General features: G+C 46.6%; 1 protein-coding gene across 3 annotated transcripts; it reads left to right on the top strand.

The window, feature by feature from the left end:
• Nucleotides 1–293,534: 293,534 nt before the first annotated feature.
• Nucleotides 293,535–1,101,350, top strand: LOC138493198 (tripartite motif-containing protein 42-like). 3 transcript variants are annotated; one of them, XM_069620359.1, is made up of 7 exons: nucleotides 293,550–293,797; nucleotides 371,165–371,934; nucleotides 512,111–513,384; nucleotides 648,969–649,202; nucleotides 724,795–724,875; nucleotides 725,266–725,382; nucleotides 1,101,036–1,101,350. In XM_069620359.1, exons 1-7 carry the CDS (start codon nucleotides 293,685–293,687, stop codon nucleotides 1,101,150–1,101,152), a joined length of 2,706 nt encoding a protein of 901 aa, XP_069476460.1. In that variant the 5' UTR covers nucleotides 293,550–293,684; the 3' UTR covers nucleotides 1,101,153–1,101,350. The 3 variants fall into 3 exon arrangements, with proteins under 3 accessions (XP_069476462.1, XP_069476460.1, XP_069476461.1); XM_069620360.1 differs by lacking the exons at nucleotides 724,795–724,875; nucleotides 725,266–725,382 and having other exon boundaries at nucleotides 293,566–293,797; XM_069620361.1 differs by lacking the exons at nucleotides 648,969–649,202; nucleotides 724,795–724,875; nucleotides 725,266–725,382; nucleotides 1,101,036–1,101,350 and adding an exon at nucleotides 553,705–554,047 and having other exon boundaries at nucleotides 293,535–293,797.
• Nucleotides 1,101,351–1,153,433: the final 52,083 nt, after the last annotated feature.

Here is a 1,153,433-nt window from a genome sequence, read left to right as displayed (position 1 = left end):
CTGAAATGTTCGCAAATAAACAAGATGGAGTTGTTCTGAAGACGCTTCTAAGAACACTCGTGGTTTCCTAAAATGTTCACAAATAAACAAAATGGGGGTGTCCTGAGGACACTGTCCGTATTTTTCTCTGTCAAGTTGAGTGTGTTCTAAGAACACTCGCGGTGTCCTGAAATGTTCGCAAATAAACAAAATGGGGGTGTTCTGAAGACGTTTCTAAGAACACTTGCGGTGTGTTGGAATGTTCGTAGAGGGTGTCCTGAAGGCATAGTCCGTATTGTTTGCTGGCAAGTTGAATGTGTTCTAAGAACACTCGCAGTGTCCTGAAATGTTCGCAAATAAACAAAATGGGGGTGTCCTGAGGACACTGTCCGTATTGTTCTCTGTCAAGTTGAATGTGTTCTAAGAACACTCGCGGTGTCCTGAAATGTTCGCAAATACACAAAATGGGGGTGTTCTGAAGACGTTGTCGAACACTTGCTGTGTCCTGAAATGTTTGCAAATATGAATGGGGGGTTGTGGCTGGCAAGTTGAATGTGTTCTAAGAACACTCCCGGTGTCCTGAAATGTTCGCAAATAAACAAAATGGGGGTGTCCTGAGGACGCTGTCCGTATTGTTCTCTGTCAAGTTGAATGTGTTCTAAGAACACTCGCGGTGTCCTGAAATGTTAGCAAATAAACAAGATGGTGGTGTTCTGAAGACGCTTCTAAGAACACTCGCGGTGTCCTGAAATGTTTGCAAATAAACAAAATGGGGGTGTCCTGAGGACACTGTCCGTATTGTTCTCTGTCAAGTTGAATGTGTTCTAAGAACACTCGCGGTGTCCTGAAATGTTAGCAAATAAACAAGATGGTGGTGTTCTGAAGACGTTGTCGAACACACGCTGTGTCCTGAAATGTTCACAAATATGAATGGGGGGTTGTGGCTGGCAAGTTGAATGTGTTCTAAGAACACTTGTGGTGTCCTGAAATGTTCGCAAATAAACAAAATGGGGGTGTCCTGAGGACACTGTCCGTATTGTTCTCTGTCAAGTTGAATGTGTTCTAAGAACACTCGCAGTGTCCTGAAATGTTCGCAAATACACAAAATGGGGGTGTTCTGAAGACGCTGTCGAACACTCGCTGTGTCCTGAAATGTTCGCAAATATGAATGGGGGGTTGTGGCTGGCAAGTTGAATGTGTTCTAAGAACACTTGCGGTGTCCTGAAATGTTCGCAAATAAACAAAATGGGGGTGTCCTGAGGACGCTGTCCATATTGTTCTCTGTCAAGTTGAATGTGTTCTAAGAACACTCGCGGTGTCCTGAAATGTTCGCAAATACACAAAATGGGGGTGTTCTGAAGACGTTGTCGAACACACGCTGTGTCCTGAAATGTTCACAAATATGAATGGGGGGTTGTGGCTGGCAAGTTGAATGTGTTCTAAGAACACTTGTGGTGTCCTGAAATGTTCGCAAATAAACAAAATGGGGGTGTCCTGAGGACGCTGTCCGTATTGTTCTCTGTCAAGTTGAATGTGTTCTAAGAACACTCGCGGTGTCCTGAAATGTTCGCAAATAAACAAAATGCGGGTGTCCTGAGGACGCTGTCCGTATTGTTCTCTGTCAAGTTGAATGTGTTCTAAGAACACTCGCGGTGTCCTGAAATGTTCGCAAATAAACAAGATGGTGGTGTTCTGAAGACGCTTATAAGAACACTTGCGGTGTCCTGAAATGTTTGCAAATAAACAAAATGGGGGTGTTCTGAGGACGCTGTCCGTATTGTTCTCTGTCACGTTGAATGTGTTCTAAGAACACTCGCGGTGTCCTGAAATGTTCGCAAATAAACAAAATGGTGGTGTTCTGAAGACGTTTCTAAGAACACTCGCGGTGTCCTGGAATGTTTGTAGGGGGTGTGCTGAAGGCGTAGTCCGTATTGTTCGCTGGCAAGTTGAATGTGTTCTAAGAACACTCGCGGTGTCCTGAAATGTTCGCAAATAAACAAAATGGGGGTGTCCTGAGGACACTGTCCGTATTGTTCTCTGTCAAGTTGAATGTGTTCTAAGAACACTCGTGGTGTCCTGAAATGTCCGCAAATACACAAAATGGGGGTGTTCTGAAGATGTTGTCAAACACTCGCTGTGTCCTGAAATGTTCGCAAATATGAATGGGGGGTTGTGGCTGGCAAGTTGAATGTGTTCTAAGAACACTCGCGGTGTCCTGAAATGTTCGCAAATAAACAAAATGGGGGTGTCCTGAGGACGCTGTCCATATTGTTCTCTGTCAAGTTGAATGTGTTCTAAGAACACTCGCAGTGTCCTGAAATGTTCGCAAATAAACAAAATGGGGCGGTCCTGAGGACGCTGTCCGTATTGTTCTCTGTCAAGTTGAATGTGTTCTAAGAACACTCTCGGTGTCCTGAAATGTTCGCAAATAAACAAGATGGTGGTGTTCTGAAGACGCTTCTAAGAACACTCGCGGTTTCCTGAAATGTTCGCAAATAAACAAAATGGGGGTGTCCTGGGGACGCTGTCCGTATTGTTCTCTGTCAAGTTGAATGTGTTCTAAGAACACTCGCGGTGTCCTGAAATGTTCGCAAATAAACAAGATGGTGGTTTTCTGAAGACGCTTCTAAGAACACTTTCGGTGTCCTGAAATGTTCGCAAATAAACAAAATGGGGGTGTTCTGAGGACGCTGTCCGTATTGTTCTCTGTCACGTTGAATGTGTTCTAAGAACACTCGCAGTGTCCTGAAATGTTCGCAAATAAACAAAATGGGGGTGTTCTGAAGAAGTTTCTAAGAACACTCGCGGTGTCCGGGGAATGTTCGTAGGGGGTGTCCTGAGGACGCTGTCCGTATTGTTCTCTGTCAAGTTGAATGTGTTCTAAGAACACTCGCGGTGTCCTGAAATGTTCGCAAATACACAAAATGGGGGTGTTCTGAAGACGTTGTCGAACACTCGCTGTGTCCTGAAATGTTTGCAAATATGAATGGGAGGTTGTGGCTGGCAAGTTGAATGTGTTCTAAGAACACTCGCGGTGTCCTGAAATGTTCGCAAATAAACAAAATGGGGGTGTCCTGAGGACGCTGTCCGTATTGTTCTCTGTCAAGTTGAATGTGTTCTAAGAACACTCGCGGTGTCCTGAAATGTTCGCAAATACACAAAATGGGGGTGTTCTGAAGACGCTTCTAAGAACACTTGCGGTGTCCTGAAATGTTCGCAAATAAACAAAATGGGGGTGTCCTGAGGACACTGTCCGTATTGTTCTCTGTCAAGTTGAATGTGTTCTAAGAACACTGGCGGTGTCCTGAAATGTTCGCAAATACACAAAATGGGGGTGTTCTGAAGACGTTGTCGAACACACACTGTGTCCTGAAATGTTCACAAATATGAATGGGGGGTTGTGGCTGGCAAGTTGAATGTGTTCTAAGAACACTTGTGGTGTCCTGAAATGTTCGCAAATAAACAAAATGGGGGTGTCCTGAGGACGCTGTCCGTATTGTTCTCTGTCAAGTTGAATGTGTTCTAAGAACACTCGCGGTGTCCTGAAATGTTCGCAAATAAACAAAATGCGGGTGTCCTGAGGACGCTGTCCGTATTGTTCTCTGTCAAGTTGAATGTGTTCTAAGAACACTCGCGGTGTCCTGAAATGTTCGCAAATAAACAAGATGGTGGTGTTCTGAAGACGCTTATAAGAACACTTGCGGTGTCCTGAAATGTTTGCAAATAAACAAAATGGGGGTGTTCTGAGGACGCTGTCCGTATTGTTCTCTGTCACGTTGAATGTGTTCTAAGAACACTTGCGCTGTCCTGAAATGTTCGCAAATAAACAAAATGGGGGTGTCCTGAGGACACTGTCCGTATTGTTCTCTGTCAAGTTGAATGTGTTCTAAGAACACTTGCGGTGTCCTGAAATGTTCGCAAATAAACAAAATGGTGGTGTTCTGAAGACGTTTCTAAGAACACTCGCGGTGTCCTGGAATGTTTGTAGGGGGTGTGCTGAAGGCGTAGTCCGTATTGTTCGCTGGCAAGTTGAATGTGTTCTAAGAACACTCGCGGTGTCCTGAAATGTTCGCAAACAAACAAAATGGGGGTGTCCTGAGGACACTGTCCGTATTGTTCTCTGTCAAGTTGAATGTGTTCTAAGAACACTCGCGGTGTCCTGAAATGTTCGCAAATACACAAAATGCGGGTGTTCTGAAGATGTTGTCAAACACTCGCTGTGTCCTGAAATGTTCGCAAATATGAATGGGGGGTTGTGGCTGGCAAGTTGAATGTGTTCTAAGAACACTCGCGGTGTCCTGAAATGTTCGCAAATAAACAAAATGGGGGTGTCCTGAGGACGCTGTCCATATTGTTCTCTGTCAAGTTGAATGTGTTCTAAGAACACTCGCAGTGTCCTGAAATGTTCGCAAATAAACAAAATGGGGCGGTCCTGAGGACGCTGTCCGTATTGTTCTCTGTCAAGTTGAATGTGTTCTAAGAACACTCTCGGTGTCCTGAAATGTTCGCAAATAAACAAAATGGGGGTGTCCTGAGGACGCTGTCCATATTGTTCTCTGTCAAGTTGAATGTGTTCTAAGAACACTCGCAGTGTCCTGAAATGTTCGCAAATAAACAAAATGGGGCAGTCCTGAGGACGCTGTCCGTATTGTTCTCTGTCAAGTTGAATGTGTTCTAAGAACACTCTCGGTGTCCTGAAATGTTCGCAAATAAACAAGATGGTGGTGTTCTGAAGACGCTTCTAAGAACACTCGCGGTTTCCTGAAATGTTCGCAAATAAACAAAATGGGGGTGTCCTGGGGACGCTGTCCGTATTGTTCTCTGTCAAGTTGAATGTGTTCTAAGAACACTCGCGGTGTCCTGAAATGTTCGCAAATAAACAAGATGGTGGTTTTCTGAAGACGCTTCTAAGAACACTTGCGGTGTCCTGAAATGTTCGCAAATAAACAAAATGGGGGTGTTCTGAGGACGCTGTCCGTATTGTTCTCTGTCACGTTGAATGTGTTCTAAGAACACTCGCAGTGTCCTGAAATGTTCGCAAATAAACAAAATGGGGGTGTTCTGAAGAAGTTTCTAAGAACACTCGCGGTGTCCGGGGAATGTTCGTAGGGGGTGTCCTGAGGACGCTGTCCGTATTGTTCTCTGTCAAGTTGAATGTGTTCTAAGAACACTCGCGGTGTCCTGAAATGTTCGCAAATACACAAAATGGGGGTGTTCTGAAGACGTTGTCGAACACTCGCTGTGTCCTGAAATGTTTGCAAATATGAATGGGGGGTTGTGGCTGGCAAGTTGAATGTGTTCTAAGAACACTCGCGGTGTCCTGAAATGTTCGCAAATAAACAAAATGGGGGTGTCCTGAGGACGCTGTCCGTATTGTTCTCTGTCAAGTTGAATGTGTTCTAAGAACACTCGCGGTGTCCTGAAATGTTCGCAAATACACAAAATGGGGGTGTTCTGAAGACGCTTCTAAGAACACTTGCGGTGTCCTGAAATGTTCGCAAATACACAAAATGGGGGTGTTCTGAAGACGTTGTCGAACACTCGCTGTGTCCTGAAATGTTTGCAAATATGAATGGGGGGTTGTGGCTGGCAAGTTGAATGTGTTCTAAGAACACTCGCGGTGTCCTGAAATGTTCGCAAATAAACAAAATGGGGGTGTCCTGAGGACACTGTCCGTATTGTTCTCTGTCAAGTTGAATGTGTTCTAAGAACACTGGCGGTGTCGTGAAATGTTCGCAAATACACAAAATGGGGGTGTTCTGAAGATTTTGTCGAACACTCGCTGTGTCCTGAAATGTTCGCAAATATGAATGGGGGGTTGTGGCTGGCAAGTTGAATGTGTTCTAAGAACACTCGCAGTGTCCTGAAATGTTCGCAAATAAACAAAATGGGGGTGTCCTGAGGACGCTGTCGGTATTGTTCTCTGTCAAGTTGAATGTGTACTAAGAACACTCGCAGTGTCCTGAAATGTTCGCAAATAAACAAAATGGGGGTGTCCTGAGGACGCTGTCCGTATTGTTCTCTGTCAAGTTGAATGTGTTCTAAGAACACTCGCGGTGTCCTGAAATGTTCGCAAATACACAAAATGGGGGTGTTCTGAAGACGTTGTCGAACACTCGCTGTGTCCTGAAATGTTCACAAATATGAATGGGGGGTTGTGGCTGGCAAATTGAATGTGTTCTAAGAACACTTGTGGTGTCCAGAAATGTTCGCAAATAAACAAAATGGGGGTGTCCTGAGGACGCTGTCCGTATTGTTCTCTGTCAAGTTGAATGTGTTCTAAGAACACTCGCAGTGTCCTGAAATGTTCGCAAATAAACAAGATGGTGGTGTTCTGAAGACACTTCTAAGAACACTCGCGGTGTCCTGAAATGTTCGCAAATAAACAAAATGGGGGTGTTCTGAGGACGCTGTCCGTATTGTTCTCTGTCACGTTGAATGTGTTCTAAGAACACCCACGGTGTCCTGAAATGTTCGCAAATAAACAAAATGGGGGTGTTCTGAAGACGTTTCTAAGAACACTCGCGGTGTCCGGGGAATGTTCGTAGGGAGTGTCCTGAGGACGCTGCCCGTATTGTTCGTTGTCAAGTTGAATGTGTTGTAAGAACACTTGCGGTGACCTGAAATGTTCGCAAATACACAAAATGGGGGTGTTCTGAAGACGTTGTCGAACACTCGCTGTGTCCTGAAATGTTCGCAAATATGAATGGGGGGTTGTGGCTGGCAAGTTGAATGTGTTCTAAGAACACTCGCAGTGTCCTGAAATGTTCGCAAATAAACAAAATGGGGGTGTGCTGAGGACGCTGTCCGTATTGTTCTCTGTCAAGTTGAATGTGTTCTAAGAACACTCGCGGTGTCCTGAAATGTTCGCAAATAAACAAGATGGTGGTGTTCTGAAGACGCTTCTAAGAACACTCGCGGTTTCCTGAAATGTTCGCAAATAAACAAAATGGGGGTGTCCTGAGGGCGCTGTCCGTATTGTTCTCTGTCAAGTTGAATGTGTTCTAAGAACACTCGCGGTGTCCTGAAATGTTCGCAAATTCACAAAATGGGGGTGTTCTGAAGACGTTGTCGAACACTCGCTGTGTCCTGAAATGTTCGCAAATATGAATGGGGGGTTGTGACTGGCAAGTTGAATGTGTTCTAAGAACACTCGCAGTGTCCTGAAATGTTCGCAAATAAACAAAATGGGGGTGTCCTGAGGACGCTGTCCGTATTGTTCTCTGTCAAGTTGAATGTGTTCTAAGAACACTCGCAGTGTCCTGAAATGTTCGCAAATAAACAAGATGGAGTTGTTCTGAAGACGCTTCTAAGAACACTCGTGGTTTCCTAAAATGTTCACAAATAAACAAAATGGGGGTGTCCTGAGGACACTGTCCGTATTTTTCTCTGTCAAGTTGAGTGTGTTCTAAGAACACTCGCGGTGTCCTGAAATGTTCGCAAATAAACAAAATGGGGGTGTTCTGAAGACGTTTCTAAGAACACTTGCGGTGTGTTGGAATGTTCGTAGAGGGTGTCCTGAAGGCATAGTCCGTATTGTTTGCTGGCAAGTTGAATGTGTTCTAAGAACACTCGCAGTGTCCTGAAATGTTCGCAAATAAACAAAATGGGGGTGTCCTGAGGACACTGTCCGTATTGTTCTCTGTCAAGTTGAATGTGTTCTAAGAACACTCGCGGTGTCCTGAAATGTTCGCAAATACACAAAATGGGGGTGTTCTGAAGACGTTGTCGAACACTCGCTGTGTCCTGAAATGTTTGCAAATATGAATGGGGGGTTGTGGCTGGCAAGTTGAATGTGTTCTAAGAAAACTCCCGGTGTCCTGAAATGTTCGCAAATAAACAAAATGGGGGTGTCCTGAGGACGCTGTCCGTATTGTTCTCTGTCAAGTTGAATGTGTTCTAAGAACACTCGCGGTGTCCTGAAATGTTAGCAAATAAACAAGATGGTGGTGTTCTGAAGACGCTTCTAAGAACACTCGCGGTGTCCTGAAATGTTTGCAAATAAACAAAATGGGGGTGTCCTGAGGACACTGTCCGTATTGTTCTCTGTCAAGTTGAATGTGTTCTAAGAACACTCGCGGTGTCCTGAAATGTTAGCAAATAAACAAGATGGTGGTGTTCTGAAGACGCTTCTAAGAACACTTGCGGTGTCCTGAAATGTTCGCAAATAAACAAAATGGGGGTGTCCTGAGGACACTGTCCGTATTGTTCTCTGTCAAGTTGAATGTGTTCTAAGAACACTCGCAGTGTCCTGAAATGTTCGCAAATACACAAAATGGCGGTGTTCTGAAGACGCTGTCGAACACTCGCTGTGTCCTGAAATGTTCGCAAATATGAATGGGGGGTTGTGGCTGGCAAGTTGAATGTGTTCTAAGAACACTTGCGGTGTCCTGAAATGTTCGCAAATAAACAAAATGGGGGTGTCCTGAGGACGCTGTCCGTATTGTTCTCTGTCAAGTTGAATGTGTTCTAAGAACACTCGCGGTGTCCTGAAATGTTCGCAAATACACAAAATGGGGGTGTTCTGAAGACGTTGTCGAACACACGCTGTGTCCTGAAATGTTCACAAATATGAATGGGGGGTTGTGGCTGGCAAGTTGAATGTGTTCTAAGAACACTTGTGGTGTCCTGAAATGTTCGCAAATAAACAAAATGGGGGTGTCCTGAGGACGCTGTCCGTATTGTTCTCTGTCAAGTTGAATGTGTTCTAAGAACACTCGCGGTGTCCTGAAATGTTCGCAAATAAACAAAATGCGGGTGTCCTGAGGACGCTGTCCGTATTGTTCTCTGTCAAGTTGAATGTGTTCTAAGAACACTCGCGGTGTCCTGAAATGTTCGCAAATAAACAAGATGGTGGTGTTCTGAAGACGCTTATAAGAACACTTGCGGTGTCCTGAAATGTTTGCAAATAAACAAAATGGGGGTGTTCTGAGGACGCTGTCCGTATTGTTCTCTGTCACGTTGAATGTGTTCTAAGAACACTTGCGCTGTCCTGAAATGTTCGCAAATAAACAAAATGGGGGTGTCCTGAGGACACTGTCCGTATTGTTCTCTGTCAAGTTGAATGTGTTCTAAGAACACTCGCGGTGTCCTGAAATGTTCGCAAATAAACAAAATGGTGGTGTTCTGAAGACGTTTCTAAGAACACTCGCGGTGTCCTGGAATGTTTGTAGGGGGTGTGCTGAAGGCGTAGTCCGTATTGTTCGCTGGCAAGTTGAATGTGTTCTAAGAACACTCGCGGTGTCCTGAAATGTTCGCAAATAAACAAGATGGTGGTTTTCTGAAGACGCTTCTAAGAACACTTGCGGTGTCCTGAAATGTTCGCAAATAAACAAAATGGGGGTGTTCTGAGGACGCTGTCCGTATTGTTCTCTGTCACGTTGAATGTGTTCTAAGAACACTCGCGGTGTCCTGAAATGTTCGCAAATAAACAAGATGGTGGTGTTCTGAAGACGCTTCTAAGAACACTTGCGGTGTCCTGAAATGTTCGCAAATAAACAAAATGGGGGTGTCCTGAGGATGCTGTCTGTATTGTTCTCTGTCAAGTTGAATGTGTTCTAAGAACACTCGCGGTGTCCTGAAATGTTCGCAAATAAACAAGATGGTGGTGTTCTGAAGACGCTTCTAAGAACACTTGCGGTGTCCTGAAATGTTCGCAAATAAACAAAATGGAGGTGTCTTGAGGACACTGTCCGTATTGTTCTCTGTCAAGTTGAATGTGTTCTAAGAACACTCGCGGTGTCCTGAAATGTTTGCAAATAAACAAAATGGGGGTGTTCTGAAGACGTTTCTAAGAACACTCACTGTGTCCTGGAATGTTCATAGGGGGTGTCCTGAAGGCGTAGTCCGTATTTTTCGCTGTCAAGTTGAATGTGTTCTAAGAACACTCGCTGTGTCCTGAAATGTTCGCAAATAAACAAAATGGGGGTGTTCTGAAGACGTTGTCGAACACTCGCTGTGTCCTGAAATGTTTGCAAATATGAATGGGGGATTGTGGCTGGCAAGTTGAATGTGTTCTAAGAACACTTGCGGTGTCCTGAAATGTTCGCAAATAAACAAAATGGGGATGTCCTGAGGACGCTGTCCGTATTGTTCTCTCTCACGTTGAATGTGTTCTAAGAACACCCGCGGTGTCCTGAAATGTTCGCAAATAAACAAAATGGGGGTGTTCTGAAGACGTTTCTAAGAACACTCGCGGTGTCCTGAAATGTTCGCAAATAAACAAAATGTGGGTGTTCTGAGGACGCTGTCCGTATTGTTCTCTGCCACGTTGAATGTGTTCTAAGAACACCCGCGGTGTCCTGAAATGTTCACAAATAAACAAAATGGGGGTGTTCTGAAGACGTTTCTAAGAACACTCGCGGTGTCCGGGGAATGTTCGTACGGGGTGTCCTGAGGACGCTGTCCGTATTGTTCGTTGTCAAGTTGAATGTGTTCTAAGAACACTTGCGGTGACCTGAAATGTTCGCAAATACACAAAATGGGGGTGTTCTGAAGACGTTGTCGAACACTCGCTGTGTCCTGAAATGTTCGCAAATATGAATGGGGGGTTGTGGCTGGCAAGTTGAATGTGTTCTAAGAACACTCGCAGTGTCCTGAAATGTTCGCAAATAAACAAAATGGGGGTGTCCTGAGGACGCTGTCCGTATTGTTCTCTGTCAAGTTGAATGTGTTCTAAGAACACTCGCGGTGTCCTGAAATGTTCGCAAATAAACAAGATGGTGGTGTTCTGAAGACGCTTCTAAGAACACTCGCGGTTTCCTGAAATGTTCGCAAATAAACAAAATGGGGGTGTCCTGAGGGCGCTGTCCGTATTGTTCTCTGTCAAGTTGAATGTGTTCTAAGAACACTCGCGGTGTCCTGAAATGTTCGCAAATTCACAAAATGGGGGTGTTCTGAAGACGTTGTCGAACACTCGCTGTGTCCTGAAATGTTCGCAAATATGAATGGGGGGTTGTGACTGGCAAGTTGAATGTGTTCTAAGAACACTCGCAGTGTCCTGAAATGTTCGCAAATAAACAAAATGGGGGTGTCCTGAGGACGCTGTCCGTATTGTTCTCTGTCAAGTTGAATGTGTTCTAAGAACACTCGCAGTGTCCTGAAATGTTCGCAAATAAACAAGATGGAGTTGTTCTGAAGACGCTTCTAAGAACACTCGTGGTTTCCTAAAATGTTCACAAATAAACAAAATGGGGGTGTCCTGAGGACACTGTCCGTATTTTTCTCTGTCAAGTTGAGTGTGTTCTAAGAACACTCGCGGTGTCCTGAAATGTTCGCAAATAAACAAAATGGGGGTGTTCTGAAGACGTTTCTAAGAACACTTGCGGTGTGTTGGAATGTTCGTAGAGGGTGTCCTGAAGGCATAGTCCGTATTGTTTGCTGGCAAGTTGAATGTGTTCTAAGAACACTCGCAGTGTCCTGAAATGTTCGCAAATAAACAAAATGGGGGTGTCCTGAGGACACTGTCCGTATTGTTCTCTGTCAAGTTGAATGTGTTCTAAGAACACTCGCGGTGTCCTGAAATGTTCGCAAATACACAAAATGGGGGTGTTCTGAAGACGTTGTCGAACACTTGCTGTGTCCTGAAATGTTTGCAAATATGAATGGGGGGTTGTGGCTGGCAAGTTGAATGTGTTCTAAGAACACTCCCGGTGTCCTGAAATGTTCGCAAATAAACAAAATGGGGGTGTCCTGAGGACGCTGTCCGTATTGTTCTCTGTCAAGTTGAATGTGTTCTAAGAACACTCGCGGTGTCCTGAAATGTTAGCAAATAAACAAGATGGTGGTGTTCTGAAGACGCTTCTAAGAACACTCGCGGTGTCCTGAAATGTTTGCAAATAAACAAAATGGGGGTGTCCTGAGGACACTGTCCGTATTGTTCTCTGTCAAGTTGAATGTGTTCTAAGAACACTCGCGGTGTCCTGAAATGTTAGCAAATAAACAAGATGGTGGTGTTCTGAAGACGTTGTCGAACACACGCTGTGTCCTGAAATGTTCACAAATATGAATGGGGGGTTGTGGCTGGCAAGTTGAATGTGTTCTAAGAACACTTGTGGTGTCCTGAAATGTTCGCAAATAAACAAAATGGGGGTGTCCTGAGGACACTGTCCGTATTGTTCTCTGTCAAGTTGAATGTGTTCTAAGAACACTCGCAGTGTCCTGAAATGTTCGCAAATACACAAAATGGGGGTGTTCTGAAGACGCTGTCGAACACTCGCTGTGTCCTGAAATGTTCGCAAATATGAATGGGGGGTTGTGGCTGGCAAGTTGAATGTGTTCTAAGAACACTTGCGGTGTCCTGAAATGTTCGCAAATAAACAAAATGGGGGTGTCCTGAGGACGCTGTCCATATTGTTCTCTGTCAAGTTGAATGTGTTCTAAGAACACTCGCGGTGTCCTGAAATGTTCGCAAATACACAAAATGGGGGTGTTCTGAAGACGTTGTCGAACACACGCTGTGTCCTGAAATGTTCACAAATATGAATGGGGGGTTGTGGCTGGCAAGTTGAATGTGTTCTAAGAACACTTGTGGTGTCCTGAAATGTTCGCAAATAAACAAAATGGGGGTGTCCTGAGGACGCTGTCCGTATTGTTCTCTGTCAAGTTGAATGTGTTCTAAGAACACTCGCGGTGTCCTGAAATGTTCGCAAATAAACAAAATGCGGGTGTCCTGAGGACGCTGTCCGTATTGTTCTCTGTCAAGTTGAATGTGTTCTAAGAACACTCGCGGTGTCCTGAAATGTTCGCAAATAAACAAGATGGTGGTGTTCTGAAGACGCTTATAAGAACACTTGCGGTGTCCTGAAATGTTTGCAAATAAACAAAATGGGGGTGTTCTGAGGACGCTGTCCGTATTGTTCTCTGTCACGTTGAATGTGTTCTAAGAACACTCGCGGTGTCCTGAAATGTTCGCAAATAAACAAAATGGTGGTGTTCTGAAGACGTTTCTAAGAACACTCGCGGTGTCCTGGAATGTTTGTAGGGGGTGTGCTGAAGGCGTAGTCCGTATTGTTCGCTGGCAAGTTGAATGTGTTCTAAGAACACTCGCGGTGTCCTGAAATGTTCGCAAATAAACAAAATGGGGGTGTCCTGAGGACACTGTCCGTATTGTTCTCTGTCAAGTTGAATGTGTTCTAAGAACACTCGTGGTGTCCTGAAATGTCCGCAAATACACAAAATGGGGGTGTTCTGAAGATGTTGTCAAACACTCGCTGTGTCCTGAAATGTTCGCAAATATGAATGGGGGGTTGTGGCTGGCAAGTTGAATGTGTTCTAAGAACACTCGCGGTGTCCTGAAATGTTCGCAAATAAACAAAATGGGGGTGTCCTGAGGACGCTGTCCATATTGTTCTCTGTCAAGTTGAATGTGTTCTAAGAACACTCGCAGTGTCCTGAAATGTTCGCAAATAAACAAAATGGGGCGGTCCTGAGGACGCTGTCCGTATTGTTCTCTGTCAAGTTGAATGTGTTCTAAGAACACTCTCGGTGTCCTGAAATGTTCGCAAATAAACAAGATGGTGGTGTTCTGAAGACGCTTCTAAGAACACTCGCGGTTTCCTGAAATGTTCGCAAATAAACAAAATGGGGGTGTCCTGGGGACGCTGTCCGTATTGTTCTCTGTCAAGTTGAATGTGTTCTAAGAACACTCGCGGTGTCCTGAAATGTTCGCAAATAAACAAGATGGTGGTTTTCTGAAGACGCTTCTAAGAACACTTTCGGTGTCCTGAAATGTTCGCAAATAAACAAAATGGGGGTGTTCTGAGGACGCTGTCCGTATTGTTCTCTGTCACGTTGAATGTGTTCTAAGAACACTCGCAGTGTCCTGAAATGTTCGCAAATAAACAAAATGGGGGTGTTCTGAAGAAGTTTCTAAGAACACTCGCGGTGTCCGGGGAATGTTCGTAGGGGGTGTCCTGAGGACGCTGTCCGTATTGTTCTCTGTCAAGTTGAATGTGTTCTAAGAACACTCGCGGTGTCCTGAAATGTTCGCAAATACACAAAATGGGGGTGTTCTGAAGACGTTGTCGAACACTCGCTGTGTCCTGAAATGTTTGCAAATATGAATGGGAGGTTGTGGCTGGCAAGTTGAATGTGTTCTAAGAACACTCGCGGTGTCCTGAAATGTTCGCAAATAAACAAAATGGGGGTGTCCTGAGGACGCTGTCCGTATTGTTCTCTGTCAAGTTGAATGTGTTCTAAGAACACTCGCGGTGTCCTGAAATGTTCGCAAATACACAAAATGGGGGTGTTCTGAAGACGCTTCTAAGAACACTTGCGGTGTCCTGAAATGTTCGCAAATAAACAAAATGGGGGTGTCCTGAGGACACTGTCCGTATTGTTCTCTGTCAAGTTGAATGTGTTCTAAGAACACTGGCGGTGTCCTGAAATGTTCGCAAATACACAAAATGGGGGTGTTCTGAAGACGTTGTCGAACACACACTGTGTCCTGAAATGTTCACAAATATGAATGGGGGGTTGTGGCTGGCAAGTTGAATGTGTTCTAAGAACACTTGTGGTGTCCTGAAATGTTCGCAAATAAACAAAATGGGGGTGTCCTGAGGACGCTGTCCGTATTGTTCTCTGTCAAGTTGAATGTGTTCTAAGAACACTCGCGGTGTCCTGAAATGTTCGCAAATAAACAAAATGCGGGTGTCCTGAGGACGCTGTCCGTATTGTTCTCTGTCAAGTTGAATGTGTTCTAAGAACACTCGCGGTGTCCTGAAATGTTCGCAAATAAACAAGATGGTGGTGTTCTGAAGACGCTTATAAGAACACTTGCGGTGTCCTGAAATGTTTGCAAATAAACAAAATGGGGGTGTTCTGAGGACGCTGTCCGTATTGTTCTCTGTCACGTTGAATGTGTTCTAAGAACACTTGCGCTGTCCTGAAATGTTCGCAAATAAACAAAATGGGGGTGTCCTGAGGACACTGTCCGTATTGTTCTCTGTCAAGTTGAATGTGTTCTAAGAACACTTGCGGTGTCCTGAAATGTTCGCAAATAAACAAAATGGTGGTGTTCTGAAGACGTTTCTAAGAACACTCGCGGTGTCCTGGAATGTTTGTAGGGGGTGTGCTGAAGGCGTAGTCCGTATTGTTCGCTGGCAAGTTGAATGTGTTCTAAGAACACTCGCGGTGTCCTGAAATGTTCGCAAACAAACAAAATGGGGGTGTCCTGAGGACACTGTCCGTATTGTTCTCTGTCAAGTTGAATGTGTTCTAAGAACACTCGCGGTGTCCTGAAATGTTCGCAAATACACAAAATGCGGGTGTTCTGAAGATGTTGTCAAACACTCGCTGTGTCCTGAAATGTTCGCAAATATGAATGGGGGGTTGTGGCTGGCAAGTTGAATGTGTTCTAAGAACACTCGCGGTGTCCTGAAATGTTCGCAAATAAACAAAATGGGGGTGTCCTGAGGACGCTGTCCATATTGTTCTCTGTCAAGTTGAATGTGTTCTAAGAACACTCGCAGTGTCCTGAAATGTTCGCAAATAAACAAAATGGGGCGGTCCTGAGGACGCTGTCCGTATTGTTCTCTGTCAAGTTGAATGTGTTCTAAGAACACTCTCGGTGTCCTGAAATGTTCGCAAATAAACAAAATGGGGGTGTCCTGAGGACGCTGTCCATATTGTTCTCTGTCAAGTTGAATGTGTTCTAAGAACACTCGCAGTGTCCTGAAATGTTCGCAAATAAACAAAATGGGGCAGTCCTGAGGACGCTGTCCGTATTGTTCTCTGTCAAGTTGAATGTGTTCTAAGAACACTCTCGGTGTCCTGAAATGTTCGCAAATAAACAAGATGGTGGTGTTCTGAAGACGCTTCTAAGAACACTCGCGGTTTCCTGAAATGTTCGCAAATAAACAAAATGGGGGTGTCCTGGGGACGCTGTCCGTATTGTTCTCTGTCAAGTTGAATGTGTTCTAAGAACACTCGCGGTGTCCTGAAATGTTCGCAAATAAACAAGATGGTGGTTTTCTGAAGACGCTTCTAAGAACACTTGCGGTGTCCTGAAATGTTCGCAAATAAACAAAATGGGGGTGTTCTGAGGACGCTGTCCGTATTGTTCTCTGTCACGTTGAATGTGTTCTAAGAACACTCGCAGTGTCCTGAAATGTTCGCAAATAAACAAAATGGGGGTGTTCTGAAGAAGTTTCTAAGAACACTCGCGGTGTCCGGGGAATGTTCGTAGGGGGTGTCCTGAGGACGCTGTCCGTATTGTTCTCTGTCAAGTTGAATGTGTTCTAAGAACACTCGCGGTGTCCTGAAATGTTCGCAAATACACAAAATGGGGGTGTTCTGAAGACGTTGTCGAACACTCGCTGTGTCCTGAAATGTTTGCAAATATGAATGGGGGGTTGTGGCTGGCAAGTTGAATGTGTTCTAAGAACACTCGCGGTGTCCTGAAATGTTCGCAAATAAACAAAATGGGGGTGTCCTGAGGACGCTGTCCGTATTGTTCTCTGTCAAGTTGAATGTGTTCTAAGAACACTCGCGGTGTCCTGAAATGTTCGCAAATACACAAAATGGGGGTGTTCTGAAGACGCTTCTAAGAACACTTGCGGTGTCCTGAAATGTTCGCAAATACACAAAATGGGGGTGTTCTGAAGACGTTGTCGAACACTCGCTGTGTCCTGAAATGTTTGCAAATATGAATGGGGGGTTGTGGCTGGCAAGTTGAATGTGTTCTAAGAACACTCGCGGTGTCCTGAAATGTTCGCAAATAAACAAAATGGGGGTGTCCTGAGGACACTGTCCGTATTGTTCTCTGTCAAGTTGAATGTGTTCTAAGAACACTGGCGGTGTCGTGAAATGTTCGCAAATACACAAAATGGGGGTGTTCTGAAGATTTTGTCGAACACTCGCTGTGTCCTGAAATGTTCGCAAATATGAATGGGGGGTTGTGGCTGGCAAGTTGAATGTGTTCTAAGAACACTCGCAGTGTCCTGAAATGTTCGCAAATAAACAAAATGGGGGTGTCCTGAGGACGCTGTCGGTATTGTTCTCTGTCAAGTTGAATGTGTACTAAGAACACTCGCAGTGTCCTGAAATGTTCGCAAATAAACAAAATGGGGGTGTCCTGAGGACGCTGTCCGTATTGTTCTCTGTCAAGTTGAATGTGTTCTAAGAACACTCGCGGTGTCCTGAAATGTTCGCAAATACACAAAATGGGGGTGTTCTGAAGACGTTGTCGAACACTCGCTGTGTCCTGAAATGTTCACAAATATGAATGGGGGGTTGTGGCTGGCAAATTGAATGTGTTCTAAGAACACTTGTGGTGTCCAGAAATGTTCGCAAATAAACAAAATGGGGGTGTCCTGAGGACGCTGTCCGTATTGTTCTCTGTCAAGTTGAATGTGTTCTAAGAACACTCGCAGTGTCCTGAAATGTTCGCAAATAAACAAGATGGTGGTGTTCTGAAGACACTTCTAAGAACACTCGCGGTGTCCTGAAATGTTCGCAAATAAACAAAATGGGGGTGTTCTGAGGACGCTGTCCGTATTGTTCTCTGTCACGTTGAATGTGTTCTAAGAACACCCACGGTGTCCTGAAATGTTCGCAAATAAACAAAATGGGGGTGTTCTGAAGACGTTTCTAAGAACACTCGCGGTGTCCGGGGAATGTTCGTAGGGAGTGTCCTGAGGACGCTGCCCGTATTGTTCGTTGTCAAGTTGAATGTGTTGTAAGAACACTTGCGGTGACCTGAAATGTTCGCAAATACACAAAATGGGGGTGTTCTGAAGACGTTGTCGAACACTCGCTGTGTCCTGAAATGTTCGCAAATATGAATGGGGGGTTGTGGCTGGCAAGTTGAATGTGTTCTAAGTACACTCGCAGTGTCCTGAAATGTTCACAAATAAACAAAATGGGGGTGTCCTGAGGACGCTGTCCGTATTGTTCTCTGTCAAGTTGAATGTGTTCTAAAAACACTCGCGGTGTCCTGAAATGTTCGCAATTAAACAAGATGGTGGTGTTCTGAAGACGCTTCTAAGAACACTTGCGGTTTCCTGAAATGTTCGCAAATAAACAAAATGCGGGTGTCCTGAGGACGCTGTCAGTATTGTTCTCTGTCAAGTTGAATGTGTTCTAAGAACACTCGCGGTGTCCTGAAATGTTCGCAAATAAACAAGATGGTGGTGTTCTGAAGACGCTTATAAGAACACTTGCGGTGTCCTGAAATGTTCGCAAATAAACAAAATGGGGGTGTTCTGAGGACGCTGTCCGTATTGTTCTCTGTCACGTTGAATGTGTTCTAAGAACACTTGCGGTGTCCTGAAATGTTCGCAAATAAACAAAATGGGGGTGTCCTGAGGACACTGTCCGTATTGTTCTCTGTCAAGTTGAATGTGTTCTAAGAACACTCGCGGTGTCCTGAAATGTTCGCAAATAAACAAAATGGGGGTGTTCTGAAGACGTTTCTAAGAACACTCGCGGTGTCCTGGAATGTTTGTAGGGGGTGTCCTGAAGGCGTAGTCCGTATTGTTCGCTGGCAAGTTGAATGTGTTCTAAGAACACTCGCGGTGTCCTGAAATGTTTGCTAATAAACAAAATGGGGGTGTCCTGAGGACACTGTCCGTATTGTTCTCTGTCAAGTTGAATGTGTTCTAAGAACACTCGCGGTGTCCTGAAATGTTCGCAAATACACAAAATGGGGGTGTTCTGAAGATGTTGTCAAACACTCGCTGTGTCCTGAAATGTTGGCAAATATGAATGGGGGGTTGTGGCTGGCAAGTTGAATGTGTTCTAAGAACACTCGCGGTGTCCTGAAATGTTCGCAAATAAACAAAATGGGGGTGTCCTGAGGACGCTGTCCATATTGTTCTCTGTCAAGTTGAATGTGTTCTAAGAACACTCGCAGTGTCCTGAAATGTTCGCAAATAAACAAAATGGGGGTGTCCTGAGGACGCTGTCCGTATTGTTCTCGTTCAAGTTGAATGTGTTCTAAGAACACTCTCAGTGTCCTGAAATGTTCGCAAATAAACAAGATGGTGGTGTTCTGAAGATGCTTCTAAGAACACTCGCGGTTTCCTGAAATGTTCGCAAATAAACAAAATGGGGGTGTCCTGGGGACGCTGTCCGTATTGTTCTCTGTCAAGTTGAATGTGTTCTAAGAACACTCGCAGTGTCCTGAAATGTTCGCAAATAAACAAGATGGTGGTTTTCTGAAGACGCTTCTAAGAACACTTGCGGTGTCCTGAAATGTTCGCAAATAAACAAAATGGGGGTGTTCTGAGGACGCTGTCCGTATTGTTCTCTGTCACGTTGAATGTGTTCTAAGAACACTCGCAGTGTCCTGAAATGTTCGCAAATAAACAAAATGGGGGTGTTCTGAAGAAGTTTCTAAGAACACTCGCGGTGTCCGGGGAATGTTCGTAGGGGCTGTCCTGAGGACGCTGTCCGTATTGTTCTCTGTCAAGTTGAATGTGTTCTAAGAACACTCGCGGTGTCCTGAAATGTTCGCAAATACACAAAATGGGGGTGTTCTGAAGACGTTGTCGAACACTCGCTGTGTCCTGAAATGTTTGCAAATATGAATGGGGGGTTGTGGCTGGCAAGTTGAATGTGTTCTAAGAACACTCGCGGTGTCCTGAAATGTTCGCAAATAAACAAAATGGGGGTGTCCTGAGGACGCTGTCCGTATTGTTCTCTGTCAAGTTGAATGTGTTCTAAGAACACTCGCGGTGTCCTGAAATGTTCGCAAATACACAAAATGGGGGTGTTCTGAAGACGCTTCTAAGAACACTTGCGGTGTCCTGAAATGTTCGCAAATAAACAAAATGGGGGTGTCCTGAGGACACTGTCCGTATTGTTCTCTGTCAAGTTGAATGTGTTCTAAGAACACTGGCGGTGTCCTGAAATGTTCGCAAATACACAAAATGGGGGTGTTCTGAAGATGTTGTCGAACACTCGCTGTGTCCTGAAATGTTCGCAAATATGAATGGGGGGTTGTGGCTGGCAAGTTGAATGTGTTCTAAGAACACTCGCAGTGTCCTGAAATGTTCGCAAATAAACAAAATGGGGGTGTCCTGAGGACGCTGTCCGTATTGTTCTCTGTCAAGTTGAATGTGTTCTAAGAACACTCGCAGTGTCCTGAAATGTTCGCAAATAAACAAAATGGGGGTGTCCTGAGGACGCTGTCCGTATTGTTCTCTGTCAAGTTGAATGTGTTCTAAGAACACTCGCGGTGTCCTGAAATGTTCCCAAATAAACAAGATGGTGGTGTTCTGAAGACGCTTCTAAGAACACTCGCGGTTTCCTGAAATGTTCGCAAATAAACAAAATGGGGGTGTCCTGGGGACGCTGTCCGTATTGTTCTCTGTCAAGTTGAATGTGTTCTAAGAACACTCGCGGTGTCCTGAAATGTTCGCAAATAAACAAGATGGTGGTTTTCTGAAGACGCTTCTAAGAACACTTGCGGTGTCCTGAAATGTTCGCAAATAAACAAAATGGGGGTGTTCTGAGGACGCTGTCCGTATTGTTCTCTGTCACGTTGAATGTGTTCTAAGAACACTCGCGGTGTCCTGAAATGTTCACAAATAAACAAAATGGGGGCGTTCTGAAGAAGTTTCTAAGAACACTCGCGGTGTCCGGGGAATGTTCGTAGGGGGTGTCCTGAGGACGCTGTCCGTATTGTTCTCTGTCAAGTTGAATGTGTTCTAAGAACACTCGCGGTGTCCTGAAATGTTCGCAAATACACAAAATGGGGGTGTTCTGAAGACGTTGTCGAACACTCGCTGTGTCCTGAAATGTTTGCAAATATGAATGGGGGGTTGTGGCTGGCAAGTTGAATGTGTTCTAATAACACTCGCGGTGTCCTGAAATGTTCGCAAATAAACAAAATGGGGGTGTCCTGAGGACGCTGTCTGTATTGTTCTCTGTCAAGTTGAATGTGTTCTAAGAACACTCGCGGTGTCCTGAAATGTTCGCAAATAAACAAGATGGTGGTGTTCTGAAGACGCTTCTAAGAACACTTGCGGTGTCCTGAAATGTTCGCAAATAAACAAAATGGAGGTGTCTTGAGGACACTGTCCGTATTGTTCTCTGTCAAGTTGAATGTGTTCTAAGAACACTCGCGGTGTCCTGAAATGTTTGCAAATAAACAAAATGGGGGTGTTCTGAAGACGTTTCTAAGAACACTCACTGTGTCCTGGAATGTTCATAGGGGGTGTCCTGAAGGCGTAGTCCGTATTTTTCGCTGTCAAGTTGAATGTGTTCTAAGAACACTCGCAGTGTCCTGAAATGTTCGCAAATAAACAAAATGGGGGTGTCCTGAGGACGCTGTCCGTATTGTTCTCTGTCAAGTTGAATGTGTTCTAAGAACACTCGCGGTGTCCTGAAATGTTCGCAAATAAACAAGATGGTGGTGTTCTGAAGACGCTTCTAAGAACACTCGCGGTTTCCTGAAATGTTCGCAAATAAACAAAATGGGGGTGTCCTGGGGACGCTGTCCGTATTGTTCTCTGTCAAGTTGAATGTGTTCTAAGAACACTCGCGGTGTCCTGAAATGTTCGCAAATAAACAAGATGGTGGTTTTCTGAAGACGCTTCTAAGAACACTTGCGGTGTCCTGAAATGTTCGCAAATAAACAAAATGGGGGTGTTCTGAGGACGCTGTCCGTATTGTTCTCTGTCACGTTGAATGTGTTCTAAGAACACTCGCGGTGTCCTGAAATGTTCACAAATAAACAAAATGGGGGTGTTCTGAAGAAGTTTCTAAGAACACTCGCGGTGTCCGGGGAATGTTCGTAGGGGGTGTCCTGAGGACGCTGTCCGTATTGTTCTCTGTCAAGTTGAATGTGTTCTAAGAACACTCGCGGTGTCCTGAAATGTTCGCAAATACACAAAATGGGGGTGTTCTGAAGACGTTGTCGAACACTCGCTGTGTCCTGAAATGTTTGCAAATATGAATGGGGGGTTGTGGCTGGCAAGTTGAATGTGTTCTAATAACACTCGCGGTGTCCTGAAATGTTCGCAAATAAACAAAATGGGGGTGTCCTGAGGATGCTGTCTGTATTGTTCTCTGTCAAGTTGAATGTGTTCTAAGAACACTCGCGGTGTCCTGAAATGTTCGCAAATAAACAAGATGGTGGTGTTCTGAAGACGCTTCTAAGAACACTTGCGGTGTCCTGATATGTTCGCAAATAAACAAAATGGAGGTGTCTTGAGGACACTGTCCGTATTGTTCTCTGTCAAGTTGAATGTGTTCTAAGAACACTCGCGGTGTCCTGAAATGTTTGCAAATAAACAAAATGGGGGTGTTCTGAAGACGTTTCTAAGAACACTCACTGTGTCCTGGAATGTTCATAGGGGGTGTCCTGAAGGCGTAGTCCGTATTTTTCGCTGTCAAGTTGAATGTGTTCTAAGAACACTCGCTGTGTCCTGAAATGTTCGCAAATAAACAAAATGGGGGTGTTCTGAAGACGTTGTCGAACACTCGCTGTGTCCTGAAATGTTTGCAAATATGAATGGGGGGTTGTGGCTGGCAAGTTGAATGTGTTCTAAGAACACTCGCGGTGTCCTGAAATGTTCGCAAATAAACAAAATGGGGATGTCCTGAGGACGCTGTCCGTATTGTTCTCTCTCACGTTGAATGTGTTCTAAGAACACCCGCGGTGTCCTGAAATGTTCGCAAATAAACAAAATGGGGGTGTTCTGAAGACGTTTCTAAGAACACTCGCGGTGTCCTGAAATGTTCGCAAATAAACAAAATGTGGGTGTTCTGAGGACGCTGTCCGTATTGTTCTCTGCCACGTTGAATGTGTTCTAAGAACACCCGCGGTGTCCTGAAATGTTCACAAATAAACAAAATGGGGGTGTTCTGAAGACGTTTCTAAGAACACTCGCGGTGTCCGGGGAATGTTCGTAGGGGGTGTCCTGAGGACGCTGTCCGTATTGTTCGTTGTCAAGTTGAATGTGTTCTAAGAACACTTGCGGTGACCTGAAATGTTCGCAAATACACAAAATGGGGGTGTTCTGAAGACGTTGTCGAACACTCGCTGTGTCCTGAAATGTTCGCAAATATGAATGGGGGGTTGTGGCTGGCAAGTTGAATGTGTTCTAAGAACACTCGCGGTGTCCTGAAATGTTCGCAAATAAACAAGATGGTGGTGTTCTGAAGACACTTCTAAGAACACTCGCGGTGTCCTGAAATGTTCGCAAATAAACAAAATGGGGGTGTTCTGAGGACGCTGTCCGTATTGTTCTCTGTCACGTTGAATGTGTTCTAAGAACACCCACGGTGTCCTGAAATGTTCGCAAATAAACAAAATGGGGGTGTTCTGAAGACGTTTCTAAGAACACTCGCGGTGTCCGGGGAATGTTCGTAGGGGGTGTCCTGAGGACGCTGCCCGTATTGTTCGTTGTCAAGTTGAATGTGTTGTAAGAACACTTGCGGTGACCTGAAATGTTCGCAAATACACAAAATGGGGGTGTTCTGAAGACGTTGTCGAACACTCGCTGTGTCCTGAAATGTTCGCAAATATGAATGGGGGGTTGTGGCTGGCAAGTTGAATGTGTTCTAAGTACACTCGCAGTGTCCTGAAATGTTCACAAATAAACAAAATGGGGGTGTCCTGAGGACGCTGTCCGTATTGTTCTCTGTCAAGTTTAATGTGTTCTAAGAACACTCGCGGTGTCCTGAAATGTTCGCAATTAAACAAGATGGTGGTGTTCTGAAGACGCTTCTAAGAACACTTGCGGTTTCCTGAAATGTTCGCAAATAAACAAAATGCGGGTGTCCTGAGGACGCTGTCAGTATTGTTCTCTGTCAAGTTGAATGTGTTCTAAGAACACTTGCGGTGTCCTGAAATGTTCGCAAATAAACAAGATGGTGGTGTTCTGAAGACGCTTATAAGAACACTTGCGGTGTCCTGAAATGTTCGCAAATAAACAAAATGGGGGTGTTCTGAGGACGCTGTCCGTATTGTTCTCTGTCACGTTGAATGTGTTCTAAGAACACTTGCGGTGTCCTGAAATGTTCGCAAATAAACAAAATGGGGGTGTCCTGAGGACACTGTCCGTATTGTTCTCTGTCAAGTTGAATGTGTTCTAAGAACACTCGCGGTGTCCTGAAATGTTCGCAAATAAACAAAATGGGGGTGTTCTGAAGACGTTTCTAAGAACACTCGCGGTGTCCTGGAATGTTTGTAGGGGGTGTCCTGAAGGCGTAGTCCGTATTGTTCGCTGGCAAGTTGAATGTGTTCTAAGAACACTCGCGGTGTCCTGAAATGTTTGCAAATAAACAAAATGGGGGTGTCCTGAGGACACTGTCCGTATTGTTCTCTGTCAAGTTGAATGTGTTCTAAGAACACTCGCGGTGTCCTGAAATGTTCGCAAATACACAAAATGGGGGTGTTCTGAAGATGTTGTCAAACACTCGCTGTGTCCTGAAATGTTCGCAAATATGAATGGGGGGTTGTGGCTGGCAAGTTGAATGTGTTCTAAGAACACTCGCGGTGTCCTGAAATGTTCGCAAATAAACAAAATGGGGGTGTCCTGAGGACGCTGTCCATATTGTTCTCTGTCAAGTTGAATGTGTTCTAAGAACACTCGCAGTGTCCTGAAATGTTCGCAAATAAACAAAATGGGGGTGTCCTGAGGACGCTGTCCGTATTGTTCTCTGTCAAGTTGAATGTGTTCTAAGAACACTCTCGGTGTCCTGAAATGTTCGCAAATAAACAAGATGGTGGTGTTCTGAAGATGCTTCTAAGAACACTCGCGGTTTCCTGAAATGTTCGCAAATAAACAAAATGGGGGTGTCCTGGGGACGCTGTCCGTATTGTTCTCTGTCAAGTTGAATGTGTTCTAAGAACACTTGCAGTGTCCTGAAATGTTCGCAAATAAACAAGATGGTGGTTTTCTGAAGACGCTTCTAAGAACACTTGCGGTGTCCTGAAATGTTCGCAAATAAACAAAATGGGGGTGTTCTGAGGACGCTGTCCGTATTGTTCTCTGTCACGTTGAATGTGTTCTAAGAACACTCGCAGTGTCCTGAAATGTTCGCAAATAAACAAAATGGGGGTGTTCTGAAGAAGTTTCTAAGAATACTTGCGGTGTCCGGGGAATGTTCGTAGGGGGTGTCCTGAGGACGCTGTCCGTATTGTTCTCTGTCAAGTTGAATGTGTTCTAAGAACACTCGCGGTGTCCTGAAATGTTCGCAAATACACAAAATGGGGGTGTTCTGAAGACGTTGTCGAACACTCGCTGTGTCCTGAAATGTTTGCAAATATGAATGGGGGGTTGTGGCTGGCAAGTTGAATGTGTTCTAAGAACACTCGCGGTGTCCTGAAATGTTCGCAAATAAACAAAATGGGGGTGTCCTGAGGACGCTGTCCGTATTGTTCTCTGTCAAGTTGAATGTGTTCTAAGAACACTCGCGGTGTCCTGAAATGTTCGCAAATACATAAAATGGGGGTGTTCTGAAGACGCTTCTAAGAACACTTGCGGTGTCCTGACATGTTCGCAAATAAAGAAAATGGGGGTGTCCTGAGGACACTGTCCGTATTGTTCTCTGTCAAGTTGAATGTGTTCTAAGAACACTGGCGGTGTCCTGAAATGTTCGCAAATACACAAAATGGGGGTGTTCTGAAGATGTTGTCGAACACTCGCTGTGTCCTGAAATGTTCGCAAATATGAATGGAGGGTTGTGGCTGGCAAGTTGAATGTGTTCTAAGAACACTCGCAGTGTCCTGAAATGTTCGCAAATAAACAAAATGGGGGTGTCCTGAGGACGCTGTCCGTATTGTTCTCTGTCAAGTTGAATGTGTTCTAAGAACACTCGCAGTGTCCTGAAATGTTCGCAAATAAACAAAATGGGGGTGTCCTGAGGACGCTGTCCGTATTGTTCTCTGTCAAGTTGAATGTGTTCTAAGAACACTCGCGGTGTCCTGAAATGTTCGCAAATAAACAAGATGGTGGTGTTCTGAAGACGCTTCTAAGAACACTCGCGGTTTCCTGAAATGTTCGCAAATAAACAAAATGGGGGTGTCCTGGGGACGCTGTCCGTATTGTTCTCTGTCAAGTTGAATGTGTTCTAAGAACACTCGCGGTGTCCTGAAATGTTCGCAAATAAACAAGATGGTGGTTTTCTGAAGACGCTTCTAAGAACACTTGCGATGTCCTGAAATGTTCGCAAATAAACAAAATGGGGGTGTTCTGAGGACGCTGTCCGTATTGTTCTCTGTCACGTTGAATGTGTTCTAAGAACACTCGCGGTGTCCTGAAATGTTCACAAATAAACAAAATGGGGGTGTTCTGAAGAAGTTTCTAAGAACACTCGCGGTGTCCGGGGAATGTTCGTAGGGGGTGTCCTGAGGACGCTGTCCGTATTGTTCTCTGTCAAGTTGAATGTGTTCTAAGAACACTCGCGGTGTCCTGAAATGTTCGCAAATACACAAAATGGGGGTGTTCTGAAGACGTTGTCGAACACTCGCTGTGTCCTGAAATGTTTGCAAATATGAATGGGGGGTTGTGGCTGGCAAGTTGAATGTGTTCTAAGAACACTTGCGGTGTCCTGAAATGTTCGCAAATAAACAAAATGGGGGTGTCCTGAGGATGCTGTCTGTATTGTTCTCTGTCAAGTTGAATGTGTTCTAAGAACACTCGCGGTGTCCTGAAATGTTCGCAAATAAACAAGATGGTGGTGTTCTGAAGACGCTTCTAAGAACACTTGCGGTGTCCTGAAATGTTCGCAAATAAACAAAATGGAGGTGTCTTGAGGACACTGTCCGTATTGTTCTCTGTCAAGTTGAATGTGTTCTAAGAACACTCGCGGTGTCCTGAAATGTTTGCAAATAAACAAAATGGGGGTGTTCTGAAGACGTTTCTAAGAACACTCACTGTGTCCTGGAATGTTCATAGGGGGTGTCCTGAAGGCGTAGTCCGTATTTTTCGCTGTCAAGTTGAATGTGTTCTAAGAACACTCGCTGTGTCCTGAAATGTTCGCAAATAAACAAAATGGGGGTGTTCTGAAGACGTTGTCGAACACTCGCTGTGTCCTGAAATGTTTGCAAATATGAATGGGGGGTTGTGGCTGGCAAGTTGAATGTGTTCTAAGAACACTTGCGGTGTCCTGAAATGTTCGCAAATAAACAAAATGGGGATGTCCTGAGGACGCTGTCCGTATTGTTCTCTCTCACGTTGAATGTGTTCTAAGAACACCCGCGGTGTCCTGAAATGTTCGCAAATAAACAAAATGGGGGTGTTCTGAAGACGTTTCTAAGAACACTCGCGGTGTCCTGAAATGTTCGCAAATAAACAAAATGTGGGTGTTCTGAGGACGCTGTCCGTATTGTTCTCTGCCACGTTGAATGTGTTCTAAGAACACCCGCGGTGTCCTGAAATGTTCACAAATAAACAAAATGGGGGTGTTCTGAAGACGTTTCTAAGAACACTCGCGGTGTCCGGGGAATGTTCGTACGGGGTGTCCTGAGGACGCTGTACGTATTGTTCGTTGTCAAGTTGAATGTGTTCTAAGAACACTTGCGGTGACCTGAAATGTTCGCAAATACACAAAATGGGGGTGTTCTGAAGACGTTGTCGAACACTCGCTGTGTCCTGAAATGTTCGCAAATATGAATGGGGGGTTGTGGCTGGCAAGTTGAATGTGTTCTAAGAACACTCGCAGTGTCCTGAAATGTTCGCAAATAAACAAAATGGGGGTGTGCTGAGGACGCTGTCCGTATTGTTCTCTGTCAAGTTGAATGTGTTCTAAGAACACTCGCGGTGTCCTGAAATGTTCGCAAATAAACAAGATGGTGGTGTTCTGAAGACGCTTCTAAGAACACTCGCGGTTTCCTGAAATGTTCGCAAATAAACAAAATGGGGGTGTCCTGAGGGCGCTGTCCGTATTGTTCTCTGTCAAGTTGAATGTGTTCTAAGAACACTCGCGGTGTCCTGAAATGTTCGCAAATTCACAAAATGGGGGTGTTCTGAAGACGTTGTCGAACACTCGCTGTGTCCTGAAATGTTCGCAAATATGAATGGGGGGTTGTGACTGGCAAGTTGAATGTGTTCTAAGAACACTCGCAGTGTCCTGAAATGTTCGCAAATAAACAAAATGGGGGTGTCCTGAGGACGCTGTCCGTATTGTTCTCTGTCAAGTTGAATGTGTTCTAAGAACACTCGCAGTGTCCTGAAATGTTCGCAAATAAACAAGATGGAGTTGTTCTGAAGACGCTTCTAAGAACACTCGTGGTTTCCTAAAATGTTCACAAATAAACAAAATGGGGGTGTCCTGAGGACACTGTCCGTATTTTTCTCTGTCAAGTTGAGTGTGTTCTAAGAACACTCGCGGTGTCCTGAAATGTTCGCAAATAAACAAAATGGGGGTGTTCTGAAGACGTTTCTAAGAACACTTGCGGTGTGTTGGAATGTTCGTAGAGGGTGTCCTGAAGGCATAGTCCGTATTGTTTGCTGGCAAGTTGAATGTGTTCTAAGAACACTCGCAGTGTCCTGAAATGTTCGCAAATAAACAAAATGGGGGTGTCCTGAGGACACTGTCCGTATTGTTCTCTGTCAAGTTGAATGTGTTCTAAGAACACTCGCGGTGTCCTGAAATGTTCGCAAATACACAAAATGGGGGTGTTCTGAAGACGTTGTCGAACACTCGCTGTGTCCTGAAATGTTTGCAAATATGAATGGGGGGTTGTGGCTGGCAAGTTGAATGTGTTCTAAGAAAACTCCCGGTGTCCTGAAATGTTCGCAAATAAACAAAATGGGGGTGTCCTGAGGACGCTGTCCGTATTGTTCTCTGTCAAGTTGAATGTGTTCTAAGAACACTCGCGGTGTCCTGAAATGTTAGCAAATAAACAAGATGGTGGTGTTCTGAAGACGCTTCTAAGAACACTCGCGGTGTCCTGAAATGTTTGCAAATAAACAAAATGGGGGTGTCCTGAGGACACTGTCCGTATTGTTCTCTGTCAAGTTGAATGTGTTCTAAGAACACTCGCGGTGTCCTGAAATGTTAGCAAATAAACAAGATGGTGGTGTTCTGAAGACGCTTCTAAGAACACTTGCGGTGTCCTGAAATGTTCGCAAATAAACAAAATGGGGGTGTCCTGAGGACACTGTCCGTATTGTTCTCTGTCAAGTTGAATGTGTTCTAAGAACACTCGCAGTGTCCTGAAATGTTCGCAAATACACAAAATGGCGGTGTTCTGAAGACGCTGTCGAACACTCGCTGTGTCCTGAAATGTTCGCAAATATGAATGGGGGGTTGTGGCTGGCAAGTTGAATGTGTTCTAAGAACACTTGCGGTGTCCTGAAATGTTCGCAAATAAACAAAATGGGGGTGTCCTGAGGACGCTGTCCGTATTGTTCTCTGTCAAGTTGAATGTGTTCTAAGAACACTCGCGGTGTCCTGAAATGTTCGCAAATACACAAAATGGGGGTGTTCTGAAGACGTTGTCGAACACACGCTGTGTCCTGAAATGTTCACAAATATGAATGGGGGGTTGTGGCTGGCAAGTTGAATGTGTTCTAAGAACACTTGTGGTGTCCTGAAATGTTCGCAAATAAACAAAATGGGGGTGTCCTGAGGACGCTGTCCGTATTGTTCTCTGTCAAGTTGAATGTGTTCTAAGAACACTCGCGGTGTCCTGAAATGTTCGCAAATAAACAAAATGCGGGTGTCCTGAGGACGCTGTCCGTATTGTTCTCTGTCAAGTTGAATGTGTTCTAAGAACACTCGCGGTGTCCTGAAATGTTCGCAAATAAACAAGATGGTGGTGTTCTGAAGACGCTTATAAGAACACTTGCGGTGTCCTGAAATGTTTGCAAATAAACAAAATGGGGGTGTTCTGAGGACGCTGTCCGTATTGTTCTCTGTCACGTTGAATGTGTTCTAAGAACACTTGCGCTGTCCTGAAATGTTCGCAAATAAACAAAATGGGGGTGTCCTGAGGACACTGTCCGTATTGTTCTCTGTCAAGTTGAATGTGTTCTAAGAACACTCGCGGTGTCCTGAAATGTTCGCAAATAAACAAAATGGTGGTGTTCTGAAGACGTTTCTAAGAACACTCGCGGTGTCCTGGAATGTTTGTAGGGGGTGTGCTGAAGGCGTAGTCCGTATTGTTCGCTGGCAAGTTGAATGTGTTCTAAGAACACTCGCGGTGTCCTGAAATGTTCGCAAATAAACAAGATGGTGGTTTTCTGAAGACGCTTCTAAGAACACTTGCGGTGTCCTGAAATGTTCGCAAATAAACAAAATGGGGGTGTTCTGAGGACGCTGTCCGTATTGTTCTCTGTCACGTTGAATGTGTTCTAAGAACACTCGCGGTGTCCTGAAATGTTCACAAATAAACAAAATGGGGGTGTTCTGAAGAAGTTTCTAAGAACACTCGCGGTGTCCGGGGAATGTTCGTAGGGGGTGTCCTGAGGACGCTGTCCGTATTGTTCTCTGTCAAGTTGAATGTGTTCTAAGAACACTCGCGGTGTCCTGAAATGTTCGCAAATACACAAAATGGGGGTGTTCTGAAGACGTTGTCGAACACTCGCTGTGTCCTGAAATGTTTGCAAATATGAATGGGGGGTTGTGGCTGGCAAGTTGAATGTGTTCTAAGAACACTTGCGGTGTCCTGAAATGTTCGCAAATAAACAAAATGGGGGTGTCCTGAGGATGCTGTCTGTATTGTTCTCTGTCAAGTTGAATGTGTTCTAAGAACACTCGCGGTGTCCTGAAATGTTCGCAAATAAACAAGATGGTGGTGTTCTGAAGACGCTTCTAAGAACACTTGCGGTGTCCTGAAATGTTCGCAAATAAACAAAATGGAGGTGTCTTGAGGACACTGTCCGTATTGTTCTCTGTCAAGTTGAATGTGTTCTAAGAACACTCGCGGTGTCCTGAAATGTTTGCAAATAAACAAAATGGGGGTGTTCTGAAGACGTTTCTAAGAACACTCACTGTGTCCTGGAATGTTCATAGGGGGTGTCCTGAAGGCGTAGTCCGTATTTTTCGCTGTCAAGTTGAATGTGTTCTAAGAACACTCGCTGTGTCCTGAAATGTTCGCAAATAAACAAAATGGGGGTGTTCTGAAGACGTTGTCGAACACTCGCTGTGTCCTGAAATGTTTGCAAATATGAATGGGGGGTTGTGGCTGGCAAGTTGAATGTGTTCTAAGAACACTTGCGGTGTCCTGAAATGTTCGCAAATAAACAAAATGGGGATGTCCTGAGGACGCTGTCCGTATTGTTCTCTCTCACGTTGAATGTGTTCTAAGAACACCCGCGGTGTCCTGAAATGTTCGCAAATAAACAAAATGGGGGTGTTCTGAAGACGTTTCTAAGAACACTCGCGGTGTCCTGAAATGTTCGCAAATAAACAAAATGTGGGTGTTCTGAGGACGCTGTCCGTATTGTTCTCTGCCACGTTGAATGTGTTCTAAGAACACCCGCGGTGTCCTGAAATGTTCACAAATAAACAAAATGGGGGTGTTCTGAAGACGTTTCTAAGAACACTCGCGGTGTCCGGGGAATGTTCGTACGGGGTGTCCTGAGGACGCTGTCCGTATTGTTCGTTGTCAAGTTGAATGTGTTCTAAGAACACTTGCGGTGACCTGAAATGTTCGCAAATACACAAAATGGGGGTGTTCTGAAGACGTTGTCGAACACTCGCTGTGTCCTGAAATGTTCGCAAATATGAATGGGGGGTTGTGGCTGGCAAGTTGAATGTGTTCTAAGAACACTCGCAGTGTCCTGAAATGTTCGCAAATAAACAAAATGGGGGTGTCCTGAGGACGCTGTCCGTATTGTTCTCTGTCAAGTTGAATGTGTTCTAAGAACACTCGCGGTGTCCTGAAATGTTCGCAAATAAACAAGATGGTGGTGTTCTGAAGACGCTTCTAAGAACACTCGCGGTTTCCTGAAATGTTCGCAAATAAACAAAATGGGGGTGTCCTGAGGGCGCTGTCCGTATTGTTCTCTGTCAAGTTGAATGTGTTCTAAGAACACTCGCGGTGTCCTGAAATGTTCGCAAATTCACAAAATGGGGGTGTTCTGAAGACGTTGTCGAACACTCGCTGTGTCCTGAAATGTTCGCAAATATGAATGGGGGGTTGTGACTGGCAAGTTGAATGTGTTCTAAGAACACTCGCAGTGTCCTGAAATGTTCGCAAATAAACAAAATGGGGGTGTCCTGAGGACGCTGTCCGTATTGTTCTCTGTCAAGTTGAATGTGTTCTAAGAACACTCGCAGTGTCCTGAAATGTTCGCAAATAAACAAGATGGAGTTGTTCTGAAGACGCTTCTAAGAACACTTGTGGTTTCCTAAAATGTTCACAAATAAACAAAATGGGGGTGTCCTGAGGACACTGTCCGTATTTTTCTCTGTCAAGTTGAGTGTGTTCTAAGAACACTCGCGGTGTCCTGAAATGTTCGCAAATAAACAAAATGGGGGTGTTCTGAAGACGTTTCTAAGAACACTTGCGGTGTGTTGGAATGTTCGTAGAGGGTGTCCTGAAGGCATAGTCCGTATTGTTTGCTGGCAAGTTGAATGTGTTCTAAGAACACTCGCAGTGTCCTGAAATGTTCGCAAATAAACAAAATGGGGGTGTCCTGAGGACACTGTCCGTATTGTTCTCTGTCAAGTTGAATGTGTTCTAAGAACACTCGCGGTGTCCTGAAATGTTCGCAAATACACAAAATGGGGGTGTTCTGAAGACGTTGTCGAACACTTGCTGTGTCCTGAAATGTTTGCAAATATGAATGGGGGGTTGTGGCTGGCAAGTTGAATGTGTTCTAAGAACACTCCCGGTGTCCTGAAATGTTCGCAAATAAACAAAATGGGGGTGTCCTGAGGACGCTGTCCGTATTGTTCTCTGTCAAGTTGAATGTGTTCTAAGAACACTCGCGGTGTCCTGAAATGTTAGCAAATAAACAAGATGGTGGTGTTCTGAAGACGCTTCTAAGAACACTCGCGGTGTCCTGAAATGTTTGCAAATAAACAAAATGGGGGTGTCCTGAGGACACTGTCCGTATTGTTCTCTGTCAAGTTGAATGTGTTCTAAGAACACTCGCGGTGTCCTGAAATGTTAGCAAATAAACAAGATGGTGGTGTTCTGAAGACGCTTCTAAGAACACTTGCGGTGTCCTGAAATGTTCGCAAATAAACAAAATGGGGGTGTCCTGAGGACACTGTCCGTATTGTTCTCTGTCAAGTTGAATGTGTTCTAAGAACACTCGCAGTGTCCTGAAATGTTCGCAAATACACAAAATGGGGGTGTTCTGAAGACGCTGTCGAACACTCGCTGTGTCCTGAAATGTTCGCAAATATGAATGGGGGGTTGTGGCTGGCAAGTTGAATGTGTTCTAAGAACACTTGCGGTGTCCTGAAATGTTCGCAAATAAACAAAATGGGGGTGTCCTGAGGACGCTGTCCGTATTGTTCTCTGTCAAGTTGAATGTGTTCTAAGAACACTCGCGGTGTCCTGAAATGTTCGCAAATACACAAAATGGGGGTGTTCTGAAGACGTTGTCGAACACACGCTGTGTCCTGAAATGTTCACAAATATGAATGGGGGGTTGTGGCTGGCAAGTTGAATGTGTTCTAAGAACACTTGTGGTGTCCTGAAATGTTCGCAAATAAACAAAATGGGGGTGTCCTGAGGACGCTGTCCGTATTGTTCTCTGTCAAGTTGAATGTGTTCTAAGAACACTCGCGGTGTCCTGAAATGTTCGCAAATAAACAAAATGCGGGTGTCCTGAGGACGCTGTCCGTATTGTTCTCTGTCAAGTTGAATGTGTTCTAAGAACACTCGCGGTGTCCTGAAATGTTCGCAAATAAACAAGATGGTGGTGTTCTGAAGACGCTTATAAGAACACTTGCGGTGTCCTGAAATGTTTGCAAATAAACAAAATGGGGGTGTTCTGAGGACGCTGTCCGTATTGTTCTCTGTCACGTTGAATGTGTTCTAAGAACACTTGCGCTGTCCTGAAATGTTCGCAAATAAACAAAATGGGGGTGTCCTGAGGACACTGTCCGTATTGTTCTCTGTCAAGTTGAATGTGTTCTAAGAACACTCGCGGTGTCCTGAAATGTTCGCAAATAAACAAAATGGTGGTGTTCTGAAGACGTTTCTAAGAACACTCGCGGTGTCCTGGAATGTTTGTAGGGGGTGTGCTGAAGGCGTAGTCCGTATTGTTCGCTGGCAAGTTGAATGTGTTCTAAGAACACTCGCGGTGTCCTGAAATGTTCGCAAATAAACAAAATGGGGGTGTCCTGAGGACACTGTCCGTATTGTTCTCTGTCAAGTTGAATGTGTTCTAAGAACACTCGTGGTGTCCTGAAATGTCCGCAAATACACAAAATGGGGGTGTTCTGAAGATGTTGTCAAACACTCGCTGTGTCCTGAAATGTTCGCAAATATGAATGGGGGGTTGTGGCTGGCAAGTTGAATGTGTTCTAAGAACACTCGCGGTGTCCTGAAATGTTCGCAAATAAACAAAATGGGGGTGTCCTGAGGACGCTGTCCATATTGTTCTCTGTCAAGTTGAATGTGTTCTAAGAACACTCGCAGTGTCCTGAAATGTTCGCAAATAAACAAAATGGGGCGGTCCTGAGGACGCTGTCCGTATTGTTCTCTGTCAAGTTGAATGTGTTCTAAGAACACTCTCGGTGTCCTGAAATGTTCGCAAATAAACAAGATGGTGGTGTTCTGAAGACGCTTCTAAGAACACTCGCGGTTTCCTGAAATGTTCGCAAATAAACAAAATGGGGGTGTCCTGGGGACGCTGTCCGTATTGTTCTCTGTCAAGTTGAATGTGTTCTAAGAACACTCGCGGTGTCCTGAAATGTTCGCAAATAAACAAGATGGTGGTTTTCTGAAGACGCTTCTAAGAACACTTTCGGTGTCCTGAAATGTTCGCAAATAAACAAAATGGGGGTGTTCTGAGGACGCTGTCCGTATTGTTCTCTGTCACGTTGAATGTGTTCTAAGAACACTCGCAGTGTCCTGAAATGTTCGCAAATAAACAAAATGGGGGTGTTCTGAAGAAGTTTCTAAGAACACTCGCGGTGTCCGGGGAATGTTCGTAGGGGGTGTCCTGAGGACGCTGTCCGTATTGTTCTCTGTCAAGTTGAATGTGTTCTAAGAACACTCGCGGTGTCCTGAAATGTTCGCAAATACACAAAATGGGGGTGTTCTGAAGACGTTGTCGAACACTCGCTGTGTCCTGAAATGTTTGCAAATATGAATGGGAGGTTGTGGCTGGCAAGTTGAATGTGTTCTAAGAACACTCGCGGTGTCCTGAAATGTTCGCAAATAAACAAAATGGGGGTGTCCTGAGGACGCTGTCCGTATTGTTCTCTGTCAAGTTGAATGTGTTCTAAGAACACTCGCGGTGTCCTGAAATGTTCGCAAATACACAAAATGGGGGTGTTCTGAAGACGCTTCTAAGAACACTTGCGGTGTCCTGAAATGTTCGCAAATAAACAAAATGGGGGTGTCCTGAGGACACTGTCCGTATTGTTCTCTGTCAAGTTGAATGTGTTCTAAGAACACTGGCGGTGTCCTGAAATGTTCGCAAATACACAAAATGGGGGTGTTCTGAAGACGTTGTCGAACACACACTGTGTCCTGAAATGTTCACAAATATGAATGGGGGGTTGTGGCTGGCAAGTTGAATGTGTTCTAAGAACACTTGTGGTGTCCTGAAATGTTCGCAAATAAACAAAATGGGGGTGTCCTGAGGACGCTGTCCGTATTGTTCTCTGTCAAGTTGAATGTGTTCTAAGAACACTCGCGGTGTCCTGAAATGTTCGCAAATAAACAAAATGCGGGTGTCCTGAGGACGCTGTCCGTATTGTTCTCTGTCAAGTTGAATGTGTTCTAAGAACACTCGCGGTGTCCTGAAATGTTCGCAAATAAACAAGATGGTGGTGTTCTGAAGACGCTTATAAGAACACTTGCGGTGTCCTGAAATGTTTGCAAATAAACAAAATGGGGGTGTTCTGAGGACGCTGTCCGTATTGTTCTCTGTCACGTTGAATGTGTTCTAAGAACACTTGCGCTGTCCTGAAATGTTCGCAAATAAACAAAATGGGGGTGTCCTGAGGACACTGTCCGTATTGTTCTCTGTCAAGTTGAATGTGTTCTAAGAACACTTGCGGTGTCCTGAAATGTTCGCAAATAAACAAAATGGTGGTGTTCTGAAGACGTTTCTAAGAACACTCGCGGTGTCCTGGAATGTTTGTAGGGGGTGTGCTGAAGGCGTAGTCCGTATTGTTCGCTGGCAAGTTGAATGTGTTCTAAGAACACTCGCGGTGTCCTGAAATGTTCGCAAACAAACAAAATGGGGGTGTCCTGAGGACACTGTCCGTATTGTTCTCTGTCAAGTTGAATGTGTTCTAAGAACACTCGCGGTGTCCTGAAATGTTCGCAAATACACAAAATGCGGGTGTTCTGAAGATGTTGTCAAACACTCGCTGTGTCCTGAAATGTTCGCAAATATGAATGGGGGGTTGTGGCTGGCAAGTTGAATGTGTTCTAAGAACACTCGCGGTGTCCTGAAATGTTCGCAAATAAACAAAATGGGGGTGTCCTGAGGACGCTGTCCATATTGTTCTCTGTCAAGTTGAATGTGTTCTAAGAACACTCGCAGTGTCCTGAAATGTTCGCAAATAAACAAAATGGGGCGGTCCTGAGGACGCTGTCCGTATTGTTCTCTGTCAAGTTGAATGTGTTCTAAGAACACTCTCGGTGTCCTGAAATGTTCGCAAATAAACAAAATGGGGGTGTCCTGAGGACGCTGTCCATATTGTTCTCTGTCAAGTTGAATGTGTTCTAAGAACACTCGCAGTGTCCTGAAATGTTCGCAAATAAACAAAATGGGGCAGTCCTGAGGACGCTGTCCGTATTGTTCTCTGTCAAGTTGAATGTGTTCTAAGAACACTCTCGGTGTCCTGAAATGTTCGCAAATAAACAAGATGGTGGTGTTCTGAAGACGCTTCTAAGAACACTCGCGGTTTCCTGAAATGTTCGCAAATAAACAAAATGGGGGTGTCCTGGGGACGCTGTCCGTATTGTTCTCTGTCAAGTTGAATGTGTTCTAAGAACACTCGCGGTGTCCTGAAATGTTCGCAAATAAACAAGATGGTGGTTTTCTGAAGACGCTTCTAAGAACACTTGCGGTGTCCTGAAATGTTCGCAAATAAACAAAATGGGGGTGTTCTGAGGACGCTGTCCGTATTGTTCTCTGTCACGTTGAATGTGTTCTAAGAACACTCGCAGTGTCCTGAAATGTTCGCAAATAAACAAAATGGGGGTGTTCTGAAGAAGTTTCTAAGAACACTCGCGGTGTCCGGGGAATGTTCGTAGGGGGTGTCCTGAGGACGCTGTCCGTATTGTTCTCTGTCAAGTTGAATGTGTTCTAAGAACACTCGCGGTGTCCTGAAATGTTCGCAAATACACAAAATGGGGGTGTTCTGAAGACGTTGTCGAACACTCGCTGTGTCCTGAAATGTTTGCAAATATGAATGGGGGGTTGTGGCTGGCAAGTTGAATGTGTTCTAAGAACACTCGCGGTGTCCTGAAATGTTCGCAAATAAACAAAATGGGGGTGTCCTGAGGACGCTGTCCGTATTGTTCTCTGTCAAGTTGAATGTGTTCTAAGAACACTCGCGGTGTCCTGAAATGTTCGCAAATACACAAAATGGGGGTGTTCTGAAGACGCTTCTAAGAACACTTGCGGTGTCCTGAAATGTTCGCAAATAAACAAAATGGGGGTGTCCTGAGGACACTGTCCGTATTGTTCTCTGTCAAGTTGAATGTGTTCTAAGAACACTGGCGGTGTCGTGAAATGTTCGCAAATACACAAAATGGGGGTGTTCTGAAGATTTTGTCGAACACTCGCTGTGTCCTGAAATGTTCGCAAATATGAATGGGGGGTTGTGGCTGGCAAGTTGAATGTGTTCTAAGAACACTCGCAGTGTCCTGAAATGTTCGCAAATAAACAAAATGGGGGTGTCCTGAGGACGCTGTCGGTATTGTTCTCTGTCAAGTTGAATGTGTACTAAGAACACTCGCAGTGTCCTGAAATGTTCGCAAATAAACAAAATGGGGGTGTCCTGAGGACGCTGTCCGTATTGTTCTCTGTCAAGTTGAATGTGTTCTAAGAACACTCGCGGTGTCCAGAAATGTTCGCAAATAAACAAGATGGTGGTGTTCTGAAGACGCTTCTAAGAACACTCGCGGTTTCCTGAAATGTTCGCAAATAAACAAAATGGGGGTGTCCTGAGGACGCTGTCCGTATTGTTCTCTGTCAAGTTGAATGTGTTCTAAGAACACTCGCGGTGTCCTGAAATGTTCGCAAATACACAAAATGGGGGTGTTCTGAAGACGCTTCTAAGAACACTTGCGGTGTCCTGAAATGTTCGCAAATAAACAAAATGGGGGTGTCCTGAGGACACTGTCCGTATTGTTCTCTGTCAAGTTGAATGTGTTCTAAGAACACTGGCGGTGTCGTGAAATGTTCGCAAATACACAAAATGGGGGTGTTCTGAAGATTTTGTCGAACACTCGCTGTGTCCTGAAATGTTCGCAAATATGAATGGGGGGTTGTGGCTGGCAAGTTGAATGTGTTCTAAGAACACTCGCAGTGTCCTGAAATGTTCGCAAATAAACAAAATGGGGGTGTCCTGAGGACGCTGTCGGTATTGTTCTCTGTCAAGTTGAATGTGTACTAAGAACACTCGCAGTGTCCTGAAATGTTCGCAAATAAACAAAATGGGGGTGTCCTGAGGACGCTGTCCGTATTGTTCTCTGTCAAGTTGAATGTGTTCTAAGAACACTCGCGGTGTCCAGAAATGTTCGCAAATAAACAAGATGGTGGTGTTCTGAAGACGCTTCTAAGAACACTCGCGGTTTCCTGAAATGTTCGCAAATAAACAAAATGGGGGTGTCCTGGGGACGCTGTCCGTATTGTTCTCTGTCAAGTTGAATGTGTTCTAAGAACACTCGCGGTGTCCTGAAATGTTCGCAAATAAACAAGATGGTGGTTTTCTGAAGACGCTTCTAAGAACACTTGCGGTGTCCTGAAATGTTCGTAAATAAACAAAATGGGGGTGTTCTGAGGACGCTGTCCGTATTGTTCTCTGTCACGTTGAATGTGTTCTAAGAACACTCGCGGTGTCCTGAAATGTTCACAAATAAACAAAATGGGGGTGTTCTGAAGAAGTTTCTAAGAACACTCGCGGTGTCCGGGGAATGTTCGTAGGGGGTGTCCTGAGGACGCTGTCCGTATTGTTCTCTGTCAAGTTGAATGTGTTCTAAGAACACTTGCGGTGTCCTGAAATGTTCGCAAATACACAAAATGGGGGTGTTCTGAAGACGTTGTCGAACACTCGCTGTGTCCTGAAATGTTTGCAAATATGAATGGGGGGTTGTGGCTGGCAAGTTGAATGTGTTCTAATAACACTCGCGGTGTCCTGAAATGTTCGCAAATAAACAAAATGGGGGTGTCCTGAGGACGCTGTCCGTATTGTTCTCTGTCAAGTTGAATGTGTTCTAAGAACACTCGCGGTGTCCTGAAATGTTAGCAAATAAACAAGATGGTGGTGTTCTGAAGACGCTTCTAAGAACACTTGCGGTGTCCTGAAATGTTCGCAAATAAACAAAATGGGGGTGTCTTGAGGACACTGTCCGTATTGTTCTCTGTCAAGTTGAATGTGTTCTAAGAACACTCCCGGTGTCCTGAAATGTTTGCAAATAAACAAAATGGGGGTGTTCTGAAGACGTTTCTAAGAACACTCACGGTGTCCTGGAATGTTCATAGGGGGTGTCCTGAAGGCGTAGTCCGTATTTTTCGCTGTCAAGTTGAATGTGTTCTAAGAACACTCGCTGTGTCCTGAAATGTTCACAAATAAACAAAATGGGGGTGTTCTGAAGACGTTGTTGAACACTCGCTGTGTCCTGAAATGTTTGCAAATATGAATGGGGGGTTGTGGCTGGCAAGTTGAATGTGTTCTAAGAACACTCGCGGTGTCCTGAAATGTTCGCAAATAAACAAAATGGGGATGTCCTGAGGACGCTGTCCGTATTGTTCTCTCTCACGTTGAATGTGTTCTAAGAACACCCGCGGTGTCCTGAAATGTTCGCAAATAAACAAAATGGGGGTGTTCTGAAGACGTTTCTAAGAACACTCGCGGTGTCCTGAAATGTTCGCAAATAAACAAAATGTGGGTGTTCTGAGGACGCTGTCCGTATTGTTCTCTGCCACGTTGAATGTGTTCTAAGAACACCCGCGGTGTCCTGAAATGTTCACAAATAAACAAAATGGGGGTGTTCTGAAGACGTTTCTAAGAACACTCGCGGTGTCCGGGGAATGTTCGTAGGGGGTGTCCTGAGGACGCTGTCCGTATTGTTCGTTGTCAAGTTGAATGTGTTCTAAGAACACTCGCGGTGTCCTGAAATGTTCGCAAATAAACAAGATGGTGGTGTTCTGAAGACGCTTATAAGAACACTTGCGGTGTCCTGAAATGTTTGCAAATAAACAAAATGCGGGTGTCCTGAGGACGCTGTCCGTATTGTTCTCTGTCAAGTTGAATGTGTTCTAAGAACACTCGCGGTGTCCTGAAATGTTCGCAAATAAACAAGATGGTGGTGTTCTGAAGACGCTTATAAGAACACTTGCGGTGTCCTGAAATGTTTGCAAATAAACAAAATGGGGGTGTTCTGAGGACGCTGTCCGTATTGTTCTCTGTCACGTTGAATGTGTTCTAAGAACACTTGCGCTGTCCTGAAATGTTCGCAAATAAACAAAATGGGGGTGTCCTGAGGACACTGTCCGTATTGTTCTCTGTCAAGTTGAATGTGTTCTAAGAACACTCGCGGTGTCCTGAAATGTTCGCAAATAAACAAAATGGTGGTGTTCTGAAGACGTTTCTAAGAACACTCGCGGTGTCCTGGAATGTTTGTAGGGGGTGTGCTGAAGGCGTAGTCCGTATTGTTCGCTGGCAAGTTGAATGTGTTCTAAGAACACTCGCGGTGTCCTGAAATGTTCGCAAATAAACAAAATGGGGGTGTCCTGAGGACACTGTCCGTATTGTTCTCTGTCAAGTTGAATGTGTTCTAAGAACACTCGCGGTGTCCTGAAATGTTCGCAAATACACAAAATGGGGGTGTTCTGAAGATGTTGTCAAACACTCGCTGTGTCCTGAAATGTTCGCAAATATGAATGGGGGGTTGTGGCTGGCAAGTTGAATGTGTTCTAAGAACACTCGCGGTGTCCTGAAATGTTCGCAAATAAACAAAATGGGGGTGTCCTGAGGACGCTGTCCATATTGTTCTCTGTCAAGTTGAATGTGTTCTAAGAACACTCGCAGTGTCCTGAAATGTTCGCAAATAAACAAAATGGGGCGGTCCTGAGGACGCTGTCCGTATTGTTCTCTGTCAAGTTGAATGTGTTCTAAGAACACTCTCGGTGTCCTGAAATGTTCGCAAATAAACAAGATGGTGGTGTTCTGAAGACGCTTCTAAGAACACTCGCGGTTTCCTGAAATGTTCGCAAATAAACAAAATGGGGGTGTCCTGGGGACGCTGTCCGTATTGTTCTCTGTCAAGTTGAATGTGTTCTAAGAACACTCGCGGTGTCCTGAAATGTTCGCAAATAAACAAGATGGTGGTTTTCTGAAGACGCTTCTAAGAACACTTGCGGTGTCCTGAAATGTTCGCAAATAAACAAAATGGGGGTGTTCTGAGGACGCTGTCCGTATTGTTCTCTGTCACGTTGAATGTGTTCTAAGAACACTCGCAGTGTCCTGAAATGTTCGCAAATAAACAAAATGGGGGTGTTCTGAAGAAGTTTCTAAGAACACTCGCGGTGTCCGGGGAATGTTCGTAGGGGGTGTCCTGAGGACGCTGTCCGTATTGTTCTCTGTCAAGTTGAATGTGTTCTAAGAACACTCGCGGTGTCCTGAAATGTTCGCAAATACACAAAATGGGGGTGTTCTGAAGACGTTGTCGAACACTCGCTGTGTCCTGAAATGTTTGCAAATATGAATGGGAGGTTGTGGCTGGCAAGTTGAATGTGTTCTAAGAACACTCGCGGTGTCCTGAAATGTTCGCAAATAAACAAAATGGGGGTGTCCTGAGGACGCTGTCCGTATTGTTCTCTGTCAAGTTGAATGTGTTCTAAGAACACTCGCGGTGTCCTGAAATGTTCGCAAATACACAAAATGGGGGTGTTCTGAAGACGCTTCTAAGAACACTTGCGGTGTCCTGAAATGTTCGCAAATAAACAAAATGGGGGTGTCCTGAGGACACTGTCCGTATTGTTCTCTGTCAAGTTGAATGTGTTCTAAGAACACTGGCGGTGTCCTGAAATGTTCGCAAATACACAAAATGGGGGTGTTCTGAAGACGTTGTCGAACACACGCTGTGTCCTGAAATGTTCACAAATATGAATGGGGGGTTGTGGCTGGCAAGTTGAATGTGTTCACTTGTGGTGTCCTGAAATGTTCGCAAATAAACAAAATGGGGGTGTCCTGAGGACGCTGTCCGTATTGTTCTCTGTCAAGTTGAATGTGTTCTAAGAACACTCGCGGTGTCCTGAAATGTTCGCAAATAAACAAAATGCGGGTGTCCTGAGGACGCTGTCCGTATTGTTCTCTGTCAAGTTGAATGTGTTCTAAGAACACTCGCGGTGTCCTGAAATGTTCGCAAATAAACAAGATGGTGGTGTTCTGAAGACGCTTATAAGAACACTTGCGGTGTCCTGAAATGTTTGCAAATTAACAAAATGGGGGTGTTCTGAGGACGCTGTCCGTATTGTTCTCTGTCACGTTGAATGTGTTCTAAGAACACTTGCGCTGTCCTGAAATGTTCGCAAATAAACAAAATGGGGGTGTCCTGAGGACACTGTCCGTATTGTTCTCTGTCAAGTTGAATGTGTTCTAAGAACACTTGCGGTGTCCTGAAATGTTCGCAAATAAACAAAATGGTGGTGTTCTGAAGACGTTTCTAAGAACACTCGCGGTGTCCTGGAATGTTTGTAGGGGGTGTGCTGAAGGCGTAGTCCGTATTGTTCGCTGGCAAGTTGAATGTGTTCTAAGAACACTCGCGGTGTCCTGAAATGTTCGCAAACAAACAAAATGGGGGTGTCCTGAGGACACTGTCCGTATTGTTCTCTGTCAAGTTGAATGTGTTCTAAGAACACTCGCGGTGTCCTGAAATGTTCGCAAATACACAAAATGCGGGTGTTCTGAAGATGTTGTCAAACACTCGTTGTGTCCTGAAATGTTCGCAAATATGAATGGGGGGTTGTGGCTGGCAAGTTGAATGTGTTCTAAGAACACTCGCGGTGTCCTGAAATGTTCGCAAATAAACAAAATGGGGGTGTCCTGAGGACGCTGTCCATATTGTTCTCTGTCAAGTTGAATGTGTTCTAAGAACACTCGCAGTGTCCTGAAATGTTCGCAAATAAACAAAATGGGGCGGTCCTGAGGACGCTGTCCGTATTGTTCTCTGTCAAGTTGAATGTGTTCTAAGAACACTCTCGGTGTCCTGAAATGTTCGCAAATAAACAAAATGGGGGTGTCCTGAGGACGCTGTCCATATTGTTCTCTGTCAAGTTGAATGTGTTCTAAGAACACTCGCAGTGTCCTGAAATGTTCGCAAATAAACAAAATGGGGCGGTCCTGAGGACGCTGTCCGTATTGTTCTCTGTCAAGTTGAATGTGTTCTAAGAACACTCTCGGTGTCCTGAAATGTTCGCAAATAAACAAGATGGTGGTGTTCTGAAGACGCTTCTAAGAACACTCGCGGTTTCCTGAAATGTTCGCAAATAAACAAAATGGGGGTGTCCTGGGGACGCTGTCCGTATTGTTCTCTGTCAAGTTGAATGTGTTCTAAGAACACTCGCGGTGTCCTGAAATGTTCGCAAATAAACAAGATGGTGGTTTTCTGAAGACGCTTCTAAGAACACTTGCGGTGTCCTGAAATGTTCGCAAATAAACAAAATGGGGGTGTTCTGAGGACGCTGTCCGTATTGTTCTCTGTCACGTTGAATGTGTTCTAAGAACACTCGCAGTGTCCTGAAATGTTCGCAAATAAACAAAATGGGGGTGTTCTGAAGAAGTTTCTAAGAACACTCGCGGTGTCCGGGGAATGTTCGTAGGGGGTGTCCTGAGGACGCTGTCCGTATTGTTCTCTGTCAAGTTGAATGTGTTCTAAGAACACTCGCGGTGTCCTGAAATGTTCGCAAATACACAAAATGGGGGTGTTCTGAAGACGTTGTCGAACACTCGCTGTGTCCTGAAATGTTTGCAAATATGAATGGGGGGTTGTGGCTGGCAAGTTGAATGTGTTCTAAGAACACTCGCGGTGTCCTGAAATGTTCGCAAATAAACAAAATGGGGGTGTCCTGAGGACGCTGTCCGTATTGTTCTCTGTCAAGTTGAATGTGTTCTAAGAACACTCGCGGTGTCCTGAAATGTTCGCAAATACACAAAATGGGGGTGTTCTGAAGACGCTTCTAAGAACACTTGCGGTGTCCTGAAATGTTCGCAAATAAACAAAATGGGGGTGTCCTGAGGACACTGTCCGTATTGTTCTCTGTCAAGTTGAATGTGTTCTAAGAACACTGGCGGTGTCCTGAAATGTTCGCAAATACACAAAATGGGGGTGTTCTGAAGATTTTGTCGAACACTCGCTGTGTCCTGAAATGTTCGCAAATATGAATGGGGGGTTGTGGCTGGCAAGTTGAATGTGTTCTAAGAACACTCGCAGTGTCCTGAAATGTTCGCAAATAAACAAAATGGGGGTGTCCTGAGGACGCTGTCGGTATTGTTCTCTGTCAAGTTGAATGTGTACTAAGAACACTCGCAGTGTCCTGAAATGTTCGCAAATAAACAAAATGGGGGTGTCCTGAGGACGCTGTCCGTATTGTTCTCTGTCAAGTTGAATGTGTTCTAAGAACACTCGCGGTGTCCAGAAATGTTCGCAAATAAACAAGATGGTGGTGTTCTGAAGACGCTTCTAAGAACACTCGCGGTTTCCTGAAATGTTCGCAAATAAACAAAATGGGGGTGTCCTGGGGACGCTGTCCGTATTGTTCTCTGTCAAGTTGAATGTGTTCTAAGAACACTCGCGGTGTCCTGAAATGTTCGCAAATAAACAAGATGGTGGTTTTCTGAAGACGCTTCTAAGAACACTTGCGGTGTCCTGAAATGTTCGTAAATAAACAAAATGGGGGTGTTCTGAGGACGCTGTCCGTATTGTTCTCTGTCACGTTGAATGTGTTCTAAGAACACTCGCGGTGTCCTGAAATGTTCACAAATAAACAAAATGGGGGTGTTCTGAAGAAGTTTCTAAGAACACTCGCGGTGTCCGGGGAATGTTCGTAGGGGGTGTCCTGAGGACGCTGTCCGTATTGTTCTCTGTCAAGTTGAATGTGTTCTAAGAACACTCGCGGTGTCCTGAAATGTTCGCAAATACACAAAATGGGGGTGTTCTGAAGACGTTGTCGAACACTCGCTGTGTCCTGAAATGTTTGCAAATATGAATGGGGGGTTGTGGCTGGCAAGTTGAATGTGTTCTAATAACACTCGCGGTGTCCTGAAATGTTCGCAAATAAACAAAATGGGGGTGTCCTGAGGACGCTGTCCGTATTGTTCTCTGTCAAGTTGAATGTGTTCTAAGAACACTCGCGGTGTCCTGAAATGTTCGCAAATACACAAAATGGGGGTGTTCTGAAGACGCTTCTAAGAACACTTGCGGTGTCCTGAAATGTTCGCAAATAAACAAAATGGGGGTGTCTTGAGGACACTGTCCGTATTGTTCTCTGTCAAGTTGAATGTGTTCTAAGAACACTCGCGGTGTCCTGAAATGTTTGCAAATAAACAAAATGGGGGTGTTCTGAAGACGTTTCTAAGAACACTCACGGTGTCCTGGAATGTTCATAGGGGGTGTCCTGAAGGCGTAGTCCGTATTTTTCGCTGTCAAGTTGAATGTGTTCTAAGAACACTCGCTGTGTCCTGAAATGTTCACAAATAAACAAAATGGGGGTGTTCTGAAGACGTTGTTGAACACTCGCTGTGTCCTGAAATGTTTGCAAATATGAATGGGGGGTTGTGGCTGGCAAGTTGAATGTGTTCTAAGAACACTCGCGGTGTCCTGAAATGTTCGCAAATAAACAAAATGGGGATGTCCTGAGGACGCTGTCCGTATTGTTCTCTCTCACGTTGAATGTGTTCTAAGAACACCCGCGGTGTCCTGAAATGTTCGCAAATAAACAAAATGGGGGTGTTCTGAAGACGTTTCTAAGAACACTCGCGGTGTCCTGAAATGTTCGCAAATAAACAAAATGTGGGTGTTCTGAGGACGCTGTCCGTATTGTTCTCTGCCACGTTGAATGTGTTCTAAGAACACCCGCGGTGTCCTGAAATGTTCACAAATAAACAAAATGGGGGTGTTCTGAAGACGTTTCTAAGAACACTCGCGGTGTCCGGGGAATGTTCGTAGGGGGTGTCCTGAGGACGCTGTCCGTATTGTTCGTTGTCAAGTTGAATGTGTTCTAAGAACACTTGCGGTGACCTGAAATGTTCGCAAATACACAAAATGGGGGTGTTCTGAAGACGTTGTCGAACACTCGCTGTGTCCTGAAATGTTCGCAAATATGAATGGGGGGTTGTGGCTGGCAAGTTGAATGTGTTCTAAGAACACTCGCAGTGTCCTGAAATGTTCGCAAATAAACAAAATGGGGGTGTCCTGAGGACGCTGTCCGTATTGTTCTCTGTCAAGTTGAATGTGTTCTAAGAACACTCGCGGTGTCCTGAAATGTTCACAAATAAACAAGATGGTGGTGTTCTGAAGACGCTTCTAAGAACACTCGCGGTTTCCTGAAATGTTCGCAAATAAACAAAATGGGGGTGTCCTGAGGGCGCTGTCCGTATTGTTCTCTGTCAAGTTGAATGTGTTCTAAGAACACTCGCGGTGTCCTGAAATGTTCGCAAATACACAAAATGGGGGTGTTCTGAAGACGTTGTCGAACACTCGCTGTGTCCTGAAATGTTCGCAAATATGAATGGGGGGTTGTGACTGGCAAGTTGAATGTGTTCTAAGAACACTCGCAGTGTCCTGAAATGTTCGCAAATAAACAAAATGGGGGTGTCCTGAGGACGCTGTCCGTATTGTTCTCTGTCAAGTTGAATGTGTTCTAAGAACACTCGCAGTGTCCTGAAATGTTCGGAAATAAACAAGATGGAGTTGTTCTGAAGACGCTTCTAAGAACACTCGTGGTTTCCTAAAATGTTCGCAAATAAACAAAATGGGGGTGTCCTGAGGACACTGTCCGTATTTTTCTCTGTCAAGTTGAGTGTGTTCTAAGAACACTCGCGGTGTCCTGAAATGTTCGCAAATAAACAAAATGGGGGTGTTCTGAAGACGTTTCTAAGAACACTTGCGGTGTGTTGGAATGTTCGTAGAGGGTGTCCTGAAGGCATAGTCCGTATTGTTTGCTGGCAAGTTGAATGTGTTCTAAGAACACTCGCAGTGTCCTGAAATGTTCGCAAATAAACAAAATGGGGGTGTCCTGAGGACACTGTCCGTATTGTTCTCTGTCAAGTTGAATGTGTTCTAAGAACACTCGCGGTGTCCTGAAATGTTCGCAAATACACAAAATGGGGGTGTTCTGAAGACGTTGTCGAACACTCGCTGTGTCCTGAAATGTTTGCAAATATGAATGGGGGGTTGTGGCTGGCAAGTTGAATGTGTTCTAAGAACACTCCCGGTGTCCTGAAATGTTCGCAAATAAACAAAATGGGGGTGTCCTGAGGACGCTGTCCGTATTGTTCTCTGTCAAGTTTAATGTGTTCTAAGAACACTCGCGGTGTCCTGAAATGTTAGCAAATAAACAAGATGGTGGTGTTCTGAAGACGCTTCTAAGAACACTCGCGGTGTCCTGAAATGTTCGCAAATAAACAAAATGGGGGTGTCCTGAGGACACTGTCCGTATTGTTCTCTGTCAAGTTGAATGTGTTCTAAGAACACTCGCGGTGTCCTGAAATGTTAGCAAATAAACAAGATGGTGGTGTTCTGAAGACGCTGCTAAGAACACTTGCGGTGTCCTGAAATGTTCGCAAATAAACAAAATGGGGGTGTCCTGAGGACACTGTCCGTATTGTTCTCTGTCAAGTTGAATGTGTTCTAAGAACACTCGCGGTGTCCTGAAATGTTCGCAAATAAACAAAATGGGGGTGTCCTGAGGACGCTGTCCGTATTGTTCTCTGTCAAGTTGAATGTGTTCTAAGAACACTCGCGGTGTCCTGAAATGTTCGCAAATACACAAAATGGGGGTGTTCTGAAGACGTTGTCGAACACACGCTGTGTCCTGAAATGTTCACAAATATGAATGGGGGGTTGTGGCTGGCAAGTTGAATGTGTTCTAAGAACACTTGTGGTGTCCTGAAATGTTCGCAAATAAACAAAATGGGGGTGTCCTGAGGACGCTGTCCGTATTGTTCTCTGTCAAGTTGAATGTGTTCTAAGAACACTCGCGGTGTCCTGAAATGTTCGCAAATAAACAAAATGCGGGTGTCCTGAGGACGCTGTCCGTATTGTTCTCTGTCAAGTTGAATGTGTTCTAAGAACACTCGCGGTGTCCTGAAATGTTCGCAAATAAACAAGATGGTGGTGTTCTGAAGACGCTTATAAGAACACTTGCGGTGTCCTGAAATGTTCGCAAATAAACAAAATGGGGGTGTTCTGAGGACGCTGTCCGTATTGTTCTCTGTCACGTTGAATGTGTTCTAAGAACACTTGCCGTGTCCTGAAATGTTCGCAAATAAACAAAATGGGGGTGTCCTGAGGACACTGTCCGTATTGTTCTCTGTCAAGTTGAATGTGTTCTAAGAACACTCGCGGTGTCCTGAAATGTTCGCAAATAAACAAAATGGGGGTGTTATGAAGACGTTTCTAAGAACACTCGCGGTGTCCTGGAATGTTTGTAGGGGGTGTCCTGAAGGCGTAGTCCGTATTGTTCGCTGGCAAGTTGAATGTGTTCTAAGAACACTCGCGGTGTCCTGAAATGTTCGCAAATAAACAAAATGGGGGTGTCCTGAGGACACTGTCCGTATTGTTCTCTGTCAAGTTGAATGTGTTCTAAGAACACTCGCGGTGTCCTGAAATGTTCGCAAGTACACAAAATGGGGGTGTTCTGAAGATGTTGTCAAACACTCGCTGTATCCTGAAATGTTCCAAATATGAATGGGGGGTTGTGGCTGGCAAGTTGAATGTGTTCTAAGAACACTCGCGGTGTCCTGAAATGTTCGCAAATAAACAAAATGGGGGTGTCCTGAGGACGCTGTCGATATTGTTCTCTGTCAAGTTGAATGTGTTCTAAGAACACTCGCAGTGTCCTGAAATGTTCGCAAATAAACAAAATGGGGGTGTCCTGAGGACGCTGTCCATATTGTTCTCTGTCAAGTTGAATGTGTTCTAAGAACACTCGCAGTGTCCTGAAATGTTCGCAAATAAACAAAATGGGGGTGTCCTGAGGACGCTGTCCGTATTGTTCTCTGTCAAGTTGAATGTGTTCTAAGAACACTCGCGGTGTCCTGAAATGTTCGCAAATAAACAAGATGGTGGTTTTCTGAAGACGCTTCTAAGAACACTTGCGGTGTCCTGAAATGTTCGCAAATAAACAAAATGGGGGTGTTCTGAGGACGCTGTCCGTATTGTTCTCTGTCACGTTGAATGTGTTCTAAGAACACTCGCAGTGTCCTGAAATGTTCGCAAATAAACAAAATGGGGGTGTTCTGAAGAAGTTTCTAAGAACACTCGCGGTGTCCGGGGAATGTTCGTAGGGGGTGTCCTGAGGACGCTGTCCGTATTGTTCTCTGTCAAGTTGAATGTGTTCTAAGAACACTCGCGGTGTCCTGAAATGTTCGCAAATACACAAAATGGGGGTGTTCTGAAGACGTTGTCGAACACTCGCTGTGTCCTGAAATGTTTGCAAATATGAATGGGGGGTTGTGGCTGGCAAGTTGAATGTGTTCTAAGAACACTCGCGGTGTCCTGAAATGTTCGCAAATAAACAAAATGGGGGTGTCCTGAGGACGCTGTCCGTATTGTTCTCTGTCAAGTTGAATGTGTTCTAAGAACACTCGCGGTGTCCTGAAATGTTCGCAAATACACAAAATGGGGGTGTTCTGAAGACGCTTCTAAGAACACTTGCGGTGTCCTGAAATGTTCGCAAATAAACAAAATGGGGGTGTCCTGAGGACACTGTCCGTATTGTTCTCTGTCAAGTTGAATGTGTTCTAAGAACACTGACGGTGTCCTGAAATGTTCGCAAATACACAAAATGGGGGTGTTCTGAAGATGTTGTCGAACACTCGCTGTGTCCTGAAATGTTCGCAAATATGAATGGGGGGTTGTGGCTGGCAAGTTGAATGTGTTCTAAGAACACTCGCAGTGTCCTGAAATGTTCGCAAATAAACAAAATGGGGGTGTCCTGAGGACGCTGTCCGTATTGTTCTCTGTCAAGTTGAATGTGTTCTAAGAACACTCGCAGTGTCCTGAAATGTTCGCAAATAAACAAAATGGGGGTGTCCTGAGGACGCTGTCCGTATTGTTCTCTGTCAAGTTGAATGTGTTCTAAGAACACTCGCGGTGTCCTGAAATGTTCGCAAATAAACAAGATGGTGGTGTTCTGAAGAAGCTTCTAAGAACACTCGCGGTTTCCTGAAATGTTCGCAAATAAACAAAATGGGGGTGTCCTGGGGACGCTGTCCGTATTGTTCTCTGTCAAGTTGAATGTGTTCTAAGAACACTCGCGGTGTCCTGAAATGTTCGCAAATAAACAAGATGGTGGTTTTCTGAAGACGCTTCTAAGAACACTTGCGGTGTCCTGAAATGTTCGCAAATAAACAAAATGGGGGTGTTCTGAGGACGCTGTCCGTATTGTTCTCTGTCACGTTGAATGTGTTCTGAGAACACTCGCGGTGTCCTGAAATGTTCACAAATAAACAAAATGGGGGTGTTCTGAAGAAGTTTCTAAGAACACTCGCGGTGTCCGGGGAATGTTCGTAGGGGGTGTCCTGAGGACGCTGTCCGTATTGTTCTCTGTCAAGTTGAATGTGTTCTAAGAACACTCGCGGTGTCCTGAAATGTTCGCAAATACACAAAATGGGGGTGTTCTGAAGACGTTGTCGAACACTCGCTGTGTCCTGAAATGTTTGCAAATATGAATGGGGGGTTGTGGCTGTCAAGTTGAATGTGTTCTAAGAACACTCGCGGTGTCCTGAAATGTTCGCAAATAAACAAAATGGGGGTGTCCTGAGGACGCTGTCCGTATTGTTCTCTGTCAAGTTGAATGTGTTCTAAGAACACTCACGGTGTCCTGAAATGTTCGCAAATAAACAAGATGGTGGTGTTCTGAAGACGCTTCTAAGAACACTTGCGGTGTCCCGAAATGTTCGCAAATAAACAAAATGGGGGTTTCTTGAGGACACTGTCCGTATTGTTCTCTGTCAAGTTGAATGTGTTCTAAGAACACTCGCGGTGTCCTGAAATGTTTGCAAATAAACAAAATGGGGCTGTTCTGAAGACGTTTCTAAGAACACTCACGGTGTCCTGGAATGTTCATAGGGGGTGTCCTGAAGGCGTAGTCCGTATTTTTCGCTGTCAAGTTGAATGTGTTCTAAGAACACTCGCTGTGTCCTGAAATGTTCGCAAATAAACAAAATGGGGGTGTTCTGAAGACGTTGTCGAACACTCGCTGTGTCCTGAAATGTTTGCAAATATGAATGGGGGGTTGTGGCTGGCAAGTTGAATGTGTTCTAAGAACACTCGCGGTGTCCTGAAATGTTCGCAAATAAACAAAATGGGGATGTCCTGAGGACCCTGTCCGTATTGTTCTCTCTCACGTTGAATGTGTTCTAAGAACACCCGCGGTGTCCTGAAATGTTCGCAAATAAACAAAATGGGGGTGTTCTGAAGACGTTTCTAAGAACACTCGCGGTGTCCTGAAATGTTCGCAAATAAACAAAATGTGGGTGTTCTGAGGACGCTGTCCGTATTGTTCTCTGCCACGTTGAATGTGTTCTAAGAACACCCGCGGTGTCCTGAAATGTTCACAAATAAACAAAATGGGGGTGTTCTGAAGACGTTTCTAAGAACACTCGCGGTGTCCGGGGAATGATCGTAGGGGGTGTCCTGAGGACGCTGTCCGTATTGTTCGTTGTCAAGTTGAATGTGTTCTAAGAACACTTGCGGTGACCTGAAATGTTCGCAAATACACAAAATGGGGGTGTTCTGAAGACGTTGTCGAACACTCGCTGTGTCCTGAAATGTTCGCAAATATGAATGGGGGGTTGTGGCTGGCAAGTTGAATGTGTTCTAAGAACACTCGCAGTGTCCTGAAATGTTCGCAAATAAACAAAATGGGGGTGTCCTGAGGACGCTGTCCGTATTGTTCTCTGTCAAGTTGAATGTGTTCTAAGAACACTCGCGGTGTCCTGAAATGTTCGCAAATAAACAAGATGGTGGTGTTCTGAAGACGCTTCTAAGAACACTCGCGGTTTCCTTAAATGTTCGCAAATAAACAAAATGGGGGTGTCCTGAGGGCGCTGTCCGTATTTTTCTCTGTCAAGTTGAATGTGTTCTAAGAACACTCGCGGTGTCCTGAAATGTTCGCAAATACACAAAATGGGGGTGTTCTGAAGACGTTGTCGAACACTCGCTGTGTCCTGAAATGTTCGCAAATATGAAAGGGGGGTTGTGACTGGCAAGTTGAATGTGTACTAAGAACACTCGCAGTGTCCTGAAATGTTCGCAAATAAACAAAATGGGGGTGTCCTGAGGACGCTGTCCGTATTGTTCTCTGTCAAGTTGAATGTGTTCTAAGAACACTCGCAGTGTCCTGAAATGTTCGCAAATAAACAAGATGGAGTTGTTCTGAAGACGCTTCTAAGAACACTCGTGGTTTCCTAAAATGTTCGCAAATAAACAAAATGGGGGTGTCCTGAGGACACTGTCCGTATTTTTCTCTGTCAAGTTGAGTGTGTTCTAAGAACACTCGCGGTGTCCTGAAATGTTCGCAAATAAACAAAATGGGGGTGTTCTGAAGACGTTTCTAAGAACACTTGCGGTGTGTTGGAATGTTCGTAGAGGGTGTCCTGAAGGCATAGTCCGTATTGTTTGTTGGCAAGTTGAATGTGTTCTAAGAACACTCGCAGTGTCCTGAAATGTTCGCAAATTAACAAAATGGGGGTGTCCTGAGGACACTGTCCGTATTGTTCTCTGTCAAGTTAAATGTGTTCTAAGAACACTCGCGGTGTCCTGAAATGTTCGCAAATACACAAAATGGGGGTGTTCTGAAGACGTTGTCGAACACTCGCTGTGTCCTGAAATGTTTGCAAATATGAATGGGGGGTTGTGGCTGGCAAGTTGAATGTGTTCTAAGAACACTTGCGGTGTCCTGAAATGTTCGCAAATAAACAAAATGGGGGTGTCCTGAGGACGCTGTCCGTATTGTTCTCTGTCAAGTTGAATGTGTTCTAAGAACACTCGCGGTGTCCTGAAATGTTAGCAAATAAACAAGATGGTGGTGTTCTGAAGACGCTTCTAAGAACACTCGCGGTGTCCTGAAATGTTCGCAAATAAACAAAATGGGGGTGTCCTGAGGACACTGTCCGTATTGTTCTCTGTCAAGTTGAATGTGTTCTAAGAACACTCGCGGTGTCCTGAAATGTTAGCAAATAAACAAGATGGTGGTGTTCTGAAGACGCTTCTAAGAACACTTGCGGTGTCCTGAAATGTTCGCAAATAAACAAAATGGGGGTGTCCTGAGGACGCTGTCCGTATTGTTCTCTGTCAAGTTGAATGTGTTCTAAGAACACTCGCAGTGTCCTGAAATGTTCGCAAATAAACAAAATGGGGGTGTCCTGAGGACGCTGTCCGTATTGTTCTCTGTCAAGTTGAATGTGTTCTAAGAACACTCGCGGTGTCCTGAAATGTTCGCAAATAAACAAGATGGTGGTGTTCTGAAGACGCTTCTAAGAACACTCGCGGTTTCCTGAAATGTTCGCAAATAAACAAAATGGGGGTGTCCTGGGGACGCTGTCCGTATTGTTCTCTGTCAAGTTGAATGTGTTCTAAGAACACTCGCGGTGTCCTGAAATGTTCGCAAATAAACAAGATGGTGGTTTTCTGAAGACGCTTCTAAGAACACTTGCGGTGTCCTGAAATGTTCGCAAATAAACAAAATGGGGGTGTTCTGAGGACGCTGTCCGTATTGTTCTCTGTCACGTTGAATGTGTTCTAAGAACACTCGCGGTGTCCTGAAATGTTCACAAATAAACAAAATGGGGGTGTTCTGAAGAAGTTTCTAAGAACACTCGCGGTGTCCGGGGAATGTTCGTAGGGGGTGTCCTGAGGACGCTGTCCGTATTGTTCTCTGTCAAGTTGAATGTGTTCTAAGAACACTCGCGGTGTCCTGAAATGTTCGCAAATACACAAAATGGGGGTGTTCTGAAGACGTTGTCGAACACTCGCTGTGTCCTGAAATGTTTGCAAATATGAATGGGGGGTTGTGGCTGGCAAGTTGAATGTGTTCTAAGAACACTCGCGGTGTCCTGAAATGTTCGCAAATAAACAAAATGGGGGTGTCCTGAGGATGCTGTCTGTATTGTTCTCTGTCAAGTTGAATGTGTTCTAAGAACACTCGCGGTGTCCTGAAATGTTTGCAAATAAACAAAATGGGGGTGTTCTGAAGACGTTTCTAAGAACACTCACTGTGTCCTGGAATGTTCATAGGGGGTGTCCTGAAGGCGTAGTCCGTATTTTTCGCTGTCAAGTTGAATGTGTTCTAAGAACACTCGCTGTGTCCTGAAATGTTCGCAAATAAACAAAATGGGGGTGTTCTGAAGACGTTGTCGAACACTCGCTGTGTCCTGAAATGTTTGCAAATATGAATGGGGGGTTGTGGCTGGCAAGTTGAATGTGTTCTAAGAACACTCGCGGTGTCCTGAAATGTTCGCAAATAAACAAAATGGGGATGTCCTGAGGACGCTGTCCGTATTGTTCTCTCTCACGTTGAATGTGTTCTAAGAACACCCGCGGTGTCCTGAAATGTTCGCAAATAAACAAAATGGGGGTGTTCTGAAGACGTTTCTAAGAACACTCGCGGTGTCCTGAAATGTTCGCAAATAAACAAAATGTGGTTGTTCTGAGGACGCTGTCCGTATTGTTCTCTGCCACGTTGAATGTGTTCTAAGAACACCCGCGGTGTCCTGAAATGTTCACAAATAAACAAAATGGGGGTGTTCTGAAGACGTTTCTAAGAACACTCGCGGTGTCCGGGGAATGTTCGTAGGGGGTGTCCTGAGGACGCTGTCCGTATTGTTCGTTGTCAAGTTGAATGTGTTCTAAGAACACTTGCGGTGACCTGAAATGTTCGCAAATACACAAAATGGGGGTGTTCTGAAGACGTTGTCGAACACTCGCTGTGTCCTGAAATGTTCGCAAATATGAATGGGGGGTTGTGGCTGGCAAGTTGAATGTGTTCTAAGAACACTCGCAGTGTCTTGAAATGTTCGCAAATAAACAAAATGGGGGTGTCCTGAGGACGCTGTCCGTATTGTTCTCTGTCAAGTTGAATGTGTTCTAAGAACACTCGCGGTGTCCTGAAATGTTCGCAAATAAACAAGATGGTGGTGTTCTGAAGACGCTTCTAAGAACACTCGCGGTTTCCTGAAATGTTCGCAAATAAACAAAATGGGGGTGTCCTGAGGGCGCTGTCCGTATTGTTCTTTGTCAAGTTGAATGTGTTCTAAGAACACTCGCGGTGTCCTGAAATGTTCGCAAATTCACAAAATGGGGGTGTTCTGAAGACGTTGTCGAACACTCGCTGTGTCCTGAAATGTTCGCAAATATGAATGGGGGGTTGTGACTGGCAAGTTGAATGTGTTCTAAGAACACTCGCAGTGTCCTGAAATGTTCGCAAATAAACAAAATGGGGGTGTCCTGAGGACGCTGTCCGTATTGTTCTCTGTCAAGTTGAATGTGTTCTAAGAACACTCGCAGTGTCCTGAAATGTTCGCAAATAAACAAGATGGAGTTGTTCTGAAGACGCTTCTAAGAACACTCGTGGTTTCCTAAAATGTTCGCAAATAAACAAAATGGGGGTGTCCTGAGGACACTGTCCGTATTTTTCTCTGTCAAGTTGAGTGTGTTCTAAGAACACTCGCGGTGTCCTGAAATGTTCGCAAATAAACAAAATGGGGGTGTTCTGAAGACGTTTCTAAGAACACTTGCGGTGTGTTGGAATGTTCGTAGAGGGTGTCCTGAAGGCATAGTCCGTATTGTTTGCTGGCAAGTTGAATGTGTTCTAAGAACACTCGCAGTGTCCTGAAATGTTCGCAAATAAACAAAATGGGGGTGTCCTGAGGACACTGTCCGTATTGTTCTCTGTCAAGTTGAATGTGTTCTAAGAACACTCGCGGTGTCCTGAAATGTTCGCAAATACACAAAATGGGGGTGTTCTGAAGACGTTGTCGAACACTCGCTGTGTCCTGAAATGTTAGCAAATATGAATGGGGGGTTGTGGCTGGCAAGTTGAATGTGTTCTAAGAACACTCCCGGTGTCCTGAAATGTTCGCAAATAAACAAAATGGGGGTGTCCTGAGGACGCTGTCCGTATTGTTCTCTGTCAAGTTGAATGTGTTCTAAGAACACTCGCGGTGTCCTGAAATGTTAGCAAATAAACAAGATGGTGGTGTTCTGAAGACGCTTCTAAGAACACTCGCGGTGTCCTGAAATGTTTGCAAATAAACAAAATGGGGGTGTCCTGAGGACACTGTCCGTATTGTTCTCTGTCAAGTTGAATGTGTTCTAAGAACACTCGCGGTGTCCTGAAATGTTAGCAAATAAACAAGATGGTGGTGTTCTGAAGACGCTTCTAAGAACACTTGCGGTGTCCTGAAATGTTCGCAAATAAACAAAATGGGGGTGTCCTGAGGACACTGTCCATATTGTTCTCTGTCAAGTTGAATGTGTTCTAAGAACACTCGCAGTGTCCTGAAATGTTCGCAAATACACAAAATGGGGGTGTTCTGAAGACGCTGTCGAACACTCGCTGTGTCCTGAAATGTTCGCAAATATGAATGGGGGGTTGTGGCTGGCAAGTTGAATGTGTTCTAAGAACACTTGCGGTGTCCTGAAATGTTCGCAAATAAACAAAATGGGGGTGTCCTGAGGACGCTGTCCGTATTGTTCTCTGTCAAGTTGAATGTGTTCTAAGAACACTCGCGGTGTCCTGAAATGTTCGCAAATACACAAAATGGGGGTGTTCTGAAGACGTTGTCGAACACACGCTGTGTCCTGAAATGTTCACAAATATGAATGGGGGGTTGTGGCTGGCAAGTTGAATGTGTTCTAAGAACACTTGTGGTGTCCTGAAATGTTCGCAAATAAACAAAATGGGGGTGTCCTGAGGACGCTGTCCGTATTGTTCTCTGTCAAGTTGAATGTGTTCTAAGAACACTCGCGGTGTCCTGAAATGTTCGCAAATAAACAAAATGCGGGTGTCCTGAGGACGCTGTCCGTATTGTTCTCTGTCAAGTTGAATGTGTTCTAAGAACACTCGCGGTGTCCTGAAATGTTCGCAAATAAACAAGATGGTGGTGTTCTGAAGACGCTTATAAGAACACTTGCGGTGTCCTGAAATGTTTGCAAATAAACAAAATGGGGGTGTTCTGAGGACGCTGTCCGTATTGTTCTCTGTCACGTTGAATGTGTTCTAAGAACACTTGCGCTGTCCTGAAATGTTCGCAAATAAACAAAATGGGGGTGTCCTGAGGACACTGTCCGTATTGTTCTCTGTCAAGTTGAATGTGTTCTAAGAACACTCGCGGTGTCCTGAAATGTTCGCAAATAAACAAAATGGTGGTGTTCTGAAGACGTTTCTAAGAACACTCGCGGTGTCCTGGAATGTTTGTAGGGGGTGTGCTGAAGGCGTAGTCCGTATTGTTCGCTGGCAAGTTGAATGTGTTCTAAGAACACTCGCGGTGTCCTGAAATGTTCGCAAATAAACAAAATGGGGGTGTCCTGAGGACACTGTCCGTATTGTTCTCTGTCAAGTTGAATGTGTTCTAAGAACACTCGCGGTGTCCTGAAATGTTCGCAAATACACAAAATGGGGGTGTTCTGAAGATGTTGTCAAACACTCGCTGTGTCCTGAAATGTTCGCAAATATGAATGGGGGGTTGTGGCTGGCAAGTTGAATGTGTTCTAAGAACACTCGCGGTGTCCTGAAATGTTCGCAAATAAACAAAATGGGGGTGTCCTGAGGACGCTGTCCATATTGTTCTCTGTCAAGTTGAATGTGTTCTAAGAACACTCGCAGTGTCCTGAAATGTTCGCAAATAAACAAGATGGTGGTGTTCTGAAGACGCTTCTAAGAACACTCGCGGTTTCCTGAAATGTTCGCAAATAAACAAAATGGGGGTGTCCTGGGGACGCTGTCCGTATTGTTCTCTGTCAAGTTGAATGTGTTCTAAGAACACTCGCGGTGTCCTGAAATGTTCGCAAATAAACAAGATGGTGGTTTTCTGAAGACGCTTCTAAGAACACTTGCGGTGTCCTGAAATGTTCGCAAATAAACAAAATGGGGGTGTTCTGAGGACGCTGTCCGTATTGTTCTCTGTCACGTTGAATGTGTTCTAAGAACACTCGCAGTGTCCTGAAATGTTCGCAAATAAACATAATGGGGGTGTTCTGAAGAAGTTTCTAAGAACACTCGCGGTGTCCGGGGAATGTTCGTAGGGGGTGTCCTGAGGACGCTGTCCGTATTGTTCTCTGTCAAGTTGAATGTGTTCTAAGAACACTCGCGGTGTCCTGAAATGTTCGCAAATACACAAAATGGGGGTGTTCTGAAGACGTTGTCGAACACTCGCTGTGTCCTGAAATGTTTGCAAATATGAATGGGGGGTTGTGGCTGGCAAGTTGAATGTGTTCTAAGAACACTCGCGGTGTCCTGAAATGTTCGCAAATAAACAAAATGGGGGTGTCCTGAGGACGCTGTCCGTATTGTTCTCTGTCAAGTTGAATGTGTTCTAAGAACACTCGCGGTGTCCTGAAATGTTCGCAAATACACAAAATGGGGGTGTTCTGAAGACGCTTCTAAGAACACTTGCGGTGTCCTGAAATGTTCGCAAATAAACAAAATGGGGGTGTCCTGAGGACACTGTCCGTATTGTTCTCTGTCAAGTTGAATGTGTTCTAAGAACACTGGCGGTGTCCTGAAATGTTCGCAAATACACAAAATGGGGGTGTTCTGAAGACGTTGTCGAACACACGCTGTGTCCTGAAATGTTCACAAATATGAATGGGGGGTTGTGGCTGGCAAGTTGAATGTGTTCTAAGAACACTTGTGGTGTCCTGAAATGTTCGCAAATAAACAAAATGGGGGTGTCCTGAGGACGCTGTCCGTATTGTTCTCTGTCAAGTTGAATGTGTTCTAAGAACACTCGCGGTGTCCTGAAATGTTCGCAAATAAACAAAATGCGGGTGTCCTGAGGACGCTGTCCGTATTGTTCTCTGTCAAGTTGAATGTGTTCTAAGAACACTCGCGGTGTCCTGAAATGTTCGCAAATAAACAAGATGGTGGTGTTCTGAAGACGCTTATAAGAACACTTGCGGTGTCCTGAAATGTTTGCAAATAAACAAAATGGGGGTGTTCTGAGGACGCTGTCCGTATTGTTCTCTGTCACGTTGAATGTGTTCTAAGAACACTTGCGCTGTCCTGAAATGTTCACAAATAAACAAAATGGGGGTGTCCTGAGGACACTGTCCGTATTGTTCTCTGTCAAGTTGAATGTGTTCTAAGAACACTCGCGGTGTCCTGAAATGTTCGCAAATAAACAAAATGGTGGTGTTCTGAAGACGTTTCTAAGAACACTCGCGGTGTCCTGGAATGTTTGTAGGGGGTGTGCTGAAGGCGTAGTCCGTATTGTTCGCTGGCAAGTTGAATGTGTTCTAAGAACACTCGCGGTGTCCTGAAATGTTCGCAAATAAACAAAATGGGGGTGTCCTGAGGACACTGTCCGTATTGTTCTCTGTCAAGTTGAATGTGTTCTAAGAACACTCGCGGTGTCCTGAAATGTTCGCAAATACACAAAATGCGGGTGTTCTGAAGATGTTGTCAAACACTCGCTGTGTCCTGAAATGTTCGCAAATATGAATGGGGGGTTGTGGCTGGCAAGTTGAATGTGTTCTAAGAACACTCGCGGTGTCCTGAAATGTTCGCAAATAAACAAAATGGGGGTGTCCTGTGGACGCTGTCCATATTGTTCTCTGTCAAGTTGAATGTGTTCTAAGAACACTCGCAGTGTCCTGAAATGTTCGCAAATAAACAAAATGGGGCGGTCCTGAGGACGCTGTCCGTATTGTTCTCTGTCAAGTTGAATGTGTTCTAAGAACACTCTCGGTGTCCTGAAATGTTCGCAAATAAACAAAATGGGGGTGTCCTGAGGACGCTGTCCATATTGTTCTCTGTCAAGTTGAATGTGTTCTAAGAACACTCGCAGTGTCCTGAAATGTTCGCAAATAAACAAAATGGGGCGGTCCTGAGGACGCTGTCCGTATTGTTCTCTGTCAAGTTGAATGTGTTCTAAGAACACTCTCGGTGTCCTGAAATGTTCGCAAATAAACAAGATGGTGGTGTTCTGAAGACGCTTCTAAGAACACTCGCGGTTTCCTGAAATGTTCGCAAATAAACAAAATGGGGGTGTCCTGGGGACGCTGTCCGTATTGTTCTCTGTCAAGTTGAATGTGTTCTAAGAACACTCGCGGTGTCCTGAAATGTTCGCAAATAAACAAGATGGTGGTTTTCTGAAGACGCTTCTAAGAACACTTGCGGTGTCCTGAAATGTTCGCAAATAAACAAAATGGGGGTGTTCTGAGGACGCTGTCCGTATTGTTCTCTGTCACGTTGAATGTGTTCTAAGAACACTCGCAGTGTCCTGAAATGTTCGCAAATAAACAAAATGGGGGTGTTCTGAAGAAGTTTCTAAGAACACTCGCGGTGTCCGGGGAATGTTCGTAGGGGGTGTCCTGAGGACGCTGTCCGTATTGTTCTCTGTCAAGTTGAATGTGTTCTAAGAACACTCGCGGTGTCCTGAAATGTTCGCAAATACACAAAATGGGGGTGTTCTGAAGACGTTGTCGAACACTCGCTGTGTCCTGAAATGTTTGCAAATATGAATGGGGGGTTGTGGCTGGCAAGTTGAATGTGTTCTAAGAACACTCGCGGTGTCCTGAAATGTTCGCAAATAAACAAAATGGGGGTGTCCTGAGGACGCTGTCCGTATTGTTCTCTGTCAAGTTGAATGTGTTCTAAGAACACTCGCGGTGTCCTGAAATGTTCGCAAATACACAAAATGGGGGTGTTCTGAAGACGCTTCTAAGAACACTTGCGGTGTCCTGAAATGTTCGCAAATAAACAAAATGGGGGTGTCCTGAGGACACTGTCCGTATTGTTCTCTGTCAAGTTGAATGTGTTCTAAGAACACTGGCGGTGTCCTGAAATGTTCGCAAATACACAAAATGGGGGTTTTCTGAAGATGTTGTCGAACACTCGCTGTGTCCTGAAATGTTCGCAAATATGAATGGGGGGTTGTGGCTGGCAAGTTGAATGTGTTCTAAGAACACTCGCAGTGTCCTGAAATGTTCGCAAATAAACAAAATGGGGGTGTCCTGAGGACGCTGTCGGTATTGTTCTCTGTCAAGTTGAATGTGTACTAAGAACACTCGCAGTGTCCTGAAATGTTCGCAAATAAACAAAATGGGGGTGTCCTGAGGACGCTGTCCGTATTGTTCTCTGTCACGTTGAATGTGTTCTAAGAACACTCGCGGTGTCCTGAAATGTTCACAAATAAACAAAATGGGGGTGTTCTGAAGAAGTTTCTAAGAACACTCGCGGTGTCCGGGGAATGTTCGTAGGGGGTGTCCTGAGGACGCTGTCCGTATTGTTCTCTGTCAAGTTGAATGTGTTCTAAGAACACTCGCGGTGTCCTGAAATGTTCGCAAATACACAAAATGGGGGTGTTCTGAAGACGTTGTCGAACACTCGCTGTGTCCTGAAATGTTTGCAAATATGAATGGGGGGTTGTGGCTGGCAAGTTGAATGTGTTCTAATAACACTCGCGGTGTCCTGAAATGTTCGCAAATAAACAAAATGGGGGTGTCCTGAGGACGCTGTCCGTATTGTTCTCTGTCAAGTTGAATGTGTTCTAAGAACACTCGCGGTGTCCTGAAATGTTCGCAAATAAACAAGATGGTGGTGTTCTGAAGACGCTTCTAAGAACACTTGCGGTGTCCTGAAATGTTCGCAAATAAACAAAATGGGGGTGTCTTGAGGACACTGTCCGTATTGTTCTCTGTCAAGTTGAATGTGTTCTAAGAACACTCGCGGTGTCCTGAAATGTTTGCAAATAAACAAAATGGGGGTGTTCTGAAGACGTTTCTAAGAACACTCACGGTGTCCTGGAATGTTCATAGGGGGTGTCCTGAAGGCGTAGTCCGTATTTTTCGCTGTCAAGTTGAATGTGTTCTAAGAACACTCGCTGTGTCCTGAAATGTTCACAAATAAACAAAATGGGGGTGTTCTGAAGACGTTGTTGAACACTCGCTGTGTCCTGAAATGTTTGCAAATATGAATGGGGGGTTGTGGCTGGCAAGTTGAATGTGTTCTAAGAACACTCGCGGTGTCCTGAAATGTTCGCAAATAAACAAAATGGGGATGTCCTGAGGACGCTGTCCGTATTGTTCTCTCTCACGTTGAATGTGTTCTAAGAACACCCGCGGTGTCCTGAAATGTTCGCAAATAAACAAAATGGGGGTGTTCTGAAGACATTTCTAAGAACACTCGCGGTGTCCTGAAATGTTCGCAAATAAACAAAATGTGGGTGTTCTGAGGACGCTGTCCGTATTGTTCTCTGCCACGTTGAATGTGTTCTAAGAACACCCGCGGTGTCCTGAAATGTTCACAAATAAACAAAATGGGGGTGTTCTGAAGACGTTTCTAAGAACACTCGCGGTGTCCGGGGAATGTTCGTAGGGGGTGTCCTGAGGACGCTGTCCGTATTGTTCGTTGTCAAGTTGAATGTGTTCTAAGAACACTTGCGGTGACCTGAAATGTTCGCAAATACACAAAATGGGGGTGTTCTGAAGACGTTGTCGAACACTCGCTGTGTCCTGAAATGTTCGCAAATATGAATGGGGGGTTGTGGCTGGCAAGTTGAATGTGTTCTAAGAACACTCGCAGTGTCCTGAAATGTTCGCAAATAAACAAAATGGGGGTGTCCTGAGGACGCTGTCCGTATTGTTCTCTGTCAGGTTGAATGTGTTCTAAGAACACTCGCGGTGTCCTGAAATGTTCGCAAATAAACAAGATGGTGGTGTTCTGAAGACGCTTCTAAGAACACTCGCGGTTTCCTGAAATGTTCGCAAATAAACAAAATGGGGGTGTCCTGAGGGCGCTGTCCGTATTGTTCTCTGTCAAGTTGAATGTGTTCTAAGAACACTCGCGGTGTCCTGAAATGTTCGCAAATACACAAAATGGGGGTGTTCTGAAGACGTTGTCGAACACTCGCTGTGTCCTGAAATGTTCGCAAATATGAATGGGGGGTTGTGACTGGCAAGTTGAATGTGTTCTAAGAACACTCGCAGTGTCCTGAAATGTTCGCAAATAAACAAAATGGGGGTGTCCTGAGGACGCTGTCCGTATTGTTCTCTGTCAAGTTGAATGTGTTCTAAGAACACTCGCAGTGTCCTGAAATGTTCGCAAATAAACAAGATGGAGTTGTTCTGAAGACGCTTCTAAGAACACTCGTGGTTTCCTAAAATGTTCGCAAATAAACAAAATGGGGGTGTCCTGAGGACACTGTCCGTATTTTTCTCTGTCAAGTTGAGTGTGTTCTAAGAACACTCGCGGTGTCCTGAAATGTTCGCAAATAAACAAAATGGGGGTGTTCTGAAGACGTTTCTAAGAACACTTGCGGTGTGTTGGAATGTTCGTAGAGGGTGTCCTGAAGGCATAGTCCGTATTGTTTGCTGGCAAGTTGAATGTGTTCTAAGAACACTCGCAGTGTCCTGAAATGTTCGCAAATAAACAAAATGGGGGTGTCCTGAGGACACTGTCCGTATTGTTCTCTGTCAAGTTTAATGTGTTCTAAGAACACTCGCGGTGTCCTGAAATGTTCGCAAATACACAAAATGGGGGTGTTCTGAAGACGTTGTCGAACACTCGCTGTGTCCTGAAATGTTTGCAAATATGAATGGGGGGTTGTGGCTGGCAAGTTGAATGTGTTCTAAGAACACTCCCGGTGTCCTGAAATGTTCGCAAATAAACAAAATGGGGGTGTCCTGAGGACGCTGTCCGTATTGTTCTCTGTCAAGTTGAATGTGTTCTAAGAACACTCGCGGTGTACTGAAATGTTAGCAAATAAACAAGATGGTGGTGTTCTGAAGACGCTTCTAAGAACACTCGCAGTGTCCTGAAATGTTCGCAAATAAACAAAATGGGGGTGTCCTGAGGACACTGTCCGTATTGTTCTCTGTCAAGTTGAATGTGTTCTAAGAACACTCGCGGTGTCCTGAAATGTTCGCAAATACACAAAATGGGGGTGTTCTGAAGACGTTGTCGAACACTCGCTGTGTCCTGAAATGTTTGCAAATATGAATGGGGGGTTGTGGCTGGCAAGTTGAATGTGTTCTAAGAACACTCCCGGTGTCCTGAAATGTTCGCAAATAAACAAAATGGGGGTGTCCTGAGGACGCTGTCCGTATTGTTCTCTGTCAAGTTGAATGTGTTCTAAGAACACTCGCGGTGTACTGAAATGTTAGCAAATAAACAAGATGGTGGTGTTCTGAAGACGCTTCTAAGAACACTCGCGGTGTCCTGAAATGTTCGCAAATAAACAAAATGGGGGTGTCCTGAGGACACTGTCCGTATTGTTCTCTGTCAAGTTGAATGTGTTCTAAGAACACTCGCGGTGTCCTGAAATGTTAGCAAATAAACAAGATGGTGGTGTTCTGAAGACGCTGCTAAGAACACTTGCGGTGTCCTGAAATGTTCGCAAATAAACAAAATGGGGGTGTCCTGAGGACACTGTCCGTATTGTTCTCTGTCAAGTTGAATGTGTTCTAAGAACACTCGCAGTGTCCTGAAATGTTCGCAAATACACAAAATGGGGGTGTTCTGAAGACGTTGTCGAACACTCGCTGTGTCCTGAAATGTTCGCAAATATGAATGGGGGGTTGTGGCTGGCAAGTTGAATGTGTTCTAAGAACACTTGCGGTGTCCTGAAATGTTCGCAAATAAACAAAATGGGGGTGTCCTGAGGACGCTGTCCGTATTGTTCTCTGTCAAGTTGAATGTGTTCTAAGAACACTCGCGGTGTCCTGAAATGTTCGCAAATACACAAAATGGGGGTGTTCTGAAGACGTTGTCGAACACACGCTGTGTCCTGAAATGTTCACAAATATTAATGGGGGGTTGTGGCTGGCAAGTTGAAAGTGTTCTAAGAACACTTGTGGTGTCCTGAAATGTTCGCAAATAAACAAAATGGGGGTGTCCTGAGGACGCTGTCCGTATTGTTCTCTGTCAAGTTGAATGTGTTCTAAGAACACTCGCGGTGTCCTGAAATGTTCGCAAATAAACAAAATGCAGGTGTCCTGAGGACGCTGTCCGTATTGTTCTCTGTCAAGTTGAATGTGTTCTAAGAACACTCGCGGTGTCCTGAAATGTTCGCAAATAAACAAGATGGTGGTGTTCTGAAGACGCTTATAAGAACACTTGCGGTGTCCTGAAATGTTCGCAAATAAACAAAATGGGGGTGTTCTGAGGACGCTGTCCGTATTGTTCTCTGTCACGTTGAATGTGTTCTAAGAACACTTGCGGTGTCCTGAAATGTTCGCAAATAAACAAAATGGGGGTGTCCTGAGGACACTGTCCGTATTGTTCTCTGTCAAGTTGAATGTGTTCTAAGAACACTCGCGGTGTCCTGAAATGTTCGCAAATAAACAAAATGGGGGTGTTATGAAGACGTTTCTAAGAACACTCGCGGTGTCCGGGAATGTTTGTAGGGGGTGTCCTGAATGCGTAGTCCGTATTGTTCGCTGGCAAGTTGAATGTGTTCTAAGAACACTCGCGGTGTCCTGAAATGTTCGCAAATAAACAAAATGGGGCTGTCCTGAGGACACTGTCCGTATTGTTCTCTGTCAAGTTGAATGTGTTCTAAGAACACTCGCGGTGTCCTGAAATGTTCGCAAATACACAAAATGGGGGTGTTCTGAAGATGTTGTCAAACACTCGCTGTGTCCTGAAATGTTCCAAATATGAATGGGGGGTTGTGGCTGGCAAGTTGAATGTGTTCTAAGAACACTCGCGGTGTCCTGAAATGTTCGCAAATAAACAAAATGGGGGTGTCCTGAGGACGCTGTCGATATTGTTCTCTGTCAAGTTGAATGTGTTCTAAGAACACTCGCAGTGTCCTGAAATGTTCGCAAATAAACAAAATGGGGGTGTCCTGAGGACGCTGTCCATATTGTTCTCTGTCAAGTTGAATGTGTTCTAAGAACACTCGCAGTGTCCTGAAATGTTCGCAAATAAACAAAATGGGGGTGTCCTGAGGACGCTGTCCGTATTGTTCTCTGTCAAGTTGAATGTGTTCTAAGAACACTCGCAGTGTCCTGAAATGTTCGCAAATAAACAAGATGGTGGTTTTCTGAAGACGCTTCTAAGAACACTTGCGGTGTCCTGAAATGTTCGCAAATAAACAAAATGGGGGTGTTCTGAGGACGCTGTCCGTATTGTTCTCTGTCACGTTGAATGTGTTCTAAGAACACTCGCAGTGTCCTGAAATGTTCGCAAATAAACAAAATGGGGGTGTTCTGAAGAAGTTTCTAAGAACACTCGCGGTGTCCGGGGAATGTTCGTAGGGGGTGTCCTGAGGACGCTGTCCGTATTGTTCTCTGTCAAGTTGAATGTGTTCTAAGAACACTCGCGGTGTCCTGAAATGTTCGCAAATACACAAAATGGGGGTGTTCTGAAGACGTTGTCGAACACTCGCTGTGTCCTGAAATGTTTGCAAATATGAATGGGGGGTTGTGGCTGGCAAGTTGAATGTGTTCTAAGAACACTCGCGGTGTCCTGAAATGTTCGCAAATAAACAAAATGGGGGTGTCCTGAGGACGCTGTCCGTATTGTTCTCTGTCAAGTTGAATGTGTTCTAAGAACACTCGCGGTGTCCTGAAATGTTCGTAAATACACAAAATGGGGGTGTTCTGAAGACGCTTCTAAGAACACTTGCGGTGTCCTGAAATGTTCGCAAATAAACAAAATGGGGGTGTCCTGAGGACACTGTCCGTATTGTTCTCTGTCAAGTTGAATGTGTTCTAAGAACACTGGCGGTGTCCTGAAATGTTCGCAAATACACAAAATGGGGGTGTTCTGAAGATGTTGTCGAACACTCGCTGTGTCCTGAAATGTTCGCAAATATGAATGGGGGGTTGTGGCTGGCAAGTTGAATGTGTTCTAAGAACACTCGCAGTGTCCTGAAATGTTCGCAAATAAACAAAATGGGGGTGTCCTGAGGACGCTGTCCGTATTGTTCTCTGTCAAGTTGAATGTGTTCTAAGAACACTCGCAGTGTCCTGAAATGTTCGCAAATAAACAAAATGGGGGTGTCCTGAGGACGCTGTCCGTATTGTTCTCTGTCAAGTTGAATGTGTTCTAAGAACACTCGCGGTGTCCTGAAATGTTCGCAAATAAACAAGATGGTGGTGTTCTGAAGACGCTTCTAAGAACACTCGCGGTTTCCTGAAATGTTCGCAAATAAACAAAATGGGGGTGTCCTGGGGACGCTGTCCGTATTGTTCTCTGTCAAGTTGAATGTGTTCTAAGAACACTCGCGGTGTCCTGAAATGTTCGCAAATAAACAAGATGGTGGTTTTCTGAAGACGCTTCTAAGAACACTTGCGGTGTCCTGAAATGTTCGCAAATAAACAAAATGGGGGTGTTCTGAGGACGCTGTCCGTATTGTTCTCTGTCACGTTGAATGTGTTCTAAGAACACTCGCGGTGTCCTGAAATGTTCACAAATAAACAAAATGGGGGTGTTCTGAAGAAGTTTCTAAGAACACTCGCGGTGTCCGGGGAATGTTCGTAGGGGGTGTCCTGAGGACGCTGTCCGTATTGTTCTCTGTCAAGTTGAATGTGTTCTAAGAACACTCGCGGTGTCCTGAAATGTTCGCAAATACACAAAATGGGGGTGTTCTGAAGACGTTGTCGAACACTCGCTGTGTCCTGAAATGTTTGCAAATATGAATGGGGGGTTGTGGCTGGCAAGTTGAATGTGTTCTAAGAACACTCGCGGTGTCCTGAAATGTTCGCAAATAAACAAAATGGGGGTGTCCTGAGGACGCTGTCCGTATTGTTCTCTGTCAAGTTGAATGTGTTCTAAGAACACTCGCGGTGTCCTGAAATGTTCGCAAATAAACAAGATGGTGGTGTTCTGAAGATGCTTCTAAGAACACTTGCGGTGTCCTGAAATGTTCGCAAATAAACAAAATGGGGGTGTCTTGAGGACACTGTCCGTATTGTTCTCTGTCAAGTTGAATGTGTTCTAAGAACACTCGCGGTGTCCTGAAATGTTTGCAAATAAACAAAATGGGGCTGTTCTGAAGACGTTTCTAAGAACACTCACGGTGTCCTGGAATGTTCATAGGGGGTGTCCTGAAGGCGTAGTCCGTATTTTTCGCTGTCAAGTTGAATGTGTTCTAAGAACACTCGCTGTGTCCTGAAATGTTCGCAAATAAACAAAATGGGGGTGTTCTGAAGACGTTGTCGAACACTCGCTGTGTCCTGAAATGTTTGCAAATATGAATGGGGGGTTGTGGCTGGCAAGTTGAATGTGTTCTAAGAACACTCGCGGTGTCCTGAAATGTTCGCAAATAAACAAAATGGGGATGTCCTGAGGACCCTGTCCGTATTGTTCTCTCTCACGTTGAATGTGTTCTAAGAACACCCGCGGTGTCCTGAAATGTTCGCAAATAAACAAAATGGGGGTGTTCTGAAGACGTTTCTAAGAACACTCGCGGTGTCCTGAAATGTTCGCAAATAAACAAAATGGGGGTGTTCTGAGGACGCTGTCCGTATTGTTCTCTGTCACGTTGAATGTGTTCTAAGAACACCCGCGGTGTCCTGAAATGTTCGCAAATAAACAAAATGGGGGTGTTCTGAAGACGTTTCTAAGAACAATCGCGGTGTCCGGGGAATGTTCGTAGGGGGTGTCCTGAGGACGCTGTCCGTATTGTTCGTTGTCAAGTTGAATGTGTTGTAAGAACACTTGCGGTGACCTGAAATGTTCGCAAATACACAAAATGGGGGTGTTCTGAAGACGTTGTCGTACACTCGCTGTGTCCTGAAATGTTCGCAAATATGAATGGGGGGTTGTGGCTGGCAAGTTGAATGTGTTCTAAGTACACTCGCAGTGTCCTGAAATGTTCGCAAATAAACAAAATGGGGGTGTCCTGAGGACGCTGTCCGTATTGTTCTTTGTCAAGTTGAATGTGTTCTAAGAACACTCGCGGTGTCCTGAAATGTTCGCAATTAAACAAGATGGTGGTGTTCTGAAGACGCTTCTAAGAACACTTGCGGTTTCCTGAAATGTTTGCAAATAAACAAAATGCGGGTGTCCTGAGGACGCTGTCCGTATTGTTCTCTGTCAAGTTGAATGTGTTCTAAGAACACTCGCGGTGTCCTGAAATGTTCGCAAATAAACAAGATGGTGGTGTTCTGAAGACGCTTATAAGAACACTTGCGGTGTCCTGAAATGTTCGCAAATACACAAAATGGGGGTGTCCTGAGGACACTGTCCGTATTGTTCTCTGTCAAGTTGAATGTGTTCTAAGAACACTCGCGGTGTCCTGAAATGTTCGCAAATAAACAAGATGGTGGTGTTCTGAAGACGCTTCTAAGAACACTCGCGGTTTCCTGAAATGTTCGCAAATAAACAAAATGGGGGTGTCCTGGGGACGCTGTCCGTATTGTTCTCTGTCAAGTTGAATGTGTTCTAAGAACACTCGCGGTGTCCTGAAATGTTCGCAAATAAACAAGATGGTGGTTTTCTGAAGACGCTTCTAAGAACACTTGCGGTGTCCTGAAATGTTCGCAAATAAACAAAATGGGGGTGTTCTGAGGACGCTGTCCGTATTGTTCTCTGTCACGTTGAATGTGTTCTAAGAACACTCGCAGTGTCCTGAAATGTTCGCAAATAAACAAAATGGGGGTGTTCTGAAGAAGTTTCTAAGAACACTCGCGGTGTCCGGGGAATGTTCGTAGGGGGTGTCCTGAGGACGCTGTCCGTATTGTTCTCTGTCAAGTTGAATGTGTTCTAAGAACACTCGCGGTGTCCTGAAATGTTCGCAAATACACAAAATGGGGGTGTTCTGAAGACGTTGTCGAACACTCGCTGTGTCCTGAAATGTTTGCAAATATGAATGGGGGGTTGTGGCTGGCAAGTTGAATGTGTTCTAAGAACACTCGCGGTGTCCTGAAATGTTCGCAAATAAACAAAATGGGGGTGTCCTGAGGACGCTGTCCGTATTGTTCTCTGTCAAGTTGAATGTGTTCTAAGAACACTCGCGGTGTCCTGAAATGTTCGCAAATACACAAAATGGGGGTGTTCTGAAGACGCTTCTAAGAACACTTGCGGTGTCCTGAAATGTTCGCAAATAAACAAAATGGGGGTGTCCTGAGGACACTGTCCGTATTGTTCTCTGTCAAGTTGAATGTGTTCTAAGAACACTGGCGGTGTCCTGAAATGTTCGCAAATACACAAAATGGGGGTTTTCTGAAGATGTTGTCGAACACTCGCTGTGTCCTGAAATGTTCGCAAATATGAATGGGGGGTTGTGGCTGGCAAGTTGAATGTGTTCTAAGAACACTCGCAGTGTCCTGAAATGTTCGCAAATAAACAAAATGGGGGTGTCCTGAGGACGCTGTCGGTATTGTTCTCTGTCAAGTTGAATGTGTACTAAGAACACTCGCAGTGTCCTGAAATGTTCGCAAATAAACAAAATGGGGGTGTCCTGAGGACGCTGTCCGTATTGTTCTCTGTCAAGTTGAATGTGTTCTAAGAACACTCGCGGTGTCCAGAAATGTTCGCAAATAAACAAGATGGTGGTGTTCTGAAGACGCTTCTAAGAACACTCGCGGTTTCCTGAAATGTTCGCAAATAAACAAAATGGGGGTGTCCTGGGGACGCTGTCCGTATTGTTCTCTGTCAAGTTGAATGTGTTCTAAGAACACTCGCGGTGTCCTGAAATGTTCGCAAATAAACAAGATGGTGGTTTTCTGAAGACGCTTCTAAGAACACTTGCGGTGTCCTGAAATGTTCGTAAATAAACAAAATGGGGGTGTTCTGAGGACGCTGTCCGTATTGTTCTCTGTCACGTTGAATGTGTTCTAAGAACACTCGCGGTGTCCTGAAATGTTCACAAATAAACAAAATGGGGGTGTTCTGAAGAAGTTTCTAAGAACACTCGCGGTGTCCGGGGAATGTTCGTAGGGGGTGTCCTGAGGACGCTGTCCGTATTGTTCTCTGTCAAGTTGAATGTGTTCTAAGAACACTCGCGGTGTCCTGAAATGTTCGCAAATACACAAAATGGGGGTGTTCTGAAGACGTTGTCGAACACTCGCTGTGTCCTGAAATGTTTGCAAATATGAATGGGGGGTTGTGGCTGGCAAGTTGAATGTGTTCTAATAACACTCGCGGTGTCCTGAAATGTTCGCAAATAAACAAAATGGGGGTGTCCTGAGGACGCTGTCCGTATTGTTCTCTGTCAAGTTGAATGTGTTCTAAGAACACTCGCGGTGTCCTGAAATGTTCGCAAATAAACAAGATGGTAGTGTTCTGAAGACGCTTCTAAGAACACTTGCGGTGTCCTGAAATGTTCGCAAATAAACAAAATGGGGGTGTCTTGAGGACACTGTCCGTATTGTTCTCTGTCAAGTTGAATGTGTTCTAAGAACACTCGCGGTGTCCTGAAATGTTTGCAAATAAACAAAATGGGGGTATTCTGAAGACGTTTCTAAGAACACTCACGGTGTCCTGGAATGTTCATAGGGGGTGTCCTGAAGGCGTAGTCCGTATTTTTCGCTGTCAAGTTGAATGTGTTCTAAGAACACTCGCTGTGTCCTGAAATGTTCACAAATAAACACAATGGGGGTGTTCTGAAGACGTTGTTGAACACTCGCTGTGTCCTGAAATGTTTGCAAATATGAATGGGGGGTTGTGGCTGGCAAGTTGAATGTGTTCTAAGAACACTCGCGGTGTCCTGAAATGTTCGCAAATAAACAAAATGGGGATGTCCTGAGGACGCTGTCCGTATTGTTCTCTCTCACGTTGAATGTGTTCTAAGAACACCCGCGGTGTCCTGAAATGTTCGCAAATAAACAAAATGGGGGTGTTCTGAAGACATTTCTAAGAACACTCGCGGTGTCCTGAAATGTTCGCAAATAAACAAAATGTGGGTGTTCTGAGGACGCTGTCCGTATTGTTCTCTGCCACGTTGAATGTGTTCTAAGAACACCCGCGGTGTCCTGAAATGTTCACAAATAAACAAAATGGGGGTGTTCTGAAGACGTTTCTAAGAACACTCGCGGTGTCCGGGGAATGTTCGTAGGGGGTGTCCTGAGGACGCTGTCCGTATTGTTCGTTGTCAAGTTGAATGTGTTCTAAGAACGCTTGCGGTGACCTGAAATGTTCGCAAATACACAAAATGGGGGTGTTCTGAAGACGTTGTCGAACACTCGCTGTGTCCTGAAATGTTCGCAAATATGAATGGGGGGTTGTGGCTGGCAAGTTGAATGTGTTCTAAGAACACTCGCAGTGTCCTGAAATGTTCGCAAATAAACAAAATGGGGGTGTCCTGAGGACGCTGTCCGTATTGTTCTCTGTCAGGTTGAATGTGTTCTAAGAACACTCGCGGTGTCCTGAAATGTTCGCAAATAAACAAGATGGTGGTGTTCTGAAGACGCTTCTAAGAACACTCGCGGTTTCCTGAAATGTTCGCAAATAAACAAAATGGGGGTGTCCTGAGGGCGCTGTCCGTATTGTTCTCTGTCAAGTTGAATGTGTTCTAAGAACACTCGCGGTGTCCTGAAATGTTCGCAAATACACAAAATGGGGGTGTTCTGAAGACGTTGTCGAACACTCGCTGTGTCCTGAAATGTTCGCAAATATGAATGGGGGGTTGTGACTGGCAAGTTGAATGTGTTCTAAGAACACTCGCAGTGTCCTGAAATGTTCGCAAATAAACAAAATGGGGGTGTCCTGAGGACGCTGTCCGTATTGTTCTCTGTCAAGTTGAATGTGTTCTAAGAACACTCGCAGTGTCCTGAAATGTTCGCAAATAAACAAGATGGAGTTGTTCTGAAGACGCTTCTAAGAACACTCGTGGTTTCCTAAAATGTTCGCAAATAAACAAAATGGGGGTGTCCTGAGGACACTGTCCGTATTTTTCTCTGTCAAGTTGAGTGTGTTCTAAGAACACTCGCGGTGTCCTGAAATGTTCGCAAATAAACAAAATGGGGGTGTTCTGAAGACGTTTCTAAGAACACTTGCGGTGTGTTGGAATGTTCGTAGAGGGTGTCCTGAAGGCATAGTCCGTATTGTTTGCTGGCAAGTTGAATGTGTTCTAAGAACACTCGCAGTGTCCTGAAATGTTCGCAAATAAACAAAATGGGGGTGTCCTGAGGACACTGTCCGTATTGTTCTCTGTCAAGTTGAATGTGTTCTAAGAACACTCGCGGTGTCCTGAAATGTTCGCAAATACACAAAATGGGGGTGTTCTGAAGACGTTGTCGAACACTCGCTGTGTCCTGAAATGTTTGCAAATATGAATGGGGGGTTGTGGCTGGCAAGTTGAATGTGTTCTAAGAACACTCCCGGTGTCCTGAAATGTTCACAAATAAACAAAATGGGGGTGTCCTGAGGACGCTGTCCGTATTGTTCTCTGTCAAGTTGAATGTGTTCTAAGAACACTCGCGGTGTACTGAAATGTTAGCAAATAAACAAGATGGTGGTGTTCTGAAGACGCTTCTAAGAACACTCGCGGTGTCCTGAAATGTTCGCAAATAAACAAAATGGGGGTGTCCTGAGGACACTGTCCGTATTGTTCTCTGTCAAGTTGAATGTGTTCTAAGAACACTCGCGGTGTCCTGAAATGTTAGCAAATAAACAAGATGGTGGTGTTCTGAAGACGCTGCTAAGAACACTTGCGGTGTCCTGAAATGTTCGCAAATAAACAAAATGGGGGTGTCCTGAGGACACTGTCCGTATTGTTCTCTGTCAAGTTGAATGTGTTCTAAGAACACTCGCAGTGTCCTGAAATGTTCGCAAATACACAAAATGGGGGTGTTCTGAAGACGTTGTCGAACACTCGCTGTGTCCTGAAATGTTCGCAAATATGAATGGGGGGTTGTGGCTGGCAAGTTGAATGTGTTCTAAGAACACTTGCGGTGTCCTGAAATGTTCGCAAATAAACAAAATGGGGGTGTCCTGAGGACGCTGTCCGTATTGTTCTCTGTCAAGTTGAATGTGTTCTAAGAACACTCGCGGTGTCCTGAAATGTTCGCAAATACACAAAATGGGGGTGTTCTGAAGACGTTGTCGAACACACGCTGTGTCCTGAAATGTTCACAAATATTAATGGGGGGTTGTGGCTGGCAAGTTGAATGTGTTCTAAGAACACTTGTGGTGTCCTGAAATGTTCGCAAATAAACAAAATGGGGGTGTCCTGAGGACGCTGTCCGTATTGTTCTCTGTCAAGTTGAATGTGTTCTAAGAACACTCGCGGTGTCCTGAAATGTTCGCAAATAAACAAAATGCGGGTGTCCTGAGGACGCTGTCCGTATTGTTCTCTGTCAAGTTGAATGTGTTCTAAGAACACTCGCGGTGTCCTGAAATGTTCGCAAATAAACAAGATGGTGGTGTTCTGAAGACGCTTATAAGAACACTTGCGGTGTCCTGAAATGTTCGCAAATAAACAAAATGGGGGTGTTCTGAGGACGCTGTCCGTATTGTTCTCTGTCACGTTGAATGTGTTCTAAGAACACTTGCGGTGTCCTGAAATGTTCGCAAATAAACAAAATGGGGGTGTCCTGAGGACACTGTCCGTATTGTTCTCTGTCAAGTTGAATGTGTTCTAAGAACACTCGCGGTGTCCTGAAATGTTCGCAAATAAACAAAATGGGGGTGTTATGAAGACGTTTCTAAGAACACTCGCGGTGTCCTGGAATGTTTGTAGGGGGTGTCCTGAAGGCGTAGTCCGTATTGTTCGCTGGCAAGTTGAATGTGTTCTAAGAACACTCGCAGTGTCCTGAAATGTTCGCAAATAAACAAAATGGGGGTGTCCTGAGGACGCTGTCCGTATTGTTCTCTGTCAAGTTGAATGTGTTCTAAGAACACTCGCAGTGTCCTGAAATGTTCGCAAATAAACAAGATGGTGGTTTTCTGAAGACGCTTCTAAGAACACTTGCGGTGTCCTGAAATGTTCGCAAATAAACAAAATGGGGGTGTTCTGAGGACGCTGTCCGTATTGTTCTCTGTCACGTTGAATGTGTTCTAAGAACACTCGCAGTGTCCTGAAATGTTCGCAAATAAACAAAATGGGGGTGTTCTGAAGAAGTTTCTAAGAACACTCGCGGTGTCCGGGGAATGTTCGTAGGGGGTGTCCTGAGGACGCTGTCCGTATTGTTCTCTGTCAAGTTGAATGTGTTCTAAGAACACTCGCGGTGTCCTGAAATGTTCGCAAATACACAAAATGGGGGTGTTCTGAAGACGTTGTCGAACACTCGCTGTGTCCTGAAATGTTTGCAAATATGAATGGGGGGTTGTGGCTGGCAAGTTGAATGTGTTCTAAGAACACTCGCGGTGTCCTGAAATGTTCGCAAATAAACAAAATGGGGGTGTCCTGAGGACGCTGTCCGTATTGTTCTCTGTCAAGTTGAATGTGTTCTAAGAACACTCGCGGTGTCCTGAAATGTTCGTAAATACACAAAATGGGGGTGTTCTGAAGACGCTTCTAAGAACACTTGCGGTGTCCTGAAATGTTCGCAAATAAACAAAATGGGGGTGTCCTGAGGACACTGTCCGTATTGTTCTCTGTCAAGTTGAATGTGTTCTAAGAACACTGGCGGTGTCCTGAAATGTTCGCAAATACACAAAATGGGGGTGTTCTGAAGATGTTGTCGAACACTCGCTGTGTCCTGAAATGTTCGCAAATATGAATGGGGGGTTGTGGCTGGCAAGTTGAATGTGTTCTAAGAACACTCGCAGTGTCCTGAAATGTTCGCAAATAAACAAAATGGGGGTGTCCTGAGGACGCTGTCCGTATTGTTCTCTGTCAAGTTGAATGTGTTCTAAGAACACTCGCAGTGTCCTGAAATGTTCGCAAATAAACAAAATGGGGGTGTCCTGAGGACGCTGTCCGTATTGTTCTCTGTCAAGTTGAATGTGTTCTAAGAACACTCGCGGTGTCCTGAAATGTTCGCAAATAAACAAGATGGTGGTGTTCTGAAGACGCTTCTAAGAACACTCGCGGTTTCCTGAAATGTTCGCAAATAAACAAAATGGGGGTGTCCTGGGGACGCTGTCCGTATTGTTCTCTGTCAAGTTGAATGTGTTCTAAGAACACTCGCGGTGTCCTGAAATGTTCGCAAATAAACAAGATGGTGGTTTTCTGAAGACGCTTCTAAGAACACTTGCGGTGTCCTGAAATGTTCGCAAATAAACAAAATGGGGGTGTTCTGAGGACGCTGTCCGTATTGTTCTCTGTCACGTTGAATGTGTTCTAAGAACACTCGCGGTGTCCTGAAATGTTCACAAATAAACAAAATGGGGGTGTTCTGAAGAAGTTTCTAAGAACACTCGCGGTGTCCGGGGAATGTTCGTAGGGGGTGTCCTGAGGACGCTGTCCGTATTGTTCTCTGTCAAGTTGAATGTGTTCTAAGAACACTCGCGGTGTCCTGAAATGTTCGCAAATACACAAAATGGGGGTGTTCTGAAGACGTTGTCGAACACTCGCTGTGTCCTGAAATGTTTGCAAATATGAATGGGGGGTTGTGGCTGGCAAGTTGAATGTGTTCTAAGAACACTCGCGGTGTCCTGAAATGTTCGCAAATAAACAAAATGGGGGTGTCCTGAGGACGCTGTCCGTATTGTTCTCTGTCAAGTTGAATGTGTTCTAAGAACACTCGCGGTGTCCTGAAATGTTCGCAAATAAACAAGATGGTGGTGTTCTGAAGATGCTTCTAAGAACACTTGCGGTGTCCTGAAATGTTCGCAAATAAACAAAATGGGGGTGTCTTGAGGACACTGTCCGTATTGTTCTCTGTCAAGTTGAATGTGTTCTAAGAACACTTGCGGTGTCCTGAAATGTTTGCAAATAAACAAAATGGGGCTGTTCTGAAGACGTTTCTAAGAACACTCACGGTGTCCTGGAATGTTCATAGGGGGTGTCCTGAAGGCGTAGTCCGTATTTTTCGCTGTCAAGTTGAATGTGTTCTAAGAACACTCGCTGTGTCCTGAAATGTTCGCAAATAAACAAAATGGGGGTGTTCTGAAGACGTTGTCGAACACTCGCTGTGTCCTGAAATGTTTGCAAATATGAATGGGGGGTTGTGGCTGGCAAGTTGAATGTGTTCTAAGAACACTCGCGGTGTCCTGAAATGTTCGCAAATAAACAAAATGGGGATGTCCTGAGGACCCTGTCCGTATTGTTCTCTCTCACGTTGAATGTGTTCTAAGAACACCCGCGGTGTCCTGAAATGTTCGCAAATAAACAAAATGGGGGTGTTCTGAAGACGTTTCTAAGAACACTCGCGGTGTCCTGAAATGTTCGCAAATAAACAAAATGTGGGTGTTCTGAGGACGCTGTCCGTATTGTTCTCTGACACGTTGAATGTGTTCTAAGAACACCCGCGGTGTCCTGAAATGTTCGCAAATAAACAAAATGGGGGTGTTCTGAAGACGTTTCTAAGAACACCCGCGGTGTCCTGAAATGTTCACAAATAAACAAAATGGGGGTGTTCTGAAGACGTTTCTAAGAACACTCGCGGTGTCCGGGGAATGATCGTAGGGGGTGTCCTGAGGACGCTGTCCGTATTGTTCGTTGTCAAGTTGAATGTGTTCTAAGAACACTTGCGGTGACCTGAAATGTTCGCAAATACACAAAATGGGGGTGTTCTGAAGACGTTGTCGAACACTCGCTGTGTCCTGAAATGTTCGCAAATATGAATGGGGGATTGTGGCTGGCAAGTTGAATGTGTTCTAAGAACACTCGCAGTGTCCTGAAATGTTCGCAAATAAACAAAATGGGGGTGTCCTGAGGACGCTGTCCGTATTGTTCTCTGTCAAGTTGAATGTGTTCTAAGAACACTCGCGGTGTCCTGAAATGTTCGCAAATAAACAAGATGGTGGTGTTCTGAAGACGCTTCTAAGAACACTCGCGGTTTCCTTAAATGTTCGCAAATAAACAAAATGGGGGTGTCCTGAGGGCGCTGTCCGTATTTTTCTCTGTCAAGTTGAATGTGTTCTAAGAACACTCGCGGTGTCCTGAAATGTTCGCAAATACACAAAATGGGGGTGTTCTGAAGACGTTGTCGAACACTCGCTGTGTCCTGAAATGTTTGCAAATATGAATGGGGGGTTGTGGCTGGCAAGTTGAATGTGTTCTAAGAACACTCGCGGTGTCCTGAAATGTTCGCAAATAAACAAAATGGGGATGTCCTGAGGACCCTGTCCGTATTGTTCTCTCTCACGTTGAATGTGTTCTAAGAACACCCGCGGTGTCCTGAAATGTTCGCAAATAAACAAAATGGGGGTGTTCTGAAGACGTTTCTAAGAACACCCGCGGTGTCCTGAAATGTTCACAAATAAACAAAATGGGGGTGTTCTGAAGACGTTTCTAAGAACACTCGCGGTGTCCGGGGAATGATCGTAGGGGGTGTCCTGAGGACGCTGTCCGTATTGTTCGTTGTCAAGTTGAATGTGTTCTAAGAACACTTGCGGTGACCTGAAATGTTCGCAAATACACAAAATGGGGGTGTTCTGAAGACGTTGTCGAACACTCGCTGTGTCCTGAAATGTTCGCAAATATGAATGGGGGATTGTGGCTGGCAAGTTGAATGTGTTCTAAGAACACTCGCAGTGTCCTGAAATGTTCGCAAATAAACAAAATGGGGGTGTCCTGAGGACGCTGTCCGTATTGTTCTCTGTCAAGTTGAATGTGTTCTAAGAACACTCGCGGTGTCCTGAAATGTTCGCAAATAAACAAGATGGTGGTGTTCTGAAGACGCTTCTAAGAACACTCGCGGTTTCCTTAAATGTTCGCAAATAAACAAAATGGGGGTGTCCTGAGGGCGCTGTCCGTATTTTTCTCTGTCAAGTTGAATGTGTTCTAAGAACACTCGCGGTGTCCTGAAATGTTCGCAAATACACAAAATGGGGGTGTTCTGAAGACGTTGTCGAACACTCGCTGTGTCCTGAAATGTTCGCAAATATGAAAGGGGGGTTGTGACTGGCAAGTTGAATGTGTACTAAGAACACTCGCAGTGTCCTGAAATGTTCGCAAATAAACAAAATGGGGGTGTCCTGAGGGCGCTGTCCGTATTTTTCTCTGTCAAGTTGAATGTGTTCTAAGAACACTCGCGGTGTCCTGAAATGTTCGCAAATACACAAAATGGGGGTGTTCTGAAGACGTTGTCGAACACTCGCTGTGTCCTGAAATGTTCGCAAATATGAAAGGGGGGTTGTGACTGGCAAGTTGAATGTGTACTAAGAACACTCGCAGTGTCCTGAAATGTTCGCAAATAAACAAAATGGGGGTGTCCTGAGGACGCTGTCCGTATTGTTCTCTGTCAAGTTGAATGTGTTCTAAGAACACTCGCAGTGTCCTGAAATGTTCGCAAATAAACAAGATGGAGTTGTTCTGAAGACGCTTCTAAGAACACTCGTGGTTTCCTAAAATGTTCGCAAATAAACAAAATGGGGGTGTCCTGAGGACACTGTCCGTATTTTTCTCTGTCAAGTTGAGTGTGTTCTAAGAACACTCGCGGTGTCCTGAAATGTTCGCAAATAAACAAAATGGGGGTGTTCTGAAGACGTTTCTAAGAACACTTGCGGTGTGTTGGAATGTTCGTAGAGGGTGTCCTGAAGGCATAGTCCGTATTGTTTGCTGGCAAGTTGAATGTGTTCTAAGAACACTCGCAGTGTCCTGAAATGTTCGCAAATAAACAAAATGGGGGTGTCCTGAGGACACTGTCCGTATTGTTCTCTGTCAAGTTAAATGTGTTCTAAGAACACTCGCGGTGTCCTGAAATGTTCGCAAATACACAAAATGGGGGTGTTCTGAAGACGTTGTCGAACACTCGCTGTGTCCTGAAATGTTTGCAAATATGAATGGGGGGTTGTGGCTGGCAAGTTGAATGTGTTCTAAGAACACTTGCGGTGTCCTGAAATGTTCGCAAATAAACAAAATGGGGGTGTCCTGAGGACGCTGTCCGTATTGTTCTCTGTCAAGTTGAATGTGTTCTAAGAACACTTGCAGTGTCCTGAAATGTTAGCAAATAAACAAGATGGTGGTGTTCTGAAGACGCTTCTAAGAACACTCGCGGTGTCCTGAAATGTTCGCAAATAAACAAAATGGGGGTGTCCTGAGGACACTGTCCGTATTGTTCTCTGTCAAGTTGAATGTGTTCTAAGAACACTCGCGGTGTCCTGAAATGTTAGCAAATAAAGAAGATGGTGGTGTTCTGAAGACGCTTCTAAGAACACTTGCGGTGTCCTGAAATGTTCGCAAATAAACAAAATGGGGGTGTCCTGAGGACACTGTCCGTATTGTTCTCTGTCAAGTTGAATGTGTTCTAAGAACACTCGCAGTGTCCTGAAATGTTCGCAAATACACAAAATGGGGGTGTTCTGAAGACGTTGTCGAACACTCGCTGTGTCCTGAAATGTTCGCAAATATGAATGGGGGGTTGTGGCTGGCAAGTTGAATGTGTTCTAAGAACACTTGCGGTGTCCTGAAATGTTCGCAAATAAACAAAATGGGGGTGTCCTGAGGACGCTGTCCGTATTGTTCTCTGTCAAGTTGAATGTGTTCTAAGAACACTCGCGGTGTCCTGAAATGTTTGCAAATACACAAAATGGGGGTGTTCTGAAGACGTTGTCGAACACACGCTGTGTCCTGAAATGTTCACAAATATGAATGGGGGGTTGTGGCTGGCAAGTTGAATGTGTTCTAAGAACACTTGTGGTGTCCTGAAATGTTCGCAAATAAACAAAATGGGGGTGTCCTGAGGATGCTGTCCGTATTGTTCTCTTTCAAGTTGAATGTGTTCTAAGAACACTCGCGGTGTCCTGAAATGTTCGCAAATAAACAAAATGGGGGTGTTCTGAAGAAGTTTCTAAGAACACTCGCGGTGTCCGGGGAATGTTCGTAGGGGGTGTCCTGAGGACGCTGTCTGTATTGTTCTATGTCAAGTTGAATGTGTTCTAAGAACACTCGCGGTGTCCTGAAATGTTCGCAAATAAACAAAATGGGGGTGTTCTGAAGAAGTTTCTAAGAACACTCGCAGTATCCGGGGAATCTTCTTAGGGGGTGTCCTGAGGACGCTGTCCGTATTGTTCTCTGTCAAGTTGAATGTGTTCTAAGAACACTCGCGGTGTCCTGAAATGTTCGCAAATACACAAAATGGGGGTGTTCTGAAGACGTTGTCGAACACTCGCTGTGTCCTGAAATGTTCACAAATATGAATGGGGGGTTGTGGCTGGCAAGTTGAATGTGTTCTAAGAACACTTGCGGTGTCCTGAAATGTTTGCAAATAAACAAGATGGTGGTGTTCTGAAGACGCTTCTAAGAACACTCGCAGTGTCCTGAAATGTTCGCAAATAAAGAAAATGGGGGTGTCCTGAGGACGCTGTCCGTATTGTTCTCTGTCAAGTTGAATGTGTTCTAAGAACACTCGCAGTGTCCTGAAATGTTCGCAAATAAACAAGATGGTGGTGTTCTGAAGACACTTCTAAGAACACTCGCGGTGTCCTGAAATGTTCGCAAATAAACAAAATGGGGGTGTTCTGAGGACGCTGTCCGTATTGTTCTCTGTCACGTTGAATGTGTTCTAAGAACACCCGCGGTGTCCTGAAATGTTCGCAAATAAACAAAATGGGGGTGTTCTGAAGACGTTTCTAAGAACAATCGCGGTGTCCGGGGAATGTTCGTAGGGGGTGTCCTGAGGACGCTGTCCGTATTGTTCGTTGTCAAGTTGAATGTGTTGTAAGAACACTTGCGGTGACCTGAAATGTTCGCAAATACACAAAATGGGGGTGTTCTGAAGACGTTGTCGTACACTCGCTGTGTCCTGAAATGTTCGCAAATATGAATGGGGGGTTGTGGCTGGCAAGTTGAATGTGTTCTAAGTACACTCGCAGTGTCCTGAAATGTTCGCAAATAAACAAAATGGGGGTGTCCTGAGGACGCTGTCCGTATTGTTCTTTGTCAAGTTGAATGTGTTCTAAGAACACTCGCGGTGTCCTGAAATGTTCGCAATTAAACAAGATGGTGGTGTTCTGAAGACGCTTCTAAGAACACTTGCGGTTTCCTGAAATGTTTGCAAATAAACAAAATGCGGGTGTCCTGAGGACGCTGTCCGTATTGTTCTCTGTCAAGTTGAATGTGTTCTAAGAACACTCGCGGTGTCCTGAAATGTTCGCAAATAAACAAGATGGTGGTGTTCTGAAGACGCTTATAAGAACACTTGCGGTGTCCTGAAATGTTCGCAAATAAACAAAACGGGGGTGTTCTGAGGACGCTGTCCGTATTGTTCTCTGTCACGTTGAATGTGTTCTAAGAACACTTGCGGTGTCCTGAAATGTTCGCAAATACACAAAATGGGGGGTGTCCTGAGGACACTGTCCGTATTGTTCTCTGTCAAGTTGAATGTGTTCTAAGAACACTCGCGGTGTCCTGAAATGTTCGCAAATAAACAAGATGGTGGTGTTCTGAAGACGCTTCTAAGAACACTCGCGGTTTCCTGAAATGTTCGCAAATAAACAAAATGGGGGTGTCCTGGGGACGCTGTCCGTATTGTTCTCTGTCAAGTTGAATGTGTTCTAAGAACACTCGCGGTGTCCTGAAATGTTCGCAAATAAACAAGATGGTGGTTTTCTGAAGACGCTTCTAAGAACACTTGCGGTGTCCTGAAATGTTCGCAAATAAACAAAATGGGGGTGTTCTGAGGACGCTGTCCGTATTGTTCTCTGTCACGTTGAATGTGTTCTAAGAACACTCGCAGTGTCCTGAAATGTTCGCAAATAAACAAAATGGGGGTGTTCTGAAGAAGTTTCTAAGAACACTCGCGGTGTCCGGGGAATGTTCGTAGGGGGTGTCCTGAGGACGCTGTCCGTATTGTTCTCTGTCAAGTTGAATGTGTTCTAAGAACACTCGCGGTGTCCTGAAATGTTCGCAAATACACAAAATGGGGGTGTTCTGAAGACGTTGTCGAACACTCGCTGTGTCCTGAAATGTTTGCAAATATGAATGGGGGGTTGTGGCTGGCAAGTTGAATGTGTTCTAAGAACACTCGCGGTGTCCTGAAATGTTCGCAAATAAACAAAATGGGGGTGTCCTGAGGACGCTGTCCGTATTGTTCTCTGTCAAGTTGAATGTGTTCTAAGAACACTCGCGGTGTCCTGAAATGTTCGCAAATACACAAAATGGGGGTGTTCTGAAGACGCTTCTAAGAACACTTGCGGTGTCCTGAAATGTTCGCAAATAAACAAAATGGGGGTGTCCTGAGGACACTGTCCGTATTGTTCTCTGTCAAGTTGAATGTGTTCTAAGAACACTGGCGGTGTCCTGAAATGTTCGCAAATACACAAAATGGGGGTTTTCTGAAGATGTTGTCGAACACTCGCTGTGTCCTGAAATGTTCGCAAATATGAATGGGGGGTTGTGGCTGGCAAGTTGAATGTGTTCTAAGAACACTCGCAGTGTCCTGAAATGTTCGCAAATAAACAAAATGGGGGTGTCCTGAGGACGCTGTCGGTATTGTTCTCTGTCAAGTTGAATGTGTACTAAGAACACTCGCAGTGTCCTGAAATGTTCGCAAATAAACAAAATGGGGGTGTCCTGAGGACGCTGTCCGTATTGTTCTCTGTCAAGTTGAATGTGTTCTAAGAACACTCGCGGTGTCCAGAAATGTTCGCAAATAAACAAGATGGTGGTGTTCTGAAGACGCTTCTAAGAACACTCGCGGTTTCCTGAAATGTTCGCAAATAAACAAAATGGGGGTGTCCTGGGGACGCTGTCCGTATTGTTCTCTGTCAAGTTGAATGTGTTCTAAGAACACTCGCGGTGTCCTGAAATGTTCGCAAATAAACAAGATGGTGGTTTTCTGAAGACGCTTCTAAGAACACTTGCGGTGTCCTGAAATGTTCGTAAATAAACAAAATGGGGGTGTTCTGAGGACGCTGTCCGTATTGTTCTCTGTCACGTTGAATGTGTTCTAAGAACACTCGCGGTGTCCTGAAATGTTCACAAATAAACAAAATGGGGGTGTTCTGAAGAAGTTTCTAAGAACACTCGCGGTGTCCGGGGAATGTTCGTAGGGGGTGTCCTGAGGACGCTGTCCGTATTGTTCTCTGTCAAGTTGAATGTGTTCTAAGAACACTCGCGGTGTCCTGAAATGTTCGCAAATACACAAAATGGGGGTGTTCTGAAGACGTTGTCGAACACTCGCTGTGTCCTGAAATGTTTGCAAATATGAATGGGGGGTTGTGGCTGGCAAGTTGAATGTGTTCTAATAACACTCGCGGTGTCCTGAAATGTTCGCAAATAAACAAAATGGGGGTGTCCTGAGGACGCTGTCCGTATTGTTCTCTGTCAAGTTGAATGTGTTCTAAGAACACTCGCGGTGTCCTGAAATGTTCGCAAATAAACAAGATGGTAGTGTTCTGAAGACGCTTCTAAGAACACTTGCGGTGTCCTGAAATGTTCGCAAATAAACAAAATGGGGGTGTCTTGAGGACACTGTCCGTATTGTTCTCTGTCAAGTTGAATGTGTTCTAAGAACACTCGCGGTGTCCTGAAATGTTTGCAAATAAACAAAATGGGGGTATTCTGAAGACGTTTCTAAGAACACTCACGGTGTCCTGGAATGTTCATAGGGGGTGTCCTGAAGGCGTAGTCCGTATTTTTCGCTGTCAAGTTGAATGTGTTCTAAGAACACTCGCTGTGTCCTGAAATGTTCACAAATAAACACAATGGGGGTGTTCTGAAGACGTTGTTGAACACTCGCTGTGTCCTGAAATGTTTGCAAATATGAATGGGGGGTTGTGGCTGGCAAGTTGAATGTGTTCTAAGAACACTCGCGGTGTCCTGAAATGTTCGCAAATAAACAAAATGGGGATGTCCTGAGGACGCTGTCCGTATTGTTCTCTCTCACGTTGAATGTGTTCTAAGAACACCCGCGGTGTCCTGAAATGTTCGCAAATAAACAAAATGGGGGTGTTCTGAAGACATTTCTAAGAACACTCGCGGTGTCCTGAAATGTTCGCAAATAAACAAAATGTGGGTGTTCTGAGGACGCTGTCCGTATTGTTCTCTGCCACGTTGAATGTGTTCTAAGAACACCCGCGGTGTCCTGAAATGTTCACAAATAAACAAAATGGGGGTGTTCTGAAGACGTTTCTAAGAACACTCGCGGTGTCCGGGGAATGTTCGTAGGGGGTGTCCTGAGGACGCTGTCCGTATTGTTCGTTGTCAAGTTGAATGTGTTCTAAGAACGCTTGCGGTGACCTGAAATGTTCGCAAATACACAAAATGGGGGTGTTCTGAAGACGTTGTCGAACACTCGCTGTGTCCTGAAATGTTCGCAAATATGAATGGGGGGTTGTGGCTGGCAAGTTGAATGTGTTCTAAGAACACTCGCAGTGTCCTGAAATGTTCGCAAATAAACAAAATGGGGGTGTCCTGAGGACGCTGTCCGTATTGTTCTCTGTCAGGTTGAATGTGTTCTAAGAACACTCGCGGTGTCCTGAAATGTTCGCAAATAAACAAGATGGTGGTGTTCTGAAGACGCTTCTAAGAACACTCGCGGTTTCCTGAAATGTTCGCAAATAAACAAAATGGGGGTGTCCTGAGGGCGCTGTCCGTATTGTTCTCTGTCAAGTTGAATGTGTTCTAAGAACACTCGCGGTGTCCTGAAATGTTCGCAAATACACAAAATGGGGGTGTTCTGAAGACGTTGTCGAACACTCGCTGTGTCCTGAAATGTTCGCAAATATGAATGGGGGGTTGTGACTGGCAAGTTGAATGTGTTCTAAGAACACTCGCAGTGTCCTGAAATGTTCGCAAATAAACAAAATGGGGGTGTCCTGAGGACGCTGTCCGTATTGTTCTCTGTCAAGTTGAATGTGTTCTAAGAACACTCGCAGTGTCCTGAAATGTTCGCAAATAAACAAGATGGAGTTGTTCTGAAGACGCTTCTAAGAACACTCGTGGTTTCCTAAAATGTTCGCAAATAAACAAAATGGGGGTGTCCTGAGGACACTGTCCGTATTTTTCTCTGTCAAGTTGAGTGTGTTCTAAGAACACTCGCGGTGTCCTGAAATGTTCGCAAATAAACAAAATGGGGGTGTTCTGAAGACGTTTCTAAGAACACTTGCGGTGTGTTGGAATGTTCGTAGAGGGTGTCCTGAAGGCATAGTCCGTATTGTTTGCTGGCAAGTTGAATGTGTTCTAAGAACACTCGCAGTGTCCTGAAATGTTCGCAAATAAACAAAATGGGGGTGTCCTGAGGACACTGTCCGTATTGTTCTCTGTCAAGTTGAATGTGTTCTAAGAACACTCGCGGTGTCCTGAAATGTTCGCAAATACACAAAATGGGGGTGTTCTGAAGACGTTGTCGAACACTCGCTGTGTCCTGAAATGTTTGCAAATATGAATGGGGGGTTGTGGCTGGCAAGTTGAATGTGTTCTAAGAACACTCCCGGTGTCCTGAAATGTTCACAAATAAACAAAATGGGGGTGTCCTGAGGACGCTGTCCGTATTGTTCTCTGTCAAGTTGAATGTGTTCTAAGAACACTCGCGGTGTACTGAAATGTTAGCAAATAAACAAGATGGTGGTGTTCTGAAGACGCTTCTAAGAACACTCGCGGTGTCCTGAAATGTTCGCAAATAAACAAAATGGGGGTGTCCTGAGGACACTGTCCGTATTGTTCTCTGTCAAGTTGAATGTGTTCTAAGAACACTCGCGGTGTCCTGAAATGTTAGCAAATAAACAAGATGGTGGTGTTCTGAAGACGCTGCTAAGAACACTTGCGGTGTCCTGAAATGTTCGCAAATAAACAAAATGGGGGTGTCCTGAGGACACTGTCCGTATTGTTCTCTGTCAAGTTGAATGTGTTCTAAGAACACTCGCAGTGTCCTGAAATGTTCGCAAATACACAAAATGGGGGTGTTCTGAAGACGTTGTCGAACACTCGCTGTGTCCTGAAATGTTCGCAAATATGAATGGGGGGTTGTGGCTGGCAAGTTGAATGTGTTCTAAGAACACTTGCGGTGTCCTGAAATGTTCGCAAATAAACAAAATGGGGGTGTCCTGAGGACGCTGTCCGTATTGTTCTCTGTCAAGTTGAATGTGTTCTAAGAACACTCGCGGTGTCCTGAAATGTTCGCAAATACACAAAATGGGGGTGTTCTGAAGACGTTGTCGAACACACGCTGTGTCCTGAAATGTTCACAAATATTAATGGGGGGTTGTGGCTGGCAAGTTGAATGTGTTCTAAGAACACTTGTGGTGTCCTGAAATGTTCGCAAATAAACAAAATGGGGGTGTCCTGAGGACGCTGTCCGTATTGTTCTCTGTCAAGTTGAATGTGTTCTAAGAACACTCGCGGTGTCCTGAAATGTTCGCAAATAAACAAAATGCGGGTGTCCTGAGGACGCTGTCCGTATTGTTCTCTGTCAAGTTGAATGTGTTCTAAGAACACTCGCGGTGTCCTGAAATGTTCGCAAATAAACAAGATGGTGGTGTTCTGAAGACGCTTATAAGAACACTTGCGGTGTCCTGAAATGTTCGCAAATAAACAAAATGGGGGTGTTCTGAGGACGCTGTCCGTATTGTTCTCTGTCACGTTGAATGTGTTCTAAGAACACTTGCGGTGTCCTGAAATGTTCGCAAATAAACAAAATGGGGGTGTCCTGAGGACACTGTCCGTATTGTTCTCTGTCAAGTTGAATGTGTTCTAAGAACACTCGCGGTGTCCTGAAATGTTCGCAAATAAACAAAATGGGGGTGTTATGAAGACGTTTCTAAGAACACTCGCGGTGTCCTGGAATGTTTGTAGGGGGTGTCCTGAAGGCGTAGTCCGTATTGTTCGCTGGCAAGTTGAATGTGTTCTAAGAACACTCGCAGTGTCCTGAAATGTTCGCAAATAAACAAAATGGGGGTGTCCTGAGGACGCTGACCATATTGTTCTCTGTCAAGTTGAATGTGTTCTAAGAACACTCGCAGTGTCCTGAAATGTTCGCAAATAAACAAAATGGGGGTGTCCTGAGGACGCTGTCCGTATTGTTCTCTGTCAAGTTGAATGTGTTCTAAGAACACTCGCGGTGTCCTGAAATGTTCGCAAATAAACAAGATGGTGGTTTTCTGAAGACGCTTCTAAGAACACTTGCGGTGTCCTGAAATGTTCGCAAATAAACAAAATGGGGGTGTTCTGAGGACGCTGTCCGTATTGTTCTCTGTCACGTTGAATGTGTTCTAAGAACACTCGCAGTGTCCTGAAATGTTCGCAAATAAACAAAATGGGGGTGTTCTGAAGAAGTTTCTAAGAACACTCGCGGTGTCCGGGGAATGTTCGTAGGGGGTGTCCTGAGGACGCTGTCCGTATTGTTCTCTGTCAAGTTGAATGTGTTCTAAGAACACTCGCGGTGTCCTGAAATGTTCGCAAATACACAAAATGGGGGTGTTCTGAAGACGTTGTCGAACACTCGCTGTGTCCTGAAATGTTTGCAAATATGAATGGGGGGTTGTGGCTGGCAAGTTGAATGTGTTCTAAGAACACTCGCGGTGTCCTGAAATGTTCGCAAATAAACAAAATGGGGGTGTCCTGAGGACGCTGTCCGTATTGTTCTCTGTCAAGTTGAATGTGTTCTAAGAACACTCGCGGTGTCCTGAAATGTTCGCAAATACACAAAATGGGGGTGTTCTGAAGACGCTTCTAAGAACACTTGCGGTGTCCTGAAATGTTCGCAAATAAACAAAATGGGGGTGTCCTGAGGACACTGTCCGTATTGTTCTCTGTCAAGTTGAATGTGTTCTAAGAACACTGGCGGTGTCCTGAAATGTTCGCAAATACACAAAATGGGGGTTTTCTGAAGATGTTGTCGAACACTCGCTGTGTCCTGAAATGTTCGCAAATATGAATGGGGGGTTGTGGCTGGCAAGTTGAATGTGTTCTAAGAACACTCGCAGTGTCCTGAAATGTTCGCAAATAAACAAAATGGGGGTGTCCTGAGGACGCTGTCGGTATTGTTCTCTGTCAAGTTGAATGTGTACTAAGAACACTCGCAGTGTCCTGAAATGTTCGCAAATAAACAAAATGGGGGTGTCCTGAGGACGCTGTCCGTATTGTTCTCTGTCACGTTGAATGTGTTCTAAGAACACTCGCGGTGTCCTGAAATGTTCACAAATAAACAAAATGGGGGTGTTCTGAAGAAGTTTCTAAGAACACTCGCGGTGTCCGGGGAATGTTCGTAGGGGGTGTCCTGAGGACGCTGTCCGTATTGTTCTCTGTCAAGTTGAATGTGTTCTAAGAACACTCGCGGTGTCCTGAAATGTTCGCAAATACACAAAATGGGGGTGTTCTGAAGACGTTGTCGAACACTCGCTGTGTCCTGAAATGTTTGCAAATAAACAAAATGGGGGTGTTCTGAGGACGCTGTCCGTATTGTTCTCTGTCACGTTGAATGTGTTCTAAGAACACTCGCGGTGTCCTGAAATGTTCACAAATAAACAAAATGGGGGTGTTCTGAAGAAGTTTCTAAGAACACTCGCGGTGTCCGGGGAATGTTCGTAGGGGGTGTCCTGAGGACGCTGTCCGTATTGTTCTCTGTCAAGTTGAATGTGTTCTAAGAACACTCGCGGTGTCCTGAAATGTTCGCAAATACACAAAATGGGGGTGTTCTGAAGACGTTGTCGAACACTCGCTGTGTCCTGAAATGTTTGCAAATATGAATGGGGGGTTGTGGCTGGCAAGTTGAATGTGTTCTAAGAACACTCGCGGTGTCCTGAAATGTTCGCAAATAAACAAAATGGGGGTGTCCTGAGGACGCTGTCCGTATTGTTCTCTGTCAAGTTGAATGTGTTCTAAGAACACTCGCGGTGTCCTGAAATGTTCGCAAATAAACAAGATGGTGGTGTTCTGAAGACGCTTCTAAGAACACTTGCGGTGTCCTGAAATGTTCGCAAATAAACAAAATGGGGGTGTCTTGAGGACACTGTCCGTATTGTTCTCTGTCAAGTTGAATGTGTTCTAAGAACACTCGCGGTGTCCTGAAATGTTTGCAAATAAACAAAATGGGGCTGTTCTGAAGACGGTTCTAAGAACACTCACGGTGTCCTGGAATGTTCATAGGGGGTGTCCTGAAGGCGTAGTCCGTATTTTTCGCTGTCAAGTTGAATGTGTTCTAAGAACACTCGCTGTGTCCTGAAATGATCGCAAATAAACAAAATGGGGGTGTTCTGAAGACGTTGTCGAACACTCGCTGTGTCCTGAAATGTTTGCAAATATGAATGGGGGGTTGTGGCTGGCAAGTTGAATGTGTTCTAAGAACACTCGCGGTGTCCTGAAATGTTCGCAAATAAACAAAATGGGGATGTCCTGAGGACCCTGTCCGTATTGTTCTCTCTCACGTTGAATGTGTTCTAAGAACACCCGCGGTGTCCTGAAATGTTCGCAAATAAACAAAATGGGGGTGTTCTGAAGACGTTTCTAAGAACACTCGCGGTGTCCTGAAATGTTCGCAAATAAACAAAATGTGGGTGTTCTGAGGACGCTGTCCGTATTGTTCTCTGACACGTTGAATGTGTTCTAAGAACACCCGCGGTGTCCTGAAATGTTCACAAATAAACAAAATGGGGGTGTTCTGAAGACGTTTCTAAGAACACTCGCGGTGTCCGGGGAATGATCGTAGGGGGTGTCCTGAGGACGCTGTCCGTATTGTTCGTTGTCAAGTTGAATGTGTTCTAAGAACACTTGCGGTGACCTGAAATGTTCGCAAATACACAAAATGGGGGTGTTCTGAAGACGTTGTCGAACACTCGCTGTGTCCTGAAATGTTCGCAAATATGAATGGGGGATTGTGGCTGGCAAGTTGAATGTGTTCTAAGAACACTCGCAGTGTCCTGAAATGTTCGCAAATAAACAAAATGGGGGTGTCCTGAGGACGCTGTCCGTATTGTTCTCTGTCAAGTTGAATGTGTTCTAAGAACACTCGCGGTGTCCTGAAATGTTCGCAAATAAACAAGATGGTGGTGTTCTGAAGACGCTTCTAAGAACACTCGCGGTTTCCTTAAATGTTCGCAAATAAACAAAATGGGGGTGTCCTGAGGGCGCTGTCCGTATTTTTCTCTGTCAAGTTGAATGTGTTCTAAGAACACTCGCGGTGTCCTGAAATGTTCGCAAATACACAAAATGGGGGTGTTCTGAAGACGTTGTCGAACACTCGCTGTGTCCTGAAATGTTCGCAAATATGAAAGGGGGGTTGTGACTGGCAAGTTGAATGTGTACTAAGAACACTCGCAGTGTCCTGAAATGTTCGCAAATAAACAAAATGGGGGTGTCCTGAGGACGCTGTCCGTATTGTTCTCTGTCAAGTTGAATGTGTTCTAAGAACACTCGCAGTGTCCTGAAATGTTCGCAAATAAACAAGATGGAGTTGTTCTGAAGACGCTTCTAAGAACACTCGTGGTTTCCTAAAATGTTCGCAAATAAACAAAATGGGGGTGTCCTGAGGACACTGTCCGTATTTTTCTCTGTCAAGTTGAGTGTGTTCTAAGAACACTCGCGGTGTCCTGAAATGTTCGCAAATAAACAAAATGGGGGTGTTCTGAAGACGTTTCTAAGAACACTTGCGGTGTGTTGGAATGTTCGTAGAGGGTGTCCTGAAGGCATAGTCCGTATTGTTTGCTGGCAAGTTGAATGTGTTCTAAGAACACTCGCAGTGTCCTGAAATGTTCGCAAATAAACAAAATGGGGGTGTCCTGAGGACACTGTCCGTATTGTTCTCTGTCAAGTTAAATGTGTTCTAAGAACACTCGCGGTGTCCTGAAATGTTCGCAAATACACAAAATGGGGGTGTTCTGAAGACGTTGTCGAACACTCGCTGTGTCCTGAAATGTTTGCAAATATGAATGGGGGGTTGTGGCTGGCAAGTTGAATGTGTTCTAAGAACACTTGCGGTGTCCTGAAATGTTCGCAAATAAACAAAATGGGGGTGTCCTGAGGACGCTGTCCGTATTGTTCTCTGTCAAGTTGAATGTGTTCTAAGAACACTTGCGGTGTCCTGAAATGTTAGCAAATAAACAAGATGGTGGTGTTCTGAAGACGCTTCTAAGAACACTCGCGGTGTCCTGAAATGTTCGCAAATAAACAAAATGGGGGTGTCCTGAGGACACTGTCCGTATTGTTCTCTGTCAAGTTGAATGTGTTCTAAGAACACTCGCGGTGTCCTGAAATGTTAGCAAATAAACAAGATGGTGGTGTTCTGAAGACGCTTCTAAGAACACTTGCGGTGTCCTGAAATGTTCGCAAATAAACAAAATGGGGGTGTCCTGAGGACACTGTCCGTATTGTTCTCTGTCAAGTTGAATGTGTTCTAAGAACACTCGCAGTGTCCTGAAATGTTCGCAAATACACAAAATGGGGGTGTTCTGAAGACGTTGTCGAACACTCGCTGTGTCCTGAAATGTTCGCAAATATGAATGGGGGGTTGTGGCTGGCAAGTTGAATGTGTTCTAAGAACACTTGCGGTGTCCTGAAATGTTCGCAAATAAACAAAATGGGGGTGTCCTGAGGACGCTGTCCGTATTGTTCTCTGTCAAGTTGAATGTGTTCTAAGAACACTCGCGGTGTCCTGAAATGTTTGCAAATACACAAAATGGGGGTGTTCTGAAGACGTTGTCGAACACACGCTGTGTCCTGAAATGTTCACAAATATGAATGGGGGGTTGTGGCTGGCAAGTTGAATGTGTTCTAAGAACACTTGTGGTGTCCTGAAATGTTCGCAAATAAACAAAATGGGGGTGTCCTGAGGATGCTGTCCGTATTGTTCTCTTTCAAGTTGAATGTGTTCTAAGAACACTCGCGGTGTCCTGAAATGTTCGCAAATAAACAAAATGGGGGTGTTCTGAAGAAGTTTCTAAGAACACTCGCGGTGTCCGGGGAATGTTCGTAGGGGGTGTCCTGAGGACGCTGTCTGTATTGTTCTATGTCAAGTTGAATGTGTTCTAAGAACACTCGCGGTGTCCTGAAATGTTCGCAAATAAACAAAATGGGGGTGTTCTGAAGAAGTTTCTAAGAACACTCGCAGTATCCGGGGAATCTTCTTAGGGGGTGTCCTGAGGACGCTGTCCGTATTGTTCTCTGTCAAGTTGAATGTGTTCTAAGAACACTCGCGGTGTCCTGAAATGTTCGCAAATACACAAAATGGGGGTGTTCTGAAGACGTTGTCGAACACTCGCTGTGTCCTGAAATGTTCACAAATATGAATGGGGGGTTGTGGCTGGCAAGTTGAATGTGTTCTAAGAACACTTGCGGTGTCCTGAAATGTTTGCAAATAAACAAGATGGTGGTGTTCTGAAGACGCTTCTAAGAACACTCGCAGTGTCCTGAAATGTTCGCAAATAAACAAAATGGGGGTGTTCTGAGGACGCTGTCCGTATTGTTCTCTGTCACGTTGAATGTGTTCTAAGAACACCCGCGGTGTCCTGAAATGTTCGCAAATAAACAAAATGGGGGTGTTCTGAAGACGTTTCTAAGAACAATCGCGGTGTCCGGGGAATGTTCGTAGGGGGTGTCCTGAGGACGCTGTCCGTATTGTTCGTTGTCAAGTTGAATGTGTTGTAAGAACACTTGCGGTGACCTGAAATGTTCGCAAATACACAAAATGGGGGTGTTCTGAAGACGTTGTCGTACACTCGCTGTGTCCTGAAATGTTCGCAAATATGAATGGGGGGTTGTGGCTGGCAAGTTGAATGTGTTCTAAGTACACTCGCAGTGTCCTGAAATGTTCGCAAATAAACAAAATGGGGGTGTCCTGAGGACGCTGTCCGTATTGTTCTCTGTCAAGTTGAATGTGTTCTAAGAACACTCGCGGTGTCCTGAAATGTTCGCAATTAAACAAGATGGTGGTGTTCTGAAGACGCTTCTAAGAACACTTGCGGTTTCCTGAAATGTTTGCAAATAAACAAAATGCGGGTGTCCTGAGGACGCTGTCCGTATTGTTCTCTGTCAAGTTGAATGTGTTCTAAGAACACTCGCGGTGTCCTGAAATGTTCGCAAATAAACAAGATGGTGGTGTTCTGAAGACGCTTATAAGAACACTTGCGGTGTCCTGAAATGTTCGCAAATAAACAAAACGGGGGTGTTCTGAGGACGCTGTCCGTATTGTTCTCTGTCACGTTGAATGTGTTCTAAGAACACTTGCGGTGTCCTGAAATGTTCGCAAATAAACAAAATGGGGGTGTCCTGAGGACACTGTCCGTATTGTTCTCTGTCAAGTTGAATGTGTTCTAAGAACACTCGCGGTGTCCTGAAATGTTCGCAAATAAACAAAATGGGGGTGTTCTGAAGACGTTTCTAAGAACACTCGCGGTGTCCTGGAATGTTTGTAGGGGGTGTCCTGAAGGCGTAGTCCGTATTGTTCTCTGTCAAGTTGAATGTGTTCTAAGAACACTCGCGGTGTCCTGAAATGTTCGCAAATACACAAAATGGGGGTGTTCTGAAGATGTTGTCAAACACTCGCTGTGTCCTGAAATGTTCGCAAATATGAATGGGGGTTGTGGCTGGCAAGTTGAATGTGTTCTAAGAACACTCGCAGTGTCCTGAAATGTTTGCAAATAAACAAAATGGGGGTGTCCTGAGGACGCTGTCCATATTGTTCTCTGTCAAGTTGAATGTGTTCTAAGAACACTCGCAGTGTCCTGAAATGTTCGCAAATAAACAAAATGGGGGTGTCCTGAGGACGCTGTCCGTATTGTTCTCTGTCAAGTTGAATGTGTTCTAAGAACACTCTCGGTGTCCTGAAATGTTCGCAAATAAACAAGATGGTGGTGTTCTGAAGACGCTTCTAAGAACACTCGCGGTTTCCTGAAATGTTCGCAAATAAACAAAATGGGGGTGTCCTGGGGACGCTGTCCGTATTGTTCTCCGTCAAGTTGAATGTGTTCTAAGAACACTCGCGGCGTCCTGAAATGTTCGCAAATAAACAAGATGGTGGTTTTCTGAAGACGCTTCTAAGAACACTCGCGGTGTCCTGAAATGTTCGCAAATAAACAAAACGGGGGTGTTCTGAGGACGCTGTCCGTATTGTTCTCTGTCACGTTGAATGTGTTCTAAGAACACTTGCGGTGTCCTGAAATGTTCGCAAATAAACAAAATGGGGGTGTCCTGAGGACACTGTCCGTATTGTTCTCTGTCAAGTTGAATGTGTTCTAAGAACACTCGCGGTGTCCTGAAATGTTCGCAAATAAACAAAATGGGGGTGTTCTGAAGACGTTTCTAAGAACACTCGCGGTGTCCTGGAATGTTTGTAGGGGGTGTCCTGAAGGCGTAGTCCGTATTGTTCTCTGTCAAGTTGAATGTGTTCTAAGAACACTCGCGGTGTCCTGAAATGTTCGCAAATACACAAAATGGGGGTGTTCTGAAGATGTTGTCAAACACTCGCTGTGTCCTGAAATGTTCGCAAATATGAATGGGGGTTGTGGCTGGCAAGTTGAATGTGTTCTAAGAACACTCGCAGTGTCCTGAAATGTTTGCAAATAAACAAAATGGGGGTGTCCTGAGGACGCTGTCCATATTGTTCTCTGTCAAGTTGAATGTGTTCTAAGAACACTCGCAGTGTCCTGAAATGTTCGCAAATAAACAAAATGGGGGTGTCCTGAGGACGCTGTCCGTATTGTTCTCTGTCAAGTTGAATGTGTTCTAAGAACACTCTCGGTGTCCTGAAATGTTCGCAAATAAACAAGATGGTGGTGTTCTGAAGACGCTTCTAAGAACACTCGCGGTTTCCTGAAATGTTCGCAAATAAACAAAATGGGGGTGTCCTGGGGACGCTGTCCGTATTGTTCTCCGTCAAGTTGAATGTGTTCTAAGAACACTCGCGGCGTCCTGAAATGTTCGCAAATAAACAAGATGGTGGTTTTCTGAAGACGCTTCTAAGAACACTCGCGGTTTCCTGAAATGTTCGCAAATAAACAAAATGGGGGTGTTCTGAAGAAGTTTCTAAGAACACTCGCGGTGTCCGGGGAATGTTCGTAGGGGGTGTCCTGAGGACGCTGTCCGTATTGTTCTCTGTCAAGTTGAATGTGTTCTAAGAACACTCGCGGTGTCCTGAAATGTTCGCAAATACACAAAATGGGGGTGTTCTGAAGACGTTGTCGAACACTCGCTGTGTCCTGAAATGTTTGCAAATATGAATGGGGGTTGTGGCTGGCAAGTTGAATGTGTTCTAAGAACACTCGCGGTGTCCTGAAATGTTCGCAAATAAACAAAATGGGGGTGTCCTGAGGACGCTGTCCGTATTGTTCTCTGTCACGTTGAATGTGTTCTAAGAACACTTGCGGTGTCCTGAAATGTTCGCAAATAAACAAAATGGGGAGTCCTGAGGACACTGTCCGTATTGTTCTCTGTCAAGTTGAATGTGTTCTAAGAACACTTGCGGTGTCCTGAAATGTTCGCAAATAAACAAAATGGGGGTGTTCTGAAGACGTTTCTAAGAACACTCGCGGTGTCCTGGAATGATTGTAGGGGGTGTCCTGAAGGCGTAGTCCGTATTGTTCGCTGGCAAGTTGAATGTGTTCTAAGAACACTCGCGGTGTCCTGAAATGTTCGCAAATAAACAAAATGGGGTGTCCTGAGGACACTGTCCGTATTGTTCTCTGTCAAGTTGAATGTGTTCTAAGAACACTGGCGGTGTCCTGAAATGTTCGCAAATACACAAAATGGGGGTGTTCTGAAGATGTTGTCAAACACTCGCTGTGTCCTGAAATGTTCCAAATATGAATGGGGGGTTGTGGCTGGCAAGTTTAATGTGTTCTAAGAACACTCGCGGTGTCCTGAAATGTTCGCAAATAAACAAAATGGGGGTGTCCTGAGGACGCTGTCCATATTGTTCTCTGTCAAGTTGAATGTGTTCTAAGAACACTCGCAGTGTCCTGAAATGTTCGCAAATAAACAAAATGGGGGTGTCCTGAGGATGCTGTCCGTATTGTTCTCTGTCAAGTTGAATGTGTTCTAAGAACACTCTCGGTGTCCTGAAATGTTCGCAAATAAACAAGATGGTGGTATTCTGAAGACGCTTCTAAGAACACTCGCGGTTTCCTGAAATGTTCGCAAATAAACAAAATGGGGGTGTCCTGGGGACGCTGTCCGTATTGTTCTCTGTCAAGTTGAATGTGTTCTAAGAACACTCGCGATGTCGTGAAATGTTCGCAAATAAACAAGATGGTGGTTTTCTGAAGACGCTTCTAAGAACACTTGCGGTGTCCTGAAATGTTCGCAAATAAACAAAATGGGGGTGTTCTGAGTACGCTGTCCGTATTGTTCTCTGTCACGTTGAATGTGTTCTAAGAACACTCGCAGTGTCCTGAAATGTTCGCAAATAAACAAAATGGGGGTGTCCTGAGGACGCTGTCCGTATTGTTCTCTGTCAAGTTGAATGTGTTCTAAGAACACTCGCGGTGTCCTGAAATGTTCGCAAATAAACAAGATGGTGGTGTTCTGAAGACGCTTCTAAGAACACTCGCGGTTTCCTTAAATGTTCGCAAATAAACAAAATGGGGGTGTCCTGAGGGCGCTGTCCGTATTTTTCTCTGTCAAGTTGAATGTGTTCTAAGAACACTCGCGGTGTCCTGAAATGTTCGCAAATACACAAAATGGGGGTGTTCTGAAGACGTTGTCGAACACTCGCTGTGTCCTGAAATGTTCGCAAATATGAAAGGGGGGTTGTGACTGGCAAGTTGAATGTGTACTAAGAACACTCGCAGTGTCCTGAAATGTTCGCAAATAAACAAAATGGGGGTGTCCTGAGGACGCTGTCCGTATTGTTCTCTGTCAAGTTGAATGTGTTCTAAGAACACTCGCAGTGTCCTGAAATGTTCGCAAATAAACAAGATGGAGTTGTTCTGAAGACGCTTCTAAGAACACTCGTGGTTTCCTAAAATGTTCGCAAATAAACAAAATGGGGGTGTCCTGAGGACACTGTCCGTATTTTTCTCTGTCAAGTTGAGTGTGTTCTAAGAACACTCGCGGTGTCCTGAAATGTTCCCAAATAAACAAAATGGGGGTGTTCTGAAGACGTTTCTAAGAACACTTGCGGTGTGTTGGAATGTTCGTAGAGGGTGTCCTGAAGGCATAGTCCGTATTGTTTGCTGGCAAGTTGAATGTGTTCTAAGAACACTCGCAGTGTCCTGAAATGTTCGCAAATAAACAAAATGGGGGTGTCCTGAGGACACTGTCCGTATTGTTCTCTGTCAAGTTAAATGTGTTCTAAGAACACTCGCGGTGTCCTGAAATGTTCGCAAATACACAAAATGGGGGTGTTCTGAAGACGTTGTCGAACACTCGCTGTGTCCTGAAATGTTTGCAAATATGAATGGGGGGTTGTGGCTGGCAAGTTGAATGTGTTCTAAGAACACTTGCGGTGTCCTGAAATGTTCGCAAATAAACAAAATGGGGGTGTCCTGAGGACGCTGTCCGTATTGTTCTCTGTCAAGTTGAATGTGTTCTAAGAACACTTGCGGTGTCCTGAAATGTTAGCAAATAAACAAGATGGTGGTGTTCTGAAGACGCTTCTAAGAACACTCGCGGTGTCCTGAAATGTTCGCAAATAAACAAAATGGGGGTGTCCTGAGGACACTGTCCGTATTGTTCTCTGTCAAGTTGAATGTGTTCTAAGAACACTCGCGGTGTCCTGAAATGTTAGCAAATAAACAAGATGGTGGTGTTCTGAAGACGCTTCTAAGAACACTTGCGGTGTCCTGAAATGTTCGCAAATAAACAAAATGGGGGTGTCCTGAGGACACTGTCCGTATTGTTCTCTGTCAAGTTGAATGTGTTCTAAGAACACTCGCAGTGTCCTGAAATGTTCGCAAATACACAAAATGGGGGTGTTCTGAAGACGTTGTCGAACACTCGCTGTGTCCTGAAATGTTCGCAAATATGAATGGGGGGTTGTGGCTGGCAAGTTGAATGTGTTCTAAGAACACTTGCGGTGTCCTGAAATGTTCGCAAATAAACAAAATGGGGGTGTCCTGAGGACGCTGTCCGTATTGTTCTGTGTCAAGTTGAATGTGTTCTAAGAACACTCGCGGTGTCCTGAAATGTTTGCAAATACACAAAATGGGGGTGTTCTGAAGACGTTGTCGAACACACGCTGTGTCCTGAAATGTTCACAAATATGAATGGGGGGTTGTGGCTGGCAAGTTGAATGTGTTCTAAGAACACTTGTGGTGTCCTGAAATGTTCGCAAATAAACAAAATGGGGGTGTCCTGAGGATGCTGTCCGTATTGTTCTCTTTCAAGTTGAATGTGTTCTAAGAACACTCGCGGTGTCCTGAAATGTTCGCAAATAAACAAAATGGGGGTGTTCTGAAGAAGTTTCTAAGAACACTCGCGGTGTCCGGGGAATGTTCGTAGGGGGTGTCCTGAGGACGCTGTCTGTATTGTTCTATGTCAAGTTGAATGTGTTCTAAGAACACTCGCGGTGTCCTGAAATGTTCGCAAATAAACAAAATGGGGGTGTTCTGAAGAAGTTTCTAAGAACACTCGCAGTATCCGGGGAATCTTCTTAGGGGGTGTCCTGAGGACGCTGTCCGTATTGTTCTCTGTCAAGTTGAATGTGTTCTAAGAACACTCGCGGTGTCCTGAAATGTTCGCAAATACACAAAATGGGGGTGTTCTGAAGACGTTGTCGAACACTCGCTGTGTCCTGAAATGTTCACAAATATGAATGGGGGGTTGTGGCTGGCAAGTTGAATGTGTTCTAAGAACACTTGCGGTGTCCTGAAATGTTTGCAAATAAACAAGATGGTGGTGTTCTGAAGACGCTTCTAAGAACACTCGCAGTGTCCTGAAATGTTCGCAAATAAACAAAATGGGGGTGTCCTGAGGACGCTGTCCGTATTGTTCTCTGTCAAGTTGAATGTGTTCTAAGGACACTCGCAGTGTCCTGAAATGTTCGCAAATAAACAAGATGATGGTGTTCTGAAGACACTTCTAAGAACACTCGCGGTGTCCTGAAATGTTCGCAAATAAACAAAATGGGGGTGTTCTGAGGACGCTGTCCGTATTGTTCTCTGTCACGTTGAATGTGTTCTAAGAACACCCGCGGTGTCCTGAAATGTTCGCAAATAAACAAAATGGGGGTGTTCTGAAGACGTTTCTAAGAACAATCGCGGTGTCCGGGGAATGTTCGTAGGGGGTGTCCTGAGGACGCTGTCCGTATTGTTCGTTGTCAAGTTGAATGTGTTGTAAGAACACTTGCGGTGACCTGAAATGTTCGCAAATACACAAAATGGGGGTGTTCTGAAGACGTTGTCGTACACTCGCTGTGTCCTGAAATGTTCGCAAATATGAATGGGGGGTTGTGGCTGGCAAGTTGAATGTGTTCTAAGTACACTCGCAGTGTCCTGAAATGTTCGCAAATAAACAAAATGGGGGTGTCCTGAGGACGCTGTCCGTATTGTTCTCTGTCAAGTTGAATGTGTTCTAAGAACACTCGCGGTGTCCTGAAATGTTCGCAATTAAACAAGATGGTGGTGTTCTGAAGACGCTTCTAAGAACACTTGCGGTTTCCTGAAATGTTTGCAAATAAACAAAATGCGGGTGTCCTGAGGACGCTGTCCGTATTGTTCTCTGTCAAGTTGAATGTGTTCTAAGAACACTCGCGGTGTCCTGAAATGTTCGCAAATAAACAAGATGGTGGTGTTCTGAAGACGCTTATAAGAACACTTGCGGTGTCCTGAAATGTTCGCAAATAAACAAAACGGGGGTGTTCTGAGGACGCTGTCCGTATTGTTCTCTGTCACGTTGAATGTGTTCTAAGAACACTTGCGGTGTCCTGAAATGTTCGCAAATAAACAAAATGGGGGTGTCCTGAGGACACTGTCCGTATTGTTCTCTGTCAAGTTGAATGTGTTCTAAGAACACTCGCGGTGTCCTGAAATGTTCGCAAATAAACAAAATGGGGGTGTTCTGAAGACGTTTCTAAGAACACTCGCGGTGTCCTGGAATGTTTGTAGGGGGTGTCCTGAAGGCGTAGTCCGTATTGTTCTCTGTCAAGTTGAATGTGTTCTAAGAACACTCGCGGTGTCCTGAAATGTTCGCAAATACACAAAATGGGGGTGTTCTGAAGATGTTGTCAAACACTCGCTGTGTCCTGAAATGTTCGCAAATATGAATGGGGGTTGTGGCTGGCAAGTTGAATGTGTTCTAAGAACACTCGCAGTGTCCTGAAATGTTTGCAAATAAACAAAATGGGGGTGTCCTGAGGACACTGTCCATATTGTTCTCTGTCAAGTTGAATGTGTTCTAAGAACACTCGCAGTGTCCTGAAATGTTCGCAAATAAACAAAATGGGGGTGTCCTGAGGACGCTGTCCGTATTGTTCTCTGTCAAGTTGAATGTGTTCTAAGAACACTCTCGGTGTCCTGAAATGTTCGCAAATAAACAAGATGGTGGTGTTCTGAAGACGCTTCTAAGAACACTCGCGGTTTCCTGAAATGTTCGCAAATAAACAAAATGGGGGTGTCCTGGGGACGCTGTCCGTATTGTTCTCCGTCAAGTTGAATGTGTTCTAAGAACACTCGCGGTGTCCTGAAATGTTCGCAAATAAACAAGATGGTGGTTTTCTGAAGACGCTTCTAAGAACACTCGCGGTTTCCTGAAATGTTCGCAAATAAACAAAATGGGGGTGTTCTGAAGAAGTTTCTAAGAACACTCGCGGTGTCCGGGGAATGTTCGTAGGGGGTGTCCTGAGGACGCTGTCCGTATTGTTCTCTGTCAAGTTGAATGTGTTCTAAGAACACTCGCGGTGTCCTGAAATGTTCGCAAATACACAAAATGGGGGTGTTCTGAAGACGTTGTCGAACACTCGCTGTGTCCTGAAATGTTTGCAAATATGAATGGGGGTTGTGGCTGGCAAGTTGAATGTGTTCTAAGAACACTCGCGGTGTCCTGAAATGTTCGCAAATAAACAAAATGGGGGTGTCCTGAGGACGCTGTCCGTATTGTTCTCTGTCACGTTGAATGTGTTCTAAGAACACTTGCGGTGTCCTGAAATGTTCGCAAATAAACAAAATGGGGTGTCCTGAGGACACTGTCCGTATTGTTCTCTGTCAAGTTGAATGTGTTCTAAGAACACTTGCGGTGTCCTGAAATGTTCGCAAATAAACAAAATGGGGGTGTTCTGAAGACGTTTCTAAGAACACTCGCGGTGTCCTGGAATGATTGTAGGGGGTGTCCTGAAGGCGTAGTCCGTATTGTTCGCTGGCAAGTTGAATGTGTTCTAAGAACACTCGCGGTGTCCTGAAATGTTCGCAAATAAACAAAATGGGGTGTCCTGAGGACACTGTCCGTATTGTTCTCTGTCAAGTTGAATGTGTTCTAAGAACACTGGCGGTGTCCTGAAATGTTCGCAAATACACAAAATGGGGGTGTTCTGAAGATGTTGTCAAACACTCGCTGTGTCCTGAAATGTTCCAAATATGAATGGGGGGTTGTGGCTGGCAAGTTTAATGTGTTCTAAGAACACTCGCGGTGTCCTGAAATGTTCGCAAATAAACAAAATGGGGTGTCCTGAGGACACTGTCCGTATTGTTCTCTGTCAAGTTGAATGTGTTCTAAGAACACTGGCGGTGTCCTGAAATGTTCGCAAATACACAAAATGGGGGTGTTCTGAAGATGTTGTCAAACACTCGCTGTGTCCTGAAATGTTCCAAATATGAATGGGGGGTTGTGGCTGGCAAGTTTAATGTGTTCTAAGAACACTCGCGGTGTCCTGAAATGTTCGCAAAGAAACAAAATGGGGGTGTCCTGAGGACGCTGTCCATATTGTTCTCTGTCAAGTTGAATGTGTTCTAAGAACACTCGCAGTGTTCTGAAATGTTCGCAAATAAACAAAATGGGGGTGTCCTGAGGACGCTGTCCGTATTGTTCTCTTTCAAGTTGAATGTGTTCTAAGAACACTCTCGGTGTCCTGAAATGTTCGCAAATAAACAAGATGGTGGTATTCTGAAGACGCTTCTAAGAACACTCGCGGTTTCCTGAAATGTTCGCAAATAAACAAAATGGGGGTGTCCTGGGGACGCTGTCCGTATTGTTCTCTGTCAAGTTGAATGTGTTCTAAGAACACTCGCGGTGTCGTGAAATGTTCGCAAATAAACAAGATGGTGGTTTTCTGAAGACGCTTCTAAGAACACTTGCGGTGTCCTGAAATGTTCGCAAATAAACAAAATGGGGGTGTTCTGAGTACGCTGTCCGTATTGTTCTCTGTCACGTTGAATGTGTTCTAAGAACACTCGCAGTGTCCTGAAATGTTCGCAAATAAACAAAATGGGGGTGTCCTGAGGACGCTGTCCGTATTGTTCTCTGTCAAGTTGAATGTGTTCTAAGAACACTCGCGGTGTCCTGAAATGTTCGCAAATAAACAAGATGGTGGTGTTCTGAAGACGCTTCTAAGAACACTCGCGGTTTCCTTAAATGTTCGCAAATAAACAAAATGGGGGTGTCCTGAGGGCGCTGTCCGTATTTTTCTCTGTCAAGTTGAATGTGTTCTAAGAACACTCGCGGTGTCCTGAAATGTTCGCAAATACACAAAATGGGGGTGTTCTGAAGACGTTGTCGAACACTCGCTGTGTCCTGAAATGTTCGCAAATATGAAAGGGGGGTTGTGACTGGCAAGTTGAATGTGTACTAAGAACACTCGCAGTGTCCTGAAATGTTCGCAAATAAACAAAATGGGGGTGTCCTGAGGACGCTGTCCGTATTGTTCTCTGTCAAGTTGAATGTGTTCTAAGAACACTCGCAGTGTCCTGAAATGTTCGCAAATAAACAAGATGGAGTTGTTCTGAAGACGCTTCTAAGAACACTCGTGGTTTCCTAAAATGTTCGCAAATAAACAAAATGGGGGTGTCCTGAGGACACTGTCCGTATTTTTCTCTGTCAAGTTGAGTGTGTTCTAAGAACACTCGCGGTGTCCTGAAATGTTCGCAAATAAACAAAATGGGGGTGTTCTGAAGACGTTTCTAAGAACACTTGCGGTGTGTTGGAATGTTCGTAGAGGGTGTCCTGAAGGCATAGTCCGTATTGTTTGCTGGCAAGTTGAATGTGTTCTAAGAACACTCGCAGTGTCCTGAAATGTTCGCAAATAAACAAAATGGGGGTGTCCTGAGGACACTGTCCGTATTGTTCTCTGTCAAGTTAAATGTGTTCTAAGAACACTCGCGGTGTCCTGAAATGTTCGCAAATACACAAAATGGGGGTGTTTTGAAGACGTTGTCGAACACTCGCTGTGTCCTGAAATGTTTGCAAATATGAATGGGGGGTTGTGGCTGGCAAGTTGAATGTGTTCTAAGAACACTTGCGGTGTCCTGAAATGTTCGCAAATAAACAAAATGGGGGTGTCCTGAGGACGCTGTCCGTATTGTTCTCTGTCAAGTTGAATGTGTTCTAAGAACACTTGCGGTGTCCTGAAATGTTAGCAAATAAACAAGATGGTGGTGTTCTGAAGACGCTTCTAAGAACACTCGCGGTGTCCTGAAATGTTCGCAAATAAACAAAATGGGGGTGTCCTGAGGACACTGTCCGTATTGTTCTCTGTCAAGTTGAATGTGTTCTAAGAACACTCGCGGTGTCCTGAAATGTTAGCAAATAAACAAGATGGTGGTGTTCTGAAGACGCTTCTAAGAACACTTGCGGTGTCCTGAAATGTTCGCAAATAAACAAAATGGGGGTGTCCTGAGGACACTGTCCGTATTGTTCTCTGTCAAGTTGAATGTGTTCTAAGAACACTCGCAGTGTCCTGAAATGTTCGCAAATACACAAAATGGGGGTGTTCTGAAGACGTTGTCGAACACTCGCTGTGTCCTGAAATGTTCGCAAATATGAATGGGGGGTTGTGGCTGGCAAGTTGAATGTGTTCTAAGAACACTTGCGGTGTCCTGAAATGTTCGCAAATAAACAAAATGGGGGTGTCCTGAGGACGCTGTCCGTATTGTTCTCTGTCAAGTTGAATGTGTTCTAAGAACACTCGCGGTGTCCTGAAATGTTTGCAAATACACAAAATGGGGGTGTTCTGAAGACGTTGTCGAACACACGCTGTGTCCTGAAATGTTCACAAATATGAATGGGGGGTTGTGGCTGGCAAGTTGAATGTGTTCTAAGAACACTTGTGGTGTCCTGAAATGTTCGCAAATAAACAAAATGGGGGTGTCCTGAGGATGCTGTCCGTATTGTTCTCTTTCAAGTTGAATGTGTTCTAAGAACACTCGCGGTGTCCTGAAATGTTCGCAAATAAACAAAATGGGGGTGTTCTGAAGAAGTTTCTAAGAACACTCGCGGTGTCCGGGGAATGTTCGTAGGGGGTGTCCTGAGGACGCTGTCTGTATTGTTCTATGTCAAGTTGAATGTGTTCTAAGAACACTCGCGGTGTCCTGAAATGTTCGCAAATAAACAAAATGGGGGTGTTCTGAAGAAGTTTCTAAGAACACTCGCAGTATCCGGGGAATCTTCTTAGGGGGTGTCCTGAGGACGCTGTCCGTATTGTTCTCTGTCAAGTTGAATGTGTTCTAAGAACACTCGCGGTGTCCTGAAATGTTCGCAAATACACAAAATGGGGGTGTTCTGAAGACGTTGTCGAACACTCGCTGTGTCCTGAAATGTTCACAAATATGAATGGGGGGTTGTGGCTGGCAAGTTGAATGTGTTCTAAGAACACTTGCGGTGTCCTGAAATGTTTGCAAATAAACAAGATGGTGGTGTTCTGAAGACGCTTCTAAGAACACTCGCAGTGTCCTGAAATGTTCGCAAATAAACAAAATGGGGGTGTCCTGAGGACGCTGTCCGTATTGTTCTCTGTCAAGTTGAATGTGTTCTAAGAACACTCGCAGTGTCCTGAAATGTTCGCAAATAAACAAGATGGTGGTGTTCTGAAGACACTTCTAAGAACACTCGCGGTGTCCTGAAATGTTCGCAAATAAACAAAATGGGGGTGTTCTGAGGACGCTGTCCGTATTGTTCTCTGTCACGTTGAATGTGTTCTAAGAACACCCGCGGTGTCCTGAAATGTTCGCAAATAAACAAAATGGGGGTGTTCTGAAGACGTTTCTAAGAACAATCGCGGTGTCCGGGGAATGTTCGTAGGGGGTGTCCTGAGGACGCTGTCCGTATTGTTCGTTGTCAAGTTGAATGTGTTGTAAGAACACTTGCGGTGACCTGAAATGTTCGCAAATACACAAAATGGGGGTGTTCTGAAGACGTTGTCGTACACTCGCTGTGTCCTGAAATGTTCGCAAATATGAATGGGGGGTTGTGGCTGGCAAGTTGAATGTGTTCTAAGTACACTCGCAGTGTCCTGAAATGTTCGCAAATAAACAAAATGGGGGTGTCCTGAGGACGCTGTCCGTATTGTTCTCTGTCAAGTTGAATGTGTTCTAAGAACACTCGCGGTGTCCTGAAATGTTCGCAATTAAACAAGATGGTGGTGTTCTGAAGACGCTTCTAAGAACACTTGCGGTTTCCTGAAATGTTTGCAAATAAACAAAATGCGGGTGTCCTGAGGACGCTGTCCGTATTGTTCTCTGTCAAGTTGAATGTGTTCTAAGAACACTCGCGGTGTCCTGAAATGTTCGCAAATAAACAAGATGGTGGTGTTCTGAAGACGCTTATAAGAACACTTGCGGTGTCCTGAAATGTTCGCAAATAAACAAAACGGGGGTGTTCTGAGGACGCTGTCCGTATTGTTCTCTGTCACGTTGAATGTGTTCTAAGAACACTTGCGGTGTCCTGAAATGTTCGCAAATAAACAAAATGGGGGTGTCCTGAGGACACTGTCCGTATTGTTCTCTGTCAAGTTGAATGTGTTCTAAGAACACTCGCGGTGTCCTGAAATGTTCGCAAATAAACAAAATGGGGGTGTTCTGAAGACGTTTCTAAGAACACTCGCGGTGTCCTGGAATGTTTGTAGGGGGTGTCCTGAAGGCGTAGTCCGTATTGTTCTCTGTCAAGTTGAATGTGTTCTAAGAACACTCGCGGTGTCCTGAAATGTTCGCAAATACACAAAATGGGGGTGTTCTGAAGATGTTGTCAAACACTCGCTGTGTCCTGAAATGTTCGCAAATATGAATGGGGGTTGTGGCTGGCAAGTTGAATGTGTTCTAAGAACACTCGCAGTGTCCTGAAATGTTTGCAAATAAACAAAATGGGGGTGTCCTGAGGACGCTGTCCATATTGTTCTCTGTCAAGTTGAATGTGTTCTAAGAACACTCGCAGTGTCCTGAAATGTTCGCAAATAAACAAAATGGGGGTGTCCTGAGGACGCTGTCCGTATTGTTCTCTGTCAAGTTGAATGTGTTCTAAGAACACTCTCGGTGTCCTGAAATGTTCGCAAATAAACAAGATGGTGGTGTTCTGAAGACGCTTCTAAGAACACTCGCGGTTTCCTGAAATGTTCGCAAATAAACAAAATGGGGGTGTCCTGGGGACGCTGTCCGTATTGTTCTCCGTCAAGTTGAATGTGTTCTAAGAACACTCGCGGTGTCCTGAAATGTTCACAAATAAACAAGATGGTGGTTTTCTGAAGACGCTTCTAAGAACACTCGCGGTTTCCTGAAATGTTCGCAAATAAACAAAATGGGGGTGTTCTGAAGAAGTTTCTAAGAACACTCGCGGTGTCCGGGGAATGTTCGTAGGGGGTGTCCTGAGGACGCTGTCCGTATTGTTCTCTGTCAAGTTGAATGTGTTCTAAGAACACTCGCGGTGTCCTGAAATGTTCGCAAATACACAAAATGGGGGTGTTCTGAAGACGTTGTCGAACACTCGCTGTGTCCTGAAATGTTTGCAAATATGAATGGGGGTTGTGGCTGGCAAGTTGAATGTGTTCTAAGAACACTCGCGGTGTCCTGAAATGTTCGCAAATAAACAAAATGGGGGTGTCCTGAGGACGCTGTCCGTATTGTTCTCTGTCACGTTGAATGTGTTCTAAGAACACTTGCGGTGTCCTGAAATGTTCGCAAATAAACAAAATGGGGTGTCCTGAGGACACTGTCCGTATTGTTCTCTGTCAAGTTGAATGTGTTCTAAGAACACTTGCGGTGTCCTGAAATGTTCGCAAATAAACAAAATGGGGGTGTTCTGAAGACGTTTCTAAGAACACTCGCGGTGTCCTGGAATGATTGTAGGGGGTGTCCTGAAGGCGTAGTCCGTATTGTTCGCTGGCAAGTTGAATGTGTTCTAAGAACACTCGCGGTGTCCTGAAATGTTCGCAAATAAACAAAATGGGGTGTCCTGAGGACACTGTCCGTATTGTTCTCTGTCAAGTTGAATGTGTTCTAAGAACACTGGCGGTGTCCTGAAATGTTTGCAAATACACAAAATGGGGGTGTTCTGAAGATGTTGTCAAACACTCGCTGTGTCCTGAAATGTTCCAAATATGAATGGGGGGTTGTGGCTGGCAAGTTTAATGTGTTCTAAGAACACTCGCGGTGTCCTGAAATGTTCGCAAATAAACAAAATGGGGGTGTCCTGAGGACGCTGTCCATATTGTTCTCTGTCAAGTTGAATGTGTTCTAAGAACACTCGCAGTGTCCTGAAATGTTCGCAAATAAACAAAATGGGGGTGTCCTGAGGACGCTGTCCGTATTGTTCTCTGTCAAGTTGAATGTGTTCTAAGAACACTCTCGGTGTCCTGAAATGTTCGCAAATAAACAAGATGGTGGTATTCTGAAGACGCTTCTAAGAACACTCGCGGTTTCCTGAAATGTTCGCAAATAAACAAAATGGGGGTGTCCTGGGGACGCTGTCCGTATTGTTCTCTGTCAAGTTGAATGTGTTCTAAGAACACTCGCGGTGTCGTGAAATGTTCGCAAATAAACAAGATGGTGGTTTTCTGAAGACGCTTCTAAGAACACTTGCGGTGTCCTGAAATGTTCGCAAATAAACAAAATGGGGGTGTTCTGAGTACGCTGTCCGTATTGTTCTCTGTCACGTTGAATGTGTTCTAAGAACACTCGCAGTGTCCTGAAATGTTCGCAAATAAACAAAATGGGAGTGTTCTGAAGAAGTTTCTAAGAACACTCGCGGTGTCCGGGGAATGTTCGTAGGGGGTGTCCTGAGGACGCTGTCCGTATTGTTCTCTGTCAAGTTGAATGTGTTCTAAGAACACTCGCGGTGTCCTGAAATGTTCGCAAATACACAAAATGGGGGTGTTCTGAAGACGTTGTCGAACACTCGCTGTGTCCTGAAATGTTTGCAAATATGAATGGGGGGTTGTGGCTGGCAAGTTGAATGTGTTCTAAGAACACTCGTGGTGTCCTGAAATGTTCGCAAATAAACAAAATGGGGGTGTCCTGAGGACGCTGTCCGTATTGTTCTCTGTCAAGTTGAATGTGTTCTAAGAACACTCGCGGTGTCCTGAAATGTTCGCAAATACACAAAATGGGGGTGTTCTGAAGACGCTTCTAAGAACACTTGCGGTGTCCTGAAATGTTCGCAAATAAACAAAATGGGGGTGTCCTGAGGACACTGTCCGTATTGTTCTCTGTCAAGTTGAATGTGTTCTAAGAACACTGGCGGTGTCCTGAAATGTTCGCAAATACACAAAATGGGGGTGTTCTGAAGATGTTGTCGAACACTCGCTGTGTCCTGAAATGTTCGCAAATATGAATGGGGGGTTGTGGCTGGCAAGTTGAATGTGTTCTAAGAACACTCGCAGTGTCCTGAAATGTTCGCAAATAAACAAAATGGGGGTGTCCTGAGGACGCTGTCCGTATTGTTCTCTGTCAAGTTGAATGTGTTCTAAGAACACTCGCAGTGTCCTGAAATGTTCGCAAATAAACAAAATGGGGGTGTCCTGAGGACGCTGTCCGTATTGTTCTCTGTCAAGTTGAATGTGTTCTAAGAACACTCGCGGTGTCCTGAAATGTTCGCAAATAAACAAGATGGTGGTGTTCTGAAGACGCTTCTAAGAACACTCGCGGTTTCCTGAAATGTTCGCAAATAAACAAAATGGGGGTGTCCTGGGGACGCTGTCCGTATTGTTCTCTGTCAAGTTGAATGTGTTCTAAGAACACTCGCGGTGTCCTGAAATGTTCGCAAATAAACAAGATGGTGGTTTTCTGAAGACGCTTCTAAGAACACTTGCGGTGTCCTGAAATGTTCGCAAATAAACAAAATGGGGGTGTTCTGAGGACGCTGTCCGTATTGTTCTCTGTCACGTTGAATGTGTTCTAAGAACACTCGCGGTGTCCTGAAATGTTCACAAATAAACAAAATGGGGGTGTTCTGAAGAAGTTTCTAAGAACACTCGCGGTGTCCGGGGAATGTTCGTAGGGGGTGTCCTGAGGACGCTGTCCGTATTGTTCTCTGTCAAGTTGAATGTGTTCTAAGAACACTCGCGGTGTCCTGAAATGTTAGCAAATAAACAAGATGGTGGTGTTCTGAAGACGCTTCTAAGAACACTCGCGGTGTCCTGAAATGTTCGCAAATAAACAAGATGGTGGTGTTCTGAAGACGCTTCTAAGAACACTCGCGGTTTCCTGAAATGTTCGCAAATAAACAAAATGGGGGTGTCCTGGGGACGCTGTCCGTATTGTTCTCTGTCAAGTTGAATGTGTTCTAAGAACACTCGCGGTGTCCTGAAATGTTCGCAAATAAACAAGATGGTGGTTTTCTGAAGACGCTTCTAAGAACACTTGCGGTGTCCTGAAATGTTCGCAAATAAACAAAATGGGGGTGTTCTGAGGACGCTGTCCGTATTGTTCTCTGTCACGTTGAATGTGTTCTAAGAACACTCGCAGTGTCCTGAAATGTTTGCAAATAAACAAAATGGGAGTGTTCTGAAGAAGTTTCTAAGAACACTCGCGGTGTCCGGGGAATGTTCGTAGGGAGTGTCCTGAGGACGCTGTCCGTATTGTTCTCTGTCAAGTTGAATGTGTTCTAAGAACACTCGCGGTGTCCTGAAATGTTCGCAAATACACAAAATGGGGGTGTTCTGAAGACGTTGTCGAACACTCGCTGTGTCCTGAAATGTTTGCAAATATGAATGGGGGGTTGTGGCTGGCAAGTTGAATGTGTTCTAAGAACACTCGCGGTGTCCTGAAATGTTCGCAAATAAACAAAATGGGGGTGTCCTGAGGACGCTGTCCGTATTGTTCTCTGTCAAGTTGAATGTGTTCTAAGAACACTCGCGGTGTCCTGAAATGTTCGCAAATACACAAAATGGGGGTGTTCTGAAGATGCTTCTAAGAACACTTGCGGTGTCCTGAAATGTTCGCAAATAAACAAAATGGGGGTGTCCTGAGGACACTGTCCGTATTGTTCTCTGTCAAGTTGAATGTGTTCTAAGAACACTGGCGGTGTCCTGAAATGTTCGCAAATACACAAAATGGGGGTGTTCTGAAGATGTTGTCGAACACTCGCTGTGTCCTGAAATGTTCGCAAATATGAATGGGGGGTTGTGGCTGGCAAGTTGAATGTGTTCTAAGAACACTCGCAGTGTCCTGAAATGTTCGCAAATAAACAAAATGGGGGTGTCCTGAGGACGCTGTCCGTATTGTTCTCTGTCAAGTTGAATGTGTTCTAAGAACACTCGCAGTGTCCTGAAATGTTCGCAAATAAACAAAATGGGGGTGTCCTGAGGACGCTGTCCGTATTGTTCTCTGTCAAGTTGAATGTGTTCTAAGAACACTCGCGGTGTCCTGAAATGTTCGCAAATAAACAAGATGGTGGTGTTCTGAAGACGCTTCTAAGAACACTCGCGGTTTCCTGAAATGTTCGCAAATAAACAAAATGGGGGTGTCCTGGGGACGCTGTCCGTATTGTTCTCTGTCAAGTTGAATGTGTTCTAAGAACACTCGCGGTGTCCTGAAATGTTCGCAAATAAACAAGATGGTGGTTTTCTGAAGACGCTTCTAAGAACACTTGAGGTGTCCTGAAATGTTCGCAAATAAACAAAATGGGGGTGTTCTGAGGACGCTGTCCGTATTGTTCTCTGTCACGTTGAATGTGTTCTAAGAACACTCGCGGTGTCCTGAAATGTTCACAAATAAACAAAATGGGGGTGTTCTGAAGATGTTTCTAAGAACACTCGCGGTGTCCGGGGAATGTTCGTAGGGGGTGTCCTGAGGACGCTGTCCGTATTGTTCTCTGTCAAGTTGAATGTGTTCTAAGAACACTCGCGGTGTCCTGAAATGTTCGCAAATACACAAAATGGGGGTGTTCTGAAGACGTTGTCGAACACTCGCTGTGTCCTGAAATGTTTGCAAATATGAATGGGGGGTTGTGGCTGGCAAGTTGAATGTGTTCTAAGAACACTCGCGGTGTCCTGAAATGTTCGCAAATAAACAAAATGGGGGTGTCCTGAGGACGCTGTCCGTATTGTTCTCTGTCAAGTTGAATGTGTTCTAAGAACACTCGCGGTGTCCTGAAATGTTCGCAAATAAACAAGATGGTGGTGTTCTGAAGACGCTTCTAAGAACACTTGCGGTGTCCTGAAATGTTCGCAAATAAACAAAATGGGGGTGTCTTGAGGACACTGTCCGTATTGTTCTCTGTCAAGTTGAATGTGTTCTAAGAACACTCGCGGTGTCCTGAAATGTTTGAAAATAAACAAAATGGGGGTGTTCTGAAGACGTTTCTAAGAACACTCACGGTGTCCTGGAATGTTCATAGGGGGTGTCCTGAATGCGTAGTCCGTATTTTTCGCTGTCAAGTTGAATGTGTTCTAAGAACACTCGCTGTGTCCTGAAATGTTCGCAAATAAACAAAATGGGGGTGTTCTGAAGACGTTGTCGAACACTCGCTGTGTCCTGAAATGTTTGCAAATATGAATGGGGTGTTGTGGCTGGCAAGTTGAATGTGTTCTAAGAACACTCGCGGTGTCCTGAAATGTTCGCATATAAACAAAATGGGGATGTCCTGAGGACGCTGTCCGTATTGTTCTCTCTCACGTTGAATGTGTTCTAAGAACACCCGCGGTGTCCTGAAATGTTCGCAAATAAACAAAATGGGGGTGTTCTGAAGACGTTTCTAAGAACACTCGCGGTGTCCTGAAATGTTCGCAAATAAACAAAATGTGGGTGTTCTGAGGACGCTGTCCGTATTGTTCTCTGCCACGTTGAATGTGTTCTAAGAACACCCGCGGTGTCCTGAAATGTTCACAAATAAACAAAATGGGGGTGTTCTGAAGACGTTTCTAAGAACACTCGCGGTGTCCGGGGAATGTTCGTAGGGGGTGTCCTGAGGACGCTGTCCGTATTGTTCGTTGTCAAGTTGAATGTGTTCTAAGAACACTTGCGGTGACCTGAAATGTTCGCAAATACACAAAATGGGGGTGTTCTGAAGACGTTGTCGAACACTCGCTGTGTCCTGAAATGTTCGCAAATATGAATGGGGGGTTGTGGCTGGCAAGTTGAATGTGTTCTAAGAACACTCGCAGTGTCCTGAAATGTTCGCAAATAAACAAAATGGGGGTGTCCTGAGGACGCTGTCCGTATTGTTCTCTGTCAAGTTGAATGTGTTCTAAGAACACTCGCGGTGTCCTGAAATGTTCGCAAATAAACAAGATGGTGGTGTTCTGAAGACGCTTCTAAGAACACTCGCGGTTTCCTGAAATGTTCGCAAATAAACAAAATGGGGGTGTCCTGAGGGCGCTGTCCGTATTGTTCTCTGTCAAGTTGAATGTGTTCTAAGAACACTCGCGGTGTCCTGAAATGTTCGCAAATACACAAAATGGGGGTGTTCTGAAGACGTTGTCGAACACTCGCTGTGTCCTGAAATGTTCGCAAATATGAATGGGGGGTTGTGACTGGCAAGTTGAATGTGTTCTAAGAACACTCGTAGTGTCCTGAAATGTTCGCAAATAAACAAAATGGGGGTGTCCTGAGGACGCTGTCCGTATTGTTCTCTGTCAAGTTGAATGTGTTCTAAGAACACTCGCAGTGTCCTGAAATGTTCGCAAATAAACAAGATGGAGTTGTTCTGAAGACGCTTCTAAGAACACTCGTGGTTTCCTAAAATGTTCGCAAATAAACAAAATGGGGGTGTCCTGAGGACACTGTCCGTATTTTTCTCTGTCAAGTTGAGTGTGTTCTAAGAACACTCGCGGTGTCCTGAAATGTTCGCAAATAAACAAAATGGGGGTGTTCTGAAGACGTTTCTAAGAACACTTGCGGTGTGTTGGAATGTTCGTAGAGGGTGTCCTGAAGGCATAGTCCGTATTGTTTGCTGGCAAGTTGAATGTGTTCTAAGAACACTCGCAGTGTCCTGAAATGTTCGCAAATAAACAAAATGGGGGTGTCCTGAGGACACTGTCCGTATTGTTCTCTGTCAAGTTGAATGTGTTCTAAGAACACTCGCGGTGCCCTGAAATGTTCGCAAATACACAAAATGGGGGTGTTCTGAAGACGTTGTCGAACACTCGCTGTGTCCTGAAATGTTTGCAAATATGAATGGGGGGTTGTGGCTGGCAAGTTGAATGTGTTCTAAGAACACTCCCGGTGTCCTGAAATGTTCGCAAATAAACAAAATGGGGGTGTTCTGAGGACGCTGTCCGTATTGTTCTCTGCCACGTTGAATGTGTTCTAAGAACACCCGCGGTGTCCTGAAATGTTCACAAATAAACAAAATGGGGGTGTTCTGAAGACGTTTCTAAGAACACTCGCGGTGTCCGGGGAATGTTCGTAGGGGGTGTCCTGAGGACGCTGTCCGTATTGTTCGTTGTCAAGTTGAATGTGTTCTAAGAACACTTGCGGTGACCTGAAATGTTCGCAAATACACAAAATGGGGGTGTTCTGAAGACGTTGTCGAACACTCGCTGTGTCCTGAAATGTTCGCAAATATGAATGGGGGGTTGTGGCTGGCAAGTTGAATGTGTTCTAAGAACACTCGCAGTGTCCTGAAATGTTCGCAAATAAACAAAATGGGGGTGTCCTGAGGACGCTGTCCGTATTGTTCTCTGTCAAGTTGAATGTGTTCTAAGAACACTCGCGGTGTCCTGAAATGTTCGCAAATAAACAAGATGGTGGTGTTCTGAAGACGCTTCTAAGAACACTCGCGGTTTCCTGAAATGTTCGCAAATAAACAAAATGGGGGTGTCCTGAGGGCGCTGTCCGTATTGTTCTCTGTCAAGTTGAATGTGTTCTAAGAACACTCGCGGTGTCCTGAAATGTTCGCAAATACACAAAATGGGGGTGTTCTGAAGACGTTGTCGAACACTCGCTGTGTCCTGAAATGTTCGCAAATATGAATGGGGGGTTGTGACTGGCAAGTTGAATGTGTTCTAAGAACACTCGTAGTGTCCTGAAATGTTCGCAAATAAACAAAATGGGGGTGTCCTGAGGACGCTGTCCGTATTGTTCTCTGTCAAGTTGAATGTGTTCTAAGAACACTCGCAGTGTCCTGAAATGTTCGCAAATAAACAAGATGGAGTTGTTCTGAAGACGCTTCTAAGAACACTCGTGGTTTCCTAAAATGTTCGCAAATAAACAAAATGGGGGTGTCCTGAGGACACTGTCCGTATTTTTCTCTGTCAAGTTGAGTGTGTTCTAAGAACACTCGCGGTGTCCTGAAATGTTCGCAAATAAACAAAATGGGGGTGTTCTGAAGACGTTTCTAAGAACACTTGCGGTGTGTTGGAATGTTCGTAGAGGGTGTCCTGAAGGCATAGTCCGTATTGTTTGCTGGCAAGTTGAATGTGTTCTAAGAACACTCGCAGTGTCCTGAAATGTTCGCAAATAAACAAAATGGGGGTGTCCTGAGGACACTGTCCGTATTGTTCTCTGTCAAGTTGAATGTGTTCTAAGAACACTCGCGGTGCCCTGAAATGTTCGCAAATACACAAAATGGGGGTGTTCTGAAGACGTTGTCGAACACTCGCTGTGTCCTGAAATGTTTGCAAATATGAATGGGGGGTTGTGGCTGGCAAGTTGAATGTGTTCTAAGAACACTCCCGGTGTCCTGAAATGTTCGCAAATAAACAAAATGGGGGTGTCCTGAGGACGCTGTCCGTATTGTTCTCTGTCAAGTTGAATGTGTTCTAAGAACACTCGCGGTGTCCTGAAATGTTAGCAAATAAACAAGATGGTGGTGTTCTGAAGACGCTTCTAAGAACACTCGCGGTGTCCTGAAATGTTCGCAAATAAACAAAATGGGGGTGTCCTGAGGACACTGTCCGTATTGTTCTCTGTCAAGTTGAATGTGTTCTAAGAACACTCGCGGTGTCCTGAAATGTTAGCAAATAAACAAGATGGTGGTGTTCTGAAGACGCTTCTAAGAACACTTGCGGTGTCCTGAAATGTTCGCAAATAAACAAAAGGGGGGTGTCCTGAGGACACTGTCCGTATTGTTCTCTGTCAAGTTGAATGTGTTCTAAGAACACTCGCAGTGTCCTGAAATGTTCGCAAATACACAAAATGGGGGTGTTCTGAAGACGTTGTCGAACACTCGCTGTGTCCTGAAATGTTCGCAAATATGAATGGGGGGTTGTGGCTGGCAAGTTGAATGTGTTCTAAGAACACTTGCGGTGTCCTGAAATGTTCGCAAATAAACAAAATGGGGGTGTCCTGAGGACGCTGTCCGTATTGTTCTCTGTCAAGTTGAATGTGTTCTAAGAACACTCGCGGTGTCCTGAAATGTTTGCAAATACACAAAATGGGGGTGTTCTGAAGACGTTGTCGAACACACGCTGTGTCCTGAAATGTTCACAAATATGAATGGGGGGTTGTGGCTGGCAATTTGAATGTGTTCTAAGAACACTTGTGGTGTCCTGAAATGTTCGCAAATAAACAAAATGGGGGTGTCCTGAGGACGCTGTCCGTATTGTTCTCTGTCAAGATGAATGTGTTCTAAGAACACTCGCGGTGTCCTGAAATGTTCGCAAATAAACAAAATGGGGGTGTTCTGAAGAAGTTTCTAAGAACACTCGCGGTGTCCGGGGAATGTTCGTAGGGGGTGTCCTGAGGACGCTGTCTGTATTGTTCTATGTCAAGTTGAATGTGTTCTAAGAACACTCGCGGTGTCCTGAAATGTTCGCAAATAAACAAAATGGGGGTGTTCTGAAGAAGTTTCTAAGAACACTCGCGGTGTCCGGGCAATGTTCTTAGGGGGTGTCCTGAGGACGCTGTCCGTATTGTTCTCTGTCAAGTTGAATGTGTTCTAAGAACACTCGCGGTGTCCTGAAATGTTCGCAAATACACAAAATGGGGGTGTTCTGAAGACGTTGTCGAACACTCGCTGTGTCCTGAAATGTTCACAAATATGAATGGGGGGTTGTGGCTGGCAAGTTGAATGTGTTCTAAGAACACTTGTGGTGTCCTGAAATGTTCGCAAATAAACAAAATGGGGGTGTCCTGAGGACGCTGTCCGTATTGTTCTCTGTCAAGTTGAATGTGTTCTAAGAACACTTGCGGTGTCCTGAAATGTTTGCAAATAAACAAGATGGTGGTGTTCTGAAGACGCTTCTAAGAACACTCGCGGTGTCCTGAAATGTTCGCAAATAAACAAAATGGGAGTGTCCTGAGGACGCTGTCCGTATTGTTCTCTGTCAAGTTGAATGTGTTCTAAGAACACTCGCAGTGTCCTGAAATGTTCGCAAATAAACAAGATGGTGGTGTTCTGAAGACACTTCTAAGAACACTCGCGGTGTCCTGAAATGTTTGCAAATAAACAAAATGGGGGTGTTCTGAGGACGCTGTCCGTATTGTTCTCTGTCACGTTGAATGTGTTCTAAGAACACCCGCGGTGTCCTGAAATGTTCTCAAATAAACAAAATGGGGGTGTTCTGAAGACGTTTCTAAGAACACTCGCGGTGTCCGGGGAATGTTCGTAGGGGTGTCCTGAGGACGCTGTCCGTATTGTTCGTTGTCAAGTTGAATGTGTTGTAAGAACACTTGCGGTGACCTGAAATGTTCGCAAATACACAAAATGGGGGTGTTCTGAAGACGTTGTCGAACACTCGCTGTGTCCTGAAATGTTTGCAAATATGAATGGGGGTTGTGGCTGGCAAGTTGAATATGTTCTAAGAACACTTGCGGTGTCCTGAAATGTTCGCAAATAAACAAAATGGGGGTTTCCTGAGGACGCTGTCCGTATTGTTCTCTGTCACGTTGAATGTGTTCTAAGAACACTTGCGGTGTCCTGAAATGTTCGCAAATAAACAAAATGGGGGTGTCCTGAGGACACTGTCCGTATTGTTCTCTTTCAAGTTGAATGTGTTCTAAGAACACTCGCGGTGTCCTGAAATGTTCGCAAATAAACAAAATGGGGGTGTTCTGAAGACGTTTCTAAGAACACTCGCAGTGTCCTGGAATGATTGTAGGGGGTGTCCTGAAGGCGTAGTCCGTATTCTTCGCTGGCAAGTTGAATGTGTTCTAAGAACACTCGCGGTGTCCTGAAATGTTCGCAAATAAACAAAATGGGGGTGTCCTGAGGACACTGTCCGTATTGTTCTCTGTCAAGTTGAATGTGATCTAAGAACACTCGCGGTGTCCTGAAATGTTCGCAAATACACAAAATGGGGGTGTTCTGAAAATGTTGTCAAACACTCGCTGTGTCCTGAAATGTTCCAAATATGAATGGGGGGTTGTGGCTGGCAAGTTGAATGTGTTCTAAGAACACTCGCGGTGTCCTGAAATGTTCGCAAATAAACAAAATGGGGGTGTCCTGAGGACGCTGTCCATATTGTTCTCTGTCAAGTTGAATGTGTTCTAAGAACACTCGCAGTGTCCTGAAATGTTCGCAAATAAACAAAATGGGGGTGTCCTGAGGACGCTGTCCGTATTGTTCTCTGTCAAGTTGAATGTGTTCTAAGAACACTCTCGGTGTCCTGAAATGTTCGCAAATAAACAAGATGGTGGTGTTCTGAAGACGCTTCTAAGAACACTCGCGGTTTCCTGAAATGTTCGCAAATAAACAAAATGGGGGTGTCCTGGGGACGCTGTCCGTATTGTTCTCTGTCAAGTTGAATGTGTTCTAAGAACACTCGCGGTGTCCTGAAATGTTCGCAAATAAACAAGATGGTGGTTTTCTGAAGACGCTTCTAAGAACACTTGCGGTGTCCTGAAATGTTCACAAATAAACAAAATGGGGGTGTTCTGAGTACGCTGTCCGTATTGTTCTCTGTCACGTTGAATGTGTTCTAAGAACACTCGCAGTGTCCTGAAATGTTCGCAAATAAACAAAATGGGAGTGTTCTGAAGAAGTTTCTAAGAACACTCGCGGTGTCCGGGGAATGTTCGTAGGGGGTGTCCTGAGGACGCTGTCCGTATTGTTCTCTGTCAAGTTGAATGTGTTCTAAGAACACTCGCGGTGTCCTGAAATGTTCGCAAATACACAAAATGGGGGTGTTCTGAAGACGTTGTCGAACACTCGCTGTGTCCTGAAATGTTTGCAAATATGAATGGGGGGTTGTGGCTGGCAAGTTGAATGTGTTCTAAGAACACTCGCAGTGTCCTGAAATGTTCGCAAATAAACAAAATGGGAGTGTTCTGAAGAAGTTTCTAAGAACACTCGCGGTGTCCGGGGAATGTTCGTAGGGGGTGTCCTGAGGACGCTGTCCGTATTGTTCGTTGTCAAGTTGAATGTGTTCTAAGAACACTTGCGGTGACCTGAAATGTTCGCAAATACACAAAATGGGGGTGTTCTGAAGACGTTGTCGAACACTCGCTGTGTCCTGAAATGTTCGCAAATATGAATGGGGGGTTGTGGCTGGCAAGTTGAATGTGTTCTAAGAACACTCGCAGTGTCCTGAAATGTTCGCAAATAAACAAAATGGGGGTGTCCTGAGGACGCTGTCCGTATTGTTCTCTGTCAAGTTGAATGTGTTCTAAGAACACTCGCGGTGTCCTGAAATGTTCGCAAATAAACAAGATGGTGGTGTTCTGAAGACGCTTCTAAGAACACTCGCGGTTTCCTGAAATGTTCGCAAATAAACAAAATGGGGGTGTCCTGAGGGCGCTGTCCGTATTGTTCTCTGTCAAGTTGAATGTGTTCTAAGAACACTCGCGGTGTCCTGAAATGTTCGCAAATACACAAAATGGGGGTGTTCTGAAGACGTTGTCGAACACTCGCTGTGTCCTGAAATGTTCGCAAATATGAATGGGGGGTTGTGACTGGCAAGTTGAATGTGTTCTAAGAACACTCGTAGTGTCCTGAAATGTTCGCAAATAAACAAAATGGGGGTGTCCTGAGGACGCTGTCCGTATTGTTCTCTGTCAAGTTGAATGTGTTCTAAGAACACTCGCAGTGTCCTGAAATGTTCGCAAATAAACAAGATGGAGTTGTTCTGAAGACGCTTCTAAGAACACTCGTGGTTTCCTAAAATGTTCGCAAATAAACAAAATGGGGGTGTCCTGAGGACACTGTCCGTATTTTTCTCTGTCAAGTTGAGTGTGTTCTAAGAACACTCGCGGTGTCCTGAAATGTTCGCAAATAAACAAAATGGGGGTGTTCTGAAGACGTTTCTAAGAACACTTGCGGTGTGTTGGAATGTTCGTAGAGGGTGTCCTGAAGGCATAGTCCGTATTGTTTGCTGGCAAGTTGAATGTGTTCTAAGAACACTCGCAGTGTCCTGAAATGTTCGCAAATAAACAAAATGGGGGTGTCCTGAGGACACTGTCCGTATTGTTCTCTGTCAAGTTGAATGTGTTCTAAGAACACTCGCGGTGCCCTGAAATGTTCGCAAATACACAAAATGGGGGTGTTCTGAAGACGTTGTCGAACACTCGCTGTGTCCTGAAATGTTTGCAAATATGAATGGGGGGTTGTGGCTGGCAAGTTGAATGTGTTCTAAGAACACTCCCGGTGTCCTGAAATGTTCGCAAATAAACAAAATGGGGGTGTCCTGAGGACGCTGTCCGTATTGTTCTCTGTCAAGTTGAATGTGTTCTAAGAACACTCGCGGTGTCCTGAAATGTTAGCAAATAAACAAGATGGTGGTGTTCTGAAGACGCTTCTAAGAACACTCGCGGTGTCCTGAAATGTTCGCAAATAAACAAAATGGGGGTGTCCTGAGGACACTGTCCGTATTGTTCTCTGTCAAGTTGAATGTGTTCTAAGAACACTCGCGGTGTCCTGAAATGTTAGCAAATAAACAAGATGGTGGTGTTCTGAAGACGCTTCTAAGAACACTTGCGGTGTCCTGAAATGTTCGCAAATAAACAAAAGGGGGGTGTCCTGAGGACACTGTCCGTATTGTTCTCTGTCAAGTTGAATGTGTTCTAAGAACACTCGCAGTGTCCTGAAATGTTCGCAAATACACAAAATGGGGGTGTTCTGAAGACGTTGTCGAACACTCGCTGTGTCCTGAAATGTTCGCAAATATGAATGGGGGGTTGTGGCTGGCAAGTTGAATGTGTTCTAAGAACACTTGCGGTGTCCTGAAATGTTCGCAAATAAACAAAATGGGGGTGTCCTGAGGACGCTGTCCGTATTGTTCTCTGTCAAGTTGAATGTGTTCTAAGAACACTCGCGGTGTCCTGAAATGTTTGCAAATACACAAAATGGGGGTGTTCTGAAGACGTTGTCGAACACACGCTGTGTCCTGAAATGTTCACAAATATGAATGGGGGGTTGTGGCTGGCAATTTGAATGTGTTCTAAGAACACTTGTGGTGTCCTGAAATGTTCGCAAATAAACAAAATGGGGGTGTCCTGAGGACGCTGTCCGTATTGTTCTCTGTCAAGATGAATGTGTTCTAAGAACACTCGCGGTGTCCTGAAATGTTCGCAAATAAACAAAATGGGGGTGTTCTGAAGAAGTTTCTAAGAACACTCGCGGTGTCCGGGGAATGTTCGTAGGGGGTGTCCTGAGGACGCTGTCTGTATTGTTCTATGTCAAGTTGAATGTGTTCTAAGAACACTCGCGGTGTCCTGAAATGTTCGCAAATAAACAAAATGGGGGTGTTCTGAAGAAGTTTCTAAGAACACTCGCGGTGTCCGGGCAATGTTCTTAGGGGGTGTCCTGAGGACGCTGTCCGTATTGTTCTCTGTCAAGTTGAATGTGTTCTAAGAACACTCGCGGTGTCCTGAAATGTTCGCAAATACACAAAATGGGGGTGTTCTGAAGACGTTGTCGAACACTCGCTGTGTCCTGAAATGTTCACAAATATGAATGGGGGGTTGTGGCTGGCAAGTTGAATGTGTTCTAAGAACACTTGTGGTGTCCTGAAATGTTCGCAAATAAACAAAATGGGGGTGTCCTGAGGACGCTGTCCGTATTGTTCTCTGTCAAGTTGAATGTGTTCTAAGAACACTTGCGGTGTCCTGAAATGTTTGCAAATAAACAAGATGGTGGTGTTCTGAAGACGCTTCTAAGAACACTCGCGGTGTCCTGAAATGTTCGCAAATAAACAAAATGGGAGTGTCCTGAGGACGCTGTCCGTATTGTTCTCTGTCAAGTTGAATGTGTTCTAAGAACACTCGCAGTGTCCTGAAATGTTCGCAAATAAACAAGATGGTGGTGTTCTGAAGACACTTCTAAGACCACTCGCGGTGTCCTGAAATGTTTGCAAATAAACAAAATGGGGGTGTTCTGAGGACGCTGTCCGTATTGTTCTCTGTCACGTTGAATGTGTTCTAAGAACACCCGCGGTGTCCTGAAATGTTCTCAAATAAACAAAATGGGGGTGTTCTGAAGACGTTTCTAAGAACACTCGCGGTGTCCGGGGAATGTTCGTAGGGGGTGTCCTGAGGACGCTGTCCGTATTGTTCGTTGTCAAGTTGAATGTGTTGTAAGAACACTTGCGGTGACCTGAAATGTTCGCAAATACACAAAATGGGGGTGTTCTGAAGACGTTGTCGAACACTCGCTGTGTCCTGAAATGTTTGCAAATATGAATGGGGGTTGTGGCTGGCAAGTTGAATATGTTCTAAGAACACTCGCGGTGTCCTGAAATGTTCGCAAATAAACAAAATGGGGGTGTCCTGAGGACGCTGTCCGTATTGTTCTCTGTCACGTTGAATGTGTTCTAAGAACACTTGCGGTGTCCTGAAATGTTCGCAAATAAACAAAATGGGGGTGTCCTGAGGACACTGTCCGTATTGTTCTCTTTCAAGTTGAATGTGTTCTAAGAACACTCGCGGTGTCCTGAAATGTTCGCAAATAAACAAAATGGGGGTGTTCTGAAGACGTTTCTAAGAACACTCGCAGTGTCCTGGAATGATTGTAGGGGGTGTCCTGAAGGCGTAGTCCGTATTGTTCGCTGGCAAGTTGAATGTGTTCTAAGAACACTCGCGGTGTCCTGAAATGTTCGCAAATAAACAAAATGGGGGTGTCCTGAGGACACTGTCCGTATTGTTCTCTGTCAAGTTGAATGTGTTCTAAGAACACTCGCGGTGTCCTGAAATGTTCGCAAATACACAAAATGGGGGTGTTCTGAAAATGTTGTCAAACACTCGCTGTGTCCTGAAATGTTCCAAATATGAATGGGGGGTTGTGGCTGGCAAGTTGAATGTGTTCTAAGAACACTCGCGGTGTCCTGAAATGTTCGCAAATAAACAAAATGGGGGTGTCCTGAGGACGCTGTCCATATTGTTCTCTGTCAAGTTGAATGTGTTCTAAGAACACTCGCAGTGTCCTGAAATGTTCGCAAATAAACAAAATGGGGGTGTCCTGAGGACGCTGTCCGTATTGTTCTCTGTCAAGTTGAATGTGTTCTAAGAACACTCTCGGTGTCCTGAAATGTTCGCAAATAAACAAGATGGTGGTGTTCTGAAGACGCTTCTAAGAACACTCGCGGTTTCCTGAAATGTTCGCAAATAAACAAAATGGGGGTGTCCTGGGGACGCTGTCCGTATTGTTCTCTGTCAAGTTGAATGTGTTCTAAGAACACTCGCGGTGTCCTGAAATGTTCGCAAATAAACAAGATGGTGGTTTTCTGAAGACGCTTCTAAGAACACTTGCGGTGTCCTGAAATGTTCACAAATAAACAAAATGGGGGTGTTCTGAGTACGCTGTCCGTATTGTTCTCTGTCACGTTGAATGTGTTCTAAGAACACTCGCAGTGTCCTGAAATGTTCGCAAATAAACAAAATGGGAGTGTTCTGAAGAAGTTTCTAAGAACACTCGCGGTGTCCGGGGAATGTTCGTAGGGGGTGTCCTGAGGACGCTGTCCGTATTGTTCTCTGTCAAGTTGAATGTGTTCTAAGAACACTCGCGGTGTCCTGAAATGTTCGCAAATACACAAAATGGGGGTGTTCTGAAGACGTTGTCGAACACTCGCTGTGTCCTGAAATGTTTGCAAATATGAATGGGGGGTTGTGGCTGGCAAGTTGAATGTGTTCTAAGAACACTCGCGGTGTCCAGAAATGTTCGCAAATAAACAAAATGGGGGTGTCCTGAGGACGCTGTCCGTATTGTTCTCTGTCAAGTTGAATGTGTTCTAAGAACACTCGCGGTGTCCTGAAATGTTCGCAAATAAACAAGATGGTGGTGTTCTGAAGACGCTTCTAAGAACACTCGCGGTTTCCTGAAATGTTCGCAAATAAACAAAATGGGGGTGTCCTGAGGGCGCTGTCCGTATTGTTTTCTGTCAAGTTGAATGTGTTCTAAGAACACTCGCGGTGTCCTGAAATGTTCGCAAATACACAAAATGGGGGTGTTCTGAAGACGTTGTCGAACACTCGCTGTGTCCTGAAATGTTCGCAAATATGAATGGGGGGTTGTGACTGGCAAGTTGAATGTGTTCTAAGAACACTCGTAGTGTCCTGAAATGTTCGCAAATAAACAAAATGGGGGTGTCCTGAGGACGCTGTCCGTATTGTTCTCTGTCAAGTTGAATGTGTTCTAAGAACACTCGCAGTGTCCTGAAATGTTCGCAAATAAACAAGATGGAGTTGTTCTGAAGACGCTTCTAAGAACACTCGTGGTTTCCTAAAATGTTCGCAAATAAACAAAATGGGGGTGTCCTGAGGACACTGTCCGTATTTTTCTCTGTCAAGTTGAGTGTGTTCTAAGAACACTCGCGGTGTCCTGAAATGTTCGCAAATAAACAAAATGGGGGTGTTCTGAAGACGTTTCTAAGAACACTTGCGGTGTGTTGGAATGTTCGTAGAGGGTGTCCTGAAGGCATAGTCCGTATTGTTTGCTGGCAAGTTGAATGTGTTCTAAGAACACTCGCAGTGTCCTGAAATGTTCGCAAATAAACAAAATGGGGGTGTCCTGAGGACACTGTCCGTATTGTTCTCTGTCAAGTTGAATGTGTTCTAAGAACACTCGCGGTGCCCTGAAATGTTCGCAAATACACAAAATGGGGGTGTTCTGAAGACGTTGTCGAACACTCGCTGTGTCCTGAAATGTTTGCAAATATGAATGGGGGGTTGTGGCTGGCAAGTTGAATGTGTTCTAAGAACACTCCCGGTGTCCTGAAATGTTCGCAAATAAACAAAATGGGGGTGTCCTGAGGACGCTGTCCGTATTGTTCTCTGTCAAGTTGAATGTGTTCTAAGAACACTCGCGGTGTCCTGAAATGTTAGCAAATAAACAAGATGGTGGTGTTCTGAAGACGCTTCTAAGAACACTCGCGGTGTCCTGAAATGTTCGCAAATAAACAAAATGGGGGTGTCCTGAGGACACTGTCCGTATTGTTCTCTGTCAAGTTGAATGTGTTCTAAGAACACTCGCGGTGTCCTGAAATGTTAGCAAATAAACAAGATGGTGGTGTTCTGAAGACGCTTCTAAGAACACTTGCGGTGTCCTGAAATGTTCGCAAATAAACAAAAGGGGGGTGTCCTGAGGACACTGTCCGTATTGTTCTCTGTCAAGTTGAATGTGTTCTAAGAACACTCGCAGTGTCCTGAAATGTTCGCAAATACACAAAATGGGGGTGTTCTGAAGACGTTGTCGAACACTCGCTGTGTCCTGAAATGTTCGCAAATATGAATGGGGGGTTGTGGCTGGCAAGTTGAATGTGTTCTAAGAACACTTGCGGTGTCCTGAAATGTTCGCAAATAAACAAAATGGGGGTGTCCTGAGGACGCTGTCCGTATTGTTCTCTGTCAAGTTGAATGTGTTCTAAGAACACTCGCGGTGTCCTGAAATGTTTGCAAATACACAAAATGGGGGTGTTCTGAAGACGTTGTCGAACACACGCTGTGTCCTGAAATGTTCACAAATATGAATGGGGGGTTGTGGCTGGCAATTTGAATGTGTTCTAAGAACACTTGTGGTGTCCTGAAATGTTCGCAAATAAACAAAATGGGGGTGTCCTGAGGACGCTGTCCGTATTGTTCTCTGTCAAGATGAATGTGTTCTAAGAACACTCGCGGTGTCCTGAAATGTTCGCAAATAAACAAAATGGGGGTGTTCTGAAGAAGTTTCTAAGAACACTCGCGGTGTCCGGGGAATGTTCGTAGGGGGTGTCCTGAGGACGCTGTCTGTATTGTTCTATGTCAAGTTGAATGTGTTCTAAGAACACTCGCGGTGTCCTGAAATGTTCGCAAATAAACAAAATGGGGGTGTTCTGAAGAAGTTTCTAAGAACACTCGCGGTGTCCGGGCAATGTTCTTAGGGGGTGTCCTGAGGACGCTGTCCGTATTGTTCTCTGTCAAGTTGAATGTGTTCTAAGAACACTCGCGGTGTCCTGAAATGTTCGCAAATACACAAAATGGGGGTGTTCTGAAGACGTTGTCGAACATTCGCTGTGTCCTGAAATGTTCACAAATATGAATGGGGGGTTGTGGCTGGCAAGTTGAATGTGTTCTAAGAACACTTGTGGTGTCCTGAAATGTTCGCAAATAAACAAAATGGGGGTGTCCTGAGGACGCTGTCCGTATTGTTCTCTGTCAAGTTGAATGTGTTCTAAGAACACTTGCGGTGTCCTGAAATGTTTGCAAATAAACAAGATGGTGGTGTTCTGAAGACGCTTCTAAGAACACTCGCGGTGTCCTGAAATGTTCGCAAATAAACAAAATGGGAGTGTCCTGAGGACGCTGTCCGTATTGTTCTCTGTCAAGTTGAATGTGTTCTAAGAACACTCGCAGTGTCCTGAAATGTTCGCAAATAAACAAGATGGTGGTGTTCTGAAGACACTTCTAAGAACACTCGCGGTGTCCTGAAATGTTTGCAAATAAACAAAATGGGGGTGTTCTGAGGACGCTGTCCGTATTGTTCTCTGTCACGTTGAATGTGTTCTAAGAACACCCGCGGTGTCCTGAAATGTTCTCAAATAAACAAAATGGGGGTGTTCTGAAGACGTTTCTAAGAACACTCGCGGTGTCCGGGGAATGTTCGTAGGGGGTGTCCTGAGGACGCTGTCCGTATTGTTCGTTGTCAAGTTGAATGTGTTGTAAGAACACTTGCGGTGACCTGAAATGTTCGCAAATACACAAAATGGGGGTGTTCTGAAGACGTTGTCGAACACTCGCTGTGTCCTGAAATGTTTGCAAATATGAATGGGGGTTGTGGCTGGCAAGTTGAATGTGTTCTAAGAACACTCGCGGTGTCCTGAAATGTTCGCAAATAAACAAAATGGGGGTGTCCTGAGGACGCTGTCCGTATTGTTCTCTGTCACGTTGAATGTGTTCTAAGAACACTTGCGGTGTCCTGAAATGTTCGCAAATAAACAAAATGGGGGTGTCCTGAGGACACTGTCCGTATTGTTCTCTGTCAAGTTGAATGTGTTCTAAGAACACTCGCGGTGTCCTGAAATGTTCGCAAATAAACAAAATGGGGGTGTTCTGAAGACGTTTCTAAGAACACTCGCAGTGTCCTGGAATGATTGTAGGGGGTGTCCTGAAGGCGTAGTCCGTATTGTTCGCTGGCAAGTTGAATGTGTTCTAAGAACACTCGCGGTGTCCTGAAATGTTCGCAAATAAACAAAATGGGGGTGTCCTGAGGACACTGTCCGTATTGTTCTCTGTCAAGTTGAATGTGTTCTAAGAACACTCGCGGTGTCCTGAAATGTTCGCAAATACACAAAATGGGGGTGTTCTGAAAATGTTGTCAAACATTCGCTGTGTCCTGAAATGTTCCAAATATGAATGGGGGGTTGTGGCTGGCAAGTTGAATGTGTTCTAAGAACACTCGCGGTGTCCTGAAATGTTCGCAAATAAACAAAATGGGGGTGTCCTGAGGACGCTGTCCATATTGTTCTCTGTCAAGTTGAATGTGTTCTAAGAACACTCGCAGTGTCCTGAAATGTTCGCAAATAAACAAAATGGGGGTGTCCTGAGGACGCTGTCCGTATTGTTCTCTGTCAAGTTGAATGTGTTCTAAGAACACTCTCGGTGTCCTGAAATGTTCGCAAATAAACAAGATGGTGGTGTTCTGAAGACGCTTCTAAGAACACTCGCGGTTTCCTGAAATGTTCGCAAATAAACAAAATGGGGGTGTCCTGGGGACGCTGTCCGTATTGTTCTCTGTCAAGTTGAATGTGTTCTAAGAACACTCGCGGTGTCCTGAAATGTTCGCAAATAAACAAGATGGTGGTTTTCTGAAGACGCTTCTAAGAACACTTGCGGTGTCCTGAAATGTTCACAAATAAACAAAATGGGGGTGTTCTGAGTACGCTGTCCGTATTGTTCTCTGTCACGTTGAATGTGTTCTAAGAACACTCGCAGTGTCCTGAAATGTTCGCAAATAAACAAAATGGGAGTGTTCTGAAGAAGTTTCTAAGAACACTCGCGGTGTCCGGGGAATGTTCGTAGGGGGTGTCCTGAGGACGCTGTCCGTATTGTTCTCTGTCAAGTTGAATGTGTTCTAAGAACACTCGCGGTGTCCTGAAATGTTCGCAAATACACAAAATGGGGGTGTTCTGAAGACGTTGTCGAACACTCGCTGTGTCCTGAAATGTTTGCAAATATGAATGGGGGGTTGTGGCTGGCAAGTTGAATGTGTTCTAAGAACACTCGCGGTGTCCAGAAATGTTCGCAAATAAACAAAATGGGGGTGTCCTGAGGACGCTGTCCGTATTGTTCTCTGTCAAGTTGAATGTGTTCTAAGAACACTCGCGGTGTCCTGAAATGTTCGCAAATACACAAAATGGGGGTGTTCTGAAGACGCTTCTAAGAACACTTGCGGTGTCCTGAAATGTTCGCAAATAAACAAAATGGGGGTGTCCTGAGGACACTGTCCGTATTGTTCTCTGTCAAGTTGAATGTGTTCTAAGAACACTGGCGGTGTCATGAAATGTTCGCAAATACACAAAATGGGGGTGTTCTGAAGATGTTGTCGAACACTCGCTGTGTCCTGAAATGTTCGCAAATATGAATGGGGGGTAGTGGCTGGCAAGTTGAATGTGTTCTAAGAACACTCGCAGTGTACTGAAATGTTCGCAAATAAACAAAATGGGGGTGTCCTGAGGACGCTGTCCGTATTGTTCTCTGTCAAGTTGAATGTGTTCTAAGAGCACTCGCAGTGTCCTGAAATGTTCGCAAATAAACAAAATGGGGGTGTCCTGAGGACGCTGTCCGTATTGTTCTCTGTCAAGTTGAATGTGTTCTAAGAACACTCGCGGTGTCCTGAAATGTTCGCAAATAAACAAGATGGTGGTTTTCTGAAGACGCTTCTAAGAACACTTGCGGTGTCCTGAAATGTTCGCAAATAAACAAAATGGGGGTGTTCTGAGGACGCTGTCCGTATTGTTCTCTGTCACGTTGAATGTGTTCTAAGAACACTCGCGGTGTCCTGAAATGTTCACAAATAAACAAAATGGGGGTGTTCTGAAGAAGTTTCTAAGAACACTCGCGGTGTCCGGGGAATGTTTGTAGGGGGTGTCCTGAGGACGCTGTCCGTATTGTTCTCTGTCAAGTTGAATGTGTTCTAAGAACACTCGCGGTGTCCTGAAATGTTAGCAAATAAACAAGATCGTGGTGTTCTGAAGACGCTTCTAAGAACACTCGCGGTGTCCTGAAATGTCCGCAAATAAACAAGATGGTGGTGTTCTGAAGACGCTTCTAAGAACACTCGCGGTTTCCTGAAATGTTCGCAAATAAACAAAATGGGGGTGTCCTGGGGACGCTGTCCGTATTGTTCTCTGTCAAGTTGAATGTGTTCTAAGAACACTCGCGGTGTCCTGAAATGTTCGCAAATAAACAAGATGGTGGTTTTCTGAAGACGCTTCTAAGAACACTCGCGGTTTCCTGAAATGTTCGCGAATAAACAAAATGGGGGTGTTCTGAAGAAGTTTCTAAGAACACTCGCGGTGTCTGGGGAATGTTCGTAGGGGGTGTCCTGAGGACGCTGTCCGTATTGTTCTCTGTCAAGTTGAATGTGTTCTAAGAACACTCGCGGTGTCCTGAAATGTTCGCAAATACACAAAATGGGGGTGTTCTGAAGACGTTGTCGAACACTCGCTGTGTCCTGAAATTTTTGCAAATATGAATGGGGGGTTGTGGCTGGCAAGTTGAATGTGTTCTAAGAACACTCGCAGTGTCCTGAAATGTTCGCAAATAAACAAAATGGGGGTGTCCTGAGGACGCTGTCCGTATTGTTCTCTGTCAAGTTGAATGTGTTCTAAGAACACTCGCGGTGTCCTGAAATGTTTGCAAATAAACAAAATGGGGGTGTTCTGAAGACGTTTCTAAGAACACTCACGGTGTCCTGGAATGTTCATAGGGGGTGTCCTGAAGGCGTAGTCCGTATTTTTCGCTGTCAAGTTGAATGTGTTCTAAGAACACTCGCTGTGTCCTGAAATGTTCGCAAATAAACAAAATGGGGGTGTCCTGAGGACACTGTCCGTATTGTTCTCTGTCAAGTTGAATGTGTTCTAAGAACACTCGCGGTGTCCTGAAATGTTCGCAAATACACAAAATGGGGGTGTTCTGAAGATGTTGTCAAACACTCGCTGTGTCCTGAAATGTTCCAAATATGAATGGGGGGTTGTGGCTGGCAAGTTGAATGTGTTCTAAGAACACTCGCGGTGTCCTGAAATGTTCGCAAATAAACAAAATGGGGGTGTCCTGAGGACGCTGTCCATATTGTTCTCTGTCAAGTTGAATGTGTTCTAAGAACACTCGCAGTGTCCTGAAATGTTCGCAAATAAACAAAATGGGGGTGTCCTGAGGACGCTGTCCGTATTGTTCTCTGTCAAGTTGAATGTGTTCTAAGAACACTCTCGGTGTCCTGAAATGTTCGCAAATAAACAAGATGGTGGTGTTCTGAAGACGCTTCTAAGAACACTCGCGGTTTCCTGAAATGTTCGCAAATAAACAAAATGTGGGTTTTCTGAAGACGCTTCTAAGAACACTTGCGGTGTCCTGAAATGTTCGCAAATAAACAAAATGGGGGTGTTCTGAGTACGCTGTCCGTATTGTTCTCTGTCACGTTGAATGTGTTCTAAGAACACTCGCAGTGTCCTGAAATGTTCGCAAATAAACAAAATGGGAGTGTTCTGAAGAAGTTTCTAAGAACACTCGCGGTGTCCGGGGAATGTTCGTAGGGGGTGTCCTGAGGACGCTGTCCGTATTGTTCTCTGTCAACTTGAATGTGTTCTAAGAACACTCGCGGTGTCCTGAAATGTTCGCAAATACACAAAATGGGGGTGTTCTGAAGACGTTGTCGAACACTCGCTGTGTCCTGAAATGTTTGCAAATATGAATGGGGGGTTGTGGCTGGCAAGTTGAATGTGTTCTAAGAACACTCGCGGTGTCCAGAAATGTTCGCAAATAAACAAAATGGGGGTGTCCTGAGGACGCTGTCCGTATTGTTCTCTGTCAAGTTGAATGTGTTCTAAGAACACTCGCGGTGTCCTGAAATGTTCGCAAATACACAAAATGGGGGTGTTCTGAAGACGCTTCTAAGAACACTTGCGGTGTCCTGAAATGTTCGCAAATAAACAAAATGGGGGTGTCCTCAGGACACTGTCCGTATTGTTCTCTGTCAAGTTGAATGTGTTCTAAGAACACTGGCGGTGTCCTGAAATGTTCGCAAATACACAAAATGGGGGTGTTCTGAAGATGTTGTCGAACACTCGCTGTGTCCTGAAATGTTCGCAAATATGAATGGGGGGTTGTGGCTGGCAAGTTGAATGTGTTCTAAGAACACTCGCAGTGTCCTGAAATGTTCGCAAATAAACAAAATGGGGGTGTCCTGAGGACGCTGTCCGTATTGTTCTCTGTCAAGTTGAATGTGTTCTAAGAGCACTCGCAGTGTCCTGAAATGTTCGCAAATAAACAAAATGGGGGTGTCCTGAGGACGCTGTCCGTATTGTTCTCTGTCAAGTTGAATGTGTTCTAAGAACACTCGCGGTGTCCTGAAATGTTCGCAAATAAACAAGATGGTGGTTTTCTGAAGACGCTTCTAAGAACACTTGCGGTGTCCTGAAATGTTCGCAAATAAACAAAATGGGGGTGTTCTGAGGACGCTGTCCGTATTGTTCTCTGTCACGTTGAATGTGTTCTAAGAACACTCGCGGTGTCCTGAAATGTTCACAAATAAACAAAATGGGGGTGTTCTGAAGAAGTTTCTAAGAACACTCGCGGTGTCCGGGGAATGTTCGTAGGGGGTGTCCTGAGGACGCTGTCCGTATTGTTCTCTGTCAAGTTGAATGTGTTCTAAGAACACTCGCGGTGTCCTGAAATGTTAGCAAATAAACAAGATGGTGGTGTTCTGAAGACGCTTCTAAGAACACTCGCGGTGTCCTGAAATGTTCGCAAATAAACAAGATGGTGGTGTTCTGAAGACGCTTCTAAGAACACTCGCGGTTTCCTGAAATGTTCGCAAATAAACAAAATGGGGGTGTCCTGGGGACGCTGTCCGTATTGTTCTCTGTCAAGTTGAATGTGTTCTAAGAACACTCGCGGTGTCCTGAAATGTTCGCAAATAAACAAGATGGTGGTTTTCTGAAGACGCTTCTAAGAACACTCGCGGTTTCCTGAAATGTTCGCGAATAAACAAAATGGGGGTGTTCTGAAGAAGTTTCTAAGAACACTCGCGGTGTCTGGGGAATGTTCGTAGGGGGTGTCCTGAGGACGCTGTCCGTATTGTTCTCTGTCAAGTTGAATGTGTTCTAAGAACACTCGCGGTGTCCTGAAATGTTCGCAAATACACAAAATGGGGGTGTTCTGAAGACGTTGTGGAACACTCGCTGTGTCCTGAAATGTTTGCAAATATGAATGGGGGGTTGTGGCTGGCAAGTTGAATGTGTTCTAAGAACACTCGCGGTGTCCTGAAATGTTCGCAAATAAACAAAATGGGGGTGTCCTGAGGACGCTGTCCGTATTGTTCTCTGTCAAGTTGAATGTGTTCTAAGAACACTGGCGGTGTCCTGAAATGTTCGCAAATACACAAAATGGGGGTGTTCTGAAGATGTTGTCGAACACTCGCTGTGTCCTGAAATGTTCGCAAATATGAATGGGGGGTTGTGGCTGGCAAGTTGAATGTGTTCTAAGAACACTCGCAGTGTCCTGAAATGTTCGCAAATAAACAAAATGGGGGTGTCCTGAGGACGCTGTCCGTATTGTTCTCTGTCAAGTTGAATGTGTTCTAAGAACACTCGCAGTGTCCTGAAATGTTCGCAAATAAACAAAATGGGGGTGTCCTGAGGACGCTGTCCGTATTGTTCTCTGTCAAGTTGAATGTGTTCTAAGAACACTCGCGGTGTCCTGAAATGTTCGCAAATAAACAAGATGGTGGTGTTCTGAAGACGCTTCTAAGAACACTCGCGGTTTCCTGAAATTCGCAAATAAACAAAATGGGGGTGTCTGGGGACGCTGTCCGTATTGTTCTCTGTCAAGTTGAATGTGTTCTAAGAACACTCGCGGTGTCCTGAAATGTTCGCAAATAAACAAGATGGTGGTTTTCTGAAGACGCTTCTAAGAACACTTGCGGTGTCCTGAAATGTTCGCAAATAAACAAAATGGGGGTGTTCTGAGGACGCTGTCCGTATTGTTCTCTGTCACGTTGAATGTGTTCTAAGAACACTCGCGGTGTCCTGAAATGTTCTCAAATAAACAAAATGGGGGTGTTCTGAAGAAGTTTCTAAGAACACTCGCGGTGTCCGGGGAATGTTCGTAGGGGGTGTCCTGAGGACGCTGTCCGTATTGTTCTCTGTCAAGTTGAATGTGTTCTAAGAACACTCGCGGTGTCCTGAAATGTTCGCAAATACACAAAATGGGGGTGTTCTGAAGACGTTGTCGAACACTCGCTGTGTCCTGAAATGTTTGCAAATATGAATGGGGGGTTGTGGCTGGCAAGTTGAATGTGTTCTAAGAACACTCGCGGTGTCCTGAAATGTTCGCAAATAAACAAAATGGGGGTGTCCTGAGGACGCTGTCCGTATTGTTCTCTGTCAAGTTGAATGTGTTCTAAGAACACTCGCGGTGTCCTGAAATGTTCGCAAATAAACAAGATGGTGGTGTTCTGAAGACGCTTCTAAGAACACTTGCGGTGTCCTGAAATGTTCGCAAATAAACAAAATGGGGGTGTCTTGAGGACACTGTCCGTATTGTTCTCTGTCAAGTTGAATGTGTTCTAAGAACACTCGCGGTGTCCTGAAATGTTTGCAAATAAACAAAATGGGGGTGTTCTGAAGACGTTTCTAAGAACACTCACGGTGTCCTGGAATGTTCATAGGGGGTGTCCTGAAGGCGTAGTCCGTATTTTTCGCTGTCAAGTTGAATGTGTTCTAAGAACACTCGCTGTGTCCTGAAATGTTCGCAAATAAACAAAATGGGGGTGTTCTGAAGACGTTGTCGAACACTCGCTGTGTCCTGAAATGTTTGCAAATATGAATGGGGGGTTGTGGCTGGCAAGTTGAATGTGTTCTAAGAACACTTGCGGTGTCCTGAAATGTTCGCAAATAAACAAAATGGGGATGTCCTGAGGACGCTGTCCGTATTGTTCTCTCTCACGTTGAATGTGTCCTAAGAACACCCGCGGTGTCCTGAAATGTTCGCAAATAAACAAAATGGGGGTGTTCTGAAGACGTTTCTAAGAACACTCGCGGTGTCCTGAAATGTTCTCAAATAAACAAAATGTGGGTGTTCTGAGGACGCTGTCCGTATTGTTCTCTGCCACGTTGAATGTGTTCTAAGAACACCCGCGGTGTCCTGAAATGTTCACAAATAAACAAAATGGGGGTGTTCTGAAGACGTTTCTAAGAACACTCGCGGTGTCCGGGGAATGTTCGTAGGGGGTGTCCTGAGGACGCTGTCCGTATTGTTCGTTGTCAAGTTGAATGTGTTCTAAGAACACTTGCGGTGACCTGAAATGTTCGCAAATACACAAAATGGGGGTGTTCTGAAGACCTTGTCGAACACTCGCTGTGTCCTGAAATGTTCGCAAATATGAATGGGGGGTTGTGGCTGGCAAGTTGAATGTGTTCTAAGAACACTCGCAGTGTCCTGAAATGTTCGCAAATAAACAAAATGGGGGTGTCCTGAGGACGCTGTCCGTATTGTTCTCTGTCAAGTTGAATGTGTTCTAAGAACACTCGCGGTGTCCTGAAATGTTCGCAAATAAACAAGATGGTGGTGTTCTGAAGACGCTTCTAAGAACACTCGCGGTTTCCTGAAATGTTCGCAAATAAACAAAATGGGGGTGTCCTGAGGGCGCTGTCCGTATTGTTCTCTGTCAAGTTGAATGTGTTCTAAGAACACTCGCGGTGTCCTGAAATGTTCGCAAATAAACAAGATGGTGGTGTTCTGAAGACGCTTCTAAGAACACTCTCGGTGTCCTGAAATGTTCGCAAATAAACAAAATCGGGGTGTTCTGAGGACGCTGTCCGTATTGTTCTCCGTCACGTTGAATGTGTTCTAAGAACACTCGCGGTGTCATGAAATGTTCGCAAATAAACAAAATGGGGGTGTTCTGAAGAAGTTTCTAAGAACACTCGCGGTGTCCAGGGAATGTTCGTAGGGGGTGTCCTGAGGACGCTGTCCGTATTGTTCTCTGTCAAGTTGAATGTGTTCTAAGAACACTCGCGGTGTCCTGAAATGTTTGCAAATACAAAAAATGGGGGTGTTCTGAAGACGTTGTCGAACACTCGCTGTGTCCTGAAATGTTCGCAAATATGAATGGGGGGTTGTGGCTGGCAAGTTGAATGTGTTCTAAGAATACTCGGGGTGTCCTGAAATGTTCGCAAATAAACAAAATGGGGGTGTTCTGAAGAAGTTTCTAAGAACACTCGCGGTGTCCAGGGAATGTTCGTAGGGGGTGTCCTGAGGACGCTGTCCGTATTGTTCTCTGTCAAGTTGAATGTGTTCTAAGAACACTCGCGGTGTCCTGAAATGTTTGCAAATACAAAAAATGGGGGTGTTCTGAAGACGTTGTCGAACACTCGCTGTGTCCTGAAATGTTCGCAAATATGAATGGGGGGTTGTGGCTGGCAAGTTGAATGTGTTCTAAGAATACTCGGGGTGTCCTGAAATGTTAGCAAATAAACAAAATGGGGGTGTCCTGAGGACGCTGTCCGTATTGTTCTTTATCAAGTTGAATGTGTTCTAAGAACACTCGCAGTGTCCTGAAATGTTCGCAAATAAACAAGATGGTGGTGTTCTGAAGACACTTCTAAGAACACTCGCGGTGTCCTGAAATGTTCGCAAATAAACAAAATGGCGGTGTTCTGAGGACGCTGTCCGTATTGTTCTGTCACGTTGAATGTGTTCTAAGAACACTCGCGGTGTCCTGAAATGTTCGCAAATAAACAAAATGGGGTGTTCTGAAGACGTTTCTAAGAACACTCGCGGTGTTCGGGGAATGTTCGTAGGGGGTGTCCTGAGGACGCTGTCCGTATTGTTCTCTGTCAAGTTGAATGTGTTCTAAGAACACTCGCAGTGTCCTGAAATGTTCGCAAATACACAAAATGGGGGTGTTCTGAAGACGTTGTCGAACACTCGCTGTGTCCTGAAATGTTTGCAAATATGAATGGGGGGTTGTGGCTGGCAAGTTGAATGTGTTCTAAGAACACTCGCGGTGTCCTGAAATGTTCGCAAATAAACAAAATGGGGGCGTCCTGAGGACGCTGTCCGTATTGTTCTCTGTCAAGTTGAATGTGTTCTAAGAACAGTCGCGGTGTCCTGAAATGTTCGCAAATAAACAAGATGGTGGTGTTCTGAAGACGCTTCTAAGAACACTTGCGGTGTCCTGAAATGTTTGCAAATAAACAAAATGGACGTGTCTTGAGGACACTGTCCACATTGTTCTCTGTCAAGTTGAATGTGTTCTAAGAACACTCGCGGTGTCCTGAAATGTTCGCAAATAAACAAAATGGGGGTGTCCTGAGGACGCTGTCCGTATTGTTCTCTGTCAAGTTGAATGTGTTCTAAGAACAGTCGCGGTGTCCTGAAATGTTCGCAAATAAACAAGATGGTGGTGTTCTGAAGACGCTTCTAAGAACACTTGTGGTGTCCTGAAATGTTTGCAAATAAACAAAATGGACGTGTCTTGAGGACACTGTCCGTATTGTTCTCTGTCAAGTTGAATGTGTTCTAAGAACACTCGCGGTGTCCTGAAATGTTTGCAAATAAACAAAATGGGGGTGTTCTGAAGACGTTTCTAAGAACACTCGCGGTGTCCTGGAATGTTCGTAGGGGGTGTCCTGAAGGCGTAGTCCGTATTGTTCGCTGTCAAGTTGAATGTGTTCTAAGAACACTCGCTGTGTCCTGAAATGTTCGCAAATAAACAAAATGGGGGTGTTCTGAAGACGTTGTCGAACACTCGCTGTGTCCTGAAATGTTTGCAAATATGAATGGGGGGTTGTGGCTGGCAAGTTGAATGTGTTCTAAGAACACTCACAGTGTCCTGAAATGTTCGCAAATAAACAAAATGGGGGTGTCCTGAGGACGCTGTCCGTATTGTTCTCTGTCAAGTTGAACGTGTTCTAAGAACACTCGCGGTGTCCTGAAATGTTTGCAAATAAACAAGATGGTGGTGTTCTGAAGACGCTTCTAAGAACACTCACGGTGTCCTGAAATGTTCGCCAATAAACAAAATGGAGGTGTTCTGAGGACGCTGTCCGTATTGTTCTCTGTCACGTTGAATGTGTTCTAAGAACACTCGCGGTGTCCTGAAATGTTCGCAAATAAACAAAATGGGGGTGTTCTGAAGAGGTTTCTAAGAACACTCGCGGTGTCTGGGGAATGTTCGTAGGGGGTGTCCTGAGGACGCTGTCCGTATTGTTCGTTGTCAAGTTGAATGTGTTCTAAGAACACTTGCGGTGTCCTGAAATGTTCGCAAATACACAAAATGGGGGTGTTCTGAAGACGTTGTCGAACACTCGCTGTGTCCTGAAATGTTCGCAAATATGAATGGGGGGTTGTGGCTGGCAAGTTGAATGTGTCCTAAGAACACTCGCAGTGTCCTGAAATGTTCGCAAATAAACAAAATGGGGGTGTCCTGAGGACGCTGTCCGTATTGTTCTCTGTCAAGTTGAATGTGTTCTAAGAACACTCGCGGTGTCCTGAAATGTTCGCAAATAAACAAGATGGTGGTGTTCTGAAGACGCTCCTAAGAACACTCGCGGTTTCCTGAAATGTTCGCAAATAAACAAAATGGGGGTGTCCTGAGGACACGGTCCGTATTGTTCTCTGTCAAGTTGAATGTGTTCTAAGAACACTCGCGGTGTCCTGAAATGTTCGCAAATAAACAAAATGGGGGTGTTCTGAAGACGTTTCTAAGAACACTTGCGGTGTCCTGGAATGTTCGTAGGGGGTGTCCTGAAGGCGTAGTCCGCATTGTTTGCTGGCAAGTTGAATGTGTTCTAAGAACACTCGCGGTGTCCTGAAATGTTCGCAAATAAACAAAATGGGGGTGTCCTGAGGACACTGTCCATATTGTTCTCTGTCAAGTTGAATGTGTTCTAAGAACACTCGCGGTGTCCTGAAATGTTCGCAAATACACAAAATGGGGGTGTTCTGAAGACGTTGTCGAACACTCGCGGTGCCCTGAAATGTTCGCAAATAAACAAAATGGGGGTGTCCTGAGGACACTGTCCATATTGTTCTCTGTCAAGTTGAATGTGTTCTAAGAACACTTGCGGTGTCCTGAAATGTTCGCAAATAAACAAAATGGGGGTGTCCTGAGGACACTGTCCATATTGTTCTCTGTCAAGTTGAATGTGTTCTAAGAACACTCGCGGTGTCCTGAAATGTTCGCAAATACACAAAATGGGGGTGTTCTGAAGACGTTGTCGAACACTCGCGGTGTATTGAAATGTTTGCAAATAAACAAAATGGGGGTGTCCTGAGGACGGTGTCCGTATTGTTCTCTGTCAAGTTGAATGTGTTCTAAGAACTCTTGCGTTGTTCTGAAATGTTCGTAGGGGGTGTCCTGAAGATGCTGTTTGTATTGTCCGATGGCAAGTTGAATGTGTTCTTAGAACACTTGCGGTGTCCTGAAATGTTCACAAATAAACTAAATGGGGGTGTTCTGAGGACACAGTCCGTATTCTTCGTTGTCAAGTTGAAAGTGTTCTAAGAACTATCGCGTTGTTCTGAAATGTTCGTAGGGGGTGTTCTGAAAACGCTGTCCGTATTGTTCGCTGGCAAGTTGAAAGTGTTTTAAGAACACTCATAATGCCCGCGGACATTAAAAGTTTCCATAGACCATAGTTGAAATGTTTGACTCTATGGATGTGATATGCTGCGGTGGTTGTGGCCAGGGCATAGAGTCTTGGGTGCATGGCCATTTGGCCATGCACCCAAGACTCCATGCCCTGGCCACAACCACCGCAGCATATCACATTTATATTTGCTTATAACTTTGGGTGAAAAACAAATGTATAAGGAACAAAGGTATTAGATACTATGGATGTGATATGCTGCGATGGTTCTCCTTATTATTGTATACTTACTGTTTGGTCTAGTAACCGGAGTACATGTATTTCTTGTTAATTTCTGTGATAAAAGAAAATAGCATGTTAGTATTAGTATTTTGTAATGACTTATTACATTGTATAATCAACATACTTTTTCTTTTTTTGGACCCTCATATTTAGTAGATTACAAATCAGAGTACTGTGCAATTTGCTCTGTTTCTCTGTTTGTTGCTAAAATCATTGGGTCTGTGGGAGAAAAAAAATCCATGTTGGATTAAAAAAAAACCTTTTTCTGTTATGCTACAGTTTATTTGTTTGTTTTCAGTGTTCACTTGTTGTTTCTGGCTAATGCTTTATACTTTGGCTTGTTGCATTTTTTTGGAGCAGTAACATTATTTATTTGTTTGTATATTATAACATTTTGGAGTAGTTAGATACCAATTGGCGTATTCTAACTCTATTTTTTTAATATATTTTAGTGGTATTGATTTATCTATTTGGATATTGTTAAATTTTGGGACAGTTAGATACCAATTGGCGTATTCTAACTGTGTATTTTTTGGTCTAATTTAGTGGTATTCATTTATCTGATTAGTTGTTGTAGAATCTTTGAGAAGTTAGATAGCTTTTGGAGTATTCTAACAGTTTATATGTTTTTAACACAAGTTTACTTAGGGTTTAAATACAGTTTAGTTATCAAATTTTGGTTTTAAGAACATCAAATAAGCATTTGTAAGATTTGCTGGTAATCTCTGCTTTAGAGTAATGGTACTATCATTACATTCCAACCATCCACATTTCTTTTTTATATATGCAGTGTAGTGCCCTGAATTGGTTGTGGCTCCTGCGTGGTAGATTATACCTATTGTTGTGAAGGTTTTCTTACCAAGTGATATTTGACCATGTGTGAATCCAGTCAGCTTGCAGTTGTTTTTGGTACCATCTGTATTGTAACGTAGAAGCATTAGTATTATGTATTTACTATGTGTTTGTATTACTAATGTGGAGCGATTATCTGAATTGCAGGTAGAGCATAATCTACCATGGTTTGCATTTTGTACAAGTCGCTGAAATGGAATGGATTCACAATTTGGTATTGATATATATATGAAGCGTTCATTGGGGATTTCTTCTTGTGTCACATTGTTGCAGAGAGTGCATGTATGTTTCCACATGTATGAAATCTGGAAGATTTCATTTATAGGTATGTTTTTGTTTTCCAGTACTTGTAGTAAGTACATTAGAAATTCTTGTGGATCTTCCTGTGAGTTTATAGTGAATTTCACCATTCCAGCACAGTAGTCCAATTTTTGTCTTATTCCATAAACACTATATGTGTTATCAGGATTGTTTGCTGCATTTCTGTGAAGTACTAACATTTGCATACACAATGGGTCTGTACTGTGTAAGTAAATGTTGTCAACAATTGGTGGTAATTGAAATAGAATATTCATTGCTACATTTGGTTAGCAATTTACACCAACTGTATTCGAGAATTTAAATGGTCCAGCTAGTTCTGTATTTAACTGCTTTTTTTGGAGTTTGTCTTCCTTCTTTAAAGAAGTACCTGGTTTACTTTCCCTAATTGATTCTTTTTTGCTTGTGGTACTTGATGAAGTATTAGTTTCTTTTACTCTCTTTGGAGGATTTTCAGTGACATCCTGTTGCATTTCTGTTTGATTTATTTTTCTTTTATAACGTTTTACTTTTTGTGGAACAGAATATGTGTTGAGGTGGGGGGTGTATAGTGTGCGAAGTCTATTGCATTCTAAAATGCAAGGATTATCAGCGTTTATTTTACTTGCATCAAAGTTGATTAGAAATAGACCGTCAAGTGTACGTAAGCGTCATAGTGCTACGTAGCTCATGCCTTCTTTAAAGACTGTGTTACCAATATCTATCATTGCTTTGTCTAGGGTAAGACCTTGTGATTTATGAATTGTGACTGCGTATGCAAGAGTTAGAGAAAATTGTTCTCTGCGTACATACATATCTTTGAAGAGAAGGAATCTAGCTGTTGAGCATCCTATCCTTTTTACTTCTGAAAGTTTGTCAAAGAGTATATTGACAAACTGAATTTTGTTGTCGCGTGGGTATGTTTGAAAGCCAACAACTGTACCCAGTGCTCCATTAACTAGTCCTTGGTCCACGTCAAGGTTATGTTTAAGCATTACTCTGCAATTTAAGGATAATTTTAATATCTTTTCTACGCCTGCTGTGTTTAAGATTGATTTTTCTAAACTATTTAGTCTTGTTGTGGCTTGGTCACACATGGGTAGTGTCATACCATGTACATCTAGTTTGTCTGTGGTGCTAATTTCCCTGATTGTTTGCATTTCCTTACTTAGCATGATTTCATTGAATTTGAAACAGCTTGCAAGAGTTGGCATTAAGGCCATACAATTGACATTTTTGTGGGCTAATTGTTCCATAACATCTGTAGCACATGCATTATCGCCATAAAGTGCATTAATGTGCCGGGTTTTCAATATTGCTTCTGCTTCTTTAGAAAGTATACCAACTCTGATACTTTTTAAAATGTTGGCATAAGTGAGATCTGCAGATTGCCGCATGTTTTCTGTTAATTCTCTGTATTGGAAATGTTGCCAAAGGTTGACATTTCCAATGCTGCCAACAGTTTTACGGCAGAGTTTGTGTCCTAATGTTTTAAAAATAGGCTCACCTTTTACTGGTGTTAATTGAAGCAGATCTCCAAAAACAATAATGTGTTTTCCTGCAAAGAGCTCTTCATAGTCTGTTTTGAGTACTTCTTGTAATCTGAGGTGAATCAAAGCTAACATCAGGTTGGAGACCATGCTCACTTCATCTATTAGTAGCATTTTCATTTGTTTCAATGCTCTGCCTAGTTCCATTGCAGCTTCTGCAGAATGTTTGTAATAGTCTAATTTGTTTTGGTGTTCTACTGGTAATAGTAGTAATTGGTGTAATGTAACACCACCTATGTTGTAGGCAGCTAAACCTGTGGGGGCAGTGACAACAGATGACAGTTTGTTGTTTGTCAATTGTTGAAGGAACTTACTAATGATTTTGATTAGGAATGTTTTGGCAGAACCAGCTTCACCACTGACGTACAGTAGTATAGGTTTATAATTATGGCAGGAACATTCTTTATTTTCATGTTTTACACCATGTGCAATTTGTTTTGTTACTTCTTGAAAAATGCTACGTTGCTCATTGTTTAGTTTTGATTGTAGTATAGTTAAGTCTTCTTTATCTTCATACTGACACATGGTGTTTTCTACTTCTATCATAGCTAATTCTGCCTCATTTATTATTAGTGGTTCTCCCAGTGGTTCTTGGCTTCCTGTTACAGAATGTTGACTACTGTCAGGAGTGTCCTTATCTAGTTGGGCTTGGGGTTCTTCTTCGTGTTGCTGTTCATTGTGCAACATTGTTTTGTACTGTGTAAAGTTTACATCAGTTATAGTGCTTTCATTTGCTTTGAAAGCATCCTCATATGAGTCATAGTTATCTAGTATTTGTTCTTCTTTTCTCCATGGTTTGAAGAGTTGTAGCAGGGACATGTAATATACTTCTTTATGTTGAGGAGTCTTTAATGACAATTTGATATGATTAATTAAATTTGGTTTAGTGAGTTTAACTAAGCTGCCTTCACAGTTTGTCACTCTATATTTACCTTTTTTTTCATCAGGTTTCATATTATTTTTGTATGTGTAGTTTTGGGCTATGTGGTATAGACACATGTTTTCCAAAGTATTACTTCTGTTTGGGTAGTATGTGTCCAATAAGTTGATTTTAAAATGTCTTGGCTGTTGGCATCACGTTTGGCTATTGTTTCTATATCTTCATATGATTTTAGAACTCTTTTTCTAGATTTAGCTGGACCAAGACTTAGCCATACTATATTTTCAGATTTACCATACAATGCAGTACCAGGTAACGGTCAGCTGCTTCATATGATCCACATTCTCTATGGGTTAGCATTTTTATGCCCAAACTGTATAATTTCTGAGACACTGTTTTATCTGATGACAGGTCATTCCAGAGGTCTTGGAGCTCTGTCTTTTCTGCTTTAGTTATGTATGCTGTGACATATCATCGTGCAACTGCAGTAGAATTGTCTGCAATGTACTGCACATCTATGTTTGCATTCCATAAGTGGGCAATGATTGCATTATAATCATTGATATATTTTTCTTCTTCTTTTCTTTTTATGTAATATGTATTTTTAGGTGACTTACCTTTAACACTATGTCTAACTGAAGACATGAGGTTGTTCACTTGACCTGTATTTGTAACTGGTCTAGGGAAACCAAATCGGCATTTGGTGTAGTATTTCCCTTTGTTTTTGTATTTGCGACGACAATATTTTCCACATTTGTGTCTTTGAAATTGTAAAATTTGTGCATGAAGATCACTATTTGTGGCTTCTGATGAAATTTCACAAGTGACATATTTTCCATTAAACTGTAAAACAGTGGCATCACTGTCTTGACCAAATTTAGGAGCATCTTTAATCCAGAAAAGCATGTGGATATGTGGTGCTCCTCTGGCTTGGTATTCTTTTCTCCAAAAGAAGTGTTGCACTTCTCCAAGGGGAGGAACAGTTTTATTACAAATAAAATGTAGCATAGCAATGGAGTGATGGTGAAAATATCTTGAAACATTAACAGGATCCAAAGAACAAAGTTCTCCAGGTGTTAGTATATCTATGTTTGTTTTGTTTTTATTTGATATGCGTAGGAAATCATGTAAATCTTCCCATGCATATTCTGCACAACTTAATGTAACAAACCAAGTGGGTGGGCCAAGGTTTCTGATCATACAACGTACATCTCCATGACGTCGAAACCAGTACTCTTTAGTACCACGCATATTTGTTAATAGATTTGTAATATTTGATTGTAAAACCTCATCCTTTTGTTGCACTTTTTCTAATAATTGTGTAGCTGTCATATTTTGAAAGTGTGATCCTGATTTTAATATGTGTGCAACTCTGTAACATAAAGTTGCTAGTTCACTTTCAAAGAGTAGGTGGAATATGTATTCCACATTTTGTCTAAATCTGGGATCTTCAGAATACATCCGTAATGAGCGGTATTCTGAAGCTGATATTTCAATAGGTCTATCATCATACCTTCCTCCTTTGCCAGTAGGAAAGAGTAGAGGAAAAGCACGTGCTTCTATACTTTTTTCCCATATGCTGATTGGCGATCCTTTTGTTTGACGCATTTGGTACGATTCCAGTACATCTTCTATGGTGTCATTAGAGTGCAAAGGATGAATTGTATAATGGTCTAAAGTATTTGATATTGTAGCAGGATCTAGTAGCTCAAATTGACCAGCTTCTTGTGTTTCTTGAATTATTTCAGTTGTATCTTTCACGTTTTCTTCAATATTAATTTCTTTGTAATATTCATTATTCTCTTTAAGATATTGGAAGGCTTGTCTAACTTTATGTAAATCTACAGCTGTTGCCATAGTTTTTGTCTTTTGTAGGTACTCCATTTACTAAGATAATTAAAGATTGCTGCTTTGGATGTTGCACTCCTAGAGTATGCACATTTTCTTTTAGATCTAATGGTAAATAAACTACTTTTCCACAAATGCCTTTTACCAATTCAGAGGGAGGTAATTTTGCTGTTTTTGGTTGAAGGCGTATTATTGCTTGAAATTGGTGTACTGTTTGAATTATGATGCTCTCATATAAATTAAGTTGTTGTAGGCGCTTTGGTACTGGATATAATTCCAAATTATTTGTGATAGCACGTGGAGGAGTTTGGTTGTTGTCAAGTTTTGTAGTGCAGTAACTGAAAAGTATTAAGGGGTCAGTTATTTCGTATTTGTTTTCAAGGTAGAGAGCTAATTCAAACCATTTACAATTTTCATTGTCTTCTATTTTGTATGATAGGTCTACAGTTTTTGAGTTACTTTTATAAAAAGTTCTACGGCAACATACACATACATGGTTTGGTACTTCAGCTGATGTACTTTTACATTTTAGTATTTCTTTTTTGTATGTGTTTAGCAAAAGGTTGCCATGTGTAGAATTGTTGCTTAATTGGTTTAAAGCTATTTCATTCTGTAAATGGCTTTCACTTCCAAAATATTTTTTCTGGATATAGTCAATTTCTTCAAGTAGGTCTTTTGCTGTACCATGTAGAAGGATGTTATTTAAATTTGCTAGTGCTAAAGCAGGACTTTTAGCATAGTACAGTTTATAGACTAGATTTCTTATAGTTGAATGATGTGTTGATATCCTTTTGATATCATGGAAAGTGGTTTTACAAGTAGGTCCTGTAATGCAGGCCAATGAATGTCCTTGTAGTCCTGTGTACTTGCGCACTGGACAGGTATCCACATTTTGCAGTAATTTAATTTTGATTTTGTCTTTGCTTTTTACATATTTATTGAGGAATTGACGTAAAGATTTGAAACATTGTTTGGGAATGTTACACATTGACGTGCATGGCCATTTGTACACTAGACGTTCTGATTCAGTTGAATGGAGGGGTAATTATAAGTTTCAGGGCATATTTTTGTTCCATTATGGTATTATTCACTTTTTCATAACCTCGACGACTGCTATGTATGGCAATTGTATTTGTTTGCTTTTGTTTGTACGCTTCTTCATTAAAATATGGTTCTGTGCTCGTAGTGTGATTCCATTCACCTCTGCAGATACTTAAGAAGTTCTTTCTGTTGACATTTCGCTTATTGAGAAGTCTTTTTTGTAATTTAGTTATTAGTTTTGTTAGTGGTTTCATTTTGTTTAACACTAAAAAAAATAACTTTCTTTTGAGAAGAATTGCACTGTCCATCAACGCTTCTAAGATTAATTTCCTACAATAAATTTTAAGCATTGAACCTGATTTCTCTCCTGTTTCTATAAGATTTTGAAGGACTTTGTGACGGTACATTTTGGCTAAAATACTTTTCTTGGTATGCTTACTTTGCATTATATCAAAATTTAAAGAAGCAGTTTTATCTGTAGTGATAGCTGATTTTCTGTTAATTGTTTTTTGGTTTGTTTTACATTTTGATAGAGGAGGCAAAGTTTTTGTACTTGAAACTTCTTGTGTTTCACTAAATGACTGTATTAGCTGTTTTGTTTCAACTTTTTTTTACAAATTCTGCTAGAGATGGATGCTTATGTTGGACAGTTTTATTTTCATTTGCTCTACCTCTGCGTTGCTTTCTATGGACTTGACTTTTGGTAGGCATTCTTTAGGGTCTGTTGAAAAAAAATAAAGATGGTATGGGTTGGGGTGTACTACAATGTATGTGTGCTGTGTGCATGAGTGTTTGAGTAAGATGATAAAGATGTATGTAATGGTGTGTGATTGTGCATTGGGAACTACAACTAGTAGGGATAGGTATTCTTGAATTTATGTGTTACTAAACTGGGGTTCAGATGACAAAAAAAAAGTAAGCTAGTGGTGTGGAAAAGTACAAATAGTAAATCTAATGTATACAATTAAAACAATTGTTTGTTCTATAATAGGAAAATTGTAGCGGTTCAGTTGGGTAATTTGTGTGTCCAAAAATAGGTAACTTCTTAGTTCTTCTTTGATCTTCAAATTCGGCTGCTTCTTTTCAGGAGACTGGTCTTCACTGCAATTGTAAAAGATTCTAATTAGTAATTTTGTTTGTATATAGCGCTGTTTTTAATTTAGATATTGATTTTTTTAATTGAAATCCTCAGCGCCTTCTTCAAAACCATTAAACTAATTTATTTACATAAGATACATTGCATCAGTTCAGTACATATGATATTTTCTTAATGAACAAATTGTATTGAATGACTAACTGTAGCAAAAAAAATATCTTTACTATGTCTTGTGAAATTTATAATATATCAGTGAATACCACTATTTCTGTAACAACCTGTTCTAGGTAATATCACCTCAATGTCATGTCTAAATTAAAGTAATTAAGTAAATAAATAAATAAAAACAAAAAAATATGAAATTGTATAAGTATTTTTTTAAAGATTTAAACATAGATTGTGCTTGCATGCAATTTTGTTTGAATATATGTAGTCTATATATTTCATTTAAAAAATGTTAGTTTAACATGATTTGAGTGTGTGTGTATAAAGAAAGTAAATAGTATAAAGGTTTATAAGTGATAGTTGATTTTAGGAAATTGAAAAAAATACAGTAAATTCATTTTACAGATTACACCAGCTAAAAGTCTGTTTGAAAATATGTTCATCTACTATACAGAAAATATGCATACCTGAAGTTTGTGTTCATGCATATGGATATGCATGGAGCTGCAAGTAGAAATCTTGGAGACTTGTACAGTATTTCTGGTAGATGGTCCTTGCCAATGATATGACACTTGTACTCAGAGAGATTCACAGTACATTTGCAGTGCTGATCTATGATGATGCAGTTAGATGTAGAGGTCTTGGATGTGACTGGTGCATGGTCATGTGACTTCTTACCTACATCAAATGAGGGAATGGCAGAGAGAGTGAAGTGGAAATGGTAGAAGGGCTGTTCATGTTACGATATGTCCGCGGAAATGGCGGTAGTTCGCGGACTTTGGGAGTTACATCCGGGGATTTTTGGGTTCAGAAGTCATGCAAATGAGAATGAGTACTGAAAGGGATTGGTCAGGAAAGTTTAGTGGGTGTGTTGTGCCAGAAGAGATTTTCTCATATACTGTTTTTGCTGAGAGAACAACAGATAGCTATGTCTGTGTGTTTTAGGAAAAAGATTGTATGGATTTTGGGAGATTCATGGATATATTGGTTGAAGGTGAATGCAGAAAGCTGTGGAGTAGCTGTAGATCTTGGATTCCAACATGTGGAAGTACACTGGCATGGAGTACGTGGAATGAAGTGGTTGGACTTGCTACCTCTCTGTGCTACTTTGGAGACAGAGCAACATCCAGACATAATTGTAATTCATTGTGGAGGGAACAGTTTAGGACATGTGACTGGAATTTTTTTTGCAATTTGCTATGAAAGAAGGAATTGGGAAGGTTATGGACATGTTTCCTAATTCTCAAGTGATATTTTCACGGATTGCGCAGAGACAAATGTGGCTTTGTTCTTCTTCATTTGGTCCACAAATGGAAAAAGCAAGGCGCAATGTTAATAAAGCTGTTTGTGCCTTTCTAAAAGATTTTGGCATGTCTTCTTTTCACAATGAAAATATTCTGTTTCATAGTACAAACATTTTTCGCAGAGATGAAGTCCATCTTACTTATGGTGGCAATCAGATTTTTCTGAGAAATGTACAAAATGCATTGCGACCTTCTTGGAATTACAACATCCATTTTGAAGTAGGTGTTAAGCATTTATAATTTTTGACTTACAAACACCTCCCAAAGGCTCTTTTCAGAGCCACCACTTCCTCCCAGAGTAAATTGCAATGTTTGTGATAGGATAGCAACCCAATTTTTTAAATGTTCGCGAACTGTCCGCGGACTTCTAAAAAATACAAAGGGCCCTGCTTCATTTATTTTCACTTCTATTTTTTAACTGTGAAAGGCGGCTCTGAAAAGAGCCTTATTTTTGTTTAGATTTTTGTTATTTTGTATTTTTTTTGGTTTTTTATACACGACACACTAGGAGAGGAGGGGAAAGGAAGGTAAAGGGGGGGACACCAACCACAGGGATAAGAAAGGGGGAGCTGAGAGAGGAAGATGTAGAGTGGGTTTTATTTGGGTAGTGAGCAGATCTTCTCGTGCTCTGAGATGATACTCTCAAAAGCACTACGAAGTCGCTCCCCCCTGCAGAGTACTGTGTCACAGTACATACATACAACTGTGACCCTCGAAAGGTAAGGGTCATTAGCATTCTGTATGGCCTGTGAGGCAGCTTGAGGAAGACGCTGTCCCACAGAGGTGGTCCTTGTGGTGACAGGATCAGAAACAGAGGATGAATTAGAGCAAATCAACCTGCTATGTTCTTCGCAAGGTACAACCCTGCGAATAGCCCCAGAGTGAAATGACCTCAGGTGTCGCTTCATAGTAGTGGTCCCAAAGCTGTACTTACCGTGCTTCCCGCGACTGAGTATCATTTTGCACTCATTGCAGGTAACACGGTTCGCACGAGCTTTAGGACCATTCCCATGAATGGCAAATAACCGCCACACCCAAGACTCATGCCTAGTGCGGGTAGTAGGGATTTCCTCTACCTCATTCTCATCATCCTCTTCTTCCTCCTCTGCATCCTCACTCCTGTTCCCCTCTTCAGGCCCTTGTGGAGGTGGTGGTGGTGGAGGGGGTGGGGGTGGTGCTGAAGCAGGTGCAGCACCAGGTGGCAGTAGTTCAGCCATGGATGCCATCTCGATGATGGTGTAATCTGCAGGTGGCAGCAAAAATCGCTGTGATCTGAAGAATAGCCAGAAACACAATGAGAATAAGCTCTAGGGCGTGGTCTTTTATAGGGGTGCTTGTGCACGGTCCGCGGACATGCGCGCTGTCCGCGGACAGATCGAACACAAAAAAAGTTCAAAAACTTTCAAAAGGTATGTAGAAACTCAGGATTACTATGTGGGACTTGTGCCATGGTGAGATTTTATTGAAAAATATTATGGATTAATTGAAAATGTACTTTTAAATTGTTCAGGGACACGAACAGTGTCCGCATTTAGAAGACGCGATCAGCGTGGGCACGGTCATGTGATCCGTTTGCGAACTTGTCCGCAAGGAAGTGCATGTCCACAGGACACCAAATGCACGGAGATTGGTTAGCGCATGCGTGTTGATGTTCTACGGACACTGTTCGGGTCCTGAAGTAATTAAAAATGCGTCACACGTGAAACGAACATTTCAGGACACTGCGTGTGTTCTCAGAACAGTTTAAACTTGCTAGCGAACAGTACGGACCGGTATAGTGTTCTTTAAAACACCTCCATTTTCGTTTAATTACGAACAATTCAGGACACCGCGTGTGTTCTTCGAACAGTTTGAACTTGCTAGCGAACACTACGAACAGGTATAGTGTTCTTCCGAACCCCTCCATTTTCGTTTACGTATGAACATTTCAGGACACCAATTGTGTTCTAAGAACAGTTTAAACTTGATAGCGAACACTACGGACAGATATAGTGTTCTTTAGGACACTTTAATTTTTTTTTTTTACGAACATTTCAGGACACCGCATGTGTTCTTAGAATAGTTTCATCTTGCTAGCGAACACTACGAACAGGTCTAGTGTTCTTCAGGACACCTCCATTTTCGTTTATTTACGAACATTTGAGGACACCAATTGTGTTCTTAGAACAGTTTCAAGTTGATAGCGAACATTACGGACAGATAAAGTGTTCTTTAGAACACTTTAATTTTAGTTTCTTTACGAACATTTCAGGACACCACGTGTGTTCTTAGAACAGTTTCAACTTGCTAGCGAACAATACGAACAGGTATAGTGTTCTTCAGGACACCTCCATTTTCATTTATTTACGAACATTTCAGAACACCTGCACTGTCCGCGGACACCTACATAGTTTAAAAAAAAAAATGAAACTATTTACAACACAATATAAAAATTAAACTTTATTTAACATATATTAATAATTTATGACAGAGAAGGTGAGGCAGAAACAGAAACAAAAACAAAAATAGGAGAATTAGGGGTTTCAACATGATTGTTATTAGGTGAAGATGGAAGTCTCATCAAAACATTTTGGGGTATGGAGAGGGTTTGGGGATAATTGACTGGGATATGGTGAGGAGGGACAAGTACATGTGGGGCAATGGTACGAGGTTTTTGGCTTAAAATGATCTTCCACAAAAGTTTTCAATTTATTAAAATGAGTCAACAATAAATCAATTTTTTCTTCTATACTGTGAAAAGTGTTATCCATAACAGGTTTTTCTGAAGTATTTTCTATTTTGGTATGCTCTGTACAAAAAGAAAATATATATATGTTAAATGTATACAAAATAATAACAATTAAATGGTTTATATTATAAAGTGTTTACCATTAGTTTCACTATCTTGTGGAATTTCTTCATGTGGGAAATGCTCCTCTAGCCATTCCAGAGTACTAGACATTTCTGTGAGAAAAAAAAAGATAATTTTTTTTTATCTAATACAGAAAGTTTATAAATATATGAATACAATTAAGTGCACTTACTATTTCAGGTAAGATATGTCCTATGTACTCATTGGGTCTGCTCTTGTTCTCAGTTCTGTCGTGTCTGTGAGGTAATTATGTTGGAAGCCAATTTATCTTCTTGTGGTATATTCCATTTTAGAATATAGTGCATTTAAATGAATGGTTAGTGTGTTGCATATATGGGTTACATTTCTTATGTATTAGTACATATAATGTGTTTGTGTGCTCCTTTTTGAATTTGTTAAATGTTCCTAGGTTATGATATAACAATCAAACATACCCCCCCAGAGTTTTTAGGTAGTGTTACCGTTCTTCGAACATGTCCGCGAACATTAAATGAGTTCGCGGACATCAAGTACAGTAGAAGAGATTCAGTCAGTTCCATATGACATGTATATAAAGTCAAAGTCATTATTGTTAAGTTGCACTACTAAAAACCTATGAAATTCAGTGAAAAAACTTTGTTAAATGGATGTTATGGTTACGTTGCACTACAAAAACCTAAGAAATTCAGTGAAAAAGCTTTGCTAAAGGGACGTTATGGTTAAGTTGCGCTGCTACAAACCTATGAAATTCAGTGAAAAAACATTGTTAAAGGGACATTATGGTTAAGTTGCGCTGCTAAAAACCAATGAAATTCAGTGAAAAATCTTTGTTAAAGGGACGTTATGGTTAAGTTGGGCTGCTAAAAACCTTTCAAATTCAGTGAAAAAACTTTGTTAAAGGGACGTTATGATTCCAAGTAAAACCGAAAAACCCTTGAAATTCGCCAGTTATGGTAAGCTAAGCAACCATAACGCGCGCCACCACCGTGCACTGCTAAGCCTAACACCCAGGACATCAAAGATGACATCACAAATGTCATTGATGACATCACTGATGACATCACATGTGCATTTACCTTTCATGAAAACTCTGTACAAGGGATTCTTAGTGTAATGTTAATAAAAAAAGTGTCAAAGATTATTGGAATAAATATCAAGTGCTAATCAGTGTATTAAGCAATGCATTGATATAAATAGCATTCTATTATGAAGTTCCATCCAGTATACTAAGGTACTCATGTAGAAACATAGGCATTGTGTGCAGCATACACGATGGAGGTGCAATATTCATAAGCTTCCCATGTTGAATAGTGAAATGATAACTGTTTTCATATTACAGTTTTGCGTAGAGTGAAACTTGTGATAAGTAGGTAATAAAACCCACTTACTACATAATTGCATTATTATAGACAAATCACAAAGAGACTACACCACATACAAATATGAATATATACAAGGGAATTGAAGTAAGAAAAAAAACAGCAATAGTAGCAGAAAGTGTTCATAACCTAACTGATTACCTTTATGCAGAGAAATGATTGCTCTGTTTCAAAGCTGTTACTTACCCTATCTATATATATCACATGATGTGTTTGGACCCTAAGGAAAATAGTGTGAGTACAACATATAAAAATATGAGTATATACAGGGAAAGTACAGTAATAAAAAAACATCAAAACTAACAGAAAGTGCTTATAAATCTACTGATAATTTTAATGCACAAAAAGGATTGCTGTCTTTCAAAGTTGTGTCTTCCACTATGTATATGTTTCATATGATATGACTGGACCATAAGGGAATTATTGTAAGAACATACTTGAAGGATAAGTCTACGAATATAGTACATTTACAATTTTTAGTTGCTGACTGTTACTGAAGAAAATCATGTGGCCTAGATATGTCAGGAAAGGAAAAAAGACTTAGCAGTGCACGGTGGTGGCGCGAGTTATGGTTGCTTAGTTTACCATAACTGGTGAATTTCAAGGGTTTTTCGGTTTTACTTGGAACCATAACGTCCCTTTAACAAAGTTTTTTCACTGAATTTGAAAGGTTTTTAGCAGCGCAACTTAACCATAACGTCCCTTTAACAAAGTTTTTTCACTGAATTTCATAGGTTTTTAGCAGCGCAACTTAACCATAACGTCCCTTTAACAAAGTTTTTTCACTGAATTTCATAGGTTTTTAGCAGCGCAACTTAACCATAACGTCCATTTAACAAAGTTTTTTCACTGAATATATATATATATATATATATATATACCAAATGGAAACCAAACGTTGTCATCAAATGATGTTAGACATTTTACAAAATATTGGTTGGCATTGTCAGATATTTTACAAAATACAGTTTACATAGGCATAAGAGGAGACAAAGGATTTAGGAGTAACAGTGATTAACTAGGAGTACCAGTGATTAGGTTGATGGAGAAAAATCATATTAGGTGGAAGTAAAAAGAGCGAATTGAACAGAAAACGTGGGAAGCTTGGGGGGGAGAGAAAAATGAAAAGTTTGTTAGCTGAAAAATGATACCATCAATGAGCATTTTTTATGCCTCTTTGTATTTCAAATTACACAACGTCTGTGTAATGACCTGGAGCCTCACAGTTTAAACTATATACACGTATTGTATTCTTAACCATCTATATTCAATCACACATCGATACTGAAAACATTCCCAATCTCGTGAAGAAGACCCATGTTCCATTGATAACACCATTGGTCATACTGCCATGTCTCTGAACATTATAAGCAGCCCTTATTCCAATGATAAAACTATGCCTGATACAAGTAGTACAGATTACCTGGCCCCTTGAAAAAACCAGCTTACTCGAAAGCAGGATGCTCAATTAGCGTAATACGAGTTACATATTGGTCAATTAGTCTAATTAGCTACTTACCCTAGAGCTGTATTTATGGTCCTCTGTGCGTGATTAGAGGATGAATTTCTGTAGGTATTCAATACTCAATGGCTGCAAAGGTACATAACCTGGAATGCATGTCGTTATTTCCCCCTTGTTTAGCTTGCGTAGTGACAGCATTGTCATGTTAGTGCGGGACTCAGAGTAAGTGTTTTAGTTAGTCACCCTATATTCAGCCCATATATCTCTGCAAGGAAGTCCAACGTGATGAACCGATGCAAATACCTTAATGCCTAAGTCGTCAAATTATGTCTCTGATTAGAAGTCCCCTAGAAAAATGAAGTAAGATAGGCTCATTCCCTCCCTACACACACTGCAAAAATATATAAATAGATAAAAGACAGTTTGGTCCACTGTGTTAAAGGACTATAAACACTGAGAACACAAAGGAAATATATATTAATTTCTAATGCTTTCTTAAACCCTTATTCATTACATGGCCCACGGTAGCTACCGCTAGTTATGGTTAGGTTGCTAAACTCATAGGAAGAGCACTTTTTTGGTGGCTTATAACTTCAGTCCCCCTGGACGAATCCTCACCAAACTTTGCAAAAAAAGTATATGGCCGGCTCTGAATTTTTTTCCGCCAAGTTGGGTGAGGTTTCGTGTGCGGGGGGAAGTTACAGGGGGTGTCACAAAACATTTTTCCCCCATAGACTGGATAGGGAAAAACGTTGCGCATGCTACAGCCCGAACGGCTGGACAGATTTTCACCAAATTAGCACCAGGAGCGGGGGCATGGGTCAGAAAGCGTGCGTTTGGTGGAAATCCGATGTCATTTCTTCGTAAAATACTGAAATGTACATTCCAAAAAATGTGTGATATCTGGGTCCTCTCCGTGGACACATTTCCCTGTTCGTTCCGCGGACAGAAGTGTCATTGGATCGCGGTACGGCGTGGTGTCGAAGTTTGGACGCGGCCGGTGGTTGGCTGGAGGGAAGCATGCTGTGCGTCAACATTTTATGGGAAAGCCGCCATGGTGTATTGGGGGACAGTGCAGCAGCGGAAGGGTGTGGAAATTGTACCGTACGCATTGTGTTGGTGGCAATAACGGAGGGAATGGCTGGGGGGGTGAGAAGTGGTTCATGTGACATATGTCGGCTAGTGTTTTCTGTGGTGATTGGAGGCAGCTGTCGTAACAGTCCCTTAGCTTCTGCCGTGACCTGTTTGCGGCAAACTCTTTTCGTGGTGAGTGGTGGCAGGTCATTTGCAGATGGGGAGTAAATTGTATTTGTATTTTTGTTTATATAGCTCTTTACACCAAAGTGCTGCACATTATAACAACAGGATACATGAGAAATAACATTATAACAGTAACAGTAGAAGCAATTAACAAATTGAGAATCAGGCCAACAAAACAATAAGTAGACAAATTATCTGGAGGAGTGCAGTAGAAATGAGAGGGAGAGGTGGGAGGGGAAGAGGGGGAAGGGAAAAGAAGGGGAGAGGGGAGAGATTCGAGAGGGAGGGTAAGGGAGGGGGGTAGGGAGAAGAACAAGGAGATAAGGCAAGGAGGGAGGGGACTAGGAAGGGGGAGGAGATTCAAGGCAGGGAATGGAGGAGGAGAGATTTGAGGGAAGTTCGGAATGAGGAAAAGGTGGAAATAGAGTGGAGCAAGAGAGTTAAGGAGTTCCAGTGTAGGGGGGCTAGGAGATGGAAGGAGCAGAAACGGGATGAGGCGCAAGGGGAAGGAGGAACAGTGAGAAGGAAGTGGTCAGCTGAGCGAAGGGAGCAGGAGGGAGTGATGAACGAGAGGAGGGAGGCGAGATAAGGGGGAGCAAGACCGTGGAGAGATTTAAAGACTAGGCAGAGAAATTGAAATTTAAGATGAGAGTGAAAGGGAAGCCAGCTAAGGGAGCAAAGGGAAGCAGAGATGGAGTCATGGGGGGAGAGGAGACAGAGGGTGCCGACGGCAGAGTGGTAGATAGATTTAAGGGGGGGCAAGGTGAGTAGTAGGAAGTCCAAAGAGTAAGGAGGAGCAGTAGAAGAGGCGAGAGAAGATAAGGGAGAGATCAAGAGTTTAGTAGCATGGAAAGTGAGAGAGGGGTGGACTTTGCGAATATTGTAGAGGTGGAAGCGACAGGCGCGAGACGTGAGAGAGATGTGATGGGAAAAGGTGAGAGAGGAGTCAAAGTGGATGCCTATGTTGCGAGCGTGGTCAGAGATGGAGAGATTAGAAGGGGGAAAATGAATGAAAGGAGGAGGAGAGGGAGGGGGAAGAGAGTTGGAGGGGAAGAAAATAACTTCAGTTTTATCAAAGTTAAGGGAAAGGAAGCGAGAAGACATCCAATTTTTTATAGCAGTGAGACAGGAGAGTTTAAGATGGAGGTCAGTAGAGAAGGAAGAGAAGGAGAGGTAGAGTTGAGTATCATTAGCGTAGAAGTGGTGAGAAATGCCAAATGAGGAGATAACTGGGGCTATGAGGGAGGTATAGAGTGAGAAAAGGAAAGGGCCAAGTACCGAGGCTTGGGGTACTCCATAAACCAGAGGCTGGGAAGAAGAGGAGCAACCTCCCCAGGAAACAGTAAATGAGCCGGAGGAGAGGTAAGAGGAAAGCCAGTTAAGAACAGAGCCTTTGAATCCAAAGGAAGAGAGAGTATTAAGAAGGAGGGGGTGATCGACAGTGTCAAAGGCAGCAGAGAGGTCTAGAAGAATAAGGACAGAGGATTGCTTGGAGTGACGAGCAGAGAGGAGGGAGTTAAGGATGTAAATGAGAGCAGTTTCAGGGGAGTGTTTAGGACGGAAGCCGGACTGAGAGGGAGGAAGGAGAGAGAGATTAGTGACAAAGGTTGAGAGTTGTGAGTAGGAAAGGCGCTCGAGAAGTTTAGAGAGGAATGGGAGAAGTGAATGATGGTGGCATGTTTAAAAGCAGAGGGGAAGATAGCAGAGGAAAGGGAGGAGTTGAAGAATAAATTTAAGTAGGGAATAAGATGAGGGTAGATTTTAGGTATAAGGAGGGAAGGGAAAGGGTCAGTAGGAGCAGAAGAGGGGTGGGCTTTGGAGAGGAGGGTGGAAACGTCAGAGGGGGAGACAGGGGAGAAGTCAGTCATGCATGTAGAGGGTGAGAATGGAGAAGGGGAGGAGGGGAGGAGGGGAGTTAGAGGAGCAATACATTTTTTGCTGAAGGGTAAGAATCTTGGAGGAGAAGTAGTTTGCAAAGTCAGATTGAGAGAGGTTGGAAGAGGCAGATGGATCAGGGGTGGGAGGAGAGAGAAGACGAGAGAGAGTTTGGAAGATGCGGCGGGGGTGGGAGGCTTAAGATTGGAGAAGGTTGGAGTAGTAGGAGCGTTTAGCAGAGCAGAGGAGAGGCAAGAGTCATAAAGAGAGTGGTAAGAGAAATAAGAGGTTTGGTTGGAAAGCGACGGGGATTTGAGCCAGAGTCTCTCAAGGTGTCGGAGAAGACGCCGCATGGAGAGAAGTTGCGGAGAGAGCTTCCGGGTTGGTCAGAAGAAGGAGAGGGGGTGAAGTAGATCAAGAGAGGAGGAGATAGAAGAGGAGAGAGTAGATAATGCATCATTGGGAGATAGTGAGGAGAAATCATGGAGAGAGGGGAGAAAAGAATAGCAAGTGTCAAGAAATAGGGAGGTATCAAAGTTGCGAAGGTCACGTTGTGTAAAAATGGAGGGGGAAGGCTTGTGAGAAGAAGGGTTGGGAACAGGAGTAAGAGAGAAAGAGAGTAAAGCATGATCGGAGAGGAAGATAGGAAGTGTGGAGACAGCGGAAGAGGGGTAGGAAGAGTTGAAGATAAGGTCAAGAGTGGAGCCAGAGGAGTGAGCAGGAGAGTAGGAGAGGAAGGAAGAGGGGAGAGAAGGAAGGAGTCAAGAATGGCTGAAAGGGGAGAGGAGTGAGGGGGAGAAGGGAGGTGAAGATTAAAGTCGCTAAGTACAGTGAGAGGAGAGGGAGAGGAAGAGATGAGAGAAAGAAGATGATCATGAAATTGCATATGACATAGGTTCGGTGGCGGTGCACTGCGGTTGGAATGCGATAGTTGGGCGATAGTTGGGCACATGGAGGCATGCATGGGTGAATGAAGGTGCATTGGGTCTGTGGAAGGTTTACACTATTGGGTTCATGGCCAAAGCCCGTAGCCCATAGGCTGTAGGGCATGCACTGAGGAGCGTAGGGCTGCAACATACACACCGCAGGAGGCATGTTTGAGTCTGCATCCGGTACAGGGTGGTGTTTGCATAGTCTGGTGTATGCAGATTGGTTGCAGTAGCGTTAGTGCTACAAATTGAATGTGGGTAGGTTGGCAGTGACACAGTACTTTGTGAATGGGAGTGGGTACGCCTATAGTATGTGAATGAATGTGTATAGGGGTGCAGGAGAGAGTGTTTTCTTTCCAAATTGTGTTAACCGTTGCAATTTGTTGCTGTATAGGTACATGGTGGTGAGCAGGTTGGGTAGGACTGCTGGTGGCAGTGGTGTGTATGTCGATGGTCGTAGTTGGTGAAATGGTGAAATGCATGGTGGCATTACGTTGCTGTAGGTGTGTTCAAGGCCTATGCTGTGTGCAGAATTGTTGAAGTAGACCGAATGTTGTGAAAATGTTGTGGTTAGTGACACCATACTTTGTGAATGGCTGTGGGTAAAGGTGGTGGAGGATGTGTTATCTTTGTGCATTCTGGTAAGTACGACCTGTGTTTATGATTGGGTGTATTATGGTGTGGGGGAGTTGGGGTGAAGTGCTGCTACCTACTTGTGGCACTTTTGTACAAAATGGTGTTAGGCAGAATCGCCTGCAGTACCCTTTGGGAACACTACAGGCAATTAGGACTACAAGTGTAAGCACAATTTCACCTTTGGTACAAGCTTGTACTACACAGTAAAATGGTAGCGATGGCTGCGCAGCCAGACTTATCTCAAGAGTTTAAGTGAGCAGTAGAACAAGTTACACACAATACAGTGATTCAAGCAAACACCTACTCAAGGTTTCTTGGTAAAAGAATATACATTTATTTACTCAGTCCGTTATAAAACATTACTCTAGCATAAGCAGCTCAATATCAGACACTAATACACCACAAAAATCCAACCGGTACGTAAATGAACAAGTTTACCTCCAAAATGAAGTGGGAGCAAAATGGCACTTTAGATACTTAATAAAGGAGGGAATAAACAAGGTTATAAGAATAGACAACCCAAATACATTCATAGGCAGGGCAAAGGGTTTCAGTTAAATACAAACAGCAATTCTTCTCAATAGGCCTCGGTCAAAGTCAATGGTTCAGAGTCTTTTGTTTAGAATAGCACAGTTCTGGTATATAACGGTTAAGTCTTTGCCTCAGAGATTAGAAGAATTTGGCTAGGTGAAAAGTTTGACGAATGTTTAGGGAAGGACAAGCCTTCGTAGTTGAGGAATGTTTCACGCACTTTCTCGATGGCCGAAAAGATTTCCGGACCGCATTTGCACAGTACCTTGTCAATGAAGAAAGCTGTAGCTGAGACAGTTGTTCCTGGCAGTTCGAGCAGATCTCGCTGTTCCTAAGCTTCAGTCGTGGGACAAGAAGGAGGATGTCGGGTTGTTCCTGCACTGCCCAGGGAAGAGGCCAAAAGCTGTAGCAAGACGTTGGTTTAAGGTGTGAGTGCCTTAAAGTCCTCGAGCTGGTTTCCTTCTCTCTGGCTATCCGGTTTTCAACAGCACACTGATGAAAATTCAACCAGAATAGGACGGTGTCCAGGTGGCTTGCGAGTTGGTTGTTCCCACCAAACTCAAGGGAAGAAGTTAACCTTGAAGGGCTTCTCTGTTGTCGGAGTTTCAGGCAATTCGGACCTGCAGCAGGACTTCACTGGACATCCAGGAGTTGCCACAGTCCTCTTCCTTCCTCTCGTCTTCAGTTCTTTCGTTCCAGTGGTCGACTCTGCTTTCCAAGTCCCAGAGACCTGCTTTTAAACAGTTTTCCCACATTCTTTCCAGCCTGGCTGTCACTCACACAGCAGGGTGGCTGCCCTTGCCGGACAGAGAGCTGGCCAATCATGCCAAATTGTATTCAGGTCTCCTAGGAGTCTAAGCACAGGGAGTTTTGGGCACCTCCCTCACATCCTGTCCACCTCAGACACTCAGGCACCAAAGGAGGGCTTCAGCACTGAAGCCCGCCAAAGGCCAATGAACAAAGGGACCAAACCTGGTTTGGCGCACAGAGATAAACACAAGAAGGACCTTTCCTAAAAGAAATGGCGAAAAAAGATGACCAGAGTCTGTTTTTACAGATAGTCTTGGGCATGGCTGACCCGATTTTTAGCTACTGTTGTTAGCGGTAGGGAAAAATCATTGTAGTTTGATTTAAACCACTGCCACCAGCCATTTAAAGTAGGAAAGGGTACAATTGTACTGTTACATGAGTGTTTTGACTCAGGGGAAGCTAGGCAACCCCTCCAGCACTCTATTGTAAGATAGTGCTGGGTCAATAAAGTTAAAGAGACTAGTAAAGTCAATTTAACTTTTACATGCTCTGGGAGACAGTAGTCAGTCCCAGAGAAGGTATTTAAACCTTCGGGAGTCTGAAAGACACCCCTGTGTCATTGCACTGAAGGTGCTGTGTGACACACAGAAAAAGATGATTCCATGGAGTTTGTTTAGAACACTATAACCAAAGAATGTTTTGAGAATTCTCCCTAACACTCGTCCCCCCCAGACTAAGGGATGGGAGGATTTAATCCACTCCTGGATGAATTTCCTTACTCCAGTCGGTCAAACATCCTGGAGAGACCTGAAGAGACCATCAGCATTTTGGTGGTGACACCCTGACCTGTGATCAATGGTAAAATCAAACCCTTGCAGGCTGATTGACCATCTCAGTAGTTTTGGGTTTTCCCCTTTCATTTGCATCAACCATCTCAAGGGTTGGTAGCCAGTCTGAATCACAAAAGTAGATCCATACATGTATGGCCTAAACTTCTTCAGTGACCACGCAATAGCAAAGCATTCATGCTCATAGGTTGCCCACCTTGTCTCTGGTTGTTTCAGCTTCCTGCTGATGAAGCAAATGGGGTGCTCCCTACCTTTCTCATCCAGTTGACTAAGGATGGCACCTATACCTGTATTTGAAGCATCTGTCTGCACAATGAAGGTTTGGTTATAGTCAGGAGCTTTTAGGACTGGAGCTTGACAAAGGGCTTTCTTTAGACCTTCAAATGCTCGAGTGCACTTCTGTTTCCACCTGATCTTTTTAGGGAACTTGGGAGAGGAGTTCACATTCATGGGAGAAGCTATGGTCCCATAGTTCTCAATGAAGTTCCTATAGTACCCAGTGATGTCTAGGAAGGCTCTCACTTGGGTATGAGTAGTAGGGGTGGCCCAGTTTTGTACAGCTTGTACTTTGCTAGGCAATGGCCTGATTTCACCTCCTCCTACCTCATGTCCAAGGTAGACCACTTTACTCTGACAAATTTGACATTTACTAGCCTTTATTGTCAGACGGGCCTGCTCAAGGGCCTGCAAAACATATCCTAAGTAGTCAAAATGTTCTTTCCAAGTAGGGCTGAACACTGCAATGTCATCCAAGTATGCCATGCAGAAGTCCTCCATCCCATTCAGAACTTGATTAACCATCCTTTGGAATGTAGCAGGTGCATTCTTTAGTCCAAAGGACATTACCTTGAACTGGTAGAGGCCTGCTCGGGTTGAGAATGCAGTTTTCTCCTTGGCATGGTCTGTCAGTGCTATTTGCCAATATCCTGAAATAAGATGAAATGTACTGAGGTACTTGGCTGAACCAAGTTTATCCACCAGTTCATCTGTCCTTGGTAAAGGGTGGGCATCAGTCTTGGTGACTGCATTCAGAGCTCTACAGTCCACACAGAATCTCAACTCCTTGGATCCTGCCTTTGGTACTGGAACAACTGGACTAGACCATGGACTGGTGGAGGGCTCTATTACCCCGAGATCAAGCATCTTGTTGACCTCCTCCTTTAGGTGGGATCTTACATGATCTGACATCCTGTAACCTCTGTTTTTGACGGATAAAGAGTCACCAGTTTGAATATCATGCTGGCCCCAGGGGGTCAAGCCTGGTGATAGTGAAAACATGGAGGCAAACAGGTTTAACAGAAACTTGCACTACTCCTGTTGTTCAGGTGTCAAATTAGAAGAGAGATGAACTCCTTCTATTTTCTCATCTAAAGGCTGGCCTCTGAGTAGGTCAGGTAGAGGTTCACTCTCTTCCTCCTCTTGGGCTGCAGCTAGAAGCAAAGCTCCCACTTCTGGTCTTGAGGCATAAGCCTTTGAACGATTTGTGTGAAAGACTCTGGGAGCCTCCTTAGGATTGCCTAAGTCCACCAGATAGTTGCCCTCTCCAGGTTTTCCCACAACCTTGAAGGGTCCTATCCACTTGTCCTGTAAGGCCCTCTGCCTTGTAGGCACCATAACTAAAAATTGCTGGTCTTGAGTAAACTCAACCATGTTGGCCTTCTGGGCATGCCAATGTTTGATCAGAGCCTGACCTGCTTTCAAGTTATCAGATGCTTCTGCCATCATGTGTGACATTCTCCTCCGGAGACCTATCACATAGTCAGTGACTCTCACTGGCTTCGGGGACGGAGCACTCTCCAACCCCTCCTTAATTAGGGCCAATGGGCCTCTAACTGGATGGCCATAAAGAAGTTCAAAGGGACTAAATCCAACTCCCTCCTGAGGGACTTCTCTATAAGCAAATAGAAGGCATGGCAGTAGTTCTGGGGTTCCTCTAAAGCATCTATCATGCTCTTCATTGTACGGTTGAACCGCTCTACCAATCCATGTGTCTGAGGATGGTAGGCAGTTGAGAACTTGTAAGTTACTCCACAGTTTTTCCACATGGCCTGCATGTAGCGGGACATACAATTGGATCCCCTGTCAGAGATAACCTCCTTAGGAAAACCTACTCTGGTAAAAATACCAAGTAGGGCCTTACCAACAGCCTGAGCTGTAACAGTTCTCATATGTATTGCTTCTGGATACCTAGTAGCATGGTCTACTACAACCGGGATAAACCTGTTTCCTGAAGATGTGGGAGGGTTTAAGGGACCAACAATGTCGATTCCTACCCTCTCAAAAGGAACTCCCACCACTGGGAGATGCACCAAGGGTGCCACATTCTTGTCTCCACTCTTGCCAGAGGTTTGGCAAGTGTGACATCTCCTACATAACTTATCTAAATCAGACCCCAATTTAGGCCAGTGGAAATATAGAGAGAGCCTTCCCTTGGTCTTCTTAAAACTTCATTGACCAGCCAAAGGTATCTCATGGGCTAACTGTAGGAATTGGAGTCTGCTTCCAAGAGGCACTACAAGTCTTCTGTAGTCCCCTGGGATAGACTCAGTTGGTTCACTGTAGAAGAGGCCATCTTCCCAGTATATAACGTATGCTTCCCTGGCTTTTGCCCATCCAGCTGGGAAGATGCCTGTTTTGGTGAAGACCTTCAAGAGTAGGACACTCTCTTTGACCTCTGCTGAAGTCTGCCCTGCAGGGTCCACCTTCTGCCAGTAAAGACTGCAGCTCAGGATGGTCTGCAGGAACCAGATCTCCAACAGGAGCAAGGTCCTCTTCCAGATCTGATTCTTCAGCAGATGATTCAACCATACACGGTTGTTCCACACACTCATCCTCAGCTGGTGGAGGGATCACAGGTGTGATCTTGGACAGTCCTCTTGGGGATGTCCTTGTGGGTAGCACAGGAGTGCTGGCTGGTTTCTTCCTGGAGGTTTTAGGTTGCCCCTTTTCCTCCTTCATCTTTGAAATGGCAGTCAGTAAGTCCTGTAGACTGGAAGTTATAGTTTCCTCTATAATCTCCTCTGGAGAGCCCCTTAAGGTACTCTCTCTGTTCTTCCTAGTCTGCTCTGGTTTCCTTTTGCTGGGAGGCCTGTGGGGTGCTTGATAAAACTCCAAGAATTTTTAAGTCATTCCCCAACAGGACTCTCCCAGGTACTTCACTCTGTACACTTACAGGTATCTTGACAGTCATATCATTACACTGGATGAGAGCTGGTAACTGTGGAAGCATTTGGACAGGGCCTCCAGCAAGCTTAGTTAGGAACTTGGGTGCCTTAGCAACATCCTCTTACTTGAAAAATGATTCATCAACTACAGTTATGTTGGCCCCAGTGTCTCGAATGGCAGGGGTCTCCTGACCATTGACAAGAACACTGTCTTTGTAATACTCTTTAGTATTGTCTGGAATAGAATTGTACACATCTAAATTCTGCTGTTCCCACAGACCCAGGGATACTAAAGAAACACTGGCTGAGACTTGCATGTGTTGCTCAGCCAGTAAGTGAAAGTTTCCACTTGCCATTGGTACTTCATCCACTAGGGAGAAGGCTAAGGAGACAGTGTGGAACCCTGACGGTTTACCCTTACATCTGGGATCCCCTTTCACATGGTCAGTTGACCCAGAAGCATAACATTTACCAAATGTTTTGATGAATGGAGGTTTGGTCTGACCTCCTTCTGGTTTGTCCCCAGAAGGTACACTAGCCTGAATTGGTTTCCCTTAGGGTTTACCCTTGTTATGTTTGTGGCCCTCTTTGGGAGAGGAAGTATTTGAATTCTCTTTGGTATCTTTCTTGTGCTGCTTCCCCTCATCCTTCTTCTGAGTTACCCCAGAATCCTTGTGAGTAGCCCTGTTGGCAACCCACAAGTTAGCAGCCCTTGCTAACGTCTTTGGATCAATTTCCTTAGAGTCAGCCCAGTGCTATCTCATCTCAGGAGAGCAGGAATCATAAATAGATTCCAACATAACCAGATTTCTCATACCTTCATAAGTGTTCACTCTGTAACCCTTAACACATCCATCTAAGTTTTTCAAATATTCAGTCACCCAGGTAGCCCAAGGGTTACCATCATGCTTTTTGAGAGCTCTAAACCTCTTAAGATACTGAGAAGGGGTCTTCCCAAATCTCGCTATCAAAGCTAGCTTCACAGTTTCATACTCCTTTCTGTCTATATCCCCCAACTCAATTACCACATCAGTTGCAACAGGGGGCAGCCTAGAAAAAAGCCAAGGAATCAACTGATTCCATGTAATGTCTTGAATCCCATTGTTATATTCAAAAGCAGCCAACCAATCCAAAATATCAAGCTTAACCTCATACATACTTACTGCATCTTTGGGAATATCCAAATGAGGCCTCTTAGGATTGGAAGACCTAGAAGACCCTGGGAGAGAACCAGTTTCAAGAGACAACTTGTTTCATTTCAAGTGCATGATTCAATTCCATTTTTTCTGAGTCTAAGCTCTTGATGCTTTGTTTCAGTTTGAGCTTGGATTCTTTTAAATTCTAACTCCAGTCTCATCCTTTCAAGTGACACAAATTCAGGACATAGATTTGTACTTGATGGGGTCCCTGCGGTCAAAGGTTGAGGCCTATGAGCAGGTAGAGGTAAGACAGGGCCTACATTCTGAGACTCTTCTGTCTCATCTAACTCATCCACAATATTAGAGCTGGGCTCTGAAATATTATCATCCTCATCAACATTTTCCACATTTGCTGCAGGGGAGGGGGTTTCAGACCCACTCCTCAGAATTTGGTATTCTAACAATTTTTCTATCAATTCAACCTTTTTGCCTTTTACGGTGAGATTCCTAGCTTTACACATATCTCTCAATTGATCAACGGTTAAAGTCACTACGGTCGCCTGTCTGCAGCTTTCCATATCAGTCATGATAAAACAATTGCTTTACTAGTGTTGCTTTGCCTTGGGAGGATTATTTGAACAAAAGTAAAAGTAGCACTCTAAGTGTATCAAGTATACTTTATCCTCACCGCTGTACACCAGTGTTAGGCAGAATCACCAGCAGTACCCTTTGGGAACACTACGGGCAATTAGGACTACAAGTGTTAGCACAATTTCACCTTTTGTACAAGCCTGTAATACACAGTAAAGTGGTAGAAAGATAGTGAGCTAAGGACTCTGGGTAAGGCTCTTGTAACCAGGACGCATGTCTGGCAGAGAGTCTCCCAGGACCCCCCTTGTTATCTGCATATTTTAAGTAACTTTGGGTTTCATCCTAAGTTACTAGGGGAATCCAGACGTGGACCCCTTGCTCACTATTCTTAGAGAGGCACAGCTACATGCTACTGATGAGGTTCAACCAGACCGAAAAACGTGTCTGGGGTTGCTGTTGGTACTCTTGTTCAGAGGAGAATTGCCTAACATTTCGGTGCTGGACTGCCCCAGGGCAGGACAAAGACTGATATGTTTGGAGATTTCTTCTCTGCGAAAGATAGTGAGCTAAAGACTCTGGGTAAGGCTCTTGTAACTAGGACTCATGTCTGGCAGAAAGTCTCCCAGGAACCCCCTTGTTATCTGCATATTTTAAGTAACTTTGGGTTTCACCCTAAGTTACTATGGGAATCCAGACGTGGACCCCTTGCTCACTATTCTTAGAGAGGCACAGCTACACCCTACTGATGAGGTTCAACTAGACCGAAGCATGTGTCTGGGGTTGCTGTTGGTACTCTTGTTCAGAGGAGAATTGCCTAGCATTTCGGTGCTGGACTGCCCCAGGGCAGGACAAAGACTGATATGTTTGGAGATTTCTTCTCTGTGAAAGATAGTGAGCTAAAGACTCTGGGTAAGGCTCTTGTAACCAGGACTCATGTCTGGCAGAGAGTCTCCCAGGACCCCCCTTGTTATCTGCATATTTTAAGTAACTTTGGCTTTCACCCTAAGCTACTAGGGGAATCCAGACATGGACCCCTTGCTCACTGTTCTTAGAGAGGCACAGCTGCACCCTACTGATGAGGTTCAACTAGACCGAAACACGTGTCTGGGGTTGCTGTTGGTACTCTTGTTCAGAGGAGAATTGCCTAGCATTTCGGTGCTGGACTGCCCTAGGGCAGGACAAAGACTAATATGTTTGGGAGATTTCTTCTCTGTGAAAGATAGTGAGCTAAAGACTCTGGGTAAGGCTCTTGTAACTAGGACTCATGTCTGGCAGAAAGTCTCCCAGGACCCCCCTTGTTATCTGCAAATTTTAAGTAACTTTGGGTTTCACCTTAAGTTACTATGGGAATCCAGACGTGGACCCCTTGCTCACTATTCTTAGAGAGGCACAGCTACACCCTACTGATGAGGTTCAACCAGACCGAAAAACGTATCTGGGGTTGCTGTTGGTACTCTTGTTCAGAGGAGAATTGCCTAGCATTTCAGTGCTGGACTGCCCCAGGGCAGTACAAAGACTGATATGTTTGGAGATTTCTTCTCTGTGAAAGATAGTGAGCTAAAGACTCTGGGTAAGGCTCTTGTAACCAGGACTCATGTCTGGCAGAGAGTCTCCCAGGACCCCCCTTGTTATCTTCATATTTTAAGTAACTTTGTGTTTCACCCTAAGTTACTAGGGGAATCCAGACGTGGACCCCTTACTCACTATTCTTAGAGAGGCACAGCTGCACCCTACTGATGAGGTTCAACTAGACCGAAACACGTGTCTGAGGTTGCTGTTGGTACTCTTGTTCAGAGGAGAATTGCCTAGCATTTCGGTGCTGGACTGCCCCAGGGCATGACAAAGACTGATATGTTTGGAGATTTCTTCTCTGTGAAAGATAGTGAGCTAAAAACTCTGGGTAAGGCTCTTGTAACCAGGACTCTTGTCTGGCAGAGAGTCTCCCAGGACCCCCCTTGTTATCTGCATATTTTAAGTAACTTTGAGTTTCACCCTAAACTACTAGGGGAATCCAGACGTGGACCCCTTGCTCACTATTCTTAGAGAGGCACAGCTGGACCCTACTGATGAAGTTCAACCAGACCGAAACACGTGTCTGGGGTTGCTGTTGGTACTCTTGTTCAGAGGAGAATTGCCTAGCATTTCGGTGCTGGACTGCCCCAGGGCAGGACAAAGACTAATATGTTTGGGAGATTTCTTCTCTGTAAAGATAGTGAGCTAAAGACTCTGGGTAAGGCTCTTGTAACTAGGACTCATGTCTGGCAGAGAGTCTCCCAGGACCCCCCTTGTTATCTGCATATTTTAAGTAACTTTGGGTTTCACCCTAAGTTACTATGGGAATCCAGACGTGGACGCCTTGCTCACTATTCTTAGAGAGGCACAGCTGTACCCTACTGATGAGGTTCAAGCAGACCGAAACACGTGTCTGGGGTTGCTGTTGGTACTCTTGTTCAGAGGAGAATTGCCTAGCATTTCGGTGCTGGACTGCCCCAGGGCAGGACAAAGACTGATATGTTTGGAGATTTCTTCTCTGTGAAAGATAGTGAGCTAAAGACTCTGGGTAAGGCTCTTGTAACCAGGACTCATGTCTGGCAGAGAGTCTCCCAGGACCCCCCTTGTTATCTGCATATTTTAAGTAACTTTGTGTTTCACCCTAAATTACTAGGGGAATCCAGACGTGGACCCCTTGCTCACTATTCTTAGAGAGGCACAGCTGCACCCTACTGATGAGGTTCAACCAGACCGAAACACGTGTCTGGGGTTGCTGTTGGTACTCTTGTTCAGAGGAGAATTGCCTAGCATTTCGGTGCTGGACTGCCCCAGGGCATGACAAAGACTGATATGTTTGAAGATTTCTTCTCTGTGAAAGATAGTGAGCTAAAAACTCTGGGTAAGGCTCTTGTAACCGGGACTCATGTCTGGCAGAGAGTCTCCCAGGACCCCCCTTGTTATCTGCATATTTTAAGTAACTTTGGGTTTCACCCTAAGCTACTAGGGGAATCCAGACGTGGACCCCTTGCTCACTATTCTTAGAGAGGCACAGCTGCACCCTACTGATGAGGTTCAACCAGACCGAAACACGTGTCTGGGGTTGCTGTTGGTACTCTTGTTCAGAGGAGAATTGCCTACCATTTCAGTGCTGGACTGCCCTAGGGCAGGACAAAGACTAATATGTTTGGGAGATTTCTTCTCTGTAAAGATAGTGAGCTAAAGACTCTGGGTAAGGCTCTTGTAACTAGGACTCATGTCTGGCAGAAAGTCTCCCAGGACCCCCCTTGTTATCTGCATATTTTAAGTAACTTTGGGTTTCACCCTAAGTTACTATGGGAATCCAGACGTGGACCCCTTGCTCATTATTCTTAGAGAGGCACAGCTACGCCCTACTGATGAGGTTCAACCAGACCGAAACACGTGTCTGGGGTTGCTGTTGGTACTCTTGTTCAGAGGAGAATTGCCTAGCATTTCGGTGCTGGACTGCCCCAGGGTAGGACAAAGACTGATATGTTTGGGAGATTTCTTCTCTGTGAAAGATAGTGAGCTAAAGACTCTGGGTAAGGCTCTTGTAACCAGGACTCATGTCTGGCAGAGAGTCTCCCAGGACCCCCCTTGTTATCAGCAATACTGAGCAGCCAGACTTATCTCAAGAGTTTAAGTGAGCAGTAGAACAAGTTACACAAAGGACCAACCAATACAGTGATTCAATCATACACTTACTCAAGGTTTCTTGGTAAAAGAATATACATTTATTTACTCAGTCCGTTATAAAACATTACTCTAGCATAAGCAGCTAAATATCACACACTAATACACCACAAAAATCCAACTGGTAAGTAAATGAACAAGTTTAACTCCAAAATGAACTCGGAGCAACATGGCACTTCAGACACTTAATAAACGAGGGAACCAACAAGGTTATAAGAATAGACAGCCCAAATACATTCATAGGCAGGGCAAAGGGTTTCAGTTAAAGACAACCAGCAATTCCTCTCAATAGGTTTGGGCCAAAGTCAATGGTGCAGAGTCTTTTGTATAGGATAGCACAGTTCTGGTATATAACGATTACGTCTTTGCTACAGAGATTAGATGGATTTGGGTAGGCGAAAACTTTGACGGATGTTTAGGGAAGGACAAGCCTTCGTAGTTGAGGAAAGTTTCATGCACTTTCTCAATGGCTGAAAAGATTTTCAGACCGCGTTTGCACAGTACCTTGTCAATGAAGAAAGCTGTTGCTAAGGCATCCATATCCAAGCACATATAAGCTGCCCTTCAACCATACCCTGTAACATACTGACAGTATACAGGGGGTGCACCCAGTGCCCACACAGCGTGGCATTTCACTGCAGCATCTCCAACTACAGGGCACCGCCATGGAGCTATGCAGTAACAAATTGCAAGAGTTACCATAATGTACAAACAAGACACTTTCTCCTGCATCCCTGTGCACTTTCAATCACATACTATGGGCATACCCACTACCATGCACAAAGTATTGTACCACTGCCAACCTACCCACAATCTGTTTGCAACAGTGGCCTATAACGTCTTAAATGTCTTCCACACCCATTCCTTACATGTCACCACCCTCTAACACATGCACATTGAAAGATGCATTACTGCTGTGCATGTCCTCAAGGCCTAGGCTCTTGAATGCATGGTGTAAGGCCTTCGGCCATGCATCCAATAGTCTAGGCTTTGAACACACTCACGGCAACGTAATGCCGGCATGCATGTCTCCATATCAGCAACTGCGCCAATCCACATAGACACCACTGCCACCAACACTCCTACCCAACCTGTCCATCGCGATGGCGCTACGCAGCAACAAATGGCAAGAGTTAACATAATGGCCATGTGGGCAGCTACCATTTGTTAGATAGAATTCGCAAAATGTGCTAATTTCCCTTACCTTTTGAGACCCCGAGCAACTTTGCTGGATTTCTAGGATTTGATTTTATACCTGGAAAAAGTGTGAGCCTTTTTTTCCCACTCTTTCATGTATTTTGATGTGTGTTATACTTTTGTGTTCTTTGGTTATGGTGTTCTAAACAAACTCCATGGTATCATCTTTTTCTGTGTGTCGCACACCACCTTCAGTGCAGTGACATAGGGGTGTCTTTCAGACTCTCCAAGGTTTAAATACCTTCTCTGGGACTGACTACTGTCTCCCAGAGCATGTCAAGTAAAATAGTCTACATTTACTGACCCAGCACACACTATCTTACTATAGAGTGCCGGAGGGGTTGCCTAGCTTCCCCTGAGCCAAAACACTCATGCAACAGTAAAATGTTACCCTTTCCTACTTTAAATGGCTGGTGACAGTGGTTTAGATCAAACTACCATGATTTTTCCCTACCGCTAAGAACGGTAGCTTAAAATCGGGTCAGCCATGTTTTTCAATATGGTGCCCAAGACCTATCTGTAAAAACAGACTCCGGTCATCTTTTTTCACCATTTATTTTAGGAAAGGTCCTTCTTGTGTTTGTCTCTGCGCGCCAAATCAGGTTTGGTCCCTTTGTTAGTTGGCCTTTGGCAGGCTTCAGTGCTGAAGCCCTCCTCTGGCGCCTGAGTGTCTGAGGTGGACAGTATGTGAGGGAGGTGCCCTAAACTCCCTGTGCTTAGTCTCCTAAGAGACCTGAATGCACTCTGACGTTATTGGCCGGCTGGATGTCCGGCAAGGACAGCCACCCTGCTGTGTTAGTGACAGCCAGGCTGGAATGAATGGGGGAAAACTGTTTAAAAGCAGGTCTCTGGGACTTGAAAAGCAGAGTCGACCACTGGAACGAAAGAACCGAAGAGGAGAGGAAGGAAGAGGAAAGAAGAGGACTGCTGCAACTCCTGGATGCTCAGTGAAGCCCTGCTGCAGGTCCGAATTTCCTGAAACTCTGACGACAGAGAAGCCCTTCAAGGTTAACTTCTTCCCTTGAGTTTGGTGGGAACAACCAACTCGCAAGCCACCTGGACACCATCCTATTCTGGTCGAATTTTCATCAGAGTGCTGTTGAAAACCAGATAGCCAGAGGGAAGGAAACCAGCTTGTGGACTTTAAGGCACTCACACCTTAAACCCACGTCTTGCTACAGCTTTTGGCCTCATCCCTGGGCAGTGCAGGAACCTCCGGACGTCCTTCTTGTCCCCACGACTGACGGTCAGGAACAGCGAGATCTGCTCGAACTGCCAGGAACAACTGTTGTGTGCATAATGCTTGCAGTATGGCCAATATTATAAACATGTTGTGTTTACGTTGCCAGTGAAACAATCCTTTCTGAGTGGAAGTGGGTAAGACAATAGTATATGAATGAAAGAGCGTAGGGGTGCCGGAGACAGTGTAATGTGTATACATTATGATAACAGTTGTATGTAATGATGTGCATGTCCATTGCGGTGCTGAGGTTGGTTAGGATTTTCTGGTGCCAGTGGTGCATATGTGCATAGTTGTAGTTGGTGATATGTTGACATGTTTTGTTGAATTACGGTGGGGGAATGTGTGCAAGGAGCAGGCCCACTGGAGCAATGCATGTTTGGCAGTGTGTGAGGCACAGGGTGGTGATCTTTGGAGGATGCGTGTGGAGCACATTATCGACATGCTACAGCAGCACAAGTGAGTTGGAAAGCATGTATTGTGCATTCTATGGTTGTGGTGATAGTTGGAACATGCTACAGTATTTGGTCTGCGGCAGGAGATGGTGCAGTGAGAAGTTGGGTAGTGTGGCCATAGGGTGCAGTGCGTACATAATGTGTGTTTGGTATTGGGTATGGTTGAAGGGTAGCTTATATGTGGTTGGTTACTCTGCTGTGTGCAGATTTATTGAAGTAGGCCCAATGTTGTGAAGGTGGTGTGCATAGCTGGCAGTGACACAATAGCATGTGAATGGTAGTGCGTAGAGTTGGTGCAGGCTGTGCTATATTTGTGGCTTCTGCTAAGTGTGACACGTTTTCGTGAATGGGTGTTTTATGGTTTGGGGGAGATGGGTAGAACTGCTGCTACATATCTAACGTTTGTGCATAATGTTAGGTGCCCACATGGTTGCTTGCTTGGATGTATAGTGTTGTGGTGGGCGTGGAAAGGGTTGCAATGTTGTGGGGCATAGCCGAAGGTGTGCTGGGGCGTGTTAGGATATTTGTTGTTTGTGGATGCTGCAATAGTGCATTCTTTAGCAGAAGTTTCTGGTGGAGGGGCTTTGCAATCAAACGGAACGTGTACTGAGAGTGTTTAACGGTAAATAATGAGTGGTGTATAGAAATGACAGTGTGCAATGCAGAGGTTTTGCGTGTGATTGGTGCATGTGTGTTTTGAAATGTGACAGCACCCAATTGGGGGAGTATTGTCAGAGCTTTACTGGGCCGTGGCCCTCACTGTAGATGGGAAAGCGCACATGCACATCCTCCCATTATGAGCAGGATGGAAATGGAAATGGAATTGTGGGAAACTGCAATTAGGAGTTGCGGGCGTGGTTCATAGGAAGGGGTGGTACCATTTCGTCACAATACTGTGTAGTGAGGGTGGTCGACATGGAGAGACGCACAGTGCCTATCGGCAGTGATACCTTTGTGCGCCATCTGCACAGGTGTTGCGTTCAAAGAGGCATTGCTGGTAATTTCGGGTTGCAAGGAGTGGATGCTTTCTGGACCTGTCAGGGTGACTGCAGTTTTGGTGGGATGGTTCACCTTTGCAGATAAGTGGTGTCCGTCACGAAAGTGGACTGTGTCATGGTGCACTATGGAAGTGTACATTTGGGTTACATGTCGTGTGGATGATCAATCCGTCTCCTGAAGAGGTTGCTGACCGTAGTGATGCATATTTTTCCTACTGCCACTGTTTTCTCATGCATAAAACCAAGAGCAGTGTGGGTCCATGAAGGTGTAATTTATCCCCAGCCAGAAGTTGGAAGGTGTGTTATAAACAGAATTATGCATCAGTTTATGCAGAGTGCTGGCATGTTCTCTAGCCACTATGACATCATGAGGTCGCAAAATATGCAGTGGTTCCGTAGAAATGGCATTTATTTGATCACCATTGGCAAGGCCGTTTTCTTTTACACTCGCTGAGGTACTCGCAGTCTACGGCAGTCTGCTTTCCATTTCCTTTGCTGGTCAGAGGTGTGACCAATTCACTCAACAAAACCTCACTCGAGCCGCAGAGCGGCCGCGGAGCTGCTCGCTGAGGTACTCGCAGTCTACGGCAGTCTGCTTTCCATTTCCTTTGCTGGTCAGAAGCGTGACCAATTCACTCAACAAAACCTCACTCGAGCCACGGAGCGGCCGCGGAGCTGCTCGCTGAGGTACTCACAGTCTACGGCAGTCTGCTTTCCATTTCCTTTGCTGGTCAGAGGCGTGACCAATTCACTCAACAAAACCTCACTCGAGCTGCGGAGCTGCTCGCTGAGGTACTCGCAGTCTACGGCAGTTCGCGGCCGCCCCGCGGCCCGCAATTAGGGGAAATGTCTGCCTGACAGACGGGGGATGAAGGGCACTGGCTGAGAAGCCAGCGAACTCGGAGCGAAGACAGCAGCCTGGAGTGCCAGAGTCCGCTGAAATCGCTGGCCCGCTCGAGAAAAGTGCCCCCAAATCCAGAAGATAAAACATGGCGCAATCGCAAACTAAGTGAAAATAAGGCTCTAGCCTAGTGTAACAAGCACCAGACTGACGGCTCGATTGTCCCACACGAACCCTTCCAAACAACATCGACGTTGTCTAACAACTGCAAGGTGTTCGACTTGGCCGTACTAGTCACGGACCCACTCTCAGAAGATTCTCCAATTGCCAAAGGGGAGGGATCAATACATCCGCCCCTGCCTCCCAACAGTATCGTACTCGGCTCCACAAATTCTTAAGAAGCTCCCACCTCAAACATGGCTAACCACGTACCTGATCGTGTTGTTACAGACGAGGACGTGTTCAGGGAAGCGAGGGACGATGAGGTGCCGAACACGGCCCCATCCGATCTCCTATATCTGTCCGTCCTTGCATCCCGTGCCTTTCCATCTGGCCTGCGCGATGCCCATAGCCGGCAGCCGGTCGCAGAGGTGACGAGCGGTCCTGTCGAATGGGGACGGGCAGCGGAGAAAGAGAGGGAGAGGGAGGAGTCGGGGAGGAGCGGCGGGACAGCTCTAATGGAATCCCCAGCGATAATGCCGACACAGGAACATGTGAAAGCACCCAACCCACAGGCACAGCTTGACTCAGAACCTGCTTCGGAGGACTGCTCCAATCTCCCTCCGGAGCAACATAAAAAACCGGGGCACGTTCCCTCCAGTCGACTGGACTTTAAGAACCCGACCGATTTACCTGAAGTGACAGTGGATCAGAAAATAACTCCCATCACACAGGAAGGCCTTACAACTCCCCCGCCTCCTTGTAGAACTGACTCCCAGGCCCAACAAGCTCTACCATTAGGATAAGAAGCAATCAAGGTAGACATCCACCAGGTTTCCAGCCATGAGGATTTAGCCAGCCCTCCTAACAACAGTGCTATGGACCCAGCAATTGATGACTGTTCGTACTCTACTATAGAGTATTCAGAGGACGAAATTGAACCATCCATGGCCACCTCCAAGCTTCAGATTACCCCCCAAAGGCAAATCAAATCCAAGGGGCAACATTCTACGTTGACAGAAAGCGTACTCACAAGCCATCATAACCCAACCCTGGCTAGAGTGGACCAGCCTCAATTCCACGGAAAACCAGACTTTAAATTTGGCAATCAACAAGCCCGTAAAAAAACTTTAGTGAAAGACAAAATGCATCCACGTCCATCAAAGGCACAAAAAACACCAGTGATGGGATCCATTGGCGAATTCTTTTCCATGAAAAAAAAACAGTCCCAGGCCGAAGGAAAAGCCGAGATGTCAGACGCAGACCTATTAGAAAGAACACGTCAGGAGCTGACACAGGAGACCGAGAATGACTGATAGCGCAAATTAGCGTTTCTGAAGAGATGGCGTCTAAAGTCAGAGAGGTCGACGGAAATTGGAACCCTCTCACAAGTGAAAGAGTCAAAACCCATATCTAACCAAACAAAAACCTTGACATATGAAGAAATAACACATCACTCTTTTTCTCTGAATACGACAGTAGAAGATCCTACGTCAGCAGGCACAGAAAGCCCCAAGAAGAAGCCAAACTCGGCAGAACTTCTTGGCCCGGAACCTGAGAACTTGACTGGTCTGGAGGCTTCCAAGGGCGACACACCAGCTGATTCCACTCTTCTCAAGAACCCGACAAGAGAGACGTCCACCAACCCAGCTCGATCTACAACTGGAAATACCACAATTACCTGTGACGCCCAATCTATTCCAATTACGTCCAACACTCCGAGGAAGTCATCAAGATCAATCGACTCTTTGGGTGATATGGGCCCCTCTACTCCATCAAAAAAGCCGGACCTCTTCTCCATGATGTCATGCCTAACAATAGCACTGGTCCCTTTTACTAAGCTTTATAAAGCTCTCAACGACACAGCAATAGACCAAGTAACAATAATGGCATACATGCAAACAAGACTTTCTTTCATAGAAGGATACATTACAGCACAAGACAGAAACAATCCCCTCACGCTAGAGGCCTCCTCGCAATCGGATCAGACAGAACCTGTAATAAAATGTACAATGGCTACACAAACAGAAGAGACGCCAATCAGAACCTTTTTATTCACAGGAAGCATCTCGAAAGAGTCTAAAAATACGGCAGCTAATACAGCTACAGACGTACCCCCGGACCAGAGCCAAGCGAAATCAGAAGATGCTAATCCTTCTAATTTGCTTCTATCAAAATCAAAGGAAAACGGCCTAGCTAACACCAGAAAGCCCCATCTTCTAGCTACTAAGCACGTAATGGCATCGAAAATGTTGACGCAAAAGCCACAAAAAAATGGATGTGCCACATGGTCCACTGACTTATCGATCCAAAAAGACAGTGAAAAACCAGGAAGGCCCCCTAAAATGACTCCGAGCAGACGACCAGTCAGAATGAAAACCAATGAACCTAGCCTGGCATCTACGCCAAAGCAAACTCGTCTAACTTTTGAGACTAAATCCATAGACCTCACCTTGCTCCCCCAAGCCAGCAAGCTATCAACTTCTACTGATAAAGTAAAAAAAAAAACTGATGGAGGCGGCTTTAAATTGGACCACCGTCCCAGAGGATATGGACGACATGGAGTGGAAACAACCACAAAGAGGCAAAAGAAAGGCTAACAGACAAACTCCCTCCCAAAGCGCTGATGAACCGGAGCAGAAAACCTTAGCCTCAGATTCGGCAAGCCCCACTTTTCTCACGTTTGAGGAGAAGAAACTAAAACTTATTACGAAGAACAAAGACACCAGGCTGACTCAATACCCAGCAGCAAGAAAAGGGGAAAAGAGAACACACTGGCCTACGTTTGAGCCACGCTCCACCAAAAAGAAGGACTCCAACGAGAGAAGTAACCCACAATTTAAAGCACAAACGACTGACAAGAAACCCCATACATTGGAGCTCCAGAGTCCATCGAAACAGATGCTCGAAAAACCGCTCGACTTCACGAGAACGGACTCTAAAAGTCGAACTAAAAACCACCAAACTGAAAGAACGCCCACCTCGACAAAAAATCACATTCATACTAGTCCGAGAGGGCCAAGAAAATTAAAATATGAGAATTCGACCAGAGAGCGAAGCAATGATCGTCGAGCTAAAAGAGCAATGTTAAAACCCTCTGAAAGAACTACAAGGACCCGCAGCTTCCTTCTGAAAAGCATTTGGAAAGAAGACGCTTCATTTATTCTCAACAGAAAAACCATCCTAAAGATTCTGCACCTAGTTCCATCGTCAAGTCCCTCTCATCAGAAGAGATCACAATCGTAGAATTCCTAGACAAAAAACGGGTGGACAGTGTCTACCTCCACATACAATTGCCAACAACAAAGACCTTATTAATTGAGGCAAAAAACAAATTAAGATCTCTAGGATACGACCTAAGAGAGTACGAGTCCCATGACTCGAGGAAATCATTTCGGCAACTCCAAGATCCATTTCCAACTATCGAAGCAGAAACCATGACAAGAAATATCTCAAAACCAAGGAGCGAATAAGCAAATGAAATTCTTCATGGTATAAACACAACGACCGAGCCCCAGAGTCTTCGGAAAGAAGACCTCTCGATAGAAGAACGAAAGACCCACATGGCAGAAAGAACCAAACTCCGACCCATCGAACTTCACCATGTCCAACTAGACAACCCCAAACTTCACTTTCAAGGACTCAAAACATTGATCATCGTCTAAGTTCCATGGAAACCGAAAGAGTGCCACCAGGCCCACAAAAAAAATGGGACCATCACAATCGACCAAGACATCTCCAAGAAGGGAAAGGCGGATCCAGTATTTGAACAGAATCAACGCCATCCAAAAGTAAATCCAAACCAATGGGCATGGCTTCTGGAAGCCCTAACAGCGAAACAGAGATTTTAGCAATCAACAGCAAGACAGCGAAACAAGGTTTGCTCCACTACGTCATCAAACACGGAAGACGTTTCCTGTCTAACTCTGGGCTCATGGAATACCCAAGGTTTCTCTCACTTGACAAACACCTCTGATATAAACCTCAGATCATTCGACATGTGTCTTCAAGAAATATGGATGCTCAAAAAACCGACGATAGATGGCTTCGAGATTGCCTTCTCCCCAGCTCTGAGAGGAGCCACGGGTCGACCCAGGGCAGGCCTACTGACCGCAATTCGCATAGGGTCCAATCTTCAGCTGACCAAGGTCATAAAAGAAGACCCCCACATCTTGGCCACCTTGATCCAACGACGCTTACTCCACCTGGGCACAAATCAACAGAAGAGCATAACTTACCTATTGGTAAACATTTATTGGAACCCGAGGGAAACCCCAACAGAACTATTTCTCTCGAAGATCGAAAACCTGCTGGATGAAGCAAGAATCAATGACACAATTGACAGCATAATTATTTGTGGGGACTTGAATGCCAAAATAGCGTTAAAAAGAACTAAAAACTCACAGAGAAAACCTTTGCTTAACCGCAAGACAAACACTATCGCTACGTCAGGAAACTCTTTGTACAGAGGAAAGAAATGGGCCAATTTGATGACATCTCACGACCTGCAAAACACACACTCTTTGAGAAAAACCGATGATCCGGTCATTCCGACCTGGGAACTAGCTGGACGACATGTCATCCTAGACCATGTATATCTCTCAAGAGATCTCCTGACACAGGTCACAGGTTTTGAGGTAACTCGAACACTCCATAGTGACCACAACCTCTTGAAAACAACTTGAGCAATCCCCACCCCACTTACTAATGTCAGCTCGCATGCATTCATGCTTACCAACATCGAGACCAACGCCAATACTACACATCTAAGACTGAAAGACTCAGCGATAACTGTACTAACAAACAACTATCGCCAAGCAAAGACACTGAATAACCAAAAAGATGCCACAAGCCTTACGGATTATTGTCCATTATTGCTACCTTACCAGGTGAAATAAAATGGAGGCAAAACCCTGCATAAGGCCCAGCATCACAATAACCTGGTCCCCAGAGAAAAAAGACTCATCATGAGACGAGCAAAAAGAAAGGCCTTACAATTCCCTTCTATCACTAACAGTGAGGTAGCAGGGATAACAACCAGCCGATACAAGAACTGGTTAAAAGGCTATAAAATCCAACTCTACCAGGAAGATTCTGAACTTATGCTGAGAACACTCAGCGGCAAGCAAACAAAGGTTTTTATGGTCACTGATATCATCCAAAGGCTTCCCAACTCAAGACAATCTAACAACTAGCGTCTCAGACGAGTCACGGATTACTCACTTGTCAGCTCTTTTTGATTCACCACTGTATGCAACCGAATTCCACAGTGGATCCATCAATAAATGGGACATAGAACTTAACCTATCCAGCATCAAAACCAAAATCAAAAAACTCAAATCATCACGAGCTCCCGGGCCAGATGGGCTTTCCAACATGGATCTAAAATCTAACCCTGCGAGCTGGTCGATCTTTGTAGCCGAAATCTTTGAATCCTGCACTTCAACAAGATCAATTCCCTTGTCTTGGAAAACAGCTAATGTGGTGCTGATTTATAAATCAGGTGAAAGAGGCGATCCTAACAACTATCGCCCCATCACACTACTCGATAGCATTGGAAAGCTTTTTGGATCATTTCTTCTGGACAGTTTCAAGATCTGGGTCTCCTCATTGGAAGACTGGGATCAATTCCAGACTGGCTTCAGAAAAAATCTAAGTACAACGGCCAATATATTTTCGCTCAATATCTTCAAGGCCAGAGTACTGGAAGGTGCCCCTGCTTTGTTCCTGGCCTTTATTGACCTGTCCAAAGCATTCGACAAAGTCAACAGACCAAAATTGTGGGAAAAACTCATCAACTGGAACTGTCCTCACTCGCTGTTGGAACCCATACAAGAACTGTATTCCCAGACATCCATGAGAGTCGGACTGAACGGCACAGGCCTACTCTCTACAATTATTCAGACAAGCCATGGAGTGAAGCAAGCATGCCCTCTGGCCCCGGCACTCTATAATGCCTACACAGGTGATTACCAACACTTCGAAAAAAGCGTCAAAGCATTTCCACCTACCTTGGGCACCGAAAAGGTAAGCAGGCTGCTATACGCAGAAGACATCATTTTAATTGATCAAACTAAGATCGGGCTTCAGAGAAAACTAGACAATCTGAACGAATATCTTAAAATCAACGATCTCGAAAGCAACACGATGAAGACCAAAGTGATGCGACTGGTCAAATCAGCCAAACGGTAAGCCCACGGTGCTTGGTTCCTTGATGGTGTCCGCTTGGAAGAAGTCAAAAACTTCAGATATCTGGATATCACCTTCAGCAATAAACACAAAGAGCAACCGATGCAAGAAACCTTAGTCTTCAAAAACAAAACCCTAACCAATCAAATGATCATGATGGACAAAACATTTGGTCGCTTTTCACTCAAAGCGGCAATCACCTTTTATAAGACAAAAGTGGTCCCAGCCCTCACTCACGGTGTGGAAGCCATGCCAAACATCCTGGAAAACATCTGGCCCAAACTGGAAGGCTTTCTTTGGAGAAAGTTACTCCGCCTTCCAGCCTCCACTCCAATGGCCCTGATAAGAAGAGAGCTCATCAGTCTTACCACGCTTAAAGGTACGGTGTCTCTCAACAGTCTGATGCTTTACAGGAAAATAAGATTGTCCAAAGAAAAAAATCTATACACTCATCCATGAAGAAATGGAGAAAGGCACAAACAAAATGCTCCAAGCATGGACTAACAAAAACCAGACAATTCTGGAAGAGATAGGAAGCACAGAAGCAGAACTCCTTACCAATCCAACAAAGACTGCAAAAAAATTCAAAGAAACAGATTGGTGTGATACATAGTCGAAAGTGCTGAGCTATAAGTCTGTAGCTCATTTACCTCCCTTTGCGCAAAAAATAAATGAGCCCATCAGTTACCTACTGAAACTTCCAAACAAGAAAATTTGCTCAACTTTTCTGAGAGCAAGACTAAACATCCTGAAAACAAACGAGGTACTAAGAATCCGTGGTAAAACAGAGACCAATTCTTGCTGCTTTTGTGCGATGCCGGACACAATGGAAAGCTTGAAACATCCGATTCTCGATTGCTCAGGTATAACCGCCAACAGAGAAATCCATCTTGGCCATCTATATTCAAAATTCTCAAGGTTGGACGAACACTACTGGTGGACGTTCTTGATGAATGGGCTAATTCTAAGACCAGTCATCGCAATGGGAAATTTCCTGCATAGCCTTAAGCTGGATTCCCTTTCTTAGAAGGCGAAATACTAAAGGATTTAGCCCTCGCAAGCCAACCCAAAGAAAAAAGCTAACGAGGAAACGTGTTCTTTTGTAAAAACTGTCGGCACAGTTAAAACAAATAAACAATAAAAAAACAAAAAAAAACTGTGCAAGAAGCATTGACCAGAATGTTGTAAAAATGTGAGAACAGGCAAACAGAAACAGATATAAAGATTAAATAAAAATAAACACTTTATACATATACGCTGGAAGACTGAATCCCCTGCCCAGTTTCATATTGCTTAACACCCACCCCCCCACCTTCACTATCACGAAAAAAGTAGTGGATTAAGCGGTACTTTCAGGATTGCACATGCCACATCCTGGGTGGCTATGTGGATGTAGGCGGATGGAGAAATCGTAGATACTTTCATTGAACTTTGTAGTGGACGTGCTTTGGAATGTCACGTCATTTGTACTGTAAATGTGTAACGGTACATTTCAATTGTTGCACAGCAGTGACAGTGTTCGATGATGGCGGCTTTAATGCGATTGGTGGATGCGTGTTTGCCTATTTACCAGTAACCCAATGAAGTAGAGCTGCAGAGAAGATAGTGCAAAGGGAAGAAGGACTGTTTCCAGTTTTACAGGGGTGCGGCCCACGCGCTACTTTGGGAGGTGCACGTGCCAAAATCTGCCCTTTACACAACCTTGCCCAACTGCCATGGCAGTGTGGGGATTAGCCAATCAGTTAGTGTGGGTGTGGTTAACAGGAAGGGGAGGTGAAATGGTTGCACATTATACTCTGCGTACTGAGAGTGGCTGACATGGAAAAACATATTGTGCGTACTTGGGGACCCGCACGTGCCACATTCGACACTCCTCACCATGCTGGTCTATGGAAATGGGATTGTAGCGATTGTCCTATCATGTGCTGCTCAGGGTGTGCGTCAGAGGAAAGTGTGTCAATAGGAAGAAGGACTCTTCCTGCTTTACTGGGGCAAGGCCCTGGCAGTACTTGGAGAAAGGCCTGTGCCACATTCTGCGTTTGTGAGCATGCTGGCCAATAGAAATGGGACTATGGCCTTTGGCCAATCAGGTGCTTTGGGTGTGCGTCACAGGAAAGGGAGGCATTCACTTTCCCTATTACTTTGTGTACTGCGGCTGGCAAACATGGCAAGACAGTTTTCGTCATGGGTGATGGCTTTGTGGAGGATCTGTGCTTGTATGCCCTCCAAGAAGACATGTCTGGCAATTTCGGTTTGGAGGGAGTGGACACTTTGTGGAGTAGTGTCAGATTGTGCTGTTTTGGTGGACTGCTTCTAGAATATCGACGCGTGGCCTCTTCCTCAACTGTACATGAAGGGATTGTGCTCTTTGGAGCCTTCTTTATGGGTTACATGCCTTGTTCCCGTGTGTTCCGTCAACTGAAGATTATGATGAAAGCAGTGCAGTGCTTTTTTCCTACTGCCAAGGTGCTTTTCTCATGTATACCCCTGAGAATAGTGTGGAAGTATTGCAATGATTCCTGTCGCCAGCCAGAGGCTGGAAGGGGTCTCATCAACAAAAGCTTGTGTGACTTCTTAAGTGCTACTGGGATGTTCTACTGTGAGAATAAGAACATTGGTTCACAAAAAATGGCATGCCTTTGTCGTACAGTGGCAATGAAGTGTTGTTTCACAAACTACACACTGCACTGAATAGCCTATTGTAAGAATGTGAGCTAATGTTCAAAACACACATTTACGTATAAAAACAGTAAAAACAGTGTTTCTAGGGAAGCACCTTTAAAAAAAACCTCTAAAAAAGACCCCAAAGGTTCTTTTCAGACCCAGTACAACTAACGTCGTCTGCTCCCCTGGTTCTAAGTGATTGCCCCATTCCCGTGTGCGCCCACGTGTTACATACACCCCTTTTGCAGATGACGCTCATCGAAATGGGCCTGCAGACACTACGGGATTGGGTAACAAAGTTTGTGGGTGTGTACAGACAGACTGTGCTACATGGTGTATTTGTGGACAGAAATGCAGAGGGTGCGGCTATGGCTGTATGTTTCACGAGGCACAGCATGCTTGTTTTAGGCGGTTGCGACATACATTGACTGAAAGTTAATGGAAAACACTGTGCAGTGGCTGCCCACCTGGAGTTATATGTTTTCTTCAACTGCACGAACGGCAGGTGACCTATTGATACTTTCAGTCACACTGCTGAGTGCACACACACTGTATCTGTTTAACAGGTCGTTGAAAGGCAAGCATCAGATAAATCAAAGTTATGCAACATTTACCACACCCACGTGACATTGCAGGTTGCTGTTCCCTGTTTACCAGTCGCCGTTATACAGTTAGGAGTACTTTAGCCACACATTGGTAGGTTTGCAGAGCCACCCAGGAAGTCGGCAGCAGTACTTTAAATGCGGTAGCCTACTGCATGAATCCGTAGGGCTAGCGGCAGGGGCGGTGTTACTAGCATACAGTGGATGAACTATGCATGGGTCTAGGTGTGGAACGGAAGCACGTGCCCTTCCCCAACTACTTACAAGTACATTCGAAGGTGCGGACATGCGTCCACTAATGGAGTCCTACGGATAGCTGCAGTGTGATTGCACATACGACAACTAGGTGCAGTGTCCCTAGGAAACATCCATATTGCTCATCTGTAGTTATCTCAGCCAGTAGTGTGCGGTACAGATTTATCATGCACTGTTAACAGAAAAAGAGAGCCTCCTGACACACTAAACAACATTTACTATGTACATCTGTAATTGGTACGATACACCAACTGCATTCGGAAGAGTAAGGGGTAGCGCAAATGGATTCATGCACCAGACAATTTTCCCTTTCCACACTTTTATCATGAGGATAGGCAAGGAATCAGTAACAAACCGTTATTAACGGTACGTTATGATTATGTTGCTGTACAAAATACCTATCCTCTTTACAGAAAACAGTATGCTAAAGCAATGTTCTGCTTACAGTACCCTATTAAACCTATTAAATTCACTAACAAAAGTTTTTTTTAGTGATATAGATATATACACAATTACATATCTCTTAATGAAAGTGTACCTGGAATTGATTTCTATGGTCACCATTCACTATAAATGCTATCCATAGACCACTATTACAGAATGTGCTGTGATGTTTCTCCAAAAAACTGTTCTGTAATAATAAAACACACAATCCACATATCCTGTAATTTGACAAAGCTTAGCAGAAAACAGCCACTTATACAAATACACGGGTAGTAATCTTACCTGAGTCTCTTGAAAAAAAGCAGGTAAAGAATGGTCTTAAATTATAGGGAGGTTAACTTTGCCCCAATCTTCCCATATCTGAGTGGTAGTAGTGAACCATTACTTCACTGTTCTATAATCACATGGTCAAATGATATGCCTTAAAACCTCAATATTATGGCGTATCACATCATTACAAATCTATCTGCTCTGGACAACTTACTTGATTCGACTTGTTGCTGAAGCAGTATAGGGAAGCGTCATCAGCGGTATGTTGATACAAGGTTAACGTTCCCATATATTCCTACAAAAATGTAGTAAATGGGAATCAATATCCCTAATATAGAGATATTGTGGGTATATAGTCTCCGGAATGGGAATAAGGTGTCCCCATATGCTTTCTTACCTCTGGGCTGCTGAAAGACAGTCTGCACTGCTGTCTTGTAAGCGGATTCAATTCAACACTACAGCTAAGTCAACGCCTAGTCTATAATACTGAATGAAAACCCTTATTGATATATCTTTATGTCCAGTTCATGCGTTCTGGATGACTACCCCTATATAACACCCCTCTGTTGGAATCCCCCTGACCCCACTGAGCCAAGAAGTAGTTCTGTTTTGCAAGTTAAAAGGTTTATTTGAGACTTAAACAATAGATATATATATCAAACTTTATAATAAATTAATAATTGAATAGCACACTTAATCTAATATGATAAAGATTAACAACGGAGAATCTGGCACCAACACGCTTCTCTATAATCAATAAGGAGTTGACATGAAATGGATAAGATAGCACACAGGTGAATAGGAACAAAAGAAGAAGGTGGTACAGAATGCTTTATGTAAGCTCAGGTGGATGCAATATTCAATGAATGCAATACAGAAAATACTCAATATGATTTCAACCAAACAATGTAATCACTTTTCTCTGGCTATTCACTCCCCCCCTCTTTATGCAATGCAAGGAAATGGGAGGAAAGCACACAGTTCTCAGAAATGCAATCAATGTAATTCAGTTCAATCCCCCCCAAGCACTCTTAAAGAAAACAGATAGGAGTTTTGAAAACACAGGCCCAAATGCTTTTATATGTGCTAACAATGGATGAGAAATATGCTGGAAATGCTTTTAATTTCCTTTCAGAGGTTTAGGGTGAGTGGTATCTAGTTAATATTAGCTCAGGCTCACTCTAGCAGTGATGCAGGGATAGTTTTTATGAGGCAAACGATTTTTTTTCAGAGGAAAGCAAAAGCAGCTATCTTTTTGCAAGTGGAGAAATTTTCAAATCGTGGCAAAATTCGCGGGTGCGTTTTTCATTATTGCGGCAAAACTATAGGGGGTAGGAATGCGGTTCTAGATTCGTAGAAAAGCCACGATTCTCAGCTTTCAGGGGAAAGTTACTGCAAGTCTCTATCACAAACGGTCACGGAGATATGAGCGATTAAATAAAGGTCGTTTTTCAGATTTGAAATTTTAAAGTTCAAAAAGACAAGTGCAGCTTGCAACTAGAAACTGACAAGTGACAGCTTTGCAAATGACAGGTGACAGTTAGGAGACAGTTCTACTTAGATTAAGCTAGATTGAATCATATTATTTTAACTAGGAGATTGGTTCTGCACAGTTTTCTAGGTACTCACACTATATTCTTGAGTGAAATGGGCCTCGCCATGGATCTGGTCAGGTTTTAGACGGGACTCTGGTCTCTGCACTTCACAGTGATCTGGGTCTGCTCTCTCTCTGGATTCTGAAGATTGAGGGATTTAAAGTCTGGATCTTTCTGCACAGCTTTCTCTGGAGATTGATGGAGGTAAAGTATGGATTTTCCCGGCAGAGCTTCCAGCTGCAAATGGATTTGAAAAGTCCCGATCTGTCCTGTCTGTCTGCTTTTATGTGTTTTCAAAATGGGTGTGTGTGAGCAGCATCACTAGCCAGCCCCTCTCCACTTACCATTGGCCCAATTCTCCCCTCTCCCATGATTGGGGAAAGAACTGTGAGTCAGAGCGATGTCATTTTATGGCTTGCAGAGAGGACACTCCCCTGTCAAATTGCACATAATCTATATTTGATAAAAAAAACATATTTGCAGAGGTACATATTGTTTTAAAATCATATGCACCCATCATGCATTACAGGAGGTATCCGCTGTTCAAACTCTGCTCTTCCTGGGAGCTTGCATTCAGAAATGGCAATATTTTGCACTTTTAACTGATTTTGCAATTCTGGACATTGACCCAAATTTACACACATGTGCGCAAGGAGTAGGGACATTAATTGATAAAGTTTCAGATTTTTAACATGCATACATTTAGAGTAATATCCACTTTTCCGCTAAAACCCCCCTGAACATACCACCGGTTCTAAAAACCTCTTAAACTGTGGGCAGAAAAATCACAAGAACTATGGTATCATTTATAAAATTTTCACATGTCCGCTCTATGAATGATCCATCTTTTTAAAGTTATGTTCTGGCTCCAAAGGGGTGTGGTTTACCCTCAGCACAAGGTTGAATTTCTGGTTTTTCCAGTTCTGCCAAGCCAGCTTGCTCTCACAGGCAGTGCTCCTCCCCTTTCCTTCAGGAGGAAGCCACTTTTTACGACCATTTATGACTCCTGCCATAAACCATCTGCCTGGGTGAAGGGGGTTACATTGTTCAGAGCTCCTGTATTCTGTAGGGGGCTCCCCTTAATTCAATTATCAGAGAGATGGTATATCCTTAGTGTGGCCAGCAAAAGGCAGATAGGCCTGGGAACACAGTTGTGACTCAAGTTTCACTCCTGATGGGGGTAGCTGTCAAGCAAAATCAAGTTCCTTAAGCCAGACTTTCAGCTAACTGTCATTTTTTTTTTTTTGCTTTTTAAATTAACTTGCAATTTTACACATGCAGCTAGAATGCTGATTCTAAGTGCAAAACTATGACATTTCAACAGTTACAAAGGCATGTGACACCAAACATAGGTCACTCATTTAATCTAAACATTTTCGATTTTAGTGTCTTTAAATCCAGTGCAATTTAAACTGCTGACTCCATAGCAGTTTTGTTATAAGCATTGTTTTGGGCTCTTCATTTCCCAGATTTTGTAGGCACACAACACTCCATTCTACCAAATGTCTGCTGGTGTCCAGTGAGTTTTTAGATGTGTTGCAATGTTTAAAATAGACATTTTGAGCCTGCCTTCAGAGAAACACAGGGTGGTTTTAAAGCGCTTTGAAGGTAACCGGCGCTACTGTTTTTCCTTTGGCAACCCATTTCCCTCATGGCAACCCGGCCTATCATTCTCGCACTGGTGGGTGGCAAGTGAGGCAACCATTTTGGTGTGCGCACAAACTGCGCAGCTTTCCTGGATTTCGGCGCACATGTGGGTTTTCCGCCATCTTGAATTTTCTAAGCCCACAGCACCAAATGTTGTAGCATGATAGCTTAAACGTGGGTCAGGACACCCAACAAGCCCCCCCACGCGACTGCACTTTGAATTTGAGTCGATGGGGAGTCGGGTGCACAAGGGTTTTGACCCACGCACCGGTCTGTCCGCATAATCTTCTTCCAATTCTGCAAATGGCACAGCTCAGCATCTTCTTCTCCATCCGGTACTGATCGATCGGTTCTCCTCGCCGGTCCTGATGGGAGTATTGGGCGGTACACAGGGCCCATCGCGTCTCTGCTCCCGGTCTCCGGATCGTCCTCCTTGGCCCGTCTCCAGGTTTTCTTTCTCCTAGGACGACAAAGGAAGAGCGGCAATACCTACTCATAGACGTTTTTCCACCACTGTTGAGATAGTGGGGCAGCATATGCATTTCATCAACACGAAACATTACATTCTTATTTTGAAAAAAAAAAACAGTATAACTGAGAGACAGTTTCATGCAAATCACAATATTTTAGAGACTAGATGTGGTATGTTTTATGATTGGAACTGAATTAGTCCGAGACAGTACCCGCTAGGATTCCAGAGGATTCCTCCAGTTGTTGCAGAGCGTAACTGGGATGGCAACACTTCAACTGGTTTATGTGGACCCACTTGTCTTCCCCCTCTGCCAAATGACCTTTGGGGATGTGGATTTTGTAGGCCACAGGGGAGATCTTGTCGATGATCTCAAAGGGTCCCTTCCATGTAGGCAAAAATTTGCGCTGCTTGGCCTGGTTCCTTTGGAAGTTGTATAGATAGACCCGGTCTCCCACCTGATATTCCTTCCTGGAAGTTTTCAGGTCATAATGGGTCTTCATGCTATCAGCTGATCTTTCTAGATTCCGCTGAGCGTAAGCAAAAGCATGTTGAAGGCGTTTCCTTAAATTCTCCACATACTCATGAGTAGTGGAGGCATTTATCAGTGTCTGCTCTTGGGTCCTGTAGAGCAAATGCTGCGGAAGCACCATCTTGCGCCCAGTCATCAACTCAAATGGTGACATTTTGGTTGCAGATGAAGGGGTAGATCTGATGGCCATTAGGACCAGAGGTAATCGGATATCCCAACTTGGCCCAGAATCTGCCACAAACTTTTTTAAGATGCTCGCAATGGTTCGGTTATATCTCTCTACTGCCCCAGAAGAAGCTGGTCTATAAGCAATATGCAGCTTTCTCTTGACCCCCAGTATCTCCCACATCTTTGTCATTACTTCACTGGTGAAGTGGCTACCCCTGTCTGACTCAATCCTTTGAGGTAGACCAAAACGGGAAAAGATGTGGTTAATCATCAAGGCAGCTGCCGTTTCTGCCTTGCAATTTGGGGCTGGGAGACATTCCACCCACTTGGTAAACAAGCATGTCACAGTCAACATGTACTTATTCCCCCTAGCCGAGCGAATCACAGGGCCTACAAAGTCGATTTGTAAATCTGACCATGGCCTCTTTTGGAGAGGCGCGCGGTGCGTGAGGGATGATGGCTGAAATTGTGCACACACAAGACACCCCTTCAAGTATTGGTCGAGGTCCTGCCCCATGTGTGGCCAGTATGCAACCTCTCTTAAGATTTCCAATGTTGTGTGAAACCCCCTATGACCGGCGGTGGCCGCATCATGGGCGTGACTTAACATCAGGCTTCGGAATGAGGTAGGAACCACCCACTGATCGTGGCCAGCTTTGGATTTCCTTACCAACAAACCGTCTTGGATTCGGAACATTTTTGGACATTTCATCAACACTCTTAGGTCCTCTTTCCCATTGTAATCGGTATCCGTCAGGGGAAAGTTCTCAGGGTCCTCAAGGTGCTGGTAAAATTTACCAATTATTGGATCCCCCTTCTGAGCGGCAATCAAATCAGCATCAGGGGTCTCCTTACTCCATTGTGCAATTGAAAGGTCGTTGTGAGCATTTGTCTGGGACCTAGTGATAGCAGTGACCTGGATTTCCCCCAACAGGGACTCAATCTCAATTAGATCCCCTTGGATGGCCCCGGTTTTGGCCAGCTGATCAGCTAAGTCATTTCCAGTTTTGTCTGGTCCCTCTACTTTGGAATGACCTTTGATCTTTTTCCAATAGATGGTCATCTCATTCGAGGTGACCAGATCATCAATGTTTTGGATCAACTTCCCATGTTTCAAGGGTTTGTTGTTAGCACATAACATGCCTCTGGTTTTCCAATTAACCAGGTGCTCCACGAACCCGTTCCGTACATAATCCGAATCTGTGATTATGACCAGTTCGCGGAGTTGATGCTGGACAGCAGTGAGGATGGCCTGATGCACAGCCATCAATTCTGCCACCTGACTACTTCGGGGACCAATTTTGTATCCAGCGGAGGGTTCTGGGAACTCATTCACCCATGCATTCCCTACGCCGGCCACCAGTTCTTTCTCCGGGTTGTTGTCAACATGGTAAGAGCATCCATCCACATAGACAGTGGGCATTCCCTCACACTTGTCCTCTTTTAACTTTCACTTCCAGGGAGAATTGTCGGGTCCTTTCTGGGATGGTGACTTCCTCTTTGATCTGAATCTCAACTGCATAAGGTAGCAATTGAGCTGACCTAAATGCTTTTTCTGGATCATCAAAGCCCATGGGATTATCCGCTAATCGGGACCAAGCTTTGAAGTTTATTAGGTCCAAACTAATGGCAAAGCGATTGAGAATGTCACTGCCTAAGTAAAAGGCGGCAGGGACGTCTCGCACGACCCAACAATTATGGACAATGCTCTTGTTGCCAATGGAGATTTTGAGCATACACCTGCTTGGCAGGAGATGTTTGGAATTAGGTGCTTCCAGGTCCATTTCCCATTTGTCTATCAGTTTGAAGGTGGGAATGGCTGGATCTTTTGGGAGTTGGCGGAACATGGCTTCGCTGATGAAGCTCTTACCGTTGTTCACACACACTCGAGCGAGAACAGAGTCCTTCCCATCATTTAACTGGACAGGGATGAACAACTGCTCTCCAATTTGCTGAATATCAGCTAGGCTCTGAGCTGATTTCACATCTTTCTGGACTATAGGAGTCGAAGTTTCTGATTGTGGATTAGTATAGAATCTCAGAGTTTTTCCTTCCAGCGTGGAATACCACCTTAAACTGGAAGGAAGGTTGATTTTCAGAAACAGAGAGGACCCCCCATCACCAGTCTGTTGTCCTACTGCTATTACTGTCACGTCTGGAATTTGGCTATTCTGGAAGTGAAATTCTACTTGGTCAGGTTTTTGTTCAACCATGTGGCAGGTGCCGTTTAAACTAACATGGTTGACACTCTGTTTTAATTTTATTGGTCGGCTAGTCTGGGTCCAGAGGACCTTGTTTACACAATCTATTAGGGGTGACAACCTTCTCAGGAGGTCATTCCCCAGTAAACAAGGGGTGCCCTCTGGAGTCACAACTATGACCGGGTGTTTCAACTTGTGTCGCCCAATTTTAATGTCCAAGTCTGCCGTCCCCTCGACGGGAATTTCCTTCCCGTCAAAGTTCTGCAGTTGTCCAGGAAGGGAGGTGAGAGGAATTTGGTAATTCTCTCCCCTTCCTGCATTCAGTTCGTCAAAGGCCCTTCTGGAGAGAAGGGTAGCTTGAGATCCCGTGTCCACCAGCGCTGAAATTGTACCCTGCCCCTGTACTTGTACCGGGGCATAGTATCTTCCCTCCTTCTCCTCAAGGGGGCACAGATAATGCACATTTTTGGACAACTGGTGGGCTAACTTTCTGGTTTTGGACATCGCTAGCCAAGATATTTGGGCAGAATTCTGTGGAGAGCCTTGTGAATCTGAAAGAAAAAGTTGGCAACTGGAGATCAGAGCCATTTTGGGTTCCCCTGGCTCCGGTTCTGGGCCGCCCCCCCCTTTTTGGAGGCAGTCACCAGGATGGGTTTGAACCAGGGGATTTTCTTGCTGTTGGTTCTGGGATGAGATAGTGGGCGGCGGTGGCTCAGTCTCCACATCTCCCCAGTCTGGATTTGCATCCCTAGGGACCCATTTTTCTTTGGGAGGAGTTCCCCCCTCTCTGAAGGAGAAGATCCTTTTCCCAGGATCCTCTGAGGATCCCTCTCCCTCAAATTGGAAGACCTGTACCTCCTCCTCAAACTGAGTCTGTTTGGGTCTTTTGTTTCTCCTACCCCCCCTCTGCCCCTTAGGAGGCAGACTTTCAGGGGCAAGAGATTTTGTTTCCGGTTCCTGGGTTTCCAGGGGCTGTTTACAAGTGAGGAAGGAAGCTTCCTCCAAGGCTTTACACCCCCCTTCCCTTTGTGCCTCCTCCCTGGGAACCGGTGAGTTATCGGGGTGCTGCCCCCGTCATTGTTCTGGGGCACCAGGTCCAGAGTTGGGTGCGTTCTGCGCCGGCATGCCGATCTGAGGGTTCTGCTGAGCCCTCAGTATGTGACCCAGATCCCGCGCCATGTTTTGAACCTGGCGCTCTAACTGGGAAACCCGCTCAGGCTGATACGGGGCCCTGTTTTCTCCCCTGGGCTGATCCCGGGAAGGGTAGCTGTCCCTCCTCTGGTAATACCCCGGGTTGGGAAGATTTGGGTACCCCTCCACCCTTGGCCTCCCCTCTCCCGGATTAGGTTGTCTGGGCTCAGGGAATTGGGGAAAGAAGGATGGATGATTTTGGGGTTGGAAATTGGGTGGATACCTGGGGAAAAAGTTCTGCCCAGGATTTGGAGAATTTCTGCCCTCCTGTGGGAAGTTGGGAGGGAAGTTCCCTGGGTTAGGTGCTTGGCTGGATCCCCCCCCTTGGGCTGGAGGAGTCCACACATAACCCAGGATGGGTCGATTTCCCTTGTAACGGGGACTTACATAATCAGGAGAGCGAGGGACCCCATTTGTGGGGCTGCCTCCCTGGCTCCCTGTCTGTGACTGGCCCGAGGACCTTCTGGGCCTAGCATTATTAGGTGCAGGTAGGTTTTTAGGCCCCCCCATCTCCAACTCTAAAACGGGGGTGACCTTTACCTCTGCCACCTTGGCAGCAGCAGGGGTGCTGTTGGCTTTGGGGTTTTTCTGGGCATTACTTTTGCTATCTATCGGTTTCTGCACCTCATAGATCTGGGTAGCCTGTTCAATGACCCAGTCTAAAGATCTTTTCTCGTGAAAATCCCTCACGAGCTGGGTCATGATATATTTGGGCAAGGCATGGAAAAACGTAATAATAAATTCTCTGCTATCCGTGCGCACCCTTCTTGTGGTATGTGCAAAAGCACGCTTTAACTCCTGCACAAATTCTTGTGGGGCCTGATCCTCCCCACATTGCAAATTGTAGGCTGCCTTGCGAGCCTCTTGAGGATTTCTGTGAACAGAAAAATGTTTCAAGATGGCCGCCTTATAGGTGGACCATCTTAAATGATTTTGGTCCTCCAGCCCCGCAAAGAAACTGGAGTATTCCGGGGAGAAGGTCCACTTTACATATTGAATACAGCTTTGGCTGTCCTTCAAATGGAAAGTGTCCATCATTTGTTCAAACAACTCTAAGTGCTCCCAAACAGAATACTTAGCGTTCTTATGGTAAGGCGTGATGACGCTCCTGATCGCCTTAATCTGCTTCAAGGGGTCCTTAAGCAAGGCCCTTTTTGCCTTATTGGCCTTTTTGGTTCGGGTAACCCTTGTCCATTCGTCCTCGGACTCAGAGGCACTGCTCCCAGAGGTTCCCGTCTGTTCTTCCAGGTTTTCCCGGATTCTGCGAGCCTGGGAATGGCTGGCAGACTGTGGGGACCTGGTCTCCTGTGTCCTGCGCAGTTCAGAGGAGTCTTCAGATTCCTCCTTGCTGCCAGGATTTGATGGGTACCCCCTCCACTGACCTAACTGGGCAGAGGTTTTCAGGATGCCCTTAATGGGCCTACTCTCCTGGGGTTCCCCATTGAACTGTACTGTACTTGGGTGCCCATACCCGGATGCCCACCCCTCCATTCCTGAGTGGTACTGGCCTATGAGCCCCATACTCTTAGCTGGATAGTAATCTGCCATCCCTGTGGCCCTGTGCTCATGTGCGCCAGGGGACATGGGGGTGGTAGAGTCCAGGGACTGGGGGAGATGAAGGCCCCTGGTGTTAGGGCTCCTGCGGTTATGGTCAGGAATCTCTCTTTCCCAGCGGACCTCATCTCTATCCGCCCCTGCTCCCTGTTGCAATGCAAGAGCCTGCATTTGTGCTTTCAGTTCCTCTGTTAAGGCCTTACTCGACTCTATCAGTTTCTCCTGCATCGCTACCTGTTGCTGGAGCCTCTCATTGTGCTGGCAGAGAGCCTCATTTTCCCTCCGTGCTTCCTGGTTGGTCCTGGAGAACTGGGCCAGTCTTTGCTGCAGGAGGGTTACCTCCTGAGCTGTGTCCCTATTGGCCTGCTCCTTTCTTGCTAGAGCATCCTCCACCCTCCTGGTGTGCTCTAGCAAGTTCTGGTGTTCTTTTTGGAGGTCACCCAGTCCCTGGTGGGCCAGGTGATTTTCTTCCATTTTTCTTTTTAAGTGGCAGACTTCCTGGCCTAAGGTGTCCCTTTCCTGACTAAGAGTCTGCATCTGTACCGTCAGGTCGTCCCTTTGCCTTTGGAAGGCACCAGCTTTTTGGCGCTCCTCATCAAACTCTGCCTGGGTATCCAGGTCTTTCAAAATCAGTTTATTGCTCTCTGCCTTCTCCCTATCTAGGTGGCTTTGCAGGGTGACTACCTGCTCAGCACATGCCCTATTGAAGTCTAGCTGTTGCTCCAGCTTTTTCTGGCTTTGCAGTAGGGAGTCCAAACCTTCTTGGTGTTCCTTCTGCAAGGCCAGAAATCTGGTATCCTGTTCTGACTTTTCCTTTTGCAGCACATCCATATCCTCTTTTATTTTAGTGATGTACTGTCTGGTCTCATTTTCTGACTCCTGGCTTCTGTGCAGCCTTTGCTCAGAAGAGTCCAGATCAGATTGGGCCTTCTCTAACGCCATCTGTTGCCTTTTTGCCAGATCATGGCCTTCAGCACATTTATTCTGTATGGCTCCCATATATAAATATAAATATGCCGCTATCCTAACGATCTTGTCGTGTTCATCTTTGGCCTTAGGAGCCATATATAGTTCACTCAGGGCCACATGTAATGGACCCTGATCTCTCCATAAGTCTGACCCTGTTTCAGTGACCTGTCGCGTGATGGCCTGCAACCAGGCATCCTGGCCCTGCTCAGCCCATTCACCTCTCACAAATAGTTTATGTAAGAAGTGCTCTCTGGCTATTTTCATATCTACCAAGGTCGTCATTCTAGAGATTGGTCTCTGTCCTGACTTACAGAAGTTTGTATTTTATTTTTGCAGAACAGAACTTTTCTTGGAGTGTCCCTTTTGAGGAATGCTTCACAGCGTAATGCAGCGTGGTGATCCGACTGGATATGTGTATCTGGTCAGCTGGCACGCTGTATTAAGCTGCACAAGTGGTATTCTAACCCAAACGTCCGGCCCGAGCCCCCAATTTGTAAGAGGATTCAATTCAACACTACAGCTAAGTCAACGCCTAGTCTATAATACTGAATGAAAACCCTTATTGATATATCTTTATGTCCAGTTCATGCGTTCTGGATGACTACCCCTATATAACACCCCTCTGTTGGAATCCCCCTGACCCCACTGAGCCAAGAAGTAGTTCTGTTTTGCAAGTTAAAAGGTTTATTTGAGACTTAAACAATAGATATATATATCAAACTTTATAATAAATTAATAATTGAATAGCACACTTAATCTAATATGATAAAGATTAACAACGGAGAATCTGGCACCAACACGCTTCTCTATAATCAATAAGGAGTTGACATGAAATGGATAAGATAGCACACAGGTGAATAGGAACAAAAGAAGAAGGTGGTACAGAATGCTTTATGTAAGCTCAGGTGGATGCAATATTCAATGAATGCAATACAGAAAATACTCAATATGATTTCAACCAAACAATGTAATCACTTTTCTCTGGCTATTCACTCCCCCCCTCTTTATGCAATGCAAGGAAATGGGAGGAAAGCACACAGTTCTCAGAAATGCAATCAATGTAATTCAGTTCAATCCCCCCCAAGCACTCTTAAAGAAAACAGATAGGAGTTTTGAAAACACAGGCCCAAATGCTTTTATATGTGCTAGCAATGGATGAGAAATATGCTGGAAATGCTTTTAATTCCCTTTCAGAGGTTCAGGGTGAGTGGTATCTAGTTAATATTAGCTCAGGCTCACTCTAGCAGTGATGCAGGGATAGTTTTTATGAGGCAAACGATTTTTTTTCAGAGGAAAGCAAAAGCAGCTATCTTTTTACAAGTGGAGCAATTTTCAAATCGCGGCAAAATTCGCGGGTGCGTTTTTCACGATTGCGGCAAAACTATAGGGGGTAGGAATGTGGTTCTAGATTCGTAGAAAAGCCACGATTCTCAGCTTTCAGGGGAAAGTTACTGCAAGTCTCTATCACAAACGGTCACGGAGATATGAGCGATTAAATAAAGGTCGTTTTTCAGATTTGAAATTTTAAAGTTCAAAAAGACAAGTGCAGCTTGCAACTAGAAACTGACAAGTGACAGCTTTGCAAATGACAGGTGACAGTTAGGAGACAGTTCTACTTAGATTAAGCTAGATTGAATCATATTATTTTAACTAGGAGATTGGTTCTGCACAGTTTTCTAGGTACTCACACTATATTCTTGAGTGAAATGAGCCTCGCCATGGATCTGGTCAGGTTTTAGACGGGACTCTGGTCTCTGCACTTCACAGTGATCTGGGTCTGCTCTCTCTCTGGATTCTGAAGATTGAGGGATTTAAAGTCTGGATCTTTCTGCACAGCTTTCTCTGGAGATTGATGGAGGTAAAGTATGGATTTTCCCGGCAGAGCTTCCAGCTGCAAATGGATTTGAAAAGTCCTGATCTGTCCTGTCTGTCTGCTTTTATGTGTTTTCAAAATGGGTGTGTGTGAGCAGCATCACTAGCCAGCCCCTCTCCACTTGCCATTGGCCCAATTCTCCCCTCTCCCATGATTGGGGAAAGAACTGTGAGTCAGAGCGATGTCATTTTATGGCTTGCAGAGAGGACACTCCCCTGTCAAATTGCACATAATCTATATTTGATAAAAAAAACATATTTGCAGAGGTACATATTGTTTTAAAATCATATGCACCCATCATGCATTACAGGAGGTATCCGCTGTTCAAACTCTGCTCTTCCTGGGAGCTTGCATTCAGAAATGGCAATATTTTGCACTTTTAACTGATTTTGCAATTCCGGACATTGACCCAAATTTACACACATGTGCGCAAGGAGTAGGGACATTAATTGATGAAGTTTCAGATTTTTAACATGCATACATTTAGAGTAATATCCACTTTTCCGCTAAAACCCCCCTGAACATACCACCGGTTCTAAAAACCTCTTAAACTGTGGGCAGAAAAATCACAAGAATTATGGTATCATTTATAAAATTTTCACATGTCCGCTCTATGAATGATCCATCTTTTTAAAGTTATGTTCTGGCTCCAAAGGGGTGTGGTTTACCCTCAGCACAAGGTTGAATTTCTGTTTTTTCCAGTTCTGCCAAGCCAGCTTGCTCTCACAGGCAGTGCTCCTCCCCTTTCCTTCAGGAGGAAGCCACTTTTTACGACCATTTACGACTCCTGCCATAAACCATCTGCCTGGGTGAAGGGGGTTACATTGTTCAGAGCTCCTGTATTCTGTAGGGGGCTCCCCTTAATTCAATTATCAGAGAGATGGTATATCCTTAGTGTGGCCAGCAAAAGGCAGATAGGCCTGTGAACACAGTTGTGACTCAAGTTTCACTCCTGATGGGGGTAGCTGTCAAGCAAAATCAAGTTCCTTAAGCCAGACTTTCAGCTAACTGTCATGTTTTTTTTTTTTTGCTTTTTAAATTAACTTGCAATTTTACACATGCAGCTAGAATGCTGATTCTAAGTGCAAAACTATGACATTTCAACAGTTACAAAGGCATGTGACACCAAACATAGGTCACTCATTTAATCTAAACATTTTCGATTTTAGTGTCTTTAAATCCAGTGCAACTTAAACTGCTGACTCCATAGCAGTTTTGTTATAAGCATTGTTTTGGGCTCTTCATTTCCCAGATTTTGTAGGCACACAACACTCCATTCTACCAAATGACTGCTGGTGTCCAGTGAGTTTTTAGATGTGTTGCAATGTTTAAAATAGACATTTTGAGCCTGCCTTCAGAGAAACACAGGGTGGTTTTAAAGCGCTTTGAAGCTAACCGGCGCTACTGTTTTTCCTTTGGCAACCCATTTCCCTCATGGCAACCCGGCCTATCATTCTCGCACTGGTGGGTGGCAAGTGAGGCAACCATTTTGGTGTGCGCACAAACTGCGCAGCTTTCCTGGATTTCGGCGCACATGTGGGTTTTCCGCCATCTTGAATTTTCTAAGCCCACAGCACCAAATGTTGTAGCATGATAGCTTAAACGTGGGTCAGGACACCCAACAGTCTCCTGTTTGTCTCTGGATTCGCCTGCAAATTCAAAATGGCCACCATTATGAATATGGCGCAGGCCGTGCAATGACATCATTATGCGGCCGAGTGGCGTGCCGAAAAGTAAACAAAACAAAAAATTGCCTGGCCTAATTGTGGCTCTACAACTAGAGTCTATCGAGTCGAGGGAGATACCCCACATACCCAGTAGCCCTGATCATAGTGTTAGACCTCATTGTACTCATGGAGTATAGGTCTCACACCGTTGTTTAGACGATGCTGGTCAAATATAAGTCCCAGGATGGCAGACTCCAACAGTGAGTCAACACCAAGTTATTGCACGGGTAAAGATACCCTTTGAACAGGGTTCCAGATGAAAGACCGCTCTGTCACAGGTCTCCTATTGCACAATACAAAGCCACTAGAGGTATCCAATTCCTTTACTTAATGAATGTTACTGAGAGTTGTGCAAACACTCTCCTGTCACAAGGTTATGACTACTCTGGTAAGATTGCAATTAGTAGCCCACAAGGGCTATGTTTAGAACGTATAGATGTAAAGGACACTGAGGGATGGGTATACTGTTGGAAAATGACATATCATGATGACAGCTATTTGCCTGTGAATCGACATCCCATAATTAGACTAATTCATAAATCACTCACTATACATGAATATAATTGCAATCTAACACAGTAGGTAAGTACCTGAAACACGCAAATGTTAGCTACTGGTCCAACCACAATCGCGTACATTTATGATCATGATACCGTCCATAGACCACTAAAGTTGTCAAGGTATATGATTATGAAACATTATGCCATTCAGCGTTCTCATTCAGGTCAATGATATGACTCAAGGTTCTAAAAATGAATTTTTGTTCCAAATTAAAAGGTTTGAGATTTATATCTTCCTGATTTTTGCCTTTAACTTGTTTCAGAATCGCCCACTTCAGATCCCCGAATTGGTGGCTGGATTCTGTACAATTGGCCTCATTACAACTACTCCGGTCCGGTATAACCATACCGGCACCGTTTCTGCGTCCACTAATTATGACCTGCAGACCCGGAAATAGCACCACCATAAACCACCACCGCGGAGTGTAAGCACCCGTAACCTCCGCCTGCACAGAAACCCCTCCGTTACCGCCAATACTAAACACCACGAGCATCACAAGTAGCACGGACATGGAAACACCGCCAAAAAAAGGGCGCTAAAACCGTGATCACGGTGGCGGTACCGCCGCCACTGCGAACATGACGTTAAACAGTCCCTGGTGACCTGAATCAGGCCACAGGTGCACCAAATCAGCCCAGCTGGACCCAGCAGGCCACTGGGAGCCTACAAAAGGGCCACACCCAGGCCAACTGAAAACAGAACCATGCAGGCAGCAGCTCTCAACAGGCAGCACTGCACATGATGGCAGTAATGGTGCAGAGGAGGCGGAGGCGTAGGAGGCACAGGCGGCAACCAGCTAACCCTGTACCCTTGGCAAACCCCATTGTCCAGCCGGCACCACCCCGCAGGCAGCCTGCAATACCACGCATCAGGGCCTCACCCTGGAACCCCAGGTCAGATCCACACATTATACCGGCTGGACCATCCAACAATCCTGTACATCACCGCCATGATAGAGGACGACATCAGCAGCCACATAGACACCCCCTCCGCCATCCCCCCCTCCTGAAGGTGGTGTCTGTACTGCGTTTTCTTGGCACCGGTACCTATCAACACACAGTGGGTGAGCTGCACAGCCTATCCCATCCCTGTTTCTCTAAAACCCTGGTACATGTACTGGATGCCCTGTTGCACCATGTGTCTGAACAGATTGCCCTACCCCGTACCCTTCCCCAGGTCATTGCCACCAAGTTGGCCTTCCATGCCATTGCAGGCATGCCAAATTGCATAGGTGCAGTCGACTGCACCCACATCGATCTGACAGTGCCACGTGCAATCGAGATGGTGTTCCGCAATAGGAAACAGTACCACTCACTGAATGTACAGATGGTATGTGATGCCACACAAGTGTTAACACATTGCTGCGCACGTTTCCCGGGCTCAACACATGACTCAATGGTACTGCGGAATTCCACATTGCCACGGTACAATGAACGCTATGCTGGACAAAGCACATGGCTATTGGGTGAGTACAGCTGCCAATGCACCAGACCTGTGGAAGGGGTGTGTGTGTGTCCAGGGCAATGAGCAATGTGAGTGTGCTGCTGTGACTGCACATGCATCACCCTCCCGCCCATTAACTGAATAGACAGCACAACCCAAACATCACAAAGCAACACGACAGGTTGCCACAGTGTCCCCATACACACCCTGCCACATGTCACACACAGCCTGAACTACCGCTGGCACATACACCTGGAGCCACTGCATACCCCCACCCACAATATGCAGCACTGCCCTCCCAATGCACATGATGCCTGTACATGAGACATCCTGCATCAACCACATCATCACAGTCGACTGACTCTGCCATGTGTGCACATCACTGCACAATGCCATAATTACCAGCCAATGCCACCCGCAGGGCAAAGTACACATGCACACCAATGCGTTGGTCAATGTCCAGTTGCCAACGTCCACTACAATGACCAATGTATGGAAATCACCCACGAGTCCAACCACTGCATGCCACATTTGCATGAATGAACAATGACACAAAAATGCGCTGCATCTGATGAAGACTAGATACAACAAACACTCACATGTCCCCCACATCTACATTCCATGTAGGTGATGCTGGATATGCACTCACGCCATGGATGATGACGCCTGTACGGAGGCCAAGGAACAGGCATGAAGAGGCATACAACAGGGCACACGTCCGCACACGTGGCATTATTGAGAGGACATTTGGACTATGAAGGCCCGGTTCCACTGTTTGAGCAGATCTGGCAGATCACTGCTGTACAGCCCAGTGAAGACGGGTAAAATTACGCTTGTTTGTGCCATGCTGCACAATCTGTGCCTGCGCAGGAACATTCTGATGCCCCCAGACGCAGATGATGAAGATGGTGATGGAGACAGAGACGGGGACGGGGATGGGATGGCTCAACCTCCTTCTGGGGGTCCACTAGATGGACAACGAGCACGGGATGCACTGATTTACATTTACTTTTGAGAGACTGCACATTCACAGCATTGCATCAATATGGTGATGCCAGTGAATAAATTGTTGTACTGCAAATGAAATGATGGATGTCCACTCATGTATGTGTTTTTCAAATGATGATATATTCATGAAATCACAACAGGGATGGAGGTGCAATCGTTAGGGAAGCTGTAGACCCGTGCCCACCCACCACCCAAACGTACCCACAACCAACCAGGCCCCAATACACAAAGCCCCTAACGGACCTCCCCCACCACCCAAACGTACCCACCCCCTCACACCCTTCTAGTCCCCATGTGTCCTGCAGTGCCTGACACACATGCCATCATTTCCGTGCGCGCTTTGGCGTTTGTGCATCCTTGCCCGAGGGCCCTGTTAGCCGGCTCGAGCGCCTCCGTGGACTGGCAGAGGTGGAACTGGATGGGGTGGTAGAAGTGGATGGCACTGAAGCTGAGATTGGTGGCAAATGAGCAAGATACGCCTGATGGCCAATCAACACAGACTCAAGAATCCTTGAAGTGTTGTCATTGCCCTCCCGCACATGGCGTGCCAGGTCACTATTGTGCTGGCGAAGCGTCCAATGGACCTTGAGAGGCGACGTACAGATGCGCTGTAGCACTCCCTCTGCAGCCTGGATTCCTCAAGCTGCCTTTCCACCAGCTGGGTGAGGGTAGCCTGCTGCTCCTCCATCCGCTGCACGCAGGAATTTAGCTCAGCCATTGAGGGGGTAGGTGACCTCATAGGACTGTGGAGTGATTTGGGACTGAACTCCAGCTCATGGAACGATGACAAGTCATCCAGGTTGGGCACCTCTCCCTGTGGCCCTGTATCAGACTGCAGTGCCGAGGCACTGTTGTCGCTACATGCTGCCTCCTCTGCAGTGCAGATACTTTCTGTGGTGGGTTGTATAGGCATGATGGGTGCCCGTGGAACCTGTGTTGCATCAGGCAGCGTGGAGATGGTGGAGATGTTGGTGATGGTGGCTGGCACATGTGTGGCAGATGCTACTGGGGGCAGAGATGCAGAACTGCTGGCAGCATCCTCCTGGGCAGGGGCACTGGCTTGCACACGTGCAGGAGCTGATTGCCTGGCCTGTTGTGCGGTATCACTGTCACTTGATATGGCTGTGGGGACACAGAGGGCATGCAATTAGTTGTGTGGTAGTGCCTGATGGGTGCATCACATGCATCATACAGGTTGATCAGTTAAAAGTAGCATTTACATGCATATGCTTGTCGACGGACATGTATTGTAGTGATATGCTTCGCCATCTGGAGCATTGTGTCCTTTGGGCCATTCATGCACTGGCTGGGGAGGTTGTTAATGGGTCCTTTGGGCCACTCATGCACTGGCTGGGGGGGGAAGGTGGTTGTTAATGGGTCCTTTGGGCCACTCATGCATGGGCTGGGGGGGTTGTTAATGGGTCCTTTGGGCCACTCATGCACTGTCTGCGGGGGGTGGGTTGTTAATGGGTTCTTTGGGCCACTCATGCACTGGCTGGGGGGGGTTGTTAATGGGTTCTTTGGGCCACTCATGCACTGGCTGGGGGGGGTTGTTAATGGGTCCTTTGGGCCACTCATGCACTGGCTGGGGGGTTGTTAATGGGTCCTTTGGGCCACTCCTGGCCTCAACATGTACTCATATGGCATTCATATTTGCGCACTTATCAGCATCTGCAGTTGGGCTCACTCCTGCCTCAGCATCCCCGATCCCATGGATGCCCTCAAGGTGGAGGACACTGCTGCAGCGCTCCTCCCATGTTTGCAGCCTCAGTGGGGAAGGGGGCCCTCCACCTGTCCCACTGCTGCGTTGGCGGTGTGTGGAGATCAGGTTCTGCACCCTCAGCCTGAGGTCGTCCCACCTCTTGTGGCAGTCCTTTACGCTCCTCACAGTCACGTCCACAGTGGTGCACTTGTGTGCTGCTTCCGCCCACACATCCTTCCTGCGCTGCTGTGTAGCACGCTGTTGATCAGCATTAAACAGCATCTCAGCATGCTGCACTATGTGGTCGACCAAAACTGTTAGCTCTGCCTCACTAAAGCACTGTTTGCGTTGCCTCTGGGCTGGAATCCTGGCAGACATGCTGGTGGTCCTTTTTGGCTTCTCACAGTGTGGATTCTGCTTGTGTTGACTCTGGATGGCAATGGATTGTGCTTGGTGTCCAGTCATATTTTCAAATACAATATTTTCGAAAGTCAAAATGTCGAAAATATTTATTCGAAAATAAAAATGTCGAATTACAAAAAAGTGGATTTTTTTTCGATGTTTTTCGAATTAATGTTTAAATAAATAAATAATTAATAAATATTTTATTAAACATTTTTTTTAAATTATGAAAGGTATATCCATGGTGGGTGGGGGGGATGGGGAGGGGGGGGGGTTGGGGTAGGGGTTTGGGGTGGTTTTTTAAAATAATTAATTAATTAATTAATTAATGTTTTATTAAATATTTTTTTTAAAAAATTAAAGGTATATCCATGGGGGGTTTTGGGGGGGATGGGGAGGATGGGGGGGTCCCGACCCCCCCATAAAAAACGTTAGTATTTGTGACATTTTACATAGTTATTTTAGCATTGGTTTTTCGATTTTTTTTTCGACATTTTATTTTCGAATTAATGACTTTTTCTATTACATGTATGTGATTTCGACATTTTTGAATTCGACATTTTTGAATTCGACATTTTTGTAATTCGAAATTTTGTTTTCGATATTATGACTATAAACCATTGTGCTTTATATGATGGCCGCCTCTCTGTTTCCTGTTTTGGCGATCATGGTATTTCCGGTTCCGTGTCCGTGGTGATGGTGGCGGACACGGTTTTTACGCTACTTGTGGCGGTGCTATGTCCATTTCGGTGGGTGTTTCCGTGGCGGCGGTTACACCATTTCCGCGTCCGTGTGGTGCGCGCGACTGACAGCACGTAATCGGCCGGTCTTTCCGCAACCTTGCAGACGCAGAAACTTTATTACCGCCACCGCGGAATCACCGCAGTCCGGACCGGAAAAGTTGTGATGAGGCCCAATGTTTCACAAGAGGGGGCCTGTTCTATTTTATTTTTAATACAACTCCTGCGTTCTATCATTTGTGTTTTACACTTTTGGTTGGTCTTTCCAATGTAGTGACGGTTGCAAGGACAAGTAATTAGGTATATAACATTCTCCGTATTGCAATTAGTATGCTCACTAATTTCCCATTTCTGTTGTAGGCCCATATCTACACTGAGAGTTTTACTTGTGAAGGGGCACATAACACAATTCCCACATGGATGATGTCCCACCACTCTCGGCAAACCCAATAATGTTGTCTAAAATGGGTCCTTTTTCTGTTGTTTTGGCAACGTCATCCCTCATCACTAGATACCTAATATTAGTCGTCTTTTTAAAGGTGATCAGGGGAATTTTGGACTATTTCGGGAAACTCCTCTTCCAATTTCTTTCCATAATATTTTTGATCTTGTAGGATGGGTTGCTGAAGGAGCTCACAAACACAAGGGTGTCTTCCTTCTCTTTTTTTGTTCTTAGCTCCACTAATGCACCTCTGTGATTATTAAACACCCTCTTGGCAGAGGTTTTCACTAGTTCAGAGGGATAGTTCCTTCCTTCCAGGTTACTGATGAGATTATTGGCCCCATCTTCATACGATTTCCTTGTGCAGTTATTTTGTTTAATGGACAAATATTGCTCAAAGGGCAAATTATGTTTGACATGTTTGGCATGATGTCTACTGTAATGCGATGGAGCATTTTTGTTGGTGTTCTTAGTATAAGTTTTGACCAGCAGAGCACCTCCTCCATGATATATGGTAATATCAAGTTAGTTCACTTCTGCCCTACTCAAAGTGTCCATACATTTCAAGAATCTATTATGGATATTCAGCCACATTATGAATTCATTGGCCTCTTCCTGTGTTCCTTCCCACAGTACAAAGATGTCATCAATGTACCTCGACCATCGTATAAGATTGGAATCTGCATAGATCACTGTGGCTTCAAACATATCTACATACAGATTGGCAAAATTAGGAGCCATAGCTACGCCCATTGCTGTACCCTATGTCTGTACAAAGAACTGTCCAATGAATTGAAAAAAATGGTTGGTGAGCGGTAGCTCAGCACACCATTTAATAAAAGCGTTGGTTACAGAATGGGCGTCATTCCTTTTTAGCAGTTTATTCCACCACCTCCAAGGTGGCTTGTTGAGGAATTCTGGTACAGAGGGATTTAATATCCAAACATATAAGTATTTTGGCCATGGGACTGGAAGTCAAACATTCTCTTTTATTGATGGCATGTTTAGTGTCTTGAACAAAATGCATCTGCGGGATGAAAGGCCTCAGATAAAAATCTACAAACTTAGACAGAGGTTCAAGGAACAAACTAACCCTGGACAAAATAGGTCTGCCTGGAGGTTTTTCCAGATTTTTGCGTTAGCTGAAATGTAGAAAACTGGCACTCTGCCATTCTCTTTTATTAAATACTTGACTTCCTGTTTACTTATCATGCAGGTTTCTAGAGCTCTCCTCACTTTCGCTTTAATGAGGTCAAGAAGGTGGTTACTAAGATCTGTTTCCAAGCTTCTATAGCTGTTACCATCTGCCAATAATGTTTCACATTCCTGTATATAGTTTGTTCTATTGAGGACTCCAATAGCTTCCCGCTTTATCAGCCTGACGTATATACAGATCCTTGTTATTCCCTAGACCTTGGAGGATTTTCTGCTCATTTTTACTGAGATTGGAGTGATTGGGCACACCCTCTTGCTCGGAACCATACCAAAATCTACCCCCATACTGCGACTATCACGTTACTGAGCACAGTACAAACATCCTGACCCCCATTACTGCGCCCAAGAGCAGCAGGGGTTGGGGGTCCCCCCGTTTTCCTTGGATGTAGTAACGGGGATCGGGTTGTGGGGATCTCCCCTGCTTACCATTACAGTAAGCGGGAAAGAACATAAAAAAAGAAGAAAAAAAGGTCCCTGCAGCATCAGCACTGCCGCACGTAAGTGGGAGAAACTGACGCTTGAGGGGCACAAGGCTGTTGGCGGTGCACACAGAAGTGCACCACAGTAAAGGCAAGTGGGGCGTGGGGGATTGCGGGCAGGGACAGGCGGGCAACAAAGATCTATCTGATCACTGCGCCACGCCATAATTGTTGTTGACATTTTTGACATCACAGTTACGGATGGCGGAGTGTTCACATAGATTCTCTTGCTCTAGTCTTTCTATGCCTTCTAGAACCTTCCTCTCAAACACAATAGATTCTGCTGTGTGCGATTGAGTGGGGTGGGGGTTAAAAAAAGATGGATTGCATAGTCCACTACAGTTATTAGACTCACAGCCGGTTTGGTCGTTAAAGAATTCCTTTAAAGGTACTTTACACATGAATTGTTGTAATTCTGCACGAAAGCGAACAGGTTATGTTTCTTAAAAATAATAAAATGAAGGCCCTTATTCAAGACCCGTTCCTCAGCCGGAGATAAGGAATATATTGAAAGACTGACTATCATGCTTGGTAACTCTGTGTCTGCATCCTGTCTGTGTCCCACTGTTGCAAATTGTTCCCTTGGCCTAACAGAGCTTCTTTGTCTCGTTTGGTTAGGACGTCTGCAGCCCCCTCCTCTTTTACCATGAGTATCTGGTTCATTGGTATCTCCACTTGCTCCTGGCCTAGCAGAATCGCCATTTTTCTGTAGTGCCACCCTCTTCACTGAAACTGTAGGAAGTGTTACGAAGCCTTACATGTCTGTTCTGCCTAGGGGCTTCTCCCGTTTGTCCAAATCTATAATATTTTGTGACATATGGAAACCCTTTGTCATGGCTGAATGTTTGTAGGTCCTTTCTCATCCTCCTTATTCGTTCATTTATAATATCTGCTCTAAACTCATGCATTTCCTTCATATGTTTATCTATTTTGGATTTGAAAGCCTCCATTTCAAGGCTTTTCTTAATCTCTTCTTGTTGACTATTGAGTTCTATTTCAATTTTCTTTGAGGTTTTGTGGGCAGTTTCTATAATCAAGATTAGCCCATCTCTGCCACATTTATTGGCAATACAATGCCAATTTATCTCCGGAGGATAGCTCAGAGGCAACGGGCTCGCCTTGGAAGCAAGATGACACAGAGCAACTCAGGTTTCATCCCCAGGTCTGCGCTTAGAAACCTCTGGGTATTAAGTGCATTATAAATAACCTATCATATCATATCATATCACTTGATTTTAATATCCTCTTTATCCAAAAATAATATGGGTTAATTTTTTACAATCAAACCCTGTGGCAAAGAATGATTTTTAGGTATTCGATCATGATGATGGCATGTAAGTCAGTGCGTACCAATCTTTTACATAAATGTACTAGTTCGTCCCACTGATCATTAGCACCTGTATCTACTCTATGCCCCCCTAGACCTGCAGCACAGACTCAATTAAGCAATTGTTGTACATATTTTTCTCTGTAGGCTAACTACTTATCAGGTACAGCCGCCATCTTGTGTTGTGAAGTTTTTCTTAGAAAACAAAGCAGCTTCTAAATTGGGGTAAATAACCTCCAAAACCAACAAGGCTTCTCTAAAGTTTTCAAGAGGCTTGGGTAAGATTACTACCCATGTATTTGTATAAGTGGCTGTTTTATGCTAAACTTTGTCAAATTACAGGATATGTGGATTGTGTGTTTTATTATTACAGAGCAGTTATTTGGAGAAACGCACAGCACAATGAGTAATGGTGGTCTGTGGACCACATTTATAGCCTATGGTGACCATAGAAATCAATTCCAGGTACACTTTCATTAAGAGATATCTAATTGTTTATATATCTATATGAATAAGGTTTTAAGAAAGCATTAGAAATTAAGATATGTTTCTTTTGCGTTAAGGAAATAATCAGCAAGACTTTTGTGGACACTAAGGAATGATAAAGTGTTCCAGGTTCATCTTTTGCATACAACGCTGCTGGTACAGCCCCTGATGAATGTCTGACACCGTATGGGCCAACAGGACAGAAACATGTACATGTAGGGCTTAGAAGAAATATACACAGTTGACCTAGATTAACAATATTAGCTTTGACAGATCCAAATGGTTTTTGAATTTTTGAATTTATTGGGTAATTTCATATATATAGATTCTTTCCATGATGGTAATGGACTTTTTGAGTACCGGGTGTAGGTATACAGAGCACTCATCCACGAATTCGCATATCTTGCATTTTGTGCATTTAAAAAAGCCCCTGCTTCTTTGGTTTAGCCAGGTATGTTGATTAGGTATCACTTCGGGTGCCATATATCTGCTCACTAGCTTGTCTTTTTTTTTTAAACTTTCTTTTTGGTATTGCCAACTGGTTATACAATAATAAACACAAAAGGAAACATGGTAATAGCAGATGCCACAGCGTCCGCAACTCCCCCACTGCCTCTCCCCCCAGTGATGATCCGGCTCTGTTGCACTTTGTGGTTATTGGCTGTACTTATCGCAGTCTCAGTCTTAGTATTGTGTGATATATTACCTGTTATTAGTCATTTTTCATTGTGTATTTTCTGGGCCTCAAATAAATTGAGTATTTTTGATACTTACTGTCTAAGTGTAATACTTGGCTTTTTCAATGTGTGGATTCATTGTGGACCTCTGATCCCACTCATCCCTGCTGAGATTTAGCCTTGCCCTTCCTCCATGATACCTTGATTGGTTTGGATAAACTCCCATAAATTGCTCCCTGTTCACTTAACAAGTGTGCCTCATAAACATCTGTCGGCCAGGCCAGAGTTTAAAAGTCCACTCCAACACATGCCTACTAAAAATGTCTATACTGCTTATGAATTGACAATTTCATAATTTCACACAGAATCCACCATCCCACCCCTCCACATATTACGCAAATTGAAGATTAACAGTATCACACTTGGTTGCTGGGAGGGTGTGGGAATAGGTAGACATTCTGATGTGATGTTACATGGTCAATGAGCAGTGTCAAAGCTTTGATAATGCCACAACAGCGATGGTGTGGGTCGTAGATGGCTGAAGAGAGGAAAAGCAACTTATCAAATATGTCAATACCAGATAAAAATAGTAGAGAAATGTCTACACCAAGTGTGTAATGAAAGCCAGAGTACATATTGGTTGTAATTGAAACACCGACAGGTATTCACACATACATATTTCTTGTGTTTAATTGGCAATTATTTAAGTTGCAAAGTATTGAAAGTGGTGGAACATCTTAGCAGATTGTGATTTTTATTTAGTTAGAAGTATTTCATCTTTAAGTAATGTTTTGGAAGATCGGCGACAAGTTGCGGAATATCAAGATGTCACAGGAATAAAACAAAATACTTTAATAGCCATGTGCCCGCGTTTATAATTGAAAATGTGCATTACATTCTTTTAATACAAGAGACACAATATATAAATGAAACACATAAAACCTATATATTCAAAACGTTTTGACTATCCCTGATGCTGTGAAAGTAGACATATTGACCTGTAGAATTTGGAAATCCAGAGCAGATGGCATGTTTAACACACACAGGGATAATTAGACGCACTTTGAGTCCTAGTCTTCCGTAAATCCAAGTATATGCGCTGCATGACACAAGACGGTACCATCTGTTGAGAGAATGTAAAATATTCAATTTATAGAAGAGAAGTATAATGTACGCTGCTTGAAATAAAAAACCTTTAATTATTTTCTATGAGATATTTTGAGATTCCATGCCACATATCCAAGCCTGGGGGCAACATACAGCCTGAAGGCAAACCACAAGAGGGCACCAGGCTGTAGCAACATGACAACTAAGAAAGTGCAGATGCAACATGTTACATTGCTGTTTTTAATTTTTGGTCCACCCCTTTTGACCACTGTTTATGTAGCATTTCTAATGTAAATCCACATTAAAGGATCCATTTTTAGCTAAAAATACACATTCTAAAAAAGTAGCTACAAAAAATAAAGATTTGACATTGGAAAGCATATGATACTCTTTCAGTGATTAGTGAGCGCATTACATTGAGTTGAAAAGGTATATTTTGGTATGACAAAGCATAATATAAAAACACAACAGTTAGCATCACAATATCCATAAAAATAATAAGTAAAATCATCACATAAACTTAAAAACAAAATCATGCAAAATCATGGACAATCACGCCTTAATAAGGAATCTCTTAATGATAAGACACACTTTAAAAACATTAAAACAGGCCACCCCACCTGAATGGAATCAACCCGTAACAAGTAATGTAAAGCGGGCTAGTAGTGTTGCAGGCCACGGCCCTGCAAAACAGTTTTAAAGTTTGTTCCCTGATTATTAAGAAGGTGGGGCAAAATAAACGGAGATGTGCCAGATCTTCTTTGGGTGCCCTACATTTGGAGACAGGACTGATCCGTTCTCCCTTTGGACCAGACCAACATCACAGCTCTCAGATGTATGCAGTTAAAACACATTAAATTGCCACAGTGAACGCCCCAGGAATCCCCAAAAAATAATAAATAATAAAGAAACATTTAGAAATAGACATGCTAGAGACAGATATATTCGTATTACAGGTGAGGATGGATGGGTGAATGTGTGAAGAAAAGTCAACTGATAATGCCATCACATAGAAATAATGCATCCTGCCATGCTGATGAACGTATAGTAATGTTTGGAACAGTGATGTTTGGCAAATACTTGCAATAAATTAATGCTATATTCACGCATCAGTGGGAACACAAGGATGAACAGTGCCATGAAGGACATGCATAAAGGCCATCAGCATTTGAATAACTGAACAGGTACTTTAGGGTGCCGTAAAATCACTTTTCCACATAATACATTGTGGACAGGGATAGTCTTTGGATAGATAGACCCTACATGTGGAATTCTCATTAAAGTAGGTATTTCCATCTATTGTGGGCATCAGTTCACAATGATAGCATTGACAGTAAGTGGAATCCGTTAAACTGGGTTCCAGATCAGGAACACCTTCCTCAGTGTCACTGCCTTGCTCCAGTAGTTCTTGACTTTATCTTGCTTCCATTTCTTCATCCTTGTATTTGTGTTCTAACATGAACCCATGAATACCTGTTGAAAAAAGTATGGATAAAATATGGATTGGCTCCAAAATTATAGCTAAAATTTGCATTTGCAAATCTTTGTATACATGATGTAACAATGGTAATCAAATGGTTTGTAAGGGATACAAAGAGAAGATGCGTAACACAGTTAATGAACCTCAGTCATTAAGATTAGTGTGGACGGGACAATTGAACATCCTTTCGCTGTTCAAAAATGTTGAAACATGTTTATGGATGTGTAGGTGCATTCCTCCAAAAAAACATTGGTACACTGATAAATACATAATGTAAGTGATGGTTCGAGTAAATAGTAGTTTTACCAAGATGGAGAGAGTGATTTAGCTAAGCGAAAAATTAGTTTAAATCAAAGTTGGTGAGCATGTGCAAGTGGATATAAGTCACGTGCCCTAATATAGAACCTGATAGTATGGAGAAGCCTGGTTTGTTATCATCAGGGAATCATTACTCATTGTTATGGAATCATTACCCATCATTACCCATTTAGGGATCCAGTTATCCATCATTGCATCCTGTTTAGTTACATGCATTTGCAATTTGAAATAGAATGAGGCCTGTTATATTTGAAGTTCCACGTAGAGCCATGTAGAGACACGTTATACATTTAGAGATATGTTATCTATTATGTATGCATTGTAGAGAGACACGCATTGAATGTGCACTTAGAATATGCATGAAGTTTGCATTCTAGATAGCGCTTGGGTTTGTGAGTGAGAGAGTAAGCACTAGAGAAAGCATGAGGCCTATGGCTCCTAAGCCATCCTGAATTGAGACACACAGAAGCTGTTCGTTCGCAGAGTGCTGAGAGATTATTATGAACTAGTGTACAAGTATTCGTAAACATTTTCTTGGCAGGCAGAGATAACATGAACCTTGTCCGAGTAGAGAAGGCATTGTGCCTTATCAGCATGGCTGGCTGTGCTTCGCAGACAGAGAAAAGGTGGGGGAAGCGCCATGGAGAGAGGGAGAGCTTTGCAGGCAGAGACATGCATGAGAAGGATAGAGGGATTTGAATGGATTTGAATGGAGAAATAGTAATAGAAGAGGCCATGATATAGATAGGCCGAAATGTCACATTGACAAGAACACGCAGTGATTGCAAAGTAAAGTACATGCAACACAGACATTTAGGCGCGGCTCAGATGTAGAAATGCTGACACGCAGAGAAACGAGGGAATGCTTAATGTAACCATGGATATGTGTACGTCATTGAACAGTATAATGAGAGGTGAGGTTTTGGGGAGTTTCTAGTTGTTGGAGATGGAGTTTTGGAGGGAGCTGCGCTCCAAGGGATTGAGCTGAGATCGAGGAAGCTTGTGGAAGCATTCTGATGGGAGCAGAGATTTGCGAGCTTGGCAGAGGCATTGAGGCAGTTCGAGTGACCAGATCTTGAGAGAGAGGCCAGGCCCTGAGACTGACTGACTGGTTGCAGAAGTTAGCGGGAGAGGAGAGACACAGAGCTGGAAAGGGGAGTATTGCTGAAAAAGACACGTGCATGGGGAATTAGAAAAGACTCACACAGAGCTTTGGCTGACATGATAGAGGGGATAATCAGACAGGGGGCCTCATTACGACCTTTGCGGAACGGGTTAACAGGCTCCGCTAATGGAGGCGGACCCGTTAAACCTGTCCCGCAAAATTACGAGGTCCCCTCGCGGGACCCGGTAAGGACGCCTGGTAAAACCAGGCGTCCCTACCGGGTCCCACGAGGGGAAGAGGGGGCTAACAACGGGCTGGCCGGTTGTTAGCTCCCTCTCCCATTCCCATTGAGCCCTATGGGGGCTCAGATGGGAATGGGGAAGGTCCAGGCCCGGGTTCCCAGAGGGAGGAATTACCAGGCCCTCCGAACTCAGAATGGCCCGGTAATTCCCCATTCTGGGAACCCGGTAAAGGAGCCCGGTTTGGCGGCAGCCATGGAGCTAATAGCTCCATGGCTGCCGCTAAACTCGTAATGAGGCCCAGGGTCTGTCTGAGAGAGAGAGTGTGAAGTATGGTGTGGAATGGAGAGGAATTGTATTGCTTGCATTAGAAGCCTGTAAGGCTTACAGTTATTTCACGTGCAGCTCTTTCCCTGCTCTACTCCTCTATTACTGCCACCTTGACACTCTTGCCCCTGTCATGAGGATCCGCCTTAAGCCCAAAGCTAAGTGCAACACTTGATTTGACTCCGACCTATCCTCACTTAAACGTAAGTGTAGGGCGGCTGAGACGAAATGGAGGGCCTCCTGCTCATCCCCTGACAAACTGGCCTGTCGCCTGCTCCAAAGGCAATATCGCCTCTCTGTACGAACCAAGAAGCGAGCTCATATTCAAGCCCGTGTTTCTGCAGCCTCTAACAACTCGGCCGAACTCTTTAAAATCTGCAAGGAGCTGGCCAACCCTGCCGCAGTATCCACCTCTCCTCTCGCCTCTCAAGCCCTTTGCAATGACCTTGCCTCACACTTCATCTGTAAAACTAAGGACATCCTGTCCGCACTCTCCTCTCCTTCTCCCCTCCCCTTCCCTCTTCTGCCTGCTGATCCTCCCTCAGATTCCCCTCCTCCCTCTTTCTCTGCCTTTCCTCTTTTCTTCCCAGATGAGGTTGCCAGACAAGTCCGATCAATAAAAGCCTCATCTAAACAAGTTCACCCCTGTTCCTCTAAAACCATTAAGGACCATATTCTGCAACCTCTCCTTTGTCTCTGGTTCTTTCCTCTCCTCACTGAAACACTCCACTGTGCATCCTCTACTCAAGAAACCTTCAGCTGATCCCTCCTGTCCAGCTAACTATCGCCCCATTTCCATCACCCCCTTTCTGGGTAAGCTCCTAGAAAAGCTTGCAATCTCTCATCTCAACCTTTATTCTGACTCTGTCGGCTCACTTCATGACCACCAATCTGGCTTCAGAGCTTCCAGAAGTATGGAAACTGCTCTCCTGAACATCCGTGAAGATCTGCTCTCCAACCTTGACTCTAACATTCCCTCTGTCCTTATCTTACTTGATCTCTCCTCCGGCTTCGATACGGTCAACCACACCATCCTGCTCAGCCGTCTCCGTGACAACCTTGGCATCACTGATCGGGCTCTGGCTTGGCTTACCTGCTTTCTCTCTGATCGACCCTCCCAGGTACAACTTGGATCCTTCCTCTCCTCTATCCCCCCTCTACCTGTGGTGTTCCCCAGGGGTCTAATCTCTCGCCCTGGCTTTTCAACCAATACTTGGCACCCTTGCCTACTGCATTTCCATCTTCTGCTCCAATTTCCAATGCTAGACTGACGACACACAACTCATTTTCAGGCTTCCCTCTGCCACTTCCTCTCCCTCCCTCATCTCTGACTGTCTAATCGCCATTCAAAACTGGTGCGCCGCAAACGATCTCTGTCTAAATGCAAATAAAACTGAGCTCCTCCTCATCGGCACACCCTCTCCTTCCTTCCCCCTAACTCTCTGGCCTGCCTCCCTCAGCCCTCCTCCTGCCCCTACCTGCGAAGCAAAGAACCTCGGGGTTATCTTTGATTCCACTCTATCCTTCTCTTCACACATCTCTGAAGTCTCAAAAAAATCTAACTTCTTACTACACCTGCTCAGAGGTACCTTTCCATTCCTCTCCTTCCCACAGAAACTCACTGTCTCCCAAGCTCTGATCCTCTCTAAGCTGGACTACTGCAACAACCTCTTTCTAAAGCTACCTGCCTCCACCCTCCGCCCTCTACAGCTAATCCAGAACAGAACTGCGAGACTTCAAGCCCTGGGATCGTATCTCTCCAGCACTGAAATCCCTCCATTGGCTCCCAGTGGATGCAAGGATTAAATTCAAAACCCTTTGCATTGTCCACAAGGCTTTCTGGGGCCTGGGTCCAAAATACCTTCAACTATCCCTCCGTAAATACCTCCCTTCCCGAGCCATTCGCTCCTCTACCTCTAACTCCCTCAGAGTCAGCCGTTTTTCTAAGAAACATGCAGGGGGCAGTTCTCTGTCCTCGGCCGGAGCCTCCCTTTGGAATGGCCTCCATGCCACCCTGAAACTGGAGGAAAACCATCCACGATTTCAGAAGCTCCTTAAGACCTTCCTCTTCGCATCTGACTTTGCCACTCTCATCCCGTGTTGATCTGCCTTCTCTTCTCAGCTTTGCCAACGGGGCCCCCTTGACTCAGTTACCTGCCCTCCCGGACATCCTCCAGCACTGCCTCCTGGCTACCCTTGCACTGGGACCTGTTATCTGTACCATTACAGGTCCCCCATGTCCTCTCCTGCACTTATCAGATGTTACCATATCTGACTTGCCCTGCACTGCTCCCTTCACAGGCTGCACCAATCACTGCTCTTATCACCTTATTTATTCACTTATTGTATCCACTAACTTATAGTTTTCCTATGCCTTGCACTTCCTTACCGCCCTCCCTTTTTCCTTTGCACTTTCCCCCCTTACCCTATCCCATGCACTTGCACGTTCTCAATGTCACTGGGCCTAGTAAGATCGTTTTGTTTTTGTTTTTCTCCCCTGCTCCCCCTCCCTTTGCCTGGTCGCGCTCTGAAACACCTGTGTATGGGCGCGATATAAATAAAATATCATATCATATCATGGTAGATTTGCACCAAAAGCATAAAAGGTGCTAATTCGAGATTTGCATTATAATAGTGTTTGCATCATGCATTGCTATGTATGAAAAAAAATGTTTCTATTGTTGAATCGATTCATGTTTGTTCTTTGTGTCTTTTGTTAATGTGTCCATAGGAGTAAGATAGGTGTACGATAGGAGTAACACAGTGCACAAAAGCCCTGAGATACAAGAGCAAGGGGGGCGGGGGGATAGTGATCCACACCTCCCTAGGAATTTGTCTAAGACTGATGCATGGTCGCCCACTAGGCAGATTTGTATTACAGTCCCACACTAAGCCCCAACCACCTGTCAATCACTCCTAATGTGATTGTGCCTTCTTGTTTTTCCACCCGTTTTCCCTGCTCCAACAGCCCTTCTGTCTCTTTTCCTTTTCAGTTGGAGAGGAGGCGCAAGGGGATCTAGGTCATGTGACCTAAGCCCCACCCACCTGTCAATCACTGCTAATCTGCTCCTCACTGTTTCCTCCCCTGTTGCTTGTAGATCCCTTGCTACCAATTGCCCGCCCTCCCCTGTCGTTAGCTCACTGCTCGCTTTTTCTCTGGTTCCCTCACTGTGTTCTTCCCCCTATAATTGTAAAGTGCTCCGTTGCTTCCCGAAGGTAGGTCAATGTTCAGAAAATACCATGATAATAATAAGAAAAGAACAATGAGACACACATGTGAATAATAAAGCGAACACAGGGGGGTCATGTTTGTCAGTGGTGTTTACATGGTCTCTGCCATGTCAGCATGGGAGGGAGCATGTACAATTACAATTAAACTCTCCCCAACATTTTTGTATGTCAAGGAGGGTTTAAATTCAATTGGGAACACTGTTTACCATGCCCAAAGGGTAAACAGTGTTCCCAAATGAAGCTAAATCCTCCCTGAAATGCGAGCACATCAGGGAGGGTTTCATTGCTACTGTGAGCAGTGCTTGCCATGCTAGAATTGCAAGTGGAGTTCACAATAAAAAGTAAACGCTGCCTGGCATGCACGCATGCGAGGCAGTGTTTACTCACTTTGCACTGCATAGTGCCAATATGAAGGGCAAAAGGCTGCATGCATGCTTGTGCGCCACCTTTGCCCTTTCTTTTTCCCCCCTGCAGTGCAAATGATGAAAACTTGACAGCGGTGAGCCATTTACATTGCAGTGCAAACGTAACGGCTCCCTACCGTCAAATTATGATTTTGAACAAAACATGAGCCCCAAGAGAAACGCTGCGTTGATATGTATTGCACACAAAAGCATTTCAATGGTGACAAGTGAATACATAAATGCGTTGACACTACAACTTTCTCCAGCAGCTGCCAACCTAACCAGGAAGGGTGGCTGCTCCAGTTTGTGCTGCCAGGGCCTTCAAACGTAGCACGACTGTGTCAAACTTTGTTACCCCAAGATAGCCGTGGTGAACATGGGTGGGTTGCAGTGATAAGTGCATCGAAATATAAGTGATGCACTGTATAAAGCACATTTAAAATACATTGCTATGAAATGAAGAGCAGGTGTACTGATGATTCATGGAGAAAATGTATGGGGGTGACTGTGACTAATTGGAATCTGCTCCTCAGGAGTACAAGGATGAATTGGGATAAAATGGTCCACTCAGCCATCACACTTCTACAAACCAAAACAGCACAATCAGAAAAATAAAACAGGGATAGTTAAGCGATATACCTCCTTCGCCTTCTGTGGTAATGTGTGCTGAGGGAAGGCTGTGCTATTAAGAGGAGTGTGAAGGTGAACCAGTAGTGACCCAAACAACACAGTAATGCAGTTCAAAATAAAGGGAATGTCCACTCAAGGTTCTATATAAAATATATGTTCTTTAATAAAACATTCCATCTGCAATATAACAAATTGAAAACATGTTACAAAAACCCACCCTGAAGGGAAGATGTGACAGACTGAGAAAAGTAGTTCCAGGGTTGGTATGTAAATTACAAGCCACACAAAAGTATATGTTGTTCGTGAAAACAGGAGCGATCGTGACATAACAAGTCTCTAGGGCCCAAGTGAACAGAGGGGGCAGTTCATGGTCAACAGTACCTTAATTCAGTTCTTGGTGGGTTGACGGAGTGAGACCTGGTGTTGGATGATGAAGCAAACAGATCAAGCTCAGTTTGGGCTTGTTGGATCATGTGGGCCCAAGAAACAAGCTGCCATCCAGTAGGGGCGGATGCGGTCGCTCTCTGCATTTGGAGGGCAGTTCTCAATGATGCAGTTCGGGCGGTCCCAGGATCGCTTTGCAGTTGGACTAGGCTGAGTCAGCCATTAGCCGCTGGGAGGGGTCAGTGAGCGATGCTCCAGCGGTTCGAGCTGGTAGGCGACAGTCATCAAATTGCTGATCCTAGGCACGTCCATCTGCAGGGTGGTGAGGCAGCTGTTCAAGGGCTAGCTGGGTTAAGCTGTGGTTGTAACCCCTGGACAGATGCGGTGTGTGACTCATCAGTGATTCATAACAGGTCCTGGCATTGAGCAGTCAATTCCGGCCTAGCAGGTGATGTGTTTAGCTAGGGCATGATGCAGCGTTGAGCTGGTTAGAAAGGCAAGCAATAGTTCAGGTTGGTGCAGGAGCATAAGAGCTAGCACCAGCGCCTTCCCTCTTGTTCAAGGTGCGGTGATCATGGAGCGACCGGTTTGGTGTGGTAGAACGGGGAGTTAAAGCTAGCCTGCCTTAGTGGTCCAATCCCTGCTCTTAAACGGATTGAACCTTGCCCTTCTGATGCCACACCCAAAGTGCTTTGCTCCAGAGAAAGTGAAAGGGACAGGAAAGGGAAAGAGGGACAGAGAGAAAAACACTGGAGAGAACCTCCTCAGATCTGATGGCACACTCTAATGCATATAAAATGTTGAAACATTCTTCTTATAGCAATGTTCTTATTATCACTCTCCATAAATATGAAAAACAGTCTTCCTATCAGTGATCCTTTCATACTGTGTATTTCAGACAGTTGCTCAGAGACAGACATGAACTTGGCCCAAATCATTTCGGATCGCTGGTCCTTCTTTAGGGTGAACTGTCTCAGAGGTCACAATAGATAAATCTTGTCACAACTGTAATTTACACATATCAAGGATCAACCCCTGCCTTGATTGTTTATGTCAGATGTGACACAGCCACACTGAGTCTTGGTTCTTCCTAGATGTCAGTAATGTCACCAAGCTCAGCAAAAATGAGTAAGACAGAGGGGGACAAAGATAAACAAAATGGTGGAAGCCTTCTTCCATTGACAAGATCACTCCTGCTTACTCTAATCCTGCCCCCTCCCCTTACCACTAAAAGCAAAGGACTTTAGATATGCCATACCCTGGTGTGAGGCTACTCCTTTTGAATGTGTATGCTCCTTTGATGCCAGGGGCCAGGAGAGCTGCCTGCTGTGCGGCTGTCTCTGGTGGAGGATGGTACCTGCCCTCACAAAGAGATCAAAAAAGAGGCCCAGGTCTTCAGGTTCCTGTCCTGCCCTGACAGTATCCAGCTGGCTGACCAGAATACACATCACCTTCCACAGCAGAGCTGACTCACAAGAACTAACACCTGTGCGATATCAATTAAAATGTGGGGGCCATGATCATAAGTAGTGTCATGCACTATGCCTAAACACAGACATATCTTATCATTAGGATTCATCTTGCCACCATCATGGGCTACTTATGACCATCATAGTTTTGTTACAAGGGTGCATATCTTAAATGCAGCCACTGCACTGTAGAGACTTACCTGTCACTGCAACCGTCAAATGGGCAGCTGTGACCTCTGAACCCAATCTGTGCCTATGGTAGATCAAGCGCTGCAAATCAGGATACTGATGCAGCAGGAGACAAATTGATATTATGCTTTTGGCATGGAGCTTATGAAAGGGGAATCTGATCAGCAGATGGAATTATCTGCATCATCTGATGATTTAATACAAATCAAAAAAGGTCAAGACTTTGCACACTTGCCAGATGACAATTCCTCACATTGATCATTCCTTTAGGTGTCAAACAATATTACTGACATTCTATTAGGTATGGTGGTCCCCTGCCTTGTGATAATTATTGTTTTTCATTGTGGATTTTAATTTTGCAATTTGCACTGTATTTGCATTTTGGTATATACTTCTGCGTTACATGGAATGGATCTGTGTTATATTATAAGTATTAATGACTTTGAATCTTTTAATATGTCATATTTATTTATCATATGTATGAGCAAATAGATGTATGTACTTTTATGGCTGTAATTTGTGGCCAAAATCAAATGTATTAAACAGACTATTTAAAGTATCCTACCTCAGGAAAGGTGCTCAGCTAATTCTTGGATATTACACCTAATGTGACTATTACAGCTTTTCTTGAAAGCCAAGAGAGGTTATCGCAGATGACTTGGTGCTCTCTCCAACCAATGCCAATGCAACTCAATGATATTTTTTTTTATTGATAATGATTAAGATTCATTGGGGTAGCTTTTATGGCATATTCATTGATGCAAACCAAAAGACACATTATTAGCTTCATCTTCTTCAGGTCACACACTGCTCTGCTGGTACCATAGATCCAAGCATATGTTTGTGAATGTAGTAGGAGAAAGGCTCCAATGTTGCCTGTTTTTTGTCAGGCCAATAAACAGATGACTGGGTTGAAATACATCCATAAAATAAATCTATACTGAATAGTATTTTAAGCTGTCAGCATGATTGTAGGACAATACCTTAGTTAATGCATATTAAAAACTCCATACGCAACATTAACGCAGATATGTATGATAAAAAGTACAATCAGCAGGGAGGAAAAAGAGTTTGATAAGATTTCTAACAGAAGACATATACTTCTTATGTCTGGTCAAATTCCTTGTTGCTTATTATGGCCCAAGTACAAACACTATAGATTTTTGAACACACACACACACACACACACACGAGATTCAATTTACTTTGGTAAGAAGTGTGACAGCCGAATGGATTAAGGAGAATCGCAGTGACTTCCCATTTTGCACAGCTGGAAAAGAAGATCTGTTGCATCTGTGTTTCTTTTGTCCGATATATTGGGAACAATGCAGACGCTCTTTATTACCAGCTCTCAATCCTGTGAATTTTAAACAATACTTACCTGCTTTTTATTATTTGTTAAAGTCTGATACTCAATTCACTGCATATTTGCTGTCTTTTGTGTACTGAGTGGGATAATGCTGTTTAGAGTTCATATTGCCATGTCTTTTATTGTATTTTATTTGTTTTTGATGTGTAAGGTTTTCCGAAAAAATAACTTGCAATTGGATTGAAATCCATCCGTTCCCCCATCTCGATACTATCCTTTGTATATTTACATATGATTGCATCTTAAGTATTTGCTGCTTCAGATAAAAATTAGAATACTTGGATAGAGGTACTCGTAGAGAGTGTATTCCGCGATGATTGGACTAATGGATTTTCTAGATTCTTAGGGAATGTGTAAAAAAGTCAGAACAATTGCTAGTAGAAGTGAGAAACTTCCACGTTAGTACATCATTTAAGTTTGAAATCAGTGTGACATGTACAGACACTGTAGAGCAGGATGTGTAACTGAGAAAAGTTGGCACGCCCCTGAATTGGAACCCAAGGGTCTCAGCCTGGAGGGTGCTCACTGAGAAGTGTGGCGTAGACCTGTGATGATGGGAATTACTCTGGAGATGAAGAGACATGAATTGGCTACCTGTTTTCATGTTCTTTTTTGTCTACATCTAAGTGTGGAAGTCATACGGGCAGAGCAGATGGGGTTTGGACAGTAAAACATATTACATCAGATAAACCGCATAGAAGTGGCATAAGGGACAACCAGGGATGGAATTACCATAAACACATGACGATAGGGATCTGTTATATGCCATTATTTACATATCTGACCCTTCCGGGGTGTGCATATCTATCATCAAGAGTTAAATGGACACAAGAGATGGAGATTAAGAAAGGATACGTATGGAATTTAGAAAGAATAAAAAATGGCCTTTACAGAGTTAACATATGCCATTAAGGTGAGGTTGCAATGCACACTGAGACTTGTTACTCTTTCAGCTGTTGCGCCCCCAGTATAGCCGGGAAGATGATTGCAAACACAGGAAATTGTTTTTGCTTACATTGAAAGCTATTGTTAAGAACATTTTTGCAATTGTATACATTTTTGTGGGAAAAGAGAAGGTACCCATAATGCTTAGTTTGAATATCACTAGGCTTTCATTTTATGTTGGGATTTGGTAAACATCCTGCCAGACTCAAGATATGCTCCCCTGAGGAAGGTCCAAAATTAAAAGGCAGACTAAAGCATGCTGAAGTCAAAAGGGGAAACAATATGAGATTTTTTCTTTTTACGTTGGGATCCATTATCTGTTTTTATGGCATGTTTTAGTGATGGAGTGTGATTGATTTAATGTAGTTGACACAAAATATGTAAATATGCCATTTGGATAAGCAGGGTGAGTCAGTGGTAGATGTGACATATTGTGGAAAGACACTTTTATAATAATGATTGCATAACCCAGAAGGTGGATTTGTACACTCTGGGATGTGCTTCATTTAATCAGAGTGCATGTAGAAACAAGGGTCGTCTTTATTTGTGTGTGACTCCCTGTGACATTTTGGGGCTGATTCATGGAATTATGTGCGCCGAAAAACGGGCTTTGTGCACCATTCTGCTCGCAAATCCCCATTTGTGACACAGGGATTTGCGGGCAGAATGGCGCACAAAGCCCGTTTTTCGGCACACATAATTCCATGAATCAGCCCCTTTGTGACAAGTTTGATATGTATTACATTTTCTTGGCCCAGAGAGGCATTTAGCTAAACATCAAACAGATTTGGCCTCATTGTAAGTTTTATGGTCCGTAAACAAAAGCTTGCCGGTACTGTTGTTTCTGGCCCAGCAAACTACGAGTTCTGCGAGCGGGTGCCTTTTCGCCAGCCAGGTCTGACCTGGCGGGCGGAATGACACCCCCCCAGACTTTGATGGATGCACCGGCACCATTCATGAATGTGCCGGTGCATCCGTCCTCCCCATTCCCTTTGAGTCCAATGGGACTCAAATGGAATGGGGAGTAATATTTTCCAATGAGGGATTACCGGGACCGCTGGGTCTGTGATGCCCCAGTAAGTCCCCATTGCTGGGTGCTACAAAATAAATTACTCAGGCGGCAGCCGTGCTGGTATTTACTGGCATGCTACCACCAGACTCATAATGACCCCCATTGTTTTAGAGACGGTACACATGGTTAATTGTCTATTCAACTTTGTGGCCTAGTGTTTGGCAGGTGGTTGGCCAAAAGCAGCATGAAGAAAGTCAAAGAATCCCCTTATTTTGGTGCTTTGTCCAGCCCTTAATACATCAACGAAATAGTTTTCAACCTGAAAATGCTACTGGAAGACAAAACTATACGGGGGAGTTAGCCAGAGGCACAGTGGCGTAGCACAACATTTGGGGGTCCCCCTGAGAGCCATGCTGAGGGTGTCCCCTTCACCCCCCAGTTCGGCAAGAAATCAAGGGTTGCGCCACACTCTCGGCCAGCCTAGATTACCACACTTCCGCAATATGCCCGAACGCGCTCCTGCAGGGGTACGCCGCACACTGCACTAGGAGAACGATAAATATATATATATTCAAGGAAAAAACTTTGTTAAAGGGACGTTATGGTTATAAGTAAAACTGAAAAACCTCAGAAATACTAAGCAAAGCTAAGCAACCATAACTCGCGCCACGACCATGCACTGCTAAGACTAACACCCAGGACATCAAAGATGACATCACAGATGTCATTGAGGACATCACTGATGAAATCACATACCTGGCCCACTTGTTCACTTATCAAATACGGGCACCTGGTTAATGCCTTACTTTGCTCAGGCGGGTAATATCATGGGTAGAACAGGATTGCGTAAGGTCATGAGAGTCTGACTGCCGAGAGTCGAATGAACATACTCCTTAATGGCACCCACCTTGCCTTGGTGGATGTCAATTATTATGAATAGGTTGTGACACAAATGTGACTGGACAGTTATATGCACTGCAGTTATATTTTAATAAAAATGCAGTGGGTGTTTCCATACACTTAATTTGGTGCAAAAGATACATCAGTAATTGTACTTGTTCACTGACATATCTAGGGCCAGGTGGTTTTGTTCACTGACAGTCAGAACAGTAACATTCAAAAGGTGCTGTATAACTAGACATTAACCTTATCATATGTTCTTAAAGTAATTTCCTTAGGGTTTGATCTCTGCTCATGGTGCACATACATGGGGCAATAGGCAGGCCTCAAACACACAATTCATTTGTATACATGAAGATGAACCTTAATGCTATTAACATTTTCTGATGATGCTGTTTCTTTCTTCCTTACTTTAGTTTCCCTGTATGTGCCTCTGATGTGTATGCATTGTGGGTCTTCATATGTATTGTTTGTACTAGCACAAGTGTGTAGTAAGTCCTGATTTGTTAGCTAGTTACTACATGTTTAACATTACACAATCACACCTGACATCTTGTTACCAACATTATAAACACAGCCCCTTATAGAGACTTTTCATCAAAATTAATTTCACATGTGATGTCGTTAGTGATGTCATCAATGAAATTTGTGATGTCATCTTTGATGTCCTGGCTGTTAGTCTTAGCAGTGCACGGTGGTGGCTTGAGTTATGGTTGCTTAGCTTCCCATAACTGAAGAATTTCTGAGGTTTTTCGGTTTTACTTATAACCACAACGTTCCTTTAACAAAGTTTTTTAATTGAATTTCATAGGTTTTTATTAATGCAATTTAACCATAACGTCTCTTTAACAAAGCTTGTTTCAGAGTATGTCATGGGTTTATACCAGTGAATGATAATATACTTACCCAATATAGCAACATTTTTGTCCAATTTACAAAATGTCACAAACTCTGATATTTCCCACCTTCTAGCATAATTTTTAACACTTCTATACTTTTTCCACTGTTTTTGCTTATGTCAACGTCGGGGAATGTCTGACGTCATTGTGGACCTTCCGGACAGTGCCACGTGACCAGGGGCTCTTCGTGTTCGGGTCCTTGCTTCGAGGAAAGTTTGGAACAGTATTTTCTACTGATCTAGGAACGTTCAAGCTCAAAATGTACCCTTGCACAGATCCTACACCTATTCTCACTAATTATTCATTAACAATCTAGTACAAAGAACATACTTGGAAGAATAGTAGCAACACTGCTATTTATCTTAAAAATGGAATCAGCTATTGCCATCCCGTCTCCCCAAGAGTCACCACCACTCAGTGAAATGCACTAAGCGCAGCTTTGTACTCAGTCGTGGACTACATGGTCATTACTCCTACAGGACCAACTCAATGCGCCGCCAGACCAAATCCAAACACTGTAATGTTCTCAGAAAGAGTGTTCCTTTCTTAGCAAGTAGCAGGCTGTCTTCCCCCACATCATCTTCCTCAACCAATACTGTAATCACACAGCCTACTTCTGTGGGACACAAAATCCCACCAGCTACCTTGCAAGCAATAAAAGAGGCTGTTGATCCATATCTTTCGGAGACAACAGTCCTCTGTATATACTGCAACACACCACTCTGCAGGGGGAAGCAATTTCGAAGTGCTTTTGAAGCTGTAATTAAGGAGCATGAGAATCACTAATGAATAAATAAATAATGAGGGCTCCGGACCATTATCCCTCATTCCAGTCCCTGTGATGGGGGATAAAGTCCATTAGCACACCTGATTCCCGAAGCGAGAACCCGAGGTGCTAAAAAATAGATTTTTCTTCCTGTAGGAAGGAAAATCCTTTTCCAAGATGGCCACCATGGAAAGGGAAGGCGGGGCTCCGTACATAGCCCCTCTTCCCTTTCCATGGGAGCCTGCAGAAGGCGAAGACAGAACCCTATGACCATATTCCCACAAGCAATTTTTTTTCCCTTTCAAACCTTTCACACTTTCGAAAAACTCCACCACATAGCCGGTCCCAGGTGGACATGGCCACTTTAACCCTATTTTCCGTTCCTCATGGTCATGGCCAGTAGCTAGATTGTTCCGGGTCCTTACCTCATACCGTGACCCGGACAATCTGGCCACATCCCATGGCCACAGGCTATACCTCAGTCACCAAAGGTATATCACTATTTTGTGCACCTACATTATGACACTTGTCAAAAAAAGTGTCAGATAGTTTGTACATGCAATAGTCATATAACGTAGCCCTAATTTGACAAAATCCATTCAGACTTTACACAAACATTCTTCCCCTATGTGTATGAATCATATGATGTGACTCAACCCTAAGGAACGAAGTGTAAGAACATATGTGAAGGGTAAGGTCTACAAATATAGTACCTTTTGAATTGTTTGTTCCTGACTGTCAGTGAAGAAAAGCACCTGCTCTACATATGTCACTGAACAAAGAAAGAGGGAGCCAGACATGTGATGTCATCAGTCATGTCATCAATGACATTTGTGATGTTATCTTTGATGTCATGGGTGTTAGTCCTTGCAGTGCACAGTGGTTGCGCGAGTTATGGTTGCTTAGCTTACCATAACGTGTGAATTTCTGGGGTTTTTCGGTTTTACTTGTAACCATAACGTCCCTGTAACAATGTTTTTCCATTGAATTGCATAGGTTTTAGTAGTGCAACTTAACCATAACGTCCCTTTAAGAAACCTTTTTCAGTAAATGTCATTGTTTTTTTAGCAGGATACCCTTAGTTTATAAAGATGTACTGTGCAACATAGTGAAGCTGCTGGCACCATGTTAATTCGCACAGCAGTCGCGGACTATGCGTCTGGATGCGGACATCAGATGGCATACAACCTGCTCAGGAAGGCAGGTGCTCTCTTACGTAGTGGTACCAATCATCAAACACAAAGAACATATACAAACAGCACCATGTACTGAATTGCAAGGGAAAATAGAGTAGGTGTGAAAATTGTGTACTTATGAAGCAAACAGGACAAAGGCATAGGGAGTGGACCATAACGGAATGCACCAACAACAGAAGTGACGTCTGCTTTCAACAATCTTACTGCACTGCTACTGTACATGGGAACAAAGAACGAACGACCAGAGTTAGGACTGGAAAGTGCTAAGACCAGAACATCACTACAATGTAGTAAGCACACTAAAGTTTGTCTGATAATTGCACAGCTGCTGCAGTATACAATAGTAGAGAAGCATAACATTTCTTTTTTTACCCAGCAATGGCAAGCACCTTAGAGTGGCTGGAAGAAAATGTCCCTCATGACGCAATGACTTACGATACTAACCCACTGGTACTCACAGTAGTGTGAAGCGTAGATTATGTAATATATATAGCTGCATGTACACCAAACAAATTTTCTTTTTTGTAAGAGAACATATTGGAAAGGAAAGCAAGGCAGCACAAGCGGCACCCCTTTCACAACAGCATATGTGCATAGGAAAGGAAAGAAACTCTGTGCATAGGAAAATGGACAGCATGGAAGCCAAAGTGGAAAAATTGGTGAACAATTGTGCTGCCTTAAAGGTTGCGTACAAGGATATATTATGGACAAAATAAAACAGCATTGGCAGACCTGCACGTGTACCCTTTCCCCATGTCAGAGCCCCCCATCCCCTCAAAATCCATGGGAGGTGAGACGTTACGGTGATATCGCAATCTCTTCCTCCCCTCACAACCAACTTGTGCAAATCCCCAATTCCCCACAATAAGTATCTACTTCTGCTACCCCTTCTCTTTCCTAATGATGTGCATGAATGTGTACAAGTAAACGTTAATATTCAAAATGTTGCTGTGTGAATATGTGTTATTGTTTTTTTTTAAAAAGCCATTCTGACTCAGCGGCACACAGTCCTCGTTGGAATGACTGCAATTAAGGAAAATGTAGGTGTCCTACGGACACCGAAGCTGCCCGGCCTTTCCTCAATGACAATGGAGGCATCCGTACAATGCCAGCAAGCTCTGCATGTCCGCATGTTGTCCCCCACCTATGATTATGTTTTTTTCGTTGTGCAAGTACATGCATGTGTATCTGTTCCTCTGTGTCCTGGTAACACCGCCACTGTGCAGCATATGGGAAGGAACGTTAATTAGGTTGAGGCGCCCACCCACGTCCTACAGGTAGCTATACAGATAAACATTGCACCTGCTATACCCTATAAACAACCACTGTCTCCCAAAATGGTCAGCGAACGTGTGGTGCACTATTATTCAGTAAAGAAGTGGCACCAGTGTGCATAGGACACCTATGCACATGTGTGCAACGTATTCCACCCAAAACGTGTCCTGCGGACAGCTGTCCCAAAGGAGAACAGTTGCGACATCACAATGGGACTGCTCCCGGCTGGAGCCTCCCTCTGGAATAGCCTCCCTGCCACTCTAAAACATGAGGAGAACCATCTCCAGTTCCAGAAGCAACTCAAGACCTTCCTCCTTGCTTCTGCCTTCGCTCCCCCTCTCCCCTGCTGATCTACTCTCTCTTGGCAATGTGCACCTGGTCACCCTCTGTCCCCTGGGCCCAGGTACCTGCTCACCCTGCCAACCTCCTGCACTGCCACCTGGTCACCCCTTGAAAGGGGGACTGTATCTGTACCATACAGCCCCCAGGCTCCCCTCATTTTCTTCCTTTTCTGCACTTATTCAGACCTACCCAGTCTGCTGCCGTAAACACTCCACTTGTCACTTGCTGGCTGCACTACCACTGTTTATTGCCTCTATTATCTATTTATTTGTATTTATTATTATTTATCTGTTCTCCTCTGCACGGCACTCTCCTCTCTCCCCCTTCCATGCACTTCCGCGTTCTCAATGTCACTGTGCCTAGTAAGATTGTTGATTTGTTCTACCCTTGTTCCCCTCCCTTGCCTTGTCGTGCTCTGAAACACTTGTGTATGAGCGTGATACAAATAAAATATCATATCATATCACCCGTGGGCCCTTGTTTGGGGGACATGATGCAAACCCTCGGACAGCGGCAAAGTACAGTGTTGAGCAATGTACAGAGTGTTTTTCAGAAAGTACACGCTTACAAACACAGCACAATGTGCCGTTGCACATGTATGTATGTTTTTGAACAATGTAGGCCTGTTTTCCGGGTGCAAGTTCTCCACAGGAACCCTACAAAAGGCCACACCCCAGAGCTGCTCCACAATCTGTTTGCAGCTTTTCAGAACAGATTAGCAGGCCACATAGGTTTGCCTGGTAAGTGATGGTGGACCAAATCTGCTGTGCTACATTGCATTTGCAACTAATAGCAACCATGTCAGTCTGGCATAATACACACAGTAACGGAGAAAATTATGAACAACCCTTCCTGTGACCCACAACCGCAAGTGCGATAGTCCCCACTGTGCCAATCTCATGGGTAGCATGCTGAAAACGGGAGTATGGGCATGTACGTTTCCCCAAGGACGGCAAGGGCTGTGCCCCAATAAAGCAGAAACATTTCTTCTTCCCTTTCCACTTTCTTCTTTCCAGCACACCGTCGTTGCTTACTGTTATAAGTTCCACACGCATCCACCAATGACATTGAAGAACTTTCCATGTAACAGTATCAGTTCTGTACAACAGTCCTCTACGTACACACCCCACCCAGAAATGTTATTGCGCAATCCCTCTGCCTCCACAATCCCATTTCCATGGCCGCCATCCTCAAAATCACCAGATGTGGCTTTCGTGCTGTGTGCGGGCGTGGGGGAATAAATTGCAACCATGGTAGGGGGAGTTCGTTGTAAGGGGCACCTCTGAAAATAGCCTTTTTTTAGATGCTTCTAGAGAAACACCTTTTTTTCATTTTTTATTTGATTTTGTGTTTTCTTGTGCTGACATTGTTACAGTAAACTCTTCACCACTTCTTGTCGACGGGTAAACAAAACAGCATTACCAATGGGCAACAACGAAATGCCATTTGTTTGGAAAAACTCTGCATTTCCACAACTAATGAGGTCATTGTTGCAGAAGAACATCCCACCAGTGTACAAAAAAAGTATACCTGCTTCTGCTAATGCAACAGCTTCCTGCCTCTGGCTTGGAACAACATCCAGGAGCATTGTCCCATACTCTTCGTGGTGTTATGGATGAGAAAAGTACCTTGGCAGTGGGAAAAAGCCTCTTCATTAGATTTAGTAACCTCTTCAGTCGATGGAACAAACCTAAATAAGCCATGTAACCCATATGCATGCTGTCGTAGTGGATGACGATAACATCGACAGTAGCAAAAGTGGCCAGGTCTTTGCAAAGTACATGCATATCGGCGAAACTGTGCTCATAGACAGCATTCCACAATGCGTCCACTCCTTCCAAACCGAAATTGCCATCAAAGTCTCTTTCCAGGGCATACTTGTGCAGATCTATCACAAAGGCATCACCCAAAGTCAACACAATGGGCCTCATGACGACCCTTGCGGTCCGGAAATAACGGTGGCGGTAAACCCGCCGCCACCGTTGTTTCCGGACCGCCTGATCCCGACCCCTGCAGGCGGGAGGTGATGTTCCCGCCAGGTCTGACCTGGCGGGTTTAACACCGCCCGCCTGCAGGCGGACGAGGAAACACCGGCAGCATTACAAGATGCTGCCGGTGTTTCCATGATCCCGATTCCCATTGAGTCCCATAGGACTCAATGGGAATGGGGATTTACACCATTCCGCCTCCGTGATTCCCGGAAAGCCGGGGTTGTGATGCCCCGGTAATTCCGGGAATCACGGAGGCGGAATGGTAATACGAGTCCGGCGTTAACCAGGCGGTTTTACCGCCTCGGTTAACGCCGGACTCGTAATGAGGCCCAATGTGTTTCACCATGTTAGCCAGCCTCACTACGCAGAGTAATGTACAACAGTATGACCGGCCCTTCCTGTGAACCACACCCACAGTACCTGATTAGATAATCCCCACAGCCCCATGTCCATTCGCCAGCATGGTGGAGGCACAGATTGTGGCACGTGCGCTTCTCAAAGTACCGCAAGGGCCGCACCCCAGTAAACCAGGAGCAGTCCTTCTTCTCTTTCCACTATCTTTTCTCCACCACTACCTCATTGGGTACAGGTAAATAGGCACACACAATTCCACCAATGCCATCCCAGACATTAGCATCTTACACTGTCAGTTGTGCACAACACTTCATAGGTAACGTTACAAATTCAGCCTGCAAGTGTCTTGTCACTCGAAAGCACGTCCAATAGAAAGTTCAGTAAAAGATTTCAAGATTTGTCCATCCACATTCATGCACATTAGCACCCGTCACCACAAAATGGAGGTATGAAAACATTTTCTGCAGTATGTTTACAACTGTGATATAAGTGCCTCTGCGCACGGTATTTGCCACTGAGCGTCCATTACATTCTTTAAAATCATACTGTTTTTTTTCCCATCCCCTACCATCAAGTGGCACTTCAGTGGTATGTGCTTGCAACATTTTCATTTACCCATATCATACATTGTAATAACAAAACAGGAACTCTCTGCTTTCCTTCCGACAATGCTACGAAATGTGTCCCCACTAACCCATCTCCTACATAAATCGTAAAAATATGCCACCAAAAGCAACACTGCATGTATTTTACCAACCTAAAGCAAGTTTCTAAAGGTCACTGTCTGCACAGCTGTGCCTCTGTCTAGGCAGCACTATTGCAACAGGCTCTTTTTAAATCTGCCTGCTTCTACTCTCTGCCCTCTGTAACGCATCCAGAAGAGGACTGCGCGACTTGGGATGGGATCTCTCCTGCACTGAAATGTCTGCAATAGCTCCCAGTTGCTGCGAAGTATAAGGTGAAAACCCTCTGCATTATGCACAAGGCCTTCTGGTCCCTGGGACCTCAATACCTTCAACTCTCACTTCCTATATATCTCTGTGCTCAAGCTCTTCCCTCATCTGCCTGCAACTCCCTCAGGGTCAGTCGCTTCTGCAAGCAACCAGTTGGTGGTAGATGTTTTTTTTTGGCTGGGGCCTCCCTCTGCAACAGCCTCCATGCCTCCTTGAAACTTGAAGAGAACCATTGCTGATTCTGGAAGCACCTCAAAGCCTTTCTCTTTGCGTCTGCTTTTACTCCTCCTCTCCCTGGCTGACTGCCTGGTGTAAACTGATTCTGTACTGATTACCTGGCGACTCTGTGATGTTGGGCCTCTGCCACCTCCCCCCGCCAGGCGAACCCCTGCACTACCTTTCTAGCAAACCCCGCACTTGGGGACTGTTTTCTGTATCCCTAACAGTTCATCCACCACCGGATGTGTGCACTTATCCTTGCACTTGGCACAATAGGCCCATATTTTTACTTATTGTCATTTGTTCTTGTTCCCATTTACTACACCTCCCCCCATGCACTTGAGTGATCTAAGTCACACCTGGCCTAGTAGGTTTGTTGTCTCTGTCTCCCCCTCGCTTGCCTCGTTGCGCTTTGCTAAACGTGTGTATAGGCACGTTACGAATGCCATAGCATACAATTGCACATCGTATGATATCATACACAGAATGCATTCATTCCAGTAGGATGCCTGCCACTTACTTTGTACACTGCACAGGTTTTTTTTGTTCCGCATTACCCCACTTACTTCACACTTTTCAAACATTATCGCTCAAAAACAGCACGGCATGCATGTTATGAACTTCAAACAAGTACAAACAGTTCATGCATACACCCAGGATACCTGACCATTACCTTGCACACTTCCACCATAGCCTTATGCACTTCTTTGTACAAAGAGACCTTCTGCCACAGTTTTAGCATACACACCACAGCCACAAACCTTATTGAGCCGTATCTTTCACTCCACAGTCCCATTTCCATGGCTCCCATCCTGAAAATGGCTGGATGTGGCACGTGTAATCTTGGAACTACAGCGTAATCCACCGAGGTTCCGTGCTAGGAATGGGGTGGGGGGAGTGGGAAACAGGGTAGGCGATTGGGTCTTTAGTGGTCCCTCTGAAAAGGTTTTTTTTTGTACATGTTTTCTTTTTACATGGTTGCAAACAGCCTTTTTTGTTTTTTCTCTTTGTATGACTTTCTGTTTGCTTTTCCTCCTTCAATTTTTACCGAATTATGGGCAACGCTTTGTGCACACTGTACAAGAAAATGGCATTGCCAATGGCGTTCAAAGAAATGCCATTTGCATGAAAGCAGTGTATATTTAGGAAATTCATACTCTCATAGTGGGTGGAGAATATCCCATCAGTGCACATAAATGCAGACATGCCTCTGTTCATCAGACACCTTCCGAGCTGTGGCTGGGGACAAATTACATGGGCATGCTCCCATACTCCTCTTGGCGGAATGGGTGAGAAATTGTCCTTGGCAGTGGGAAAAATCTGCATCACTGCATTCATCAACTTCTTCAGGTGACGGGGCAAACATCCACACGCATATAACCTAAATGTAGACCTCCATAATGCACCACACCAACTTCAGCAGCAACGATAGAGGCCACATATCTGCGAAGGTGAACCATCCCTCCAAAACTGCATGCATCGAGACTGGCCCACAAAGCGTCCACTCCTTCCAACCCGAAATTAGCAGCAACGCCTCTTTGCATGGCATACCTCTGCATATCTTGTACAAATGTAGAATCCACAATCAGCACCGTGCATCTCTCCATGTCCACCAACCTCATTACACAGAGAGTATTGGGAGAAAGTAGTACCGCCCCAGAACCAACAATGTATGCATGTCAGCGCACCTCTGGTGCTCTATGAAGAGTAAAATGTGCTCCACAACCATTCTGTGAAGGTGACCACCCTCTGAGAGATGCAGTCAAAACTGCATTGCTGCAGTGGGTGTGGTGAAGGCCTTGGCTTTCGGGTGCATGTCCTATGGCCTGCAGCCTTTGGTCATGCACCCAATAGTCTAGCCCTTGGCCACACCCACCACAAGGTAATCCAGCCATGCATGGCAACATGTCACCAAGTACCACAATCCACACACATACCACAGCCACCGGCACTCCTACCCAAGCTCTGTATCATTATACGGTTATGCATAGAAAGATTCACCTTCTACCGGAATCTAAAAACTTAACACAGCCTCCGGCACCCCTACCCACTTTCATTCACATGCAATGGTGTTAATGCCAACCGAACCAAACAGTATATGCATGTCAGCTGACTTGTGGTGCTCTATCAAGTCTACAATGGGCTCCACGACCATTCTGTAAAGGTGAAGAGTCTGTGACAGATGCTGTCTAAACTGCATTGCTCCGGTGGGTGTGGGCAAGTCCTAGACTATTGGGTGCATGGCCTACAGCCTACGGCCTTTGGCCATGCACCCAATAGTCTAGGCCTTGCCCACACCCACTGCAATCTAATGCAGCCATGCATGGCATCATGTGCCCGCGTACCACACTACACACATGCACCATAGCCACCGCTACTACTACCCAATCTCCACACTGTAATACAGCTATGCATGGAAACATAACACAGCCTCCGGAACCCATCCCCTCTTTCATTCACATAGTACGTCTCCCAGCACTCTATTCAGTACACAAAAGCAATACGTCATACTGCAGTACAGTAGTCAACATTCCGCGCAATGGACACTTCGCAAACCTATGCGATATGCAGTTTAGCCCGTATCCACTTCTATGCACACACTATTGAAGAATTGCGCCAACTTCACACACTGCAGTATCCATGCACATAGTAGGTGCACTTCAACCCTACCTGGACTCACTGTACAACTGTTCACTCCAATAGCTGCAGCCATGGAGTAAATACTGTACGATGTGCTAAGAAGCACTGCACCCATGGAATCAACCATCTATGCAATGCCGATGAACCACACACAGAAGGGAACAATGTGAAACCTAATTCCAACCATGGCACATAGTTGTCGCTGCAAGGCCTCCACCCATGCAACACACATGAGTACATGCTATCTTACAATGTGCATGTCATGTGCAATGCACTCCCCTTCTGGAAAAGAGCTCCTACCAGTCACCACGGAAAGAGGTCTCTGCACCAGCTATCGTGCCGTAATGAAGCTTGCCTGCATGCAGCACACATGGCAGTCGTCTGTGCAGAGACCCGCGAATTGGCGCTGTATGCAAGGACACTGCAGGCACATCAACTTCTTCGTCCACCTATTAACATATCTCAGATTATTCACTTCTCGCTCCCCCACCCTTTCCATCCCTTTTTGTCACCACCACATGGCGTAATATATGTTTTGCAATGCACTCCCCGTCTGCTATTCATGTACCACCAGTCAACACGGTAAGAGGTTGCAGCACAAGCTACCGTGCCGTAATGAAAGCTGCCCTTCGTCCACCTAATAATCACATATCTCTCATGAGCCACTTCTCTATCCCCCACCCTTTCCATCCCTTCTTCCCACCACCACATGGCATACATTATGTTTGTCAGTCCCTTTTCGGCACTGCACTGTCCTTTGATACACCATGGTGGCATTTCCCAATAACTTTGATGCACAGCACGCTTCCCTCCAGCCAACCACCGGCCGCGTTCAAAGTTCACCGACAGCACGGCGTACTGCAAGCCAATGAGACTTCTGTCCACGGAGCGAACAGGGAAATGGGTCCGTGGAGCAGAGCCAGATATCACACATTTTTTGAGATGTAAATTTCAGTTCTTTGCAACAAAAGTACTGGTCGGATTTCCACCAAACATACAAAAGCACGCTTTCTGACAGAATCCCCTGCTCCTGATGCAAATTTGGTACAAATTCGTCCAGTCGTTCGGCCTGTAGCCGTGCGCAAAGTTTTTGCCCATTTAGTCTATGGGAAAAAAGCAACTATGGGACCCCCACTATAACTTTTCCCCCCCTGCACGAAACCTCACCAAACTTGAGAGTGGACCATATACTTGTTTTGTAAAATTTGGTGAGGATTCCTCCAGGGGGAGCGAAGTTATAAACTGCTAAAAAAGAGGACTTCCTATGGGTTTAGCAATTTAACCATAACTGCACTGCCGCTACCGTATATATTACACGGTTTGGTGAGGTTTGGTCCAGGGGGGGCAAAGTTATAGGGGGGCCCCAAAATTTATTTTTTTCCCATAGACTGAATGGGGAAAAAACTGCGCACGCCTACAGCCCAAACCGCTGGACGGATTTTCACCAAATTTGCAGCAGGGGCAGCGGCTTGGTCCCGAAAGTGTGCTTTTGTAAATTTGGTGAAAATCTGTCTAGTAGTTTTATTTAAAATGATCAAAAAGTAGGTCTAAAAAAATTAGTGATATCTATGTCCGCTCTGCGGACACACTTCCCTGTTCGCTCCGCGGGCAGGACACCGATTGGCTAAACGGCTCGCGTCATGTCCGCAGACATGTGACGCGTTCGCTGATTGGATGGTGAAGACTGTGAAGTGCGACAGCGCGGCGGCGAAGATAGGCGAAATGTCGTTTTGGGGAGTGTTTTGGTGTGCAAGAGTGCTTGGGGAGGTTTGGGGAGTAAGAGATGGGTCAAATACTGTATTTGTTTAGGTGGCAGGTGCTACTGATGTATTCGCCATGCCCGCGCTGTCCGGGATGTCCGTAATTAGTGAAAAGGAGGGGTGTCCTAAGGATAGTATACCCGTCCGTGCTGTTCGCAGGCAAGTTGAAACTGTTCTAATGACACGCGCAGTGTCGCGGACATAAAAATGACCCATATGCCACAGTTAAAATGTTTGATTCTATGGGTGTGATATGCTGCGGTGGTTGTGGCCAGGGCCTAGAGTCTTGGGTGCATGGCTGAAGGCCATGCACCCAAGACCAAAGTTATTAGCACTGAAGTTATAAGCCACCATGGGTGTGATATCCTGCGGTGGTTGTGGCCAGGGCCTAGAGTCTTGGGTGCATGGCCAAAGGCCATGCACCCAAGACCGAAGTTATATGCACCAAAGTTATAAAACACCATGGGTGGCTTATAACTTTGCTCTCCTGGATGAATCCTCACTAAACTTTGTAAAAAGTGTGATATGGGTGGGCCCATATAGACAGTTAAAATGTTTGATTATATGGGTGTGATCTATGGGTGTGATATCCTGCGGTGGTTGTGGCCAGGGCCTAGAGTCTTGGGGCCAAGACCGATGTTATATGCACTGAAGTTATAAGCCACCATGGGTGGCTTATAAGTTTTCTCTCCCTGGATGAATTTTCACCAAACTTTGCAAAAAGTGTGATATGGGTGGGCCCATATAGACAGTTAAATTATTTGATTCTATGGGTGTGATCTATGGGTGTGATATGCTGCAGTGGTTGTGGCCAGGGCCTAGAGTCTTGGGTGCATGGACGCAGGCCATAGGCCATAGGCCATACACCCAAGACTCTAGGCCCTGGCCACATCCACTGCAGCATATCACACCCATAGATCACACCCATAGAATCAAATATCTATCAAATATGTGCAAATCTACAGTCTGTGTACTGTTTGATTTGTATAGTTTGTATGTGAAGTTTTGGCTACATCATGTCATTAAGATTGTAGAGTTTGGGAACAAGCACTGCAGTATAACATATACATGGAAGTAAACATTTTGTATTGTGGTGTATGGTTAGATGTTTGCTTCAATGGTTCTGTTATGCAGAAGTGTTTAAGACCGAAGTTATATGCACTGAAGTTATAAGCCACCATAGGTGGCTTATACATTTGCTCTCCCTGGATGAATTTTCACCAAACTTTGCAAAAAGTGTGATATGGGTGGGCCCATATAGACAGTTCAAATGTTTGAGTCTATGGGTGTGATCCAAAGGTGTGATATGCTGCGATGATTGTGGCCAGGGCCTAGAGTCTTGGGTGCATGGCCACAGACCATAGGCTGTAAACCATACACCCAAGACTCTAGGCCCTGCCACAACCACCGCAGCATATCACACCCATAGATCACACCCATAGAATCAAATATCTATCAAATATTTGCAAATCTACAGTTTGTGTACTGTTTGATTTGTATAGTTTGTATGTGAAGTTTTGGCTACGTCATGTCATTAAGATTGTAGAGTTTGGTAACAAGCATGCAGTATAACATATCCATGGAAGTAAACTTTTTGTATTGTGGTGTATGGTTGGTTAGATGTTTGCTTCAATGGTTCTGTTATGCAGCAGTATTTATGCGTTGTATTAGAATATACTTACTGTTGGATTTTTTGAGATTGGATATATTTTTTTCATGAGTTTGGTAACTGGAGTACATATTCTTTTTCCATTTCTGTGATAAAAGAAAAGAGCATGTTAGTGTATGTATTTTATAAAGACTTATTACATTGCATAATAGACATTTCAGCTTTTTTTTTACCCTCATATTTAGTAGTTTACAAACCAGTGTACTGTGCAATTTGCTCAGTTTCTGTGTTTGTTTTTCAACAATGTCGGATTTAAAAAAAAACTTTTTTTTGTTATGCTACAGTCTATTTGTTTGTTTTCAGTGTTCACTTGTTGTTTCTGGCTAATGTTCTATCTGTTGGCTTGTTGCAGATTTTTGGAGCAGTTAGATTCCCGTTGGCTTATTCTAACTGTCTATTTTTTGTTATAAGTTAGTGGTATTGATTTATCTGTTTGGTTGTTGCAAAATCTTGGCGCAGTTAGATACCTGTTGACGTATTCTAACTGGTTACAGTTTTTTAATTGAAGTTTTGTTAATGTTTAAGTACAGATTTGTTATTAATTTTGGTTTTAAGAAGAATAAATAAGCGTTTGTAAAATTTGCTGGTAATCTTTGCTTTACAGTAATGGCACAATCATTACATTCAAACCATCCACATTTCTGTTTATATATGCAGTGTAGTGACCTGCATTGGTTGTGACTCCTGCGTGGTAGATTATACCTATTGTTGTGAAGGTTTTCTTACCAAGAGATACATGACCATGTGTGAATCCAGTCAGCTTGCAGTTGTTTTTGGTACCATCTGCATTATAACATAGAATCATTAGTATTACGTATTTACTATGTGTTTGTATTAGTAAGGTGGAGCCATTATCTGAATTGCAGGTAGTACATAATCTACCATGGTTTGCATTTTGTACAAGTTGCTGAAATGGAACAGATTCACAATTAGGTATGGATACATACACGAAGCGCTTATTAGGGATTTGTTCCTGTGTCACATTGTTGCAGAGAGTGCATGTATGTTTCCACGTGTATAAAATCTGGAAGATTTCATTTATAGGTATGTTTTTGTTTTCCAGTATGTGTAGTAAGTATATTAGAAATTATTGCGGATCTTCTTGTGATTTTATAGTGAATTTCACCATTCCAGCACAGTAGTCCAATTCTTGTCTTATTCCATGAACACTATACGTGTTGTCAGGATTGTTTGTTGCATTTCTATGAAGGACTAACATTTGCAAACACAATTCGTCTGTACTGTGTAAGTAAATGTTGTCAACAATTGGTGGCAATTTAAATAGAACATTCATTGCTACATTTGGTAACAAATTACACCAGTTATATTTGAAAATTTGAATGGACCAGATAGTTCTGTCATTTTTTGGGGTGTGTGTTGCTTCTTTGAAGAAGTCCCTGAGTTACTTTTAGTAATAGGTTCTTCTTTGGTAGTGGTAATTGATGAAGTATTAGCTTCTTTTACTCTTTGGAGGATTTGCAGTGAGACCCTGTTGCATTTCTGTTTGAATTAGTTTCTTTTACAACGTTTTCCTTTTTGTGGAACAGGATATGTTTTTAGATGGGGGGTGTATAGTGAACCTAGTCTATTGTATTCTAAAATGCAAGGAACATCAGCGTTCACTTTACTTACATCAAAGTTGATTAGAAATAGACCATCAAGTGTACCTAAGCGTGATAGTGCTACGTAGCTCATGCCTTCTTTAAAGACTGTGGGCCTCATTACGACCCAGGCAGTAAGTTACCGCCTGGGTCGTACCTTTACCACCATGGCGTAAACTATGTTTACGCCATGGTGGTTGGCGGACTTACCGCCCCATTCCGAGGTTGGCGGGCGGTAAGTCCCCAATCCCCATTCACCCTTCCCCATTCCCATTTTTGCCCCATAGGGCATAATGGGAGTGGGGAAGGCGTTAATTACGCCACCGTAAATTACGGTGGCGTAATTAACATCAAGGTCCCTTAGCGCCATGGATTTTAACACCTGCTAAAAGTAGGTGTTAAAAGCTCCATGGCGCTAAGGGACCTCGGAATCAGGCGGTAAGGGTCGGCGCTGTTTACGCCGCCGTAAACCCCTTACCGCCTGAGTCGTAATGAGGCCCTGTGTTCCCAATATCTATCAATGCTTTGTATAGGGTAAGACTTTGTGATTTGTGAATGGTGACTGCGTATGCTAGAGATAGAGAAAATTGTTCTCTGCGTACATACATGTCTTTGAAAAGAAGGAATTGAGCTGTTGAGAGCCCTATCCTTTTTACTTCTGGAAGTTTGTCAAAGAGAATATTGACAAACTGAATGTTGTTTTTACGTGGGTATGTTTGAAAGCCAACAACTGTACCCAGTGCTCCATTAACTAGTCCTTGCTCCACGTCAAGGTTACGTTTAAGCAATACTCTACAATTTAAGGATAATTTTAATATTTTCTCCAAACCAGCTGTGTTAGAGATAGAACTTTCAAAGGTATTTAATCTTGGCTTGTTGACACATGGGTAGTGTCATACCATGTACGTCCAGTTTGTCTGTGGAGCAAATTTCAATTATTGGTTGCATTTCTTTTTTCAACATTATTTCATTGAATTTGGAGCAGCTTGCAAGAGTTGGCATTAAGGACATACAATTGACATTTTTGTGTGCTAATTGTTCCATGACATCAGTAGCACATGAACTATGGCCATAAAGTGCATGGATGTGCTAGGGTTTTAATAGTGCTTGTGCATCTTGAGATAGTACACCAACTCTAATACTTTTTAAAATGTTGGCGTAAGTGAGGTGTGCAGATTGGCGCATGTTTTCTGTTAATTCTCTGTATTGGAAATGTTGCCAAAGGTTGACATTTCCTATGCTGCCAACAGTTTTAGGGCAGAGTTTGTGTCCTAAGGTTTTAAAAATCGGTTCACCTTTCACTGGTGTCAATTGACGAAGATCTCAGAAAACAATAATGTGTTTTCCTCCAAAGAGATCTTCGTAGTTTGTTTTAAGTACTTCTTGCAATCTGAGGTGAATCAAAGCTAACATTAGGTTGGAGACCATGCTCACTTAATCTATTAGTAGCATTTTCATTTGTTCTAACACTCTGCATAGTTCCATTGCAGCTTCTGTAGAAAGTTTGTAATATTCTAATTTGTTTTGGTGTTCTACTGGAAGGAGTAGTAATCAGTGGAAAGGGACAGCGCCTATGTTGTAGGCAGCTAAACCTGTGGGGGGAGTTACAACAGCTGACAGTTTGTTGTTTGTCAATTGTTGAAGGAACTTGCTGATGATTTTGATTAAGAATGTTTTGCCTGAACCAGCTTCACCTCTGACGTATAGTAGTATAGGTTTGTAATTTTGGCAGGTACATTCTTTATTTTCATGTTTTACACCATGTGCAATTTCTTTTGTTACTTCTTGAAAAATGGTACGCTGCTCTTTGTTCAGTTTTGATTGTAGTACAGTTAAGTCTTCTGTATCTTCTTCATAGTGACACATGGTGTTCTCTACTTCTGTCATAGGTAATTCTGCCTCATTTGCTATTAGTGGCTGTCCCAGCGGGTCTTGACTTCCTGTTACAGAAGGTTGACTACTGTCGGGAGTGTCCTTATCTAGTTGGGCCTGGAGTTCTTCTTCGTGTTGCTGTTCATTGTGCAACATTGTTTTGTACTGCGTAAAGTATATATCAGTGATAGTGCTTTCATTTGCTTTGAAAGCGACTTCATGGGAGTCATAGTTTTCTAGTATCTCTTCTTCTTTTCTCCATGGTTTAATAAGTTGTTGCAGGCACATGTAATATAGTTCTTTATGTTGAGGAGTTTTTAATGACAATTTGAAATGATTAATTAAGCTTCGTTTGGTAAGTTTCACTAAGCTGCCTTCACAATCTGTCACTCTAGATCTACCTTTTTTCATTGGGTTTTATATTATCTTTGTATGTGAAATTTTGGGCTATGTGGTATAGACACATGGTTTCCAAAGTGGTACTCCTGTTCAGGTAGTATGTGTCTAGTAAATTGTTTTTCAAAATGTCTTGGCTGTTGGGATAATTTTTGGCTATTGTTTCTATGTTGTCGTATGATTTGAGAACTCTTTTTCTAGATTTAGCAGGACCAAGACTTAGCCATGCTATATTTTCAGATTTTCCATACAAAGCAATACCGGTTAAACGATCTGCAGCTTCATCAGAGCCACATTCTCTATGGGACAGCATTTTTATGCCTAAGCTGTATAATTTCTGAGATAGTGTTTTGTCCGATGATAGGTCATTCCAGAGGTCTTGAAGCTCTGTTTTTTCTGCTTTTGTTAAGTAGGCTGTAACATATCGTGCAACTGCAGTGGAATTGTCTGCAATGTACTGCACATCTATGTTTGCATTCCATAAGAGGGCAATGATTGCATTATGATCATTGATATATTTTGATGCTTCTGTTCTTTTTGTGTAATACGTGTTTTTAGGTGATTTACCTTTAACACTATGTCTAACTGAAGACATGAAGTTGTTCACTTCACCTGTTTCTGTAACTGGTCTAGGGAAACCAAAGCAGCATTTGGTGTAGTATTTCCCTTTGTTTTTGTATTTGCGACGACACTATTTGCCACATTTGTGTCTTTGAAATTGTACAATTTGTGCATGAAGATCACTATTTGTTATTTCCGATGGAATTTCACAAGTGACATATTTTTTTTTCGATAAACTGTAAAACAGTGGCATCACTGTCTTGACCAAATTTAGGAGCATCTTTAATCCATAAAAGCATGTGGATATGTGGTGCTCCTCTGGCTTGGTATTCTTTTCTCCAAAAGAAGTGTTGCACTTCTCCGAGGGGAGGAACAGTTTTATTACAAATAAAGTGTAGCATAGCAATGAAACGATGATGGAAATATCTTGAAACATTAATAGGATCTAGAGAGCAAAGTTCTCCAGGTGTTAGTATATCTATGTTTGTTTTATTTTTGTTTGATATGCGTAGGAAATCATGTAAATCTTCCCATGCATGTTCTGCACAACTTAATGTAACAAACCAAGTGGGTGGGTCAAGGTTTCTTATCATACAGCGTACATCTCCGAGACGTCGGAACCAGTACTCTTTCGTACCACGCATGTTTGCTAACAGATTTGTAATGCTTGATTGTAAAACCTCGCCTTTTTCTTGCACTTTTTGTATTAATTGCGTAGCTGACATATTTTGAAAGTGGGTTCCTGATTTCAAATATGTGTGCAACTCCGTAACATAGAGTTGCTAGTTCACTTTTAAAGAGTAGGTGGAAATGTTTTCCACATTTTTTCTAAATCTGGGATCTTCAGAATACATTTGTAACGAGCGGTATTGTGATGCTGTTATCTGAATGGGTCTATCATCGTGCCTTCCTCCTTTCCCAGTAGGAAAGAGTAGAGGAAAAGCACGTGCTTTTATACTTTTTTCCCATATGCTGATTGGTGATCCTTTGGTTTGTCGCATTTGGTACGTTTCTAGTGCATCATCTAGGGTGTCATTACAGTGTAATGGATGAATTGTATAATGGTCTAAAATATTGGATACTGTAGCAAGATCTAGAAGTTCAAATTGACCAGTTTCTGGTGACTCTTGATTTATTTCAGTTGTTTTCTTCAATATTTATTTCTTTGTAGTATTCATTATTGTCTTTTAGATATTGCAAGGCTTGTCTAACTTTATTTTATTCTATGAGTTGTTGCCAATTTATTTTGTCTTTTGTTGGTACACCACTCCCATAGTGTGCACATTTTCTTTCAGATCTAATGGTAAATAAACAACTTTGCCACAAATGCCTTTCACCAATTCAGAGGGAGGTAATTTTGCTGTTTTTGGTTGAAGGCGTATTATTGCTTGAAATGGGTGCACGGTTTGAATTATAATGCTCTCATATAAATTGAGTTGTTGCAGGGGTTTTGGTAGTGGGAATAATCCCAAGTTACTTGTGATAGCACGTGAAGGAGTTTGGTTGTTGTCAAGTTTTGTAGTGCAGTAACTGCAAAGCATTAAGGGGTCAGTTATTTCATATTTGTTTTCTGCTGTAAGGTAGAGAGCTAATTCAAACCATTTAGAATCTTCATTGTCTTCTATTTTGTATGTTAAGTCTACAGTTTTTGTGTTACTTTTATAAAAATTTCTGCGGCAACACACACATGGTTTAGTACTTCAGCGGATGTACTTTTACATTTTAGTATTTCTTTTTTGTTTGTGTGTAGTACAAGGTTGCCATGTGCAGAATTGTTGCTAGTCTGTTGTAAAGCTATTGCATTTTGTAAGTGGCTTCACTTCCATAATATTTTCTCTGGATATGGTTGATTTCTTTGAGTAGGTCTTTGGGTGTATCATGTAGAAGAGTGTTATTTAAATTGGCTAGTGCTAAATCAGGACTTTTAGCATAGTACCATTTATAGACTATATTTCTTATAGTTGAACAATGTTTTGATATCATTTTGATATGATGGAAGGTGCTTTTGCAAATAGGTCCTGAAATGCAGGCTAATGAATGTCCTTGTAGTCCTGTGTATTTGCGCACTGGACAGGTATCCATATTTTGCAGCACTTTCAATTTGATTTTGTCTTTGCCTTTCACATTCTGATTGAGGAACTGGCGTAAAGATTTGAAAGATTTTTTGGGAATGTTACACATTGACGTGCATGGCCATTTGTATACTGGACGTTCTGGTTCAGCCGAATGGAGAGGTAATTCTGAGTTTTCTGGGGATATTTTTGTAAGCAGTATTTCTTGTTCCATTATGGTATTATTCATTTTTTCATAACGTCGTCCACTGCTATGTATGGCAATTTTGTTTGTTTGGTTTTGTTTGTATGCTTCTTCATTAAAATATGGTTCTATGCTCGTGGTGTGACTCCATTCACCTCCACAGATATTTAAGAAGTTATTTTTGTTGACATTCCGTTTATTGAGAAGTTTTTTTGTAATTTAGTAGTTAGTTTTGTTAGTGCTTTCATTCTGTTTAACACTAAAATGAATAACTTTCTTTTGAGAAGGATTGCACTGTCTATCAAAGCTTCTAAGATTAATTTTCTACGGTAGGTTTGAAGGGTTGTGAATGATTTGTCTCCTGCCTGTTTTTATAAGATTCTGAAGGACTCTGTGGCAGAACATTATTGCTAAAATACTTTTTTTGGTATGGTTACTTGCTAGTATATCAAGATTTATAGGAACAGTTTTAGCAGTAGTGGTAGCCAAATTCTCGTTAATCATTTTCTAAATGACCTTATTAGCTGTTTTGTTTGAACTTTTTGTACAAACTCTGGTAGAGATGGATGCTTATTTTGGACACTTTCATTTGATTTGCTCTACTTCTGCGTTGCTTTCTAGGGACTTGCTTTTTGGAAGGCATTCTTTGGGGTCTGTTGAATAAAAAAAGAAGGTATGGGTTGGGCTGTTCTGCAATGTATTTATGCTGTGTGCATGAGTGTCTGAGTATGATGGGAAAGATGTATGTGGTGGCGTGTCATTGTGCATTGGGCAGCTACAATTAGTTGGGAAGACTATTTTTCTGTTTGTGTGTTACTACACTGCGGTTCAGATGAGAGTAGAAAGTGAGCTAGTGGTGAGGAGAAGCATTAATAGTAACCTTAATGGTATAAAATTAAAACAGTTCTTTGTTGTGTAATACTAACATTCTAGGGGTTGGGTATGTTATTTGTGTTCCAAATAAACGGGGATTTGTGTGCCATTCTGCCTGCTAATCCCTGTTTAATAAATGGGGATTTGTGGGTAGAATGGTTCAGAAATCTCTGTTTTTTTTTGTGCGAAAATTACATGAATGAACCACACAGTGGCCCTCATTACGACCCTGGCGGAAATTGAAAAACAATGGCGGAAATGCAATACCGCCATCGAATAGCGCTCGGTGCGACTATGACCCGTCACCGCAAAGTACGAAGCCATTAGCGACACCGTAGTGAACGCCAACGCTAACTGCACCAAGCACGCGCGCGCGCGCCATGCCAAACCGCAAACACCACCATGGTGCAACGGTACGCCAATTCCGACCCTAGCGGACATGTACCTAACGCCATCAGGCATGGCGTAATGTACCATTCCGCCATGGCGAGAAGTACGGCATCGCGAATCAACCGTAAACGGCCCCACTGAGTGCCTGTACACCGCTCCCTGCCCACAAAGTACAACCCCCCGTAGGTGCAATGAAGTCACAATGCAACCATTGAAATGTCCAAGTCACCCATGCATGCCAACGAACAAAAGAAACACAAGAGGGGCCAATGGGAGCTGCAGGGCACAGATGGCACGAATACAGAAGCAATCCCAATGGACATGACCACAGTCCCCCACCAAGAAACGCACGCAAACACAGGCACCTGTGACCAGCAATATTCCGATAATCACATCATTCCACCAGTCCACCTGGCTGACCGGCATCTGTTACACAAAACCCAAACCCCCGCCCCTGAGCATGACAACATTCAAACTGTCATATAGGCAGCCCCTATCCCTGACCTCACGGGCTTAGTAGGCAAACGCGCCCAGTACAGTACCACGCAACTAAACCCCGAAGCTGGAACCCAATGCAGATCTCCTCACAATACATCGCCCCCCAAATAGGCATATGCCACACCACTTGCAAAGAAAGACGCTACACGGGCCAAATCAGAATAGAAATTTATGCACATCAAAGTCACCAAACCCATACAGCCATCAGGCCATGAACTCCAAAACACCAATCACCATTGTGGGCTGCATCCGCAAGAAATGACCAGCCACTACTTGTGTGTCGCCCTGTTCCCCCATGGTACACAGAGCCACATTCACGTACGAAAAGGCAACATGGAAGCGCACAGAACCGCAGGGCCGTCCCAATGGGGAGGCACTAGTCCAGCTGAAAGGCCGAAATGTTGCTCCGAGCCACCAGTACTGCGTAAGGGCATGTGGGCCATTGGCGATCGTCCCATAAGATCGTAATGCTGCTCCACTGATTAACACGAAGCAGCAGGTGTCGGGAGTAAAATCCATCTGCAGGAGTGGCATACAGATGGCAGTGGCAAAAGGGGAGGAGATACCTGTCAACCAAAAGAAACGAAAAAGAACAGAATGGCCATCAGAACTACATTCGAACAACTCACTTCAATGATCACACGAAATCCACAGCCATATGCATGCTAGCCCACTCAAAACGATCATCACCACCCCAAAACCACTTGCGACTCATAAACATCTATATCGAGGTGCAAACACCATCACAAACGAGTGTACCTGTGCATGCGTCTGTCAAAACAGAATCCATCAGATGGGAATGTTAACGTGCATGGACACAAGTGTCTGAGTGCGCCTCGAGACAGGGAGGGCTCAACAAGGCCAGATAGACGATGGTCCCACTATGGCAGCCCTGCATCACATAGCGTAGGGGAGGCGGATAGATCCCAAGAAGCCCTGTACATGGCAAACTCTGTATCAAATCACCTGCCCATGCATCCATTCATCATTCCCTCATCCCGGGATCAAAACGCCTGAATAATTACTCACATAACATTAGAAATATCCATTGAGTCTGTGCGTTATGCAGCCTGCAAAATCCACAGTGCCCCAGCCCGTAATTCCAGTGTTGTGAAGTAACATGTATTTGGGAACGGCCGGCCTCATCGCCCACGTAGCTATTGCGCATCCCAAACTATTCATATCAATCATTGCTCCCTCGCCATGGGCCCTGTCTCAAGGACATTGAACAATAGAACGTTATATTTGCAGTCAGACCTGTGGGCATCTCCTCGCCGCTAGCTGGAAACCGAAAGCGCCGCCCTTCGAATTCCTCATTTGCAACACCACGTCGGAAAGGCATCTGTGGCCGTTTGAAATCACTAATTATTCCATCGAGTGCGGCTGTGTGTGAAAATGGCAACTGCCTTCACACACGAATGGGACGCCCCGCCCGTCGTTGCAACTCGGTACAGTGATGCATGAGGGCCCACCGTTACTCGAGTACTACGTTCCACTGACCCTTCACAAGTCTGTTCGCGACTGCACAGATAGTATGGGAAACAATGGGACCACAGCAGAATGAACATATCAATCCAATCTTACACGGACATCGGGTACAAATACATGATAGCAATAGCAAGATACCATTCCCCGAATTGCAGCGTTGTGCGCGTGACGTGCTCGGCCAAAGGGGAGAGCAGTTTGCACAGGTGGAATGAATCACCACAGGTGGAGGCCATACAGCCTGAAAACACATTAATTGCACAGCCAGTCTCCTCCCACAACCACACCGAAATGCTACCGGCAGGACTCGCGATGTTGGCCCTGGGGGACCTGATAGCACTGCAAGTGCTCCAACTCCAAGAAGAAGACGAACACCAACTACAACCAGCCGCACGGAGGAGACGCAGGAGGAGGAGGAGGCCAAGGCAGGGCCAGCAAGGCCCACCAGCACAGCCACTACCACCACGCAGGCAGCCCGCAATCCCACGCCTCCGAGCACATCCGTTCAACCTCACTGATGAGCAGATCCACACCCTCTACCGTCTGGACCGGGACACCATAGCCGCCATTGTGGACATGACACAGGCTGACCTTGTCAGCATGATAGATAGCCCAACCGCCATCCCACCCCTACTGAAGGTGGTGTCTGTACTCCACTTCCTGGCCACAGGCACCTACCAGCACACAGTCGGACAGTTGCATGGCATTTCTCAGCCACTGTTCTCACGGACACTATTGCAAGTGCTCGATGCCCTCCTGCAGCACGCAGACGACTACATCTCCCTACCACGCTCGGAGCAGGAAATTACAAACACGAAAGTGGGATTCCATGCACTTGCCGGCATACCGGGTTGCATTGGTGCCATCGACTGCACCCATGTGGAATTGGTCGTCCCACATGCCAAGGAGGCCCAGTACCGCAACCGAAAACAATTTCATTCCCTGAATGTACAAATGGTGTGTGACTCCAACAGGATCATTACACATTGTTGTACCCGATTCCCTGGATCAACCCATGATTCTATGGTCTTGAGGAACTCTACAATACCACGCTACATGGAGCGACACGCAGGGAACAGATCCTGGCTACTCGGTGAGTCTCATTACATGCATGATGATGTGGGGTATGTGAATTGGCAATGACCTGGCAGGAAGGGGAGGGGGGTGTGCGTACGTATCAATGGCATTCCACATCATACGTTTCTCGTCCACATACAGGTGATGCTGGATATCCACTGAAGAGATGGCTCCTCACACCAGTCCGGAACCCACGGGACCAGCATGAGGAGGACTACAACCATGCCCACTCACGTACCCGTGTAGTCATAGAACAGGCATTCGGCCTACTGAAGGGCCGTTTCCGCTGCCTCAGCAGGTCTGGCGGGGCACTCCTGTACCGCCATGAGAAGGTTGCAAAGATGGTGATGGCATGTGTCATGCTCCACAACATGTGCGTACGTAGAAATGTGCCCATGCCCCCTGACGCAGAACTGCAAGCACCTGATGATGGTCATGATGAGGGTGGGGATGTGGCAGCACCTCATGGAGTCTGCGAGGCACCGGAGGCCCGTGACATTCGTCAGCATCTCATTGATGTATGCTTCTAGCACTCACGCCTGGTGGCTGATACATGGACACGGGACTCGTGGCACTGCGTGTGTCTGGGACATGCACAACATGGACTGTACGCCTATGATGGCCTAGTACACAAAGATCAATGTCCACACATCTCATTGGTTGATCGTGCACTTTTAATGGCATATGTGATGTCATGTTGAACACCCTTTCGACCCGCCACCCAAGTGAGCCCAACACACCCCCTCCACCCTCCTACCTCCCCCCCGAACACCAGTGTCCAAAGATGCTCATTGTCAGTGGGCTGTCGCTATTGCATGCCCCCTCTGCGGGTATCAGGGGCACCCCTGCCTGTGGAGCGCAGGTTCCTTCCAGATCTACGTTGGGGGCTGCCCTGGACGGAACTTGCAACGGATGATGTGTCTGCCTGCTCACGTCCATGCATGTCCCTAAGGGTTTGCGAGAGCTCAGTGAGCACACGGCGCACTGTGGCAAGTTCGGCACATACGTCCTTGGCCGTCGCATGCAGTTCCCCCCTGAGGCTCTCGGTGCTACTCTCCATTTGGACTCTCAGGCTCTCGGTGCTACTCTCCATTTGGACTCTCTGGCTCTCGGTGCTACTCTCGATTTGTGCCCTAAGTGTCTCAGTTGATGTTTCTATGTCTGCCTTAGTGCCCCCACATTCATCAGCATGGTCCTTGAGGAGCGTGGCCAGTTGCTGCTGTTGTTCGATCAACTGGTCGAGGGACTGTTGCCTCTGCTGGGCCATGGCCATTTGCGGGGGTGTCACAGAGGGGCTGTTGTCCTCATGTTGCCTTGCCACAGGGCTTGTGGGGGATGGCCAGTCGTCGTCTCTTGGGTGCCCCTGCGTGGTATCCTCATGTTGTACGGGATGGGACAGACAGGGGGATTGGGACAGGTCATGGATGGATCTGACTTCGGCATCCCCGTTTTCTGTGTCCGAGCATGCTGCCATCAATGGGGTGTCACCTATGGTGCTGCTGCCACCAGAGGCAGTGCCTTCTGTGGCATCCATTGGGGGGACCTGTGGTGGTGGTGTTGTGGGCATGCTGGCTGCTGGGGTGCCTGTTGATGTTCCCTCCTCTGTGCTGCCACCTGATTTGTGCTGCTGCCGTGTCTTGATGCGTGCAGCTGAGGTGGAGGGTCTCTGGCCGTTGGTCTTGGCCCTCTTTGCAGGTGTGCTGGTAGGGGTGTCCTGTAGCTCGTCGTTTGGATCGGACCCTGTGGTGGAGTAAAGGAGGGCGAGGGTTATTGATGGGTCTGTGGGAATTGGAATGGCTTTGTATCACATGCATTGGGGTGGTACCTGAGGGTGATTTGGGTCGGGGCCTTGGAGGTGCTTTGATTTGTGTGTGGAGTGAGGGTGCAGTTGTTTGGCAGCCTGCAGTTAGGGTGTGCCTGCTGCACGTGTAGTGCGTGTATTTGGGGTTTTTAATTATTTATGTATTTATTGTGGGTTTTAACGTGCGCTATCAGGCCGATGTGTGTGGGCGTTCTCCTGGACATGTGTTTCTGTTGCACTATGTGGACGCATGGTACTTCACATGGATGGACTGTGTGGATTTGGCATTGTTTTATCTGGCCCACCTCCCTGAATCTTCTGATGTCTGCACTCCTTTCTCCATCCCTCCGACTCCCTCTATGCTCTCCATTCCGATGGTGGAGGCACAGATTTCTTCCCAGGGGGTCAACTTGATGGGTGATTCAGGACCTCCCCCGGTGGCTGTGGCAATGTTGCGGTTGGCAGAGAGTATGCTGCGGACGCGTATCCGCAGGTCGTCCCATCGCTTGCGGCATTGCTGTGGGGTGCGGGGGGCGGTCCCCACCGCACTTACCCGCTGTGCCACCAGAGCCCATATGGCCTTCTTGTTTGCAAGTGCCGTCCTGGTCATTTGCGTGCAGAAGACGACGGCAGCATTCTCCTGGAGGGTCTCTGTTAGCACGGTGAGTTCCTCACGGGAGAAGTGGACCTGCCGCTTGCGGTCGCACGCTTTCTTCGCTACTTTTCCCATTTTTCTTGGTTTCGCTAGGGTGGTTGGCGGGTTGGGGTGTGTTTCAGGGTAGTGATTTTAGTGGTTGTGTGGTTTTAGTGTATTTATAGGTGTACGCCGGGATGTTTCCCGTTCCGGCCCCATGTTTTAACTTCCGTTTCCGTATATTTCCGGCCACCGTACTTTCCGGTAGGCGCACACTGCGGTGACCGCTAAGTGGGGTGGCGGTATTGCACCTAGGGCGCCGTACGGCGGCGGTGTGGGCCGTTTTGGGGTCATTTCCGCCATCGCGGACTTTGCACTTCCGCCATGCCGTGGTGCTCGTGCCCGATGGGTCGGAATGGGCCGCACTTTGCTCCTTCGTGCAATGGCGGAAACGCTATTTACGCTGTGGCGCTCCGGTCAGTCGCTTTCCGCAAGGGTCGTAATGAGGGCCAGTGTGTTTAAGGAACAGCAAGAATATTAAGGAAGTATTGTACTTACTTTTTTTTGTGGAATGAGCAGGTTTCTTCGGATATGTTGTTTGTAGTTCAGATGTTGCTGATTTTCAGGAGAGTGGTCTTTACTGCGATTGTAAAAGAAAGAAGTTAGTAATTGTGTGTGTTTATAGCACTGATGTTAATGTAGACGTTGATTTTGATGTTTTTGTAGTAGTATTCTTGTTGGATATCTGAACATAGTGTATGCATGCATTTCATTTGACTGTGTGCAGCCTTTATATTTTATTTACAAAATGTTAGTTCAACAAGCTTTGCAAATGAGTAGAATTTTTAGTGTATGAAATTCATTTGTTTTTTTTTAAAGGTGTGTTGTAGATAGCAGACAGGTTTGGAAGTGACAGTTGATTATAGTAGATGGGAAAAACTTCAATAAATTCATTTTATAGGTTATGCAGGTTTAGTGGTATTACTCTGTTTATATGCATTCATAAGAGTTGTACATGTACATACATGCCAACATTGTGTAGCAGCTGGGAGGGAGATTCTCTCTGAACAATTGGGAGAGCTGAATTTCCCCATTAGAATGCATTGGGATTAGAATTATTTTATGAGGGAGGCAGTACAAAACAGCAACATTTGTGCTAATCAAATAGTGAGGCTCCCGCCTAAATCGGGAGGGTTGGCATGTATGCATGTACTGTGAATACAATATCAGGAACATTTATTTTTCCCATTGGGACTAGCATTAATTTAGGTGGGAGATAGTAAAAAATAGTGCGATTTTTCAATGAAAAATCGGGAGTCTCGCGCCTAAATCGGGAGGGTTGGCATGTATGTATAGGCTATGCGGGAGACAGTAAAAAATAGTGTGATTTTTCAATGAAAAATCGGGAGTCTCACGCCTAAATCAGGAGGGTTGGCATGTATGTATAGGTTATACAGGTTTAGTGGCATTACTCTGTTTAAATGGATTCATAAGAGTTGTACATTTACTGTGAATAAAATATGCATACCTGTAGTTTGTATTCATGCATGTGCATATGAATGCAGCTGTAAGTAGAAATCTTGGAGAGTTGTAGAGCAGTATTTCTAGTAGGTGCTTTCCAATGATATGAGACTTGTACTCAGAGTGATCAACAGTACATTTGAAGTGTGGAACTCTGATGATGGATTTAGATGTAGAGGTCTTGGATGTGATTGGTGGATGGTTGTGTGACTGCTTAGCTGTATCCAATGAGGGACACCGACAGTGATGTGGAAAGGGTAGAAGGGCTGGTAAGAGTTACATGCCACGCGAACACTGCGGCTGTTCGTGGATAGGGCGTGCCACATCTGGGGTTTTCTAGCAAATCCAGTATGGAAAGGGGACTGTAGGGATCAGCCATTCAGATGTTGACGTTGTGGATTTGTGTATAAAGAGTCTCTGTGTAGTGAACATGGCAGAGGTGGAGAAAGTAAGGGTGTTGGTGCTCGGAGATATCTTTTTGCATGCTTTACAGCAGTGTGCTCAATGTAGGCATGTGACAAACAGTTTCGATGTTACAGGAGTGGAGGTGGTGTGGAGTGCTGTGCCTGATTGCAATGTAGAGCGAATTCTACAAGTTTGTGAAGATATGGGCAGGATGAACAGTCCCCATCTGGTAATTTTGCACTATGGTGCTTTCCATTTGGGCTCCGTCAGTGCCCCTACTTTGTTGGCGGATTTGGAACAGTTGGTTAAAGCAGTAATGAACATCCTTCCAAATATGAAAGTAATTTTTTCTGGATTACTACCTAGGGCAATATGGGACAATAGTTCTGTTTTTTGTCCTCAGCAAAACATTGCTAGGTGTGCAGTCAACCGAGGCATGTCTGCTTTGATGCTTAGAGCTGGTATGTTTTTCTGTAATAATGAGAATATTGATTGGGGTAATGCTGTTTATTTTGAAGAAGATGGCATTTCCTTATCTTTTTTGAGAAATGCCATGCTGTTTTGGAATGTAAGGGTTGCTTTGGAGAAGGTTATGTGAAGATTTTCGTCATCATGTGACCGCACCCATGCTGAGTGTGTGGACTAATTTGCGCAGTTTTTCTGCTTCCGCAACATTTCAAAAGAACTTATACAAACATGGGAAATTATTTTACAGTATAAAATCACCATTTCACATGTCCCATACAATGGCCCAACCTTTCAAATTATTGTTTAGAATGTTTGCAATGCTTTTGAGTGATCGATATGGTCACGAGCCGCACCCCTCCACCCCTATAAATAGCCCCACCCCAAGCTCATCTTCATTGTGCTTCTGACTATAGCAGATTGAGTTGTGCTGCCTTTACTGCTGTAGCAAACATTAGCCGAGTAATCCTTATAGCATCCATGGCTTCTGTTGCTTCATTAGCCTCAGCACCACCCCCAAACCCTCCACCGTCACCACCTCCCCAACGGCCTGCAGAGGGAACTACGGGTGAGGATGTAGAGAGCGACAAATAAGAGTAAGAAGAGAATGAGGTGCAAGAACTCTGCACTACAAGCACACGCCGGGAGTCGTGGGTGTGGCGGTTGTTTAGCATTTTTGGGAACGTACCAAAAGCATGTGCAAACCTGGTCAAGTGTAACCAGTGCAAGTTGGTGCTGAGTCGCGGGAGACCTGGTGCGTACAGCTTTGGTACGACAACCGTGAAGCGACGTGCAGGGCTCTGTGCATTTTATGGAAGTCCGCGGACAGTCCGAGGACATATAAAGCTTTAGGGTGCTGCCCTACCAAAACCAATGCACTTTTCTCTGGGAGGAAGTGGTGGCTCTGAAAAGAGCCTTTTGGTGGTGTTTTTGTGTGTTTGAAAAACTTGAAATCGTCAACATCTACAGCAAAATAGATGACTGTAATTCCAGAAAAGGTTGCAATGCATTTTGTACATTTCTCAGAAAAATCTGATTGCCAGCATAGGTAAGATGGACTCCATCTCTGCGAAAAACTACGAAACATAATATTTTCATTGTGAAAAGACGACATGCCAATATCTCTTAGAAAGGCATAAACAGCCTTATTGACAGTGCGCCTCGCTTTCTCCATTTGTGGACCAAATGAAAAAAAAAAGCAGCCACATTTGTCTTTACGCAATACGAGAAAAAATTACTTGGGAATTTGAAAACATGTCCATGATCTTCCCAAGTCCTTCTTTCATTGCAAATTGCAAAGAAATTCCAGACACATGTCCTAAACTGTTCCCTCCACAATGAATTATAATTATGTCTGGATGATGCTCTGTCTCTAAAGTAGCACAGGGAGGTCCAGCCACTTCATTCCACGCACTCCATGCCAGTGCACATCCACATGAGGGAATCCAAGTTCTGCAGCTACTCCACAACGTTCCGCATTCACCTCCAACCAATGTATCCATGAGTCTCCCAAAATCCAGATAATCTGTTTTCAGAAACACACAGCCATAGCTATCTGTTCTACTCTCAGGAAAAAGACGTTCTGACAGAATCTCTCCTTACACAACACACCCAGTAAACTTTACTGACCAATCCCTAGCTCCGCTCATTCTCATTTGCATGCCTCTCCACCCCAGAATCCCCATATGTAATATGCGCAGAACACCCCCATTTTGTGTAATTGCAACCATTTCGGGACACCGCAAGTGTTCTTAGGACACATTCAACTTGACAGATTACAATACGGACAGCGTCCTCAGGACACCCCCAGTTTCTGTATTTACGAACATTTAAATACACCGTGAGTGTTTTTAGCTCAATTTTACCTTCCTTGCGAACAAAAAGGACACATACTCCGTCCTCTGAACACCCCATCATTTAGTTTATTTACAAAATGTCAGAACAGCCGTGTTCTCCGCAGACAAATCGAACACAACAAAAGCGTATAGCACATAAAAAAACAAAACATTGAACCTATCTCATACTCCCCCACCCTCCCCAAACACTCTTACACACTCCACTAAATACAATTTTTAATCCAAGTTTCACCGCGCTGTACGCGCTCGACGGCGAATACAAGATGGCGGGTGCCACAGAAAATCTGACGCGCTCCACGCCCCACGCCGTCCAATCGGCGAACATGTCGCATGTCCGCGGACATGACGCAAGCCGCTGGGCCAATCGGGGTGCTGTCCGCGGAGCGAACAGGGAAGTCCATCCGCGAAGCGAACACAGATATTCAGAGTGGGCCATATACTTTTTTTTTGCAAAGTTTGGTGAGGATTCGTCCAGAGGGAGCGAAGTTATAAGCCACCCAGAAAGTGCTCTTCCTATGGAAACACCAACTTAACCATAACTACCGCGTCCATGTAATATATATATATATATATATATATATATATATATATATATATATATATATATATATTCAGTAAAAAAACTTTGTTAAAGGGACGTTATGGGAATTATTCTAAGAACATACTTGAAGGATAAATCTACGAATATAGTAATTTACAATTTTTAGTTCCTTACTGTTACTGAAGAAAATCATGTGGCCTAGATATGTCAGGAAAGGAAAAAATGGGAGAGCCAGCCACGTGATGTCATCAGTGATGTCATCAATGACATTTGTGATGTCATCTTTGATGTCCTGGGTGTTAGTGTTAGCAGTGCACGGTGGCGGCGCGAGGTATGGTTGCCTATTTTACCATAACTGCCGAATTTCAGGGGTTTTTCGGTTTTACTTTGAACCATAATGTCCCTTTAGCAACGTTTTTTCACTGAATTTCATAGGTTTTTAGTAGCGCAACTTAACCATAACGTCCCTTTAACAAGGTTTTTTTACTGAATTTCATAGTTTTTTAGTAGCACAACTTAACAATAATAACTTTGACTTTATGGACATATAATATGGAACATACTGAACCCTTTCTACTGAATTTGACGGTCCACAGACATGTTTGGACAACAGTACCACCACCTAAAAACTCTGGGGAGGTATGTGTGATAGTTATATCATAACATAGGAACATTTAACAAATTCACAAAGCAGCACACATACAAAGTATATGTAGTAATACTTAAAAAATGTTACCCATATATGTAACACACTTACCATTCATGTAAATACAATATGTTTTAAAATGAAATATACCAAAAGAAGATAAAGTGGCTTCCACCATAATTACCTCACAGACGCTCCACAACCAACAGCAAGACCAGACGTATACACTACTGATTACATATCTCACCAGACATAGTAAGTGCACTTCTTTTTACTCATATATTTATAAACTTTCTATATTAGAAAAAAAACATATTACTTTTTTGTTTTCTCACAGAAATGTGTAGTACTCTCGACTGGCTAGAGGAGCATTTCCCACGAGAGGAAATGTTAGAAAATAGTCCACCTAATGGTACACACTTTACTATATAAACCAATTAATAAATATTATTTTGTATACATTTAACATATACATTTTTTTTATTACAGACCATACAAAAATTCCAAGCATCTCACAACAACAATCAGAGGATATCACTCTACAGCAGATTAATCAAAAAATGGACGACCTTATGCAAAATTGTATGGATTTGAAAAACTTTATGGAAAATTATGTGAAACCCCCAACAGCACACCATTGTCCAACCTGCACTTGTCCCCCCTCACCCTATCCCACGCAGTTAACCCCAAACCCTGTCTATGTACCAAAGCGTTTCGATGAGATTTTCTTCCCTTCTTCACCTGATCCCAGTTATCTAGAAATCCCTAATTCTCCTGTTTTTGTTTCCGTTTCTGCCACACCTTCCCAGTCATAATTGTGTATATATATGAAATAAAGTTACTTTTCTTATATTGTGTTGTAATTACTTTCAGTTCCTTGTAATAAAACCAATTTAGGTGTCCACGGACACCGCGGTTGTTCGGAAATGGTCGTAAAGAAACGAAAATGTAACTGTCCTGAGGACACTACTGTTAGGATCAGCCTTCCTTGTTATGGTTTCACCTTCTGAATGCTGTATGTATGTGGTGATGTCATTTGTGGAATGTATGAGGTATCTTGGAGTGTTTGTGTATGAAAGGGTTCTAACCCAGGCAGTTGATCTAAGGAAGCCTGGGTGGTGGGAGCCAGTGGGTTTTCCCTCATGATTTGTTCCTATCTCCTGATGGACTTGATGAGACCTGATTTGTACCTGTAACTGAAGAACCTGAATAAAGCAACCATTAAGCATACCTGCAACTGTATCCTGATTATATCACTATGACCCAGACCGGGTCATAACAACTACATCTGTCCGTAATGTTCTCATGCAAGTTGAAAATGTTCTAAGAACACTCGTAGTGTCCTGAAATGTTCGTAAATAAACGAAAATGGAGGTGTCCTTAAGAACACTATACCTATTCGTAGTGTTCGATAGCAAGCAGAAACTGTTCTAAGAACACTCGTGGTGTCCTGAATTGTTCGTAAATAAACGAAAATGGAGGTGTGCTTGAAACGCTATGTCTGTCCGTATTGTTAGCAAATAAATTAAACTGTGCTAAGAACAAACGGCTGTCCGTAACTGTTCGTTTTACATGTGACACACTTTTAATTAGTTCAGGACCCGAACACTGTCCGCAGAACATCAACACACATGCGCAAAACAATGTCCGTACATTGGGTGTCCCGCGGACGACCGCTACCTTAGCGAAGATGCTCACAAAACAATCATGTGACCGCGCCCAAGCTCATCTCGTGCTCTAAATGCGGACACTGTTCGTGTCCCCGACCAGTTTAAAAGTACATTTCCAAGTAATCCACAATATTTCTCATTAAAAAATCACCATACCACAAATCCCACATACTAATCCTAACTTTCCACATAGTTTTTGTGACTTTTTGAACCTTTTTTGATGTTCGATTGTCTTGCGGACGGCGCGCATGTCAGCGACCCGCGCACAAGCACCCCGATATAAGACCACGCCCTAGAGCGCATTCTCATTGTGTTTCTGACTATTCCACAGAGCACACTGCATTTTGCTGCATACTTTGCAGATTTTGAGATTTCCATCTCCAAGCCTATGACATCCATGGCTCGACTATTACCACATGGTGCTACATCTGCCTCAGCACCACCCCCACCCCCTCCATCACCACCATTTCCCCAAGGGCCTGAAGAGGGGAACAGGAGTGAGGATACAGAGGAGGAAGAAGAGGATGACGAGAATGAGGTAGAGGAAATCCCTACTAGCCGCCGTCGGAGTGAATCTTGGGTGTGGCGGTTGTTTACCGTTCATGGAAACGGTCCTAAGTCTCATGCGAACCGTGTCACCTGTAATGAGTGCAAAATGGTACTCAGTCGCGGGAAGCATGGTTCGTATAGCTTTGGGACCACTACCATGAAGCGACACCTGCGCTCATTTCACACTGGGGCCATTCGCAAGGTTGTACCTTGCGAGAAGCGTAGTAGGTTGATTGTCTCTACTTCATCCTCTGTTCCTGATCCTGTCACCACAAGGAACACCTCTGTGGGACAGCGTCTTCCTCAAGCTGCCTCACAGGCCATACAGAATTCTGATGACCCTTACCTTTCGAGGGTCACAGTTGTATGTGTGTACTGTGACACAGTACTCTGCAGGGGGGAGCGACTTCGGAGTGCTTTTGAGAGAATCGTCTCAGAGCACCAGAAGACCTGCTCACTACCCAAATAAAACCCACTCTACATCTTCCTCTCTCAGCTCGCCCTTTCTTATCCCTTTGGTTGGTGTCCCCCTCCCTTTACCCTCCTTTCCCTCCTCTCCTAGTGTGTCATGTATAAAAAAGAACAAAAAAAATACAAAATAACAGAAATCAAAAATAAAATAAGGCTCTTTTCAGAGCCGCCTTTCACAGTTAAAAAATAGAAGTGAAGATACATAAAGCATAGCCATTTCCATTTCGTGAAAGTCCGCGGACGGTCTGCGAACAGAAAAACAATTGCATTGCTACCCTATTGAAACCAATGCATTTTTCTCTAACAGGAAGTGGTGGCTCTGAAAAGAGCCTTTGGGAGGTGTTTGAATGTAAAACATTTTAACTACGTAAAACGTACTTCAAAACTAATGCTGTATTTCTAGAAAAGGTCGCAATGCATTTTGTACATTTCTCAGAAAAATCTGATTGCCAGCATAAGTAAGATGGACTCCATCTTTGCGAAAAATGTATGTACTACGAAACCAAATATTTTCATTGTTAAAAGAGGACATGCCAAAATCTCTTAGGAAGGCACAAACAGCCTTATTAACATTACGCCTTGTTTTCTCCATTTGTGGACCACATGAGAAAGAACGAAGCCACAGTTGTCTCTGCGCAATACGTGAAAAAATTATTTTAGAGTTTGGAAACATGTCCATAATCTTCTGAAGTCCTTCTTTCATTGCAAATTGCAAAGAAATTCCAGACCCATGTCCTAAACTGTTCCCTCCACAATGAATTACAATTATGTCTGGATGTTCCTCTATCTTCAAAGTTGCACAGAGAGGTAGCAAGTCCAACCATTTCATTCCACGCACTCCATGCCAATGCACTTCCACATGTGGGAATCCAAGATCTATAGATACTCCACAGCTTTCTGCATGCACCTTCAACCAATGAATCCACGAGTCTCCCAAAATCCATACAATCTGTGTTTTGAAACACTCAGCCATAGCTATCTGTTCTTCTCTCTGCAAAAACAATATCTGAGAAAACCTCTCCTAGCACAACACACTCACTAAACTTTACTGACCAATCCCTTGCTTCATCCAATCTCATTTCCATACCTCCCGTCCCCAAATTCCCCGGATGTAATACGCGGTGTCCTAGAACTACCGCCATGTCCGCGAACGTATCGTAACATGTACAGCCCTTCTACCATTTCGATTTCACTCTCTGTGCCATTCCCTCATTGGATGTAGCTAAGCAATCACATGACCATCCACCAATCAAATCCAATAACTCTACATGTAACTGCGTCATCATAGAGCAGCACTACAAATGTACGGTGTATCTCTCGGAGTACAAGTCTCATACCATTGACAACCACGATCTACGAGAAATACTATACAAATCTCCAATATTTCTATTTGCAGCTTGGTCCATATCCATATACATGAACAGAAAGTACAGGTATGCATATTTTCTACACAGTACATGAACACATTTTCTAACCGACTTTTACCTTCTATAATCTGAAAAATGAATGGACGATCATTGTTTCATTGTCCTAAAATGACCTGTCACTTACAAACCTTTATATCGTTTAATTTCTTCATACACACACACACATGCAAATACTATTAAACTAACATTTTTGAAATAAAATATATACACAACATATAATCACACAAAATAACATACACACTCTATGATCAAATCTCAAACAATAATATTTGTACAAACACATAATTGGTTTTAATTTTTTTCGTTTATATAAGTACTTACATACATTTGTATAGGACAAGCAGACTATGACATTCACTGACTGTTACGTGCAAAAGCAGGCTATAACACATAGCTCTCAACTCACACGCTTTTGGCGGGTGTCACCCGCCTTGTAAAGGACTGACTCACCCGCCAAGCCTCCTGCACGCCCATTCATTCCAATGGGCGTCTCACCCGCCAAAAATAAAATCAGGTGATTTCACCCGCCTTTGCGTCACACATGGTTGAGAGCTATGATGACAATGACTCACTATTACGTGAAAAAGCTTAGTTACAAGAATAGTGGTATACGTTGGTAGATTATGAATTCCACAAACCATAGTAAAGATATTTTCTTTCCTACTCTTAGTCATAATATAGTTTTAATGGTTTTCAGGAAGGCGCTGAGCATTTCAATTAAAAAAATCTATGTCTAAAATGAAAACAGTGCTATATAGCAACCAAATTACTAATTTCTTTCTTTCACAATTGCAGTGAAGCCCATTCTCCTGAATAGAAGCAGCCGATTTTGATTTACAAAGAACAACTAAGAAGCAAACTACTCATTTTTGAAAAAAAAGTAAGTAGATTGTTACCATAATATTTGATTTATAACTCACACGCACTGTACGGTGCATTCATGGTATTTCTGTGCCTAAAAATAGAGATTCTGCACCATTCTGACCAAAAATCCCCCCCGTTTTAAACAGTGATCTCCTGTCAGAATGGCCCTCAAATTCCTATTTTTCGGCACACAAATTACCCAACTCAGCCGCTAGAATGTAGATGTTGTAGAACAAACAACTGTTTTAATTGTATAGCTTTACCTATATTATTTATTCTTCTCCACACCACCGGCTTACTTTTTTCTGTCATCATCTGAACCCCAGTTTAGTAACACATTAATTGAAGAATACCCATCCCTAGTAGTTCAACTTCCCAATTCACAATCACACACCATTACATACATCTTTATCATCTTACTCAAACAATCATGAACACAACACACATGCATTGCAGAAAACCCCAAACCATACCTTCTGTATTTTTTTCAACAGACGCTAAAGAATGCCCACCAAAAAGCAACTCTGTAGAAAGGGACGCAGAAGTAGAGCAAATGAAAAGAAAAGTCTCCAACATAAATACCCATCTATAGCAGAATTTGTAAAAAACGTTGAAACACAACAGCTAATACAGTCATGTTGTGAAACAGAAGAAGTTTCTAGTGCAAAAACGTTGCCTCCTCTATCACAAAGTAAAACGACCCAAAAAACTATTAACAGAAAATCAACTATCACTACAAATAAAACGTCTTCTATAAATCTTGATATAGTACAAAGTAAGCATACCAAGAAAAGTATATTAGCCAAAATGTTCCGTCACAAAGTCCTTCAAAATCTGATAAAAACAGGAGAGAAACCAGGTTCAACACTTCAAACCTATCGTAGGAAAGTAATCTTAGAAGCGTTGATAGACAGTGCAATTCTTCTCAAAAGAAACTTATTTATTGTTGTGTTAAACAGAATTAAACCACTAACAAAACTAATAACTAAATTTCAAAAAAGACTTCTCAATAAACAAAATGTGAACAGAAATAACTTCTTAAATATCTGTGGAGGTGAATGGAGTCACACTACAAGCACTGCACCATACTTTAATGAAGAAGCGTACAAACAAAAGCAAACAAATACAATTGCCATACATAGTAGTGGTCGAGGTTATGAAAAAGTTAATAATACCATAATGGAACAAGAAGTACTCCTTACAAAAATATGCCCTGAAAACTTAGATTTATCCCTCCATTTGACTGAATCAGAACATCTAATTTACACATGGCCATGCACGTCAATGTGTAACATTCCCAAAAAAATGTTCAAATCTTTACGCCTATTCCTCAATCAATATGTGAAAAGCAAAGACAAAATCAAAATTAAAATACTGCAAAGTATGGATGCTTTTCCAGTACGCAAGCACACAGGGCAGCAAGGACATTCGTTGGCCTGCATATCAGGAGCTACTTTCAAATAAACCTTCCATGATATCAAAAGGATATCAACACATCATGCAAGTATAAGAAATCTAGTTTATAAACTGTATTATGCAAAAAGTCCTGCTTTAGCACTAGCCAATTTAAATAACATTTTTCTACATGGTACACCAAAAGACCTACTAGAAGAAATCGAGTATATACAGAAAAAATATTTTGGAAATGAAACCCACTTACAAGATGAATTAGCTGTCAACCAACTTCGTAACAAATCTGCACATGGCAACCTTTCACTAAACACATACAAAAAAGAAATACTAAAATTTCAAAGCACTTCAGCTGAAGTACCAAACCACATGTGTGTATGTTGCCGCAGAACGTGTTATAAAAGTAACACAAAAACTATAGACCTTTCATACAAAATAGAAGACAATGAAGATTCTAAATGGTTTGAATTAGCTCTCTACCTTATAGCAGAAAACAAATACGAAATAACTGACCCCATAATACTTTGCAGTTACTGCACTACAAAACTTGACAACAACCAAACTCCTTCACGTGCTATCACAAATAACTTGTGATTATTCCCAATACCAAAACCCCTGCAACAACTCAATTTATATGAGAGCATTATAATTCAAACAGTGCACCCATTTCAAGCAATAATACGCCTTCAACCAAAAACAGCAAAATTACCTCCCTCTGAATTGGTGAAAGGCATTTGTGGCAAAGTCGTTTATTTACCATTAGATCTGAAAGAAAATGTGCACACTCTAGGAGTGCAACGTCCAATGCAACAATCTTTAATTATCTTGGTAAATGGAGTACTTACAAAAGACAAAAAAAATTGGCAACAACTGGTAGATTTACATAAAGTTAGAGAAGCCCTGCAATATCTCAAAGAGAATAATGATTATTACAAAGAAATTAATATCGAAGAAAACTTGAAAGATACAACTGAAATAATTCAAGAGACACAAGAAACCGGTCAATTTGAGCTCCTAGATCCTGCTACAATAGCAAACACTTTATACCATTATCAATTCAGCCATAGCACTCTAATGACACCATAGAAGATGCACTGGAAACGTACCAAATGCGTCAAACAAAAGGATCACCAATCAGCATATGGGAAAAAAGTATAGAAGCACGTGCTTTTCCTCTACTCTTTCCTACTGGTAAAGGAGGAAGATACGATGATAGACCTGTTCAAATATCAGCATCAGAATATCGCTCATTACGAATGTATTCTGAAGATCCCAGATTTCGACAAAATGTGGAATACATATTCCACCTACTCTTTGAAAGTGAACTAGCAACTTTATGTTACGGAGTTGCACACATATTAAAATCAGGATCACACTTTCAAAATATGACAGCCACACAATTATTACAAAAAGTTCAACAAAAAGATGAGGTTTTACAGGCAAATATTACAAATCTATTAGCAAATATGCGAGGTACTAAAGAGTACTGGTTTCGACGCCATGGAGATGTACGTTGTATGATCAGAAACCTTGGCCCACCCACTTGGTTTGTTACATTAAGTTGCGCAGAATATGCATGGGAAGATTTACATGCTTTCCTACGCATATCAAACGAAAACAAAACAAACATAGATATACTAACACCTGGAGAACTTTGTTCTCAGGATCCTGTTAATGTTTCTAGATATTTTCACCATCGCTTCATTGCTATGCTACATTTTATTTGTAATAAAACTGTTCCTCCCCTTGGAGAAGTGCAACACTTCTTTTGGAGAAAAGAATACCAAGCCAGAGGAGCGCCACATGTCCACATGCTTTTATGGATTAAAGATGCTCCTAAATTTGGTCAAGACAGTGATGCCACTGTTTTACAGTTTATTGAAAAATATGTCACTTGTGAAATTCCATCAGAATCCACAAATAGTGATCTTCATGCAAAAATCTTACAATTCCAAAGACACAAATGTGGCAAATATTGTCGTCGCAAATACAAAAACAAAGGGAAATACTACACCAAATGCCGATGGGTTTCCCTAGACCAGTTACAAATACAGGTCAAGTGAACAACCTCATGTCTTCAGTTAGACATAGGGCCTCATTCCGACCCTGGCGTTAACCAAGGCGCTATTAGCGCCTTGGTTGACGCCGTTATCATTCCGACTCCGCCATGGTGAATGGCAGAATTACTGCCCCATTCCAAGGTTGGCGGGGTCGGTAATTCCCCATTCACCATGGGCCCTTCCCCATTCCCATTTTTGCCCCATAGGGCTCAATGGGAATGGGGAAGGTGCTAATTACGTCACCGTAAATTACGGTGCCGTAATTAGCTCCAAGGTCCCTTTGCGGGGTGGTTTTTTAACGCCTGCAAAAAGCAGGTGTTAAGTTCCAACCCGCAAAGGGAACTCGGAATAGGGCGGTAAGGTTTAACGGCACCGGTCTCGTTACCGGTGACCGTTAACCCTTACCGCCCGACTCGGAATGAGGCCCATAGTGTTAAAGGTAAGTCACCTAAAAATACATATTGCATAAAAAGAAAAGAAGAAGAAAAATATATCAATGATTACAATGCAATCATTGCCCACTTGTGGAATGCAAACATAGATGTGCAGTACATTGCAGACAATTCTACTGCAGTTGCACGATATGTCACAGCATATTTAACCAAATCAGAAAAGACAGAGCTCCAAGACCTCTGGAATGAACTGTCATCAGATCAAACAGTGTCTCATAAATTATACAGTTTGGGAATAAAAATGCTGTCCCATAGAGAATGTGGATCATATGAAGCAGCTGATCGATTAACTGGTACTGCATTGTATGGTAAATCTGCAAATATAGTATGGCTAAGTCTTGGTCCAGCTAAATCTAGAAAAAGAGTTCTAAAATCATACGAAGATATAGAAACAATAGCCAAACATGATCCCAACAGCCAAGACATTTGAAAAAACAATTTATTGGACACATACTACCCACACAGGAGTACCACTTTGGAAACCATGTGTCTATACCACATAGCCCAAAACTACACCGTAAATACAAAGTGACAAACTGTGATGGCAGCTTAGTAAAACTCACCAAACCAAATTTAATTAATCATATCAAATTGTCATTAAAGACTCCTCAACATAAAGAAATATATTACATGTCCCTGCTACAACTCTTCAAACCACGGAGAAAAGAAGAAGAAATACTAGATACCTATGACTCATATGAAGACGCTTTCAAAGCCAATGAAAGCAGTATAACTGATGTAAACTTTGCACAGTACAAAACAATGTTGCACAATTAACAACAACAGGAAGAGGAACTCCAGGCCCAACTAGATAAGGACACTCCTGACAGTAGTCAACCTTCTGTCACAGGAAGCCAAGAACCACTGGGAGAACCACTAATAACAAATGAGGCAGAATTAGCTATGATAGAAGTAGAAGACACCATGTGTCACTATGAAGATAAAGAAGACTTAACTACACTACAATCAAAACTAAACAAAGAGCAACGTAGCATTTTTCAAGAAATAACAAAAGAAATTGCACATGGTGTGCAGCATGAAAACAAAGAATGCACCTGCCAAAATTACAAACCTATACTATTGTATGTCAGTGGTGAAGCTGGTTCTGGCAAAACATTCCTAATCAAAATCATCAGTAAGTTCCTTCAACAATTGACAAACAACAAACTGTCAGCTGTTGTCACTGCCCCCACAGGTTTAGCTGCCTACAACATAGGTGGTGTCACTTTACACCGATTACTACTCCTGCCAGTAGAACACCAAAACAAGTTAGATTATTACAAACTTTCTGCAGAAGCTGCAATGGAAGTACGCAGAGTATTGAAACAAATGAAAATGCTATTAATAGATGAAGTGAGCATGGTGTTCAACCTAATGTTAGCTTTGATTCACCTCAGATTACAAGAAGTACTCAAAACAAACTATGAAGATCTCTTTGCAGGAAAACACATCATTGTTTTCGGAGATCTTCTTCAATTGACACCTGTAAAAGGTGAGCCTATTTTTAAAACATTAGGATACAAACTCTGCCGTAAAACTGTTGGCAGCATTGGAAATGTCAACCTTTGGCAACATTTCCAATACAGAGAATTAACAGAAAACATGCGCCAATCTGCAGATCTCACTTATGGCAACATCTTAAAAAGTATCAGAGTTCTTATATTTTCTAGAGAAGCAGAAGCAATATTGAAAACCCGGCACATTCATGCACTTTATGGTGATAATGCATGTGCTACAGATGTTATGGAACAATTAGCCCCCATAAATATCAATTGTATGGCCTTAATGCCAACTCTTGCAAGCTGTTTCAAATTCAATGAAATAATGTTAAGCAAAGAAATGCAACCAATTATGGAAATTAGCGCCACAGACAAACTAGATGTACATGGAATGACACTACCCATGTGTGACCAAGCTACAACAAGACTAAATAGTTTAGAAAAATCAATCTCAAACACAGCAGGCTTGGAAAAGATATTAAAATTATCCTTAAATTGCAGAGTAATGCTTAAACGTAACCTTGACGTGGACCAAGGACTAGTTAATGGAGCACTGGGTACAGTTGTTGGCTTTCAAACATACCCACGTGACAACAAAATTCAGTTTGTCAATATTCTCTTTGACAAACTTTCAGAAGTAAAAAGAATAGGACGCTCAACAGCTCGATTCCTTCTCTTCAAAGACATTTATGTATGCAGAGAACAATTTTCTCTAACTCTTGCATACGCAGTCACCATTCATAAATCACAAGGTCTTACTCTAGACAAAGCAATGATAGCCATTGGTAACACAGTCTTTAAAGAAGGCATGAGCTACGTAGCACTGTCACGCCTACGTACAATTGACGGTCTATTTCTAATAAACTTTGATGCAAGTAAAGTAAACGCTGATATTCCTTGCATTTTAGAATACAATAGACTTCGTTCACTATACACCCCCCATCTACAAACATATCCTGTTCCACAAAAAGGAAAATGTTCTCAAAGAAAACTAAATCAAACAGAAATGCAACAGGATGTCACTGCAAATCCTCCAAAGAGACTAAAAGAAACTAAAACTTCATCAAGTACCACAAGTAAAAAAGAATCAATTAGGGAAAGTAAACCAGGTACTTCTTTAAAGAAGGAAGACAAACTCCAAAAAAAGCAGTTAGATACAGAACTACCTGGACCATTTAAATTCTCAAATATAGTTGGTGTAAGTTGCTACGCAAATGTAGCAATGAATATTCTAATTCAATTACCACCAATTGTTGACAACATTTACTTACACAGTACAGACCCATTGTGTTTGCAAATGTTAGTACTTCACAGAAATGCAGCAAACAATCCTGACAACACGTATAGTGTTTATGGAATAAGACAACAATTGGACTACTGTGCTGGAATGGTGAAATTCACTATAAACTCACAGGAAGATCCACAAGAATTTCTAATGTACTTACTATTAGTACTGGAAAACAAAAACATACCTATAAATGAAATCATCCAGATTTCATACATGTGGAAACATACATGCACTCTCTGCAACAATGTGACACAAGAACAAATCCCCAATGAGTGCTTTGTCTATATATCAATACCTAATTGTGAATCCGTTCCATTTCAGCAACTTGTACAAAAATGCAAACCACGGTAGATTATGTTCTACCTGCAAATCGGATAATCGCTCCACATTACTAATACAAACACATAGTAAATACGTAATACTAATGCTTCTACGTTACAATGCAGATGGTATGAAAAACAACTGCAAGCTGACTGGATTCACACATGGTCAAATATCACTTGGTAGGAAAACCTTCACAACAATAGGTATAATCTATCACGCAGGAGCCACAACCAACTCAGGGTACTACACTGCATATATATAAAAAAATGTGGATGGTTTGAATGTAATGATAGTACCGTTACTCTAAAGCAGAGATTACCAGCTAATCTTACAAACGCGTATTTAATGTTCTTAAAACCAAAATTTGATAACTGAACTGTACTTAAACCTTAAGTACACTTGCAGTAAAAAAATATAAACTGTCACAATATTTCAAAACCTATCTAACTGCCCAAAGATTCTAAAACAACTAATCAGATAAATTAATACCACTCAAATAGAGCAAAAAATAGACAGTTAGAATACGCCAATTGTTATCTAACTGTCCCAAAATTTACAAATATGCAAACAGATAAATCAATACCATGAAATTATATCAAAACATAAACAGTTAGAATACGCCTACTGGTACCTAACCGGGCCAACCTATCTCATACTCCCCCATCCTCCCCAAAGACTTCTACACACCAACACACTCTACTAAATACACATTTTGAACAAACTTTCACCGCGCTGTCTGCGGACGTCCGCAAATGCAAGATGGCGGGCGCGACAGAAAATCTGACGCGCATCACGCACAACGCCGCCCAATCAGCGAACACGTCGCATGTCCGCGGACATGACGCAAGCCGCTGGGCCAATCGGGGTGCTGTCCGCGGAGCGAACAGGGAAGTCCGTCCGCGAAGCGAACACAGATATCACACATTTTTTTGCCTTACATTTTGGTCATTTTTTAAAAAACTACTGGACGGATTTACACCATATTTGCAAAAGCACACTTTCGGGACCAGGCCGCCGCTCCTGCCGCAAATTTGGTGTAAATCCGTCCAGCGGTTCGGGCTGTAGCCGGGCGCAAAGTTTTTTCCCATTCAGTCTATGGGGGAAAAAAAAGTTTTAGGACCGCCCCTATAACTTTCCCCCCCCTAGACGAATCCTTACCAAACTTTGCAAATAAATTCAGAGTGGGCCATATACTTTTTTTGCAAAGTTTGGTGAGGATTCGTCCAGGGGGAGCGAAGTTATAAGCCACCCAAAAAGTGCTCTTCCTATGGAAACACCAACTTAACCATAAGTACATGGCCACTACTGTGGCCATGTAATATATATATATATATATGTATGTAAATAAATATTACACGGCATACGGCAGAGGCTGTGTAGTTATGGTTAAGTTGCTCAACTCATAGGAAGAGCACTTTGCGTATGCGTACAGGTCAAACCGTTGGACACATTTTCATGAAATTTGTGGCAGTAGCTTGGTCCCGGAAGTGTGCTTTTGTACATTTTGTGATAATCAGTTCTGTACTTTAAAAAAAATTAGGTGAAATGTACGTCTCCAGAAATTTGTGATATCTGGCTCTGCTCTGCAGTCCCATTTCCCTGTTCACTCCGCAGTCACAAGTCTGATTGGGCTGGAACGTGGCGTTATGTTAGCGGACATTGGAAGCAACCAGTGGTTGGCTGGAGGGAAGCGTGATGTGCGTCATAATTTTCGGTAACGCCGCCATGTTGTATCCAAGGACAGTGCGGTGCCGAAAGGGGCTGAAATATATGCATCGCGACAACTGGTGGTGGAAAGAGGGGATGGAAAGGGTGGAGGAGTGAGAAGTGAATCATCGGATATATTTCATTAGGAGGAGGAAGACGGTGGTGTGGCAGCGGTATCAGTGCGTACTGCAGCAATTCGCGTGTCCTTAGGCGAATACCTTGTGTGGTGAATGCGGGTAGCCTTCGTTACGGTTGCATACGTCCTGAGGTGACCTCTTTCTGTTGTTACTGCTGGCAGGTGTAATTGCATAGCACATGACATGAGCATTTTTACATAGGGTGTAGTATGCTTTGTTGTGTGTGTTAAGCTCCTAGTGCCTTGGATGCATGGCGGCAGGCCTTGGATGCATGCCTGCAGGCCTTGCACCAAAAAGTATGTCCATTGGTAGCAAGTAGGTTTCACATTGTTGCCTTGGGTGTGTGGTTTGTCAGCATTGTACACATTGCTGGTTGCATGGGTGTGGTGATTGTTAGCACAATCTCCAGTTTTGGGTGCATGGCTGGAAATGGTGGAGTGAACAGTCCTGCAGTGTGTCCACTGGGTGAAGTGTTGAAATACTGTGTATATAGAAGTGTATAGGGTTCCTTTGGATGGTTTATGTGGTTGGGTTGTCGCCATTGTGCAGATTACTCAGTACTGAATTGTATTATGCTGTGTTGGTTCTTTGGAGACAGTAGAGTGTTGGGGCCAGGGGCAATGTTGTGAAGATTTTGTGGTTTGGTTGGAAGTAGTAAAATGCTATGCGAATTGAAGTCGGTAGGGGTGCCAGAGGCTGTATTATGTTTGTGTGTTCTGGTACCTGGTTACATGTTTGCATGCATGGCTGCATTAGGTTGTGCAGGTTGGGTAGGACTGCCAGTGTCTGTGTTATGTTTCTGGGTTGTGGTACCTGGCCACATGCTGGCATGCATAGCTTCATTACGCTGCAGTGGGTGTGGCCAAGGCCTACGCTCTTGGGTGCTTGGCCGAAGGCCGTAGGCTGTAGGCCATGCCCTCAAGAGGGTAGGCCTTGGCCACACCCACTGCAACCTAATGCAGCCATGCATGCCAACAATGTTATACTGGTATATGGATGCCACAAGTATGTTTATGGGGGTCATTTTTGTTTTCATCTTTGCTCCATTAGGTAAATTGTTATAACGATACGTTGCTGCTTCCTCCACAGTTACAACTGTGCATCTCTCTGAGGGTGGTGACCTTCACAAAATGGTTGTGAAGGACATTCTACACTTGCTAGAGCAGTAGAAGTGAACTGTTAAACGTACACTTCTATATGGTGTAGGTTATAGTACTTGTTCCACATTACAGAGCAATATGCCAATACTTGCATTTTCTGTGGTTAGCCCCTGAGGAGACCCTTAGTTAAGGCAGGGCAGTAAGCTACTGCAACATGAAAGGAGTTGCTCTACATCACACATTTAAAATATGCAAAATGTACACAGCCACCCACATATAGTTGCGGTTACGTAGAACTTACTTTTACCTACATGGAGAGAAGCAAGTACCTTCCACATGATGCAATGAATGTACAGCTGCTACAGTATATAAATGTACATTTACGGGCCCTATCTATTATCTCTATGTGTAGAGTCTTACGACTGAACGGTGTTGGTTGGCTGACTGTGAGTGCGCAATGGCTGTGCATAGGTGGATGGTATGGCCATTTCATGCACTGTAGTGCCTTTCGGCAAGGCCATTTCAGCCACTCTTGTTCATGAAAGGGACAAATTACTTTACAACTCCTTTACTGATTGCACTTGATTTCCAATGTCTGCTTTATAGTGTACTGAACTGGTTGTGCTGCCAGTGTGGTGGATTATGGCCATTGGTGAGAGGGTTTTGTTTGCAAGTGGTACCTGTCAGTGTGTGAAGGTTGTAAGCGTGCAGTTATTTTTGTTTCCATCTGCATTACATTTTGAAAGCATTCTTATTACATATGCCTTTGTGATTGTATATGTAAGGTGGAACGAATACCTGAATTGCAAGGCCTACACAATATGGTATGGTTTACATTTTGTGCCACTTGCCATGCCATGGAATCTCAGTTAGGCATAGATACATAGAGAAAGCGTTTGTTCAGGACTTGTTCTGGAATGACATGATTGCAGAAAGTGCATGTATGTTGCCAGATGTAGGTATTCTCAAAGATTTTGTGTTTGGGTATGTTTTTGTTCCCCTATATTTGTACTAACTACATGAGAACTTTCTGTGCACCCCCTTGTCTGTTTATTGTGGCCTTGCTATTCTAGCACGGTAGTCCAATTCCTGTCTTAATCCTGAGATTCTATAACTGTTTGAAGGATTGCTTGCAACACTTCTGTGCAGGAGTACCATTTGTAAACACAAGTAGTGAGAGCTGTTTACTGAACTGTTTTCAAAAATTGCTGGCATGTGAAATACATCATAAGATCGCTACATTTGCATAGTAATGTACACCACTTGTATTCAAAAATTTGAATGGACCAGGTAGTTTTGTGTTTGAGTACTGTTTCTTTAGTAGACATTATAAACATGTTTTTTTTTTACACTACAGTGGTGCGTTGCTAATAATTTCAAATGGTAGAAGGTACCTTTGCAAGCAGGTTCAGAAATGCAACTTACCAAATGTCCTGGTACTCCTGTGTATTTCTGCACTGGACGGGAGTTAAGAGTTTGTAGTATATTAATGTGTCCTTTCTCGTTGCCTTTTATATGGTGGTCGAGGAACTGCTGCAATGACTTGGTAAGGAAAATGTTTTGTGTGTCAAATTTCATTGCCTTTTCCGCATATATTTGCTTTCTACATGAGTGGAGCAGTGATTTTACTTGTTGGTTTCATTTATCCACATTTACGATTGTTAGTGTTGTGAATGCAGAGATTATTTTGTCTGATTTTATACATAATGTCCTACTCTGTGCAGTGTGCAAGGTAAGTGGCAGGCACCCTGTTCCAATGCATGCAATGTACGTAGTTGGTTTGGATTGGTAGGGTGCAATAGGTGCTCCTTTGCTTCAACCAACAATCAGCCGGGCATGAAAATGGGACTGTGGGGAGTATCCAATCAGGTGGTGAGGGTGTGCCTCACTGGAAGGGGCAGTAACACTTTTATTCATTGCTCTGTGTAGTGAGGATGGCAGAGATCGAGAGATGGAATGTGTTGCTCATGGGTGATACCTTTGTGCAAGATCTGCACAGGTATGCTGAGAATTTTGATATGTAAGGAGTAGAGGTTTTGTAGTGGGGTGTGCGTGTGTACAGCTTCGGCGCTGTGGTTGCACTTTGCAGACATGTGGCCACTGTCGCTACTGTTCACTTTGTCGCCATGCACTATGGGGCCTTGCATTTGGGTTACATGCCTTGTGCACGTTTGCTGCGTCAACTCAAGAAGTTGCTGAAAGCAGTGAAGTGGATTTTCCCCACTGCCACAGTCCTTTTTTCATGTATACCACCAAGAAGAGTATGGGATTATCCGAATGTAATTCGCCCGCAGTCAGAGGTCAGAAGGTGTCTAATTAACAGAAGCATGTTTGAATTTTTGTGTGCAGCTGGGATGTTCTACTGTGACAATGACATCCTTAATCCTAGAAATGTGTGCTTTTTCCATGATAATGGCATTTCTTTGACCACCATTGGAAATGGAATTTTGTTTTACAAGCTACAGGAATCTTTGAAGAGGTTCCTGTAAGAATGTGAATGTAAGGAGCAGAAGAAAAGGAAAATCCCACTAAAAAAAAGAAGGTGTTTGCTTGCAAGTAACTATATAAAAAAAAAGAATTACACAAAAAAGGCTCTTTTCAAAGCCACCACTACAGACGAAAGCTGCTCCCCTGGTTGAAATGTGTTCCCCCACACTCGTATACAGCACGATATGTCTGCGGATAGCTCTGTATTTGTAGAAACGCATATGCCTCATCCAGGGTTGTTCAGGATGGTAGGCATGGCAATGGGACTGTGGAGGCTAACGGATTGGTCAGTCAGGTATATGGGCATGCTGGGCATTGTATCAAACTTGGCAACATTCTCCCTGCATTTGGGGGAAATCATGGCCCCATAGCGACTTTGCAAGGAAAAACGGCTACTGACAAATGTTGAAACTTTCTGCCATTGGTTTGGAAACGTACAGTTTTTTCGATTAGTTTGCAAATCAATACAAAAAAAGACACTAGATTTTTCAATAGCTGTGTAGCTAGTAGTTGCCCATTGTTTCTGAGTAAATACTGTGCAAACTGCACAAGTTACAAAGTTACATTACATTTTATCAAAAAACTGCCACTTGTGTAATATTGAAAAAGTCTGGCACAAAAAAAATGGAAGAGACATTGCAACTATGGGCCACTTTTTCATTGGTGCCTGAGACAATTTTATGGCCCAGTTCAAATATGACGCTCACCTAACAGGGGATTCTGCAGATCAGAAGCAGCTAGGTGAGGTGCTTTGGCAGAGCAGTACAGTGTGTCAGTACTGGAACTGTCAAATTTCAGGCGCTTCCAGGTTCCATTAGTGTTCAAACCTGTACAGCTATTTAGGGCTGCACTACTCCCTGGGTTGAAAGCAGACACATGTTGACATGCATGGCTGCATAACGTTGCGGTGGGTGTGGCCATACCAAAGGCTGTAGGCCATAGGCCGTAGGCTATGCACCCAATAGCCTAGACCTTGGCCACACAAAATGCAACGTTATGCAGCCATGCATGGCAACCCTCTGATACTGCTATATGGATTTTCGTTTCGAATTGCCTAGAAGGTCTACATTTGGCACAAATCAAGCGTTCCACTGAAGCTTATTTTAGAATGAGCTCTACCCCTGTTGATAGAGAGGTATGGCAGGGTTGCATTTCCTGCCACCATGCGGCTACAAAAACAAAGTCAGACGGCAACGTGCTACCATGTTATTGTGCATTTCCAATGCAAAGTACTCCAGTTATGTACACCTTCCTTGTGCACTAGTTGCAAGTATGTTTACATTGTTGCCTCATATGTATGGTGTGTCACCATTGTACATATTGTTGTTTGAATGGGTGTGGTGATTTTTTTCCATCCTACAGTTTTGGGTCCATGGCTGGACATGATAGAATCAATAGTCCTGCAGTGTGTCCATTGGGTGATGTGTTGGAATATTGTGTTTTTAAAAGTGCGTAGGGTTCCAGTGCATGTGTTATGTGGTTGGGTTGTTGCTATTGCACAGATTACAGAGTACTGCATGGTACTATGCTCTATGGGTTGTGTGCACTTAATAGACTGATGTGCACAGGGGCAATGGTCTAAAGATTTTGTGGTTTGGTTGGCATTACAAAAATTCTATGTGAGTGGAAGTGGGTAGACGTGCCGGAGGCTCTTTTATGCTTGTGGATTTTCCTACCTACCTACATGTTTGTATGCATGGCTGTATTATGGTGCTGGGGTTGGGTAGGAATGCCGGTGGTTGCATTACGTTTGTGGGTTCAGGTACCTGGCCACATGTTGGCATGCATGGCTGCATAACGTTGCAGTGGGTGTGCCCAAGGCCTAGGCTCTTGGGTGCATGGGCAAAGACTGTAGGCCATGCACCGAAGACGGTAGGCCTTGGCCACACCCACCACAAAGTTATGCAGCTATGCATGCCAACAATGTGATACTGGTATATGGATTTTTTTTTTGAATTGTATAGAGCCTGTACATTTGGCACAATTCATGCTTAGCACTGAAGCCTATTTTAAACAGAGCTTTTCTCCTGTTGATAGAGAGGTATGATAGGTTTCATTTCCGGCCACCATGCAATTATGAAGACAAAATTAAGGCGGAAACGTGTTACCATTTCATTGTGCATTTCCAATGCTAAGTACTCTACTTACGTAGAACTTCTCTTTATGCACATGGAGACATGTTGATACATTGTACATGGTGCACTGAATGTACAGCTGACACAATATATACATGAACATTTATGCCCCCTATCTACTATTTATATGTGCAGTGAGTTACGAATCAACTGTGTATGTTGGCAGACTCTGTGTGCAATGGGTGCGCATACGTGGGTACCAGGGCCATTTTATGGACTTTAGTGCCTTTGAGGAAGGAGATTTTTTTGGCCTGTGCTTCATGAAAGGAAACAAATTCTTTGAGAACTGTTTCAAAGATTGTACGTGCTTTCTAATGTACAAAGTTTAGTGACCTGACCTGGTTGTGCCGCCTGTGTGGTACACTACGGCTATTGGTGTGAACGTTTTGTTGCCACACGACACATCTACGTGTGTGAAGGTAGTAAGGTTGCAGTTACTTTTTCTTTCCATCCGCATTGTACGTTGAAAGCATTCATGTTATGTGTTGCCTATGGTATTGTATATGTAAGGTGGAATGATTATCGGAATTGCAAGGCCTATACAATAACCTATGGTTTGCATTTTGTACCACCTGTTAAAATGGAATGGAATCACAGTTAGGTACAGAATCAGAGAGAAAGCGTGAGACGTCACTCCTCTTGTTGGTGCATTCCTTTATGGTGTACTCCCTATGCCTTTGTTCTGATTGTTTCATAAGTACACAGTTTGAAGACCTACTCTATTTTCCCTTGCAATTCACGTACATGACGCTGTTTGTATATGTTTCTTGTGTTTGCAGAATGGTACCACTATGTTAGAGAACCCCTGCCTTTCTGAGCAGGTTGGATGCCACCCGATGTCCGTGACCAGATGCATAGTCCGCGAATGCTGTGCGCATTAACATGCGGGTTCAGTATGTTGTACGGTACATCTTTACAAACTAAGGGTATCCTGGTAAAAACCTATGAAATTCAGTGAACAAACGTTGTTAAAGGGATGTTATGCTAAGTTGCTCTACTAAAGACCTATCAAATTCAGTGAAAAACATTGTTAAAGGGATGTTATGGTTTAGTTGCCTATTTTACAAAGCTATCAAATTCAGTGCAAAATCTTTTTCAACGGGACATTACACTTACTTTGCTCCAATAACAACCTATTCATGTTATGGTTACTAGTAAAACCGAAAACCCCCAGAAAATTGCCAGTTATGGTAAGCTAAGCAACCATAACTCGAGCCACCACCATGCACTACAAGGACTAACACCCATGACATCAATATTGCTAAAGAAAATAATCAGGATGTGAGATCCTAGAACAGTTTCAACAGTTTTGGAAATATTTATTTCAATCTCAAAAGCAGTTTTTAAAAAGTTTACAAAGCTTTCGCTAAGCACGAAAGTGACACGGACAGATTATATACAAAAACAAAGGGAGGTACAACTGTGTACCATCCTCAAAGGTGTGGAGGATAAATTCCCTGACAAAATGCACAAGAGAGAACCAATGACTGGGTGAGAGATAGTTTCAGTGAGTGCTGCCCGAGGCTGCTATTCAGTCCGGGTGTGTTTTAACAAACGGTGTGCACAACACTGTATAGAAACATACAAAAGAGGGGAATGAAAAACAGTTGTGTCACAGGCCATCGACACTGTAGTGTTTTGGCCACATGGGCTTGATTAGAGCTAGTAATTGTGGTGGCCTTCATCAGGATAAACTTGTAGAGTGGGTCTGTCCGTGGGTATAATCTGTGGGTGAGAGGATGACTGTGAGGATTTCAGTGTATAATTGGAAAACTAAGAGGTTACTAAATAACGGCCGATTAATGCCTAAGAAATACACCATCTGGTGTATTGGAGAGCCCAGTTTACCGTCAAACCGGAGCAAGGCGGAGTGGCTGTGCTGCAAGCAATCCCGTTGTTAGTCCAGGGAATGGTGGCGTGATCAACACACCTTAAGGTACACCTGTAGAGCCAGGATATAGGGCCTCATTACGACCCAGGCGGTAAGTTACCGCCTGGGCCGTGACTTTACCACCATGGCGTAAACTATGTTTACGCCATGGTGGTTGGCGGATTTACCGCCCCATTCCAACCTTGGCGGGGCGGTAAATCCCCATTTTCCCATTTTCCCTTCCCCATTCCCATTTTGCCCCATAGGGCATAATGGGAGTGGGGAAGGCGTTAATTACGCCACCGTAAATTACGGTGGCGTAATTAACATCAAGGTCCCTTAGCGCCATGGATTTTAACACCTGCTAAAAGCAGGTGTTAAAACCTCCATGGCGCTAAGGGACCTCGGAATCAGGCGGTAAGGGTCGGCGCTGTTTACGCCGCCGTAAAACCCTTACCGCCTGAGTCGTAATGAGGCCCATAGTGATTCTGAGGGCACTGGGCTAATGATTAGCCTAAGATCTAAAAGAGAAAGAATGCAATGCTGAGTCAGTTCTCATTACTGTAAGAGGTAGTGAACAGCAGAAGGACACTGGCCAGAGTGCTGGAGAGTGGAGAAAAACTCTCTAAATTGGTGCCGGTGCTCAAAGGCAGTGGAATGGTCTATTCACATAGTCGTCACATGGCTATGTTGGATAGTGAATTAACACAAGTACCTAAGAGACTACTGGGCTGTGCCCAGGAAGCACGTGAGCTATGGTGTTAAGAGGATCCCCTGATCCCCTGATCGTGTGTCTTTTGGAGGCAACCGTCCTTACAGGGAGTGCAAGTGGTTTGCTGTCTAAGACGGTGTGAGTGAGTGATCCTGACTGCATGTGGCAAATAAAACACACTTCCAACGGTAGAGGTGGCTGTGGCCGTGTCTACAAGAGCCAGCGTCATTAATGTGATTCAAAATTATGGCTCAGCTGGTGCAGTGGCATAACACAAAATGTGGGGGCCCCCCTGCGAGCCATGCTGAGGGGGCCCCTTGCAACTCGGCAACAAATCACAGGTCGCGCCACACTATGGGCCGGCCCGGATTGTCACGCATGCGCAATATACACAAACGTGCTGCTGAAGGACTATGCCGCACTGCACTAGGAGAAAGATATAAATATGTATTTTAATGAAATATACAACACACTTTCTGAGAAACATTGGCTATAAAGGGCAGAGTTTGCAATTGTTTTGTAGGGTAACACCAATCCAATGCATGTAAATCACCAACAGTGCACAGGAACATTGATGCTTTGCTATAAAAAATTACATGCCACAATGAAAACATGTCCAAATGGCTGCGCAATGTAGACCAGTGTAGACACGTAAAACATTACAGTAAAGCATGCCAGGCCACATTTAGACATACCTAGACTGGTTGCACCAAAATGCCAGTCAAAGCAAAAACACTCATCAAGAAGAGAGCCCACATTAAAGCCTGCGTCCCCGCAGCCTCTACCAACACGACCAAACTCTTTAAAATCTGCAAGGAACTGGCCAATCCTGTTGCTGTCTCTACCTCTCCTTTTCCCTCCAAGGCCCTTTGTACGGCTCTGGCCTCTCACTTCTTGGCTAAATCTCAGGACATCCTGTCCTCTATCTCCTCTTCCTCTCCCTCTTCCTCTCTCGGCCCCCTTTGGCCATCTCTACCTCGCCCCCTCCTTTTTCCTCTTTCTCTCTGACAACACCTGACGAGGTTTCTAGACAAGTTTGATCTATGAAAGCGTCGTCCAAACAGGTGCACCCTTGCTCCTCCAGAACCATCAAGGACCATATTGACACCCTCGCTCCAGCCTTGGCTGATTTTTGTAATCGCTCTTTAGCCACTGGAATGTTCCCATCTCCCCTTGAGCACTCCCTTGTGCACCCACTCCTCAAAAAGCCATCTGCCTATCCTACCTGCCCGGCACACTATTGCCCAAACTCCATCACCCCTTTCTTGGGCAAACTCTTGGAAAAGCTTGCCATCTCCCAGTTTACGCTCCACACTGAATCTGATGGTTGTCTCCATGACCATCAGTCTGGCTTCAGAGCTGCCAGAGGCATGGAAACTGCTCTCCTGAACACCCATAATGATCTGCTGTCTAACCTTGATTCCAGCATTCCTTCTGTCCTCACCCTCCTTCTTTCCTCTGCTTTCGACACAGTCAACAATTCCATCCTGATCAATCGACTCCGTGAGAACCTGGGCATCACGGATCGGGCCCTGGAGTGACTGACCTCCTTCCTCTTGGACCATCCACCCTCCCAGGTCCAACCTGGTCCCAATATCTCTGCCACCTCTCTCTACCTGTGGCATTCCCCAAGTCTCTATCCTCTCACCCTGGCTTTTCAACATCTACTTGGCCCCTTTGGCCCACCTGGTCACTACCTTCTCCTCTAACTTTCAGTGTTATGCGGATGACTCGGCTTTCCTTCAGGCTCCACTCAGCCTCCTCTCCTCTCTCGCTCATTCCTGACTGTCTATCCACAATTCAGGATTGCTGCGTCTCTAACGATCTCTGCCTTAGTGCCAGTAAGATGGAGATCCTTCTCATTGGGACCCTGGCACCAGCTTTCCCTCTCTCACTCTGGCCGTCCGCCTTGGGCCCTCTTCCTTCACCTTCTTGCGAAGCAAGTAACCCTGGTTTTATCTTCTGTGCCACTCTCTATTTCTCTCTTCACATCTCGGATGTCACCAAGAAGTTCCACTACCAGCTGCTCCTCCTCAAAGGGACTCTTCCCTTTCTCTCTTTTCAACAGAGGCTCACTGTCTCCAGAGCCCTGGTTCTCTAGGCTGAACTACTGCAACAGCCTCTTTCTCATTCTGCCTTCCTCTACTCTCCGTCATCTGTAACTAATACAGAACAGGACTGCAAGACTTATTCTTGGCCTCAAGGCTAGGGAGCATATCTCTCCAGCCATGAAATCTCACCACTGGCTCCCGGTGGCTGCAAGGATCAAGTTCAAGACCCTTTGCATTGTCCACAAGGCTTTCTGGGGCTGGGGCCCGCACTACATCCAACGCTCTCTTCCAAAATACCTTACTTCTCGAGCCCATCGCTCAGCTACCTCCAACTATCTAAGGTTTAGACACTTCTCCAGGCAGAGAGAGGGAGGTAGATCTCTCTGTTCTGCTGGTGCCTCCCTCTGGAATGGCCTCCCTACCCTTTCAAACTTGAGCCGGACCATCTTAAGTTTCGGAAGCAGCTCAAAACATTCCTTTTCTCCTCTGCTTTCTCTCTCTCCCTCCCCTGCTGACCTACCTGTCTGCTGTACCGACCGGTTGCTTGGATACCCACAGAGTGTCTCTGAGTCCAGGGTCTTTTTTGTTCGGCCACCCGTGCACTGTCTCCGTGACTACCATGCACTTAGGGGCTGTAACTGTAACCCTGCAGCGCTTTGTTATCCTTGCACTACCCATAGCCGCGCTGCCCTGGCTGTACTTACTCAGAGCATTGCAGCCCTGTTTTCCCCTCCCCTCTCCCTTGAACTTCCCCCCTCCCTTTCTCTTGCACATCTCGTTCTCACAATGACACAAGACCTAGTGAGATTGTTTGTTTTGTCCTCCCTCTATCTTCCCTCCCTTGTCTGGTCCCGCATAGAAACACTTGTGTACAGGCGCGTTTTAAATGACTTTTATAATATTTTATCACAGATGCCCAGAAAAATATACAATGCCGCAGTAAGAAATGGCTAGACTGGCAGCACCCAAATGCCAATCTAGCCAGGTAATTACACTTAGCAGGACTGCTTTATCAGATATTCCCTGTTAAAAGAAAGTCATACCAAACTGGGGAATGACCAGACTGGCTGCACCAAAATGCCTCTCTAGCCACTAATACCACATATCATGCCTGCTTAGCCTGGACATGGACAACCATTATGATTTATCGCACAATTCCGCACCCCCACACATCCCCTCTCCCTCCCACCCCCTACCCCAACCTCCAAAATCAGCTCCTTGACCAAGAATTACCTCCACGTCCCTCTTCCTTGTCCCAGAGCTTACATATGAGGTTCCTTGCCTCATAGATAAGGACTGGGATGAGGAAGATTGGGACTAGGAGTAATGAAGATTACAGGTAGCTAAGTCAGGCATTACCTCCATGTACCTCTACCTCATCCCAGTACTTGTGTATGAGGCACAGTACACAAGTACCGCCTCATACATAAGTACTGGGACGAGGAAGAATAGGGCTAGGAGTAATCAAGGCATTAAACGCAAGTAGTGGCGCAACACCATTGAGTTGACTGGGCTTTAGCACTCCTCCCCCCTGATATTTTGGGCTATGTTGACTCAACCTGGCTGACCTTTAGAGCAGTTGCCGGACAGAACAGGATATAGCTGTTAAACGGCACCTGGGTTTTGCTGTTAATAAAGGCCCAGCAATTACCAACATAAAGCATTTCACTGCTAGTACCTGCATTAAAATGGCACATTTATTTAGGCAATTGAAATTGCGATGTGGATCTAGTACTTGCATGCCAGGGGAGTGATTGGAAGGGTAGAGAGGGAATAGGCGACTTAAAGGAGAGAGTTAACTGCTTGTAACATTGAAGCTGCACTAGAATAGTCTCATTAAAATGCATAAAGAAGTTAGATGCCCCCACACAAATAAGTTTGCGCCTCTCCCGATATTTGAAGGGTTAGCCCCCCGAAATGTAGGTTTTGTTGTGCCCCTGTACACAAGCACACACACCATTCACCATATGCACACCCAGCCATCCATACATTTAAGTGTGCACTCTTTCACCATACAGGCACACCCAGGCAGCCATCCATACATTTAAGTGTGTACCCTTTCACCATACAGGCACACTTAGGCAGCCACCCGTACATTTAAGTGTGCACCCTTTCACCATGCAGGCACACCCAGGCAGCCACCCATACATTTAAGCGTGCACCCTTTCACGATACACCCACACCCACACACCCAGCGACCCATACATTTGTGTGCACCCTTTCATCATACACTCACACACGCACATGTCATGGGGTTAAGGGAAATTGGGGTTACCGGAAAATGCCGCCAGACCTGTAAAATATTACCGGCGCCTGACTTTGCAGTGCCACCGGGCTCTTCCAAGTCCGGCAGCCGGGAAGTCAGGCGCCGGTAATTTGGGTAATCCCCATTCCCGTGGAGTCCCACAGGACTCCATTGGATTGGGGACACGGAAGCACCGGCACAGTTGTTAACGGTGCCGGTGCTTCCGTGACGGGTCTGCCTACCATGGCCGCTGTGTCCGGCAGGGTCAGACCTGTCGGGCACAGCGGCCTCAGCAGGTAGACCTGTAAAATGCACCATTGTTTCTGGGCCGGCATGGTCAGAATGAGCCCCATTGTAAGTCACTAACTTCATTACGAAATGATTCAGTTAAGGACCGAACCATAACAGAAATAATTTCTTTATGAAGGCAGAAAAACTTCAAAAATAAACTATTTATTTTTGAAGTTATAGGGCTCCCCCCACCCTATGACATGGAGCCCTCAAGCCTACAAGCCTAGGGTCTTCCATGTCATGGGTTGAGGGCAGCCCTCAGCCTTCAAAAAGAAAGTTTTGTTTTGAATTCACTCTGCATTAATAAAGAAATGATTTCTGTTACAGAAATAATTTCCTTATTAATGCAGAGTAAATTCCAAACAAAACTTTTTTTTTTTGTTGAGGAAAAACAATATATTTTTTTTTCCAATTGGGGCCCCCTATAGGGCATGTGCTGGCGGGGGCCCCTGCACCGCGGGGTCTGCGGGGCCCCTGTTACGCCAGTGAGCTGGTGCTGTGCGAGGAAGAGCTTACCGGATGTGAAGAATCTCACAATCTTGCTGCGGTCACGGCTGGCAGGTACTGGGGAGCCATGATGAGCCAGCATAAGTCTATGGCAGGTGGCCCGCCCCCTGGAGTCAGCGCGAATCAGGGGGAGGGACGTGGGCCAATCGGATGGTGGGTGTGCGTGTCATGGCTGAGAGCGGCTGAGTGGTCCCGCTCAGGGAGTCAAGGAGCCCGCACCTCGTGAACCTGGACCAATCAGAGGTGGCTGCTAAAGTTCTATCGAGAGGGTGCCCGATAGTGAAAGTGAAACCCTGTAGCAGGGCCTGCGCAATGCAGAAACCGAGGCATGCTGGGATTTGTAGTGGATGCCCAAAACGAAAGCCTGAACGCTGTCCAGGAGAAGTATAAAGTGCATAGCTAGGTGTAGGTAGCGTCGAGGCAGCACTGGTGGGCTGGCCTAGGAGGGTCTCTAGAATGTAACAATGGTCATATGGTGGTGCAGGCCATATATGGACCTAAGTGGGTTCATAATTAAGGCAGAGGCAATTTGGGCACATAACGTGTGTCAGATGAGCCGTACCCCTTTGTGGTATTGAGTCACAGATTGACATGGGTTCTGGGTGAATCAGCAGTTGCGGAGTAAGCAGGCTGGGAGCCATAAACATTTCTGGAGGTCTGCCTTAACATGAACAATGAGGCAATGCACTTAGGGTATTGGTTTAGTGATTAAAGTACATGTTGAAAGAGCAATTGCGTGATGAGCAGGCTAGGAAGCATATACATTTCTAGAAGTCTGCTGATGCAAGAGCAATGAGTCAATAGTTTTGTGCTTCAGATACATAGGTGCTCACAATGCAGTGATATGAAACAGGTACAGGTAAAATGCCTTATTCCTCCTTATCGTGCAGCGGGGCTAATCCCGCATAGGTGGTGATCACAGCCATCCCCTATCAATGTGCATGAGGGGCTATGTGTCTCCAAATCAAGAGAGTCATAGGCTGGAGTCAGTCCCAGAAGTATTTCCACTCGGCGGTGATGTTGAGCCCATGTTTCACTGTGTTCAGTTTATGGACCCATTTTTATTCCAGTCTGGTGAGGGGTAGATTAATATCACCTCATCCCTTTTGTGGTTGTAGTTGTTGGAGGACTGTCCATGAGAATTGTTCGTGCGTGTGTCCCTTCTTGATGAAGTGTTCTACAAGTGGTTTATCTTGTATGGTGTTTTTTATGCAAGACCTATGTTCGTTTATCCTCTGTTTGATTGGCCGAATCGTTTTCCCAATGTATATGAGGTTGCATGGGCATCTGATGACATAAATTACGTGTTTGCTCTCACAGTTGGTATGATTTTTCATTGTCCAGTGGAAGTCTTTGAAGTTAAAGGTTTTTCTGGTCTTGGTGTATCGGCAGGCTACACAATGTCCGCAGCTGTAATGTCCCATGACCGGTGGTAGATTCCAAAGGGTTGTTTGCACTTTTGTGGGTTCCAGGAAGCTGTGCACCAAGGTGTCTCTGAGGCAACGAGTGGTTTTTTGGACAGGCTCCCTTCGGTCTTGATGAAGTTCCAGTGTTTATTGATTGTGGTCTTGATCAAATTACTCGCTGGATTGAATGTGGTCACGCAAACAGTCCTGCCGACAGGGTCTTTGGTTTTGGCCGTCAAACAAATGGTGTGGTCCGTGTTAGCTGCTCTTTTCTTGGCTGTCCTTATTGACTTCTTCAGGTAGCCTCTTTCCTCGAGACGTATTTGCAGTTGTTTTGCATGTTGCTCAAATTTGTCTCTCTCAGTACAGTTTCTACGTATACAGAGAAATTGCCCGTAGGGTAGGCTATATTTGAGTCCATGAGGATGAAAACTGGCGAAATGGAGTAGACTGTTCCTATCCGTGGGTTTGCGAAAGAGTTCAGTTTTCAACTCGTTGCCAGAGCGGTAGATGTGTAAGTCTAAAAAGTTGATGGACTGGAAGTCCCACACGATGGTAAACTTTATATGTGTGTTCCGTGAGTTGAGCCATAGATGAATGCTAAAAGGCTTTCCTTGCTGCCTTGCCAAACCAGGAGGACATTGTCGATGTAACGCTGACACAATTTAATGTGACGTTTGTATGGGTTACTGTCATGGTAGATGTGGTCATCTTCATATTGGGCCATATATAAGTTGGCTACATCTGGTGCGAATGTGGCACCCATGCTGACACCTTTAAGTTGTTGGTAAAACTGGTGTTCGAATAAGAAGACATTTTCTGACATAGCCAGGCGGATACATTCCAGAATAAAGTTGGTCGGTGTGGAGGTGACGTCGTTTCTCCTGTTGAGGCATCCTTCGAGTGCTTCCAGTCCTTCGAGTTGTGGATTCGAGGTGTATAAAGCCTCTACGTCCATGGTGACTAAGATGGAGTTTGCTCTAGATCCAGAGTCTGTAGGATTTTAATGGTATCTGTGTTGTCTTTGATGTACGATTTCATTTTACCCACAAAGGGTTTCATAAAATGGTCCGCATAGAGAGAGAGTGGTTCCAGTAATGAGTCGCAAGCGGATACAATCGGTCGGCCTGGTGGTCTCCTGGCATGTTTATGAATCTTGGGCAAGATGTAGAATGCCAGTGTTCTAGGGTGTGTTTTATTGAGAAATGTGCGTTCATCTTCGCATATCCAGCCTTCATCTTCTGCGTGTCTGGTAAGGCTACTGATCTCTTCTTGCACTCTCTGTGTGGGGTCTCTGTGGAGTTTTTTGTAGGATGCAGTGTCTGCTAGAAGCCGCAGGCACTCCTCGTTGTATTCTGTGGTGTTCATGACTACGATTCCACCACCCCTGTCAGCTGGTTTGATTGTGATGGATCTGTCTATATTCAAAGTGTTCAGGGCTGACCTTTCTTCTTTGCTCAAATTTTCTTGATAGAAATGTTTGCGTGCGAGGGCAGTGGTGACTGTTTGAGTGACTATTTTTTTCAAATGTATCAAATTGTCCTGGGATGGTATGCCTAGGAGGCATGAAGGTGGATCTGGGTTTTAGACCCGTGGTGTTCGCTCGCGGTTCCTGTGGATCCTGTGAGATAGTGTTGTGCATTGTGCAACCAAAACCGAATTTGCCTGTGTATTGTGTTTTTCTATAAATTCCGATTTGCATTCTTCCCATAGAAAAACCCAAACTACCATCCCATTAAGAGTAATCATTTCCCCTCAGAATCCTATCTGTTATGTGCCTATGTTTCTGATCCTAAAAAACGATTTCCGATTTTGGCAGTTCAATCCTTCTCTGTGGCTGCCTGTCATCACAATCTCTGTGTAGAAACGAATTGCTATTCTGCCCCATGTGTTTTCTTTTGCATTTTCCTTCCCATTAAATCGATTTTCTTACCTGTGTTCATGTTGCTTTGGTGCCCTGCTCAGTAGTGTGTAAGCTTCCTTGTGCAGCCACACAAATTTCCATCCTAGCAATCTCAACGCAATTGTAAACTGATGTACACGTAACAAGTTAAATCCAAGTATGCCATCATGCTCCTAAATAAGGTTTTCATTTTCGTTTCTGGCCTCCCATCTTGGGGTGGTGGGTTAGATTCAAAATGCAATTTTCCCCTCTTCATACTGATTCCATGCCACTACTTTCCATCCCCAAAGAATTTAGTTAGCCAGTATTTTGGGGGAAGTGTTGCAGGGGGAGTGCTGAACTTAAATGTCATCTGTTGTTCTGAAAAACGATTTTGCTTCTGTTTTCTATTAAAGTTTTATGCAGATTATGTTAGGAGTTTGAATTAACTGTTCTGTGGGATTTTTACATTTGTACTGCCACACAGTGGTGGCTGTTTCCCTATTATTTGATTTTGCTCAGATTTTTCCTCGAGTCCTAAATTTAATAAATATTTCAATGTTACACACCGGCCTGGTTCATAGTCCATTGCGACACAGAGTGTTTGTTAAGGTAGTGTGAAACGGGTTGGGGGCCTTCTCAAAGAAAGGACCCAAGACTAATTAAGGATAAAAAGCATTTTTATTGTGTGCCACATTCATGGTCAGTGAAAGAAGTGCCTGGCTGGAGTGTGCCGTGTTTTAAAACAGTTACAGCTTGCCCATCCCCCAGCCGGCTGGCGCTGATGGTATTTCGCACCTTGGGGTGCCCCATTGTTCCTACCTGGGTGTTTCCTGCATCCCCTGCCCTGGGTGCTTCTCACCTCCTTGTTGTCCCTGAACAGTGGTGTTGTTCCCCGTCACCTCATCCTGCCTGCCTCCAGGAGTCTGAGGGGGTTGAGGGGGTGGGGGAGTGTTATGCTTCTGTTACCTGAACACTGTCTGGTGCTCTGCCAGCCTGTGTTCTGTCCCTCTCCCTGTTCATGTCCTCCATGGGACACCGGTTACTGGCCCCCGCATTTCAGCTGCAGGGTGCCCCCTCCGCAGCACTGTCTAATAAGGCAAGTAGGGCAAGGGTGCAACGTTGAGACATGCAGCGCTCCGAAATAGTGGATTCTGGTGCCCTTATTGTACAGAGACCAGGTGAATATTGTTAAACAAGATGCTGTACCCAAGGGTAAGAAAAAACGATTAATCATTGTATAACAGATTCTGCCTCAAATGAGAATTTACATCAACTCTGTTAGAAACTGTGCAAATCAAGAAGCGTTTTCCCCAGCCTAATGAATATGGTTTTTGCTGCATTAACTTCACATATTTTACTTCAATCGTCTATGAACTGCAACATGTGTCCTGTTCCTGACCACACTGAAGCACACATACCATGAAAGGTTTGCTTTGATACTTGCAGCACGGAAAAATATGTTAGAAACGTTAAAACCGATAATAAGGAATTTCAAAGGTAATCATTGCATTTAGGAAATTATGCATGAGGCGTTTTATTTCTGCAAGTCGTGCTTTTATAATGAACTATGAAGCGAGCGAAAATTCAGTATCTGGAGAATTGGTCATACAAATAAAACGTTATTTGAAGTCATATGTTAATAATCCTACCTGCCATAATGGCACAGTAGGAAGAGTGTTTTGAAAGTGATGGGGAGTTTATCCTTCCTTTGTCCAGTTTTGCGCCGTTGTCTTGTGATGTGGTGTTTATGTGTTGCGGCCTAACAACTTTGGATTACAAGACATCTAGCACCTCACTGTTTTGTTGGTGCTAGGCCTGCTAACGGAATGCAGATTTGATTGAAATCTGCCTTATTTTGCATTTAGGTTTAATGTCTTAGGACAAGGATTTGCATCTGTGTTTCAGGTTATCAGGTGCCACGTGAGGGTGCATCCATACAGCATGTATATGCATCCATTTGCTAGGATAAAGATGTCTATTCTGTCTGTCCTCCAGATCGACATAGAAAAATAGGGGACCTAAAAAAAAAGGAGAGGGAAAGGTAAAAGGTGACATGGATCCATGTTTTTAGACTGTCTTTTCTAAAGAGTTAACTGTGCACTATAGAAATGTTACGGACCGCCCTCCACATGGGCACTCAAAGAGGATTTAAGTTTGATGAATCTGCAATATAGATAAATGTACAAATGTTGGCCAATTGTTTTTTACTTTCTGCCCATAAATCTGTTGATAATTGTTCATTAAGTTAGAATGTTGATACCACATTGTTAGTTCTAAGGTACTATCAGGAGCACCTCATCTGTTAAATATGTTATATTTTGTGGTGCGTGTGTTGTGTACACTTGAGGGTTTTGGGTGCTTGCACGTGAGAGGGACTGTACTTGGGCATATGTGGCACGGGTGGAGGATGATAGAATACGGTTTGCTTCTGTTTTGACATGTTAGATGTGACATGGCACCACCTGTGTGAGAGGTATGCATGTGTTGTAACTGCTGCCTTGTTCCACCTATTCAGCTTATGCACGTTCGAGTGTTGTTATAGCATACAGAGAAAGTGTGTTGTGTCAATGTGTGTGCTTGGTGATGCTTGTAATACATATTAGGATAGATGTGGTCGGTGACGGTTGTGTGTATTGCGAGTGCTCCTTGGTGGTTAATATTCTGGTTGGGACTGACTGATTTGGGTGATGATTGGGAGCTGATTGCACTGATTTGTGTCTGGTATGTGAGGGTGGAAGTTGGTGGATTATGTAGCCTTCCTGTGTTTGCTGTTCCTGATATGGGCAGCAATACCCTCCCTGAGTGTTAGTTTGTTGGACTCCGGCAGCTTGGATGTTTCGCCCAGGCTCTGCATCGACCGGGCGTGTTACATCCTGTTCCAGTGCTTGGCAATCCTTGATCCCCCTCCCCATCCTGTTTTCCCATCTATTGGTGTGTAGTTTGTCTCCTGTGTGTTTTCCCCTTAGAGTGTTTATGCCATGGTGTAGCAGGCCCTGTATCCGGGGGTGGCAGTTCTGGATGGAAGGTTGTTGGTTGTGGTGGAGGAATGCTGTGTGTGTGAATGCCATGCTAATGACTGTTGTGACTGTGCGCCTTAGTGTGTTTTGTCGCGTCTGGGTGTACATGTACTCTTTGGTGTGCATGCTGATTATGGGTGTGTGTGACTTTCTGTGTGCAAGGGCGATATTGTGGTGTATGACTGTTTGTAGGAAGGGAGATGTTGTAGTGTTAGTCTTGTTCTGTTTTACTGGCCAGGAATGCATGCTCAAAGAATGTTTGTTAATCTATGACAGACAGCTCAGGAGAATGATGAGTGTTTTGTGTGAGCGTTTTATGAATGTCAGTTGGGGGCCTGAGCTGAATGTGAGTGGGTGGCCGGTGGGTGTCTCTGGATATCTCATGGTCTGTCCATTGATGTCTACTTGCCTTCTTACCTTGTATTATCCTAGAAAGTAACTGGAACTGCACAAATGTACAAATGTACACATGTATAATAAAATATCCTGGATTTACCTACATGGCTCCACAGCAGGTCTGTGTACTAATGACCAGAGCCCCAGAGGACTTCACAACACAGAGCTCCCCCACCCATGACATGGAGGCCTCCGGCCTGGAGGCTTAATGTCGTGGGGAGAGCCCTCGCACTTCAAAAATAAATAATTTATTTTTGTAGTCAAAGTGACTTAAACATTTTTAAACATTTCTTTTTTTTTAGTCTGAGGGGGCCCCCTCCCAGGACATTTGGTGGCGGGTCCCACCACACGGCAGAGGCTGCTGCGGGGACTCCCGCTGCGCCAGTGCACAGTCACTGGTAAGCGAAAGACGGTTCAACCTATTTTTCATGTCTTTCTGTACCCATTTGCACAACACACCATCTTGAACCTTGACTTGTACAGCTACTCAATATGCCTCGCTGTCCTTGTTGAATGCACATAAGGTGGTGAGCTTTATAAGAGAACATGATTCAGAATCTGACCTTTGCCATTGTTGGAGTCTTATGCTGAGAAAAGCACACAAATAATTTCCTACAGTGATTGCCCACCTCACGTGCTGTAGTTGAATTGAATTTTCTGACAACAGTGCTAAACGTATAATTGACACTAAGGGCCTGATTTTCAAACATGTTTTAACATTGGAAAGTCCCATTGAAAACATTTTTGTAAACCAGGTCCTCATTGTTCGTGTAGTCCACATACCTCTGAACCCTTTAAGTCCCCTGGACGGCTGAAAACAGTAGATTTCATTTTTGGCTGGTGAGAGCCCATTAAAGTGAATGGACGTGTAAGGAGCTTGGCAGGAGACATAACTCATTCCAAGGCGGGTGACACCCGTTAAAAACGTGTGAGTTGAGAGCTATGAGGGAATAGAAAAACATAAGCCCATTCCCTCTATTTACCTCTCACAGAACCCTTATACTACATTTAAAGGGAAAAAACACTTAAAATGATATTAAAAGAATTTGACACCAATTTATGAAAATAAACACACACATTGAAAAACACTGTGTGGGCTCTTAATTAAAAATAAAAAGATGTAACTTTTTTATTTATGACTTGTCTTCCCTGAAGTAGTTTAGCTCTGGATGTGTTCTTGTGAATGGGTGCTTACTGTAAAGGGGTGGCAATTTACTGAATTACTTATCAGTCTTGTCAACCCACGCTGGTTCATAGATTTGTATGTTAAAAAAAGTGTTAAAGAAACATGATTGTGGTAAGACAAACAGCAAGATGTGTAACTGGATTATGGATTGCAAGTGCTGCATATTTCCTTTAACAAAACAATTCTAAAACATCAATGAATCTATGAATCATAATAGCATTATGACATCATGGCAGCGGCCATTTAAGTTTGTTTCACTGAAAGCAAACTAGGAGTTTGAGAGCAACACATCCATCTTAAATGGGCTGATTATAAGTACATCTGAGCAGGAGGGGCGCACGAGCTGGGCATCTTGGATATACTAACGTTGCATTGAATTGCCATCATTAATATGAATACAACTAAACAAAGTAAAATGTCCCAACGAAAATTTAAATTTCCGAGTTTCAGAAAATCCAAGAGGAAATCAAAAGATTATTTATCACCAGAGAAAAGCCCAAACAGGTACGTTTTGAAACCTTTGAAGTGTAATGACCCCATAATGCCAGGCTGTTATTACTGTCCATTTGCATAGCGTTTTAGCTGAGAAGTTAATAAATTTGAATGCACTGAAGGCAAAAATAAGAAATCTCAGTGTCAAGGTTTCAGACTTCAAAATACCTAGAGTGAGATTTGTGTGTCTTGTGCTGGTTGTTTTTATTATTTGCTTTCTCTCCTAATAAAGTACACGGCAGTCTTTTTGAATAAGGTCAGTAGGCTAGTATTTCACAGTTGTTTCACAGTACAATTCTTATTCATTAATATATCCTGTTTTCTGATTGGTGACACTCACATTTCTCATAGTTAATTTATTTTTAATTACATCACGATTTCCTCAACTCGTGTTTTACTGTTTTAGATTCAGCTTCATCAGGAGTAACATTTGGAATTTTTTGATATTATAATAGAGAAAATGATGGGGAAAAAGACAGTGCACATATTTTTTATTTTGCATCTTGACAATTTTTTGATAGTTGCTCTAGGACATGGATCACCTTACCTGGTTATATATTTAAAATGTCATGGTCTGCTGGAGCGAGTGCTGGCACCGAGAATAGCAGGTGGGGGTGGGGAGCAGAGGTGCAAGCCTGATGCTGGGAGTTAGTTTTCCAGAAGGGCCCTGCAAGAATTGAACAATGTTGGGGTGAGGACGGAGTGGCGATATGGTGTGGGCCTGTATGCCGAAGCACTGTTATTCCAGTGCTGATGTAGTTTGAGTGGTGGTAGTGGAGCGAAGAACTCTGACGCCAAGGTGCTGAAAGAAGGTGTGCACCCTACAATCTCCTAGGGTCCAGTAACAAGTCCTTCCACACGTCTCCCCTGTGACAACAGAACCCCGGGACTATAGTTTAGTACGAGCTGAGCGATGTGGCAATAGCAAGCAGTCAAATTGAGCTGACCTGTCTGTAGATGCAGGACAGATTTCAATGCTGGCACAGATGAGTGAGCCTACTTTGGTGCTACTGCGAAATCCTCCGTCCTGCACTCTGGCTTGGGTCATCCAAGTAATGGTTGTGGTTGGCCGACTTAAGCTTCAATCCAAAACTCACTGCAAAGAAACATGACTAAACACCTTTAGCAGTGGAGCTTCTCTCTCTCCGAAGGAGGTTGACAACATTTTAGCATTGTGGTAAATTCTAGAGGGCACATTTGGTGAGCATTGACAACGATCCCCATTGGAACTAGGAGGGGTCCTCCCAGCAAATGTTATACTTGTGGATTGGCTCAGCGCGCATTGAATACACGCCAAACATGAGCAGTGCTGCTCCTCATTTGCCACATGCCAATGGCACCTGAAAAGCTGAAGGCGCTTCATCAGCCAACAACAAATCTAAGATGCAGTCGTAAGAAATGGCAAATATTGTTATGAAGAATTTTTGAGTTAGAGGGGTAATGGTGGCACACCATTGTCCGTGTTGTGACTAAAACACGCCTCCGTGCTGCCATGTGTTGTGGTTTGAGTGATCACACCACGTCTCCCAGAGGGACAGCTGTGATCACGTGTAATGCTTAATGAAAAGGGTGAGCGGCTTCCCGCTCCTTAGTTACTTTCACTCTCGCCGGGCTCCGTGTGTCATTAATGTGAGGATGCATTGAGCAATGCCTGGCCTACCCTGAGCCTACAACAATGGGCAAAGAGGATCTGAAAGTACCCCCTGGCACACACTCTGCCTGGCTCCCTGTGGTGCAGAGCTCCCAGCACAGGTGTAGCGCAACCGGCCTCCACAGTGTGTCTGTGGTGTCTCCTAGTAGAGGTGCCCCCTTGAAAGCGGGGTGCTCTCTCAGCCCGGTGCTCACACGCTGTTGCGGTCCCGGCGAGGGCCCGGGACGGATGTGTGCGGCACGTCTCCAATAGATAAGGAACAAAATAAAAGGAAGCAGCAGACAATGCCAACGACGGAAAGAGGCACCTTTACGGGAGCCTGCGACCTGCAGGCTGACTCCCGCAGCTGTTCTGTTCCTGCCCACGCTCCTGGCTGGAGGACGGGCAAAATCGAAACATTTAAAGAATAAGGACAGGCAGCATCCCAATCCCAAGTAAGGTGTTCCACGAGTGCAGGGCGCTGGTTGAGCCTGCAGAAACATAGCCTGGGGCAGGAGAGAGTTATGAAGCCCGAGGCCAGACCGCAGGCCTAGTACACTGGCCAGTGGTGGTCCCTGGAGAACTTGAAGGAGACAAACAATCTTTAACATAAAAGGGGGCCCTAGCACCATTTCCCCTCCGGGAAGGCCCACCAGCTTTATCACTACCAGCAAATAGGGGGACAGCGACATTGCCCAGGATCCGTGTGTTATGTACACTTGAGGGTTATGTGTCCTTGCACATGAGAGGGACTGTACTTGGGCATATGTGGCACGGGTACAGGATGATAGAATACGGTTTGCTTCTGTTTTGTCATATTAGGTGTGACATGGCACCACCTGTGTGAGAGGTATGCATGCATGTGTTGTAACTGCTGCCTTGTTCCACCTATTCAGCTTGTGCACGTTTGAGTGTTGTTAGAGCATGCAGATAAAGTGTGTTGTGTCAATGTGTGTGCTTGGTGATGCTTGTAATGCATATTAGGATAGATGTGGTCGGTGACGGTTGTGTGTATTGTGGGTGCTTCTTGGTGGATTTGTGTCTGGTATGTGAAGGTGGAAGTTGGTGGATTATGTAGCCCTCCTGTGTTTGCTGTTCCTGATATGGGCAGCAACACCCTCCCTCTGTGTTAGTTTGTTGGACTCCGGCAGCTTGGATGTTTCGCCCAGTCTCTGCATTGATGTGGCGCGTTGCATCCTGGTCCAGTGCTTGGCAATCCTTGATCCTCTCCCCATCCTGCTTTCCCACCTATTGGTGTGTAGTTTGTCTCCTGCATGTTTTCCCCTCAGAGTGTTTGTGCCAGGCTATGGCAGTCTCTGTATCCGGGAGTGCCAGTTCTGGATGGAAGGTTGTTGGTTGTGGTGGAGGAATGCTGTGTGTGTGAACGCTATGCTGATAACTGTTGTGACTGTGTGCCTGAGTGTGTTGTGTCGTGTCTGGGTGTACATGTACTCTTTGGTGTGCATGTTCATTATGGGTGTGTGTGACTTTCTGCATGCAAGGGAGATATTGTGGTATATAACTGTTTGTATGAAGGGAGATGTTGTATTGTTAGTCTTGTTCTGTCTCACTGGCCAGGAATGCATGCTCAAAGAATGTTTGTGAATCTATGATAGACAGCTCAGGAGAATGATGAGTGAGTGTTTTGTGTGAGTGTTTTATGAATGTTAGTTGGGGGGCTGAGCTGAACGTGAGAGGATGGCCGGTGGGTGTCTCTGGATATCTCATGGTCTGTCCATTGATGTCTACTTGCCTACTTATGTTATGTGTTTTTGATCTTGAAGACAAAGCGGTAACTAGCTTAAAACTATAATTTCCAGACACAAGGGGCCAAATTACGAGTGTGCCGGTCCAGTAACAACAGTGCCCGTACGCTTACCAGCACTGTTGTTACCGGACCTGCACACTTCGGGACGGCAGCCACTCGCAGACTTTCACAGAAGCACTGGCACCCTTATTAACAGTTATTAACGGTGCCGGTGCTTCCGTCATCCCCATTGAGTCGTATGGGACTCAATGCGAATGGGGATTAAGGATTTTCCAAAGCCTGACTTTCAGGAACACCATGGTCATAATTCCCTGGTGTTTCTGTGAAGCCAGTTGCTGGAAAAATCCACAAGTCCGGCGGCAGCCTGCCGGTTTTACTCGCATGGCTACCGCCAGACTTGTAATGAGGCCCAAGATCTCTACGTTTAGAATGCCTGTGTTCTGTTCAGTTTACCTTCTTACGAACGGTCTGTGCTTACTGCGCGCGCTCAAATAACGATCAATTGGTAATGTGCTGATCGTTCCTAATGTAAAGTTGTTGTCTGTCGTCATGGCAATGAGGCCTGACAAGATGGCCGTCATGGCGAGACAACAACGGCAATCTTTGAAAGGACAATCACTATAATCCCGTAGTCTATGCATACATCTCTCTAACCCATCGTGTTGATACTAATTGTCCTGTATATTATGGTTATGTATATTAGGCTAAGTAGAATTATTAGGTTCTACTCAGTAGTTGACTTCAGTTTCTACTTCAGTTTCTAAATTGTCCCGTGGTGCATAATCTCAGTGCAGTAGTTTGTGCTTCCTATTTTATATAAACATGTGTGTACCATTCCAGTGTTAATGTCCATCGGTTCTTACTGTAAGAACACGTGAACTGATGTGTATGTTATTGTGACAATTGTTCTCAGATGGACAATATTACTTCCCTAAATAACTGCTGTCCTTACGTTCTTACTGATGTGTATCACAGCATACATGTGGATGTCTAAAACACTATATTGCTAAAAATTACTCAAAATGTCATACTGTCCTAGCTCTTATGTTATGTTCCTACTGCTGCGTATCTCAGCTTTGCATACAAAGGTACTCCGGATGTCATTGTGGTGTGTTTACCAACCTGAAATAAGACCATCATCTTTCATTAGAAGTGAGTTGGTTACCTTGTGCCGGTCTACTACAAACGCATGTATATCGATGTTCCGTGACACAACTATCAAAACCCTGTTGTATATGTGTTTGTAGATAGTGTTGTGTACACCGTCTTGTTCAGCACCCCCGGACCTAAAACAGTCCTGGGCAGCACTTTGTCGAACCTTGTCCCCACTTATTTGCATTTTGTACTTGTGCATCGCCTTGGAAATTTTACCTCGATACTAAAGAGGTTGATACACATCTGTATTTCCTGTGTTCGAAATAACATCTGTCCGTACTACTTTCGTGCTTATCGAAAGTCTTGTAAACATTTAATTTTATCATCTGTGCAAAAAAACTGGTTGGAGGCAAAATAAAATAGTGTCTCAACCAGATAGCTGCGTATGGATCTTTCATCCTGATTTCTAGCATTTTGTATATCGATGGTCTACCGCCATACTGTTATATATTTAAGAATATATGCAACTGTCAGCAAGGATGGTCATATTCGATTCATTCAAAGTCAGATGGTCACATATGTGCCTGATCTACTTTAAACAGTGTATGCCAAGCGTGCATCTCCATACTGTTATATATGTCTGCAACTGTACAACTGTATGCAAGGCTGGTCATATTCCATTGATTCGAAATCAGCTGTTCTCATGTGTGCCCAGTCTGCTACAAAGATATGTATGTCAATGGTCTAACTCCATATTGTTATGTGTTTCCGAAGATATATAAGTAGATGCGGGGCTGGTCATATCCCATTCATTATGCCTGTACAGCTAACATCATATTATTAGTATGACATATTATGAAATGAAAAAATTGATTCATTAAGAATACTCATCATCCATCAATTTCGCATTGTGCAGTTGATATATCTTATTTACTGTGTAACATTCATTAGGGAGCTGAAATGTGTTATGTTGGATATACATTGTGGTAATATGTAAACAATGGCCAAAACCGTTATGTAAGCATCAGCAATATTTACAGGAAGCAGTTTAGATCCCTCTTTTCATTTATTCCTCTGGGCATGAAGGTGTCCAACCGGTCGATCCAGTAAACTTCTCTCTGTTGTCTTCTCTTTTTTGTGTCCGATCTCTGATCATGGTTGTCAATCACTTCCAAGACTTGAAACTTTAACTGTGCCACAATATGATTCTTTTCATTAAAATGTCTTGCTTCAGACGAGTTGGCATTTCTGTTTCTGATACATGATTTGTGCTCATTCATATGTATCCTTATCTTGCGTCCTGTCTCGCCCACATAGTAAATGCTGCATGGGCAGAGTATGCAGTACACACTGTTTTCTGTGTTACATGTGGCAAAGCATCTTAAGGTAACCTTTTCTCGTCTGCGTGGGTGTAGCACTACCCCGCCTTTAATGACATTGTTACAGTTCGTGCAATTAAGGCAGGGAAATGTGCCTGGGTTCTTATTTTTCACCATCCGTTGTGCTTCATCTCTTGTGTTCATTAAAAGATCTCGTAAATTACTCTTTCTTTGGTATGTGAATACTAATTTCTCTATGAACAGATCCTTCGTCCAGTTGCCGTTGATTAGGATAGGCCAATGTTTGTTTATGCTTCTCTTTATTTGGGAGCTTTGCGTTGAAAACTTTGATACATATACAATCTTTGGTGCATCGGGTTTGGTTATCAAAGTATTCTCTCTGGATCTTGTGGATACTTTGTCTGATGCTCTTTGTAGATCTTCTTCAGGATATCTCCGGTCTTGTAGCTTTTTATGCAGTTTTTCTAGCTCATGTTCGCATTCTTCTTAATCACCAATCATCCTTTTTAGCACTAGCATCTGTCCATAGGGTAAATTATGGAGAGTGTTCTGTGGATGGAAGCTCATACGATGCAACAAGTTGTTTCTGTCCGTTGGTTTAGTGTATAAAGAAGTTGTGATCTATTGGAGTTTCACGTTCACTTTCACATCAAGGTAGTGTACTCCTGTGTCTCCTATTTCAGCTGTAAATTGTATGCACTGGTCTATATCGTTGATGTAAAGTAGGAATTGGTTTAGTGATTCTCTCGTGCCTTACTATATTCCAAGAACATCATCTATATATCGTACCCAGATTTTGAGTTTGTCTTTTCCATTGTGTTTCGTCCAAGATGTGCATGGTCTCAAAACGATACATAAACGCATTCGTTGATAGGTGTTGCGTAATCACTAAAATGACGTGCATGAAAAACATATCAATTATGCTTCATATGTATGGTTGCAACTAAAAATGAGCTAACATGCCTAATTTTATCTCATTCTGGTGTCCAACCTGAAGTCACACATTTGAATTCGACTTCAGTTGAATTTTGACCTTCAGTCCTTCAGAAGTTGATAAATTGAGTACCTCCTTCTCTTTCCTGTCAACTAACCTGCGGAACTAAATGCCCAGGCAACACCACACAGGTGGCAATCACCTAGTTTTCAGAAAATCTCTCAAAACCTGGCTGATGACTAGATTGCAAAATACAAACTAATATGATGCCCCCTATAGGCCGGACCGGGTCGAATTTTCAACTTCTGTCCATCCTGGGTTGATTGCTTGATTGATTATTTACCATGCGCTCATACACAAGTGTTTCAAAGCGCAGCCATGCATGGGAGGGGAAGACATAGGGAAGACAGGACAAACAATCTTACTAGTCATGGTACATTCAGATTATGCAGGTGAACAGAAAAGGAAGTGCGTGGGGGGAGGGCAATAGGGACAAGTCCGCCCAGTCCTGTCAGAACATGAGTTAAGTGCAGAGAGATACCACTCTCATGGGTCGTAACCGAAGTGCACTAGTGCTGTGGCAAGTGCAAGGCCGGGGGCAAGTGCCGGACACTGACGAGGAAAGATTGGGACCTGTGAGGCTCTGCGCCTATCAGACTCATCAGAACCATGCAGGTGAAACAGTAGGGTTCTACAACTCGCAAGGGATTGACCAGCCAGATTTTAACAAAATAATAGACATCACAAATCTGAATACAGACTGATCAGAGCACTACCCTACCAAACAGGATGAAATAGACACTGACCGATTCAGGTCAGTCTCGCTGAAATGTACAATACCCCTGTGCACATTATTTAAATCATGAACACCTTGGAGATCGGAACCTGTGTCTCCCCAATTTTTCCCTATCACCCATAAGACACTGACACCACTCCATAATTGCCATAAAATAAAACCTGGAACAGTAAAAACATCTCATCCAGATGGATAACAACACAGCTTGAACGCTACCGATAGAGTATAACCCTAACATTCTAATAGGACTCCTAGGAGCCCCAGAAAACCTCCTTCCCCAACCTTTTAATCTACTAGCAATTTCAAACTACACACAAGGACTATGAGACACACAGAAGATTTTTTCCTGCACCACCATCTCAACCAAATAAAATTTGGGAAACAGTTCAAAGCTTAGGGCACGTCCTGCTACATCTTTAGCTCTGTCTCATACTGTGCCCATGTAGGGCTCTCTCAGTGTCCCAGCACTGTCATCTAATAGAGCTTGAGTCTTTCCTTCAAGATAGACCACATACCCACATATCAATGCCACAAACCACATAGAACCCTACCAGTACTCAGGTGTCAGGTACTAATGGCCTGCATCCATGGACGCCACATATTTAGTACCCGCCACTTCCTTATAACCCCCCCCTCTTTTGTCTTTGAAAAACCACACAACACAAGCCACCACAAAGTTCAGATATGCTCTGTACACAACCACTTTACATTATATTGACTTACCATTAATTTAATAACACTTATTACATCACTTAGAAGAGCGAGATATCTACCTTGAACACTGGCTAAAAATGTGATATTATTGTTCTTGCTAAACGTGAAATAATAGTCCAGAGTTAGATGGAACATAGTTATGGATTATTAATTTAAAACACTGTGTGTGCACTTTCAGGTAAACAGTTAAACTGTCATGTTAAAGTTGTAATGTTTAAATTTGGCTGAGGTGCCTTTCGGGGTGCACTAGGCTGGACCTTGAAGGTACCTGATTAAAGGGAAGATTGGAATGATTTTAGGATGTTAATTTCCTCTGGTATGCCATTATTATGCATTAATTGCTTCAAAAACAGAGCAACAAATGATTAATTATTTTCAATGAAAAACACACAGTAAAACACTAGTAAAACTAAATAATTGTGTAAGTATTTTAGAGGGCAGTTTTTAGGGTGTAAAATAACTTGGTGCAACATTTATACTGTCTTAAAAACTTGCATAATGCCACATTTTGTACCTTTTAGCCAGCTTGGTCAAATATGTGATTACTTAAACCAGTTTGGCCTATGGACCCTTATTTGATGTGCCCCTACACAGCCCTTACTTTCTATTTGTGCCCCCTAGTTTACCTCCCTAATATTGATTTCTAGAGACACCACTGAATACCTCCCCTCATGGGATGCATCAAATGCTTGCAATGTAAAAGTCACCGAATTATAAATAAGAGTGAACTCACCCCTAGAAAATGGTGAGAGTGTATCCTTAGTGCCTATCAGTACAATAATGACATGCATCTCCTTCAGGCATACAATATGTGCCTCTAAACAATTGATGCAAATATCTCACAGGCTTTACAGTGGTTGTTCAAGCCCCATGCATTGCAACTAAACAATCTGAGATTATCAGAACCCTTGGGTTCACTTGTCATACCAGTAGCCATTACCATAGTAAGGGATTGTTTCATGTTTTGCTATAGTTTCATGAATTTATTTGAACCATATTGCTGTAACATTTATACAATTAACCATCAAGTACACAAAACCACCCTTCACAGCCCATCCCTCACCAAACCAGCAGTGACAAATCCTACCCACAACCAACAACAACACAAAATCAACCATGAGCGATTGGGGCCATCGCCGCGGGGGAAACAGAAAGGTTGTCTCACTGCACTCCAGAAAATCTACCAGTCAACCAGGTTAGTCATAAACATTTTCCAAAAACTAGTGGAGTAGAATATATAGGACTAGATTCTTGTCTGAGCCAAAGCAATGTATCAACCATTCTAAGTGCTGAGTAATATCTACGTGGTTGCTGCAACTAGGTCACTCAAGTGTACTTCTACTAGTATATGACTTTTCAAGAAAACTTCTCAACATACAGATGAGGCCTTAAAAGTTGTGCAAACTCATTTAATATGAACCGTCCTATTTAATCATTCATAGGACCCAAACACATATAGGAGCAGGATTTGCATGCACCTCGAGGAAGATCAAGCAATGGAGATAATCCAGTCAGTGGTCTTGTTTTTGAGTGTTGCCCCACCTGTTGCTTCTTCAGTGCATTTTCATTATCCCCTCCTAACTGTACTCCCAGCCCTGGTATTGGAAATGCAAAACAGTGTCGAGACAATTAATAGGTGAAATCGTTCAGTAAAAAAGAAGTGAAAACACTTCTAGCTCCATTTCTAGCAGTCCTTCTAAAGATTTCTCCAACACCTCTAAATATGAAAATAAGAATGTGGGCAATGGGTATAGGGACAGCAGTGGGACCAGATTGTTTGAAAGGCCAATCAATACAACTTGGCCTCAAATGATTCAGGTATTGCAGTTACGCCAAGATGAGATGGGGTACACAGATTGAAATTTCTATATTGTGTTTATGACAGGTGTACAATGTTGTCAAGAGGGAGTCAGAGAGAAGATTCTCTGGTAAACAAAACTTGTCACTGGATTTGTTTTTTTAGGGCATATAGATCAATCATTTGGGAGGGCATTGTGGGGTGTTTCAAGATTGCACAATGAAAACAACTGTAATTTTGATATTATAAAGATTTGTTTATCATATTGGAGTACGAGGCGTACCTCGGGGTAATCTTCGACTCCACACTCTCCTTCTCTCCCCACATCTCTGACGTCTCTAAGAAGTCACACTACCAGCTGCACCTTCTCAGAGGTATTCTTCCCTTTCTCTCCTTCCCCCAGAAGCTCAATGTCTCTAGAGCTCTGGTTCTCTCTAGGCTTGACTACTGCAACAGCCTCTTTCTAAATCTGCCTGCTTCTACCCTCCGCCCTCTACAACTCATCCAGAACAGGACTGCGAGACTTGTCTTTGTATCGTATCTCTCCAGGACTGAAATCTCTGCACTGGCTCCCAGTGGCTGTGAGGATTAAGTTCAAAACCCTCTGTATGTCCACAAGGCCTTCTGGGGCCTGGGGCCTCTATACCTTCAACTCTCTCTTCCTAAATATCTTCCTTCTCAAGCTCTTCGCTCATCCGCCTCCAACTCCCTCATGGTCAGTCGTTTCTCCAAGCAACAAGTTGGTGGTAGATCTCTTTCTTTGGCTGGGGCGTCCCTCTCAAACAGCCTCCCTGCCTCCCTGAAACTTGAGGAAAATCATCTCCGGTTCTGGAAGCACCTCAAAACCTTTCTCTGTGCTTCTGCTTTCTCTCCTCCTCTTCCCTGCTGACTACCTGGCTGATACTGATACTGCACTGGTTACCTGGCCACCCTCTGATCCCGGGCCCAGTTCCCCTCCCCGGGTCCCCTCCCTGCCAGTCGCTTACCCGCACTGCCTTCCTTGCAACCCTCGCATTTGGGGACTGTTTCTGTATCCCTCCAGTCCCACTACCAGCACTTGGCACCTGATGGCTGCTCTTACCCTTGCACTTGCCACCTGCTGGCCGTAGTTTTCCTACTGTCATTTATTCTATTATCCCATGTACCGCACTGCACCCATACCCCCGTCCCATGCACTTGCGCGATCTGAATTACACCTGGCCTAGTATGATCGTTGCCTGTCTTCCCTCTGTTCCGCCTCCCTTGCCTCATTGCGCCTTAAAACACTTGTGTATATGCGCGTTAGAAATGCCATATCATATCATATCATATCATACGGTGGATGGCCTGCTTGTAAAGGAGTTTACATCTTTCCTGCCAATACGCTCCAATATTCAGTTTTGTGTGTTATTGCCCCATAGGCCAGAAGAGCCATGTGCACATTTAACAGCTTGAACCCCACAGGAGTCACAGATGGCCTCCATTAACATTGGGGTTAGGAGGGAACTAAGATCTTATGTTACGTGGCTGATCCCTAGCCCCCCTAGACTCTGTGAACTGTAAATGAACATGATTCCAACTGTGCATTCAAGTCTGTTTTTAGATTCAATGTTAATAATGTCATGGAAATGTCAAGCGTGTCCCGAAAATTTAGAGATCTTGACTGGCATGAGTTTATTGGAAAATGTACAATTAGTAAATTCCATGAAACATGCTCACTTTACATTGGGCCTCGTTACAAGGTTGGCTGTATTTCGGTGGTAAATTCACCAGAATACCACCAAACAGAATTACTGTTACCGCTACTTGGTCCCATATGTTTAGCACTGGATTACACGTGGTGGTAGGTGGTGTAAATCCCCATTTTCTGGAATCCATGGTACGCAATTGGGAATTTTTGGTGGAATTACCATCAGTGGAATTACTGAATGGTAATTCTGCCAATTTTTGGAGGAAAAGTAGAGGATTTACCTCCAGTTTACCAACACTCTTATCCCGCACTGCAAACCTCATAATGAGGCCCATTGTTCCTAAATAAGACTACATGAGTTTTTAATCCTGGTGAAAAAGGTGCACGTGGGAAACTGAAAGGGAATTGCTTACCTGGGGCCAGATTACAGAAAGTTTGCCCTATTTCTAAAAACACTGGGACACATTAAAAAACCATTGCACCTCGACAAGTGCAGTTTGGCATATTAAAAGCGCCACTGCTAAAATTGCCCTAGTGCTAAAAGGGTACATTTTTGATGCATTTTTGCATCAGGGCAAAGTTTGCCCTAGTGCTAATACCATTCCGTATTAGCACTAGGGCACACTTTGCCCTGGTGCAAACATGTAGTGAAAATGAATCTTTTTTGCACTAGCGCATTCTTCCCCCTGGTGCTTTTAATAGGCCAAACTGCGCTTGTCGAGGTGCAATGGTTTTTTAATATGTCCCAGTGTTTTTAAAAATAGAGCAAACTTTGCCCCAGTGCTAATACCGTTCAAGCTTTGCACTTGCCCTGGTGCAAAGTTTCTGTAATGTGGCCCCTGGAGTTCACAGGATGTTGGAGGTGTTATAACCACTTGGCAATGATGACAGCTTTTTCACTGGTATGTCAAGAAACATGTAAAGGTGTTACCTGCCAACGGCTATTTGAGATCTGATGGAATGGCACAAATGAAATTGGAAGACATATTAGTTTACTTGGTTGATCAAAAATAGGGGCACTACTCATATTCTTTTGCTGGGAGATTTAAAACATTACACGTATTGAATCAATTACGTATTTATATGCTGAAGAAGATAACATATGGAAAATGAATGTTCCCTTTGTTATTGAAGTAATGGTTCAGTCAACTCTGATGTTGCACCTTGCTAATTGTTATCACTGCATGGCTGTAGGGCATGAATGGAAGATTTTCTGTTAATATTCCGGCATAAACTACTTTTAAAACTACAAAGTGCAAGTCCCATTTAGATGATGTATTAATAAATGAAGAGAGTATGGCCACTGCCAAGGATTTTAGAGACCTTACAAGAATGTACAGTGACCATGATCCAGTGTGTGTGCACATTAGGCCCTTTTATACTAATCGAACCTTGTTTGAGATTTCTTCCCATAGCACTTCAGTCCCACCGTCAACCAATTGAATATTTTTAAAATGGGCTAATTTAGATAATGATAGAGATATTCCAGCCTTTTATCAGGAGTTGTTACCACTCTATATAGATTTTTAGATTTCAATGTGGATTTTGTCCAGAAGAGATCTGGCCACTATTACCAAACCATATTTTACCAATTAAAGTCTTGAAAAACATATTTACCTCTGCCAATTCAAAGTTTGACCAAGAATGCAAAATTAGTAAAGAACAAACGCTGGTTATTTGCTTTGAAAACAATTAAGGTGGAGGACAGTGAAATATGTAACTCAAATATCGGTACCACTCTCAGCCATACCTAGACATTAGCGTTCCCTAGGATATCACTACTCTCTACACATGCCTTGCGACCCTGCAAACATGGATGTCAAGTACCTACTTAAAACAGGAACTAGCAAGACAGATGATGTCCTCCTAAGCCCCCCAGCCAGGCATGTTCTGACTCAAAGGTGATGGATAGTGTGCACTAGGATGGGGTTATGTTGCAACTCACAAACTCAGCTATATCTCTTGGATTCATTGTGAACAGCCACCTATCCTTTCAATAATATATATCTAAAAAGGTTTAAACAGCAAAATATTGCTCATAGGAAATGCCCTACAGGAAGGGCTCCTAGCTACACAACTGTCCCCCCTTAAGTGGCACACCCTGCGGCGGTGAGCCTCATCACAGGGTCATGCAAATTCAACCACATCTCCCCCACCCCAGGCGAGCTGCACTAATTACCCTTACCAGCTAGGATCCTGTTAAAAGATTTCTTTATCACCTACATGGCTATCTTGGCTGACACACCATCATAACTGGCTGCAAGGTGTAATGCCTCTGATGGATCCTGACATACGCATTGTAGGACCAATGTCACATTCAAGACTAGATTGGTTCACAAGGAGAAAACTAGGAAACAGTAATTCACATGCTACACTCTGGTCCATTGGAATTCCACCCCAAAAGGAATCTGGATACTCCCTCTGTCCCCCTTTTCCAGAAAGAGCTGGAAAGATGGTTATTTTAGTCCTATCTTGACTTGATTACCTGTCATTACTCAAAAGCTATTAAACAGTCATGAGGACTATCAGCAGCTCATCATAGCGCTCAGTGGTTTCCGAGCTATGTTTGAACTATGTAAATGTAATAATAATTTATATTTATAATAACACAGCTTTGTAAGAGCTATGCATCTTTGATAATTAGAAAGAAAAGAAATTGGAGCAAAAAGGATTGGGAATCATAAAACAGGCATGTGTCAGTAAAGATAGAGCTTTTTGGCAGATTGCTGTCAAAGTGAAACCACAAGAGTGTGTTGCTCCAAAAATTCACCCAGCAGAAGATATTTGGAAGGAGTATTATGAGGAGCCATACAATATAATCTACTCTGAGAGAGGTATCAATATTTTTGATCCTATGATAGTAAAGCACCAGAAGCAGACCATATCCAGGTTAATTTATTTAAACTAGAACCAGCTGTCTGCGCCCATTTCATATGCGAATTATTTAATGCTATTAGCATGATTGATCTTATTTCTCAAACTTGGAAAGGACCGCACATTATCCCCTTTTATAAGCAAAGGGGTAGGAGAGTAAACCAGGCCAAAAACTGAATGTGCAAATATCATGAAGTCCTGACAGGAGAACAATCCATGCTAAAATGAATGAATGTCTGGAGACCAGCATTTTAAGAGTGTGAAATCTAGGGGAAGGGAGCCATACTCCTGAGTGGAAAAGTTGTAAAAGAACTGTGAACTGTAAAGAACTGTTGTGAACTGTAAAGAACTATGAACCGTGGAGTAAGTCAGCGAGTGAGGAAAAACCCTTGAGTGTGTGATGCTAAGGGAAGGGGAGCATACCCCCTTCATTGGAAAATTGTCTTTTCCCAAGGAAAAGCACTGTGCTAGTGAGCCGAAGAGAAGCAGAAGACTTGAGGGAAGGGAAGACCTTCCCCCATCATTCTGAGAGCTGTGAAACCTTGGGGAATTTTAATCATTTATTCATTTGTACACCTTTTGGAACGTTATGTTGGAACATTAAAGAAGACTACAGATGACCAGTTGAAGGACTGTGCCACCACATATAAAGTTTGAGCGAAACCTAGCAGCTACGCACTCACTTCTAGTGTGAAGCGTTTTCGATAGTGTTCTCGAGATGAACGCGCAGTAAAACATACTCTTTGATATATCATTGATGGCTACAGATAGAAGGATTTCTGTGTAACAAAGGACATGCCAGGAAAACATTTTACGGTGTGTATGCTAGTGGTACATGCCCCACACGACTACCCGGCAGTCATCCTGTTATCCTGGTGGTGAACACTGATCCAAAGGCCTGTGATGGAACGCATTGAAAGCTCCATGGTTGGAGAGGATACGCTAACAGTGTTTGACAGCTTAGCACACTTTCTGAAATACCCCATATACGCTGGTATTTTAATGGATTATGTGAAAAGCATTGCAAAGTATTTACAATCACTCAACAAACTTTTATTTGGTATAAAAAAACCTTCAAGTTAAACAATTTACATAATAACATCTTAGAACAATGAATACAGAGAATAATCCAAAATAAATATCCAAAGTCGGTGACACCATTAATTAAAACATCAGCCTTAAATAAGCAGTTAATAACCGGAAAAGAAAATCATAACATAAAAGCCTTAAAACTAATTTAAAAATTTGAATCTAAGATATCCCAGGAGTTAAACGTTTCTCAATCATTCTTACAGGGAGCGTCTACTCGCAACCCCACTACTTTACAAAATACAACCTCAAAAGACTCAACAATGGGATACTATCATAGGAATTAAAAACAAACTATCATACCCAGAATGACAAATTTGAGGTGATACCAATAACTTTCCTCTAAAACCCCAGATTATCTGGAAAATCTACAATAAAATAAACAGAATTAATCATAAATCTGTAGAGAAGGAGCTAAGTATCCACACCGCATGCAGTCACCTTTGCAAATACAGCAAAGCATGAGCACAGGGGAGTTAATGACTACTAGAATAGAAGGTATCACTGTCGATGGAGGGAACAGTTTCACAGGTACGGGAATGAGACTGTACCCGCAAAAGGAAAGCTCACTGTGAGACTTGACGTGTTCTAAACAATGTTTATGTTTATTGAGTTTATATAGCGCTTTATACCAAAGCGCTTTACAGAATAACAGCAGGTACAGTAATGAATGAAGCATAATTTACAAACATGAAACAAACCAGTGATACAGTATTTAGAACAATTTACACAGAGGAGGGAGGGGGAAGGCTCCAACTACCTCAGGGTCAGCCGCTTCTCCTTGGGGGTAGATCTCTCTCCTCGGCAGGGGCCTCCCTCTGGAACAGCCTTTCTGCCCCCCTGAAACTTGAAGAGAACAATCTCCGGTTCTGGAAACCTTCCTCTTTGCTTCTGCTTTCTCTCCCCCGCTCCCCTGCTAAATTCTTGACTGAAACTGCACTGAATCTGCAACTGGGCCACCCTCGCCGATCTCGGTCCTTGGCCCAGCCACTCTCCACTTGCACTGCCTCCCTGGCAACCCCTGCACTGCGGGACTGTCTCTGTATCCCTACAGCCCCCTTCCCAGCACTTGTCTGCACGTACCCTGCACTTGCCACCAGCTGGCCCTATTATTTATTTGTTATTCTACTTACCCTGTATTGCACTTCCCCCCTCCCTTTCTCCCTTTCCCCTTGCACTTTTCCCTTTCCCTCCACCCATGCACTTGCGCAATCTGAATGACACCTGGCCTAGTAGGATCGTTGTCTGTCTTCCCTCTGTTCCCCCCTCCCTGCCTCGTCGCGCCTTGAAACACTTGTGTATAGGCGCGTTACAAATGCCATATCATATCATATCAGGGGAAGGGGGGGACCCCGGGTGACCTCCAACGTACTAAGGTGGTTAGTGTATCCGAATTGGGGTCATCGGGGGAGGGGAAGGGGGCGGATAAGGGAAAACTAAACTATCAATAACACCTAATCCTCAAGAGGAACCGAGGGTTAACGTTAATATAGGAGGCAAATCTTTTTCGTTTTTAGTAGACACGGGTGTGACACGCTCATGTATACGAGAGGGGACCTTTTCGATGTCTGGAAATTCCATGAATACTCAAGTTTTCACAGGAGCTACAAGTAGAGTTCCTTTTACTGATGCACTACCAGTCTCTATAGGAGAGTGTGACATGTCTGTACCATTATTATATTCAAGCCAGACACCTGTCAATATATTGGGTCGAGACTTAATGACCAAATTGAATATGAAAATTTTGTTTACTGATGAAGGCATATTGTGTTCAACACGGGAATGTATCATTTAAATGTACGCGAATATGTTATGGCAGCAAAGGTAGTCATACGAGAAGTGCCATTAGGACCAGAAGTGTTTTAATAAGGGGTGCGCATTCTGTTGACATGGATACCAGGTTTAGTGGGCAAAACTGTGAGAATACCTGATGAGTTTTTATTCAGGCCAAAGATACCTATGTTTGAAGAGGAAGGACCAATCTTCACTTTAGAGTTACAAGCAGCTATAGTCCGAGGAGAACTAGCTATGCTTGATGGAGTTGATTATGACGGCAGACAATGGAGTGGCATAATCACCATTGGGGAGGGTTACAGATTGACTGATGTCACGGATGAAGACTTGTTTAGAGATCATCCATCAGATGACGAAGTAATCTTTGAAGCTAGCATTACTTATTGGATAAAAGCCATTAAACGAGAGGTTCGTCAAAAAATGATGTTAGCACTAAAACAACCAGAGTATTACAAGGAAGACATGGCAAAGGTACCTGTTTCCTTATGGACAAAAGGCCCCTATGATGTAGACCTGTTGAGGGGGGCTGGGGAATTAAACATTAAATTGAAACCAGGGGCAATTTTACCTCATGCACGACAGTATCCCATGTCTCGAGAGGCAGATGAAGGTATTTTTAAAATGATATCTGCCATGATGGAACAGGGTATTTTAGTGACGTCAGAATCACTGCGCAATACCGCTATCTATCCGAGCAAGAAAGGGAAAGGGGGTTTGTGGCGTTTAATTCAAGATTTAACACTGATTAACCAGATTGTAGAGGCCGAGTTTCCTCTAGTTCCTAATCCTGTGACAATTTTATGTAACGTACCTGTTGAGGCACGATATTTCACTGTGATTGATTTGAAAAATGTGTTTTTCTCAATCCCATTGCACAAAGACTCGCAAGATCTGATGTCATTCACATTCAGACAAACCCACCTGAAAGGTACTCGATTACCACAGGGGTACTGTGAGTCCCCATCTATTTTCAACAGGGTCCTACAGATGGACTTGAGCAATATTGATTTAGAAAGTATTGTGTTGCAGTACGTGGATGACATATTGGTCTGTAGAACCACAGAGGAGAAGTGCAGATGTGATTCAGTTCAGCTGATGATTATTCTTGCAGATAAAGAATATAAAGTGGACAAGGAGAAGTTACAGTACTGTCAGGGGGAAGTGCTGTACATAGGACAGTAATCTCACACAAAGGAATGAAGGTTACTCCTGAGAGGGCTGAGGCTATATTAAAGACAGTAAAGCCAGTCACGATAAAACACGTGCAGAGATTTCTAGGATTATGTAATTATGTGAGAGCATGGGTCTTTGATTACAGTTCATACATAAGGCCCTTGTTGCAAGCTCTGAAAAAAACACAGGTAAATCAGGAATAAATTGGTTGGAACGAGGCAATGGAAGAAGGGTTTGATGAATTGAAGAAAGCAATTTGTACAGCTCCAGTTCTAGGGATTCCTAATTATGCAGAGGAATTCTTCCTGTTTTTGCACACGAATGGCACTGTTATGACAGCTGTACTCACGCATAGAACTACATTGGGGTATAAGCCCCTTGCGTATTACAGTGGGATTTTAGACCCAGTAATGAAGGGCCACTTCCCATGCGAACAATCTTTGGTAGCCACTGCCTTCACCATTTAGAAGGCTGCCAGCATAGTGATGGGATGTTCTATGACGTTATTTGTTGAACATGCATTGTTTTCCATTCTGGAAAAACCTAAAGGTACACTGACACCTCAAAGGGCTTCTGCCTATGAGGTGGTCATATCGAATCCAGTTATCAAAAAAGTTAGATGCAGAATAGTGAATCCTGCAATGTTTGTAGCTGAACCACTGGCAGAGGGTCAGCATGCGCATGATTGTTCGAACTATGAAGAGTTTGATGGTGAACTCCCACGGGTAAAGGAAAATGCATTGGCAACTGGGGAGATTCTCTTTATTGATGGTTCATCTAGAATCGATCAAGACTATGGACAGAGATATACAGGTGCTGCTGTCATAAAGCACACGGCCAATGGAGAGTTTGAAGTAGTGTCAAGTGCACGACTACTGTCTCATTTTTCGGCACAAGCTGCAGAATTAGTAGCACTGATTGTCTCGCTTGAGAATCATGCAGACCAGGAAGTAACAGTATACAGCGACTCCGCCTATGTGACATCAACAGTGCACACAGGATTGGCACGTTGAAAATGGAGGGGCTACCTCCGAGCGGACGGCACACCAGTGAAACATGCAGCCTTATTGGACAGGCTTATTAGAGCACTACAACTCCCAGTAAGCATTACAGTCATAAAATGCACAGCTCACACTAAAAGGGCAGATTTTATTTCACGTGGGAATCAAAAAGCAGATGAGGAAGCCAAATGCATTGCATATACAGAAGTAATCATGTCTTTTGATACGCCTGATGTGAATGAAAGTATGGTGGCGATGATGAGTGTGACAAATTGTTATAACAATTTGTCTAGGACTCAATTGGGGGAACTCCAGGGAGAAAGCCCCAAGATGGAAAAGACTTGTGGACATGAAGAGTGTGTTCTTTAAACCCCTCTGAGGCATTGCAGCGACAAGACAGCACTGGTAAACCGGTGATGCCTGTCGCCTTATTAAGGGTGGCGTTGGAACAGCTATACTACCCTGCGCACACAACTAGAGAGAGCCTCGCCGCAACAATAGCAGAGGATTGGTTTGTTCCAAATATAGTAGAACATGTTGCATTTTATGTAGTAAATTGTATCGTATGTCAAAGGTTTACTGCTGGGCATACATTGTACACAATTAGAGGAGTCATTCTATGTGGACATGCTGCAAGTCTGTAATGGATACAGATATATGATAGTGGTAGCATGTCCCTTTTCAAGATGGATCGAAGCTGGATTTTGTACAAACCCAGACGCCACCTGTAGAGTTAAATTTCTAGTACAGGTAGTTTTTCCTAAATGGGCAATATGTGAAGTATTGAGATCAGATAATGGCTCTCATTTTGTCAATGAAGTCTTTAAATAAATAAGCTTGTTGCTTAGTATAAAGCACATGTTTTCATCAGCATATCACCCGCAAGTGAATGATGTCTGTCAGAGACTCAACGGCCTGCTTAAGGAGGGAATAGCTAAATTGAAATTGACCCTGAAAAAAGTATGGTTGCATTGTCTACAACTGGCATTATATGACTTAAGAAACCAGCCAGGGTCAGACCACATCTTACCCCTCAGGACATAGTGACAGGGAGGCAGATGAGGACACCCTTCACCCCTCCATCTAGAGCTAGAAGTGTTGCCCAGCCAACAGCAGAATTGTTAGGAAAGGAGTTATGTGATTATCGTACATGAATGACTTCAAGTATCTCTGTCCTTTCAGCTCAGCTCAAGCGAATGGTGTGTAGGGCAATGTAGAACACAGAAGGAGATGCTACAGCAACAGGAGCTGATCAATTGTGTCTTCCTAAACTGTTCTCTTGAGATGCAGTTCTAATTTGAAATTTCACTCAGAAGTGGCATGAACCACCTTTCAACAGCCCTTTCATTGGGGAAGATGTCACACCACCTGCAGTCGAAGTGCAGGGCAGACGAGCTTGGATTTTCCTCTGCGATGTAAAGATCTACACTGGAGAGCCTGCATCACCCTCACCCGCACCCAAAGAGAGCATCGGGCAACAACCACAGCACATGCAGACTAGGTCTATGATGAGGAAGAAGGACGCAGAAGCTGCTGCCAAGTAAAAATAAAGAGTTTATTGGACTGTGGCTTATTTTGGGACACTCTTTTTAATCACTAAGAGAGTAAAGGGACACATAATTGGTCTTGAGCTACAGAAGTTTGTTGACATTGGACTGAGGCACACTTAAGCCTTGATTGAGAAAAGGATATGTCAAATTCTGAGTTTCTATTTCACCATCAGGAAGAGGGAAGGGGCCCCTATTCCTGCCTTGCTGAAAGTCCTTTCTAGGGTGCCTATGGTGGTGCCTAACGACAACGCTTTCCGGATAGTTTTTGCAATCTTTGTGTTCAAATGTAAAATGGGCAGCATCAGTAGCAACTTCATCATGGAAGATCATGACAGACGTCCACGATGTATTAAAGGTTGTTGTTTTAAGTGGTCAAGTTTATGCACAATTTACACCTGTATTTTGTTCATAGTGATACTGCTCTCACTCACAGTACGAACGTCATATTATGTAGACATAAGTAAAATGAAAATTCCTGTGTATCCACCTGTGCAAGAAAAGTAGGATACAGATGTGGCAATTACAAGGCAGCCGAGACCCTATGTGATTTTCCCTACCTTAGCGATACACACAAAGGCACCTGGTCCTGTGATAAGTGAACCAAGTTTAGTTTATAGATGGAAGTCACACATGGATATTTTGCAAGACATTTTTATGCCTAAGGATCATGCTGAGAGGATGAAACTCCTAGAACTTTCTCCTTTTCAGAGAGCACATATAGATGCACCCAGTTCATTAACAAATGGTTCTATGATTGGTCCAGTAAGAAGAACCTATGCTGACATACTTCATGAGATGATTATAGAAGCTCATGTGAAAAGGAGGAGACCTAAGAGAAATGCTAGGGAGGATGCTCATGAACTAAATGATTACCTGGACAGCACAGCACATTTAGGGAACAACATTTGGTATCAGCATATGAAAGAAGTAGGAAGGAGTACCTCGAAGGAGGAATCATTTGTATATGCACTCCTGCCTTATAGTATGGGCAAGTTTAAAATCTTCATAGCTATTGAGATAAACGTCCAGACAGCATATTGTCTATCACACATAGCACTTTGCCGTACAAGAGGCCAGTTCATGGGTCGAGATGCCTATCTCAAATGGGCAACTGAATGAACAGATCCAGATGAAGATGATTATGTACAGGATACAAAGACAAGAAACAGAGCTCACACCAAGAATCACGTGATCAGATATGAAAAGCCTGGAGTGAAAGGAGCTGGAATCAGATGGGAAGTAAACAAAAGACTTGAGAGTCCAGGAAAGACTGAAGAAAACATCTGACACTGGAAAAACAGAGGACAGATGCAGATTTGGGGATCAGTGTTATCACCAGATGGATGGGAAGAAGGAGTGGTTATCTGCAGAGCCTGGATGATATAGGATCGGCCTGAATCAACTGTTTAGAATGCCCAGGTGGGGTGCAAACCATTATGGCTGAAGCTTGCAAAACTATTGACCTGGGTGAAAGACAGAGGAGAACCCTTGCAGATATTACCATTGGAAAAATTGAAATTGTGCTTTAGGAATAATGGCACAAGAAAAGTAGGAGAGAATGAGAACTGCAGTCAGATCTTTGATGCACCAAAGATGAATCTTTGGACAGCAGTGGTTATGGATGGGCTTGTGGATATAGCATATATGAGATTGCCCAAAGACTGGGGAGGAAAATGCACACTGGTGAATGTCATGTTCCAGCGTTGGTGATTCCTAAAAATAACCTGAACATTGACAGTTTCCCAAAAGCAGTTGCTCATCTGAGGAAGAAGAGATCTTTGCAACTGGGTCATCAAATGAAGAGAGAGAATTACTTTTCTGCCAAATCGATTGAAGCCTTTGACTCTATCCCATATGAACACAGCTTATTTAGCCTGACGTCATCCGTATTCACGTTAATTTGCATGCCGAGAATTCAGGTTGGAACAAATACTAAGAGGCCGATTCATGGAATAATTAGCGCGGCGCAAGTGGGCAAAAACGTGCGAATCGCAGTGGAATAGCGAAAATCGCAGTGAACGTGCGAAAATCGCACGAATAGCAGCGCACGTCGATTCATGGAAGGCCGTGCGCGAGAAAACCAGCGGATGTGCGAAAAAAAAGTGTGCGGCGCACGTTGGCGCACGTTGGCGCACAGGCCATCTAACAGCGTGCGCCAGGTCACAGCGAAAATCGCACAGGCCACAGCGAAATTCGCACATAGCGCGGCGCACGCAATAAAAGTAGGCGGAACACGGGCGTAACACTCGGAATGGGGAACAACTTGCCAAAACGTGGGCGTCACGGGGGAAGTACAGGGCACAAGTGCGCGGAACGCCCACACGCTCGCCTACAACACGTATTCATGGAATAGAATAGGGGAAAAAAGCGCACGCTCAAACCAGCGCACAGGCACAAACACGACCGCCACAAGAAAGGAGGCGGTAGCGTCTCTGCGGCTGTAAGAAATGTGCGCCAAAAGGTGCGCCAACAAATAGCACCTATATACTGCCATGATGAATGTCCCATACTGTGGCCCTCCAGGAAAAATGACGTGCAAAGGGGTACCCACAAACACGGACACCCGCTGACAAAAAATACGTGTGCATGTATACCGGGGTGCGCGGGAAGTGTCACACGCGATTTGCAGGGTACGTGCATCACAGGGGTTCGCGTGAAGTTATTCACGCGATCGGGCCTGGGGGAGCGGGCTACGTGTATTACAGGGGTTCGCGTGAAGTTCCTCACGCGATCGGGCCTGGGGGAGCGGGCTACGTGTATAACAGGGGTTCGCGTGAAGTTCCTCACGCGATCGGGCCTGGGGGAGCGGGCTACGTGTATTACAGGGGTTCGCGTGAAGTTCCTCACGCGATCGGGCCTGGGGGAGCGGGCTACGTGTATTACAGGGGTTCGCGTGAAGTTCCACACGCGATCGGGCCTGGGGGAGCGGGCTACGTGTATTTCAGGGGTTCGCGTGAAGTTCCACACGCGATCGGGCCTGGGGGAGCGGGCTACGTGTATTACAGGGGTTCGCGTGAAGTTCCTCACGCGATCGGGCCTGGGGGAGCGTGCTACGTATATTTCAGGGGTTCGCGTGAAGTTTCACACGCGAATAGCCTGGGCGCGTGAATTTGAGGGGTGCGCGGGAAGTTCCTCACGCGATCGGGCCTGGGGGAGCGGGCTACGTGTATTACAGGGGTTCGCGGGAAGTTCCACACGCGAATAGCCTGGGCGCGTGTATCACAGGGGTTCGCGGGAAGTTCCACACGCGAATAGCCTGGGCGCGTGTATTTCAGGGGTGCGCGGGAAGTTCCACACGCGAATAGCCTGGGCGCGTGTATTACAGGGGTTCGCGGGAAGTTCCACACGCGAATAGCCTGGGCGCGTGTATTTCAGGGGTGCGCGGGAAGTTCCACACACGAATAGCCTGGGCGCGTGTATTTCAGGGGTGCGCGGGAAGTTCCACACGCGAATAGCCTGGGCGCGTGAATTTGAGGGGTGCGCGGGAAGTTCCACACGCGAATAGCCTGGGCGCGTGTATTTCAGGGGTTCGCGGGAAGTTCCACACGCGAATAGCCTGGGCACGTGTATTACAGGGGTGCGCGGGAAGTCCCACACGCGAATAGCCTGGGCGCGTGTATTTCAGGGGTGCGCGGGAAGTTCCACACGCGAATAGCCTGGGCGCGTGTATTTCAGGGGTGCGCGGGAAGTTCAACATGTGATTTGACAGTGTGGCTCCTCCCAGGTGTACCCTGTACACCCTCCACGGCCCCTGCAGGCAGCCCACACCACAGGGGACTACCCTGCATCCCTGGTCATGTCCCGCAGGCAGCCCACCCAACATGGGCATGCCCCCCAGCAAAGGCACATGTCTCCTTGAACTAATGAACACCAACACATGTCCCCTTGCACCCCCACCCCCCAGCACTGTGGGGCACCTGCCAGCAGGCCCCCACCCATGTCCAACTCATGTCTCCCACCACCCCCAAACCCCAGCCACCAGGGTCACCCTCCACCAGGGCCCCACTCATGTCTCCCACCACCCCCACCCCCCAGCACTGTGGGGCACCTGCCAGCAGGCCCCCACCCATGTCCAACTCATGTCTCCCACCACCCCCAAACCCCAGCCACCAGGGTCACCCTCCACCAGGGCCCCACTCATGTCTCCCACCACCCCCACCCCCCAGCACTGTGGGGCACCTGCCAGCAGGCCCCCACCCATGTCCAACTCATGTCTCCCACCACCCCCACCCCCCAGCACTGTGGGGCACCTGCCAGCAGGCCCCCACCCATGTCCAACTCATGTCTCCCACCACCCCCACCCCCCAGCACTGTGGGGCACCCTCCACCAGGGCCCCACTCATGTCTCCCACCACCCCCACCCCCCAGCACTGTGGGGCACCTGCCAGTAGGCCCCCACCCATGTCCAACTCATGTCTCCCACCACCCCCACCCCCCAGCCACCAGGGTCACCCTCCACCAGGGCCCCACTCATGTCTCCCACCACCCCCACCCCCCAGCACTGTGGGGCACCTGCCAGCAGGCCCCCACCCATGTCCAACTCATGTCTCCCACCACCCCCAAACCCCAGCCACCAGGGGCACCCTCCACCAGGGCCCCACTCATGTCTCCCACCACCCCCACCCCCCAGCACTGTGGGGCACCTGCCAGCAGGCCCCCACCCATGTCCAACTCATGTCTCCCACCCCCCCCACCCCCCAGCACTGTGGGGCACCTGCCAGCAGGCCCCCACCCATGTCCAACTCATGTCTCCCACCACCCCCACCCCCCAGCACTGTGGGGCACCTGCCAGCAGGCCCCCACCCATGTCCAATCCATGCCCCCCTGCACCTGGGTCCCAACATTCCCCAATCATGTCCGTAATGCCCATCCTCCCCTGCCAAAAGGCCCAACCAACTATCACACCCACCCACATATCAAAGGCAATTACATGTTACACCCCCAATGTAAATAATGCAATTTAACACATGTCTGTCACACACAATGGCTGCAAGTGAATGACAAAACACCCAACATGACATGCCTGAAAGCAATGAGATGATACGACACATTGAAGATTAAAAAAATAATATGTATTGAACAGCAAATAAGAAAAAACACAAAGCAAATCAAACAAAACAAGATGAATGTCCAAGAAAAAATTATGAAAAATTAAAATAAGCCAATCAAGAAGATCATCCTGGGTCCATGAGCCGTACCAAATTAAACCTAACTGACTACTAACTAAAAAGGGAACTATATACAAAAAAGTGGTGCATTGTCCAATCGCAACCAAAAAAAAATTCAAAAAACAAAGGAAACCTAACCCTAACTATACAACTATATACAAAGGCAGCGGGCTATTCGGACGGCTCACTGGTTGTTGTCATGGGCCAGGGCATCCTCGAACTCCTGGTCAATGGCTTGGAGGCGGGCATGTTCCCTGGCCCCGAGGTCCCGCAGGGATAACGCAGTGTCAAGCTCAAACTCCCTGCGAAGACCCTCGAGGCACTCAGCCCGCCTCAGCGCCCTCCGCATGGAGTCCTCCGCCCTGACCATCGTGAGCCGTTCCTCCTCTGCCCGCTGCCGCTCCGCACCTATCCGCTGGCACAACCTCTCCCACACGGAAGCCACTCCCATTCCAGGGTTCTCCTGCCCTCCGGCCGATGCCTGCACCCCTGATGTTGATGGCCCCGAGCCATGATGCCTCCCACGTTGAGCCTGCTGCTGCCTCCGACGCAACTGCCTGTGCCAGCACGACGGCATCCAGGCTGATGGAAACCACCGACGCCGTCGTGCACGTGCCCTGCCCGATGATGCCGTCACATCCTCCATCTGCTGGGGTCCAGTTGCTCTGGTGTCCACCCCTGCTGGATCTCTGACTCCCGACTGTGGCAGGGATGGGATCCCCACCGAGCTGGCTGCATTGGTCGGGGCAGGTCCACAGGGGGCCCTGGTGGCATCTGGGCTGGAAGACGGCAAGGAGAACGACTGGTGGATAGCCTGCACAGAGGAGGAGAGGGCCGCCACATTGGCCAACACATGCAGGAAACCCCCGAACATGGCCGATCCCAATTGGGCCACGTCGGCACGGTGCACTTCGTGATGACGTGCGTGCTCCTCCCGGGAAGCACGCACGGCATCACGAATCACAGCCGTGCGCAACGCGACCCCAATCAGGACCTTCTCCGCACGGCCAGGGGTTCCCACGTCCGCAGGTGGAGGGGAGTCAGGTGACATGGACATCCCCTCTACCTGCGGACAGGCCTGGGACGGGGCATCCCTGCTGGTGCATGGTGGTGCACTCACAGGGTCAGGGACAGCGACATGCACAGGCCCCTCCACGGTGACCTGTGCTGCCTCCTGCCCCTGGCCCTGGACTGCACCACTTGCACCAGCAGGGATGCCCCCACCAGGCCCCATGTGTGCCCCAGTGGCGGCCTCCTCCTCCTCTGTGCAAACCACCAACCTGGATGGCTCCTCACCGTCTCCCACCGTAGCAGGCCCCTGTGGGGGCTCACCCACCCCTTCCGCTGCAGCCGTGGGGGCATCCCCGCCGCCTTGCTCCACAGCGCCGTCTCCGCCCTCTTCTTCACTAGCCGCTGCGTAGAGGGAGACAAAGAACACAAGCATCAGGGCACTGTACAATGGTCCCCTAGACAGGAAGCAATAGCAGATGAGCACCACTGTCAAAGTACACTTCCATCATGTCCCTCCACAACACATGGGCCAGTCCAGGCAAAACACACACAGTAACAGGCATGGTGCATGCCATGGACATTTCCATGCATGTCCAATGGACTCTTGAAACATTCAATGATATGTAACTCACATGCATCATGCCTCATGCCCATCACATGCACACACTTCACCTCAGTCACATCCATCTGGCCCCAAACACACCAAACACAGCGGATACAAGGGTAATTTTGCTGCTTTACTGAATCTCTGCATTGTCACACACACGTGTCATGCATCCATGGCATGCACAAGTCACAGACACGCAGGTCAGGCACACAGACATGGCTACCATATATGTACCTGGCATCAGCACCCATCCCTCACCCCCACCCATGTTCAGGTACAGAGACTGGCATGCTCTCATGTTCATAATCTGATTAGGGCTCCCCATGCGGCATTTCAACACATGCAACAACCATGTGCATCACACATCACTGGTCGCACATGCATTACCATGATGTCCCTGCACACATACATGCATACATGGGCTATGGCACACATACAGGCAAGTATCATAGAACCAGCACACCGCAACATGCCCTGTCTCACACAGTAATGCATGGACACTTACCGCTCAACTCCAGACGGGCCTCCCTCTCAAGGATCTGGGCGTGGAGCGCTGGGCGTACGCGTTCCAGGACCCTCATCTGGATGGTACTCATGCGGCCCCGGCCCCCCTCCACGAGGCGCCGGGCCTTCACAAGGGTCCTGGACCTCAAGTCCTCCCAGCGCTTCTTGATCTTCAGGACGTCGCGGGTTGCCACCCCCTCCGCGTTGATGGCAACCACACAGTCGGCCCAGATCCTCTGCCGTCCTTCCTTGCTGGCGCGGGACGATCCAAAGAGGGCATCATACTGCCCCAGGACATGCTCCACCAGGACACCAACTTCGGTGACAGTGAAGCTGGTGCCCCTCTGCCCCTCTGGCCTGGGGTTGCCACTGGTGCCAGATGTGGAAGTGCCCGACATGGCAACCCCAGAGGCAGGTGTGGGTGGGCAACTGGGTCCTGGGGCTGGGCTGTGGAGCGATGTAATACCAGTCGGGAGTCTTCAGTTCCAGCAGGGGTGGACACAGCAACTGGACCCCTGCAGATGGCTGATGTGCAGGCACCAAATGGCAGGGCACGGTGGCAGCAGGCAGGCAGGCAGGCAGGCAGGCAGCAGCAGATGGCACGTGGGAGGCTGCTCGGGGCACTGGGGGGCAGTAACTCGGCCTTCTGGGCAGGAGCGTGGGCTTCCGTGTGTTTTCGCGTGGCCAGCTTGATACGGAGTGATTTGGCACGTGAAAATCCTGCACGTTAGCGTGAAATCCGAGGAAAGGCCCTTAGCGCGTAAGCGCCTCAGCACGCATACGCGATTCTATTGGACCAGAGTCCCTCAGCGCGTAAGCGCGTCTGTGACGTGACCCGCACGGGTGTTCCCCACTCAGGACGTGATGACGGGCCACACGTGGAGATACTGCACGTCAGAGTGTCATCGCGTGTAATTGGGCAAAAGTGCGCGTACACGCGATTGGCCTATGTACGTGTATTTAATGGGTGCGCGGCCACTTACACACGCAAGTACGTCAGCGAACCTGTATCCCGTGGTGCGTGTGAATTTCCACACGCTATTGGACTGGCAACAGGATTCCAGGGCTGCGCGGGTCACACGCTGTATCCCGTGGTGCGTGTGAATTTCCACACGCTATTGGACTGGCAACAGGATTCCAGGGCTGCGCGGGTCACACGCTGTATCCCGTGGTGCGTGTGAATTTCCACACGCTATTGGACTGGCAACAGGATTCCAGGGCTGCGCGGGTCACACGCTGTATCCCGTGGTGCGTGTGAATTTCCACACGCTATTGGACTGGCAACAGGATTCCAGGGCTGCGCGGGTCACACGCTCGCCTAGAACACGCGCTAAGCATAAATTGCGGACTTTAACAATAACAAGCTCAGACGCCAGGATGAACATACCGTTCCTAGCAGCAGTGGCAGTGGGCTACCAAAGGAGGAGGAGGAGGATAGTCAGGGCCAGAATATTCACACCCAGAACCAGCCTTTTCGGGATGCCTGATGACCAGGTGTATGGGAGGTACAGGTTTCCACCACACATCATACTGGACCTGGTGAGTGAGTGGGAGGATGACCTCACATCACCCACCCTGTGCTCCCAAGCACTCAGCCCCCTGGAGAAGGTCCTCAATGTACTGCACTTCTTAGCCACTGGATCATTTCAGCGGACAAGTGCCATAGTGGGTGGGGTGTCACAGGCCACCCAGTCACGCTGCCTACACCAGGTCTTGAACATCATGACTGCACGCCCATCAGTCCGCAGGCACATATACCTGCCCAGAACACCTGCAGAAAGGCATGCTGCCGCCCAGGATTTTTACGCAGTGGCACGATTCCCCTAGGTGCCATCGACTGCACCCATGTGGCTCTACGTCCCCCCAGGGCATCTGAGCACATCTATAGGAACCGCAAGCACTGGCATTCCATCAACGTGCAGGTAGCATGTAATGCCAAGGGAATCATCACCTCAGTATATGCCAACTATCCCGGCTCCACCCACGACAGCTTCATTTACCGAATGTCCACCCTAAGCCGGGACCTAGAAGCTGGGCGGCATGGCGATACATGGCTGCTTGGTGAGTATGTATGCCACTGCACATGCATGCATGTTGGATACTGAGCAAGGTCACAACCTCACCAATGATACCAATCCCCACCTCCACAGGGGACAGTGCCTACCCTCTCAGCCCCCACATGATGACGCCAATTCGGAACCCCACCACGCCACCCCAGGTAAGATATAACACAGCCCACATTACAACCAGGGGCATAGTGGAGCGCACATTCGGAGTGCTGAAGTCACGCTTTCGCTCCCTTGACCGTTCTGGCGGGCAGCTGTTATACGCTCCCCCAGTAGTGTGCAGGATCATAGTGGCAGCATGTGTCCTGCACAACGTTGCAACACGCCGGGGCCTGGCCGTGGACATGGTGGTGGCCCCACATCCCCAACCACATGCACAGCCGCTGCGCATGGGAGGGGAAAGGGCACGGGGGGAGGCAGCCCGTACACAGCTAGTGGCTAATTACTTCACATAGAAATCACACCCCTGTGGAGTGCACACTGCCCTGGCACATTCCATCTGACAATCAATGATGACTCAACCTGACACTGATCCTGAATGTGTGGAGAATGAACCGGGAATTCCATGTCAGCCTGAGATTGTTCACCTGGAAGTGTCACAATGTGTGCATCCCTACCCACACAGACACCACCAATGCAGTTTTGTGAAGTTACACATTGAAGCAGCTAAAATGAATACCCACTTGCAAAATGCAACAAGAGGACAGTGCCATGTCAGCCAACCCAACCCCAGCACTGCCACACGACACACCGTGCCATGTCATGCTAATTGCAGGTAAACAAAGTAATCCCCACAACATGACATCACTCTCACTATGTACAGTGGCACTATTAGAAACCTGCAACACCTGAAATGCTCACAGCAATGCCGGACCAACAACATACTTGAGCACGTAGTACCATTAACATGACATCAAAAATGTTACATATTAGTAGTCTCACCACCTGGAAATGCCTGCACTCCCACCACTACCAACTGTGCAGTGTTGGCGCCATGTAGAGTTGTAGGTGCACTGCTGCCAACATGGTCCCCATCGCCAGACTAGAGGTCCTTGTGTGGACTTGAGGAAGGGACCTGCAAATTGGGAGGTAGACACAGAAGAAGAGTTACACATCAATGCAACATGCAGTGTACAACACAACAGCAATATGCACTATGAATGTATACACAGTATTGACTACAGACTGGCCACACAGCTCATGGGAGTCCAACGTCACTGTGTAATTCACTGTCACTTGGGCACACCCTTTGCAAGCCCATGGAAACGGGAAGCAGGAGGGGTGTGTGTGACTCAAACCCAAGCATCTGAACCAAATACATTACAAGCCTGCATGTGCCCAGCCACAATGCAGCGTATGCCCACAGGAACCACGGAAGCCAACAGATCGGAGCCAACAGATCGGAGCCAACAGATCGGAGCCAACAGATCGGAGCCAACAGATCGGAGCCAACAGATCGTCCCAAAAAAATTGGGAATAAAAGAAATCAAAATAAAAATAAAAATAAGAAACAATCAAAAATGGCCATTGATGGGCCCGGGGGGGTTGGGGAGGCCACCCAGGAGGTCCGAGGACAGGATGCACACCAGAACCCACCTGCGTGGATCCTGGGAAAATAAAACACCTCCATGGGCTCATGGCCCACACGGCTACCCTATTGTGGGAGTGTCACTGCTGTCGCTATTATCACCCTGTGCAGCTGCATCCGGAGGTGGTTGCACTATGGGAGGCAGCCCACGCAAGGCCCTAGTCTGCTCCTCCATGGCTGCAAGCATGCGGGTGTGGTAGGTCTGGTTCTGGAGGATGAGTGTGCGGAGGTCCCCATGCAACAACTCACGGGATGCCCGGACCTCCGCCCTCGTTGCCTGCATCTCAGCTGAGAGCGTACGGGTGAGACGCTCCAGCTGCTGTTCTGTCCTTTGGTGTGTTGAAGCCTCAAGCTCAACAAGAGTCGTCCTGAGGTGTAGGAGCTCCTGCCTCAGGGCTTCCCTGTGGCCCTGGGACTCAATGGAGATGGCCTCCTGCAGAGTCGCCAGTGCCGCCCGCCTGTCCCTGTTGGACCCCAACATGTCCTCCCTGTGTGACTGGCAGATGGAGTCAGTTGCCTGCTCTAGTCGCTCCATCAGCCTTTCTGGGGGGACAATGGAAGTGGCCACCCTATCCATGGCCTGAGCCATCATCTCGGATGATGCAGCCTGTTGGGTAGCCATACCGTAAATGGATTGCTCCCATGCGGTATTGCCAGGTGGCGTACGGCCACCACGTCGGCGGGCACCACACCTGTCTGGGGCAAGGCGAACTGCGCCTTGCTGTGCCGGCACTGCCTGAGGCTGCAGGACTGCATTCCCCCTCTGATCTGCTGGCCCAGGAACAGGATCAGATGTCGCGGAGTGTGACCCTGCATCCGTAACCACCGAAGGCGTAGCTGCCAACACTGACATCCCCATGGAGGGTACTGACCCTGGTGCAGGTGGGTGAGACAGAACAGAATCCCTCCCTGGAACACTCACCAGCGGCGGCACGTAGGTCTCATCCGAATCAACACCTGAGTACAGCTCGGGGGAGGTGCAGCCAGAGACACCCCTTGAGAGCACGACCTGCAGCACTTGTGGGTTCTCCCCCACCACCACACCACGTCCCTCACTGGTGGTTGGTCGGCCCTGGGACACCTCCTGGGTCTGCACCATCTCCACAACCCCAGCAGTATCAGGTGCGTCTTCCCCTGCAAAGACATGAAAACAAAGTAATGGAAACAGGCATTAGCACCATGGCACACATTGAGGGCTGAGAAGCAAGAGAACCAGTACTTGATTGACATGTCCCACATGACTAAAACCCTCCCATGCATGCACCCTCACTGCGTATGAAGTGCAGGCAAACGGCACACACTGATGACACCAAGATGGAAGATGAACAAATTTTCTGCATGCTGCCTGGCAGTGGCATCACACATTGGCCTGTGATTGGCAGGTGAAACACACATGCCATCACACAGATGGCATGTACCATTGCTATTGAGTGAAGATGGAGAGGAGGGCAGCACCTATTCATTCAGTCCAGTTCCCGCATGTAATAGCTTTTCTGATTCTAACAGGTCAGATTTTTCACCTGGAGCTGCCAGTCTGTCATGGTCAAATTGCACAGGGACATGTGTGTACAAATGATATCCAGGTAACAAAGTCACTCCCCTTTACCATACCCATGTCAGACATGTGACTAGTGGACAGCGACATGCCTAGTGAAAGTGGTGGAATGCAAACAAACTGACTGAATGAACAGTGAAAAATAAGCAAATCTGTTGTGTCAAGGTGACACTTCAAGGGCAACTGGCGTGCAGTTGTGCTAGATGTCTACTGTTGGCAGAAGGGATACTGCTATGGCCAAATGCAGCTGCGCAGGAAGTATTGCATGAAGCACATGGCTGACCCATACGACTGAGGCGCACACACTCTCACCTGGCACCCAAACAGAAGCCCTCACACACACACCATGCACATGTATGACACACACATGCATGTGCACTCACCGGACAATGCCTCGTAATCAGCCAGATCTCCCACGCCTTGGATCTGTTCCTCCGTGACGTAGGTCCCAGCGACTGACTCATGTGGAGTGAGTTCCATGTCTACTACTGGAGACCCACCTCCAGTCACTAGAGTTGCGGCATGACTTGAGGCCAGCTTACTCTTTGCCCTGCGCTTTAGGTCATTCCAGCGCTTATAGCAATCATTGGCTGTGCGCCTCACGATTCCAAGGGCACTTACGATGTCCGCAACGGTCTGCCAGTGTGCCTGGCGTTGTGCAGGTGTGGTCTTGGATCCTGCAACAATGACCATCTCGTTGTCATGTCCGGACACATACTCGACAAGTGCATTCAGTTCGTCATCCGTGAAGCTGGGCTTCCTGGACGGGCCGGACTGTGTAGCCGTGTCTGGGGCATCAGCCTGTGCCGGACGAGCACTCTTCCTCTTCCGCTTGGAAGGTGGTGGTGATCCTGAGTGTCCTGCGCCGCTCTGGACACTAGGGGCAGGAGCCCTGGTGGACTCTGTATCAGGAGTGTGGGATTGCACACTCAGCATGGGAGTTGGTGCAGGCATTGGCTCTAGTGTGATGGTGTCAGGGGGAATGTCAGCAGCATGGACTAGGACCGACACTGTCCTGGCTGGGTGTGTGAGGGCTGGGGTGGATGGAGCCGCAGCTGCCCCTGCAGCCACTCCGCCCTGCCTCCTTGGTGCAGCAGATGACCTTGCTGCCCCAGATCCACGTGGCATGATGGCATCAACGTGCACCAGCGCACGTGTCGTAGCCCTGCTGACCTGGAAGTCAGCCATGGAGTCAGCCAGGTCTGGTGCCACAATGGGCTGGTCCAACAAGGGCTGAGCATGGATGGTGTCAGCCACTTCAGCCTCAACGGGAGGGGGGGAGGGGGGGGAAGGGGGGGGATGATGGGTGCCCTTGACTGGTCCTCCACACATGGGGGGACAGGCTCACCCTGCAAGTTACGACCACGTCCCCTACCGGATCCACCACGGCCACCACTTGTGGCTCTTCCACCTTTGCCACCCTTACGGAATCCTCGCCTCCCAGCCATGGCACTGATATTAATGTGCGTATGGGAGTGGCTGTAGACAATTGTCCTGGGCAATTGGGGGTCAAAGGGGTTGGGTACCAGATGGTAATTGTACCCTAGTGCTCTAGCACGGCTGATTGTAACCCCTGGGGAAAGATGACGGGTCACGCAACGCACAGGAGGCCCAGAAAAGGGAGATGACGTGCACGCAACCCCTCCTAGACCACGTGTGCAGAAAGAAAAACCTGCACTACGCTGTGGCACCCAGTAACACAAGAATGAACGTATGCGTGTCACACGCAGCCTAGAATGACCTCTGAAGGGGTAGGCTACACACGGGGCAAGCACAGAAGTTGGATACGTGCGTGACTCACCGTCTGCCAGGTAAAAGAGCGTGAAGAATGAGCGCGTTTGGCTGGCTAAACCCCCGCCAAAAGAAGATGTGTACGCTGTCTGAGAAGACAGGACAACAGTAGAAGGGGACACTGTTTGAGGGAACAGGCCCAGGTAAACCAGTAAAAGAGAAAAAAGAGAAAAAGCTGTCAGAGGTAACAGGGAATACGAACTGGAAACGCCGTGAAGTAAATCGCGTGTGAAACGACAAGAAGTACAGATTTCACCCCCTCGCTCTCCACGAAAAGCACGTACAAGGAAATGGTGTTCTACATGTACCTTATATACAGGCCCACACGTACAGCGTCACTTACGCGGCGTGTACGTTCACCAATCACACGCTTTGTCACTCCTGCGTGTAGATCCATTTTCACCAATCACACGCTTTGTCACTTCTGCGTGTAGATCCATTTTCACCATTCACATGCTTTGTCACTTCTGCGTGTAGATCCATTTTCACCAATCACACGCTTTGTCACTTCTACGTGTACATCCATTTTCACCAATCACACGCTTTGACACTGGGACGTGTCACGCAACAATTTCCTGCACGTGCAGGTGACTATAGGCGCGCATATGCTGTTGACGGGTTTACGCGCTAAGGGCCTTTGCTGACGTGTGGGATTTCACTACCTATCAGGCTGTCCACGCGTTCACACACGAGAGACCACGCTCCTGGCCAGGAGGCGAAATTACTGCCCCCCAGAGCCCTGAGCACGCTCCCACCTGCCATCTGCTGCTGCCTGACTGCCTGCTGGCCACGTGCCCCACAGTGCTGGTGGGTGGGGGTGTTGGGAGACATGGGTGGGGGCCTGGTGGAGGGTGCCCCTGCACTGGTGGGGGTGGTGGGAGACATGGGGGGGGGCTTGGTGGAGAGTGCCCCTGGTGGCGGGGGGTGGGGGTGGTGGGAGACATGGGTGGGGGCCTGGTGGAGGCTGCCCCTGCACTGCTGGGGGGGTGGGGGTGCAGGGGGACATGAGCAGGTGTGCAGGGTAGTCCCCTGTTTTGTAGGCTGCCTGCAGGGGCCGTGGAGGGTGTACAGGGAACACCTGTGAGGACCCACCCAGCCTAATCGCGTGTGATGATTCCCACGCACCCCTGTAATACACGTACCCTGGCCAATCGCGTGTTAAACTTCCCGCGTACCCCTGTAATACACGTACCCTGGCTAATCGCGTGTTAAACTTCCCGCGTACCCCTGTAATACACTTACCCTGGCTAATCGCGTGTTAAACTTCCCGCGTACCCCTGTAATACACTTACCCTGGCTAATCGCGTGTTAAACTTCCCGCGTACCCCTGTAATACACGTACCCTGGCCAATCGCGTGTTGAACTTCCCACGCACCCCTGTAATACACGTACCCTGGCCAATCGCGTGTTAAACTTCCCGCGTACCCCTGTAATACACGTACCCTGGCTAATCGCGTGTTGAACTTCCCGCGTACCCCTGTAATACACTTACCCTGGCTAATCGCGTGTTAAACTTCCCGCGTACCCCTGTAATACACTTACCCTGGCTAATCGCGTGTTAAACTTCCCGCGTACCCCTGTAATACACGTACCCTGGCCAATCGCGTGTTGAACTTCCCGCGTACCCCTGTAATACACGTACCCTGGCCAATCGCGTGTTAAACTTCCCGCGTACCCCTGTAATACACGTACCCTGGCTAATCGCGTGTATGACTTCACGCGTACCCCTGTAATACACGTACCCTGGCCAATCGCGTGTTAAACTTCCCGCGTACCCCTGTAATACACGTACCCTGGCCAATCGCGTGTTAAACTTCCCGCGTACCCCTGTAATACACGTACCCTGGCTAATCGCGTGTTAAACTTCCCGCGTACCCCTGTAATACACTTACCCTGGCTAATCGCGTGTTAAACTTCCCGCGTACCCCTGTAATACACGTACCCTGGCCAATCGCGTGTTAAACTTCCCGCGTACCCCTGTAATACACGTACCCTGGCTAATCGCGTGTATGACTTCACGTGTACCCCTGTAATACACTTACCCTGGCTAATCACGTGTTAAACTTCCCGCGTACCCCTGTAATACACGTACCCTGGCCAATCGCGTGTTAAACTTCCCGCGTACCCCTGTAATACACGTACCCTGGCTAATCGCGTGTATGACTTCACGTGTACCCCTGTAATACACTTACACTGGCTAATCGCGTGTTAAACTTCCCGCGTACCCCTGTAATACACGTACCCTGGCCAATCGCGTGTTAAACTTCCCGCGTACCCCTGTAATACACGTACCCTGGCTAATCGCGTGTATGACTTCACGTGTACCCCTGTAATACACTTACCCTGGCTAATCGCGTGTTAAACTTCCCGCGTACCCCTGTAATACACGTACCCTGGCCAATCGCGTGTTAAACTTCCCGCGTACCCCTGTAATACACGTACCCTGGCTAATCGCGTGTATGACTTCACGTGTACCCCTGATATGCACGTTACCCGCTTTGCGTTCCTTGTTTGGCTGCCCTGTAAACTGGTCCAGGGTTAGCGCAGCCCTTTGCGATGATTTAGCGATTTTGCTGGCTTTTCCTTGCGCGAGGGCGTTCTTGGGGGCGTTACTGGCGCTGCTGCAGGGTCGCTGCGATACTCTGCGCCACGGCTGGTTTGGGAGCATGAAATCCATGAATACGCTGTGCGCGGAAATCGGTTTTAGCGCACGTGCCTAGCGCAGTCAATCGCACGCGGACACTCTGCGCCAGCCGCTTGCGACACTTTTCTGCGAAATTCTATGAATTACCCTGTAAATGGTTACAGATAACCAGATGGGAATTACTGCAGACGATCAACACAACCATAAAGGGATTGAATGCTATCAGGGAAGAGATGAGAGCCATACGCCTGATGACTCCTCAGAACAGATACGTCTTGTATATGATCACAGCTATGGATGGAGGTGTTTGTGCACATTCAGACCTTCTCACGACGGTGGGAATGGCACTTTGACTGAGGTCATAGAAATGCTAACAAAGCTACACGTCCAGATGACAGACGAAGTAGTAGACATTGCTGATGACAGCTGGTTTAGAGCACTTTTTTCTTGGGTACCACAATGGATGGCAGACATGTTCAAGTTCCATGGAACACTGATCATGTTAGTATTGCTAGAATTCTGTGTGATCAAGATAATAATCACACAGTGTAAGAAGACAGCAAAGAAAGCCATAGGAATGAAGATCATGATCGATGTTGAATCAGGATGGAAGGCCAGAGATCTAATACCTCAGACACAGCCGCACTGGCGGACAACTACAAATCCACCATTAGCTCCGCTATAGATATCATCGCCCCACTCCAAAAGAAAAAATCCCAAAACACCAAACACCCCAATCCCTTTGAACCGGGAAAACTAAAAGCTTTTGTGTGTTTACTGAGTTTCATTGGTAGGAAGTTCAGGGTGTTGATCAAGCTTATTTTCAATGTTATCACAAGCAATGACATGAGTTTAGCACCCTCTGTGATAAGTTTCACTCTAATTCGCTCTGTCACCAATTGTTTGAGTATAAAGTAGCTGGCGTATCCTTTGGCATTATGAGCTTAAAACGTGTAGATTGTGAATGTAGTTGTTACAAAGGTGCTAACAAAATATCTCACACACGATTCAAACTCTCAACAACTATCACCTATTAGATGTCTGACATAAATGTAGTTTGGCTGGCGCATTATATTTTCCTGCCTGGCTACAATATAATCCTTGCTCTTCTTTTGAGGTCTACCAGGCATCATATAACACAGGTGCTCTGCCATGTTGACAAGAAGCACTTTACATACAGGGCAAAATAACCCATTACATTTATGACTGTTGGGGTACATTTCCTGAACGTGAGACAGCCAAAATGTCGCTCACACACAACAGCCCCCGCGGCTGCTTTCTCAATGTGAATGTTTAGACAAACACGTGACCTAGCAAAGGTGTTGCTTTGCAGTCATTTTGAAGGTTCCTCTTTAAGCACTGTACACTCATCTCTTAAACACAGGCAACAATGATACTGACAGCTGTGTTTATTGTTGTTGAAAATATGGTGACAATGCTTACAGAGGTTTGTAGCCCCTAGGAAGTTTTGTAGATTTGTTATACCATAGAAATGGTCATTGTGGTGTAAAACATAAAAGGTATTTGTTGCTGTTTTAGCCATTAGCAGTAAGTATCGCCATACACATATTTTGGAGAACAGTACAGTAGTCAAATGGCTCTAGCAAAATACCAATCTAAGAGCGTCAACTGTCCAAATCGTACAGGTTTGTCCGAAGGAATGGCCAGCCCTCTATGGGTTTCTAATACTTTGTCATGTATATCTGCATCTGTATAGCTCAGCAGTTCGATTAAACCTATAAGACTAGATGCCAGACACAGATTTAAGGGCTTGTGATTGAAATTTAATAGCCATCTACATTTAGATCATATAATATTTCTGTCTGTGAATGAGCTTGTTAAAAGGGTTGTCAATACCTCTGAAGCAGGGCCTGACAACTACCGCAGCGATTCTTACAGGTGCAAAACACATAATTTCAGCCTTACTCTGCATGAGCCGCCTCAAATTTTCCATAAATTGTAAAACACATTGTGCGTGGATCGCTTTGTAAATAGGGGCCTTGTTTAAAATCAGCATCCATTTGTATCTGTATGAAATAGTTAGGTCCACCGGTTTCTAATATATGCCTGACTAACGGTCCTACTAGGCCTTGTGCCACTTGGATTGTGCAAGTGCAGTAACAAGATGTGCAGGGGGAGGGGGGAGTGCAGTAAGGGGAGGGAAACATTCTAGGGTGGGAGGGAAGTGTGGGGGAGAGTAGAGGCATAAAAGGTGCAGACAGAGAAGGAGGAGGGGAAGAGAGGGCCACTGAAACTAGACAAGTGCTAAGGGGAGGCCAGGGTGGCAAGTGCCAGGGGATGCAGGGTGTGAGAAACACACCCTAAGTGAGAAGGGGTGGACCAGGCTCAGTAGGGATGAACACCCCACCAGGCTAGTCAGTGGTAGGGGGCCCAGAAGAGCAAGTGCAGGTTAGGGGTTTGGCAGATTATGAGACTCTGGGGTGCTGGGGTAGACTGGACGAGGAGGGCCTGGTGCCGTGTAGGATTCAGAAGGGACCAAGCAGCCAGTCAATGCGGCAGATGGGGGCATTAGCAGGGGAGGGCGAGAGGAAATGAAGAAGAGAAAAGGAGGGTTTTTAGAAGCTTCTGGAACTTAAGGAGATCCGGCTCAAGCCTGACAGAGGCAGAGAGGCCATTCCAGGGGGAGGCTTCTGCCGAAGTGCGCGCTCTACCCGCCACTCTCTGCTTGGAAAAATGTCTGATCAGCAGAGAGTTGGAGCTAGAAGACCGAAGGGATCTAGCAGGGGGGAATTTAGGGAGAGAGAGTTGGATGTAGCAGGTTCCCAGGCCCCAGAAAGCCTTATGGATAATGCAGAGGGTCTTGAACTTGATGCCCAGAGCCACTTTGCACCAGTGGAGAGATTTTAGGGCTGGAGAGATGCAGTCCCTGGGCTTGAGGCCAAGGATAAGTCTTGCAGTCTGATTCTGAATTAGTTGAAGGGAGCGAAGGGAGGATAAAGGCAAATTGACGAATAGGCTGTTGCAGTAGTGAAGCTTAGAGAGGACCAGAGCTCTTGAGACATTGGGCCTCATTACGAGTCCAGAAGTAACCGAGGCAGTAAAACCGCCTGGTTACCGCCGTACTCGTATTACCATTCCGCCTCCGTGACTCCCAGAAATACCAGGGCATTACAACCCTGGTGTCCCGGGAATTCCGGAGGCGTAATTCGGTAAATCCCCATTCCCATTGAGTCCCATAGGACTCAATGGGAATGGGGAAGTGGAAACACTGGCACCATCTTGTGATGGTGCTGGTGTTTCCACGTCCGCCTGCAGGCGGGCGGTGTTGAACCCGCCAGGTCAGACCTTACGGGAACATCACCTCCCACCTGCAGGACTCGGGATCGGGCGGGCCGGAATTGACAGTGGCGGCGGGTTTACCGCCACTGTTATTTCCGGACTGCCCGACCTGTAATGAGGCCCATTGAGTTTCTGAGGGAAAGTAAGAAAAGGAATAATACCTCTGAGGAGGTGCAGCTGGAAGTGGACCTTCTTGGCAAGGACCGTGATGTAAGGAGAGAAGAGGGAGAGAGGAGTTGAAGATGACACCAAGGTTTTTAGCCTCACAAGAGGGTGAGGGGAGGGAACCCATGGAGGGCGGCCAGAGAGTAGGAGGGAACGAGGGAGCAGGGGTCCCAATAAAAAGGATCTCAGTACTACTGGCATTAAGGCAGAGATCGTTAGCAGCGCACCATGCTTGAATAGCAGTCAGAAAGTCAGAAATGAGAGAGGAAGAAGAGGAGAAAGTGGAGGGAAGCTTGAAGGAGAGTTGCATGTCATCCTCATAACACTGTAAGTGAGGCGAGAAGGTAGGGATCAAGTGGGCCAGAGTGGCAAGTTAGATGTTGAAAAGCCACAAGAGGATAGATCCCTGACAGACGCCGCAGGTGGATAGTGTGGTGGGAGAGATGAAAGGGCCAAGTTGAGCATGGGAATGTCGGTCAGATAAGAAGGAGCTCAACCAGTCCAGTGCCAGGTACGTGATGCCAAGGGTATCGCAGAGCCAATTTATATTGGTGACATGATTGACCATATCAAAGGGGGAAGAAAGAACGAGAAGGATGAGAAAGGAAGGAGAGATGGAATTGAGATTTGAGAGCAAGTCTTCACAGGTGTTCAGGAGATCAGTTTCCATGCCTCTGGCTGCTATGAAGCCAGACTGGTGGTTGTGGAGACAACCAACAGATTCAGTGTGGTGGATCATTTGGGAGATGGCAAACCTCTCCAAGAGTTTTCCCAGGAATGGGGTAATGGAGATAGGGTGCTAGTTAGGGAAGGGTCGGCATACGGCTTTTTAAGGAGATGGTGCACAAGGGAGTGCTTAAGGGGTAATGGGAATAGATAGTTCTGGAGGATCAGGGGAACACCTGTTTGGAGGAGACTTTCATAGAGAGGGCTTGTTTAGAGATCATATCTGGTGCTATGGGCGAGAAGGAGGAGAGTAGGAGGGAAGAGGAGTGGGGGCCAAGGCAGGTCTGAGAGCGGGCAGGGGAGGCACGAGGGGAGTAGAGGAGAGTGAGTAGAGTGAGGACAGGATGTCCTGAGTTTTAGTTGTGAAGTAGGAGGCCAGTGCAGTACAGAGGGCCTGGGATGGAAAAGGAAAAGTGGAAACTGCAGTAGGATTGGCGAGTTCCTTGCAGATTATGAACATTTCAGCCATATTATTTGTGGCCCTAGAGATGCGGGCTTGGCTATGGGCCTCTTCTTCGAGTGGATGGAGAATATGTATTGCCTTTGGAGAAGGCGGCATGCCAGTCTGTCAGTGGATGTGCTTCCGTTCAGCAACTCTGCACTGGCGTTTCAGAGAGTCTAGGTCAGAGTCATAGTAGGAGTCAAACCAATGTTTCTACAACTTCTGTTATATACAGTTACATACACAGCTACATACACAGTAGCAGCAGGCTGTGGGGGGTGGGGTTGTGGCTTATTAGGATGATCACGTCTGGATATAACCAAATTGGCCCTTTTGAAGATCTTAAATAACCGACGTGGCTAGGCTCTGGATCTTCACCATTTTAAGGATTTTTCAGTGTCTTTATGGTCCTTCTGAACTGGGTATCTACACCCACTCTGTAGAGACGTAGCAACTGTAACAGTGCTTGTGTTTTCAACTTCACGTGTTGTTTCACTCTTGTCACATCGGGCTCTAGCGGTTCGCTGGCTGTTTAATAGACACACCTGTTTTTTAATTGAGTATTTTTTCCTTCAAGTGTGAGCTATTTACCAGTCATAATCGTTTGCTGTGCATAGACCCTATTACATCTGATGATTGTGATACCCGTTAAGGAGGCATTGGTGAAGTAGCAACTCTACTAGGGATAGGTATCATTATACCAGCATCTTCAGCTTGTTGCGCTATTAGGATCATCACCCTGGTTTACCAGGGATGTGCCACAGCACCCCTCCGTTAAGGCTGTAGTGCTATCAACCAGCCATTTTATTAGTGTACAAATTACCTGCTCCATAAATTGAAAATAACCCCGAAATCCAGTACCCCAATTTACTTTTACTATAGGGCTTCAAAGGTTTCATGAAAGCCAGCATTTGTATAGCTCTGTATTAAGTTGGGAGTGTCTACAGTTTTTTTCTATTCTTTTTTGCTGGGGTTGTGCAGTTTTGCATCATCATGGGGCCAGCAGGTATGATGGTTGTATGCCCGCACACATCAGCTGTGCCGTCTATAGTGATGATAGCGGTAATGACTTTTGAGGTTAGTGGGGCCCACACCCCCCCTCTGAGACATTAACAATGGTATTCTGAGTTTCAGCATCATGATAAATGCATGCGTTTGTGCCATTTATAATGGTGATACTGATGGCACCACCATCTTGAATATCAGGGGGACAGCCTGGGTGTTATCAAACACATAATCTAAATCATTGACACAGTTCTTTCGTGATCATTATGCATGCTTGTGTGTTTATTGCTTGTACTCAGATCATCAATAAATGTTTCAGGGGTTGTTTGGAAGAGATCATTAGTCATTTCATGAACCTCCTGAGTGGACAAATTAAAACATGGTTGTAACTCATCCGCTCTCAGTGAAACCGGTGCTGAATCTATACAATCAAAGTGACAACCTCATTAACAGGCCTATCACAAGCCCCCAGAAATACATCCCCATCCTTTCACGGGCTGATGTTTTCATGCGGAGGGAGATCAAGCTCATACTGGTAAATAGATCTTATATGTGCAGGCAAATGATCACCCAGGGGGCTGGTGGTGTTATTGGATGGGTTAATTGGGGGCATTGACAACAGTATTTGCAAAAATTTGATCTTTACAGTTGTTAGGAAGAATTCTCCAGAATGGCTAATTTCCCTTACCTATTGAGTCTCTCAGCAGCTTTGCTGGATTTCTGGGGTTTATTTTTTCACCTGGTAGGAGTGTGAGCCATTTTTTCCTACTTTTACATGTGTTTAACATTTTCTTGTGTTCATAGACTGTGGAGCCTCACCTACTCCATAGGCATCATCTTTTTACTGTGTGTTACACTGCACCTTTAGTACAGTGACACAGGGTTGTCTTTTTGACTTCCCAGCTCCAACTCCATTTTCTGGGACTGACTACTGTCTCCCAGAACATGTAAAGTTGCCATTGACATTATTAGTCTCTTTTAAAACTCACAGACCCAGTACAAACTATCTTAAATAGAGTGCTGGAAAGGGTTAATACATATCCCTTTTGTCTGTTTCTCTTGCAGCATTGTTTTGCTCCCTTTTCATTAAGACTTGGCTGGTGGCAGTGGTAACTACCCTATTTTTCCTACCGCGGTTATCTTAAATAGCCCTGGTATTGTTTTAGGCTATCTTGATAGCCTCAAACTTAAACCCGCTAGAACATATACATTTGTATACGGTTCTGGCTGGGGTTAGTCACCATTTCTTTTTGTAAAAGTCTTTCTCGTGTTTTACTCTGTGCGCCAAACCAGGTTTGGTTCCTTTGTTCACCGTCCTTTCGTGGGCTTCTGCACAGGAGCCCTCCTTAGGGGCCTCTATGTCTGGGGGTGGGGGGGCAGGATGTGAGGGAGGGGTTTAGGACTCCCTGCACAGGGTCTCCTTGGAGACCCATGTCGCACTCTGATCTGATTGGCTGTGGTGACTGTCCCGGTGGGACAGCCACCCTGCTGTGTGATTGACAGCCAGGCTGTGTGAATGGGGGAAAACTGCATAAAAAACAGGTCTGTGGGGCTGGAAAGGCAGAGTCGCCACTGGAACGAGAGAACCGAAGAGGAGCTGACAGAAGAGGACCCTACAACGACTGAACCTCCCGGTGTAGCCCTGCTGCAGGTCCGAATCTTCATACTCCAACGACAGGGAAGATCTGCAAGGAATCTTCTCCCCTTGTGCTGGTGGGAACAACCAGTTCACCAAACTGCTCGCTGGGCCTCCCTTCTGTGGTCGAATTTGCTGTACACAGCTACAGTGAACCGGATAGCCAGGAGGAAGGGACCCTGCTTGCGTTTTAAGGAGTGCACCTTTTATTTTGTTGCTTTGCTCTGCTGCTGCTTCCTACTTCGTGTCAGTCCGACAGTCGCTTCAGGAACCGTGAGCCTGCAGGACCTGCCAGGAACGTCCGCCTCAGCTACAGCCTTCTTCTCCATTTAAGGTACTATTCAAATCCGGTTGTTCGTTTCGTCCAGCCGCGGTGAAGGTGTGTGAAACCTTTCGCCGATCCGAGGGCTTGTCCTTCTTAATTATTTAAACTAACTTTTCATCTGACCAATTTCGTTCTGAACTCTTGGCAAAGACTTAACCGCAAACTACTCTGAACTGTGTGATCTTGAGCAAAGACTTTGGTCCATTGACTTTGGGCCAGGCCCCTTTAATCTGATTTCTTCACTGTAGTTCCTTTTTCTAGATTGCCCTGCTTACTTACTTGTTGGTGCCGCTCAATTCTTGCCTAACTTTGTCTTTCCCTCCCTTTTAAATTGCTTGAGTGCCATTTTGCTCACACTTCATTCTGAGCCTAACTTGTCCAGAATCTATCGGGTGTGGTGTAGTGTATTAAGAGTGTGATTTTTTTAACTGCTTTACTTTAGTGAAATGTTTTACAACTGATGTGTAAATAAATGTATATTCTTTTACTCAGAAACCTTGAGTCAGTGTTTGTTTGAATCATAGTAATTGCTGTCCTTTGTTTAACTATTGATACTGATCACTTACTCTTGAGATAAGTCTGGCTGCTCAGCCATCACTACCACTTTACTTTCTAGTACAGGCTTGTACCAAAGGTGAATTTGTACTGTCACTTGTAGTCTTAATTGTGTGTGGTGTTCCCAAAGGGTACTGCATATAATTCTGCCTAACACTGTGTCAGCGGTGAGGATCAAGTATAGTGATTGCACTTAGAGTGCTACTATTACCTTGGATCAACTAACCACAAGGCTAAACATCACTAAAAAGCAATATTAATCATGTCTGATATGGAAAGCTACAGCCAGGAGACCCTCCTTAGTTACACTGTGGATTATCTGAAAAATCTGTGTAGAGAAACGAATCTCTCTGTCAAATGCAAAAAGTCTGAATTGATTGACAAGTTGTTAGAGAAACAAAGTCTGGAGGGTGGGTCTGAAATACCTGACCCCTCAGCAAATGTGGGAAATAAAGAAGATGATAATGTGTCTATTATTGATGAGTTAGAAGAGGCAGAGGTGTCTCATAATGTAGGCCTCATTGCTCCCTTACCTGCCCAGCAACCTCAACCTTTGTCCACTGGGACCCCTACAGGTCCTACACCCAGTCCTGAATTAATTGCTCTAGAAAAGATGAGGCTTGAATTGGAATTTAAAAGTTTAAATGCTCAAACTGAACAAAAGCTTCAAGAACTTAAGCTCAGAGAAATGGAGATGAACCATGCCTTAGAAATGAAAAGGTTGTCTATTGAAAATGCTTCTCGCCCAGAGTCTTCTAGGTCTTCCAGCCCTAAGAGACCCCGTATGCCTAAAGAAATTGTGGATATGTATTAGGCTAAGCTTCATATTTTGGATTGGTTGGCAATGTTTGAATATAACCATGGGATTCAAGGTTTTACAGGGAATCAGTTGCTTCCCTGGCTCTTCTCTAGGCTACCCACTGTTGCATCTGATGTTGTGATGGAGTTGGGGGAAGTGGATAGGATGGATTATGAGTGTGTGAAGCTAGCTTTAATTGCTAGATTTGGGAAGACCCCTTCCCAGTACCTTTAGAGGTTTAGGACTCTCAAAAAGCATGATGGTACCCCTTGGGCTACCTGGGTATGTAACCCTTAACCCAACTTAGATGGTTGGGTTAAGGGTTACAGAGTAAGCACTTATAAAGGTATGAGAAATCTTGTTATGTTGGAGTCAATTTATGATGCCTGCTCTCCTGAGCTCAGACAGCACTTGGCTGATTCAAAGGAAATAGATCCCAAGAAGTTAGCTAAGGCTGCTGACTTGTGGGTTGCCAACAGGGCTACTCACAAGGATTCTGGGGCAACTCAGAAGAAGGATGAGGGAAAGCAGCCCAAGAAAGATAACAAGGAGAATTCTAATACCTCCAATCCAAAAGAGGGCCACAAACAGCAACATAAGGGTAAACCACAGGGGAACCCGAATCAGGCTAGTGCACCATCTGGACCCAAACTAGATGGAGGTCAGAAAAAGCCCCCATTCATCAAAACATTTGGGAAATGTTATGCTTGTGGGTCAACTGACCATGTGAAAGGGGATCCCAGATGTACGGGTAAACCTTCAGGGGTCCACACTGTCTCCTTAGCCTTCTCCCCAGAGGAAGAAGTACCTATGGCAAGTGGAAACTTTCACCTACTGGCTGATGAACCCATGAGAGTCTCAGCTAGTGTTTCTTTAGTGTCCCTGGGCTTGTGGAAACAACAGAATTTAGATGTCTATAATTCCATCCCAGATAATACTTAAGAGTATTATAAAGATAGTGTTCTTGTGAATGGCCAGGAGACTCCTGCCACCAGAGACACTGGAGCCAGCATAACTGTGGTGGGTGAATCATTTTTCAAGGTGGAGGATGTTGCTAAGGCACCCAAACGCCTCACCAAGTTAGCTGGAGGCCCTGTGCAAATGCTTCCCCAGTTACCAGCTCTCATCCAGCTCACATATGACTGTCTAGATACCTGTTAGTGTGCAGAGTGAAGTGCCTGGGAGAGTCCTGTTGGGTAATGACCTGAAAACTCTTGGAGTTGTGTCTAGTACCCCCAGGCCTCCTAGTAAAAGGAAACAGGAGCTCACTAGGCCTGCAAGGGAGAGGACCTTAAGAGGCTCTCCAGAGAAGTTGATAGAGGAAACTATCATTGCTATTTCTGGAAAGGAAGAGACAAAGGGGAAACCCAACACCTCAAGGAAAAAGTCAGACAGCACCCCTGTGCTACCAACAAGGACATCCCCAAGGTTGTCCAAGGTTACACCTGTGACTCCTCCACCTGCTGAGGCAGAGTGTGAGGTACCACCATGTGTGGTTGATCCAGTTTCTGAGGAATCAGACCTGGAGGAAGACACTGTTTTGGTTGGAGACCTTGACCCTGTTTACCATCCTGAGCTGCACTCTTTACTGGTAGAAGGTGGACCCAATAGGGCAGACTTCAGCAGAGGACAAAGGGAGTGTCCTACTCTCGAAGGTCTTCGACAACAGGCTGCTTCTCAACTTGATGGGCAAGAAGTCGGAAAGCATAGGTTAAGCTGGGAAGATGACCTCTTCTACAGTGAACCGACTGAGTCTATCCCTGAGGACTGCAAAAGAATTGTAGTGCCCCTTGCCAACAGACTCCAGTTTTACAGTTGGCCCATGAGATACCTTTGGCTGGTCATTTGAGTTTCAAAAAGACCAAGGAAAGGCTCTCCTTATACTTCTACCGGCCTAAAATGGGTCCAGAAGTTGACAAATTCTGTAGGACCTGTCACACTTGCCAAACCTCTGGCAAGAGTGGAGCCAAGAATGTGGCACCCCTGATACCTCTCCCGGTGGTGGGAGTTCCTTTTGAGAGGGTGGGCATCAACATTGTTGGTCCCCTTGACCCTCCCACATCTTCAGGGAACAGGTTTATCCTGGTTGTAGTAGACCATGCTACAAGATACCCAGAAGCAATATCTATGAGGACTGTTACGGCTCAGGCTGTGGCTAAGGCTCTACTTGATATTTTTTTACCAGAGTAGGGTTTCCTAAGGAAGTGATATCCGACAGGGGATCGAATTTTATGTCCCACTACATGCAAGCCATGTGGACAAACTGTGGTGTCACTTACAAGTTCTCTACAGCTTACCATCCACAGACAAATGGACCGGTAGAGAGGTTTAATCAAACTATGAAGACCATGATAGGTGCTTTAGGGGAACCCCGTAAAAGAAAGTAGGACCTTCTACTGCCATGCCTTCTCTTTGCTTATGGAGAAGTCCCTCAGCAGGGAGTTGGTTACAGTCCCTTTGAACTTCTTTATGGCCATCCAGTCAGAGACCCATTGGCCCTGATTAAGGCAGGGTTGGAGAGTCAACCAAGCCAGTCAGAGTGACTGACTATGTGATAGGTCTCTGGAGGAGAATGTCACACATGTGTCATGATCCCTGCCCCTAGCCCTCTGGGACACTAGGCCACGATCCCCCACATGGACCTTAAGGGCCTCTCCATCTTACCAGAGAACCACTTGGAGTCAGACCTGGTGCCTATGGTGCCAGGCTCACATATAACTTTGAGGACAACTTGGCATTGGACTTGTAATGCATTGTGGGCAAGATGGATGCCCCCACATAACCCAGTTCCATAAGCTATGCGGTCTAGCCTTTTGGGTGTGGTTCAACCCAGGGATACCTGGGATACCTGGAAGCTATTTAAACCACGCCCGGGCAGAGAAACACGCTTTGTGTTTTTCTGCACCTGCAGCGTGACACTCACTGTGTTCGGATCGGTCTCCTGAAGGCCTTTGCTTTTCTTCGACATCCCACGCACCTGCAAGAACAAGAACAGCATTAATATTCTTACTTACCTTGAAGAGTATCCTGGCTTCCATCCTTCACTCCTCCAGTCCAGTGGGCAGCTTTACGGCGGTGTCACCTCCATCTCGGCACGCCGCATCCTGGGAAAAGATAACGAACAAATGGAAAGACATTAGTAAGCATTCTTCATACCCCAGCTTACCCGAAAACTGCAAGAAGAGTCAAACGCTTACCTGAACTCGAACTGCTCAGGGCAACTTCAGCTCCGGAGCATCCCGTCAACCTGCAAAGGGAAAAGACAGTACAGGTTAGCACGGAAAGCATAAGAAGGCGCTGCACATCGCGCTTACTCACCGCACCTTATTCTCTCAGCCGGCAGCCACGCTGGGACATTGCAGCGCCTGTAAGGGACACACAGAGAGAAATTGGTCAATACAAGAAAGAGTGAACAGCGCCGCGTTTAGCGCTTTCACTCACCGCTTAGTGCTCAGCTTCCATAAGCAGCACATCACCATCTCCGACCCCTTCAACATCTAAGGGAGAAGAGACAATTATAAAGAGGACAATAGACAAGAAATGAACAGTTCATTAAGAATCATCCAACCTACTGGTCGGGCTGGAGTTACAACAAATCCAGTCCGTTGGGCCTGCGCCAGTGAAGCAACTAGGCTGCACAGAGCCTGCATCAATCAACGCACCCCTGCACCGAGGGGCAGGACAGAGAGCACACCACACAAGAAAACAAGTTGAGGAGAGGACATTGGGGAAGGGTTGGTCCCCAAGGGAAGAGGGGGTCAAGCAACCAGAGGCAATAGAGTTAAACTCTGGAATCCTGTGTTTCAGGCCCAGTCTCCAGTCGAACAGATTCCAGGGAAGGGTTCGAGGTAATAGGAGGTCCAAGCAGGCTGAGTGGCGTCCCTGTGGATACCAGGTGACTGTTACAACATGATGGCAGAAGCTAGCAATAACTTAAAAGCAGGTCAGGATCTGGTCTAACATTGGCATGACCAGAAGGCCAGCATGGTTGAGTTTACTCAAGACCAGCTTCTATTATTTATGGTGCCAACAAGGCAGAGGGCCTTGCAGGACAAATGGATAGGACCCTTCAAGGTTGTGGGCAAACTTGGAGAGGTGAACTATTTGGTGGACTTAAGCAGACCTAAGGGGGCTCCCAGAGTCTTTTACACCAACCGTTTGAAGGAATATGTCTCAACCAACAGAAGTGGGAGCTTTGCTTCTAGCTTCATCTCAAGCGGAGGAGGAGAGTGAACCTCTACCTGACTTCCTCAGAGGCCAACCTTTGGATGAGAAAGTAGAAGGAGTCAATCTCTCTTCTCAACTGACATCTGAAGAACAGGAGGAGTGCAAAGTTCTGTTAAATCAGTTTGCCTCCCTGTTTTCACTTTCATCAGGCCTGACCCCTTGGGGCCAGCATGATATTCTCACTGGTGGTTGTCTACCTGTGAAAAGCAGACGTTACAGAATGTCAGAACATGTGAGATCCCACATCAAAGGAGAGGTCAACAAGATGCTTGATCTCGGGGTTATAGAGCCATCTACAAGTCCCTGGTCTAGTCCAGTTGTTCTAGTACCAAAGGCAGGATCCAAAGAATTGAGATTCTGTGTGGACTATAGAGCTCTAAATGCAGTCACTAAGACTGATGCCCATCCTTTGCCAAGGACAGATGAACTGGTGGATAGACTTGGTTCAGCCAAGTACCTCAGTATATTTGATCTACGTCAGGCTATTGGCAAATAGCCCTGACAGACCATGCCAAGGAGAAAACTGCATTCTCAACCCCAGCAGGCCTCTACCAGTTTAAGGTTATGCCTTTTGGACTAAAGAATGCACCTGCTACATTCCAAAGGATGGTCAATCAAGTTCTGAATGGGATGGAGGACTTCTGTATGGCAAACTTGGATGACATTGCAGTGTTCAGCCCTATATGGAAAGAACATATTGATCACTTAGGATAGGTTTTGCAGGCTCTTGGGCAGGCCCATCTGACCATAAAGGCGAGCAAATGTCAAATGATTCAGAGCAACACGGTCTACCTTGGTCATGAGGTAGGAGGAGGTGAAATAAAGCCATTGCCTAGCAAAGTACAAGCTGTATAAAACGGGGCCACCCCTACTACTCAATCCCAAGTGAGAGCTTTCCTAGGTCTCACTGGGTACTACAGGAATTTCATAGAGAACTATGGGACCATATCTTCTCCCTTAAATGTAATCTCCTCTCCAGAATTCCCTAAAAAGGTTAGATGGAATGAGGAGTGCACTCAAGCCTTTGAAAACCTGAAGAAAGCCCTTTGTCAAGCTCCAGTCCTAAGAGCTCCTGATTGTCACCAACCCGTCATTGTGTAGACAGATGCATCGAATACAGGTATAGGTGCAGTCGTTAGTCAATTGGATGAGAAAGGTAGGGAGCACCCCATTTGCTTCATATGTAGGAAACTGAAGGAACCAGAAACAAGGTGGGCAACTATAGAGTGTGAATGTTTTGCCATTGTGTGGTCTCTGAAGAATTCTAGGCCATATTTGTATGGATCTACTTTTGTGATTCAGACAGACCACCAACCCTTGAGATGGTTAATGCAAATGAAAGGGGAAACCCCAAAACTTCTGAGATGGTCAATCTGCCTGCAAGGGTTTGATTTCACCATTGATCACAGAGCAGGATATCACCACCAAAATCCTGATGGTCTCTCTAGAATGTTTTTAACCGGCTGGAGGTAGATATTCATCCAGGAGTGGATTAAATCCTCCTGTCCCTTAGTCTGGGGTGGGGGGGGGATGAGTGTTAGGGAGAATTCTCCAGAATGGCTAATTTCTCTTACCTACTGAGTCCCTCGGAAGCTTTGCTGGATTTCTGGAGTTTATTTTTTCACCTGGTAAGAGTGTGAGCCTTTTCTTCCCACTCTTACATGTGTTTTGCTGTGTGTGTTTAGCATTTTCTTGTGTTCATAGACTGTGGAGCCTCCCCTACTCCATAGGCATCATCTTTTTACTGTGTGTTACACAGCACCTTTAGTGCAGTGACACAGGGTTGTCTTTTTTTTGTTTTTTCTTTTTAAATTTGGTTTTATTGGTTTTAACAAAGAAACAAACAAGATGGAATACCTGTTACACATAAGATCATTGTAAGCATATGATTGTATAAGAAAGACAATATACATTATATCAAAAGATGTTCGTATCATATGTCGTTATGCTTATATCAGGGTATGTCCATCACAACATGAGAAACCCCACCCTCTCCCTTCCTTGATTGAGCACTCATCTGTTGAATGTTATAAAAGTGCAGGTACTTCAAAAGTATTGTATTCACACCTCAATTGTGTGATTGGTCTGGAGCCACCTATTGCGTATTCTTCTTCCATTGATTTCCATCGGGGATGCCTTTTCATCATGGCCCGGGAGAGTCGTCCGCTTGGGACTCGGAGTCTGTTGTGAGATGTTTATTTTTAAAGTCCATCCATAGGGCTTCACATTGTGAGGCTTTGCCATGAAGAGAGGCAGTTATTGTCTCAATTAGGTAGATGTTTGTGGCCAGGTTGATCCATTCTTTTTTACCGGGCACCGCCGTAGACTTCCACTTAATCACCAGAAGAGCCCTGGCCGCTAAGGAGTAGGTGGGGGGCCAAGCCCTTCACTCTGGTCCTGTCATCATCGTCTCTTTCCAGGCCAAAGAGTATCAAGTAGGGATCAGCGTCTGTTTGAATCCCCTCTATCTCCTTAATCCACCCCAGGACCTCATTCCAGAATATCTTGATGCGCTGGCAGCCCCACCACATATGCCAGTAGTTGGCTATTTCTCCGCATTTTCTCCAGCATGTTGGGTTCATTGTTTGAGACATTTTGGAAAATCTAAACGGGTCATATTGCCATCTGTGTAGGAGTTTGATGGCATGGAGCTTATATTGGCTGGATATAGACGTTGTGGAAGCCGCTCTACACATTGTTTCCCATAGGTCGGGATGTATCTCTTTCCCAAAGTCTTTTTCCCACCTTGTTCGTAGGGCTTCTGTTGACCCATCACCAGACGCTATTAATTCCTGATACATTGCAGATATGAGGCCTTTCATCTCAGATTTAGAGTCCAGGAATTTCTCAAACGAGGTAAGGTCTCTATTCCATTTGTCTCTCCATTTTGCCTGCGTTAAGACCCCTTTCAGTTGGATGTACTGGAATGTGGATAGGGTGCCTATACCCAAGGCGTCTGTCAGATCTGGGAGCGAAATAAACAAGTATTTCTTCTGGAGTTGTCCCACCCTCTCCAGGCCCGCCTCATACCATGCCTTAAACCTACCCACGTTAGGTATATGGTTGTTCATGCCGGGTGGCCATAGGTGACTGAGCGGGGATGGCCAGGTAGTGATTTTGCGCATTTCCTTGCCTGTGCGCCATATGCTCCATATAGTGCTCAAGATGGGGTGGCCTTTGATTTTTCGTAGTACCCTTTTATGTGGGGTCCATAACCATTCCGATACCGTGGCTGGAGCGAGATAGTGATTGTCCATCTGGACCCATTGGAGGTTTTTCTGGTCTCTAAGGTGTGGGATCAGGACGTGTAGCTGGGCGGCTTTATAGTAATTCCACAGATCGGGGAGTCCACCCCCTCCTTTGTCTTTGGGAAGCGTTAGCGTATCATATGGAATTCTTGCTTTCTTCCCCTGCCTTATGAATCTCACCATAACCTTTTTGGCTTCATTAAAGTACTCTTTTGGTATCTCCACCGGGAGCATTTGGAAGGGATATAGGAAACGGGGAAGGCCTACCATCTTAACTGCATTAACTCGACCGAGCCATGAGATTGTGAGTTTTCTCCATTTTTTAAGATCGGCCGCAAACCGCTGGAGGAGTGTGGGAAAGTTGGCTTAAAAAATGTCACTCAGGGTTTTAATGATTTGTATGCCCAGGTATTGTAGTGTGGTCTGTTCGAGCTTAAGGCCCAGCGGAAGAAACCTGGTGTCATTCCCCTCTACAGTACCTTGAAGGGGGAACAAGATGGACTTGGTCCTATTCACTTTAAAGCCGGAGAATTGGCCATATTCGTCCATTAGTTTGAGCGCTTGAGGGACGGACTCTGAGGAGTTAGTTAGATGGAGGAGGATGTCATCTGCATAGAGAGCTACCTTGTATTCTGTTGGCCCTAGTTTCATCCCATCTATCAGGGGGTCCGCTCTCATCTTTTGTGCCAGGGGTTCTAACGAAAGTGCAAACAGGATTGCAGAGAGGGGGCATCCCTGTCTAGTCCCACGTTTCAATTCAAACCATCTGGAGTATTCTCCATTGACAAATACTGCTGCCTTAGGGGACGTATATATTGCTCGTATTGCCTTTCTATTTCTCGGGCCTATTCCAACCTTCTGCAAGACTGCTCCCAGAAAATCCCACTCAACCCTATCAAAGGCCTTCTCCGCATCTATTGACAATAGAACAGGGTCGTTGGGAATGTTATGGGCTGCATCGATGAGGTGTAATGTTTTACGCATGGAGTCATCTCCCTGTCTCCCCAGTATAAACCCAACCTAGTCTGGGTGGATCAGGCGGGGCATTAATGTTTCCAATCTGGCAGCCAGTACCCTAGCGTATATTTTGGCATCAAGGTTGAGGAGGGAAATAGGGTGGTACGATCCACAACACTTAGGGTCCCTCCCCTCCTTAGGGATTACTGTTATGAGTGCGTGTTTAAAGCAGTCTGGTGTTACACCTGTCTCAATTATTTCATTGAATAGTTCCGTTAGGAAGGGTGTCAGTTGTTTAGCAAAAGTTTTATAGAACCCAGCAGTGTAACCATCCTCCGCGGTGATTTGCCCAGTGTCAACCGTTTAATTGCCTCCTGGATCTCATGTTCAATAATTGGGGAATCAAGGAGCTCGGATTCTGCGTGCGTAATGGTAGGCATGGAGATCGGGTCTAAGTAAGAGTTCATATCTATCTGGCCAGGGGTTATTTCGGAGGTGTATAGATTCTCATAGAAGCTGGCAAAGGATTCAGGGATGGTACAGGAGGTCGGGGTAGAAGGGGCAGAGCCCTGACGTATTTCGTTAACCTTGCGGTCTGCCCTTTGTTCTCTGAGCCTAGCTGCTAATAGGGCATCAGCCTTGTCTCCTTTTTCATAGAATTTCTGTTTCAGAAATTGCAGTTTGCGTACCACTTGGTCCCCTTCCAGCAACCGTAATTCTTCCCTTTTCAGTTGGGATGTTTTCATTTTATCCAGGTCTACTTCCGGGTACTTCATTATCTCAGCCTCCAGTTGACATATTTCAGTCCGTAACCTTTGCTCTATGATCTTCCGTTCCCTTTTCTTGGAGGACCCCTCTCTTATCAAAAGACCCCTCCATGTGGCCTTCCTTGCCTCCCAGATTATCTACTTGGAGACCTCACCATAGTTATTCATTTTGAAATATTCTTCAATTTCTGTCTCCATGGAGGTTTTGAAAACCAGTTCTTTCCAAAGAGTCTCGTTACACCGCCATTTCCCTCCGGGAACAGGTAGATCAGCCCAGTTGATATCGGCCAGTACCATGTCGTGATCGGATCAAGTTATCGGGACGATATCTGAATGATGTGCAGTAGAAGTGTGGTCACTTGTGAGGTATATGTATTCAATATGCGTGAATGTATGGTGAGGGTTTGAATAGATGGTGTAACCACTCTCGGTGGGGTGCATAATCCTCCACACATCCTGCATATCATAGAGTTCCATCATTGTAGCCAATTCAGTGCGGTGACTGGCGTATTGGTGTCTCGTTCCAGGTCTGCCCGGTTTCCAGTCTTTGTTCGGGTCAGCCCATTGATTGAAATCACCCCCCAGGATGACATGTCCTGTGGCTTCTAACATTATCTTGGGGATCACCTTCTCAAAAAATGCGACCTCTCCAGTGTTAGGTGCATATAGGGTGGCAATGGTTACCTGTACTGCTATTTTCCCGGCTATGAGGAGAGTACGGCCTCCAACGTCAAACCATGTTTTATCTACTTCAAATTTGATTCCTTTCTTGATTAATATCCCAACACCACCCTTCATGAGCGGACCCGAACCCCAGAACTTCAGACCTCCTCTTCTCCCTAGAATGCTCCGCTCTTTGCCTTTGGCATATTTGGTCTCCTGTAAGAGGAGGATGTCAATATTAGATCTGCGAAATTCTCTGAGGACCAATGATCTCTTAGTCGGTGAATTCAAGCCTTTCACATTAATAGTCCCGACCCTGAGTGAGACCCCCGGGCCGCGGAAATCAGGGGTTGCCGTAATTGGGTGTCTTTGATGGGTCACTTACTTCAGATGGCCAGACAAGTATTCGATTTTTGTGTCCTCCACTGTCTATGATATTGTAAATTCGTACAGATGTTAGTGCTACTGTTCTTGAGATTCTCATTCCCCTTCCCCCCTCTCTCCCCCCTCCCTGAGTCGATGTTGTTCAAGCGAACCCAAAAACTGAAGGTGTGCCATTTTCAGCACCTTGAAGGCGTCCGATTTGGACTTGGTGGAAATGTTCAGTCCAGTACCGGACCACCAGTGGAGACCGTTACCTCACAGTCCCATTCAGGTATACTATCGTAACATATAAATGAGCCCCTCTTTCCCGTCTCGCCTCCCCCCCCAGTGTCACATATTACAACATTAACCATAAAGAGAAAACAAAGGTGTAATGTTACGTGCCCCCTCTGGCCCTTTCTTCGGAAGTTCGTTTACCTCCTACTTCAGGAGGGGGTTTTCCAGCCGGGAGCCATCGTCTTGTCATTGACCCTGTCGCCCTGCGGCTGTGGGTGCCTATTCTTTAACTCTTCAGGCGCAGGTTTCAATCAATTGGTCTGTAAGGTTTGTGTGAACTCATTTATTTTCCTTTTTCAGGTGTGTTGTTTGGTCGTCTATATTTTCTTGATCCTTTCACCCGTCTTCTTTTAGGGCCCTGAAGCTCCCACTGTATTCCCGCCTGTTCAGAGTCGTTCTCTTCACCCCCTTTTGGTGCCACTCCGAGAATGTCCGCGATGAAGTCCTTGATCTCTTGCTCGGACCAGAGGATTATCTTTGTGCTGCCATGCTCAAATGTGAGGGAGAAAGGATATCCCCACCTGCATCTTATGCCCTGTTCCTTGAGCCACTTAGTCAGGGGGCTGCAAAGGAGCCTCACCGCCAGCGTGAGCGAGGACAGATCGTGGAAGATGGTAATTTTGGCACCTCCTAATGTGAGTGACTCTCCAGACCTGGCCTTGGTCAAGATCCTGTTCCTATCCTGGTATCGATGGAATCTTGCGAGGACAGAGAGTGGTCCACCAGGGGGCCTGCCCGCCCTGTGGATCCGCTCCGTTTTGGGTTCATCTACCTCTTCATCTGCCATTAGGATTTTTATGATGTTATGTATTGTAGTTTTGAGCGAATCCTCAGTTTCACCCTCAGACTCCGGAATTCTGAAAAATCGGAGGTTGTTTCTTCTTTCTCTGTTTTCGAAATCATCCATTTTTAGGCGTATCTCCTCCTCCCTCCTTTCAATATTCCGAATTCTCAAGTCCATTTGGGCCTCAAGGGTGTCAATTGAGGTCTGATTGTTCTCGACACCTTCCAATCTCTCTTCAAAGTTGTCCATTCTCTGGGTGATCCTGTCAATCTTACCACCCAAGTTGGCCCCCAGATTCTTTATCTCAGACAGCAATGCAGCAATGTCTCCTTTAGTGGCGGCAGCACCCGCCTCTCCGGACTCTGTTGACATTGTTTCCCTCTGTTCAGGAGTCAGGGAGGATGGAGTGTAAGTGAACTTGGAAAGCTTACTTTTAGCGTCCATAGAGTGAGGCTCAGTCTAGAGGAGGCACACGCCCTGGGATCAGGGGCCTTACCCTCTTTGTGGCAGTGCGGGTCAGTAGTTGTGGGGGAGGTCCAAGCGTCCAGATCCTTGCGCGGCTTCTGATGTGGCTGAAGAGACGTCTATGGGGTTCAATAGTCGGACCGCTGTGTGGGAAGGCTCGTTCTCATGGGGGTCCGTCCCAAGACGTGCCTCATAGGAGGTGCTGACATAAGGAATGGTCGTTTAATGCACAGATCCTTGGAAGCTTAGTGTTCACAGATAGTAGAGCTCGTGGACCGCTGCAGGTGATAGGAGGTGTTTGGATGCTCCAATACTGGAGGCCCTCTGGTTGATGGGCTGTGGCAATCCACACTGCTTCAATATACGTGGGGGAGGGCCAGGCTGGTCTTGTGTGTTGTGAGAGTGCTAGGTACCAAGTAGTGGTCTTTAGCGCCTTTGTCTGGGAGGAGGCCGCACCTTTATCTTTCTAATGAGTTATCCCTAATGGGCGAAGGCCCGGGGTACTCCTTGTTTGGGGGGGGGGGGTCCACTGTATTTAGAGTTTATGGACCTCATGCTTCTGGAACTACCAAAAAAGAAAAAAAAAGGGGGGGGGGGAGTTTTCCCTTTCCTCTTTCCCTCACCTTTTGTCTCTTCTTATGGGATTAACTTTGTTGCGTAAGGTGATCCGGGATTGTCAGGATCTGCAGCGTATATTCCTTTCAGAGAGGGGAGCGGGTTGTGCACGCTCCACTTGGGGGTTCAATGGCACATTTCCCCAGTCGGCCGCGGCGGCTCCGGCAGTAAGGAGGTCCCAAGACAACAGGAGTTGGAGTCCCTGTGCCGCACTGCTCCAAACGGGGGGGCTGCCATAGGGTAAGTATGCCGGAGGTGGGGGCCGGAGTTCCTATGGCAGGGCTACGTGTCCGGTGCTCCGGCAGGGTTCTGGAGGGGGGCGCTTCACGGGGGCTCTTCACGGGGGCTCCTCAGGCCAGCGCTGTCAAGTCCCCGGCCCGCCGATGCAGTGGGTCGCGGGCACCAGCTGAACGTCCGCCGGGGGTGTTCGAGGAAGAGGGCGAGATGCCGTGCAGCTCTCCTTGATGTCCCCGGAGCGGGATCCTGTTCACAGCACCACAAAGTCACGCTGTGCAGGCCCGCGCTCACTGGGCCTCCTCGCGCTCGCCCGCCGGAGATTCCACATGCAGATTTCTCCCAGAAGACACGTCCGATTTTAATCAGGTTTGCTGCGGTTCAATGGGGGGAGACTTCAGACGTCTGTCCACCGCAAACTATCCGGGGAGGGGGACTTAATGTGGGGGCTCAACTCACATTACGGGCCCTCGAGGGAAGAGTTTACACGGGGAGGCAGCTCATCCGTGCACCCCCTGGTGGCCGTCCCAGGGTTGTCTTTTTGACTTCCCAACTCCAACTTCATTTTCTGGGGCTGACTACTGTCTCCCAGAACATGTAAAGTTTCCATTAACTTTATTAGTCTCTTTTCAAACTCACAGACCCAGTACAAACTATCTTAAATAGAGTGCTGGAAAGGGTTAATACTTATCCTTTTTTGTCTGTTTCTCTTGGAGCATTGTTTCGCTCCCTTTTCATTAAGACTTGGCTGGTGGCAGTGGTAACTACCCCATTTTTCCTACTGCGGTAATCTTAAATAGCGTGTTATTGTTTTAGGCTATCTTGGTAGCTCGAACTTAAACCCGCTAGACCATATACGTTTTTATACTGTTCCGGTTGGATTTAGTCGCCATTTCTTTTTGTAAAAGTCTTTCTCGTGTTTTACTCTGCGCGCCAAACCAGGTTTGGTTCCTTTGTTCACTGTCCTTTTGCAGGCTTCTGCACAGAAGCCCTCCTTTGGCACTTGTATGTCTGGGAGTGGGACAGGAGGTGAGGGAGGGGTTTAGGACTCCCTTCACAGGGTCTCCTTAGAGACGCAAGTCGCACTCTGATCTGATTGGATGTGGTGACTGTAAAAAGCAGGTCTCTGGGGCTGGAAAGGCAGAGTTGCCACTGGAACGAGAGAACCGAAGAGGAGCTGACAAAAGAGGACCCTACAACGACTGAACCCCCCGGTGAAGCCCTGCTGCAGGTCCGAATCTTCGTACTCCAACGACAGGGAAGATCTGCAAGGAATCTTCTCCCCTTGAGCTGGTGGGAACAACCAGTTCACCAAACTGCTCGCCAGGCCTCCCTTCTCTGGTTGAATTTGCTGTACAGAGCTACAGTGAACCGGATAGCCAGCGGGAACGGACCCTACTTGCGTTTTAAAGAGTGCACCTTTTATTTTCGTTGCTTGGCTCTGCTGCTGGTTTCTTCCCTGGGCAGAGCAGGACCCTCCAGTCTTCCTACTTCGTTTCATTCCGACAGTCGCTTCAGGAACCGTGAGCCTGCAGTACCTGCCAGGAACGTCCACCTCAGCTACAGCCTTCTTCCCCATTTAAGATACTGTTCAAATCCGGTGGTTTGTTTTGTCCAGCCGCAGTGAAGGTGTGTGAAACCTTTCGCCAATCCGAGGGCTTGTCCTTCTCCATTCTTTAAACTAACTTTTCGTCTGACCAACTTCGTTCTGAACTCTTGGCAAAGCCTTAACCATGAACTACCCTGAACTGTGTGATCTTGAGCAAAGACTTTGGTCCATTGACTTTGGGCCAGGCCCCTTTAATCTGATTTCTTCACTGTAGTTCCTTTTTCTAGATTGCCCTGGTTACTTACTTGTTGGGGCTGCTCAATTCTTGCCTAACTTTGTCTTTCCCTCCCTTTTAAATTGCTGGAGTGCCATTTTGCTCACACTCCATTTTGAGCCTAACTTGTCCATAATCTATCGGGTGTGGTGAAGTGTATTAAGAGTGTGATTTTTTTAACTGCTTTACTTTAGTGAAATGTTTTACAACTGATGTGTAAATAAATGTATATTCTTTTACTCAGAAACCTTGAGTCAGTGTTTGTTTGAATCATAGTAATTGCTGTCCTTAGTGTAAGTAACTATTGATACTGCTCACTTACTCTTGAGATAAGTCTGGCTGCTCAGCCATCGCTACCCCTTTACTGTGTAGTACAGGCTTGTACCAAAGGTGAATTTGTACTGTCACTTGTAGTCTTAATTGTGTGTGGTGTTCCCAAAGGGTACTGCATATAAATCTGCCTAACAACAATTACCTGTATTATTTTCTAATTCACAGCTAATAGCTGTTATACTTTGCCCATTAGTTAACAGTGTGGACTGTGTTTTATCAATGAAATTGTTACATGCTATCACAGCGTCGTCATCGTCGATAAGTACTACAGCTAGGGCTGTGTCATCACTTTTTAGAACATGCATGTATGCCACCCTGCTGTAGCAGTCATCTGGTGTTGCTATAGCCTGAAGACCAGGTGTATCGGCACAGTCAATAGCATGGCCATTTGGCAGTGTAACACCTCCTGTCTCACTTCTAAGTGCATATTTGTGGCACAACCCTTTCCCTTAAGACCTTGCCCCTACTTCAACAACATGTTTATTTGTAATACTGTTCTGTACTGGGGGTTAAGGCTTGTGTTTTTTGTGAGAGTGTGCAGTTACAACTGCTTTTACATCTACACAACCCAGCTCTTTCTTAAGTTCAGTTCTTACCTGAGGCTGTTGAATGTTCTTGAAAGGTAGTTTTAAGCCCAAACGATCGGCCACCCTGCATGATGGCACAGGACTTGCAAGCTGCTCCAACCCCATTCCTACACATTCAGTAATGGGTTGCACATGTAAATTAACTATCGATCTACAACGACTGGGTATTTTGATCTTACGACACTGATCAGTGCTTGACATAAGACATCCTCTAGCTTTGCAGGGGTCCAGATTCCAGGGTCCCTAGATGAAATAATTCTGCAACCAGCAGCGCCTCCATGATGCAGATCAGCCCCCATGGAAAAGTCACTCTGATGTGTTGTAGGGTTCCTTGCTACAGGGACCCTTGATGAAATAAACCTGTGACCGGCAGTGTCTCATGATGCAGATCAGCCCCCATAAAAAAGGTGCTCTGATCTGTTGTAAGGGCCCCAGCTCCATTGACCATTGGTGAAATAAAAAAGAAATACATTCTGATCTGATGTAGCATTTTGCACACTGCACCTGGAACCAAGAGGCATCAGAGGTACTTTGTGACATTTTTTAGGGGTCTAGGATTGCTGTCAGGGGTATGGAGGGTAGGCACCAGTCGGTGGATCCCCCACGTACAGAATCCATTGTAACTTTATAGCGAATACAAGTGAATTTGGATTTAAAACATGCACTCAACATGTCTATAAAACTGTTGTCTTTAAAAGTTTAAAATAACTACAGACTAATAATATCAGGCAAGGCCCACTGGGTGACCGTGCAACACCACGGGTGGAATCCATTGCAACTTTAAAGAGAGTACAGAAGAGTGTGGATATAAAACATGCTCTCAATATGTCTATAAAACTGCTGTCTTAAAAATGTTAAAATAACTATATACTACTAACATAAGGCATATTTAAAGGTACATTCTCTTACCCATGCTTATAATAGGGCTATCCAGTAGAGATATAGTACTCATGTCTTGCAATTATGTCCATTAACGTGGGCAGCTAGCAAGCCTTGTCTGTACACATGTGTCAACGCTCCATCGTGCATAGTGGTCAAAGGCTGCGAAGGCTTGTTATTTATCTTCACAAACTCAACCAGGCTGCTATCTCCGTATAGCAATAGCAATGTCTAAAGAGAGAAAAAGAAGGTTTGGATTTTAAGAATACGATCCATGAAGGTTTAAAATAACTCTAGATTAATAACACACAGCTGGGCCGCTGACCATTTTAAGGATTATTGTTTTACCTACTCTCACAGGACCACTTGACCCTGGATTAGGAGCTGGTCAAGTCTTGCAGGGCTGTCCTGAAGAGGGGCTGCCGATCGTGTTTCATATCTACATGGGCTCCAACACAGGGTCGTGTCCTGAGCGCTGATAAGCCATTGCTCTTCAATAGGGGCAGCTCATCATTATCACCCCATGGAGCAGCTGAACTGCTGTCTCAGGGTGCCACCCCAAGATTCCAAGTCATCTTTTAAAGGCTCTGTTAATGCCCTGTTAAGGATTCCCAGATTGTGCCCATATGCCACACAAGAGGAAACAACTGTGCTATCTCATGCAACCCTCTTATTACCCACCACCATAGCTTGAGCAGTTTTTTTTTAAGTGGACCTCACAGTGTAAAACGTAAAGAACGCATGATCTGTTGTTTACATCTAAAATACAGTTATTTCACAAGCCTACAACCGATGTTGTTAAACTCTAAATACTGTAGAAACAGCATTTATTGCTATCATATTACACAGCCTGTGGTATCGGCAGTGTAGTTATGGTTAGGTTGCTCAACCCATAGAAAGAACACTTTTTGGAAGGCTTATAACTTTGCCCCCCTTAGAGGAATACTTACCAAACTTTGCAAAAATAGTGTATTGCCCCCTCGGATTGATTTTGCAAAGTTTGGTGAGGTTTCGTCAAGGGGGGCCAAGTTATATGGGAGTCCCAAAATGTGCGGTTTTTTTCGAATCTTTTCGAAAGATTGGAAGCAGCATCAAAGAAAGAACTGTCCAAATGGTGGGAGATTAAAACAATGAAGATGTACATGGAGGTAGGGAGGATACCTCGTGGATTAAGAGTTTGCATCTTCCCATCATTTGAGGGAGACAATTTGGGAGACAAAGTTTGTTTATTGAAACTTTAAGTGTATGGAGTATCCAGAACCTATACTGAATAAACAAATTGGAATTAACATAACCAAGTGATTGAGTAATTCTTCCCAAGGAGCGCACTAAAGGGTACCAACTTTATTTCTCGGAATTGTACATATATTGCTGCAGCCACAATACAGGCACCCCTGGTGCAGACCCTTGGCCATCTGAGAAAGGAACCAGAGAGGCACAAAGGCTTCGCTCTAGATAGGAACTCAAGCCGACATTGGCTGCAACATCTGTTTTTTTCAAAAATATAAATCTAAAGGCTTCCATTCGAGCAGAACCTGTGCACAACTTCAAAATGACAGACATATTCGACAAAAGGGATGCAGAAGCTGAAGAGCTTTTCTTAAGGCATAGACAAACAGGAGTAGTAATGGCATCCCAAACATCAACTTCATTAAGAAATCTTTTCGAAAGATTGGAAGCAGCATCAAAGAAAGAACTGTCCAAATGGTGGGAGATTAAAACAATGAAGATGTACATGGAGGTAGGGAGGATACCTCGTGGATTAAGAGTTTGCATCTTCCCATCATTTGAGGGAGACAATTTGGGAGACAAAGTTTGTTTATTGAAACTTTAAGTGTATGGAGTATCCAGAACCTATACTGAATAAACAAATTGGAATTAACATAACCAAGTGATTGAGTAATTCTTCCCAAGGAGCGCACTAAAGGGTACCAACTTTATTTCTCGGAATTGTACATATATTGCTGCAGCCACAATACAGGCACCCCTGGTGCAGACCCTTGGCCATCTGAGAAAGGAACCAGAGAGGCACAAAGGCTTCGCTCTAGATAGGAACTCAAGCCGACATTGGCTGCAACATCTGTTTTTTTCAAAAATATTAAAAAACACAACATTGCAGTTGTCAAACTAATGAAACAATCTCTGGGGAGGTAAGGGGTGATTTGGTTGGGATGGGATAAGGCCATAAAAAGCCAAAAATCAGGTGGTCTTCCATTTTGGAAGTTTGCGAACAGCTCGGGATATCCCTGTAATGTTCGTGAACATCTGAGATGTTCGGAGGCATCCATACATATTTTTGCATTGCAGGGTTGGTGAAAAGCAGTTTTTGGATGGCTTATAACTTTGGCATCACTGAATGAACCTGCATGTAATTTTGTGATATTCTAGATCTGACCTTGAATGGTTCTACAATGTTTGGTGCTGTTTTACCAAGAGGGAACACAATTAGAGGGGGGTTCTAAAATATTTGAAAGGCTTATAAATTTGGTGCTGTTTCACAAATCTGCACAAAGGTTTGCAAAAAGATTTAAGATCCAGATTGGACTGTTTTTGCAAAGTTTGGTGGGATTTTGTGAAGAGGGGGCACAATTATAGGGGGGTAACAACATTTTAAGATGGCTTATAACTTTGTGGCCATTTGACGAATGTGCACAAAAGATTTTAGAAAGATTATAGACCCAACCTTGAATTTTTCTGCAAAGTGTGAATGGATTTTGTTTGAGTTATAGGTTATAAATGCCTTGCCTATAGTGAGGACTATGTCCAGAAATTGCTGGACTCAGTAATGGCTCTGAGGACATCAGTGGACAATGAGATTTTGAAAAACAGTGATCAATGGGATGAGTTATCCCAGTTGAAGAAACAAGCTATAAGAACAGAGCTCCGTGGAATCATAATGATGGAGTACTTAAAAAATCAAGCCTTACCACAAGGTTTGGTGGTTAAAAATGAGCCATGTCTTTTCCTTGACAATAAGGATTTCATTATCAAATGGAGTTACATCTCAAATAGATGCGGGCGTGATTGGTTAGTACTGATCATTGACACTGCACAAGAAATGTCTAAACAAATTGAAATTGATCTGAATAAGATCCAAGATACTTTGAAGAAAGAGTTGTCTTTAGACATTTTTAAAAATAAGTTGGATGCATTCCTCAAAGAAATGACAGATTTCAAAAAAGATAATACTGTTGAAAGGATTAAAAGGATGAAAAGAGATCTGCCTAATTTCAGTCATGAAAGAGTTTTTCCGTATACCATGGAAAACTATAAGTTTGGAAACACCATTGCTCCAGGCAACAACCAGTGAAGGGTCCGTTTTAGGGATACTTCCTATAGTTCTAGTGAGGATGGGAGTACCGGCACAAATGCCAATGAGTATACTGATCGAGGTGCTCAGAGAGGGAGGGGCTACCGGGGACAAAATCGCCGTAGACAAGGTAGACAGCCTTTTTTAGATCAAGGTCAACGGAGAAACCATTGGAATTACGATCCGATATGAACTCGAAGCAAGTCTCAGAAACAATGGTAGTTAATTTATCAACCTATACCTTGAGTGTTGCAGAAGAGACCACTTTGAATAAAGGACTACATTTTGTCTTTACCAAACATCATGATCGTTTGAATTTAGAATGGAGTTTCAAAAGTTTATGCACAAACTCCATTTGAAAGAATACTTTGAGGACCAAACATTTCCCGCTAATACAAACTACAGCGGTCTACAGAACCCTTCTGTTTTTTGTGCTCCCACTTCCAGTTTCTCTCATGAATTATGTGTTTTCGAGAAGAAAGTAATGGAAGAAGTTGTGAAACTAGAAAGTGAAAAAAAAGGGAATTAACTCCAACTTTAGCAAGGAACAAAGATGTCTAATGCAGAATCTATCAAACAATAGACAGATCATTGTGCGTCAAGCCGATAAGGGTGGCGCTATTGTGCTACTCAATAGATCTGACTATATCAAAGAGTGCAATAGATTGCTATCTAATAACAACAGTTATAGGGTTCTTTCTAAAGATCCAACTAAGGAAATGGTCATCACTATTAAAGAAAAGGTTGATTCAACCTATGAAAACAAGATGATTGGTAAACATGAGGCGGAATATTTGAAAAGACCTGATGGGAGAGTATCTGTGTTTTATATTTTGCCAGAAATACATAAACAGTTGCCCAATCCACCAGGCCGTCCAATTGTTTCTGGAGTTAATTCCATTTTGGAGCCGCTATCTAAATTTGCTGATGTATATTTAAGACCTTTTGTGCGCCTGATGCAGAGCTATCTCAAAGACACCACAGATGCCATTAATAAAATCGAAGGCTTGCTTTTCTCCCCTGGGGTTCATCTCCTCATCTGTCTCGATATTAAGTCTTTATACACTGTTATTCCTCAACATGCATCACTCAAAGTAATTGAGTAGGTTTTACTTGGACGCCTAGATGATCATCCTGTGAGCAATAGTTTTATACTATGGTGTACCAGATATGCCCTCACCATGAATTTTTTCCAATTCGAAGGAACTTTTTATCAACAGATCCAGGGGACGGCAATGGGGGCTTCTATGAAATTGGTTAAGCAATCAGTAAAACGTGCCTATAACAACAACAGGGAGGCTCTTTTAGAACAACTACCTGAAGAAAAAAACAAACAGAATAATCTAGTCTCTGTTAATACTTTCACAGACCTCTCATACAAAGTTAAGAGTGTCTTTTCCAGAAATTGGAGAAAGGTTTATAATGAAGATAAATCCAGTCCTTTAGTAGCTTTTAAAAAAAGCAAGAGCCTCAGAAATATTTTTATCGGAAATGATATAAGAGAGAAAAAGCATTCCTTAGTGAAACAATCCACATTTTGGGGTTTACCACTGGTAGGGGGTAATTATCCGTGTGGAGGATGTATAATGTGTAAATACACCACCATATGCAAAGAAGTGGATGTTGGTCTGGATTTGATGTGGAAAATCACTGATTTTTGTAATTGTAATAGTACCATTGTGGTCTATTTAATCTGTTGCCCGTGTGGCCTGAAGTATGTGGGCAAGACAAACCGCAAATGTAAGACCCGAATGATCGAACATAGGAGCTGCATAAAGGCGAAAGTGTTACAGACCCCTATGGTCAAACATTACTTGGAAAAGGGACATACACATGAAGATCTTCGTTGGGTTATCCTTAAACGTGTAAATGGTACCAACAAGGAAGATACAGACAAAAAACTAGTTACATTAGAACAAAAAATCATTTTAAAAAATTGGGAACCATCTAAATGGTCTAAATGAAGGAATTGAATGGCACATTGTACGTATATAGACATCTACAACTTACTTAATGTTTACTAGTAAGAATGTGTATCTATCCCTTTTCATATGCAGCTCCTATGGCTTCGTGCCTTTGAGTCAATATCAAATTGTAAATAGGTCTATGATATGTATTGATTTTTGAGTCTAGAGTACTGATTTGTAAAATTTGCTTTAAAAACAACTTTTCATGATCCTCTCAGACTTCTGATATGAATGGGAATGTAGTGGGAAAGATGACGTTTGTCAGTGGAATGTGAGGTATTCTATATTATATATTTTTTCTTCCATTTGGTATGGTGATGGCAGATCTCTATATGATTCCGTTTTTGTTCATTTAGAATGGTTTGTGGTTTGACTGCACGTTAGGGTGCACAGTGCCTTCTTAATTGGCATATCTACTGAGTGATTGTATTTTAATGCATGCTGGGGGAGCATATTTAGTCCTTTTTTCATGTTTGGTTGGCCTGGCGGTCTTTCGAAACATGCAACAATATTTGACTACATGAATTCCGAGTGTGAAGGATCACGACATTGGGATAGACGGTTTTTGGTATTATATTCTAGATTGGATTAATATGGGTAGTCCTTTGTCATTGCTTGCTAGATCCGAAGGACTTTGTACCTTACACTGAAATAATATAAGCAGTCCTTTTTTCATGTCTGCTGCACTTGGAGGGTTTTCCACCATGCCCGGCACAGACGCGTAGTCCTGTTTCCACTGCGTCTGAAGTAAGTAATATCAGCTGGCTTCCCGAATAAATCGTAAGCCGCTTTTTCATCTAGTTCGCGTCTGTGGAGCACGAAGTGTTGGATTCAGCCTTGGTTATTAAAAAGGGTAAGCAATAAGACGCTCCGTGTGTCTTTGGTTAACTAGCAGTTTCGGAGCAACTATTTTCCGTTTGATGTGCCCGAGTTCCACACGGGTTATTTGAGGTTTGAGTAACGTGTCCCCTGCGAATAATGGATGTGTATATTCCTTACCTTCTGAAAAAAATGTGAAAGCCTCGACGGACTGAATATGAAATGGTCCTGGTGGGAATCTAAACAGTAATTGATCCCGCCTTCCTCCTTGTTGGGAATTAAGATGACGGCTACAATACTTTTGATGTGGGGCATCTTCGTTTGATTAATTTTGGAGGCTTAAAGGTATGTGCAATAAATGTTGCTTGCAGTATGTGTGTATGGGGGGTGCCCCTTCCTTAATTTGATACCCGTTTGAATTTGCGCTTCGGTTTTTCCAGACAGTATTATCCATCTTGTGTCCAGTAAAGGGTCTTTTTCGACCTTGTGCAATCCAAATTGAAGGGATTGACGATGTCCATTTTTGGAATATGAAAACTTGTGCAACACAAGGTAAATGTTAGCTAGATTGTATCAGCTACTGAGCCATTTTAGGTACTCACTTAGAAGGACATTTTTCATGATGAAAATATTCTGGCAGAATTATATTGACCTTTTTGGGGGTTTGGTTTGAGGAGTATTCTCCTACAGGGTAAATGTTTTGTTGTCTACGAGTCTTTTTCGTGGTATTAATAGTACAAATGTTTTTTGTAGATTGTCTATCAAAACTGACTTTGACCAGGATCAACATGGACTCTTATTTCTTGGAGTAAGAGAACTCACCACCTCTGATGAATGTCAGACATCTATTAGTCATTAGACAGAAACATTTTGGGTCTTTCTGGTTTAATTGTAACAAATCTTTTTGTGCATAATTTTTTATGTAAAAATTGTGTTTTTTTGTTAATTGCTTAGTCTTGTATGTTATATAGTTTTTTAATTCTATATTTGTATGCTGTTTGTATTTGGTCCTGTTTTACCTGCTTTTAAGGTATGTCTAATTTTGTTTAGACATTTTCAGCACTATGTCTCTCACAATAATAAAAATGAAATTGTGAATATTTTCTACAGAATTGGTGTTTTTGGTCTGGCAACATTGTGTTTATTTCTCATGGCCCCTTTTGTGATGTGTTTGAATGTTTAATTATTTCTCTTCTCTTTATATATCCAAAGCTAAGTTATAGGACCATTTTATGCAAGTACATTTTGACACTTTTCAAAAATAAAGCATGGATGGATTTGCAGAAAAATTGTGCAAAGTAGCATTGGCAAGGACCTGAAAGCATGATTTTGCAATTTTGTCTTTGTTTTATTTTTTGAAAAGTGCAATAATGTAGGTACCAAAAATAGTGATATACCTCTGGTGACTGAGGTATATCCAGTGGCCATGGGCAGTGGCCAGATTGTCCGAGACATGCCCTGTGGCCTTGGGTAGTGGCCAGATTGTCTGAGTCATGGCCAAAGAGCATGACTCGGATAATCTGGCTACTGGCCATGACCACGAAGGACTGGCAATGGGGTTAAAGTTTGCATGGCCACCAGGGACTGGCTATGTGGTGAAGTATTTCAAAATCGGGATAGGGTTGAGAGGAAAATAAATTCTGCCCGTGGCTACAGCCTCAAGTGCTGCACAGGACTGCATCAACAGATCGCTGTGACTATCGCTGCATACATACCGGGACAATCCTAATCAGGAGATCATTGCCAATCACGCCGAACCAGGTGCCCACGTGGTGACCAGGCCACACCTTGAAATCATTACCCACCCTTATTTGCGACCATAGTGGGACAAGATATTGGGATTGGATGCTGGACTCCTTTCCACAACCTCACAGCAATCACTGGCCCACCATCCACATGCCTTGAGAAAGACTCTAGAGAGTCGAATTATGTGTCCACTGAGTTGTAACAATAAATATAGCATCAAGAATGGTTTTGAAGACAGCTTAATTACGATAACAGTTACTTATTGAATAACCCAGTGCTGCTGTGAACAGGGCTCACTCTCCTATTCGAAACCTAACACTTGAAAAAGGAAGGGTACCTTCACAAATGAACCCCATCACCAGCAGCAGGGTAATCTGTTAAAAGTACTAGATGAAGCGCAGTGATCTACCCAATCTACTGCCCTGCAGTTACTTGATAATCGTGTACTCTGATTTGATTATTAAGGCATGCAGCATGGCTGAAGCTTTAGGTTTAAATGGGGAAAATAAATCTGCTTGCAGCTGCAGCCCAGAGTGCTAGATGGGATTGCAGCAAAGTTGTGCGAGAGACATCAGCAAGGACCTGAAAGGATGCTTTTGGAAATCTTTCCTGTGTTTCACTTTTTTGAAATTGTCAAAACGTAAGTACAAACATAGTGATATAACTTTTCTGCCATGTGCAGAGGGCCTGGCCTTCGGCAAGTAGGCTTATTTGCCTATTGGGGTATGCGCTGCTGATAACGACTCACATAAGTATGCATGGCAAAATATATGTTTGTTAAAGGAGGTTTATAGTTGTTTCGAGGAATTATTAATACCTTATATACAGTGATGTAACATAATGAAACGTTTTCACTTATGAAAACGTATTCAATTCACTGAAAAAACTTTGTTAAAGGGACATTACTGTTAAGATGTACCCAACCCTTGGGACTCCTCTGCCCCAGCAGTTATCTAGTGGCCTCCTACCTTGACATCTCTTGGCACTTCCCTTCTGGGCTCCCATGAGCACTTGTCTATCCATACTGCCCCTTTTATTTATGCACTTCTGTCTCTGCACAATGCATAAGTGCATGATTCGGAGCACTATGTATAATTTTATGGTATAGGTATGGGAAATGTAGATGCAAAAGATTTGTAGAACATTGTTAAGTGGCAGTTGGTGGGTGGAAGTTTAATATGTTCATAGGCTATATGTAGAGTTTTTTTAAAGTGATTGGTGGATATATGTGTGAATAGTTTAAAGTAGGCAATGCGGGAGTGTTACAAACATAACAGTAAATAGAGTAGAAGGTTAGTTTTGTGTGATAGTGTGCATGTGCAATCCGGGTTTTCTAATAAGGCATTGTCTAGAAAGGGGAATGAAGAGACTGTTGGTAGGTATAAATGGCAATGGATTATGTTGTTTATTGCATACTAGAGAGAAGGATTTCAGACAGAAATTTGTATCTGTGCTTTTTTCTTTTTCTCTAGTATACAATTGTCCATTATTTCCATTAGCATAGTAAAACATGCTAATTCTATAAGCTTATTCTTTTAGTTCTTTTTTTTAACTGTGAAAGGTGGTTCCTGATGGAACCTTTTTATGTTTTTTTGTGTGTGCAGTTTTGCAGGAGAGGGCAGAACGTGAGGTGGGGAAGGAAATGAGGGAAGAGACACCAACCACACATATGGAGAGGCATGTGGAGAGGGGAATATGTTGTGTTGTGTTAAATCTAAGAAAGAGGGCAGTGTTTCTCATGCTCCTTGATTACAGCTTCAAAAGCACTTTGAAATTGCTCCCCCCTGCAGAGTGCTGTGTTGCATTATATACAGAGTACTGTTGCCTTCGAAAGCTATGGATCAACAGCCTCTTTTATCACTTGCAAGGTAGATGGTGAAATTCTTATCCCACAAAGTAGGATTTGTGGTTACAGTATTGCTTGAGGAAGATGAGGTAGAGGAAGACAGCCTACTATTTCCTAAGAAAGGAACAGCCTTTCTGAGAGCATTGCAGTGGTTGGATTTGGTGTGGCGGTGCATGGAGGTGGTCCCGTAGGAGTACTGCCCAGGTTGTCCGCGACTGCGTATAATGTTGCACTCCGGGCATTTCATTTTGGTAGTTTTAGCCTTTGGTACATTTCCAACAGTGATAAAGAACTGCCACACCTATGATTATCTCTGGGTGCTATAGGTAGGCACTTCTTCTACCTCATCTTCCTCATCTTCTTGATTGTATTTTGAAGTATTGCGCTTCTTTCATTGTGTAATTCCTCCAGCTGGTGGTGGTGGCTCTTGGGGAGGAGGGATGGCAATAGCTAATGCGATTTTTATGATAAATAGCTGTTTTGCTAATATTCTTTCAAGTATGTCCAGTGTGCTAGATTGTTAATGGATAATGAGTAAGAATAGGTGTAGGAGATGTGCAAGGGTAAATTCTGAGCTTCAAAATTCCTAGATGAGCTGAAAAATGCAGTTCCGAACGTTTCGCAAAGCACAGACACGTTTGCCAAGTGCGGTCACACACAAGGTCATGTGACACTGTCCGGTAAGGTCCGCGGTGATGTCAGACCTTCCCGAACATCGGCCGAACACAAAAACAGAGGAAAAAGTTGCAAAAAGTGCAAGTTGGAGAGTGGGAGGGTTATAAGGTGAAACTTTTTAAATTGGAGAAACATTTTGCTATATTGGGGTAAGTGTGATATTAGTAAGTTGAATCAAATTAGGGTGCACTGGTAAAAACTTATTAGATTCACTGACAAAAACTGTGTTAAAGGGAAATTATGGTTAAGTTTCACTAATAAAAACCCATGAAATTCAATGAAAATGTTTTGTTAAAGGGATATTACGGTTAGGTTGCACTGATAAATACCCATGAAATTCAATGAAAAGGCGTAGTTATGTTGCACTAATAAAAACCTATGAAATTAAATGAAAAAACCTTGTTAAAGAGACGTTATGGTTACAGGTAAAACCAAAACCCCCCTGAAATTCGTCAGTTAAGGTAAGCTAAGCAACCATAACTCGCGCCACCACTGTGTAGTGCTAAAACAAGCACCCAGTACATGAAAGATGACATAACAAATCAGTCATGGATGCTTAGTTTACCATAACTAGCAAATTTCAGTTTTTTTGGTTTTACTTGTAACGATAACGTCCCTTGAACAATGTTTTTTCATTTTATTTCATGGGTTTTATCAGTTCAACTTAACCATAATGTACCTTTATTCATTGAATATATATATATAATATATAATAGATATAAAAGTTATGTATCGCTATAAAGAGTATTTATCTATTGTGCAACACATACATTTAACTGTGCACTGTTCTATCAAGTCTGCGTAAATATGTATAACATCCTAAACGTGGTGGCTGACGACCAAATAGCTAAATATTACTGGGAAATGTGTTAGGTGATCGCAATATTATGCATTAAATGCACACTTTTTTATTTTATTGTTCAATATCAAACTGATAGGGTTGCTCTCAAAGTTTTTTTTATAACAAATTCACTGGGGTTCTTATCGAATTTATATCAAATTGATATAACATTTTTGTGAGTCATCAAATTTGAATGGGGTCCTATCAAATGTATATCGAATTCATATCACATTTATTGGGGTTCTTATCACATTTTTATAACATTTTTGGGTGAGTTCAACAAATGTATTGAGGTTCTAAACAAATGTATATAGTATATAAAAAACGTTTGTGGGGCCATCAAATTTGTTGGGGTTCTTATCAAATTTATATAAAAATATTTGTGGGTCAAAAAATGTATTGGGTTCAATTAAATGTATTGAGGTTTGCGTAAATCTATATAAAATTCTATATCAAATTCATTGAAACTCTTATCAAAGGTATATAAAATTCATATAAAATGTATCTAAAATGTTTGAGGTCATGAAATGTATTGGGGTTCAATTAAATTTATAGCGGTTCTGGTACATTTATATCAAATGTTATATACACTACATCAGGGTTCTATTGTGTTTATATAAAATGTATATAACTTTTTTGGGGGTAATTACATTTATTGGGGTTCAACCAAATGTATAAGGGTTCAAGGGCATACTAAAGGGGTGTGGCCACCTGTCACTTGAAATGCTTGATGAAAGGTATCCCACTCTAATACTGGGGTTTATAGTGATATTTCCAAATTACATTATGTCGAAAGTCATAATGTCAAAAATAAAAAGTCCAATTTTTTTTTTTTCGAATGTCTATTTTTGTTTGTTTTTTGTCTGAAATGGGGGGGGTTCACCCCAACCCCCCTTTTTTGTAAATTATTTTTTGTTTTTTGTTTTACCCCTTTTTTTACTTGTGGAACCCAAAAAAAACATGTAAATAAAAAAATAAAACATTCAACAAAAACATTTTTTTCGACATTTTTGGCATTCGACCGAATGTTTTCGACTTTTTCACTGCACACCTGATATTGGCATTCACCATTTGCCAGCTCATACAGTTAGATGTTCTTGTCATTTCCCAAGTATCAGAAAGCTGGCGTAGGAAGAATTATTCCCATGTGCACAATGTTTTAAGTTACACAAAGTGATTCCATTATGTAACCCTCAAGTGTGGACTTGCCCAATAAATCCACTCAGGTGAACACAAGGCAACACTGACACTGAAAAAGAGACAGCTTTTATTTCTGTTCAGCTGTTAAGAAATAGGCAGGAAAACCGGCAGAGTATTCAGCCCAGAAAATGTCCTCCCCTCCGAGCACAGGTTTCAATGGTTATATGGGGATATGCATAATGAGAATCATACATAACACATTAAGTTAGTTACATTAAAACAATGCACTTGCTAATAGAACTTCCTTCGACCTTGGGATGCATGACTCAACAACTCTATCTCATGACTACAATTCTGCTCTGCCTATCCATATGACACTAGCTCCGCCTGTGAGGGATCATCATATGTAATGAGCCATAGTCTGGTGTCTAGCACCCACGTGACTCTTGTTTTGGTTCTCAGTCAGGAAGACCTCACCCTTGTGTCTGATGTGTCACCTTGCTGTACGTCTCTGGCCATGCCTATGTCCCGAGCAGAGATTACTGTCCCAGCCACACAGCCTAGCTTCTCTGAGCTAGTCATGGTCTATCCCAGTCTTGCTGCATCACCTTGCTAATCATGGCGTTGGTGCTGCTCTGCTCAGAGCAGCTGCATGACCAGTCTGCTCATGAGAAAACATAAAATAATGTTGGCTTTCACACTCAGAGCACAAGTATCTAAAACACCTTACAATTAGTTAAACATAGAAAATGTTTTACTCCAGTATATAAATATCCATTTTATATTGCTTTGCACTTTTTTTCATGTTCTCTTTTTTCCAGTGATCGAGAAAACCTTGTCAAACCGAACAATATTACACATTTCATATAAAAAAATGAAAAGATCATAATACATATTATTAATTCACAAAAAATAAAGTCATTAGCCAAATGGTTCATAGATACATCCATTTATACTATTTAAAGGAACAAAAGCATGAAACAAAAGGTGTAAACTCAAGAAACAGTAATTTATTTAAGTAAAAATTCGAGGTCAGTACGACCTTGAGCCTGTGCCTTGCCTAAGGGATCTCGCACTACATATGATTGTATACTGCGTGACTCTTTTTGCAACTCACTACTTTGCACGGTAAAGACTATATACAGCAAGGAATATTTAGCATAAGTTAATTCATTCAGTTGACCTTATCAGCCATCTAGTATTTACATAACAATATCCAGAACTAAAAACACACGGAGATTGTCCCTTTAATTTGGACGCAGTATAGGATTTTATGGACCGAATTTTACTCTTTAGTGTGTATGTAAACCCAACTTCCCGAATGCCTTTTAGATATCAGCCTTTCCACAACATAAATGATAAATATCAACAATTGGCGTTGCAGGTGTTTATTGGTAGCATATACTTTAAAAGTAAGACTGAGTTTTATATGCAGAATTATACATCAACGGGAACATTTCCTCTATGCTTAGGGGGAAAGGTTTTCACATTGCTCTAGTTGCATTTTGCTTTTGGCTATAAATTAAACTAGCATACACACTATGCATAAAGTGTTGAAAGGAAACTCAAATATCTGAAGAAATGTTTTGTAGCAAATGTACAATATCATTAAATGTGTTAGAAAAAGCTGTGCATTTCTGTCAGTCTGATAAATGCACAATTATGTTTTCTTTTAATTCAGAAAGTCATCACCGTTAACTGTGCGAGCATCAACGCCCCCGGCAAAAGGCCAAGAGTTGGAAAAGGAACAAGACACATCAGACCCATCTCTTCAGTACAAAGATCTTGAAGCATACTTTGGACCTTTGTACCCAGAGCTTATCTGTTATGGATGCACTAAGATGTACACAAATCCTTTTCTCCTGCCTTGCAATGACTCTGTGTGCGAGACCTGCCTACACAAAATGAAGAGCGAGATGAAGAAAGACAAACGGGGTCAGTTTTCTGTCAAGTGCCCAATCTGCAAGTCTGAATTTCATTTCGAGAGCATGCGTGAGATCAAATTTCCAGAAAATTACCTCTTGCAAATCATAGTGAAAGAACAGAAGAGAAAAATTAGTGCCAACTTGCTGTCGCCAAGCGGTAAGGAGATGCAGCCGGAAGAAATCAAAATCTTCTGCCAACTGTGTGATGTGAAATTTCCTCGTAGCAGCATCCGCAGGTGCATCACCTGCAGTTTGAATTTTTGTGAAAAATGCTTGAAAGATATCCATGGCAACAAAGCATTCCTCTCACATACGCTGAGCGATAGTACTTTCGTTACTGACACCCGCATCAAATGCTACCTTCATCCTGAAAACGAAATTATTCTGTATTGCTCAACAGACCACACACTGCTGTGTGAGGAATGCTACAATGCTTCTCATGGTCAACACATCACCCGCTCTGTTCAAGATGCTTTTCAGACGGAAACAAAAGAAGTACTTGGAATGTCGTCCAACTTTCATAAAGGTTAGTTTGACCAAAATACAAGTAAACTATGGTATCTAGCAATGCTGGGAACCAAAAGCAGCCCTGCAATCTTTGCCGTATCACCATATTGCAGAAACGTGGCACACACAGTGAGCATGGCCACTATAAGGAGAGTTTGTTCAGGGCATTTTCCATGAGCAATCCAATTTTTCCATAAATATTGTCAGAAAAATCACAGGTTTTAAGCACAATTCATTATCTCACAGCATACTGGTCTTAGTGACAGTGGGAAAGAGCTAAGTGGAAAAGCATAGTATTCCAGCCCAGTTTACTAAAGGCAGCCATGTTGTCAACGCTTGAGATCGCCAATAGGTTTGAATACAGATTTTCCATACTAACATTTAGGAAAATCATGATTCTATTAAAGACACAAAGGCGCAGTATTATGCTTCTCTGACGTTAATGCCAGAAAGCAGCATCTTCAATGAACCAATGTAAAAAAAAACGTATAAAACTCAACTGACCTACGTTTCCCAAAGCAGTGGGGAGAAATTAGTAGTTTAATCCAAAATTATGTGACTGTCCAGACCAATCACACCACGTTCGGGGTACAATAATCCTTTCCCCTTAACCAACGTCCTCTTTTTTATGGGAAGCCCATTCACGTTCTCTGATAACGATCACCAGTCCCATATAATCATGCAAGCTGCATTATATCTTCCAGCTTATGCTCTCTTACATAGATGTTATGTTATGTCAAAGGATATTCATACCACACACTATCACCACCGGATTGGCCCCCTGGCACTCTGGCGGATCTGAAAGGGAAAGAGGGTGGGTTAGTAGGACTGAGAGGGACAAGAGCAAGAGAGCTGTGATGTGCTGTTGGCAGCATCAGTTCGGTTAACACTGTTCGCTGAGCTTAAGTGTGCTTTTTGCTTGGTTGCCGTCATGTGCTGTTGTGCGAGGCGATGTGTGGTTTGAATCTGTACCTGAAACTAAACAGCAAAAGAAATAATGTCACCAATTTTCATACTCTGCAGCTTGTGATTACAATGCAGTTGTTATATTTGAAAAATCACATTTGCGTCACATTGCTCTGCACATTCTTATACTTCTATTTATCAAAACCCACAAGCGCTTAACTAACATTCTAATAGTCAATAAAATGCCATTAAACCCTATTTGCGCCGTTCAGTTAACATTTATTTATTAAAAACACATAAATCCTGGTATAAGCTTAATTATTAAACTTTTGCTTAGTGATGCATTTAGGGGCTACCAAATACAATCAATGAAACAACATTAAACCTTGTGTGCACCATTATATTAACATTAATTCAAAACACAAAAATGATGATATCAGCTTAATTATTCAACTTTTTCTTAGTGATGCGCAATATCTTCACACTGTCCTAGTATAATCAAACACTGAATACTGATATCCATTTACCAACACGTGTTTCACTTGGACTAATCTTCCTAGTTGAGTCTACTGAGCTTCTTTAAGGCTGTACCAGTACCCTCATTCTGTTTACAAATTTCAACATGTACTTCACAATATACTTTTTCCAATCCTCCTCATCTGCAAACCACCAAAAAATGGATCAAAAACTTTCTTCCCATTAACAATGTTAGGATACATAACCAACTTTTTAAATCAAAAAATCACCATTTAAAAAAATCATGTTAACAAAACTCCTTCATCTTATTATTCTCTCACTATCAACCCTGAGCATAACTCAGTCATATCTCTTTAAATTTTTCCACGTGATAAATTCTTCACAATGAACATTATGTGTGCTCACCATTTTAAAATCGTAAATGGAACTTCTAATTCGACCATTCTTCCTTAAGTTCAATACAAGAAGTAGCGATGGGGTCTAACTGTTCCCCATCAGTGGTCATTTTATTTATGGGGTAGATAGAAGAAAAATATATTTACACAAAACAGACAGTTTCTGTCATGAGATGGCAGCGCTTTTTAGATGATCTGCTCAAGATTTGGTCGGGCACCGAGAGGACCTATTAGAGAATGTTGACATTTTAAATGCAAATTATTGGGGCATTAAAGCAGAAACAGCAATGATATGATTCAGACAACAACGTTTGGAAAGCCGACTGAGGCACACACAAAGTTGTCACAGGAAAAGTATAAAACAATCTATCATATGGAGAATTCTTAAAGGCAAAGCAAAATTGTAGTACATTACATTTATTTGAACATCAATGTCATATTTTGAAAAAGAGATTGTTTTCATAGAGTGTATAATCAGAGTATAATTGAAAAAGCAGTTCAAAGAGTTAATATGAGACTGAGAGAAGAATTGTTGACACCAAGAATACAAAAAGAAGAAATGTCAAATGTATGTAGATGTATTCCTAAATATTCTACACAGCGTCACATTATATATAAAATACTTTAAAAAAACATTGGAACATATTATTATTAGATACATACTTAACTGAGATTATTGAAGAAACACCTAAGATTGTGTTAAGAAAAGCACTCACGATTGGCAATTTAATAGCTTCTAATTTTTAAAAGAGAAGAAAAGTGCGCAGGATGTAAAATGGTTGTCATCTAGACTGAAAGGTTTCTTTAAATGTGGGGAATGCAATTATTGCAAATATATGACAAATTGCAAAATGTTTTCAGATAATGCAGAAAGATGTGTGCAGATAAAAGAATGTATCTATTGTAAAAGCTGTTCTGTAGTGTATGCTATCACCTGCATATCTAAAGAAATATACATTGGTAGTTTAAGAGCCGTTAGGACCCTGTGGTGTATGCTGGGGGGTTGCTAGCAGAAAATAGGGTCTTACTCCAAATGTCTGCACGTTAAAAATCGGACACTTCATCAATTAATGTCCATACTCCTTGCGCACATGTGTGTACATTTTGGTAAATGTCCGATATTGGTAAACCAGTCAAAAAGCGTTAAATGTTGTCATTTTTGAATGCAAGCCCCCAGGAAGATCAGAGGCAGACAAGCATGGACCATAAGGAATATATAATGTGTACATGTAATTTCAACAAATTGTGTATCTGGGAAATATGTATTTGAATCAAATATAGATTTGTGGGCAAATTGACAAGGGGAGGATCCTCTGACCCATAAACAGACCTCATCATGATGACAATCCATTTCCTTCCCCCAATCATGGGAGAGGGGAGAATTGGGCCAATGACAAGTAGAGAGGGGAAGGCTCAGTTATGCCACGCACACACCCACTTCCAAAACACATAAAAAGAGATTGCTGGGACAGGTAGAGAGATTCAATTCCATTTTCTGCGGGACGCTCTGCCGGGAGACACCAGACTTCACATCCATCAATCTTCAGAGACCAGAAATTTACTTCAGAACTTAAAGCAAGGGCCTAAACCCACAAACTGAGAACTCATCTCAGCAGGCCTCAGCATCCTCAAAATCATTTGCAAACTATTCCACAGCCGGGTGAGCTGTCTGAATTATTTTGCCAAGAACTTTTGCAAGTACCCAGAAAGCAGTGTTACATCCAGAATCCACTTGATCCGGACCGGAAAGCAGAGCAGTATCCAGAACCAGAGGCCGCTGTATCCAGAGAGGCTAGACCAGCAGAGCAGAGCTGACCCAAACCACTGTGAGCAGGACCAGAGATCCGGATCGCTGTGAGCAGAACCGGTGCCTGATTGACCCGCCGAGCAGACAGAATTGCAGCTGGACGTGTTGACCAGATCCGTGACCAGGCCCATTCATTTCAAAATTAGGAGTGAGTATCCGCCAGAACTGTGCAGAACCCATTCTCTTAGTTAAAATAATCTAATCCAAACTATTTTAACCTAATTAGAACATCCTCCTAGAAATCGTGTCATCTGTCGTTTGTAAAGCTGCACAACTGTCACCTGTCAATTCTGCAGCTGCAAGCTGTCACCTGTCATTTTGAGTTTTACTTTAAATCCGAAAATCTACCTTTATTAAATCGTCCGTATCTCTGGAACCGTTTGGGCTAGGAACAACAAAATTTAACTTTCATTTTAAAGCTGTGATTCTAGGCTTTCCAACGAACCAAGAACCGACTTCCTACTCCCTATACTTTCTACGCACTCGCGAAATTTACCGCGATTTGCGATTTTGGCTCAATTTCTCCACTTGTCAAAATAGCAGCTCCATTCTTTCCTTTGTTAAAATCCGTTTGCAACCTGGTAATAACTCATAGAGCATTGCTAAAGTGAAGTGAACTGAACTAATACCAACAAGCATCTCTCACTCACCCTGAATCTCTAGAGGGAATTAAAATCAGTTAGCACATTTTCCCATCCATTGCCATCACATTTAAATGCATTTTGGGCCTGTGTTTCAAACTTCTGCCTGTTTCCTCTAAGCTTGCTGGGGGGGGAACTGAATTCCGTATTGTATTTGATTGTATTCCTGAAGACTGTGTGTGTTACTTCCATCTCCTTGCATTGCATATAGGGGGGGTGAATTGCCACCAGGGGAAAAGTGATTACATTGTCTTTTGTTGAAGCCATATCAAGTTATTTTCTGTACTGCCTTTCATTCATCATTGCGTTTCCTTGAACCATATAAAGCATTCTTTCCCACCTTATTCTTCTGTTCCTATTCATAAGTTACCTCTTGCTGATTACTGCTCATATTCACAAGTGTAATATCCATTATCAATTTATTTATAGAAGTGTGATATATATATATATATTGTTTAAATTTTCAAATAAACCTTTTAATTTGCAAAACAAACCTACTTCTTGGCTCAGTGGGGTCAGGGGGATTCTAAGAGGGGGGTGTTATACGAGAGTTGTCATCCAGAGTACTGAACTGGACATAAAAATACATCAATAAGGGTTTTCCTCAGCATCCCAGACTAGGCGTTGACTTAGCTGTAGTGTTGATTGAATATCGCTTACAAAGTGGGGGCTCGGAGCCGGGATATTCTGGGTTAGATTTACCACTTGTGCAGATTAATACAGTGTGCCAACTGACCAGATACACATATCCGGTTAGATCACCACGCTGTTTTACACTGTGAAAGCATCCCTCAAAGGAACGCTCTAAGGAAATGGTCTGTTTTGCAAAATAAAATACAAATTTCTGTAAGTCAGGAAGGAACTCAAATTCCAGAATGACGACCTTGGTAGATATGAAAATAGCCAGAGAGCACTTCTTACATAAGCTATTTGTGAGAGGTGAGTGGACTCATCAGGACCAAACGGTCTGGTTGCAGGCAATCGCGCAACAGGTCACTGAAACAGGGTCAGATATATGAAGAGATCAGGGCCCATTACATGTGGCCCTGAGTGAATTATATATGGCTTCTAAGGCCAAAGATGAACACAATAAGATTGCCAGGATAGCGGCATATTTGTATCTATATATGGGAGCCATGCAGGACAAATGTGCTGAAGGCCAAGATCTGGCAAATAGGCAACAGATGGCATTAGAAAAGGCCCAATCTGACCTGGTCTCTTCTGAGCAGAGGCTGCAGAGGAGCCAGGAGTCAGAAAATGATAGTAGGCAGTATATCATTAAAATAAAAGAGGACATGGATATACTGCAACAGGAAAATACAGACCAGGATACCAGAATTCTGGCTTTGCAGAAGGAGCACCAAGACAGTTTGGACTCCTTACTGCAGAGCCAGAAAAAGCTGGAGCAACAGATCAATTTCAACAGGGCATGCACAGAGCAGGTAGCCACCCTGCAAATCCAACTAGACAGAGAGAAAGAGAAAAGCAATACATTGATTTTGAAAGACCTGGATACCCAGGCAGAGCTTGATGAAGGACGCCAGAAAGCTGGTGCCTTTCAAAGGCAGGGGGACAACCTGGCGTCACAAATGCAGGCTCTTGGTCAGGAAAGGATACCTTAGGCCAGGAAGTCTGCCATTTAAAAAGAAAAATTGAAGAAAATCACTTGGCCCTCCAGGGGCTGGGTGACCTCCAAAAAGAGCATCAGGGCTTGCTAGATCACACCTGGAGGGTGGAGGAGGCTCTGGCAAGAAAGGAGCAGGCCAGTAGGGATGGGACTGAGGAGGTAACCCTCCTGCAGGAGAGACTGGCCCAGTACTCCAGGACTAATCAGGAGGCACAGAGAGAAAATGAGGCTCTCTGTCAGCACAATGATAGGCTCCAGCAACAGGTAGCCATGCAGGAGAGACTGATAGAGTCTAGTAAGGCCTTAACTGAGGAACTGAAAGCGCAGGCTCTTGCATTGCAACAGGGAGCAGGGGCTTATAGAGACGAGGTTCGCTGGGAAAGGGAAACGCCTGAGCATAACCTCAGGAGCCCTGGTACCAGAGGCCTTCATCTCTCCCAGTCCCTGGATTCTGCCACCCCCATGTCCCCTGGCGCGCATCAGCACAGGGCCACAGGAATGGCAGATTACTATCCAGCCAAAAGTATGGGGCTCATAGGCCAGTACCACCCAGGAATGGAGGGGCGGGCATCCGGGTATGGGCACCCAAGCACAGTGCAATTTAGTGGGGAACCCCAGGAGAGTAGGCCCATTAAGGAAACCTGAAAACCTCTGCCCAGTTAGGTCAGTGGGGGGGATACCCATCAAATCCTGGCAGCAAGGAGGGATCTGAAGACTCCTCTGAAAGTTACAGGACACAGGAGACCAGGTCCCCACATCCTGCCAGCCATTCCCAGGCTCGCAGAATCCGGGAAAACCTGGAAGATCAGACGGGCACCTCTGGGAGCAGTGCTTCGGAGTCAGAGGATGAATGGACCAGGGTGACCCGAACCAAAAAGGCCAATAAGGCAAAAAGGACCTTGCTTAAGGACCCATTGAAACAAATAAAGGCAATAAGGAATGTCATCACTCCTTCTCATAAGAACGCCAAGTATTCTGTTTAGGAACACTTGGAGCTCTATGAGCAAATGATGGAGACTTTCCATTTGAAGGACAGCAGTAGCTGCATCAAGTACGTCAAATGTACATTCTCCCCTGAATACTCCAGTTTCTTTGCGGGGCTGGAGGACCAAAACCATTCAAGATGGTCCACATATAGGGCGGCCATCTTGAAACATTTTTCTGTTCATAGAAATCCTCAAGAGGCTCGCAAGGCAGCCTACAATTTGCAATGTGGGGAGGATCAGGCCCCACAAGAATTTGTGCAAGAATTGAAGCGTGCCTTTACGCAGACCATCAGAAGGGTGCGCACGGACAGCAGAGAATTTGTCAATACTTTTTTCCATGCCTTGCCCAAATACATCATAACCCAGCTAGTGAGAGATTTTCACGAGAAGAGGTCACTAGACTGGGTCATTGAACAGGCTACCCGGATCTATGAGGTGCAGAAGCCCATAGAAAATAAAAGTAATGCACAGAAAAACCCCAAAACCAACAGCACCCATGCTGCTGCCAAGGTGGCAGAGGTAAAGGTTGCCCCCGTTTTAGATTTGGAGATGGGGGGGGGCCTAAAAACCTGCCTGCACCAAATAATTCACAACCCAGAAGGCCCTCGGGCCAGTCACAGACAGGGAGTCAAGGAGGTAGTCCCACAAATGGGGTCCCCCGCTCCCCTGATTATGTAAGTCCCCGCTACAAGGGAAACCGACCCATCCTGGGTTATGTGTGGACTCCTCCAGCCCAAGGGGGGGGATCCAGCCAAGCACCTGACCCAGGGAACTTCCCTCCTAACTTCCCCCAGGAGGGCAGAAATTCACCAAATCCTGGGCAGAACTTTTTTCCCAGGTATCCACCCAATGTCCAACCCCAAAACCATCCATCCTTCTTTCCCCAATTCCCTGAGCCCAGACCACCTAATCCGGGAGAGGGGAGGCCAAGGGTGGAGGGGTACCCAAATCTTCCCAATCCGGGGTATTACCAGAGAAGGGATAGCTACCCTTCCCGGGATCAGCCAAGGGGAGAAAATAGAGCCATGTATCAACATGAGCGGGTTTCACAACTTGAGCGCCAGGTCCAAAATATGGCACGAGATCTGGGTCACATACTAGGGCTCAACAGAACCCTCAGATGAGCATGCCACCGCAGAATGCCCCAAACTCTGGACCTGGTGCTCCAGAACAATGACAGGGGCAGCACCCCGATAACCCTCCAGGTCCCAGGGAGGAGGCACATGGGGAAGGGGGGTATAAAGCCTAGGAGGAAGCTTCTTTCCCAACTTTTAAACAGCCCCTGGAAAACCAGGAACTGGAAACAAAATCTCCTGCCCCTGAAAGCCTGCATCCCAAGGAGCAGAGGGGGCGGGGGGGTAGGAGAAACAAAGTACCCAGACAGGCCCAGTTTGTGGAAGAGGTACAGGTCTTCCAATTTGAGGGAGAGGGATCCTCAGGAAGATCCTGGGAAAAGGATCTTCTCCTTCAGAGATGGGGGAACTCCTCCCAAGGAAAAATGGGTCCCAAGGGATGCCAATTCAGACTGGGGAGATGTGGAGACTGAGCTACCGCCGCCCATCATCTCATCCCAGAACCGACAATACCAAAATCCCATGGGTCAAACCCATCCTGATGACTGCCTCCAAAAAGGGGGGGGCGGGCCAGAACCCGAAACCATTTCCAGTTGCCAACTTTTTCTTTCAGATTCCCCAGGCTCTCCACAGAATTCTGCCCAAATCTCTTCGCTAGCAATGTCCAAAACCAGAAAGTTAGCCCACCAGTTGTCCAAAAATGTGCATTATCTGTGCCCCCTTGAGGAGAAGGAGGGAAGATATTATACCCCGGTACAAGTACAGGGGCAGGGTACAATTTTGGCACTGGTGGACACTGGATCCCAAACTACCCTTCTGTCCAAAGGGGCCTTTGATGAACTAAATGCAGGAAGGGGGGAGAATTACCGTATTCCTCTCACCTCTCTTCCTGGACAACTGCAGAACTTTGACGGGAAGGAAATTCATGTCGAGGGGACTGCGGATTTGGACATCAAAATTGGGCGACACAAGGTGAAACACCCGGTCATAGTAGTGACTCCAGAGGGCACCCCTTGTTTACTAGGGAATGACCTCCTGAGAAGGTTGTCACCCCTAATAGATTGCGTAAACAAGGTCCTCTGGACCCAGACTAGCCGACCAATAAAATTAAAACAGAGTGTCAACCATGTTAGTTTAAACGGCACCTGCCACATGGTTGAACAAAAATCGGACCAAGTAGAATTTCACTTCCAGAACAACCAAATTCCAGACGTGACAGTAATAGCAGAGGACAACAGAATGGTGATGGGGGGTCCTCTCTATTTCTGAAAATCAACCTTCTTTCCAGTTTAAGGTGGTATTCCACACTGGAAAGAAACACTCTGAAATGCTTTACCAATCCACAATCAGACACTCCCACTCCTATAGTCCAGAAAGATGTGAAATCAGCTCAGAGCCTGGCTGATATTCAGCAAATTGGAGAGCAGTTGTTCATCCCTGTTCAGTTAAATGATGGGAAGGACTCTTTTCTCGCTCGAGTATGTGTGAACAACGGTAAGAGCTTCATCAGCGAAGCCATGTTCCGCCAACTCCCAAAAGATCCAGCCATTCCCACATTCAAACTGATAGACAAATGGGAAATGGACCTGGAAGCACCTAATTCCAAACATCTCCTGCCAAGCAGGTGTATGCTCAAAATCTCCATTGGCAACAAGAGCATAGTCCATAATTGTTGGGTCGTGCGAGACGTCACTGCCACCTTTTACTTAGGCAGTGACATTCTCAATCGCTTTGCCATTAGTTTGGACCTAATAAACTTCAAAGCTTTTTTTTTTTTTTTAATTATATTTATTGGTTTTGACACAGTTGATTCATTGATAAACAATTTGATATGCATAACCCAAGAACAACATAGTATAACTTCCCCAAACCTCCCTTCCCTCCCCCCTCCCCCTTTCAACCGAGACCACCGAAAAGTCCTCAATCTTCTTTAGGATCTCGTGCCGGGCCGGGACTGTCCGTTTTATCCGAGGCACCGTCCTGCGCCTCTGGGTGGAGTAGTGGCACCGTAAGCGCCACCCAACTGAGCAAATCAGCGCTGGAGTCGAGGCGCTGCACGTGTATCGCCGTTTCCCACGCTGCTGTCTCAGCAGCTATCCATCTCCTGAGGTCGCCCCACCAAAGGGCCTCGGTCGGACCTCTAGCGCTCTTCCATTTCATAGCTATACGCCTCTTCGCAGTGATGTAGATCAAATCAGTGAGTCTATTCAGGGGCCTATTCTTGCTACTTCGCTTGTATTGCCCCAGTATGCAGGCTGCCGGCTCGCGTATTTCTACCTCGATCCCCGCAGTCGCCACCCTCTCCTTCACTCGGGCCCAGAACCTCTGGATCGTCGGGCAGCCCCAAAACATGTGGGTCATTCCTGTCCTTGGCTCGTGGCATTTTGGGCATGTCTGGGTTGTGGCGCCTTTGAACTTAGGTATAGCTTCGGGCGTGAGGTAGGCCCTGTTGGTGATGTACAGCTGGATGAGTTGGAGACGGGCATTCCTGGAAATCTTTCTATGGTAATGGGTTATTTTCTCCCATGCTTTGTCTTCAAATTCCAGGCCCATTTCTCTTTCCCACTTCCCTTTGCATTTTAGTTCATTCTTGGTCGAGCCCTGCAGAAGGGCCTCATATATTCTGGAGACTTCGTGGCCGCCTTCAGCAGTGTCCAGCATTGACTCGACGATTTCATTTTCTATGATTTGGACGGTAGTCTCTGGCCACTTAATCTTCAGGGCCTGTGTCACTGCTCTGTGGAGCAAGAACTGGCCTGTGGGCAGGCCTGTGGATTCACTGAGGTCCGTGAATGTCGTGAGTTTCTGGTCGTGAACAAGGTCCCCAAGTACCGCCACTCCATAGGGTTCCCACTGGGTGCGTGTTTCTGTGTGTCCCCATGAGGATTTAGCCATGATTGCCGCAATGGGGATCTGCGGGGAGTACGGGTCTGGCGGTCCCACTATTCTGCAGGCTCTCTTCCAGAGCTGGGTTCCAAGCTTAATCAGGTAGGGACACTGTCTTAACGCCCCCTGTTCCACCCACAGCAGGTCTCGGAGTAGCAGTCGAGGTAGGGCAGGTTGAAGAAGTCGGGTGTCTGTGGTGGCTTCGTCAGCCATCCAATGCGTTACATGTCTCAGTTGGCTGGCTAGGTAGTACAGTTCGAAATTGGGGATTTTCAATCCCCCTTTTTCGTAGGGCCTTTGGAGAGTGTCGAGCGCCACCCTGTGCCTGCCACCCTGCCACAGGAACCCTCTACAGAGTTTGTTCAGCTCCCTGAAAAAGGCGGGGGGGATGCAAAAGGGAATGTTGACGAAGTAATGCAGTAGGCGGGGGAGTGCCACCATTTTGAGGAGACCAGCCCGCCCAGCGACAGAGAGAGGGAGCTTACCCCAAAAGACCATGGACTTAGCGAGTGCATCCCTTGCCCTGACTGTGTTGAGAATGTGTTCAGTACTCGGGTTACGGTGGATGGTAATGCCCAGGTATCTAAAGGATGTCACCTGCCACTGAAGATCCAGGGGGGGCAGGGATCTGTGCTCCTCGCTAAATAGCGCAGCGAGGGGATAGAGGCAAGACTTGTCCTTATTAATCTGAATGCCTGTGAGTTTGTGAAAACAATCTAAAGTCTCCAGTATGTGGGGCAGTAGGTGCTCAGGGTCATGTAGGTACAGCAGCATGTCGTCTGCGTACATGGAGATAAGATGTGTCACTCCGTCCAACACGATGCCTCCGTCTCCGTATTCCTGGCGGAGATATGCAGCAATCGGTTCTGCAGCAATAATATATAGCATGGGGGAGAGAGGGCATCCCTGCCGTGTGCCTCTGTAGAGGGGCCATTTGTCTGAGTAAGTCTTGTTAGTGCGCACCCTGGCTGTAGGGTTAGTGTAGATCAATTGGGTCCATCTAAGGAAGGCAGGTCCGATCCCCATCTTAGCCATAGTGGCATATAACCATTCCCATCTCACCGAGTCGAAGGCCTTGGTGGCGTCCAGTGACGCTACAGCGTATTTCTGGGGCCCTCGCTCGGTGCTATATATAATATGGTGTGATCTACGCAGGTTTTCGGTAATGGAGCGCCCTGGCACGTAACCAGTCTGGTCCTGGTGAATCAGCACAGGAATCACTCTGCGTAATCTGTTAGCGAGGAGTGCCGTCAGAATTATACTATCTACATTTAACATAGAAAGTGGCCTATATGACCCACAGTCCGTCCCATCCCTCCCGGGTTTCAGCAAGGGGATAATAACTGCCTCTCTCATGGAGTCAGGGAGCATGCCCTGTTCATAGGCTTCGTTATATACCTGCGCTAGCAGTGGAGCAAGGGTCCCCTCGTGCGTCTTATAGAATTCCCCAGGTAGGCCGTCCGTGCCCGGCGTCTTCCCAGAGGGTAATGTTCTAATTATTGCCACCACTTCTTCAGGGGTGATCGGATCATCTAGGGCTTCGGCCATCTGTGTATCTAGTTTGGGTAGCCTTATGCAGTCCAGGGCATCCTCGATCCCGGAGTCGGGTGGAGGCAGGGTCGGGGAGTAAAGGTCTCGATAGAACTCGGAAAAGACAGAGTTAATCTCTGCCTGGGTGTGCGCAGTCGTGCCATCAGGTCTGCGTACGTGGCAAATGGGGGTCCTGGGGGTTTCTCGCCTGTACAGCCACGCTAAGAGTTTCCCAGGTTTATCTCCCAGGGCATGAGTTCTTTCCGTGTGCTTAGCGTAACTTAATTTCCCAAGGGTCTCCCAGTGCGACAAACAGGCTTGTCGTAATTTAGTTATTTCCTGCAAGCGTTCAGGAGTCGAGTCTGCCTCGCTCTCCAGTTCTCCCAGCTTCTTTTCCGCACCTGCCAGGGAATTTACAATGGATCTCTGGGCGCCCCCTACCGTGGCTATCATTTCCCCCCTCATAACCACCTTATATGCCTCCCATGCGGTGCTAATATGTTCTACACTATCTAGATTATTTTGCCAGAATTCCTCCGTACTGTCTTGTATGTGGTCGCGGAAGGCCGCATCAAGCAGGGCCTCGGCTCTAAGTCTCCACGTGGGAACCGGGGGTCTGGGTGGGAACACCTCCCAGGTGGTCAACATGGGGGAGTCGTCAGACAATACCCTAGGTAAATATTGTGCATCATGGAACATGGCCTGCTGCCCATGACTGATTAGAATGTAGTCTAGTCTCGTGTGGACATTGTGTGGAGGGGAGAAGAAGGAGTATTCTCGCCGATCTGGGCCCAATACCCTCCACAGGTCACAGAGTGAAAAGTGGCTTATCAATTTAGCTAATATTTTAGCTGGGGGGGACGGGTGTGAATGTTTAGCGTCTGACCTATCTAAGAGGGGGTCTAGGGTGCAATTATGGTCTCCTCCCCAAATCATAATGCTGTTTGCGTGAGGGCCCAGTCTGGCATATAGAGAGTTGAAGAAAGCCGTGGCATCGTGATTGGGTGCATAAGTGCTAACCAGGCACAGGTCTCTACCCTCCACGGTGCCCTGAACAAGGGCCATCCTGCCCTCATCGTCCGTCTTGGAACCCATTACTCTGAAGGGGACGGACGGGTCGATCCATATCAGGACCCCTCTTGCAAATGAGGAATAGGAGGAGCCGATGAGGGTTCCTTGCCACTTTTTGGCTAGTGCCTTGAGTTTTTCCTCTGAGAGGTGTGTTTCTTGCAGCATGGCGATTCCGACCTTCTGGCGTCGCAAGTATGTGTGAATCCGGCGTTGCTTCACGAAGCTATTCATGCCTCTGACATTCCATGTCATAACTCTAATTCCGTCAGCCATAATTGGCATGGTGTTTGTTACTTCTCTCCAGCCTTGAGCAAGGTCCAATTAATGGTGGATCTGTTGTGAGGTTATCCGGTGATCTCGGTGTTTGTTGAACAAAAATCCCAACATGGGTGTAAACCCCCCGTTGCTCCCTCCTCTTTATTCCCTGTGTCCCACCCCCCCCCCTAACTGCAAACAAGTCAAACATAGAACCAGCCCAGCGAGGTCTCCCTCGTTATGACAAACCCGTTTCTGCTCCTCAGAACCGAACATTGGCTCCAGGTGCCCTACGGGAGGGTATATGTACCCAAAGAAAGAAGGAAAGAACTTTCAAGGGGTTGGGGTGAACCTTGACTCGTGCGTCTCCTAGCGAAGGATCCTTCCAGCTGTATGGAATTTCGGTGCGTCCACCGGTGGTGGATGAAGAACGCGCAGTTCCCAGCAAGTTACTGGGGAGCGATCATCTAGGCTTCCGTTTCCTTTCTTCAATATCCGGTATTTGTAGACCGTCCATCCAGTCCCTGGCCTGTGCGGGAGTATCGAACAAGTGTGCTTTGTTTTCGTGCAGTATTTTAAGTTTTGCCGGGTACAGGAGCATGTAGCGCAGCCCAGCGGCTTTCAATCTGGCCTTCGTGTGTATGAACTGGGCTCTGTCCATTTGAACCTGGAAGGTATAGTCGGGGTAAATAGCAATTTTGGCAGAGTCGCGTATTATCTGACCGCCTGTTCGGGAAAAAGCCAGGATTGTTTCACGGTCCCTGTAGTTGAGAACTTTAGCTATCACAGGTCTTGGTGGGGCCCCAGGTGGTGGTTTCCTGGCGAGGGAACGATGGGCCCGTTCGATCGTGAATCCCTGGGAGAGTTTCCCAGCGCCCACTTCCTGCAAGAGGAGGTTTTCTATATAGGCTGTGGGGTCTGAGCCTTCGGAGCCCTCAGGCAGCCCGAGGAGGCGAATGTTATTACGTCGGGCTCTCCCCTCTGCTTCCTCTGCTCTGTTTTCCAAGTTTTTGACCCTTTGTTGGAGTTCATCTACGTCCCGGAGGAGGTGTGTTTTAGATTCAGTGTTCTCCCTGACCTGTGTCTCGAGCACCCCCGTCCTGCCAGCCAGGGTTCGACGTCCTGTCTCAGGAGGCCCAGGTCTGTGGCAACTGCATCTATCTTATGCTCCATTGTCGCCTGGAGCAGCCTGATGGCTTCCAGGATCTGGGTGTTGCTGGGCTCGGTAGGCGTTGTAGTTGTGGGGTCCGAATGAGGGTCTGTGGTCCCCCCCTCAGGTCCGCGAGGCCCGTTGGCTCGCTGGCTGCATAAGTATCCATGGTTGTCTGCCGCTGTCGGGGCTTGCTGTTCTTACCAGCCATCTCGGGGATGCACAGGGGCCCGGCTCCGGAGGCGCCCAGGGCACAGGCGGCAGTCCGCAGATTCCCGCTGCAGAGGGGAACCTCTCACTGACACCGCAAGGCCCACCCGGCAGTGCCACCTGGGATCGAGGCGAAGATCTGTAGGTGTCTCCGCGCCCCGGGGGCACCCCGGAGCCGCCACAGAGGGGGCAGTGGCCCAGCGATATGGGGGGGAAGGCAATGTCCGTTCAAGAGGCAGCTCACAGTTCACTGCTATGGGCTGCCCAGAGGTGGTGGAGCTCCGAAGTTCCGCTGCGGTGTGGTGATTGGGCACCCCCTCCAGTGGTAGGTGGTCCGAGGGGGCCCCCCAGCGGAGTTACTGGGCAAAGGATGAGACTTCTGTGGCGGGGGTCAGGGAGGCGCGCAATGCAAGCCCCCAGATTAGTGGATGCAGGTCCGTGGTGTGGCGAAGCAGGTTGGCCGGTTCGTCGTGGGTGCCGCTGGGCTGGATCCCACCGGCCGCCGGGCGCAGGGTGCCAGGCGAATCCGGGCAGTGGAGGAGCGCCGGCGCCTCTTGTTGGGGGGTTGTAGGGAGCGGGTTGGGCAGTCCAGACTGCTAAATCATGCAGTTGCGTAGGGTGGGGAGCTCCTGTGCCTCGAGGTAGGCCAGCCCTGCGCGGGCGCGGTGAATGGGCTCCCTCCGCCGACGGACGCAGGCAAGGCTGGGCAGCGGGGGAGCTCCGAGGCCCCCGGAGCGTCAGGGCCTCTTATCGGAGGCGCAGCAGGGAGTGGGCGGGTATTAAGTCCAGGGCGCAGGGTCGGGATCCAGGGCTCCAGTGGCTCCCGCGCTCCCACCACTCCCGGTATCCCCGTTCGGGCTGAGTCAGCCCCTCTCCGCCTACCTGCGCCGCGCCGGCCGGCCACGGATCCCGCCAATAAACTTCAAAGCTTGGTCCCGATTAGCGGATAATCCCATGGGCTTTGATGATCCAGAAAAAGCATTTAGGTCAGCTCAATTGCTACCTTATGCAGTTGAAATTCAGATCAAAGAGGAAGTCACCATCCCAGAAAGGACCCGACAATTCTCACTGGAAGTGAAAGTTAAAAGAGGACTAAAATTGAAAACCCCTGATGCTTATATACATCTAAATGCTTCTCTCCAACAGCAAGGGTTGGGGGTAAACCCAACTCCATTAGTCAACATAGAACATGACACCATTCCCATAGAGGTGGATAACAGCGACTTAAAGAGCATTACTCTAGCCGCAGGCACCATTATTGGAATGGCGGTTGATGACCGACATTTTTCCATTGATCTAGGAAATGAACTGTTAGGACCGATCCCCAAGTACTGTTTTGACAGTGACAGTGAGGACAATACAACACCAGACAGGATCTTCACCCGGCATGGGGGGAACTTCCTGGTGTACACTTCCTGCCCTTATGGTAAGGAAGATGTGACTTGTGACTTCAGGAGGGATGAGGTGATTTTCCAGGTCCATGAAGGCTGCCTTTCCCACCTGAGGCCTCCAGTCCAAACCAGCACTCTGACCAGGGACTTCTCCACCCAGCTGGAGGAGGCCGCGGAGATAGCCAAACCAGAAGTCTTTCCAGGATTCAGGCAGATGGTGAAAGAGAGAGTCAACCTAGCTGATGCCTGTGTGACTCTGGAACAGAAGCAAAAGTTGAAACAAGTTTTCTTGGATTTCCAAGATCTCTTTGCGGTAGACTCATATGACTGGTCGCACCGACATCCACACGACAACAATTCCCACGGATCCTGACATGACTCCAGTGTTTGTGAAGCAATATCGCTTGCCTCTCGCATCCATGGAGTCCCTTACTGAAATAATTAAGAACCTTGAGTCCCGGGGAATAATCTGTCCAGTCCACAGCACCTTCAATAATCCGGTGCTGGGAATATTGAAGCCAAACGGCCAGTGGAGACTCTGTACCGACCTTAGGGAGCTCAACAAACGGGTCCATACTTCCCGATGGCCTCTGCCCTACATTGACCAAGGGCTGGCCCAAATCCAGGGGTCACAGGTATTCACTGCAATAGACCTGACCAATGGATACTGGACCGTGCCTGTCAGTAGGTAGGACCAATACAAACTGGCTTTTACCTTTGGGGGCCAGCAGTACACATGGACCCGGACTCCCTTCGGATACCTCAACTCCGGCAATGAATTCAACATTTTCCTACATAAGGCCATGCCCGACCTGGTTGCGAGGGGTAACCTGGCTTATGTGGATGATGTCCTCATAAAAAGTTCATCTGTGGAAGAACACATAGCAGAGATCCATTATGTTCTGACACAGTTGAGGGCCGCCGGAGCAAAACTTTCCTTTCAGAAAGCACAGTGGTGTAGAACCCGTGTTAATTTCTTGGGGCATGAGATTACTCCTCAGGGTCTCTGTCCCCAAGAAAAGAAAGTGGAAGCACTCCAGAAACTGAAAGACCCCACAACGCTGCGGGAACTAAGGAGCCTCCTTGGACTGACTAATTACAGCAGAAAGTTCATTGAAGGCTACGCAGAGATCACTAGACCCGTGATTCATCACTTGAAGGGGGGGGTCAAGTGGGAATGGGGTCCAGAACAATCCGAGGCGGTAAGACAACTCAAAAGAAGCCTCTCACAAGCGCCTTGCCTAGCTTACCCTGTCAGAAACAAGGAGTTCTTCCTGGAGACAGGGTTCTCTAATACGTGCTTGACGGCAGTATTATACCAAAAGCATGAGAAGGTCAATAAAGTAATATCCTATGCGAGCAAAACTTTATCCTCTGTGGAGGAAAAATTCAACGATTGTGAGAAGGCACTCCTGGCAACGGGGTGGGCATTGAAGAATTACCGCCCGTTTATCCAGGGGGAACACATCATAGTGGAGACTCCACACCAGCCTCTGCAATATCTCCAAAGTGACAGAATCCGGGCCGCAAATGTGAGTAATTCCCGAATTACTTCCTGGATTCTGTCAATGCAAGGCTTTCCTGTAGAGGTCAGATATGGCCAAAACAAGAAGAGTCCCCTCGCACAAGGTCTGGCTGACTTGCATGATTGTGCCAGAGAATACTGTCTCGAAGACGAACATTGATGATCTGGTCACCTCGAATGGGATGACCATCTACTGGAAAAAGATCAAGGGTCATTCCAAAGTAGAGGGACCAGACAAAACTGGAAATGACTTAGCTGATCAGCTGGCTAAAACCGGGGCCATCCAAGGGGATCTAATAGAGATAGAGTCCCTGTTGGGGGAAATCCAGGTCACTGCCATCACTAGGTCCCAGACCAATGCTCACAATGATCTTTCAACTGCACAATGGAGTAAGGAGACCCCTGATGCTGATTTGATTACAGCTCAGAAGGGGGATCCAATAATTGGTAAGTTTTACCAACACATTGAGGACCCTGAGAACTTTCCCCTGACGGATACCAATTACATTGGGAAGGAGGACCTTAGAGTGTTGATGAAATGTCCAAAGATGTTCCGAATCCAAGACGGTTTGTTGGTAAGGAAATCCCAAGCTGGCCATTATCAGTGGGTGGTCCCTACCTCATTCCGAAGCCTGTTGTTAAGTCACGCCCATGATGCGGCCACCGCCGGTCATAGGGGGTTTCACACAACACTGGAAATCTTAAGAGAGGTTGCATACTCGCCACACATGGGGCAGGACCTCGACCAATACTTGAAGGGGTGTCTTGTGTGTGCACAGTTTCAGCCATCATCCCCCACACACCGTGCGCCTCTCCAAAAGAGGGGGATGACCCTGCCATGGTCAGATTTGCAAATCGACTTTGTAGGCCCTGTAATTCGCTCGTCTAGAGGAAACCAGTACATGTTGACCGTTACATGCTTGTTTACCAAGTGGGTGGAATGTCTCACGGCCCCAACTGCAAGGCAGAAACAGCAGCTGCCCTGATGATTAACCACATCTTTTCCCGTTTTGGTCTACCTCAAAGGATTGGGTCAGACAGAGGTAGCCACTTCACCAGTGAATTAATGACAAAGATGTGGGAGATAGTGGGGGTCAAAAGGAAGCTACACATTGCTTACAGGCCAGCTTCTTCTGGAGCAGTGGAGAGATACAACTGAACCATTGTGAGCATCTTAAAAAAGTTTATGGCAGATTCTGGGCCAAGTTGGGATATCCGATTACCTCTGGTCCTAATGGTCATCAGATCTACCCCTTCATCTGCAACTAAAATGTCACCATTTGAGTTGATGACCGGACGCAAGATGGTGCTTCCCCAGCATCTGCTCTATGGGACCCAAGAGCAGACACTGATAAATGCCTCCACAACTCATGAGTATGTGGAGAATTTAAGGAAACACCTCCAACATGTTGTTGCCTATGCTCAGCGGAATCTAGAAAGATCAGCTGAGAGTATGAAAACGCACCATGATTTGAAAACCACCAGAAAGGAATATGATGTGGGAGACCGGGTCTATCTATACAATTTCCAAAGGAACCAGGCCAAACAGCGAAAATGGTCGCCTACATGGAAGGGACCATTTGAAATTATAGACAAGATCTCCCCTGTAGCGTACAAGATCCGCATCCCCAAAGGCAGTTCGGCAGAGGGGGAAGACAAGTGGGTACATATAAATCAGCTAAAGTGTTGCCATCCCAGGCACACTCTGCAGCAACTGGAGGAGTCCTCTGCAATACCAGAGGGGGCCGCTCCAGAGTAATTCAGTTCCAACCCTAAAATATCCCATATATAGTCTCTAAAATATTATGACGCTTGTAAGCCACTGTCTCTGAATTATATCTTGTTTTTAAAAATTGGAATGCTTTGTCTATTAAAGTATAAAATGTATATGTCGCCCCACTATATCAATAGTGGGGGAGAAATGTCTATGAATAGGTATTGCCGCTTTCCTTTGTCGTCCTAGGAGAAAGAAAACATGGAGACTGACCACGGAAGTCGACCTGGGGACCGGAAGCGAAGATCCGAGGGGGCCGGGCTACCGCCCAATCCTCCCACCAGGACCAGCAAGGAGAACTGATTGATCGACTGGAGGGAGGAAAAGATGCTGAACTGTGCCACCTATGGAATTGGAAGAAGAGGAGGCGAACATCCCAGATCTCGCGAGTTCCATCAGTGAAAGGACAGAATGGCCATCGCAAGAGGGGGGGCTTGTGGGATGTTTTTACCCATGCATCCAAGCCCTACCATAAAACTGTGCAGTACTGGCATGGAAAACATCATGATGGCCAGAACTCCCCAGAGAGTGCACAGGGAAAACATGAAGAATAGGCTGCTACCCATTTTTGCCTATGTTGTGAGCACAGGAGGGCACTGCCTAAAACCACCATTGGGCTACACACACAGTAGCCTGAAACCATTGGGAATGGCAATGCTGATTGCCAAAAAGCAACTCAGAACTGTGGGGAATTCATTTTCTTAATCCCAAAAATGGTTGCAATACCGGTACTCAGCACTATTAGAAAGCCGGCATTTTAAAACCACCAGACTTTTGTGTAAAACTGAACAAATGAACCGAAACCTTGCTAAGAGGTGGATACAATGTAAAACTATATTCTGAAATGACTTGAAGGAAGTCATTATTTAATGTATATGTAAAAAGTGTAAGTTTGATTTAAACTGGGAACTAAAGTGACATTTAGCTGAATTCTGCCTGACAACTACCCCCAACAGGAGAAACCTGCTCAGCCACTCTTCCCAGGCCTAGCTGCATCCTGCTTCCCCACCAAAAGGAGTTGACACCTCTCTGATTAGATTAGGGGAGGGGCAACTGCAGGAAACTGAACAATGGACTCAGGCAAATGTTATATTGGGGGGGCCGTAAAGTGGCTTCCTCTTGGGAGAAGTGGGAGGAGAAGTGCCTGTGAGAGCCAGCTGAGCTTGGGGGAAGTGGATAAACCAGTTCTTCTACCATGTGATGTGGGAAGCCACACCCCTTTTTGACCAGGGCATAAGTTAAAAAGATAGATAACTCATAGTGCGGACTGGTCAAAATTATATAAGTAATATCATTATTCTTGTGATTTTTCTGTGCACGTTTTAAGAGGCGTTAGGACACTGTGGTGTATGCTGGGGGGTTGCTAGCGGAAAATAGGGTCTTACTCCAAATGTCTGCACGTTAAAAATCTGACACTTCATCAATTACTGTCCATACTCCTTGCGCACATGTGTGTAAATTTTGGTAAATGTCCGACATTGGTAAACCAGTCAAAAAGCGCAAAATGTTGTCATTTTTGAATGCAAGCCCCCAGGAAGATCAGAGGCAGACAAGCATGGACCATAAGGAATATATAATGTGTACATGTAATTTCAACAAATTGTGTATCTGGGAAATATGTATTTGAATCAAATATAGATTTGTGGGCAAATTGACCAGGGGAGGATCCTCTGACCCATAAACAGACCTCATCATGATGACAATCCATTTCCTTCCCCCAATCATGGGAGAGGGGAGAATTTGGCCAATGACAAGTAGAGAGGGGCAGGCTCAGTTATGCCACGCACACACCCACTTCCAAAACACATAAAAATAGACTGCTGGGACAGGTAGAGAGATTCAATTCCATTTTCTGCGGGACGCTCTGCCGGGAGACTCCAGACTTCACATCCATCAATCTTCAGAGACCAGAAATTTACTTCAGAACTTAAAGCAAGGGCCTAAACCCACAAACTGAGAATTCTTCTCAGCAGGCCTCAGCATCCTTAAAATCATTTGCAAACTATTCCACAGCCGGGTGAGCTGTCTGAATTCTTTTACCAAGACATTTTGCAAGTACCCAGAAAGTACCCAGAAAGCAGTGTTACATCCAGAATCCACTTGATCTGGACCGGAAAGCAGAACAGTATCCAGAACCAGAGGCCGCTGTATCCAGAGAGGTTAGACCAGCAGAGCAGAGCTGACCCAGACCGCTGTGAGCAGGACCAGAGATCCGGATCGCTGTGAGCAGAACCGGTGCCTGATTGACCCGCCGAGCAGACAGAACCGCCGCTGGACGTGTTGACCAGATCCGTGACGAGGCCCATTCATTTCAAAATTAGGAGTGAGTATCCGCCAGAACTGTGCAGAACCCAATCTCTTAGTTAAAATAATCTAATCCAAACTATTTTAACCTAATTAGAACAGCCTCCTAGAAATCGTGTCATCTGTCATTTGTAAAGCTGCACAACTGTCACCTGTCAATTCTGCAGCTGCAAGCTGTCACCTGTCATTTTGAGTTTTACTTTAAATCCGAAAATCTACCTTTATTAAATCGTCCGTATCTCTGGAACCGTTCAGGCTAGGAACGAAATTTAAATTTTAAAGCTGTGATTCTAGGCTTTCCAACGAACCTAGAACCGACTTCCTACTCCCTATACCTTTTACGCACTCAATTTCTCCACTTGTCAAAATAGCAGCTCCATTCTTTCCTTTGTTAAAATCTGTTTGCAACCTGGTAATAACTCATAGAGCATTGCTAACGTGAGCCTGAACTAATACCAACAAGCATCTCTCACTCACCCTGAATCTCTAGAGGGAATTAAAATCAGTTAGCACATTTTCCCATCCATTGCCATCACATTTAAAAGCATTTTGGGCCTGTGTTTCAAACTTCTGCCTGTTTCCTCTAAGCTTGCTGGGGGGGAACTGAATTCCGTATTGTATTTGATTGTATTCCCGAAGACTGTGTGTGTTACTTCCATCTCCTTGCATTGCATATAGGGGGGGGGTGAATTGCCACCAGGGGAAAAGTGATTACATTGTCTTTTGTTGAAGCCATATCAAGTTATTTTCTGTACTGCCTTTCATTCATCATTGCGTTTCCTTGAACCACATAAAGCATTCTTTCCCACCTTATTCTTCTGTTCCTATTCATAAGTTACCTCTTGCTGATTACTGCTCATATTCACAAGTGTAATATCCATTATCAATTTATTTATAGAAGTTTGATATATATATATATATTGTTTAAATTTTCAAATAAACCTTTTCATTTGCAAAACAAACCTACTTCTTGGCTCAGTAGGGTCAGGGGGATTCTAAGAGGGGGGTGTTATACAAGGGTTGTCATCCAGAGTACTGAACTGGACATAAAAATACATCAATAAGGGTTTTCCTCAGCATCCCAGACTAGGCATTGACTTAGCTGTAGTGTTAATTGAATATCGCTTACAATAATTTCCATTCACACCCATGCAACGCTGCAATATTGACTGATATACTCTCTTCTCTCTGACAGCATGACAAAGGTAGGCAATCTAATCCAATGCTTCCTCTTTCTTGAGAAAAGAAACAGTTCCTGAATTTCAACATCTGCTCGCACGTACTACCCAACCAGGGCTGCAAAGAAACACAGAAGAACACATCTTAAGCTACAAGACCAGACTACAGGGTTTTCTTCCACAGAGGATTTTCCTGCAACATTTGCCCTCCCCTTCTCTTTGATCATTGAGAGTAGGGGAGTCCAAGAGTTATTGGGAAAGTTGTCTTAACGTCTGTAGTCGCATCAGACAAGGTTAGTTTCAATCTGTGCACTTTTAGCATTGATTACAAATGTTGTTCATGTATGTATGAAATCCAAGGGTCTCATGGCAGTCAAGCATTATACCTTTCACCTTCTGCACTTACTTAAGGCCCTGCCATAAGGGCCTCACGTAACTAGAGTAGTCAAAGTATACCATCTATAATAGTTACAAAGCCCCAGAAACTGCTGCATCTGTTTCACTGTGACTGGCTGAGGTATATTCTGAACTGCAGTGGCTCTCTCCGGCATTGCCTTCCTTCCTGCAGGCGATATTACTTGCCCAAAATATACTACTTCTGTCTGGCAGTAGTGTAATTTTTCTTTGTCCACTTTGTACCCCTTCTCCGCGAGCACGGTGAGGAGTGTTATTGAATCTCCTTGGCACTGCTCCCCTTAAGTGCTACAGACTAATAGATTGTCCATGTACTGAATTACGGTACTGGACACATGTAAGTTCCGCCAAATCCATTTGAACCACCCTGTCAAAGACACTTGGAGATTCACAGTACCCCTTGGATAACCTTGTGTGCTTGAATCGCTGACCACAATACATAACATTTTTGAGGTTTTGAGAATCGAGGTGTAAGGTAACAGAGAAAAAATGCATTTTTTAAATCAATCACTGTGAAGTTGGTCGACCAAGTAGGGATGTTACAGAGAATGGTGGCAAGATTCGGTATCACTGGAAATTCTGTATCAACAATATCATTGAGGGGGCTTAAATCCTGGAATATCCCCCAACTGGACCCCTTTGTTTTCCTCCCAGGGTAGATGGCCATATTGCATGGGGACACAGAAGGTTGTATTATGCCTTGCTTCAACAACGCCATAATGGTCTCAAAAATCCCCTCGTCCGCCTCCCTAGACATGGGGTACTACTTAACCCATGGTAATATCGCACTGGGTTTAAATTGTATCCTCACTGCTTCAACACTCTTTAGCATCCCCACATCAGGAGGATTGCTGGTTCACAAATGGCCCAGCACCTTTTCCAAATCCTCCATCCAATCTGGTGATGTATTTCTAACGATGAGCATGGTCTGTGGTACTTCCCTTTGCTCTATCGCTATCTAGAAAGGCACCCCAATTTCAAAGACCATCTCTCCTGAGTTTTCTGTGTCTTCGAACAATTACTAGTCGGACACATCCCTTAACGATAAGGTCAGTTTGCACAGAACTGTGCACCATTCTCCACCTTCCTCATCTGTGCCTGAGAGAGCCACCCTGTTTTTCCTGATCACTACCACCTCTAAGAGAATCGTAACAATATAGCCTGGTTTTACTTCCTGTGGCACATCAGACTGAAAAAAAACCTTAGTCGGTGCCCAGCAAGTCGGATTTCTGATCCTTGGGGCCGAACCGAACAAAACCATAACCTCATAAAGAACAATGCTGAATGTACAGAAGCCGCTTTAATCGTGCTGTTGCTACAATAGGCAGGCAAACGCGTTGCTTCTTTTACCACATACAAACCTGGAGTCGAACATACTACACCTTCCTCCGTGAAAACAATCAACATCTGTAGCTTGCTCAGGAGATCTCCTCCCAAAATATTTGCCAGGGTGTCTGTACAATACAACAAAGGGGCAGATACATTTTGAGTACCTACCTGAATACGAAGATCTTGAGTATAAGGAACCAACAGGATAGCCCCAGGGAATCTCTGTGTGTCTATTGTTTTGCCTGATAAGGTGAACTCACCTTCCTTAATGCAAGATTTCGTAGCCCCTGTGTCGACCATAAATGAGAACGTTCAGTCACCTACTTGCACACCTATCCGGGTTCCTCTTTCAGATCGGTGGTAACGGACAGGAATGGACACATCAGAGACCCTGTGGACTGTCATACACATATTAGCATGAGGGAGTTGAAAAACATTGCCTCCAAAAATATTTTCTCCAGTGTATTGAGTGACTGTTCCTTGGGGTACAGGATTCTTGTACCATGTGTGCACTGATGCTTGTGCTCGCATGGTAAGTGGGATCCCATAGGGCTGTGCAACCCCAGTTGCTGGGTTGTGTCCAACCCATGCCTGCTGCAGTTGCACAGAGCCTGGGGCAAATGGCAGGGTTGGGGATTGCATCTGCTGGGCTCCCGCATTAAAATGCTGTGGCACAACAATCTCGTGACACGTGTCCCAACCTTCCACACGACCAACACTGCACCCCATAACATCCTCCATAATTATTTCCCACTGACCCATTAAGCCAAGGACCTATACCTCTAAACCCACCAGACCTGCCAAATAACCCACTTCCTCATGGAAATCCTCCTCTGCCCCTTGGAAACCCTCTCATTTGTCTTGGACCGGGAGCTTACCCATCCATCCACTCCTATGTCATACCCGGTTCACCCTGTCCCTGTTGTTCCTCCATAGAGTACATAATTACTGTCCCTTCCAAACAAATCTTCGCCAACTTCTTTTGGACGAGCTTAGCCTCTGCTCTTTGTGCCTGCTCTATACTCGTCTCTTTTTCTTGTCTTCTTTTACAAAAATGCACAATGTATGCTTGAATCTCCAGCCAACTCTTGACCTCGATTCATACCACCTTAACTAAATCATGTTGGATTCCTTAGGGAGTCCATTATTAAGGATGTGGTAAAAATGTGCCACACTTTGATCACACCCTTCTCCAGTCTCTGCCCTCCACATCTCCTGAATTAACTGGATGTGTGTGGCAGGATGATCCTCCAATTTCATTGTTCATGTTAAGATTGAATTTATATCTGGCGTATCCCGATACATTATACGCAGGGCACCCCAAACCTGTGTCCTATAATTATTAAACGCTGCTCCATCGTGGGTGTTCGTATCTAACTGAACTATCCGGATACCCAACTTTTTCCAAAGCTCATCTGACCGTTCCATCAGGGCGGCAAATAGGCTTTTCATATTCCCTATGGCCAACGTGACAACTGCAGTATGTTTCTCCAAATAATAAATCCCCTCCCTTACCTCTGCAGTGAGTGAAGGGAGTGTCTTCATCGGGTCATTGCAGTCCATGTCTGACCACAGAACATAATACACCCTCCCTTGGCCCTTCTGGAGAAACAGAAACTTAGTTATCCCTGTTTTTATTGGGGCTTCCCCCATCTCTCCTCTACTACTTGCTACAGCCATGCGAGTACCCTGGCGCATCATATGACTTCATGGTGTGCTTTTTATTGCTGCTACTGGAGCAGAAGGTAGGGGACTACACCCTGCTCTCCCTGCTAGAATCCTCTTTGTCTCCAGTTCTAGCTACCACATCCCCTGCCCCTGCTACAGGTGGGGAGGCATACTCAGCACTGCCGTCTTCCCTGCTCAGCCCCTGTAGCTGTGACAGTGCCCCTATCCTCCATGTCTGCCTCGACCATTTTGATAACTGATTTATCAAGCCTCACAAGAACCTGCCCCTGCCTCCACCTTCTTTCTTGTATATCCACTACCTGCCTTCTCTCTTCTTCCCACCCTTCATCTCTTTGCCGTCATAGCTGCACTACTTCCTCCTCCATTAGCCTAAGCTTTTCTTGAATTTTTTCCCACTCGTGGGTCTCTACCACTTCCCACAGCATATCCTCTATGCTAGCAGGAAAATACCTAATGTCCCTCGCTCTCGATTCTTCATCCACGCTTCTAGCTATAGGCCTCACTCTTTGTCGTTCCTCCACCCTTTACCTGTCTACTAATCAAGCATTTGGGGGAGTTATTCCCTTACCGTTCTCTATTTGCAACCTCTCTGCAGCCCTAACCATTGAATGAGTTACCCTTCCACTTTTGCCAAGATCCCAATTCTTAGAAGTCGTAACTGATGTAGTTGCTACCCGTGTCCGTCTCGCAACCACTGGTGTAGCCGCTGGGGAAAATGGAGGTTCAAACTGAGTGTCTGTATATCCCTCTGTGGGAGATAAAGGATAGCACCCATATGAGGGTAGCGCAGAAGGAATTACCGAACCCTCCATTTTTAGCCCCTCTCTCATGATTTTAACACTACGGCCCTTTTCTGACTTTTTCGTACATCCTCCATAATTCCAAGATATTTAACCGCTTCTCTAGTTTCGACCCGTGTGCCAGGTAGTGAAAAAATGTATGCAGGTTCTCCAGTATCCCTGTATCATAGGTTCCCTAGACTGGCCAAGAATGTATCATGTTCCCCTTGCTTTCCCGCAACCTTTCACTATGAGACTTTAGAATTTTCGCCTTATAGCTGGGTAACACCTGGCACAAATGATTCAACATAGTCTTCATACTCCACCCCAATTTATCCAAAACAATTTCCACAAAAAGCAATACTGAGCTGAACCCGCGGCACAAAACATTTCTACCCAAAGAACCCCTTTTTACCCCTATCCAGTTGCTTAGTCGTTCCCCTCACTCACTGTACCCGTTTATACCGCAATTACCTCACTCAGCTACTTGCCTAAATTCTACTTCTCACTCTTACACAAGAGGCCCCATCTTATCAAAAACACTTTGCAGGCCAATATCCTTTGAGATAGTGCTTTTCACTGCAGCACCGCTGCTCTTGCTTCCTTCATTTACTAGTACGGCCTTCTCTACTACAAAAACATCTTGTTGTCACGACCCACTTCCTGAAACCCCCCCGCAGGTTCATGGGACAGGAGGGGTCTCGGCTCGGGCCCTCAACTAGCTTAGGCATCCTTTGCCTATGCCCTCTTGGGGCCAGTTCTGGCGCCTTTGGTGCCAGGCTCATACTTAATGAAGACTTGTGCTTGGGAACTACTTTATTTCAATGCCAGTCAACATGGAGGCATCCACATAGCTTGGCTCCTTGGAACCAAGCTATGCCGTATAGTGTTTTGGGTGTGGTAGCCTAGGAACTATTTTACCTGGACTACTTTCTTGATACTATTTAAACCACACCCGACTTGGAGAACACGCTTCGCGTTACTTTGCAATCATGCAACGTGACGCTCATCGTCTTCAGCAGCATCTGCGAATCTCGGAAGAACAGCACCTGAAAAACAAAAGGGACATCGTTCTTAGCATCAGCTTACCTGTGATTCCACCGCTAGCTGCCCTCTGCTCCTGCAAACAGCATCCAAGGAACAGCGAGCCTCCCGGACCGTCGGATCTGCAAAAGGAGAGAAACAGGACATTAGACATTTACAATTGTGCCGGCAGCTTACCTCTCAAGTCGCCCATCGACCAGCACCGCCTCGGGACTTCTTGCTCCGGGGGAGCACCGCAACCTACGGGAACAAAAGACAACAGGTTAGCAAAGGCAAGGCATCATAGTGCTGCGCATAGCGCCTACTTGCCGCATCAAGGTGCTCTCGAAACACCATCACCTGACGGTGAGTCTAAATTCAGCCAACGTTCCACAGCGAGCTTCCGCGCACCTAAGGAGAGAGAAAATACATTATTGAATCCAAGAAAGGCTTACAGTATAACAGTAATAAGACCTACCTGAAAGACTCTAAAGAGCAGCATCAGTGAAGTAACTAAATCGCACTCGCCCACAAAGGACAACGCGCCCCTGCCAAGAAGGCAGGACGGAGAGCACGCCAAAACCCATAACAAGGTGAGGAAAGGTCCGGGGAGGGGCTGCAGGCATACAGGGTTTTGGGAGGCTCTTACCCCAGTTGCCCAGTCTTGAACATTACCCACCTGTTTTCCAGGCAGAACTTCCCCGCTGATTATACCAGGGAGCGGCTGAGAAGGGCACCAGAGTTCCCGCAGCTGGGTGGCATCCCCGTGGATACCAGGTGAGCGTAACACTTGTCCTGACTACAGAAAGTTTTTCCATCACTAATCCGACTAACTAAGAGGGCTTCATCCATACAGCCAATACACAATGAAGACTTGTATATAGGCGCGTTACAAATGGCATATATCATATCAAGACTGCCAAGGGTATACTTCTAAAAGGTATCTACTGTTGAACTTACCATTAGATGCCACCCCACCTTCGGGTGAGGGCTCCAGCCAACCAGACAAGCAAACTAAAGGATATCAGGACAACCCCCACAGTGGCCATGCTGGGAAGGATACCACCTCACACCTCTAAAATAACAAACTAGGTAAAAACATATACAAGGCACTTATGACACAGCAAAGTTCAATCACTCCATCAAAATATTCCCTTTTCCAATCCCAGAAACCTTGGCTAATTCCATACCCATTTATCCCAATTCTACTCTTACAAAACCCTTTAAATCAAAAAGACACAACCCTCTTTCCTTCCTCGGATTTACTTCCAAAAGTACACCCAAATCACTGTGCACAGCTGGACCACAGCACCACGTCTCCGGGGAGCAGACACACCTTTAACCAATATGACATCCATAGACCTCACTTTTTCACCATGCATGGAAGACTGGTCCCCGCAGCGAGGTGCCGCATCCAGGTGGTGAGGACAGAAGACCCCCAGCGTCTTGGAAATCATGGGGTCCCTTCGTGGTCACCAAATGTGTAAGGGCAGACCCTAATTACCTCAGCTCAAACCAGGTCCACCACCGGATGAACGAGTGCACGTTTTGTACATAAAGCAGGTCTATTGTACAATCGTCCGAGGAGCAGTTAGATGGTGTTGTAGAACCAAACTAACCCAAGTCTCAACGAACCACACCAGTTGATACATTTTTGCAACAGTTGAAACACTCCCAGATACTTTATTACAACCCACCCCCAAACATGAATGGCCACAAAATACCCAAAGAAGTTCCATCTTTCTTCATTACTTCCCTTCTCATTGGTCATCGACAATCTTTACTTCCATCTTCAGATCATATTCGCAGTCCACCTTTGCTGGCGATTGGTCCATGGTAGGTTGTGACATCATGACATAATAAAATATTCACATGCAAACATAATTCATTACTAGTAACAACTGGCCTAAGGCCCTTTAAGCTTAAGTGTGATTGCACATGGTCTGCACTTATAGCTTAGCAACATGAGGAAAGTCTGAGCAAACAGGTTCTCTTTGAACTATCGATTGCTATCTCACCCAGCCTGGTTTACTGGATCCCCTTAAGTCATTCTAATTAATGCAACTATCATTCCAGCATGTATGGCCTTTAATTCCACCCTGCGAAAACAATTGAACAACTAACACCATGGCCTGCGGCCACATCTTTATTGCCAGCCTGAGCAAATGGCCAAATACCCTGCACGACTTCAATGCAGTGGGCAAGATTACCTCTGTTCCCTGCTGAACTGTTAAGCCATAAACCACTACGTCCTGTTTGGTGGCTGACCTCCTACTGAATGACTCATTCTTCCTCCGTCAACCCCCAAACCCACGAAACCAGAAATTCCCAGTTACCTAGACTTGATCCAACCTACCATGGTTTCACTATCGATGCCTGCACCAAGCATGTCTCCTCAGTCATCAAAACACCCAGTCTCTACCTTGATATGATAATATATGATATTATTCATGTGCCTTTACACAAGTGTTTCTTTTTTTTAACACGTTCTTTATTGGCACACTTAAGCAAGACATGCCACAGATACAGTGTAATAACATTGTTGACAGGAAGGTCAGAGGCGGAACATTTACATATAGGCATAGTCAGGTACATCTTAGAAATACAAGGGTACATCTTTGGGTGGTATATATCCATCTATGACAAGAAGGGCCAAGCCCATAGGACTAAGGATTACTTGGGCAATGTGACAATGGATGAGACAGGTGTGGGGCTTGTATGCAGGAGATACGTCTTGAGTGGAGCCCATATGGGAATGGGGCGGGTTTGGGGTGATTGCATGTGTGGCAATTGGTCTTCCATGACGCTCGCCCACACTACATTCTTTAGCCAGTGGTCTTTGTTGGGGGAATATGGACTAGTCCATCACAGTAAGATGCAGCATTTAGCCAGAAGGAGACACAGTCGTACAAATGTACACATGCTAGCCAAAGAGGGGTAGGAGATGTGGAACAGTCACAGTTGGGGAACAGGGTCAACAGCTTTACAGATCATTTCAGATACTATTGCACATACATCATTCCAGAATGGCGTAATTCAGGGACATTCCCATATCATATGATAATACCTGGCGTAGGGGAACAGTGTGGTCATGCTCCGGTACCTTCCTTGGAGAACAGATGGAGTCGACCTGGGGTATAGTGATACTGGTGCAATACCTTTAGCTGTATTAGTCTAAATCAGGATTTATATGACACTTTGTTTGTTTGTGCACACATATCGGACCAGAGGTCAACACTCAGTTCTAATTGGAGGTCCACGGACCATTTGGATTGTGCGTTACAATGTGGTGCGACAGAGTGACCCTGGATCAGGCGATATAGCAATGACACATGCCTGCAGTTGTCACGTGGAGTTACTGCGTAACCCAGTAAAGAATTATTTTCGGGTATGACAGGGAAGCTATCCCACAGTCTCTTACAAGCTTTGCGTAAACCAGCGTATTGCAGCCACTGCAAGGACTTGCCACAAGCCAGTCCCGGGACATCAGAGACCTATATGAAATAACCCTCCAAGGACAATGACCCCAATGTATTGAATCCCTGTTGTTTCCAACCCCTACAGGAGCCTGGATCTACCTATGGGAGGGAGGGAATGCAGTTCCAAAGGGGGATGTTCTTGTGGAACGGAGCTGTAATGCCCATCTCTCTCCAGATTCTACACCAGGCCAGTGCTGTGACACTGGCAGGGTCGGAGCCACCATCATTTAATCCCTCCCTGGGAGTATCCAAGACCGGAGATCTCTATCCCCAGCTGAGAGTCTCTTGAGCTGCACATATGAGGGTGGCAGGGGGGTCTTCTATGAACCAAAAAACGGCAAACTGTGCCAGTGCAGCCAACCAGTACAACTGGAAATTAGGTGCTGCGAAACACCCCCTGTCAAATGGTTGTGTTAGTGTATTCCATTTGAATTGCACAGTGCCAGACTGCCATACAAATCTGCAGATTTCACTATCTAGTTCCTGGATTAACTCCCTCCCAGGCCAAAGTGGGACTTTAAAAACAAATACATTAGTTTAGGGAGTATTGACATTTTCAGAAGTGCTATTTTGCCGCCAATTGTGTTGGGTAGGCGGGTCCAGCGTGCAAATTTAGTTCGCATTTGTGTTATACACGCTGTGTAGTTGTGGTCGTATAGCGAGAGACAGTTGCGCGCGACTGTCACTCTCTGATACGGAATGGTTTCAGGAGCCTATCTAAAGCCCTGAAGATCTTGAGGAGGGTTAGTAGCATCGGTGAGGGGGAAGAGCTCTGATTTGGTGCGGTTTACTCAGAGGCCCGAAAGCTCCCCAAAGCTCGAGATATCTTGCATAATAGGCACCAAGTGCTTCTGTGGGTCGCAAACGTACAGTAATGCGTCATCCACTTAAAGCTAAATTATTTGTGGGACTCTTACCATTCTAACCCGCAATGTCTATGTTTAAGTTGTATCATATCTGCCATATGTTCGATGACAATAGTAAATATCGGAGGGGACAAGGGACATCCCTGCCGAGTGCTTTTGCCGATTTTGAACTGTGGAGCAAGCAGGCCATTAGTATAGACCCTGGCCACCAGCAACGCATGGAGGAGGGAGAGACCGCCCAGGAATCTGTGGCCGAAGCCGCATCTCGATAATACAGCGTACATGAATTTGCAGGACATCGAGTCAAATGCCTTTTGGATATCTGGGGCAGAAGCCACAGTCTGGACCCCAGGGGCTATTTGTGCTAGGATGTTAGACAGGTGTCGAAGATTAAGCGCTGTGGACCTGCCCGGGATGAATCCGGATTTATCCAGATGAATGATGTGTGGTATGGGCGGCATCAGTCGAGTAGCGAGTATTTTGGCAAACACCTTTACGTCGGTATTAATTAGGGAGAGGGGGTGGTAGGATCTGCATTGGTCAGCAATTTTCTCTGGTTTTAGTAGGACCATCATGACCGCCTCTCGCATGGTGGCTGGGAGTGATAGGGACTCAAGCGACTCCTGCCACACATGTACAAGGTAGGGGGCAAGGATCTCCTTGTAGCGTTTATATAATTCAGCCGTGAGGCCATCAGAGCCAGGTGGTGTTTTCCTGCTGGGTAATTGATCGATAGCTTGGGGAATGTTGGGGAGGGAAACCAGGAGGTCTAGCTGAGCTTTAGTGTCCTGAGAAAGATGGCTAAGTAGGAGAGTGTTGAGAAACAGGTCTATCTCCTCAATCGTGCATGAGTCTTTGTTCGTGTAGAGGTCAGTATAGACGTTTGTAAATACCTTGTTGGTGGCAATGGGTGTGTGTGCTAGGTTGCCGGAAGCATCAGTCATGGTAGAGATGCATCCGCTGCCGTACTCGTGACGCGCCATACAAGCCAGTAATTTGCCTGGTTTGTCGCCCTCTCCATATCTTTTAGCCACCCGTAGGACATCAAATAACTTTTCCTCACGCTCTGTGTTTACTCTAAAGGTGTCAATGGCTTCTTTGATTTGTGTTAGCATGGCCAAAGGGAGATCGGCCGTCAGGCCTCACTCCAATTCCCTAAGCTTATCTTCATCTTGGATATTATGTTGTACTGTTCGAAGAACACTGAACTCAGAGGATACTGTTATTCCTCTATTGTAGACCTTAAATGTTTCCCACAATGTACCGGGTGAAGACACAGAACCCAGATTTTCCTCAAAGAATATTCGTACATGTTTATCTATGGTGGATACAAACACAATATGCTGCAGTGCTAGAGATTTAAATCTCCAGGTATTGCATGATCTAGAAAGTGATGGTAATGTCAAGGAGATGACGACTGGGGAGTGGTCTGAGTAGGTGCTTGGTAGCATATACGTTTCCATAATTCCCCCAAGAAGCGTCTCTGAGCCACAGGTCAATGGGGAAGGAGGAACCGTGGACAGATGAATAGAAAGAGTAGGATCGTTCCTCTGCATGTAATGTCCTCAAAGCATCTACCAGTTTCAGTGACTGCACGCCCTCCTTGATTGTGGTAGCTGTACGTGTAAGAACTCTCTGAGTATGGGTGGACCTATCTAACGTGGGTCAATGATGGTGTTAAAGTCTCTGCCCCATAGTATAGGAACTAGTGGGTACCGGTCGAGTTCACCAATTACTTCTTTGTAGAATTGGGGGTTGTCTACATTCGGGCTGTATACGTTCATCAGTACCAGCTCCCTCTCTGCAAGAGAACCGTACACTAGGATATATCTGCCCAAAGTGTCCACTTTCGCATATTTACACTGGAATGGAAGGAATATGTGTACCAGGGTCATGAGACCTCTAGATTGCAAAGAGTAAGATGTTTAAAAGCAATGTGTACCCCAGCTTTTAGCGAATCCTTTGCAGGTTGCAGAAAGGGCATGGGTCTCCTGCAGGAACAGAATTTTTTCCTTGTGCCTGTCCACATAAAGGTGTATCTTAACCCGTTTACTTGGGTTGCCCAAGCCCCGTACGTTCCAACTAAGGAGGGTTAAATCCCCCATCCTGGTATGAATCTTATAGTAGCTTTGCCCACAACATTTTGAGCCAACCTGTCAACAAGACTGTGTGTTGTTAAGTGCCCATATCTTACTTGTCTGTGTAAATGGTGTGTACCAAGTGCTTTTGTCTTTTGTAGAACAACCCCAACTCCCCCTCCCCTTTCCACCCGCATCGGCCCCTGAAATAGGGCTATGTAGTCCCATACGGAACACCCGCAACTATAAATGCAACAGTGCATTTGGAGGCTGATGCATGGGCCCACCCGGGCCATCTTCGGACATAGGTACGGTAGAAATGAGGATATGTACCAACAAGCTATCGCACAGCACATCTTAAAGTAGCGGTATGGTCACTGCCCGCCACATCATAGTAAAGTAGGAAGGCTGTTTTCAAGAGGCTTGAACAGGGGTGTAGTAGCAGTTCAGGGTGATAACTTCGACTACCGAGCTAGGATCTCTGCGAGAGTGCTAGGTTTAAAGTGGATACCCAACATGGACAGGTACAATAGTTGAGTTACGCCGAGGTCTAGGGCATCGACAAGGGCTCGTCCAGGAACTTCATAGCTGGGTCTGCTATAGTGAAGAAGGTTTTGTTGCTCCATTCAACCTGCAGTTTGGTGGGGTACAGCATAGCATACTTTATGTTGTTTTCACATAGCCACTTCTTCACTGCAAGGAAAGTCTTCTTCTCCACCTGGACGGCCACTGAGAAGTCTGGGTAGATATGTATCCTGGTGGAGCCCAGTATAAGGTCACCCTGCTCCCGAGCCGCCTGGAGAATTGCAGCTTGGTCGCGGTAATTGAGTATATGGACAAGGATAGGCCCCGGAGGGGGCTCTGGGATTGGGTTAAGGAGCGAGGGATCTGTGAGCTAGATCGACCGCTAATTGTGGTGACAATGAAGGGTTTTCTAGAAGTGGTAGTTGGGTGGATTCTATCCATTGTTCGAGGGAGGATTCAGAACTGCACTCCGGGACTCCCAATAATGAAAATGTTGTTACGGTGGTACTATGATTCCAAATCATCGTTCTTTTTCTCCACCTGGAGTACCCGCTTGGAGAGTGTAGCTAGTCAGCTCTCATGCTTGACATGTCATCTTCCACCGTGCCCACCCTCGTCTCAGCCTCCGACAAGCATAGGTCTGTTTTGTCAATATGTGTTTTGATGGAGTCAATGGTGCTGGTCATGACGTCTAATTTACTGTGTACCTTAGCGAAACCTTCCTGCATGCACAGCATCATTCGCTGGGTCTCGGTAAGTTCCATCACGACAGGTTCCAGTTTCGCATCAGCAGATATCCAGTCAAAGGTTGAGGGTTTAGGTGTCGATTTGGTGTAGTGGCTCATTTAGCGCTGATTTTTGGACCCACTGTTGGTCATCATGTGCAGAAGGGTAAAGGAGGGTGGTGCACTGAGGGTAGTAGGCTTTGCGGTTAATAAGACTCCACTGAGCAATTTGTATCTAGCGCTGTGGTATGACAGCCGGGGAGGAGCCGTCCAGGGTGAGGGATAATAAGTCAGTGGGCCATCAAGGATGGACACCAGACAATCTTAGCTGTGGTCGCAACCTGCAGGTCAGCCCTTGCACGCCTGCAGTCAGCTCCAGTCAGAAGGGGAGACAGTGACCTTCGATGTTGCATGTCCAGTTAATGGTAGGACTGATTTGGGTGATGTGATAGACAAAGTTGTTCGAATGTGGTCACCGGAGCTCTGCAGGGTACGGTACTTGGCATGTCTGCAGGGACCAAGTCCAGTAAGAAAGGAGTGTTCATAAAAACTTCTCCTGTCAGAGCAGCAACACGGCCACCCAACAGCCCAGTGGTGATGAATGGGCCTTAGGGGGTAAGGTTTTTTCAACAGTAAGAGGAGAGTTGTTGCTATGGGGGCAGAGGGCAGGTTGCAGCATATTGTGGTCTCCCCGGGAGAGGGACTATGGTGCTGTGGGTCACACAGCAGTCATGCTCAAGCTCAGGGGCAGGAGAGGGTGTCTCCCACAGGGCCTCACCTCCAATGTAAGCTGCAGTCCTCCCTCCTGCAATGAAGCAGGTGCTCAAGATTTGGTGTGATGGTCACGCAGCGGCTCCTCGCCATTCTCTATAGCAGGGGGACAGTGTACACTGTACCTCAAGTGGAGGCCCGCCGACAATCAAAACCTTTGGATGTGATCCGACCCGGGCTCCAACTCGCACCCTGGCTGCCGACAGCTACCACAGTTAGCTGGGTGGAGAAGGTCCACCGGCGTCCGCCGTCCCTCACTCGGTGCCAAAAACACGGCGGGCTGTTTTTGGGTACCCGGTGCCTTAGAAGTGTCAGGAGAGTACCCTTAGGTAGCCCAGACTATATGGATTGCTCTGGTAGTCGTCCGGTGTTGTGACAGCTGCTAGAAGAGCATATATCCATCCTCAGATGGCACTGGGTGTGGGAGCTCTAGGAGAGAGCCATCATCTTGGATGCCGTGCAACAACGCCCCACTGCACAAGTGTTTCTAAGGTGCCGTAAAACAAGGAGGGAGACAGAGGGATGGCAAGACAAAAGATGTTACTAGGTTTGTGACATTCAGATCGTGCACGTGTAATGAGAAGTTCAGGGATGAGGTTGAGTGGAGAAGTGCACGGAAAGGGCACGAGCCGAAGTGCAGTCAGGGCTGTAGGGCTCTGAGTAAGTGCAAGGACGGCAGAGGACTACACAGGAGCAGTCCCAGAACAGTAGTGGCGGGTAGACCAGAAGGCAGTATGCAGTGACTGGTCAAGTGGGGTGCCGTGGAAGCCTGTGTTACTCTGCGGGCAACCACGCCACCAGTCGAGACAAGCAGACAGGTAGATTAGCAGGGGAGAGGTAGAGTGAAGGAAGAAGAGAAGAGGAAGGTTTTGAGCGGCTTCCAGATGTTCAGGTTATCTGACTCAAGTCTGAGAGGGGCAGGGTGGCCATTCCAGAGGGAGGCACCTGCAGAGAAGAGATATCTACCCCTAGTCTCTGTTTGGAGAAGCATCTGACCTGCAGAGAGTTTGAGGTAGCTGAGCCGAGGGTTCTAGAAGGAAGGTGTTTTAAAAGAGAGTGTTGGATATAACGAGGACAATGGCCCCAGAAAGTTTTGTGGATGATGCAGGGTGTTTTGAACTTGATCCTCGCAACCACCGGGAGCCAGTGGAGAGATTTCAGAGCTGGAGCAATGCAGTCCCTGTGCTTGAGGCCAAGGATAAGTCTCTCAGTCCTGTTCTGGATTAGTTGAAGAGGGCCAAGAGTAATGTTAGGAAGATTGAGAAAGAGGCTGCTGCAGTCTTCCAACCTGGAGAGAACCAGAGCTCTAGAGACAGTGAGCTTTTGGGGTAAAGTGAGAAAAGGTAGGCTACCTCTGAGGGGTGTAGCTGGAAGTGGGCCTTCTTGGCAAGGTCTCTGATGTGTGGAGAGAAGGAGAGGTTGGAGTCGAAGATGACATTAAGGTTTTCAGCCGCACAGGCGGGTGAGGGGAGGGGGCCCCAGGCAGGCCGCCACAGGGAGAGAGGAATGGCGGGAGCAAGGGTCCCAATGAGAAGAATCTCCGTCTTACTGGCATTAAGGCAGAGGTTGTTAGTGGCGCACCATCCCTGAAAAGCGGATACACAGTAATGACTGAGGAGGGAGAGGAGGCTGAGGGTAGCCTGAAAGGGAGCTGTGTGTCATCCACATAACACTGAAAGTTAGAAGAGAAAGTAGAGATCAGGTGGGGCAGGGGGGGCAGATAGACATTGAAGAGCCAGGGTGAGAGGATAGAGCCCTGGGGAACACCACATGTGGAAAGAGAGGTGATGGAGAGAAATACCTTGACTGTAATCTCTGCATGACTTGGCAAGTCAATGCAATCACAGCCTCAGCTGCATACACCACAAAACTCTTGAATGCAACCAATAACTTCCTCTGCTCACAAGACCGCCTGATCATAGCCAGAGCAATAATTGGCTCTCGTCTGGACTACTGCAACTCCCTATTCGCTTGCATTTCAGAACACCCCCAAAACAAACTCCAAACAATTTAACATAATGCTGTTTGAGCAGCATTGAGCCTCTCCAGACATGACCATGTGACCACCCACAAGAAATCCACCCACTGTCTTCCCATCAGAGAACAAATCAACTTCAAAGTCCTTTAAATCACGCATCGCTGCCTATTTAACTCTGCACCGTCCTACCTCACACAGAAGATATCCAAAAGCACCTTGTCTAGGCCTACCAGACTAAACTCCAGCCACAGACTCAAAACCCTGTGATTGAAAAGCACTTTAGCTGGGGGTTGCAGCTTCCCAGACATTGCTGCCCATCTTTGGAACAACTTACCTCTACACCTACATTCTGAGCAATCGTACTGGCCTTTCAGGAAACAGTTGAAGGCCATTCTATTCCAATGACACTAAGAGTGTGTAACCTCTTTCCTTTATTCTGTACCTATTCTGGTATATCTGTATCTGTGTTCCTCCTCCCCCTTTCCCTCCCTCCTTCCTCCCACCACCCCTGCTTACAACCAGCACGTCAATGCCTATGGGTTCTGGGCGCTTTATAAATGTAAAAATAAATAAATAAAATTCATTGTGCAACTGCTATCTGGAAAGTCTGAATAAATTCACAAAACCCTACTACTTGCAGATTTATATAAACTCCTTACTAAAACTCCTTTTATATGTTCCTCCATGTGCATGTCTTATAAATATTCTTCCTTCTTTAACATGGGATTTCAAGACAGGCCCCCTTCAGCATGCACATTAAAACCATTTCCGTCTCCCAGTTTTCACGTGCTTCAGAGAATCCTGTGTGTGAATCGTGTTCATGTTACATTCTGTGGTTTTAACATTTTATCTTTCTGCGCACATGCAAATATAATATGTAACAGTTCTAAACAAAAATGAACACTAAAAGTAACAGATCCCATTATATTTAACTACACTTGATGCATATGAAAATGCAACATCGCGCTCAGTTTGCCGCCATTCCCAGTCATCAATATGGAGCGCACAACATGAACCCCTCGTTCATGGGAACTCTTCCTGTCCACCCGAACAAAGCTGCTTCTGAGCTCCTCACCATGCTCGGCCCCTGGCGCCTCTTCCTTGCGATGGGAAGAAGGTGACTCCTGCGTTAAAATAGCCTCTACGTCCTCCTTGGGATATTGGTTGGTAAAAATCTTGGCTGGACGAGTGGCCCCGGCTTCGCTCCATTCCTGTAGAAAACTCTTTGATTGAATACATGCTTCATAGATTTGTGCGCTTTCTTCAGCACTGTGTATGTCCCTACAAATGTAGCCATCTCTTTGATAAAGAAATCTCTAAAAAGCAGGCCGTCTGCTCTGTCATTGGCTTTTGTAATCGCAAGGTCCGCGAGCCTGCGGTCTATTTTTTTTTATAATTTATTTTTTATTGTGCGTTTAGTTTATATTCTATCAAGAACAAACTTTTGCACATTTTTACAAACCAAAATAAAATATCACATTTGTCAATTTGAATAATTGAAATACACTTCACAGTTATGAATAGAAAATATTGAAAATATTCCTATATCCAAAACATGCGTATCATACAGTATAATTAACTGTGGGCCTCATTACAAGGTTGTTGCCCTATAGGGCATAATGGGAATGCGGAAGGTGCTAATCACGGTACCGCAAATTTGCGGTGCCGTAATTAGCACCAAGGTCCCTTTGCGGGTTGGGTTTTAACGCCTGCAAAAAGCAGGCGTTAAATTCCCCAACCCGCAAAGGGACCTCGTAGTACGGCGGTAAGGGTTAACGGTCACCGTTACCATTAACGGTGACCGTTAACCCTTACCGCCGCTGTGTAATGAGGCCCTGTGACTATGATGTGACTATTTAAAGAGTCACCAGTTTCCAAATATTAAAAGCTGCAGCGTTGACTATAATGGATTCGGCCCCCACTAAGGCTGCCCGAAATTGGTCTCTGCATATGCTCTCTATAGGTCGCACAAAGCCCCCATACCCTTTGCTGTACAATGGCTTCAAAGCAGGACATGCTGTCAGTATATGTCTACTAGTCTCTACTTCCCTATTATAATGCCTGCAAATATCCCCTTGATCAACTTTGACCCACTTATTCCTAAATTCCTTTGTCTCTAGTATATTGAACCTAAGTTGCATCGTAAATCTTCTTAGAGCAGGATTGGCACATTTCAGAAGGTAGATTCTAGGTTTACCAATTTTGAAGGCCTGATAGGAGTATTCGCTGTATCTTCTGAGGCTGTCCAGTCTGTCTATCGCCTTGACCATGTCCATCTCTGTCATTTTCTTTGTTACTAATGACACACAGTCTGGGCGCTCTCATATTATGTCCATAGTAAGACCTAATTCGGACGAGAGATCTTCTGTAAAAGTGTGCAGGTCTTTGACAAAGTTATTAAGACAGCTTTTGATCAAATCTTTGCCCAATAGTTGAAGAAGATGACTCGATCCTAGGGCCATCTTATCCATTTTGAAATACAACATAATCATTTTGAAAGACCAGCATGATACTAAAGACTGTAAGCCATACTCCAGTGGCAGGGCCTCCACTGGGACCTCTCTGGGCATGTTCATGATGGAACAGAGGAGTTTGGCCTCCAATTTACGTAGCCAACTAACTTCCCCGACTGACAGGATCTCCAAGGCATATAGAATGGCTGGGCATATATTAGTTTTATATATTTCTATGAACCCTTCTATATTACTGCCACCCCTGTGTTCCACATGAGACATTATGGCTGTCCAGCTCCTCCATATTTTAGTGTAGATATGATCTTCATATTGAGAAGCCGATGGAGTAGACCATAATGGGAAACCCAAGTAAAGCACTTTGTTAACAGTGACCAAGGTTGAACTGTCCAGATTCCACAGTGAGTTCCTTATCTAGCAATGGGAATCCTTCAGGCACATTGTTCTTGTTTTGTTCTTATCTATGACCATAACATTACTTTGGCATACTGATTTAAGGTGTTTAAGGTATGCTGAAGACCGATCTGTGTTTGGTCAAAGATTATTATGTCATCTGTATATGACATGATGAGAATTTTAATGCCATTTATGTTTGGGGGAAGTTTCTAGTTGCCTTTAAAGCTTGTTCCATATCCGCTGTGTCGATGTTATAAAGAGTGGGGCCCAGTGCGCAGCCCTGTTTGAGCCCACGATGTGTGGGGGTACATCTTGTAAGCAATCCCACTTATTGAGGAGCACAGCTACCGTTGTGTTCCTGTAAAGTGTTTGGATATAATAGAGTAGAGCGGGATCGATGCCCCAGCCTTTAAAGGCTGCTTCTGGAAACCAAAGCATTCGAAAAATCTACATAGCAACAGTAGAGCTTGTTTTCCCCTCTTGGTCGTAGTGCCCCTAAGTATTGTAATGTTGCTATGTTGGTGGTTGTGTTGTAAATTTTCCTAAATCCTGTTTGGAATGTACTCAGTATGTTTTTGTTTCCATCCAGGTATTTAGTTATTCCAGAAGCACATTGGCAAATGTTGTCTCGCTGGCGTCCATTATCGCCAGTAGCCGGTAGTTCTTTGATATGAGTCTATCCCCCTTCTTTAGGATGGGTACCAAGATGGACTGGCACCAGCTCTCTGGTATTTGGCCAGTCTTGAGTATTTCCCTAAAATGTAACACCAGGATTCTTGCCCAGAGACGAGGGTCAGCTTTGAATACCAAATTGGGGATGCCGTCAGGCCCCGGCGCACGGGAGGCTTTAGATTTTATAATTAGCCTTTCTATGTTCCCTTCTGTGATCTCATCCTCCAATTTCGCTCTTGATGACAGGCTAACCTGGCTCCACATCATTGGCTCCCCCTGATCTGTTTCCATGGTTATATGTTCCTTGGGGAAGTAAAGGTCTTGGATATGTTTGATCCATATTTCCTGCAAGACTGGATTCAGGTAAATCTGAGGAGATGAATTTACGAAGCTATTGAAGTTCCGCCAGAATTTAGCCTTATTGTCCAATCTCAACCATAGGAACAGGTTTCGCCAGTTCACAGACCTAATGGATGCTTTATGTATTTTGACCCAGTTTCTATATGTTGTGGCTAGATTTGCTGCCCGCTTCCTTTTAGTGTCTCCTTGTTTCTTTTAATGGCTACCTTGTCCCTATGGTACTGTTTCTTTCTTTCGAGGACAACCGTATCAAAAGGCTTGTGTAGACAATCCTGATAATTTTGAGTCTAAGATTTATCAAATGTAACTTCTGGGGGTACCATCTCCTTGATCATAACTTCTAAATTCCAGTCAGTTGTTCTAAGCAAGGTAATTAAATTACCTATATTTTTGGTTAGTGTGTAATTCACTTTTTTAATATCTCTTTCGGCCCAACGTAGTCTTTTACCTGCTTTGTTTGTTGTTACGTTTGCACATTTTTGTGGTATCTCCAATTCGGCTTTTAAAGTTGTTGACCAACATAGTGCTCCTCGGTCATTTTCCCTATTGTGAGATACCACTATAGGGCTACATAACTGTCTCGATTCCCTGTCAACTATGACATAATCAATTAGTGATGTAGCAATGCCATTTGACCACGTATATGGCGGGACAAGATCCTGGCTTGATTGTATCCCCAGAGGTTCCAAATCAAAAAATTCGAATAACCATTGCCAGGAATTATTAAGCCCCAAACCTTTACTGTTTGGCACGTGTAAATGCTGTCTGTTGAATTCGCCTTCCAGCACCACTCTGCCCGTAGGCGTGGTTTTCAATCATAGGAGTATGGCATCCGTTATTAATAATTGTAGTGATTTACAGGGCCATTCATGGAATTAATGTGCGCTGAAAAATCCCACGCAAGCGTGCGAAACCGTGCGAATCGCAGTGCAAGTGCGAAAATCGCAGCAAACCCGCGCACATCGATTCATGGAAGTCCGTGCGTGAGTAAAATCCGGGATGTGCGCTGAAAATCTGCGTGGCGCACGCCGGTGCACAGGTCATCTAACGGCGTGCGCTACGGCCACAGCGAAAGCGCACATAGCGCGGCGCACATAACAAAAGTAGGCGTAACACGGGGCGTGACACGCGGAATGGGGAACAACGCGTGAAAATGTGGGCGTCACGGGGGAAGTACAGGAGGCAAGTGCGCGGAACGCCCACACGCTCGCCTACAACACGTATTCATGGAATCGAATTGGGCAAACCAGCGCACCGGCGAAGATGCGCACAGGCCTAAACACGTACACCACACGAAGGCAGGCGGTAGCGTCCCTGCGCATGAAAAAAATGTGCGCCAAAATGTGCGCTAACAATAAGCACGTATATACAGCCCTGATGATTGTCCCATACTGTGGCCCTCTAGGACAAATGACGTGCAAAGGGGTACGCGACAAACACGAACACCCGATGTGTCAAAAATAGCATGTGCGTGTATTTCGGGGGTGCGCGGGAAGTTTCACATGCGATTAGCCTTGGACGAGCAGGGTTCATGTAAATCTGGGGTTGCGGGAAGTTTCACACGCGATAGGTCCTGTGCGAGTGGGGTACGTGTATTCCTGGGGTTCGCGTGAAGTTTCACACGCGATTGGCCTGGGTACGTGTAAATCTGGGGTGTGCGGGAAGTTTCACACGCGATTGCATTGGGCGAGTGGGGTACGTGTATTTCGGGGGTGCGCGGGAAGTTTCACACGCGACAGGCCCTGTGCGAGTGGGGTACGTGTATATCTGGGGTGCAGGGGAGTCCTACACCTGAATTGGCAGTGTGGGTCCGTCCAGGTGTTCCCTCTACACCCTCCACGGCCCCTGCAGGCAGCCCACACCACAGGGGACTACCCTGCACCCCTGGTAATGTCCCGCAGGCAGCCCATCCACCGTGGGCATGCCCCCCAGCCAAGCCACATGTCACTTTGCACTACTGATCACCAACGCATGACCCCCTCCACCCCCACCCCCCAGCAGTGCAGGGCACCTGCCAGCAGGCCCCCACACATGTCCCACTCATGTCCCCTTGCACCCCTACCCCCCAGCAGTGCAGGGCACCTGCCAGCAGGCCCCCACTCATGTCCCACTCATGTCCCCTTGCACACCCACTCCCCAGCACAGAGATGTACCTGCCAGCAGGCCCCCACTCATGTCTCCTTGCACCCCCACCCCCCAGCAGTGCAGGGCACCTGCCAGCAGGCCCCCACTCATGTCCCACTCATGTCCCCTTGCACCCCCACCCCCCAGCACTGAGCGGCACCTGCCAGCAGGCCCCCACTCATGTCCCCTTGCACCCCCACCCCCCAGCAGTGAAATGGCAATCTCATGACACAAACCAAAAGTTAACTATGTACATCAACACATGTCCGCCACACGAAGGCAGGCGGTAGCGTCCCTGCGCTAACAAAAAGCCTGTATATACAGCTCTGATGAATGTCCCATACTGTGGCCCTCTAGGACAAATGACGTGCAAAGGGGTACGCGACAAACACGGACACCCGCTGTGTCAAAAATAGCGTGTATTGCGCGGGTGCGTGGGAAGTTTCACACGCGATTGTGCCTGGGCAAGCGGGGTACGTGTACTTCAGGGGCTCGCGGGAAGTTTTACACGCGATTGTGCCTGGGTGAGCGGGGTACGTGTACTTCAGGTGCTCGCGGGAAGTTTTACACGCGATTGGTCCTGGGTGAGCGGGGTACGTGTTCTTCAGGGGCTCGCGGGAAGTTTTACATGCGATTGTGCCTGGGCGAGCGGGGTACGTGTACTTCAGGGGCTCGCGGGAAGTTTTACACGCGATTGGGCCTGGGCGAGTGGGGTACGTGTATTACTGGGGTGGGCGGGGAAGTACAGGAGGCAAATGCGTGGAACGCCCACACGCACGCGCCAAAAAAGACGCGCTAATCCGGAAACACGTACGTCAGCAGGAAGCTGTGCAAACAACAAGCAAGCTCAGACGCAGGATGAACATACCGTTCCTAGCAGCAGTGGTCATGGGATACCGCAGGAGGAGGAGGAGGATAGTCAGGCCCAGAATTTTCACACCCAGAACCAGCCTTTTTGGCATGCCTGATGACCAGGTGTATGGGAGGTACAGGTTTCCACCTCACATAATACTCGACCTAGTCAGTGAGTGGGAGGATGACCTCACATCACCCACCCTCTGCTCCCAAGCACTCAGCCCCCTGGAGAAGTTCCTCAATGTACTGCACTTTTTGGCCACTGGATCATTTCAGCGGACAAGTGCCATAGTGGGGGGGTGTCACAGGCCACGCAGTCACGCTGCCTACACGAGGTCTTGGCCATCATGACTGCACGCCCATCAGTCCGCAGGCACATATACCTGCCCAGAACACCTGCAGAAAGGCAGGCTGCCGTCCAGGATTTCTACGGGGTGGCACAATTCCCCAAAGTCCTAGGTGCCATTGATTGCACCCATGTGGCTCTGCGTCCTCCCAGGGCATCAGAGCACATCTATAGAAACCGCAAGCACTGGCATTCCATCAACGTCCAGGTAGTATGTGATGCCAAGGGAATCATCACCTCAGTATATGCCAACTATCCAAGGTCCACCCACGACAGTTTCATTTACAGAATGTCAACCCTAAACCGGGACCTAGAAGCTGGGCGGCATGGCGATACATGGCTGCTCGGTGAGTATAAATGCCACAGCACATGCACGCATGACAGATACAGAGTAATGTCAATACCCCACTAATGATACCCATCACCACCTCCCCAGGGGACAGTGCCTACCCTCTGAGCACCCACATGATGACGCCATTTCGGAACCCCACTACGCCACCTGAGGTAAGATACAACACAGCCCATATTGCAACCCGGGGCATAGTGGAGCGCACATTCGGAGTGCTCAAGTCACGCTTTCGCTCCCTTGACCGTTCTGGCGGGCAGCTGTTATACGCTCCCCCAGTAGTGTGCAGGATCATAGTGGCATCATGTGTCCTGCCCAACGTTGCAACACGCCGGGGCCTGCCGGTGGACATGGTGGTGCCCCCACATCCCCAACAACATGCACGCCCGCTGCGCATGGGAGGGGAAAGGGCACGGGGTGAGGCAGCCTGAACGCAGCTGGTGGCTAATTACTTCACTTAGAATCACACTCCTGTGGAGTGCACACAGCCCTGCCACATACCAGCTGACAATCAATGATGACACAAGGGACAGTGAACTGTCACAACCATACCAGCCTGAGATTGGTCACCTGGAAGTGTCACAATGTGTGCATCCCTACCTAGAGAAACACAACCAATGCTGTGTCATCAAAAGACACATATGCTGCTAAATGCATTACCCCCTTGCAAAATACAACATGAGAACAGTGCCATGTCACCCAACCCCTCCCCAGCACCAGCACCCAACACACCATGGCATGTCATGCTATGTGAGAGCAAACAAAGCAATCCCGAAAACCTGACACAAGTGTCACAAAGTACAGTGTCCCTAATGGAAACTGGCCACACATAATATGCTCCCAGTAATGTTGAACTAACAACACACATGACCAAATACTTACCAACAATACAACGCAGCTACACAAGCTCAAACATAACTAAAACATGACAGTACTAAGTTAAAGTAGTCATAGTCTCACAACCTGAATATGCCACCACATCGCCCCCTTCCAACTGTAGTCTTGCAGGCTTCAAAACTTGTCTGAGTACTGCAAACAACATGAACTCCATCTCCAAAGTAGACGGCCTTGTGAAGACATGAGGAATGAACCTGCAAATTCAGAGGGCGACATGGAAGCAGAAGCATACATAATTCCAACATGCAGTATACAATACAACAACAATATACACAAGGAATGTCTACACAGTATTGACTACAGACTGCCCACACAGCTCATGGGAGCCCAACATCACTGTGTACATCACTGTCACTTGGTCACACCCTTTGCAAGCCCATGGAAACGGGAAGCAGGAGGGGTGTGTGTCTCACGAACCCAAGCATCGAACCCAAACTCAGGACAAGCCTGCATGTGCCCAGCCGGAATACAGTGGATGCCCCCGGGAGCCACACAAGGCAACACACTGTTAAAAAATAATCAAAAATCAAAAATCAAAAATCAAAAAGCAAAAAAGCAAAAATCAAAAATCAAAAATGGCCATGTGGGGGGTGGGGGAGGTAGGCCACCCAGGAGGTCCGAGGACAGGGTGCGCACCAACAGCCGCCTGTGTGGATGTTGGGGAAAGAAAACACCTCCATGGGCTCATTGCCTGCACGGCTATGCCAATGTGGGAGAACTGCTGCTGTCGCTCTCATTACCCTCTGCTGCTGCCACAGGAGGTAGTGGTGCTATCGGAGGCAGCCCACGTAAAGCCCTGATATGGTCCTCCATGGCACCAAGCATGCGGGTGTGGAAGGTCTCGTTCTGTAGGATTATAGTGCGGAGATCCCCATGCAGCACCTGACGTGATGCCCGGATCTCCTCCCGAGTTGCCTGCATCTCAGCTGAGAGCGAACGTGTGAGCCACTCCAGCTGCTGTTCTGTCCTCAAGTTAGTGGAAGTCTCAAGGTCAACAAGAGTCTCCCTGAGGTGATGAAGTTCTAACCTCAGGGCTTCCCTGGGGCCCTGGGACTCTATTGATATCGATTGGCCTAGAGTCTCCAGTGCCGCCCGTCTGTCCCTGTTGGACGCCAACATGTCCTCCCTGTGTGATTGGCAAATGGAGTCTGTTGCCTGCTGTAGTAGCTCCATCTGCCTTTCAGGGGGGACAATGGAAGTGGCCACCCTCTCCATTGCTTGAGCCATCATCTCAACTGATGCTGCCTGTTTGGTTGCCATACCGTAAATGGATTGTTCCCATGCGGTATTGCCTGGTGGCGTACGGCCACCGCGTCGGCGGGCACCACACCTGTTTGGGGCAAGGCGATCTGCGCCTTGCTGTGCCGGCACTGCCTGAGGCTGCAGGACTGCATTCCCCCTCTGATCTGCTGGCCCAGGAACAGGATCAGATGTTGTGGAGTGTGACCCTGCACCTGTAACCGCCAAAGGCTGACTAACCAACACTGACATCCCCATAGAGGGTTCAACCCCTGGTGCAGGTGGGTTGGACAGAACAGAACCCCTTCCAGAAACACTTACATGCGACACCACACAGGTCTCATCATCCAAATCAACACCTGAATAGAGGTCTGGGGAGGTGCACCCAGAGACAGCCCTTGACAGAATTGTCTGCAGTAAGAGTGGGTTCTCACCCACCACCACACCACGTCCCCCACTGGTGGCCGGTTGTGCCTCAGGTTCCTCCTGGGTCTGCACCATCTCCTAAACCTCACCAGCATCAAGTGCATCATCCCCTGCAAAAACATGAACGACAAAAAATGGAAACAGGCATTACCACCATAGCACACAAATAGGCCTGACAAGCTACAGAACCAGTACATGATTTACACATGTCCCACATGACTATAACCCTCCCATGCATGCACTGTCACAGAGTTGGAAGGGGAGGCAAAATTATGACACTGATGACACCAAGATGGAAGAGCAACACATTTGCTGCATGCTGGGTAGCACTGCCATCACACATTGGCCTGTGAGTGGCATGTCCTATACACATAAATGACACATGCCATCACACAGCTGGCATGTACCATAGCCATGGTACATTCTACAAGTACATCCATATGTCAGTGAATGAGTACTGTCACCCATCCATGTGAGATGGACATGAAGAGATGAAAAATGCCACATAGTGTGAAAAGATACGCCATGTGCCACACACTGCAACACATCCAGTGTACAAAAATACAGTGATTGCAGGGCCATGTACACATCAATGGTTGTGCACTTCAACATGACAGGAAACAACTAGCATGTTCCATATTCAAACAGGCCCAAAAACATCATGTGATCAGGACAATACTCATTCAGCCTGAATGGTCAAATCATTCAACTACCAAGGTGACACATGTGGGCCTATGTGGGGATCTTCACTGACAGAAGCATGTTACATATGTCACAATAGGGCTGAGGAATGTGTTGCAAAAGTGGGAGAATTGAAACAATCAGCCTGAAAGAATACTGAAAAATACAAACAATGTTGTTGCATGATGCCACCTCAAGGGCAACTGCCGTAATGTTGCGCTAAATTACTACTGTGGGCAGAAGGGATGGTGTCACACCCAAATTCAAGGCCGCAGAATGTTTTGGATGCCGCACATGGGTGATCCATACTACTCAGTCACACACACCCTCACCTGGCACTCAATCAGAACCCGTCACCCAAACAACATACACATGCATTACACACACACGCATGGGCACTCAGCGGACAATGTGTCATAATCGGGTAGTTCTCCCACACCTCAGATCTGTTCCTCTGTGACGAAGGTCCCAGCAACAGACTCATTTTCAGTGAGTTCATTGTCCTCTTGTGGAGACCCACCGCCAGTCACCAGAGTACCGGCATGACTTGAGGCCAGCTTGTCCTTTGCTCTGCGTTTCAGGTCGTTCCACCAATTGTAGCAATCATCAGCTGAGCGCCTCACAAATCCAAGGGCACTTATGTCATTGGCGATGGTCTGCCAGTGTGCCTTACGTTGACCAGGTGTGGTCTTGGACCCTGCAGTCACCACCATTTTGTGGCTATATTGCAACACATAGCTCACAAGTGCATTAAGCTCTGCGTCATTAAAGCAAGGTGTTGGGGAGAAGCTGGGCCCCCACCAGGGCTGTGGGGGGCCAGCAGCCATACCCTCACCAGCTATGGGAGACCCCAACACCTCCCATATGGCCCACAGAAATGCAACAGAGACCCCAGCAGGCAGCCACATGTTCCAAACTGCGTTTATTTCTGGGCAGCAAAAAAAGAAAAAAACACGCAGAGCATCGTGCACATCGAGAGTTCAGGCGCCGTCTCCCCCGGGGCTGGCTTGCAAGCCAGCTTTGTAATCACACTGCAGGCTGACCTCACAGAATTGGATCAGCTCCCAGAAACCTATCTCCTCCTGCTATTGGCTGCTAAGTGATAGGTTACCTATGTAGCCCTTATAGAGAGCCTGATAATTGGAGGTTAGCCTTTTGCGTCAGTGGGTTGGTTTAGCTGTGCCAGCCCCCATTACCTAATTCTAACTTGTTGCATTATGACTTTGTTCCCATAACATTTTAGCTGAAGCAAGCAGTTCGCACCTGAGCTCTGAGCGCTGATTGGCTGGGCTGAGCCATTCTTGTTACAATTATGTTTCAAATGTTGTGCGAGTCTTTGCGAAAATGTCTTTCTTTCCCAGAAAGAAAAGAAAAAAACACACTGGGTTGCCGTGGTTTATTCGCATTTGTGGAGAATTAAAAATGTTTGTCTGCAGAAAGCAATCTTATCTTGAATGCGCGACCTTGGCTGCTCGTGGGTTTTGCGAGGAGCATTGCTGAAGGCTTCTGCAGCCAGTGTTCAGTGAGAGAAATGAACTTGGCTGTAATTTTCCTGAAACATGGCTTTACACTGTGCAATTAGACCATGTTAATTAATATAGGCATTTGCAAGCCTTTAAACAGGGATTTTTGTGTTTGTAGATTCTGATATTGCAGCATTGATTCTAATGTAGCATGGAAGTTGCACTGTTGGTGAAGTGGGTGTGTTTCAGCATATTTGTCACCCATGGGTGCGCTGGGGCCTGGTTCAAATGATAAGTGCGCTCCTTGTTCTTCCTGCTGTTCTTCTGTATATGCGCCTGGGGTGAGGGGGCATGGGTTTGATCTCGATTTTCCCTCTTCAGTCCCCCCTCTGGTCGACTTTGTCGACCACACCACCAAGCAACATTCACCTCCTTCCGGTCTGCATATCTTTGTCAATCCCTTGAAGTGTCCATAATTTTTTGCATTGTTGTTGATGAACAGTACATATAGGAGTGTTCTCCTTCTGTGTTCCACCACACTCACTTCCCTTCGTACTTCTTCTGATCACAGGGAGTGGCCACCTTTATTACTGCTGGAACCATGTTGCACACCGCTATCTTCTCCCTTAGTCCGGCTCTTCCTTTCACCATATCTCTTATTTGCATTCCAATGTCTTCTTCTGTTGTTCTCTTACATCTTGCAATGTATCTCTATCTTGCACAATGATGCTGTGCTTGGTACTAGTCCTTCCGTTATCACCTTCAATCAACCAGGCAGTCATGATGTCATCCATTACCATGCAAGCACTAGCTAGTTCTTTGCTTTCTCTTTTCAGATGCATTTTTTGCTGATCATTCTTTAGTATGCTGGTACTTCACCCAATCATTCTTCTGTCTCGCTCGAGAAGTAATTCCCCCCTCTTTTTACTCCTCTGTCTGTTTCTCTTCTTCCGTTGTTTTCCATCTTGGTGAATGTGTCACTCTTCACATCTTCCTTGGTCATCACCAACAAGGGCATGCTGATGCGCACCAATGAACACTCTCCTCCCCAATTCAGTGGTAGTTTCTCTTGATCTTTAGATGCATGTGCTCAATAGTAGTCCATAAGCAGTGATGTTCCTGCTCTCAACTCGCAACTTCTCTCAACCTTCTTGCATCCAGAATGATTGTCCACTTCTTGTCACTGTTGTGCTGGTAACATAACGCTTATACCTTAACAGTATACGTCCTTCTTCATTCTCCACCCAAGTGACCATCTTCGCTCTTTTGTCTCACTCTGTTAGGCACTTATCATATTTTTCTCTCTTTTATTTTATTTTTTCTTCTCTCTTTTTGTTTTTCTTTCTTCTTTTATTATTTATTTATTTATTCTTTCTTTTGTTTTTTTTTTCTCTTGCAGCTTGCTCACTTGTGCATTTGCTCGTTGTTTCTTCTCTCTCTGGTCACTTTCCACATACAGTTGTTCTCCAATTAGCTTCTTTTATGTAATCATCTTCCACAGGGGATTACCCCCCTTTTTCTTTTTTAAATGTATTATTTATTTATTATTATTATTATTTTTTTTTAATCAATCTCAATGTTGCTGTCTTCCCTTGCAATCTTCTTCGCACCTTGGGATACATGGGCGTCGTGCTCTGCTGTAGTAATCAATTCTCTTCCGGCATATGTTAAAGAACAGTCAGGACAGCTCTCTCCAGTGGTGTCCCTACCAATTTTGTACATGTGTGCATGTTGTTGGTCACTTCTGCTATGTGTGTTATGTGTATGTTTTACTCCCTTTGTGTCTGCCCTTAACTCTCCTTACATTAGCAGCAGCTTTTCCTCACCCACTGACACCGTAACTCTTCCTGCTTAGGTTAGGGAATGTCAGCAGGGGATACAGCGGTAATGCTCACTATTACAAATAATTTTCAAATTACCACCCCCATTATTTCGTTCATCATTAATAGTCCCATCGTGAAGGTAAAAGTCCTTATTTGCTTGCCCATAACCACTTACGCTGCTGGGTCCTTGCAGCTGATGAGATGATAAAGTTGCCCGCCTGAAAATCGCAAGAAAGGCGTTAATACGTTAGTACTTGTTAGTAACCTCAAGCTCCGCGAACTAAACAATCACTAAGGGCAAAAATCAAACCTCCCCCTGGACATTTCGTGTTTTCAAAATTTCTCAATATGGGTAGGGAAAATCTTGGGCTGTTTATTCAATGGAAGCAAGGAAATATACTTCAGGGAAACATGCTCTAAGGGGTCTGAGGTTCCTGATTGGGTGGGCAATTGAGTGGGGAATGCTTCACGATCCTTTAATTAGTAGTCCTCAGTGTTACTAATGGAAGATAACATTAAGGAAATTTGCTACACATTTCTAACAGCATACATACGCAACAACCTGCATGTGCGCGGAAATGAGAAGGAACAAAACAGTGTTACAGCTGTAGGTGCACAAAATGTAATATGAAACTCAATTAAACTTTGGACATGGGTGTGTCGGTCCCTATTCTAGTTGCTAGTGTGCGTTGGACCATAGGATGGCCATGTTTCCCTAACTCGGGAGTGTTCGTGCTATTTTGCAGTTCATGAAAATCTCTTGCGTTGGCCCTATTGATCGTTCCTCCCTCGTTGCCAGGGTGGCCACCGCTTTCTAGGGCTTGACGCCTCACACATCTAACAAAGTCTGTCAGGAGGGGAAAATGTCCCACTGTAGTCCATAGCCATCGGGTGTTGGTTGTCCGTTGTCTTCAGGCCTGCCCTGGGTCCTTTATATCTGGCGAGAATTTAAATGGAAGCGCTTGAGACCTGAGCATTTACAAATTCTTCATTTTCTTGACCTAACCTCTCTGCACTACTCTTGCACTATTCAGTGTCCTAGTGGGAGGAGCCAATGGTACATTTATGCACCATCCTGTCACCACCTGGTGGCGTTCAATGACGGTCTGACCGTAACTTGTTGCACTATTTGAAATGTACCCAGAAAATGGGTTGGCACTTAATTTATGTGAAGATACTCATTACACACTTGGATCATATATACGCAATTTAGGTGCTAGTGTACAAATGGGCCTTTGGATCTTTATATTTACTGTGCTTTTGTTGTAAGCTACTAGTGCGTGCCTTTGTCCCGTGGGGCATCAGGCACTGACAAGCTAAACAGGGAAACATCAGGGTGGTAAATTTGTCATATAGGGTGGCTGTGTTTCTAAATTAAGTGGACCATGTTACTTAGTTAAGATAATCGCAGGGTTTTTAAATCTTTTTTTCTATGGCTCCTCTCTCAACTTCTCAGGGCGTGTCTCACAGTGAACTGCAGGCACTTTCAACCGGTGCTAATGAAATTCACTACCAATTATTCGCTACCTGTCCCTCCCCCCTCTTTGTATTTTATTTATTTATTTATTTGTTTACTTCCTCTTTTCTTTCAAACCCAACCGTCACAATTTACTCCCATTCTCTCTATCCCACCCCATGTCCACTTTTTAAACCCTACCTACTCTGTTAATTACTCATTTAGTCTAGTATTTTATTACTCCACTACTGTAATTACTGTTACATTTAAACAATATATTTATCCCCCCATTATCTGCTCTCAAATTTTAATACAATCATCATTCTCCAGTTCGTGCAGCAATGACCTCTTTCCCTATGTGTGTTGGCTAATGCATTTGTACCAGTGCTATTTTCAAAAGCGCTAGTGGTATTACCACTTGCACTGTTATTTTGTCGCCAAATTCATTCTGTTGGGAACATGGATCATCCACCCTTTACCCCTATTTCTCTCCTCCCGTGGTGAACTGTCAATGAAATGTAGGCCTCCCCCCTCAAGTGCACCTTCTTCCACCTTGAGTGTCTCATTTAATTGTTCTGTGTTATTCGTGTATTCATGAGCCCAGTCTCCTCGCTGAAAGATGTGTGCTCAAAATGTAGCTAAATGTACTCTCTTGTGAAGCGCTATCATTATGCACCCCCCTCTGTACCGTGCACCCCCATTATGCTTAAACAATCTTCCTTACTTTCAACATGTGTATGCCTGGTGTTTAACAAGTTATGGATTTCTCTGTTAATAAGGTGGTCATATCCACATCGCTCATGATGTCACAAATGTCTCTTCCCTAATGCATGGCCTGGTTGCCCCACTGTCACCCAGAAAAGAAAATGTTTTGATACCTATCACCACCCCTATGCAATTGTCCTCTGCATTATTGAGTGTGCGTGAGTGTGTGTGTTGGCGTGCGTCTCGCCCGCTCTGTCGGGGAGGTGGAGCATGAGTGTGTGTGGCAGAGTGAGTCAAATCAAGTTTGTCTTGGGCTGTCCTATTAGCGGTATAATGTCAATCTATGTCCTTTGAAAGGTTTGTTCCCCATCAGGAAGACCCCTCCCAGTCATGTAACCGGTACCATTGCTATTGTGTCAGTGTTCTGTATGGGTGCTTGCTGCTGTGCAGTGCCCCTGTGTTGTGATTCTTGTCAGTCCCGGGGTAGTGGTGCTGTCATTTGTTGTGTCTGCACATGTAGTGGTGACAGTGCCTGCGTTGGTGCTTGTGGTGTCTGCTGAAATGATCCCGTCCTGCCCCATGTATCCTCCCCACATGGGCGGTGCATATTGTGGTGGTTGTTGACACTGCTATTGTGATTCTTGTGCGTGTGTGTTGAGGCTGTTTTTAACTGCCCCTCCCATTGCATACTTTAATAATTTATTTTGTGCCTACTTGTCCTCATCTGCCTTTCTCTGCCCCTGCCGTTTTATTTATTTATTAACAGTCTTCTCTTGCCACAATCTACAATGCACACAGTCAATGTCTAGCGCGTTATCCTTCCTTCCTCCCTTTCATAACCCCATGCATGCTGCACCACCCCTTACTGATCCTCTATCATGTTTGGCTGTGCTGTCTCGTTCAGTCCTTCTCTCCTCCTCCAATCCCTTTCTTCCCTTTCCAGTTCCCCCTCGCTGTTGCTATTGTTACTCCTTGCACCTCCCCTGTTATCTTCCCTTTAAATTTAATTCCTCTGTACCTGTTCCTTCAAATCTGCTTCCATGCCTGCAGCCCTCCCTTGCTCACTCCTGTGCTGCTAGTGGGTTGTTCTGCACCTTCCTGTTTGTTCGCTTTAGTGTATTGTGATTGTGTGTGTGTGTGTGTGTGTGTGTGTGTGGTGTTTAAATGTACTTCTGCTGTTTTCAGTTCTCTCATGCAATGCATTCCTTGCTTACCATCTGTGTCATCAAATATTACACTCCCGGAGGTTCAGAAGGGTGAGTCCCCCTCTTCCCTCTGCTCGTGCTGGTTCAGCATCAGCTGACCCCTCGCATCTTCCCTTTCCTTCGTGCACACAGTTCAACTGTAGCCATGTGCTTTTAAAGCTATTCCCGTGTAAGTGCTGTGTATGTGTGTCCTTAGTGATTGCTGCACGCTTCTGGAGAAGCCGCCTATGAGCAGCCATGGTCTTTTTTAATTTACCTTCAGTACTTTTGAATCTTTGCACACTATGTTTTAATGACTTATTTCGGCATGGAAGCTGTGTGCTACACAACAGGTGAAGGGGAGTAATTTCTGTATTGTGTGATACATTTTACCTCTATTCAATTTGAAAATTTCGATAGTCCGCTGTTCAGGGAGCAAAAGTTAAAAGATAATTGAACATTTTTCAACTTCTGTGAGCCTTCTTGGCTCCGCACCTTAGCCAGTGCACTCCACGTGCAGCCCATCTTCACCAAATCATTGCCTTCTCTGGCACACCCCCAAAATCTTGCGCATGTGTCTTCCACACACCGCCTCTGGGTCACCTATTCTCCAAATCCAAAACCACACCACTATCTCCTCACCATCAAAACTCTGTGTCCTATGCATCAATCTGAAGGTGACGTCACCAAACTAAAAACACAGTGCAAATGAACAGACAAATGTGCATACACAGAACAATAACCCATTTCTCCCAACCCCACAAAAATCCCAAAATAAAACCCCACAATCCCCACAGCTGTCTTCCTGTCTCAACTGGAACAAGGTAAACCACAATAAAAACTCTTATAATTGGACTGCGCACGCTGCGTCGCCTCGCGTGTGATACGCTCCTCACCAGGGGACCTTAACCAGCCACTCGGGAACAATCTAGCTACCTCCTGCGGGGAAACATCATCCACTCACTGAACTAAAACGCTCAATTAGCAGGGAACCTCATCTACTCATTGATCTACAACGTCAATTCACAGGAAATCCACACCCCTGTACATGAAATCGCCATCCGGACCAACCAGCGCGGCACTCCTTTCTATATGTGGGGAGTCACTACCCCACCCAATATCCTCATAAACACAAGAAGGGGCAACTGCCACCACTCCAGTCCCAACAATTCACGTGCCAATCACCACCAATGCGCCGAATTTTGCGACAATGTACAATCACCCACCACCCAATTTACAATGCCTCCCCCAGTTTCTACCCAAACAAAAGAACTTAACATTTCTGCAACATACTGATCAACAATGCATCATAATACTTTAAACATTTCCCCCCCTTAAAGCCCATGTTGCTGGTTGACTTACATTTCCTATGCTGCACTGGCACTTGCTCTGCTGCTGGACACCCCCTCAAGGCGCTTCACCGGACCCCTTCTCCTGCAGGGCTCTCACCTGTCCTCAAGCGGGGTATTTCCAAGTGGCCCCTGATGCCTTTAGCCGTTTACGCATTTTCCGGTGGTCTTCAGGTACAGGCGAGGGTCCCACAGCTTCCTTGAGTCGGCGGCAGGGAGTGCAGTTCAACGCAGGGCTTGCGCAGGCAGTGCTCATTCACCCATGTTACAATGAGCCTCACAGAGGGCACCAACTTGTTGGGGAGAAGCTGGATCCCCACCAGGGCTGTGGGGGGCCAGCAGCCATACCCTCACCAGCTATGGGAGACCCCAACACCTCCCATATGGCCCACAGAAATGCAACAGAGACCCCAGCAGGCAGCCACATGTTCCAAACTGCGTTTATTTCTGGGCAGCAAAAAAAGAATACTGAAAAATACAAACAATGTTGTTGCATGATGCCACCTCAAGGGCAACTGCCGTAATGTTGCGCTAAATTACTACTGTGGGCAGAAGGGATGGTGTCACACCCAAATTCAAGGCCGCAGAATGTTTTGGATGCCGCACATGGGTGATCCATACTACTCAGTCACACACACCCTCACCTGGCACTCAATCAGAACCCGTCACCCAAACAACATACACATGCATTACACACACACGCATGGGCACTCAGCGGACAATGTGTCATAATCGGGTAGTTCTCCCACACCTCAGATCTGTTCCTCTGTGACGAAGGTCCCAGCAACAGACTCATTTTCAGTGAGTTCATTGTCCTCTTGTGGAGACCCACCGCCAGTCACCAGAGTACCGGCATGACTTGAGGCCAGCTTGTCCTTTGCTCTGCGTTTCAGGTCGTTCCACCAATTGTAGCAATCATCAGCTGAGCGCCTCACAAATCCAAGGGCACTTATGTCATTGGCGATGGTCTGCCAGTGTGCCTTACGTTGACCAGGTGTGGTCTTGGACCCTGCAGTCACCACCATTTCGTGGCTATATTGCAACACATAGCTCACAAGTGCATTAAGCTCTGCGTCATTAAAGCAAGGTGTTGGGGAGAAGCTGGGCCCCCACCAGGGCTGTGGGGGGCCAGCAGCCATACCCTCACCAGCTATGGGAGACCCCAACACCTCCCATATGGCCCACAGAAATGCAACAGAGACCCCAGCAGGCAGCCACATGTTCCAAACTGCGTTTATTTCTGGGCAGCAAAAAAAGAAAAAAACACGCAGATCATCGTGCACATCGAGAGTTCAGGCGCCGTCTCCCCCGGGGCTGGCTTGCAAGCCAGCTTTGTAATCACACTGCAGGCTGACCTCACAGAATTGGATCAGCTCCCAGAAACCTATCTCCTCCTGCTATTGGCTGCTAAGTGATAGGTTACCTATGTAGCCCTTATAGAGAGCCTGACAATTGGATGTTAGCCTTTTGCGTCAGTGGGTTGGTTTAGCTGTGCCAGCCCCCCATTACCTAATTCTAACTTGTTGCATTATGACTTTGTTCCCATAACTTTTTAGCTGAAGCAAGCAGTTCGCACCTGAGCTCTGAGCGCTGATTGGCTGGGCTGAGCCATTCTTGTTACAATTATGTTTCAAATGTTGTGCGAGTCTTTGCGAAAATGTCTTTCTTTCCCAGAAAGAAAAGAAAAAAACACACTGGGTTGCCGTGGTTTATTCGCATTTGTGGAGAATTAAAAATGTTTGTCTGCAGAAAGCAATCTTATCTTGAATGCGCGACCTTGGCTGCTCGTGGGTTTTGCGAGGAGCATTGCTGAAGGCTTCTGCAGCCAGTGTTCAGTGAGAGAAATGAACTTGGCTGTAATTTTCCTGAAACATGGCTTTACACTGTGCAATTAGAATATGTTAATTCATATAGGCATTTGCAAGCCTTTAAACAGGGATTTTTGTGTTTGTAGATTCTGATATTGCAGCATTGATTCTAATGTAGCATGGAAGTTGCACTGTTGGTGAAGTGGGTGTGTTTCAGCATATTTGTCACCCATGGGTGCGCTGGGGCCTGGCTCAAATGATAAGTGCGCTCCTTGTTCTTCCTGCTGTTCTTCTGTATATGCGCCTGGGGTGAGGGGGCATGGGTTTGATCTCGATTTTCCCTCTTCAAAGGCTTCCTTGACGTGCCGGAGTGTGCAGCTGTGCCTGGGGTCTCAGCCTGTCGTGCCAGAGCACCCTTCTTCCTCTTTTTAGAAGGTGGAGCGGAGCCAGAGTGGCTAACGCCGCTCTGGTCAGTAGGGGCAGAATCACTGGTGGACTGGGTTGTTGGAGTGTGCGAATGCACATTGACCATAGGACTTGGTGCAGCCATTGTCTGAAGTGTGATGTTGGCAGGGGGAACATCAGTATGATGGACCAGGACCGACACTGTCCTGGCTGGGAGAGTCAGAGCTGGGGCGGATGGAGCTGCAGCTGCCCCTGCAGCCTCACCACCCTGCATACTTGGGGCAGCAGATGACATAGCTGCCCCAGATCCACGTGGCTTGGTGACAACTTGCACCGCCACACGTGGCTTAGACTTGCTGATCTGGAAGTCAGCCAGGGAGTCATCCTGTGCCAGGTCAGGTGCCACAATGGGCTGGTCCAACAAGGGCTGAGCTGGGATGGTCTCAGACACGTTTACCTCAACCATGGGGCGGGGAGCATGGGTGTCCCTGATTGGTCCTCCACACATGGGGGTCTAGGGGCACCCTGCAAATCCTGGCCACGTCCCCTACCGCACCCACCACGCCCACCTTTTGAAGGTCGGCCACCTTTGCCTCCCTTACCGCTTGGTCGCCTCCCAACCATGGCACTGATGTTGTTGTGCGTATGGGAGGAGCAGTAAACTATTGTCCTGGGCAATTGGGGGTCAAAGGGGTAGGGTACTAGATGGAATTCGTACCCTAGTGCTCTAACAAGGCTGTCTGTGACCGCTGCGGGAAGATGGCAGGTCACGCAACGCACAGGCAGCCCAAAAACAAAAATAAACGTGCACGCAACCCCTCGTAGACCACGTGCGTGGAAAAATGAACCCGCACTACGCTGTGGCACCCAGAAACACAAAAAAGGGCATACGCGTAATACACGCACCCTACAATGATCTCTGAAGGGGTACGCGACACAAGGGGCAAGCACAGTTGCTAAGTACATGCGGAGTCGAGCGGTAAGTGTACATGCATACTGATTGGAAGCTGTGCGTGTGGTGGTGTGCCAGTAGTGTGCAGGTTGCACATGTGGTTTTGTAGGGCCATGTATGGATGTGTATGTACAGGGCCGTGAGGCTGACACATGCAAGTCCTTTCATGTGTAAGACACATGGATGGTGTATTTGTGGGTAAGCATGCAGGCCAAATGCAGATGTGTGAGCACACATTTTTGAATGACTGTGTACGTCAGTTGTCAAGGTTGTGGTGTCACACATGGATGTTGGTTCCAGATGCATGTATCTGCACTGTGTCGATGTGCATGTATGTGTATCTGACAAGTGTGCAACTGTCATGCAACATGGATGCATGTGAGACTGATATGTAGAAGACTGATTGCCAGATGTGACATGAATGCCGATCTCATCACTGCGACACTTGGTGGAGGTGTACACATGCATGTAAGTGTGGTGGCGTGTGTGCATGTCTAGTGCACGCCCTGTGTCTCATGTGATGTCTGGCTCACCTTTGCCTGCTCATGCTGTTGTATGTGTATGGATGGTGCTGGCTGTTGCGATATGGCTGTTGAATAGCTCATGTGTGTGATTTGAAATGACATGTGTGTTGGGGATTGTGATGCCATGTCTGAAGTTTGACAATGACACTTGTGTGCAACTGTCATGTGTGTATGAGTCCTTTGTACAGTGCCTGATGCCTGTGTCCTATCTCTCCCTGTCTGCAGAGTCGACTGATGAAGAGGGCGGAGAGGGCGCTGTGGAGCACAGCGGCAGGGATCGCACCGCCAGCCGGAGACGCAAGGCCCGGCTCCCCTCCCAGATTGTCATCTCGTCGGGGAGTGAGGAGTCCGGTGCCGCGTACCAGGTCGCAGCTCCTGAGGGGAGGTCCAAGAGGCAGAGGTTGGAGTTGGACTCCTCGGCAGCGGAAGGGGCAGCTGAGACCCCACAGGGCCCGACGGAGGAAGATGGCACGGAGTCATCCAGGTTGGTGGGGGTTTGGTGAAGGAGGAGGCCATGCAAGGGACAGAGACGGGGTCTGGAGGTGGGGATTCCACTGGTGCTAGTGGTGCAGTGTAGGGGCAGGGACAGGAGGCAGCACAGGCTGCCACAGAGGTGCCTGTGTGTAATCCTGTCCTTGATCCTGTGACTGCATCATCTTGCACCAGCAGCGATACCTACGTCCAGACCCGTTCTCAAGGAGGGGATCGGCTTACACCAACTGGCCTTCCTCTCCCTGTGGATGTGGCTATCCGGCACTGGGTTGAGCCTGTCCTGGGTGGGGTGGCGTTGCGTCAACGTGCCAGGCGAGCTGACCTGCAGTCTTTTCATGAGGAGACTGCACGTCTTCTCGCATGGCTCGTTGACCGCGTTGACCCACTGGGACAGCTCACCAGGGCCGGATTCCTCTGTTTTCTGGACCTTGTTCTGACCCCCTCATCAACTGAACCCCCTATGCGCCAGTCGTCCTCCGTGCCATCTTCCCACCCATGTGTCACCTGGGTGCCCTGTGGAGCTGCCTCTGACCCTGTGGCCAGGCTGGTGGAGGACACATCCCTGCCACAGTCGGGAGTCGGACGTCCAGCAGGGGTGGCCACATCAACAACTGCACCCCAGCCGGAGGAGGATGTGCAGGCAGCAGGAGCCAGGGCACAGGCAGAGGCACAGCAGCAGCAACAAGGTGGGAGCCATGATGGCTTGGGGCCTTCAACATCGGAGGGGCAGGCATCGGCCAGAGGGCAGGAGGACCCAGGACGGGAAGTGTCTTCCGTGTGGCAGCGGTTGGGCCATGCTATAGATGCGGAGCGGCAGCGGGCGGAAGAGGCACGGCTCACGATGGTCAGGGCGGAGAACTCCATGCATATGGCCCTGAGGCGGGCCGAGTGCCTCGAGGCCATTCCCAGGGACCTGGAGGTCCAGATGTCATCGTCCCTGCGAACCCTCGGGGCCATGGAAGAGGAACGCCTCCGGGACATCGAGCAGGAGCTCGATGATGCCCTGGCCCAGGAAATCAGAAAGTGAACCGTTCGACTAGCCCACTGCCATTGTAAATAGTTATATAGTGTTAGGTTTCCTTTTGTTTTTCTTTTCATTTGGGGCGCTTGGACAATGCCCCACCTTTTTGTATATAGTTGTTCATTATGTAGGGTTTTTGTAGGTTTCCTTTTAATGGTTGGGCTCATGGACCCTGGATTTGTACTTTGTATATAGTTCCACAATGGATTTCACTTCATTTGCCATTTTTTTTTACCATGGATCAATGGATTATCCTTTTTTTTCACTTTGGATTTGATTTGACGGACAGACTCTTTGGACCCATTTGCTTTTGGATTGATTTTTATTCTGGTTTTACATATCTTCTTTTTCATATTTTGGACATGCAGCTTTTTATTTATTATTTACATTATTGTGTGATTTCATTTCATTCCCTTGCTTTTGTGTCTAATACATTTTTATTTGATACTTCATTGTGTGGTATGCTTTCCTTGGTTTCCTGCATGTCACGATGCATGTTTTCTCATTCACTTGCACCCATTGTGTGTGTGTGATGGACATGTATTGATGTGCATACTTGCCATTTGGGATGTTTCATGTGATGGGGATTTCAATGTGGGGTGTAAGTAATACTTGGTGGTGTGTTTCGACTGGAGTGGCGTGGGTTGGGATTTGGGTGGCCATTAGGCCCATGATTGTGGATTGTGATGACATGTTGTGGGGGAAATGAGTGGGGGCCTGCTGGCAGGTGCCCTGCACTGCTGGGGGGTGGGGGTGCAAGGGGACATGAGTGGGGGCCTGCTGGCAGGTGCCCCGCACTGCTGGGGGGTGGGGGTGCAGGGGGACATGAGTGGGACATGAGTGGGGGCCGGCTGGCAGGTGCCCTGCACTGCTGGGGGGTGGGGGTGCCAGGGGACATGAGTGGGGGCCTGCTGGCAGGCTCCCCGCACTGCTGTGGGGTGGGGGTGCAAGTGGGTGATGCGTTGGTGATCACTAGTGCAAGGTGACATGTGGCTTGGCTGGGGGGGCATGCCCATGGTGGATGGGCTGCCTGCGGGACATGACCAGGGGTGCAGGGTAGTCCCCTGTGGTGTGGGCTGCCTGCAGGGGCCGTGGAGGGTGTAGAGGGAACACCTGGGAGGACCCACACTGGCAATTCACGTGTAGGACTCCCCTGCACCCGCGAAATACACGTATCCCACTCACACAGGGCCTATCGCGTGTGAAACTTCACGCGCACCCCAGTAATACACGTACCCTGCTGAAATCGCGTGTGGAACTTCCCGTGCACCCCAGAAATACACGTACCCTGCTGAAATCGTGTGTTAAACTTCCCCGCTCCCCAGAAATACACGTACCCTGCTGAAATCGCGTGTGGAACTTCCCGCGTACCCCAGTAATACACGTACCCGGCTGAAATCGCGTGTTAAACTTCCCCGCACCCCAGAAATACACGTACCCTGCTGAAATCGCGTGTGGAACTTCCCGCGCACCCCAGTAATACACGTACCCTGCTGAAATTGCGTGTTAAACTTCCCCGCACCCCAGAAATACACGTACCCTGCTGAAATTGCGTGTGGAACTTCCGGCGCACCCCAGTAATACACGTACCCTGCTGAAATCGCGTGTTAAACTTCCCCACACCCCAGCAATACACGTACCCTGCTGAAATTGCATGTGGAACTTCCGGCGCACCCCAGTAATACACGTACCCTGCTGAAATTGCGTGTTTAACTTCCCCGCACCCCAGAAATACATGTACCCTGCTGAAATTGCGTGTGGAACTTCCCGCGCACCCCAGTAATACACGTACCCTGCTGAAATCGCATGTTAAACTTCCCCGCACCCCAGAAATAAACGTACCCTGCTGAAATCGCGTGTGGAACTTCCCGCGCATCCCAGTAATACACGTACCCTGCTGAAATCGCGTGTGGAACTTCCCGCACACCCCAGTAATACACGTACCCTGCTGAAATCACGTGTTAAACTTCCCTGCACCCCAGAAATACACGTACCCTGCTGAAATCGCGTGTGGAACTTCCCGCTCACCCCAGTAATACACGAACCCTGCTGAAATTGCGTGTTATACTTCCCCGCACACCAGAAATACACGTACCCTGCTGAAATCGCGTGTGGAACTTCCCGCGCACCCCAGTAATACACCTACCCTGCTGAAATTGCGTGTTAAACTTCCCCGCACCCCAGAAATACACGTACCCTGCTGAAATCGCGTGTGGAACTTCCCGCGCACCCCAGTAATACACGTACCCTGCTGAAATTGCGTGTTAAACTTCCCCGCACCCCAGAAATACACGTACCCGGCTGAAATCGCGTGTGGAACTTCCCGCGCAACCCAGTAATACACGTTCCCCGCTTGGCATTTGCTGTTTGGCAGCCCTGTATACTGGTCCAGGGTTAGCGCAGCCCTTTGCGCTGAATTGGGAATTTTGATGGCTTTTCCTTGCGCGAGGGCGTTCTTGGGGGCGTAAGTGGCGCTGCTGCAGGGTCGCTGCGCCACTCTGCGCCACGGCTGGTTTTGGAGGCTAAAATCCATGAATACGCTGTGCGCGGAAAACGATTTTAGCGCACGCGGCTGGCGCAGACATTCGCACGCGCACACTGTGCGCCAGCCGCGTGCGCCACTTTTGTGCGAAATTCTATGAATTACCCTGTTAGTCATAGAGCCACCTGGTGGGTCGTAAATGTTAATGATTAGTGTTTCAACTACGGAGGATGAGGGATATTACAACACTCCCATTAAAACGTTCTAGGGTTGTTTCCCTTACACCAAGGCGAGAGTTTCAAATGAACCTTGGCCCCTATAGCAAGTCCCCACTCGGTCTACCCTTCTTGGGCCGTGTGGCATTGTTAAATATGACCTGATATCCGTTGATGTGAAAACTCTTGTTGCACCATGTTTCTTGCAATAGAAATATGTCCACCTCTTTCAATAACGCTTGCCCTTTGGGATGTAGCAAAAAGGAGCGATGTTCTCTTGAATTCCAGGACCCCCATGACATCTTTGTGGTGATGTTCCGTTGTCAGTTCGCTCCGTTGTATGTACACATTGGCATCCAAAGAGAGGGGGTCACTAGTTCCATCTTTACTTGTGAGCTATAATCTTGCAGTGCTCTTAGCGCTTCTCTCTAATTTGTGTCCAGCCGTTTTCTGGCATGCAATTAAAGTGATACCGGCCAACAGAAGTTGTCAGCATGTGTTTTCAAAAGGGCTACCATTAACGGTGATGCAAACTCAGTTAGTGCCCAATTTGTATTACTGTTCCAATGTGGCAGCTCAATTTTCAATATATCTCTGGATTGGATCAACTCCAGATATGTCAGCTGTTTAAAGATTGATAGGAGAACTGATCTGTTTAGAGATGGACTATATGATGTCAGATTATTTTCCTCCAATATTACCCAGGTTCCCCCATCTTTCAATGCACTGGGACGAATAATTGGCAGTTTAATGTTAGCTTCTGCCAGTGGCACATTGTTGTGTTGTTCGGCATCAAGATCTTGTGCGGTTTTCTTCTGCCCAACCAGTTGTATTGGTACTTGCAGTGCAAGTACTGCTTTGTTCTCCTCAAGCTCTCCCATTTTAGAGCCGATTTGTAATTGTGCTGACTTGTTACTTTGATCTTTGGTTTTCTGCCCCCACAATGATGATTTTCGGTTTAGCCCTTTGGTTTCGCATTTCCCACCGTCCATGCCAATACACTCACACTTCTTTAAGAGCTTTTGTGGTACCGGAGTCAGCCGCTTGGGCGATGTGTGTGTTATCTTCGGGGAATGCTTATTTTTAAGTGCCTTTTTTTAATTCTGTCGGGGTGAAATTTGCACTTCCTGAAAATCCCAGTTTAACCTAGCTTTACCGTTTGGTCCACTCACAGTCACTCCCTGTTCGGTGTCCCATTTTCCTTGCTTGTTAATCACATTGTTTACACCTAAAATAAGCTCAGGTGTCTTCACTACATTTCCTGGTTGCTTGGTTCTGTCATTTGCAATACTGTCATCTTTCTTGAACAGAGCTGTTATTATGTCCAAGAGTTTAAGTGAGAGTTTTTGACTGGCTCCAAGTTATTCCATTATGGATTCCATTAATACTGCTTGTGCATCTATCTTGCATGCAGGTGCCATCACAAGATTCTTCGCTGTGTTTTCAAATACCAAGCTTTTTTCCCCTAGAACAATTGAATCTGTGTCCATCTCAGAATTTGTCGTATCAGAAGAATCTGAGTGTGAGGCGAATACTGTCAGGTCTGGCGAGTATGAAAAGCTTATGGCATCCTTGTTTTGTGGATTTCTTGTATTCCGGAGCGTTTTCTCTACCCCCCACCCCCAATGATGCTTTATCTAAGTTTTTGACCAAGTTCAGTAATGAGTTATTGTTGTGAATTGCTTTTCCTTGTCCACGGCCGTTGTTTCTGAAGAATGTCTAATCTGTTTGTCTTTAGCTCCGAAAAAGGCCGTGATTTCCGCCTGTGATAGCAGATCTATTTTAGAAATGTTTATACCATTATATTTGTTGCCACTGTGTAGGTTGGGGCATTTGTGTAGCGCATTTGAGTTCTGCGTCATCCCTTTGCGTGTCATGATTTAAAGTTATGTCGAATGCCCACTCTGGCCACACAAATTTTACCTTTATCACAATTTAGTGACTCCATGAAATGTCGTGTTTGTGTGATCGGCTATGCCGTATTTCTTTAGATCAGCTGGCAACCATCTAATCCAAAACAGGCCTTGGGATAGCCAATGACACGCCTCTAGTAATGTAGTCAGATGGTCCATGGCAGATAGGAGTGCACTGTTGTGCTTTAGGTAACTACCAGCCAGAACATAGGCGCTATTCAGTTGTTTTATGCCGCGCACACACACTTTATCTGCTTACCTCTTGTAAGCTCAAGTTGAAGGCTCCTGATAACCTTATCACAGTTTCAGCTTCTTCCTCAGTAATTGGCGTATGCGCGTCCCCGCGCCCACTCAAACACACTGCTGTACACCGCTGCGGTCCGCCAGCACAGGAGCATATGAGGGGTAAACTCCTCCCTCCAGCAGCAGTGTGTCAGCAACCAAGTAAACAGACAATAGGAGAGTCTAACGTTCGAAATTCAATTAGCAGGCAACACTGATGCGCTCCGCCATCACAGGAGCATAGAGGGGTAAGCTCCCCCCTCCAGCAGCAGTGTCGGCAACCAAGTAAACAGACTCTTGGAGAGTGTAACTGTGATGTAGTCGATCGTGGACCTCCTCACGCTCGTACTCAAGTGTCGCCCTTTTTATATGTGCATACCAGCAAGGAGAGTCGGCACAAGGAGCTGGGGTGCAACACGTCTTTATTCTTGAAGACCATGCGTTAGACTACCCTCTGGGCGGTAACCCCGCCCCTCAACATACGCGGGTCGCAGCCCGCGGATCAAACATAAACAGAGGACTGTCGTCCTTAGATAAGGAAGTGAGGACATCACATCCCCCCGTTACTAAACTTTAAGTCCAACTTAGCTCATTTCCTCAATGAGGCGGTGGGGCTTTTTCCTCGTCCTGGTTGGTCGACCTTCTATTCTTGTCGAAAGATCTGTCCATGTCTCAGGATTCACTTCTCCTTCGGAGTCTTCTCTATCTCCTTCATATGGAGCATCCCATGGATTAAGCTCATCACTCAGGTTTGTGTCACCTAGGGCTGGGGCTCTCGATACCCTTCTGAAGTGGGATGAGTTCCTTGTTATGGTTCTGCGGTCTCCTTCCGCGGTGATGAGTGATCCTTTCCTGCGGATGACGATGAGAGGCTCCTCGCTGAATGGGGCTACGTTTTTCCGAGGCTGGGGCTGGCGGACTATCACCATGTCTCCTGGCGCCAAATCATTTGTCTTGGCTTGTCGTTTTGTGTCCGCGGCCCTTTTCATGGTTTCCTTCATGCGTGCATCCTTCACTCTCATTTCTGCGTCCCTTGCATAGTGGTCTTCCTCAATGGCTACGTGTGGTATTCTTGTTCTTATTGTTCGCCCGAACATCACTTCTGAAGGTGTTTTCCCCGTGGTGCTGTGTGGCGTATTTCTGTAGTCTCGCATGAGTTGGTATAACAGTTTTTCCACAGGTTCGCCCGTGATGCGAGCAATTTGTGTGGTGCGTTTGATGTTGCTCATGAACCGTTCGACGGTCCCATTGGCTTGTGGCCATAGAGGTGTTACCTTTCTGTGTCTGAAACCCATGTATTCGGTAAATCTTTGGAAGTCCTGTCCTGTGAATGGAGGTCCATTGTCAGATTTAACTACTTTGGGTACTCCGTACGTTGCGAACATCCGATCTAGGACTGGTATGGTGTGGTGTGCAGATGTTGATGGGACTATCTGTAGATCGGGGTATCTTGAGTACTCGTCTACTGCCACCAGAATGTATTCTCCTCCTTCCATGGGTCCAAAGTGATCGATGGCTATTTCTTCCCATGCCCCTTCAGGTAGTGCGGTCATGTTTAGAGGTTCTGGGGAGGTGTGTGGCTTCACGAGAGCACAGGTGGGGCAGTCTTGTAGCAGTTCTTCTACTGCTGTATCTAGCTGTGGGAACCATATTTTCTGCCTCAGCATCCTTTTGGTGGACACAATTCCTCGGTGTCCTTCATGGGCAAGTTCGAGTATCTTCTGGCGCAGACTGCGCGGTATCACTAGCTTTGTTCCTTTTAGCAGCATCCCTTCGTCTGATTTTGCCAGTTCTTCCTTCACAGCTAGGAAGCAGGTAAGATCCCGCTTGACATCTTCGTTCATGTTTTCTCGAATTTGCTTGGCATGCTTCCATCGCCCTGTCTCTAGGCATCGGAGGATGGTTTGTATCCCTTGATCCGTGTTTGATTCACTAATGATGCGATCCATGTCCAGACCTTGCGGTGTGTTGCTGTGAATGACATATCTTATGTACTGGTCAGCTATGGATGGTTCTGGTCCACACGCATCCTTCGGGTGTCTCGAGAGGAAGTCGGCAGGGTTCTGTTCTTTTCCGGGTCTGTGAGTGATGGAGAATTGATAGTCCTGTAGCCGGAGGGCCCATCGAGCTATGCGTGGTGGCATTTTAGCTTGAGGGTTGCCATAAATGAAAATGAGGGCTTGGTGGTCCGTTACAACTACGAAAGGCTTTCCGTATAGGAACAAATGGAAATGTTCACAGGCCCACACCACGGCCAGGCCTTCTTTCTCTGCCTGGGAGTAGGCTTGCTCGGTCTTGGAGAGGCTTCGACTGGCATAAGATATGATATGTTTCTTGTTTTCTTCTCGTTCATCGAGTTGTGTCAGGATGGCGCCTAGGCCTACTGGACTGGCGTCGACAATGAGTTCTGTCGTTCTTTTGGGGTCGAAGTATGCCATATTCTGGGCGTCGGATATGCGATCTTTAATCGTTTGGAATGCTTCCTGGCACTGAGGGGACCATGTAAACTCTGTGTTGAGTTTGGTGAGTGCTCGGAGGGGTTCACTGATGGATGCGAAATCTTGTATGTATCGGGTGCAGTAACTCGCAAGGCCCAAGAAGGACCTGAGGTCTGATGTAGTCGCGGGTGGCGGGGCTTCTCGGAGTGCACTCACTTTTTCCGGGTCGGGTGTCATTCCTTTTTCAGAGAATATGTGACCAAAAAAACGGAGCGTTTTCTTGCGAAATTCACATTTGTCTTTGTTTAGTGTGAGTCGTGCCTCTTCCAGGGCCATGCACACTCTCATTAGTGTATCATCGTGTTGCTCTTGAGTTTGACCAAACACCAGGATGTCGTCGCTATAGTTTAGGCAGTTGGGTACATGTTTGATGATGTTGTGAATTTCTGTCTGAAAGATTTCAGCAGCGGACGACACACCGAAACTTAGCCGTTTGTAGCGGAAGAGTCCTAGGTGAGTGGCGAAAGTTGTTATATATCGAGAGCTTTTGCATAGTTCCAGCTGATGGTATCCTTTGTTGAGGTCCAGTTTAGAGAACACAGTTGCCCCATTTAATAGATGAACCATATCTGTTATCCTCGGGGCTTGATGGCGTTCCCTTAGTATTGCCTCATTCGGCCTTCTCATGTCCACGCATATTCGGATGTCTTGAGAGTCCTTTTTGGGTACTGGTACAATTGGGGAGACCCATGGCGTGGGTCCTTCTGCCGGCTCAATGATGTCTGCATAAAGCAATTTCGATAGTTCCTTTTCCACTTGTTTTTGAATGTTTATGGGTATTCCTCGATAGTGTTGGGCTATGGGTGGGACCTTGGGGTCAATGTGGAGTTCTATTTGCCTGTCCTTCAGCTTCCCGAGGCCTTTGAATAGTGAGGGGAACACCTGTTCTATGTTTGCAGTGGGGTCTAGGTATTTGCGTACCATAAGACGGTACAATATGTGTATTAGTCCCATTTCTATTGCTGCCTGATAACTCAGTATGCATCCGCTCTCAGTTGCTGCTTCGAGGACGTGCATGGGTATCTTCTTTTCATGTTCTTTGTATCGGCACGAGGCCATGAAGAATCCTTTACATGCGAGCGGGGTCTTTGATCCATAGGGAAAAATGAGTGTTCGCGCTGGTTGCAGGCGGGGGGCATTAGGTATGCTCTCGTAGACTTTCTCACTGATCACGTTTACGGTTGCTCCCGTGTCAATTAGAAATTCTGCTGCCGTTTGATTCACTTGTATTCTGAGGATTGGGCTATGCTCTTTTGCTGTGCTGTTTCCTAGCGCATATAGGTATCCTTTCCTTCTTGGTGTTTCCGGGTGTCTTTCCGATTTAGATGTTTTCTCATCCGACGAAACACTGGACGCGCTGTCAGACTGTGATTGTTCGATGAGGCACCGTACGTATCTCCGTGGTCTTCTCCTTGACCTGGGAAGTGGTGTTCTGTTCTCCCTCCATTCTCTCTTCTCATGCCTTCTTTCCGTCTGGTCGTCGTGATGTTTGTGGCGCCCCTGTTCATGGGTCTGGTGTGACCCTCGATGGTTGCGGTAGGGCGTTGTTTGATTTTGTTCTGGTTCTGGTATGGGCTTGTGGCTCCTTCCAGCCCCTCTCATCTTGCTGCGGAAGATCAGACATACGGCTTTGTAGTGGTCTTCACCACCGCACGCGGAACAGTTTTGTCCTATTGCAGGGCATATTCCTTCGTGGGGATATTCGTGTCCGCACCGGTAGCAGAACGGATCACTGTTTCTTGCAGTCCCTTCCAGTTTGTTGAGGCATTCGTGTTTTCCATGTGTAATCTTTATGTCATCCAAACCTTCCCCTTGTGCAGCTAGGGCTGCATCCGAGCGAGCCAGTCGAAGAATTTCGTCAAGGCTGCGCGGTTTCTGCAGGAGTCGTTTGCGGAAGTCGGCACTTTCACATCCCACTATGATCTGTGACCTGAGGGCCTCCTCATTAGAGTAATTATTGAAATCACAGTGCTTCATTTTTGCTCGTAATCTCATGACGAATGCATCTATGGTTTCACCCTTTTGTTGTTTGGTGGTGTGGAAAATGTGCCGCTCATAGTCCACATTGGTGTGAGGTGTGAAATATTCCGTGAGCGTAGTTTTTAGCTTGACGTACGTGTCTGTGCTGTCCTCGGGAATTTCGTCGAGAATGTCTCGGACATTTGGTCCGACAGCATGATTTAGAAGATTGAGTTTTTGGTCATCTTCCAGTGCGCCTGCCGCTTTCAGGCATACCTCAAAGTCCCTCAGCCACCTCTTCCACCTTGATCCTAGGGTGCCGGAGTCGGTGAGGTCGAAATTTGCTGGTAGCTGTGTTAGGAGGCTGTCTGTCATTTTCTTATAGCCTGCGCTGCTTGGTGTTACCGGGATGGTTAGTGAGTCTTCCTCCGAATTACTCATGAAACTGTTTCTGTGGTTATTTGGCTGAGCCGGGTGTGATTGTCACTCTGCAGCTGGGGAGCGCTGTAGTTCAGGGTCTTAGTAGAAAGTCTTGGTGCGGTGGCACCCTGTTGCCAGCAGGGGGGGGCGCTGTGGTTTCTATTCCTAGTGCGGTGGCACTTTATTGCCACCAGGGGTGCTGCAAACTGGGGCCTTAGCTGCTGATGTCGACAGGTGCGTGGTGTGATTTAATTTGTGCCTGAGGGAAGAGGGCTCGCTCTTACCCCTTTTTGTCGGACTGTTGGAGCGGGAGGTTTTCGCCTCCACCGCTCGTGCGCGTTGCCGTTGGCGGAAGGCCACTCCTCCACCGACCGGTGATGTGTCTGCGGGGAGCTGGCAATTGCTCCACCCGCGCGGGGAGCCTTTGCTCCACCCGCCGATTACTTCGTGTGCTGGGCCGGGCCTCCGCGGGCGTTGCCGTTGGCGGGAGGCCACTCCTCCACCGCCCGGAAAGGTGTCTGCGCGGGGAGCTGACAGCTGCTCCACCCGCGCGAAACACTCGCGCTGGAGATTTGGGCCGATATGGGCCCACGTGCGATCAAGGTCCGGGCTCCCAGTGGTGACAGGGGATGTACCACGAGCAGCGGACCGACGATTTTGGGCACGGTGGGAACTTTATTTCCCTCGTCGCCAGTGTGATGTAGTCGATCGTGGACCTCCTCACGCTCGTACTCAAGTGTCGCCCTTTTTATATGTGCATACCAGCAAGGAGAGTCGGCACAAGGAGCTGGGGTGCAACACGTCTTTATTCTTGAAGACCATGCGTTAGACTACCCTCTGGGCGGTAACCCCGCCCCTCAACATACGCGGGTCGCAGCCCGCAGATCAAACATAAACAGAGGACTGTCGTCCTTAGATAAGGAAGTGAGGACATCACAGTAACGTTCGAAATTCAATTAGCAGGAAACACTGGGGGTCTATTTTAATCAGAATACTCCTGCGCCTCTCCACGGACAGAGCGCAGTTGGCGTTCCCCAGCATGCAAATGGCTCTCTGTGCCCATCCTAAAAGGATATCTGGGTCTATGCGTTCGCCATTATCTTTCGCTGTGTGGGCCACTGCCATTATTTTATCTATTGGCCCTGCTATGTACAATAGTTCATCCTGGCAGTATCGCCATGACCTGTCTATCCCCTGCTCAAGGGTCCTTTCCAAATTTACCAAAGAAGGTAACTATCTTAGAGTCTAAAGATGGCATGACTGCTCTTTTACTTCCTTGGAAGGGCCAGAGACACTCTTCTCGTAGCTTCATTCTGGACTCTTTGTCCAGGGGCTTGCAGATCCTTCTGCAGAGGTATTTTGCCACTTTCGGTGCTGGTTCCTGGCTGGAATATCTAGGGTTAATCAAATCTTCTGGGTCAAAATCTCCCTTCTCCTCCCTTTCAGTCTCGGGCTCTGTTCCTTCTGGACTATCACCTTGCGTCTCAGAGTCTGAATTTGATGAGGGGTCTGTTCCCTCTTCGTATTCTTCCCTTCGGGCGGACGTATGCTGCATTCTGTGTCTTTTCATTGTGAATGCCTTTGTGAAGGCTTGCAACGAGCCATCGTCAATCTTTCTTTTCATTCCTTTTGTGGCCTCCCTTGAGGCACCCTTATCAGAGCTTCCTTTGCTCGCCCCATTCTTCCTTTTGCTGCTTGTGCCCTCTTGGGGGGCTTGCTAGCAGTGCCTCCACTTGCACTAAGTGGTCATGCATGGGCTTGAGGCCACCTGGTGGTGCCTCTCGGACTGTCTTATCCACTGAGGACCCCAGAACTTTCCTGATGGTCAGTGCCACCTGTAACCTCCATGTCAGATTTGGCAGACTCTGACATCTTGCTCAGTGTTTTCGCACTTGCAGTCCCTTTATCAACATCTTGCTCAGTGTTTTCGCACTTGCAGTCCCTTTATCCCTTTATCAGTGTGTAATGACCGCCTTTCTACTGAAAATGGCTGGCTAGACTGTGCTTCTTCTATTTGCAGATAGAGGGAAATACCTGGGCCGTACGTGCCTGCCACCAGCGTTGTATCAGCTCATATATATATATATATATATATATATATATTTTTTTTTTCCATTATGGGCTCAGGACTCGCGTATGGGCTGTTCTTCCACCACGGGCACACTCTGCCCTCCGTGTTGAAGCGCTGCCGGATGAGCCTGTGGGATTGGCAGGAGGATAACTGGAGCCTCTTCAGTCTGCCTGTAAGAACGGTGGCCCAGAGAAGACTGTGCTCGGCGGATGGCTGCATCACACAGTGGTGCACTGGTGGTTACCGTGAGTGGCAGTGGAGTAACTTTGCTGAAAATGTTGGGGGGGACATGACATCCGAAGAAAAGGTGCCCCAGCCAAATGAAAGGGGACAAAATGGTGTGCCATGAAAGTTGGGGGCGGACAAACACCCTTGTCCCCCCTAAAATTACGCGCATGGTGAGTGGTGCAACCGCTGTGCGCATAAAATGAGAAACCAGGGATGAAAACCCTCTGGTGCCCTATCAGTGCGACGTGTGCCGTGGTTGGCTGGCTGCCTATGCTCTGTTCCGGTGCCGCGCTGGCATAGCGCTTATCCTATATTCACTTACACCCCTTAAAAGCAAGTAATACATACACTTAACAGGCTAATAACAGACACAATGCCAGAAAGATACTTAACTGTTCTCTGAGCATCAAAGGCAGATGATGGCGTTGGTTAAGAGGAAGGGACGGTTATACCCCGAACGTGCCGTGGTTGGTCTGGACAGTCACTTGATTTTGGACTAAACTACTAATTTCTCCCCACTGCTTTGGGAAACATAATTCAGTTGAGTTTTATAAGGTTTTTTACATTGATTCCTTGAGATGCTGTTCTCTGCCATTAAAGTGAGAAAGGCATAATACGAGCCTCTGGCCTTGACATAGAATTCCAGTGCTTTACATTATTGATAACCAAGATCGATTATTTATCTATATGTTTATTTATTTATGCATTTATGTATGTATTTTTTTTTTAATAAACTTAAACCTCAAGATGCATAATAATTCATACCACGACTAAATTATCAAAAGAGAATTATTGCAGAGTAGAGTAGAGCTATTTATGGTCATAATATAAAGAAAAATGATTGTCCAATGTCGTGGCATGTGGTAGTATAATGAATTGAACAATTCCATAAATTACATAAAAAACGGAATCTTACCAGAATATCAAACATATTCCCCTGATTATTCCTGATATTAAGTTGTTTTGCACGCCTTCAAGTTCTAAAACGAGTGTACATCAATTTCTTGGAATCCATCATTTCTATCCCCATCCTCTTCATCACCTGTGGGTCATCCATGATCAAACATTTTCACAAATCATCACTATAGAAATCTTATAAAACAAGCCTCAAATAGACGTCCCTCGCAGCCATCTAGTATTTTTCATTGGTCTTTATATAAAACGATCATATCTGGAAGACACATTCTGTAATCTGTGGGAGAAGTCGTTTATCTAGGCCTTTCCTTTCTGTGAAACACCAGCTGCAGCATTTGAAAATGCCATTACTTCATTGGTCGGACCGTGTTTAGACTTCCTAGTCAGAACGATAGTTTTTCTCGCCAAAAACAAAATGGTATGTATCACTATTTTCTCTTCAGATTTTAGATTTAACAGAGGAATGCCATCCTAAAGAGCCAGAACTAAAGAGAAACTAGCAGTTTGCGCTTAAAAGCAGCTATTTAGTTCCCTTTGAACCATTGTCCATAATGTGCGTATCTGATTGTGGGCAGGTCCAAAACATATAACCCAGTGTACCTGTGTATTTAAATACACTCCAACGCACTGTTGAGTCTCTAATGACTGAAATATCTAGCAATTGAGTTTGAAATAGATGCAATGCAAAATATAAAATTGTATTACTCTGTTTTTAATATATATTGCTCGAGGCACTTACCCATTTCCCCAGTGGCCTCAACCTTGTCACAATCCTTAAATATGAGGTTTATCCAAACCTTTACAGAACTTCTAGCTTTTGTCCGCTATGGTTACCCTGGTTCTACCTCTTACCCATTTAAAGGTGTCTGCCTGTCTTTTTCTGTACAAGAAAAGGGTCAAAAGCGCTCTCCTGGTGGTGGGTCATGCCATGGTGTTGAAGATACCAGGGCAGTCATGAGTTTAAACCCTAATCCCCTTCATGCCTAAATTTAATTGAAGGTCAGGTCTTCGGTTTTCTCAGGGGAAGTTGCAAAGTGTTGCATTCACCAGTGGGGCCTCAAAAAACCACTGGTTACAAAAGATCCAAAATTCATGGAGTGACCCTAAAAAGCTAGCATTACCAATGTTCCCCTTTAAAATATACCCTGTTAAATGTTTTGATGTAGGCCTGTCAGAGAGAGTCCATGTGGACTCCCTGGTACCTAACCTCATGACAGCAGAGGACATGTCGCCCAAGGACCAGGTAGGCAGAAAGTTTGGTGCTGCTTTGAAACAAGCCTACGCAGGATCAAACCTGTTACTTGTTATGCCCATATATGAAGTCTTCCTGCCCCAATCCATGTAAAAATAAAAGTACAGTCCCTTAATACCAACATGGAGGAAGTTAACAACTGCTGAGAATCAGTGATGTATAAATCCAAAGAAATACAGTAATACGTGAGAGCCCAGTAGGATATGCTCTCAATAATATTCACTTATGAAAAGGTACTTTTAGACAGCCAGAATATTATAGTGTACATTTTAACAACAAGAATCACTGATAAACATATATTTATAAAAGTTAGCACTGATAAGAAGAGACTCAATGGAGTATACAAATTAAATAAGGGAGGTGAGTCACCTAAACATTAATTCTCAGTTGGACTAAATTGATAAGAATTCATTATTTACATATACAAAAAGCCAATTTAAAATGAATTGAGCTTCAATTATGTAACTATTACAGGAATGTAAACCACTGGTACTAACTGAATTATGGAAATATGAAAGTTGATTGTTAGGAACAGACAGGATATCAAAAACTACTATACCTGACAATTGACACATTTCAAACTCAGATCAGCAGGACATAACTAAACAATATATGTATAATTAGCAGTTATAAGGGTTTGAAGGACAAACCTATTAATTATAATTTCTCTTAATTTCTTTCAATCTCTCATCCCTACTTGCCGGGAGCAACTCGAAAAAAAGAAAATTATGATATAGCTGAATGTTAAATCAAAGAATTGCCATCTACACGATTCCGTTTGAAACTATATCAATCCTGGTTTGGGCTTCAACTATGAAGAAGTACCACCTAATACCAGGGACAATTCATGTATAATAGCCTCTTAAGTCAATGGATGCACCGAAATTAGCAATTGAGGATTTGGGCATGGAAGGTTAGGCCTTCGAGGAAGGTACTTAATGAGGTTTACCAGAATATCTACTTTCAAAGAACAAAATACCTTTAGTCCAATTAATCTGAGGAGGCCTAATGGGTGCGATTGAATGTCACCTGTCATTACCCTTAAAATGATTTCTTGGAACATAGCAGATATTAAAAACATGGCTTGGGACGATGACTGGGTGTTGTATCTGAGAACGTTTGATATAATAATTTTGCAAGAAACATGGCTCCACAATGAATTCACCCTGCAGGGTTGTCAAAGCTACTCTTTAAATGAGGCTGAAAGCACGAGAGGATGCAACAAGGGTGGCTTGGTAACATCGGTAAGCAAGTCGATCCCCTTTAATGTGGAGATAAGGCCAAAAGTCAAAACATTGGATATCTCTCTTACTTTGCGCTCAGGATATCCAAAAATACCTGATGATTTTTTATATTTATAATCTGCCCAAATCATGCTGCCACTTCATAAGTATATTAAAGGATATTTTGGGTGACTCCTTAATGAATAGAGTACTGCTGGATACAATTATAATGGGCAGTATAAATGTCAAACTGGGCCTGTGACCAGCACAGAACACTCAGATGTCTCTGTTGAAAGACTTATGCAATATTCCGCAAAGGTTAGGCGTCAATCCCAAATTTGACGCTGGTGGCAGGATGGTAGACACATTTGTGTCTGATGTCGCTTTGGTAGAACTAAACGGAAAGTATAAGAATGACAGATCGCGCAAGAGCACATTTAAGAGAGGGGAGAAGCACCCAGTCATTGAGTATGTTACAGGACACTGCTTCCTTTTTAAGAATATCTGGAAATTCGAGGTTGCAAGTCGAACTAAGAGTGGCCACTACACATAAGAATTAGCAATAGGTCACCAGATGAAAAAAGTTAATCTATTAGAGGATATTGGTAAACTGGGAGATCAAATTACGAACAAACCAGAAAAGAAGAAAAAAAATGAACTAGTAAATACTAGTAATATAAAGCAAGGGATCAGGAATGTGCTAAATAACACTGTCCACTGCTTATGAGTGTGTCAGACTTTTTGAGGAGTTACTTGGAACTATTGGAGGTAGTCTGCAGAGGAAGCAGAGTTTTCCCTACCTATCTCCTGCGCCTTACGCCCAATAGATCCCATGGTTCAATAAACATTGTAGAGCAGAAACCAAGAACCTGAATACTCATGTAAAAAGTGGAGTCTATAATGCAAGCCAGAGGCACAACGCTAAATTAAAATATAAGAAATTGTTAAAAACTAAAAAAGAAGAGTTCATTATAAAGCAGTGGGATCTCTTAGAGTTTACTGTGGATGAAAACAATGTTAAACTGTTCTGGAGACTGGTCGCTATGGGGGACGATGGCAGATAAAGAGATATTTGAAATTCAAATGGATGGGCCATTATCAGGAGCTATTTAGGGATGCATCATCTGAGAGTGCTAAAGCACAGAACGTTCCAATAAGTAATATTATCTTCTCACAGTAAGAGATAAAGAGGACCATAGTATCTCTCAAAGTTGGCAATGCTCAAACTCCTGATGGCTTGGCCCCAGTTATTTATTTATGGCTGATTGAATGGTGGGCCCCTATTTTGACAAAAGTGTTTGAAACAATTTGTAGTGCAAGAGCACTCCCTCTGTCAGGGAAGCATATCCTGACAGTGTAGATATTTAAATAGGGCCAAATTAGTGACCCTCAATGTTACAGACCCATTTCCACCTGGACTCATCATAGAAGTTCTTTGCAAATTGTTTACTACTAAGATTAGAGGAATGGCTCTGTGACAACTCTATGTTGAAATTTTATCGGGCGGTTTTTAGAAGTGGGTTCAGTACAGTAGATCACTGTTTCACCCTGAATAATATAATAGAAAAGTATTGTAAGGCAAGGGGAGGACATTATATGCAGCCTTTCTTGATTTGGAACAAGCATTTGATTTGGCTGACCATAACAATCTGTGGAAGAAACTAAACTCTCTGGAAGTTCAAAAGGGCTTTTAAATCTGATGCAACTATGGTACAAATGTACAACAGCATTTGTCTGTCTTTGTCTGTCTATTGGGAAAATGGAAAAAGTATGATGTCCTTTCCTACCAACAGAGGGGTGAAGCAGGGTTGCCCGCTGGCCACACTTTTATTTATCCTCTTTGTAACAGAGTTTGACCCAAACGCTGCAGGGAGAAAAGTTTGCCCACTGCAATAAAAATCTATTCCGTATAGTGTAATTCTTTATGCAGATGACTCTGCAATACTGGATTTCACCCTGGCCAGTCTTACGCAAGGACTTCAATATGCCGAAGAATACCTTGGTGTGAATAAGATGAAAATAAATAAAGTTAAATAAAAATGATGGTATTCGTGGAAAAAAGGCCAGTCATACAATTGGTCACTCAATAACACTAAAATAGAAGTAGTGGAAGAATATTCATATCTGGGACTAACATTTATGTGTAGTGGGAGTGGTCTGCTCATATCAAGAAAACAGCAGCGAAAACTTCCTTGAAGTCCAAAGGCCTCCTAAGATTTCATTATGTGTACGAAAGCCTAAGACTTGACAAATGCCGTGTGATGTACAAGACAATGCTCCGGTCAATGACTCTGTACGGCAGTGAAATATGGGGCAATGCGAAATGTCATGAAATTGTAGTGGTACAAAGTACATTTCTAAGGCAGCTAGTAGGCCTCTGCCCAGGAACCCCAAAAAGTGAACTGAGAATGGAACTAGGGTTAACGAGCATATTCTTAGAGGCCCAATAGACCCGTCTGGGATTCTCCACTAATGTGAATGTGAATGCTGGGTCATTTTAAATAGCTGCTGCCCAGGCCATGGCAAAATACAATTGATATAATGCAGGCATCAGATTGTGGAAGGCTTGGCCGTACAAAAATAAACATAAAGATATAAGCTGTGTTAGTAAGCTACGAAGCTTGAGGAAAGGAATTAATGCGAAAGCAACTAAATGGGGAAGACATGCACAAGCTCTCCTCACTTACATTAAATGCAGACTGCTGGCTACACAAAAAGGATCACCAGGATTAGATCGCATACCTGTAAAAGGCAGTTGCTGCTTATCAGGAAGAAGATCTGATTTATTTTCTTTTAAGTTGACCCAATTTTGTAGCCCTTTGCAGATTTTGGCTCAGACCTTTTTTCAAGGCAAATGAAATAAGGACATGTCGAACAGTGATGTGGTGCATGATAAACTGTGAAGATCTGGATTATGTATACCGTTTGGTGGAGTTTTTCATCAAAGGGGCAGGCTATGTTAAGGAAAAGTTATTTTATACCATGAGCGTTTTTAAAGAAATTATAAAATGTTGCTGTTTTCTATGTAAATTGAGAAATCTGAATAAAAAATGATATTTGTTGAGTGAGCATACACAAGTTGTTTTATTGTCCAAAATTAAGAGGAAATTGTGCATTTAAGAATGTTTGTGCAGCATGGGGATTTGTGTCACTTATTCATGTAATATTAGCCTTGACAAAGCCTGGTGGGCGAAACACATGGTTGTGTTTTTGCAATTAATTAATTAATTATGTCATACATGGCTTGCTGTACATATGAATGGATACAGCACATAATTTGTATTTGATGTTGGGACACTCTGAGTAATGATATTAATGCAATTGTTATAACATGTGATTGAAACTAATATCAATTTAAATCATTTGTTTATAAATATGCTTAATCAGGGAATCAGGCAATCCTCTTTGAACTGGAGAGATTGTCTAAGAGATGTGTACTGTATTGAGTTGATCCATTTATGCTTAGGACAGGTCCAGTCTTTTCAAAATATTTAGATTATGCTTTAATGGGATAGGTTGAATGCCACTGGTTGGCTAAACAAGCAGTCACAATGGTTGGAAGGTGTTACATTGAATAAGTGTTTGAGTTCAGTCGCAGGACTACACTGTTCAACCCACACACTAAGATTGTTCACAATTGATATCCGACACGACAATAAATGTCTTAACAGGTACTGCACTTACTGTAAAAATAACAGTTGCAGCTCATAGAAATATTTTGCAAAAGGGTTTGCAAGCGTGACAGCAACCAGAAAAGCACCTTGCTGTTCATGGCCTTCATGGGTGGCAAGTTATTTGATTCAAATCTAGATGCCCTGGCGATACAATCCTTTGAGTATAAGCAGTTTTAAACACCCCACAAAGCTCATCTAGCCAATCTATGAAAAGAACAATGAGAATGAAAGGAAGCAGGCCTTACAGGAGGACCAGTTTCTACAAAGCAAGAACCAGCTCAGGTGTTCTGTCAAACAAGAAGCTGCACCCAGCTACACACCTGTTAAGATGGATTTCTGAACTCTGTCCTGGAGGGGCAGAGGTTCAGAAGGCCAGCCTAGTTTCTTGGAACAGGGTAACCTCTGGACAAGCCAGACCAATCAGGGTAGCGATCGCGGCGGTCAAGACTAGGTCTCAAGAGGGGTGGGGTGACTGAAAGCCCGCAATGAGCACACAAAGCAAGGACACTTACAAATTACTCAAAGCAGGTGTTATATTAAAAATATAGACACATTTATTACAAGGCCTTTGTAACATTGACCGTAGTGAAAAATCACAATAAAACTCAAGTAAACCAACACATACAAATCTAATACAATATATATACAAATACAAACGAGTCTAACAAATTAGACTCACGAAATGTGTAGACCACCTAGATGGGGAGGAAAACAGGCAGTGCGAATAATAATTAGACCCAGTCCGCCTTCAGAGGCACCTAACTAAAAGAAAGTCCAAGCCCTACGAAGAGTGGAGCCTTGTGCTCAAAAGTACCTGCACACGCTGGTGCCAACGGGCAAAAGGGGAGTCTCTTCGAGGGAATCAGGCAGTTTAGTTTGATGAACAAATGAAGATGAACAGAGCTCCGCGACTCAAGCGCAGCCCCCACTGTGGGCAGAAGCAGAGCGTGAGTACGGAAAGGCGTGCTGTTAGACACAGCGGGGAAAAGCTATGGGCTACTGCAGGAGAGCGACCAGTTCCTAGCGATGCTACTCACCGGTCCCCGATGCAGGCAGACCCAGGCTTCTCCGTGTCAGTTTCGGTGCTGGCAGGTTCAGATACGAGCAGGGGACGCCTCGGCATCGTGTAGATTCCGCAGCAGCAGAAGTTGAGTTGAGGACGTCCCAAACGCAGTGAACCCGCACAGTTTGTCACCACAGCAGGGCGACAGAGCGGCCGTGTGTATTTCAGCCCAATGTACACTGCTCACTTCAGACCTGGGAATGCCAAGTGTACGAATCGTGTGAGAGTGACAAGGACTCGTAATACAACACAACCTGACGGCGGTTACAGGGCAAGACTCCTGGGTAGGCTGGTCAGTCTGCTGGATGGCCCAGAGACACTTCCGAAGGCTTACATGCAGGAGAAGGTGAAGATGCCGAGAATAGTTGTTCCCACTATTCCAAGGGGTCGAAGTACCCGTACAGGCCTTCTCGTTCGATCAGAGGTAGAAAGGGTTTCACAAAGTGACAGCAGTGCAGAGGAGCAGTCCTTCAGCGGGTCACCAGCAATTCCTCGGTTCAGCCTCGTAGTTGCAGGATACCTGGCTCCTGTATTCCTTTGTTCGTGAGAACTCAGGAGATCGACATGGTAGTGGTGTTTCCAGCCCCCTCTTATCCACGGTTCGCTTCGTGTCAAAACGGAGGGGACCCAATGGGAGATCTGCTCATAAAACACTCACACCATACGTGGACCTATCACGGACCATGGGGGTCCCAGGCATTCACACCACCCTAGACTCTCTGGCGCCCAGGATGTGTAATGGGACCAGACATCCCAGCCCACATCCTGGAGGCACACACAAGGACTGTAGAAGCCCGCAAAAGCATCTGTGTTTTGCGGGAAAGTACATGCCCAAATAAGGAAGGCCCCGGGTCGGCTTGACCTGGGGAGGGTGAAGGGGGCAAGACGGTCAGCGGACAGGACAAAGAGCCCCGTGGTCTGGCCATTTTGGGAGCCAGGCCATCATTTTGGGCTAAGAGCGAGAAATGCGCTCAAACACCAAAAGGAGCTCAAAAACACAAAGAAACGATCGCTGCCACCAGTCCCGGCCATGATTTACTTGCACCGTTCATTTACAATCCAAAGAGAGTATCTAGGGCCTGTAGAAGACTAGAGACCCAAGAGAGCAGCAATTTAGCTTACAGTGCCCTCTTGTGTCATGTTGCGCGAAAGCTGCAACATGATAAAGAAACTACGGAAAACAATGTTTCCCGGTACTGACTGTCTTAAGGGCATGTCAGTTTCCCCGTAAGAATGCAGCGAAAGCCCAGAGGAGTGCGGCAGAAAGCTGCACTTCTCTGGCAAAGTCTAGATCCTGGTGAAAACAACAGCAAAAAGTTTAGGGGTTGCCACATGGAAGGAAAATTACCCACAATTAAGAAATCTTTCCAAACAACACCTAAAACCCCGAAACAACAATCCTAACTGCAACTTACCTCCTTCAGTGGATATGGACGCTGTTGGGGGTCATCTGAAGAAATGTCATCTGTATTGTAGATTTCTAATTCTGGACAGATTGGAGGTAAGGATAGCATACAGGAGCTACAGAATACAATTCACAAGCCACCTACTAGAGTCAGGACTGCAGTCGACATACCATAAATCTCTTTCCTCTTTACCTACTGCTTCCCTTCCACTCTCCTCTGCTAATCGCACAGTTGCTGTGATTGGTGTTCGGGGCCTTTATGCATCCTCAGCGCCCCTGACCTCCCACACCCTCTCAGCCCAGCTCCTGTCTACCCTCCGCACTTGCATTAGCACACCCTCCGCCCCGGAGGTTCACACTTACACCTAGCGTGGCTCTGGCTGTCTAGCACTCAAGAATCATAGCACTTCATCTATGGCTCACCCATGAGCTAGCACTCCCCAGCACTTACCCCCTTTGCCCTCCCTCTTCCTTGCTGCACTTGCACATTCTGAATCCTCACAGGGCATAGCAGGTTCGCCTTTTTCCTTTTTCCTCCCACTGCTCTTAAATATTGTGTTTTGTAATGTGTTTTACTCCCTTGTTCCCTCCCCTCTCCCTGTGGGCACTTTGAAACAGTATTTTACTTGCTGTATAAGCACCTAACAAGCAAACAATAAATAAATAAGCAAATGAAGGTGTCTGAAAAACAAAGGTCCTTCAGAAGGAAGTGACGCTACTGCTAGAAAGGAAAGCACTTGACTGACTGTCAAATCATTTGATACAGAAAATCACTCACCTTAGATCACTGATTGCATGGATGACAACATTCGTTATACAAGATGCATAATATGAGGAGCAAGGAATGGGACACGGAAACAGGGGACTCATGGTGATTGGTGTACACATTTATTAAATGATCAAGGGGTTGGAAAATGCCTCATAGTCCGTAATCTAGGAGGTATTTCCCTACCTCAACCAAAACTAAGGGTCTGTCAAGTGTCCAGATGTCCAAAGCAAAATGTCCTGTGTCTGAAATCTTATCCTAGCCCTTGCATTCTGAAATGTACTCTAAGGTATGAATGGTATTGTGTTTGACTTAGAAAGTGTGAAAATGTTCAAGTTCAACAAAAGGTATGACTTCAAAAGTTCCAAATGGATAATTTTCACAGTTCCAGAGAGAATGACTCTCTTCCCCAGGATTCTCTCCATTGAAACAAAAGTTCAAAGAATAACCAAGTTCTTTATAGCCCAAGAGTATAACTCATCCTCTTGTATTGCAATTCACTCAAGGGGAAATTACTTCCTTCCCCAGGCCTTTTTCCACATTCAATACAATTCCAATCTTATGGGCATGGGTCTTCATAAGAATTCTTTTTCCAAGATAACGCAACTTGGGTGCAGGTCCCAGACTCACAAAACACCTGGTATACTCCCCTGCCGGATTTTCTTGTACTGTTCTTTTACACAATTTGGATGCGGGTTCCAGACTCACAAAACACCTTGTATACTCAACTGCCAGGATCTCTTGTACGGTTTCTTTAAACAATTCGGGTGCAGGTCCCAGACCCGCAAAACACCTGGTATACTCTCCTGCTGGGTTCTCTTATAAAATTCCTTAAGTATGTGAATGCTAGTTTCGCAATTTGCCTGGTATAATCTCCTGCTAGGACTTTATGTTGCAATCTCTCTTTCTCATTGCTAGACTCACTTCATCATCACAAAGTACTGTGATGCTGAAGATGACAACGAGGGTCACTCTCTTCCCTACTCTTGGCAACCAATTCACTCTTCCAGGGTCTCTTTGCGTCAGCTTCAGCATCCCCTTTTCCCCACTGGGTTTGACAACATTATCTGCGTTCTCTCACTCCAATTGTACACATTTGGGTACTCGCCTTGGTATCTGCTGGACTCCAGTGGCTTTCCCCAGTCAGCGGCATGGAGCATTTTCACTCCTTCCATGGGAACGAAGCCCGTCCTGGCTTCCAGTTCCCACCGCAACTTCCTTCTTCTTTGTCTAGCCATTCCCCAGTCAACCGGCACCACTACACTATGCCACTGGTCCGGAGCTTGCCTCTGCACCTCTCCTCTTGCTGGCAGTGCTCTGCAGCCATGACTCTCAGCCCTGTCTGCTTCCTGGTTCACCCAACCTCCAGGAGCTCTTCGGTCGGCTCCCTCGCTTGCTGCCTCCATTCGCCTGCCTTCGGGGTTTACTCCCGGATTGGGACACTGTCTGCTCTGCACTTCACCTTGCGTCTCTCGTCACCCTCCAATCCAGCGCTTGGAAAAGGAAGGTCTCTCCATCTTTCAGTGGCAGCTGATTTAAACTCCCACCTCTGGGGAACTGTCTTGGACGAATCACATTCTCCACAACACTAGACTGCGCATTATGGTTCACACTCTTTCTCATGGCACTCCTCTTCCTTGTCTCAGTACATATTGTTTTACCAGGTATGAAATGTGCATGAGTTCTGTTAGCAGCTTTTACTGGATGTTGAAGGGGGTTGTCACACTATGTCATTAAGGCGTGGGGCATGAGGGGCATGAGGGCTAACCCTAAAAGGAAAGGGGGGATACGATAAGATTTGTCCATAAGTATTTGGACAACTGGTTATTTCACGCCTCCTCGGTAGATCACACACTCAGAAATACATACAAAGTGTATCAGCTGATGTAAAATATGGGGCTAATTGTAAGCTTCAAGAAATCCCATATGACCCCCATGCAAAATGTGGAATTAATTAGTGCCAGATTTCATATGGGCATGGAGAAGGTTTTCCTTCTGTAGGAAAGAGCCAACAAGTTCCAGTCCAGACTATGGGATGTACGTCACTCAAAGGATGTATCAGCCAGAGAATGTATGATGTTCCAGAGGGGCATGTCTGCCACCGTACTCATTGCCCCATGGGTACAAGCTCACTGTAAACTATTAGTGAAGCATCTGAACGCACAATGGATATATAGTTGGTTAAAACAAGAATGAGCTTCCTATTAGAACATACCCTGACTTTGAAGGCCATGGCTTAGAAGCACCATGCTACACCTGTACAATTCCGCAAGGCCTACCTAGTTGTCAAAATCTCTGTCTGTAGCAGATCTCTCCATTGCCAATAGCCAGTCCCGGTGGTGTTGCTACTGTCCACTTAACCGCTATTCCGTTTCTCAGGTGAATCTACCTCACCCTCATTTGTGACATATCACCTGTCACTGGGTTTGCCTGAATCTCGGACCGAGACTAACTTCACAGCAGCACAGCCTTATGGGCTTGACAATTGTTTCCAGGTAATCATGTAGTGGAATGGTCCTCACTAAGTCTTATTCATAATCATAGATGTGGTACTGCTTCTTCCATTGTCCATGAATGGCAATAACACCATAGAAAACACAAAATATTGTTGGTTTTGACAGCTTCAGGTGGGTATTCCCAGCCTTAACCAAAATATCCCTTCTGGTTTTAAATCAGTGAATTCAGAGGCATTGCCTTCCTCAAACAACATGTACCTCAGGTGCTTAAACTTAATAGGCTTATTCAGGTCAGTGGTTTAGTGTGCTTCATGCATTGCTATTCCAACTGAAGCACCTTCATGTAACTGTATATTATGACACCTTTTTTGTGTACTAGGATCGTCATGAAACTATGTTTGACTTCCACAAATGGAATGTTGTCACAACTTAGGTCCTGTCTAAATGCTACCAAAACAGAATTTATTTTCCTCTGACTCATAGGTTTTGCCTTTCGAGTGACCTTCCGTGGTAGTAACCCCTCAAACCTCTCTGAACCAGGTCAGCAATCTCAGAATTCAGTTTAATGAACGACTCAGTTTTCACCCCCAAATGCACCTCATATCACAAAAGTCGCACCACTGTGGCTTCAAATCATAAGGAAAGTAACATTTAAATGCCCAAACGATTGAAATTAACAGAATCCTAGTTGTGTCCGACTAATGCAACTGTGTATGTCAAAGGATTAAGAAACAGCTCACAGCACATTCCTCGAATTCCTACTAAAGTAATTGGTAAGACTGATCCTAGGCAGCAAAGCACATGGGCACATCACCCTGCACTGAAAGATTTACACTGACAAAACAATCTGCCCTTTTTAAAACAATGTGCATAATTTAGTTGCAAATTTTGGGACAATCTACCTGTAAGCTGAAATGGAATGTAGAACAAGAACCTTAAGGAGGACCTGAAAAAACAACTGTTTAAACAGAATCCCTCTTTACTTCACCCAGAAAACATCTTCTACACTTGCCTCTTCTACGGTCACTTTTTCGGACATGTACCTCTTATTGCTTTTACGTTGTCTGTCCAGCTCAGTTGTAGGGATATATATTGGGTCAGGGCTAGGATCGTGTTAGAGTTAGGATTAGAGTTAGCGTAAGGGTTTGCTTCATAATTAGATTTAAGGGTAGGGGTAAGGACAGGTTTAAGGGTATGGGTTTTAGGGCAAGGAAAAATATGGTTAAGAAAAGAAGGGGAGCTAAAGAGTGTCTCCTCATTTAATGACAAAGTAATGTTTAGCAAAAGATGGGGGGGTTAGGACTGGAATCAGGATAAAAGTTAGGATCAGCGTTAACAAAGGAGTTTAGTTTATGGTTAGAATTTAAAGTAGGGATAAGGAAAACATTTGGGGAAGGGTTTATGGTCAGGGAAGGATAGGGCTAGGGGTAAGCCTACGGCATGGGAAATTGTTAAGGCTAGCTGCAAGGTTAGGGATGAGGTTACCGGTGTGGTAGGGGGAAGATTATGAAGAGAAGGGAGGGTATAGGAGGTCTCCCCGATAACATTTTGGCAATTTATGCATCAAAGTTGCACTCAAGGAAGTAAAAGATACCATCTTTACCCAAGCAACAATAACATGCGGGTGTCTGAAAGCAATACCAGAAGATTTATTCAAGACTAACATTGTCCTATATGCCCTCCTTTTAACAAAAGTATTTAACATCATATGGGCAACAGGCCGTATTTACCCTAGTTGGAGAAGGGCCGTCATTGTCCCCAAATATAAAAATGCGGATGGAGACGTTCTTAAATCATATTGCCCAATATTGCTATTGGATGCAGACAGGACAGGTTGGAGACATTGGCCTGATCACGAGTTGGGCGATAGTCCCGGCTGTATTACCGCTGGGGCTAATAGCCCTAACGCCAAACCCCCCAGCGCTATTAGCGCCGGATCACGGGTTTGACGGAACAGTAAGTCCCCATTCCCCATTGGGTCCATTCAGGAATTTCCCATTCCCCGTTGGGCCCAATGGGGAAAGTTCGGCGGTATTACCGCCGTTGGTAATAGCACCGAAAATCATCAAAACCACGGCGGATTTGCCCCCAGCTCAGAGCTTAGGGAAAATCCACCAAGCCTGTGAATTGGCGGACCCTTAAATGCGGCGGTAATAGCGTTACCACTGCATTTAAGGGTTACCGCCAAACTCGTGATGAGGCTTATTGCTGAGCAATCCTTATGTAGTACTGAGGGGTAGAGAACATCTTGGCAACCCCCTCCACTCCTGCCTAAGTGTGGGATATTCAAGGTCTAAACTCACCTATAAAGAGAACGGCCCTCATTACAACTCAGGCGTTAAGGGTTAACGCCACCGTTAACCCTTAACGCCTGATTCTGATTTTAACGCCTGCTTTTAGCAGGCGTTAAAATCCATGGCGCTAACCCGCCATGGTGCTAATTACGCCGCCGTAAATTACGGCGGCGTAATTAGCGCCTTCCCCACTCCCATTATGCCCTATGGGGCAAAAATGGGAATGGGGAAGGGAAAATGGGAAATGGGGATTTACCGCCCCACTCACCTTGGAATGGGGCGGTAAATCCGCCATCCACCGTGGTGTAAACAGAGTTTACACCATGGTGGTAAAGTTGGTGCACTTAGCACCAAGGTCGTAATGACCTCCAACATCTTTGTGTGATCTGTCGGCTTCAGCGGCTTTCCTCAGGAGACTCACTTGCTGAGAATAAACAAACAAAGGCTATCACATGAGCAGTTTCCTCGATATTTCTTTGCTACAGGCGGTAAATGAAACAGGCAGTTGCTATTTTGATCTCTAAGATGACCCCCTTTGTCAAAGCTAAGATCCTTCATGACACTGGCGGGAGGTTCCTGGGAGTTAAGGGCTATTTGATGGGTCATATGTTCATGCTTTTCTCTGCATATGCACCTACTGATAAACAAAATCAGTTATTGGCTGACTTCTTACCACAGGCCCTGGGTTGTGCTGCGGTTAAAGCAGTAATGGGGGGGGGGGATTTCAAGCCTGCTCCGGATCCAGAAGTGGATAAGACACCTCCACCTACATGAATATATTACAGAAACGTTATAGCCTTCACCAATACTTTTCATGGAACTGGGGCTTATTGATATCTGGAGGTTCAGAAATAGCACTTGCAAAGATCACACACATTTTTCACATGTTCATAGAAGTTTCTCAAGGATTTGTTCCGTATTAGTGACATTCTCCTTGGTTCCCTGTATTCCAGAAGCTAGCATTGAATCTAGAATTCTCTTGGATCACGCTCCAGTACTGCTATGGCTCACAGTAACAGGTCTGAAACTCCCAGCTAGACGGCCTTGGGGACTTTGTGCCTCGATATTGAAAGATAGGGTGCTGTCCCAAGAGATAGCACAAGCTAATACAAAATTAATTTTTAAATTAACTTGCATGGGAACTCAGCTTTGGGCAGGGTCGGACTGGGCCAAGAAATAGGCCCGGTCACACAAAAAAAGTGGCCCACCCCTCGCCTTAAAAAGTGGACCACCCCTCGCCTTACGACCCTTGACCTCTGATGACATCTCCAGAAGTGATGTCATTTGACCCCACCCCAAAGTGACATCCCAGGAAGCGATGAAACACGACCTTTCACCCCTTGACAAAACAGGAAGTGGCATCAAATGGCATTGTTCCTAAGTACACTACAAAAAAATATGGTTATGATTTCACTAATGTGATATACATTTCATACAAGAATGGATCACCATATGTATCATTAATATCTGCGTGTATAGGTCCATATTGTCAAATTAACTGTGAATCCAAGCATACGTCCAAGGCCAAATGATAATGGGCCTCATTCCGAGTATGGCGGTAAGGGATAGCGGCCACCGGTAATGAGACCGTTGGCGGTAATCCCTTACCGCCATACTCCGAGTTCCCTCTGCGCCCTCGCCCTTAACGCCTGCTTTGAGCAGGTGTTAAAGTCGAGGGCGCAAAGGGGCCTCCAAGCCAATAACGGTGACCGTAATGAACGGTCACCGTTATTTGCATCTTCCCCATTCCCATTGAGCCCTATGGGGGCTCATTCGGGAATGGGGAAGAGCCTTGGTGAATGGGGAATTACCGCCCCGCCAACCTTGGAATGGGGCGGTGATTCCGCCATCCACCAAGGCGCTGCCGGTCCGGGTACGGCGTCAACCAAGGCGTTAATAGCGCCATTGGTTAGCGCCGTACTCGGAATGAGGCCCAATATGTTATTGTATAGCACTTACGCTTAAGCTCTTTTTTATAGAACAAATATGCATACAATATCACCCAACCTGTGTTGGTACTCATTTATCGACCTAAGAAGGATGAACGGCTTTTTGAAAAAAAGAAAAAAGGAACAATTAAAAACATATATATTTTTGTTCAATTTCTTTTTTCCAAACAGGCCCAGGCGTGGTCAGAAACTGGCCCCCACTCCTCAGGGACGATTTCGTCCTGGCCACGGGCCGAAAGGCCGAGGGGCGAATCCGACCCTAGCTTTGGGACTGGTCTGGCGATGCAACGAAAGGGGTTATCAGAGGGAAATTCTTAAGTTGTACAGCCGCTTGCACTAAAGGAATGGAAGGATATAGAGCTGGTTTGGAGGATGACGTTCAACTGAGAGATAACTTGCTTGAAATTCTTGACATGCTTAATAAAATGTATCAGATGTACCTTAACATTTGCTCGAGGGGATGCAATGAGGTTGGGACATTACTACATAGGTGGTGGCTATGTGCTAGGGCAAGTTATTTTTGGAAGAAGGTTCTCACCCATATCTAATCGATGAAGGTGTCTGTTTGCCACTGGATCCGCTAATTATACTTTTGGGAAATAAGGGAGATGGGATCTACCCACTGGGAAGTAGTGGGGCAGCCCTTCTCACTCACCTCTTACTTGCATCAATACTGGAAGGCTCCTGAATGTCCAAACAGTCAAATGTGGTGGGGAAAAGAGATTCTGGCTGTGGAAAAAAATCGCTGCTCTATCGCTGGGACTGTATGCAAAATATATTGGGATATGGCTCCCATTTATTACTTATGTTAATAATACACTTCCTATTGGATACAAGCCTAATCTGTTCAGATACCTAGATTTGCTGTTAGTGGGGAGACTGCGATGGGCTATCAAGGTACTGTGGGATGATTAGATAGGATGGTTATTCAGCGGGGGAGGTACCGTCAATTTAATCATTCAGGGTAAGGATTGCAATTGCTGAAGTGAAAATATTACATGTCCTAATTAAGTGTTGAATGGAATCATCTTCTGTCATCTGTCTTTCTTGATGTACCAATAAATAAAGTTGTTTAAAAAAAAAATTAGGAAGTGCTGTATCCCAAATCCTGAGGATGTTCAACCTATTTTATAGAGTGATTTTAGAGACTGCTACACTAATAACTAATTTTCATATTAGTGTATATTTGATATATAACATTTGCTTTGTAACGTGTTTGTATTGAGTTATCATTGCCTTTGTATTTTATCTTGATTTGGATTAACTTTTTATGATTTTATTTTGTTAATATGTTATATGTTTATATGTTAAAATTGAAACTTATGGCATAAGCTGAAATAAATGTATTTATTGATTGATTGATTCATTCATTCATTCATTCACTATGTACATTTTAAAAGAAGTGGAAGAAGTTAAAGTTACAAAGGGGAGAGCCCACAGCGAAGATGGCTGCGTTCTAACGTGCTCCCGTGTAGCCCGGAACAAGAGGACGACACCAGCCCCATCGGGTTGAAACCGACTGTAAACCCAGGGCTGTTCATCCATAAGGCAGGGGAAGCGGACGGCCAATTTGGGGGAAGTTTGGGGCCCCAGAAGCCACGAAACAGAGAACTGGGTGATGACCATCGGAGGGCCGAGAGCACCGCTCAGTGCAGTCTGCGACTGAGTGCATATGCGCGTCTCGGGGTCCGAGGCCAAAGAGGGCTACAAATCCCACCGGCAACTGCAACGGATCATCCGCGCCGATCCGGGCAGTTAGGGCCCCCGAACACTGAGCTTAAGAGTGGAGGGACGAGGATGGGGCACCGGCGTCGGAGGAGGGGGCCAAGTGAATGCAGAAGGCACCGAAGAAGGGAGAACTGAAAGAAGGAACGGATTCCCATTCCTGTAGCTGGTGTGCTGCAGGAGTGCACCCGCGAGGCCAACCAACGCACCCGGGGACCGGAAAGGACAAGAACGGCAGACCAGCTATGAGAAGCGGAGCCACGGTGAGCCGGATCGAGCTGAGGACGGGAGCGGAAACAGGTCCCTAGACACAGACCCCCACAGCAGCGAACCAGTGGGTCTCCCAAGTGAGTTACGTGCTCCCCTGCCACCCTTAGACTCAGGCAACAGGCACTGCAGCCCTCGGATGGGTGAACAAGGCACCCCCTACCTCTTTATCTGGTGGGGTCCATAGAGAGAGCTTCATGCAGACGGGGCAGAAAAAACATTGCCAACAACGGCAGAGGCCTGTGGCCATTAAGGGCGCGCATTGGCGGGAACACTCCGCTGCACCACGAAATGGCGGATACCTAATGAGGATATAGTAGTGGAATTGGACTGCTGCGAGAGCCAAAGTTGGGGCACCAGAAGGATATGCGGTTCTAGGCCGACATACAAATTGGAACTGCTGGGAGTGTACAAGCGGCAAATCTTGGTGTGGCGAGTTGGAAGGTGATCCCCACAGGAGGACAGACAGGGGCATTGGTTAGTGCCCTCCAACCAAGGCGCGCCCCTCATGTGACTGCTTATCCAGGTATTCTTGCCCGCATCAGGGGACGTAGAGGGATGATGGAGACACACATGGGAGACAACCTCAGAGAATGCAGCAAGAGCCCCCCCATCATACAGCAGGGGTTAAGGTGATTAAAACAGAGAACGGGGACAGTGCACAGAATACTGGGCTAAATCACCAGCGCTGGAGGAGGGCCTCTGCTATGACTGGCATGCAGGGGAGTGAGTCAGATCGGAGTCTGCCCACGGGGAGAGGGTTACTGCCTTCACTAAGCCCAACTACGTAACTGACACCAGCAGGGGGTCGGCAGCGAAGTGGGGTCCATGGTACTGGCGACTCACTCGGCCACACTGGATGAAGGCAAGCAGAAGGCGGGTGAAGATTTGCAACCTCAACCATGAACTGGTGATTTATGTAACTGGGCAGGTCTTGGAGGGAAAAGGTCCACGAAGGAGCAGTATAGAAAAGGGCAATTAAAGGCAGACCCGCCTATCGTTCACCCAGAAGGAAGGGCTGCAAAAAATCTACGAAAGGCCAGTAATGATGCTGGAGATGCTCGCCAGTGTGACTGACCCCACACTTGGGGGAGCAACAGCGGGCCCGAGTGTGGATACCCCTGTATCGGAGCTGAGTCTGGCCCCCGCAGAAATGCGTTCCGGCTTTGCCGCTATCAACACCAAACTGGATGACCTAACTTACATAGTGGACAGGATGCAGGAACACGTAGACAAAGAAAGTAGCAGAGCCTCCGATGTGGAAAACAGAGACAGCACACTCGAGGACACCAGCAATGAAACCGTACATGCGGTGCTAGAGCTATGGAGGGAGGTAAAAGCAATACAAGATATGACGAGGACCTTGAGGCAAGGTCAAGAAGGAACAACATCAGGGTTGTGGGAATTCCAGAGACGGTCCCGCAACAGAACATGGAAGTTTTTATGGAAACTTTTATAAGGGACGTCCTGCAGGGGCCAACACTGTCCTCCCAACTTCTGGTTGATCGGGCACACAGAATCTCGCAATTGGCCCCTAGACTGGGCCAAAGTCCTCGCCCAGTGATAGCAAAGTTAGTAAACTACTGAGATTGTGATGTCGGGGTAATCTCCCGGGGGCCGGCAGGGCCGTCCACGGACCTCTGGAGTTGGGGAGGCCCCAACTCCTCCCGCGTCCCAACAGAGTATGAGACACACACAAGAGCAAAGAGTTACTGCTGTTTATTACATGAAACAAGCAGGGACGGGCTCACAGGTCATAGGCATCCGAGAGACCTCTCGATCCGGGTGGGCTCGCAGGCCCTTTTTCTAGCTGTATGACGTGGCTACGTGCACCACCTCAGAAGACTGGCCCCAAAACCTAACGCCATCTCGGGTTGGCTCCCCGAGTGGTAGGGTCAGTATAGGTACATATAGAAGAGACGGTTAGTGGAGGAGAGAGGGTCAGGTGGTACGCTTGGGCCGTCCCTAACAATTGTTACACGAAAGTCGTTACAAGGGGGCAGTTAGTGATTGGCTAGACTATAGTGGCGTCATTATGAGCCCCTCGTATTGTGATTGGTTCATCCGCGAGCCCCGAAGCCTGGGACCATCGCTGTTCCCAGCTCACGGTGTACCTGGTGCTGGAAACAAAGTATGACTATGTGTCAGTGGCGGACAATGGACAGGGCTGACTATTGGCTGGTGTGCATGACTTTCCCATCGCTGTAGGTGTCCAATTTGTCACTTTATTGTTGCAAACTGTGTCCCAGACGTGGGACCCCAGTGCTTCTCTGTCCCTTGGGGCTTGGCATCGTATCAGGTCGGCCTGGTCATGTGTTGTGAGACTGTGGCTGGAGCAGAATTATGAGCATTTGATTTGTATTTCGGTTCTGAGGAGCATTTAGCAGTGGCAGGTGTAAACTTGGCGCGGGGAGCGCGGCATGTAGATTGCAACATTGCGGCCTTGGCTGTGGGCTCTCGTTGGGGCTCGTTCTGCGTGAGCAGTGCCTTGCAGTTTCATCTGAGATGCTTTGGCCTGGGGCTCCTGCTTTGCGGCCTAACTTGGCCTGGTTTATGGGTGGCGGTACATGGTCCATAATATGGGGGTCACAAGGGGTGACATAGTTTCATATGCATTAGTAGATATGTAAGGTTACATCTTCATGGTTTTAGTGGCGAGGAAGCATCTGCAAGCATGTACACAAGCTCTTCTGGCATCTTGCGTTTCTGCGGTGCTGTAGGTGGCCTATGTGAAACATAACAACGATGCATGTGTGGGTGTAAGTGGTCCTCTATGTCATAGCACTGAGTATGTTCTTCATGTGGGTTGGTGTGTGGGTGTCCAATGTGCTTGGTGGCACGTGTGTTCTTGTCCGTCGGCTATGTCGTCGTGGCATCTCTAACGATGGCAGAATTTTGTGGTTACTGTCTAATCGAGTTGATCCAAATGGTCGATGTCAGTTCCACCTGGGGTTCCTGCATGTGGTTTCATTGACAGGCAGGCTCCCTGGCTGTGTGGGGTGTGGCCACAGTGAATATTGACATCTGGGGGGGGCGGTGAGCAGGTCGAATTCTTCTCTTGGGGGGTGTTTGGGTCGTGACGTCCTAGGCCATGGTCTGGATGAGAATCGGGGGAAGGGGTCGTCCCATTTTCCCTCTTTAGGGACGCCATCTTAAAAAGAGCGAGGGAGCTTGGGGACCTCACATTCGAGAACTGTAAAGTGTCCTTCTACCCAGACATCACCCTGGTCATTCGAAAAGCATGCATGTCCTTTGCTGTAGCAAAAAGGGAGCTACGCGACTGAGCACTCCAATATTCCATGCAATACCTTGAGGTTAACTACAGTGACCGAACTACTGTGCCGTGCAGACCTTCAGAAACCCGATGCGAAGTGATACACCATTGCTAGAGATGTAATGAATCCGCCCAGTGACGTTTAGTAAAGTTACACGGAGATCGTCCTCCTCCCGAGGTTCAGGGAACTGGAGGCCACCTGGGTGATAGTGTCCGGTGCCCCCGGGCTGTTGCTCACACTGACGCTAATGTTGGGATGCTATGTGTGAGGGAATGTTTACACTGCAGGTTGGGGGTGGGCAGGGAGGGGGGAGGTAAAGCTCGGACAACTCAGGGCAGGGTGGGTGTTGAGGGGATAAGTTGCCCATACGGCACAGTTGAGGTATTACAAAAAAGGTTCACATCTTCTCAGAAGGAACACGAGCTCATTCGCAGACCATCTAGGAAACGGGTAAGATTAGCCATGCTCTACAGCCCTCATCCAAGCTATAGCATATAAGGTAATTAGCTGGAACGTGCAGGGGCTGAATGACCCACGAAAAGCACATAAGGTGATGCAATTCTGTGAGAGGCATGGGGCAAAGATAGTCATGCTTCAGGAGACCCATCTCAAAGGTAAAGGCAATGAAAGGGTAGCCAAGAGTTGGGGTGATTGCAAATATTTCACAACATATTCAGCGTATTCAGCTGGCGTAATGGTGTTGGTACATAGATCACTGGGGTTTTCGGGTCAGTGAAACTGTAATAGACCCAGGGGGAAGGTTTGTCATTGTGTCGGGAGCTGTAGGAAGTACGTCACTCACACTGGTCAACATATACGGGCCAAATGTGGATGACACTGAAATTCTTTAACACACTACTAGGGCACTGTCAAAAATTCTTGCACACCAACTTGCTGTGGACGGGAGACCTAAACATAGTGCTGGACCCCATATGGACAGATCGGGAGGGGAGAGGAGATGCTCAAGGGCATCTGAGGCCGTACTGCACACCATGGCGGCGCTTGACCTGCAAGATGTATGGCGCCTGTTGCAACGGGGGGTGAATGGTTTCTTGCACTGCTCCACAGCCCATAACACTTAGTCCAGACTGGACTACATCCTTGTGGGCCCACACCTGATACATTGATATGATATGGTGTTTCAAGTGTTACACATTGCACAGAGGAATGTACACTTCTCCCGAGGACGCTCTCGGATCACTCACCAGTGTTGTGGTGCTTGCGCCTGGAGGTGACACCACCCCGCCCCCGCTGGAGGTTTAAGTCGGCGGCACTGTTATACATAGGGAGTCATTACAACCCTGGCGGTAGGGGGTTAACGGGGCCGGTAGAGATGCTGGCCCCGTTAACCCCCTACTGCCTCATTACGAGGTCCGGTCGCAGGACCCGCTAAGGACGTCTGGTAAAACCAGGCGTCCTTAGCGTGTCCCGCGAACGGTCCAGCATGCTAACAACAGGCCCGTCATTAACAGGCCCGTTGTTAGCATGCTCCCCATTCCCAGAATGGGGATGGGTTCCTGGAATGGGGAAATACCGGGCCCTCCAAGGTCAGAATGGCCCGGTATTTCCCCATTCCAGGAACCTGGACCCGGTACCCGGAATGGGGGTAGCCATGGCGCAAATAGCAGCATAGCTACCTCCAGAGTCGTAATGACCCCCAGAGTGTTTAAAAGCGAAATACATAGCTTAACCAAACATTACTTAGAGGAAAATCAGGGCACGGTGACAGGGAAGGGGACACTGTGGGAGTCTTTCAAGGTAGTGTTAAGGTGAGGGTGCCTGTCTACCGAACTGGGGGTACTCAAGCTGATATGTAGAAAACAAAATGAAATGGAGCTAGAAATAAAATACAGAGAGGAATAGGCAGGGAGGCTGAACAGACCATGTTAATAGGTGCCTAGGCTGGCCTTTTGGTGTAGTAAGTATAGTCATTTTTATTTTTATTTTATTTTTTATTTAGTTTTTACAAACCTTTAAAAAGAGAAAAAGCAACAAACAATATATGAATGCACTTCTTATGCCCAGTTCGTCATCTGGGCCGCCTCTTTCCTCACAGAAGGTACACATAATTTCGCCACTACGGTTTAGTGAACAGTCTTAGCATCTAGACTCTCCTTTAAGACACAGAGAAAAGTAACCAGTGCACATAAGACAGGTCTGTTTGAACCATCGAACAAAGCTCTCCACCAATCCTCCACAGACAGAAACTGGAGTTTGTTTGTTACTGGGCCAAAAATAGTGTTTCTTTGTTGCTCTAACCCAGGACACAACATTGTCAAATGTTTAAGAGTTTCATTGTTGACTCCACAGAATCGACACAATAGGTCTGAGTCATCGGACTGGGACCAAAAGCTTAATCGCTCCTTAGTCGGCAATGCATTGAGCCTAAACTGCATGTATAGGGCTCTTGTGCGTTGGTCTGGGAAACGAGTTAAGTATTCCGGTAACTGATCATAAGCTCTTGCTTCTCCAGGGGCTTCCTTCATCGTCCGTGAGTCAAATCTTAGTTTACATGTGTTAATCCAATTGGTTCTCCACATCTTCAATTTCGCTGAGTCTGGGTTTTCGATCAGAGTTTGTACCGTGATGTCATATGTGTCTAGCACCTCAAGACACAACGTATTCCATTGGTACAAGATCGTTTATGTTTTTGCGGTATCTGGATTGTGTAGTATGTCAATTTCAGGTGGCGGATTCATTTGCATTGTTTTCCTAAATAGACTTAGGAGATTCCAAGCAACTCTGGCTTGGATTGAGATATATCCAAGTTCGTATCTTATACAGGCCGTTGCGATCCCCTTTGGTAAGTGTAGAACTCTTGACCAAAAAATGTTTTAGAGCGAGTTCCACACGTCGTACCCACAACCAAAGACGTTTTCACCACCATATATCAAAGCCGGCACCACTTTTTGCTGAAAAAAGACAACCGTAGGTTTTAGAGAAAATTTGCCACATTTTCTGTTGATCAGGGACGCCTGGCATGCCAACTGTTTGCATTCGCTCTTTATTAACTCCACCCAGGGTGCGTCGTTTCTGCTGGCACTAATTCTCATCCCTAGATAGGTGGTGTTCTTCACGATCCTAATCAACTCTTTATCAAGGTACCAGTTGAATTTCTTCTTGTTTCCTTTATTGCCCAGCAGTTTTTCAAATACCAGGATTTCACATTTTTCCTTGTTGATAATAAGGCCATTCACTGTTAAATACTTTTCAACAATGGTAAGTTTGCGTTGTAGACCAATAGGTGTTAAATCCAGAAGGATAAGGTTGTCCGCATAGACAAGATAGTCAATGTGAGTGCCATGGATTTTAGGTGGAAATGTGGTCAACTCCTTGAAAATCTGGGCAGCCTTGTTTAACACCCCTAAACGTGTCAATTGGGGCTGATAGATTGCCCTTGAGATCTAATCTGACCTTAATCAAAGTATTTGTGTGTAGCTCACGGATGGCAGCCATCAGACTGGGTGGACAATTCCACGCGCTCAACTTTCCCCAAAGCAAGTCTCTGTTTATTCTGTCAAATGCTGGTGATAGATCTATTAGGGCCAGGTAGACCTTAGAGTTCGTCTGATGAGCCTCCATCTTCAGTAGATTTAACAGCAGGAAATTAACACCACACCCCACCCCCTTGACAAATCCTGTTCGTCTCGGGTCTACCCGATTGCATTCAGTAGACTACTTCAGGAGTTGCTGTTGCAAGAGCGTGGCGTACACTTTCCCTAGAACATCGAGCAGTCCAATGGGTCTGTAGTTCTTTGGGTTTCTTCTAGCTCCTTTTTTGAAGATTGGCACACTCACGGCCGATTTCCATGATTTTGGGGTGTTACATCCCTTGACAATTCTATTAAACAAGATTGCGCAGAAATCTGACCATTCCTCTGGGTGGCGTTTGATAGAGAAGTTTGTAAGCCCATCTGGGCCAGGTGCTCTTGAATCGTGCACATTCTTAATAACTTGCAAGATGTCGTCTTTATCAAACACAATCTCCCAATGCGTTAAGAATGGAACTTCCCATTCTTTAATTGATGCATCTTTGTGAAAGAGGTCAGAGTAGAAAGATATCCACTCCGCCTCTAAAACCAAATTTGCCTGCAGGGCATGCTGTGGCGCGAGATTGTTGTTTATTAATCTCCAGTAGTCTGCTGAATTATTACTCGCCATTTTAGAAAACATGAACTCAGCATCATTTTGTAGCATAATGGCTTTGTGAGACTTGGGCCAGTTCTTATAGGCTTGTTTGAGCTTTCTTCTTTGTTCACAAGCATCTGTAATGGTTTTTTTTAGCACATTTCTCAAGTGCCATCGCAAGGTTCTTTTCCGTTGTGAAATTTCTAAATCAAATTTGTGTTTGAGTGTAAATTCCGCATGTCTTAAATTATTTTTTCGTTCTACATATTGGGACAACAGATGATCATATTCCAAGGATCCAGGGTTCAGTTGAAATTTAGCTGTAATGAGAGTTAGATCCTCAGTATCAAGATTTAAACAGATTCTATAGGCTCCCGTTCTTACAGCATGCGCCCATCGCTCCTGATTGTACTGAGTGGTGGAGTTAAATTTCAAAGTCACCATATCGTGGTCACTGTGGATCATTTTTATGACTTCAAGGGAGTTATTCTTGTGTGGATATTTCCAGATGCAAATATGTAGTCGAGCGTTGAGCTTTGGTCTCCTCTTCTCCACGTTGGTGCAGCCGGGATGTCCCCCAGTGTTTGACCATTTAGCATCGTTAGCCCACTAATGTCCATTTCCAAACACCATTGGTTTGTCAGTTGTTCTTCAGAGTTGTTTAGTTTCTTTTTGCCACTGATTAAATTTAAGTGAGTGACACAATCGATGTTAAGGTCACCACAAATGATCAAATCGTTTGAATTGCTCATTTCCAATAAATCATCAATAACAGTTGTCACTTGATCGACAAAAGATGTAGCACCAACAGCCCAGTGATTCCAGTAAAGATTGATGATATACAATTTAGACTCTTGGGCCTCCACTGACCCTGAGCAACCCTGAGAGGGGTTGAAGCAGTTCTCAATCCTAAGGCCAGAGTCTGTCTTTACTGCCACCAATAGCCCGGCCATCGGTCTCCCCTTAGACTGTTTAATGGCTGGATTGTGCGCTATTTTGAATCCTTAAAAGATTGGAGTTTTATTTAGCCACGTTTCTTGTAGACAAATGAGATCCAAGTCAGCAGCCCGGGTAGTTGTAAACAGATGTATAAAACCCCTGGTATTCCAAGATCCCAGGGTACAATTTCGGCAGGGTTCTTGGGCCTGGCATTACTTGGACTGTTCAGTATTCAGAGTTCTGGCGACCCATGACGAGTCATTTTCTTTGGCAGCCCGAGGGGCGACCTCTTCTATATTGTCCGCATTGAGAGTGGCACTATCCGCTCCTTGGATTGTGATCCTTATACAGTCATTCCTTGACCTCTTAGACAAATGCTCAGGGTCTGAGTGACTAATTCGTGATAAGGCCACTGGGGATGTCACCGAAGATGTTCGATCGGCCACGGCCACATCAAGCTGTTTCAGTCCACTGTTAGGTGCTCTACAAGAGCCTTCTCCCATTGCTCTAGACACAAGCCAGGTTGGTGCTATAGAAATGTCGAACCCCAACGACATTAATACTGGACCTGCTTCTAGCAAAGCATCACCTGTAAGTTTAGAATGCAGATGTAAGGGGAGCTATGAGAGAGCATGTTAGAGGTGGGGGCAAGAGGAGTAAGAAACCTTGTACACCAGTCGGACCCAGATCAGAACAGAGCCGCATGAGGGGAGACTAAGCAAGCCAAGCGCCTCAATTCAGGATAGAGACGCAAATTAACCAACCCTACTAACAATTTCCCTTTCTACATACACCTCTCAAACTCCAAACCAAACACAACCAAAACCTACAGCACAACAAACCGCACAAACTTCACTACATTGCAACAACAAAACAAAAACACACATAGGGCCTCATTACACGGAAGGCGGTGATCCAGGGTGCTATTAGCACCCTGGACCATGCCGGTAAATTACCGGCACCGCCTTGGCGGTAAGGGGATTTACCGCCCCATTCCAAGGTCGGTGGGGCGGTAAATCCCCCTTCCGCCATTGCCCTTCCCCATTCCCATTTCTGCCCCATAGGGCTCTATGGGAATGGGGAAGGCGCTAATTACGGCACCGCAATTTTGCGGTGCCGTAATTAGCTCTGAGGTCCCTTAGCAGGTTGGTTTTTAACGCCTGCAAAAAGCAGGCGTTAAAGCACCAACCCGCTAAGGGACCTCGTAGTACGGTGGTAAGGGTTAACGGTCACCGTTGCCATTAACGGTGACCATTAACCCTTACCGCCGTCCGTGTAATGAGGCCCATAGTCTTGCACAACAGTACACAACGACTACGGGCCGCAAACACCCAAGGCCCAGCCAACGGACCCACCGGGCTGAGGCCGCCAACAGCACATCACTGCTCTCTTGCACTTTTCCTGCTTCCTCCCACTAACTCAACCTCCCCTCCTCTTTCAGAGCCGCCAGAGCACCAGGGGACCACTCCGGTGGTGATAGTGCGCGGTACAAATGTCCTTTAACATTAACATTAACATTAACATGTAGTATTACAGCGTCATTTTTGGTTTCGTTGAAGAATTCAACAATCTTCAAGTCTCCAGATTCAATAGCTCTAAGGCTCGGCACAAGATGACACAACCACAGTACATTATGACGATTCAGGATTAGGTCGTCCGAAGACTCTATGCATTCCAAAAGCACTTGGTGAGCCATTTGGTGTATAGTTTCCCTTCTTTAAGTCCTTTGGAATTTGAGGAGCACTTTTGTTGTTTTCTCTCATGGTTGTTCTCGATTCAACCGTAAGGCCAATCGTTGGACGTGCCTGCAAGTCAGATTTGAATTCCGTTCGTTGGTCTTTTTGAATGTGAGATGTGTAAGAACATACTGATTTCAACTTGCAGCAACTGTCAGGTTGTATTTGGGATTCCATTGCTCTCGAATGACAGTCCAATTTGTTGGCCAACGCAGTTGTCTTACAACATTTTTCATCGAGTGTCATAAACGTAGACTTCGATTTGTCAAGATCATCTTGCGATGTTGCAGTTTGCTGAATCACTTCACACAATCTTGAGACTTTGTTATGTTGGAGAGACAGAGTTCTTCCGCACACATTCTCTCTGCCAAGTGATTCAAAGGCAAGAGGTACTTTGGCCTCCAGTTGCATTGTCACTGGCAGTTGGTGCAGTTGTGGAGGATTTGTAACAGTATTAGGATTCAGTACTCCATCAGCTTTGCCAGCCGTCTCGCCATTATTGGCTCTACAGTCCAGTTGGGCGATTACCTCAGGCTCCCCAGGTTCCTTCCCATCATTGTCCTCGTAAGTTGACATGTTCATCAAATCTTCAGCTACATCACAAGAGTCTATTCTAGGCTCAGATGCTTGAACCAGCACGATTACTACTTCATTGGATGGTGCGTTAACTTCTACACTTTTCGCTTTCACGATTGTTCTGTTCACTGTCACATTGACAGTTTTGATGTTTCTTAAGAACTTCCGTGAGTCCTTTCCTCGCTTCATTTTTTTCAAGGGTTGGTTTCTTGTTTTTTTGACGCTGGTACCTCTTGGATTGTTATGGGTCAAGCCAGCTTTTTGATTGGTCTTAGAGGATTTGAATATGTCAAAAAGTTCTGGGGAGCTGGCATCAGCATCTTTATTTGCCAGTGCAGCTTCCACACCTATCAGAGGACACTGATGACTCAAGTCAGAAGAGGACGCCGTTTGTGGATCTAGGAGGGCCAAATTACCTGAAGATTGGCTCGCCGTGAGGATATCATAAAACTGCATAGGTTTCACCTTCTCTTTTTCAGGCATAGAGATGACTCGAGCCGACTTCTTGGCTCTCACTTCACATTCGGGATTGACAAGGACGGGAGTCCCATGTAGTTGGATATCCCCAACTATGGATCTCTCTGTTAAATCCAGTATGGCCTCTTTCCCTCAATCAACTTCTGAGCTTGGATTCTTTTGTGTTGTTTCTACCGTATACAGCAAATTAGTCGATGCTGGGTCCGGCAGTAACAACTCACTTGTAATGGAAATTGGGCATCTAAGGTTACGGGTGGAACTCGTGTCACTACATGTGTGGCCGTCAGCACATCTTTCATGCTTATGTTCCCATTCAGAGAGCATTTCTGTCTTTTGTTGAAATAGATTTAGCGCTTGTTTCGCCACTTCTGCCAGAAGTTTCTTATCCAAATTAGTGTTTTTAGCGAAGTCCACTAGGGAGCCCAAGGCCAACTCGGCCTTATTTTGGGTTCCTACCAGTGACGCCTTGTATGTGCTGTGTTTTTTTCAATATCCAGAAGCTTAGTGTTCATAACGGATACCAAAGTTGCAAGCTCTTTTATATTCTCATTGAGATGTTCATACATTTTAAGAAAGGGGCAGTAGTTAAAGTCATTGAGGACATTATAGTGGCCTGAAGATCTCTCATTTGTAGATCCTGACCCACTTTGTCATCATCCTCTACTTCTTGCCGTACGCTGAGTTTTCTGCAAGGTGGGAGACGTCCAATTTTTGGAAACAGGTGCTCCATTAGGGAAGAGTTAGAGGAGGATGAGTCCGACGAGGAATCAGTTCGCTCACGGTTGGCATCAAGCCCTTCCCCAACCAAAAGCGACTCGTTAAGTGAACAATTTTGCAAGATTTCAAGTGGAATGGCACCCATTTTGGGCTTCTTCATTTGTGAGCATTGCATGCTCGGCGAAATGCTCGAGTCAACTCTCCTTCGTTTAGACAGGCTGTTTGTATAGGCAATCTGCACTTTGTGGGTTTTTTGTTAGAACTGATGGACTCGGAGTAGCAAGGGGATCGACAAGAATCTCCGACCTTTCTGACATTGCACTCGATGTTAGTTTATGATATCTGTCTTTATTTATCCGAGTCAGATCTGTTAATAATTTATTAACAACATCCAGGGAGTTTCTACGATTTTCTTCTCGTTTTAGCTCATCTCGCTTTAACTCATTCGTGGCAGTTGTAGAGGAAAGTGATTGATTTTGTGACACATCCTGAGTAGGCTCTCTACTTAGCTCCAAATCAGCCTGGATCGTGAAAAATACATTAACTTCGTTGGGACTAACATGCCCCGGTTCGCTAGTGCGTAGAGGAGAGGGCGCCAGTTTTTCAAAGGCACTGTAGAATCTAGACCGTGGGAACCCAATGCTTGGATCGCCACATTCACCCATGCAGACATTGGCATGGATTTGGCGCTTGGTACCCAACATGGGCGCAGATTGTAGCAGTGTCAGCGCCATTCACGTGCCCCAGGTCGCACAAGGATACTGACCCGTACAGGGGGCTGGAACTGGGGCCGGTAGCCACAGCACATTTCTCGGTAAGGGCGGATCGCTCCCCAGTATTCAACATGGCAACTGCAATCACACACGCTTCATCGAAAGGCTTAAGTGGCGACGTTTGATCGGACAAGGCATGAAGTTCAGCATGAGTGGTTTTTAAAGTCGATATTTCTTCCACCAATGCAATCGAGATGTGGGATGTGTGATGCAGATTAATCACACTAGCCACGTTAGGCACATTAGGCACATAGTCACTTACTTGGTTCCGGGTCTCAGTCCCAATCCGAATCGGCGACAGCGGCACAGTCCCGAACCGGCCAGCAGGAAAGATTCAGCTGGAGGCGAGGGGGGTTCCACACCCGGGCTCAGAGTGTCATTTCCCAACTTCCTTTGAGCTCTTGTTTTTACCGCCACAGGGTTTGCTTTCACTTTAACAGCGGCGCGCATGGCTGGAACAGCAGGAGCGGGGCCCTGGGAGGGCGAGCTGAGGAAAAACAGAGGCGAGTCCAGGATTCCACGGACTTCCTCGGACTCCTTAGACTCTGCCAGACTCCGATCCCGCTCCGCGGGGTAACACTGTTTTTAAAGCAGCACACTCCCACAAGTATGGAAACAGTAGAGGTACTGTCAGCAGCAATGAAGGCAGACTCCACTCCTTTCCACTCCTCAGACTCTGCCAGACTCCGCGCCTGCTCCGCGGAGTAACACAGTTTTTAAAGCAGCACACTCCCACAAGTATGGAAACAGTAGATACTGTCAGCAGCAATGAAGGCAGACACCACTACTTTCCACTCCTCAGACTCTGCCAGACTCCGCGCCCGCTCCGCGGGGTAACACAGTTTTTAAAGCAGCACACTCCCACAAGTATGGAAACAGTAGAGATACTGTCAGCAGCAATGAAGGTAGACTCCACTCCTTTTCACTCCTCAGACTCTGCCAGACTCTGCATTTTTTACCGTGGCATATCATTTTTACTGGGCATCTATGATACACTTTCATCGATGCCCAGTAAAAAAATTCATGCCACAATAAGAAATGGCTAGACCTTCTACATTAAAATGCCAGTCTAGTCACATAATAACACTCATCATGCTTGCTTTATCGTGCTTTTAAGGCAAGCATGATAAGTGTGAATAGGTATCGTACATAACATGAACTCAATGGAAGATAGAACTATAGCCCCATTCACTTGTCCCATCACTCTGCTCTATCTTAGTTAATACAAACTGTGCCAATCGATGTTCCCATACATCCCAATCACATGTTCAGCCTCTTTTCCATTGCAGATGGGGAGCAGGTGCAAGTGGATCTAGCATGCCAAATATGCAACATGAACTTGAATGTCCCTATTTAAGGGTCAGAGGTGAATTGAGTGACGTTATTTTATATTTCCCTTTTAGGGTGTCCCAAGATTAAGACATCTGAAAATAGAAAAGAGAGACAAACTCCTCCAGCCACTAGAAGGAGATTGAGATAAAAAATAATAACGTTGTCTCTAGTAATGATAAGCCTAGCCCAGTTACATCAGGCATAAGTCCTAAAGAAAGCGGTCATCAACACTATTCCGCTGAAACCGGTTGACCAGAAAACGTAGGTTCAGGGTTATGACCACAACCCCAAGACATATACATAATAGCTAAAGCTTGGTGAAACTACATCATTTTAGACAAACAGATTAATTCTGAAAAACCCTTTGTGGAAAAAGAAACACACAAGGGGCCTCATTCCGAGTAGGGCGGTAAGGGTTAACGGTCACCGGTAACGAGACCGGTGCCGTTAAACCCTTACCACCCTACTACGAGTTCCCTTTGCGTGCCCTTCCTTAACGCCTGCTTTTAGGACGGGACCCGCAAAGGGACTCCGGGGTCAATAACGGTACCGTAATTTACGGTACTGTTATTGTCGCCTTCTCCCCTCCCATTGAGCCCTATGGGGGCTCAAATGGAAATGGGGAATGGCCCTGGTGAATGGGGAATTACCGGCCCCTCTGACCTCGGAATGGACCGGTAATTACTCCATTCACCAGGTCAGAGTTTGGATGAGTTCGGAGGCAGCCATGCCGCAAATAGCGGCATGGTTACCTCCGAACTCGGAATGAAGCCCATGGAATTTTTGAATTCTGTATGGTTTAATATGACTTTTTTCTTTTTTTAATCTTATAAGACACACAAGGGAAGGAATAAAAAGTGTATTTGACTTCCTATAGTGTGCAGTTGTTTTTAGCTGTGAGAAAAGTAGGGAGAGAGGGAAGGGAGAGTCTCTTTTCTATCCCCTAACCTAGACAGGCGATACAGCCGTGCTGACTAGGGAGACTACATTCAATTGAGGGATAGTTAGTCTCTTTCATACAGGGATATATAGTAAGCAATAGGCTACTATAGATGTAGGAATCATTAACCTAAAACATTTTTCTGTCTGTGTTGTGTGAAAAATACAGGGTCTCAGGCAGAAATTGCTTCCCCTTAAACTTGTGTGGTATTTAGAGCAAGTGAATCTAGGTCACCTGGCCTAAACCCCGTCCACCTGGTGCCTTCCAGGTTGCCGCTCTTTTCCCCCACTTAGCAAGCCCCGCCCACCTGGTGCCTTCCTGGTTGCTGCTCTTTTTCCCTACTTAAGGAGCCCTCCAGCTTCTTTTCCTTTGCAGATGGGCAGGAGGTGCAAGTGGATCTAGGTCACCTGGCCTAAGCACCACCCACCTTCATAGCCCTGCCTCTTCCTTCCTGCTCTTAACTCTTAGACCAAGGGTAGTCTCTCGCCCGGGCGTCCGAAGCGAAGGGCTGACGAAGAAAAGGGCAATTACTGTTTAGACCTGTTTGGGCCAGGAGGACCAAGGGCCCGACCCGGTGCTCAGAAAGCAGGTAAACATGCACCAACATGTGTTTACCCCCTCTGTCCCCACAGGCCATCCCCACCGCCTCTGGTCCCCCTGTGATGTTCCCTTGTGCTCCCAACCCTTCTCGCAGACAGGTGTTGCCTGGTTTGCTTGATTCTTCTACCCTGCTCCCCCTTCTCCCCCACACCTCCTCCAGCCTACTTCTGCAGGAGTCTGTCCTGATACATTCTGGTTTCACCATCACCGTCTTGTGGCCAACGCTGGATTAGAATTTTATCGAATTCATTGATTCACAGTGCGTCACCCTTTCTCAACTCTCATGCTGGACTTCCTTCGCTTTTTGTACTCACGGAGGCCCTGAATCATGCTGTTCCCATCTTCATCTTGTATCCTGGCTTGCAACATTGTGTGTTACTACTGACTTCTGCAATTGTATTCGCTCTCCCCTCTTGCTTCTCCACTCTTTTTGACTGCTTACTCTCTGTTCTCTCCTCCTCTCCCTTTCTCCCTTTTCCAATCTCCTCCCCTCCTCCCCTTACTTTCTTCTATGCACTTACTCTATCAGAATTGTACCTGGACCTAGTATCATAGCAACCTCGTCCGTCCCCTCCCCTTACTTGTTTTTTTTCCTTGCCTTCCTCCAGCACTGTCTGAAATGTCATCAGGCCTAGTACGATAGTCGCTTGTGTTGTTCCACCCCTCCCTTTCTGCACCCCTCTCCCTCACCCTTTGTTTTTCTCCAGCTCAACCAGAAATGTCATCAGGCCTAGTACAGTAGTTGCCTGTCCATTTCCATTTCCTTCCCACTCTCCCCCTCCCTTCCTTATCTATGCCTTAGCTCTTGCACTATCTGATATGTCGTCAGGCCAAGTACGATAGTTAATTTCACATCCTTACTGTTCATGGCCTATAAGAATGTCATTGTATTGTCCCTTGTTCCCTCCCTTGCCTTGAAGCAATTTGAAACACATTGTGTATAGGCGCTATATAAATAAACTATCATATCATCCTACCATGACTCTTAGTTAGGAATATTATGCGTGTTTCTCCTCTAGTTAGTCTCTGTTTATCACACTGTTTGTTTTGGCTCTGATTCCGTTTTTTTAGTACAGACCACTTCAATTCATCACAAGTGTGTCCAGCCATCAGAAAATGTCCTACCACCAGGCCAAAATGTCCTACCACCGGGCCAGTTAAACTCCTGTTCCGAATGTACCTCTTATGTTCTCTGATACAGATTTGAACTCTATGTTGCATTTTCCCAATGTAGATCTTCATACACGGACACCAGATCACATAAACAACCCACAGGATTGCAATTGGTAAGACGTTGTTATTGCCAACGGGTGTCTAGACCAATGTCAATTATAGTGCTTGCTGTTGAGCAGCAACATCTGCAGCTCCCACAGGAACTGTGGCCCACAGTTCTGTTCAAACTCCATGTCTCTGTTAGGGTCATCTGCCTCGTACTTGGTTCATATATATCATTCCTTGTTATTAGCTACTTAAGGTTTTTGCTCCATTTGTATGCACATCTCGGAGCATTAATTGGCTTGGTTCCTTTTCACAAAATGTGCCAATTTTTATTTACTTTTCTTTTGATCTGGTTGGACATTGCAACGAACGTACTGACAAATACAATTTGGTCGTTCTTGTCATCCGTCTGACGTTATTCTAGTAAAGCTTCACGATTATTATTTGAAGCCCTTTTGAAAGCTCTTTTTATAATCCTCTTCGGATAACCTCTCTCCTTCAGATGTTTACTTAATACATTTCCTCCTTTTTCAAACTCTAACCTATTGGTAATGTTGCGTTTGAGCTGTGTTAGGCAGAATCCTGTGCTATGCCCTTAGGGACCACTACACACAATTAAGACTACAGGTTGTAATACAAGTTCACCTTTGGTACAAGCCTGTACTACTATGTTAAAGTGGTAGCAGTAGAGGAGCAGCCAGGCTTATCTCAAGAGTATATGAGCAGTAGCAGAGATTACACAAAGGGACCACAATTATAGTGACTCAAGCAAACACTGACTCAAGGTTTCAGGTAAAAAAATATAAGTACATTTATTTTTAAACCATCTGTAAAACACAACACTTCTATTAATTCAAAACCACACGTAAAACACACTACAAACAACCAATTCACTTGGCACAGTATAACTCAACACAGTATAACCCTATGTTTTAACGGACCGGTGTTGTGAAACAAAAGACGTTACCGGGAATACATATGTGATCACTTTTTGACAGTAATGACAGTTTGGTCTTACGAAAGATACGCGTATCCGCGGCAAGAAATGTTACCAGGGCAAAAACACACTTAGCACCTGAGTTAACCAGAGCGAGTTGGGGGCAAAAATCATAGGCAATACTTTTGTCAAGGCAGACAGAATCAGAGAACCCTCTCTGACAGATATACAAAAGTCAATAGGCCGGAGCCAGTGTCCAATGGAACCGGGTTCCTGTTGTCGAGGATCACACAGTCAGACAGTTCAAGATTCAACGTTGCCAGGAGTACTTGGATATTGTCAACAGAGGAAGCAAAAGTTATAAGAAGGAGGGAAGACAAGGGCAAGCCTTGGATGAGGAGAAAAGGGATTCACCCTAGCTCCTCGAAACAGAACACAGTACCTTATTCAATGAAGAGGCTGGTGCACGGCATTTGTTCCTGGTAGTTTCCTGCAGACCCACGGTTCCTGGTGCTTCGGTCATGGAGACGAGAAGGAGGACATCTAGAGGGGTCTGCACTACTCAGGGATGAAGCCAGCAGCAGCGACAGTGAATAAAAGGTGCGCTTCTTTGAAAACAGGAGAGGCTCTTCAGGTGGCTATCCGGACCACTACAGCAGTGTGCAGCGATTTCGACCACAAAGAGGATCCTCTGGCTGTGGAAGATGAGCTGGTTGACCCCACCAGGCTCAAGGGAAGAAGACTCCGGACTTGATCTTCTCTGGTCGTCGAAGGGTAGATAGCTCAGGACTGCAGCAGGGCTTCACCAGGACGGGGTAGTTGCGGCAGCCGTCTTCTTCTCCGCTTCTCTTCAGTTCCTTTTAGTTCCAGTGGCGACTCTGACTTCCAGTCCAAGAGTCCTGCCTTTTATGCGAAAATCCCCCATTCACACAGCCTGGCTGTCAATCCCTGGGATACCCTGTGCAGGGGGTGACTACACCCCTCCCTCACATTCAGCCCACCTAGACACCCAGGCACCCAGAGGAGGGCTTCTTGGCAGAAGCCCGCCAAAAGACTGTGAACAAAGAAGGCAAACCTGGTTTGCCGTACAAAGTAAAACACAAGAAGGACTTTAACAAAAAGAAATGGCGAATAAACTTGACCGGATCCAAAAGAACGAGTATTTGGTCAAGCAGGTTTATGTTCGAGGCTAATATAATAGCCTAAAACAGTACCACGTTTATATAGTATAATCGCGGTAGAAAAATTAGGGTAGATACCACTGCCACCAGCCAAGTCTAAATGTTAAAAGAGCAAAACACTGCTCTAGGAGGTACAGATAAAACGGGCTAATAATTAACCCTTTCCAATACTCCATGTAAGGTGGGGTATACTGGATCTGTGGTTAAATGACTATGTAAAGTTAATGGCAACTTTACCCTTTTCTGGGGGACTGTAGTCAGCCCCAGAAATGGAGTCGGTGGGAAGTCTAAAAAGACAACCCTGTGTCACTGCACTGAAGGTGCTGTGTAACACACAAAAGAGTGGGGCTACTGAAGTGATGTACTCCAGAGTCCACAATCACAAAAACAGATGAAATACACATGGCAAAACATAGGTAAGAGTGGGGGAAAAGCTCACGCTCTTACCCAGTGGAAAAAATAAACTCCAGAAATCCAGCAAAGCTGCTGAGGGACTCACTAGGTAAGGGAAATTAGCTATTGAATGAGAATTCTCCCTAACAAGCTGTAAGACTTGTCCTACTGTTAAATTCTCACGAATATGCCTGGGGTGGAAGTTATCATAGACCAGGATTACATTTGTGTCCCTTGTTTTGTGGAATAGTTTTACTTTTAATACCCTTTCCTCATTTTCTGCGTAAATTGTAATGTCTGCAAAATTCAGCATGTCCTTAAAACTACTCAAAGTAAACTTAAGATATGGGTTTTGTTTGTTCAGCCAATCAAAGAAGACTTCAATACTTATTTTATCTCTGTGCCAGATGACCAGCACATCATGGATGTATCTCTTCCACAATGTGATGTGGTCCTTAAAAGTGTTGTCATTACACATGAGTGTTCTTTGTTCAAGATACTCAACATACAAATTCACCAATGTAGGTGCCACTGCAGACCCCATTGCGATACCATGGATCTGTTAAATGAATCTGTTATTAAATTGAAAATAGTTTTCGGTTAGCACCATGTCAGTACACCACAGTATAACAGAGTTCGGAGTAATACCGCCTTCTCTTTTGGTAAGCAATCATTTGTCTACCATGCTTAAAGTCGCTTGCTGTGGTATTTTGATATATAAGGAAACTCAACAAAATCTCAGTTTGATTATCGAAAGGATGACCTTCGATTAGGTTGATAATGTTCGTAGTGTCCTGCTGCAAATATGATGGCATCTCAGTTACAAATGCCTTAAGAAAAAAGTCTGCAAACGTAGCCAAAAGTGTGTAGCAGCCTCCCCTGTGTGTGGGAGACAGAGAAAAGGACTAACACTGGCCCTTGATAGCCTGGAGTGGCACTCAAAGCACCTTGAAGCCAGAACTGCCAAGATCCCTGTGGTCATCGATGATCCATGCCAAGCTGTGACTCTGTGCGCTTGGCGCTGAGCAATCTAGCAGGACCCTTCAACGTTACCTTTTGGTATCCTTTGCTCTCTGAACTGCCATATCCTGTTTGACTCAGTTCCCTACTGCTCAATTTGCTGCCGCACAGACCAGAAAAGTATGTTGTTGCCTTGGCTCGAACTACAAAGTACCACAGCCTCTCCTTGCTCGAGCAGACGTTCAAAACACCAGTTTCTTCATCGTCGCTCCTGTAAGTCAATCAACCTGAACAGCGACCTCTGAGCCTCTGCATAGAATCCACTCGCCTACGCACCCTGGTACCAGCTCACTGCCGTCGAATTGTGACTGCCGACTGAACCTGGAGACCACCTAATAAGCACAGCGCAAGAAGACAATTCGAGACCGCTGCCACCTTCTGTTTGACCCCGACTCTATGCCTGATTGCTGCTAGGCCATCGTGACTGCTGCATCCTTGAATCCTGTTGACACTTTGATCGACAAGAAGAAGTCTGGTTCAAGTACTGAACTACCAAGTACTCCAAAGAAGGTACTATTGACTGCTAACTGCCCGCATGGTTCAATCATTTTTGGGCCCTAGGGACGGGTTAGGTCACTTTGAACCCTTTTTGCTCAGAGGTACATATCCTTTTTTCAAGAACATTGTTGCTCTTGCTTGCCATTCACCCCTTATTCATTACACAGAGTGCTGCATCTACTATCTGTGCTTATTCTGTGTTCTTTCCTCAGGTGTTGGTTTTGTGTAGTGTTTTTCTAGTTAGTTGATATTGTACATGGTGTGTCTGTTTAAACTATATATTTTTATAGAACCTTGATTGGACATTCCTTTATTTTGGACTGTTATACTACGCTGTTTGGGTTGCTTCTGAACCACATTCACACCCTCTTGAGAATATAGTCTTCATTTGGCCACGGTGCCACAAAATGCAAAGGAGGTATATCTCTTGACTGTGCCTGTTTTACCTTTATGATTGTGTTGGCTCTTGGTTTGTAGAAGTGTGAGGGCTGAGTGGGCGTTTTAACATCTACTCATCCCTGTACTTCTGCAGGGCAAAAGTCAATTTATCACAACTGTAGCGCAGCCAAAACCTAATGTTCTCTGTGTGCAGAGATGTCAAGGACTATGCTGTATGGGGAACAGTAAAGGGAGCAACTCATTTTATATAACAACGCTAATCCAAACAAGTGAACAGGGGAGCAGGGGCTCAACAAAAAGCATGATTATCTGAAATAGGACCCAATGTGACCATATTCTGTGGAGACACAGGGTGAGGTATCAGCGTGCTTCCAATACCAACATCATTGACAATTGTGTACAACATGCAGAAATTCGGAAACCTTCAGTGCTGAGCACGATACATTTTGATCAATCAACATAGTGCAATCAACATAAGGAGCAGCAGGCTTAAGCAGTATGAGCAGTATGAGTAGTGCAACAAGGTTTGGGACCCTTTGGTAATCCTAATGATCATTCTGCAGTGATGGCAATGGAGGCGGGTGCACAGCCAACCCGATTGGTGGTTGGCTGACCGCCTCGACCGTCATACTGAGACCGATTCAGTCATTCATCTTTCCAGTGCCCATTCTCTTTACAGTAATTGCACTGGTCACTGTAAGCATTCCTGTAATATCGCTTGTTACCATGGCCCTATTGGTGTAGCTGAGGAGCACCTCTCTCCCTTCCCCGTCCTTGGGCACAGAGCAGAATCCTTCCCTTACCTGGGTGGGTTGTAATTGTTGTATCTCTAATGTTATAAGTTTGTTTTGGGCATTTTGTTTTTGTCATTCAATCTTCTCATGAAAATACTGTGCAGCTAACAAAACCTCTGTCAAGTACTTTCCATCCCATCCTTACAGAGTCAATTGTATAGCATCTGATGCCTTGGGTTGTAACCCCATAATAAATGGTCCCATCAAAGCCTGGGTAACTACGACAGCTGCATCAATGATTCCGGAATTTTTCAAAACATCGTTTTAGGTGCTCAAGATATTCCGCTGGATTTTCACCCCACCCTTCGCCTGTTGACCATTCCGTCTTCTGGAGGCACATTTCAAGAATGGTTTGTACTAGTCTGTCAGTGAAGGTCTTTGACCCGCCAGTAGGGGGTTCTTCGGCAGGCCAGTTGGAACGCACCTTTAGCAGAGTAAAGGTTTCAGTAGGAAGAGCTGCTTGCAGGAATTGGTTTCGATCTTCACATGTGGGACGGTAGCAGTCTATGATGACCTGAAATTCCTCTTGGAACTTGCCAGTGCCTTCTCTTGTCTTAGGGAATTTCTGAACAATATTAAACAAGTCGGTGGCATTCCATGGTTTGTGTACTGTGACTATGGTATCACCTCCTCCAGGTAGTTGCCTGAATGGGAATACACCGTTGCTGGTAGTTGCAGGGGAACCTGGGAAGCTTTCAAAGGTCCGGGAGTCAGTGGTGGATGGTGACTCAAAGAGATTGAAGACCGGTGCTCATAGTGCAGCTGATTATGGACCAGTCATGGAACTTAGCGGGGTGGACTGGTGATAGGACAGTAGTTGTTTATAATCCGGACTAGTAGTAGACACAGGACTGCCTGGCTGAGAACCTTATACAGGGTTTAATAAGGCTGGATTGTTAAATTTCAGAATGTCCTAAGAGTATTCTTTTGGCTGGGGCACCCCTTGGGTGAATGACGATTGTACCCGATTTTATAGGCAGGAACCTGTAGTTTGGAGTACTCAGTCTTAAATGTATTAACTTGATCCTGAATCTTTTCTTGAGTATCTTTCAGGTCTTCGATTCGGACTGCCTTTTAGTGCTTTTGGTATTCCAGTCTAGATATCTGTCCAATTGATGTTGGTGTATTTGTGCACCTTTTTTTTCTAATGCCTTGCACAGGTTTGCTTTTTTGTCTAAATCAAATGTGCCTTCCTGAGGGAAATGTTTAGGTGACTCATTCTGTGATAATCGTGCTATTTATCCAGAAATCTACATGCTTTAGGTGAGTAGTAGCGGGTATACATAAAGTGAGCTGGACTTCCTTTAGGTGAAAGTGGCACTTCTCTAGACTGGCCTGAACCCATTCTTGTTGGGGGTTAGACAAGGTATGGCTTATTCTAGAACCAGGTCCGTACCTTATTCCATCTATACCAGGGTACTATGATGTTCTGAGGCTGGCAGGGCTGGTTCGGCTCATAGCTGACCACTCTTCTCAACTATTCAGAGATTTTGGATGGACCACTGCTCCTCCCCATTACAGAAATGTCAATGATACCCACAGGTGTTGGTCAAATTCAGATGACTGCTGATTCACAGCCCATATCCCACGTTACAATACTCACAATACAGAGCAATTTTCAGTTTACCAGAGACAGGGTTAGGGAAGGGTCGAAGACAAGACACATAGGGCCTCATCAGGAGACTGGCGGTAACCCTTAAATGCGGCGGTAGCGCTACTACCACCGCATTTAAGGGTCCGGCAGATCATGGCCTTGACAGATTTCCCCCCAGCTTTAAGCTGGGGGGAAATCTGCAGCAAAATTGCTGATTTTCGGCACTAATTGCGCAAATTTTCCCCATTGGGCCCAATGGGGAATGAGGAATTCCCGAATGGGCCCAATGGGGAATGGGCAATAACCCTTCCGCCAAACCCGTGATCCGGCGCTAATAGCGCTGGGGGATTTGGCGGTAGGGCTATTAGCGCCGGCGCTAATAGCGCCGGCGTTACCGCCCAACTCGTGATGAGGCCCATAATAAGAGGAAACAAAGCCTATTACAGCTCTGCTACTAGGATAGAGGAGGATCTGAGTACAAAGTCGAGGTCACAACTGAGTTGCACATACAGGGTTTCAAGAATCGAGGAATGGGCTAGACAGAACAAGCACAGGACTCTCAACTGAAATGTTTTCTTCACACTCACACAAGACACAGTGTAGAGGAGGTCCTGAGTGAGTGAGGCCTGCACTCCAGTCGCCCATTTTGAAGTACCGGGAATGTTCACACCGAGATATGTGACGTATGATGAGCAAAAAAACAGCAGAGAGACGCAGTAGGGCTCTGCCTAGTGCCTATCAGAAGAACAATACCTATTGAAGTACCGATAACCAGACAACCATGGACAGTAAGGTATCCATTGAGAAAACCTTATCAGCAAATTAAACGAAATGAAGATTGCTTAAACACTGTCCCGGAAGAAACTCAAAAGGCCTTAATTGAAGCCAAATGGTGATGTCACGAAAGCCCGGACAGACTTGCAGATAGAAGATAAGACGACCAAAAGATGACACATAGACGAAACGCCATGAATAAGGATATTGTGAACCTGGAACGAGAGACGATGTTGAAATGTAAAGAAACTTAAACTGTAAAGCAGGATGAAGTCATTCAAACCAGCTAAACGCCTGTACATGTGCTTGAAACCGCAAGAAGGCTAAGGAAACAGTCTGGCTTGCTATGCTTAGTAGAAGATAGACCGCGGCAAGCGCCACCAATACATATATACCTCAACGAAGCACACTATACAAGTGAGAGTCCACTTTACACAAAAGCAGAATTAACTCAAGTTACTAGAGGTCAAACAGGACAGAATTCGTATTCCAGCTAAAACGAGAAGACATGGCGGAATCGAAATTCAGCAAGAGCAACTCGTGCCTGAGGAGCCAAGGTCAGACCAATAGAAGGAGCAAACAGTAGCTTTGTGAATTGGAACTTAAGGACAGAACAGTCTATCTCAGGAAGGCCGAGATAAGGAGGAGTAGGCAGGTGGCAAGCCGAGTAAGAATTAAATGCACAAAATGGAGGAAACTAGGCAGATCCACCTTGTGAGCAGCATGTGACCATCCGAGCAAGAAGAGGCACGGGTTCACACCTACGCCTAGCTGTCGCCCAGACAGAGATATCATAACTCTATACAGTTTCGAGGCCAACCACAGCCAACTAATTGACACATAGCCACTAAAGTGATGATTGATTGAAGGGAGGCTGAGTGAATCTTGGGGCATTCTGCACCTTGCTGACCATTCTGCGTGCTGCTAAGTAAAGTGGAGATTTATGCATGGGGTTGAAGCCAACCCAATCACAATGGACCAAATAATCTAGGATCCTATAGATAGTAGAACCAATGGGACGACATACTCTTAGTGACGTCTACAAGAGTAATGTTAGAAGGAAGGGCTTAGACGCCCACCTGATAGTGTTTATCCAATCCCCTCACTCCGTTACCATATACAGATATAGTACCTATAGTAGAGTTACCTTTTCCTAACCAATAGAATTGCATGTTAACTTTTGAGTGTTACACATCAATGATGACGAGTTTTGGGTATACATTTTACTGTTTGCATGATGTTCTTGGGAGTTGAAGCGAGACGGACTATCGCATCACTGTTGATTTCCATGTTTCCCCATTTTTTGTACTTGTCATTAAACGGACTCCCCTTTGCCAAACCATTGAGTTGTCCTTATTGATTGGTGTTGGAGTAATATACCGGCACCCATATCCATCTCAAAGGTGCAGCTATCTCGTCTTAAAGTACTATGGCGCAAACCCCCACTCTATGGGCCGGCCAGGGGTCTCCCCAGTACACTGTTAATTTCAACTCCTGATCCATGCTATTCTACTCTGACCAGTACAGCAGCCTCATGTTATCTTAAGTCAGTAGGGAGCATGGATGCACTGCTTTCACAATTACTTTTAAATGTGGTGGCCAGCCGCTTTCAACTTTTAGTTAATTCTGATCAGATTGAAATTGTTCATAGGCAGAGTACCTTTCCTCCTATGTCCTAGGGAAACCAGACCATTTCCAGATCCCAGATTTCAGAATTCCTTACCAGAGACATTTACCCCAATCCGTTTCAGACAATAGTACATAAACAATACTGATAGAAATGCAATTAACTGCGCTCACCAACCCTCGACTTTCAGTCTCTCCTCTTCCACGTCTGCTCTGTCTACCCAAATCCCTGATTGTGTTTTTTAGCTTTCCCCACAGATGAAATCCTCTTACCAGAATCCACTGGGATCACTGGCAGTTGCGTCCAGCAACCCCTGAGTTTGGCTGCAGGGAAGCGGGAATCAGACTTCACTGGCTACGATCTTGTAGTGGAAAAGTAACTACAAACTCATCCAGTGGATTTGTGAATTACATTTAATGGCAATCAGTAAAGCCAGCAGGCACAGTCAAGCAGCAAACCAATGCCAAACGAGACTAGATGCATCAACCCCACTCTCCTCCACACACTCGTTTTATTTGAGAGCGCACACATGCATTTCAATGGAGAGGGAGGTCTCAGACATGGTTATTGTTAAGTAAAAATGTTTCAGGTGAAAGAACTGTGTCTCAGCACACAAGTCTAAGGCAGAGGCTGTGTTCTCACACTCAGAAAAGCATTATTAGGATGGATGGCAAACAGTGATACATTTTGGTCTTGCTGAGCAAGCTGCTTCTACAATTCACACGTGGCTCAATGCATGCAAGCCTGCTTACATATGACAGCCCCCGTCTGCTAAAGCCACCTTGTCTAGGAAAGCGGCAGCCTAAACATGCTTCTTTATGCCAAAAGGCAAATACGTCATAGGCAGAAACTGTGTCAGTGGGCCTCATTACGACGCAGGCGGTAAGTTACCGCCTGGGTCGTACCTTTACCACCATGGCGTAAACTACGTTTACGCCATGGTGGTTGGCGGACTTACCGCCCCATTCCGAGGTCGGCGGGGCGGTAAGTCCCCAATCCCCATTTACCCTTCCCCATTCCCATTTTTGCCCCATAGGGCATAATGGGAGTGGGGAAGGCGTTAATTACGCCACCGTAAATTACGGTGGCGTAATTAACAACATGCTCCCTTAGCGCCATGGATTTTAACACCTGCTAAAAGCAGGTGTTAAATCCGCCATGGGGCTAAGGGACCTCGGAATCAGGCGGTAAGGGTCGGCGCTGTTTACGCTGCCGTAAACCCCTTACCGCCAGAGTCGTAATGAGGCCCAGTGGGTTTTTCTAGGTACTAAATAGTAAAAGCCTTCAAAGTTATGACATGTGCATTAGAATAGAGGGCTCACGCAGCTATCGCAATAAGGCACTTGTTAAACATGGCATTTAGAATTGACTAAGCATTGCTATAAAGCAGCAAAGTAATCTAAAAGATCATTAATGTTTTTCATAACCCTGTTTTCCCCCACAACGCATTCAAACAGCATTCACTTAATCAAATACATTCAAAAAGCATTTACCCACTTATTCAAACACATAGTCATGCTTTCAAACAGCATTCACACAGCATTTACTCACTCATTCACACGCACCCAACCACCCAAACATCAAACACTCGCTCATTCACACACAATGCATACAAACATACAAGAACATACACATACAAATTTCATTTTCCACTTACCTCAGCCCCGGATCCTGCTCCTGTGCACAAGAACATAAACTGGGAAGCACAGAAGGCTTCCTGGTATCTGCACTTGTGTGCAGGAGCCAGAATGCTGATGAAAAGACACACTTCGGCGTTCTGTTTGTATGTGCAGGGAAGGTGTAGGAGCACCTCTCACATACACATACGTTTATTTCCCCAGCCTGCATCCCCAATGAGTCATGGAAGGCTGGTGAAGCAAAATTCCCACGGTCTTGCATGGCTCAGTGAGCATGCCGGCTGGGGAACTAAACTGTCAAATGCAAACCACGTTTCCCTTTGACAGTTTAAGCCAGCCAAGGAGCACTCCATCAGCTGCAACAAGCAGCTGTGGGATCACTCAATGATTACACTGGGCTGGCGCTGCTCGTCCTTAATGGGCGAGGGTTCAGGTGAGTCAGTGCCCCCTCACTCATTATAGACGAGCCACCCCTGGTCTTTAATGCAAACACTGTCAATGATAGATATACTAGAACTCTTAGATAGTGATGTGCAACCTAAAATTGGATCTGTTGTGCAGCAGAGACATTTTTAATGTAATCCCTTGCACAACAGGGGCCCAGGTTAAAACAGTACTATTTTTATGATCAACAGAACCTTTAGTATGGGTGTAGTCTCAATGTATGCATTAATAATCCCCCACATCTTTAATCCAGTACTATATATCATATCATTTTGATAACTGAATCCCTTAATCAATGAGGGTCAGCAATGTTGCAGGTTTTCGCTGCCAGCGGCTTGTGCTCTAGGCTAGTTCACTCCTAAGGAGTTTGCTCAGTAGTCGACCCTCGTTGATTTATAAGTTTGGGTCTCCAAATGAGCAATGCAGGGATGTTATACCCTTAACGACCAAAGGGTAAGCCATATCTAGGGATGTACTCTTTATGCTATTTCCTCCTGCCACTAGAGGGAAACACCAGTCCTGAAGAAGGCTGATAACCATAAGATGTGGCTGAAACCATAGACTATAGATATGGGCATTGTTCAAGTATACATTTAGAATACACCAAATACCAAAGGATGTATTTTAACAAGTGGCATTTTTTTAAACTGGGGCCCAATTGTGCATGTTTAGATTAAATTAGTTTTGTTACAAAGCAGACCCCATTTTAGAAAGTACATCTTTATACAAGAGTGCTAGTATTTCTCTCATTGATGGTGGTTAAAATGAAGACTCATTTTAACATGGATACTGGTGCCAGCATAGCAAGGCAGAAATATTACCAAATTTCCACGAAAATGATATGTCTTGATAGGCAGGACACCACTACACATTACAGAGAAAGAGTTTTTTTTCTTCTAGGGAGAGCGTATCTGCTCAAATTCCCATCCCTGTCTTTTCATTCTGCACATAATGTACCTGAAATGGCACATTAGGGGGCAATCAAAATAATAATAATAATAATTTAATAATAATAATAATAATAAAAACGGAAATTGCATAAAGGGGACTGCTTACATGTGCACGTATGTGCTGTGGGGTCCTTTGCATGGAATTGTTGTCACTCTCAAGGTGGAGAGTAAAACAAAAAATTAAAACGAAGCTAAATCATTTTACTTTAATCTGCGCTTTGAGAGATGCAAAACACCACCTGCAAATATGCTTTGGGTGCTAATTTGCGGCATATTCAATTAGAATCCTTTTGTTTTACACCTGCATGAAAATCTCATGCAGGGGTAAAACGAAGCCTTCTCCTGGGACAAAGGAGGAAAGCAAAGTAGAGACACTATTATTACTTTGCTGCCCCCCTTTGCTTCTGGACGGCAGGGAAATAACTTGAGCATAAAATGAAAGCGTAAAAGCAATTTTACGCTTTTAATTTTCCCCTTTGCTCACTGTAATATGCCCCCCTTATGTTCCTTGCTTTTGTGGTATATCTGATTAAGCTAAAAGAAGGAAAAGGATCCAGCATAGCACCAGGCTGGTTTGTGTAGGTCAGTCCATTGGTGAGACATTTTACAGGGGACAGAGTGTAAAAGTTAGGCGTAAAAGCAAAGTGTAAGCTGTTTACATCTGACTTTTACACTCCATGGGAATTCCAATGCATTTTTAGGAGGAGTATGGGCTTGAAACAGATCTAGCACTTCAGCAGTGCCTACCTTCTACTTGTTTAAATCCCCCCTGGTTGTACAGCTGCATTAGATTTTCATGCAGGTCCAAAACAAATGGATTCCTATTGAAGCCACATGCATTTAACTCCTGCTAAAAATAGGTGGATTCCATAAGAATCCATTGCAGAGAGGTCATCTTACAAGGAGCAGAGCTTCAAATCAAGGCGTAAAAGCAAGATGTAAAGCGCTTTTGCCTTCCTTTACCATTTAGAACGAATGTTCTCCCTGTTGCAGACAGAGAAAGGGCACAAAGCAGATATAATGTTTCCATTGTGCTTCCCTCCTTTTCATCCAGGAGTAAAACAAATGGATTCCTGTGGAATCTTCTTATATTTATCACATGGTAAAAGCAGGCGGATTCCACTGGATTTCATTGTAAATGCTGTCTACAAGTGTAATTTGCAGACAACATTTACATTTTTTTGCAAAAAAGAACATCTAACCAAAGGATAAAGGGGATTTTGCCTGTATTGTTTCTTCCTTTTTTACTCCGATTCATAAAAGTAGACAATTGCATCCAGGGACACAACAGCATGTGGGGGCTATCGTTGATGGTCTACTACATGCAATTTCCACTTTTGGCAATGTTACCACTATTAACTGCCAGTGGACTGTGGGATGTTTTTATCCACGCATCCAAGCCCTACCTCAAAACTGTGCAGTACTGACATGGAAAACATCATGATGGCCAGAGCTTCCCAGAAAATGCACAGGGAAATGCATGAAGAATAGGCTGCCGCTCATTTTTGCCGATGTTATGGGCACAGAAGGACACTGCCTAAAACCACCATTGGACTACCCACACAGTAGTCTGAAACCATTGGGAGTGGCAATGCTGATTGCCAAAAGCAAACCCATAACTGTTGGGAATTCATTTTCTTAAATCCCAAAAAGGGGTGCAGTACCAGTACTCACCACTATCCAAAAGCCGGCGTTTTAAAACAACACCAGATTTTACTTTTTTGTAGAAAACTGAATAAATGAACCCAAAGCAAGCCAAAGAAAGACTTACTGAGAGGTGGATCCAATGTAAAGTTATATTCTGAAGTGACTTGAAGGTTTATAACAAGACTGGCTGAGCTGTGGATTTCAGCAGTTTAAGTAATTTTGGACTGAAAGACACTACAAATCTAAATGTTTAAAAGAAATGAGTGACCTACTTTGAGTGTCACATAGGTTGCAATTGTTTAAATGTCATAGTTTTAAACTTAGAATCAGCATCCTAGCTGCATATGTAAAAAAATGTCTTGACTTAAACTGGGGAACAGAAATGACATGTAGCTAAAAACTGGCTTAAAGAGATTCCAATTTTGCCTGGCAACTACCCCCCATCAGGAGTGAAACTTGAGTCACAGCTGTGTTCCCAGGCCTATCTGCCTTTTGCTGGCCACACTAAGGATATGCCATCTCTCTGATAATTGAATTAAGGGGAGCCCCCACAGAATACAGGAGCTCTGAACAAAGCCCTGTCCTGACCCAGGCAGATGGTTTATTGCAGATGTCGTAAATGTAGCTTCCTCCTGGAAGGACAAAGGAGGGGCACTGCCTGTGAGAGCCAGCTGGCTTGGCAGAACTGGAAAAACCAGAAATTCAACCTTGTGCTGGGGGAAACCACACCCCTTTGGGGCCAGAGCATAACTCTAAAAAGATGAATAACTCATAGTACGGACTTGTGAAAATTATTTAAACGACACCATAATTCTTGTGATTTTTCTGCCCACATTTTAAGAGGTTTTTAGAACCGGTGGCATGTTCAGGGGGGTTTTAGCGGAAAAGAGGATATTACTCAAAATGTGTGCATGTGAAAAATCTGACACTTCATCAACTAATGTCCATACTCCTTGCGCACATGTGTGTAAATTTGGGTTAATGTCCGGTATTGCAAACCAGTTAAAAAGTGCAAAATATTGCCATTTCTGAATGCAAGCTCTCAGGAAGAGCAGAGTTGGTACAGGGGATACCTCCTGTGATATGTGATGGGTGCATGTAATTTCAAACCACTGTGTAGCTATGAAATATGTATTTGGTTCAAATCTAGATTTGTGTGCAAGTTGACAGGAGGAGTGGACTTTCTGCAGGCTGTAAAATGACATCACTCTGACACAACTTAGCTCCCCCAATCAGGGGAGAAATGAAAGCTTGGCCAATGATAAGTGGAGAGGGGTAGGGTCTAGTGATGCTGCACACACACCCATAAAAAAAAACACATAAAAGCAGACAGACAGGACAGATAGGGACCTTCAAATCCATTTGCTGCGGGACGCTCTGCCGGGAAAATCCATACTTTACCTCCATCAACCTTCAGAGAGCAGACATAGAGACTTCAAATCTATCAAATCTCCAGAATCCAGAGAGAGAGCAGACCCAGACCGCTGTTAGCAGAACCAGAGAGAGCTGACCCAGATCACTGTGAAGTGCAGAGACCAGAGTCCAGTCTAAAACCTGACCAGATCCGTGGCGTGGCCCATTTAATTCAAGAATATAGTGTGAGTACCTAGCAAACTGTGCAGAACCAATCTCTTAGTTAACATAATATAATTCAATCTATTTAATCTAAGTAGAACTGCCTCCTAACTGTCACCTGTCATTTGTAAAGCTGTCACTTGTCATTTTCTAGTTGCAAGCTGCACTTGTCTTTTTCAACTTTAAAATTTCAAATCTGAAAAACGACCTTTATTTAATCGCTCATATCTCCGTGACCGTTTGTCCTAGAGACTTGCAGTAACTTTCCTCAGAAAGCTTAGAATCGTGGCTTTCCTGCGAACCTAGAACCGCATTCCTACCCCCTATAGTTTTGCCGTAATCGTGAAAAACGCACTCGTGAATTTTGCCGCGATTTGCAAATTTCTCCACGTGTGAAAACAGAAGCTTCTTGCTTTCATTTGCCAAAAATTCGTTTAACCTACCAATTACTCCTAGATCCTTGCTAAAGTGAGCCTGGACTAATATTAACTTGATTTCACTCACCCTGAACCTCCTAGAGAGAATTAAAAGCATTTTAGCATATTTTTTCCTACATTGCCAGCACATTTAAAAGCATTTGGGCCTGTGTTTTCAACGTCTGTAGTCTAAGTTGCTGGGTGAACTGAATCACATTTGATTGCATTTCTGAGAACTGTGTGCCTTCCTTCCATTTCCTTGCATTGCATAAAAGGGGGGGGTGAATTGTCCAAGAAAGTGATTACATTGTCTTTTGCTGAAATTCTATCAAGTTATTTTCTTTACTGCATTTCATTCCACATTGCATCCATTTGAAACCATAAAAGTATTGTGCTACCTTATCCATTTCATGTCAACTCCTTAGTGATTATAAAGAAGTGTGCTAGTGCCAGATTCTCCGTTGTTAATCTTTATCATATCAGATTAAGTGTGATATTCAATTATTAATTTATTATAAAGTGTGATAGATATATATTGCTTTACTTCTCAAATAAACCTTTTAACTTGCAAAACAGAACTACTTCTTGGCTCAGTGGGGTCAGGGGGATTCTGAGAGAGGGGTGTTATATAGGGGTAGTCATCCAGAACGCATGAACTGGACATAAAGATATATCAATAAGGGTTTTCATTCAGTATTCTAGACTAGGCGTTGACTTGGCTGTAGTGCTGAATTGAATCCTCTTACAAATTGGGGGCTCGTGCCGGACGTTTGGGTTAGATCTACCATTTGTGCAGATTAATACAGCGTGCTAGCTGACCAGATACACATATCCGGTCGGATCACCACGCTGTGTTACGCTGTAAAGCACTCCTCAAAGGAACGCTCTTAGGAAAAGGTCTGTTTTGCAAAAATAAAATACAAACTTCTGTAAGTCAGGACAGAGACCAATCTCTAGAATGACGACCTTAGTAGACATGAAAATGGCCAGAGAGCACCTCTTACATAAACTATTTGTGAGAGGTGAATGGACTGAACAGGGCCAGGATGCCTGGTTGCAGGCCATCACGCGACAGGTCACTGAAACAGGGTCAGACCTATGGAGAGATCAGGGTCCCCTACATGTGGCCCTGAGTGAACTATACATGGCTCCTAAAGCTAAGGATGAACAAGACAAGATGGTTAGGATAGCGGCATACCTGTACCTATATATGGGAGACATGCAGGATAAATGTACTGAAAGCCAAGATCTGGCGAATAAGCGACAGATGGCGTTAGAGAATGCCCGATCTGATCTGGCCTCTTCTGAGCAGAGGCTGCAGAGGAGCCAGGAGTCAGAAAATGATAGTAGGCAATATATCATTAAAATAAAAGAGGATATGGGCATCCTACAACAGGAAAAGACAGACCAGGATACCAGATTTCTGGCCCTGCAGAAGGAGCACCAAGACAGTTTGGATTCCTTACTGCAGAACCAGAAAAAGTTGGAGCAACAGATCAATTTCAACAGGGCATGCGCGGAGCAGGTAGTCACCCTGCAAAGCCAGCTAGATAGAGAGAAAGAGGAGAGCAATAAACTGATTCTGAAAGACCTGGATACCCAGGCAGAGTTTGATGAGGAGCGCCAAAAAGCTGGTGCCTTTCAACGACAGAGGGACGACCTGGCAGCACAGATGCAGGCTCTCAGTCAGGAAAGAGACACTTTAGGCCAGGAAGTCTGCCACTTAAAAAAGGAAATTGAAGAAAATCACCTGGCCCTCCAGGGGCTGGGTGACCTCCAAAAAGAAAACCAGAACTTGGTAGAGCACACCAGAAGGGTGGAAGATGCTCTGGCAAGAAAGGAGCAGGCCAGTAGGGATGGGACTCAGGAGGTAAACCTCCTGCAGCAAAGACTGGCCCAGTTCTCCAGGACCAACCAGGAAGCACAGAGGGAAAATGAGGCCCTCTGTCAACACAATGATAGGCTCCAACAACAGGTAGCAATGCAGGAGAGACTGATAGAGTCTAGTAAGGCCTTGACTGAGGAACTGAAAGCACAAATGCAGACTCTTGCATTGCAACAGGGAGCAGGGGCGGATAGAGATGAGGTCCGCTGGGAAAGAGAGACTCCTGACCATAACCTCAGGAGCCCTAACACCAGGGGCCTTCATCTCTCCCAGTCCCTGGACTCTACCACCCCCATGTCCCCTGGCGCACATGAGCACAGGGCCACAGGGATGGCAGATTACTATCCAGCTAAAAGTATGGGGCTCATAGGCCAGTACCACTCAGGAATGGAGGGGTGGGCATCCGGGTTTGGGCACCCAAGTACAGTACAGTTCAGTGGGGAACCCCAGGAGAGTAGGCCCCTTAAGGGCATCCTGAAAACCTCTGCCCAGTTAGGTCAGTGGGGGGGGTACCCAGCAAATCCTGGCAGCAAGGAGGGATCTGAGGACTCCTCTGAGCACCACAGGAAACAGGAGACCAGGTCCCCACATTCTGCCAGCCATTCCCAGGCTCGCAGAATCCAGGAAAACCTGGAAGAACAGACAGGAACCTCTGGGAGCAGTGCCTCTGAGTCAGAGGATGAATGGACAAGGGTTACCCGAACCAAAAAGGCCAATAAGGCAAAAAGGGCCTTGCTTAAGGACCCCTTAAAGCAGATTAAGGCGATCAGGAGCGTCATCACGCCTTACCATAAGAACGCTAAGTATTCTGTTTGGGAGCACTTAGAGTTGTTTGAGCAAATGATGGAGACTTTCCATTTGAAGGACAGCCAAAGCTGTATTCAATATGTAAAGTGGACCTTCTCCCCGGAATACTCCAGTTTCTTTGCGGGGCTGGAGGACCAAAATCATTTAAGATGGTCCACCTATAAGGCGGCCATCTTGAAACATTTTTCCATTCATAGAAATCCTCAAGAGGCTCGCAAGGCAGCCTACAATTTGCAATGTGGGGAGGATCAGGCCCCACAAGAATTTGTGCAAGAACTGAAACGTGCTTTTGCGCAGACCACCAGAAGGGTGCGCACAGACAGTAGAGAATTCATTAATACATTTTTTCATGCCTTGCCCAAATACATAATGACCCAGCTTGTGAGGGATTTTCACGAGAAAAGATCTTTAGACTGGGTCATTGAACAGGCTACCCGGATCTATGAGGTGCAGAAACCGGTAGATAGCAAAAGTAATGCCCAGAAAAACCCCAAAGCCAACAGCACCCCTGCTGCTGCCAAGGTGGCAGAGGTAAAGGTCACCCCCGTTTTGGATTTGGAGATGGGGGGGCCTAAAAACCTACCTGCACCTAATAATGCTAGGCCCAGGAGGTCCTCGGGTCAGTCACAGACAGGGAGCCAAGGAGGCAGCCCCACAAATGGGGTCCCTCGCTCTCCTGATTATGTAAGTCCCCGCTACAAGGGAAATCGACCCATCCTGGGTTATGTGTGGACTCCCCCAGCCCAAGGGGGGGGATCCAACCGAGCACCGAACCCAGGGAACTTCCCTCCAAACTTTCCACAGGAGGGCAGAAATTTACCAAACCCTGGGCAGAACTTTTTCCCCAGATATCCACCCGACTTTCAGCCCCAAAACCATCCATCCTTCTTTCCCCAATTCCCTGAGCCCAGACCACTGAATCCGGGAGAGGGGAGGCCAAGGGTGGAGGGGTACCCAAATCTTCCCAACCCGGGGTATTACCAGAGGAGGGACAGCTACCCTTCCCAGGATCAGCCCAGGGGAGAAAACAGGGCCCCGTATCAGCCTCAGCGGGTTTCCCAGTTAGAGCGCCAGGTTCAAAACATGGCGCGGGATCTGGGTCACATACTGAGGGCTCAGCAGAACCCTCAGATCGGCATGCCGGCGCAGAACGCACCCAACTCTGGACCTGGTGCTCCAGAACAATGACGGGGGCAGCACCCCGATAACACACCGGTTCCCAGGGAGGAGGCACAAGGGGAAGGGGGGTGTAAAGCCTTGGAGGAAGCTTCCTTCCTCACTTGTAAACAGCCCCTGGAAACCCAGGAACCGGAAACAAAATCTCTTGCCCCTGAAAGTCTGCCTCCTAAGGAGCAGAGGGGGGGTAGGAGAAACAAAAGACCCAAACAGACTCAGTTTGAGGAGGAGGTACAGATATTCCAATTTGAGGGAGAGGGATCCTCAGAGGATCCTGGGAAAAGGATCTTCTCCTTCAGAGAGGGGGGAACTCCTCCCAAAGAAAAATGGGTCCCTAGGGATGCAAATCCAGACTGGGGAGATGTGGAGACTGAGCTACCGCCGCCCACCATCTCATCCCAGAACCAACAGCAAGAAAATCCCCTGGTTCAAACCCATCCTGGTGACTGCCTCCAAAAAGGGGGGGGCGGCCCGGAACCGGAGCCAGGGGAACCCACAATGGCTCTGATCTCCAGTTGCCAACTTTTTCTTTCAGATTCCCTAGGCTCTCCACAGAATTCTGCCCAAATCTCTTCGCTAGCGATGTCCAAAACCAGAAAGTTAGCCCACCAGTTGTCCAAAAATGTGCATTATCTGTGCCCCCTTGAGGAGAAGGAGGGAAGATACTATGCCCCGGTACAAGTACAGGGGCAGGGTACAATTTCAGCGCTGGTGGACACGGGATCTCAAGCTACCCTTCTGTCCAGAAGGGCCTTTGATGAACTGAATGCAGGAAGGGGAGAGAATTACCAAATTCCTCTCACCCCTCTTCCTGGACAACTGCAGAACTTTGACGGGAAGGAAATTCCCGTTGAGGGGACTGCAGACTTGGACATTAAGATTGGGCGACACAAGTTGAAACACCCGGTCATAGTTGTGACCCCAGAGGGCACCCCTTGTTTACTAGGAAATGACCTCCTGAGAAGGTTGTCACCCCTAATAGATTGCGTAAACAAGGTCCTCTGGACCCAGACTAGCCGACCAATAAAATTAAAACAGAGTGTCAACCATGTTAGTTTAAACGGCACCTGCCACATGGTTGAACAAAAATCTGACCAAGTAGAATTTCACTTCCAGAACAACCAGATTCCAGACGTGACAGTAATAGCAGTAGGAGAACTGACTGGTGATGGGGGGTCCTCTCTATTTCTGAAAATCAACCTTCCTTCCAGTTTAAGGTGGTATTCCACACTGGAAGGAAACACTCTGAAATTCTATACTAATCCACAATCAGAAACCCCCACTCCTATAGTCCAGAAAGATGTGAAATCAGCTCAAAGCCTGGCTGATATTCAGCAAATTGGAGAGCAGTTGTTCATCCCTGTTCAGTTAAATGATGGGAAGGACTCTGTTCTCGCTCGAGTGTGCGTGAACAATGGTAAGAGCTTCATCAGCGAAGCCATGTTCCGCCAACTCCCAAAAGATCCAGCCATTCCCACATTCAAACTGATAGACAAATGGGAAATGGACCTGGAAGCACCTAATTCCAAACATCTCCTGCCAAGCAGGTGTATGCTCAAAATCTCCATTGGCAACAAGAGCATAGTCCACAATTGTTGGGTCGTGCGAGACGTCCCTGCCGCCTTTTACTTAGGCAGTGACATTCTCAATCGCTTTGCCAGTAGTTTGGACCTAATAAACTTCAAAGCTTGGTCCCGATTAGCGGATAATCCCATGGGCTTTGATGATCCAGAAAAAGCATTTAGGTCAGCTCAATTGCTACCTTATGCAGTTGAAATTCAGGTTAAAGAGGAAGTCACCATCCCAGAAAGGACCCGACAATTCTCCCTGGAAGTGAAAGCTAAAAGAGGACAATATTTGCAAAACCCTGATGCTTACATACATCTAAATGCTACTCTCCAACAGCAAGGGTTGGGGGTAAACCCAACTCCATTAGTCAACATAGAACATGACACCATTCTAATAGAGGTGGATAACAGCGACTTAAAGAGTATTACTCTAGCCGCAGGCACCATTATTGGAATGGCGGTTGATGACCGACATTTCTCCATTGATCTTGGAAATGAACTGTTAGGGCCAATCCCCAAGGACTGCTTTGACAGTGACAGTGATGACAATACAACACCGGACAGGATTTTTACCCGGCATGGGGGGAACTTCCTGGTGTACACTTCTTGCCCTTATGGTAAGGAAGATGTGACTTGTGACTTCAGGAGGGATGAGGTGATTTTCCAGGTCCATGAGGGCTGCCTTTCCCACCTGAAGCCTCCAGTCCAAATCAGCACTCTGACCAGGGACTTCTCCACCCAGCTAGAGGAGGCCGCTGAAATAGCCAAACCAGAAGTCTTTCCAGGCTTCAGGCAGATGGTGGAAGAGAGAGTCAACCTAGCTGATGCCTGTGTGACTCTGGGTCAAAAGCAAAAGTTGAAACAAGTTTTCTTGGATTTCCAAGATCTCTTTGCGGTAGACTCATATGACTGTGGCCGTACCGACATCCACACAACAACAATCCCCACGGACCCTGGCATGACTCCTGTGTTTGTGAAGCAATATCGCTTGCCTCTCGCATCAATGGAGTCCCTTACTGAAATAATTAAGAACCTTGAGTCCCGGGGAATAATCCGTCCAGTCCACAGCACCTTCAATAACCCGGTGCTGGGAATATTGAAGCCGAACGGCCAGTGGAGACTCTGCGCCGACCTCAGGGAGCTCAACAAACGGGTCCATACTTCCCGATGGCCTCTGCCCTACATTGACCAAGGGCTGGCCCAGATTCAGGGGTCACAGGTATTCACTGCAATAGACCTGACCAATGGATACTGGACTGTGCCTGTCAGTAGGGAGGACCAATACAAGCTGGCTTTTACCTTTGGGGGCCAGCAGTATACATGGACCCGGACTCCCTTCGGATACCTTAACTCTGGTAATGAGTTCAACATTTTCCTACATAAGGCCATGCCCGACCTGGGTGCGAGGGGTAACCTGGCTTATGTAGATGATGTCCTCATCAAAAGCTCAACTGTGGAGGAACACATAGCGGAGATCCGTTATGTTCTGACACAGTTGAGGGCCGCCGGAGCAAAACTTTCCTTTCAGAAAGCACAGTGGTGTAGAACCCGTGTTAATTTCTTGGGGCATGAGATTACTGCTCAGGGTCTCTGTCCCCAGGAAAAGAAAGTGGAAGCACTTCAGAAACTGAAAGACCCCACAACTCTGCGGGAACTAAGGAGCCTCCTTGGACTGACTAATTACAGCAGAAAGTTCATTGAGGGCTACGCAGAGATCACCAGACCCCTGATTCATCTCCTGAAGGGGGGGATCAGGTGGGAATGGGGTCCAGAACAAGCCGAGGCGGTAAAACAACTCAAAAGAAGCCTCTCACAAGCGCCTTGCCTAGCTTACCCTGTCAGAAACAAGGAGTTCTTCCTGGAGACGGGGTTCTCTAATACGTGCTTGACGGTGGTATTATACCAAAAGCATGACAAGGTCAATAAAGTAATCTCCTATGCGAGCAAAACTTTATCCTCTGTGGAGGAAAAATTCAATGATTGTGAGAAGGCACTCCTGGCAACGGTGTGGGCATTGAAGAATTACCGCCCGTTTATCCAGGGGGAACACATCATAGTGGAGACTCCACACCAGCCTCTGCAATATCTCCAAAGTGATAGAATCCGGGCCGGAAATGTGAGTAATTCCCGAATTACTTCCTGGATTCTGTCAATGCAAGGCTTTCCTGTGGAGGTCAGATATGGCCAAAACAAGAAGAGTCCCCTCGCGCAAGGTCTGGCTGACTTGCATGATTGTGCCAGAGAAAACTGTCTCGAGGACGAAAGTCTAAAAATCAAGGACAACACGGAGGCATACCTTAATTCCCCCCACAAAGTCTTTGAAGAAGACAAGTGTGAGGGAATGCCCACTGTCTATGTGGATGGATGCTCTTACCATGTTGACAACAACGGGGAGAAAGAACTGGTGGCCGGCGTAGGGAATGCATGGGTGAATGAGTCCCCAGAACCCTCCGCTGGATACAAAATTGGTCCCCGAAGTAGTCAGGTGGCAGAATTGATGGCTGTGCATCAGGCCATCCTCACTGCTGTCCAGCATCAACTCCCCGAACTGGTCATAATCACAGATTCGGATTATGTACGGAACGGGTTCGTGGAGCACCTGGTTAATTGGAAAACCAGAGGCATGTTATGTGCTAACAACAAACCCTTGAAACATGGGAAGTTGATCCAAAACATTGATGATCTGGTCACCTCGAATGAGATGACCATCTATTGGAAAAAGATCAAGGGTCATTCCAAAGTAGAGGGACCAGACAAAACTGGAAATGACTTAGCTGATCAGCTGGCCAAAACCGGGGCCATCCAAGGGGATCTAATTGAGATTGAGTCCCTGTTGGGGGAAATCCAGGTCACTGCTATCACTAGGTCCCAGACAAATGCTCACAACGACCTTTCAATTGCACAATGGAGCAAGGAGACCCCTGATGCTGATTTGATTACAGCTCAGAAGGGGGATCCAATAATTGGTAAGTTTTACCAACACCTTGAGGACCCTGAGAACTTTTCCCTGACGGATACCGATTACATTGGGAAAGAGGACCTAAGAGTGTTGATGAAATGTCCAAAAATGTTCCGAATCCAAGACGGTTTGCTGGTAAGGAAATCCAAAGCTGGCCACGATCAGTGGGTGGTTCCTACCTCATTCCGAAGCCTGATGTTAAGTCACGCCCATGATGCGGCCACCGCCAGTCATAGGGGGTTTCACACAACATTGGAAATCTTAAGAGAGGTTGCATACTGGCCACACATGGGCCAGGACCTCAACCAATATTTGAAGGGTTGTCTTGTGTGTGCACAATTTCAGCCATCATCCCTCACGCACCGTGCGCCTCTCCAAAAGAGGGGGATGACACTGCCATGGTCAGATTTACAAATCGACTTTGTAGGCCCTGTGATTCACTCTGCTAGGGGGAATAAGTACATGTTGACTGTGACATGCTTGTTTACCAAGTGGGTGGAATGTCTCCCAGCCCCAAACTGCAAGGCAGAAACGGCAGCTGCCTTGATGATTAACCACATCTTTTCCCGTTTTGGTCTACCTCAAAGGATTGAGTCAGACAGAGGTAGCCACTTCACCAGTGAAGTAATGACAAAGATGTGGGAGATACTGGGGGTCAAAAGGAAGTTGCATATTGCTTATAGACCAGCTTCTTCCGGGGCAGTAGAGAGATATAACCAAACCATTGTGAGCATATTAAGGAAGTTTGTGGCAGATTCTGGGCCAAGTTGGGATATCCGATTACCTCTGGTCCTAATGGCCATCAGATCTACCCCTTCATCTGCAACCAAAATGTCACCATTTGAGTTGATGACTGGGCGCAAGATGGTGCTTCCTCAGCATTTGCTCTACAGGACCCAAGAGCAGACACTGATAAATGCCTCCACTACTCATGAGTATGTGGAGAATTTAAGGAAACACCTCCAACATGCTTTTGCTTACGCTCAGCGGAATCTAGAAAGATCGGCTGATAGCATGAAGACCCACTATGACCTGAAGACTTCCAGGAAGGAATATCAGGTGGGGGACCGGGTCTATCTATACAATTTCCAAAGAAACCAGGCAAAACAGCGGAAATTCTTGCCTACATGGAAGGGACCCTTTGAGATTATAGACAAAATCTCCCCTGTGGCCTACAAAATCCACATCCCCAAAGGTCCTTTGGCAGCGGGGGAAGACAAGTGGGTCCACATAAACCAGTTGAAATGTTGCCATCCCAGGCACACTCTGCAACAACTGGAGGAATCCTCTGGAATCCTAGCGGGTACTGTCTCAGACTAATTCAGTTCCAACCATAAAACATACCACATCTAGTCTCTAAAATATTGTGATTTGCATGAAACTGTCTCTTAGTTATACTGTTTTTTTTTCAAAATAAGAATGTAATGTTGTGTTATGATGAAATGCATATGCTGCCCCACTATCTCAACAGTGGTGGAAAAATGTCTATGAATAGGTATTGCCGCTCTTCCTTTGTCGTCCTAGGAGAAAGAAAACCTGGAGACGGGCCAAGGAGGACGATCCGGAGACCGGGAGCAGAGACGCAAGGGGCCCAGTGTACCGCCCAATATTCCCATCAGGACCGGCGAGGAGAACCGATCGATCCGACCGGATGGAGAAAAAGATGCTGAACTGTGCCATCTATTGGAAGAAGATGAGGAAACATCCCAGGTCTTGCGAGTCCCATTAGTGAAATAGAATGGCCATCGCAAGAGGGGGGCTTGTGGGATGTTTTTATCCACGCATCCAAGCCCTACCTCAAAACTGTGCAGTACTGACATGGAAAACATCATGATGGCCAGAGCTTCCCAGAAAATGCACAGGGAAATGCATGAAGAATAGGCTGCCGCTCATTTTTGCCGATGTTATGGGCACAGAAGGACACTGCCTAAAACCACCATTGGACTACCCACACAGTAGTCTGAAACCATTGGGAGTGGCAATGCTGATTGCCAAAAGCAAACCCATAACTGTTGGGAATTCATTTTCTTAAATCCCAAAAAGGGGTGCAGTACCAGTACTCACCACTATCCAAAAGCCGGCGTTTTAAAACAACACCAGATTTTACTTTTTTGTAGAAAACTGAATAAATGAACCCAAAGCAAGCCAAAGAAAGACTTACTGAGAGGTGGATCCAATGTAAAGTTATATTCTGAAGTGACTTGAAGGTTTATAACAAGACTGGCTGAGCTGTGGATTTCAGCAGTTTAAGTAATTTTGGACTGAAAGACACTACAAATCTAAATGTTTAAAAGAAATGAGTGACCTACTTTGAGTGTCACATAGGTTGCAATTGTTTAAATGTCATAGTTTTAAACTTAGAATCAGCATCCTAGCTGCATATGTAAAAAAATGTCTTGACTTAAACTGGGGAACAGAAATGACATGTAGCTAAAAACTGGCTTAAAGAGATTCCAATTTTGCCTGGCAACTACCCCCCATCAGGAGTGAAACTTGAGTCACAGCTGTGTTCCCAGGCCTCTCTGCCTTTTGCTGGCCACACTAAGGATATGCCATCTCTCTGATAATTGAATTAAGGGGAGCCCCCACAGAATACAGGAGCTCTGAACAAAGCCCTGTCCTGACCCAGGCAGATGGTTTATTGCAGATGTCGTAAATGTAGCTTCCTCCTGGAAGGACAAAGGAGGGGCACTGCCTGTGAGAGCAAGCTGGCTTGGCAGAACTGGAAAAACCAGAAATTCAACCTTGTGCTGGGGGAAACCACACCCCTTTGGGGCCAGAGCATAACTCTAAAAAGATGAATAACTCATAGTACGGACTTGTGAAAATTATTTAAACGACACCATAATTCTTGTGATTTTTCTGCCCACATTTTAAGAGGTTTTTAGAACCGGTGGCATGTTCAGGGGGGTTTTAGCGGAAAAGAGGATATTACTCAAAATGTGTGCATGTGAAAAATCTGACACTTCATCAACTAATGTCCATACTCCTTGCGCACATGTGTGTAAATTTGGGTTAATGTCCGGTATTGCAAACCAGTTAAAAAGTGCAAAATATTGCCATTTCTGAATGCAAGCTCTCAGGAAGAGCAGAGTTGGAACAGGGGATACCTCCTGTGATATGTGATGGGTGCATGTAATTTCAAACCACTGTGTAGCTATGAAATATGTATTTGGTTCAAATCTAGATTGGTGTGCAAGTTGACAGGAGGAGTGGACTTTCTGCAGGCTGTAAAATGACATCACTCTGACACAACTTAGCTCCCCCAATCAGGGGAGAAATGAAAGCTTGGCCAATGATAAGTGGAGAGGGGTAGGGTCTAGTGATGCTGCACACACACCCATAAAAAAAAACACATAAAAGCAGACAGACAGGACAGATAGGGACCTTCAAATCCATTTGCTGCGGGACGATCTGCCGGGAAAATCCATACTTTACCTCCATCAACCTTCAGAGAGCAGACATAGAGACTTCAAATCTATCAAATCTCCAGAATCCAGAGAGAGAGCAGACCCAGACCGCTGTTAGCAGAACCAGAGAGAGCTGACCCAGATCACTGTGAAGTGCAGAGACCAGAGTCCAGTCTAAAACCTGACCAGATCCGTGGCGTGGCCCATTTAATTCAAGAATATAGTGTGAGTACCTAGCAAACTGTGCAGAACCAATCTCTTAGTTAACATAATATAATTCAATCTATTTAATCTAAGTAGAACTGCCTCCTAACTGTCACCTGTCATTTGTAAAGCTGTCACTTGTCATTTTCTAGTTGCAAGCTGCACTTGTCTTTTTCAACTTTAAAATTTCAAATCTGAAAAACGACCTTTATTTAATCGCTCATATCTCCGTGACCGTTTGTCCTAGAGACTTGCAGTAACTTTCCTCAGAAAGCTTAGAATCGTGGCTTTCCTGCGAACCTAGAACCGCATTCCTACCCCCTATAGTTTTGCCGTAATCGTGAAAAACGTACTCGCGAATTTTGCCGCGATTTGCAAATTTCTCCACGTGTGAAAACAGAAGCTTCTTGCTTTCATTTGCCAAAAATTCGTTTAACCTACCAATTACTCCTAGATCCTTGCTAAAGTGAGCCTGGACTAATATTAACTTGATTTCACTCACCCTGAACCTCCTAGAGGGAATTAAAAGCATTTTAGCATATTTTTTTCTACATTGCCAGCACATTTAAAAGCATTTGGGCCTGTGTTTTCAACGTCTGTAGTCTAAGTTGCTGGGTGAACTGAATCACATTTGATTGCATTTCTGAGAACTGTGTGCCTTCCTTCCATTTCCTTGCATTGCATAAAAGGGGGGGGGTGAATTGTCCAAGAAAGTGATTACATTGTCTTTTGCTGAAATTCTATCAAGTTATTTTCTTTACTGCATTTCATTCCACATTGCATCCATTTGAAACCATAAAAGTATTGTGCTACCTTATCCATTTCATGTCAACTCCTTAGTGATTATAAAGAAGTGGCTAGTGCCAGATTCTCCGTTGTTAATCTTTATCATATCAGATTAAGTGTGATATTCAATTATTAATTTATTATAAAGTGTGATAGATATATATTGCTTTACTTCTCAAATAAACCTTTTAACTTGCAAAACAGAACTACTTCTTGGCTCAGTGGGGTCAGGGGGATTCTGAGAGAGGGGTGTTATATAGGGGTAGTCATCCAGAACGCATGAACTGGACATAAAGATATATCAATAAGGGTTTTCATTCAGTATTCTAGACTAGGCGTTGACTTGGCTGTAGTGCTGAATTGAATCCTCTTACAGGACAAATGTGTAACCTTCAACGTGCATGGACTGACGCATACTAAGTCTCCTATGGGCAATTCTACCTTACCTAACACAACTCGTTCCTCAGATGTAACCAGGTTTGGGAGCCTAAGATTAAGTCTTGCTATGATGATCAAAAAGGTCAAATCAGGGTATTGACGCTTGTGCCAGTGATTATTGAAAAAACAGACACTTGAGATTAAGGAAGAACAAAATGATCTAAAATTCAGGAAATTTGGAAAAGCAGAATTGCCTCTCAGAGCATTTGGGTATATTTCGATTTACCATCGAGAGCAGATATGTGTCACATCAACCTGAGCTCATATGATCAATGTCTGGGACACATACAGTTTGGCACATATGACACCCTCAGAATATAACATGCTCCCTCTCACAACCTCATCCCTCTTCTCTCCTACATCCTAGAACATGTACCATAACATCTCTCGTATCTAATTAACCTTTTTTTTAACTGTGATTTCTGATATCAAACTAAAACTGTCTTCTTGTGCAATCGAATTATGTTTTAGCAGTTGAATCGTGTGAAAGAACCATTATGAAACTGAATTTACTGAAAAAGGAGCTTGATGAAACAGAATCAGAGATTGATCAAAGCCTCTTCAAAGAATTTCTCACCCTGCATGAGGAAATTCAGCTTCAGCATACCTACATTGGTGAGCGTCTTAAAAGTGAGAAGTTGAAGAAAAAACTCCACATAGACAATTTTGTTGATTCAGCATCAAAATCGGTCTACAAAATGGAGGGTCTGGACCACTTTATTGCAGAGGCCCTAAAACAGGTTAATCCGGCTGTGTTTCTTCAAATGGCCAGTCCAATAAAGGCTAGAATAAAAAAAAGCATGTGTGACATTGTTGAACCGAGCAGCACTCTCACAGTCAACCCATTGAAAAATTTCCAGTTTGATTTTGCTTACATTAGATCCCAAATTACCAATCTCCATTTAAATATTTTGCAACCTGAGCCTATAGTGTTTCACGCTGAAGAAGAACGTGCTCCTGAAAACAAGGCTACCTCTCTGCCAGAGTCGATTGTTGGCCCAAACACTGAAAAGGACACTCTGGGATCGACCAGCATACCTCATACTGAGAAAGATATTCTTACTGAAATTGACAATCCTGCCCCTGAGGAAAATGCCAACAATCACCATTTCGAATTGGAATGTCCAATAATCAATTGTAGTGAATCTTCTTCCACAAGTGAAGCATGCCCTCCAGAAAGCAAAATCAACTGTGTGAAGGAGCAGAACCTTGAGCGTGCAGAAGAGGATGAATGTGATGGACATTCTGTAGGCCCAGTTGAAATCAAAGCCCCACTGACCTATAAAAGTAAAGTCAGCTTTTTACCCTGCAAACCGGACTGTCAACAAGACTCCATCATTGAATGCTGCAGTTCAGCAGATTCCAATTCCAGCGGGTCTACACCTAGTGATGTGAACAATGTTTGTTGTAAGGAAGATCTGAACAATGAGTGTACACAAGATATGAACAATGGGTGTGCGCATGACACAAACAATGGGTGTATGCAGAAGGATATGGCTGCACGTGCTAGACGCAGAAATGCATTTTTAGCTTTCAGACTTGCAGGTGATGTTAAAGTGGATACGTGCCCAAAAAGTCCACCTTCTGGGTTCTGTGCAACCTATGTAGAACCTGAAACCGTAAATGACCATAACAGCTGCAATCTAGATATATGCTCGAGTTCTTCAGAGGATACACCCGTGCCATCTCCCTTACCAGGAAAACCTGTCATTTATGAACACACTGCTGATGCCAACTCGGCCAAGGTACATTATATTTTGAGAATCCGTTTAAAAAAATGTTTTTATATGTATAGACCTTTTGTTAACGTTTCTTTGACAATTAGATGTGATATATATAATGATCATGTGTAAAGCAGACAAAGATTTATTATAGGTTACACAATTGCAGTGTGTAGTGTTCCCTTTCCTAATTGGCATAAAATACACACACAAGTAAAAACTGGTTAAGGTAGACATGTTCCCAGCTATCCATATATCAAAATAAATTCCTATCAAGTTCCAACCTCGCATCCTTAAATGCAACAATAAGTATAACCCATATTGTTTCTTATTGTTTGCAACCCCTAGCCGCAAATCCCACTATATCACAGGCTGATGTATACACACATTATTTCAACTTGCTTTACATTCTTAAAAATATATATGTAGTACAGGGGGATACCAAAATCATCAATGCTAAATTTAACAGGTTCCCTGTCCACCATTTCTGGACTAAGCCCGCCCCTTTACAGCGCCCCACCCCTTTGATATCAATTTGGTATAACGCTAATATACATTTTATATCAAAATGATAAGCCCCCAAATTGTACTTGGTATAAATTTGATAAGAACCTCAATATTTGTATATATATTTTATATAGTTTAAGAATCCCAAGAATGTCTGATATCAAATGATCGAACTATAAATAGGTCTTGGGTGGTTTTAAGGCTATGATAGGTCTGGGGGAGGGGCTTATAACGCTGCTATATAGATTAAGTGTTCGGCCTGGGAAACACGTGCAAACTTCCCACTTCCCAGGGGCTTTCAGACATGGTGTCCATGAAACGCTGATTATGAGCTGCTATAGTTACGACGAGGGGAAAACACACCCTAGGAGTCACCAGAATCCCTCAGACGATAGTTATACCCATGATTGTCTTACGGTGTATGATGGGATGGAAGATGAGCAGGACCTGATGGCTGACTAGGAAACCAAAGTGTATTGGGATGACGATGATGTGGTTCTGGATCAGTCGCTGGTCGTGGTGTCTGGGCGACAGTCCGAGGGCGAAGTGACTCTGAAGACAATGGGCCTCATTACACGGTAGGCGGTAAGGGTTTACCGGTACCGGTAAGGGCACCGGTACCGGTAAACCCTTACCGCCTTACTACGAGGTCCCTTTGTGGGACCCGACCTTAACTGCTGGTGTAGACCAGCCGTTAAAGTTGGGACCTGCAAAGGGACCTTGGTGCTAATTACGGTACCGCAATTTGCGGTACCGGAATTAGCTCCTTCCCCATTCCCATTGAGCCCTATGGGGCTAAAATGGGAATGGGGAAGGGCCATGGAGAAAGGGGGAATTACCACCCTGCCAACCTTGGAATGGGGTGGTAATTCCCCTTTTCTCCATGGTGGTACCGGTATGGTACAGGCGGCAACCATGGTGCTAATAGCACCATGGTTTACCGCATTCCGTGTAATGAGGCCCAATGACTATGAATCTATGGTTTTGCAGATGGATGACGGTATGATGCCGGAGAGTGACCCAGCCCCCCTGGGACTTGATGAAAAATAGGGCCCGGTGTACAGGCGTGAGGAGAGCCACTCTGTAGCACATACTATCAATATTTACTGTGTTTGCTATTCAAATCATCTTGAAAACCTGGGGGATTATGCTAATAGCCTGTGTAAGGATTGTATTTCACTAGTAGAGATTGATAGCATTAAAGTCAATGGACCTTATTACGGATCCAGCTGTATCCGTGCTGGTGCTACCGGCGGGTTGCTGCGGGACCCGTAAATATTTACCGGCGCCTGACTTCCCAGTGCCATCAGGAGATTACAACAATACATTGTGAATTCCCATTCCCATAGAGTCGTGGGGACCATGGAAGCGCCACACAAATGTTCAATAAAAAAAAATAAAAAAAATAAAGCTAAATAAATCATTCTTTGCAGAATATGAGTTTGTTTCAGTGCCATCAAAAAAGTCTCAGAGAAATTCCACATTTGGCATTCCTCAAACATGATTGTTGCTATATTGCATCACTGATTTTGTCACCTCACTAGTCTGCAGCAGCATCACACGTGCAAGAATTTACTAATACCACAGACTTTCCACATGTGTCTACTAGCTGCTCCTTTGTAACAAGGACAAACAGTTAATCTACAAAGTTTAGAAAAAAATATGTGTCGGTATTACAGGCCATTTACCACTGCACAAGAAAGATGCATAAATAAAAAGCATAGGTTTATTGACAGGGGAATTATAAAGTAAATCTTTCAAGCATGCACAGTGTTTGAAGTCATGTGAGCAGTGCTGACCACTGAAAAAGAGCTGCATTGCATAGTTCTTATGTGTTTGTGTGCATCTGTGTGGGCCCTCGCAAAGATTACATTTTGCTCTACAATGTAACCCCTGCAAGGGTGCTATGTTATAGGCAAAGCAGGCCTGAATTTGCAAAGAGTTCCGATTATTTGAAATAAACCCACCCCCATTTTGTAGAGCAGAGTAGGCTTAAATAATTGCACAGGCTCACTCAGTTTTGGTGAGCAGCGAAGCCATGATTGTATCACCTCCATAATTTTGACATCATACTTTCCAAGCTTTAATATTTAAGTGCTGGATTGTTTGTGTGACTGTCCCATAAACACTTACAAAGCCTCTACACAATTCCAACGTGTTCCCAAGTGCTGTATTCAAAATCTAAAAACAGTTCTAGAACATAAGCTCTGCACCCGGTAGCAGCACTTATGTGATCTTACACACAACAATACAGAGATGTATCCAACTCTACCATAGACTTGCAGACACATTTTGTCTGTACCTGTTCACCACCTATGCATTTTCCTAGCTGATATGCAAAACCACAGAGCACAGGCTAGCATCTGTGACCACCTTCTAAACACTAAAAACATATTTAACCAGCCTGCCTCAGAAAGGTTCTGGAGTATCAGCAATTAGAATATCACACTTGTCTGTGCTCTTTACATTTGAATGAATTCTAAATATTTCGCACATCAAAATACCTTTTAAACAAAAGCCTTGTCAATGCTTTAATAGTTAAAGACTTTTCCTCGCAGGGCTGCAATCAGCTCCAGTCAGTTAGTTGCACAGCAACGGGGCACCATCCCAGGCGATAGATTCAGTTAGCTCCTTGGACTTTTCCTTGCAGGGCTGCAATCAGCTCCAGTCAGTTAGTGGCACAGCAGGGGGACACCATCCCAGGGTTCTGGCAGAAATTCACTCCAGGGTAAATCCACACAACACCCAAACCATCTCCATTGCTTTTAAAGAGTAAAGGCCAAGACCCCTCCCCAATGCTGTTTTCTGGGTCTAGGCACAATACATTATCAACAAAGCACAGATTTCTCCCCAGATTTCCTGCACCCCATATATTGCTTGCTTACTTTGCAGAAATGGGCTTTGTGACAAAATCTAATTTTAGCTGTTTCTTCTGGGGATGACCACCCACTCATTCAGATAATAGCTCTGCTGACCACAGCTGGTTTAGTTGATGAACAATATCTGTGTGCATGTTGGGAGCCTTGTAATCTTTTGGGTTCAGGGGAACTAAATAAAGAATCAATTCTTAGTATCCCATTGTGTGTGAGTCATCTGCATTCTTGACATTCCAGATCAGCAGAGCTAGAAATATACCAATCCTTAGCACCACACCCCGCCCCCCTAAAACCCACATGCATCCTGCTGCTGGCTCAGTTCAAAATGCAAAAATGCTATTGTGAGTCATCAGATTTGCTGGCATTCCACAGACCCCTGAGTCAGTGTATTGCGTCATATGTGGGTGAGCTTTGCTAAAGCCGGAAACCCCTCCCCCTGCAATGCTGTCTTCATAGCTGGGTGTCACCCCATCAGCACAGTCATTTTTCTGTTGCATGTGTCCCTTTAAGCTGTATTCTGCAGGCTGTGGAACTGCGCATTTTCATTTGCATTTGGCTCCTTTTAAAAAGCATCACGTACTGCCAAAAGCTAATCGTTTCTATGTAGAAAGTTTCACTGTTCATTTAGAAAGCATCACATATTGCCAAAAGCCAATAGTTTGGGGTCTTTTGTATTGTAAACCACACTTTGTGTAGAAAGTGAATTCACCTAGTTTGATTTTGGCTGCCATCCAAGGTCTGAGTTTGCCACGCCACCATATATACTATACATAGACTGTGCCGGGGCATGTAGTCACCTGCTATTCCCACTATTAGGTGCACTTTTATATTGCTACTGGCCCAATTCATAGGTGTCAACTCATTGCAGCCGCCTTGTTGCATTTTTAGGGGAGTGCTGGTTTAGGGTATATATATTTTTATTTCTAAGGGTAGTTGAGCGTTGGTGAAGGGGTGGGTGCATAGAAGGGAGGTATGCAGGGTTTGCCCCAATACAAATGTCACAGAAATGTGAGGAAATGGCCGCAGTAAGTTGGCCACCTACGAGTTGTAAGAGATCCAGTTTATTCCCAACACAAGTAACTCAGCAACACTATCCCCTATGCTTCACTTTTTTCCTGGATGTTTTCAGGTCAGTTAAGCAAAAAGATGCAACTTATTCCTAAGGGTTACTAAGGTCAGAGTGCACAGAGCAAACGCATAACTGACAGTTGCAAAACAGGCACTTTGAGGGGCATTGAATGTAGTGTGATTACTCCAGGCCCACTTGCAACCAATTTTGTAAAAACTGTCCTAAAGCCCCCACAAATATTTAGGGAGCTGGAATATGTTCTGTTAAAAAAACAAATTTTTTGGCTAACTATTCGGCTTCAGTTGAGCACCTGCCCAACTATTAGGTATTCATCCAAATAGTTATTTCCCTATTACACTCCTACAGTCAATACAGAGGACATCCAAACTCCGGGACCAGATAGTGCTCATATAGCAGTGGGCGAAGTGAGCGGGAGCGGTCGGGAGCAGTGCTCCTCTACTTTTTAAAATTAACTTTTACAGCTCCTATACTTTTATTTTAAAAAGAAACCGTTCCGGAATGGTTTTGTTTTAAAATAAAAGTGTAGGAAGAAGTTGAAACTTTCACTTTCAGTGCACTGCACTGAACATTCCCTTAAACAGCAGGTGCAAGTGTTTGGGGGGGTGAGGGGGTGTACTGTGTGTGGGAGCAGTCTGGTGATGGGGTTTGTGGGGTGTGGGTGCAGGCCAGCAGAGAACATAGTTCCACTACTTCTTTTTGTACACTTCGACCACTGTCATACAGTTATGCGCTTAGGAACATTTTAGCTTGCTGGAGGAAAAGACTTTGATGGGCTAAGGAGGCACTGTGAAATACAACCTATGGAAGACACCAATGACGCGGGGAACAACAAAGAAGGGTTGCTAGCTGAGGACTACAGAAATTCACAAGCAAATGGAAGAGAACCATGGTCTAACTAGTCATGATGCGCATATGTCCGCTTCCAATGACAAAACTTCAGCAGCACCCACCAGTGGTGAAGACTCACACGAGGACACACTTGTATTTGTTGGTGCTGGACACACTGCCACAAGTAGTCCTATGTCCTCCCACTGTCTCAGCCTGCTCAAACACCTCCACCATCCATGTGTACTATGCTAATGACATAATGCACTAGCAGGGCCTTGTTCCCATTGCCACCACCCTAACCTGTTTTTGTTGGTGCTAGCCGTGAGGGAGTGCCGCTTTTTGGGTAGGAATGGAGATACCAAATGATGTGTCATATTGGCACACACAAATGTATTCCCAGATGAACACCATTGAGGGGGGACTGTTCCCCACAGTAGTGAAGGATATTGTGGAGGAGTACATGTTCCAGCACCACTGTACCCTCTCTAAGGTGGCTGCATTGGATAGGAAAAGATAGATGAAGTGACTGCCCTTGGAGCCAGAAGGACAATCCCAGAATATTGAAAGAGTGGCTTTTCTAGAGTGCGAGAGCATCACACTGAGTTGCAGACGACAATTAGTTGTACCACTGTCTACAGAGTTGAAAAGGTGTTGAAACAGTTGAGAAAGGAGTTACATAGTACATTCAAGTTAAATGAGCTTCTCCCAACTGGAAAGAAAGTAATTGACCAAATGTTGGCCCACATAGTTTGATATGTGAACTTAAGCTACTGCAACATTGTTATGAAATACTTAGACATCAGAAACCCAAAACACAACTGCCACATGTTCTTACTGTGCATATTTGCATTTTTCTTCAGAAGAATACAAAACTCTTACAGCTAGGAGTAAGCTGCATGTGTGATTTCATCTGCAGACATGGATGGAGGATAGGACTCTGTTGGCCTCATTACACAGAAGGCGGTAAACCATGGTGCTATTAGCACCATGGTTGCCGCCGGTACCATACCGGTACCACCATGGAGGAAAGGGGAATTACCACCCCATTCCAAGGTTGGCGGGGTGGTAATTCCCTCTTTCTCCATGGCCCTTCCCCATTCCCATTTTTGCCCCATAGGGCATAATGGGAATGGGGAAGGAGCTAATTACGGTACCGCAAATTGCGGTACCGTAATTAGCACCAAGGTCCCTTTGCGGGTTCCAACTTTAATGGCTGGTCTACACCAGCCGATAAGGTCGGGTCCCGCAAAGGGACCTCGTAGTAAGGCGGTAAGGGTTAACGGTCACCGGTACCCTTACCGGTGACCGTTAACCCTTAGTGCCTTCCGTGTAATGAGGCCCTGTGTATTTAACTTTACAAGGTGGAAACATTTTGAAAATGCATCAAGCAACTACTCCATTTAACGTCAATTTTACCTGAGCTGAAAGAAGTAGAAGCCAACATTGTAAGGCTTTAAAAAGGATGGGAAGTGATATCACACGGCAGAGGCAAGCAATACTGCTTGACGATCATGCTTCTGTGATATTGCCATGTTGTTGTCATTTATGGCCCAAGACTGACAGTGGCCCTCATTACGACCCTGGCGGAGAACCATGGTGCAATTTGCACCATGGTCCATGGCGCTAAGCTGCCAACTCCGCCATGGTGGTTGGCGGACTTACCGCCCCATTCCGACCTTGGCGGGGCGGTAAGTCCCCAATCCCCATTTACCCTTCCCTATTCCCATTTTTGCCCCATAGGGTATAATGGGAGTGGGGAAGGCGTTAATTACGCCACCGTAAATTACGGTGGCGTAATTAACAACAAGTCCCGTAGCGCCATGGATTTTTCCGCCTGCAAAAAGCAGGCGTAAAAATCACCATGGCGCTACGGGAACTCGTACTCAGGCGGAAAGGGGCGCCATGGTTTACGCCGGCGTAAACCCCTTTCCGCCAGGGTCGTAATGAGGGCCAGTGTGTTTTCTAAAGCAACTATTTACCTATTTGCAATTTTTGAAAAGCACAAAAAGGCAGTTAATGCCTTGACATGAACATCCACAACACATTTATTTTCCATTTGAAACAAACTTATGTCAAATGTTTCTGGCTGTTGTGCTCTCATGAGCGGGCGGATAGCTCAGGGGCAACGTACTTGCCTTGGAAGCAAGGTGACATGGAGCAACACAGGTGCGATCCCCGGGACGGCGCTTAAAAACCTCTGGGTATTGAGCACGTTACAAATAACCTATCATATCATGACTAGCAGGGATGGAGTAGGAAAACAATGCTCTATTTTGCAATGTTTGTTCTTTGGGCTTTACTGTAGTTGTACAACATCAGGAGGAGGTGTGGTGGCCTGGACAAATGACACAACACTGGTTGTGTTTGGAAGGGTGTTTATTGAGACACCGCTTGTAGTGGGGGGGGGGAACTAGGGTATAACAATTCCAGTAAACACAAAGCAAGTACTCAAAGTTGTGGCTGTCCAGTTCATGCAGTTACTTCACTGCATAGTAATGTGTGTTAGCTTCCACCCAATGTAGCAGCCAGAGCACACAGTAGGTTGCCCTCAGCCTTGGAATTATGCTTTATGGCTAACTGGGGGCCTTTGTAGGCAGGCCCAATGAATGTCTGATGCTCAGACAAGAGGTGCGCCGGGGCTGACTGCCTGCTTCAGCCTCCGACAGGTTCTCAGCCTTTCCTGGCTTTTGCCCGCTTCGCGCTCCTCTGATCTCGCAAGATCACGGGCATGCGATCTCGCGAGACAAAGTCCCCACAGGAGGATTTAAGAACAGAACAGTAGTAGCACACATGCCAATGGCATCTTCACTGGTCAGCCAGCACAATGGAATGCAGTCAATCATTAGAGCATTGGTACAACAGCAGCAATATTTTCTATTGTGGCAGTAAAGATGGGGCAAGGCAAGGCTACTGGCAACTGGTGAAAGGGAAAGAATAAAAGAATAGAACTATTTGGAGGTCATGCCAGTCCTGTACATGGATCAGCATCATGCGGTAATACAAAGATGGGAAACCCAACTTGGTCCAAGACTTTCCCAATTACCCTATTTTATTGCAGAGGTGGCAAGATACTGTCATTTATTATACAGAAATTCCACACTTTAGACTTTCTTGCTGGAGCAAGAATAAGTGTTACCCTATGCTCCTCTGCCTGGAAAGCTGATGCTCGCATCGTCAAAGTTGGTGCTGTGACTACCACACACTGACATTTTGCACTTTCAGATGTGACAGGCTGTCAAAGACCCTGTACAACTGTGAAACAGTCACTTTCATCTTCCCTTTAATCTCTGTAACTGTGGCATTATCTGTAACACTGGTTTCCAGATTCATGCGTAGCCACCTGGACTCAGATGGGTCACCTTTATTATGGTCCTATTCATCGTCATTATCTTCATCAGTGGATGTTGGTGTTGGAGAGCAGGACCATTCCACATCCTGCACTTTTAGACTTAGCGTTTTAAAACAGTGGTATGAGTCTCTGTATAAAACAAGATATTATTATACCACTGTATAGGATAAAATGCTACACAAAATACAAGTTGAAGTACAAGTCAAACACTCCTCAGACATCTGCCGTCTCCTTGAAGAGCTTGATTTGGATGTACCCCGTCTCACCAAGACTTGGTTCATGGCCAGCTCTGTCACGAGTTTTGACTGTCTCCTCCCTGATGACTATAAGATCCTCTCCTAACCCAGAACCAACCGTCCTGGCAGGGGAGTAGCCTTGATCTTCCCAGAGTGGATCCCTGCTTCTGTCATTCCTATGTAGGCGTACTCCTCCTTTGAATGCCTGGTCTGCAGGCTCTCTATCTCTCCCAGCCTTTCTCTCACTGTGGCCACCATCTACAGGCCACATGGCCAGGACGCCCTCTTCCTCTCTGAGTGGGCTGACCTCTCCTCCTCCCTCCTTGTCTCTACCTCTCATCTTCTTTTCCCTTGGATGCTACTAGCCCCTCCTCTGGGCTCTTTCGTGACCTCTACATCTCTCTCTCCTCTCTCTCTCCATTCTACCCTCTGGCCCGACTCACTCTGCAGGCACACCCTGGATATTCTGATCTCCTCAGACCTCCCCCTCTCCAACCCTCTCACCACTCACCTCTCCAGCCACTTTCTTTTCGCCTCTCACCTGTCGCTCTCTGCCCCCTCAGTCTAAGCTGACGCCAGCACTGCCACCCACCTTCTCAGTCATCTGGCCCATGAAGCGTGTGTCAATTAGGGCTTTCGCCACTACTTTCTCTACTCCTCCTAGACCGTTGGCTGACTCACACTCTGACACACCCCTTTCCAACCTTCATCTCTCTATCTCTAACACTCTTGATGTCCTTGCCCCTGTCATGAGGAACTGTTTGAAGCCTGCATCCAAGTGCCACTCTTGGTATGATTCTGACCTCGCCACCCTTAAGCGCAAGTGTAGGGTGGCTCAGAGGAAGTGGAGAGAATCAAGCACATTCACTGACAAACTGGCTTGCCGCCTGCTCCAAAGGCAATACAGACTCTCGGTCCTCTCTAAGAAGAGTGCCTACATCCAAGCCCGTGTCTCGGCGACCTCTAACAACTTGCCCAAACTTTTCAAACTCTGCAAGGAGCTTGCCAATCCAGCTGCAGTCTCTACCTCTCCTGTTCCCTCCCACGCCCTTTGCACAGCCCTGGCATCTCATTTTACCACTAAAACTCAGGACATCCTGTCCACTCTCTCTTCCTCTAATTCCTCTTACTCTCCCTCTACCATTCGAGGCCCCTCTCCAGTCACTTCTCCTCTTCCTTCCTCCTCCTTCCCACTGTTCATTCCCGAAAATGTTTCTAGACAAGTCTGCTCTATGAAAGTCTCATCAAAGCAGGTGCTCCCCTGCTCCTCCAGAACCCTTACGGAACACATCAACACCCTTGCTCCAGCTTTGGATTATTTCTGCAATCACTGGAACTTTCCCACCCCCCTTAAGCACTCCCTTGTGCACCCCCTTCTTAAGAAGCCTTCTGCAGATCCTTCTCTGGAAAACTATCGCCCACTATCCATCACTCCTTTCCTGGGCAAACTCCTGGAAAAGCTGGCCATTTCCCAGCTTCATCTACATACTGAATTAGTTGGTTGTCTCCATGACCACCAGTCTGTCTTCAGATCAGCCAAAAGCACGGAGCAGTAGAGTCTGAGGGATGTCTGAAGAAGAGCTTGGTGTCATCCGCATAAAACTGAAAGATAGAGCAGAAGGTAGAGATGCAGTGGGCCAGAGGTGCCAAGTAGTAGTTAAATAGCCAGAGAGGAGAGAGTTAGACCCCTGGGGAACACCACAAGTAGAGAGAGAGAGATAGTAGAGAGGAAAGACCCAAGTTGGACCTGGGAGGGTCGATCAGTGAGAAAGGAGTTCAACCAGGCCAGGACCTGACCAGAGATACCAAGGTTGTCTCGGAGACGATTGAGCAGGATAGCGTGGTTGACCATGTCGAATGCAGAAGATAGATCAAGGAGAATGAGCACAGAAGGAAGGTTTGAGGAAGGTTAAAGTCAAGATTGGAGAGCAAATCTTCATAGGTGTTTCAGTGGGTGGCCAGGTAACCAGCATGCACAACTGACAGGGACATCAGCAAGAGAGAGGGAGAGAGAAAGCGGAACCAAAAAGGAAGGTATTGAGTTGCTTCCGGAACCTTGAGTGGTCCTGCTCAAGTTTGAGAGAGGCAGGGAGGCTGTTCCAGAGGGAGGCCCCAGCCGATTACAGAGATCTACCCCCCACTCTCTGCCTGGAAAAGCGTCTGACCCTCAGAGAGTTGGAGGTGGATGAGCAGCGGTCTCAAAAAGGAACTCTCTTCAGTGGAAACAAACACTACTTTTCTGTCATTTTTAAAAAAAATCTTTCAATATTGTGCAGTAGGGGTCTTAGGAACATCCACCAACCGATGTCTTCAAAATAGCTGTAAGATACAAGCGGCACAAACTCCTTACATTCCCATTATTCACATATAATTTACTAAACACCATTTAGCAACTTCACCTCTGAAGAGGACCTAAGGCCTCAAACGTGGGAAAAGGTAAACACCCATCGCCATGATAGTATTATCAAGAGTCTCATAAGTCACCCTCGATGCGAACAAAAATTCACAACTTTGTAGAAGGGTTATTAATAATCACTTCTGTGGCGGTACATCACTAATTTAGTTCGCCAGACCACTATATATGTGGTCAATTACATGTAACAGGTGGACAAGTCACCTAAGGAAAGTAGAGAAAAGCACCATCACCAGAGATACAAGAAGGAAAAAATGGTCCCAAGTAATCAAAGGTAAGTGCATCTGAAAAATACCCTGAATCACTCCAAAACTGATCAGTTCTAAATGAACAACAATTATCATCAATAACGGCCTTAAGTTCACAGAGCCGATCGTCATCAATCCCGCGTGAGCTCACTCAACGCCAAAACACTGGTATTGGTCAATCTGGAAACAGAAAGGTGTAGTCCACATAAATTGGATATAAAAGAAAACCACATTGTACAGCACCTATTTCATGGAAAAGGAAAGCAACCTCTTTAAAGTGCCCTAAAACCACTAAGTGGCCAACATGTAATATACACCTGGGTAGACTTAGTGTATACTAAGTAAATAATATATGCTGAACATGGAGCACCATGTGTAAACTTAAATATGTAGGGAGCACCTTACATAGACACGGAATATGTGTGTGACCGTCGTTTGAAATAAAAGTGTCCAGGTACAGGGAAACATACACAATCCCAAACGTGGTTGCTCCATGGTACAGCAGACTGTCATAATGAGTCACAGCAATTCTCTAAAGTCATAGATGGCCCGTCAGCCACACTTACTTGGAAAACGCACAGCCAAGTCCCGCAGTGGAACGCATTCGTCTATCCCGGCACGGTCCTGCAACATCTGCGTTGTCAGAACATCAGGGAAAGCAAAAGAGGACTAAAACTCAACCTGGTATATATCTCCGAATCGCGCCATGTTGAAAGTAAAAATGGCAGTTATTTGTTTGGTAAGACCATCACTAAAAAAAAAAATATTTATATATATATATATATATATATATATATATATATATATATATAAAAATATATTTAATACATTTATGAGCAAGTGTATGTCCGATATTCATTCATTAATTCACACTATAGGGAAGAAAAGAGAAACTATGAAACAATATGTATCTCGATGTCCAAATATGTGTACCATTCATCACTGTTGGGTATTTTGTGTAGATTTGGGCCTAGCGGTATTTTCTTACCACCAAAAACAAAAATAGTTTAGTAATAACCACTCCTTGTATTTAGATTGGGTTTGGTATTATAGTGGTATAGTAGCTATGCATTATTTCAGTACACAGATACATTCAGTTGGTATACATTTCGTTGTGGTATAGTGATGAGCATAATTTCTTTGTTTTATTTGTGGCCCCAACATACAAAACCCCTTTCTTTTGTTTAGACTGTTCTTGTGATCTCTAGAGGCCTCAAGCTTCTACATTATTCAATAACACCACATTTTCATATGGAGTGCCACTTATGGCTGTTGTCACTGATTTATCTACACCAGTGAGCTATGCTTCCATAAAGTATTTACAATAACATGTAGTATCATCACTAATTTATTTACATTAGTGAGATTATGTTTCCATGGAGTATTTACAATAACATGTGGTATCATCACTAATTTATTTACATTAGTGAAACTATTTCCAGAGGCCCCTCTCTCTGCTGATTCATGTACGCCCAGCAGACTATCGGATTGTGTTCCACTCAGAAGCCACACACACATATACACTGAGTGGAACCACGCACACAGCTATTTATAATTACTCATAACATAACTTTTTCCACATAGGATGCTTGGCATATATTACCTAATAACCTCCCCTTTTATCCTGTGATATGGGCTAACTGCACCAGAGAAAACAGAAGCAAAAAGAATCTTTACACAGGTTGTGATTTACATCAGTTTCATTTAAAAAATCATACATTACCAGCTTTGCGAGGCAGTCTTTTCTAAAATAAACATAAGAGAAACAATTGCAACATACATGGCATTTCATTAGATTCTTTGCAACAATAAAGAAAACAATGCATCAGTGGACTTGCATTTAGATGGCAACTTTAGAGTGTAGCATTTAAATACAGTGTTTCTTCAATGGAAACTATCGCTACGCTGCCTGCCTGAAATAGATTTCATTCACACACCGCACTCTCACTTTGTATCAGATAATTACCAGCAACTTGTAGCTGTTCAGCACGCGAAATCTCTGGGCTGGTTGCTTTCTTTAGATGGCTCATGGCTTCCTTTTAGAGCACTCCAGCGTGAACATGCAGAAGAACATGCAGTTTCAATCTGCAATCTTCTATTCTCATCTCAAGCCGGTGCTCATCGACTAGAATCCCCAGCCTGTGAAGGTCAACAGTGCACTGGAACAACGCCTCTAAGCCAGGCAACCCCACAGCCACTTCAGCCAAGTCTTCACCGAAGCTATGCAAAATGGACACTGCCTTTCTTCCTCCCCGAGGTGCACCAAGAAACCTCTGTTACAGCCCCTAACGTGACACCTGTCCAATAAAAATCCATCATGTCATACCCTCCTTCTTCAAACAATAGCTCACTTTTACAGTAAGCAACTGTAACAAAATTGATATCCTGCTTATTCGAGTTTTGTTTCCTGAGCAAGGACCGTGAAAAGCACAGACAAAGAGAAAGAAAAAAAATCTGAATGCATGTTTAAAGTGAGCCTCAGCCTGCCTCATTTTGCACATGGAGAACACATTACAATATTAAGAAGTTAAAATCGTGTTAGTACTTGTTAATTATATTAGTTCATTAATTATGTAATGTGTCTCCTGCAATAGAGGCATTTCAGGTGAGAAAAGAAAAAAAATATGATGTGCTTTTAAATGAGAAAATGGTTTGTTTTTGACCTGTGTAGCCTGTCTTCATTTACATGTCCATATGTTACACCATTAACAATGATGTGCTTTTACAATGTGTAACCTGTCTTCATTTGTATGTCCATATGTTACACTGGCAACACATGGCTTGCTGTACCGCATTATAGCAATACATTGATCCCATGCAGAGGCGCTGCACTCCAAAAACACGCTATACATTGATCCCGTGCAGTGGCGCTGCACTCCAAAACACACTAAATAATCCTACATATCCCCTCCTTTTTCTGAGAATTTGGCCATGGTCCAAGCCACAATTGGAAGAAATCCAACTTGCTCCCTTTCTTCTTTTAAAATGTATGCATGTTGGGATATCTTTCTCTTCCCGTCGTATCCACTAACATGAGCAACATCTTCATTTTTACTGATAAAACAATCAACCATCCTCCCATTATTAGCACCAGGACAGCTAAACCCACTATAGAGCGTTCCCCCCAGGTTCCCCAATTAAATCTTTCCACTTCTATTATACCCAGGTTACTAACCGTAATATTGTTCTTTCTTAGATTCATTTTCACTACACATTTCTCTTTATGATTCAATAAGAGTTCTAGGCCTGGGTCTATTGGAAATGCATCCCTTTGAAAAAATTAAATATTTTCTACTTGGCTTTCCCAAATATCATTCGTAACATGAAATAATGTTAACCCTCCAATCGACACAATTGTATCCTTGAAACCTGTAAGTAAAAGATATTATATTTCACCTGTTTAACCACATATGTTCCATGATTTAAGTGTACTACTGTCAGGTTTTTTAAACAGGTGCTGACCAACCGTTTACCTTTGACCATCTTAGCCTGTGCCAATTCTTCACTCCCCATATTGCTAATGATTACTTCACATCCTTCTGATATACTTGGGTCAGATTTCAAACCACAAATAGCGTCTGTAGAATCATGAACAAACGGTTTACCTGGGCACATATAATTTTGTTCTTTAAATTTGACACACTTTTCCAAGTTTGGTATCAAGTAAACTTGAGGCTCCCATGCCACCACTTCTGGAGTCTTAATCATAATAAATTTGTCCTCAAAATCCCACATTGTGTACCCACTTGGTTTGATAAATAAGTTCAGGAGCTACATATGGGATTCATAGTAAAAACCCAATTTCCAACCTTTCCAAGTCCACATATAATGGCATTGCATTACCCATTTCAAATGCAATTTTTACCTGTACGACATCAATCTCCCTCCTGGTCAACCTTTCTATCATTTGATGAATAATATCCTATGAAACAAAGTACAATGGTATATGTCCTTGAATCAATTGTGAAATGGCAGTTTGAACTTCTCTCATATAATTCGTCAATAGTCTATCAACAGGACTTATTATATTCAAGATTTCACTAAGTGTTCTGTCATGCTTAATAATCAGCTTAGTCGCCCCTTGCATCACATCCACTTGTTCATTCAATATGATCGCCGTTTCATTTATGAACCTTACTTGTTCATCCAATCCCCCTCTAATCTCATCTAATGTTTTTTGTATTATTTCTAGGTCAACACTCAGTTGTTGTACTTTAGCACTCAGCGTCCCTACTGAAATGGCATTGGCTGTTGATATCGTGGTACCTATTATGGCTCCAACTATAGACATTACCAATGAGATCGCAAGCATCACTGCTCCTCTCTTTCCTCTCCTCTTCTTAATGTCTGCTGAATTCACAAATGTTTTCTCCAATTGCATCAATATATCTCTTATTGATTGCTTAGCGTCCTCTTTTTTTATTTCCAGCCACTCTTTAGTCTGCTCAGCTTTAATTTCAATATTGTTAAAATGTTTTTCTATCAAAATATCAGGATTCAATGGTATATAAATGTTCTGGAATATCATCCTTCTATCACTCATGATGAATCCTGGTGCTTCTTCTACCGCAATACCAGATGCTGGTCCAGGTTCAATGACAACCTGTGCTTCTGAATTTTTGAAGTTCCCTCAGAATATCAACATAATTATCCATATTGTTGGCGTCATTTTCAATGCTGATCGCTTTGCAGCCTTGGTCTTTGCCCCCTTCCGGGGCTTCTCCGGAATCTGTCCACGTGGGCTCCAAGACTCCATCATCTCCCGTGGCCTCTGGTCCCGTAACCAGCAATTAAATGTATGTTAATATTCTAAATCAAATAGAAAATAAACAAATTAAATACATAGCACAATACTAACTTCACCCTCTTGCCAAAAATAATACATGCTTTGTAAAACATTTCGCCCTTTTTCTCTCGCCTTCTGAAATTAAGCACAGGTTAAAGAGAAACCAATCTATTAATTTCAGCTTCCATTTTTTTTTAATATATATATATATATATATATATATATATATATATATATATATATATATATATATATATATATCACAGAGTTTATGTTCCATTATAATTAACCATCTTTATTTAACTTCTCTGCCGCTGCTTTCTGACTAGACCCATTTACCTTACCTTTTTATGTCCAAGGGACTTTATCTGTTTCTACACACTCAAGTTATTTAATCTCATGTCTGGGGTGGCATGGTTTAATTTGATTCACATGAACAAACTGTTCTATTGCTGTTCCACCTTCAGTCTTCAAAATTTTATAAACCACAGGAGAGATCTTATCTATAATTCAGAATGGCCCCTGCCAGGCTGCTAGAAATTTTGAATTTTTCTGTTTACCTTTTCCAAAATGAAATTTATACACCTTATCGACCACACAATATTCCTTTACTGATGTCTTTTTATCATAATATGACTTTGCACTGTCAGCAGCTCTTTCTAGATGTCTCTGTACAAAAGCAAATGCATTTTGTAAATGCTTCCTCAGTTCATCAATGTATTCATGAACTGTGGATGCACTCACAAGTGTCTGCTCATGTGTTCTGTATAGCAGGTGTTGTGGCAACACCATTTTCCTATCTGTTAAAACCTCATGAGGGCTAATACCTGTTGCTTTGGCAGGAGTTGATCTGATTGCCATCAAAACCAAAGGTAAACGTAAATCCCAGCTGGAACCTGCTTCTGCCACAAATGTCTTTAATATGTCCACAACAGACCTATTACTGCGTTCAACTCCACCCGAAGAAGCCGCCCGATATGCAATATGTAGTTTTCTTTTCACACCCAGTATTTGCCATATCTTACTCTTAGAGCACTTGTAAAATGACTTCCTCTGTCTGATTCTATTCTTTGTGGCAACCCAAACCTTGAAAACACATGATTCACCAGTAATATGGCTGCCGTTTGCGCACTACAATCTGGTGCAGGAATACACTCAATCCATTTCGACATCAAACACACTACACTTAAAATATAACGGTTCCCCCTGCTCGACCTCTTTACAGGCCCTACATAGTCTATTTGCAAATCTGACCATGGAAGAGTTAGGCCTCTTTTCATTAATGGAGCTCTATGCATTGGTGAAGCAGGTTTAAATTGGGCGCATACTAGACATCCTCTAGTACATAGTTCCACATCTTGGGACATATGTGGCCAGTAAGCATAATCCTTTAGTATTTCCAATGTTTTTTTGTGAACCTCTATGGCCTGCAGTTATTACATCATGTGTATGGTGTAGCATTAGCCCTCTGAATGAAAGGGGTACCACCCACTGTATTTGTCCTGTTATGGACTCTCTAATCATGAGTCCATCCTGCAGTCTAATTCGTTTTTTATTCTTTAATAGCACCCTCAACTCTTCTTTTCCTATACAATCATTTTCTGTTAAAGGGTTTTGTTCAGGGTTTATCAAATGATTATAATATATTCCCAAAATGAGATCATCCTTTTGTGCCTCAATCAGATCTTGGTCTGGTGTATCATAACTGCATTGGGCTACTGGTTGATCTACCTCCTTTGGTGCTTTAGAACGTGTTACTGCATCAATTTGTATTTCACCAAGTAAACGTTCAATAGGTAGCAATTCTCCCATCACTGCCCCAATTTTAGCCAGGTGATCTGCCTTATCATTCCCCTCCTTATCCTCTCCTGGTGCTTTTAAATGCCCACAAATTTTTCTCCAGTATATTGTTAAATCATTTTCTGACACCAATTTGTCTATGGCTTGTATCATTTTTCCATGTTTGAGTGGTTTCTTGTTGTATGTAGTCATGCCTCTCGCTTTCCAGCCAGGTAAATATTCCACAAAGCTATTTCGTGCATAGTCAGAATCAGTCACCAGGACAATTTCATTGAATTTATTATCAACTGCAGTAGCAATTGCCTTATAAATGGCTGCCAGTTCTGCTACTTGACTGCTCCTAGCTCCAATTTTCATCCCTATACTAGGGACGCCTTCACATTTCAACCAGACATTTCCTATTCCTGACACTAATTGTTTATTGCTGTCATTTTCAATGTGAAAAGCACAACCATCAACATATACAGTTGGCAAGTCCTTGCATGTTTTTTCATCAAAAGCTTTGTGTGGTGATTGTTCAAATTCCTGCAAATAAGGTTCTACTTCCATTTCGTTTTATACTTGTTCAGCTGAACAGTCATGTAAGTCTGCTAAACCTTGAGCAATTGGGCTTCTCTTATTTTGGCCATATCTCACTTCTACAGGAAAGCCTTGCAATGCCAGCGTCCATGAAGTGATTCTGGATTGTGCTAGATTACCTGACCTAATTCTTTTACTCTCTAAAAACTGCAAAGGTTGATGATTTGTCTCAAAAATCACCTTTTCTCCCTGAAAAATGGGGCAGAAATGTTGTAGCATCCACACAGTGGTTAATAGGGCCTTTTCACATTCATTGAATTTCATTTCAACTTGGGAAAACACCTTACTTGCATAGGCAATGGTTTTGTGATTCAAATCATGTTTTTGTGATAACACTACTGACATACAATGTTCAGAGAAACCTATTTCTATAAAGAAATCCCTGTCCTTTATGGGATATGCTAAACATGGTGCCTTTACAAGACATTCCTTTAATTTAGCCACTGCCTCAGACTGCTCTTTTTCCCATTTCCAGGGTGTATTCAGTTTAAGCAGTTTAGTCAATGGTTGAGTGATTTCAGCATAATTTCAATGAACTTTCTGTTATAGCCTGTCATTCCTAATAAACTTTTTACCCCTTTCACATTTTTTGGGTCTTTTAGTTTTTGGATAGCCTCTATTTTTTTCTTTTGTGGTTTTAGTCCATGTTCAGTCACTTCATGGCCTAGAAAGTTCACTTTTTTCTTGCACCATTGTGCTTTTTGTAAAGACACTTTGGCGCCTGCCTTCTGCAATTGGCCAAGCACATTTCTTATTTCATCAAAATGGCTTTTCAAGCTTTCATTTTTTATCAGCACATCATCCACATAAACTATGGTCCCTCTTTCTGCTACATCAGGCATAGCTTTTCTCAAAAATATGCCAAATTCACTCCCACTATTAATGTACCCGAATGGAGTTCTAACCCATGCGTATTGAGTCTTATCAAATGAAAAGGAAAATAAATTCTGTATCTCCTCTGCCAATGGCACGCACCAATACCCAGAGGTGAGATCTAATGTGGTAAATAATTTTGAACCATGTATCTGAGCTAATCCCTGATCAATGAATGGCAGTGGCCATCTGGATACTGGCACTCTTTTATTTAACTCCCTCAAATCTGCACACAGACGCCATTGACCATTTGGCTTTAACACACCTAAAATAGGTGTATTAGATGTGCTATGAACGGGCCTGATGATTCCCAGCGACTCCAAATTTTTTATAATCTCTGCCAATGACTCTAAACACGCCAATGGTAGTCTATGCTGGCGCGCAAATATTGGACTTCTGTTACACCCTTCCGGTAGCGTGGCCACATGTAAATCAGTTAAACCGCAATCATAAGCATCTTTTGCAAATACATCTTTAAACTCCATAAATATCCTTCTCAGTTCATTTCTATCCTCATCGTTGTCACATGCATCCGCTGATAAAATCTGCTCCTCTACCATTTTGGAGAATTCTGGAAAATGTTCTGGCATGGGAATCTCAGCGCTTTCCTCTAATTGTGTGGCTGTGTCTCTTTGTAAAGCTGCCACTTTTAAATGTTTTGGCATATCAGCATCCACTTCAATGGGCTGATTTTCTATTTCATTTTCATTTAAGTTAAATGTTATGCAATCCTCTTGATGACAGCACACTGTCTCGCTTGAATCATAAGGGTACACAGAATGAATCTTAAACATCCCTTTGGGCTGAGAGTCCAGGTATTCTGGCAATTCACCCTTAGCATCTACATACCTTTCAGGGATATTTCCAATCACCATGTTATTTAGATCTGCTGTGTAATGTGATTTTTGTATGGCCATTCCTATTGGGGATTTTTCCTCTAAATGAATATCCTGACAACCTTTATTATTCACCATACTTTTTACAGACTCTTCACCCACATCTACCAAAGGAATGTATTCATAATCCAGGCCTTGCTGTTTCATGGATTCATTCAGACACACAAATGCATCAGAATCTTTCACCTGCTGTCCATTTTTGCATTTCAGTGTTATTGCAAACTGCTTTGTGAATGCAGGGATAATAGTATCTTTCCTCATTTGTAATTCAATTGCATAAGGGACCAGCTGTGCGCAATGATAAGCCCTTCTTTTGTCTTCAAATTCAGGTGCCGGCCCACCTATGCGTGACCATATCTTTTGATTAAGGAAATCTAACACCATACACATTCTGTGCATGATGTCATTGCCCATGTAAAAGTCATTTTGGGTTCCACTCACTATCCAAACATTATGGTAAATTGTTTTTTGTCCAATGTTAATTTTCAGCATGCATCTACCTGCAATTCGGTTTTCAAAGTCTGGACTGTCCAAACCAGAGACATACTGGGTTTTAATCCTAAATTTCGGGATCTCCTCCCTTTCCATTATTTTTTGCAACAATTTCTCATTAATGAAGCTCCTTTCCTGTTCAAGCGCTAAAGTGGCTTTTATTGTTTTAGAATAGTCATTTATCCCAACATGAACCCATGGTTGTTCATCTTCCATGTGTATTTCAGCAAGAGTGGTAAGGTGTTTTTCTGAACCTGCTCTAGAAGCAGTATTCTGTTTGCATGTCTTCTCTTTTAAATAAAAACGTTAGGTGTGCTCATCTATGGCAGTTTGCCATTCTTTCCTTGGGTCTAAGTATATTTGTACAGGTAATTTTTCATTTTCACTCTGCATTTTGTCTTGACACATTAATATAACAGTGATGCTAGGTATGCAACTATTCTGGAGATACACCTCCACGGCATCACTTGTTTTTGCAACGGTGTGACATTCATTTATATTGCTGTTTTGTGATTTTAGTTTCTTAGGTCTCAATGGTTTTTTAGTTAAGGACCACAGTACTCCATTCACCCCATCTATTAGAGGAGACAATCTTTTTAAGCAATCTGTTCCCATCAGAAATGGTATTTCACAAATGGATGTGACCAATACCTCCTGTTTCATTCTGTGTTTAACTATCTTTATGTCAACCTTGGTGACGCCTATAATAGGCACCTCCTCCCCATTAAAATTATGCACTGGACCTTGATTTTCCTTCACTGTGATCTGATTCTGCGGGGATCTCTCTTCATTGATACTCTTTACTAATTCTTTAGACATAATTGGCCTGTGCGCCAGTGTCAATCATTGCAAATGTATGACATTTTTCTTCCACAATGATGGGAGCATAATACCTGTCTTCAACTTCCTCTAACACACATAAGAAATGCGAATTCTTACTGATTTCAGGGCTCACCTCTCTCAGGCCTTTTTCACTTTTGGCTAAGCACATTGGTAAATGGAAAGACATTTTTCCCTCCTTTTTGCTCATTCCTGTGTGAGAGACTTTATTCATTTTCCCATGTTCAGAGGTTTTTTGGAGTGCGGCCACCGTTCGCCCATCCATCCAGGTATCATCAGAGGTCACACTACAACCCTCCAACTGAACATGTGTAACAACATCACTTGGCAATTTGTCATTGTCTAATTCTGTACATTTGTGATTATTCAGTATGGTCGCAGCCCTTTTAACCTCTTCAAAAATATGTGGTTCAAAGAATTCTTCAGGTGATTGACCGATACCCTCCTTTTGAGCATTTCTTTTTCCTGCCTGTGTTTGGTCATTGTTTTGATTGCCGAGGGAAGGAGTTATAGCATCGCCACTTACTCCCGGTTCACTGGTATTCCCCATGCATGAGTCATTTTTCTGAAACCTGTCTCTTTGTTCTTTTGGATTTTCAAATCTTCCTATTTCATTTGTACAGATCGCCAATGTTTGATTTAGTTCTAGGTTAAACCGTACCTCTCTTTTAGAAGTATTTGCATTTTCTGTTACATGTTCATGTACTGGTATTTTCACTTTTAAATCATTAGGCTTCTCAGAGTCATCATGCAAAATTACTTCAGAGCAAACTGTCTTTTTGGCGCTGCAGGTATCATAAGTACTTAGTCACTTTTCAGAAGCCCCCCGGTCATTGCTATGGCCTTCTGCCCCCTCCTCTGATGACTGTTTTTGTGCTGTACAGAGCTTTCCTATTTGCTCAGCTAACATTTTCACCTGGGCCTCGAGGCACTGGAATCTTTCCATCTCTCTAGAATCCTCTCTCTGTGGCCTATATCGATATTGGTTATTTTCTCCATGATTGGATCTATTCTGATACCTCTCAGGAGAATGATTTCTATTAGGATGGTTCCTGAACTCTTGATTAATTTGCGGAGGGGAGCGGGGTGCACCCATCCTTTGGTTGTAGTCCCCTGGTGGGGAATCATTGTACTGACGTGAAGTGTAGTTCATGTTCTGCCTCATGTCCTGTCTCTCAGGTAGTGGGTACTGGCCCCTATGTTGATTCTCATTATCAGCAAATCGAACCACATATCGGGGTCTATCCTGATTACCATATATCATGGTATTGGGATCAAATCTGCTTTGTGTCCCCAATGTCTGATAAGGACCATAATTTCTTTGATCCTGATTTTGTCTCTAGTTATTGTTCATACCTGATATATCAGGTCGATAGCCTGCCCGGGGCCTATCTCCTAAGTACCTGGGGCTGATGTAGCTCTCCCTATTACTAGGATCATGTGATTGGAACATTGGTGCTGGGTGTGATGACCTTTGTTGATTACCCTTCTGTTCAGGTGCCAAATTATTTTTACTTGGACTTTGAGCAGACTCAAGGGACATTTTGGCTGACCTGATTTCCATCGCTGTTGCTGAGGGTTCTTTAGATTTAGGTCTAGTATCTTTCATTTTATCACTTTCTCTACCCTGACAATAGAGTACCTCATATAGTTTTGTGCTTTGGTGTACAATCCATTCCAGGGACTTGTCACGGTCAAATTCACTGACTAATTGGGATAGGATGTCTTTCTGTAGCCCATAGAAGTAGGCAGTTTTAAACTCATTGGAATTGGGGTCAAAAGATACATCAAAGCGAGAAAACACTCGTTTTAAGTCTTGTAAAAACTGGCGAGGGGATGTATTAGGCCCAGCAGTGATTGTGTAAGCGACTTTCTTTGCCTCCTGCAAGGACTGGAAAGGAGAAAAATGACGCCTAATCTCTTTTTCGAACTCCGCCCATGTCATATTCTGCTGCTCAGTCAATCCTCTTATAATACTGGCTGCCGGGGCATCTAAAGTTAAATGAAAATACTGCCTGTACTGGTCCTTAGGTATCTGGAGGGCTTTAAAAATGATCCTCTATGCAGCATTCCCCTCCTTTTTTAAATGGTTTGATCAGGGCTTTAATAGACTTCATTTTCTTTATGGGGCTGCTTGTTGCACTGCATGGAATTGCGCTACTTGGTGACTCAACCCTGGTTCCAGGTGTATGGGATTGGTGGCAGCCCCCAATGGGAGTATCAAATCCCCCAAGGGCGCTGCAACCAAGTTCAGTCACCGGCCCAGTCACTGTGCACTAGCCCTTTGGGTAGAAATAGAATTCACCTCAACTCTATTGAATGTGGTACCTTGCCGCCTCTCCTGGGACCTGGGAATGCACATTTGCTGTTCTAAGTCCTTACACTTTTTAAGGAGCCTGTCTGCTTTGTTTTGCAAATAGTTGTTTTCATCACTCATTTTATTAATTACTCCTGCATGTCACACATTTGCATTTGGCATTCATTACATTCTTTATTTCTCTTGTCTCTTTCTTGAAGCATTTTAACCATTTCTTGTTCCGCATTTTGGAGGTCACTTTCTTTCTCATAATGTTCTTTTTGTAAAATCTGCATTTCTGACACAACCTCATCTTTATCTTGTCTAATGTGGTCCACCAATGCTTTTAAGTGTACCAATTCTTGTTCACTATCCTCAAACTGTTTCTTGCTTTTGGACAATTGAACATCAAAATCTCTGCATTTTAACTGCATGTCTTTTTGGCATACCTCCAATTCTGCTCTTAACATTTCCTCTTTCTTACTTGCCCCATCTAAGTCAGTCTTTAACCTGTTAATTAGCTGGGTGTCATTTTCTTGCATTCGCATGGACCTATTCAAAATAAACCAGATTTTGGCGCATAGCCGTATCAAACAGTCTTTCTCTGCATTTTTATCAGCTGCATTTAATAACCTTAGAAGGCAGACCTGAATTATGCTGCCTTCTGCAAAAATATTGTCTAGTTTTTCTTTCTGCACCTCACCATGAATGCCGTCATTCTGAGGTACTATTCGATGACCACGTCCCATGTGCAAATAACTTTACCTCTAAATATTGCACTAGGTCTGAGAATGTCGTTTCCCTTTGAGACATTCTGAAATTTGTTTTTAGTGACACACTGCTATTATGAAATGGGTTCCCTTTAATGTACAGATGGCGGTGTGAGACACACCTGCCACGCCCAGTAGGTGCTCTATGATCACTTTCCCGGCCTGCAACGCACCATAAATATGTTGGGTATTTTGTGTAGATTTGGGCCTAGCGGTATTTTCTTACCACCAAAAACAAAAATAGTTTAGTAATAACTACTCCTTGTATTTAGATTGGGTTTGGTATTATTGAGGTATAGTAGCTATGCATTATTTCAGTACACAGATACATTCAGTTGGTATACATTTCGTTGTGGTATAGTGATTAGCATAATTTCTTTGTTTTATTTGTGGCCCCAACATACAAAACCCCTTTCTTTTGTTTAGACTGTTCTTGTGATCTCTAGAGGCCTCAGGCTTCTACATTATTCAATAACACCACATTTTCATATGGAGTGCCACTTATGGCTGTTGTCACTGATTTATCTACACCAGCGAGCTATGCTTCCATAAAGTATTTACAATAACATGTGGTATCATCACTAATTTATTTACATTAGTGAGATTATGTTTCCATGGAGTATTTACAATAACATGTGGTATCATCACTAATTTATTTACATTAGTGAAACTATTTCCAGAGGCCCCTCGCTCTGCTGATTCATGTACGCCCAGCAGACTATCGGATTGTGTTCCACTCAGAAGCCACACACACATATACACTGAGTGGAACCACGCACACAGCTATTTATAATTACTCATAACATAACTTTTTCCACATAGGATGCTTGGCATATATTACCTAATAACCTCCCCTTTTATCCTGTAATATGTGCTAACTGCACCAGAGAAAACAGAAGCAAAAAGAAGCCTTTACACAGGTTGTGATTTACATCAGTTTCATTTCAAAAATCATACATTACCAGCTTTGCGAGGAAGTCTTTTCTAAAATAAACATAAGAGAAACAATTGCACCATACATGGCATTTCATTAGATTCTTTGCAAAAATAAAGAAAACCATGCATCAGTGGACTTGCATTTAGATGGCAACTTTAGAGTGTAGCATTTAAATACAGTGCTTCTTCAATGGAAACTATCGCTACGCTGCCTTCCTGAAATAGATTTCATTCACACACCGCACTCTCACTTTGTATCAGATAATTACCAGCAACTTGTAGCTGTTCAGCACGCGAAATCTCTGGGCTGGTCGCTTTCTTTAGATGGCTCAGGGCTTCCTTTTAGAGCACCCCAGCGAGAACATGTAGAAGAACATGCAGTTTCAATCTGCAATCTTCTATTCTCATCTCAAGCCGGTGCTCATCGACTAGAATCCCCAGCCTGTGAAGGTCAACAGTGCACTGGAACGACGCCTCTCAGCCAGGCAACCCCACAGCCACTTCAGCCAAGTCCTCACCGAAGCTATGCAAAATGGACACTGCCTTTCTTCCTCCCCGAGGTGCATCAAGAAACCTCTGTTACAGCCCCTAACGTGACACCTGTCCAATAAAAATCCATCATGTCATACCCTCCTTCTTCAAACAATAGCTCACTTTTACAGTAAGCAACTGTAACAAAATTGATTTCCTGCTTATTCGAGTTTTGTTTCCTGAGCAAGGACCGTGAAAAGCACAGAGAAAGAGAAAGAAAAAAAATCTGAATGCACGTTTAAAGTGAGCCTCAGCCTGCCTCATTTTGCACACAGAGAACACATTACAATATTAAGAAGTTAGAATTGTGTTAGTACTTGTTAATTATATTAGTTCATTAATTATCTAATGTGTCTCCTGCAATAGAGGCATTTCAGGTGAGAAAAGAAAACAAAAATGATGTGCTTTTAAATGAGAAAATGGTTTGTTTTTGACATGTGTATATGTTACACCATTAAAAATAATGTGCTTTTACAATGTGTAACCTGTCTTCATTTGTATGTCCATATGTTACACTGGCAACACATGGCTTGCTGTACCACATTATAGCAACACATTGATCCCATGCAGAGGCGCTGCACTCCAAAAACACGCTATACACTGATCCCATGCAGTGGCGCTGCATTCCAAAACACACTAAATAATCCTACATCACAGTAGTGCAACACATAGCGTTAAATTACACAATGCATCTTTTGCATAACAGCCCAGCAGGGGATCCTGTACAAAAACACCCATTGGAGCCAGCAAGTATGTTTACTTAGTAACAGGCATTCAAGTGAAACTCAAAAGAGGCCTTAACTCCCACTGATATGCCTTAGTCCACCAACATCAGACAATATCCAACCAGTAATATACTGCACATTCTGTGGAACCACTGTCTCACAGGTGGACTTGGTGCCAGTCAACATTCTCATTGAGCCCCACCACATGGCTTCGGAGTTTGAATGTCAATTTTTGTTCGAAGTTCAGTAACTTCTGATCTATTACCTCTTTGTTGATGCCTTCAACTTTCTTAAGAATCACCATTAGAAATGTGTGTGGTCATGTTTCATATCTACAAAATGTTTGACCATGGGTGCTGCCAGCACCTTCTTTTTAATGCCGCTACGATGTTCAATAAGTCGAATACAACATTTTCTGTTGGTTTTTCCAATATAGCGGAGTCCACAAGGACAGATGATCATATAAACCACATTCTGTGTATTACAATTAGTCATACTTCTCACAGTCCATAACACGTCTGGATTGATCTGTACAGACTTAGTGGCTTTGGTAAAATCACATATGACACATTGGCCACACGGAAAATGGCCCAAAACAGACTCGATTTAATGGTGACATCATTCCTAATCAGTATATTCCTTTGATTCTGGCTTTTTTTTAAAGCTACCAGCGGGGGAGATATTTCTTTGTTGTTGTAAACTTTCTTCCATGTCTTGCTAATAATGGTCTTAATTTTATAAGACAGATTCGAGAACGTGTTGACGAATACAGTACCCACTTCTCTTCGTTCTTTGTTGGTCTTTTCCAGAATCGCATCTCTGTTATTATTATATGCCCTTTTGGAAGAGGTCTTAACCAGTTTGGCTGGATACCCCTTACCCAACAGTTTACGAGACAAAATAGTGGCACTCGAAACTCGAAACAAAATCTTCCTTAAGACTGCTGTTGCGTTTAAGCCTTCGGAACTGTCCAAAAGGCAAATTAGATTTGAGATGGTTAACATGGTGACTATTATAATGCAATAAGGCATTTTTATCAGTCTTTTTACTTAGGTGACTTGTCCACCTGTTACATGTAATTGACCACATATATAGTGGTCTGGCGAACTAAATTAGTGATGTACCGCCCCAGAAGTGATTATTAATAACCCTTCTACAAAGTTGTGAATTTTTGTTCACGTCGACAGTGACTTATGAGACTCTTGATAATACTATCATGGTGATGGGTGTTTACCTTTTCCCACGTTTGAGGCCTTAGGTCCTCTTCAGAGGTGAAGTTGGTAAATGGTGTTTAGTAAATTATATGTGAATACTGGGAATTTAAGGCGTTTTTGCCTCTTGTATCTTACAACTATTTTGAAGACATCCATTGGTGGATGTTCCTAGGACCCCTACTGCACAATATTGAAAGAAATTTTTTTAAACGACAGAAAAGAAGTGTTTGTTTCCCCTGAAGAGAGTTCGGCCACATAAAGGCATCAAGAACTGAAACACGTTACATGTCGGGAATATATGTATTGGCAGGAACACATTTGTTTTATGATATTGTGATATGCTACTATTGTTGTGTTTATGTATTTGTTCAAATTATTTTTTTAATGAAAACTGAGTAACTTTATTGTATTTTATATGATCAATTGTTGTGCCAATTGTGGGTCATTCTATTCATTTTTTCAATTTTTTTCATTCTTGTATAATAAATTATATACATTTTTGGATTTTTCTTGTACTCAATCTATTTCTTCAAGGTACGAGTATGCGGATTCTAGCTAGAAATACGTTTAGGTTCCCAGGATTACATTTGGAATTGATTATTTTGTCGTCCTATCTCTTTGTTTATGATTATTTATCTATATAGCCCCTGAAGGTAGAGATAGTGAACATTAGGGGTAGTTTTTGCTTCATCCTTTTTTGATTCACTGATGACTGCATTGGGCCAGTGGGGGAGCCATAGATCCAGATAATTCAACCATCTTGGATTGGGGTGATACTACGAATGCTGTATATGGAACAGCTGGTCGTTAGATCACACATAAATAAAAATATAAATAAATACTCAGCCATTGTTTCATCAAGGGAATTGGATTGATTTGACTGCATTACTTCGACATCTCTGCATCGGAGATGGAATGAAAAAGAAAATGACATCAGACAACTTACCTAAAAAACATTTATTATACAAAGTTACCCATTGCTGGGGTTCTAGGTCATAAGACCACATTTTAGCTCTGATGTTCCCCAATTGAACATTAAGAAACACTTGTAATTATATATCTTTATGCACACCTTTCAATATATTCTGGTTAGCATAAGACAATTGCAATTGCACTTGACAAACCCCATAAGTTTATATAGGAATCTTAATATATACAACCTTATTCAACATTGGTGAAACAGCAAAAACAGAGCAGACACTTGACATGTAGTGCACAATGGTATTTGGTATTAGTATAAACATTGTTAGATTATGATAGTATGGTTCACAGTATCTCTTGTAATTTCCATTTTGAATAAACTCAGATCACTGGTTATATCTCAGCAATTATAAAATCACGTAAATACAGAAAACTCGTGGTCACAATTAAGTCCACAGTGAACTGTCCTATATTTGCATATAAGCCGACACTCTAACTGCCTCAACATGAGCTCACGGTTCCCACCCCTAGACGGGGAGGGTGCTTGTGTCATTCCCACAAAGCTAAGGTCCTTGGTGTTATCCATTTGATGGTACCATTGCCATTGCATAGCCAATGGGTATTTGGCATCTTTACTGGAAATGGTGCTCATGTGTTCACATATCATGATTTTAAGAGCTCAGATTGTACTGCCAAAGTAATGGGAACCACAGATACAAATGATACCATAAATTACACATTTTTAATTGCAATTAATGAATGTGCTGTGTCTTCCATTAATGACTGACATAATATATTTCTCAGTGTAGGTGCTTTACTGTATATAATATGTATATAATATGTGGTTCACCAGGTCCTTATCCAGTCTTAAAAGATGCCTGTTTTTTTGAAGAATATAAAACAAAAGCTGACTATCAGAATTATATCTGGTGATAAATCTGATTGTTCTGGGACTCATAGCATGATCTTTAGATTTTGGAGTAAGCAAAGCCACCGTCTCCAACTGGCTAACCTTTCATTGGCCTACATCTAATGTAGATGAATAGCCTCTTGCCAGAATATTATGTCTAATTTTTCTATTTTCAACCTTATAATCACATTCACCGCTACAGTTACGTTTAGCTCTTATGTATTCTCCTTTTGGTGTGTTTTTAATAATTGTTTTTTATGACAGCTTGTAGCGTGTAGTCGTGAATTTGCTGCGGTGAGTTTTCTAAAAGTATGTGTCATGAAGCCAGTCGGAGTGAGTGTGATTCTGAGATGCAGTAAGTCTATGCTTGTAAAACATGATGTGTGGGTAAAGGAAATGCCCCAGTTGTTGGAGTTCAAATATGTGACGAACTCAGTTCTCTTTCTGTCTCTGTCTACACCATAATAACATCATCTATATAGCGCTTCCATAGGAGTATGTGAGACTTAAATAAAGGATTAGTCAATGCATGTCTTGGGAGGATAGCTCAGTGGCAACATGCTCGCCTTGGAAGCAAGACGATGCGTAGCAACACAGGTTCGATCCCTGGGTCAGCGCTTAGAAACCTCGGGGTATTAAGCGTGTTATAAATAACCTATCATATCATATCATTTAACTGTTCAAATCGGTGCATGTATATATTGGCCAAAGCTGGAGCATAACTGGCTCCCATGACAATTCCCACCTTTTGTTTGTAAAATGACCCATTAAATAGAAACACATTGTTATCTAATGAGACTATAAGTACTTCTTTCATCATCTCTATGACTTTTCCTTGAATATAAAATCCACACTCTCTATTGCTAGGTCATGTTGCATGGACTTTTGTAAGACTTTACGTTCAACGTGACCAAACATTGATTCTCAACCATTTCTAATTCATTGAAAAGTTTAAAAACGTAAGAAAAGTTGTACGAAGATTGGGAAGATCTTCTAACAAACAGAAATTGATAAACAGATTAATTCAAAATGCCAAAAAAGCACACAACAAGCTAATAAAAGAAATCACCAAACTAAAAGATGACATAGAGGTATTAAACATACCCGTAAAAACTTTCAAGAATTACCAAATCTTGGACGACATTATAGATCGGCATACAAAAGCTATCAAAATAAAAAAACAGAGACAATTTATACGGGACGAAATGGACTACAAATTTAAAAGAGTCTATACATTTCAGAAACCACCAGACAAGAAAGTATATAAACCATCAATATCAAGTCAACCCTTTGGCTCAAAACCACAACAGATCACACCCCAATCCTCAGATACCGATTCAACTAGTGATATAGATCAAGAAACTATAGCTTCAGTAGCCACAAATATAAACCAATCGGATCAAACAATTCCATCTTCTTCGGCCTCATCCTCATCTCTTTTAGAGGAATTCATCCAATACAAACAAATGGGCAACCACCCAACTTCAACATGAAATTGGGGAAATACATTAATCCAAACCTACAACAAAGGAGGACAAGGAGGGGCAGAAGGGGAAAGGAACCAACAACAAAAAATCAAGGAGACAAACAAGAAGGAGTACAACCAGATCAAAAAATCCATTACAACAAAGGAACATTTTATAGTAAACCTTACAAAATCAGATCTCTCACCGCAACTTATTACAACCTTAAACAAAGGCTTAACCATTTGCCCTTCAAATACATACAATTACTTTGATGTAACAATCGCTCTCTTCCAGTTCTGCAACCAATAAACAACTACAAAGTGCCTCTCTCGTATCAGAGCTATCAGTAGCCCATGTGGAAAGCGCAGTGGATCTATTCAATCTACCAGAAACAGAAGACATACACAGTATAGAAACAATTTCAGAAGAACAAAATATTATCTTGGGATCATCCAAAGAAACATAATTGAAACCACAATCTACATTCATTCCCCAACTAGCAGCAGAAAATGTTATAGATATGTTTTTCAAGGCAACACAGAAAGACCGAAGAGAAATTTACTTAAGGGATATAAAACCTAAGATCCATCATAATCTCACAATATCTGAAAAGCAAGCCTTAACAAAACAAAAAAAAATATCAAGACAGAACAATCAAAATAGCGGACAAGGGGGGAAACATTTTACTGCTACGAACGGAAGATTATGTTAAAATAGCCACCGAACATCTGGATAGTACTCAATGTTACAAAAAACTAAAATCGAACCCTATTCCAAAACTACAAGAAGACTGGCATTTAATGAATGAGCATGCACTGGAGAGATACTGGACTACTGGAATATTCATACATGTACACCTCTTTCTCCATTATATCAACCATCTATTTCAAAATTCATAAACCTTTTACAGAATTGCCCCCATGCAGACCCATAATAAACAATATAGGATCTCTGACGGAAAGAATTTCTGAATATATTGACAACCACCTCGAACCATTGGCAGCCGGATTGTCTTCATACATCAAAGACACAAAGCATATCATACAACAACTGGAAACAGTACAATTGGAACGCAATTACTGGTTAGTAACCTTATATGTTTCAGCTCTTTATACCAGTATCCTTCATGAAAAAGGACTTGAAACAACTAACTACTTTCTAAGAACAAGTTCTATATCATTCTATTAACAGCATTTGATGATGTTCGAAATGTAAAATTTCACTCTAAGCAATAAAAAAATGTGTTTCAATCAGCAACTTTACAAACAAGTCCAATGCACCAAGCTATGCCAACCTATACATGGGACACTATGAGGTTGTGCACGCATGGCAACACCCATCTTTTACCACACACAACAATGTGACATACTGGGGAAGGAATATAGATGATATTATGATTTGGAACGGAACTGAAGAGCAATTATTGGAATATTATCACTATCTCAAAACCAACACATACAACTTGCAACTAACTATACAACGCAGCAAAACCGAAATAGACTTTTTGGACCTGCATCTATATATTCAATACAATATAGTCCACACCACACTCTTCATCAAACCATCAGCAGTTAATAGCATACTACATCCTCCAATAACCATCCCAACCACGTCATTCAAAACATACCATATGGAGAACTGCTTCGAGTCAAGCGAAACTTCACAACGCAGGAAGAGTTTGAAAAACATGCATCCAACACAATTCAAAAATTCAAACAGTGAGGATATCAACATAAACATTTAGATAAAAGCTATCAAAAAACCAAATTGAGAACCAGATTAGACCTTCTTCAAGAAAAACCAAAACTACTCAAAACATTGTAATGTGAGAAGGCACGCTTCATAACAGCATACAGCTGCAACAACAATACAATAAAATAAATACATGAGAAAAATTAGAACATAATTAAAGTGGATAGTGACTTCCAATATCTTTTGGGCAACCAACCAAGTTTAACATTTCGCAAAACAAAAAATCTAAAAGATATGCTCAATCCATCTCACTTCCAACAAGGATATAAACCACACACTGCTCAGCCAGCGATGTGGCTTCAACCACCCACAGGAGGCAACTACAAATGCAGCAACTGCCACATACGTAAATACTCAGAAAATTCCAAAAAGAACATCACAATGCCAAATGGCAAATGTAAACCAATCAGAGATTTGATTAACTACAACAGCAAATACGCTATATATGGGATCCAATGTGTTTGCAAAAAACACTATATAGGAAGTACTATCAGAACATTGAAGACAAGGATTGGCAAACACATTAGATCCATTTCTAGCCATGATTCCAGATCACCATTGGCATCACACTTTCAAGAATTCTGCAATATGGACCAATTACAACATATCACATTTTTTGGCATAGAAAAAGTAACATTACCGCCAAGAGGAGGTCACTTAGAAAAATATTAAGAAAAAGAGAAGCGTATTGGATATGTCTAATGGACACCTGCCATTCTGGTCTAAATACGGGCCAGGAAATGTATCACTTTCTTTAACAATGAGAACTCAATGTACCAAGAATCATTGCAACTATGATATGTACTATTCCATCAAGTTTAGGTCATTTGCATGAAAATGCATGAAAATGTTTTCTTAAAATGCACACAATTCAATGTACTAGGCACAATAACTGCTATATTGTGAATTATTTTACACTGCATGCCCCATCTATTGTAAGCACAGGTAATGAAAAGTAACAATCAGAGTAAGTACTCAGCCTCAAAACAGTGTTAGAATACCTGTATGCAAAAATGCAACAAATCACATCACCTAACGTATTATAACACATTTACCATTGGGTTAACTGTGACTCCAACATTCAGAATACCAAACTAAAAGGTGAATCATTCAACTCAAAAACAAACAAAAAAATGTAATTCAAAATAAACGAATCACATAACTTAAAAGATGCACAATTTGCTATACCAATAATTTTTCCCAAGGCAAGATGCCAGCCGTGCGAGAATGACACATGACGTCATCACGCAAATGCACGTATCCGCGTCATTGCCCACAATAAAAGCCCAAGATTCCAACAAAATGGATGGCAACTATACCGCGAGGCAGGATATACGCATCCTTCTGCAAGCAAACAGGTAAATAGCAACCTCTCCATAATTTGAATCAATGTAAAGGCTATTTTTTTAATCTAATGGTGGCAAAACAAATACTGAACAAAAAATAATAAGGCTAAAGCTATCCTATTTTCATAGGAGGAAACCATTACAGATGATGTCACACTATGTTGATGCTTATTAAAATTACAGAAGAAATTAAAGGAGCCACAAAGCTCAAATCACAACAAGAAACACCAGTAAGTAAAAAAGGCATACTTGCCATATTCCAAAATTAAATATAAAAGGCAAATACTATTGTCTGGTTTGTTTTTAGGTCACAAGTCTACAGAAAGCAAAGCTGGACCTCCTGATGAACTTTCAGACATAATGACGGGGAGACACATGTCGAGGAGCACAAATAGAAACTTAAATTCTATCGAATTAACACAATCCAATAGCAAAGAAGAGAGGAGCACACATATAAATTCGAGCACTATTGAATGACTACAATTTGATACTAAAGTAGAGGAACAAATACAAAAGGAGAAACAAAAACTCCAATGACCCAACCATTGAATGAAAACAATTCAAAAGGGAAACCAAACTAGAGACAATTGAACAAATACAATTCAATTAGGAATCAAGCACAAGTCCAAATGATGAGAGACTACTGAACCACACACAAGGATGTTATTGGATGAATACAATTTGTCTTAACAAGTTTGGAAAAAAAACAATTATATGTACAGAGAACAAATAATTGTAATTGAGTAGACAATACTCAGAACTCTATGGTACTGCATCAACAATAAAAAATAAAAGGCGCAACTGAATCGGATATCAAAGTCTCTTTTCTTTCAATGTTCAAAGTCCTGGTCAGCCTCAGGACAAAATGAATCCGAAACTGCAGCCGTTTGCATCATATAATTTCTCTTTCAAATTATCATGTATTCTTAGAGAAACACCAGTAGCTGCTAAAAGGCTGAAATCTTTTTGAATGGTCAAAGTTTAAGAACATGCATACTGTCCTTGATATATGTTGGTAAGAATTCAACTTCTGGAATTAAGCATTCATTGATGTATTCTGATAGGGGTTCAGTTACCCAGCCCCTTCCACTCATTATCGGCCTAACTTCTGGAATTCCTTCATAATCTTTATGGATGTTTGGAAGGAAATAGATAGTTGGAATAGTTGGATGTGGAACCGCCCTACATTGTTTTTCGACATCAGTGAGTAACAATTTTTTGTACCATTTGAAGATCAACTGAGATGCGAGTAATACAATATTTCTTGTGAGATTGGATGGTAAAACTATGTAAGAACCTGATGTGTTGAGATGATTTAATGCCATGCGTATATAGTGTGGCTTATTCAAAGTAACTACATTGCTGCCTTTGTCAGCTTTCTTAATGATAAGGGAATTGTTTCCTAATTGTAGTTTGAGAGCCTTGGATTCGGAAACCATTAGATTGAAGAATATTTTGGGACTTCTTCTATCTGGAAGTGTATGGATGTCTCTTGTAACAGCTGTGGTTGCATAAAATGCGTAAAGCCGGCTTCCATAGATGTGGAGGCTGCTCAAAGTGCCCAATGGCTTTTGAAACTAATGGGAATTTAACTTTGGGAATATGGGCACTCACATTCATAATTGCAATTAAAAATTCATCATTTATTGTATCATTTGTATCTGTGGTTACCCTTACATTGGCAGTGCAATCCGAGCCCTTAAAATCAGGTTACGTGAACACATTAGCACAATTTCCAGTTAAGATGCCAAATACCCATTGGCTATGCATTGGCAACGGTAACATCAAATGGATAACCCCAAGGATCATAGGTTTGTGGGAATGACACAAGCACCCTTCACATCTATGGGTGAGAACCGTGAACTCATGTTGAGGCACTTAGAGTCTCTGCTTATATGCAAATATAGAACAGTTCACTGTGGACTTAATTCTGACCACGAGTTCTCTGTACCTCTGTGATTTTATAATTGCTGAGATATAACCAGTGATCTGGGTTTATTGAAAATGGAAATTACAAGAGGTACTGTGAACCATACTATCATAATCTAACAATGTTTATACTAGTGCCAAATACCATTGTTCACTACATGTTAAGTGTCTGCTCTGTTTTTGCTGTTTCACCAAAGTTGAATATGGTTGTATATATTAAGATTCCTATATAAACTTATGGGGTTTGCCAAGTGCAATTGCAATTGTCTTATGCTAACCAGTATATATTGAAAGGTGTGCTTAAAGCTACGTAATTACGTGTTTCTTAATGTTCAATTGGGGAGCATCAGAGCCAAGATGTGGTCTTATGACCTAGAGCCTCAGCAATGGGTAACCTTGTATAATTAAACATATTTTCGGTTAGCTGTCCGATATAATTTTCTTTTTCATTCCATCTCCGATGCAAAGATGTCGGTGTAATGCAGTCAAATCTATCTGCTTCACTTGATGCAGCAATGGTTGAAAATTTATTTCAATTTTTATTTATGTGTGCTCTAACAACCAGTTGTTCTGCATACAGCAGTCGTAGCATCACCCAAATCCAAGATGGTGGAATTATCCAGATCTATGGCTCCCGTGCTGGCCCAATGCAGTGTTCTCCATTAGCCATCAGAGTTGTGGAGGAGTATGTGCAAATTATAATGTTTTGCATGCAACTGAATTCCTAAACTGTTACTTTTAATTGTAATTCGTTTTTCGGGGGCCGTCTTAGTTGCTCTTCAGACCACAATGGAATTTCATTCCAATCTAAGATGGTTGCCATCTTAGGGTTGCAGTAATACTTGTGGGTACTCGGGAGACATTTAAAAGAAAGGTCTTCCAGCAGGGGTGTTGCTAGGTCTGCAAAACATCTGGGGCTATGCTAATTTTGGGACTGTCTGGACTGGGGTCTAGCTAGCCTTTTTGGTTGTAACCCCTGAGATTCTATTCGGGGCTACAACCAAAAGACCCAGGGCTATAGCCCCATCAGCCCCCCCCCAGCAACGCCTCTGTCTGACAGGTCGGTCTCCCTTGAGATTAGTTGCATGGCGAACTGCTAAGGGACGGAAGGTAAGCGCCATATATAATTAGTTACTTAGGTACTTTAGAGGTTGGAACAGCTGTGGTTGCATAAAATGCGTAAAGCCGGCTTCCATAGCTGTGGAGGCTGCTCAAAGTGCCCAATGGCTTTTGAAACTAATGAGATTAACTTTGGGAATATGGGCACTCACATTCATAATTGCAATTAAAAATTCATCATTTATTGTATCATTTGTATCTGTGGTTACCCTTACATTGGCAGTGCAATCCGAGCCCTTAAAATCAGGTTACGTTAACACATTAGCACAATTTCCAGTCAAGATGCCAAATACCCATTGGCTATGCATTGGCAACGGTAACATCAAATGGATAACCCCAAGGATCATAGGTTTGTGGGAAAGCTCATGCACCCTAATTTTGATTATTAACTCCATAACTGCATTACTCCTTAATGATTGGGTGCAGACTGCATGATTAAGCATGCGTTTAGATTCACCTGGTTCTGGTGTCACCTATTGAAGTATTATAAACACAGTTACATTGTATTTGTATGGTTTATAAGGTGGAGTCCCACCTCGATTATCAGTTGTACTCTGCAATAGACTAAATTAGTTAAAAGCATTCAATGGATAACGGCTTATTCGTACCCTCATTATCTGGTATATGTGTTTTTTTGGTTTCCCTATTATGGCCTGTTGGTGACTTCTGTGACCATGCTGACCTCAATTTACCCATGGCAAAATTGTTGTATTGCTATGTTATGCACTTTACGAATAGTCCATCTTATATCTCTTCCTGCACGTATATGCCCTTGATTTTGTGTCCAATGCATTCAATTCTGTTGGATCTCTCCTTTTTATATTTTTTATTTAATTTACATCAATTGGTTGTGTTATTTGAAATGTATATAAGCAGTCTAGAGGAAGACCTTGTGATCGAACCACGTGTCGGCTGTTTTCATTTGCATTATTTATGTATTTATTGTTCACTTATTAGGTGCTTATACAATTAGCAAAACTGTTTCAAAGCGCCCACACGGCAAACAGGGTGGGGACAGGGGAAGGTAGACAGTGAATTACAGCAAGGATAAATGAATGCATAAATAGTACAAAACAAATCCTGAAACTAAAGGGAAGGGGAGACAAACCTACTATGCCTTGTGAGTGTTAAGAACGTGCAAGTGCTGAGGGGCCAGGGGAGAGGGATACTTTGCTTTGATGCTCATGGAGAAGTGCTCAGGATAGGTGCTAAGAGGAGAGGAACTTAAGTGCAACCAACCATTGGTAAGTGCAGCAGAAGACAACGGCTGGGATGAGAGATGTGGAGGGTCAAGGCCCGAGGACACATAAGGGTCCTGCACATCAGTCGCACTGCTGTAAGATTAGAAGGGAAAAGAGGAGGAGAAGGACGAGGTAAAGAGAAAGGTCTTGAGGCTTTTTTGGAACTTGGGGAGATCTTGCCCAAAACGCAGTGGGCGAAGGAGGCTGTTCGACGGGATGGAGCCAGCTGAGGAAAGTGATTTCCCACCAGCTCTCTGTTTAGCAAAGTGCTTAACCCGCAGGGATTTGGTGCCAGAGGAACGCAGGAGTCTAGAAGGAGAATATTTGGTCAGGAAGCGTTGAAGATTGAGTTAAATATTCTACTCATTTTAATTTCACGTGTATGCACAGTCTAGTTGTGATACTGTTGTACTTGACACAATATCGTAGTATTACCATTATAAAAGATCATTAAGTGCTAAAATATAATAATAATAATTTTGCATTTATACAGCACTATGAACCCTCAGGCATCTGAGCACTGCTTTTTATTACCCACAGTGTGTGGTGTTCATTTATCGGCCTTGGAAGGATTAAAGGCTGAGTTTGGCCCTGCCTGGATTCGAACCTGCGTCAGCAGGCGCTGCATGGATGTCAAAGCGAGTGCTCTACTCACTGTGCTATCTGATTGGCTTTGCTGTGCTCTCTGATCAGCTAAGGCATAGTTATTTCAGATTTGCCAAATGTTTCAAAGATCACATTGTTCGATTGAACGCCACATTGTCCACACACACGCCGGTATCATCATCATGTTAATTATACAAGAGTTGAATACATTATTAATTTAATAAGGAATAAAGGGCGGTGTCTATTACATATTGAGAATGTGGGAAAACTACTCCATATGTTGGATTACAGATTTTTCCATTTAGGAGCAGCAGCAAGAACTAGTTGGTGTTCTACATACAGTTGAAGATATATAGATACACTTGGTTTTGATATCCAAATAGTGTACTAGTTGAGCTTGTTTTCTAATTAAGCTTTATAGACTCGGCATGAGGACCATGAAGGGTGCTATTGGCCCAGAATATAGAGTTAAAGGCCTCAGCGCAGTATGAGTGTTGAACAAGGTTCATGGCCTGTAATGCCCAGTACGTCCTTAAATAGGATAAGGCACACATCTATGGCTTCCTAAGTCTAATTTTTACTCCTGCTGGCGCCCTTCACACAGCCTTAATGAACAAATTGTTAGGTTAGACAGTGCCTCCACTTATTTCATATACTAGTCTGAGAAGAATTAAGAAGATATTGAATATGAGTGATAGCTTTATATAATGTTTTACTGGCTCTCAGTTGCATCAAGCATTACCTTTAAAATCCTCTACCTTACCCACAGAACTATACATCACTCCAGGTCTACCTACCTTCAAGCCCGCATCAAGAGCCACCAACCTTTACAGAATCTGCGTTCCAACAGCTTCATGCTACTCATCATGCCAAGCTACAAAAATCAATGAGAAGGAGATTGCCGCTTTGCAGCACTGGCCCCTCGTCTCTGGAACTCTCTTCATTAAGAAGAAAGCTACTCCACTTTCAAAGCTAATCTGAAAACGCATTATTGCTGCCTCACGGACTGATTTACCGCTACTGCTTGTTCATCATCTCTTAAATGCTCTGAAGCAATGCTTTCTGTCTTGCGTGAGCACTCTACAAACAACCAATAAATTGCATAAATAATTAAATAGAAGTTGTTTCTAATTACACACTAAACATGACATACACTGCATGTGAGTGGTTATGTTGATTTTTTTTTTAAGTTGGAAGTGGCATGTCTTGGTCATGCACACCATTGCTTCATTTACTTAGTTCTCTATATTATTCATAATATGGTAATACACGTATATACTCTTAATATATAGGGAGTCCCGATAGACACTCATTTTTTGTGTGAAATGCCTACCTTTTACCGGGTGAGGATACTTTTGAAGTATAAAGTAAAGGTAGATAGATATTGCAAAACAGTTCAAAGAGTCTGGCAAAAAGTAAGACAAAATATATCAAATATTTATTAAACACATTTTCTAAAAATTACAGTGAATAAATCGTGAATATTCATAAATTAGTGCAAATAAAAACTATTATAAAAAATAGTCTGTGACATTTCCTATTGATGGTACTCTTGTTAATGAGAGTAAGTTAATTGACAAGTATAGAAAAAACTCTGGTTATTGTTCATGTTGTTGATGTTTACAACTTATTTTCTATTCATCCTAATACAAAAATGTATACAGGGCATAGCTCTCAACATGTTTCTGTTCACTGTTTTTAGCCTGGAACATTCATCAGGAGAAAAAAGTAATAGTCACATAGTCTATTCGGAAGTTCAGCTCTAGTCTTCCCTTTCCTCAGTTATATAAGTGTTGAGTCTTTGAACTGTTAATAAAAACCAACAATAGTCTGAGCTATTAATGCTCAGATTGCTAATGTAGTCTATTTTGACTATATAACTAATATCAAAGGTATAGTTACCTGATATAGTTTGTGGGTGCGGTTAAACAAACAAATCCAAATTGTTGGAATTTCTTAGGAGGCACTTGTAATTAGAATACTCCTTCAGAAGTATCTGCAGAGAGATACATTTTGATGTGTTTAAACCACAAGTAACTCTTTTTGGCCCCCCATGTTTCCTTTCCTTTCATGAGCACAATGGTTTTAACCCTGTCAGCTACCTGCATGTGAATTAGTTTTGAGGTTCCTCCTTTTTAGAGGGGGTTAACATTTCTCTCTGATTCTTCTGTATCTTTAAACAGTTAATAAAACTTTCTGTAATTCTGTTTTGCCTCGAAGTTGTGTGTCACGTCTTCATAGTTCTAAAAGAGGATGAATAGGTACCCATTGTTTATTTTCATTTGATATGGTAGCCCTTTGATGGCTGACTGTCATGCGGTTAAGTGTTGCTTCAATTTACTAAAACCACAAACATTTGTCTTTTCCTTTTTAGTGAACCAATTGTGCCTATTATTTGATGAATAAATACACATTTAGTAAAGGGGATTGCCATTCACCCCTTACCCCTCTTTATGAATAGTCTTAAATTTGAATATTCCTGATAATTGTTAATTGCATTAGAGTGTAGTTCTTACTCGTCTGTAATCGCAAATATGGACAAACATATGATTGCTCATAATGGCACACAGTTACTTTAAACTGAGTGTTATCTTCTGTATGCGCAGTCTGAATGCTGTTAATGCCTCGGTTCTTGCTGAGCTTCTGTAAATGGATTACAGGCTCATCTCTACCGCTATTTAAAATTTCGCCTCTGATTGTAGGCGTTCTGTTTTTGCCCGGTCTACTCTATGGTTATTCTAATACAGACATCTTTTATGTTGTTAGTTGTCTGAACAGCAATGCAAAGCCTACATGTCGGCCATGTTTAAATGGTTTAGATAAACCAGTAAATCGACTTGTTGCATTAAGTCCATTAGATTCACGCAGTCTGGATGCTGTAGAAGCCTTGGTTATGGCTGAGCTTCTACAAATGAATAACAGACTCATCGTTGTAAAATCACCTATGTTACTAGGCGTTCTGATTCTGCCCAATGTATTCTATGGTTATTATAATACAAACATCTTTTATGTTATTAGTTGTATGAATGAAGTTGCAAAGCCTACATGTTGGCCATATTTAAAAAAAATTGATAAACCAGTGAACCAACTAGTTGCATTGAGTCTGTGTATTGGCATCCATATTTCAATGTTACTTAGTAGGTTGTTAAGAGAGGTGTAATAATTTTATAATTCTATCTGGTAATGTTGTTATTTAGAAGGTATTAAAACGTCATTTAAATGGCCTAGATAAGCCATTAAAATGCTAATGGACACAAATAATAGAAAATGCCAATCCTTTGTTTTTAAAGCGCTTAGTTTGTGCATTAGGATTCATCGTTTCACAATGAGGAGCTATTATAAATATGCATCTGGGTTAGATAATGCCACACTTATAATTTTGACTTTAAAGTAATCAGCCTGGCTACTTTCAATATAAGTGTGCCTTCATTAAAGGTGTCTTGGATCTCTAAATGACGTATTTGAGTGTACATTTTCGATTAAACTATCGCCTATGTCAGGTGACATTTTTATAGATCTATTGTGTGTTTTAGCAGGGTGCAACATGTCTCCTTTGACGAATGGCTTTTATGTACATGTCACCTACTTAAACCTTACCACTGATGCATGCTGTTTGAGATGGTACATAGTTCTCTGTATAGTTAATTTTATTTTATTTTATGCCATTAGACATTGGGTATCACTTTGTGTCTGAAATATAAGTTCTTGCTCTTTTTGAAATAGTTTATTATTTCTTATATTTTGATTCTCTCCTTTCACTACTAGCAATACTGTCGAGATAAATGCTTCATGACTGGTTTTTTCCATGAAGTGTTTAACCATTGGCACTTGCAGAATTTTGTTTTTTAAACAGCCCCTGTGTTCTGTTATGCAAGTTTTTACTTTTCTACAGTTTTTTGCTAAATAGAAAAGTCCACAGGGGCACTTGATCATGTAGATTACATGGTCAGTGTTACAATTTGAAAAGCTCTTTTGCACCCATTTTTGTATTCGGGCCTATGTCTACTTCTTTGGTTTTGCACGTCATTTTACTGACTTTGCATTTACCACATGGGTAGTGTCCCTTAATAGGGTCTAGTCCCCATAGAGCAGTAATGTTTTCCACAGGAAGTATTTTGGTTTTAAGTTTACTACTACTTACATAATTACCTATAGATTTCATTTTTTTATAGGCAAAGATAGGTGGTGGCAGCTTTGATGTCGCTGTTTTAAAGATCTTCGAGTGTTTTTGGATGATGTTGTGTATGGCTAAGCTCTGATTAGTGAAAATATTGACGCATATTATCCTGTCATTTGGAGTTCTTTTGACTTTTTCATCCAATAGTGCTTCTCTATTATTGTTAAATGCCTGTTTTGCTGCTTTTTTAACTAGTTTCTTTGGGTATCCTCTCTTTTTTAATCTAGCCATTAAGATGTTGGCCTCATTTTCGTAGGACATGTTTTTGCTGCTGTTTCTTTTTAACCTTAAAAATTGTTCATAAGGCAAGTTATCTTTAAGGTGTTTAATGTGGTGACTTTGATAATGTAATAAAGAAGTACAATCAGTGTTTTAATGATAAGGTTTAACCAGTAACTCCCCTTCCTCATGAAAGATAGTCAAATCAAGGAATTTGGTTGATTCCTTGTTTATCGTCATGGTGAACTTCATATTTCGATTTTGTTTGTTCAACCATTCAAAAAAACTTGTTGGCTTTTTCCAGTGTCCCTGCCCAGATCACTTGAACCTATATTTCTAGACCAAATCTTGATGTATGGGTTGTAAGGATTAGATGTATAGATGTGCTTTTTCTCAAACATCTCTACGTAGAGATTCGCCAGGCTGGTAGCCATTGTTGCTCCCATCGCCATTCCCTCTATTTCTTAAACGAAGTGTCCTTTGAACTCAAAATAATTTTTTGTGACTGTGAGTTCAATGCACTACATTATAAATGACATTCGGACTGGATCACTGTCTGTCCTTCCTAGGAGAATTTTTTCAACTGTAGCTAGGGTCTCTTGTTGAGGAATATTTGTGTATAGTGGGATTATGTCTAACCCAGTGAGATAGTTTACTTCGTGATCAAAATCTAAGTGTTCAAACTTTTTTATAGCCTCAGTTGTATCTTTAAGCTATGATGTCATTGTTTTTACATGTCCCTTTAAGTAATGATCGGTTTCACTAATGGTTTATGTATTTTTGGTAGACAGCAGAATGTTGGTACAGGGGATTCTGTATTCATATGGAATTGTGCTTCCTGTTTGCTAATCCGGTCTCTATTTTTGGATTTAGTTACTTTAGAGATGATAAGTTTGAGAAGTTCTTTTGTTGCATCTTCTGGAAGTTTTTTTTTATAGATAGTAGTATTCTGTAGTTGACTAAGGCATTAGTTAAGTATTACTATCCCTCCTCCCTTGTCTGCTCATTTGATTATTATGTTGTCATTATCCGTTAGGGTTTTCAGGGCTCTTCTTTCATTTTGAAAGATTTTGGTATTAGTTTTCTCCAATTTTGTGACGTCTCTAAGGACTTTCTTTTCTAAAATTAACGATTCAGGAAGAAAGTATGGGTAGGTGAACAGAACGTGGAAGCGGGCTGTAAGCCTGTACAGTTCTTGGGTGTATCTTCAGTGGTTTCCTCTGTTCTTTCAGCAAAACATTCTTTTATATGGATAAGTTGGAAGTGGCATGTCTTGGTCATGCACACCATTGTTTCATTTACTTAGTTCTCTATATTATTCATAATATGGTAATAAACGTATATATACTTTTACATTTTGTGGAAAGGTCTTTGAGGCAGGGTCTGGTGCTTGGTGATGAATCCTGCTTAATGAAAGTGGCTTTCTCATCAAGTGAAAGCATACTTGAGCAGCTACATCATCTTTAGGATATGGGAGGAGCACATATACAAAGCAATAAGGAGACACATTAGTGTTCAGTAACCAGACCTACTGACGGTGGTTGGGGGTTTGGGGTTAAGCACAGAATGAGGACAAGACATTCTTTACGTTATGTCCCTGGCATTATTTTTGGATCTGTGTACTGGGCAATCATATGTCTCTTATTAACGTGGTGCCTGAACTAGAGGCTTTGGACTCCTGGCAATACCTATTGCTCCTAGTGGCCTGCTGGTGCAGCAAACATCTTTGAATCACAGATCCTGTTGGTGATATTTCTATTTGAAAAAAGGAATGTTAAGTTCCGCTAGCTGCAATTATTCTTTGAAATATAGAAGTATGTGTGAAAAGGCCAAAATCGTTGGTAGCATGCTCAGTGTGAGGCTTCAGTTTCCTTTGAAGCACAAGGTACATTATATCACTTCTCTGTGCATGTGAGAGGCGAGACTCTTCTGAATCCAGGACCAGTTGACACCAGGCCACCTCTTGCTGCTCCACGTAGAACTCTGGAATTGAGCTAACGCTTTCTCTATTCAGACCTGATAAAAAAAAAGGAAAAACAAGTACAAGTCTTGCAGATTTCTTTAGGAAAATATCTCAGAAAGTATTTACCATTACTGCATATCATAATTGTTAGAATATGCCTAACTACAAGCAATCCATCGCTTTGGTGATGATTGGCGCGTATTCTCAGAAATACGGCGTGCATTCACTTTTTTAACAAAAATCCATTTCCACCGCTGTTTACCAAAGTGGATCATACCACTAATGTACAATTTTTCTAAAGGCTTAAATGTGTCATTTCTTTACCCGTATCTGGATTCCAATGGAAATGTGGTGAGCTGTTCACTTTCTCACACACTCAGAGATTCCACACAGCATATTTCTTTTGTGTTATATGCAGAGACTCCCTTTATAGAAGGAATCACTGGGCCTCATTATGAGTGTGCCGGTCTCGAAACAACGGTGCTGGTAAGCCTACTGGCACCGTTGTTTCCGGAACGGCACCCGCCCGCAGAGTTTTACAGAAGCACTGGCACCATTATTAATGGTGCCGTGCTTCAGTGTTCCCCATTCCCACTGAGTCCTGTGGGACTCAATGGGAATGGGGAATTACAAAATTACTGGTGCCTGACTCCCCGGCGCCGGACTTGGAATAGCCCGGTGGCACCGGGTAGTCAGGCGCCGGTAATTAATCACGGGTCCGGCGGCAACCTGCCGGTTTTACTGGCACGGTTACTGCAAGACCCGTAATGAGGCCCACTGTCTATAAATGGTGCTGGGCTGAAGTCGAGGTAAAAATGAGAGGAGTGTTAATGAGGTACTTGACCTCAAAATTAGACAGTACTTACTAATGGAACTATTTATTTGAATATCACATACATTATGCAGATACAATGGGTCTCATCATGAGTTTGGCAGTAATTTGAGGATATTTCCATGGATTTACTGCCAAATTCGTTTACCGTTACCACCATTTGGTCTTCGGGATTTAGCACAGAATTACAAGTATTGGTAAGGCAGTGTTAATCCCCATTTGGAGGCAATTCGACTCCATAGGCTTATTTTAGGATTAACCATTAGTGGCAATTCTGCTGTGGTAAATTGCCAGATTATTTGGAGCAAAATGCTGTAGGTATATCCTCCACTTCAACTGCAAACTCCGATTTTTTTTCTACCGCTGAACTTGTACTGAGCCTGTAGAATCTGATAAAATGAGGAGCCTGGATTTGTTATCTGTACAGAATCATTACACACCATTACCCACCATTACCCATCATTACTCTTGGTTACAGAACCAGTATTTAGTATTACCCCTTTTGGAATTATTGCATCATGTTTAGTTATCCATCATATATTCTGTTTAGTTCTGATAGTAACAACCATGCATTTGAAGAGAGAAATAGGCCCTGTTATATGAAGGGTTTGCTTAGTTATGTTATTGCCATATATGTTGAAAGAGATGCTTCTAGAATTATGTATTATGCCATTTATGTAGCACTTAGGCTGAGAGAGAAACGTGCTAGGCACTATAGAGAATGAATGAGGCCTGAAATGAAATGTAGAGCCATTTAGAATGACACATTGGTATGTGTTGTAGTTACATGTACACATGTATGCATTGTAGAGACACCATGCACGTAGAATATTCAATGAGTTTGCATTAGATAGCGCTTGCCATTGCGAGAGAAAGCATAAACGCTAGAAAGCATTTAGCTGGCATTATAAAGCTATTCCACTGAATGAGACAGAGAAGCGCCACAGTGTGCGAAGATTGTTTTGAATTACACTGAGTACAAGTATTTGTAAACAGTTTCTTGGCAGGCACAGAGGTCGCCTTTGCCTTAGTAGAGAGACGGCCTGGCCTAATCAGCATGGCATGGCAGAGTTTTTGTGTTCGCAGAGACAGAGAAGGTGGGGGCCATGGAGGCAGCGCCACATGGGGAGATGGGAGAGGAGCCTTTGCAGGAGGGAGAGGTCTTGCACACATGCACGGAAAGAGGATTTCGTGCAGCCAACAGTGGAGTGAATGAGTATGAATGGAGAAATAGGAGGCAGGCACCGCAGACAGATAGGCCATGAAGGAGATATGATGTCCAATTTCACATTGACACAGTACACAACAAGAACACGGAGTGAAAGTACACAGACTTCAGGCACGTTCATGTAGAATGCTGACACACAGAGAAACAAAGGAATGCTTGAAGTAACCATAGGGATTTCAGTGCGTCATGGGATAGTATAACCAGAGGTGAAGAGAAGGGAGTTTTTTAGTAGTTGCTGTTGGAGATGGTGCTAGATGTTGATGGAGTTCGATGAGGGAGAGGTGTCTTGGTGCAGCAGAATCCAATGGCTTTGGGGGAGATCGAGCGCTTGGCAAAGGCTTGAAGCAGTTTGAGTGAACAGAACAAAGAGAGAGGGGCCTGCCACTGACTGACTGATTGCAGAGTAGCGGGAGAGGAGAGACGTGGCCCTGGAAACAGAGCTGGAGACCAAGGGAAGCAAATGGGAAGTATGGTTTATGGCCTAAACTGATTGATTAGAACAGACACTCATACAAAGAGCTTTGGGTTTGGGAAAGGGGAAATCAGACAGGGATTGTCTTAGATAGAGAGAGTGACGTATGGTGTGGATTGGAGAGGATTGCTGGATGCTGCTGCTTGCATTAGGCTACATTAGAATCACAGGCTTGCATCACAGGCTTGCATTAGAAGCCTGAAAGGCTTATAGTTATCCACTGCATGGTAGATTTGCACCAAAAGTATAAAGGTGCAAATTCGAGATTTGCATAGTTTAGTGGAATGCTTGCATCATCATCATGCTTTGCTGTGCATAAATAAATGTATTCTATTGTTATAATTGAAGCGATTCATGTGTTTTCTTTATGTCATATGTTATTGTGTCTGTAGGAGATGGGAGTATGTTGTTAGGAGTAATCTAGGAGTAACACAGTACACATAGGCCCTGAGGTACGAAAGCAGGGGGGGTATAGTGATCCACGTCCCCCTAGGAGATTGTCTAGGATTGGCTAGAGTTTGTCTCAGACCGGTGCATGGTTGCCCAAGGGGGCTAGACGGTGATAGGGATTTGGTTTACGGTCTCACAAAATGGTGCCCGTAACGCGGGACTTCACTAATGCTGACTGATAACATGGATTGCAGCTGGCTTGTTGGTCCACTTATCGGTTTTGCAGCAGTCGAAGTTTGAACATCGTGTGTAGCTGTGTTTTGTTTTCCTGTTAGTTAGGTCGTTTGAATAGATTTTTATGTTTCATGTTTTGTCTGTCTTGAGGATGTTATGAATTTAGAGTATGCTTTGTCCGCAATTCTATTCACCGTAGGAAGGGGAACGCAGTTGTCTGACTGACTTTGTCCGGAAATTGAATTTGGCATTGATCCAGAGCAATATTTCATGAGTGGCAATTTTTTAAGGGGAATAAATGTACATTTATTTAGCCGAGCTAAAGAAACAGTTTTTTCTTGAAGACGCTTTTGGTATTTTGTTTGTTTGGAAATCCCCGGAGACTTAGAAAAGTTTGTGTGCACATTTTTGGCAAGCGGTAGACTATATCTGCTTGTTTAGAGAAGTTTTGGAACTTGTTTTTTGAAACTCACTTGAGTGTCTTGAGGTCTGTAAATTGGAACTGCAGAATGAGCTCATTTCTTAATGACTTGAAAGCAATAAGAAATCGGCTTAGAGATATGCTTGAGGCCTGGAATGTATCACAGGCAACAACAATACGAAAAGTGAATAGTGCAGTAGCAGAAACAGAAATGAATTGGGAAAATGTCCCAGCAGAATCAGACCCATTGAAAACAGCAGTGATGGGCGGGAACAGAGTTCCTGGAGATATGAATATTGTTCGTGGGGAGAAAGAGTTACCTCAGAATAATACGAGAGATAGGAAATGCATAGAGGGATTGCCTATGAAGATTTGAGGCATTGTGAAACTGTATCATTGGGGACACCTTTGCATGAAAACAGTTATGTGCATGAAGGTAGTTATGTGAAGATCTTTGATTTGAATAGAAATGACATTTGTGATGACATTGGTTGCAGGAGTGATAACACCAGTATTGTGCCTATGTTCTCGAGTGAGAAAAATATTTTGTCTAATGACATTGAAAGTGGGATAGCATTGAAGGAGAACGTGAATCGCGCTAATCGTGCTATATTTCGATGTTCTGAGACTTTGCATTCCATTAATTATTTTAGTTTGAATGAGTGCATGGAAAGAAGGATTGTCGACGTTTTGCAGAAAGATCGTGCGGGACTGGCAGACTGTTTATCTGAAGCAGGAGTTAGCAGTGAATTGCAGGAATGTTGTTTGAATCTGAATAGTATTAAACATGTGGAAGGCAGTGTTTGTTTGAATATGACCGATTTGATTTTTCAACATGGAGTTATTCAGCTTTGTGAATACATGATGAAAAAAGGGGAATGTGTGGCTAGAAGACATGGAAATATAGGATATGGAATGCAATTGAATGAGAATGCAGTTTTGACATTTTTGAATGTGCAGCATTTGAATGTGCAATTTTTGAATGTGTATTGTTTGGAGTTTGCAAAATTGGCAAAATTGTTTTGTTTTGAGAAAGATCGCGATGGAATTGCAGGAGTCATGCATTAAGCATGCATGCATTGAGCAGCATGGAGAGACAGGCATAGTTAGACAGATGCACTGACACATTGATACACTAGATTTGCATACACTGAGAAACTAGCATTGATGTCTTTTGAGAGACATGGGAAGTTTAGAACTAGATGTGCACTGCAATGCACAATGTGAAATGCTGTTTTGTTTTTTGGCTTTGAAAACACCTGAATCTGATTGAAGACTGATACTTTTGTTTTCTTTGCATGACATCTGGAGAAACACCAGACCAGACCGAGATCGCATTGATGACTGACCAGATTGCATTGCATGAATTGACCAGACCATGATTGGCAGCAGCATGACGATTGAAAGCAGCATGACCGGACTGACCAGACCTTGATGACCGTCTGTTCGAGATCCATGATGGCTGACACCTTATGACTTTGCAGTGGGCTGTCTTGAAACAGCACCAGAAAAGAGACTGGCTTTTGTCACCTTGTAATGTGACACCATCTGACTTTTGCTACGCTTTGCAGCAGCACTTTTGGGGAATGCCGACCGACTGATTTGAGGCCTTAGGGTGTGGCTGTGCCTATGGCTGTGCTCTGAGAATGTACCCAGAAAACCTGTTTGCTACCCAGACTTCGTGGCATGACACCTATTGCCATGGAAAGCAAAGATCGTGAATGACTGTATAGAGAGAATACACCTTGCAGCATTCTGTGCCAAGAGAGAGAGAGAGAGAAAGAGCAGTGAAAGATTGTTCAGCAAAGAAGAGAGAAATTCGTTTTGAGAGCTGCTTTTGTAATATGCAGCAAGAAGAGAATCCATTTTGAATGCCTTACCTTGTGAACCAGAACCAGACACATGTTTGGGCCTGAGGAGAAAGAGAGAAATGCAGGAATGAGCAAGAAGACGCGCTCTGAAAGCATTTGAATTCCTGATCTATGTTTGAACAGAAGTGAAGCTTTGTCTCTTGACTGAAAGAGATTAAGCATTGATACATGGTGCTTTGAAATTTGCACTTGCATTCAACGTTGGCTGGTCCCTTATTTGAAGAGCATGGGACTGGCATGGCATGGCATGGCAACAACTGGCAACAGCATGACCTGGTGAGGAAGGAGAGAATTTGAAGCTGGATTTGGGCCTATGGAGAAGGGCCACTGTGCATGGAATTGCACTGCGCATAGAATTGCCAGAGGAGAGTTACCATCTGCATTGTTTTGCACTCGCCTTTGTTCCCACTTCTCCATGTTGGAATGAGAGGCCTAGGGAAAGGGGAGCGTATGAGCTGTATCAAATTGAAAGTTCTGACACGCGGTTTTCCTGGTGCTACCATTGAAAAGTGAAGGACATATGTTGATCACTCCATGGGGACAAATGGGGCGCATATGGTACCGACACACTTGATGCTTGCTCCCGTCTTATTTGAACCCTGTGCAAAATCTCATTAGCTTGCTGCCATTTATTCAGCAGGTCATCCTGAACTGGCTTGAACACTTTTCTGCTACCTGAACATTGAAAACCTCCAACTCTTCACCACCCCTCCCCCCTAATCCCACTCCCCTATTTTCCCCTCCCCTTCAGTTAATTGCTCTTTTCACTGTTTTGTCGAATGATTCATGATGTAATTTTGCTTCCACTGTTATTTTGTTGATGTTGTTATGTATTATGTTGTTCCACTGTACAGCGCCTTGGTGTAAAGCGCTCTATAAATCAAATCAAATCAAATCTTTTGCTGAGTGGAGGGAAACCAGGTCCTTTATATAGTGGAACTCTACTCTATTTGCAGTGCTGCCTTATCCCCGTAATAAAGGAGATTCTGTTACCTCTCTCTTCTCTTTTTCTCACACTATATTACTGTGATGTCACCTTTCCTCTCGTATGAGATCCCTCTGGTCACCTCTATATATATATAAAGTCAACCACTATATATTGACATGTGGTCTTTTACAATCCACACACTAAGAATCAACTCACTCCACACAAACTCTCCTCTCGTTGTCTCCCACAAAGGTGCACTTACATTTATGCGTTGTCCCAAGCACCTCCGATACGGGGTCCCCATCAATTCACCTGAAAAACTGGGCACAGCGCCCCGCTCCAATGAGCGGGCAGGCCTTTTGGCAACACAGCACCTGCAAACCTCTTCAAGTTGTGCACAGGGGTCTAATCACTGCAGACAGATGCCGCAACCCAGGATGCACGGCTGGGACACCCTGACCTCACAGAGAGTCTGGAATCACATTGGGGTCACCAATTTTGTAAAGAAAGATTTGAGTCAAAACCTGTACGATTAAAATAATCCAAGAGGCCAAATAACCACAGCACTGTTTTGTAAGGGAAAACAAGCTTTATCACATGCAAAAAAGGTTTCAGTTGGTCCTGTAGAACAGAATTGACACAGAGCTTGCCACGCTCCGGGAAGTTACGGGTCATATAGAGAAAAACCACATTTTAGCATACATAGGTTACAATGTCATCCCACCACCTACATCGGGTACCACCTATATTCCCTGGACCAATTGGCCACAGCTTATCTAAGCCCATTCCCCTACCCACGTGACCCCCTATATCATCACTTTTGAATCCAGGTACATGATTGGCCGATAGGTACGCCAATACACTAATAAATCATGACTGTCACATGATATGCACCCCCTAGACCCAGACTCGTACAAAGTAAACTGGCAAGGCCAACTCTGCTTTGATAAGACAATGGGCCTTCTTATTATGCCAGATGCCGCAGCACACACACAGGCTGCACCCCCGACCTTGTACTAAATGTATTGACATCACCTCTGCTCCTCCTATCCCAAATCACAGAACGTTCCAGACACGGCACCCCCTTACTTCCTTCAAGCCCCAAGTGCCCAGTAATGACATGGCCAGCACACCACTCTTTAGTCTGATTTTCTGTGATTTAATAGCTTTGGTTATGTGTGTGTTTGTAGTTCAAATAGAGAGACCACTCCTTTAGTGAGGGCAGTAATGCTCTCATTCTTCACCTGGCCTAAGGGCATCATAGAACCACATGCCCTACACTTATGAATTTGTCCTTACCCACCCTCCCCACAGCTAACATTCCGTTCCCATGACTTTCATGCTCTGCAGCTGGAGACAATTAGCGTTTATCTGTGCACTGTGGGTTCCGCTGGCCTCTGACCTCTGCTTCTTTCTGAGGGACAGAAAAGAGACTTATTGTGGGTCTAAGCTAAACAGAGCAGGAGATCCACATCAGGGCCTTTGTTCTGTTCATTATGTACTAGACCTTAAAATCCAACATGGCGCACTCTTGCCATGTTGACACGCTGACCTCGCTCTTGCCACAGTACCTATCTGATTCCATATTCCACCTACTTCAACTTTCTTGTTGCACCTCACTAAAGAACATAACTTTGTATACTACTGCTACATGAAGGACCTATAATACAGCCCTATGTGCGACCTCTGCATCCACACCATTAATATATTTGTTGCTCCTTCTACATTGACATATTTGTGTATCTATTTTGTGGCAAAACTAACTTCAAGTGATATGTGCACCTTCTTCCACACAAAGCTCAACCCGCTCACACTGCGGTACATGCTAATAGGTTTTTCTCAGTCTGAACCTTTTTGCCTGGCTGGAATGCTGTTAGTGCATCCCAACAAAAGCCCCACAGGTATTCTGTGAGTTTCACTGATCCACAGAGAGAAATCTAATGACGTCCCTATATAAGGATTGGAAGGTTGGACATAGAGGAAACTTTAGCCTGGTGAATCACAAATGCTGCTGAGCTGACTCACAGAGAAATGTCAGAGTGTTCGATAACAAGTGGGTCTGCGGAAGGCACAACTTGGCCTAAAATACAAAACAGATTTTGTGCTATCAGTGGAAGAGGCCAGGCTATAAAAGGAGAATGCCAGAGAAGAGGAGGGGTGAATAATGAGTATTTGAAATGCCTGTGGGAAGTTAGTGGAAGTGGAATAGAAAAGGAAGGAAAGGAAAAGTGCAGGGGGGGAAACTGAAGGATTCCAGAGGCATTGGGAAGCCTGTAGAGCAGAAAGGGGGTTGTGAGCAACTTAGCCATAGAAGTAAAGTGAAGAGGTGAAGCAAAGGACGAAAGGGGCTGGGCAATCGCTGAGAAAAAGAAAGCCCTCGGCCGGACAAGGGCAAGGCTGTTGGAAGCTGTGGCTGTCTCTTCCCTGCCTTTCTGGATCACCTGCAGGCCATTAGCAGTGTTCCTGACACACCCCTGCTACAAAGGAAGCAGCCTGCACCCTTGCCGGTGAAGTCCGCAACCAGACAAGGCTTGGCTTTTGGAGATATGGCTGTTTCTTCCACACCTTCCTGGATCACCTGCGGGACATTAGCAGTGTTTCTGACACATCCCTTGTACAAAGGAAGCAGTGTACACCCTTGCCGGTGAAGCCTCTGCCTGTACAAGGGCTCGGCTGTTGGAAGCTGTGGCTGTCTCTTTCCTGCCTTCCTGGATCACCTGCGGGCCATTAGCAGTGTTCCTGACACACCCCTGCTACAAAGGAAGCAGGCCGCACCCTTGCAGATGAAGCCCTCGGCCGGACAAGGGCTCAGCTCTTCGAAGCCATGGCTGTCTCTTCCCCGACTTTCTGGATCACCTGCGGTTCATTAGCAGTGTTCTTGACACTCCCCTGCTACAAAGGAAGCAGCCTGCACCCTTGCTGGTGAAGCCCTCGGCTAGACAAAGGATTGGCTGTTGGAAGCCGTGGCTGTTGGAGGTCTGGAGTTAAGCTTGCATCTGTTTTTCCACTGGCTTCGAGCAAATATGAGTGACATATCAGTTACATTTTTCATTGGGTAAAATATGCCAGCACGATTTCGCCTTGGGGAATTTCCATACCTGTGATGAAAATGTGCCTCATTGCGACAGTGTGTTATTGCGCTACCACCGGAACAGTTCATCTTGAAGATTATCCTCTTTATTCTCTCTACAAACTAAGACTGATGGCAAGTTATTTTCCTGCAAAGACATGGTTAATTAGGCAAACTGCTGAATTGCTAACTGTTAATTGCTGTGGTCTTGCATTATGTATGCTACGGTCCTAAATGGCTTGTTGCGGTTTCTCCCACCTACCATAGTCCCGTGAACACCTGTGAACATCTGTGAATACCTGCCCGTGGGAGGGGCCTGGGTATTCCGGCTCTGCAGATTAACGTGCCACCTGAGGATCTTGCATTATCTGACCGTTTGCGACCACCAGCCAACAAGAGGTTTAACTGTTCACCATTGATTTGAATCTCTGGTGAAGGCAGTAGAGACTGGGCAATAAGAAGGTGAGAGGTACTATGAGCCAAACTCGCATATTCCACATTCCATATTGACACCTTGTCTGCACTGTGATCAAGCTGTGAACACTAGGCATTCTTGCATATTGCTTATTACATATTGCAAAGTTGCTCGCACTAGCTCATATTGGCTCACGTCTAGTGTCTATTGAATTCACCTTTTGTCATACCTTTTACCCAGCCAGGCTCCTGACAGGCTAGCTCTGTCATGTCAGTGATATGAGTAGCAGCCTCTGTTCCTCCAACCCAACGGAAAATAATGCTGGTCAAAAGGAGAATTCCAGCAGCTAACACTTTGCCTCTAGCATGCGTTACAGAGGTTGAACCAGCCATCCACACGAGGCCTACCGGCGAAGCTTTCTCCCTCATCAGTGAGATGAACAACTTTTTCAGATCCTTTGGATCTCTTGGAGCCCCGCTCAGCTTTGACCGCTCACGATATTACTGCCCACACTGAATCTGAAGGAACTGAAGGAACCACACGCTTAGTCACATCCAATGAAAACATGGGAAATGTGCTGCAGTCAACAATCATGGATTTTTCCCAAGGGCCGGCTGCGGGGGAAACAATGCCCATGAATTTGGAATCTGTGCCCCCCACCACCTCTATCTCAATAATATCAGTGAATATGATCCCAGCAGTATTGGTTGATGCTTCTTCTAGCCAAGACCAGTCAGAGTGCAATCGTTTTTGCAACTCGTCGCCTAGATGTAATCATGTGTCCTGTAGGGCGGGAAATATAATGCAATCTAATATGCTTGTATCTGACACAATCCCCTTCCCTAGAAGGTCAACCATCAATTCGCTGGGGTCGTTTTATGAGCCATCAACAGGTAAAGAAACAGCAGAGAATGGCAGAAAAGGGCCAGCTGAAGAGGGGACTGAGGTTACGCTGGTGGGTGTTCCTAGTGAGTCCTCGCTTGACAAGGGTCTGTAGGGTATTTTGTGAAGATTTGGGGCCTGACGGTATTTTCTTACCGCCGAAAAATAACTTAGCAACAATCACTCCTTGTATTCAGATTGGGCCATGTACAACAATAATACAGTGGACATGCATTATTTCAGCACACAGACATGCATATTTGGTATGCGTGGTTGGTATGCGTGGTTGGTGGTATTTTGGTGAGCATAATTCCCTTGTTTTATTTGTGGCCCCAATATCCAGAACCCCTTATTTTTGTTTAGATTTTTCGTGTAATCACTAGAGAGACCTCAGGCTTGCATTTCAGGAACACCACATTTTCATTTTTAGAGTGCCACCATGGGCAATTTCTCTCTGTCTTATCTACGGCAGCGAGCTATCATGTGGTATTTTCACTATCTTATATACGGTAGTGAACTATGTCCCGGGCCTCCCTTTTTGCCGACTCATAGACCTCCGACAAACTACAACACACACAGTTAGTTATAATTGCTCATACTGAATTACATTGTGCACACGGCTGCAGCAAATTTGATGTTTAGCTACCTTGAAAATGACAATTGCACTGTCTAAACATCTCCCCACATCATCAGCACTGTATTGGTAAATATAAAACACACCACCCGTCTGCTTTCAAATATTTTTGTGTATTATAAAAGTTGCATTTAAACACGATCTCACTCTTTACAGAAATAAATAAAATAGCACAGTAACAGCATTGTCTGTGATACACTGAAAAGAGAGTGGCAGAGACAAGAACTCAATTTGCAACATTAAATATGTGAGTAAAGCACAGGAATCTCCTTTCCTACACTGACTGAATATTCTTGTACACACACAGCCCCCACACTTCTGTAATTACCTTATCTGTTCAGCATGAGTTTTCTTCAGCTGTTCTCTTTCTGAATTTGGCTCCCTTCAAGATTAACCCCAGTGAAAACAAGCGTCTTTCGTTCTCAAACCGGGGTTATTGCCTGGAATTCTCAGCTTTTGCAGCAGGAATGCTTCAGCCAGGAAACAGGTCCTTCTCCCAGCTCTGCCAAATCTCGACTGTCCTCCCCCTCTCCTCAAGCTCCCCCAGCAAAACTCTAATCACTGCCTCTAGCATGATACTTGCTATGACGCTGCTCCAATCAGAAATCAATCATGCCATCTCCTCCCTCACTACACAATGGCTCATTTCTACAGTAACTATTTGTAACCAACTGATTTCCTGTTCCTTCGAGCCCTTTGCTTCCTGTAGTTATGTGGACAGAGCAGCAGAGAAAAAGAAAAAAAATGAATGTGCGTTTAAAAGTTCACTTTCAGAGTAGGCCTAATTCTGCAGTGGAGACACATTTTTATTAGTGGGTTATGTTAAATGCAGTTTTATTAGTCAGGTTAGTTATTAATAAGGTTAGTTATTAATTTTCAAATGTGTCTCTTGCACCATAGGCATTTCAGGTGAAAAATAGTGTGCATTTTTTAATGTGCACGTGTGCTTTTAACTGTAAAAATAGATTTGCATCTTATATGTTAAAATCGTTTTTGACTGAATAGCCTGTCTTTACTTATATGTCCATGTTAATCTGGCAACACATATAGCAATGCACCACACCCATGTGGTGGTGCTGCATCAAAAATTGCTACCTGTGCAGTAGTGCTGTACTCTGTGCTGTAACACACCAAATATCCTTACATATACCCTCCTTTTGTTTTTAGAACTTGGCTACGATCCAAGCCAATTCCTAAAAACAACTTGTTCTTTTTTTTCTTTTAAAATGCATGTGTATTGGGATATCTTTCTCTTCCTGACGTAGCTAGTAAAATCAGTAACATTTTCATTTTTACAGATAGCACAATCAACCATCCACCCATGATTAGCACCAGGACAGCCAAACCCACTATTGAGCGTTCCCCCCAGGTTCCCCAATTAAATCTTTCCACTTCTATTATCCCCAGATTACTAATTGTAATATTGTTTTTTCTCAAATTCATTTTTATAACATGTCTTTCTTTGTGATTCAATAAATATTCCACATCCGGATCTATGGGAAAAGTATCCCTTTGAAAAAAATCAATATTTTCCACTTGGCTTTCCCAAACATCATTTGTTACATGAAACAATGTTAACCCCCCAATTGACACAATTGTATCCTTTGGAACCTGTAAATAAAAAACATTATATTTCACCTGTTTAACCACGTATGTGCCATGGTTTAAATGTACTACCGTCATGTTCTTTAAACAGGTGCTGACCAACCATTTACCTCTGACCATCTTAGCCTGTGCCATTTCTTCACTCCCCATATTGCTAATAATCACTTCACATCCCTCTGATATACTTGGGTCAGATTTCAAACCACAAATAGCATCTGTGGCATCAGGAACAAACGGTTTACCTGGACACATATAATTTTGTTCTTTAAATTGTACACATGTTTCCAGGTTTGGTATTAAATAAACTTCAGGTTCCCATGACTGAAATGCCACCACTTCTGGAGTCTTAATCTTAATAAATTTGTCCTCTTGTCAAAATCCCACGTTGTGTACCCACTTCGTTTGGTAAATAAGTTCAGGGGCTACATATGGGATGCATAGCAAAAATCCGATCTCTAGTCTTTCCAAGTCCACATATAACGGCATTGCATTACCCATTTCGAATGCAATTTTTACCTGTATTATATCAATTTCCCTCCTGGTCAATCTTTCTATCATTTGACGAATAAAGTCCTGCGAAACAAAATACAAGGGGATATGTCCTTGAATCAATTGTGAAACTGCAGTTTGAACTTCTCTCATATAATTCGTTAATAGTCTATCAACAGGACTCATTATGTTCAATATTTCATTTAAAGTTCTATCATGCTTAAGTATTATTTTAGTCGCCCATTGCATTACATCCGCTTGTTCATTTAGAATGATTGCAGTTTCATTTATGAATCTTACTTGTTCATCCAGTCCCCCTCTAATTCCATCTAATGTTTTTTGTATTATTTCTAGGTCAATACTCAGTTGTTGCGCTTTAGTACTCAGTGTTCCTACCGAAATAGAATTGGCTGTTGATATTGTGGTACCTATTATGGCTCCAACTATAGACATTACCAATGATATCGCGAGCATCACCGCACCTCTCTTTCCTCTCTTCTTCTTAATGTCTGCTGAATTCACAAATGTTTTTTCCAATTGCATTAATATATCTCTTATTGACTGCTTAGTGTCCTCTTTTCTTATACCCAGCCACTCTTTAGTCTGTTCAATCTTAATTCCGGTATTGTTCAAGTGTTTTTCAATCAAAATCTCAGGATTCAATGGTATGTATATATTTTGGAAAATCATCCTTCTATCACTCATGATGAATCCTGGTGCCTCTTCCACCGCGATACCAGATGCTGGTCCAGGTTCAATGACAACCTGTGCTTCTGAATTCTTGAAGATCCCTCCAAATATCATCATCATTAACCATATCATCGGTATCATCTTCAATGCTGATCACTTTGCAGCCTTGGTCTTCACCCCTCTTTGGGGCTTTCCCGGAATCCGTCCACGTGGGCTCCAGGACTCCATCGTCTCCCGTGGGCTCTGATCCCGGAACCTCCGACCAAATAATGTTAATTTTCTAAATCAAATAGAAAATAAACAAATTAAGTACATAGCACAATACTAACTTCACCCTTTTGCCAAAAATAAAACATGCTTGGTAAAAATATATTTTTTTTTTCTGAAATTAAACACAAGTTAAAAAGAAAACAAGCACATATAAAACAGCATTCAATATTTAATACATTTTCTCTCTGCACACCAACCATGAGCTTCCATTATATATATTTATTTATGTATTTATTTATTATATATTTTTACATATATTACAGTGTTTATGTGCCATTATAACAATCAACTTTTTAACTTCTTTGTCACTGCCTCCTGAATGTACCCATTTATTTTCTCTTTTTGTGTTTAAGGGACTTTATCTGTTTCTACATGCTCAAGCTGCCTGATCTCATGTCTGGGATGGCATGGTTTGATTTGATTTACATGGACAAACTGCTCTATTGCCGTTTCACCTTCATTTTTCAAAATTTTATAAACTACAGGAGAGACCTTATCTATAATTCGAAATGGCCCCTGCCAGGCTGCTAGAAATTTAGAATTTTTCTGTTTACTTTTTCCAAAATGAAACTTGTACACCTGATCCCCTACACTGTATTCCTTTACTGATGTCTTTTTGTCATAATAAGACTTTGCACTGTCAGCAGCTCTTTCCAGATTTCTCTGCACAAAAGCAAATGCATGTTGCAAATGCCTCCTCAGTTCATCAATATATTCATGAACTGTGGATGCACTCACAAGTGTCTGCTCATGTGTTCTGTATAGTAGGTGTTGTGGTAATACCATTTTCCTACCTGTCAAGACCTCATGGGGGCTAACACCTGTTGCTTTGGCAGGAGTTAATCTGATTGCCATCAAAACCAACGGTAAACGTAAATCCCAGCTGGAACCTGCTTCTGCCACAAATTTCTTTAAAATATCCACAATAGACCTATTGCTTCTTTCAACTGTACCTGAAGACGCTGCCCGATATGCGATATGTAGTTTCCTTTTCACACTTAGTATTTGCCATACCTTACTCATTAGAGTACTTGTGCAATGACTTCCTCTGTCTGACTCAATTCTTTGTGGCAACCCAAACCTTGAGAACACATGGTTCACCAGCAATGTGGCTGCTGTTTGCGCACTACAATCTGGTGCAGGAATGCATTCAATCCACTTCGACATCAAACATACCACACTCAAAATATAACGGTTTCCCCTGCTCGACCTTTTTAAAGGACCTACATAGTCTATTTGCAAATCTGACCATGGGAGAGTTAGGCCTCTTTTCATCAATGGTGCTCTATGCATTGGTGAAGCAGGATTAAATTGGGCGCATACTAGACATCCTCTAGTATATAATTCCACATCTTGGGACATATGTGGCCAGTAAGCATAATCTTTTAGTATTTCTAATGTTTTTTGTGAACCTCTATGGCCTGCAGTTATGGCATCATGTGCATGGTATAGCATTAGTCCTCTGAATGAAAGGGGTACTACCCACTGTATTTGTCCTGTTATGGACTCTCTAATCATGAGTCCATCCTGTAATCTAATTCGTGTTTCGTTCTTTAATAGCACCCTCAACTCTTCTTTTCCCATACAATCATTTTCTGTTAAAGAATTTTGTTCAGGATCTATCAAATGATTATAATAGATTCCCAAAATTCGATCATTCTTTTGTGCCTCAATCAAATCTTGGTCTGGCGTGTCATGACTCCACTGCACCACCGGTTGATCTACCTCCTTTGGTGCTTTAGTACGTGTCACTGCATCAATTTGTATTTCACCCATTAAATAATCAATAGGTAGCAATTCTCCCATCACAGCCCCAATCTTAGCCAGGTGGTCTGCCTTATCATTTCCCTCCTTATCCTCTCCTGGTGTTTTTAAATGCCCACGAATTTTTCTCCAGTATATTGTTAAATTATTCTCTGACACCAATTTGTCTATGGCTTGTATCATTTTTCCATGTTTAAGTGGCTTTTTGTTGTATGTAACCATGCCTCTTGCTTTCCAACCAGGCAAATACTCCACAAAGCTATTCCGTGCATAGTCAGAATCAGTCACCAAGACAATTTCACTGAACTTTTTATCAACTGCAGTAGCATTTGCTTTATAAATGGCTGCCAATTCTGCCACCTGACTGCTCCTATCTCCAATCCTCATCCCTATACTGGGGACACCTTCACATTTCAACCAGACATTTCCTATTCCTGCCACTAATTGTTTATTACTGTCATTTTCAATGTGAAAAGCACAACCATCCACATATACAGTTGGCAAATCCTTGCATGTTTTTTCATCAAAAGCTTTGTGTGGTGATTGTTCAAATTCCTGCAAACTAGTTTCCACTTCCATTTCATTTGGTATTTGTTCAGCTGCACAGTCATGTAAGTCAGCTAACCCTTGAGCAATTGGGTTCTTTTTATTTTGTCCATATCTCACTTCTACGGGAAAACCTTGTAATGGCAGCGTCCATGAAGTGATTCTGGATTGTGCTAGATTACCTGATCTAATTCTTTTACTCTCTAAAAATTGCAAAGGTTGATGATTTGTTTCAATAATCACCTTTTCTCCCTGAACAATGGGGCGGAAATGTTGTAGCGCCCACACAGTGGTTAATAGGGCCTTTTCACATTCATTAAATTTCATTTCAACTTGGGAAAATGCCTTACTTGCATATGCAATGGTTTTGTGATTCAAATCGTGTTTTTGTGATAACACTGCTGACATACAATGTTCAGAAAAACCTATTTCTATAAAGAAATCCCTGTCCTTTATGGGGTATGCTAAACATGGTGCCTTTACAAGACATTCCTTTAATTTAGCCACTGCATCAGACTGCTCTTTTTCCCATTTCCAGGGAGTATTCAGTTTAAGCAGTTTAGTGAATGGTTGAGTGATTTCTGCATAATTTTCAATGAACTTTCTGTTGTAGCCTGTCATCCCTAATAAACTTTTTACTCCTTTCACATTTTTAGGATCTTTTAATCTTTGTATGGCCTCTATTTTCTTGTTTTGTGGATTTAGCCCATGTTCAGTCACTTCATGCCCTAGAAAGTTCACTTTTTTCTTGCACCATTGTGCTTTTTGCAAAGATACTTTGGCGCCTGCTTTCTGCAATTGGCCAAGTACATGTCTTATTTCATCAAAATGGCTTTTCAGGCTTTCATTTTTTATCAGGACATCGTCCACATAAACTATTGTTCCTCTTTCCGCTGCATCCGGCATGGCCTTTCTCAAAAATATGCCAAATTCACTCCCACTATTGATGTACCCGAACGGAGCTCTAAGCCAGGCGTATTGAGTCCTGTCAAATGTAAAGGAAAATAAATGTATCTCCTCTGCCTATGGCACGCACCAATATCCAGAGGTGAGATCTAATGTGGTAAATACATTTGAACCATGTACCTGAGCTAGGCCCTGATCAATGAATGGCAGTGGCCATCTAGATACTGGTACTCTTTTATTTAACTCTCTCAAGTCTGCACATAGCCGCCATTGATCATTTGGCTTTAACACACCTAAAATAGGTGTATTGGTTGTGCTATGAATGGGCCTGATGATTCCCCGCGATTCCAAATTTTTAATAATCTCTGCCAATGATTCTAAACATGCCAGCGGTAGTCTATACTGGCGTACAAACACTGGATTTCTGCTACACCCTTCTGGTAGTGTGGCCACATGTAAATCAGTTAAACCACAATCATAAGCATCTTTTGCAAATACATCCTTAAACTCCATAAATATCTCCCTCAGATTGTCCCTATCCTCATTGCTTTCACACGCATCCGCTAAGGAGATCTGCTCTTCTACCATTTTGGAAAATTCTGGAAAATCTTCTGGTAAGGGAATCTCGGCGCTTTCCTCTTTATGGATTCATTCAGGCATACAAATGCATCAGAGCCTTTCATCTGCTGTCCATTTTTGCATTTCAGTGTTATTGCAAACTGTTTTGTAAATGCAGGAATAATAGTATCTTTCCTCATTTGTAATTCGATTGCATAAGGAACCAGTTGTGCACAATGATAAGCCCTTCTTTTGTCTTCAAATTCAGGTGCCGGACCACCTAGGCGTGACCATATTTTTTGATTAAGGAAATCTAACACCATACACATTCTGTGCATGATGTCATTGCCCATGTAAAATTCATTTTGTGCTCCACTCAATATCCATACATTATGGTAAATTGTTTTCTGCCCAATGCTAATTTTAAGCATGCATTTGCCTGCAATTCGGTTTTCAAAGTCTGGACTGTCCAACCCAGAAACATATTGGTTTTTAATCCTAAATCTCGGGATTTCTTCCCTCTCCATTATTTTTTGCAACAATTTCTCATTAATGAAACTCCTTTCATGTCCAAGCGCTAAAGTGGCTTTTATTGTTTTAAAATAGTCATTTATACCAACATGAACCCATGGTTGCTCATCTTCCATGTGTATTTCTGCCAGAGTGGTAATGTGTTTTTCTGAATCTGTTTTAGGAGCAATATTCTGTTTGCATGTTTTCTCTTTTAAATAAAAACATAATGTGTGCTCATCTATGGCAGTCTGCCAATTTTTCCTTGGGTCCAAGTATATTTGTACAGGTAGTTTTTCATTGTCGCTCTGCATTTTGTCTTGACACATTAATATAACAGTGACACTAGGTATGCAGCTATTCTGGAGATATACCTCCACAGCATCATTTGTTTTGGCAATGGTGTGACATTCATTTATACTGCTGTTTTGTGATTTTAGTTTCTTAGGCCTCAATGTTTTTTTGGTTAAGGACCACAGCACTCCATTCACCCCATCTATTAGAGGAGACAATCTTTTCAGGCAATCTGTCCCCATCAGAAATGGAATTTCACAAATAGATGTGATCAATACCTCTTGTTTCATTCTGTGCTTTCCTATTTTTATGTCAACCTCAGTTACACCTATGATGGGCACCTCCTCCCCATTAAAGTTATGCACTGGGCCTTGATTTTCCTTCACTGTGATCTGACTCCCTTCATTAATACTCTTTACCAGCTCCTTGGACATAATTGTGGCCTGTGCGCCAGTGTCAATCATAGCAAAGTTGTGGCATTTTTCTTCTACAGTGATGGGTGCATAATATCTGTCCTCAACTTCCTCTAATACACATAAGAAATGTGAATTCTTACTGATTTCAGGGCTCACCTTTCTCAGGTCTTTTTCACTTTTGGCTAAACACATTGGTAAATGGAAAGACATTTTTCCCTCCTTTTTATCCATTTCTGCGCGAGAGACTTTATTCATTTCTCCATGATCAGAGGTTTTTTGGAGTGTGGCCACTGTTCGCCCATCCATCTGGGTAACATCAGAGACCACATTACAACCTTCCAACTGAACATGTGTAACAACATCATTCAGCAATTTGTCATGTTTTAATTCTGTGCATTTGTGATCATTTAGTGTGATACCAGCCCTTTCAGCCTCTTCAAAAATATGTGGCTCAAAGAATTCTTCAGGTGATTGACTTGTACCCTCCTTTTGAGTATTTCCTTTTTCTGTCTGTGTTTGGTCATTGTTTTGCTTGCCCAGGGAAGGAGCTATAGCATCCCCACTTACTCCCTGTCCACTGGTATTCCCCATGCATGAGTCATTTTTCTTAAATCTGTCCCTTTGTTCTTTTGGAATTCCTAATGTTTCTTTTTCATTTGTACAAATCTTTACTGTTTTATTTAGCTCTAGGTTAAACCGTACCTCTTTTTTAGAAGTATTTGCACTTTCTGTCACAAGTTCATTTACTGGCACTTTCACATTTAATCCATTAGGCATCTCAGAGTCGTTATGCAAAATTATATCAGAGCAATCTGTCATTTTGGCACTGCAGTTATCATGAGTACTTAGTCACTTTTCGGAAGCCCCCCGGTCATTGCTATGGCCATCAGCCCCCTCTTTGGAAGGTTGTTTTTGCGCTGTACAGAGCTTTCCTATTTGCTCAGCTAACATTTTCACTTGGGCCTCAAGGCACTGGAACCTTTCCATCTCTCTAGGATCCTCTTTCTGTGGCCTAGGTCGATTTTGGTTGTTTTCCCCCTGATTGGATCTATTCTGATACCTCTCAGGTGATTGATGTCGGTTGGGATGGTTTCTGAACTCTTGATTCATTTGTGGAGGGGAGCGGGTTGCACCCATCCTTTGATTATAGTCCCCTGGTGGGGAATCATTGTACTGACGTGGATTGTAGTTTACGTTTTGCCTCATGTCCTGTCTCTCAGATTGTGGATACTGGCCCCTAGGTTGATTTCCATTATCAGTAAATCGATCCACATATCGGGGCCTATCCTGATTACCATATATCATGGTGTTGGGATCAAATCTGCTCTGTGTCCCCAATGACTGGTAGGGACCATCATTTCTTTGATCTTGATTTTGTCTCTGGTTATTGTTCATACCTGCCATATCAGGCCGATATCCTACCCAGGGTCTGTCCCCTAAATAACTAGGGCTGATGTAGCTCTCTCTATTACTAGGATCATGTGATTGGAACATTGGTACAGGAAATGGCGATCTTTGTTGATTACCCCTTTGTTCAGGTGTCACATTATTTTTACCTTGGCTTTGAGCACACTCAAGGGACATTTTGGCTGACCTGATTTCCATTACTGTGGCTGAGGGTTCTTTAGATTTAGGTCTAGTATCTTTCATTTTATCACTTTCTCTACCCTGACAATAGAGTACCTCATATAGTTTTGTGCTTTGATGTACAATCCATTCAAGGGACTTATCACGGTCAAATTCACGGACCAATTGGGATATGATGTCTTTCTGTAGCCCATAGAAGTATGCAGTTTTAAACTCATTGGAATTTGAGTCAAAAGATACATCAAAGCGAGAAAATGCTCTTTTTAAGTCTTGTAAAAATTGGCGAGGGGATGTATTAGGTCCAGCAGTAATTGTGTAAGCGACTTTCTTTGCCTCCTGCAATGACTGAAAAGGAGAAAAATGACGCCTAATTTCTTTTTCAAACTCCAACCAGGTCATATTCTGCTTTTCATTTAATCCCCTTATGATGCTGGCCGTCGGGGCATCTAAAGTTAAATAAAAATATTGTCTGTACTGTTCCTTAGGTATCTGGAGTGCTTTAAAAATGTCATGCACCGCTTCTAAGTGATCCTCAATGCAGCATTCACCTCCCTTTTTAAATGGTTTGATCAGGGCTTTAATGGATTTCATTATTTTTATGGGGCTACTTGTTGCAATGCATGGAATTGCACTATTTTGTGATTCAATCCTGTTTTCAGGTGTATGAGATTGGTGGCTGCCCCCAATGGGAGTATCAAATCCCCCAAGGGCGCTGCAACCAAGTTCAGTCACCGGCCCAGTCACTGGAGCACTAGCTCTTTGGGCAGAGCTAGAATTCACCTCCACTCCATTGAATGTGGTACCCTGCCGCCTCTCCTGGGACCTGGGAATGCACATTTGCTGTTCTAAGTCCTTACACTTTTTAAGGAGTCTGTTTGCTTCATTTTGCAAATAGTTGTTTTCATCACTCATCTTATTAATCACCTCCTGCATGTCGCACATTTGCATTTGGCGATCATTGAACTCTTTATTTCTCTTGTCTCTTTCTTGAATCATTTTAATCATTTCTTGTTCTGCACTCTGGAGATCACATTCTTTTTCACAATGTTCTTTTTGGAAAATCTGCATTTCTGAAACAACCTTATGTTTATCTTGTCTAATGTGGTCCACTAAGGCTTTTAAGTGTACCAATTCTTGCTCACTATCCTCAAATTGTTTCTTGCTTTTGGATAACTGAGCATCAAAGTCTCTGCATTTTAATTGCATGTCTTTTTGGCATACATCCAATTCTGCTCTTAACATTTCCTGATTTTACTTGCCCCATCTAATTCAGTCTTTAACCTGTTAATTAGCTGAGTATCATTCTCCTGCATTCGCAGGGACTTATTCAAAATAAACCATATTTTGCCGCATAGCCGTATTAAACAGTCTTTCTCTGCACTTTTATCGGCTGCATTCAATAATCTTGTAAGGCAGACCTGAATTATGCTGCCTTCTGCAAAAATATTGTCTAGTTTTTCTTTCTGCACCTCACCCTGAATGCGTTCACGCCATTCTAACGTGCTATTCCACGACCAAGTCCCATGTGCAAACAACTTTGCCTCTAAATATTGCACTAGGTCTGAGAATGTGGTTTCCCTTTGTGACATTCTGTAATTCGTTTTTAGTGGCACACTGCTATTATAAAATGGGTTCCCTTTAATGTGCAAATGGCAGTGTGAGACACGCTTGCCACGCCCAGTAGGTACTCTATGATCACTTTCCCGGCCTGCAACGCACCATAAATATGTAGGGTATTTTGTGAAGATTTGGGGCCTGATGGTATTTTCTTACCGCCGAAAAATAACTTAGCAACAATCACTCCTTGTATTCAGATTGGGCCATGTACAACAATAATACAGTGGACATGCATTATTTCAGCACACAGACATGCGTATTTGGCATGCGTGGTTGGTATGCGTGGTTGGTGGTATTTTGGTGAGCATAATTCCCTTGTTTTATTTGTGGCCCCAATCGCCAGAACCCCTTATTTTTGTTTAGATTTTTCGTATAATCACTAGAGAGACCTCAGGCTTGCATTTCAGGAACACCACATTTTCATTTTTAGTGTGCCACCATGGGCAATTTCTCTCTGTCTTATCTACGGCAGCGAGCTATCATGTGGTATTTTCACTATCTTATATACGGTAGTGAACTATGTCCCGGGCCTCCCTTTTTGCCGACTCATAGACCTCCGACAAACTACAACACACACAGTTAGTTATAATTGCTCATACTGAAATACATTGTGCACACGGCTGCAGCAAATTTGACGTTTAGCTACCTTGAAAATGACAATTGCACTGTCTAAACATCCCCCCACATCATCAGCACTGTATTGGTAAATATAAAACACACCACCCGTCTGCTTTCAAATATTTTTGTGTATTATAAAAGTTGCATTTAAACACGATCTCACTCTTTGCAGAAATAAATAAAATAGCACAGTAACAGCATTGTCTGTTATACACTGAAAAGAGAGTGGCGGAGACAAGAACTCAATTTGCAACATTAAACATGTGAGTAAAGCACAGGAATCTCCTTTACTACACTGACTGAATATTCTTGTACACACTCAGCCCCCACACTTCTGTAATTACCTTATCTGTTCAGCATGAGTTTTCTTCAGCTGTTCTCTTTCTGAATTTGGCTCCCTTCAAGATTAACCCCAGTGAAAACAAGCGTCTTTCGTTCTCAAACCGGGGTTATTGCCTGGAATTCTCAGCTTTTGCAGCAGGAATGCTTCAGCCAGGAAACAGGTCCTTCTCCCAGCTCTGCCAAATCTCGACTGTCCTCCCCCTCTCCTCAAGCTCCCCCAGCAAAACTCTAATCACTGCCTCTAGCATGATACTTGCTATGACGCTGCTCCAATCAGAAATCAATCATGCCATCTCCTCCCTCACTACACAATGGCTCATTTCTACAGTAACTATTTGTAACCAACTGATTTCCTGTTCCTTCGAGCCCTTTGCTTCCTGTAGTTATGTGGACAGAGTAGCAGAGAAAAAGAAAAAAAATGAATGTGCGTTTAAAAGTTCACTTTCAGAGTAGGCCTAATTCTGCAGTGGAGACACATTTTTATTAGTGGGTTATGTTAAATGCAGTTTTATTAGTCAGGTTAGTTATTAATAAGGTTAGTTATTAATTTTCAAATGTGTCTCTTGCACCATAGGCATTTCAGGTGAAAAATAGTGTGCATTTTTGAATGTGCACGTGTGCTTTTAACTGTAAAAATAGATTTGCATCTTATATGTTAAAATCGTTTTTGACTGAATAGCCTGTCTTTACTTATATGTCCATGTTAATCTGGCAACACATATAGCAATGCACCACACCCATGTGGTGGTGCTGCATCAAAAATTGCTACCTGTGCAGTAGTGCTGTACTCTGTGCTGTAACACGCCAAATATCCTTACATATAGGTCCTCCTGCCGCTTTATTTCCTTGTGAGCAACTGTTAATCTCTGCCGCAAACCAGCCTCAAGGGGGAGGTACTCTGTCCAAGACTTATAAATGGAATATCGTCCTGGCTGAAATGGCTATCCTTAAAAATGTAGTCTTATCCCTGATTGAATTGGTCAGCAGAGGCATGTATAGGAAGGGGTCGCAGCCAAGTCGAGGGGGTGAAATGAGGGTCCCAGCCCAACCAGACCAATCAGTGGAAGTTGGTCTGTCGATCCCAGAAGTAAAATCCAATTATGAAAGTGCCATTCAGTAAGGTATGGGCCTTAAAATTGTGGCTGAAACAAGCAACATTTTCATACCTACAGTAGTTGTAACGCTCACCTGATTCCCGTAGAGGCGCCGGTCTTGACTGGGCGTATACCGTATCTTCAAAGGTGATGTGTAACAAACGGCTGGCTCTTTGGGCTGGACCTCTGTGCACTGTATATCTGACTCGAAGGGTAAGATGTCTGCAGATAGAAAATATGGGATTAAGGAACTGGGTTATTGAATGTCTCTCTCTTCTTCCCTTTCTCTTCTCCTGTAGAACCCCAAAGGTTAACGCTCTCACCTTAGGTAAGTGAACGCCGTGCTCTCCATCTGCCTCGGGGCAGGGTGCTGTAACCAGTTTCTTCACTGGATAAGGGGAGCAGGCCTCTTGACTTCAGAGGACTGCTGTCCGTCGTTTACTGCACGAACGGTAAGTTTCGAGTAATTCTAATGTCTTTAAAGTCTTTAGTAATGATGTTTCTTGTTTTGCAGGGTTCCGGCGATGGCGGATGACGGGCTGAAGTGAGTTGAAGATGGAGCCCGTGTGATGAATAGAAGCGCCTGGAAGCACGTAAGTAAGCGCTTGTTGCCTGCTTCACGATGCGCTCTAACTGTCTTTTTATTTTGCAGGTACAAGTTCGGAGCGGCTGCAGGGTGCCGGAATACCCACTGGGTTAGATGTGGAAAGGAGTAATGGCACGTGAGTATTAAAGTTCCCCAATGTCTTTAAACGCACCTTGTTTTGTCTTTCAGATGCGGGATGCAGCGCCGAAGGCCTCCGGAGCGTGCGAAGAGTTGGTAAGCTTTTGTCTTTCAGATGCCGGAATGCAGTGTGAAGACCTCCGGAGCGCACGAAGAGTAGGTAAGCCTTTGTCTTTCAGATGCCGGAATGCAGCGCGAGGCGTTGGTGACAGCCGATGGACCAGGTAAGTGAAGAGCTGTCACTGAAGACCGTAATGCTAACCTGTTCTTTCTTGTCTTTATAGGTGTTGCTGAAGACTGGATTCAGGATGGTAAGCCTTTTTCCTTAGGCCCAGGATCAGATGCAGAAGACACGATGAGCGTTCTGCTGCAGAGGATGCAGAATAACGCAAAGCAAGATTCATCCATCGGGTGTGGTTTAAATAGCCTCCTGTAGTGCTTCGGTGTCTCCTTCCACAGCCACGCCTAGGTAAGAAAAGAGTTCCTGCTTTCCAGAAGAGTTCCAGTGTTCTGAACCTAGGGAGTGGCTCCTGCCCCACCCAACAGGAAAAGTAGTTCCAAACAGAAGAGGATCAGAGGCTCAACTGGCAGGCAAGTAAGCAGCATGGTCTGCTGCAGGTAAGTCCACCCAAGCATTATGAGCCCGGCGCTTCCAGCGCTGGGACTGGGCATATTTATGAGCCTGGTGCCACTGGCGCCAGGACTGGGTCCAAAAGGTCCCAATTGGGACTGGTTGGCACTCGGAACCTGGGTTATGGATCTGCTTCCAAGGGAGTTGGGAAAACCCTGACCTTTTGGAAGCAGAGATCATGACAGTAGTGGGAGGTGAGGCAACAAATGAAATAAATTTAGTAAGCTATGTCTATAGCAGGAATTTCCATCAGCCTGCCCTCCTTTGCCCTTGCATCCCACTGGCTCTAAGGTGATGAGGGAACACAGGGTAATTTCCACATCTGACAAGGTAACAAGTAGATCTATGGCACTCTGGGCAGGGGGGTCTATTTATCTTCACAAGGACCCAAAACTGGCCCTAACTGCCACAAGCCTAGGGAAGCACTCCTTAATAAGTGCTTTCACTGGATCTGGGTGGTGAAGGGCTGCTTATTCATTAGATGGGAGCAAATCTTGTGTTGTACTAGGGTTCATTGTCATGATAGTAATGCATTTGATTCCATTAGAATTGACCTTGATGACCCGGGCATGGCCAAGAGTCTGATGAAATTCAAGAAGAGATGTCATCCTCCATTAAACAAACTAATTGAACTCGGCCAGCAGACCTGCAAACTTTTTTCACAGAGGTCTGTGCTCTCAGGAGCAAATGTTACCCCCTTGGGGAATAGGCCCTCAAGTGATATTTCTTAACCCAGATCTTCAGGGCTTAGAGTCCGCTAATTGCAGCTTGCCTAACTATGACCTACCTAAACTGGACTCTACTTCTGTCATTAATTAATGTATGTGTGTGCCATAATGGAGTCTTATCATGTCCATCTAATGTCATTCTTGATCTGGTTTAATATTCTTAGAAAGTGTATTTGTAATGTTTGATATTTGTGGTGCTGAATGTTTTCTTTTTGTGTAAACTTATATGGTTTACGCCACAAAAAACTTAAGAAGAAAGTAAAACAGAGTTTGGGGAAAGAGGAAGGAGAAGGTGTCATAGGATTACAAGGAGGGGCATTCTAGGAGGTCTGACGTGAACGGTGGAAAGAAATACATAAAAGAAGAAGTTGAGGTATACCTGCACAAAGCGGGATGTTGAGAGGAGTGAAGCATTGGGCCTTGAGATGGCTGACTATAGAACCAGTCTTAGGAGGGGAAACCATACGGGACACCGAGGAACGAGCAGACACTTGTTCGGGCATCCCTAACAGATGCCAAAAAGAGAAGTTGGGATGATTTGTTACTGAGAAAATGCAGATAAATTAGTGGAAAGTATGAACGAACTAGAGGAATGACAAACACCCCTGAAGTATAACACTTGAGAAGAACTAAATCTGGATGAAAGCATCCCAATGAAGATTGGAGATGTTCCACAAAAGAGATGGTGGTTGTTGGAACTTAACTGGAACACAAAGACAAAAACTGCAATGACCATGAAGGAGGCAAATAGGACTTAGAAAAACACCAGGAAAAGACCACTAGTACCAGACGTCTGCTAAGAAAACCTAAGTGGAAGCAGCCTCAGGCAATAGAGACCAGGAAGGGAAAATCACACTAAATTGATTCAAGCAGGCTGGTGGTGATTTTTGGTTAAGATTGACACACAGATTGAGAATCCAAACACTAGAAAATGTATTAAGTCAGACTTAAGAATTGAAGTGGGACACCCAAACCCCCTCTTTATACAAAACTAAGTAAAACAATCTACAGCTGCAATCTGGGAATTGGAGTAAATCCCCAAACATTCCTCGTATGAGTACTGTGTTTAATAGCTGCATTCTGGGAACTTGAGTTTATTTCCCTAAAATATCCCATGTAAGGAAAGACTCTCTTGTTGGAACAGACACTAGTCTTTGGGCTGCTTGTGTTGTTGTCTCTGGTCTTGTCTGTCCATATCAAGCATTGCATATGTCAGACACTTCAGTGCTTGTCTGTGGATCAATAGATCTTTGCAAAGTGGTTAGGTTTATCACACATGTAGCATGTATGGACTTGTCCATGCAGCCTTGCAATTGGGTTTAACATGTAGCCCCAATACCTTCAGGGCTACTAGGCTTTGAGTGGCATTTCGCTTGCACTGACCACTTTCTTGGCCAGAGGTCAAGCTCTAAAAGTGTACTTAGCAAGGGCATGGACCTCTCCCTTCCACTGCTGGTTCGTGGGTTTCTCAATGACACAGGTTCTGGTGTATCATTTTGTGGTTGCATGCCATTTCTAGAATGTCTTTGAGAGGAACTGTAGGTTCTCAAAAGAGGTGCATTATTATGAGCTTTGCCCATGCACACACTTGGATGACTTTGGCCTGAATGTCATGCTCTGCATTCAGTAGCTCACTTGAATTTGCTAGTGATCAAACTTTTGAATCAACACTTCCAGATGATTCATGTGGCTTTTGATGGGATTGCCAGAGTTAGAAACGTTCAAAATCTAGGTAGATCTATGTGTAAACTTTTACAGTAAGCTACTGTCCCATAATCGTCATCACCACCAATGTTAGGTAGGGACAGGAATAGGCTATACAAATCTTCAACAGCAAGGTCCAGGAACAGTGGACTGCTTCCCACTGGGCTCATCTCTTGATTTGAGTGAACGTACGGCTGACTGAAGACACAACATTGAGGATGTCAAATGCGGGTAGTTGCAGGAGGCTGGATACGCCACTGTTTTATCAGAGACAGCATGCTCTCGTCATTCATGGCAGGATAGTACATTGGAGCTGTGGCAGCAGGTGGGTCAAGTATGCAGTAAGGTTGATTCATGCTTCCCTTTGATACCAGTTGCTATGTATCTATTGACAGGGAATACACATGATATAACTATGGTGTTAGATTGAATAATGGAGGCGGAGGACAAAAGGATAGGAGCTGCAATGATTGTATGGAGGTCACTACGACCTTGGAGGTAGCCATGCCACTATTTGTGTGGGTACCAGGTTCCTGGAATGGAGAAATACCGGGCCATTCCGACCTGGGAGGGTCCGGTATTTCCCCATTCCAGGAACCCATCCCCATTCCCATTCGAGCCCCCATCGGGCTCAATGGGAATGGGGAGCATGCTAACAACGGGCACGTTAATAACGGGTCCGTCGTTAGCATGCTGGACCGCTCAGGGGACCCGCTAAGGACGCCTGGTAAAACAGGGCTGGCAGCTCTACCAGCCCCGTTAACCCCCTACAGCCAGGGTTGTAATGACCCCCTATGTCTCTAGCAATGGGAGCGCAGTGGCAGGAGCGTTATTGTCTAGGATGTGATGTAATTCCAACACAGCTTGTGATTGGTGATTGCAATATGGGGGACAGGGTCTGTGACCCAATGAGTGCAGGTGTCGATCAATACAGTACAGATCAACAAACAGCATCTAGTCCACTCCTATCTTTTGAGGCAGAGTACACTTTATCAGCACTCAGTAATGCTCTAAGACTCCGTTGCCTCTACCAGCTCCTGATTTTATCCTGATCCAGGTAATGGAAACCCCCTAGCCTTCAAACAAACTATACAGATTGAATGATTGTTCAAAGTTTGAATTGAATATGTTGACATCCTTGCAATAAATAACTAAAACTGCATGGGCATCAATGTACCAAAATATTAGAGGAAGCAAAGATGACATCACACTGCTGATGATTTCACAAAAAGAGATGTCACATTAGTGTTGACCCTAAAAACATCACAGGAAGTGATGTCACATGGCCATTAACCAAGGTACCATTTCACATGTTTAAAAGGTACATACACATATGATTAATAATTTTGCAAATAGGTAGTAAAACAGACTGACTTAGGGGATGCCTGTATATGCCATGGGTGGGATCATGATGTGACAGGAGTCCGCCTTGAAAACTCAAAATCGGCCAGGGGCACTGCCACAAATTACCATGCTCTACCATATTATGACAGCTTCATATATAAGGTGCATCCTCATATGTCCGTTTGATGCCCTCATAGTCTAAATGTTTCCTCAAATGTCCCTTCAATGCTACCCAATACAAGATAAATAATAGAGCCACAATATTTAACGGGCAACGTCAAATGTGCAGGTGCAGCTACCATTTGTCAAGTGCAGCCTTAAATACCCAACTAATGCCATCCAATGAAAATTAATGCATCCTATGCATGGCATAGTCACAACATGTAAGGCACAACCTCACACGGGAAAATACTGCATTCAAATGTCAAGTGCGGTTTCAAATGCCCCAGCAATGCCATTCAATAGTTAAGCAAAATTACCCGAGTGGCGTGGGCATTACCGACTCAGGTAATGCCCCGGGGCCCATAGTTATAGGCCCGAGCAATATATGCGTGACCGAGGCACTAAAAGCATTTTTTCTGTCCCGAAAAGCCACAGCGTTTCGGGACAGAAAAAAAAAACGACCAAGAAAATGGCCGCCGGGAAAGGGAAAACAGGAGTCTGTTTTCTCTTTCCATGGCGGCCTTTGGGAGCGGACGCGCTGGGAACACAAGTGTTCCCAGCGCGTCCGCTCCCATAAAAAAAAAGAAGCAGAAGTTAAGTGGGGTTGGGAGGGTCGGAGGGAGGGGAAGGGGGTAGAGGAAAAAAGAAAACGTGCCTGCATCCCCGGCAGGGGGCGATGGAAGCCTCCAGCTGTGTGGAGGCGTGGAGTCTCCACACTGCTGGAGGCTGCCATCGTCCCCCACCAGGGACGCAGGAGCAAGAAGGTAAGTGGGTTGGGGTAGGGAGGAGGGAGGAAAGGGGAAACAAAAAAAAAAGCTTACCTGAGTCCCCAGCGGGGGGGGGGGTGAAGGCAGCCTCTCAGCCGTGGGGAGGCTTGGAGCGGGGATGGCCCCGCTTCGAGCCTCCTCATTGGCTAAGGGGCTGCCACGCCCCCCCCGCCGAGGACCAGGCCGCTGGAATCCCGGCCGAGAATCGAGGGATTCTCGGCCGGGTAAGGACCTGGCGAGAGCCAATCAGAATACATGTTGCATTCTTCTTGACTCTCGCCGGGTACTAATAACTAATGCCTCATATGCATAATATAGCCAATATCTAGCTTTTCAATCACTAACACCATATCTTCTGTGTCAAGGTTAGGATTATGGGTGAAATGGTTACGTACCTTTGCGAAACACCTTTTGTTTGAACACCAGGACCATATCATAGGCATCATTTGGCAAGTGATATTGGTCAGAGCTAAAATCAATCAACTCTTTGGGTAGCAAGGTTGTCTCATTCAATAATGTTTTACGATTTATTTGACCAATCTAATTTTGCAATTGTGTGATTATCTTAGACCAGGTGTCTCTATTCTTCCCCCTGATTGAGCCCCACATCTGTGGTGCTAGATGAACTTGTTTGAGGAACGGCATTTATCTTCCAGGGCAAAACCAAGGGGAAATGATCACTATCATCCTGTGTAATAACATTAGAACTTGAAACTTTCCACATGTCTCTGCCACAGGAAAAAATGTTGTAGTGGAGCACTGCAAAATGCAGGATAGTAGCATCGTGACTCTTAGCTTCCTTTCCCACCTCTTGTTCTACTCCCCTCCTGTGCACGCTGTGATGGTGTGACCTGCCCTAGCAACATCCTAACCTGCAAAGGCATGCAGCGTTTGGGGTGCCTCAGACGGCTAGGTCCCCAGAGTTACATGGCATGGCAGGATCACATGAAACCAATAATGGAGAGACACACCAGACCGTGTCTTTGGTGCCACTGAGCCCGTGCGCTTGTGCCGATCCTTAATTTTCCGTATTGACGCTACACGGCTTCACGACATGAGTGCTTGCACCCGCTAACATCACAGGACCGTGTCAGAACACTGGAGCGCTACTGCGCGCTCTCACACAGCATAGCAAAGCGCACTTGTGCAGGAAGCAAGAACGTTGCAGAAATACACCTTAATGAGGTCGTAAAGAACATGAAAGCTTAGTAATAAAATGGCACATCATTTAAATGTATCGATCAAACTTGGTTCTGGAAAAATGCGGAAACAGCAATCAGGTCACCCTTTGCTCCCTTCTACGAGACTTGTGACGAAACTACTACTGCTCTTCAGGAGTACAATGATGAGTAGTAGTAGTAGAAGTCGTACACTATTTATTAAGCAAAAAATCCTCTCACTGGCAGGCCAGCATCAAACAAAAACAAAAAAAACAGCACATCGAACAAATACAGACATAATACTTAACTTGATAAAACTCTGTAATAACACAAAAATTGAAACCAAATTTCATGAAGCATCTGTGAATAATGTCATCCTTCTTGGCCAAGCATGCATGATGTAATTTGAGAGCACGTCTATGCTGTTGCTACTGGACAGTGATTTGCAGAGCATTGGGGGACCAGGTGCAACAACCACTCACCCATAGCCACGGTTTCAAATATCTGTTACGAATATTGGCATATGCAGGGCGCAAGAATACCATATGTTGAAGGGTTTCCGAACTTTGCAGGCTCTACAGAGTTCTGAGCAGCCTTTATTCGTATTCTTGTCTAGTACAGCCAAAGGAAGGACTTCTGACACAATGGGCCTCATTACAACCCTGGCGGCCGCGGTGTGAACAGTGCCGGTGAGGTACCGGCACCGATCATACCGGGCCGCCACATTACGAGTTTGCCCGCGGGTGGTGGTATGCATGTCTGGTCTGGCCAGACGTGCAGACCGGCAACCGCGAGCAGACCAGGATGCTAACAACAGACTTGTCATTAACGGGTCCGTTGTTAGCATCCTCCTCATTCCCATTGAGCCCTATAGGGGCTCAAATTGGAATGGGGACGTACCGGGACCGGGTCCCGAAAAAAAAGGGCAAATACCGGGCCTGCAAAAGTCAGAATGCCCGGTAATTCCCTTTTTTCGGGACCCGGACATGAGCTTGGAGGTAGCCATGCCAGTAATGAGGGCATAGCAACAACAAAGAGGTGATGGCTGGAAGGTTTAGACTGAATCTTAACCACTGGCATTGCTCGGGGCAACCCTCCAGACCATCGTTCTTCGCCTGCCAAGCCATTACAGAAGGGGAAAGACCATATGGCTACCTCCAAACTCGTAATGAGGCCCAATGACTATGTACATTATCAATGTACTGCTCATATAAAGGACATGTTTTGATAGCCAAATAGTTTAACAATTGGTATTTGCAAAATTGAATAAGGCTTTTGCTTTGTACAAAGCCATATATGTTTCTTTAACCATTGCACTCGAACGTGTGTTAATGCGACACAGGGTCATCCCATAATTCAGTTTCCCTAAAGCAGATCATACAGGGTAGCAATGCTGCAATTTGTGCTAAGTAAAACTTAGCGTACACTAGTGGGAATGAAATATGGTGTATTCCCATATGTGAAAGTCAGTAATGACATACTGTTTGCTGGTAGTTTGCTCCATAGTTTGCATCCAAGGGAGCACAACATCCTACCTCCACAAGTGGCTGTGAAGTACCTGCTCACCGCTAATAGTTCCTCCCTACTGGATCTAAGTGTGTGGGCAAGAACATAAAGCTGAGCCACAGAGGCAAGATATCTCAGTGCCTGTTTGTTTCGAATTTTTCAAATTATGGTAAGTGCCCGTATTTGAATTTGTTTCTCAATCGGTATCCAGCTTCATGACCTAAGTGCACAAGAGATATGATCAAACCTTTTCAGATTGAAAATCACCCAAACTGCACGGTTTTGCCCAGCCTCAAGTTTGAGCGGAAGATTATTTGGTAAACCAAGATTAACCGCTACACAGTATTGTACTATAGATAGCATTAATCCCTGAACTAATGCTTTAAGATATTCCTGTGTAAGTTAGCTATTAACCGGATAAAGGAGTACAAATGGAAATGTGCAATTTTGGCTACCACATCCAATTGTTCAGAGAAGACCAAATTGCTAGCAAATAGAATACCCACATTTCTATCTCATTCCACCGGGGTAGGTTGTGCTCCCAGACAGGACGGCCAAACAAATGGTAAAGCGAACTCAGCTGAGAGGTTAAATAGGACAATTTCAGTCTTGTCCCCATTAAGCCAGGGGTGATTGTCCTACATCCAGCGTTCAATCTTAACCAAACATTCTCCCACCACTCTACCCTTGCCCGCTCTGCCTTTGAGGTTGACCAGAAGTTGGATGTCTTCAGCATAAAACTGGCTCACATGACCCATCTTCTCAATCAGCTGTATCAAAGGGTACATGTGCACATTAAAAAGAAGGCGGATAATTGAGAGTTTAGGGAACCGGAGAGCTAGCCAGAGGCATGGAGCCATTTTCTTTGTTTGTTGCCAATGGGGACATTAAATCGTCCTGTAAATTATGATCAGAGTTTCTTTTGTTATACAGGCACATTTCCTCTTTAGAGTAAGAAAATGGAGGTGCAGGAGTTGAGGGGCCAAGTGATAATCTGATCCGTTCTCCCAATTCCGCCATTACCGCAGCAGCCAACATGGTAACAAATTGTTAGCACGCCCAATATGTTCAGACATCGAGGGTATGGAGCGAGGAAAACCCAGGTTGTTCAAGTGACCATGAAAGACAGATTTATCAAGATCACAGATCTTATGTAGAGAATAAGAAAGTGGTTCATGTTTGGATGTAAAAGAATGATGGGCTTGTGCTCTAGCATGAATGAACATACAATCCCGAATTTGAGAAGGAGTACAGACCTCTGTTACTTTCTTAAGAGGAGACTTAACAGAAAGCTCTTTTTGGAGCACCTCTTTTTTGTTATGTGCTGCGCTTGGTTTGTTCTGGCAAGAAGATGGTAGGTTTAAGGCCAGAGAGTCATCTACTGGTGTCTCTGCGAGGCATCTGCCACTTCTGAGGCCGCCTACCATTGTACAATAGTGGTCTTTTTTTTAAAAAGTAATTATTTTTATCTCAATATTATTATATGCGGTGTGAATTTAAGTTCCCTGTTGACTGATATCAAATGATCAGTTCCGGTTTTTTAAGGGGTACGATGACTAAGGTAGCAATAGAATATGTCATCAAAATACTGAAACATCGAGGTGGTCTTCAGGCGTGGGTAATGTCATATAAGATACAACATATAGTTCGATGGAACCAAGCCAAGTGAAAGACAGCAGTACAATTTAAACAATCACTGGTGCAAAACACACCAGAGACCGGCACTTCCCCTAAAATAAATATATGCAACTATATTTGATCGAAAGCTTGCAAGGAGCCGACCTGAGTATAGTTTTGATTACAACACATGAAAAGCATTGCATTGCACAACAAAGTCCACCCCCCTGACCTGCAACGACTACACAGCAAGGAGGTGGCTGGACATTAATTGCAACTTTAGTCAAATGCACACACCTTTGGTTCCATGTCTTAAAATCGCGGCAAAAATGGCCGGGAATACAAAATATTGTGGCAAAAATGCTGTGGTTTTGCTGCTACAATCATGTAAAGGATGCGGGGACACCCCCTCAACCCCCAGACCCATTATTCCATTTAAGGGGAGCAGGGGACACCCCTGCAAACCCCGGTCCCCTTAAATGGTATAATGGGGTACACCTTTACCGGGTCAAACCACAGCATTTTTGCCACGATTTTGTATACCTGCGACATTTTTGCTGCGATTTTATCACCTGATACCCACAGCTTTACCATGTGTGACAACAGCAAGAGTTAGGAGCAGTTTACACATACACAAGATATGCACACTTATTCAAGGTTTCCATAGAACACGTACAAGACGTTGTTTGCCAAAGTGAGGCAGCTCTATATGAGATTGTCAATCGCACAGTTCATTAGATTTTACACGTATTACAGTGTGCAGAGAGTCATTATGAAGTTCACTGCGGCCAATCTTTACAAGCAGTAGGAGCATTTAGCCATAGTCTGCAAAACCGTTTACATTCAGATTAATTTACTGGACAGAGAAATGTTGTCTTCGGAGTTTCATTTAGATAGGACACGCATTACTTTCAAAAAGTAAAGGAATAGCAGAGTAGTAAATCACAGTAAACCCACCGCCCATCGACTCGGACGAACAGACAAAACCGGGCACTTCCAGATGCCCGCAAACTGGTGCGTGCGGTGATGCCTATGTGTTCTGAACCTGAGAGGAGGTGGGCGGGTCTCCAACCTATTAACACAAAAACTATTTAAAAAATGTATTAGTGAAATATAGCTGCATTTACAAGTTAAACCAGAGTCCAGTACAGTCCAAGAGGCCAATTTAAAAGCCTGTGAATCACTCACACCTATACAGATGTATAATCCACAAAAAGGGAACAGTCGGCTCAGCACACCACAGCAGAGTCTCCAGACCAGCAGACACTTCCGGGCACTTCCCAGGGTGCGAGCACTGGCCCGCGCAGTGATGCCTATTTGTTCTGAATCTGAGAAGAGGTGGGCGGGGCTCCAACCTATACAGATGTATAATCCACAAAAAAGGAAACAGCAGGGTCAGCAGACCACAGCAGAGTCTCCAGACAAACAGCCACTTCCGGGCACTTCCCAGGGTGCGCGCGCTGGCACGCGCAGTGATGCCTATTTGTTCTGAATGTGAGAAGAGGTGGGCTGGGGGTCCAACCTATAGAGATGTATGCTCCACAAAAAGGGAACAGCAGGCTCAGCAGACCACAGCAGAGTCTCCAGACCAACAGACACTTGCGGCACTTCCCAGGGCGTGCGCACTGGCACACGCGATAATGCCTATTTGTTCTGAATGTGAGAAGAGGTGGGCGGGGCTCCAACCTATAGAGATGTATAATCCTCAAAAAAGGGAACAGCAGGCTCAGCAGACCACAACAGAATCTCCAGACCAACAGACACTTCCGGGCACTTCCTGGTGCATGTGCGCTGGTGCACTAGGTAATGCCTATTTGTTCTGAATGTGAGAGGAGGTGGGCGGGGCTCCAACCTATAGAGATGTATAATCCACAAAAAAAGTGAACAGCAGGCTCAGCAGACCACATCAGAGTCTCCAGTGATTAATGTTATACGTTTTGGCCTTCAGATACTTTAACGTTAGTGGGGCCACAGAGTTAAGATATATAAATAGGATATCTGGCGTTAATGATAAGTCACACATAGGGTAAGAAGTGTACAAAGTATATAAGGTGTCAGTTTGTATCTGATTCAGATTATGTGATAGGCTCTTAATTTTAGATTGCATAGGAGTCCTCATTGGCTTTTTACCAATTTTACAGCTAAAGGAAATCAGATAATTATCTGATTATGACACAGGTGTTAAAGGCACATCTTCGAAATAACATTAGAATGCAACACTAGGAACATTAAATGACCTGCTGTATGTGTGGGTCCCAAAATATTTAAAATATAAATAAAAACTTGTGTAAGAAAAGCATCTTTATCATCCAGATGCAGATTAAAATCACCAAGTAGGATGTTCTTACTGGAGAGCAACTGCAACTCTTCACAAAGGCATTGAAATTGATCTAAAAGTGATGGAGTATAATATGGGGGACGAAAAACATCTATTATTAAGGCTGAGAAATCTATGCCTGCTGCTGCCTTTATGGGTAAGTGCAGGGCTGGATTGGGAACCAAAAGTGGCCCTGGAATTTATTTTCAAAGTGGCCCATATTTCGCTGAAGGAGCGAGCACAGCGCGTGAGCCCAACCCTTCTATGAGGTGTATGGCTTGCACAGTACACAAATGTCTACAGCTGGAACTTTAACCTGCTAGGATATTTTCCTGACACTGAGAGCTATGGCGGGTACGTTAAACACATGGTTCTGCCCCCTATCCCCCAGCACGACCTTTACGGTTGTCAGCTCAAAATGTGTTGTTGGTCCATACATCCTGCTTTGCCCATCGTGGCGATAGGTGCTTTTCGGTATTTGGTCCTTGTGCCCTACCTCTGCCCCCCCCCCACCTTTGGACATTTCATACTTTTCCTATATTCCTGATGAAGCTTAAGAGAAATCTCTTTCTCTAAATGTCTCCAATAATGTAGTCCTTATTGTCTCTAGTATTTAGATCATCTCGGCCCAGATACAGTCTCTACTTGATTTTCCTCCCTGAGGAATTATCGCGATACAAATAACTGAAATAAAATTAAATTAAGTGCCATTCCCCTTAAGGACACATTCGTGATTTTTCCTGCTCTGCCGTTTAACGACTATGGTAATAGTAGCACAGGGAGCAGGTTTGGGAAGACAGTTATATGCGCAGATTACTTCTGGAGTCCAGGACAGGCTTACGAGGGGCTCTGTGCAGACCCCAAAAAGGAACTGGGGCTGGATAGGAGGGCAGGCGCAAGGTGGGACAGGAGACTAAGCACAGGCTGGACGTGAGGGCAGGCTCGGTGGAGGGTCGGGGAGGGTAGGCACAGGCTGAAGGGGAGGGCAGGGAGAGGCTGAATGGGCAGGCACATGTTGGAGGGTGCGGACAGGTACAGGTTGGCCGGTTGGGCAGACACAGGGCGAGGGACTAATTTGGGAACTTGCCATTCGAAACTCACCCTCAATTGAGTGTGTCCTCAGGGCCACCAGGTACCCCGCCTATAGAATAAGGAATTTGGTGCCTGGGGACCCATCGCTTTGCATGGGTGCCCTCCCTGATGCTTGCTGTGTTTACTGTGGTCTCTTGGCTGTGCCCTTCTTCCTCCTTTGCTGAGTGCTGTGGTGTTTCAAAGAGCTCGGAAGAAGCTGCAAGCAGCATGTTAGCGCTATAATAACAAACAAATGCGTTGTAACTGGAAATCCAGGCCTTGTAGCGTTTTGCTTTGGAACACATAATGCTCTTCCTTTGCCCGTATTTTGGGAAGGAGCTGGATTCTGCCTTTTTCCAATGGAAACTTGGCAGTGGGAAGTGGGGGCGAGGGGCACAGTTGTCCTCCTGAGCCCATTGACCACAGGGATATTTTTAACTATTCCGCTGGATTAACTCAATGGGGCCATTTGTTGGACCAATGTTACTCTTCCATGCACTGCAGCCTCTCTGTTTGTTGGGGGGCTTAGTGGGGGGTCAGCACAGAATCCTCCCTCTGACTGGCAGCATATGCTCAGGGTTCAGCAGTTTAAAGAGCCATTGTTTCGGGCTGGCCTGTGGTCTGCTTCTGGCTTAGGGAAGCGAAGAAAGATGCCTGCTCTTGGTGGTGTGATGTTACCCCCGGATAGAGCACAGAGCAAGGTAAGAGGGGTTGGGGGCACTCTACACAATAGAAAATGTATAGTTTTCTATAGCACCTTTAACAGCTTCAGAGCGCTTGGTAACAGGTATTTAGAATGACCATTATTATTACTCACGTTCGTGGTACCCAATTAGGGAGCTGCAACTGATGAAGGCATAAGTGGGCTCCACGGGTTCCAGACCCTTGTTGGCGTGGAAGTGCCTCTTCGTCAGTGGCGTGTGCCACGTGTGGAGCTGTACATCCGCCTGCTCCCCATTTCTTTCTGGAATGCAACTTCCCTCATATTTTCTCATCTGTTCAAACATCATAAGAACTCCATACATCTCAGAAAATAAAAAACGGAGTTAGCGCCGCCGATTTTTCAACCATGCCAACCAGAAGTTGGGTGCAGGTTTCTGCCGCAGCAGCCTCAACCCGCCGAGCTAGCATACCTCCCTGACTCTTTCCCACCCCCCTAGCTCACCCGGGCTCAATAACATTGGCAGAGCTCTCCTGGCGTGGCAGTGTTCAATTCCCGTTCAGTAGCCAGCCCACCACACCCTCTTCCCCGAGTGTACCCCAGCTGTGACTCCTCCACTCACTGGACAAGGCACCTTTTGTCTCATTCCATATATGTGTTTATTTTAAGGGTGCATGGGGTATTTTGTTCTCTTTCAGGAAGAGCTGTTGCGAGTGGGAACTATGGTGACTCGGAGACTTACACTGCCCCCCTCAGTTCCCAGAGGGCCTACCAGGTCCAGTGTTCTTCTCTATGCATCTCCATGCAACAATCATTTTCCCATGTCAACATTTTCCCATGTTTAATGTAAGTTCCCAAACCGGGAGGTGGTTGTACAGCTAAGCCACAGGTTTCCACCTCTGCCTTCCCAGTAGCCGACTAGCACACCATGCCCGCCTTTCTCACTGAGCCATGCACCCGAGGCCAACGTTATTGGCAGAGGGCGCTAATTAAGACCACTTACCTTATCTTATTAGTCCCCAATGGGTATTACCACATAAAGCGACATGATGGGGCTGCGGGGATCGAATAAGCACCAGGCAGGAGACTGTTAATCAATCAGGGTCAATTTGGGTTCAGGGAGACTTTGGCTGGCACCTCATTGCTGGGCAACGGGAAGGCAGTAGAAGTGTTGTTGGTCTGCTTACCTTCAACATCACGTTGATCACGCCACAGTGAAGGCGTCACCTCCACTGCCCTGGGACCGGACAGCAAACACTTGACTTTGCCTGGCTGCAGCCTGCCCTGCACCTGACCTGCACTTGAAGGCACGTGCGGTTTCGGGTTCCCATGCCCTCAAGGGCAGGCGCGCTGCCCATTCCCAGCCGTGGGGAAAACAGAAATGTGCAGGCAGCGTAAGCGCGTGCCGTCGGTGGTGGCAGCCGGCAGGCAGCCAATTCATACAAAACCACCCAGGCGTGTTCACGTGACGCACGTATCCTTCCGTGCCAGTGCCAACGAAAGCGGCCCTATGCCCCAGGCCTGCCAGGGGATGTCCCGGTATCCCTTCGGGGCAGTCCAGCCCTGGTTAAGTGTTCAAAGGATGAAAAAACATTGAACAAATCCATACATGCCAACATTCAGATGAACCTGGGAGGGAGATTTCCCCAGGGAAATAGGGAGATGCATATTTCCCCATAGGAATGCATTGGGGCTACAGTTATTTTAGGCGGGAGACAGTGAAACATAGCAATATTTTCACCTAAAAATCGGGAGTCTCCCGCCTAAATCTGGTGGGTTGGCATGTATGCAAATCAGACAAGAAAACAAGCACCGCCTTCCCCCTTCCATGATTATCTAGATGGTTTTTATAAAAGGCTGAGAAGTCTCCTGGCAGAATTGCAGTCACCGCAAGTAACTGCAGTCCTTCCAGCTCTAAATGGTCATCTATTTCAGGGGCATGTATCACTGCAGATTTAACGCTATGCAGTCCCATTTTGGCCGTAACACTCAGTGCCTCCTAAGGACAAGCCCGAAAGGTTGGTGCGGAGTTACACAGGGCCCCCGTTGTGAACAACCTTACACAGGAAACTCAATAATCTGCTTCATTCACGGCATACCAACCAAAGGCAGACAGCCAATGGCTATATTGGCTCTGAGCAGGCTAAAAACAGGGGCACAAATAGTTTAAGCTGTTCTAAAAACAGCCCTTGTCTAAATGCCCGGGTTAAATACCCTAGAATCCGATTTAGAAAACAATAGTACAACGCACAACGTGCAGGTCACGTGATTCTTCCCGTCCGCTGGTACACCTGCCGACACAGGGCAAGAGAGGGAAAGGGATCGTGACTGGACCCAGCTGGGCTGCCTCAACAGCCTAACAAAACACAGCCGCGAAACAGAGAGTAGAGTGGCTGGCTCCTGCCACACCTCAACTTCAAGCCCCTGCAGTCTGAACGGCGACTGAAGGTAAGTAAAAATTCAGGAAGTCAATAATCAATAAAGAGCCATGTGTATTTTGTATTTGTATTTTATTTTTCATTTATATAGCACCTTAGCACTCTACAGAAACAATAACGGTACAAGAAAAGTCTGGGTAAAAGAGGATCAAGGAGAAGAAAAAGGTGGACCTTGAGCTAAGCTTTAAAAGTAGGAAGAGAGGAGCGAGAACGAATTGAGAGAGGCAGAGTGTTCCAATGCTTGGGGCTAACAGAGAAAAGGAACAGAAGTGAGAGAAGGCACAGGGAGGCTGAGGGGCAGATGAAAGGAAAAGAGATTCAGAGTGGAGAGAACGAGGAGGCGGAGTATAGAATGAGATAAGGGAGGAGAGAAAAGGATGTGCAAGACCTTGTAGAAATGTAAAAACAAAACAAAAGAAATGAAAGAGAAGACAAGCCTCAAAGGAAAGCCATCGCAGATGTAGTAAGAAAGCAGAAACATAGTCACAGGAAGAAATGACTGAAAACACACATATGGAGACATGATAAATGGAGTGAAGATGGGCTATGTGCGAGGCAGGAAGACCAAGAAAAAGGCTGGAGCAGTAGAAATGTCGAGAAAAGACAAGAGAAAAAATGAAGTGCTTAAAGGCAGCGCCGGCCTTGCAGATCTTAAAAAGCAAAAAACGGCAAGATTTAGAGATAGCAGTAATATGAGCAGTGAAGGGAAGGGACTTGTGAAAGGTGATGCCCAGATTTCGGGCTGAGGCAGAAATAAGAAGAGATGGCAGGGGCAAGAGATAGACAGAGGGGTAAGTGGAGAGGGTTGTAGGGACAGGGAAGAAAAGAACTTCTGTTTAGAAGGGTTGAGGTGAAGATAGTGAGAAGACATCCTAGCTTGGATGGAAAGCATGCAGTTACAGAGAGTAGAATGAATAGTGTCCGAGAATGAGGCAAGTGACAGAAGAAGCTGTGTACTGTACTCATTAAGATGATTGGAAAGGCCAAAAGAAGAGGTAATGAAGGCAAGATGAATAGTATTTAAAAAAAAGAGTACAGGTCCCAGAACAGAGCTTTGGAGCACACTGTGAGAAAGAGGGAGCGTAGGAGAAGAGCGCTCAGCCCAGGGGGCCGAATAGATATGCTTGGAAAAATAAAATCAAAATCAGTCAAAGGGCCTCATTACGAGGTTGGAAGTAACCATGGCGCTATTAGCGCCATGGCTGCCTCCAAAACCTTACCGACTCCGCCCTGGTGAATGGAGCAATTACCGGTCCATTCCAAGGTTGGCGGGACCGGTAATTCCCCATTAACCAGGGCCCTTCCCCATTTCCATTTGAGCCCCCATAGGGCTCAATGGGAATGGGGAAGGCGCTAATAACGGTACTGCAAAATGCAGTACCGTTATTAGCTCTAAAGTCCCTTTGCGGGTCCTGTCCTTAACGCCTGGAAAAACCAGGTGTTAAGGGAGGACCCGCAAAGGAAACTCGTAGTAGGGCGGTAAGGGATTACCGGCACCGGTGCCCTTACCGGTGACAGTAATCCCTTACCGCCCGCCTCGTAATGAGGCCCAATCACAGAAGAGCGGAATTCGAGATGGCTAACAGAAAAAAGAATAATAGAGTGATTGTCCATATTGAACGCCGCCCATAGGTCGAGGAGAAGAATGTTTCGAATAACAAGCAGAGAGAAGAGTGTCAGACACAGCAAGGAGGGAGGTTTTCATTGAAGTGGTAAGCCCAAAAGCCAGATTGATAGGATGGTAGAAGCGAGTGTAAAGAAACAAAGCTAGAAACCTGAGAGTAGACAAATCGCTTGAGTAATTTAGAAAAAAAGGGAAGCAGTGAAATTGGGTGGACGTTCGAAGGAATGGAAGGACAAAGAGAAGGCTTTTTGAGGATAGGGAGAATAGAAGTGTGTTAAAACATAGAGGGAAAGGTGGCAGTACGAACAGAGAAGTTAAATAAAGCAGTGAGAAACAGAACGAGAGAAGAGTAGACAAGAGTGATGAGAGAAGAAAGAAGAGGATCTCTGGGAGCAGCAGTAGGATGGGTAGCTACGGAAGTAGACTCCACCTTGCTCATGTGCAGATCAGGTGATTCTTCCCATCCGCAGGTCATCCCGCTGACGCTGGGCAAGGGATGGGGGATGACTGGGCCTAGCTAAGCAGCTTCAATGGCAACACACCACACAACTTCGAAACAGCGAGTAGATACGCCGACTCCTGCCACACCTCACCTTCAAGCCCCTGCAGTCCCAATGGCGATGAAAGATAAGTAAAACGTCAGGAAGTCAATAATTAGTCAATGATTAGTGACTAAGCCGCTTTCTCTCCTTTCACACTACTACAAACCAAAGGTAATCCCAATTATAAAGGTGAACCAGCCATAGTCAAGAGGTATACCTACTTCAGCTTTCATTTGTGCTAACATGAGCCAGGGGCAAGCTATACTGTTAAGAGGGGTGTGAATGTGATGACAATAGCAACCCAAACAGCAATGGTACAAGACTCCAAAATAAAGGAATGTCCAATCGAGGTTCGATAAAAATATATATACTTTAATTAAACACACCAATGTGCAAATAACTCTCTTAAAAAACAGTAACAAAAACTCCCCCTGGGAAAAACACAGAAACTGCAGAACATGGATATGAAAGCACTCTGGGTTTTGTAGCAAGGAGTTGAAGAGAAAGAAATTGCAATAAAGGCACTTTAAAAGGCTATGGGCCTCATTACACGTTAGGCGGTAAGGGAATAACGATACCGGTAAGGGATTACCGGTATCGCTAAAATCCCTAGCTAATCACGACCCGGACTGGCCGTTATTAGTGGCACCGCTAAGAACGGTGCCTCTAATAGCGGCCAGTCCGTGGGCGCGCGACCCCTCAGGTCGGAAATAGCGGCATGGCGCTAATAGCACGCCATTACAAGCCTTGCGGACATGCAAATAGCGGCATGGTATTGGCTAGAGAAGCCCATACCGCATGGAGGAAATACCGGCATTGCGAACCACCCGTTAAGAGAGCTGAGTAGTGTCCCCACCTGCCACAGGTCGCCACAACAGCACAGGTGGAGGCAATGGAGACTGGGGCAGCACAAAAGGAGCACACCACACCCCTTCCCACACCCCTTCCCACACCAAGATGGTTCCAATACTTGCCGCATTACATGGGCTGGAGGACATGATTGCATTGCAGCACCAACAACAACAGGCAGCACAGAGGAGACGCAAGGGGAGGAGGATGGCGAGACTGGCCCAGCAAGCCCCACTAGTGCACCAAGTCATACCACAGAGGCAGCCAGCAATCCCCAGGATTCTAGTCATTCCATTCAACCTAACCCCTGAGCAGACAACACCCTGTGCCGCCTGGACCGGGATACCATCACCACCATTGCGGACATGATTCACAACGACATAGTGAGCCTCATAGACATCCGTACTGCCATCCCCCCTCTACTGAAGGTGGTAACTGTGCTCCACTACCTGGCCACAGGCACCTACCAGCATACGGTAGGGCAGATGCATGCCATTTCATAACCAGTATTCTCACGCACGCTGACCCAGGTGCTCGATGCACCCCGAAGCACACAAGTGAACACATATGCCTGCCACGGACAGCCCAGGTGATCTCCAACAACAAAGTTGCCATCTATTCACTGGCAGGCATCCCAAGTATCATCAGAGCCATCAACTGTACCCATGTGGAAATGGTGCACCCACATCACAATGAGGCAGTCTACCGAAACAGAAAGCATTACCACTCCATCAATGTCCAAATGATATGTGACTCAAACAAGATAAAAACACATTTGTGCCCAATACCCCTGATCAACCCATGATTCAATGGTCCTGCGGAACTCAACGATACCACGCAACATGGACCGACATGCTGGACAACGTTCGTGGCTACTTGGTGAGTAGCAGGGCAAGCACATGGCAGTGTGATGTGGGGTGTGTTTGGGGGGGGAGAGATGCATACTCCAACTGGTTGTGGACTGTCGTCCGTACAATAAAGGGACATACAGATGTACGCCATGTCCAACAAGGAAGCCCACAATGGAGCGGACACAAAACCACATGCAAGTAGTAAGCTGCACAACAAAGACATCAATCCATAACGCAAAACATGATACATCTATCCACATGCACATTGCACATCAGACCATACCCTATATGACACAAAACTGCTACATGCAGTCAATATGCATAATGTAAATGTGCGTTGAACAACATCACAACAGATATGTGCCCTTGAGTGCATGCAAAGGGATCACCTGTAGCCATTGTACAGAACCACACCCATACACCACTACTCATGTGCCGCTTCACAGCATGGGGCCATTGGAATCATAATGGCAGTACACTAGCAGTGTCATACAAAGGTTGTCTGGCCCCAGAAACACCTAGGACCTGTCCACACCCAGGACATGGGAAATACTGCTGGAGGCATGCATGGTGCACGTCCACTTGCAGGGACTAGCTTACCTTCTCACATTGCAGTTACACTGATCGTCTCCATGCATGCTGGGAATCGTGGATGCCAATCAGAATGCAAACAGAATTAGTGGGAAATGTCCAGGTTGCAATTGAGGTGACCAGTAACAAGGCCCCATTGTTCCACCCATGCAGGTGATGCTGGCTATCCCCTGAAGAGGTGGCTCTTTACCCCTATACGGAACCTACAGAACAAGCACGAAGAGGAATACTACCTTGCACATAACCGTACCCGCGTCATGATTGAGCAGGCATTTGGCCTTCTGGTCGGATGGGGCTCTCCTGTACGGCCATGACAAGGTGCCGAAGATAACCATGGCATGTGTCATGCTGCACAATATGTGTATCAGATGGAATGTGCCACTTCCCCCTGACGTTGAAATGCAACCACCTGATGAGGATGATGATGATGGGGATGAGGATGGGGCAAACGGGCCGGCAGGTCATGCAAGAGGCGATGGCCAGGAGGGACACGATGTGCGTCAGCATCTGATCTATCAAATATTCTGAGAGACATGGTTCAACTCTTTTGGATGGATATGGGTATTGTTGCCCTGGTGTATGTGGTGAAGCGCACAATGGGCCCTGTACCCAATAAAGTACACATACACAATGATGAAGACCAAGCCTGTGTTTCAACTTGTCAGCAGTGTATTATGATGAATTTGTGAACAAAAAGTGCATGGCCCCAACTGTGCAAACACCCTTTCTCCCCTCCCCCACAACACTCCCAAAAACACCCTTTCCCCCTTCCCCCACAGCACTCCCAAAAAACCCTTTCCCCCCTCCCCCCACAACACTCCCAAAAACACCCTTTCCCCTCTCCCCCCAAAACACTCCCAAAAACACCCCTTTCCCCCCTCCCCCCACAACACTCCCAAAAACACCCTTTCCCCTCTCCCCCCACAACACTCCCATGTGTGGCTTGTAGTACGTAGGTGTCCTGCTGCACATGTGCCAGCTAGTTCTTGCTGGCCCTACTTCTCATGGCCAGCACCGCCATTGGGAGGTTGGGATGGCGTGCGCCTCATGGTGTGCAAGGAGCGGCGGCGGGGGCTTGTCTGACGTGAACTTGCAGAGGAGGATGTGCCCGGTTGATCCTGTGGTGGGGGGGATATTGCCGGTCCATAGCGTCCGCTATGCGGGTGAGGACCTGCCTCAGTTGGGCCATCTCCTCACAGAGCCTGTTTGTGCAGGCCTCCATGCCCTCTCTTGTCTGGCTTGCATTGGCCCTAACCTCCTCCCTCAGACGGGCTGCCTCTTCCACATGCTGGCCAACCAGCGCTGTTATTTCCACCTGCCTCTGGCTGATGGCTGACAGGTCATGGTGACTGCGTCCAGCTCTTGGGGTGGCTGCTGGGCCCTGGTCCATGGCTCGGCCATCAGGTGAGGACACCTGAGGGCTCTGGCACCCTTCCATGGTCTCGTTGCCAGATTGTCCATGGCTACTTGATCGAGATGGTGGCTGTGGGCTTGCCTCAATGGATTGCGGGGGGCTGGGGGTCTGCCTTTGCGTTTCCAGGTCAATGGTCTCCTCCACGTCAGACAGCGGCGCGGTGGCTGCTGCCTCACCAGTCGAACTGGTGGTAGCAGAGAGCGGGCCCTCCGTGGTTGTTTCCAATGATGGGGGGAACACTGCCGTGGGTGCAGCAATTGTAGCAGCTGTGGCTTCAGGCCTTGGTGAACTGGCGCTCTTGCTGCGTTTACCCCTCTGCTGGTGCTCACTCCTCCCAGTGTCCCTTGATGTGGTGGCGGTGTCCCCTGTCTCCTGTGCCCTGGCCTTTTTCTTGGCTGGGGGAGCCTGTGACACAGTGCCCTGCTCATCACTGTCTGTCTGTGAGCCTGTGGGGGACAAAAATAGGGAATAGCATCGGTGATGGTTCAACGTGCTTCATGCCGAATAATTACATCATGCCGCTCTATGCATTGGGACCTCTTTAGTTGGGAATCCGGTAATGGGGATGTCGGGTGGGTCATGCATGCATGGGTCTGTGTTGCACGTGTATGTGGTGATGCGTGCATGTGTGTGTGTTGGGGTGTGACACTCACATGGGCATGGTTGTGTGCATGTATGTTTGTGGCTGGATCCCTGGGCTGATTCTGGACTCACATTTGGGGGGGCCCTCACCCTTCACAGTGCATTGTTTAATGTGTACACTCACCTCCATCTGATGAAATGGGCGCACCACGCTCCATGTCCCCGACTCCCTCGATGGATTCTACGCCAATTGTGCTGGCGCAGGTCTCCTCCCACTCCCGGAGTTTGATTGGAGAATCAGAACCACCTCCCGTGGCCATGGCCAGGTTGTGATTTGCAGCCAGTATGCTGCGGACCCGGAGCCGTAGATTGTCCCACCGCTTCCTGCAGTCCCTGACAGTGCGGGTGGTGGTGCCCACCGCACTGACTTTATGGGCCACCTCTGCCCAGATGGCCTTTTTCTTCACGAGTGTATCACACCGCATGTCATTCGCAAATACGACATTAGCATTTGCGGCAAGGGTCTCAGTTAACATGATCAGCTCCTCGCTGGTGAATTTTTCTTTGCGCTGCCGATCCGCGCCTTTCTTGATGGCCTTTGGCATCGTCAGGGTATCCGGGATGCTTTGGTGTTGGAGTGGTGTGGAAACAGGTCCTGGGGGCTGAGAATGGCAATGGATTGTGTTTTTAAAGATGGCCACCATGCTCTTTCCCGTTCCTGTGCGATGACGCTATTTCCAGTTCCGCAATTTTACGGTCACCGCTAATAGCGGTGACCACTAATAGCGATCACCACTATTAGCTGTGACCGCTATTTGCATGTTGCAGGATGTCGGAAGTGCTATCAACGCTTTCGTCGATGCGGCAAAGGGTCTTTTTGGGGTCTTTAGCGGCATGGCGGTAGGGACATTACCCACATGGTGCTGTGCTCGTGTCCATGTACTCGTAATGCCACGCAATTAGCGGCATCATGCCAAGCCGGACACGTTAATAGCGCACCGTGTAATGAGGCTCTATGTGTCATTTTAACTTTGCCGGTCTGGGAAAATTGCCGGTAAAGTTGCTGGTAATTCTGTGACCTGCAATTTTTTCTGGACGGGCAAACTACCGGTTTGCCAGTGGGGGTTTACTGATTTACCTCCAGCAATTAGCTGGAGGTAAATCAGGCCCCTACCGGCAGGAAACAGCCAGTATTTCTGACACAGTGTTAACGGTGCCAGAAATGCCTGTGGAAAGGAGATTTATCACCCTTTCCACCACCTGTAATATCCTGGAAATTCTGGGATATCAGGCAGTGGAAACAGTGGGCCAGTTTGCCGGTATCCTGCCGGTAATTCCGGCGGGATACTGGCAAACTTATAATGAGGGCCTATGTCTTTGAGAAAAAGGTGCCAAAGAGTGTCTTGTCAGTTACTAGAGTCCCGAAAGTGGACTATGGGTGCTGGACCTCTCAAACGTACCTTAGTCTATTCTTGGTTGTTCGACATTATCAAACTGGATTTCTCAGTGCTTTGCACACCGGTCAGACTGGGTTCAAATGTGGCTAGTTGCGATGCTCCAGGTGACGAGCCAGCAGCGAGTCAGTTTCGGTGTGAACTTGGTGCGGTTTGAGGCAGGGCCAGAACAGTGCAGTTTGAAGGGTTCACCACATTAGGTTTGGTGGGTGAGCTGGTTCGATGCAGTAGGTACAATCGGAAGAAATGATGCTGACAGAGGTTTGAGTCACGGGCCAGTTGAATTTGTTGTGAAGATCCTGACTGTTTCAGTTGCTGTTCAGAGACACAGAGGTTCGAAGACCTATGCAGCGATGTGCTTCTTCTTCAAGCTCGAGCAGGTGATGTGCTTTGCTGGCACGATGCAGCAGCAAACTAGTTTGTTTCTGTCAGGGTTCCCTTGGACTCTGCATTGTCATGTCATGTCATGGAATGGGTACAAACATGAGGAGACATTCCCGGTTCCCCAGGAGATTCAGCAATACACGTAATAAGGAGGGAGTTACTTTGTGTCCTAAGAATCCTTGTTCATCCAAAAGGATGCGTCCTTTCAGAGAACGCTATGGGTTGCCCTGGAAACGCTGGCGCCCATTGCATATCGGTAGGCGTTCAAGCCTACGGCGGCACGTTGTGCGTGCGGTCAGCTGATCGGTATATTAGCACCGCCCCGCTGCACGGCGCTGCTTCTGAATTTGTCATTTCTAAGCTCCCTATCTCGATACCTTGCTCCCCTGTTCCTCGTCCCCTTGTTCTATCCTTGGAATTACCTTGCCTTAACCTTTTGTCCTTGTTCATTGGATCTCTGTTGCCGACTCAGAACGTCTCAGGACTACAACCGCCTAGCCCTTTAAGTTCTACCTGCCCGCTGCAAACCCGGAACCCTTTTTGGATTACCTGCCCGCTCAAACCCGGAACGATATTTGGACTGCCTTTGTCTTATCCTTCAAGTATTACCTGCCCGCTGCCTACCCGGAACATTTCCTGGACTGCATTTGGCTCATCCTCCACGTCTTACCTGCATACTGCCAACTCGGAACGGTTACTAGACTCCATTCGTCTCATCCTTCACGTCTTACCTGCATACTGCCAAGGCGGAACCTTCCTTGGACTGCATTTGTCTCATTCTTCCACGTCTTACCTGCTTGCCACGAAACCGGAGGATTCTAAAGAACTTTAAAAGACATCAGCGCATTGGCGCTTGGATCAAATAAGTTAGGCATCCTTGTGCCGGCGGGTATAGGAAACAAGACTTTGTTGTTCCCAGAACTACCACGCAACTACAGCAATCTTCTCTTCAGAACTCAACATCAATCCCTTGGTAAGCTGCCACTACCTGGTTCCTTCTTGTTTGTGCTACCTTGTATTAATAGTCATAATAATAGTTACATCTCTTGTTTTAGGGTACTCACCTATCTAGCTTGGAACTTTCAGTCCCATCCACCATTCTTGCTTGTGAGTATCCGCTCATATCTTGCCTAAGTATTTCATTGTACTGAACCATACATATTAATACTTGGTTACTTTTTCTTGCAGCCAGCTGTCTATGTACCAGGGTGTACCAAATATTTTTGGGCAATACTCACCTCAATCTGTCTTGTTGTACTCTTGAGGAGTATATTGTCAGGAAGACTCAATTGCATCACGACGTGTCAAGCCACCACTGTGGCATTTAGTCCTTGGGCTCTGACATATTCAGAAGTCTATAAAATGGAAGAAACCGCTGAACATTTGGCGGGTTTGTCCAAGGTGGTGGCTGAACTTAGGGCCACATGACAGCAGCACATGATTCTACTCAATGTCGTATCAATGAGTTACATGCTGGCTTGCAGTCAGGAGCTGGAGCATCTAGTTCGGGTGCCGAAACTGCTGCTGGAAGGGCTCAATCTAGAACTGAGTCAGGTCCTGTCTACATGTCAGCGCAGTTTCTGTTGGCTCCTCCGGAAAGGTTCTTAGGGGATCCTAAGACCTTTCCAACTTTCATTAATCAGTGCTGCTTACATTTCCTGTGTAGACCGGCCTCCTTTCCGGATGCTACTACAAAGGCAGCTTTTGTTTCGTCTAATCTTGGGGGTACTGCTGCAGTATGGGCCAATCCACTGCTGGAGCAAAGTCGCCCGTTACTTCATGATTGCAAAGCATTGATTACGGCCATGACCCGTGTCTTTGATACTCAATATAAGTCACAGGCTACAGACCTGGAACTGCTTTCTTTACAGCAAAGAAATCTGTCTCTCCTGGAATATTTGGCTAAATTCAATCAGCTAGTTGCAGAAACAGACTGGCCAGATGAAAAGAAGGTTGCCTTGTTCTATAAAGGTCTTTCAGAAGGTTTGAAGGACATTTTAGCAACGGTACCAGTTGTGCCTACTGGTTTCCCAGAATGGTGGACCTCGTGTTGCAAATTGACGCTCGCAAGGTGGAACGGAAGGGCGAACAAAGAACAACCCTAGCCGTGCCACCGGTCTTGATGTCTGTTTTGACCTCCGAACCAATGCAGATCGGTGCCATTCGAGGTCCACTTACCCCCACATAAAGAGAGCTTCGAAAGGCTAATCACTTATACTTCTATTGTGGTTCATCTGAACATTTTCTGAAACAGTGTCCCAAGAAACCTAAGAAGGCGGGAAACACTAAAGCTTGACAATACAAGGGGTCCCGTTGACAATACAAGGGGTCCCGTTGTCGAGCCTGGTTATCATGGACCCCAGATCCTAGGCTCCCTTCTCGGTTTTGGCTACCTTGTCTGGTCCTTCTGAGAAACCCAGGCTGTTGAACTCATTCTTGATTCAGGTGCAACCGGAAATTATGTGGACTCTCAATATGTTCTTGATCATTCCATTCCGTTACTTACTAAGAAAACACCAGAATTGGTCAATGCAGTGGACGGTACCTCTCTGATCTCCGGTCTGGTGGCGGAACAAACCACTGACCTTGTGTTATCCATAGGTACCTCACATTATGAGATCATCAATTTTGATATCATCTCAGCTCCACAACTCAAGCTGATTCTGGGACTGCCCTGGTTAACAAAACACAATCCCGTCATTGATTGGGTGTCACGTTCTGTTGAATTTATCTCGGCCCAATGTCAGGAGTCTTGCATGTTTCTATGGTTGAATCAGGAAACCCTAGCTCCATGATCATGGATGCAGCCTATACTATTGGGGCTATCACTCCTGTGCTCCTTCCCAAGGAATATGATTCTTTCAGGGATGTCTTTGATAAAAAGGTGGTAGAATAACTACCTCTGCATCGTCCCTATGATTGCCCGATTGACCTAGTGGCTGGGGCCCATATTCCTTCGCAAAAGGAGGACGTAGTGCTCAAAGAGTATTTAGACCAAGCACTAAGTACAGGATTTATTCGGCCCTCTAGGTCTCCAGCTGCATCCCCTCTTTTTTTTGTTCCCAAGAAAGAGGGAGACCTACGCCCCTGCATCGACTACAGAGAACTTAATGCGATCACAGTCCGGAACCAGTATCCAATTCCCTTGATTTCAGTCTTATTGGATCAACTGGGTTCCTCCAAGTTTTTTACCAAACTGGATTTAAGGGGTGCTTATACCTTGGTCCGAATCAGAGAAGGCGACGAATGGAAGACTGCCTTTAAGACAAAGTATGGTCTTTTTGAGTACTTGGTCATGCCATTCGGCTTATGTAACGCCCCAGCTACGTTCTAGTATTTCATCAATGTTGTCTTCAAGGATTTACTGGACCGATTTATGGTTGTCTATCTTGACGATATCCTCATTTATTCCCCTACCTACCAGGAGCATGTTCAGCACGTCTCCACGGTTTTACAGAGATCGCGTGAAAACAATCTCTATGCTAAATTGGAGAAGTGTGTTTTTCATGCTGATCAGGTGGAATTCTTGGGATACGACTTCACCAGTGAGGGAGTTAAGATGAGCAAAACTAAGGTTAAAGCTATCTTGGACTGGCCTGCTCCAACTACGGTAAAATTACTTAAATCCTTTTTAGGGTTTGCAAACTTTTACAGGCGGTTCATTCATTCCTTTTCTGCTATCACAGCTCCTTTGACAACCCTAACTAGCTCAAAAAACCGCTTTGTATGGACTGATCAAGCCCAAGAAGCCTTTGCATGCTTAAATCCGCTTTTACTACCGCACAGGTGCTACAGCATCCGGACCAAAAACATCCATTTGTTGCAGATGCCGATGCCTCTGATCGTGCCATTAAGGCTATTCTTTCTCAGGTATGTGAAGACACAGGTCTCTACATCCGGTGGCCTATCATTCTAGAAAATGTACCAAGTATGAGATGAATTATACAATCACCGAACGTGAACTACTTGCAATACGGGATGCATTCAAGGTATGGAGACACCATCAATTGGGGACCATTGCTCCGGTGCATGTTTTCACCAACCATCCTAATCTTCTTGCTCTTAAATCAGTACGCTGTACTACCGCTCGCCACACACCTTGGTATGAATTCTTCTCAATGTACAATTTTCAGATCGCCTACCGTCCTGGCAATTTGCATTCTAAGGCAGATGCCCTGTCCAGATTGAATGAATCTTCTGGAAGGGGACGTGCTGCAGCCGTCTTTTGTCATTTGTTCTTGTACTGTGGATTCTTCTTTGAAAGGGTTAATTCAGTCTTGGATGGTGACTAATCCTCTAGAACTACATGACTATGAGATGGTTTTCACCCACTTACTGCCATATGTACAAGGGCGGCTTTATCTTCCTACAACTGAAACACGTGTGTTGGCTCTCCAGTGGTGTCATGATGCCTTAATGGCCGCACACCGGGGTAGATGCAAGACTCTTGAGCAACTAAAACGATGGGCGTTTTGGCCTACTATGACTAAGGATGTGTTGGAATACATCAAGAATTGCGCTATTTTTGCTCAGTGTAAAGGTACGGCGTCTAAACCAGTGGTGTTGATTCATCCCATGCCTGTCCCAAAGAAACCTTGGCTTATGCTTTCGATGGATTTTGTGGTTGAACTACCTCTGGTCAGGGGCTGTGATACCATATGGGTGGTCATAGACTACTTTTCTAAAATGGCTCTGTTCATAACTTGCCATGGTCTGCCGTCTGCTCCGGTCCTAGCAGATTTGTTCTTACAGCACGTGTTCCGTCGTTTTGGCCTGCCCGAAATTATCATCACTGATCGAGGTTCACAGTTCACCTCTCGTTTCTGGCGTCATCTTGTCACTGCCTTGGGTATTGATGGATGCTATTCCACGGCCTATCACCCCGAGACGGATGGTCAAACAGAGAGGGCTAACACCACTATGGAACAATTCGTACGCTGTCTGATTGCTCAACATCAAGAATCCTGGATAAACGTTTTGGGAGCAGCAGAATATGCGTACAATAATTCAGTACATTCATCTACTGGCACCACTCCCTTCTTTGCCCTTTATGATCTACATCCTAGGTCGCTTCGTGGGGATGTCATGCCTACCACTGACAACCCGGCAGCTCAGGACTGCATCTGTGACTTTATCTCCCTGAGGGAGAAGGTCACTGATCACTTGGAGACTGCACAATGTCAATCCAAACTCTATGCCGACAAACACCAGACTCCTGCCCCCGAGTATCAACCCTGAATGCTGGTCTGGTTGGCCTCTAAGAACCTCCATATGCCTGGTCGTAGATGTTTGTTACCTCGTTTTGTGGGTCCTTTTCCTATCAAGGAAGTTCTCAATCCTTTAGTAGTCCGTTTGGAGCTACCTTCCCAGTGGAAGATACACCCAGTATTTCATGTTCACCTGCGGAAACCGTGTCCTGCGGGTACCCCCCTCACTACGCGTCCAGCACCCGTGATAGCAAAGGGGGTGGAGGAGTACGAGGTCAAGGCCATTCTGGATACCAAGATGATCCATGGAGTGCGTCATTTTCTCATTGACTGGAAAGGTTACAGGCCTGAGGAACGCACATGGGAACCCAAGTCGAATGTACATGCTCCTCTCCTCATGTCTAGGTTCTTGGTCTCTCACTCCGGGGATCTTTCTTTGGGGGAGGAAACTGTCAGGGTTCCCTTGGACTCCGCATTGTCATGTCATGGAATGGGTACAAATATGAGGAGACATTCCCGGTTCCAAAGGAGATTCAGTAATAAGGAGGGAGTTACTTTGTGTCCTAAGAATTCTTGTTCATCCAAAAGGATGCATCCTTTCAGAGAACGCTATGGGTTGCCCTGGAAATGCTGGTACCCATTGCATATCGGTAGGCGTTCAAGCCTATGGTGGCGCACTGTGCGTGCGGTCAGCTGATCGGTATATTAGTGCCGCCCCCGCTGCACGGCGCTGCTTGTGATTTTGTCATTTCTAAGCTCAGTATCTTCATACCTTGTTCCCCTGTTCCTTGTCCCCCTGTTCTATCCTTGGAATTACCTTGTCTTGTCCTTTTGTCCTTGTTCATTGGATCTCTGTTGCCGACTCAGAACGTCTCAGGACTACAACCGCCTAGCCTTTTAAGTTCTACCTGTCCGCTGCAAACCCAGAACCCTTTTTGGATTACCTGCCCGCTGCAAACCCAGAACGTTATTTGGACTGCCTTCGTCTTATCCTTCAAGTCTTACCTGCCCGCTGCCTACCCGGAACATTTCCTGGACTGCATTCGCCTCATCCTCCACGTCGTACCTGCATACCGCCAAACCGGAACCTTCCTTGGACTGCATTCACCTCATCCTCCACGTCTTACCTGCATACTGCCAACTCGGAACATTTACTGGACTGCATTCGTCTCATCCTTCACGTCTTACCTGCATACCGCCAAGCTGGAACCTTCCTTGGACTGCATTCATCTCATTCTTCCACGTCTTACCTGCTTGCTATGAAACCGGAGGACTCTGAAGAACTTTAAAGACATCAGCGCATCAGCGCTTGGATCAAATAACTTAGGCGTCCTCGTGCTGACGGGTATAGGAAACAAGACTTTGTTGTTCCCAGAACTACCACGCAACTACAGCAATCTTCTCTTCAGAACTCAACATCAATCCCTTGGTAAACTGCTACTACCTGCTACATTCTTGTTTTTGCTACCTTGTATTAATAGTCATAGTAATAGTTACATCTCTTGTTTTAGGGTACTCACCTATCTAGCTTGGAACTTTCAGTCCCATCCACCATTCTTGCTTGTGAGTATCCGCTCATATCTTGCATAAGTATTTCATTGTACTGAACCATACATATTGATACTTGGTTACTTTTTCTTGCAGCCAGCTGACTAGGAACCAGGGTGTACCAAATATTTTCGTGCAATACTCACCTCAATCTGTCCTTTTGTACTCTTGAGGGGTATATTGTCAGGAAGACTCAATTGCATCATGACATGTCAAGCCACCAATGCGGCATTTAGTCCTTGGGCCCTGACAGTTTCAGCAACATAGTGGTTCGAGGTTAAGTGAGAGTGCCAAAGGCAGCACCAGAGGTCCTGAATGGTTTTGAAGGCATTAGAACTTGGTCGACTCAGGCTCAAGAAGGTTCAAAGCAGCAGAATACAGGAATCCGGCTACTTTGACTTCTTTGGTCCTGCAATTCCTTATGCTGAGGCTCTAAAACAAGCTAAGCCCTTTTCCTCTTCAATCCCAGTATGGAACGGCTAGCTGGCACCTGCAGCACTCCTTCACCTCCAGTGAGAAGCCTTGGTACCATTGCAGCTGGTCGTGACAGTGATTGCCTCTGTTTTGGAACACCTGTCTTCACCTCTGACAGTGGGCTTGGAGAGAACTGCTCTCCCAACAGCATCCAAACAATTTCTTCTGTTCTTAAAAGTCCAAAACGAATCAAAGAACAGGCGATAGACCCCTTCCTTATAAAAGGACCCTGGGAATTGGATACAAGTAAGCTGCTTCAAGGGGTCCAATCCCTGTTTTTGTGACAGAGGACGTTTGTGTTTGTGCATCATACACAAAGTGCTCTGCTCTGCAGAAAGTGGAGGGAAAAATAAGAAAAGAGAAGCCCACCGAAAAGCAAGATTGAGAAACCCTTCATCCAGTCCTTTCTGCTCTGTCTGACTATTCAAACTCTGCCCCATTACCAAGGCTGCAGCTTCAAAGGCCCACTTTGGACTGTAACACTGTGATGTGAGGCTTACCTATGTTATGGATGTGCCTCTCTAAAGCCTAGATCCCAAGAGCTCTCCTTCTTAGAGTTCCTGTGATGAGGGGAGGTGCTGCCCAACCTCCCAGGGGATCAAAAGGGACCGCCTTCCTGGCCATTGCAGTCAGGCCATGAATCCATATAACCTTTCCATACTGAGCTGAGCTCACAGAGTTAACATGAGCAGAATTCCAATTGCATGTGGGTTTAATCATTTTGTGCACTGTCTCTCACCATACTAAAACCAGGTATTACTTATTCTTAGAGATTACCCCGCCACCGGACAGATACTCTTACAATTATCATGTTTTATATCAGAGGTGCAGAAGTTAAATGCAACCTCTGTCTGCAGAGACTGCACCAGCTGTCAAGAAGAGCATGGTATCTTTGAACTTGCTCTGTGCCACTGCAGGGCAAGTGCTGCAGATGTCAAGGGACTGGTGCAGCAGGGCACATGTGCACACTGTGCTATTGGCATGAATCCTTATGTCATGATCCATGGATCACGCCCCTTTTGGTCCTGCTGGTCCCTGGCACGTCGGGGGTTACTCGCCGTAGTACACCCAACATGGCCGTATTCGCAGAACGCGGTCTATCGACCTTTACGTCCATGCTGCACGTTCCATAAAGTAACCACCCCCCCGCGGCTCCGCACATCTCAACGCTTTCGTTAGCTGAGGCTAGACGTGCGTCGCGTTGTGCTCATGGAACTGAGTTGCTGCTCTAATTCCTGGACCCTCTCCTTCTCCTTCCCTTTCCTTGTACCTGTTCTTCCGCGTTCCACGCACACCTCTCCCGTGTGCACTCTTCCCTCCTGGTCTTCCTGGATTTTCCTTGATCCTGGACGAAGAAGCTGAACGAATGCTGGAATCCCACGACGGCCGAGCAGGCTTATACAAGAGCCGAACAGCACGGAAGAAAACCCCAGCGAAGGATCCCGCAAGACAACATGAACAGGTGAGAAAACAGGAAACCTGTGACAGATTGAGACGCCACCTGACTGAATTCGACACAGACATGGAAGCGACCATCCAGGACCTAATGCGTGGCATGCAAGAGCTGACGGCCGAAGTACAAAATTTAAAGGCAGAGAACGCCACCTTAAAGCAATTGGTGTTGTCCCGTGAATCCGCTACGAAAGAGAGGGTAATACTGGGCGGCGTTGTTGATAAATATGATGGTTCTGCAAAGAGTCTTCGTGGATTCCTTGACTCATGTTTGGTCCACTTTACTTTCAAGCCTTATTATTTTTCTACGCCCAGGGTTAAGGTGGGCTTTATTATTTCGCATCTTTCCGGCAATGCCTTGACCTGGGCCACCCCACTGGTTAACTCTGGGGATTCTCTCCTGGATGATTACGATGGCTTCATACAGGCCCTTAAAACCATGTTTGACTTCCCAGAGCAGGTCTACAGTGCCCAGGAACGTCTACTCGACTTTCAACAAGGAACCCAGGATATGCTTACGTATGTCACACAGTGGCGTAACAGGGGCCCCCACAGCCCCTGCGGTGCGGGGGGGCCCAGGGGCTGCGGGGGCCCCCACGCCATCGTCACTGAGAGGGGCCGCCTCTCCCAGTCCCAGCACAGCAATATCACTGACTGTGTTCTCTCAGTCAGAGCAGCAGCCCTCAGTGGCACCATAACCCAGAGAGACTACGGTCTGGCCCTCTGTCTCTGGGTCTATGGTGCCGTTGGGGTGCTGCACTACTGACTGTCTGCACTGCAGTGGACCCGGCGCCTGGGATTGGATTTGGGATGCACACTCACACACGTGAAGTTTAGTTACTGTCGCTCGGCAGGCTCAGCTCAGGCAGGCACACTAACTTGCCTTGCAGATTTGCTGAGCTGAGCCTGCGCGTGGGCTGCATCATGCTGCAAAGCGCATGCGCAGCTGGCAAGCTAGCCCTGCCTCTGCACGAGCCAAGAGCGAGTCACACGGCCCGCCCGCACCCTGACACACTACGCATGATTGTGTAGTGAGACTTATGTTGTTGCCGGCCCGGGTGATCCATTGTAATTCGGCAGGCAGGATCGGCTTCAGTTTGAAAGGTCGTCAACTAAGGTAAGTTATTTTTTTATTTTAATTTAGCAGCAGGGGCACTGGGCAGCCTTACTATGATGGTGCATGCATGCGTGACTATTGGCCGGGCTAGGATGGGGTGTGATGGCACTCTCGTCTTCATTTTTTTTTAATGAAACACCCCCCTTTCATCATTTGTTTGACACGCCCACCCAGGAGTCCGTAAACATACAGCCCCCTGTACAACGCTACAACACTTCTTATCTGGGCAAGACCTCTGTGTATTGCGCTTTTTCGCAGAAGCATCTTCTGAATCGGATGCGTTGCACTATTTCATGCTTATATGATGCAAGCGTTTACTGTGGAGGATACATGGGGGGGGGGATGCTGACGGCGCTTTCCCAGGGAGCTGAGAGGCCATTAGCCCTCTCTGGACCAGCCTAATAACCGGAAGCGCACTAGTGCCCGGGGTGACCGTAGCCCGTTGCGGCCTCTTGCTGACACTTCGCAGTGGGTGGGCATGAGGCACAGCCATCAGCCCACGTGAATACACAAAATGGAATCAAATGCCCTGTTATCCTGGCATCGCTTGCGCTGTCACTCTCTGCTCTGCGCCTATTACTACAGACTAGAACCACGCCGACATGCCCTGGCGAAGGGAAGGCGTCGCCGTGTCTGTTTTCTCATTTGCTGCCTTACATTCTGCTTGAAAATCCAACAGACACTCTCTTTACAAATTGAGTCTGTTGGATCCAATTGTGGTATATCTTGCTTTTGAACACTGCACTTTTTATGTCGCGCCGGAAAAGGGAAATGCTACTGGTAAAATAGCAACATCACCTGAAATAAAATCACCAATGTGCCGGCTTTCGATTTTCTTTTGTTGGTGGTGTTATTTGATGTTTAGGTTATTTATTACTTTGTATTTATTGGCCATGTGTTATGTTCTTGCTTTTCAATGACATTATAAAAGGGATGCTAGGCAACATAACCTCTGCCGACAACCCCCTCACCTCTTGGGTCATGCTATCAGAGCAGGCTTACATTTCTGCCCACTTCCTCCCATAATTTAGTAAATTATGACTGTACATTGAGTTAAGGGACAACCATGTCTACTATACATGTGTAACGTAAGCCTGTTGGAAATGGTGCTTTTTATTGGTTGAGAGTGTAAAATATTATGGGCCTGCTGCCCTGCCCTGATTCACAAAAACATTTTACAGGGGGAAACGTCACCCCCCAAAAAAACGTTTTGCAAATCATTGCAAAGGACATGCTGCACGCACTTAATCAGTTTTGTTAATTATGTTTGTACTAGGCCAGACACTTCACCACTGCACTTTATAACTTGATGAAAAATGACAAACAACTAAAGGTGAAATGTTTTATTTCGGTTCTGGAAGTCCCAGGGAAAACATTTGTATTGGTTCTTGAAGTTTAAAACATTCACACCTTTTAAAATTTTCAAAAACACTATTCGAAGAAAATATCCCCTCATAACTTTTGTGTGTTTGTTGATTTTATGAAAGACAAATGCCATTTGTCCTGTTTAATTTGGGTGGTTATGCAAAGCCAATTTAATGAAATGTGCATATTTCACCTTGATATGCTAATTTCTGGTGACATCACCTCCTATTGCATTTGTTGATGAGTCCCCCACTTTAATTTTTAGGACTTGACTTGATACACATGTGAATGGGTTCGTTCCTAGAAAACAAGATGTTCTTTGTTTTTTACCTTATATGACGTATATGGTAGGGTGGGGTGTGTGGACGGTAGAAGTTGATGAAGCAGAGCTACGTGTAGCAGAGGGTAGGTATACCGACAAAGCCAAGCGCAGAGAAGAGCAGGCACGCGCTAAAGTTCAAAAGACAATCATGTAATCATGGGACTGCTAGTTTTGTGCATGTGACGTGTTTCTTCATTTATTTACCGGCCTGATTCCTCTGGTGGGGTTGACTACTAGAACATCTAGTCTGGGTGTGCAGTTTAGAACCGGCTGACGAGGTGCACCGGAAAGGCACCTCTTGGCCTGATAGAAAGACAGCGAGAGAGAAAGGGAAACCAAGAGAGAGTGGGTGGGGGAGAGAGAGCGAGGGAGGGAAAGAGAAGAGAGAGAGTGAGAAGGAGAAAAACGGGGAGAGGGAGAAGTGCGGGGAGAGATAAGAGTGAGAACATTGTACTTGAGTGCAGATGCTCGTCAAGGTATGAGTGGGACGAATGGCTCGTAAATATACGAGTGGAGCAAATGTGTATGGGCGGAGCATATCGTGGTGGGCATGGTCTAAACTGGTGGGCGGAGCATACCTATGTTGGGGCGGAGTTTAGGGGGCCCCCATTGGGAGGTCTCGCAGGGGGGCCCCCACATTTTGTGTTACGCCAGTGATGTCACATGCTTCAAACAGCTGGCTAAAGAGGCGGATTGGTCCCCTGAAGCTTGTTTTACCCTATTTCGAAGAGTGCTAAACGAAGACATCAAGGATGAACTAGCCAGAGTGGCGCGCCCAAGTTCTTATCAGGCCCTAATGGATCTTGCCCTGCAGATTGACTTTCGCATTCAGGAGAGAAAGGCAGAGAAAAAGAAAAGCAAGTCGCCATTCCAGTAGAGCCCCATTGGGATACCCTCGAAACCCCAAGGTATTCCCACTTCAAGTAACAAGTCTGAACCTATGCAGCTAGGGGCATTCCATGGACCCATATCCTCCCAAGAAAGAATGCGTAGGATCCATACTGGGTTGTGCATGTATTGTGCATCAGACAAACATCTAGTAAGAGAGTGCCCAATAGCCCCCCCATGGCGCTTGGGAAACGCCAGCTCCGATCCTAAATGGAGCACAGGTTCGGGAGAGAGATGTCTGCTCCACATCAATTCCATCCTTGAACTCTCCTGGAAAAAAATCCTTGGTGATGTTACAGGCCTTCTTATCACCATCCAAGAAGTAAACGTATCCCATCCTGGCACTGGTGGACTGTGGAGCTATGGGGATTTTCATAGACCAAGAATGGGTTCTTAAACACCATATTCCTTGTGAATCCCGGACTATCATGCAACCTGTAGAAGCTATTGATGGAAGACCCCTTTCTTCAGGACCCATAACCCTTCAGACCAAGGACGTCGAACTTGTCATAAACCACCATCGAGAAAGGATAAAATTTGACATCATCAAGTCGGCCCACTACCCAATGGTTTTGGGAATGCCCTGGCTTCAAAAACACAATCCGTACATCAATTGGGCAGCGGGTTCCTTGTTCCTGGGCTCAAAATTTTGTATGTCCCATTGTTTATTGTCAGGCCTTACTCCGACACCATCAGAAGGACCTCCTACGAATCACCAAGGTACTATCTCTGTCTCAAACATTATCCGAGTTCCAGAGATTTACCAGGAATACTCTGATGTCTTCTCCACTGCCATTGTCCAGGCGTTACCTACCCATAGACCTGAGGACTGTGCTATAGAAACGGACCCTTCCGCTGTAATTCCCTTTGGGAGGATGTTCATCTTATCCGAACCCGAAAAGAAAGCCCTTCGAGAATACCTGGATACTAATCTTGCAAATGGCACCATACGACCCTCTAAATCCCCAGCAGGGGCCTCACTGTTTTTTGTTCCCAAGAAAGATACCAAGGAACTCAGACCGTGTCTGGACTATCGAGGTCTAAACCAATGCACCCTTCAGAATCGCTATCCGTTACCCTTGATCTCGGACATTCTGGAGGCAGTGGGGGGCGCAGTTGTTTTCACCAAGTCGGATCTCAGGGGTGCCTACCATCTGATTCGCATTAGGGCAGGAGACGAGTGGAAAACGGCCTTTAGAACACCCTTTGGTCATTATGAATACCTGGTCACGCCTTTTGGACTTGCTAATGCCCCGGCGGTCTTCCAAAGCTTCATGGATAGGGTGTTCTCAGACATGCTATTTCTTTTTGTGATTGTCTATCTGGACGATATCCTAATATTTTCGAAGGACATTTCCAAGCACGAAGAACATGTAAAGGCAGTGTTACAACGACTACGCGAAAACAAGCTCCTGGCAAAGCCCGAGAAATGCATCTTCCATGTTTCTACTGTACACTGCCTAGGATTTATCCTTAGTCCAGCAGGCATTGGAATGGATCAATCCAAGGTTAAGGCAATATTATCCTGGCCAAGCCCCACCTCTGTGAAACAAATCCAGTCTTTCCTGGGCTTAGCTAATTTCTACAGGAAATTCATACCTTCCTTTTCCGAGATAGTCCAACCAATCATTGTTCTATTAAAGAAAGATGTACCCTTCCTTTGGACCACAACTCAAGAGGAAGCCTTTCAACGGTTGAAGACTGAGTTTACACAAGCTCCCATCCTGGCTCAACCTGATGTCAACCGACCATTCATAGTAGTGACAGATGCCTCCAGTTACGCTATTGGAGCCGTCCTCAAACAGCTATCCGGGGACAGGATGTAACACCCCATTGCTTACCTTTCCCGGACGTTAACTCCCAGTGAAACCCATCACTCAGTCTTGGAAAAGGAACTGCTGGCCATCCGTCAAGCCTTCACCGAGTGGCGTCATCTACTCCTCGGAGCGAAGCATCCTGTCCAGGTCCGCACTGACCATCGAAACCTACAAGTACTGCAAGCCTTGGAATGTAGGAATAGCCGTGAAGCTCGCTGGGCCTTCTTCTTCGCCCAGTACCAGTACCAGTTCCAGATTCACCACGTTCCCAGAACACAAAATCTAATAGCTGATGCCCTCTCTCGACGTCAAGACTATGAACCTCCGGGAGATCGGGCATATCCCAAGATGTTTCCCCATACAATTTTTGTAGCTCAAGCAAACAATCTCCTGGAAGACATTCGCATGCAAACTCAGACTTCGGAACTCTGGAAGGATCCTTCGAAAAGGACTCTATGGGATCTGAGAACCCAGGACGGATACCTGTTTAAAAATAACAACCTGTTCATTCCCACACAGAAACTACAACAAAAGATAATAAACCTCTGCCATGATACCCCTCACTCCGGTCATCGCTGCATTACCAACACCCTCCCTCTAATACAAAGACAATTCTGGTGGCCCAGAATGAAGGCTGATGTTCAACTGTACGTGCAATCTTGTTCTGTCTGTAATCAAAACCAACATGACAACCAGAAACCAGCAGGACTCTTATTACAGCCTACACCACCAACAAGACCTTGGGAAGTCATCGCCACAGATTTTATTGTAAAATTACCGCCATCCAGAGGGTACACCACTATCATGGTCACCATTGACTTGTTCACTCATATGGCCCATTTTACACCTCTGTATAAGTTACCATCCGCGTCAGAACTTGCTGGAATCTTCCTGGAACACATCTTCCGACTGCATGGACTTCCTTCCAAGATTATATCGGACAGAGGACCACAGTATATCTCTCAATTTTGGAAGCACCTCTGCAGGATACTAGGAATCCAACGAGCCCTCTCCTCAGGATATCATCCCCAAACCAATGGAGTCACAGAACGAGTGAATCAAACCCTTGAACAATTCCTTCGTTGTTTTTCTACTAAGGTCCAGGACGATTGGTCGCTTCTGATACCAGTGGCAGAATTCGCCTACAACAATTCAGACCATTCGGCTGTTAAAACCAGCCCTTTCTTTTGCAGCCATGAATTCCACCCTGCGGTACTACCTTCAGTCCTTCCGCATCCTACACCAGTTCCAACAGGCGATTCCTGGATTGAAGCACTCATCAATGTACAGAGGGAAGCTAAGGAACATCTAGAAAGAGCACAGATCCAAACTAAGCACTATGCAGATTCGAGGAGAAGGCCACGGCCTTCTTACACTATTGGAGATAAAGTATGGCTATCCTCGAAGCTACTGCCCCGACATCTCAGACCGAATAAGCTGGCTCCTCGATATTATGGGCCCTTTCCTATAAAAGAAATCATTAACCCTGTGGCCTTTCGACTTAAACTACCAGACTCCTGGAAGAAAATCCATCCAGTTTTTTACAAATCTCTCTTGAAGCCTTACATCCAAACCACCGGACTAATCTTAGACCCAGTCCTGTGGTTGTCAACGACCAACTAGAATATGAAGTGTCTCGAATATGTGACTCCAGATATAGAAAAGGACAACTTCAATACCTGGTGGAATGGAAGGGCTATCCACCCAGTGAACGTACCTGGGAACCAGTCTCAAACCTAAGCTCCCCCAGATTGCTCAGAAAATTCCATCTAATACATCCAGGCAAACCCGGTGGAACGAGTTTTAGAAGGGGGCATGCTGTCATGATCCATCGATCACGCCCCTTTTGGTCCTCCTGGTCCCTGGCACGTCGAGGGTTACTCGCCGTAGTACACCCATCATGGCCGTATTCGCAGAACGCGGTCTATCGACCTTTACGTCCATGCAGCACGTTCCATAAAGTAACCACGCCCCGCGGCTCCGCGCGTCTCACCGCTTTCGTTAGCTGAGGCTAGACGTGCGTCGCGTTGTGCTCCTGGAACTGAGTTGCTGCTCTAATTCCCGGACCCTCTCATTCTCATTCCCTTTCCTTGTACCTGTTCTTCCGTGTTCCACGCACACCTCTCCCGTGTGCACTCTTCCCTCCTGGTCTTCATGGATTTTCCTTGATCCCGGACAAAGAAGCTAAACGAATCCTGGAATCCGACAACGGCCGAGCAGGCTTATACAAGAGCCAAACAGCACAGAAGAAAACCCCGGCGAAGGATCCCGCAAGACAACATAAACAGGTGAGAAAACACGAAACCTGTGACACCTTAGGAAAGAGGGCTCTACTAGCAGACCATCTTTTCTGAGACAGAATTACCCACGTCATCATTTTATTTACTAAGAATCAAACAAGCTACGGCTTTCACACCCTCACCATGTGACAATTACTTACAATATGTAAATAGCAGCAGTAATTGAAACCATGCCAGAATTCTGGAAGCAAATACACTGCTTAATGGCATTGAATCCCTGCTTAAAGACTTTGAACATGCTGTGCTATACTGAGCTCACACAAGCTCACCTTCCCGCAGGAACTCCAGCGAGTTCAAGAAGGGAGAGAGCTACTGGTGCAAGGACCAGACAGGAGAAAAAACGGACATGCTTGTCATTTCACACTTAAGGATATTAATGTAAGGATTCTAGAAATGCATAAATGACGGCTTGCCAATGACGATATGTTGACTAGTCAAAATAAATACTGCCAAGTACAAAAAGGTTGTTGATTTCTCATTCTGAAGCTGCTGAAACACCACAAGTTGTGAAAAGGGATGTGATAGGTCATTTTCCCCACAACAAATGAAGCAAGATGTAGGGAGCCACTCCACCATGTCCATTTTTCCCGACACTGGGCAAACCGGTAATCCAATGGTCACAGTGGACACCAATCTTTGAAACGTGTACAGAAGCCATAGGAAGCACAACAAATAAAGCAACAATAAAAAAGTGATGTACTTGAATTCGCTGGGAGTAGTCGAACAAAGGGTATTTGCTGACATGGAAATCTCTCCTCCATGCGCAGAGTAGCGACAAGATTCGAAAACACAGAAAATACAGTCATTTTTATACTCAAGTTCAAGCTTAGGCAGAAATGTTTGAACGTTATGTGATTACACAGAGAGAACTAGCAGCACTGTCAAACTTTGGTGACCAAGCTGGAGAAGAAAAGAGCAAAACAATATGCAACATATCAGTGAAGTGAATGCCTAATAGCAAAGAGATAGTTCAGAGAAGCAATATTGGAGTAGAGAAGCGGTAAAAGGAGCACAATAGGTTTTCGGGACAAAGAAAGTGCCATAGGTGAGGATTCCTCTCCCATTTGACTACTGAATCAATGTGCCTTGTCACATTATTTATTTATTTTATTTATTTATTTGTATTTTTAAAGCGCACATCTCCCCTCGGGCACCGTGGCCTGTTGCAAGAAGGTTGACTTAACATAGGTGCATATTACAAGAACAGTGGGAACATGGTTACAAACATGGCAGCGTTCCGTGGTTACTTAGGAACAGTGAGCATAGGTACAGTTGTGTGTTATAGCCATTGTTCATTGTAGTGGTGTTTAAGTAGCAGTCACTTAAATAAGATGGTTTTCAGTGCTTTTATGAAGGCCATGAGGGATGGTTCAGCTCTCAGTTTGGGTGGTAGAAAGTTCCAGTATTTTGGGGCTGGAACTTCGAAGCTTGAGCCGCCTGCTTTAGCTCTGTTGAATTTGGGGACTGAGAGCTGGTTTGCGTACAGGTCCCTTTTGGGTCTAAGAGTCTTGACTGGTTGTAAACTCTCGGTGAGGTAGCTATGGGCGGATTGGGATATGCATCTGTGGGTGATGGTAAGAGTCTTGAATTGGATGCGCTCTTTGACTGGGAGCCAGTGAGCATTTTGTCTTGCTAAGGAGATGTGTTCCCTCCTAGGAATATTGAGGACAGCTCTCAGGGCATTGTTCTGAGTGATTTGAAGTTTATTAATGCTTTTGGCCGAGGTGCCTAGTAGGAGGACGTTGCAGTAATCCAATTTGGTACCTATAGTGGCCCTGGCGATGTTGAGGCAGTTTGCAGTGGATAGGTGAGGCTTTACTGCATTGATTATCTTAATTGTTAGTGCTGCTAAGGAGGGGATGTGACTAACATGTCTGTCCATGGACAAGGTTGAATCTAGGTATACTCCCAAAGTTTTTACAGCAGAGGAGACTGGGATTACAGAGTTCTCAATTAAGAAGTTGCTGTATTTGTTGTCTAGTTTACTGAGGGATTCTTTAGGTCCTACCAGTAGGATCTCTGTCTTATCTCCGTTGAGACAGAGGCTGTTGGCTGCCATCCAAGCCTGGATGATGGCATATGTGTTTTGCAGGGTTTTAGGTCTTGCTCGTAGTCACCAGATAATGGGAGAAGAATTTGTGTATCGTCCGCATAATTGGTTAAAGTTATGCCGAATTCTTCTAGGTTGTTGAATAAAGGGAGCGTGAAAAGGTTGTATAGTGTGGGGGAGGTGCAGGAACCTTGTGGTACTCCACAGTTAATAGGGGAGGGAGTGGCTGACCCTTGGTCTGAGTAGACCCTCAACTCTGCCCTCCAGGAAGGATGTGATCCAGGTTGTGGCCTCAGTGGAGAAGTGAGCTGTGTTGTTGAGGTGTGTCTTCAGGATTTTATGGTGGACTAGGTCGAATTCAGCCGATAGGTCGAGGAGTAGGAGGATGGCACATTTGCCTTTATCCATATTTCTTAGAAGTTGGTTTTTTAGGTCGAGTAGCGCTGACTCTGTGCCATGGCGTGGACGGAAACCGGACTGTCTTTTGCCTAGGATGTTGTGTAGGTCGAGGTAGGCTTGTATCTGTAGATAAGCCGCCTTGTGCAGCAAGAATGGCACGGTTGTGATTGGCCTGGAGTTATTAGGTGAGTCTGGGTCTAGGGTTGGCTTTTTTAGGAGTGGTCGAACCCAGGCTTCCTTGAGAGAGGAGAGTACTGAGTCGGTGGCAAATGATGCGTTGATGCAGGTTACAATGATTGGCGCTAGGGGTTCAGCGCAGTCTTTGATTATGTTTGATGGACAGATGTCCCCTTTGCAGAGTGAGGGTTTTATTTGTTTCATGATAAATAAGACCTCAGGAATGGTTACCTTTCTAAAGGTAAATGGCGGTGGTGAGTTGCTATCATGTTGAAAAATGTAGTGTGCAAATCAAGGTCACTTGACCAATGTATACTGAAACAGACACGTCTTGACTGCAGAGGCCCCAATCTCCAGGCATGAGGGGGTCCTCCTCAGAAGAAGAAGACATTGCTGTGCTGATGGTAGAATGGACACATCAAAAGAGATCGAAACCCCAATGTAAAGTGACGATGGATGGCATGACAGCTACACTTATAGCTGATTCTGGTCAGACTTAGCCATAATTTCAAAGCCCATCCCATCTGTGGCAAAGAAAAAGGGAATCTGAATGTGTGCATCTCAGATGAATACATTCAGATGCCCTTTGAGGATTTGTATGCACCTTTTTTTGAGCAGTTGTTGAGATGTGCCAGCGCATCCCAACACTCGCGGAAAAAAAAGGTTTGAGAATCTAGCCCCAGGTTTTTTTGGCTGCTTACTGAAATGTAAATGTGCTGTATTGTGATAATGCCCACTTCCCACTGAAAAATGTAATGCATTCTGTAATGCATACATCGCTGCACCTCTGTACCCATTCCAAAAGGAAAACTGTTGTACAGTACATGTACCAATAATCAATACAATCTTTGAAAGCGTCCCACTGTATTGGCTATGTGTTTGAGCCAGCACCCCGTTTCCTCAAGAGCGCATCCAGCCTCCCAATGCAGAATCTCCATCTTTCTGAGTTTACACCTGAACTCCCTGAAGATTTCACTCTTGCTAGGGTGTCCCAAACTAAAACCTGGTGTGGAGCTGGTGGGGAGGGAAGGGGCACTTGAATACAAGACATTTTTCAGGCATTTCTTGATGCCTTTTTATTACAGGCAGATTACAGAATGCAAGACAGTACTTCAGAAGCCACTGCCCACTTAACGATACTGTATAGTGTGCCGCCACAGATTCTCTATGCTCAAGGTGGTACAATAGTAGCATTGATCATTTCTACAAGAACAGCTTCTGAACAGGATGGGTTTCCACTATCAGCTGAAAGAATTATTACAGTGTCTCCCTTTGGTGTCTGAAGTGTTGTCACATGCTGGAAAAAACGCCTGGTCAGAAATTTGATTCCCCACCATCCACATCTAAATTATGGTGGACCTGAAATAATGCAATAGTGTTAGGCATCTATGACTACTGGATGGCGGTTTCAATTGCATTCAATGTCCTTACAGTAATACCAACAGCCTCTAACCAAACACAGAATAGCACAGGGGGCCTCCTGGTACCCCAAAACCAGGTTGCCTAACAGCCACCATCAACCTGCCACACTACCATACTGTAGACTCATTCAATGGAATGTTATACGTTTTCAGTGCTTTAGTGGTCCATCAACCTACCCGGCTGTAATAATAGAGAGAAAGCCCTCAACCCAGCACCTCAAAATAGCCTATTGGCTTGAGCTCATGCTCCTCGGCACCTAGTTCCTTTACAATATATTGTGCACTTACATGCAAATACCTCCATCCAAGCGTGGTGTTGAATACGCGTTATGCATTTTAGTGGCCGGGCTATGCAGTGTGCAAAATATATAGTTAATTCTTTCCGTCCGGTCCAGCAAAGAGTTACATACAGCAAAGGCCATCAATGTCCGATCTTTGTGCTGCTAATCAAATGTGAGATGTGAAAAATAAAAGCTCTTTTGTCTAGCAAAGGTTGCAGAGCAGAGTGTTCCAGGTTTTAGCAGTTTCCAATGCTCAGGGCAGTGGGAGAACCGTGCCACTTGGCATACACGGTCAGCCAATGGTCCCTGGGAGGGTTAGGGGACTGAACCCCCTCTGCCTTCACCTCACAACTGGAGGACTCGAAAAGGAACTACTCTCCCAGCAGGGTCCAACAAAATCTTCTCAAGTGATGATCCAAGAATGATGAAGGGTGATTCCCAAGATGATTCAAAGAAGTACCCCTTCTTTTAAAGGTAAATGAGGCAGGCACTCCTGCTCCCTCCTTCTCTCCCTCACTCTGACCATCATATATGGGATCTCCTCACTCTCCTTCATCTAAAGGCAGAAACATTGGAGTCATCTTTGACTCCTCCCTCTCCTTCATCCCTCACATTCAGGACATTTCCAAGACGTCCCACTTTCAACTCCACGTCCTCAAATGAATCCTTCCTTTCCTCACTTTCTTCCAGAAGCTCAATGTCTCCAGAGCTCTGGTTCTTTCTAGGCTAGACTACTGCAATAGCCTTTTTCTTAATCTACCCTCCTCCTCTCTACGGCCCCTCCAGCTAATCCAGAATAGGGCTGCATGACCTATTCTTGGCCTCGAGCTCAGGGACTGCATCTTTCCAGCGCTAAAAACTCTCCACTGGCTCCCGGTTGCTGATAGGATCAAGTTCAAATCCCTCTCCATCATCCACAAGGCTGTCTGGGGCCGGGGGCCACGCCATCTGCAACTTGCTCTCACTAAATACTCTCCCTCCAAATCTTTATGCTCCTCTGGCACCAACTCTCTGTGTGTTAAACTCTTGGCTAAACAGCAAGCTGGTGGTCGATCTCTTTCCTCGGCAGGCTCCCTCCTATGGAAAAGCCTCCCCCTTCCTCTTCATCTTGAACCAGACCTTCTCAAATTCCGGAAGCTCCTCAAGACTATCCTTTTCACCTCCTCCTTCCTTTCCTCCATCGTCTGCTAAAACCACGGCTGCTGAGATTAGTGGCCAGGGCTCTTATGTGTCCTCCTTGGTCCTGGTCTCCCACACCCAATCGCCTACAGCCTCGGCTCCTCCGAGAACTTTACCTTCGCACCCACTGGCCTGTGCCACCACAGGCTTGCAATTACCTAATTATTGGTGGTGGACCACTGCCCTAGGCACTTACAGCTGCTCACACCTTAGCACTTCCCACTGCAAACACCTAGCACTTACTCCCGCATCCTTTCTATCTCTATGCACTTGCACGTTCTGCATGCTCACAAGGCCTAGTAGGTTTACCTCTATCTTAGTGTTACATCCATTTTTACTCCCATGTTTCCTCTCTGTTGCCCTGTGGGCACTTTGAAACACTATGTAATTTTTGTATAAGCACCTTACAAATGAACAATAAATACAGAAATATCTGCAGGTGATTGAAATAAACCAAGCCTGCTTTAGAGGTCCAATCCCTGCTCTTGAAAGAAGTGAACTATGCCCTCTAGACATCACACCCAAAGTGCTTTGCTCCACAGGAAGTAGAGGGGACAGGAAGGAGAGAGAGAGGCAGAGAAACACATGATGGTGGAAGTCTTCGCCAGCTGTACAGAGCCCTCCCATCTACTGTAACCACACCTCTTCCCTTCTCACTAGGAACAAATGCCTTTAGAAATGAAGCACCTTTGTGTGAGGCTACTCCCTTTGAATGGACGTGGTCCGCAGGAAGTAGAGGGGACAGAAAGGAAAGAGAGAGGCAGAGAGAAACACCAGAGTGGAAGTCTTCCTCAACTGTACAGAGCCCTCCCACCTACTCTAATCCCACCCCCTTCCCCTCTCACTAGGAACAAAGGTCTTTGGAAATGCAGCCCCCTGTAAAGCTACTCCCTTTGAATGGGTGTGCTCCTTTGATGCCTGGGCCCAGGAAAGCTGCCGTTTGTGCGGCTATCTCTGGCAGAGGGTTTTAGAGGTCTAATCCCTGTTCTTGAAAGAAGTGGACTTTGCCCTTCTGACATCACACCAAAAGTGCTTTGCTTCAGAGGAAGTAGAGGGGACAGGAAGGAAAACACAATGATAGAAGTCTTCCCCAACTATACAGAGCCCTCCCATCTACTCCTACCCCACCCCCTTCCCTTCTCATTAGGAACAATGGCCTTTGGAAATGCAGCACCTTTGATGTCTTGGCCCAAGGAAGCTGCCGCTTGTGCAGCTATCTCTGGTGAAGGGTGTTAAATACCCTCACAAAGAGATCAAATAAGATGTATGCCAATCCAGGTCCCTGTTCTGTCATCTGGCAGCCTTAGAATACACATCACCTACCACAGCTGAGCTGGCTACACAGGAACTGACAGGAATGTGTGATATCAAATTGGATGTGGCTGCAATTATCATACATAGTGTCATGCATCATGCCTTAATTCAGGGATAGCCTATATTCAGCCTTTACCCTGTACCAACTTGCTCTACTTATAATCATCATAGTTTGGTACAGGGGAGCGTATCTTCAATGAAGGGGGGAATGACTGTACATTGGTCAGATCACCACAATTATTTCATTGTACCAGTCATTCTATCCAATAAGGGACATTATTATATGTGTATAGGGTCGGAGTTGGCTCTAGGTGTGGAGGCAGCCTGTGCTAAGCTCCGCTCTTGTCCGAGTCTAATAAGTTGATCTGGCGTTGCAAGATCACAGGAGTTGTTAGGGTTTAGCCAGTACCCCAAATTGTTAAGTAGATAAAGGAAGTTTTCTCCTGGCTATCTTGCTTCAATAGTTGAAATAATCTTTCTAACACCTTGGTTAGTGCGATACAAGTTTGGCTTTTATTAGTGATAGTGTTGGATTGTTTCTCACATTACATTGATATGCGTCAAATACACTTGAAGGCAATTGTGCACCTTGTTTGTCAGCCGACACGTGTTTCGACCAGAAGGGTCTTTATCAAGGCTATTGTCAAAGTTCTTCAGCCCCCTGTGGGGTCCTAGTTCTGGTATGGGCGCTGTCCTGTAGGCAGGCATGACTCCTGTTGGGCCCTTGTAATGCAGCTATAATTCTGGTCCGTTGCGGCTCCTCATTATTTGTCTCAGAACTGAATGCGTAGAATGTGTACCTACTCTGAATTGCACCGCAGAGACAGCAGCAATCATGATTAATCACATATCAAGAAATTGAGTTCAATAGGGGGATTCATATCATAAGCAAAGCTATGACTAAAATGTGGGAAATCTTTGGAGTTAAAAGAAAAATCCATCCCTACCAGCAAAGGATGCTCTGAACATTATAACTAATTTATTGTTTCCTCAAAATACTTGTGCAAGATATGGTTAGGATCTATGATTACCCTAATTATAATGACTATTCAGAGTACTCCAGCAGAACAGAAGGTGATGGTTGGAAGGTTTTGAATGAGTCATAACCGCTGGGCAACCCCGAAGACCATTATTTTTCAGCATGCCATGACATTACAGAAGAATTCGACCAACCCCAAAAGGGGCAGTCCTGCCCAATCTACTAGATCACAACTTTTCAGCGCTAGACTGAAGAAGCTCCAGGCATATTTCAGGCTCATTGCCCATTGTCAGTGAGGTGTACCTTGGGTCACTAGGCACAGGAAGCTCGGGGCCTATGTATGGGCATATCCGACCCCACAATGGCTGACTATAGCAAAACATAAAGGTGATGGATAAAAGTTTTTGAATCATTCATAATGTATCATACTGCTTTGTCCAACCCTACAAACCAACAATTTTTAGCCTGTGATGCCCTTACAGAAAGGCAAAGACCATATACAAATCAAGCGGGTTAAAGTTTATCCCCCTATGTGAGAGAGGGTATCCCATAACGTGAGTCCCTTATGGGTTGCACCATATGGAACCAAACTGCAACAAGGGTGAAACATAATTGGGGTTGTTTCTGTTTACGTACAGTGAGGATGTGGCCTTGCATTGGGACTGCTCCCATCGGTGGCAACACCCGACAGAATACCATATGGCTTGTCCCCTTCTGCAATGGCTCAGACCATGTAAAACATGATAGTGTGGAAGGTTGCTCAGAGGACTCTAGGTGGTTAAGATTTATTCAAAATCTTCCACTTTTTTGTATCTTTGGAAAACTCCTGCAACAGCCACCAAAATGCCCTCCTTTCAGTTGATGGTAGGCAGGAAAATTGCATATTCTGTAAAAAAACAAAATAAGTATTAATCAGAGCATCTACAAAACATGATTATGTGAAACTTCTTTAATTATATCTTCAACATGCTTTTGTGGTACCTCAACTTAATGTAGAGAGTCCAGCTAATAGCATGGAACTCACTATGATCTAAACATAACCCAGAAAGAATGCAAAATGGGTGATACAATTAATCTTCCTACCTTCATGGAAGATCCCATTCTCTATTACCAATACAATATGTATAGAATTGAAGAACCTTTTCATACTGAAAGAGACAGGGAGTACAGTGAGCACAAATATTTAAGTAACATTTTGTAACAGAGACCTGATATTCACAACAGCGGGTAGGTATATGTGTTCAAGAACGATTTACAGTGTAGTTTTTCTCTCGAGAGGACTGTACAAAAATGTAAATGGAAGATACATAATGTGTCTGTTTTATCCTTCCTGAAAATCGCTAATTTGTCCCAGTGCTACAGGCCATGGAGAGGTGCCCAAGATGCCATGAAGTACAACGATAAGGCACATTGAAAGACAAGCCCGACTTCCTCTGCAGAGCACACTCTGGATGCTCTGATCTCTTCAGACTTCCCCCTTTCTATCCCGCGAGCCACTCCTCTCTCCTGGTGTGATCACTTTCTTCTTTCTTGCCATCTCACCCTCTCTACCCCTCAGGCTAAGCCAACTCCAGCACTGCCACCTAGCTTCTCGGTTATCCGACCCATGAAGCGTGTGTCAGTTTAGGCTTTCGACGTCACTTTCTCACCCCCACACTCCTCCCTCTTTGGCTGACTCACACCCTGACACAGCCCTTTCCATGTTCCACTCTGCTCTATCTGACACTCTTGATGTACTAGCCCCTGTCATGAGGATCTGCTTGAAGCCCAAAGCCAAGTGCAACTCGTGGTACGACTCGGACCTTGTCACCCTTAAACGCAAGTGCAGAGTGGCTGAGAGGAAATGGCATGCTTCCTGCACATCCTCTGACAAACTGGCCTGCCGCATGCTCCAAAGGCAGTACCGGCTCTCTGCCCGCACCAAGAAGAGAGCCCACACCCAAACCTGCATCTCTGTGGCATCTAACAACTCAGCCAAACTCTTTAAAATATGCAAGGAGCTGGCCAATCCTGCTGCAGTCTCTACCTCTCCTGTCCCCTCCCAAGCCCTCTGTTTGGCCCTGGCTTCTCATTTCCTCTTTAAAACTTAAGACATCCTGTCCTCTCTCTCTCCCTCTGCCTCCCTCCCTCTACTCCCTGCTCTTCCTCTGGCCCTTCTGCGGCCATCTCTCCTCCCACCTTCTCTGCCTTTCCCCTGTTCTCCACTGACAAGGTTTCTAGACAAGTCCGATCTAGGAAAGTCCAAGCAAAACAGGTTCACCCCTGTTCCTTCAAAACCATCAAAGACCACATTGACACCCTGACTCCTGCCATGGCTGATTTCTGCAACCACTCCTTCACCACTGGAGTCTTCCCCTCGCCCCGAAGCACTCCCTTGTGCACCCTCTTGTTAAGAAACCCTCTGCCGACCCTTCCTGCCCGGCTAACTATCGTCCAATCTCCATCACTCCCTTCCTGGAAAACTCCTGGAAAAGCTGGCTATCTCTCAGCTCAACCTTCACACTGAATCTGTTGGTTGCCTCCATGACCATCGGTCTGGCTTCAGAGCTGCCAGAAGCATGCAGACTGCTCTTCTGAACATCTGTGAAGACCTGCTCTCCAACCACGACTCCAACACCCCCTGTGTCCTCATCTTGCTTGATCTCTCTTCTGCTTTTCACACGGTCAACCATGCCATCCTGCTCAACCGTCTCTGTGATAACCTGGGCATCACTGATCAGGCCCTGCCTTGGCTGACCTCCTTCCTCTCCCATCAACCCTCCCAGGTCCAGCTTGGGTGCCTCCTCTCCTCTATCTCTATCCCTACCTGTGGTGTTCCCTAGGGGTCTAACCTCTCTCCCTGGCTGTTCAACCAATACTTAGCACTTCTTGCCCACTGCATTGTCGCTCTCTGCCTCAACTGTCAGTGCTATGCAGATGACACCCAGCTCATTTTCAGGCTCCCTTCCGCCACTTCCCTCATCTCTGACTGTCTCTCTGCTATCCAGGAGTGGTGTGCCGCCAATGATCTCTGCCTTAATGCCAGTAAGACCGAGATTCTCCTCATTGGCACACCTGCTCCCTCTTTTCCTGTCAATCTCTGGCCGGTCTCACTTGGCCCTCTTCCCGCTCCCACATGTAAGGCTAAAAACCTTGGGGTCATCTTCGACTCCACACTTTCCTTCTTTCCTCACATCTCTGACATCTCTAAGAAGTCACACTACCACTGCACCTCCTCAGAGGTATTCTTCCTTTACTCACCTTCCCCCAGAAGCTCACTGTCTCCAGAGCTTTGGTTCTTTCTAAGCTGGACTACTGCAACAGCCTCTTTCTCAATCTGCCTGCCTCTACTCTCCGCCCTCTGCAACTCATCCAAAACAGGACTGTGAAACTTGGCCTTGGCCTCAAGCCCTGGGATCATATCTCTCCAGTACTGACATCTCTGCACTGGCTCCCAGTGGCGGCGAGGATTAAGTTAAAAAACCTTTGCATTGTCCGCAAGGCCTTCTGAGGTCTGGGACCTCAATAACTTCAACTCGCTCTTCCTAAATATCTTCACTCTCGTGCTGTTCACTCATCCACCTCCAACTCCATCAGGGTCAGATGCTTCTCCAAGCAGCGAGTTGGTGGTAGATCTTTCTTCGGCAGGGGCCTCCCTCTAGAACAGCCTCCCGGCCCCTCTGAAACTTGAGGAGAACCATCTCCGGTTCCGAAAGCACCTCAAGACCTTCCTCTTTGCTTCTGCTTTCTCTCCTCCTCTCCCCTACTGATCTCCTGTTTGAATCTGTAACTACACTGGTTCCTGGATACCCTCTAATCTCAGGCCCAGGCCCCCTCCCCGCCAGTTGCACACCTGCACTGCCCCCTAGCAACCCTGCACTCAGGGACTGTTCTGTATCCCTACAGCCCCAACTAGCACTTGGACACCTGATGGCTGCACTTACCCTGCACTTGCCACCTGCTGGTCGCACTTTTATTTATTTATTTGTCTTTATTTTATTGTATTTATTTATCTTACTGTTATCCTATGTACTGCACTATCCCCTCCCCTTTCCTGCTGCACTTTTCCCTATCCCTCCTCCCCTGCACTTGCGCGATCTCAATGTCACCGGGCCTAGTAGGATCATTGTCTTTGTCTTCCCTCTGTTTCTCCTCCCAGGCCTCATCGTGCCTTGAAACACTTGTGTATAGGCACGTTATAAATGCCATATCATATCATATCAAGCTGCAATGTGTCAACTGGGGCTACAAGAAAAGAGATGGCCGTGATATCTCAACTGGAGTCCAAAAAGGAAATTACTTTATCATCGCATGGCAACAGACATTCCAAAAGGCCAAGCCAACAGGAATATTTGTGAGACAAATCTTAATCTTTTTAATATGGTTTTGCCAAGAATGTCTAAGCCAATCCATAACAAAACCGGACCTGAGAAGGACCAAAAGGCAGGTAAGTAGATTGAAGTACATGGAGTGCTAAAGGCAGCACCTCAAGTCATACATGGTGCGGTGGTTGCAGGCAGCCCAGACAAACGAAATACACTAGGCCCTGCCATGAATAAGTATTTGTCCAAGAAGCTGACAATCAAGTGACATCACATGCTTGTGGCTGTCAAAACCAAGCCTGGCTTATATTTAGTTTTTTATCAAATGCCACTAGGCTTCTATGATACACAATTATAATATTGTATTTTAAACCAGAGGTGCTTACAGTTAAACATCCGCTCCTTTCTGTGGGAACTTTGGGTTTCAGAAGCTTTGTTTAGGAATGCACGTGAGCCTTGAACTAGCCCTGTTGCAACTGTTGATGATATCATTAGACTGTGGCAAGGTACGGAGTGCACTTATTATTATTAATAATGTATTGTGTTGAGTTCACATGGACGTTTCACAAAATAATTTAACATGAATACATTAAAACATATCAACATACACAATTATCAATCAATAAAACAGAACCCAATCTATATATTACATGAATTAATACTTTTCAGCAGTTTACTTATATGCAACCAAATTTGATCTATATGCAGAGAATAGGACTCGGAATTAAAACAATTAGTTCAAAAGTCAGAAGACTTAAAGTGTCATAGTCATTAACAAAATTCAGTAAATACATGTTTGACCGTTTCCATCTTATATTTTACCTTGCATATCTGGGAAAACCTTGACTCAAGGGGTATGTTCAGTGGAAAGCCACGCACTGTGAAGAGTGGGAGTTGGTTAATACGCAATAGCAAAATTAACTTGTGCACTGCAGGATTGGGGCATTGGATTAAATAAGATTGTGTCCTCTTATACTACTACGGTAGATAGACACATGATCAAGTGCCAGCAGTTTAGACAAATGCAGATAATTATTATTCCATTCCCAAACATCTCGTTTTTTATTGAAGGATGTCTTGAACAAATAATCATTCTCCTTGCTATCCTGATTATAATTATAATTGTTCTTTTATAAAGCGCTTAAAACCACAGGATCGGGATTATTTAGGCTACCAATCCATTTGACTAAAGAGATCGTTATTTAATTCTTCAAAGTTGTAGTTCTTGCAGGTGAGCTCAGAGTAGCAATGTACTTCAATTCTTGACAGCAACGGGCACTTAGGTGAAGCCCTCGACTAATGTGAAGCTCCCCACGCTTTAACACTTGTCAGTGCAGGGACATTAATCCCAACTCTCGTCTTAAATACTCCATTAGAGTGGATACAGGTTCATTTAGGATTTTGTGCTGCAATTACCCCTCTGGTCTATTCAGCCACGAGGTGCCTCTCATTGGCAATGCCTCGAGGTCGTACAGTACCACAGGGCAGAAACACTGTTTATTGAAGGTCAGAATAGCTTCCAAAACTATGCCCCCGACTCACCTGCAAACCTTTGAAACAAGAATGTGCGTTGGCGCGCCTTTCTACTTTTTGCAATCATTATCTGGGCATAATCAGCTTGCGTGGTTAACTCCAGTCCTAAATAGAGGAAGCTATTAACATTCAATATTGCCTGCTGGAATGGTCATCGGGAGTCTGTTCATTTTCCTACTTGCGACCAACATTGCCTTGGTTTTGTCTAAACTAATGGACAGATCTTTTTTGGCAGCATATGACCATAGTTCGTTCACCATTCTTTTCATCCCCAAATATGTATGATCAAAGAGGACCAGACCATCAGCATATAACAAGCTGACCATCCGCTCATCTCCAATCCTAGGTGGGCATTTGCCACACTCGGTGATCTATTAGGTAAATCAGCCAGATACAGATGAAACAACAGGGGAGCCAGCACACAACTCTGCTTGACTCCCCTGTTGAGAGAAATTGGAGCTGACAAGATACCCTCATTGTTCATTTGAACGGGAACCTTTGTGTCAGAGTGTAAAGCTTTTAACATTTTCAGCAAACTCCCAGGGCAGCCTAACTATCCAATGTATGCCACAATAAGGCACAGTTTACTTGATCAAACACTGCCCAAAAATCTATATATGTTACATACAGAGCAGCAGCACCCTTTTGTCTAGCTCCATTTATTAATCTATCAAATAACTATATATGATGCAGAGTCGATGAGTCAGAACGAAACCCAGTCTGAAAGGCGTCTAAGACATTGTTTGTTTCAGTCCAGTTTTGTATTTTTTTTAAAACAAATGAAGAAAATAACTTTCCAGTCACATCTAGCATGGACAACAATCTATAGTTCCCTGCAAATGTTCGAACACCCTCTTTATATAGGTATTAAAATAGATTGCCACCATGAATCTGGGATAATACATTCAGAGCAACCGTATTGTATAGAAGCTCCAATATCTTAGCCCTCCGGAACTTTCTTAAGAACAACACTTGTCAGTCGGTTCAGGCTAGGGGATCTGGAGTGTTTTAGTTTCTTCATGGCATCCATAATACAGTCTTCTGACACGACAATAGGCCATTGCTCTGCACACTTATGGATGGCAGATATTACAGGTGCAGATGTACTCATACTTGCACTTGTGTATCTCGTCCAAACATCTTCACTAATAGGGTTGAGTACAAGATACATTTTAGAGCCCTTGCCCATAGTCAGCAGTTGCCAAATTGATTGTGTATTTCTAGTTTTTACTACAGCTAGCATTTGCTGCCACTGTGCATTTTTAACAGAGAACTTCCACCGTCCTAGCCAATTGTAATATCTAGTCTTCACTTTCTTAATACTTATAATCATATTACTCAAGAAACGAGATGTCGTTCTTATGTACTTAATCGCTTTTCGCATTATACGCTTTGCATCTCTTATCTCTTTGTTGAAGAACTTCTCATTCTTTTTGTTAGAGATAACAATGCGATACACTTTAAATGCACCACAATTCCTACAGTAGTCTTAAGCCAATTTTTCATTTCATTGGCGGTTAGTTCTTTAAGCATGGGCATTTTAAATTGACCTGCATGTCAAACAGTGGCAGATGCCTTCCTCATATTCCCGCTGCTCCATTTTAAATAATTACCAGCATGGTTTGGTTCCCCAACTTCAAATCTAACAGTTGACATTTTGGCATTGGAATTAATCTAAAATGCTCTAACATGCTCCAGTAAGACATTACTGCCAAACAAAATAATCTAGCTTTGCTTGATGAGGGCTGCTCCACCATGTAAAGTTCTCTGGGTAATCTTCTTTAGTGCACCCATTTAGTAAAACCATTTCCCAATCCTCCAAAATAAACTAGCCAAAATTTTCCTTGTCGGTTAGCAACTTCCTGAGGCCACACACTTTTTCGCTAATGTTCTCAAAAAGGGCACACAAATCATCATCCTTACAGTGGCCATTTAGGTTCCCACCAAGAACTATCATTTTATGTTTAAAGGGTTCAATCTTCTTAGACAAAACCATGTCAATGTATTCAAGAATCTCATCAGTCCGAGTGGCCCCTGGAGGGTCATATACATCTAATAACAGCATATATTTAATAACATAAACATGACTTCAACCACCATCACATTACCCTTGCTGTCTTTAGGAAAAATATCAATACTCCTCTGCCCATTTTCTACCCCTATCTTGAGGCCGCCATAAGGGCGGCCTCTAGGCCCTTTATTTGCAAATATTTGATGTAAATGATATCCATCAATTTGAATAGCGGTTGTCAGCTAGGTTTCTTGAAGAAAGAGTATATTGTGACTCTACAGTATATCTAAAGACCCCTCTTTTGCAATGAAATGAGAGTAGCCACGGGTATTCCAACACCCAATTTTGCACAATCAATGCCTAGTTCGGGGTTGCACAGGCAGGAAACCAAGCAGCCACTCCCATCCACGGGCATTAACATTCTTGGTGCAGCTAGCTGCTATGGGCACTCTGCCATTAGTAAAGGAAATCCTGGGTTCACCTAAACATTTATCACAGCAAACAGGCACTAGAGAGCTACTCGGTTTTCTCATCCAAGTCATAATCTAAATTTGTTAAGGCATGCTGACGAGAGCAGATCAAAGTTAACGTGTCAGTATAAAAACAGTGAACATGTGACATTTCCCCACCATTACAAATCAAGTGGCTCTACAAAATCAAAGCCATTAGAGTTTAAGACTCTTAATGTAGGGATCGTAGGTAGTAAGGCCAGTAAATCTGAACAATTAATTCGCCCCTTCAATTGATCAATAGAGTTAACTCTGATTGTAAATATCTTAGGATCTAAGGCAGTAGAGTCACTACTTATAGCATCATTCCTCTTTTTGTTCAGGGGAGACGCAAACGTGCTTATTACCACCTCCTTAGCACCTTTACTTCTGTTGTTGCCAAGAGGAAAGGGGGGCATAGACCACACCAACAGAGATGCACGTGTACTTATCTTCACAGCTTCTCCTGGTTTACCTTCTTTGTCTTCAATGCCTATTTCATCGTTTTTCAGTATCCAACTAGTTAGAGTTCCAGTAGTTTTTAGCAACCTTTCTTATTATGGCTCTCTCTCTTTCTTGATTTTATGGTTTGTTGTCCTATTAGTGGACATAATGGTAGAGTTTAGCAGTTCATTGACAGCAGGTTTCATAGTTGGGATCGCTTGCTGAATTTGGCGCTGACATTTACTCAATAGTCTTTCCTTGTATGATACAGAATGAAGGAGTTCCCTTCAATCCCCCCCCCCCCAATTTCCATTTCACAGCCCACATTAGGAGCACCATCAGTAACGGAGTCACAGGGATCATAATAAGTCTCAGATAAGTTCTTACTTTCAGAGGTTAGGTGTGTTTCATGCTCAGCTAATTTCACCAATTATGTTACTCACTCACTCTGCACTTTTAAGTCCTCGTGTATTCTGCCACATAGTTTCAAAAGTTTTTTTTACTGCAGATTGCATTACTCCAATGCTATGGCTTAAACTCATGGGGCCTCATTACGACCCTGGCGGTAAGTGAAAAACGATGGCGGTAAATGGTTACCGCCATCGTTTTCCGCCAGGTCCGATCATGACTCCTGACCGTAAACTACGATGCCAATAGCGGCATCGTAGTTAACGCTGCCGCTAACTGCGCTAAGGGTGCGCGCACGCGACCGGCCACACCGTACTTAGCGCCATGGCGGAAAGGTACGCAAATGCCGACCCAAGCGGACATGCACCTAACGCCATCACCGAGGCCGCTAAGTACCTTACCGCCATGGTGCAAATAACGCCATCGCGAACCAACCGTAAAGGGCCAATTCAAGTGAATGCAGCTGCCACAGGTGCACAGAAACAGCACAGGTGAAGGCAATACAGACTCAGGGGAGTACAAAAAGAGCACACCCCACCCCTACCCACACCCAGTCACACTCCACAATGATGGCAATACGACTAGCAATGTTGGGGCTGGAGGACCTGATAGCAATGCATGTGCTACTACAACAGCAACAACAACAACAACAGGCAGCACAGAGGAGACGCAGGAGGAGAAGGAGGGCAAGGCAGGCCCAGCAAGCCCCACCAGCACAGCCAGTGCCACCACGCAGGCAGCCCCCAATCCCACGCATCAGAGCCAATCCAAACAACCTCACTGCTGAGCAGATCCACACCCTGTACCGTTTGAACCGGGACACCATCACCGCCATCGTAGACATGACACACGACGACATCGTCAGCATGATAGAAAGTCCAACCGCCATCCCCCCCTACTGAAGGTAGTGGCTGTACTCCACTTCCTTGCCACAGGCACCTACCAGCACACAGTGGGGCACCTGCATGGCATTTCACAACCATTATTCTCACGAACACTCATCCAAGTGCTCGATGCCCTCCTCAAGCACACAGACGACCACATCTCATTACCACGGACTGCCCAGGAGATTGCAAACACCAAAGTGGGTTTCCATGCACTAGCCAGCATACCCGGTTGCATTGGTGCCATCGACTGCACCCATGTGGAATTGGTGGTTCCACGTGCCATGGAGGTACCGTACCGCAACCGGAAACAGTTCCACTCTATCAACGTGCAAATGGTCTGTGACTCCAACAAGATCATCACACATTGTTGTGCCCGATTCCCCGGATCAACCCATGATTCAATGGTCCTGAGGAACTCCACAATACCACGCTACATGGAGCGACATGCAGGCCCAAGATCCTGGCTACTCGGTGAGTGCAATGTCATGGAAGTGGGCATGGGAATGACGTACCAGTGCATACTCCACCTGGCAGAAAGGGGGGGGGAGATGCATACTCCACCTGGCAGAAAGGGGGGGGGAGATGCATACTCCACCTGGCAGAAAGGGGGGGGGGGGAAGATGCATACTCCACCTGGCAGAAAGGGGGGGGGGAAGATGCATACTCCACCTGGCAGAAAGGGGGGGGGGGAAGATGCATACTCCACCTGGCAGAAAGGGGGGGGGGAAGATGCATACTCCACCTGGCAGAAAGGGGGGGGGGAGATGCATACTCCACCTGGCTGTGAGTAACACAGAGAACGGATACAGAGGAAGGGCACTCACAATGCACAAAACCCCTCTGCATACATAGGGTGATGGCATGCAAAACAGGCCATGGCAGCAATGAGCATATACTGGTTGCATAGTGTGAATCAATTAGTGCATGTAGAAGTGAGCCAAGGTAACAGTTCCATGCCAGCCATGGTGGAACATCATGTTCCTGATCAGACAACATGACTGACACATACATTCTCGCCTACATACAGGTGATGCAGCCTATCCCCTGAAGAGGTGGCTCCTCACGCCAGTCCGGAACCCGCAGAACCAGCACGAGGAGGACTTCAACCGTGCACATATACGTACTCGTGTGGTCATAGAGCAGACATTCGGCCTCCTGAAGGCACGGTTCCGAAGCCTCAGCAGGTCTGGTGGGGCACTCCTGTATGGCCATGAGAAGGTGGCAAAGATCGTCATGGCATGTGTCATGCTGCACAATATGTGCGTCAGACGGAATGTGCCCCTGCCCCCTGACGCAGAACTGCAACCACCTGACGATGAGGATGAGGAGGGTGCAGATGGGGCGCCACCACATGGAGGAGGCGATGCACAGGAGGGGCGTGCCATGCGCCAAAGTATCATCGACCACTGCTTCTAGCACACACGGCTGGTGTTTATCGCATGGAGACTGCACTTGGGGCACTGTGTGTCTCTGGGACATGCACACTGTGGACTGTACACCAATAAAGCACACATACGCAATGAAAATGTCCACACATTTCTTTTTTTGAAAGAAAAAAGTGTATTGGAACTATGAACTGTCGTGTCACACCCCCTCCCACCTCCCACCTCCCCCCTGCACACCCCAACACACCCCCTCCCACCTCCCACCTCCCCCCTGCACACCCCAACACACCCCATGCAGCTGTCAACAGATGCCTGTGGCCGTGTCCACAGGCCGTCACAAGCCCCCTCTCCCGGCACCCGGGGCACCCCTGGCTGTGGAGCACAGGTTGCGTCCAGAACGGCGCACGGGGCTGCTCTGCGCAGAACTGGCAGTGGAGGATGTCCCTGGCTGCCCATGTGCATGCAGCTCCTGTCGTGTGTGGGTGAGGTCAGTGACCGCACGACGCAAGCCCGCAAGTTCGGCACAGATGTCCCTGGACATGGCCTGCATGGCATCCCTCAGGGTGGCAGTGCTCCGCGCCACTTCCGCCCTTAGTGTCTCCGTGGCCTGTTCAATGCTGAACCTAGCCCCCACACATTCCGCGGCATGCTCATCCAGCATTGCGGACAGTTGATGCTGCCGCTGAGTGATGTCCTCGAGGGACGGCTGGCCATGCTGGCCCATGGCCAGTGCAGGTGGAGTGATGGAGGGGCTGGTCCCCTCCTGTGGAGTGTGGACAGGGCATGGGGTGGAAGGCCACTCCTCTGCCTCAGTGTGCCCCTGTGTGTCGCCCTCATGGGGGCTGGCGTCTGAGAAACAGGGGGAATGTAGTTGGTCAGTGGGGCTTCTGACCTCCTGCTCCATGTCCGAGTCAGAACATGCAGCTGTTGCAGCTGTCTCCCCGATGTTGCTGCTGGCCGCTGACCCCCTGCCTTCTGTGGCAGGCAATGTCGGTGGAGGTGGAGCAGCTGCTGCTGGCCTGCTGCCAACAGGGGTGCTTGCCGGTGGGACCTCCGGTATGCCTGCAGTGGGACCTGCTTGTCGTGGGGTCTGCCTCACTGCAGCTGAGGTTGAGGGTGCAGGGAGGTTGTCGTTGGACTTCGCTCTCTTCGGCGCAGGGGTGTCCTGGTCCTCTGGGTGTGATTCTGTGCCTGTGGTGGAGCAAAGGTGGGAGGGCGTTATTGATGGGTCTACGGACTTCTGAATGACAATGGTTGACATTATTTTGGCCAGTGGATGAGGCAGATTTCAGGCAGTGCCATGCAGGTTGTCTCCTTTTGGTGTGGTATGTGGATGCAGGTATGCGGGTGCCAGCAGTGTATGCAGGGTGGTGCTCGCATGTGGCTATGGGCAGTATTGATTTGTGTTGCATTTACACTCTAGGGCAACCTTGTGCTACACATGATTGGACTGCTGTGACTATGGCATGTCTTGTATGAGGCACCTACCTTCATCGCCTGATGTCGGGGCTCCCCTTTCCATCCCTCCAACGCCTTCGATGGATTCCATGCCGATGGTGGTAGCACAGATCTCCTCCCACGGTTGGAGTTTCAGGGGGGATTCCGACCCTCCACCGGTTCCCTGGGCAAGGTTGCGGTTTGCCGAGATGACGGCTCTGACCCGTATGCGCAGGTCATCCCAGCGCTTCCGGCACTGCTGTGGGGTGCGGGGTACGGTCCCCACCGCGCTGACGCGCTCAGCCACCAGGGCCCAGATGGCCTTCTTCTTCCCGATTGCTGTCCTGGTCATTTCAGGGGAGAATACAACACCTGCGTTGTCCTGCAGGGTCTCCGCTAGCATGCAGAGTTCCTCCCGGCTGAATCGCTCCTGGCGCTGGCGGTCACATGCCTTTTTCACAGATTTTGGCATTTTCGGGTACTTGGATGGGTGGGTGTTTGGTTGGGACAGGTGTCAGGGTTGGGTCTGGTGTTGTTTGGTAGGATGGCGATGGATTGTGTTTTTGAAGATGGCCGACGGGCTGCTTCCCGTTCCGGCGCGATGACGCTATTTCCGGTTTGGCCTTTTACGGCCGCCGCTAATTACGGTGGCCGTAAATTACGGTGGCCGCTACTTACGCTGGCGGAAGGGCACCTTGCTCGCTTAGCGATGACGGTAGGGGCCTTTTCCGCCATGGCGTTAATTGCATTACCGCCATGGCGTAATGCTCGTGCGCGATGGGTCGTGATGTGGCGCTCTTTACGCCATCGTCCCACGGCGTAAACGCTCATTACGCCATGGCGGTAATGACGGGCGATTACCGCCAGGGTCGTAATGAGGCCCATGGTGTTCAACACGCCGCTTGTAATAGAGTGGTCAGAACCATCAGGTTTTCCCTCGTCAGAATCAGGATTTAATATAGGTGTAGCAGACATCCTTTGCGATTTTTCCTGATCCTGGCAAAGGTATAGCCACAAATAATAGAGGAGAGGCAGAGCCAACTTTACAGTTGTGGTTACAGTCCGTGCATTTGTACAATTCTGCAGCAAATAACAAAGCTCTAATAGAGAATGTGTATCGATGTCAATAAAAGAGTGATTCGGAGTGTCCAAAAGAAGATCCGCCCCAATGAAATCGCTGGCAAAGGAATATGTTTGGGGGTTTCTGCAGAAAGCCCACCTGCCCCTTGCTGGTAGAAGGCAGTCATTTTTCCCTGTGTCTCGGTATTACCTCCAGTTGGTCTGTTAGCCAAAGAGCTTGACGCCTCCTGGTTTCCTGAGCCACTGTCAGGAGGCTTTACGCTGTTACCAGCCTTTCGATACAGCTTCACTTTTTTTTAGATTATAAGCCTTGGACGTTGTGGTGACATTCCCAAGCATATTTGTGACTTGTAAGGTTAAGCTTTAATCTTCCTTTGTTGTCTTTACAATAAAGCAATTAGCCAGGCTGCTCAAAGTTAGATGAATATAAAGGCACCAAGATCGGCTTATAAGTTATACCTTGCAAGATGTTTGAATAGAAGTGCCACAATTTTCAATCTTTGATGGACCACGACAGACCACTTCTGTCCACTGCTCTGCGCATGCTCTGCACGGCTTCCAGTGTTTTGTAAGGAAGCCTGGTTTCTTCCTCTGTAAGCACCACCTACAGTGCCCAGAGATACTGTGGAAAGACTACACGCCTGTAACGACAGACCACTTCTCTCCACTTCTCTGTGCAGCGCTCTGAGCGGCTTCCAGTGTTTTGTAAGGTTTCTTCCTTTGCAACCACCCCCTCCAGTGCCAATGGAAACTGTGGAAAGAGTACACGCCAGTAACGACAGACCACTTCTGTCCACTTCTTCGCACCATGCTTTGCGTGGCTTCCAGCATTTTGTAAGCAAGCAAGGTTTCTTCCTGTGCAAACACCATCTCCAGTGCCTGTATAAACTGTGGAAAGACTCCACGCCAGTAACAACAGACCACTTCTGTCCACTTCTCTGCCACTTCTCTGCCATATGCTGCAATATGAAAGTGGGTCTGATTGGCAGAGCTCACTTTCATAAACAGGTTTACAACATGATTTTATCATTAGAAACCCAAAAAAGCTAATGCAATCCCGCCCACACCAGATGGCATTATATCACACTGGTTGCTGAGGCTGGTTACAGTGAAAGGAATTTGGCTCCTGTTCTGCAAGGGGGCAATAGCATAATCAGGAATAGACCCGTGCATGTGCCAGGCATAGTGCTGAGCGTGGTACAGCTGGAACCATGACAAGTCTGTAATAGTGACAGGACATCAGTCCTGCTCTGTCAGATACAAGCATAGTGCTTGGCAGTTGGCCTGTAACAGTGACAGGCCTGGTGTCAAGCACAGTGCAGGCTTTGGGGGCGGAGCTCCCAGTCTCTGCTGCTTACCTAGACCTGGATGTGGTAGAGAAAAAGGCTGTTCTTTGCCATGCCATCACACCAGGGGAATATGGCTTTCGTTTTCCATAGTGTGACGGTAGGGGAATCATGAATTTAAAAATATACTAATGCCTACCAATGGAAGTAATTTGTCTTTTAAAGAATAATAAACATTAACATGTCCTCCTTTATTGAATCACAGAATTCTTTCTGATGTCAAGTTTTATTAATTTCTCATTGCGACATTTTAATTTCAGATCTTCTGGGCCCCACTCACGGAAAATAAAGTTGTGAGGTATTATGAAGTACAGTTACAGGAAATCATGTGTGTCAACAATGTCCAATCGTTTCCTCGTGATCAATCAGGGCTCTTCTCTGGTATCAAGCAAGAAACATTCAAGGCAACAGAACTCAATGCAAATTCGGAATATCTGTTCAGAGTACGTGCTGTGAACAACATTGGACGAGGAGAATGGAGTGATCCATATAAGGTAGCCCTACGTTTTAAAATGCAGTTTGAAGAATTAATATGTGCTTGCATACTGATGTGCTAAACAACATAAAACAAGCATTGACAAAGCCAACAGTTTGGGCTTTTGTGTGTAGGCATGGGATAAGCATTTTCACGGCACTACCATAATCTTACTACCTGGCAATAAGTTGGCAACTGCTGGAAAATGGTGTGATTATCTGGGCAAAGGAGAACAGTACCTATACTGACGCCAACACTGTTGGCTTTGTCAGTGCTTGTTTTGACCAGAACTTCGGTGCAAGCTACAGATATAAATTAAGCGGCTGAAGGTACCCTAGGTTAGGAATTTGTTTTACACCAGCAGCACATTTAGGACTTGACGTTACACACTAGCACATTTACAACTAAAATGAAACCAATTTCTCTCAAAAGACTGCTTAGAAATGCACATGAAGGGCAAAGTTTGTTATTAATTCATAAAACTAACTCAGAGATCACAGCATGTTTATAGACAGTCAATGGGTTGGTAAATACCAAAAAACCCACAAGCTGTCTGTCATTTCGCAAATGTTATCTCCCTTCTACCTGTACTCTTAATTCAATAGTTTCAGCGTATAGGTGGCGCTTGAGAACATGTAATAGCCAAAACTAAACAGGGGCTACTTTTTACCCATCTGAGAAAACTGCTAATTGATAGATACCTGTAAGCAATGGATGAGTGTTGCAAGGTCCTCAAATTACACAATGGGCCTCATTACAAGTGTGGTGGTCTGGAAATAAGGGTGCCGATAGAAACGTACCGTCACCCTTTCTGGACCGCCACACTACAAGTCTGCCTGCAGGGGCCGTTGCACCCAGCAGTTCTGACCTGTCAGACGCAATGGTCCTGGTAGGTAGACTTGTCACAGAAGCACCGTCACCGTTAGCAACGGTGCCGGTGCTTCCAGGAACAGGGAACAACATTTTCCAGCACCTGACTTCCCAATCCGCCAGGAATTGTAATGTTGCAGTGGCATCGGGATATCAGGCGCTGAAAAAGTGTTACAAGACCAGTGGCAAGCCCGCCGGTAGCACCACTGCTGGACTAGTAATGAGGCCCAATATCTTTGTATGTTACTTATTAGTCACCTTTACTTATCCTGACTAGGTGTACTACACCTGCCTCACAAGATGAAGGTCTGCTAACCAGTGTCATCTCATCTTGAGGAGAACCATCTCTGGTTCCGGAAGCACCTCAAAACCTTTCTCTTTGCTTCTGCTTTTTCCCCTCCACTCCTCTGCTGACCTCCTATCTGTAACTGGAACTACACTGGCTACTTGGACACCGTCTGATCTCGGGACCAGGTCCCTCCTACGCCCGCCTCTCACACCTGCACTGCCCTCCTGGCAACCCCCGCACTTGGGGACTGTTTCTGTATCCCTACAGTCACCCTTCCTGCCAGTGACACCTGTTGTCTGCACTTATCCATGCACTTGCCACATGCTGGCCACTACTTACTTATTGTTTTCATTTTGCCATGTACTGCACTGTCCCTGCCCCCTTCCCACGCACTTGCGCGATCTGAATGACACCTGGCCTAGTAGGATCGTTGTCCGTCCTCCCTTTGTTCCCCTCCCTTGCCTCGTTGCGCCTTGAAACACTTGTGTATAGGCGTGTTATAAATGTCATATCATATCATAACTGCACTATGAAGAGGCACAGGGGTTCTTGAAAGATAACAGGCAGAAATAATGTGTTACCCTGATAAAGCAATCATCTCTACAGGACCAGATGTTTTTTGCCTTCTTGTTTAAAAATAAATCAACTTGCAGAGGTTATATAGACATGCTAGTGAAACTATACATGCAATCCGCGTGCATCACGGCCCTATATGATTCTCAAGTGACTATGCTGTCAGGTACTAGGAGCTGACATAGCCAACCACACACCGTAAAGCAACATCAGTACTAGCATGCCGACAGATACCAATACAGGATAGCTGGCTATCTCTAATGACAGGCAATAGTATTGCCCGTGCAATATTTCTATCTTCAAAATGCAAAAGTGTCAAAAGTTTATCACTTTGCCATGCCTTACTGAATTAAATGTATTGTGCAATGGCAGGCTACATACAATCCTTTCGAAACCCAGTACTCTGCAAACTGACATACACAGACTGGTCAAAGTGCCTCGAGGCCCTACCAATGGTAGATGAGTGCTCGTTAGAGGACATGTAACGTGACATATGAGATGTTTGTCAATACCTGAAGTAATAGTTTTGAGAAGGGTGATCAGATGACTCCAGGACCCCATGACACGAAATATCTAGTAGTTGGCTTTATATTTGTCAAATACTTCCTGTTAGTTTTAGCTTTGGCTCAACTGAACAAATTGCACAAAGGACGTAATACCAGTGGTTTGTACTATAAAGCCTACGTCTGTCAAAATGGTGTCAGATGACATACATGTAATCAGTGCATACATGTCTACATGGCTCATTCAATTCGGGAATTGCTAATCAAATCCTGTTTTTACTTTCCATACTGGGACTTGTAGACCTAAATCTACAATGGGAAAATCCAGGACTACAAGATTCACATAATGCCAAGTAAAAAACAGAACAGGATATTCATTTCCTGAATAGACTGGGGAACGCTGATATTTATGCTAATAATACATATGTGCTTGAGTATTTCCAGATGGACAATCCGGGAAATAATTTATCAGGTAGGATCTGGCTTTCGTCATAAGTAAACTCTCACCCCCAGGCATTCTATCAGGTTATAAGTGAATTCTATCACACCCCCTGTGCTTCGGGTGATGCAAAGCAGCATGAGCACATTTCACCTAACCTTCACAAAAGAAAATGTTGTGGTGGACGCATACACCATTGCACTGCCACATGGAATGCAGGCACTCAGCTTACATATTCTGAAAAACACAGGATAACCAAGTAAGCCGAATTGTTGTCAGCTCTCGGTTACTATTATGTGGTTTGTTCAGTCAATCCATGCTTTGCAGGAGTAAATAGGAGTCAATTCATAGTTCCCTGATATTGAGTGCCATCCATACACATCTGATAATCAGGCCAAATCCAGGACAATATGTTTTTCTCTGCACAATGGGCGACTCTGTGCAACACTGTGTAGCCAATGAAAAAGGCCTAAGGGGACAATTGTTTCTTTTGCTGACTGATACAGCTAAAGTATATGTTTTTTTTCAGCAAAAACTATGGTCGTTTTTGCAGAAAAAAATGAATGCAAAATGTGTGTGTGACACATGAAACATAGGCGGTCTGAAGTAGGTTTCTTCTGCACCTTGATCTTTCCTCAAATAGGTAGAGCAACAACCAAACAAGACAGATCTGCAGAAAATTGCTGGTATGTTAATCCCACAATCCTACATGCACCATTTCATTTTGGTTTCGGAAGATGCAAGTCCAATCTTTTTTTTCTTTGCATCCTGGTATCTTTAGTCCCAGATTTGCCCATATCCAGTACTACAACTCTCAGAATGAAAAAAAACAAAACCAGGGTTCTAAGGGGTAATGTTTCCATGGGTGCTCACAAATAAGTATAAAAGGCCTGCAGAGAAGAGTTGATACTCGAGCACAAACTATCCTACACTTATTTGAACATTCAAAACTTGAGCGCCTGCAGTAACGAATTAGGGCATGCAAGAACAGGATGGTGCAGATGTCAGCAAACCGTGAACAAGAAAATAATCATTGTTAGGGTTTTCCCTCTCTGGGCTTGTCAGAGATTTTGTCAGAGGGCTATACCTAACCTTGTGGTATTCTCTTATGGTGGTAAAGTAGTATGGCGTTATTATGGTAATGCCCTATATGGTGGGACAATGCTCCCCTCTAACATCTGTATTCTATTTAGGGCAACTCTAAAGACAGGTTACCATGCTTATCACACTTGGAATCTTGACAGTGCTAACTGTCACCCCCAGCAACTTATCTACGAGGCTGGGCTACTACCTTTGGCAGATCGTTCAGCTGTAAATATGCACAGATGAAATGCCGCACTCAAACTCTGTCTACCTACGGAACCCACAGTAAATCAAATGACACAACCCAAACACCATGAAATGTATCAAAACTTGGAGTGATTTTTATTGTGTACATTTATCATGGCAAATAAACTTACCGATCATGAAAAGCAACATTGAACAGTGATACAATTATCTGTGCGAAAGTGGATCAGCAAGAATAAACAGCAAGAAAGATAATCCCAAAATGAACACAGTTCAATGACAAAATGAAATGTATTCAACCTACTCTGACCTTGGGTCGTGAGATTTGGCAGGGGCCACGCTTAACAAAAAAGAACTTCTTAGAAAACCATTTGCTTCAAATTAAGTTTTTGACATAAAAAAAACCTTTCTGTCTGTGTGAAAATACATTCATTCGTACATGCACCACTGCTGGACTAGTAATGAGGCCCAATATCTTTGTATGTTACTTATTAGTCAACTTTACTTATCCTGACTAGGTGTTCTACACCTGCCTCACAAGATAAAGGTCTACTAACCAGTGTCATCTCATCTTGAGGAGAACCATCTCCAGTTCCGGAAGCACCTCAAAACCTTTCTCTTTGCTTCTGCTTTTTCCCCTCCACTCATCTGCTGACCTCCTATGTGTAACTGGAACTACACTGGCTATTTGGACACCGTCTGATCTCGGGACCAGGTCCCTCCCATGCCCGCCTCTCACAACTGCACTGCCCTCCTGGCAACCCCCGCACTTGCATACTGTTTCTGTATCCCTACAGTCCCCCTCCCTGCAAGTGACACCTGTTGTCTGCACTTATCCATGCACTTGCCACATGCTGGCCGCTACTTACTTATTGTTTTCATCTTGCCATGTACTGCACTGTCCCTGCCCCCTTCCCACGCACTTGCGCGAACTGAATGACACCTGGCCTAGTAGGATCGTTGTCCGTCCTCCCTTTGTTCCCCTCCCTTGCCTCGTCGCGCCTTGAAACACTTGTGTACAGGCGCGTTATAAATGTCATATCATATCATAACTGCACTAGGAAGAGGCACAGGGGGTCTTGAAAGATAACAGGCAAAAATAATGCGTTACTCTGATAAAGCGATCATCTCTACAGGACCAGATGTGTTTTGCCTTCTTGTTTAAAAATAAAACAACTTGCAGAGGTTATATAGACATGTTAGTGAAACTATACATGGAATCCACATGCATCACAGCCCTATATAATTCTCAAGTGACTATGCTGTCAGGTACTAGGAGCTGACAGAGCCAACCACACACCGTAAAGCAACATCAGTACTAGCATGCCGACAGATACCAATAGGGGATAGCTGGCTATCTCTAATGACAGGCAATAGTATTGTCCGTGCAATATTTCTATCTTCAAAATGCAAAAGTGTCAAAAGTTCATCACTTTGCCATGCCTTACTGAATTAAATGTATTGTGCAATGGCAATCCTTTCGAAACCCAGTACTGTGCAAACTGACATACACAGACTGGTCAAAGTGCCTCGAGGCCCTACCAATGGCAGATGAGTGCTTGTTAGAGGACATGTAGCGTGACAAATGAGCTGTTTGTCAATACCTGAAGTAATAGTTTTGAGAAGGGTGATCAGATGACTCCAGGACCCCCTGACAAGAAATATCTAGTAGTTGGCTTTATATTTGTCAAATACTTCCTGTTAGTTTTAGCTTTGGCTCAACTGAACAAATTGCACAAAAGGACGTAATACCAGTGGTTTGTACTATTAAGCCTACGTCTGTCAAAGTGGTGTCAGATGGACATACATGTAATCTGTGCATACATGTCTACATGGCTCATTCAATTCGGGAATTGCTAATCAAATCCTGTTTTTACTTTCCATACTGGGACTTGTAGACCTAAATCTACAATGGGAAAATCCAGGACTACAAGATTCACATAATGCCAAGTAAAAAACAGAACAGGATATTCATTTCCTGAATAGACTGGGGAACGCTGATATTTATGCTAATAATACAGATGTGCTTGAGTATTTCCAGATAGACAATCCGGGAAATAATTTATCAGGTAGAATCCGGCTTTGGTCATAAGTAAACTCTCACCCCCAGGCATTCTATCGGGTTATAAGTGAATTCTATCACACCCCCTGTGCTGCGGGTGATGCAAAGCAGCATGAGCACATTTCACCTAACCTTCACAAAAGAAAATGTTGTGGTGGACGCATACACCATTGCACTGCCACATGGAATGCAGGCACTCAGGTTACATATTCTGAAAAACACAGGATAACCAAGTAAGCCGAATTGTTGTCAGCTCTCTGTGACTACTATGTGGTTTGTTCAGTCAATTCATCCTTTACAGGAGTAAATAGGAGTCAATTCACAGTTCCCTGATATTGAATGCCATCCATTCACATCTGATAATCAGGCCAAATCCAGGACAATATGTTTTTCTCTGCGCAATGGGCGACTCTGTGCAACACTGTGTAGCCAATGAAAAAGGCCTAAGGGGACAATTGTTTCTTTTGCTGACTGATACAACTTAAGTATATGGTTTTTTTCAGCAAAATCTATGGTCGTTTTTGCAGCAAAAAATGAATGCAAAATGTGTGCGTGACACATGAAACATAGGCGGTCTAGAGTAGGTTTCTTCTGTACCTTGATGTTTCCTCAAATAGGTAGAGCACCAACCAAACAAGACAGATCTGCAGAAAATTGCTGGTATGTTAATCCCACAATCCTACATGCCCCATTTCATTTTGGTTTCGGAAGATGCAAGTCCAATCTTTTTTTTTCTTTGCATCCTGGTATCTTTAGTCCCAGATTTGCCCATATCCAGTACTACAACTCTCAGAATTAAAAAAACAAAACCAGGGCTCTAAGGGGTAATGTTTCCATGGGTGCTCACAAATTACAGTAATACTGAAAGTATAAAAGGCCTGCAGAGAAGAGTTGATACTCAAGCACAGACTATCCTACACTTATATGAACATTCAAAACTTGAGCGCCTGCAGTAACGAATTAGGGCATGCAAGAACAGGATGGTGCAGATGTCAGCAGAGCGCGAACAAGCAAATAATCATTGTTACGGTTTTCCCTCTCTGGGCTTGTCAGAGATTTTGTCAGAGGGCTATACCTAATCTCGTGGTATTCTCTTATGGTGGTAAAGTGGTATGGCTTTATTATGGTAATGCCCTATATGGTTGGACAATGCTCCCCTCTAACATCTGTATTCTATTTAGGGCAACTCTAAAGACAGGTTACCAGGCTTATCACACTTGGAATCTTGACAGTGCTAACTGTCACCCCCAGCGACTTATCTATGATGCTGGGCTATTACCTTTGGCAGATCGTTCAGCTGTAAACATGCACAGATGAAATGCCGCACTCAAACTCTGTCTATCTACAGAACCCACAGTAAATCAAATGACACAACCCAAACACCATAAAACGTTTCAAAACTCGTAGTGATTTTTATTGTGTATATTTATCATGGCAAATAAACTTACCGATCATGAAAAGCAACACTGAACAGTGATACAATTATCTGTGCGAATGTGGATCAGCAAGAATAAACAGCAAGAAAGATAATCCCAAAATGAACACAGTTCAATGACAAAATGAAATGTATTCAACCTACTCTGACCTTGGGTCATGAGATTTGGCAGGGGCCATGCTTAACAAAAAACAACTTCTTAGAAAACCATTTGCTTCAAATACAATTTTTGACATAAAAAAAACCTTTCTGTCTGTGTGAAAATACATCCATTCGTACATGCACCTCACTTATCACAGGTATATTCACCTTGGCTGTGGGCGAGATTTCTGCGTTGTTATCACGGGAAACCCCTCTTTGTTGTTCTGCCAGCATGCACAAGTATCGCAATCCCCGCACACTCAGGCAATCCAGATAGAAGGACACAACCTCTCTGCCAGGATGTCTGCTCCCCTGTCTACAGCCCATCTCTTCAGTCTGCTGTCTGCCAGGAAAACTTTGCCCCTCAGCACTGCACGATTCTTGCCAGTCTCTTGCTCATCTGTCTGCTGTTCGGCTTGCCTACACCCCTTCTGTCTCCTGAATTTAAGTGCTATCCCTGTCAATCTCACTAAAACCTGCATCTTTTCCTGACGTGCACCATCACCCGATCCGGCCTCAGTATTTTCCCCTTGAAGAATAGTTTTGCAAATACATTTGCAACAATCATTTCCTGCACACAATGGAGCTTTCTCAACAGTGTATATTTTCGTTCGTGTAATGAAACCACAGCCAGTAAACTGTGCTTGCACTTTTTAAAAGCACCTCATTTTTTACATCTCATCTGAGCCTGCTTTGCACCTATTTGTTAAAGACATGTTACCAATTAATGGGAAAGGGTGTAGATGGATTAGTTTAGATTAGTATGTACACAGTACAAACCGGACAGATGATCTGTTGCTCTGAACCCTTAGCATTTTAAACACATGCTTACTGCAAGAATATGCATTTCCATTTTTAATGTGCCCCAGCCATTTCATGTCTGTATTCTCCACATGAATCCCCTTGCCATTGTGTACTGCCTTCTCTGTGTCCCTACACTCCTCTGTGTCCCTACAGGCCTTAGCCCTGCATTAAACCCCACAACCAATCTTCAAGAGAGTGCTGGAAGCCTTGTACACAGCTGTCTCCTCTGGAACACCCCATGTTCAGGAGATCGCTGCAAACATGGACAGTGTTCCACAACAGTCACTATGGCTGCAATGAATGGAGAGCCGAGTTGAAAACAAGTGATTGTCAGGGTTATGGTGGCTCCTCCAGAAGAAAACTACATGCTGTCACTGGAAACTCCTCTTTGAAACACAGTAGAGCAGGAAAGGTAAAATGCTGTTGTCTTTTATCTAGCCGCTCCAGTGCTTTACTTATGCTTTTTGTCTCTCGACTCAAAGTTCACACTGCCTAAATTTAAACGCAGGAGGTGCATTAAACAACATGTCAACATTCTCTAATCCATTCCTGAGACTTTAATGCAGTCGTGGTTTAAATGTTCCATTATGGGGCTTGTAGTCCTGGCTTTTCCTGTTATAAACTGCAAGACCCAGAATTAAACATTAAAACCAGGACTTAGACTATTGTCTCCCGAATGGATTGAATAATGTTGGCATGTATGGTTAAATGGAGGTGTAATGATGTTATAGCTCTATTTAACACTCTGCCCCATTTTGAAGCAGTGATAATATGGAGGAGGGGCACAGCGCGGAAAAAAGATTTCCACAGTACATTCCTCCCCCATCATCCTTTCCCCTCACTCTCTGGCCGGCTTCCCTTAGCCCTCCTCCTACCCCCAACTGCGAGGCTATGAACCTTGACCCCACCCTTTCCTTCTCTGCCCACATCTCTGAGGTCTCTAAAAAGTCAAATTTCCTACTGCACCACCTCAGAGGTACTCTGCCTTTCCTCTCCTTCCCCCAGAAGCTCGTGGTATCCCAAGCTCTGGTTCTCTCTAGGTTGGACTATTGTAACAGCCTCTTTCTAAATCTACCTGCCTCTACTCTCCACCCTCTGCAACTAATCCAGAACAGGATTGCAAGACTTGTCCTTGGCCTCAAGCCCTGGGATCGTATCTCTCCAGCTCTGAAATCTCTCCATTGGCTCCCAGTGGATGCAAGGATTAAATTCAAAACCCTCTGCATTGTCCACAAGGATTTCTGGGGCTTGGGTCCAAAATACATTCTGCTATCCCTCCGCAAATACCTCCCCTCTCAAGCTCTTCGCTCCTCTACCTCTAATTCCCTGGGGGTCGTTTTTCAAAGAAACAAACTGGGGATAGATCTCCGTCTTCGGCTGGGGCCTCCCTCTGGAACAGCCTCCCTGCCACTCTAAAACTTGAGGAGAACCATCTCCGGTTCCGGAAGCACCTCAAGACCTTCTTGTTTTCTTCTGCCTTCGCTCCCCCTCTCCCCTGCTGATCTGTTCTCTCTTGGCACCGTGCACCTGGCCACCCTCTGTCCTCCGGGCCCAGGTACCTGCTCACCCTGCCACCCTCCCACACTGCCTCCGGGCCACCCACACTGGGGTCTGTATCTGTACCCACACAGCTCCACCCTTTTTCTTCCTGCACTTATCAGACCTACCCTGTCTGCTGCCTTAAACATAGCACTTGCAAATTGCTGGCTGCACTACCACTGTTTGTTGCCTTTATTATTTATTTATTGTTAATTATCCGTTCCTCCTCTGCTTCGCACTTTCCACTTTTCCCCCTTCCATTCACTTTTCCCCTCTCCCTCTCTCATGCACTTGCGCGTTCTCAATGTCACTGGGCCTAGTAAGATCGCTGTTTTGTTCTCCCCTGTTCCCCTCCCTTGCCTTGTCGCGCTCTGAAACACTTGTGTACGAGCGCGATAGAAATAAAATATCAATATCAATATCATCGGGTCAACATACATTATCCATACCATACAGTTAATGCTTGTCCAGCCCTGGTTAGTTTGGGCTTTTTAACAGGACTTCAGTGAAGGACACGCACAGTGCTTATCGAGTGAATGAAGGCACACCTTGTAAGATGTTTTTGTTACACCAATAGCGTGTTTACAACTTCAATTATGTAATTAACTCTCAGAAACTGCTTAAAAAAGCCTGACAGGCACTTGAGTGCAAAGTCTGAAGGTAAGGCTTGATTAAAGTGAGCTCAAAGATTTCCCCATGAGGAGGAGTTTTGGGCGGGGAGAGGCAGGAATTGGTGGGAAATCGCCATATAAATTAGCATGGCCATGGACCGTCAATGGGTGGGCTCATAACCAAACACCACTTATATACTGTGGGCCTCATCACGAGTTGGGCGGTAGCCCCGGCGCTATTAGCGCTGGGGCTATTAGCGCTACCGCCAAACCCCCCAGTGCTAATAGTGCCGGATCATGGGTTTGGCGGAACGGCTGGTTCCCATTCCCCATTGGGCCCATTCAGGAATTACTCATTCTCCTATTGGTCCCAATGGGGAATTTTCACCCTATTACCCCCGGCGGTTTTCACGCCGGCGGTAATAGCGCCGAAAATTGGCAAATTTGCAGCAGATTTGCCCTCAGCTCAGAGCTGGGGGGAAATAAGCCAAGGCCATGATCTGGCAGACCCTTAAATGTGGCAGTAATAGTGCTACCACCACATTTAAGGGTTACCAAACTCGTGATGAGGCCCTGTGTGTCCCTACTGATGTGTAATTTATGTGTGTCCCTCCTCAGATGCCAATCCTCCCAATCTATACTGTATTGCAATAGTTAAGGCTTATAGGTGTCGCACGCGACACCTAATAGCCCAAATGAATGAATGCATTTTTCTTGCCACTCTGTAGGCAAACAGCATTTTGTTGGTTTTGCTGATTTGACTTTGATGATTGTGTTTTATATCCACAGACACCATAGATTTCCTTAACTAGTTCTAAATCAAGGCAATACAAGCAGGAGACCTAGGGTGCTACGAGCAAGGCCACATAATGGGCAGACCAGATGTTTGTATTTATTTTGAATTTTGGTATAGTGCTCATAAGACCTGACAGCCACATCAGAGCTCTCTAGTTATAATTCCTCTAGCTGATGAGAGGAAGAGCGTTCCAGAGGATAGTTCTTTGAGTGTAGCGGGTTCATCACCAAACCTTTTCTACCTATCAGGCTGGGTGGCTAGAAAGTTCTAGGTGCCCGACTATGTAGATCTGGTCATTCTATACCGTTGGACTAGCTTGGATAGGCAAGATGGTGCCATTTCTTACATAGCAGCATATCTTGAAGTGGACATAATCACATTTTGTGCAGTAATATACTCTCTTCATGGCTGAAATGATGTTGGTTGCCATCTGCAACATAGAGATGTGACTGCTATATTTTTGTACCATCTGAGGTTTGCTCAAAGTGTTTTCTAGGAGCCCAGGTTAGAAGGTGTTCCAGTAATCCAAAGGTGAGGTTTCTACTGCAAACACTAGAGCGATTGTCAGCGGTATAGCTATTAGTAGCAGAAGTGAAAGGAGAGCAGCAAATGGGAGAAGACCCTTTGGTGACAGGGATTATTTCAGGTGTGGGGGGCATGCCAGCATCTAATACTACACTTATGTTGCACACTTTCTCAGTTGTCTGAGGGGCAGGCAGGGTGAAAGGCCTCAGGCAAGTTGAATTAGGAAGAAGTTTGGTTTGCATCTCCAAAGGACAGGTTCTCTATCTTGGATGGGTTAAGGGAGAGTTTGTTTTGGCTTGTGCAACTTTGCACATGACTCAGGCATGTTGCTTCCTTCAGTTGGTCATTGTTATTCTCGTATAGTATTAAGTATAGCAGGGTGGGGGGAGCGCTAGAGAGCCCAGGACCAAGATGGCCACCTTTATGTGAGCTCCGGAGAGGGCCTGTGCTGGAGGAGTTTGAGAGCAGACCCAACAGGGGTTTTATGAGCCGAGAGACGGTGGAGGAGCTGCGGGTACGTTAAGGAAGGCAGCAGTGCATTTTGGAAATTTTCCGTCTCCTGGTTCTGCCAAAAGGAGTGGTACAGGGCCAGAGAGCCCGGCTCGGTGTGTTGGCGGCGAGTGCTCGTGCGTGATCTGAGGCACTGCTTAGAAGGAGGCGGAGGGACATCAACACCCGGCAGTAAGTGTAACATCCTACAAGTAGCGGGGTACCCTTTGAACAGCGGGACACGACGGGACCGAAATTGGAGCATCGTGGGCTTGTGCGGCAGGTGGAGCCGGACGCCCGACAAGACGCTGTCCTGAGGGGGCTGCCGAGCGGCGCTGGGAATCCTGGGCTGCAGCGGAGTACTGTGTGCTGGCCTGACAGAGGCTGAGGAAGTGGAGCCTCCCTGGTGGGGGGTGCGGACCCTGTCGGAGAAGGGTGCGCCCCCCACCCAGCTGCGGCGAGCGCTGGCGGCCGAACTGGAGAGATTAGAGCGGCGGGGCCGGTCGGGCACACGCGGTTAGAGGAGAGCGAGGGCCTGCAGGCTCGGGAGCTGCAGACAGCCCGGAGGAGCCGCTGGTGAGGAGCCGCATTAAGCACAGTGGGCAGAACTGCAAGCGGGGTCTCGGGCGCTCCAGAGGCGCAGTGCGGGGGGGCGATGTGTGGACCCTGACTCCCCAGAGACTTTTCAGTCAAGGTGGGGAGGCAGTTGGTGGCCAAGGGGAGGCACCAAGGCTGAATATCGGTGGTGCATGAGCTGCTCTGGGGAAGGAACACCTCCAACTAATGGCTCACAGTGTCAACAGGGGCAAACTCAGCACAGACACATCAAGGCCCGGTAGGCCCGATATCAGTGAGAGGACTACGGCGCGGGAGCACCCGATAAACAAACCCGAACCGTTTGGGGAGGAGGTGGCTGAGGTGGGTGCACGCAGTGAGGCCAAGAGAGTCTTCACCTCAGGAATCTAGGAGCGAGACGCTGGTCTGGAGCAAGAAGGAGTCGGGGTGGAGTTCACAACGACTCCCTCCCTGAGCTACTCCAATGCGGGGGTGGGAGCCCAGAGGGTGTAGAGGCCGGATGATGAGGTTCTTCTACAATTGCAAGGCCGAGTGGGGCTGACTCTGGGAAAACTGCAAGACTTGGGACGACTGTGGTCAAGACCAATAGGGGACACCGGGTGGTGATATACAGAATAAAGTGAGGTGGCTAACCGGTTGGACCTGACCCGGGCCAGATATTCAAAAAGGGGATTTACTGGATTGCATCACTGGCCAGAATAGGGGGTGCAGGCCCGCAGCTATCCGGAAAACGCCACCACAAGTGGGCACAGTCAATGTTTGAGCAGGCCCTAGCAGAGAGTGGTTACACAAGGGTGAGAGGGGTTGATGGACAAAGAGAACAGAGGTACTGAGGCAGTACCATATTCACCCCACTGGAAGTCTTCTGGCGAGCCCTTGGCCTGAGTGGGGGGAGACGTGTGGGGTCTTTATGGCGAAAGGGGGGAAGAGGCAATCCCGTTTGCCATTTCTCCAGAAGGAAGGTCCACGAGAGCACAAAGAGTCTCTGGTAACTGCATTGGGACGTCCTGCAATGGCAGCGGCACAGTCCCCGTCGGGGAAGAAGTCTGGAATGTGTGGGGACCCCCCGCCTCAGAACTGAGTGTGATCCTTCCTGAGATGCGCTCTGGTTTTGCAGCTATAAACACGAAGCTGGATGGCTTAACCTACAAGGTAGACAGGATGAAGGAGCGCATCGATAAAGAGAGCAGTAGAACCTAAGAGGTGGAGAACAGGGTTGGTGCCTTGGAGGACACCAGTCATGAGACGGTGCAAGCAGTCCAGGAATTGGGGAGAGAAGTGAAAGCAATACGAGACAAAAATGAAGACCTTGAAGTGAGGTCGCAGAGAAATAATATCAGGGTGGTAGGGATTCCAGAGACGGTACCGCAGAAGAAAATGGAAGAGTTCATGGAATCTTTCATTAAGGAGGTCCTCGAGGAACCGGTGTTGTCCCCTCAGTTCTTGGTGGAGAGGGCGCATAGACTCTCCCAGACTGTTCCGAGACCGGGCCAGAATCCGCGCCCGGTGATAGCGAAAGTGCTTAACTATCGAGATCGGGATACAATATTGAGGAGGGCAAGATAACTAGGAGACCTCACCTACATGAATAGCAGCGTGTCCTTTTATCCAGACTTCACACCAGCAGTCCAGAAAGCCCGCTTGTCCTTTACATCAGCAAAGAAGGCCCTGCGAGACAAAGCCCTACAATATTCCACGCAGTACCCCTCTAAATTGAGGGTACAGCACAGGGGATGAGTGTATTTCTTTACGGAGCCTGCTGCTGTCCATGAGTTTATAGACAACTTGCCAAAATAAGGGTGCCAGCGTGTAGTGGTATCGCCTGTTGGGAAGGCATTCTGCGGGGTGTGTTGGGATGAAAGCCATCATAACGCGCTGGGAACACTGACTGCCACCAACAGCGGATGCAGACGCTTGGGCACCGTTGGGTCTAGTTGAAGCATTGCTAAGCATGTAACTAGTCGGTCCGCAAGCTGTGGTGAAAATTGTTCTGAGGTTGTTCCTTCTCTGGATCATGCGTATGGGAGGCATCTTTGGGAATGGCTGTCTATGCCCCTGGGCTGTTGCCCATGTTGTTTCTGATGTTAAGATGTTGTAGAGGTACTGGGGTTTCCACTGCAGGTTGGGGTTGGGCAGTGTGGGTGGGGGGAGGTTGGGGATTGGGGGGTGGGTGCGAAAGGGGGGGAGGGAAGGGGGATTGCCCGGTTGGCAATTATAGGGGGTCACGAAAAGGTTCACATCATCTCACATTGGCCATGGGACAGGCAGTGATGAGGCTAGTAGGGAGGGGTTATTTCCTTCTCTGCTGCATGTCACACCCAGGCAATGGTACGTAAAATCATAAGTTGGAATGTGCGGGGGCTGAATGACCCGCGCAAAGTACGAAAAGTGATACAATACTGTGAGAGGCACGGGGCAAAAATAGTTTTGTTGCAGGAGACCCACCTCAAGGGGAAAGGGAACGAGGGAGTTGCAAGGGCCTGGAGTGACTGTAAATAGTACATGTCCTATTCTTCATACTCAGCGGGGGTGATGACTCTGGTACATAAATCCATAGGCTTCAGGGTAAGCGAAACCTATGTTGACCCTGGGGGGCGATTTGTGATAGTCTTGGGGTGTGTGGGACAGATGAAGCTAACTCTGGTTAATGTGTATGGGCCAAATACTGATGAACCTGGATTCTTTGATTCCTTGGTGGGGCGATGCTAGACGCCAATATCTTTTGGGCGAGTGATCTCAATGTGTGGCTGGATCCATGCTTAGACAGGACAGGGGAGACTAGGAAGTGCACAAAGGCTGTGCTGAGGACAATGGAAGTCCCACACCTTGTGGATATTTGGCGACTGTTGCATCCTGGGGAGCAGGGATACTCACACCACACAACGGCATATGATACATCCACGAGGATAGATTACATCCTGGGCAGTCATCATATGGTACACTGCACGGAGAGCTGTGAGTTGCTTCCGAGAACTCTCTCGGATCACTCGACTATTCTCTCGTCGGTGCACCGAGGCAATGCACCCCCGCGACCACACTGGAGGGTTAAACAGGCTGCCCTCCTGGATATCGCATTTAAGAGTGATGTGCATGAATTGATGAAGAACTATTTTCTGGAAAATGCGGGTACAGTACAGGGGAAGGGAACTCTATTGGAAGCGTTCAAGGTGGTGTTGAGGGGGGGTTGCATGTCCACTCAGCTGGGAGTGCTGAAGTTAATCCGTAGGCAGCTGCAAGAAGCTGAACTGGAAATAAAGCGCTGCGAGTGGGAGGTAGAGAGGCGGAATACCCTGGGTGTGCTGGCTAAATTGAAGGAGGGACTGGACCGCTTCCGGGAGCTAGAAAACAGGGAAGTAAACTACTTTGCTCGACCCGCTATGGCACGTAGATATGGGGAGGAGGGGAGGCCGGGAAGATATTTGGCCGCACTGATTAGACAGGAACAGGGATATAGGGAGATACAGGCGCTGAGGACAGCCAGGGGAGAGATTAGAGTGAGCCCATGTGAGATAGTGGAAGTATTCCGTGAGTACTATGAAAGTGTGTATGCTGTGAGAGGCACAATGCATACAGATGCACTTAGGGAATATATCAGGGCAGCGGAAATCCCTAAACTTGATGCTGAGGCGGTGGAGGCTCTGGCAAACCCTATATCGGTGGAGGACATATTGAGTGCGGTGCAATCTCTCCCCACTGCTAAGGCCCCGGGTTCAGATGGTATAACGGCAGAATTTTATAAGGAGTGGGGGGCGGAGGTCGCGCAGCACCTGCTAGAGGTGTGGGAGGAGGGGATGCGAGTGGGTATGCTGATCCCCTCAATGAGGGAGGCAGTGGTTACATTGATCCTTAAGCGCGGGAAGACCCGATGGAATGTTCATTGTACCGCCCAATTTCTTTATTGAACCTTGATACTAAAATATTTGCAAAGATCCTGGCAGATCAATTGCTCCCTTACGTTGCACAGATTGTTCACTGGGACCAGTCGGGGTTTATACCTGATTGGTCCACTTCACTGAATCTCAGGCGACCTTTTGCAGTTCTTCTATGGAGAAGGCTTTTGATTCTGTGACGTGGGAGTATCTGTTTGAGGTGTTGGCGCAAGTGGGAGTCCCGGCATACTATCTGAAAGCAGTGAGACTGCTCTAAGCGGGCTCTAGTGCGCATATTAATGTAGGAGGTACGTGGTCCGCAGTGTTCAAGCTGGGGAGGGGGACCAGGCAAGGCTGCCCCCTGTAGGCCGTTGCTATTCGCGATTGCGATAGAGGTACTGGCTAGGAGATTGAGGAGGTTTCATGGACAGAGAGGACTAGCTATGGGGGTCCGAGCGAGCTGGTGTCGTTATACATAGACGATGCAGTGATTTACATTAAGGACCCAGTGACCAATCTAGCGCCGATTACACAGGAAATAACCGAGTTCGGCAATGTATCTGGGCTTCTGCTGAATCGATCTAAGTCCTCCCTGTTCCCGTTGAACGAGGAGACTACCCGTCCACCGGATATGGAAGGTTTTAACTGGGAACAGGAGGTTGTGATATATTTGGGGGTGAAGGTTAGCAGGGGGGCCCAATCTTTGCTACATAACAACCACAGGAGCTATCTGCGGGAGTTACGATCCAAGGTGGATAGATGGTGTAGATTCCCACTTACTCTAATAGGCAAGGTTGCTCAGGCCAAGATGTGGTAGTACCCAAGCTACTATATATCTTTCAGAATATACCTGTGTGGCCAGGGAAAAGTTACTTTGGGGAGGTCCGCTCCCAAATGACCAAGTTGGCGTGGCACCCCAAGGCACCACGCATACGGTGGGGGACGCTGGAGCTTCCATGGGATCAGGGGGGAATGGGGGCTCCCGACATGGAAGTATATTTTCTGGCAGCCTAGGTTCCTTTGCGCGGTTCTGGGTGACGGGGGCGCAGCAGACACCCCATGTGCGTATAGAGAGAGGTTCCGTCCATCCCCACACACTGCAGGGAGTATTGATCACAGGAAAGGTGAGGGATGACTGCAAGGTTGATCCAGTGGCATGTACAGTACATGCGTGGAAGAGGGCACTGGTAAAAATGGGTGTGGTTCGTCCGTTTGACCCAGGGATCTCATTGTGGCAGATAGAGGCTTTGTGGGCAACATTATGAGTATGGTGGTAACGGTAAAAAAAAAAAAGCGATATTGTAAATACTGCCTGTTTTTTAAATAAGACCTGAACTATGAGTTGGGGTCAAAAGTGATATTTCCTGCCTGGGGTACAAAGAAAGTACTGCATGGGGCTAAGATAACACATATTACCCCATACAGTTCTTTCTATGAACCCCTTGCCTGCAGGAAATACCCCATACAATCCCAACTCATAATTCGGCAGTATTTAAAAAATAGACGGTACTGGAAATGACACGGTGTATTACTGGTAACACCAGACTCTGGCTCATGAGGTCCTGTGTGATTATCAAGACTACATGGCCTGGTCCTTCTAATTGACCCGGTGCACCCCAGCATTGTATTACTTCTGTAGGGTTGCAAATGGTTGGGAGGGAAATCTGTCCTCTCCGGAGAAGCTCTATGCAGCATTTGCAGTAGTTGCTGTGCAGAGCCCAAGCCCCCACAGAGAATACATTGAAATTCACTCTCTTTGTATTGTGGCCACAACCCAATGATAATATAGCGCAGAGCGCAGCTCCCAGTACTACTGCTAATGTTCTTACAGTGCAGCTCAAAAGCAAGGAATGATAACAAACAACATATTGCAGCTCACGCAACCAACCAATATTCACATAGTTGCCAACATGTTCCATTCCAATCTGTTGCTTATCCAGTCAGGGTCTTTTCTTTGCATTCTGGGACTTGTAGTTCTGCTTATCTCTTTATAAAACTCAGACTACAAGTCCCCGAATTTAAAGAAAAAACACAGACTGCAATCACCCACAGAGACAGAGTGGAATGGATCATGTTGGCAAATGTGTGTTCAGAGCATTGCGGCCTCCAGCAAGTACAAATGAGTTCCATCCCCAGCACACACCAACCAATGTTCGCAGTACTGATCACCCGAACCAACCAACATCCAAACTCATTGTGGGCCCAAAACGCGGTAATCGTTTTTTGAAACACATACAGCTGGACTCCCAATCCATGCCGCCTGAATTCCCTGGGACACAGATGGAAGGGAAACCGAGGACAACGTAATGAGCCCCCTAAGTAGAGGCGAGGGACCCTTTGGCTGCATATAACGGGACTAGGTGACAGGTGATGCTGTCCCATCCCAATCCCTGGACCCATGCTACAAAGACTAGCAAAAACTAAAGAATATATGGCACGCACATGGGAGCAAAGATTGGAGCGCCTCACAACAACACCATAGGCAGCGCATTAAAATCCCATGCAAGCATTGTATTCAGGATGATAAAGGGTCAGGAAACACCTGTGAAGGCGAAGCACCCCCTAACAGCCTGATAAATAAACACGAGTTCCACGGTACCCTATCATAATATAGTCCGAACACATCTGGGGTACTCACTTTGATGACAGAAAAACATATCGGAACTGGAAGAGCCTGTGCTGTGCACAGTAAAAATCAACATAACAGCACTGAAAACAGCATTCCTGGAGGGTATAATACTGGCCTCATACCTACACTGTCCTGAATTCCCAAGGGGGAAACTGGGCGTTGGGGGACAAGAACCACATAGTACTGACAGCAAACACCTGGTAAAAAATACATGGATGAAGAAATGTATAAAGTCACTTCAGAGTTCAACACTGAAGCAAATGAAAATCACTAGTAAACACCAAACGCCACTGACTTCAAAGGAGTAGGAGTGCCAAATTACAACAAAACTGAGCCTTTGAGGACATCCACACAAATGGCCACTGATGAGAACCGTGACGCACATGACTAGAATGACAACAAAGATGCTGGTCCCTCTTTGACTCTTCCTGAATGAAACAATCTCAAACAGACAGTCCTCTGCTTACGTTGTGTCCAACTAACCACCAGGACCAAAGCTAGTGATTCGTGGTGCACTCGCTCTCCCTCTCGAAAGGGCTTCCAGACAGAGATCTGCCTTTGTATGTGGTTGGGGGCTACCTCTGTGACTAGGAGCGTGTACACAACACAGCCGGGTGCCAAGTGGCGGCGCGGTCTCGTGGTGTCCTCCTGGCTCAGTGACTCCTGAGTCCTGGCTCTGGGTCCTTGGTCCTGGCAAGGGCCCAGGCCCAGCCAGGCCCGAGGAGGGGACCGCGCCGCCGTTCCCGGGCTGGCCCGGCCCTTGGAATCTTCACACTGCTTAAGTTACATGGTCAGAGAGTGTCCACTTACATGATATTGAAAGTTGGCTGCTGGTGGGGATTCTCTGTCTCCTGTCAGGGCCTGGGGGGGCAGTGGAAGACTAGCAGGCACTAGTGTGAGTGAAAAAGCAGGGCCCAGCCCCCAGCAACTAGGCCGCACGCAGCAAAGCAGTGCATTAGGCTCTCTTGAAGACCAACACCACGCCTAGACACCTTCAGTTCACAGTAACTCGTGAAACGAAGGTGGTGCTGCGCTGCCTCCTGTGGCAACAACAACACGTCACCATGTCAGTAAGAACAGCCAATGAAAACTGCACATTCTGGTTACTATACAGAATTTATCAAAATACTGCATACTAACAACAAAACGGTAGTTTTCATTGGCTGTTTGCAACTGTTTGTTGTTGCATTGCTATTGCTGGTCCCCATGGCTGTCACAAGGGTTGGTGAGGCCCGGGGCAAAACATTTGGTGATGCCCCCTTACAATTTTTTGCACTGGGCCAGCAGAGGCACTGCTGCAAACAAGCGATGCGAGAAATCTCCCCTTGAGTTTGTGTGGAGGACACATATATGCTTTATTACTACAACTGCAACTCAACTACAGCAAAGTTAGATTTCTCTACTGAAGAGAGATTTAGCCCAGACTAACTTTTGTATCATATGCATCAATATATGTAGGATGGCATGACAGCGTGTGGTGCATGAGGAGAACTCTGCCCCTTTGTGCAAATTAAAACACACATCATACACAGTGACAGATAGATGAGGTACAGTAGAGGCTGGTGAATTTCTGAACTGAAGAGGCTTAAATGTTTGCACCAATTATGCAGGATCGACAGAGCACAGTAAGGGAAAACAAACCAACCAAGGGGCACTTGAGAGGGTTTCTCACTCCCATAAAAATGTTTGAAACATTGGGTTAAAATGATGCATTTTACAGCACTTTCTTTGCATGTTATGTAGAAAGCCATACAGTTTGCAATTGGTTTTGTATGGTAGCACATGGAACAACCTAATAGTTGCAAGTCACCAAACTTTGTCCACAACATATGCCAGTATAAATATATATTCATGCTGGTTGTTCCAATGTATGTGCATGCAAGCTGCACCAATATATGCTAGTATTACCATACAAGGACTTCCAGCCAGTATAAAAATGCCATGCTGCAGAAAGCATGTCCAGGCTGGCTGTGCGCCATAAGTGTTACTAGTGGCTAGACTTGCCAACATTCAATGTGGTCCAGTTTAGCCCTGTAGCAACACTTATGTTTGCTCTGGTCATGTCTTAACTTCTGGGCTCAGCTTTTAGATGGCCCGCGCCTCCAGTGATTAGCATAGCATTATGAAATTAAATAGCCACTGAATTGGGGTGGTACGACTAATGGACAAAGGGAACACGAAATGCTATTCAGCTTCCTAACAGGGCTCAGAGAATTGGGAGGGAAGTGGGAGCAGGAATGGATGAAGATGTGTCAGGGCTGGTGGGGGCCCATTTCATGTTGATGTTGGGGTGGGGGGCACCCCTTGCCTTACCGTTTCGGAAAATAGGCCAAGGCACCTATGCAGTGCTTAAATCAATAATTTAATCAAAAGAATGCAGAAAGGTAGTTAAAAGCTGCAGACTATCAGTATGTTTCTGTGTCATAAGACTGCCAATATGGGGCAGCTGCTTGAGGAACCCTTTCAGCTGTAAAAGCGAAAAGGCCCAGACACCATCCCTCAGTGGAGAGTCCAACAGCGCAATTAGTTCATTGACTCCACTCACTAGCCGCTTTCAAAACTGTCATCTAGCCCCCAAAAATGTTGAGGCTGGCTGTGCCCCTGCCTGGCTGATGTACAGAGCCATAGCAGATGGAACAGGACACAGGCGTTAAATGGTGCCTGGGCTTCGCTGTTAATAAAGGTCTTTCAATTAATAAAACATTTCACTGTTAGCACCTGCATTCATATGCATACGTTTTTAGGCAATTGCAATCATGATGTGGGGTTAGCACTTGCATGCAAGGGGAGTGATAAGAAGGCAAGTGGGGGCATGGGACATAAGACAGCTCATTCTCACACCAGTCCATAAGTGTGACATTTCAGAAATGAAGGAGAGGGTTAACTGCTTGTAACATTGAAGCATCACCAGAATAGTCTCATTCAAATGCGCAATTTAGTTAAGTAAGTTAGCCTCTGCCCGATAGCCTCCGAAGTTAACGCCTCTCCCAACATTTAGGTCTTAGCTCCTCCCCCTGAAATTGTATCCTAGGTGCAACCCTGATGCCATGCCCCCACTCCTAAATTTAGTGGCCTGTTGGCCAATAAATGTAGGAGTTGGGGCTGGCACACACACTCACATACAACACTTTTACCTATGCATTCACCCACCAGTCACTCAACTCCTTGCATGCACACATACACAAAACCAAACAGCATTGACACAAACAAACACCAACATACAGGGTCGGACTGGAACAAAAAAACTACCCGGGCACCAAAAATAAAAGTGTCCCACATTTCCCAAGAGGTCCAGAGGCCCTCAAGAAGACATGCTAACAAAGTACTGAGGATAAAGTTTCCGGAAAGCTTCATGACAACAGGTCACCACTTTCCAGTCCTGGACTTCCTTTTTTGCAAATCACATGAATCGGCTATTTATGTCTAATTGAAGTTAAAAGACTACAGCTCGCAGAATACATTGTTATTTCATGAAAGCCCAGGACTGGGAAATGGTGTGCATAGACTTTGGAGTCATTTTATCCCACCAAACTGATGGATGGATGGCCACAGTCTGAACCCTACAATTGCACTTCAAAATGGAAAGTTGATCAACTGAATAACCAATTTGATAGGTTATTATCATCCACTTTACTGGCTAAATATTATTTCCATAACTTAGGTGCATGTTACAACTGATTATCACAGGGCTCAGAAGTGAAAAGAATATAAAAACAAAAAGGCAAATCTGTCAAGCAATCATGGGACGTGAAAATACATGGTTGAAAATGGAATCCATTTCTCTTCAACATTTCACATTACAGCAGCTGTCATGAGCACTACTTGAAAATGCAAAATGCAGCTAGAGGACGGGAAATGTTGAAGTAAAATAAACTTTTTTTTCTAGTTTAATAGACAGCCGAAAGGTGGAGAGAGACTAGCGTTTTAACCCTTCATTGGAAGTTGCCTACAGTACCAATAATGCATGCATGGGCTGCATCTCAACTCTCGTAGTGCAGCCGTTTGTAGAGCTTATACAATTTGAAAAATTCTCTTACTTGTATATAAACTCTTACACCTTTTAAGGTTGCTTACATTCAGTTTCCCAAGTTTAGTCATTTTTATCTCTGAGGCTCCAGTGTCTGTCAGAAGCAGGGTTTGGAGAGCGGCAGGCCGCGCCTGTGACAGGAATCACATGTGAGGGCCCGGGAACTTGATTAATGGCTCATTGCCATGCAACCTGGGCTGGAGCAGAACTGTATCACTTCTTGAACTCTTAAATGGCACCATGTTTCTTCGAGAACTGACACGATAGGTGCAGCTCAGCAAGAAATTAACAAAAGTAAAACTTTAATGAAAGGCAGCTGGAGGAAAATCGTCCCACACACATTAGGAGATAAAATCGTCCCATTTAAAGCCAAATTGATTTCGTGAAACGTCCATGGCCTGCAATGATTCATGATGGAAGCGAGGTGTGCAACGAAGAACAAATAAAACAATTTAAATTGCACTTGAGTTGGTTCCTTGAAGTTCCGGTGCCCAAAAAAAACTGCTGAAAAAACTGCTGGTAAAGCCCAGCGGCAAACACCGGCACAAATTAAGCACTGGTTGGGTGACTACGTGGTGATTGTTTTTGTGGGGAGGTTGGTTCTTAGGCTGTCTACTTTATTCTTCAAGTAGGAAAGGTGGACTTTACATTATTCCAAACTGATAGGGAAGCATTTCTTTGATAATCTTTCCCTGTTGTTCTGGAAAAGCTCTATAGAGGAGTTGTTACATTCAGAAATCTGGGGATCTAGTCGCCCTTCTATGTGTTGAGTAGGGTTTATCAGTATCTTCTGTAATGTATGCAGCATATCTTCCATCTAGGTATAAGGAGATGCTATTATGCAGAATTCTTGGAGCCGTTCCTGGAATGTGTTTAGATTGAACTATTATATTTGTTTCTGGTGCGTTTTTCTGCACATCTCCTCTATTATGTGGGAGTTAATGAGTACATGTTCAGTTCATGAGAGAGGTTGGTTTCTTAACTTATTATTCAAGACAGGGGCTTGTGGTTGAAGAGACTATATTTGGAGTACTAAAAGCATCAACCTTCAAGATTTTGCAGGAATGATTGTTAGAGAATTTGAGGGAAACGTCACCACCTTCATTGTGCTATTTTTGTTTTACAAAGAATGTTGTGTTTTTTTGGAAACGGCAAGGATATAACTGGAAGTGTAATTAAAGCAGGTCTCTATGATTGTCAGAAAATATAATTATTTGTTGGAAATCAGATCTCAAATGTTAGTAATGTTCTGGGCTTGACCTGGCATTTGAGACGGGCTGTGCTGGTTTGAGTTTCATGGGTTAGGTGGTCGGAATGTTCAAGGTAGAAGACGCAAGAGATATTTTTTTGGTACTTGAGGTGGGTTTCTGCTTTACCATGCATCTATTATCTGAGATCTTGCAAGTGGTCAGCTGCTTGGAGTTTATTGTTGAGGTGGTTGGTACTGATGTTTTCTGGAAGCCAGGTTTTGCCTTCTGGGAAGAGGCATAATCCTAGCTACTATCTCTTTTTGATTTGTTGGAGGGTACAATTGCCCTGAGGCTTTAAAGGTCTGGTCAGTTTGGGTTGGTCAATGTGGTTGGAACTTGTCTTGGACTGCACGATGAAGCAAGTGATTGCAGTTTCCAACTGGTTGCTCCAGATTGGCCCCACAAGCAGCACACCTGGTCCAAATGTAAGTGGGTGGAGTGTATGCAAAGTACACATTGTCTGAGGTAGCATATGTCCATCCATGGCCCTACTCTCATGTTACAGTGGGCATTTCTTTAAAAAGGGTCCCAATGACTTATACCAGAAGTATCTTTGAATTCATTTTGCTATATTCAAGGGCTTTTATTGTTACATCAGAAAACGTACCTCCTCTGTAAAGTGCACAAAGCAAGATAGGATGTAACTGCCATTTTTCACATGACCCCTTTGAACATGACCTAGATATAATTGTGAGTTCAGTGTTTAGCTCACTGAAAATATTCAACTTCTTGTTCTCAGGTTCTGCATGACAACAAATATTAAAAATAGTACCATCATTAGGTTTTGCAGATTTCTTTCTAGGAATTTTCCTATGCCGTCATTACCACTACTGGAAGCGGTAATACTGGGATTCCACCTCATTATGATAATATTGCTGGTTCGGTAGAAATGGGTGAAGATTTATAGAAACCCACATAGAGAATGACTGAAAACCCATAATGTTTTTTGTGGCTTTGTTTAATCGAAATACACCCTCATTGTGAAGATGGAACTGAATTGCGTACAGTAGTGACTCATACCATACGGTGCAATTCATTTTTTGAGTGCACATTGTACAAAAGGGTATGGTCGGACTCTTATGTGCATTACGTGCAAATATGGGTTGAAAGTGTGCTCTTCATAGGTTCCCACTTTTTCAACTCCTTTGAATGTCCCCATAGGTTTTTTTCTGTCTTCTTTCCTCTTTTGAAAGGATGCTCATCCCTGTAGTTCAGGAAACCAGTTTTCAAGGGTTCAGGGGAGTATTTAAAATGTGTTTGTCACCTCTTCTGTGACTGTAAAAACTGAAGTTAAATAATTAGTAATTTGTCCCCCCCCTTATGCAGTGTTCATTGCTGACTTCGTTATATTTTCCAAGGTCCATAGTCAGGAGGACAGTATAAACTGCAGGTATTTCCGAATGCTTCCAGTTGTATTACTTCCATAATCATTTTAAGGCCCTGTGTGCCATTAACATGCAGTGAATTTATTTTCTTAATTAAGTCCCTAATACAGCAACATGCAAAATAAAACATGTGAATAGTGATTTCCCTTTTCCAAAGATGAACACATATTCAGAAATTGACCATTCATATCTTGAGAGTTAGACCATAATTCATTTTAAAATTAGAGATATAAATGCCCTCAACAACCAACTTTTAAACAGCCTTAATACGTAGTTTAAGCATCCTGCTGAAAGGGAATAACTTTTACAGCTCCCGAAACAAAGGCAAGGATGGCTCTGCATCAGGCTCAATTCTTGGTCATCCCACAGTCAAGCCAAACACTGGATTTTAGTAGATTGGGGCAAGTAGATGTTCCAGACGTAGATACAACATCAATGTATAACAGATGACTAACGTTCAATGCTTGACACACCTTTTGGAGAGGGATAGCTTCAGGTATTTTTTTGGGTGAGCCAATGATAATGTTCCCAACCTAAAAATATGGAGGTCATTTGTTTTTCTTTTGGATGCAAATACCTTCAGGCTTCAAATTGTGAGAATAAATTACTCCCAATATACAAATTCTGAGACCCGATATTAGGTTGGGGGATATAGCGGGTGTTTTTTCTCTTCTATTTGATGCCTGTTGGAAATTAATATAATATATGTATTTTTAAAGTGTTTCCATCTGTCAGCTATAGAAATTGACAGTGATCTATCTAAAGGGCTCCAAAGGGATCTTAACAAGGTAACATTTTACAAGGAATCTAATGGTGTTGTTGAAAATTGCTAAAGTGGCGTCCTTGCAGGGCAAAATAACAACTACTGCTAATTTTGAAGTTGCTGAAGTGGTGTCCCAGGTGGATGAACTAAGAACTAATACTTATTTTGCTCAACAAACGACCATAGCTATTTTCCTTGATATACAACCATAACAAAAGCTAAAAATTTGCTCAAGAAACAACCATAATAAAAGCTGAACATGATCTGAACATGAGCTAAACATAAGTCCAAGAAATCCTGGTAAATTAAGACAAGCAAATCTGTCAATTTATTTTCTTGACTATCAAGAAGTACACATCCACAGTAACAGAAAAACCTGTAATTCAATCATCAAGCCTCCCAAGAGACTACATACTTTTGGAGAGGCCAGAACAGAGACAAGACAATCAACAGGCTGGTGCAGACAGGCAGAAAGTACAAAGACAGCAGAAGACCCCAGAACAAAGGCAAATCAAACAACAGGATGATGCAGCAGGACAGCCAGCACGAATACAGCAGGAGACAGTAAAAGACACCAGATCTACGTCAAACAAGACTCCAGAGGGAAAGGGCAGGCAAGTTGAGGTAATCCTTCTGTTTATGCCCCTACTAGAGGTGTTCAGTATGTACATGCATGTCTATGCAATGATAAAGAATAGCGGACTATTTTTCCAATTCCTATGCCTCTTTGTTCACCAGTGGAAAAACATGTGAAATGTTTGGTTAATTTTCAACCGGGGCAACGCTGGGTATATCTGCTAGTAATCCATATAATGCCCTGTTAATCTTCATTACACTGAGTCCAACTAATCCTCATCTCACTCTTTACTTCACAAGGGTGAGTCACACTGAGTAAATGAGCAACCTCAATATCCCTTAAAAATGAGAGATCCTAATGTTGACCCATTCCTTCTTGGGAATGGGTCAATTCCCCAATCCCCCTATAGTGGGACTGATTTTCACCCTTGTTCCTGTGACCATTATGCAAGTCAATAGCCATGGATATCATGGGCCTTGCAGCAGGGAGGGGCTGAATGCAAGGACTTAGCCTAGGATGAGTATTATTCAGTGTAATGAAGATTAGCAGTATATTATTGGGCTTAATTACTGCTGCACCCCTCCCCCCTCCTCTCTGACCTTGCTTGAGTGAGGATATACCTAACCAACGGTCTGGCAAACTTAAAGGCATGGTCTAGTAAAAAATGTTATTGTCCCTACTAGTCGGCCATGTTTTTTTAAGCCTAAGTGGCTCGATTTTAGAAAACTTTCCTAAGGACCTTACCCGAGTTTTCGCCCATTAAACGCACGTGAAAACAAGCACCAGTGAGCCGCCATTTTCTGATAATCCTATCTTTTCCCCGATCGCCCTGGCTGACCTGCTTTTGCGGCACTAAATCAATTCCCCCGCCCCTGAGCCTGTCATCAGCAGACTCGTACCGCCCATTTCCCAACGCCAAAGCACGTCTCGTGTCAACATTCGCTGCGCTTCAGCTAATGACGTGTCGCCATGGAAATGGCAGGACGCCTCTCTCCTCAATAAGTATAAACAGACCGTTTCACAACACACAGCAGCCGATTTTCGATTCCATTCATCTCTCTGTGTTACTTTGAGTATTCTGTGACTCGTTTCAGTGCTCTGGTCAGCTACCTTCGCCGCTTGTAGCCCGTGTGAACAGATACCAGTACCACCGCTATAAATTATTTTAGTTTGTTTAACACACAATGGCTACAATAATGCCCTACATGTACGAGCCCGAGTATACCGAGGAGGAACTACTGGAAAGGGAAGCACGCGAAAACGATGGGGATTCGGACGGCAGTTGGCAGGACGAATCAACAGATGAAGAGCCTGGGCCTAGTCGAATGGACGGCGTCTCCACCTGGTGCACATGCAATCGGTGCGAGCTAATGCCAACTGAGGACACGAACTGCTGCTGCCGAGAAAACTTGGGATGCTTGGCCTACATTTCGGAAGGCGAGCCACGACCGCAATGCACCACCGAGCTGCCAGACTTCAGGGCAGCCTGCCTCACACGGGCCGTGTTGAGAATAATGATGGTGCTTATGCACAAACTTCGAGCAACTGTTCATCCTCGTAATCCGAGTAATGAGTAAGTATACTCTGCTTGTCATGCCACTCCTATTTCATGGTCTTCTACTATATCCAAAATTACATCTACATATCATTGTAACGCATGTAAGTCGTTCAATAGTGTGCATTGTCTAGATAGCATTTGTCCGTGTAAAATGCCATTAGTTACAAGAATTGTCATTGACAACAAACGTTTATTAAACTTATCTTGGTCATTTAAAAACAGTTTGTTTCATTCCTTTTCACAGGTGGTACAGGCTGGTGGCCTATCGTTCCTTTACATGGTGGCTTCACGGGAGGCTTGGACACTGCGTTCGAAGAGTGATACCCGCATGTGCCGTTCGTGCCATTAGAGAAAAGTTCCCGAGTGACAGCGGTCAGTACAGGGGATTTTCTCTCGCTGTGCTGCAACCTGACCTGTATAATCTTTAAAGTCTTGTATTTTTGTGTCATGAAAATAAGATACAAAATAAAACACCACATATATTTTAACAACGGTTGTCTCGATTTTTTAAATGAATCAAGTGTGTCTCCATTCAAGGATGGACGTCAGACATCTGTGCTCCGAATGGGTGAAGGTCTGGTTGCTGTGAAGCAGGGTGGTCACTATCTATCTAAGCTAACATAACATATTCTCGACAATGCATGCACTAAACACACTTGTTCAAAGTCTTTCAGTAGGTTATGTCTCTATAAAAGTCACACATATATCTATACTAATATTTACCATTGGATTATACAGTCTTGACCACTATAATACACCGGTTGAAGTGTGGGTCTGTGCTCACAAGAATCTCCGGTATGTGGCATTTGTTATTGATAAGCAACGATATACTATCATTGATATAAAGGTGATATACTGTATATTGACATAAAGGCGGTTCGCGCCGGTGGATGCGCGCTCGCATGGGGGGCTGTCAGGGGCGCGAAAGGCCAAGGTGCCAAACTACATGTACACTTCAAAAGGTGTCCCACGCCAAGGGGCCATTGTTCACATGGTCTCCTCAGACCCCGTGTCTCCAGGCAGGCCTCCCCTGAGGCAGGCCGCCCCCCTGCAATCCACATAAGTGTGTCTCCATTCAGCAGTCTTCCTGTGCCTTATCTGCACACCCCAGGGCCATCCATCCCACCCCCCTGTATCAAAGGCAGTTCGCGCCGGTGGATGCCTGCTGGCATGGGGGGCTGTCAGGGGCGCGAAAGGCCAAGGTGCCAAACTACATGTACACTTCAAAAGGTGTCCCACGCCAAGGGGCCATCGGTCACATGGCCTACTCAGACCCCGTGTATCCAGCCAGGCCTCCCCTTGAAGCATTCCGCCCCCCTGCTATCCACATAAGTGTGTCTCCATTCAGCAGTCTTCCTGTGCCTTATCTGCACGGCCCAGGGCCATCCATCCCACCCTCCTGTATCAAAGGCGGTTCGCGCCGGTGGATGCGCGCTGGCATGGGTGGCTGTGACGGGCGCAAACGGCCAAGATGCCAAACTACATGTACACTTCAAAAGGTGTCCCACGCCAAAGGGCCATTGTTCACATGGTCTCCTCAGACCCTGTGTCTCCAGGCAGGCCTCCGCTGAGGCAGGCCGCCCCCCTGCAATACACATAAGTGTGTCTCCATTCAGCAGTCTTCCTGTGCCTTATCTGCACGCCCAAGGCCCATCCATCCCACCCCCCTGTATCAAAGGCGGTTCACACCCAGGGATGAGCGCTGGCATGGGGGGCTGTCAGTGGCGTGAAAGGCCAAGGTCCCAAACTGCATGTACACTTCAAAAGGTGTCCCACGCCAAGGGGCCATCGGTCACATGGCCTCCTCAGACCCCGTGTCTCCAGGCAGGCCTCCCCTTCAAGCAGGCCGCCCCCCTAATACCACGACATACATAAGTCATTCATTCACAAACACACCCCATTTTCTAATACTTTAAAAACCACTCGATATGTCTCATGAGAACATCTTTGTGCTTTGCAAGTCAACTCCTGAACGTGCTACCTGAGAACCACTGAGATCTATGCTAATCTGCTCGTCGTCGTGCTATCCGTGAACTTCTGTGACCGCTTCGAGCATCCCCATCAGTGCGCTACCTGTGGCCATCTACCTGTTCTCCCGCAACATACTGCTCTGCTTGCTGAATCCAACTGTTTGTTGGTCAAGGTAAGGCCATGTATCCTGGTCATATTTCGCAGATTTTTAAATTTCTATCTATTTTCGAGTAGAGTACACAATAGTGCTATGTTCATTGGTCTCATTGGTATTGACTTGAGTTTCCATTGCTATGCTATCAATAGATCTATTTATTTTCATCTGTGTCTATTGTCATTGAATTGCATCCTTCGGGGATCCAGTCTATAATGTAAGCATGTTTCCTTCTCGTGCAAGACAGAACATCCAAGGGACGAGTCACATGTTCAGATTTCAGTCACATCAATTATACATTTCTGCAACTTATGCAAATACTAAGCAGCACATAATGAACTGGTATAGTTCCTGCGACCAAAACAAACCTTGCATTGATCATTGTATGATTCATTTACTTTTGTATCAAATCTTTACTCTTGAAGATTGTATAATAATGTCGATATTTACTTTTCAGATTTATCAACAATGCCTGCCTGTTGGATTAGCGGTTGCCCTTCGAAGACCCATGCGAAATCTGAAGGAACTACAATGCATGTATTCCCGAAAACTGTTGATCGAATAAGAGAATGGGTCAGACATTGCGGATATCCACTGCATGAGCTGGAAAGTAGAGTCCAACAAGTCTTAGAGGACAAGAGGGGTGATCGATACCCCATCTGCAGCCGGCACTTTTCCTTGGACATGTACACAACTTCTTGGGTAACAAAGAAGAATAAACGGCGAACGACACGGAAATTGCGCGAAAACGCTATTCCCACTCTATTCGTCCACATTCCGCCACCGGTGAATCAAGTGTCCGGATTTAGCTTTCGGCCTTGCGGTAGTGTGTAGCCGAATGGATTAATTGATATTGTAGGTGTTCTATCCCTTGTAATAATTTTGATATTGATATGAGTGTATAGTTTATTGAATAATGACATTTATCAATATATTCTTTTTCTATTTCATAACCCACAAACGCAATGTATATATATATATATGGGGACAGGGAACTGTGCTGTATTGAGCATTTTTCAAGTATTCTGTCGGCTTACATGGCTATTTCTAATATTGGCATTTCATTATCAATCATTAATTGACCTTTACAACTTCTTGACTATCCCTTGAATCTGAAGCAAGAACATTCTACATCCTTGACGTGGTCGCAGTTATCAACCACTTCTAGCGCGTATCAGGTAATCTTACTAGGCTAATCCGCTACATACTTGTTTTATGCATGTCAAGTAATAGTTTTATTCTATCGTGTAATTATTTTACCGAATGTTTGGTTACTGCTTTCCAATTGATATACACCTTAGTTATCGTCCACTGGTGTTTGTTTTCAGTTATTATTAGTGTTATCCATACTAATGCAAGTACTGTCTTTCAGGGAGATGCTGAAGCGTCCGCCACATCTACAACATTTCTAGAATCAGGAGGTATGGATACTGACAGCTCCATCGAGCATCACCATCAGAGCTGGAATTCTTGTCGTTTGATTGTTCTACACAATGTTTCATTCGTGGTTAGCCGTTGATATGTACCTGTGCTGTCGACCCCAGGTGTGTGTTATGTTTTCACAATTGTAATCCTCACTAATGCAAGTACTATGTTTCAGGCAGTTGATGGAGCGTCAACCCCTGCACTTGATGCAGAGCCTGACATTCAAGTATACGAATCGGCGCAACAGCTTTCGGAAGTGCGCACTACATTTGCAACATCCATAGATATTCTTCAGCAGCACGAGGTATGGATAATGACAGCTCCATCATGCGTGATCATATAACGTGATTCCATTTGCTATACTTTCTTCCCTATTAACGAAAGTACTGTGTTTCAGGGAGACGACAGAGCTTCCACCACAATCACAACATCTCATTTAGATGATGCAGATGTAAAGGAATCGCTGAAATAAGTCGATGAAATGTGATCATATTTGGATTTTCCTTGATTCTTTTGGACAATGCATCATTTGCGGTTATCTCTTTATATGTACCTGTGCCGTCGACCCCAAGTGTGTGTTGTGTTTCCAATATTGAAAAGCATACTAATGCAAGTACTATGTTTCAGGGAGATGCGGATGCCTCCTCTCCAATACAACCATTCATGGTAGTCCATGCAGAGCCAGAGGTATGGATACTGACAGTTCCATCGAAATAGATCATCACTGGTCGAATACTTGTCGTTTGATTGTTGCACACAATGTTTAAATCGTATTTGGCTATTGAGATGTACCTGTGTGTTCGTCCTCACGTGTGTTTTATGCTAACAATATTTTGATACATAGTAATGAAAGTACTATGTTTCAGGGAGACGATGGAGCCTCAGTCCGTGCTGTCTATGCGGATACAGAAAATATAGTCGTTGCAGCACAAGAGGAAGGGAGGACATGCGGAAACGAATCGGAGCTACAGCGTTCAGATGTTGAAGGTCGAGTCAAAAAAGTTGCAAAGAAAAAAAACAAAAAAGGTTAGTTACAAACAGTTCATAACTTTAAAAAATTTTTTGTGCTGGGGACTATTTTATGTTTTTTTCCAGTCAATTCTACTACACTCCGTCTTGTGTTTAAACTGAACATCCCTTTTCCAATCTCTCCTCCAGTTACCCGTGGATGTCAGAACTATACACACACAGACAGTGAAGCGAATGAGAGATGTGGCTTGCCAGACCGTGTACACTATGGAGGAACTATTAATTGAGGCGAGGCGTGTTCAGGCTCGAGATGCTCATGCCCAATGGCCAGAACATGAATTAATTGTGTTTGGAGATTACAGCAAAGTTGCATTGGACCATAGCTACAGTGCGACCGCACCACCACAAGAAGATGTTATTGAATGTATTGAAGATAGCTCTGAAGTAGTTGCAGATCAATTTACACAATCTACACCCGCCAAAAATTTGCCACCAAAAAACCTGTCGACATGTTTGTGTTCTCCCATCAATGTTGAAGTAATAGATGTTGAAATGACAGAGAATGAACCAGCCGCAGCATCCATAGACGCATCAGAACTTGATATCAGCGATATTACTTTCCAATGTGTTGAAATCTCCACAACGTCAAAGGCCGAAACAACGTTGACGCAGGATGACAGTCTAATGAAAGAGAGCAAATACATTGTATTCGACAGTTGTTTGATGGAAATTATAAGTATGCTGAAATTTGTGCATTCCATTAGAGGGAAAGTATGTGGGAAGCCATTGATTAATGTGACTCGTCAAATAAAAGGCAGTAACGTCAAAATAAATGCCGCCTGTAGATGAAATCATAGGTTCTCATGGTCTGCACAACCGATGCTGGGGAAACTGCCAGCAGGCAATCTACTGTGTGCAGGTGCATCACTTTTTAGTGGCTCCAGTTTTAGAAAGTTAGAGGCTTTCTTTCAGTTTGTGGGACTCTATTTCATTTCTAAAGCGCTGTACTACACATATCAACGTGATTATCTGTTTCCGGCCATTAGTGATGCTTGGAAAATTGAACAATTGTCTCTAGCAAGTACATTTGAAGGCAAACGATTCTGGCGATGGACAGTGCGACAGCCCTGGATTTTCTGCCAAGTACTGCACCTACCACTTTCAGGACATGGATAGTAAGAAAATTGTGAGTTCGGTGGTCGTGCAGGTAACACAATGTACATCCTCAGTGGCCATGGAGAAACTAGGTTTTATAAAATCAGTGGAATATCTACAATCGAGGGGAATGCACATCGACCTCATAGCCACAGATAGACACGTTTCAATTGCCAAGACAATGAGAGAGCAGTTCCCACATATTAAACATCAATTTGACGTATGGCATCTTGCTAAATCAATCAATAAGAAAATCTCGGCTGCAGGGAAAAAAAAAGGTTTTGAAAGTATTTTGCAGTGGTCACATTCTATCACCAACCATCTTTGGTGGAGCTCAAAAACTTGTGAGGGGTCAGTGGAAATACTACTTGAAAAATGGCGGTCACTGATGCACCACTGTACCAACGTTCACCGCTGGACAGCAAATGAACATTTCCACCAATGTGAACATGGCCCTTTGTCCCCATAGGAGGCACAGAAGAAGAAGTGGTTGATTCCATCTTCACCGACACACAAAGCCATTGAGAAGATTGTTTTCGACAAAACTCTATCAAGCGATTTGAGAGGACTGACAGAATTCTGTCACACAGGAGATTTGGAGGTGTTCCACAATATGTGCCTGAAGTACAGGCCAAAGCGCTTGCATTTTAGCTTTCGGGGCATGAAACATCGCACTCTACTAGCGGTCTTGGCCCATAACAGCAATGTCAGACGTGAACAATCTAGGACTAGGGGTAAAGTAAGGATGCCTCGCTACACTAAGGTGTTTTCAAAATGAAGTAAGCAATGGGTGATCAAACCAGTCTATGATGAAATGCAGTTCGACTTTGTGAAAGGCCTTATTGTTGCTGTGTTAGAGAAGCACAGATATGGAATTTTGGACGTTTCTGTGCAGAGCAGTGATCCATTGCCGAACATTGCGACTGTGCCATGCCCACCCGAAGCACAGCTGATTTTGAAGTACAAAACCCGGTTTAAATAATTGCAATACGATTGTCTTTTTGTAAATAAATGTTATTGTACAGTGTACCTGTAAACCTAACCCCTACCTTCACCATCATGGGTGGCGAACAAGCTGGGTGTCATCTTTGAATTCTCTCTATTCACCTCACATATGTGTATGTATATATTTTTCTCATGTCTCATCTCATGTAAATGTAAATGCTGCGCACTGTTAACGGAGGGGAGGCTTGCGTATTGCAAATAATAAAACAAACAAACAAACAATAAATCTCACTTTTAACTCAACTCCTGTGGTACTTTATACTTTCCCTGACGTTCTGCCAAAAATTAAATGTCTCAATTTGGGCTGCAAAGCTCGCAGACAACGGGGACAAAATTGGGGCACTTAGAACGCGCCAGCCAAGCGGGCCGTGGCATTTGGGAGAGAAGCCAGTTCGCATTTGCACATTGAGGCGCACTACATAGACGGATTCTAAACTTCAAGTTCTCACAGATGCCTATACTACGTGATGTTGCAAATAAAGAATGCAAAGGACAGCGTCCAGATGAAGCCCACAAGTCGCACTGGAAGTATAAGGGTCTATTGTTTTTTGACCTTGAGACTGGGACCATGCCGAAAGAACTACATTTGAAGGGAGTGCGCAATAACGTAAGAGACGATAAGGCAGAAAATTCAGAAACTAGACCGAGTTTCATTTTAGGTCAGCATACGAAAAATCGTTGTCAAGAGCACGGTCTGTTTTACAGACTGCATTACGAAGAGACACAATGGAAATTTCAAATATAATGTAAGTAAATCTTTACACGCTTTTATACCGGAATGAAGATTTAATGAATGGATGCATGAATAAATGAATGAATGAAGAGCTAGGAAAAGCAAGTAAAACTGTTCATAGTGGGCACATGGGCATGCAGGTCCACTGGTCTCACCGATCTCGGTCCTTGGCCCAGCCACTTTTCCCTGCACTGCCTACCTGCACTACGGGACTGTCTCTGTATCCTTCAGCCCCTTCTACCGGCATTTACCTTGCACTTGCCACCAGCTGGCCCTATTATTTAATTTGTATTCAACTAACCATGTACAGCCCTTCCCCATGCACGATCAGAAAGACACCTGGCCTAGTAGGATCGTTGTCTGTCTGCCCTTGTTCCCCACCTGCCTCGTCACGCCTAGAAACACTTGAGTATAGGCGCGTTACACATGCCATATCATATATCATATCATTCCTCACGCATGTAGACTGTCGTTTATCATTGTGTGTTGGCCTCGATTTATCTCGTTACTTTTCGCATTGATTTTAGAGACGAACATAATCCATTGAACTATCCTTGCAAGCAAATAGTTTCTGATTGGCCGTAATAAATAAAATGAGTAATATGAATGAAGTTCGGCTAGCGAGACTAATTATCATTTTTTTGTTTTCATAACAGGTATTTGATCCCTTTCTGCCACTGCCATCTGTTTGAGACACCGGCGGATGGATTCTTCAGCAGACACCTGCAGCTTTGTGTCAACAACTGGAGCACGATCACCATATTATGGGACGATCGCCAAGGGCCCACATGCCCTTACGCTGTACTAGTGGCTAGAAGCAACATATCTGTAATGCTCACCTGATTCCCTCGGAGGCGCGGGCCTTGACTGGGCGGTGAAACCGTCTTCAGCGTTAGGCGTAGGATTCGTTTGGCTCCCGGATTAGGCCCCTTCTTCACTGAAAATTTGACCTGAAGGGTGAGGTGTCTGCAAGTGGAAAATCAAGGTATTAGTGGCTGGAAGGTTGGGAGAAGTTCCAAGCCCCTCTCTCCCTCTCTCCCCGTGGTACTGGGTTGTAGTTGCGCTCACCTTAAATAGGTGAATGCCGGGCTCTCCATCCTGCGTCTTGTGCAGGGGCGCTGGGTCCAGTTACTTCACTGGATTTGAGTTCAGCCTCTTGATTGCAGAGGGTGATTTGAGAGCGATGCCGCCGTTTGCTGCACGAGCGTGACTTGTAAGTATTAAAGTTCTTTTTAGATTGCTCTCTTTTAATGTCTATGTCTTTTTCCTTTTCAGTTGCTGCCGGTGCCAAAGAAGATGCCCTCCCGGTTCGTGGCAATGAACGAAGCAAGAAGATGGAGAATAGGATGGCACGTAAGAAGAAAGGCTGCTCTAGGGCTGTAGAATGCACCTTAATGTCTCTTTTTGTCTTTACAGGTGATGGAATGCGGCGCGAGCAGAGTTGGGGCGAGCGTATCGCAGGTAAGTCGTTTTGCAACTAAGCATTACTAACCAATGTTCTTTGTCTTTGCAGGCCCGATGCCGGACGAGAAATGCAGAAAAAACGCCTTGGATGCTGCCGATGGATCGGGTAAGTTGAAGCGCCAACCTTGCTTTTGCCTAACCTGTGCCTTTTGTTTTTGCAGGAGTTGCTGAAGACTGCAGATTGGTTCCAGCAGGTAATTTTCTTATTCACAGGATCCGGAGCTGAAGATTCCCTGGAGCTGACACGGTGAGCGTCCTGCTGCAGATGCAGAATAACGCGAAGCACGTTGCACCAATCGGGTGTGGTTTAAATAGCCCACAGGAGTGCTTAGGTGTCTCCTTCCACAGCCTCGCCCAGGTAAAAAGAGTTCCTGCTTCCAGAAGGGTTCCAGCATCAATGATCCAGGGAGTGGTGCCTGCCCCACCCAGAAGAAAAAGTAGTCCCTGCCAGAAGAGAATGAAATATCATTCTGCTGGTAAGTAAGCAGCATGGTCTGCTGCAGGTAGGTCCACCCAAGCACTTTCACACTTGTTATGAGCCCGGCGCTTCCTGTGCCGGGACCGGTCCATTTTATGAGCCTGGCACCACCGGTGCCAGGACAGGGTCCAAAAGGTCCCCATTGGGACTTGCTGGCGCCGATGGTATATGTTATGAGCCTGCTTCCAAGGGTGTTGGGTTGGTCCTGACTCCTTGGAAGCAGTGGTCATGACAGCACCCCCCCTCAAGGCCCCTCCCAAATTCGTCTTCCCCGGGGGTTTCGGTTTATCAGGAAAAGTTCGATGAAACTTCTTAACCAGACGGGGTGCATGAACATGTTCCGACGGTTCCCAAGATCTTTCCTGAGGGCCATAACCTTTCCAGTCAATCAGATAGTATAGTTTTGATTTGGAAATCTTGGAGTCTAGGATGTCTTGTATTTCGAATTCCAGTTCTCCGTCCACAAGAATAGGGTCTGGAGATTTCGTCAAACGGGTTCCAGGTTGCATGGGCTTCAGTAGAGAAACGTGGAAAACTGGATGTATTTTCATATGGGCAGGTAGACCCAATTTAACTGCCACTGGATTTATTATGGCAGTGATTGGGTAAGGTCCCAGGTATCGTGGATTGAAAGTACGCGGTCCTTTGAGAGGTAAATGTTTGGTTGATAGCCAGACTTGATCTCCCACAAGATATTGAGGGGCCTCCTTTCGACGTAGGTCTGCACACTTCTTGTATTGTTCCTTGGCTCGCTTAAGGTGAGACGTGGCCTCTTTAAAGGCTTGAGTGATTGTAGAATGCAGATGATCTACAGCTGGGGTCCCAAGAGTCTGAGGTGGATCAAGATTTGAGGTGCGGGGGTGGATTCCATATAAAAGAAAAAAAGGAGTCTTTCCGGTTCCAGCATGGACTGAATTATTATAAGCATACTCCGCAATCCAGAGAATGTCTTTCCAAGTACTCTCCGATTGTTGTAACATGCAGCGCAAATATTGTTCCAGGGTTTGGTTGGTCCTCTCGGTCTGCCCGTCGGTCTGGGGATGATGGCTGGTTGAAAGCCTTACATCAATTTGGGCTAGGCGACAACAACTCCGCCAGAAGTGGGAAATAAATTGACTTCCTCTGTCTGAGATTAAAACTGAAGGAAAGCCGTGCAACCGAACGATGTTTTCGAGGAACTCTCGGGCCAGAATTGAAGCTGTGGGTAACCCTTTCAATGGGATAAAATGAGCCATTTTCGAGAATAGGTCCACAATTACTAAAATTGTATTAAATCCGGAGCATGGTGGTAAATCCGTGATGAAGTCCATGGAGAGAGTATGCCACGGGTGTGGAGGAATGTCTATGGGTTGTAAGAGGCCTTCTGGTTTCTCCTTCTGACTTTTGCTTTGGGCGCACACACCACAGGAATTTATGAAATCCTTAATGTCCTTTCTCCAAGACGGCCACCAAAAATGCCTTTTTATCTTTTCCGACGTTTTGGCAATACCTGGATGTCCTTCCATTAAGGAGTCATGGTAACATGAGATCACCTGTTTTTGTAAATCGGTACAAGGAAGATATAACCTTCCTCGAAAGTATAGTAAGTTCTTATCCGTAGTGAAGTCTTTTCCCTTGAGTTGCCAGTCTTGCACCTCTGCTGGAGTCAGAAGTTTTTTAACTGTAACTTCAATGTCTTCAATGGATTGTGCATTAACCAAACCCAGGATTCTCTGTTCCGGAATTATGGGCACGGGTTCAGGATTGGTCGTGAGTTCATCTACTCCAATTCGGGAGAGGGCATCAGCTTTACCATTCTTGTTGCCAGGTCGGTAAGTTATCACAAAGTCGAATTCGGCGAAAAATAGTGCCCAGCGAAGTTGTCTAGAGGATTGAGCTTTGGCTGATTTAAGGTACTGTAAATTACGATGATCCGTAATGACGGTGACTGTGTGTCGGGCTCCCAGGAGATAATGCCGCCGGGCTTTAAAGGCGGACTTAATAGCCAAAAGTTCCTTATCTGTAATGGTATAGTTGATTTCGGGAGCGGAAAATTTGTGGGACCAAAATGCCACTGGGTGTAACTGGTTTGTCTCTGGGTCTCTTTGCGAAAGCACTGCTCCCATTGTGAGACTGGAAGCATCGGTCTCAACGATATAGGGGAGTTCCGGACGAGGATGTTTTAAAACCGGAGCCGAGGTGAATTTTGTTTTTAGTTCTTGAAAAGCTTGTTCAGCCTCTGTCGACCACTCGAAACGTTTATTTTTTCTAAGGAGGGCTGTAATGGGTTGGACTACTCGAGAGAAATCTGGAATGAACCTACGATAAAAGTTGACGAAGCCCAACATGCTTTGAACACCTTTCACAGACGTTGGTGAGGGCCACTTAATGATAGCGTCCACTTTCCTTGAGTCCATGTGGACTCCATTAGGTGACAAAATAAATCCCAAAAATTCGACCTCAGTGACATGAAAAACGCATTTCTCCAGCTTTGCAAAAAGTCTGTGTTTACGGAGCCTCTCCAGTACTGCTGTGACATGTTTTCGATGTTCCGCCTCAGAGGACGAGTAGACCAGAATGTCATCTATATAGACAACTACACACACGTCAATGAGCTCTCTGAGGACGTCATTCATAAAATACTGAAAGACAGCCGGTGCGTTGCATAATCCAAAGGGCATTACTTGATACTCGAACAGTCCATATTTAGTACGAAAGGCCGTCTTCCATTCATCGCCCTCTTTTATTCGCACCAAATGGTAAGCTCCTCTGAGGTCCAGCTTTGTGTAGATACAGGCACTTTTAACTTGGTCAAGAAGTTCAGGGATCAATGGTAACGGATACCTGTTCTTAATCGTAATCTGGTTTAGGGCACGATAATCTATACATGTTCTTAGGTCTCCCTCTTTTTTTGGAACGAAGAACAGAGCTGAGGAGGCTGGGGACTTCGAAGGACGGATAAATCCATTAGCCAGGTACTGGTCCAAATACTGCCTCAAGTGAAGATTTTCAGGTTCTGTGAGGGCATAAATTCGACTGCACGGAGGAGTGGATCCCGGAATCAAGTCTATCTGGCAGTCGTATGATCTGTGAGGAGGCAGAGAATTAGCTTGATCTTTCCGAAAGACATCTTGAAATTCCCGGTATTCTGGAGGCAGTTGAGGATTCTCAAAAGTAGTTGCTGCCAGCTTAGTAAGGGGCTGAGGATAACAGGTAGGAGCGCATTCTGGAAACCGGATTGTCTTTGCTCGCCAATCAATTTGAGGATTGTGCTTCTCCAACCAAGGGATTCCCAGGATAACTTGAAACTGCGGAGCCTTGATCACGTCAAGCACGATCTTCTCTTGATGTCCATCTTGGCTTATCAATGTCACTTCCATGGTGGTGTGAGTTACTGGTCCGGAAGCTATTTCCGTACCATCCACGGTGGTGATGACGTCTTTCACCGTCTTAGGACAAAGAGATAGATTCATCCTGGCGGCCAATTCACAGTCCACGTAATTGCCGATTGCGCCACTATCAATGTATGCTTTAAGGGCATGCATACGATTAGGTTGTTCTGGACTCACGAGGACCATGGGCATGATGAAATGCGAGGTCAAAGAACTGGTTTTAACGCTCGGCAAGCGGACCTCTACACTTGTCGGGCGAGGTCGTTTTCCGACTCAGAACCTTCGGCACCTTTATCAGAAGCTCCTACTATCTTCTTCCTTGGTTTCACTGGGCAATCTCGAAGGAAGTGTCCTGAGTTTCCGCAATAGAGGCACAATTGCAATTGTCTTCTTCTTTCCCTTTCCTTTTGGGTTAGAGGTCCTTTCACAACCCCAATCTGCATGGGTTCCACAGTATCATTTCCTTTAGCTGAACTCTGTGGTCTAGAAAAAACTCGAGTTTCAAATCTGGAACGATCAGCCTTCCGATTCTGTATTCTATGATCCAATTGAACCACCAGGTCGATGTATTCGGAACAGTCTTGTGGAGGATTCACCACCTGGAGCCAGAACGTCTTTAAGTTCTCCACGCAGGCCTCTGTAGAAAAGGGTGATTCTCTTGTCCTCAGGCCATCCGGTTTCAACCACTAATCTGTTGAACGATGCAATGTAGGCCAGAAGATCTTGATTGCCCTGTCGTAGTGAAAGAAGTTCATTGTCCAGGGCCTGTCCCTGCGAGTGTCTTGCAAACAATTTTTCCATACTAGCTTGGAAATCCTGGAAGTTATGAAGAATAGGGTCATCTCGAGTCACTAAAGGAATAGACCAATCTGCGGCACTGCCACTAAGATATGAGAGCACGAAGGCCACCTTAGCCTGGTCCGTTGGGAAAGCGGCGGGTCTGCATAAAAAATGCAAGCGACACTGATTGATGAACACAGCAAATCTTTTCGGATCACCTGAAAAGCGCTCGGGCGGAGCCAAAGGTACATTTCCTGGTAGGTTAATGTGCACTGGATTGGTAGAAGTCGTTGGAGCATGACTCCCACTAGGAGTAGGCAGAGGAGTTTGTCCCGCTTGGGCTTGCAGCAATTGTCTAGCCAAGTCGTCTGTTCGTTCCTTAGAGACCACTAACTCCCTCCTTAAGGCATTCGTTTCCTGGCGTGCTGCGTGTACTTCTGCCCTCAACTCCCCAAGTAACTGGGCCAATTGGTCTGTGTCTGAAGTTTCCATTGCGCCTGGGCGGGAAATATGTGGTAAGGCTTCGCGTTCTGTAACGCTCACCTGATTCCCTCGGAGGCGCGGGTCTTGACTGGGCGGTGAAACCGTCTTCAGCGTTAGGCGTAGGATTCGTTTGGCTCCTGGATTAGGCCCCTTCTTCACTGAAAATTTGACCTGAAGGGTGAGGTGTCTGCAAGTGGAAAATCAAGGTATTAGTGGCTGGAAGGTTGGGAGAAGTTCCAAGCCCCTCTCTCCCTCTCTCCCCGTGGTACTGGGTTGTAGTTGCGCTCACCTTAAATAGGTGAATGCCGGGCTCTCCATCCTGCGTCTTGTGCAGGGGCGCTGGGTCCAGTTACTTCACTGGATTTGAGATCAGCCTCTTGATTGCAGAGGGTGATTTGAGAGCGATGCCGCCGTTTGCTGCACGAGCGTGACTTGTAAGTATTAAAGTTCTTTTTAGATTGCTCTCTTTTAATGTCTATGTCTTTTTCCTTTTCAGTTGCTGCCGGTGCCAAAGAAGATGCCCTCCCGGTTCGTGGCAATGAACGAAGCAAGAAGATGGAGAATAGGATGGCACGTAAGAAGAAAGGCTGCTCTAGGGCTGTAGAATGCACCTTAATGTCTCTTTTTGTCTTTACAGGTGATGGAATGCGGCGCGAGCAGAGTTGGGGCGAGCGTAACGCAGGTAAGTCGTTTTGCAACTAAGCGTTACTAACCAATGTTCTTTGTCTTTGCAGGCCCGATGCCGGACGAGAAATGCAGAAAAAACGCCTTGGATGCTGCCGATGGATCGGGTAAGTTGAAGCGCCAACTTTGCTTTTGCCTAACCTGTGCCTTTTGTTTTTGCAGGAGTTGCTGAAGACTGCAGATTGGTTCCAGCAGGTAATTTTCTTATTCACAGGATCCGGAGCTGAAGATTCCCTGGAGCTGACACGGTGAGCGTCCTGCTGCAGATGCAGAATAACACGAAGCACGTTGCACCAATCGGGTGTGGTTTAAATAGCCCACAGGAGTGCTTAGGTGTCTCCTTCCACAGCCTCGCCCAGGTAAAAAGAGTTACTGCTTCCAGAAGGGTTCCAGCATCAATGATCCAGGGAGTGGTGCCTGCCCCACCCAGAAGAAAAAGTAGTCCCTGCCAGAAGAGAATGAAACATCATTCTGCTGGTAAGTAAGCAGCATGGTCTGCTGCAGGTAGGTCCACCCAAGCACTTTCACACTTGTTATGAGCCCGGCGCTTCCTGTGCCGGGACCGGTCCATTTTATGAGCCTGGCACCACCGGTGCCAGGACAGGGTCCAAAAGGTCCCCATTGGGACTTGCTGGCGCCGATGGTATATGTTATGAGCCTGCTTCCAAGGGTGTTGGGTTGGTCCTGACTCCTTGGAAGCAGTGGTCATGACAATATCAACCTTTTGGCTGGACTAGTGCCTAGTTGATGGAACAGCCTTGCGGTTCACCGTGCTTCCAAAGTGATTCTTTTTACGAAAATGAACACCGTGTGTACCATAAAGGAACAGCGCGTGACTCAAGATGAAACGGAACAGTTATTGCGGATACAGATAAAAGAAAATAAATGGCTTCCGGAGTTCATATGTCAATTGCTGAATATTCTCTAAACATTTAATGTCAAATAAATGTACTTTACCAAATGTACCGTGTTGCTGTTTCATTTTAAAGTACAGTTTCATATTCCGAATTGTGGCGCCCTGTGTTGTGAGTTGATCTGTGTTGGTTTCCGGGTTTTGTCTGGAGTCGCGTAGAAGACGACTGGGCGCGTTTGCCTACGCAGCACAGTAACGTCACGGGGAGAGGCGGGGAATATGAATGTTTTGATAATGTCAGGCTCAGGGGCGGGGGAATTGATTTAGTGCCGCAAAAGCAGGTCAGCCAGGCAGATCGGGGAAAAGATAGGATTATCAGAAAATGGCGGCTCCCTGGTGCTTGTTTTCGCGTGCGTTTAATGGACGAAAACTCGGGTAAGGCCATAGGAAAGTTTTCTAAAATCGAGCCACTTAGGCTTAAAAAACATGGCCGACCCGTAGGGGCAATAAAAATGTTTACTAGACCATGCCTTTAAACAATAAGGCACAAGATAATGTCGGCAATGTGCCTCCTTTGTCTCTAAATAAGACCTTAGGTCTCCACCATCATCCTATTATGCTGTATGAATGAGTCAGAACGGAATCTGCTTCTGACATGTTCTTGAGATACCGAAATCTTTTCCAAAGCTCTTTGAGGTTGCATACCAGTGCCAAAATAGATATTGAAGCATGGATTTGAGACGGAAATGGGTCCAACGTCCTGTGGTATCCGAAACACCCTTTCTTTATGCACTCAGTGGCAACTTAGATATAAAACTTACTGTAGAACGACTGGGACTGATATGTGTTTCCATAGCTTAAATGCCTGATGTAAAGCTAGAACACATCCACTTCATTCACACAACAGGGCTCTTATGAATTGTAGCTGCTAGGTGAGGTTTCTTGATGTAGATTTGCAATTTGATATCTATACAAATCTCAAGTAACCCTTACAAAATCACTCCTGCAGATAACATGTGCACTTATTAATTATATAGACCAATCAATCAATCAAAACAAGCTTTATTCGGATATAAAAAACCATTGAAGCACTTTATGGATAATGAACATTATATAGATATGGATTAGGTGTTTCTCCGTGGAGGTAGGTTATCGAAGGTAGAGGAGCATAAAGCTTGAGAGGGAGTGTAAAGAGAGCTGTTTGATATATTTGAAGAAAAGGACTAGACACTTGAGAAGGGATTGATTTTCAGGTGAATGCCATCTGGTACGATTATGGTATGGGGAGGTTTGGGAGATCTCTGTAGATGATAGAGGGTCCATGCGTTGAGGTTAGGTACTGTGAGGAATCAACAGTAGGACTCAGACACAGTGGCATTTTCTGTGTTTATCAAAGACTTTTTTTTTAAGACGGTTTGCAGAAATCTTACCTATCCCTGACTTCAAGAGGGATTTCCCTGCCTCAACAAAACAAAAGAACGTCTGTCAGGATTTCTAAAGCAAAAAGAGTTCTCTGTCCTGTGCCCAAAATCTTAAACCGACCCTCACACACTAAACTCAATATAATGTGAAATGTGGAATGTCTCTTGGCTGAACACCTGCCGCTTCCTTCCAAAGTTCTAAATATAAACACCCTGGTTCATGGATTATTTGCACCAAAAAAAAAGGGATTTGTGCGCAATTCTGCCCACAAATCCCTGTTTAACTAATGGGGATTTACGGGCAGAATGGCGCACAAATCCTGTTTTTCTGGCGCAAATAATCCATGAATCAGGCCCAAAGTCTCTAGGTGTAGAAAAGAAAAATGAATAAAGTTCCACTAGAGAAGGGCATTCCCTTCCTCTTGTGTCTTTCTTGTTATTAAAAGTGTCACTTCTGATATATTCCACTATCCCAAAGGGGATGGCTCTTCCTTTGAATTTTCTGCGTTTACACAACATTTTACAGGTCTTTCTCTGGACACTTGCTGCCTCTTTCAGAATGGAGTACGGTTCTTCCCTTTCGATACAAAAGGGGGGTTTCTTCCCCTTTTTTCTCAGCAATTCCAGGGGGTCTCTTCCCTGTTTCTCCAATCCCTGTTTTTTTGTCACTACTTGGGTGCGGATCCCAGACTCACTGTATGCCTGGTTTACTCTCGTGCCAGGGCTTTTTGTCTTTTCACTTGCTTGTGAGTCCCAGATTTGCTGAGTGCCTGGTTTACTCACCTATCAGTGATTTTGAGGACTCTTAATATTTAAGCAAAAATCTCAGGTTCACACTCTTCATTAGCATTCACTCGATTCTGTATCTAGGTCATTATATTTTCCATATGTCGGACCGCCGACCTTTCTCCAACTGTGTTAAATGTCCTAGTCCCTTGTGTGGGATTTTTACTCTTTACTAACAGCCCACGGCATCCAATATGCAACGATAGAAATGGGACTTAATTCCCAACAAACAATGTCATTAACATAGAAAAGGGGACGCAACATCTCCCCGCCACTTAAAGAAGAAGTGGACTCTAATTCATTTCTTCAATCCATCGAGTGGGCCGGCGTATGGTCCATCTCGGCAGGCTTCGCCTTGATGTCACTGTCCGGTTTGCTGATGTGTCACTGTCACTGTCATCAGCGTCTCTTTTTTCCACTTGGTATTCCGATTCCACGTCTGACGATTCATAGGTGTTCTGGGCCAACTCTCCAGGAGGTTCGGTGTCCCCGTCAAAAGTCTTAAAGAATGATGAATTTCTCGTGATTGTTCCATGCGGGTTGGCTGCAGTTATCATGGACCCGTTGGTGTGGGTCACGGTCAGGGGTTCAGGTCTGAACGCGGGAGTGTCCTTGGTGTTTTGGTCTTGTCGTACTAACACCACATCACCCACATGAATGCTGCAAGGTTTGGCTTGTCTCCTTTGATCCGTGTATGTTTTTGTCTTCTCCTTGCTCACCCTGTCTCTTGTTCTGGCATCATCAATGATGGTTGAGGGTGGACGGATGCGGGGGTTGTGGGGAAGTTGTGTCCGTATAATGCGGCCAAACATTAGAGTGGAAGGACACTCACCCGCGGTACTGTGTGGGGTGTTACGATACTCTCTTAGTAACTTGCAGATGGCCTGCATGAATTACCCATTGGTGATGGAACACACTTGCAGTGTCCTCTTGAGGCGGCTCATTAATTTCTCAGCCATTCCATCGGCTTGTGGACACAACGGTGTTATTGTCCTGTGTTGGAAACTGAGATGTTCTGCAAACGTTGCGAAATCATAGACACTGAATGGCAGCCCATTGTCTGATTTTACAGTTGAGGGTATTCCATAGTCGGCAAATGTCTTGTCCAGTGCAGATATTACGGCCTGTACGCTGGTTGAGTGTATGAGATGTACCTCCGGGAAGCGTGACATCTCATCCACGATTACTAAAGCATACTTTCCATTAGCTAAAGGTCCGAACATGTCGACTGCTACCTCGTCCCACACTTGCAGGGGCATTTCTGATGGCTGGAGTGGTGCTGGGAATGTTCTCGGGGCTATTGCTTGACAAGTGAGGCATTTGCCTAGGAGTCTTTCCACCTGCTCGTCCATTTTCGGAAACCAAACCTTGGTCCTCAGTTGTCGTTTTGTGGATACTATTCCATGATGACCTGCGTGAGCTATGTCCAGTATTTGTTTTTGTAGACTGGAAGGGATTACGAGACGATTTTCTTTGAGAAGCAAGCCTTCCGGGGACACTGACAGTGTGTGTTGCACCATCTTGAATGTTCGAAATAGTGCTTCCTCTTGAGCAGATAGACCCGAGGTGTGCCGATCCTTCACATGCCTATGGCCCAATTGTACACACTCTTTAATGGTTGGCAATAGTTTGCCAGTGTCGGTGGCTTCTATGAGTTGAGTTGTGGAGACGTGCTTCGGGAGCGCGTTGTTCACTAGGAAGTTAACATATTGATTGATTTGCTTTTGTGAACTGTCTTTCCTCTTGTGCTGGCAGGGGATACCTCGATAAGAAGTCTGCAGGGTTGTTGTCTTTCCCTGGTCGATGAATGATGGTAAATGAGTATTCTTGTAACCTCAGACCCCATCGGGCAATGCGGGGTGGCATTTTGGCGGTGGGTTTTCCATAGATCGTGGTTAGTGCCTGGTGATCCGTGACAACAGTGAACGGGCGCCCGTATAGGAAGAGATGAGAATGCTCACACGCCCATACAACTGCAAGACTTTCCTTTTCAGGTTGGGAGTAGGCACACTCTGCAGAGGACAAGCTCCGGCTTGCATAGGCTACTATGCGTTTTGGTGAGTTTGATGGTGCTCCAGGTCTGGATTCAGCTAGTATAGCGCCCAGACCTACTGGATTGGCGTCCACTGTGAGTTCAGTGTCATATGCGGGGTCGTAGTACGCCATGCACGAGGCTGATGATATTCGCCGTTCGATTTCTTGAAAGGCCTCCTCGCATTCTGTCGTCCACTTGAAGTCTCGATCTTTTCCTGTGATGAGTCTTAGTGGTGTGCTCACTGACGCAAAATCTTGAATGTATCTGGTACAATAGCTATCCATCCCTAGGAACGAGCGCATGGCTGACGGGGAGGTGGGAGTGGGGGCATCCACGAGTGCTTGCACCTTTTCCAGATCTGGGCGCATGCCTTTGTTCGAAAATATGTGTCCAAAGAATTTTAGCGTGGTTTTGCTGATCTCGCACTTCTCCGGATTGAGTGTAAAATGGGCATTTTCTAATGCCATACAGACCCTTCGTAGGGTGTCATCATGACTTTCTTGTGAGGTACCGAAGATGAGAATAGTGTCGCTATAGTTCAAGCAGTGAGGGATGTGTTTGATCATTTGATGTATTTCGTTCTGGAAAATTTCAGCAGCTGACGACACTCCAAAACTTAATCTCTTGTATCTGAACAGACCCAGATGAGTTGAAAATGTGGTGATGTATCTTGATGAGGGATAGAGTTCAAGTTCATGATAACCTTTGTTTAGGCCAAGTTTCGAGAAGATTGTGGCTCAGTGTATAAGGTGCATCATGTCTGTCATGCGTGGTGCTAAGTGTCGTTCCCTTTCAATGGCCACATTTGGGGCACGCATGTCTACACAGTTGCGTATGCTCAACGTGCTGTCTTTCTTTGGTACGGGTACTATTGGCGAGACCCATGGCGTTGGGCCAGACGCTGGCTCGATGATGTCTTGTTGTAGCAGCGAATGTATTTCATCTTCCACTTGTCGTTGTATATTGAGGGGAATGCCCCGATAGTGTTGAGCTGTGAGGGGTGTGTGTGGGTTGATGTGTAGCTTGATTTGTCTGTCTTTTAGACAGCCTAACCCTTTGAATAAAGATGGGAACATCTTTTGAATCATGTCTTTCACGCTGGAGGTGTAAGCAGACATGATTTGGTACATGATGCTGATTAATCCCATTTGTATGGCCATACGGAAACTTAGAATGCTTCCTCCGGGTACCTCTCCTTTGATGACATACATTTGCACTTTCCTGCTTTGTTCTTTGTATTGGCACTTAGCATCCCTTTGCAGTTTAGCGGTTTATTGGACCCGTATGGGTATATCAATGTGTCAGCCTTTCGTAATTCTTTCTTTGTTTCGAGAGCTTTGTATACTATGTCACTTATAACATTGACTGTGGCACCTGTTTGAATCAGGAATTCCAGACTTTGCCCATTCAGTTGAAGCAACAGCGTCGGACTGTATTCTGCCGCTGTGTCATTGCTGATGGCGTGCACATATGCTCATTTTCTCTCCCCGCTGGATGATGATGATCTGGCCATTCTTCTCTCTTGCGGTGAATCATCCAGGTATCTTATTCTTTGTCTTGAATTGCGGTGTGGGGAGTTGTGTCGGCTCTTGCGATGACTGGAGGTGTCCCTCCTTTCTTCCCGCCACCGGGCAGATGGCAGGTGTTCCCTGGACGAACTGGGTGAGCGCCTCTTGCTGGGCGCGGTGAACTGACTCGAGGGTTTGCGCGGGCTTTCCCGCCTTGAGTTTCGGCCATCTTGTTTCCAGGACTCTCTGTTAGTTTCTGCACCTTGGAAGAATTTTATATTTTTGCACACGGACTGGAAGTGGTTTTCTCCCCTGCATCTGTCGCAATGATGGCCTATCGCAAGGCATGGTCCTACGGGAGGAAATCGGAATCCCCACCGGTAGCATTTTTTTTTGATCTGAAGAGTCAGCAGGAGTGCGGATGGGGCATACTGTCGCCGTTTTGGCGTTCTGTGTAATGGTGATATTTCCGAGCGACTCAGTTTGTAGCGTTAGTGCTGCGTCAGCCCTCGCTATTTGAAGGATTTCTTCCAGTGTCCTGCTTTTTTGTAACAGCTTTTTGCGAAATTCAGGGGACCCGCATCCTGCAATAGCTTGAGATTTAAGAGCTTCATCAGTGGAATATTTGTCGAAATCACAGTATGTGGCTCTTTTTCTTAGTCTCATGACAAAATTGTCCATGCTTTCTTCTTTGTCCTGCGTAGTTGTGTGAAAGACATGCCTCTCGTAATCGACATTCCGCAATGGTGCAAAATATGTGTTCAATGAGTCAATTATACCTTGAAATGAGTCAACGTTGGAATCAGGCATTTCAAAAACGATATCACGTTCCGTGGGGCCTAGAGAATGAAGCAGGATGCCTCTCAAGCGGCGTTCCTCTCTGACTCCAGAGGCATCAATGTAGATATGTAGTTTTAGCCATCGAGCCCACCTGGGTGCCAAACTATTTGTGTCTGTCATGTCAAAATGAGGCACTGCTTGCAGTTGTAGCGACTCTGAGGAGCCTTCCTCTCTGCTGCTTGCCGATCTGGCGGTGGAACTCGCTTGGGGGCTTTGGAGGCCGCTGTCCGTGTTGTCTTCTGACATGATGGCAGGCACGAGTGATGTGCTTTGCTGCGACGTGCTCTAGCCGATTTTTACCTTGTCATTTCACGTGGCTAGGGTTGTTTAAAGAGACTTTCTGAGTTTGAGTGCCCACGTGACTTGTGTGTGCGTTAGTGTCCTGGGTTGTAGTTATCTCCGTGCTGGCGTCTTGAATGAAGGGTGCGCAGACGAGCGGGAGCCGTCGTCTTTCCACCGCCCCCTGAGCGCAGAATGACACAGTAAGTAGGAAGTGGCAATGACGTCTTGGGCCTGCAGCCACGGTCTGCGCGCTGTGCTGCAGCTTTGGTTGGGTGGGTTCAACCGGGCTGGGTGACCCAGTCAGAATGTCCTCGTCGCCATTGTTAAGTTCCGACAGCGTTCGGAACTAGGAATTCTGAGCAATTATAGCATAAGCACTGAGACTACTCAATGAGACGCGGGAGTAGAGTCGGTGCTTCTGAACTCCTTTATTAACAGCCTAAAAACTGGCGCCTGAGGTGGTAGCCCCGCCTCTTCCCCCCAGTGTGGGGTGCAGCCCACTACAAATATGCAACAATAGATATGGGACTTAATTCCCAACAAACAATGTCATTGACATAGAAAAGGGGACGCAACACCGCCCTGAAGCGCCCGGGAATTCCAATCTCCTTCTCTTACTGCCTCCTCCGTTGTCTGTCTTCTGACCGGGAGCATGTCTCGTTGGCTTCTCGGTTCCCGCCTGGGCTTCTCCTTCGCTCGGCACCTCCTGCTGTTCCGGATTGCAGCGCTGCAAACACTGTTCCACCTGGCTTCCTTGGACACCATCCTCGCCAGCTTCTTCATTCTGGTCTGCCACTCGCTTTCCTCCCGTGTCGCAACCTGCGTCGGGACGGCTGATTTTCTCATCTTGTTCAGGTGTTCCCTATTGTAACGTTACGGCAGCCGTTAATTAATTCCAATTACTAGAACGCAGCCTTGACTTGCCGCACCTAGTGATCTTCATCACTCCATCCTTCTTCCTCGTCTCAGTGTTATTAAAGGTGGGCATGTACATAATTCTCAGTACTTGCTGTTTCAGTGTTATTAAAGGGGGAGGGATGCACATAAGGACTGCATTCAGTAAATGGTGGAGATGTGTTATCCACACCACAATATGCCATATACGAATGGGGTAAAAGTAAATGGGTGTTATCACGGAGTGCAGGTAAATACCTGTTCTGACCCAGCTGGATCACTTCGCCTCCCTGACGGTTGTCCTCCCCCATTTGGATCTCCCACAGATATCCAGCCCTAGGGTGGGAGTCAGGTAGCTTCTGCCTTTCCCTGGCCACATGAGGAGAGCTTTTTCCCAGGGACGTAGTGATGAGCTTGCTAGATTCATCACATACCCTTCCCCTAATAACACTGGTGTCTTCTCAATCTATTGGAAAACGGGAAAGGTAAACAACATTTCCTTGATCTTTCAGAGTCTATTTTAACTTTTGGGGTTCACCATTGTTAATTGTGTCAGTAAGGCAAGCTGTTATGAAAGAATAGTTGGGTACAAACTGTCTATAATATCCTACTAACCAAAGGAATGCCCTAAGATCCCTTTTCGTTTTTTGGTCTGTGTTTCTTGTACAGATTTTACTTTTTCTGTTTGGGGCTGTATCAGACTATTTCCTACAAATAATCTCAGGTATTTCACTTCTGATTCTCTTTGGGGCTGTACCAGACCATTTCCTACAAAGAACCTCAGGTATTTCACTGCTGATTGAGCAAAATGACACTTTTTAGGGTTATCAGTGAGATCCGCTTCCTTCAGGGCTTTTGTTACCTGGTAGAGATCATACATATGTTCATTCCAGGTCTTACTATGGATGACTATGTCATACATGTATGCCCCACAGAATGCCAAAAATGGGCAGAGTACTCGGTCCAGAAGTCATTCTAACATGACAGGTGCCCCATATACACTGAAGGAAAGTACTTTAAATTCGTATAATCCTACAGGAGTAGAGAATGCCATTGTTTTCTTTGCCTTCTGTGTTTACTGGGACCTGCCAACAGCCTTTGGTTAAGTCGATTGTGGAGAGGTAGACAGCGGAACCCAGTCGATCGATTAAATTGTTGATCATGCATGGGAAAATTGTTGAATTGTGAAATGGTGTTTACCTTTCGGAACTCTATACAAAACCTCCAGATGTTATCAGGTCAAGGACTATTGGCGAGGACCATGGACTTTGAGAAGGTTTGATGATGTCAGAAGCTAACATTTTCTCTAGTTCTTGTATGATCACATCTCTTTGAGCCTCAGGGATTCTATAAGGTTTCCGATTGACCACCTTCCATGGTGGAGTTTGTATATAATGAAAGACCCCCTTATCCTTCCTGGCTCATTACAGAAGACATCTGAAAATTGTTCCAACAGGTATTGAAGATCATGTATTTGGCTTTGCAAAAGATTGCTAGGGATTCATCTGTTTTCACCTGAATCTTCTATTAAGACACTAGCCATTACTACCGACTTAGATTAAACCGGGTCCTCTCTCCATTCTTTCAGAAGGTTAATATGATATATTTGAGTTTTCGTTCACCTGTCTGGTTAAGAAACCCATTAAATACAGGGACCTCATGTTGATAGTGTAGGGGGTTTTCCCATTGTTCTGAAGTAGGATTTTATTATCACCCCTGTAATCAGGATCTACTACTCCTGCCGTGAATCTAAGCCATGCCTCCAAGCCAAACTAGACTTACATGTTAATCTTATATAGTTTCCTTTCAGGGGCATTAAGACTAGATCTGTCGGGAATAACAACCAGTATCATGACTGTGATATTTCCTCTCGGCTACTGGCTAGGTCAAAGCCTATAGACACTTTAGTGGCTACCAGTGAATTGGTATCTCTCTCAATAAGTTTTACAAATTCGAGGGTCCCCCAGTTTGTGCCAGCTGAGTCAGATCCCATGCCTGACAACATATGTGAGGAATCAAGAGTAAGACTTGGTCACAGTAACATTTTCTGTGTTTATCAATGGCTTTTATTATCAAAAGAAAGGGAGGGGTTGGGAAAATCCTACCTAACCCTGACTTTAAGAGTGGTTTCACTGCGTCAACAAAACTAAGGAGCGTCTTTGTCAGGCTATCTAAAGCAAAAAAAGTTCTCTGTCCTGCGTCCAAAATCCTAAAATTACCCTCACATACTATACTCAAAATAACGTGAAATGGGGACTGTCTCTTTGCAGAACACCTGCAGCTTCCTTACAAAGTTCCAAATATAAAGTCTCTGAGGTGCAGAAAAGAAAAATGAATACAGTTTTAATAGACAAGGGCTTTCCCTTCCCCTAGCGTCTGGTTATTCAAAGTGTCACTTCTCTTATAGTCCACAATCCCACAGTGAATTGCTCTTCCGTTGAGTTTTCTCCATTTGCACAATACTTTACAGTTCTTGCTCTCTACCCTTGAAGACTTTTTCAGAAAGGGGTATGGTTCTTCCCTTTTGGTCCACAATTCAAAAGGGAGGGGTGTTCTTCCCCTGTTTTCTCAGCACTTCCTGGGGGTCTCTGCCCCGTTTCTCCAATCCCTGGTTTACTCTCGTTCCAGGTTTTCTTTGTCTACTTGAGGACAGGTCCCAGATTCGATCTATGCCTGGTGTACTCACTTATCAGGGCTTTTTGTCTTATCACTTGCGTGCAAGTCCCAGATTCGCTGAGTGAATAGTTTACTTTCCTGCCAGGGCTTTTTGAGCCCTCTTAACATTCAAGTGCAAATCCCAGGTTCACACTCTTCATTAGCATTCACTCGTTTCTGTATCCAAGTAATTATATTTTTCATATTTCGGACCACTGACCATTCTCCAACTGTGTAAAATGTCCCAGCTCATGAGGGTTTCTGCTCTTTACCTTGGCATGCAGCATCCACGCTGAAGTGCTCTTCTATCCCATTCCCCTTGCCTGGGCTTACCGTTTTTTTCTGGCAGCTTTGACGTCCCTCGCATCTCATTGTTTCGTCTGCTGTCCATCTGCTGCCTCGGAGCGTGCCTTGTTGGCTTTTCAGTTCCCATCTGGACTATTCCTTTCCTAGGCAGCTCCTGCTGTTTGGTATGGCAGTGTGCAAACACTCTTCTGCCTGACTTCCTTGGACGCCGTCATCGCCAGCTTCGTCATTCAGGTCTGCAGCTCGCTTTCCTTTCATGTACCAACCACTGTCAGGAGGGCTGATTTCCTTGTCTTGTTCAGGTGTTCCATATTTTATCCACACCACAATATGTCATACAAGAATGGTGAAAAAGTAAAGGGGTGTTACCAGACCTGTTCTGAATGCAGCGAGGGTTGTCCTCCCCATGTGGTCCTCACACAGATAGCAACCCCAAGGGTCAGAGTGAGGTAGTTTCTGCTTTTTCCTGGCCACCTGAGGTGAGCTTCCCCTGGAGAAGTAGTGACAAGCTTGCTAGATTTGTCACAGTACTTTATTGAGGGAAGCAGAGGAGTAGAGATGAAGGCACTGAAGCAGGCTAGAGCAGTTGGTAAGATAGCTGGGGACCAGAGTAAAGATTAGAATTTTACCCAGTTGGTATGAAAGATTCAGGTGGATTTTCCTAATATTAAGGCGGTTAAACCCTGCTGCCACTGCAGTAATGAAATCTTTAAGATCACTGTCCTCCATGTTGTGAACCATACGGAAAGGAATAAGGAGGTTAGGAGGGAAAGAGATAGAGGGTGAGAGAGTGGGGTTTGCTTTTGTATCTGGGAGAAAGATGATTTATATCTTGTAGGAGTAGAGTCTCAGATATTGTAGGGTCATCCTTTGACAGACGGGGAATAGGCATATTGTATTGTGTTCAAAGAAGTCAGCTGTTAAGGAAGGACAGGAGAAGTGGATATTTGTGTTATCAGCAAAGTGGTGATGATGAAATCCAAAAAATGAGATAAGTTTATTATGTTTATTAATGGAAGAAGGTTAAGTGAAGTAGGTGTAATACTCAGCCTTGGAGAACATCCACTGGAAGAGTGAGGATGTGTTAGAGGTCGTGGAGATAGAAATGGAACAATAAAAGAGATGGGCCACTCATTGGAGTAAAATGTCTTTGAACTTTAGTGAGGAAAGAGTGTTGTTTGCTCCAGCGAAATCTACACATTGTAAAATGGTGTAATTCAAGGAGCAAGTGTGTGTTATTTTTAGGCAATCATTGTGTGATTAAACAGTTTTAAATGTACATATGAAATATACTAGTATGTAAATAGTCTTAAATGGAATATAATGTATTGTTTTTTTTTTTAAATGTCTTTATTGAACGGTTCACATCATTACATCTCCAGACCACATTGATATCACACGTTATTACACTCGTTCACAACCCTTTCATTCATAGATAGTTGCAACATTGGTTGGGGCACGGTTACAAGTCCAACCGGCCTTAACCTCCTTTCATCATAACAGTTCTAGGCACTGTGCTTCTCAGTCCACTGCCCCTTCTCTGCATATCCCCACTTACACTGGAGCCTCCTCTCGTGTTATCAAATATGCTGTTAAAGGACCCCATACACATTTAGGTATATTTTGTTGCCCACATAAGGCAGCGTAGTCTTTGTCAGTGTCACTCAGCCATATCAGATCACTCAGCCATTTGTTCACATCTGGCGGGAAAGCATTAGTCCACTTCATCAAGTTAAACCTCCTGGCTGCTATTATACAGGTTGCTCATAATTTACAGTATTGCTTTGGTACCTCTGGAGACCACCCGAACATGCTGCACATCATTGTACATGGAATGGTCTGCCCCAGCACCTCTGACATGATCCCATGCACTGCCTCCCAGAAGGGGCGCAGTTTAGCGCACAACCACAGCATGTGTACAAAGTTTGCTGGGTCTGTGTTACACCTAGGGCATTTAGCTTGTTTGGTGTTATCATACATGTGTACTCTTGCTGGTGATATGTAAGCACTGTGGAGGGTTTTAAGTTGGATTAATTGCGTCCTAGAGCTGAAGGCTCCTGTGTGTGTAATGCCACACATCATCTCCGATTGTTTATCGCTGAAGTTCTCACTGGTGTCTCACTCCCACTTACTTTTGCTGCATGGGGGTTGCGGTATGAATATGCCTGGATAATCTTATAAATTGCTGATATCACCCCTCTGCACCCCAGTGAGTTTCTAATGTATTGCAATAGCGGTGTCGTTTGTGGGATGACTGGAAATGTTGGGAGCCATTCCATGAAAGCTGCCTTCATTCTGAGAAATTGTAATCTACCTTGGAGACCGCCACCCATCTTGTCGAAAAACTCTTCCTGGGATACAAATCTACCATTTGGGTACATGTCTTCCAGCCTTGCTATCCCTGCTCCCTCCCAATCCCGCACTAAGGTCACATCACACGTAGGTTACAAGGCCTCTATCTGCCATAGTGAGATGCCTGGATCAAACGGGTGCTCCGCCCGAGTCTTTTCATGGCCCTTTTCCAAGCGTGCACAGTATAGGCCACTGGGTCTATTTTGCACTTGTCCACCACTTTTCCTGATATCAACACTCCCTGTAGTGCACGGGGATGTACCCATCCCCGATCTATACGGATGTGGGGTGTCTGCGGTGCCCCCGGCATCCAGAACCTTACAAAGGTCAGTTGAGCTGCCAAGAAATATGCCTCCACGTCAGGTGCCCCTATTCCCCCCTTTTCCAAGGTAGTGTTAGCGTCTCCCAGCCAACTTATTCCTGGGGATTTCGGGTGCCAGGCCAGTTTAGTCATTTGATAGCACACTTTGCGATAGTAGCTCATTCCCAGCAATACACGTATGTTTTGAAACATGTAAAGGAGTTTGGGAACTACTACCATTTTAGCCACCGCTACTCTGCTCATGAGTGTTAATGAGAGTTTCCACCATCTATTCACCGAGGTTTGTAGAACCTGTAAAAAGCTCTTGTGATTGTTATCTGGAGGATCTGAAAGTAATAGAGGAGACTAGTCCAGAACGCATAGCTCACAATGATGACATTGGAGCGTGTCAGAAATTATTCATGTTTACAGAAGTTTCAGAGGAAAGGATCTGCTCTTTGCTCTCCGCCTTGAAGCCAACTAATGATGCACTCTTTGCCATTCCATCATCAGTAGCTAAACAAATAGCCCCAGACATTACCCCATTTATTACAACATTTGTTAATAAATCTCTTACATCAGGGGTAGAACCGACAATTTTGAAAAAATCGTTGGTTACATCGCTGCTGAAAAAAAACAACTTAGACCCCAAGAATTTCTAGATTTACAGGCCAGTGCCATGGCCATCTAAAATCCTGAAAAAAATTGTGACTGCTCAACTGCAGGACCACGTGGATCAGGAGAATCGGCTGGACCCATTACATCCGGTTTCCGCCCAGGTTTTGGGACGGAGCCGGTGCTGTTGACGGTCTGGGATGATTTGTTAGAGACAGCGGATCAGGGGGGCAAGTCCTTGTTGGTCATGCTGGACTTGTCTGCCGCTTTTCATACAGTGGACCACGGGACCCTGTTGAGACGTCTGACAGAAGTAGGAGGGGCGGGGGAATAAAAGCCCTTCAATGGTTTAAATCCTTTCTCTCTAGTAGAGAACAAAGAGTTTGATTTCCTGTCGGACTCAGTACTACAAAGCTGCGGAGTTCGCCAGGGAACCTGCCTTTCCCCACTGCTTTTCAACTTATATGTAAAATTACTTATGGATATTTTGAGAAAGCATGGCATACAGTTTCACTCGTATGCGGATGATAATCAGGTGTTCCTATGGATACAGAATCAAGAGGAAACATACGAGATAGTGGAACGATGCCGACAAGAAATACAGGTCTGGATGTGTGCGAATCAGTTATTGCTGAATGCCAGAAAAACAGAAGTGACTGTATTCGCCTCAGAATACCATCTACAGAGGGAGAAATTACACCCCCCATGCCTATTGGGGACACAGCTGAACTTTTCTAAGAAAATTTAAAATTTAGGCTGTGTCTGGGAGGACAACATAGGAAGTGGAGCTCAGGTCAGCGTGAAGGTGCAGGCAGCATACCACTCACTACGCATATTGAAACATACTCTACCATTCATTGCGAATGAGGATAGAGCGGCAGTTATCGGTACCCTGGTCAACTCGAGGCTAGATTATGGTAATGCACTGCTATTGGGCATCCCAGCCTATCAGCTGCGAAGACTGCAGGTGGCTCAAAATGCAGCAGTCAGACTGGTGCATAGGGCAAAAAAATCAGCTCCAACCTCCATTTTGAGAAGAGCCCTTCATTGGTTGGCAGTAAAGGAGAGAATAGAGTTTAAGGTCCTTTGCCTGATTTATAAGTGTGTTAACAAGATAGGACCAAATTGCTTATCAGATAAAATCAGGAGGTATGTTCCCACCTGACAGCTGCGCTCTGCCGACCAAAATCTGCTTTACATACCAGGTACTAGGTGTGTGAATAAAGGGGACTGTAGATTTGGAGTCTATGGTCCAAGAGCATGGAACAAACTGTCTAGAAAAATCTGTGAGATTAAAACCCTCTTGGCTTTCAAGAGGGCCATGCAGACCCATCTGTTTTGTTGGAATTTTTTGTGTACGTAGGCTGTTGCTAAGTAATCTCACATGACCAAGTGGATCAAGTCAAAGACTAACAGCAATTGATGCATTTGCGCCCAATTACGATTTAATTCTTCCGGTGCGTGTTACAAATACTCAAATCAAATCAAATCTAACAGGGATTGGGCATCCCTACTGACTTTCTCCCCCAGGTACGTGACAACTGTCTGTTCCCACCCAAAACCTTCTGTGTCAGGCGGTCGGATAGTGGGGGAACACGGAGGACTTTGTACGGTTTAACCTAAGTCCTGAAGCTCCACAAAATGTAGTTATCTCCTGTGTTAATGGTGCCAGGGTAATCGCTGGGTCTTTGATGTATATAATTGCGTCATCCGCATACGACAAAATGAATTCTCTCTGCCCTTCCATGGCCAATCCCCTATGTCCGCGAAATCTTCCCAGCCTGCTAGCCAGCACCTCAATTGCGATGGCAAATATTAATGGAGAGAGTGGGCATCCCTGTCTGGTCCCCCTCCCTAGTTCAAATAGGTCCGACCATGTGCCTCCAATATTTGCCTGTGCGCTGGAACCTGCATACAGAAGCCTTACCCCTGTCAAAAAGTATGCAAGGACACCCACCTGGTTCAATACCTCGAATAGATAATTCCACTCAACAGAATCGAACGCCTTTTCCCTATTCAAGAGTGCCGCAACCGCTTGTGTCGAGGGGTCTATTTGTGCCAGAATTGCGAACAGGCGCCTGAGGTTCAATGAAGTCGACCTCCTGGGGATAAACCCTGACTGATCTAGGAAGCAAGCGGTCTGCCAGTGCTTTTGCTAATATTTTAGTGTCTTGCTTTAGTAGGGAAATCGGGCGGTACGAGGAGCCGTCAATCGGTCCTTTCCTGGCTTGAGAATTAATCTTATCACTGCTTCCCTCATCGAGTCGGAAAGAGTTCCAGACACCAATTCCCCCTCCCAGGCCCCTAGCATGTGCTGAGCTACTTCTGTGCCTGGAGCCTTCGAGGTGGGGAGGGCCCTCAAAGCACCCAGTAGTTCCTCAACTGTAAGGGGCTACACCAGGGCCCCCACAGCTTCAATGCCAGGTCCAGGCAGTTCTGCTGCCTCAATGTATTTTCTAAGTTTGTCCTCGGTTAACGTGCCTCTCGTAGCATACAGAGATTTGTAGTATCCGTGAATACTTCCGCAATCTCAGCTGGCTTCACTACCACTACTTCCTCCAGTGTTCTTGCTGCTGTAATTTCCCTGTGTCCCTGTTCGTGTCTAACCATCGCTGCCAGGTGCCTGACCGGCCTCCCCTCTTCCCCGTATATGCAGGCCATTGTGGGCCTGTGAAGTATTTTACCTCCTGATTTTCTAGTTCTTGGAAGTGGTCTAGACCCTCCTGTAGTTTGGCAAGTGAGCTTGGTGTGTTCAGCCTGTCTGCTTCCCCCTTCCTGTCTTTTATTTCAAGTTCTGTTTCATTTAGCTGTCTACGTATCAGTTTTACTACTCCCATTTCTGTGGACATGCATCCTCCCCTCAGCACCACCTTAAACGCCTCCCACAGAGTTCCCTTCCCCTGCACCAATCCCAGATTTTCCTGAAAGTAGTGTTTAATCAGACTGTGGATTTCACTCTTAAATACTATGGGCCTCATTACGAGGAAGAAGGTAACCATGCCGCTTTTTGCAGCATGGCCACCTCCATTCCGGGTACCGGGTTCGGGTTCTGTGAATGGGGAATTACCGGCCATTCCAACCTTGGAGGGCCCGGTATTTCCCCATTCAGGGAACTTGGACCCTGTACATCCCCATTACCATTTCAGCCCCCGTAGGGCTCAATGGGAATGGGGATGATGCTAACAACGGGCCCGTTAATGACGGGCCCGTTGTTAGCATCCTGGGCTGCTCACGGGACCCGCTAAGGAGGCCTGGTAATACCAGGCGTCCTTAGCGTGTTCCACAAGCAGACCTCGTAATGGGGCGGTAAGGAGTTAACGGCTCCGGCACCTTTACCGGCACCGTTAACCCCTTACCACCCTCCTAGTAATGAGGCCCTATGTCTTGCAGTGCCGCTGGCTTGAACCTCTAGTGGGGGTGCGGTGGCGTTATATTCGTGCGCATGGTCCATAGCACCAGAGAGTAATCCGAGAATGGTCTCAGAAATAACTCACAACCCTCCATGCAATGTACCAGGTAGGGGCACACAAATATGTAATCCAGTCTGGTTGAGGTATTATGTGCCATAGAGTGGTGCAAAAAACTCCTCTCCCCAGGGTGTAGCAGTCTCCAAATATCTCCCAGGTTCAGTATTTCCATTGCATTCAACACTGCTTCAGCTTCCCTTGTGCGCTTCCTCCTCCCTCTGATCTGTCCATGCTTGGGTCCAGTAATACATTGAGATCCCCCGCCCACATTATGTTAGTGTCTGCATATTTTTGGCATCTCCCAAGCACAGTATTGAAAAATGTAGGATTGTCGATGTTAGTTCCATAAACGTTGACCAGGGTCAACTTAGTGTGGCCTATACAGCCCGACACGATGACGAACCTCCCCCCGGATCTACTATAGTATCACTAACTTGGAACCCTAGCGATTTATGCACTAGTGTCATCACCCCAGCGGAGTATGCCGAATATGTATTAAAGTACCTGCAGTTGCCCCAGCTCTTAGTGACCCCCTCATTCCCTTTCCCTTCTAGATGGGTTTCCTGTAGCATGACTATCTTTGCTCCATGTCTCTCGCAGTATTGTATCACTTTACGGGCCTTACGCGGATCCTTCAGCCCCTGCATGTTCCAGCTTATTACTCTATGTGCCATTGCTCGGATGTGGGTTAAAGAGAAGGGCATATCTTCCATGCCTCACCAACCATTCTGAAGGCTTCCTTGTGATCTTTCTGATGTGATGTGAACTTTTTGAAAACACCCCAGGCCTGCCAAAGGGGCAGCTTGTCCCCCTCCCGTCCACCCTAACCCAACTTCCGCCTCCTCCCACACTGCCCACCCCCAACTTTCAGTAGATTCCACCCTCCCCATATAGTAACCTCACGTACAAATCAGCATGGGCAACCGCCCGGGTGCGCCGGATTCCACCACCCAAGTGGCTTCAGAGGAGGACTAGTCTCAAATAACTTTCACAACTGCTGCATGTCTGACTAATTACATTTCTAGCACTGGTTTAACATGATCCATCGGGGCTTCGGCTAAGTTCACCCCCAGTTGGGTCCGCCGCCTTTGTGTAAGCTTGCTGCTGTGTTGTACCTTCACTATCTTTAAGCGGTGGAATATTGGCCTCTTATGTCACTATTCCTGGTGTGTCATCTCGGCAGAGATTCGATGAATTCGTGTACCGCTGCTGGGTCGGTGAAGAAGTGCGCCCTTCCCTCATACTGTACCCTTAGTTTGGAGGGGTATTGCATGGAGTATTGTAATTCCTGTTCTCCTAGTGTCTTCTTCGCAGCTGCAAAGGACATGCAAGCCTTCTGGACGGCTGGGGTGAAGTCTGGGTAGAAGGATACCTTGCTGTTTTCAAATGTGAGGTCGCACAGTTCTCTCGCCCTCCTGAGTATGGTGTCTCGATCTCTGTAATTTAGTACTTTCGCTATCACTGGGCGCAGGTTTTGACCTGGCCTCGGGGCAAGCTGTGATATCCTGTGTGCCCTCTCAACCAGGAATTGAGAGGACAGTGCTGGTTCCTGCAGAACATTTTTTATAAAACTCTCCCTGAATACTTCCATATTCCGTTGTGGTGCAGTTTCCGGGATCCCCACTACCCTAATATTGTTCCTTCACAATCTCACCTCGAGGTCTTCATTCTTGTCCTTTATGGCCCTCACTTCCCTGCACAGCTCTTGCACCTCCTGCATGGTCTCATTGCAGGTGTCCTCCAACACACTTACTCTTGTTTCCACTTCGGATGTTCTGCTGCTCTCTTTGTCAATGCATTCCTGCATTCTGTCCACCTTGTATGTTAGGCCATCCAATTTCCTTTGATGGCAGCGAATCCAGAGCGCATTTCTGTGATGACTAGGCTCAATTCCGAAGCGGGGGGGTCCCCACTCCCTCCTGCCACTGCCCCCACAACAGTTGAAGTGGCTGCCATTGCCGGGTTTCCTGGCGTGGTTTCTTGGGTGTCTTCATCCTTCTGCAGCCCTGCTTTTTGGGTGAATGGTAGATCGGTCTGCCTTTTGCCCCCTCTCGCCATAAAGTCTCTGCTTGTTGGCCTCCTTCCAGGCCCCAGGTCCGCCTCTTGTCACAGGGGTCTGCGCCTAGTTCTGCCCCTCGCGTCCTGTCCCTCTCGCCCGTTATTGGCACGGCTGGCAGGGGCCCACTCACTTCTTTGGTGCTACTGCCCACCTCTCGACCTGGCGCTGTGACCCTTGTGACCCAGTCCTCCACTGGCCTCCTCCCTTGTCCGCCAGTCATCACCGTCTACTGTTTCCATTGTGAGTCAGCCGTGGAATTAATCCAATATGTCAGCCCCTACTGTTGATGGTCTCCCCTCCTCTCCTGCCGTGCTATGAGATTATTCAGTATGGTTCCATCACTCTTCCCTTTCACTTGCCCCACAGCCCCTCTTACTTCCACCCTTGTCTCTGTTGAGCACGTTTGAGAGGTTCTACCGTTTCACTTGTGCTGCCAGCTATCGGCATCCGCTCCTGTTATAAATTGACTATGTATCGCAGGTTGTGCGCTGCTTATCTTGTTGTAGTCCTCCTGTTTTCAGTGACCGCTGTCATTACGTTATCCGCTCAAGCCTCCATGCACGGGCGTCAGGGGTTGTTACAAGACGGTATGCACTGTTCTGCGCCCGTTGCCCATGGTGGGTTATCCGTGGACAGTCCGCAGCCTATGGGCAGCCTACCCTACTGCAACTGGTCCCACTCTGTCTTGCTGCTGGCCGGACTTCTGATTTCCTGTTTGTCTCGGCGTTACCATCCCCAGTGGGCTTCTCCGCTCCTGTGCTTACTTTAGTGCCCAGCCTTGTGTTTAGATGGCGCTGGTGTCGGGTGGCCCCTGCCGTTCGAATTCACTCCCCTCACTGTGAGCCCTGTTCCCGCTCATGCTGCGGATTATGGCACAGTTGTCCTCACATTAGCAGTTGGGGCAGACTCTGGATACCCCGGGGCTCCTAGCTTAGCAAGCAACTTACTTGCAGGGCTTGTAGTTGTCCAGCTTCGGCGAGTGGAGCGGGCAGGCAGATCCTCGGCCGCTCCTGTGGCTTCTCCTCTCCCCAGCTCAGCGTGGCATTGCCTTAACAGGCCGGGATCTCTTTGCCTTTCCCCTTCTCATTCCTGGCGCATCATCACTGCTGGCGGCATCCGCTGGCCAAATTTGCTCCATTAGACTGGTGGGGGGGGCTGTTCACTCCCTCCCCTCACTTCATGCCCGCTAATTCCTTCCTGGTGGGCTGCCGCCTCCGGTTGGGTCCTGTGTGCCCCCCCAGCTCCGTCTCTCGGTCGTGCTCAGCGTATGGCAGGGCTTCAGTGTTACTTACAGACTCCTTCCCTCGTAGCCGGCTGCTTTCTGAGTCGCTGTAGCGTAGGCAGTCCCGGGCCTTTAGCCTCGTATAATGACCGCTGCGGCTGCTCTCGTTGGAATCTGCTTGCCGAGCCGCGCACAGGCACTCGGTCAGAAACTGTACCGAGACACGCCCTCGGCCTTCCCCCACTGCCGCGCAATTCGTTGCAGCAGTACTTCTAGGCATCTGATTTCAGCCAAAGTTCACACTCTGCTCCCCCTGGCAATTCAACGCTTCTTGCCAAGGTTTCCAGCCGTTTTTGGCCCCGATGAATCAGGTGTTAGCCTCCTCCTCTACAAGGCTTTCCAGGAGCTCATGAGGACCAGGCCATCTTGGCCGTGGGCTCTCTAGCGCCCCCATATAATGTATTGTTAAGATAGGTATATGTTAGGTATTCTGTATGGTATGATCCATACTCTCCTGCTGAAGACAAACTTTACTTTACTTTAATTATTTGCATAGCGCAACAATGGACCTGTGGGCATGAGGGCACTGACAAACATAAAAGCAAACGGTCAGAAAAGCGAACTAATACTGATAATGCAATGGAGGACTCTCAAAGGAAAGCTGGTAGCATAATTAGCCAAACAGCCATGTTTCCATATTTTCTTTTGAATGGCTCAAGCTTGTTCTGGAACCTAAGAACGGACGAGAGACATTCCAGGCCATGGGGGCAGCCACTGAGAAAGCCCCCCTTTCTGTCTTCCTCGATCTGCATCTAGGAATCACTAGTAAATTTAGATTGTTAGAGTATGAGAGATCTGCTGGAGGCCTTTTTTACAATAAGTTCCTTCAGATAACATGGCATGATACCCAGGGTACACTTGAAAGTGATCATGAGGAGGCGAAAACGTATTCGAGCCTCCACTGGCAACCAGTGCAAGGCTCTTCTAGCCTCAGTAACATGGTCACGTCTGGACAGACCCATGATGAACCTCACGGCACCATTTTGTATAACTTGAAGTCTATTGACTTCTGCCTTGCTAAGACCGGCCAAGAGACTACAACAATAATCTAAGGTCCCAGCATTAGCCTGTGTTACAAGGGGACGCTGGTGAGCAAAGAGTTTAATGTAATATGCGGTGGCCGAGACCAGGCTCCGTACATGAGCCTTCATGGTGAGACACTGGTCTAAAGTAACCCCTAGTGATTTCACTTTCTTAAGGGGTATAATCTTCACATCGCCTAATTGGAAAACATCATAGACCAAACCCAATTTAGACAATGTTGACTGCGTACCAACAATCAAAAGTTCGGTCTTGGACCTGTTGAGTGCTAGGCTGTTCCAGGTCATCCAACTTTCAATACTAGCATAGGTTTTGTTCAAATTTACTTTGTCTTGAACATGAGAGCCAGACAGAGGAATGACACACTACGTGTCAACAACAAAGTTGATAAACTAAATTCCTTCCTGTTCCAGCAATATGAAGAAAGGAGCCATAAAAATATTATACAAACAGGGGGAAATACTCGCCGCCTGTGGGACACCAAATTCAATCGGAACTGCCACAGCCTCAGCTATCTCGAGCAGACTCTATTTTTTAGGTTTTTGAGAAAAGATGTAATCCAACGAGTCGCAGCTGGAGAGAAGTTTGCCACTTCCTCGAGCCTGGAGACCAATAAAGGGTGATCTGTGTGAATTGGTAGTGTCCTGGTTGGAGAGGCCATGAAAAAAGAAAGAGAGCAAAACGACAGTTGTGAGATTCTGAGCTCACTAGGGAGTAAGTGACAGCATAAGTGATTTTTTTGCTTCTGTGGAGAGCCTCTGTCAGAAATAGGGCAGTAAACCGTTGATAGAGTGTAGCGTTGTGGCCTGTTTCTCTTTATTCCTATCCATAAAAAAGAATTGATCCATCTAAAGAACACTCATTACAGTGGGTAGATCCCTATCTTCGGCTGGGCCTCCCCCCCGGAACAGCCTCCCTGCCACTCTAAAACTTGAGGAGAACCAGCTTTGGTTCCGGAAGCACCTCAAGACCTTCCTCTTTTCTTCTGCCTTCGCTCCCCCTCTCCCTTGCTGATCTGTTCTCTCTTGGCACTGTGCACCTGGCCACCCTCTGTCCTCCGGTCCCAGGTACCTGCTCACCCTGCCACCCTCCCGCACTGCCTCCGGGCCACCCCTTGCACTGGGGTCTGTATCTGTACCCATACAGCCCCCACCCTTTTTCTTCGTGCACTTATCAGACCTACCCTGTCTGCTGCCTTAAACCTAGCACTTGCCAATTGCTGGCTGCACTACCACTGTTTGTTGCCGTTATTATTTATTTATTTATTATTATTATTTATCTGTTTCTCCTTTGCTTCGCACTTTCCACTTCTCCCCCTTCCATGCACTTTTCCCCTCCCCTCTCCCATGCACTTGCACGTTCTCAATGTCACTGTGCCTAGTAAGATCGTTGTTTTGTTATCCCTGTTCCCCTCCCTTGCCTTATCATGCTCTGAAACACTTGTGTACGAGCCCGATAGAAATACAATATCAATATCAATATCAATACAGTAAACACAAACAGGACTCCAATCAAACTATAGTCCTACTTCTATGTCGGTGGCTTGTTACGGGGGGTTTGTTCAGAGGCACACAACTCTCATTGGAGGAGAGCGACCAGAGAGGAGAGGCGGGAGGAAATGGGGGCGTGAAAAGCTTTCACACGAGCAGGAAGAGCAGCGCTGTGCCCGAATTCATGTGTTTTTAATCGGTTTCTGGCAAAAACCGAGACCGTAGCCACCCGTCCCTCCAATCCTGTGACAAGGTTTTAAAACTCCCAAAACTCTCATATGCAGGGACCAAGGGGTATAAACGGGCACTGTCCAATTAAAATCGATACATCTGGTCACCCTAGCGAAGGGTGCATCGTGTGTCAGCCGATTTTTCAAATGTTGATGGCAAGTCCTGTAATCTTTTCTTAGGTTGAAAATACAGTGGGCCTCATTACGAGGTTGGAGGTAGCCTTGCCGGTTTTACCGGCAAGTTTACCTCCAAACTCGCATCCGGGTCCGGCAACCGCGAATGGGCAATTACCGGTAATTGCCCTTTCGCGGGTGCCGGGCCCAGTACATCCCCATTCCCATTTGAGCCCTATAGGGCTCAATGGGAATGGGGAGGGTGGTAGCACCGGTACCGTTAACAACGGTACCGGTGCTACCATCATGTTCTGCTTGCAGGTGCCGGTACGGCCACCAGGTCAGACCTGGTGGCTGCAAGGGCACCCGCGAGTAGAACTCCTAGTATGGCGGTACAGTAGCAATGGTGCCGGTAGCGATACCGGTGCCTTTGTTGCCTTACTGCCATACTTGTAATGAGGCCCAGTGTGTCCAAATCTTTGCATCTAATTCCAGACATAGTTGTTTATTGTGAATTTGCATGCTTAATTTGCACTGTTGTGATAAAGGGGTTAAGTCATGAATCGTGAAACGTGCTACACACCAAGTTGCTCTTTCTCAAGACTTATGTCTGGTGTGAGTTGCTATGTAATATCAGCAGGGAAGTCTGCTAGTATTCTGATGTAATAAATGTACAGTATGATAGCTGTGTTAGTCTCCTTAAACTCCCGAATGTAGGGCTCCTCGATTCCAAACAGGTGTGCAGGTTTGCATCAATTTCATCACAGAGTTCACATACAATAATTGACTAAACACCTGAAAGCAGTCATTTCATACATTCTATTGAGTAGTCACTCAAGGCAATGATATATGAAAACAGTGTGTAAGGGTGCAGAAGAAGGAGGCTGACACAAAGGTGGCATATTTGTGGGCAAAGACTTTTATTCAGTGAAAAAGAGAAAGGAAAGCCTACCTATTCCTATATCTAGGAGAGGGGGAAGGGGTTCCTGGCCTTAACTAAAAGATCTAAGGCGCCTGCCAGGATGTCTGTTAACTCATAATGTCCACCGTCCTGTGTCATGAAAACCTTGCTTCTGTCCCTCACACTAGAAACTATAAGTAAAGTAGTATTGTTCTGGCTGATCCCAGAAGAATGACTCCCTTCCCCTGTTTTCAAGTTCCTGGTTTATTGTAACAGTTCTATTCAGATCAAAATAGTCTTTTGTCTCATAAGTTGTCAGGGGTAATAGCCACCATCCTCTGATAGTAATGTTACAAACAATACTTCTCACGTGTTATCAGGGGGAATGGCTCCCTTCCCTTGATGATAGAGTCCCAAACACTCTGGCACTCCCTTTTCCTGACATACGCTTTCAGATAGCCTGGGTGAATGACTGCTTCCACAAGCCCCTTTTGGATCCTGCTGCTGGTCTGAGTTCCTTCAAACAGCCTGGGGGAATGACAGCCTTCCCCAGGCCTCCTTGGACTTTGCGCCTGGTATCTTCCTCTCAGTTCATCACAACCAGGGGGAATGACTCCCTTCCCCTGGTTTTCTTTCCATCAGGCTTCACAACTATAACCCTAAATTCTGGTGTCACCTCTTCTTTGACTTGGCCCACTTGCTTAACTTCCCTGCCAGGTGCATCCACGAGGAAGATAACTTGTATCTCTTTCTGGTATTGGGTCCCAGACCCTGGTTTCCCTTTCGCCTCTTCTTTGAATTTGCCCACTTGGTTCACTGCCCTCCCAACCACTGCCAAGAGGAAGAAGACTTATGTCTTTATCAATGGTCCTCAACCCTTTTCTGATGTTAGCGGACTTAGGGCTACCACCAACACGAGAAAGACATCTTTGGATGCAAAGGTCACACTCTCGCACATTGGGGTCCTGGACCCTTCTCTGGTGCTCAGTGGTTTTGATACTATCACTGACATGAGGAAGGTATCCTCTTAGACACAGTTCACTTGTACTGCCTTTCAAATTAGGGGACTGGTACCTGCCCCTGTTTCCCCATATGCCGTTACTCAGTTGCCAGGACCCTCTCATGCCCCCGCTGGTCAGCCCTCTCTCTCCTGTACCTTCTGGGATCTCCCTGCCAGTCTACGGCCCCTCCTGGGACCTGCACTCGCCTTATCTCGATCTTCGGTGGCTTCTGACGGCTTCTAGGTCACTGCAGCGGCTCTGCAGCCTTTGGCTCTTTGCAGTAGCAGCAACTGTTATAGACTGCGCAGTCCACCTCCTCCTGGATGCCATGCCACTGCCTCACCAGCTTCTTGCAGGGCATTGTGTCAGACCAGCTAGAGACGCGTCTCCTTCTTCGGCGGCGACCCAGTCTCCAGCATTTCAAATCTCCTGAGCCAAACAGCTTCGATGAATGCTGTTTCTCTGGGGGCGGCGTGACATTGTGACAAGTCCCTCTTCGGTTTTTAAAGTTCCCACAGGTAAGTTTCTTCCTGGAAGGCTAGAACGCTTCCCTGAGCTCACAGAAATGTTTTTCCTGCCTTTGTGCATCCTCTTAATGTCAGTACCTGCTTCATTTCAGCATTGGAGTCAGTAAACGGTATAATGCCACAAAAGCAAATGGAAGTGCTAGCAAGTGGAGTTTGGTTAAAAGATGGTAAAGGGTTTCGGAAGGTTAGGTTGGGGATTTTGTGCCTAATTCTACCCAGGTGTTTGTCCTTTTAAAGGGAAGAGTCCATCCCTATGGTATTCTCCTGCATTTTATGACCCACAGGGGGACTATCGGTTAAGGGCCTCACCTCCCTGGCCTCATGGAAAGGGGCTCCCTCTCAGGAAGAAGTGACAACAACTGATGAAGCGTCACAAGAGACAATATCATTGGACACACCAGAGATGTGCGGATGGTAATGAAAGGCCCTACAGTGCATTTACCAGAACCTCTGTGCTGGCTACAGCATTCAGCCCTTTTAAGGAAATCCCTGCCCAGCCATGAACCAAATGGTTGGTTATGCACTTCAAAAGTAAATATAACCCATCACAAAGCGTCCTTGTTCACCTATAAAGTACAAAATGTCCAGGACGCACAAAATGAAGGTCAGATCGCTGCATGTCTACGAAGTTTGAGTATTACTCAGGATGCTGTGCTCTTCTTTCAGCGGGCTGTGCAAACTCACTAGAAGGATGGCTCATGTCACCATTACAACAGCAATGCTAAACGAGGGCCACAGCAACCAGAACACGATTATGCTGTTATTTGGAGTGCTGAAGAACTGGTACAGCCGAAGGAAGTGTCCTTAAAATACACACCTAAAAAGCTATGTGTGATCACTGCATTAATTCATGGCAGAGACTACACCTCCTCATGGTCAGGAAAATGAACACTTATTCCTACGAAAGCTATAGCTCTAGTGGTGGTGATAGGAAGCTGTCTCTTGCGGCATGGTACTTCTTGCTGTCGTTTGTGACCAGGTTGCAACATGCCTCTCAAGGTAGTGCCAGTGCTTTTTTCTTCCAAATATTTTTCATTGAAATTTTACAATAGTGAATATTACATAACAAAGAAAATGACCACACTTGGTAGGTAACTATAACAAGCAACTATTCATTAAAAAGAACAAACAATGGGTAAAGTCTCCAACCCCTCGCAGCCCCGCCAACAAAACACTTAACCATGGCTTTAGTGTCTGGGATTTGGTAACAGGTAGTCAGAGAAAGAAATACACAGTAGGCTAAGAAGACAATTAAAACACATATGGAGCAACTATGTTCAAGGACTCGCAAACATTCTGAGACACAAAAGACTACCAGCTAACAATTTGGGAGGCATAATAATGAAACATCATGTCGAGGTTTTCCATCCTAAGCCAGTGTGCCTCTGTTGTCGAGCGGCATAATCATGGAGTGTATGTCCCGGTTGCCAAGCTAAATAGCTTTCAGAGCCCTCAGTTTTAGGGACATGTAATTCCTCTATGGTCCATGCCTAGGAGGTGTGATCTGGGTCTCCGTTTAGTTAAGAATGTGTTTTGAGTATAGTTTAGGTTTGCTGCAACTGTTTCCATAGCAAGTAGATGCCAGAATCTGTTCCACCAAAGATTGATATGGGGAGATTCAGGATTATGCCACATTGCAACTGTTACTAGCTTGGCTGCCAAAAGCATTGTCTGATAATTTTCTATTTTGTAGCGTGCAGTGGATAAAGACTTTTAGTCGATTTCCCTATACTGAATACATGTAGAAGATTTTTTGACTCACGTCCAGATCTTTTCCCAGTCCTTGTCAGATAACGTCCTACACACTTCACGTGCCATGCTATTCTGTATGCTTGTGAAGGTAGAAGTTGGGTATCTAGACATATTTTATATATGCTTGACGAGAAGTCTCTGGTTGTTGTGAATTTCATAACAGTTTTCCAATGCTGTACGTAATGTAGCTGCTGCAGCATTAACACCTGCTAATCTCATTCTTGCAGAACATGTCCGCAATACAACATCCTCTATTCCTCTTCCAACGTGAAAAGGCATACATGTGTAAGGTGGGTGTGAACTCTGGTTTGCCTTGTATCTGGGCGAAGGAGGAAGGAAATGTTATTAATCCCAAGTGTAGCAGACCGTCTTGGTTGCAGGATTCATGAAGATCGATTTAGGCGTTGCTGTCTTGAGTAACCACACAGCTATCCAGAAGTGTGCTCCACACATTGTGACATCCATGTGTCAACCAAGGATAGAAGGAATGGGTGAGGCACCATTCGACAAGTAGTTTTAGTTAGGCTGCCTTGGAGTATAGTAGTGATATGTTCAGGGCATTAAAGTCCTCCTTTAGTTAAGAACCCTCAAGCATTCTTTTTTTCTAAAGCGCCAGATAAACTGTAAATATCTTGTTGTGGTTTATTTAAGTGCAGCTTGACTAGAGGAACGAGGAGGGCCTGAAATAGGTAGAGCAGGCAAGGTAGAATATACATCTTGAGAGTTTGGACCCGCCAAACCAGGGAATTGTGAGATGTTTCCAGCATGACATCTTGGCAGATCTGGTTTAGGGGTTCTGGGTAGTTGGCTTTATATAGATCTGTAATCTTGGGTATCAAGAAGACTCATACAGTTCTGATGGCATCATCTGTGATTTTGAAAAGGTGTTTGGGCTTGAAGCAGGGCCAGATGGTCATGGGGGACTAATAGGTTGAGTATTTCTGATTTATTAAAACGTACTTTGAAGTCTGAAATTGCCATACTCATTCAGCTTGTCTAGAAAAATGCTCAAAGAAAGGGACAGATATGTTTTCATGCTATAAGCATGCCATCCTCGAAGGTGGTGCCCATGTATATGATATGCCCAAAGTCGATACCTTGAATATTATCAACGATCTTGATTTTTATTGCAAGATGTTCCAATGTGATGGCACATAACAAGGGTGATAGCGGGACTCTTCTCTGGTTCCTCTCTACAGGCCAAATTGTTGAGATTTGTTGTCGTTTATTTTTATGGAGGAGGTGGGACAGCTCTAGATTGCAAAGGCTATGTTCCAAAGTGGTCTCCAAATCCCATGGCCATTAAGGTTTGTCTAAAAAGTGACCAATCCACCCTGGCAAAGACCTTTCTGGCATCAATAGGGAGTAAGATTGTGGGATTGCTAGGGAATTTAGTTGACTTGCCTATCAGATGTACTTTCTTTCTTATATTGTTGAAGGATTGGCGGCCGCTGACGAAACCTGCCTGGTCTGTGTGGATGATGTCTGGGAGTATTTTGTCTATTCTATTGGATAGGACCTTGGCAAATAGTTTCATGCTGAGATTGGGCAGAGCTCTAGGTCTGTAGTAGCCACATTCGTCAGAGTCTTTTCCATGTGTTGGTAAAAGGCGTATCACTGCATCCCCCATTGATTTAGATACCGATTCTGAGTATCTTATCGAGTTGAACAGGGCAGTAAGGGGTCCTAATAGGACTTGTGCAAACTGTTTGTAAAATGGGCTTGTTAGGCCGTCCAGGCCCAGAGCTTTATTGTCTTTTTGGGAATTATTGGCACATAGTATCTCTTCACTATGTGTTGGTTCATTTATTGGTAGCTAGAATGTTTAAATGTTGTCTAACCCCTCTCAGGCTGTGCAACATTTTGTTGAAGCTTGTCTTTTTTATAGTGATTCTAATTCTTGGAGCTCAGTAAGTAACTGCTTGTGTTCAAGTTGTCACAATCGGACCAGTTATGTGCCGAATGCAAGGAATTTCCTTTTTAACATTGCTTTGAAAGTGTCTCAGTTATTATCGTATGAAGTTTGTTCGGGTTTATGTAATTTGCATTTCTATTTCGTTATAGACAACTGGGTCTCTCAAGAGATGTTGGGGGAGTGACCATTCCCTGCAAGGGTGCATATGGCTGTTTGAGTGGACTGAGATCCAAATTGGACAATGGTCAGAGATTGAGTTGTTGCCTAATTCCGCCTCATTGAGGTAGCTCTGTGGACGTTTCGAGATCCATGTATAGTCTATTCTGGTGCAGATATTTGTGATTCTGGAGTAAAAGGGATAGTTTTTTTGATTGCTATGGAGTTCCCTCCAGGAGTCTACAAAACTCAGGTTATTCTCTGTTTAAGCTTATTTTAAGCTTATTTAGTTCGAGCAAGTGTTTCCAGTTAGTCATCTAGAAAGAAGCCTGTTCATAGTTAAGTTAAGGTCTCTTCCTACTATGAAATCCCTGATCGTGAAACTTGCCATTGTGTCCAAAATCTGCGTTGAGATATCTGCCTGGCCTCGGTTAGGACAGTATATTGTTGCTATTGTTATGCTTCTGCCTCCCTGTTTCCCTGTCACCATGGCATATCTCCCCTTGGGTAGGTGGTGTTAGTCCAAGTTTATAGGAGTCCATAGGACTCCATGGGGATTTCGGCAGAATTACCACTGTCAGTAATTCAGCTGATTTGGCCCTTTTTGGGCAGTAAATTGGAGGAATTACCTTCAGCATTTTGCTGGAGGTCTTTCCTTCACCTTACCTCCAAACCCATAGTTCGGCAGTGCAGCAATGCAGTGGTAACTCTGTTACCACAGCTTTACCACTATTTTTGCTCGCACCATCGAACCCGTGATGAGGCCCATTGTGCTGTAATCAGCCTGTGGCTGAGATCAAACAAGCTGTGTGTTGTATTGCTCTCAATGGTGGCAGGTGACATATATAATATCAATTACTTCTCCGTAACGTTTCTATGACCCAGCCATTAATGTGCATTGAATTTTTTTATGAGTCATGGGAGATCTATGTGTACATCTTAGTGTACATTGTGGAGAGGTTTCCTTACATACATACATACTATCACAGCATGGTAGGATCCAGTGGTGTCTGAAAACACAAACTTCATGCTTTAATAATTGCGGAGTAGAATGTTTTATGATAGCCATGTGATTGATATCGCAATGAAAGTTTACTTATTTTCGAAAAAGCTGTATGCCTCATGTGACAGGTAACCCAGAATTTCCTCTCATAATTAGGTCAGTGGCAAGCAGAATCAAGCAAGCTTTGACTTGGGTCACCCATCTCATAGGAAGAAACTGGAGGAGAAGCTAAGTCAGGTAGCCATGTGTGTAGTCTAAAATAAATAACTGGTCATCAGCATGGTTAAGACAGAGCTGTATGTGAATGCTAATTTGAGTGGTATGCAGCTGGACACAATATTAGACTAGAAGATGCAATGTTTTGGGGAACTGTCCCATTAGGATGAAATATCGATATAATTAGCAAAGGTAAATTGTGCCATGCTTATGATGGCCTACCCCTTGACAAGGGTGATCTACTCCCTGATAAGGGAGGCCAAACCCGCCAAACAAGGCATAGCACCACCCTGAGTATGTGTGATCTAGCATATTTACACTGTGTATGTTCGCATTTTTTCTATATGAAGACTAATGTTTCGGGCATAATGTGGAACACCCATTACATATTTCTGTTGTTGATCCCCACAGAAACGAACGCCGATGTCTAGAGAACCATCACGTGGATCACAGAAGCCGAATGATCACAAACAAAAATGCATGTTCTTGCCACACAATCTACACCACCTACATATCTGTATACAAGAGGTATTGTGAGTGATAAATCACGTAACAAAGCCTTATAAAAAAAATGTTGACTACATGCTCATCTGACACATTGTTAACCAGTTCCATAATTTTTGGATACTCAATAACAAATATGGGTTATTGTGCTTGCTACATTGAAGCTCAGTACCCTTAAACATACTTTTTTACTTGCAGTTTTGAATAGTAAGTCCACCTGAATAGGAATAAACATTGTAAAAGCAACCATGATACCAATGAACGTTGTTGTATTTAAATGAAATAAGTTGGAATTGCACTTTGCGAGAAATGTAAGTCAAACACAAATATTTGAATTCTGTCAGACGTTATGCGATCAACGAGGTGACTCATGATTAATAATGATTCCAGGGGCAATTACTCAAGTACGGATATTCTGACACCCATTTGATAGGCATAGATGATGTTAGTAGCACACAAAGAAGGCGGAAGTGATGCTTTACGTTCCTTAACTTTGTATATGAATGTGTTTTATAATGATGTTCAATTAACAACGTTTCTCTAACAAAATTAGTATTTGAATCAAATATGAATAGACATGTTTCATCTTTTACATATGCCTGTATGACCCTGAGACCTTCCGTTGACCTTAGTCTATTAGACTCTGATGCCTCTAAGATTCTGGGTCTCTGAGCTTCTAAACTGATATTTTGATTTTGGATCTGGCCGTTGAGTGGCTTATGATGCTTCACTATGGGTGTTTGTGTGATTGTTTTTAAATCCAATAACCTCACAATGGCATGAGTGTGAGTGTGGGTGTGGCTTTATAGGTGGCTTCATTAAGGGGTGGGTTTAGTCAGGAGCGTGGATGTGTGATTTGTCATTGGCCCTCATTACGACCCTGGCGGAAATCGAAAAACGATGGCGGAAATGCAATACCGCCATCGAATAGCGCTCGGTGCGACTATGACCCGTCACCGCAAAGTACGATGCCATTAGCGACACCGTAGTGAACGCCAACGCTAACTGCACCAAGTACGCGCGCGCGCGCCATGCCAAACCGTAAATACCACCATGGCGCAAGGGTACGCGAATTCCGACCCTAGCGGACATGTACCTAACGCCATCAACCACGGCGGAAAGTACCATTCCGCCATGGCGAGAAGTACGGCATCGCGAATCAACCGTAAACGGCCCCACTGAGTGCCTGTACACCGCTCCCTGCCCACATAGTACAACTCCCCGTAGGTGCAATGAAGTCACAATGCAACCAGTGAAATGTACAAGTCACCCATGCATGCCAACGAACAAAAGAATCACAAGAGGGGCCAATGGGAGCTGCAGGGCACAGATGGCACGAATACAGAAGCCATTCCAATGGACATGACCACAGTCCCCCACCAAGAAACGCACGCAAACACAGGCACCTGTGACCAGCAATATTTCGAAAATCACATCATTCCACCAGTCCACCTGGCTGACCGGCATCTGTTACACAAAACCCAATCCCCCGCCCCTGAGCATGACATCATTCAAACAGTCATATTGGCAGCCCTCATCCCTGACCTCACTGGGCTTCGTAGGCAAACGCGCCCAGCACAGTACCACGCAACTATACTCCGAAGCTGGAACCCAATGCAGATCTCCTCACAATACATCGCTCCCCAAATAGGAATATGCCACATCACTTGCAAAGAAGAACGCTACACGGCCCATATCAGAATAGAAATTTAATGCACAACAAAATCACCAAGCCCATACAGCCATTAGGCCATGAACTCCAAAACACATTTCACCATTGTGGGCTGCATCCGCAAGAAATGACCAGCTACTTCTTGTGTGACGCCCTGTTCCATCATGGTACACAGAGCCACATTCACATACGAAAAGGCAACATGGAAGCGCACAGAACCACAGGGCCGTCCCAATGGGGAGGCACTAGTCCAGCTGAAAGGCCGAAATGTTGCTCCGAGCCACTAGTACTGCGTAAGGGCATGTGGCCCATTGGCGATCGTCCCATAAGATCGTAATGCTGCTCCACTGATTAACACGAAGCAGCAGGTGTCGGGAGTAAAAGCCATCTGCAGGAGTGGCATACAGATGGCAGTGGCAAAAGGGGAGGAGATACCTGTCAACCAAAAGAAAAGAAAAAGAACAGAATGGCCATCAGAACTACATTCGAACAACTCACTTCAATGATCACACTAAATCCACAGCCATATGCATGCTAGCCCACTCCAAAGGATCATCACCACCCCAAAACCACTTGCGACTCATAACTATCTATATCGAGGTGTAAACACCATCACAATCGAGTGTACCTGTGCATGCGTCTGTGAAAACAGAATCCATCAGATGGGATTGGTAACGTGCATGGACACAAGTGTCTGAGGGCGCGTCGAGACAGGGAGGGCTCAACAAGGCCAGATAGACGATGGTCCCACTATGGCAGCCCTGCATCACATAGCGCAGGGGAGGCGGACAGATTCCAAGAAGCCCTGTACATGGCAAACTCTGTATCAAATCATCTGTCCATGCATCCATTCATCATTCCCTCATCCCGGGATAAAAACGCCTGAATATTTACTCACATAACATTAGAAATATCCATTGAGTCTGTGCGTTATGCAGCCTGCAAAATCCACAGTGCCCCAGCCCGTAATTCCAGTGTTGTGAAGTAACATGTATTTGGGAACGTCCGGCCTCATCGCCCACGTCGCTATTGCGCATCCCAAACTATTCAGATCAATCATTGCATCCTCGCCATGGCCCCTGTCTCAAGGACATTGAACAATAGAACGTTATATTTGCAGTCAGACCTGTGGGCATCTCCTCGCCGCTAGCTGATAACCGAAAGCGCCGCCCTTCGAATTCCTCATTTGCAACATCACGTCGAAAAGGCATCTGTGGCCGCTTGAAATCACAAATTAATCCATCTAGTGCGGCTGTGTGTGAAAATGGCAACTGCCTTCACTCACAAATGGGACGCCCCGCCCGTCGTTGCAACTCGGTACAGTGATGCATGAGGGCCCACCGTTACTCGAGTACTACGTTCCACTGACCCTTCACAAGTCTGTTCGCGACTGCAAAGATTGTATGTGAAACAATGGGACCATAGCCGAATGAACATATCAACCAATGTTACACGGCCATCGGGTACAAATACATGATTGCAATAGCAAGATGCCATTCCTCGAATTGCAGCGTTGTGTGCGGGACGTGCTCGGCCAAAGGGGAGAGCAGCTTGCACAGGTGGAATGAATCACCACAGGTGGAGGCCATACAGCCTGAAAACACATAAATTGCACACCCAGTCTCCTCCCACAACCACACCCACTCCGAAATGCTACCGGCAGGACTCGCGATGTTGGCCCTGGGGGACCTGATAGCACTGCAAGTACTCCAACTCCAAGAAGAAGACGAACACCAACTTCAACCGGCCGCACGGAGGAGACGCAGGAGGAGGAGGAGGGCAAGGCAGGGCCAGCAAGGGCCGCCAGCACAGCCACTACCACCACGCAGGCAGCCCGCAATCCCACGCCTCCGAGCACATCCGTTCAACCTCACTGATGAGCAGATCCACACCCTCTACCGTTTGGACCGGGACACCATAGCCGCCATCGTGGACATGACACAGGCTGACCTTGTCAGCATGATAGATAGCCCAACCGCCATCCCACCCCTACTGAAGGTGGTGTCTGTACTCCACTTCCTGGCCACAGGACCTACCAGCACACAGTCGGACAGTTGCATGGCATTTCTCAGCCACTGTTCTCACGGACACTATTGCAAGTGCTCGATGCCCTCCTGCAGCACGCAGACGACTACATCTCTCTACCACGCTCGGAGCAGGGAATTACGAACACAAAAGTGGGATTCCATGCACTTGCCGGCATACCGGGTTGCCTTGGTGCCATCGACTGCACCCATGTGGAATTGGTCGTCCCACATGCCATGGAGGCCCAGTACCGCAACCGAAAACAATTTCATTCTCTGAATGTACAAATGGTGTGTGACTCCAACAGGATCATTACACATTGTTGTGCCCGATTCCCTGGATCAACCCATGATTCTATGGTCTTGAGGAACTCTACAATACCACGCTACATGGAGCGACACGCAGGGAACAGATCCTGGCTACTCGGTGAGTCTCATTTCATGCATGATGATGTGGGGTATGTGATTCGGCAATGACCTGGCAGGAAGGGGGGGGGGGGTGTGTGCGTACGTAGCAATGGCATTCCACATTATACGTTTATCGTCCACATACAGGTGATGCTGGATATCCACTGAAGAGATGGCTCCTCACACCAGTCCGGAACCCACGGGACCAGCATGAGGAGGACTACAACCATGCCCACTCACGTACCCGTGTAGTCATAGAACAGGCATTCGGCCTACTGAAGACTCGTTTCCGCTGCCTCAGCAGGTCTGGCGGGGCACTCCTGTACCGCCATGAGAAGGTTGCAAAAATGGTGATGGCATGTGTCATGCTCCACAACATGTGCGTACGTAGAAATGTGCCCATGCCCCCTGACGCAGAACTGCAGGCACCTGAGGATGGTCATGATGAGGGTGGGGATGTGGCAGCACCTCAAGGAGTCTGCGAGGCACAGGAGGGCCGTGACATTCGTCAGCATCTCATTGATGCATGCTTCTAGCACTCACGCCTGGTGGCTGATACATGGACACAGTACTCGTGGCACTGTGTGTGTCTGGTACATGCACAATATGGACTGTACGCCTATGATGGCCTAGTACACAAAGATCAATGTCCACACATCTCATTGGTTGATCGTGCATTGTTTATGGCATATGTGATATCATGTTGAACACCCTATCGACCCGCCACCCAAGTGAGCCCAACACACCCCCTCCACCCTCCTACCTCCCCCCCGAACACCAGTGTCCAAAGATGCTCATTGTCAGTGGGCAGTCGCTATTGCAAGCCCCCTCTGCGGGTATCAGGGGCACCCCTGCCTGTGGAGCGCAGGTTCCTCCCAGATCTACGTTGGGGGCTGCCCTGGACGGAACTTGCAACGGATGATGTCTCTGCCTGCTCACGTCCATGCATGTCCCTAAGGGTTTGTGAGAGCTCAGTGAGCACACGGCGCACTGCGGCAAGTTCGGCACATACGTCTTTGGACGTCGCATGCAGTTCCCCCCTCAGGCTCTCAGTGCTTCTCTCCATTTGGACTCTCAGGCTCTCGGTGCTTCTCTCCATTTGGACTCTCAGGCTCTCGGTGCTACTCTCCATTTGGACTCTCAGGCACTCGGTGCTACTCTCCATTTGTGCCTTAGTGTCTCAGTTGATGTTTCTATGTCTGCCTTAGTGCCCCCACATTCATCGGCATGGTCCTTGAGGAGCGTGGCCAGTTGCTGCTGTTGCACGATTAACTGGTCGAGGGACTGTTGCCTCTGCTGGGCCATGGCCATTTGCGGTGGTGTCACAGAGTGGCTGTTCGCCTCATGTTGCCCTGCCACAGGGCTTGTGGGGGATGGCCAGTCGTCGTCTTGTGGGTGCCCCTGCGTGGTATCCTCATGTTGTACGGGATGGGACAGACAGGGGGATTGGGACAGGTCATGGATGGATCTGACTTCGACATCCCCGTCTTCTGTGTCGGAGCATGCTGCCATCAATGGGGTGTCACCTATGGTGCTGCTGCCACCAGAGGCAGTGCCTTCTGTGGCATCCATTGGGGGGACCTGTGGTGCTGCTGTTGTGGGCATGCTGGCTGCTGGGGTGCCTGTTGATGTTCCCTCCTCTGTGCTGCCACCTGATTTGTGCTGCTGCCGTGTCTTGATGCGTGCAGCTGAGGTGGAGGGTCTTTGGCCGTTGGTCTTGGCCCTCTTTGCAGGTGTGCTGGTAGGGGTGTCCTGAAGCTCGTCGTTTGGATCGGACCCTGTGGTGGAGTAAAGGAGGGCGAGGGTTATTAATGGGTCTGTGGGAATTGGAATGGCATTGTATCACATGCATTGGGGTGGTACCTGAGGGTGATTTGGGTCGGGGCCTTGGAGGTGCTTTCATTTGTGTGTGGAGTGAGGGTGCAGTTGTTTGGCAGCCTGCAGTTAGGGTGTGCCTGCTGCGCGTGTAGTGGGTGTTTTTGGGGTTTTTAATTATTTATGTATTTATTGTGTGTTTTAAAGTGCGCTATCAGGCCAATGTGTGTGGACGTCCTCCTGGCCATGTGTTTCTGTTGCACTATGTGGACACATGGTACTTCACATGATTGGACATTGTGGATTTGGCATTGTTTTATTTGGGCCACCTACCTGATTCTTCGGATGTCTGCACTCCTTTCTCCATCCCTCCGACTCCCTCTATGCTCTCCATTCCAATGGTGGAGGCACAGATTTCTTCCCAGGGGGTCAACTTGATGGGTGATTCCGATCCTCCCCCGGTAGCTGTGGCAATGTTGCGGTTGGCAGAGAGTATGCTACGGACGCGTATCCGCAGGTCGTCCCATCGCTTTCTGCATTGCTGTGGGGTGCGGGGTGCGGTCCCCACCGCACTTACCCGCTGTGCCACCAGAGCCCATATGGCCTTCTTGTTCGCAAGTGCCGTCCTGGTCATTTGCGTGGAGAAGACGGCGGCGGCATTCTCCTGGAGGGTCTCTGTTAGCACGGTGAGTTCCTCACGGGAGAAGTGGACCTGCCGCTTGCGGTCGCACGCTTTCTTCGCTACTTTTCCCATTTTTCTTGGTTTCGCTAGGGTGGATGACGGGTTGGGGTGTGTCTCAGGGTAGTGTTTTTAGTGGTTGTGTGGATTTTGTGGTTTTATAGGTGCACGGCGGGATGTTTCCCGTTCCGGGCCCATGTTTTTACTTCCGTTTCCGTATATTTACGGTCACCGTACTTTCCGGTTGGCGCTCACTGCGGTGTCCGCTAAGATGGGTGGCGGTATTGCACCTAGGGCGCCGTACGGCGGCGGTGTGGGCTGTTTTGGGGTCATTTCCGCCATCGCGGACTTTGCACTTCCGCCATGCCGTGGTGCTCGTGCCCGATGGGTCGGAATGGGCCGCACTTTGCTCCATCGTGCAATGGCGGAAACGCTATTTACGCTGTGGCGGTCCGGTCAGTCACTTTCCGCCAGGGTCGTAATGAGGGCCATTGTGATGTATTGCCATCTGGCAAGGGTGTGACTATGCTGGCTTTTTTATTTCTATAAAGTAATACAATGATGCAGGTAATTCCATCTCTGAAAGGGAAATCTGCTAATCAGACTCCCCTTTCATAAGCTAGTTGCCAAAAGCATAGTGTGTACTTGTGCCTTGCTGATTCACAGCATCTGCTCTACCAGTGGCACAGAGCAGGAACAGAGGTCACAGGTGTCCTCTTGACACCTGCAGTGACATCTTTGCAGCGCAGGGGCTGCATTTCAAATATGCACCCCTGTTCCAAACACTACATACATGTGGAGATCCTGTCCTGATGGCGCAATAAACTGTAGGTATAATCCATACCTGACTTAGGGTATGGGGGCCAGCATCTCTCAGATTTATTGGCACCTACATTACATTGATTTTTAACATGTGCCAGCCCTGTGGGCCCAGTTCGGCAGTGCAAGTATTATGTGTATTCCTCCCAGACAAGGCCCAACCTCTGTCCACTCACAGGACTAGCCTTGGGTGATTGCTTCTCTCTGTTCCTTTGTAAGGGCAGGTAACACCCTTTACTCAGAGACAGCCACCCCACAGGACACTGGCCTGGGAACTGAAAACAAGAGGCACACCCTTTCACATAGAGCCAGACCTCACACCAGGGGGCTGCATTTCTAAAGGCCTTTGATCCTATTGAGAATGAAAGAGGATAGGGTCAATGTAGCTAAAGAGGGATCTGTACAGTTTTGGTGGGTTCTGCCATCTTGCTTCTCTCTGCCTCTTTCTCTTTTCTGTTCCCTCCACTTCCTCTGGAGCAAAGCACTTTGGGTGTGACATCATAGGGGCAAATCCCACCCATTTCAAGAGCAGGAATTGGACCCCTAAAGCAGGTTAGCTTTAGACCAATCACCTGGGGACTGGTACCTATAAAAGAAGGGGGTAACTACTTCTTTGAATGATCTTGTGGCTCATCACTTAAGAAGATTTTGTTGTACAGTGCTGGGAGAGCAGTCCTTTCCAGAGCCCTCCAGTTTTGAGGTGAAGGCAGGTGCTCCAAAGGCAGATCAGAGCTCCATCCTCTTACCATCCCCAGGGACCATTGAGGGTGATCTGCTGCTGGAACAGGACCTATCTCCCAGCCACAACAGTACCCAGGATCTCTCTGGGTTGGAAGACCCCTGCAGTGGTGTGTCAGCCTCCCCTGTGATTGGGAGCCTGACCACAAGGACCCATCTTGTCCCTTAGTCCGTGGAGTGGGAGTCACAGCAGCCTAAGAAGTGACCTGCTGCTGGAGCAAGACTGTCTCAATGCTTAGCCAAAGCAGTACCCAGGACCTCACCGTGTTGGAGGACTCCTACAGATGTGTGACAGCGTCCCCAATGTTTGGGAGCATGAGAAAAGGACTCATCTTGTCCCTGAGGCCCTAGATTGGGACTCACAGCACCCTGAGAGCCACAACAACTGGGATCCTAGTGTTGAACTGCTTGGAGCGTGTTTCAAGAACTGTTCAATCCATTAAAACCAGTAGGACCCACGCTGCAACCTTTTGGTCCCTCCTGATCTTCGCACAGCACCAAGAAGTCTGGTCCGGCGCTGCTGAACCATCAAGAGCTACAAATAATTTCAAGGAGCGTATTCTCTTTAAAACCCTCTACATCACACACAGGTGCCTCTCCCTCATAGCTCCCCCTTACCTATGAGAAATAATCCACCTTGCCACCTCCAACACAACCAAGAGGGCCCAGCACTCAAATCAGCTCCTTGTACCTACCTTTAAAAGAGCCAAAGCCAGAGGCATCAGCTTTCCTTTTCTAGCTCCAAATAATTGGAACGCCCTACCCATCTCCCTCAGGAATGAGACTTCCCTCATAGCCTTTCGCAAAGTGCACAAAACCAAGCTTTTCAACTACACCTGCCCTCCAAAACGCAAGATCAGTTGGTTCCCCTGTAACCTTGGAGACTGTTTTGGAATTCATAGCAGAATTTCTTCTAAATATCTGTAAATGTCACTTTTTGTATATAGCATGATAACTGTTCTGCATCCTTTTCATAATGCCTATAATGTATGTAATTTCTGCCACTGTAACTAAGTAAGCTCTACTGTAACAGCGCTGTGATGCCCCAGGGCCGCCTGTGCGCTTTATACATTTAAAAAATAAATAAATAAAATATTGACTGCTAACTGCCCCTTGGTCCATTATTGGTCCCTAGATACTGGTGAAGTCACTTTGAACGCTTTTTGCTCACAAGTAAATATCCTTTTTCAAGAAGATTGTTGCTTTCACCCCTGATTCATTACCCAGAGTTCTGCCTTTTCTATCTTTGTCTGTCTTGTGTTCTTTCCTCAGGATTGGGTTTTGTGTAGTGTTTTTCTAGTTAATTATTATTGTATATGGTGTGTTTAATTAAAGTATATAGATTTGTATAAAACCTTGATTGGACATTGTTTTATTTTGGACTGTTATACTTTGCTGTTTTGGTTGCTACTGAACCACATTCTCACCCCTCTTAAGTGTATTGTTTTCCCTTGGCCCACATTACCAGAAAGGAGGTATGTCTCTTGATTGTGCCTGTTTTACCTTTATAATTGTGTTGGCTCTTGGTTTGTAGAAGTGTGAGGGCTGAGTGGGTGTTTTACCCACTACTCTTCCTTATACTCCTCCAAGGCAGAAGTTAATTCATCACAGTCATTGCATCGCTCAGGTCCTGACAAACATCTTGTGGTTTGTTTTATACCCCCATTGCACGTTCTCATGTGTAATACATTGTGTTACTTACACCAATTATTTCATTGTGGATAGGACAGGTGTGTGTGAGGCTGTTCTGTTCTTTGGTGTCTAGCTTCATGTGCATTCGTGTGTATTGTGTGCTGTGAATGATTATGTGCTTTGCAAAGTGATGATTGAATTGCATTTGTCGCACCCACATTTTCTATGTCAGTGTGCTGGTTGCAGATGTTTGGTTGTGTTGAATTTGTTAGGCCCTGCACACATTATTCATTAAGCACTTTGTGGATGTTTGTGTTTGTTAGGCAGTATACCCTTTTTTTTCGGCCCTCCACACTTACTGTGCATGTATGGAAATATTGAAACATATTCATAAAAGTGACTCGAGTTTGGATGATCTCATTTTTGGAATTCGTGTTGTGTGCACTACCAACCTAAGTGTAAGGCATATATGTGTGCAAACACTCTTGAAGTAGGAAGTGGCAAATGTTGAGGTAGCTTGAACTAAATAGCGCTTTTTTCAACTTTTATTAAAACCCTCTTGCAAACACGGGTTCTTTCCAGTAATCCTTTCGGAAATGAAAACTTTGATGAAATACTGCCGGATTTAACAATAGTGTTTGGATTTGACTAGTTCAGCTGCATGTCAAATTTGGTCAACTTTCATGGCCTGGTAATTATTAAATGTATTATGTTTTATTCAGATAATAAATACATGTGAAAGCACATCATCACAGCATAATAAAAAAACATACATAAATACATACCTTCAACAATGGCCTACTATACATGATCAGGGGTACAAATACGTAAAAATCCTAAGACAAAAAATACATTGCAAATACTAATACAATACAACACACATGGGCAGTGTGAAAGTGCAATTCTCAGTGCAGAAATTCATAATATCCAATATGCAAATAAAACACATTACAGATTACACATTCAGATTACTTTTCATATGTCCCTTATGGCAATGCCAAGCATAATTTAGAAAAGTATTCACTGAATGTATCACCTCCAAATCATTAGTTGATCTAAAAAAAGCAAAGGCGTCAAACGAAGATAGGCATCATTACAAGTTTGCAGGTATCCTGGCGGTAAATCCACCAGGATACTGGCAAACTGTATTACCACTACTGGCACTTGGTCCGGTGGTATTACCGCAGGATTACGAGTGCCGGTAATGGTTGTAAATCCCCATTCCATGGAGTTCCATTGGACTCCATGGGTGGATTTACCGGTATTACCGGCACCTTTAATACTGGTGCCGGTAACACAGGTGATTTTTGCAGGTAAGGTGCCTGACTTACCTCCAGATCTTAGCTGGAGGTAAATCATGTGCCCCACCCGCAAACGTGTAGTTGGCCAGGGTGGTAACGTGCCGGTATACGTGAATACTGGCACGTTATTACCACACCGGCCAACTTATAATGAGCCCCATTGCAATATGTGGAATAAGAAACGTTTTCCTAAAATGACTATAGAATGTGCAGAAATATAAAAAGGGTGCAATTGTTTTTGCATCTAAAGTGCATGGAATGCAGACGTTTGGACTTGTTTTATGCCACTTGGCCACAGCAATGTCAAATCGGAAGCATAGATACAGTGCACGTTTCCAAGGAAACACACTGCTGCAAATATGCCTCACATGGCCATGATGACTCGATACATAGGTAGCTCATCGTTTTTCAGGCCCATGTTAGGGTCAGAGAGAAAGTACGCTCTCAACTCTGAAAAGCTTCCTTTATCTTCGTAGAAAAACTCAATATGTAGGAACATTTTGGCTCCACAAGTAATTCAAATTCAATGTGTTTAAAACTTGTTTAATAAAACAACCAATTACCATTGCACACCTTCTCTTTGGTTACTAATTTCCCATAAAACCATTTTATGATAGTGCAAATCGTCATTTGTATTAATACAGAGCCAAAACAAAAGCATTATTAGCCGAGCCAAACACTGCATTGGCTGTACACCCACCCTAAGATTTAGTGGGATTGCAGCCGTACTTTTAGGCAAACTTAATACATTTTCCAAGAAGGTCGTTTCTCCTAATTGAATGGGATTCAGTGGTGCATGCCCAAGAGCTCTGCACCAACAAGGGCCGCTAACTGAACATGGGCCTTATATACTTGTAGTGCTTCCACGGCAATTTTCTCCCAACGTGCCTCATAAATTCCAAAGTGGTGCCACCACGGTGCTTTAATACGCATCTACTTCTATGTACTTGATTGGACCATGTACCATTGGCTGACAGCATTAGGCACAATTCATCAAACTGATCTACCTTTGTAATAACTACCTGGCCTAGATATGTTACAGCAGACATGATCTTTGCAGTTTCCTATGTAAATTGCAATGCAACCTTAACCATACTGCCACTATCTCTGCAGAATTATATATATTATGGCATCTCACTAAGTCAAATTGTCTATGGAGTTTCAGAAAATAACATTTCTTAATACCTTTTGGACCCTTCCATGAAAGTCAAAAAAAGTCCCATAGTAACTTTTGGAGAAATCTGCCCCAACATGGCATCAGTATTCTTCATGGATCGCTTCATATCTGTAAACATTTTTTTGTTTTAATCACATCTTAAACAGATTTGAACTTGTTTTTTCCAGGAAATAATTGTTTTTTCAGTCCAAATATCCTAAAATTTGCCACATTTTTGGCATATACCTACATTTTACAGGATTTGGTGCACTGAAAAAAAGATGAAGGTCAAGCTGTCCAATTCTGAAATGTTCAAGGTGTACGTTTTACCTATATCTCACATATGTGCACAAAAACGTGCGCCTATTATATTAACTACGCATACATGTCTGTCGCACATTTACACTGCTATCATATAAAAAGTTGCGTCAAAGTCAGGAAATGTAGATTGCGTGCATCTATGAAACTTCGTTAGATCTCACTTTAATATGAGCTCTCATACATATAGGCAGCGTATCAAACATGTGCAGAATGAATGTACATCTTCTTTATGAGCACTACACATATGTTTTAAGAGGTGCACATTTCGTACTGAACCGTTATGGTCCTTTTAATTAAGGTAATACATCGTACGATCGATGGGATGGAGAATAACTCTCACACCAAATAAGAAGACCGACTCAGGAAGTTGGCAAAGTGTCTGTTTTATTCTCAATTATATAAAACAGAAAGTACAAAGGACATCAATGGACATCTCACAGCATGGTCTCAATGCATTTCATAAAAAACATTACTTTTATAGGAAAAACTCGTCATACGTGACGTCATACTATGTGGCAAACTGCAAAAACCTACATGGGATTCTGATTGGACTAAGGGGAGTATCTAAGTATACTTTCTATAAGGGATTGGATTGGGTCGCTATAGTCAGGTGGGCAACTAATGCCCCCCCTTCGTGCAAGTTATCTTTGACAGTGTTTAGATACACAGCATATCATTGGCTCTGAAACTATAAGGCCCTTCATTACATGGCCCTCTACAATTGGTTGGCACGCTTGTACCCTTCTGGAACATTCGATTCTCTAGCAGCACATAAACTGGTACCCCAGGTGCTGGTGGGAGAACTTGACCATACCTTCCCTCCCAATTAGCCCCATCCAACTCATTGCTCATGCCGTTTGGCATTCAGATTGTCTTTGAACTTGGCCTTGTAGTTGCTTCTTGCTCCTGGGAATATAAGGTAGTGTGCGCATGTTCTTATCAATGTTCAGTATGCATGCCCACTTCTATTTTCATCCTGGACTCACATGATCAGAGATAGATAGAGAAACTTGGCACTCATGGTGTTCTCTCTTTGCAACATTCACTGTTCTTCAAGGACTGATAACCAGTTTTGGCTGCCTTAGCCTTTGACACTAGACCAAGCAGTTTTCCTTTGGTCCATCTTCGGGCCTCAGCTTATTTTATTGCTGTGACACACACAGCTGTCAATCCTCCTTTCTCCATGGGTTGTGCTTACTAAAATTGTGACATTGAATGTCCAGATTCTACATGTACAGTTATAAAATGACTTGCATTTTCTGCATTGCAATCTTCATTCCGCCATTGAAAGTCTTCTCGCTTCTTTACTTCGCATCTTGTTCTATAAGGTCTATGCCTTCTCTCTTTTGGCCATTGTTCTCAGTGTGTCACTCTAATTCCTTGTGACATCACAGCCTATCCTTTCACGTCTTCACACTTCTTCTGGGCTCTCCTTCAAGAAACCGATATCTCTTCAGTGATACATAATATAGGGTTTTCTCAGTGATACCTTGTCTCAAAGGCTCTTTGTGATATAGGTACCATTACTGGCGTTGCACATGCTGCAATTTTCGGTTTCCAATTTATAAGCAAAATAGGGGCGGGACTTCCTGCAGAGGCATTCGGCTGCTCCTCTACATTCCCCCCTCTGGCTGATTTATCGACCACACCTTCACCAGTCTCTACATCTTGGTATTCTTTCTTGAAAAGTCCTCTTTGGAGTCCAGACCTTCACTACTCCCTTCAGAGATCCTGCTGATTTTACATGTTCATTGACACTCCAGGTCATATGGCTGCATAGTCCATTCAGATTACAGTAGATCCATCGTCCCATGTACTTCCTGCAATTTCTTGGATGTAGGAACTTCGTACCTTCTGGTGCTAAAATGCTGGCCTCTGTGTATTTTCTGATTTCTTCATCTGTCAGCTCCTTGGGCCTAAACCCTGATTCGACATCAATCATTATCTTCATTCCTACCGCCTTTTTTGCTGTCTTCTTACAAGTGTAATCATTATACAGATCACACAGAATCCAAATATTATCATCACCAATACTACTGCAAGAAATCTGAAGATGTTTGCCATCCATTGCGGAACCCATGAGAAGATAGATGCGAGCCAGCTTTCATCTGCAATATCTTCTCTCTCATCTTCCATCTTGTTGTGCAGGTTCATCAGCAACGTTATGGCCTCTGTCTAGGTCCCATTCTCATCATCATGAGAAGGTATGAACGTTCAACATGATGGCCCAATTTTAGCACAAACACCTCCATCCATTGCTGTGATCATATCTGTTCTGGAGGGTCATCAGCCTTATCGCCCTCAATTGTTCCTTGATCGCATTGAATCCCTTTATGGTAGTGCTGATCGTCTGCAGGAGTTCCCATCTGGTAATCTGTAGCCATTTGGCATTGGCCATCATCTGGATCCCAGGCATAAAGATAGTTGTGAATATTACAGAAGTCTGGCTAAACAACCTGTGCTCATATGTAATGGCATCGAAGGCTTATATTGATTTTGCTGAAAAGTAATTCTCCCTCCTTGTCTGGTTGAGGAATTCTAGTGATCTTCTCTTCCTCAAATGGGCATCTGCTTTTCAAAACTCTCTAATGTTCAGGTCACTTTTAGGAATCACTAACGCCCCAATCCTTGGGCAGCTTCATGTAAGCTCCGGATCCACAAGCCCAATATCGATCCATCTGGACGGCTGTCCCTGCTCCCATTCTAATGGTGTCAATTGTAATCTTGCAGCCTTTATTTCTTCCCACATACTTCTTTCCCTTTCTCTGAAAGCACAATGTTGCATTTATCAATGGAACCATCATCATCGGGCTTGAAACACTTGTGTATAGGCGCGTTACAAATGCCATATCATATCATTCTACCCATGTCAACAGTCTGGCATGGTTAGCCCATGACCTTAAACAAGCATCGTTCACTCTCTGTACTTCTGGAAAATATTCTGACTTCAATAGATGAGCTGTGCAGGACATCATGCCTCCTTCCCATCCTTTTGTGGATTTCACTTGTCCATAAACTAAAACCTGTGTTCATTCCCAACATCCAGGCCATCCTGCTACTTCTGCTCTATCAGAGCAATTCAGTCTCTTCATCTCCGCAACTACCACTTCTTCATGTCCTTTCTCAGGTTAAGTAAGAATCTTTCTTTTCCACGCAGGTTCCTTTTACCATTTGTGTAGTCTTGATATAATCATCCTGGAACGGAAATTACCATTTCGATTTCCATCGCAAAGTAGCCGAGCTTCCTTGAAATTTGCCTCTTATCATGCACGCTGCAAGATGAACGAGACATCGGGCATCGTGCTCCAGAATTTCTCTAGAAATTAAAGTTTGTGTTGCATCCATGGCATATGGTATTAGTGCGCACGCACAGCAACTCTCCTTAGATGCCTTCTCTCCCACCTTTTTTATGTGCTGATACCACATGTTATTATTACCCAAGTGTGCTGTACTGTCTACATATGTGTTTATGCCTTCATTATCTTCCTCTGCATTTCTCTTACTTTTCACTACTATCAAATCAGTGCTCAAATACTAATCATGAAGTATATCATAAAGAGTTCTTTCTCTGGGGAGAACCATAGGAGTCTCTACCTTAACGGAAGTGAATAAATCAAGAGCAGTACTTGTAGTAGGAGGAATCATAGTAGTCCCTGTCTCAACAGGAGCATTAATGACATAGGGAATGATAAACAGAAGAAGTGTGATGGCACATACGTATATCATAAACCAACATATCAAGCCCCACCACTTGCGACATTCTGGACTTAGTTGAGCTTGCTCATTCTCTAATACCGTGCCACTTTCAATGTTTCTCATTTTTGTTATACTCAATTAAGGAAGGAAAACACTACTCTGGCAATTGTAATATATTTGGTATTTACAGTAACTCCTCTACAATTGCTATAAGCAGCCTGCTTATTTTAAGGCCATTTTTATGATCCTGTAAAACTGTGTGGATATCCATATCTCTTCTAACAAGTGCAGGATAGGCTCATTGAATAAACACAAAAATAGCAAGCACGATATGATACACATTACTTTCGGGGAGAACCATAAACTTACTCGAACAAGTATTCAGTAAGAAATGAATCAGGGTACTGCTCCCTTTTCCAATTATCGAAACCAAATTTGAAATCCAGTTCAGGCATATTTATGATGAATCAACAACTTTCTAAAGTTTATTTTCAAATAATTATGTGGCTCAAGAAAGGAATTTGCACACCTCCTATAATATCCATAAGGAGTATCCAGTGAGAACCACAGTCCAAATGCAAATTTGCATTTATTAGTCAATCCGTTGGTTTATCGTCCTTCTTCCTGGTCATCGATCGAGCCTGCACATGCTGAAATTCTTCTTCTTGTCTTGCTTTTGAATCGATCGTTGGGGTGCAACAGTCTCACTGGTGTAGAGCTTGATGTTGTTGAGGTGATTCCAAGCTCGTCTGCCTTGAATTTTTACTGCTGAGGGAGTAATATCCTCCACAATGTATGGTCCGATAAATCATGGCTCATGCCACCTTCTAGTAAAGTTACAGATCAGTACTGTATCTCCAGCAAACAGTTTAGGTGCTGATAATAATTCAGAAAATCTAGTTCCTTAATGGTTTTCGTCTGCGTTCTGAGACCAACCCCCCTGACGGTCATACATGTCAAATATTAATTTAATTCATTTCCTAACATTTTCGCAGTGCTTTGGGCATCATTTCTACTCCTCGATGGAGGAGTTAAAGGCATTCGCATTCGTCTTCCTGTCACTAGCTCGTGGGGTTTGAGGTGGTGGTCCAACTCGGGTGGATTCCTTAGGGCATATAAAGCTAGGGGTAACCAATATAGCCATCCCTTTTTCAGTGTCACTTTAAGCTTGGAAACACCTTTCTTTAGAAGGCTGTTGACTTTCTCACATATTCTGTTCGCTTGCAGGTGATAAGCAGAAGAAAACTTGTGCTTAATATTCAGCAATAATCCTATTTTCCTATTTGTTAAAATACTTCATGAACAAGATGTGGCACATTATCGGATTTCAGCACCTCATACACTCCACATCTTGGAAAGACTTCACATACTAAACACTTTTCTGTGCAAGTGCCATCAGGGTGTGCACAAGGACCTGCTTCAATCCACCTGGAGAAGGGACACATCACCACTATCAGATACCTGTATCCACTACATACTTGCAGCATATCAACATAATCAATATGTAAATGCTGAAAAGGACCATTCGGTTGAGGAATTGCTCCTCTAATCGTTTGCAGTGTATGCTCAGCGATAAACCTTTGACATACGATGCAGTTTACTACTTAAATTGCAACATGTTCTAACAGGTTCGGTACAAATCAGTCTTCTGCAATTGTTGCAGCAAGACTTTCCCTAGTTACATGTGCAGGGTAGTGCAGCTGTTCAAGTGCTACCTTTAACAATGCTACTGGCATCACTGGCTTTCCAGTACTGTCCTGCCGCCATAATGCTTCTGTGGGGGATTAAGAACACCCCCTTTGGTTTCATAATTCCTGCTCTTCCTGTGAACTACTGCCTTGAACCTCCATTAACTGGGCTCTTGGTAAATGATTAAATCTTTCATTCACTATCATAATTGCAACTACTTTCTCCCTAACATCTGGAGTGTCAAAACTTGAAATATCTGGTGAATATGCAACCTTTTTTGCTTCTGCATCTGCGGTTTTGTTAACGCAAGAGACAGTCAGTTTGCTTAGTATGTCCTGCGCATTTAACTATCTCTATAGATATTGGGAGTTGTAGTGCCTCAATAAGTCTGTCCAATGATGATGTGTGCTGCACTGGAGTTCCGCCTGCTCGAAGGTAGCCCCTCTTTTTCTGACACGCTAGTCCTGTGTGTATGGTTGACGTCACATAGGCAGAGTCACTGTACACTGTCACCGCCTGTCCTTCATGTTTTTCGAGCACGACAATAAGCGCTACCAATTCTGCGCTACCAATTCTGCCACTTGTGCTGAAAAGTGAGACGTAGTCTTGCACTTGCTACAACTTCAAACTACCAATTTGCTCTGTGCCCCACTACAGCTGCACCAGAATGCCTTTCTCACCTTGTTTGATCAATTTTCGAAGAACCATCAATAAAGAGAATCTCCCCTCCTGAAAATGCCTTCTCTTTTACGTGCAGTATGTCGTCATAAAACTCTTCATAGTTTGTGCAATTATGCACATGCTCACCCTCTGCCACTGGCTCAGATACAAATGTGGCAGGGTTCACTATTTTACATCTGACAATTTTAATCACTGAGTTTGAGATGATTACTTCATATACAGAAGCTGTCTGAGATGTCAATGTACCCTTATGTTTCTCCAAAATGGCAAACAAAGCATGTTTTTCAAAAAGCGTCATAGAACAACCCATTACAATGCTTGTAGATTTCTCAATTGTGAACGCAGCGACTGCCAATGACTGTTCGCAAGGAAAATGCCCTTTCATGTACGGGTCTAAAATTCCACTGTAATATTCCAGAGGTTTGTACCCTAATGTAGTTCTCTGTGTAAGCACTGCTGTCATAACTGTCCCATTTGTATGTGAAAACAAGAAAAACTCCTCTGCATAATTGGGAATTCCTAAAACCAGAGCTGTACAAATTGCTTTCTTCAATTATTTAAACCCTCCCCCCGTTTCCTCAGTCCATTCTATTTTTTCCTTATTCACCTGTGCTGTCTTTAAAGCCTGCAAAAGGGATATTGTGTATGAACTATAGTCAAACACCCATGCACTCACATAATTACATAATCCCAAAAACTGTTGCATCTGGTTCACCGTGAGCAATTTTGCAGTTTTCATGATTGCTTTGGCTCTTTCAGGTGTTATCTTCTTTCCCTCATGTGAGATCAACTGGCCTATGTACAACACTTCTTCTTGACAATACTGTAACTTTTCTTTGTCTAACTTGTATCCCTTATCTGCTAGAATAGTCATTAACTGAATCGAGTCTTGTCTACACTTGTCTTCTGTTGTGCTACAAATAAAAATGTCATCTACATACTGTATCACAGTACGGTTCAAATCAATATTGCCTAGGTCCATCTGTAGAACTCTATTAAAGATCGATGGGGACCCGCAGTACCCTTGAGGCAGTTCTTATGTATTTCAGACGAGTCTGGTGGAACGTAAACAAAGTCAAGTCTTGTGAGTCTTTCTGCAAAAGTATTGAGAAAAACGCATTTTTCAAATCAATCACCATGAAATATTGTGCTTCTACTGAGATACTGCATAGTATTGTTGCTCAATTAGGAACTAAAGGAAACTCTGCCTCTACAAACTGTTTAATTGGTCCCATATCTTGTATTTGTCTCCATGACCCTCCCTTTGATTTCTTCATAGGGTACACCATGGTATTGCATGATGATTCTGACGGTACCAGAATACCTTGCTCCATCAGTGCTGCCTCTCGAGATATTAGGCATTGTCTTGCTCGAGGTAAAATCACTCCTGGTTTAAGCTTTATTTTAACCTCTCCTACCCCTTTTAATAGGCTTACATCATAAAACGCTTGGCACTTTCACCACGTCTTCGTCAAATAATGCTGGACGTTGCTGAATTATCGCCACGCACTGTGGGATCTCCCTTTTCCTATTTTGATCCAATATGTAATGCTCATAAAGAATACCACTTCATCATCTGATGGATCATCTGTGAACATATCATCGTCAGTGACGTTAGTCAATCTGCACCCTTCCCCAATGGCAATCACTATTCCCCATGGCCTACCCTTGTCATCTGTTCCTTCGAGCATGGCCATTTCTCCTCGTAATATGGCTGCATCTGACTCTAGGGGATGGTCTGCCCCCCCCTCTTAGTGCATAGGTATCTGTGGTGTAAACAAAAATTCATCAGGTATCGTCATAGTCCTTCCCACTAAACCAGGTAGCCATGTTAACAGAATGCTCATACCATAAAGGAAAACTTTGGGTTCTATCAGCATACCTCACTGAGCCATTTGCCAAGTCAATGGCAGTATAAATTCACCCACATTCATATAGTGTATCCCAGGAGTGGAGCACACTATACCTTTGTCAGTAAAAGAAATCGTCATGTTAAGTTTTGTCATTGATATGATATGATAGTTTATTTATATAGCACCTATACACAATGTGTTTCAAAGCGCTTCAAGGCAAGGGAGGGAACAAGGGAAAATACAATGACATTCTTACAGGCCATGAACAGTAAGGAGGTAAAATTAACTATCGTACTCAGCCTGACGGCATGCAAGACCTAAGACATAGATAAGGAGGGGGAGAGTGGGAAGGAAATGGAAACAGACAGGCGACTACCGTACTAGGCCTGACGACATTTCTGGTAGAGCCGGAGAAAAACAAAAGGTGAGGGAAAGGGGTGCAGAAAGGTAGGTGAGTAACAAAACAAGCGACTATCATACTAGGCCTGACGACATTTCAGATAGTGCTGGAGTCTCTTAAGTGTACGCAAGTGTGCTGGGCTGTTTGGCTGTGTCGCTCTGCTCTGCTACTGAGAGGTTGCCATCGGCGCAAGGAAGTTTGAGTGGAATCGAACCACGCAGCACTGGTCACACTGTTGGACCTCATTGCTCTGAGAACATTCAGAGTCATTGGACTTTGGACTTGAGTCCTGCCCCTGATCCCTGCTGAAGGCCCCGCCCTCAGAACAAGCTGAGTGGTTTCCGACACTACTACTCATCTGGGCACGCGCACCGCACGCGCACCGGAAGTGTACGCAAGTTTTCTGGGCTGTTTGACTATTTCGCTCTGCTCTGCTACTGAGTGGTTGCCGTTGGCATGAGGAAGTTTGAGTGGAATCAAACCACACAGCACTGGTCACACTGTCGGACCTCATTGCTCTGAGAACATTCCGAGTCATTGGACTTTGGACTTGAGGTGACCTTTGTTACGTAGGCACCTTGTGCTCTTCCAGAAGATTTCTCTGCGTGGTGGTAAGGTACAAACCATGCCGGTAATTAATTACCGGCATGGTTTTCCGCTCCATGCCATTCCGACCCCTCAGACCGTTAATTACGGCACCGTAAACTACAATGCCGTAATGATCTGTCTTGGGTCGCGCGCGTGCCCCACCATGCCGAAATTAACGGCATGGCGTAAACCGGAGCTGATCACAAGTAAGGAGCACACGTAAATGACGGCCTCCTCAAGGCGGTAAAGTACCTTACCGGCATGGAGTACATACAGGCATCTCAGAGAAGGAGTAAAGAACCCTGAGCAGTGGGACCCAGAGCCACAGGTGAACACATGCAACACAGATGGAGGCCAGGAGTCTGCCACAGCAGAAAAGGAACACACCCACACACCACCCCCTCCCACACCAAGATGACACCAATCGAACAAGCAAGGCCGCAACCACACAAACCCCTGCAACAACACCACGCCCCCCCACTGAGGAGACACAGGGGTAGAAGGAGGGGGAGACAGGCCCTGCATGCAGCACCAGTGCAGCCTCCGTTACCACCCCAGCAGCCCCCATGCACACGCAGCATGTCCGGCCACTCTAGGAGAAGTCCTACCAGATAGAGACCCCAGACCACCTAGACTGTGACACCGTCACCACCATATTGCGCCACAGACACAAGACAAGAAAAGCGAGCACCATACAAATGTACAGTGCCAACCCGGCACAAGTGATGGTGTTGCCTGTGCCCCACACCCATGCCAAAGGCACCTACCAGCACACAGTGGCATGTCACAACCGTCCATTAGGCGGCCACATATACAAGTGCCGTCACACCTCCCCAAGCACACAAGGGTCCACCAATCCCCAACATGGACCACCCATGACATACACAACAGTAAAGCTGGACCTAATGCAAATGGAGGCATGCCAAATGACAATGGTGCCCCTGACAGCACCCACAGGTCGTATGTGGACCAGCATGGCAAGCAGGTGGCGGACAGCAATTGCAAACAATACCCCTCCCCCTACGTGCAGATGGAATCCAACGCTACCAAGAACCGCATACATGGGTGGGCCCGACACCAAACAACTACACATGACTCAAAGGGCCAGCAGTTCACCACGCTACCGCGCCACATGGTCCAACATGCAGGATGACCTGCCTGGCTGGCTGTTGAGTCATCTGACTGTGTCATGCAAGTGCACTGGTGCCATGGGGTGGGTGCCTGCATGAACCAACTGGGCTGAAACGATGAAGCCATTGTACAGTGTTCACCCCGACAACAAACCTGCCACAGAACCAGTGCAACAGCACATATGAACAGATTCCCACTTTGCTAGAATAAGGCACTCACATCACACTACATCTCCACCAACTGACAAGGGCTAATCACACTACACCAGCACCACTCATTGGCGGACACCACAACCGTAAGCGCATATCGGAGGACACACTGCACATGCACAATGTGGCATCCCTCAGCCTGGCACCACATTGGAGACCCATCCCTGGGAGTGGAATTCACAGAGGGCAGGAGGGGTACGATATCACGTCACCGGCATGGCACACCCATAGGAGTGTTGGGAATCACCATAGAATGGATCAGAACAGGATGATGACCATGATCCACAGACTACAGCCATCACACCCAAATAAGAATGTACACAGTACAAAGCACCACATTGATCCGACATCAGGACAGCAGCATGCAACAAAGGAACATGTACCTCAAGATGTCCACACCATCGTTCACGGGCCATCATGTAGACGCAACACCCCACTGCATTACATTGCATCGGACACATATTTGTGTCCATGATTGTGCGCAATACATCCATGGACATGTGCAGATGGCCATCATTGAAACCCTGCCATGACAGCCAAGTACTGTTCTCCACCATGACAGTCCACACACCCACCTCATTTGGCGACACATGCAGCTGTTGTTGGCTGTCCCTTGACAGCAAGCCACATGACCCTGTCACGAACCCCCTGAACAGGGCCATGGGGCAACCAGACAATGGCCATATCCGTGCATGCGTGTAGATGAAGCAGTCACCTAGCTTGCGTGATGCACATATGGGCCGGCGAAGCAGGAATGGTGGATGACCCATCCACTGATATCTGGTGTCGAATGGGCCCATGCCATATGTGCAGATGGACAAAAAGTGCATCCCTACGTGAGCGGCTATCACCCCTGACATGGTACTACTACAACCACAGGACGATGCGGTGAAGGCGGAGGGTGAAGTGCCAACAAAGGGTCATTGAGGCTGTGCACTTGAGGGACATGCAATGCTCTGTACTTACAGTGGACAAGGTCTCCAGGACACAAGTCAGTAGAGGGTGTCATGACATGGGCACACAGAGCAATGGACTCGTGCATACTTGTACACCATGCACTGGCAGTAGTCAATGAACAAATGTGCAATGAAGAATGTCCACATCGGTTTAAGTTTGCGACACCAATTGTGTATTGTGAGAAAAAAAAAAAAGTGCTTACATCAGCAACTGCCCATGCCCCCTCCCCCCAACTCCAGAACACACCATCTCCCCCCTGCCCCCTCCCCCCAACTCCGGAACACACCATCTCCCCCCTCCCCCCAACTTCAGAACACACCATCTCCCCCCTCCCCCCAACTCCAGAGCAGTCGTCCCATGTAGGATGTGGGGCCCACATGTGGCAGGAATGCCTAATGTCTCTTGCTCCCCTTGTCTGGGGGAGGCAAATCCCGTTGACGCAAGGAACGCCGAGTGCGTCTCACCGGGCTGCATTGCGTGGCCTCACTGGTTGCGGATGTGTCCTCCTGCTGTGGCTCGGTACTTGGATGCCCTGCCTCAAGGGCATTTGATATGCGATTAAGGACATGACATAGCCGGGTCGTGTTGTCAGTCAAAGAGTCACACAATCTGGTGGTGCAGTCGGTGAGGGACTGCCGCATTTGATTGAGTTCTACATGCAATTCTGCCCTGGCCTGGCGATTGTCCTCAATGTAGTTCTGTATGAGATCAGTCAACTGGTGCACTCGCTGCTGGTCAAAAGAAGGGAGACCATCTGAAGATCCACTTGCACCAGCATGCTCTGCAAGGGGCGGTATGGGTGGTCTGGGGGGATCGGCGTCATACCCCTGCAGGTTGAGTTTGAGACTGTGCACAGGTGATGGTGCATCCCCGGAGTCACTGCATGACGCCAGGGTTATGGAGCATGGCTCCGGGCTGTGCATTGTGTCTTGGCCGTCCTCCGACATGGGCCCCCGGATGGGTGACGAGCTGGGCTCCCACTCATCCGGCGTGGTAGCAGCAGCCTCCCCTGAGACGCTCGACTGCGCCGAGCTGGGGATTGGCACAGTTGCTGCCGCCGATGCTGTATGGCATGCTGGTCTGCCAGCTTCAAGTGGCCTTTCCGTGGGTTGGGGGTGGTTTTTTTTGGTGCTGGCTTCGGCATGATCCTGCCAGTACCCGTGGAGGTGCTTGGTCGGCTTGCTTGGGGCTCTGTGCTGTCATGGTCAGTGCCTGTGGGGGTAGAAGAGAGGCTGACCACAAAAGTGATGGGTGGAAGGTTTCGAATGAATCTAAACCACTGGCAATTGCTCTGGGCAACCTTCCACACCACCGTTTTTTAGCCCATCTGCGCCATTGCATAAGGGGACCAGCCATGTGCAAATCAGTCAGCAGCTGCCGCCACCGAAGGTAGCAGCCCAGCCCGAACTGCTAGGCCAGGCCCCCTCTGCACAGAAAACCAAGCAACCCCAGACATGTTTCGGCCTTGTTGGACCTCCTCAGTGAGGTGCAGCCTGGTTCCCTGTGGCGCAGCGAGCAAGGGACCCACGTCTGGGCATACCCTCTCTCACAAGGAGAAACAAACTGACCACAAAAGTGATGGAAGGAAGGTTTCAAATTAATCTAAACCACTGGCAATTGCTCTGGGCAACCTTCCACACCACCGTTTTTTAGCCCTTCTGCGCCATTACATAAGGGGACCAGCCATGTGCAAATCAGTCAGCAGCTGCCGCCACCAAAGGTAGCAGCCCAGCCCGAACTGCTAGGCCATGTCCCCTCTGCACACCCCAGACATGTTTCGGCCTTGTTGGACCTCCTCATTGAGGTGCAGCCTCGTTCCCTGTGGCGCAGCGAGCAAGGGACCCACGTCTGGGCATACCCTCTCTCACAAGCTGCTGACTGATTTGCACATGGCTGGTTCCCTTTTGCAATGGCGCAGACGGGCTAAAAAACGATGGTGTGGAAGGTTGCCCAGAGCAATTGCCAGTGGTTTAGATTCATTCGAAACCTTCCACCCATCACTTTTGTGGTCAGTTTGTTTCTCCTGGTGAGAGAGGGTATGCCCAGATGTGGGTCCCTTGCTTGCTGCGCCACAGGGAACCAGGCTGCACCTCACTGAAGAGATCCAACAAGGCCGAAACATGCCTGGGGTTGCTTGGTTTTCTGTGCAGAGGGGACCTGGCCTAGCAGTTCGGGCTGGGCTGCTACCTTCAGTGGCGGCAGCTGCTGACTGATTTGCACATGGCTGGTTCCCTTTTGCAATGGCGCAGACGGGCTAACAAACGATGGTGTGGAAGGTTGCCCAGAGCAATTGCCAGTGGTTTAGATTCATTTGAAACCTTCCACCCATCACTTTTGTGGTCAGTTTGTTTCTCCTGGTGAGAGAGGATATGCCCAGATGTGGGTCCCTTGCTCGCTGCCCCACAGGGAACCAGGCTGCACCTCACTGAGGAGGTCCAACAGGGCTGAAACATGTCTGGGGTTGCTTGGTTTTCTGTGTAGAGGGGACCTGGCCTAGCAGTTCGGGCTGGGCTGCTACCTTCGGTGGCGGCAGCTGCTGACTTGCACATGGCTGGTTCCCTTTTGCAATGGCGCAGACGGGCTAAAAAACGATGGTGTGGAAGGTTGCCCAGAGCAATTGCCAGTGGTTTAGATTCATTTGAAACCTTCCACCCATCACTTTTGTGGTCAGTTTGTTTCTCCTTGTGAGAGAGGGTATGCCCAGACGTGGGTCCCTTGCTCGCTGCACCACAGGGAACCAGGCTGCACCTCACTGAGGAGGTCCAACAAGGCCGAAACATGTCTGGGGTTGCTTGGTTTTCTGTGCAGAGGGGACCTGGCCTAGCAGTTCGGGCTGGGCTGCTACCTTCGGTGGCGGCAGCTGCTGACTGATTTGCACATGGCTGGTTCCCTTTTGCAATGGTGCAGACTGGCTAAAAAACAATGGTGTGGAAGGTTGCCCAGAGCAATTGCCAGTGGTTTAGATTCATTTGAAACCTTCCACCCATCACTTTTGTGGTCAGTTTGTTTCTCCTTGTGAGAGAGGGTATGCCCAGACGTGGGTCCCTTGCTCGCTGCGCCACAGGGAACCAGGCTGCACCTCAATGAGGAGGTCCAACAAGGCCGAAACATGTCTGGGGTTGCTTGGTTTTCTGTGCAGAGGGGACCTGGCCTAGCAGTTCGGGCTGGGCTGCTACTTTCGGTGGCGGCAGCTGCTGACTGATTTACACATGGCTGGTTCCCTTTTGAAATGGCGCAGACGGGCTAAAAAATGATGGTGTGGAAGGTTGCCCAGAGCAATTGCCAGTGGTTTAGATTCATTCGAAACCTTCCACCCATCACTTTTGTAGTCAGTTTGTTTCTCCTTGTGAGAGAGGGTATGCCCAGACGTGGGTCCCTTGCTCGCTGCGCCACAGGGAACCAGGCTGCACCTCACTGAGGAGGTCCAACAAGGCCGAAACATGTCTGGGGTTGCTTGGTTTTCTGTGCAGAGGGGACCTGGCCTAGCAGTTCGGGCTGGGCTGCTACCTTCGGTGGCGGCAGCTGCTGACTGATTTGCACATGGCTGGTTCCCTTTTGCAATGGCTCAGACGGGCTAAAAAACGATGGTGTGGAAGGTTGCCCAGAGCAATTGCCAGTGGTTTAGATACATTCAAAACCTTCCACCCATCACTTTTGTGGTCAGGGGGTAGAAGAGAGGGACAACATTAGTGTATGTGCAATGTCCTATTTGCATACATGGCTGCATGGACATTTCGGTCATTTACGTTTTGTTCTGTTTGGGGGGTAGCTATGGCAGTGGTACATGTGCATGGTGATGACATATACACATGTTTGGGAGTGACTCATTGTGCCCTGGTCATGTACATTTTGGCTAGTACAATGCCTACCACGCTGGACAGTGTGCATGATGAGCTGTGCAAGTCAATGCACTATGGTTGATGCGCGTTATGTACTTGCACTTGGGCCATCGTTAGGCGGCACTTGCCTCAGCATTTGTTGGATGGGGGGTGCGTTGGATGGGGGGAGGGCAACACGAGAGGGTGCCTTCGATGGCCACTGGGTCAGTTTACATCATGCAATGGACATTGCCAGTGTACACTGTCGACACTCACCTCCTTCTGCAGAAGTCGTTCCCTCGCACTCCATGGTCCCCACGCCCTCAATGGATTCAGTGCCAGTGAGCTCCGTACAGGTCTCCTCCCACAGCTCAAGTTGGACTGCGGTACTTGGGCCACCTCCCATCTGCAGGGCCTGGCTGTGGTTGCTGGAGAGGAGGCCCCGCACCCGCACCCGCAGGTCGTCCCACCGCTTGCGGCAGTCCCTGTGGGTGCGGGGGGTGTTGCCAACAGCGCTCACCCTCTGTGCCAGTTCCGCCCAAACGTTCTTCTTGCGGAGGGTCGACTCCCTCCGCATGTCGCTGCTGAAGACGACATCGGCATGCTCTGCCAGGAAGTCGACCATGGCCTGGAGTTCATCGGGGCAGAATCTCTTCTTGCGAATGCGATCCTCCGCCCTTTTTGGTGCTTTTGGCATGTTGAGCGGTGCCTGGTCCGGTTTCCAACTTTAGTTTCCTCACAAGGGTGCTGGCGGCTGCGGATGGCAATGGATTGTGTTTTTAAAGATGGCCGCCGCTCTCCTTCCCGTTCCTGTGCGATGTAATTTCCGGTTCCTTTTTTTTCGGTGACTGTAATTTACGGTCTCCGTAAATTACGGTCACCGTTATGCACTGACGCTACTGCTTAAAGGGCGGTGTTGTACTTTACATGTCGCTGCATGCCGGTAGGGGTATTTCGGGGGGTTTTGCGGCAGGCCGCTCGGTCCTTTTCCGGCATGGCGGAAAGCGCGTGTCCGAGAACTCGGAATGGGCTGAAATTTTCGCTCTTAAACCAGAACGGTGTCGTACCAGTATTTACCGGCATGACTCGGAATGAGGCCCATCTACTTTTACCTCTTTTCTGAATGCTGCCTTTTTTGTTTTCTCCACTTAGTCCTGCCCTGATCCCCGCTGAAGGCCCCGCCCTAAGCACAAGCTGATTGGTTTCCGACACTACTACTCACCCGGGCACGCGCACCACATGCGCACTGGAAGTGTACGCAAGTGTGCAGGGCTGTTTGGCTGTTTGGCGGCTCGGCAGGAGGAAGATATTGGGTTAGTCCTGTATACTCTTGACTATAAACTTTATTATTTTTTTGCTTGAACTTAGGTTGTTTTTCTCTCTGTAGCTCAATTATGGTCATATGAGTTTTCTGCCGTTGTTTGTTTACATGTTTTTTCACTTGTGGGTTTAAGCATGGTGATTTACCAAATAGTACACCTAATTCAGGTAAAACACAGTGCACTTGACTCACACGATACATTCTTTGGCGAGCAGGGCTCCATCATGGTGGGTAGCTTACGTAGTGGGAAAAGTCTACGGGATTGTAAAATGCAGGCTGGTTTAAATGCAACTGCCCCAATCCAATTACACAATTCTAGTGCTGATATTACTGCACTAGCACTTCAAGTTTCATTATATAACGAACGAGCAATGGATGTAAATACTGTTCCCTATAGTATGCAATCATTAGCGATTGAGCCTAATGATGCAATGAACGAGCAATTGTCGCACTCTATACAGATTGAACAAAGAGTGGAAATGAATGCCAGCAAAGACACGCATGAGGTGAATCTAGCAAACTCCAAAGCAATGCATGACGCTTAGATGGACCATATGAATAACATGGATATATCTAACTATATCTCTGATGTTTCCTTTATGGCACCGGCACTGGCAAATGAGTGGGAAAAACAATGTTGTATATCCCTACACCCTCAGTCACCGCCAGCCTTTCTACCATCGGAAGTAGAAAGAATTTGCTTACATAATCTTCAAGATGCACATTCCCCTGATCCGCGTTTAGGTTATGACAAACACCACTATGAGAGACCAGGGAGGCCTTCGAGTAGTTCTCCTATACTTAACAACATAGGAATAAATGAAGGTGGAGTATTTTCACCCAAACACTACAACAATGATAAATCCGATTGTGAAGAAGAAGACCTGCTGGAGGAAAGGGGGGAATGTGCACTTTGATATACATGCTGATATAAGTTCTCAAAACAAAATGATGAAGAAAACATGACTTTCCCGGTAATAACTTCACTACTGAATTTACTCGATAAAGCACACGAGCTAACACATATGCAATTGAGCTCTTTAAGAGAAGTAACAACAGATCTGTCAAACAAAATATCTAAAGTAGAGATGTATATGCTTGCTCAGGCAACAGGCCACTCAGAAAGACAGGGTTTAGTGGATGCATGCCTATTGAAAGCTTTAACTCCAATAGTTCACAGGGGAATGGATCAATGCACACAGACCTCTGAGGCCAACATAAGTGCACACACTTATTCACGTTCTTATGCTAAAGCAGCCGCTGAGGGTGCTAAGACTGTGATACCATCTAATGAGCAATAGATCCATCAGAATTAATGTCAGCAATTAAAGTAAACTTACTGAAATTGGATGATGTGTTTCGATATTTAATCTCGCATCATCCTAATTTCAAACATGGGGAAGGAATAGAGACCCTCAATGTTGGGACTGGAGACAATCTTGCTATCACTAAGGAAGACTCCCCCAATAGTCCATCTCTGCTGGTGAACATCATTGAGGAATCAGAGGTGCTACAAGAAAAGCTAGAGAGTCATGGAACTGCGAAATTGGCACTCAAGAATCAAGAAAGCGAGTACAAAGAGGGGAAAGAATCTGACAAAATCAATATGATATTCATTTAGCAAAAAATGAAGCGTGCTCATGCTAACCCTAAAAAGAGAAAATAAAATATAAACGAAAAATAGTAACTGTCCCCATGAGATTGCCATAAAAAATAAAAAAATATCAAATAAACAAACAATTAACAACAAAAGTAACACCTCTAGAGAGGATGAAGAAGAAAATCTCTCAGTTCTCCTGCTGGAGCAGGTAATGAGTCACAGTTTGATCTGACCCAACTAAACGAGGAGTCAAAAGCTGTGTTAAATCTAGCCTTGCTCACCACACGACACACTGAAACAACAAAAAAGGGGGACACAAAGGTAACCATTAGAGATAGACATGGGGGGATCGAAACGCTACCCTGGGACCTCAGACTCAAGGTTGTTTATCTACCTTCTATTCCCTCACTGAAAAGAAAACCACAGGAAAGGCCTATGAAGGGAAAATCATTTCTTCTCTCAAAACTGGGACAGTGCCCAAATACACCCACGATGGAAGGGTGTCTGAACACAACTCCCTCAATCATGATAATGTAAAGACTGAGCCCCTGGCTTTTGGGAACGTTGCAATGACTGTGCCAAAGGACAACCAGAATCGTGTTACTCAACCAGGACACAATACAAATAGTAAGGAAAACATTGGTTTGCAAAGTGGTGATGAGGGAATTGTAGATATGGTGAGTGAACAATTGGCAACTAATGGTAGAATGTCCCCAAAGAGAGGTAGTTTCATACAGGAGAGTAGTGACTGTTCTTTTCATAGAGACACACGGTACATCCTGGGATTGTGCAGTGACCAAGAAATAAATGGTAAATAAAGATTGAATAGATCCTTTTTGTTTAATGTGTTCCAAGGCAGTCCGCAGTTGAGGACGCTTCACTCTGATGACATTGAATGGTTAAGGGTGGCTAATCACAACAACATCTGCATGATTTGTACCACAATCTGTGAACATACTGAGGTTGTTGTGGGAGCACAGGGAGGACTTCGAGTTACGAGGGCCCTCATTACGACCCTGGCGGAAAGTGACTGACCGGACCGCCACAGCGTAAATAGCGTTTCCGCCATTGCACGACGGAGCAAAGTGCGGCCCATTCCGACCCATCGGGCACGAGCACCACGGCATGGCGGAAGTGCAAAGTCCGCGATGGCGGAAATGACCCCAAAACGGCCCACACCGCCGCCGTACGGCGCCCTAGGTGCAATACCGCCACCCATCTTAGCGGACACCGCAGTGAGCGCCAACCGGAAAGTACGGTGACCGTAAATATACGGAAACGGAAGTAAAAACATGGGCCCGGAACGGGAAACATCCCGCCGTACACCTATAAAACCACAAAATCCACACAACCACTAAAAACACTACCCTGAGACACACCCCAACCCGTCATCCACCCTAGCGAAACCAAGAAAAATGGGAAAAGTAGCGAAGAAAGCGTGCGACCGCAAGCGGCAGGTCCACTTCTCCCGTGAGGAACTCACCGTGCTAACAGAGACCCTCCAGGAGAATGCCGCCGCCGTCTTCTCCACGCAAATGACCAGGACGGCACTTGCGAACAAGAAGGCCATATGGGCTCTGGTGGCACAGCGGGTAAGTGCGGTGGGGACCGCACTCCGCAACCCTCAGCAATGCAGAAAGCGATGGGACGACCTGCGGATACGCGTCCGTAGCATACTTTCTGCCAACCGCAACATTGCCACAGCCACCGGGGGAGGATCGGAGTCACCCATCAAGTTGACCCCCTGGGAAGAAATCTGTGCCTCCACCATTGGAATGGAGAGTATAGAGGGAGTCGGAGGGATGGAGAAAGGAGTGCAGACATCCGAAGAATCAGGTAGGTGGCCCAAATAAAACAATGCCAAATCCACAATGTCCAATCATGTGAAGTACCATGTGTCCACATAGTGCAACAGAAACACATGGCCAGGAGGACATCCACACACATTGGCCTGATAGCGCACTTTAAAACACACAATAAATACATAAATAATTAAAAACCCCAAAAACACCAACTACACGTGCAGCAGGCACACCCTAACTGCAGGCTGCCAAACAACTGCACCCTCACTCCACACACAAATGAAACCACCTCCAAGGCCCCGACCCAAATCACCCTCAGGTACCACCCCAATGCATGTGATACAATGCCATTCCAATTCCCACAGACCCATTAATAACCCTCGCCCTCCTTTACTCCACCACAGGGTCCGATCCAAACGACGAGCTTCAGGACACCCCTACCAGCACACCTGCAAAGAGGGCCAAGACCAACGGCCAAAGACCCTCCACCTCAGCTGCACGCATCAAGACACGGCAGCAGCACAAATCAGGTGGCAGCACAGAGGAGGGAACATCAACAGGCACCCCAGCAGCCAGCATGCCCACAACAGCAGCACCACAGGTCCCCCCAATGGATGCCACAGAAGGCACTGCCTCTGGTGGCAGCAGCACCATAGGTGACACCCCATTGATGGCAGCATGCTCCGACACAGAAGACGGGGATGTCGAAGTCAGATCCATCCATGACCTGTCCCAATCCCCCTGTCTGTTCCATCCCGTACAACACGAGGATACCACGCAGGGGCACCCACAAGACGACGACTGGCCATCCCCCACAAGCCCTGTGGCAGGGCAACATGAGGCGAACAGCCCCTCTGTGACACCACCGCAAATGGCCATGGCCCAGCAGAGGCAACAGTCCCTCGACCAGTTAATCGTGCAACAGCAGCAACTGGCCACGCTCCTCAAGGACCATGCCGATGAATGTGGGGGCACTAAGGCAGGCATAGAAACATCAACTGAGACACTTAGGGCAGAAATGGAGAGAAGTACAGAGACACTAAGGGCACAAATGGAGAGTAGCACCGAGAGCCTGAGAGTCCAAATAGAGAGAAGCACCGAGAGCCTGAGAGTCCAAATGGAGAGAAGCACCGAGAGCCTGAGGGGGGAACTGCATGCGACGTCCAAAGACGTATGTGCCGAACTTGCCGCAGTGCGCCGTGTGCTCACTGAGCTCTCACAAACCCTTAGGGACATGCATGGACGTGAGCAGGCAGAGACATCATCCGTTGCAAGTTCCGTCCAGGGCAGCCCCCAACGTAGATCTGGGAGGAACCTGCGCTCCACAGGCAGGGGTGCCCCTGATACCCGCAGAGGGGGCTTGCAATAGCGACTGCCCACTGACAATGAGCATCTTTGGACACTGGTGTTCGGGGGGGAGGTAGGAGGGTGGAGGGGGTGTGTTGGGCTCACTTGGGTGGCGGGTCGATAGGGTGTTTAACATGATATCACATATGCCATAAACAATGCACCATCAACCAATGAGATGTGTGGACAATGATCTTTGTGTACTAGGCCATCATAGGCGTACAGTCCATATTGTGCATGTACCAGACACACACAGTGCCACGAGTACCGTGTCCATGCATCAGCCACCAGGCGTGAGTGCTAGAAGCATGCATCAATGAGATGCTGACGAATGTCACGGCCCTCCTGTGCCTCGCAGACTCCTTGAGGTGCTGCCACATCCCCACCCTCATCATGACCATCCTCAGGTGCTTGCAGTTCTGCGTCAGGGGGCATGGGCACATTTCTACGTACGCACATGTTGTGGAGCATGACACATGCCATCACCATCTTTGCAACCTTCTCATGGCGGTACAGGAGTGCCCCGCCAGACCTGCTGAGGCAGCGGAAACGAGTCTTCAGTAGGCCGAATGCCTGTTCTATGACTACACGGGTACGTGAGTGGGCATGGTTGTAGTCCTCCTCATGCTGGTCCCGTGGGTTCCGGACTGGTGTGAGGAGCCATCTCTTCAGTGGATATCCAGCATCACCTGTATGTGGACGATAAACGTATAATGTGGAATGCCATTGCTACGTACGCGCACACACCCCCCCCCCTTCCTGCCAGGTCATTGCCGAATCACATACCCCACATCATCATGCATGAAATGAGACTCACCGAGTAGCCAGGATCTGTTCCCTGCGTGTCGCTCCATGTAGCGTGGTATTGTTGAGTTCCTCAAGACCATAGAATCATGGGTTGATCCAGGGAATCGGGCACAACAATGTGTAATGATCCTGTTGGAGTCACAGACCATTTGTACATTCAGAGAATGATATTGTTTTCGGTTGCGGTACTGGGCCTCCATGGCATGTAGGACGACCAATTCCACATGGGTGCAGTCGATGGCACCAAGGCAACCCGGTATGCCGGCAAGTGCATGGAATCCCACTTTTGTGTTCGTAATTTCCTGCTCCGAGCGTGGTAGAGAGATGTAGTCGTCTGCGTGCTGCAGGAGGGCATCGAGCACTTGCAATAGTGTCCGTGAGAACAGTGGCTGAGAAATGCCATGCAACTGTCCGACTGTGTGCTGGTAGGTGCCTGTGGCCAGGAAGTGGAGTACAGACACCACCTTCAGTAGGGGTGGGATGGCGGTTGGGCTGTCTATCATGCTGACAAGGTCAGCCTGTGTCATGTCCACGATGGCGGCTATGGTGTCCCGGTCCAAACGGTAGAGGGTGTGGATCTGCTCATCAGTGAGGTTGAACGGATGTGCTCGGAGGCGTGGGATTGCGGGCTGCCTGCATGGTGGTAGTGGCTGTGCTGGCGGCCCTTGCTGGCCCTGCCTTGCCCTCCTCCTCCTCCTGCTTCTCCTCCATGCGGCCGGTTGTAGTTGGTGTTCGTCTTCTTCTTGGAGTTCGAGTACTTGCAGTGCTATCAGGTCCCCCAGGGCCAACATCGCGAGTCCTGCCGGTAGCATTTCGGAGTGGGTGTGGTGGTGGGAGGAGACTGGGTGTGCAATTTATGTGTTTTTAGGCTGTATGGCCTCCACCTGTGGTGATTCATTCCACCTGTGCAAGCTGCTCTCCCCTTTGGGCGAGCACGTCCCGCACACAACGCTGCACTTCGACGCATGGCATCTTGCTATTGCAATCATGTATTTGTACCCGATGGCCGTGTAACATTGGTTGATATGTTCATTCGGCTATGGTCCCATTGTTTCACATACAATCTTTGCAGTCGCGAACAGACTTGTGAGGGGTCAGTGGAACGTAGTACTCGAGTAACGGTGGACCCTCATGCATCACTGTACCGAGTTGCAACGACGGGCGGGGCGTCCCATTTGTGAGTGAAGGCAGTTGCCATTTTCACACACAGCCACACTAGATGGATTAATTTGTGATTTCAAGCGGCCACAGATGCCTTTTCGACGTGATGTTGCAAATGAGGAATTCGAAGGGCGGCGCTTTCGGTTATCAGCTAGCGGCGAGGAGATGCCCACAGGTCTGACTGCAAATATAACGTTCTATTGTTCAATGTCCTTGAGACAGGGGCCATGGCGAGGATGCAATGATTGATATGAATAGTTTGGGATGCGCAATAGCGACGTGGGCGATGAGGCCGGACGTTCCCAAATACATGTTACTTCACTACACTGGAATTACGGGCTGGGGCACTGTGGATTTTGCAGGCTGCATAACGCACAGACTCAATGGATATTTCTAATGTTATGTGAGTAAATATTCAGGCGTTTTTATCCCGGGATGAGGGAATGATGAATGGATGCATGGACAGATGATTTGATACAGAGTTTGCCATGTACAGGGCTTCTTGGAATCTGTCCGCCTCCCCTGCGCTATGTGATGCAGGGCTGCCATAGTGGGACCATCGTCTATCTGGCCTTGTTGAGCCCTCCCTGTCTCGACGCGCCCTCAGACACTTGTGTCCATGCACGTTACCAATCCCATCTGATGGATTCTGTTTTCACAGACGCATGCACAGGTACACTCGTGTGTGATGGTGTTTACACCTCGATATAGATAGTTATGAGTCGCAAGTGGTTTTGGGGTGGTGATGATCCTTTGGAGTGGGCTAGCATGCATATGGCTGTGGATTTAGTGTGATCATTGAAGTGAGTTGTTCGAATGTAGTTCTGATGGCCATTCTGTTCTTTTTCTTTTCTTTTGGTTGACAGGTATCTCCTCCCCTTTTGCCACTGCCATCTGTATGCCACTCCTGCAGATGGCTTTTACTCCCGACACCTGCTACTTCGTGTTAATCAGTGGAGCAGCATTACGATCTTATGGGACGATCGCCAATGGGCCACATGCCCTTACGCAGTACTAGTGGCTCGGAGCAACATTTCGGCCTTTCAGCTGGACTAGTGCCTCCCCATTGGGACGGCCCTGCGGTTCTGTGCGCTTCCATGTTGCCTTTTCGTACGTGAATGTGGCTCTGTGTACCATGATGGAACAGGGCGTCACACAAGAAGTAGCTGGTCATTTCTTGCGGATGCAGCCCACAATGGTGAAATGTGTTTTGGAGTTCATGGCCTAATGGCTGTATGGCCTTGGTGATTTTGTTGTGCATTAAATTTCTATTCTGATATGGGCCGTGTAGCGTTCTTCTTTGCAAGTGATGTGGCATATTCCTATTTGGGGAGCGATGTATTGTGAGGAGATCTGCATTGGGTTCCAGCTTCGGAGTATAGTTGCGTGGTACTGTGCTGGGCGCGTTTGCCTACGAAGCCCAGTGAGGTCAGGGATGAGGCCTGCCAATATGACTGTTTGAATGATGTCATGCTCAGGGGCGGGGGATTAGGTTTTGTGTAACAGATGCCGGTCAGCCAGGTGGACTGGTGGAATGATGTGATTTTCGAAAAATTGCTGGTCACAGGTGCCTGTGTTTGCGTGCGTTTCTTGGTGGGGGACTGTGGTCATGTCCATTGGAATGGCTTCTGTATTCGTGCCATCTGTGCCCTGCAGCTCCCATTGGCCCCTCTTGTGATTCTTTTGTTCGTTGGCATGCATGGGTGACTTGTACATTTCACTGGTTGCATTGTGACTTCATTGCACCTACGGGGAGTTGTACTATGTGGGCAGGGAGCGGTGTACAGGCACTCAGTGGGGCCGTTTAAGGTTGATTCGCGATGCCGTACTTCTCGCCATGGCGGAATGGTACTTTCCGCCGTGCTTGATGGCGTTAGGTACATGTCCGCTAGGGTCGGAATTCGCGTACCCTTGCGCCATGGTGGTATTTACGGTTTGGCATGGCGCACGCGCGCGTACTTGGTGCAGTTAGCGTTGGCGTTCACTACGGTGTCGCTACTGGCATCGTACTTTGCGGTGACGGGTCATAGTCGCACCGAGCGCTATTCGATGGCGGTATTGCATTTCCGCCATCGTTTTTCGATTTCCGCAAGGGTCGTAATGAGGGCCGAGGTCTCTCTTTACGGTTGTTTAGAACTATTGAGGAAGCTGATGTGTTTTTAGAAGAAAAACTTCAGGTCATTGAAGAAGTTGGGCCTACCATAACAAAATCGCAGGCTGCGCCTACACCAACAGTGGATCTTATTTCTCAGATCTCTGCATTGGTAGGCGCAGCATCTAACATCACTTGGCTGGCCCCATTGATTACCTCAATTATAGAACTGTCATCTAAACAGCAGAAACCATAACCAACTGAAATAGGTACTCCCGCTAAGCAGAAGTTTAAAATCTTATCATGGAATTGCTGTGGGATGAAGAATCTACAACATTGGCTGTCCGGCTTTGTTGAAATGGGCTCCCCCATGATCTCATTATTACAGGAAATCATGTGTGTGGGGGAGCATGTTATTGATGGTTTCTCCGTTTGCAGTGTACCTGCCACGTGGGGTACAATTGGGCATCCCTCCGGGGGCGTAGCCATTTTAATTAACAATACAATAAATCATCAATCTCATGTTGTCTATGCAAAAAATGGTTTGCTGGCTGTAGAGTTCGTCACAGCTGGGTTGCCAGCCTGTTCCTATTTACTGATATGTATCTATTTTAATCCTGCTGCAAATACTATATATGCTACAATAGATATGTTGGACGAAATCCTTCAGAAAGCCATGATTAGACATCATACTACTTGGTAATCATTGGGGGGTGACTTCAATGCAGTGTGCATCAAATCTCTTATCAAACCAAAATACAAACAAGTATGTAAAAATGATTCGCTCAGTAAGGGAACTTGTTGGACCAGCTACTTTAAGGAATGGATCATGCAGGTGGTAGACTATGTATTGGGTACGCACAGAGGAACTTGGGTAAGGGGTACAGCTGCGTCCTACATAGACTATTTCTTTGTATCCATTTCCTTAGTAGGAATGGTTGATAAGGTTGTTATCATTGACTGTACACCAAGTGATCACACCCCGATTACCATGAATATACAATGTGATCTCCAATGTTTAATTTATGACCCTACGCTAAGCTTGATCAATCTTGACCGACCTCAGACTTTGGTCGGCTGGCACCCGAAGATTTGTAGGGAACTGACCTATTTGGTAAACAGAGATGCATGAAGGGTACCCAAACTAGACCTGACGAATTACATTTCCACCCTGAGAGAAGAATGGAATCCCTTAGTAATAAAAATGCATATTGAAACCTTGAGTCAGCGTCCCAATACAGTCCCTTTTTACGAATCACAAAAATCCAATATCAAAATTGCTAAAATTAAATGTGAAAGATATAGAAATTTAAGGGCTATTCTTAGGCTGCACTTAACTGCTGCCTCTTATAGTGAGCATAAGAAAAGGGTGACATCAAAATATAGACATATGATACAATCCATCAAGTGGAACTCAAAACTACAACTAAATGAAAGAATCTTGAGTTTGTTGACAACAAAGAATATGCGCAACGTTTGGTCAATATTGAATGGCAAAGAGACCGTGGCCTTGCATGACTTGGGTGCTTCTATATCAGCATCTACCTGGCAGGAATTCATCAGTGATAAGTTCAAATTACCAACTAAATTTCAATATGTTAATTCAGGGATATTGCAGTACAAATACTTACGTTACGGCATCTGCACAGTTATAAAACGACTTGCATTTTCAGCAGTGCTTCTTCACACGTGCAATCTTCATTTTGCACATGAAATTCTTCTCGATTCTTTACTTCGCCATCTTGTTCTATAAGGTCTATGCCTTTTCTTCTTTGGTCATCCTTCTCAGTGCGTCACGCACATTTCTTGTGACGTCACCAGCCTCTCCTTTTCACATCTTCACACTTCTTCAGGGCTCTCATTCAGGAGACTGTCATCTCTTCAGGAATACATCATATAGCGTTTTCTCACTGGATAACTTGTCTCAAAGGCTCTTCGTGGTATAGCTCCCATTACTGGCGTTGCACATGCCGCAATTTCCAGTTGCCAACACATAGGGAAAATAGGGGCGGGAATTCCCACAGAGGCATTCAGCTGCTCCTCTACAGTACATGTACACTAATATGCATATGAAAAGTCACATAAAAGTCAGGAATTTGATGTCAGTATTCTTTTGTATATGAGGCATATAGGAGACCTAAATTGCGTACATGTATGAAGCGTAACACTCTTACACTTCTCCTATAGGTATACAAACTTACATCAGAGTCAACACTTATTTTAATATCTGTTTTCATACATATAGTAGATGTATAAAAGGTTCATTTAATTTGACTTTACGACCAACACTCATACTCTACTTATGTGCTGTACACTCACATGCCACAAATTCATACGCCATACACTGTGAATCTGAAACTTACAGAGCACACACTCATATGCCAGATGCTCACATACCAAACACTCCTTCACCACTCATACACCATACACTCATATGCCATATGCCATGCGCCATGCAGTCATATACTATGCACTGATACTCCATACACTCAACCACAATATGACTTATAAAATGCTCTGCTGCTTCCTGTTTCAATATTAAAGTTAGTCCATTTTAAGCAATTACGTAACTTAGTACAGTCAAAACTTGTATAATTGGAACAAACATGTTTGATATAATAGTTTCATTTGACTTATTAACTTATTAGGGTATAGTAACTAAGACAGAACAAGGGGAACCTTAGAAACTGAGAAAGGACATAAAACATAGGGTAAGAGTAGGAAAGTGGAATATGTACTTAGAAAAATGATATCAGCTATTCAAGAATATTCAAATTATGTATTAATCTATTCAATATTCTGTTAAATGTATGCATATAATTGAATAATAAAGCATGACATTGTTCCATATGATGAATGGAGCAGATAAGAGTTCCACCAGAGACTGTATGAGAGATTGGTAACATTTTTCCAATTACATGTAATATTATGAAAAGCAATGTTTATAAACAAGTTAAAAAGAGAAGGGGAGTCAATTCGACTTATAGCCGGATTGGTTATTGAACCAATCATCAGATTAGCAAGTGTTAGTGGTTCTGTTAAATGAAAAATGTATTGCATTCTTAACCAAACTTTAGACCAGAAAGCATGACCATATCTACACTTGAAGATAAGTGAGTAAAATCAGCATTCGGTTCAAGACATGACCAACATATATTTGGTAAACCATTAACATTGTTGGCAATATGAGAAGGAGTGAGAAAAGCACAGTGAAAAATGAAAAAATAGGTTTGGGTGAGATTGGCGGCTGGTGATCTACATTGACACATTTTCCAAATTTTGGTCTGATCATCTAAGGATGGTTGAAGGTTCCAGTCTTCTTCCCAATATCTAATAGTTCTAAGATTAAGTGAATTTGAGGAGGGAGGGTCATTTAGAAATATATAAAGCTTGGCGGCATTAATAGAGGGATTGTTAATTAGTAGATTTAAAAAAGGAGAAAGGGATTTCTGATTGAAGGTAGTTTTTAGTTTTAGTGATAGATTTGATTAAGGACGTGTAAAAGGGAAAATCAGATGTAGGAATATTATATTGTGAGCAAATCATCGAAAAGGGGATTACTTCTGAGTTTTGAACTAATTGTTTGACGCATTTTCTACCTGAAGTGTACCATCTGTGTATAGTCGAAAGGTTAGATTTGGTGGGATTTTGTTTGTTGAACCATAGAAAAAGTAATCAGCAATGGTTTTTATGAAGCAGTTAGCAGGAAGTTTATTCCAAATAATTTTGAAAAAGTGAAGAGAACGATAGTTAGTAATGTTGGGCCAAGATGAGGTCATTAGAAAGTGAGATAGAGAAAGTGGAGAAATAAGGCTACCTTCAATATTGATCCAAAGAGGGGCATTGTCGGGACAAGATTCAAAGTGTTTAAAGATAGTTCATTGTTTAAGAATAAAAGCTTTATGATAAAGTTGGAAGTTGGGGAATTTCACTCCTCCTAAAGATTTGGGAAGTCTTAACTCATTAATTGCGATGCAAGGTGTTTTATGATTCCATAGAAATTTAAGAACTAAGGAGTCAAGTTTTTTTTATAGAAGGAGGAATGAATTACAGAGAGGATCATGGATAGAGAATAAAGAATGATAGGACTAATCATCATAGCGAGGTTGAATAATAAGGGATCAGCGGACAACCTTGATGAGTTCCTCTTTCAATTCTGAATGAGGAAGAAAGAGAATTATTAATAAGGATACGAGTAGTAGGAGAGGACTAAAGAATTTTAATCAAATTGATGAAGTAGGGAGGGAGGCCATGCCAGGTTAGTGATTGGAGCATGAAAGACCAGGAAACCCGGTCAAATGCTTTTTCAGCATTAAGGGCAAGTTGGGCAGACGGTTGATTAGAATTTTGGGAAAGAGCTAGAATATTGAACAGTGATCTAGAATTAGATGAAGCATGGTGACCTTTAATAAATCCAGATTGATCAGGATGAATACGTTTGGGGAGGTAAAATTCTAAACGCTTTGCAAGAATTTTAGCATACTTTTTTTTATCAGAATGAATTGGGGAAATGGGTAAATTTTTGATTATTGGCGATCTTTATCGGGTTTGGGGAAGAGAATGAGGAGGGCCTCACTAAATGATCCAGGACTTTGTCCAACAGTAACAAAATGGGAATATAATTCTAAGAGTTTAGGTGCAAAAGAGTCAATTAAGGTTTTGTAGAAATCTAAAGTAAATCTGTCAGGACAAGGCGCTTTGTTAGGTTTAAGATCAAGTATGGCCTGTTTGATTTCAGAAAGAGAAATAGTTGTGCCAAGGGGAGAAGAATCAATTGGATCAGGGAAATTTGGAACAACTTGATATTTTCAGAATTGATCAAACAATAAGCGGTATATAATTTAGAGTAAAAGTCAAGGAAAGCATTATTTATGCATTAGGATTAGATAACCTGTTACCCTCAGAAGAGATTATCTGGGTTATAGGGGATTTCTCTTTTTTCTTCTTGCGATATGATGCTAGCATTTTACCAGCTTTGTTGGAACCATTGTAAAATTTGGTTTTAGATATGAGAATGGAGTTTGCAGCTTTATCGGTGCAGGTTTTATTGAATTTGATGTGCTTGATCATAAGGGTTTTCAGTATATTAGTATCAGGATTTGTATAGTAGGATTTCTCAAGGTCTTTTATTGAGGTTAAAAGGGAATTATGAGTGAATTCAGATTGTCTTTTTTTAATAGCCACAAATTGCATTTTGAATCCCCAAAGGGAGGCTTTAAAAACATCCCAATTATTGTGTATTGATGTATGTTCAGGGAGGTTATTGAAGAAAAATTCTTTAATGAAGGTATTGGTTTTATTTATAAAGGATTGGTCTTTCAGAAGGAATGAATTAAAACTACACCTGGGAGAGAGTGTATTGGTAGGAGTCCATTCAAGAGTAGTGGAGACTGGGGCAAGATCGGAAATGGTTATGGGACCAATTTCTGAGTTCAGGATAGAAGAAACTAATGAGGAGTTAATCAAAATGTAATCAAGCCTAGAAAAAGATTGGTGAGGTGGGGAATAGGATGTAAAGTCTATCGTTTCAGGATGCCAAAAAACGCTATGAATCAATTAGGTTTACATTTTATATTAGATTTAAGAAACTGTTTCGAGATTTAGAGTTGGTAAAGTTTGATGAGGATTTTCGGTCAAGGACAAAGTAAAAAATCTGATTCATATCGCCGCAAAAAATAAGAGTGTCAAGGTTCTTCTGTATACGTTTAGGAAGAGAATTTGAACAAAAAGAGGGATTGGGAGCATTAGGGCCATAGACATTGACATTGACAATAGTAGTAGGCAAATTATTTATGATTGCTTCAACAATAATGCATCTGCCTTCTGGATCTTTTTCTTCACCAACGGAAACACAATTTAAATGCTTTTTGATTAACATTGATACCCCAGCTTTCTTATTCAACGCATTTGTAAAAAGTGTGTGACTGATCCAGGGGGCTTTCATTTTAAGATTTTCATTATCAGTACTTAAATGAGTTTCTTGGAGACAAATAATATCAGATTTATGTTTGGATAATTGAGAAATAATCTTGCTGTGTTTAATAGGATGGCCTAGCCCTTTAACATTCCATGAAGTAATTTTAATAGACATTAGAAAACATTAAGAACATTTTAACTGAAATAACATACATAGCAGAAAGGCAATCATATATATAGCTCCACAAGTGAACTTTAAGAAACAGCAAAATCTAATTGTAAACTTGGAACAAATAGGTAAAAACATAAGGGAGGGAAGATGACAATAAAAAAAACACAAGAGAATAAATAAGATAAAAAAGAATGGATATACATTAATACGTAATGGCAAAAGGATAGAGATGAAATTAGCAGTAAAATAAAGATTCATAAGTCTCGTAGGGGATGCCGAGTGTGAAGACGGAATAAGCATAGCAAAGAGAGGTAGGAACAAAGGAGAAAAAGACAATGAAAAGTAAAATAGATTTAAACACGGTGTGGAATCAATTGTGTTTTAAAGGTAGAATCTGACTGATCAAAGGACAATAGGTAACTGCATGGTCACATCAATAGTAAGATGAAATTCAATTAGCAAAATAATCAGGTATGTAAGGAAGTAAATGAAGGATCAGAGGATTTGATTGGAGATCTAGATTTGTCTCTGAGGTGAGATGAGATGGAAGGTATTTCCAGGTGAATTGAAGAAGTTGATCTACTACATTTAGGAGTGTATTTAATGTCCTGGTTCTTGGGAATTCTGAAAGTTGAAACAGGAAGTTGAGGATCTGCTGAGGATGTGTTAACCGCCAGTTTTGGAGAAGATGTATCTATTGGAGTTGCTTGCAAAGCTTGAAGCAAATTATAGAGTTCATCTGGGTCAGAGAATTCTTCCGTGGGACCATCAGGAATGGTAATAATCAGTTTTGCTGGGTCTAATAGGCCATATCTGATATTGAGTGACTTAAGAAGCGGTCTCATGTCCAAAAATCTTTTCCTTTTAGCTTGGGTAGTACTGCAAAAGTCAGGAGAAATGAAGATTCTATTGTTTTGGAAAAGAATAGGAGAATTTCTCTTGGCCGCTAGAAGAATTTTACGTGCTTGTTGATATCACAAGAAACATGCAATAAAGAGTCTTGGTGAGGAGTTATTTCTGGAGACCTGAGGTCTGATCCTATGAGCTTGTTGCAATTCCAATGGTGGTGAGAAAGTGATTCTGAGGATACAAGGGATCCGATTGATTAGAAAGTTGATAGGGTCTTCGCCTTCAGCTTTTTTCAGGAATCCTGTAAAAACATAGATTGTCTCTGTGGTTCCTGTCCTCTAATTCTGTGACTTCACACTCCAGTTGTAAGAGTCTTGTTTGCATGTTTCCCAAGCCTTCTACTCTATCTTCCACAGCACTGACTCTTTCTTCTGCTTCGTTTAGTCTGCCTGAAAATTGTTTGATGTCATTTTTGAAGCCTTTAAGTTCTTCCTGAATGGAAGAAGAGCAGGAATCTAATGTGGAAAAAGAGGAACGTGTGTTGCCGAGTTCTTCTAGAATCTTTTCCATAGATGCATTAAATGGTGTATTCTCAGAGGAAGGCTTTAGGATTATCGAACATGGTTGAGAATGAAGGGAAAATATTGAAGTGAAAAGAGAATAATTTCACTTGAAGTAGGAGACAACTGAGTAGACAAGATAATAGCAGACAGGAAAGAGGTACTTATGAAAGAAAAAAGAGCAAACTGTTAAAAGTTTCACCGGTAACACTGAGGAGGTGGTAATGATGTGCTTCACTAGAGGTGAGTAGTCGGATTAATGTGCATAGTATAGTACTCCAAGTTTTGAGAAGATCAGTTGTAATTAAGTTGACTCCAAGAGGGTAAGCACAGTTAGCCCAACAAAAAGAATTTGGTGATACAGCAACAAAATCGAGCTAACTCGAAGTACACAGTTTCTTTATCCTAACGGTAATGCACCTCAGTTTCGAAAATGAGCTGGGGGTTGCTCTGTCAATAAAGTCACCAAGGAGAATCAGAAAGTTTCACAATGTAAGAAAAAATGTGAAAAGCAATATTAAATGCTCATGTAAAAAAAAAGAATTACGGCTCCTACAATAGCAGAGAAGTAGCTGGGGTCCAGTTTGGATGTGATTTATTAGAATTGAGCAATACAACTCCAAATACTAAAAGGACAAGAATTAGCAGATTAGCTCAAGGTAAGACATTCAGTTACTTAACAAAAAAAAGACAGTAACAGCGGATGTAGATGGAGCTGTTCATTTAGGAAATTGAAAAGGGTTTATCCAAAATTATCAAAAAAGTGACTGATTAAAGTTATATATTCTTTTTGGCTACAAGTACGAAGGTAGCTTGCTACGTCACTACGTTAAGATGAAATGTCATTAATTGGCTTTGTAGTGGAAATGGAGCGTATCCAGCAGCGAGCGGTTTACCTGACTTCCACATCCCGCATCAACTGACAGGACGTGCCAGATTTTTTCTAACCTGAATCCGCTGCTGCAGGTCTTCTCAACTTTCTTCCGTGCTCGTTGTCAGCAAGGGACACAGGACCCGATGGCGTCGTCGGGAGACCGGAGGGAAGAGATCACCCTGGTAAGTGCTGCATCAGTATAACAGCCATAGCAATCACCTTCAACATTTCAGAAATGTAAGAGCGTGTCCGTATGGAAAGTCCATCGCGATGAAAAGGTGTGTACAGGTCGACACCCACGTATTCAGACGTGCCTGGGAGAAAAATAAATACCATAATTCCTCTGCGTACAGAGTTGCACTCCGATACCGCAAAGCAACATTATTAATAAAAAAAAGTTGTTTCGCAACGTGTCAAGGAAGAAATAATTCTCCTCAGCTCCCAGAGCTGCTCAACTACGCGCCCATCTTCATCACTGCTCTGCCACACCCTCGCTCTGCTGCTTCCTGAAGCTAAGTCTGTGGTCAATAAATACCATAATAATAATAATAATAATAATAATAATAATAATAATAATAATAATATACACAGCATAAACGCATACGACCTAAACACATGAGACATACACTCACATGATATTTGCCATACACTCATATGCCCTATGCAACTGAGTCTTACAACATTGACTTGCTATACACTCATATGCGATACACCCATACACAATACATTCTTACAACATAGATAAGAGCCTACCCACATAAGCCATACACTCATACACCATACACTTAGAAGACACACACTTATATGACATACCCTCTTACATATACACCATACTCCCCACAAAACACTGAAAGAAAATATAAAAACAAATGTTTAAACAAATACTTAAGGTTACCTTAAGCAAACGTAAAGTCTGAAAACAGTTGAAATTACAATGTTAGAGTATAAACTCTTACAGGCCGATTCATGGAATTAATGTGCGCCGAAAATTCCGGCGCAGAGGTGCCAAAACGTGTGATTCGCAGTAAAAGTGCGAAAATCGCAGTGCAACTGCGAAAATCGCAGGGAAACCAGCGCACATCGATTCATGGAAGTCCGTGCGCGAGAAAAATATTGGATGTGTGCTGAAAAAGTGCGCGGCGCACGCCGGCGCACAGGCCATCCAACGGCGTGCGCCACGGCCGCTGTGAAATCGCACATAGCGCACATTACAAAAGTAGGCGGAACACGGGGCGTAACACTCGGAATAGGGAACTACGCGTGAAAATATGGGCGTCACGGGGGAAGTACAGGAGGCAATAGCGCGGAACGCCCACACGCTCGCCTACAACTCGTATTCATGGAATCGAATAGGGCAAACCAGCGCACGGTCAAAGATGCGCACAGGGCCAAACAAGTACGCCACAAGAAAGCAGGCGGTAGCGTCCGTGTGCCTGAAATAAATATGCCCCAAAATGTGCGCTAACAAAAAGCACCCATATACAGCTATGATGAATGATCCATACTGTGGCCCTCTAGGACAAATGAGGTGCAAAGGGGTACCGACAAACACGGACACCCGCTGTGTGAAAAATAGCGTGTGCGTGTATTATGGGGTTCGCAGGAAGTACCACACGCGATTGCCCTGGGTACGTGTATTTCGGGGTGCGTGGGAAATTTCACACGCGAATTTGCAGGGTACGTGTATTTCGGTGTGCGCGTGAAGTTCCACACGCAATTTCAGCAGGGTACGTGTACTCCGGGTGCGCGGGAAATTTGACACGCAAATCCAGCAGCCTACATGTATTTAGGGGGTGCCGGGGAGTGCCACACGTGAATTGGCCATGTGGGTCCTCCCAGCTGTTCCCTCTACACCCTCCACGGCCCCTGCAGGCGGCCCACACCACAGAGGACTACCCTGCACCCCTGCACATGTCCCGCAGGCAGCCCATCCACCATGGCCATGCCCCCCAGCCAACCCACATGTCACCTTGCACCACTGCCCACCAACGCAAGTCTCCCAGCACCCCCACCCCCCAGCATCCAGGGGCACCCTCCACCAGGCCCCCACTCATGTCCCCCTGCACCCCCACCCCCTGCATCCATGGGCACCCTCCACCAGGCCCCCACTCCTCTCTCCCAGCACCCACACCCCCCAGCACTGTAGGGCCCCCTCCACCAGGCCCCCACTCCTGTCCCCCTGCCCCCCACCCCCCTGCATCCAGGGCCACCCTCCACCATGCCCCCACTCCTGTCTCCCTGCACCCAGACCCCCCAGCAGTGCAGGGCACCCTCCACCAGGCCCCCACTCCTGTCCCCCTGCACCCCCATCCCCCAGCACTGTAGGGCACCCTCCACCAGGCCCCCACTCCTGTCTCCCTGCACCCCCACCCCCCAGCAGTGCAGGGCACCCTCCACCAGGCCCCCACTCCTGTCCCCCTGCACCCCCACCCCCCAGCACTGTAGGGCACCCTCCACCAGGCTCCCACTCCTGTCTCCCAGCACCCACACCCCCCAGCACTGTAGGGCACCCTCCACCAGGCCCCCACTCCTGTCCCCCTGCACCCCCACCCCCCTGCATCCAGGGGCACCCTCCACCATGCCCCAACTCCTGTCTCCCTGCACCCCCACCCCCCAGCAGTGTAGGGCACCCTCCACCAGGCCCCCACTCATGTCCAACTCATGTCCCCCTGCACCCCCACCCCCCAGCACTGTAGGGCACCCTCCACCAGGCCCCCACTCCTGTCTCCCAGCACCCACACCCCCAACACTGTAGGACACCCTCCACAAAGGCCCCCACTCCTGTCCCCCTGCACCCCCACCCCCCTGCATCCAGGGGCACCCTCCACCATGCCCCCACTCTTGTCTCCCTGCACCCCCACCCCCCAGCAGTGCAGGGCACCCTCCACCAGGCCCCCACTCCTGTCCCCTTGCACCCCCACCCCCCAGCACTGTAGGGCACCCTCCACCAGGCCCCCACTCATGTCTCCCAGCACCCCCACCCCCCAGCATCCAGGGGCACCCTCCACCAGGCCCCCACTCATGTCTCCCTGCACCCCCATCCCCCAGCAGTGCTGGGTACCCTCCACCAGGCCCCCACTCCTGTCCCCTGCACCCCCACCCCCCTGCATCCAGGGGCACCCTCCACCATGCCCCCACTCCTGTCTCCCTGCACCCCCACCCCCCAGCAGTGCAGGGCACCCTCCACCAGGCCCCCACTCCTTTCCCCCTGCGCCCCCACCCCCCAGCACTGTAGGGCACCCTCCACCAGGCCCCCACTCATGTCCAACTCATGTCCTCCTGCACCCCCACCCCCCTGCATCCTGGGGCACCCTCCACCAGGCCCCACTCATGTCCAACTCATGTCCCCCTGCACCCCCACCCCCCTGCATCTAGGGGCACACTCCACCAGGCCCCCACTCATGTCCCACTCCTGTCCCCCTGCACCCCCACCCCTCTGCATCCAGGGGCACCCTCCACCATGCCCCCACTCCTGTCTCCCTGCACCCCCACGCCCCAGCAGTGCAGGGCACCCTCCACCAGGCCCCCACTCCTGTCCAACTCATGTCCACCTGCACCCCCACCCCCCTGCATCCTGGGGCACCCTCCACCAGGCCCCACTCATGTCCAACTCATGTCCCCCTGCACCCCCACCCCCCTGCATCCAGGGGTACCCTCCACCTGGCCCCCACTCATGTCCCCCTGCACCCCCAACCCCCTGCATCCAGGGGCACACTCCACCAGGCCCCCACTCATGTCCACTCCTGTCCCCCTGCACCCCCACCCCCCTGCATCCAGGGGCACCCTCCACCATGCCCCCACTCCTGTCTCCCTGCACCCCCACCCCCAGCAGTGCAGGGCACCCTCCACCAGGCCCCCACTCCTGTCCCCCTGCACCCCCACCCCCAGCACTGTAGGGCACCCTCCACCAGGCCCCCACTCATGTCCAACTCATGTCCCCCTGCACCCCACCCCCTGCATCCTGGGGCACCCTCCACCAGGCCCCACTCATGTCCAACTCATGTCCCCCTGCACCCCCACCCCCCTGCATCCAGGGGTACCCTCCACCAGGCCCCCACTCATGTCCCCCTGCACCCCCAACCCCCTGCACCCAGGGGCACACTCCACCAGGCCCCCACTCATGTCCAACTCATGTCCCCCTTCACCCCCACCCCTCTGCATCCAGGGGCACCCTCCACCATATCCCCACTCCTGTCTCCCTGCACTCCCACCCCCCAGCAGTGCAGGGAACCCTCCACCAGGCCCCCACTCCTGTCCCCTTGCACCCCCACCCCCCAGCACTGTAGGGCACCCTCCACCAGGCCCCCACTCATGTCTCCCAGCACCCCCACCCCCCAGCATCCAGGGGAACCCTCCACCAGGCCCCCACTCATGTCCCCCTGCACCCCCACCCCCCTGCATCCAGCGGCACCCTCCACCATGCCCCCACTCCTGTCTCCCTGCACCCCCACCCCCCTGCATCCAGGGGCACCCTCCACCATGCCCACACTCCTGTCTCCCTGCACCCCCACCCCCCAGCAGTGCAGGACACCCTCCACCAGGCCCCCACTCCTGTCCCCCTGCACCCCCAGCCCCCTGCATCCAGGGGCACCCTCCACCATGCCTCCACTCCTGTCTCCCTGCACCCCCACCCCCCAGCAGTGCAGGGCACCCTCCACCAGGCCCCCACTCCTGTCCCACTGCACCCACACCCCCCAGCACTGTAGGGCACCCTCCACCAGGCCCCCACTCATGTCAAACTCATGTCCCCCTGCACTCCCACCCCCCTGCATCCAGGGGCACCCTCCACCAGGCCCCCACTCATGTCCCCCTGCACCCCCAACCCCCTGCATCCAGGGGCACCCTCCACCAGGCCCCCACTCATGTCCAACTCATGTCCCCCTGCACCCCACCCCTCTGCATCCAGGGGCACCCTCCACCAGGCCACCACTCATGTCTCCCAGCACCCCCACCTCCAGCATCCAGGGGCACCCTCCGCCAGGCCCCCACTCATGTCCAACTCATGTCCCCATGCACCCCCACCCCCCTGCATCCAGGGGCACCCTCCACCAGGCCCCACTCATGTCCAACTCATGTCCCCCTGCACCCCCACCCCCCTGCATCCAGGGGCACCCTCCACCAGGCCCCACTCATGTCCAACTCATGTCCCCCTGCACCCCCACCCCCCTGCATCCAGGGGCACCCTCCACCTGGCCCCGACTCATGTCCCCCTGCACCCACACCCCCCTGCATCCAGGGGCACCCTCCACCAGGCCCCCACCCATGTCCAACTCATGTCCCCCTGCACCCTCACCCCCCTGCATCCAGGGGCACCCTCCACCAGGCCCCCACTCCTGTCCCCCTGCACCCCCACCCCCCTGCATCCAGGGGCACCCTCCACCATGCCCCCACTCCTGTCTCCCTGCACCCCCACCCCCCAGCATCCAGGGGCAACCTCCACCAGGCCCCCACCCATGTCCAACTCATGTCCCCCTGCACCCTCACCCCCCTGCATCCAGGGGCACCCTCCACCAGGCCCCCACTCCTGTCCCCCTGCACCCACACCCCCCTGCATCCTGGGGCACCCTCCACCAGGCCCCACTCATGTCCAACTCATGTCCCCCTGCACCCCCACCCCCCTGCATCCAGGGGTACCCTCCACCAGGGCCCCCACTCATGTCCCCCTGCACCCCCAACCCCCTGCATCCAGGGGCACACTCCACCAGGCCCCCACTCATGTCCAACTCATGTCCCCCTGCACCCCCACCCCTCTGCATCCAGGGGCACCCTCCACCATGTCCCCACTCCTGTCTCCCTGCACTCCCACCCCCCAGCAATGCAGGGAACCCTCCACCAGGCCCCCACTCCTGTCCCCTTGCACCCCCACCCCCCAGCACTGTAGGGCACCCTCCACCAGGCCCCCACTCATGTCTCCCAGCACCCCCACCCCCCAGCATCCAGGGGAACCCTCCACCAGGCCCCCACTCATGTCCCCCTGCACCCCCACCCCCCTGCATCCAGGGGCACCCTCCACCATGCCCCCACTCCTGTCTCCCTGCACCCCCACCCCCCTGCATCCAGGGGCACCCTCCACCATGCCCCCACTACTGTCTCCCTGCACCCCCACCCCCCAGCAGTACAGGGCACCCTCCACCAGGCCCCCACTCCTGTCCCCCTGCACCCCCACCCCCCTGGATCCAGGGGAACCCTCCACCATGCCTCCACTCCTGTCTCCCTGCACCCCCACCCCCCAGCAGTGCAGGGCACCCTCCACCAGGCCCCCACTCCTGTCCCCCTGCACCCCCACCCCCCAGCACTGTAGGGCACCCTCCACCAAGCCCCCACTCATGTCAAACTCATGTCCCCCTGCACTCCCACCCCCCTGCATCCAGGGGCACCCTCCACCAGGCCCCCACTCATGTCCCCCTGCACCCCCAACCCCCTGCATCCAGGGGCACCCTCCACCAGGCCCCCACTCATGTCCAACTCATGTCCCCCTGCACCCCCACACCTCTGCATCCAGGGGCACCCTCCACCAGGCCACCACTCATGTCTCCCAGCACCCCCACCTCCAGCATCCAGGGGCACCCTCCACCAGGCCCCCACTCATGTCCAACTCATGTCCCCATGCACCCCCACCCCCCTGCATCCAGGGGCACCCTCCACCAGGCCCCACTCATGTCCAACTCATGTCCCCCTGCACCCCCACCCCCCTGCATCCAGGGGCACCCTCCACCAGGCCCCACTCATGTCCAACTCATGTCCCCCTGCACCCCCACCCCCCTGCATCCAGGGGCACCCTCCACCAGGCCCCGACTCATGTCCCCCTGCACCCACACCCCCCTGCATCCAGGGGCACCCTCCACCAGGCCCCCACCCATGTCCAACTCATGTCCCCCTGCACCCTCACCCCCCTGCATCCAGGGGCACCCTCCACCAGGCCCCCACTCCTGTCCCCCTGCACCCCCACCCCTCTGCATCCAGGGGCACCCTCCACCATGCCCCCACTCCTGTCTCCCTGCACCCCCACCCCCCAGCAGTGCAGGGCACCCTCCACCAGGCCCCCACTCCTGTCCCCCTGCACCCCCACCCCCCAGCACTGTAGGGCACCCTCCACCAGGCCCCCACTCATGTCCAACTCATGTCCCCCTGCACCCCCACCCCCCTGCATCCAGGGGTACCCTCCACCAGGCCCCCACTCATGTCCCCGTGCACCCCCACCCCTCTGCATCCAGGGGCACCCTCCACCATGCCCCCACTCCTGTCTCCCTGCACCCCCACCCCCCAGCAGTGCAGGGCACCCTCCACCAGGCCCCCACTCCTGTCCCCCTGCACCCCCACCCCCCAGAACTGTAGGGCACCCTCCACCAGGCCCCCACTCATGTCCAACTCATGTCCCCCTGCACCCCCACCCCCTGCATCCTGGGGCACCCTCCACCAGGCCCCCATCCATGTCCCACTCCTGTCCCCCTGCACCCCCACCCCTCTGCATCCAGGGGCACCCTCCACCATGCCCCCACTCCTGTCTCCTTGCACCCCCCAGCAGTGCAGGGCACCCACCACCAGGCCCCCACTCCTGCCCAACTCATGTCCACCTGCACCCCCACCCCCCTGCATCCTGGGGCACCCTCCACCAGGCCCCAATCATGTCCAACTCATGTCCCCCTGCACCCCCACCCCCCTGCATCCAGGGGTACCCTCCACCAGGCCCCCACTCATGTCCCCCTGCACCCCCAACCCCCTGCATCCAGGGGCACACTCCACCAGGCCCCCACTAATGTCCACTCCTGTCCCCCTGCACCCCCACCCCCCTGCATCCAGGGGCACCCTTCACCATGCCCCCACTCCTGTCTCCCTGCACCCCCACCCCCCAGCAGTGCAGGGCACCCTCCAACAGGCCCCCACTCCTGTCCCCCTGCACCCCCACCCCCCTGCATCCTGGGGCACCCTCAACCAGGCCCACTCATGTCCAACTCATGTCCCCCTGCACCCCACCCCCCTGCATCCAGGGGTACCCTCCACCAGGGCCCCCACTCATGTCTCCCTGCACCCCTAACCCCCTGCATCCAGGGGCACACTCCACCAGGTCCCCACTCATGTCCAACTCATGTCCCCCTGCACCCCCACCCCTCTGCATCCAGGGGTACCCTCCACCAGGCCCCCACTCATGTCCCCCTGCACCCCCAACCCCCTGCATCCAGGGGCACACTCTACCAGGCCCCCACTCATGTCCACTCCTGTCCCCCTGCACCCCCACCCCCCTGCATCCAGGGGCACCCTCCACCATGCCCCCACTCCTGTCCCCCTGCACCCCCACCCCCCTGCATCCAGGGGCACCCTCCACCAGGCCCCGACTCATGTCCCCCTGCACCCACACCCCCCTGCATCCAGGGGCACCCTCCACCAGGCCCCGACTCATGTCCCCCTGCACCCACACCCCCCTGCATCCGGGGGCACCCTCCACCAGGCCCCCACCCATGTCCAACTCATGTCCCCCTGCACCCTCACCCCCCTGCATCCAGGGGCACCCTCCACCAGGCCCCCACTCCTGTCCCCCTGCACCCCCACCCCCCTGCATCCAGGGGCACCCTCCACCATGCCCCCACTCCTGTCTCCCTGGACCCCCACCCCCCAGCAGTGCAGGGCACCCTCCACCAGGCCCCCACTCCTGTCCCCCTGCACCCCCACCCCCCAGCACTGTAGGGCACCCTCCACCAGGCCCCCACTCATGTCCAACTCATGTCCCCCTGCACCCCTACCCCCCTGCATCCTGGGGCACCCTCCACCAGGCCCCACTCATGTCCAACACATGTCCCCCTGCACCCCCACCCCCCTGCATCCAGGGGTACCCTCCACCAGGCCCCCACTCATGTCCCCCTGCACCCCAAACCCCTGGCATCCAGGGGCACACTCCACCAGGCCCCCACTCATGTCCCACTCCTGTCCCACTCCTGTCTCCCTGCACCCCCACCCCTCTGCATCCAGGGGCATCCTCCACCATGCCCCCACTCCTGTCTCCTTGCACCCCCCAGCAGTGCAGGGCACCCACAACCAGGCCCCCACTCCTGTCCAACTCATGTCCACCTGCACCCCCACCCCCCTGCATCCTGGGGCACCCTCCACCAGGCCCCACTCATGTCCAACTCATGTCCCCCTGCACCCCCACCCCCCTGCATCCAGGGGTACCCTCCACCAGGCCCCCACTCATGTCCCCCTGCACCCCCAACCCCCTGCATCCAGGGGCACACTCCACCAGGCCCCCACTCATGTCCACTCCTGTCCCCCTGCACCCCCACCCCCTGCATCCAGGGGCACCCTCCACCATGCCCCCACTCCTGTCTCCCTGCACGCCCACCCCCCAGCAGTGCAGGGCACCCTCCACCAGGCCCCCACTCCTGTCCCCTGCACCCCCACCCCCCTGCATCCTGGGGCACCCTCCACCAGGCCCACTCATGTCCAACTCATGTCCCCCTGCACCCCCACCCCCCTGCATCCAGGGGTACCCTCCACCAGGGCCCCCACTCATGTCCCCCTGCACCCCCAACCCCCTGCATCCAGGGGCACACTCCACCAGGTCCCCACTCATGTCCAACTCATGTCCCCCTGCACCCCCACCCCTCTGCATCCAGGGGTACCCTCCACCAGGCCCCCACTCATGTCCCCCTGCACCCCCAACCCCCTGCATCCAGGGGCACACTCCACCAGGTCCCCACTCATGTCCAACTCATGTCCCCCTGCGCCCCCACCCCTCTGCATCCAGGGGCACCCTCCACCATGCCCCCACTCCTGTCTCCCTGCACCCCTACCCCCCAGCAGTGCAGGGAACCCTCCACCAGGCCCCCACTCCTGTCCCCTTGCACCCCCACCCCCCAGCACTGTAGGGCATCCTCCACCAGGCCCCCACTCATGTCTCCCAGCACCCCCACCCCCCAGCATCCAGGGGCACCCTCCACCAGGCCCCCACTCATGTCTCCCTGCACCCCCACCACCCAGCAGTGCAGGGCACCCTCCACCAGGCCCCCACTCCTGTCCCCCTGCACCCCCACCCCCCTGCATCCAGGGGCACCGTCCACCATGCCCCCACTCCTGTCTCCCTGCACCCCCACCCCCCAGCAGTGCAGGGCACCCTCCAACAGGCCCCCACTCCTGTCCCCCTGCACTCCCACCCTCCAGCACTGTAGGGCACCCTCCACCAGGCCCCCAATCATGTCCAACTCATGTCCCCCTGCACCCCCACCCCCCTGCATCCAGGGGCACCCTCCACCAGGCCCCACTCATGTCCAACTCATGTCCCCCTGCACCCTCACCCCCCTGCATCCAGGGGTACCCTCCACCTGGCCCCCACTCATGTCCCCCTGCACCCCCAACCCCCTGCATCCAGGGGCACCCTCCACCAGGCCCCCACTCATGTCCAACTCATGTCCCCATGCACCCCCACCCCCCTGCATCCAGGGGCACCCTCCACCAGGCCCCACTCATGTCCAACTCATGTCCCCCTGCACCCCCACCCCCCCTGCATCCAGGGGCACCCTCCACCAGGCCCCACTCATGTCCAACTCATGTCCCCCTGCACTCCCACCCCCCTGCATCCAGGGGCACCCTCCACCAGGCCCCCACTCATGTCCAACTCATGTCCCCCTGCACCCTCACCCCCCTGCATCCAGGGGCACCCTCCACCAGGCCCCCACTCATGTCTCCCAGCACCCCCACACCTCAGCATCCAGGGGCACCCTCCACCAGGCCCCCACTCATGTACAACTCATGTCCCCCTGCACCCCCACCCCCCTGCATCCAGGGGCACCCTCCACCAGGCCCCACTCATGTCCAACTCATGTCCCCCTGCACCCCCACCCTCCTGCATCCAGGGGCACCCTCCACCAGGCCCCACTCATGTCCAACTCATGTCCCCCTGCACCCCCACCCCCCTGCATCCAGGGGCACCCTCCACCAGGCCCCCACTCATGTCCAACTCATGTCCCCCTGCACTCCCACCCCCCAGCACTGTAGGGCACCCTCCACCAGGCCCCCACTCATGTCCAACTCATGTCTCCCACCCCCCCACCCCCCAGCAGTGCGATTTGCCAGGGTACGTGTAATCCAGGGGTGCGCGGGTAGTCTTACACGCGATTTCATCAGGGTACGTGTATTATGGGTCCGCGTGAACTTCCACACGCGATATCAGCAGGGTACGTGTATTACGGGGTTCGCGGGAAGTTCCACATGCGATTGCCCTGGGTATGTGTATTTCGGGGTGCGTGGGAAGTTTCACACGCGAATTTGCAGGGTACGTGTATTTCAGAGGTGGGCGGGAATATTTACTCGCGACTGGGCCTGGGAGAGTGTGTTACGTGTATTCCTGGGGTGGGCGGGAAGATTTACACGGTCGCCTACAACGCGCCAAAAAAAAAGGTCCAATCCGGAAACACGTATGCCAGCATGAAGCAGGCGCACATCCCGCGCAGCATAAAAGAGTGCGCAAACAACAAACAAGCTCAGACGCCAGGATGAATATACCGTTCCTAGCAGAAGTGGCCGTGGGATACCGCAGGAGGAGGAGAAGGATAGTCAGGGCCAGAATCTTCACACCCAGAACCAGCCTATTTGGTATGCCTGATGACCAGGTTTATGGGAGGTACAGGTTTCCACCACACATAATACTCGACCTGGTCAGTGAGTGGGAGGATGACCTCACATCACCCACCCTGTGCTCCCAAGCACTCAGCCCCCTGGAGAAGGTCCTCAATGTACTGCACTTCTTGGCTACCGGATCATTTCAGCGGACAAGTGCCATAGTGGGGGGGGTGTCACAGGCCCCGCAGTCATTTTGCCTACACCAGGTGTTGGCCATCATCACTGCACGCCCATCAGTCCGCAGGCACATATACCTGCCCAGAACACCTGCAGAAAGGCAGGCTGTCAGCCAGGATTTCTACAGGGTGGCACAATTCCCCAAAGTGCTAGGTGCCATTGATTGCACCCATGTGGCTCTACGTCCCCCCAGGGCATCTGAGCACATCTATAGAAACCGCAAGCACTGGCATTCCATCAACGTCCAGGTAGTATGTGATTCCAAGGGAATCATCACCTCAGTATATGCCAACTATCCAGGGTGCACCCACGACAGCTTCATTTACAGGATGTCAATCCCAAACCGGGACATGGAAGCTGGGTGGCATGGCGATGCATGGCTGCTTGGTGAGTATAAATGCCACAGCACACGCATGCATGACAGATACAGAGTAATGTCAATACCCCACTAATGATCCCCATCACCACCTCCCCAGGGGACAGTGCCTACCCTCTGAGCACCCACATGATGACGCCAATTCGGAACCCCATCATGCCTCCAGAAGTAAGATACAACACAGCCCATATTGCAACACGGGGCATAGTGGAGCGCACATTCGGAGTGCTCAAGTCACTCTTTCGCTCCCTTGACCGTTCTGGCGGGCAGCTGTTATACGCTCCCCCAGTAGTGTGCAGGATCATAGTGGCAGCATGTGTCCTGCACAATGTTGCAACACGCCGGGGCCTGGCTGTGGACATGGTGGTGCCCCACATCCCCAACCACATACACGCCCGCTGCGCATGGGAGGGGAAAGGGCACGGGGTGAGGCAACCCGTACACAGCTGGTGGCTAATTACTTCACATAGAAATCACACCCCTGTGGAGTGCACACAGCCCTGGCACATACCATCTGACAATCAATGATGACTCAATCTGACAATTATGATGAATTAAGTGACAGTCAACTGTCAGAACCATAGCAGCCTGAGATTGTTCATCTGGAAGTGTCACAATGTGTGCATCCCTACCTACACAAACACCACCAATGCAGTGTCATCAAAAGACACACTTCCATGCAGCAAAAATGAATACCCACTTGCAAAATACAACATGAGAACAGTGCCATGTCACCCAACCCCTCCCCGGCACGGCCACACAACACACCATGGCATGTCATGCTATGTGAGAGCAAACAAATTAATCCCCACAACATGACCCAAGTGTCACAAACTACAGTGTCCCTAATGGGAACTGGACACACATGAAATGCTCACAGTAATGCAGGACCAACAACACACATTACCAAATACTTACCAATAATACTAATCACCTACACAACCTCCAACCTACCATAAACATGACAGTACGGACTTAAAAAATTGGTAGCCTCACTACCTGATAATGCCAGCACTTCGAACACTTCCAACTGTACAGTGTTAGCGCCACGCAAAAGTGTAGGTGCACTGCTTACAACATGGACTCCATTTCCAAAGTAGGCCGCCTTGTGAAGACATGACAAATGGACCTGCAAATTAGGAGGATGAGATGGATGCAGAGGAACATATCAATACACCATGCAGTGTACAATACAGCAACAATATGCACTAGGAATGTATACACAGTATTGACTACAGACTGCCCACACATCAAATGGGAGTCCAACGTCACCGTGTAAGTCAATGTCACTTGGGCACACCCTTTGCAAGCCCATGGAAACGGGAAGCAGGAGGGGTGTGTGTCACACAAACCCAAGCATCTGACCCAAATTCAGGACAAGCCTGCATGTGCCCAGCCACAATACAGCGTATGCCCACGGGAGCCACACAAGGCAACACACTGTCCAAAAAATCAAAAATCAAAAATCAAAAAACAAAAATCAAAAATCTAAAATGGCCATGAATGGGCCTGGGGGGTGGGGGAGGCCACCCAGGAGGTCCGAGGACAGGGTGCACACCAAAACCCACCTTTGTGGATCTTGGGGAAAAAAAACACCTCCATGGGCTCATGGCCTGCACGGCTACCCTATTGTGAGAGAATCGCTGCTGTCGCTCTCCTCACCCTCTGCAGCTGCATCAGGAGGTGGTGGCACTATGGGAGGCAGCCCACGCAAAGCCCTAGTCTGGTCCTCCATGACTGCAAGCATGCGGGTGTGGAAGGTCTGGTTCTGGAGGATAATTGTGCGGAGGTCCCCATGCAACAACTCAAGGGATGCCCGGACCTCCTCCCTAGTTGCCTGCATCTCAGCTGAGAGCGTACGTGTGAGCCGCTCCAGCTGCTGTTCTGTCCTCGTGTTATCTGAAGCCTCAACCTCAACCAGAGTTACTCTGAGCTGACGGAGTTCCACCCTCAGGGCTTCCCTGTGGCCCTGGGACTCAATAGAAATGGCTTCCTGCAGAGTCTCCAGTGCCGCCCACCTGTCCCTGTTGGACGCCAACATGTCCTCCCCGTGTGACTGGCTAATGGAGTCTGTTGCCTGCTGTAGTTGTTCAATCAGCCTTTCATGGGGGACAATGGAAGTGGCCACCCTATCCATGGCGTGAGCCATCATCTCAGTTGATGCTGCCTGTCGGTTTTCCATACCGTATATGGATTTCTCCCATGCGGTATTGCCAGGTGGCGTACGGCCACCACGTCGGCGGGCACCACACCTGTCTGGGGCAATGCGAACTGCGCCTTTCTGTGCCGGCACTGCCTGAGGCTGCAGGACTGCATTCCCCCTCTGATCTGCTGGCCCAGGAACAGGATCAGATGTAGCGGAGTGTGACCCTGCATCTGTAACCACCAAAGTCGGACCTACCAACACTGACATCCCCATTGAGGGTTCTACCCCTGGTGCGGGTGGGTTGGACAGTACAGAATCCCTCCCAGAAACACTTACCTGCGACGGCACGTAGGTCTCATCATCCGAATCGACACCTGAATAGGGCTTGGGGGAGGTGCTCCCAGAGACACCCCTAGAGATGATGGTCTGCAGCAAGTGTGGGTTCTCACCCACCACCACACCACGTCCCTCACTGGTGCACAGTCGGGCCTGAGACCCCTCCTGGGTCTGCACCATCTCCACAACCCCAGCAGTATCAAGTGCGTCATCCCCTGCAAAGACATGAAAGAAAAGAAATGGGAACAGGCATTAACACCATGGCACACAACTAGGGCTGAGAAGCAACAGAAACAGTACTTAATTGACACATGTCCCACATGACTATAACCCTCCCATGCATGAACTGTCACTGCGTGTGAAGGGGAGGCAAATGGCACAAATTGATGACACCAAGATGGAAGACCAACACATTTGATGCATGATGGCTAGCAGTGCCATCACACATTGGCCTGTGATTGGCATGTCCAATACACATACATGACACATGCCATCACACAGATGGCATGTACGCTAGCCATGTCACACATGTGACAATAGGACTGAGAAATGCCTAGTGAAAGTGGTGGAATGCAGACAATCAGCCTGAATGAACACAGAATAATATGCAACTATGTTGTGGCAAGATGACACTTCAAGGGCAACTGGCGTGAGGTTGGGCTGAATGTCTACTGTTGCCAGAAGGGATACTGCAACACCCAAATCCTGGTGCGCAGAATGTATTGGATGAAACACATGGGTGACCCAAACCACTCAGGCACACACCCCTCACCTGGCACTCAATCAGAAGCACTCACACACACACCATGCACATGGATGACACACACATGCATGTGCACTCACCGGACAATGCCTCGTAATCTGGCAGGTCTCCCACACCTTGGATCTGTTCCTCCGTGACGTAGGTCCCAGCAACATACTCATGTGGAGTGATTTCTATGTCCTCTGCTGGAGACCCACCTCCAGTCACTAGAGTTGCGGCATGACTTGAGGCCAGCTTTTTCTTTGCCCTGCGCTTCAGGTCATTCCAGCGCTTGTAGCAATCATTAGCTGTGCGCCTCACGAATCCAAGGGCACTTATGAGTTCCGCGATGATCTGCCAGTGTGCCTGACGTTGTGCAGGTGTGGTCTTGCATCCTGCAGTAATCACCATTTTGCTGTCATGTGCGGACACATACTCCACAAGTGCATCAAGTTCGGCCTGATTGAAGCTGGGCTTCCTTGGTGAGCCGGACTGTGTAGCCGTGTCTGGGGCATCAGCCTGTACTGGACGAGCACTCTTCCACTTCCACTTGGAAGGTGGTGGTGATACTGAGTGTCCTACGCCGCTCTGGACACTAGGGGCAGGAGCCCCGGTGGACTGTGGACTAGGAGTGTGGGAATGAACACTCACCATGGGACTTGGTGCAGGCATTAGCTGAAGTGTGATGTAGTCAGGGGGAACGTCAGCAGGATGGACTAGGACTGACACTGTCCTGGCTGGGAGACTCAGAGCTGGGGTGGATGGAGCCGCAGCTGCCCCTGCAGCCCCCCCACCCTGTCTGCTCGGGGCAGCAGATGACATAGCTGCCCCTGATCGATGTGGGCTCGTGACACCAACGTGCACTGCCACATGTGGCCTAGACCTGCTGGCCTGGAAGTCAGCCATGGAGTCACCCTGTGCCAGGTCTGGTGCCACAATGGGCTGGTCCAACAAGGGCTGAGCAGGGATGGTGCCAGCCACGTTACCCTCAACCGGGGGGGGGGGGGGCGATTTGCCACCCCTACCGCGTGCTCACCTCCCAACCATGGCACTGATGTTGTTGTGCGTATGGGAGTTGCAGTAAACTATTGTCCTGGGCAATTGGGGGTCAAAGGGGTAGGGTACTAGATGGAATTCATACCCTAGTGCTCTAGTAAGGCTGTATGTGACCCCTGGGGGAAGATGACAGGTCACTCAACGCACAGGCACCCCGAAAAAGGGAGATAATGTGCACGCAACCCCTCCTAGACCACGTGCGTGGAAAAATAAACCTGCACTACGCTGTGGCACCCAGAAACACAAAAATGAACGTATGCGTGTCACACGCAGCCTAGACTGACCTCTGAAGAGGTAGGCAACACAGGGGGCAAGCACAGATATCAAATACGTGCGCGACTCACCGTCTGCCAGGAAATAACGCGTGAAAAATATGTGCGTATGCGCGTTGGCAACACCCCCGCCAAAAGAAGAATTGTACGCTGTCTGAGGAGACAGGACAACAGGAGAAGTGAACGCTGTTTGAGGAAACAGGCCCAGGAAAATGACAAAAAGAGAAAAAGCTGTCAGAGGTAACAGGGAGTACGAACTTGGAACGCCGTGAAGTAAATCGCATGTGAACCGACAAGAAGTACAGATTTCACCCACTCGCTCTCCACGAAAAGCACGTACAAGGAAATGGCGTTCTACACGTACCTTTTAAACATGCCCACACGTCCAGCGTCACTTCCGCGTGTACGCGCTAAGGCCCCATCCTCCAATTACACGGGCTGACACTCTGAGGTGCAGTCATTGGATGTGTAACATGCACCCGTGTACAGGGAAAGGCCTGCGCACGCACGTCACAGACGTGCATACGCGCTAGTGGCCTTTGGGCCAATGAATTCGCGTACGTGTGCTGGCACGCTTATGCGCTAAGGCCCTTTCCTCGAATTACACGCAGACGTGCTGGATTTTCACATGCCAAATCACTCCGTATCAAGCTGGCACGCGTAAGAACACGGAAGACCACGCTCCTGCCCAGAAGGCCGAATTACTGCCCCCCAGAGCCCCGAGCACGCTCCCACCTGCCATCTGCTGCTGCCTGATTGCCTGCTGCCCACGTGCCCTGCCATTTGCTGCCTGCACATCAGCCAGGGGTGCTGTTGCTGTGACCACCCCTGCTGGAACCGAAGACTCCCGACTGGAATTCCATCGCTCCACAGACCAGCCCCAGGACCCAGTTGCCCACCCACTCCTGCCTCTGGGGTTGTCATGTCGGGCACTGCAACATCTGGCACCACTGACAACCCCCGGCCAGAGAGGCAGAGGGGCACCAGCTTCACTGCCACCGAAGTTGGTGTCCTGGTGGAGCAAGTCCTGGGGCAGTATGATGCCCTCTTCGGAAGTTTGCACGCCGACAAGGAAGGACAGACTCGGATCTGGACGGACATCGTGACTGCCATCAACGCGGAGGGGGTGGCAGTCCGACTATTCCATCATGTCAAGAAGCGCTGGGAGGACTTCAGGTCCAGGATCCTCAACAAGGCCCGGCGCCTCTTGAAGGCAGCTGATGCTAAGGGGCGCCAGGGCCACTTGTCCGACAATCAGATGAGGGTCCTGGAACGCATATCGCCAGCGCTCCACGTCCAGGTCCTTGAGAGGCAGACCGGTCTGGAGTCGAGCGGTAAGTGTACATGCATCATGATTGTGAGCTGTGCGTGTGGTGATGTGCCAGTAGTGTGCAGGTTGCACATGTGTTTTTATGGGGCCAAGTATGGGGGGGTGTACAGGGCAGTGAGGCTAACACATGTGAGGGCTGTCATGTGTGAGACATGGATGGTGCTTGTGTGTGTAGGCTTGCATGCCAAATGGAGTTGTGTGGGCACACATGTTTGGATGAATGTGTATGTAAGTAGGCATGTCCGTGATCTCACAAATGGATGTTGTTTTCAGCTGCATGCATCAGCACTGTGTACATGTGCATGTGTGTGTATTTGACAAGGGTGCAACAGTGATGCAACATGGATGCATGTGACAGCGGGATGTGGAAGCCTGATTGGCAGATGTGACATGGATGCCAATTTGAACACTGCGACAGTTGGCAGAGGTGTACACATGCATGCAAGTGTGGTGGTGTGTGTGCATGTGTAGTGCACTCCCTGTGTTGCATGTGATGTCTGGCTCACCTTTGCCTGCTCATGCTGTTGTATGTGTATGGATGGTGCTGGCTGTGCGATATGGCTGTGGTATGGCTCATGTGTGCGAGTTGAAATGACATGTGTGTTGGCGATTGTGATGCCATGTCTGAGGTTTGCCAATGCCACTCATGTACAACTGTCATGTGTGTATGTGTCCATTGTACAGTGCCCTGATGCCTGTGTTTTATTTCTCCCTGTCTGCAGCGTCAACTGATGAAGAGGGCGGAGAAGGTGCTGTGGAGCACAGCGGCGGGGATCGCACCGCCAGCTGGAGACGCAAGGCCCGGCTCCCCTCCCAGGTTGTGATCTCGTCGGGGAGTGAGGAGTCCGGTGCCGTGTCCCAGGCCGCAGCTGCCGGGGGGAGGTCCAAGAGGCGGAGGTTGTTGGACTCCTCGGCAGCAGAAGGGGCAGCTGGGACCCCACAGGGCCCAACGGGGGAAGATGGCACGGAGTCATCCAGGTTGGTGGGGGGTTTGGTGGAGGAGGAGGCCATGCAAGCGACAGAGACGGGGTCTGGAGGTGGGGATTCCACTGCTGCTAGTGGTGCAGTGCAGGACCAGGGACAGGAGGCAGCACAGGCCGCCGCGGAGGTGCCTGTGTGCAATCCTGTCCCTGAACCTGTCAGTGCATCATCTTGCACCAGCAGGGATGCCTACGTCCAGACCCGTTTTCAGGCAGGGGATGAGCTCACAACAACTGGCCTTCCTCTGCCTGCGGATGTGGCTATCCAGGTACGGGTTGAGCCTGTCCTGACTGGTGTGGCGTTGCGTCAACGGGCCATGCGAGGTGACCTGCAGTCTTTTCATGAGGAGACTGCACGTCATCTCGAATGGCTCGTTGACCGCGTGGGCCTACAGGGACAGGTCACCCAGGCCGGATTCCTCCGTTTGCTGCAGCTTGCTCCGACCCCCTCCTCAACTGAACACCCTATGCACCAGTCATCCTCTGTGCCATCTTCCCCTCCATTTGTCACCTGGATGCCCTGTGGAGCTGCCTCTGACGGTGCGGCCAGGCTGGTGGAGGAGGCATCCCTGCCACAGTCGGGAGTCAGACGTCCAGCAGGGGTGGCCACATCAATGACTGCACCCCAGCCGGTGGAGGATGTGCAGGCAGCAGGAGCCAGGGCACGGGCACAGGCACAGCAGCAACAGCAATGAGGTGGGAGCCATGATGGCTCAGGGCCTTCGACATCGGAGGGGCAGGCATCGGCCGGAGGGCAGGAGGACCCAGGACGGGAAGTGTCTTCCGTGTGGCAGCGGCTGGGCCACGCCATAGATGCGGAGCGGCAGTGGGCAGAAGAGGCATGGCTCACGATGGTGAGGGCAGAGAACTCCATGCAGAGGGCCCTTGAGGCGGCCGAGTGCCTCGAGGCAATCCGCAGGGAGTTGGAGGTGAACATGTCGTCGGCCCTGCGGACCCTCGGGGCCATGGAGGAGGACCGCCTCCACGACATTGAGCAGGAGTTCGATGATGCCCTGGCCCGGAACATCCCGAAGTGAGCCGTCAGACTGGCCCGCTGCCCTTGTAAATAGTTCTGTAGTTAGTGTTAGGTTTCCTTTGCTTTTTTATATTTTTTGGACCTTTTGGACAATGGACCACATTTTTGTATATAGTTTTTTTATTAGGTAGTGTTATTAGATAGGTTTCATTTCTTCTGTTGGGATCATGGACCCTGGATTGTTTATCTGTATATAGTTGACTGTTGGGAATTTTTTTTTTTTATTTTGATTTTACCCATGGAGCAATGGTTTTTGGTTTTAATTTTCCATTGGATTTACTTTTGTGAACTGTGACTTTGGACACCTTTCCTTTGGATTATGATTTGTGATTTTACATTATTTTACGGACATGCTGCCTTTTGTTTTTAATTCCCATTTTCGTTTGTTTATTTTTGATTCCATTTATGTTGCTTTTAATACATATTTTTTCATCATACTTCAATGTGTAGTATCATCTCATTGGTTTCATGCATGTCATGATATGGGTTTTGACATTCACTGACACCCATTGTGTGTATGTGAGGGACATGTGTTCATTTACATACTTGCCATTGGGGTTGTATCATGTAATTGGCATTTCTAAGTGGGTGGATGGAATACTTGGGTGGGTGTTTGGCATGTGGAGGCTGCCCATAAGGGCCAGGGATCTAGATTGTGATGACGTGTTGGCTGGGGGACATGTGTGGGGGCCTGCTGGCAGGTGCCCCTGACTGCTGGGGGGTGGCGGTGCTGGGAAGCAGGAGTGGGGGCCTGGTGGAGGGTGCCCCTGGATGCAGGGGGGTGGGGGTGCAGGGAGACATGAGTTGGACAGGAGTGGGGGCCTGGTGGAGGGTGCCTCACAGTGCTGGGGGTGGGGGTGCAGGGGGACATGAGTTGGACAGGAGTGGGGGCCTGGTGGAGGGTGCCTCACAGTGCTGGGGGTGGGGGTGCAGGGGGACATGAGTTGGACAGGAGTGGGGGTCTGGTGGAGGGTGCCCTACAGTGCTGGGGGGTGAGGGTGCAGGGGGACAGGAGTGGGGCCTGGTGGAGGGTGCCCTGCACTGCTGGGGGGTGGGGGTGCAGGGAGACAGGAGTGGGGGCATGGTGGAGGGTGCCCCTGGATGCAGGGGGGTGAGGGTGCAGGGGGACAGGAGTGGGGGCCTGGTGGAGGGTGCCCTACAGTGCTGGGTGGTGTGGGTGCTGGGAGACAGGAGTGGGGGCCTGGTAGAGGGTGCCCATGGATACAGGGGGGTGAGGGTGCAGGGGGACATGAGTGGGGGCCTGGTGGAGGTTGCCCCTGGATGCAGGGGGGTGGGGGTGCAGGGGGACATGAGTGGGGGCCTGGTGGAGGATGCCCCTGGATGCTGGGGAGTGGGGGTGCTGGGAGACTTGCGTTGGTGGGCAGTGGTGCAAGGTGACATGTGGGTTGGCTGGGGGGCATGGCCATGGTGGATGGCCTGCCTGCGGGACATGTGTAGGGTAGTCCCCTGTGGTGTGGGCCACCTGCAGGGGCCGTGGAGGGTATAGAGTGAACAGCTGGGAGGACCCACATGGCCGATTCAAGTGTAGGACTCCACGGCACCCCCGGAATACACGTAGGCTGCTGGATTCGCGTGTGGAATTTCCCGTGCACCTTGGAATACACGTACCCTGCTGATATCGCGTGTGGAAGTTCACGCGGACCCATAATACACGTACCCTGATGAAATCGCGTGTAAGACTACCCGCGCACCCCTGGATTACACGTACCCTGGCAAATCGCACTGCTGGGGGGTGGAGGGGGTGGGAGACATGAGTGGGGGCCTGGTGGAGGGTGCCCCACAGTGCTGGGGGTGGGGGTGCAGGGAGACATGAGTGGGGGCCTGGTGGAGGGTGCCCCACAGTGCTGGGGGTGGGGGTGCAGGGAGACTGGAGTGGGGGCCTGGTGGAGGGTGCCCTACAGTGCTGGGGGGTGGGGGTGCAGGGGGACATGAGTTGGACATGAGTGGGGGCCTGGTGGAGGGTGCCCCACAGTGCTGGGGGGTGCGGGTGCAGGGGGACATGAGTTGGACATGAGTGGGGGCCTGGTGGAGGGTGCCCCACAGTGCTGTGGGGTGGGGGTGCAGGGGGACATGAGTTGGACATGAGTGGGGCCTGGTGGAGGGAGCCCCTGGATGCAGGGGGGTGGGGGTGCAGGGGGACATGAGTTGGACATGAGTGGGGCCTGGTGGAGGGTGCCCCACAGTGCTGGGGGGTGGGGGTGCAGGGGGACATGAGTTGAACATGAGTGGGGGCCTGGTGGAGGGTGCCCCACAGTGCTGGGGGGTGGGGTGCAGGGGGACATGAGTTGGACATGAGTGGGGCCTGGTGGAGGGTGCCCCTGGATGAAGGGGGGTGGGGGTGCAGGGGGACATGAGTTGGACATGAATGGGGGCCTGGTGGAGGGTGCCCCACAGTGCTGGGGGGTGAGGGTGCAGGGGGACAGGAGTGGGGGCCTTGTGGAGAGTGCCCTACAGTGCTGGGGGGTGGGGGTACAGGGGGACAGGAGTGGGGGCCTGGTGGAGGGTGCCCTGCACTGCTGGGTAGTGGGGGTGCAGGGAGACAGGAGTGGGGGTATGGTGGAGGGTGCCCCTGGATGCAGGGGGGTGGGGGTGCAGGGGGACAGGAGTGGGAGCCTGGTGGAGGGTGCCCTACAGTGCTGGGGGGTGTGGGTGCTGGGAGACAGGAGTGGGGGCCTGGTGGAGGGTGCCCCTGGATGCAGGGGGGTGGGGGTGCAGGGTAACATGAGTGGGGGTTTGGTGGTGGGTGCCCCTGGATGTAGGGGGGTGGGGGTGCAGGGAAACTTGCGTTGGTGGGCAGTGGTGCAAGGTGACATGTGGGTTGGCTGGGGGGCATGGCCATGGTGGATGGCCTGCCTGCGGGACATGTGCAGGGTAGTACCCTGTGGTGTGGGCCACCTGCAGGGGCCGTGGAGGGTGTAGAGTGAACAGCTGGGAGGACCCACACGGCCGATTCACGTGTAGGACTCCACGGCACCCCCGGAATACACGTAGGCTGCTAGATTCGCGTGTGGAATTTCCCAAGCACCTTGGAATACACGTACCCTGCTGAAATCGCGTGTGAAACTTCACGCAACCAGAAATACACGCACCACGGACAATCACGTGTGGAACTTCCCGCGCACCTTGGAATACACGTAACCTGCTGAAATTGCGTGTGAAACTTCACGCGCAACCAGAAATACACGCACCACGGACGATCGCGTGTGGAATTTCTCGCGCACCTTGGAATACACGTACCCTGCTGAAATCACGTGTGGAACTTCCCGCGCACCCCGAAATACACGTACACAGGTCAATCGCGTGGGGAACTTCCCGCGCACCCCGAAATACACGTACCCAGGGCAATCGCGTGTGGAACTTCCCGCGCACCCTGAAATACACGTACCCAGGGCAATCGCGTGTGGAACTTCCCAAGCAACCCCAGAATACACGTACCCAGGGCAATCGCGTGTGAAACTTCCCGTGAACCCCGTAATACACGTATCCTGCTGATATCGCATGTGGAAGTTCAGGCGGACCCATAATACCCGTACCCTGATGAATTTGCGTGTCAGACTACACGCGCACCCCTGAAATACACGTACCCAGGCGAATCGCACTGCTGGGGGGTGGGGGGGTGGTAGACAGGAGTGGGGGCCTGGTGGAGGGTGCCCCTGGATGCTGGGGGGTGGGGGTGCGGGGAGACAGGAGTGGGGGCCTGGTGGAGGGTGCCCCACAGTGCTGGGGGTGGGGGTGCAGGGGGGACATGAGTTGGATATGAGTGGGACCTGGTGGAGGGTGCCCCTGGATGTAGGGGGGTGGGGGTGCAGGGGGACATTAGTTGGACATGAGTGGGGGCCTGGTGGAGGGTGCCCCACAGTGCTGGGGGTGGGGGTGCAGGGGGACAGGAGTGGGGGCCTGGTGGAGGGTGCCCTACAGTGCTGGGGGGTGTGGGTGCAGGAGGACAGGAGTGGGGGCCTGGTGGAGGGTGTCCTGCACTGCTGGGGGGTGGGGGTGCACGGAGACAGGAGTGGAGGCCTGGTGGAGGGTGCCCTACAGTGCTGGGGGGTGGGGCTGCAGGGGGACAGGAGTGGGGGCCTGGTGGAGGGTGCCCTGCACTGCTGGGGGGTGGGGGTGCAGGGAGACAGGAGTGGGGGCATGGTGGAGGGTGCCCCTGGATGCAGGGGGGTGGGGGTGCAGGGGGACAGGAGTGGGGGCCTGGTGGAGGGTGCCCTACAGTGCTGGGGGGTGTGGGTGCTGGGAGACAGGAGTGGCGGCCTGGTGGAGGTTGCCCCTGGATGCAGGGGGGTGGGGGTGCAGGGGGACATGAGTGGGGGCCTGGTGGAGGGTGCCCCTGGATGCAGGGGGTTGGGGGTGCAGGGAGACTTGCGTTGGTGGGCAGTGGTGCAAGGTGACATGTGGGTTGGCTGGGGGCATGGCCATGGTGGATGGCCTGCCTGCGGGACATGTGCAGGGTAGTCCCCTGGGGTGTGGGCCGCCCGCAGGGGCCGTGGAGGGTGTAGAGTGAACAGCTGGGAGGACCCACATGGCCGATTCACGTGTAGGACTCCACGGCACCCCCGGAATACACGTAGGCTGCTGGATTCGCGTGTGGAATTTCCCGCGCACCTTGGAATACACGTACCCTGCTGATATCGCGTGTGGAAGTTCACGCGGACCCATAATACACGTACCCTGATGAAATCGCGTGTAAGACTACCTGTGCACCCCTGGATTACACGTACCCTGGCAAATCGCACTGCTGGGGGGTGGGGGGGGTGGGAGACATGAGTGGGGGCCTGGTGGAGGCTGCCCCACAGTGCTGGGGGTGGGGGTGCAGGGAGACATGAGTGGGGGCCTGGTGGAGGGTGCCCCACAGTGCTGGGGGTGGGGGTGCAGGGAGACTGGAGTGGGGGCCTGGTGGAGGGTGCCCTACAGTGCTGGGGGGTGTGGGTGCTGGGAGACAGGAGTGGGGGCCTGGTGGAGGGTGCCCCTGGATGCAGGGGGGTGTGGGTGCAGGGGAACATGAGTGGGGGTTTGGTGGTGGGTGCACCTGGATGTAGGGGGGTGGGGGTGCAGGGAAACTTGCGTTGGTGGGCAGTGGTGCAAGGTGACATGTGGGTTGGCTGGGGGGCATGGCCATGGTGGATGGCCTGCCTGCGGGACATGTGCAGGGTAGTACCCTGTGGTGTGGGCCACCTGCAGGGGCCGTGGAGGGTGTAGAGTGAACAGCTGGGAGGACCCACACGGCCGATTCACGTGTAGGACTCCACGGCACCCCCGGAATACACGTAGGCTGCTAGATTTGCGTGTGGAATTTCCCAAGCACCTTGGAATACACGTACCCTGCTGAAATCGCGTGTGAAACTTCACGCAACCAGAAATACACGCACCACGGACAATCACGTGTGGAACTTCCCGCGCACCTTGGAATACACGTAACCTGCTGAAATTGCGTGTGAAACTTCATGCGCAACCAGAAATACACGCACCACGGACAATCGCGTGTGGAATTTCTCGCGCACCTTGGAATACACGTACCCTGCTGAAATTACGTGTGGAACTTCCCGCGCACCCCGAAATACACGTACACAGGGCAATCGCGTGGGGAACTTCCCGCGCACCCCGAAATACACGTACCCAGGGCAATCGCGTGTGGAACTTCCCACGCACCCTGAAATACACGTACCCAGGGCAATCGCGTGTGGAACTTCCCAAGCAACCCCAGAATACACGTACCCAGGGCAATCGCGTGTGAAACTTCCCGTGAACCCCGTAATACACGTATCCTGCTGATATCGCGTGTGGAAGTTCACGCGGACCCATAATACCCGTACCCTGATGAATTTGCGTGTCAGACTACACGCGCACCCCTGAAATACACGTACCCAGGCGAATCGCACTGCTGGGGGGTGGGGGGGTGGTAGACAGGAGTGGGGGCCTGGTGGAGGGTGCCCCTGGATGCTGGGGGGTGGGGGTGCGGGGAGACAGGAGTGGGGGCCTGGTGGAGGGTGCCCCACAGTGCTAGGGGGTGGGGGTGCAGGGGGGACATGAGTTGGACATGAGTGGGACCTGGTGGAGGGTGCCCCTGGATGTAGGGGGGTGGGGGTGCAGGGGGACATTAGTTGGACATGAGTGGGGGCCTGGTGGAGGGTGCCCCACAGTGCTGGGGGTGGGGGTGCAGGGGGACAGGAGTGGGGGCCTGGTGGAGGGTGCCCTACAGTGCTGGGGGGTGGGGGTGCAGGAGGACAGGAGTGGGGGCCAGGTGGAGGGTGCCCTGCACTGCTGGGGGGTGGGGGTGCACGGAGACAGGAGTGGAGGCTTGGTGGAGGGTGCCCTACAGTGCTGGGGGGTGGGGCTGCAGGGGGACAGGAGTGGGGGCCTGGTGGAGGGTGCCCTGCACTGCTGGGGGGTGGGGGTGCAGGGAGACAGGAGTGGGGGCATGGTGGAGGGTGCCCCTGGATGCAGGGGGGTGGGGGTGCAGGGGGACAGGAGTGGGGGCCTGGTGGAGGGTGCCCTACAGTGCTGGGGGGTGTGGGTGCTGGGAGACAGGAGTGGGGGCCTGGTGGAGGTTGCCCCTGGATGCAGGGGGGTGGGGGTGCAGCGGGACATGAGTGGGGGCCTGGTGGAGGGTGCCCCTGGATGCAGGGGGTTGGGGGTGCAGGGAGACTTGCGTTGGTGGGCAGTGGTGCAAGGTGACATGTGGGCTGGCTGAGGGGCATGGCCATGGTGGATGGCCTGCCTGCGGGACATGTGCAGGGTAGTCCCCTGGGGTGTGGGCCACCTGCAGGGGCCGTGGAGGGTGTAGAGTGAACAGCTGGGAGGACCCACATGGCCGATTCACGTGTAGGACTCCACGGCACCCCCGGAATACACGTAGGCTGCTGGATTCGCGTGTGGAATTTCCCGCGCACCTTGGAATACACGTACCCTGCTGATATCGCGTGTGGAAGTTCACGCGGACCCATAATACACGTACCCTGATGAAATCGCGTGTAAGACTACCCGTGCACCCCTGGATTACACGTACCCTGGCAAATCGCACTGCTGGGGGGTGGGGGGGGTGGGAGACATGAGTGGGGGCCTGGAGGAGGGTGCCCCACAGTGCTGGGGGTGGGGGTGCAGGGAGACATGAGTGGGGGCCTGGTGGAGGGTGCCCCACAGTGCTGGGGGTGGGGGTGCAGGGAGACTGGAGTGGGGGGCCTGGTGGAGGGTGCCCTACAGTGCTGGGGGGTGGGGGTGCAGGGGGACATGAGTTGGACATGAGTGGGGGCCTGGTGGAGGGTGCCCCACAGTGCTGGGGGGTGGGGGTGCAGGGGGACATGAGTTGGACATGAGTGGGGGCCTGGTGGAGGGTGCCACACAGTGCTGTGGGGTGGGGTGCAGGGGGACATGAGTTGGACATGAGTGGGGCCTGGTGGAGGGTGCCCCTGGATGCAGGGGGGGTGTGGGTGCAGGGGGACATGAGTTGGACATGAGTGGGGGCCTAGTGGAGGGTGCCCCACAGTGCTGGGGGGTGGGGGTGCAGGGGGACAGGAGTGGGGGCCTGGTGGAGGGTGCCCTACACTGCTGGGGTGTGGGGGTGCAGGGGGACAGGAGTGGGGGCCTGGTGGAGGGTGCCCTGCACTGCTGGGGGGTGGGGGTGCAGGGAGACAGGAGTGGGGGTATGGTGGAGGGTGCCCCTGGATGCAGGGGGGTGGGGGTGCAGGGGGACAGGAGTGGGAGCCTGGTGGAGGGTGCCCTACAGTGCTGGGGGGTGTGGGTGCTGGGAGACAGGAGTGGGGGCCTGGTGGAGGGTGCCCCTGGATGCAGGGGGGTGGGGGTGCAGTGGAACATGAGTGGGGGCCTGATGGAGGGTGCCCCTGGATGTAGGGGGGTGGGGGTGCAGGGAAACTTGCGTTGGTGGGCAGTGGTGCAAGGTGACATGTGGGTTGGCTGGGGGGCATGGCCATGGTGGATGGCCTGCCTGCGGGACATGTGCAGGGTAGTACCCTGTGGTGTGGGCCACCTGCAGGGGCCGTGGAGGGTGTAGAGTGAACAGCTGGGAGGACCCACACGGCCGATTCACGTGTAGGACTCCACGGCACCCCCGGAATACACGTAGGCTGCTGGATTCGCGTGTGGAATTTCCCAAGCACCTTGGAATACACGTACCCTGCTGAAATCGCGTGTGAAACTTCACGCAACCAGAAATACACGCACCACGGACAATCGCGTGTGGAACTTCCCGCGCACCTTGGAATACACGTACCCTGCTGAAATTGCGTGTGAAACTTCACGCGCAACCAGAAATACACGCACCACGGACAATCGCGTGTGGAATTTCTCGCGCGCCTTGGAATACACGTACCCTGCTGAAATCACATGTGGAACTTCCCGCGCACCCCGAAATACACGTACACAGGGCAATCGCGTGGGGAACTTCCCGCGCACCCCGAAATACACGTACCCAGGGCAATCGCGTGTGGAACTTCCCGCGCACCCCGAAATACACGTACCCAGGGCAATCACGTGTGGAACTTCCCAAGCAACCCCAGAATACACGTACCCAGGGCAATCGCGTGTGGAACTTCCCGTGAACCCCGTAATACACGTACCCTGCTGATATCGCGTGTGGAAGTTCACGCGGACCTATAATACCCGTACCCTGATGAATTTGCGCTGTCAGACTACACGCGCACCCCTGAAATACACGTACCCAGGCGAATCGCACTGCTGGGGGGTGGGGGGGTGGTAGACAGGAGTGCGGGCCTGGTGGAGGGTGCCCCTGGATGCTGGGGGGTGGGGGTGCGGGGAGACAGGAGTGGGGGCCTGGTGGAGGGTGCCCCACAGTGCTGGGGGTGGGGGTGCAGGGGGGACATGAGTTGGACATGAGTGGGACCTGGTGGAGAGTGCCCCTGGATGCAGGGGTGTGGGGGTGCAGGGGGACATTAGTTGGAGATGAGTGGGGGCCTGGTGGAGGGTGCCCCACAGTGCTGGGGGTGCAGGGGGACAGGAGTGGGGGCCTGGTGGAGGGTGCCCTACAGTGCTGGGGGGTGGGGGTGCAGGAGGACAGGAGTGGGGGCCTGGTGGAGGGTGCCCTGCACTGCTGGGGGGTGGGGGTGCAGGGAGACAGGAGTGGAGGCCTGGTGGAGGGTGCCCTACAGTGCTGGGGGGTGGGGCTGCAGGGGGACAGGAGTGGGGGCCTGGTGGAGGGTGCCCTGCACTGCTGGGGGGTGGGGGTGCAGGGAGACAGGAGTGGGGGCATGGTGGAGGGTGCCCCTGGATGCAGGGGGTTGGGAGTGCAGGGGGACAGGAGTGGGGGCCTGGTGGAGGGTGCCCTACAGTGCTGGGGGGTGTGGGTGCTGTGAGACAGGAGTGGGGGCCTGGTGGAGGGGGGTGCGGGTGCAGGGGGACATGAGTGGGGGCCTGGTGGAGGGTGCCCCTGGATGCAGGGGGTTGGGGGTGCAGGGAGACTTGCGTTGGTGGGCAGTGGTGCAAGGTGACATGTGGGTTGGCTGGGGGGCATGGCCATGGTGGATGGCCTGCCTGCGGGACATGTGCAGGGTAGTCCCCTGTGGTGTGGGCCGCCTGCAGGGGCCATGGTGGGTGTAGAGTGAACAGCTGGGAGGACCCACACGGCCGATTCACGTGTAGGACTCCACGGCACCCCCGGAATACACGTAGGCTGCTGGATTCGCGTGTGGAATTTCCCGTGCACCTTGGAATACACGTACCCTGCTGAAATCGCGTGTGAAACTTTGCGCAACCAGAAATACACGCACCACGGACAATCGCGTGTGGAACTTCCCGCGCACCTTGGAATACACGTACCCTGCTGAAATCGCGTGTGAAACTTCACACGCAACCAGAAATACACGCACCACGGACAATCGCGTGTGGAATTTCCCACGCACCTTGGAATACACGTACCCTGCTGAAATCGCGTGTGGAATTTCCCGCGCACCCCGAAATACACGTACACAGGGCAATCGCATGTGGAACTTCCCGCGCACCCCGAAATACACGTACCCAGGGTAATCGCGTGTGGAACATCCCGCGCACCCCGAAATACACGTACCCAGGGCAATCGCGTGTGGAACTTCCCAAGCACCCCGGAATACACGTACCCAGGGCAATCACGTGTAGAACTTCCCGCAAACCCCGTAATACAAGTACCCTGCTGATATCGCGTGTGGAAGTTCACACGGACCCATAATACACGTACCCTGATGAATTTGCATTTCAGACTACACGCGCACCCCTGAAATACACGTACCCAGGTGAATCGCACTGCTGGGGGGTGGGGGTGGTGGTAGACAGGAGTGGGGGCCTGGTGGAGGGTGCCCCTGGATGCTGGGGGTTGGGGGTGCAGGGAGACAGGAGTGGGGGCCTGGTGGAGGGTGCCCCTGGATGCTGGGGGGAGGTGGGGGTGCAGGGGGACAAGAGTTGGACATGTGTGGGGGCCTGGTGGAGGGTGGCCCTGGATGCAGGGGGGTGGGAGTGCAGGGGGACATGAGTTGGACATGAGTGGGGCCTGGTGGATGGTGCCCTGCACTGCGGGGGTGTGGGGGTGCTGGGAGACCTGAGTCGGGGCCTGGTGGAGGGTGCACCACAGTGCTGGGGGGTGAGGGTGCAGGGGGACATGAGTTGGGCTTGTGTGGGGGCCTGCTGGCAGGTGCCCCACAGTGCTGGGGGGTGAGGGTGCTGGGAGACATGCGTTGTTGATCATTGGTGCAAGGTGACATGGGGGTTGGCTGGGGGGCATGCCCATGGTAGATGGGCTGCCTGCGGGACATGAGCAGGGGTGCAGGGTAGTCCCCTGTGGTGTGGACTGCCTGCAGGGGCCATGGAGGGTGTAGAGGGAACACCTGGGAGGACCCACACGACCAATTCACGTATAATACTCCCCGCGCACCCCTGAAATACACGTGCCCTGATGGAATCGCGTGTGATACTTCCCACGCACCCCGGAAATACACGTACCCTGCTGAATTTGCGTGTGATACTTCCCGCGCACCCCTGGAATACACGTGCCCTGATGGATTCGCATGTATTACTTCACGCTCACCGCTGATGTACACGTAGCCAGGACATTCGCATGTGAAACTTCCCGCGAACCACTGAAATACACGTTCCCCGCTTGGCGTTTGCTGTTTGGCAGCCCTGTGAACTGGTCCAGGGTTAGCGCAGACATTTGCGATGAATTGGGAATTTTGATGGCTTTTCCTTGCGCAAGGGCGTTCTTGGGGGCGTAACTGGCGCTGCTGCAGGGTCGCTGCGCCACTCTGCGCCACGGCTGGTTTTGGAGGCTAAAATCCATGAATACGCTGTGCGATGAAATGGATTTTTTCGCACGCGGGTGGCGCAGTGTATCGCACGGGGACACTGTGCGCCAGCCGCGTGCGCCACTTTTGTGTGAAATTCTATGAATTACCCTGTTAGTCTATACCAGTACAACTCAACATTACCACTCTCTTTAAATATTAGGCAAGTTACATCAATAACATAGTTCAAGTGATCACCAGTTTCTGCACTCCAGTCTGACAGAATGCATATATGATTCAAAATGTCTCTCTAACTGTTCCAGACTGCTGCATTCAATGGCTACATCTGTGCATTTTTCTCCAGTCATTCAATAATAGCTTTATTCAACATTGTGTCTGACAGCTGGGAAAACATACAATACATCAATAATATAAATAGTATTAATTACATCACATATAATAAATCAGTGAAAGGTTGGTATAACAGATTGCCAAGATTAAATACAAAACACTAATGATCAAAAAAAGATACAAAATTTATCGCTACATAGTATCCACATTTTCCAACCAAGTCTCTTCTTTCTACATAACCATGCTCTGTAGATATATGTTGCTACAGCATAAACCACATCCTTATCTTTGGTTGACTTACAGTGAAGCATTGCATCAAACACCGTACGTATATAGTTGCTGCTCAGCGTGTGTTTAGATATAATTGGCAAAGTGCCACATAACCAGGACAGAAGAAGAGAAAGTGAGAAACTGTTTTTGCCTCGCAGCTAGGGCAAACATCAGGATTTAGTATGTTACACAAGTGCTCGAAATATGACAGGGAGAGAATATTAAAGCGAATACTTACATATAGTGAATGAGCAAATGGTGGATGATCGAGAGCTAAGTACTCCTCATGATATGTTTCCCTCTTACAGGCCAAGTACTCATGGCCTAGAGCAGTGCTGTCGCATGAAGCTTTCAATCAATCTAATGCATAGATCCTATGGGCTTCATTATACACAGCTTTTATCCTTAGATGGATGCCATCTGGAGTCTGCCAAAGATAAAACAAGTTCATGGTGGTCAGAAATTTTAATATGTCTGTACCAAGGAAGAGAAGAGCCACCCTACTTGTGCCAGTACGTCTTGGAACGCCTCTTTATACTTGACATGGTTGAGGGATACCCAGAGGCGTATCCAGTAAAGGACAGGCTTGAGCTATATCTCATCTGCCATATTTTTAAGATTAGCTTTGAGGTGGAGCTGCGTGTTTGGAGTACTTTTTGGTACATTCAAGATTCTTTTCAAGAATTTGTTTTCTTTGTTAGTCAGATAAACAGGCTAATTCATGGAATAAATGCGCGCCGAAAAGGGGAGCACAAGCGTGAAAATTGCAGTGCACACGTGCTAAAGCCGCGCACGCAGCTGTTCGTCGATTCATGGAATGCACTGCGCGTGTAAACCATGGGATGTGCACCAAATCCGTGGGTGTCGCACATTGGCGCACCTGTCACTAAACGCTGTGCATGACGCGCACAGCGAAAGCGCACAACGTGTAGCGCACACAAGAAAAGGGGGCGGAACACTGGGCCTAACACACAGAATGGGGAACAACGTGTGAAAATGTGGGCGTTACGGGGGAAGTACCTGAGGTAAATGCTTGCAACACCCACACGCGCGCTAACAACACGTATTCATGGAATCGAACAGGGGAAACCTGTGCGCCAAAAAAGATGTGCTAATCCGGAAACACGTACACCAGTAAGAAGCAGGCGTAAGTGGCCCAGCGCAGCATAAAAGTGCGCGCAAACAACAAACAAGCTCATACGCTACGATGAATATACCGTTTCTCGCAGCAGTGGTCGTGGGACACCGCAGGAGGAGGAGGATAGCCAGGCCCCGCATTTTTTTTTACCCAGGACCAGCCTTGCCTGATGACCAGGTCTATGGGAGGTACAGGTTTCCACCACTAATAATCCTAGAACTGGTCAGGGAGTGGGAGGATGACCTCACATCACCCACCCTGTGCTCCCGAGCACTGAGCCTCTTGGAAAAGGTGCTCAATGTACTGCACTTCTTGGCAACTGGGTCATTTCAGCGGACAAGTGCCATAGTTGGGGGTGTCTCACAGGCCACGCAGTCACACTGCATACACCAGGTGTTGGCGATCATGACTGCACGCCCCTCAGTCCGCAGGTACATATACATGCCCAGAACACCTGCAGAAAGGCAGGCTATCGTCCAGGACTTTTACATGGTGGCACACCTCCCCAAAGTGCTAGGTGCCATTGATTGCACCCATGTGGCTCTACGTCCTCCCAGGGCCACTGAGGACATCTATCGAAACCGCAAGCACTGGCATTCCATCAACGTGCAGGTTGTATGTGATGCCAAGGGAATTATCACCTCAGTATATGCCAACTGTCCGGGGTCCAGCCATGATAGTTTCATATTCTGAATGTCACCCCTAAACCGGGACCTGGAAGCTGGGAGGCATGGCGACACATAGCTAATTGGTGAGTACAAATGCCTCTGCACATGCATGTATGTCAGACACTGAGAAATGGGAAAACCCAACTAATGACAACCATTATATCCTCCCCAGGGGACAGGTCCTACCCTCTGAGCACCTACATGATGACGCCAATACGGAACCGCACCACACCACCCGAGGTAAGATACAACACAGCCCATATTGCAACCCGGGGCATAGTGGAGCGCACATTCGGAGTGCTGAAGTCACGCTTTCGCTCCCTTGACCGCTCTGGTGGACAGCTGCTATATGCGCCCCCAGTAGTGTGCAGGATCATAGTGGCAGCATGTTGTCAAGTAAGTCAACCTCAATTTCTGATTCAAACTTCTCACACTCTTCCTCACCTGAGGATTCTGTTGAGGGTGACTTCTTCTTCCTTTCTCTTACAGTTGATTTCTTTTTATGCAGGTATGGCCGACTGCGGAATGATGCCAGAATGGTTACTGGAAAAATATGGAAACCAGAGGCCCCGGATCCGCAGCCGCCAGAAAGGGGAAAAAGCTGTGTAGGCAAAAAAAAACAATGTACACTTCAGTAATCGACGCAATGATATTCCAGGTATGCAGGTAAGCGGTCGATCCAAGCAATAGGACTTCTCCACTCCGTAAATGTAGAGGAAGGGAGTAGTAAGGAAGTGTTTATGCAGTGAGCCAAGGTAGATAAAGAGAGAAAGAAGGACACGAGCAGGAACCGAAATCCAGGGAGAGCGGTCAAGGCGAAAGCCAGCGTAGCGAAAGCACACGCCAGAAGGATGGGTGAAGCGAAGGAAAGCCGGAGAGCAGAGGAGAAAAAAGAGGAAGAACCTGAGGAGAAGGGACGAGAGCCGAAGGAAAGCGGGGCTTAGCAGAGCCAAGGGAAAACTTCACACGAGCGCTGGCAACAAAGTAGAAAGATACACAGTTGCAACACGTCCGCCGCCGGCTGAGAGCTGCTGAAAAGCAGGCGGCGGCTATGACAGAAAGGAAAAACTAGACCGCAGCAAGCATTGCGGTCTAACGTAATGGAGCAATTCTATGGCGGCTGCATCGCCAACGGTCCCATACCCTCACATAAAAGGGGTGCATGACAGTATGCCCCCCTCCAGTGCAGGAGAAACCTGGCTTCCCCAGATGGGCTCGGTAAAACTTCCTCATTAAACAAGGAGCCCGAACATGTGAACTGGGTTCCCAAGAATCCTCTGATGATGGATACCCTTTCCAGGATACAAGAAATTCCAATCTCCCTCGGTGGTAACGAGAGTCTTTAATCTCTGCTACTTCGTACTCTTCTTCTTGGGTAGCCTTATCCTCATCTCGACTTTGAACCTAGGTGATGTAAAGTCTGGGAGAGGCAATAGTGCGGTGGCTGTCTTTATTTGGGAGAGAAAGGCCACAGTGGCTGCAATAAACACCTTGTCCGGAAAGATATTTTCCTTGATCTGAGACGAGGATTCTTCAATGGTCCATCGGCGGGAAAGCGCATCGGCTACCACATTCTGACAGCCCGGGAAATAGGTGATCTCGAAGTCGTACTGGGCAAAGAAGTGAGCCCATTTAGCTTGAATTGGTACACTCCATGTTCTGCAAAGATTTTAGAATCTTGTGGTCCGTCTGTATGGTGAAGGGGCCTACTCCTCCTTGTAGGAGATGTCTCCAGTCTTCACAAGCAAGTTTAATGGCCAGGAGTTCTCATTCGATCACTGAATAATTATTTTGACTGGTGGTTAGGGTCTTAGAGAGATATGCCACAGGGTGTTCGATCCTTTCATGCTCTTGAAGAAGGACCGCTCCAACCGCATCGGCCGAACCATCGGCTTCACCAATAAACCTCTTGGTTTGATCTGGTTGCTTCAAAACGGGGGCTGAACTGAATCTCCCTTTTAAGATTCAAAAGGCCTCTTCTGCTTCTGACAACCACTTAAATGGTAGTTGGTCCTTCTTGAGAAGAGAAGTGATGGGAACCAACCGTAGAGGAAAAGGTCTTGATGAATTTGCGATAGAAGTTGGCGAATCCCAAGAATCTCTGAACTTCCTTCACTGAAGAAGGAGATGGCCAATCAGAGATCGTCGAAATTTTCTTAGGGTCCATCTGAATATCGTCTCTGGAGAGGATGAATCCCAAATAGGGAACCGAGGATTCCTGAAACATACATTTACTGGGTTTGACCAAGAGATGATTTTCTTGAAGACGTCTGAGTACTTCATGCAGGTGAGTGGAATGTTCTTGAGCTGATTTGGAGAAGACTAAGATATCATCCAAGTAAATGATGACCGAATTAAATAATAAATCAGAGAAAGTGCGGTCCATAAACCGTTGGAACACCGCAGGCGCATAGCCAAAGGGCATTACCTTATATTCGTAAAGCCTGTACGGTGTTCTAAAGGCGGTCTTCGATTAAGTCCTGCACGGATGCGCAGGAGATGATATGCGTTCCGGAGATCCAACTTAGTGAAGATCACCGTTCCTTTGACTGCCTCGAGAATGTCCGAAATGAGGGGCATGGGATATTTGTCTCTGATGGTAACCTTGTTGAGTCCGCGATAATCAATGCAGGGTCTGAGTTCCTCTGAATCTTTTTTCGAGATAAAGAGTAGAGAAGCCCCAGCAGGTGATTTAGAATGCTGAATCAAACCATTCTTGAGATTGGCATCCAGATACTGTAGAAGAACCAATTTCTCCTTAAGAAACAAGGAAAACATCCTGCCGAATGGTATTAATGCCTCTGGAATGAGATCAATCGAACAGTCTTCAGGGCAGTGGAGGGGTAAATCATGCTCCACCTTTTCAACAAACACTTGGGTATATTCAGAAAACTGGGGTGGTACAGAATGTATGGTTCGAGTTTGAGACTCTAAAGATTGCAAAACGGCGGTCTGATACCGCTGTGAAGACAAACAAGACTGACTGCAGTAGGAAGAGAGAAAACTGAGGGTATTGGTGGACCAATCAATAGTTGGATTGTGATGTCGGAGCCAAGATATGCCCAGAATGATGGGAAAATGAGCTGCTCTAATGATATCAAAAGACATTTCTTCCTTGTGATCTTGGATGGTAACTTGGATATTCTCGATGAAATGGGTGATGGGTCCCGAACAGAGAGGAGTACCATCAACTCCTTCTACCTTGAGGTCTTCTTTATTCTGCACTCGTTGGATTCCCATCTTGCCGGCCCATATGTGTCCATATAGTTTCCAGCGTCACCACAATCAATGAGTGCCAGCGTGTCTACCGACTTCTTACCCCAGGACAAATGCAGGGAAACCACTATCAGGCGAGCGTCTTCATTCTGGCAAGAGGGAGCAATTGACAAAGTTACATAGGGACCTTCAGTAGCCCCTCGAACCGTGGTCCCACTTAGGTTTGAAGCACCGCGTTTCTCGAATATCTAGCTGGGACATCGGGACAGTTGCGAAGTAAATGAGAAGCAGATCCACAGTACATACAGAGACCAGTGTCTCTGCGCCTCTTTCTTTCGTCCGGAGTAAGAGGAGATCTCATGGTGCCGATCTGCATGGGTTCTTCTTTAGAGAAGCCAGAGGAGACAGGGGTAGCGGGTGAAGAACTGGGAAAACTGAAGGTCCCTCTTCCCTTCTTCTTCTCTTGCTTCCGTTCGTTTATGCGATGCTCAATTTGTAGAGTAACCAACAACAATTCAGCAAATGATGCCGGACGTGGGATTCTTGCGAGTTCATCCTTCAACTCCTCCTTAAGTCCTCTTCGGAAGATAGTAAATTGGGCTTGTTCTTGCCAATTAGCCTCTGTGGCTAATTGTTTGAACTTGGTAATGTACGACAAGAGATCCATCTGCCCTTGATGGACTTCTAACAATTCTTCACAGGGCATGTACTTGATTTCTGGCCTTTCAAAAGCTTGTATCTTTCAAGGATAGCTCTCCAATCCCGTAAAACAGGGTCATCAGCCGTAACCAAAGGACTCGCCCAAGCCAGAGCATTCCCCTTCAAGTTGGAAACCAGGAATCCGACCTTACTCAGATCGGTAGAAAACGTGGTTGGACGAAATGCGAATTGTATATTACACGCTTCAATGAACTCCTTTGAGATGCTTTTAAGATCCGTCGTACTTCCCGGAAGACAGTGGCATTGGAGGAAGATCTGTACTGCGAGGTTCTCGGTTAGCCACTAACTGTCAGAGCACAGTGTTCTCTGCCTTGATATTCTGCATCTCCTGATTTAAATTCTGTACCTCCATATTAAGGGACTGAACTGCTGCCACCAGCTCTTGGACCTGTTCAGCGGTCACCATTGCGGGAGATATTTGGTGTTGCAAGCTGTCAGGTAAGTCAACCTCAATTTCCGATACAAACGTCTCACCCTCTTCCTCACCTGAGGATTCCGTTGAGGGTGACTTCTTCTTCTTCCTTTCTCTTACAGTTGATTTCTTTTTATGCAGGTATGGCCGACCGCGGAACGACGCCAGAATGGTTACCGGAAAAATCCGGAAACCAGAGTCCCCGGATCCGCAGCCGCCAGAAAAGGGAAATAGCCGTGTAGGCAAAAAAAAAACAATGTACACTTCAGTAATCGACGCAATGATATTCCAGGTATGCAGGTAAGCGGTTGATCCAAGAAATAGGACTTCTCCACTCTGTAAATGTAGAGGAAGGGAGTAGTAAGGAAGTGTCTATGCAGTGAGCCAAGGTAGATAAAGAGAGAAAGAAGGACACAAGCAGGAACCGAAATCCAGGGAGAGCGGGCAAGGTGAAAGCCAGCATAGCGAAAGCACACGCCAGAAGGATGGGTGAAGCGAAGGAAAGCCGGAGAGCAGAGGAGAAAAAAGCGGAGGTACCTGAGGAGAAGGGACGAGAGCCGAAGGAAAGCAGGGCTCAGCAGAGCCAAGGGAAAACTTCACACGAGCGCTGGCAACAAAGTAGAAAGATACACAGTTGCAACGCATCCACCGCCGGCTGAGAGCTGCTGAAAAGCCGGTGGTGGCCATGACAGAAAGGAAAAACTAGACCACAGCAAGCGTTGCGGTCTAACGTAATGGAGCAATTCTATGGTGGCTGCGTCACCATCGGTCCCATACCCTCACATAGAAGGGGCGCATGACACATGTGTCCTGCACAACATTGCAACCGGGCGGGGCGTGCCAGTGGACATGGCGGTGCCCCCGCATCCCCAACCACATGCATGGCCGCTGTGCATGGGAGGTGAAAGGGCACGTGGTGAGGCAGCCCCTACCCAGCTTGTGGCAAATTTCTTCACCAAAAATCCCACCCCTGCGGAGTGCACACAGGCCTGGCACATACCAGCTGACAATTTATGATGATGACAAAAGGGACAGTCAACTGTCACAACCATACCACCCTGAGATTGTTTACCTGGAAATGCTACATTGTGTGCATCCCTAGCTACTTAAATACACCCAATGCTGTGTCAGCAAAAGGCACACATTCATGCAGCATGAAGGACTACCCCCTTGCAAAATACTATAACCAAATAGTGGCATGTCACCCAACCCCTCCCTAACCCCATCTCAGCTACCCAACACACAATGGCATGGCATGCTATGTGAAAGTAACCAAATTAATGCACAACACATGACACAAGTGTCACAAAGTGCACTGTCCCAAATGGAAACAGGCCAGAGACAATTTCCTCTCACTAGTGAAAAAAAAACAGCACACATGAACAAATACTTACCAGCAAGACAAAACATTAGTAGAGGATCCAACAGTGCCAACGTATGACTGTGAAAAATGAAAGTAGTGCAAGTGTCACAACCTGACAAAGGCAGCACATCGACCCCTTCCAACTGCAGTGTGTTGCTGGTAGGCAAATGTGGCAGTGTACTGCATACAACATGAACTGCATCCGCAATGGAGACGGGCTCGTTAAGACATGAAGAAGCTACATGTACATATGCAAAATGTCCTGTATGTAATACCATATACAAATCAACCATGCAGTGGAGAAATTAACACCAATCCCCACTAGGGATGTATACACAGTTTGGACTACAGACTGCACACACAACTTATGGGAGCCCAATGCCTCTGTGTAAGTTACTGTCACTTGGTCACACCCTTTGCGAGCCCATGGAAAGGGGAAGCAGGAGGGGTGTGTGTGTCAGGAACCCAAGTTTCTAACCCAGAGACAGGACAAGCCTGCATGTGCCCATCTGGAATACACAGTGGATGCCTACGGGAGCCACACAAAGCAACACACTTTAACATGAATTCACAATCTGAAAGAAAATGGTTATGAACAAAAAAGTAAATGCAAATTAACTAAAGAAAAAGAAAAAGTAAATGAAAAGTAAACCCAATAAATAAAAGAATAAAGTAAAAATCAGAATGCAATTTAAATAAAAAAATTAAATGAAAATAAAAAACAAATTAAAAATGAAAATAAAATGAAAATAATAAATAGAAAAAAGAAGAAGAAAAAAAGATAATAAATAAATGAAATACTAATTCTAATTTGCAATTCGAATGAAATATGAAAAAACCAAAAGAAAAAGAAAAAAATCAAAATGGCCATGTGTCGAACACGGGGGGTCGGGGGGATGCACCCAGGAGGGAGGAGGTACAGGGTGCACCCCAACACCCACATGTGTGGATATTGAGAAAAAAAAACCTCCATGGGCTCATGGCCTGCACGGCTACCCTACAGTGGGAAAACTGCTGTCGCTGTCAACTCAGTGCAGGTGGGTTGGACAGAACAGCATCCCTGCCAGAAACACTCACCTGTGATGGGACATTTGTCTCAATGTCAGATTCAGCACCTGAGCCATAGAGGTCTTCAGAGGTGTACCCAGAGATACCCGTGGACAGGATGGTCTGTAGGAGTAATGGATTTTCACCCACCACCACCCCACATCCTCCACTGGTGCCTGGTTGTAGCTGTGAGTACTGCTGCCTCTGCGCCATCTCCTCCTCCTCAACAGCATCTAGTGCCTCATCACCTGCAAAAGCATAAAAGAAAAGTAATGAAGACAGGCATGAGTAGCATAGCCCAGGCACATAGGCATCACGAGGTACACATCGAATACATAAAAGACTTATGTCACACATGACAATAACTCTGGCATGCATGCACTGGCAATGAGGTGGAAGGGGAGCCGAAAAGCAGACACTGAGGACTCCAAGATGGAAAAGAAACACATGTGCTGCATGCTGCATAGCACCTGCATCACACATTAGCTTGTGAATGGCATGGACAATCCACATACATGACACATGCCAGCACACAGATGGCACGTAGCATAGCCATGGCAGATTACACAAGGACACCCAGATGGTAACATATCAGTACTGTCACCCATCCATGTGAGATGGACATCATGAAATAGAACATGCAAAAGAGTGTGACAAAACACGCATGTGCCACACGCTGCAACAAATCCAGTGTTCACTAATACAGTGATGGCAGCCACATGGATACATCAATGGTTGGTCACTTGGACATGACAGAAGACAATTGTCATGTTGAACATTCAAACAGGGCCCTGAAGTGATTGTGTGCAGGGCATGTGTAGGTGCACAATACTCAATCAGCCTGATTGATGAAATCATTCCCATAATTAGTAAACAAATGTGGGGCATTGTGGGGTGAAATCTATGTCTGAAGTATGTTGAATTTGGGGCAGAACGGCACAAATATGTGTGTTAATCATCAAAGGATTCCATCAATCAGGCAGAATGAACAGGAAAACAGTATGAACAATGTTGTGGCATGATGGCAGTTGAAGGGCAAGTGCAGTAATCAGGTGCAAATTGTTAACTGCGGTCAGAAGGGATACTGTAAAACCCAAACCCAAGGCTGAGGGATGGTTTGGAGGCACCACATGGGTGACCCATATCAGCCATGACTACACAGCCTCACCTGGCACTCAATCAGAACACATCACCCAAGCAAAGTACACATGGTTTGCACACATGCATGCCCACTCACTGGACATTGCCTCAAGATCTGGTAGGTCTCCCACGCCTTGGATCTGATCCTCTGTGATGAAGCCTCCAGCGATTGACTCACGTTCTGTGAGTACTTCCTCCTCTGGTGGAGACCCACTGCCAGTCACCAGAGTAGTGGCATGATTGGAAACCAGTTTTTTTTTTGCTCTGCGTTTGAGGTCATTCCACCGCTTAGAGCAATCATCAACTGTGCGCCTCACGAATCCAAGGGAACTTATCTGGTCCGCGATGCACTGCCAAAGGGCCCTACGTTGAGCAGTCGTAGTCTTGCACCCTGCAGTCAACAGCATTTTGCAGCCATGGGCCGACACATAGCCCACAAGTGCGTGTAGTTCCACATCATTGAAACTCTGCTTCCTTGACGTGCCGGAGGGGGGAGCCGTGTCTGGGGTCCCAGCCTGTACCGCAAGAGCACCCTTCTTCCTCTTGAGATGTGTTGTGGACCCTGAGTGGCTTACGTCGCTCTGGTCGGTAGGGGCTGAAGCACAGGTGGACTGGGCACTGGAAGCAGCCAAAGGCACGATGACCAAAGGTCTCACTGCAGGCATTGGCTGCTGGGTGATGTTGGCAGGACCAACCTTGGTGTGATGGTCTTGGACCAACACTGTCCCGGCTGGGTGACTGGAGCTGGGGTGGATTGAGCTGCAGCTGCCCCTGCAGCCTCCTCACCCTGGCTACTTGGGGCAGCAGATGACATTGCTGATCCACGTGACCTGGTGACAGCAACTTTCACCACCACATGTGGCTTTGACTTGGTGACACAGAAGTCGGCCTGTGAGTCATCCTGTGCCAGTTCGGTCAACAATATGGGCCGGGTTAACAAGGCCTGAGCTGGGATGGTGTCAGCTGCATCTCCCCGACCCATTGGGGGGGCATAGGTGTCCCTGATTGGTCCTCCACACACTGGCCTCTTGGGACACCCTGCACATCCTGGCCACATCCCCTACCGCGGACATCTCTTGGAGGTCGGCCACCTTTGCATCTCTTACCACTTGGTCACCTCAAAACCATGGCACTGATGTTCTTGTGCGAATGGGAGGTGCAGTAAACAACTGTCCTGGGCAATTGGGGTGAAGGGGGCAGGGTATTAGATGGAATACGTACCCTAGTGCTCTAGCAAGGCTATCTGTGACCCCTGGGGGAAGATGATGGGTCACGCAATGCTTAGGCACCCCGAAAACAAAATTTCATGTGCACGCAACCCCTGGTAGCCCACGTGCGTGGAATAAAGAACCTGCACTACGCTGTGGCACCCAGAAACACACATATAAGAGTACGCATGGTACACGCAGGCTGCAATGACCTCTGAATGGGTACGAGGCACACGGGGGCAACCACAGTTGAAAAATACGTGTGCGACTCACCGTCTGCCTGGAAAAAGAACGTGACCCCCGCCAAAAGAAGAATTGAACGCTGTCTGAGTATACAAGGAGTACAAACTGGAACCGTTGTGAAGTAATCGCGTGTGAACTGACAAGAAGTACAAGAATCACCCGGTCGCTCTCCACAAAAAGTACGTACAAGAAAATGGCGTCCTAGGCGTACCTTTTAACCCAGCCCACACGTGCGACGTCACTGACGCGCATACGCGCTAAGGGTCTTTCCTCCAATTACACGCAGTGACACCCGGACGTGCAGTTTTTGCACGTGTATAATCAGTATGCACCCGTGTGGAGGGAAACGGCCATGCGCTTTACGTCACAGGCGTGCTTGCACGCTAAGGGCCTTTCCTCGAATTACACGCTGACGTGCACTTTTTTCACGTGCCAAATCACTCTGTATCAAGCTGGCCACGCGACAACACATGGAAGACCACGCTCTTGCCCAGAAGGCCATTTTCCTGCCCCCCAGAGCCCTGAGCCCACCTGCCATCTGCTGCTGCCTGCCTGCCTGCTGGCCACGTGCCCTGCTATTTGGTGCCTGCACGTCAGCCATCTGCAGAGGTCCAGTTGCTGTGACCACCCCTGCTGGAACAAAAGACTCCCGACTGAAGTTCCATTGCTCCACAGCCCAGCACCAGGACCCAGTTGCCCACCCACACCTGCCTCGGGGGTTGCCATGTTGGGGGATACACCATCGGAGACCACTGGCAACCCCCAGCCAGAGAGGCAGAGGGCTACCAGCTTCAGTGCCGCAGAAGTTGGTATCCTGGTGGAGCAAATCCTGGTGCATTATGTTATGATGTCCTCTTCGGAAGATCACACGCCGACAATGAAGGACGGGAGAGGACCTGGAAGGACATCCTGGCTGCCATCAACATGGAGGAGGTGGCAGCCCGCAACATGCAACACGTCCGGAAGTGCTGGGAGGACTTCACGTCCAGGACCCTCAGCAAGTCCCGGCACCTCTTGGAGGCAGCGCATGCAGAGGGGTGCCGGGTCCGCCTTACCAACATCCAGATGAGGGTCCTGGAACGTACACGCCCAGCGCTCCACCTCCAGGTCCTTCAGAGGCAGACCCGTCTGGAGTCGAGCGGTAAGTGTCCATGCGTACTGATTGGACGCAGTGCATGTTGAGGTGTGCCAGGAGTGTGCAGTTTGGACATATGTCTTGAAAGGCCCATGTATGGATGTGTATGTACAGGGACATGAGCCTGCCACATGTGAGTCCAGTCATGTGTGAGGCACATCAATGGTGTATGTGTTCAAATGCATGATGCCCAAATGCATGTGGGGGTGCACACATGTTTACATTTCTGTGTATGTACTATGGCATGGTTGGGGTGTGACACATGTATGCTGGTTCCACCTTCATGTACGTGCACGGTGTACATGTGCGTGTGTGTGTATTTGACATGTGTGCCACTGTGATACACCATGGATGCATGTAACACCGCCATGTAGGAGGCTGATTTGCAGATGTGACATAGTTGCCGATGATTTCACTGTGACAGGTGGTGGAGATGTACAGATGCATGTATGTCTGGTGGCATGTATTTGGCACTCCCCGTGTTGCATGTGACGTCAGGCTGACCTTCGGATGCTCATGCTGTTGTATGTGTATGGATGGTTCTGCCTGCTGCATCATTCCTGTTAATTTGCGCATGTGTGTGGGTTCAAATGATATGTGTGTTGGGGAGTGTGATGCCATCTGTGAAGTTTGACACTGCCACTCATGTGGAACTGTCATGTGTGTATCAGACCATTGTACAGTGCCCTGATGCCTGTGTTCTGTCTCTCCCTGTCTGCAGCGTCAACTGATAAAGAGGGCGGAGACGGTGCTGTGGAGACGCAAGGCCCAGCTCCCCTTCCATTTTGTCATCTCTTCGGAGAGTGAGGAGTCTGGTGCCGCGTCTGCAGCCGCAGCTGCCGAGGGTAGGTCCAAGAGGCAGAGGTCGGAGGTGGACTCCTCGGCAGCAGAAGGGACAGCTGAGACCCCACAGGGGCCTATGGAGGAAGATGGCAGATGGGGGTTTGGTTGAGGAGGAGGCCGTGGAAGGCCCACGCACAGGGCCTGAAGGGGGGATTCTACTGGTGCTAGTGGTACAGTCCAGGGGCAGGGACAGGAGGCAGCACAGGTGGCCGCGGAGGTACCTGTGTGTAATCCTGTCCCTGATCCTGTGACTGCATCATCCGGCACCAGCAGGGATGCCTTCGTCCAGACCAGACCGTGCAGGGTTTTCAGGGAGGGGATGCGCACACAACAACTGGCCTTCCTCTCCCTGCGGACGTGGCAATCCGGGACCGTGTTGAGCCTGTCCTGGCTGGGGTGGCGTTGCGTCAACGCGGCATTCGGGATGACGTGCATGGTTCGCGTGTGGACAATGCACGTTATTTCGGATGCCTCGTTGACCGTGTCGACCTACTAGGACGGATCACCAGTGCTGGGTTCCTCGGTGTGCTGGACCTTCTATCGACCCCCTCCTCAACTGAACCCCCTGTGTGCCAGTCGTCCTCCGTGCCATCTTCCTGCCCACATATCACCTGGGAACCCTGAGGAGCTGCCCCTGAGCCAGCAGCCAAGCTGGTGAAGGACACATCCCTGCCACAGTCGGGTGTCAGAGGTCCAGCAGGGGTGGCCACTCGAACAACTGGACCCCAGCAGTAGGAGGACGTGCAGGCATCGACAGGCAGGGCACATGCACGGCAGCAGCAGGCTCAAGGTGGAAGCGATGATGGCTCGGGCCATCAACATCACAGGGGCAGGCATTGACCAGAGGGCAGGAGGACCCTGGATTGGGAGTGTCTTCCATGTGGCAGCGGTTGGGCCGGCAAATAGATGCGGAGTGGCGGCGGGTGGAAGAGGCACGGCTCACTATGGTCAGGGCATAGAACTCCATGCGCAGGGCATTGAGGCGGGCTGAGTGCCTCAAGACAACACCCAGGGAGTTGGAGGAGGCCATGGCTGCATCCCTCCGAGACCTCGGGGCCAGGGAAGAGGCCTGCCTCCAGGACGTTGAAGAGGAGTTCGATGATGCCCTGGCCCGGGACATCAACAAGTGAGCCATTGGACTTGCCCACCGCCTTTGTACATAGTTCTTTAGGGTTAGGTTTCATTTCTTTTTTCTTTATTTTGGAGTTCATGGACTTTGCTCCACTTTATGTACATAGTTATTTTTTTAGGATTTTTGGTAGGTATCCTTTTGTTTGGGCATCATGGACCCTTTGGACTTTCACTGTATATAGTTCCACACTTGTACATACTTCAGTTATTTTGGCATCCCATGGATCATTTTTTCTTTTTTTTCTTGTACTTTATTTGTACATTTGAAATGGACAACTTCCGTTTTTTCCTCTTGTGGATTTTTGGTTTACATTGGATTTGTTTTTATTTTGGATTTCATAATTTCTTCATTTATAATTTTGATGTTTCCTGATGTTTTCTCTTTACGTATTTTAATACAAATCATATTTCTTCATTATTGGTGTGTACTCTCATTGGTTTTGTGCATGTCTCTATGGGCATTGCCTCAGTCATGTGTTGCCACTGTGTGGCTCTGTTGTACTATTATGCATGGCCATGGTGGTTCTTTTGAGGCTCTCACGGCATGGGTACTTTGGGAGTGGGTGCAGTGGATGGTTGTGTGCTTGTACTGGGTGGCCGGGAGATTTGTGCGGCCATTAGGCCCATGGGTCTCTTTTGTTAAAACATGGTGTTAGGTGGGGCACGTATCGGGGCCTGCTGGCAGGTGCCCGTCAATGGTGGGTGGGTGGGGGGGACATGAGTTGGGGCCTGCTGGTAGGTGCCCTTCTTTGGAGAACGTGAGTCTCAGCCTACTCGCAGGACCCCTTCAATGGTGGGTGGTACTTTTTCTACGCAATTTACCTGGTGCGCTCACAAGTGCATGGTGCCATGTGGGCTGCCTGTAGGGCATGGTCAGGGTTGTAGGGTAGTCCCCTCTGGTGTGGGCTGCCTGCAGGGCATGGTCAGGGATGTAGGGTAGTCCACTGTGGTGTGGGCTGCCTGCAGGGCATGGGTAGGGGGGAAAGGGCACACCCGGGAGGGGAAAAGCACGTACCCCGCTCTCACCAGGCCTATCGTGTGTGAAACTTCCCGCGCACCCCGGAAATACACGTACCCCGCTCTCGCCAGGACTATCGCGTGTGAAACTTCCCACTCACCCCTGAAATACATGTACCCCGCTCACGCAAGGCCTATCGCGTGTGAAAATTCCAGCGCACCACCGAAATACACATAACCTGCTCGTGCAAGGCTTATCGCATGTGAAAATGCCCACGCACCCCCGAAATACACGTACCCAGCTCTCGCCAGGACTATCGCGTGTGAAACTTCCTGCACATCCCCGGAATACGCGCAGGCACACCATCCACCCTGGGCATGCCCCACAGGCAGGCCATCCACCCTGGGCATGCCCCACAGGCAGCCCACACCACAGGGGGTACTTTTTCTATGCAATTTACCTGGCGCGAGCGGGGTATGCGTATTCCAAGGGGTGCGTGAGTACATTTTCATGCGTTTTGGCTGCCGTGAGTGGGGTACGCATAGTATTTTCGCGCGATTACAGTGTAGCGGCCCTGTAAGCTGGTCCAGGGTTAGCACGGCCCTTTGCGCCGCATTGGGGATTTCAATGGCTTTTCCTTGCGCAAGGGGCGTTCTTGGGGGTGTAACTGCCTCAAAAAATGGCTTGGAAATTCCATGAATACGCGGTGTGCCAGAATGATGTTAAGCGCACATGGCTGGCGAACGCTGGCGCACGCTCCCTCTCTGCGCTGCTCGCGTGCGCTGCCTCTGCGCTGAAATCTATGAATTACCCCCTTAGTGTATTATGAATGCCCATAACCCGGCACCATATAACGCGGCTGCCCAAACTTGCAGTCACAAAATGCAGTTGGGAGAACTAGGTGTTACATTCACTACACAGGCCTGGTATAGTTAGAGAGACCCCATTCTGAATCATTCTGAATCATATATGCTTGCTGTCTGAATAAAGGCTTGAAGAATGGCTTGCCAAAGCAATAATTGATATTTCTTGAAGATGGCAGGAGTGACCTTGGAAGAGAAAGGCTTATCCATCGTGTCAAAGCGGTCCATTATACTAATTGGAAGAAGCAAAATCCTCCCTTATTAAAAATAATACAATCTTCATAAAATCTTCAGGATTGTTTGGAGGTTGTATGTTGTTTGTTGCCATTTCACCTCACAGCGCTGCTATTAAAGATTTACCAAACTAACTACTCTCACCCAAGTCCTCAGTTTGATTTTTTCCAAACACCATAGCAATGCATCAAACCGATCAACCAGAGATTTCAGTGGAAATCCACTGCTGTATCTTAGAAGATCCCTTACAACCTTCATGGTCTGCATTGCAAAGAACTGCTGTCAGCTCCCAATTTGGTATTTTTTCCAAAACTGGCAACGATCAGTCAGCGATGTGCGCGCACCTGCTGCACTACACAGTTCACCCAGAGCCTGTGCCCTAACAGATCTGACCCAATGAATTCACCCCTATACTCGTTTTAGTCCCCAATGTCACCCCCTTGTTGTCCCAATACCAAATGTTCCTACTCATGTACTACACTGCACACAGCATATGCTGCATACATTTTTAGCTCACAACCTCTCCTACATATTCATATGCTGTACAAGGTCTGTAGCTCACAACCTCTCCTATATATTCCCCCCTTTTTTGCTGAGGACACTGATTAAACATGGGTGCTCTGCAGTACAAATAACTTGACCAGCAATCATGTACCCCATTCAGATGAATTTCTTCTTTTTCATTTTTGTCAAACCAGTTGAGCACTTGTACAATCACGTGAGTAAATGCTTTTCTTATAATAGTGGAGTGCAAACAAATGCGATATCGACTTTGATAAAAGAAAAAACACTATGAAAAAAATCAAAGATAGAAACAAGATAAGAAGTTGTTTAAGAAATATTTGGCATCACTTGGGAAAAAGAGTTAAAGATAGGAACAATATAAGAATTTGTCTGAGAAAGATTTGGCATCAATTGGGATCCGATACTTAATATGGAGACTCCATAAAGTAGTATCCTGTCCCCTAATATAAATGTAGTGACATCTTCCATCACAAGGCCTAATGCTTGCCCTGGTTTGAATAAAAATGTGTTCATTTTCCAGATAGTCCTGTGTCCATGTCACTAAGTACATTACAACCAAAACATTTTTATCGCACACCGCCGTCTTGTCATTTGGCCTTCTCCTCTACGCCCACCAGTCTTTTGCCCCCTCATGGTTCCTTCTCTTTTTCTTCATCCTAGGTCATCCTCTTCCACCTGGAGACTCCTCTTCATCCTGTGGACTCCTCCATGGACACTGGGGTCCAGGCAACCTTTTTGAGGGAAAACGAGTTAACTCTTTCTAAAAATAGAGGAGATAGACAGACATGTTAAGTACCAAGCAACACAAATGTTTCCATTAGGGGCTTTCCTTTCTTCTCAACTTTCTCCATAGAATCAGACCTTAACATGTTCGCTCCTATTTAGTTGTTTTTCTATTCTACACTTTTTTAGATTTTTACATTTTGTGTCACATTTTTTATTTTTCACATTTACCCCTATACAGTTTATTCATTCCTTCAGGTACACCATACCAAACTCACCTATTTACTATTACGATCAATCCCCTTATTCTTAATCTAGTATTCCTCCCTTTGTAGACCATCTCAAACTGATTTAGTCACCTAGTTCATGATGTACTCTTGCTTCACATGTGATCATTACACCTCTCAGTCCCCATCGGTTTCTCCAATCTTCTCCATTCTTTGCACTTCATGTTTCGAGTGAAACGGTTTGTATTCGATTCACGTGGACAAACTGTTCCATAGCCAGATCCCCTTCCTTTATCAAAATTATGTACACCACAGGTGAAACCTTGTCCACAATTTTCAATGGACCATGGCAGGATGCCATGAACATAGAATTCTTGCTCTTTACTTTCATAAAGTTAAATTTGTGCACCTGCTCACCTATTTCATACTGTCTAACAGACAACTTCCTGTCACAGTGTGATTTGGCACGCTCAGCTTCTCTTACTAGGTTTCGCTGTGTGAATGCAAATTCATGTTGCAAACACGCACACTCAAACTCTTCCACATACTCGGGAATTGTGGATGCATTTACCAAGACTTGTGCATTGGTCCTGTACAATAAATGTTTGGGAAGAACCATCTTCCTGCCACTGATAATTTCATGTGGACTAAGATTTGTACATTTTGATGGTGTCCCTGTAAAGGGCATCAGTACCAAAACGAAGAAAGAATAATACACCAAAAAGAAAGCATCAGCACAGCTTCTGTATTAATTGTTGATCAAAGCATGATCATCCCATGCCCTTTCTGAACCATAAACCTAATCAGTACTCTCACAAATTGAATACTCCCTACTCCACCCACCTACTCTACTTCTAAAAATAACTCAAAGACATACAACCCAGGATAACAACACAAATACAGTCAGCACATGTCAAAAAGACGCATTGCAATATATTACTCAACCCCCCCTCTAAATTTCCTGCTTCCATCATCAAGGTAGCCCAATAGTTGCACGGTCTGCTCCTACTTGATAGCGTGAATGCATTTTGAGTTTCACATCTCTCACAGTTATTTAAGCAGTTCACAAATTCTCGGACACCCAGTGCTGTTGTTTTCCCCATGCCTTCGCGATGAGCGTCCTGGCCACAACAGACGCCATACCCAACAGCTTCATCTCAGCCCTGGACCCACTCTCAAACAAAGGCAAAAACCACAATTCAGGAGAATACAGTGGTTGGCAAAAAACCATCTGCCCATGATCAATCTCATTTTTCCCAAAAGGTGCATATATATATATATATATATATATATATATATATATATATATATATATATATATATATATATATATATATATATATATATATATATGTGCATTCCTATACCACATGTACAAAATTAGCTGAGTCAGTGGGACATCTATTACCCTTAGCAGATCTATCAGGGTAATACTTCTGCAACTGAGCTGAGGTATAATAAATCTGGTGGAGAAACTTAAAGGGGGTCAACCGAAATCTATTATTCAATGACACTATTTGTGTTTGCATACATATCAGTTTCCATTGTGACTCAGGCAGTAACCTCCCCAGCGATTTCTCCCACTTTTCTCTAAATGTTATCGTATTGTCTACTTTCTGTAATTTAATAATCTTGTACAATGAGGACACCAATTTCGTATATCTGGGAGTCAATAACAAACTGAACTAGGGGGGTCTTGGTAACTTGGCCACATATCCTGTAATGCTGCCTTCAGACTCAAATATAACAGCATGGTCACTGCGTTACATTCACCTATTTCTTTTAAGTAGGTCCCACGTAATGAATTACCCATCCTGTATCATATCCCCCAATGAGTGTACTCCTAGCTCCTCAAAATGGTGCCTGAATACCTTTTCATGCGTAACTTCCAAACCATGTATGTCATAGATAGCGAAGTCTGGAGCAAATAACTCTTCCATTCCCACCACCTGCATCTCCCGCTTCCACGCTTTGCATGTGGTATCGACCGTTGTAGCTCACCTCTCCTAACCACTCTCCTTTGCCTCCACAGCACCCCCTTCTGCTCGTCTGGGTAGTTTACTGCCTTTTCTAATTTAGAATGCAGAAAGTCTTGGGATGGGTGCCACCACCACACCTTATATTGCAATTGTACTGCTAAATAATAGGCATAGCGGCTGGGATATTCCAGGACCGCAATCTCAAACGGTTGGGCCAGTGTGCCATACGAAATCCTGGCCTGTCCGCCAACCCATATTATTCTTATGATCATACTCTGTAATCGTGTTCAGAAATTGGCCAGAGGTATTATTGGTACATTACTAAAGATATACAGTATCTTAGGAAGCCTGCAACAGTGGTAGGAGAATCCAGGCCTCTACTTTATGCTTGAGTTATTCCAGAGCCTTGACATAGTTTTCAGTGTACAGTGAGACCAGGGTTGTGCTCACCATTATACCCAGGTACCCAGTACCTTGTAGACACCACCAAAAGCCTTCCCCGATATCTGCCCTTTGCACCACTGGCATCAAAGGCAATACCTCGGATTTGGACTCTTAGTCCGGAGAGTTCATGAAATCAACAGATCTCCTGTACCAATGGTCGTAAGGTGTGTTTGGGATTTTTTACATATAAGAGCATGTCATTGGCATAATAGAAAGAGATGGTCGAGACATGTGAGTAGATTATAACACCTCTATGAGCACCTCTATGAGCACCTCTATGTGCATGGTACTCCTTTATGCAGCAGGCCAATGACTCGATCGCTAGGGCAAAAAGAATGGGACAGAGTGGACACCCCTTCCGCCTAATTGGTTAGTACTCCGGCTCACGGTGCTGCATAAAGGAGCCTGGCCCATTGAAGAAACACCAGTCCAACCCTGATCTCTGCAAGCACTCGAACAGAAAAGGCCACTCTTCGGAGACAAAAGCCTTCTCAGGATCAAGCGTGGCAATAACAATAGGAACCTTAGCATCCATATTATGCATTAAGGCAAACAGGCGACATAGATTGTTCTGAGAGGACCTCCCAGGTGTGAATCTAGCCTGGTCCGGTAGCACCAAGGTTGGCATGTATGACAGTCATCTTTCCGCTAGCAATTTAGCAATTATTTTGTTATCAGTGTTTATTAAGGAAAGGGGCGTGCTTGAGGTGCATTGCCGGGAATCTTTATTAGCCTTTAACAGAATCATCACTAGGGAAGTCCTTGTAGATTCAGGTAACACTTCAGTTGCCGAAGAAGATTCATACATATTGTGTAGGTGGCGTACAAGACGTTCTACATATTCCTTATACATCTCCACAATGGGCCTTTCCATTGGGGCGAGACATTATCACCTGGCGTATTTCTTCCTCAGATGGAAGCTCATTCAGAATGTTTGCTAGTTCAGGGTTCAGCCATTCCCAGGGCCAACTTGTCAAGAAATTGCCCAATCTTGCTTCGATCCGCATGGGTTTGGGACGAGTTTAGGCAATCATAGTAATCACAAAACACAGAGTTGATCCCTTTAAGGTCTCTAACTGGCATCCCAGTAGTGTCCTCAGCCTCGAGGAACGATACCTGTTTCCTCTTGTGCTAAATCGCCCATGCCAACATACGACTAGGAATATCACCCTCCCCATAAGCAGCAGCCACCACCAATTCCCCACAAATCTTGCCTCTCTGATTGCCAGTGAGGCGTACTCTCTCCTTTTCTCCCATAATAAAGCCCCGACATCTGGATCGTCATGTAATAACTGCTGTTGTTCTAGATGTTTACTCTCCGCCTCAAGAGATGTCAGGGATATTCAGAGCACATTCAGAACCCCCTCCTTCCTTTGAGACAAAGCACCCCTAGCATAAACTTTGATTACCCGTGGATCTGCTACCAAGCCCGCATTTTAGTGAAACAAGTTCTGTATATCCAGCTCAATTTCATCCCTACATACAGCATCTTCAAGATCTCACCCCCTAAATCACCATCTAGGTAATTGGGGAGCCTGAGCTGGTTTACATGTGGAGATCACCACCGGAGAGTGGTCGGACATCAGCTGATTAGTGCGTCAATTTTTGACCTGTTGCACTTTTCCACTGCACCACTGGTGGATGGCCGGTACAAAACATGTAACTTCCTTTTTACTGCCAAAATGTATTTGCCACATCTTGGTCATTACTGGACTGGTAAAATGGCTGCCATGGTCAGATTCTATTCTCTGAGGCAAACCAAACCTACAAAATATGTGGTTCCCTAACAACCTAGCAGCAGTCTGTGCTCTGCAAAAAGGAATTGGTATAAATTACAACCATGTTGATATCAAAAATGTAACTGTTAACATGTACTTGTTTCCCCTTAATGACCTTGGGACTGGGCCAATTAAATCAATTTGCAAACCAGGGAAGTGTCAAACCTCTCTTCATTAACAGTGCTCTATTTGTTGGTGAAGCAGGCTGAAATTGCACACACACTAAACACCATCAGGTAAACTGAAGGGGCCCCTAGGGGACCCTCGTGTAGTGGAAACAAGGCAAATCACCACACACAAACTGACACGCCAGACACAAGGTTGTATTCCCAAAAGCTAGGGTTCATTGCAAAGCAAATAGTCTCAGTTGGCCAACTCGGTCTCACACCCCGTGACGTGTGTCTCCAGACCTCAAGGGATGCAAGAGAGCAAATAACGTACATCAGTTACATATATACAAAATGGACATCCTGCAATCAGTCATGACATGTTCATTACGCCGAATTGTACAGTTTCTTTGAACTGGGTCTGATGATTGACAATTTCGACGAATATGACACCTTCAAACATCTATTTTAGCAACAATATGCAACATTGCGAGTCTAGAGACATATTTCTTTGTTGAACAGAACACAGTGCTTCTGTTCTTGCAGGCAAGCTGCATACGGGGGAAGAGTCGCATTCCAGGCCTTGCTATCTGCTATTTGCTATTCGTGTCCTGGGAGTCAGCACGCTCTGCTGGGCTTAGGAAAGGGGGGGCTGTAAGAAAAGCATAATTCAAGCCTTTAGCTGTTTCTTTCTGGCATTTCTACCATATTAACGAGACTGGCTGGTATCAGTGAAATGATTAAATGCTGTGTTGCTCTCCTCCAAGGCTATATGCGGGAGGGGATTGGGCATTCCTCTCTGGGGCTGCCTACGTTATGTTTCAACGAATAACTCCCGGCCTCGCGGCCTTGCTCTTTCGCTTTGAACAACAAAATAATCAGTGAAGCAGAATAAGCAGAATAAGCTTTCGGCTAAGCAGTTTTGAACAAAAAGCAATGAGCAAACGTTAGTGAACAAAATGGCGATTCTAGCTACATCAAAATGGCCGCACATTGGTCAAATTTATGAGTCTGTATTTCTGATGTTTAGTGCATGAGATGGTTGGTCATCGGCCAATATGATACATTGCCATTGGTCGTGAGAGGTATCTATTTTTCTAGACTGACAAACCCCTCCTTTTGGCCGATTGCCAAACGCCTTATCCATGCATTGCATCCCCCTCTGATGATGTGCCTGAAGTATCTGAATTTGAATTTGAACCTGAATCTTGCATGCCACTATATGCGTCTTCATTCTCACTAATATTTATTGCCATGAATTCTTCTATTGTTTTCATTTCATGAGTATATTTATGATCTTGGCCATATATTTGTTTTTGAGTTACCATATGCATACACTCTTCACTTATCTCAGTGCAAACTAGGGGCAGACAGTGCATGCAACAACCGCAAGTCATAAATATTCCGAACACTACTACTGTTATTGCAATTAACTTCCATCACCGCGCACGTAATATCTCCCAGAACCAGGACCCTACCTCCCAGTTCCCATTCATGGTATGGAGTTCAAAACTCAGGACGTGTAACTTTCTTATTGCTTCAAAAATCATAGGGGAGGAGTCATTTAAGAATACGAAGCACGCTGATCCCAAGATTTTGCAAAGCCCCCCACGATCAATCAGGATTACATCAAGAGCCATTCTATTTTGCAACGTCATTAATCTAATCCCCTTTTCTTCTAGCGTCATGTTGTATAGTATATCTGTTTTTATGTTTATTGTATTCTCTAATATTCTGTATAGTTGCCTTATGTTGTAGGAATGTATTGCTTGGGCCAGAAATGGTATGAATGATTTTGCTAAGTCTTCTGTAATCAAAGCACCTTCTGTACTTCTTCGCAGCCTAGATCTGGATAGCCTTGCTACATCTGCTGTCTCCAAGAGGAACACTCCTGGGAACAGTAGACCCAAATAACATGTGCCTCCCCAGTTTCTGGGTAACCAGGGATACGCTTTTTCTCCGCGTATAAAATAAATGGGATCACCTACATACACTGGTTCTACTTCTCTTTTGAGAACAGCTGTGTTCATGCAACCAGTAAACGTTCCTACTGAATAGGAGCCTTTCTTCTTTAGGCAAAAAGGGACAGTTCGTGGGCTATAATTCACTGTATAGGAAGGGTGCATTGCATCTTTATTTTCTTCTGCTCTAACACGAAACGTGATTACTGATGTTTGGATGGTGGAGACAATCTCATCGTACAGGTTTATGCGTAGGTTTTTGGATTATCATTCGTGCTTTATGAAATATAGAACAGCCTACAGGTCTTATAATTATTTCCTCAAATTCATTCATGTTTGTTTTATCTAATTGACCCGTATCACTCTTATTCCATTTCCCATAAAATAATGCACTCAGTGATGCACTGCATGCAGAACTTAATGGTAATGGCTGCACATACCAACCTATTCCCTTCCCAGCATGCTGTGGTAAATGGGCGCATACCCAGCAATTATTTTTCTTTAAAATTGCATGTGTCATGTTCATTATGAGCAATAGGATATTATTCCCATATCCTTCTCTGTGCCTCTCTTTTATTGGGGACAAGGTGTAAGTAATTACATGAACCGGGCTTTCAGTGGAGGAGATATTAATTACCGGCAAGAGCATATTCAATGGGTGCGTTGCTTCCACGTACCATAGTATCAACGCTGTCATTATTGGTGCTAACATACTCATAACACACATACCTATCGTTAAGATCAGCATACAGTTTTTGCGACAATGTGTTTTTTCTAACTTTTCAGTCTTTTTTTACCTAATTTGTTATTAGCAGCGGTGCAGGAGGAGGCTGAAGCTGGTTCTGGCATACTCTCTCTCACAGTCCCTCTTCTTCCGCAGTGGTCGTCGTGAATATCTCTCCTTGTGGCACTCGTCCGAATGTCAATAAGTTCGAAAAATGTCAACAGTTCATTCTGCCAGTTCTTAGCAGCCTGGATTGCTTACTCGTTTAGGCAAGATCATTATGCATTTGCATGTTGCTCAAAAGAACTCCAGAGCAGTTTATCAATTGCCTTTGTACCATGTGCGCCCCGCTTGTTCACTCAGGTTCCGCACACATGGATTTTTATGATCGCACATAGGAGCCGCGAGTCTTGAGTTGCCCGATTTGCACAACTCTTACGCTTCTCTCCTCTAGACCTCCAGTTCCCTCTTCATCTATGATGGGAACCAGAGGCAATGATGAAAGATCAATGAAATGCAGATTCGATCACTACTTCTTTCGAAGCCGCAGATTGTACTGTTTAGCTCCTGGTACAGTGTGGTCAATGAATAGTGCCGGTGCACTCCCAGACTCAAACTCGGAGTCTTGTGGCGCAATAACAAGTGGCTGTGGGCGCCGCAGCGGTGAGGTAGATTTCGTTTTAGGCAGTGGCACAATGGCAGATGCTGGTGGGCGCCAAAGTGGTACACGCTGTGTGTCGGCCCGCAGTGATGCAGATTCAGCTGGCCAATGTTGGGGCACTCTTTGCCCTTTCTCCTTTATAGCAATCCTTCCAGGCTTCGCTTCAAGCTCAACTTCAGGTTTAGGCAGATTCTGTGGTAAGGGACTGGCAACAGTTTCTTTCAATTCTGGAGCTGCTGTTTCCTTCTGGTTGTCTCGGTCAGGCAAGTCTTTCAGCGTCGGTGGGATCTTTTTAGCATATGTGGCATGAATCCATGCCTTCCTCCCATCCACACGAATCACTGTTTGCGTTGCCAGAAGTACTTGATAGGGGCCACGCCATCTGGTTGCTAACGATGTCTTTCATTCAAATTTTTTAAGTAGCACCCAGTCTCCTGTCTCCAGCGCGTGCCCCGGACCAGTATACCTCACAGGTAAAGCCTCCTGCACCTGCTGATGAATCAAACGCAATTTTTGTATTAAAAGGCCACAATAAGTACTAAGCACAGGATGCTCAACTTCGCAAAGCCGCTTAGGCTGAGGTGCGCACCAAACATTCGCCGGCCTCCCCATGACAATTTCGTATGGGGAGAGCCCAGTCCTTGCCTGTACTGACGTGTGTATGCACAATAGCACTAATGGTAATGCGTCCACCCAACTCAACTTGCTTCCTGCACATATCTTACTGATCTTAGATTTTAAGATTCCATTATGGCGTTCAATAAGACCGGCCGAACTCGGATGTCTCGAACTATGGAATCGCTTATCAATCTGGAGACCTGCACATATCTGTAATATCACTGCGCCCACAAAATGTGGACCGTTATCTGACCATATGACACAGGGCAGGCTGAACCGGGAAAAATATTCATTTAGCATCACTTTTGCCGCGCTCATTGCCGTGCAGTCCTTTAAAGGATATGCTTCCACCCATTTGCTGAATGCACATGTTACCACTAGAACATATTTCAAGTTTTGGCATCGCTCCATTTCTATGAAATCAAAATGGATTACCTCAAAAGGCATAGAGGGAGGGCCAAAACTTCCTGTCTGAGTCACCATTCCCTTTCCTACATTGTGCTGTAAGCACTTGATGCAGTTCTGGACCAACCTCTCTGCATTCTTTCTTATGTTTACCTTCTCCCATACTGTAGCTAGATGCTGGATTATTTTCTTGGCACATATGTGGGTAGGGCTGTGGGCCATTGTGATCATTGCATTTACATAGGAATTCGGCAACATCCAGTTTTTAGTTCTCTTGTCCACCCAACAACCCTCCAAATTTAATTCAGCAGAGCCCTCAGCCCACCCTTGTATCTCATCTGCAGTAGCTTCGGCCTGCATTTCTTTGGCAGTGGCAATCCCATCTTCTATCACGCAAGGCACTTCCTCAGACTGTACCGTCATCATTTTGGTATTTAAATCAGTGGCAGTTTGTTTTGCAATCCGGTCTGCAAATGCGTTTCCCTCTCCCACTTTACATGTCACTCTTTAATGCGCCTCGCATTTCACTATTGCTAGGTGCTTTGGAAACGTGCGTGCAGACAGCAATCGTACAATCAAAGGGCCATGTTGGATTGTGGCCCCATGTGATGTCAAGAAACCCCTCTCAGCCCAGAGTCGGCCAAAGTTATGAACCACGCCAAAGGCGTACTGGCTATCGGTATATATGTTCACGTTTAAATTCTCAGAAATCTCACAGGCTCTGGTCAAGGCTATTATTTCTGCGGCTTGTGCCGAGTTGTAGGGGATTCTTTTGCTTTCCACAATGCTCTCTACGGTAGTGATAGCGTAGGCGGCAGTTGATGTGCCATCAGGTAATTTAAAACAGGAGCCGTCACAAAATAACTCTCCATCTGGCTCTTTCTGTGGGTTGTCACTTAAATGAACTCCCCCCTTTGTTTCTTCCTCAGTAACCATTAAACAATCATGGGGAGGTGATTTGTTCTCACCAAGTTCTTCTGTGGGCAGTGGCATTAATTCTGCTGGATTCAAAGCGCTACACCTCATAATTTGGATGTGTGGCGTGAATAAGGTGAGGTTTTGCGTCTGTGATCTATTTAGTAGAACGTTTATGGCATGTGGCACCATCAAAATTAAAGTGTGCCCAATACCATCCCTCCCGTTTGTTTCACTGACGCAGCAGCCACTGGAACAGCTTGCAAACATCGTGGCAGTGCGCGCGCTACAGGGTCCAGAGCGGAAGAAAAATAGCCGCACGGCCTATTTCTTCCACCTTGTTCCTGTGTCAAAACAGCCAATGCACATCCTTCACTTTCGCATACAAACAGTCTAAAAATCTTCTCATAATTTAGTATGCCCAAAACTGGAGCAGAACATAATGCAATTTTCAACAACTCAAATGCTCTCTGACATTCTTCATTCCACTGCAAAGGCATCACAGCATCCTTTTTCGTCAATGCCACCATTGGTTTCACAATTAACGCAAAGTTTCCAATCCACTGCCGACAATAAGAAGCCATGCCTATTATGGCTCTGACTCCTTTCTGTGTTTTTGGAATAGGCATACCAGAAATGCTCTCTATTCGCTCTGGCGTTAATCTTCTCCCTTCTTTCGAAAGTAAGTAACCCAAATACGCCACTTCCTTTCGACAATACTGACATTTTTTCAAGCTGGCTTTTTGGCCATGCACTGCTAAGTGTGTTAATAGTAAAATGGTACTTTCTTTACAAATCTTCTCTGTGTCTGCAGCGATCAATAGATCGTCTATATATTGTAGCAATACACAACCTGTTGGTAGCTCTAGCATATCTAGTTGTTCCTTCAATGCCCTGCTATAAATACTCAGACTTGCTGTGTATCCTTGTGGAATGCGCGTGAATGTGAATGACCGTCCTCCTAAAGTGAACGCAAACAAATATCTACTGTCCTTGCTCACTGGAATGCTAAAGAAAGCATTCTTTAAATCGATCACGCTAAAGTATTCTGCTGATGCAGGTATCATTGTCAAAATGGTGGTGACGTCTGGCACTAAGGGAAATTGAGGGTCGACTACCTTGTTTAACGCGTGCAGATCAATTATGAAATGATAGGGTACCTCGTTATCTCCTTTCTTGTATACCGGAAGAATGGGGCTGTTGCATGTACTACCCGCAATTTCCTCAATTACCCCTAATTTCACCAAATCTGAAACAATCCTTTTCAATCCTTGCTCTCCATCAGCTGAAATTCTGTACTGTGGAATACGCGGCAGCGTGACCCCTTCTTTCAAAATCACTTTTACTGGCTCTATCTTTAAGCACCCCACATCATTGTCCTTTATTGCCCATATACAGATTGGCACCTTACTCAACTCTCTTGGCAAAGGTTTAGACAAAAATTCAGACACCTGTGCATCTTGTGGCCAAATTGTTAAAAACACACCATCGGGAGTGCAATGAATAACTGCACCTACTTTTTTCAATAAATTTAATCCCAAAAGGTTTTCTCCACAATTATCTGTTAAGAGAAATGGACAATGCTCAGTGAATGGACCTATTGTTACTGGGACTGATTGGAACACTTGGTTAATTACTTGTGTACCTGCGAACCCTACAGAAATATTCTTATGCCCTCACAGTGGTATATCTGGAACCAAGTGATGATCTATTGAACACTTCTGCACTCCCGTATCTACAAGAAAACGGTGCTCTGTATCCCCGACTCTCATCTCTACATAGGGTCCTTTCTGATTCACGGGAACAGACACTGGTTCCGACCCCTGTCTTGGGCTGTACTATTGAGGGAATAACACATCGTCCGATGTGTAATCACTGCTATTGCTGTAATACGCATTTTGTTGTGTATCAAAAATATTCCCATCCCTTCCTCTAGCTCCCCCATTCTGGGTATTCCCATGTGGTTGGTTACTCTGGCCCTGACTCTGGTTGGTAGTGTTCTGATGCTGAGCTTGATTCTGACCTCCTTGGTTACTTTGGTGCTGCTGCATATTATTTCCATTCGGTCCATTTGCTCCTCGGTGCACCCAGTGCTGTCTTCTATGACCACCCCCAGTTCTATTTTTCAAATGTGGGCATTGCGCTCTCCAGTGCCCTTCCTCTTTGCAGTATGCACACTGATTCTGCCCCAACGGTCCTCCATGCATATTTGAATTACTCCTTCCCTGTGCGTTCCCCCTCCCTCTGTTGTGTCCCGCTACTTGCTGAAGTAGCACTCTTGTCTTCAATAAGCATGCTCTCAAATCCTCCCCCACCTGTTTTAACAATAATAACTCATCAACAATCGCCTTTTGCGTCCTCCCTTTCCCAACGTCCTTGCTTCTATACCCAGGTGGGGTAAACATTTCAGCATATTCATTAACAAGTTCATTTTTAAGCTCAAAAAGTCCATATACATTGTTCATTACTTCTTCATCTCTTTCTCTACAACGTGCTCATGCATTTAAATCTAACAATGGTTGTGGCGATAATTTCCCAATTAACTGTTTCCATCTTCCCACTAAATATTCACCCATGCATTCCAACACTACCTGTCTTTCATTGCTTCTTCGGTAGTCATACATCGAGTCCAATGCTGTCATCCCATTGTTCCCATCTATATACATCTCTGCCTGAACTTGCAATTCCCGCTTCCTCTCCTTGCTGATCGTACTGCGGGTCACTCTTGTGCATCCACTTTGTACAGTCACATCTCTCGCCTCATAGTTTCAAGTTCAACCGCGGGTGGGATTGACGGGACTGTGTCTGTTTCTAGGTCGGGAGGTGCGGATGGGATAACAAGAACGGGAAGTGACTGTTGTGGTACTGGCTGGCTAATGGGAGGTGCTATGTGCACAGTCTGCGGCTGTGCTAGGATTGGAACAATTGGGAGGGGTGAAGGGGTTTGGGCAACAGTAGGGGGCTGAACAGTGGTTCCTGACGCATTTGTTTTACTTTCTGGTCTTCGACCCCGCTTTGTATCGGTCACATTTTTTCTATTAAATCATCTGCTATATGCAATTCTCGTTGTGGGTATATTCTTTGTATGTTCAGCTGTTCACGTCTTCCTGCCCTTCTCAGACTCTCAGTCCACTCCTCCTCCTCCTTTTCTTCCGCTATTTCAGTTTTTGATTTATGCCTGCGCGCTTTTTTCTCTCTACTTCTCCAACGAAGCATAGCTTCCCTTCTCCAGTCCCTAAGGATATTGAATGCTGCGGGATGTTCTTTCTTTCTTATCAACACCTTCTCCAAGTTATCTATTCTCTCAATCTCAAAACTCCCATTAATCGGCCACTGAAAATCTTCTTGGTTTCTGGTTTGCTTATGCCAAATCTCACAGAACATTATCGCACCCATAACATACTTTACATACATCTCGTACGCCGGCGTTCCCCCAGGTGGTGCAACTTAGCCGTCTTCCAAAGATTGTCTACCGCAGCGGAAAAACCCCGCTATGGTGGACAATACCCCAGGCATGTTTTAACCTTACCCTCGGCTAATCAACCTTACACTGGGTGTTTGATTTTTGCAAAGTCAACTCTCAACTAATATCAGGGCTATTTCGAATCGGGGTAGGACTCACCTGATAAGTCAATTTGTCTTCCAAGACACAATTCGTCCATATACTGACGCAACCAATGATGTCTGCGTCTCTTGGCTCTGCCTCGTTTCGGGACCCTCGCCTCCTTGTTCTCTGGCCGGGTACGTCGATCAGGGATCAGATGTGTGCAGATCTGCATAGGAGTCTCATCACTTACACAGGGGCGCCCCGAACACCTCTTGATCCCGGCTCGATCGTCCCGTCCTCGCCGTTCTCTCCGCCTTTCTTATTTTACAATGTACACGATGGAACAAGTGGGGGAGGGTCCCTATTCGGGCGCCATCTTGAAGGGGCCCATAGGGGACCCGCACGTAGTGGAAACAAGGCAAATCACCACACACAAACTGACACGAGGTTGTTATCCCAAAAGCTAGGGTTTATTGCAAAGCAAATAGTCTCAGTTGGCCTACTCGGTTTCACGCCCCGCGACGTGTGTCTCCAGACCTCGAGGGACACAAGAGAGCAAATAACGTACATCAGTTACATATATAAAAAATGGACATCCTGCAATCAGTCATGACATGTTCATTACGCCGAATTGTACAGTTTCTTTGAACTGGGTCTGATGATTGACAATTTCGTCGAATATGACACCTTCAAACATCTATTTTAGCAACAATATGCAACATTGCGAGTCTAGAGACATATTTCTTTGTTGAACAGAACACAGTGCTTCTGTTCTTGCAGGCAAGCTGCGTACGGGGGAAGAGTCGCATTCCAGGCCTTGTTAGCTCCTATTTGCCATTCGTGTCCTGGGAGTCAGCACACTCTGCTGGGCTTAGGAAAGGGGGGGCCGTAAGAAAAGCATAATTTAAGCCTTTAGCTGTTTCTTTCTAGCATTTCTACCATATTAACGAGACTGGCTGGCATCAGTGAAATGATTAAATGCCGTGTTGCTCTCCTCCAAGGCTATATGCGGGAGGGGATTGGGCATTCCTCTCTGGGGCTGCCTACGTTATGTTTCAACGTATAACTCCCGGCCTCGCGGCCTTGCTCTTTCGCTTTGAACAACAAAGTAATCAGTGAAGCAGAATAAGCAGAATAAGCTTTCGGCTAATCAGTTTTGACCAAAAAAGCAATGAGCAAAAGTTAGTGAACAAAATGGTGATTCTAGCTACATCAAAATGGCCGCACATTGGTCAAACTTATGAGTCTGTATTTCTGACGTTTAGTGCATGAGACGGTTGGTCGTCGGCCAATATGATACATTGCCATTGGTCGTGAGAGGTATCTATTTTTCTAGACTGACAATACAATTCCATATCTTGGGACATATGCGGCCAATAAGCATATTCTTTTAATATTTCCAATGTTCTCAGTGAGCTTCTATGCCCTGCTGTTATTGCATCATGGGTGTTATGTAACATTAACCCCCAAATGACACAGGGACCACCCAATGGATCTACCCCGAGATGGACTTTCAGACCAACAGTCTGTTTTGCAGCCGAAACTCTTTTTTTATTGTTCATCATCATCATCAATTGCTCTCTTACCTTGCAGTCCTCCTCTGTTTAGGGATTCTTTTCTGCATCTGACACTTGATTGTACAACAGCCCTATGATTGGATCTTCTTTTTGTGTTTGAATCAAATCCTGAGCGTGTGTTTCAAAGCTCCACTGAACTACTGGTTGACTACCTGTCCCTTGAGATTTGGAACGTGTTGCCACATCTACTTGGATCTCATTGAGTAAGTGTTCAGTGGGAAACAGTTCTCCCTTGCCGCTCCGATTTTGGTCAACTAATCAGCCTTGTCATTCCCTTCCTTATCTTCTCCTTGTGTTTTGGAGTGCCCTCTTATCTTCCTCTAGTGAATTGTCAGCTCATTCCCTGAAACAAGATCGTCGATGGCCTGAATCAGCTTCCAATATTTGAGTGGCTTTAAGTTACAAGTGACCATCCCTCTCAGCTTCCATCCCGTCAAGTATTCCACAAAACTATTCTGGGCATAGTCAGAGTCAGTAACCAACACTATTTTAATTTGTTTTCAACTGCTGTGGACATTGCTTTGCAAATTGCAGCTATTTCTGCTACCTGACTACTCCTAGGACCTATCCTCGTGCTCATTCGTGGGATACCTTCAAAGTTGACCCACATATTTCCAATTCCTGCCACCAATTCCTTTTCAGGGTCACCACACACGCGGTATGCACACTCATCCACATATACAGTTGGGAAATGTCTACACTTTTTTTCATCAAAGGCTTTGTGTGGTGATCATTCAAATTCAATCAAATCTGTTTCTAATTCTGCACTATCTGCAGTACCTACAAATTCACAGATTTACGAATTTGGGCTCCTGGTAAGGAACCTATTCTGCCCAGGAGGGCTACTGATAGACAAGGATACCATTGAATTGGTCAAGAGAACATTACCTTTGCACTCTCCTTTCACCTTTCTGGTCAAACACAATTGAATACAGTCACTCAATTTTTGGTCCCTTATTGGGGAATCTTTTGAATTTTATATAAGGTACAGTAAAATGCACTGGTTAATAAAATAGGTTTTTCACCAAATTTTTCAAAACGAAACATACAGAATGTAATCACAAGAATACAAAAACGCTATGGAGATCAAGTGCTTGTGTATCAAGACAAGAGGTCAATATCTTGCTGTCATGATCAACTGAACAGCATTACAGTGGATGAGACTGAACATTTTTGACAATGAAAAAACAAAAACAAAAAAACAACACAATGTTCTTTCAGATAAGAAGAAGGCGCTATCACCAGGGGCTTGACAGAAGACCAGCTAGAGATACTCAACCAGAAAAAGAAGAAAATAATGCGCACAGAACTTCATGGCAAGTTTATGCTTGAGTATCTAAAGGTGGGAATAATCCCAGAGGGACTACAAGTTCGCAATATCCCTAGAGTCTTCACAGACAATCCCAAATTTACAAAGAACGTTAGCGGGGTTGGCAATAAATGTAGCCACGATTGGCTAATTTTAGTCATTGATACGGCCAAAGAAAAGTGCGACACGCAGGGCACAGAACTTCAAGAACTCGAGAAGAAGTTCCTTCAAGACAAGTCCATACAAGAAGCAAAAGATAAACTTGAAAAGTTGTAAATCGAGATCGCAAAATTCAAAAACCTGACTTTGGACAGAAAGGTGGATAAATTCAAAAAAGATTTGGCTAACTACTTCGAGGAGAGGACATATCCCTATTTGAGACCCACCTACTGCGCTGACTTGCAAATTAGCCAGGGCTATAACAGAAGGAATAGAGGAGTTAACTTTTCTGGGACTACCTCGTGTGTCAGTGGAAGTGCCGCAAGTCTGACAGGTGCAATAGGTCAACAGCTACCCCAACCTTTTTTTTCCCAGGGGCGGACAGAGGGGCAGACCCAGAAGGAGACCCGTACCACCTGGACAACACATGAGGATGCGCCAATGGTACCACAATCAAGGACCAGCCATGGGATACCAGTCTTCATCCTATCCGACCGCGTGATGACCCCACCTGAACTTAGACTTCTAGGCAAAGGACTCTTGTTTGTTCCAGTCCAAAAAGCGCAACCATTCAAAATTGATTTGGAACTTTGGAGGTTCTACAGGAACATACGCATCAAACATTTCTTTCTCTTGACCTATTCAATTGTATCCTTGTCTACCTACAAATGCACAGTCATGTAATTCTGCCAGTGCGCTCAACGATCACCCACTCTTCTTGAATAATGGGGCAGAAATGTTGTAATGCCTAAACCGTTGTCAATAGTGCTTTTTCACATTCATAACATTTGGTTTCCACTTATGACAAGGCTTTGCTGGCATATGCAATGGTCTTGTGATTTGAATCATGCTTCTGATACAAGACTGCTGACATGCATAGATATGTGAACACTATCACCAGGAAGAAATCATGATTCTTCTTGAGATATGCTAAACATGGGGCTCTAACTAAACAATCTTTCAATTTGGCTACTTCCTCATGTTGTTCCTGTCCCTGTTTACAAGGCGCACCCTGTTTCGGTAACTTAGTCAATGGTTATGTGATTTCTGCACTGTTTTCAAGGAATTTCCTAGTGTAACTTGTCATCCCTAACAAGCTTGTCAAGCCCTTCAGATCTTTTAACTTTTGAATGACTACTACCTTTTTCTTTTGAGGGTTCAATCCCTGGTCCATGACTCCATGTACCAAGAAATGTACACTTTTTCTACTCCACTTCACCTTCTGCCATGATACATTTGCCCCAGCTTTTTGGAACTGGATGAGTACATGTCTGATTTTAGTGAAATGGCTTTTTATGTCCACATTTTTAATCAGGACATCATCCACATAAACCACAGTTCCTCCCTCAGCTGCATCTGGGAGTGCTTTATTCAAGAAGATTCCAAACTCACCTCCACTATTGATAAAGCCAAAGGGAGTTATTTTCCATACATACTGTGTCCCTTGGAAGGTAAACACAAATAGATGTTGTACATCTTTTGCTAAAGGCACACACCAACACGCTGCTGTCAGATCTAAGGTAGTAAAAACCTTTGACCCTTGGATGTGTGAAAGGCCTTGGTCAATGAATGGAAGGGGACACCTTGACACAGGTACCCTCTTATTCAGTTCTCTCAAGTCTGCACTCAACCGCCACTGACCATTGGGCATCAACATGCCTAACAATGGGTCTAAGGATTCCTCTAGATTCTAGGTTTTTGATTATTTCTAGCAAAGACTCTAAACAGGCCAAGGGCAGCCTACATTGTCACACAAAGACAGGTTCCCTATCATAACCTTCTGGATATGTAGCGACATGCACGTTGGTACACCTACAATCATAGGCATCTCTGGCGAATACATCCTTGAATTATAAAAAGATATTTCTCAACTGGTCTTTCTCCAACTCAATTGTGGATGCATCCACAGATTGGACTTGTTTCGCTACCATTTTAGAAAATTCAGGAATTACTGTGCTTTCTTCTACTTGTGTGGCAGTATCTCTTTGGATAGACACCACTGTCAAGTATCTTGGCATTTTAGCCTCCACTTCAATTTGCGGTTATCTTCTGCCTCATTTTCATCCACCTGAAATAGAATGCAATCATTCTGGTGATGGCAAATCACATCTTCTGCTTCATAAGGATACACTGACTGAATTCTGAAGACCGTTTTTGGTTTGGAGTCTAAAGACTCAGACAGTCCACCTTGTGAAGTGACATATATTTCAGCAATGTTCCCAATAACTCGGTTGTTTGAATCTCCAGTGTACTATGATTCTTGCATTGCCATCCCTGATAGTGTACCTTCCTCCATGTAAATATCCTGACATCCTTTGTTATCCACTAATATTCGGATGGGACCATCCCCGACTTCTATCAAGGGTGTGTACTCACCTTCTAGCCCCTGCTGTCTCATGGATTCATTGAGACACACAAATGCATTAGGCTCCACCATATTCTGTCCCTTTCTGTAGTTCAATGCTATTGTAAACTGCCTTGTGAATGTCGGAATGGTAACATCTTTCCTTACTTGCAGTTAAACTGCATATGGCATTATTTGCACATAATGGTATGCTTGCCTTCTAAACTTAAATTGGGGTGCTGCCCCAACCAGTCTAGACCACATTTTCTGATTCCGAAAATCCATAACCATTATCATTCTGTGCATGATGTCATTGCCCATACAGAATTTGGCCTTAGTTCCACTAACAATCCATATATTGTGAGGAATGCTTTTGGATCATATTTCTATTTTCAACATGCATCTTCCCACCATTCTATGTCCCAAATCAGGACTATCTAATCCGAATATTTGCTGATTTTTTATTCTTGAACTTGGTATTTCTTCTCTGTCAAACATTTGTTTGAACACTTTCTCATTAATGCACCTCCTCTCCTGTTCTAGGGCCAACACTGCCTCAATCAGTTCCGGATGTCCATTCATGTGCACTGGTATCCCCGCCTGATCTTCATTCATGTGTATTTCTGCAATGGCTGAAATATATTTTTCCAGATCTGACACTGAAGCGTCACGTTGTCTAAAATCTTCATCACTTAGATTGAATCGTAATGTGTTTTCATCTACTTGTGTTTGTCAGTTTTTCTTGGGCTTGAGATGAATCTCCAATGACTGTTTTCTTTTTCCCACTGCATTTCATCCTAGCATATGAGAATGACAGTGACACTAGATACACATCCATTTTGAAGATATACCTCCACTGCTCTCTGTCTTGGCAATGGCATGGGGCATTCTTTTGCATTGCTAATCTGGCTCACCACCTTTCAAGGCTTCAGTGGCTTTTTGGCCAAAGACCACAGAATACCATTTACCCCATCAATTAGCGGCGACAGACACTTCAGACAATTCGTGCCTAATAGGAATGGTGTCTCCTCAATCAGTGTGACTGTCACTTCTTGTATCAGTCTACGTTTACCTACTTTGATGTTAACTTCAGTTGCACCTTCCACCGGTATCTCTTCACCATTCCTCATAGTACTCCACTACCACCACCTCACTCATATCACTCAGTCCGCCTCACTCTTCATCATCACAGTCCACCACTAACTCCACCTCTCTCTTCCTTATCACTGGCCCACTCTAACTGCGCATCATTCTTCATTGTCATGGTAAACCACTACCACACCTTACTCTTCCTAGTCCCAGCCCCCAACTACCCCACCTCACTCTTCCTTATCACATTCCCATAATAACTCCATCTCTGTCTTCTTTGTCACAGTCCCCCACTACCACCGCCTCACTCTTTCTCACCACATTCCCCAACTACCCATCTCACTCTTTCTTGTCAGAGTGCCCCACTAATCCCACCACACACTACTTCATCACAGTCCCCCACTAACTCCATCTCAATCTTCTTCATCACAGTATCCCACTTCTACCACCTCTCTCTTCCTTGTCACCGTCCCCAACTAGAATACCTCATTCTCCCTCTTCACAGTGCACCCCTAACTCCACCCACTCTTTTACTTCACAGTCCCCCACTAATTACACTTAACTCATGTTTATCACAGTCCCTTACTAACTCCACCACACTCTTCCTCTTCAAAGTCCCCAAGTATCCAACCTTACTCTTCCTCATCACAGTACTCCACTACCACCACCTCACTCTACCTTGTCACAGTTCCCAACTATCCAACCTCATCCTTCCTTGTCACAATCCCCAACTACACAACTTCAGTCTTCCTTGTCTCAGTCCCCCACTAACCTCAACTCACTCTTCTTCATCACAGTGGCCAACTATCCAACCTCACCCTTCCTCGTCACAATCCCCAACTACACAACTTCACTCTTCCTCATCAGAGTCCCCAACTACCCACCTCACTTTTTCTTATCACAGTGCCCCACTAACTCCACCTCACTGTTCTTCATCACAGTCCCTACTAACATTGCTTCATTCTTCCTTATCAGAGTCCCCCACTAGCTACACCTCACTCTTCTTTGTCACAGTCCTGCACTAACTCTACCTCAATCTCCTCCATCACAGTATCCCACTATTACCACCTCACTCTTCCTGGTCACTGTCCTCAACTGCAATACCTCATTCTTCCACGACATAGTGCACCACTAACTCCACCCACTCTTTTACTTCACAGTCCCCCACTAACTCCACCTCACTCTTCCACTTCACAGTCCCCAAGTACCCCACCTCACTCTTCCTTATCAGAGTACACCACTATCACCACCTCACTCTTCCTTGTCACAGTATCCACTAACTCCACCTCACTCTTCCTTGTCACAGTTCCACACTCTCCAACCACACCCTTCCTCATTACAATTCCCAACTACACAACTTCAATCTTCATCACCACAGTCCCCCATTAACCTTACCTCACTCTTCTTCATCAAAGTGGCCAATTACCTGTATTACGAAAGGTGTGAGCTCACTTCTGGCACCAGCCCAAATACACCCCCTCCCCTCTCAGGTTCAAACTGTATGCAACACACTATGAACTAATTCTGGAAGATACTCAACCAACATATGGTAAACTTGCATTTATTTGACAATAAGCAAATAGTGTAAATTAACAGCAATTTTAATAAAATGGATAGAATGCAAGTTTTGCATCATAATTACATAGATCACACAGGCTTATTACGTTCCTAGGTATTCACAAACAAGTATTCTGGAACACTGTCACAGCTAGGACCCATGCCACCCTTGTGCCTGTCACCCCGTTCCTGAGACTGGCCTTGCCCCTCAATGGAACCAGCACAGAGGTGGGATGTGACTTTCTAGGAACCTCTGCAACTGGGGCAGCTGTTAGTTCCGGGTGCTTCACATGTGCACACCAGAGAAGCCCACAGACGAGTCCCTCACAATTAATGTGTGTATCCACTCTTATTGGGCAGGCTTGTCAATTAAAGTGGCACAACTTTTTAGATTCTTAGTGAGGTGCACAACATGTTTTTGATGCGCACATCCAATTTTGCACTCACTCAACCTGCTCTTACCCCTCGCACATCAATAGCTGGGAAGCGTTGCTTAGGAATGTAGTCTTATCAGCATCTGCCAGGTCAGTGTGCTTTCAGCTCTGCTTTCCAATGCACCCCAGTATCTGTTTACAGTGAACAGTGAAGCCTCTTGCAAACGTGGTAGCTGAATGCAAGTATTGTGATTAACCCTCTGCAAGCAACTTCATGAGGGCTCATGTTTTCTGTGATGAATATAGCTCACTGTGCTAGGTGTTCAAGCACTACTAAATCATTTTATAAGGCTATGATTGCCAGCAGTTAGTACACTCTTCGAAAAAACTATTAAGCCTAGTTTCTAATAAAGCAGACAATATGCCTAATATGCAATATGGTTAGCTAAGTGGGTTTATGCACCTATGCATGTTTTTGTTCATTACACCACACTACCCCACCTCACTCTTCCTCATTACAGTTCCCCATTATCTCCACTTCACCCTTCTTCATCACAGTTCCCAACTACACAACTTCATTCTTCCTCGTCACAGTGTTCAACTTACTCCATTTTAACTATACTTCATCACAAACCCCCACTAACTCCACTGCACTGTTCCTCTTCAGGGTACCCCACTGCCACGTCCTTACGCTTCCTTGTCACAGTAACTATCCCTAACTCTTCCTCGTCCATTTCACTGTGTTCATCACCGTCCCAACCTAACTCCACCTCACTCTACTTTGTCACAGTCCCCTCGACCTCGTTCATCCTCATCACAGTCACAAACTACCAGAGTTCACTCTTCCTTATCACAGTTCCCCACTAACTCCACCTCATTCTTCATTGTCACAGAAGCCTGCTACTACTACAACCTCACTGTTCCTCATCAAAGTCCCAAACTACCCCACCTAACTCTTCCTCATCACATTCCCATACTAACTCCACCTCACTTTTCTTCATCACAGTCCCCCACTAACTCTGTCTCACTCTTCCTCTTCCAGTACTCAAGTACCCCACCTCACTCTTCCTCATCCCAGTCTCCAACTACCTGAAATAACTCTTCCTCCTAACAATTCCCAACTACCCTACCTCACCCGTCCTCCTCACAGTACTCCGCTACTGCCACTTCACTCTTCCCTGTCACACCTACAAACTATCCAACCTCACACTTCCTTGTCATAATCCCCAACTACGCAACGTCAGTCTTCCTTGTCACAATCCTCCACTAACACCACCTCAATCTTCTTCATCACAGTCCCTTCTAACATCGCTACACTCTTCCTCGTCACAATCCTCCACTAACTACACCTTACTCTTTGTTGTCACAATCCCCCACTAACTATACATCAACCTTCTCAATCATAGTATCCCACTACAACCACCTTACTCTTCCTTGTTACCATCTCCAACTACAGTATCTCATTCTTCCTCTTCACAGCGCAACACTAACTCCACCCACACTTCTACTTCACAGTCCCCCACTAACTCCACCTCACTCTTCTTCATCACAGTCCCCCACTAACTCCACCTCACTCTTCCTCATCACAGTACCCAAGTACCGCAGCTCAATCTTCCTCATCACAGTACTCCACTACCACCATCTCACTCTTCCTTGTCGCAGTTCCTAACTATCCAACTTCACCCTTCCTCATCACAATCCCCAACTACACAACTTCAGTCTTCCTAGTGAAGGTCCCCCACTAACGCCACCTCACTCTTCTTTATCACAGTGGCCAACTACCCCACCTCACTCTTATTCATCACATTGCCATACTAACTTCATCTCTCTCTTCTTTGTCACAGGCCCCCACTACCATCACCTCACTCTTTCTCATCACAGTCCCCAACTGCCCACCTCACTCTTTCTTGTCACAGTATCCCACTAACTCCACCTCACTCTTCTTTGTCACAGTCCCCCAATAACTCTACCTCACTCGTCTTCATCACAATCCCTACTAACATTGCTTCACTCTTCCTCGTCACAGTCCCCCACTAACTCCACCTCACTATTCTTCATCACAGTCCCCCACTAACTCCACCTCACTCTTCCTCTTCACAGTCCCCAAGTACCGCAGCTCACTCTTCCTCATCACATTACTCCACTACCACCATCTCACTCTTCCTTGTCACAGTTCCTAACTATCCAACTTCACCCTTCCTCATCACAATCCCCAACTACACAACTTCAGTCTTCCTAGTGAAGGTCCCCCACTAACGCCACCTCACTCTTCTTTATCACAGTGGCCAACTACCCCACCTCACTCTTATTCATAACATTGCCATACTAACGTCATCTCTCTCTTCTTTGTCACAGGCCCCCACTACCATCACCTCACTCTTTCTCATCACAGTCCCCAACTACCCACCTCACTCTTTCTTGTCACAGTATCCCACTAACTCCACCTCACTCTTCTTTGTCACAGTCCCCCAATAACTCTACCTCACTCTTCTTCATCACAATCCCTACTAACATTGCTTCACTCTTCCTCGTCACAGTCCCCCACTAACTACACCTCACTCTTCTTTTTCACAGTCCCCCACTAACTCCACCTCAATCTTCTTTATCACAGTATCCCACTACTACCACCTAGCTCTTCCTTGTCGCTGTCCCCATCTACAATACCGCATTCTTCTTCTTCACAGTGCACCACTAACTCCATCCACTCATACTTCACAGTCCCCCACTAACTCCACCTCACTCTTCTTCATCACAGTTCCTGACTAACTCCAATACGGCCACATCACTCTTCCTTTTCACATTTCCCAGCTACCCGACCTCACACTTTCTGATCAGTCTCCCACTAACTCCACCTCACTCTTCTTTGTTACAGTCCCCACTAACATCACTTCACTCTTCCTCATCACAGCTCCCACTAACTCCACCTCACTCTTCTTCATCATCACAGTAAAACACTAACTCCACCTCAATCTTCATCACAGTATCCCACTATCGCCACCTCACTCTTCCTCACCACAGTCCCCAACTATCCCACCTCACTCTTTCTTGTCACAGTCCCCCACTAACTCCATCTCACTCTTCTTAATCACTGTCCCCACTAACTCCACTTCACCCTTCTTCATCCCAGTCCTCACTAATATCAATTCACTCTTCCTCATCACTGTGCCTCACAAACGCCACCTCACTCTTCTTTGTCACAGTCCCCCAATAACTCTACCTCACACTCCTTCACAGTCCACCACTAACTCACTACACTCTTCTTCATCATAGTCCCCCACTATCTCCACCTCACTCCTTTTTGTTATATTGCCCTGCTAACCCACCTCGCTCTTCCTCTTCACAATACTCCATTACCAACAACTCACTCCTCCTCTTCACAGTGCTTCACAACGACCTACCTCACTCTTCCTCATCACAGTACCAAACTAACTCCCTCTCTGTGACCGTCTGAGCACTTGCACAATCCGCACGCACCATGCCTGAAGATTGTCAGTCTGTTCTCCCTTGTCTTCACCCACTAATTGCACTGGCAAAACTGCAGAATCGCTGTAAGGCCCATTTGCTGCATCTCAACATGTTAAATGTATTTTATGCACTTACTCTGCCTGTGCAGACTTTTATCGTCTCAGAATTTCAAGGGCTCTGACAGAGCGACTGTTGTATTCTCCCCATGTTACCACCCTCCTTGAGCGCTTTGAAACAATTGCCTGTGTATAGATGCTTTATAAATAAACAATACCATACCATACAGTGCCCCACTAAATCCACCTCACTCCTCCTCATCAGAGCCCCTAACTATCCCACCTCACTCGTCCTCTTCACAATACTCCACTGCTGCCAACTTACTCCTCCTCTTCACAGTACTCCACTACCACCACCACACTCTTCCTCATCACAGTGCCCGACTAACACACCTCACCCTTACTCATCATCATCTCCAACTTCTACGGTGGACATTTATTTGTAAAATAAATCTTTTTGGAATGCTTAACTGTGGCTACGTTAACATTGGTAGATGTAGTGCTATTAGCAGTTTTATTCTTCTTTATACATTTGTTCTTATTTTTACTTTTTGGAAGAGGGGCCCTAGTTTTTTTGACTGCTAGCTGGTTCAGTTTTGTTGACTGACTGTATTAGCAATGGGCTGTTAGTTCTGGTTGGGAAGGTTGTAAGAGTAGCTGTGTGTGCAGATGTGTGAAGGGCTTGGGTTTGTGTGTAAGATAGTGTACTGTGCATGAATGAATAAGTAAGGACATTATGATGTTTTCACGATAATAGTGGGTGTTATGATACTGGTGTTCAGATGAGAATACAAAGAGTGCCTGCTGAGGTGCAATGAGTAAAAGTGAAGTAAATGCTGTTGGTTTGGAAAGAATTTTGTAGGCTAGTATATGGCTACACTGTACTGTATGAGTAACAGAAAGAATCATGCTACACTAGTGCACTTACTTTGTAGGATGTGAAGATTAGTTTTCTTCAGGTTGTTGTCTTCTAGGAGAGAGGTTCTTGTCTTTCAGGAGGTTGTTCTTCACTGCAATTGGGAAAGAAGAAAAGTAGTGGGTATGTCTGGCAATGGCAAAGTAATTGTACTCCAAGAATACATTATTTTGCAATGTAAGAGGACCTGTTGGGAGGGAAGAAGAGTTAGGAATATTGGACGTGATTATGAGTATGGTTGTAACACCACTGTTTCTGTAGACGGATTGCCACCAGATTCTGAATAATTGTTTGGCAGCTAGCTTCACAGTGTCACTAGGACATTACAGGTCATGTTGGCCTGGAAAGTCTGGTGGTGTAAAATGTTAGTCTCTATTCCTGTGGAGTTGCATAGCACTATATGGGAATGGGGAAATGGGAGCACTGGCAGCATTGGTAATGGGGCTGGTGGTACCATGATAAGTATGCTCTACGGGGCTGGAGTTTTGAAAGTGTGGGAGTCGTTGTTGCACTATTTGTATTAGAAATGGTGCACTGCAAGTCCCAGTATGCAGGGAAAAATTGAGAAGCCAAGAAACATGCACCGATTAGAAAGGAGAATGTGAGGTAGCAAGTATGCATGTGTGGGAAAGTTAATGAAGTTGCACATACTGAGTAATATTGTAATATGTTGGAAAAATCGTTTCCATTTTGTTTCATTTATTTATTAAACATTACACACAGCACTTTTGGTAATATACACATGCATTTATTTGTTTTACTTGAAATTGTGCTGATGTTATAAATGCATCAGATTTTGCCATTTTTCATTCCGTCTACATGCCATGCTTTAGTAACATACATGCAGTTTTCATTTTGAGTATGCATTGTGGGAGCTTTAGTGTAGCTTTGTTAGTGGGAGAAGTGGTTTTAAAAGTAACAGAATGAAAGAAGAAAATAACAGTTTGTACATTAGAATGGGTGATATGGGCAAGCATGCATGTCTTGGTAATATATTGAAGTTTCACACAGGAACTGGCCCTTCAACATGCTGTGGAAAGTTTCATATGTGGTTTTCTTTTGTTTCACAAAAAAGACACGGACAGTGCTGCTGAAATTGCAAATATGTATTTTGAAACTGTTATGAAAATCCTCATTAAAGGAAAACTTTGCAACCAGACAGCATTGTAAGTAACTGCCACTTGATATGAGGAGGTGGGACTAACGAGAGTATGATTATTGAGTAGGTTAATGCAGGGTAAGTGGCAGACACCCTGTTAAATGCATTTGTAAAAGAGTTGGAAATATAATTTAAAAAATATATGCATACCTGTATTTTGTGTTGATAGATGCAGATGTGGATGAATCTGCAGGGAGAAATCTTTGAGAGTTTTACAGTAGTTTTTGATGCAGGTGCTTGGGAATAACAGGAGACCTGTACTCTGAGTGCTGAACAGTACATCTGAAGTGTTGAACTGAGATGACAGAGTTAGATGTAGAGTTCTTAGATGTGATTGTTTCAGGGTACGTGGACACTGCGGTATTCCATAGACAGGGCATGCTACATCCAGGTTACCTTGCATGGAAAGGGGACTGTCGGGATTAGCCAATCAAGTGTTCTGGTTGTGCTTATAGGAAGAGAGGGTCATCGTTTTTTCATTGCTGTGTGTGTAGTGAAGATGGCTGTGGTTGCAGAGATGGACACTTAGTGTGTGGATGGTGGGAGAATGTTTTATGACTAATCTGCAGAGGTATACAGAAATATGTGGTATGTCTGCCAACCTTGGATTGGAGGGAGTGGAGGCTTTGTGGTGAGGTGTGGTAGGCCTGGGCAAAATTTAAAAGGTGTAATTGCACTTTGTAAAAATATGTCTGTTTTTAACACTTCAGATGTCCTTGTGGCACATTGTGGGGCACTGTATTTGGGGTATGTTAGTGGAATAACTTTGCAGTTTGCAGTGAAGGATTTGCTGAAGGCACTAATGCAGCATTTGCAAAGGTGATATTTTCCCATATACCACGTTTGGCTCTATGGACCTGCCCCAATGTCTTCTGGAAGGCGTCTTGTCAATCAAGGCATATCTTCGTTTTTGTGCGCTGTTGGGATGTCATCATTTCCAAATGATAATGTTCTGGAGGATGGTGCAAGTCCTTTTTTTGTGATGGCATCACTTTATCGGATTGTGTCAATGGAATCTTTCTTGCTAATATTCAGAATGCACTCTGAAAGATCTTGTAAAATCATGTGGAGTACATTTAATAGGTATAGCTAAAATAATCTGAAAAGCCCCAAAAATAAATAAAAAAGGCTATTTTCAGAGCCACCACTAAAGAGTAAATACCTTCCCTCGTGTATAATTTCTCTCCCCGCCCCCTTGAATTGGACGATCTGTCCGTGGACACTGTGGTAGTCCGTGGACAGCACGTGCCACATCTGGTTCTTTTGAGGATGCCAGAAATGGAAATGGGACCTGGCTGTGATTTGCAAGGAGAAAGTCTGTAAGAAGGTCTATTTTCTCTGAGGAGTGCAGATGGCTATGGCTGTGTCTTTCAGGAGGTAGAGTGTGTGGATTTAGAGGGACTCATGGATCCATTGGTTGCAGGTGTATGCACAGCAGTGTGGAGTGGCTGAAAATCTTGGATTTCATCATGTTGCTGCATGAAGTGGGTGGACTTGTTGCCATTTTGTGTGAATTTGGTCACGCTCCAACATCCAGATATTATCATTGTTCATTGTGAGGGAACAGTTTAGGTTATGTAACCGGAATTTCATTGCAGTTTCAATACTTTTCAATGAAGGAGACATTTGGTACAATGAAGGAAACATTCCCGAAATCTCGACTAATGTTTTCTCGCATTGGCCAGAGACAGATGTGGATACGCTCCAGTTCATTTAGTCCGCAAATGGAGAATGTGTGGCGCAATGTCAACAAGGCTGTGTGTGCATTTTTGGGAGATGTTGGAATTACATTTTTCCATAATGAAAATATTAAATTTGACACTGCCAGCATTTTCTGCAGAGTTGGAGTACATCTTACTGATTCTGGTAATCAGCTTTTTTTGAAAAATATCCAGATGGCTTTGAACCACTTTTTGTAAATATAGCAAGCATTTTGCAGTAGGTGTTGCTTAGTTTACTTTGAAACTTGAAAAAAACTTTTAAAAACAAAAAAATAAAAAAGGTTCTTTTCATAGCCACCACTTTCCCATGAAAACAGTGCAATGTTTTTTGATGCCACCACTGCCTACATTTTTCAATGTCCACAGACAATCGCTCTCCATGCACTTTGCATGATTTGTATGGGCCTGCAACTTTTTTTGGTGCTTCTATTTTTGAACGGTGAAAGGTGGTTCTGAAAAGAACCTTTTTTTATTTTTAGTGTTTTATATTTTTTTGGCTTTTTTTCACAGGAGACACATGGGAGGGAAGGGAAAGGAGGGTAGGGAAGGTGCACCTACCACAGGAACAAAGGGGCAGGTGGAGAGAGGAAAATGTTGGGTGGGCCTTAATTAGGTAGCGGGCTGTGTTTCTCATGCTCCCGGACCACAGCCTCGAAACCACTTCAAAACCGCTCCCCCCTACAGAGCGGTGTCTCACAGTACTTACAGAGCACTGTCACCCTCAAAAGGTAAGGGTCAACTGTGTCATGTATGGCCTGCATGGCTTCCGCAGGGATCCTTTGCCACACAGGAGAGTCTGGAGCAGATGATGAAGATGTGATAGTGGATGTCAACCTACTCGCCCCTTCGTTAGCTACAACCTTTTGCACTGCTCCTTTGTGATTTGATCTTAGGTGGCACCGCATGGAAGTGGCCCCGTAGCTATACAAAACCGGTTTTCTGCGACTGAGCACAATGTTGCACTCAGTGCATCTAACCTTGTCTGCACAAGCTTTGGGCTTTGGGCCCAACAGTCGTAAAAAGTTTCCATACCCATGATTCATGCTGGGAGCTGTTGAGAGAGATTTATCCTACCTCATCCTCTTCCTCCTCTTGATCCACCTCTGTATCACCACACCTGTTCCCCTCTCCAGGCCCTCCAGATGGTGGTGGTGGTGGGACAGCTGCAGTGGCCATGGATGCCATTGTCCAAGTACAAAGTACAGATGCCAAGTATCACAAATCAGCAGCAGGTGCTCACTCCTGGACAGCCAGAAACACAATGGGGAGCAGCAGTGGGTGGTTCCTTTTGAGGGGCTGTCACGGACGGACAGTGGACTGTCCGCGGATACTTTGAGCCACAGATAGGGCTCAAAAAGTTACAAAAAGTCACTAGATCTCAACCAGGACATGGTCTAGGACCTCTATAATGGTGATGTTTCAGCTTTAAACATCCTGTATTGGCCAATAATCCAGTTTTAAACTATCCAGGGGCAGTGACAGTGTCTGTGGATATTCCCGATGTGCAGCACGGGTGCGGTCACATGATGACATCCCCAGGCAACCGCATTTGAAATTAGAGGCTGTCTGTGCCCATCTTCTTGGTCATTTAATAGTAATTCGGGCCATTGTCTTCATTTGCACTATGTACTGTTAAAAAGAAAACCATGTCAAAATAATTTACATCGCTTTTTCTGGTTTATAAATTTTATTCTGTACCATTCAAGTTGTTTCCTTCACTCATTTCATCATGGGGAAAATGTTCTTCCAACCACTCCAGGGTGCTTGCCATTTCTGTTTAAAGAAAAAGAAACCAATACTACTATTTCTTACAAGTCATGAACATACAACAAACTGTAATATTACAGGAAGAAATATAGTTTACTTATTACTTTTTGTAAGGGTTTCTTCTGAGTAGCTTGGAGCTGCTTGTCAGTGTGTACGCAAGGTTGAACTTAGGTAATACCGTTATATGTACAGTTCACCTTTGTGCTTGGTGCATTCCATTATGTTGTGCAACCTATGAAATTGGACTTCTGATTTCTTAAGTACAGAATTTGTATACATATTTAATTTTCGAATGTACTACATATATCTGTTGTTGTTTAAAGTACATGTCTTTGCTCGTAGCAGGATATAATAATGTAAGGTAACCCCTGGGCTTTTGGGCAGTGTGAATGCTGTCTGAAGTCCACAGACAATCGCACAGTCTGCAGACACTGTGGCTATCATATTGGTGGCTGGGGGATCAGTATGATGTAAGGGACATGTAGACAAATTAAGGGTATCCAGGGAAAATCCATGGAATTCAGTGAACTAACTTTGTTAAAGGGACGTTATGGTTAAGTTGCACTAATAAAAACCTATCAAATTCAGTGGAAAACGTTGTTAAAGGAACGTTATGGTTAAGTTGCCCTAATAAAATCCTATTAAATTCAGTGAAGAAACTTTGATAGAGGGACGCTATGGTTAAGTTGTACTAATAAAAACCTAACACATTCAATGGGAAAAGTTTTTTTAAAGGGAGATTGTGGTTACAAGTAAAATTGAAAAACCCCAGAAACTCACCAGTTATGGTAAGGTATGCAACCATATCCCCCCCCACTGTGCACTGCTAAGACTAACACCCACAACATGAAAGATGAGATGACAATGATCACATCCTTACAAAGAGTTCTTTTTATAATGTTGGTAACCAGGTGTTACGGGTGTACTTATGCAAAGAAAACATTAAGAGGCCGATTCATGGAATTAATGTGTGCTGAAAATTCCCGTGCAAGCGTGCGAAAGCGTAAGAATCGCAGCGCAAGTGTGAAAATCGCAGCGAAACCCGGCACAGCGATTCATGGAAGTCCGTGTGCATGTAAATCCATGGATGTACGCTAAAATCCTGCGTGGCACATGCTGGCACACAAGTCTTCAAACAGCGTGCGCTACGCGCACAGCAAAAGCGCACATAGAGAAGCGCACACAACAAAAGTAGGCGTAACACGGGGCGTAACACGCGGAATGGGGAACAACGCGTGAAAATGTGGGCGTCACGGGGGAAGTACAGGAGGCAAATGCGCGGAACGCCCACACACGCGCCTACAACGCATATTCATGGAATCGAACGGGGCTAACGCGTGCACCAAAAAAGACGTGCTAATCCGGAAACACGTACGACAGCAGGAAGCAGGCGTACGTGGACCCGCGCATTATAAAAGTGCACGCAAACAACAAACAAGCTCAGACGCCAAGATGAATGTACGGCTCCTCGCAGCAGTGGTCGTGGGATACCGCAGGAGGAGGAGGAGAATAGTCAGGGCCAGAATTTTTACACCCAGAACCAGCCTTTTTGGGATACCTGATGACCAGGTGTATGGGAGGTACAGGTTTCTACCAAACATAATACTCGACCTGGTCAGTGAGTGGGAGGATGACCTCACATCACCCACCATGTGCTCCCAAGCACTGAGCCCCTTGCAAAAGGTGCTCAATGTACTGCACTTCCTGGCCACTGGTTCATTTCAGTGGACAAGTGCCATAGTGGGGGTGGGTCTCACAGGCCACGTAGTCACGCTGCCTGCACCAGGTGTTGGCCATCATGACTACACGCCCATCAGTCCGCAGGCACATATACCCGCCCAGAACACCTGCAGAAAGGCAGGCTATCGTCCAGGATTTTTACAGGGTGGCACACTTCCCCAAAGTGCTAGGTGCCATAGACTGCACCCATGTGGCTCTACGTCCTCCCAGGGCCACTGAGCACATCTACAGAAACCGCAAGCACTGGAATTCCATCAACGTGCAGGTAGTATGTGATGCCAAGGGAATCATCACCTCAGTATATGCCAACTATCCAAGGTCCACCCATGACAGTTTCATTTACAGAATGTCAACCCTAAACGGGGACCTAGAAGCTGGGCGGCATGGCGATACATGGCTGCTTGGTGAGTATAAATGCCCCTGCACATGCATGCATGTCAGATACTGAGTAATGTCACAACCCCACTAATGATACCCATCATCACCTCCCCAGGGGACAGTGCCTACCCACTGAGCACCCACATGATGACGCCAATTCGGAACCCCACACTACCCGAGGTAAGACACAACACAGCCCATATTGCAACCCGGGGCATAGGGGAGCTCACATTCGGAGTGCTCAAGTCACGCTTTCGCTCCCTTGACTGCTCTGGGGGGCAGCTGCTATACGCGCCCCCAGTAGTGTGCAGGATCATAGTGGCAGCATGTGTCCTGCACAATGTTGCAACACGCCGGGGCCTGCCGGTGTCCATGGTGGTGCCCCCACATACCCAACTACAAGCACGCCCGCTGCGCATGGGAGGGGAAGGGCACGTGGTGAGGCAGCCCGTACACAGCTGGTGGCTAATTAATTCACCTAAAATCACACCCCTGTGGAGTGCACACAGCCCTGGCACATACCAGCTGACAATCAAGGATGATGACATAAGGGACAGTCAACTGTCACAACCATACCAGCCTGAGATTGGTCACCTGGAATTGTTACATTGTGTGCATCCCTATCTGCCGAAAGACAACCAATGCTGTGTCACAAAAAAACACACATTTATGCTGCATGAATGACTACCCACTTGCAAAATACAACATGAAAATAGCGCCATGTCACCCAACCCCTCCCCAGCTCTGCCACCCAACACACCATGGCATGTCATGCAATGTGAAAGCAAACAAAGCAATGCACAATACCTGACACAAGTTCCACAAAGTGCACTGTCCCAAATGGAAACTGCCCACAGGCAATATGCTCTCAGTAATCAATAACAAACAGCACACATGAACAAATACTTACCACCAACACAATACAGCAACACACCATGAAACATTGCAAAAGCATGACAGTATTAAGTCAAAGTAGTGGTAGTCTTACAACCTGAACAAGCCAGCACATCGACCCCTTCTAACTGTAGAGTGTTGCTGCCACGCAAATGTGTCAGTGTACTGCATACAACATGAACTCCATCTGCAAAGGAGACGTCCTTGTGAAGACATGAGGAAGAAACCTGCAAATTAGGAGGAAGACATGGATGCACAAGCACATATCAATACACCATGCAGTGTACAATACAACAGCAATACCCACTAGGGATGTACACACAGTATTGACTACAGACTGCCCACAAAGCTCATGGGAGCCCAATGTCACTGTGTAAGTCACTGTCACTTGGTCACACCCTTTGCAAGCCCATGGAAACGGGAAGCAGGAGGGGTGTGTGTGTCACAAACCCAAGCATCTAACCCAAACTCAGGACAAGCCTGCATGTACCCAGCTGGAATACTGTGGATGCCCACGGGAGCCACACAAGGCAACACACTGTAAAAAAAAAAAAAAAAAAAATGGCCATGTGGGGGCCGGGGGGGGGGGGGGGCACCCAGGAGGTTCGAGGACAGGATGCACACCAACACCTACCTGCGTGGATGTTGCGGAATAAAATATACCTCCATGGGCTCATGGCCTGCACGGCTATGCCATTGTGGGAGAACTGCTGTCGCTCTCTTCACCCTCTGCTGCTGCATCAGGAGGTGGTGGCACTATGGGAGGCAGCCCACGCAAAGCCCTGGTATGGTCCTCCATGGCAGCAAGCATGCGGGTCTGGAAGGTCTGATTCTGGAGGATTAAAGTGCGGAGATCCCCATTCAGCACATTACGGGTTGCCTGCACTTCTGCACGCATGGCCTCGCGGGATGCCCGGATCTCCTCACGTGTTGCCTGCAGCTCAGCTGAGAGCGAACGTGTGAGCTGCTCCAGCTGCTGTTCTGCCCTAGCATTTCGGGAAGCCTCAAGTTCAAGCAGACTCTGACTCTGACAAATGGAGTCTGCTGCCTGATGTTGTTGCTCCATCTGCCTTTCAGGGGGGATAATGGAAGTGGCCACCCTCTCCATTGCCTGAGCCATCTTTTCTACTGATGCTGCCTGTTGGGTTGCCATACCGTACACAGAGTTTTCCCATACAGTATTGCCTGGTGGCGCACGGCCACAGCCTCGGCGGGCACCACACCTGTTTGGGGCAAGGCGATCTGCACCTTGCTGTGCTGGCACTGCCTGAGGATGCAGGACTACATTCCCCCTCTGATCTGCTGGCCCAGGAACAGGATCAGATGCTGTGGAGTGTGACCCTGCATCCGTAACCGCCAAAGGCGGACCTACCAACACTGACATCCCCATAGAAGGTTCTACCCCTGGTGCAGGTGGGTTGGACAGAACAGAATCCCTGCCAGAAGCACTGACCTGCGACAGCACCTAAGTCTCATTATCCGGCTCAGCACCAGAATAGAGGTCTGGGGAGCTGCACCCAGAGACACCCCTCGACAGTATGGTCTGCAGTACCAAAGTGTTTTCACCCACCACAACACCACGTCCCCCACTGGTGCCTGGTCGTGGCTGAGAATCCTCCTGGGTCTGCACCATCTCCTGAACCTCACCAGCATCAAGTGCGTCGTCACCTGTAAAAACATGAAATACAAGAAATGGAAACAGGCATGAGCACCATAGCACACACATAGGCCTGACAAGATAGAGATCCTGTAAATGGTTTACACATGTCCCACATGATTATAACCCTGGCATGCATGCACTGTCAATGAGTTTGAAGGGGAGTCAAAATGGTAGACAATGAGGACACCAAGATGGAAAAGTAACACATTCGCAGCATGTCGTGTAGCACTGGCATCACACATCAGCCTGTGAGTGGCATGTCCAATACACATGCATGACACATGCCAGCACACAGATGTCATGTAGCATAGCCATGGTAAATTAGACAACTACAGCGATATGTCAGTGAATGAGTACTGTCACACATCCATGTCACATGGACATGATGAGAAGATTAATGCAGAATAGTGTTGCAAAATATGCATGTGCCACACACTGCAACACATCCAGTGTAGAATAAGACAGTGATTGTAGGCAGGTGTACACATCAATGGTTGGTCACTTCAACATGACAGGAAACAACTATCATGTTCCACATGCAAACAGGCCCTAAAAATAAATTTCAGCAGGCCAATATTCCCTCGCCCTGAATGGTCTAATCATTCACACAACCAGGTAACTAAAGTGGCACAATGTGGGGTGTAAACAATGACAGAAGCATGTCACATATGTGGCATTAGGAATGAAAAAAGCATATGAAAAATAGGATACTCTAAACAATCAGCCTGAATGAACACAGAAAAAATCAGAACAATGCTGTTGCAAGGTGATAGTTCAACTGCAACAGCAGTAATGTGGGGCTAATTGGCTACTGTGGGCAGAAGGGATACTGTCATACCCAAATCAAAGGCACGTGAATGTATTGGAGGAAGCACATGGGTGACCCATAACACTCAGAAGTATACACCCTCACCTGGCACTCAATCAGAACCCGTCACCCAAACAACATACACATGGATTACACACACATGCATGGGCACTCACCGGACAATGCGTCGTAATCAGGTAGCTCTCCCACGCCTTGGATCTGTTCCTCTGTGACGAAGGTCCCAGCAACAGACTCATGTTCAGTGAGTTTGTTGTCCTCTGGTGAAGATCCACTGCCCGTCACCAGAGTAGCGGCATGATTTGAGGCCAGCTTGTTCTTTGCTCTGCGTTTCAGGTCATTCCACCGCTTATTTTTTTTTTATTTTTTTTTTTATTTTTTTTTTTTTTTTGTATTGGAAAATAAAATCATCCTTTCAAATTTTGTTTACATCATCATAATTTCATTATTATACACATTTATGACATCTTGCAAATTGTAATTCATACTTTTCATAGTTAATGCAAGTATAAATCATAATTCATAGGTCATAGTTCATAATTCATGCAAGGAATACACCATAAAATTTCCACAGCTCACCGCAATCACCCTCTAAAATCAGGGATCAATCAAAATGATATTATGTCCGGAAAAATACTCAATAAAAAATGAATGATTGCTATACGAACTGTTAACTTTCCATTATTAAATAAAAAGTGCCACACTACCTTTGGTTCCATGTTGTTACATGAACTTACAAAATCATCACTGAAGTGTCTACTCCTCAGTTCTATGAGGTTAGGGCACTTAGTTAAAACATGTTCTAAATATTCCTTGCTGAATTTGTTACTACAAAAGCGACAATATTCCAACTCTTTTGAGATCATCCTTCTTCTCACCAGAATTTCACGTGTTGGCCACAGATTCAACCTGAACCTTAGATATAGATTACGCATTTGAGGGCTAGGGAATTTGGAAAGATAGTCTGCCATACTTCGAAAGTGCTTATGTGCAAATGGATTGGACTTAAAGTTAATATAACTAAAACATAGATTCTGATTTGCAATCCAATCATATTGGTATAATTTGGCTTTCGCTCGATCAGGATTCTCAAGCAATGAATCCAACGTTATTGATGCATCAGCCAACGCGTGCAGTATGTATTCACACCAACCTTTGGTGAAATCTTGATCACGAGCAAGCTGATGTTTTGCCATGATTCCCAAAAGATTCGAGGCTTTTAGTACTTCGAGGGATAATAAACCTAATTTGTGTCTAATCAATGACACAGGGACGGATTTTGGTAACATCAGTAGCTCCTTCCAAAACCGGGATTCACATTTTTGCCAGCTTGTACTTGCCACAATTAAACACTCAGTACCATACAATATGGTCGGAATTATCTTTTGTTGGTAAAAAGCCATTATATGACTTATAGTGAATTTCCCGAATTTCTCTTTTAGCATTTTCGCTTGTCATATAAGCGTCTGAAGTTTATTGTATCTCTTTAGTTCATTAATTCTATTTGACACTGTAACTGCAACAATTAATCCCAAGTATCTATACTGCTCTACCTTAGATAGAGTTCTGTTTTGAAGCTGCCACTTGTAATTTTTGACTTTTGTCTTCGGATGTGGACGACAAACCATAATCTGTGTTTTAGACAAATTAATGATTAGATTGTTTTTCGTCACAAAGTCATTCAACTTATCAAGCAGCCATTGTAACCCTACCGGAGTTTGGGATAAGAGAATAAGATCATCCGCATACAATAAGTGCGAGATGTTTTCTGTCCCCAATTTTGGTGGGTCACATTTTAGAGATCTTATCTCAGTGCCTAGTTCTAGCACTCATCAGCTGTGCGCCTCACACATCCAAGGGCACTTATGCGGTCCGTAATGGTCTGCCAGTGTGCCCTACGTTGACCAGATGTGGTCTTGCACCCTGCAGTCACCACCATTTCGCGGCTATGTGCCGACACATAGGTCACAAGTGCATCAAGTTCGGCGTCATTAAAGCTAGGCTTCCTTGACGTGCCGGACTGTGTAGCCGTGTCTGGGGTCTCAGCCTGTAGTGCCAGAGCACCCTTCTTCCTCATTTTCAAAGGTGGAGCGGAGCCTGAGTGGCTTGCGCCATTCTGGTCAGTAGGAGCAGAAGCGCAGGTGGACTGGGTACTGGGAGTGTGCGAAGGCACAATGACCATAGGTCTTGGTGCAGGCATTGGCTGAAGTGTGATGTTGGCAGGGGCAGTGTCGGTTTGATGAACCAGGACCGAGACTCAGAGCTGGGGTGGATAGAGCTGCAGCTGCCCCTGCAGCCTCCCCACCCTGCCTACTTGGGGCAGCAGATGACATCGCTGCCCCAGAGCCACAAGGCCTGGTGACACCAACTTGCACCGGCACACGTGGCTTAGACTTGCTGACCTGGAAGTCAGCCTGGGAGTCATCCTGTGCCGGGTCAGGTGCCACAATGGGCTGGTCCAACAAGGGCTGAGCTGGGATGGTGTCAGCCACGTTTCCCCCAACCATGGGGGGCGGGGGGGGGGCATGGGTGTCCCTGATTGGTCCTCCACACATGGGGGTCTAGGGGCACCCTGCAAATCCTGGCCACGTCCCCTACCGCGCCCACCACGCCCACCTTTTGGAGGTCGGCCACCTTTGCCTCCCTTACCGTTTGGTCGCCTCCCAACCATGGCACTGATGTTGTTGTGCATATGGGAGTTGCAGTAAACAATTGTCCTGGGCAATTGGGGGTGAAAGGGGTAGGGTACTAGATGGAATTCGTACCCTAGTGCTCTAGCAAGGCTGTCTCTGACCCCTGGGGGAAGATGAAGGGTCACGCAACGCACAGGCACCCCGAAAACAAAAAGTAACGTGCATGCAACCCCTCGTAGACCACGTGCGTTGAAAAATGAACCTGCACTACGCTGTGGCACCCAGAAACACAAAAATAAGTGTACGCGTGTTACACCCAGCCTACAATGACCTCTGAAGGGGTACGCGACCCACGGGGCAAGCACAGTTGGTAAATGCGTGCGCAACTCACTGTCTGCCAGGAAAAAGAAGATTAAAAGAATGTGCGTGTGCATGTTGGCAAAACCCCCGCCAAAAGAAGAATTGTACGCTGTCTGAAGAGACAGGACAAAAGAAGAAGTTAACGCTGTTTGAGGAAACAGGCCCAACAAAAAAAATGAACACTGTCAGAGGTAACAGGGAGTACGAACTTGAATCGCTGTGAAGTAATCACGTGTGAACCGATAAGAAGTATAGAATTCACCCACTCGCTCTCCATGAAAAGCACGTACAAGGAAATGGGGTCCTACAAGTACCTTTTAAAGCGGCCCACACGTACAGCGTCACTTACGCATGTACGCACTAAGGCGCTTTCCTCCAATTACATGAGCTGACACTCGGACGTGCAGTTTTTGGACATGGACGATGAACATGCACCCGTGTTGATGGAAACGCCCGTGTGCGTCACGTCACAGACGCATAGGCCCTTTCCTCGGTTTACACGCATTCACACGCGGACGTGCAGTTTTTTCACACGCCATGAGCCACTATGGCCATGTCACGAGGGAAACCCCCGCGCGCATCACGTCACAGACGCGCTTACGCGCTAAGGGCCTTTCCTCGATTTACACGCAGACGTGCAGGATTTTCACATGCCAAATGACTCCGTATCAAGCTGGCCATGCAACAACACACAGAAGACCACGCTCCTGCCCAGAAGGCCGAATAACTGCCCCCCAGAGCCCCGAGCACGCTCCCACCTGCCATCTGCTGCTGCCTGCCTGCCTGCTGCCCACGTGCCCTGCTATTTGCTGCCTGCACATCATCCATCTGCAGGGGTGCAGTTGTTGTGACCACCCCTGCTGGAACTGAAGACTCCCGACTGGGATACCATCGCTCCACAGCCCAGCCCCAGGAACCAGTTGCCCACCCACACCTGCCTCTGGGGTTGCCATGTCGGGCACACCACCATCTGGCACCACTAGCAACCCCCAGCCAAAGAGGCAGAGGGCCACCAGCTTCAGTGCCAGGGAAGTTGGGGTCCTGGTGGAGCAAGTCCTGGGGCAGTATGATGCCCTCTTTGGAAGTTCTCACGCTGACTATGAAGGACAAACCAGGATCTGGATGGACATCGTGACTACCATCAACGAGGAGGGGGTGGCAGTCCGCGACTTCAAACATGTCAAGAAGCGCTGGGAGGACTTCAGGTCCAGGACCCTCGACAAGGCCCGGCGCCTCTTGAAGGCAGCGGATGCCAAGGGGCGCCGGGGTCACCTGTCCGACCACCGAATGAGGGTCCTGTAACGCATATGCCCAGCGCTCCACGTCCAGGTCCTTGAGAGGCAGACCCGTCTGGAGTCGAGCGGTAAGTGTACATGCATACTGATTGGACGCTGTGCGTGTCGTGGTGTGCCAGTAGTGTGCAGGTTGCACATGTGTTTTTGTAGGGCCATGTATGGATGTGTATGTACAGGGGCGTGAGGCTGACACATGCGAGTCCTGTCATGTGTGAGACACATGGATGGTGTATGTGTGGGTAAGCATGCAGGCCAAATGCAGATGTGGGAGCAAACATGTTTGAATTACTGTGTATGTACGTTGGCATGGTTGTGGTGTCACACATGGATGTTTGTTCCAGCTGCATGTATCTGCACTGTGTACATGTGCATGTGTGTGTATTTGACAAGTGTGCAACTGTGATGCAACATGGATGCATGTGGCACTGACATGTAGAAGGCTGAATGCCAGATGTGACATGGATGGCGATCTCATCACTCTGACAGTTGGTGGACATGCACACATGCATTTAAGTGTGTTGGTGTGTGTGCATGTGTTGTGTACTCCCCGTGTTTCATGTGACGTCAGGCTCACCTTCGGATGCTGATGCTGTTGTATGTGTATGGATGGTGCTGCCTGGTGCAATATTGCTGTGGAAATGCACATGTGTGTGAGTAGAAATGACATGTGTGTCAGGGAGTGTGATGCCATGTCTGAAGTTTGACACTGCCACTCATGTACAACTGTCACGTGTGTATCAGTCCATTGTACAGTGCCCTGATGCCTGTGTTCTATCTCTCCCTGTCTGCAGCGTCAACTGATGAAGAGGGCGGAGAGGGTGCTGTGGAGCAAAGCGGCAGGGATCGCACCACCAGCCGGAGACGCAAGGCCCGGCTCCCCTCCCAGATTGTCATCTCTTCGGGGAGTGAGTAGTCTGGTGCCGCGTCCCAGGCCGCAGCTGCCGAGGGTAGGTCCAAAAGGCGGAGGTTGGAGATGGACTCCTCAGCAGCAGAAGGGGCAGTTGAGACCCCACAGGGTCCGACCGAGGAAGATGGCATGGAGTCATCCAGGTTGGTGGGGGGTTTGGAGGAGGAGGAGGCAGTGGAAGGGACACACACGGGGTCTGGAGGTGGGGATTCCACTGGTGCCAGTGGTGCAGTGCAGGGGCAGGGACAGGAGGCAGCACAGGCCGCCGCGGAGGTGCCTGTGTGTAATCCTGTCCCTGATCCTGTTTCTGCATCATCCGGCACCAGCAGGGATGCCTACGTCCAGACCCGTTTTCAGGGAGGGGATGGGCGCACAACAACTGCCCTTCCTCTCCCTGCGGACGTGGCTATCCGGGACCGTGTTGAGCCTGTCCTGGCTGGAATAGCGTTGCGTCAACGGGGCATGCGAGTTGACCTGCGGTGTTTTTGTGAAGACACTGCACGTCATCTCGGATGCCTCTTTGACCGCGTTGACCTACTGGGACAGGTCACCAGTGCTGGATTCCTCCGTGTGCTGGACCTTCTTGCGACCCCCTCCTCACCTAAACCCCCTACGCCCCAGTCGTACTCCATGCCATCTTACCACCCATGTATCACCTGGGTACCCTGTGGAGCTGCCTCTGACCCAGCGGCCAGGCGGGTGGAAGACACATCCTTGCCACAGTCGGGAGTCGGACGTCCAGCAGGGGTAGCCACCACGACAACTGCACCCCAGCCGGAGGAGGATGTGCAGGCAGCAAGAGCCAGAGCGCAGGCACAGGCACAGCAGCAGTAGCAACATGGTGGGAGCAATGATTGCTCGGGGCCTCCAACATCGGAGGGGCAGGCATCGGCCAGAGGGCAGGAGGACCCAGGATTGGAAGTGTCTTCCGTGTGACAGAGGTTGGGCCACGCCATAGATGCGGAGCGGCAGCGGGCGGAAGAGGCACGTCTCACAATGGTCAGGGCGGAGAACTCCATGCGGAGGGCACTGAGGCGGGCCGAGTGCCTCGAGGCAATTAGCAGGGAGTTGGAGGCCAACATGTCATCGTCCCTGCGCACCCTCTGGGCCATGGAAGAGGACCACCTCCAGGACATTGAGCGGGAGTTCGATGATGCCCTGCCCCGGGACATCCAAAAGTGAGCCGTCGGACTAGCCCGCTGCCATTGTAAATAGTTAGTTAGTGTTAGGTTTCATTTTGGTTTTCATTTTTTTTGGGGCGCTTGGACAATACCCCACATTTTTGTATATAGTTCTTAATTAGTTAGTGTATTTTTGTAGGTTTCATTTGGACAGTTGGGCTCATGGACCCAGGATTCCATCCTTGTAAATAGTTGGAGTGTGGTTTTGTCGGCATTTTCTTTTTTGATTTTTCCATGGAGCAATGGATTTTACTTTTTCATTTCTGTTTGGATTTCCTTTGTTGGAAGGAGACTTTGGAGACATTTTTGATTTCATATATTTTGGATTATGATTTCCTTTTTTTATCATTATGTGACATTCTGCATTGTTTTCCTTATGTCCATTGTTTGGTATTTGATTTTCTTTCACCACATTTTTTGTTCAATACATTTGTTCCCGTACTTCAATGTGTGGTATTCTCTCATTGGTTTCATGCATGTCACAATGTGGGTTTTCACATTCACTGGCACCCATTGTGTGTGTGTGATGGACATGTGTTGATGTACATACATGCCATTTGGGTTGTTTCATGTAATGGGCATTTGAATGTGGGGTGTATTTTATGCTTGGTTGGTTATTTGGGCAGGGGTGGCGTGCTGTGGGACCATGAGGGCCATGTTTGTGGGTCATGTTGACATGTTGGGGGGGGGAATTAGTGGGGGCCTGCTGGCAGGTGCCTCTCACTGATGGGGGTGGGGGTGCTGGGGGACATGAGTGGGGGCCTGCTGGCAGGTGCCCCTCACTGTTGGGGGTTGGGGGTGCTGGGGCACATGAGTTGGTGATCACTAGTGCAACGTGACGCATGGCCTGGCTGGGGGCATGGCCATGGTGGACGGGCTGCCTGCGGGACATGTCCAGGGGTGCAGGGTAGTCCCCTGTGGTGTGGGCTGCCTGCAGGGGCCGTTGAGGGGGTAGAGGGGACACCTGGGAGGACCCACAATGCCAATTCACGTGTAGGACTCCCCGCACACCACACTGGATACACGTAACCCGCTCTGACAGCAAAATTGCATGTGAAACCTCCTACGTACCCCAGTAATACACGTACCCCTCTCGCACAGGGCCAATCATGTGTGAAACCTCCCGCGCACCCCAGTAATACACGTACCCCGCTCGCACAGGGCCAATCACGTGTGAAACCTCCCGCTTACCCCAGTAATACACGTACCCCGCTCGCACAGGGCTAATCGCATGTGAAACCACCCGCGCACCCCAGTAATAAACGTACCCCGCTTGCACAGGGCCAATTGCGTGTGAAACCTCCCACGCACCCCAGTAATACACGTACCCCGCTCGCACAGGGCCAATCACGTGTGAAACCTCCCGTGCACCCCATTAATACACATACCCCGCTTGCACAGGGTCAATCGCGTGTGAACCCTCCCGCACACCTCAGTAATACATGTACCTTGCTCGCACAGGGCCAATCGCATGTGAAACCTCCCGCGCACCCCAGTAATACACGTACCCTGCTCGCACAGGGCCAACCGCGTGTGAAACCTCCCGCGCACCCCAGTAATACACGTACCCCGCTCGCACAGGGCCAATCGCGTGTGATAGTTCCCGCGCACCCCAGTAACACACGTACCCCACTCGCACAGGACCAATAGCGTGTGAAAGTTCCCGCGCACCCCAGTAACACACGTACCCCGTTCGCACAGGGCCAATCGCATGTGAAAGTTCCCGCGCACCCCAATCACGTGTGATAGTTCCCGCGCACCCCAGTAATACACGTACCTTGCTCGCACAGGGCCAATCGCATGTGAAACCTCCCGCGCACCCCAGTAATACACGTACCCTGCTCGCACAGGGCCAACCGCGTGTGAAACCTCCCGCGCACCCCAGTAATACACGTACCCCGCTCGCACAGGGCCAATCGCGTGTGATAGTTCCCGCGCACCCCAGTAACACACGTACCCCACTCGCACAGGACCAATAGCGTGTGAAAGTTCCCGCGCACCCCAGTAACACACGTACCCCGTTCGCACAGGGCCAATCGCATGTGAAAGTTCCCGCGCACCCCAATCGCGTGTGATAGTTCCCGCGCACCCCAGTAATACACGTACCCCACTCGCACAGGTCCAATCGCGTCTGAAACCTCCCGCGCACCCCAGTAATACACGTACCCCGTTCGCACAGGGCCAATCGCATGTGAAAGTTCCCGCGCACCCCAATCGCGTGTGATAGTTCCCGCGCACCCCAGTAATACACGTACCCCACTCACACAGGTCCAATCGCGTCTGAAACCTCCCGCACACCCCAGTAATACACGTACCCCGCTCGCCAAGGGCCAATCACGTGTGAAACCTCCCACGCACCCCAGTAATACACGTACCCCGCTCGCACAGGGCCAATCGCGTGTGATAGTTCACGCGCACCCCAGTAACACACGTACCCCGCTCGCACAGGGCCAATCGCGTGTGAAAGTTCCCGTGCAACCCAGTAACACACGTACCCTGCTCGCACAGGGCCAATCGCGTGTGAAAGTTCCCGTGCACACCAGTAATACACGTACCCCGCTCGCACAGGGCCAATCGCGTATGAAAGTTCCCGCGCTCCCCAGTAATACATGTACCCCGCTCGCACAGGGCCAATCGCAGTGCGAAAGTTCCTGCGCACCCAGTAACACACTTACCCCGCTCGCACAGGGCCAATCGCGTGGGAAACTCCCCACGCCGGGGTGTACATGTATTCGGAGGGGTGCGCGGGGAGTTTTACTGGCGTTTTCGTGGTTCGGGGCCTGTGTGCCATGTATGGGATTTGTGCGCTGTGCATGGCGCACGGGGAGGGGTTGGGGGCGTAACTGGCGCAGCTGCAGGGTCGCTGCGCCACTCTGCGCCATGGCTGGTTTTGGATGCTAAAATCCATGAATACGCTGTGCGCGGAAATGGATTTTAGCGCACGCGGCTGGCGCAGAAAGTCGCACGCGCACACTGTGCGCCAGCCGCGTGCGCCACTTGTGCGCTGAATTCTATGAATTACCCTGTATATTACAGTGTTCTTCTGAATAGAGGGAGCTACTCATACATACACATAAGAAATGGCTGCAGCATACACTGTAGAAGTTGAATATTTTTATTCTGCTAATTTTGCTTTGTGAAATCAGGAAAGATATCCCTGCATAGTTTTCAGTAATGTTAAGCGTGGAATACATAGGTAATATGGCCAAACCTAGTGCATATGTGTCTCAGTACAAACAATACATACAAAGACCCACAATGCATACATATTGAAGGCGTATACTGGCATACTACAGTACAGAAGAAAGAAACAGTATCAATACAAAATATCAATAACATTACAGTTCATTATTAAGTACTTATATGAATTGTGTGTGTATGGCCTGGTTATTGGCTAATATCTGTCCACCATGAGCTGGCTGACACCAAACCCTAACCCAATCGCTTCTACAATATACAAGAAGGTTAAGGTCCTTTGCATTTATCACAACTTTTTCATTTAAACATTTGTACAGTTAGTAACCAAAATCAAGTGGTTCAGATTTCTGAGGTGATGAGTGACATCTTCAATGAAAATTGTCATGTCATCTTTCATGTTGTGGGTGTTAGTCTTAGCAGTGCACAGTGGTGGTGCGAGTTATGGTTGCTTACCTTACCATAACAGGCGAATTTCTGGGGGTTTTCAATTTTACTTGTAACCATAATATCCCTTTAAGGAACTTTTCCCATTTAATTTTTTAGGTTTTTATTAGTACAACTTAACCATAACGTCCATTTAACATGTTTTTTCAGTGAATTTGATAGGTTTTTATTAGTGCAACTTAACCATAATATCCCTTCAACAAATAAACAAATATATATATATATATATATATATATATATATATATATATATATATATATATATATATATATATATATATATATACAAAACAAGGGGGTTCTGGGAGTCCCTCTACCAGCACAGACACAGCCCATTGACCTGTTCTTGGGTGGATGGCCCCTGGGAGAGACTCTACCAAGTCTTAAGCTCACTGTCCCTTTCACAGAGGAGAAATTTCCCTGCATATCAGTCTTTGACCTGCCCAGAGGGCAGTCCAGCACTGAAATGCTAGGCAATTCTCCCCTGAACAAGAGTACCAACAGCAACCCCAGACACGTGTTTCGGCCTAGTCGGGCCTCATCAGTGAGGTGGAGCTGTGCCTCTCTAAGAACAGTGAGCAAGGGGTCAACGTCTGGATTCCCCTGATAACTTAGGGTCAGACCCAAAATAACTTAATATGCAAAACAAGGGGGTTCTGGGAGTCTCTCCACCAGCACAAACACAGCCCATTGACCTGTCTAGTTATGGTTAAGTTGCTAAACCCATAGCAAGAGTACTTTTTTGGCAGTTTATAACTTTGCTCCCCCTGGAGGAATCGTCACCAAACTTTGCAAAAAAAAGTATATGGCTGGCTCTGAATTTCTTCGCCAAATTGGGTGATGTTTTGTGCAGGTGGGGAAAAGTTATAGGGGGGGTCCCAAACATTTTTTATTCATAGACTGAATGGGGAAAAACGTTGCGCACGGCTACAGGCTGAACGGGCTGGACGTATTTTCACCAAATTTGCGGCAGGAGCAGGGGCTTGGGTCAGTAAGCGTGCTTTTGTGTGTTTGGTTGAAATCGGACCAGTACTTTTGTTGAAAAGAACTGGAATGTACGTCCCAAAAAAATAGTGATATCTGGGTCCGCTGCATGGACCCCCATTTCCCTGTTCGCTCCGTGGACCGAAGTCTCATTGGCCTGCAGTACGCAGTGCTGTCGGCAAACATTGGACGCGGCCAGTGGTTGGCTGGAGGGAAGCGTGCTGTGCGTCAAAGGTTTTGTGAAACGCTGCCATGGTGTATCGGAGGATAGTGTTGTGGTGTGTGTGGCAAGGCTCTAAGCCATTGCGTGCATGGGTGGGCCTCTTGTACGTAGCAGTGTGCACAGTAAAATTTGTCATATCTGGCTCAGCTCAATACTGATTGCAACGCAGTGTGCGGAGACGGTATGTGTGCCAAAAGTGTTCCATGGCGGCGGCATGTTGTATCGGAGGACAATACGGCAGCGAAAGGGGTTGAGAAACATAGTATACGGAATCTGGAAGTCGGAAGAAGGCATGGAAAGGGTGCGGGAGTGAGAAGTGCTTCATGTGATATATCTCATTAGTAGAAGACGGTGGTGTGCCAGCGTATCCGTGCATGCTCCGCCAATGCGCGGATACCCCATCAGGCAATAATCTTGTGTGGTCATTGCAGGCAGCCGTCGTTATGGCATGGCAGCTGCAGCAGCTATGTCTTTCTGTGATGAGTGGTGGCAGGCACATTTGCAGAAGGTGAGTGCCTTCCACGAGACATGAGGATTTAAACATAGCATGTACTATGGTGTGATGTATGAGGTAAGTCCGTAGCCCCAGCAATGCATGGCTGCATACCTAGCACAGAAAAGTATGTCCAGTGGTTGAAAAGGTATGTCCACTGGTTGAAAGTAGGTGCCACGGAGGCCACCAGGGGGCGCGGGCAGGATGGACGCCTGAACGTCGAGCTCCGCACCCAGCCCCGGGTGAACTGCGATTTACCGGCGGAACGAGGGTCCCATGCGCTACGCGACCCCCACCAAAAGACGTTGGAACCTGTAGCCCCCACCTGGACCCAATTCTGGTCCCGATCCGACGCTCCTGTGCGGAGTTACACGGACCGAGGCGGCATCAGCTGCCCCTTCCCCACGACCTGGCGCGGAGTAACGCAGGAAGCAGCACGAGCCGCGCCGCCCACGAATAGGCCCGAGAAGGAGGGCCCACGGCGCTTCCTCCCCTGGACATCTTCCACGGCCCACCGCTTGACCCAGGGCCCCGACCCGAGGAAAGTCGTCCGCCCGCCCAGGGAGCACACGCCGGGGCGGCCCTCTGCGCCCAGGCGCTCCACGCCCGGCGCTTCTGATACCCGAAGCCCGGCCCGACCTGGAGAGGACCATCCTCCGGTCCTGGGAGCTACGGTACTGCAAGGGGGCCGACGCGGGAGCACGCCCCCCCACCATCACAACACTCGCCGAGATGGCCCGCGGTGCTCGGGGGCCCCACGCCTAACGAGACACACCCGGTCACAGGGAGGCCCAAGTCCACCAGCCCCCTCCACGGCCTCAGAACTCGATCTGTTGAGGGCCACCCACTCACCCGTGGAGCAACGACGGGGCCGGAATAAGGGCACCAAGGACACCAAGGACTGCGTGGAACACACCGACAGTGTTGTAAGACCTTGGGGACACCCCAGTTGACTTGCCGGGAACCCGCCACTAAAGGACCAACTCAACCACCCCTTCCCGGCTCCCCAGTCAACGAAAAGGCGGCGCCCGCTGATAAGTGGCCGGCACGAACCTTCCAGGCACTGGAAAGAAAACCTGCAGAAATACCAGTTCGTTGCCAAAGAAAGTGCCATGGCCACCGGTAGCCCCACTGCCCCACCCCCAGACCTGGGGGCTATCCAGAACAACATCCAAACGATTCTGGAGGAGATACGAGGGATGAGGACAGACATGGGGGCCAAACTGGCCGACCTCACCACCAAAGTCACCACCCTAGAAGACCGCGTGGAGGGTGTCGAAAATAATCAACTCTCAGTAACACTCCTCAAAACCCAAATGGACATGAGACTCCGAGACATGGAAAGGCGTGAAGAAGAGCTTCGGCTTAAGGTTGATGACATGGAGAACAGGGAGAGGAGGAACAACCTTCGAATCTTTGGCCTGGTGGAATCCGAGGGCGAGTCCACACAAGGTCTCGAAGGCAAAGTGCACGACATCGTGAGGATCGCCCTGGGAACAGAGGGCGTGGGGACGATCAACTTCGACAGGGTGCACCGAGCAGGGGGGGGAGGCAGAGGCCCACGCTCGGTCCTGGTTCGGCTGCACTACTACAGGGACAAGGTCAGAATCCTGGAGAAGGCGAGACATCTTGGCATCATACAGTACGGCGACTCGAAGGTATCCATCTTTCAAGATCTATCGGCCCTAACCCTGTCAATGAGGAGGAAATGTGGCACACTTACAAGATGGTTGCAGGGAAAAGGGGTCCGATATCGGTGGGGGCACCCCTTCTACCTGGAGTTTGAGTGGCTAGGTGAGAAACACCACCTGGTGTTGGAGGAAGACATACGGAGAGCCACAGATGATCTGGTGAGCGACCAGGCGGGCCACTCAGGCGCCCAGGAGGGAGGACCACGGGACCCCCCCAGGGGCCCCGACAGACTAGGAAATCACAGCGGGAAATCTAAGGTCAAGGGGGCCCGAAAGTTTCGGAAAACCAGACACCCGTCGACGAACCTGGAAGACCACCCAAATTCATGATAATAGCGTTCGATTGGAGGTGGAGAAAATCACGAGGTGAGAGATGATTCGGGGTGCGGGCGCTGGAGGCCCTGGGCCCACGAACTGCCTTGAATGGACGCCGCGGCGGCGCTGTGTTTAGCCCGCTGGACTATGGGACGGAAGAGCGTTTTGTTAAAAAGTTAACTGTTTATTTGTGTTGCCCCATGTCTGAGGTTCAAGTTATGGGTTGGTGGCCTGGGGGGGAGGCTCCGGGTCCCAGAATTCTATCTCGGCCACGACTACCGAAGGCCTGAAGGGGCCGACCTGAATCAAGTTTGCGATCTGGGACTCTCCAAACACACGAAAACCCCAGGGCTGGGGTTAGAGTCCTTGGTGGTTCGTTGACCAACCCCAACATATAGAGAAAGAAAGGGTTTGCTCTCAAACTGCGCACACACATAGAATAATAAGCAATTGCAAATTAAATGAGAGGTTTTAATCAGAATTGGTGCAGCCTGACACGTGTTTCGAGCTTCCCGCTCTTCTACTGAGGCTTAATCTTGGCTAGTGTGTATTTTGAATACAAAGGTAGAAGTTGAGTAATCTGACAAAGTTAGGCGTGGGCTCCCATTATTTTGCAGTTGCACGAATGAATTTTCAGTAAATTATTATCTTGCAGTACTTTCACTGCTATGTGGGGAACTGGAGCCATATGTTGGGGAAAGTGGACGGACGCCTTATGTTTCAAGGGAGGGGCGGGGGGAGGGAGGGCACAGGGAGGGGGGTTTGGAATAAGGGGGAAGGGGGTAGGAGGGACAACGGGGCAGTTAGAGGGGTTCAGGGGGAAATTCAGTTCAAACCACAGGAATACGCTTGGCAATGGGCTCTAAAATTCAATCACCACGAGGGGTTCAAAATGCACGCCCGGAATGATGACAATGATTGAAGGGAAGGTGGGCACGTTGAATGTCAAGGGTCTAAACTCTCAAAATAAAAGGTCCCTCACGGGTAATATGTTCCGTAAACAACACCTGACGGTCCTATTCCTACAGGAAACACATTACAAGCGTGGGAGAGAGTCCAGAATCAAGGGGAAAGATATCGGCAGCAATTACTGGGCTTCACATCCGACCTCTAAGAAGGAGGGGGTGGGCATTCTCCTGGGAAGGGCTCTCCAACTCACGGGGGTGGAAACCAAGAGAGGATTTGGGGGTCGATTCCTAGGCGTTAAGGGGCTTTGCGAGGGGCAACGAGTCACTTTTGCCACTGTATACGCACCCAACTCGGGTCAAGTAGAGTTCCTCACACGGATCTTTGGCGTCATGGATGAATGGGCTGAGGGGGCCATGATTCTCGGTGGGGATTTTAATCTCATAGCCGACCCCCAACTGGATTGGTGGTCCGCTAGAGGTGGGACACCCAAGGGGATCACTAAGGACAACCTGGCTTTGCAAAACCTCCTGAGGGATCACTACTGGGTAGACGTTTGGCGCAAGGCGTACCCGGCCCAGGGTGGTTACACATTCTTTTCTCCCCCACACTGCACCTACACCAGAATCGACCTTCTGCTGGCCTCAGAGGAGGGGGATGGGGCGGTAACCCAACCAAAGGTCGAGACCATAACGTGGTCGGACCACGAACTACTTGTAGCTAACTGGTCCCTGCCCATCGCCCCGAGATCGGCTCGATGGCGGTGTAACGACACGCTCCTTAGGGATCCAGTATTCCGTGATTTCATGAAACAAGAAATGCTGGCCTACTTCGAGATAAACGACACCGGGGAGACGGACATGTCCACGGTATGGGAAGCGGGGAAAGCCACCTTCAGAGGTCTCCTCATAGCGGAGGGCTCGAGGCGTAAAAGGGAAAGGGGCCTGATCGAGAGCAGACTCCGAGCGGAGTTACAGATCCTGCGGGCCAGACTGGGCGTCCCGGGGGTGGACCGGAGGGCACTATTGGACGAGATGCAGGGCAAAAGACAGGAGCTCCACACGGTTCTCATAGGTGAGGTGGTTAAGAGGATGCGATATACCAGACAGAGATACTATGAACAGGGCGACAGGGTAGGTACTCTACTGGCACAGAGGTCGAGGGGGTGTAGAGCGGAGAGAGGGATTACCCAGCTAGCCGACGAGGAAGGCAGAATTCATGGGAACCGGCAGGAAGTGACGGAATGTTTTGCTGATTACTACAGCAAACTCTATTCCAGGCAAGTGGGTAAATCACAGGAGGATATTGCCTCCTACCTGGCAGAACATCCCCTCCCCAAACTGACCGACCAAGACTTAGAGGCCCTCGAGGGGGAAATCCTAGAGGAGGAGGTGGAGGGAGCCATTAAGAGACTGAAGGCTGGAAAGGCTCCAGGCCTTGACGGCTACACAGCGGATTTTTATAAACAGACCCAATCCACCCTAGTGAAGCCCCTGACTAAATTGTTTAATCAAATTAGGGGCAATGACACAATCCCACCGACTTTCTTACAGGCCCTCATCACTGTCATACCCAAACCTGGTAAGGACCGGGCGGTCTGTGGGTCCTACAGACCCATCTCACTTCTCAACGTAGACGCCAAGATTTTTGCTAGGATCCTGGCCTCCAGACTGGAAAATTCCCTCCCACGCCTGATACATCCAGACCAGGCGGGATTCGTCCTTAATAGACAGGGTTCCGATAATCTAAGGAAAACACTTCATATACTAGCCACAACCGAGGCCAGAAACGAAGGCACACTCCTACTGGCTCTCGACGCGGAGAAGGCCTTTGACAGGGTCAGTTGGGCTTTCATGAGGGAGGTTCTCATGTCGGTGGGGATGGGGCCAAGGTGGTTGGGATGGATATCCGCGCTCTACTCCTCCCCTTCGGCCAGAGTAGTGGCAAACGGGATTGAATCTAGAGAATTCCCCCTTGAACGTGGTACGAGGCAGGGATGCCCCCTGTCCCCGTTAATCTACGCATTGGTGATGGAACCGTGGGCAATCTCGATCCGCAATGACATGGCCATCAGTGGTGTGCAGATGGGGGATATGCACTGCAAACTCTGCCTCTTTGCGGACGACGCCCTGCTCTACGTTACCAGACCGTCCCATACAATCCCTCGGCTACTGCAGGGCCTCACAAGGTATGGAGAACTATCGGGGTACAAAGTCAACCTGGACAAATCGGTGGCATTTATGGGTGGGAACCTGCCGGACACAGAGGTGGCCTTTGTGGAGGGCCTCCCCTTCAAGCGGAACGATGAGGGGTTCCGTTACTTGGGAGTCCAAATCACACGTAACCTTGAAGACCTGTATGGGGCCAACTTCCCCCCCCTCTGGTCAGCAATCAGGAGAGACATAGAAAGGTGGGCGGGAACGGGTCTCTCATGGATGGCACGCCTTAATCTCATAAAAATGGTGATTCTCCCAAAATTCCTGTTTCTCTTCCAAATGCTCCCGGTGCAAGTCCCTAAGGCCTTTTTTGATGAAACAAAACGAATCCTCCTTAGATTCCTCTGGCAGGGCAAAAAACACAGGATTTCGTATGAGGTATTGACTAGGACCAAGGAGGATGGGGGGGTGGGCTACCCCGACCTCGAGACGTACTATAGGGCATCCCAGTTGAGGATCCTGGTTGATCACTTCACACCGGGAACGAAAAAACAGTGGGTAGCCATGGATAATAGGCCCCTGGCGCCCGTCACACTAGAGGAATGGCTCTGGGTCCCAAGGAGTACGATCCCCAGAACCGTCTTGAACCACCCGATCCTGAAAGTATTGTGGTCTCTATGGAGAGAGGGAGGTTACTACAGATGGCTCACGACATGGCCCTCCCCCTTGAGCTGTATATGGGCCCCCCCTTTCCTGGCCAAAATAGCGGAACCAGCAGCTTACCAGACGTGGTTCGAGGCGGGCCTTAGTAGGACCGGCCAATTGTGGGTGGGGGGCTCCTTCCTCCCCCTGAAGGACCTCGAGGAAGCCCTGGGAATAGGTACGCTTTCCCCGTTTCGTTATCTTCAGCTCAAGGGTGTCCTCACCGAGCCATCTTGGGGCGATACCCTCAGGAGGGAACTCACAGACTTTGAAAAGCTCCTTTTGACCGCAAAGGGTTCCAAGGGGATAATCTCTCGCCTATACAAGCTCTTTCAATTCTCTATCCCCCGAGACCCACCACCAGCACGCACGCAATGGGGTAGGGACCTAGGCGAGGAAATCGATGACGAGAGATGGACAGAGATGTGTAGACGGGCTAATCGGTCCACATCCTCCCTCCAATATCGCCATCAGGCCCTCAAGATACTACACAGATGGCACTACCCCCCGCAAAGGATAGCTAGAATGCGGCCAGGATATGACCCACACTGTTGGAAATGCAAGACAGAAAGAGGTGACTATATCCACATGTGGTGGGGATGCCCAGTGGTTCAGATATACTGGGACAAGGTGCGGGCCTGGATTAAAGGGGTGGATGGGATCGAACAAGCTTCCTGTCCTTGGCTCCTCCTTTTCGGGATTAGCAACGGGGAGGACCGGGATAGCACTCAAGACCACATGCTCCAGGTGATGCTGGTAGCAGCTAGATGCTGCCTGGCACAGAAATGGAAACACCCGAAAATGCCAGGGGAAAAAACCTGGGTGACCAAAGTAAGAGCCATCTACGACATGGAGTTCCTCACACACCTGCTTGATGAGTCCAAGTCCAACATCGAGGAAATCTGGCTCCCCTTTTTTGACAAATACGGCCGAGTGGTCTAGGACCTGGTGGTTGAGCTGAGGGATGCCCCTCCTCCCCAAGGACACGGGACCATGGCCCAAGTACCCGGTTGTGAACCGAACCCGTTTGATCAGCATGACTTTGACGTGCCACACGCACAATGCACTGACGCCTCTATCACTAAGAGAGCCCGTTGCGCAAGTAACTACCTATGCTATGAACGCTCGAACTGAAGGGGGGTGGGGGGAGGGAAAAGGAGGGAGGGGTAAGGGGTGTGTTGCGTTTGGTTTTTTCTATATGTTAACTTACATTAATAAATGCAATGTGATAATGTAATCACGTAATAAAATCGATTTTCAAAAAAAGTAGGTGCCACATTGTTGCTTTTTATGTGTGGTTTGGCTGCACTGCACACAATGTTGGTTGCATGGGTGTGGTGATTGGTAGAACAACCTAAAGTTGTCGGTGTATGGGTGGAGATGCTGCCGTGACCAGCCCTGCAGTGTGTCCACTGGGTGCAAAAACTGAATAGTGTACATATGGAAGAGGTCACGGTGCAACTGGTTCTTACATGTGCTTGCATAGTGTGCATTGTGCAGATTAGTAAGTGTTGCAGTGCACTACGCACCATTGGTTCTATGCACGTACTAGAGTGTTGGGAGCAGGCCCAATGTTGTGAAGATTGTCTTGTTTGGTTGGCATGCTTATAATGCTTTGTGATTGGAAGTGGGGAGCAGTGCCAAACACAGCAATATGTTTCTGCATTACGGTAAGTGGAACATGTGTCCTTGCCTCCCTGCTTTATGTTGCAGCGGTTGGGTGGAAGTGCTGGTGCGTATGTTCTCTTTGTGATTTCCGGCACATGCCTACATGGTCGCCTGAATGGCTCTGTAATGTTGTGGTGAGTGTGTCCAAGGCCTAGACTGTTGGGTGCATGGCCGAAGGCCGTAGGCCGTAGGGCATTCACCCAACATCCTAGGCCTTCATCACAGCCACCACAACATAATGCAGCGATGCAGTTGTCACTCTGCATGCTTTTGAAGTTGGTGAGTAGCACACAATGGTTGAGGAGGACATTGTACACTTGGTAGAACAGCAGAAGTGAGCTTCTATGCGTATATTAGCATATTGTGTTAACCATTGCCCCTGCTGCACAATAGGGAGCCACATGTCACCATTTGCGTTTGCAATGGTTAGTCCCTTATAAGACCCTTGCTTGAGAAAGTGTTTGACCACATTGCCCCATGAAAGGAAGTCAGCAGCATCAGACATTTGCAAAATGGACAATGTACAGAGGCACGCACATACCGTTCAGCACATGCAACTGAACGTCATGGGGCCATGCATGCAAAGATGTGGCCAGGGTGAAAGGTGGCAGGCACTATTGCAGATGAGGAATGCATTACACATGACATGAGGAGTACAACGTGCGGTGCACTAGGGAGTGCTGTGTGTGTTGAGGGCCTAGCATCTTGGTTGCAAGGCTGAAAGCCTTACACAAACACTGATCTGGGTTGCTTGCAACTACTCCTCAGATTGTTGCATTTCGTGTGTGGCTTGTGAGTTGTGCATGCATTATTGATTGCATGGGTGTGCTCATTGTTCGCAAATGGTATATCTGCCAGTGCATGGCAGGAGCTTATGGAGTGACCAGTTCTGCAGTGTGTACACTGAGTGCTGTGGTGAGAAGGTGTGTGTGTACCAGTGCATAGGGTTCAACTGCGTAGTGTATGTGCTTGAGTAGTGTGCATTGCGCAGATTACTAACTACTGTCCTGCACTTTGAAGTATTTTATCATTGGAGTTGGTGGAATGCTGGGAGGAAAAGAACTATGGCTACCTGCAGTTCATCATGCTAGGTGCCGCTCTGGGTGAATGTGGATGCTGAAAGCATGCATCGGTTTGGAGAGCTGTTACCTGGAGGTGCTTTCGCATGACACAAGACCTGTACTGTGAGTGTGTAAAGGTACATCTGTAGTGCAGTGCAGAAATTATTGTTTTCGATGGAGAGGTCTTCGATGTGAATGCTACATGCGTGTGTGACTATTTCATACTACCTAATGCGGGAGTGTTGCATATACAATAGTGGAAACGGAATAAGGAGTGCCTGTGCTTTAATGGGGTCTGGCCCTCACTGTAGCTGGGAAGGCGCACATGCTACAATCTGCACTTTTGAGCATGGTGGCTTTGCAAATGGAACTGTGGGGATTATCCAATCAGTGGTCAAGGGTGTGGGTCACAGGAAGGGGCAGTGATATATTTCCCCAAACCTCGATGTAGTGAGGTTGACAGAGATGGACAGATGCAGAGTGCTCATCGTGGGTGATACCTTTGTGCAAGATCTGCACACGTATGCCGTGGAAAGAGACTTTGATGCTAACTTTCAGCTGGAAGGACTGGAGGCTTTTTGGGGCACAGTGTATGAGTGGGGTATTCAGTGCCATGGTTCTCCTTTGTACATGTGTGGCCTCTGTCGGCAGTGTGGATGTTATGGTCGTACATTAATGAGTGCTTCATTTGGGGTATATGTCATGCTCACGTTTACTCTGTCACCTCAAGAAGTTGATGACAGCAGTGATGCAGATTTTTCCTACTGCCAAGGTGATTTTCTCCTCCATAACACCAAGCGGTGCATGGGATCATGCTGCTGTAATTTGCCAACAGCCAGAGGTTGGGAGGTGTTTCATGCGCAGAAGCATGTGTGACTTTATGTGTAGTGCTGGGATGTTTTGCACCGACTATGACAGCATTATCGAGCAAGATTTGCAGTGGTTCCAAGGAAATGGCTTTTTTTTTACCTCCATTGGCAATGCTGCTTTGTTTGCCACTCTTCACGCAGCCTTTCAGGCAATCCAGTAGAACTGTAAGAGAAGCGTTGATGTTCAGTCCGTACAAATGTGAAGAGGAGAAGCTAATAGAAAGTCATCGAAAGAGATAAAAATAAAATGATTGCAACACGTACATAACAAAAACAGGACAACCCAATCCCCTACCCTGTTTTACATTTACCCCCCAAACCTCCCACCGCCCCTCACTCCCTAGCATGAAAACTCAGCGAATTATGCTGTATTTTCACGCTTCCACGTGCCACATCCAGCCATTTTCTGGATGGGAGCCATGGAAAGGAAATTGTGGAGCTAAAGACACTGCCCTATAAGGTTGGTGGGTCTGGTGTGTACACAAACACTGTGCCAGAAGGTGTCTTTGCACAAAGAAGTACAGAAGGGTATGGTGTAAGTGTGCAAGGTAAGGGGGAGGCATTCTTGGTGTATGCATGAACTGTATGTATTTATTTGCAGTTAGTAACATGCAAGCTGTGCTGCGTGTGCGCAATATCTTTTGAAAAGTGTGCAAAGTGTGCAGTAAGTGGGGTACTGCGGAGAAGAAAAATCAACTTTGCAGTGTACACAGTAATTGGCAGGCATCTTACTGTGGTGCATGCATTGTGTGTATGATATCATATGATGTGCAATCGCATCTATCAACACAAAATACAGGTATGCTTATATTTTTTAAACTATATTTCCAACTCCTTTACAAATGTCTATAAACAGGATTCCTGCCAATTACCCTCCATTAACCTGCTCAATAATCATACTCTTGTTTGTCCAAACCCCTGACATCAATTGGCAGTTACTTACAATGATGTGTGGTTGCAAAGTTATCTTTTAATTAGCATTTTCATGACAGTTTAAAAATGCATATTTGCAATTTCATCAGCACTGTCTGTGTCTTTTTTGTGAAAGAAAAGAAAAGCACATTTAAAAAATGTCTACAGCATGTTTAAGTTACAGATCTTGTGTGAAAGTTCAATATATTAACAGTAAATGCATACTTGCCAATATGACCCAGTATAATCTACCATTTGTTATTTCTTTCTTTCATTCTGTCACTTTTAATACCACTTCTCCCACTAACAAAGTTACACTAAAACTCCCACAATGCAAAGTCAAAACGAAAACTGCATTTCTGTTACTAAAACATGGTATGTACATGGAATGAAAAATGGCAAAATGCAATGTGTTTATAAATATTTATTTCAGCACCCTTTCAAGTAAAAAAAGAAATGCATGTATACATTTACAACACCTAAGATTGGTCAATTTCCATACTGCAGTTAGACCTACATTAGTCAGGGTCTACCTTTGAGAACCCATACTTTTTTCTTTTCTCGCAACAGACATCTTTGTTTCTTTATATTTTGTATGTTTTTATGTATACTGCGATACCCAATTTTGTTTTGTTCAAATATGGAGTTCTGAATGTCACTTCTCTACAATAATTTGTACTAACATTATGAGTCTAGCTGTTTATACCGTTTGTTGAAAATATATAAACCTGGATGTTTCCCCTTTAATGCTTTACACCCAGGTCTGAAAATATCAATGAAAAAGATGAGAAAAATATGTGATACATTCTAAATTACAGCCAATGTAACAAGGCTAGCTTTATCTTGTGATTGTTTCAGACTGCTTTACCTCCTTACTGTGACGTCACTCCGTTACACTCACCTCAGATAAAAGGATAGGGTCTTTGGTAATTGCTTTCAATGCCAGCATACCCTACTATAAATAGAATATCATACACCACTAACAGTATGACAAAAACAATACTGGTGGCTACCATCTTTGTGTTACATCCCTAGTTCCGGCCCTAGGTTCCGCCACTCAGGGCTATCCCTTTCGTTATATTACATTTACAACAGTACTGTGTGTCATTTTTTTAAAATAAATGAAAGAAAATGGAAACAATTTCTTCAAACTTTTGAAATAACACCCAGTGTGTGCAATTTTATTAACTTTCATGCACATGCATGCTTGCTAACATTCCCCTTTCTAGTCTATATGTGCTTATTGGCTCCTCGATTTTACTCTGCATACTGGGACTTGTAGTGCACCTTTTCTAATTCAAATAGTGCAACCACAACTCCCACAATACAAACAAAAGAACCATCATTTAATAAGCAACTACAAATGAGAATGCATCACATTCGCAAGTATGCATGAACTGACAACATAATAAACCTTCACACAAGTGCCACTTAAGAGAGTTCTACAAATATTTCCATCTCCATTTTTTTTTATAAAAAAGTTACGCACAGTGCTGCTATAAATCCACAAAACCATTTTTTTACTTTCATGTACAGCCTCCCGAAAAGGACAGCTTATTAAACACAGAGTATTTTCCATTTTGCATTGTATAAAAATGTCACACTTTCTTGCTGTGGCCCCGTATCACCACCGGCGCCATTAGCAACAGTGCCAGTGCTCCCTTGTCACCATTCCCGTAGAGTCCTATGCAACTCCATGGGAATAGGGATTAACATTTTCCAGCACCTGACTTTCCCGACCAACCAGACTTGTAATGTCCTGATGGTACCGGAAAGTTAGGTGCTGAAAAGTTATTAGGAATCTGGTGGCAACCCATCTCCAGCACTGGCAGGGTTAGCACCATACTCATAATGAGGCCCAATGTTATTAACTATTCTTCCCAACAACTACTCCTACATTCATAAATAATGTCTTCTTGTACTAAAATTACCTTACCATTACCATACATACCCACTAATTTTCTTCTTTTGCAATTGCAGTCAACAACAACCTCCTAGAAGACAACAACCTGAAGAAAACTACTCTTCACATCCTGCAAGGTAAGTGCAGTAGTCTAGTAGTATTCTTACTGTTACTCATACAGTATAGTTTAGCTGCATAGTAGCCTACAAAACTCCTTTCAAATCAACATTTATTTCACTCTTTTTCATTACACCACGACATGTACACTTTTTATTTTCACATAAACACCATTATTATAACACCCACTATTGTCCTTACTTATTCATTGACACTTCCACTCTCTTAAGCACTAACCCAATCCCATTGTACAGTCACACAGCCCTTTATTTATATCTGCCATCATATTCACAAACTCATTCACAATACACACAAATATATTCCACAACTTTCAAACCCACGCTTTCCTTTTTTCTCCAACAGCTAGAACAGAACAGAACGCCTACTAAAAAGCAACTCCGTAGAAAACAACAAATAAATAGAGCAGATAAAAATTAAAGCATGCCAAATACTCATCCACCTCTAGCAGAATTTATAGCAAATATTCAAACAAAATTGCTAATACAGTCAGTCAATAAAACTAAGAGACTTAGGCTAGATAGCCTTCAGTGTGGGCAGCACACCCGTATTTCCCACTGGGAGTTGAATTAATTTACTTGTTAGTTCTAAATCATGACATGGAGATTGTAAATCATTTTTCAAACTCCAAAGTTTTATTCTTAAATATTTGGTTCCCTTCACCAGAATATTTTCAAAAAGTGGTTTCAGCAAACAATGATTCTATGGCCAACGCATTTCAGATACAATCCTACGTCAGGGCCTGATCTTATCTTGATTTGACACTGCACATATTATACACCATAATTACATTAATTATTAATTTTAAACAGAATGAAACCACTAACAAAATGAATCAATAAATAAAAAAGTACTTCTAAACATGTGCAATGTCAACATAGATACCTTTTCAAACTTCTGTGAAGGCGAATGGATTCACACAAGCAGCACAGAACCATATTTCTATGACGAGGCTTATAAACAAGAACAGAAAAATGCAATTGCCATACATAGTAATAGCCGAGGGTATGAAAACTAGAAAACAACATTATGGCACAAGAAACCCTTATCGAAAAAAACACCCCCAACAAACTTTCATTCAGCTGTTCATTTCACCCAACAAATCCATCCAGTCTACAAATGGCCAAGCGGCTCAATGTGTAACATATGGCAACAATCCTGAAAATCTTTATGAAAATTCTTCAATCACTATGTGAAAGTAAAAGACAAAATTAGAAAAAAAAACTTTACAAAACATGGACTCCATGCCGGTGCACAAATACACTGGACTGCAAGGACATTCATTAGCCTGCATTTCGGGAACAGCTTGCAAAAGCACCTTTCACCACATCAAAATATTAGGAACACACCATTTCCACTGTACGGAATCTTCTGCAGAAACTGTACTAAACAAAAAGTCCTACTTTTACAACTGCAACATTTTCATAACATTCTCATACATGAAACAGCCAAACAACTCCTTCACAAATAGAGCCCTCCCAAAGTAAATATTTTGCAAGTGAAGATGACTTGGAATATTCAGTAACTTTAGGGAACATTAGCAAAAACGTTACAAACACCAATCTTCTAATAAACACATACAAAAAAGAAATAGCAACGTCTAAAAGCACATCTGCTGAAGAACCAAACCAAGTGTGTGTCTGTTGTCGCAGAGCTTTTTATAAAAAGAGCATAACAATTGTAGATATGACTTACAAAATAGAGGACAATGAGGAATCCCAATTGGCTTTATATCTGTTAACAGAAAATAAATACAAAATAAGTGACCCCTCAATACTTTGCACATACTCCAATACAAAGCTTGATAATAGCCGAATGCCATCATGTGCTGTCACTAATAACTTGGAAATATTCCCACTTCCAAAACCTCTCTAACAGCTTAATTTGTATGAGAGCATTATAATATAAACAGTACACCCATTTCAACCCAAACCAGCCAAGTTGCCTCCTTCTGAATTATTAAAAGACATATGTGGCAAAGTAGTATATTTGCCATTAGATCTTAACGAAAATGTAGAATCTCTAGGAGTGCAACGGCCAATAGATCAATCTTTGATTATCCCAGTTAATGGTGTACCAACAAAAGACGAAACAATTTGGCACCACTAGTAGACTCAAATAGTAGACTTAAACAAAGTTAGAAAAGCCCTACAATATCTAAAATAAAATGAGTACTACAAAGATATAAATATTGAACAGAACTTAAGAGACACCACCGAAATAATTCAGAATTCATCACCAACTGGACAATTTGAACTTGTAGATCCTATTACTGCATCCAATATTTTAGACCAGTATACAATCCACCCACTACACTCCAAAGACACCATAGATGATGCATTAGAAACATATCAAATGCATCAAGCCAAAGGATCTCCAATCGGCATATGGGAAAAAAGTGTAGAAGCACGTGCCTTTCCTTTGCTCTTTCCTACAGGAAAAGTAGTAAGATATGATGAAAGATCGACACAAATAATAGTAAGAATATCGCTCTTTGCAAATGTATTCTGAAGACCCCAGATTCAGACAAAATGTAGAATACATATTACAACTCCTGTTCGAAAGTGAACTAGCAACTCAATGTTACTGAGTTGCAAACACATTAAAAACAGGCTCCAATTTTCTAAACATGTCTGCTACCCAACTATTTCAAAAGATAAAAGACAAAGATGAAGTTTTGCAGTCAAGTATCACAAATCTCTTGGCAAACATGTGTGGTACAAAAGAATACTTGTTCCAAGGTCACGCTGATGTACGGTGTATGCTGAGGAACCTCGGCCCACCCACATGGTTTGTTACTTTAAGTTGTGCAGAATATGCATGGGATGACTTGCATGACTTCTTACGCATAGTAAACCAAAACAAAGAAGGAATAGACATAAAAAACACCAGGATTACTCTGTTCTCTTGACCCTGTAAATGTATAAAGATACTTTCTCCACTGCTTTATTGCCATGCGGCACTTCATCTGTAATAAAAATATCCCTCCCCTCAGAGAAGTGGAACACTTCTTTACGAGAAAAGAATATCAACCCAGAGGAGCTCCATACACATGTTTTTGTGGATAAAAGATGCTCCTAAATTTGGTCATGACAGTAATGCCACTGTTTTTCAATTTATTCACAAAAACATATCCTGCGACATCCCTTCAGAAACCAAACACACTGAGCTATGTACACAAATGTTACCCTTCCAAAAACATAAGTGTGGCAAATACTGCTGATGCAAATATAAAAACAAGGGTAAATACTACACCAAATGCCGCTTTGGTTTCTATAGACCAGTTTCAGCAAAAGGACAAGTAAACAGCTTGATGTCTTCTGTTAAATACATTGTGAAAGGCAAATAGCTTAAAAACACATACTGCATTAAAAGAAATGTAGCTTCAAAGTACATCAATGATTACAATGCAATCATTGCCCTCTTGTGGAATGTGAACATAGATATACAATATATTGCAGACAATTCCACTGATGTTGCAAGATATGTCACACCCTACCTAACCAAAGCTGAGAAAACAGAGTTAAAAGACCTCGGGATGACATATCATCTGACAAAACACTGTCACAAAAATTGTACAGCTTTGGAATAAAAATGCTGTCCCATAGACAATGTGAATGCTATAAAGCTGCAGACTGTTTAACAGGCACAGCCTTCTATGGCAAATATGAACACATAGGGCCTCATTATGAGTCTGGTGGTAGCCGTGCAAGTAAAACCGGCAGGCTGCCGCCGGACCCGTGGGGATTTACCAGCTCCAGACTTGCCAGAAATACCGGGGCATTACAGCCCCGGTGGTCCGGTAATTCCGGAGCCAGAATTCCGTTACTCCCCATTCCCATGGCGTCCCATAGAAACACCGGCACCATGCAGTAATGGTCCCGGTGTTTCCACACCCACCAGGTCAGACCTGGTGGGCGTAACACCACACGGCCACTAAACTCGTAGTTAGCCGGTCCGGAAACCGGTGCCGGTACGGTTTTACCGGCACCGTTAAATCCGGACTGGCTAACATGTAATGAAGCCCATAGTCTGGCTAAACCTAGGTCCAGCTGCATCCAGAATAAGAGTGCTGAAATCCTACAATGTATTAGACACATACTATCCAAACAGAAGTACTGCTTTGGAAAACAATTGCCTGTACCACATAGCCCAAAATGTCTCCTACAAAAATAATGTGAAACCAGATGAAACATGTGGAAAATATGTGGTGTCAGCTTGTGAAGGAAGCCTTGTTAAACTTACCAAACCCAGCCTAATTAATCATATAAAAGTAACATTTAAAACTCCTCAACATAGATAACTTTACTACATGGCCCTACTGCAACTTTTTAAACCATGGGGAAAAGAAGAGGATTTATTTGGTAACCATGACTCATTTGAAGCTGCATTCAATGCAAATGAAAGCAGTATAACAAATGTCAATTTCAAGCAATACAAAAACATGTTGGACAATGAACACCAACAAGAGAAAGAAGTTCAAGCACAACTAAATGAAGACACTCCCAAGGGCAGTCAACCTGTGACAGGAAGCCAGGAACCACTTGGAGAGCCACTCATTGCAAATGAAGCAGAATTAGCAATGACTGAAGTAGAGAACACCATGTATCAATATGAACAATCAGAAGAAAAGTTGTCAGTGCTGAAATCACAGCTAAATGATGAGCAACTTAGCATTTGCCTAGAAGCGACTAAAGAAATTGAACATTGTTTAAAGTAGTAAAACTTTTAACTGTCAAAATCATAAACCTCTACTTCTCTTTGTAAGTGGTGAAGCTAGTTCTGGAAAAACATTCCTAATTAAAATCATCAGCAAATTCCTGCAAAAGTTAACAAACAACAACCGTTCAGCTGTTGTAACAGCCCCCACAGGTTTAGCTGCCTACACCATAGGAGGTGTTACTTTACACCGGCTACTGCTCTTTCCAGTAGAACACCAAACAAATGAGACTACTACAAGCTATGAACAGAAGCTGCTACTGAAGTATGCAGAATTCTGAAGAAAAAAAAAATGAAATGCTCCTAATAGATGAGGTAAGCATGGTTTCCAACCTAATGTTGAGTCTAATTTACCTCAGACTGCAAGAAGTCCTTAAAACAGACTATGAAGAACTCTTTGGAGGAAAACACGTTATTGTTTTTGGAGATCTCCTACAATTAACACCAGTGAAAGGACAACCGATTTTTAAAACCTTAGGACACAAACAGTGCCACAACACACTTGGCAGCATAGGAAATGTAAATCTCTGGCAACATTTCCAATACAGATAACTCAAAACATACGTCAGTCTGCAGACCTCACCTATGCTAACATTTTAAAAAGCATTAGAACTGGCCTTCTTTCTAAAGATGCACAAACCATCTTAAATAGTAGACTCATCCATGAGCTAGATGGGCATGAAACATCTGCTCCTGATGTCATGGACCAATTAGCACAAATAAATGTAAAATGTATGTCCTTAATGCTAGCCCTAGCAGGCTGTACTCAATTCAAGGAGACAATGTTAAAAAAAGAAATGCAACCAATAGTGCATATTAGCTCCACAGACAAACTGGAAGTGAACGGCATGACCGACCTTGTGTGTCAACAAGCAACAGCACGTCTATTTAGCTTTGAAAAATGTATCTCCAACACAGCTGGTTTGGAGAAAATAATGTTGTGTTGCAACTGCAGACTAATTCTAAAACGCAACCTTGATGTGGAGCAAGGTTTAGTCAATGGAGCAATTGGTACAGTTGTTGGCTTCCAAACATAGCCACATGACAACAACATTCACAGGGTACTTCATAGAATTTCGCAGAAAAGTGTCGCAAGCGGCTGGCGCAGAGTGTCCGCGTGCGATTGTCTGCGCCAGGCACGTGCGCTAAAACCGATTTCCGCGCACAGCGTATTCATGGATTTTAGGCTCCCAAACCAGCCGTGGCGCAGAGTATTGCAGCGACCCTGCAGCAGCGCCAGTAACGCCCCCAAGAACGCCCTCGCGCAAGGAAAAGCCATCAAAATCGCTAAATCATCGCAAAGGGCTGCGCTAACCCTGGACCAGTCTACAGGGCTGCCAAACAAGGAACGCAAAGCGGGTAACGTGCATATCAGGGGTACTCGTGAAGTTATACACGCGATTAGCCAGGGTACGTGTATTACAGGGGTACGCGGGAAGTTCTACACGCGATTGGCCAGGGTACGTGTATTACAGGGGTACGCGTGAAGTTTTACACGCGATTAGCCAGGGCACGTGTATCACAGGGGTACGCAGGAATTATCACACGCGATTTGGCTGGGTACGTGTATTACAGGGGTACACGGGAAGTTCTACACGCGATTCGGCTGGGTACGTGTATTACAGGGGTGCGCGGGAATTCTCACATGCGATTTGGCCAGGTACGTGTATTACAGGGGTGCGTGGGAAGTTCTACACGCGATTGGCCAGGGTACGTGTATTACAGGGGTACGTGGGAATTATCACACGCAATTTGGCTGGGTACGTGTATTACAGGGGTACACGGGAAGTTCTACACGCGATTCGGCTAGGTACGTGTATTACAGGGGTGCGCGGGAATTCTCACATGCGATTTGGCCAGGTACGTGTATTACAGGGGTGTGCGGGAATTATCACACGCAATTAGGCTGGGTGGGTCCTCACAGGTGTTCCCTGTACACCCTCCACGGCCCCTGCAGGCAGCCCACAAAACAGGGGACTACCCTGCACACCTGCTCATGTCCCCCTGCACCCCCACCCCCCAGCAGTGCAGGGGCAGCCTCCACCAGGCCCCCACTCATGTCTCCCACCACCCCCACCCCCCAGCATCCAGGGGCACCCTCCACCAGGCCCCCACCCATGTCTCCCACCACCCCCACCCCCCAGCCACCAGGGGCACCCTCCACCAGGCCCCCACTCATGTCTCCGACCACCCCCACCCCCCAGCATCCAGGGGCACCCTCCACCAGGCCCCCACCCATGTCTCCCACCACCCCCACCCCCCAGCCACCAGGGGCAGCCTCCACCAGGCCCCCACTCATGTCCCCTATCACCCCCACCCCCCCACCACCAGGGGCACCCTCCACCAGGCCCCATCCATGTCTCCCACCACCCCCACCCCCCAGCAGTGCAGGGGCACCCTCCACCAGGCCCCCACTCATGTCCCCTATCACCCCCACCCCCCCGCCACCAGGGGCACCCTCCACCAGGCCCCCACTCATGTCTCCCACCACCCCCACCCCCCAGCATCCAGGGGCACCCTCCACCAGGCCCCCACCCATGTCTCCCACCACCCCCACCCCCCAGCTACCAGGGGCACCCTCCACCAGGCCCCCACTCATGTCTCCCAACACCCCCACCCCCCAGCAGTGCAGGGGCAGCCTCCACCAGGCCCCCACTCATGTCCCCTATCACCCCCACCCCCCCGCCACCAGGGGCACCCTCCACCAGGCCCCCATCCATGTCTCCCACCACCCCCACCCCCCAGCAGTGCAGGGGCAGCCTCCACCAGGCCCCCACTCATGTCCCCTATCACCCCCACCCCCCCAGCCACCAGGGGCACCCTTCACAAGGCCCCCATCCATGTCTCCCACCACCCCCACCCCCCAGCCACCAGGGGCACCCTCCACCAGGCCCCCATCCATGTATCCCACCACCCCCACCCCCCAGCAGTGCAGGGGCACCCTCCACCAGGCCCCCACCCATGTCCCCTATCACCCCCACCCCCCAACAGTGCAGGGGCACCCTCCACCAGGCCCCCACTCATGTCCCCTATCACCCCCACCCCCCAGCCACCAGGAGCACCCTCCACCAGGCCGCCACCCATGTCTCCCACCACCCCCACCCCCCAGCATCCAGGGGCACCCTCCACCAGGCTCCCACCCATGTCTCCCACCACCCCCACCCCCCAGCCACCAGGGGCACCCTCCACCAGGCCCCCACTCATGTCTCCCACCACCCCCACCCCCCAGCATCCAGGGGCACCCTCCACCAGGCCCCCACCCATGTCTCCCACCACCCCCACCCCCCAGCCACCAGGGGCACCCTCCACCAGGCCCCCACTCATGTCTCCCACCACCCCCACCCCCCAGCAGTGCAGGGGCAGCCTCCACCAGGCCCCCACTCATGTCCCCTATCACCCCCACCCCCCCGCCACCAGGGGCACCCTCCACCAGGCCCCCATCCATGTCTCCCACCACCCCCACCCCCCAGCAGTGCAGGGGCACCCTCCACCAGGCCCCCACTCATGTCCCCTATCATCCCCACCCCCCCGCCACCAGGGGCACCCTCCACCAGGCCCCCACTCATGTCTCCCACCACCCCCACCCCCCAGCATCCAGGGGCACCCTCCACCAGGCCCCAACCCATGTCTCCCACCACCCCCACCCCCCAGCCACCAGGGGCACCCTCCACCAGGCCCCCACTCATGTCTCCCACCACCCCCACCCCCCAGCAGTGCAGGGGCAGCCTCCACCAGGCCCCCACTCATGTCCCCTATCACCCCCACCCCCCCGCCACCAGGGGCACCCTCCACCAGGCCCCCATCCATGTCTCCCACCACCCCCACCCCCCAGCAGTGCAGGGGCAGCCTCCACCAGGCCCCCACTCATGTCCCCTATCACCCCCACCCCCCCCCGCCACCAGGGGCACCCTTCACAAGGCCCCCATCCATGTCTCCCACCACCCCCACCCCCCAGCCACCAGGGGCACCCTCCACCAGGCCCCCATCCATGTCTCCCACCACCCCCACCCCCCAGCAGTGCAGGGGCACCCTCCACCAGGCCCCCACCCATGTCCCCTATCACCCCCACCCCCCAGCAGTGCAGGGGCACCCTCCACCAGGCCCCCACTCATGTCCCCTATCACCCCCACCCCCCAGCCACCAGGGGCACCCTCCACCAGGCCCCCACCCATGTCTCCCACCACCCCCACCCCCCGCCACCAGGGGCACCCTCCACCAGGCCCCCACTCATGTCTCCCACCACCCCCACCCCCCAGCAGTGCAGGGGCACCCTCCACCAGGCCCCCACTCATGTCCCCTATCACCCCCACCCCCCAGCCACCAGGGGCACCCTCCACCAGGCCCCCACCCATGTCTCCCACCACCCCCACCCCCCCGCCACCAGGGGCACCCTCCACCAGGCCCCCACTCATGTCTCCCACCACCCCCACCCCCCAGCATCCAGGGGCACCCTCCACCAGGCCCCCACCCATGTCTCCGACCACCCCCACCCCCCAGCCACCAGGGGCACCCTCCACCAGGCCCCCACTCATGTCTCCCACCACCCCCACCCCCCAGCAGTGCAAGGGCAGCCTCCGCCAGGCCCCCACTCATGTCCATTATCACCCCCACCCCCCCGCCACCAGGGGCACCCTCCTCCAGGCCCCCATCCATGTCTCCCACCACCCCCACCCCCCAGCAGTGCAGGGGCACCCTCCACCAGGCCCCCACTCATGTCCCCTATCACCCCCACCCCCCCGCCACCAGGGGTACCCTCCACCAGGCCCCCACTCATGTCTCCCACCACCCCCACCCCCCAGCATCCAGGGGCACCCTCCACCAGGCCCCCACCCATGTCTCCCACCACCCCCACCCCCCAGCCACCAGGGGCACCCTCCACCAGGCCCCCACTCATGTCTCCCACCACCCCCACCCCCCAGCAGTGCAGGGGCAGCCTCCACCAGGCCCCCACTCATGTCCCCTATCACCCCCACCCCCCCGCCACCAGGGGCACCCTCCACCAGGCCCCCATCCATGTCTCCCACCACCCCCACCCCCCAGCAGTGCAGGGGCAGCCTCCACCAGGCCCCCACTCATGTCCCCTATCACCCCCACCCCCCCCGCCACCAGGGGCACCCTTCACAAGGCCCCCATCCATGTCTCCCACCACCCCCACCCCCCAGCCACCAGGGGCACCCTCCACCAGGCCCCCACCCATGTCTCCCTCCACCCCCACCCCCCAGCAGTGCAGGGGCAGCAGGCAGTCAGGCAGCAGCAGGTGGGAGCGTGCTCGGGGCTCTGGGGGGCAGTAGTTCGGCCTTCCGGGCAGGAGTGTGGTATTCCGTGTGCGTACGCGTGGCCAGCTTGGTACGGAGTGATTTGGCACGTGAAAATCCTGCACGTCAGCGTGAAAACCGAGGAAAGGCCCTCAGCGCGTAAGCGCGTCTGTGACGTGACCCGCACGGGTGTTTCCCACACAGCACGTGATGACAGAGCAAACGTGGAAAGACTGCACGTCAGAGTGTAATCGCGTGTGATTGGTGGAAATGGCCCTACACGCAGAAGTGACAAAGCGTGTGATTGGTGGAAATGGCCCTACACGCAGAAGTGACAAAGCGTGTGATTGGTGGAAATGGCCCTACACGCAGAAGTGACAAAGCGTGTAATTGGTGGAAATGGCCCTACACGCAGAAGTGACAAAGCATGTAATTGGTGGAAATGGCCCTAGCGCGTACACACCACGTAAGTGACGCTGGACGTGTGGACCTGTATAAAAGGTACGTGTAGAACACGTTTTCCTTGTACGTGCTTTTCGTGGAGAGCGAGTGGGTGAATTCTGTACTTCTTGTCGTTTCACACGCGATTTACTTCACGGCGTTTCAAGTTCGTATTCCCTGTTACCTCTGACAGCTTTTTCTCTTTTTTCGCTTTTACTGGTTTACCTGGGCCTGTTCCCTCAAACAGTGTTCCCTTCTACTGTTGTCCTGTCTCCTCAGACAGCGTACAAATCTTCTTTTGGCGGGGGTGTTGCCAACCAAACGTGCTCCTTTTACACGCTCGTTTACCAGGCAGACGGTGAGTCACGCACGTATCTAACATCTGTGCTTGCCCCGTGTGTAGCCTACCCCTTCAGAGGTCATTCTAGGGTGCGTGTGACACGCATACGTTCATTCTTGTGTTACTGGGTGCCACAGCGTAGTGCAGGTTTTTCTTTCTGCACACGTGGTCTAGGAGGGGTTGCGTGCACGTCATCTCCCTTTTTTGGGGCTCCTGTGCGTAGCGTGACCCGTCATCTTTCCCCAGGGGTTACAATCAGCCTTGCAAGAGCACTAGGGTACAATTACCATCTGGTACCCAACCCCTTTGACCCCCAATTGCCCAGGACAATAGTTTACAGCCACTCCCATACGCACATTTACATCAGTGCCATGGCTGGGAGGCGAGGATTCCGTAAGGGTGGCAAAGGTGGAAGAGCCACAAGTGGTGGCCGTGGTGGATCTGGTAGGGGACGTGGTCGTTACTTGCAGGGTGAGCCTGTCCCCCCATGTGTGGAGGACCAGTCAAGGGCACCCATAATCCCCCCCCCCTCCCGTTGAGGCTGATGTGGCTGACACCATCCATGCTCAGCCCTTGTTGGACCAGCCCATTGTGGCACCAGATCTGGCTGACTCCATGGCTGACTTCCAGGTCAGCAGGCCTATGACATGTGCGCTGGTGCACGTTGATGTCACCATGCCACGTGCATCTGGGCCAGCAAGGTCATCTGCTGCACCAAGGAGGCAGGGCGGAGAGGCTGCAGGGGCAGCTGCGGCTCCATCCACCCCAGCCCCTCACACACCCAGCCAGGACAGTGTCGGTCCTAGTCCATGCTGCTGACATTCCCCCTGACACCATCACACTAGAGCCAATGCCTGCACCAACTCCCATGCTGAGTGTGCAATCCCACACTCCTGATACAGAGTCCACCAGGGCTCCTGCCCCTAGTGTCCAGAGCGGCGCAGGACACTCAGGATCACCACCACCTTCCAAGCGGAAGAGGAAGAGTGCTCGTCCGGCACAGGCTGATGCCCCAGACACGGCTACACAGTCCGGCCCGTCCAGGAAGCCCAGCTTCACGGATGACGAACTGAATGCACTTGTCGAGTATGTGTCCGGACATGACAACGAGATGGTCATTGTTGCAGGATCTAAGACCACACCTGCACAACGCCAGGCACACTGGCAGACAGTTGCGGACATCGTAAGTGCCCTTGGAATCGTGAGGCGCACAGCCAATGATTGCTATAAGCGCTGGAATGACCTAAAGCGCAGGGCAAAGAGTAAGCTGGCCTCAAGTCATGCCGCAACTCTAGTGACTGGAGGTGGGTCTCCAGTAGTAGACATGGAACTCACTCCACATGAGTCAGTCGCTGGGACCTACGTCACGGAGGAACAGATCCAAGGCGTGGGAGATCTGGCTGATTACGAGGCATTGTCCGGTGAGTGCACATGCATGTGTGTGTCATCCATGTGCATGGTGTGTGTGTGAGGGCTTCTGTTTGTGTGCCAGGTGAGAGTGTGTGCGCCTGAGTCGTATGGGTCAGCCATGTGCTTCATGCAATACTTCCTGCGCAGCTGCATTTGGCCATAGCAGTATCCCTTCTGCCAACAGTAGACATCTAGCCCAACTGCACGCCAGTTGCCCTTAAAGTGTCACCTTGCCACAACATAGTTGCTTATTTTTCACTGTTCATTCAGTCAGATTGTTTGCATTCCCCCACTTTTACTAGGCATGTCGCTGTCCACTAGTCACATGTCTGACATGGCTATGGTAAAGTGGAGTGACTTTGTTACCTGGATATCATTTGTACACACATGTCCCTGTGCAATTGGACCATTTCAGACTGGCAGCTCCAGGTGAAAAATCTGACCTGTTAGAATTAGAAAAGTGATTACATGCGGGAACTGGACTGAATGAATAGGTGCTGCCCTCCTCTCCATCTTCACTCAATAGCAATGGTACATGCCATCTGTGTGATGGCATGTGTGTTTCACCTGGCAATCACAGGCCAATGTGTGATGCCACTGCCAGGCAGCATGCAGAAAATGTGTTCATCTTCCATCTTGGTGTCATCAGTGTGTGCCATTTGCCTGCACTTCATACGCAGTGAGGGTGCATGCATGGGAGGGTTTTAGTCATGTGGGACATGTGTCAATCAAGTACTGGTTCTCTTGCTTCTCAGCCCTCATTGTGTGCCATGGTGCTAATGCCTGTTTCCATTTCTTTGTTTTCATGTCTTTGCAGGGAAAAACGCACCTGATACTGCTGGGGTTGTGGAGATGGTGCAGACCCAGGAGGGGTCCGAGGGCCGACCAACCACCAGTGAGGGACGTGGTGTGGTGGTGGGGGAGAACCCACAAGTGCTGCAGGTCGTGCTCTCAAGGGGTGTCTCTGGCTGCACCTCCCCCGAGCTGTACTCAGGTGTTGATTCGGATGAGACCTACGTGCCGTCGCAGGTGAGTGTTCCAGGGAGGGATTCTGTTCTGTCTCACCCACCTGCACCAGGGTCAGAACCCTCCATGGGGATGTCAGTGTTGGCAGCTACGCCTTTGGTGGTTACGGATGCAGGGTCACACTCCGCGACATCTGATCCTGTTCCTGGGCCAGCAGATCAGAGGGGGAATGCAGTCCTGCAGCCTCAGGCAGTGCCAGCAGAGCAAGGCGCAGTTCGCCTTGCCCCAGACAGGTGTGGTGCCCGCCGACGTGGTGGCCGTACGCCACCTGGCAATACCGCATGGGAGCAATCCATTTACGGTATGGCAACCCAACAGGCTGCATCATCCGAGATGATGGCTCAGGCCATGGATAGGGTGGCCACTTCCATTGTCCCCCCAGAAAGGCTGATGGAGCGACTAGAGCAGGCAACCGACTCCATCTGCCAGTCACACAGGGAGGACATGTTGGGGTCCAACAGGGACAGACGGGCGGCACTGGCGACTCTGCAGGAGGCCATCTCCATTGAGTCCCAGGGCCACAGGGAAGCCCTGAGGCAGGAGCTCCTTCACCTCAGGACGACTCTTGTTGAGCTTGAGGCTTCAACACACCAAAGGACAGAACAGCAGCTGGAGCGTCTCACCCGTACGCTCTCAGCTGAGATGCAGGCAACGAGGGCGGAGGTCCGGGCATCCCGTGAGTTGTTGCATGGGGACCTCCGCACACTCATCCTCCAGAACCAGACCTACCACACCCGCATGCTTGCAGCCATGGAGGAGCAGACTAGGGCCTTGCGTGGGCTGCCTCCCATAGTGCAACCACCTCCGGATGCAGCTGCACAGGGTGATAATAGCGACAGCAGTGATACTCCCACAATAGGGTAGCCGTGTGGGCCATGAGCCCATGGAGGTGTTTTATTTTCCCAGGATCCACGCAGGTGGGTTCTGGTGTGCATCCTGTCCTCGGACCTCCTGGGTGGCCTCCCCAACCCCCCCAGGCCCATCAATGACCATTTTTGATTGTTTCTTATTTTTATTTTTATTTATTTTATTCCCTATTTTTTTGGGACGATTTGTTGGCTTCCGTGGTTCCTGTGGGCATACGCTGCATTGTGGCTGGGCACATGCAGGCTTGTAATGTGTTTGGTTCAGATGCTTGGGTTTGAGTCACACACACCCCTCCTGCTTCCCGTTTCCATGGGCTTGCAAAGGGTGTGCCCAAGTGACAGTGAATTACACAGTGACGTTGGACTCCCATGAGCTGTGTGGGCAGTCTGTAGTCAATACTGTGTATACATTCCTAGTGCATATTGCTGTTGTGTTGTACACTGCATGTTGCATTGATGTGTAACTCATCTTCTGTGTCTACCTCCCAATTTGCAGGTCCCTTCCTCATGTCTACACAAGGACCTCTAGTGTGGAGATGGGGTCCATGTTGGCAGCAGTGCACCTACAACTCTACATGGCGCCAACACTGCACAGTTGGTAGTGGTGGGAGTGCAGGCATTTCCAGGTGGTGAGACTACTAATATGTAACATTTGTGATGTCATGTTAATGGTAGTACGTGCTCAAGTATGTTGTTGGTCCGGCATTGCTGTGAGCATTTCAGGTGTTGCAGGTTTCTAATAGGGACACTGTACATAGTGACACTAGTGTCATGTTGTGGGGATTACTTTGCTTACCTGCAAATAGCATGACATGGCACGGTGTGTCGTGTGGCGGTGCTGGGGTTGGGTTGGCTGACATGGCACTGTCCTCTTGTTGCATTTCGCAAGTGGGTATTCATTTTAGCTGCTTGAATGTGTAACTTCACAAAACTGCATTGGTGGTGTCTGTGTGGGTAGGGATGCACACATTGTGACACTTCCAGGTGAACAATCTCAGGCTGATATGGTATTCACGGTTCATTCTCCAGACATTCAGGATCAGTGTCAGGTTGAGTCATCATTGATTGTCAGATGGAATGTGCCAGGGCAGTGTGCACTCCACATGGGTGTGATTTCTATGTGAAGTAATTAGCCACTAGCTGTGTACGGGCTGCCTCCCCCGTGCCCTTTCCCCTCCCATGCGCAGCGGCTGTGCATGTGGTTGGGGATGTGGGGCCACCACCATGTCCACGGTCAGGCCCCGGCGTGTTGCAACGTTGTGCAGGACACATGCTGCCACTATGATCCTGCACACTACTGGGGAAGCGTACAACAGCTGCCCGCCAGAACGGTCAAGGGAGCGAAAGCGTGACTTTAGCACTCCGAATGTGCGCTCCACTATGCCCCGGGTTGTAATGTGGGCTGTGTTATATCTTACCTGGGGTGGCGTGGTGGGGTTCCCAATTGGCGTCATCATGTGGGGGCTGAGAGGGTAGGCACTGTCCCCTGTGGAGGTGGTGATTGGTATCATTGGTGGGGTTGTGACCTTGCTCAGTATCCAACATGCATGCATGTGCAGTGGCATACATACTCACCAAGCAGCCATGTATCGCCATGCCGCCCAGCTTCTAGGTCCCGGCTTAGGGTGGACATTCGGTAAATGAAGCTGTCGTGGGTGGACCCGGGATAGTTGGCATATACTGAGGTGATGATTCCCTTGGCATTACATGCTACCTGCACATTGATGGAATGCCAGTGCTTGCGGTTCCTATAGATGTGCTCAGATGCCCTGGGGGGACGTAGAGCCACATGGGTGCAGTCGATGGCACCTAGCACTTTGGGGAATCGTGCCACACCGTAAAAATCCAGGGCGGCAGCATGCCTTTCTGCAGGTGTTCTGGGCAGGTATATGTGCCTGCAGACTGATGGGCGTGCAGTGATGATGTTCAAGACCTGGTGAAGGCAGCGTGACTGGGTGGCCTGTGACACCCCACCCACTATGGCACTTGTCCGCTGAAATGATCCAGTGGCTAAGAAGTGCAGTACATTGAGGACCTTCTCCAGGGGGCTGAGTGCTTGGGAGCACAGGGTGGGTGATGTGAGGTCATCCTCCCACTCACTCACCAGGTCCAGTATTATGTGTGGTGGAAACCTGTACCTACCATACACCTGGTCATCAGGCATCCCGAAAAGGCTGGTTCTGGGTGTGAATATTCTGGCCCTGACTATCCTCCTCCTCCTCCTTTGGTAGCCCACTGCCACTGCTGCTAGGAACGGTATGTTCATCCTGGCGTCTGAGCTTGTTATTGTTAAAGAGCGCAAATGTATGCTTTGCGCGTGTTCTAGGCGAGCGTGTGACCCGCGCCCCCCTGGAATCCAGTTCCCAGTCCAATAGCGTGTGGAAATTCCCACGCACCACGGGATACAGGTGCGCTGACGTACTTGCGTGTGTAAGTGCCCGCGCACCCATGAAATACACGTAAATAGGCCAATCGCGTGTACGCGCACTTTTGTCCAATTACACGCGATGACACTCTGACGTGCAGTATTTCCACGTGTGCTCCGTCATCACGTGCTGAGTGGGGAACACCCGTGCGGGTCACGTCACAGACGCGCTTACGCGCTGAGGGACTCTGGTCCAATAGAATGGCGTGTGCGTGCTGACGCGCTTACGCGCTAAGGGCCTTTCCTCGGATTTCACGCTGACGTGCAGGATTTTCACGTGCCAAATCACTCCGTATCAAGCTGGCCACGCGAAAACACACGTAAGACCACGCTCCTGCCCAGAAGGCCGAGTTACTGCCCCCCAGTGCCCCGAGCAGCCTCCCACGTGCCATCTGCTGCTGCCTGCCTGCCTGCCTGCCTGCTGCCACCGTGCCCTGCCATTTAGTGCCTGCACATCAGCCATCTGCAGGGGTCCAGGTGCTGTGTCCACCCCTGCTGGAACTGAAGACTCCCGACTGGGATTACATCGCTCCACAGCCCAGCCCCAGGACCCAGTTGCCCACCCACACCTGCCTCTGGGGTTGTCATGTCGGGCACTTCCACATCTGGCACCAGTGGCAACCCCAGGCCAGAGGGGCAGAGGGGCACCAGCTTCACTGCCACCGAAGTTGGTGTCCTGGTGGAGCATGTCCTGGGGCAGTATGATGCCCTCTTTGGATCATCCAGCGCCAGCAAGGAAGGACGGGAGAGGATCTGGGCCGACTGTGTGGTTGCCATCAACGCGGAGGGGGTGGCAACCCGCAACGTCCTGAAGATCAAGAAGCGCTGGGAGGACTTGAGGTCCAGGACCCTTGTGAAGGCCCGGCGCCTCATGGAGGGGGGCTGGGGCCGCATGAGTTCCATCCAGATGAGGGTCCTGGAACGCGTACGCCCAGCGCTCCACGCCCAGATCCTTGAGAGGGAGGCCCGTCTGGAGTTGAGCGGTAAGTGTCCAAGCATTACTGTGTGAGACAGGGCATGTTGCGGTGTGCTGGTTCTATGATACTTGCCTGTATGTGTGCCATAGGCCATGTATGCATGTATGTGTGCAGGGACATCATGGTAATGCATGTGCGACCAGTGATGTGTGACCCACATGGTTGTTGCATGTGTTCAAATGCCGCATGGGGAGCCCTATGCAGATTTTGAACATGAGAGCATGCCAGTCTCTGTACCTGGACATGGGTGGGGGTGAGGGATGGGTGCTGATGCCAGGTACATATATGGTAGCCATGTCTGTGTGCCTGACCTGCGTGTCTGTGACTTGTGCATGCCATGGATGCATGACACATGTGTGTGACAATGCACAGATTCAGTGAAGCAGCCAAATTACCCTTGTATCCGCTGTGTTTGGTGTGTTTGGGGCCAGATGGATGTGACTGAGGTGAAGTGTGTGCATGTGATAGGCATGAGCCATGATGCATGTGAGTTACATATCATTGAATGTTTCAAGAGTCCATTGGACCTGCATGGAAATGTCCATGGCATGCACCATGCCTGTTACTGTGTGTGTTTTGCCTGGACTGACCCATGTGTTGTGGAGGGACATGATGGAAGTGTACTTTGACAGTGGTGCTCATCTGCTATTGCTTCCTGTCTAGGGGACCATTGTACAGTGCCCTGATGCTTGTGTTCTTTGTCTCCCTCTACGCAGCGGCTAGTGAAGAAGAGGGCAGAGACCGCGCTGTGAGCAAGGCGGCGGGGATGCCCCCACGGCTGCAGCGGAAGGGGTGGGTGAGCCCCCACAGGGGCCTGCTATGGTGGGAGACGGTGAGGAGCCATCCAGGTTGGTGGTTTGCACAGAGGAGGAGGAGGCCGCCACTGGGGCACACATGGGGCCTGGTGGGGGCATCCCTGCTGGTGCAAGTGGTGCAGTCCAGGGCCAGGGGCAGGAGGCAGCACAGGTCACCGTGGAGGGGCCTGTGCATGTCGCTGTCCCTGACCCTGTGAGTGCACCACCATGCACCAGCAGGGATGCCCCGTCCCAGGCCCGTCCGCAGGTAGAGGGGATGTCCATGTCACCTGACTCCCCTCCACCTGCGGACGTGGGAACCCCTGGCCGTGTGGAGAAGGTCCTGATTGGGGTCGCGATGCGCACGGCTGTGATTTGTGATGCCGTGCGTGCTTCCCAGGAGGAGCACGCACGTCATCACGAAGTGCACCGTGCCGACGTGGCCCAATTGGGATCAGCCATGTTCGGGGGTTTCCTGCATGTGTTGGCCAATCTGGCGGCCCTCTCCTCCTCTGTGCAGGCTATACACCAGTCGTTCTCCTTGCCGTCTTCCGGCCCAGATGCCACCAGGGCCCCCTGTGGACCTGCCCCGACCAATGCAGCCAGCTCGGTGGGGATCCCATCCCTGCCACAGTTGGGAGTCGGAGGTCCAGCAGGGGTGGACAACACAGCAACTGCACCCCAGCAGATGGAAGATGTGACAGCATCATCGGGCAGGGCACGTGCACGACGGCGTCGGTGGTTTCCATCAGCCTGGATGCCGTCGTGCTGGCAGAGGCAGTGGCGTCGGAGGCAGCAGCAGGCTCGACGTGGGAGGCATCATGGCTCGGGGCCATCAAGATCAGAGGGGCAGGCATCGGCCGGAGGGCAGGGCAACCCTGGGATGGTGGTGTCTTCCGTGTGGGAGCAGTTGGTTCAGCGGATAGGTGCGGAGCGGCAGCGGGCGGAAGAGGAGCGGCTCACCATGGTCAGGGCAGAGTTCTCCATGCGTCGGGCGTTGAGGCGGGCTGAGTGCCTCGAGGAAGCTCGCAGGGAGTTTGAGCTGGACATGGGGTTATCCCTGCGAGACCTCGGGGCCAGGACAGAGTCCCGCCTCCAGGACATCGACATGGAGTTCGATGATGCCCTGGCCTGCAACATCACCGAGTGAGCCGCAGGACTTGCCCGCTGCCTTTGTATATAGTTATTTAGTTAATTAGTATTAGGTTTCCTTTATTAATTTTTATTTTTTTGGACCGCTCGGACAATGGCCACTTTTTTGTATATATTATTTTCATTAGGTAGTAGTAGGTTTCATTTATGGTGTTGGGCTCATGGACCCTGGAATATTCGTGTATATAGTTTGCTTTTTGAAGAAACATTTTTTTTATTAATTATTGTGTTCACCATGAGGAAATGGTTTTTCATTATTTTCCTTCCACATGATATTGCTTTGGACAACATTTGTTTTTGGATTACTTTGTTTTTTTTATTTTTACATTTGTTCTCGGACATGGACCATTTATTTTGTTATCCCCATTGTTGTATGTTTGATTTGTTTACTTATTTTTCATCTTTAATACATGTTTTTTTAACTTTCACTTGTGGTATTTTCTCATTGGTTTCATACATGTCATGATATGGGTTTTGACATTCACTTGCACCCATTGTGTATGTGTGTGTGACGGACATGTGTTCATTTACAGACTTGCCATTGGGGTTGTATCATGTAATTGCATTCACTATGTGGGTGGATGCAATCCTTGCCTGGGTGTTTGTGCTGGGTATGCTGCCCAATACTGCCATGATTGAGTATCGTCAGGACCTGGGGGCAGGGGGACATGTGTGGGTGCCTGGTGGAGGCTGCCCCTGCACTGCTGGGGGGTGGGGGTGGTGGGTGACATGGGTGGGGGCCTGGTGGAGGATGCCCCTGCACTGCTGGGGGGTGGGGGTGGTGGGAGACATGGGTGGGGGCCTGGTGGAGGCTGCCCCTGGTGGCTGGGGGGTGGGGGTGGTGGGTGACATGGGTGGGGGCCTGGTGGAGGGTGCCCCTGCACTGCTGGGGGGTGGGGGTGGTGGGTGACATGGGTGGGGGCCTGGTGGAGGATGCCCCTGCACTGCTGGGGGGTGGGGGTGGTGGGAGACATGGGTGGGGGCCTGGTGGAGGCTGCCCCTGGTGGCTGGGGGGTGGGGTGGTGGGTGACATGGGTGGGGGCCTGGTGGAGGATGCCCCTGCACTGCTGGGGGGTGGGGGTGGTGGGAGACATGGGTGGGGGCCTGGTGGAGGATGCCCCTGGTGGCTGGGGGGTGGGGGTGGTGGGTGACATGGGTGGGGGCCTGGTGGAGGATGCCCCTGCACTGCTGGGGGGTGGGGGTGGTGGGAGACATGGGCGGGGGCCTGGTGGAGGATGCCCCTGCACTGCTGGGGGGTGGGGGTGGTGGGTGACATGGGTGGGGGCCTGCTGGCAGGTGCCCCACAGTGCTGTGGGGTGGGGGTGGTGGGTGACATGGGTGGGGGCCTGGTGGAGGGTGCCCCTGGTGGCTGGGGGGTGGGGGTGGGGGGTGACATGGGTGGGGGCCTGGTGGAGGATGCCCCTGCACTGCTGGGGGGTGGGGGTGGTGGGAGACATGGGTGGGGGCCTGGTGGAGGCTGCCCCTGGTGGCTGGGGGGTGGGGGTGGTGGGTGACATGGGTGGGGGCCTGGTGGAGGATGCCCCTGCACTGCTGGGGGGTGGGGGTGGTGGGAGACATGGGTGGGGGCCTGGTGGAGGATGCCCCTGCACTGCTGGGGAGTGGGGGTGGTGGGTGACATGGGTGGGGGCCTGCTGGCAGGTGCCCCACTGTGCTGGGGGGTGGGGGTGGTGGGTGACATGGGTGGGGGCCTGGTGGAGGATGCCCCTGCACTGCTGGGGGGTGGGGGTGGTGGGAGACATGGGTGGGGGCCTGGTGGAGGATGCCCCTGCACTGCTGGGGGGTGGGGGTGGTGGGTGACATGGGTGGGGGCCTGGTGGAGGATGCCCCTGCACTGCTGGGGGGTGGGGGTGGTGGGAGACATGGGTGGGGGCCTGGTGGAGGCTGCCCCTGGTGGCTGGGGGGTGGGGGTGGTGGGTGACATGGGTGGGGGCCTGGTGGAGGATGCCCCTGCACTGCTGGGGGGTGGAGGTGGTGGGAGACATGGGTGGGGGCCTGGTGGAGGATGCCCCTGCACTGCTGGGGGGTGGGGGTGGTGGGTGACATGGGTGGGGGCCTGCTGGCAGGTGCCCCACAGTGCTGGGGGGTGGGGGTGGTGGGTGACATGGGTGGGGGCCTGGTGGAGGGTGCCCCTGGTGGCTGGGGGGTGGGGGTGGTGGGTGACATGGGTGGGGGCCTGGTGGAGGATGCCCCTGCACTGCTGGGGGGTGGGGGTGGTGGGTGACATGGGTGGGGGCCTGGTGGAGGCTGCCCCTGGTGGCTGGGAGGTGGGGGTGGTGGCAGACATGGGTGGGGGCCTGGTGGAGGATGCCCCTGCACTGCTGGGGGGTGGGGGTGGTGCGAGACATGGGTGGGGGCCTGGTGGAGGATGCCCCTGCACTGCTGGGGGGTGGGGGTGGTGGGTGACATGGGTGGGGGCCTGCTGGCAGGTGCCCCACAGTGCTGGGGGGTGGGGGTGGTGGGAGACATGGGTGGGGGCCTGGTGGAGGGTGCCCCTGGTGGCTGGGGGGTGGGGGTGGTGGGTGACATGGGTGGGGGCCTGGTGGAGGATGCCCCTGCACTGCTGGGGGGTGGGGGTGGTGGGAGACATGGGTGGGGGCCTGGTGGAGGATGCCCCTGCACTGCTGGGGGGTGGGGGTGGTGGGTGACATGGGTGGGGGCCTGGTGGAGGATGCCCCTGCACTGCAGGGGGGTGGGGGTGGTGGGAGACATGGGTGAGGGCCTGGTGGAGGATGCCCCTGCACTGCTGGGGGGTGGGGGTGGTGGGTGACATGGGTGGGGGCCTGCTGGCAGGTGCCCCACAGTGCTGGGGGGTGGGGGTGGTGGGTGACATGGGTGGGGGCCTGGTGGAGGGTGCCCCTGGTGGCTGGGGGGTGGGGGTGGTGGGTGACATGGGTGGGGGCCTGGTGGAGGATGCCCCAGCACTGCTGGGGGGTGGGGGTGGTGGGAGACATGGGTGGGGGCCTGGTGGAGGCTGCCCCTGCACTGCTGGGGGGTGGGGGTGGTGGGTGACATGGGTGGGGGCCTGGTGGAGGATGCCCCTGCACTGCTGTGGGGTGGGGGTGGTGGGAGACATGGGTGGGGGCCTGGTGGAGGATGCCCCTGCACTGCTGGGGGGTGGGGGTGGTGGGTGACATGGGTGGGGGCCTGGTGGAGGGTGCCCCTGGTGGCTGGGGGGTGGGGGTGGTGGGTGACATGGGTGGGGGCCTGGTGGAGGATGCCCCTGCACTGCTGGGGGGTGGGGGTGGTGGGAGACATGGGTGGGGGCCTGGTGGAGGATGCCCCTGCACTGCTGGGGGGTGGGGGTGGTGGGTGACATGGGTGGGGGCCTGCTGGCAGGTGCCCCACAGTGCTGGGGGGTGGGGGTGGTGGGAGACATGGGTGGGGGCCTGGTGGAGGGTGCCCCTGGTGGCTGGGGGGTGGGGGTGGTGGGAGACATGGGTGGGGGCCTGGTGGAGGCTGCCCCTGGTGGCTGGGGGGTGGGGGTGGTGGGAGACATGGGTGGGGGCCTGGTGGAGGATGCCCCTGCACTGCTGGGGGGTGGGGGTGGTGGGTGACATGAGCAGGTGTGCAGGGTAGTCCCCTGTGGTGTGTGCTGCCTGCAGGGGCCGTGGAGGGTGTACAGGTAATACCTGGGAGCACACAGCCAAATCGCGTGTGGAACTTCCCGCGCACCCCTGCAATCCACGTACCCTGCCTAATCGCGTGTGGAACTTCCCGCGCACCCCTGAAATCCACGTACCCGGCCAAATCACGTGTGTAACTTCCTGCGCACCCCTGAAATCCACGTACCCGGCCAAATCGCGTGTGTAACTTCCCGCGCACCCCTGAAATCCACGTACCCTGACAAATCGCGTGTGGTACTTCCCGCGCACCCCTAAAATCCACGTACCCTGACTAATCGCGTGTGGAACTTCCCGCGCACCCCTGCAATCCACGTACCCTGCCTAATCGCGTGTGGAACTTCCCGCGCACCCCTGCAATCCACGTACCCGGCCAAATTGCGTGTGGTACTTCCCGCGCACCCCTGAAATCCACGTACCCGGCCAAATCGCGTGTGGTACTTCCCGCGCACCCCTGAAATCCACGTACACGGCCAAATCACGTGTGGAACTTCCCGCGCACCCCTGCAATCCACGTACCCTGCCTAATCGCGTGTGGAACTTCCCGCGCACCCCTGAAATCCACGTACCCGGCCAAATCGCGTGTGGAACTTCCCGCGCACCCCTGTAATCCACGTACCCTGACTAATCGCGTGTGGTACTTCCCGCGCACCCCTGAAATCCACATACCCAGCCAAATCGCGTGTGGTACTTCCCGCGCACCCCTGAAATCCACGTACCCGGCCAAATCGCGTGTGGTACTTCCCGCGCACCCCTGAAATCCACGTACACGGCCAAATCGCGTGTGGAACTTCCCGCGCACCCCTGCAATCCACGTACCCTGCCTAATCGCGTGTGGTACTTCCCGCGCACCCCTGAAATCCACGTACCCGGCAAAATCGCGTGTGGTACTTCCCGCGCACCCCTGAAATCCACGTACATGGCCAAATCGCGTGTGGAACTTCCCGCGCACCCCTGCAATCCACGTACCCTGCCTAATCGCGTGTGGAACTTCCTGCGCACCCCTGAAATCCACGTACCCGGCCAAATCGCGTGTGGAACTTCCCGCGCACCCCTGTAATCCACGTACCCTGACTAATCGCGTGTGGAACTTCCCGCGCACCCCTGAAATCCACGTACCCGGCCAAATCGCGTGTGGAACTTCCCGCGCACCCCTGCAATCCACGTACCCTGCCTAATCGCGTGTGGAACTTCCCGCGCACCCCTGCAATCCACGTACCCGGCCAAATCGCGTGTGGTACTTCCCGCGCACCCCTGAAATCCACGTACCCGGCCAAATCGCGTGTGGTACTTCCCGCGCACCCCTGAAATCCACGTACACGGCCAAATCGCGTGTGGAACTTCCCGCGCACCCCTGCAATCCACGTACCTGCCTAATCGCGTGTGGTACTTCCCGCGCACCCCTGAAATCCACGTACCCTGCCTAATCGCGTGTGGAACTTCCCGCGCACCCCTGCAATCCACGTACCCTGCCTAATCGCGTGTGGAACTTCCCGCGCACCCCTGCAATCCACGTACCCTGCCTAATCGCGTGTGGTACTTCCCGCGCACCCCTGAAATCCACGTACCCGGCAAAATCGCGTGTGGTACTTCCCGCGCACCCCTGAAATCCACGTACACGGCCAAATCGCGTGTGGAACTTCCCGCGCACCCCTGCAATCCACGTACCCTGCCTAATCGCGTGTGGAACTTCCTGCGCACCCCTGAAATCCACGTACCCGGCCAAATCGCGTGTGGAACTTCCCGCGCACCCCTGTAATCCACGTACCCTGACTAATCGCGTGTGGAACTTCCCGCGCACCCCTGAAATCCACGTACCCGGCCAAATCGCGTGTGGAACTTCCCGCGCACCCCTGCAATCCACGTACCCTGCCTAATCGCGTGTGGAGCTTCCCGCGCACCCCTGCAATCCACGTACCCGGCCAAATCGCGTGTGGTACTTCCCGCGCACCCCTGAAATCCACGTACCCGGCCAAATCGCGTGTGGTACTTCCCGCGCACCCCTGAAATCCACGTACACGGCCAAATCGCGTGTGGAACTTCCCGCGCACCCCTGCAATCCACGTACCCTGCCTAATCGCGTGTGGTACTTCCCGCGCACCCCTGAAATCCACGTACCCGGCCAAATCGCGTGTGGTACTTCCCGCGCACCCCTGAAATCCACGTACACGGCCAAATCGCGTGTGGAACTTCCCGCGCACCCCTGCAATCCACGTACCCTGACAAATCGCGTGTGGTACTTCCCACGCACCCCTGTAATCCACGTACCCGGCCAATTCGCGTGTGAGACTTCCCGCGCACCCGGGTATACACGCACACGTTTTTTTTCTGTCAGCGCGTGTCTGTGTTTGTGGGTACCCCTTTGCACGTCATTTGTCCTGGAGGGCCACAGTATTGGGCATTCATCATGGCTGTATATAGGTGCTATTTGTTCGCGCACCTTTTGGCGCACATTTCTTCCAGGCGCAGAGACGCTACCGCCTGCTTTCTTGTGGCGGTCGTGTTTGTGCCTGTGCGATGGTTTGAGCGTGCGCTTTTTTGCCCTATTCTATTCCATGAATACGTGTTGTAGGCGAGCGTGTGGGCGTTCCGCGCACTTGTACCCTGTGCTTCCCCCGTGACGCCCACATTTTGGCAAGTTGTTCCCCATTCCGAGTGGTACGCCCCGTGTTCCGCCTACTTTTGTTGTGTGCGCCGCGCTATGTGCGATTTTCGCTGTGGCCTGTGCGATTTTCGCTGTGACCTGGCGCACGCTGTTTGATGGCCTGTGCGCCAACGTGCGCCGCGCACTTTTTTATCGCACATCCGCTGGTTTTCTCGCGCACGGACTTCCATGAATCGACGTGCGCTGCTTTTCGTGCGATTTTCGCACTTGCACTGCGATTTTCGCTATTCCACTGCGAATCGCACGTTTTTGCCCACTTGCGCCGCGCTAATTATTCCATGAATCGGCCTGTCAGTTTTTCAACATCCACTTTGACAAACTTTCAGAAGTTAAAAGGGTAGGGTGCTCAACAGCACGATTCCTTCTTTTCATAGACATGGATGTATGCAGAGAACAATTCTCTCTGTCTCTTGCATATGCAGTCGACTAGTCACAAATCACAAGGTCTAACCCTAGATCAGGCATTGATTGACATTGGCAGCACAGTCTTTAAAGAAGGTATGAGTTATATAGCACTTTCACGTTTATGTACACTCGAAGGACAATTTCTAGTCAATTTTGATGCAAACAAAGTCAAGGCTGACATTCCTTGCATCCTAGAGTACAGCAGACTATGAGGGTAATTCATAGAAATTCGCACAAAAGTGGCACGCGCGGCTGGCGCACAGTGTGCCCGTGCGAATGTCTGCGCCAGCCGCGTGCGCTAAAATTGATTTCCGCGCACAGCGTATTCATGGATTTTCACATCCAAAACCAGCTGTGGCGCACCGTGGCGCAGCGACCCTGCAGCAGCGCCAGTTACGCCCCCAAGAACGCCCTCGCGCAAGGAAAAGCCTTCAAAATCCCCAAATAATCGCAAAGGGCTGCGCTAACCCTGGACCAGTTAACAGGGCTGGCAAACAGCAAACGCCAAGCGGGCACGTGTATTTCAGTGGTTCGCGGGAAGTTCCACACGCAATTGTCCTGTGTATGTGTGCATCAGGGGTGCGTGGGAAGTAAAACATGCAAAAGCAGCAGGGTACGTGTATCTCAGGGGTGTGCGGGAAGTATCACATGCGATTCCATCAGGGTACGTGTATTCCAGGGGTGCGCGGGAAGCATCACACGCAAAAACAGCAGGGTACGTGTATATTAGGGATGCGCGGGAAGTATCACACGCAAAACCAGCAGGGTACGTGTATCTTAGGGGTGCGCGGGAAGTATCACACGCGATTCCATCAGGGTACGTGTATTCCAGGGGTGCGCGGGAAGTATCACACGCAAAAACAGCAGGGTACGTGTATTCCAGGGGTGCACGGGAAGTATCACACGCAAAAACAGCAGGGTACGTGTATTTCAGGGGTGCGCGGGAAGTATCACATGCAAAAGCAGCAGGGTACGTGTATCTCAGGGGTGCCCGGGAAGTATCACACGCGATTCCATCAGGGTACGTGTATTCCAGGGGTGCACGGGAAGTATCACACGCAAAAACAGCAGGGTACGTGTATTCCAGGGGTGCACGGGAAGTATCACACGCAAAAGCAGCAGGGTACGTGTATTTCAGGGGTGCGCGGGAAGTATCACACGCAAAATCAGCAGGGTACGTGTATTTCAGGGGTGCGCTGGAAGTATCACACGTGATTCCATCAGGGTACGTGTATTACAGGGGTGCGTGGGGAGCACCACACGTGCATTGCACGTGTGGGTCCTCCCAGGTGTTCCCTCTACATCCTCCACGGCCCCTGCAGGTGGCCCACACCACAGGGTCCTACCCTGCACATGTCCTGCAGGCACCCCATCCACTATGGCCATGCCCCCCAGCCAACCCACATGTCACCTTGCACTACTGCCCACCAACGCATGTCCCCCTGCACCCCCAGCCACCAGGGGCAGCCTCCACCAGGCCCCCACCCATGTATCCCATCACCCCCACCCCCCAGCCACCAGGGGCAGCCTCCAATAGGCCCCCACTCATGTCTACCACCACCACCACCCCCCAGCAGTGCAGGGGCAGCCTCCACCAGGCCCCCACTCATGTCTCCCACCACCCCCACCCCCCAGCCACCAGGGGCAGCCTCCACCAGGCCCCCACTCATGTATCCCATCACCCCCACCCCCCAGCCACCAGGGGCAGTCTCCACCAGGCCCCCACTCATGTCCAACTCATGTCTCCCTGCACCCCCACCCCCCAGCCACCAGGGGCAGCCTCCACCAGGCCCCCACCCATGTCTACAACCACCACGACCCCCCAGCAGTGCAGGGGCAGCCTCCAATAGGCCCCCACTCATGTCTACCACCACCACCACCCCCCAGCAGTGCAGGGGCAGCCTCCACCAGGCCCCCACTCATGTCTCCCACCACCCCCACCCCCCAGCAGTGCAGGGGCAGCCTCCACCAGGCCCCCACTCATGTCTCCCTGCACCCCCACCCCCCAGCCACCAGGGGCAGCCTCCACCAGCCCCCCACCCATGTCCCCTATCACCCCCACCCCCCAGCAGTGCAGGGGCTGCCTCCACCAGGACCCCACCCATGTCCCCTATCACCCCCACCCCCCAGCCACCAGGGGCAGCCTCCACCAGGCCCCCACCCATGTCTACCACCACCCCCACCCCCCAGCAGTGCAGGGGAAGCCTCCACCAGGCCCCCACTCATGTCTCCCATCACCCCCACCCCCCAGCCACCAGGGGAAGCCTCCACCAGGCCCCCACTCATGTCCAACTCATGTCTCCCTGCACCCCCACCCCCCAGCCACCAGGGGCAGCCTCCACCAGGCCCCCACCCAGGTCTACAACCACCACGACCCCCAGCAGTGCAGGGGCAGCCTCCACCAGGCCCCCACTCATGTCTACCACCACCACCACCCCCCAGCAGTGCAGGGGCAGCCTCCACCAGGCCCCCACTCATGTCTCCCACCACCCCCAGCAGTGCAGGGGCAGCCTCCACCAGGCCCCCACTCATGTCTCCCTGCACCCCCACCCCCCAGCCACAAGGGGCAGCCTCCACCAGGCCCCCACCCATGTCCCCTATCACCCCCACCCCCCAGCAGTGCAGGGGCTGCCTCCACCAGGACCCCACCCATGTCCCCTATCACCCCCACCCACCAGCCACCAGGGGCAGCCTCCACCAGGCCCCCATCCATGTCTACCACCACCCCCATCCCCCAGCAGTGCAGGGGCAGCCTCCACCAGGCCCCCACTCATGTCCCCTATTACCCCCACCCCCCAGCCACCAGGGGCAGCCTCCACCAGGCCCCCACCCATGTCTACCACCACCCCCACCCCCCAGCAGTGCAGGGGCTACCTCCACCAGGTCCCCACCCATGTCTCCCACCACCCCCACCCCCCAGCAGTGCAGGGGCAGCCTCCACCAGGCCCCCACTCATGTCTCCCACCACCCCCACCCCCCAGCAGTGCAGGGGCAGCCTCCACCAGGCCCCCACTCATGTCTCCCACCACCCCCACCCCCCAGCAGTGCAGGGGCAGCCTCCACCAGGCCCCCACTCATGTCTCCCACCACCCCCACCCCCCAGCCACCAGGGGCAGCCTCCACCAGGCCCCCACCCATGTCTACCACCACCCCCACCCCCCAGCAGTGCAGGGGCAGTCTCCACCAGGCCCCCACTCATGTCTCCCACCACCCCCACCCCCCAGCAGTGCAGGGGCAGCCTCCACCAGGCCCCCACTCATGTCCCCTATCACCCCCACCCCCCAGCAGTGCAGGGGCAGCCTCCACCAGGCCCCCACTCATGTCTGCCACCACCCCCACCCCTCAGCAGTGCAGGGGCAGCCTCCACCAGGCCCCCACTCGTGTCTCCCAGCCAACATGTCACCACAATGTAGATCCCTGGCCCTTATGGTCAGCCTCCAAATGGCAAACACCCACCCGAGTATTGCATCCACTCACTTAGAAATGGCAAAAACATGATAGAAGCCCAATTGCAAGTTTGGAAATGAACACATGTCCCTCACATACACCCAATGGGTGTCAGTGAATGTCAAAACCCATATCATGATATGCATGAAACCAATGAGATGATACTACACATTGAACTATGAAGAAAAAATATGTATTAAAAGCAACATAAATTGAATCAAAAATAAACAAACAATTATAGAAATTAAAAAAAAAAACAGCAGATCCGTGAAATAATGCAAAACCACAAATCATAATGCAAAGGAAAGGTGTCCAAAGTCACAGTCCACAAAAGTAATCCAATGGGAAATTAAAATCGAAAACCATTGCTCCATGGCAAAATCATAATAAAAATTGAAAATCCAAAAGTCAACTATGTACAGATAAACAATCCAGGGTCCATGATCCCAACCGAAGAAATGAAACCTATCTAATAACACTACCTAAAAAAAATAACTATATACAAAAATGTGGCCCATTGTCCAAAAGGTCCAAAAAAAATGCTAAACCAAAGGAAACCTAACACTAACTATATAACTATTTACAAGGGCAGCAGGCTAGTCCGACGGCTCACTTCGGGATGTTCCGGGCCAGGGCATCATCGAACTCCTGCTCAATGTCCCGGAGGCGCTCCTCCTCCATGGCCCCGAGGGGCCGCAGGGCCGTCCACATGTTCCCCCCAAACTCCCTGCGGATTGCCTCGAGGGCCCTCCGCATGGAGTTCTCCGCCCTGACCATCGTGAGCCGTGCCTCTTCCGCCCGCTGCCGCTCCGCATCTATGGCGTGGCCCAACCGCTGCCACACGGAAGACACTTCCCGTCCTGGGTCCTCCTGCCCTCCGGCCGATGCCTGCCCCTCCGATGTGGAAGGCCCCGAGCCATCATGGCTCCCACCACGTTGCTGCTGCTGCGCCTCTGCCCGTGCACTGCCTCCGGCTGCCTGCACATCCTCCGCTGGCTGGGGTGCAGTCGTTGATGTGGCCACCCCTGCTGGACGTCCGACTCCCGACTGTGGCAGGGATGCCTCCTCCACCAGCCTGGCCGCACCGTCAGAGGCAGCTCCACAGGGCACCCAGGTGACTGATGGGTGGGAAGATGGCACAGAGGACAACTGGCGCATAGGGGGTTCAGTTGAGGAGGGGGTCGTAGCAAGCCTCATCAAACGGAGGAATCCGGCCTGGGTGACCTGTCCCAGTAGGCCGACGCGGTCAATGAGCCATTCGACATGACGCGCAGTCTCCTCATGAAAAGACTGCAGGTCACCTCGCATGGCATGTTGACGCAACGCAACACCAGTCAGGACAGGCTCAACCCAGACCCGGATAGCCACGTCCGCAGGCAGAGGAAGGCCAGTTGTCGTGAGCTCATCCCCTGCCTGAAAACGGGTCTGGACGTAGGCATCCCTGCTGGTGCAAGATGATGCAGTGACAGGATCAGGGACAGGAATGCACACCGGCACCTCCGCGGCGACCTGTGCTGCCTCTTGTCCCTGGTCCTGCACTGCACCACTAGCACCAGTGGAATCCCCACCTCCAGACCCCGTCTCTGTTGCTTGCACGGCCTCCTCCTCCACCAAACCCCCCTCCAACCTGGATGACTCCGTGCCATCTTCCCCCGTTGGGCCCTGTAGGGTCCCAGCTGCCCCTTCTGCTGCCGAGGAGTCCAACTCCGACCTCCGCCTCTTGGACCTCCCCCCGGCAGCTGCGGCCTGGGACGCGGCACCGGACTCCTCACTCCCCGACGAGATCGCAACCTGGGAGGGGAGCCGGGCCTTGCGTCTCCGGCTGGCGGTGCAATCCCCGCCGCTGTGCTCCACAGCACCTTCTCCGCCCTCTTCATCAGTTGACGCTGCAGACAGGGAGAAATAAAACACAGGCATCAGGGCACTGTACAATGGACACATACACACATGACAGTTGCACATGAGTGTCATTGGCAAACCTCAGACATGGCATCACAATCGGCAACACACATGTCATTTCAACTTGCACACATGAGCCATACCACAGCCACATCGCAACTGCCAGCACCATCCATACACATACAACAGCATGAGCAGGCAAAGGTGAGCCAAACATCACATGCAACACAGGGAGTGCACTACACATGCACGCACACCACCACACTTGCATGCATGTGTACACCTCAGCCAAATGTCGCAGTGTTCCGATGGGCATCCATGTCACATCTGCCAATCAGGCTTCCACATCCCGCTGTCACATGCATCCATGTTGCCTCACTGTTACACCCTTGTCAAATACACACACATGCACATGTACACAGTGCTGATACATGCAGCTGAAAACAACATACATGCGTGACATCACGACATGCCCACTTACATACACATTCATCCAAACATGTGTGCCCACACAACTGCATTTGGCATGCAAGCCTACACACACAAGCACCATCCATGTCTCACACATGACAGCCCTCGCATGTGTTAGCCTCACGGTCCTGTACACCCCCACCCATACTCGGCCCCATACAAACAGATGTGCAACCAGCACACTACTGGCACATCACCACACGCACAGCTTACAATCATGATGCATGTACACTTACCGCTCGACTCCAGACGGGTCTGCCTCTCAAGGACCTGGACGTGGAGCGCTGGGGATATGCTTTCCAGGACCCTCATCTGATCTTCCGACAAGTGGCCCCGGCGCCCCTTAGCATCCGCTGCCTTCAAGAGGCGCCGGGCCTTGTTCAGGGTCCTTGACCTGAAGTCCTCCCAGCGCTTCTTGACATGTTGGAAGTCGCGGACTGCCACCCCCTCCGCGTTGATGGCAGTCACGATGTCCGTCCAGATCCGAGTCCGTCCTTCCTTGTCGGCGCGCACACTTCCGTAGAGGGCATCATACTGCCCCAGGACTTGCTCCACCAGGACACCAACTTCCCTGGCACTGAAGCTGCAGCCCCTCTGCCTCTCTGGCCGGGGGTTGTCAGTGGTGCCAGATGTTGCAGTGCCCGACATGACAACCCCAGAGGCAGGAGTGGGTGGGCAACTGGGTCCTGGGGCTGGGCTGTGGAGCGATGGAATCCCAGTCGGGAGCCTTCAGTTCCAGCAGGGGTGGTCACAGCAACAGCACACCTGGCTGATGTGCAGGCAGCAAATGGCAGGGCACGTGGGCAGCAGGCAGTCAGGCAGCAGCAGATGGCAGGTGGGAGCGTGCTCGGGGCTCTGGGGGGCAGTAATTCGGCCTTGTGGGCAGGAGCGTGGTCTTCTGTGTGCTTACGCGTGGCCAGCTTGATACGGAGTGATTTGGCACGTGAAAATCCTGCACGTCTGCGTGTAAATCGAGGAAAGGCCCTTAGCGCGTATGCACGTCAGCACGCATATGCGATTTCATTGGACCAAAGGCCCTTAGCGCGTAAGCGCATCTGTGACGTGACGCGCGCGGGTGTTTCCCTCATTACACGTGATGACAGAGCACACGTGGATTTCCACCAATCGCGTGTGAAACTTCCTGCGCACCCCAGAAATACACGTACCAAGGCCAATCGCGTGTACGCTCACTTCCCTCCGATTACACGCGATGACACTCTGACGTGCAGTTTTACCACGTGTGCTCGCATATGCGATTTCATTGGCCCAAAGGCCACCATGCGCAGCTGAGACGTCACGCGCATGACCATAGAGAATGGTGCATGTAAAAAAAAAGAGATACACGTCCGAGTGTCAAAGCGCGTAATTAGTGGAAATGGCCTCATTGGGTATGCGCGTCTGTGACGTGTGTATAAAAGATACGTGTAGAACGCCATTTCCTTGTACGTGCTTTTCGTGGAGAGCGAGTGGGTGAAATCTGTACTTCTTGGCGGTTCACACGCGATTTACTTCACAGCGTTTCCAGTTCGTACTCCCTGTTACCTCTGACAGCTTTTTCTCTTTTCCTCTTTTTCCTGGGCCTGTTTCCTCAAACAGCGTTCCCTTCTACTGTTGTCCTGTCTGCTCAGACAGCGTACAATTCTTCTTTTGGCGGGGGTGTTGCCAATGCGCACACGCGCATATTTTTCACGCTTTTGTTCCTGGCAGACGGTGAGTCGCGCACGTATTTAACATCTGTGCTTGCCCCGTGTGTCGCGTACCCCTTCAGAGGTCATTCTAGGCAGCCTGTGACACGCATACGTTCATTCTTGTGTTTCTGGGTGCCACAGCGTAGTGCAGGTTTATTTTTCCACGCACGTGGTCTAGGAGGGGTTGTGTGCACCTTACTTCCCTTTTTTGGGGTGCCTGTGCGTTGCGTGACCCATCATCTTTCCCCAGGGGTGACATACAGCCTTGCTAGAGCACTAGGGTACGATTACCATCTGGTACCCAACCCCTTTGACCCCCAATTGCCCAGGACAATAGTTCACATCGACTCCCATACACACAATAACATCAGTGCCATGGCTGGGAGGCGACCAAGCCGTAAGGGTGGCAAAGGTGGCCAAGCCCCAAGTGGTGGCCGTGGTGGATCCGGTAGGGGACGTGGCCGTGACTTGCAGGGTGCCCCTAGCCCCCCATGTGTGGAGGAGCAGTCAGGGACACCCATGCCCCCCCCTGGTTGAGGTTAACGTGGCTGACAACATCCATGCTCATCCCTTGTTGGACCAGCCCACTGTGGAACCAGACCTGGCACAGGGTGACTCCATGGCTGACTTCCAGGTCAGCAGGTCTAGGCCACGTGCGCCGGTGAACGTTGGTGTTATCAGGCCACGTGGATATGGGGCAGCTAGGTCATCTGCTGCCCCGCGTAAGCAGGCTGGGGAGGCTGCAGGGGCAGCTGCGGCTCCATCCACCCCACCTCTCACACACCCAGCCAGGACAGTGTCGGTCCAAGTCCATCATGTTGACATTCCCCCTGACACCATCACACTTGAGCTAATGCCTGCACCAACTCCCATGCTGAGTGTGCAATCCCACGCTCCTGCCCCTAGTGTCCAGAGCGGCGTAGGACACTCAGGATCCCCACCACCTTCCAAGCAGAAGAGGTAGAGTGCTCGTCCAGTAGAGGCTGATGCCCCAGACACGGCTACACAGTCCGGCCCATCAAGGAAGCCCAGCTTCAAGGAGGCCGAACTGAATGCACTTGTAGAGTATGTGTCCGCACATGACCGCAAAATGGTGATTGTTGTAGGTTCCAAGACCACACCTGCACTACGTCAGGCACACTGGCAGACCATTGCGGACATCATAAGTGCCCTTGGAATCGTGAGGCGCACAGCTAATAAATGCTACAAGCGCTGGAATGACCTGAAGCGCAGGGCAAAGAATAAGCTGGCCTCAAGTCATGCCGCAACTCTAGTGAATGGAGGTGGGTCTCCAGCAGACGACATAGAACTCACTCCACATGAGCAGGTTGCTGGGAGCTACGTCACGGAGGAACAGATCCAAGGCGTGGGAGAACTGGCAGATTACGAGGCATTGTCCGGTGAGTGCACATGCATGTGTGTGTCATCCATGTGCATGGTGTGTGTGGGAGGGCTTCTGTTTGGGTGCCAGGTGAGGGTGTGTGTGCCTGATTGGCTTGGGTCACCCATGTGCCTCTTCCTATACATTCTTGGCACCAGCATTTGGGTATAGCAGCATCCCTTCTGCCAACATTAGACATCCAGCCCAACACCACGCCAGTTGCCCTTTGAGTGTCATCTTGCCACAACATTGTTGCTTATTTACCTCTGTTTATTCAGGCAGATTGTTTGCATACCACCACTTTTACTCGGGATTTCTCAGTCCTATTGTCACATGTCTGACATGGCTATGGTACAGTGGACTGGCTTAGTTTCCTGGACATGATTAGTTTAGACATGTCCCTGTGCTATAGGACCATTTTGGACTGGCAGCTGCAGGTAAACCATTTGAACCATTTCAATGAAAAAATCAATTATATGAGCAAACTGGACTGAATGAACAATTGGTGACCTCCTCTCCCTCTTCACTTCATGGCTAGGGTACATGCCATCTGTGTGATGGCATGTGTATTTGACCTGCCAATCACTGGCCAATGTGTGATGCCACTGCTAGGCAGCATGCAGCAAATGTGTTCATCTTCCATCTTGGTGTCATCAATGTGTGCCATCTGCCTTCCCATCACACGCAGTGACGGTGCATGCATGGGAGGGTTTTAGTCATGTGGGACATGTGTCAATCAAGTACTGTTTCTGTAGCCTCTCAGCCCTAATTGTGTGCCATTGTGCTACTCCCTGTTTCCATTTGTTTTCTTTTATGTCTTTGCAGGGGATGACGCACTTGATACTGCTGGGGTTGTGGAGATGGTGCAGTCCCAGGAGGGGTCTGAGGGCCGACCGACCACCAGTGAGGGACGTGGTGTGGTGGTGGGTGAGAACCCAGAACTGCTGCAGGTCGTGCTCTCAAGGGGTGTCTCTGGCTGCACCTCCCTCGAGCTGTATTCAGGTGTCGATTCGGATGATGAGACCTATGTGCTGTCGCAGGTGAGTGTTCCTGGGAGGGATTCTGTTCTGTCCGACCCACCTGCACCAGGGTTAAAACCCTCAATGGGGATGTCAGTGTTGGCAGGTACGCCTTTGGTGGTTACGGATGCAGGGTCAAACTCCTCGACATCTGATCCTGTTCCTGGGCCAGCAGATCAGAGGTGGAATGCAGTCCTGCAGCCTCAGGCAGTGCCGGCACAGCAAGGCGCAGTTCGCCTTGCCCCAGACAGGTGTGGTGCCTGCCGACGTGGTGGCCGTCAGCCACCTGGCAATACCGCATGGGAGCAATCCATATACGGTATGGCAACCCAACAGGCAGTATCATCAGAGATGATGGCTCAGGCCATGGATAGGGTGGCCACTTCCATTGTCCCCCCCGAAAGGCTGATGGAGCGACTACAGCAGGCAACCGACTCCATCTGCCAGTCACACAGGGAGGACATGTTGGCGTCCGACAGGGACAGGCGGGCGGCACTGGCGACTCTGCAGGACGCCATTTCCATAGAGTCCCAGGGCCACAGGGAAGCCCTGAGGGTGGAACTCCTTCACCTGAGGACGACTCTTGTTGAGCTTGAGGCTTCAACAAACAGAAGGACAGAACAGCAGCTGGAGCGTCTCACACGTACGCTCTCAGCTGAGATGCAGGCAACTAGGGCGGAGGTCCGGGCATCCCGTGAGTTGTTGCATGGGGACCGCCGCACACTTATCCTCCAGAACGAGACCTACCACACCCGCATACTTGCAGCCATGGAGGAACAGACTAGGGCTTTGCGTGGGCTGCCTCCCATAGTGCCACCACCTCCTAATGCAGCTGCAGAGGGTGAGGAGAGCGACAGCAGTGATACTCCCACAATAGGGTAGCCGTGTAGGCCATGAGCCCATGGAGGTGGTTTTTTTTTCGCAAGATCCACACAGGTGGGTTTTGGTGTGCACCCTGTCCTCGGACCTCCTGGGTGGCCTCCCCCACCCCCCGGGCCCATTAATTGCCATTTTTGATTTTTGTTTTGTTTTTTTTGTTTTGTTTTTTGGGACAGTGTGTTGCCTTGTGTGGCTCCCGTGGGCATACGCTGCATTGTGGCTGGGCACATGCAGGCTTGTCATGAATTTGGTTCAGATGCTTGGGTTTTTGTGACACACACCCCTCCTGCTTCCCGTTTCCATGGGCTTGCAAAGGGTGTGCCCAAGTGACATTTACGTACATGGTGACATTGGACTCCCATGAGCTGTGTGGGCAGTCTGTAGTCAATACTGCCTATACATTCATAGTGCATATTGTTGTTGTATTGTACACTGCATGGTGTATTGATATGTGCCTCTGCATCCATCTCATCCTCCTAATTTGCAGGTCCATTCCTCATGTCTTCATAATGCAGTCCACCTTGGAACTGGAGTCTATGTTGTAAGCAGTGCACCTACACTCTTGCGTGGAGCTAACACTATATACTTGGAAGTAGGGCTGGCATCATCAGGTAGTGAGGCTAGCAAATTTTTAAGTCTGTAATGTCATGTTTAAGGTAGGTTGGATGTTGTGTAGGTGATTGGTATTCTTGGTAAGTATTTGGTAATGTGTGTTGTAGGTCCTGCATTACTGTGAGCATTTCATGTGTGGACATGTTTCCATTAGGGACACTGTAGCTGGTGACACTTGGGGCATGTTGTGGGGATTAATTTCTTTCCTCTCACATTGCATGACATGCCATGGTATGTTGTGTGGCCATGCCGGGGAGGGGTTGGCTGACATGGCACTGTTTTCATGTAGTATTTTGCGAGTGGGTATTCATTTCTGCAGCATGGAAGTGTCTTTTGATGACACTGCATTGGTAGTGTTTGTGTAGGTAGGGATGCACACATTGTGACACTTCCACATGAACAATCTCAGGCTGCTATGGTTCTGACAGTTGACTGTCCCTTTGTTCGTCTTAATTGTCAGGTCGATTCATCATTGCTTATCAGATGGTATGTGCCAGGCCTGTGTGCACTCCACTGGGGTGTGATTTCTATGTGAAGTAATTAGCCACCAGCTGCGTACGGGCTGCCTCACCCCGTGCCCTCTCCCCTCCCATGCGCAGTGGGCGTGCATGTGGTTGGGGATGTGGGGGCACCACCATGTCCACAGCCAGGCCCCGGCGTGTTGCAACATTGTGCAGGACACATGCTGCCACTATGATCCTGCACACTACTGGGGGCGCATATAACAGCTGCCCGCCAGAACGGTCAAGGGAGCGAAAGCGTGACTTGAGCACTCCGAATGTGCGCTCCACTATGCCCCGGTTTGCAATATGGGCTGTGTTGTATCTTACCTCTGGAGGTGTGATGGGGTTCAGAATTGGCGTCATCATGTGGGTGCTCAGAGGGTAGGCACTGTCCCCTGGTGAGGAGGTGATGGGTATCATTAGTGGGGTAGTGACATAACTCTGCATCTGACATGCATGCATGTGCAGTGGCATTCATACTCACCAAGCAGCCATGTATCGCCATGCCGCCCAGCTTCTAGGTCCCGGCTTAGGGTAGAAATTCGGTAAATGAAGTGGACCATGGTCATGGGTGGACCCTGGATAGTTGGCATATACTGAGGTGATGATTCCCTTGGCATTACATACTACCTGCACGTTGATGGAATGCCAGTGCTTGCGGTTCGTATAGATGTGCTCAGATGCCCTGGGGGGACGTAGTGCCACATGGGTGCAGTCAATGGCACCTAGCACTTTTGGGAATTGTGCCACACCGTAGAAATCGAGGGTGGCAGCCTGCCTTTCTGCAGGTGTCCTGGGCAGGTATATGTGCCTACGGACTGATGGGCGTGCAGTGATGAGGTTCAAGACCTAGTGTAGGCAGCGTGACTGTGTGGCCTGTGACACCCCACCCACTATGGCACTTGTCCGCTGAAATGATCCTGTGGCCAAGAAGTGCAGTATATTGAGGACCTTCTCCAGGGGGCTGAGTGCTTGGGAGCACAGGGTGGGTGATGTGAGGTCATCCTCCCACTCACTGACCAGGTCCAGTATTATGTGTGGTGGAAAACTGTACCTCCCATACACCTGGTCATCAGGCATCCCAAAAAGGCTGGTTCCGGGAGTGAAAATTCTGGCCCTCACTATCTTCCTCCTCCTCCTTTGGTAACCCACGGCCACTGCTGCTAGTAACGGTATATTCATCCTGGCGTATGAGCTTGTTTGTTGTTTGCGCGCACTTTTATGCTGCGCGGGTCGACGTACGCCTGCTTCATGCTGGCGTACGTGTTTCAGGATTGAACCATTTATTTTTCGGCACGTCGTAGGCGAACGTGTGAATCTTCCCGCCCACCCCAGGAATACACGTAGCACGCTCTCCCAGGCCCACTCGCGAGTAAATATTCCCGCCCACCCCTGGACTACACGTACCCCACTTCACAGGCCCAGTCGTGTGTGGAAGTTCACGCGCACCCCGAAGTACACGTACCCAGGCCAATCGCGTGTGGAACTTCCCGCGCACCCCGAAGTACACGTACCCAGGTCAATCGCGTGTGAAAGTTCACGCGCACCCCGAAGTACACGTACCCAGGCCAATCGCGTGTGGAAGTTCCCACGCACCCCGTAGTACATGTACCCAGGCCAATCGCGTGTGGAACTTCCCACGCACCCCAAAGTACACGTACCCAGGCCAATCTCGTGTGGAACTTCCCGCGCACCCCGAAGTACACGTACCCAGGCCAATCGCGTGTGGAACTTCCTGCGCACCCCGAAGTACACGTACCCAGGCCAATCGCGTGTGGAACTTCCCGCGCACCCCGTAGTACACGCACCCAGGCCAATCGCGTGTGGAACTTCCCGCGCACCCCGAAGTACACGTACCCAGGCCAATCGCGTGTGGAACTTCCTGCGCACCCCGAAGTACACGTACCCAGGCCAATCGCGTGTGGAACTTCCCGCGCACCCCGTAGTACACGCACCCAGGCCAATCGCGTGTGGATCTTCCAGCGCACTCAGGAACACGCGCACACGCTATTTTTCACACAGCGGGTGTCTGTGTTTGTCGGTGCCCCTTTGCACCTCATTTGTCCTAGAGGGCGACTGTATGGCCCATTCATCATGGCTGTATATGGGTGCTTTTTGTTAGCGCACATTTTGGCGCACATTTTTTTCAGTCGCAGGGGCGCTACCGCCTGCTTTCTTGTGGCGTACTTGTTTGGCCCTGTGCGCGTCTTTGACCGTGCGCTGGTTTGCCCTATTCGATTCCATGAATACGGGTTGTAGGTGTGCGTGTGGGCGTTCTGCGCACTTGCCTCCTGTACTTCCCCCGTGACGCCCATATTTTCACGCGTTGTTCCCCATTCCGAGTGTTACGCCCAGTGTTCCGCCTACTTTTGTGATGTGCGCCACGCTATGTGCGATTTCGCAGTGGCCGTGGCGCACGCTGTTGGATGACCTGTGCGCCGGCGTGCGTGGCTCACATTTTTAGCGCACATCCAATGTTTTTCTCGCGCACGGACTTCCATGAATCGATGTGCGCTGGTTTCCCTGCGATTTTCGCACTTGCACTGCGATTTTCGCACTTTTACTGCGATTCGCACGTTTTGGCACCTCTGCGCAGGAATTTTCGGCGCACATTATTTCCATGAATCGACCCTTAGGTGTACTCTACACACCCCATCTAGATATGTACCTTGTTCCTCAAAAAGGTAAATGTTTAAAAAGAAAATTAATGCAAACAGAACTTATAAGAGATCTCCCAACAATACCACCAAAGAAACTAAAAACATCTGCTACTCCATCAAGTAGTACAACCACAAAACTATGTCGTGCAAACACAACTGCACATTCATCAATAGACATTAAGAAAAATATTTCTTCTAAAAAAATAAAATAAGTGGAGGTCCAGCAAATGACAAATAGAACTCTCTGGTCCATTTAAATTTTACAACACAACTGGTGTAAATTGCTATGAAATGTAGCAATCAAGCTTCTGTTCCAATTGCCATCAATTGTTCAAAACATTAACTTGAACGGCTCAGACCAGTTCTGTTTACAAATGCTCGTCTTTAATAGAAATGCCACAAATAATCTTGACAACACTTACAGTGTCTCGGGAATAAGGCACTAATTGGACTACTGTGCAGGAATGGCAAAATTCACCATAAACACACAGGAAGATGCACAAGAATTTTTAATGTACTTACTGCAGGTAGTGGGAACCAAAAGCATACCTATAAATGAAATCTTTCAGATTTCACACACGTGGAAACATGCATGCAGTCTCTGCAACTATGTTGCACAAAAGCATATCCCTAATGAACAATGTGTGTATGTACCTACACCAAATTGTAAATCCATTCCAATTCATCAGCTGGTGCAAAATGCAAATCATGCCATATTATGCACTTTTTGCAATTCAGACAATCATTCCACCGTGCACATAAACTCACATAGCCAATATGTAATACTAATGCTTTTAAGGTACAATGGAAATGGTACCAAAAACAACTGCAAGCTTACTAGCTTCACACATGGGCAAGTATCTCCTGGCAAGAAAACCTTCACAACAGTAGGCTTAATCTATCACACCGGTGGCACAAGCACTGCAGGTCACTATACTGCATACATTACAAAATATATGGTTGGTTTGAATGCAACAACACTTCCATTATTCTAAAACAGATATAACCAGCAAATCTAACCAATGCCTACTTAATATTCCTTAAACCTAAATTGAGTCACTGACCTGTGAAACTATCAACAGTTAGCGCATTTTAAACATTCCCTTAAGTACTGCACGCTTCAAACAAACATACTGTGAAAGTTAAACTCACATAAATGTAGTTAGTACGTTTTTTTAATGCTGTATCGATTTTTTTTCCAATGACCCAATGATTATGCAAACAGAAACAACAACTGTGTAGAACACACAGTAATGTTGTTTCAAACATAGTACTTAGAATGTACTGATTATGAGGGTCTACAAAGTTTAGAAAGAAAAGACTGACAGGGTAATTCATAGAATTTCGCAGAAAAGTGTCGCAAGCGGCTGGCGCAGAGTGTCCGCGTGCGATTGTCTGCGCCAGGCACGTGCGCTAAAACCGATTTCCGCGCACAGCGTATTCATGGATTTCAGGCTCCCAAACCAGCCGTGGCGCAGAGTATCGCAGCGACCCTGCAGCAGCGCCAGTAACGCCCCCAAGAACGCCCTCGCGCAAGGAAAAGCCATCAAAATCGCTAAATCATCGCAAAGGGCTGCGCTAACCCTGGACCAGTCTACAGGGCTGCCAAACAAGGAACGCAAAGCGGGTAACGTGCATATCAGGGGTACGCGTGAAGTTATACACGCGATTAGCCAGGGTACGTGTATTACAGGGGTACGGGAAGTTCTACACGCGATTGGCCAGGGTACGTGTATTACAGGGGTACGCGTGAAGTTTTACACGCGATTAGCCAGGGCACGTGTATCACAGGGGTACGCAGGAATTATCACACGCGATTTGGCTGGGTACGTGTATTACAGGGGTACACGGGAAGTTCTACACGCGATTCGGCTGGGTACGTGTATTACAGGGGTGCGCGGGAATTCTCACATGCGATTTGGCCAGGTACGTGTATTACAGGGGTGCGCAGGAATTATCACACGCGATTTGGCTTGGTACGTGTATTACAGGGGTGCGTGGGAAGTTCTACACGCGATTGGCCAGGGTACGTGTATTACAGGGGTACGTGGGAATTATCACATGCGATTTGGCTGGGTACGTGTATTACAGGGGTACACGGGAAGTTCTACACGCGATTCGGCTGGGTACGTGTATTACAGGGGTGCGCGGGAATTCTCACACGCGATTTGGCTTGGTACGTGTATTACAGGGGTGCGCGGGAATTCTCACATGCGATTTGGCCAGGTACGTGTATTACAGGGGTGTGCGGGAATTATCACACGCAATTAGGCTGGGTGGGTCCTCACAGGTGTTCCCTGTACACCCTCCACGGCCCCTGCAGGCAGCCCACAAAACAGGGGACTACCCTGCACACCTGCTCATGTCCCCCTGCACCCCCACCCCCCAGCAGTGCGGGGGCAGCCTCCACCAGGCCCCCACCCATGTCTCTCACCACCCCCACCCCCCAGCCACCAGGGGCAACCTCCACCAGGCCCCCATCCATGTCTCCCACCACCCCCACCTCCCAGCAATGCAGGGGCACCCTCCACCAGGCCCCCACCAATGTCCCCTATCACCCCCACCCCCCTGCCACCAGGGGCACCCTCCACCAGGCCCCCACCCATGTCCCCTATCACCCCCACCCCCCAGCAGTGCAGGGGCACCCTGCATCAGGCCCCCACCCATGTCCCCTATCACCCCCACCCCCCTGCCACCAGGGGCACCCTCCACCAGGCCCCCATCCATGTCTCCCACTACCCCCACCCCCCAGCAGTGCAGGGGCACCCTCCACCAGGCCCCCACTCATGTCCCCCATCACCCCCACCCCCCTGCCACCAGGGGCACCCTCCACCAGGCCCCCACCCATGTCTCCCAGCACCCCCACCCCCCAGCAGTGCAGGGGCACCCTCCACCAGGCCCCCACTCATGTCTCCCAGCGTGCTACGTGTATTTCATGGGTGCGCGGGAAGTCCCACTCGCGAATAGCCTGGGCGCGTGTATTTCAGGGGTGCGCGGGAAGTTCCACACGCGAATAGCCTGGTCGCATGCATTTCAGGGGTGCGCGGGAAGTTTTACACGCGACTTCAGCAGGGTACGTGTATTTCAGGTATGCGCGGGAATTCTCACACGCGATTTGGCTTGGTACGTGTATTACAGGGGTGCGTGGGAAGTTACACACGCGATTAGGCTGGGTGGGTCCTCACAGGTGTTCCCTGTACACCCTCCACGGCCCCTGCAGGCAGCCCACAAAACAGGGGACTACCCTGCACACCTGCTCATGTCCCCCTGCACCCCCACCCCCCAGCCACCAGGGGCAGCCTCCACCAGGCCCCCACCCATGTCTACCACCACCCCCACCCCCCAGCCACCAGGGGCAGCCTCCACCAGGCCCCCACTCATGTCCCCTATCACCCCCACCCCCAAGCCGCCAGGGGCAGCCTCCACCAGGCCCCCACTCATGTCACCCTGCACCCCCATACCCCAGCCACCAGGGGCAGCCTCCACCAGGCCCCCACTCATGTCTCCCACCACCCCCACACCCCAGCCACCAGGGGCACCCTCCACCAGGCCCCCACTCATGTCTCCCACCACCCCCACCCCCCAGCAGTGCAGGGGCAGCAGGCAGTCGGGCAGCAGCAGGTGGGAGCGTGCTCGGGCTCTGGGGGGCAGTAGTTCGGCCTTCCGGGCAGGAGCGTGGTATTCCGTGTGCGTACGCGTGGCCAGCTTGGTACGGAGTGATTTTGCACGTGAAAATCCTGCACGTCAGCGTGAAAACTGAGGAAAGGCCCTCAGCGCGTAAGCGCGTCTGTGACGTGACCCGCACAGGTGTTTCCCACACAGCACGTGATGACAGAGCACACGTGGAAAGACTGCACGTCAGAGTGTAATCGCGTGTGATTGGTGGAAATGGCCCTACACGCAGAAGTGACAAAGCGTGTAATTGGTGGAAATGGCCCTAGCGCGTACACGCCGCGTAAGTGACGCTGGACGTGTGGGCCTGTATAAAAGGTACGTGTAGAACACGTTTTCCTTGTACGTGCTTTTCGTGGAGAGCGAGTGGGTGAATTCTGTACTTCTTGTCGTTTCACACGCGATTTACTTCACGGCGTTTCAAGTTCGTATTCCCTGTTACCTCTGACAGCTTTTTCTCTTTTTTCGCTTTTACTGGTTTACCTGGGCCTGTTCCCTCAAACAGTGTTCCCTTCTACTGTTGTCCTGTCTCCTCAGACAGCGTACAAATCTTCTTTTGGCGGGGGTGTTGCCAACCAAACGTGCTCCTTTTACACGCTCGTTTACCTGGCAGACGGTGAGTCACGCACGTATCTAACATCTGTGATAGCCCCGTGTGTAGCCTACCCCTTCAGAGGTCATTCTAGGCTGCGTGTGACACGCATACGTTCATTCTTGTGTTTCTGGGTGCCACAGCGTAGTGCAGGTTTTTCTTTCTGCACACGTGGTCTAGGAGGGGTTGCGTGCACGTCATCTCCCTTTTTTGGGCCTCCTGTGCGTTGCGTGACCCGTCATCTTTCCCCAGGGGTTACATTCAGCCTTGCTAGAGCACTAGGGTACAATTACCATCTGGTACCCAACCCCTTTGACCCCCAATTGCCCAGGACAATAGTCTACATCCACTCCCATACGCTCATTAACATCAGTGCCATGGCTGGGAAGCGAGGATTCCGTAAGGGTGGCAAAGGTGGAAGAGCCACAAGTGGTGGCCGTGGTGGATCCGGTAGGGGACGTGGTCGTAACTTGCAGGGTGAGCCTGTCCCCCCATGTGTGGAGGACCAGTCAGGGGCACCCATAATCCCCACCCCCCCCCCTCCCATTGAGGCTGATGTGGCTGACACCATCCATGCTCAGCCCTTGTTGGACCAGCCCATTGTGGCACCAGACCTGGCTGACTCCATGGCTGACTTCCAGGTCAGCAGGGCTACGACACGTGCGCTGGTGCACGTTGATGCCATCATGCCACGTGGATCTGGGGCAGCAAGGTCATCTGCTGCACCAAGTAGGCAGGGCGGAGAGGCTGCAGGGGCAGCTGCGGCTCCATCCACCCCAGCCCCCACACACCCATCCAGGACAGTGTCGGTCCTAGTCCATGCTGCTGACATTCCCCCTGACACCATCACACTAGAGCTAATGCCTGCACCAACTCCCATGCTGAGTGTGCAATCCCACACTCCTGATACAGAGTCCACCAGGGCTCCTGCCCCTAGTGTCCAGAGCGGCGCAGGACACTCAGGATCACCACCACCTTCCAAGCGGAAGAGGAAGAGTGCTCGTCCGGCACAGGCTGATGCCCCAGACACGGCTACACAGTCCGGCCCGTCCAGGAAGCCCAGCTTCACGGATGACGAACTGAATGCACTTGTCGAGTATGTGTCCGGACATGACAACGAGATGGTCATTGTTGCAGGATCCAAGACCACACCTGCACAACGCCAGGCACACTGGCAGACCGTTGCGGACATCGTAAGTGCCCTTGGAATTGTGAGGCGCACAGCCAATGATTGCTATAAGCGCTGGAATGACCTAAAGCGCAGGGCAAAGAGTAAGCTGGCCTCAAGTCATGCCGCAACTCTAGTGACTGGAGGTGGGTCTCCAGTAGTAGACATGGAACTCACTCCACATGAGTCAGTCGCTGGGACCTACGTCACGGAGGAACAGATCCAAGGCGTGGGAGATCTGGCTGATTACGAGGCATTGTCCGGTGAGTGCACATGCATGTGTGTGTCATCCATGTGCATGGTGTGTGTGTGAGGGCTTCTGTTCGGGTGCCAGGTGAGAGTGTGTGCGCCTGAGTCGTATGGGTCAGCCATGTGCTTCATGCAATCCTTCCTGCGCAGCTGCAATCCTTCCTGCGCAGCTGCATTTGGCCATAGCAGTATCCCTTCTGCCAACAGTAGACATCTAGCCCAACTGCACGCCAGTTGCCCTTGAAGTGTCACCTTGCCACAACATATTTGCTTCTTCTTCACTGTTCATTCAGTCAGTTTGTTTGCATTCCACCACTTTCACTAGGCATGTCGCTGTCCACTAGTCACATGTCTGACATGGGTATGGTAAAGTGGAGTGACTTTGTTACCTGGATATCATTTGTACACACATGTCCCTGTGCAATTGGACCATTTCAGACTGGCAGCTCCAGGTGAAAAATCTGACCTGTTAGAAATAGAAAAGCTATTACATGCGGGAACTGGACTGAATGAATAGGTGCTGCCCTCCTCTCCATCTTCACTCAATAGCAATGGTACATGCCATCTGTGTGATGGCATGTGTGTTTCACCTGCCAATCACAGGCCAATGTGTGATGCCACTGCCAGGCAGCATGCAGAAAATGTGTTCATCTTCCATCTTGGTGTCATCAGTGTGTGCCATTTGCCTGGACTTCATACGCAGTGAGGGTGCATGCATGGGAGGGTTTTAGTCATGTGGGACATGTGTCAATCAAGTACTGGTTCTCTTGCTTCTCAGCCCTCAATGTGTGCCATGGTGCTAATGCCTGTTTCCATTTCTTTGTTTTCATGTCTTTGCAGGGGAAGACGCACCTGATACTGCTGGGGTTGTGGAGATGGTGCAGACCCAGGAGGGGTCCGAGGGCCGACCAACCACCAGTGAGGGACGTGGTGTGGTGGTGGGGGAGAACCCACAAGTGCTGCAGGTCGTGCTCTCAAGGGGTGTCTCTGGCTGCACCTCCCCCGAGCTGTACTCAGGTGTTGATTCGGATGAGACCTACGTGCCGTCGCAGGTGAGTGTTCCAGGGAGGGATTCTGTTCTGTCTCACCCACCTGCACCAGGGTCAGAACCCTCCATGGGGATGTCAGTGTTGGCAGCTACGCCTTCGGTGGTTACGGATGCAGGGTCACACTCCGCGACATCTGATCCTGTTCCTGGGCCAGCAGATCAGAGGGGGAATGCAGTCCTGCAGCCTCAGGCAGTGCCGGCACAGCAAGGCGCAGTTTGCCTTGCCCCAGACAGGTGTGGTGCCCGCCGACGTGGTGGCCGTACGCCACCCGGCAATACCGCATGGGAGCAATCCATTTACGGTATGGCAACCCAACAGGCTGCATCATCCGAGATGATGGCTCAGGCCATGGATAGGGTGGCCACTTCCATTGTCCCCCCAGAAAGGCTGATGGAGCGACTAGAGCAGGCAACCGACTCCATCTGCCAGTCACACAGGGAGGACATGTTGGGGTCCAACAGGGACAGGCGGGCGGCACTGGCGACTCTGCAGGAGGCCATCTCCATTGAGTCCCAGGGCCACAGGGAAGCCCTGAGGCAGGAGCTCCTTCACCTCAGGACGACTCTTGTTGAGCTTGAGGCTTCAACACACCAAAGGACAGAACAGCAGCTGGAGCGTCTCACCCGTACGCTCTCAGCTGAGATGCAGGCAACGAGGGCGGAGGTCCGGGCATCCCGTGAGTTGTTGCATGGGGACCTCCGCACACTCATCCTCCAGAACCAGACCTACCACACCCGCATGCTTGCAGCCATGGAGGAGCAGACTAGGGCCTTGCGTGGGCTGCCTCCCATAGTGCAACCACCTCCGGATGCAGCTGCACAGGGTGATAATAGCGACAGCAGTGATACTCCCACAATAGGGTAGCCGTGTGGGCCATGAGCCCATGGAGGTGTTTTATCTTCCCAGGATCCACGCAGGTGGGTTCTGGTGTGCATCCTGTCCTCGGACCTCCTGGGTGGCCTTCCCAACCCCCCCGGGCCCATCAATGGCCATTTTTGATTGTTTCTTATTTTTATTTTTATTTTTATTTCTTTTATTCCCAATTTTTTTGGGACGATCTGTTGGCTTCGATCTGTTGGCTTCCGTGGTTCCTGTGGGCATACGCTGCATTGTGGCTGGGCACATGCAGGCTTGTAATGTATTTGGTTCAGATGCTTGGGTTTGAGTCACACACACCCCTCCTGCTTCCCGTTTCCATGGGCTTGCAAAGGGTGTGCCCAAGTGACAGTGAATTACACAGTGACGTTGGACTCCCATGAGCTGTGTGGCCAGTCTGTAGTCAATACTGTGTATACATTCATAGTGCATATTGCTGTTGTGTTGTACACTGCATGTTGCATTGATGTGTAACTCTTCTTCTGTGTCTACCTCCCAATGTGCAGGTCCCTTCCTCATGTCCACACAAGGACCTCTAGTCTGGAGATGGGGACCATGTTGGCAGCAGTGCACCTACAACTCTACATGGCGACAACACTGCACAGTTGGTAGTGGTGGGAGTGCAGGCATTTCCAGGTGGTGAGACTACTAATATGTAACATTTGTGATGTCATGTTAATGGTACTACGTGCTCAAGTATGTTGTTGGTCCGGCATTGCTGTGAGCATTTCAGGTGTTGCAGGTTTCTAATAGTGCCACTGTACATAGTGAGACTGATGTCATGTTGTGGGGATTACTTTGTTTACCTGCAATTAGCATGACATGGCACGGTGTGTCGTGTGGCGGTGCTGGGGTTGGGTTGGCTGACATGGCACTGTCCTCTTGTTGCATTTTGCAAGTGGGTATTCATTTTAGCTGCTTCAATGTGTAACTTCACAAAACTGCATTGGTGGTGTCTGTGTGGGTAGGGATGCACACATTGTGACACTTCCAGGTGAACAATCTCAGGCTGACATGGTATTCCCGGTTCATTCTCCAGACATTCAGGATCAGTGTCAGGTTGAGTCATCATTGATTGTCAGATGGAATGTGCCAGGGCAGTGTGCACTCCACAGGGGTGTGATTTCTATGTGAAGTAATTAGCCACTAGCTGTGTACGGGCTGCCTCCCCCCGTGCCCTTTCCCCTCCCATGCGCAGCGGCTGTGCATGTGGTTGGGGATGTGGGGCCACCACCATGTCCACGGCCAGGCCCCGGCGTGTTGCAACGTTGTGCAGGACACATGCTGCCACTATGATCCTGCACACTACTGGGGGAGCGTATAACAGCTGCCCGCCAGAACGGTCAAGGGAGCGAAAGCGTGACTTTAGCACTCCGAATGTGCGCTCCACTATGCCCCTGGTTGTAATGTGGGCTGTGTTATATCTTACCTGGGGTGGCGTGGTGGGGTTCCGAATTGGCGTCATCATGTGGGGGCTGAGAGGGTAGGCACTGTCCCCTGTGGAGGTGGTGATTGGTATCATTGGTGGGGTTGTGACCTTGCTCAGTATCCAACATGCATGCATGTGCAGTGGCATACATACTCACCAAGCAGCCATGTATCGCCATGCCGCCCAGCTTCTAGGTCCCGGCTTAGGGTGGACATTCGGTAAATGAAGCTGTCGTGGGTGGAGCCGGGATAGTTGGCATATACTGAGGTGATGATTCCCTTGGCATTACATGCTACCTGCACGTTGATGGAATGCCAGTGCTTGTGGTTCCTATAGATGTGCTCAGATGCCCTGGGGGGACGTAGAGCCACATGGGTGCAGTCGATGGCACCTAGCACTTTGGGGAATCGTGCCACAGCGTAAAAATCCAGGGCGGCAGCATGCCTTTCTGCAGGTGTTCTGGGCAGGTATATGTGCCTGCGGACTGATGGGCGTGCAGTCATGATGTTCAAGACCTGGTGTAGGCAGCGTGACTGGGTGGCCTGTGACACCCCACCCACTATGGCACTTGTCCGCTGAAATGATCCAGTGGCTAAGAAGTGCAGTACATTGAGGACCTTCTCCAGGGGGCTGAGTGCTTGGGAGCACAGGGTGGGTGATGTGAGGTCATCCTCCCACTCAGTCACCAGGTCCAGTATGATGTGTGGTGGAAACCTGTACCTCCCATACACCTGGTCATCAGGCATCCCGAAAAGGCTGGTTCTGGGTGTGAATATTCTGGCCCTGACTATCCTCCTCCTCCTCCTTTGGTAGCCCACTGCCACTGCTGCTAGGAACGGTATGTTCATCCTGGCGTCTGAGCTTGTTATTGTTAAAGTCCGCAATTTTATGCTTTGCGCGTGTTCTAGGCGAGCGTGTGACCCGCGCACCCCTGGAATCCAGTTCCCAGTCCAATAGCGTGTGGAAATTCACACGCACCACGGGATACAGCGTGTGACCCGCGCACCCCTGGAATCCAGTTCCCAGTCCAATAGCGTGTGGAAATTCACACGCACCACGGGATACAGGTTCGCTGACGTACTTGCGTGTGTAAGTGGCCGCGCACCCATTAAATACACGTACATAGGCCAATCGCGTGTACGCGCACTTTTGTCCAATTACACGCAATGAAATACACGTACATAGGCCAATCACGCGATGACACTCTGACGTGCAGTATTTCCCCGTGTGTTCCGTCATCACGTGCTGAGTGGGGAACGCCCGTGCGGGTCACGTCAGACGCGCTTACGCGCTGAGGGACTCTGGTCCAATAGAATCGCGTATGCGTGCTGACGCGCTTACGCGCTAAGGGCCTTTCCTCGGATTTCACGCTGACGTGCAGGATTTTCACATACCAAATCACTCCGTATCAAGCTGGCCACCCGAAAACACACGGAACACCACGCTCCTGCCCAGAAGGCCGAGTTACTGCCCCCCGGTGCCCCGAGCAGCCTCCCACGTGCTATCTGCTGCTGCCTGCCTGCCTGCTGCCACCGTGCCCTGCCATTTGGTGCCTGCACATCAGCCATCTGCAGGGGTCCAGTTGCTGTGTCCACCCCTGCTGGAACTGAAGACTCCCGACTGGGATTACATCGCTCCACAGCCCAGCCCCAGGACCCAGTTGCCCACCCACACCTGCCTCTGGGGTTGCCATGTCGGGCACTTCCACATCTGGCACCAGTGGCAACCCCAGGCCAGAGGGGCAGAGGGGCACCAGCTTCACTGCCACCGAAGTTGGTGTCCTGGTGGAGCATGTCCTGGGGCAGTATGATGCCCTCTTTGGATCGTCCCGCGCCAGCAAGGAAGGACGGGAGAGGATCTGGGCCGACTGTGTGGTTGCCATCAACGCGGAGGGGGTGGCAACCCGCAACGTCCAGAAGATCAAGAAGCGCTGGGAGGACTTGAGGTCCAGGACCCTTGTGAAGGCCCGGCGCCTCGTGGAGGGGGGCCGGGGCCGCATGAGTTCCATCCAGAAGAGGGTCCTGGTGGGAGCATCCCTGCTGGTGCAAGTGGTGCAGTCCAGGGCCAGGGGCAGGAGGCAGCACAGGTCACCGTGGAGGGGCCTGTGCATGTCACTGTCCCTGACCCTGTGAGTGCACCACCATGCACCAGCAGGGATGCCCCGTCCCAGGCCCGTCCGCAGGTAGAGGGGATGTCCATGTCACCTGACTCCCCTCCACCTGCGGACGTGGTAACCCCTGGCCGCGTGGAGAAGGTCCTGATTGGGGTCGCGATGCGCACGGCTGTGATTCGTGATGACGTGCGTGCTTCCCGGGAGGAGCACGCACGTCATCACGAAGTGCACCGTGCCGACGTGGCCCAATTGGGATCGGCCATGTTCGGGGGTTTCCTGCATGTGTTGGCCAATCTGACGGCCCTCTCCTCCTCTGTGCAGGCTATCCACCGGTCGTTCTCCTTGCCGTCTTCCGGCCCAGATGCCACCAGGGCCCCCTGTGGACCTGCCCCGACCAATGCAGCCAGCTCGGTGGGGATCCCATCCCTGCCACAGTTGGGAGTCGGAGGTCCAGCAGGGGTGGACAACACAGCAAGTGGACCCCAGCAGATGGAAGATGTGACGGCATCATCGGGCAGGGCACGTGCACGACGGCGTCGGTGGTTTCCATCAGCCTGGATGCCGTCGTGCTGGCAGAGGCAGTGGCGTCGGAGGCAGCAGCGGGCTCGACGTGGGAGGCATCATGGCTCGAGGCCATCAAGATCAGAGGGGCAGGCATCGGCCGGAGGGCAGGGCAACCCTGGGATGGCGGTGTGTTCCGTGTGGGAGGAGTTTGGCCAGCGGATAGGTGCGGAGCGGCAGCGGGCGGAAGAGGAGCGGCTCGCCATGGTCAGGGCGGAGTTCTCCATGCGTCGGGCATTGAGGCGGGCTGAGTGCCTCGAGGAAGCTCGCAGGGAGTTTGAGGTGGACATGGGGTTGTCCCTGCGAGACCTCGGGGCCAGGACAGAGTCCCGCCTCCAGGACATCGACATGGAGTTCGATGATGCCCTGGCCAGCAACATCACCAAGTGAGCCGCAGGACTTGCCCGCTGCCTTTGTATATAGTTATTTAGTTAGTTAGTGCTAGGTTTCCTTTATTTATTTTTATTATTTTGGACCGCTCGGACAATGGCCACTTTTTTGTACATATATTTTACATTAGTTAGTGGTAGGTTTCATTTTTGGTGTTGGGCTCATGGACCCTGGAACATTCCTGTATATAGTTTGTTTTTTTGGGAGATACATTTTTTTAATTTCTTATTGTTTTCACCATGACGTAATGGTTTTTCATTAATTTCCTATGACATGATATTGCTTTGGACAAATTCATTTTAATTTTTTATTCCTGTTTTTTTGTTTATCACTTTTGTTCTCGGACATGGACCATTTATTTACTTAGCCACATCGTTGTATGTTTGAAAAGTTCACTTATTTTTGGTATTTAATACATTTTTTATATTTTCTTACACTTGTGTTATTTTCTCATTGGTTTGTTACATGTCATGATATGGGTTTTGACATTCACTTGCACCCATTGTGTATGTGTGTGTGACGGACATGTGTTCTTTTGCATACTTGGCATTGGGGTTGTGTCATGTGATTGCATTCACTATGTGGGTGGATGCAATCCTTGCCTGGGTGTTTGTGCTGGGTATGCTGGCCATTACTGCCATGATTGTGTATCGTCAGGACCTGGGGCCAGGGGGACATGTGTGGGGGCCTGCTGGCAGGTTCCCCACAGTGCTGGGGGGTGGGGGTGGTGGGAGACATGAGTGGGGGCCTGGTGGAGGGTGCCCCTGGTGGCGGGGGGGTGGGGGTGGTGGGAGGCATGGGTGGGGGCCTGGTGGAGGCTGCCCCTGGTGGCGGGAGGGTGGGGGTGGTGGGAGACATGGGTGGGGGCCTGGTGGAGGCTGCCCCTGCACTGCTGGGGGGTGGGGGTGATAGGGGACATGAGTGGGGGCCTGGTGGAGGGTGCCCCTGGTGACTGGGGGGGTGGGGGTGGTGGGTGACATGAGTGGGGGCCTGGTGGAGGGTGCCCCTGGTGACTGGGGGGGTGGGGGTGGTGGGTGACATGAGTGGGGGCCTGGTGGAGGGTGCCCCTGGTGACTGGGGGGGTGGGGGTGGTGGGTGACATGAGTGGGGGCCTGGTGGAGGGTACCCCTGGTGGCTGGGGGGGTGGGGGTGGTGGGAGACATGAGCAGGTGTGCAGGGTAGTCCCCTGTTTTGTGGGCTGCCTGCAGGGGCCGTCGAGGGTGACAGGACCCACCCAGCCTAATCACGTGTGTAACTTCGCACGCACCCCTGTAATACACGTACCAAGCCAAATCGCGTGTGGAAATTCCCGCGCACCCCTGAAATACACGTACCCTGCTGTAATCGCGTGTGGGACTTCCCGCGCACCCCTGTAATACACGCGCCCAGCCTATTCGCGTGTGGAAATTCCCGCGCACCCCTGAAATACACGCGCCCAGGCTATTCGCGTGTGGAAATTCCCGCGCACCTCTGAAATACACGTACCCTGCTGTAATCGCGGGTGGAACTTCCCGCGCACCCCTGAAATACACGCGGCCAGGCTATTCGCGTGTGGAAATTCCCGCGCACCCCTGAAATGCACGTACCCTGCTGTAATCGCGTGTGAGACTTCCCGCGCACATGTATTTTTTGTCAGCGTGTCCGTGTTTGTGGGTACCCCTTTGCACCTCATTTGTCCTGGAGGGCCACAGTATAGGACATTCCTCATGGCAGTATATGGGTGCTATTTGTTGGCGCACCTTTTGGCGCACATTTCTTACAGCCGCTGAGACGCTACCGCCTGCTTTCTTGTGGCGGTCGTGTTTGTGCCTGTGCGCTGGTTTGAGCGTGCGCTTTTTTGACCTATTCTATTCCATGAATACGTGTTGTAGGCGAGCGTGTGGGCGTTCTGCGCACTTTTACCCTGTGCTTCCCCCGTGACGCCCACATTTTGGCAAGTTGTTCCCCATTCCGAGTGTTACGCCCCGTGTTCCGCCTACTTTTGTTGCGTGCGCCGCGCTATGTGCGATTTTCGCTGTGGACTGTGCGATTTTCGCTGTGACCTGGTGCATGCCGTTAGATGGCCTGTGCGCCAACGTGCGCCGCGCACTTTCTTATCGCACGTCCGATGGTTTTCTCGCGCACGGCCTTCCATGAATCGATGTGCGCTGCTTTTCGTGCGATTTTCGCTATTCCACTGCGATTTTCGCTATTCCACTGCGAATCGTACGTTTTTGGCCACTTGCGCCGCGCTAATTATTCCATGAATCGGCCTGTGAGGCTGATTAGCCATCGGTGTGGGTTGCACACACCAAAACCCATGTGGGGTTAGATAACTTTTGGAGTAATTTATGTTGCATACGCTGCTCAAAGTTCTTCGAATAGACAATACATTTTTGGTCATCCAATGCTTAATAATTCAAACAATATTTTTAATTCAAGTAAGTGAACCAAACAATGGTTCTAGTGTGTTAGGAAATCCGAGATTGGGCCTATGCATTTCGGACCATAGGTCCTTCCTCAGGCCCTTGCTTGTAACCAAAAAGTCCTTGTGTTTATACATAGACATAAAACAATCATAACACACATAATATCCAGTCATATTAAATAGATTGCGGTGTTGTGTCACGCCATCATCCCATATACCAATGCATGGTTAATATGCGTAAGGTTCCAATGAAAATAAACCGTCATGTCAAATCAAAATCAAAACCAGAATAAGTTGCATCATTGCGTCATGTCGTCATCCCAAAAGACCAAAAATGATCATTGTACACATTCCCCTGTATTGTTACTTTAAACATTCTCTGGATCCTTGTGTATATTAACCATGCATTGGTGTATGGGATGATGGCGTTGAGCATCGTATGCAACATAAATCACTCCGAAAGTTATCTAACCCCACGTGAGTTTTAGGGTGTGCAACCGGCACCAATGGCTATTTAGCCTTGGTCTTTTCTTTATGCAGTAACGTATAGTGCCTTGCACAGTGGCACTCGACAGTGGGTTGCACCCCATGCACAATTAATTAAAATTATACTTATCAGATATATTAGAAATACTGGACCTTAAATTAGCTGTGCACACTCTCCCATTTGGAAGCGGTCTACAACGTTTAGTCACTGACCTGTAGAACTATCAACAGTTAGAATATACCAACTGGTATCTAACTGCATCCATAATACTGCAATGTTATTTTGAATAGCCAAATAGTTAGAATACACTAACAGTGGACTACCACGCCACCTGTACGCTCTTCTTCCACCTAAACAAAGAGTCCCATATCTTTTTTCCACTCTCCCACCCTTCCCAGCCCCTCTTTCCCACACCAAATAACCTAAAATGGGGTTTCCAGACTTTTCCTCCACTGATCCATCCACGGTCAGCTGTGACTGTCCGCAGATCCAACATAGTGGGCATTTCGAAAAATATGATGCACCTCACACTTTTCACCATCCAATCAGCGGGTGTGACAGATGTCCGTGCACATCACATCGCTCCCTGGACCAATCGAATGCCCGTCCATGAAGCGAACAGGGAAGGGAGTCTTCCCACCGAACCCAGATATCACCAATTGTTTTGTACTTTTGGGCTGTTTAAAAAAAAACTACTGGACAGATTTACAACAAATTTACAAAAGCATGCTTTTGGGACCAAACCACTGCTCCTGCTGTATACTTGGTGAAAATCCGTCCAGCGGTCTTGGCTGCAGACGTGAGCAAAATATTGTTTCCATTGCATCTATGGAAAAAACAGAAATTCTGGGACCCCCTATAACTTTGCCCTACCCCCCCGTGATGAAACCTTACCAAACTTTGCAGGATCAATTTGACAGGCCCATATACTTTTTTGCCAAAGTTTGGTAAGGATTTGTCCAGGGCCACCCAAAAAGCAACATAGCCATAACTTCATGGCCGCTACCACAGGCCCTGTAATATATATATTAGCCTATGTGGGACATCATGACCAGCATAACTCAGCACGCTCCCATAGATTTCTCCCATAATGCCATGTCCCCCTTACTGCAATTTTGTACGTCATTGTGAATCCCTTCTCTTATAATATGTATGTGCTCATGGGGTTTGCAACAGAAATGCACCGAGTTAAGCTGGTCATGGCTTCCCCAATCCGCTGAATTTCAAGGGTTTTGTTGCGTTTAATCTGGTGAACTTAGATGCATGTTAGCTAAACTTTATTCAGTGAATTTCAAGGGTTTTGTTATACCATATTTTTTTACGGGCCACTAGTCATGTTCCCCCAATATGTTTCTTTTACACCCACAGGTGGCCGAAGCCTTCAGCCTTGGCCACTGCACATGTCTTTTGGGCCCACTAGCCAGCTCATTCAGCCCTAGCCAGTGAGCTTGGCCTTTGGCTGTGCCCACTGTATATTTTAAACAAGTTCCACCAATATGTTTCTTTTGGATCCTCTAGGTGGCCACTATACACTATTCACACCGTTCTTAATAACATTTTCATTTTTGACGAATTGTTCCCAAAATGTCCAATTTAGGGTGTCCTCGAGAATCCCTTGCTTTAGAAAATGTCATCCAAATCCATCCAGCAAATCAAAAGTGATTAGTTTCTCTAGGCCTCTCTGCTGCAAAGCACCAATGCCAATGTAAAGATGTTAAGGCGTAAGGTGCATCCCATTCTCTGTCATATATTTTAAAAACTAATGAATGTATTTACCCCAAACTAATCAAGGAAAGGAAGTCACTGCTTTGTATCCACATTGTGGCTTACTTGGTCCAAATCTGCCCAGTGGTTTTCGCACTACACCTGTTCAAAAATTGCACTTTTTCTCTTCAGGAAAATGAATGGGCTGAAAACTGTGAAACTGTGGTGTTTTGTTTTCTTAATAACATTTTCATTTTTATAATGTATTGTTCCCACAAATTACAGTTTGAGGGGTTCGTTGACAAACATTTTGTTTTGAAAATTGTTTCCGAATCCATCTAGCAAGTCAAAAGTTATTAGCAATAGAATTTTGGGGGAAAATGGCTGCTTTTTCATTTCTGAAAATCCAGTTGGCCTCTCTGCTGCAAAGCATCAAGGGAGATATCTCCCCCTTCTCTGTCAAAATATTTAAAAAACTACAAGATGGAATAAGTCCAGAGCCCTCCCCAGAAATCGAGTAAACGCTTTGTGCCCAGGTTGTTTTGTACCTGGTCAAATTCTGTCCAGTGGTTTTCACTGTGCGCTCAATCAGAAATTTGACTTTTTTCTCTAGAAGAAAAATGATTGGGGACTAGGCTGAAACTGTGTTTTTTTGTTTTCTTAATCAATTCTTTCTTTTTTAACAGATCTTTCCTTAAATACCCAGTCTGAGAGGCGGGAGTTGGGGGGTGGGGCGTAAGAACAATTTTGTTTGCAACATAGAGTTGTGCAATGGTAGAAAAAGTACTTTTACTATTTTGCTGATTATATGTGATCAAGCACCCTGTGTGGGCGTGAAATGCGTAGCATTTTATCCTTTTGTGGTTTTGGACATTGTTCCAATTAAACTTACATTTTTTGCTAGACATTACCGAGTCTGGTGAGTGCATTCTTGTAGCTGCGTGCAGTGCGACCGGGCACCGTCTGTGTGCTTTTTTTTAATCAATATTTCAGTGGCTGGCATTCCACTGTGGTCGGCACCTATGTTTCTTTTTCTGTTTAAACTATGAAAATGTGCGTGCATGGATAAATAATATGCCTTTCCTAATGGACCTTCATAGTCCGCTGCAGCTGAGGGAAATAAACTTTAGTCAATTAGCAGTGCCTCACGTTGGACGGGATTGCGTGTGCCCCCCTCTATCAACATTGAAGTTCATGCCACGGGCTAAGTTTAAAAAGCAGCATTAGAGGTGAGTGTGTTTCAGCGTTTGAATGTATGAAAGTTCAAATAATTGAACTATGGAAACCACAAGAGAAGCGCTTAGGCTGAGACAAGCCAAGGATTTATATAATTTAGAACAAAATGTAATCAATCATGTGGCAACAACAAGCTATAAAAATGCACTTGGAAATTATTCTGAAATGTCACTATTAAAGCAGATGGAAACATTGGAAGAGAAGGAGATTTCCAAATGGTGAAGGGACCCTCTCTCCAGAATTAATTGGATGTATGTTGTATGCCACGTGGCCTACATATTCCTATTACTCTGTCATTTGAGATCAAGACCCTGAAATGCTGAAGGAATGGAGACAGGCTTCCAATTACTGCTCTGCAAGATTTCTCATGTCACTTGTTAAATGTGCCAAATAAGGCACTTTAAGGCACTCTCTCAAATTGAAGAGTTTGAGAACAAACTCAAAAGCGTACAAACAACATAGGCTGTTAATAAATTCAGGGCTTGCATCCATGCTGGCCTTATAGCCTATGAAGATGGCATCAAACAATGAAAGAAATGCATTTATGTGATAAAATGAATCATCAATCTGGTTGTGTATACACTTTGGCTAAAAGGTTTGACTCTATGAGACAACAGGTAAATAATCCCGCTCTGCCCAACACTGTTTCAGTAGAGGGGTCCTCTGCTTCAAAATCTGAGGCCTCCTCCACTGAAAATGAAGTACCACGAATATGATCGCATTTTTTAGACGAAATGTGGATCCAGTGCAGAGATCTGGATGCTCCAAAGGGGGCAAGAGCTTGCGGCAGAGGAAGGGTCAGAGGATGGAATTCAACCTCAAAAAACAAAGGTTCAGAGAGGCAGACGGGGCAGGAGGATCAGGAAACAGCAATAGAGAGAGGGTGGCACGCTCTGGCAGTTGGGGCAAGAAATGAATAGCACTACATCGATGCAAGTGGTTAATTTATCCAGCCATATGTTGACCAAGGAAGAAACTGCGGTATTACAGCTGGGATTTAATTGTTGTCCATTTACTACTTTTAATTATACTGAGACTAGGTTGGACTTCGATAAATTCATCAGAAAATAAAAATTAACCAAGTTCTTTCTGGCCAACTCCAACAAGGAGACTACACGGCCCATCCGCCAAGGTAGAACCAATTTGACTATTGATGATTTACCTACTCAATATGGCAGAGCTGGCAGACATTTCATTGGATGGCTGTAATTTGGTTCTGGCTGAATATAATATTAAGACAGATTGGTCAAAGGATAGCAGAATTCGACCGAAATCTAGATTTAACCCGCTGATGTCAGTGGGCTGTCTAGAGGCTTTTCAAGATCTGGTTATATCTAAAAAAGATGAGACATGTCAGACATAACATACCACGCAATTTGTCTTTTACATTAAAAAGGAGCAAATTTTACTCTGACTTCAAAATGTACCTGATTTAGTGGTCAAGCCCTCAGATAAGTGGTCCAATATTTTGCTATTGGACCTTATTGATTATATTGCTGAGGCTAACAGACATCTACGAGATCGGAGTTGCTATACCAAACTGGATTGCAATCTATTTCCCAAAATTACTATGGATCTCTCTGCATTATTACAAAAGTGGTTGTATTCTGGCCACATGTCTTTGGCCTCTGCCCCTGTTATCCCTACCGTTTATTTCCTCCCCAAAATTCATAGATCCATCCAGAAGGCACCGGAAAGACCCATTGTTACTCTTTTGGGATCATTTTTGGAAAATATGGCCAGGTTTATCGATGAGACCTTGAATCCATTGGTATCTACTCTTCCCTCTTTTTTGAGGGATACCAAGGACTTTATATCTCATATTAATGGTATAAACTGGGAAGATGGCATGCTGCTGGCCACTCTTGATGTAGTGTCTCTGTACACTTCTATTTAACACAAAATTGGGCTAGCAGCGTGTAAATAATTTCTTCACACAAGATCTCTGAACTTCCTTAGCCATATTGAGATTATTGTAGAAATGACAAGGTTTTGTTTCAATAATAATGATTTTGGGTTCAATGGTTCATACAACCACCAGTTGATGGAACTGCAATGGGGGCTACGTTGTCCCCCTCATATGCTAATCTCACCGAAGGGTGGTGGGAAAACAACTATGTTTGGATATCTGCTAATGAATAGTATACAGACAAGGTGTCCTGCTATCTCTGTTATATTGATGATTTATTTATTATTTGGAGAGGCACAGAGGTTGACTGGCTGGAATTTGTTGGGATTCTGAATAACAATGTATTAAACTTACATTTCACAGCATCTCATAGTAATACTGATCTAGTATTTTTAGATATCAAGGTGCATAAAGAAGCTGATGTTCTGTGTACCACTGTGTTTCGCAAGCCTATCAGTATCCGGTATGGGGAGTTTATGCAGTTCCACCATAACTGCTCAAGTTTAGCTGATTATGAGAATGCATGTGATCTGCCCATGAACTCTTTGTTCGCGGGCAGTCTGCACGCAGTAAAACTGCTTGGGCCCTTATTTTGACAGTTCATTGAAAACAGGGGGCCCGAGCAATTTTTGTCCACCGCCTCCATGGTTAATGATACAGGGGCAACTGCAATGATCCCCCGCAACCCTTGAGGTCGAAGATACCTGAACATGATGAGCGGAGTGCACCCCCGCTCCTCATGTTCAGGTAAGTAGGTCAAAAGTGACCAAAAAGATCAAAAAGACCTAATGAACAAAAGTAAATAAACTAATTGAATAATACCGATGTTGATACCCAGAGTGCAATGGTCGCATCCCGGTTTGTCACTCATGGTTATTCCCAATAAACTGTGCAAAGAGCTTATGTGAAAGCATGTAATCTTGATTGTGATTCTTTGCTGACTACATCGAGCACCTGTGTTACTGATTCAGACTCAAATATCAGATTGATTTTAACGTATGGTTCACATTCTGTTCATGTCTGTAAAATCATTTCTAAGTATTGGCATGTTCTTAAAGCCGATAATTATCTGAATAGAGTCCTGCCAGCTTACCCTTGACTTACCTTTCGTAGAGCTGCTTCCTTGAAGGATAAAATTGTTTCTAGTTTCCTACCACCATTGAAAACACAAACCTGGTTAGCTCAGAGTATCATTGGGTTTATTAAGTGTTCTAGGTTTAAGGTTTGTCAGTATGCTACTTGCATGTCCTCAATCAAACAACCTACAGTTGGTACCATGTTTACTAATCGCAGTAACATTAATCGTAACACAGACTTTGTTGTTTATATTCTAAGTTTCCCATGCTCCATGTGGTATGTAGGAAGTACGACCTGCAAGTTAAAAATAAGGATGTTGCGCCATATCTGAGCAATTAAGCATGCTGACTTTTCCTATCCAATTGCCAAACACTTTTCTGAGTATCATAATGGTTGTCTGAATGGCATCACATTTTTTGGAATGGCACATGTGAACAAACATCCTCGCGGGGGGACGGGACATTCAAGCTCAGACAGCTAGAGACAAGAATTATTGTGGATTTGTAAACCAAATTCCCTTCAGGACATAATATTGATGAGGAGCTCTACACCTTCATTGGAGTATAAGGACCATCATGGAGTAATTTACTATTAGTTTTTTCTGCTCTGCTTTTGTTTTTTTCTGTGCTTGTTGTCTGTCTTTCAATGAATTGGTTATTCTATCATTTGTTATTAACATTTGGTTACACAATTTGACCGGGTTTGTTGATTTATGTTCTTTTTTTTATTGTTATTACAGGGCCTCTGGTAGCGGCCCTTTAGATGCGGTTAAATTCTTCAAACCATAGAAAGAGCACTTTTTGGGTGGCTTATAAAATCGCTCCCCCTCACAAATCCTCACGAAACATTGCTAGAAAAGTATTTGGCCCGTCAGATTGATCCTGTGAATTCTGGTGAGGTTTCATCAAGGGGGGCAAAGTTAAAAGGGGGTTCCAAAATGTGTGGTTTTTCCAATAGACGCAATGGAAAAATACATTTGTTCATGCCTACAGCCCAACCTCTGGATGGATTTTCACCAAATTTGCTGCAGGCACGGGGGCTTGGTCCCGAAAGCGTGCTTTTGTAAATTTGGTGTAAATCCATCCAGTAGTTTTTTTAAAGCGACCAAAAGGTAGATACAAAAAAATCAGTGATAACTTTCCTGTTCGGTCCACAGAAGGGCTTCCGATTGGCCCTTGGGATGACGTGAGGTCCCCGGACATCGGAGGCGCCCGCTGATTGAATGGTGAAAAGCATGAGGTGCATCATATTTTTGGAAACACCCGCCATGTTCGATTCGCTGACAGCCGCAGCTGACTGTGGACATTGCAGTGTGGAAAACATCTGGAAAACACATTTTGGGTCATTTGGTGGTGGAAAGAGTGGCTAGGAAGGGTGGGAGAGTGGAATAAAGATGATATGAGGCTATTTTTGTAGGTTGAAAAAGGCCGGGCAGGGATCCTAGCTGTGCGCTGACACCGCTAAGTGGACAGATGGCATGGAAAAGACATTTAGGGTTATTTGATGGCTGGAAGAGGGCATATAAATGGTAGGGAAGTGGAAGGAAGATAGCGCAGTTTTTATAGGTGAAAAAAGGGTTTGGAAATGCCACAGAGTCAGCAGTCAATTTTGGTGTCTGCGGACATCATTTCGATTGCAAGGGGGTCAGGGTGAGTTTTATTAGTTGACGGTGTATGGTACATACTAGTTATATAGTTAATTGTATTGTGACGGTTGAGTCCAGTGGCCAGATTCTGTGGGGCATGGCTGCAGGCTATGGACCTAGAATATGTGCACTGGGCACAACCACCACAGCAGTTATATGTGTATAGTAATTATAGGTAATGTATTGATATTGATATTTTATTTCTATCGCGCTCGTACACAAGTGTTTCAGAGTGCGACAAGGCAAGGGAGGGGAACAGGGGAGAACAAAACAACAATCTTACTAGGCCCAGTGACATTGAGAATGCGCAAGTGCATGGGAGAGGGGGAGGGGAAAAGTGCATGGAAGGGGGAGAAGTGGAAAGTTCGGAGCAAAGGAGAAACTGATACATAATAGTAAATAAATAAATAATAAAGACAACAAACAGTGGTAGGGCAGCCAGTAAGTGGCAAGTGCTTGGTTTAAGGCAGCAGACAGGGTAGGTCTGATAAGTGCAGGAACAAAAAGGGGGGCTGTATAGGAACAGATACAGACCCCAGTGCAAGGGGTGCCCAGATGGCAGTGCGGGAGAGTGGCAGGGTGAGCAGGTACCTAGGCCCGGGGGACAAAGGCTGGATGTGCACTGTGCCAAGAGAGAACAGATCAGCAGGGAAGAGGGGGGGTGAAGGCAAAATTAAAGAAAGTTCTTGAGGTGCTTCTGTAACCAGAGATTGTTCTCCTCAAGTTTGAGAGTGGCAGGGAGGCTGTTCGAGAGGGAGGCCCCAGCTGAAGACAGAGATCTACCCCCAGCTCGTTTCTTTGAAAAACAACTGACCCTGAGGGAGTTAGAGGTAGAGGAGCAAAGAGCTTGAGAGGGAAGGTATTTGCAGAGGGATAGCTGGAGGCATTCTCGACCAAGGCCCCAGAAAGCCTTGTGGACAATGCAGAGGGTTTTGAATTTAATCCTTGTATCCAAGCCAATGGAGAGATTTCAGTGCTGGAGAGATATGATCCCAGGACTTGTGGCCAAGAACAAGTCTTGCAGTCCTGTTCTGGATTAATTTCAGAGGGCGGAGAGTAGAGGCAGGTAGATTTAGAAAGACGCTGTTACAATAGTCCAACCTAGAGAAAACCAGAGCTTGGGAAACAGTGAGCTTCTGGGGGAAGGAGAGGAAAGGCAGTAGGAAGTTTGCATTTTTAGAGACATCAGAGATGTGGGCGGAGAAGGAAAGTGTGGAGTCAAAGATGACCCTGAGGTTCTTAGCCTTGCAGGTGGGGATAGGAGGAGGGCCAAGGGAGGCCGGCCAGAGAGTGAGGGGGAAGGATGGTAAAAAAAGGATGTAGTAGGAGTATGGCCAGAATCACCATAGTAGCAATATGTGTATAGTAATTGTAGGTAATGTAGTGGGAGTACAAAGTGTTCGTAATATGGAGGAATTATGTAATTGAACTGTATATGGTACTAATGATTGTAGTACAATTGAGAATAGTGCTCATAGTATATTTATTTTATCAAGATTGCTCTGGTTACTGTGAGAAACCTGAGGGTATTCTGCCAAGCAAGCCTCAAGAATCCCTTATTCAGGTGGCCTGGGAAGGACTGATGCTCTCAAACCCCGACCCTAGGGGCGGACAAGCAAAACAGGATCACCTGGATGGGGGAGCCCGGGGTGTGCTCAGGGAAATACCCCAGGTGAGATGCAGTATTATACCGGGGAAGAAGGAGGCGAGGATGAGATCCCTAAGACATTTGTAGATTGAACTGTATCTGCCTCCCCTCCTACCATTGAATCGTTCTTGCCCGGACATCATCAACCCCCTGTATAAAACCAATCCCCTAGGATCTCAAACCTCATTGCACCGAGAAATTATCTCTCCCAGAATCCCTGTTTTCCTGTGTCCTACCCGAACACTCCTGGTCATCCTTTTCCACATTCCTCTGGTTATTATTTTCCAAACTCCTAGTCAGTATTGACAAAACACTACTTTTTCCATAATCCCCCCTGTTCATTTCACGTTGATAGTCCCTATCGTTCTCGTTTGTTTCACAAACCCTACTGATCTCACCCTTCTGAGTGTACTAAACCCAGTGTTTTGAGGGCTATAATTCCTTATAAAACCTCTTCCCCATCCTACCCCGTAGGATACTTGGAGACTCTACCAGCCCCCATTTCCATCACAAACACTTTCCCACAGCATGGAAATCGACGGACTAACAATAAAGCCATTTACCTGACATGTCCCAAACCCAGGGTGAGGCAGAGTAAGGCAAATGACCAGAATCACACACACCTGACGGCCATTTCCATTCCCCACAGGGATAAAAGGTGGAGCACAAGAGCACAATACTAGCAAGGCAGACTGCACGATGAGAGAGCCAACACAGCATGGCAGTTCAAGAGGAGGAGAAAGACGGCATGAACCGAGAGGGTGACAAGGAGAGAAACAACCTTGCCCTTTCTGAGCCACGCCTGTGAAACCTCCACAGAAGGAATCGTAATACTGAGAACAATAGCCAGTGTGTGTCAGAGCAAATGTTAACGGTACACAGGGCCCTCCTCTGCAGACAACCAAGCTGGGAGAGACACTTGCCACTGGGGTACTGGCCTTGACTCCAGAGGCACGAAACGCAAAGCAGTTCATCCCAGCCGGTGAGTCGAGGGCAGAGCCGATAACAAAAAAACCGAACTGTGTTGAACAAAAGTAACAAATGACTAATTGAAGAAAGTAAAAGAACTGTTAATGTGAAAGGGAATACCAGCTACAGAGGAGTCAGGCACCACGTGGGTGCTCACTCGGGAAACGCTGGGCAATTACCCTATTGTTGAAACTACTTTTACCAGAAGGCCTTGGGAAAGGCGCAAGAAGAGGGCTAAAGTGATCATACAAGGGTTTAACAAAATCCACTGTACAGTCAAAAGTCTTTGACAGGCAAAGGAAGATAAAACTAAGGACAGTGAATCCTGCACTGTGTGATTTGCAAAAGTTGGCAAGAGTGAACCCGATGGAGGGATGCTTATGAAAAGGGGGCACAGTCTGAAGTCCCACTATACAGTGTGTTGACAAGAGTGAACCCGTCAGAGGGATGTCCACAGTGAACTGTTTAAAAAAACATTACTATTCATAAATGTCACAGAAGAGATTGTTTTGAGAAGCCGTAGTGAACACGACAGAGGGAGGTGAATATGTGAGAAGGGTCTGAGCCCGGAAGAGGCGGACCCAGGGGTGAAAACCCATCATCCAACAACACGTGAATATGACAAATTGAATCTTTTGAATGCAAGCCATAGTGAACCCAAAAGAGGGAGGCTGACATTCCAGAGGGGTCTGACCCTGGAAGATGGGGACCCAGGGGTGAAGCATCTTCACTCTAAATGCAATCAGAAAGGAATTTATGTTGGTAATTTTGAATATATCAGGCCTTCGGAAGCAAGACATTTAAACACTGAAGGTCCCGATAACGCAAGGAAATGTTTTGTGGCTCTGAGCCCAGAAGAGGGGGATCCAGGGGTGAGAAATCATCACCCAGCAGGCCTATGGGAAGGAACTCTTTGTTTATTATTTTGAGGCACATCAGGTCCTCAAAGGCAAAATACTTTTTTGTAGAAAAGAGACTGAACCACTGAATGCCCTGATAGCTGAGAGTGGAACTGTTGGCTTGTGCTAAGAAAGCTCAAACGTGTGCTGTGTTTCGGAATCAAAACCTGGGGAAGGGAGACGTCCTGCTACCACATCCTGAAGTATTATTTGTGTATACTTCTTTCTTTCTTGTGATCATTATCCCACACTCTTTTATGTATTTAGCTTAAGGCTTGGCAATAGGTTTCTTAGTATAGGCCCTTTTATTTGACAAGACGGCACTGGGACTGCCTTATTACGATTTGATGGTCGTAGCTTGCTCCCATCTTAGATTTAGGTTTAGATTAGGGGTTTTTCCAACCTTCCTATACAGTTTAATAAACACCCTTGAACTGTGATCACTTGTGTCTGTCTTTACTGTTGCCACCATGAGTTCCTTACATTACTTACTGTTGTAGCATTATGAAGCTGCCATCTCTGGTTTATTTTCTGTGGAAAAAAAACTGTACAATTGGTTAAGCAGGATAGCTCAAAAGCTGTAGTTGTGTACAATTTTAAATATACATTTTCTTTTTTAGACCCTAAAAAAGTACATTCTAAGTACTTTGTTTGGTACACTGCTGTTGTATTGACAGTAAATAATCATTGGGTCATGGGGAGAAAAAAATCTGAACTGGATTTAAAAAACCTGATTTACAGTTATGTGAGTGTAAGGGTGATAGTATGTTTGTTTGAAGTATGTTGTGATTAAGGGAATGCTTGAAGTAGTTAGATACCTGTTGCCATATTCTAACTACATTAGAGGATAGAAGATATTTGGTTGTAAAAGAATTGAGATGGCGTGTTTGTAGTACTTTGCAATGAAGGGTGTTTTTGAAGTAGTTAGATACCTGTTGGGGTATTCTAACTAGATTGACTATCAAAAGTGCTAGTGTAGTATTATGGATGTAGTTAGATACCTGCTGGCATGTTCTAAATGTTAATTGTGCTATACTTTAGTGACTACATTTGGGTTGCAGGAATATTAAGTATGTGCAACTTGGACAGTTGCACAGTATGTTTTAACGCAGATGTCTTTCATTAACAGGAGATATGTACTCTGAGAGCTCAAGTGTACATCTAAATAATTGAAGTGAGATGACAGGGTTAGGGGTAGAGATTTTGGATGTGATTGGTGGATGGATGTGTGACTCTTTGAAAGCAGCCAATGAGGGAGTGTTGAGAACATGAAAGGGTAGAAGGGCTGCCTCTGTGTTATGGGGTCCGCAGACACTGCGGTAGTCCGCGAACGGCACGTGCCACATCTGGGTCTTTTGAGGATGCCTGGCATGGAAAGGGGACTGTGGGGATTAGCCGATGAGGTTTGCTGCGTGTGGTGTACAGGAAGAGAGGGTAATCAGAGTTTTGTTTGCAGGAGTTGTGAAAGAAGTGACAATGGCTATGGCTATGTGTTTGAGAAGGCATACTGTGTGGAATCTGGGGGACTCTACAATTCAATCATTGAAGGTGTATGCTGGAAATCATGGCATTCTCGGAAATATTGGATCGGCAGAAGTGGACGTTTTCTGGCATGCAGTTTGTGGCTTAAACTGGGCAAGCTTGCTTTTATTCTATGAAGTCTCACTTTAACTGCCCAGACATTGTGATTGTGCATTGTTCAGGGGTTCAGTTTGGGGTTTGTGACTCCAGTGTCTTTGCAAGTTGCACTGAAGGATTTCATTAAAAGCCTAATGCAACTGTTTCCTGCTGCTCAGATTATTTTTTCAGGAATAAAACAGAGGCGAACATGGAGATGTCCAATACATTTTTTCAGTCCACAAATTGAAGAATCAAGGCAGCTTGTCAATAAAGGTATATCTACTTTTTTATATGCTGCACGAATGTCATCTTTTGAGAGTGATAATTTAAGTTCTGTTGGTGTGAATTCTTTTTGTCAAGATGGAGTTCACTTCACAGATGTCAGAAATGCAATTTTCCTTTACAATCTTAGGAATGCATTGAAGAAGTTCCTGTAAGAAAATTGTAAAAGAAGAAGTAGAGTGTACAGTACTACTGTACATAAAAGCAAAAAAAGGAAACCACCCAAGAAAGAGGTTCTTTTGAGAGCCACCACTAAAGATCAAATAACTTAAATTGTGTTCAATCCCCCCACCCTTTTGAGTGGCCGCGACATCAACAAACTACCGCGTTGTCTGCGGACAGCACTTGCCACATACAGGTCTTTCAATGATGCCTGGCATGGTTAGGGGACTGTGGGGATTAGCCAATGAGGTGCTCTGGTTGTGGTTTACAGGAAGAGAGGATAGTAGGTGTTTTGATTGTTCTGTGTAGGGAAGATGGGTGTGCCTAGTTCTTAAAAAAAAGCTCACTGTGTGGATGGTGGGAGCTCGTTGGATGAATCATTTGAAAAGGTACACTGAGATGTGTGGCATCCCTGGTACCATTGGTTTGGAGTGAGTGGAGGATTGCTGGTATACAGTGTCTGGGCGAAACTGGGTGAGTTTACTAGCATTTTGTAAGACTATGGCTCACTTTCAATGCCCACATATTATTGTTGTTCATTGTGGAGGAAATAGTTTGGGTTACGTTACTCCACTTTATTTGCAGGTTGCATTAAAAGATATGTTCTGAGGCTTAATGGAACTATTTTCATGTGCAAAGGTTATTTTTTCAGAAATACATGCAAGGGAATTGTGGAGGTGCCTAAATGTGTTTTCTGCACAACTAGAACAAGGTAGGTGCATTGTAAATAAAGGTCTATGTGATTTTCTGAATGATGTGGGTATGGCATCTTTTGAAAATGAAAACATCAATGTGGATAGTACAAACAATTTTCAGAGTGATGAAGTGAATTTGACTGATTACGGGAATCAGATGTTTCTTGTAAATATTCAAAAAAGCACTGAGAAAGTTTATGTGAGAAAGATGTACAGTGCATATGAAAACATTTGTAAGTAGTTTTAGGAAATAAAAACCAGAAAAGCAAAAAAAAAATTCAAAGATGAAAAAAGGCTCTTTTAAGAGCCACCAATGTATAAAAAATTGTTTAAATTAAGTGTGTACCTCCCCACCCCATTCAATGGGACGATCTGTCTACGGACAGCGCGGTAGTCCGCGGGTGGCATGTGCTACATCTGGGTCTTTTAAGGTTGCCTGTCATGGAAAGGGGACTGCAGAGACTGCGGATAGTCGTGGCTATCTGTGGACATCGGAGGATCAGCCAATCAGGTTTCCTGTGTGTGGTGCACAGGAAGATCGGGTAGCAGGAGTTTTGTTAGTAGGAGTTGTGAGATGATTGCAAAAGGCCATGGCAATGTCTTTCCACAGGCAGTGTTTGGATTTTGGGGGACCCTTGGGTCCACTGGTTGAAGGTGTATGCTGAGCATTGTGGAATAGCCAAACATCTTGGATTCTCTGAATTGGAAGTGTTCTGGTATGGAGTGCGAGGCATGAGGTGGGTGGACTTGTTCCCATTTTGTGCAAATATGGTTCAATTGAAACATCCAGACATTATTATCATTCATTGTGGTGGGAACAGTTTGGGGAACGTGACTGGAATTTCATTGCGGTTTGCAATGAAGGACACATTGGGAAAGTTGAAGGAAATATTCCCTAATTCCCTCCAAGAAATGTCAGGCATTGCGCAGACAGATCTGGATGTGTTCCAGTTCAAGGAGCAATGGCAAAAAAGCTGTGTGTGCTTTTGTTCGCGATGAGTGCTTTTGTTCGCGATGTTGGCATGACATCCTTTCACAATGAGAACATTAAATTTGATAGGGCCAACATTTTGCGGCAAGATGGAGTTCTTCTAACTGATGGGGATAATCAGATTTTTGTGGAAAATATTCAAAATGCTTGAAGCAGTTTTTCTGAAAGTGAGAAGAAAATAATGAAATTCAGTTAAATGTTTTCTTAGTTCAGTTTGTTAAACCCCCCAAAAAAGCCAAAAACACAAATAAGGTTTTTCTAATAGCCACCCTTTTTGAATGCAAAACAATTTAAATGATTTCAATTGTCCCACGCCTGCAATTATTTTAGATGTCCACAGACTACCTCGCTGTCCGCAGACTATGCAAGTTGGCTCCTAAAGGAACCTTTTCTTGTGTATTTTTTCAATTTGGTATTTTTTTGGCATTATTTCTCAAGAGAGGCAATGTAGGGGAGGGGTAGGGGAGGGAAGGGAGGGAAGGCGCACCAACCACATGGACGAAGGGGCAGGTTGAGAGAGGAAGATGTTGGCATGCCTTAACCAGGTAGGTGCAGTGTTTCTCATGCTCCTTGACTCAAGCCCGGAAAGCACTCCGAAACTGCTCCCCCCTATAGATCGGTGCTGCACAGTGCATGCATAGCACTGTGACCCTTAAAAGGTAAGGGTCAACAGCGTTCTGTATGGCCTGTGAAGCCGCACTGGCATCCTCTGCCCCAAAGAAGTATCCTTTGTGGTGACAAGAGGAGATGAAGATGATGGGGTGGAGGAAGTCAAGCTGCTCTTACCTGAGAAAGGTTTCGCCTTTGTCAGAGCAGTCTGGTGGGTCGAGTTGGTGTGGAGCCTCATGGAAGTGGTCCCCTAGGAATACAAGCCAGGTTTCCAGTGACTGAGTACAAGTTTGCACTCAGTGCATTGAACCTTGCTTGCACGAGCCTTTTGAACATTTCCAAAGGTCGTAAAAAATTGCCACACCCAGGACACCCTCTGAGTATTGGTGACAGGGACTTCCTACACTACATCCTCTTCTTCCTCTTGTTCCTCCTCTACTGTATCACCACGCATGTTCCCCTCTCCAGGCCCTCCATATGATGATGATGGTGGTGATGGTGAGGTTTGGCTGGGCAGAAGCAATGGCTATAAGGGATGCCATGGTCTCCAATATGCACAGCAGTAAAGAAACATGTGCTGTCCACAAAAAAGATCTGCAAAGCAGCAAAGCATAAACTTGTGAACTGCAAGCAGATGCTCTCTCCTGGATAGCCAGATTGAGAATGAGGGAAAGTAATGGATGGGTCCCTTCTGAAGAACCGTCTGCGAACAGTCGTGCTGTCCGTGGAAAAACCGACTTTCAAAAAAGGCCTTGAAAGGTTGTAAAAAGTTGCCAGATCAATCAAGAATGGGACTGGGAGCTGTGCAAGGGTAACATTTCTGCTTGATTGGCTGGAAAAGCACTTTTAAACTGTCAGCAGCCACGAACACCGTTCATGAAAACTGCTGTCACGCCACAAGGGTGCGGTCACATGATGACATAAGGGGATGTCCGCAGACCCGACGGGTGTCCCCAAACACCCGCCAGATAGGAATCGCAGCACACATGCGTTGGGTGTCCTTAGAACAGGTGCGGTGTCTGTGTACTAATTAAAAGTGCATCATGCGAAACCGGACATGTCCGGATATCGTACATGTCCAGGGGCACCTCCGTTTTGAGTGTGGACACCCCAGACATTCGGGTAGTCTGCAGACTCATAATAGGAGTCTTATAAAAAAAAGAAATATCACACAACAATAAACAAACCATTTATAGTTCAAAAAATATATTTATTCAAGAAAGGGGCGGGTATAGGAATGGGAAACATAAATGGGAGAATCAGGAACTTTTGTACAATAATTATGAGTGGGATGAAGGGAGTGAGGTTTCATCAAAGCATATTTCATTAAAATGTTCAGGATTTGCTGGGGATGATTGCTGGGAACAAGGGGGACAGGTGCAAGAAGGACAGTGATAGGGAACATTTTTCATTACATGATTTTTCACATACTGTACAAGTTCTTTCAAATCATTACTAAGTTCATCTAATTTGTTGAACAAGTTGATGATTTGATTATTTACAGTTGGGGATAGGGCTTCTGTTTGTGATCCTGGGGATTGGGTATAATTCAACTGCGGCATGGTTTCTTCATGAAAACTATGTACTGTAAGAGAAATAGAAATTATTATTTTAGTAAGGTGTGTACAAAATACATTATTTGTTTAGATTATAATATCTATTGTATAACATTGGAGATGTTATTGTAGCTCATTTTTCTTTTGGGAAGTTCTCCTGTAACCATTCAAGTGTGCTTGCGATTTCTGTGAGAAAAAAAGGGCTTCTGTCTTATAACACATGTTTATGTAATGAAAATAAATAAAAGAAATAAATACAATGTACTTACTATTTAGTGAGAATGTGTTGTCCAATAGGCACCTGGTGTTTCTTAATCTGTATGTAGAGTTGTAGTGAGGAGATTATATGAAGTGTACAGTTATGGTTTGTGATTGGTGCATTCCATTGTAATGTGTGTTAAATAAAAACGAACTAGTATTTTTAACGTGTTTGTACAAAAAGGTATAGTTGCACGTTGTAAACATCAGTTGTGATTTTAGGTACATCTGTTTCTTGGTTGCTGAGTATTTTTATTTATATATATATTTATTACATTTGTTGTACGCCCAGACCCTGAGGTATCACGGCATAGTTACATTCATGATCAGAACATAATTAGTCAAGTCATTAGAGCAGCACATTAGAGAAGCAATACAATAAAAGTTACACATTACACTTTACACATTACAGCACTGATTGTCTCCAATTTGGATACATTTATCTATCTACAGGAATGAGATTAGATTGGGGAGCGTGGTGCTAGGGCTCAACTTAATATTGGTTGAATAACCATGTTTTAAGTAGTTTTTTGAATAGTGGGAACGATTGTTCCCTCTTGATGTTGATAGGTAGGGTATTCCAATGCCTAGGAGCAAGTACTTTAAAACTGCTGCCTCCTGCTTTTTCTCTTTTGTAGCAGGGGATTTCAAGGTTTTCGCTGTTGTTAGATCTTAGCAGTCTGGTGTGGTGTTTCTTTGAGAGTGTGTTGAGAAGGTATTTGGGGGCTTTAATGGTGATACATTTATGAGAGATGCAAAGGGTTTTGAAGAAAATTCTAGTTTTGATGGGAAGCCAGTGGTTTTGTCTCCTGATATTAGATATTTGATAGTATAAGCGCTCTTGCAAGCGTGATGCAATTTTCTGGTGTTAAGAATTTGCGACTGATATGATATGATAGGTTATTTATAATGCGCTTAATACCCAGAGGTTTCTAAGCGCAGACCCGGGGATCGAACTTGTGTTGCTGCGTGTTGTCTTGCTTCCAAGGCGAGCACGTTGCCGCTGAGCTATCCTCCCGAGACAAGAGAGACAAGAGGCTGAGAGAAATGACTTTGGCTGTGTAGGAGGTGGAGGAGGCTAGGGTATTTACTTGCTTAGTCATAGTGAGTGTCGCATCGAGGTAAACCCCTATGGTCTTTACTTGTTTGAGCACTGGGATTGTGGTGCCGTCAATGGTGAATGAAGAGTATATAGGTTTAAGGGTGGCGAGTTTGGACGATGAGCCTGGTATGAGTAACTAACTCTGTTTTGTCATCGTTAAGACAGAGGCTGTTGTTGGCCATCCAGTTTTGGATGATTGCATATATTTCATTGATGATCAGGGAATCTTTCTCATGGTTACCTGTTAGTGGTATAAGGATCTGGGTGTCATCAGCGAAGTTGGTGTACATGACACCCATAGCGTCCAATGCTGCACATAGAAGTTTGGTGTAGGTGTTATATAAGGTTGGGGAGAGGCAGGAGCCTTGAGGGACACCTAGCGGAACTGGTATAGGTCTGCTGATTCTTTTCCAATGGCTACATCTTTTTTTGGGTCTCCACTATGATTCTGAGGCTTGTAAATGCCGTCCAACATCCGTCGACCACGGCGCTGTCCGCGGACTCCATATCTGATATATTGGGGTAGTTGGGCGTATAATATAGAGAACTTGTAGCAGATTAAAGAGGCACTGGTAAAAACCTATGAAATTCACCGAAAAAACTTTGTTAAAGGGATGTTGTGGTTAAGTTGCACTAACAAAATCCCATCAAATTCACTGAAAAAATATTGTTAAAGGGACGTTATGGTTACAAGTTAAACCAAAAAACCTCTGAAATTTGCCAGTTATGGTAAACTAAGAAACCATATTTCGCGCCACCACAGTGCGCTGCTAATATTAACATCCAGGACATCAAAGATGACATCAAAAATGTCATTGATGACATCAAAGATGACATTACATATCTGGGCCACTTGTTTTTGTTCACAGACATATCTGGGACAGGTGGATTTGTTCAGTGACATATCTAGCCATGGGTGTTTGTACAAGTTGCTCTATATTTAGACATTAACCTTGGATTATGTACTTAAAGTACTTTGCTTAGGGTTTGGCCTCAGGTCATGGTGCACATACATGGGGCAATAAGCAGGCCTCAAACACACAATGGGCCTCATTACGACCCTGGCGGAAATCGCGGTGCTAAATGCACCGCGGAGCACGCCGGAAAGCTGCCGATAGCGCCATGGAGGTTGGCGGATTTTCCGCCCCATGCCGACCTTGGCGGGGCGGTAAATCCCCATTCCCCATTTTACCCTTCCCCATTCCCATTTTTGCCCCATAGGGTATAATGGGAGTGGGGAAGGCGTTAATTGCGCCACCGTAAAATACGGTGGCGTAATTAACAACAAGGTCCCGTAGCGCCATGGATTTCTCCGCCCGGAAAAACCAGGCGGAAAACGTTCCATGGCGCTACGGGAACTCGTAGTAGGGCGGACGGGTCCGCCGCGAATAACGCTGGCGTAAACCCACTCCGCCAGGGTCGTAATGAGGCCCAATGTATTTGTATACATGAAGATAAACTTTAATGTTATTAAAATTTTCTGTTGATGCTGTTTCTTTCTAACTTACTTTAGTTTCCCTCTATGTGACTCTGATTTGTATGCATTGTGGGTCTTCATATGTATTGTTTGTGCTAGCACAAGTGTGTGGTAAGTCTTGAAATGCTAGCTAGTTATTACATGTTTAACCTTACTCAAAACTCTGATAAGGCAACATTCATTATTTTACTATACAAAATTACAAGATTATAAATATTGTACTTCTATGGTGCATGCTGTAGCCATTGCCTATGTGTATGTATGATTGGGTACCTGTATTACCAACAACGCTCCAATATAATGTTTTGTTTAGAGGAGTAATTTTTTTATAGATTAAGTAGTTCATGAAAGGTCTCCCGATCACCCCTGACATCTTGTTACCAACATTATAAACACAACCACCTGTAGAGACCTTTCATCCAAATTAATTTCATATGTGATGTCATCAGTGATGTCATCAATGACATTTGTGATGTCATCTTTGATGTCCCGGATGTAAGTGTTAGCAGTACAAAGTGGTGGTGCAAGTTATGGTTGCTTAGTTTACAATTTCTGGCATATTTCTGAGGTTTTTTGTTTTTAATTGTAACCATAACGTCCCTTTAACAAAGTTTGCTCACTTAATTACACAACCCACGGTAGCGGCTGTGTAGTTATGGTTAAGTTGCTAAACCCATAGGAAGAGCACTAAAATAGTATATGACCCACTCTGATTATTTTTGCAAAGTTTGGTGAGGTTTGGTCCAGGAGGGGCAAAGTTATAGAGGGGGACCCAACATTCCTTTTTTTCCCATAGACTAAATGGAGAAATAAATTCTGCCGTGCCTACAGCCCAAACTGCTGGACGGATTTTCACCAAATTTGCAGCAGGAAAATCTGTCCAGTAGTTTTATTTTAAACGACCAAAAAGTAGGTCTAAAAAAATGTGTGATATCTATGTCCGCTCCGCGGACACACTTCCCTGTTCGCTCCGCAGAAAGGACACCGATTTGATAATCAGCTTGCATCATGTCCGCGGATATGCAACGTGTTCTCTGATTGGCTGCGATGAGGCATGAAGTGCATCAAATTGCTTAGATGCACTCACCATATTGGATGCGCCCACCATATTGGATGCGCAGAAATGCACTGGAAGTGAGCATAAATCCACTTTTGGGGAGTGTGTTGGTGTGTATGAGTGCTTGGAGAGGGTGGGGGAGTAAGAGATGGGTCAAATGCTGTATTTGTTTAGGAGGGAGAAGGCCGTGATGTGGTCACGGTGTCCACGGTCACGGCGGTTGTCCCTGGACATACTAAACACTGGGCGCACTAGTGGCTATTTTAGTTTAGTATGATGTTGGTGTTGGGTCTTTAGAAGAGCCTTGGGTGAAGAGGGTATGTATTGAAGAGTCTGTACGTTGGTTGTGATTATTTTTTAGAACGTTAATTGAAGTGCATAGTTTTGAGGTGGATGTATTATGCTTTTGGGTTTTGGTAATTTGGTAGGTGTTTGATTCTATGGGTGTGTTATGCTGCGGTGGTTGTGGCCAGGGCCAAGAGTCTTGGGTGCATGGCCGAAGGATGTAGGCCGAAGGCCATGCAGCCATGCATCCAAGACTCTAGGACCTGGCCACAACCACTGCAACATAACTCTACAATGCTACCAAACATTTTGATTGTGGTACGTGGGCTGCTTAGGGGATATGTTTTCAAAAATGTGAGTACTGATTGGTAGTAGTCTAATAGTGTTTATAGGATAGTGAGATGATGTGTGTTTGTTTGTTTGTTTGTTGGATTGTGTTCAGATTGTTGGTATTGAAGACTCTAGGCATTTTGGGTTGTATTTATTGGTAAGGTGTTCGTTTGCATGGCTGTGTTATGTTGCAGTGTTTGTGAGTTCAATTATTATATACTTACTGTTTCCTTTGTTGAGGCTGTATGAAGAGTTTTGGCCAGGCCATGTAGTCAAGATTGTAGTGTTTGGCAACAAGAGGAGCAGCATAAGATACCCATGGAGGCAAACATTTTGAAATGTGGTTTATGGTCAGGTGTTTGCTTGAATGGGTGTGTTATACTGTGGTGTTTGTGAGTCCAATCATTATATACTTACTGTTCGACTTTTTGTGGTTGTATGCAGTTTTTTCATGACATGGGTAGTTGGAGCAGACATTCTTTTTCAATCACTGTGATAAAAGAAAAAATCACGTTAGTATAGGTAGTTTATAATGAGTATTGCAATGCATAATAGACATTTCTGTATTTTGTCGGCCCTCATAGTTGGTACTTTAGAAGTACTATAGTTCAAACCAGTGTACTGTGCAATATGCTCAGTTCCTGTGTTTGTTCATTAAATCATTGGGTCTGTGGGAAATAAATCCATGCTGTATTAAAAAAAACCTTTCTACATTGTGGTACAATATATTTCTTTCATTGATTTCTATAGGAGGAATTTAATAGGTGTATGGTTTTTGATTTGGAAGTGGTGGTAGTGCTGTTGCAATTAGATTACAGTTGGTGTATTCTTTTTGTTTATTTCTTTTTTCATTTTAGTGGTGTTCTTCTATCTGTTGGCTTGTTGCTGATTTTTGGGGCAGTTAGATACCTGTTGATGTATTCTAACTGGTTATAGTTTTGAAGTTCAAGTTTTGTTTATGTTCATACACAGATTAGTTATTAAATTTTGGTTTTAAGAATATTAAGTAAGCCTTTCACAAGATTTGGTGGTAATCTCTGTTTTAGAGTAATGGTAGTATCATTACATTCGAACCATCCACAATTCTTTATTATATATGCAGTGTAGTGACCTGCATTGGTTGTGGCTCCTGCGTGGTAGATTATACCTATTGTTGTGAAGGTTTTCTTACCAAATAATACTTGACCATGTGTGAATCCAGTCAGCTTGCAGTTGTTTTTGGTACCATCTGTATTATAACGTAAAAGCATTACTATTACGTATTTACTATGTGTCTGTATTTGTAAGGTGGAAAGATTATTAGAATTGCAGGTAGTACATAATCTGCCATGGTTTGCATTTTGTACAAGTTGCTGAAATGGAATGGATTCACAGTTAGGTATGGATGCATACACAAATCGTTTATTAGGAACTTCTTCTTGTACTACATGCCTGCAAAGAGTGCATATATGTTTACACATGTATGAAATCTGGAAGATTTCATTTATAGGAATGTTTTTGTTTGCTAGTACTTGTAGCAAGTACATCAGAAATTCTTGTGGATCTTCTTGTGAGTTTATAATGAATTTGACCATTCCAGCACAGTAGTCCAATTCCTGCCTTATTCCAGAAACAGTGTAACCGTTGTCAGGATTGTTGGTTGCATTTCTATGAAGGACTAACATTTGCAAACACAATTGGTCTGTACCGTGAAAGTAAATGTTATCAATAATTGGTGGCAGTGGGAGTAGAATATTTATTGCTACATTTGCGTAGCAATTTACACCAGTTAAATTTGAAAATGTGAATGGACCTGACAGTTCTGTGTCCAAATCATTTGTTGGGAGTGTGCGTTGCATCTTTGAAGAGGTAGTTGAGTTACTTTGAGCAGTAGATTCTTCTTTGGTTGTGGTCCTTGATGAAGTATTAGCTTCTTTTACTTTCTTTGGAGGAATTGCTGTGAGATCCGGCATAGATTCAGTCTGAAGTAGTTTTCTTTTGCAATGTTTTGCTTTTTGTGGAACAGGATAGGTTTTTAGATGAGGGGTGTAGAGTGAATACAGTCTATTGTATTCTAGAATGCAGGAAATATCAGCATTTACTTTACATGCATCAAAGTTGATTAGAAATAGACCGTTAAGTGTACGTAAGTGTGATAGTGCTACATAGCTCATGCCTTCTTTAAAGACTGTGCTACCAATATCTATCAATGCTTTATCTAAGGTAAGGCCTTGTGATTTCTGAATGGTGACTGTGTATACTAGAGTTAGAGAAAATTGTTCTCTGCGTACATACATGTCTTTGAAAGGAAGGAAGCGGGCAGTTGAGTGTCCTATCCTTTTAACTTCGGATAGTTTGTCAAAGAGAATATTGACAAATTGAATGTTGTTGTCACGTCGGTATGTTGGAAAGCCAACAACTGTACCAAGTGCTCCATTAACTAGTCCTTGCTCCACGTCAATGTTACGTTTGAGCGTTACTCTACAGTTTAAAGATAAGTTTAATATTTTTTCCAAGCCAACTGTGTTGGAGATAGAGTTTTCCAAGATGTTTAGCCTTGTTGTCTGTGGAGGGAATTGGAGCTATTGGTTGCATTTCCTTTTTTAACATTGTTTCATTAAATTTTGAACAGCTTGCAAGAGTTGGCATCAATGACATACAATTGACATTTTTGTGTGCTAATTGTTCCATGACATCAGTAGCACTTGAGTTATGGCCATAGAGTGCATGGATGTGCCTGGTTTTTAATATAGTTTTTGCTTCTTGAGTACACCAATTCTAATACTTTTTAAAATGTTGGCGTATGTCAGGTCTGCAGACTGTCACATGTTTTCAGTTAATTCTGTTTATTGGACATGTTGCCAAAGTTTGACATTTCCTATGCTGCCAAGAGTTTTACGGCACAGTTTGTGCCCAAAGGTTTTAAAAATAGGTTCAGTTTTCACTGGTGTTAATTGAAGAAGATCTCTGAAAACAATAATGTGTTCTCCTTCCAAGAGCTCTTTGTAGTCTGTATTGATGTCCTCTTGTAGTCTGAGGTGAATTAAAGCCAACATTAGGTTGTAGACCATGATCACTTCATCTATTAGCAGCATTTTCATTTGTTTGAAAACTCTGCGTAGTTACATTGCAGCTTCTGTAGAAAGTATGTAATAGTCTAATTTGTTTTGGTGTTCTAGTGGAAGGAGTAGTAATCGGTGTAAAGTGACACCGCCTATGTTGTAGACAGCTAAACCTGTGGGGGCAGTTACAACAGCTGACAGTTTGCTGTTTGTTAATTGTTGGAGGAACTTGCTGATGATTTTGATTAAGAATGTTTTGCCTGAACCAGCTTGACCACTCACGTATAGCAGTATAGGTTTGTATTCTTGGCAGGTACGGTTTTTATTTTCATGTTGCACACCATGTTCAATTTGTTTTGTTACTTCTTGGAAAATGCTACGCTGCTCAGTGTTTAGTTGTGATTTCAGTACAGCAAAGTCTTCTGTGGATTGCTCATACTGACATATGGTGTTTTCTACTTCTGTCATGGCTAATTCTGCCTCATTTGCTATTAGTGGCTGTCCAAGTGGTTCTTGGCTTCCTGTTACAGTAGGTTGACTACTGTCAGGAGTGTCCACATCTAGTTGGGCCTGGAGTTCTTCTTCGTGTTGCTGTTCATTGTGCGACATTGTTTGGTACTGTGTAAACTTTACGTCTGTTATAGCGCTTTCATTTGCTTTGAAAGCATCTTCATAGGAGTCTTACGTACCCAGTAACGCTTCTTCTTTTTTCCATGGTTCAAAAAGTTGTAGCAGGGACATGTAATACAGTTCTTTATGTTGAGGAGTTTTTAATGACAATTTGATATGATTAATTAAGCTGCGTTTGGTAAGTTTCACTAAACTGGCTCCACAATTTGCTACTCTGTATCTACCTTTCTTTTTATCTGGTTTAATATTATTTTTGTATGTGAAGTTTTGGGCTATGTGGTAGAGACACATGGTTTACAAGTGGTACTCCTGTTTGGGTAGTATGTGTCTAGTAAATTGTTTTTCAAAATGTCTTGGCTGTTGGGATCATTTTCGGCTGTTGTTTCTATGTCCTCATATGATTTGAGAACTATTTTTCTAGATTTAGCAGGACCAAGACTTTGCCATACTATATTGTCAAGTTTTCCATACAAGGCAGTACCGGTTAAACGGTCTGCAGCTTCATAGCAGCCATGTTCTCTATGAGAGAGCATTTTTGTGCCTAAGCTGTACAATTTCTGTGATAGTGTTTTGTCAGATGATATGTCATCCCAGAGGTCCTGAAGCTCTGTTTTCTCTGCTTTGGTTAAGTAGGCTGTGACATATCGTGCAACTACAGTGGAATTGTCTGCAATGTACTGCACATCTATGGTTGCATTCCATAGGAGGGCAATGATTGCATTGTAATCATTGATGTATTTTGATTATTCTGTTCTTTTTATGTAATATGTGTTCTTAGGTGATTTACCTTTGACACTATGTCTAACTGAAGACATGAAGTTGTTTACTTGACCTGTTGTTGAAACTGGTCTAGGGAAACCAAAGCAGCATTTGGTGTAGTATTTTCCTCTGTTTTTATGTTTGCGACGACAATATTTCCCACATTTGTGTCTTTGAAATTGTAAAATGTGTGCATGAAGGTCGCTATATGTTGTTTGTGAAGGGATTTCACAAGTGACATATTTTTGGATGAACTGCAAAACAGTGGCATAAATGTCCTGGCCAAATTTAGGAGCATCTTTAATCCACAAAAGCATGGGGATGTGTGGTGCTCCTGTGGCTTGGTATCCTTTTCTCCAAAGTAAGTGTTACACTTCTCTGAGGGGAGGAACAGTTTTATTACAAATGAAGTGCAGCATAGCAATGAAGCGATGATGGAAATATCTTCATACATTCACAGGATCTAGAGAGCAGAGTTCTCCTGGTGTTATTATATCTATGTTTGTTTAGTTTTTGTTTGCTATGCGTAGGAAACCGTGCAAATCTTCCCATGCATATTCTGCACAAGTTAATGTCACAAACCAAGTGGGTGGGCCAAAGTTTTATCATACAGCGTACATCTCTGGGACGTCGGAACCAGTATTCTTTTGTACCACGCATATTTGCTAAAAGATTTGTAATGCTTGACTGTAAAATCTCATCTTTTTCTTGCACTTTTTGTAGTAATTCCATAGCTGATATATTTTGAAAATGGGTACCTGATTTCAATGTGTGTGCAACTCCGTAGCATAGAGTTGCTCGTTCACTTTCGAAGAGAAGGTGGAATATGTATTCCACGTTTTGTTGGAATCTGGGGTCTTCAGAATACATTCGTAAAGAGCGGTATCCTAATGCTGTTATTTGTGTGGGTCTATCATCGTACCTTCCTCCTTTTCCAGTAGGAAAGAGTAGAGGGAAGGCACATGCTTCTATACTTTTTTCCCATATGCTGATTGGAGATCCTTTGGCTTGTCACATTTGGTACATTTCCAGTGCCTCATCTATGGTGTCTTTAGAGTGTAATGGGTGAATTGTATAACGGTCTAAAATATTGGATTCTGTAGCAGGATCTAGAAGTTGAAATTGACCAGTTTCTGATGACTCTTGAATTATTTCAGTGGTTTCCCTCAGGTTTTCTTCAATATTAATTTCTCTGTAGTATTTATTGTTGTCTTTTAGATATTGCAGGGCTTGTCAAACTTTATGTAAGTCCACGAGTTGTTGCCACATTTTTTTGTCTTCATCTATTTTATTTTATTTTGTAAATCTATTGCATTTTGTAAGTGGCTTGCAATTCCAAAATATTTTCTCAGCATATGCTCTATTTCTTCGAGTAGTTGTTTGGCTGTACCATGTAGAAGATTGTTATTTAAGTTGGCTAGTGCTTAAGCAGGACTTTTGGCATAGTACAGTTTATGTACCAGATTTCTTATAGTTCAATAGTGTGTTGATATCATTTTGATATGGTGGAAGGTGCTTTTGCAAATAGGTCCAGAAATACAGGCTAATGAATGTCCTTGTAGTCCTGTGTATTTGCAGTGGACAGAGGTCCATATTTTGTAGTAGTTTAATTTTGAATTTGTCTTTGCCTTTGTTAAGACGGATTTCTGAACTCTGTCCTGGTGGCGCAGAAGTTCAGAAGGCCAACCTAATTACTTGGAACAGGGTAACCTCTGGACGAGCCAGACCAATCAAGGTAGCGATCGCGGCGGTCAAGACTAGGTCTCAAGAGGGGTGAGGGTGACTGAAAGCCCGCAATGAGCACACAAAGCAAGATCACTTACAAACTACTCCAAACAGTTGTTATATTAAAAATATATACACATTTATTTCAAGGCCTTTAAAACAATGACCGTAGCGAGAAAAACACAATATAACGATAGTAAACCAACACATACCATATCAACACAATATATATACAAATACAACAAGTCTCAAGCGTTATATGCACGAAATGTGTAGTCCACCTAAATGGGAGGGAAAACAGGCAGTGCGAAATAATGCTTAGACCCAGTTCGCCTTCAGAGGCACCTAACTAGATGGAAGTCCGAGCCCTGCGAAGAGTGGAGCCTTGTGCTCAAAAGTACCTGCATGCGCTCGTGCCAACGGGCAAAAGGAGAAGCTCTTCGAGGGAAATCAGGCAGTTCAGTTTAGTGCACAAAAGAAGAAGAACAAGTTCCGCAACTCAAGCGCAGCCTCCACAGTGGGCAGAAGCAGAGCGCGAGTACGGAAAAGGGTTGCTGTTCAACACAGCGGGGAAAAGCAATGGGTTCCTGCAGGAGGGCGACCAGATCCTAGCTATGCTACTCACCGGTCCCCGATGCAAGCAGACCCAGGCTTCTCCGCGTCAGTTTCAGCAGCTGGCAGGTTCAGAAGAGCAGGGAACGCCTCGTCGTCGTGTTGAGTAAAAAGACGTCCCAATCGAAGAAACCCGCACAGTTTGTTACCACAGCAGGGCAACGGAGCGGCCGTGTGTATCTGAGCCAAATGTACACTACTCACTTCAGACCTGGGAACGCCAAGTGTACGAAGCGTGTGAGAGTGAAAAGGACTCGAAATACTACACAACCTGGTGGCGATTACAGAGCAAGACTCCCGTGTAAGCTGGTCAGTCAGCTGGATGGCCCAGAGACGCTTCCGAAGGCTTACTGGCAGGAGATGGTGAAGATGCCGAGAATAGCTGTTCCCGCTATTCCAAGGGTCGAAGTACTAGTACAGGCCTTCTGGTTCGATCAAAGGTGAAAAGGGTTTCACAAGGCGACAGCAGTGCAGAGGAGAAGTCCTTCAGCGGGTCACCAGCGATTCCTCGGTCCAGCCTCTTGGTTGCAGGATACTTGGCTCCTGTATTCCTTCGTTCGTGAGAACTCAGGAGATCGACATGGTAGTGGTGTTTCCAGCCCCCTCTTATCCACGGTTCCCTTCCCGCCAAAACTGAGGGGACCCAATGGGAGATCCGCTCATCAACACTCACACCATTCGTGGACCAATCACGGACCACAGTGGTCCCAGGCATTCACACCACCCTAGACTCTCTGGCACCCAGGATGTGTATTGGGACCAGCCATCCCAGCCCACATCCTGGAGGCACACACAAGACATGTAGAAGCCCGCGAAAGCATCCGTGTTTCGCGGGAAAGTACATGCCCAAATAAGGAAGGCCCCGGGTCGGCTCGACCTGGGGAAGGTGAAGGGAGCAAGACGGTCAACGGACAGGACTAAGGAGCCTCGTGGTCTGGCCATTTTGGGAGCCAGGCCACCATTTTGGGTTAAGCGCGAGAAATGCGCTTAGAACGCCAAAAGGAGCTCAAAACACAAGAAACGATCGCTGCCACCATTCCCGTCCCTGAATCACTTGCACCGATCAGATACAATCCTAAACGAGTATCTAGGGCCTGTAGAAGGCTAGAGACCCAAGAGAGCTGTAATTTAGCTTACAGTGCCCTCTTGTGTCTTGTTGCACGAAAGCCGCAACATGATAAAAGAAACTACGGGAAACAGCGCTCCCAGTACTGACTGTCTTAAGGGCATGTCAGTTTCCCCGTAAGAAAGGAGCGAAAGCCCAGAGGAGTGCGGCAGAAGGCTGCACTTCTCTGGCAAAGTCAAGAACAAGGTGAAAAACAACAGCAAAAAGTTTAGGGGTTGCCACATGGAAGGAAAATTACCTACAATTACGAAATCTTTCCTAACACTCGCCCCTCCCAGACTATGGACAGGGGGAACTAATCCACCCCTGGATGAGTCTCTTGTTCAGGTCGGTTAAACATTCTGGACAACCCATCAGCATTGCTATGTTGGACACCTGCCCTATGCTCAATAGTGAAGTCGAAGCCTTGTAGACTTATGGACCACCTAAGCAACTTTGGATTCTCCCCCTTCATGTTCATTAGCCACTTTAAGGGCTTATGGTCAGTTTGCACAGTGAAGTGGGTCCCATAGAGGTAGGGCCTCAGCTTCCTTAGGGCCCACACAACAGAGAAACATTCTTTCTCTACCGTGGACCATCTGAGCTCTCTGTCCTTAAGCTGGCGGCTAATAAAACCAATAGGGTGTTCCTTACCCTTCTCATCTACTTGTGATAGTACAGCTCCTATCCCAGTGTCAGAGGCGTCCGTCTGCACGATAAAAGGTCTTTGATAATCAGGGGCCCTGAGGACAGGGGCCTGGCACAAGGAGTCTTTTAAGCCATTGAAGGCCTTCTCACACTCGTCGGTCCAAGTTACCTTCTTGGGTTTCTTCGGAGTTGTGAGGGCAGTCAGAGGGGCAGCTATGGTGCCATAGTCTGCCACAAAATTGCGGTAATACCCTGTGAGTCCTAAGAAGGCTCTCACTTGGGTTTGCGTAGTGGGGGTAGGCCAGTCTTGTACTGCTTCTACTTTACTGCGAAGAGGCTGTATCCTCCCTCCACCTACTTCATGTCCAAGGTAAACCACTGAGCCTTGTCCAATCTGGCATTTACTAGCCTTTATGGTCAGGTGTGCTTTCTGAAGAGCCTGGAGCACAATCCCGAGGTGTTTCACATGGTCTTCCCAGGTGGCACTGAAAACTGCTATATCGTCCAGATATGCAAGACAGAATTCGTCCAACCCATTCAACACATGATTCACAAGCCTCTGGAAAGTGGCAGGTGCATTTTTCAACCCGAACGGCATTACCCGGAATTGGTAAAGGCCGTCTGGAGTAGAAAATGCTGTCTTCTCCTTGGCATGTTCTGCTAAAGCTATTTGCCAATAGCCAGCAGTGAGGTCAAACTTGCTGAGGTACTTGGAGGCACCCAAAGTATCCACCAGCTCATCTGTTCGAGGCAAGGGGTGTGCATCTGTCTTGGTGACAGCATTTAGAGCCCTGTAATCCACGCAGAACCTCAATTCAGAAGTGCCTGCCTTTGGAACCAAACCCACAGGGCTGGACCAAGGACTACTAGAGGGTTCAATCACCCCAAGGTCTAACATCTTGTTGACCTCGGTCTTAATATAAGACCGTACTTTGTCTGACATCCTGTATCCCCTACTTTTGGTAGGTACACTGTTTCCTGTGTCAATGTTATGTTTGCACCAAGGTGTCAAACCAGGCGACTGTGAAAACAGGGGGGAAAACTGCCTAAGCAAACTTTTCACCTCAGCCTGCTGATCAGAAGTCAGGTGAGGGGCCACTCGGACACCCTCAAAGGAGCTATCTGAAGGACCGCTTTGGAACAGGTCGGGGAGAGGTTCAGACTCCTCTTCCTCAACATCTGAAGCCAGTAGCAGTGCTGCGATTTCGACTCTTGGGACGAAAGCCTTCAGCCTATTCACATGAAACACTTTTGGAGCCTGTCCAGGCCTTCCAAGGTCCACTAAATAGTTATCCTCACCCAGGGGCTCCACCACTGTGTAAGGGCCTGACCATTTGTCCTGTAAAGCTCGAGGCCTTATGGGATTCATGATCAGGACTTGCTGACCAGGTGTAAAGTTGATGAGGGAAGCTTTCTGGTCGTACCAATGTTTCACCAGCGCTTGTCCTGCCTTCAATTTATCACTAGCCAAGCCCATCAGAAGTACCATCCGTTTTCTGAGCCCTAGCACATAATCAACTACATTGGTAGTAACAGGGGGAGTGGGCATCTCCCATCCCTCTTTGATGATGGCTAAGGGTCCCCGTACGGGATGACCGAACAGAAGTTCGAAGGGGCTGAAGCCAACACCCTCCTGTGGTACCTCTCGGTAGGCAAACAGTAAGCATGGTAAAAGAAGATCCCATTTTCTTCTCTGAGGTTCCTCCAGAGCCCCAATCATGCTCTTTAATGTTCTGTTGAAACGTTCCACCAGACCATTGGTCTGGGGGTGGTATGCAGAAGAGAACTTGTAGGTGACCCCACATTCTTTCCACATAGCCTGCATATACTTTGACATAAAGTTTCTGCCACGATCCGACACAACTTCTTTAGGGAAGCCAACCCTAGTAAATATGCCAAGTAAAGCTTTTGCAACTGACTTGGCAGTTACAGTTTTCAATGGGATGGCCTCAGGATATCTGGTTGCATGGTCGACAAGCACCAGGATAAACCTATTGCCCGAGGATGTTTGCGGGTCAAGGGGACCAACGATGTCGATCCCTACCCTTTCAAATGGTACCCCCACAACTGGGAGCGGTACCAACGGAGCTTGGATTGTCGCGCCAACCTTACCAGACAACTGGCAGGAGGCACAACTCCTGCAGTGACTTTCTACTTGCACCCCCATCTTGGGCCAGTAGAAGTGCATGGATAACCTTTGCTTGGTCCTCTTCATACCAAGGTGACCAGCAAGGGGAACTTCATGCGCCAACTGCAGGAGGAAGGGCCTAACAGCAAGGGGAACCACCAACCTCCTATGGTCTCCTTCTGTAGACTCTGTGGGCTCACTATACAGGAGTCCACCTTCCCAATAAATCCTATGCGTCCCAGGAGGTTCACCCTCAAGCTGGGAGCAGGCCTGTCTCCTTAGGCCTTCCAGAGATGGGCACTCACGTTGGCCTTTACTGAATTCGTCCCTATCAGGACCTCCTTCAACTAACAAGTCTTTTAGTTCAGGATGATCGTTGGGGTCAAATACTTCAGGCATCGCCACCTCCCCGTCAGGCCCGGGCGATTGACCAACTTCCTCCACCGCAGTGGTAGGCGAGCTCGGGGGAATATTCTCTTTCCCTCGTCTTGACTTGTCGACTCCTTTCGCCTTGGGTTTCCCCTTCGGCTGGGGCAGCGTATTGGTCTTGGCCAATGCTGCCCGTGCTTGAGACCGTGTGTAGGGTCTTTCGGCAGTGTCTCCTAGGAGCCCTAAAGCTCTGAGATCATTACCTAACAAGACCTTTCCCGGGACGTTTCTCTGAATGCTCACTGGAATCCTGACTGCTGTACCATTTAAAGTAAGATCTACAGGTATTACTGGGAACATACGGAGTGGGCCGTCAGCCAACTTAGTGGGCATCAGAGTAGCTCTGGCAACTTCCTCTGAGTCTACCAAGGTAGAATCCACTACAGTGCGACTGCACCCACTATCCCTAAGAGCTGGAGTATCTACTCCATTGATCAGCACACTGTCTTTAAAGTAGTGCTTGGTATTATCCAGAATCCTAGCATAAGCCTCTGCGACTTTAGGCTCCCAGGAACCCAGGGAAACTAAAACTACCTCAGCCTCTATCCCGCTGGGAAATGAGTCTGAGGAGAAGGATGCTCCTGTAATCTCTTCTTCCTCGTAGGAGGAGAAGGCCAGATTAGCGGAGTGGACCCCCACAGGTCTAACCTTACACCGGGGATCCCCCTTCACGTGGTTAGTTGCTCCACAAGCAAAACAAGATCCATTGGGTCTGTTTACATAGGGAGGCTTATTGTAACCAGAGTTCTGTTTCGGAGGCTGACCTCCACTACCCTGTGAGTTCTCTTGTGTCTTACCCTTATTTTTCTTTTTGTGGCCCTTATGAGAAGAAGATTTATCAGATTCTCCACCCTCCTTATCTTTGGACTTTTTCCCTGCCTCCTGCTTACCAGGATGAGTTTTGTCCTTATGGGACACTCGATGTGACACCCATAAGTCGGCTGCAATGGCCAGCTTCTTAGGATCTATCTCCTTCGAATCGGCCAAATGCTGCTTAAGCTCCGGGGAAGAAGATGCAAAAATGTGTTCCAGCATGACAAGATTTATCATGCCTTCGAAGGTAGAAACCTTATAACCTTCGACCCAGCCAGTTAAGTTTTTCAAGGATTCAGTGACATAAGATACCCAAGTACCACCTTCCTTTTTCTTATACTCTCTGAAACGTTTCAAATATTGGGCCGGAGTCTTCCCAAACTTTAAAACGAGAGTTTGCTTTAACATTGCGAAATCAGCTCGCTCAGCCTTCGACATTTCCATAATGGCACTAAAGCCAGAATGGGGCAGTCTGCTGAGTAACCAGGCAATCTTATCAGCATTGTCAACTTGTTGAACTTCGCATGCATACTCAAACGCATTCAGCCAGTCCATAATGTCATTCCTTTCCTCATACACTCTGAGCAGATCTTTCGGAAACCGTGGATGAGAGGAAGCCCCAGACCCATGTCCAGGACCCTTGGACCCATTTGCAAACTGAAGCTTGGCCAGTTCCAACTGGTGATCCCTGCCTTTTTGTTTTTCTGCCTGTTCGATTTTTAGTTTGGCTATGCTGAATTCAAGCTCCTGCTGCCTAAACCGCAGCTCTTGCTTCTTGAATTTAAGCATAGCCTCCCCATCAGCACTGGCAGAGGAAACATTAGACATCTCGTCCTCCCTGTCCTCGTGGTCGCGATGGATCAGTGCAGCGGCAGAAGCGTCGGTTCTACCAGTGAGAGCAGCCCCACCTCCTTCCGCACTGTCCTCAGAAGTTATAGCGTCAAGCTGCGCTTCTTGCCACGCCACGATTCTTTGGATCATTTCCAATTTCGTGCCTTGAGAGGAAACACCTCTCTCCGCACACATCTTTTTCAATGTTTCTGATTTGGAAGCATTTAAAGTTAACAAGGTATTTGTTTCCATACTGTTAGAAAGGACTATGGCCTTTTTAAAGTTATACTACAACAATTCACTACGTGTCCTGGTTGGAATAACCTGAAATGCCTTAGTTCGTGCGCAACACTGGATACCTTCAGTCGTATCCCACCGCTGTACACCAATTTGTTAAGACAGATTTCTGAACTCTGTCCTGGTGGCGCAGAAGTTCAGAAGGCCAACCTAATTACTACTACTGGACGAGCCAGACCAATCAAGGTAGCGATCGCGGCGGTCAAGACTAGGTCTCAAGAGGGGTGAGGGTGACTGAAAGCCCGCAATGAGCACACAAAGCAAGATCACTTACAAACTACTCCAAACAGTTGTTATATTGAAAATATATACACATTTATTTCAAGGCCTTTAAAACAATGACCGTAGCGAGAAAATCACAATATAACGATAGTAAACCAACACATACCATATCAACACAATATATATACAAATACAACCAGTCTCAAGCGTTATATGCACGAAATGTGTAGTCCACCTAAAAGGGAGGGAAAACAGGCAGTGCGAAATAATGCTTAGACCCAGTTCGCCTTCAGAGGCACCTAACTAGATGGAAGTCCGAGCCCTGCGAAGAGTGGAGCCTTGTGCTCAAAAGTACCTGCACTCGCTGGTGCCAACGGGCAAAAGGAGAAGCTCTTCGAGGGAAATCAGGCAGTTCAGTTTAGTGCACAAAAGAAGAAGAACAAGTTCCGCGACTGAAGCGCAGCCTCCACAGTGGGCAGAAGCAGAGCGCGAGTACGGAAAAGGGTTGCTGTTCAACACAGCGGGGAAAAGCAATGGGTTCCTGCAGGAGGGCGACCAGATCCTAGCTATGCTACTCACCGGTCCCCGATGCAAGCAGACCCAAGCTTCTCCGCGTCAGTTTCAGCAGCTGCCAGGTTCAGAAGAGCAGGGAACGCCTCGTCGTCGTGTTGAGTAAAAAGACGTCCCAATCGAAGAAACCAGCACAGTTTGTTACCACAGCAGGGCAACGGAGCGGACGTGTGTATTTGAGCCAAATGTACACTACTCACTTCAGACCTGGGAACGCCAAGTGTACGAAGCGTGTGAGAGTGACAAGGACTCGAAATACTACACAACCTGGCGGCGATTACAGAGCAAGACTCCCGTGTAAGCTGGTCAGTCAGCTGGATGGCCCAGAGACGCTTCCGAAGGCTTACTGGCAGGAGATGGTGAAGATGCCGAGAATAGCTGTTCCCGCTATTCGAAGGGTCGAAGTACCAGTACAGGCCTTCTGGTTCGATCAAAGGTGAAAAGGGTTTCACAAGGCGACAGCAGTGCAGAGGAGAAGTCCTTCAGCGGGTCACCAGCGATTCCTCGGTCCAGCCTCTTGGTTGCAGGATACTTGGCTCCTGTATTCCTTCATTCATGAGAACTCAGGAGATCGACATGGTAGTGGTGTTTCCAGCCCCCTCTTATCCACGGTTCCCTTCGCGCCAAAACGGAGGGGACCCAATGGGAGATCCGCTCATCAACACTCACACCATTCGTGGACTAATCACGGACCACGGTGGTCCCAGGCATTCACACCACCCTAGACTCTCTGGCACCCAGGATGTGTATTGGGACCAGACATCCCAGCCCACATCCTGGAGGCACACACAAGACATGTAGAAGCCCGCGAAAGCATCCGTGTTTCGCGGGAAAGTACATGCCCAAATAAGGAAGGCCCCGGGTCGGCTCGACCTGGGGAAGGTGAAGGGAGCAAGACGGTCAGCGGACAGGACAAAGGAGCCTCGTGGTCTGGCCATTTTGGGAGCCAGGCCACCATTTTGGGTTAAGCGCGAGAAACGCGCTTAGAACGCCAAAAGGAGCTCAAAACACAAGAAACGATCGCTGCCACCATTCCCGTCCCTGAATCACTTGCACCGATCAGATACAATCCTAAACGAGTATCTAGGGCCTGTAGAAGGCTAGAGACCCAAGAGAGCTGTAACTTAGCTTACAGTGCCCTCTTGTGTCTTGTTGCACGAAAGCCGCAACATGATAAAAGAAACTACGGGAAACAGCGTTCCCCGGTACTGACTGTCTTAAGGGCATGTCAGTTTCCCCGTAAGAAAGGAGCGAAAGCCCAGAGGAGTGCGGCAGAAGGCTGCACTTCTCTGGCAAAGTCAAGAACAAGGTGAAAAACAACAGCAAAAAGTTTAGGGGTTGCCACATGGAAGGAAAATTACCTACAATTACGAAATCCTTCCTAACAGCCTTTCACATACTGATTGAGGAACTGGCGTAAAGATTTGAAAGATTTTTTGCCAATGTTGCACATTGATGTGCACGGCCATTTGTAGACTGGACGTAATGGTTTAGTGGAATGGACAGGTGAGTCTGAGGTTTCTGGGGATATTTGTGTGAGCAGCGTTTCGTGTTCCATAATGGTATTATTATGTTTTTCATACCCTTGTCCACTGCTATGTGTCCACTGCTATGTATGGCAATTGGGTTTATTTGCTTTTGTTTGTATGCTTTTCATTGAAATATAGTTCTGTGCTCATGGTGTGACTCCATTCACCTCCACAGATGTTTGTGAAGTTATCTTTGTTGATATTCTGTTTATTGAGAAGTCTTTTTTGTAGTTTAGTACTTAGTTTTATTGGTGGTTTCTTTCTGTTTAAAACTAAAATAATTAATTTCCTTTTGAGAAGGATTGCACTGTATTTGAGAGCTTCTAGGATTAATTTTCTACAGCAGGTTTTAAGGGTTATGTGTGATTTCTCTCCTGTTTTTATAAGGTTCTGAAGGACTCTGTGGCAAAAACTTTTTTATAAAATAATGTTTTTGGTATGCTTACTTGCCGCTTCATCAAGATTTATAAGTGCAGTGTTAGCACTAGTGGTAGCTGCAGGCTTGTTAATCACTTTCTGTTTCGTTTTACATTTTGAAAGAGGAGGCAAAGTTTCTATACTGGAAGCTTGTTTTGTTTGGCTTAATGACTGTATTAGCTGTTTTGTTTGAACTTTTTGTACAAATTCTGCTAGCAGTGGATGCTTATTTTGGAGAGTTTTAGTTTGATTTCATTTACTTTTGCGTTGCTTTCTACAGAGTTGCTTTTTGGTAGGCATTCTTTGGGGTCTGTCGGAGCAAAAAAAGAAAGTGTGGGTTGGGATCTTGTGTAGTCTATGTGTGCTTTGTGCATGAGTGTCTGAGTATGATGGTAAGGATGTATGTAGAGGTGTGTGATTGTGCAATGGGCTGCTACATCAGGTTGGGAAGGCTATTCTTGTTTTTGTGTGCTACTATCCTGGTGTTCAGATTGCAATAGAAAGTATGGAGGTAGTGAGGGGAAGCACTAATACTGAATCTAATGTTGCAGGGTTAATACAATTGTTTGTTCTAGAATACTAGAATTCTACAGTGTTTGAGTAACAGTTAGAACATTATGGCAGTATTGCACTTACTTTTTTGGATGGAAAGAGTAGGTTTCTTCTGAGTTCTCGTTCGTACTTCGGAAGCTGCTGCTTTTCAGAAGAGTGGTCTTCACTGCAATTGTGATAGAAAGAAGTTAGTAAATATGTGTGTTAATAGCACTGTTGTTAATGTAGACATGATTTCTTTGTTTTTGCATTACTAGTGCTTTCTGATAAGTGTGCATGCATGTACATGCACTTTCCATTGCCTATGTGCATTCTGTATATTTTATGTAGAATCTGTTAGTTGAATGTGCTTTAGAAATTAGTACAATAGCAAGCGCACAGAGCACACTTGGCTTTGTAAGGCAGTGTTATTGGATGTTAAGAGATAGAAGAAATAATTGTATGCTTTGTTTGCTATTTGTACAGTGTAAATGGCAGGAACTGTATGGAAAAGTATGCAGTCTATGTATTTGTGAAATTGTGGGAAATAAATCAGAAGGATTTGATGGGGTCAGCAGCTTATTACTCAGTAGGTGATTATTACTAAAATACTGGGTGATTCTGTGGTGCTTGGAGATGGGAGAGTCTGAAATAAAGTAAGGGTTGCAATGAAAGACCTAGTGCTTGTGTTGCAGACTGAAGGGAAGGGGGGAGATGTTGTATGTCTTGCTTTACAACACTGTACATAGTTGTAGATGATGTGATAGAGATGACTGCACCTGTGCATAGTTGAATGCTGTTGTGAAATCTAGAACGGAATGGGCAAGCAGCTGGAATGAGAGAGCTGTGTAGTTTGGAAGAACCGTTGTAGAGGCAATGGTGCTGTTTCAGCTGGGAGCCTTTCAAATGATATTGGCTATCTGTGTGCATAAATAAAGATGCATGTACTCATCCTGGCTGTGTGTAATTTTATAACACACTAGAAAGCCTTTTTCCATAATTATACTGTTATTTCGCCCATCTTTTAACATGAAATGACACTTTGTTAGATAGCTGTGTGTGTTGTGTCTGATTACTAATATAGTCATCTGTAAAGGAAGTTGAAATGATAGAAAGTGTGTGAAATATGTAGAATGTATAGAAAGGAAATTGTATGTACGTCTTATGCACTATAAGAGCTGGAATGTTCTTTTGCAACAACAGTAATGCTGATTACTTTCAAGAAGATGGCATGTCTTTTTCTTTTATGGGAAATGCCATTCTGTTTTGGAACATAAGGGTTGCTTTGAAGAACGTAATGTGAAGATTGTTGGAGGAAAATTAGAAAAAAAATACAAAAATACAAAATAAAAGGTGTTTTGAAGCATCTGCAAAAAAAAAACAAAAATGCTCTTTTCAGAGCCAACCTCAAAGGGGGAATGGGGCACGCTATTTAAATTTTCATTCCCCATGCTCAGATTTTTCGATTTGTCCGCGGACACTGCGGTTGTCCGCAGCCAGCGTGTATTACATATGGGATTTTTGAGGTTGAGAGACATGCAAATGAGATGTAGCACAGAAAGGGATTGGTCAATGGGCTTTACTGAGTGTTATGTGTGAGCAGAGAGTTTGTCAGAAAGTCTTTTTCCTGAGAGGAGATAGCTATGGCTGTGTGTTTCAGATGGGAGATTTGTGGATAAATTGGTTGGAGGTGCATGCATATCGCTGCAGAGTGGCTGTACGTGTTGGATTCCCTCATGTGGAAGTGCACTGGCATGGAGTGCGTGGAATGAAGTGGCTGAATTTGGTACCTCTTTGTGCTACCTTGGTGACACAGCGTCATCCAGACATTATTATTATTTATTGTGGAAGGAACAGTTTAGGACATGTGTCTGGAATCTCTTTGCAATTTGCAATGAAAGAAGGACTTGGGAAAGTCAGACATGTATCCAAACTCCAGAGTATTTTTTTCCTGTATTGCGCAGGGACAAATGTGGCTGCGTTCTTCTTCATTTGGTCCACAAATGGAAAAAGCAAGGTGCAGTGTTAACAAGGCTGTCTGTGCCTTTTTGAGAGAAGTTGGTATGTCCTCTTTTCACAATGAAAACATTATGTTTCATAGTACACACATTTTCCGCAGAGATGGAGTACATCTTACTCATGCCGGCAATCACATTTTTCTGAGAAATATACAAAATGCATCGCAACCTTTTTTGGAATTACAGCAATCCATTTTGCAGTAGGTGTTGACCATTTGAAGTTTTCGAAACACAAAAAAACACCACAAAAAGGCTCTTTTCAGAGCCACCACTTCCTCCAGAGAAAAGTGTAATGCTTGTGATAGGGCAGCACTGCACAGATTTTACATGTCCGCGGACATATCAAAATGCACAGGGCCCTGCACATTTCATTGACACTTCTCTTTTTGAAATGTGAAAGGCGGCTCTGAAAAAAGCCTTTTTTGGGGGGGTTTGTTTTTTTTGTGGTTTTTGTTGTTTTATATATATATATATTTTAAACAAGACACACAAGGAAAGGAAGGGAAAGGAGGGTTAAGAAGGGACACCAACCACGGGGATAAGAAAGGGCAGGTGGAGAGAGGAAGATGTAGAGTGGGCCTTATTCAGGTAGGTAGCAGTTCTTCTCATGTTCCTTGACCACAGTCTCAAAAGCAGTTTGAAGGTTCTCCCCCCTGCAGAGTACTGCATAGCAGTATATGCACAATACTGTGACAGTCAAAAGGTAAGGATCAACAGCATCATGTATGGCCTGCGAGGCAGCTGGAAGGATGCGCTGCCCCACAGGAGTGTCTCTTGTAGTGGCAGGAGAGTAAACAGAGGATGTTGCAGAGGAACTCAACCTACTACATTTATTGCAAGGTACAACCTTACGAATAGCCCCACCGTGGAACAATTTTAGGTGTTGCTTCATTGAGGTAATACCATAGCTGTACAAACCCGGTTTCCCACGACTCAGCACCATCTTGCACTGATTGCAGGTCACCTTGTTTGCATGTGCTTTTGGTACTCAATTAACAGTGGTAAATCATCTCCTTACCCAAGATTCACGGTGAGGACTAGTAGTAAGGACTTCCACTACCTCATCCTCTTCATCCTCTTCATCACTCTCCTCTGTATTCGCACGCCTGTTCCTGTCTGCAGGCCCTCGGGGAGGTGTTGGGGGTGGTGCTGAGACAGCAGTAGAACCAGCAGCAGCCATGAATGCCATCAGGACAGCTGTTTCAAAGAGCAATCCAATGCAACAGGGAGCAGTCTCTGTGCTGGAAGCGCAAAAACAGAATAGAAGCAGCTCTGGTGTGTGGCCTTTTTTAGGGCTGCTAGGGTGCGCTTTGGGGACACCCGCACTATCCCCAAAAAACTTTGAACACCAAGAAAGGGCTCAAAAAGTTCCAAAAAGTATGCAGCTCACCAGGGACATGGTGTAGGACATGTGCAAGGGTGAACTTTCCCATGAAAATACCTTGGATTGCTGAAAAGAGCACTTTTTAGGTGTCCTGGGACCCGGACAGTGTTTGTTATGCTTAGCATGGTTGCGGTCACATGATGACGTCGAGGACACGTTGGCGAATGGTACGGCTGTCTGTAGGACACCAAATAAGCAGTGTCGGGTCTAGGGATATGTGCAGCTGTTCTACGAACAGTGTTCCAGTCCCCGAACTAATTAAAAGTGCGACACATGTGCGGAGGACAGTTGCGCACAGGCACAATGTTTGTAGGGGCAAGGGTGTGCTACGCATGCATGCAGGTGTTCTACGGACAGTGTTCAGATCCCCGAACAAAATAACTGTGCGTCAAAACTTTGCAGACAGGTGGACAGGCTATGTGTTCTACGGACATATTCATTCTGGTTACGGACAATGCAAACAGGGGGAATGTTCTTCGGACACTTTATTTTGCATAGCTGCGAACATGCAGACGTCTTTAGTGTTCTGCCGACACCCCCATTTTGACTACAGCCAATTTGAACAGATATAGTGTCCTTAGGACACCCCCATTTTGGTTAATTACAGACAGGCGAACATCTTGTGTGTCCTAAGGACACTTCATTCTTTATTGATGACAGTGCGAACAGGTATAGTGTCCTTAGGACACGCCCATTTTGGTCAATTGAGGACATCCCGGACAGCCGCGCTGTCTGCAGACACCCTAACTGCCTTTTTAAAAAAAAATATAAGACACAGAGGAATATACTAAGAACACACTTAATATTTTATTATTGTATACAAGTATAAAAATTATGAAAGAGAGGGGGAACCAGAAATTGAAACAAATACAGGGGAATTAGGAGTTTGGACATGATGGATGGTAGGGGAGGAAGGGAGTGAAGTCTCATCGTAATGTTTTTCTTGCTGGGGAGGTTTTGGGGATATTTGGCTGGGACATGGAGAGGCGGAACATGTACATGTGGGACAGTGATATTTAATGTTTTCTTTAATATGGCCTCCACAAAGTTTCTTAAAAGATTTTAATTTTTAATTAACAGATCTATTTTTTAGCTCCATTTGCTGCAGAGGATTTTCTAACGTCTCTCCAGCACCCCATATATCCGCCTCATCATCCAGTAGTCTCCGTGCGGTGAATTGGATACATGCTGTGCGATTCGGTGCCGATTGCATTGTGCCCTGCTGGTGGTTACTTTGGCCCGAATCAGTGCCGGGATCGGCGTGAACTGCTGAGGCGAAGCAGCCGCTGGCGGCCTTACCAGAATGGAGCGGGGGAGGGGTGGTGCTCTGAGCCCGTATCCTGAACCAGGTCCATGGAGTGTAGGAGCCGCGGGTGCTGTGCACTGCCCCGACGAGACACAATGGCAACTGGGGGCCCGCAGGTGCCAGGTGATACATTGGAGGAGAGCTGCCTTATGGAGGTGAGGAGCCTTGGCAAGTGCTCTGGCCACAGAGTTGGCGGGGAGGAGCAGGCGCGCAACATCAAACTTTCAGAACAGCGGACCCTGGACCCAGCCGGTCTGCGCAGACTGCGAGGTTCCCCTGCCTGGTCTGCAGTGCCTGTCGGCAAAGTGGGGTGGGGTCGGCAGAAGAGCAGAAGACCCATTGGGGGACAGTGCTGGGCCGGGGCACCCGGGCCTGGGGCCTGCGAGCCGTGCTGCCCCTTACTGGGACATCCATAGGGAGGAGGTCAGATTTGTGGATCACTAAACATCGCGCAGGGACAGCGCGGCATGTGTGGACAGATCCAGTCTGAGCGGGGCCCCCCAATCGAGGAAACAAAGTGGCGGCGGACATCTGCACCCTGCGTGCCCTGCATTGTGGTACCCGCGGCGCCTGAAACCCAACGACAGCGCCCAGCCTGGCGCTAGGCTGAAGGCCTGCAGCTGCGGAGGAAGGCCCTGCCAGAGCTTATACACACAGGTTATAGCGCGGCGGGAACAAAGTGTCAGGAAAAATACACAAGGATCAATGCCCAATGCAATGGAAAAGACTGACAAATGTAGCTGTTATCTACTGGACTTGGACACACGAGGTCACTAGAGAACATTTATGAAGCAATGCGCAACGAATGAGAATTTCTCTACTTTGGAGTTCTTTGGTGCGTGTGGCGGCCTGTGAGGATTCTGGGATCCTCCTGAGTCACTGAAAACCTCCCGGACCCCACTCATTGACCATCTAACCAGTCTCATACATCTGCGCTCCAGCAGATAGCTGCCTGGCTGACGGGGGTGGAATGGCACTTGTTGGAGCTTGGCACGACGGATACATTCTAGAAAAGGGTGGGGCAGGACGATCTCGGGGTCACTTTCCTGCAGTCACTGTCAACAGCTGTGCAGCCTAGTAGACACCGGAGAACCCGGACCCCGACTCTGGTAAGGCGGAGGGAGAGGCACCATCGGGCGCTGCCTAATAGGGCCAGTCTTGGAAAAGGGACGGTGTCTGAGGTCGGCTCGTCTTGTGCACCATGTCCAAATACAGTAAAGGGAGCAAACAACAGTCAAAGCTGTGCTTTGAAGCAACCAGTCAGGCTAGGAGCGGTGGAGCAATGGATGACTCAACTGCGCTCCGGGCCTCTGGGACAGACCCGGATCCCACGGCCGCTTTTCAGGACATTAAGGCCATGTTCTCGCAACTGCAGTTGGGAATACATTCGTTGGACGGGAAGCTTGACACACTAACATGCAAAGTGGACCATATGCAGGTCCATCTGGACAAACATGGGGAGAGATTGGATGAAGTGTAGGGGCGGATCTCTGGTGTGTAAAATATGACAGCATCGACCTCAAGAGAAATGTCTGGGGCCAGGAAGGCCCTGAAAGAACTTAAGGAGAAACAGGAAGACCTTGAATCGAGGTCAAGAAGGAACAATGTTCGGATTGTGTGCCTGTCCGAGTCGGGGGACCAGAAGAATATGGAGAGTCTAGTGGAGGAGACACTACGGGAGGCATTGGGGCCGGAAGGCTTCTCTCCATTTTGTGTTGTGGAAAGTGCGCATAGGGTGCCAAGCGGAAGGAAGCCAATCCCAGGGGCACTGCCGCGCCCTGTAATCGCCCACCTGGTGAATTATCGAGACAGGGACACAGTGCTACGGAAGGCCAGGGAGAAGGGGACAGTCTCTTATAAGGGTGACACCATCAAGTTCTTCCCTGACTTCTCTGACAAAGTGCAGGCGACCAGGAAAACATTCCTAGATCTTAGGAAGAGGCTTTGGGGCAAGAATATAAGGTATGCTATGTTGTTTCCGGCCAGGCTGCGGATCGAGCATAATGGAGGGTCATTATTCTTCCAAACTCCAGAGGAGGCCACCTCTTTCCTCGATATTTTCATTTTTTTCCGCATTTTTATACAGCGCTACAAACCCTCAAGTATCTGAGCGCTACTTATTATTACCCACGGTGTGTGGTGCTCATTTATCGACCTTGGAAGGATGAAAGGCTGAGTTTGGCCCTGCCGGGATTCGAACCTGCGTTAGCAAGCTCTGCACGGACGTCAAAGTGAGCGCTCTACTCTCTGTGCCACTTGACCGGCTTCCAAGGGCCTCAACATCGCAAGAAAACAATGAATGACTAGCAGTCAGGACACATTCGATTCATAGATAGCTTGTTCTTCATTTACATTCAGCTCTGTGCACTGTCTGGGAGACGACACATCTGCAGTGGTGCTATGGAGGGTCCGGCTTGTAGCTGCCCCACGGGCGAAAGTCGCCTATGTGCATGTTTTGGGTAGTGGTGGAGCTGGATAGTTGGGGCATTCAGCGTGGGTGAGTGTTCACGTTTGGGAAAGGGGAGTGAGGGGGGACTTGGGTGGGTGGATCACCGACAGGTTGGGGGGTTTTTGGTAGGGGATGGATGGGGGGACGTTATGTTGGGGGGTTGTTGAGGGGGGCGAAGGGAGGGGGTGCAGCGGTGCGAGGGGCAGAGGAATGTAAACGGATCGGAGGCGACAGGGATGCCCATGATAAACTGCTTACTGATGGCTACACTTAATCTTATGACTTGGAATGTTAGAGGCCTCAACAGCCCACCTAAATGCTGGAAGAATTTGCAGTATTTGAGACGTCACCAGGTAGGGGTGGGCTTCCTCCAAGAGACTCACCTGACGGCAGAGAACAAATCTAAATTTGGCAAGATTCGGGGTTGCCATAGTTACTTTTCCTCCTACTCCTACTCCTACTCCAGGCGGGTAGCTATCATGATACAAAGCTCAGTGGGATTTTGTCAGACCAAGGTTCTGAAGAATCGGGATGGTTGGGCATTGGGATTGTTCAAGGGAAGTCGTATACACTGATCTGTTACTACGGCCCTAATACAGATACGATGGATTCGTTGCAGTGGGTGGAGAGGCAACTGGGGGGCATTCTGGATGGGGAAATCTTGTGGGCCGGGGACTTTAACACAGTCTTGATTTCAGCCTAGGACCGGATGGGCGGTAGCCCGCGTTCGAGCAGCAGGAATTCTGAAAGAATTTGGGGTATGGTGGATGTGTGGGGGATAGAGGATGTATGGGGAGTGAGGCACCCGGCGGTACACCAATTTACACACCATTCTGCTCCGCACAACGCACGATTAGACTACTTTCTGGTATCCCAGGCGCTCATGGGTAAAATTAGGGGGGTTGAAATATTTGCTTGCACCCTCTCAGACCACGCCCCGGTTCTGTTGTCCATCCATTTGAGGGGAAGAACGGGGGCAAGGCCTCCTTGGAGATATAAGAGTGATGAGGTTACAGATGCCGCCTTTAGGGAGGAACTGTCGACCGGCATAGATACGTATTTCGGGAATAACGAAGGGTCGGTGGCTTCTGTGGGTACCCTGTGGGATGGGTTTAAATGTGTGATACGGGGGGGGTGTATAGCTAAGGAATCGGGAATCGTGAGACAGATACAGAGGGAATTAGCGAACAAGGAAGAGGAGATACTCCTTTTGCAAGAGACTGCATCCGCCCCAACTAAACCCCAACAGGGAGAAATTATGCAGAGATTCCAGGAGTTTCATGCTCTTGCACAAAGGGAGGTAAAATACCTGTGGGACAGGGAGGCCCCTTGTCAGTATGGGGAGGGTCAGGCCCTGGGACGGTCGCTCACCAGGGCCACTCGAGCGTGTGAGCGGGAGAACAGAGTTGCAGTTATTACGGATGAGAAGGGGGGAGGACCAATTCGAGGACGAGAAAATAGTCCTTGAATTCCACAAATTTTACAGCTGCTTGTACTCATCCCAGTCACTTGCCACACAGGAGGGAATAGACGCATATCTGGATGGTGTGGTATTATATTGGTGCTCGGTCAAGCAACGGGAATGGCTGAATAGACCATTGGCACTGGAGGAGGTGGTTGGGGCTATCAAGTCGCTACCGGGTGGGAAGTCCCCTGGTCCGGATGGCTTTACGGCCAAATTTTATAAATGTTTTGTAGATAAATTGGCACCATACTCACTGCAAGTTTACCAACAGGTGGTGGCTGTGGGTCGTCTCCCTGAGTCCCTTAGAGGGAAACCCACCGGGGATTGGTCCTCATATTGTCCAATCTCCCTTATCAACCTCGACAATAAAATATTGGCCGATCAAGCAGGGTTTATCCCAGGGCGTTCGACTTCGTTTGGGTTGCGAAGGATGTTTGGCCTGATGTCGGCACTGCCGGGGACGAGCCGGTGATAGTGGCCCTGCTGGACGCCACCAAGGCATTTGATTCTGTTGAGTGGCCGTTCCGGTTCTCAGTTCTGAGGAGGCTGGGACTGGGGGATCTGTTTGTCTCCTTAATATCCCTGTTATATAAAGATCTGGTTGCTAGGGTTAGAGTGAATGGACAGACAACCGAATCAATACCGCTCACACGTGGGATGCGCCAGGGATGCCCGTTGTCCCCTCTATTATTCGCCCTGGCAATAGAGCCATGGGCCGAATGGTAAGGGAACTGCATATACACCGTGGCGTTCAGCTGCACACCCACCGGGTGGTGATCTCGCTATATGCGGACGATATGGTCCTGTTCATCCGTCACCGTGAGGTCAATCTAGACCCGATTATGGCAGATGTCCAGTTGTTCGGGGAGTTATCGGGGCTCAAAGTGAACGCCTGAAAATCGGTCATATTTCCGTTGACAGAGATGACGGCCTGGTTCCCTGGCAATTGCGGGTTTCAGTGGGAACTAGTCAGCACCCGATACTTGGGGATTACGATAGCCAGGGAAGAAGGGATGGTCTACCGTAGGAACTATCTATAGGTGTTGGAGTCAGCCAAAGCGGCAATGCTCAGGTGCAACTCTCTCCCGCTCAACTTATACGGCAGGATCTCAGAGGTCAAGAAGACCATTCTCCCCAGGTTCCTTTACGTATTTCTTAACACACCTATTCCTGTACTTGAGAAATATTTCTGGGACATTCGTGCTGCTGTGTCGAGAATTATCTGGGCTGGTAAACAGGCTTGCGTCTCTTGGGAGAAATTGGTAGCACCCGTTCCGGAGGGTGGCCTTGACCTGCCGACTTCGAGCTATACTATACAGTGGCACCGGCCAGTTTCCTGCGTTGCTGGTTTAGGATGGCATCTTTGATATCCTCGGTGTTAGTATTAGCAATGCAAGGTGGTGGCGCGAGTTATGGTTGCTTAGCTTACCATAACTGGCGAATTTCAGGGGTTTTTCGGTTTTACTTGGAACCATAACGTCCCTTTAACAACGTTTTTTTCACTGAATTTCATAGGTTTTTAGTAGCGCAACTTAACCATAACGTCCCTTTAACAACGTTTCTTTACTGAATATATATGTATATATATATATACATAGAGTGTTCCTCTATTTGTTTGATGGGTTAATTTCATATTTTTTTGTTCAGTGTGACTGTTTTGGCAAATATGATCTGGTTGTCATTATATGTTGCACATCATGCATTGAAGCAATTAGTGCATGTTCAGCCATACTCAATCATTACTTTCTGCACTGGGTGGTAGTTTTTTATTTTTTCCTTTGCTTCTGGCATTATATCCTTCTGACTCCTGGGCTGGGGGTGCTTTGTGGGCCTCTGTGTATATGTACCTGTACTGTATATGGGCTACTGATTCCCTGCATTTGTCACCTTTAATCTGACTACTATGCACTTTATCACCTATTTAGGTGAAGTATGGTACAATATATTATGCTGCTTATATATGCACTTTGGCCATTAGGACAATTTGTTCTGTGCAGATCATCATTAGATCATTGCTGCTATTATTTATGTTTACATTCAATTGCACTTTGCACTTTATAGAGATTGGCTCTTGGCTTGATCCAGCATTGTCCATCTTTGTGCCCCATTATTTTGATAGACTAGTCGTGTTATTAATTACACATTAGTCTTCAGGATTGTGCATTTTTGTCCAGGTTGCTGTACGTGGGGGGCCCTTATAAGTCCTCAGCCCGGAGGTCAAATGGATTGGGTTATTTGACCCAGTACTGTAATCTGCAAATTAACAAGGGGGGTCCTGGGAGTCCCTCTGCCAGACATTAGTCCTGGTTACGAGAGACTTACCCAGAGCCTTAAGCTCACTATCTTTCACAGAGAAGGAATATCCCAAACATTTCAGTCTTTGTCCTGCCCTGGGGCAGTCGAGCACCAAAATGCTAGGCAATTCTCTGAACAGGAGTACCAACAGCAACCCCAGACACGTGTTTCGGTCTGGTTGGACCTCATCAGTAGGGTGAAGCTGTGCCTCTCTAAGAATAGTGAGCAAGGGGTCCACGTCTGGATGCCGGACCGAAAGTTACTTACATATGCAAAAAAGACTCTGGGTAAATCTCTCGTAACCAGGACTAATGTCTGGCAGAGGGACTTACAGGACCCTCCCCGTTGTTAATTTGCCAGTACTGTAATTGCCAAACTATCGGCACTTACGTGATACAAAATTAAATTAATTAATGTTTTATCTTTTTTGTGGTATCCCCTAGGGGAGATATTGTGAGTGCATATGGCAGTATATTGGTTAATAGTATTTGTATAAAATGTTTTCAAGTGCTCTTGGTGGTTTAATACAGGCTGTCACTTGGTTTTGACATAGTACATGTAACGATATTTTTTTATTATGAATGTCATTTTAGGTGATTTGATATGTGTATTATTGGGATTGACTTTGCCACTTTACACTTTAAAACTATTTCGCTGGTATACTTACAGTTATTTATGACATTTGTTTGTATCTGTCATTAATAATGAAATAATGTGTACTCTATGCTTCACAATGTTATAAGACGGCTGACTCAATCTAGAAGGTTACAATAGAGACACACCATCATAGAGTTGTGCAATAGTATAAAAAGTACTTTTACTATGTTGCTGATTATGTGTGATAAAGCGCCCTGTGTGGGCATGAAATGCATAGCATTTTATCCTCTTGTGGTTTTGGACATTGTTCCAATTAAACTTGAATGTGTTACTAGACATTACTGAGTCTGGTGATTGCATTCTTGTGGCTGTGTGCAGTGTGACCTGGCACCGTCTGTGTGCATGTTTTCCTTTTTTGATCAATATAGTTTATTTTTCTTTGTAAACTATGAAAATGTGTGCTCGCATAAATAACATGCCTTTCAAAATATATATATATATATATATATATATATATATATATATATATATATATATATATATATATATATTATATGGCCACGGTAGTGGCCATGTAGTTATGGTTTAGTTGCTGTTTCCATAGGAAGAGCACTTTTTGGGCGGCTTATAACTTCGCTCTCCCTGGACGGATCCTCACCAAACTTTGCAAAAACAGTATTTGGGTCACTCTGAATTTCTTTGCAGAGTTTGGTGAGGATTCGTCCAGGGGGGGCAAAGTTATAGGGGGGTCCCAAAACTTTTTTTTCCCATAGACTGAATGGGAAAAACATTTTGCTTGCGTCTACAGCCCAAACCGCTGGACGGATTTTCACCAAATTTGGACCAGGAGCAGCGGCTTGGTCCCGAAAGCATGCTTTTGCAAATTTGGTGAAAATCCGTCCAGTAGTTTTTTTTAAAATGACCAAAAAGTAGGTAAAAAAAATTAGTGATATCTGTGTTCGGTCCGCGGACACACTTCCCTGTTCGCTCCGCGGACAGTGTCCTGACTGGCCAATCGGCTTGCGTGATGTTCGCGGACATGCAACGTGTTAGCTGATTGGACGGCGTGGAGCGTGAAGCGCGTCAGATTTTCGGTAGCGCCCGCCATCTTGGATTCGCGGTCGTCCGCGGACAGCGCAGTGAAACTTTGTTCAAAATTTGTATTTAGTAGAGTGTGTTGGTGTGTAGGAGTGTTTGGGGAGGGTGGGAGTGTATGAGATAGGATGAAAGTTGTGTTTTTTATGTGTTAGATGTTCTTTTTGTGTTCGATTTGTCTGCGGACATCACGGGTGTTCTGAAATGTTCTAAATAAACTGAATGGGGGCTGTTCTGAGGACTCAATATGTGTCCGTTTTCTTCGCAAGCAAACTGAAACTGTTCTAAGAACACTCGCAGTGTCCTGAAATGTTCGCAAATAAACAAAATGGGGGTGTCCTGAGGACGCTGTCCGTATTGTTCGTTGTCAAGTTGAATATGTTCTAAGAACACCTGCGGTGTCCTGAATTGTTCGCAAATACACAAAATGGGGGTGTTCTGAAGACGTTGTCGAAAACTCGCTGTGTCCTGAAATGTTCACAAATATGAATGGGGGTTGTGGCTGACAAGTTGAATGTGTTCTAAGAACACTCGCGGTGTCCTGAAATGTTCGCAAATAAACAAAATGGGGGTGTCCTGAGGACGCTGTCCGTATTGTTCTCTGTCAAGTTGAATGTGTTCTAAGAACACTCGCGGTGTCCTGAAATGTTCGCAAATAAACAAGATGGTGGTGTTCTGAAGACGGTTCTAAGAACACTCGCGGTGTCCGGGGAATGTTCGTAGGGGGTGTCCTGAAGACGCTGTACGTATTGTTCTCTGTCAAGTTGAATGTGTGCTAAGAACCCTCGCGGTGTCCTGAAATGTTCGCAAATAAACAAAATGGGGGTGTTCTGAAGACGTTTCTAAGAACACTCCCGGTGTCCTGGAATGTTTGTAGGGGGTGTCCTGAAGGCGTAGTCCGTATTGTTCGCTGGCAAGTTGAATGTGTTCTAAGAACACTCGCAGTGTCCTGAAATGTTCGCAAATAAACAAAATGGGGGTGTCCTGAAGACACTGTCCGTATTGTTCGTTGTCAAGTTGAATGTGTTCTAAGAACACTCGCGGTGTCCTGAAATGTTCGCAAATAAACAAAATGGGAGTGTTCTGAAGACGTTTCTAAGAACACTCGTGGTGTCCTGGAATGTTCATAGGGGGTGTCCTGAAGGCATAGTCCGTATTGTTCGCTGGCAAGTTGAATGTGTTCTAAGAACACTCGCAGTGTCCTAAAATGTTCGCAAATAAACAAAATGGGGGTGTCCTGAGGACACTGTCCGTATTGTTCGTTGTCAAGTTGAAAGTGTTCTAAGAACTATCGCGTTGTTCTGAAATGTTCGTAGGGGGTGTCCTGAAAACGCTGTCCGTATTGTTCGCTGGCAAGTTGAAAGTGTTCTAAGAACACTCATAATGGCCGCAGACATTAAAAGTTTCCATAGACCATAGTTGAAATGTTTGACTCTATGGATGTGATATGCTGCGGTGGTTGTTGCCAGGGCATAGAGTCTTGGATGCATGGCCATCCATTTGGCCCTGGCAACAACCACCTCAGCATATCACATTCATATTTGCTTATAACTTTGGGTGAAAAACAAATGTATAAGGAACAAAGGTATTAGATACTATAGATGTGATATGCTGCTATGGTTCTCCTTGATTCATAGACATAATTTCGAATACAAAATATTCGAAAGTCAAAAAGTCGAAAAAAAACGTCGGAAAAAAAAATGTCGAATTTCTTTTTAATGACGGTTTTTTTTCGAAATGGGGGGGTTCCCCCCCAACCCCCCTTTTTTTATTTTTACCTATTTTTTTCACAGAAACTAGAGCCAAAAAAAAAATATCGAAAAAAAAAACAATTCGACATTTTTTTTTCGACATTTTTGATTCGACTTTTTTTACTTTCGAAATTATGTTTTCGAAATTATGACTGGACACCGTTCTCCTTATTATTGTATACTTACTGTTTGGTCTAGTAACGGGAGTCCATGTTTTTCTTGTTAATTTCTATGATAAAAGAAAATAGCATGTTAGTATTAGTATTTTGTAATGACTTATTACATTGTATAATCAATATACTTTTTTTTTTACCCTCATATTTAGTAGATTACAAATCAGAGTACTGTGCAATTTGCTCAGTTTCTGTATTTGTTGCTAAAATCATTGGGTCTGTGGGAGAAAAAAAATCCATGTTGGATTAAAAAAAACCTTTTTCTGTTATGCTACAGTTTATTTGTTTGTTTGTTTTCAGTGTTCACTTGTTGTTTCTGGCTAATGCTTTATACTTTGGCTTGTTGTATTTTTTTGGAGCAGTAACATATTATTTATTTGTTTTGATATTATAAAATTTTCGAGCAGTTAGATACCAATTGGCGTATTCTAACTGTCTATTTTTTGATATATTTTAGTGGTATTGATTTATCTATTTGGATATTGTTAAATTTTGGGACAGTTAGATACCAATTGGCGTATTCTAACTGTGTATTTTTTGGTCTAATTTAGTGGTATTCATTTATCTGATTAGTTGTTGTAGAATCTTTGAGCAGTTAGATAGCTTTTGGAGTATTCTAACAGTTTATATTTTTTTAACACAAGTTTACTTAGGGTTTAAATACAGTTTAGTTATCAAATTTTGGTTTTAAGAACATCAAATAAGCGTTTGTAGGATTTCCTGGTAATCTCTGCTTTAGAGTAATGGTACTATCATTACATTCAAACCATCCACATTTCTTTTTTATATATGCAGTGTAGTGCCCTGAATTGGTTGTGGCACCTGCGTGGTAGATTATACCTATTGATGTGAAGGTTTTCTTACCAAGTGATATTTGACCATGTGTGAATCCAGTCAGCTTGCAGTTGTTTTTGGTACCATCTGCATTGTAACGTAGAAGCATTACTATTATGTATTTACTATGTGTTTGTATTACTAACGTGGAGCGATTATCTGAATTGCAGGTAGAGCATAATCTACCATGGTTTGCATTTTTTACAAGTCGCTGAAATGGAATGGATTCACAATTTGGTATTGATACATATATGAAGCGTTTATTGGGGATTTTTTCTTGTGTCACATTGTTGCAGAGAGTGCATGTATGTTTCCACATGTATAAAATCTGAAAGATTTCATTTATAGGTATGTTTTTGTTTTCCAGTACTTGTAGTAAGTACATTAGAAATTCTTGTGGATCTTCCTGTGAATTTATATGTAAATTTCACCATTCCAGCACAGTAGTCCAATTGTTGTCTTATTCCAAAAACACTATACGTGTTGTCAGGATTGTTTGCTGCATTTCTGTGAAGTACTAACATTTGCAAACACAATGGGTTTGTACTGTGTAAGTAAATGTTGTCAACAATTGCTGGTAATTGAAATAGAATATTCATTGCTACATTTGCATAGCAACTTACACCAACTATATTTGAGAATTTAAATGGTCCAGGTAGTTCTGTATCTAACTGCTTTTTTTGGAGTTTGTCTTCCTTCTTTAAAGAAGTACTTGGTTTACTTTCCTAATTGATTCTTTTTTGCTTGTGGTACTTGATGAAGTATTAGTTTCTTTTACTCTCTTTGGAGGATTTGCAGTGACATCCTGTTGCATTTCTGTTTGATTTATTTTTCTTTTATAACGTTTTACTTTTTGTGGAACAGAATATGTGTTGAGGTGGGGGGTGTATAGTGTGCGAAGTCTATTGCATTCTAAAATGCAAGGATTATCAGCGTTTATTTTACTTGCATCAAAGTTGATTAGAAATAGACCGTCAAGTGTACGTAAGCGTGATAGTGCTACATAGCTCATGCCTTCTTAAAGACTGTGTTACCAATATCTATCATTGCTTTGTCTAGGGTAAGACCTTGTGATTTATGAATCGTGACTGCGTATGCAAGAGTTAGAGAAAATTGTTCTCTGCGTACATACATATCTTTGAAGAGAAGGACTCTAGCTGTTGAGAGTCCTATCCTTTTTACTTCTGAAAGTTTGTCAAAGAGTATATTGACAAACAGAATTTTGTTGTCGCGTGGGTATGTTTGAAAGCCAACAACTGTACCCAGTGCTCCATTAACTAGTCCTTGGTCCACGTCAAGGTTACGTTTAAGCATTACTCTGCAATTTAAGGATAATTTTAATATCTTTTCTAAGCCTGCTGTGTTTGAGATTGATTTTTCTAAACTATTTAGAGGCCGATTCATGGAATAATTAGTGCGGCGCAAGTGGCCAAAAACGTGCGAATCGCAGTGGAATAGCGAAAATCGCAGTGCAAGTGCGAAAATCGCACGAAAAGCAGCGCACATCGATTCATGGAAGGCCGTGCGCGAGAAAACCATCGAATGTGAGATAAAAAAGTGCGCGGCGCACGTTGGCGCACAGGCCATCTGACTGCGTGCGCCAGGTCACAGCGAAAATCGCACAGGCCACAGCGAAAATCGCACATAGCGTGGCGCACGCAACAAAAGTAGGCGGAACACGGGGCGTAACACTCGGAATGGGGAACAACTTGCCAAAATGTGGGTGTCACGGTGGAAGTACAGGGCACAAGTGCGCGGAACGCCCACACGCTCGCCTACAACACGTATTCATGGAATAGAATAGGGCAAAAAAGCGCACGCTCAAACCAGCGCAAAGGCACAAACACGACCGCCACAAGAAAGCAGGCGGTAGCGTCTCTGCGCCTGTAAGAAATGTGCGCCAAAAGGTGCGCCAACAAATAGCACCTATATACTGCCATGATGAATGTCCCATACTGTGGCCCTCCAGGACAAATGACGTGCAAAGGGGTACCCACAAACACGGACACCCGCTGACAAAAAATACGTGTGCGTGTATACCGGGGTGCGCGGGAAGTCTCACAAGCGATTTGGCCGTGTACGTGGATTTCAGGGGTGCGCGGGAATTTCCAGACGCGATTTGGCCGGGTACGTGGATTTCAGGGGTGCGTGGGAAGTTCCACACGCGATTTGGCCCGGTACGTGGATTTCAGGGGTGCGCGGGAAGTTCCACGTGAGATTTGGCCAGGTACGTGGATTTCAGGGGTGCGTGGGAAGTTCCACACGCGATTTGTCAGGGTACGTGAATTCCAGGGGTTTGCGGGAAGTTCCACACGCGATTTGTCAGGGTACGCGGATTACAGAGGTGCGCGGGAAGTTCCACACGCGAATTGGCCGTGTACGTGGATTTCAGGGGTGCGCGGGAAGTTCCACACGCGATTTGGCTGGGCACGTGTATGACAGGGGTACACGGGAAAATCTACACGCGATTTGGCTGTGTGCTCCCAGGTATTCCCTGTACACCCTCCACGGCCCCTGCAGGCAGCACACACCACAGGGGACTACCCTGCAAACCTGCTCATGTCACCCAGCACCCCCACCCCCCAGCCACCAGGGGCACCCTCCACCAGGCCCCCACTCATGTCTCCCACCACCCCCCAGCAACCATGGGCAGCCCCCACCAGGCTCCCACCCATGTCTCCCACCACCCCCACCCCCCAGCAGTGCAGGGGCACCCTCCACCAGGCCCCCACTCATGTCTCCCACCACCCCCACCCCCAGCAGTGCAGGGGCAGCCTCCACCAGGCCCCCACTCATGTCTCCCACCACCCCCACCCCCCAGCCAGCAGGGGCACCCTCCACCAGGCCCCCACTCATGTCTCCCACTACCCTACAAAAAGTGGAGCAGTGTCCGTCGACTCCAAATCATAAGAACAAACAAAGGAAACCTAAAACTAAAGAACTATATACAAAGGCGGCGGGCAAGTCCAGCGGCTCACTCCGTGGTGTTCCGGGCCAGGGCATCATCGAACTCCTGTTCGATGTCCCGGAGGCGGTCCTGTTCCATGGCCCCGAGGGTCCGCAGGGACGACGCTGTGTCCTCCTCCAACCCCCTGCGGATTGCCTCGAGGCACTCGGCCCGCCTCAGGGCCCTCCGCATGGAGTTCTCCGCCCTGACCATTGTGAGCCGTGCCTCTTCCGCCCGCCGCCGCTCCGCACCTATGGCGTGGCCCAACCGCTGCCACACGGAAGACACTCTCTGTCCTGGGTCCTCCTGCCCTCCGGCCGATGCCTGCCCCTCCGATGTCGAAGGCCCCGAGCCTTCATGTCTCCCACCATGTTGCTGCTGCTGCTCTGCCTCTACCCGTGCACTGCCACCTGCTGCCTGCACATCCTCCGCCGGCTGGGGTGCAGTTGTTGATGTGGCCACCCCTGCTGGACGTCCGACTCCCGACTGTGGCAGGGATGCCTCCTCCACCAGCCTGGCCGCACCGTCAGAGGCAGCTCCACAGGGCACCGAGGTGACTGATGGGTGGGAAGATGGCACAGAGGACGACTGGCGCGTAGGGGGTCCAGTTGAGGAGGGGGTCGGAGCAAGCCCCATCAGACGGAGGAATCCGGCCTGAGTGACCTGTCCCAGCAGGCTGACGTGGTCAACGAGCCATTCGAGATGACGTGCAGTCTCTCCATGAAAAGACTGCAGGTCACCTCGCATGGCCCGTTGACGCAACGCCACACCAGCCAGGACAGGCTCAACCCGGACCTGGATGGCCACGTCCGCAGGCAGAGGAAGGCCAGTTGATGTCAGCTCATCCCCTGCCTGAAAACGGGTCTGGACGTAGGCATCCCTGCTGGTGCAAGATGATGCAGGGACAGGATCGGGGACAGGATTGCACACAGGCACCTCCGCGGCGGCCTGTGCTGCCTCCTGTCCCTGGTCCTGCACTGCACCACTAGCACCAGTGGGATCCCCACCTCCAGACCCCGTCTCTGGTGCTTGCACGGCCTCCTCCTCCACCAAACCCCAGCTGCCCCTTCTGCTGCCGAGGAGTCCAACTCCAACCTCCGCCTCTTGGACCTCCCCCCGGCAGCTGCGGCCTGGGACGCGGCACCAGACTCCTCACTCCCCGACGAGATGACAACACGGGAGGGGAGCCGGGCCTTGCGTCTCCGGCTGGCGGTGGGATCCCCGCCGCTGTGCTCCACAGCACCTTCTCCGCCCTCTTCATCAGTTGACGCTGCAGACAGGGAGAAACAAAACACAGGCATCAGGGCACTGTACAATGGACACATACACACATGACAGTTGCACATGAGTGGCATTGGCAAACCTCAGACATGTCATCACAATCCCCAACACACATGTCATTACAACTCGCACACATGAGCCATACCACAGCCATATCGCAACTGCCACCACCATCCCTACACATACAACTGCATGAGCAGCCAAAGGGGAGCCAGACATCACATGCAACACAGGAAGTGCACCACACATGTACACACACCACCACACTTGCATGCATGTGTACACCTCTGCCAAGTGTCGCAGTGTTCAGACGGGCATCCATGTCACATCTGCCAATCAGGCTTCCACATACCGCTGTCACATGCATCCATGTTGCATCACTGTTGCACCCTTGTCAAATACACACACATGCACATGTACACAGTGCTCATACATGCAGCCGAAAACAACATACATGCGTGACATCACGGACATGTCTACTTACATACACATTCATCCAAACATGTGTGCACACACAACTGCATTTGGCATGCAAGCCTACACACACAAGCACCATCCATGTCTCACACATTACAGCCCTCGCATGTGTCAGCCCCACGGCCCTGTACACCCCCACCCATACTCGACCCCATACAAACAGATGTGCAACCTGCACACTACCGAATAATCACCACACGCACTGCTCACAATCAGGATGCGTGTACACTCACCGCTCGACTCCAGACGGGTCTGCTTCTCTAGGACCTGGACGTGGAGCGCTGGGGATGTGCGTTCCAGGACCCTCATCTGTTCTTCCGAGAAGTGGCCCCGGCGCCCCTTGGCATCCGCTGCCTTCAAGAGGCGCCGGGCCTTGTTCAGGGTCCTGAACCTGAAGTCCTCCCAGCGCTTCCTGACATGTTGTAAGTCCCGGACTGCCACCCCTCCGCGTTGATGGCAGTCACGATGTCAGTCCAGATCCGAGTCCGTCCTTCCTTGTCGGCGCGGGAACTTCCAAAGAGGGCATCATACTACCCCAGGACTTGCTCCACCAGGACACCAACTTCGGTGGCACTGAAGCTGGTGCCCCTCTGCCTCTCTGGCCGGGGGTTGTCAGTGGTCACAGATGGTGTTTGCCCCGACATGACAACGCCAGAGGCAGGAGTGGGTGGGCAACTGGGTCCTGGGGCTGGGCTGTGCAGCGATGGAATCCCAGTCGGGAGTCTTCAGTTCCAGCAGGGGTGGTCACAGCAACAGCACCCCTGGCTGATGTGCAGGCAGCAAATGGCAGTGCACGTGGGCAGCAGGCAGTCAGGCAGCAGCAGATGGCAGGTGGGAGCGTGCTCGGGGCTCTGGGGGGCAGTAGTTCGGCCTTCTGGGCAGGAGCGTGGTCTTCCGTGTGCTTACGCGTGGCCAGCTTGATACGGAGTGATTTGGCACGTGAAAATCCTGCACATCAGCGTGAAAATCGAGGAAAGGCCCTTAGCGCGTAAGCGCGTCAGCACGCATACGCGATTCTATTGGACCAAAGGCCCTCAGCGCGTAAGCGCGTCAGCACGCATACGCGATTCTATTGGACCAAAGGCCCTCAGCGCGTAAGCGCGTCTGTGACGTGACCCGCACGGGTGTTTCCCACACAGCACGTGATGACAGAGCACACGTGGAAAGACTGCACGTCAGAGTGTCATCGCGTGTAATTGGACATCACGTCAGAGTGTCATCGCGTGTAATTGGACAAAAGTGCGCGTACACGCGATTGGCCTATGTACGTGTATATCAGGGGTGCGCGGGCACTTACACACGCAAGTACGTCAGCGCACCTGTATCCCGGGGTGCGCGGGAATTTCCACATGCTATTGGACTGGGTACTGGATTTCAGGGGTGCGCGGGTCACACGCTCGCCTACAACACGCGCAACGCATAAATTTGCGCGCTAACAAAATAACAAGCTCAGACCCAGGATGAACATACCGTTCCTAGCAGCAGTGGGCGTGGGCTACCAAAGGAGGAGGAGGAGGATAGTCAGGGCCAGAATATTCACACCCAGAACCAGCCTTTTCGGGATGCCTGATGACCAGGTGTATGGGAGGTACAGGTTTCCACCACACATAATACTGGACCTGGTGAGTGAGTGGGAGGATGACCTCACATCACCCACCCTGTGCTCCCAAGCACTCAGCCCCCTGGAGAAGGTCCTCAATGTACTGCACTTCTTAGCCACTGGATCATTTCAGCGGACAAGTGCCATAGTGGGTGGGGTATCACAGGCCACCCAGTCACGCTGCCTACACCAGGTCTTGAACATCATCACTGCACGCCCATCAGTCCGCAGGCACATATATCTGCCCAGAACACCTGCAGAAAGGCATGCTGCCGCCCTGGATTTTTACGGTGTGGCACGATTCCCCAAATGCTAGGTGCCATCGACTGCACCCATGTGGCTCTACGTCCCCCCAGGGCATCAGAGCACATCTATAGGAACCGCAAGCACTGGCATTCCATCAACGTGCAGGTAGTATGTAATGCCAAGGGAATCAACACCTCAGTATATGCCAACTATCCCGGCTCCACCCACGACAGCTTCATTTACCGAATGTCCACCCTAAGCCGGGACCTAGAAGCTGGGCGGCATGGCGATACATGGCTGCTTGGTGAGTATGAATGCCACTGCACATGCATGCATGTCAGATACTGAGCAAGGTCACAACCCCACCAATGATACCAATCACCACCTCCACAGGGGACAGTGCCTACCCTCTCAGCCCCCACATGATGACGCCAATTGGGAACCCCACCACGCCACCCCAGGTAAGATATAACACAGCCCACATTACAACCCGGGGCATAGTGGAGCGCACATTCGGAGTGCTAAAGTCACGCTTTCGCTCCCTTGACCGTTCTGGCGGGCAGCTGTTGTACGCTCCCCCAGTAGTGTGCAGGATCATAGTGGCAGCATGTGTCCTGCACAACGTTGCAACACGCCGGGGCCTGGCCGTGGACATGGTGGTGGCCCCACATCCCCAACCACATGCACAGCCGCTGCGCATGGGAGGGGAAAGGGCACGGGGGGAGGCAGCCCGTACACAGCTAGTGGCTAATTACTTCACATAGTAATCACACCCCTGTGGAGTGCACACTGCCCTGGCACATTCCATCTGACAATCAATGATGACTCAACCTGACACTGATCCTGAATGTCTGGAGAATCAACCGTGAAAACCATATCAGCCTGAGATTGTTCACCTGGAAGTGTTACAATGTGTGCATCCCTACCCACACAGACACCACCAATGCAGTTTTGTGAAGAAACACATCCAAGCAGCTAAAATGAATACCCACTTGCAAAATGCAACAAGAGGACAGTGCCATGTCAGCCAACCCATCCCCAGCACCGCCACACGACACACCGTGCCATGTCATGCCATTTGCAGGTAAACAAAGTAATCCCCACAACATGACACTAGTGTCACAATGTACAGTGTCCCTAATTTAAACTTGCAACACCTGAAATGCTCACAGTAATGCAGGACCAACAACAAACTTGAGCAGGTACTACCATTAACATGACATCACAAATGTAAGAAATTAGTAGTCTCACCACCTGGAAATGCCTGCACTCCCACCACTACCAACTGTGCAGTGTTGGCGCCATGTAGAGTAGTAGGTGAACTGCTGCCAACATGGACCCCATCTCCAAACTAGAGGGCCTTGTGTAGACATGAGGAAGGGACCTGCAAATTGGGAGGTAGACACAGATGATGAGTTACACATCAATGCAACATGCAGTGTACAACACAACAGCAATATGCACTAGGAATGTATACACAGTATTGACTAGACTACCCACACATGTAGTGGGAGTCCAATGTCACCATGTACGTCAATGTCACTTGGGCACACCCTTTGCAAGCCCATGGAAACGGGAAGCAGGAGGGGTGTGTGTGACTCAAACCCAAGCATCTGAACCAAATACATGACAAGCCTGCATGTGCCCAGCCACAATGCAGCGTATGCCCACAGGAACCACGGAAGGCAACAAATTGTCCCAAAAAAATTGGGAAAAATAAATTTAAAAATAAAAATAAAAATAAAAATAAAAAATGGCCATTGATGGGCCCGGGGGGGTTTGGGAGGCCACCCAGGAGGTCCGAGGACAGGGTGCACACAAAAACCCACCCGTGTGGATCCTGGGAAAAAAAAACACCTCCATGGGCTCATGGCCCACACGGCTACCCTATTGTGGGAGTATCACTGCTGTCGCTATTATCACCCTGTGCAGCTGCATCCGGAGGTGGTTGCACTATGGGAGGCAGCCCACGCAAGGCCCTAGTCTATTCCTCCATGGCTGCAAGCATGCGGGTGTGGTAGGTCTGGTTCTGGAGGATGAGTGTGCGGAGGTCCCCATGCAACAACTCACGGGATGCCCGGACCTCCGCCCTCGTTGCCTGCATCTCAGCTGAGAGCGTACGGGTGAGACGCTCCAGCTGCTGTTCTGTCCTTTGGTGTGTTGAAGCCTCAAGCTCAACAAGAGTCGTCCTGAGGTGAAGGAGCTCCTGCCTCAGGGCTTCCCTGTGGCCCTGGGACTCTATGGAGATGGCCTCCTGCAGAGTCGCCAGTGCCGCCCGCCTGTCCCTGTTGGACGCCAACATGTCCTCCCTGTGTGACTGGCAGATGGAGTCGGTTGCCTGCTGTAGTCGCTCCATCAGCCTTTCAGGGGGGACAATGGAAGTGGCCACCCTATCCATGGCCTGAGCCATCATCTCGGATGATGCTGCCTGTTGGGTTGCCATACCGTAAATGGATTGCTCCCATGCGGTATTGCCAGGTGGCGTACGGCCACCACGTCGGCGGGCACCACACCTGTCTGGGGCAAGGCGAACTGCGCCTTGCTGTGCCGGCACTGCCTGAGGCTGCAGGACTGCATTCCCCCTCTGATCTGCTGGCCCAAGAACAGGATCAGATGTCGCGGAGTGTGACCCTGCATCCGTAACCACCAAAGGCGTAGCTGCCAACACTGAAATCCCCATTGAGGGTTCTGACCCTGGTGCAGGTGGGTGGGACAGAACAGAATCCCTCCCTGGAACACTCACCTGCGACGGCACGTAGGTCTCATCATCCGAATCAACACCGGAGTACAGCTTGGGGGAGGTGCAGCCAGAGACACCCCTTGAGAGCACGACCTATAGCACTTGTGGGTTCTCACCCACCACCACACCACGTCCCTCACTGGTGGTTGGTCGGCCCTCGGACCCCTCCTGGGTCTGCACCATCTCCACAACCCCAGCAGTATCAGGTGCGTCTTCCCCTGCAAAGACATAAAAACAAAGAAATGGAAACAGGCATTAGCACCATGGCACACAATGAGGGCTGAGAAGCAAGAGAACCAGTACTTGATTGACACATGTCCCACATGACTAAAACCCTTCCATGCATGCACCCTCATTGCATATGAAGGGCAGGCAAATGGCACACACTGATGACACCAAGATGGAAGATGAACACATTTTCTGCATGCTGCCTGGCAGTGGCATCACACATTGGCCTGTGATTGCCAGGTGAAACACACATGCCATCACACAGATGGCATGTACCATTGCTATTGAGTGAAGATGGAGAGGAGGGCAGCACCTATTCATTCAGTCCAGTTCCCGCATGTAATAGCTTTTCTAATTCAAACAGGTCAGATTTTTCACCTGGAGCTGCCAGTCCAAAATGGTCCAATTGCACAGGGACATGTGTGAACAAATGATATCCAGGTAACAAAGTCACTCCACTTTACCATAGCCATATCAGACATGTGACTAGAGGACTGCGAAATGCCTAGTAAAAGTGGTGGAATGCAAACAATCTGCCTGAATGAACAGTGAAAAATAAGCAACAATGTTGTGGCAAGGTGACACTTCAAGGGCAACTGGCGTGCAGTTGGGCTAGATGTCTACTGTTGGCAGAAGGGATACTGCTATGGCCTAATGCAGCTGCGCAGGATGTATTGCATGAAGCACATGGCTGACCCATACGACTCAGGCGCACACACTCTCACCTGGCACACAAACAGAAGCCCTCACACACACACCATGCACATGGATGACACACACATGCATGTGCACTCACCGGACAATGCCTTGTAATCAGGCAGATCTCCCACGCCTTGGATCTGTTCCTCCGTGACGTAGGTCCCAGTGACTGACTCATGTGGAGTGAGTTCCATGTCTACTACTGGAGACCCACCTCCAGTCACTAGAGTTGCGGCATGACTTGAGGCCAGCTTACTCTTTGCCCTGCGCTTTAGGTCATTCCAGGGCTTATAGCAATCATTGGCTGTGCGCCTCACGATTCCAAGGGCACTTACGATGTCCGCAGCGGTCTGCCAGTGTGCCTGGCGTTGTGCAGGTGTGGTCTTGGATCCTGCAACAATGACCATCTCGTTATCATGTGCGGACACATACTCGACAAGTGCATTCAGTTCGTCATCCGTGAAGCTGGGCTTCCTGGACGGGCCGGACTGTGTAGCCGTGTCTGGGGCATCAGCCTGTGCCGGACGAGCACTCTTCCTCTTCCGCTTGGAAGGTGGTGGTGATCCTGAGTGTCCTGCGCCGCTCTGGACACTAGGGGCAGGAGCCCTGGTGGACTCTGTATCAGGAGTGTGGGATTGCACACTCAGCATGGGAGTTGGTGCAGGCATTGGCTCAAGTGTAATGGTGTCAGGGGGAATGTCAGCAGGATGGACTAGGACCGACACTGTCCTGGCTGGGTGTGTGAGAGCTGGGGTGGATGGAGCCGCAGCTGCCCCTGCAGCCTCTCTGCCCTGCCTACTTGGGGCAGCAGATGACCTTGCTGCCCCACATGCACGTGGCATGATGAAATCACCGTGCACCAGCGCACGTGTCATAGGCCTGCTGACCTGGAAGTCAGCCATGGAGTCAGCCAGGTCTGGTGCCACAATGGGCTGGTCCAACAAGGGCTGAGCATGGATGGTGTCAGCCACATCAGCCTCAACGGGAGGGGGGGGGATTATGGATGCCCTTGACTGGTCCTCCACACATGGGGGGACAGGCTCACCCTGCAAGTAACGACCACGTCCCCTACCGGATCCACCACGGCCACCACTTGTGGCTCTTCCACCTTTGCCACCCTTACGGAATCCTCGCCTCCCAGCCATGGCACTGATGTTAATGTGCGTATGGGAGTGGCTGTAAACTATTGTCCTGGGCAATTGGGGGTCAAAGGGGTTGGGTACCAGATGGTAATTGTACCCTAGTGCTCTAGCAAGGCTGAATGTAACCCCTGGGGAAAGATGACGGGTCACGCTACGCACAGGAGCCCCAAAAAAGGGAGATGAGGTGCACGCAACCCCTCCTAGACCACGTGTGCAGAAAGAAAAACCTGCACTACGCTGTGGCACCCAGTAACACAAGAATGAACGTATGCGTGTCACACGCAGCCTAGAATAACCTCTGAAGGGGTAGGCTACACACGGGGCAAGCACAGATGTTAGATACGTGCGTGACTCACCGTCTGCCAGGTAAAAGAGCGTGAAAAAGGAGCGCATTTGGTTGGCAACACCCCCGCCAAAAGAAGATTTGTACGCTGTCTGAGGAGACAGGACAACAGTAGAAGGGAACACTGTTTGAGGGAACAGGCCCAGGTAAACCAGTAAAAGAGAAAAAAGAGAAAAAGCTGTCAGAGGTAACAGGGAATACGAACTTGAAACGCCGTGAAGTAAATCGCGTGTGAAACGACAAGAAGTACAGAATTCACCCACTCGCTCTCCACGAAAAGCACGTACAAGGAAATGGTGTTCTACACGTACCTTTTATACAGGCCCACACGTCCAGCGTCACTTACGCGGCGTGTACGCGCTAGGGCCATTTCCACCAATTACACGCTTTGTCACTTCTGCGTGTAGGGCCATTTCCACCAATTACACGCTTTGTCACTTCTGCGTGTAGGGCCATTTCCACCAATTACACGCTTTGTCACTGCCGCGTGTACGCGCTAGGCCCATTCCCACCAATTACACGCTTTGACACTCGGACGTGTCTTTCATTTTTTTCACATGCAACATTTTCAAACGTGTGCCCAATTCAACGTGCACGTGACTTCATAGACGCGCATACGCTGGCGACGCGTTTACGCGCTGAGGGCCTTTGGTCCAATAGAATCGCGTATGCGTGCTGACGCGCTTACGCGCTAAGGGCCTTTCCTCGATTTTCACGCTGACGTGCAGGATTTTCACGTGCCAAATCACTCCATATCAAGCTGGCCACGCGTAAGCACACGGAAGACCACGCTCCTGCCCAGAAGGCCGAACTACTGCCCCCCAGAGCCCCGAGCACGCTCCCACCTGCCATCTGCTGCTGCCTGACTGCCTGCTGCCCACGTGCACTGCCATTTGCTGCCTGCACATCAGCCAGGGGTGCTGTTGCTGTGACCACCCCTGCTGGAACTGAAGACTCCCGACTGGGATTCCATCGCTGCACAGCCCAGCCCCAGGACCCAGTTGCCCACCCACTCCTGCCTCTGGCGTTGTCATGTCGGGGCAAACACCATCTGTGACCACTGACAACCCCCGGCCAGAGAGGCAGAGGGGCACCAGCTTCAGTGCCACCGAAGTTGGTGTCCTGGTGGAGCAAGTCCTGGGGCAGTATGATGCCCTCTTTGGAAGTTCCCGCGCCGACAAGGAAGGACGGACTCGGATCTGGACTGACATCGTGACTGCCATCAACGCGGAGGGGTGGCAGTCCGGGACTTACAACATGTCAGGAAGCGCTGGGAGGACTTCAGGTCCAGGACCCTGAACAAGGCCCGGCGCCTCTTGAAGGCAGTGGATGCCAAGGGGCGCCGGGGCCACTTCTCGGAAGAACAGATGAGGGTCCTGGAACGCACATCCCCAGCGCTCCACGTCCAGGTCCTAGAGAAGCAGACCCGTCTGGAGTCGAGCGGTGAGTGTACACGCATCCTGATTGTGAACAGTGCGTGTGGTGATTATTCGGTAGTGTGCAGGTTGCACATCTGTTTGTATGGGGTCGAGTATGGGTGGGGGTGTACAGGGCCGTGGTGCTGACACATGCGAGGGCTGTAATGTGTGAGACATGGATGGTGCTTGTGTGTGTAGGCTTGCATCCCAAATGCAGTTGTGTGTGCACACATGTTTGGATGAATGTGTATGTAAGTAGACATGTCCGTGATGTCACGCATGTATGTTGTTTTCGGCTGCATGTATGAGCACTGTGTACATGTGCATGTGTGTGTATTTGACAAGGGTGCAACAGTGATGCAACATGGATGCATGTGACAGCGGTATGTGGAAGCCTGATTGGCAGATGTGACATGGATGCCCGTCTGAACACTGCGACACTTGGCAGAGGTGTACACCTGCATGCAAGTGTGGTGGTGTGTGTACATGTGTGGTGCACTTCCTGTGTTGCATGTGATGTCTGGCTCCCCTTTGGCTGCTCATGCAGTTGTATGTGTAGGGATGGTGGTGGCAGTTGCGATATGGCTGTGGTATGGCTCATGTGTGCGAGTTGTAATGACATGTGTGTTGGGGATTGTGATGACATGTCTGAGGTTTGCCAATGCCACTCATGTGCAACTGTCATGTGTGTATGTGTCCATTGTACAGTGCCCTGATGCCTGTGTTTTGTTTCTCCCTGTCTGCAGCGTCAACTGATGAAGAGGGCGGAGAAGGTGCTGTGGAGCACAGCGGCGGGGATCCCACCACCAGCCGGAGACGCAAGGCCCGGCTCCCCTCCCGTGTTGTCATCTCGTCGGGGAGTGAGGAGTCCGGTGCCGCGTCCCAGGCCGCAGCTGCCGGGGGGAGGTCCAAGAGGCGGAGGTTGGAGTTGGACTCCTCGGCAGCAGAAGGGGCAGCTGGGACCCCACAGGGCCCAACAGGGGAAGATGGCACGGAGTCATCCAGGTTGGTGTGGGGTTTGGTGGAGGAGGAGGCCGTGCAAGCACCAGAGACGGGGTCTGGAGGTGGGGATCCCACTGGTGCTAGTGGTGCAGTGCAGGACCAGGGACAGGAGGCAGCACAGGCCGCCGCGGAGGTGCCTGTGTGCAATCCTGTCCCCGATCCTGTCCCTGCATCATCTTGCACCAGCAGGGATGCCTACGTCCAGACCCGTTTTCAGGCAGGGGATGAGCTGACGTCAACTGGCCTTCCTCTGCCTGCGGACGTGGCCATCCAGGTCCGGGTTGAGCCTGTCCTGGCTGGTGTGGCGTTGCGTCAACGGGTCATGCGAGGTGACCTGCAGTCTTTTCATGGAGAGACTGCACGTCATCTCGAATGGCTCGTTGACCACGTCAGCCTGCTGGGACAGGTCACCCAGGCCGGATTCCTCTGTCTGATGGGGCTTGCTCCGACCCCCTCCTCAACTGGACCCCCTACGCGCCAGTCGTCCTCTGTGCCATCTTCCCACCCATCAGTCACCTGGGTGCCCTGTGGAGCTGCCTCTGACGGTGCGGCCAGGCTGGTGGAGGAGGCATCCCTGCCACAGTCGGGAGTCGGACGTCCAGCAGGGGTGGCCACATCAACAACTGCACCCCAGCCAGCGGAGGATGTGCAGGCAGCAGGAGGCAGTGCACGGGCAGAGGCAGAGCAGCAGCAGCAACATGGTGGGAGACATGAAGGCTCGGGGCCTTCGACATCGGAGGGGCAGGCATCGGCCGGAGGGCAGGAGGACCCAGGACAGAGAGTATCTTCCGTGTGGCAGCGGTTGGGCCACGCCATAGGTGCGGAGCGGCGGCGGGCGGAAGAGGCGCGGCTCACAATGGTCAGGGCGGAGAACTCCATGCGGAGGGCCCTGAGGCGGGCCGAGTGCCTCGAGGCAATCCGCAGGGGGTTGGAGGAGGACACAGCGTCGTCCCTGCGGACCCTCGGGGCCATGGAACAGGACCGCCTCCGGGACATCGAACAGGAGTTCGATGATGCCCTGGCCCGGAACACCACGGAGTGAGCCGCTGGACTTGCCCGCCGCCTTTGTATATAGTTCTTTAGTTTTAGGTTTCCTTTGTTTGTTCTTATGATTTGGAGTCGACGGACACTGCTCCACTTTTTGTATATAGTTGCATTTTAGTTAGGGTTTTTTGTAGGTTTCCTTTGTTCAGTTGGGCTCATGGACCCTTGGATGTTTTGTACATAGTTCTTCATTGGATTGATTTTATTTTTCATTTGACTTTGGACTACATTTTTTTGGATTAGGATTTGGTGTTTTTATTTTTTTAACAGACATGCAGCTTATCTTTTTTTCATTCCCATTGTGGTTTGTTTCATTTCATTTGCATTCTTATTTTTTTAATACAATTTTGTTTTCATACTTCACCGTGTGGTATCATCGCATTGCTTTCATGCATGTCATGTTGGGTGTTTTCCCATTCAATTGCAACCATTGTGTGTGACGGACATGGGTTCATTAGCTTTATGAACATTGGGGGTGTAACATGTCATTTCCTTTTCCATGTGGGTGAATGGGTTACTTGGTTGAGCTTTTTAGCTGTGGAGGCTGACCATGACGCACATGATTGGGGATTGTGAGGACCTGGTGGAGGCTGCCCATGGTGGCTGGGGGGTGGGGGTGGTGGGAGACATGGGTGGGAGCCTGGCGGGGGCTGCCCATGGTTGCTGGGGGGTGGGGGTGGTGGGAGACATGAGTGGGGGCCTGGTGGAGGGTGCCCCTGCACTGCTGGGGGGTGGGGGTGGTGGAAGACCTGGGTGGGAGCCTGGTGGGGGCTGCCCATGGTTGCTGGGGGGTGGGGGTGGTGGGAGTCATGAGTGGGGGCCTGGTGGAGGGTGCCCCTGCACTGCTGGGAGGTGGGGGTGGTGGGAGACATGAGTGGGGGCCTGGTGGAGGGTGCCCCTGCACTGCCGGGGGGTGGGGGTGGTGGGAGACATGAGTGGGGGCCTGGTGGAGGCTGCCCCTGCACTGCTGGGGGGTGGGGGTGGTGGGAGACATGAGTGGGGGCCTGGTGGAGGGTGCCCCTGCACTGCTGGGGGGTGGTGGTGATAGGGGACATGGGTGGGGGCCCGGTGGAGGCTGCCCCTGCACTGCTGGGGGGTGGTGGGAGACATGAGTGGGGGCCTGGTGGAGGCTGCCCCTGCACTGCTGGGGGGTGGGGGTGGTGGGAGACATGAGTGGGGGCCTGGTGGAGGGTGCCCCTGCCCTGCTGGGGGGTGGGGGTGGTGGGAGACATGAGTGGAGGCCTGGTGGAGGGTTCCCCTGCACTGCTGGGGGGTGGGGGTGGTGGGAGACATGGGTGGGAGCCTGGTGGGGGCTGCCCATGGTTGCTGGGGGGTGGGGGTGGTGGGAGACATGAGTGGGGGCCTGGTGGAGGCTGCCCCTGGTGGCTGGGGGTGGGGGTGGTGGGAGACATGAGTGGGGGCCTGGTGGAGGCTGCCCCTGGATGCTGGGGGGTGGGGGGGTGGGAGACATGAGTGGGGGCCTGGTGGAGGGTGCCCATGGTGGCTGGGGGGTGGGGGTGGGTGGGAGACATGAGTGGGGGCCTGGTGGAGGCTGCCCCTGGATGCTGGGGGGTGGGGGGGAGACATGAGTGGGGGCCTGGTGGAGGCTGCCCCTGGTGGCTGGGGGGTGGGGGTGGTGGGAGACATGAGTGGGGGCCTGGTGGAGGGTGCCCCTGCACTGCTGGGGGGTGGGGGTGATAGGGGACATGGGTGGGGGCCTGGTGGAGGCTGCCCCTGCACTGTTGGGGGGTGGGGGTGGTGGGAGACATGAGTGGGGGCCTGGTGGAGGGTGCCCCTGCTGGCTGGGGGGTGGGGGTGGTGGGAGACATGAGTGGGGGTCTGGTGGAGGGTGCACCTGCACTGCTGGGGGGTGGTGGTGATAGGGGACATGGGTGGGGGCCTGGTGGAGGCTGCCCCTGCACTGCTGGGGGGTGGGGGTGGTGGGAGACATGAGTGGGGGCCTGGTGGAGGCTGCCCCTGCACTGCTGGGGGGTGGGGGTGGTGGGAGACATGAGTGGGGGCCTGGTGGAGGCTGCCCCTGGTGGCTAGGGGTGGGGGTGGTGGGAGACATGAGTGGGGGCCTGGTGGAGGCTGCCCCTGCACTGCTGGGGGTGGGGGTGGTGGGAAACATGAGTGGGGGCCTGGTGGGGGCTGCCCATGGTGGCTGAGGGGTGGGAGTGGTGGGAGACATGAGTGGGGGCCTGGTGGAGGCTGCCCCTGCACTGCTGGGGGGTGGTGGTGATAGGGGACATGGGTGGGGGCCTGGTGGAGGCTGCCCCTGCACTGCTGGGGGGTGGGGGTGGTGGGAGACATGAGTGGGGGCCTGGTGGAGGGTGCCCCTGCACTGCTGGGGGGTGGGGGTGGTGGGAGACATGAGTGGGGGCCTGGTGGAGGGTGCCCCTGCACTGCTGGGGGGTGGGGTGGTGGGAGACATGAGTGGGGGCCTGGTGGAGGGTGCCCCTGCACTGCTGGGGGTGGGGGTGGTGGGAGACATGGGTGGGAGCCTGGTGGGGGCTGCCCATGGTTGCTGGGGGGTGGGGATGGTGGGAGACATGAGTGGGGGCCTGGTGGAGGCTGCCCCTGGTGGCTGGGGGGTGGGGGTGGTGGGAGACATGAGTGGGGGCCTGGTGGAGGCTGCCCCTGGATGCTGGGGGGTGGGGGGGGGGGTGGGAGACATGAGTGGGGGCCTGGTGGAGGGTGCCCATGGTGGCTGGGGGGTGGGGGTGGGTTGGAGACATGAGTGGGGGCCTGGTGGAGGCTGCCCCTGGATGCTGGGGGGTGAGGGGGTGGGAGACATGAGTGGGGGCCTGGTGGAGGCTGCCCCTGGTGGCTGGGGGGTGGGGGTGGTGGGAGACATGAGTGGGGGCCTGGTGGAGGGTGCCCCTGCACTGCTGGGGGGTGGGGGTGATAGGGGACATGGGGGGGGGCCTGGTGGAGGCTGCCCCTGCACTGCTGGGGGGTGGGGGTGGTGGGAGACATGAGTGGGGGCCTGGTGGAGGGTGCCCCTGCTGGCTAGGGGGTGGGGGTGGTGGGAGACATGAGTGGGGGCCTGGTGGAGGGTGCCCCTGCACTGCTGGGGGGTGGTGGTGATAGGGGACATGGGTGGGGGCCTGGTGGAGGTTGCCCCTGCACTGCGGGGGGGTGGGGGTGGTGGGAGACATGAGTGGGGGCCTGGTGGAGGCTGCCCCTGCACTGCTGGGGGTGGGGGGGTGGGAGACATGAGTGGGGGCCTGGTGGAGGGTGCCCCTGCACTGCTGGGGGGTGGGGATGGTGGGAGACATGGGTGGGAGCCTGGTGGGGGCTGCCCATGGTTGCTGGGGGGTGGGGGTGGTGGGAGACATGAGTGGGGGCCTGGTGGAGGCTGCCCCTGGTGGCTGGGGGGTGGGGGTGGTGGGAGATATGAGTGGGGGCCTGGTGGAGGCTGCCCCTGCACTGCTGGGGGGTGGGGGTGGTGGGAGACATGAGTGGGGGCCTGGTGGGGGCTGCCCATGGTGGCTGGGGGTGGGGGTGGCGGGAGACATGAGTGGGGGCCTGGTGGAGGCTGCCACTGGATGCTGGGGGGTGGGGGTGCAGGGGGACATGAGTGGGGGCCTGGTGGTGCTGCCCCTGCACTGCTGGGGGGTGGAGGGGGAGACATGAGTGGGCCTGGTGGAGGGTGCCCCTGCACTGCTGGGGGGTGGGGTGGTGGGAGACATGAGTGGGGGCCTGGTGGAGGGTGCCCATGGTGGCTGGGGGGTGGGGGTGGGTGGGAGACATGAGTGGGGGCCTGGTGGAGGCTGCCCCTGGATGCTGGGGGGTGGGGTGGTGGGAGACATGAGTGGGGGCCTGGTGGAGGGTGCCCATGGTGGCTGGGGGGTGGGGGGAGGTGGGAGACATGAGTGGGGGCCTGGTGGAGGCTGCCCCTGGATGCTGGGGGTGGGGGTGGTGGGAGACATGAGTGGGGGCCTGGTGGAGGGTGCCCATGGTGGCTGGGGGGTGGGGGTGGGTGGGAGACATGAATGGGGTCCTGGTGGAGGCTGCCCCTGGATGCTGGGGGGTGGGGGGGTGGGAGACATGAGTGGGGGCCTGGTGGGGGCTGCCCATGGTGGCTGGGGGGTGGGGGTGGGTGGGAGACATGAGTGGGGGCCTGGTTGAGGCTGCCCCTGGTGGCTGTGGGGTGGGGGTGATGGGAGACATGAGTGGGGGCCTGGTGGAGGGTCCCCTGCACTGCTGGGGGGTGGTGGTGATAGGGGACATGGGTGGGGGCCTGGTGGAGGCTGCCCCTGCACTGCAGGGGGGTGGGGGTGGTGGGAGACATGAGTGGTGGCCTGGTGGAGGCTGCCCCTGCACTGCTGGGGGGGTGGGGGTGGTGGGAGACATGAGTGGGGGCCTGGTGGAGGGTGCCCCTGCACTGCTGGGGGGTGGGGGTGGTGGAGACATGAGTGGGGGCCTGGTGGAGGGTGCCCCTGCACTGCTGGGGGGTGGGGTGATAGGGGACATGGGTGGGGGCCTGGTGGAGGCTGCCCCTGCACTGCTGGGGGGTGGGGGTGGTGGGAGACATGAGTGGGGGCCTGGTGGAGGGTGCCCCTGCTGGCTGGGGGGTGGGGGTGGTGGGAGACATGAGTGGGGGCCTGGTGGAGGGTGCCCCTGCACTGCTGGGGGTGGTGGTGATAGGGGACATGGGTGGGGGCCTGGTGGAGGCTGCCCCTGCACTGCTGGGGGCTGGGGATGGTGGGAGACATGAGTGGGGGCCTGGTGGAGGCTGCCCCTGCACTGCTGGGGGGTGGGGGTGGTGGGAGACATGAGTGGGGGCCTGGTGGATGGTGCCCCTGCACTGCTGGGGGGTGGGGGTGGTGGGAGACATGAGTGGGGGCCTGGTGGAGGGTGCCCCTGCACTACTGGGGGGTGGGGGTGGTGGAGACATGAGTGGGGGCCTGGTGGAGGGTGCCCCTGCACTGCTGGGGGCTGGGGGTGGTGGGAGACATGAGTGGGGGCCTGGTGGAGGGTGCCCCTGCACTGCTGGGGGGTGGGGGTGATAGGGGACATAGGTGGGGGCCTGGTGGAGGCTGCCCCTGCACTGCTGGGGGGTGGGGGTGGTGGGAGGCATGAGTGGGGGCCTGGTGGAGGGTGCCCCTGCTGGCTGGGGGGTGGGGTGGTGGGAGACATGAGTGGGGGCCTGGTGGAGGGTGCCCCTGCACTGCTGGGGGGTGGTGGTGATAGGGGACATGGGTGGGGGCCTGGTGGAGGCTGCCCCTGCACTGCTGGGGGGTGGGGATGGTGGGAGACATGAGTGGGGGCCTGGTGGAGGCTGCCCCTGCACTTCTGGGGGGTGGGGGTGGTGGGAGACATGAGTGGGGCCTGGTGGATGGTGCCCCTGCACTGCTGGGGGGTGGGGGTGGTGGGAGACATGAGTGGGGGCCTGGTGGAGGGTGCCCCTGCACTGCTGGGGGGTGGAGGTGGTGGGAGACATGGGTGGGAGCCTGGTGGGGGCTTCCCATGGTTGCTGGGGGGTGGGGGTGGTGGGAGACATGAGTGGGGGCCTGGTGGAGGCTGCCCCTGGTGGCTGGGGGGTGGGGGTGGTGGGAGACATGAGTGGGGGCCTGGTGGAGGCTGCCCCTGCACTGCTGGGGGGTGGGGGTGGTGGGAGACATGAGTGGGGGCCTGGTGGGGGCTGCCCATGGTGGCTGGGGGGTGGGGGTGGTGGGAGACATGAGTGGGGGCCTGGTGGAGGCTGCCCCTGGATGCTGGGGGGTGGGGGTGCAGGGGGACATGAGTGGGGGCCTGGTGGTGCTGCCCCTGCACTGCTGGGGGGTGGGGGCGTGGGAGACATGAGTGGGGGCCTGGTGGAGGGTGCCCCTGCACTGCTGGGGGGTGGGGGTGGTGGGAGACATGAGTGGGGGCCTGGTGGAGGGTGCCCATGGTGGCTGGGGGGTGGGGGTGGGTGGGAGCCATGAGTGGGGCCTGGTGGAGGCTGCCCCTGGATGCTGGGGGGTGGGGGGGTGGGAGACATGAGTGGGGGCCTGGTGGAGGGTGCCCATGGTGGCTGGGGGGTGGGGGGGGTGGGAGAAATGATTGGGGGCCTGGTGGAGGCTGCCCCTGGATGCTAGGGGGTGGGGGTGGTGGGAGACATGAGTGGGGGCCTGGTGGAGGGTGCCCATGGATGCGGGCGGTGGGGGGGTGGGAGACATGAGTGAGGGCCTGGTGGGGGCTGCCCATGGTGGCTGGGGGTGGGGGTGGGTGGAAGACATGAGTGGAGGCCTGGTGGAGGCTGCCCATGGTGGCTGGGGGGTGGGGGGTGCAGGGGGACATGAGTGGGGGCCTGGTGGTGCTGCCCCTGCACTGCTGGGGGTTGGGGGGGTGGGAGACATGAGTGGGGGCCTGGTGGAGGCTGCCCCTGCGCTGCTGGGGGGTGGGGGTGGTGGGAGACATGAGTGGGGGCCTGGTGGATGGTGCCCCTGCACTGCTGGGGGGTGGGGGTGGTGGGAGACATGAGTGGGGGCCTGGTGGAGGGTGCCCCTGCACTGCTGGGGGGTGGGGGTGGTGGGAGACATGAGTGGGGGCCTGGTGGAGGGTGCCCCTGCACTGCTGGTGGGTGGGGGTGGTGGGAGACATGAGTGGGGACCTGGTGGAGGGTGCCCCTGCACTGCTGGGGGGTGGGGGTGATAGGGGACATGGGTGGGGGCCTGGTGGAGGCTGCCCCTGCACTGCTGGGGGGTCGGGGGTGGTGGGAGACATGAGTGGGGGCCTGGTGGAGGGTGCCCCTGCTGGCTGGGGGGTGGGGGTGGTGGGAGACATGAGTGGGGGCCTGGTGGAGGGTGCCCCTGCACTGCTGGGGGGTGGTGGTGATAGGGGACATGGGTGGGGGCCTGGTGGAGGCTGCCCCTGCACTGCTGGGGGGTGGGGATGGTGGGAGACATGAGTGGGGGCCTGGTGGAGGCTGCCCCTGCACTGCTGGGGGGTGGGGGTGGTGGGAGACATGAGTGGGGGCCTGGTGGATGGTGCCCCTGCACTGCTGGGGGGTGGGGGTGGTGGGAGACATGAGTGGGGGCCTGGTGGATGGTGCCCCTGCACTGCTGGGGGGTGGGGGTGGTGGGAGACATGAGTGGGGGCCTGGTGGAGGGTGCCCCTGCACTACTGGGGGGTGGGGGTGGTGGGAGACATGAGTGGGGGCCTGGTGGAGGGTGCCCCTGCACTGCTGGGGGCTGGGGGTGGTGGGAGACATGAGTGGGGGCCTGGTGGAGGGTGCCCCTGCACTGCTGGGGGGTGGGGGTGATAGGGGACATGGGTGGGGGCCTGGTGGAGGCTGCCCCTGCACTGCTGGGGGGTGGGGGTGGTGGGAGGCATGAGTGGGGGCCTGGTGGAGGGTGCCCCTGCTGGCTGGGGGGTGGGGTGGTGGGAGACATGAGTGGGGGCCTGGTGGAGGGTGCCCCTGCACTGCTGGGGGGTGGTGGTGATAGGGGACATGGGTGGGGGCCTGGTGGAGGCTGCCCCTGCACTGCTGGGGGGTGGGGATGGTGGGAGACATGAGTGGGGGCCTGGTGGAGGCTGCCCCTGCACTTCTGGGGGGTGGGGGTGGTGGGAGACATGAGTGGGGCCTGGTGGATGGTGCCCCTGCACTGCTGGGGGGTGGGGGTGGTGGGAGACATGAGTGGGGGCCTGGTGGAGGGTGCCCCTGCACTGCTGGGGGGTGGAGGTGGTGGGAGACATGGGTGGGAGCCTGGTGGGGGCTTCCCATGGTTGCTGGGGGGTGGGGGTGGTGGGAGACATGAGTGGGGGCCTGGTGGAGGCTGCCCCTGGTGGCTGGGGGGTGGGGGTGGTGGGAGACATGAGTGGGGGCCTGGTGGAGGCTGCCCCTGCACTGATGGGGGGTGGGGGTGGTGGGAGACATGAGTGGGGGCCTGGTGGGGGCTGCCCATGGTGGCTGGGGGGTGGGGGTGGTGGGAGACATGAGTGGGGGCCTGGTGGAGGCTGCCCCTGGATGCTGGGGGGTGGGGGTGCAGGGGGACATGAGTGGGGGCCTGGTGGTGCTGCCCCTGCACTGCTGGGGGGTGGGGGCGTGGGAGACATGAGTGGGGGCCTGGTGGAGGGTGCCCCTGCACTGCTGGGGGGTGGGGGTGGTGGGAGACATGAGTGGGGGCCTGGTGGAGGGTGCCCATGGTGGCTGGGGGGTGGGGGTGGGTGGGAGCCATGAGTGGGGCCTGGTGGAGGCTGCCCCTGGATGCTGGGGGGTGGGGGGGTGGGAGACATGAGTGGGGGCCTGGTGGAGGGTGCCCATGGTGGCTGGGGGGTGGGGGGGGTGGGAGAAATGATTGGGGGCCTGGTGGAGGCTGCCCCTGGATGCTAGGGGGTGGGGGTGGTGGGAGACATGAGTGGGGGCCTGGTGGAGGGTGCCCATGGATGCTGGGGGTGGGGGGGGTGGGAGACATGAGTGAGGGCCTGGTGGGGGCTGCCCATGGTGGCTGGGGGGTGGGGGTGGGTGGAAGACATGAGTGGAGGCCTGGTGGAGGCTGCCCATGGTGGCTGGGGGGTGGGGGGTGCAGGGGGACATGAGTGGGGGCCTGGTGGTGCTGCCCCTGCACTGCTGGGGGGTTGGGGGGGTGGGAGACATGAGTGGGGGCCTGGTGGAGGCTGCCCCTGCGCTGCTGGGGGGTGGGGGTGGTGGGAGACATGAGTGGGGGCCTGGTGGATGGTGCCCCTGCACTGCTGGGGGGTGGGGGTGGTGGGAGACATGAGTGGGGGCCTGGTGGAGGGTGCCCCTGCACTGCTGGGGGGTGGGGGTGGTGGGAGACATGAGTGGGGGCCTGGTGGAGGGTGCCCCTGCACTGCTGGTGGGTGGGGGTGGTGGGAGACATGAGTGGGGACCTGGTGGAGGGTGCCCCTGCACTGCTGGGGGGTGGGGGTGATAGGGGACATGGGTGGGGGCCTGGTGGAGGCTGCCCCTGCACTGCTGGGGGGTCGGGGGTGGTGGGAGACATGAGTGGGGGCCTGGTGGAGGGTGCCCCTGCTGGCTGGGGGGTGGGGGTGGTGGGAGACATGAGTGGGGGCCTGGTGGAGGGTGCCCCTGCACTGCTGGGGGGTGGTGGTGATAGGGGACATGGGTGGGGGCCTGGTGGAGGCTGCCCCTGCACTGCTGGGGGGTGGGGATGGTGGGAGACATGAGTGGGGGCCTGGTGGAGGCTGCCCCTGCACTGCTGGGGGGTGGGGGTGGTGGGAGACATGAGTGGGGGCCTGGTGGATGGTGCCCCTGCACTGCTGCGGGGTGGGGGTGGTGGGAGACATGAGTGGGGGCCTGGTGGAGGGTGCCCCTGCACTGCTGGGGGGTGGAGGTGGTGGGAGACATGGGTGGGAGCCTGGTGGGGGCTTCCCATGGTTGCTGGGGGGTGGGGGTGGTGGGAGACATGAGTGGGGGCCTGGTGGAGGCTGCCCCTGGTGGCTGGGGGGTGGGGGTGGTGGGAGATATGAGTGGGGGCCTGGTGGAGGCTGCCCCTGCACTGCTGGGGGGTGGGGGTGGTGGGAGACATGAGTGGGGGCCTGGTGGGGGCTGCCCATGGTGGCTGGGGGGTGGGGGTGGTGGGAGACATGAGTGGGGGCCTGGTGGAGGCTGCCCCTGGATGCTGGGGGGTGGGGGTGCAGGGGGACATGAGTGGGGGCCTGGTGGTGCTGCCCCTGCACTGCTGGGGGGTGGGGGGGTGGGAGACATGAGTGGGGGCCTGGTGGAGGGTGCCCCTGCACTGGTGGGGGGTGGGGGTGGTGGGAGACATGAGTGGGGGCCTGGTGGAGGGTGCCCATGGTGGCTGGGGGGTGGGGGTGGGTGGGAGACATGAGTGGGGGCCTGGTGGAGGCTGCCCCTTGATGCTGGGGGGTGGGGTGGTGGGAGACATGAGTGGGGGCCTGGTGGAGGGTGCCCATGGTGGCTGGGGGGTGGGGGGGAGGTGGGAGACATGAGTGGGGGCCTGGTGGAGGCTGCCCCTGGATGCTGGGGGGTGGGGGTGGTGGGAGACATGAGTGGGGGCCTGGTGGAGGGTGCCCATGGTGGCTGGGGGGTGGGGGTGGGTGGGAGACATGAGTGGGGTCCTGGTGGAGGCTGCCCCTGGATGCTGGGGGGTGGGGGGGTGGGAGACATGAGTGGGGGCCTGTTGGGGGCTGCCCATGGTGGCTGGGGGGTGGGGGTGGGTGGGAGACATGAGTGGGGGCCTGGTGGAGGCTGCCCCTGGTGGCTGGGGGTGGGGTGGTGGGAGACATGAGTGGGGGCCTGGTGGAGGGTGCCCCTGCACTGCTGGGGGGTGGGGGTGATAGGGGACATGGGTGGGGGCCTGGTGGAGGCTGCCCCTGCACTGCTGGGGGGTGGGGGTGGTGGGAGACATGAGTGGGGGCCTGGTGGAGGTTGCCCCTGCTGGCTGGGGGGTGGGGGTGGTGGGAGACATGAGTGGGGGCCTGGTGGAGGGTGCCCCTGCACTGCTGGGGGGTGGTGGTGATAGGGGAGGTGGGTGGGGGCCTGGTGGAGGCTGCCCCTGCACTGCTGGGGGCTGGGGATGGTGGGAGACATGAGTGGGGGCCTGGTGGAGGCTGCCCCTGCACTGCTGGGGGGTGGGGGTGGTGGGAGACATGAGTGGGGGCCTGGTGGATGGTGCCCCTGCACTGCTGGGGGGTGGGGGTGGTGGGAGACATGAGTGGGGGCCTGGTGGAGGGTGCCCCTGCACTACTGGGGGGTGGGGGTGGTGGGAGACATGAGTGGGGGCCTGGTGGAGGGTGCCCCTGCACTGCTGGGGGGTGGGGGTGGTGGGAGACATGAGTGGGGGCCTGGTGGAGGGTGCCCCTGCACTGCTGGGGGGTGGGGGTGATAGGGGACATGGGTGGGGGCCTGGTGGAGGCTGCCCCTGCACTGCTGGGGGGTGGGGGTGGTGGGAGGCATGAGTGGGGGCCTGGTGGAGGGTGCCCCTGCTGGCTGGGGGGTGGGGTGGTGGGAGACATGAGTGGGGGCCTGGTGGAGGGTGCCCCTGCACTGCTGGGGGGTGGTGATGATAGGGGACATGGGTGGGGGCCTGGTGGAGGCTGCCCCTGCACTGCTGGGGGGTGGGGATGGTGGGAGACATGAGTGGGGGCCTGGTGGAGGCTGCCCCTGCACTGCTGGGGGGTGGGGGTGGTGGGAGACATGAGTGGGGGCCTGGTGGATGGTGCCCCTGCACTGCTGGGGGTGGGGGTGGTGGGAGACATGAGTGGGGGCCTGTTGGAGGGTGCCCCTGCACTGCTGGGGGGTGGAGGTGGTGGGAGACATGGGTGGGAGCCTGGTGGGGACTTCCCATGGTTGCTGGGGGGTGGGGGTGGTGGGAGACATGAGTGGGGGCCTGGTGGAGGCTGCCCCTGGTGGCTGGGGGTGGTGGGAGACATGAGTGGGGGCCTGGTGGAGGCTGCCCCTGCACTGCTGGGGGGTGGGGTGGTGGGAGACATGAGTGGGGGCCTGGTGGGGGCTGCCCATGGTGGCTGGGGGGTGGGGGTGGTGGGAGACATGAGTGGGGGCCTGGTGGAGGCTGCCCCTGGATGCTGGGGGGTGGGGGTGCAGGGGGACATGAGTGGGGGCCTAGTGGTGCTGCCCCTGCACTGCTGGGGGGTGGGGGCGTGGGAGACATGAGTGGGGGCCTGGTGGAGGGTGCCCCTGCACTGCTGGGGGGTGGGGGTGGTGGGAGACATGATTGGGGGCCTGGTGGAGGGTGCCCATGGTGGCTGGGGGGTGAGGGTGGGTGGGAGCCATGAGTGGGGGCCTGGTGGAGGCTGCCCCTGGATGCTGGGGGGTGGGGGTGGTGGGAGACATGAGTGGGGGCCTGGTGGAGGCTGCCCCTGGATGCTGGGGGGTGGGGGTGGTGGGAGACATGAGTGGGGGCCTGGTGGAGGGTGCCCATGGATGCTGGGGGTGGGGGGGTGGGAGACATGAGTGAGGGCCTGGTGGGGGCTGCCCATGGTGGCTGGGGGGTGGGGGTGGGTGGAAGACATGAGTGGAGGCCTGGTGGAGGCTGCCCATGGTGGCTGGGGGGTGGGGGGGGGCATGAGTGGGGGCCTGGTGGTGCTGCCCCTGCACTGCTGGGGGGTGGGGGGGGGTGGGAGACATGAGTGGGGGCCTGGTGGAGGCTGCCCCTGCGCTGCTGGGGGGTGGGGGTAGTGGGAGACATGAGTGGGGGCCTGGTGGATGGTGCCCCTGCACTGCTGGGGGGTGGGGGTGGTGGGAGACATGAGTGGGGGCCTGGTGGAGGGTGCCCCTGCACTGCTGGGGGGTGGGGGTGGTGGGAGACATGAGTGGGGGCCTGGTGGAGGGTGCCCCTGCACTGCTGGTGGGTGGGGGTGGTGGGAGACATGAGTGGGGGCCTGGTGGAGGGTGCCCCTGCACTGCTGGGGGGTGGGGGTGATAGGGGACATGGGTGGGGGCCTGGTGGAGGCTGCCCCTGCACTGCTGGGGGGTGGGGGTGGTGGGAGACATGAGTGGGGGCCTGGTGGAGGGTGCCCCTGCTGGCTGGGGGGTGGGGGTGGTGGGAGACATGAGTGGGGGCCTGGTGGAGGGTGCCCCTGCACTGCTGGGGGGTGGTGGTGATAGGGGACATGGGTGGGGGCCTGGTGGAGGCTGCCCCTGCACTGCTGGGGGGTGGGGATGGTGGGAGACATGAGTGGGGGCCTGGTGGAGGCTGCCCCTGCACTGCTGGGGGGTGGGGGTGGTGGGAGATATGAGTGGGGGCCTGGTGGATGGTGCCCCTGCACTGCTGCGGGGTGGGGGTGGTGGGAGACATGAGTGGGGGCCTGGTGGAGGGTGCCCCTGCACTGCTGGGGGGTGGAGGTGGTGGGAGACATGGGTGGGAGCCTGGTGGGGGCTTCCCATGGTTGCTGGGGGGTGGGGGTGGTGGGAGACATGAGTGGGGGCCTGGTGGAGGCTGCCCCTGGTGGCTGGGGGTTGGGGGTGGTGGGAGATATGAGTGGGGGCCTGGTGGAGGCTGCCCCTGCACTGCTGGGGGGTGGGGGTGGTGGGAGACATGAGTGGGGGCCTGGTGGGGGCTGCCCATGGTGGCTGGGGGGTGGGGGTGGTGGGAGACATGAGTGGGGGCCTGGTGGAGGCTGCCCCTGGATGCTGGGGGGTGGGGGTGCAGGGGGACATGAGTGGGGGCCTGGTGGTGCTGCCCCTGCACTGCTGGGGGGTGGGGGGGTTGGAGACATGAGTGGGGGCCTGGTGGAGGGTGCCCCTGCACTGCTGGGGGGTGGGGGTGGTGGGAGACATGAGTGGGGGCCTGGTGGAGGGTGCCCATGGTGGCTGCGGGGTGGTGGTGGGTGGGAGCCATGAGTGGGGGCCTGGTGGAGGCTGCCCCTGGATGCTGGGGGTGGGGGGGGTGGGAGACATGAGTGGGGGCCTGGTGGAGGGTGCCCATGGTGGCTGGGGGGTGGGGGGGGTGGGAGACATGAGTGGGGGCCTGGTGGAGGCTGCCCCTGGATGCTGGGGGGTGGGGGTGGTGGGAGACATGAGTGGGGGCCTGGTGGAGGGTGCCCATGGTGGCTGGGGGGTGGGGGTGGGTGGGAGACATGAGTGGGGTCCTGGTGGAGGCTGCCCCTGGATGCTGGGGGGTGGGGGGGTGGGAGACATGAGTGAGTGCCTGGTGGGGGCTGCCCATTGTGGCTGGGGGGTGGGGGTGGGTGGGAGACATGAGTGGAGGCCTGGTGGAGGCTGCCCATCGTGGCTGGGGGGTGGGGGGTGCAGGGGGACATGAGTGGGGGCCTGGTGGTGCTGCCCCTGCACTGCTGGGGGGTGGGGGGGCGGGAGACATGAGTGGGGGCCTGGTGGAGGGTGCCCCTGCACTGCTGGGGGGTGGGGGTGGTGGGAGACATGAGTGGGGGCCTGGTGGAGGCTGCCCCTGCACTGCTGGGGGGTGGGGGGTGGTGGGAGACATGAGTGGGGGCCTGGTGGGGGCTGCCCATGGTGGCTGGGGGTGGGGGTGGTGGGAGACATGAGTGGGGGCCTGGTGGAGACTGCCCCTGGATGCTGGGGGGTGGGGGTGCAGGGGGACATGAGTGGGGGCCTGGTGGTGCTGCCCCTGCACTGCTGAGGGGTGGGGGGGTGGGAGACATGAGTGGGGGCCTGGTGGAGGGTGCCCCTGCACTGCTGGGGGGTGGGGGTGGTGGGAGACATGAGTGGGGGCCTGGTGGAGGGTGCCCATTGTGGCTGGGGGGTGGGGGTGGGTGGGAGACATGAGTGGGGGCCTGGTGGAGGCTGCCCCTGGATGCTGGGGGGTGGGGGGGTGGGAGACATGAGTGGGGGCCTGGTGGAGGGTGCCCATGGTGGCTGGGGGTGGGGGGGAGGTGGGAGACATGAGTGGGGGCCTGGTGGAGGCTGCCCCTGGATGCTGGGGGGTGGGGGTGGTGGGAGACATGAGTGGGGGCCTGGTGGAGGCTGCCCCTGGTGGCTGGGGGGTGGGGGTGGTGGGAGACATGAGTGGGGGCCTGGTGGAGGGTGCCCCTGCACTGCTGGGGGGTGGTGGTGATAGGGGACATGGGTGGGGGCCTGGTGGAGGCTGCCCCTGCACTGCTGGGGTGTGGGGGTGGTGGGAGACATGAGTGGGGGCCTGGTGGAGGCTGCCCCTGCACTGCTGGGGGGTGGGGGTGGTGGGAGACATGAGTGGGGGCCTGGTGGAGGGTGCCCCTACACTGCTGGGGGGTGGGGGTGATAGGGGACATGGGTGGGGGCCTGGTGGAGGCTGCCCCTGCACTGCTGGGGGGCGGGGGTGGTGGGAGACATGAGTGGGGGCCTGGTGGAGGGTGCCCCTGCTGGCTGGGGGGTGGGGGTGGTGGGAGACATGAGTGGGGGCCTGGTGGAGGGTGCCCCTGCACTGCTGGGGGGTGGTGGTGATAGGGGACATGGGTGGGGGCCTGGTGGAGGCTGCCCCTGCACTGCTGGGGAGTGGGGATGGTGGGAGACATGAGTGGGGGCCTGGTGGAGGCTGCCCCTGCACTGCTGGGGGGTGGGGGTGGTGGGAGACATGAGTCGGGGCCTGGTGGATGGTGCCCCTGCACTGCTGGGGGGTGGGGGTGGTGGGAGACATGAGTGGGGCCTGGTGGAGGGTGCCCCTGCACTGCTGGGGGGTGGAGGTGGTGGGAGACATGGGTGGGAGCCTGGTGGGGGCTGCCCATGGTTGCTGGGGGGTGGGGGTGGTGGGAGACATGAGTGGGGGCCTGGTGGAGGCTGCCCCTGGTGGCTGGGGGGTGGGGGTGGTGGGAGACATGAGTGGGGGCCTGGTGGAGGCTGCCCCTGCACTGCTGGGAGGTGGGGGTGGTGGGAGACATGAGTGGGAGCCTGGTGGGGGCTGCCCATGGTGGCTGGGGGGTGGGGGTGGTGGGAGACATGAGTGGGGGCCTGGTGGAGGCTGCCCCTGGATGCTGGGGGGTGGGGGTGCAGGGGGACATGAGTGGGGGCCTGGTGGTGCTGCCCCTGCACTGCTGGGGGGTGGGGGGGTGGGAGACATGAGTGGGGGCCTGGTGGAGGGTGCCCCTGCACTGCTGGGGGGTGGGGGTGGTGGGAGACATGAGTGGGGGCCTGGTGGAGGGTGCCCATTGTGGCTGGAGGGTGGGGGTGGGTGGGAGACATGAGTGGGGGCCTGGTGGAGGCTGCCCCTGGATGCTGGGGGTGGGGGGGTGGGAGACATTAGTGGGGGCCTAGTGGAGGGTGCCCATGGTGGCTGGGGGGTGGGGGGGTGGGAGTAATGAGTGGGGCCTGGTGGAGGCTGCCCCTGGATGCTGGGGGGTGGGGGTGGTGGGAGACATGAGTGGGGGCCTGGTGGAGGGTGCCCATGGTGGCTGGGGGGTGGGGGTGGGTGGGCGACATGAGTGGGATCCTGGTGGAGGCTGCCCCTGGATGCTGGGGGGTGGGGGGGTGGGAGACATGAGTGAGGGCCTGGTGGGGGCTGCCCATGGTGGCTGGGGGGTGGGGGTGGGTGGGAGACATGAGTGGAGGCCTGGTGGAGGCTGCCCATGGTGGCTGGGGGGTGGGGGGTGCAGGGGGACATGAGTGGGGGCCTGGTGGTGCTGCCCCTGCGCTGCGGGGGGGTGGGGGGGTGGGAGACATGAGTGGGGGCCTGGTGGAGGGTGCCCCTGCACTGCTGGGGGGTGGGGGTGGTGGGAGACATGAGTGGGGGCCTGGTGGAGGGTGCCCATGGTGCCTGGGGGGTGGGGGTGGTGGGAGACATGCATTGTTGATCAGTAGTGCAAGGTGACATGTGGGTTGGCTGGGGGGCATGCCCATGGTGGATGGGCTGCCTGCGGGACATGAGCAGGGGTGCAGGGTAGTCCCCCGTGGTGTGGGCTGCCTGCAGGGGCCGTGGAGGTTGTGGAGCGTACACCTGGGAGGACCCACACGGCCAATTCACGTGTAGTACTCCCCAGAACCCCTGAAATACACATACCCTGCTGAAATTGCGTGTGGAACTTCCAGCGCACCCCTGAAATACACGTACCCTGCTGAAATCACGTGTGGAACTTCCCGCGCACCCCTGGAATACACGTACCCTGCTGAAATCACATGTGGAACTTCCCGCGCACCCCTGGAATACACGTACCCTGCTGAAATCGCGTGAGGAACTTCCCGCGCACCCCTGAAATACACGTACCCTGCTTGCACGGGGCCAATCGCGTGTGGAACTTCCCGCGCACCCCAGAAATACACGTACCCTGCTTGCACGGGGCCAATCGTGTGTGGAACTTCCCGCGCACCCCTGAAATACACGTACCCTGCTCGCACTGGGACAATCGCATGTGGAACTTCCCGCGCACCCCTGAAATACACGTACCCTGATGAAATCGCATGTGGAACTTCCCGCGTACCCATGGAATACACGTACCCTGCTCGCACTGGCCCATTCGCGTGTGGAACTTCCCGCGCACCCCTGAAATACACGTACCCTGCTGAAAACGCGTGTGGAACTTCCCGCGCACCCATGGAATACACGTACCCTGCTCGCACTGGGACAATCGCGTGTGGAACTTCCCGCGCACCCCTGAAATACACGTACCCTGCTGAAATCGCGTGTGGAACTTCCCGCGCACCCCTGAAATACATGTACCCTGCTTGCACGGGGCCAATCACGTGTGGAACTTCCCGCGCACCCCTGAAATACACGTTCCCCGCTTGGCGTTTGCTGTTTGCCAGCCCGGTGAACTGGTCCAGGGTTAGCGCAGCCCTTTGCGATGATTTAGCGATTTTGATGGCTTTTCCTTGCGCGAGGGCGTTCTTGGGGGCGTTACTGGCGCTGCTGCAGGGTCGCTGCGATTCTCTGCGCCACGGCTGGTTTGGGAGCCTAAAATCCATGAATACGCTGTGCGCAGAAATCGGTTTTAGCGCACGTGCCTGGTGCAGTCAATCGCACGCGGATACTCTGCGCCAGCCGCTTGCGACACTTTTCTGCGAAATTCTAAGAATTACCCTGTGTGTCTTGTTGTGGCTTGGTCACACATGGGTAGTGTCATACCATGTACATCTAGTTTGTCGGTGGCGCTAATTTCCATGATTGGCTGCATTTCTTTACTTAGCATGATTTCATTGAATTTGAAACATCTTGCAAGAGTTGGCATTAAGGCCATACAATTGACATTTTTGTGGGCTAATTGTTCCATAACATCTGTAGCACATGCATTATCGCCATAAAGTGCATTAATGTGCCGGGTTTTCAATATTGCTTCTGCTTCTTTAGAAAGTATACCAACTCTGATACTTTTTAAAATGTTGGCATAAGTGAGATCTGCAGATTGCCGCATGTTTTGTGTTAATTCTCTGTATTGGAAATGTTGCCAAAGGTTGACATTTCCAATGCTGCCAACAGTTTTACGGCAGAGTTTGTGTCCTAATGTTTTAAAAATAGGCTCACCTGTTACTGGTGTTAATTGAAGCAGATCTCCAAAAACAATAATGTGTTTTCCTGCAAAGAGCTCTTCATAGTCTGTTTTGAGTACTTCTTGTAATCTGAGGTGAATCAAAGCTAACATCAGGTTGGAGACCATGCTCACTTCATATATTAGTAGCATTTTCATTTGTTTAAATACTCTGCGTAATTCCATTGCAGCTTCTGCAGAAAGTTTGTAATAGTCTAATTTGTTCTGGTGTTCTACTGGTAATAGTAGTAATTGGTGTAATGTAACACCACCTATGTTGTAGGCAGCTAAACCTGTGGGAGCAGTGACAACAGCTGACAGTTTGTTGTTTGTCAAGTGTTGAAGGAACTTACTAATGATTTTGATTAGGAATGTTTTGCCAGAACCAGCTTCACCACTGACGTACAGTAGTATAGGTTTATAATTATGGCAGGAACATTCTTTATTTTCATGTTTTACACCATGTGCAATTTGTTTTGTTACTTCTTGAAAAATGCTACTTTGCTCATTGTTTAGTTTTGATTGTAGTATAGTTAAGTCTTCCTTATCTTCATACTGACACATGGTGTTTTCTACTTCTATCATAGCTAATTCTGCCTCATTTATTATTAGTGGTTCTCCCAGTGGTTCTTGGCTTCCTGTTACAGAAGGTTGACTACTTATCTAGTTGGGATTGGAGTTCTTCTTCGTGTTGCTGTTCATTGTGCAACATTTGTTTGTACTGTGTAAAGTTTACATCAGTTATAGTGCTTTCATTTGCTTTGAAAGCATCCTCATATGAGTCATAGTTATCTAGTAGTTGTTCTTCTTTTCTCCATGGTTTGAAGAGTTGTAGCAGGGACGTGTAATATACTTCTTTATGTTGAGGAGTCTTTAATGACAATTTGATATGATTAATTACATTTGGTTTAGTGAGTTTAACTAAGCTGCCTTCACAGTTTGTCACTCTATATTTACCTTTTTTTTCATCAGGTTTCATATTATTTTTGTATGTGTAGTTTTGGGCTATGTGGTATAGACACATGTTTTCCAAAGTATTACTTCTGTTTGGGTAGTATGTGTCCAATAAATTGTTTTTTAAAATGGCTTGGCTGTTGGGATCATGTTTGGCTATTGTTTCTATATCTTCATATGATTTTAGAACTCTTTTTCTAGATTTAGCTGGAGCAAGACTTAGCCATACTATATTTTCAGATTTACTATACAATGCAGTACCAGTTAAACGATCAGCTGCTTCATATGATCCACATTCTCTATGTGTGAGCATTTTTATGCCCAAGCTGTATAATTTCTGAGATACTGTTTTATCTGATGACAGGTCATTCCAGAGGTCTTGGAGCTCTGTCTTTTCTGCTTTAGTTAAGTATGCTGTGACATATCGTGCAACTGCAGTAGAATTGTCTGCAATGTACTGGACATCTATGTTTGCATTCCATAAGTGGGCAATGATTGCATTATAATCGTTGATATATGTTTCTTCTTCTTTTCGTTTTATGTAATATGTATTTTTAGGTGACTTACCTTTAACACTATGTCTAACTGAAGACATGAGGTTGTTCACTTGACCTGTATTTGTAAATGGTCTAGGGAAACCAAATCAGCATTTTGTGTAGTATTTCCCTTTGTTTTTGTATTTGCGACGATAATATTTTCCACATTTGTGTCTTTGAAATTGTAAAATTTGTGCATGAAGATCACTATTTGTGGCTTCTGATGGAATTTCACAAGTGGCATATTTTTCAATAAACTGTAAAACAGTGGCATTACTGTCTTGACCAAATTTAGGAGCATCTTTAATCCATAAAGCATGTGGATATGTGGTGCTCCTCTGGCTTGGTATTCTTTTCTCCAAAAGAAGTGTTGCACTTCTCCAAGGGGAGGAACAGTTTTATTACAAATAAAATGTAGCATAGCAATGAAGCGATGGTGAAAATATCTTGAAACATTAACAGGATCCAAAGAACAAAGTTCTCCAGGTGTTAGTATATCTATGTTTGTTTTGTTTTTATTTGATATGCGTAGGAAATAATGTAAATCTTCCCATGCATATTCTGCACAACTTAATGTAACAAACCAAGTGGGTAGGCCAAGGTTTCTGATCATACAATGTACATCTCCATGACGTCGAAACCAGTACTCTTTAGTACCACACATATTTGCTAATAGATTTGTAATATTTGATTGTAAAACCTCATCCTTTTGTTGCACTTTTTCTAATAATTGTGTAGCTGTCATATTTTGAAAGTGTGATCCTGATTTTAATATGTGTGCAACTCTGTAACATAAAGTTGCTAGTTCACTTTCAAAGAGTAGGTGGAATATGTATTCCACATTTTTTCTAAATCTGGGATCTTCAGAATACATCCGTACTGAGCGGTATTCTGAAGCTGATATTTGAATAGGCCTATCATCATACCTTCCTCCTTTGCCAGTAGGAAAGAGTAGAGGAAAAGCACGTGCTTCTATACTTTTTTCCCATATGCTGATTGGCGATCCTTTTGTTTGACGCATTTGGTAAGTTTCCAGTAAATCTTCTACGGTGTCATTACAGTGCAAAGGATGAATTGTATAATGGTCTAAAGTATTTGATATTGTAGCAGGATCTAGTAGCTCAAATTGACCAGCTTCTTGTGTTTCTTGAATTATTTCAGTTGTATCTTTCAAGTTTTCTTCAATATTAATTTCTTTGTAATATTCATTATTCTCTTCAAGATATTGGAAGGCTTGTCTAACTTTATATAAATCTACCAGCTGCTGCCATATTTTTTTGTCTTTTGTAGGTACTCCATTTACTAAGATAATTAAAGATTGCTGCATTGGACGTTGCACTCCTAGAGTATGCACATTTTCTTTTAGATCTAATGGTAAATAAACTACTTTTCCACAAATGCCTTTTACCAATTCAGAGGGAGGTAATTTTGCTGTTTTTGGTTGAAGGCGTATTATTGCTTGAAATGGGTGTACTGTTTGAATTATGATGCTCTCATATAAATTAAGTTGTTGTAGGGGTTTTGGTACTGGGTATAATTCCAAATTATTTGTGATAGCACGTGAAGGAGTTTGGTTGTTGTCAAGTTTTGTAGTGCAGTAACTGCAAAGTATTAAGGGCTCAGTTATTTCGTATTTGTTTTCTGCTACAAGGTAGAGAGCTAATTCAAACCATTTAGAATCTTCATTGTCTTCTATGTTGTATGATAGGTCTACAGTTTTTGTGTTACTTTTATAAAAAGTTCTACGGCAACATACACATACATGGTTTGGTACTTCAGCTGATGTACTTTTAAATTTTAGTATTTCTTTTTTGTATGTGTTTAGCAAAAGGTTGCCATATGTAGAATTGTTGCTTAATTTGTTTAAAGCTATTTCATTCTGTAAATGGCTTTCACTTCCAAAATATTTTTTCTGGATATAGTGAATTTCTTCAAGTAGGTCTTTTGCTGTACCATGTAGAAGGATGTTTTTTAACTTTGCTAGTGCTAAAGCAGGACTTTTAGCATAGTACAGTTTATAGACTAGATTTCTTATAGTTGAATGATGTGTTGATATCCTTTTGATATCATGGAAAGTGGTTTTACAAGTAGGTCCTGTAATGCAGGCCAATGAATGTCCTTGTAGTCCTGTGTACTTGCGCACTGGACAGGTATCCATATTTTGCAGTAATTTAATTTTGATTTTGTCTTTGCTTTTTACATATTTATTGAGGAATTGGCGTAAAGATTTGAAACATTGTTTTGGAATGTTACACATTGACGTGCATGGCCATTTGTACACTAGACGTTCTGATTCAGTTGAATGGAGGGGTAATTCTAAGTTTTCAGGGCATATTTTTGTAAGGAGTACTTCTTGTTCCATTATGGTATTATTCACTTTTTCATAACCTCGACCACTGCTATGTATGGCAATTGTATTTGTTTGCTTTTGTTTGTACGCTTCTTCATTAAAATATGGTTCTGTGCTCGTAGTGTGATTCCATTCACCTCCGCAGATACTTAAGAAGTTCTTTCTGTTGACATTTTGCTTATTGAGAAGTCTTTTTTGTAATTTAGTTATTAGTTTTGTTAGTGGTTTCAATTTGTTTAACAGTAAAATAAATAACTTTCTTTTCAGAAGAATTGCACTGTCCAGCAACGCTTCTAAGATTAATTTCCTACGATAGGTTTTAAGCATTGTACCTGATTTCTCTCCTGTTTTTATAAGATTTTGAAGGACTTTGTGACAGTACATTTTGGCTAAAATACTTTTCTTGGTATGCTTACTTTGCACTATATTAAAATTTGAAGAAGTAGTTTTATCTGTAGTTATAGCTGATTTTCTGTTAATTGTTTTTTGGTTTGTTTTACATTTTGATAGAGGAGGCAAAGTTTTTATAATTGAAACTTCTTGTGTTTCACTAAATGACTGTATTAGCTGTTTTGTTTCAACTTTTTTTTACAAATTCTGCTAGAGATGGATGCTTATGTTGGACACTTTTATTTTCATTTGCTCTACTTTTGCATTGCTTTCTACGGACTTGACTTTTGGTAGGCATTCTTTAAGGTCTGTTGAAAAAAATAAAGAAGATATGGGTTGGGGTGTTCTGGAATGTATGTGTGCTGTGTGCATGAGTGTTTCAGTAAGATGATAAAGATGTATGTAATGGTGTGTGATTGTGCATTGGGAACTACAACTAGTAGGGATAGGTATTCTTGAATTTATGTGTTACTAAACTCGGGTGCAGATGACAAAAAAAAAGTAAGCTAGTGGTGTGGAAAAGTACAAATAGTAAATCTAATGTATACAATGAAAACAGTTGTTTGTTCTATAATATGAAAATTGTAGCGGTTCAGTTGGGTAATTTGTGTGTCCAAAAATAGGAATTTGTGGGCCATTCTGGCTGTAAATCGCTGTTTAAGACATGGAGATTTTTGGACAAAATGGTACACAATCTCTATTTTTAGGCACCAAAATAGCTTGTATTAATGTTGTAGTATGTTTGATTAATAATACAAATATTATGGTGATATTCTACTTACTTTTTTTCTTAAATTAACAGGTGACTTCTTAGTTCTTCTTTGTTCTTCGAATTCGGCTGCTTCTTTTCAGGAGACTGGTCTTCACTGCAATTATAAAAGCTTCAAATGAGTAACTTTGTTTGTATATAGCGCTGTTTTTAAATTAGATATTGATTTTTTTAATTGAAATCCTCAGTGCCTTCTTTAAAACCATTAAACTAATTTATTTACATAAGATACATTGCATCAGTTCAGTACATATGATATGTTCTTAATGAACAAATTGTATTGAATGACTAACTGTAGGAAAAAAAAATATCTTTACTATGTCTTGTGAAATTTATAATAGACCAGTGAATACCACTATTTCTGTAAGTAAGCTGTTCTAGGTAATAGCGCCTCAATGTCATGTCTAAATTAAAGTAATTAAGTAAATAAATAAATAAAAACAAAAAAATATGAAATTGTATAAGTATTTTTTTAAAGATTTAAACATAAATTGTGCTTGCATGCAATTTTGTTTGAATATATGTAGTCTATATATTTCATTTAAAAAATGTTAGTTTAACATGATTTGAGTGTGTGTGTATAAAGAATGTAAATAGTATAAAGGTTTATAAGTGATAGTTGATTTTAGGAAATTGAAAAAAAGACAGTAAATTAATTTTACAGATTACACAAGCTAAAAGTCTGTTTGAAAATGTGCTCATCTACTGTACAGAAAATATGCATCCCTGAAGTTTGTGTTCATGCATATGGATATGCATGGTGCTGCAAGTAGAAATCTTGGAGACTTGTACAGTATTTCTGGTAGATGGTGCTTGCCAATGATATGACACTTGTACTCAGAGAGATTCACAGTTCATTTGCAGTGCTGATCTATGATGATGCAGTTAGATCTAGAGGTATTGAATGTGATTGGTGCATGGTCATGTGATTTTTTAGCTACATCCAACGAGGGAATGGCAGAGAGAGTGAAGTGGAAATGGTAGAAGGGCTGTTCATGTTACGATATGTCCGCGGACATGGCGGTAGTTCGCGGACATCGGGAGTTACATCCGGGGATTTTTGGGTTCAGAAGTCATGCAAATAAGAATAAGCAATGAAAGGGATTGGTCAGGAAAGTTTAGTGGGTGTGTTGTGCCAGGAGAGAGTTTCTCAGATACTCTTTTTGCTGAGAGAACAAAAGATAGCTATGGCTTTGTGTTTCAGAAAACAGATTGTTTGGATTTTGGGAGATTCGTGGATACATTGGTTGAAGGTACATGCAGAAAGCTGTGGAGTAGCTGTAGATCTTGGATTCCCACATGTGGAAGTACACTGGCATGGAGTACGTGGAATGAAGTGGTTGGACTTGCTACCTCTCTGTGCTACTTTGGAGACAGAGCAACATCCAGACATAATTGTAATTCATTGTGGAGGGAACAGTTTAGGACATGTGACTGGAATTTTTTTGCAATTTGCTATGAAAGAAGGACTTGGGAAGGTTATGGACATGTTTCCTAATTCTCAAGTGATATTTTCACGGATTGCGCAGAGACAATTGTGGCTTCGTTCTTCTTCATTTGGTCCACAAATGGAAAAACAAGGCGCAATGTTAATAAGGCTGTTTGTGCCTTTCTAAGAGATTTTGGCATGTCCTCTTTTCACAATGAAAATATTATGTTTCGTAGTACATACATTTTTCGCAGAGATGGAGTCCATCTTACTTATGCTGGCAATCAGATTTTTCTGAGAAATGTACAAAATGCATTGCAACCTTTTTTGGAATTACAACAACCATTTTGAAGTAGGTGTTAAGCATTTATCATTTTTGATTTACAAATACCACCCCAAGGCTCTTTTCAGAGCCACCACTTCTTCCCAGAGAAAATTGCCATGTTTGTGATGGGGTAGCAACCCAATTTTTTAAATGTTCGCGAACTGTCCGCGGACTTCTAAAAAATACAAAGGGCCCTGCTTCATTTATTTTCACTTCTATTTTTTAACTGTGAAAGGCGGCTCTGAAAAGAGCCTTATTTTTTTTTTTGATTTTTGATATTTTGTATTTTTTTTGGTTTTTTATACACAACACACTAGGAGAGGAGGGGAAAGGAAGGTAAAGGGGGGGACACCAACCACAGGGATAAGAAAGGGCGAGCTGAGAGAGGAAGATGTAGAGTGGGTTTTATTTGGGTAGTGAGCAGATCTTCTCGTGCTCTGAGACGATAGTCTCAAAAGCACTACGACGTCGCTCCCCCCTGCAGAGTACTGTGTCACAGTACATACATACAACTGTGACCCTCGAAAGGTAAGGGTCATAAGCATTCTGTATGGCCTGTGAGGCAGCTTGAGGAAGACGCTGTCCCACAGAGGTGGTCCTTGTGGTGACAGGATCAGAAACAGAGGATGAAGTAGAGGAAATCAACCTGCTACATTCTTCGCAAGGTACAACCCTGCGAATAGCCCCAGAGTGAAATGACCTCAGGTGTCGCTTCATAGTAGTGGTCCCAAAGCTGTACTTACCGTGCTTCCCGCGACTGAGTATCATTTTGCATTCATTGCAGGTAATACGGTTCGCACAAGCCTTAGGAACATTACCATGAATGGTATATAACCGCCACACCCAAGACTCACGCCTAGTGCGGGTAGTAGGGTTTTCCTCTACCTCATTCTCATCATCCTCTTCTTCCTCCTCCGCATCCTCACTCCTGATCCCCTCTTCAGGCCCTTGGGGAGGTGGTGGTGGTAGAGGGGGTGGGGGTGGTGCTGAAGCAGGTGCAGCACCAGGTGGCAGTTCTGCAGCCAGGGATGCCATCTCGATGGTGTAATCAGCAAGTTGCTGGAGAAATAGCTGTGCTCTGAAGAATAGCCAGAAACACAATGAGAATAAGCTCTAGGGCGTGGTCTTTTATAGGGGTGCTTGTGCGTGGTTCGCGGAAATGCGCGCTGTCCGCGAACAGATCGAACACAAAAAAAAAGTTTCAAAAGTTATGTAGAAACTCAGAATTACTATGTGGGACTTGTGCCATGGTGAGATTTTATTGAAAAATATTATGGATTACTTGAAAATGTACTTTTAATTTGTTCAGGGACCCGAACAGTGTCCGCATTCAGAACACGCCATCAGCGTGGGCGCGGTCATATGATCCGTTCGCGAACAAGTCCGCGAAGGAAGCGCATGTCCGCAGCACACCAAATGCACGGAGATTGGCTAGCGCATGCGCGTTGATGTTCTACGGACACTGTTCGGGTCCTGAACTAAATAAAATTGCGTCACATGTGAAACGAACATTTCAGGACGCTGCGTGTGTTCTTAGAACATTTTAAATTTGCTAGCGAACAGTAAGGACAGATATAGTGTTCTTCAGGACACATTCAATTTCGTTTATGCACGAACATTTCAGGACACCAATTGTGGTCTTAGAACATTTTCAACTTGCTAGCGAACAGTACGGACAGGTATACTGTTCTTTAAGACACCTCCATTTTCGTTTAATTACGAACAATTCAGGACACCGTGTGTGTTCTTAGAACAGTTTGAACTTGCTAGCGAACACTACGGACAGATATAGTGTTCTTTAGGACACTTTAATTTTTTTTTTTTTACAAACATTTCAGGACACCGCGTGTGTTCTTAGAATAGTTTCATCTTGCTAGCGAACAGTACGAACAGGTATAGTGTTCTTCAGGACACCTCCATTTTCGTTTATTTACGAACATTTCAGAACACCTGCACTGTCCACGGACACCTACATTGTTTTAAAAAAAAAAAATGAAACTATTTACAACACAATATAAAAATTAAACTTTATTTAACATATATTAAAGGATAGTTCCGGGACTTTTTTTTTATTGTCCCTACGGGTCGGCCATGTGTTTGTAAGCATAAATCGGTAGATCGTAGGAAACTTTCCTATGGACCTTACCCGACTTTTCCCCCATTATCGCACTCGAAATCAGCCTCCATTTTGTGATAATCCTATCATTCCGCCGCATCGACCTGGCTCACCTGCCTTTGCGGCACTAAATCAAATCCCCCGCCCCTGAAACAGACTTTATCAAAACATTCATATTCCCCGCCTCTATCCGTGACGTGACTGAGCTGCGTAGGCAAACGCGCCCAGGCGTCTTCTACGCGACTCCACACAGACCCCGGAAATCAACACAGATCAGCTCACAATACAGCGCACCACAATTCGGAATATGAAACTGTACTTTGAAATCAAACCGCAAGATTGTAAATGTGGTAAAGTACATTTATTTGACATCAAATGTTTAGAGAATATTCAGCGATTTGCATTTTTATTTGCTCATGTTCCAAAAAGTTCGTATTGAGGAACGCGATGGTCCTTTGCTGTACACAGGGTCTTAGAGCATCTCACAATACAGCACCACAATTCGGAATGTGAAACCGTGGTTTAAAAGCAAACGGCAAGATTGTACATTTGGCAAAGTACGTTTATTGGACATCAAATGTTTAGAGAATATTCAGCGATTTGCATTTTTCTTTGCTCTCGATCCAAATTAGTTCGTCTTGAGGGAAGCGATGTTCGTGTGCAGTACACAGGGTGTTGGTTTACGATAAAAATAAGCTCTTCGGTCGCACTGATAATCGCATGGCTGTTCCAACAACGAGGCACTAGGCCACCACAACGGTAGGTATGTTGCATCTAACCGTTAGTACCGCGTAAGGGCATACTTGTACTTGGCGATCGTCCCATAAAATGGTCAGGGTGGTAACGTTGTTCACGCGGAGAAGCAACTGGCGGCTGTAGAAGCCGTCCGCCGGTGTCTGGTACTCGTGACACAGACAGTAGTGAATGATGTACCTAAAAACATAAAAAATGAAATTAGTCTCACCATCAGATCCTTATTAAAATCATAACGAGGACAGCGCTACTGGGTGTACACAAGTGTTTAAAGGCGTGGCGAGGCAGGGAGGGGGGGGGAGTGGAGTACAAGGTAAGTAGCATAAAATAATAAATAAATAGGGCCAGCTGGTGGCAAGTGCAAGGTAAGTGCAGAACAAGTGCTGGGAAGGGGGGGCTGTAGGATACTGAGACAGTCCCCCAGTGCAGGGGTTGACAGGGAGGCAGTGCAGGTGGAGAGTGGAAGGGCCCAGGACCGAGGTCGCAGACAGTGGACCAGTTGTAGCAGGGGAGAGGGAGAGAGAAAGCAGAAGCAAAGAGGAAGGTTTTGAGGTGCTTCAGTAAAAGCAGATGTTTCTCCTCAAGATAGTGCGCGGTAGAAAACAATATGCCACATAGAACGAACAAGTACAACTGAACCCGTCTTTAAAGCCACTGTATAGTAATGAAATTGCGGTATAAACTCATCAAAAGTTACTTACATTATATTTGCATTTTCCATTGTGTCTCTGTGTAGGGCAGACCCGAAACACCACTCCTTCTTTGCCGACGTTACTTCTTCTAATGAACGTGGCTCATCGTTTCGTTTCTGAAATTTTATTCATTATCTTTTCTTAGTCTTTCAGGATGGTCCCGGCCTGTCAAGGTCAAATCACAATAGAACCTTATATTGGGTCGTGGGCCGTTCCGCCACCCGAGCAAAACATCAAAGCAGCTGACCTTCACTTTGAGCGAGCACACATTTCTAGTTAGCTGCAGTTAGTGTAAGGGCATCTTGTCTGCGTGCCTTTTTTTTTATTGTCCCTATGGGTCGGCCATGTGTTTGTAATACGGAAACATTCTATAATTTTTGTAAAAATGATTTATATTACTGTTTGGTTTAATTGCAATGGGCCTGCAACATGAGGAGACTCGAGAGAACAGACAATCAAATTACAATCATTTAAACCGTGATGTGTATTTCTCAATGAGCTCTGCTTTAGGTGGACATGGAACAGAGGCAATGTTGGGTGGCAATGCAGTTGTCCCCTGCATAGGTTCGTTCACCACTCCATGTATGTGCCTATCGAGGACATCTACGATAAGTCTCTCAATAAACTCATATTGCATATCCTCAAACACTGGTTTGATCACCCATTGTTTACTTCTTTTAGTGAAGGCCTTATTGTAGCGAAGCGTCCCTAAAGTTCCGGTCGTCCTACTTTGTTGACGGCCAACATTATGGTTATGTGCCAAGACCGCTAGAAGAGTCCGATTTATCATGCCTTCCATGCCAAAATGCAATCTTTTGGGCCTGTACTTTAGGCACATATTGTGGAACACCTCCAAATCTCCTGTGTGGCAGAATTCCGTGAGTCCCCTCAAATCTCTTGTTATAGTTTTATCAAATACAATCTTTTCAATGGCCTTGTGAGTGGGTGATGAAGGAATCAACCACTTCTTCTTCCGTGCCTCCTCTGTGGACAAATGGCCATGTTCACATTTATGGAAATGCTCATTTGTCGACCATCGATGTACGTTGCTACAGTGCAACATTACTGACCGCCATTTTTCCAGTAGAATTTCCAACGACCCTTCACATGTTTTTGAGCTCCACCAAAGATGGTTGCTGATTGACTTGGACCACTGTGAAATACCTTGCATATCTTTTTTTTTTCCTGCAGCCGACAATTTTTTATTGATTGTTTTTGCAAGATGCCATACGTCAAATTGGTGATTTATATTTTTGTACTCTTCTCTCATTGTCTTGGCAATTGAAACGTGTCTGTCCGTGGCTATCAGGTCGATCACCATTCCCCGCGATTGTAGTTCTTGCAATGATGCTACAAAGCCAACTTTCTCCATGGCCACTGAGGATGTACTTTGTGACACCTGCACGACCACCGAACTCACAATTTTCTTACTTTCCATGTCCTGAAAGTGGTAGGTGCAGTACTTGGCTGAAAATCCTGGGCTGTCGCACTGTCCATCACCGGCTAGCCTGAAGCGTTTGCCCGCGAATGTACTTTCCATTGACATTTTTTCCATTCTCCAAGCTTCGCTGATGGCTGGAAATAGATAATCGGTTTGGTATTTGTAGAACTGACTTTTCGCAATGAAATGGATTCCCACAAACTGAAAGAAATACTGTAACTTTTTAAAACTTGAACCACTAAAAAGTGCGGCCGCTGCACAAAGTAGATTGCCTGCTGGCAGTTGCCCCAGCATGGGTTGTGCAGACCATGCGAACGGATGATATTGTGTACAGGTGGCATGTATTTTAAGGTTAGTGCCTCGAATTGCACGAGTCACATTAATCAATGGCTCCCCACATACTTCCCCACCAACCCAATGCCCACATTTCATCATCATAATAATATCCATCAAACAGCTATCGAATACAATGAATTTGGCCTCTTTCCTTATACTGTCACTCTGCATCCCAGCTGGTTCGGCCTGTAACGTTGAGGACATGTCACTCGCATGAAAGGTACAATCTCTGATATCGTCTTCCGCTATGCTGAGTGATATTGATGGTGTTTCATTGTCGTCCACTTCATTCTCTTCCATTGCAACATCTGTTCCTTGTCCGGAGATGGGAGAAAAAAACAATGTCTTCAACTTTCGCGCGCTCTTATTTTTTGCGGGTGTGGATTCTGTGAATTGATCTCCGACTGCATCCAAACTACCAGGAGGACATTCACTATCAATGGCTAATGGTGGTATAGCTCCGTTGTCAATCACTTCATATTCTTCCCATTGGCACGATGCATCTCCAGTCTCAAGTCCCTGCCAAAAGGTTTGACAAGCAACATCTCTCGTTCGCTTCACTGTCTGTGTAGATCTAGTTCTTACACCCACTCGCAACTAGAGGACAGATTAGAAAAGGGATGTTCAGTTTAAACACAACTTACAGTATTGAACTATTGACAGTGAAAGACAACATAATATAGTGAACAGGACACTAACCTTCTTTTGCTTTCTTTTCTTTGAAACTTTCTTTCCTCGAACTTCAACATCTGGACGCTGTTGCTCCGACTCGTGTGTGCATGTCTCCACTTCCTCTCGCGCTGCAACGACTATATTTTCATGATAAGCACATCCATCACTCACTGAGGCTCCATCGACTCCCTGAAACATAGAACTTTCATTAGTATGTATAATAATATTGAAAACACAAAATGTACTTGGGGACCAATACCCATACGTACATCTCAATAGCAAAACACGAATGAACGCATTGTGTAGAACATTCAAACGACAATAGTTCACGCATTGTTGATCTAGTTAGATTGAACTGTCAAGATCCATACCTCGGGCTCCGCATAGACTTCCATTGATGATATTATTGAAGATGACGCTTCAGCAACTCCCTGAAACACAGTAATTGCATTAGTATGGTTTTCTATTTTGTTTAAAAGAACATAAACTTTCTGCAGGCGTCAACGGCTCATCTAAATAGACCTGCACAAATGATCAGTTGTCTAAAATAAATAATGGATATCTAAATATGATTCGATTTGCTCCATCGTTGGAAGTGTCACCACCCAGAGATCTGCATCAACTACTAGGGGTGATGTTCTTGTTGAAGAAGCTCCGTCAGCTCCCTGAAACATAGTACTTGCGTTAATAAAGAAGGAAGTATAGCGGATGTAATCACGTCATTTGATCTCGCATGATTGATCTGTCAGTATCCATACCTCGAAATGCATAAGAACATCAAGGGACGCTGTAACTGCGGTGCACACTTCTGCAAGCTGTTGCGCCGACCCGTAACTGCATGCTCCCCCTTCTTCTTGGACTAATGCTCCATCGACTCCCTGAAACATAGGACTTTCATTAGTAATGAACACAATATTGAAAAAAGAAGACACATAGGAGGGCGACGACAGAAGGACATACCAATGGCTAAAAACGAAAGAAACATTGTGTGTAACAATCACGCTACAAGAATGCAAGATCTGATGATCTCCATCGATGGAACTGTCCGGAAACGTACCTCGAGCATCTGAGTGACATCTACGGTTGTCGTCAATGCGTTGGACTCCTCAGCATCTCCCTGAAAGACAGTACTTGCATTATTTTGGATAACAATAATTATAACTGAAAACAAAGACTAGAGGACGAGTACTGTGGTGTACCATTAGGTAAAATAATTACACGATCAATTAAAACTATTGATTTACATGCCTAAAACAAGTCAGTGTCAGAATAGCTAAGTAAGATTACCCGATAGGCGCTTGAAGTGGCTGATGACTGCAATAACGACACGGATGGAGAATCTTCCGCCTTCATATTGAGTGGATACATAAATGGGGAAATTATTGTTAGCTAATGCTACACACTACCGCAAGGCCGAGAGACAAATACGTAAACTTGACTCACCAGTGGAGGGATGTGGACGAATAGAGTGGGAATAGCGGTTGAGAGCAATTTTCGCCTCGCTCGCGGTGTTTTCTTCTTTATTAGCAATGATGTGGAGTACATGTCTGGGCTAAAGTGCCTGCTGCAGATGCGGTATCGATCACCCCTCTTGTCCGCAAAGACTTCAAGGACTCTACTTTCTAGCTCAGAGGCTGGATATCCGCAATATCGGACCCATTCTCTTATCTGATCTATTGTCTTAGGGAAAACATGCATTATAGTATCTTCAGATTTGTTATGGGTCTTCGAAGGGCAACCGCCAATGGAACAGGCAGGCATTATGGAAAGTTCTGAAAAGTAAAGATCAACAATTCTCTATGAATACCAATGTGTTAAAACATTAAATGACACATAAAAGGTTCAATGCAAGGTCCGTTTTGGTTCTTGGAACTATACACGTTATTCACATGCGGATAAGTATTTCAATAACTTTCAAAAAATAGAAAAAGTAATTTGACTAAACTCAGAACATGTGACTAGTTCCTTGCATGTACTGTCGTGAACGAAAAGAAAACATGGATGCAATTTGATGACTACTAGCAAATATATATAAATTAAAAAATTGGACGCAAAATGATTATGGTACATGGACTTACCTTGACGAACAAACAGTTAGATGCAGGGATCAGAGTAGTTTCTTGTCGTAGAACAGGGAGCAGTTCACAGGTTGCAAACTGACGAGTTTGCTCAAAGTGGTCACGGAAGTTCACAGAGACGAAGAGCAGATAACCAGCACCTTCACGGGTTGACTAGCAAAGCGCAAAGAAGTTCTCATTAGAAATATGAAGTGGGTTATAAAGAATTCGAAACAGGGGTGTGTTTGTGAATGAATGACGTGTATATGTCGTGGCATTATGCGGTCTGCAGGGGGCCGTCCAGCGTGAGGGGGGATGCTTGGCAGGAGACACAGGGTCTGGAGGTAGACATGGGAACAACAAACCCATGCTCTATAGACCACTTTGAAGTGTACATGGTCTTTGGCACCTCTTGGCCTTTATCGCTCCCTGACAGCTCCACTTGCCAGCAGTGCAAGTACCCCGGTGCGAACTGCCTTTGATAGGGCGGGGGGTGGATCGGGGCGGTGGTCGTGCAGACAAGACACAGGAAGACTCGTGAATGGAGACACACTTATGTGGATTGCAGGGGGCCGTCCAGCGTGAGGGGGGATGCTTGGCAGGAGACACGGGGTCTGGAGGTAGACATGGGAACAACAACCCATGCTCTATAGACCACTTTGAAGTGTACATGGTCTTTGGCACCTCTTGGCCTTTATCGCTCCCTGACAGCTCCACTTGCCAGCACAAGTACCCCGGTGCGAACTGCCTTTGATAGGGCGGGGGGTGGATTGGGGCGGTGGTCGTGCAGACAAGACACAGGAAGACTCGTGAATGGAGACACACTTATGTGGATTGCAGGGGGCCGTCCAGCGTGAGGGGGGATGCTTGGCAGGAGACACGGGGTCTGGAGGTAGACATGGGAACAACAACCCATGCTCTATAGACCACTTTGAAGTGTACATGGTCTTTGGCACCTCTTGGCCTTTATCGCTCCCTGACAGCTCCACTTGCCAGCACAAGTACCCCGGTGCGAACTGCCTTTGATAGGGCGGGGGGGTGGATCGGGGCGGTGGTCGTGCAGACAAGACCCGTTTGCCGCAGGGCCTCACCAAGGAGAGGCCATCTAACTGAATGTAAGAGGATGGCTGCAGGATCTACTACATGGAAGGCAGGGGGGTGAGTTTATAAATACCTCACCCTCCCAGGAGAATATATGGGGGTCATCTCTGTACCCGGTGCCCAAAAAGTGGATTTATTATGATCAACCATATTTATTATTTACCTATAACCATGTTTTGTATCAATAAAATCCAACAGCTTTTTATTGCCAACGCTTGATGCCAACCCACAAAATAATATATGTATGACTGCTGCATATATGGGTTCAACGGTTATGTGGATTGAAGGTGTGCGGCCAGCGTGAGGGAGGATGCTGGCCGGAGACATGTGGTGTGACAAGACAAGGCACTGGAAGGCTATTCAACGGAGACACACTAGATTCATTTAAAAAATCAAAACAACCATTGTTAAAATATATGTTGGGCTTTATTTTAGATTTTAGTTAAACATAAATAATAAACATTACACATTGTAAAGTTGAGGTTGCAGCACATCGAGGGAAAATCCGCGGTATTGTCCACTGTCACTGGGGAAATGTTGTCTAATGGCAAGTACCGCACAGGCAGGTATTACTCTCCGAACGCGGTGTCCGAGCCTCCCGTGAAGCCACCAAGTGAAGCAACGATAGGCCACCAGCCTGTACCACCTGTGAAAAAAAAAGATGCAAACTGTATTAAACTGACCAAACTTTCTTATCAATGTCGATTCAGGTAACACATGTCATTTTTCTTAGAAAAAAATTATATCTAGAAAATGCACTATATGGAACCAATTTACATGCGTTCGAATGATATGTAAATGTAATTTTATATGTGGGAGACGACCATGAAATAGTGGTGGCATCACTGACATCACAAACAGAGTATACTTACTCGTTACACGGATTACGCGGACGAACAGTGCCACGAAGTTCGTGCATAAGCACCATCATCATCCTCAACACTGTCCGTGAGAGGCAGGCTTCCCTGAACTCTGGCAGCTCGGTGATGCATTGCGGACTTTGCTCGCCTTCCTGCAGACTTTGCTCGCTTTCCGAAATGTAGGCCAAGCACCCGGAATTTTCACGGCAGCAGCAGTTCTCCTCCTCAGTTGGCATTAGCTTGCACCGATTGCACGTGCACCAGGTGGAGACGCCGTCCATGCGACATGGTCCAGGCTCTTCATCCGTTGACTGGTCCTCCCAACTGCCGTCCGAATCCCCATCGTTTTCGCGTGCTTGCCTTTCCAGTAGTTCCTCCTCGGTGTACTCGGGCTCGTACATATACGGCATTATTGTGGCCATTGTGCGGTAAAGATAGTAAAATAATTTACAGAGATGGTACAGGTGTTCACACGGGCTACAAGCGGCGAAGGTAGCTGACCAGAGCACTGAAACGAGTCACAGAATACTCAAAGTAACACAGAGAGAGGAATGGAATCGAAAATCTGCTGCTGTATGTTGTGAAACGGTCTGTTTATACTTTTGGGGAAAGAGGCGTCCTGCCATTTCCATGGCAACACGTCAATAGCTGAGGCGCAGCGATTGTTGACACGAGACGTGCTTGAAATGGGCAGTACGCGTCTGCTGATGTCAGGCTCAGGGGCGGGGGATTTGATTTAGTGCCGCAAAGGCAGGTGAGCCAGGTCGATGCGGCGGAATGATAGGATTATCACAAAATGGAGGCTGATTTCGAGTGCGATAATGGGCGAAAAGTCGGGTAAGGTCCATAGGAAAGTTTCCTACGATCTACCGATTTATGCTTACAAACACATGGCCGACCCGTAGGGACAATAAAAAAAAAGTCCCGGAACTATCCTTTAATAATTTATGACAGAGAAGGTGAGGCAGAAACAAAAACAAAAACAGGAGAATTAGGGGTTTCATCATGATTGTTATTAGGTGAAGAAGGGATGGAAGTCTCATCAAAACGTTTTGGGTTATGGAGAGGGTTTGGGGATAATTGACTGGGATATGGTGAGGAGGGACAAGTACATGTGGGGAAATGGTACGAGGTTTTTGGTTTAAAATGATCTTCCACAAAGGTTTTCAAATTATTAGAATTAGTCAACAATAAATCCATTTTTTCTTCTATACTGTGAAAAGTGTTATCCATAACAGGTTTTTTCTGAAGTATTTTCTATTTTGGTATGCTCTGTACAAAAAAAATATATATATGTTAAATGTTTACAAAATAATAATGATTAAATGGTTTATATTATAAAGTGTTTACCATTAGTTTCACTATCTTGTGACATTTCTTCATGTGGGAAATGTTCTTCTAGCCATTCCAGAGTACTAGACATTTCTGTGAGAGGAAAAAAAAAAGATAATATATTTGTTTATCTAATACAGAAAGTTTATAAATATATGAATAAAATTAAGTACACTTACTATTTCAGTTAAGATATGTCCTATGTACTCCGTGGGTCTTCTCTTGTTCTCAGTTCTGTTGTGTTTGTGAGGTAATTATGTTGGAAGCCAATTTATTTTCTTGTGGTATATTCCATTTTAGAACATAGTGCATTTAAATGAATGGTTAGTGTGTTGTATATATGGGTTACATTTCTTATGTATTAGTACATATGATGTGTTTGTGTGCTTTTTTTTTAATTTGTTAAATGTTCCTATGTTATGATATAACAATCAAACATACCCCCCCAGAGTTTTTTAGGTAGTGGTACTGTTCTTCGAACATGTCCGCGAACATTAAATGAGTTTGCGGACATCAAGTACAGTAGAAGAGATTCAGTCAGTTCCATATGATATGTATATAAAGTGAAAGTCATTATTGTTAAATTGCACTACTAAAAACCTAAGAAATTCAATGAAAAAACTTTGTTAAAGGGACGTTATGGTTAAGTTGCGCTACTAAAAACCTATGAAATTCAGTGAAAAAACTTTGTTAAAGGGACGTTATGGTTAAGTTGCACTACTAAAAACCTATGAAATTCAGTGAAAAAACTTTGTTAAAGGGACGTTATGGTACCAGGTAAAACCGAAAAACCCTGGAAATTCGCCAGTTATGGTATGCTAAGCAACCATAACTCGCGCCACCACCGTGCACTGCTAAGACTAACACCCAAGACATCAAAGTTGACATCACAAATGTCATTGATGACATCACTGATGACATCACATGTCTGGCTCACTCTTTTTTCTTTTGCTGACATATCTAGGCCACATGGTTTTCTTCAGTAACAGTCAGAAACTAAACATTTTATTTCATTTGTAGACGTATCCTTCAAGTAGGTTCTTACAGTAATTCCCTTAGAGTCCAGTCACATCATATGAAACATATACATACGGAAAGACACAAGCTTGAAAGACAGCAATCCTTTTTGTGCATAAAGATAACCAATAGACTTATGAGCACTTTCTGATAGTTCTGTTGTTTTTATTTTTATGGCTGTACTTTCCCTGTGGGTCCAATCACATCAAGTGGTACATATACATAGGGTAAATAGCAGCTTTGAAACAGAGCAATCATTTATTTGCATGAAAATAATCAGTTAAATTATGAATTGTTTCTGCTACTACTTGTGCTTTTTTGATAACTTCACTTTCCCTGTATATACCCATATTGGTATGTGTTCTTGTGTCTTTGTGTTTTGTCTATAGTAATGCAATTATGTAATACATGTGTTTTATTAGCTACGCATTACATATTTCACAGTACACAAAAATCTATTAAGAGAACAATTATCATTTCATTATTCAACATATTAACATTACGAATATTATACCTTCATCTTGTACGCTGCACACAATGTTATGTTTCTGTATGAGTAGCTTAGTATACTAGATAGAACCCCATAATAGAATGCAATTTATATCAATGCATCGTTCAATGCACTAATTAGGGCATGATATTTATTGCAATGATCCTTGACACTTGTTTCGCAACATTATAATAAGAATCCCTTGTACACATATTTCATGAAAAGTACATACACATGTGATGTCATCAGTGATGTCATCAATGACATTTGTGATGTCATCTTTGATGTCCTGGGTGTTAGTCTTAGCAGTGCACGGTGGTGGCGCGAGTTATGGTTGCTTAGCTTCCCATAACTGGCGAATTTCAAGGGTTTTTCGGTTTTATTTGGAACCATAACGTCCCTTTAACAAAGTTTTTTCAGTGAATTTCATAGGTTTTTAGTAGCGCAACTTAACCATAACGTCCCTTTAACAAAGTTTTTTCACAGAATATATATATATATATATATATATATATGTATATATATATATATATAGTATATATATGTGCGGTTGAGTTAAGGTCAGTGACATAATCCATAAATAACCCCAAAATTCTATTGCTTATAACTTTTGACTTACATGATGAATTTGGCAGATATTTTGCAAACAAAAAGGTTTGCCACGGGACCCCAAATTCCGCACACACTCCCCGGCCAGCAACCGCACCCCCAAGACTATACATTCTGTGAAAAATGTATTAAAAAAATAAAGTTATTAAGAAAGCAAAAACATGCTGTTTGCAACCTACTCTCATTCATTTTCCCATGGAGAAAAAGTACACATTTCTGCACAGTGCACAGGAAAAACCTCTGGATGGAATTGGACCAGGAATGAAACGACTTGGGCATGAAGCATTTACTCAATTTCTAGGATGGGTCTGGGGATATTCCATGCAGCAGTTGTTAAAATATTTGACAGAGAAAGGGATGCCCCCGTTTCACAAAAGTATAGCTATATATGTGTCCCAGAATGCATCAGAGAGGATTTTTGGAAATGGAAAAGCAGCAATTTTTCCCCAAAATTCTTTCGCTAATAACCTTCGACTTGCTGAATAGATTTTAAGGAAATGTGTGAGGGATCAGAAATGAGAGGCAGGCACAAAGTTGTACTGTTTCCAAAATCAGACATTTTCTTAGCTCAAAAAGGTTGGATAAAGACTTTTCTATCCGTATTCTAAAGAGAGTTTCCCTAACAAGGAAACTAAAGCTAAAAATCAGTCTGAGTCTTGTTGTTAAAAGTATATAAACAGGATTCCAAGATGGCGGTCATCCTGTAAGGGCGCACAACCCTGCAGCTCCGTACATGCGGGAACCAAAAGGAGATGAAAGCAGGCTGAAAAAGCAAATAAAATCACACCAGAAAGCAGCGGCTCATCGTGGTTCACAGCGGGGGAAAAGTGGAACACCCTAGAGGCGGTCGCTGCCCTACAAAGGTGTAGGGAGTAGTGAGAGAGCAGCGAGGAACCCGTGCCTCAGCAAACTTGGTGGACTGCGAAACCCTACTGCGGACCACAGAGGCGAGCAACCCGCACTGGTGGCGGTCCCTGGGGTGAACGGGAGAAGGAGTGAAGACGCAGTTTGCAGCCCTGCACAGCCCGACCTCCACAGAGTCCGGGGGGTTCCTTGGTGGGGCCTCGGCAAAACGGATGAGCGAGACCAGCCATCTGAGTTTGGGAAGCACCCGACACTTAGTGGGGAGCCTCGGTGGCGGAGAAGAGACTGCTTCCACTACAGTTCTGGAACAACCTGCGCCGGCAAACGGTCACCGCTGCAGAGAGTGGGACCCCACCAGGCAAAGACACCCACGCCCGGCCCTAACAGCTCAGCCCGAGAGACCCTTGGGCCCCTGGACCAAGCGGAGGAGCGTTGCACCTGCCCCCCGGGACGTCAGAGTTGACGGAACCTGACAGCGCAACCAAGCTTGAACGGGAACTTCAGATCTCCAAGAAGAACAACGAAACTGGCGGATTGCCAAGATAAGAGTTAGGAAGTTACAGGATAGTGCATTTAAGCGCTCCCCATGTGCAGCCCCAGCTGACCCACCGGGGTGCCTCTACCCCTGACTCACAGCGTGGGGAAGAGACATGACAATAAAAATAAAACACACTGAAGCCCAACAATAGATAGGGCGGACACCGGTAGCTGGAAACATACGCCCCATGGGCCCCTCTACGAAACAAAACCCGAGCACAGGATGGCTGGGGGACAGGCGTTGGAAGTAAGCGCTCACCTCATTAGGAACACACAAGAAGGAACGCTTCAACCGGGGGCCCTATTGAATACCGGCAAAGCTTCCCAACAGAGTGAGTCAATAAACATAGCAGGGCACACTGGACCAAACGGCCCAACAGCAGAAGGGATTTGCCCACTGCGGTCCCTTCGTCACCCTCAGCGCAGCCGGGGTCAAAGGCCCAACTGTGAGCTGGTCTGGTGGGAAGAGCCAGGAAAGTAAAGATACGCTGGGGTGATATACCACGGATCTGGGCCTTGCCCACTCCCCCAGTCCAGTCGGAGACAGCCGGTGAAGCAAGCCACAAGGGTGGAAGTACATGAGTGCGAGAGTGGCCCTTTCTGAGGTACAGCGGAGGGGGGCATAGACCCCTGAGCGCTCCCCACCGGCCTACAGCTGGGCACAGTGTCCAAGAAGCAAGGTAGGGAGAGCAGAGGGGGGAATACCACGCTGAGGTAGCACTGCCACAGTAATTGGAGTGGGGCCCAGTGGAGACGCAGCACAAGAAAGCAGTGACCTGACAGTACATGGAAGTGAATAGGGCCTGCTCCCACTTGGGGACCCTGAGCTGGTCAAGATCCAAGAACTCGGGCAAGGGACTGGTATACCCTCAGCAAAGTCTGTGGGTGTGACAGGGAGGGGGCCAAGCTTCAAGGAGCACTAAACAGCGAAGTACATAGGGGGTTCACTCATTAAGGCTCCACCTGCACGCAATAATGCGGTTTGCCTATCCCGGGGGCACACTCAGTGGAGAGAGAGCTCTTGTAGGAAAACCCTGTACCCATGATGCCAGGTGCCAGAACGAAAGGCGGCCCCTTGAAAATAAAAGGGTCAACAAGATGCCAGGAGAGTCAATTGGCTAAGTGCTGGAGACAGAAGCAATCACAGGAACCTCAAGCATTCTTGTCCCCACAGGAACCAACAGAGCTAGATCAGGACATACCCCCATCCAGAATGACCTTCAACAACGAAGAATTGTTGAATTGCTTGAAAGGGATGGAAGGTAGACTGATGTACACATTCCAGGCACAAATGGGGCAAATGAAGGAGGAATTAAAAGCCTCCCTGCAAGAGGTCCAAAAGGAGATGAATGAGCTCAGAGACAGAGTAGACACAGCGGATTATGGCCTCTCTAACATCGCGGAAGAAGCCAAACAGAATAGCATCTTGCTGGACCAAGTGGATAGGGCAACTAACAACCTGGAACTACAGGCTGAGTACCTTGAAAACAGGTCACGAAGGTCCAACATAAGGATTAAAGGCCTGCCAGAAACTGTTTTCAACAGAGACCTTCGAGACACGATGCAACAAACCTTCAGTAGCCTGCTTCCCGACACCCAGCCAGAAGCAATAGGCTTCGACAGGACACACCGCGTGGGCCCCAAGAGGAAAGAACCGGGAGTAAGGCCCAGAGATGTGCTGGTCACCCTCTCATCCTACGGCCAGACGGAGGGCATTCTGAGGGCTGCCAGAACCCACAAGGACTTGACAGTCAACAGAAGTCCCATACAGTTGTATCAAGATTTGGCACTCTCGACACTCCGTAAAAGGAGACTCATGCGACCAGTTATGAAGGCCCTACAGGCAAAGCACATAATATACACCTGGGCCTACCCCTTCGGCCTAACGTTTACCTGGGAAGGGAAATTGAGAAGAATTAGCAGATGTGAAGAAGGCCTATCAATGCTACGCATTGAGGAGGATCAGAATCAAGGAGAGGTTGAATGGACACAGAATACCCCAAATAACACAGTCAACCCATGGGAATGGTCTACAGAGCAGAAAGGCAGACCCAGAAGAGAATCAAAACTGACCGGCCCCTACACAAGTCAAGCAGAAAGGAAACGGCAAGAACGCAACTAACTACTGCCCGAGGAGAAGCTCAACAGCAAAATGGCAAGACAACAAAAACTAGCTTGCAAAGTTGAATTATATGAACGCCTGCGTGGAGGTGGGGGTAGACCGTAACTTGAAATCCAAATCAGGGTATGGGAATATCCTGGCACATTGAAATCAAAGACCGACTCGTGGCCCAACACCCAGTAATATCATCGGGGGGATTCCTAGGAACCCCGGTTACAAGGGCCTCAAGGGAGGGACAGGGGGAGGGATAGGGGGAGGGAAGTGGGTGGGGAGGGGACAAGGGGGAGAGGGTGGAGGGGGTCATGGGTACGCAACGAGAAATTGGAGAAGGTCCAGAATCCGGGTGAGGAAGAAGAGAATGGAGGCGGTGTGGGTCGGGGGTCAGGCTGGGGAGCACGACAAAGACAGCGGGCAGCAACTCTTGTACACCCTGAAATGGCAGAAGTGACAATAGTATCCCTGAACACCCAGGGCCTGAACTCACCCGCAAAATACTGGGCACTCCTGGGTAGGCTGGTGGCGATGTAGATGACAATAAGGATCCTACAGGAAACCCACCTTCTCCCAAAAGATGAAAAGAGGATGGCCCTTAAGGCTTTCCCTCAGCAATATTATGTTAATGTTAATGTTAAAGGACATTTGTACCGCGCACTATCACCACCGGAGTGGTCCCCTGGCGCTCTGGTGGCTCTGAAAGAGGGAGGGAGGGTGGGTTAGTGGGGGGAGGATGGAAAAGTGCAAGAGTTTAGTGATGTGCTGTTGGCGGCCTCAACCCGGCGGGTCCGTTGGCTGGGACTGGGGTGTTTGCGGCCGGTAGTCGTCGTGTACTGTTGTGCAAGTCTATGTGTGTTTTTTTTGTTTTGTTGTCGCAGTGTAGTGAAGTTTGTGCGGTTTGTTGTGCTGTAGGTTTGTGGTTGTGTTTGGTTTGAAGTTTGAGAGGTGTATGCAGAGGAGGAAATTGTTAGTGGAATTGGTTAGTTGGCATCTCTATCCTGAATTGAAGAGGTGGGCTTGCGTAATCTATCACAGATGGGGTGTGTGCACCCTGTGCCTCTGGTTCGGTCTGGGCCCTTTCTGAATTCGAGGCCCATTTCACATTTCGCTGCCACCTCCAGCAGCCTCCCCAACAACCCTGCATGTTCCTCACTCCCACTTATATGGCCAGTGCACCTGCCAGTGTCCACACCTCAGTTAGTCTCGACAGTCCCATAACCCAGTGGTATCTAGTAGCAGCTAGGGGCGGTTGAGGATGTTGGTTTAGGGTTGGCTGGGGATGTTGACTCCGTCTCACTGGGTGTTGCTTGTGTTCCACTCTGCCCTGCATCACCCGTCCAGGTGCCGTCGGTGCTTCTCAGTCGGTTCTGGGGGCTTGTCAGTGTCCTTTCCGGTTTAGTCATTCGTTTCCTTTCTGCTGTTTCCGTTTTTAGTCTGTGGTATTGAAAAGCCAGGTTTTTAGTAATTTCCTGAATTTTAGGTGATCTTTGGTGTTTCTTATTTCTTTTGGGATGTTGTTACAGGTTTTTCCGGCTAAGAGGTAGAAGGCGGTGCCTCTGAATTTCTTCTTGATGTATGGTTTTAGTTCCAGGTGGATTTTGTTGCTCGACCTAAGGGTTCTCGTTGGTTTGTAGATTGTTATTTTCTTTTGTAGGAAATCAGCTCCTTGATCGCAGATTGCCCTGTGCGTTATGCACATTGTTTTGAAGGTGGAAACCAGGCTGCTGTGGTCACACCTTATTACTGCGCCAGAAAAAAAATTATGCTGGAGACTAAATCCAATTGCTGTTGTGTGATAAGAAAGTTTAATTGATCTGCCCTATGGATTACACGTGTTTCGGCAAGGTGCCTTTCTCAAATCAGGCCTTATCTAATTATGACCCATCATAAGTGAAAATAATAAATGCACCATCCAATCCCCATGTACCAAACCACATCGTAAAAATCAGGGTAAAACGGAATATCCAGAAAAGAAAGTTAAGTAATTCAATCAAACATTATTGAGAAGAAAACAAAAGCAAATGGCATTTTTAAAACGTATGCATTTCCATTTCAGTTTCCCATTCACAGAGAGAGATGGTAGGGGATAAGGGATGGATGTTTAAGTTTGGAAAAGTCAAAAGGAAAAAAGGAAAACACATTAGAAATTAATAATTGGTGAGTGGGTGTGATTGAACAAACTCGTGCTAAGTGTGCTTTAATGTGAGAACAGTTTTCTTACCCAACTTTAATTCTCTTGATCATTACTGGAAGTGTAATAACGGGGATCAATCCCAACTGTGAGGTAAGGGCGTGGCCTTACCCAGACGCTGTAGAGGATTACCGCAGATTAACCAGAGCAGCGGCCAGGGAAGAAGCAAAGAAGACTAAATAAACAATTTGGTGACAAACCTATCAAGCGTACAACTCACAGAAGATCAAGTAAGATTGCTCAACAGGGGCCTATCATTTGCTCCGACATCATATCTTGAACCAGTACAAGTACACATAGATTTCTTCAAGTTTGTAAGAAAATTGAAACTCAAAAAATTCTTTGCAACGCAAGCCGACAAACAGTAAAAGCAGAAGGACAAAGTTACCGTCAGCGAATTTACCATCAAAGATTTGGAAAGCATTCACATATTGAGATCGCTCCAGGAACCAGACACTTTCCCAATGCATCAAACTTTGTGAGAATTGGACATTCACCCAGTAGGGCACATACAAAAAGAGCTCAAACCACAATCTAAATTTCTACCGCAATTGGCACCAGACAACATGATAGACACTTTCTATAAATCAGTGACACGAGATCTACATAAAGCTCATGACAAACAGGGAAAAACCAAAAAAGGGACACAAGATAAGCTAACAGTACAAGAAAAAGAAGCACTTCGACTTTTAAGAACCAACGAGGAATTAGTTATTAAGGAAGCTGACAAGGGCGGGAACATCATTGTGATGAACAGACAAGATTATATCAAAATAGCACAAGAACATTTAGAGACGCATAACTGTTACGAAATACTGGCCTCCAATCCAAAGGAAGACATTGTCACAGAGTTGAATAACTTAATTCAAGGGTGGCATCGCCAAGGTCTTATTTCGGATGAAGAAAAAAGTTTTCTACTCGTTCCCAAACCAACTATTCCAACCATCTATTTTCTCCCAAAGGTACACAAACCATTTACCAATATCCCTGAAGGGAGGCCCATCCTCAGTGGAATAGGTTGGGCAACCGAGCCTTTGGCAGAATATCTTGACCACATACTGCGACCAAGAGCACAAGCAATCCAAGCATATTTGAAGGATACTACATCAGCAATACAAATGTTAGAAGAAGTTGAATGGCTCCCAACATACCATCTTGCCACTTGGGATGTTAAAGCCATATACACCTCAATTGGACACAAGATGGCTCTGGACACAATAACCTACACATTTATGAAGGAATCTGCATCACATTTCCATTTTGTATGCATGATAAAAGAAATGCTCATGGCGACATTAGAAAATAGCATCTTCATTTTTTAAAACCAATTCTATAAGCAAAAAAGAGGCGTGGCAATGGGCGTTAAATACGCCCCAGCATTGGCCAACCTGGTCATGGGCATGTTAGAAGACCTCCTGATCTATACAACAGATGCATACACAACTAATATCATCAAATGGACACGTTACATTGATGATGTCTTCTTTATTTGGAATGGCACCTTGCAAGATTTAGAAAGCTTCAGATTTCAGACCAATGACAACAATTGGGGCATTGAATTTACAGGCACAAGCAGTCAGTTGGAAATTAACTTTCTGGATCTAACAATCTCAACTAAAGACAACAAACTTATAACCAGAACTTACCGGAAGGAGACAGAAGTCAACTCAACATTGTTTGCCACTAGTTGTCATCACGAACCGGTGATTAGAAACATCCCTAAAGGGGAATTCAAAAGAGCAAGAAGGAACGGTGCCGACCCAATACATTTCAAGGAGGAATGCAATCTCTTAAGCAATAGATTAAAGGCTAGAGGCTATTCACAAAAAAGCATACAAGCTGCCCAGGACAAGGCGCAACTAATACACATACCTTGTTAAAAAAGGACAAACCGATTCAAGATGGCCGCCGGCAGCGACTAGACGTGCCATCGGGGATCCACCACCCCCTGAGGACAGTCAGCACCAGCGGAGGACGGGAGCGGCGCGGGGAGCCTGGACGGACGGGCGAGGCTGACTCTCGAGCGCCACGGACCCGAGGTGTCACTTGCGGCGGAGGAGGCCCGCTCGGGCGAGCGGCGGGCGGGCGTCCCAGCCTGCGGAACGGAGAGTGAGAGGAGGACTTCAGCCCTGCGAGTGAGGGCGGGCCCGGCGGCGACCACTTGCGGGGGGGCGGCCTAACGCCCCGAGGAGGAGAACCGGAGCTCTGAGCGGAGGACGCGGGGGCTTCGGCCTGACTCTCTGGAGCCGTGCCCCCGGCTCGTTTGCAGCGGGAGCTGCTGGGGCTCTGGTCGTGCGGCGGCTCCCTGAGAAACGGGAGGGGGGCCCCCCAGTACACGCCCAGGACGAGCAGGTGAGGAGCGGGCAGGGTCCCGGGCAGGGAGCCGAGGACGGGGGGGCGGACCCCCCGGGCGTGACTGGACCCGCGAGGTGGAGGCCCGGTCCCGGTATTGGCGGTGAAAAGCCCCGGGAGGGCAGTCGGTTGCTGGGCCTTTCCTCCCCCCCCCCACCCCAAGGAGGTGAAAGCAGCATCGGGGGAGGTGGGACCTCCCTGGCTCCGCGGTCTGGGGTCATCCCTCCCCGCGGGATTGGTGGCTACCGGAGGCTGTGGCCTGACATTTGGACTTACTGGAGCCACGCTCCCCGGCCCGTTCGCAGCAGGAGCCACCGGTGGACTGGTCGTGCGGCGGCTCCCTGGGGAGCGAGGAGGGGGCCCCCGCAGCATATAACAAGGACAAGGAGGTGGGGACTGGGCAAGTCCCCGGGCAGGGGGCCGAGGACGGGGGAGCGGACCCCCAGGCGTGACTGGACCCGCGGGGCGGAGGCTCGGTCCCGGTGTGGCGGTGGAAAGCCCCGGGGGGGGCAGTTGGTTGACAGAGACTTTCCTCCCCCCATCCCGAGAGGTTGAAAACAGCATCAGGGGAAGTGGGCCCTCCCTGGCTCAGCGGTTGGAGGCAGTCCCTATCCGAGCGATTGAGAGCTACGCCCGGTTGGCGAGTGGTGGGCGTGCTGGAGGGCGCTGTCCTGCTCTCCCGGATTCCTGGGTCCCTCGGGGTCCCCAAGTGAGACCTAATGCCCTCGAGATCCAGGGGTAGGGCCCCGCGCACCGGTCAGGGAGAGGGAGACCACTTGGGCACCCTTCCCTCCTTGTGGTCTGCAGCAATGGAAGTCAAGGGCAGCAGCGAAGATACTGAGCGCCGCGTGGCATCTGGGGCGCCCGGGGAGGCGGAGGATCAGGAGCCCCTGACAAGGGGGGACCTCAAGGGTGAGATGCACGCCCTAGGAGAAACTCTGGCGAAGGCCTTCCAAGACCAGTTTCATTTGCTGAGGTCGGACTTAAACATGGCCCTCGGGGAGTTGAAACAGGAGGTTGCCCAATTAGGCGAGAGAACCGACATACTGGAAAGAGGCCTGCAGGAACTGGAAAGAGATGGCACAGCCAATGGGGAAGCGATCGATCGTCTGGACCTAGCGACCCGCAACTTGGAGACCCAACTGGAGGACTTGGAAAACAGGTCGAGACGGGTCAATATTAGAGTGAAACTCCTCCCTGAATCTGTTACGGACAGGGATCTGAAGGGAGTAGTGCAGAGTATCTTTATTGACCTGCTGGGAGGAGAAGACCCCGAGGCTATAGAGCTTGATAGGGTTCATAGGGTGGGCCGGCTTTTCCGTGGCCCTGGGTCCAGGCCACGGGATGTCTTGGCTGCGTTCTCACGATACGGCCAAAAAGAGGCAGTTCTGCGGGCGGCAAGGCTCCGCGAGCCATTGCATTACAAGGGCCAGGAGATCTCGCTATTTCAAGATTTGGCTAACAGTACATTGGCTAAAAGGAGGGCAATGCGCCCGGTTCTTAGAGCTCTCTCGAGGAAGAATGTCAAGTATAAGTGGACCTTCCCGTTTGGGTTGGTGTTTGAATGGGAGAGCGCCCAAAGAAGGGCCACCGGTGTTCAGGAGGCGGCGAACATTATCCATCTGGACCTTGAGGACTTGGAGGGGGATACTGGAAGTGTCCGGTCGGCCCCAGGAGACGGAGCCAGACCGTGGGTATGGTCTACGGTGGGCTCTGACGCAAAGAAGAAGTCGCCGCGGAAGCGCCCTCAGGAGGGAAGAGGGAGGCCCGCCCAGGGAGGAGATGGGGATAGGTCCGCGGACAGGGGGGTCCCTGCTGAGACGGTTTGCCTTGTATCGTAAAAAGGGGGTGGTGGGACAATGGGCTATCACAGGACTGGGGGAGGGAGGCGGGGGTTGCTCTTCTTGGATCGCGCAAGGACGGATTAGTCCGGAGAATGAGGGGGGTTGGGGGATGCCTTCCAAGTTGGGGTTAGGAGGGCAGGGGAGCGGGCAGGTGAGGGGGGCGGGTGTGGGATGGGGGAGGGGGGATGGGGCAGGGGGGAGTGTGGGGGGGGTGGATACAGTACATGTTGAGGAGGTTTTCCCTAAGAGCTAGGTAGTTGAAGAGCCACTCTGCGGGGAGGTGTGGGGCGGGAGAGGAGAACCCGGGGAGGGTATTGGGTGGGGATCTCTAACGGGGCGGTCTATAGATACCCCGGGAGGGGGGCTGCTGATGGCCCGAGATGCTCGGTGGTCATTTTCAAGTAGCATACGCATAACGTGGGGGGACTCAATTCCCCCCTCAAACGTACAAAGCTGCAGCTCTTCGTTAGATCCCATAAGCCGGATGTGCTGGCCCTGCAGGAGACCCACTTGAGAAAGCGAGATCAAGGGCTATCCCCTGATTTACTTCGCGTCGGGCCCCACGAAGAGGGGGGGTGTCGCCCTTGCCTTTGGAAGGGGAACGGATTTTCAGCTTCAGGAGGTCCTGCGGGATACTAATGGGAGATATGTGGTGGTAAGGGGGACCATAATGGGCTCGAGCTACACTATTGGGTCAATATATGCCCCGAATGTGGGCCAGGACCAGTTCTTGCGGGACGTCCTAAACATCATCGAGAATTTTGCTAGGGGCCAAGTGGTACTGATGGGGGACTTCAATCTCGCCTGGGACAGGCTGGGAGACCGCTCCAGAGGGGGTGAGGGGGGGGGGGTACAGTGGCCTCTCCGCAGCTGAAGGAGAGATGGGCAGGGGCGGGCCTCCGCGATGTCTGGCGGTCTCTGCGGGGCAGCGAGGAGGGCTTCACTTTCCTCTCTGATGTTCACCGGACACAATCACGGATTGACTATATCTGGGTATCTGCCAGTCTAGTGGGAGCGGTTGAGGCAGTGGAGGTGGGGCCCTTAGGTGGGGCCGATGACAGAGTTGTGGAAATGGTCCTGAGGCTGGGGAGGCGTAGACCAGGAGTGTGGGATTGGAGATTCCCGGGAGAGCTGTTGAGGGACCCCGTGATATGTAGGGAGCTGGAGGACAGGATCCAGGGATTTTTCGGGAACAATGCGTCCTCAGACACGAGTCTGGGCACTAGATGGGACGCCTTTAAGGCGACCCTTAGGGGGGACCTCATCGCCCTTAAGGCGGAGAGAAATAGGCGTTTGAGAGGTCTAGAGGCCCAGCTAGAGGGAGAGGTGGAGGCCGCCAGAGTCCAACTGCGTAATACCCCCACGAGGAGGGCCTTCAGGGTGTATAGGTTGGCGGAGGGCCAACTGGGGATTTTAAGAAACAAGAGGGCCGAAGAATCCATGCTCAAAATGAGGCAGACCTTTTATGCCAAGGCAAACAAGGCAGGCTCCATGCTAGCTCGTCTTCTGCGGGGGCAAAGGGAGAGCAGGGTAATTACCGCACTTAAAGACCAGGGTGGTAGGCGTTTGACCCGGACCGGCGCAATCAGGGAGAGATTCGTGGAATTCTATGAGGCCCTGTATTCCTTTGAGGGTCCTTCCACTCAATTGCAGGAAGAGTTTTTGAGGAATTTAGAAATCCCGCAGGTCTCTAGGGATGTGGCAGAGGAACTGGGCCGTCCTATTTTGGAGGACGAGGTGAGAGCAACTATTGCTGCTCTGCCCCGTTATAAGGCGCCGGGCCCCGATGGCTACCCGACCTCCTTCTATAAGGCGTTCTCTCATCTTTTGGTCCCGCAATTGACCCAGCTTTTTAATGCATTTCGCTTAGAGGGCGGAGTTTCCCGGAGGAAGCCAAGATCATTCTCATCCATAAAGCGGGGAAAGACCCTGAGGATTGTACTTCTTATCGCCCGATAGCCCTCATTAACACTGAAGCTAAGGTCTTTACTAAGATTCTGGCTCGGCGTCTGGAAAAACATCTTCCACCTCTGATCCACCAGGATCAATCGGGTTTTGTTTTGGGTCGACAAACAGCGGATAACATCAGGCGGGTGGCTCACCTGGTTGAAAAATCCCGTAAAACGAAAACCCCGGCGATTCTTTTGGCGCTGGACGCCGAGAAGGCGTTTGACCGGGTTGAGTGGTCCTTCCTATTCCGGGTTATGGAAAAGATGGGGCTTGGAGAGGGCTTTATCGGTTTTGTTGCCGCTAACTATAAGAATCCCACTTCACGCATCTTAATCAATGGGGAGGTGTCCAGACCTTTTGGGCTCCAGAGGGGGACGAAACAGGGATGTCCCCTTTCCCCCTTGCTATTTGCCATATATCTGGAACCCCTCCTGTTGGCTGTCCGTCAATCAGCGGAGATCAGGGGAATCCCATTCGGTGGAGTGCAACATAGGGTTGCAGCCTTTGCCGATGATATGCTGCTTACACTTACGAATCCGAGGGAGTCCCTTCCGGCCTGCATAGCTATGTTAACTTCTTTTGGCAGGATATCGGGCCTGCGGGTTAACTTCCAGAAATCGGAATTGATGAACCTTTCTCTGGGGGAGGTGGAGGCGGGGGTGGTCAGGGACCTGTCCCCTTTCAAGTGGACCCCCTCTGGGCTGCGGTATTTGGGGGTAAGGATCACCCCCTCATTAGGGGGGTGGTATGGAGCAAACTATGAACCGATTCTCTCAGCCATCCAGAAAGATCTACGGAGGTGGGGGGCCCTTCCGGTCTCCTGGCTGGGTAGGGGGGCAGTACTCAGGATGGTGATACTACCTCGGGTGCTCTACCTCTTTCAGGCCATTCCCTTGAGAGTCCCAGAGAATTTCTTCAGGAGATTGGATAGAATGGTCAGAGACTACGTTTGGGGGGGGAAGAGATCTCGTGTGTCTAGACAACTGCTCACTACCTCTAGAGATAGAGGAGGTTTGGCCTTCCCCGACTTCCGTCGCTATCACGGTGCGGCCCAGCTCAGAATACTTAGGGAGTGGTTCTCGGATGAGTACAGGAAACATTGGGTGAGGATGGACAGGGCGGTGGCTAGGCACCACTTGGGGGAGATCCTCTGGCTCCCGCGACGGCTACGACCCGCCCATATTTATCTAAGCGAAATCACGAAAAGTGTAGCTGAATCCTGGGATCGGTCGGTGTTAAGATGGGGGATTACAACGTTTCCCTCGCCATTTACCCCTATCTTTCGAAACGGGGACTTTACTCCTGGGATGGAGAGGGGAGCTTTCTTGGCTTGGGAGGAAGGGGGGTGTAGGACCCTGAGGGATATGTTCACTGAGAAAAGGGTGAAAACGTTCGTGGAATGCAAAGAAGAATTTGGTTTGGGGGAAAGTGAGCGACATCGGTATTTTCAAATTAGGCATTGGGTTATGTCTCCGACTATGAAGCAAGCGGCGATTAGAGATCTAACCCTCTTTGCGAGATTCCTAACAACCCATGAGGGTACTAAGGGGCTGATCTCCGATCTTTACAAACAACTTGAGAGAGGTAAACCGTGCACCAACTGGGCATACATGGCAAACTGGGAAAAGGTCGCAGGGGTACGCATGGGGCGAGCTGATTGGGAGAAATTATGGGCGCGGATTCCTAGGCTTGCGAGGGTGATTCAGGTCCGGGAGGTGTGGTACAAATGCTTGGTGGGATGGCATTACACTCCGGCCCGTCTTCATGCTATGAACCCTGCAATCTCCGGGGAGTGCTGGAGAGGGTGTGGGGAGGTTGGCACAGCCTCACATATTTGGTGGGATTGCCCCGTTATTCGGCCATTCTGGAATGATCTCATGAAGGCGTCCGCTCAGGCTGTGGGAAGAGGAGTCCTCCGAAACCCGCAAGAGATATTGCTGGGGAGGAGCGGGCTAGGGGACGGGGAGAGGGCGGATGAGGCAGGACGCGGCTGCAGCAAAGCATCAGCGATATTCATTATGGCGGCCTTCTCCCTCATCGCACAAAAGTGAAAGAGGCCCGTGGTCCCGACTGAACAGGAATGGCTCAGAAAGCTTTGGGATATAGTCGCGCTGGAGTGAGCCACCTATGCGGGGGAAAATAAACTGGGATCTTTCTATGCGGATTGGGGGGAGACTCTGGAATTCCTGAGAGGGGACTTTAGAGCACAATGGTGTCCGCAGAGACTTAAACTATTGGACTTGTGCTGTTAAGTAGGGTTCAGTGGGGGGAGAGGAATGGGAGAAGGCGGTTTGGGTGCTGTACCACTGGGGTCGGGGGGGGTCTAGGGTGGGAGGGTTTTGTTCTATAAGTGTTGTGCCAATGTTACATTTTGGGTTCATGTACGTATGTTGATTTTCCTGTTGCTTCTTCTCTTTTTGGAAAACAAATAAAAAAGAAATTTAAAAAAAAAAAGGACAAACCTACTCAAGACACTAAAGTACAATTCATTATTACATATTGTGCGAACAATCATGAGATCAGAAAAAGTCTAAAAAAAAACTGGCATCTGCTCAAACTTGACCCACACGTAGGGATTTTTCTTCATGATCACCCTTCTATAATCTATAGAAGAGCGAAAACACTTCGCACCAGTCTAAGCCCATCATTACTATCTGAAAAGAAAAAACAAAAAACTTTGACCTGGTTAGACGACCCAAGACCGGGTTTTAGAAGATGTGGTACTTGCACTATGTACAGATATGCAATGACTAGTACAGATTTCTACAAAGACATGAATGGAATTCAAACAAAAGTAAAGGAGCAGATAAACTGCAGAACAAAATATGTTGTCTATGCGATCATATGTGTCTGTAAAAAAACTTACATCGGCAGCACAATTAGACAGCTACGTATAAGGATAAGAGAGCACCTCTCAACAATTGGCAGCCAAGACAAAAACCTACCCCTAGCCGACCACTGGCAGAAAGTACACCAATTGCAAGACAAAGGAGACATTAGATTTATAGGTTTAAAGAAAGTAACATTGGGACCTAGGGGCAGCAACCAGGAATTGCTTCTTCACCGTGAAGAGGCCAGATATATCTGTCGCTTCAGAAGTGTGGACCCTGGCTTAAACACAGACAATGAGATGTCATATTTTCTGTAATTTGTTCTTCAACAATGTGGTCTATACTAAGATATAATTTTGATGGATATGTAACTTATGTTTTCACTATATTGGCTTCCCTGGCACTCTTAAACACATTTATAATACTAATGATACTAATAACTATGATTCCCATAATACACCACTGTGAATGCCTCAAGACTTAAGATTCCCACGCACATGCAACCATCAATAGGAACTGTCTACCCCCAGGGTTTAAAAAACTTTCAATACATATAAGGTTTTTGCTAAGATACAACCAGAATCAAGGGCACCCTTTAATACAATACGTATCAAATATGTACTGTGAAAAACTCTTTACAAGGGATTTCTAGGCAAATTCGAACTTTTCAGAACTGTAACCTACACAGTACTACGGTTTCCACAATACACCACTGAGAATCCTATGAGACAAATCTAGTAACATTTGGAACGTGACTACGAATTTTTATGAAAAACTCTTTACAAGTGATTTTTAGGCAAATTCTAACTTTTCAGAACTGTAACCTACACAGTACTACGGTTCCCACAATACACCACTGAGAATCCCATGAGACAAACCTAGTAACAATTGGAACGTGACTATGAGTTTTAATGCAAAACTCTTTACAAGTGATTTTTAAGGCATATTCTAACTCTTCAGAACTGTAACCAACACAGTATTACGGTTCCCACAGTACACCACTGAGAATCCCATGAGACAAACCTAGTAACAATTGGAAAGTGACTATGAGTTTTAATGCAAAACTCTTTACAAGGGATTTTAAGGCATATTCTAACTCTTCAGAACTGTAACCAACACAGTATTACGGTTCCCACAGTACACCACTGAGAATCCCATGAGACAAACCTAGTAACAATTGGAAAGTGACTATGAGTTTTAATGCAAAACTCTTTACAAGGGATTTTAAGGCATATTCTAACTCTTCAGAACTGTAACCAACACAGTACTACGGTTCCCACAATACACCACTGAGAATCCCATGAGACAAACCTAGTAACAATTGGAACGTGACTACGAGTTTTAATGCATTTCGAGCTTCAAATACTCCTGTATGAATCAAATAATAAATGGTAACATAAGATTCCCACACAGCTAAGGAATACAACGCTGTGATTAGCACTCAGTTCGTGTCTCCCATGAAGAGGTTATCACAAAGTACATTACAACATGGCCGACTCTAAACCTGTAGACAAACAGACAGTCGGCAATGACACAAACAAGGGACTTAGTTGCCAAGTCATCCCCTCATTACATGGCAACAAGCAGGGCCCACAGCAACACTTCGCTTGAACGCGGGACGCGGCAATGATATTTGCAGGTAAGCCCTGGGGTCCTTGACAGCCCACCCGCTCTCAGGACCAATCGCATCAGGATGCGCTTAACTCCAGCACATAGTCGAATTATTACAAAGAGCAGCACTTGTTGAATCAGCTACAGTTATTGCCACATGTGATGTAAAAATCGGGTCTAAGCTATTTAAATCAACTGACAGCACACACGCCATTTGTGGCTTTCAATGTACAACCGCAAACATTAATATTAATACAAAGAGTAGCACTTGTTGAATCAGTCACAGTTATTGCCACATGCGATGTAAAAATCGGGTCTAAGCTACTTAAATCAACTGACAGCACGCACGCCATTTGTGGCTTTTAATGTACAACTGCAAATATTAGCAAATTAGTCTTAACTTCTATTAAAATGGAACCAAGGGCAGCGCAAGCCTTTTAACATGATGCAACCCGCATTAAAAGTAAAAGCGCCTTTTTGCAACTTTAGCTGACAATGTGCATAGAAGTGTTCACAAACCGCCACCTTCTTTCCTTTCTCTCCCGCGCCCTTACCTCACAGTTGGGATTGATCCCCGTTATTACACTTCCAGTAATGATCAAGAGAAATAAAGTTGGGTAAGAAATCTTTTCTCACATTACAGCACACTTTGCATGAGTTTGTTCAATCAAAACCACTCACCAATTATTAATTTCTAATGTGTTTTCCTTTTTTCCTTTTGACTTTTCCAAACCTAAACATCCATCCCTTATCCCCTACCCTCTCTCTCTGTGAATGGGAAACTGAAATGGAAATGCATATGTTTAAAAAATGCCATTTGCTTTTGTTTTCTTCTCAATAATGTTTGATTGAATTACTTAACTTTCTTTTCTGGATATTCCGTTTTACCTTAATTTTTACGATGTGGTTTGGTACATGGATATTGGATGGTGCATTTATTATTTTCACTTATGATGGGTCACAATTAGATAAGCCCTGATTTGAGAAAGGCACCTTGCCGAAACACGTGTAATCCATAGGGCAGATCAATTAAACTTTCTTATCACACAACAGCAATTGACTTAGTCTTCAGCATATTTTTTTTCTGGCGCAGTAATAAGGTGTGACCACAGCAACCTGGTTTTCTAATTAAACAAACAGAGTTGAGGAACTCGAAGTCTCCGTTCTATGGCACACCAATGCAACAGTGCAAATTTTTGCATTTAATCAGGTCGCGGGGGTTCTAAGTGATATCAACCCAAAAGTTCCTTCAAAATCTGTCTTGTTTTGAAGGTGATACGATGTTTTACTGGGAGGCAGTGTAGTGTTTTTAGGGCAGGGGTGATTTGGTCTCTTCTGGACAGTTTGAGGAGTAGTCTGGCTGCTGTATTTTGTTTTCGCTGTAGTTTCTTCAGGAGGTAGTCTGGTATTCTGAGGTAGAGGCTGTTTGCATAGACAATTTTTGACATGATGAGGGTGACGATAGTGAGTGTTTTGTGTGTGAAGGAGAGGAAGGGTAGGATTCTTCTTGCCGTGTGGAGGAGGAAGAAGCATTTCTTGACTGTTGCATTTATTTGCAGTTCTAACGTTAGGGTGTTGTCCATCAGGACCCCCAGATTTTGTACAACCTTAGATGGTGATGGTGCAGTTCCCATTTCCGTTGGCCACGGGATAGCGGTTTAATTCTCTTGGTCTTTGGATATGATCATGATTTCTGTTTTTCCTGGGTTGATTTTCAGGTTGTTGGCATTCATCCAGTTCAAGACTTCTTTTAGACAGTCGGTTACGTTTGAATGATCGGCTTGGGTGTCTTTGATTTTGTAGATGATTTGAGTATCATCTGCGTAGTTGTAGCATCTAATGTTGTGTTTCTTGAAGATTCTGATAACTGGGGTTTGGTAGATGTTGAAGTACAGTGGTGATAGTGAGGATCCTTGTGGTACTCCACAGTCGTTAACTTGTGGGGTGGATTTGAAGGGTTTAATCCATAGGATTTCTGTTCTGTCTGCTAGGAATGATTTAGTCCAGCGTAGTGCTGTGTCTGTTATGCCTATGTCTTCTAGACTTTTGGTTAGGGTGTCATGGCTAACTGTGTCAAAGGCTGCGGAGAGGTCGAGCAGAATAAGGGCTGAGGTTGTGTTGGAGTCTTTGTTAGTTTTTAGTTTGTCCCAGATGGATAGTAGTGCTGTTTCTGTTCCTCTTGTGGGCCTGAAGCCGACTTGAGCTTGGTCTAGCAGGTGGTGTTTTTCAACATATTCTTGGGTTAGTTTTTATACGTAGGTTTCGAGGAGTTTTGCCGGGTAGGGGATGTTTGAGATCTGTCTGTAGTTGGAGAGGTCATCTACGTCGCCGCTCGTGTTTTTTAGAAGTGGTTTGATGTAAGCTGATTTGAAGATCCTCGGTACAGTTCCTGTTGTTAGTGATAGATTTAGAAGTTTTCCGTAATATTCTGATGGCGTTCCTTGTGAAAGGATTGATTTGTCGATGTCCGGGGGACAGGGATCCATGGGTTAACCAGCTGTCTTGCTATGTTTTACCAGCATTTACGAATGCCTCTGCTGATATTTCAGGAAAGTTTTTGAGTTTGTGCTGAGGCTCTGAGTTAGGTTTGTTTGGTTGTATGTTGCTGTCGGTTGGTCCCTGTTGAATGGTTTTTCGGATGTCATTGATTTTTTTTTAAGTGGTCTGCCAGGTCGTTGCAGAGTTTCTCCGAGGGGGTTGGAGTGTTGTCACATCCTGGTGGGTTTCTCATTTCTTTAATGATGATAAACATTTCTTTTTGAGTGTTGTGGCATTTGTGATTCTGTCATCATAATGCCTTCTCTTTGCCTTTTGAATTTCCTTCTTGTATGCACAGATTTGTTTCTGGAACAGTGTTTTTTTTGTCTGGGTTGTAGTCTTTCCTCCATTCCAGGTCCATCTTTTTGTTTTCCTTTTTCATGGTGCTTAATAGTGGGTCGAACCATTTTGCCATCGCTCTCTTTTTTGTTGGTGTGAATGGTTTTTCTGGGGCTATCTTGTCAATTGTATCCGCAATCTCAGCTTTCCTGTCTAGGTCAGCTAGCTCTAGTTCTGTAGTTGAGGGTTTGGTTAACTCCAGTTGTTCGAATAGGTTGCTTTCTTTGACGTCTTTCCAGTTTCTATTTGTGGTGGATATGAGTTTAGGAGGTTGGTTGCAGACTTGAGTAGGCAGAGTGATCACAAATGGGATGAAGATGGTCGCTCCACAGTATTTGTATCGGCGGTGCCGTGGTGATGAGTTTTTCCTCTGCGAAAATTGCGTCTAGGTTGTGTCCTGCCGAGTGTGTTGCCCCTTTTACTAGTTGTCGAAGTTTCATGGTGGCGAGTTGTTCAATCAGTGAGTTTTGGGAGTTGGCATGATTGTCTTCGAAACAGATGTTGAAGTCCCCCAGGATGATTAGGTGTTCGTGGTTGATGGCTGTGCTGGTGATGGCTTCTATGAAGTTGTCGACGAAGGATGCATCATAAGTTGGTGGTCTGTACACCAAGATGAATGTGATATTGGTTTTTCGGCTCGCTGTTAGGTGTATGACCATGGATGCGCACTGTATAGTGGGAGAGAGTCCTATCAACCTTGAGGGTGTTGAGTGGTTCGTCTGTTCTTATTTCTAGGTGTTCTTTGAATGCTATTGCGATGCTTCCTACTTTTTAATTTTTTCTGTTTATTTGAAGGCATTTGAAGTTTGCTGGAATGCAGCTTTGGAGTGTGATTTTATAGTTGTCGTTCAGCCATGTTTCTGTGATGAATAGGATGGCAATGCCGTTGTCATCAAGTAGGTCAAAGATCTCTGTAGAGTGTTTTGACATGGATCTTGAGTTTATTAGATTGCAGTGGAGTTTGGAGGTGTAGTTTAGTGTGGCTTTTCTTCTTGTTAGGGTTGTCTTCTGATCTTGTTGAGGTGTAGGTTTTGGGTTTTCGGCATCCTCGAAAAATTCTTCTAGGTTTTGTCTTGGGTTTTTGTTTTCATCGGGTTCATCTTCCAGGAGTTGTGGTTGTCGATTGGAAGTTCTTCTAGCTTTGCTGATGTAAGGTGTTATCGCTTCGGTCGTGTGTTTGTTGTTTCTGGTGTTGTTCATCCTTCTTCATGATTTTGTTAGGTTGTTTAATGTTGCTGCTTCTAGCGTTGTGTTGGTTCGGTCTGGTGAGCAGTTCTCAATGAGGTATGGAGTTAGGTATAGGGATTTGTCTCTTCTCTCAGTGTTGGTTCGATTTTTGGTCCTGTCTGTGAGGGGTGTGTTCTGTTGTTGCGGTTCTTGGTTACAGTTTCGGAGTGTTTGTTCTTTATTCTTCTCTTCTTTTTCTTTCCTTTGTGATGGTCGTTTGCGCGGCATTATGAGATTCAGAGTTGTTTAGTTATCGTTTGTTTGCTGATGTCCAGTTGGTTCTGTTTTGGTCTGGTTGTCTTGTGGTGTGGTACTTGGTGTGGATGCTGTCTGCTACCGGTTTTAGTCTTTGTCTGTAGCTGGTATAAAGACAGGCCTATCAAATGCAATCTGAGTATCATAAAGTGTAGTTTGGAGAAAGAACCTTACTAGATTTGAGAGACCTGTATAGTGGGCCTATCAGTGCGCTATGAATATCACTTAATGCAATCCAGACACAGTACCCCCAGTAAATTTGAAAGACAGGCCTATCAATGCAATCTGAGTATCGTACAATGCAGTTTGGAGACAGAACCCCACTAGACTTGAGAGACCTGTATAGTGGGAGAGAGGCCTATCAATGCAATCTAAATATCATACAGTGCAATTAAGACCCAAAATTCTACTAGATTTGAGAGACCTGTATAGTGGGAGGGAGGCTTATCAGTGCGCAATGAATATAACTTAATGCTATCCGGACACAGTACCCCTGGTAGATTTGAAAGACAGCCCTTTCAATGCAATCTGGGTATCATACAATGCAGTTTGGAGACATAACCTTACTAGATTTGAGAGACCTGTATAGTGGGAGAGAGGCCTTTCAATGAAATCTAAATATCATACAGTGCAATTTAGACCCCAAACCCTACTAGATTTGAGAAACCTGTATAGTGGGAGAGAGGCCTATCAATGCAATCTAAATATCGTACAGTGTAATTTAGACCCCAAACCCTACTAGCTTTGAGAGACCTGAATAGTGGGAGAGAGGCCTATCAATGTAATCTGAGTATCATACAATGCAGTTTGGAGACAGAACCTTACTAGATTTGAGAGACCTGTCTAGTGGGAGAGAGACCTATCAATGCAATCTAAATATCATACAGTGCAATTTAGACCCCAAACCCTACAAGCTTTGAGAGACCTGTATAGTGGGAGAGAGGCCTATCAATGCAGTCTGAGTATCATACAGTGCAATTTAGACCCCAAACCCTACCAGCTTTGAAGACCTGTATAGGTCTATACAGAGGTGGGGAGGTCAGTGACTAGCTGATCAGAACGGTACAGTATTAAATAATTGTTAAATGTTGTCTAAGCTGAGGGTGAGGGAGAGAGAAATGCAATGGGGAGTTATCACCTTGTTTGATATGGTTTTGGTAAGTGGATCGGATTCTAGAGTAGGGTGGTTACTCTTTTCCCGACCCAGGCCACTCCTACCTTACTGGTCCATTGTAGATGATGGTTGACGGCTGGCCACTGCTTCCCCTGCAGACACCTGCTGACACTTCTTGGAGCCGCCTCTGTTGGAGCCGCCCTTGGCCTTAGGGCCCTTAGCCTCAGGGCTGCACGGGCAGGGGGCTGCTCTGGGAGGAGCAGTGATGAGGGCCGTGGGGACCAATGGGTGCAAGGGGGCCAGGACGGGAAGCGGGAGGGAGGGAGATCCAGGAACAGGGCACGGGGTGGGAGCGGGCTGGAGCGGCTGGCGCAGGGTCTGCAGAGGGCCTCAGGGCCTAGGTGCAATCCACAAAAGGGGCTCAGCAGCAGACAGGGGCAAGACTCACCGTGCTTGGATGGAAATGGAGCCGGTGAGTCTTGCTCCGCTGCTACAGTGCGGAACACACGGTCCACAGACCAATGGGTCCAGGGGGGCAGGACGGGAGGCAGCAGAGAGGGAGAATCAGGAAGAGGGTGCGGGGTGGGAGCGGGCTGGAGCGGCTGGCGCAGGGTCTGCAGAGGGCCTCAGGGCCTATGTGCAAACAACGAAAGGAGCCAAGCAGCAGACAGGGGCAAGACTCACTGTGCTCGGATGGAAATGGAGCCGGTGAGTCTTGCTCCGCTGCTACAGTGCGGAACACACGGTCCACAGACTTTTATGTACCAATTTCAAAGCAAGAATATCCTGGGAAACACAAGATAGAAACCATATTTGAAAACTTGGCTTTGTTATATCGACGATATCTTCGGATTATCGTCAGGAGATAAGAAAGATCTGGAAACTTTTCTAGTATACTTGAATGGCATAGATGCACGATTACAATTCACCCTAGAAATTGAGAATTTCCATTATACACTATTTGGATGTGGAAACAGGATAAATACAACACTCTACAAAAAGCAAACATATCGGAAGAATCTCTTACATCGCATGAGCTTTCACCCACCAAACATTCTGTGTAACCTACCATTTGGACAAATGTTAAGGATCAAACGAATTGTCAGTGACCCAGAGGATGGTGAGAGACAGCTAGAACTACTTCAAGAATGACTGTAAGAGAGAGGCTACCCACAAACAGATCTGCAATCAGCACGTGAAAAAACGGAAACTCAAACACGCGATCAACTTCTCACCAAACGAACAGATCGACAGAACCCAGAATTGGTATTCATCACAACATATGCCATACAAAGTAAGAAAATCAAAGAAATTATTCGAGACAGATGGAGCATATTGACAAGCGATACACGGACCAAAGATCTGGTTCCACAACCGGCAGTTTTTGCCTATAAAAAGAGCAACAACGTACGTAATATGCTTGTCAACACAAGAGGCAAAAATACCATCAGGAAACCCGATAAACATCCAGGCACTTACCCCTGCATGAGCTGCAGCAATTGCAACAACGTGATGAAGGGTAATACTATAACACACCCAAAAACAGGAGCTAAAATTAAACTCAAGTATCATTCCACATGCATGTCTGAAAACATAATTTATGCCATTAAGTGCCCCTGTGGTATTTATTATGTAGGAGAAACAGCACCCAAAATACGAGTGAGGATTAATGAACATTAATCATGTATTCGCAATAACAATCAGACGTCAGCAGTAGCAAGACATTTTAAAGCGAATGGACATTTCATAACTCAGTTGAGGTTTGCAGTACGTGAGGTGCAATCGACCAAAGGATCCAACAAGGACATGAAAAAATGGAGGGCACAACAAGAAGCGTTCTGGATTGACAAATTAGACTCACTATCCCCTGATGGAATCAACGAGGAGTTCGATTTAAGTTGTTTTTTTGTGATTTTAATGAATGATGTGAATTATGCACAACCATGAACCATAATGCTTTAAATATTCTGTCCCATTAATATAGAGTCTCAATAGACATAATTTTTGAATAGCTTATTGTTTAGCCCTAATTGCAAACATGTATATGAGATGAGTACAATACGTATACATAGGAGTTATTCAGGTGTGACTTTATTAATTTATTCAAATAATCTATTTTCAGTGTTGAGATTTATCATACTCACCAGACTTCTTTGGAACTACCAGTTATCTTTAAATTCATTTTGCAAGGGTTATCATACGTGTTTCTTTTAATTAGTGCTGCATGCTGCTCGGTATTACCACTCACACTACACATTAGATTACTTTCTCCCAAGTACGATTGGGGGATTACTAATCACTATATGCTCCACTAATTACCAAGAGTACATATTTTTTGTCATAGAACGGTTAATGTTTTTTTACATTATTTTCGGTTTTCAACATTCATTATTAGTACTACTAATGACTACTTACCCTACATATTACCAAGAGTTCATCTTTTTTCGTCATAGAATGGTTAACGTTTTTTACGTTTTTTCGTCTTTTAACATTTCCACACTGTCTTAATTTAGTCTAGACTTATACTTACCTTATTGGTAAACTGTGCGATTTATTTGCACACAAGCATGCTCCCTATGCATACAGCACGGCTACTCGAATGGACATTGTCCACATTATAACATGGCCGACACGTTTTGCACGTTGTTTGACACGTCTTCCAGGCCTTGCCAAGGCAACGCTGTAACAACATTGCTACTCGCAGTGCAACGCAAGTCCTCGCGACTTCACAGCGTTTCACTGCGATTCTTTGCGAGCAACTAGGTAATATCATGATCATGTTTTACTCAGCAATCTATTCATGTTGATCGCACAATTTGACCTTCCCCCGTACTTCTAACACTTTCAGATTCTCATCGCGAGATCGTGTTGAATGCCTTCTGATGCATTAAACAGCACCCAGAGTATTTTTACACACACGTTTCACGTGCAGAAGCTACGCTATTAACAATAGAGGTTAGTCCATGCTGTATCCACATTCTTTTGCTTTTTTTGTATGACAAACCTTAGTGCTAAGTGTAATATATTATCCTTTTCTTGTATATTTTCTCATAGCTCCCAACCTTTTTTGTCACCAAGGCGGGTGAAAACACCCGATTTTCTTTTTGGAGGGTGAGAGGCCCATAGAAGTGAATGGGCGTAGGAGGGGCTTGGCGGGTGATTCATCAGCTTTCAAGGCGGGTGACACCCGCCAAAAGCGGGTGAGTTGAGAGCTATGATTTTCTTGCAAATGTTCTGCAATTCCCCTTATTTTTTCTCGCTCACTCCGTCATCCCATCCTCATAGCTCTCAACCATTTATCTCGCAAAGGCGGGTGAAATCACCCGATTTTGTTTTTGGCGGGTGAGACGCCCATTGGAATGAATGGGCGTGCAGGAGGCTTGGCGAGTGAGTCAGCCCTTTGCAAGGCGGGTGACACCCGCCAAAAGCGGGTGAGTTGAGAGCTATGCATCCTCTCAACTAATTATCCCGACCCGTATGTACATTTATCATTTTTTTAATTACAATTGTGATGTATGCTGTTGATATGATTTTTGATGGTACTTCCGATAATATGGGACTGATATTTTTGACCTATGGTGATGAATTCACTCTTCAAATGTTAATTGATGGGATGTGACCACAATGGTTATCGTAACTGCTTAGTTTTCGGAATGGAATTTTCATGGGAAATGAACATGGTTACTATGGCACTTGTGCAACACGAATTTATTGAATATGGTCATTTCAATATTGTTTGTCTTTGGTGATTACGTTATGATTATTGATACCAGATAAATAAGGCCCTGACGAAGGAAGTTATTCCGAAATGCATTGGCCTTCCTTATTGCACCTGTATAAATAGAGACTTTACAATCTCAGAATACTATGAATAAAAACACAGTGAAAACAGATGAAACAGATTGAATATACTATTCTTTGTACTCTGGATATATATTTACTATAAAACAGGAGAAACCACATAGCAGTGGACAAGGGAGTGCAGCCCGCACCACTGGCTTCATAGCCAAGGCTTTGGAATGTTAGTCTATTATAGTGCTACTTCACGGAGGCACTTTTTTTAGCGGGTTTGCACCCTAAATATTCCATACTTATCAAGGAAAATTTCACGAAATTGATTAACTATTAAAGGTAGTGCACACTCACCTCGACTTCAACTCGACATAAAGCCTGACATACACAGAAATCACTAAGAGAACTAAGAAAGATTAGAGCTCAGCTTGAAAACCACATTGCAGACCTGGTAGCCCAAACATTGTTAAACATGAAACAGTCTAACTACATACACAGGGGGAAAGCAAACAAATTCTTAGCCTCTAAATTGAAGAAACAAAAACACGTAACTACATAGCACAAATGAAAAACAAGCAAGGGGACCCGAGCACAGCAGAGAAAGAGAAACTAGAGATAATGGTGCAATTCCACGAAGAACTACTACACAGCGCATGCCTCAACACCGAAACCCAGAGAGCCTATATGAGGGACACCCCCCTTTCCCAGATCATGGAACAAGACAGGTTGGCACTCGGGGCCCGATTACAGCCCAGGAGGTCAGCAACGTGATTTCTGCATTGCCGGCAAACAAGGCGCCGGGTCCACATACAGCTATTGGCCCCACTAATGCAACTCTTCAGTACCATTATAGAGAAGGGATCTGTCACGCCCAACATGGGGAAATCCACAACCATACTGACCTTGAAACCGGGAAAAGATCCCTCAGAATGCACAAGCTACCGCCCATCGCACTCCTAAACACAGACGCGAAGAACTACGCAAAAATGTTGGTGACCAGGCTGATGAAATTCCTCCCTGGTATCATACACGACGAACAGGCAGAATTAATCGTGGCTAGGCACACCCAGGACAACGTGAGGCGGGCTATAGATATCATAGACATGGGAACGCGTACACAACAAGGGCTCTCGGTGGCCACACTGGACGCTAGACGGGCTTTTGACAGCCTGGATTGGGAATACCTGAGGTTGGTTTTGGAGGGCTTTGGGTGCAGCCGGGAATGAATCACTATGGTACTAGCCAACTTCCAAATCCTGTCAACGAGCTTCATAGTTAATGGCCAGAGCTCGGAACAAATCAAAATAAGGCGGGACACGCAGCAGGGCTCTCCCCTCTCCCCTTTGATCTTTGCGATGGCAATGGATGCTTTTGCGATCCATATTAGGCTAGACGTGGAGCTTAGGGGGGGGTGATATGTGATAAGGCAACCCACAAAATCGCATTATATGCGGACGATATGTTAGGGAGAATTCTCCAGAATGGCTAATTTCCCTTACCTACCGAGTCCCTCAGCAGCTTTGCTGGATTTCTAGGATTAATTTCTTTACCTGGTAAGAGTGTGAGCCTTTTTTCCCACTCTTACATGTGTTTTGCTGTGTGTTTAAAATGTTTGTGTTCATAGACTGTGTAGCCTCACCTACTCTATAGGCATCATCTTTTTACTGTGTGTCACACAGCACCTTTAGTGCAGTGACACAGGGTTGTCTTTTTCAGACTTAACATTCTAAACTCCATATTCTGGGACTGACTACTGTCTCTCAGAACATGTAAAGTTGCCATTGACTTTATTAGTCTTTTTAAATTCACAGACCCAGTACCACCTACCTTCCATAGAGTACTGGAAAGGGTTAATAGTTATCCCTTTTTGTCTGTCTCTCATGGAACATTATTTAATTCCCCTTTCATTAAGATTTGGCTGGTGGCAGTGGTATCTACCATATTTTTCCTACTGCGTTCTATGTAAATAGCCTTGGTACTGTTTTAGGCTATCTTGGTAGCTGGACCGCACTTACTTTTATTTGGTTCAAGCTGGGTTTATTCGCCATTTCTTTTTGTAAAGTTTTTTCTCGTGTTTTACTCTGCGTGCCAAACCAGGTTTGGTTCCATTGTTCGCCGTCCTTTGGCGGGCTTCTGCACAGACAGAAGCCCTCCTTAGGCGCCTGAGAGTCTGGGGGGACAGGATGTGAGGGACAGGTTTTAGGCCCCCTGCTCAGGGTTCCCTTGGAAAGCCAAGTCGCACTCTGGTTTGATTGGCTAGGTAACTGTCCTGCCAGGACAGCCAACCTGCTGTGTGATTGAAAGCCAGGCTGTGTGAATGGGGGAAAACTGCATAAACAGCAGGTCTCTGGAACTAGGAAGGCAGAGTTGCCACTGGATCGAGAGAACCGAAGAGAAGCTGAAAGAAGAGGACCACTACCAGGACTGAACCTCCCAGTGAAGCCCTGCTGCGGGTCCAAATCTCCAAACTTCGACAACAGAGAAGATCTGCAAGGAATCTTCTTCCCTTGAGCTGGTGGGACCAACCAATTCGCCAAACACCAAGCAAGGCTTCCTTCCCCTGGTCGAATTTGCTGTTCATCGCTGCAGTGAACTGGAAGCCAGGAGGCTCGGAACCTGTTTGGGTTTTAAGAAGCGCACCTTTCATTTGTTGCTTTGCTCTGCTGCTGGTTTCTTCCCTGGGCAGTGCAGGACCCTTCAGTCTTCGTACTTCGTGTCAGTCCGACAGTCGCTTCAGGAACCGTGAGCTTGCAGGATCTGCCAGGAACTTCTGCCTCAGCTACAGCCTTCTTCTTCATTTAAGGTACTGTTCTAACCCGGTCGTTCGTTCCGTCCGACCACGATAAAAGTGTTTGAAATCTTTTGACAATCCGAGGGCTTGTCCTTCTCTCCTCTTTTTAATAACTTTTCCTTTGACCAACTTCATTTCGAACTCTTGGTAAAAACTTAACCACAAACTACTCTGAACTGTGTGATCCTGAGCAAAGACTGTGACCCTTAACATTGGCCCGGCCTATTGATTTGAATCCTCCTTGTAGAAAGCCTTTTCTAGATTTCCCTGCCTACTTACTTGTTGGTGCTGCTTAATTTTGTATAACCTTGTCTTTCCCTCCCTTTTTAAATTGCTGGAGTGCCATTTTGCTCACGCTTCATTTTGAGCTTAACTTGTCCAGAATTCGGGGGCGCTGTTGCGCTGAATGGAGATGGAAGCCTGACTGCAGAGCTCGGGACCAGGGAAATCCTTTACTGCAAAATAATCCCCAATTACCTAATGAATCCTCACCTCCTGGCTGCAGCCTGCGTGGGGACCCCCATACTATACCCCCACCAACTCTCGAGGCTGCAAATCCTGTGGGGACGGAGGAACGGCCGAGGCGAAGGTTGGCGCCGCGCACGCCTATCTTCCTCTGTGCGGGAGCTCCAGCGGCCGCGGCCCCTTTGTCTGCTGTGTGCCGTGGTGCTGCAGGCCCCTGTTGGGGAGGTGTGTCTCGGCCCCGAGTGTGCGCCAAATTGCAGCGACACGGCCGGACCCTTACCGTACTCTTCCCTACGCCCCGCATCTCCCTATACGGTGTTGGATGGATGGGCTGGGGTGTGAGCCGGCCTGAGAGCTGCTGGAGGCTCCTCCATTAGCCCCGAGCATATCTGTGCTCAACACGGGTCCCCCGCCTGATGGGCGCCTCGCGGACGGTGGCGCTGCGGGAGGACCACAACACCATCGTTGAACTTGCACCGGTGTGCGGATCCCGGCCCCCCTGCGCTTCCCGCCGCTTCGTGGGACGAAGAAGGAAGAGTACGGTAAGGGCCCTGGGGGGCAGCGGTGGCCAGGAGGGTCGCACCTCCACCACAGCAGAGCCTGCCCCTGCAGCCCTCGGGCCTCCTCACTCCCACCCCTCGGGCTCGAGGGCCTACAGATGTTGTGTATAAAAATGCTGGATAAAGACATTGAAAGACATTATTGGCCCTGATATTCTAGACAATAACTCCTGCGCCCGCAGTAATACTTGGGGCTGGCCCCCCCCCAGGAAACAATACTCCGACCTCCCATCACGCACCACCCGCCCCCGCCCTGACATCTGGAGAATGGTGGCCATGAGCTGAGCCCATTCCTGTGGACTAACTCATATATACTCCTGTGTTGGGCGGCCCGCGGGTCAACCCTGGACACCGCCTTAGACGGGCAGGTCCATGGCTGCCCCCCCCTCTGGGTGCCCCCCACAACTACTGCCTCATCGACTGTCCAATACAGCCGGGAACACCAGAGACTGGAGCGTGCACATAAGCAACCAAGACAAATATGTAATTTATGCAAAGACACCTCCATAAACCATAAATAGCCTGGTGCACTCTCAGCCACTCTGCAGGGCCTCATCCGTTGGCGAGGGCCTAACGCTCGCCACTACCGCCCAGCCCCCACACGCTTGGCCCCCCAGGCCGCTGGTGAACGGGCTCCTTCCTACACATACTCTGAGTGGTTCTCTACTGCCACGGCTGCGAGGGCAACTTAACTAAACCTGTACCACCGACACCTGGTGCGAACCTATAGCCAATCAGAGCCAAGACACAACTGTCGCAGGCACACCCTTACAAGCTCCAAAGATGGCCGGGACCATTACTTAACTAGGAGAATACGATACCGCTCTGTGGGGGACCCGTGCAGCCAGCGTGTTCGGATACCCCACTGCACTGTGCGGTACAACAGAACCTCGGTACCTCTGACCACCTACGCTTCCCCATATTGCTGGAACCCCCCCTTCGTTCGCTGAACATGTTTGCAAAAACACCGGCCAGATCGGCGGGTGAGGCCCTGGAGGATGCACCCGCGGCCTCGGCCCCTCCGGCCCCGGATGACTCGCAGAAGATGCTGGAGTATATTCGTCAGGGGTTCACCACATTGCATACCAAACTTGATGACATGAATGGCACCATCGCCTCCATAAAAGCTCATATCGAGAAGACAGATGGCCAGGTGGCCAAGATTGAAACAAGGGTGGGGGCCGCCAAAGATGATCTGGGCTCCGTGCGGGCTGCGGTCTCCACACTCTCCAATCGGGTACTGGCAGGTGAAAAAAAGAATGATGATCTCGAATCTCGTTCAAGACGCAATAATCTACACATAGTCGGGGTACCTGAGGACAATATCAAGGAGCCCATGGAAGACTTTGTGGAACGCATTCTTCTAACACTCCTTGACATGCCAAAACTGTCTCTGCAATTTGCAGTGGAAAGAGCCCATCGTTCCCTATCCGCGAAGCCCCGGCCCGGTGCGCCTCCACGTTCCATCCTAGCCAGAATCTTAAACTTCCGGGACTGTGATGCCCTCCTGAGAGCGGCCAGAGCCAAAGGGGAGCTGCTTCTTGGAGCAGCGAGAATTCATCTCTACCCAGATTTTTCCATAGCAGTGAAGCAGGAACGCAAAACCTTCATGGCAGTGAAAAAGAGACTCTGAGACTTAGGGGTTAAATACTCCATGTTATTTCCTGCAAAACTGAGGATTGAACACTCGAATCAAACATTCTTCTTTACGATTCCGGAAGAGGCTTCAAAATGTATTGATGAGCATTTCCCTGGCTGATCCCCCACTATGAAGATTGCGCTGTTGTTCTTCCTTATTTCCTGCCCTATTAGTACCAAATAGTCCTTGCTTGAAATAGGCCCATACACTGCCGCGCGCATGGCTGCAGCTGCGCCTCACGAGAACGCAGTAGTAGTTGGGCTTGCTCTCTCTTTGATCTGTTGATCCTCAATCCATGTGTTTCCTTATTATTTACACTGGTTAACTTTGTTTAGTAACACAAATATCCTTATATACCTCCAGTCCGAAGTAGTAACGCCAGGCCAGCTCTCAGGCCACCAGGCATAGATGCCGTTGATCTGGTTGTTGTTATAGTCATGTTGGGTTATCATTCCTCTGGTTGGGGGAGGGATGTGGGTGGGGGGAGGGATGTTGGGGAGTAATGTTAAAAAAGGCTTGACAACCACAAGAGATGCCACGCCTGCTGCAATACCGGGTTACAGTAACACTGGTGAGGTGATGTATCCACCCTGCTCGGGTCGGCACTGCCCACCACCCCACCGTAGATCTGGTTTCAACCAACTCCACCATACAAATGTCGGATAATAACCTAGTGTTCATGAGCTGGAATGTGCAAGGGCTGGGTAACCATAAAAGATGCGGCAGATACAGCTCTATGCTGAGCGCAATGGCATTAAAATCCTATGTCTACAGGAGACCCATGCCCGTTCTGAACGATGTGAGAAATTTGCTAAACTCTGGGGGCCCCAAAGGTACTACACCAATTATTCCACCCAGAGTTGTGGTGTGCTGACTCTGATACACAGAAGTCTGAAATTTAAGTGCAGTCACTCACGGATAGATATACAGGGGAGATATGTATTAACCCTAGGCACCCTACAAAATCAAGAGGTAGCCATATTAAACATCTATGGGCCAAATATTGATGACCCTGATTTTTACCTACACCTAGCCTCTATGCTGGAAGAGTTCCCCCTGGTCCCGATCATATGGGGAGGAGATTTTAATACTATACTAGACATCAACCTAGATCGGGTTCCAGGCCCCGCCAGCTCTCCAGAGCAGCCCACTCTATTTTGACAATGCTTCCCGCTTGTCGATTGTGGACGCATGGCGTATCATGTACCCAGACTCGCGTACATACTCCTATTACTCCTCTGTACACGATTCGCATTCAAGAATAGACAGGTGGCTCATATCAGACATTTTTATTAGGTCCCTCTCCCACCTGTCGATTCTTCCTCAAACCCTTTCTGATCACTCGCCAGTACTCAGCTCCTTAAATTGGGGCCCAGACTATGACAGAGCCAGGCAATGGAAAATTAAATCTCATTCCCTACTTGATCCGGTCTTCAGCTCGGAACTAGAATCTTCCATTGAGGAATTCTTTGAAATCAATATCAATTCTGTGTCATCACAAGCCACTCTCTCGGACTCCTTTAAAGCATACACCAGAGGTGTCGCCATCTCCAAGGGCAGTGGAATCATGAAAGAGATCCGCACGGATATCACAAGAACTGTGTCGACCCTAGCCTCCCTCGAGGCCCAATATGCTTTGGATCGTTCCCCTGGGACTTTGGCGCTGCTGGATTCAGAACTGGACACATTCCGGAGCCTAGCCGGACGCAAGGTTCAGTTTCTAGACGACCCCATCTGGCAAGGAAATATGGGGAGGGAGAGCGACCGGCCCGGATGTTAGCCAGACTAATACACAGAGAATTCGGAGCCCCCAATATACCGGCAATAGAGAGAACCGATGGAACACTGGCTACATCACCACAAGACATTAATACGGAATTCCTCACATTCTATAGCTCCCTATACTCGAAAGCAGATAGTGTGCATACATCAGAGGTTGACTCCTATTTAGACAGCCTGCCTCTCTCCACCCTCTCCTCCGACGCTAGCATCTCCCTTGAGAGGCCTTTCACCCCCGAAGAACTTTCAGAGGTCATAAACTCGCTGGCATCCGGCAAAGCCCCTGGTCCAGATGGCCTCCCCATCGAATTCTATAAACGATACAAATCCCTCCTGGTCCCACACCTTTTGGCCCTATGGAAGGAGGCTTGTGAAGAAGTCATACTCCCTCCCACACTCTGGGAGGCAATGATAACGGTGTTACTCAAGCCTGGCAATCCTCCTACCCAATGTGGCTCATACCGGGCCCTTTCACTAATTAACTGCGATGTCAAAATGTATGCCAAACTATTAGCCATGCGACTAGCCCCTCTTACCCCTCACATCATCCATCCAGACCAAGCAGGGTTTGTCCCAGGCCGCTCCACTTCCCTGAATCTGAGACATCTATTTAATGTGATCAGTAGGATCAGCCCGAAAGTACAGGCATTGGCGGCCACCCTAAATATGCAGAAAGCGTTTGACTCTATGTCATGGGAATACCTATGGCAAGTCCTAGGGAAATGCAGTTTTGGCCCCACCTTCCGGTCCTGGGTTAAACTACTCTACGCAAACCCATCGGCTATAGTCCGCACTGAGGATAGGTGCTCTGCCCCCTTCCAGATAGATAGAGGAACGCGACAGGGCTGCCCCTTCTCCCCATTAATATTAGCTATAGCCATGGAACCATTTGCGGATATGATGCGTCAGCTGCACGCTCATAGAGGTTTGCGAACGGCGGGCCAGGTCGATATAGTTTCCCTATATGCCGACGACGCCCTCCTTTATATCCGCTCCCCAGATGCCAACCTTGCCCCAATCCTGGAGGATGTGGTCCGTTTCCGACACATATCCGGACTAAGGGTAAACTGCTCTAAATCCGCCATGTTCCTGCTCACTGACTGCACGCAACCCCCCTCTGATCTATTGGAGTTCACATGGTCCCAATCCAAGTTTACCTATCTCGGGATGGCGGTCTCCCGGGACGCCGAAATGCTGCGGGAGAACAATTACCTAAATTACCTCATAAACCTAGCTACTAAAACCACAAGCTGGGCCAAACTCCCTGTCTCCCTAGCAGGCCGAATAGGAATACTTAAAATGGTTGTTCTACCCCAGCTTCTTTACCGCTTCACTAATCTGCCCCTATGGCCGGGTGACGAGTTCTTTCGGACACTACGCCACACAATCAATAACTTCCTGTGGCACTCCGGGGCAGTCCGACTCAAACTAACAACGTTAACCACCCTCATGGAATGCAGAGGTTTCGGCGCTCCGGATTGCCTCAGTTACTGATTAGTTGCACAATCCCAATTCACGTCACACTGGTTTAACACCGCGGACCCCCCCGCATGTCCTGTTGGAGAGGCTGGCGGTCAGCGACCGTGAAATCAGTTCCCTTATTCTCAAACCCGCCCTACCGGACCCCAGGTCAGCATATCCAGTTGCTAATACAACCCTGGCCCTATCTAAACTTTGGAAGCTGGTGGACACTCCATACCCCTTTCACGGGGACCTGCCGCTCCAGAATTTCCTCCCAGAGGTCCTGCACATCTCACAATCCATTGTATCCCGATGGGCCAACGCGGGCTTCTTAGCACTCCGTGATGTGTATGTTCAGGGCAATTTCCTCGAATGGGCAGACCTCCCGCCATCCCTTAAACGGAAGCCATCGGCTTGGTTACAGTACTCACCTCTCTGGAAAAATCTCAAAATTAAATATCCTAATTTCCCCACAATGCCACCTGACGAACCCATAATAGCCGAGCTATGCTCCTTTGACTCCTCGAAAGGGAAGGTGTGCAGGTTCGATACCCTGCTACAGACCAGAGCTGCTCCCTCATTTACTAAGCTGAGGCACAGGTGGGAGGAGGATCTTGGGGTGGAGATAACAGATGTACGCTGGTCCCGGATGTGTGCACGCACCCACAATGTATCCTTCAATTCTCAATTTAAATGAATACAATTCAAGGTATTGGACAGATATCATCATACTCCGAGCAGGCTACATCATATATTCAGTGACCTTTCCTCCAACTTCCCCAGGTGTAACTCTGAGCAGGCTACATACATTCATATGATCTGGTCCTGCTTGCATCTATCGCAATTCTGGACCGAGATATGCTCCACATTATCTGCCATACTGGAACACACAATAGACCCTTCTCAATCACAATGTCTGTTCCACGACTTCCCACAGTTGGGACGGGACTCCAGAAAGCTAGCTGGCCTCTGCATGCTGCTGGCTGTACGCTGCATTCTGATGAACTGGCTCCAGCCTAGAGCGCCCACGTATACACAGTTGCTCAGGGCGGTCATGTGGGCGTCAGACACTGAGGAGGCCTAAGGAGTAATGCAACATCCACACTCGAGGCCAAGAGATATTTGGCGGAAATTCCGCAACTATATGTCCTCTATGAACTCAGACACTAAATCCTCCACCCCCACAATCCCGACTTCTGTTGCTGCCCCATGTGCAATGGCTCCTTAACCCCCCTGTTGTAGTATTGACTGCCTCTTGTCCGACTCATGTGTATGAAATATCCATCAGGCCTTGGAATTGTATTCAAATATGTCTAACTGTTTGTTTGCTGTCATACCGTGTACATCTCTTACTGCTGTTGTATGTTGTCAAGTCAAATGAAGAAAGTTTAAAAAAATAAACTGGTCCAGAATTCATTGGGTGTGGTGTAGTATATTAAGAGTGTGATTTTTCTGATGCTTTATTTAGTGAACTCTTTTACAACTGATGTGTAAATAAATGTATATTCTTTTACTCAGAAACCTTGAGTCAGTGTTTGTTTGAACCATAGTAATTGCTGTCCTTTGTGTAACTGTTGATACTGCTCACTTTACTCTTGAGATAAGTCTGGCTGCCCAGCCATCGTTACCACTTTACTGTATACTACAGGCTTGTACCAAAGGAATTTGTACTTGCACTTGTAGTCTTAATTGTATGTGGTGTTCCCAAAGGGTACTGCATATGATTCTGTCTAACACGATATAATGCTCTTTATGAAAGACACCAAAAACACATTACCCAGTGCCATGTCAAAGTTGCGAGAGTTCGAGGAGATATCAGGGTTTTCCATTAACTTCTCCAAATCTAAAGCACTAAACATAACGGAGAGAGGGGAATAGATTGAGATTCTAGAGCAGAAATTCCCCCTTATGTGGGAAAAAGAAACCCTGGAATACCTGGGAATACACTTAGTAAAAAACGTAGGTAGTTTGTACAGGTCAAACATCACACCCCTCTAGAAACAGCTGCAAGAGGACATGAAAGGTGGGAAACTCAAGAACTGTCATGGTTTGCATATATCGCTGCAGTGAAAATGGCCCTCCTAACTAGGTTACTGTACATGGTAGGCTCACTGCCCATAGCTATACCTCCCAGTGCAATCAATGAATTACAAAAAGCAATATTTACTTTCATCTGGCAAGGCAAGAGACCTCGGATACAAAATCGTATCTTGATGCACCCTCCACTGCAAGGAGGACTGGGAGTCCCGGATGTGGGGAGATACGTACTGGCTGCACAACTGGCGCCAATGTTGAGGTGGGCAAGGCAAGAGGACCTAAGAGGGTGGTGTGAGATAGAGCAGGCAGCCACAATGATTCCCCTGAAAGCACTACAAGCACTCAACACAGGATCCCGGGAGAGAGGGGGGAGGCCTTAATGGAAGCAACCAAGATGTCCTTACAGAGCTGGGACAAAGCCCTGGGTTGGAAACACATTAGGCGAAGGATGGGCCCACTCACTCCCCTAGCACATAACCCGGATTTCACACCAGGACTACAGCGTAAATTCTGGGAGGGATGGTCGGAGGCGGAATCATGTACCCTTAATGACACATACAGAGAAGGGTCTCCTTTGTTCTTCACGGATTGCCAACCGAAATTTGGAATTGGGGAAAAAGAGAGATATAAATATACACAAATCAGACATTGTATCACACACCCAATGGTGAGAAGGGCAGGCACAAGGACACTGTCCGGTCTGGAGTTAACTATGCGGGAGGGCCAGACAATGAGAGGGATAAATAGGCTATACAGACTATTGGATAATGCGCAACCAGAGGATAATCTCCTGTACAAAGGAAATTGTGAAAAGCACATAGGGGATTCAATATCGGAGGAGGAGTGGAGTCAAATATGGTCAAGGGCACACAGCTCATCCAAATGCATCACGATCAAAGAATCGGCCTACAAGCTGTGTTACAGGTGGTACATGTGCCCCTATCGCCTACACAAAATCAACACAAAATATCCCCCTACGTGTTGGAGACGCTGCAGAGAGAGGGGAACTTGTACCACATACGGTGGTCGTGCCCAAAAGCATTAACATATTGGAAAGAAGTGCTAGGGCACACAAAGGACATCACAGGGGTGCAACTCCCAATGTCACCCAAGACAGTCTTATTAGGAGTGGCAGCAGAGGGTATCTATGCAATGTCGGGGCACAGAGCCACATTAATCACAGACCTATTGTCAGCTGCAAGAATGACTCTGGCTCAGAGATGGGAGAATGAAACAGGACCGACGGCAGCCTGGTGGTGGGTCAAGATCTGGGGGGTTATGGCAATGGAGAAAATCTGTGTCCTCAAAACGGCGAAATATCTGAAATTCCTGGTGGTCTGGAATCCCTTTCACGATTTTACGAAGGACAGAGAAGCCTATTTCTTCAGACCAAAATCACTTAGAAACATGCACGTCATCTGAAGGATCAGTTATGGACACATCCCTGCACACATTGTTTTTGAAAATTAGTATAAATGGAAGACTCTGGACACTGACGGGTTGGGTAAAGGGAGGGGGATGGGGGGTTATATATTAAGATTATATTGAAAATAGTCAGGGGCAGCTGAGTAGCCATCAAAGGCGACAAAGTTAGTACATTGGAGTTCATGTGATATGCAGTTGGTTTATTGTCATTTCTGAATGCTGTAAAGCCTCTGATCAAAAATAAAATTATTTAAACATTATATTTTTTTATAAACAGCCCTTGAGTCCAAACTATATTTGACCCTAACAATTAAACAATCAAAAAGTACAATGTAAATGTTCTGAATTTTACTTAATGAAAAGTGTATAGAAAAACACAACACTGTTTGGAGGATAACAAAAGAAGTATTTTCAACTCTAAAGAATGGCAAAATTGTCTGTTTTTCTCAACTACTTCAAAATGAAAGGATGTCAAAATGTTTCTTTCACACTACTTTTTCAAAGATGGTTTCCTGGTATACTCACATGCCAGGAATGTGTCCTTTGACTCTTCAGATCTCCTGGTACACTCTCTTAACAGGTATCTTTCTTTCATAGGTTTTATGAATTACCTGGTATACTCTCGTACCAGGAATCCCCCTTTCTGGAATTTGCAGATCCCCTGATGTACTCTCCTGCCAGGTATCTTTCTCCAAAAAAGAGTTCACTACCTGATGTGCTATCTCTTTCTACAATGTTCACTTTCTTCCCAGGTATAATGCTGTTACACTCCTTCATTGCTTAGGCCTCTTTTACTCCAGGTACCACTTGTTCCAACTTCACCCACATTGATATCTCATACATGGAGTATTGTACAAGTTCTTTCTGTTAACCTCGTCATCAACATCTCTTGGCTGGTGGCAATGCTTGTTCAAAGTTTCCCCAAATTGATATTTCATATAAGGAGATTTATACAATCCTTGACTTTCCACACTATTCGGTTGGTAATCCAAACGACTATTCTATTGTTTGTTGGTTTGCAAACACGTCACAACTTCTCTGGGCCGACTCACTGGTCTGACTGACTCTGGTGAAGTGATTTCTATAGGAAGGCTTCTCCGGTCGTGCAGATCCTCTTTGGGTTCCCGTGTCAGCTTTCCAACTCCTTGCTGATGGAACCAGGGCAGTCCCACAAGACCATGTCTCTTGGAGCCTCGTGGATGCGGTCTGCTTTGCAGCGGTTCTCCCTCTGCTCTCCCACCAGTTTTGCATTCTTCCGATGAAGCAGGCCTCTAGGCAGCTGCCTGTGAGCGCTTTGCTTTCCCAGCAAAGCTCATCTCCCTGCGGTTCTCCTTCTACCATTGGTCACGCTTCGCCTTTCCTCTCCTTTCCTCCATTAAAGTTCTTCATCAGGTTTAAATGCACCACAGAGCTGATTACCAGTCTGACAACTAGTGTGCATGTTCCATTTGATGTTACTTTCATTCCACATTGACTCCTTCCTCCTATTCCTCGTCTAAGTACTTGACGCTTTATGGGAGTTGGAGCCCCTAGATGTTCAATCCTTTTAATATTACATTGCTTTACATTTGTGTCTAAATCAGAAACATTACAGACAGAAGATTTTAATGTGGTGTTATGCACATATGAAGTGTAAATGCCATCCATTTGACAGTATGCCTTCAATATGTTAAAGATTGTGTTTTCAGAAGGGAGGGAAGAATAGGGTGAGTCATCACTTCCTCTCGATATTCCTCCCCTCTCACATGATCCTCCCTCATGATATCACCCCCAGTGCCAGGATCAGGTAGTGGCTGCCGTCCCCTGGCCATGAGGGAAAAGATCATAACCAGGGAATCAGTAATGACTCTGCAGGTTTAATAACAAATGTTCAAAACATAATGTTTGACAAGTGCCCCCCCACCCCAAACTGGAAGTTTGGGGAGGAATTCATTAAACAATTAAACTGTTATTATGAAAACACCACACCAACAGTTGTCAGACCATTCTTTTTCCCATAGAGAAAAGGTGCAGTATTTGAACATCCATATCGCCAGAACCACTGGGCAGATTTGGGCCACATAAGTCACAACTTCAGCACAAAGAATTGACTTAATTTCCTTGACCTGTTTGGGGTAAATCCATCCAGTAGTTTTTAAAATATTCGACAGGGACATCGGGTACACCACTATTCCTTAAAACCGCAGCACAGAGGTTGAGATGCTTTTCAGATATGACTTTTTCTTCTTGATGCAAGGTATTCCAGAAATATTTCCAGGAGAAGCCCCAAATGAAAGAACTCAAACACTATTTGGAAGAGGAAAAAGGATGCCATCAAATTTTGGAATAATCTCCCCCATGACCTTACAGAGTCTACTAAGGTTCTCGACTTCTGTTTATGTAGTCACTCCCATGGGAGCGCTGATTGTTTTGAACGACTGCGCTTAGATGGCCTGGTTGTAGGTCCTATATAAATACCAATGCCAATAGCAATAGCAATCATATCAGGATAGAAGTCAGGAGTGAGAAAGAAGACACCATGTGAAATTGGTGATTTAGGGGTGGGTTGGAGAGCCAGTTACGGGTAGAAATGTTTCAGGTTATCAGGGGAACACAATGCCAATCACATGAGATTACAGTTCAGCTCCGCAAGACATGCTAAAAAAACAATGTGTTTGTCACAGCAAGTGATGAGTAATAGGGGTTAATGGGAGAGGGATAGGGACGGAAAAAGCAATTGAGTGTTAATGTTGATGTTAAAGGATATTTATACCGTGCACTATTACCACCGGAGTGTTCCCCTGGTGCTCTGGTGGATTTCAAATGGACGAGGATAGTATGGGTTTGTAGGACTGAGCTGGAAAAGAGCAAGAGAGCTGTGATGTGCTGTTGGCAGCTTCAGTTCGGTTGACACAGTTTGCTGAGTTTAGTTGTTCTTTTCGGTTGCTAGCCGTCATGTGCTATTGTGCAGCGCTATGTGTGATTTGTTTTGTTGTTGCAGTGTGGTGAAGTACATGCAGTGTTTTTGTGCTTTAGAGGTATGTTTGTGTTTAGTTAGAGTTTGAGAGGTGTAGGCAGAGGGTGAGATTTTTAGTAGGGTTGGTTAGTGGCATCACTATCTAGATATGATGCATGCTAACCTAAACAGTGCTATCTAGATGTGACGCAATATTATCTACATAATTCTATCTAGAAGAGACTGGTTACAAGATGGCTACCTTGTAGAGGTGAGGTGAATGATGAATTTGGCTGATAGGCCTTTGTGCCTGGAGGGGTAGGAAATTAGGTAATGGGATAGGTGGGGTAGTTAAAGGAGCTATTCAGGATGGCTAGCTAACATAATGCTCTAACTGGGAAATATGACTATTATATCATTGTGGGCTACCATTGAAATGGGAAACAGAAAATAAGAAATAAGAGATGTGGGTCAGTTTAGTGGGGTGCAGTGAATGCTTGTTAGTCGCTACTGGATGATAGCTGACGGCTTCCTGTTTCTCATGCTGACACCAGCAGACACAATCTGGAGCTGCTTCTGTTGGAGCTGCCATTTGCTTTGGGGCACCTAGTTGAGGGGGCTGCAATGGGCAGTGGGGCTGCTCTAGGGGCAAGCGTAATACAGAGCTTGGTGGCCAATTAGGGGGGCTATGGAGAGGGGAAAGACCGGGAAGAAAAAGGCCTGAGGAGGGGGGAGAAAGCACAAGAGAAACGCGCAGAAAAAATGGAAAAGAAAGTTTAGGAAAGAAATAGAAAATGCTGAAAAGGGGTTTGGGGGACAAGTGGAGAAGGGAATCAAACTCACATGTTCTCCAGAGCTGGTAAATGGAGTTCAAGTGGGGCCAGCACTGAGGCATTGCTCGCAGTAGCGAGTTTGGCAGCCAGTTGGGTGGCAGGAGGGGGAAAGACCAGAAAGAAAAAGGTGTCACGCTTCCTTTAGGGTGGTGTCGGTGGACTCGATGGAAGCTACAGTGCCATCACGTTCAATGCCATCCTTTGGCAGCGCTCTAGTTTATTCCAAGATGGCCACCGCTGGGCTGTCTTAGTCAGCTGACTCCCGGCAGTCGGCATATTGCAACCGCAGACTTTCCTTTGGGTAAGACGCTAAGTTTTTCTCTGTCTCTGCTGCACTGGAGTCCCTAGTCAACTGCATTCTATGTGCTTTTCCAATTTCTGCTGTTCTCACATGGCCATCTGGCTTCCCAGAGCTTTGGGTTCTTGTTCACCTGTGCCGCGCTCTCTCCTCCTGGAGCCCCTTTTTTGTGCTCTTTGCTCAGAGACACCTGCTACATTTCCTGGTTGCTTCGGCTAGCTCCAGTTTCTTGCTGTCTGCTTTCCTCCTGACTCTTGGAGCTCTTTCCTCTTTTCCTCTGAAACCTGTTCTCCCTCCGGAATTATCCGCCTTAATCAGCATTGGGAGACTTCTCATGGATCTCCCGGAGACGGGATACTTCCTTATCACCGGAGCTACCATCTGCATATCCGTGTTACATCTAGACACAGGACTTCCCGCTCTCAAGAGTTTTTTTTTTGCCAGAGTGGCCTTTTTAACTCTTGTTGGCTTCCCCGGGGAAGGGGCCACTTGCCCGCCCTCTTTACTCAGGCAGGCATAGTGGCTTCCCTCCAAGGGAGACATTACCTTTTCAGAAAAAAGCGGGCTTCACGCAGAAGAAGAGGGGATAAGGATTCTAGACAACTCTCCAGCGAATCAGGTGAGGAAGAAGGAAATCTATCGGAGCAGTTTCCAAACATTCGTCATCAATTTGATGTATGGCATGTTGCCAAATCAGTAAATACAAAAATCACAGCTGCTGGTAAAAAAAAGGGTTCAGAAAATAATTTAAATACATTTTACAGTGGTCTCAGTCTTTCAGCAACCATCTTTGGTGGAGCTCCAAAACTTGTGATGGGTATGTGGAAATTCTACTTGAGAAATGGTGCTCATAGATGCACCACTGTTCCAATGTTCACTCATGGACAGAAAACCAACATTTTCATGAATGTGCACACGCACCATTATCGGAGGAGCAGGAACGCAAGAAGAAGTGGTTGGTGCCATGTTCACCGCCACGCAAAGCTCTTGAGAAGATTGTGTATGACAAAACTCTTTCAAGAGACCTAAAGGGGCTTACAGAATTCTCCCACACCAGAGATTTGGAGGTGTTCCACAATATGTGCCTAAAGTACAGGCCGAAAAGGTTGCATGTCAGCATAGGCGGGATGCAAGCCAAAACATTACTAGCCGTATTAGTGCATAACGAGAACATAGGTAGAGAACAATCGAGAAGTGACAGAAACTTTGGGATGCTTCGTTACAGCTTGGCCTTTGCAAAACGAATCAAAAAGTGGGTGGCAAAGCCAATATACCAGGAAATGGAATTCAATTTTGTGAAAGATCTTACTTTGACTGTATTGGCCATGCATACTCATGGAATGGATCCTGATTTTGTTCTTAGGACACATGCAATGCCACAAAACTTTGCAAACCAGTTCTGTTCACCTAAAGCTGAACTTGTTGAACAGTTCCCTTACCAGTATAAATGATTTGCAGCAGTATTCTTAATACGCTCATTATAACATTTGGGATATGTTACCCACTGTTTGTACATTGTACACCAACAGTGCAATGCAATTAAACTTGAATTTCAATGCTACAATAAGTATTAAGAAGTGTTTAATAATGCAGATTTAATCCAGTTTGTGGTTCATTAATGTATATCTTTTGCCTTCCCTTCATTTATATTACTGTCCCTCGAACGATAACATACATGTCTGTGGTTGCTAGGTACCTGTAAATCCCTCTGCTACACCCAAATCACATCCACACATGCAGTGCATGGCTCTGGCGTTGATGGCCTAAATTGTCTTTTCAAATGTATCCTCTTTGTCAACTTTTTGCCCTGCTTTTTTACCCTTTACCCCTCTACTGGACTTGCGCGATCATCTGCCCTACTTGGGTCCTTAGGATATAGGTAGATGTGTGTTGCTTTTTGGGAGAATATATTACTACATGGGATAAGGGCTGTGATGTGGGTCCTTGACTGATCAGGGCACGGGAGGGTCTGATGTATATCAGCATGAAAGGAACTGCAGGGTCTGAGCTGGTGGGCTCAGGTCTGGCGGGGTGGAGGTTGTTAGTGCACGGGAAGTTCAGTGGAGATGAATGGGCACTTGGATTTATGACTTGCAGTGGCTTACGTTATCCACTGAGCTCATTCCTCTGTGAGAACAGGGAGCGCACAGGCGTGGCAATAGGGAGGAGAATGTGTGGGCTGGCTGAGTGAGCCGTTGTGGATGGGAGAGCTGCATTTGTACAGAGAGATGGATTTTCGGGCCTATTAGAAAGATGTCATTCGGGCTATATGTCATTCGGGCTATTTCAAAATAGTTTCCTAATGCTGGGCTTGAAACTATAGTGTATGTGTTATTTGAGATGGGGTGTGGTGTAACGGAATGTCGTGGGGGTTGGCTACGCCTCCCCCCTTGGTTATTATGTATGTTATGTTTTGAGAGTGACGAACGAGGGGGAGGGGGCAAGGATCGTCAACGTCCCAACACTAGTAAGATTGTTGTCTCTGTCTTCCCTCTGTTCCCCCTGCATTGCGTCATCGCACCCTGAAGCACTTGTGCAGTGGCGCGTTATAAATGCAATATAATATCATCATATGCTATCATGGTCTGTTTCAGACTGACACAAATGGAATCTTAGGTTACACCAGACTTTCAGTGGCTTGTATTATCTGTTTTACTGACCTTCAGCATAACTGGTGGATGCCAGCAAACAATTAGTAAATTGTTTTAACATGTTTCGAATGCCACTTTGGTCGGCCGACCTCATTGCTCCCATGGAGTGAAGGTAACTTTGTTTGATGTTGCTTGTGGGGAGTTCACACCGACGCGTCTTGTACAGTATGTTTTAGATTTATGGCTTTAATTCACAAAAACGAAACCGACCAGGCATACACGGTCAAAAGGAGCTTCAATTATTATTCGACCTTGGACGAAAGGGAGGATTCGCTATGGCTTGAAGGGCGGAAGGTGCTGAATACCCGCAAAAATAATAAGATTCACTATTTTAAAACTGGACATTGGAACATTTATTTTCATTCTATAGAAACCGTGGTTCTGAGTGGACAATCTGCGTTACGCTACGAGAATGGAAATACCAAATATTATGTAAGTTTAACTATTCGAGTTTATAGACGAACGAGTAAAGTTTTCATTTTCTGACCGGTATTGCTTGCTTACATTGTTATGGGTTGTTAGTTGGAGCATATTGAGATGATTATTCATCCACGACCCGCAAACACAACCTGTATGCAGGCTAGTGATATCTAAACCATTTCGTCCCATAGCATATCAGTGTGTGCTATCAACGTTGTATTATTGGATGAGCTGGGTGCAGAACATTTTCCAAGGGGACTTGGTTTGCTTGTCAAAATTTGATGTTGCCAGTTCCGTTACATTTTTAAAAAGGTAGCAGGCGCCCCTCACTAGAAAGAACATGGCATGATAACATGTTACGTGTTTTTTTCGCACTTTGAATGTCCGCAGCTGTGTGTTTCTATTGTTTGTGGTTTGTGTCCGTTATTTGGCTTCACCCGCTGCAGAATTACTAACGTCATGAAAATAGGTGGAGAATATCACTAGGAATAGTGATGTCGGCTTCAGGGGCGGGTGATATGATTTAGTGCCGAAGGGGCACTTGAACTTAGTGCGATCGATCCACAGATAAGATTTGCACAAGATGGCCGCGCCCCGCTCGTTGATTTCATATGTGTAAAAGTGCGGAAAACTAAGGTAAAGTGCATAGGAAATGTTTTTATGATCGATCACAGTTTGCTTAAAACCACATGCCCGAACATTCGGGACAATAAAATTTTTGAGCGCACTATTCCTTTAAAGAATGTACTTATCTAAAAAAAACATTACATTGGAGTGCTGTTAATAATACAGGAACCTAATCGTACATACACATAGGCAATGGCTGCAGCACACACTATAGAAGTACAATATTTTTATTCTGGTAATTTTGGCTTGTTACATATTGAAAGCTATCCTTGGAGAGTTTTGGGTAATGTTATGCATGGAATACATAGCTAATAAATCAAGACTTACTACATACCTGTGTTAGTACAAACAATACATATAAAGACCCACAATGTATACAAAGTAGAGGCACATACAGGGAAACTAAAGTAAGGAAGACCGAAACAACATCAATACAAAATGTCAATAACATTACAGTTCATCATCATAGACACAAATTAATTGTGTGTTTAAGGCCTGCTTATTGACCCATATCTGTGCACCATGAGCTGACACCAAACCCTAAGGGAAGTACTTCTATAATATACAAGAAGGTTAACGTCTAGATATATAGCACCTTTTCCATTTAAAAATTCTTCCTGTCAATGAACAAAACCAGCCGCCTTAGATATGTATTGAACAAAACCAAGTGGTCCAGATTTGTGATGTCATCAGTAATGTCATCAATGAAAATTGTGAAGTCATCTTTGATGTTCTGGGTGTTAGTCTTAGCAGTGCACAGTGGTGGTGCGAGTTATGGTTGCTTACCGTACCATAACTGGCGAATTTCAGGAATTTTTCTATTTTACTTGTAACCATAACGTCCCTTAAACAGTTATTTCACTGGATATATGTATATTTATTGCTTGATTGTTTTTTTATAGGGCTCCTAGTCCATTAGTTAAATAAAATACAGTTTGCAATGACTTTTTCCAAAATTCTATTAATAGTCACTTTTGGCTCGCTTTACAGATTTAGATGTAATTTTCTAAACAATGTATCTGGTATGGGTCCTCACAAACTGGACATTGTGGGGAAATTCATCAAAAGGTTCAAAAATCATTAAGAACGGAAAAATAGAGAAAAATGTGTTTCCATTGAATACCCGTAGCATGAAAACAACTGGACGATTTTTGCCAAAAAAGAATAAAAGTGGACACAAAACATTGCAGAGATTCCTTTTTTTGGTTTGGTGTGAAGCCATTCAGTAGTTTATTTTAAAAAACTGATGAAGAAGGGGTACCACCAGGACCCAAAAACCGGTTATGTTTCTCTCCCCTCTTTGTGTAAACTTTTATACATCTGCCGTGGTGCATTGCAATACTGCGGTTTTTCAGGAATGAAAAGACGCCATTTTTATGTTGCTTGACACAAGCTAATCTCGCAGTAATCCTGCAGGGAGCCAAAAAAGGAAAGGAATCAAAATGAGATATGGAGAGTGAAAACTGATGGTTCCACTTTAGGGTACAGGTGAGAAGAGAGGAATGCGTGTGTACTTCCAGAGTTTTGAGTGGGCTGGTGAGCCCGTTTTGTGGCATATCATTTAACTCTTACCCCAGGAATGCTGTAAGAATCCCGCACATTTCCAGCGGAAATTTGCAAGATGCACTCAATGGAAAAAGGTGTGCCCCAAACCGGCTAGGCGCTAACGCAAATAAAGTTGGGATGTATCCCAACCAGGATACTGCCCAACTCGTAATGAAGCCGAGTGTATTTTTTGCCTGTTTTTTTTTAAGTTATCAGCGCTGCATGCGCTTCCTCCAGCCTGCCCTCCCGTGTTTGTTTCCCCTCCTCGTACCCCGCCCCCTCTCCTGTTTGGCTATCTAACTTTACTCCCAAAAGGGGAGCTAGCCCCTCGCTTGCCACCTCCAGCACACCATTTTGGTCCCTGGTGAAGCTGAGGTGAGGCCCCCTGCACCCTGACCTTAATTTAATGAACTGTGCATTTTTTGCCTGTTTTTTGTTAAGTTGCCATTGCTGCTTGTGCGCTTCCTCCTGCCTGCCCTTCCAAATTTGGTTTCCCAACTCGTGTCCCGCCCCCTCCCCTGATTGGTACAGAGGATCCCATTAGTATCATAGTGCTAGGGCAACCCTCTGCCCGTTGTAGCCCCAGCGGCTAAGGGCACCAAGGCAAAGGTCGGCTCCTACAGTGGCGGCTCCAAACTGTGTCTGCAGGTGTCAGCAGCGGAAGCAGTCACCCACTAACATAAAGCAAGCCTAAACTACCACCTACCCCTCAATCCCTCAGTGACTTATATAACCAAACAAGCACACTGTGTCCCATCTCCTAGCCCATTCACCACACTGAGCTCAAGGAAAGGACCAGCAGTGCTCCCATCTGAGTACCCGGGTGTAGTGTCAAACGCAAACCACTTCCCCAACAACAGCCTACATATCCCTGCTGCAACCGCAATCAATGAGGTGGTTGCAAAGGCATAATCCCACCTGCAAACCAGCAGTAGCACCGGGCTGCAGTGCCCAGACGCACCAATCGCAGGACATACCGCCATCAACCAGCACCAACGGATAAGGTAGACACAATTGCACAATTTCACTGATACTAATAAACATTTTTAGCATTCATCCCATCATACAACCAGAGGCGTAGCCAGAATTGTATAACAAGTGGGGCCTGGAGCTGGTGTAGTAGGGCCCATCCTAAGGGGAGCCTGCAGAGGGACATGTATTTGTTTTAAATGCGCAGAAGCGACAAAGCATATCTAGGGAGCCCAAACCATTTATGGGGGATTCATTAGGGGAACCAAGTGACCAACAATGCACAGAAGAAGTTTCCAATTCATTTTGATAGTGTAGTACCTTCTCCCTACACCAACCTCTCCTTCAAATAATAACACTCAATTTGGCTTTGTTGACCCATAAACGCCAGTTAAACATGCCATGTCCCTGTTAAAAATTGTTTATGGTCCAATGACCCTCCCCGGGTCCCAGCCTCTCATGCACGGACACACATACACAGACACACACATATACACATACAGACACACAAACCCATGCATATTTATACACATGCATCCACCAGTCACATACCTATACAGTTTCTCTGTCATACACACACGCAACTAGAACATGCATACTGCATTCTCATTCACACCTCATTCTCGCACCAGTGTACACCATTCACAATGCATTAATTCATACAAATGCACTTACAGACATCCTCTTGCATACATATGTACATACACACACACACTCACACACGTGCACTTACACACACCCTTTCAAGTATGCACAAATATTTTCATACCTACATACAATCCTCGCACACATGCATACACACAAACAAAAACACTTTTTCTTCCATTACCTGCTTCCCTCCCGACTCGCCATGCCGCTGCCCCCTGAGCTGCTCTGTAGGACTCTGGCTCCTGCACAGACAGAAACCAGGAAGCAGAGATAGCTTCCAGGTTCCTGATATGCATGCAGCAGGGTCCGTTCTCTGGCTCATCTGCACAGTGCGCAGATTTCCCAGTGAGCGAACCCTGCTGCTCAGGCTGCACAGTGGCAGTTGTAAATGCCTGCTCAGTGATGCTGAGTGGGCATTTACAGATTTTGGGTGGGCCTTGCCCCTCAGGCGCTACCTGTCTACGCTTCTGCATACAAGACCACCACAGGGAAAGAAGTACACCAACCATTCACATCTGTGACACTCACTAGGAAACCTATTGTGAACACAAACCGTTTAAAAACCTACCGTATTGTGGAACCCAGGCCGTATTGTGAAACCACTGTACAGGATTCTCAAATCTAGGTGTGTCCTCCCAAAATTGCCTATTATATTGTGAAACCTACCGTATTGTGAAACCTAGGCCTTTCTCCCCCTATAAAGGATTCTCAAATCTAGGTGTGTTCCCCGTACCGCTAATTGTATAATGAAACCTAGGCCTCTCTCCCACTATACAGGATTCTCAAATCTAGGTGGGTCGTCCCAAGATTACCTAGTTTATTGTGAAACCTAGGCCTTTCTCCCACTATACAGGATCCTCCAATCTAGGTGTGTTCTCCGTACTGCTAATTGTATTGTGAAACCTAGGCCTCTCTCCCACTATACAGGATTCTCAAATCTAGGTGTGCCCTCCCATAACTGCCTATTATATTGTGAAACCTATTGTATTATGAAACCTAGGCCTCTCTGCCACTATACAGAATTCTCAGATCTAGGTGTGTCCTCCCACAATTGCCTATTATATTCTGCAACCTATTTTAATGTGAAACCTAGGCCTTTCTCCCACTATACAGGATCTGAAATATGGGTTTGCTCTCCCATACTTGATAATTGGCTTGGGATGCCCAGGCCTCTCTCCCACTGTACAGGATTCCCAAATCTAGGTGTGTTCTCGCGTGCCTGATAATTGGTTTGGGATATCTGGGTGTAACGCACCCATATCCACCTATAGTACTGGGAAACTTATGCCTTTATAACAATTTACAAAAAACACAAGTCTAGGTGGGTGCTCCCAATCTACATATATATCGTGAAACCTAGGCTTTCTCCCACTAGACAGGAATACAAAGCTGGGTTTACCTCTAATATCTGCCTATTGAAAAGTTATACCTAGCAGCCATCCGAGTAGACAGGAATCTTGAATCTAGGTGTGCTACCCAGCGCATGCCAATTGCCTAACCCCAGGACCTCACCATCTTCCAGGAACACCCGGCTAGCCACATAAGGCAATTGCTTAGAGCCGTACTATGTCCCAGTCAGCTGCAAACCCATAGTCTAATTTCAGGACAGAGATTTTTGACCTCCTATGCAAAGGTGGTATCGACATCCTATTCATAAACGAAACATGGCTAGACGACAACTACAAAACCACATTGCATAACTGCATCCCTGACAACTTCAAGTATTCAAAAGTAAACAGGAAAGACAAAAGAGGAGGGGGACTGGCAATAGCATACAAGGAACACCTTAAAATCAAAACAGATGAACCACTAAACATCAAAAACTGTGAATCCCTGATCCTTCATCTAACAGCAAATCCCACAACAAAGCTCAAATTTGTCATGTTATACAGACCACCAACATACGATGCAAGCTTCGCTGACGTATTCTCTGAAGTGATCACCAACCTAGCCATTGAGCAGGAACACGTGGTAATCCTCAGAAACTTTAACATCTAGTTTGACAAAGAATCTGTTAACACACTGAAATCACTAGCCAAACAACTGAAGACAATGAAACTACATCAGCTGGTCAAAGGTGCAACCCACAATGCGGGACAGATGCAATCTTCGCCAACAATAATCTCATCGCCAAAATGCCACCACTACAGATCCTCCGGAACAACCAACTTGTCATTACATTTGTGATCACACTCCCCGCAACAACGGCAAAAGAAACAGACAAACTGCCAACTATCATGAAAAGAAACTGGAGAGCCGTCAGAGCTAGAAACCTTGCAGAACATTTAGAACTAACAAACCTCAGACAACGACCCTGGACAAAGCAGACATCAAAATAAAGACAGAACTACTCCATAAATGGATTGCTGGAACGATCAACGGGATCTCAAAAGAAAAACCTTTCATCCCATCATGCAAAAGAGCTACAGCAAAATGGTTTACCCCGCTAATCTGCGCCATGAAAAGGAAAAACAGGAAACTTGAATAAGAATGGAGGGAAAAAAATGATCAGGTAAAGAAATTACAACTCCAGCGACAAATCCACTCATACAAGAAGGAAACCCTTAATGCCAAAGTGAAATACTACGACAACAGAATCACCAAAGCCACCAACACCCAAAAGGAATTGTTTAAAATCATACACAAAATAAGAAACCCTCCTGGCTGCAAAAATACTCTGATACATTGACTGAAGCTATGCAATGACCTTGCAGACCACTTCAAAGACAAAATCATCACCATCCAACAAATCATACGAAGCAGACCAATCGACTACAACATGCGACCCACCCAGCCATCCAGGAACACCAGAACAAACTTCGAAGCTTCCCCCAACTATCAGCTGAGACATTCATCAAGCTGGTAAGCAACAGCAACCAAGCAGACTCCCCCATGGATCCATGCCCCCCAGACATACACAAATCAATCCTCACACAAGGAATGCCCATGGAACACTACAGAAACCTTTTCAGTGATTCACTTTCAACAGGGAAAGTACCACAATCATTCAAAGCAATAATACATTAAGCCCTCCTCAAGGACACAGCAGGAAAAGTGAATGACCTCTACAACTACAGACCCATATCCAACATACCTTACCCAGCTAAACTACTCGAGACATACGTCTACAGAATAACACAAGAATTCATAGAGGAGCACCAACTGTTGGACCAAGCACAAGTAGGCTTTAGACCAATGAGGGAAACGGAAACAGCATTGCTCTCAATCTGGGACGATGTAAAAACGAATGCAGACTCAGACAAAAGCACCGCTCTAATCCTTCTGGACCTCTTGGCAGCATTTGACAAAGTCATCCATGAAATCCTCATCAGGAGTCTAGAAGAAATAAAAATCACTGACACCGCCCTACTATGGATTAAATCCATCCTAACAAACAGAACAGAAACCGTCTGGATCAAACCTTTCAAATCTTCCACAAGGGAATCCAACTGTGCAGTACCACAAGGATCATCCTTCTCCCCACTGCTCTTCAATATATACCTGATGCCACTAACCAAACTCATCAAAAACATGGCCTCACGTGCTGCAACTACTCAGATCATCTACTAAATAAAAGCACACTGGAAGAAAACAAAATGCTAAACAACTGCCTACAAGAACACAAACAGCCTCAAACTCAACCCAGTCAAAACTGAAATAATGATCATAACTAAAAGCGAGAAAAACACCTACCACACATGGGCAATGAAACTGGGTACAGCACCAACTTCATCATCAGTAGTAAAAAACCTGGGAGTGTTGATGGACAACGAACTAACACTTGAACCACAAGTAAACACCATAATCAAGATATTTTTCTTCCTGCTACACGCAGTAAAAAGGATCCTACCATTCCTCTCTTTCACCCACAAAACAATCACCATCATCGCACTCATCGTATCCAGAGTAGACTATGCAAACAGTCTATACTTAGGAATGCCAGAATTACTGTTAAGAAAACTTCAGCACATCCAGAACACTGCGGCAAGACTCCTTCTCAGACTACCACGAAGAGAACACTTTACCCCAGGGCTGAAAATGCTACACTGGCTGCCAATAGAAGAGAGAATCAAGTTCAGAACGATGTGCATAATGCACAGAGCAGTCCACCGCTAGGGAGCAGAGTCCCTAAAGAAAATAAATAACCACCTAGCACCCGAAAAGATCACTCAGATCAAGCAATGACATTTGCCTAATATCAAAACCTCACAACAAAAGAAAACTTGGGAGTATCATCTTTCTCTCACCTAGCAACCTCAACCTGGAATAACCTACCAAAAAACATACGCAACACAAGTGGTCATTTGGAGTTCAGAAAAATAATTAAAACTTGGCTCTTTGGTCCAGATTCAGGAGGAATCCTCTAGGAAGAAAGGTCCACAATGAAACCCTATGAATACCACTGTAGGATACAAAAAACCCTAACCTATCCCCCATTATAAAAGAGGGGGCGGGCGTGCACCGCCCACCCAGCCCCACATGCCACCAACCCTAAAGGATACTTAGATAGGTGGGACCAACCAACAGATGGACAATAAGGGACAAGTGCTGTCACCAAAACTACACCTGCCGCAGTGCACGGGAAGTTGCGGTTAAGAGCTCGATACACAAACCACTATGCAGAGAGCTCCCACTACGCAGCATGACTGCCAACTAGGCGGTCAAAGTAGAGTACCAAACACACAGGATAGCCATAGCGGTTTAGCGCAAAAACGCAAAGACAAAGTGGTAAGAAATTGACAAATGCTTGAAAACCATCATAACCGTACCTTAAATTTTCATTTTTCTGCATACTCAACATACAGAAACTGACACAAACACCCCTCTGCACAGCAATCCTCACACACTTCACCACATTGCAACAACAGACTAACAACACATAACCCGTCACAACAGCACATGGGAATTCTGGCACCTACCGAAAACCGCACTTAAGCTCAGCTAACGGTGCAAACCGAACTGTAGTGGCCAACAGGACATCACAACTCTCACTTTCCTATTCCAACTACATGCTACTAACCCCCCGCCTCCCTCCCCTTCTTTTGACACCCTCCTTTTCAGATCCGTCGGAGCACCTGGGGACCACAGCAGTAGTGACGTTGCGTGGTACCAATCCTTGTCACATTAATACACAATGCATTTAGATAGAGGCCCCATTCCTTAAGCTCACGTTAAAATACTTATCAATCAGTAATGAAGACTCAATAAATGCTTCTTACATTCTCATGTAAAAAATACATCTTTTAATTATGAAACATTGGTAATAAAGAAACATTGCCATTATTATCATTACTTTGCACAACACACTTAAAATGAAAAAAGTCATTAATGAAAAAGCTGAAATCATTGTTAGGGCCTATATCTCAAGTCAACCTGCTCCAGGAAATCATAATCACCTTAAAAAACAACTACCTTCCTCACCAGGTTGTGATAGGCACCCTCACGAATCATGCCAGGCAATCTAGCACCTGCCTCAGTAATTCATGATAGGCAACCTCATAGAAGCATCTGCCTCAATCAATACCTCAATACCTTTCTCAATGTGATATCAAATGAAGGGTAAAGGCCACTCCATACTCACTAACTGCAGAATGTAGGGAGTTGAGAGTGCTGGAGAAAACTGGATGCCTGGGAATATCCACAATTCAAGGAACACTGGACAAATAGAAAAATTCCAAAAATATTAAAAAGCCACCTATTAATGCATTATGATCTTTTCATCAAAAAAGCATCAAAATAATATATAATGCTTCACAAAAGAATTAAATGTCCATTGGGATTAATGGTGCCACTATATAACCAATCCAGAATAAGGTGTCTGCTCTTAGGTGATGAGCTGAATTGCCTTGGGGGAGAACAACAAATGTGTTCCCTAAGCATCTCAAACAGAATCCAAGTTCTACTCAAAAGTCAATAGACAGAGTCCTTTAGGGACTGTAAAGGCTAAAAAACTGCCAGAATCCAGCTTAGTGCATTTAAAGTCCAGTAAAAGAAAAAAGACGTATTTGGCCCCTCCCAAATAGAAAGCTCTTCCGCTCTCTCTTCAGTCTTCCAGCCATCTGCCCCCTGCCAGCCGAGCCACCCCAAACAGCTGTTGGGGCTTTGAGCCGGGTCTATTTATTCTATTTGGGCATTCCCTGTTTAACGCCAATAACCACCAAAGTTTGTCCAGCACTGAAAATATTTCTAAACAAAAATATCAGTGAAACACATCTTTTTTGTGTAAGCAAAAACAAGGGTCTAATCGTCATCCAGCACTAGGAATCTTTCCAATACAAACATCAGAATACAGCATCACTCCTGTCTGAACTATATCACAATAGAGCTGTGTAGTTCTTCCACTTGTATTGCTATCTCATAATGTACCAGGCTCAAGGTCTGTGGCGCCTGGCCCAGACTATTAAAAAAAAGAATTCTGAAGAGCAGTGAACAGCTATTTTTATAGAAGAGGATTGTAATGTGCCGGACTCAAAGACACTGATGCACAGCCCGGGCTATTGAAAAAAAACAGTAATGTTCTGTACTTTAATATAATAAGTTAATGCTCACGGCTCACGTTTACTAGATATTAAAGTGTTTGCATCGCACTGTGCGTTTACGGTCTTCAGCTCACACCACATGCCTCTTTAAGCATGGATGTCATGGGCAGACATGGGAAATCACATGTCAGCCTGGCATGAGTGCAGATGAACAGAGAGAGGTTGGCAGGTCAACCTGTATCTCATTGTTAGAGCAGAACTAGGGCTATTCGAAACTCCCTCTTCCTTGAGGGCACAGAGAATAGGATGGTGTTTTATGATTGTATAAGTAATTATTGTATGTAATATTATAATATATGTATTGCATAATTGCATTGCGTTTTATTGGAATTTCTTTCAAAAATAAAGCATGTAATAGCAGAGAGAAGACAAGGTTCTTAAACCCTGAGGGTCTTTTTCACTTCACAATGCTGCCCTTTGGGCTAAATGGAGAGCCAGCAACACTCCAGAGACTTCTGTATTCCCTTCTTTAGCGTCATCAAGAATTTGCAGGTGACTAAGCAGAAACTATTTTCATGCAAACCAAGTAATAGGAGAACACATGAAACAAGTGTACTCTTTGGCTCAGATCTTCCAAAAACAGGGTTTACCACCAATTCTTCTAAATGTCATTTCTCACATCCCATAGTGTGAAATATAGGATACTGTGCAGGTAATGGATTGGTCTAACATTAGGTATGCAAAGTGAAATTTACACAAAGGATTCCCCTAACAACATCAAAGAAGTAACATTTCTTGGGCGTTTAGGATTTTAATGCTGCATCACTCCAAATTTCACAATTGCAGGATCTCTGAGTGGAAAGCTAACTAACAATCTGCCCAGCTGGAGTAGGAGTAGCAAGGGATAGACACTTTTCATAGATTAAAGAATTCGCTCTGCGATCCACCCCTTCTGATCATGCCTAATTGCTATCAGCCTTTTATAACACAAAGTGATGGCCTCCGAAATATCGCATTGATACACTTCGCGCCTCGAAACACTTTGCACCTTGAAACACTTGTGTATAGGCGCGTTATGAATGCCATATCATAACATATAATATATGGGGCTGTCCTATCCAGAAACGGCAGGGAAGTAAGAGTAACAACATATTCATCAGTCAAAAGCTCTTCCCCAGGGGATAAAATGTTGTCATTATTGAGCTAGAATGGTTGGCTATCAAGTGGGCAGTAAAGGCACCTAGAGACTATCAGACAATATGCCAATTTCATCTCATTATAGACTGTGCCCTTCTAACCTGCTTAGCTAGTAACAAAGACACCAATTCCGGGGAATATTAGGCATCTTCGTATACTGTAAAACACCTGGAGAACTGTTGCAACCCAACGTTGAGCCAACATCCTCTACATGCTAAGAAAGAAATAAGTGGGAGCTGCAAAAAAGGGAGGAGGTACATGATGTCAATAAGGAGGAGGGGGATCTGAGCAGTGAATAAAGTCACCTGCTGCACAATGCTGACCGAATAGACTGCACACAGGGGATCCAACAGAGCCTCTCTCCACTTCTCTGTCCCAGTCCAGTACGGTGACGCCACTCTTAAGTTCTCAGCCTGCTGACTCACAGACGTACATCCAAATGAGACCAACCTTAAGCATAATGTTGAGCCACACCTGAAACATGTGCATAGGTTATGAGGAACACATGGGGTAAGGCAGGAATTAAAAGCAGGCTACTATCCCGTGAACCCTCTTTGGGGTGGCAGTAGGATTCCACCAATCACAAGAGTTATTGGACCAGTTAAGACTAGGCAAACAGTTTGAAATGAGGCATGGGTAGTACACCATTGAGAACTTTGGAAGGTGGTTGGAGGTGAAGGAGTGCAAAGTAAGGGGGACACGTACATAGAGAGAGAGGATGAAGAGTAAAGGAGGAGCATCAGGGTAAGTGTGGAGGTAGAGGAGCGAGAGAGAGGATATCAGAGAAGGAGGGGAGCAGAAACGTGCTTGAAAGGTTGGAGTTGGAGGCGAGAATACGAGAAAGGCAGGAGGAGGAGAAATAGAAGATCAAGGAAAGGTTGAAACTGGATAGGTAAGGAGAAGGAAAATGAAAAAGTAACCAAGAAGAGAGGGGCTGTAGAAAGATGAGTAGGAAGAGTCCGAGTGTCTGAAATAGAGTGGCTAGGCTTTGTTTAGGCAAGAAGAAACTGTAACCATCATTATATATCTGTTTTTCAATTTTAATTTAAAAAAAAACCTGAATGAGCTTTACTATTTCGTAGCTTAACAGGACTTGCTTAAATGGTGGCATACGGTTTTAGAGAGACTGAACATTATTAGTCTTAATTTAAATATGACAGGTATAGTAATTGATACAAAGAGCCACATTTTGCATTGTTTGTAGATGAAAAAGAGTCTCTTAAATGTAACTTTGTAATACCAAATAATGCTCTACGATTAACTCCACATTTGTATGTTCTATTTCAGTTATCGACACTGAGCAGCACTGCCTTCTGGAATAAAAAAAGGCAGACGACCCCATCACGTTCATACTGCAGTATTAGAACGAATGTCCATAGACAATGGGCTCCACCGGAAATTTGAAATCCTGCCTTTCTGTATCTACCATTATTCTGTTGTTGCTCAATAACAGCACGATTTCTCTTTCGCTCATGGCCTTTTGACAGGTTAATTGAGAACATTTGGTAACAAGCAATGGTAAGATAAATAAACTGAAGGTCTTCTATGTGTGTTTGAACTTAAAAACACAAATATGTTGCCTGATAATCGGAGAAATATGTGTAACAACTGCTGTGCATAGTACAATTGAAGACTGCCTGTTATTGTGCTTGAAACATGATGTCAGAAGGCTACAGTCAGTGCTCCAGTAAACCTTTTAGTAGAGGAGTTTATACAATTCTAAAATTCAAATGTAAAAGTCTTTACATTTTTTGGGAAGTCAAAATACCATTTTGCAAGTAAACAACTTTATAACAAAACAAATGGGAGTCAGTTGTTAGGTACAAAAGACAGATACACTTCTACCGTCTGGTATTTTCACGTCTGGGAGCAAAATGGAAGATTAAGTATAAACTGGATTTGTAAAGGTCACAATCAGGCGACAGGGTGTTCAGAAAGAATTCTGGGAGATGCTGTCTTAAATTGAAATCCCAACAGCACGTTCAAGAATAGTTCTTAGGCTCTGCAACCGGAAGTAATATTTAAAACGCTGTGGCATCTATGGAGGAATTTGATTCCTGGCTCTGTTTCTTTTGTGTGGGGCACAGAATATTCTAGACTTAAAAATGCCCAGCAAGCGCTGAAATGAAGCACTGACACTCTTCACCCAGTGTCAGTGCTTCAGGTGCACATTAGCTGATTAGATATGCGCAAAGGATTAGATTTTCCTTTCAAAATAAATCATGTGTTCAGTTCCTGGTTATTGAAACCGTCAGAGCACTGCCTCAGGGATTACCCCCAGTCAGTGGATATTTGACCCAGAACAGTATGTTGAGAGTGTCCCTGCCACTGTGCCCTGGATCCCAATAGCATGGTAGAGGCCAGTCACATTACATTACCTCTGGCCAGCCCTGAGAGTCTGGACCCTATCCAAAATATTAGTACCAAAAGGTTGCAGGATAAGGAAAACAAGTCCCCTCCCTAGGACATTGAGCCTGAAGATAATACCAAGCAGACTCAAAATCACAACATAAAATAATTATCTTTTTTTAAGGAGTATGGTTTTAACCGGTTAAGGATGACAGCGAGATGCTCTGCCACCATTGCGGTGTCAGTAGGGCCATACTTTGTACGCAGCAGAACCTGTAATGAATCTCAGGGTCTGTCAGAAACAGAAATTGTCAGTTCACAACATTCTTAAAGTGCAGAAGCTGATGTGAAATGAAATGATATTTTATTTATATCGCGCTCGTACACAAGTGGAATCAAAGAACCTTATGCCCCATTCACACTGGTAAAAATGAATCTCAGAGAATGAAAACCTTACCCAGAATTTTTTCACAACGAAACCCACCTGCAGAAGCACCACAGCCAGCAGCCTAGTACAGGAAAATTATGGGATGCTTAGAGGAACATGACTGAAATGCATGATGGCTTCTCCATCAGATGTAGCTTTTGTCCCTCCCCCAAAGCAACTTCAAACGCAGATGCTTCCCCAGAAGCCAGTCAGGTACATTACCCAATTACAGTTTAAAGGTGCAGACTTTCAATGAAAGATCCACAATAGGGAGGGAGAACAGTATAAAAGCTAGACAAGCCAGTATGGCATTGTGTCTTGTAGTAGCAGGAGGTTTGCTTTTGGTGAAGGCTGGAGCCCCGAAGACAGTGGATGTCATGGAGTCGATGGGAGTTTAAGAGACTGCAGAGTTGGTGTCAGAGGAGAGCAGGTGAATGTGGAGAGAGTGGTAAGGGTGAGAAAAGAGGTGATAACATCAGGCCTGCAGCAGGGTCAGATAGTGAACTCTGAAGGGTAGAGAAAAGAGATGATAGCTTCAGGAATGGAACTTCATTGGGGAGAGATGAAGGGCTGAGTAAAGAGGTGATAACATCTAAAAATGGAGATGGGTGCCGAAAGCTAAAGGGGTGAGAACGGAGGTTGCGCCATCAGAGGCAGAAGAGAAGGAGGTAACATCAAGACTGGAGCAGAAAAGGGTAGTTGAATTAAAGAGGCTGGTAACAACTCAAGTGAGATTACAGAAGGAGTAGGCCAGCAGTCCAGGAGGTGTGGAGATCCAGATTCATGGGCTGGTCGGTAGAAGTGACAGGAGAAGAGACCGGTTAGGAGGAAGCAAGAACAATCAAGGAGGTAAGACATCAGGGTCTTGGAGGTATACAGAAGCCATGGTAACATCAGAAAGTGGTACCTAGGTATTGAGGAGGTAGCGGAAAGGGTTGTAGAGGAGCAGCCAAATGCCTCTACAGGAAGTCCCGACACTATTTTGCCTATATGCTGGAAACCGGAAACTGCGACATGTGCAACGCCAGTAATGGTACCTGTACCACAAAGAGTCTTTGAGACGAGGTATCCATTGAGAAGACCCTATGAGAAGTTGCCCTGAAAGACTGACGGTCTCCTGAAAGAAGCTCCTGAAGAAGTGTGAAGATGTGGAAAGAAGAAGCTGATGATGTCACGGAAGATGAGAGTGATGCATCAGGAAGGATGACCCAAGAGGAGAATGTATAGGTGATATAGAATCTGATGGCGAAGCAAAGAATCAAGAAGACTTTCATGTATGGAAAGAAGATTGCATGTGTGAAGAGCACTGCAAAAAACACAAGTCATTTTACAACTGTACAGATGCTGCAACGCAAGTAGACTAAGTCTCCATAAGGCTGGCTATAAGTAGTATATAGACTGCAGGCGGTGCCACCAATGTATATGTATATAGAGTTCTGGACATTCGATGATACATTTTAGTAAGCAAGTCTCCATGAAGGAAGACAGATTGGAAGCTATGTGTGTTGCAGCAAAGAATAGGCTCGAATTCAAAACAAGACCAACGAGACTGCCTGGCCGGATGTTATCAGCTGCGAAGAACAGTAAAACTATGAGAAGCTGAGGCATCCCTTGATAAGTTGCAAGGAGAGAACACCACGATTGCCAGGTTTCTTTATTAAGGACAATTTAATACCATAATATGAGCAAATTCACGGTCTCTGATCACGTGAGCTGAGGATGAAAATAGACGAGCGGCATGGTGCAACAGAATGAAGGTAGCGAGTGCTCACACTCCCTTATATTCCCACATATGAGAAGCTACTCCAAGGCCGAGTTCAAAGACAATGTGAATAGCAGACGGCATGAGTGATGAGAGATGTGAGGCTAATTGGGTGCGGAGATACGGTCAAGTTCACCCACCAGCACCTGGGTTACCAGCTTACGTACTGCTAGAGCATTGAATGTTCCAGAAGAGTACAAACATGCCAACCAATTGTAGAAGGCTGTGTAACGAAGAGCCTTATAGTTTAAGAGCCAATGAAGTGCTGTGTTTCTAATAACTGTCAAAGATGACTTGCACTAGGGGAGGGCATGAGTGCCCACCTGACTGTAGAGACCCAATGACAGTCCTATCCCATATAGAAAGTATACTTAGACTTTCCTCTTGAGCCAAACCACAATCTCCCGTAGGGTTTCTTAATTTTCCACGTAGTATGACGTCACTTATGACAAACATTTAGTATAAATATATTGTTTTTTAGGAAATGATTCAAGATCATGTTGTGCAACGTCCGTTAATGTCCGTTGTACTCAGGGCCGGTCTTTGCATAAGGCACCCCTGGCAGGTGCCTTAGGTGCAAACATGTAGGGGGGCGCCAACAACAGGGTGAGAAAGTTAATAAAGTCCACAGTGTTCTCTGTAAAATGCACAACTGGGCGCCCTCATGCTTTGCTTTCTAAGGCTGTGCATGAAGTGTTAATTACAGCACACACTGGGGCTCATTCGTGGAATTATTTGTGCTGAACAAAACGGGGATTTGTGCGCCATTCTGCCCGCAAATCCCCATTTGTTAAACAGGGATTTGCGGGCAGAATGGTGCACAAATCCCTGTTTTTCGGCGCAAATAATTCCATTAATCAGCCCCAGTATGTTTCTTCCCAGCCTGTTATGCGTGTAGCCAATTGCAAGCTGTACAATTAAAAATCATGCTTTCACTCATAGAAGCTGCAGTAGTGCGTAACTGTACGTGCTGCGTTGATGCAGCCAATGAAACACAGCCCCTTGAGTGTTAATGTAGCATGCCGGGCATTTTTGACTTGGTGTGAAAGGCTTTGTGACTCATGCAGCTTAGCTTTTCTCCCTCTGACTGTGCCAGCCTGTCCTTTTTAGGCCCATACATTTGCCAGATTACCAGTGTTACAGAGAACTATTTCTGAGACCGAACATTGCATTTTGCACCAAGCAGGGCCACCTCTTCACAACGGGAGTTTACACCTTTTATTCAGTTGATCGCACATTAGACAGCAATAGAAGTGCAGTGCGTGCTGATTTCGAAAGACATATGGTGAATCACCGGAGCAAATGGTGTTTCTTACACATTTCAGCATATGTGGCACCAATGGGGTTTACTGCTAACCAGCATTTACCTCTGAATAATGAACCCAACACATGGTAAGTTTTTAAGTTTTGCTTTCATTTTAAATGCAAAAAGATACATCAAACAATGTATGGTGGTTGCTGGAGTGACATTGTGATCGACGATGGGAGGCCTGATGTGGTAGATTTGAAATGTCGGGCCTTTTCTGTGTATTTGCAACAACTGTGGACCAGAGTAATTTCTTGTTTTTAGGGTCTGATTGCATTTTACATGAGCCTTCTTCTTGTGCCCTGCACATGTGCACTGCCTCCTTTCTTAGCTTTGTGGGCACAGGTAATGTGGGGCAGTGCTCATGAAGGTCTGTGACAGCATATGGTTGCACACGCTGTGCATGGCATTAGACCCCTGACTCCATAGTGGAGGACAGGCCACTGGAGCTCACCAGCGGACCTGCTCCATCCACCTCAGCTTTTTCCCCTTTCTCACCCGATGTTGTAGGACCTGGAATTTGCTGAAATTCTTAACAAGCACAGCAACTGCTGGCCCGCTAGATGTTAACAAAATAATTGCATGAGGAACGCAACGTTTCACATTTACGGGCTAAGCAAGAAAGTCTTAGTGCACAAGCAAAAAAGCCAGGTAGTGTCCAGGACTTGCTGGCTGCACTACCTCTGTTTGTTGCCTTTATTATTTATTTATTTATTATTTATCTGTTTCTCCTTTGCTCCACTTCTCCCCCTTCCATACACTTTTCCCCTCCCCCTCTCCCATGCACTTGCACGTTCTCAATGTCACTGGGCCTAGTAAGATCGATGTTTTGTCCCCCCCGTTCCTCTCCCTTGTTGTGCTCTGAAACAGTTGTGTACGAGCGTGATAGAAATAAAATATCAATATCTCACAGTGAAAAGGGTAGTTTTCTACAAAAAGATTTGTTCTTAAGGGGTCATCACACTGATTAAACAAGGAATGCAGTGTGATGGAATAAACAGTAATGTGTTCTGTGCTTGTATCTACTGCGATCATGCCAGCACGCTACACCCGACCGTATTACTTGGAAGCAGACAAGTGAAATTATTTCAGTAATTATGAGCTTTAGTAAAGTATGGTCTCTGGTAAATAGTAGGCTCACCTCTGTAATGCAGAAAGGTTTCAAGGCATTTTGTATCAAGTGCTAATAAACTGTTCCTAACAAACGATTTAAATAGAAGCCTAGGTCACGAGCTTAAAGGGGCCTGATAAACAAGATATTGCTCATGCAAGGCGACTGCCTTCTTTCTACTGCAGACAGCACTAGATCACACCATATTCCTTCTCACTTGGACTTGGCAGTACTCAGTCATCCCCTCCCTGTTTACAGACATTCGGCTATCAGCCATGTTTTACAGAACAGCCATTGTATGTTCTGTGACTATGCCATTTAGATAAAGTTGTTTTGATAGAAAGTAATCAGTAAAGGATTTGCAATTAATGGATGGTCGATGGCTCTGTGCTGGTGTCCCCTTTGCAGTAAAGGACTAACGCGTCTAGGGTCAGAAGAGATACTGTACATTGCATTTCTGAAAAAAATATTGTTTGCGCCTTCCCCATTTCCAAACTGTATATCATTTCATGTTATGAAAGGCAATGCACTTGTAACATCCACAGCAGTCAGTTCTCCACTTTTGAGAGTGGATTGTATAATTGTATACCACAGGGGCAACGCACGGATACTCAGGTACGGTATTATGCGCATTATAAAAAAACAAATTAAAATAATTTGCCAGTGTAATGCAATGCAGGCTGCTTTGGAATGTCAAATGGTGGGACACTGAAATGACAATAATTCCTGTAAAGTATTAATTGCACATTATTGTAAGGATAATAAAGTATTGCATGAGCTGTGGGCCTGCTCTGGCCTTTGTGATCAAAGCACACCATAACACAATCTAAAGCCATATCATGGATCTTAATGTTTCATGAGCATACCCACCGCCCCCTCTGACCCTACTGCCCAGACCTCCACACAGAGATGATAAATGCATTACTTTTCACCATTTTCTCTCTATTTACAATTAGACTACACATTTAAGGATTTAGTGTGCATGTATGGAGTCAGGGAATCAAGTCTCCCTCCTGTTTATTAATGGCCTATTTTAATGTGAATTTTACAACCAATAACGTGTCACTTTCTCTAGCTTGTTGAAAAATACAGATCTTCTTTAGTGTCTTTCTATGCTGGTTGCTGCACCATACAGCCAAACTGTGGCTATGCTTAGAGTTGTGGTATCCCAGTAGGGTAATGCACATGCTGTAGCCTACATTACTTTGTGTGGCCAGTTGGTCACAGATGCAGGTCCTTACAGGAATAGGGGTATATTCCAAGTTTTTAGAATTATACACAGTGTACCAACAAGTTGGATAACTAATCAACTTCTATTTATGATCCTAGAAGAATTGAAGAGTTATACAACACAAATCGACTTGCATTTATCCAGATTTCGAACTGAGAAGGTGAAATAAAGTGAGATTCTAATTGCATGATGCAGGGGGTAAAACCTCCATGCTTCCTCCAAAGGTCAGCAGAATTACCACTCAGTAATACAGCCAAAAATGTCCAACTCCATAAATGGGGACTACCACTGCCCTACCACCACTTGTATTCCCTGTATGGAAACTAACTGCTGCAGTATTTTGGCAGATTTACTGGAGAAATACCACTGACCTCCAAATGATGCCCGCTGTGTGGCAATGTATATTTACAATAATTACAGAATGCATTTTTTGTGGTCATTTTGGAGACCCATATACCAACTGTGTAGTACTAAGATCCGGCCGCCCTGACCCATTGTCTATTCCCGGTCCAGACTAAAACTAGGAAGACAGGTTCAAACAGGCTTCCAGCCTGGTCAAACGGATAACATCACATACCAATACCTTTTTGTGATGCTTCACTGATTTATTTATGTTGTATGCACAGATGAAATGTCTTATTTGCCACATTCTGCTTTATGTGCACTGTATATAGTAGGAGTCTCATTTGTCTCCAACCGGTTTCTTTTGTGTCAAACACCAGATACTAGACACCCATAGCACACAATGGGCCTCATTACGACCCAGGCGCTAAGTGAAAAACGATGGCGGTAAATGATTACCGCCATCGTTTTCCGCTAGGTCCGATCATGACCCGTGACCGTTAACTACGATGCCATTAGCGGCATCGTAGTTAACGCTGCCGCTAACTGCACCAAGGACGCGCGCACGAGACATCACACACCGTAATTACCGGCATGGCGCAAAGGTACGCGAATGCCGACCCAAGCGGACATGCACCTAACGCCATCACCCAGCCCGTTAAGTACCTTACCGCCATGGTGCTAATTACGCCATCGCGAACCAACCGTAAAGGGCCATGTAAAGTGAATCCAGCTGCCACGGTGCACAGAATCAGCAAAGGTGGAGGCAATACAGACTCAGGAAGTACAAAAAGAACACACCCAACCCCTTCCCACACCCAGTGTCCCACGTCCTGCCGGAGAAAGTCAAGGCTGCCGACGACTGAGGAGAATCTGCCAGTGGGTTTCCCGGCACCCGAAGACCTCAGAGACGCTGATGAAGCTACTGAAGCCAGCCGTGGCCACGTCCCATTCGCCGACGCCAGACGCCGACGACTTGACGCCCTTGCTGGGCTAAAGTTTTTCACTAACTCTTTGCGACAACGAACCATCGTCGTCGAGATGCACCGCATGCCTCCCTTGTTGCAGGATGTCTTTGATCACTCGTCTACGAGCACCGCAAGGACCAAAGCTGCTGCCTCAACAAAAAAGTTGACCTTTTCTTCCTCTCGGAAGTTCGACGACCCGTGGCTCCTGCTTGAAAGGGAGCACACTCAAGAAGGGCCCTGTCGATTCCCCGACAAAGAACTCTACAACGCAAGGTACATTTGGGTTGCAGAACTATAGAAGATAAGACTCAAGCAGACAATATATGGACTGGACGTGTAGTGTATCTTCATTTACAGGTTGCCAAGTGGGGGGATCCTCATACAGAGCTGTGTCTGGTTGGTAGGGACTCAGTATTCTGCTAATTATCTAACCAACTTGTCTTCTTCCTAAGTCTATGGTTGAAATCGTTTTGCTGTGTTGATTCGTATGCTATTTGAACTGAGTACAGTTGACGCATTTTAATGGTATCAGAGTAATGACGGTACCACCTAGAACTGTATATATTTACCATTTTAGAATTGTCGGAGCACGAAGTGTATTATCGTGATAGTGTATATAACATTCAACCTTATTTATATAAAGACTGTGTTTTAACTAATACAGTGTGTGGACATTCCTTTGTGGGTGCTTGGGGACTACACTGTACTTAAGAACCAGCCCGCATCACCTCCTGAGAAGCTAGGCCTTGATCGCTCGTCCATTGCTACCGTTATAAATAATCTTGGCTGGGGTCCTCTGTGCCTCTCCTCTACCATATAGAGAGCAGGAGTACAGACACCCCCCACCAGTGCGTTTCTTTACAGATGGCACGGGCCGGACTGCCGCCTTGCCTATGCCCCGCCCATCACCATGAGTCACTACCACCTGGGGAGCCCACAGATGGCACAACATGGTCTGCAGCCACAAGTATCTCCCGCCTGGGGAAGGGAACAAGGATGCAACAGCTCTCTTCTGAGAGAGTGCTTGTGCAGTCAGGACAAAGGTGAGCCAGGAAGGGCAGCACGGCCCAAGTATGCTGCTGTCAACTCCTGCCTGGGGGAGCTCCCATTTCCAACCTGCCACCGCATCAACGTGAACTGTAACTGCCAAGGAGAGAGGAGACGTAGCGGGCCCTGACCGCAATGCTTGGGGAGGACCCCCTGCCTAAGGGGAAACTGGGTACTGTGGAGCCCTGACCGCTGCCCGTGATAGCTTCTGCTGCAGGGAGCCTCAACGCAGTGGGTCTGCCGCCAACGCAGAAGCAAGAAAGAACTCCCGCCAGGAGGATCCCGGACGCGACCCGGACCTCTGCCTCAGCTGTTCCCCATGTGAAGTAGGGCACTCAAGGACAGTGTCCATCCCCTTTCCCCCATCCACATGGAGGAGAGGGGGCCCACAAGTCTCTAGACTGTTTACCGCGAGGAACAAGAACCACCCAGGCTCCGCCGGAAGCACCATCCTGCAACATTGGGAGCAGGGGGACTGTGAAGTCCCTCCACCGGCTCCGTAGCTGTGGCCAGCACACTCAGCTCAGATGGAGCAGTGACTTGTTGGTGAGACGACATCCGATGTGGTCCCGGGGCACGGCTTTGCCGGCTAGTGGAGCACTCTTCACCTTGGGTGAACGGACAAAGTGGGACTGTCCCATGACGAACTGCCAATGTTGCCCTCGGGTCCCCAGTGTGACTTTTCCGGCCAGTGGGGCGATCCCCATTATCATGTGGACTAAGAATAAGCGGCTGCCCCCATTACCAACCTGCCGATGTGGTTGCCAAGTGTCCCTGGTGCGGCTTTGCCAGGCTACTGGGGCACTCCCTACTCTTTTGTTAGACTAATAAAGTTTGAAGTGATAAAGTTCCAAAGAGGTGTGTTACATGACAATGTATCTATGTGTGTAAATTCATATCATGACAACGAGGCATGTTTACAATGCAGTGATACAGCAAACGTGCTATGCTTAAAGTGGACTCAGTAGTAATGTATACCGAAAGCTGTGATGCTGCGTGTGACTTTCTGGCTTAAAGAAGACCCCGAAAAATAGCATGTCATCACTGCTGGCTAGAAAGGCAAGTGTGTCAAATAGTTACCTCCATTACTCACAAGATAATAAACTGAACCGCCCACATGTTGGTATTGGACCCCCTATAAAGAGTGTGTATAGAAGTGTGCCAAAATGACCCTCGAATGCAGTGTCAGTTTTGGCAGTCACTGTAACGCATGCCGTTTATTTTGTTATGTGTGAATTGTTTGTTTTTACACTTGGCATGGGTAGTTGTCACATCGGCAACAAGCCACAGGGCTTGTGTGGAGTCACATGTTGAAGGTCACATGCGTGAGCATGTGAACCATGGCAATAAAGGTGCTGTGCGGGCTTCCGCCCGACAGTTGCAGCTAGAGGCGTGTGTCGGCGTGGTTATTGCAGCCACGAGCTGAGTGTGTGGACTTGTGCCACGAGATGTCGTGACGGCGAGATCTCATGAGAGATCGCACGCGAAGCGCAAGGGAACAGAGGTTTGTGCCAGAGAGTCGGCACGAACAGTTGGGCCTTGGCACTCCTCTGTGATGAGAGAAATCAGCCCTCCTGCATAAGTCTGTCACAGCTGCAGATCCCCGATAGCTGACCGTAACACCATAGCTGAGGGCAGCCTCCTGGGAGCTCCAGCAATCTGGGGATATCAATGTCCTAGTACATGCACACTGCAGTGAGCCAACTGTTTGTGCAAAGGAACTGAACTGCGAGTACTGCCCCATTGTTTCCCCTGGACTTAAATAACCCCAGCTGCTCTTTATGTACCAAGTGTCTAATAAACACCTCTTTCCATCATGCAAGCATCTTGTAATTATTAAAGGCCACTACATATTTGGCGACGAGGTCCAGAAATCACCCAGGCAGGAGCCATCCAGGGTGCCACACCACTCCCTGCCTTTCTCCAGTCCCCTGGCACGCCGGCAATTCCGTGGCAGCAGTGGGAACCATTGTTCTCCATGCATCTGGAAGCATTGGGAGGTACAGGCTATTCCCTGGCTAGAAAGAAGGCTATGTTACTTAACACCATCGGGGTCGAGCGCAGCGCCTCTTTGTAGGGTTGAAAGCTACGCCCACCGCAAATGAGGGCCATGACGTCTACAAGGAGGCAGTTTCGACGAATAATCAAAAGGTTCTCCAACAAAGAAAACGTGGTACTCCACAAACTCAAATTTTACACAAGGAAACAAGAAGGCAACAAACCTGTCGATGACTATATCACCAGAATGAGAGAATTGGTGGCTTTGTGCGAATTCGGGGACAACGTGGAACAAGTAATCTGCGACATGTTAGTTGTCCACACCAATTCTCGCAAATTCCAAGACAAATTCATGAGGAAACCTCAAGCAGGCGCAGAGAAGTTAGTGGACCGTCACCCGCACCCGAAATGGCTGCTGTACAATGGAGGGCGCAGAGAGAGACAGCCACGAGAAAACATCAGGGGAAAAGGACCAAAATCGAGAGAAGCACCCAAGTGCTACAGATGCACCAGCACCCAGCACATGGCGAACGATCGAGACTGTCCCGCTAGGAAGAAGGAATGCTCCAAGTGCAGGTGATTTAGCCACGTGTGTCACACTTCGTCTCGAATCTCACCTGTTTATCCTTTGAAGTCTTGTTCTTCTGAGGTTTTTCCTTCTTTCTGTCATGATGCCTACCCGGGGCATCCAGACCAAGTCCATCAACCCCGGGAGCAGGCATCCTGTTACCTGGAGCAAACCCAGCAACCCCTGTTAGGGGCTATCTGAGTACAGTCCTGGCGCCTATGGCGCCAGGCTCATATGGGACATCCGTCCTGGCGCCATAGGCGCCAGGCTCATATGTTAAAACGTACCTGATGCAGACCATGCTGCAAGGGATCCAAGCATCCAAGCCCATGTGAGGCTTGAAGGGACTATTTTATCTTGGGGACTATTTTGTTACTCGGATGTGGCTGTGGAGGAATACTTACCTGGGACTACTTTGAAGGCTATTTAAACCACGCCCGAAGAGCAGCACATGGTTCGCGTTATTCTGCATCCAGAAGCGTAACGCTCACTGTGTCTGCAGTCAGCATCCAGCATCCTGCCACGCCCGCCTCGAGTCCAGAGCGCCTAGAAAGAAGGGAAAGAAAAAGAAAGGTTAGAACAAGAACTTTACTGGATTTCTTACCTGATTTCGGATTCAGCGCATCTTCGAACCAGAAAAAGACTTCATTTTAAACGCGTCGCATCGTGCCATACTCACCGTTCCTCGCAGCATCTCTACGATCCGGTGCTTTCTCCATCACCTGGTTGCTGCATTCCAGAGCCTAAGGGGGATAAGAAAACAACAAGGTGAGCCAAGGGAACAAACAAGGACAATCTCTTGCCACCATATGCTTACCTGATTTTACCGCAGGAGGTATTATCCACCAGCACGCCAAATCTTCCTACGCTGCACCTGCAAGAAAAGAGAAAGCAGCGAGTTAAACCTTGGCATCATTTACCGGACAGTGTTACAAAACACAGACTCTTACCTGAACGCTTTCGGCTGCCACAAGAGGATCATCTTTTGGGTCTAAGCTACAAAAGAAACAAGGAATTGGACAAGAGTGATTAATCAGACATTTTGAACTCATTAGAACTATATACTTACAGCCTTTCGCCCGGAGGTTTGGAGCCAAGATTTGTCCAGAACTCTTCCAATATCCTCAAGCCAGTGAAGTAACTGGCCATCAACGCGCCCCTGCATTCTTCGCAGGATGGAGCGCTCATCATACAAAATTATAAGGTGAGCTTTGTGAAAGGGAATGTCAGAAGTGATAAGTGGGGACGCAGTGAGGTGTTAATACTCAAATCCACGGGTGGCTAATTCCCTTTCCCCGTCTTTAGGAGACTACTTTTATGGGTCAAGCAGACGAAGCTAGGTGGGCCAGTCCAGTCAGTCATCTCTGCATTACGCATCATGTTGGTGGAGACCGTGGCTGTCCAGTTCCGCTCGACACCCCTGTGGGAGCCAGGTGAACGTAACACTTTCTCATGACTCGGGATTTGTATAAACACGGGCGAGTGTCCTCTGTCGCCAGTGTGCAGGTAGGGTATCTGTCCTGTAGAGATGCTGGTGTTCAGAACTCCCGGGAGGATCAGGTTAGGTTAGACGGAGTCCGGGAAGGGTAAGGAAATCAGGAAGGAACTGGAACTCGTACCGTGCAAGAGGTAGAGTACGAGTGCACAACCGATCCGGCAAGGGCCCCAAGGAGAAGGTGGAAGGAACAATTCAACAAGCGGTAAGCGCGGGCGGAACCAATTATTACCAGGAAAGAATATTAACAGCTAACAAGGGGGATAGCACGGGAGTAGAGGAAAAGTTAGACACACGCTTGCCGGAACTTCGGAAAGGTAGCGTTGAGACGCGCAGAGCCGCGGGGGCGCATCGGTTTTCTAGGAAGTGGCAAGTCAGTTGAAACACTAGACCGGTAACTTGGTAATGGGGTTGGCCATGTTGGGAATATGCACAAAAGGATGTTGCGGTGTCTGATGGACTATGTAGTCCAGAAAGGGCGGAAACAGCGAATCTTGACAGCATGCCCCCTCTTAAACTGTGATCCACCTGGTTTACCTGGATGGGTTAGATGGAACCTGCGTAGCAAACGGGGGGCATTCATGTTGGACACTGGTTCCAAAGTATGTTATATGGGTGGATAACCTTTCCATTCCACTAAATATTGCAGTCGACATCTTCAATATCTGGAATCGCATATCCTGGAAACTTCAAATTTGATTTGATCATTGATGAGTACGGGGGTAGGTTGTAGAGCTGTCCTTGTGGTTTGGGAATAAGGCTTAAGCAAGGATGTGTGAAAAACGGGATGGATCTTCTTCCATGAGTCTGGTAATTGTAGTTGAAAGGCTACAGGGTTAATGATCTCTTTTATCGCAAAGGGCCCATAGAAACGTGGAGCCAACTTGTTGGCTCATAGGTGTCGAGGTAAACGTCTAGAGGAAAGCCAGACCTTGTCGCCGATGGCATACATAGGACCAGGTCTCCTCCTGGTATCAGCCTATCGTTTAACATCCATCCTGACCTTTTCTAAATGTCCTTTCACATCCTTGTGTAGATTGACCAAATGCTCTATCCAGGAATCAACCAATGGAACTGGGGTGGACTGAGGCAGGAGTGTTGGCAGAACAGATGGATGGAATCCTTGACTGCAAAAGAAAGGACTTGTCTTAATGGCAGAGTGGTCAGAGTTGTTATATGCAAATTCCGCCACTGGAATCAAAACTGACCAATCATCCTGGACCTTGTAGGCAAAGCATCATAGGTATTGTTCTAGGGTCTGATTTACTCGTTTGGTTATCCTGTTGGTCTGAGGATGGTATCCTGAAGACAAGGCATGTTGAATACGCAACATTTGCACTGGTACTTCCAGAACTGAGAAATGTATTGAGGTCCGCGGTCAGAGATGATTTTGGAAGGGAGGCCATGTAGTCTAAAGATGTGGTTCAAGAAAATTCCTGCCATTTCTTGTGCCGATGGTAGCTTATCCAACGGAATGAAATGGGCCATATGGGTAAACAGGTCGATGGGAACCATGATGGTTGTGAAGCCCTTGGAAGGAGGTAATTCCACAATGAAATTGGTGGCAATTATCTCCCACGGTTGATCTGGTAATGCAGGTTGATGAAGAAGAACAGCTGTTTTTTTATTGTCACACTTGTTCTGACTGCAGACAGCACAGGCTTGGATGTATGCCTTTATATCAAAGGTTCCTCTGGATGAGTCGAAGAGTAGCCGTAATGCCCGGATGCCCGGATTGAAAGGTATCATGACAGAGGTTTGTTATCTTGGTTCTCAGATTTTGTGTAGGTATAACCAGACACTTGTCCTTGAAAAGGTAACCGTCCTTGGCAGTGAGAACCCATCTGTTCATCATGGTGTATTACTTCCAAAGGTCAGAGAGTGGAGTCTCAGTGCGGATGTTATCCAATAGAGAGTTGGCCTGGGCAATAAACACAGACTCAGGAAACATCTTTGGAAGGGCACAGGTTTCATCAGGTTCGTAATCAGGACGGCTGGATAATGAGCCAGCTATTATGTTGGTTGTTCCGGGTACATGGTGTATGTGAAACTGGTATTGGGTGAAAAAGAAGGCCCAACCAGCCTGACGACTGTTTCTACACTCCAGGGACTGAAGGACCTGTAAATTCCGATGATCAGTTCAAACTTGTACAGGAAATCTGGCACCCAAGAGCAGATGACGCCATTCAGTAAAAGCCTGCTGGATGGCAAGCAATTCCTTCTCCAGTATTGAGTATTGAGTTTCGCTAGGATTCAAAGTACAAGATAAATATGCAGTGGGATGTTCTTCCTTGTCCTCAGATTCTTGTTTTAGAACTGCCCCTTTGGCCTAATCCGAGGCATCAGTTTCCACCAGGAAGGGTTTATTGATGTCAGGTTGAGCCAGGATGGGTCTTTGAGTAAATCTTCATTTTAGTTCTTGAAAGGCAGACTCTTGGTCTATTGACCAGTTGAAGGGTATGTCTTTCTTCAACAATGCAACTGTAGGCTGTACTATGGCAGAACATGTAGGGATGAATTTCCTATAAAAGTTTGCAAGTCCTAGGAAGGATTGTATCTGTTTTACTGATGTCAGAGCCGGCCATGAAAGGATAGAGTCAACCTTGGTAGGATCCATTTCTATTCCTTGAGGACCTAACGAAACCCAGATAATGAACAGTAGGGACATGGAAAATACGGTTTCATGTCATTTCATCGCCTGCCTGTTCATCCCCAGGCTTTTTAACGTGCACATTCCATCGAATGTGCTCATGGTTTTTATTTTATTTTTTATTTTTTGGGGGTACCCCCTCCCACACTTATTTTTTGCTATTGCCCACCCGCCCAAACCCTTATCTGCCCTTTCCCACCTCCCTAAAAAAATTCAATGAGCACATTTGATGGAATGTGCATGTTAAAAAGTCTGGGGATGAACAGGCAGGCGATGAAAGGATGGCGTACCAGAAAATACACTTCTCAGGCTTAGTGTCATGCGCCCCTTCTATGTGCGCTTATGGGATCGGTGGAGACGGGGCTGCCATAGAATAGTTCCATCACGTTCGGTGTAACGTGCTCTGCGGTCTAGTGTTCCATCCCAAGATGGCCGCTGCCGGCTTTTCTGCTCTGCGCAGTCGACAGGGATCGCGTTGCAACTGCGCTTACCTCCGCTTTGTTGCCGACGCTCCTTGTCACTTCCCTTGGCTCCGCTGAGCCCGGCTTTCCTTTGCCCCTCCTTGGCGCTCCTTCTCAGGCACTTTTTCTGTTTCTTTGCTGGTCTTCCCTTTCCCTCTTGCTGGCTTCCTCTTGTGTCGATCCCTTTTCTCTTCCGTACCTTCGCCGGTACATCCCCCCGACCTCCCGTCTGTTCCGGCTCCTCTCAGGGAAGTCGCCATCATACCTAACTGCATCCTACCGAGTGGATTTGTCGCTTACCAACTCACCAGCATGGAGGAAGGAGGGGTACCCATCCGGTCGTCTCGAGTAGGGTTTTTTTTGCCTCTGTGACTTTTTCCCCTTAGGCGGCTGCGGACCAGCGTACCTGGTGACTGGGGTTTCTTCCGGGAACTAAGGTGGCGTCGTTCCGCAGTCGGCCGTATTTACACAAAAAAGGATCCACCTTTCGCGAAGGAAGGAAGACGAAGACACGCCAGCCCGAACCTTCAGGTGAGGAGGTGGAGTTGGGGTCAGATTTCGAAATTGACATAGAAGGCCCCAACAGTATTGACACTTAGACAACAGTTTATTCTCTCGCAAGCGTTGTAAGACCTGAGTCACATGTTCTTGATGTAGTATGGGATCATTGGAATAAATCAAAATGTCATCCAGATAAACAATAACAAAAAGGAATAGCATGTCTGAAAATACTCTGTCCATAAAGCGCTGGAAAACTGCTGGAGCATTGGCTAGACCAAATGGTATCACTAAATATTCAAAATGTCCGAAGAGTGTCCTGAAGGCAGTCTTCCACTCATCGCCTTCCTTTATACGGATCAAATGGTACGTGCCCCGTAAGTCAAGTTTGGTAAAGATGACGGCGCCGCGTACCGCTTCCAGGATATCAGAGATGAGCGGTAATGGATAACGGTCCTTAAGGGTGCATTGATTAAGACCCCGGTAGTCCAGGCAGGGTCGGAGTTCCTTGGTATCCTTTTTAGGTACAGAAAATAAGGATGCCCCTGCAGGGGACTTAGAAGGACGAATGGTTCTATTGGCGAGGTTTGTGTCCAAGTATTCACATAGAGCTCTTTTTTCAGGTTCAGAAAGTATAAAAATCCTTCCAAATGGCTGCAGAATTCCCAGTGTCGATAGCACAGTCTTCAGGACGATGGGGAGGTAGTGATTGAACAATAGCGGATGAGAATGCATCTGAGAATTGTTGGTATTTCTCAGGCACCTGGGTAATTTTGGACACACTAATGGATGATTTCTTGGAAGCCTGGGTTTCTGTGGAAATGGGTAGCATATTCTGGGACAGACAATGAGATACACAATATTCTGAGCCTAGAAACAAAGAACCTGCTGCCCAGTTGATATATGGGTTGTGTTTTTGGAGCCAGGGCATACCTAAAACCATTGGGTAATGGGCTGCCTTTATTATGTGAAAACATAGTGTCTCCTGGTGGTTGTTTATTGACAGTAGTAGTTCCGTAGTTTGCTGGGTTATGGGTCCCGAAGATAATGGTTCTCATCCATTCCTACGACTGCCTGTATGATCTCCCTGGATTCTCTGGGAATATGGTGTTTCAAAGCCCACTCATGTTCCAGAAAAATACCCATAGCTCCACAATCCACCAGGGCCAGTATGGAATGCTTCTCCCTATTGGTGGTTGACAGGAACAGCTGAAGTATCACCAAGCTATTTGAATGTTGACTGTTTTCGGATGGAGAAGATTCGGAGCATGTACCTTTCTCCCGAAGCTGGGCTCCGTTCAAGATCGGGAGCTGGCGTTTCCGGAATGCAGAGGTGGGGCTATTGGGCAATTTCTTACAAGGTGTTTGTCAGAAGCACAATACGTACAGAGTCCAGTGTTGATGCGACAAGTTCTTTCCTGTGGAGAAATAGGTCCCTGCAAGGAACCAAGTTGCATAGGCTCAGGATCTGGAGAGTGAGGAGCAGCTGTTTTCTTAGGGCTAGGATAATCCAAGGGAACCTTTGGTGGTGACGATCGTGTCTTTCTTTTTTCTGCCTTTCTCTCTTTTCTGCCTTTAACTTCTAGGAAGTGGCAAGTCAGTTGAAACACTAGACCGGTAACTTCGTAATGGCATTGGCCATGTTGGGAATATGCTCGAAAGGATGTTGCAGTGTCTGATGGCCAATGTATTCCAGAAAGGGCGGAAAAGGCAAATCATGACAGCGTGACCATAGCATGCACGTGGCGGGAAAAGAATGTCACCCCCGTCGACGGCAATAGAGCATCGAGCGATGAAGATGATCAGTGCGACAAGCCCATGGTGATCATGGTCAACTCATCTCGAGCTAGGAGGGAGAATCCCCATTGTGTAGAGAGAGTAGATGGAATGGAAACACGCATCATGGCCGACTCGGGGTCTGACCTGACCATCCTCCCCATCCAGACATACAAGAACATGATGGGACACGACCTGGTAGAAATCAGAAGCACCAAACAAAGATCAACAGTCTTTGGTGGGGCCACCGTAGATCTTCTAGGCCATATCAGAGCCAAAATTGAATTTAAAGAATGGTGCACCACAACAAAAGTCTACTTTTCGTCCCAAAGCCCAGCTGTTTTGGGGTGGGATGACCAGCATAAGTTGAGCATACAACTAGATCCCAGCACTGCCGAACAAGTGCTGCTGGTCTCCTCAGGAGGAGCGCCGAATCTCAAAACTGCATTCCCCATGCTGTTCTCCAAAGCACCCGGGAAAATAAAATATTACGTGCACAAAATCTGCCTAAAACCCAATGCAGTACCGGTCAAACACAAGGTCAGGCCCGTTCCAGCTACAGCAAGAATGGTACTCGAAGCCCAGCTCCAGAAAATGGTCAAAGAAGGAACTATTGAGACTGTTGAGTCCTCTGAATGGCTAAGCCCAGTGGTCCTCAAAAGGAAGAAGTCCTCCAACGAGTTGCGAGTGTGCATAGATCTACGCAGCATCAACATGCAAGTAGTTACGGAGAGTTTTCCCTTGCCCAGCATCAATTAAATCATTTTAATGATGAAGGAAGCGACAGTATTTTCAAAACTCGATATGCGTGAAGCCTACCATCAAATTGATCTGCACAAGACCTCACGCCCACTCGCAGCATTCATCATGCCATTCGGCACATATCAATATACTCGAATGCCATTCGGTTTGTCATCCGCTGCGTCAGCATTTAAAAGAATGATGAACTCACTGCTGCATGGCATCGACAACATGTCATATTTCCAAGATAACATCCTGGTATACGCCAAGGACACAGGAACCCATGGCAGAGTGCTAGGAAAAGTACTTAGCAAACTACAAAGTGCAGGACTCCACCTGCGCCACGAGAAGTGCATATTCAGAGCTGGCAAAGTAGAGTACCTAGGTTACTGCATCTCAAAGGAAGGAGTAAGCCCCAAGAAAAACCTTCTATAAGCTATATTTGATGGCCCAGCCCCGACTTCAAAAGATAAACTTCGGTCGTTCCTGGCTCAGCGGAGTATTGCGCGAAATTAATTCCCAGATTCTCTGAAACCACATCGCCTTTGAGAGAGCTCCTGAAGAAAGGTGCAGAGTACACATGGGAATCACGACAAGTTGAAGCTTTCTCTGAAATCAAGAAAAGAATGCTACATGCACCATGTCTTAAGCCGTTCAATCCCGAATGGGAAACCTACATAACGACAGACGCCAGTGCATACGGTTTGGGCGCCACCCTCACACAAAAGAAGGGAGACACCGGAAATATTGTCGCCTTTGAGTCGAAAGCATTGTCCACCTAAGAAAAAAACGACTCCACCATCGAAAAGAGATGTTGGCTTGCGCCTGGGCCGTGGAGTATTTCAGATTGTACATTTGGGGAACCAAATTCCACCTAGTCACCAACCACAAAATACTGGTGCACATGTTGAGCCCTGGCGGCACGAAGACGGCGACACCGTGCCTAGCACGAGATCAACCATATAGCGGGCTGGAAAAACTCTCAACCAGACTGCATGTCCAGGTTACTGGATCAGAGTAACCCGGGCACCACATTCCTCAAAGATGAATGGGTGGTGGCATCCAAAGGAGATCTAAGGAACAAAGACTTTATGGAGATGAGCGAGTGACATTGGCAGGAAGAAATGGTACGGGATGATGCCCTGGGCCGGGTAGCGGAATGGTCCCGCAAAGAGTGGTCCAACGAGAGAGCAGTGCCGGAAGGTCTGCGACCCTACTGGAAAGTCAGCGACAAAATCACAGAGATGGATGGTCTAATAACGAGAGGCGACCAAGTAATCCCTCCAAGAGGCATCCGCAAGGTTATATGTGTAGAGCGCATGCGGGTAATCTAGGTAGGAACATGGCGCGAAGCAGAGTACGCAGTGCGCATTGGTGGTCTGGTATGGACCAAGAAATAAGGGCGATGATTGAAAGATTCCATTAATACACCAACAGCAACACACGATTAAAGGTGAGGCAAGCACCCATGATACCCACGGAAATCCCACAGGGCGTTTGGCACAAAATAGGACTGGACTTCATTGGCCTGTTGGACGGAATGTCAAGCGACAACAGGTACGGGATAGTCTTGGTAGACTACCTTTCCAAGTGGGTCGAGGTTGAGTTTGTGCCAGACATCACCACAAGCACATAGAAGTACTCAGCTCCATCTTTCAAAGAGAAGGGTTCCTCAAAGAGATTGTAACGGACAATGGGGTGCAACTGGTATCCAGGGAGATGGAAAGCTTTTAAAAAAACACAACATCCGTCAGTAGAGAACAAGCATGTACCACCCACAAGCAAACTGGCTGGTAGAAATGTCGAACCGTTTCATCAAGGGAGCATTACAACTGGCATGCGCATCAGACATGAATCCATACAAAATTGTCAAAGAGGCCGTAGCAGCACATCGCCTTATGCACAATGCCATCACAGGAGTATGTCTATTTAAAATGTCGAGAGGGGGAAGGGCCGCATCCACGCTGGTGCCACTGTGGCTACACAAAGTCAGGGAGGATGATGACATTGACATTAGCGGCATTGTCTTCAGATTGCAAAAGAACAAAGAGATCATGAAATCTCAGGGCGACAAACGCAGAGCAGCATCTCGCACAGAAGTCAATGAAGGAGATTTAGTGAAAATACATCAACCACACAAAGACGCCGCAACAGGCTCAAAGTATAGCAAGGCCATTGAAGTCACACGGAAAGGAACCAACCATGTTCATACCAGTGATGGAAGAAGGTGGGAACACTACATGCAATTAAGACTACAAGTATCAGTACAATTTCACCTTTGGTACAAGCCTGTACTACACAGTAATGTGGTAGCAGTGACTGAGCAGCCAGACTTATCTCAAGAGTAAAGTGAGCAGTACAAGAGGTTACACTAAGGACTAGCAAGCAAACACTAACTCAAGGTTTCATGGTAAAAGAATATACATTTATTTACACAGTCAGTTGGAAAACATTTCACTAGCAAGAACAGCTCAATATCATATACTAATATACTAAAATTACACAACCAATCAGTTTCTGAACAAGTTCAGCTCCCCTGAAGTGGGAGCAAAATGGCACTTAAGTTACTTTAGAAAGGGGTAAAAAGACAAGGGGCCTCATTACGAGGTGGGCGGGATTACCGGCACCGGTAAGGGCACTAGTCCCGGTAATCCCTTACCGCCCTACTACGAGTTCCCTTTGCGGGTCCTCCCTTTAACAGCTGTTTTTTCCAGGCGTTAAGGATGGGACCCGCAAAGGGACTCTGGAGCTAATAACGGTACGGCACTTTGCGGTACCGTTATTAGCGCCTTCCCCATTCCCATTGAGCTTATTGGTGGCTAAAATGGGAATGGGGAAGGGCCCTGGTGAATGGGGAATTACCGGTCCCGCCAACCTTGGAATGGACCGGTAATTGCTCCATTCACCAGGGCGGAGTCGGTAGGGTCTTGAGGCAGTCAGGGCTTTAAGTGGGCCGGGGCCTCGGCAGGCTCCGAAATTTCGTTTTGAGGCGGGGCCCTGCCAGGGCCCACTAATCTCCCCTGGCAGCCCCGGCCACTACACGAAAAGGCATTTTTTTCTACAGCCTGAAGCTCTCGCTCGTGAGCGAGAGCTTCAGGCTTCAGAAAAAAAGGCCTTTTAGCCATAATGGTGGCACCGCACCTGCGAGGCATCCCTTTAATCAAGTGATGCACGTGGGCCGGCGCCACCATTATGGAGAAAACGTGAGGCCGCTGGAAGCAGAGGCCTTGCATTCTAAATACTGAAGCTCTCGTGGATTCGCGGGAGTTTCAGTCTTTAGGAAAAAGGCCTCTGCTTCCAGTGGCCTCACCCTTTCAGCCATAATGGTGACGCTGCCCCTCCCCAGCTGGTGAGGGGCAGCGCCACCATTAAGGCTGAATAGGGGAGACGCTGTCCCCTGCCAGGCAAGCCTATACAAAATAAATGCAGAGATCAGCACCCTCTACTCCATAGGGGAGAGGGTGCTAATCTTTACAAAAGGCTGCCTGGCAGGGGTGCCAGTAGCCCATTGAGCCGGGGCTCGTCAAGGGGGCGTGGCCTGACGGGCCATGAAGACCCCTGTTGTTAAGCCACGCCCCCTCGATGAGCCCCGGCTTGATTTGTAGTGCCACTTAAGGCACTGGAGGCAGTCATGGAGCTAATAGCTCCATGGCTACCTCCAACCTCGTAATGAGGCCCAAGGTTATAAGAATCAACAGCACAAATACTTTCAGAGGTAGGGCAAATAGTTTCAGTTCACTACAACCAGCAATTCAGTTCAATAGGCCTGGACCAAAGACAATGGTTCAGAGTCTTGGATAGGATAGCACAGTTCTGGTAGTAAACAGTTAAGTCTTTGCCACAGTTTTTAGAAGTAGTTGGTCAGACGAAAAGTTAGATGTTGTTTTAGGGAAGGACAAGCCTTCAAAGTTGGGAAAGTTTCACAAACTTTCACCGCGGCCGAACAGAGTTCTGAACCGCACTTGCAGAGTACCTTAAAAATGAAGAAGAGCTGTAGCTGAGGCCCTTGTTCCTGGCAGTTCCTGCAGATCTCGCTGTTCCTGAGCTTCAGTCGTGGGGACAAGAAGGAGGACGTCGGGAGGTTCCTGCACTGCCCTGGGAAGAGGCCACAAGCTTGGCAAAACAATGGTTTAAGGTGTGAGTGCCTTAAATACCACAAATTGGTATCCTTCCCACTGGCTATCCGGTTTTCAACAGCACTCTGAAGAAAATTCGACCAGTATAGGGATGGTGTCTAGGTGACTTGCAAGTTGGTTGTCCCCACCAAACTCAAGGGAGGAAGTCGTCCTTGAAGAGCTTCTCTGTCGAGGGAGTTTCACGCAATTCGGACCTGCAGCAGGGCTTCTCCGGTGGACCAGGAGTTGCAACAGTCGTTTTCCTTCAGCTCATCATCGGTTCTCTGGTACCCAGTGGTCGACTCTGCTTACCAAGCCCCAGGGGCCTTCTTTTAAACAGTTTTCCCCCATTCATTCCAGCCTGGCTGTCACTCACACAGCAGGGTGGCTGTCCTTGACGGACAGCCAGCCAGCCAATCACCCCAGAGTGCATTCAGGTCTCCTAGGAGACTATGCACAGGGAGTTTTGGGCACCTCCCTCACATCCTGTCCACCCCAGACACTCAAGCGCCAGAGGAGGGCTTCAGCACTGAAACCTGCCAAAAACCAACGAACAAAGGGACCAAACCTGGTTTGGCGAGCAGAGTTAAACACAAGAAGGACCTTTTCTAAAAGAAACGGTGAAAAAAGTCGACCAGAGTCTATTTTTACAGATAGGTCTTGGGCGCCATATTGGAAAACATGGCTGACCGGATTTTTAGCTACTGGTGTTGGCGTTCGGGAAAAATCATGGTAGTTTGTTAAAAACCACTGCCACCAGCCATTTCAAGTAGAAAAGGGTAACATTTGACTGTTACATGAGTGTTTAGACTCGGGATGCTAGGCAACCCCTTCAGCACTCTACAGGAAGATAGTGTGTGCTTGGTCTGTAAATTTAAAAAGACTAGTAAAGTCAATTTAACTTTACATGCTCTGGGAGACAGTAGTCAGTCCCAGAGAAGGTATTTAAACCTTGGGGAGTCTGAAAGACATCCCTGTGCCACTGCACTGAAGGTGCTGTGTGACACACAAGAAAAAGATGATGCCTATGGAGTTGTTTAAAAACTCCATATCCAAAGAATACAAAAGTAAAACACACATCAAAATACGTGAAAGAGTGGTAAAAAAGGCTCACACTCTTTCCAGGTAAAAATTTAAATCCCAGAAATCCAGCAAAGTTGCTGGGGGTCTCAGAAGGTAAGGGACATTAACACATTCTTTAGAAGTAACCTCAGCGGAAAAAACACCTTGCGACACATCTCACACAACCACCCTATCCCCCAAAGCAGCTACCGACCAGAGTCGGCCACAACGGGAAAGAAGGAAGCCAACAACATTCACAGACTTTGTCATGAACTATGAACAAGCTTTTCCCACAAAAGGAGGTGTGTGGGGACTCGTCCCATGATATCTTGTGATTGCGAGATCTTGCGGGAGTTCGCGCGTGATGCGCGAGGGAACAGAGATTCGCGCCAGAGAGTCGGAGTGACCCCTGAGAAACAGTCTGGCCTTGGCGCTCCTCTGTGATGAGGGAAATTAGCCCTCCTGCATAAGTCTACCACAGCTGCAGATCTCCGATAGCTGAGCGTAGCACCATGGCTGAGGGCAGCCTCCTGGGAGCTCCACCTATCGGGGATATCAATGTCCTAGTACATGCACACTGCAGTGAGCCAACTGCTTGTGCAAAGGAACTGAACTGTGAGTACTGCCCCATACTTCCACCTGGACTTTAATACCCCCAGCTGCTCTTTATGTACCAGGTGTCTAATAAACACCTCTTTCCATCACACAAGCGTCTTGTAATTATTAAAGGCCACTACACTGCGTCCAGACAATGGGCCCATTGGGTTGCTTGCACGACAGGGCATCCTCACCACTAACAACATATAGAACAGGGAAACTTGGCGGAGGAGTCGCACCCCCCCATAACCCCACTCCCCAAAATGTAATTGTATGTTTTTACTTGCCCTGACAACTGAAAAGGTTGAGAGATATCATATTGCATGCTGCCCTATACCTACAATGGGGGAAACGTAACTACAGATCCCAGCATGCAATGGAAAAACCAGTCTCAAAGTGTCACGCATAGTACAGCGACACAGCTATATGCTCCCAAACATAGTGCCGAGCGAGCAACCCTCAGGTTTTCGCATTACAAGAGTGAGAAAGTCATCAAGCCTTTTTCCTTGGAATTCTGGGACTTGTAGTTTCGTCTTTTGTATTTTACATTTGTGACTCAAAATCTCGGAATCCTCCAATACCCCCCCAAAATAAGAATGCCTTTCTCGCGGCCGGTGTTGTATGGTATCCTGCATCCCCATGGTAGCTTGTGGCAGGCAGTGTTCTGCAATCTTCGGAGCCACGCTCACTTGGATGCCCCACCCACCCACAGATGGCTACAGCCATACAAACAGTGTACAAATGAAAAATGAGAAAATACAACGGCATAGCCCGCCCTCCAACAGCTCCGTTCCTGGGATTGGCCAGTGATGTCTTTGTAGCTCTGCCCCTACCCATTCCTGTCATCTGTGGGATGCAGATTATCATAAAAAGGGCAGGCACGCAACGAAATGTTAGCTGCATCACAGCCCCTCCGAGACACAGAGTCCGCTTAATAAATCCAACAACACGTTTATTTTTCTTTTGTTATTGGCAGCCGAGGCTTGCTTATTCATAATGGTGACTTTCCAACTGAAAGACCACCAGTCACCTTGCAAATCTGTTACAGTTAAAGTGAGCAACACAATAAAGCACCCTTTAAAATGTGTTCACACCCATAACGTCTATTAGCTTGATATCCTAAAACGTAAAGTGTGCTTTCATGTCCTCAGTTGAATGTTTTTAAAACCATGCATAACAACACGCTGGAGGTTTGTGACAAATCTACAAACCAAAGTGATTTTTGTAGCTTTTATTGTGTGTCTTAAAGCGCTGAAAATAAAGTGAGTACATAGATATTTTGCCTGTTGCATCGTATAGTTTTCCATTCAGGATGTGGAAAATAAAGGTACACTGACATTATTTTGGCTCAACATGCTGCTATAAGGATTTAAATGTTGTCATGATGGTTTACTATGCAATTTGTGGATTTTGCAAGTATACTCCATAGGACAATATTATTGTAGGTCTTGACACCCAAAACTTAAATATTTGTTCCAAGTAAAGCGTGGAAGAAGATGGCCGTGCCCAAATTTCAGAGTGGGTTAAAATCCCTGCTTCGCTTTTTAGCGTAAGTGTGTGATCCTTTACAAATAATGTAATCTCACAATCGGCATCATTACAAGTGACAGGCAGACAGTCTCACCATCCAGTCAGTGCACCAGAGATTCTAGTATAGGGGATTAACTGTGGTAGAACCAACATTACATTTTCTCCCCTGTTGCTCCCAGCCACTTAAGTTGTTTGGGCCGTCCAGAGTACTGCCCCGCACTCTATGTCTTGTTATGCTATGATATTGAGCCTCTAACAGTTGGACGAGACATTGGCAGCAAAGGTGCCAGGAATAGCCCTTCAAAAAGACCAGTGCGCAGGAACTAGAACATTACGTCCGCACGTAATACCTTTTACTTAAACTCGGCAAGCTAGTCTTAGAGGAAAGATGGGGGCACCAAGCAAGCTCTGCAAAAACACAATCTACTGCCAAACGTCCACATCAAGGTCAATGGAAGTGTTACATTTAGCTTAGTTTGTACATGTGTATTTATAAACCAGTTATGAACTTATTGTTTTATGTTAATAGGACTGTTTGGCTGTATAGCCCTGGTGCGTAGCTGCTAGGTTCTTCCCAGCCATGTTTGCTCTATACTTTGCTAGTAAGCAACAAGGACAGCACATTAGCCGAGAATCGGGGACGGCGGCAGGGCCTTTCAACTCTTTCAAATTAAAGGGGCCTCGAGCCTCAGGGGACCCCCAGCAACAGCCCCCATATTGCCACTCAGCAGTGTAATAACACAGAAATATATTCCTTTATATATTGCTCACTTTCTGGGCCTTACAGTGTGTGCTTTCCAGTGATCACCTTACAAGCTGCTGCTGGAGCCCCAATGAGGAAAACATAAATATTATCACCTACTTTCAACACTGTTTCTTCCACGTCACCTACTTTCTTATGAAGAAGGATCATTCACAACTATTTAGCGGTCATTCAGTGTTTCAGATACCTGCTGGCTCGTGATAAATGGCGCTATTAACCTTATCTTTATCTCCATTATAATGTATGCCCTCCACCCCCACAGGAGCCTCAGACTCCTTTCTGCTCTAAGCAAGGGGAGCCCCCAACTATCATGTTGAAATGGTCCCCCACACATCTTCACCCGGGCCTGCAGAGAATATTCCATTATGTTTCGAGAGGACATTTTATCAGACCTATGTGCCACATTACATCGAAACTATTTTGCCTTTGCAAATCATGGCCCATACCGCACGTCACAGTGTTGAATACTATGCACATGTACCAGAGGTGCAGCATTCATACACTTACAAAAACAGTACAAACAATTTTGATAGTGGAGGTGCAAGATACCATGGCCTGAACGCACCTATGATAATTCGCATCCCCTGTCTCGCAGGGGTTAACTCACAATGACACAAGTGGTCATCCTGTTTTATGTTTAATCTGGTCCCAACCAATGTAGAGGTGCCATCAAACCCCTCCCTGGGCACCCCATACCTTTTGATTGTGGGTGTGCAAGATATCATGGCCTGATTGCACCTATGGTAATTTGCATCCCCTAATTCTCTTGCAGTAATTCACACTAACACAAGTGGTCATCCTGTTTTTATATTTACTCAGGTCCCAACCAATGTATCAGCACCATCTATCTCCTCCCCGGACACCCACATACCTTTCATTGTGGGGGTGCATGATTTCATGCCCTGAGCACACCTATGGTAATTCACATACCCTGTTTTTCATGGGGTAATTCACAGTAACAAGTGGTTATGCTATTTTAGATTTACTCTGGTTCCCCTTAAGCGATGTATAAGCATCCTCTAGCCCCTTCCTAGATGCCCCAAAACCTTTTGATTGGTGAGGTGCACAGAAGGTTGAACCAAGTGCTGAATAATCTGTGGATGACTTGCGTACACTCTGTGTGGAAGTGGTAACCAGTGACACCAGAGGGAACTGTGATTGTGAGTGTATGTGAGATGAGCGGTAGTGTTGTGGTGTGCAGGATGTATAAGAGGGGTAGGTGAAGAGTGTAGATGCCAAAGGAGTAGAGGGGGTTGAAGTGGAAATGAGAGGTGAGTGGTAGAGTGAGGGAGTAGTAAGTGGTAGAGAGGGCAAATGATATGCAGGAGTTGTAGAGGGGCATATGAAGTGGTGGAGACTGTCATAGGTGAAGAAGGGTAGTATGAGAGAGATAAAAGAGCGAGGAGTGTGAGAAAATTGAATGGACAGAGGAGGAAAGAGGTGGAAGGAGATAGGGAAAATGGAGAGAGTCGGAGGAGAGAATGGAAAGTATGGGTAGTAAGAGAAGGTGGGAGGGTAGGGGGGTAAGAATTGAAAGGGATCGAAGACAAAAGTAGAGAGTGAGATCATGGAACGGAGTGAAAGAGTGAGAGGGAGTGAGTATGGCTACCCAGTTCTATTTTTATGCAAAACACATTTCAATGGATTGCTTTTCTCCCGCAGATTCCTCATCAGATAGATATCCATTCCAGTGTCAGCTGCTCGCAAAACTTTCGACATGGGGCGTTGGTGAACCTCGACTCACCCGTCGATCCCTCTTGACTCGATGTGGTGGTTGTCGACTACAGATGTAATGTTGGTCGCCCTCCATATAACGCGCCACTGTCCCTGAGTTCCTCAGTTTCTTTTTTCCACACGCTCAGCATGCTGCTCATCGGTACAACTCACTTTCTCTCAGAGAAATATTATTTTCATCCTATGAATTTTCATCTTATTCAACGCGGTTTCAACATTATGTCACTCCCAAGGTGTCAGCCTTCAAGCGGTGCAAGTACTGTTGTTCCAAAATGTCCGTTACCAACCCACAGAGTGTCTACGTGTGATGCCTTGGCATCGGTCACGTCAATGAGGACTGTGGTTCTTGCATGAAGATGAACCCAAAATCACTGCAGAAGAAGGCTACGAAACTCGCATTAGGTTCACCCCCGTCAAAGTCAAAGCTCAATACGGAGGGGCCCACTCCGGCAAAGCACATTAGGCACCATAAAGAGACCAAGAAGTGATCACATTTGCGCAGTCATTCCTTGTTCTCCTCTTCCTATAAAAAGAAATGGCGTCATCAACAAATGTACGATTCTGGTTTCTCTGACCTAAGCGTTAAGTCGGCTTCAGTGCCTACATCTAGGACCGAATGGGAGGTTTTTAAAGAGCAAATGCTCGTCATGTTTAAGAAAGCAACTGCAGGTACGGGTGACTCCTCGAAGCAGCACACTCCATCGGCTCCAGTCGTGCCCAGCCCCAAGGAAACCGTATCATCATCTGAGCACTTGAGCTCGGCGCCGACTTCTGGCAAGGCATTGACGCAGCTATCAGTGCCATCTAGTGCCATCTGGTGTGGATCAGTCAGCGTTGATGTCCAACTGATCGCACATGCCTAAGTGCCGATCTGATTTTTTTCGGCACTATGGCTTTGATTTTCAGTGTCGATGATGTCCATGAGCCGTTTGAAGTTGATCTCGCAAATTCAGGCAATGGAGGCACATATCTTTCTCAGATGTGGCTAATTTGATGGCCGTGGCAGAGGGGCTTTGAGATGCAAGTGGCTTGGACACTTCCTCTGATGTGGAGACTCAGCAAGCCCAAACTTATGGTCAAGCAAGTGCAAAGTATTGTTCCACAGTGGACAGGGGGGGTGGATGCACTAGGTAGCAGTGGCCCAGCCAGAACTCGGTCAGGATATGATGTGACTGACATTTTGGATGAGGGAGACCCTACAGAAAAAGCCATGCCTTTCAATATGGCCGTTGCTGACCCCATCACCGCCTTGTGGCAGAAGTCTTGTACCGCAGCACCTATGAATTATTTCTTCACGACGAAGTATAAGCCGGCAAGAGGGGACCCAATATACCTCCCCTCTCATCCTAAGCCCAAGGGGCTGGTCATACAAGCAGCCACCGTTAATACTAGACCATCCATGTCAACTTCCATTCTCCCTACGGACAGGGAAGGTAAGGTGCAGAGTGTTGGTCCCTTCGCTGTGGCCAAACAGTGCTTGTTCCCCTGGATGGAAGTACCAGTCTAAGGGTGCCTGAGAGGCTAAAGAAAAGAGTGCCATGACCGGTAAGTTTCAGAGAACGCGAGAAAACCAGTGTGTGTATGAAAGTTGCTGAGTTACATTGTATCGGAGTGGTCGCATGCGATCAGCACGTTCTCGAAAGCCTCTGATCAAAGCAGAAGAACGAACCGAAATAAATGCAATGTTCAAAGTGGATTTTGTAGAAACAATATATCAGAGCGGTTATATCTCAAGGAAGCATACGTGTTCAAAAGTCTCTGATCAATCAAGGATGCTAAGAAAGTAATATGAACTGTTAATGCTATGAAAACAAGAATGAAAGCTGTGAACAAACAGCCGAGAGAGCCACTGAAGTGTGAGCAAAATGCAGAACAAGCAAAAGTAAGATGTACTAGTGGGAGTAAAAGCTGCAATTGAAAGCCAATAAAGTGCAATTTGGAAAAGAGAGCCAAGGAAGTGCCAAGAAAGAGAAATCATTAATCTATGAACTTGTGAGCTTCTGAGTTGGCCATGAACCACTAAACCAATCTAAGCCAAGGTGGCAGAAAGCTGTGGCAAGGGAAACTGGTTGCATAACCACTAATGGGTGGGCCGTGTGACCTGTCAACTGCACCTTTACCAAGAAGCCCCAACAAGTCCAGGACAATTGTGAACACAACCCTGAAACAAGATAAAGCTGAACATTGTGAGGTTGTTTTGTGAGCCAGTGCTTGATGCTTGGGGAAGGGAACCCTGAGCTCCTTTGTAACATTGTTTTGTGAACCAGTGCTTGAAGCTTGGGGAAGGGAACCTTGAGCTCCTTTGGAACAATGTTTTGTAAACCAGTAATATAAGCTTAGGGAAGAGAACCCTGAGCTCCTTTTGAACTTTGTATACTGAACCCAAGTGTTCTTGAAACTTGGATAAGAGAAACCCAAGTCCTGACAGAACATTTGAAACCCATGGCGAGACCTTGACTCAATAGGTAGCACCAATGAAGACAACGACAAAACCCCACTATAACAACAAAATTCAGATACCAATCAACTTATGACATGTTGTTCATGGAACACACGTGGTCACTCACCCTTGTTCCACAAAGCACACGTAGGCTTCAGCCATGCCAGTATAATATGTCTACAGGAGACCTGGCTCACTGTATCTCCGATCTGCGAAAGATATCTTACACAGACAAATCCCGCAATTGCAGGCAATGCAGGCAGACCATCGGCTGGTCTCATCACCCTAATCAGACATGACCTTCCTTATGAGGTCATAGAATATACAAACATCGACAGCTGTGCTCAAAACACAGTTCTCAAAAAATGAATATCAGCTGGACTGGAACACACTTTAAATGACGCAGGGAACCCCTCTAAACATTTGAGCATTACCAACATTTATTGGAACCCAAGGAAACACGAAGATGAGCAGATAATAGACACCATCCTCTTCTTAATTGACACCAACACACAGAAATACAAAGGTATAGACCACATTTTATGTGGCAACTTTAATTTCCATATCTATGACTCGAAAGGAAATAAATTAGAAGAACATCGACTTGAACCCCGTGCCAGGAGATGGTCAGCTGAATTAACCAAGAGGAATTTTTACCGCCTGGATGCAATAAACAGAGACACATTGACCCCAACTCCATCCTGGTCATATGGAAACAAGAAATCCATAATCGACTATTTTTATGTCACAAAAAGAATCTCAGCAGCTATCAAGGAAGCAGAAAACATATTCAGCAACTTAAGCGACCATTACATCCTGAAGCATTCTTGGGATTCAAACGGTATCTCTCCAAGGAAAATAAACATTCCTCCCATAATGGTGAACTCCAGAATGAACCGACTCAAAATCCCCCACCACAAACTAAAGAACCTGACGGAAACACTTAAGAATGCTGATTTAAAAGACAATAGCAAAATAAATCATGGATGGCTGCTGAATCAATTCAACCTGACAATTTGTCAGGAAATGCAATTGGGGCAAGCCTCGGCGACCGTACCATAGGAATTAGCTGTGAAAGCTGAAGAAACTACATTTCCCAGTAGGCTGAGGGGGCTGGAGTAGTTCTTTCCTCCTCGCGCCATTCGCCAGCTGGGGATAATTGAGACAGCAGCTGGGGCTAATTGAGACAGCTATTAAACCGTTGGCCGCCTGTGCACTGGTGCTGATAATTGGTGATTATGCAGCACGGGCGGCCACGACATGTCGGAGCAGCATTAGAAAATACGGCATGCTGATCTTCACGTGTACTCATTAAATAGGGAGAAAGCCGCAATGCCGTTCAAACTCTTGGTTATGAGTAACGAGAACATTGCATTCTGTTTCATGCCGCGGCGGTGAGAGCTTCCAGTTCACGGCGGCTGACTGCAGCATTTCAAGAGGTCCGGGTGCGCTTGTGAGCCGCCCGGACACACAGATAAGTGTTTTCTTCTTATGGTTAAATGACACGGGAGTATCTGTGATTTATTTAGCGGCTGGCTGCATTGAAGCTGGTCTGTTATGTCCACGAGCAACGCTATTGATTTCCCTGGACATTTCTGTTAATTTGTATTGCGCTATGTGTTCCGCAGTCCTTTCTTAGGAACTGAAACTCCTTGAAGTACAAGAGCACACTTTTCACACTTTTCATTTACGTTCATTCAGTGTGGGCAGAGTTTTGTCACACTCTCTGTAATGTTCATGTTGCCTGCATACAGAGGGCAGAGTCTTTTCACAGTCTCTGTGAAGTTCATGTGCCTGCTTAACCAAGGGCAGGGTTAGTTTCATGTTTGTCTACTGCTTTGCTAGCCCAATGGGCCATGTGTTCACGTTTATTCATCATGGAAGCAGCTTTCTTGTTTGTGTCATTCCGCTTCCTATTACTTTGGGGTCATGTCATTGTTATTTGTGGCCATCCTTCATGTTTGGTGTAATATGCAAAATCAGGTTTCGGGAGGAGGTTTAGGTATATTATGCATAATTTCTGAAATAGGTGTAGGATCAGGAGTAGGTATTGAGAATTCCTGGTATTAGTAGGTTGTTATGTGGAACAATTGTGAATTGTATGTTATGTCCCCTTCTTTCCTTTGTCTATCCACCCCCTTTCCCTAATTCCTTCTTCCCCCCATTGGCTGCCACGTGGTTTGCTGTGATATTATATTCAGACACCCGTGCCAACCACAGTGGAAGGGTCGATTCATTCGGCGTCTGTGGTTCGGGAGAGGGGGTCGATCCCCTATTATCCCTTATGGTGTTTGACAGAAGCTTTACAGGATATCCAAGGGGAGTTAGCACATGCAAGGCAAGAGTCAGATAATCTAAAGGCTCAGGTACAAGGCTTAGTAGCACAGCGCACTCCCTTGGAGGGTGTTGGTCCCTCCACAGGGAACGATACTGGAAGAATGTCCACGGTAATAGTTCAGACACCCAGTAATGTACCATTGGCAGCCCCAGAAAGATTTGCTGGTGATCCCAAGAAATACATTACATTTTTAACACAATGTAGATTATATTTTTTGTGTAAACCCACAGCCTTTGAAACCATTCAGGCCAGAACTGCATTTGTAATTTTATATTTGACCGGAGATGCGGCCGCATAGTCCATGCCATTGGTACAAAAGGATGACCCTTTATTATATAATTGGGATGGTTTCTTGGGGGAATTTGGACGGTTATTTGACCGGAGAGAAGTTTCATTGGCTCAAGATAAGGAATTGTTGGCCTTGAAACAAGGAACCCGTGATTTGGTATCTTATGTGACTCAGTTCAACAGAGTAGTCATTGAGACAGATTGGCCTGAGCACAAACAAACAGTATTGTTTTACCAGGGATTGAGAGAGGAATTAAAGGATGCTATGGCTCAAGTAGAACCACAACCTACGTCATGCACCGCAATGATTGATTTAGCATTGAGATTAGATCATCTTATCAATGAGAAGTAGTGAAGGTGAGCCGATGCAAATCGGGGGAGTAAGAGGCCCGTTGTCGGTGGCAGAGAAAGAGCAGCACAAACTTAATAACTTATGTTTGTATTGTGGTCAACCAGGACATTATATACGGACCTGTCCTAATACTCCAAAAAAAGGAATGAGAGGTGAAGGGAACAAGGTGGAGTCAGGAAAAGGATTGGGCCGGCTGTAGTGGGGACTCCGGTGTCTGGCCCTATTTCTAGTAGGTTCCCCAGTTGGGCAGTGAATACTGTAGCAAAGAATAACTCTCATGTGTACCTGTTGGTAACTTTACTATTCGCCTGTACAAAACAACTGGTGTCAGCCATGGTGGATTCAGGCGCCATAGGGAATTCTATTGACATCAGTTTGGCCAAGAGATTGGAGTTACCCTTGAGGGATAAACTGTAGGTAGAAAGTGTACAGTCAGTAGATGGGTCTCCTTTGATTTCCGGTCCTATTTGTCAACAAACCCAACCCATGCAGATGAGGTGTGGATCAGGTCATGTGGAAGAGATTGTGTTTGATCTGATAGCAGCACCTCAGTTTGGACTCATTTTAGGAATGCCTTGGTTGGTATTACATAATCCTAGTATTGACTGTGTCAAGGGGGAGGTGGTGTTTGAAAGTCAGAAGTGTAAAGAGCATTTGGAGGAAAGAATTGGTCCAGCGATGTTCTTAGCAGATCAGGTACCTGACATTCAAAGGGTAGGAACGGTAGGTGCGGGTATTCCGGCACCATATGTAGAATTTGCTGGAGTGTTCGACAAAGGAAGAGCGGAAAGGTTGCCTCCTCATCGTTCATATGACTGTGTGATTGAGCTAGAACCTGGGCCAAGTTACCATGTAGTTGTATTTATGCATTAACTGAGAAGGAGAACCAGCATCTTAGAGAATATTTGGATGAGATGTTGCAAAAAGGGTTTATTAGGCATTCTACTTCTCCAGTTTCATCACCTTTATTTTTTGTGCCAAAGAAAGAAGGAACACTCAGAACTTGCATTGATTATAGAGCTTTGAACAAGGTCACCATAAAGAATAGGTATCCATTACCATTAATTTCTGTATTACTGGACCAGGTAAAATCAGCAGTGATATACACTAAATTGGATTTAAGAGGGGCCTGTCATTTAATTCGAGTTAAGGCAGGAGATGAGTGGAAGACTGCTTTCAGAACAAAGTTTGGATTGTTTGAATATTTGGTTATGCCTTTTGGGTTGTGTAATGCCCCTGCGGCCTTTCAATATTTTATGTAGGAAGTATTGAGTGAGTTCCTGGACATATTCGTGATTGTATATATTAATGATATTTTGATTTATTCTTCTTCTGAGGCTCAACATCCGGGTCATGTAAGAGCAGTGTTGCAGAAATTGCAGGAATATGAGTTGTGTGTAAAATTGGAAAAGTGTGAATTTAACACTAAAAAGGTGGAATTTTTGGGATTTATATTAACCCCCTTGGGCATAGTGATGGACCGAAAAAAGGTACAGGCAGTTCTGGAGTGGCCCACTCATCAATGTATTAAGGACATTCAGTCTTTCTTGGGATTTGCCAATTTTTACCGACGATTAATTTTGAATTTTTCACAACTTGTCTCGCCCATAACTAAATTGCTAAGGAAATCAGCAGGGTTCTGTTGGACTCCGGAGGTGGATAAGGCTTTCCAGGATTTGAAAGAAGCCTTTACTTCTGCTCCGGTGTTGAGGCATCCGGACTCGGAAAAACCTTATCAAGTTGAGACGGACGCCTCCAATGTTGCAGTAGGAGCAATATTGTCCCAACAAGATAAAGAGGGCATTTGGCATCCAGTGGCGTTCTATTCAAGAAAACTTACCAATTGTGAGCAAAATTGCTCCATTACTGACAAAGAATTGTTAACAATAAGAGCAGCATTTTTGGAATGGAGGCATTATTTGTTGGGGGCTAAACACCAGGTGATGGTCATCATAGATCATAAAAATCTGCAATACTTTAAGATGGCACATACCCTCAGTCCGAGGCAATTGCGTTGGTCTCAATACTTCAACAAATTCGATTTTCTGGTGACTTTTAGACCAGGAAAGAAAAATGGAAAGGCTGACGCATTGTCCAGACAACAACATTCTGATAATATTGTGCCAGAGGTCAGAACAATCCTGCCGGCGGAAAGAGTGGTAGGAGCCATCACTACTAGTTTATTGGACCAACTAAAACAAGAGCTGAGGAAGCAAAAGCATAAACAATGGGTTAAGAGGGGATCAGTAGAAACTGTCAAAAATGGTCTCCCATATTACGAAGGAAAATTGTATCTGTTAACGCCAGGATTGCTGACGAAAGCATTATATTGGTGTCATAACAAGCCATTGGCAGGTCATCCAGGGGGTAAAAAGACACATGAAATGTTGGAAAGGTACTTTTGGTGGCCCACATTATGACAGGATACTCTAAAATACATTAAAAAATGTGAGACTTGCATACGTAGTAAAACGGATCATGTAAAGAAAGCAGGATTATTGCAACCATTGCCCATCCCAGAAAAGGTTTGGTCTAGTATTTCCATGGATTTCATAACTGACCTGCCCCGGGAGGACAAGTACGATACTATTTGGGTAGCAGTAGATTATCTGTCCAAACAAGCCCATTTTATACCTCGCCGGGGAATTCCTGGAGTTGGGGAATTAGCTAAATTATTTCTTCAGCACATTGTCAGATTACATGGGTTACCTCAATGTATTGTATCGGACCGAGGTCCTCAATTTACCTCTACATTTTGGAGGACCTTTTGTCAAATGTTGGGAATTGAATGTGCATTGTCCACTAGCTATCACCCCCAGACCGATGGCCAAACAGAGCGTGTAAACCAAACTTTGGAACAGTATTTACGTTGCTATTTGCATGAAGGAATGGACTCATGGGAGCAAGCTTTGTGGTTGGCAGAGTTCACTTACAACAATATAGAACATGCTTATCTGGGCATGGCCCCTAACGAATGTTTATATGGACAAGTACAGACTATGTTACCCGAACATTTACCGGATGTGGAAACATTTCCGGTATTACAGGAAAGAAAGGAATGGCTAATGACGGTTAGAAAGATAGCTAGAGCTAACTTGCAAAAAGCAAAAGAAGGGTATAAGAAACAAGCAGATAAAAAAAGATGTATGGCCCCTTGCTACACTGTTGGGGATAAAGTCTGGCTATCCACATGTAATTTACCCTTAGTGGGGTCGCGTAAATTTGCTCCCAGATTCATTGGCCCTTATGAAATTGTGAAATGTATGTCATCAGTGGCTGTTAAATTGAGATTGCCTACTACATTAAAGATACATCCTGTGTTTCATGTGTCTCTTCTTAAACCCGCAGTTCCTGAAACCCGTGTGAAGAGACCTCCAGCTATCAGCAAGGAAGGACAAATGGAATATGAAGTTCAGAAAATCCTGGATTCCAAACGTAGGCAACAGAGACTATGGTACTTGATCAAATGGTCTGGGTATGGCCTCGAGGACTGCTCGTGGGAACCGGCTAGTTCGGTTCATGCCCCACGGTTGGTGAAGCAATTCCATGCACGTTTTCCTGAAAAAGTAGGCCCTGGAAGGGCCCCTGGGAGAGGCGGTACTGTCAGGAAATGGAATTGGGGCAAGCCTCGGTGACCGTACAATAGGAATTAGCTGTGAAAGCTGAAGAAACTACATTTCCCAGTAGGCTTAGGGGGCTGGAGTAGTTCTTCCCTCCTCGCGCCATTCGCCAGCTGGGGATAATTGAGACAGCAGCTGGGGGTAATTGAGACAGCTATTAAACCGTTGGCCGCCCGTGCACTGGTGCTGATAATTGTTGATTATGCAGCACGGGCGGCCACGACATGTAGGAGCAGCAGGAGAAAATACGGCATGCTGAACTTCACGTGTTCTCATTAAATAGGGAGAAAGCCGTGATGCCCTTCGAACTCTCGGTTATGAGTAACGAGAACATTGCATTCTGTTTCATGCCGCGGCGGTGAGAGCCTCCAGTTCACGGCGGCTGACTGCAGCATTTCAAGAGGTCCGGGTGCGCTTGTGAGCCTCCCGGACACACAGATAAGTGTTTTTCTTCTTATGGTTAAATGACACGGGAGTATCTGTGATTTATTTAGCGGCTGGCTGCATTGAAGCTGGTCTGTTATGTCCACGAGCAACGCTACTGATTTCCCTGGACATTTCTGTTAATATGTATTGCGTTATGTGTTCCGCAGTCCTTTCTTAGGAACTGAAACTCCTTGAAGTACAAGAGCACACTTTTCATTTACGTTCATTCAGTGTGGGCAGAGTTTTGTCACACTCTCTGTAATGTTCATGTTGCCTGCATAGAGAGGGCAGAGTCTTTTCACAGTCTCTGTGAAGTTCATGTGCCTGCTTAACTAAGGTCAGGGTTAGTTTCACGTTTGTCTACTGCTTTGCTAGCCCAATGGGCCATGTGTTCACATTTATTCATCATGGAAGCAGCTTTCGTGTTTGTGTCATTCCGCTTGCTATTACTGTGGGGTCATGTCATTGTCATTTGTGGCCATCCTTCATGTTTGGTGTAATATGCAAAATCAGGTTTCAGGAGGAGGTTTAGGTATACTATGCATAATTCTGAAATAGGTGTAGGATCAGGAGAAGGTATTCAGAATTCATGGTATTAGTAGGTTGTTATGTGGAACAATTGTGAATTGTATGTTATGTCCCCTTCTTTCCTTTGTCTATCCACCCCATTTCCCTAATTCCTTCTTCCCCCCATTGGCTGCCACGTGGTTCGCTGTGATATTATATTCAGACGCCTGTGCCAACCGCAGTGGGAGGGTCGATTCATTCGGCTTCTGTGGTTCGGGAGAGGGGGTCGATCCCCTATTATCCCTTACGGTTTTTGACACAATTGCCCCGAACGTGCTCCAACATTCCAGATACCAGTACACCTACAACGAATCGATTTCTGCTAAAAAAAAAGAAATGCGAAGAGAAGTTAAAAGAGCAAATCACGAAACAAGTTTAACCAAAAAAATAAAAATACACAGAGCTAAGCAAAAATTCAAAAATTGGTTAAAAAGCACGAAAATGATACAAGAACAAGAGAATGCTGAAAATATGATGTCTATTCTCAGAAATAACAACACCCGATGCCTGTGGGACCTTCTAAATTCGAACACTAACAAACAAGAAGCAATGATAGTCGATGTAACTGAGCAAGACTAAACCAGATACTTCACTGAACTATATACGGAAAGACCATCAATCCAAGGAAAAACTCTCACCCCAAAGGAAAACACATGGGAAGTTGTATACGAAGTAAAATATCTTGAAATCTCGATCCAGAAATTAAATGCATCGTGGGCACCTGGCCCCGATGGGCTATCAAACGCAATACTCAAAAAGGATCCAAAAACATGGGCGGAATTCTGTGGTGCAATCATCGATCTAATCAACAGCACCAAAAGGATACCCACATCTTGGCAATTGGCAACAATTATCCCCATATACAAACAGGGCTCCACTAAAGATCCGACAAATGATTGTCCTTTGGCATTATTAGATCCTCTGGGGAAAGTGTTCGCAAATCATCTTTTAACAAAACTAAACGCATGGTCAAAACAGACTAACCATCAAGCAATTCGACAAACTGGATTTGTGCGAAGAATTGGTACAAGCATAAATCTACTAATTTTGAACATATTAAAACACGAAGCGGACAAGTCGAATACCCAAATTTACGTTGCATACGTAGACCTAAGACTCGCCTTTGATACCATTAACAGAGACCTCTTGTGGAAAAAAATGGAGCTATGGGGCTGTCCTATCGACATACTAGTGCTGATAAAACTCCTATATTCGAACACCAAGATACAGGTGAGAATGACGGCAGATGGGATCGTCACCAACAAAATTAGAAATTGGCACGGGCTCAAACAAGGTTGCCCGCTTGCAGCGGCCCTATTTAACCTGTTCACATCCGACTACGAGGAAAGTATCAACTCCCCAAATATCAACCCACCGAAACTTAACACCAAAGCGGTACCATGTCTAATCTATGCTGATGACATGATTCTTCTTGCAAAAACTCCACGTGGTCTCCAGATTGCACTAAACAAAACGATTGAGTATATGGACCACAACAAGCTCACCATAAACATTAAAAAAAAAAAAAATCATGACCTTAACACGGAAAGCCCAAGGGAAACTGAAACTTCCAGTGTTCTTTCTTCAAAAACAACGATTGGAACAAGTCACCACATACACATATTTAGGAATCTGGATAAATCAATCAATGAGTGAAATTCCTTGGGCACTCCACTTGAAATCAAAAACCAAATCGCTAGCCAGGCAGGGACTAATCATCCATAGAAAATTTGGCAAGTTCTCAATCAAGCCTGCTCTAGCTTTTTATAACCAAAAAGTAACAGCAATCTTATCCTATGGGGGCGAATGTCTGATTAACATGGATCAATCGATATGGACTCAACTTGAAGCCATCTACTGGCGGAAAACTCTATCTCTGCCACAATCTACGCCCAAGCCACAAATACGTTATGAACTGGGCCGCCAATCTCTGCAATCGATGATCACGTGGAAAATCTTAGACACGTACAGGAAGCTGAATAATGAAGATAACATCCCAACACTAGACATATTCAGAGTATCGCCATCAGTACCAAACAACTCTGTACTGATAAAATGGAAAGAAGCCGTCAAGCACATATGCTCGGAAAAGAACATATTGCTAGACATGCTGATAAAAAGGCCTCAACACGCCAAAAAGCACTTAGCTAGACTAAACTGGATCGAGACCGAAAAAAAGAAAGATGAATACAAGTTAAACCTTAATTGTAATGGAGAAGCAAGAGCAATAAACCAACTGCCGCATTATCTCAACTTATTTCCAGACCGTCAAATACGTGGCACCTTTCTAAGACTTAGGCTAAACATCCTTCCGACCAGACAAATCTTGGGAATATGGAATCTAAATCTCTCAAACAGCACCAACTGCAGATTTTGTAAAACCACTGAAGAAACCATCAAACATATAATAATGGAATGTGTAGCGCTTAATCAGAAAAGACTGACATACAGCAAAAGATACGATTCAGCAACCATCCCATTGCACACTGATGCACGATGGAGCTATATGTTAATGGGAAATAACAGAAAAATGGTGTCCACAATTGTCCATTTCTGGAATGATATCACTGCTGAGATCTACACATAATAAGTGTCATATCTTTTTAATTTTGTTGTTCATCACTTTTCTATTCATTGTCTCTTTAAAGAAAATGATTTGTACCAACATTTTGTATAAATGTAAAGTTTAAGATACAAACCAAATGTATTTTAAAACAAAAAAATAATTGTTGGAACCGTCTCCTGAACTTGGGGGAGAGCACTGGAGACTGCTCCAGACCTTGTGTTGAACACTATTGAGTTAGAATAACCCTACACTACATTTTTGTATTAGACGTGAGGGCAAGCATAGGTTTTGACACAGGCAGACTTTTGATTTCGACTTATGGACATAGACTTTCCTTAGTTTCTTTAGGCAGGGAAATCCCCACCATAACTATAGGGCAAGTAAGATTTACACTAATCCTGATACTTAATAAAGATTCTATTGTTGAATTCACAATCTGTTGTCTGTATCATCTTTAGATACCATGCCTGTCTCACAGCGCTCACTCCCCCTTTGCAGGGAGGCGATGGGAGCTGTGCTTCTGGCTGTTGGAGAATCAGATCTCGGTCTCAGCAGTGCATCTGGCGGGGATGGAGAATGGATTGGCGGACGCTCTCAGATGGCAGAGCACAGTCTCACACGAGTGGGAAGTGTGCCAGGAGGTCTTAGAGGAGATCTTTGCTCAGTGGGGTACCCTGAAGATGGACTTGTTTACCACGGAGTCCAACAAGAAGTGCAAACAGTTTTGCTTGAGGGAATTCCTGGCGAGAGGCGCACTGGGGGACGCGTTTCTAGTGGAGTGGGACTTCCAACTGCACTATGCCTTCCCTCCGATTCCTGTCATTCCGTGGGTTCTCAGGAAGTTGAGAAGGTTTGAAGCAACTATGATCTTGATCGCCCCAGAATGGACGAGGAGAACATGGTACGCGGACCTTCTGGATTTGACCATCTGGACACCTCTCCGGGTGTCTCGTTGGCTGGACCTCCTATCCGAGTCAGAAGGACGGCTACTGCACCCGAACCCAGAATCTCTCAATCTACATGTGTGGCTCTTGAGAGGATGATATATGATGACTTGGACCTTTCGGAGGAGGTATTTAAGGTGCTGCTGGCTTCAAGCAGACCCTCCACAAGATCGCTGTATAGGTGCAGATGGAGAAGATTCGAGGGTGGTACAGGGAACACGGGATGGATCCTATCTCTGGCCCCACCACTGCAGTGATGGAGTTCCTTCTGTCACTGGCCTCGTCAGGCCTTCGGGTTGCAAAAGTCAAAGGATACTTGGTGGCTTTGTCTGTTTTCAAAAGGTGACCGGATCAAGGGTTTTTCTTTACGATCCAGGTCATGGCCCGATTCCTGAAAGGCCTTGTAAATAGGTTTCTGCCTGTTCCTTTTGTTATCACAGACTGGGACCTCAACTTAGTTCTCACTTTCCTCATGGTAGCTCCCTTTGAGCCTTTGCATTCTTGCTCCATTTGCTTGCTTACTCTGAAGACTGCTTTTTTTCTGGCCATTATGTCAGCAAGACAGGTCAGTGAGCTGCAAGCCTTATCGTGCAAGCCAGAATATCTCTGGTTTATCAGGGAGACGGTTTCTCTTAAGGTACGACCAGGATTTTTACCAAGGTTGTGTCTGAGTTTCATCTGTCCCATGCTATCGACCTCCCAGTTTTCTATACATCCCCTCATCCACCCAAGGAGGATGAACGGTTTCATAGACTAAACCCGAAAAGGGCTCTTAGCTTTTATGTTGCGAGAATGGCAGAGTTTTGAAAAATGGACGAACTATTTGTAGCCTTCTTGTTGGCAAGAAAGGGTTTGGCTGACTCCAAACAATCCATCTCTAGGTGGGATACGCTTTGCATTTCAGAATGCTGTCTCAATGCGGGAAAGGAATGACCGTCGGGCATCAGCGTCCACTCCGCTAGGGGTGTGGCTGCCTCTTCAGCTCTACAAAGGGGCGTGCCAGTGATAGACATCTGCCGAGCAGGGACTTGGTCTTCACTGGGTACCTTCACCAAACATTGCTGCCTAGATGCAGCCCACGGAGCGGACGCTCGCTTTGGGAGAGCAGTTTTGCAGAGTTTCCTGGTGGGAGGACTTTCATCCCGCCTCCTTAATACATACTGCTTGGGGAGTCTATCTGATGAGGAATCTGTGAAAGAGAAGCAATCCATTGAAGGAGAAATTACTTACCAGGAATGTTTTTTCTATGGATTCTTCTCCCGCAGATTCCTCATCACTCTCAAATCAAACCCCACTGTAAAAGCTCCAGCAGTTTGATGGATACCTTCATTACAGAAAGAATGAGGCAAGCTCCCTTTTCAAGGTCGGTCTTATAACTTCTTTGTGTTTTATGAAATATTTTATGGGTTCCGTTCTTCACCCAAAAAAACAAAAAAGAAACAACCTCATTGGGTGAAACTTTTCTTTGAGTTGTGGCTCTTTTCAGGTGAATCGTTAGATTCTTCCTCCACAGCAGCTGAGCTTGGGAGAAAAAAGGTGAGGAACTGAGGTACAGGGATGTAGTGACATGGTATAAGTATGAAGAACAACATCACATCCAGAGTTAACGATGGCCGCATCGAGTCAAGAGGAATCGAAGGCCTGGTTAAGGTACACTACGCCACCTGTTGAAAAGTGTTGGAGCAACTGACACTGGAATCTGCAGGAGAAGAATCTACAGAAAGAACATTACCAGAAAGTAATTTCTTTCTCTGCACTCCTTAGGCTGCAAGCAATCATTGCCCCCATATACATCTATGATAATCTGCATCCTGATGAAAAAGGGTACCCACTTATACAGCAGGTTTGCCACTTTTCAGTGTATCTGATTGACAAAAGATGGTCTGAACTATGCTGCAACAACCATACATTCCATGAAATTTGCACACATACATCTATCAAATTCATATGCCAAATATAGCCCCTATCGTAATACACCACCCCAATCTGAGATTACTTATATTCTTATCCAGAAAACTCCAACCCCTCTCCATTCATCCTTGTCCAGCATCTCCTTTGACACCTCCTTTTCATTCAAAATATTTCTCCCTGAAGGCTCTCTATTTCATAATCAATATAGTTTTCTTTATCATATAACATAGCAGTGAGTCTTTCCATTTCAAAGATGTCTTTCCCATTCAGTGCCCGTTCTCTTTTGGTAGGTAGACCATCTCTTTTCCAGTAAGTTGCTAGGCACACCCTTGCTGCCAGCAGCAAGACATGTGTCCTATCATATGTGGAAGATGCCCCCATTCCTCATCACTTCTCTTAAGACCAAACAGCACTTACAGTGGACTCTTCTCTATGGAGATACCTTCTAGCTCTTGAATCCAGCCTAGAACCACTTTCCAATACGCCTGGGCTCTCTTACAGGACCTCAACATGTGCCAAAAACAAGCTTAATCCCTACAGTTCCTCCAACACATTGGGCCTCATTACGAGTATGGAGGTACCCATGCCGCTTTTAGCGGCATGGCTACCCCCATACCAGGTACCGGGTCCGGGTTCCAGGAATGAGGAATTACCAGGCCATTCCGACCTTGAAGTGCCCGGTAATTTCCTTTCCTGGGACCCGGACCCGGTACAACCCCATTCCCATTTGAGCCCCCGTGGGGCTCAATGGGAATTGGGAGGATCCTAACAATGGGCCCGTTATTAACAGGCCCTTTGTTAGCATACTGGTCTGCTAGCGGGTCCTGCTAAGGACGTCCAGTTTTACCAGCCGTCCTTAGCGGGACCTGCGAGCAGACCTCGTAATGAGGCGGTAGAGGGTTAACGGCGCCGGCAGCTCTACCGGCGCCGTTAACCCTCTATCGCCTTCCTCGTAATGAGGCCTATTGTTTTATTGCTGGGATACAAGATATCATGGCTCCATACGCAATCGTGATAATCCACATCCCCTACTCTCTAGGGGTTTACCCACAGTTACACCTCGACTAGCCTGTTTCATTGAGATCCAATGGATGGTAAGTACTAAGGTGACTGCTGCCTGCCTCCCCCACACATTCCCACATCTTTTTGTATTGTTGGGTTCCAAGATCTCAGACCCATGCACGGAAAAGATAATCGTCATCTTCTCACACAAAAAGCGTTAACCCATAGAAAGACTCCATGTGAGCCTGTTACATATGTATTTAAGCCGTAAGGGAGGGTCCAAACTCTCCTACCCCCTTCCTCAACCCCCTTACCTTTTTCATTTGGTGATGCAAGATACCAAAGCCCCATACACAACCATGATAATCCGCATTTACTGCCTTTTAGGGGTTGACCCACAGACAGACAACAGGGTAGCCTGTTTTATATTGATTGGAATCTCAAGATATGCTTCTGAATCATGTGGCACCTCCATGAATTACCCCCACCCTTTCTTATTGTTGTGGTTCAAGATATTATATGTTCCTAGCAAAGCCTTACTCTCATTACAGTGATTGGATCATGTCATGAAAAGCAAAAGAAAGCAATGGAATAATGTATGCAGCCTTCACCCCTTACACATTCAACACCTTTGATACCTCAGTTATACTCTGTCCATGGGTGCCACGATAAGAGTTAATAGTAGATAATGGGGTAATGGGTTAGTCATCTATAGTAAGTGGGATACAGACAAGGTGGTGGACCAACAGAACACCTGCCAAATAAGTCAGGTCTTAAGGGTATTTATTGAAGACATCAGGCTGGATATGGGGTAAATGAGCATGGGTACTGAGATTGTTCTCATTCGATCAGATTTTGTCTTACAGCCTGGTATTGGGGGTAGAGCAGGAGCTCTATTTGATTGTGCACAGAAGCACCCACCTCAGAAGAATATTCCCATATCGTGGTACCATTATTAGAGGAGTTGACCAGCATGGGTACCCAATACCTGCCCCCACAGGAATAGGTGTGGAGGGGAAATGCAACAGGGTCTCGGGGACCCTCAGGGCCCCACTGTGCAACTCACAAGGGGATCGTTCAGTTTGTGCAAACTTTCCAAGGTCTCCAGATTGTGTCAGTGAGCTACGCCTCTTCTGGAGCTTCTGACGATGTCTGAATAAAGCCACTTGTACCTTGGGCTCTTGCATGACATAAACTTCCAAAAGGGGTTCTCAGAATGTAGAGCCACTAAAAGGGTCTTGGATAACAAGCTGCCTGTGTAGATGAAAGAGATGGTGCAGCCAGGGCAATAATGCAGTGGAAAACGAGGGAAATAAATGGCCTAAGAACACCCCAAAATAAATGTGATCACATCACTTATGGTTGAATTGCAACTTAGCAAGAAATGTCTGATCCGTTCCAGCAGAGAGAAGTGACTGATTTTAAAAGCATCTTGTATGACCTGAATGATGGCAGTTTCATTGCCGAAACTAGATTGTTAATCACAAGAGGCTGTGTTAGTTAATCAAATTATGGAGTTTGTTGGCAACTGGCTACTGAAGGATTTCTCCAATTAATAGGAGGCTAAAAATCAGACAGTAGCTTACAAGATTGTCAGGGTTCAATGTACTTTTTTGTAGGAGGGAGGATGAGTCCTGTTTTAGGGTCCTTTGAAAGATGCCTTGTGTGAGTGAGGTATTTACTGTTTTGAGGAGGGAGGATAAGGGCATTCCCCTTGATCTTTTAGGATGTGTGACGATCCTTCAGATGGCGTCACATGTCCCCAGAGGGGAGCCCCTTTCCATGAGGCCAGGGAGGAGTGACCTCTAACCAGTAGTCACACTGGGTGTGGTAACGTGTGGGATGATCTCATGGGGAGGGACTCCCTTCCTGGCGATAAGGACACGAGTCTGAGATCCGCCCCTTTATCTCCCAACCCCCTGGGCTGATACCAATACCCCAGTTCACTGGATGTATGGTGAAGTCTGAAACAATATGTTATTGTAACATTCCTGACAAATCTATTAAGATAAATACATAGATGAAGAAAAGTAAGAAAATGCAACAGTCAAGCAGGCAGAACACTCCTCCAGCTGCAATCAATTGGACCAATGTTACGCTGGGGCTGTCCCCGCTCCTTAAGCTAAACAGCAAAAACGGACATTATTCTCGCCACCCGATGATGATTGTGGAAGCAAGTGATCATTGTTGCAGTGTGGCCCATCCGGCTGGACCCGAGCGACCGCGTTTGCAAAGAGGAGGAGAACATGGCGAGCAAGAGGGCATCCGGCGAGCCTGCAAAGCTGAATGTGGGCTCTGGAGGACTATAAAGAGGCAGCAGAGATGAGCAGTGGGATGCCTGAAATGTTTGTTGCAGGTCGGTGTGAGGCCAGCATACTGAAAGTGGAGAGAAGCAACAGTGGTGGCATGACCTGTAGTGGGTGGATCATTAGACCCAACAATTGCGCTGAAACCGCATGTCTAACGTGAAGACGCATAGGTGACAGCAGTGAGAAGGAGAAAGACTAAGATGGTGGCGTACTCTGTCGTGGGTGGACCAATCGGCCCAACAACTATGCTGAGACTAAGAGCATAAGAGTTGGCTGCAGAGAGGAGTAAATTATGGAAGTAAAGTGATAGAAGAAGTGAACCCGCACCCCCTGGCAAAACCAGTGAAGAGGTTCCCCGGGGAAAGGTAAATGGAACCAAGATAAGTCCGGGAGTAGGCCGGGAAGAGTTGAGACTATGAAGTATCTTGAGAAAGTAGTTGATGATTTTTGTCCGCAAATCCCTGGCCAGTTCCACAAACGTGTGGTCCTGGAAAGTCAATAACACCTAAGGGGTCATCTTACTCAGCCCAGTGGGGTCCAATTTCAAGTATCGAAGAACGTAGAAGATATTGACATTTCCAAAAGCGAATTACAAGAGTTGATTAAAAAAAAGCAGAACAATGAGGAACTAGCTAGGAGAAGGGAGTCTTTCTCTTAGCCCTTCTGAGAACTTTTCATGGAGCTCGTTTGGTTGCTGGAACTCTTTTTGCTGAACTTTCAAGAACTTTTTGTTTGGAAAGGTTGTTCATGGTGTTACACTTTTCTTTAGAGTCAGGGATTAAAGGTTCGGGAAGTGGGTTGAGGAGTGTTTTACTGCTGTGAAGAGAGCTTTACTCTTGTTGGTGGTGGACAAAATAGTTCATGAGTAATAAGCAGTTTGGGCTTTGACGCGAGACAGGCAAGTACTGCATAAAGCCTTGAGGTTGAGGAGAGCTTTATTCCTCTACGCTTTACAGCAGTTTTTTTGAGTGACTGGATAGTACGGTAATGTTTGGTTATTTCTTCTGTGTACCAGGGGATGGTGAGTTTATCCCTGAAAGGGGTCATGGGCATCAACCAATTCCATTATAGTTGTTTGACAGTTAACAAGGAACTGTCAGCATTGGAGGGTGGTGGAGTTAGAGTTGCTAGTTTGTGTCTAGTGCTTCCGTTAATAACGGTGCCGGTGCTTCCGTGAAAGTCTGCGGGCGGGTGCCATTCCGCCTGCTATGTCTGACCCTGGTGGGCGGGACGGCACCCGCCCGCAGACTCGTAGTGTGCCGGTCCGCTAACAATGGGCCCGATTCATAGATTCCAGCGCAGAAGCAGCGCAAGCGCCGCATGCTGAGAGGGAGCATGCACCAGCTGGGGCACAAAGCAGCATCTGTGCGCCACGCGTATTCATGGATTTCCCGAGCCATTACCAGCGTGGCGCAGTGAACATCCATCTGTGCCAGTAAGGCCCCCAACAGCACCCCTTGCGCAGGAAAAAGCAAGTGAAATGGCCAATACGGCGGAAGGCCCCCGCGCCATTCATTGGCCAGCACACAGCTCCTCTCCATCGTAATCGCGTGAAAAATCGGAGCGTATCCCGCTCGTGCCAGCCAAATCACGTGAAAAGGCCCTTGCGTACCCCTGTGAAATTGCATACCCCGCTCGCGCCAGCCAAAAGGTGTGAAAAGGCCCTCAAGTACCCCTGCGAAATCGCCTACCCCGCTCGCACAAGCCAAATCGTGTGAAAAGGCCATCTCCTTCCCCCGTGAAATTGCCTTTCCCGCTTGCGCCAGCCAAATCGCGTGAAAAGGCCCTCGCGTACACCCACGAAATTGGGTACTCCGCTCGCACCAGCCAAATCGTATGAAAAGGCCCTCGCATACACCCGCGAAATTGCGTACCCTGCTCGCGTCAGCCAAATCACGTGAAACCGTGCGTGTTGCCATCAGCCGAGAACACACCCCGCAGGCAGCCCACACAACAGGGGACCCCCCCCATCACCTGTGACCATACCCGCAGGCAGCCCACACCTCAAGGGATCCCCCATCACCCGTGACCATAAACGCAGGCAGCCCTCACCACATGGGACCCCCCATCACCCGTGACCATACCCCGCAGGCAGCCCACACCACAAGGAACCCCCCCATCACCTGTGACCATACCCCGCAGGCAGTCCACCTGTGAGCATACCCGCAGGCAGCCCACACCACAAGGTATCCCCCATCACCATGAACATACCCGCAGGCAGCTCACACCACAGGGATCCCACCATCACCCCTGACCATACCTGTAAAGAGAAAAAGAGGATCCAAAACTATGGAACCCACCCGTCCCCTGCACACTATTACTAGTCCGTTATCAAAAACGGTTCAACAATCATTTGTATACAGTTGTTATAATTTTATGACCCTATTATATATATAGAATGTTCCAAAAAACTGTTTTGATAAAAAAGCAGTCATTTATTTAATCAAACAGTATTCTCTTTGACATTAGTTTCTTAGATGCAGAAAGCAAGCACAAAGGAATGATGTTTTTTGTAGATAAATCAACAATTAAGATGGCTGACGCGTTTCGAGAATTCAATCTCTTCTTCAAGAGCCAAAATTTAAACTGAAAAGCAATAATAAACACTGATTTAGGAACATACAGAAGGATGGTTTTACTATAACCTCAATATAATCTCGGTGGTTGACCCAGAGATTCACAATTCAGAAAAGGTGCTCACCATACTCTACAAGTGTATTCAAACAAATGTTTTGTCAAAGGCTCAGAAAATCAATGTACACATTCTCATTGACTAATTCAAAGATATTGTTATCTGTAGAGACCAGCACTTTGAAAGGCAAGGAGGATGCTAGAAGTTTACATTATGACACACAGTACCTATCCCCAAGGATCCATAAATAGTGGGCCACTCCTATTTCTCAAAGTCGATAGCTCGTGGCTTATATGTCTCATGATTACTGGAAAGTTATTGGAAAGTAATTCTTGAAAGATCAAGAGTACAAGTGTATAATGATTTCTTGTATGGTTAAAGAAATAATGCCAAGAAACAATTTTGGAAGCAAAGTACCTTAAAAATGCTAAGCAGTTGTTCCTTATTCCTGGACTAAGGAGATATTGAAGTCTTTTCAGACGTGCAAGATGGCGACAATACCATATGACCTTGCTTTGCAGGTGCCTGTAAGGTCCAATAATATACAATAAAGTGTAAGCATGTATTTTTAACCATAATGCCCATAATGAGGCTGTATATATGTTTGTATGGAGACATAAAATAAATTCAGTCTCACCTATAGGAGCTTCTAGTGTAATCCTGTATTGGATCAAGCCATATAAGAGCACTGCGTTAGTGCTGTGGTGCGGGACTCAGAAATCAGTACACTCTTTATAATTCAAGGGCACATGGGTGCGGACTGCAAAACATGAAATAAAATGTCCAAATCAGGTCATTGATAATGTGACTAAAGGACTACTAGCACTGGTCTAGGTATATGTAAATGGTAACTTACAAATGACTCACCCTTCTGAAAGAAGTGTTCGTGCAGTATTATGCCGATGTGAAATACACGTTATGTTAACATGGGGTCCTTTTAAGGTGAACTCTGTGATGTGTGGAGAGTACTCTGATATGCTATACCAACAAAACAAAGAAGGTTCAGTATATTAGCAAGTAGTGCCACAGATGCTGCTGGTGCTAAAAGAGTATTATAAAATTTAGGAGATGGCAGTTTGAAAGGCTCATTACCTGTGGAGCCGTAAGGAATTGAAAGCCGGTTGTGATTCAGTGTGCGCCCCAGTGCGCGAAATCGTCTCCGGAGTACCTCTTGTCTGTCAGAAATGCAGTCAGAGGTCTGTTAGAAGTCTGTTTTAGGGTAAAGTGCCGTCGGAATGAACAGTCGCCTAGACAACCGTCTAAACTCATGCAGGGTCTGTCTGCAAAGACCTCCGTGTGTTCCAGAGGAAGGTAATAAACATAGAAAACGGACTCAATAAGGGACCGTTATAGAAACGTGAAGTGATTGCAAGGAAAGGGAGGTGCCATCTTGGTATGGCGAATAACTTGTTCTGAATAATAGCTTGTTTTGTATGATAGCTCATTTATGCTGTCCCTAATGTGGTAAAGTCAAAGATATACGCCCTCTTCTGAAACGGAGAATAGATGAAAAAAAGATTGAGATATATTGTGGGACATGTAAAATACACGTACCCAACATTTGATACCCGCCGGCAGCCCACACCACAAGGGACCCCACCGTCACCCGTGACCATACCCGCAGGCAGCCCACACCACATGGGACTCCCCATCACCAGTGATCATACCCCGCAGGCAGCCCACACCACAAGGGACCCCCCCATCACCCGTGACCCTCGCGTACACCCGCGAAATTGCATACCCTGCTCGCGCAAGCCAA

The sequence above is a fragment of the Ambystoma mexicanum genome, chromosome 10 (assembly GCF_040938575.1).
Source record: "Ambystoma mexicanum isolate Mex_15411 chromosome 10, UKY_AmexF1_1, whole genome shotgun sequence".
NCBI lineage: Eukaryota > Metazoa > Chordata > Amphibia > Caudata > Ambystomatidae > Ambystoma > Ambystoma mexicanum.
Note: the sequence above shows the minus strand (reverse complement) of the source record. Positions and strands in the feature narration are given on the sequence as shown.

Excerpts from the sequence above, each read along its gene's own strand:
- LOC138493198 (XM_069620359.1), top strand. The coding sequence starts at position 293,685 with ATGAATACAACTAAACAAAGTAAAATGTCCCAACGAAAATTTAAATTT. Across the intron at positions 371,935-512,110 it reads GTCGTCCAACTTTCATAAAG|CAGTTGAATCGTGTGAAAGA; the intron begins GTTAGTTTGACC and ends ATTATGTTTTAG. Across the intron at positions 513,385-648,968 it reads CTGATGCCAACTCGGCCAAG|ATCTTCTGGGCCCCACTCAC; the intron begins GTACATTATATT and ends TTTTAATTTCAG.